At 38.5% G+C, this 944100-nt stretch overlaps 57 protein-coding genes, 6 long non-coding RNA genes and 3 other non-coding genes across 149 annotated transcripts; 31 read left to right on the top strand and 35 right to left on the bottom strand.

The window, feature by feature from the left end:
- Positions 1 to 38469: 38469 nt before the first annotated feature.
- On the bottom strand, positions 38470 to 100845 carry tmod (tropomodulin). 12 transcript variants are annotated; one of them, XR_006259857.1, is made up of 11 exons: positions 99900 to 100844; positions 56348 to 56500; positions 54834 to 55001; positions 54247 to 54373; positions 53576 to 53796; positions 53111 to 53265; positions 52912 to 53008; positions 52139 to 52286; positions 50075 to 50153; positions 48152 to 48207; positions 38470 to 42322 (listed from the first exon to the last, which is right to left on the bottom strand). XR_006259857.1 is itself a non-coding variant. In XM_043411116.1 (10 exons), exons 1-9 carry the CDS (start codon positions 100080 to 100082, stop codon positions 50077 to 50079), a joined length of 1329 nt encoding a protein of 442 aa, XP_043267051.1. In that variant the 5' UTR covers positions 100083 to 100844; the 3' UTR covers positions 38470 to 42322; positions 50075 to 50076. The 12 variants fall into 12 exon arrangements, 6 of the variants coding, with proteins under 6 accessions (XP_043267051.1, XP_043267073.1, XP_043267068.1 ...); XR_006259862.1 differs by lacking the exon at positions 99900 to 100844 and adding an exon at positions 79329 to 79932; XR_006259864.1 differs by lacking the exon at positions 99900 to 100844 and adding an exon at positions 67494 to 67708.
- Positions 69530 to 69719, bottom strand: LOC122405656 (U2 spliceosomal RNA). The gene has a single exon (XR_006259804.1). It is a non-coding gene; the product is annotated as a U2 spliceosomal RNA (small nuclear RNA).
- Positions 100846 to 103861: 3016 nt separating the features above from the next.
- Ssu72 (Ssu72 CTD phosphatase) lies at positions 103862 to 106440 on the top strand. Of its 2 annotated transcripts, XR_006262494.1 has the most exons (5): positions 103862 to 104316; positions 104397 to 104540; positions 105232 to 105490; positions 105676 to 105898; positions 106089 to 106440. XR_006262494.1 is itself a non-coding variant. In XM_043432483.1 (4 exons), exons 1-4 carry the CDS (start codon positions 104234 to 104236, stop codon positions 105778 to 105780), a joined length of 591 nt encoding a protein of 196 aa, XP_043288418.1. In that variant the 5' UTR covers positions 103862 to 104233; the 3' UTR covers positions 105781 to 106440. The 2 variants fall into 2 exon arrangements, 1 of the variants encoding a protein (XP_043288418.1); XM_043432483.1 differs by having other exon boundaries at positions 105676 to 106440.
- Positions 106218 to 109871, bottom strand: Ns3 (nucleostemin 3). Its single transcript, XM_043432447.1, has 4 exons — positions 109459 to 109871; positions 107591 to 109070; positions 107007 to 107319; positions 106218 to 106624 (listed from the first exon to the last, which is right to left on the bottom strand). Exons 1-4 carry the CDS (start codon positions 109561 to 109563, stop codon positions 106498 to 106500), a joined length of 2025 nt encoding a protein of 674 aa, XP_043288382.1. The 5' UTR covers positions 109564 to 109871; the 3' UTR covers positions 106218 to 106497.
- A 115-nt stretch (positions 109872 to 109986) lies between these two features.
- RhoGAP93B (MyTH4 and RhoGAP_KIAA1688 domain-containing protein RhoGAP93B) lies at positions 109987 to 123332 on the bottom strand. Its single transcript, XM_043432403.1, has 12 exons — positions 121992 to 123332; positions 118481 to 118585; positions 118102 to 118240; positions 117536 to 117733; positions 116616 to 117312; positions 115702 to 116289; positions 115155 to 115592; positions 114621 to 114878; positions 114198 to 114340; positions 113152 to 114021; positions 112492 to 112935; positions 109987 to 112274 (listed from the first exon to the last, which is right to left on the bottom strand). Exons 2-12 carry the CDS (start codon positions 118579 to 118581, stop codon positions 112080 to 112082), a joined length of 4071 nt encoding a protein of 1356 aa, XP_043288338.1. The 5' UTR covers positions 118582 to 118585; positions 121992 to 123332; the 3' UTR covers positions 109987 to 112079.
- Positions 123333 to 123608: 276 nt separating this feature from the next.
- LOC122418348 (vacuolar ATPase assembly integral membrane protein VMA21 homolog) lies at positions 123609 to 125237 on the top strand. Its single transcript, XM_043432499.1, has 3 exons — positions 123609 to 124028; positions 124129 to 124234; positions 124669 to 125237. The coding sequence occupies exons 1-3, from the start codon at positions 124014 to 124016 to the stop codon at positions 124806 to 124808; spliced, it is 261 nt and encodes an 86-aa protein (XP_043288434.1). The 5' UTR covers positions 123609 to 124013; the 3' UTR covers positions 124809 to 125237.
- Positions 125108 to 135347, bottom strand: Hsc70Cb (heat shock protein 70Cb). 2 transcript variants are annotated; one of them, XM_043432412.1, is made up of 13 exons: positions 135032 to 135347; positions 134734 to 134863; positions 133675 to 133873; positions 133194 to 133550; positions 132460 to 132781; positions 131834 to 132089; positions 131621 to 131751; positions 131098 to 131354; positions 130250 to 130357; positions 127770 to 127895; positions 127349 to 127588; positions 126835 to 127125; positions 125108 to 126503 (listed from the first exon to the last, which is right to left on the bottom strand). In XM_043432412.1, exons 2-13 carry the CDS (start codon positions 134847 to 134849, stop codon positions 126312 to 126314), a joined length of 2595 nt encoding a protein of 864 aa, XP_043288347.1. In that variant the 5' UTR covers positions 134850 to 134863; positions 135032 to 135347; the 3' UTR covers positions 125108 to 126311. The 2 variants fall into 2 exon arrangements, with proteins under 2 accessions (XP_043288347.1, XP_043288353.1); XM_043432418.1 differs by lacking the exon at positions 130250 to 130357 and having other exon boundaries at positions 135032 to 135346.
- A 1651-nt stretch (positions 135348 to 136998) lies between these two features.
- LOC122418291 (caseinolytic peptidase B protein homolog) lies at positions 136999 to 141771 on the top strand. 2 transcript variants are annotated; one of them, XM_043432427.1, is made up of 9 exons: positions 136999 to 137599; positions 137960 to 138012; positions 138271 to 138460; positions 138541 to 138791; positions 139021 to 139111; positions 139200 to 139407; positions 139684 to 140032; positions 140217 to 140514; positions 140977 to 141771. In XM_043432427.1, exons 1-9 carry the CDS (start codon positions 137158 to 137160, stop codon positions 141120 to 141122), a joined length of 2028 nt encoding a protein of 675 aa, XP_043288362.1. In that variant the 5' UTR covers positions 136999 to 137157; the 3' UTR covers positions 141123 to 141771. The 2 variants fall into 2 exon arrangements, with proteins under 2 accessions (XP_043288362.1, XP_043288372.1); XM_043432437.1 differs by lacking the exon at positions 136999 to 137599 and having other exon boundaries at positions 138600 to 138791.
- Positions 141400 to 160885, bottom strand: Sytbeta (Synaptotagmin beta). Of its 4 annotated transcripts, none has more exons than XM_043432454.1 (9): positions 160601 to 160885; positions 154885 to 155403; positions 149807 to 149891; positions 148860 to 149127; positions 148507 to 148728; positions 145878 to 146256; positions 145349 to 145582; positions 145009 to 145176; positions 141400 to 144608 (listed from the first exon to the last, which is right to left on the bottom strand). In XM_043432454.1, the coding sequence occupies exons 2-9, from the start codon at positions 155287 to 155289 to the stop codon at positions 144417 to 144419; spliced, it is 1953 nt and encodes a 650-aa protein (XP_043288389.1). In that variant the 5' UTR covers positions 155290 to 155403; positions 160601 to 160885; the 3' UTR covers positions 141400 to 144416. The 4 variants fall into 4 exon arrangements, with proteins under 4 accessions (XP_043288389.1, XP_043288410.1, XP_043288401.1 ...); XM_043432475.1 differs by lacking the exons at positions 154885 to 155403; positions 160601 to 160885 and adding exons at positions 150749 to 151137; positions 152291 to 152790; XM_043432466.1 differs by lacking the exons at positions 154885 to 155403; positions 160601 to 160885 and adding exons at positions 150749 to 151137; positions 152527 to 152790.
- A 2528-nt stretch (positions 160886 to 163413) lies between these two features.
- LOC122419405 (uncharacterized) lies at positions 163414 to 185805 on the top strand. Of its 8 annotated transcripts, none has more exons than XM_043433938.1 (13): positions 163414 to 163598; positions 171740 to 171930; positions 173690 to 173786; positions 173874 to 174007; positions 174239 to 175702; positions 175789 to 175999; positions 176592 to 176699; positions 176775 to 176875; positions 176952 to 177018; positions 177116 to 177477; positions 177585 to 177717; positions 177805 to 178185; positions 178300 to 185805. In XM_043433938.1, exons 2-13 carry the CDS (start codon positions 171833 to 171835, stop codon positions 178480 to 178482), a joined length of 3339 nt encoding a protein of 1112 aa, XP_043289873.1. In that variant the 5' UTR covers positions 163414 to 163598; positions 171740 to 171832; the 3' UTR covers positions 178483 to 185805. The 8 variants fall into 8 exon arrangements, with proteins under 8 accessions (XP_043289873.1, XP_043289874.1, XP_043289872.1 ...); XM_043433939.1 differs by having other exon boundaries at positions 176949 to 177018; XM_043433937.1 differs by having other exon boundaries at positions 176949 to 177018; positions 177095 to 177477.
- On the bottom strand, positions 175756 to 177034 carry LOC122419408 (uncharacterized). The gene is made up of 4 exons (XR_006262893.1): positions 176906 to 177034; positions 176528 to 176751; positions 176281 to 176399; positions 175756 to 176148 (listed from the first exon to the last, which is right to left on the bottom strand). It is a non-coding gene; the product is annotated as an uncharacterized lncRNA (long non-coding RNA).
- Positions 185806 to 186456: 651 nt separating the features above from the next.
- LOC122419406 (bicaudal D-related protein homolog) lies at positions 186457 to 209625 on the bottom strand. 3 transcript variants are annotated; one of them, XM_043433940.1, is made up of 5 exons: positions 207546 to 209625; positions 191310 to 191642; positions 190646 to 190815; positions 189625 to 189910; positions 186457 to 188935 (listed from the first exon to the last, which is right to left on the bottom strand). In XM_043433940.1, the coding sequence occupies exons 1-5, from the start codon at positions 207786 to 207788 to the stop codon at positions 188315 to 188317; spliced, it is 1653 nt and encodes a 550-aa protein (XP_043289875.1). In that variant the 5' UTR covers positions 207789 to 209625; the 3' UTR covers positions 186457 to 188314. The 3 variants fall into 3 exon arrangements, with proteins under 3 accessions (XP_043289875.1, XP_043289876.1, XP_043289877.1); XM_043433941.1 differs by lacking the exon at positions 207546 to 209625 and adding an exon at positions 193687 to 193821; XM_043433942.1 differs by lacking the exon at positions 207546 to 209625 and adding an exon at positions 193451 to 193477.
- On the top strand, positions 197065 to 206236 carry LOC122419407 (uncharacterized). Of its 2 annotated transcripts, none has more exons than XR_006262891.1 (2): positions 197065 to 199072; positions 206090 to 206236. It is a non-coding gene; the product is annotated as an uncharacterized lncRNA (long non-coding RNA). The 2 variants fall into 2 exon arrangements; XR_006262892.1 differs by lacking the exon at positions 197065 to 199072 and adding an exon at positions 199082 to 199478.
- A 696-nt stretch (positions 209626 to 210321) lies between the features above and the next one.
- On the top strand, positions 210322 to 215818 carry Ccdc114 (Coiled-coil domain containing protein 114). Of its 2 annotated transcripts, XM_043426086.1 has the most exons (6): positions 210322 to 210649; positions 212079 to 212762; positions 212928 to 213262; positions 213955 to 214178; positions 214264 to 214526; positions 214641 to 215818. In XM_043426086.1, exons 2-6 carry the CDS (start codon positions 212409 to 212411, stop codon positions 214932 to 214934), a joined length of 1470 nt encoding a protein of 489 aa, XP_043282021.1. In that variant the 5' UTR covers positions 210322 to 210649; positions 212079 to 212408; the 3' UTR covers positions 214935 to 215818. The 2 variants fall into 2 exon arrangements, with proteins under 2 accessions (XP_043282021.1, XP_043282011.1); XM_043426076.1 differs by having other exon boundaries at positions 210322 to 212762.
- Positions 215478 to 218130, bottom strand: LOC122414634 (coiled-coil domain-containing protein 42 like-2). Of its 2 annotated transcripts, XM_043426105.1 has the most exons (5): positions 218046 to 218130; positions 217636 to 217785; positions 217257 to 217545; positions 216489 to 216731; positions 215478 to 216258 (listed from the first exon to the last, which is right to left on the bottom strand). In XM_043426105.1, exons 2-5 carry the CDS (start codon positions 217749 to 217751, stop codon positions 215911 to 215913), a joined length of 996 nt encoding a protein of 331 aa, XP_043282040.1. In that variant the 5' UTR covers positions 217752 to 217785; positions 218046 to 218130; the 3' UTR covers positions 215478 to 215910. The 2 variants fall into 2 exon arrangements, with proteins under 2 accessions (XP_043282040.1, XP_043282034.1); XM_043426099.1 differs by lacking the exon at positions 218046 to 218130 and having other exon boundaries at positions 217636 to 217805.
- A 191-nt stretch (positions 218131 to 218321) lies between these two features.
- Positions 218322 to 225659, top strand: Kdm2 (Lysine demethylase 2). The gene is made up of 7 exons (XM_043422303.1): positions 218322 to 218617; positions 218945 to 219224; positions 219642 to 220329; positions 220485 to 220815; positions 221061 to 221367; positions 221591 to 221886; positions 222190 to 225659. Exons 1-7 carry the CDS (start codon positions 218576 to 218578, stop codon positions 223192 to 223194), a joined length of 2949 nt encoding a protein of 982 aa, XP_043278238.1. The 5' UTR covers positions 218322 to 218575; the 3' UTR covers positions 223195 to 225659.
- Positions 225660 to 226931: 1272 nt separating this feature from the next.
- On the top strand, positions 226932 to 242973 carry LOC122408000 (uncharacterized). Its single transcript, XM_043414504.1, has 3 exons — positions 226932 to 227476; positions 239776 to 241329; positions 242016 to 242973. Coding segments are annotated over exons 1-3 (1779 nt in total). The 5' UTR covers positions 226932 to 227474; the 3' UTR covers positions 242239 to 242973.
- Positions 227654 to 238877, bottom strand: LOC122407969 (glutamic acid-rich protein-like). Of its 5 annotated transcripts, none has more exons than XM_043414461.1 (8): positions 238333 to 238877; positions 235027 to 235327; positions 233749 to 234036; positions 232463 to 232785; positions 231952 to 232195; positions 230548 to 230866; positions 229815 to 230127; positions 227654 to 228243 (listed from the first exon to the last, which is right to left on the bottom strand). In XM_043414461.1, exons 1-8 carry the CDS (start codon positions 238501 to 238503, stop codon positions 228082 to 228084), a joined length of 2121 nt encoding a protein of 706 aa, XP_043270396.1. In that variant the 5' UTR covers positions 238504 to 238877; the 3' UTR covers positions 227654 to 228081. The 5 variants fall into 5 exon arrangements, with proteins under 5 accessions (XP_043270396.1, XP_043270403.1, XP_043270411.1 ...); XM_043414468.1 differs by having other exon boundaries at positions 230548 to 230782; positions 238333 to 238865; XM_043414476.1 differs by lacking the exon at positions 238333 to 238877 and adding an exon at positions 235710 to 236000.
- Positions 242974 to 243788: 815 nt separating the features above from the next.
- Positions 243789 to 345981, top strand: AdamTS-A (ADAM metallopeptidase with thrombospondin type 1 motif A). Of its 5 annotated transcripts, XM_043411523.1 has the most exons (26): positions 328963 to 329300; positions 333124 to 333518; positions 333703 to 333891; positions 334525 to 334680; positions 335199 to 335371; positions 335486 to 335611; positions 336046 to 336223; positions 336315 to 336549; positions 337859 to 338057; positions 338178 to 338392; positions 338486 to 338638; positions 338844 to 338993; positions 339072 to 339220; positions 339438 to 339789; positions 339876 to 339964; positions 340217 to 340564; positions 340678 to 340844; positions 340931 to 341181; positions 341454 to 341835; positions 342350 to 342511; positions 342623 to 342841; positions 343255 to 343443; positions 343815 to 344140; positions 344283 to 344419; positions 344919 to 345112; positions 345188 to 345981. In XM_043411523.1, exons 2-26 carry the CDS (start codon positions 333491 to 333493, stop codon positions 345275 to 345277), a joined length of 4857 nt encoding a protein of 1618 aa, XP_043267458.1. In that variant the 5' UTR covers positions 328963 to 329300; positions 333124 to 333490; the 3' UTR covers positions 345278 to 345981. The 5 variants fall into 5 exon arrangements, with proteins under 5 accessions (XP_043267227.1, XP_043267458.1, XP_043267299.1 ...); XM_043411292.1 differs by lacking the exon at positions 328963 to 329300 and adding an exon at positions 243789 to 244002 and having other exon boundaries at positions 333124 to 333891; XM_043411364.1 differs by having other exon boundaries at positions 333124 to 333891; positions 335211 to 335371.
- Lim1 (LIM homeobox 1) lies at positions 290895 to 314676 on the bottom strand. Of its 2 annotated transcripts, none has more exons than XM_043412527.1 (8): positions 313410 to 314676; positions 311367 to 311556; positions 301596 to 301831; positions 299308 to 299526; positions 297020 to 297261; positions 295733 to 296021; positions 293874 to 294065; positions 290895 to 292634 (listed from the first exon to the last, which is right to left on the bottom strand). In XM_043412527.1, exons 2-8 carry the CDS (start codon positions 311537 to 311539, stop codon positions 292504 to 292506), a joined length of 1482 nt encoding a protein of 493 aa, XP_043268462.1. In that variant the 5' UTR covers positions 311540 to 311556; positions 313410 to 314676; the 3' UTR covers positions 290895 to 292503. The 2 variants fall into 2 exon arrangements, with proteins under 2 accessions (XP_043268462.1, XP_043268548.1); XM_043412613.1 differs by having other exon boundaries at positions 293874 to 294044.
- LOC122407013 (mitochondrial fission process protein 1) lies at positions 316935 to 318117 on the bottom strand. The gene is made up of 3 exons (XM_043412993.1): positions 317951 to 318117; positions 317538 to 317665; positions 316935 to 317463 (listed from the first exon to the last, which is right to left on the bottom strand). Exons 1-3 carry the CDS (start codon positions 318009 to 318011, stop codon positions 317149 to 317151), a joined length of 504 nt encoding a protein of 167 aa, XP_043268928.1. The 5' UTR covers positions 318012 to 318117; the 3' UTR covers positions 316935 to 317148.
- Positions 318540 to 321946, top strand: LOC122406465 (protein kinase 4-like). 2 transcript variants are annotated; one of them, XM_043412037.1, is made up of 5 exons: positions 318540 to 318719; positions 318786 to 318884; positions 319133 to 321213; positions 321293 to 321579; positions 321653 to 321946. In XM_043412037.1, the coding sequence occupies exons 2-5, from the start codon at positions 318816 to 318818 to the stop codon at positions 321826 to 321828; spliced, it is 2613 nt and encodes an 870-aa protein (XP_043267972.1). In that variant the 5' UTR covers positions 318540 to 318719; positions 318786 to 318815; the 3' UTR covers positions 321829 to 321946. The 2 variants fall into 2 exon arrangements, with proteins under 2 accessions (XP_043267972.1, XP_043267903.1); XM_043411968.1 differs by having other exon boundaries at positions 318540 to 318884.
- On the bottom strand, positions 322498 to 326429 carry Rbsn-5 (Rabenosyn-5). Its single transcript, XM_043412405.1, has 7 exons — positions 325471 to 326429; positions 325142 to 325270; positions 324697 to 324837; positions 324281 to 324442; positions 323725 to 324076; positions 323166 to 323565; positions 322498 to 322999 (listed from the first exon to the last, which is right to left on the bottom strand). The coding sequence occupies exons 1-7, from the start codon at positions 325604 to 325606 to the stop codon at positions 322778 to 322780; spliced, it is 1542 nt and encodes a 513-aa protein (XP_043268340.1). The 5' UTR covers positions 325607 to 326429; the 3' UTR covers positions 322498 to 322777.
- A 392-nt stretch (positions 345982 to 346373) lies between the features above and the next one.
- Positions 346374 to 349877, bottom strand: colt (carnitine/acylcarnitine carrier protein colt, mitochondrial). Its single transcript, XM_043412863.1, has 5 exons — positions 349597 to 349877; positions 348744 to 348858; positions 347469 to 347783; positions 346913 to 347086; positions 346374 to 346673 (listed from the first exon to the last, which is right to left on the bottom strand). Exons 1-5 carry the CDS (start codon positions 349690 to 349692, stop codon positions 346489 to 346491), a joined length of 885 nt encoding a protein of 294 aa, XP_043268798.1. The 5' UTR covers positions 349693 to 349877; the 3' UTR covers positions 346374 to 346488.
- Positions 349878 to 350311: 434 nt separating this feature from the next.
- Positions 350312 to 351822, bottom strand: LOC122406890 (cyclin-L1). The gene has a single exon (XM_043412735.1). The coding sequence runs from the start codon at positions 351696 to 351698 to the stop codon at positions 350445 to 350447; it is 1254 nt and encodes a 417-aa protein (XP_043268670.1). The 5' UTR covers positions 351699 to 351822; the 3' UTR covers positions 350312 to 350444.
- Positions 351823 to 351952: 130 nt separating this feature from the next.
- Positions 351953 to 356870, top strand: okr (DNA repair and recombination protein RAD54-like okr). Its single transcript, XM_043412152.1, has 10 exons — positions 351953 to 352227; positions 352428 to 352658; positions 352796 to 352986; positions 353381 to 353583; positions 353752 to 354194; positions 354289 to 354550; positions 354673 to 354838; positions 355465 to 355870; positions 356038 to 356201; positions 356282 to 356870. Exons 1-10 carry the CDS (start codon positions 352225 to 352227, stop codon positions 356472 to 356474), a joined length of 2262 nt encoding a protein of 753 aa, XP_043268087.1. The 5' UTR covers positions 351953 to 352224; the 3' UTR covers positions 356475 to 356870.
- Positions 356871 to 358410: 1540 nt separating this feature from the next.
- Positions 358411 to 371938, top strand: su(sable) (suppressor of sable). Of its 4 annotated transcripts, none has more exons than XM_043411717.1 (9): positions 359869 to 361640; positions 362789 to 362874; positions 364416 to 364818; positions 365311 to 365557; positions 365757 to 366109; positions 366314 to 366524; positions 366726 to 367126; positions 368072 to 368369; positions 368602 to 371938. In XM_043411717.1, exons 1-9 carry the CDS (start codon positions 361506 to 361508, stop codon positions 370683 to 370685), a joined length of 4218 nt encoding a protein of 1405 aa, XP_043267652.1. In that variant the 5' UTR covers positions 359869 to 361505; the 3' UTR covers positions 370686 to 371938. The 4 variants fall into 4 exon arrangements, with proteins under 4 accessions (XP_043267784.1, XP_043267704.1, XP_043267652.1 ...); XM_043411652.1 differs by having other exon boundaries at positions 364413 to 364818; XM_043411849.1 differs by lacking the exons at positions 359869 to 361640; positions 362789 to 362874 and adding an exon at positions 358411 to 359832.
- On the bottom strand, positions 371934 to 373292 carry LOC122407090 (U6 snRNA-associated Sm-like protein LSm8). Its single transcript, XM_043413113.1, has 5 exons — positions 372994 to 373292; positions 372868 to 372908; positions 372666 to 372793; positions 372283 to 372373; positions 371934 to 372119 (listed from the first exon to the last, which is right to left on the bottom strand). Exons 1-4 carry the CDS (start codon positions 373022 to 373024, stop codon positions 372283 to 372285), a joined length of 291 nt encoding a protein of 96 aa, XP_043269048.1. The 5' UTR covers positions 373025 to 373292; the 3' UTR covers positions 371934 to 372119.
- A 428-nt stretch (positions 373293 to 373720) lies between these two features.
- Positions 373721 to 379322, top strand: Nhe1 (Na[+]/H[+] hydrogen exchanger 1). Its single transcript, XM_043412273.1, has 5 exons — positions 373721 to 375293; positions 375799 to 375968; positions 376052 to 376420; positions 376728 to 377062; positions 378962 to 379322. The coding sequence occupies exons 1-5, from the start codon at positions 374009 to 374011 to the stop codon at positions 378984 to 378986; spliced, it is 2184 nt and encodes a 727-aa protein (XP_043268208.1). The 5' UTR covers positions 373721 to 374008; the 3' UTR covers positions 378987 to 379322.
- Positions 379323 to 381891: 2569 nt separating this feature from the next.
- LOC122405879 (SR splicing factor protein kinase) lies at positions 381892 to 390598 on the bottom strand. Its single transcript, XM_043410976.1, has 6 exons — positions 389072 to 390598; positions 388284 to 388479; positions 387797 to 388112; positions 386792 to 387367; positions 386270 to 386564; positions 381892 to 385763 (listed from the first exon to the last, which is right to left on the bottom strand). The coding sequence occupies exons 1-6, from the start codon at positions 389272 to 389274 to the stop codon at positions 385475 to 385477; spliced, it is 1875 nt and encodes a 624-aa protein (XP_043266911.1). The 5' UTR covers positions 389275 to 390598; the 3' UTR covers positions 381892 to 385474.
- A 2208-nt stretch (positions 390599 to 392806) lies between these two features.
- Positions 392807 to 399265, top strand: LOC122405955 (will decrease acetylation). The gene is made up of 10 exons (XM_043411090.1): positions 392807 to 393447; positions 393662 to 393819; positions 394204 to 394543; positions 394816 to 395048; positions 395533 to 395715; positions 395901 to 396053; positions 396293 to 396440; positions 396518 to 396686; positions 396788 to 396971; positions 397051 to 399265. The coding sequence occupies exons 1-10, from the start codon at positions 393373 to 393375 to the stop codon at positions 397172 to 397174; spliced, it is 1767 nt and encodes a 588-aa protein (XP_043267025.1). The 5' UTR covers positions 392807 to 393372; the 3' UTR covers positions 397175 to 399265.
- LOC122405816 (transcription elongation factor B polypeptide 3-like) lies at positions 399122 to 405039 on the bottom strand. Its single transcript, XM_043410846.1, has 9 exons — positions 404517 to 405039; positions 403662 to 403954; positions 401975 to 403089; positions 401640 to 401845; positions 401352 to 401530; positions 401137 to 401228; positions 400856 to 401055; positions 400185 to 400464; positions 399122 to 399779 (listed from the first exon to the last, which is right to left on the bottom strand). The coding sequence occupies exons 1-9, from the start codon at positions 404583 to 404585 to the stop codon at positions 399700 to 399702; spliced, it is 2514 nt and encodes an 837-aa protein (XP_043266781.1). The 5' UTR covers positions 404586 to 405039; the 3' UTR covers positions 399122 to 399699.
- A 1398-nt stretch (positions 405040 to 406437) lies between these two features.
- LOC122419031 (glutamate dehydrogenase, mitochondrial-like) lies at positions 406438 to 419878 on the top strand. The gene is made up of 14 exons (XM_043433267.1): positions 406438 to 407080; positions 413315 to 413515; positions 413873 to 414106; positions 414209 to 414522; positions 414821 to 415186; positions 415484 to 415597; positions 416640 to 417037; positions 417582 to 417886; positions 417963 to 418150; positions 418359 to 418475; positions 418630 to 418791; positions 419186 to 419390; positions 419480 to 419622; positions 419723 to 419878. The coding sequence occupies exons 1-14, from the start codon at positions 406642 to 406644 to the stop codon at positions 419837 to 419839; spliced, it is 3303 nt and encodes a 1100-aa protein (XP_043289202.1). The 5' UTR covers positions 406438 to 406641; the 3' UTR covers positions 419840 to 419878.
- Positions 419879 to 419888: 10 nt separating this feature from the next.
- On the bottom strand, positions 419889 to 421480 carry LOC122419028 (carbonic anhydrase-like). Its single transcript, XM_043433261.1, has 5 exons — positions 421323 to 421480; positions 420964 to 421211; positions 420474 to 420724; positions 420169 to 420393; positions 419889 to 420005 (listed from the first exon to the last, which is right to left on the bottom strand). The coding sequence occupies exons 1-5, from the start codon at positions 421478 to 421480 to the stop codon at positions 419904 to 419906; spliced, it is 984 nt and encodes a 327-aa protein (XP_043289196.1). The 3' UTR covers positions 419889 to 419903.
- A 2411-nt stretch (positions 421481 to 423891) lies between these two features.
- On the top strand, positions 423892 to 423963 carry TRNAP-CGG (transfer RNA proline (anticodon CGG)). The gene has a single exon. It is a non-coding gene; the product is annotated as a tRNA-Pro (tRNA).
- Positions 423964 to 424926: 963 nt separating this feature from the next.
- Srp19 (signal recognition particle 19) lies at positions 424927 to 426039 on the top strand. Its single transcript, XM_043431986.1, has 2 exons — positions 424927 to 425092; positions 425520 to 426039. Exons 1-2 carry the CDS (start codon positions 425046 to 425048, stop codon positions 425914 to 425916), a joined length of 444 nt encoding a protein of 147 aa, XP_043287921.1. The 5' UTR covers positions 424927 to 425045; the 3' UTR covers positions 425917 to 426039.
- Positions 426040 to 426433: 394 nt separating this feature from the next.
- LOC122417970 (uncharacterized) lies at positions 426434 to 430101 on the bottom strand. Of its 2 annotated transcripts, none has more exons than XM_043431931.1 (6): positions 429973 to 430101; positions 428888 to 428996; positions 428551 to 428817; positions 427918 to 428450; positions 427472 to 427648; positions 426434 to 427153 (listed from the first exon to the last, which is right to left on the bottom strand). In XM_043431931.1, the coding sequence occupies exons 2-6, from the start codon at positions 428937 to 428939 to the stop codon at positions 426527 to 426529; spliced, it is 1656 nt and encodes a 551-aa protein (XP_043287866.1). In that variant the 5' UTR covers positions 428940 to 428996; positions 429973 to 430101; the 3' UTR covers positions 426434 to 426526. The 2 variants fall into 2 exon arrangements, with proteins under 2 accessions (XP_043287866.1, XP_043287872.1); XM_043431937.1 differs by lacking the exon at positions 429973 to 430101 and adding an exon at positions 429070 to 429088.
- TRNAH-GUG (transfer RNA histidin (anticodon GUG)) lies at positions 429525 to 429596 on the bottom strand. The gene has a single exon. It is a non-coding gene; the product is annotated as a tRNA-His (tRNA).
- A 27-nt stretch (positions 430102 to 430128) lies between the features above and the next one.
- On the top strand, positions 430129 to 433118 carry LOC122418016 (uncharacterized). The gene is made up of 3 exons (XR_006262419.1): positions 430129 to 430258; positions 432736 to 432908; positions 433034 to 433118. It is a non-coding gene; the product is annotated as an uncharacterized lncRNA (long non-coding RNA).
- A 50-nt stretch (positions 433119 to 433168) lies between these two features.
- LOC122417985 (uncharacterized) lies at positions 433169 to 437266 on the bottom strand. 4 transcript variants are annotated; one of them, XM_043431975.1, is made up of 4 exons: positions 435056 to 437266; positions 434429 to 434725; positions 434020 to 434289; positions 433169 to 433765 (listed from the first exon to the last, which is right to left on the bottom strand). In XM_043431975.1, the coding sequence occupies exons 2-4, from the start codon at positions 434693 to 434695 to the stop codon at positions 433679 to 433681; spliced, it is 624 nt and encodes a 207-aa protein (XP_043287910.1). In that variant the 5' UTR covers positions 434696 to 434725; positions 435056 to 437266; the 3' UTR covers positions 433169 to 433678. The 4 variants fall into 4 exon arrangements, with proteins under 4 accessions (XP_043287910.1, XP_043287894.1, XP_043287902.1 ...); XM_043431959.1 differs by having other exon boundaries at positions 434970 to 437263; XM_043431967.1 differs by having other exon boundaries at positions 434429 to 436036; positions 436424 to 437261.
- A 21809-nt stretch (positions 437267 to 459075) lies between these two features.
- mub (poly(rC)-binding protein mub) lies at positions 459076 to 599178 on the top strand. Of its 8 annotated transcripts, none has more exons than XM_043431864.1 (9): positions 546274 to 546637; positions 546747 to 546889; positions 553196 to 553487; positions 566182 to 566238; positions 566995 to 567384; positions 568645 to 569049; positions 575218 to 575314; positions 575777 to 576056; positions 581106 to 584412. In XM_043431864.1, the coding sequence occupies exons 3-9, from the start codon at positions 553407 to 553409 to the stop codon at positions 581485 to 581487; spliced, it is 1692 nt and encodes a 563-aa protein (XP_043287799.1). In that variant the 5' UTR covers positions 546274 to 546637; positions 546747 to 546889; positions 553196 to 553406; the 3' UTR covers positions 581488 to 584412. The 8 variants fall into 8 exon arrangements, with proteins under 8 accessions (XP_043287834.1, XP_043287839.1, XP_043287799.1 ...); XM_043431872.1 differs by having other exon boundaries at positions 546277 to 546403; positions 546458 to 546889; XM_043431899.1 differs by lacking the exons at positions 546274 to 546637; positions 546747 to 546889 and adding an exon at positions 459076 to 459281.
- Positions 599179 to 603383: 4205 nt separating this feature from the next.
- Hlc (putative ATP-dependent RNA helicase DDX56) lies at positions 603384 to 605707 on the top strand. Its single transcript, XM_043432058.1, has 6 exons — positions 603384 to 603576; positions 603705 to 604148; positions 604235 to 604494; positions 604599 to 604791; positions 604861 to 605165; positions 605251 to 605707. The coding sequence occupies exons 1-6, from the start codon at positions 603475 to 603477 to the stop codon at positions 605615 to 605617; spliced, it is 1671 nt and encodes a 556-aa protein (XP_043287993.1). The 5' UTR covers positions 603384 to 603474; the 3' UTR covers positions 605618 to 605707.
- LOC122418122 (protein PBDC1) lies at positions 605631 to 607047 on the bottom strand. Its single transcript, XM_043432177.1, has 4 exons — positions 606906 to 607047; positions 606727 to 606792; positions 606586 to 606645; positions 605631 to 606067 (listed from the first exon to the last, which is right to left on the bottom strand). The coding sequence occupies exons 1-4, from the start codon at positions 606924 to 606926 to the stop codon at positions 605708 to 605710; spliced, it is 507 nt and encodes a 168-aa protein (XP_043288112.1). The 5' UTR covers positions 606927 to 607047; the 3' UTR covers positions 605631 to 605707.
- Positions 607048 to 607260: 213 nt separating this feature from the next.
- On the bottom strand, positions 607261 to 609401 carry LOC122418101 (carbonic anhydrase 7-like). Of its 2 annotated transcripts, XM_043432153.1 has the most exons (7): positions 609264 to 609401; positions 609159 to 609197; positions 608856 to 609023; positions 608588 to 608744; positions 608388 to 608493; positions 607948 to 608175; positions 607603 to 607792 (listed from the first exon to the last, which is right to left on the bottom strand). In XM_043432153.1, exons 1-7 carry the CDS (start codon positions 609331 to 609333, stop codon positions 607619 to 607621), a joined length of 942 nt encoding a protein of 313 aa, XP_043288088.1. In that variant the 5' UTR covers positions 609334 to 609401; the 3' UTR covers positions 607603 to 607618. The 2 variants fall into 2 exon arrangements, with proteins under 2 accessions (XP_043288080.1, XP_043288088.1); XM_043432145.1 differs by having other exon boundaries at positions 607261 to 607792; positions 609159 to 609340.
- Positions 609337 to 617909, bottom strand: LOC122418021 (serine/threonine-protein kinase 11-interacting protein). 5 transcript variants are annotated; one of them, XM_043432015.1, is made up of 18 exons: positions 617583 to 617904; positions 616907 to 617495; positions 616389 to 616685; positions 616104 to 616297; positions 615265 to 616030; positions 615016 to 615094; positions 614759 to 614933; positions 614531 to 614666; positions 614266 to 614445; positions 613582 to 613659; positions 612829 to 612964; positions 612513 to 612637; positions 612230 to 612409; positions 611770 to 611960; positions 611539 to 611636; positions 611240 to 611442; positions 610846 to 611150; positions 609337 to 610674 (listed from the first exon to the last, which is right to left on the bottom strand). In XM_043432015.1, the coding sequence occupies exons 2-18, from the start codon at positions 617367 to 617369 to the stop codon at positions 610498 to 610500; spliced, it is 3783 nt and encodes a 1260-aa protein (XP_043287950.1). In that variant the 5' UTR covers positions 617370 to 617495; positions 617583 to 617904; the 3' UTR covers positions 609337 to 610497. The 5 variants fall into 5 exon arrangements, 4 of the variants coding, with proteins under 4 accessions (XP_043287950.1, XP_043287940.1, XP_043287960.1 ...); XR_006262423.1 differs by having other exon boundaries at positions 610538 to 610674; positions 610846 to 610952; positions 611044 to 611150; positions 616907 to 617909; XM_043432005.1 differs by having other exon boundaries at positions 616907 to 617904.
- A 134-nt stretch (positions 617910 to 618043) lies between these two features.
- boca (LDLR chaperone boca) lies at positions 618044 to 619953 on the top strand. The gene is made up of 5 exons (XM_043432165.1): positions 618044 to 618286; positions 618402 to 618476; positions 618542 to 618702; positions 619364 to 619514; positions 619658 to 619953. Exons 1-5 carry the CDS (start codon positions 618128 to 618130, stop codon positions 619706 to 619708), a joined length of 597 nt encoding a protein of 198 aa, XP_043288100.1. The 5' UTR covers positions 618044 to 618127; the 3' UTR covers positions 619709 to 619953.
- A 283-nt stretch (positions 619954 to 620236) lies between these two features.
- LOC122418154 (uncharacterized) lies at positions 620237 to 621584 on the bottom strand. The gene is made up of 3 exons (XR_006262450.1): positions 621447 to 621584; positions 620691 to 620755; positions 620237 to 620269 (listed from the first exon to the last, which is right to left on the bottom strand). It is a non-coding gene; the product is annotated as an uncharacterized lncRNA (long non-coding RNA).
- Vha14-1 (V-type proton ATPase subunit Vha14-1) lies at positions 620864 to 623726 on the top strand. 4 transcript variants are annotated; one of them, XM_043432196.1, is made up of 7 exons: positions 620864 to 620996; positions 621580 to 621665; positions 622505 to 622539; positions 622629 to 622710; positions 622972 to 623054; positions 623129 to 623251; positions 623507 to 623726. In XM_043432196.1, exons 1-7 carry the CDS (start codon positions 620992 to 620994, stop codon positions 623534 to 623536), a joined length of 444 nt encoding a protein of 147 aa, XP_043288131.1. In that variant the 5' UTR covers positions 620864 to 620991; the 3' UTR covers positions 623537 to 623726. The 4 variants fall into 4 exon arrangements, with proteins under 4 accessions (XP_043288131.1, XP_043288136.1, XP_043288144.1 ...); XM_043432201.1 differs by lacking the exon at positions 620864 to 620996 and adding an exon at positions 620997 to 621105; XM_043432209.1 differs by lacking the exon at positions 620864 to 620996 and adding an exon at positions 621080 to 621098.
- Positions 623727 to 623911: 185 nt separating this feature from the next.
- On the bottom strand, positions 623912 to 629452 carry gb (genderblind). 5 transcript variants are annotated; one of them, XM_043432118.1, is made up of 12 exons: positions 629335 to 629452; positions 628766 to 628945; positions 628141 to 628315; positions 627710 to 627932; positions 627042 to 627157; positions 626778 to 626903; positions 626469 to 626613; positions 626241 to 626364; positions 625787 to 625987; positions 625554 to 625703; positions 625154 to 625331; positions 623912 to 625022 (listed from the first exon to the last, which is right to left on the bottom strand). In XM_043432118.1, the coding sequence occupies exons 3-12, from the start codon at positions 628307 to 628309 to the stop codon at positions 624961 to 624963; spliced, it is 1494 nt and encodes a 497-aa protein (XP_043288053.1). In that variant the 5' UTR covers positions 628310 to 628315; positions 628766 to 628945; positions 629335 to 629452; the 3' UTR covers positions 623912 to 624960. The 5 variants fall into 5 exon arrangements, with proteins under 5 accessions (XP_043288053.1, XP_043288044.1, XP_043288066.1 ...); XM_043432109.1 differs by having other exon boundaries at positions 629254 to 629366; XM_043432131.1 differs by having other exon boundaries at positions 628766 to 628942; positions 629254 to 629366.
- A 1424-nt stretch (positions 629453 to 630876) lies between these two features.
- Positions 630877 to 636342, top strand: LOC122418059 (myb-like protein X). Of its 3 annotated transcripts, none has more exons than XM_043432070.1 (5): positions 630877 to 631262; positions 632634 to 633142; positions 633338 to 634099; positions 634239 to 634497; positions 634928 to 636342. In XM_043432070.1, exons 2-5 carry the CDS (start codon positions 632675 to 632677, stop codon positions 635047 to 635049), a joined length of 1611 nt encoding a protein of 536 aa, XP_043288005.1. In that variant the 5' UTR covers positions 630877 to 631262; positions 632634 to 632674; the 3' UTR covers positions 635050 to 636342. The 3 variants fall into 3 exon arrangements, with proteins under 3 accessions (XP_043288005.1, XP_043288023.1, XP_043288014.1); XM_043432088.1 differs by lacking the exon at positions 630877 to 631262 and adding an exon at positions 632003 to 632023; XM_043432079.1 differs by lacking the exon at positions 630877 to 631262 and adding an exon at positions 632192 to 632311.
- A 633-nt stretch (positions 636343 to 636975) lies between these two features.
- Tes (Testin) lies at positions 636976 to 642733 on the bottom strand. Its single transcript, XM_043432047.1, has 5 exons — positions 642326 to 642733; positions 641355 to 641556; positions 640137 to 640426; positions 638061 to 639887; positions 636976 to 637488 (listed from the first exon to the last, which is right to left on the bottom strand). The coding sequence occupies exons 1-5, from the start codon at positions 642401 to 642403 to the stop codon at positions 637126 to 637128; spliced, it is 2760 nt and encodes a 919-aa protein (XP_043287982.1). The 5' UTR covers positions 642404 to 642733; the 3' UTR covers positions 636976 to 637125.
- A 1302-nt stretch (positions 642734 to 644035) lies between these two features.
- On the bottom strand, positions 644036 to 647454 carry LOC122419530 (probable ATP-dependent RNA helicase DDX55 homolog). Its single transcript, XM_043434170.1, has 7 exons — positions 647021 to 647454; positions 646798 to 646905; positions 646404 to 646676; positions 645930 to 646288; positions 645325 to 645522; positions 644502 to 645195; positions 644036 to 644143 (listed from the first exon to the last, which is right to left on the bottom strand). Exons 1-7 carry the CDS (start codon positions 647138 to 647140, stop codon positions 644102 to 644104), a joined length of 1794 nt encoding a protein of 597 aa, XP_043290105.1. The 5' UTR covers positions 647141 to 647454; the 3' UTR covers positions 644036 to 644101.
- Positions 647455 to 647726: 272 nt separating this feature from the next.
- Positions 647727 to 655089, bottom strand: LOC122419527 (kinesin-like protein KIF20B). Its single transcript, XM_043434168.1, has 12 exons — positions 654938 to 655089; positions 653963 to 654468; positions 651921 to 653596; positions 650579 to 651613; positions 650176 to 650397; positions 649933 to 650070; positions 649760 to 649843; positions 649412 to 649655; positions 648906 to 649306; positions 648657 to 648781; positions 648243 to 648363; positions 647727 to 648152 (listed from the first exon to the last, which is right to left on the bottom strand). Exons 2-12 carry the CDS (start codon positions 654462 to 654464, stop codon positions 648090 to 648092), a joined length of 4611 nt encoding a protein of 1536 aa, XP_043290103.1. The 5' UTR covers positions 654465 to 654468; positions 654938 to 655089; the 3' UTR covers positions 647727 to 648089.
- A 481-nt stretch (positions 655090 to 655570) lies between these two features.
- Positions 655571 to 660439, top strand: LOC122419529 (CWF19-like protein 2). Its single transcript, XM_043434169.1, has 9 exons — positions 655571 to 656225; positions 656321 to 656521; positions 656659 to 657060; positions 657290 to 657904; positions 658258 to 658530; positions 658680 to 658745; positions 658821 to 659126; positions 659800 to 659955; positions 660047 to 660439. The coding sequence occupies exons 1-9, from the start codon at positions 656139 to 656141 to the stop codon at positions 660371 to 660373; spliced, it is 2433 nt and encodes an 810-aa protein (XP_043290104.1). The 5' UTR covers positions 655571 to 656138; the 3' UTR covers positions 660374 to 660439.
- A 244-nt stretch (positions 660440 to 660683) lies between these two features.
- On the top strand, positions 660684 to 668364 carry dlt (codanin-1 like protein dlt). The gene is made up of 14 exons (XM_043434167.1): positions 660684 to 661170; positions 661278 to 661548; positions 661654 to 661745; positions 662071 to 663350; positions 663465 to 664305; positions 664585 to 664867; positions 664981 to 665257; positions 665339 to 665496; positions 665790 to 666398; positions 666482 to 666751; positions 666868 to 667221; positions 667420 to 667591; positions 667665 to 667933; positions 668058 to 668364. The coding sequence occupies exons 2-14, from the start codon at positions 661462 to 661464 to the stop codon at positions 668193 to 668195; spliced, it is 4830 nt and encodes a 1609-aa protein (XP_043290102.1). The 5' UTR covers positions 660684 to 661170; positions 661278 to 661461; the 3' UTR covers positions 668196 to 668364.
- On the bottom strand, positions 666400 to 668526 carry LOC122419532 (uncharacterized). The gene is made up of 2 exons (XR_006262920.1): positions 668392 to 668526; positions 666400 to 666604 (listed from the first exon to the last, which is right to left on the bottom strand). It is a non-coding gene; the product is annotated as an uncharacterized lncRNA (long non-coding RNA).
- Positions 668527 to 669254: 728 nt separating this feature from the next.
- On the top strand, positions 669255 to 671157 carry Gmer (GDP-L-fucose synthase-like protein). The gene is made up of 6 exons (XM_043434171.1): positions 669255 to 669389; positions 669467 to 669581; positions 669662 to 669790; positions 669939 to 670152; positions 670363 to 670500; positions 670696 to 671157. Exons 1-6 carry the CDS (start codon positions 669256 to 669258, stop codon positions 670929 to 670931), a joined length of 966 nt encoding a protein of 321 aa, XP_043290106.1. The 5' UTR covers position 669255; the 3' UTR covers positions 670932 to 671157.
- A 6389-nt stretch (positions 671158 to 677546) lies between these two features.
- Positions 677547 to 777340, top strand: inaE (inactivation no afterpotential E). Of its 10 annotated transcripts, none has more exons than XM_043425692.1 (19): positions 677547 to 678031; positions 680063 to 681199; positions 750879 to 751090; positions 756820 to 756921; positions 757234 to 757417; positions 757701 to 757785; positions 759540 to 759868; positions 760446 to 760641; positions 760742 to 760930; positions 761093 to 761383; positions 761685 to 761914; positions 762394 to 762417; positions 764688 to 764820; positions 768878 to 769080; positions 770972 to 771038; positions 771167 to 771507; positions 772906 to 773253; positions 774224 to 774398; positions 774709 to 777340. In XM_043425692.1, exons 2-19 carry the CDS (start codon positions 681105 to 681107, stop codon positions 774988 to 774990), a joined length of 3486 nt encoding a protein of 1161 aa, XP_043281627.1. In that variant the 5' UTR covers positions 677547 to 678031; positions 680063 to 681104; the 3' UTR covers positions 774991 to 777340. The 10 variants fall into 10 exon arrangements, with proteins under 10 accessions (XP_043281627.1, XP_043281456.1, XP_043281542.1 ...); XM_043425521.1 differs by having other exon boundaries at positions 680021 to 681199; XM_043425607.1 differs by having other exon boundaries at positions 677547 to 678120.
- Positions 777341 to 778052: 712 nt separating this feature from the next.
- On the bottom strand, positions 778053 to 779386 carry LOC122414678 (protein Asterix). Its single transcript, XM_043426244.1, has 2 exons — positions 779120 to 779386; positions 778053 to 778760 (listed from the first exon to the last, which is right to left on the bottom strand). Exon 2 carries the CDS (start codon positions 778757 to 778759, stop codon positions 778427 to 778429), a length of 333 nt encoding a protein of 110 aa, XP_043282179.1. The 5' UTR covers position 778760; positions 779120 to 779386; the 3' UTR covers positions 778053 to 778426.
- Positions 779387 to 779877: 491 nt separating this feature from the next.
- U2A (small nuclear ribonucleoprotein polypeptide A'-like U2A) lies at positions 779878 to 781808 on the bottom strand. 2 transcript variants are annotated; one of them, XR_006262897.1, is made up of 5 exons: positions 781605 to 781808; positions 781327 to 781367; positions 780548 to 781127; positions 780196 to 780300; positions 779878 to 779949 (listed from the first exon to the last, which is right to left on the bottom strand). XR_006262897.1 is itself a non-coding variant. In XM_043433977.1 (4 exons), exons 1-4 carry the CDS (start codon positions 781684 to 781686, stop codon positions 780260 to 780262), a joined length of 744 nt encoding a protein of 247 aa, XP_043289912.1. In that variant the 5' UTR covers positions 781687 to 781808; the 3' UTR covers positions 779878 to 780259. The 2 variants fall into 2 exon arrangements, 1 of the variants encoding a protein (XP_043289912.1); XM_043433977.1 differs by having other exon boundaries at positions 779878 to 780300.
- Positions 781809 to 793847: 12039 nt separating this feature from the next.
- LOC122414843 (elongation of very long chain fatty acids protein AAEL008004-like) lies at positions 793848 to 800656 on the top strand. The gene is made up of 4 exons (XM_043426448.1): positions 793848 to 794127; positions 797120 to 797371; positions 797473 to 797716; positions 798732 to 800656. Exons 2-4 carry the CDS (start codon positions 797120 to 797122, stop codon positions 799214 to 799216), a joined length of 981 nt encoding a protein of 326 aa, XP_043282383.1. The 5' UTR covers positions 793848 to 794127; the 3' UTR covers positions 799217 to 800656.
- Positions 800657 to 808905: 8249 nt separating this feature from the next.
- LOC122414834 (elongation of very long chain fatty acids protein AAEL008004-like) lies at positions 808906 to 813663 on the top strand. The gene is made up of 4 exons (XM_043426437.1): positions 808906 to 809181; positions 810667 to 810918; positions 812226 to 812469; positions 813138 to 813663. Exons 2-4 carry the CDS (start codon positions 810667 to 810669, stop codon positions 813620 to 813622), a joined length of 981 nt encoding a protein of 326 aa, XP_043282372.1. The 5' UTR covers positions 808906 to 809181; the 3' UTR covers positions 813623 to 813663.
- A 65-nt stretch (positions 813664 to 813728) lies between these two features.
- LOC122414787 (elongation of very long chain fatty acids protein AAEL008004) lies at positions 813729 to 891752 on the top strand. Of its 3 annotated transcripts, XM_043426394.1 has the most exons (12): positions 813729 to 813862; positions 816039 to 816153; positions 816327 to 816451; positions 816693 to 816920; positions 837400 to 837979; positions 839306 to 839573; positions 839660 to 839886; positions 871753 to 871825; positions 877562 to 877752; positions 886227 to 886364; positions 887597 to 887839; positions 888244 to 891752. In XM_043426394.1, exons 8-12 carry the CDS (start codon positions 871765 to 871767, stop codon positions 888613 to 888615), a joined length of 1005 nt encoding a protein of 334 aa, XP_043282329.1. In that variant the 5' UTR covers positions 813729 to 813862; positions 816039 to 816153; positions 816327 to 816451; positions 816693 to 816920; positions 837400 to 837979; positions 839306 to 839573; positions 839660 to 839886; positions 871753 to 871764; the 3' UTR covers positions 888616 to 891752. The 3 variants fall into 3 exon arrangements, with proteins under 3 accessions (XP_043282329.1, XP_043282321.1, XP_043282312.1); XM_043426386.1 differs by lacking the exons at positions 813729 to 813862; positions 816039 to 816153; positions 816327 to 816451; ... (2 more) ...; positions 839306 to 839573; positions 839660 to 839886 and adding an exon at positions 842558 to 842962; XM_043426377.1 differs by lacking the exons at positions 813729 to 813862; positions 816039 to 816153; positions 816327 to 816451; ... (2 more) ...; positions 839306 to 839573; positions 839660 to 839886 and adding an exon at positions 870025 to 870174.
- Positions 851690 to 868168, bottom strand: LOC122414851 (uncharacterized). The gene is made up of 3 exons (XM_043426456.1): positions 867744 to 868168; positions 852612 to 852798; positions 851690 to 852500 (listed from the first exon to the last, which is right to left on the bottom strand). The coding sequence occupies exons 1-3, from the start codon at positions 867754 to 867756 to the stop codon at positions 852293 to 852295; spliced, it is 408 nt and encodes a 135-aa protein (XP_043282391.1). The 5' UTR covers positions 867757 to 868168; the 3' UTR covers positions 851690 to 852292.
- Positions 891753 to 910093: 18341 nt separating the features above from the next.
- LOC122414859 (uncharacterized) lies at positions 910094 to 912532 on the bottom strand. Its single transcript, XR_006261827.1, has 3 exons — positions 912498 to 912532; positions 910327 to 910469; positions 910094 to 910215 (listed from the first exon to the last, which is right to left on the bottom strand). It is a non-coding gene; the product is annotated as an uncharacterized lncRNA (long non-coding RNA).
- A 1561-nt stretch (positions 912533 to 914093) lies between these two features.
- Positions 914094 to 943783, top strand: LOC122414806 (elongation of very long chain fatty acids protein AAEL008004-like). Of its 5 annotated transcripts, none has more exons than XM_043426410.1 (7): positions 914094 to 914465; positions 932629 to 932781; positions 938839 to 939029; positions 940461 to 940544; positions 941422 to 941478; positions 941596 to 941701; positions 941947 to 943783. In XM_043426410.1, exons 2-7 carry the CDS (start codon positions 932724 to 932726, stop codon positions 942441 to 942443), a joined length of 993 nt encoding a protein of 330 aa, XP_043282345.1. In that variant the 5' UTR covers positions 914094 to 914465; positions 932629 to 932723; the 3' UTR covers positions 942444 to 943783. The 5 variants fall into 5 exon arrangements, with proteins under 5 accessions (XP_043282345.1, XP_043282349.1, XP_043282339.1 ...); XM_043426414.1 differs by having other exon boundaries at positions 914094 to 914508; XM_043426404.1 differs by having other exon boundaries at positions 914094 to 914546.
- Positions 943784 to 944100: the final 317 nt, after the last annotated feature.

The following is a 944100-nucleotide window of genomic DNA, read 5'->3' as shown; positions in this document are numbered from 1 at the left end:
TGTTTTTCCTGTATTTTTACATGTTGGACGTGAATTAGAAACATGAAATGAAGGTATTTTGGAAAAGCCATGGAAAGAACATGAATTTAGTGCTCCAGCCCATTTTTACAAGACCTTAGAAAAAAAGTTTATGTTCTCCTCGTGGCGTTGAGCATACGCATGTACTCGATTGTACATTGAAGTACAGAGCTTGAGCTTCTTTACAGCCCCGTTAAAAAGTTTCAACACGTGAGGTCCCGGCTAAAAGAATTTTCAAACGAGTGGCCGCAACCACGTTTTTTTAGTAGGTTTCCTGAGCGTAATAGCCAAGTCTAAAGAGCAGATTCTCATCTGTGCGGAAAATCTGTTGAGAATGCTTGTAACATTCTCGTCACGCGATATGAGGAGGGTTTTAAAATGTTCTGTGCCGAAATTAAACTTGGCCACGGGTTTTAGAAAATAGTTAACTAGACCGAGATTCGAAGCGAAGAAATTGTAATAGCGGCAGACACTTTGAAATCGACAGTGTAACAGCTGAGCTCGAATTACCGGAGGACTTGACGAATAACGGATTGATGACACTTTTAACGAAGCAATCAAGAGACAAACAAAACGGCCGTGGTTGCAGGGACGAAAGTTTTGTTCCTATCATTAATTTTGAAATTTGTTACGAGGCGGTTGTAAAACGATCCCCTTTCGAGGGTAATTAAGAGCTCAGTTTCTCTGTGTCTCTCATAGTCGTGGCAGAGATCGTAAAGATGACTGCTGGCAAAATCGTATTAAATCAAACAATAAATGCAGGATCTCTACGAAGGGGAGAATAAAAATATTAGGATTCATCCCTCCTTATTCCGTCACGTACATCTGTACACAAAAACCGTGAATCTTTATGGCTCCGTGGATCAAAAAATACTAACAAAACCTCCTCATAAAACAAAAGGTTTTCACGACGATCTCTGAAATCGTTTGAAATAGTATTTCGTGTACCGACTTCATCATTCAATTTTGCTGACATTTGTCGAATCGCTAGGATTATTACTCGCACCAAACGATTATCTTTTTTTGATCGCTGATCGACTCGACATTCTGGAATGCACGATTTATTGTAACGATGAAATTCCGATTGATCGGGCTTCGAGGGACCGAACGATGTACGGGTACCTAAAACCATGATTAATCCGGAGTAAATTTGCAACTACTTTTTATGTCGATCGATTCGATATCAATTCCGTTATGCCAGTGCCCGTTAACTCAAAAGCAATTCTGCGGGGAGCAAATAACCATCGTGAAAGATAATTTCATTAGCGGCAAACTCCCGCGACGATTGGACAAATGGAAATTTATTCAGTCACGTTTATATATTTTCAAAGGTAATCCCCGTCAAAAGTCTGGATTGAAAAATGTGTTTCAAAAGAATCTTCAAAATGATCTATTCGAAATTCTTTTCCGAAGTTTTTTGCAAATTTTTCAACATTACCAGATCGTAAAACAGGAAAACAAACTCTCACTGGGGCTCACAGTGCGAAAGGTTTTCCCCATACTAACGGACTCACAGATTTTCAAAACAAGACGCTCTTTTCGTTTTTGTTCTTACCAATAACAACTGCTAATAAAAATCTGAAAAAATTCCGCGCATTTTTTAGAGCCAATGCAATCATGAAAAAGGAATCAAATTGGGAGGGAGCATTAAAAATTTCCGCCTGGCTAACGTAGAATGCCCTATAGCAATCAATATCAAGCTGATAAAATTGGTTATGATAATTGCCAAGTTTCGTGGAAACTCGCTCGTACAATTTTAGAGCTGTATTTCGTATTGAATGACGTCCAGTCTCCTGGGAAACGTTGAAGGTCGATTTGTTGCTGTATAAAAGAGAAACGGAAAAATTTATTTCACGCTGATGGCATTTGGTTCAAGCACACGTAACTCACAAATAGAAACAAATTTTTCTAGTAAACACAAGATAAATTTAGAACGGTGAAATCTCTGGATGTAAGCCTTTCTGGACATCGACTGCTTTTGAGCTTCTTATTAATGAAGCCGAAAAAATGTGAAAAGTCGAGGATGCAAAATCAAGATTGTTCAAAGAGAAATATATCAGGAGGGCACAAAGGCAACGACCCATTATTTGCAAAGTCTAGTCCAAGTATAAAGGATATTTTTTTCTTTCACTTTAGTTATATTCCGAGTTTTTTTAATGTACCGCGAAGTAGGCTGAACCACAAGACCACACCGAAGTCAACCACTCGGCCGACCATGTAATCACCTGTGGCCTTAGTAATTTTTAATTACCTTCCAAGCAACGAGGCTTTTCGTCCCAGCCATGAGCACGTTACACACTTATTTATTTTTATTCAGCTTCTGTTACCTTCTCCACAAGGCTTTTTACCTCTATTCACTTTTTTGCTCCATGCTCTTGCTTTTTTGCTCCGTGTGCCGGATATTTTTATTTTTTTCTTTCGCAATTCTTCCACTCAGCGCCAAGTTTATACGAGAGCTGTGAAACCGGAAAGAATGAAAAGGACGACAGATATATGTAGGGACGGAGAACGAGAGTGACAAAAAGAAAGGTCGAGATAATAGGCTGCAAGAGGAAAGGGCATCTTCATTGTTCGTCTCTATATGTCTCTCTCTCTCTCTCACTCTCTCTCTCGCTCAATTTTTTTATACGATTACAGTACAGCGAGCTTTCATACCTAACAGCTGGACCAACAGAATCAACAACTTGATAAAGCTCGACACACGCGTTCGAGGATTTCATGCTTTTGCGGTATCACCGCGGTGAGAAAAAAGGGAAAAAAATCAACCGGATAAATATTGAGATTTTTCCGTACGCTCCAAATCGTTCGGTTTCCACCTTCAATATCGCCATTGTTTCATTGTTTACATTGACGAGCTCAACAGCTTTATTACGAGACAAAACGTGACAAAAGGAAAACTCGATCGTGTGGTCCGTAAAAATAGCGAGTCGCTACGTATTTTCAGGTATTGTGAAAATCGACGATTGCAAATTTAACCTTCTGCTACTGAAGCGCGCAATCTTAAGGTGCGATCGCGCGATGTTTTTTGTAAGTACCTTCAATCAAGTACCTTAAATCATTTCGTAGCATTGGCGTCAGAACTAAATCGAAACGGTCGCTACACTTTTTGCAGTTCGTGAATAAAAACGAACCAACAAAAGGCTGGCACACGCGTAGGTCTTAGTTCCAACTCTCGGCGAAACACCGATGAAAAAATGCAAAGAATTTCAAGTGTTTCTACCGAAATCCTCGGTGGTTTCGACTCTACCTTCATAAATCCAATGACCAAGAATTCGCTCACTGTGATGCATGTGCGGTCGATGCGCGGCTTCGGGGATGCCTCCCATGAACGGTTCTCATAGTACGGATGCAATACTTAAGCCGCACCCTGACCGGTCCATTGCGTCAAAGTTGGGGAGGCCAAAGCACCTCTGGCGACCGTACCAGAATGCTCGTGCAAAAATTAGTGAAATATCGGTTGCTTCGGCGAGCTTTTCTGAAAACCCGAATCAAAATAATGGGAAAGCAACAAGAATCCAAAATAACTGGTGATTCATTGGTCAGTAAAAATAATTCGGGAGAAAAATTGAAATAGTTCAAAATTTATTTAAGGGCTATGAACAGTGTAAACGTTGGAATTTTACATGTTTTTTTGTTTATTTTATAAATAAAAATTGGTTGGATGGGTTTACATAAAACCTTGTACAAGTGTTTTGCACAGTCAGAAGTACTGGAAAATTTGTGTTTTTTTTTTTGTAATTTTTTTAATGGTATATTTGTAAAGAATAGTGCGTTGAAAATGGCACCCCTTGAACGAATTTTTATCCCAGTGACTTGATTCAAATTGCATTTTATAGGGAAAACGTATGCTTTCAGCATGCCGTAGCTGTTTTTTGATAACTCTTTATTTTTCTTTTATAAACAATTTTCTACTAAGAAATCCGCAAAAATTGTAATTTTATTCCTCAAATGGTCGCCTTTTTTTCTAATCAATATTTTGAAAATCTCCGATACCATGCTAATAACATAGATTTTAAGGATCTTTTTGGTTTTTCCTCCTGAGATGTTCCATTTTTGTGATTTGCTACAGAGCTTCGAATACGTAATTATTTATTTCACGACAGCTCGCCTGCTGGTGAAGTCCAAGAATTTCAATATCTGCAATCATCCGTTAAAATATATATTTGTAGAAATGCTTCATAGTACTGAAATGAAGCAAAATTTGTAGCACGTTATCTATATAAATTGTATTTGCGTAATATTATTAGTGTTTATTTAGCACACGTAGGTGTATATATAAGACATAGTGCTAAGGCGAGAAACTGGAAGGGGAGTGTCGAGCAGTAAATCCCAGAACATTAATATTAATGCGTCTTCGGCATGTACGTCTCTGGATCTGGAGTTTCTTCCCTTGTCTCCATCCCTCTCGCGAACTTCCGGTACAAACGACGAAGAGCCAACCTCTGCCCCACCTGGTGTAGAACGTTGTCAACTATTGGGCGGGTGAGTCACACTCTCGCCTCCTATGAGTTCTACACTCGATGTTGAGGAAATTCTGGTACCGTAGACATGTCGCCTACGTTAGGTACGAGAGTTTCACAGCCGAGTTTACAAGGCAAAGTGCATATGGAACCGAGTGCGCAGAGATGAAACACCGAGGAACTGGAAAATGCCTTTCAAATGTGTATATACGTATATTATGTACAGACCAATATTTATACGTCATTTATGTCGTTAAAACTAGCCTTTGTACACTTTTTCAGACCAATTATATTGAGGCTCGAGATAACCGAAATACGCGCATTTCTCGATCAACTAGAACTAAGGAAACGTCATTTTTAAGAGGATGAATCAGTCGGTATATCGCAACCGTGAGTGCGAGAGAGATAGCTGCAAATTTCGAAATCAAAATTCTTTGACACAGTTTGACCGATTAAAAAAAGGCTCTGTCAGTCGATTTTTGCCATCGTTCTGCGTAGGCTGACAGAGCCTTTTTTTAATCGGTCAAACCGTGTCAGAGAATTTCAATTTCAAAAATTCCAAGCGAGCTTAGTCGACTGATCCATACTCTTAAGCTTCACTGGAAAAATGCACTTTATTAGCAAGGACGCTGAAGTTTGCAACGCTAGAGTCCGACGAAGGAGCGAAAATGAAATTTGTACGAATTGCAAATTCATTTTTTAAATTAATTTCTATGGACTTGGACGTTGCGAACTGTAACGTCATATCTACCATTGCACTGGAACAAACGACGAAATAATTGTACTGGAATAATTCAAGATGAAGAAAATACACAACACGAAATCTGCCCCCTTTTCTCTCTCTCTCTCTCTGTTTCATACCTTTACGTTACTGCGGCTTAGTCGAAATATCAGTTTCATATATCGAACTAATACACTCGATGTTTTTGTACTTTGAACTCGCATGCGTGCTACCAGCGATGAGAAATCCCAGTATCTTGAAGCTTCGCACAAAGGCTGAGCTTTCGTTGTGGTAGCCAGAGACTGCAAATCGTGATTTTGAATTTCAACATCGTTGACGTACGTTGTAGCAGCAGCTTCTTGCGAATTAGATCAAAGGGCATGAATATCTATATGACATACATACGTATATAATTAGTTGAGCGAGGGTGTAGTCACAATTGGGGATGGGTATGGAGCTACCGAGGTGGGTTAAATACAGAAACTGCGTAAGGAATGTTTGCTTTAGTTTAGACTGCGCTTGATGCACCTTATATACGCCCCGACTAAGCTTCACAAAAGCTTCTCTTAATCCCTCTACTCACTGGAGATATCTCTTGGATGAATAGAAGGGAAATAAGCAGAGAGTGGGAGAGAAAGAAATATTTATTCGCTGCATAACACATCAAATAATTTTGTAGCTGAAATTAAAAAGCGAGTGAGAGAGAATTCACTCTGCTTGAAACAGCACATGGTTGGAGAGCCTGCGTTGAAATCTGTTAATTTTCTGGGCGGCGAGATGATAAAACAGACAAACGACCTCCATTCGAATATTGGATTTTCGTCGTGAAATCCCTGATGTTGTGAAAACCTTAAGAATTTCAGCTCATCATTATTTTCTTTCAGAATAATTATTAACGCTTTTGTCTTTATCCTGACTAATCAATTAAAATTTCAAGATTCTCGGCAGGTCAAAATATGAATATGCAACGCTTGATAATAAGAAGTTTTAGTTCCGTCCAAACTTTACACTCCCGCGTTGTCTTCGTACATCATGAACTTCGCCCCCGCACGAGGATGAGACTTTTCTTCTCGTCCCGAGGTTTGCCTACACTCCAAAACGGGTACGTTATTGTTGCATTTTTCTGTTGGTCTCGAGCACGGAAAACGTTGTTTCGTGGGGTTTCCTCATCGTTTCATACAGGCTCATCCGCCTGGGGCACAATTAGAGGGTATAATTAAACCTCTTGTAAGTCAAACAAAAGGTACACAGGAGAAAAAACTTTAGGCAACTTCTCCAACGGTTTATGTTCAAAGCAGGCTCTTTTAAAAGCTCCACCTATATTGAAATGAAACATTCATCAGCACTCCAGAAGCACTGTTTATTTGATATTTGGCCCTGAGAAATATTAATGATAAACATGTTTATGGATTTACAGAATAATTTTATGAATTTCAGTAATTTTCGTTAAGATCAGCACGGTACAACTTTGCTAAAATTAATATCGAAATTAGCGAGCTTTGAGGTATGAATTACAGTATCGTTTTCTACGATCGATCGATACAGAACGCACATTCTCATCAGTCGTAACGATTAAGGAAATTTTCCACTTCCCAGCCGAGGAAGGACGTGTAACGACACTCCAAATTTCGAGTTGACTTCCCGGATATCGAATGTCGTTACAATTATAAATATCCAGGAAACACATGAATAACTCACGACGAAACTTTCCAATAGCGCGGAATGCTGTTGTAACAAAGTCTTATTTTCCCAACGTGCACGTTTTTAATTAATCTAGCTCTTGCAAACGTAAAATAATGAGAATCGAAGAAATGGAATTTTCTCGCACAGCTTGCCCTGTCGAGGTGATACACCAAGATCTTTTCACCACCATTAAATTGATACGATTCATTGATGGCAGCGTCTTTTCTTTCTAAATTTTTTTCCACACGAATACTTAAACGTCTGCCAACGTTTTCCGAAGCCGAAGATCCATCCGTGTAGCTCAGAATCTCACTGAGAAGTTCCCAAGCGTACGTGTTGCGTAGGTCTCGAGAACGCTTCGGAACTCTCGGTAAATATTATTTTCTCATTCGACTTCTTTTTCGTTTATGTTCAACAGCTCTCTCCGTCTTTCACTCTCTGTGAGACTTTCTCAAACGGCCGAGCAACTTTTCCCCAATTTGCTGTCGAGCCACGTGCTCGCTTGCATGAGACTTCCGGGTTTTCATTTGTTTATTTTCTAGCCTATACGCCCTGCGAAAAATAATGATTGTTTATTGACACTCGGAGAAGGTTTTACTCAAGCAACGAAGTTCGTTTTGAGATTATTCGTTCCTGAGACTTGGCAAATGTCTATCAAAGCGTGTGATGCTGCGAAGCACAGAATTTGGTTACAGATTTTCCATGAAATAGTCTCAGGAATGATCGTGTCGAGGGAAACTCCGATTGTTCAGCTGAAGAAGAAAAAGAAGCAATAACATGAGAGTTACGAGAAACGATAGCAGAGAAAGCTTCGACGGGTATAAAAGTGAACGCGCGTGCTGTTCACTAGCATCTTCTTTTTATTTTCTTTTCCTTTTTATTTCTTCACACGTGTCATTCTATTTTCTGCAACTGGCTACCGAACAACCGTTCGAGTGGCATCTTGTTCAACTCCGAGCTCAAAATCCGTGGGGATTTTTTTACCTCTTTCTAAAGAATACAAGTGAAGATCTAGACCTTATTTTACCCTCTAGGTATATTCTTTTTTGTTCTCCGGCAAGAAATGCTCCTTGTAATTGGAGTGTCAATTTAACGCTACTTGAGTCTGCTTCTCTAATAGTCGTGTAAATACAGCTGCGCTTAGCTAATTAAGCCTAACCTATCAATGCTGATGACAGGGAATTTGACTTACTTAAGCACAAATTTAGACTCTCGAACAAAACATTGATCGTAAATGTTTCGCTCAAAAGTTGTTCGAAAAATGTTTCGTAAATTTCTCGCACTTTTTCGATCATTCGTTCTCAGCAGCGTTCGCTCACAAAAGCCTGTAGTTTATCATGTTTTATTAAAATAGTGCGATTCCTTTCGGCAATGGGATTTTTCAGTATTCAAAGTGAAAAATTCAGCTTCGACAAATACATCCCGTAGAATTTTTTACGTCATTTCATAAATATTTATTACCGCGATCGTTCTGTATTTTTAACTGTTTTTCGCGCAGTCATTTTTTGAATTCCTCCATTTCTCTTTTTGTTATTCGAATACACAAGCTCAGGGCTCTTTTATTTTGAATGCACTGTTGTCAAATCATTCGAATAATGATTGATTATTCGATTCTATAAAAATTTTATGACCGAGCATTTTTTTCGTCTGGAAATAAAATAGCAAGGGAACTAATTGCACCGAAAAATGTTGAACATTCTCGTTTCCTTGGAACCGAAGAAACATTCGGGATGTGGATATCATGAATCAATTGTGTATTAACGTATATGACTCTACGTGACTATCCCGAATGTCTATTCTCATAATTCACGCCCTTCCGGCACGCGGATAAGCAGGACGGATCGATCATTATGCGTTCGAGCCGAGATTTCAGAACATTCGCTGAACCATGAATTTCACAAAATTAACTGGCTGCACAACAATAATAATGCAATTTCTAATAACGAAATTGAACAGTAATAATGATAACGATTAAAATAATTATAAGCTTGTTTTCGCATCGAAATAAATGGACATTTATTCAGAAAATTGCTACTCCTTTATCGCGGCAATTGTGACAATAAATGTCTTCTTGGCCACTCCTGATCTGATGCTTTGATAAAAATAACGAATGAACTTTCAGTCGTTTTCCCCTGAACGATGCACTAATTTAATTGTGGTGATTATAATTCCCATGGGATAGTGATCATCCTTCACGTGGATTTAAAAAAAAAAACCATTATGAACAAACGAAACGGAGTTTTATTTTTATGAGCAATCGGACGAATGGGAAATGAGATCCGGTCTACCGATTTTTGCCATTATAACGCGAAAAACGTTCCCATGGGTAATATCGACTTGTAGTATCTGATTACGCTGATCCCTGCTCGGATATATATATATAGCTATTATCTCGTTTCACCATGGAATCGCGTGCACCATATACAACTTCATATTTTCTATGCAAGCAAGGAGGTATTCCGTGTCAGCAGAAGCTTCACTTGACATTTTCCTTTTTGGATTATTGAGTTTTACGACCTTCTAAAAATGCGCGTGTGTTTTTTTTTTCAATTTCTCCATTTAAGCTTTTTGGAAAAGAAATTTTTGGAATCCATATTAAAATTTTACTTTGTAAATATTTAGCATTGTCGAAAGAACAATTTGAGGCTGTCGATGGCAATGACTGCTGAATTCTTTTGTGTTTTCATAAGATCTCATTTTATCAGGATTTCCCGACGTATAACAATTTCTTCTGTTTGGATGTTACATTTCCATTGTGAAATTTATCCACTGTGAAGAGCGAGAACCCAAAAAGCTTCCAGGTTATCTCAAGGAATTATTTTGTAAGAAATTCAGGTGAAACATCTCATCATCAGTCAGAAAATAATTCAGAATCGTTCTATCGAGTTGAAACGTACCTGAATTCTAATTCCCTATCGGTTTTCGTTCTGACGAAATGGTCCTTTTCGCACGAAGTTCTTCGTACATCTCGTATTTGAAAATTAAAAGCCACTCCTTCGTTCAGGCGAGCTTGCAGTGGCCCAAACTCACGTTTATGATAGTCCAATTTCCTGTGCTCTTCCGATTATTTTTGCATCATTTTTATTCTTTAATTTTATTATCCTTCCACGAAATAATCGCGAGCATTATGACGATGGTGAATAAATAATTCGACGATCTCTCGAAAGCACTATTTAAAAGTTATATCAAATAATCCAAATTAGCTGCTTTAATTATCGAAACGTTTGAATACCTCACAACGCATTTCACCTATTTTCAAAGCATTTTATAAATTCAACGCTTCCACTCGAACTGTGGGCTCTTCTTGAATTATTGTGTAACCAAAACTTTGCCAAGGATGTGTACCAACTTTTTTTACATCGTAACTTCCTTCAACCGGAACTTTCGAATGTGTGCTTACATTTATTAGTGGAAATAAATATTTCATTAAGTATTCCTTTCACGAGCCCAAATATTCTACAAATAACTGATTTTAAATGACGGTCAAGTAAAAGTGCATGCGAACAGATTGGCGAAATTTCAGGCCAGGTTATCGAACATTCGATAGAGAATTAAAACTTCAAAAATCGTAAAATTTATACGGGAGCTTACGAAGATTCCATCATCACCACATTTCTATTCACTAATTCACACACTAAATAATTCTAAATTTCTGATACAAACTGTCTCACAGTTAGAAAATAAAAATGTAAAGAATCCATAGGGACGATGAAAATAAAGGGTGAGCGAATCCTTAAAGTTAAAAATCAGTTCAAATTTTGAGTAGCCCAATTAGCGCCACTAAAAAAAAACGCTCATGCGAAAGGAATACCTTAACTAATGTTTCATCATATCCACCCTGCAAATTCAATTCACTCAAGTTTGTCTCGAGTCATTCAAGGTGGAACATATATGCCAGAATATTTGTCAACGATCAGAATAGATGATAAATAACCGACGTACACGTTATTCAAACCGGTGCGGAGAGATAGAGGCTGCAGGGTGAAATATGAAATGTATGGTAATTCGTACAGCTGATAATGCATTCTATCCTCGGATGTTCCGTTACATATATAATATATAGTATGTATATTCTCGTGAAAGCATTTCACTTTGCAGAGGATCTCACCACACTGCGAACGAAGAAGCTTTTGGCTATGACGGCGATCAAACACGCTCGCAAAACCTGGCATAATCGAGCAAGTTGAGTTGGGAGCCCGAAACTGACGTCTCTCTACGTGTATACATAACCATACATATTGTAGATATTTTATATATACAACCATACAAAAGGGAAGCGGAATGGACAGCTCGTTTGAAAAGTCCGGCTCCGTGCCTCTTGTATGCCCTCAGCTCTATTTTCACACCACGATTACGCCCTCAGGAACTCGTGTGTCGGGTAAGAAAGAAATAAACATGCAAAGCAAATTATCACTCTCTCGACTGCTTCAATTCGTTCTCCAATTTGCGTTTAGTTTGAAAATCAGCTGGTTCGTGATGAACTCCATTTTAAAAGCGATCGTGCATAACATTAATGATAATACGTTGTTCAATCATCATCAGATTTGTCCTAATTTCAGTTTTCACGAAACAATGTGATTGAGAAAGTAGCACGTTTTCATACCGAAAAATTTTCAAAGTAGAAGGGTTTAAAAAAGTTTGTTTCTTACTCCCAGATTTTTCAAATAATATTCCGCGCTATTGAAGTACTGTGATAAAGCAATTGATTCATTTCAATACTTTTCTACTGAATAAGATTTATAAGTGGATTGCTGAAAGAAATAAATTACCGACAAAATTGTCGTCGAATGGGCTGAATCACTCGAGTAAGTTCGCTCCAGCCACTGAGAAAAAAACGGTGCATAATGCCAACGTCAAAGTTGAGGTTTACACCTCTTTTGATTCCTCGAAGCTCGACGAAAAATATCGACCGTTTCTGTGGGTGGAAGGCTCCATAAAAGAACAAATTCAGTGTATAGAACATTTTAAAGGTGATATCGATGATAGAACCATAAATGTTCATTCTTTGTAGTACTCTAGCCGCTGTTGGTGCAGTCTACGATCGCAGATATCGAGGCTCGCGTATGCCGAAGCGTTTTTTCGTTGAAATTCGGTGTGAAATTTATATCGGAGGTTATTCGGAAACTCACTCGGAAATTTTCAAGAATGCGACTCAACGCTGAGAAATCTCTGGAAGAGATAGCAAAAACGAGGGTCGAAAGAGAGAGGACCATAAGGAAAGCCAAGTTCGTTCACTATTTTTATTTCACTTTTCATTTGAAAATTCACTTCTCAAAGTATCCGCCAAGAATCTATCATCATAAACCGTTGCAATCTATTTTCCAAGAGATACTGTACAGCCAATCATGTAGCAGCTCTTTAATGAATACTTAATCCTACGTGGACCTTATGGGTCATCCCGGATCCAAGCATCACATCAAAGATCATATGAACCACGAAAGATCAATACTCCTCGTCCTTCCCCCACCATTAATGTATAGATACAGAACGCATATCGTAGTATTGATATAACTGTTGATCAAGGATAATACAGTGATCCAAACTTTTCGATACTGTATCGCGTGTACGTCGACTATACGAATGCATCACTGACCTTTCGCGTATACTTCGAAACGAAAGGAACGGTTCTTGCGTGTGTGTGTGTATGTGTGTGTGTGTGTGTTCGATGGTGGCTCAAAAAGGGTGGAAGGTGATAAGAGAGTGTGCGTGTGCTCCACGATAGGGTGGCGACGAGGGTAGCCATCATATCCTCGAGATAACAGGTTTTATCGAGCTTGTGAATTAAACACTGTGCCTACGGCGCGCCCTTCGCGTGTATGCATCATCAACTAGATGAGGGAGGGCGAAAAGGTGAGTGAGAAAGAGCAGCAGGAAAAAACAGAGAGAAAGGATGGAGGGAAGAAAGAGAGGTCGAGCGGAATAGAATGAGTGAGAGCAACCGGGCAGGATAAAAGGAAGGAGAAAGTACTATAATCTGCGGAGTATACTTGACCTATACAGTAGAGACCATCACCTCTGCCTTCGAGCTTGAGTCATTTATCGTTCGTTTTTGTATCAACTCTTATCTCCGTATATTTTCTCTCCTTTCGGTCGACTTCGCGTCCTTTACTTAAGGCGGTGTACAACAAGCATTTTATAAAACGTCGTTGATATTGAAAATCTTGAGATTGAGATTGTTTTTTTTTCAATGGACGCTTTTATAACGATTTTTTATGAATTCTGAACGTCGAATATCTGAAGTCAACAGAATGACGACAGAGTTTCGATGATTTACCACAGGATCTGCCTTTCACAAGGAAATTAATCGATTCCAAAAAGTGAGGATTCGAGAAATTATTGTGTCTCGAATGGCATATACAGCATTCTCATATCTCATCATAACGACTTTCAGCCGCGGAATAAATACTTCAATCGGCGCTAGCTCTCTCAACGATCGTCAGGAGCGTCTGTTAAAAGCGTCTGGGAGATGGCGGTCTGATTCATTTTCTCGACACTCCGTCTGACCAGTTATAGCTATTTTCACTGCGAGAGGTCGAAGTAGCCGTAGGACATCGGCCGTAATTCCCTAAGGTTTTTCTCAGATTGTTGACCCTTGCTGGTTACTCAGGGTTCAAAGTACCTCAATTTGACCTTTGAGCTGTAGATTCGATAAATCTAACGACTGAATTTGAGTTCGCATTCCCTCGTTTTTGGAAACGTGTGCATAAAGTTTCCATCATTGCGTCCATTTCATTGGAATATCGTTTCAATACTGAATATTGTCTTGGCTTAGCAACAAATTCGAGATACTTAACGGAAAGAAAAATACTGTTACGACACATTTGCTGTTCTGTATCTTTATATTATGGATTCTTACTTGAAAGTTAATACAAGCACAGGCACTATGAGAACTTCGTGTTGTATTAATTCGGTATAATAACGGTGTATATAAGTTATCGGTTTCACAATAGCCGATATTGTATCGTCAATTCCCGTCCGCATCGTGTTCGGCATTAGTAGGGGTTTGTTATCGGCCTGAGAGGACGATCTGTTATCTCTCTTGCCTCGATCATCGACGCTCGTGGAAATGGTGGAATATCGAGTGAGATGAGGCTGAGCAAAGTAGCAAGAGAGAGAGAGAGAGAGAGGAAGCACGATCGGAGATGGATATTGCGAAGGTCGGGAAGGGAAACGCGAATCTCCCGAATTCGAATCACGTCCCTTGGCTATCGTTAGCGCCCGTCGCTCGTCTCAAGAGCCTCGCTAGTTCGATTCCTCGATACCGAACGCCGCATAGTTCGCTGCTATAACATGTACCGATATTTACATATATTTTTACGTATATATCCTCCAAGTAAATGCATCCCATTATCCATGTACAGGAGGGTTATCTCAACCCAAAGGAAAGACTTTCCACGGAGTAACATGTGAAAAGCCATTGAAAATTAATGAAGCACATTCTAGCTTTTTTCATGTCATGTGACAATCGAGTTTCCGTTGTTTATATTTAAGAAAAACCTTCGTAATAACTTCGGCGAGCTTCTAAAAACAGGGATACAAAGAATTTCTTCGGGGGTGTTTAAGTAGGTATTTCTTAGTTTGAAAGAAAGTGAAATTTTAGGGTCCATCAGAAAATGCCGGATTCATTACTTTACGAAAGGGAATTCGAGCGTTGAATTCACCCGGACTTTCAGTTAATAACGAGAAAAAAAAAGAAACGAAATTGCTTCAACAATAACTGCTAAAGTTTGTTAAAAGTCCAACGGTATATCTGAAAATATACGAGTGACACGTGGTTATTCTCTTTGTGCGAGGGACTGGCGACGCTTCTCATTACCAACGCTGCCAATTGCTTTTTCGGTATCAGTTTCAAATGCTCTCTGTTTGAATGGCAAATTCCTTTGTTGGGTAAAAACCACTTCTACCTTAGTGGGGACGACAGTAATATTCTCCTTCAAATATATTTTTTTTATTCGATGGCTATCGTAATACATGAGTTTTCAGAATTTGAATTATTTTAGGAAAACTCTGCTCATGTGCCTTGACCCGGGTATGATTTGAAGATATGGGATGACAGCCAAGTGTGTGGATTATTCATCTCCTGATTCTTCTCTACTATCCAGAATAATAAGCTGTCTTTTCGAGTGATGGTGCTTCCATTTTGAGAGTAAAATATGCAATGGTAATAATCCTTAATAGGGTGATCTCTTGCCCGGATATTTCGAAGTTCCACTTTGACCCTTTTCACACAAAACATATTTCATTATATTCGACATTGAAGCTTTTCAGCCATTTTGGTGCACCACTGCTACGAACATTTTACCTTTGTGTCAAGACATCCGGCTTGAGAAGTGTAAAAAAAATGTAATCGCCGTTTTGTACAGTATGCTCTCATTAAAGGGCGGAAAAATACTCAGCGAAAGGAATAACGTGCAATTTGTAGAGTTCCAAAGTGTGTATCCGAGAGGTTTTTCAATAATGAAGAGAACAATGTCGTTGGCGAACAGTTTCACACAATTACGACAAAGCCACACTCTCTGTTATCCAGGGCTGATAATCCATTATACGGTAGGGGAGGCCAAAACATTCGGTATAGTATGTATATGTAATAGGAAGACCAGGAAGAGCTCTGCCTGTCGGAAATGCTTCTCTGCTCTCCATACGTCGCTAATCCCTCGCGAGTCCTGGCAAGCGTGTAGTAGCCGTGACGTGTTTCCGGACTAACTACTGTCCCCTTTCAACCTTCCTATATGGAATCAACCACGCAGTTCATTTTAAGCTCCTAGGTAATTAACCCCCTGGCAAAGACTGCACGAAGGTTATACCGTCCTACGAACCCAAGAGTAAGCACATATATCTGCCTATTTGGTTATCCCTACGAGATAATATAATATTCCACTTTACCATCCCTCGAAATCCCCTAGCATTCCAACCATCTGTTTCATGAACTGAATACTAATGGAAGAACGAAAGAACGATACATGTATTGTTTTATGCCATGAAATTTCTAATCTTGGTTATAGAACATGAAAAAACACTGCAAATGCTATTTTTTTACAGTATATTTCGGTCATTTGCATTTTTTTACGTCATCGGCAGCATAAATTCACCTATTTTTGTTACAAGAACTTGACGGATCGAAATTCGACATTTCACCAGAAGTTCCCATGTCCACTGCTTGTTATTTGGGTAGGTACGATTTTTAAGAGCAATAAATGAAAAGTAGCATTCATAACGAAGAAATGTAAGATTAGAAGAAGGCAGGAGGTGGTAAGCCATAAAGAAAAGGAATCCAGGCAGGCATGAATAGTATAAAGACTTTAAATGCAGTGGCAGATAATGTCTGATAACTAATAAAAAGAACAAACTATATCTAATAAGGACTTTAGAGAACTAACAAAAAAAATAAGAAAAATTGTGACAACGCCGATCGAGGATTGAAAGAGCATGAAAAATATCGACGCTGCAGCGCAAACAAAAAAGACAGTGAAGAGGAGTCGTAAGACAAAGAATGAAGGAGCGACGGGATCGATAGAAAATACTTTTACATCGCGAGAAAAATTGATGAGTCTGAAATTAACAGAGGAGAAGTGAGAACTTTAGCAGGAAAAAACATATACCGACAGACAAAGATTGAGTAGTCGAACTAGAAGAAGACATTACTAAACTGTTCCCGTTCAATACTTCAAGACGTATTCGCCATATTCTAGTATTCTATACTGTTGAAAAATGGCACTGTATCACTGTATTCATAAAATTATATCCACATAGATCATGCCAATATCATTAGAAGCTTGCAGTCATATAATATACATCTACGTTTTTCTCTATAGAAATCCATTTCGTTTCCGCAATAGTGACTGCGTTAATTGCCCCTTTGGAGCGTCACAATCGACAGAAGAAATTCGAAGTTGGAATGATCGAACTTTGAAAAAAAAAGAGTGTACCTACTTATGGAAAACGGAGTGGTGGAAGTGAAAAAATAAATGACACAAATGTGAAAGTCAATCCAAGTGTATAGGGAAGACCGCGGGATAAAAAGCAGTCAAAAAAATGCCATAATTTCTACAAAATGTCTCGTTTGTTCCAATTTTTATGGTTATAAAAATATCTTATTTTTTTCTTTTCGAAATCTTTTTTTGAAAATTTTGAAACTATTCCTTTCATTTCCTTTCCTGAAACAAAATGTAACAAAAGTGGACGAATTAAAAAAATATATTTCCACAATGTTTGAAGTAGCCCGTTTTGCCCCGGTCTTCCCTATTTCAATTTCATTCAATTACACTTTTTTACACACCCTGTTTCCGGCCCTTTGGCTTTTCATCTGACCTAAGTGTGCTCCAAGTGTGCTCTAACATTCCTAAACTGAATGTTATTGGGCAATTTAGATTGTCACTTCGCATCAAACTTCGCGAGTTAGTGTCAAACCTCCGAAGTTTTCACATGAATTGATAGTCAATTAAATCGAATCGAGAATATCTAATCTAACTAACCGGAAGGACAAAACCTTGTGCAAAACACAGGACAGTGGACATTCAAGGGTGGGATTTCGCGCAACTGCAATCAAAGAGTTGACAGAAATCTCGATTGCACTTGGGAAAATATAAATTAAAAAAAAAAGCAATCATGCAATCGTTGTCGAAAAACCGACGTGCCGATCACTCGCCTATTACATCTCTGTAAATATTCCTGTGGCTGGTCTGCAATTTGTCCGAGGATTATTGAATGAATTAGAAAAAAATGTACTTCGCATTTGAATTCGTGAAACAAAGCTTAACGATTATTTAATTGCATATTCGCTTTTGGAGAATTGAACGTGCTCGCGAATTTCTATGGACCGGAGCAAAACGGATACCTGAAGAAATATCTTGCTTTTTAGAAGTTGGAGAAGCTCCATCTATTGCTTACCCTCAAACACTGAGAGACGCATTGTATTCTTTTTTTATTTAAAAAAAAAAAAATTCTCGAGACACAGTGGGCCACGCATCAAAAATTGGTGAAATTTTTTTCCCCTGTAATTTCGATCCAATTCCCTCCCTATTTTGAAAAAAAGTCCAAAAGAATTAGAACTCCTTCAAAATTTATCTACTTTCCCAAAGTCCATTTTGTTCGAAATTTCTTCTTTTTGAATCATTTTCGAAAGCTTTAAAAGTATTCCTTTTTTCCATTTCTGGGAAGAATATACCAAATTGCAAGAACGAAAAAAATTAAAATAAATAATCGTAGCATCTTTTGAAGTACCCCGTTTTGCCCCCATCTCTCCTGCATTTCTTCAATTCTTTTTTGTAAATTACCATCGTCTTTTTTCTAAAACAAAGCAATTTATTTCCATCTCGTGATGCAAACAAATACTCATTCAACTCGTCGTTGAAAGCTGTGCACACGCAGATTATTTTATTTGATCATTCATCGTTTCTAAGAGAAAATGTAGAACTTTCAATAAGAGAATCCACTGTGATAAATTGAAGTAAAGTTTGAGAATTCTTACCTCTTCTATCACAGTTTTACCCCTACGAGGCACCAACCCCGAGCGTGTAAACCAAACAAAACGACATTCGATCGACATTCGAACGTTACACGACATACCGTTCATGTTCATGTCATTTCTTTCTTCATACAGCATGTATTTTTTCTGCTATCCTTTACAAGAATTCGTTTATTTTTTCAATTAATTGTTCCCTCATAATCAATAAATTTAGAGATAAAATCAAAAGTGTATCGAGATGTATACACCAAAATATTTTTCCATCAATTTCTATCCGAAGATGCATTCTATGAAAGAACATGCGACAATACATTTCATTAGGCTCACCAAATTACAATAATCTAAAGTGGTTTTACGAGATTGCTGAGCGCAGGTTTTTTCAATTCATTTTTTTTCTTTTTCAATTTATGGTATTGATTCAAGAAGCTTTTCCGTTTTCTTGTGGACCATCCACATTGGAAGGAAAGTATCCGAAGTTAGGAAAATATCTAGTCTGCATAAGAGAAGTGAAACTTCAGACAAAAATATTTAGTGTCAGAGAAATAGCAAACGGGGCAGAATAGAAGAAAACAGTGGGACCCGGAAGATGCTGAACGAAGTTCTAGCATCATGCGGGCGAAAATTGACGGTACTCAAACTTTTATCTATGAGACACGAGTACGTGATGTGTGCTCAAAGATTTTATCATTCGCCTCTGCACTCCTTGCTTCAACTTTTTTCTCACCTTCGGCAGGCTTATACTCCCAAGCCATAAACTTTCCTCCGATTACTACGATATTTTGTGATATTTCGCGTACAGTACGTGGGGACAAATCAATCCAGCCATTCCGTATGGTAGTAAATCACTGTGCTGATTACCAATTTGTCTAGGTTTGCAAAAAAAAATTGCTTTTTCATGAATCTCCATCACGATCAGCATTTTAAAAATACGGAAATATTATTTTTAGCAAACCTTTAAGGTTTTATTCATTGTGCGGAATTGTTTTTTCATTGTGAGCGATTCTCAAAGAAATCAGCTGGGCAAGCAGCTTGAATAAAGTGTCGATATTACACATCCTCGATTTCTGCCTTATTTTTTAATTTAAACAAATCAAAACCTTACAGGATTCTTCGTCTGTAGTGCAAACGAATCACGATTACGTACCCTAAGAAAAAAAGTCATTGGTACAACGAAATGTGGCATTACGGAGTGCCAATGAAATATCATCACAAGGTTAAAGATGATTAAACGGACAGAAGATTCAATAATTTTTTTTTCTCAGTGTATCAGGTTCAAAAAGTACATCTGAATCACTGTGTTTTTCCCTATATAATAGAATAATTAAGAGAATTTATGTTTTTGAATTAAGAAAAAAAATACTAAAACTAGGAAGGCCAGACACGTGGCCCGATGTTTTTACAGGTTATAGCGTCAAAATGAGGGTGCTCACGTGACTGTCACTAATAAAGGTAAGAATATTGTACCCAATCAAACTAACCATAATGTATTCAATGCCACAGGGCATGGGATTCATGTCAATTAATTGTTTCGCTCTAACGAGTCCTTAATTGTAACAGTAAATTTATACAAACTAGCCAACCAATTGGACTAATTAAGGGTGGAATTGAGTTCCAGCACGTGCCCGAAAAATCTAATGAGCCTAGGAAAATATGAATGATGATACACGTGCAAAGCAGCCAGTGCACAGTATATGGCGGCCAATGACATTTGCGTCGGCTCACTTGACTAGAGGGTTCCATTATAATATCTTATTGGAATGTCCGCAAATTGTATATTACTGATGAACGAAGCAAAATGGTTTCATAATTCTATTCGATCACATTGTATGGACGAAAAATTGGGAATATCGTTTCATACTATTATATATTTAATCAAGAGACGCATCCGTGAATTGTAAACGTAAATGTATTAACAACTCGTCTGTATCATTTGCGTTGAGAAAGTTGAAATAACAATGCTCTTAGCGATGAATATCTGCATCCAAATATGACACCTTTCGAAGCTATAGATTTTCCAGATATAAAATCGTCCAGTCGCCATCAAGAACACCACGCTGTGCAGTCACCGTGTCTCCACTGTAAACTGCGTCCGTCAACGGTTTCGTCTCAAGAACTGTTGTCCACTGAAAAACAGCAGAGCAAACTTCAATGCGTTTCAAATATACGTGGCCCTTAAAAATGTGACCTGGTGACATCAGAAACTCAGCGAGCAAAGACTCGAAGAGAACGAAGAAAACGAAATTTGATAAAAATTTTACGAATTCTATAAAAGCCAGAGCAGGTCTTAACGCGATGAGTTTTAACTTGAATTTGTCTATAACCATAAGATTGACAAGAGCTTTTTTTTTAATGCAACATCAAAATATATTTATCTAATGAGTATGAGCATACATAAATACACACATCCGTATATGTTAAGTCCATTGTACAGATGAATAAATACAGATATATTCCCACGTGTCCATATACATGCTTATGCAAACACAAATAGACTTATACATCGCACGATGGAGCAGAGGCCTCATAGGTTCTACTCTGCTCCAGTTTACCGTAATTCTAGCTGTCTAACGCCGCCGTGATGGCTTAATTGTGATTACGAGCCTCACGCTCTAACTCAGTTTGCTGATTGCACGGTTCATGGAGTCTCGTATACGCAAGAGGGAACGAAATATCTACCTGTGCACATATAGACATATACGTGTACGTAATATAAGGGACGTGATAAACGCGAAAGCAACGCGTTCACCTGTATCCGAGTATCCGCCAGGCCCACTCCCTTTTCCGTCCGTGAACTTCATACACAACATCCAACCCTTCCTGATGACGTTAAATATACTTTGCCCATTTACTCTCTTGTTGATCCGAGCATGTACAACCCCGATGAAACTCTTACGCAGTAACACACGGCTCGAACGTGTTCGTATGATCTGCATGTACATACAAATCAATACACGTCACGTGTGTGCACGTATACGTGAAATACTGTCGAATGGAGGCATCAAAAGACCATGCACACTGTAGTGAAGAATGAAAATTGTTTATACTTATCGATTTTGTGGAGAAAAAATTATTTCTGCCAAAAATTGTCTGGTTCATGCGAAGACCAATGTCACGATCCTATTTATTGAAGATAATTGTACATAAATAATAAAAGGATTGGAAGCACGCTCGAGGCATGAAAGCACGGTCATAGAAATAAGAGAGGAGTTTAGGCTTACCAATTTCGTTTTAATTATAAATGAACCGGACAATTGAAGATTAAAATATAAACCCAGTTGTTGTAGATTGAAAAAAATGAAAGCAGTGTCCCTGCAGAAAATAAGTAACCCGAAGAAAACTGAGAGCAGGTCCGTCACCATGATTTGCAAAACGAGCATTGTCGTTAAATAATTTTGGGAACTGTTTTCGAGAGAAGTTTATCGAACGAGCCAAGACGGGAAGGCTCTCTGTAGGTTACGTTGTAAAGCTTCGCGTATACATTTTGCCGCATGGACGGTAAACCATCGGATAAAATTGGCCGAGCTTGAGATGAGAGTAACTCGAGGGTGTATATGGCATGCTAAAAACTTTCGTGGGGCTCCGTGATACGTTGATATATAGAAATAGAAATAGTTGAAGTATAGATGGAGAATACCACAACGTTGAAACGAGAGGCAGAAGATCCATGGTACTAAAGAGTGGTCTCGTGTAATGCAGCTGGTGAAATAGGCGACGATAAAGCGTGTGACTGTCTATATACCGGAGGACGGAAGAGAAAGAAAGGGGGAAGGAAAGAGAGCGAGAGGCAAAGAGAAAAAGGGATTGAAGAGAGGAAGGGCGTTAAACGACTCCGGGTACCAAAGTACCCGACGATAAAAGCTCGCGGCGCCTTCCCGCGAGAAGGGTCCTCATCTACACCCCCAGGAAAATTTAGTCAAAGCGAGATAGAGAAACTTCGCCGCCGTACACTCTGACTGTGTTTAACTCTTTCTCCAGTTCACTCCATCCAGTCGCTTTCTTCTCCTTATGGGATTTAGAAGAACTTGGAGCAATGTTTCTGCAAGGGATCCCGAAAAGATACAACGCGAAATCGCTGTCCACATGAGAAAACGTATAATACAACGTATTTGTCGTTTTCATTCCTGAAACTCGTTCTTCCCTGAGGTCTCTAGCACGGAAAATGGAACAGTTTCGATGGTGAAACATCTTGGACACGGACCAACGTCATCGCGCATCGAATTGGGTCGAACATTAACACGATTCCGTCCCAATGATTGTAGACATTCCTCTAAACTCAAAAATATTCCAGGAAATTTTCACTTGTTTGTCAACACACAATACGGACTCGGAGCATCGTGGCACGCACCTGGAAAAACCTGAATTCCCGAGATTCCGACCCTGCAGAAAAAATGTACACCGAGATCCACTCGGAGCAGTTAAATTTACAATTACTAAATTTATTCTCTGCTGTTTGAATTTCATTACGGATAATCAGCTTACGTACGTACGTACGCGCACATATTCGCGCGCCTAATGTATAAATAAAAATATAAATAAATGTATGCATACGCCGAGAAGAAAACTATTTCTGGGAAATGTGTATTGTAGCGGTATGCAAGGTGCATACAGCCAGTAAACCAGCAGCGTTAAAATCAGAAGTTCGCTCGCGGCGTCCAACCTCGTTAGCAAACAGCCGGTGGTGAATTATTATTTCAACGTTGGCACAACGGCAACGCCAACAGAGAGTCCGACCACCGTTTCTCCTGTGTGCGGCTCCTTCGTCGTTGGTTCAAGATACACATATACACTTTACCCCTGCATACGTATGCATATATGTATAACAACGGTTTAGGGAAACAGGGAAAGAGAGAAACTATATTTCTCACCCCCGCGACTCCATTGTGGACGAATTAATTCAATGTCGGAACCGCACTTGATTATAATGTTAACGCGGTGTCCGGACCCTACGCAAACCTCGTGCCTGCTCTCACCAGGTGCACTATTTGTTTATGCACCAATCCAGATATATGTTATCAACACTTATTTCCCCGTATATACATAGATATTATGCAATTCTATTTTATGTGTTTGTACGATATATAGATACGTGTGTATGGCTTAGTACATAATCAAGCTCATGGTGAATGTGACGTTTAACATGATGATAAAAGACGAGTTTCTGTATTTGTCAGACAGGTAGCTCGTTTTTGTGTGGTTATTTCTAGGAGGTCTTTGTATGAAAAAACGAAGCAAAGGTTCGGTTCAATTTTCTACAACAGGATCCCATGGCTATCGTGGTTCTGTTTTATGGCTTTTTCGAATGTTTATAGGATAAAAAGATGCTCATGAAAAGCTTTGTTCTATTGACAAATCTGATTAATGCCACACTCAATATTCATTGAGGATATGACTTCGTAGCTATCGATGGGGACGTACCAAAGACTTTGATTTTGACAGATGTCATGCTTGGGATGATGCAAAGTGGAATTTTCGATAAGGCAGTTATTGGGCTAGCTCCGCCGAAGCGTTGGGTAACTTGAAAAAATAAAAATTTAGGAGTAGTTTGTGAGAAATAGCTGAGCTTTCGGTCCATTGGATCGAAGAATATAAGAAGCTCGACGAGGGGGAAGTCAACTCACAGTTTGTGAAAACCCAACGTGCTGAGAGTTAAAAGCGGGGATCCATCGCGCGCGAGTCACTTTACTAAATAATTCAACGTTCTGCACCCCCTCTCGTCTCAAACATCGAGCTTTTTCCTCTGAGCTCAATAAAATCTCCACACGCTTCGCCTTCTTTCAACAAAGTCCTCACCACTTTATACATACATGCATGTATATATACACGAACACAGAGACGCTCCCTTTTCACAATGAGCGAGTAAATCCCAGGGGATAAATCAATGATCGTTTTTCTAACCCTCTCTTTTTTCCTTCCTGATCACTCTTTGACGCCCAACTTCGTCTCGTTCTCCCAGCATGACCAGTGTTACTATTCGTTCGTCTCGTGCTCTTTATTACTGTACTTATTTTACTAAGTATTTACTGTACTCATTTCCATCTAAATTTGGCTCTTCATTCAGTATTACGACAATGAAAACACCCCATCGATCGATCATGAGAAATCGCGCACGTTAATATGAAATTACACGCCCATTACAAAATAATCATAAAATGAGTTTTTCGTACGTAAACCTCGCCCTACGAAAGCCAGCCAACTAGGTCTGTTGCGTTTATGTCTTTTACTTTTTTTTTTTTTATTCGCGTTCAGAGAAGAATACGAAGACGAGGGTAGAAAATGGTTGCAAGAAGTATACATTAGTATAAGCTTTCATAAAGGAACTGATGAACAAATATTATATTAATGAGAACGTGCTAATGGGCACGGTAGTAACGTCGATAAAGATCATGAATATATAAGAAGAGCATATACTACCCTTTTGTTGAACAAGGAATTTTAACCTCAACCTGAATTAACGAAAATTCATTTTTCTTAAGCAATGGAGATCATTAAGTAATACGTACGGTGTACAAAATAATAAAAATATGTTAAGACCTTCAATGAGCTGCGTGGGTACGAGAGAAAGCCCGAGAGCAGGTTCCCATTTTCGTATTTGCTGCTAAGGAATAACTGTGTAACGAGTATTTTTTCTTGAAAATTTCACTGCATTGGGGAAAAATGTGAACATAATTTTTTATCGGAGCTGAACGAGCACACTGCGAACGAAGTTTCGTTTAATCGATCGATTACGAAGTGATTGATCATAAATCCTCTGTGGTTAGAGCTTCTTATGCTTATCAAAAGAACCAACGCAATCATTGCTGAGAAAAAAACGTCGTATAAATTTACTCTTCACCAAATATGTTGCCTTTACACATTTTACCCTTTGTACATTTAGCTTGAGATTCTCGCACCCCTTCCATGACTTTTCTTGGCCCCTTGCACGGGACCGTAGAAAGCTTCCACAGACCATCGAAGCTTTGTTCGCAAAATCCGTCGTAAAAGTATATACCTTAACGCGTTCAACCAAAATCTCTACCAAACTGATCCTTTCTTTCTTTCTCTTCCTCTGACTTTTTCGTTTTTCCTCTGTCCATTTCTCTCTTTCTCTTTTCCTCTTCGCCTCCCTTTCTTGCCATCTCATTCTCTGTACGCCTTTGTTCTCTGTCCTTTCCCAATCCTCTGTAACATCCGAGCTTTCGCCTCTTTTCTCGTTCGAGTCTCGGTCGTATCGTGTTTTACGTGCGGAATGGCCTGCCAAATTTCCAGCATGAAATCTTCGTTTTGCTGCGTCGAACTTTTTCTTCTCCATTCTTCCTTTTTTTTACGTAACTACGAAAATAGATACACTTACAATACCAGTCTCCACCAAGCCAAGAGAAGGAAGAAATGTAGTCTGATTTCTTCATTATTAACATTTCTCTCCTAACTTTTAACCTTGACTCGCCATGCTCATTTATCAAGCCAAACGAACTTAAGGGTTGACGTTCTATCGTAATAAATTCCATCCCCTCTCGTCCCTTCTCGTACAATTTCACCTCTATAGTTCTCGTAAATGTAAATAAAATTTCCCCACATTCCCACCACTATTTCGATACTCGAATGAAAACAGAGTACATTCTTGGGTTAACGCAACGAGTGAAGCATTTCTAAACAGCTCCATAATATGGGTTGAGCGTGGAACCAGCGAGTGAGGCAATCGCGATGCTCCATTCGATATTCCTTTCAAAGTGAAAGCTTTTCTGATATAACCTACGATTATCGAGCGTTTGTGAGCCAGTGGATCTGCTACGAATCTGCATGGTGAAATAAAGGTTTTTGGATTTAGTTTAATTACGAATTCTGCAGTCAACATAACCAACGAACTTCTTTACCCAGCCCTCGCTATTTCCAAACCCCTGAAGGCATACGGCGCATCTATGATAATTGATAATTATTTTCATAATTACTTTGAAAAGCGTACAAGCTCATATTGTCTTGAAAATAAAGATAGTTAAGCTGAGAAAAGGGGCGGATGAAAGCTAGCAAAGGTTTTACCATTAAGGAGATAACGACGGAGAAGCTTTCGCTTGACAACGACGACGAGAGAATAATCGATTATACAGCTCTGAGGAGCTTAATTTCCCACCATTGTATTCGGAAGAGACTTGGACTGCGTGCAAGTCGGCTATTATATGACTATAATTGTCCAGCTCGTTAAACATCCTGGAGTTAATTAATGAAACGAGGAGAGTAGATTGAGTAAAAGTGTCCTTTAACTACTGCGGTTAACCAGAATTCCAATAAACGTTCGTTAAAAGGCTCCACACTCCCAATTCATCGTTTGAATTTATTTCGAGATGTATTCCAAGTCAAACTCATTAATTCTTCACCCAAACAGTCATTTGGAAATCTCACCAAAAACCGAACGTATACCGATGTTAATCCACTCGGAGCCTTGAGAATGGCGATTAATACTGCCGTAATGCACCAATGGATCGACCCGGAACATTGTGCAAAGGGAATGCAGAGGTTATATTGCAGATAGTAGGTGCAGCAACCCCGTTACTCGGCTATACAAGGCTTTAAGGTCGAGTGCAATTTTGAAATTCTGGGTCAAACTCAATGGAATGGGTCCATACTGATCCATTGAAACGTCAATACACTGTAACAATGTGGATGAAACGTTGAGGAACCAGCATCGAACGTATGGAAGCGCACTTTTTTATGTAGCTCTATTTTTCCGCGATGCAGCCATTGATGAATATAATTTATTTTTAAATTCACTGAAAAAATGAGCTTGAGAGCATTCCGTTGAAAACGATTGAAATGCACTTTTAATCGTTTACAAACAATGAAAGATTCGTGCAGATTAGCAACATGGAAAATGAGTTTTTAAATTATTTGTATTTAGGATCACTCGAGACATGTCGAAAATTATTTGATTTGATTCGTCCAGTCTTGAATGTCTCATGACTTATGAAATTCTTAATTGACACGATGCATTTACATTCTCGGCATATTTTCGTTATCCATTGTTGATTGTTCGACAATGTATTCGATCGTAAATAAAAGCTTTCATAGTTCGAGAACTGCTGTGATTTGTTTGATCGGAAATCGATAAAAATCGGTAGTGCTTAATCTTTTGATGCCTATAACTATGAAAAAACGCCCAAGTTTATAGTCTCAGTCATTTCGGAGACTCGAGAGTTGCTCGAGAAGCTTTAATGCAACATCTCCTTCGAGAATTTCCCGAGTTCGATGTCAATTTTTTATGTAACAAGAGTGAAGTATTGGTGAACAAGAGGAATCCACAGTAAAAACAGAATGCAGTTCACATCCCAAATCGAAATGGTGTGTGAGATACATTCGACAACAAAGTTTAGATGGAGATAAAAGGGAGAAACCCAAGACCTATTCGGATGCTGTGGGTATTTTTCTCTCCCTTATTTCTCCGCTATTGTTTTGATCCACCGAGAGACATGTATTATCTCATGAAACAAGCAGACGTGTGAGTACACGGTACGTACGATATCATCGTATCCTGTGGAAAGAATGCACTCTCAGTGAGTATCGATTTCTTTCACCGTTACTCTCGGGTTCTGCCCTTAGACAAGGTTTTATATTTCGTTAAAAGAAAAAGTCGATCGCACTTCTTTTTCTCTTCTTAACGTAACCACCGATGATTGATAAAAGTTATAAAAATACTAAGGAGCCCAGTGACTCCTTTTGGTTTAACTATGAAATATCAAGAGACTCGGTAGAGTCTCGAAACAAGTACATTGACAGCCCTGTCGTCTGCTGGCCTGAGGCTCTCGCCGAGTATACTTTCTAAAATTAAAATGATACTCCGAAAACAAGGAAAGCGCAAAACACTATAAAAGTAGGTTAGAACAAAGCTTGTATTGATCTCTTAATCGCTGTTCGAAAGCCCAGTCCAAAAATATCGTCATAATTACCTCAATGGTGAAACATGTGAAGAATGTTTGATCAACAAACGCAGTGGTGTGGTTCGACGATGAATGATTTCAAGGGAAAATTGTCAAAACGTTTGAGTCGAGTGTGACATGTTTTTTTTTCATGAAATCAGAAGCAGATTACGTTTTACGATTTGGTGAATTTTCACCCTTTCTTAATACCGAGCAACTTTTATGTCTTTGAAAATACATTAGAGCCATAGTAGAGTGCAGACGAAATCATGGATTAGAATTATTTATTCGCGAATACCCACTAATCTATCGAGTAAATTTTGGACGAGTAATTAAGATGGATTTACCGGACACTTATTGCGGAATCACGAATCGAAGTGCACACGGCGGTAACTTGCTCAACTTGGCCTCTCCCTCTCTTCCTCTCGGAAATCAATAGACGATCAAGATGTCCGTTGGTACGAAAAGCCAATAAGACGAGTGCCAATCTTGTTCACCGGTTGCTTCATCTCCACCGAGTCTTCTCTGCTCATGTTTCTAGAGCTTTGCGTGAAAATTAACGTCTTTTCAATTGTTTGTCTTAAATGAAATTATTCGAAGGATTTTTTATATTCATTTTACGATATTAATTTTCAAAGTTACGTTTCACACTGATCTCAATGAGTCGCGCAAAACTCATATAAAATTCCTACGCGCGGTTTGATTAATAGATTTTTTAGTGAAAACGATATTTATTTTCGATTTTGTAATCTAATCCCCATTTACAAATTGCATCCATCCACATTTGGCAGGCTAAACCCTGCCCAACCATCTCACAGTAGGACTTATGCACAAACAGCATAATCCTCCCTCTTTGAAAGTGTCTCGTAATACTATAATATTCCAGTATTCTCATCTAGTCATATCAGAGCTAGTTATGGAACAGGGACACGAACACAGTCCTCCATATAGAGGTGTCTAGGAAGTCTGTTGAGGAGGACGTTAATTATAAGTTGGCTAATTGGCTGTAAGCCCCAAGTCCTGGTCCTGATCGACATTTTCTAATTTGAATAGAGTTTAAAACATTTAAACCACCTTTATATTCCGTTGACGATTACGAATCACACAGTCACAGTTAACACGTACTTTGTTTTCAATAAATAAATAATGGAATGGAGTCCCCTACACATTTGAAATTTCATTTAAATTCGAGGGAGAACCGAACTGATGATTTCATGTTCTCGGCATAGTATATTCAACGTAGCAATAGACGAAATTAACTCTCGGAGCTGGCCACAATAATTAATAAAGAATTACTAGTGCATTAAACACGACAATGAGCACTAAAATGAGAAACCTTTGATATTCCAAATGACAATGTACATGTACACTCCAACGAAATGAGATCGATGCTATAGTTATGCTATATTCATGGTTGCAATATGAGCTGGCAGCACAAATATCAATTCTATTTAGGAACAATGTATCACTCTCAAACAGAAATTATCTGATCGGTTCACGTTGGCTAACGCGTGTACTTGTATAGGGGAGACCGGGGCAAAGCGGTGTATTTAAAACATTGTGGAAATTATTTTATTTCATTCTCGTCATTTCGTGTATTTTTCCAGAACAGGCAAAAAAGGTAATGCTTTTGAAATTTTGAAAAAAAAAAAAAACACTTCAAAAACGAAGAAAAAGAAGAAATTTTGAAAGAAACGAAAATTGGAAAAAAGGAAAAATTTAGAAGCGATTATTATTTATTACGACTGCTTTTCGAAGTGGGCAATCAAAATTCATTGGACTAAAACCCGCAGTGGGTTACCCGATCGGTCCCAAGAAAAATAATAATTTTTTTTTTATGTTAAAAAATCGCATTGGGTTTTTTGGTGTTTGAGAGTGAACGATAGATGAAGCTCCTCAAACTTGTAAGAAGCAAAATATTTTCTTAGGTACTCCGTTTTGCTCCGGTCTCCCTTACTTATGTATTCCTAACGAAATTTAACCCGATTAATCCCTCTACGGCAATGGGCCGTAATGGTAGACGTTTAAAATTTACGTTCATCGGTTATAATAATGACTAGCATCGTTAATAATCACAGTTGTAATAATATTGCAATATTAATTGTTACCATAGGTATCAATTCAAATATATACGTCAGTAGCTACGTATGCATAGGTGCGTTTTGTATCACTAATGCGACAGAGCCGTGTAATCTCTCTGGGGAGCCATGATGCGATGGGTTCCCCTAGCATTGTACCATTGTTGCCAGGCTGAAACCATTGAAACGAAATAGAACAACGAATAGGCGTAAAAAGAGAAGAGAGACACCGAGGACGGGGTACCGATCACGGGCGTGATTTTTTCGGCGTAGACATCGAATATTTTCCACTCGATTGTTAACAAAAATATCGATAAATGTGCCAAGTCAGATGACGCGTAATTATTCTATCATTACGAATAAACGGGAAAAGCGCACTTCCCTCTCTCGTCGACTTGCTCCAGGGATCACAGTCATTGAGTAGCAAGACAAGAAAAGGCTAAGGTCACTTGAAATATTCTACAGAAGCAATGTGACGTGTCGGTGCGATTGATTACAATTTTTTTTTTACGAAATGTTAGAAGTCAGCTCAATTCGATTCGTTGCTGACTTCGTTTTTAATACGTGACGTCGAGCCGCTACCACGGCTCGTGATTACGATTGAATTGATCTCATTTGAACTGTGCAATGAAAGCTTTATGATACACTTAAACGAAACGCATTATTGTCGATCTGTCGTCGCGTCGACGTGAAGGAATTTGGATGAACTTGGCTATTTTAATCGAACTTCCGAAAATGATGAAATAAATCACATTCGCCCAATCCTGTCACTTGGGATTCCAGCGGTCCCTTGAAAACATGAAAATTCATAGCGTGGGATCGAAACCATAGAGTGAAATCGAGTAAATATACCAACATGTAGAAGTGGAAAAAATAATATCGATGGATTAGTGTAAGCAGATTATGAATTTGAAATAGGAAATTTTGCTAACAAGGTATATCGGACATCGGTACACATCATAGCGATAGACTTAGTGCACGTTTGATTCAGAGACGCACTTTGATGTCGTCCGAAGCTCTCACACTCGGGAATTGTAATTGGATGTGCATATATACAGTGAGTAACAAAGCAACACTGCATCAGATATATGGGAGTCATAGAATATTGTATCAATCCGGTGAGAAGTGGACAATTTATGTCACAATTAAGGTAGATCATGCCCGAAGGATCGTATTTTATGGGTGTCTAAATTAGGTCGATTTTTATATCCTAATTAAATAAATATAAAACACTTTAAATTAATGTCAGAGTTATCAATTCGAAATTGTGAATAGACTTTTTCAAACTTTTGGCGAATGAAATTACAAGCCATTAATTAATCGGGGATCCATCACTGACTGAACCCAAAATTGCATTCGTCCCTGGCGAAAATGCTATAGTTTTTTATGTTAAAAATCGCTTTAGAAAGCGCTAAGAGAAAATGCACAAAGGGAAATGGATCAAGAAAAAAGTGTTAATAAAAAGACGGAAGGCTGTGACAGGAATGGCCCGAGCCAAGAGGAAACAGAACGCCAAAATAAGCAAGGTGAGGTTATACGAGTGCTCATTACCTATTTCGTTTTGTTCTGTAACGTAATACATCTTTATTATTAGTAAAACAATCGTCTCGAATTTTTTTCCAAACCTTCATTGAGTACTTCATTGTTATTGTGTACTTTTTCATAAACTTCGTAAGAAGCGTTCATTCGTTATATGAAAAGATGAACAACTTTTTACGTATAGTCTCTATAAAAATAAAAAATAGATAAATGAAAGGGAGTATAGAAATTGAAATAAAATAATTAAATAAATGTTATCGATAGCCCTGTCGTCTGCTGGCCCGAGCTCGCCGAGATAAAAATTTTATTTTAATATACTTGGCGTCGAGCCGCTATCGTGTCTCTTGATCAATGGCTTATTTTGGAATTGATGGAATCATAAAATAAGACTCGAATTGCTGATACTCGTTACGAGGGGAGCATCAAGATCGTTGTGGAATTCTTTTTCTGTAGTCATCAATTAGTAATATCGACAAAACATTGATGTTTAGAAAAGTTTTATTGGATGTTACATTGTATGAGCGAATGTGTCAGAAAAAATCAAAATGTCGTGAAGCTCATTGAGCTTTCAATAGACTTAGGCTGAAGAAAGTTCCAGGATACCGAAACGAATAAAAAAAAATTGTGTTCAATGGAGATTTAATTATCTTATTTTTTCCAATAAATGAACCATCATTTTGTGTCATTTCCAACGTCAAGTCGTCGCTATGGGTTATGAGAGGGAATGAATGAGTGAGAAAAAAAAAAACGAAAAAAGTAGAATGCCCGGGTATGGAAGGAGAAAGAAGAAAGAGAAGCTCTTATCCAATGAGGGGTATGGGGTGAGAGCATAAAATCGCTCGAGGGAGAAAAAAGTTTTTTCGCTCGCTATGGGCATTGAAAGCTGAGGGTGCAACGACACAGACGAGAAACTCGAGTCCTCAATTTCCCTCGGTCTTGCGCCTCTTTCAGAGCCACCGGACGAAAAGAAAAATAAAGTAAAATAAATAAAAATGACATCAAGCGCAAACCACGCCTGAGTAACAAGCGACAGAAACCTCCTAAAATGAAACGTTTCACCGTTTAATACAAAACGCTGTATCTCCGGTATTTTCGTTCAACGATTCGGTGAGAAAGAGTTACAAAAGTATTATTCGTTCTATTGTTTGCTTTGCGAAACACATTGTGTATATAGATCTATTTGTGGTAAACGAAAATATAATAATTTTTTATGCTTTTAATTCTGAAAAGAGCAAAACAATAATTTGGCGCATTTCGAGTTCGCGAGTACTCATAAAATAATAACACAATTAATCTCCAGTGTATCGTTTTTATTTTTTGTACATACAAAGACCCACTTCAAACGGGCTGGAATACCAACGCAATAATTTACTGCACAATTATGTTCAGCGACACAAAGTTCATTAATCCGAGTGCTCCTTTGCATTTTGAATGGATAAAAATATTTTGTTTCGACCAATTTCAAAGGACCTCTGAGAATGAGAGAAAATGTTGAATAATTAATATGAAAAGTTCGGATCGTTACAAGAGTTTTGGATTTACTGAACTTCGGTAATTAAGATTCTAATATTACCATGTTACATTTCCTTCTGAACGAAAAATATTTTCTTGGGTAAAAATTACCATTGCTGATTATTGATGCATCACTGATTAATGATCGCGATGATGCATCGCACATTTATAATTATCGAAGGAATCAGACCTTTCAAAATGATCACTGCAATCAGAATCCGAACGAAAAGGGCAGTCGGATGAAAGACCAGACGCGGTCCTTTGACCTAGTCAATCAACTACCAACCCTGGAATCGATACGCTAATGAATAATTGATTCGATAATAACGACTGAACATTTATCACTCATGGATGTCTGGCGATGAAATAATTCCTAACTGGCCACGACCTTTCGAACAGTTTGTGACCCAGCAGACGATTATTGGTGCAAGGTCAGCCTGTGCTTTGTGAAATAAAGGGCAGCACCAACGTTCTGAACTTTCATATGAAGCTTTTGTTTGCGTTCCTTTATTAATGTTAGCTCGAAAAGAGAACATTGAGAATTGTGAACTCTTCGTTCATGCGAGTGACGTCAGAAGTTTCCATTTTACTTGTGTTTTGACAAAAGAGAATTTGACGCGTTAGAACAGCGTAATACACAACAAAACGAAAGAAGAGAAGAAAAGCTTTTTTTCTACGTCCGCTGGGCAAGTTTCCGATGCATCTATCATTGCTCCGTGTAGTTGTTGCTTTTATCGACCACTTTCGCAGAGCCTGGGCATCGAAGAGCCATTATACTTTCATACTTTATGGGATACTCTACACCCCTCCCGATAGCTGATATGCTGATAATGGACGAGGTTTTCTCCGTGCAGGCAAGAAAAAGGAATATTGAAACAAAGTAAGTGGCTATTCGCTATTTTACTATCCCGCAGGTGGTTCAAACTATACGATCTCCACTAATGACGGAAATAGGCACACCCGGCCATCGCCTTTACGTTTCTCGAGGTTCGTTACAATAGATTTTCTTGCAGGGAGAAATATTATTCGTTGTATCAAATTCATAATAACTTTAAGCAGCTAAACTTTAAGCTTAAACAAAATAATTGATAATAATTCATTGACAGCGATAAATGGTGGTGCGTAGCTCTGCTGATTACGAAGCGCCCTCGAGCGCGGCCAATATTGGAAAATCGCTTCGCTGGCTACCGCCTCGCGCATCATCGATGAACGGGTTTCACTTGTTCCAATCTTGTAATGCTCCTAATCAGCTGAGAGATAGTGAAAATTAAGCCTCTCGCGTCATCCGGGTTTTCCGTGATTAAATAGAAAAGGAAAATGGAAAATAATGAGGAAGTTGGAAATTAGTCGAGGGTCTCGAGACGGGCTCGGGAAAAGTTCAGAAGATACACAGGAACGATGGAAATTTGGAAAAACCGGAGTTTTAGAACACGAAAACATTTTCTAATCAATTCCATGAATACATGACTAGTTATGACAGTAAAGTGAGCCCTCTTGTCAGAGTTTCGTTACGGTATACAGAAGCTCGCTTCTAAAATCCGAAATTTTATTGTCTGAGCGAAATTATATTTTTTGTAAGTCCAACAAAATATATTAATACTTTACCAAAATTCTGTTCTCAGTGGTGGAATTTTTTTTAAAGGGTAAAAGAAATGATCCTCCTTAAAAAAAATCCAGCAACACTGCAAACATTGAACAATATTTGGCGATGGCTTTGTAACTCACTCATCGAATGTCACGATAAAACAATTCATTCATGAAATCTCCACGAAAAACTTATCGAAATAATATATTTCAGTTGAAAAGTTGGGACGAATTTATTTTGTCACTTTATCAGATTAACGACAAGCTTTAATGCACTAACAATTGAGTTTCGTTCGACGTTGAGTTAAAAACTGCAAGACCTCGCAGTGCCTCGTGACAAACGGGTCCGAGAGGACGCTGACGATGTTCCTGTTCTGGCTCGGGGGCTTCGCCATAACTTTTATACGAGAAAGAACAATGATGATGATCACGTAGGGTTGTACCAAGTCGTAAGAAACGGACAACGATGGGCGAAAGAGTAAGATAAAAGTAAAAAAGTAAGGTGGAAGATCCACAAGTACCGGAAGTGAAGTGAAACAGCTGACTTGAGAGTTATCTAACTATATGTGTATATACGTATATAAAATGAAGTAGAACGGTAGCAGCTTCGAAGAATGTGTAAGATTAACGCGAGAAAAGAAAAACGAGAAAAAGGAGAAGTCGAGCTTGATCTAGTGACGTTTCAGACTGTTTCTTCCCCATACTTTTCACTCTTGTGAACCCACGGTGTAGATAGACTAGGTGATATAAAAAAGTAGGACGACGTACGCATTTGTCAAACTGGGGAAACATCAGTGTCGTGAAATCATATGTTTGTGGTCGTAAAATTCTTTAAATTTTGATTCACTACGCTTTGTATCAATGACGTTGAAGTTTGCAACGTTGGAGTCCAACGAGATGATCTAAAAAAATTCTCCAATAATTCCAGTAATTCTCCAATTTCGTTGCCTGTCGAATTAAAAATTCTTAATTTTTCGACCTGCAATGCGATACTTCGTGAAATAAAAAATTGGTGAATTAAAAATGTTTTTTTCGTTAATTTCGTTGGACTCCAACGTTGCAAACTTCAGCGTCGTTTATATGATACTTCATCAGAAATACTCGGAGGATTACTTTTTTCAATATATTGCCCGAAATATAAAGCTCGCGTTAAAACAGAAATTCTCCTACGGTTCGTCCCACTTCGTCCATAATCCAGAGCCTGGCTGTTGAAAATCTGGAAAAAAGGAGAGCCTTTAGAACGGGAGAAGAAATATGGTGCTCGACGATTTTTTTTTTAATTTTCCGCGTTTCTCCCCCACCACTTGCACTTTTTTCGTCTGTCGTTAGATTTTCGCCTCGAATAATTTGAGGGGCAAATGTCAATTAGTCGAGGGCAGGGCCTTGTGTGTTAATCAGGCAAAGCTCGTTTCCAAGAAGTCCAATCGAGTGCCTGCTATATTTCCCTGTTACTTGCCTGACAAAGTGGCGTGTCAAGGGTCGTTAGCAAGATTGCATAATCCCTCGTAAGCACTCCCAATGGTGCAGCTGAGAAGTTTCCGGTTGGCTAACTATTAAGAGGCAATATAACACGTTACCTGGGATGTAACGAAAAAAAAATCAGACTCTCAGTTCGTTATTATATCCTCTCGAGATGACAATTTCCTTTGACGAAAAGATTGTTGAGTGAATTCCACGCAAGCAAGTGAAAATGGCTCGTATTTATAAAACTCACGATCTCAATAGCGTAAAGCTCATCGATTTTCTTTCAGAAATTTTCGTAATCGACAGTGCACTCGTCGACGAGTCCAGCGGCTCCGCAGAGTCGAAGCTTTCTTTCACCGCTAAATATAGGAGACTCGATAAACATGCACCCACCGCAGGCTGACAATTAAGCGATCACAAAACGTCCATCGGTGACAAGTGAGAAAATATACATTCGTATGAATCTATACGAAAAGATGTAAAGAATAAGTGGGAAATCTCGTCACCGATCGATGGAAATGAAATTGAAGGTTTATCGGATTTCGTTGCGATTGGAGCGGCTTGGTCAGCCTCTATAGGACGCTGTAATTTCAATTAGAAACGATACGATCGATTTTCCCCCTGCCGGAGGTGTCTCGCTGTGTATAAGGGTCGTTGTCCACGCTATATACTTCACGATTGCAGTGCTCTCAACTGTGCATCGTAAAGGCTTTCCCTGTGATAATCCTTTCGCCATGAAAGATCAAGCTTCGCTATGAGCACAGTCCGAAAAGCCACCAACTCGATTACCAATTTGCATCGTAAAATCCAAAATATACATCACCATCAAACGAAAATTCGTAACGTCCACGATCTTATATTCCAATATGAAAGTTACGTCACTTCCGTTTCAGATACAGCTCCATCACACAATGCACAAGCAAAAACCTTTCGAGCGAAACAAAAATTAGTATAAAAAGTGAATATTTATATTTTCACAATACTTTCTACGACTCGTCCAATCCACTGGAGTAACAATTTTCATGGAAACGTTTCTCGAGCTAAGCGCAGAGTGATAAACCGTAATGAGAATTATAAAATTAGTGGATTATCGAGACGAACTTTCATCTCATATCATTGGAGCTGGCGTTCGTAAAGACAATTATTTGAAAGAGATAGACATACGCAGAATCAAGATATGGAAGATATCGTTGGGAAACTGAGCCCCGCAGAAGCGTAAATGCACGAGAAATGGCTTCGATTGTATAGTAGCAGGTTCAGCCAGGGATGAGGGATTTCAGGGAGTAGCGCGTATCCATCGGTCTATGGCATCATCGTTACGTTCCACGAGTCGGATTAGACCCTTTTGTCGAGTCTCGAATGCTTGGCCATGCACCTTCCGCTTCATCCTCGCCCTGGGGCTAACCGAAGCGCTTCACGGAACGCTTTATATATGAATGGAGGCGCAAATCCCTACCGCCTAGGGCTGCACGCTCGGTCCCATCCATCCACGTGTTCATGTATAAATTTATATACGACCGTCTACGTGTGTGCAGATTACTTGTGCGCATGCATAAATGGTCTTTGACAGCCGTACTTGCATTATCGGCGATGCATTTATAGCTGAGAATGAAATGGACGTGACCTCCATGGAGAATGTAATGACGAATGAATCAGTACGAATGGCAACGATCGAGCCGCGCTTATCAGGGAAAATGTGCTCCTCCAAAGCGTCAGCGGAACAGAAACATTTTTAATTCTTCATCAATATAAAACATAAATGCATTGAACCGAGGTAACCGCTATTGAAATTGAACTTGCTATTGAAAATATTGGAAAATTTTTCGACCCTCATCCGAGGGAACTGTCACGAAGACTGAAAATATCAGCAGCCCACGAGGCAATCGTTCATGCGTTTATTTGGACGAATTGAGTCTAGCATCGGTTTGGTTCGATGATATTTTCGACTCAAATTTACAAATCATGGGAACAGTCCTGGAATTATTAGCAGAATAGCTCAAAATTTACAGACGTGACAGAGAAAGAGAGAGAGAGAGAGAAAGAGAGAAAATGATGGTTCGACTGTGTTTTTATTATTTTTATTGAAATCTTTTGTTACAAGAGACAGGGGTAGCAGCAAGGCTTTCATCGTGCGCGCGTGAGTTTTTATATTTTTTTCTCTCGTTTTACTCATTTTTGTAGCTACAGTGCTTGATTGGTACCTAGAGTACCGTCATTTTTATAAATATTCCATAATCGTCGATTTGTGTAAATACTATGACGAACATTGACAATTGTGTAACAAGATCAATGCGATTTGAGATTGATTTAAATTTCAATGAAACATTGATATACATTTAATAAGTATTTTCATATGTGTATACGATCGTTGAGGAAACAGATACTGGACGATGGCCCGCACGTTTATGAGTTGACTTTACTGTTCAGATTGCATCGTGATTGACGGGTTATCACGATGAAAATATTTTTCACGTGGCATTTCAACCGTTCAAATGAATACGGCTGGCTGAATTTAGGAGAGAATCAAATAAACTGGATCACAGAAATATGTAATGAGAATACGAAAAAAATTCTCGTTCTCTCGGCACCACCGCGCTTCGACTGTGGTCTTCCATTGGCAAGATTTCACGAGTGAGCAACGATGAGAACGAGAACGTAGTAGAAATGGCTACAAACTCTAAATATTGGAGATGGGAAAAGCCGTTTTTACGTTTAATTAACTTCAGAAGATGTACTGCTTTTTGAAAAAAAAATCGTCATTCGTATAAATTTATTCAGCGTTCAGATACGATTGTATCGTATCTAGAAGCCGAAGACCCAAAAGCTACGACCGTGTTAAAAGTAGCACGAGCCTGAGCGCCTGAGAATTGATGGATTAGGCATGAAACGGAGGCGGCTGTCGAATTAATTGATAAATTGTCAGGCTTTTACGTGCGATACATAAAAATGCGATGACGGAGAAAAAATGAAAGGTCGCGTGACGAATGCTTCAGAGTACCTCGGTTATGAATAAACCAGGTATGAATAAGCACGGTATGTATGAACAGGAATACATTAGTCGCTTTTTTTAGTCACAGCCGCCAAGTATCGTGCGATTTACCTGTTCCCTCAACCTCATTATAGAACTTTTTCTCTTTCTTTCTCTCTCTCTCTCTCTCTCTCTCTCTCTCTCTCTCTCCTAGCACATCTTCTCGTTTGTATTTTGAATTCAATGCCCATCGCAATTATTTTTGTATCGTCCTTTAACTCTCCCGTTCGTTAGCAAATCGATCATAACACAATTTTGCTTCTACATGTAGCGGGGTCGGGATGCTTTGTGTTAATGTTGATTCCTGTCTTCGTTTTTTTTTTCTCGTTAAACAATTTTTTCTGGATCTCGTATCTTCAGTTCCCATTGAAGCGACAATGCATAAAAATACAGTCAATTCCACAATTACTCGTTACTACTTGAACTTTCAAACACTCAAACATACACATTTTCACTTAAGCATTCATCTATTTTCATCATTTTTTCTACTTCCCCTTCCCCCTCCTCCATCCTCTATTCAAGCATTGTGTATAACCATTGAAATCGTGCATATAATTAATAATAGCATTTGTTGACTCACAATGATCGAGCTGAAACGACATTTATGACAATATGTACAGATTTATTTCGTACCGAAGCTTAAAGATATTAATAAACAGTAATTAATCACGAAGAATTAATCATTGGATTAGTGATTAAATAATGTTTTGAACATCCAAGTTTGCGGGTCTTTAAAGCTCGCAGAGGTGATATATTCTCATCCGGTCGTAAATGACAATTTTTCATCTAGTATAGCAATGTAAAAAATCACTGTCCGATATTTATTTCTCATTTTTTATATTTATCTCTTTTTTCCTATATATTCTATCTATAAGCGGATAAAGCTCAGTTGCAAATATATTATTTACGACGAGGTTCACTGATTCTCTCTCCCGTCGTATCAACGTGATGTACAAATAAGAGAACAAAGGAAGATTTAAAAAAGCGTGACTTCGTAATGGAAAAAAAAGGGACGAAAAACACTCTGAAGAAGCACTAGAGACCCGCAAATCTCTTAGGCTCGACTAAACCATAGTAGTACAATAACTATACGCAATATATTAACTATCATTATTATCCACATGCGCAATAGTCGACTTAAATTCATCACCACGTCATATATTTATACCCGGAAATAAAATCGAGCACGAAAGCTCGAATTTAGAGACGCAATTACAAAAACATTCTTCTCTCTCGACGAATTTGTTCGGTTTGATAATTGAGAAAACAAAAAAAAATAAATAATTATTATTCAACGAAATTAAAAATGTGTGCATTGATATAGAAATGGATGCGGAGCGAACTTATTTTCAGTCGAAATGGGATTGTATCAATATTTAACGAGTCGAGTGCATTCGTGTAGTAAATGGATTCAGAAAAAAATAAATAAATTCGAAAAATGTTGCCAGATCTCTAGCGATTTTAGTATTTTGTGAAGTACGGAAAAAAATGAGTGTAAAAATTCACGGAAGTGAAGCGTGGCTAACGAGAGTGCATGTTAAAAATTCGGGCCCCATTTGACTAGAAATAGAATTCCTCGGTTATGCATTGATATCAGTAAAATTTTGTGTTTTCATACGTTTTAATATCCGTTAAATAAATATAAAGCCGAAACCCTTTTCGGAGGATGCGGATGTTTTTTCAGGTGTACTATGTCGATGAGAGTATTCACGGGCCAAAATCTCTTTCGATCACGACGAAATCGGTGCGAAATAACATGAGAGAAGGGAAAAAAGTAAAAATTATTAACGCGAATTGCAGCGAACGTCATCTAGGGTTTTGAAATATGAACGCTCATGATGAATTGTAAAATACATTCTAAAATATTTATCAATAATAAAAGTGCGGAGGAGGCTGCTGGTGGCATTGTGTTCTATAATATTACATATATAATATATATATATATTCTTTGAACGTGTAATGTGAATCCTGACAAGGATTCAATCGATCTTAAATCGTAAATTTCAGGTCCGTCAATAGGAAGGACTGTGTCTTCGAGAGCGATTTAAAACAAAAGCAGTGATTCGTTGCTTGTATAGGGTTAAAAAAGAACAACCCGAAAAAGACGAGAATTTTTTTGTGTATCACGTAAAAAACGTTTCGTTACGAAAAAAAAGTTGGATGTTTCGAGCGAGGATGACACAACGAAGAAAGAGAGAGAGATGGCATTGGGAAAACTAATAAATTTCATGAAAAGATGATATTTTAGGCCTTTGATTTATTGGAAAGAAATAAAGTTTTTCGAATATGAATAAATAAGTTTTTTTTTCTATACTAATACTTATAACAAATGAAATAAATTTCGTTTTCATGAATCTCTGCTGGATCTTCAATGAACAATGAATTCATATATTAATATAGATTTTCACACCATAAAAGTTCATCAAGACTCGAATAAATTATTCTTCCCAATTAATATTAATGAGTCTCAGCACGCAGCGAGCTATTCCGAAGGCCCGAAGTCGTGCATCGATATTCAGAACGAAAACGAAGGGATGGATTATTTTGTCATAGATTTTCTTACTCTCACTGTCTCTTTCTTCGCATTCGATTGATTTACGTTTTTCCTGCGCTATTCGCGGCATTGTTATTACAATTATATATATACCCCATATATACAAATAAATATATATGTAGATATATGCATATGTACACAACTGTGCGCGTATGAAAAAAGATCTTGTTAGTAACGCTCGAATTTTCCATTTCCATTCTTCTTGCAAGTGTGACGTTGAAATTCTTGTTCATCTCTTTCGGTTTATTGCATATTGCGTGTTGTTCGAGGATCAGTGCATCGCCCAGCCGACGGTGTAGTCTCGAGAAGCCCTTCCCATTCGACGCAAACGACCTTTGAATCAGAATGGAGAAAGATTTTTTCAATTACATGATGCTTTATTCCATTATACACATTTGTTTGTTTAACAACATTTTTTAAACATCTTTTTGTTTAATTTTCTCTTTTAGAAAGCTCTGAGCTCACCAATCACTTTCGCGAAATATCATAAAAAACAAAGAGGCTTGCAATTTTCTTGAAATTGAATTCAATCTGTATTTCTTGTACACAACTAGTTAAAAAATTGACTGAGATTTGGAAAAAAATACTGAGTACTCTACGATTCGATAGACACAGATAAATTAATTCAATAATTGATTTTATTGAAAATTTTCTTGTATATTGAGTGATGATTATATAACGCTTCTAGAAAACTTGAATCCAGAATTTGTTCGACACGATATCGTTGAATTTTTTTTTTGAATTTTGTTTTTTGACAAGCCATACGCTATGCTTCAGACGCTTTCAGAGGTAAAATTTGAATCGTATTTTTCCATCGTACAAATATCGAACCTCAACACTCGTTTAATTCAAAAAAATGGTAAAAAGAGAAGATTTTTGTGCAGAGTTCATTGATTTTGAAACAATAACTATTCCGTGATAATCGTGATGAAGGGCGATGCCATGAGCTATAAATACATTGAGATTTATTTAAACAGTTTTTTTTATCGTATGTTCGTCAATTATTAAGTGCTCCAGGAGGATTAGAGGTTCAAATAAAATAAAAGTTAGTTATCCATACACAAAACGCATTTATAGTTTTAAGCATTATTAAAATTATAAATTTATTGTTTTTTAAGAGTCACGTGCACCACACCATATGCTTTAGGAATCAACAGGGAGAGGAATGGATTCGTGGAGCATTTTACTTTTTTCTTGCTTCAATTTTTTAGTTTTACTTTCTTTTTTGAGACACGAGAGACGGGAGATGACCGGAGGTTTGGAAATGACCTCTTTTATCCCGTAAATCACGATAGTCCGTCACGAGCAGGAAGCCGAACTTTTGGACGCAGCTCAAAGGATTTATTGCTCTTCCAGAGCAAACGAGAGCTCGAGCCAAATTTTTTTACTTTTTTTCCGTTCATCGACATCGGAGGGAACCTCGCCTTCGATTATACACCGAAAAGCAGTGGCGTTAACACTAAATTACGGAAACACAAGACCTTTTTACGAATGTTGATATACTCTGGTCATTTTTACTTTTTGTCACTATTTTTTAGTTTTCATTCCTGAAACTTCCAGAGTGGCAAATTACTTTTTCGGATTCAAAAAGTTGCATTCTGTCTCTGCGAGACTTCATGCACGAATGCCCGGTTTGTCGAACGTGATCCCTATATTCCTATTGAGATCTCATGCTCGAATCCATGTGGTGGTCGTTCGCGACCGTCCTAACAAGATACACAAACGTGATCCTCCGCAGGGTTACTCCTAAATTTCATTGCTACGATGACGCAGATCCTAAATTCTCGAACAAACTCTCTCGCGTGCATATAAAGTTTAAATTTCCATTGATTCTTTCGTTTTAAACTAGTCTTGATTTTGTATTTTTACCGACTCTTCGAAACTCAATTAGTTTTACACATGCTTAAAGTATTTTCTATGAATGTGAAAAAAAAAGGAAATACTTGAAAAGAAAATTCATTTCTATTTAGAAAAATTAGAAAAATCGTCCCAGGCAATGAAATAAATTGTTTGATTGCTCATCAAAAGATATATTTAGTTTGGAAAAAACGTTTATCAGATATTTTGTGTCGCAATCATTCTCCACTGATTATTTCTATCGTACGGCATCTTTCGCCTTTCGCACGTCCATTCCTAACATCATTTTTTCATCTCCACCCCGCGGCCCGAACTGACTTCCCCTTTTGCATTGCATTCGTCGTAACTCACGACCGCAAGGAAATTGCGGAAACCCTAATCTATGGCAAGTCGTCTCCGGAAGCTTTCGGCATTGGAGAAACTTCAGATTTTGCTCAAGACGCGAACACAGGCTACCATAAAATACATGTGTCACTGTGAACACACGCCGGATGAGCTATATCACGCTCCTATTTCTATGTTTCGACCAAACTCCAGCAGCGGATTTCGATTTTAAGGTCTCCGGGAGTATTCGCTCGTAGACATAAGCCCGCTTTTTACAAGATTGTATTTCGTTTCGTTTTCTCAAATTATTATAAACTGCAAACTCGTATCAACGGAGTTTAAATTTTCATTATTTTTTAAACTTTTTATCGAATCGCTAAATTCCGAAATTCTCATAAAATTATAACTTTTTCCTGACTTTTGAAAATTTGATGGTATTTTTTAGTGATTTTTCGTTGCTCCAGTAGTTTCAGATTTATATTTCTTAACCAGAGATATTCGATCGGCATTTTTTTCATCTGCCACTTCGAATCCCTTCACTTCGAATTTGAACTGAAAGATTGATCCACTTTATAGAGGAGAATCCTGTGAATGGCACAGCACCAACATCCTATGATCTATGTCGAAGAGCAGCGATAACTGTTTTTCCACGGGAGGAAGAATTGGATTGATGAAAAACGTTTCTACGTATACGAAAGCGGAATAGAAATCGAATGAATGGAAGGAACAAATTCCAATCGACGTGCTGCGGGGGGCTACAGAGGGAGTTGAGGTGAAAAATAAAGTTAAAAAAAAGCGTCATCTTTTGCTCGGGGAATGAAGTGATTGTAGCAGCAATTACGGAATAAAAATTGTTGCGTATTTCCACCGAAATCTCGAACATTTTTTCCCATTCTATCCCGCGGTGCTGCACGTCGATTTTCGTTTTTTTAATTAAGTTTTTTTTCAATTATCGAGCTTTCACACTATTTTCTGTGGCGGTATTTTTACACTTTATCGCCGAGCTGCACGAGCAATTTCACTAGACAATGCAAAGAGCAACCGATGATTTAGAGACCGTTTCATTTTCGGACGGTATACGAACGCGTTAAAAGTAGACGAAGGGACAAAACCGTGTTCGCGGCTTAGAGGATTGTACGCGCTGAAATTGCACCGTTGGCTGGCGATCTTTCAATGATCGTTAACGCCTGAAGACTTATTTTTTGGCAGCGAGAAAACCGGGCGCGTATGGAAATCATTAATTTGTTTCGAATGCTCGAATAGCCAGCTGCCGCATCTTCCACTCATTCTCTATTATTCTCTTATTTCTGTACGATCATACAGAATTGCACAGAATCCCTAGGGCTCTGGTTCTGCTGCCTGGAGGCCTGCGGTAAGTGCACCGTTTGCAATTACTTCGCTTTCGTATTTTCCCATCAATTCACCAGGGGCTATTTTTTATTGTGTCTTCCATTTCTTTTCTTTTTTCTCCCTTCTCTTTTAAATTTCTCTGCCTTTTTCCGCGATTCTATCTCCCCCGATTTTTTTCACTTCTCCGCTATTTTAGCACTCTTTTATTCCTCCCTCTTCCCCGCCGCATCGAGGTTCGATTCCTCCGCGTTGCTCTTCAATCTCTATTTTTCTATTCCTCCTTCACATTTCGTTTTCTCCCTCATCTCGCTTCTAGTCGCAGAAAAAAACTGCAAAAACAACAAAAAGAGAATAGAGTTCGATTGAAATCACGAACGAGCATAAAAGATAGAGAGCATTCATAGTCCGCGGAGTTATTATACGAAAAGTTTTGGCCCATCAATATTCACGTACGTATGACCTCGCTCGTATGCACTCTGCGATATGCGGATGGATAAAAGATTTTTTTTTTCGCGGTGCGAGGTAACAAAAAATTCTCGAGTCTGAGGAATTATCAGGAGAGCGAAAAAACGAATGATTGAAAATATGGAACGGCGCAAATGTTTTCTTCTTTTTTTTTATTGCTCCATGAAAGCGACTGTTTTTATGAATTTTTCGTAAATATACGAGTGAACTGACTTTTCGGAAATGCATTTCATCCTTCCAAGCATGCCATTGCGAAACGGTTGGAGATGGGGGAAAAGTCCATGGGGCTAATCTCGTGGCGCATCAAATCCACGGCAAAAAAGTATCTGGCAACGCTTTTCTGTTTTCATTCTTAACTCGCGGGGCTGATGGAAGGAATGCCAGGTTTTCAAGGCTCAATTAAGAGCGAACAATTTGTCGGAGGTATTTTTTTGTTTGCGGATTTCAAAGCGGTTTTTTTGCCGATGGGACACGTCGATAGAAATTCGTAGGGCAGCAAAAAGGGCCGATGAGGAGTGTCACTTAAAACAGTAGCAAAAAAATATTTTACGCAGAGCGAGAAAAAAAACGCGGTACTATTTGTGAACATCTAACGATCAGGGGAACTCCGTGACATAAAGAACTGCGGTGTCAATGAGAAAAACCACCGTAAATCGGGGGAAACCAGCAAAGTCAATGACAAAAAAAATATCAACAAATACGTTGGTAAGCGAAAGCCGTGAAAAGTTTTGGCGAAATTTCGACGATCTGAATGTTTCAAAGAGACAGCAATTGGATTACGAGGCGGGGGTCCAAATCGATCAATGGATTGAATACAAATAGGTTCATTTGCAAACTGGAGGCAAAGAGAATACGACTGACCGAGCTTTTGGCTCGGTCGCGAACCTAGGACGCCTGAGAGAATTCTCTTTTCATTGAACTACATCACTTTCAATCCTCACTAATCCTTCATACCTGCAGGAATTGGCAACGTGATCTACCAATTTATTGGCGCAGCAAAAAAAAAAGATCGTACGTTATTTAAGAAGTTTATAAATTCCGTTATATTTGATGAATTAATTATCTATCGCGGGCGCATCTCTCAGGCAAGTTTCGAAAGCAAACGTTTCACATCGCTCCACGTTAAAAAATGATCAGCCATCACACTTTTCTTCGAGATTAAAACCCTCTGCCCCTTCATAAGGCTAATAAATTCTAAACACATACTTTCAATGGAAATAGTTTGAAAATGAATCGAGATTGCGGTCGAGACAAAAAAGTATGACCGCAATGCTGGTTTTTCCAGCGGGACGCGAGGAACGTTTTGTTTCATTATTTTCCATGTCAAACAGCAATTAGAAAAAAAAAAAAAAACAAGAGTATGCTTCAAGCATTCCGCGTCATTTCGTGCAGCTGTCGGCCCAACCACTCGGAGACTAGTTATTTCTATGATATAAATGAATTGAAAAAATAAAACTTTTCGAAAATCATCATTGCTGGAGCAGCATTAATCTGGAGGAAGATAAAATTTTGATCGTGAACTCACAAAAAAATAAAAAATAATTCCTTACTCGTGGGCTCGAAACAGATTTTCATGCCGTGGAAAATCTGGTGCGTATACGTAAAATTGTATATAAACACACGCCTGACATACAAATGATATTCAATCACAAAATTGTCGAGAGATTCGCGATGAGTATTTAATGAAAACGTACAAAACTCTCGTTACGCGACGGAAAAGTGGCTTTTTTTTTCAAAATGCGTACCTGCAAACGTGTCGTTGCGAATTCAACGGTTCGAACATCGAGTCATACTCGATTGAATTTTTTGAAAACTCACCACCCACACTTGACATTTTGGCATCAATGGAGCTTTCCATGAATGGTTGAAAAAAAATATTTTTTTCAGTATAACGAAACGATCGTGACGAAATAACAACATAAATCGAAGAGGGAAATGAAAAATAAATGAAACCCTCTCATCAATACCCACATTCAGCGACTATTTTCAATGCTCACGAAAAAGTATCGTCGACTGTTGACGAGAGGGTTAAACACAATGTTAGAGCAATCAAACGTGCGGCATGCAACGATAAAATCATTCAATAGTGCAACGCTGATTAAAAGTCACGCGTTCATTATTTACTTGTGTTTTTCTTTTGTGTCATAGTAATTTGTAACACAATACCTAGGCGAGCGTCAAATCGGATAAAGATGTCGCCACCTCGAGCCGGGACTGCCGTACTGCAACAAACACCCCAAACTGTGTAACAATCTGTCCTTCGATTTTTTCAAAACATTTTTATAAATATCTCAAATTAAGGAAAAAAAAAACAAAGACAAATAAAAAGACGATCGCACTTCTTTCGTGTCATGCTTCTTTCAGACGAATGTTTAGTGAAAAGTTGTAGCGTCAACTCCCCTCGTACATACTTTCGTTCAAGCGTTCAAAGAAGATTAATTCGATTGTGAAAAGAGTTCACGAGACAGCAAATTGACTGCAATATTTATTGAGAATAAGCCCGCAACGAAAAGCTTGTTTTTCTATTGCTTCGTCAATAGTGTTTTACAGAACGAGTCAAAAAAGACCGCAACATCGCGTGATGTTTCGAATTCGAGTGGCGAGTCTCGTTTTTACAAAATGATGAAAATATTTTTTTTTTTTTACTTTCAACTCGGAAAAATAAATAGAAAATACGAATATCAGAGATACACCGAAATGAATAAAAACCGCATCGAGGCAGCGGGAAAAAGATACGCTATTGTGATCCTTCGATATTGGCTTTTTTATGCATCATGTCGAAAACAGGAAAAACTAAATGGAATCTGACTTAATTACTTTTCGGTACTTTCATCAATGATCGCGTGTGTACACGTATTCAGGGTAAAATAAATCCGAACATGTTGGAGCAACGTTCTCTGCCGTATTGGAATAATGCTCGACGATTCCGGTCCAAGCAATCGATTTTGAAATTTGTAACGAGCATTTTGAAAAAATGTATTTACGGTGAGTTGAGAATACTTGAACGAAAAATGTATCTCCAATGGGAAATATTCCACAGCGATATTTTGTATTAATTGCTGTTAATTCGGGCATGGGACTGAAAATCAAATGTAAAAAAAAAAAAAAACAAAGATTTTCGTATGATTCGTATTTAACAATCCTGGAAAAAAACGCATGTTAGTATAGCTCTCATTAGTAAACATTCGTTAATAGTAATTCATCGTACAATTGGAGGGAGAATATTTTCTGGCCAGTATTTCCACGTAACTCCAAAGTACCTTTTTTCATTTGAACAGAGTACTTGGAAAAAAAACTTGAAAGTTTTTGTTCTGTTAATTGAAAAACAAATGAATTTCTCATTATCGTGGACAATATAATTCGATGATTATTCGTGGAATTTTATCAGTGCGTGTTGAGGGCTTTCTCTGGCGCTCCATGAAGCTGTTGAATTTCCCTTATGAATGTGTAGATACACGGTGAAAAAACCGGAAGACTTTTTTCGGCAGTCACGCGATACTGACGTTCGTGTTGCACCGGCAAACCTGGGGTGCACATTAACGCGTGACGACTCCATATCGCTGAACTTTTTGATAAGTCCCATGGATGAAGAAAATCTTCCGGAAATTTTTTATACTCTAATACTCTACGGGAATAAAATATTTCTAGAAATTTTTTCGTTATACGAAGCTACCGAGTGTTTTCTTCCAAAGAATTGAACATTTTCACCTGATTTTTTATCATCTGTAGAACAATAAAAGTGCACCGAACTTGCGACAATTTTAAAACATCTAAATTGTCGATTCGAATTGTCGAATCCGACTGCTGCCTTCGGGGATCATATTATTTTTTTCAAAGCCAGGACTATCCCATTATTCGATATTCAGCGTCTGTAAAACGCTCATTCTCAAGCTCGTGTTAATATTCAATCCAAAATGCGCAAGCAATACCGTCACACGCAAGAGTAGCAAATACCGAGATTAATTGTCAGACTGAAAAACAATATTTCGTATAAAACTCTCCGTTAAACACGTGATCATAACAAAGATTATAAAAAAAGATTGAAAAAAAAGAAGTAAAAAACAATTCAGCAACGCGATCGTTAGCTACCTTCACTGAATTAGGGCGGGTTTCCTGTGGTTCATGTTAAAGAATCTGAACTGTAGCCGCTGCGTTAGGTCTTTCCGTACTGTTGAGGAAATAACATTGTGTTTGTGAGTAATGAACATTCACCTGTGGTCCTAATTTGTCTGTACAAGTGTCGATTCACGTTGGAGTACTTAGAGGAAAACTTTTCTCAAAAAATACAATGTTTGAATCTCGTTAAGAATCGTTGATGTCCGATACTGAAAAATTTCTGTTTGGCAGCTTGTACTTTTGTTCATCGCAATAAATTTTATGAATTTTTCGAGATTGCACAAATTTTTAATGTTTTTTTTTTTTTTTTTTTTTTTATTAACAGCGATTAAGATGAAAAGGAGTTACGCAATTTTCGGAAAAATCGTCGATATGTACATAGAGAAGAAAAAAGAGAGAGGTAGAAACAGAAAGAGTTGGAATGAGTATAAATAAATGGGACTCTGAGAGAGGTAAAAGTGATAGATAAGAAAGCGTGAAAGAAAATAAATCATGCGGAGAATGCGTGCTCGATGAAAGTCCATCTCGCTCCACGAGATTCTGTTTCCGCTTATATTCGACTAATCTGTAACGTATTTTTATGTATAATCTGTTACGGATCGTAAAAACTGTGGTGAACTGAGAGTGTAGTGTATAAGAATATTTTATTTACGGACAAAAATAAAATCAACGGGAAGGAGAAATTTCACGAAAACATGAAAAATCGACGAGCAATTTCGAGCACAGTGTCAGGGGGGCGATAAAATTACTCCTCGAGGCTCGATCATCGTCGAAACGAGGTGTTTAGCTTGTTAACAATATCACAAGTATAAATGTCACGAGAACAAATAGTAAATTTGAAATGAAATTAATAAAACTTGAGGGATGGGAAATGTCACGATAATTTTACTCACTGCGCTCTTTATAAATTGTACGTTTGTTTTTTTTTGACCATTTTTTTTTTTTTTTTAAGGCTACGTTCGAGCTTTAAAGGCATCTGCAGGGAGAACAGTGAAGCCAGCGGGACCAGCACCGATCGCAACGGTCTTGGCACGTTCCAAAGCTTCGACACGACAAACTAACCCAGGGAAAATAAACCAATTAGATAAAAAAAACTAGACGCGATCCTCGAATAACGATGATGCATTTGAAATAATAGAAACTGTGTGCCCCTTTGTTGATGATTTTGTAATGGGAAATTGACAGTTTATTCAACGCGATATTTGTTTCGATCACCCGAATTTTTTGATATCTTTTATACCGAAAAACGATAACAACAATGGACTTGAACTAATTATCAAAATGTATAAGAAGAAACACCTGTAAATTTTATTATTTCAGATAAATTTGTGATTCGTCTAATCTAAAATAAGGTGTCAAGGTTCGATGGGACAATTAAATAGTGTAAATGAAAAAATACTATTGAGAAAAACTGAAGAAAAATTTGTTGCCGAAAAATTCTCACGCGTAAACAGGTCTAACGCGCTGGGGAGGAAAGTTTCCGGGTGATCATAATTACCTCAATGCCGCTAGGCTAGATAAGAAAAATGAGTGAACAATAGCAGGATGATTTGGATGAATGGTTGATGACAAGCTCTATATCAGACTACGAAGCGATTTGTGAAGACTTTTTTTTCGGTTTTTATCATATTTTTTGTTTCTATGAGTATTTACTCATATAGTCGTCATAATCTCCCATACACTGGCTCCCATCTGGATGGAAAGAAAAGAAAGATGAAATGAAGGATGATAGAGAAAGCGTATTTTTCCTATGCTGCAAATCACAGGATCGGTAAGCAAGCTCGTAATCGGTCCAACTATTTTTCTTTGTTCGTCAAGTCCAAAAGATTTTGTCTCGTAGAAATAGCGTAAACACGTAGAATATTCGGTTTTTCTTTTGTAAAAAGTTATTGTGCTGTGTATTTCGTTCCGTGGTTTTGGCAAACACGGAATTTTGCTGTTGAGAAATAATTTTCTGTGATAATTTTCAATTTCAATCGTTCCGAATCGATTACCACAATATTCGATTTTCAACCGAACGGAATTGGGAATACTTACTCCTGTCGATATTACGCTGCAGATGAGCAGCAACGCGATGTCTTGCATCGTTGAACTCAAGGTGCAAACCCAATCGCAATAACGTTGGATTTTGTTCGACCAGCTGCGTGATTTCCATTTCGATTTTGTTACCCAACACTTGCGACCTCTGAAAAGGGATTACTGTATAGTAAAGGTGGACGATTTATTCATAGTTATGTGTGCAGACTATAATTCAAACTATTTGCAGAATATGATGTCCAGTCATAGAAAAAAAAAATAAAAATACTGAAAAGTCAATATTTGTAACAATCACCAAATCATGAGATAACAAAATATTTTTGCGTTATAATGTACGCAGACAGTGAAACTCGCTATCCTTGTTAACGACGAGAGGCCATCAGCCCCGATCTTAGCTATAGGCTGAACAGCAATCCACCTCGCTCTTAGCTGTAAGCCGGGAAGCGATCAGCTCCTATCTTAGCCATAGGCTGAGAAGCGAGTTATCCCGATCTTAGTCATAGGCTGAGAAGCGAGCTATCCCGATCTCAGCTATAGACTTAGAAGCGACCTACCTTGATCTCAGCCATAAGCCGAGAAGCGATCTACCCCGATATTAGCCACAGGCTGAGAAGCAATCTAACCCAGAGGCTGAGAAGCCAAATTATCACAAATTACTTCTAATTGAAATAAGATTGAAATGGAATATAAATATCTGGATTCATTCACCGGAAGCTAGATAACGTTGCTATGTTCATCATAATTAATTAAGATTATTACGTTGATATAGTTACCTGATTTGAGCATCGAAATTCCTCGATAGATTTGGTTTTCAATAGCGCTCTTATTAGCCTCACCATCACAGTTGGACTAATGAAATTCGTTTCAACACTGTAAGAAAAATAAATCCATTGATAAGTGCATAAAAGAAAACTGGTTCACAATAGATTCTGTTTTTTTCTCGAGCACAGATCAGTTAAAATATTAACTTACTTGAGGACTCTTAGAGTCGAATTCTTTTCCATGGCTTCTGCCAATCTTTGTGCCGTTCTGTCGGTAAGACCAACGTTTGTCAGGCTCAACGTTTCCAGGTGTGTGTTCACTTCCAGGGCTTCGAAAAGCTGTAGGAACTTTTCTTCTGAAATATTCTGTAATTCCAAGACGAATATATATTATAAGCACTGAATCAAATAACGAATTGGCAAAGGTTCAATTGCAATATGTATTTTCTAAGGAATAATATCAGGAAACTGATTTTTGTCGCTTTTTCGTAAAATTTCACTCGATCAACGCTCAAAGATTGCCATTAATTGCTAACTGTAGCAGATTTATCATCATAATGAATCACCAAATACTTATGCGAGATTTAATATTCTGTAGTTACTAAACTAGTAAATAAATTCTTAATATTTGAATAGCATTCCAAAAGATTATTCGTATTATGAGTTAATGGATTACTTTGATGTTATTCCAATTGAGATCCATTAATGTATGATCATCCTCGCGGACTTGTCTAATCGTCGAATCAACATCGGTATCGTTTGGTGGATCCATAGGAAAAACTTTTGGTTGACTCGCTTTCGTTATACCATCCCAACCCATACCAACTGGTTGGCCGGAATTTAAGAGAGACGCATGATATTGATCCTGATTCATCATCGAGTGAAAACCAAGAATGGCTGAAAAAAATAAGAATTTCCAAGATAATTGAAAAACTATTATTAATATCAGATATTCCACATCCGTTGTAATAATTCTAATTTTTAAGAGAAGAAGAAAACGTGAAATCCAGAAGCCCCAAATGAAAATGAATTTTACTATAGTGATAGTTGTCAAAATGTCAGGAAAAGTTCTGTATGATATCCAACTGCTTCAAGTTTTATTTGGTTTCTGCATCATTCTTTATCTCCTTGTTTTTAGAATGTTTCAAATCATCAATATTCATGTAATTGTTTTAGTGAACATAAAGAAAGGAATTTTTTATGCAATTGAAACATGCAAATTTCGATACTGTGACAATCGCGAGGCAGATTTTAATATATTACTAGATGTCAAAAATTTGAATATTTGCAGAATGAATAAGAATCAAAGAAGTTGATAGATGAAAATAAATTTATCTATTTTCGTACCAGCAAGGTCAATGATCTCTTCTTGAGTAGCCGAAGACAGTGCGTGTTCGTACTCGTCACCGAGATCGATAGCTATTTGCTCCTCAGCCTCTTTTTCTTTGATGTTATCTTGCGGCGGTGGTACCCACTATAAAATCCAAAAAAAAGTATATGTCAACATTTTCAATCATCCATCGCACGTGTCAATCATCGTCCTGGCATTAACACGGTTAATTTTAGCGAGGGAATAAGCGAAGACCCTCAATCGCACGTATTACGTAAGATCGAGAGAAAAAGTATACTAGTAATCTGTGAAAATCTTTTTTTTTTTTTGGTTATGAAGAATTTTCTGGTTGTGCAAGTACTCGGGATCGTTCGTGTATCTTGTGCAATAAATTAAAATCAAAAGCGAGAAGGATTGAAGTTTTTTTCTTGCCGAATTTGTATTAAAAATATTCGAGCAATCTCCGACTCGAAATTTTCTTTCACTCAAATGTGGATTTCCATGAGTGTAAAACAAAGCTCTATTGTTCAGTTTTTCGATCGCCAAAAGTTTCATTATCGACGTTGGATTTTTGTTTCGAAGTTTCGACCGACCGATAACTCACTTTCTTTCCTCTCACGACGCCGGGCACATAAGGCTTCAGTTCAGGAATATCAGGTGTCTCTAACGCTTGTTTGTTGATGTGCTCGATGAGTTTCTTGCGGTTCAACGGCCCCGTTGGACTCTTGTCGCACTCGTAGCTGCAACGTTCCGATGGTGGCATAAAACTGTCCTGCAAAAAAAGCCACAAGTTACAAACAAATAATACAGGAAGAGTACGAAAAAAAAAAATTACAAATTCGCGAAATTATTTCGTTCTGGTTTGCTAATTTCGAATCCAGCCATTTTTATTTTTTGCCAAGGATTTTATTAAATATTTGTTCGAATCGTGCGTATAATTGAACATCTGAATAATAAAACTTTATAGCTGCGTTCCGTATTCATTCGATCAGAAGTTATTCTTCATGCTCCTAACAGAAGTATTTCAGAGCGAATGAATTATGATTGTCAAACAAAAATATTCAAGCCCTGAAAATGAATTCATAATCTCAAAAGCATTCTATTGACTAAACAAATTCCAAAACTAAGTGAAAATATGTTGTTCGGTTGCAATATAACAAATATATTCTTATATCGTTGAGTATAAAAAACTGAAATCTTCTCTAAAGATTCATATCCACGAAACAATTATAAAAATTGTAATCACCAAAATCAGAAAATTTCAATTGAACACTAATTTTTTATTTAAATTAAAATTACTTTGTAAATAATTGTAGCTTCAATCAATAAATACAGCATGGCGCTGAAGTTTGCAACGTTGGAATTCAACGAAATCAACGAAAAAAAATATTCATAATTCACAAATTTTTTATTTCACAAAGTATCAGTGCAGCTTGAAACTACGAATTGTAAATTCGGCAGGGAACGAAATTGGAGAATTACTCCAATTATTGGAGGGTTTTTTAGATCATTTCATTGGACTCCAATGTTGCAAACTTCAGCGTCATAATACAACTTGTTCTTATGATCTGTGTATTGAATTTTATATTTTCATGCGAATTTGAACATTTTTCAAAATATTAATATGTTTATAAAATGAAGTTTCAGCTGAAACAGAAATAAACTGCACTTGCCCTGGTTAAGGGTGGGTTGTTCCAACTTCTAGGTAAGCCTATCTCACAGTTAAAGGTCTACAAGTCAATGCTTTTACCCGTCAGATAAGCTACCTAGAAGTTGGAACAACCCGCCCTAATTGTTTTTAATAACCAAAACTGATTCTGAATGAAAAAAATCTGAAAAAATTCAGAAAACTCTCCGGTAATATTATTTGGTGCACAATAAAACAAGCACTGGAATCATGTGATTCGTATGCCCTATGGTCATACGAATTCCATTCTCAGTCTGTCCTTTGACACTAGTGATTCAACAAATCAATGATGTAGCACGTATTAAAAAACAATTCAAATCTAAATGCTTCCGAGTGGAAAAATATTCATGTCATCATAATTAAATTTTTTCATGTTAAACTTTTTTCTCCTTGGCCCAGAAATGCACTAAAACAAAGACATTGTAACTTACATCGGGATCAACTTCTTTTGCCAATATGTTGATTTCTTCAGGCGTAAGCTGATCGAGAAGTTCGTCGACGTCCACATCGTCATATTCGCTGAGATCTTTGCCATACAGCTTTGCTGCGGTTGTCATGGTGGTTGTTTTGTGGGTTGCCGATGTCTGAAAAGATTATACCAGAAAAATCAGTATTTTGAAAACTGCAACAAAAAACATGTAAATGATCTTTTTTTTCTTCCGATAAACAATTAGATAATAAAAACTAATTCACATATCAAAAACAATTCAGATAATGATGCTTATATCCAATTAGGAAGAGCAGGTAAGAAAGAGCAAAATTAGACAAAATGTCTGTATGAACTAATAAAAAAAAAACTGAAATAACCAAGAATAGCAAAATGCTGACGAAATAAAACAAAACAAAGATTATATTTCCAAACTGAATGTTTTGATAATTGTGAAATAATAAGAAAACGTTGCACTGTTATTGTTTGACGAAAAACAATTATTCACAATATTCCGATGAATCGAGGTTAACGGATAACAGATAACACTTTCGGATTACGATGAATTAAATTTTTTCGTATATTCAAATCAAAACGATTGCACTTCAAAAAAAATAGTGACTGAAAGAAAATTTACGCAAAAAAACCAGTATTATCCTAAATTTTGGATCCGAACCGATTTTATTGAGATTTTTTCATGCGAAGAGTTGTCGAAAGATTGATCGAAAATCCTCACTCGAGATTATCAATGTTCGATAAGACGAATAAACGAATGAAAAACTGTCAAGAGGGGAAGCAGGAGTGAAAAAAAAATGTATTTCGTTCGCGAACGAGAAGGCAATGTGTGAGGCGAGTGTTACAAGAGCGATTGACTTTTTCAACAGTGATGATCTTTGTCGTCCCGTAGAGTCGAATCGCATTGGCGATCAGTTTCGGCAAGTTTCCAAGCCGGCTGATGCCCTCTGACCTGGATAATTAGGGATCGATTTTCATTGACAATTTATCTGCCAAAACAACGATTCTCAAGGGTTTTTGGGAGGGAACTAAGATTTGTATGGAAGGGGAGAGAACATTATAAAACGTCAATGCCGGCGGGATTGTACTACACGATTATTTCACCAGCGCGATGACACATTCACTCACACAGACGCTAAAAAATAGAGAACTCACACGTTCGAGCGATTTCGTCGTTGCTCGTATTTGTTTGTTTTTTAATGTACAATTTTTTTTCTTCTCGTGGCTCAATTACTCGTGAAACTTTTCAATGAGAAATAATTCCTTTTTAAATTATTGTGGCAATTAATAAAAACATATGTATATTGACAAACGAATAAACTTCAGTCAATCATCGCAAGCGCTCTCAATAAAACACGTTTTTACTTGACCCGTACGGAGACTCGACTGTGCGCGCGGCAGCGCCCTTTGACGCATACACCATGTACGAGCTAACTAGAAAGTGTAAAGATCACTCACTTATAACCTGGCCTCGATAATAATTTATTTATTGATCCCCTTTTCTTATATCGTCAAAATCATTATTTATTACGGAAACATTGCTTGTTTCATGAAGCGAAGCCTGCTCAAATGTCTCGTCAGTTTCGTGCAAACAAAACATCAAGAAGAAGAGAAAAATTCGGAGATAAGGTCGATGTTTAACGCACGGGAGTTAAGGCGAATGGAGTATAGACGTAAAGCGGTGTGTGGCGGTGTGTGGAGGTTGGTGGAGGAAAGCATGCGTCGTATATCTTCCGGGGATATCGACGTGTTGGTAACGTTGCTTTTCAATACCGGTTGAGAAAAAATTTTAAAAAAGATACTGGTACGCTCGATAGGAGTTAACGAATCGTAGTCTATAAATTACTATTTCGGGTATATATTTTTACACGAGATGATCAATGTTTTCAAAAATGCTGATGATATAATGGTGGTTCGAAAAACCGTCACTAAACATAGACATTTTTGAAACTCAGGTTTGATTTGAACTTGTGAAATATATTGAAAAATAATTTAAAAGGAGAGAACGACTTGCATTGCAGTGAAACTGAATACGTATTGAAAGAAAAAATTGTCTTGAGATCATCGCTGATGGTTTGACTGAAAAACTTTTCAACTAACCGTTGGTAAAATAGAAATCGTATGATGAAAATCTCAACGACAATATTCGACGCGTTTATAAAGTTTTAAAGATTTGTGACTACAAATATTTCATGACAGATTCACGTGGAAATTCCATAATAAAAAAATTCATGTTAGCCAAATATGAACGGATCTTAGCCATCGGCAACGAGCAATGTTTGTACCACTTCCAGAGTCTCAAACAGACAAGCTTCACGTAGGCTTTCTAAAAATCAAAACAGTCCGCTACTTATCTCAGCCAAAGATTCCCTGTTTCCTCCGACGTTAAAAGCTTGGCCTTGGATTTGTCAATAAAAATAAGCGTTGTGTGTATCTCAATCCATTTAGCCTTAAAAAATGATCGTATGCCATCATTTCGAATAGAAGGACTCGAATATATTCCATAAAAAATTAATTCAAAAGGAGCTCAACCATTAAAAAAAAAAACGGAAAAATCGTTTCACGGATTTTGTCATCAAGCGCTCGATTCGGAATGACAGAACGAATTAGACGAAAACAAGAGCCGGATATAAGCATTTCGCGCCAAGTTTCTCGTTTGACATCGGATTGCAACGTCTTGCCATGACCCGTGTGGCTCACCTAAATCCATCATCGTCCTGGCTCGGTGGATTTCTCGTGCACATCCGAATGTTCGTGACATGCCACGAGATGCCTTCTAGGAATTCCAACCTGCCTATATACAGGCTGCGACAAAAATCCCTTCCAAGTAAGCTGCGCGGACGAGCGAAACTATTCGACTCAAAGTACGAGCGTTCTTGGCCATTTTTTTCTGGACAGTGTGTACAGACGAAAACGCAACGTCGCTGCGTGAGCTGGACAGAAGCGAAGGGGAAGAATAAACCGATGGTTCGTACACATAACAGTTTGCAATTGAATCTGGGATCATCGGCGAACTCGTCAGGAGTCTGGTGAAGACAGATCTTTCAACGAATCTGTCGAACCTCGCGTCCAAGCATACAGAAAACTTGAGAATGCGCGGAAACTCTCTCGTATCTGTGAGATTGATTGTATTGGAACTAGTCATCGAGAGAGAGAAGGAGGAAGAGACGAGATTCCGAAAAATCTTATTTCCATGAATGTGTAAATTAGTGAGTTCGAAATAAATGTTTGCACAGAAAAAAATAGTTCGCCGAGCAGAATTTTCTTGAAAAACTAATGAAATTTGTAAAAATCGTAGATTCTCGTGAAATTTCATGCTCCGGTGAGACAATTGTAACAAAAGTTCCCTTTTTCGTATACTTTTGAGAACTTCCGACTCCGAGTCAAATATAGTTTTCAAGGTCATGAGAAAAGTTCATCAAGGGGCATATGCGAGGGTCGTTGTACGTTGAGCAGATGAACCAGAGAAAGAGGCTCACGGGGGGGAGGGGCCGGAGAAAAGAGGAAAAAGTCTTACACCGAAAATACTCGCTCCATGATGTTGCGAAGGGGAAATGAGCGAGAGAGCAAAACAAATGAGCGGAAACAAGTCTTGAGGTAAACCCGTGAAAGTGAGAAAGGGCTTTGTACACAAAGAGAAAAAGATGGGGGTCCGACGCTGTCGAGAGCTTCCACCTCTACGTCTTTCTCGTAGCAATATAGGTTGTTTTTCAGCAATCATTGCGAGAGAGAGGCGAGCGAGGAGAAAAGTTGGTGGACGAACACAAAGGGCGGGGAGGGAAAAGTTGGAAAGGAAAGAATGAGAGATAGAAAGTTGGAGAAAGAGAGCGAGAGAGACTGCTCTAACCGGCGACAGAAAACCGAAATAGCTGTGAGGCCTCCTCGCGCGCTGGCATCATCCCAACGGTCTATACTTGGACATCGCCGTGCCATGATTATTTATAGTGAGCAAGAAGCGCGGCCACTGGCCTTCTTGTGAACTAACTAACCAGCCCACCCAAACGAGAGCTATCCTTCCAAACGGCATGCCCGTGACCTAGGCCCGTATTAATGATGACTGCGCCCCCTTCCCGCCAAACGCGTGAAAACGCACATACGAGTCTCTCGTCTCTCCTCTCCTCCGCCCCTTCCTTTCCGTCCTTCGAAATCTCCCTCGGAACCAAAGACTCGCACTTTCTTTCGGAATCCATCCGCGCATGGACGAGCTTATGAGCGTCGGAGAAAATCTCGCGAACCTCGTCCCATTCCACCATTCTCTCTTTCGCCCTCTCCCCCTTTGCTCGCTACTCGCTGCTTTATTATTTATCCGTCTGACACGAATCTCTCTTTCTTCGTACTTTCCCACATCATCCTCCTTGTACAATTTCGTGTCTAACAATCTTGCCAACGAACGAACAAAGGCGTTCATTCACGCGTGCTTCCTTTGCGCGAGCAAACACACGCTTTGCCGGTTTCCTGCGTCTCCGATTTTCTTGCGCGAAGAGACGAGAAACTTTTCGAAGAGCCGAAGAGCCGAATTTCCGAAGAGTTAATTTCGAATTTCTTTATATTTCGATTTAAGATAAAAAGTCGACACAATTTTCCGCTTTTTTTTCATTCCCTCTATTCGTTCGCTCTCCGGGTTAAGTAATAAAATAAATTTTAGTAAAACTATAGGTAAAGCCTGACAAAAATGCTTCTCGTTCAAACATTTTCCGAGGTCGCAGTCTCAAGCCGTCGTCGATCCTCCGGATATTTCGCGATGCTCCATAAGTGCTCTCGAACGAGTGTTAAAACGACCCGCGCGTTGGAGCCTTTTAACGAGAGACACGTTAATGAGTGTCGAGTGTTTAGAGCGTGTGACGAATATCATCAAACAGGGCAACTCGATTGCGTCACGCGGATATGTCTTCGTAACTGAGAAGTGATCGTGGAGCGTGAAAGACGAGGCGAGAAAAAACGATTATCCGCAATTTCAAAACACATGCAAACGAAGAAGCGAGAAAAAAACATCGATTTTTATTCATAACCGATTTCCGAGGCCAAAATATCAATGGTATGGGACTTGCAAGAGTCGCGAAACGTCATTGAACTCTGCTGTGAAAAACGCTCACAAAAAGATTCTCGCACGAAACATCACGATGGAAAAATGATCCACTCCCTCAATAGCGAAGCACGCACAAAGGGAAAAAATCGAACCGTTTATGTCGAATGCTAATGAATTTATATAAGAAAACTACCTGCTGCTCGTTCCACAGTCTCGTTCCTCTATAATGTTCCTTCGCTAATAGCGTTCGTGAAGTCTGAGCTCAAACTGGAAAGGCAGGTATGTAATTTCATCCACGAATGTTGCAAGCGATGGGATGTTTATTGACAATTTGTCTTCTCATAAACGACGTTGCCGCACGTCTCGTGATAAAATTGTAATGAACGACTGGAAAAGTGCTCTGTGATTTTCCGTACGAGATGTGGCACCAATGAAAACAATGATAATGAGAAAAATTGAAGAATTAATTGAGCGAAATTCAAGTCCAATGAGACATCAGAAATTTATAGAATCACGTGAAAGCTGCGAAAAATTATTCCAAATTTCAGTCTAACGAATGAAAAATCGTAGAGCGTAAAAAAAAGAGGATGAAACAGAAGAAAGAATCCCACGTTTGCTAATCCGTATATTTGTGTAGGTTCGTGGCATCCATAATTACATCGAATCATTGAAAAACACACGAACATAAGCAGCGTCGTTACCATAACGATACCGACGAGACGTGCACACAATGACAGCTCATAATAATAAGCATACACAACGGGAGAATGTTCGATGAACGATTCGCCGGACGCGAGGGTACGTATAATGCATTTCTTTCACAATGCCCATATATTCAACCGTATGTATATAAATAAAGAAGAATTCTATAACGGTGGAAATATTATAAAACGAAACTCTGAACAACTATATACGAGTCCTCGCGGCATCCGTTATCCAAGCGTCTCTTCACAGCTCTTTCAGCATCGCGCAACACATGCAACGGGAAAAAATAAAATCATACAGTGCAGGATGAAGATTAGAAAGGAAACGGTAAAGAAAAGTAGATAATTGAGGCTTCGCGCATAGATCGCGCGAAGACGAAAGCCCGTATTCAAAAATATGTAAATAAATGTCTAATATATGACGTGAGAGGAATACGAGGAATGGGGATCGTTCGAAAATATAACGTTGTAAAGGCGATGCTTTGAAAGATCGTGCTCTCGGAAGATGACCGCTGATTCGAGGTGATTTGAGAAATGTCAGAAAACCGTTGGGACTTATGGAGAATCAAATCGCATCAACGGGACTCAATGTTTATGCCTTTTTTCAGGCATTATTATTCGAATGAGATATGAAAAGGAGAATCGGTGAAATACGACATAAAAATGTGTCCGAGCGCATGCCGCGTGCGCTCAAAAAACAAATGGTAAGAAATCGTAGTGGAGCGTGTCGAAGAAACGCCCAGAGAAAATTGGACTAAAAATCTGCGTGATTCCCACAGAGCCACTCGAGGAAAGGACGCAACAAAGGCCTCGGAAGAAAGTAAATACCTTTTTTTCTAACGGGAAGAAAAATACAAATTGAATTATCTCGTTTAAAAACATGTACGAATACCGCCCGAGTCACCAGTCACGCACAGATTACTCGCAGTCACGCGATGCTCTCCGGTGCATCCCGAAGATCATGATAAAAATTATAATTATCGTGATTGCAGGTTTCCGGTTCCCTAACAAAAGTTATTCCCTCACGAAATATCGAAGCATAGTCCGATCGTACAATCTTCCAGCAGAACAATGGCTTACAATTTTCTCATTCGATTTCAAATTTTTACCATAAAACACGTTTGTTACAATAAATTCCAGCTTCGTTGTTATCTCCGAGTTCAACGTACGGTTCGTCGAACTATTTTTTTCGAGGTTCGAAAGTTACTCACGTGAGTTATTATTCTTCGAAAAAAATGATTTTTCCTCCACCATTCAACGACAAATAATTATTCCGCTTGCGCGTATCAGCTTTTTGCCTATTATTCGATTTACACACTCTGCTTCTTTGCACAGTGACGACATTTTTTTTCGTACTCTTGTAACGTTGGGAGGAAAAATATCGTGTCGGTACGAGAGTTCACGCGTTTTACGGGGCGAATCGTTGCGTTAAAAAGTCACGGTTCGTGTGGTCCAGCCCGTGCTTTTAACGAGCTCTTGTGTGCATCATAACCCGCCCATCTGCATGGTCATACGTCATGGTAGACTAAAAGTGGCTCTACCATCGGTTAAATTCAGCGGTATACAGTTATTTCCCGTCTTGAAAAAGAAACGAGTGAGAATAAAAAATATATAATTTTGCGAAAACTCTTTGCAGCGTCGATTCTGGGCGTTGAACCGCGAGACCAGAACGATAAAATTACTCATATTTATTGAGAAATTAAAAAAAAATTGAAGGTAGGACACGAAGCGCTGAAACTGATGATTTATTGTTATTTCGATAATTCTATTTACACATCGATGAGAAAAATATCGAAAATTGAACATGACCAATTTGTACATTGTACTTTTATGAGATTCGCATACCTTTGATACATATTTTGAACTTTGGAGGTTTATAGTCACTTCAAATAATCGGGAACGGTTAACGAGGTTGGCATTTGAAATTTTTATAAATAAAACAGTACTCGGGAGACGGGTAAAAACTTTTATGGAAACAAAAACGTTGAAACGATCATTTTCCATTGAAACTTGAACTGCGATGGTAAAAAAAACCGTTGGCCCGCGTATAAAATTTCATGTGGCCATGGGACATGCACCTGTGAATCATTCGTGTTTGGACAGAGATTACGACTATCGAAGTGTGAAGAATCATCAATGACACGAGTAGTAAAATTGTGCTGACGAATTTCAAGAGCTGCGGCAAAAGGAATATCACTTCGAACGTGAATGGATGGAATTTAAAAGTCACACTATACACCGACAAAGAAGAAAATCAGAATTAACGTGGCAATGGAAGTTGCACATATTATTTATTGTACGCGGACAGAGACTAGAAAATATTCGTCTCCATTAATTGAGACGGAATATTTCGTACAAGAACATTGGTGTGGATGGCTGGTGCCCGGAGAGAATCACTTGGAATCAGGTGAGTGCACAAATCTATGGGAAAACTTTCGAAATGTGTCACATATATTTTCAGCACTCGTAGAAATAAGAAACAGAATAATTCGACTGCTGCGGTTGCTTGTGAGTTTTTCTTCGGCTTGAAAGTGGAAACCTCAACGAAAAATGAATGGGAGAGAAAATAAGCAATGAGTATTAAAAGTCAGAGTGGTGGCTTTACTCGTCACGAGCAAAGACGTAAAGCAATCGCGAGACACTCGAGAAAAACGATCCTCCAGTCGTGTCGTCTTGTGAAAGTGTGTATCGATTTTATGTGCCTTGAATAGCCATAGAACAAGTGGGCTGATTAGTGGGTCAGCATGTCAATCGAGGAAGATGAGAAAGAACGACAAGAACACAATAATTATTATGGGAATTGGTAGCGTAAACAGTGGCCCCAGAAACGCGAAATTCCAGCGAGACTCTCTTTATAAAAATATGCCAAAGTTACGACTCTACGGAACGCAAACAACGAAGCCAATCAAATCAGCGCATCATTTTTTCGGCTCTAAATACTTATTTCCTCAAACAACCTAAGCAAAACCCAAAATCACCATTCAGCAAGGTTTTTCATTTTTTAATTTGACATAAAATATTTTTAAAAAACTCTTTTTGATTGCCCTCAAAAGGAGCTGAAGTACAAAAATTATTTTGAGGTTAAAAATTAAAAAACTGACTGTCCAATCGACGTGAAATAAGGACGTATAAGCACTAGGCTCCATTTCAGATGGCACTCTAATTTTTTTATTATTACAGTCTAAGCTTAAAACTTAATCTCTATGAAATTTCAAGGTCTCTTAACGAACGACGCTGAAGTTTCCAACGTTGGAGTTCAACGAAATGAATGAAAATAAAATGATTTATCCATCAGTTTTTTATTTCACGAATCATAATTGTGTAGATTGAAAAAATACAAAGTACAAATTCGACTGGAGATAAATTGGAGAATTACTGAAATTATTGGACAGTTTTTTAGATCATTTCGTTGGACTCCAACGTTGGAAACTTCAGCATCGTCTTAACGACTGTTTAATCGAAATATTTTTAGTCAAAAGAACACAATTTTACGTGTCATATACAGCCACAATGACTTCGAAGCCAGTATAACTCAAAATTTCATGTATTTTTATATCAGATGTTAATCATAAAAAACGTCTATTATATGCATTAAACCCTGAGGGTTTTAACGGTTCGTTAAAAAAAGGGTGTCAACGGACATCTGAATTAGAAATATAAAGTTAAAGACGACAAATGCTCCCGGAACCTCAGGATTTCGCAACCCCGTGAAGTTGTGGCAACTTCGCACAACCTATAAATGTAAACATTTGTACAATGCATTATGGAACTTTTTTGTCGTTATAGTAAGCTCTAACCTCAGCTGTCAACTGACAACCTCTGATGTTGTCAGACGTAAACTTTTCACACTGCACTACCCAGTCATATTAATAACTCTGCATAAAATCCTTATCGTAATGAAATGAACTTAAATATTATTTACCATTAAAAAATCATTACAAGATTTCTTAATAATATTGTGCTATATATGATTGCCCGCGGTAATTTCTTTGAAAAAATATGGTCAAAGACTGTCCATTGACTAGTACGAACCGCTTTTACATCCTTAATCGTCAATGGCTACGTTACCCAAACGTTATATGCGCAATATTCGGTGAACAAAATGTCAAACTCAAGTACAGATAAATACTAAAATTCTTCATTATCATTCGTCTCTATCCGATCGAATCCTCTTATCGAATCAGATAAACTTATTTTTTCTAGGACAGCGTAAAACGATCGAAACATCAGCGGCTAGAAATGTGTGCGAAACGAATAAGGGAGGCGTGCCAGTTGCAATTTGACGTCAATGCCACGAGTCGTCGAGCATCATCGCCGTAAAAGACTTTTCTTTTAATCGGTCGTTAAGAGCCAGAGCGAGTGAATGAAATCGCTTTATATACGTATCAGCGTATACATAGACATACATTCTGGAAGCTTTGCCAGCACTATCTACTCGAGCGCCTCAACTCGCCAAAATATCGAGTTTATCGTTTTGTCTCTTCGAAAGCGATTGTCCATTTATTCGTTTCGTCATATAACAACGCTTATATATTATTTGAATAGGCAAAAAGACTTTAACACGTGCGCAAAGGTGGTCATTCTCATGTTGTTGAATCACATGTATTGTTGAACGATATATCAAGCCCAAATCGTAGCTATTTCTATTTTAATTTGCCAATGGCTGCACGAAGGAAGGATGCAGCGAAAAGGGGCAACCGAACCGAGCGAATCGATCGTGAAGCACGTGCGAGACAGGAAATACATATACGAACCATCTCGTAACTCGGTAAGGCAGGTCAGTGCACGGCCAATTGAATTTTTCGCTCCAACACTCCCGTTAACAATGACGCTAACAACCATTATTTTATTAATGGGCAGAGCTTCATGATCGTAATCGTAAATATAATTGAGACATGAAAATGCAGATGTTCAAATGAAAAATTTTAGTCTGCGATAGTCGGGCCAGTTTTTTTCCGGAAAGTACTCACATTCTTCAAATTTAAGGACGGACTGCTTGAAAAAAAAAACGTCTTCGAACTACGTTCTCCAACTGACACTGCGTAAATTGTTAATAAATTTAGAATAAAATTTCTTAGACAAAGTTTGAATTTTGGGACTCAAAATACGATTGGGAGCGGGATACCTGGAGCTGCGATTGCTGCAATTGAGTGGAGACTTTCGAACATTTTTCCGAATATATGAATATTTTCCATGTTACGACTCTCCTTGATGAATGCTTCAAAATGATACAGCAAGTTGAATAAATTTCGTTAGCTTTAATGACCAAAGATGTTCAGACAATTTATTCAAAGTGCTAAAGTGGTCCGAGCACTGACAGATCAAAGATCGAAAATTTCGTTATTGCAGAGATAACGCTAACGATTGGACTAAAAACGATTCGAAGCTGTCGAACTAATACTCACATGAAGTCTTTAAAAACCGGTGAAACACTTTTTCACAAGCACAATGAAGAAAAAGAAAATTAGGACGTTTGAAAATATCACTCAACTGGGACAGTTTTGTCGATTATTTTGAAAAACAACTTAAAATTGTTTTTTTTTTTATGAATCACTAAAAGCAGCGAAGAAGAGCCACAGCCCACTCAGTCAGATCGGGTCTCCACAGCGATCGGTAGTACACTAAACAAGTGAGTATTATGGAACGTGAGTCGAGGGCAAGTGAGTGAATGATCGTACAGTTGTAGTGGCTCGTGGATGTACAAGGTACGTGATAATGTGTACGACGATCGTTGCGGTGGAGATGGAAAGACAACGAATGGCGATGTGTGTAGTATAAAAGTAGAAGGTGCTTCAGAAAAATTCGTTCATTCAAAAAAGTTTGCAACTCAGATTCATGAAATAAGCCGAAAAATGGAACGAACTTTTATCGACTTAATATTTTGTGAAAATTTTTGCTTTTTTGATTGTCCTCGAGATACCAACACGATAATTTCACAACTTAGACAAAAAAACCACTTCTTTTTTCGTAAAGCAACTAATGCGTTGCTCAAGTATTTGATTTTGAGAGTAAAATTTTCTGAAGTCAACAAATTCGATTTGTCGGCTTCGCTGAATTAAAAAATCGCTCTGATATTTTTCACTCGTACTTGTCATCATTCGTTACAACGAAATATGAATATTTTTCAATTGATCCCAAACAACTGTCATTTTTTTCTGATTCAAGGCTTACAGATTTGATTTCAGATTTGTGCGCCAAGAATATCATTCATTTTGAATGAGTCTGTATCAACAATGCGAGTCACGATGAAAAAGACAGAACCCGCGCATCCGGTGATTTGGATTGACGTCGAGTTACGCCTTTTTGTTTATTTAGGGTTTAAGCGTATACATAGATATAAAGTTGAGAAACTTTCACTCCTCGAGCCACACGCCAATAAAACCTTCCATTCCGAGTGTAAAGACTGAAGAGCAACGGGTGAGAGAAAGGCTCTGAAAAATTTCTCACTCGCCGAAGACATTTCCGATTGAAATGAAAACCGAAAAGTCTTGACAGAATTTCCGGTGGTAAGTCGCTGTTCATTTGCAGGCGGTGAAATATTTTTCACAAAGATGACTCAAATCGTCGGCTGATGAATATTCAACGAAGATTCTGTAAGCTTGAAAAGTCGCGGGCGAATAGTTTTTCTGAAATTGACATAAATTAATGTAATTCCCGAGCAATTTATTTCGTTAAATTGTATTAAATTAATTGGTAGAACGACGATGAGATCACATCAGCCAAACGATGATGTCACCTTCGTACGAATGGCGGCCTTGGCTTTTTTCACGTAATGTTTTTTATCGTCCACTTATTTTATGCCAATAACAAGGACTATAAAAAAAGATCTTTTGACGAAAGTAACGAAAAATAAACGAATCATTTTATTCCAATTGGAAATATAAAAAAATAGTTTGAACAAATTGACTGAATGAATTTTTTCTTCGTATTATCCGCGTTCTCAGTGCAGTGACATTTAAAGTTTCTTTTACGCTTTTTACAGAAGGTTGCTGCTATCAGAAATATCAACGATAATGAAATGCGGATGCTGGTCTATAAAAATGTTATTTAAGATCTGATCGAATATCAATTATCAACAACTGGTTTCATATCGATCTTATACATCTGTGAGAATAGGATGTTACATAAGAAATTTGAAAAATTAGTTGTGTTGCAAAATTTGATCGAGTTTGTTCAAGCCCCGATTTTTTTCGGGAATTTATTTTGTTATTTTTACTTTTACTGGGGTCAAAATTGTGTTTTGTCGATCTCTCTACGGTGACTATCATTTACTCTGTGTTACAGAAAACTCGTATTTACCATTTAACGTAAAAATTATAAAAAAACACCCGCGCGCCACGAGTTGGAACGAAAAAAAAATCCGATATAAATTTAAAGAAACTGAGAATTTTCTCAGCAATTTATTGTAAGAAATTTGCAACTAGTAATTATGTTTAAATCAATATATTGAGCTGAAACCGGCGGCACTGCAATGCCGGTACAACTCGTGTCCGCCCCGAGCAAGCCCGTGGGTCCAGACTAATTTCAAAAATCAGATTAATATTCTGGCTCTCCAATGGAGAGCGTATCAGATATTAAGCTGATAAGAACAGATACTACACTTTGATCTTAGCCATAGGCCGAGAAGCGATACTGAAGGTAGCTACAGCGTCGCTTATAAAGAAGTTCGGGCCATACAACGCTGACGAGAAACTAAAATTCATGCGACTACTCGCGGTCGCGGCGAGAACTAGCGGTGGGCTTGCGGCAGCGCGTTCGGCAGGGCTCGGGCCACCTCGGGCGCATCCGTGGACACACGGGATGGCTGTACGCTCTACGTTTAGTCCCTTGAATTCTGAACAGATATACATATATATGCGTTAGTATAACCGACAGAAGTTGGCGGTTGGCGACGCGAGACGCGGACGCGAGGGAAGTACATGTGTACAGCGGTTATTTTTCGCTCGGGAACGAACGATCCCTGCTAGGCCATTTGGACCGGAATAAAAAGAATAAAAATGTGTGGTTTTCAATAATTATAATCTATATTCAATAACAATTAATAGAGATTATCACGAGTTGCTGAAAAAATGCGATAACCATGAAAAATTTAAAAGACATTTTCAACGGTATTCTCAAAATATCGGTTTGTTTCGCGTTTAGTATTTTTTGCTTGATTTCTTGATTCGACTGATTGGTAAAGAATTGTTTGCAATTATTACAGAACACGATATAATTTTACACAGTTTTGTAAAAATCGATATACAAACCTGCGTTCCTTTTGTCATGATATTACTCGGAAACAACTCAATTGTGGACATAAAGGCCCAAAAAATTACCTGAGAGTTTTCGTACGGTCTTCATAGACGATATTTATTCGAACTCGTGAAAGCAGAATCAACTGTCATCCAACATGTTTTTTTTCGATCACAATTTTCTTCGAAATTCGGGGCGGTTGCGCGTATTTCAGTAAGTTTGCGATAATTTTTTCTATTTTGCTGTGATGGGGATACAGTTCTGAGAGAATAAAAAAAGTGAAATGCTACGAAGAACATTTGGATTGAAATCTTTTCTCACGAACCTGGTGGATTTTATTCAGGCGTTAAAGCGAGACACTCTCACTCGAGTTTTTGTGCGAAAACCTGTGAAAATCGAGGAACAATGGCGTTTTGTCGAGCAAACGAGGTCACGAGAGATCGCGATGGTATTTCTCGGTTTCTGACGAATTGTATACTAAAAGTCGATTTTACTAGACAAAAGAATCATTTAAGCGGAATTTTAAGATAAATTTGAAAATTAACCAATGCATACCGGATTAATACTAACAATTTACTTCCGCCAAATGAGACAATTCCAAAATGCACGTCTGAAATGAAACTATCGCAATGTAATACATGAAATGTACAAAGTTATACCAAATCGAAAAACAATCATAGCAACGTTTAATCATAACGATAAATCAGGAATCGGTTTGATACCCGTTTGAGAAGAAATAATGGCACTGCAAAACAAATAGTTCGCGCGGAGAGCCAGAAATATATTATCAATCGTTACGACGTTAAAACATTTTGCTGCGCTCACATTATATTCCCACGCTTGATACACAGAAAACATGCAAACTACCAAGCTAATCATGAGAAACCGTAAAATAATTAAACGATTGTGTAGATGGTAGAAAATAAACTTTCTGAATTTGTTAATTTGGTCACTAATTTTGTAACAAGTATTATTTTCTATGAAAATAAAAATGAGCCTAAGACGCAGTGTCACTGATATTCCGTTGGAATAGCATCGAGCAATTCGACGTTGAATGAACGGTATTTGTTTATTTTATTTTTTAAATGGCCCAAGGTTTGTCAGAACGCACGTGGGATGAGCATAAAAGCTTATCGTGAGTGTGTAAAGGTCTCTTCAGGGATAGCTTTTGAATTAATAGATCGTCAATGTTCACCCACATACGCTAGGCGTGTTGAGCTCTTTTCTGCCCTCACTCTCGCTCTCGCAATATAATGCGAAATCCTCGAACGCGAGGACATCCGCTCCGCATGATTTACTCGATCATTGGTTTAATTTGCGAATTAATGCGCCAATGAGAAACGTCCGTAAGAGGGGTCAGTGTGTCACGAGATTGCTTTACCCTTAAACGTCTCAATTTCGATTTATTTCATTGGAAATAATTCGCTCGCTTCGACCTCCGAATTCGATTTTTTCTTAGCGTGATTTTTGACCTGTCAAAACTTTTGTTTTCCCCCGTGCAATCGATTGGTAAAAAATTTATAATCAAGCTACTTTTTTGATGCCCATTCGCCACACACTCTGCTCTCCCACACATATATGACGAAAAATTCTTCAAGGAAATCTCTCACTCGAGCTCTGCCTAGTCTGGGTACTTGGTCTCTTCACTGACCACTGCCAAACACATTGGACCGAGGGTATTTCGACCCCGTGGACGCAAATAGTTTGTCATCTTTTACGAGAGCAGAGACGAGCAAGGCGAAAAACACCAAGAAACAACTACGTCGAGTACTCCCCGGGAACAAAGAAAAATGAATTTATCCCTCGTTGCTGTACGCCAATTTAAATTCTAGTCCCGCGTCAAAGTGTAAATTCCACAAACATTCTTCGCCAGTTTCATCTATTTAGTTCCTTGCTCTTCGAGTCACACGAATAACTCTGAGAGCAGATTTTCCGTGACTCTCTGGAGAAGATTAATAACGAAAACGGTGGGTAGAGAACTCTGGTCCTCCTGCTGAAAATCTGCGCAGTGAATTTCTCGGATTCAAGAGAGTCGAATGCGAATTCACAATCTTCATTTCCACCACAATGAAATTTTTGTAATTCGGCTAAATTTTTCATATTTTTATGCTTTCTCCAAACTTGGTTCATGCGAGGATCGGTCAGCATCGAATAATAAATGAAAAATAAAATTAACAAGCGATCAAGCAATATTTCATAGACGATTCATCATTTTAAAGAAATTCGTGTTTTTTTAACAAATCCTACGATCATGATCCACACGCATGAATCAGAATAAATTAACTCTTCGTCCCGATATAAGCAAAATCCTCGGTGAGTGCATCGCAACTCTCGAGAAACTTGTTTTCATTTGAGATTCTCGACGTGTCATTGCGCATGTGGCCACGTGCGACTCGTTTGCGTTATTGTCCTTTCTCCGGACGTTCATTATGTACGAACGCTTCTCCCTAGCGGTATAATTTTTTCCCACAGAAAGCTTGCTGCAAATATACTCTTCGTTGTTTGAATTTTTTTCCTCAAAATAATGTGTGACCAGCATTTTTAGTTATTTATAAACACTGATGGAAATTTTATGGTTGAATTATCAGCTATGTTTTTTGTTCATAAAATACGATGTTTTGACTCATCGAAATACGAGGAAATTTTTTTCTTTGGTACATTTTTCAGGGAAATTCTACAAATCGGAGGTTGAAGATAACGAACAAAAAGATTTATTGCGAATCAGGAATTGAGAATTCGACACGATTCTAAATGATGGAAAAACCAAAATTTCTCTGCTTTCTCGCGCACTGTTCGTCATCACAAGGCCCACAGAAAATTCCAACAGGAACGAGCGTTGATGCCAACTGTGTCAATATCATGTTTTATGCAAACAGTATAATACAAACGATTGTCGATTTGAGTCTCGAAGTGTTGGGGCCACTTTTGCTTCGAGAGGATCCTTCTCTCCCTCACTCCCACTCTTTGGCTTTGCTTTTTCCTCTTTTTCTTCCTCCATCATGCAATCTTGCTTCCTGCCAATTATTACTGTCGCATATGTTTACAAAGTTTCATGCATAGATGAATCGAAATGAGGCGTGTCGTAATGAAAACTGCAAGCCCATATATTACAGGTGTTCTCGGCGCACAAAGCCTCTGGCAGCGAATCATTCGTGAATTTCGTTCTGTTTAACGACATTTTCGAGCGATGATCCAATTTTTCCTCAAACTTTTTACATTCGTCGTAAAAACTAACGTCAATTTTCAACATTTCGTTATGATATTGTTCAAAACTAAAAAATGATTTTCACCAACGAAGCGTTGATGCTTGAATTAACAATGCTGTAACACGATCGCGGGCGAATTTTATATTCAAAGAATATTGAAAAATGATAAGCTCAACTTTGCTGTTGAGTAATTTTTTCTTTCCCATAAATTCTTTAGTTTTGGCGAGTTTTGTTTTCGATCATCATTATCTGTTTGGACCCCGAGCAGCAAAACGTTTTCAGTTTCAAGTGCCCGAGTGGAACTTGCGCGATTGTGAATGATACGCAGTACTTATCGCATTTGTTTTTCCACGTCGTCTACAGCGTGCTTGTTTATTGAAGTTCGCAGGAGAGCTGAAGAAAGAAGTGAGAGGGGAAGGAGAGGTTGAGATGGAAAAACGTGCAAAGAGGATACAATCTTGCTCTCAAGGTCGTTCGCGTTCTCAAAATACGACGATGAATCGATCGAGCGATTCGAAATAGCTACGAATCTTGCGAGTATTTTTGCTTTCTCGCAGAGCAGGGGGCTCTTTTATGACGCTTTGAAAAAAAAAGTCGTTCACAATCCACCGTTGCAGAGCTTGGCGACGAAGTTTGTTGAAAAACGTTACACCATTTGCTTGAATAGTAAGATTAAATCAGAAACAAAAAAAACCATCAACAGTGAAACATAGTTTTTTTTCAACTTGCTTCTCACCTCGATCCATTCTTGTTGGTAAACATTTCGTTTTTCCGTCCTTTTTTATCAGCATCGACGCTGTCTGGCTGTCACAGCCGTCGATAAGTTATCGACCATTTTATAAGCCCATGCATCGAGTAGGATTTCGACGAAATATTCCGAGCGCGACCTCGCGTCGGTCGTTTTTTTCGAAATCTATTTCTTTCCCTGTTTCGTATAACGGTAAACATTCCATTCCCGCCCTATAGGAAAATACGCCTCGCTCAGCTGGCTTGAGCATTTTTTTCTTTACACTCGGCTCGAACCGTCAATATTATTATTGGCACTTTTGGCACGTGCGAAAATCTCTGAGCGAGTTTATAAGTTCGTCGAATGAAAATTCGGACGAGGGTGCGGAGCATTCGAAGCCGGAAATTTGGAATGTGGTTGAACGCGTGCTGCTCGTAGTTTCTTCCTGAGAACGACGAGGAAACGGGCGCGCTCGAGAGAGCAGAAAGAGGGAGGGGAGCTGGAGAGAGAAAAAAATATGGGGCAAAACGTAATCATAAATATTCACCTATAAATAGACACGCGAGTTTCAATAAATTTGGCGAAATTTATTTTAAGACATACTGACAGGAATTATTCCTTGGAAAACGTGTCGGGGGCATGAAATTCTCACAAGATTTTGACACCAGCATAATTTCATTCTTATCAAGTACTTTTGTAAATACAAAGACATTCAACAACTGTAATAGAGATTTTCGAAAGTTCTTTATTCAACGAAGCATTTTTGTCCTTCGCCACGCACGAAGCAGAGATTGATTCTTCAATTAATAAAGAATTCGAGAGAATTCCTTCCTCACCAAAACACCAAACTGGAACTTCGACGAGCCCAAATTCATTGTATTTTGAAAAATAAAACATTGAAATTATTGAAATGTGAAGATACAAGAAACGTGAAATTCTTTGTTCAATATTTTTGGGCTTTTTGTTGAAAATATCATTAACGTTCGATCTTTGGATGCCCATCCGCTTTTACCGGAAGCTTGAGAAAGACTTTTGCCTCACCACGAAGTTCAATGTTCCTTGAATAAAACGTCACCTCCAAGTCCCTAAACATTTTTTTCATTTCAACTATGTTTCCGGAGTTGTTTTTCGAGCTGTACAAGATAGTACGTGCGTACAAAGTGAACGTGAAACGAAATTTGATGACTATACTCGATGGACCCACAATCAGACGAGCCGACAAAAATACGCTCCGGCGTATTCGAAGGCTGTACACAATAACAACGGACTACAATAATAGACGGATGTCCCAATCAATGAATACCTCGAATGACCTTCGAGATCAGTGACCTTGGTTCATGAGATTTGAGATCAAAAGTAGGGAAAAAGCGTCTATACAATGCTCTTGTGAAATCGTATTGGCAGTGAAAGAGCATTGAACAATATTGACGTTGCAAAGCGAATCGAACAACGAAAGTCCCTGCGCTCGCTCGAAGACGCACGTTTAGCCTTTGGCGCCACATTCGTCTCGCGACTATCGACCCTGTCCACTTATTTCTATGTATACTTTTTTCCACCTTCGTGTACCGCCAACTCGACAATGCTATCGTAAATTATGTGCAACACGATTGAGATGCGATCACGCAATTTTTTCCACGGTTCATTGCTCTTTTTGCAGCGACTCAAAACAATTATAAACATTCATTCGAACGTCAGGCTTAAACATTTTTTATGACGCAAATCCACGAGCTCCGAGTTTTGTACGTTTGTTGATGTTATGAGAAATGCTATTCGATTATTTTTCAACTAGTGTGAATTCATCGTTTCATCATAAAATACAACTTGATGAGGAAAAACATTGATGGAGAGGTAATTGTAAACAAAATTCGAACGTTAAGAATTTGTCTAGAAGATCGTCATTTTTTAACTCGTTCAAGAAACTTTGATATATCGAGAAAAAAATCTTTCGATCAACACTTAAAAAACGAATGAGGATCCTCCGACGAGATTTATGCAAATTGATCGTTCGGTTATCCGCAGTCGATGATGAAACCTTGGGAATTGGTTTAACATTTTTCTCCAACGTTCAACGTGTCATCGAACTTTAGAATGTTTACAAAAATTGTGTATTAAGTGTGACATTTCAAATGGAAGTATAAAAAATATTTTTTATCGTCCCTCCGGTGCATGTGGGCCCTCGAATAAGATTCATTTCATCAGAATTCGCATGGTTGGTGCAATAAAATTCGTGCCGGCAAATGTCACTGTAAATCACAGTGGGAGTCGTAAAATGCTTCGAGCGCTCATTCATCGCGGACTCCCTCCTAAGTTTAGAGGAGCATTGACAAAAAATTCATATTTCACGAACAAGCGATACAGAGTAGAAGATTTCAGGAGCTCTTTTAGCCATCTTCCAAGGCTCCTTGACGGACTTTACGTGACTTCTATGTATAAATTTACGTACAAGAAGTGCATCAGGGAACTGCCACTTCGGTCCAGAGTAGCGGAGATGCGAGGCTTTTAACTACCACTAAAATTCTGCAGTCTACGAAAATAAATGGAAACTGGCGTTGTAGAATCATGCTGACAGCGGAAAAGATCGAAATTCAAGATATTTGACAACTCGGAGCCCCGTGAGATTCTAACCAATCGAAAAAAATACGAGAATCACAACGACCGCGACGAAGGACAAAGATCAAACGACGCTGAAGTTTGCAACGTTGCAGTCCAACGAAACGAGCGAAAATAACATTTGTAATTCACCTATTTTTTATTTCACAAAGTATCGGTGCAGGTTGGAAAACTACGAATTGCAAATTCAGGAGGAAACGAAATTGAAGAATTGCTCGAATTGTCGGACTTTTTTTTACGTCACTCCGTTGGACTCCAACGTTGCAAACTTCAACGTCGTAAGACCAAAAAGTAACGCCACCGCGTTGGAAAGTGAATGAAAAACATTGGAAAATGGTAAAAATGTTTCGAAAATGGGAAACTTGGTAGAAAACGATCTTGAAATGTCGAGATGAACATTGCAAATACTATTCACAAATATAATGAGATTATGCACAGTCGAGGAGACGTCAGTCGCGGTAACGTCGTCAAAGCAGAGCTTATGGCCAGTAACGGGTTAACAGGGACTAATCGGTGTCCCGGCTACAACAAGATGACAGGAGGACAAGATATAGGCAGAAGAGTAAGACTCGTGGGTGACATATTCTCGTGAGACACGAAAGCCAAAAATTCGTCGGGCATGCCAGAGGCGTTTAATAACGCGGGCTTTGCCAAGTGGCGTAAACTTTGTCATTGGACGAAAAGCGAATGTTCGCGAATACTAATATAAGAAAAATGTATTTTGCTCCATCGAAGAGCAAGCGATTGATCACGCGATTGAGCGCTGAGTGACCTAAATTTGAAAAGTCTTCGATCTAGTCGTGCGAAGAGAGAAACTCTTATACTTTGTACTTTGTTTGACAAGCGTTGACATTAGACACCGCTCATCCCGGTATTTTGATTGCTCGTCGCCAGCTGCCAGTATTTCTCTGTCATCGAACGAAGCTAAATTTAAATAGCGGTCTAATGAAACTCAAACTTTGCTGAATCTCTCCCGATTGAAAGTATACCGCGTTGTCGAGTTGTTCGGGTTGCCTGACACCTGCGAACTTTTCCTACCAATGCCCGAAAAATCATTCTTGTATTTCCCAAATTCCTGTCACTCTTTCCGCCCTGGTCCTTTTCTTCGCTTTGCCCACGAATTTTCGAAAACTTTTGACAAACGCTCAACCTCGGGGAGAAAAAGTTTGCGACATTCCGTTTCTACTTTGTTTCCTCATCACTTTGGAAGAGCGACAAAGCCCCTCTTCACTTTCCCCGAGCGAAAATCTTCCCGGAACTTTCAGTCGTTGAGAGAGATATTTTGCTTGGTATTTTAAAGCTAAGAAGAAACCAGGTGCAAATTGAGTTTGCACGCTCATTTTTCACGCGTGAAGCACAAATATTTGGTAAAAACTTCGAGTCTCTTATTCGCTTACATTTCGCGTTTCGGGATGCGATGGATCTCAATTTCGAAATACTCATTCGACCAACAAACTTAAAGATAACAGATTTGTCCTCTCGATTCATTTGAATTGAATTCCCGTCACCGGAGCATAAGAAAAATGACTTTTTTTAACCTGACGCCGTTTTCATTTGTCATTTTGAAGTGTCGTCGAGAGGCGATTCTCGAAGTGATAAAAATAAAATAAAATTTTTTAAATCCATCGTCCGACCGCGCGTCAAATTTTATCTCGCTTCATGTGTTCGATCTTCGCGGAATTTTCCGACTATATAATCCGAATGAACACTTAATCACGCTCGTGGAAAGTCGAGATTTCTTGTTCGGATATCCAAGAGCGAATAAAATGTAAAAAAATTTCATTTGATCCAGTGGACGATATTGATGACAAGGACAGAGACTTTTGACAGAATAAAAAGAATCGTTTATTTTATCGTTTGAAAGTTGTTTGCGGTGAGACACGATAAAAATTTATACGAGTAATCCAACCACAGTGGAGATAATCACGACCTTGTCGCTGCTGCCAAAAAATGTTCAATCGTTTTCACTAAATTTTCGTAATTTTCAACGTCGTATTTAGAAATATACAAAATCCGGGAATAAATTTTCGTCATTTAGTACGTCGTGGCAAATAAAATTTGGCATTTATCGCTGCGCACCATAAAATTTCAGCAACTCCAACGATTTTGTCTATAAAGAATACCCACGACATTCCGTGACGATTGAGTCGCGCGTTCCTCAAAAAAATGTCCGAGTACAGTAACTCATAATTATAGTTACTTTGACACTGAATTTTCTATCGGAAAGAAATAAAATAATAGAAGGAAGCCTTGAAATAAAAATTGATGGATCCATTAAGCTTGTAAAAATTTAAATCGGTTTGAAGGGTTCTGTCGGCTGCCGCACGAAACGGTCCCCGCGTGATAATCCCCTGAAGTTTTTCTGTCGCGTGAATAGTGATAAAAAGAAAACGAAGCAAGGAAGATCTCCGATCCGAATCGGTCTCCGCGCGGTGTCCGTTGAGCCTTGTTTATGAGCTCACCTCATCGTCGGGGAGCCTGGACGTCGTTTTCGTCGTTTTGCTCGTTCTAGTGGTAGTAGTAGTTTTCCTGCTGATTCTCGAGGTCGTGAGAGTCTCGTGGGGCGAGTCCCAATCCTGAAAAACCTCCGTGGTCGCCATTTTGTATTGGTTGTATGATATTTCAACTTAATCCTTGAGTCGAGGCGAGGGTGGGACACGCGGAGGTCAAAATTTGGAGCACAGATGCCGAAGGTAACACACTGCACTGGGCGAGCCGAAAGGCGGGAAAAGGGCGAACTTCACAGTAACCAAAAGCGCTCTTGATTCGATGCACCACCGTGAAAAGCATCCACAATAATTATTGTTTTATTAACTATTAAACAGGCTTAAATTTTCGGTCGAAAATCCCTTCGTTTTTCTCCCGTGAAAGATGCTTTTTCGTCAAAGATTTTTCTCCTCATTTGGCCAAAAATTTAGCAGTCGCATTTTCTCGAGGAATTACTTCGAAGAAACGGCGGGTTCCCTCGGACCGTGCCTCGTGGCCCGCGGAATCTTTGACGCTTGTAAAATGGCGCGATCTGTTGGATGGACCACGCCAGACTGAGAACGTCCAGGAAACACTCCGCCCCCGAAAGCTCGAGAGCTTCTAAGCCGCTCTACAGCACGTTATAAAGCACACGCAGACACACTCACGCGTGAGAAGACGTGCCACAGCCCGTTTCCAGAAATACGTGGATACAGGTATAATTAGGACGACGTGTGGGACGCGCCGACCGGGGGGACGGAAAGACGCTGCGAGTATGAGACGAAACATCGCACAGCGCCTTGGGAGGGACCGAAGGGACGAATGTATCAACGAGAAATAAGTACGAGACAACGAGACTGCGGGGGCAGGGAGAGAAAGCGAAGCAAAAGCCAAACGACGAAAGAAAAACAGATGGATAAGCTGGTGAGCGGCTCCACAATCATTCATAAAATTTCGATCGAAGGCACTTTGCGCTCGTGCGAGGAGCGTGGCGGAACAATTTTTTTTGGCAAAGGCGATGAAGATTTTGTTCTTCTAAAAAAAATAACGAGGCAATGCAATATTTTCCGCGTTACCAGGAATCTCAGTTTTTTTCGAACTCGCGGGTTGTTACGAATAATAAATTTCGTGAACAAGCGAACGACAATTTTTGCCTTTGCATATGTGCGAGTCGTGTCCGAGTGTTCGACTGAATTCGACGAAAAAATATTTGCTTAGAGATGCAGCGCAATGTTAGCACTCCCTCAAGTTTTTTTGCCAGTAGGTTTTTCGGAATTTACCGCTATTTCGGAGCCTGCAGTTGAACCAGCGAAATGACGCTTATCTGGGTCGATAAATTGGAATACGTGAAAATAGTTTAGTGTTCCTGTTCACGTTCGAGACACGCCTTGGCAAACATCGAACGGATCACACGTCACGTCGAGCATAATGACCTAATAAAAGGATCGAATGAGTTCGAATAAACAAACCATTTCGGATGTGACGAGAAGGATTATCGAAACGTGACTAATCTCAGTCGTAACAATTGCTTTTATGGGTTTTTACAACAGAAAATATTTTACGCTCATTCAGGCTCGAATATTTTTTCAGAAAGTCGAATTTTCGAGAATTTCGGATACGAAGTTGATTTTTATAATTTCTCGATCCTAAACGGGGCTGAGATTTGAAATATGGCGCAGTTGCGAATTATATTCTTCAATAACTTTCGGAGTAATAATACTAAATTGTTACATAACGAAATTTTCGAGTTTTGTACTTTGTCGTCGCGATCATCCGCGACATAAAACTGATAGAAAAAAAGATTGACGATAAAACCCGATTAGCATATCGCACAGAACTGAAAACTTGCCAAATTGCAATCAGTACGAAACTCGGCATTTCCTGTGTCAGTTTTACAACGCAGCGAACGTCCGCAAAAATCTAGTTCATTAGATATCGCGTGTAGGAAAATCTTTTGACAAGTGAAAGAGTTCTCGTTTCACGTCAGAAGCGTGACGCTGCTGAAAATCCTCTTACAATATATTCGTCTCACAATCGGCCGGGTTTCTAGATACTTGACGGGCTGCTGACCAAATTACTGCGTCACTGCACCTTGGCAATGACGGCCATTAAACTTCCGTTCAAAGAGACTTTCGTGAGTCTGCAAAGCACGAAAAGTGTGGATGATCGTGCAATCGTGACGTCGCTAAAAATCCGAAGATATTGAAAATACAAATTGTTTCGTCCAAAGCTTTGTGAACATCTGGGAACTCACACATTTTTTTCTGAGACGCCATCAAGGGGGTTCGAGTGATGAACTATTTCTCAGTTGTAGAAAAAGTAAAAGGTTCGCTCTCCCTAAGACCCGAATCCTGGCGATGAAACTACTTTTCACGACGCTGAACTTTGCAACGTTGGAGTCGCAACGAAACGAACGAAAAAAACCTTCGCAATTCACCGATTTTTTGAATCCACGAAGTATCGGTGCAGCTTGAAAAACTACGAATTTTAAATTCACCAGAGGGAACGAAATTAGAGAATTGCTGAAATTATTGGAGGGGTTTTTTACATCATTTCGTCGGACTCTTGCATACTTCAGCGTCGCTACGTTTTCTGGATCTTTTATTTAACCGAAAACGCGATCGAAATGTTCGAGACAGGATACGTCAATGAGGATTGAGAAACTCGGCATCGAGCTCGAAGCTGACGCTTCCATTTGTCGTCTTAGAGAAAAAACTTTAAAAATTTCAAACCTCACGAGAATCATGCTTGCAGACTCAACTTTCCGGACCTCGCATAAAGGACTTTGTTGTGTCTGTTAAAAATCAAATATTCGCGTGCGAAGCCACTGCGACTTCGGAATGTTCGCGTTTACTCATCACCGACTATAATGACTTTTCTGTCACGCAATTCCACGTCAACCGGCGATGCTCTTCCGCAAAGGTGTCGACTGGCGACCTTGAGATTTGATCCCTTTCGCGTGGCCTCAAAAAAACATGAAGAAAATCGGAGAAATTCCGAGTGAGCAGGATAGTGCGAGGGTTTGTTCTCGCGTTGTTCAACTTCGAACTTCGCTGCGGGAGCGTTGCAGCCTGGAAAAGATGGGACGAGAGTGCCGCAGGAATTGGCTGAAGAATTTTTGCGCGTATCCTCATCAGTTTCCGTCGGACCAGGCTAAGCGCGTTTGTTTTCGAACGTAGCAGAAATAATATTTGGCACAAAGAGATCTTTCCCTCCTCTTCCACTAGTTTATGTAATATTAGATGGATAGAGTCCGGATAAAACGAGCGTATTATTCGTCATTTTAGATGCAATCGTCTCGGACGCGGTTGAAGCATCAACAGAATTAAGAATTTAAGGAGCAAAGTGCAAAAGAACGTCAGTAAGGGCTACATCGAGGCCCGATTATCTCGCAGCCCCTGAAAAATCTTTTGTTCTCAGTCATACGCGTGTGCAGGAGAATAAATTCTCGAAGCTTTCGAAAGCTTTCGTGCATGGCTCACGCTGCTTCTTCGAGATCTTTGATGTAGCAGAACTGAGTAGCTGGCGTTTAATTCGAGGTAAACAAAACAACAAGTTGCTTTCGAGCTCAAACGTGAATATTCCGCACGATACGGATGTGCGCTGGGGAACAAAGAGGAAAGCCGAAAGTCCTCGGTGTGCGGGGGACTGCAAGAGCTGTTGCGTTGCTCGTCAGGTGGCCCTGCTCGTCTGTCTAATCTCATGATTCACATCGGACGTGGGCCGTCTCCTTCTTCTTCTTCATCATCATTTTCCACCGTTTCTTATTGCTCTTCGTCACATTCGTCTCGGCTCTGGTGCTGCACCGAGGGATATTTGTGAACGTCAAGAGGACGTGCTCGTATTTGGACCGGGTAAATGTGGTCTGGAAAGATTGTCAGACGGGCAGAGACGGGAGCTGCTTCGCGGTTTTCTGCTTGAATCTCTTTGTTTTTACCATTTCCGTATGATCGCATGACCTTTGGATTCTTTCCGGGGAAGAGATTGGCGTCGAGGAGATGAGCGGTACCGCGCACGGTGCGCGGGCGAGCTTGGCAGATGCGACGAGGCGAAACGAGCCGTGAAAAGACGCTGAACTCCTGGACGAACGGCTAAGAGTCTGTTCAACTCGCGCGCCGCGTTTCTCCCTTCGCGCTTCCGCTCCACCGCGGGTTTTACGATCGAACGCCTTGGGATCAACACTGCGGAGGATACGAATGTCGCTCAGGGTTAACCGCGGAGGATGAAATGAGCATTTTTTTCAAATGTTTCTTTCCTCAGATCGAAGCAGCGGCTGCGACAAAGTCGCAGTGAAATTAATCTCAAATAACTTTGACGCGTGTGATATTTCACGAATCAGCTAAGTTCGGATCGTTGCGAAAGCTTAAGGAGGGTGGCTACGTTCGTCAAATTGATAAGAAATTGATCAAATTTGGTGATAATGTTCTTCAACATCAAGTGCGAAGACACAATTTTTTTCAAAATTTTCTTCTGCTTAGTTATCGAGTAATTACGGATTAAAGCAGATTTCTTATGCCCGGAATGTATACCTATATATATGGAAACGCTATGCTTATACACTTGAACTTTAGTGATCAATTACTCGATAACTGTACAGAAGAAAAATCTTTAAAAATTTGTATTGTCAAATTTGGCCCTAAAGAATATGTTCACCAAATTTTATTAAATTCTTATCATTTTGAAATTTTTAATGTATTTAACATGGTTTAGCATGGCAACATTGTATCGTCGGTAGCCACCCTCCTTAAGGCGTGACTCCCCGGCTTCGACAATGGTCACATTGTCGTCGAGTCTCGCGAGCACAAGTGCTCGGACGCAGACGCTACAGCCACACCTTCAGCTGCAATCACCATTCGGTTGTTCGTTTGTTAAAGAAAATCCGCTGCTGGCAAAGGTTTAATCCGAGATGTGCTTTCGGAAGAGCTTGTGCATGCGCAAGATATTTCACGAAAGCTACGATCTCGTCCGTGGGAACGTCCGCGAGTGAGATGAATCCTTGAGCACTCGTCACGTCGTATCTACTTGAAAATGCTATCAATTTTTTCCTCCTCGTGATTTGCAACTGTGCGCGTCTGGAATTAGAACTTGGCTTGGGTAATTTCTCGCCAAGGCGCAAGATAATCGGCGAATCTCTAGTGTCATGACGAGATTTACACGACGCTAAATAAACGACGGGGCTTGAGAGGGCTAGGCCAAAACTGCGGATAACTCGCTCACTCGACGCATCAGCAAAGTTGGAGCGCATTGGGAAAATCAACCGCGCGCGGTCGAAGACGGCTCGACCTTTGCGGGTACGATGCGCCACTGAATCGAGTGGCCTTGACGTCAACCAACGATTTTCCGGAAGCCATATTTTTCGTGTATTATTGCCGCTTCACCAACGCGCGAGATCAACAAAAATGGCTGCCGGCCTGTTGGCCTTCGTGGCTCGCTCTCTTGCTTTGTTTGGTCCAAGCGTTGCGCACGTTACGACGGGGCATCTCTTTCTAGCCGCGGAGTTCGCGAGACGTCAATGTTTCTTGATGAACGATTGACTGACCAATAAATCGATTTTAGCTCAAACTGATTTCTGAGTCTGCTACAAATTTGACTCGAACGTGCGCTCGATGACGCATGTGAAAAGTAAATAAGCGTTTTCTACTTCAGGGGAGTTGTGAAAATGCATGTTAGCAGCCGCCAGGAGCTGATGAATCATTCTTATTAGTGACAAAACTTTGCGTGCTTGTAAACAGATTGTTTCTCTCGGGTAACTCGCGCTTGCGAAACACCGCGATTTCTTAAGCATTCCAGCATGCAAATTCCATCTTTATCGCCGCGAGTGCAGCATCAATCATTGCTCGATTCGTTATTGAAATTGTGAGCTCTGACCATCGCTTTCATAATTAGCCACGTTTTGCTTCCCTTTTTAACCTGACGATGCTTTTTTCAATCGATTCAAATTTTAAAGCTGCGCAATCGCGCCAATGCGTGGGATGAGATTTATTTATAATCTCGTTTCGTCGCTCCACGTCAACGCTCAACAGATGGCGGTCTTGGCAAGCAACGACGCTTTCTACGACGACGCCGCGTACCGAAGCTTCTTTATCGACCGTTTCGGAATCGCGAGCTTTCACTGACAACTTCAAACACTCGTAGAGGCCACCACGAGCTTTGTGTCACGTGAGGAGTGGAATACAAACCGAAATTGCGATTTTCAGGACCCTTTTTCTCAGCGTTTCTTTATCTTGCTTTTCTTAATTTAAGATTGACACGAAGGATTCCAGATACTACCGTGAATGGAAAAAAAAAAGAGGGAATGAATCAGAATTTCTGGGTGAAGCGACTCGAAGCTTTTTCAAAAGATCGTAATGAAACGATGATTAGAGAAAAAAAGTTGTTGAGACACACTTTTGTGTGATCCTTTTCCATCAACTTGATTCTAAAACTGAATGCACGAATGAACATTTTTTTGGATCGTCACTGACTACAGCCCGCGAGCCGTACTTTCGTGAACGTTGCGTTATGAACTTTGAACGATGGAATAGAAAATGTTTTATCCGTCTGTTTTCAAGGTTTCGTTGTTCGACGTCGCAAAATTCAAAATTATCTAAAAAATCACAAGTGCTAGAAGTTGATTTATTCGAAATTTATTCAATTTCCTGCCTTGGTTTTCTCGAATTGTATATACGATCGTGACGTTTTTTTTCGTTCAATTATTTCCAGCTGGAAAATGGGTCGTTTTGACTGTTTTTTTTTTCTCGAAAATGTTGAACTTACACATACGTCGAAAAAAGTTATGATGGCGTTCGGAGAGGGGAATTTGCTCTGACATTGTAAGCTCGTCGAGCTCGCAATGGAGTTTGAATTTATAGACCATTTAGCACCGCTTAATACCCAGCAATAAATATAAACTCGGAGACTCAGTTTCCAGAGTGCCTCTGGCTCTACGTGGCTTTGTCACCAGTGTCTTTTTGTCAAGGTTACAAACTTATTGGACAGGGCTATTTAACCCTTAAACATAAACGTGTTTTTCGATTCAACGTATTTTTATTATTCGCTCGACAAAACGAGAACGTGGTCGATTCTGACGCTCAATTTTTCGGCTCCGATAAATATTTCTTCGTCACGATTTGTCGGTGGAACAAAAAATTTTTTCGAGTCTGCAAATCTCCCAAAATTCAACGAAATTGAAGTTTTATTGTCATAGCCTGCTCAATGTTTCTTCTATCGGGAACAATACTACATCAACCACCAAATGTAATTTCCGAAGTTGATTGCATGCGAAATGGATATTTCGTTGGAGCCGAAGAAATTTGTCTGTCGAGCGATCAAAGGTAAATATTGCCGATGAGCTTTGATGATCGATGGAAATAAAATAAAAGTGGGGAAAAGATCACACGAATCTTTATATTCGTATATCGCAGTAAACTTTCCGTCGTCCCAGCTGTTTCATACGAAAGTGTAAAAAGCGTTATTTCTGCGGTCCTTCGTATTCCCCAAAATTCGATCGACGATCGTCCCTTTTTTTGTCCCTTTATAACAAGCATTATATTCCGTAATAATTGAAATTTTGGAAGACCCCACAAAGTCATTGATCCCACGGAAGCACGGAAGAAGAAAACGGCGTCGAAGGAGGTTCACATGCGGGAAATAACTCTTACGAAAGATCATCACTCACTGTTGAACTTTCATTCTAAAACTTCAACAACTTTCAGTCAAATAACAAATCGTCCGATGAAACGGAGTGGCACCAACGGACGAAACTCTAAATGCATTTATTCAAAAGTAAAAGTAGATATCGAAATTGGAACAAAGGAGGGAGGACAATGACTCGGCGGAGAGAGAAAGAGAAGAGAGAGCGTGTGTGCATCGTCGAAGACTTGTTTTTAAGGGTGGTGCATGCGTCGAGGCGAAAAGAGGAGGAGCAAGAGGAGCAGGGATGGAAAAGAGGTTCGATATGTTGGACAGCTGGCTGTATTTCGTTATACATTATATTGGCTCCCATAGGCCATTAAGACTGACGTTAAGACCGACGGTCCTCGGGTTACCAGGCGACTCGACACGTAGATTCACTTACTGCCGGTATTTCCATCCCGACGTCGCCGTCTTCTTCGTCGACATCGTCGACGAGGAACGACAAAAACGACTAAGGGCCGTGTACCAAAAAGAAAGATAGGAAGAGAGAAAATGAACGAGAGAGAGAAACACCGAGCAATTGGTCTCAAACTGGTCCACGAGTAAACCGTCTCACGGAATCGAGTGGTTAAGGTGGACTTCCTGTTTGAAGTTTCACGCCCGCTCGAAGAGAGACACACAAACCCGGCTCGCAGCCAAACGAAATTCTATAATCTCTATCACTTTCTACGAACTATAGTTCCTCTGTATATACATACCCGAGTCTTTAAGTTTATACGAGAGTGTGCAGCGGCGATTTGTTCTTATTTATCCCGCCCTAAAACCCGCACGCCGTCAGTTTCACTTAATCGGGATACAATCCGAGGGCTGCGGAAGCTCCGTGGCATCTGATTTATTCACTCCAAATTTCGAGTAGTTTTCAAGAATCCCCATTACGATTTTCCCTCATTTATTTTGGAATAATAATTTTCATTGAAAATCAGACAAGTTTTGATAGTTCTCCAAATAAAAATGATGGGAAAATAAAATAGCATAAAATCTCTGTTCAATTTTTTTCCCGTGGGACGACTAGGAGGACGAGCTTCCAAAAAGTTTTGATCGTCGACTCGATACCTCGAGAGAGCAGCACGAAATGCCAGATCCATCGAAAATCTGCAGGGAGAATAGATTTATATTTAGAAAGATAAATTAACGTGCCTTAAACACGTCTTCCGTTTTTCATACGATAGTCATTACACTAGAAGAAAGCTCGCAGTGGAATGAAAATTTGAAGCAAAGATAGAAGAGCACGGCGCGATCCGTCACCATCGGTTCAACACATTTTTCATTCGCTCTATTTTATCACCCAACGACGAAATAGTAGCTTCGAGTTGTAAATTGATTTATCGATACCTTTAATTGGAGAAGAGAGTCGAAAATACCATACGATAATTCAAAAGCTTCTTTTTTTTTCACGTAACAAAAGTTAAATGAGTTATAGGCAGGTTCAACACGTTCGGCGCACTTTAAACCTTCGTCAAAGCGAAATACGCAGCAATTTCCAATTTTTTATTCTGAATTTACTTGGAAATTACAAAGTTTTTGGTAAAAACCTGCTCCAAAATGGGCGATATGGAACCCTAACACTATTGGGGTCTGACATGGAGGCGTGGCCTAAATTTAATATGGCGCAGACGGGGGTGCAATCGCCGTGTGTTAAGTCCGTGTGTGGTATAAGCTCATATCGCGCAAATGTAGCATTAGTTATAAATATTCAGGATAGATAATGCTAGTTTTAACAATATGTGATATTTGCTGATGGTCCGGTCCAACTTCTAGTTATCGAGACTTCTTTTTTTTTTCTCTTTTTGTTATTTTATTTTTTGCGAGGTGTAAACGCAACCACCTCCATTTTTTACGAAGCTGAAGTTTGTAACGTTGGAGTCCAACGAAATGAAGGAAAAAACATTTGTAATTGACCAATTTTTTATTTCACGAAGTATCGGTGCAGGTTGAAAAACTATATGAATTGCAAATTCAGCAGGGAACGAAATTGGAGAATTACTGGAATTTAATTGGAGGCTTTTTAAAAATCATTTCGTTGGACTCCAACGTTGCAAACTTCAGCGTCATCATTTTTTGCTTAATTTTGCGCAAAAGTACTAATGTTGATTGATATGTATTAATGAGCAATGCACCCCGGCCATAGTTTGAAAATTCAACATCAGATGTCTCACAAATTTTGTCAGATCCCAACGGTATCATAGTAATTTTTCCAATTTTCTCTCCGTGCAAATATTAAAGGGCGAATGAAATTTTGCTATGTAGCGTAGTAAATTTTCAAATATTTCGGCGGATCGGGGATCTTTGTGTTCGAGCTCTTGGAATTTTACTATGTTCAACTCTAAAATAAGAAATTGATAAATTTTCATTTGGGAACGACACGACAATCAAACGTTTTTGGTAAAAGCCTCCAAAATGTGTAGTAATGCATAGTAATTCTTAAAATTTTTTTCACTCCGCGCAGAACTTCATTTCGAGCATCCCGACGAGTCGGCCCCGATTATTCGGATTCTGAATACGACAAAATTTGCAACAAAGAATCCACTCTGGTTGCGTTCCGACGATATCGACACGAATTCCATTCGGTCGGTTAAGGAGTTTCGGTACAAAAGTCTAAATATTAAGAAATTTATCAAATTTGGTGATAATCTTCTTCAACATCAAGTGCGAAAACACAAATTTTCTCAAAATTTTCGTCTACTTAGTTATCGAGTAATTACGCATTAAAGCAGATTTCTTGTGCCCGGAATGTATACCTAAAACGCTATGCTTATACACGTGAACTTTAGTGATCAATTACTCGATAACTGTGTAGAAGAAAAATCTTAAAAAATTTGTATTGTCAACTTTGGCACTAAAGAATACGTTCACCAAATTTTATAAAATTCTAAACTTTTTGAAATTTTTTATGTTTTTAGCATGGTTTAGCATGGCAACATTGTATCGCCTGTACCGAAACTCCTTAATGGATCGGAAAATCCGGAATAATGTGGCGCTTATTCAAAATCGAATGCACGCAGGAGAATTTTCCGAAGCCCGTTACGTTTGTGGAAAACTAAAGCGTTTTCTTGGACGAAGAACCCGGAGCAGAACGAGTAATGATAATCATTGCACATTGTTGAATGTTGACATTAAAATCCATTCGAGGATAGGAAAAGAGGGAAAATACTTTTTCGATATTTATCGCTGTATTTTGAAGTCCCACACGCACCAACGTCGGCCGCAAGTTATCAATGTTTGGGTTCTTTCCACTTGCTCTATTTCATATGCGCTGTCTTATTAATTCTCGAAATATACGTTGGTAGAGAGGCGATGTTTTGTGCTGAGGAAAAGACAGTTATTTCGAGATCTTGCTGGATTAACGGGATGGAAAAGCTCGGTAGCATCGACCTCTCTCTCGCCAGAGATCGCTCGCTAATTGAGACGCTTTTCTCCCCCCTCTCGCTCGCTCGAACACGCATCCATTCACACACACACACATACACACACCAAGTTTTTCCTGCTCCTTGGATAAGAGGCAGCGTTTGAGAGCTCGAGCAATGAAAAACAGGAAGAAAATTGGTCGCGGGCCCGCAGCAGTTTGAAAATTCGTACGGACACGTGCAGCGTTTTTCCTTCTCGCGTGTTTTGCCTCATTAAGCAACACGTTCTCGGTGAAACGTGACGACGAGTCCACTATTTGTACGTACACACTTCCAACGTAAACGTGACATTTAGCAAATATATAAGTACTCGCGAAATGAGCTTTCAGTGAATTTAGACCGAGCAGTCCTCGATCAACGAACCGAGAGCAGCAAATTCGCTCGAGTCCTTGTTCTCGTCAAAGCTGCCGCTACATTTCACTCCCGCTTTTTAACTTTTCACTTCAGTTCTTTTCACCGCTTCCCCGCGAAGACATGGGAAAAGTGGGAAAAGCTACGACGACGCTGAAGTTTCCAACGTTGGAGTCCAACGAAATGAACGAAAAAAACGTTTGTAATTAACCAATTTTTTATTTCACGAATCGTTGATGCAGCTTGAAAAACTACGAATCGCAAATTTGGCAGGGAACAAAATAGGAGAATTACTGGAATTATTGGAGAGTTTTTTCGATCATTTCGTTGGACTCCAACGTTGGAAACTTCAGCGTCATGAAAAGCTCCTCGCTTCCCCTCTTGGCGCATCACACGATTCGTTTCCATTTTTATATTTTTTTGCTGCTTCATTTTTCTCGCTGTTTTTGTTCATAGTGTTTCGGGCCGCGACGAACGAGTGACGCTTCACTTTGTCGTTGGTGGCGAGAAGATTTCATAGGAAACGACATGAAATGGAGCTACGTCGACAAAATGAGGCTCGATGGCGAAAATTTTCAGGCTTTTCAACACCGCAGTAGTAGAATTTTCAAAACAGCCAATTCCGAGGATACATAAAGTTTGGAAAACCAAAAAAACAGTCAAAGTGAGCGGCTGAGCTCGGCGAGCCTCAAAGTTGGGGAATTTCCACGATCGCTCGAAATCGGAGAGGCGAGTGCGTTTTAGTCCTCGCCCCGGAACAGATAACTTCCAAATCCATCGTTTCTCACGCCCGCGCGACTCGCGGAAACACGCATTCGTTTTGCGACTCGAAGACGTTCTCGAAGTGGACACAGAGTAGAGAGAAAATGTAAAATGGAGCGATCAAGAGCGAGAGCGCGATCGAAATTGGCCGCGAGGGCAGTCAGCCTGAGAGCTTTGACTTTAGCTGCGAATTATGACGTCGAATAACCGCGTATTAGACGCGATTCAAAGTCTGCTTGTACACGCGCGCATCCAAACTTGCATATTATTAATGTACTCGATGTTCCGAGAATAAGAAAGGCGCATGTTCATTCGTCGGGTATCGAAGCTCGTGCGACCCTCGGACCTTCCGGATGGTAGCGCATTCCCCAATTTATGCATGTTTATTTCTCGTGTCCATGTGCTGCCGAACGTCAACGGCGGCAATAAGAGTCGACGCTCGACAGTCGAGCGAACAGAACGCGCGTATATTCTTGTCCGCACTCTCGTTCGCTCTGATACACTGTGTTTCTTCACTTATGAGATCGAGTAAAACGGTACACGAGTTTTGTGGCTTCTCTCCTCTCTCTTCGACTCCTCTTTTTCTCTTCGCTTCTTTCATGCCCTCTCTCTCTCTCTCTCTTTTTCATCCTCTGACAAACGCTGCGAAGCAGCGACGTTCCAGTGCGACGATATTTCACCCGGTGACGATCCCACCGGCATTATTTCCTGTTCAGCCTCCGCGGCCCAGCAACTCTCATGCTCAGTATCGCAAAAGCACGTTCCGAGACACTCCGAGCAGTGGGAATTTATTCAAAAGATTCCCAGTCCCGCTACTCCGAAGCGAAAATTGCAGACGTGTCGAAAAAATCGATGAAGCTGAGTTTGGATCGATTTTCTCGACAATTTCGGATCGATGCTGCCCTCGACTGACTTTTCTTGTTGTTTCGTTATTATCTAGCCGGCGTAGCGACTCCTCGCGCCCGAAACAGCGAGAGATGGCGTTATTTATTCTCTCATTAATGAAGCCCAGAGCGCATCAACTCCGGGAGATTTACGAAGACGAGACGACACACGCGGAAATTCAGGAATCATTTGCAAGGGACAACTTGTGTCGGACGGTTCACGTTTGTGTACAGGGACATTTCACTTGGTGCGTCAAATTTTAATGAGCCGCATTCCTCGAGCATTGTGAAAAGATGGTCAGTCACGCTTACGGTCCCGTGGAACGAACTAGATCGCGGATCCTTCCAAATAATAAACCATTCCCTTGTCTTTTCTCGAAGTATTTGCATGATTTATTTCACGCGAGTATATATACTCGGAAAATATCATTTTGCACGCGTGCACCGGTCAAAGTGAAGCCTTCTGGATTCGCTGATTAATATTTATGTAGTTCTCAAGTTAAGTTAGTTTGATGAAACTATTTTTGAGGAGATTCTTTTTTTTCAAGGCAAGACGCGAAAATTACGAATAATTTTCACTCGACTTCTTATTTGGCTTGCACGGGGAATGTCATCCAAGTTTGAAATCGATCGTCGACGCACCGTGTCGCAGTAAATACTTTTTGGTTGAACGAATGGAGAAAAAAATGGAAAAGAAAAACGGCGAGTTTTGCCGGATCGATAAGAAATGTTTAGTTGGTTTCAATATTCATTTTTGTGGTTCTAATCGATATTTATGAAATTTTATCATGCGCTTGGTCGAAATACTATTTTTGTACATGCACGAAAATATGATTGTATCGAAATCCTTTTAGAAATTCGATTATAAAGAATAAGCACGAACGAAAGTGAAAAATCCAGCATCAAATTGGCGTCGCGCTTTCCAGTGAAGATCTTCTTGGTCAAACGGCGTTGTGTCTTGCATCAGTGCGCGGCGTCCTGAGAGATTTTTGGCGTCATTCGTCGAGACGATGACATGTGACGCGGGAGATGAGAATGTTTGGGCTCCCTCACACGAGGAAAGCGTGACGTGCCCGATGGCATCTCCGCACAGAGGTTCGTTGATTTGGCAGACTGAAATTACGTATCGTTTCTTCTTGGGGAGAGTGACGACTTCGTGCTCGTTTATTACCGATATACGAAGCTCTGTTTATATATAAATGCGTGTAAAGTTACGAAAAAAACGAGTCTTTGAAGAAGGAGAAATTTGTAATGAACGACTTCCGGATAAATTGAATAAAATATGTTAACAATCTCAAAATAAATTTGTTCTGCGTCATTTTTTTATCTTCGAGTTGCGTAACCATTATTTTTTCTCAGTTACAGTAAAACGACCAAAAATCTTATGACGAAAACGGTTCGAAAGCCCCTTTGTTTCAACACCATTCGCTTTGCCTGACAAAAGTATGTTCCCAGCGACCAGAACCGCAGCGATCGAAGCAACGAAAAATAGTTAGCGACGAATCATTTTTTTTTTGACGAATAAAAGTAGAATAGCGAGTGCGGAACTTGCCTGGTAAAAAATAAACGGAGGCGAAATTTATCGTAGGAAAAATAAATGAAGAGAAAATTTGCACGAACGCTGGTGTCAAATTCAACGCCGGCGCTGAAGCTCCACGTCAAAACTGTATCGCGTGATATAACGCTAATGTGATTTCGAAGCTGTGGAAAAATCGGGATCTTTCGATGACGGCGCGTGGAGCCGAGCTGCGAAGACGTCACGTATTTTCAGGGCTTCCTTCGAACAGTTTATTATCGGCTTATTCGTTGCATGTGCGGCTCAAAATTGGTCTCGTGAGAGGCAATTGGAGAATGGAATTAGAACGGTTCGCGGAGGTTTCGTGGAATTAAAAAATGTGGGATTTACCGAAAATTCGTAACTGTGTCGGTGCGTTTTTTCGATCGAGTTCTTTCTACTTGACAGGCTTTCCAAAACGCTCGCTACGACTACCGGGAGCTCCTGAATTCTAAAAACCAACTCGGCTTTAAAAATCGTAGCAAACTGCACTTTTCAAACGGTCCAAAGTCGATTCGGTCGATTCGTAGATTCAACCCGTCAGCCAGAGACCGAGAAGCGTCGTCGAGATTCTTACAGAAAATTGCAAAACTTTTGGCGTAGGCCGAGAACGACGGAGCCGCTCGCGCGAGCCCCAAGAACTCATTTTCTCGCGGAGCCCCTGGCGCGTTCTCGTGTCAAGGGGAAAATCAGCGAGGATGAAAAAAATAATAAAATCGCCAAGGTTCTGGCCCCGGAGACGTCGAAATCGGAGCTGAGCTTTTATAACCGCAACTGGAGCAAAACTTTATTACAAAGGACTTTGGTTTCGACAGGATTTTATCAAAATCCCTTTTGAGAGCTCCTCGAAGGTGTTGAAACGCTTTTTTTCACAACGCTAAAGTCCAACGAAATGCAGGAAAAAAAAACATTTGTATAATTCACCAATTTATTATTTCACGAAGTATCGGTGCAGTTTGAAAAACTACAAATTGCAAATTTGGCAGTGTCAAATTGGAGAATTACCGGAAGGTTTTTTTAGACCATTTCGTTGGACTCCAACGCTGCAAACTTCAGCGTTATTTCTTTTTTCCAAATGAATTTTCACACTCCATTTGGGCAGTTTATAAACGACTAAAATTGAATCATTCCAAACGTCATTCTACCATTTGGATTTGACATCAAACATTTTTCTATATATACGCGCAGTAAATATTATTTTTGGACTAAGAATTATATCGAAGAATTCCAAATTTATGTATACATTTTTTCAAAGGCTAGTTTTGTTAAAAGCCACAGCCATTTGTTGAATCAAATTTTCCCACAATTTCTCGTTTTCTTTTCGTTCAATACCTTGGTGGCAAGGCGAAGAGATATAATAAGTGGATCGATTGGAATTGAGCGAATTTAACCCGCGAGTAAAGATCAAGCTCTTGAGATTTTGGGATCGAGACAAGCACGTGGGGTCTCTCGGTCTTGAAGGACGTTTGCCAAACCCCAGCAGCAGCAGGGAGCAGCACACGTTTCGACCTTTGAGTATTTTGACCGTCTTCAAATTCCTTCACTTTTATAAGCTCGAACACGCTCCGAGCAATTTATCAAAACAAATTGAATTGAGCGACGTTGAAGCATGCATCGTTGTGATGCACCGAAATTCCTTCATTTTCTTGCGTAGATGAGCTCATTCATTCGCGCAGTGTCGAGCCACAAGTTCCATTAATTTTTTGACTCCGCATTCGAATTTTCATTTACCGCGGGAAATGTTTATTTGAAAATGAAAAAAAGATTTTATTGATCGGCCCATCGACGGTCAATGATTGGGCGGAATCTCTGAATTGAAACTATTCTCGAAATTTAAATGCAGAAACTCCTCTTTTGAATACCACCATCCAAAACTTATAAATAAAAAATTGTTCAGGCAGCAGGAACGAGAAAACAATAAGTAAAGAAAAAAAATGAAATGGTTCGTGGTAAATCGGACGATTTCGAGGAGAAAATGATAACGAATTGGCAGAATCGAGAAACTTTCTGGGAAAAGTCTCCATCTCTTTCTTCGCCGCTCTCTTTTAAAAATATAAAACTTTATTTTCTCTCGCTGCGCGGAGAGCGTGTTTTCGCGAAGAACGAGGAGAAAGCTAAAGATGTTGAGGAAAATGGTGAAGAGGCGTTTTTAATTCACGGATGTGTCCGACGAATCGAGAGAGTTTTGAAAGAGACGGCGGAAGTCTCGATGGTTCTTAGATAATTGCTGGTAACATCTGCCGGATTTACGAGGCGCGTGTTATCCCTCTGTACCTCTTGAACCCCCCCGAAGCGTCAAGACTTGCGGGCAGCTTTTTCCTCTCGCACACCTTATGTTCGAATTTTCAGTACGAAAGTCTCTCTTTCTCATTTTCTATCTCTGTTTCTTCCTTTCCATCCATCCCCCTTTCTCTCTTTTTCTTTCTCGAATACGCGCTTGCCAGAGTTCTAAAAGCGTCTTTGACAATGACGTCAAATCTCGACAAATCGTAACCAATGAGATACGAATGTGTGTTCCTCGGTGTGAGACGCCATCTCCGAAAGCGGGGCTCGTGTGAATTCATTCCAACGAGAAACCGTATCGTAATAATTCGTTCATCGACCAATCGAGGATCCATTCGCGTTTTTATTATACTTTATTCGAGTATAATAATTGTAAGAGCCCCGAGTTATCGAATCCCCGCGATAATCGTATCGGGATTGCGATATACGACGTTGAAGTTTGCAACGTTGGATTTCAACGAAATTAACAATAAAGACATTTGTAATTCACCAATTTTTTATTTCACGAAATCGTTGGTGTAAGTTGAAAAACCATGAATTGCAAATTTGGTATGAAACAAAATTGGAGAATTGCTGGAATTATTGGAGAGCTTTTTTACATCATTTCGTTGCTGACTCCAACGTTGCAAACTTCAGCGTCATTGCGATATATGAATTCATCTAAATGGGCCTTAAAAGAAAAAAGATTTTCGCATCTTTACTAGAAATTTGAACTTGCAGAATTTACGAAAGTTTGAAGTCGAATTGACGCAGCTAGCGCTCCACAATTATTATGACGCTGAAGTTTGCGAATTTGAGTCCAACTAAATGATGTAAAAAACCCTCCGACAATTCCAATAATTCGTCGTAGTTTCTCGACCTGCACCGACGCTTCGGGAAATAAAAAATTGGTGAATTACGAATGTTTTTTTCCTTCATTTCGTTGGACTCGAACGTTGAAAACTTCAGCGTCGTTGATTATTTATTTGAAAAGAAAAAACACGGTTTTTTGCGCGTGTCGATAGATTAATTGAGGATTAAAGCAAATTAATAAATTCGTTTTTGTTTCGTGGACGGACGGTTCCTCGTGACTTGGGAAAGGGCCAAGTTCCGTAGACTGCGTCAATCAATTTTGTCTAATTTATAGATTTGCGTCTATTCGAAAACATCTGAAGATCGTTTTCCACGATTTCGTGGTTCAAAAAGGCCGGAATGCTTTTCCAATGCGATCCTTTCAGCATCTCGTTATTTTATTCGCGCAGCGCAAAGCTTCGAAACAATCGTGAAAAGGAGATCGAAGCGCGATCATGTTTTTCTGCAAACCGATTAAACTGCAACTTTTTTCCCGATAAAATGTTGGAAAAAAAGAAAAACTAATTATAAATTTGCAGCGAATACACTCGAAATAGCCTGTTGGAATTGAGAAAATACTCGAATGTTCGCTCTCGCAGCGTAACTTCTAATCACACGTACTGTCTTTCATCCCGCCCTGTCGCCACATTTTACGGGAGCCTCCCGAGACTTGTTTATGGCTACGTGGACAGAGACGCGACAATGGATTAATAAGAAAGCTCGTTTATCTTCGTCGTACAAGAAATCGTCCTAATCTGTATTATGCAGCGAGAGGATATTTCAAAGCTTAGTGGACTTTTTCGAGGGATCGCGAGAACCACGTTGGATGAATGAACTGATGAAAAATAAATAAATGACGAACGGATCGAGGAGTCAAATGTGTGGAAGAAAAAATGCAATTATCAGTGCAAAATCTTCAGACAAGCATGTTTTTATTACGATTTTTATGCCATTTATTAACTGATAATAAATGTTACAATAAAGAGTCTAAAAATCGATTAAATTCTGAGGTCAATTGGTAATTATAACGTCGACGTTAATATTTATTTTAAAAGTTCGGACACCGGTCGAAAGTGTGAGGAGGAGAAAGAAAAAAAAATGATCAAGTAGAATAATCCATCCAGTTGAAAGCAAGGTGAGTTATAGCATTCGTGAGATACTAAAAACGAAAAAGTACGTTTTCGTCGAAGACGCTGACCGCGAGGAGTACGATAGGCTCCACTGAACTACTTCGATGAACCGCGAGCGCTTGCTACAGCTCCGATGCAATGGGTCAGCACGAGGCATAAATTTTGGTTAATTACGTGAAGACGTGAATAAATAAATGAGCGACTACGTAAAACCAATTTTATCACGGAGGAGTGGTCATTTAGTATTTAACGTTTACACTAAAAACGAATGAAATTATTTAAGTAACGATAAAAATGAGAAATTATTCGCAGCATTACAGAAAAAAATAGCTCGCGGGTCTCATTTCTCGAATTAATTTATTCAAGAACGTCGGACGTCGACACGCCAAGCTCTGAAATATTTTGATGGTATCAATCGAAATTGACAGTTCCTAAAACAGGAAAATGAATCTTCGAAAGTTCGCTATTTTGATGACGCTGAAGTTTGCAACGTTGGAGTCCAACGAAATGATCGAAAAAAACTCTCCAATAATTCCAGTAATTCTCCTATTTTGTTCCCTGCCAAATTTGCGATTCGTAGTTTTTCAAGCTGCACCAACGAGTCGTGAAATAAACAATTGGTGAATTAAAAACGTTTTTTTCGTTCATTTCGTTGGACTCCAACGTTGGAAACTTCAGCATCGTGCTATTTTGTGAAACATCTGCAGAATTATAAAGTTTGTTTAGCTTTGAGGTTAGCCGTGTGCTAGAACGGTTTACCGCAAGAAAGACGCTATTCATTGTAGTAATTCTATAATAACTAAATCGAACGTTTACCGTTAATAAATTATTTGGATAGTATTTTGCCTCATGATCGTCTGCTGAGAATTTCAGGAGATTCACAAGAAAAAATATGTTTGTTTTCGAAACTGTCATGTTTGTTGAAACGGAATAAAGCGAAATGACAGTCGAGCACACTTGTTTGTGCGATTTGTCAAACGGTTGAATATAATTGTCGTTCCTATGTTTAACACGTACGAATAAGTGATTATGTTTCGTGATCGTTAACTCGTAACAGAGCACCAATTTAGTAAAAATAATAATAAAAAAAAGAAGCCTCTGAAATAGATGTTTATGGTCAAGAAAGAATCTCACATTCTTTCGACTTAGGAGAAAGCCCAAATTTCCTTGGAACATGTATAAAAAACCGTGGTCGTCACAGCATCGTAAAAGAGTGTGATATAAGAAGGTACGACATTGCATTGCTGGATTTTTGTTTTTATTTTTTTCTTCAAGATCGAACGGTTTGTCTAGATGAAGAAGAAGGGACGAAGAAGAAACGAGAGCTCGTCTCGCCACACCCAGAAAACAGAGTCTTCTCTCGAAGACTACATAAAACGCCCGCGTGTTTCTAAATAAAAACTTTTGCCCCGATCGCATTATTAATAGCGTACGTTTTCTTTTCTCGCTGTCATCAATTTTTTCAATACTTTCTTCAACGAGAATGCTTATTCGTAACGTAAGCTCGGACATAACCCTCAAAACTGTTGAATACACGCAGTTTCAAATGTTGAAAAAAAATATGAGAAAAAAACGATGGTAAATATTTAGTATCGCGGCACCACCTAGAATTGGCTTCAATTTTTTTTTAAGGCTTCGATACTAAATGGTGCCGCGATACTAAATATTTACCAAAACGATCAAGGAAACGAACCTCTTGAATTTTGTAACTGGTTCTAACAGTTTTTCGTCTGGTGGTTGTAATTTCGTATTCTTCCTCGACGGTCGCACCATTATCATCAGCTTCTTCGACGGTTGTGCCATGATCGTCGGGTTCCTCGACGAGACCGTCGCTCGTCTCCACTTCTGTGCTCGTCGGCTCTTCCGTCACTTCCATCTTCGTTTAATCCTTGTGCTTTTGCTATTTTTCAACTATTCACGATTTATTTATTACTTTTTCGAAACCAATAATGAACCAACTCGGAACTTCGCAACGGTAAAATCCTCGATATTTCGTAATACCGTAGTTAGAAAATGAGGAGAGGAAGAGAGAGGGGGACGAGGATGTATGGAAAAAGGTTCGAGACGTCTGACGGAATAAAAGAATACTACTGAGCACCGATGGTTGACTTTAGATTCTTGAGCCAAGTTTTCACTATTATTTTTCCTCTCCTTCAGACGATTCCACTGTCGTCTGTACAATTTGTCGTTATCTTTGTAATATTTTTTTCAACGTTACACAGATGAAAACAAAATTATTTCGGATCAAAATTCTAAGAGGTTTTGCACGAGAAATTTCAATCGGAAACTTTTATAATCGTTGCTTTTTTTCTTGTCGCACTTCATTTACTAGTTTATCTTGATCTTTTGCTTCTCCAAGTGGTTGTATCTTTGACAGAACAACATGCGCGCCCTCTGATATTTTATCTACAATTACAGACACTATCGAATCACCACGATACCATAGTTTTTAAAAACTCGTGTTTCTTTTGCTCTTCTGTCTCAATCCCACATTCTCTCGGCCGGTCGCGACCTATTATTGCAATTATTATTGTTATTATGACTGAAATGAAAATTGTGACGCGTTCCACGTCTCGTAAACTATTCCGGGATCGTCCGCGCTGAACGAGAATACTGGCCGAACTGATTTGCTCCCCCTGGCGCTCAGCGCTAAGTCATCTTCGCCACCAGAGTCGCTACCGGCTGTGAAGATACCCGAAGACCGAACAGAGGAAGGGGGCAGGGGCGCCACGGAAACGGACGCGTTCACGGCGAAAATAGAACACGAATTTTCCTTCCTTTCAGTAATAAACTGTAGCTGGCCTTCGTATGTTCTCAAGTTATAGATATATTTACATTGATATAACCCATTTGGATCTAATGTGTTATTATATTTTCTACATTCCTTATCGTATACGATCAAAATTTCAAGAACGTATTTCTCAACGTTTTGCATTCTTCTAATTTCAACAAGTTTGAGCAATATTCAGGAACTCGTAAGCTACATTGGTGGCAGCACCGTCTTTGCCAGTTTCACGACGATTTTATGACGATCTAATCGTTGCTTGTAGTTCCGCAATCTCCGCCAGATGTCTGTTTCCACTTGCGTGATAAAATGCCTCGAATTCGGTAATTTTTTTTCATTCTGTAGAAACCTTGAACAGAATTTTATGTTCAAGGGTAAGCTCTGTCGACCTTAATTAATTATAGAGCAATCTAAAAAATGTGATTAGTTGCAGTTGGAAATATTATCCGTCGTAGATCGTTCGGCAGAGGTGTAGCCATTTTTTATGCTCAACGACTTCATAATCTTTGTCCCTTACCCCTCATATATCTTTATCCGAAACACGTATTTCTTACCCATGTAAATGAAGCTTTTGTATCGCGAATATCGATGTATGGATGAAATATATGTATTCAGAATAAAATTTGAGAGAATTGACATTTTTCTCTTCTACATATCAGATCGCTCCATCATTTATTGACGTCTAAGGTGAAAAAACTCATTCTTGAGAATCTTTAATAAGTCATGAAATTAAATAAAACAGTACTGAATAAAAATCCTTTCAGTGAAAATAGTGGATGTATGTTCAAATAATATTCGTGACCATTTTTATTGGGCGTGGATGCGAAGTAAAATAGTCATGATACCATGATACTTTTTCGCTAAAAATAATTTGTCCTATTTATTTTTGCGGAACATCAACAAACACGCGCGGTACATTCGGGCTCGTGTATATATGATCTGACATACATGATCTGATGTAAATTTTCCAGCCTCATCTCAAAAAACGATCGAAAAAAAATCATATATATATGTACGTGTGGTGTATATCACGTATTTCTATACATTTGATTTTTCACAGTTCAACGGATTCCGAGAATCGAAACTATCATACATTTTGTTTCTTCTCTGACATAACCTCTTTTTTCTGTATACCTGAGTGAGAGTCCTCGAATAAATTATTCGCTTTTTTCGTGCAATTTACAAAAAGTTTGCAATCGCGAGCAATGGAGATTCTACGATTTTCAAAATTGTACCAATCGAGCAGACATTTCAGAACAATATTCAAACATGTATGATATAATTGGCACAAGCCACAAGTGACGTAACACGTAACAAGAACGATTGAACCTGTATGCTGGGAGACTGCGGTACGACTTGATTTCCATCTGTGCTTGGGTCGAGTCAGTACTAAAAGAGCTTCTATATTATAAAACGTGCCTCAATTTCTGATTTCGTTGAAGTTCTGTGTTACGATTCCAATTTTTTCATCGCCAGATATAAGACAGAACTTTCAAGGGGAACTGGGAGTCGGAGGTTAGACTCTTCCCTAACCTAAAATGTTTTCACGTAGTACACGAACGCCCCCACGAAAAACCAACAGACGACAACGACGTTCGTCGTATTAAAAATTCGAGAAAAAATAATAAAACTCCTCAACGATGCTCTTTCCTGACTATTACGAATCGCAATTCAGTAATCGTAATTGACAAAGCAATCGATGGTCGTAGTACGAGTGTAATCACAAGTAAAAAAGTCGAAGAGTTTGATTACGAATCAAACTGGAAACGCAACTCTCACGTCAGTTTCCCGTATTACAGGTTATTCTTATACTTTTTCTTGAACTCACTGATTTCCTTCTACCTCTTACGAATAAATCTTGCTTGTATCACTTTCTCTTCCCGAAAGACCTTATGAAGTCAAATAATACCCAGAAAGGAATCTGAAACCCGCTACATATATCATTTCGGTTCGCACCCATAAAAGGTTACTGATATTTCTTTTCTACATACGCAGAGAACCTGACTTGGAGTCTCACAAAACTGCATTTTTACTTAATCAAAATTTTGAAAATTTATCACAGAAGTTGGCGAAACGATCGTAACGGGGGCATGGTCCTGGTCAAAGACGCGTTGTGTATCTTGTTCGATACTGACAACCGAGAATTTGGCAAAAGCTGAAAATAAGGCAACGATGAAAGGAACCGCATTGGAAAATAAGCTGCTTAAGCGTTTGAAAAGTGAACACAATGATTTATTAGGCATCACGAAAAAATTGAGCTCGTATACAAAAAATATTTTAACTGGTGTAGCGAAAAAAGCGAAGAAGAAAAATTCGAAAATTGAGCTCACGACTGATGATAGACAAGCTGCGATGCAGCCAGTAGCTATACAATACTTTGAAAAGTCTGGACAACCTTGCCTGAAACGACCGCATCTCATTGTTGTTCCAAGGGGTTGTGAATTTTACGATAGAAAATCGTGCAACACAAAAAATATGATTTTTAAATTCTTGAATGCAACAACAATGACCGAAAATCAAGAGTGATAAAATGAAGATGATCATGGTAACAGAACGATTCCGCATTGGACGAATTCTCATTTGAAAGCATGGGCAACGAACATGGATCCTCATAGAAGTGTACTTCTTACGGACCGCTTGGCCCCACTTTTTTAGTGGCTAGCGCGGCCGAGTGATGTCGCTACTATCGACCAATCGATATTTCTCCTCCGGGCTGTGAATAGACTTAGCATAAGAGGACACCTAGTGTCTTTTACTTGTACTTCTTTATAGATATTTAAGTGCAGAGAAACTTCGCTCGGTCGGTCCTGTATGTGCTGCCCTCTTGTGCTGGAATTTTTCTACTTGTACCGCGGCGGCGTTGGTCACATCCCGAAAAAGTACTTCACATATAACGACATAACCCCGTAATATCAGCGGGTGACAAAATTTACAAGATTAATCTAAATCAAGAGGAGTAAAATATTCTTAAGCAAGTACGGTCTGTAGTGAAAATCAAACCTTCCCCTTCCCTTTCCCCTGCCAACACGATCGCCTGACAACCGAAAAAGTAAAATAGACAAAAGTGCCAGTTTTTTGTTGGCTTTCATGCAATAAAATATCGTTGTACGAGCGAAAAATAAAAGTGATGTGCGTTTAAAAAAATGGCTGATCTGAAACAAGATTAAAAAAGATTGTACGTTTCGAGAGAAGGTTGAAAAAGTGTTATCATAAGGTACATATTACAAGCTCCTGTTTCAAAGATGCCAGCTACGAAGGCTTTGAATATTGCTGTCATATGTTCGAGCAATATGAATAGGAGCATGGAGGCTCACGCTTTTTTGAGGTATTGTTTTTTCTGCAACGAAGTACGATTTTTTTTTCGTATTTCAACGTTGACATTGAATCGCCATACATTTTTTTCAGTAAAAAAGGTTTTAATGTAAAATCTTTCGGCACGGGAGACAAGGTCAAATTGCCTGGAAGTGGACCTGACAGGCCCAATGTATATGATTTTGGAACGACTTACGACGAAATTTACAATGACCTTCTGACAAAGGACAAACAACTGTATCCTTCAAATATATTTTTTTAAACTTCACTAGGGGATCTCAATGTTATACAAATATTCTTATTAGATTCATAAATTTTTCAAATTTTATTGAAATAGTCGATAAAAACTGTGACAATTGACATGCAACGCTGTTTGAAAAAATCCCAAATCAATGTGTAAAAAAAGCAAAAAACGTTTATAATGAGGCTGTATCATAACCTTAGAGAGTGAAAATTATAATTGATCAAATAATTTTGGAATTGTTTAGAGTACTGCTTTTTTGAGTAATTTTCCAATGAGTATTTTTTTACTTTTCAGCCTGATCGAAGTTCACAAAAATTTTGTCACTCTTAAATGCCAACTAATAAAAAAGATGAGATACTTCGAAAAATTGTTCAGTTTCCTTTCAAATAATATTTTGAATATCTGAAAAAAAAGTTAAAACTTTTGCAAGTTGAATTGTATTTTTTTCTTCTGATTTCAAAATTTTTGATTAATAAAAACCAAACAAGAGATTATGTGATAAAATCTGTATAAAATATTTACAAAATTACCGCTGAAACAGTGATCATGAATGGCAAAGATTTTTCATGAATATTGATGAATTGGACATAAGTTCTGGATCAGAAATTAAAAAATATCCAATTTTTCAATAATATTCACAAGCGATTTGTATAGATGATTGTTTCCTTGACTGCTTTCCATTAGATACACGCAAATGGGCTTGCTTCACATGTTGGACAGAAATCGCAGAATTAAACCAAGACCAGAACGCTTCCAGTGTTCCAAAGACAAATTTGATATTCTTATAACTTGCGAAGAAAGAGTTTACGATCAGGTGATTGAATGCATGGAAGGTAGAACGCCGGTAGAGAACCAACCTGTACACCTAATAAATATCGACATTCAGGATAATCATGAGGAAGCAACCGTCGGATCCTTTCTCATTTGTGAATTAGTAACGACTGTAAGTACAGTACATTTATTTTCATAATACTTTTTTGTCATCATGGAAAATGTAAATAATGTTAGAGAGTTTATTTTCAATCTTTGTACAATATTTTTCTATAATAATGTCAAAAATTACCACTTTTTTTTTGTAGTTTTTTATGGGTTTTTGCTATTTTACAATTTCAATAATTATATTTTTAGCTGGCCAATAGCGATGATTTAGACAACGACATAGACAGCTTGCTGTACGAATTCGAGTCCACCAAGTTTGGAAGAATGATGCTGCATACTGTACTGTTTTACTGAACAATTGTCAAGCCGCCGATAGGAATAATATTAATAATCAACAAGAAAAATATATGGATATACATATATATTTATATAAAAGGCCACAGTAAGAAAACTGGAAACGGACACTTGATAGGTACATTGATAATTTTCAGAAGCGTAACGTTTGAATGCAGCAAAAATTCTTTTTCTCAAATTGCTCATAATTTCATACAAAATTTAATATGAAGAATTTCAATTGCATTCCAACGATGCAGTACTATAAAGAAGTTTTAGAATTTAGAATTTTTTGTCGTTATAAACTGTATGAAACAATTGAATTTCAGCTGCATGTGGACGAAATCCAAATTGAAAATATTGCAGCAATTCCATCATGTTTAATCATACTACACAATTGCAAACGGAATCATATTGTACATATACCTAGAAGAAAAAGAATCAACAAATAATCACAGTTACGCTCAATATATTTATTGAGATGTTCCAATTGAATTGTTAATCATATAAAACGAACAATTTACAACAACGTAAAGCATCCAGTTGGACGTGGAAACGAATTATGAAAAAGGATGAGGAAAAATAGAAAAATAAAAAGAATCAACGGCGTACGTTGTACACGAATATACACAATTTGTACAGGGGAATACGAAAAATATGACTATAATTAAGATTTAAAAATTATGGGTTTACGCAAACAAACGTTTGTTATTACATTATTCCTCTTTTCTCTTTCTTTTAATGTTCATCCAAATAAGAATACAAACGCCTTGATTTTTCGCGCTTTTTCTTGTTCACATGCTTGTTTATTTTTTTCCAAGGTTTATCTCCGAGGTCGAGAGTTTGTGTTGATCCCATGACCGACCTGCAGAACATTTATATTTCAAATTAAAATAATCTAAAAAAATCTGCGGAAATGTTGAATTTACTTGAGAAAAGATTTATCTGTAAGTTTTGATTCGCTTCGAAAAAATTCACTCGAAATTCGAAGATAAATGATTAAATTGGTGATGATAGTTTACTCCTAAAGATATGAGAAAATTTTGGAATCGACTGGTTGAGTGTGGAGATATATTTTATGAAAAAACAAAGTTTCGATTTGCCAGTCGAAAACTGTACTAATTTTGCTTCAGATAAATATCGATAATCATATTTTCATTCGAATTTCAATTCAATCACTTAAAGTCTCACAATTTCATTCGTGTTACGTTCATAAAATTCATCTATCGCAAAGAAAATAAATTTACCCGTTGACTGGACGATAATTACGGGCATCACCACCTCTGACGTGACTACCAATTGTCTTCGATTGAAAAAAAAGCTTATCAACGTCTCCTCCTGTTGTACGAACGCCTCTACTCGCTCGCAAAGCCCTGGGTGGTTGAATCCTCTCAGAGGATGTGATTTTTCGTTTAGGGGCAAATATATGGAACTCCGATTGCTGCTGATCCGGTGGGGCAACGCAGTACAATAATTTTCCATTGACAAAATCCTTGAGAATGTAACGTGCGGAACGAGGGTTGTCAGGCTGGCCATTTTGGGTCATAAAACCACGATTGTCTGGAATTTCATTTTTACATTACCAATCGAAAAGGAAGATTTTTGTTGGAAAATATATTCATGTAATTAGGCTATACGAGTTTCAACATTCATTCAACATTCATTCAACAAAAATTTAAAAAAGAATAAAATCAGTTCTGGTAGAATCCTGTACTTATGTAATAGCGTGTACTAAGAGAAATAGGAAAAAGCGAATTTCGAATTTCACACTTCGAAATCATATACACATGCATAAAAGTCTAATAATTCATGATAGAGAAAAGATCCATACATCCATAAGTGTTGAGAATTTCTTCGGCTGTCGGTGGCCTATCAGGATCTTCTCCTTCCAAAGGCGGTGGAAGCATAATTCCATAGATGTCTTCGATTATATGTCTCGGTATTAAAGTACCAACGAGTGTAACTGCTGGGACGTGATCACGTAACTGATCGATTGGCAAAATTCCATTCAATATCATTTCAGCCTTTGTACAAACGAAGCTCGGCATAACCAAGCCCGGACAATCGCACAACAATAATTCCTCATCAACAAAGAGAGTTTGAAAATGTTTAGTTTTGCCTGGTGTTGCTGAAACTGAAACTTTTTTATCCATCAGGATTGCATTTATTGTCGAGCTTTTTCCCACGTTTGGATATCCCACGAGACCTACTGTAGTTATCCCCTTTGTAAAAGTTGTCCCTTTATACATTGATTTGAATATCGATATTAATTTTTCTCTGTTTAAAAGTTCTGGCGAATTTTCTATTTCCACATTATCTTCATTCAGCAAGTTTTTTGATTCGGCCTCCCCGATTGAAGGTCTTTCCATTTTATTTTCATTGGGTGAATTCATTTGCTCTGAACTTTTTTCGTTCAGTGAATTCTTTTTCTCGGTTATTTGGTTCTCATTTCCCTTGCTATGAGAACTGCTCAAATTTTTTGTTCCATCATCAGCGTTCTCATATTCGCTCTCACTCGATACTGCTTCAGAAGCATCATAATATTTTTCTTCAGTCTCCTCTTCACTGGCTGTATCACTGTTTTCATATTCCTCACTCTCGCTTCCATTTTCCTCCTCAAAACTGTCTACATTTTTATTTTCTCCATTCAATCTTTGCTCTCTCAAAGTTTCTTCGGCTGAAAGTTTGGCAGAGAAAAAGACGACCCTCATTCCAACTTTTGTAAAATAATTAGCCCAGGTTTGTCGTTGTTCAGAAGTGAGAAAATCAGCTTTGTTGAGAAGGATCATATTCATTTTTTTGGAGTCAACTTCTTTGACATATTTTTCAAGATCTTCGCATCTGAATAGAAGTGGATTTCTTGCATCAACAATTTGAACAACAAGGTCACTACGTTCAACTACTCGCCACAACTGACGCCAGAATTCCAAGTTTTTTTCATAGGGAGTCATTGTAAGAGCCTGAGCTTTTTGGACAAGAGCAAGGGTCCTGCGCCATTCTAGAAAAATCTCTTTTTCTTTTGTTTGTAACTCTAGAGCTGTGGTTGTTGCATCCCATTTTGGCCTTCTTGGTATTTTCAGTACGTCTTTGTTCTGACGATGAGTTTCTAAAAGGTCTTCTTTTTCTTTGTCTGACAAGATTCCAATGCCGCTTTGTGGATTCACAAATTTGATATTCAACTTTTCTGCATGAAATTCTGTCCCTGCTAATTGAGCAGTCGAAAGGAATTCTTGGAAAGAACTCTCCTCTGTGATAGATTTTAGATCAAGACGATCCCATTTGTAACCATCCTCTATATCAGCAGTGTGAAGCTTTTGAAGATAAAAGACAAAACTAATGTTTTGAACTTGTTCACATTAAAACGTTTTTGCAGTTGGATTATACCTTTATCTCTTAATAAAGAAAGATTGTGGAATATATTGAAAGAGCTCAAAAGAAGAAAGTAATTATTGGAATTTGGTTGCAAATTTTTAAATCCATTTGCAGAAATTAAAAAAATTATTAAGTATAAATGGTTTAAAATCCAACTAAATATCAATATACTCTTACATGGGGATAATCTGCTGTAAGGCGTTTTAAACTTTTACGGGAAATTAAAAAAAAAGTCAAAAGCTTTATCAGGAAAATACGAAAAATATCCAATCGTAATGTTATTTTTTTGATTTGAGGTTACATATGAACATAACCTCTTTTTCTTACCATGGACGACTCGCCGGAAGAACGTTTTGAGCGTGATGAGCCAAATCGATCTCGTAACAATGCTCTGCCTAGATCACCCGTTTTCCCTTTACCTTTTTTACCCATCGTTCTTATTTCGCTTATCCGTAATAAAGTTGTTATTAAACACGTGGCTCTTTAATTTTTCACGAAATACTTGCTATCAACCACTTTTTTCTCAATGTTTTTATTACAGGAAATTGATGATTCTTACGCTCCTCACTTCAGTGCTGCATTCAGAAAATCTTTCGCGCGTGTGCGCTGTCCAACGCTGTCACATACAGCACTCGCGCGAGGATCCACGTGGTTTACTTTCACGGATGAATTCTTCGATACAGCGGGAAAAACAAAAAACCATCATATAATAAGATTGATTGCACGAATCTGGTTGCAATAAAACGGTCGATACAGCAAGAGAAAAAAGAAATAAAAAACCTTCACCAATATTCAGATTATTTACTCAAACGGTTCTTCAACTCTTGATGATTGTGACTCTTAATTTTAACAAGATTGCTATTTCCTCTCAATCTTTATTGTTCTCACAAACAATATCGACATTCATTATTTCAGCCACGTTGAAACGAATAAATTACATTGAATTTAATTGTAAGTCAAATCTACATTGTCAGTGGAAGCAACCTTTTTCGAATTCAAGTGAATCTAGTAGAAATTCTCTGAAAAATAAGCAATTTTCTAAACCTTTCTTCAATTCGGCAAGAAAATTCACATTTTGGAATTCATTGAGTCCTTAAAAAAAAAAAAAAAATGAAAAGTAGGAATAATTGTAAAATTGAATGAACCCCGCAAAGTTCCCGATGAAGCTTTCCTCTCAATTCTAAACAAGCCGTTTGAAAAAAGTGAACATTTCAAACGATTAGAAAGCAGCCGATCAGAGTATGGAATTTTTTAAGGCATATCCGTGCATTGAAAAAAATTTAGCGAGAGATTTGCCAAAGGATTTGACTTGTTTCCTTTATTTTAACTAAAACTAACGAAGGGATTTAATAGCTCGAATAGGTGAATTAGAAAAAAAAACTCGACTATGGCCTAAAGTGCTTTTTTTGCTGCCTCCATTATTACGTACAATAATGAAACTCACTTGTACACTTCGATTCATCATTACTTATACAAAACAGAAATAAAATGAAAGTAAAAAAACATAAAAATAAAAAAAAAAAAGTAAAAATAAAGACGAAGTTGGCTTTAACTATACAAGACGACGGTAACGTATCACTCATCTTACACGATACTATTTAACAATGATCGAGTCAAAAAGCCATCTCTGCGATTCGTGCGATAACAAGGATTGGTAAAATATATACCATATAGCGATGTACATATTAATATATATCTAATAATCTCCGGCATTATAACGTTGACAACCTCTGCGTTTTTTTATTCGTGTAGGTGTATTTTTTGTATATGTGTGAGTTTCTTGGTGTGGGCGGTGTGTATAAATAAGTGATATACATGTTAGTGAAATATTACGAGGGGAGCTGGGAAATTGCAATTCGCGATAGCGTATGTGGCACACTATATATAGACGACACGCGTAACGACACTATTGAACTTATCGATCGTATTGAAATTTTCATCCTTTGGAAGCAACGAATGTATTTCATCGTTTCTTTTTCTGGTGGTTTGACGCTTCCTACCATTTGTGATACGCCGATTAAATATCAGCAAAGTTCAATAGAAAAATTTAGAGACCTCTGAAAAAGAGAAAAAATAATGCCGAAAAGTTACTGTCCAGCGAAAAGTCCCAAAACGCAAAATTGTTCAATTACTAATTATGCTTCGTAATTTCGTTGTGCCCAATGAACTTGGCGATATTTTACAAAACTTATGATGTTTTATTTGAGGAAAAAAACATAGTTTATTTTCAACTCTGAAAAATGAATCTCAATTATTTTCGTCTCGGTTGGTGAACTTCAGAAGTGTAATGTTACAACAAAGAAACGTTGAGGATTTGTAGTTTTCAACTTCCTATTAATTCTCTTAAAATACTGACTCATTGACAAAGGCCAAACTTCTCAACATTGTTGACGTAAATCAATGCTAACAATGTCTTAGAGACATAAAATCTACATTGAACTACTCGGTACATTAATTGGAATGTTTTGCTGGAGATGAGATATTCGGAAATGAATTAGAACCAAAACTATTGACCAATCTGATAGGAGAAGTACAATGTTGAGTCATAGTAAAATAACTTTTGTTGTATTCCAAGGATGAAAAAATCAATAGGATAATTATTGCCAAAGATATCGGAAGATACATCCCTCTATAATCGCGTATCAGGAGAGATTTTTCAAGAATAAAAGCTTCCCCCCATATTAAAGCAATTTTTTTTTATCGTAATCGATTTTGCGAATCTATATAACTTCTTTCTTTTTTTCCATTCTTTCATCTCATAATAGCGAGCAAACTACAACGATGCTCGATGTTATTAATATGGTATTATGGTAATAATAATAATATACATGAGGAGAATAGGTCGTTGATTCGCCGTGTTTCTCGTTGATTTGGCATAGAGCAGATTGAAGAGGGGCGACGACTGCGACAGCCGAATAAACTATCGTACAACTCTTTCTTCAATCGTGTCATTGAAGATCTTCGACCCAAGCGGTCTCCAAGGACTCGATCAACGTTCGAACAAATGCCATCTCTTTTCGAGCGTTTTCCAATATCACCCGGGGGTCTTGGGACGTACATCGTAGTATGTTCGGCGCCATAACCATGGCAAGATTGTTAGAATCCATTTTTGTACGGGTTACCACTTCCGGTCGAGCAAAGATCTACATTGAGGAAATTCGAGAGCATTAGAGACATAAAAAAGCAATGAAGAACAGAAAAGGAAAATTTTATACAAGCGAATAGTCGAAGCCATGTATCAGTCGACTTTTTTTCACTTTCTTTTTTTTTTCCATCGTTCGTTAATGTATTACGCAAAGTAAAAATCGAATGGAGACGTGTAAAACAAACAAAAATACCGAATAAAACAGAAGTCTGTACCTGGAGGAAGCGCACTAAATGGCACAAAACTCGACGATTCAAATCGGGCAGCCGCTCAACAATAGCCGCGACCCCTTTCGCCGATGATTCACCGTCATCGTGACGCATCGTCACGCACTCTGTGTAAAACGAGTCAGGTATGAGAGGCTCGTACAATTCTCGAACCCACAATTTTAACAGAGACGCTGGAGCATGAGCGTCCTGAGATGCGGCTAAATTCCCGCCATCTTCGAATCTGTCGAGGCAAGACTTGAGTGCGGTCACCTCATCGGCATCCGCCGATACTCGAAATATGCCTTCCGTAAGTGTACCACCTCGGACGAGAACCTGACGTGTTAACGTTGTTTGGACCCATGGTAATTCACGATCCGGGAAACGATCACGTTGCAATGCCATTACCTCGGAAAGAGTCGCACCGAACATCGACGCACGGAATATTTGAATCTGAAGCATCAAACACGAAGTGGTTAAAAAATTTAATCAAAATAATCTTACAGTTTGAATAAGTTTTACAGCGTATTTGGAATGATATTGTGATTGTTCGTGCACTTTTGGGACCTGAACCGGGGCGAGATAAAACCACAATTTATGATAAACAGGTACAAAACTTAAAGCTTCATGTTATTTTTTACATTCGTGGCAACAGCTGGATAAACTTACCCTCGCTTGATCGATGTCTTCAACAGTAGCTTTGCGCGGTTGTCTTTTCCCGTGGGCACCGATACGCTGAAGTCGTTTGCAGGCAACAGTTGCATAATGACTGACTTGAACGTGAATGGGCCATTTGGCAACTTCAGGAAATTGAAAGTTAGGATCACGATGTCGATTCATGTAGCCTTCGAGATAAGGCTCAAAAGTAGGACTGGGAGGAACGAAGGCAAGAGCGACAGCCATTAATTCCCATCCTCTGCGCAGACTTTCTTTGCGTGGATTCTCAGTGGTTTGTCGACAAATTTGAACGTATAATTCGTCGCGAAGAGGTGGCTTCGAGAATGCGGTATTTACAATATCGGTCGCGACACCGTCCAGCGTCATACCGACGTTGGCTTTACGATCTCCCATGTACACTTGCACCAATCGGAAAAGATTGCACGCTTCTCGTTTCAATAATTTTTCACCGTCAACGACAACGAGCATAGGTTGTGGTATAGGATCCTTCGACCAACTCAATATATCACGTACGCTAAATTTCTTTCGAAATAACAGTCTCAGACCTTTTGGTCTGCCGCAATTTAAATTGAGATTGTCCTGGGCATATTTTTCAATATCTCCACCACCACCTCCGGCATCGTTTCCATCCATACTCTTTCCCATGACTAGACTTGTAAATGCACTCGAGGGGGGCAGAGATATCGGTCTTGGACTCGTGAAACTCGAAGTACCCTCGCTGCGTGAATCTCCTCCGCCACTTCCTCCACCGCTATGCGATCCCGATGTCGGCCCTGAGGCACCGAAAACATTTGACGTTGGACACCAAGCACTTGTACCCGTTGCTGTTCCTGTTGCTCCTCCTCCTCCTCCTCCTCCCACCTGTTAAGTTTATTGTTCGTCGTTATACGCGAGCGATATAAGGGGATACCTTCGTACATCAATGATCGTATTTGTGTTAATTCGTAGTCCAAAAAATTCGAAAATCCAATTATTATTTTTATAATGGCTACTGTAAAAAACGAATTTCGGGTACAACGATGAAAATTATTACACACCGTCGTCTGTATTTGTGGCGATGAATGAAGTGTCGGTGGAGCAGAGGACATTGATTGTATACACGTGGTCGTTTGCGGTCTCGTGAGTGTCTCCGCTGTATTGTAATACGTTGCCAAACCTGCTGTATCGTAATTGCCGAGATCTGTAAAGAAAAATTATCCCTCGTAGTTGATCACAGCCTTGGGAGTTGTATTCTGTGTTTGTAAATTCTCAACCAATTTTATGAAAATTAGAATCGTTCTCCTTTTCTCGAGCATCCAAATTACTACAATTACTAAAAATACAGCTTATTAAACTGGACAAGAAATTAAGAACAAGTGTTGAAAATTGTAGAACAATTTGAAATGTTTAGTAGAACAAAATTTTCATCACTTTTCATACGGTTGAATTTTACCTCCAATAGTGATACCAACTATAATAACCTGCATAATGATCTTCGAGGTACTCCTGACTCGACGAATCACCCTGATTACTAGCCGCTTCATCATCCGCAAATTGATCATCAGAATCATCATCCTGTCGCAGATTTGTGCTCGTATCGACACCTGCACGACAACCGATTCTTCCACCGTTGTTTCCACGTCCAGTGTTGTCGCCGTTACCACCACGGCCGGTGTCTTCGTCCAAAGAATCGTCACCCTCTTCTACACCAAAAAGTGGATCACCAAATTTGTAACAACCTGAAAAAAGAACAAATTATATTTTCATGTATCCTGTACTTCATTGTGGCAATTGTTGTGATTTCATTATTTTCTTACTTAATCGTAGATAACAAAAGAGAATCTAACGAAAAAATGATGTACGAAGCATAAAATTTGTTTGTAGTGTTAATTTTCATTTCAATACAAGAAATAATTGTGCAGAAGCACTCTGCAGCTGTCGTAACACTAATCAAACGTTGAAATTTATAACGAGAAAAAATGAAATTCAATGGATTGTGAAAACGTTGTACGAACCGGAAAGTTTAGCTTGTTGAAGTATGTAATGTTGAAGTGGCAATAAATGATCTGCATCGACTAGCAAGTTGCCGTAATAAGGGGAAGGTGGCGGACTCGGATTCCCGTTACTACGTTTCTTATTTTTTTCGTTGTCCTCTGTTTCAACGTGTTCTCTAATCTCGTCCGCTATGGCACTGTTGCAACTACCGTTACTACTCTCGCTGCTGTTACTCGCAGTACTGCTACTGCTGCTGTTGCTGCTTCCACCTGCGAGGCGATGAAGTCTCGAAGTATCATGTGTTTGACCTATCAAGTAACGCTCGTGCATGGAATCATCGTCTCTGTTGCGTCTTTTTGACTGTTGATGGTGATGATGATGGTGATGATGATGGTGGTGATGTTGCTGCTGTTGTTGCTGGACGAAGCTGTAGCTCCTTGCCAACGGTTGAGAAATGACTGCAAAATTTGAATGATGATCTGGTTTGATAAAATTTTCAAAAGATACATTTTTTGTTTCTTATAAGGGAAATTGTCACTGAATAGTTCAACAGTAGAGTTGATTTACCATCGAGCGAATTGTTCAGGGAGGTGTTCGTTGTTCTAGCACTGTCAACTTCCCTAGCAAGGACATTAGCACGGTCTCTGTCACGATTTCGTTCTGATACATCGAGACTCTTTTGTCTAGTAACATTAGAAATGGGAGGACCACTAGCCAATCTCTCTCTCGCGAGACTGCCCTTGTTTGCTTCTGGCAACACGACACCGTACATTTCTCGGACATTTGCTTCGGAAAGGGAAGCCGAACAGCCATGATGTCGTCTGCCGATGCTACCAATTCCGCTGTTACTCGCCAATTGGCTTTTGTTGTAATTTTTTCCATGTATCGAACTCGACGAGTACATGCCCGAGGCAGAATTGACACTTTTGTCCATACTGTTGACACGATCCCGTTGATGACGATTGCTACTTTCGACTAGCGAACCGTATTTCTCGCTGCTCTGATTTGATTTACAACCATGACTTAAATCGTGCACTTCTGGTGGACGATACGGTGGCATTTCTTGTCGAAATACTCGAGGATCCATCGACGATTCTCGATAAGGCGAAGTACTTGGCTCTGGTCCATAGGAGCCGCGGCTGCTGCTGTCACGCCCTACATTTCATAAGTTCGAAAAAATTACATTTAGTGCTGAATGGATTGTGTCAACTGGAGGAGAAAATTGTAGGCATTTAGCATGCTGCGATGGTACGAACTTCCTGTCCATTTTCGTTAGTTTCACACTTCCGTATGTTCAACACAGTTTAAGGTTTCGAGTTTTTTTAAAAGAATTTTCAAAGGGGATTTGGCCTTTTAAATAAACGTGATTGAGATTTCGAGCAATAGCGATTTTGAACAACGGTTCTACCAAAAATTAAAGTTGGACAATGAAAAAAAGGCTTCCTCAACGAAAGTACGATCAAGAACTCAGCAAAACGCACCATTTTTCGTTCTGTCATGCTGATGATAATCAGAGCTGCCCTGAGAACGGCTGCTTTCCCGATGTCCAATAGCAGATCCTCCTACACCGCTGGATTGTTGCTGATCAACGAATGTTTTTTTCTTAAATATTGGTGTGCTCGTTGAGAGGGAAAGGCCCAGAGGTGTGGCAGAATCATTGATGGAAGATCCTCCGATTTTCATGGACCTAGCGTTTTCGAGAGTACCGGATTTGCTGTGACTGGAGCCACTTCTATTGGAATTAATTGGCGGTGGTGGGGGTGGAGGCAGAGCACCGGTGGGTGTTTGCTGATGACCGAGACTCGAGCGGTGCTGATAACGATGCGGTGAGTCAAGGAGTCTGTAAGCATTTGCAGATTCGAGGGACGTTCGACTGTGAGATATGGAACTGTCGCTCGAGCGACCCGAATCTTGCGAATTATTCTGCAATTTTCGAGACGAAGGAGGCTCTTGATGTCTCCCATGTTGCCTGCTATTATTATGCACTTGTTGTTGCTGTTGGGCTTGCTGATGATGATGGTGATGATGATGATGGTGGTGATTGTGTTGTCGTCGACTCGACGGCGATGGCGATGGCGAGGGCGGCGATGTCTGACCGCTGTCCTGATCAAGTCCAATCCCTCCACCCGATGCGCCACGTGATTTGCTCGATGTTCTACCTCCTGGACCGCCGATTTGCTGGGAATGTGAAAATTCTAATTATGTTAAATTGCACTCCAAAGACTTGTCCAATCACGAATTTCCAAGATTACAAACTAAGGCTCTTGAAAGGTAGAAAAATTTTCAAAATTTCGATCTTCAGATTTTCATTCTCAAATCATAACAAAATCTGATGAATTTCTATGATAGCCCTCTTAGAGATTTTTTACAAACGATCCAAATTTCTTTTTCAGCTGCATACCAGTGTGGGCGCCGAGTTCGGATTATCTTGGTGATTGTAGCGCAAAGCAGAAGCAGCAGCAGCTCGTACGATCGAGCAAGTCTGCGTTTGAGTCGAGACGGATTCCTTTTTTCGATATTCTCCGAATCTTGGGTGACTTCCGTCATCACCGGTCGGCCCTATTCCACCACCCGCCGGTTCCGTATTTTGTTTCAGTGTCTGAAATTCGAAAGATATTGTTATCGTCGATTCAAGTCGTCATCCATCATTTTCTATGACAAGTAGAAACCAGCAACCCCAGTTTCGATGATTTTCGGAACTTCGACAGTGCGATAACGAATTTTATTCAAAAATCACGTTCAAATTGAACTCAGTCAAGTTGCAATGCACAGGTCAAACGATATTTTTCAATCTCGAAAAAAACATTTGGACCGATACGACTCTGAGTTGATTTTTCAAGATGATTTATCACATATTCATGATTTTTATTGAGTGATGAGTGGACGTGTGACAAGTTCTAATTACATAAGCAATTTCATATGAAGAGTCTTCACAATAATTTTCTCTAACGAGTATAAATTACTGACCTGTAACTTGGCGAGTGGTATGATATCACAATCGGTGGGACGATGCCACACCGTTTTTTGCGACGTTGCATTGTAATAATAAAAGCGAGAAGTGTTGTGATCAAACAGTTCCCACCATTGATTGTTATCTGTTTTCTTACTGAAAAATGAAAATAATACATGAGAGTTTTTTAGTATGGTTTTCTTAAGTAATCTAGGGAATTCATATTCCATTGCGTTTCTCAAAGTGTATCAGATTGAGTAAATAATAATTATCGCTGCACTTATCGTTCTTACAATTTCTCAAAAAGTGTTGCACAATCCTATGAATGTTTTTACCAGATTTCGCTTCGTCCTTTAAACAAATTCATTTGTTTCTCTTCTCGTTTGAAATACTTACACAGGTACTCCGGGAGGTGGGTCCCACACGCATTCGCCAGTTGTTAGATTGGCGTACATGTGCTCCTTCGTTCTCGGTTCGATTATTTCCACCCATTCCATTTTGCTGAAATTATACAAATTAATATTCATTATTACCTTTCCTCAAAGCTCCTTGTTATACAGATTACGTCCTTTAAACTAATTATTCAATCTCGTAAGTTTTTTCGACTACCAATCGATGAGCTAATGAATAACGTAAATATTGAGCCTTTGATTCAGGCTCTAGAGAACCCCGAACTTTACCGACGTGTCATTATAATACGGGGTGGTATTATCACCCCTGCACACGAATCCCCTTCGACGCTGCTCTCTCGATCTCAGGTTTGTATCGTAGAACGTAGAATGGTTCATGACTATAACGTTCGTGATGATTATTCATGATTTTTTCATCGACACGGAGATAATTAAATTTGAAAAATTATTATGAGTAACGAGCTGCAATTCACGACATTATTGTGGGAGAAAAATTGAATTTTCCTATAAATTAAATAATATTTATTGTTCCAAGTAGAAAATTTTGACGTCCTGTCTGCAATATTTACTCTTACAAAACTGAAAATTTCGAAAAATCTTTGAAATTTTACAGTGCGTTGCAGTAATGGATACTCTCGTTAACTTTCGTTCTTGCAGTCAAATAAATCACGGTTAATTTAACAGTGGATTTCACGCTAAATATTACCGTTTAATTCTCTCTATGGATCATAATTTCGGAGTGATGACGATAATAATAATAATAATAATAATAATAACTAACGATCCTTCGGTGGTAGGAATTCCTTAGGAAGTTTATGACGCTGGCGTTTGCAACGTCGGAGTCCAACGAAATGATTTTAAAAAACCCTCCAATAATTCGAGTGAATTTGCGATTCGCAGTTTTTCAATCTGCCCGATGCTTCGTGAAATAAAAAATCGGTCAATTACAAATGTTTTTTCGTTCGTTTCGTTGGACTTCAAATTTGAGAACTTCAGCACCGTTTGAGTTTGAAATTACGAAGCTGAAGTTTCCAACGTTGGAGTCCAACGAAATGAACGAAAAAAACGTTTGTAATTCACCAATTTTTTATTTCACGAATCGTTGGTGCAGCTTGAAAAACTACGAATCGCAAATTTGGCAGGGAACAAAATAGAGGAATTACTGGAATTATTGGAGAGTTTTTTTCGATCATTTCGTTGGACTCCAACGTTGCAAACTTCAGCGTCATTTGAAATTTGTAATACGATTTTTGCCAACTGCTAACGTAATCGTGCTTTTTAAATGATAAAATCAAAAAACCAACTGGAGTCGATGATACTCTTTTGTTGTTAAACCCATAAACAAACGAGTATTTACCGTTTTATAAAAAAATCGTTCATTTTCGATGCAGCGATATTATCTGTGAATAAGTATTTTTTAAATGTCGTGATAAAATGATAAAAATCCACAACTTGCTCGCCAGGACGCGATAGCCGAGATCGAACGAGCCCTGTCGCTGCAAGAGCCTATCGCCCATGCTGCATGGTGAGAAGCAGCGGGCAGGTGAGCATGCAGAGACTGTGAAAATTCCGATAATTGAGGAAAAATTGATGACAGGTAAATGTAAGATAAAGCAGAGGGCTATGAAAAAAGGTTTATCATCGATTTTTCTCGGTAGAGAGCGAGAGTCAGGAGCCGAAGAATGGGAGTGAGAGAGAGAGAGAGAGAGAGAGAAAACGAGAGGGAAATGGGCAGTAGGGATATTTCACTTGGCGACGCTACGGACTCGCCGTAATTGCTAAATTTAGCCCGAATGGACCGTGAAAATGGTAAGGAATCTCAACGTAACGAAGGAGATCGTATTTTGTCGAAGGAATGATTTTTTGTCCTGAAATTCTTTATGTAGGTCATGACCTTAAGATCCCGGACGTAACGCAGTGTCGATTTGCCTTGTTGGAAGGGTCGAGTTTTAATGGATAAGCGTAACACACGCAGATGTAACGCTGCTTTATTGTAGAGAGCAATAGAATGATGAGAATTTCCTGTACGAAAATGACAATATACCAAAAACTCTGAAAGTATATTGCACGTGAATAAACCCCTGTAATAATCACCGTTGGGAGTTGCGTCATATGTCAGTTATCATTGTTGCTATTAATTTCCATGTTCGTTTATATTGCTTCGCGATATTTTTTATAATTCACATTTTTTAGCGCCGCCTGCAGGACCTTTTAGTCTCGAAAAGATTATTTTTTCGCTGGTTATCGTGGTTTGTTGATAACGAAAAAACTGAGCTGTCAATGTATTTCAAAATCATAATTCACGCGGTTCGTTCGGAACTCTTTGACGCCGGAAGAGTTATTTTGCATCCTCGTTTGATTATCGATTTACGTGGGTTTCATAACAAAACCGTGGAGGTTGAAATACATCGCGATTTTAAGAGAAAACGGAACGTTGCATTTATTCATTCGGTGGCACGTTTAATCTCGACCTTAAATCCTGAGTAATGAAAATTTATTTTCGTTTTTGTTTTTAAATCTCGTTTTCCTAGTGTGATGTCATTGATTTCCAAAATTATTTTTATCTCGTCGGGTCAGGTATGATTCATGCGGATGTTTACACTTTTGTACGAGAATGTACATGTAATAAATGCGTGATGTGGTTAGAAGGGCAATGTGTGCTTAGGCACCGCGAACAAATTTACATCGCAGTCACGTGTTCTTAAAATTTGGTTTTACATTTCAACACAGAAGTTCTATGATCGTGCTGTTTCGTCGCGGTCGAATATTTTTCGCTGCGTGTGCTTAAAGAATTACGTTTCACATAAAGATTTGGCATGATTTTTGCTTCAATTGTAGCCTTTTTGTGCTCGTGCTCTAAAAATGGATATTTTTAAGTTCGCGCGCACGTCACTTATTTCGAACGATCACGAAATAAAAGCCCGTCTTTCGTTGAGAAAAACACGCAACAAACAAACCCGCACAACTATTACAGCGAAGCTTCGGTGAACGTCCGATAACATTTTTTTTTTCAATAGCTCTAAGTAAGCAAACGAACAGCAACGGGAAAGTCAAGGAAAAGAAAAAAAAACAGCACGAAACGATCGTTTCGAAGTAAACATAATTTTGTTTTTCTTTGAATATATACAAGTGTACGGTAGAACAACTTGACAATTGTAGAAAGTAAGGTTGAATGACAGCTATGAAAATGAGAGCTGTTATACACGTCGCAATAAATATCGAAAAACAAAATAACAATTGCTAATGGCTTTTGTGAACTGAAACTTATTATAACTTCGGTAGCATATTTGCTTTGAAGTAATATTTTCACTGTGGAAAGGAATAACTTCATTGTATATACGAGCCGCGAGGGTGTCGATTACACAAGAAAAAAGGGCAATTGATGGAGGGGAATGAATTGAGAGCAGCCTGGGAAACTGAATGTGCAGTTTGACGATTAATTTTCGTGTGAAAAAAGAATAAAACAACAAAAACCATAGTACGAAACGTCAACTTACCGCAGGAGGGGGTTGTGGGCAAGCTAACGTGACGGTGACGATCTTGAAGACAAAATGACACTCGTGAGTTCGGTGTCAGCGTTAATTTTAATGAAACAGTGTCGCGGACGATGCCGTTGATATAACGCGATTATAATCGAATTGCATTGTTTCGTGCACGAGAACGACGAAGAACCTCGTTTCGTGAAATGGTAGCAGTCGCTCCATCGGAGTATCACTGTCGGCCATGTTTTTTTCTTTTTTTTTTCACTTTTTTCTTCTTTTCAACGAGCCGATCGCACACACTGCATATGCCGCTGTGTAAGATGGGCAATACGCGAGACACTTTTAGCGGACACTCTGCTCGCTCTGCTCAATAAACATACACACACACGACTACTCACACTCGCATGTACATCACACAGATGGGAAAGCTTCCTCGACCCTAATCAAGTGTGTCAAACACGCCGCTTTCAAACTCTCATACTTTTCTCACTAATTTAAGGCACAAACGACGAAAGCACTACCACAATTGTGTTTTTTACCAGCATTCTTCTAATTGTAGCAGAATGCTTTTTTTTTTTTTTTTTTTTTTTCAAATTAATAACGCGGGTATTTTAATGATGAAAAAGATTTGGAACATCTCAGTTTCATATTGATTATTTTCACATATATATCGATTAATATTTTTTCATCATTTCTACTTGACGATTATTTTCATTTTCAACGTGTGACGAATCGTCCAATATTCGTATTTTCCAATTAATTCACTCACCCACGAGGTTAAAAGAATAGGAAATCCGCACAAGAATAATTAAACACTTAATGAAAGCAGACGATTTAAATAGCGCTTATTTGTAGCTCGCGTAAACGATGTTTAAGTGAATTGCTCAATATACAAAATGTCACATTGTCAAAGGAGCATGGAACTCGATAATAATGAAAAACACGCCGCGCCCCGATTCCAATTTTTTCGGGGTTGATGATATATATGTCAGCTAGACTCGAACACGATGGAGTAAGGAATAAAGAGACTTTCATAGAATGCCCTCTTTTCTCGAAAATCGTATTTCCTATCGCTTCTTTTTTTCTGTTTCCCACGATATTATACATGCGATTGTTATGTACAGTTTGTACCACGTTCGTTTATACTACGGTTATTTAAAGGCCCGTCCTCGTACTCTCCCAACACAATCAGTCGAAAAGTCAATCAGCGGCGGAAAGCCCGATGTTCTTTAGGTTATACGCGCTTGCTTTATTCCGTGCTCCCAGTTTATAAGTTACCGTCATTGTTGAAAATTCTAAATTGACAGTCATTTTACCACTTTTGTTCTTTCTGATTCATTCTAAACACCTCAGTTTGCAACTATTTTTCAATGAATATTAATAAAATCCGTTAAAAAATCATAATTCGATAATACTTCCGTCGATTCGTTTTCAATTTCTTTCATTTATTTATAACAATACCCGCGGAAATATAGAGGACTCGTCTTTATATACATGACATGGTGACATGTTCGTCGCCATGGTATTTTATCGGCAAAGCGGCTTTAAGGTACTAACGCGCCATCTCCTGTAGATTTGCATCAACACAAATAAGTACTTTGAATGCGCGCTATTTTACCCATTGAATCGGATTTTCGTTTTTCATATATATTACACAAAAAAATAAAGAATATATATATAATAAAAAATAAGTAGAAAAAAGTTGCATCAAGCTCGGCTATGCAATCATCACAATTTATCTAGTTCAAATGAATTGAACGAATTTATTTTTTTATGTAAAATATTCGTATTTTACCATCAATCTCAGCCTTCATTAGCCCCTAACTCGTGACAGGGCGAGCAATGCACAGCTCACTCCACTCGGAATCGTTTGCTTAAATAACCTATGATTTCAACAATTTCTAAAAACAAAAAATATCCGAGCGAAAATTCTATAAACTCAAAGAAATTCACGACATAATAATTGTCTCTAGTTGTTATTTTATCGGAATTATCGTCTCTTCATTGAACTCAAACAATCATTGACTCTCAAACATCATGTCCAATACAAAGGTTAGTTACTGAATTTATATGGTACCGAAAATCAAAAAAAGAACTGGAAAAAACATTTGACTCAAACATTTGTCTCTCAATATTCCATCGGTTTTTACAGGATCTTCCGGAATTGCAAGTGTTCAAGACTGTACTGTATTATTGTATCTGTATTGTTGCTATGCCTCTAGTCTCGTTTTTCGTCAGCAAGAACTTCATTTTTGACGGTATTTCCAATTTGTTATTCACGTATAATCATATAATTTTAAGTTATAAGAATGAAAAGCTGGCAATCGTTGCTAGATAGAGATTTCACGCGAGTAACTGGAAAAAGTTCACTTAACGGAGCTGCAAATCCGTATTTCTCATTCATAATTCAAATAAATTCTAACTGATCAATACCTATGACAAAGAATTGCAAGCATTATGAAATTTCTACATTTTTTTTCAATTGACAATTGCTTTAGAAAACAGGTTCACTGATAAATCGTTGGTTCCAAAATTGATCTGAAATTCTGTAATTCACTCGGACTGGAATGAAATTTTCGAATCAAATCTTGATACATTATATTTTACCACCGCTGCAATTTTGTTGCTAAAAAGTATTGTAAGATACTCAATTCTTTTCCATTTTGTGCTCTGCTATCCGCACGGAACACAGGATTACTTGGTTTGAGCTCTGTGCAAAGCAATATTTGGGCAGCAATCGTTGCAATTGTGGCACTGCACATAGCTCTCGGAGCATTTATCTACAGAGCTTACTTCGGTGGACAAACGAAGCCACCATCCAAAGCAGACTAGAAAATTTCTATTTGGACGAGGATAGTGGAATACAACAAACAAGACTCGGGAGTTGAAGGAATCAATCAAGTTGAAATGTGCATTCTCCAAACGCAACGAAATGCTTGCATCATCCATCGTGAAATTGAAAAAAAAAAATACAAGTCTACGATATGATGAACAATCGAAAAATCAAAGTGCAAAGAAAAAATAAAATCATTCGCTGTGTTTCAATGGTTTGACCTTGGAACCGGCAGAAAAGAAAAACAAACTATTCATTCCTAAAAGTACAGATGTTTTTTTTGCAATATAACTCGATGTTTAAATTATTTAATCATTTATTTAGCATAAATAATCACAATGCGATATTAAACTACGACTGGTACATAAACAACGGCGTCATCGATCAAATTGTCGGAATTGGTTTAATAAAGAGAAATCATGATTGAACATCAATGGAGATAAGTCTATCTTTACGATACGGACTGAAATGATAAAAGCGAGAACGTAGAAAAAATTAGAACAAGATCGATTTACCTCTGCTGTGCATTTAAAGATTATTCTTGCGTTAATTTTCCAACAAATCGTTGTTTATAGAAAAAAAAGAAGATACGTGTCCCTTCGGACCGTGGAATGAATGATCGATGTACCGTTAAATACATAAAATCGCCAGCGATATTACCTATTCCTTATTTTCATCGTCTTTCTTTATTTCGTTATTTAATTTAGTTTATTAGATGTAGCATAATTACCGCTACTGCTGCTGTCATTAAACCTTCAGGGATAGGAAAATCTTTGTAACGTTGTCCAATGTCTTTCTCGTTCAACATGGCCAATTATAGCGCAAAAGTGCTTAGAGTCCGTCGAATGAAACACAAAGTCAAAAGGTCGATCTCATATTATGGTATTATGCGAGTTTTGTTGTTTTTTCTTTCGCGAAAAAATTTTATAGTGAGTTTAGCTGCGAGTGATTTCAACAGTCTTCCCTGTTTCTCGACGTTATCATGAGCTTGAGGTATAGACTTTTTTATGATAGGAAAGGAAGGCAAACAGTTTCGATTCCATAGCGTTATTAGAATGTCGTGTCGCGAAAAACTTTTCGTAATGTTTTAATTTGCAGTGAGTCTTTCGGAGACTAGTAGTAGTAGCAGTATGTAATAGTAAATGGTGTATGAACGAGTTTTGTGGTATCCACGCTGCGGTGTATGTAAACACGGTGCACATCGGTATGCGTAAGAAAAACAGTCGTATGTTTTTCGCAATTTTTTTTTTATCATCTTCGAGTTTTCTTTTGTGTTTATCTTGGGGTTGTACTTTTTTCGAGACGATTAAATATGCGTTTACAGTGACGAGAGGATGAACCGTAGACTTTTAAGTACTCGTCAATTCTCGCTCTTTATTTTTTCTGTTGTTTTCGCGGCAGCATTCAATGCGTTTTTTTTTTTTTAATCTGGCGGGACAATATTCTTGAGTTACGGATTAACGGCGATCCCCAAATATGTCGCATCCTTCGCTCTACAAGCGTTACTCAACGTCCATCTTGTCACCGTTTGCTGGTTGTTGATTATTTGCGTTTGGACACTCTCCACTTTGACTGTTCTGCGGATGAGATTTTTGGTCCTCGCTCGGTTTGTCCTTTGATTTTTCCTCTGTCTTAGGAGCCTCAACTTTCGGTTTTGGTTTGTTGAGTATAGGCTTTACAGTGTTGTCCAAAGTCTAACGAAAAAAAAAACAAAATTGTTTTTTTGGCGATATTTTTCGATAAATTTCGAAAATAACAGCAATTGTTTGTCTTTTACTTAAATGAATTTGAAATAAAATCATTAATCAAAACAGTTGTTCATAATATTTATTAAATATACTTTCTGTGAAAATCAACATGAAAAACAAATTGTTTTGCAGCAAAACGCGTTTGAAAAGAAGATTGATCACTTCATCAATTGAAATTTTCTAAGTTTCAAAATCAAATGCATTGTAATTGAAATTAGAGAAATTAAGTGTTGAAAAATAAATCATGAAATTAAATCGTAGCCTTATAGTTATGTACCTGTTTTGCTGAACGAATCTGTGCTACGGTAATGTTGGGAAGTTGTGTACGTGGTGTGCTAGCAAAAACAACATGAGCTTCGTCCAACCACGTCCATTTTTCTTGGATAGCTTTGCCGGCTTGTTTGAGCTCATCATCGGTAATGTGAGAGTATTTGTCGTCTTTGCCTTGCGATGCTTTTATTTGATCGTAGCCCATTTTCGCATGCTGCAGAGCAACCGACAGCTCGTTCAAGGCCAAATTTCTACCTTCGAATTCCATCTTTCTCTCTTTGATAGGTTCGCCCTTTGCCTGTTAGGGAGATCATTTACATTAATTTGGATACATTGATCGAAAGACTTACCATACAAAAACCAATTCATAATTTTTTCATATTCAGACTCTTGTGAAACTATAAATAAAATATTATATTAAAATTGAAAGAAAAAAAAAGTGCTACAATAAAAACTTAGTTATGTGGATATTGCTTAATGACAGCTGGGACGTCTTTTTGATGTTAAAAATGTTAACGTACCTTGAGATTCGAGAGACCATCACTGTAGACTTGTCGATTACATTCTTCGCCTTCTTCGTATAACCAATTTTCCGTCTCGTCAAGGGTACGACTCAAGGATTCTCTTTCGGAATCTACAACGAATGTCGCCAGTTGATCCTCGTCTTGAATCTTTGAACGTAGATCGTAAACGTATTCCTCAAGGGCGTTCCGGGCATCAATGCGCTCTTTTTCTTGTTTGTCCTCGGCGATCATTTTGCACTGGTGAAACGAGAATATTTTGAAAAAACCGTTTAAAAATTGGGTTCTTGTGTTTCGATTTCTTTGCTCGAATTCTCTCGTAGCATTTTGTTTTACATTTTGCAAATTCAAACTACGGAATTCTTTCGATATTTTCATATGAAAATTTTTAAGCAGGTTTAAAAAAACGTTATGGACGAACCTCTTTCTCAATAGCGGTATCGAGATCGCGTTGAGCAAGACCTCCAGCTCGAGCTTCTACAGGTAGATCAACCATCCGTAGAGGCACTTTTTTCTTTCCCTTGCTATCATCAGCTTTATCGTCGCCCTGCAGAATTAATGAGGAACAAAAAATCGATTAGTTTCGTTGAACGAGGTATGGTGACGCAAATAATTATTATTACAAGAGCGCCATTCGGCAAAATGAATGGACCTGGTTCAAATATAAAATAAACTAAAAGAAAAAAAATTATATTTTTCGAACACACAAGAAGGGGAAAACACGTCACGACAAACAGAAAGAAATTGTTCGTGAATATGTGTATGCAAAGGAAACCAAATAGAAATTTCCATAATTCGACGTTTTCGAATCATCACTATCGATGATAACTAACAGAATTTTTTCATTTTTGTCTCTGGAAGCATATTCACAGTCACGGGTTTCGTCAAACAATGATTCGATTTTTTTTTCGCGATTCTTCTTCAAGTTCTGTAGAATGTGTCTCCGAATTAGGAAAATCTTCGAAACCGAAAATCTGAAAAGTAACCAATGAAATTTTCGATACCTCACGACTCGAAAAATTGTATCACTTCAACGAAAACGTACACGCATGGAAACTCAACCGCGACTCTCTAAAAACAGGAAATGCAGCGATTCAGATTACAAATTTGGGTGTGTGTACGTTAGTCGAATAGAATACCGTCAGAATTATGCGTGAATATAAAACGTAAACAAAATGATACAATTCTTAACCCATTCGTATAAACCCAGGCGTCTCTCTGCAACTCTTCTAAAAGTTCTGTGACCAACATTGAATCGAGTCTTGACAATCGATGATCCAACTGTAGATACGATTGAACAGGTAATGTCGAACTTGGCCATAATTCTAATGCAACGAAAATTCTATTATGAACAAATGCTGACACCAAAAACTGAAAATTCGTTGCATTAAAACGATGCTATTTCCAGCATTACTTAAAAGGTATACGAAAATCATTTTCAATTGTTAACAACATCAACAATAACAATCAGCACCGTTAAAGGTACAAAAGTTCATTCGTCCAGCATCGCTCGTTCTTCCCGTTGATCTTCTTACTGTTTGACGAACGTATCAGTGGGGAGAAAAAACAATAGGAATGAATAAATAAATAAATAAATAAAATGTAAAAGGAAACGTTAAACAGCACGGCATGACACATCTTTCTCATTTCATCTTGGACCCACACGCATTGATCGGATACGGGGGCTTAGAGCGATAGAAACCTCGCCTCGCACACCTTTATTTGCTTTCCGATTCCGGAGATATTATCGTTCATTTTTTTTCTAGGTTATCGCATTTTGTAAATTTTCAGATATTTACAACTAAAAAAAAACACTCGATGCGCATCCGCGTTTTTTTAAAGCTCATACGCGTCCCTCTAAATTTTTTTCTACTCTGAATATTTTCGGTTCAGTAATAATCATGCTCTTGTTGAAAAAACATCCCATTACACTCGGTCTATATCCTATAGATATACGTGCAACTAAATTATCAACTAGCGTTCTCAGTTATTAATATCAGAGATGAGCACCTTTTTTTGAAGTATGAAAAGACATTGTTCTTGCTTTTGAGAAATCCAGTTTCGCAGAAATGAGCTGCTATTTTTTCTGCCATATTTTTGGGTGAGAAAATCTATTTCGTGGTCGCAGATTTAATCAAATAATGAATATAATTTTTAGATAAATTACATCCAACTGAATTGTTTCACGTCCTTAATTCCAACTTCCCAAGAAAATGTTTTATGCTAAATATGTTTTTCGATTTTTATCAAATTCTACTCCTCACTCCATCTCTCGTTCAATCGAAAAAAGATTGAATTATTCAATGTTTTCATTCATAAATATAGCAAGTCACTCTAGCGAAAAATCAACACTAAACGAAAAATGAGAAGAGAACGAAAAATGTGCGATTCCTTTTTGTGAAGAGGTGCCCATGTCTGACGGTGTGATGAAAATTGCGCAGGATAAGCAACAGGAAACTGTGGCAATAATGTTTGGGCACAAAAACAATATTCGACAAATGTCGTAGCAGCGAATGATTGAGAAGCGATAAGTGTTTGGTGGGAGGGATACTCATAAATGTATGTATATATACACACATGTGTGTACGTGTAACACAACTGAACGATCGATGAATCACGATCAGAAACGAAAGAATTGTTAAGTGCTTGTAAAGTGAGATCGAGCGTCGAGCCAGCAATGATAATTTGGCAGGTGTCATCGGGTATCTTCAGCCCGATTAGTTTAGATGAAATACATACATATAGATGAATATATGCGCATACGAATAACGGTTATATGCACATGTATACATTGATACATATAAATATATATATATATATATATTAATTAAATGATATATTTAGAGACAGAGAGACAGGTGTATGCGCATGGGTCCAAGTAGTGATTAGTGTGTCGCGTACCGAGCTGAACCAAGAGAGTATCCTTGACGAATACGAGGGGGCAGACCCCTTGCCACTTTTTCCAGTATCACCGACATCAGAGTCCCGCCGCCTCTTATCAGCCATCACCTAAACGATACAAACTCACATCGTCATGCGGCTGGAGAATATGATTTGTGTCTTTTGTTCTCTTCTAGAATCCGCAATTTCAGATTTCTACACGATCGAATATTGCTCGGGTATTGTTGGGACTATTGATGACTGTGCGGTGTTCATTGGGAGCGACCTATTTCCGGATTCGAATGTTTTTGAGGAAATTTATTTCATATCTTAAAAACACTTTTTTATTTTCCGGTACAAATTTCTTGGCAATTTCCTTTGAAACGATTTATGTGGAATATTATTTATCCTGCTCACGATTTGCTCCGATAAAATTGACCTGTCTCGATATTACCGCATTGTATTTTGTTCTTTTTCAATTTTTATTTCCCTTTTGTGTATTACCTAAGGAAGATTCTGTTTGATATTTTTTTTGTTTTTTGTGGCCTCCTATGTTTTTTGTGCACGAAGAAATTTGTTCCGAAAAATGTCAAACGAACGAATTAATCGTGTTCAGGTAGCCGGAACCCACGATATATGGATAGGAAATGTGAATAATTACAATGTATACATAGATTAGACGTAAAACAATGAGAATGAAAACAAGCGTAACCTTCAAACTCGTGGGAATTCACCATGGGATTTTCCGTATAACGAGGATTTATGTGCCGGTCGATTAAATTGTAAACAAGAATCTGGAGTTCAAAATAAGTTAAATGATTGAGGAAAACCAATGCATGAGATTGTGAAAAAAACAATTTCGTTCCTACCTCGGGCGCTGGTGGCTCGTTCGCCTGAGCCTCTTGATCTGCCTTGTCCCTTTTTTCCTGTTGACCATCCGTTTCCATGTTGTTTGCCTGTTGTTGTTTCTCTTCCTCTTCCTTCTCCTGCTGCGTCAACTCTCGTTTTTCCACCAATGATGCCGAAGCGATTGTCAAAATTCCATTTAGGTTCAGGCGCACCTTGATCTTTACTTTTGAAGGCTCACCTTCGGGCGTTGGTTTTACGTTGTTTATTTGAAAAACACCTAGTTCATAGAAACAAAAGCAACAATATTAGGAATGTGTTGTTGTAAAATGTTGATAATGATTTCAACTCTCTTCTTCTTATAAAATTTCTGACTATTTTATTATTTCTCTTCGATTTCCTTCGACTTCGACGTAGATTCCGATGAGACCAATTTTTCTAGCATACTTATACATTTTCTAGCGTCTAATAATTTATCCTTAGAGGAAAAAATACGTTGAATTTTGTTAAAAATTATCATAATGAAGCTTAAATTTGAGTTCTTACCTATGTGAGCTTGCGGATACGTTGGTGGAGGTGTCACGTAACTCGCAATCAAACTGAACGGAGCCGATTGATATATAGTCAAATTCTTTGAATATGGGACTTGATGATTGTATTCGAAAATCTCCATTTCTCTGAAAATTAATAAATGAATCTCGTTATAGTTGCAAATTTGTTTGAATTTTAATGAACTTGTTCGTGAGTTTTGAGACTTACCCTTTGTCGCCCTGGCTCTGATCCCAAACGATTTTGATTGCATAGGGCTGAATGTCAGTGACCGAGAAATCACGGACTCTCACCGCTGGACTGAGCATCGCGCACTGGAGAGCGCAACCACGAGCTACGGATTCATCTTGGTTCAAAGTCGTCGACGGTGGCTTGCAGAAAACTTCCTCAACCAATTTTTTAATTAATGGGACTCGACTCGACCCTCCAGCCAATTCCACCGAATGTATCTCGTCCAGTTTTAATTCTGTACAATACAAATTCATTAATAATCAATAATCAAGTATTGTTTCAACAATACTTATCAAATTTGTAATTCATCCTCGATCAACGTATTATGGGTGAAACCCATTTTCAATGAAGTTTTTCTACGAAATCTTGATACGACTAAGAAAAGTGGATATGTGAAATGTACGAGATTATTTCAAAAAACGGCATCGCCTGAATTTTTCAACCGAATAAAATATTAGAAGCAGACATAAATTGACACATATTTCCGGATCAAATAATTTTAAATCGCATGATATTTTTTCATAAAAACTTCGTGTTTATGGAAACTTAATACTTTTTCATAAAAATGGAATGTTCATCGGACACAAATGGTTTTTGCAACTTACTTGAATCGAGAAGACATTGTCTAAACGTTGCCTCGACGCGTTTGAAAATATGAGCGCACATTTGTTCCATATCCGGACGCTGCATATCACCATGGACGTCTTTCTCGTCCATGAAACACTCGATGTTCAGTGGAAGTTTTGTCGAGTTAGCGGACATTTGTTTTTTAAGTTTCTCCACTTCGGCAAGGAGACGTAGATAGGCACGTGGATTCGTGTGAGCGTCGATTTTGTAACGCGCTAGGAAGTCTTTGCAAAAATGGTCCGCGAGGATGATGTCGATATCGCGTCCACCGAGGTTACTGTCCGCTGCACTCGCCAGCATCTGCGAATATCAAGTATGACGATGACAAGCATTACTCGGTTAATGACATATAATATTTGAATCGTTACAATTCATCTGAATTCGGTCACTAATGTTGAAAACAAAAAGAAACAAATTTTTTTTATCCATGATAACATTTTTTGCTTTCAACATGTTTTCAATTTCCTAAGACATTGCAGACAAATCCAAGGTTGATTGACAAGTATTATATACATTAATATTCGAATTCATTGTCCTTGATTGACTTTCAATGGAAAAATCGTTTGGTAACTAAAATTGGTGGATAAAATTAAAAATACAGTTGAAAAAATAGCTTCAAGTGCTTTCTAGACAAATCTGCTTTGATGATTCTATCAATAATAATAATATGACTGGGATTTTGTTTCATTAAAAATATTATTTGATTACAAACCTTGAGTTTTCCTTTGTGGAAAGCACACACGCTCACTTGAAGACTGGCATAACCTGCGTCAACGAAAACAACGTTTCGAGGTGGTGCATCAATTGCTGGTAAATCCTGCTTGTAGATACCATAACACAGCGCAGTGGCTGTTGTCTCGTTGAGGAGACGTAGGACATTAAGGCCAGCAATGCGAGCTGCATCCAAAAGAGCTTGTCTCTCATTTTGGGTGAAATACGATGGTACGGAAATCACACAATCATTCACGACAGTTTGCAAGGCTGTTTCGGATATTTCTTTTAATTTTGTAAAGAGCATTGCCGTTATTTGCTCCGGTGAAAAAATGTGCTCTTCTCCCAAATATTGTACCTATATTTTTTCACAAGGAAATTCTTGTTAAGTTGTGTAATAAACCAAGTTATTCACTGCCATTGTCATTATACAGCCAGACCATTAGTTTTGATCAATGAAAAAGAAATTGAAAAGTACTTACATGAATACCAATCGAACCATCCGGCTGTGGGCTAGTTTTGTATGACAGTGAGCGAAGTTCTCTCTGGGCCTGTGGGTCGTTGTATTTTCTTCCTAATAATCGTTTGAATCCATAAATAGTATTTTTCATATTCGTCACCATTTGATTCTTGGCTGCAACTCCAAGGATTCGATTCTTTCCACTGAATGCCACGCATGATCTTGAAAAAATTGAAAAAAATTTATGTTGAAAGTAACCTCTACTCATCAAATTTATGATAGCACAAGCTTAATTACACTTATATTCAGATTATTGTTCAGTTCAATTGAAAAAAAAATTTCACAACCCAGCCCCTCAACCGAGTTAAAAATGACTCGAGTTGTTTCCTTGTTGTAAAATCTTTCTTATAAACAATGAAAGAGTTGAAGTATGGATAATTGCTTTAATTTTCAGATAGTGAAGAGATTGCGCATGATGAACATTTCATCCATTATTTAATGTACCAACTAAAAATTCTTTAATTAATTTGAAATATTCAATTTATGAAACGAGTTCATAAACATACTTTGGTTAATTCATGTAAAATTGGAGAAAGAATTTTCATACCAATACATTGAGAGCTCAATGCTCATAATTCTGGTTTTTTTTTACTAAAATTTAATGTGTCTCTGAAACTGTTTTGGGTTTATTGTTACCTAACGCTGTATTCAAACTTAATTCATCAAAAACTTCTTTTGGAAAAACAGTTTGTTTTACAGTATAATTGCAGTTGAAAAATTGATCATATGTGAATCTTCATATTTTAGATTGAACAGCATAGAACTGTCGAAGAGAAAATTGACAAGATATTTTTTGTAAACACCCAACAATGGGATAATCAGAAGGAGAAATATTGATGACACGCAAAATATATAAAATTTAATGGAAAAAAATAGATTTGGGCGAACACGCGCGCGCCGCATGTACACCGTTAATGGCCGGTGTGCGATGCCCGATGTAACGAGGGGCGGTGGACGACACGAGATATCTACGATTAATGTATTAATAAATAGGAGTAGAGTAAAAAAAATGGATACTCACGGAGTGCCGCGTAGGCTGTAATCATTGGCGATCGTTTCTATACCGCCGGCTCTAGCAACGGCGACATAGCAGCTCTCGTTGCCAAAGTCAATTCCAATCACGGACATAGCAGCCATGACTGATTGTCTCTCTGCGTCCCGAAAAAAGAAACTTGATAGAAATTTCACGAACGGCGTCGAAAAAATCGACAATTTCTTTCACTTTATGTATCAATGAAGTTTTGTACCATATGATAAAAAAAAACTATGGCATATATTTTTCTTAGTTCGAGAATTTATTTATTTATCCGGTTTATTACCTATCCGCGGTTGCGGTATTAAACAGTTGATAGACGATCGCGTTTGATTCTCCTGTTCAAGAGGCAATTTTTTTTCGTTTTTTTGTCTCTTTTCTTTAAGCCCAGTCGTATACTAAAGTTTACTCTGGTTTTTTTGAAAATAGGTCGATATTCTCGTAAGATTGAACTTCTATTCGGTATTACTCGCTGTGATGAAGAATTCCACGAAAAAATACACGAAAAATTGGAACTAATGTCTCCCGACGATACCGTGATAGACACTCGGATTTATAGACTGCCTGGAAATAAGCCGCGATCTCACGACCATGCACTTGGCTTTACGCAAACTGTTACAACGTTATAACACACACCATTACACGATTCTATATTCGTCTCGACCGACCAATCACCAACCGCCAAAAAATAAGCGACTATGAAACTCTCCTCTCATTGGTCCGCTCTTACGCTCTGGAACGTTCTAGAAAATTCTGCGTTACGCTCGAATTCTTACCACGCGTTCTCCGCGATTTCGGATACTCCGAAAATTGTGTTTTTACCTTTTCTTCCTATCCTCTCTTCTAAAAATCGATATATGTTACCTGGAAAACCTCATTGGGAACAGCGGGAAAAGTATAAAACATTAAAATATGTACTATGATTTCAAACAGTGTGACTTAATTACATTCAAATCGAAATATGCACATGATTAATGGCGGGTATGATCCGTCAGAAATGAAATAATATTCAATACTACATTCGTTTTAGCAAGGTCGGAATTCTAATCAATTTTCCGGTACGTTGACACTAGTATAGTTAAATTGTTTGCTACGTTCGCGCTCGCGCGTAAGGCTTCATCCATTTGATATTCATTTTCGTCAAGTCATCAATGCCGAGTTCCATTGCAACTATGTGAGAGCATTTTTTCTCGTTTCCTTTCCGTTCACAATGAATAAACGAAGAAATAATATGATTTTTTAGTATCAAGTGAAAGGAGACAATTGAAAACACAAATGTCCTTTTTGTTCGAATATTTTTTACAAAAGAATATTTCATTTTGGAGGATATATATAGTGTATCGGGTCAACCGGGTGGCATTTTTTCCGCGTTTTTTTAACGTAAATAAATCTAGATAAATGAGTGCATAGGAAAAGGCCACTCCAATGAATAAATTATATGAGAATTTGACAAAAAGGAACTTTTTATAAGGACGCATTTTTTCCGCGGTTGCTCCTACTAACAAATATGATTTTAACATCGACTCTATTGATCGATAGAAGTGTGGAAATTTTTGGCGCATTTACTGCCAAAAAACGTATTACGATATCGATCGCGGCTGCTTCATGCAAATGGACCATCGTCTATTTTGGCAATGTAATTGTATGATTTGTAATGTTTAAAGAAAACGAGTCTCAGCAACTTCAATATTTTTGTTTCATAAAATCTCAGAAATGTTAGGTTAGTCGAAACAAATGATTCACCCTCTCCTCCTCTCCAATACACGGTGCAGCGCATCAAATTTAACCTAAAAGAAGGTAGTGTCGATGTTGATGGAGATTTTTGACCTCGAATATAATACAGCCTCAATACTGTATTTCCATGCTATTTATGTCTAAATACTTTATAACTCTTCGATTTTTTCGAATTTCATATTACGATATAATGTGTGTTCATATCATATACGATGTGACAGCAGCTGAATTACAGTTGATCAATTGACTAAAGTTTCGACCAACTTTTTACCGCTATATTCGAAAGAGTGGAATCGGGTGGAATGATTGAAAATTGATGTCTTGTATTTACCAATAAATAAATTACATATAAACATGCTCACGGATTTTTCTTATATATTCCTAAAATTAATTTTTTGTTGAATAATAATATGAATCTGACGAATTCGAAGGTGCAATTTAACCGCAAACACTGTGGGTCATTCGAGTTTGGCATCACAACATCCAATGAGAAAAAATGTTCGTAACAATATATTTTTCTTCCACTTCAATCGGCGGTTGTCATAACGATTGAAAGATGCATCTTCCGAAGAAAATTCACAAACTTTTTTCATCTCGCGTCTGTAGGTAGTTACGTTATGTCAGCAGCAATGTTTTCACACAGTATTCAGTCCTGTATCTGATGTACAGACGTCAGGAATGTCATCATCGATAGCTCGTTGTTTTTTATTAACCAATTTCAAAATGTCTCACTTGTACCGACAAAATTTTCGTATTCTTTTACACCGTCGATGTACAGCAAAAAATTCCATTGATTTATCAAATTCACCATACCATGAAACTTGTTTGTCTGCAACAAATAATCAAAATAAACAACGAGGTTATGAGCGTATTTCGACTGATCAATGCTTATTTACGAAACTATTGAAACCGTTCATTGCGACGTATAATGAAAATTTGTATACCATTCCTGTCAGAACGAGCGAATATTTTTTTCATTACAACTCCTATGAGAGATTTTGTGGACGTGAAGATCACAAGAACAACAGAAATCGAGGTAGTAGGAAATTCAGAAATATTTTTCTACTCAGTGGCCTAGCCGTTGTTGGTGCACTTTGCGAAGGATCTCATTTCAGTAAAGGTAATTGAATGGTTAAGATTTTTTAATCAATTTTTTTGATAGTTTTTTAATAATCACAATTCAAAAAACCGATGTTAATTATCCTAACAAAAATCAGCTCCATAAAGACATTCTGCTCCAACAACTTATATTAAGCAAAATTAAATTGGTCAGCGATTTTTCATTATCAAACTGCTATTCTACAGTAGTCTGCTTTTGGATTTAGAAATAAATTTGTTTATTTTTATAATAATTTCATAATGTACCAAAATTGTTTTATCATACTTGGAATTCAAATAATCCAAAAACTTTGGCACAATTAAAAATTCAATGGTTGGTATAGAAAAATAACAAGCTCTAACTTTTTTTTGTGTACCACAGAGAGGGATTTCTTGCGGGCTGCTCAATTTGGCATTGTTCATGACTTGAAGAAGGTAAATTCCAGGGAATATGAATGTTTGTTAATTAAATAAAGATTCTATACTATTCTGTGACAAAACTTGTTCTACTTTTTGTCCAATCTATACATAATGATGATTAATAAACGTGTAAGATTAGAAATAGTATATTTTACTCGTTCTACGTTATTTATGGTACTTTGAGTTCTGTTTTTCAAAGGTTTTTTTAAACAAAAAGAAAGAATAGAATTGCTATATAACCTGGAGATTCAACATTAAATTTTCTATTTGTAGGCACTGTCGAATGGTATAGATGTAAATGTAAAACATCCTCTGGGCTGGACGGCACTGCACGCTGCTGCCATTAATGGGAAAACAGAGGCAGTAAAGTTCTTGTTGAAAAATGGAGCAGATCCAAATGTGGGTGATGATTTTGTCAATGTTTACAAAACAGCAATGGAAAAGGGCCTTCATTCTTTGGATGGTAAATGCAAGAAACTTAGAAAAAAAAAAATTTGCAATCTTTCAATATGAACTTGAAACTCAAAACTTGAAACTCAACAGTTTTAGTGAAACGAGAGGAGGAGTTCTCAGATTGTTTAAATAACAAAGCCACTTTTAAGGGTTTTACGGCTCTTCACTATGCCGTTTTGGCTGATTCAAAAGATTGTATCAAAGCTCTACTTGATGCTGGAGCAAATCCTACAATTGAAAACGAAACCGGACACCGTGCAGTTGATTATGCCAGGGAAGGTGAAATTAAGGATTTACTTGATCGTCATGCCCGCACATACGACGAGGTCATGCGAGAAAAGGTGATTTATTATAGATGAGAAATTTTACTAGATTTCAACCACTATATTGAAAGTAATTGGTCAAATTTCTATTATATGAAATAATCTTTTCACGAGTTTTTATAGAGTATGCTTTGAAAAGTATTAACATATTTTTGAAAGCAGCTCATTTAATTCTGTGATGTAATTATTATCAAGTAATTTCAATATTGTTAGTGTCATATTAATGATGAAATATTTATATTTTTAGGAAGCTGAGGAACGGCGAAGGTTTCCATTGGAACAGCGTCTGAAACAACACATTGTTGGACAAGAAGGTCCTATTTCAGTCGTGGCTTCGGGTCAGTAACTTTTTTTTACTGCATAAATTTTAAATGAAAGAAAATCAATGATTGATGTCAATGAATTCTGGCATAATTAAAAATACAGCTATTAGAAGGAAAGAAAATGGCTGGATTGATGAGGAACACCCCTTGGTATTTCTTTTTTTGGGTTCTTCTGGAATTGGAAAGACCGAATTAGCGAAACAACTTGCTACATATATTCACAAAAACAAAGCTAATGCCTTCATACGTCTTGACATGTCCGAGTATCAAGAAAAACACGAAGTTGCCAAATTGATCGGAGCACCTCCTGGGTAATTATAGTATTGTTCTGACTTTCGACAAAAAATAGAGAGCCTTTATGTCCAACATTTCAACATTTTTTATGGAACATGGAAAAAGAACCACACTTATTTCAAGAATATTTGAAATTGAATAATAATAATATTTATAAAGAAAATTCAAATCAACTCGAAGGTCCGCAGAGGAAAAATTCGATTATTCTTATTTTACAGCGCACGTAAATACTTTTTTTTATAATATCCGTTTCGATGTGAGGACGATATTTTCACAATTTTTATTATTCATAGTTACGTTGGCCATGACGATGGTGGACAACTGACGAAATTATTGAGAAAATCGCCAAACGCTGTAGTTCTTTTCGATGAGGTGGACAAAGCTCATCCGGATGTTTTGACTGTGTTATTACAACTCTTCGACGAGGGCAGATTAACGGATGGAAAAGGAAAAACAATCGAATGCAAAAATGCCATATTTATAATGACGTCGAATTTAGCGAGTGAAGAAATCGCTCAGCACGCGATGGAATTAAGAACTGAAGCTGAACATTTACTGACCCAAAGATTGGGCAAAAATATTGGCAACCCTGAAGGAGAACCTGAGCGCATCGAGATATCAAGAAATTTTAAGGATCAAGTGGTGAGATTAACATTATTTTTAAATTCCACAATGAAAGCTTTACTTCAATGATTTTACGAATAACTTTTGACGAGGGATATCAAAATAAAAACTTTTTTCAATTTTTCTCACTTATAATATACGTTTGAAATTTTGAAAAAAGTTGTAGAAAAATTGGCATGATCCAGGCTTATTCAAATCGCAGGTTCGGCCTATATTGAAACATCACTTCCGCCGGGATGAATTTCTTGGTCGAATAAACGAGATTGTTTATTTCCTACCGTTTTCTCGAAATGAGCTCATAAAACTGGTTGCTCGAGAATTGGAAACGTGGGCTGCGCGAGCTCGCGATCGCCACACCATTGAGCTCAAATGGGACAGGGAAGTTTTGTCCGCATTGGCCGATGGTTACGACGCTCATTACGGTGCTCGATCTATCAAGTACGAGGTTGAAAGACGAGTCGTTAATCAACTCGCCGCTGCTCATGAACGCGGTCAACTTGGTGAATAATAAAACATTTGAAGCATATTAATTTCCGGTCCAAATTATCATGCAATGAGATTTTCAGCATCTAGCGAAGATCTCCGATCAATTGCACAATTCTCATCATTTTTCGGAATATCCTTCAATAATTTTTTTATAAAATCTCAGTCTTTTCTCTTTTACTTCGTGTAGACATTTTTTCAGTCAACAGCTAAATATCGTGAAATTCTCAAAAAATATAATATTGAATTCAATTATCAAGGATTTTGAAGAAAAAAGTAGAAAAAATGTAGTCAGTCAACAGTACGTTCGAGTAGGAAAAAAAGCGAAATTAGTAGAGTAAAATGAACAAAAACTAGACGAATTAAAAAATTTCGTAAAATGAACTAAGATGTATAAATAATTGCAAAATATAAATTGAGCAATAGTATTTTAGTTGTTATGGTTTTCTCGTAAGGCTAATTATCTAATGGAATTGCAGGTAAAGAATGTTGCGTAAGACTCAAGGCAAATTGGCATGAGAACGGTGTGACCATCGGTCTGTCTGTCCGTCCGGCAGGGGTGAAGGATTTCGTGGACATCACAGAATCGGATAGTCTAATAAAGAACGTCAATTCGACATTTTGACGAGTGGAAGCGGTAGAACAAACGCAGTGAATTTCTTGCCTTCCTAAAACAGCGATTAATAATCGTGAAGAAATTTAAGCCGGAAACTCTAGTATTCAATATGAAAACGGAGCGAATAACGCGAATGGACAAAAAAAAATCATTTTTATACGATTTCTACATAATTTGAGAAGTACGATGTGATCTTTCAGTTTTTGTTTCGACGAAATCATTGTAAATACATGTATTAAGTTCAATTTTTGAAAATATTCCAACATTTTGTGAATAATAAGCTGGCTTTCTGTTACGTCCATCATATTTTTTATTAACTCACTCTTGTGCACAATGAACGGTTCACAATATCCCAGTGAAATTGTTATAAACAATTTTAACATTTTGTGTAGAGTCTTACGTGACACGAAAATATTTATTGGACTTGACATTTAACGAATAGCTTACACACACACGTATAACATCGTTCGTTCTCGTTTTTTTCTTTCTTTTGCTTCATGTCCTCATCTCGATTTTTTCATGTGTATATTGTACATGCACGTGTAAACCGTTTTCATACAAATCCGAGTACGTCCTCTCGTGATATTTGTGTATATAATTTATATATATATATATATATCTATATTCGAAATATATTGCAGTGTTCATTTCTTCCAAATATGTGTGGAATTATTTTAGAAACACGTGGTAATAAGGTACGGTAGAGTGTAGCAAAGCGCAACGATAAGCGTACATTTTTGCACCTCCCTTCTCCCGCCTTTGAGAGGGTCACTGATTTTTTTTCTCCTTTTTAGAGCGCCTTTACAAGTTTTCTCCTGCGCCGATATTTCATTTATATTAATTTTTGTATTATCATAATTATGGGCTGTTTCACACTTAACCGCACGATTATTTCTCCTCGAATGAAAGATTTTAATATTCGTTCATATGTTTTTGTTTCACCCTTTTCAATGGAATAATCGAAAGATTGATTTTCAGTGCGTAAATGCATTCGGATTTCCATAAACATGTGAAATTTCGTCAATATTTTCATCATACAATCGAGAAAAAAAATGTATAAAGGATTTGAAATTTCTCTTTGTAAAACGACGCTTATTAGAAAAGTCAGAAAAATTTCTTCAAAGATATTGCGTTTAAACTTGTCCTGCATAGTTTTCACGATCGTTGAGAATCGGAGTTACGACCAGACATGACAAAAGTATTGAACATTTGTATCAAATTGCGGAACTACGGAAACTTTTGTAAATATAACAAATCTTCGTAGGTGTAAAAAGTTCGCGAAAAAATGTGTCATGAACAAACTCCTCTGCATCAGTCGGATGCTTAAGTTGTATATTACTGTTGTCAAATATCAGAGGTTCCAGAATCACCAAATAAATTCCATCGAAGAATGAAACTGTGAATTTATGGCCAGAAATATTCTAGTCGACATGAAATAGCCCAAACCTCATGTATATATTTATATTTCTTGTACAATATCCACGAATTGATAAATATTTCAGTAACAACAGTTAACCAAGTTTAAGAATAACTTGGCGTCAATATAGAATATATAATATATATTTATAGTATAATATGTATATATATCTCCTCCATTATGTCACATATAATTTCAAATGGCTCGAGATAACTGTTTCTTAAGACAACAACGTTTTGTCGAATATAATTATTAGCAATTAACTGGATACAACGTATTTCAGAGTGTGTCTTTATATATTTTATTCATCGTATACATGTAAAACTCGATAAAATGGATATCTCGGTGAGAAAAAAACGTTTTGAAATTGTTTTTGTGTGACGTACGCATCTGCGGGTGTGCTGAATTATTGGAGATTCAAAAATATCATTGTTCTCTTAAATTTGAAAATATGTGTACGGAAAAGGTTGTTATTTATACGACGAAAATAAGTGTAAATTCATGTCTGTGATCCAAGACCGTACGAGGCCTGAAATATTTTTACAAAGTTCATTGATTAAGGGTGTTGAATAATCTTTCGTATATTCGAATTGCGAAAAAATTGAAAAATGACTTTTGTCATTTTTCAATCTCCGCTCCATTAAAGTTCGACAGCAAATACGTTCATATATATGTATAAATACGGCGAAAAGATTTGCGTTATATCGTTTGATATGTTATTGCGGTACGTGATCTTCCCTTGGTCACGATATACATACAAATACAGATTTCAAATAATTAGTATCGCACAGGTTTACACTCTGGACGCTTGTGCGGAAATGAGACTTAAATATTATATATATTCGAAGCTAATACAGGTGATGACATTCAAAAATATTAGACACATTTCTTGTGTGTATGTGTTCTTTTTTTGGCATATGGAATATGAAAATATTCGCATGTTACACGGAGAAAATTAATTGAATTCAAATAAATAGTAATAAATAAAAACTTGATAATAAAAACAGATGAGCTGCGATATTATTATGGGAGAAAAATTGAATTTTGCTATAAATTAAATAATATTTATTGTTCCAAGTAGAAACTTTTACCGGAGTGATTTTTGACGTCCTCCCTGCAATATTTACCATTATAAAACTGAAAATTCTGCAAAATCTTTGAAATTTTAGAGTGCGTTACAGGAATAAATACTTTTCCGTTTAATAATCTCCGTGTACATGGGCTATCATTCGAAATTTTGGAAACAATGTTTCACTAATAATAAATATTCATTGCTTGCGCAAACGAATGGTGAACTGTCCTCGAGGGTATTTGAAATTCAATTCCACAATTTTTGTATTTTCAATGCAAATCTTATCTTCGGATACAACAGACTTTTTCATTCGATTTACAAAGTTATTGTATAAGATTTGTTCAGAGATTAAAGAATTTCTCAATAAATAGTGAGAAGAAATTTGATTGTTTCGGATTTTTTCACGGGCAGGATCGCGATGCGACTTTTCTCCGTGCAGCATATTTTTTCATCGTTTCCTATTTTCGATAGTAATACAGTGAAAAGAGGAAAAAGGTATTCGCATGCATCGTCGTGGTGGCGCTACGTAATAAAAATAGAACCGCGAATGCCTCGTTCGATCGATAAATTCGTGACGTATTTTGAAAAAATAATGAATCTTGCGTAACAAGATTGCGTACGCGATGAATAAATTACGATTTTAGGCTCCGTCGATTCGAACGTCGTGAAAATTTCTCTTTGCTTCCTTTCTTTCCTTCTCGTTCGGTTATTTTTTTCGACTCTCAACAAGTCGATTGATTATCGAATTCAGGAATTATTGTAGAAAAATGATAGTGCTGCTCGAACACTCGATTTTATCGTTTGCTTCGTTACGTTAGTGCAACGTGTGCCACATCGCGATCGCTTTTCTCGGCGAATGTGTCATGTGCAACCAGTGCTCTCGGCTCTGATTCGACGCACCGGCTTCAGTCTCAACTGCGGTCCCTCCTGTTGCTGGTCCAACGATGCAAGAGCCAAGAATCGCGTTCCCACCAATCAACTCGCTGCTCGAATCCAAAACGCAGACCTGCAAAACCGGAAAATCATTTTTTATTGCACACCAGTGGGGAGGGGAATGGAGACTTTCGTGTCCAGGTTTATTCCTGGCTGGGACACTAAATATTTGACAATGAAGATCAACGTAATTGAGGAGCAGATTGGAAAATTGAATTTTCAGTAAACTGGCAATTTTTCTTCCTTCTCGTGCATTCGAAATTTGTCGAAATTTTGGCTGCGTTCTGGTGCGAGTTTGCCGCACATTTTTCGGGATTTTAGGGAAAGAGAAATTTCAGATTCGTTCCGTAATGACGAATGCTCGTTTGGAAAGATTTTGAGGCCTGAAAATCATCCGCCATTAATTCAAATCGGACGATTCGAGTCAACTGATAAGCTGCGAGGGACAGAAAAATAGAACGATAGAGAAAAACCTCGATGGCTGAAGAGGCGAGCAGTCCTGCTGACACGTTGAATGACATCGCTTCGTTCCAGACTGGACACCTCGTGGCTTTTCTTACGGCCGTTTTTTTCTTCTTCACTCTCTTGTCGCCCGTCAGTAGACTCACTTTGACGAAAGGATCGACGATCTCTTTGTCCTCCTGGCAGATGAAACATTCATTAATGAGTTTTGAGCAAAATAAAATTTTTCTCTTTTTAATTTAATTATTCATTGTGTTTATTATTAATTATTAAAAATTAAATAAATAATACATTTTTCTTTTTAATATTAAAAAAAATTGATTTCACCAATCGATCGAAGAAGATTCGTACCTGAGACGGGAACAAATTTCGGGCTTTGAGTATAAGCACCGTCAATCTCTCGGCGCTCGGCAGATACGAGAGTGAGAGCAGAACTTGCTGAATCTCTTCCGGTGGCTTCTTCTCACGGGCGATTTCCCCCCAGACTTCGATCGAAGATGTTGACGAAACGAACTCGAGTTGTTCCATTGCAACTCTCACAGAGCCAACTACGTCGTTTCTTGAGAACCGATCGTAATCGAAAACCTACGATTCAACGTCAGTTGAACAGAGAACAAACATTGTTCGAGATATTTTTCTATTCCTGTGCAAAACTGGAAGGAGAATTGACGCGCTCTCGTCCCGAGCGTCAATCGTCCTGAATCTTCAATCTTTTGGAACAATGAAAATCAAGATAAGATACAAAATTTTATAAAATTGTTGTAGAATAAGAAAACTGAATAGCAAAAAAAGAATTTTATCAACCGCATTTTTCCATTCGATTTCCAAAATGAGTTGACGCGTCATCATTTTTTGCGAGATATTTTCTCGATAAAAGTACCTGCAGAACGAGGGTTTTTTCTTGAAGCTGCTCATGGCTGACGGGGAATTTGAAGTGCTGATCGAAAAATGGATTGGGATTATTCCGATGAATCGGCGTTTGTCTCTTCCTCGTGTCAACTTCCGGGCTGAGGGTGAGCTTTACATAAGGATCATTGAATCCACCCTGATCGCTTCCGGCGAGATCGTGAGCCTCGATCAAGTGCACTCGTAAGTCTGATCTGTCGAAATCGTATTTCAAACGAAGATGAAGTCGTCCCATATTTTTTCCAGCCGTCGTGCTCTGAGCGCTGAGGAAGAGAGGCCCGTCTCGACGTTGATACAAATCGGGCTGCAGCGAACCCAGAGGCGAAGCGGGTGGTGCGGGCCCGGTGCTGTCACTGTTTCCACATCAAAAGAAGGCAAAAATAGTGGGAAAATATTGCGAACGACGCTTGGGGATCTATCAGCAAGGCCATTAATTATTATCCTCATTCGAAAATACTTTAAAATGAAGGAGATTCAAAAGAATCCAAAAAAAAACTAGCGAAATAAGTGATATAACGTTGTCTCCAGAGTACTTCTAATTTAACGAATCTACGAAATTGCTCGGAGCAGGAAAAAACCTAGAAAATCTATCGAATAAACTAGCGAAATGATCTTGCTCACGAAAACACCTTGAGCGGGGTCCTGCTTCAGAAAGTTCAAAAATCGATTGTTTTCGGGAATGTTTTTAGGATAGACGGAAATGACTCATTACAGCGGATTTTTCGGTATAGTTTCAAGGATATTTAAAAGAACAGAAACATTTTTTTCATTTGAGAAATACTCATTTGTACATGGTTTATATGCGCAAAGTCTCATTGTCGCAATTTCTCAGATGTGTACAATGTGTAGTTTTGTCTGGAACGAAGATTCCAAATTTTTTTTTCATTTTCATGCTTTCCTTCCACGTGAACCAAAAAAACTCTAAAAAATTGCGAAATTCTATTTTTACAGCACGTTGAAGTAATTATTCTTTAGAAGCTTCTTTTTCGAGCTCACTGAAAATATAGAATTTCGCAATTTTTTAGAGTTTTTTTGGTTCACGTGGAAGGAAAGCATGAAAATGAAAAAAAATTTGGAATCTTCGTTCCAGACAAAACTCCGCATTGTACACAGCGGAGAAATTGCGACAATGAGACTTTGCGCGTACAAATGAGTATTTCTCATATGATAAAAATGTTTTTATACATTTGAAATATTCTTGAAACTATACCGAAAAGTTCGCTGTGCTGAGTTATTTCCGTCCATCCTAAAAACATTCCTGAAAGCAATCGATTTTTTGGACTTTCTAAAGCAGGACCCCCCTCAAAAATGAAGAAGAAGAAGAAGAGTTTGAGTTTAGATGAAGGAAATCTATGGTAAATATTCCCTACCAATGATATTTTAACTGTCGAAATGGCAAACCAGAAAATACCGTTTGACAAGCCATACTCGATTCTTACTAGAAATTTCTAGAGTGATGCAGAATGCAAAGAAAATTCCTCGAGTGATAAAATACAAAAATATCACAACGTCGATGTTGGTGTTGGCGATCGGTAATTGGAAATGAGAGTTCTCGCTACGGATGACTAATATAGGGAAGACCGGGACAAAACGGGATATCTAAGGAAATATTGACATTTTCAGAAGTTAGGGAAGCTCTGACTATTATTTACTCCCAAAAACTAAGAAATGTACTGGAATTCTTTTCAATTTTCAAAAAAAAAAATTCCGAGGCAAAACGAGGTACCCCTCAAAAACTCATGAAATTTTTTTTTACTATGATTTTAATTCAATGCACTTTGGGTGCATTTTGCACCCATAATCGAGTGCTTCCGGCTTACCGCTGTAAGCGTTGAAAGCGAACTCAGCGCTTACAACGTTCTAACGTACGTCGAACGCACCCTCTGTAATTCAATTCAAAATTAATGATATAAATAATAAAGAAGATTGCCAATGTTTATTTTGTAAAAATTTGTATTCTTTATCCACCGAATCATGGATTCAGTGCCAAAATTGTGCGGAGTGCTGGGCACATGATTCATGTGCAGGTCTAACCACGCATGATGATCCGCAAACATATCGTAAACAGTAATCTGCAAGGCAGTAATCGCAGATAAACAAATAATTTCTGTATATCTGTGCAAAAACGTGTTCACTTTGGAAGTGATGTAAAAAAAGAGAATTTGAAAAAAACGAATTTTTTGAAGAAAAAAAAAAATAAAAATCCGAAAAAACAAGATATTTTGGAAAAAATATGTTTCATGTTCTTTTCGGAAAAGTATAAAATAAATTGAAAAAAAAAAGACAAAAATTTCTCTCATTTTTCGGGTATCCCGTTTTGCCCCGGTCTCCCCTATAATTACGTATGAATGAATAACGAGGGCGAATCGGTAAGCGACGATTAGTAGTAAGAAAATACCTTTGCATAGAAATAGTTTCGTTCCCCCATATTTACTACTGCAATTCAACAGTATCGACTATCGAAATTGAATAGTAAAAGTTTGAGTTAAAAAAGTTCGAGAGTCAATATAATTTCAGAGACTCGAGAAAGAGCGAATCTCGACTTTTTTGCGTATCTTGAGTTGGCTCGTTTTTCGAATTTATAAACCGTTTGGTTTACAGACCTGGTGAGAGAACTCGGTGGAGGAATGAGAAGGGGTGACAAGCAACGAGCAACGGATCTGGCGGCACCGATCGAGGACGAACCGCAGGAAGAACTCGCCCCTCCGGTGGTCAACGAAGACAGCGAATTCTGAGACGGCGAAGCTGTTCCACAGCTTCCGGCGAAACTCGCTGGACTTGCGGAGCGAGCGTCCAGCGAGATCGCACGAGCCGGCGACGGAGATCTTTTCGAAAAATGACAAAAAAACATGGTCAAATGTGAGAGAAACGGGATCGGCAAGTTGACTGAGTTTCGGTCGCAATAAAATCGCTAAACAAATTTTCCAATCTCGGGCTAAGTATTCGATTTATTGACCTTGAACTTCTCGAAGGCGGATACGAGGAAGCTGTCGGGAAGGAATCCGGTTGTCGATGCCGACCGTCCGGTCCAAAGGCTCTGATCCGAGGCGAACAAGATCCGCGCTGTGCCCCGCTGGACGACGACCCTCCACCCTCGAGAGAACCCTGAGAGCTGATTGACGAATTCCTCACGAAGGGACGACATCCGGACACTGAGTGGACGATTCCACTGGCCATGGTCATTCGAGGCTGAGCCAGAGTCGTCCCGATCCCGTAGTCCGAGTCTTCGATGCAGATTTCAATGAGAATGTACACAAAAAAATGGTAAAAAAACATTTTTTAGCAAAAGATCATGAATTTTTTAACAAATTTGGTCTTGCTCTCAGGCAATTTTTCTATTTTTTTAGCTCATTTCAGCGCGATTGCATTTTTTTGCATTACCATTTTGTTTGAGCTTTGTGTTGTATCAACTATTCTTTGTGACGTTAAGGGGGTCACCCCGCGTGGCAATCGGATATTCTGGAGTTTTTTCACGATTTTTTTGCGGCGTGGAAAAAAAACATAGACTTTTGAAACTTGAGGGGTTCATTTATCGGTACTTCAACTCTATGATAGAATTTTTTAACTCTCTGATGTCTCGGGTAGATTCGGTGTAAAACTACTTCACAAACGACTGCTTTACAAATGAAAACGCTTTTTGGTTTGATCTCAGGTTAACCAATCCCCCGGAATCGTGGAGACCATGGAGAGACACATGGGTTTCTGCGGAGCAGTTGTACACCGAATCTACCCGAGATATTGGATTTGAAAAAATTTATCATAGAGTTAAAATCCCTATAAATAAACCCTTCAAATTTTAAAAGTCTGTGTTCTTTTCCTCGACTCAAAAAAATCGCGAAAAAACCCTAAAAAATGCGGCTGCCACACGAGGTGACCCCCTTAATACATTCTCTCTATCCGTACCAGCAGATTCTCCCACAATCGTCGTCTCAATCGCTGACGAGGGTTGAACAGCCAAGTGTTGTTCTCTGGCCAGAGCGTTGAATTCCTGAAATATCCACCGACCCAAAGTGTCATTAATTATTTATTAATTCATTCGTGGCTGTGAGGCTATAATTTCAAAAATCGTTATTGTAACGAAGGGGTGCGACACTGAACCCGCGATACGTTTACCCAAATGATTATCCGTCAAAAGTCATTGATTACTTTGCTCGATTGTCCTATTTCGTTGGATTATTTTCAAGGTTCCTCAAAAATGGCTATTTCCAAAAAATTCTTTTTCGATTGAGCCGAAATAAAGAGAAAACAATTCTTTTTCCTTCTCCAAGTTCTCATTACCGGGATTCAAGTGCCTAAAATCCTTAATACGATTTTTTTTTAAGGTATATGGGAAAAGCTTCTGCTTCTGCGATTTTTCCAACTTTTATCGTTAATATCTCTTTTAAAGATTCGGTAACCCTTCATTCTTATCGTCGCTGTGGATTCCTTACATTTTTTTCTATCTGTGAGACAGCTTGTATCAGGAATTTAGAATTATTCGGTATATGAATTATTGAACAGAAATGTGGCGATGGAATCTCCATAAGCTCCCGTATAAATTTGACGATTTTCGAAGTTTCAATTCTTTATTAAAAGTTCGATAATAAGCTGACCTGAAATATCGCGAATCGCATGCACTTTTTACTTCATTGTAATTTAAAATATTTGTATAGAATATTCGGGTTCGTGAAAGGAATGCCTTAAATTTAAAAAATCGCAAACTTTCGCGATCAAGATTTTTTGAATTAGTAACTCAAGTTAGAATAATTTCATGTCTAAATTGAAATGAAGCTCAAGAAATAAAGATCGCAATTGAACAACGAAAAGCAAAGTTTCGCCGAAGTGATTTTCCCATCTGAATTGTACCTGCTCGGAGCTCGTGGTGCTGTCAGTACTATCGGTCGTTGTGACAGAGGACAAAGGTGATCTCGCAGTCCTCTGAGCCCAACGTCCTCTGATAATGGCAACCCCGGTAACCATACCGATCCTACTCGCGGCACTGTTCGTTGCACCTGAGCCAGCTTTGTCGGCTGACCCGGTGCCTCCTCCGCATGCTAGCTCCAACACATCGCCCAATACCTCGGACAATTTGTCCGGCACTTTGACTAGCGCCTCCAAGTCCACCACGTTTCCTTTCACTTGTCCGATTCTTATTCTTTTCCTCTACTCCTCGTTTCCCTCTTTTATTTTTCTCCTTAATTTATACGAAGGGGGATATTTATCTGGCAAACTTATCCCCCTCGAAATTTATTGGCCTCGGGGACGAAGAAGAGGAAAAAATTACTCAAAACGTTTATTTGAAATAATTCAACAAATTTTTTGTTGAATTATTCGTTGATTTGACAAAAATTTGGTTAATTCAATCGCTTGGATGGCTGACCCAAGAAATTGTTGAACCAACGAGAGTTTTGTCGAATCAGCCAATTGCATTTCCTTCTTCACAATTTGTGAGCTGGCGAAGAATTTTGATGAATCAACAAATTTCTGTTCTCAGGGTTCAACACAAGAGTTTAGAAAGAGCCAAATTTGGTTCACTATCGAAAAAAACTAAGAATTTATTCTTTTTTGAGACGTTCGATTCTGTCAACATTCATTGCCGGAGTTTTTTTATCAAGTGCTCCATTCCCTCGATCGGGTGCCAATGGAAATTTCGACTTCGAATCGATCCTCTGTCATTGAGAGGGACGGTGAAAAAAATCGTATTTTTTTCCACATAAAGAAAAATGTACTACTGCACGAGCCTCTTTTTTAAAAAATTTAAAGATTTCCACGAAACAAATTTTTCGTTTAAACAATACGGAAATTTATCGTTTCACTTCACCCAAAAATGGAGTATTTGATCCGAGAAGAACTCTTTTAAAGCTCGATTGGGAAAATTTTTCGAAAAGCGCGAATTACACCGTCACGTAACTCGACGCGAAAAAAATGAAGTTTTAACGCAAAGTGCGATTCAGAGGTGAATTTCATCGGGTGAAGTTGACCTATTTTGTTGTCACATACACGAGCGGCCTGTAAAAAATGTTGTTTAATGAACCAGAGAGGAGTTGAAAAAAAAAATTTTATTTGAACACCGAATAAAAAATAAATTGAAATATTAAAAATCTGGAAAGAAACGAACGAAAAACACTTTGAGGCCAATCGTCGACAGTTTTCTCGTTTCCCTCCGTTGTCATTTTCTACTTTCACGATCGACGCAAATACTCAAAACACTAAAAATTTCTCTTCACTCAAGAAAACTTAAATTCCCCCAACGATATTTCGTATCTACAAAACCGTTGATTTTCTGTCGAGCAGAAATTCTCAGTTCCCCGAATGCCCATTAATGCCCGATAACGTCAAACAGTAATATTTCGACGTCGTCGTGAGTGACGAGTCGCGATTCGCAGGATCGTTCCAGTGCTGGTTTACCTGGCGATCTTACAAGGAAGCGGTTGTTTCGAGCTTGTAATACGAAAACATGAGAGAGCACGAATGCGCGGTACCGCAACAGGTTACTCGTTTCAACCCCTTGAGGCTTAAAACTCAAACGGCGAGTTAGGAAGAGAGAGGGATCGAAACAGTAAACCGCAGAGACTAGACGAATAGTCAAAACAAGAAAATCGGTCGAGTGGACGTTGACGAGGATGGAGGACGACGATAAATACCGTTCAGCGTGGAGCTTACGTCCGTCGAATTGAAAATGTCGATTATTTGTTGATCACGAGCACCGTGAGTGAGCGAGACGAGAAAAAATGGATGACAAAGCGATGAGCAATCGAATATGACCTCGCCGTTGAACGTAGTTTTTTTAAAATCGGTAGATTTGGCCTAACGAAACGTGGCTCGTGTCTGTCATAAAAAGGGGCGCGGATTTTCGACTCTATTGTACGAGGAACACGCACAAAACTGGACTAAGGGTGCCCGCGAGGTTGTTGCTATCGGTCTACTCTTTTCTCTCCGTCTCTCTTTCTCTCTTCCCCTCTCTTTCCCTCTCCCACTATCTCGGCTCTCTCGTTTGCGATATGGGGCAGCGGGCTGTATCGATCCTAATTCCGGATTCGCAGTTTCCCGGTCACAGAGGGAGCGCCACCACCCCCGTACAAGATTCATCTATTCCACGTTCTCCTTGTGCGTCCTTTCGTGCGTCTTGGGCGTACGCAACAAGACACGCGCGCGCAATACTCTATCGCTTTTTCTCATCCCCCACCCTCTCGCCAGCCCTTGCTCCTCTCTTCGCGGTCTCATCAATTCGATTAAAGAATCACCTTCCCCTCCGAATCGTAGAAACAGGATCACTCAATTTTTCGGTTTACTACCTTAAAACGCAAAAAATTCATTGCCTCGACGATTCCGCTACCTTTATTTGAATATTCAAAAAATTTTATTTTTGGATTTTATTAAATAAATAGTATTAAACAATTATATATATTATATTTTGACTTTTCAAATTCTTATATTTTGATATATTCAAATTCGTAAGGTTCTTATTAGTAAAATAAGGTTTTATTGGAATTATTCAACATTTTAGAGATTTTAATAAAAAATATTTTTTTTTATTATTAGTTATCTCCTGTATTAATACTTATTTGAATAATTATAATATGAATAATTTATATATTTTTTATAAATTTAATTTATTTTGAATTGAATACGATTTATTTAATTATGTTGGTTTTGTATTAGTGGTTATGGAATACTAATTTTAGGATGATCTGCTAATTGTTCTTATTCAATAATAAGAGCAGTTTATTTTCTTTCTCAATCAATTTCTTAGCGAATTCATTTATCTATTATAATTTTAATAATATTATTTATAATTAAAAAATTTAATTTTACTTTTAAATTTAAATATAATTTATCTTTGACCTTTAAGATTAATAATACTTTTTACTTTAATAGCAGAATTAAATAGCACAACCTTTTGATTTTTCAGAAGGAGAATCTGAATTACTAACTAAGTAGAAATTTTATTCTAATTTATTTCTCTGAATATATGAGAATTTTATTTTGAAAATGTTTATTTTGTTTAATATTTTTTAAAAATTGTTCAAATTTTAAATTTTACTTAATTTTATTCTACTTAATAATGCATATTAATTTTTAAAGTTAAAAGGAATAGTATAAAGGAATTCGAAAAACTATTTAATCGGAATTTCCGTTCGATGTAATCTGCCACTCGAATTTTACGCTGTTAAAATCTAGTCGAACGTCCGTTCTTTTCGGTATTTTAATTGGTTGGCTGGAGGACTCTGGAAAAAAGCGAAATAACACTGACCTATTTCACGATTATTTGATCTGGGGAATTTGTTATCGTTCGTATATTTGAGTCCCTGAAATATTGCGAAATTCCTGTCCGTCATAATTTGTTATGCTATCTTCAAAATTAAAAAATTTTATTCCAATTTCGGATCGAGCTGCTGCGTTGTGCTGGGAGAATTTTATTTTTCATAGTATTGTAATCGAATTTACTGGGGATGGGATAAAAATTGATTTGAGTATTTCGTTCCAATGTTTTCTCCCGAATAGCCAATTTTGAGAAAATTTTGAGAATAACCAATTTTTCTTTAATTTCACAGATTTTCTTGTTCTATCGCCAATCTACCAAAAAATTCTCGCTAAACTCGTAACGATCGAAAGTAGTAAATGCATTTTATGAAAACTCGACATTTCGTGGAAACTGTGAATTAAAATATTTCACACAGCAAATTTGCCCTTTTTCTTCTTCGTAATTAAAAATACAATTGCCATTGAGATTGCAGCAATTTGAGGCCAGCTCGCATCTCATTCAGATTTAATTGCTCTTAAGCAAATTTTTTTTTTTCCTATTTATAAAAAAGTCGATATTTAATGACAAATATAACCATTTGCATGAGGGAATATAACGTTGGGTAAACATACCGAAGGAAAAAGATATTTTTAGTTGTTGTAGGTGGATTTACCCACTCAATTGTGGGGTAATATTTGCAGTGACTTTCAGATAATAAGGATGAAAAAAAAATGGTGAAATATTGTTTGAAACTGACCGAGGCGGATTGCCGATGCTGGATTGCGTAATGAGTCATTCGTCGCTGTGATTTATTCCGCCATCGATCGAGCAACAGGACCACGACATTGGAAGGTGAATTGGGTCGAAGGGTTGATCGATTCGAGCCGTTCGATCGAGTTTCGTCCTCGTCATCGTCACTTGCAAGACTTTGACGATTCTCGTCTTGGCGGTGAGGAGCTTCTTCGTCCGGATTTATCGGAGTCTTGAAAGTCATTGATGGAAACAAATGCGAACGCGTTTCATCGAGCAGCAAGTTTTTATTTCCGGTAGCATTTTTTTGGCGGTGTCTCAAGGTGAAATAATAGACTACTATCGTCGCTCCAAGCACAATCGCCAATCCACTCCCAACTGCAGTTCCCAGTAAAACTCCTGAAGACGTCATTGCTTGGATCGAGAAACGATCACGAGAATCCTTTTCCTCTTTGCCCAAATACTCGACGTTAACCCCAACACTATTGCAGTCGGGTGAATCCTCAAATTTAAAAATCCTTCAAAACTAAGAAATTCAATATTACGTTACTCGAAGGATCGCTTCCAAAATTGTTTTTCTATCTTTCAAAGGGGAAAGAAATTTTTTCTCTTTTTTGTGGCATCGAATGCTACTGATTTTTTTTTCAAATCAAGGAAAAATTGAAATTCATTTAATGGAATCAGTATGATGATAGAAAAAATATGATTAGGTGCCGTACCGATTGGAGGAGATTCAAAGTTCTATTGAATAATTGAAATTTCCATTTATTTGGCATCGACTTGACTTTTTTGTAAGAAACAAAAATCCTGAATCGATTTCAAGTGTGTCATTTATACATTCTTAGTTTCTTGTAGACCAAAATTTTTGTTCGTGTTGACTTGACACAAAACTCACAAAAAATATGAGGATTGTCGTGAAAACGTGGGAATTTCGGAATGAAGCCATTCCGAGGGTCTCTCTTTGGATATCTTTTCGAAAAGTTGTGCATACATGCGAAGTAAAAAGACTGAATTGACGAGTCGATTACGAATTTTTAAAGGATTGATAATTACAAAGCTTGTGAATATTAAGGTAGTTCACGCACGAAACAATTTTCTTAAGAGAGTCTTGAAATTTACTCAGAGTTTAAATGGGTAGTCGACTGATGGGCATATTAAATTTTAAAGGATTCGTCTTATTGGTTATTAAACGTGTTTAAATATGAAGAAAAACACACCCAGGTGTAGGGACCATGCGTAAAAAATCGCTTATCTTTCCATATAACGAATGAACGCTTCTTACAAAGTTTATGAAAAAATACACAATAACAATGAAGTATATAATGAAGGTCTGTAAAAAAATGCAAAAGAATTGTCTTATTGGGAATAAAGATATATTACACGTTGAAGATAGAACGAAATTGGTGAAATGAGCAATAGTAACCTGACATTTGCTTATTTCGGCATTTTGTTTCTTCTTGACTCGAGCCATTCCTGTCATAGTCTTCTGTCTTTTTATTAATACTTTTCCTTGTTCCATTTTCCTTTGTATTTTCCCTTTGCCATCTCTAATGCGATCTTTTACATAAAAAACTATAGTATTTTAGCTAGAGACGAATGGAATTTGGGGTTCGGTCAGTGATGGATCCCCGATACGCCAAAAAAGTAAGTTGAAAATATTTATTTACAATATCGAAATGATAACTCTGACATTAATTTAGAGTGACGATATCTTCAATTAGGAAGTAAAAATCGACGCAATTTAGACAACCATAAAATACGATTCCTCGGGCATGATCTATCTTAAAAATGAGTAATTCGAGAAGGGAAACATTTAGAGGATGACAAATATCGGAGTGGCTCACGAATTGATAAGCAGCCTGTGAGCAGTGACAGGCGTGGGGAGATCGATATTTCCAATTCAGTTCTATCCCGCCGCGATATTTATTGTACTCCACGTAGCGGACAATGAATGAAGCGATTTAGAGATCCAGTCGGAAACGAGTATATTTAACAATATGCCATTATTCTATTATGAGAAAGACGATGAAGCACTTTGTACTAAATATAAATGCTTGATGAGGATTGATAAAAAGTTAACGTCGGTCGAATGCAACCGTGAGAACTCCAGATTTATTTTAATAATGGAAACAATATTTTATCGGTATATGCTAGAAAAGGAAATATTGTAATGCTATTTTGATACTGATCCTTGAAGAAGAATAAATTCTTCAAAAGTTTTCGAAGCGGTTGAAAAAGTTTTTTATCCGGCAAGAAAAATACCACTGTCACGATGCGCAACTACGTTGTTTATTTGCCTCATGAAAATGCAGTCGAATAAAAATTAATTGAACGCAAATAATTTCAAGTTTTGTCCAGATGAAATATTCATTCGTCGATTTTACTGTTGAACTGCTAATGGAGAATAAAAAATAAAAACAACTAACCGTCGAACACACTCGTATATATACGAATCCGTGAAAAAAGAAATTCAACTGTTTGAGAGAAATAAATTTTAAGCAGGGAAGACTGCGACAAAACGGGGTACGTAAAAAAATAGGGAAATTTTTATTCATTCTGTGAATTCTTCTGAAATGATTAATTTCTCTTCCTATATTTTTCAAAAAATTAAAAAAATATAATTCTTTCAAATATTCTTTTATTTTTCTTCCAATTTTCATTTCTTTAATTTTTTTATACTTTTGTACTGCCATCTTGAGAGGCATCAGTCAAGGTACTTTTTTTGAGTGGTTTCGAAACTTATTCAGTTTTCATTTGGAGTCGAGACTTTGTTGATATGCGCAGAACGATCTGTCTTAACCACGTCGCAAATGACAACGATCCACAGCAGACAGTGGATATGCGCGTCAATCAAACACTTTTCAATCGACTTAATAGAATGAAATTGAAAAATAGAACGATACGAAACTGGGATTGGAGCACAAACAAACGCAACTGAACACGAATATTTGTACACGCGAATACGAGCACGCACTTCGACCCATTTGTTTTCACTCTATTTCCGAACCTGTTGACACGAATGCGAATGACATCGAGTGATGGGAAATATACAGCTTCTTACAATGAGAGATAATATCGATTCCCCCTTCATCTGAAATATTTGCATGCCACAATCACTCTTCATGCGTGAATGGAGAAATTTGGTTCGTCTGTGTCCTGATCAAATTTGCACTTGAACTTTTTCAAACTTTTTATTTCATCCATTGAAGTATGGAATTAATCTCACAACGAGACTTTTTAGGGGTAGCAATTCCTTAGTAATTGATTAAAATTATTTAAAAAATTGAAAAATCAAGTTTTATTATAGAAAAATGGCCAAATTGAAGAAAGGAATTTTGAAAATCTGGTTTTTCTCACTTTCGTCGGTGCCAATTTGCACCGCAGTGTCCATGGGTTGAGGTAACTACTGCTGCTACTCAAATGAGTGCTAAATTTTCAAAACTCGTTTAAACCAAGTTTAACGCACTGATTAAACGCACTGTCAGTAGATGTGCATTGAAGCATATTTTATTAACGCAAAAAAATATTAAAAACAATAGTTTTACAAAACCGTCAACTGATAAATGCAAATTTCCACGATGACCCATTTTCACTGGTATTTTTCAAATAATCATCTGTATTTTTTGACCGATTTTACTGCACCAAGTCTCATTTTGTTCCTCAACCGATCCTCTACGAATTCACCACGTAGATTTTTCCAAAATTCATTCCTTCAGAAATGATTAACGAAAAAGCTCCTTCGCTTAATGAACGATTGGATGAAACAGTGAAACGATTAAGTTAAAAAAAACTACATAGTGGATTCGTAGAAGATCAGTTGATAAACAAAATGAGACATGGTACAATAAAATGGGTCAAAAAATGTAGATAATTCTTTGAAAAATATCAGAGAAAATGTGCCATCGTGGAAATTTGCATTTATCAGTTCATAGGTTTGCAGAACTATCGTTTTTAATATTTTTCCATGTTAATAAAATATGCTGCAACATAAATCCACAAACAATACATTTAATCCGTACATTGAGTTTCGTTTGAAAACGTTTTGAGAATTTAGCACTCATTTGACTAGCATGCTTAAAAAGCCCAAGCTCAAACAAGCAAGCAACGAACCCAAGTAACCAAAAACAACGACGGTTGGAGGCACTCTCCACATAATTTTCGTCGTAACAAGTTTTCCCCGAGGTCGAAGGTTAATCTGCAATACCTTGAGTAAAGATAATTTATTAATTTAAAAAAAAGAGGGCTGACTCCGACCATTTGTCATCGGGTTCGTCGCAGACGCGCGTGCGCCACCATTTTTTATCGTAAAATCAGTTTTATATTTTCATCGTACATCACCTTCAACTGCTTCACAAAACTGTACATTTTTTCAGAAAGAACAAATCATGGAAATTCACCGCAATTTTATTTTCCACTAAAACATCGATCCGGGACTAATGAGGCACGCCTATCGCTCTTGGGGGTTCATATTTTTTGGTTTTTCCTTCTGCTTTCGAAGGTTCTCGTTTAAACTGAAGTTCATCGAGACCGAATCGATTTTTTAGTTCCGCAGTCATAACTGATTGAAAATACACGCAGAAGAACACCGAAACGGTGGAATTGAATTTTGGCCTAGAGATCCAAGCGTGCACGAACTTCTTTAAATTTTATCATGAACGCAAGTTTGTTCAATTCTAGCAATCGTGAAAATACTTTCACGATTTCCTCTCCTCGAAGCTGTCTCTCCAAATGACGCTTCCAATTTTCGAACAACTTTCAAAATCAAATTCCCACAAATCGTCTTAAGAATATGGATCAGTCGACTGACCTAATTTGGAACTTTCAGAATCGAAATTGGCAGCTAACACTCTCGCACTCGCAGCTGCGACAAACCGCCTGATCCGTCCTTTTAATGCGAGGATCAGAAGCTAGAAAATTGCAGTGCAAATCCAGGAAGCTGCGAATTGTGTAGGCGATTTTCGAACTCTGAAATTATTCCACCTCAACGTAACGTTTCCGATGAAAGCTATGATCAGAAATAATTTGAAGAGAGCGCACAAGTTCAGTGACAGTTTGGTGCTTACTCGCTGGTTTAATCTCGTGTCTAGACGTTCCGAGAAGTCCTTTGAGAAGTTCTCGCGCGTTATAGTCGGTCTTCGACTGCACTTTCACGAAGCTCAGTGGCAAAACGGCGTTTGATATTTTATCGCGAAGAATGTTGAAAGTATTTTTTTTTCTAGCAACGATCATTTTCGCTCACTCGATCGAATGATTTTCGTCAAGGATGATTTGGAAAAATGGATCGCCATGTCCAGCGAGCGACAGTTCCGAAAATCAGTTTTTTAAAAAACGATTCACGCGGCTCGACCGCCGACAAAACGTCACAAAAAATTCGTCAATTGACTTCTCGTCGTTGCTCAGCATTTCACGAAATCAGCCGCGACACACAGATTCCAAGGACGAAGCAACAAACACGAGAATCTTGCGAATGTGTTCACATCGCGGAATAATTCGAAGCGCACCGACAGGTAATGCGTAGAAGGCCGCGGCGTGACAAAGACCGCCGTATCAGTTGGCGGTACCATATGGGCGGAATCGCGGACTTGATTAGGGGCTCGAGGCGTCGGTGGTAAGCCGCGGATATGAGCGGATCAACGCGTGATAACGATAATGCACAGAGGGAGACAAAATTAAATAGAACCATCGTGAGGGAGGGTCGAATTAAGGAGTAAATTAGAATTCACCTGGAGACACACAGCTGCGAGGAATCTCGGTTCTTCGTAAGGGGTTGGAGCGCAGTTTCCAAATATTCCGGTCACCGATGTCGAAAGATAAAAATTTTTTAAAATATCGTGAAAATCGATTTTAAAAAGCGGAATTTTGGACGGGAACATACAACGGAAATTGATCAGAAAAATAATGATTTGACGCTCCGAATGGACAAAGCAATTGCGCAGACCATCAAGATTAAACAATTGTCACTAAAAAATCTTGCAACATTGGAACGACCTCGTGTTATCGTGTCCCCATATTCGCGTATGCGGATCAAGACTGAACATCTGGTGATCGAGAGAACAAGGGTTGTGGCATCGATGTAAGCGTTGCCGGGCTGTATACGATCAACGATGTAGTCACAAAGCCTTATCAACGACGCGCGCTCCAGGCGGATATAAAAAGCGTAGGAAGTACTCGACGCCTGCGCTTATGCGATCTCATCAAATCGAATTTGATACTGGAATTCGCCAAAAATTATGCGCCATTTTTCTGTTTATTTATCGATGTTTTTTATTGCAGTTTACGAGAAATATTCGAACAGCAATTTCGACTTATTGTTGCTATTATTTCGTTGGGAACTTCTTCGTTTTCTACAATTCTTAGGCGTGTGTCAATGTTTGTGTAACGAAAGGTCAGCGGTGGGTGATGATTTTTTTAGCGAGAAAAAAAAGCGAGGAAATCCTGGTTAAGTTTGCTTTGTTAATTTCCTCATTTTTTTTCTCATAGTCTTTCAATATTGGATTATTCGAAACGCAGTTTGCGAGTATGAATATTTAGGACAACATTTTTTCAATGATTTGTTATTGTGAAAAACGAAATCCACTGAAAGTCATCCTGAGAAGAGTGAAATAATTTTCGTAACAGAATTGTTAGCTTGAGGGAAACCTTGTCGTTCTAATTTTCTCTCACTTTTTTTGGAAGAAGGGAGGAGGGAGGCGGACAAGAAAATTGGCAATTTGAAAAATGGCTCGATAAGAAAAGAACGAAATTTCAATAGAATGCTCAAACTGACGTTGCAGTTGGAACAGCACGTGAGTCAAGTTTTTCCGAAATCCTCGCGAAGAAGTCAAACGTTCTACCGAATTTCGTGGTTCAACCGTGACTGCGCAAAGACTTTGAAAATTCGTTGTGATCCAGTGAAGGGAATTTCGCCCTCGTGCGATAGAAAAACATTCAAATTTCTCTAGTGTAAGAAACAATAGTCGCTCTTTGAAATAATCTACGACAATAAACATCACACAAGAATGAAAACTCTTCATTTTCTATCACGATATTCAAAAAAAATATTCACGAATTTTCAAAAAATCGTTTTTTATTCCATTTTTCCTTACCAAAATTTTACCACGTGTTCTTTATGACCATAGCTATAGCGCATGTCATACGAATTTTTAAATTTTCAGTGCAACTATTTTGTTTTTTGCAAAAAAAAAACGCCGAAAAAACGTGCTTTTTCGTAATTTTTGGAAAAATGGCCAGCATTTTGTCATTTCGGAAGAAATGAAAAGTCGTATGATATGCGCTATAGCCATTTACCCACTGGATCTAAAACCACTTTTTTTTCTCCGATCATCCATTCCAGAGATTTTATCAGCGGCGCAGACCCCTCTTTTTTTTGACCTGTCTTCTCTCCCATTTTTCCGTACGAAAACTGAGTAAAATAAATATAAAAAAAACTTTGTGTATTTTAAGAGTGCACTTTTTAGGCCTAACACTTTTTATATCCATATTTATAATTTATACCAGTCGAAATTCGTGAAAATAAGGAAGTTGAGGCATTAGAATGAAAATGAAGTCATCGCTTTTAAACCGATTGCATCTTATAAAGTGAAATGTAAAAAAAAATCAGTTCAATTTTCAGACAGTTTAGGAACGTCGTTGCTGAGAAAAATCAATAACAATTTGGGCCACATACACATGGAACCTTATGGAACTCAAGACAAATTCAGTGATATCTCTGTTAAAAATGATGCTAAAAATATGAAATTTTTTGGGCAACATGAGCAAGGCTTGCTGAGTAATGCCAATTTTTTCAGATTTATTTGGAGATTCGCTGAGATTATATTAATAATAATCTGTTCCCCCGTGCAGTTTTTTGAGGCTAGGATCGTCACCGTTCGTGTTTTCGACTGAGTTTTCACCAGTTTTTCATCTTTTTTTCCCCGACTCTTCTTCAAAGTGTATGCAACATTGTCAAACTGTAAACCGGCCTAACTTTTAAGGGCACAGGTCATAACTTTTAGGTAAAAAAAAGACTGTACGGCCTCAACTTTCTAGCTAGAAAAATATCCTCGAAAAACCCAGAAATATCGTTTCAACAAATTGGTTTTTTCTCTTTATTTTTGCAACAATAATTCATCTTAAAAGTGGCAAAAACAATTTTGAATATTCTGCAGTACAAATTGAAAGTGAACCGAACGCAGTCCCTTCGACTGTCCACTGGTTGCGGGTTAAGATAACGAAAATAAAAATAAAGTTTTGCTTATAGCGCGTGTATAACGGAGGGTTAAAGAGTCGTTAAAGAGAGCGGCGGCGGGGGTTGAAGGGAATAGATGTTGGGGGCGTACTCTGTAGGTAGAGCGGTGAAGAGGGCGCCACGAGATGGAAGCATGCGCGCGATCAGTGGTGATTCCCGGCTCGTGGCAACTCGGTCACTCGTTGTCAGATCAGAGCAGTCTCATTCAGTCTCGGTGGAGGGACGCGAGAGTATCGTGACTCGATTAAATTCGACGTGTCGGGGGTGCGGGTACGGGGCCGGGGGGGAGGGGGGGTCGCGCGGCCGCGGGCGCGAGCCCGAAACTCGTAAAGCTCGTGCTAAAGTCGAGCTTGAGTGGGAGAATGATGAAGATACGTGGCAAAAGTGGAAGGAAAAAGTTACGGACACCATCGTTATAAATATAATAAGTAGGGGTTGTGACAACGAGTGTACGGTTAACGCCGGGCGGAAGAAGCAAGAAAATAGACGACACGGTGAGGCCCATAAATATAAGGAGAAAAAAATCAGACTCTTCACCCTGTCCAGTTGAGAAAACTGGACGTTTCAGGAATAAGGGAAAAACGAATGAACGTCAACAAACGACAATGATGTTCAGAATATTTGCAACGTATAAACACCTCCCCGATGAATATTCTTAGCGAGAAACTCTCTTCCGTAAACAACGAATGCTCACGAGCATTGAAAGCCCTCGAAAAAATCAACTGACAATGAAATAAACGAAAGCATGAAATCTTCGGTTAAAACGAACCTCGGTAGTTGTAGGACTGCTCAAATTTAGCACGATAGAAAATAAAGTATAAATAAATATGTGATGACAGTTACCGGATTAATCGGGAAGGTTGACTCGAAGAAACAAAAAATTCGTGGAATCATTCTTGCCAAAAATATGTCTCACAAAAATTGTCCCCGGATAAAAGCTTCACAAATATCGATAAAAATCAGTAGAAATTAATGTTTCACCGCCCAAATTCCTTCGCGTCGAAGAATCGTGGAGTCTGCATTTAGTAATATGAAATATCGAAACAATATTGACGAACGTAACTGAAAAAAACAGTTGTTCATGCCCCGGGAGGACTGAGAGGGGAACGTTGCTTCAAAATAGCACGTAAATCAGTGGGCTCTTCGCTTTAATCTCAATCCAGCATTGATTTCGCGTTAAATGTTTACTGCGATTATTTAACGTCCTTGTTATTGTTGCAGTTATATTCTCTGCTGCCAATGTTGCGGGTTAAATACCGTAAAGAGCTTGACATTATCGTTCTGGTGCTGCCGTTAGTAGTTTTAACGTTAGCCTCATAAAAGCCACGCGGGCCAACGAAATTGGTCCATCCGTCGTCTCCCTCGTCTGCAGCGTCTTTGCTGTACGGTTTAGTAACTATGCCAGGAAAGTTTGCGCATTGCCAAAAATGAGGTCGAAAATGGACATCAGCGTGGGTGATACGATACACTGGCTCGCGATGATCGCGACCATAATAAAAGTACGGAACGAGCTGAACGGAAAGAGGGGGAAGGGGAAGGGAGAGAGATATGATCAGCATCCCGGGAAATTTGTGACTGCGCTGTGTGCTCGATCTCCAACAATGAAGGGGTGTTTCGGGTGGGTGGGGGGTTGGAATGCATGCTCGGATGGATTTGTGTGATGTTGAAGTTTTCATTGTTGGTATGCAGCTAAATTTCTTTTTGCTTTTTCGGTGTAGCCGGAGCTTTTTTTCTTCTCTCCCGCGGAGATTTAGGCCACGGAAAGACGCTGAAAATCTTTTTCCTTTCTTCCGTCAGTATCGTCAATTCTTTTGTGCACATTCAGCCCGTGAGGGTGCCTTTGAATGCTGCTTTTGTTTATTTGGTTTTTCTTCGATATTAGCCGATTGCTCTCGCTGGCACAGCTCACGCGGAACATCGTCACGGGTCTTGCAAGCTTTTGTCGTAAAACTTGAGCCACGTATCGGGACTCGAAAGCTCGCTGCAAGTCCGTCGCACTATCTTCGATTCTGCTCGAAACTCAACGTTGGAAATTTCGCCAGCTTTTTTCTCATGCTTCCTTTTCAACACGTCCAGAGATTCAATCCGTCAAAGCAATCAGATGCGATTTTTTTGCAGACAGCTTACTGGAGAGCAAAACGAAGTTATCTCGTCGCTCATCGACCTCCCTCATTTTGACACCTTCCAAGAGATTCTCGCCTTTTTATCCTCCCTCGACACGACTCGCCGATCTCCCATCGCATTCGAGTGGGGAAAAAACATATGCGAAGCCGCAGTTCTCGAAGGACGTAATCGCACGAAAATCGGACCTGAATTTTGTCTCGAGTATCTTGGTGTGTGTGTGTGTGTGCACCACTTGTACTTGGCCCGGTGTGCGCCTGGCGGTAAACCTGGCGATCGATACTCGTGTGTGCCGAGACATGATATACACGAAATTGCGCGTGAAACGAGAGTGAAAGCTCCGCAATTCTAAAACCACCTAAAACGTAATATGTCATCGTAAAAGGGATGCGACAAAAAGGGATCCAATTGTGTGTGTGTGTATGTGTGTGTGTCTGTGTGCGTGTGTGTGTGTGTGGCTTTCGTACGGGAACGTGAAAAGAGCCTCATCCTGCTGCTGCCGGTCCCTGAAAGAACAACCTGCTGGAAGCACAATTTATCTGATTGCATCGAATGGAAACGTGAAGAAACACAACCCACTTTGCCAATGATTTTCACGAGTATTGGGCTTTAAAAAAGTCATGCGATAAAAGCACGACAACGGACAATATGGGAAAGGCACTCGGGTGCCGAACATTCCTTTTATGCTTTTTTTTATATTGTTTTTTTTTCATGGTTATTTTTATCGAATGGGATCGACGTGCACGGTTGCACTCTCTTGCGAGTAGTCAAGCTACCTCGGGCGGGGTCAATACTGAGAAGGGTGACCGCTCGAGTTTAACTCGTCAATTTTCTGTGTAGATTGACGTTTTGGTACTGAAATTTCGGTCGTTCGGTGAATTAAGGGGAGGATAACTAATGACCTGAAAGTATGGGAGAATTTTAAGCATATTTTTGGGAAAGTAGCAGCAGGAGGAGATCTTTCAAGCTTCCAAACTTAAGGAAACGTATTTTTTGATGGGATAAACAACGTAAAATGATCGCCGTATTGCGCACTGACTTGCCGTTAAGTTGGTCGAGGACTCCTGAATTTGGGAGGGCTCTCGTGCAAAAATTATTCAAGCAATATCGTATAATCTGGTACATACGTGAAGAAATAATGAAATGTTGTATAAAATTGGATAAAAAGAGAAACTTTTTCATAGCAAAAAACGCCAAAACGTTACGTTGAAAATACTGTCTATTTTCAGGGCTTGCAGCACTTGCAATTTTTCATTTTTCTCGACTCAAGTCAATTCGAATAGAAATTATTATTGTTGAGAATTTAAAAGAATCGGCCGGATTTGTTTCGAATGGAAACTGCGGTGCTTGGAACGCCCACGAATTCGGAAGTCCCCGACCAACTTTACGTGAAGTAAAAACGATACGGTTTTATATCATTTTTTTAATGAAAAAATACGTTTTGTTAGATCGAAATTTATTGCCAAAATTTGGAATGTTTTTACTTTTTCCTTCTTCCCCAAAATATTTCACATTTCTCATCATTAGAAATCGTGCCGATACGCACGGAAGTCACTGCTGCACGTTGTGAAAGTGCACATTTTTGAAAGTCTTCGAAAACGCTCGTTCTCGAGTTAGGAAAACTCGCGCTGGTTATTGACTTAGCCTCGAGCCGCTTCGGTGGCTCTCGATAAATGGGGAGCACAATTTTGCAAACGACAATCTCATTATATAGTTCGCAGCTCATTTGAATTGTCCGCAAACGTCATTTCTGTTGTCACTCGAATAGTTTTTTTATTCTTACATTGTGAAACTTTTATCATCGCCCGATTAGCTATTTCGGTCCTCCTCAATGTTTTTTTTCAACGTTTTTATTTATTCAACCATTTGGTAACTGAAATCGTACGTGCCCGCATAGTTAGAGACTGTTGTACGCTACTCGGCGACAACCCGATGGCACAGATTTGCGTTGAATGCCACTTAATGAAAAACCATTGTAGAGTAAGAGACAATAAATGCGAGATGGCGCATTGTCTCGTGGACGTTTTTCCATTAGCCCATTCTCATTCTCATGGTAACTTTGTGTGATTTTTGTCCTGGTCTGGCACGAACATCGTAATTGTTTAAATAATTATATTTTCACGTTCAACGATACGAAATTTTGACAGACCGCGTGGCAAGTGAAACTTTTTTCATCTGCCCTTCGAAGCCCGAACGTCGCATCGACGAAAACATTTTCAACGGAAAAACATTTTTTCTCATTCAATGAATTCTTCGTTCCGAAATTCGCACACTGAAAACTGTTTCGCTCAAGAAAGTTTTTGCCTTCGTTTACGACGATCTTTGAAAAAATTAGAAAATTCGTGCAAAGAAATTCCGACGGAAAATCTACTTCGTTCTCATGTTTGCCCACGATTTGCGATCAGCTGTTGCGCCTCCCGACCCCAAATGTCGTGCATCAAGAATCTATAAGACGAGTGCCCCCATTGACGCCGACGTAAAAACGAGTTCCACACACACACACAGACACACACACGACCATAAATATTTCACGTCAAAATGTACGACGAAGGCTCGAGATGGCTCGATTAATTCCAACCTTTCTTGGCTTTGAGCGTTTGTGGACATAGATAAAAATACATTTTTATGGAAATAAGTGTTCAAGTGGACACGCCGAAAGTAAATATTGCCTCCGAAATAGTTCGTAACATTATGTAAACTCCGATACGAATCAGGACCTCAATGGCACAATTTGCCACTAATAAGACAACAATTCCACAAAAAAATGTACATTATTTTCTGTCCGATACTAATAAAAAGTTAAATAAAATTAAAAATTCGACACTCGTCGATTCATTTTTCAAGAGGAATTAGGGAAGGGTGGGGCACGACGGCTCCTTAAATTGCAGGCTTTTAAGGGGGCTGTCGTGCCCCCTTCCCCCTCCGCCGCGTTTTTAAAATAATAGTAAAACGAAAAATGTAAATCTCATCAGTAAATGTGCTTAAATTCAGTCCAATGTAATTGGAATTTCATAAATGTAACCGAATAACGAAACTTCGAGAGTCCACCGCTGAAAAAAGAATGCCGAAATTCCTCGCGGCCAGAAGAGGATTTTAGGACAATTTTTCTCACAATTCAACAGCCCTCGGACGTCGGGTAATAGAATTTTTTTGAGGATAAAATGAAATTAAAAAAGGTAGCAGGAAAAATGGCGCGGGACGGGAAGGGAAGGTTGAGTAGTCTGGCACTTGCACGTATACAGAAGAGGGAAGCAAAGAGAGCGAGCAGAATGTACAAAGCCTGGGTGCTTTCGTTGCTGCATTAACATAGGAGCATGTACTCGGCAGCTGCATTAGTGATACGTAATCGAATTTGTCAAGGGAGTGCAAGGTATGGGTTCGGACGAGACGAACCCGGAGCTGTGTTCCGGCAGGTAGAGCTTCACTCGCACGAACTCTATCGATATAAGCGTACAAAGTTAATTATAGTTAGATCCATAAAAGCTCGAGCAGATTTAGTTGCCATTTTCGTAGATGAATCTCGCGTTCGAACACTGCGGACAACATTCGATACGGAGATGGACGTTTTGGGGGGTGGAAAATCGTTGTGGGCTGTCTCGTGAGAGCTCCGGGTCTCTTGAAAGGGAGAGTGTTATCCAACGAAAACCAAGCACGAGAGATTATTACAATAATTCTATGAAAATTATAAAAATAAGCGATTTTATAAATAATTTAAAATCACAGTAATTATAAAAATGTTCCAACAGGGGAAGTAATTATCGACGAAAAACCACCAAGAATTTTGTTCGTGAAACGAAAAATTTGATTTTTACAGTCTCGTGAAACATTTTTTCTGTCGATTCGACTTCAAACGGCGACAGCTCGAAAACAGTTGCTCCGAGCTGATTGTTCGCGAGGACTTTTTTTGTAGGAAAACCAATTTTCTATAAGAACATGTTCTTGTCGTTTTCGTGCGATTTTTTCCTCAAGAGTCTCGATAGTTTCCTGGGTTATTTTTATGGAAAATCTTCAAACGCGATGCGCCGTTCGAAATAATTTTTTGGTGAGCTCTGCTTTTGGGATTATTTTTTAAACTTTCTCGGCTCCATGCAAAGGAAAAAGCCTAGTGTTTATCTACAGAATGATACGCTGTGGAGACATTGAGCAGAATGTGCCTGTCGGTCCGACGAGACTTCCGGGATCTCCGCGGAGCGGAAGGAGGCTGGCCCACAGTTAAAAGCACAGCTGGCAGATTGCGAGCCGTCAGTCCCCGCTCGGTCCTCCCGCTCCTTTCGGGTGCTTACGGCTGTTTCTACTTTGTGAAAATTCCATAAAAGGTACACCGCGACGAAAAATGTTCGAGAAATGTTTTCTCTCCGGAATATCGAGTTGCAGCGATACCCGAAGGGAGGCCCGGGTTTTTCGGGCTTCGGAGTACGCTCCGTGGAAGATCGGTTGGCGCACGTATCCTCGGAAATAGTTTACGAGGTGCGAGCTCCGTTACGAGCCATCGGAGAGCCTTCGGGAGAGGAGGAGCGATCTAAACTTACACATTTATGGAGAACATTAAGGAAATCGCATGGCACGTGGCCGTGCGCAAACATCTTGAGATTGTTCGCCTAGCACGTATCGTTTTACAGCGATAAACGTTATTCAGGATCCCATGGGATGATGATGCGTCGCGAAGAAGCGAGGAGTTATCTCCTCACCAGTTGTGCTACATGCTCTCGTGCGGGGAGCAGCCGAATCGTAGCTCAAGATATACGCGGATGGATACGCACGCGGATCGATGCTACCGGTGAAATGCCCGCAGCCTCAGGCGGCCTCGCTTTTCCATCGCGATTTCAAGTCGCGTATAAATTATCAAGGAAGACTATGCCGCTCGTAACGCGAGCCAATCCCCTCTTCGCTTCCATCTGTCGCGTTTCTCCCATCAATTTATTATTTCTTTCGCAGTCCTCATTTCCTTGGTATTCGTGGTATACTGTTATTGTCCAATAAGCAGCATGACAGCACTCCGAACGGTGCACATATCGACGCTGTTTGCACGACGTTTATATAGCAGCAACATCGTGCCAGCTTGGATCGATGGAGAAACGGAAGTGGGAGTGAACGCTCTTTAGGTTTACGCCCTTCTTAAACTCCCAACACTTTTCTTCCTGCCACCTTTCGTTTCTACCTTCTTCCTTCAAAGGGCTTCGAAACATGCCATTCGTTTATCTCGAATGCTACTGTGGGATCTAATACTTTGTCAAAACGATGAACTCGTGAAAAAAGCACTTAGGAATAAAAACTCCTTCGGGACGGCACGCTTCCTCCATACCCCGGGCTATCTGTCGCCCGGAGCACTATTTCGCCCTCGAATCCTTTCCAAATCGAAAAAAAAATAACCAGACAACCAGGAATCAAATTTTACTGAGAATACCAACGACAGTAAGTGCGCCAACTTTTTACCATCCTTGAGAATCCTCCCCGGATGGTTACTTGGCAAATTTTTCATTGCACATAGCCTTGACCCGATGAGTTGAGAGCCCTCGAGAGTTGGTCGACCAGCAGTGCTGACCTATTTGTTTATACGATCTACAACATTCATGAGGGCTCCCTTCTTCGCGCTTTTCACTTGACATTTCCACGTATTTCATGCTAATTCCACTATTCATCGCTCTCACCGTTTTATACTCACGCTCTTAATTACGGCCCGTTCGACTTGCGCACACGATTATTTCAATAATAAACAATGCGCATATAAAAACGTTGATTGTCAAACGTTCGAGCGAATATTATGATGTTAAACGTTAAAAAAATGGGATAAAATTCAAAACAAACTAACGCGACCGACCTCGTTTTCCGAATCTCGGAGGATAAAAAGACACAAAAACTCACGGAGAAAAGCCAATACGACGAAAAATCATTCATTGACGCTACAGTGAAGTATTGAGCGCTGAATAAAATGACGAATTTTTAACCGGTTGCCTGGTATTGGATCATATATGTACAATAAAAAAGTCGGGCCCATTCTGGTTTTGTATCATATGTGTACATATTGAAATAACTTTTTCAATTTTCAACTGATTTGGACAAAAATTGGTATACAGTGGTTTTTTGGGTCGCTGAGTCGATTTTTGAACTTAATTTTAACCTCACTACCCTTGGAAATGGGGAAAATTGAAAGTTAAGGATGAAATTTTTCGTTTTTTCAATGGATTTTCATGCTATACGACATGAAAATTTTTAGTTTTTTAGCACACTGGACTCTCATCGAAATCAAACAAAATTCGCTACCCCCAAAAATGTGAAAAATAAGGGTTCAGGGTGAAATTTGTTAATTTTTCACTGCGAAAATTTCATGCTTTATCACATGAAAATGGTATCAGCAACCTCGAAAACGCTCAGAAATAAATTATCGTGATTTTCGGTAACATATTGGCTCGTTCCAGTTTTGGCACAAAAACTGGAAAAAAGCTCACCAGTCAACCGGTTAATCGAATTGAGTTTTGAGGGATCTGAAATAATTGACGGATTTTTTTGCTCAAAGTGATACAGGTAACAGGTGTGCGAAGGCTTGAGGTAATCATCGGGCAAACTACGTCCCGATAACACGTGAGCTGAAAAGCAGAGGCTAACTGGAATGGGTCTGAAACCACAGTACGGAGGCTGGGCGGTCGTCGCTCTCGTAATAGCATTGGTCATTGTCGTTGCAGGAGCAATTTTCACGCTCTGTCGAAGGTCTGCACATACGCAAGTCTCACTATCTCTCTTTATTAAGCCTTAATTTACTACTCGGTCGATGTGACTCGAAATAGTTTGTCAGGAGTAAATCAAGGTTTCGGCGACAACGAATCTTCACCAAGGATTTTCAACTTTGCTTAAAACTTGCCTTACGATTAAGGGCAGATTACGAGCAGTGTAAACGTAGGAATTTTAGGTGTTTTTTGTTTTTTTTATAACTTAAAATTGGTACAAACTCAGAAGTACTGGAAAATTTTTTTTTTCATTTTTTTCATGCTATCTTTTGTACAATGGTGTGTTGAAAATGGCACCCCTTGAATGGGCGTTGACAGCAAATCTCACAAACGCAACATCTCAGGACATGAACCAAAAAGATTCTTAAAATATGTGCCATTGGCTATCGCAGCACTCTGGGAATTTTCAAAAGATTGTTTAGCAAAAAAATGGCGACCATTCGAAAAAAAAAATCACAATTTTTGTGAATTTCTCGGTAGAAAGTTGTCGAAAAACGGCTATGTCAAGCTGAAAACATACGTTTCCCCGAAAAAATTCAATTTGAATCAAGTCGATGGAATAAAAACTCAGTTTTTCTGTCAACACCGATCTAAGAAGTACCATTTTCAACACATAATTGCACAAAAATGTACCATTCAAAAAATAAAAAATAAAACTTTTCCTCCTACTTCTGAGTATATGGAAAACGTGTACAAGGTTTTTAGTAAATTCATCCAACCAATTTTTATTCATAAAATAAACGAAAAATTGAAATTTGCAAATTGCTTCCTCAAGATGCACCATGCTCAAAGCTTACTCTATGAGGTGCTATATTTTTCATTTTGGCTTCCTCGTAGAGGAAGCTTTAAGCATTGTTCTAAAAGCTTGAGAAAGCAATTCGTTACTTTTATTTTTTTTTTTTAATAAAATTTTAACCTATTTATCGACTTTTAACTTTTTCAAATTAATTTCCAAAAATTAAAGCGGATTTTTCGAAAAACTCATATTTTCGTAAAATTCCAAGGATCATAGAATTTTAACCGCTCAACCGATATTTCCCAAATTCCATACCAACTTTACTGTTATGATAATCTATTTATAAAAAAAAAAAACAAATTAGTAATAAATCTTAAAATTTCCGGAAGTTAGAGCATCGACACCCTTTTTTAAAAATTTCAAAACGTCGTAGGATTCGTATTTTTTTTTCAAATTCCGACAAAATTATCAGAGAACGAAGAGCTTGTTCAGATTAACATCTGTGCAAAATGGTAGCCCTGCATCTCAGATCGTTTTCGAGTTATAAGCGTTTGAATTTTCCAGTGCCATGACATACACACGCACACACACACACACACACACACATCCGGAAATTTTTTCTAGATATGTTTGGATGTTTTTGGACATTTTGAGCACATTGACATTGAAAACTGGAGAAAAAAATTTTTCCATGGCTACCTCCATGAGGAAGCAAAAATTAGCAAAAATTCCAAGGTTTAGACTGTTCAAAGCCCTCAAAAACTGTACTTGTAAAATTCTCTTTAAAGAGGGTTTCAGAAATTGGCCAATCGACGAGTCCCATGGTCGTGCTCAAAGTCTATAAAAGAATGAATAACTAAAGAGACGATTTGATAGCCTTGGTCGAGCCGGCCTTGATTAAGTGACTTTAGCAGAGACTGAAGTTTGTAGCAAAGTTGTAAAGCGGAGAGTCAAGCGAATAATCGTAAGATAACGCGGTGTCGGGTCGGCGTTGTTGATTGGACAGGCGGTTCGAGTGGCAATGGGGGAGAAGAAACATCTGGAGCATCTGCCAAGAGTGGCGTCAGAGATTGTCCTGGTTGTGGGCACCGAGGGAAGAGAAGGTCAGCACAGAGCATAACGCAGCGAGCAACTTTGAATAAAGCGTGTGCATATATTTAATCGATTTCTCGAACCGTTGTCCTCGTCAGGTTGGCCTAGTTAAAGCGCAGCATCCGACGGCTCAAACCGTGCCGGGACTCTATCGACAGCCGGGGAATACTTCGCAGAATCTCCTTCATAGCGAGAGCGACCTCAGGCTGGACGCGCAGGGAGCTTTCACGAGGTTGGTCAAGAATTTATCCTCCCTCGCTCCGCATTCCATTTCCAATGCTCTCAAGTCCGTGCCGCGCCTTTCGTGCACAGGCTGCCGCGTGCGAGAGCTTAAGAATACCACAAACTGCGCTCCTTTCGCTCCGGTATTAATCGCGATGAAAAATTTCAAGCGGATCGTATATTATCAGACCAGTATAAAACGAAGGAATCCCGCGAGAACTCAAGCGTTTTTCATTTCAAGATTCGAAGCGGTGGACCGAGACCTCCATCCCCCACTGGGAAGCGCCAACGCGATTCCGCCGCAGCCCTTGAGACCAGCCCCCCAGCCGAGGGCAACAGGGCGCCCGAGACCTTCCCCGCTCCAAGCGCCAACAGCGGCCTCCGAGTACATGAGAATGATGCACGAGAGCGGTCCAGGACCGCTGACGCCTCCGCCGGTGCCACCGGTGCCGCGTCTTCCTGGGCCCGTGGCTCTCCGAGCCCCCCCAACCGGCGGCTCGGTTTTCCTCTTTCAGCAGCCTGACGAAGACCCATCGATCTACGGCAACAACAACCCCTACAAGCTGTCCAACGTGTCGAGCCAATCGAGCGAGAGCCTGCGTTTTGATTCGAGAACACCGCGTTCCGTAGTACCGGAAAGCATCCAGTCCTCTGGTCACGCGATGAGCAAGTCCCTCGGTAAATCGAGGTCCCGGCTCCCTGGAATGAACTTCGACTCGAGGTACGAGAATCGGAATTGCGAGGATGAGGCCAATGAGGCTGACGACGACGACGACGGCGAGGACGATGGAGAGGGGGATCACGAGCGGCGGGAAGCTCAGCGACGCGACAACCCAACTGCGAGGGACGTCTACGGGAGCGCGAGGTCGAACAGAAGCGAAATCGGAAGTTACAGGCAGTTCGACGTGGCACCCAAAGACGTACCCGTCGGCGTTAGATACGCTTTGTCGTCGAACGGCCAAGTCTTCGTCCAAGAAAAATCGTCGTTGAAACCACTAGGAGTGAATAACAACGCGGATCGAGATTCCCCGCCTCTTGACTCAAGCTGCGACGCCGTAAACGAAATAAACAATTTGCATCAACACGCGACAAAGAACGGCCGCGTCGACGGCATCGATCTCCACAACTCGAGCGCCCATCGCACCATCATGGAATCTATTTACGGCCCTCAGGCAATGCTCGCGAAGCTTCATCTCCAAAATTCGGACAACTGGCCAATCGACTCGCGTTCGAGAAGCTCCGACGAGTCACCCCAGAGTATCGAGATGACGCCTTATCTCCAAAAGTCCAGCAGTTTCGACAAGGACGAGCAACATCCGCGCTCCGAGTCCCGCGACATCTTGGCCAAAGTTCAACAGAGAGTCTCGCAGTACATCGAGAGCCTGCCCGACCTTGCGGACGTTTATGACACCGCGAGCACCGAGTCGTCCTCGGTCGGAGTTCCAAGCTCGAGGCAAGACGAACAAGAGACGATTTACCGCAGACTCGATGATCTCCACCACGATTACCACAAGGATGTAACGAGTATCGATCGCGGGACAAACCAATTGACGTCCGACAGCCCCCCACCTCCGCCACCAGCCCCACCCGATGTCGCTCGCGATCTCATCGGACATAACAGCGCCCCGACTACCGGAGAGAGAATATTCAGTGCCCTTAGATCCGTCACGTCCCAGAGTTACATCGACGCTTCGGAATTTTATAAGTACGCGTTCTCGTGACCTCGGTTCATAAGACGAAATGAGCTCACTTCCGGCGAACAGTAAAAACCATTTTTTCAATCTCTCGCAGCTCCGTACGCTCCTCGGCGCAGCAGCAAGTGCCTCGCTTCTCCTTCCCGACAATAACGAGATCCACGAGGTCCTTAATAGAACCGAAAACCACCACGGAACAGGATGATCCGCCTGATGAAGTTGCAACTTTCCATTCGGACGCAACGAGACGCGGCTCCGATCTCTACAGTCCAGAACTCAACCTCGAAGCTCACCGTACTGCTCAAGAGGTTCGATGAACACTCATTTTTTTTTCAAACCCATTTTATCAACCATCGAGAGACGCGCCAGCGTCTTGGTGCTGTCCATTGACTAGGGACGTGTCCTCGAAAAATTGGACGATTTTTCTTCACTTCCAAACTTTAAATCGTTACTGCCACTGAAAGAAAGTTCGACTTATGGGAAAAATGAAACTTTCGAAATGTCGCGTGGTCGCGAAAGAACTTGCGACCATGCGAATTGACAGTGTCACGAATTCATTTTGAATAATTTTCTTCCACGAAGTGTTTACCTCTCGATCTCTTCGCATGCAAGCACGTTTCTCCATCCCCGATAAATTCCAATTGAAAACGTCGAGTTTGTAGAGTAAGCTCGCGTGGAGGTACATTGCACGTGCGCATTTTCGTTACCCTGAAAAAATATAGCATTCAGTTTTTTCGATTAACTACAGAACCCGAATTCGAGAATGGAGCAACGAGTTTTCGATAGCTCGCGCTCTCTCCTACGTTTAAAAATGTTCAACGAAAATTTGAATGTACCGAAATAGTCCATCCCCGACTTAAGCATCGTTCGCACTTCACCGTCGACTGCGATTACTTGCAGGTTTACAATAGCCTGCAGGATCCTCCGGCGTCGCCACTGCTCTTAAGAGACCTCAGTCAAGAGCCTTATCCCTACATGTCGGATCCAAGCTTCACGAGAACTTCTGAGGTACGTGAATGGTCTGGTACCGAAATACGTCTCGTGGGAGGAGAATTTCCAGCTACAAAAGCCTGTTTTTTATAGGACATTTTCAACAGCATCGAGCAGAGGAGAAAAAGTATGGAGAGACTGAACGGACTCCACGAAGGGCATTTCGAGATGGAGGGTCCAGATGGTACTACGAGGTAAATATTGAACGAGAGAAAATCTCTTACATCCAGCATCGATGGAACGTCTGACGATAATCTTTTTCCTCAGTAGACGGAGAAGTAGTCAAGACCTGTACGCGGCACTGGAGGAAGTCCAGTTGAAGAGAAGACTGTCTCAGGTGAGATCGATATCCCTAAAATGAGAAAAACCATGTTAGCTCCCATAGAGTTGTGCCGACAAACCGACGCGTGCAGAAGAACATGTTCGTGTTTCAGAACATCGACGAGCCTTTCGGGGTCGCTGGTTGGATGAGCGGACTCGAACAGCTGGGAGTCGATAGCACGGGCCAACCAATTTTGAATCGTCGTGGATCCCAGCAAAGCCTGGAACCAGAGCCTCCGCCTGATGAATCGAACCTCAGGAGAGCTATCAGCTGCGAAAGCGTTTGCTCCGACACGAGTGTGAATCTCGGTGATTTGGAGAACGCGACGATGGTAGGTCACGTCTGCGTTGGTCTTGAGTACGAGCGCTGGGGCGGACGGGGTGCCGATTGCGAGGGAGACTTGGCGGTCAGTGTTCTCGAGGCTCGCGACCTTGTCGCACCCGATGGACGTCCGGCTCAGGACACCCTCGCCAGGTGAACTATGAACTCAAAGATTTGCAAGATTGCGAAAGCTTCATTCGTGACTAATCCTTAAGGACGATGAAGTGAGCTTTTATATTCGTTCCTTGCACCCCCGACAGAGTGTGTCTCCTGCCGGACCGAGAAACTCATGTACAAACGAGGCTTTACCGGAGTTCACCATCGCCGAGTTACCAGGAAAAGTTTTTGTTTCCCCTCGACGGTGGGCCAATTGGAAGGACTCTCCTCGTCCAGGTACAAAAGTTTAATTACGTCGATCGAACGACGTTACTTTTTCGGGACGTTGAGCGACACACGCAAAAATGTATTTTTCTTCATCAGATATTCTCGGTCGAGATAAGCATAGGAGGAGGAGCTTCCCTCCTGGGGGAAGCTAGTTTGAAGCTCGGTCCAGCCGCCAGACCTCCGGCGACAACGTGGCTCCCACTAATCGGTCCTGGCGCTCTCCCTTTCCCATATCACGGAGAACTCATGTTCTCACTGAGTTACCTCCCCACTGCGGAGAGACTAACATTGGTCGTTGTCAAGGCGCGAAATCTTCGAGGCGCGAACCCCAGTGTGCCAGGAGACTTCTTCGTAAAAGTCTACCTTCTACAGCAGGGTAAAAAGATGCACAAGAAGAGGACCACGGCGAAGAAGGGCGAGAAGAGCCCCATATTTAACGAGGCAATAATATTTAGCGTTCCTCCACACGCTCTCCAGGTTCGTAGCCAACCTTCGTATCTGTAAACCAAAAATTCATGAATTCCTCCAAGTTAAACGAGTCCGAACGATTCATTACGACGAATCTAACAAAATCATTTTTGTTAATACCAGACCATCCAACTGAGGCTAACCGTTGCCGAAACGGACCCGACCACCCAGAGCACTTCGAAGGCCTTCTCGGTCGGTCACATAATCGTCGGTTCGACAGCAAATGGAAAGTCTCTCGCTCATTGGAGACACATGCTCGCTGCATTGAGGCGTCCTGTGGCGATGTGGCACCCGTTGAGAAAATGAGTCTCGTTAAAAATACTATCATAATGTATAACGTACATGCAGTTTATCAGTCCTCGCCGCCCACAAAACTACGTGCTCAAAATGACTTTCTTCATATGTTCATTCTACCGAGGAAGATGGAGGGGAAGCAAGAGAGAGAGAGAGAGAGAAACAAAGAGTTATGATAAGGATTGTGACGCGAGCACAAAGAATTTAGAACGCGATTATTCGACACGAGGAAGCAGAGCAAGATCCTCGTTCGAATAATGAAAAAAACTCGCGTTTACATCGTTCCGTATACAGTATTATTGTTTTCACGTGTATATTGATACAGCTTGTTGTGTATCTACTTTGCAGATCGTATGTTCCGATAATCCATTGCGAGTATTCACGGATCCGCTCTCCGTGGCTTCCTCATTCATATTATTTTCCATTTTTTATCAGTTTCCTATTGAGAAGGTTCGTCAGTTAGATCGAATTGAGAACGAGGGCGCGCGTGCTGCTTCGGTGCAATGTGCGGCCGGTAGGCGACGAGACAGCGGCATTCCCCCACGATGGAACGATCTGTCGAGTGATGATGGAGCTTCCGTGAACCACAACCCTTCGGTTGTGGTGTATCTATTTTTCGAAAGCCAATGGTGGCAGACGCTGTGCGAAGCCAGGTTGAAAATGCTGATTTTCAATTCTCCTTTCCTCCTGGAACATACGGTAGTTGGAAATTGAAAAATAATTCAGATCGTTTCGTTGCTTAGATAGAAATTACGAAATATTGTCTTTTATTACTTACACGGGCATCGGTCCGATTGGCGAACCTGCTCAAATGCGCGTGCGTACACGCTCCAAATGACCGTTCTACGTGAGCCTTTGAATGAATTCGTCGTTAAAACATGTGAGCATCGCGTTGCGACTCTCCCTTTCTCGTGAAAATTTTCCTTGTAGAATGCCCCCGATGTGTGGCATCGATTGACACGGATTACGGGAAAATGGAACCTCGAAGAGGCCTGCGGAACAAAAAATAAATGAGAGAGAGAGAGAGGGAGAGAGATATTTGCTAGAATTTAATGTTGTTGTTTCCAATGGAATGTTAACGTTTGTACAGAGTTTATTAGCTAACGCATCCGACCGTGCAAAATGTTTTCTAATTCGTCACGTTGAAGCTCGGATCCATGTAACTTTCGTAATCGAGTGTGCATGCTGTGTGTACATGAGTGTGAGACTGTTGGACGAAAGAGTGAGAATTTCAAAGGTGGGCACCGCTCGATAACTTTGAAAAGCAAATTAACCGCTCCATCGTCATTATTTTTCGAGTGTATTCGACAAAATACATTTTTTCAATCTTCACTTTCACACTTTAGATAGAATTCTTCAAATTCTCTGTATTGACCTGTAGACACCGCACTCACTTTGAGCTCACTCACCACACTGGTGCAAATTTGCACTTGGACTTTTCAAAATTTTTTATTTCATCCATGAATTCATGGAATTAATCTTACAGCGAGACTTTTTAGGGGTAATTCCCTAGTAATCGATTACAATTATTAAAGAAATTGGAAAATAAAGTTTTATTTTAGAAAAGGGCCAAATTGAGAAAGGAATTTTAAAGTTCTAGACACTTGAAGTATCCGTGGATGGAAAATTTGCACCAATGCAGTGTCTACGGGTTAATACCGAAAGAAAAACATTTTTCATTCGTACAAATTAACACGAAATAAATACAAAACTTATTTTAATTTCTGACGGCATGAGACAAAAGATAAAGTGCAATAATCATTATTGTCATTGCCCTCGACTCGATACTCTGGCTTTAACAATTCCAAGTTCACAAACTATTTCACTAATGAGCCATAAGAAGATCACCAAGATGCAAAATGAATTCCGATCGAATTGATAATTTTATATCGTTAAAACTCAAGCGTGTGAATTAATAATTTAATAAATTCCATTTCCGAATATCATAGCCTCTCGAAAACGAATGAAACCGTTAACGTTTACGTTTTCGTTTTTTTTCCAAAGAACCGAGAGATGCCCATGTCTGATGGTGAAAACACACATAGATCAATTCAACAAGTTGGCGACACACCGCTTTTTCTCATCTCCGCATAAGAAAACATCTCTACACTGCTTTTATCCATTCCGCTAAAAATATTACAAGTTGTAACCGATTGTACCATTTTTATGTTTCCCCAATACCAAATTCTAACTCTTTGAACGAAAGAAGAAAAAGTCTCAAGCTAAAATTCATAATTTCGTTGAATTAACAACAACAACAACAACAAAAATAAGGAAAATAAGAAATCGGGGGCTCTATTACTAGAGAATTGAACATTTGTCATGAGGCAAACGAGTCTAGAAACGAAACTGATGAAACGAGCCTTGCCCAGCCCCCCTACCCACACACCTCATAGCCTCTAATTAATCTATATACTATACTATACACTGTAACACTTTTGTACCTCTTCATACACCATTAACTGAAATTAAACCTCTATACATACATATTATATAAACGAAAAGGCAAAAAAAACTACAACAATTTATTACACCGTTATCTATGTACGTACACGTACATGTATGCCTTCAAAATGCATGTGCATATATGAACGTAATAACGAAACAAATTTTACATGCTACTATACAATTTTTTCCATTGACAAATGATAAAAGGGGAGAGCAAAAGAAATCACATCGGTATGAATAATCGAAAGCATTAATCAGGTTTTTTCTATCGCCAACTACTATGGGACTAATATCGCTGAAATACTTTCATTCGAATCTATTTAAAAATATACATAAATATATATATATATACACTCTACTATGAAAATAAGCATTACTATACGATTGGAAATGAATAATTGAAAAAGAGAGAAAAAAGCAAACAAACAAATTATTTGGGACGATTAAGCAGAATATCACTATCGATAGAATGAGATGGAACAGGGAGAATAAATATTCATGCATCTCAATCACGATTCGATGAAAATGAGTGGGTTTGAATAACTGTCTATTGTTGCATATCGAGTCGCACTGGCCGCAGACGATAAAACGAGTAAAATTATTGGCCGAGAGATGTAACAGGGTTCAATGGATGCCAGATTCCCCTGCGGTTCGAACAGATTTCAGGGAAACGTGGGAAAATATAAGTGGGTCGAGATACGTTCGCAGACTCGATGCCCCTGTCCGCGCGAATTTCGTTAACATGCACACGCCGTGGATCCATCTGCTTCTGAACGAGCGCTCTTAAAATTACGCGTTTCTCGTATTATCCTCCGGCGGAGCCACTCCGCAGTGGGCAGGAACCCATCTGCGCGGTACGAAGCACGCGACGCGGCTCAGCCAATGTTGTCAGTCGTCGCAGGACAGCCGCAGCGTCAAATACGCTCTGCGCAAGTGAAACTCGCCGAATATCTGAAAAATATTCAAAGAATCGTGAAAAATTGAGGCGACTGAGGGCACGAGGTTCGTGCGTGCGAGAGAAATAACCGTGAAAGTAGACGCACGGTTTCCTTGAAATTGAACGTTTTTTTTGGGTAGTGGAACAATCGAACGAGCGGTTAAATTTGAAGTGGGAATCGTTCAGAGATTTCGAAGATTATTGGCGAACTCGACAAACTTAGGATCGACCTAATGAAAATGATTTTTAAGGTGGTACGATTTACGACAGCCCTTTTTCAGGAGGTCCCATTCGAGTGAAGCACGTGATTGAGTTGTCACGATTATTGAGAACAAAGGCCCGTGAAAATAGGAAGTGAAGATGCTCGAGGAATTGATATTCTGCGTACATTTACCTTGCTGTTCCAACCATCTTGGAAAAGTTAACGTGAAAGATTGAAATGTAATCAGAATATGCAAGTTTCGAAACAGAATTAGGAAAGAAAAGATCAATAATATAACGTCAACCTTCACGCGGTTAACCTCTCAATCTTACTGTACAGATTTTTTTTCGCTGTTGGCCAGATCAATCCCGGCCACCAGAGTGGTCCGGATACGTGATCGATTGAAATAATTTTTAGATCGAATGACAGATAGAAAAGTAAAGAAAATAAGAAGAGAGCAAAGAGTGATGACAATAATAGAGCGTCGCAGCCCGTTCCACAATTAATAACACTATCTTTATATACCTCTCGTCGTACAAAATCACAATGTTACCCTTTTTCATTCGCTCTCGGCATAACGAGCAAGCAAAATCTGCTGGTTCTGTGAGGTGATGTCATTACGAGGAAAATGGTGTATTAAATCATTTCTCCATAATAATTTTCACCATTTTTATCGAAATTATATTTTCATACAATTTTAAAAATGGCTAAAAGTTTTCCATTTTTTTCGGATCTCCAGAAGATATCGGTTATGAGGAATAGCGTAATGTTTGGTCAGGAATACGAAGAGTGATTGAAAAGTCACGGAAACATTGAATCGCGTCTTCGGTGTGGATTGAAATACTCGTAAAATGAATCGTCATTTCGGATCGCCCAAAAGTTGCAACTTAGTTTTTTGTTTCGAATGACAATCAGCGATTGCAGGGGTTTATTTTCTCACGTATAAATATACGAACTTACAAAACGTATTTACGCATATTTATACAGCAATTGTAATTGCGGAACGGGCGGCAAAATCACGCGTAGCCGTCGCACGAATGCATGTTGATGAACGAGAAAAGAAAAGAAAACAAAAAAACAAAACTTAAGCGCGAGAGAGATACTCTAATACTCAAATTGTTTTATATTTTTGTTACGCCTCTCTGTGATATGATACGGGCACATTCAGCACACACACAAACACACAAACACAATCAGCTCTGTACATTGGACATGACGCGCGTGTAATCGGAAAATCGATGAAAATAAATAATTATATATATATATAAGTATATTGGGAGAATGACAAGTTGGCGATGACGGTGCGCCCATGAGAAGATACGCCTCGTTACATATACGCCTTTCTTCCTACAGTTACATTCGATCATTTTAGAGCCTCATTCGTCGCCGTCACATTACGATACACACTAAGGCTAATTCTGGGTCAAAAAGTCTGGTAATATTTTTTTTTCAACGAACTTTCTCATGAGGAGATTTTTGGTAAATAGTGTACTGCGTGCTAGTCAAATGAGAGCCAAATTTTTGCAATGGCATCGTAAGCGAAGTCTCATCGCTGACTAACGTAGTTTTGGTGGATTCGTATCGTTACATGCGTTTTACTGACAAAAAACCGGTCTAAACATTCTTGGAAAAATATTGATGGAAATACATCGGAAATTTACATTTACCAGTGGAGGGTTTCGCAAGTCCATTTCTATTTATATTTTTTGAGGTTACGGGACATATCGGTTGACAAATTCACCTTCAGCATGGTCAGTTCGTGCGTGTAGTGAAAGACTTGAAAATCTAGCACTCATTTGACAAAAGCATGGAATGTAGTATCAATCTTGGAGTATTCAAGTTCGTGCAATCCTCTTATTTCGTCGGGCATAATTTCGAAATGATCGGAATAAAGGACAAGACCGTAGAGCGTACGAAACACATTTGATCAAAACGAGTCATAATGAAAGTTGAAAAAAGTCTCGATCAGGACCGGGACTTCGAGTGGACAAGTGCACGAGACCCAAATTGAGTTCTAATGGTACCGTTTTTCATTCGTGCCGACTCAGTCCCAAGCGAGATCTTTTTTGCGACTGACCTTTGAAAAAATCCCGGTTCAAACCTAATGAGGGTAAAAAGTAACGTTTCGTACTTAATTTGGGTCTCACCTGTTCACTCAACTCCCAAATTAAACCAAAACTTCAAGCTACCTTAAAAACGCTGGACGTCAACACGACTTTCCGAAGCCACCGACTCGGGTCGTGTAGGAAGTGTCAGCTCTTTGTGCGCTTTGGCGGCTCTATTATCAACTGCACTTCGGCAGCATGTGTGATGGAGAACGCGTATGTTCGAATTATATAAAATAATTTAAAACACTATGTGGAAAACCTGATGAAATAATTACGAGAGTTTTTGACTTCGAATTCAAGTTCCAGTTTAAAACGACGATTCGTGGCGAGTCTCCGAAATGTGTATGAACAAGAGAAAATGTATTCCAGTATAAAAATGTTGATCTTATGATACACTTACCACCACGCAAGTTCATTTTCGCATACGTGTGGATGACAAAATCCGTTCACAGGATCTGTTAATCGACCATCGACAGTATGCTGTCACTGTTACATAGAAATTAAAATCAATTTCGAAATTCGTCATTACTTGTCCGATTCATGAAATTTCGACGGTTTATTGGTAAATGTACTTTTTTCTCGATCGATGCGACCTCGGCAGTTAATTTTTCTGAGGATAAACAAGTAACACAGTATCATAAAAAATCTGAACTTCGGTCAATTTCCAATCGTCGAATGAATGATTAATATTATTTAATCCCGGTATGTTTCCACCCGTTGTTTGTCACTTCCTGCAAGAAACTCACGAAAATATTTGTTCGATCTAGTCGTTTCCCCCACCCCACATCGCAAAATCGGCACGCGACCTCTGGCGGCAAACGTGTACTGCTCGTCCAGAGGTCGCTTTATTCGCAAGAACAAAAAACGCGGGTATTTTGAAATATCAAACACAACCGCCTAAAATTGGTTTTCTACACGACACGCATAAGAGGAAGCGACCAACTTTGAAAATTAATGTTTAAGTTGATTATATGTAATACTGAACTTTCAAGTGTATTCAAGTCTCGAGAATAATCACGGACGAATTGTAACTTGTAACTACAATATAATAACGATCCTCATTGTGCACATTTATTTGATGTAGTTTGTCGTCGTTTATGTAAATTTCTTCCTTTATGTGTTGTTGATTCGTCGTATTGTGAAAACAGCGAATATCCCTCGATTTTTATAACGGAATATTTCTCTAAAGAAGAATGATCGTCTTGGAAATGTCAGATCATATAAAATTGGGTATTTACGTGACCATAGACTTTTCTCACCCTGCGTCATTTTCAACGATTCAACTAGCGCGCTCATCGCCAATCCCAAGAACCACTAGAAACCGAAAAAATCTCGCGTGAGCTCAATCTAATGTTCGTGTATCAGTGTACACACGAGAATGATGCAACGGTTTTTTAACAATGGTCGAATTGTTGCCAAGGTTGCTGTTATCGAGTAATAATGGTTTCAATCCATATAGGCGTATATGCAGGACGAAGGGTTTATAAATTCATTGCAACAGAGGCGAAACAACTAAACATGTACTACATCAACATTGTAAATCAACGTTACGATATTCTATTTACACGAATTCGTTCATTGTATAACACGGAAACGAAAGATATTCGATCAGAAAAAAAATACAAATATATTTAAATCAATGATTGTTGTATGTTGTATTGTTCCCAGAACAGGGTTTTCGACGTTTTCTATGTTATACACCGTTTAGGTTATAGGTTATGTAGGAGCAAAAAAAAACAGACTTACTTCCGAAACGATTGTCCGCCATTGATGTTCTCGAAATTTCGAACTTCGTCATACGTCAACCAGGCGGCTTGATCCACTAGCAGGATTCAGATCAACGTGTGTACTACGAATCCTAGTGCGGTTGATAATTAACAAAATTCACTGGAAGGCTATCAAAGACTGCAAACGTTGAGTCCCAAAGAAATCGGAAGAGAATTTTTTAGCAATTTTTTCGATCCATCGATGACAGAACAATGGAGTGTCGTACGTTCTGGTATTTTCTTCGAAGCCTGACGAGAGAAAATCTCCAAGAATAATTATTTGTATAAAAAGATTTTCAAATTTTTCCCCAAATCATTGAATTCTTCTACGTTTGGGTTACACGTTATTTCTCAGCGTTTACGAGAAGTATTTTACTGAAGTGCAATAACTTTCGTAGTATTTTATCACCGAATCTGTAGAATTCAATAAATCTCATGGTCTAATTTTTTGTCGTGGCTGGCACGAGTCACTGCTGTGGAGAAAAAAATGATCCTAAAATAACACAAAAAGTCGTACGAGCGAAGTGACTTTGCAAAACGGAAATTCCGCGTTTTTTTTTATTAAATAAATATATGTGTGTCACAGTGCTGAGTCGAGATCGCAACGCAGCTCGACGAGTCATCTGTTACGATACTTGCATGTAACAATATATGCTTGTCAAGCTAGCGTCGCATTTTTTTACACACTATTCAACTATTGTAAATACCCTCTGAGCGAATGTCCACCGCCATTTCGGTGAACTTTTCACTTTTTGTTTCGCGATATTGTTTTTACTTCTCTTCACTTCGTGTATTTTATCGAATGATCTTTATAAAGATAATCGACTGCGAGAGCGAAGGAATGAAAGAAAATCGATATAAATTTGAAAATAATTATGAAACGAGTCGTTCGCCGACATTATATAACACGACACACAAACTCACGCATATACTACATCGATTTCGTTGCACAATCATCCGTACGTAGAAGAGCGATGTAGATGATTTTTCTCACGCATTTCAAAACCCATGATCGATTTTAAATATAAATTTACACAAACACAATATGTCCGTATACGAGGCATTTCACACGAAAATATTTAATAGTCAATAATTCTTGTTTTATCCAAAACGAACGAGCAAATTTCCATTGAATCAGCAACACGAAATTATTAAGACGAGCTCAGTGGCCTGTTTTCTCGCACAATTATTTCAAATGGTTTGTTAATCTGTTTCTGGCTAGGGATGAAAACTGACAGATTATAATTAAACATTTTCAGATTCATGGGATTGACAAAAAATAATTAACAAAAGAAACGAATGAAAGTCGAATATAAAGTAAATGAAATAACGAAATTTTGGGTCCTTTGCTAATTCACAAGTGTAAAAAAATCGCGTAGTACCGCAACAATGATCGGAGATGAAAATTAAACTTCCATGTGGAATGCCTCATAAACTTTTTTCTCATAAACATACTTCTATTCTATGTACAAAGAGTACCAACATATTTATAAATTTATACTGACTCTTTTCACACTCACTCGAAAAGAAAAAAATATGAATTAGAGTCGGACGGAAATAACGGGGACGGCGGCGTTTGATGTTCATGAGTGTTCATGCGACTGTAAATACTTCGCTTGAATCACACTTTATCGTATTTCTAGTAACAGTCGTACACAACAATTATTAACATGAATAATTCCTTTTTTTTTCTGTAAAACTCTACTCCCCTTATTACTTTTACGATTAAGGGAGAATCGCTTTTCTTCTTATTCAAAAAAATCGATATTTTGAATAGTGTTAATAGTTGGAAGTTTTTTATATAATAATATACACAATTAAATAATGTATAAAAACGGGAACGAACATTGGGAAATTCTTTTTTCAGATGAATCGAAGAAAAACCGTTATCCAGCAACATTTTTGATTGCACCGTTAAATTCATTGATTGGTTGGAAAAGATTATGGGCAAAAAAGAATTGCATACATTAACTCATTGTCAGTGGATGAAGAATTCGAAAAAATTGATTTTGGGATGAAAAAAAACGAGTTCTCCCTTGAATTAAGTACACACGTAACAAATAACGGTATAAAGTATGTACAGAATGATGCTTCTCGTGAGTAAGAAAATGATGAGCAACGAAACGTCGTAATTTCTCGGATCATTTCCTCTGCGAGATTCCAGTATAGCGTTGAGAACGAGTTCTACGATTACTAGTCGATTGTTCGAAATATAAAAAGTAGCATATTCAAACCTAGAAAATGTCTGTACACGGGGTAAATAAGACGCAACTAGAGAGTCACAAATGTGAAAGTTCGTCGCTTGATTTTTTGCTATATTATAAGCATAGTTTTTGAGTACGAACGTTTTAAATATCACTCGGTGATGAGTTATTGAATTTAATCAAAAGAGGCCGAATCTTTTTTTGGTCGAGCCGGTGCTCCTTTTTTTTCTTGCTGGGGCAGTGACGTCGCCGTTTTCATTATTGCTTAAAGGAACGTTAGCCGCGGGTGTTAATTTGCTTCTCACGTGTTCATCGAGTAGAGCTTGCATGTCCATTTGCCACTGTTCAAGCTGTTGGCTAAGTTCGATCTTTTGTTGTATCGCTTCCATCAACTGACTGTTAGCTTGTAAAACATCGATCCTCGTTCTCGCCAGTTCAACTTCAGCACGGTTTTTCCTTGCCACTGCTTGATCGCGTACTGCGTAGGCTTGAGCCCGCACTTCGTCCTTCGTCAATTCCGAATCTTCGATGTCTCCTCTCGCCCTATCTCGTTCTTCTCTCACTCCACGAAGTTCCGCCTCGCAAACGCTCAATTTACTCGTCGTGTCGAGCAATGCCTCCCCACGACGTTTCAACTCTTCTTGCACTTGTTTTAACTGCTGATTCGTACTGTCTAACTCTTCCGTTACACGATGAAGCTCCACAGCCAATCCCAATTCGCTCGGGGCACCTCGCCCCGATAGCGCCAGGCTGAATACCTCTTCGACGAGGTCTGATAGCGTTCCAGGTGGACAGTTTCCCTGATACAAAAATCAAACAAAAAATATTAGCGAGGCGATCGAGTGAAGGGACAATGAGAACGTTCAACCTTCTGAACACAAAGGAAATCCTTCGAATTCATGAAAACAAGCGCAAATTTTCCAATAATCGATAATAATTCTCACTCATATCAACCTTCGAAATAGCAAAGATTGATAATTACTTGGAATACTTTCTTTCAACTGCAAGCCTTTGAAAAAAGTAGTAATAACGACTTGGAGGAAAAATATTTTAAACTATTAGGATCTCTACATTATTTTATAAAAGTGTAGAACGATTGATATAAATGACTGGTCAACCATAAATAGGATCGATATTTCAAGCTCTTTCACAACACCGTAAATTAATCGAACTTAGATTCTTATTGCAAGCCTCTCGTCCATATTAATATTGATTTCGAGTGAATCGGAAAAGAGGGCCCAAGATTCGATCTTTGATATCAACTCGAGTGACATAAAACTCAATGTCACATGTCATTTAATGGGAATTTTGAGAATAAAAAGAACGCTGAGGAGGGATCATAAAAAATGAGCATAAATCAGGTCCGAATGAAATGCAAAATCAATTTCCAAATCTTAGTTTGACCTTCAAAGCATGAAGCTTCCATCGAAATACGAAACAAATGATTAAACTCAACGATTCTGTTGATTCAGATGAAAGCTAAGCTAACCTGTTCGGCGCTCTCTCCTGCGTTACCAATAAGAAGCATGGACTCGTCACAATCACTCTGGAGACCCGAGTCATCCTCCCCTCGTCTCAAATGGGATAAAAGTTCTCGGAGACGCTTGCACGCCCTTGCCATTTCCGTTCTTGGGTCCTGCTCCGCATCCCCGAGGGAGCTTCCGCTCACTTCGCATTCCATTTCCGCGAGTAGTGATCTCGGTGGCTTTTGTATCGAACCTGATCTTGCTCTTCTTTCAGCTTCAATCGCAGCCAGTTGCGCCGCCAGTTCATCTCTGTGTAATAGAATATTTTTTTCATTATAATTATTACTTTTTTATCGATAAATCTCCGGAGCACAACCAATTCTGTTTCATTCTGGAACGATCTCAAATCCGCGAAGGAGTTTTTCAATTGTCACTTCTATTATCGAAATTTTATCTGTTGAAAAAAAATTGCATTTGAAGAATTAAACAAAAGTCCATAATTCAATGCATCAATTAATAATCCTTCTACGAAATTCAACTGAATTTATTTCATCGAAATTACGTTGGAGGAATAAAATACTAAATAATTATAACATTCCTATACATCGTCGAAACTTTTTTCACCGTTCGGAACGAAATTCGCGTTCTCGTATTTTTGGCAGTTATCTCGGGAGCTTCCAAAAATAATCGTACATTTGTGCGACCGTACGTTTCTTTACGCCTGGACGATTGAGGTCAATGCCTTTTTCGATTCGGAAATGACTGGAATAGACCGAAAGAATTACGTAATGCCGACACTTACATTTACCATTATTGAAAATTATAGGAATGAAATTAATCGATGTTGAAAAACTAAAGTGCTGCTACTTTTTTATTTTCCTACAACGTTTCGGTCTGTTTTTTTATCATTTTAACCAGTTATTCTCTACTTCGATGAATTTTTAATTTCGAAAAGACTAGAATATCCAGTTCGTTTTCATTTCACTCGGCAAAATCTATTTTTAGATTCCATTCTGTTCGTTGCAACAATGAAGCTGTGCGAACCTTTCTTGTTCGGCGACCCTTGCACGGTGATCAGCCTCGTGACTCAGTCTTTCAAGAGCTACGGCTCTCTCCTCAGCCTCCTCGAGAGCAGCGACTGCCCGGGCTCGTTCTTCTCGTAATTCGAGTGATCTCCTCTCCAGTTCTGTCCTCTGAGCGGAAACGAGTTGAACCTTGACGAACAAAGTATTATTTTTAAAAACACGTACTCCTCATTGCACTAGGATTGGAAAAAATCGATATTCGTACATCCATTAAAAAAGAGTACAGTTTCTTCTTTCAATATTTTATAAAATACTTGATGCAGACTACTCAGACGAGGGTCAAAAATTCAAAATACATTGATACATTAAATAATTAAGTTAAAGCTCAATTCCTACTTATTGTCTTATTGACCAAGAAAAACATTTGATAATTGCGACTTACGTAATCATAACTAATCACTGCCAAATTCAACGATTTTATATGTTTTTTCAATATTTTCGTATTCGTGTTTTTCAATGAATTCGAATGCACCGCGTGTTACGCTGGAACCGGTTGAACAATGCGAATAATTACTTGAAAAATTCGTTCATTTCAGGTCGATTTTAAAAATTGAATCGTAAAAATAACTCGAATAGCCTTGAGTTGAAAGAATTCGATTGAAAAATCTAGAAAAGGGATTAACCTCGTCTCTGAGAATTTCGAGGCTGCTGACATGATCTTGCAGGGTTGTACTTCTGAGGTTACATTTTTCTCTGAGAACTCTGAGCTCGATCAACAATTGTTCTTCCTGTTTGGCAGCTTCTCTGAGTTGATCGGCGAGTCGAGTATTTTGAGCGGTCAGTTCGGCAACGAGAGTGGCCTGATCCCTTTCGGCTCTTCTCGCACGATCACCTTGCTCCTCTAGTTGTGACCTTAGGCTCTCGACGTCGCTTTGGAGTTCCAATGCTCTGGCCTCGCTCTCGCCTCTCGCCTCTTCCAACCTCCGCCTCAGCAAATGCCTTTCTTGCTCGAGACTCTGTAACACGCCAAAACAGAATATTAATATTTACACATTTCTCAATCGTATACAAAAATGCTTATCTTCCATCAATTTCGTTCGAGTGAATTTTGGAGCGGTTATCTCATCTTTTTTTCATTTGAACGAACGACGCGCGCTAGCCTCTGCCATTCATCGAAAATTTAAACATACGAACCAGTGAACCAATACTAATTTTTTTTTATTCAACAACACGAGCTTCCCCCAAATTTTTCAAGTCTGTCGATAAATTCATACAACTACGGGAGAGACGTTTTATGAAAAATTTACCAATCACATTAGTTTGCATCTGCTATTTCGTTACAATTGGGCAATGATTTTGGTATTTATTCCAACATATTTTTGAACTTTTTGCGACTTTTTTTCAATTCGACCATTTATTACTTCGATTGGCCGTAATCATTTCGAAGAAAAAAATGGTTGATTTGGGCACAATTGTGAGATCCTTCATTTCCAAATTTCGCACTTCCATGCATTTGTGGGATTTTTTAGATTTTTATTTAATTCTCAAAAAAATTGAACTCGATTCGAAAAGATTTCAGCCTCTGTCATCGCCAGGCACACACTTTCGATCATTTTTCAATGATTTTTGTAATCTTCAAATTCTTTAATAAAATTTTTACCAGAAAAGATTAAAAAAAAATGTTCACACGTTTTAGACTTTTTTTATCATATTTTTCCAGATATAGCAATTTAAGATTCCATTTTTAAACCTAAAATTCCGGCTTAGTTATATCGTATATATATAAAAAAAATTCATGTGCTCGTATTCATATCCGTATGTAAATACAAAACCGAAAAAAGCGCGATGTAAACGTGGTCAATGATACATAATGATTCACAAGTAAAAAATGGAAAATAATATTTTCATAAATTAGGAGAAAAAAAATGTGCGGTTTTTTTCCGTAAACGTTTCGTATGCTGGCAGGAGTGATAGTTCAGTGGCGAGCGGCCATAATGCCAGCCGTAACGGAGAGTGATGAATACTTGAATATTTATCGGGGATGCGATCATCGTGGTTTGACCGTGTCCGGGAACCCGCATCTTTAATGAAAACGTTCAATATCCATTGAAACTTTGCAGAAGCGTGGGTGGTATTCGAAATTCATAACGTCAGCTAGAAAAACTTTGCATCAGCTTCGGCATAGAGGCTAGTAGCATTTCGCAATTTTGCTTCGTACATATAATGACACATAATAACCTCAAAAAGCGTGTCTGAAGTCGAAAAATGAAAACCTATGAATCGAGCACCTTTTCAGGCTGAATCCGAATGCGATGTAAATAAAACTGGAATCTGCACGAATATTACGTATTTGGAAAGGGCCAGGGGATCGAAAAATTGTGATTTTAGATTTTCTATAGAAATAGCCGTGTGTCACTGTGGTCCGAAAACCCCAAAAACGAATTGGCGATCCACACTACCGATGGCGGCGCTCGTGTCCCTCGGAAGAATGACGCTATTGGAGCGCAATTTTGACAGTTGTGCACGATTTAGCATTTTGGAAAGATGGACCAGTCGGATTTAAAACTTTGCCAAATTAACGAATACGTACATTCTTGCTGAAACCTGCTCCAAAAATCATTTAACGACATTAATATTACGTGACAGGTCGTCTGCTTATTGCACGCCAACAGCAGTTTAAGAAAAATCCGCGAGGCGTCGCTTCTATATGCGTCCGAAGACATCTTAGAGGTACATATTTTCTTCGTATGACAAAAATATTCTCTACAGCAAATTGTTCATTGTGAAAGGTTTGAATTCTCTCCGTAACCGTTAAAATACGCACATTCAAATTCATTCACGTTATTTGACCGCATGATGTAAATTCAGAGTGAAGTTTTTATATTCAGCTTTATGAAGAGTGAGCGTTCGAATATTTTGTTTGTCCAAAGGTTCGATCGTAGTTGATTATCGAAAAATCAATGTGAATAATTTCACTAAAACCGTTGGTAATTGTTTCAAATCGGTCGAACCACTCCGGCTTAAAACGGCTCCACAATTACGGAACGTCTGTAAGCTAACCTCCAAAAATCGTTCCTGTAACATTTCCGAGTTAATCCGATCTTCGGTTTCCGGTTAATCAAGCACGCGAACCGTACGACTAGAGTTTTTAGAAGTCTTATTCAATCAGCTCGACGTTTTTTATTTCCACATTCCTCAAAAATATGATGACACGTTCACAATTTATTTAACCATCACACCAGTCAAACCACACGTAAGATACATGAATTTGTAAATGTACGTAGTTAGGAAAGCTAAACAAAGGTCCGCAAGGTGATTCGTGATAAAAACAAAAACCCCAAGTATCGCATCAGCTCCCTCGAAGGATATAATTTTCACCTCCGGTACTCTAGCTATTTCGCAACATAACCTGACCGAATGAGTGGTTTAAGCTTGTTACAAAAGAACTGTAGAGTGCGCACATTATCCGTTCTATTCGCTGTCTTTGTTTTCTTCTCCCTTTCCCGATTACTAATTGCATCAACCGTTATTATTCTCCGCGCTCCGACACGTTCAGCTTTTCTTTTTCTCCTCCCTTCGTTCTTGTTATTTATTCTTTCGTGATACACACCAACTATGAACAACGATCGTGCTGATACAAAAGATAATCAAACGAGCTCGTAAACAAAGAACAAGTGGCTGCAAGTTTTAGTGAAAAATCACGGATCAGTTGCGACTGTAGCGAAAGGCAATTTTTTTTTAAATTATTTTCCAAGGAAGAAGATTCAGCTCTAGAATGAAGGAGCATTGTTCTTTATTCGAATGAATCTGCTCTGGTAGAAACGGTAAAATTTTAATGCTCAATAGTTCTCGATTTTACCGCTAAGTGGACGGGGTCGTGACTCGAGCTGCTCTTTCAGTGTAATGTTTGCTCGTTCTCGTCAAGAGCCATCGAACATTTAAGCAATAAGCTGATTACAGATAGCTAAAACACGGAAAATTATATCAAAATTGAACGATTATTCGATAATCATAAAAACTTGTTACGTCAATATTATTATTCAATCGAAATTTCAATAACTCGGCTCATAAATCCAAAAATGAATTTTGCACGTCGTTGGAGAAGTTCACCATCACGTGTGCGCATAAATCGTGTGTGCAACTGCCAAAACGGTCAAAACTTTGTCAACAAACTAATTCACGTTCAGATGTTCCGTAATTATCTAACATTAAAATGATAATCAGCGAATAATAATAAATCCAAAAATCAGACAACAGAGAACGACCGTTTCAAGTTTTACATGAAAGTAAATATTTTTCGTAAATTCTTTAGAGTTTGAAAAAACGTGAGTGTCGAGCACATCTGCAGCGGTATATCATAATCAATTGAGGATTTTTTAACAATTAATAACGTGTATATACGAGCAAACGTCGAGCGATGAGTGTCCTTTTGCTTATAAATCATGTGCATAGTCCGGAATAAAATACCATCGAGGCACATAAAGTCGTGAAAATGTATAAATACGACGGTGAGATCGTGTGCGCGTAAAACTTTCGAGTTTGTGATCAACACCCGGGGCTGTTATAGGCTATGACTGTGGCCTTGGTCTCCCCTGGTTACTCATCGACCAATTGCGTCATTTGTTGCGTACCTATCGTTCGGATAAAAAAATGAAAATGCGAAAACCCCCCCAAGACCGTGAAAGTGTAATGCTCTCGTAGTTGTCGTAACGCCGCGACGTTAGATCGAGCGCAAAGTAGTTTTTCATCCTGAATTATCATGAACGCAAATAGTGTCAACGTAGAAAAAAAAATAGAAGAAAAACAAAGATTGAAACGAAAAATGTTTCTACCGTGCCCTGAGTAGTTTATAATTTGATTTCTGAAGCAGCTCACAACTATTATTGTATCCAAGTTCCTTCGCCCGTAATGCTACATAACCTCCTACCACTTTCACTCCTCTGCTCGTTCGATATGCTGACAAGTCTCGCACGGAGCACCGACTTACATCAAATTACCTGTTCGAGCACTTGAAAAATCCGATTAAAATTGGAAATCGCTCTATTTCATGACCCATGCCTTTTATGTACACGAATCGTTGCGTAGCAGCAGATAGAAACAAAAATGTATCCTCCGCGCTGGGATCACGTCGTGTTTTATGAGCGGATGGTCTAATGAGACGGCCTCGAGTTAGTGATCGCTGTTGGGCGTCGAATTTATGTTTTTTCGAGCCAAAAATATTAGAAAAAAACGGAAATGAAAGTCTGCCGAGTGCTCTTGCGCGGGGTGAATTTGCATTATTGGAAATTTATTAGCATTTATGACGTGGCTGCTACAAAGGAAATCAACTCGGAGTTGAGTCACTCGCGACATGACGCTATCGATGGAAAGGAAAACATCGAAAAAAGGAATTTTAATAAACTGCAGATTACAAATTTAAACTGAATAAGATAGTCCGAAAACCTGTCAATTTTACAAAAGAATACGGAAAATTGATAAAATTCTTAAATGTAAATTATACAATTTTGAAGAATAGAAGAAACTCTTGAGTGTGAAGTAACCACTATTTACCGTTCGAAGTATTGAATTTGTTCCACTGTAGAAAAATGTTATCAATACCGAATTGTGTTATCTTAACCAAAAAGTTTTCAATGCCAACTCCCGTCAGTTGGTGCCGCGCACATCGTTTTTTCTAGCCTAACATTCAACTCCGACATTCCCAACCTTGTATTCACGCGGCAATATTTCTTATTGAAAAAGTGCTCTCCATTATTGCGCCATATTTTTGACTTTTATGAAAATAAATAAGTACTAGCGATCATTCCAGCTGGGTATAATTTTCAAGATGGATATGCTACGTGAACTGTCATTTTTTCTTCCTCTCGTTCGGACTGTGGCTATCGGGTACGATATAAAAAAAGCTGTCGAGTTTGAGTCCCGACGCTGCTGTGCAACAATAAATAAGAAAATAAATTATTTCGTGGAAGTATTTCGGAATTTTTATCGAAAAAGCAAATGGTGCTTTTCGGGAAATTGTTCAAAAACATCTACTCGAATCCATTGATCGCGAAGCAAACTCGATTATATCGAATACGCGGTGACTCACGGCAAAAAGAAAGACGCAGATCCGCGAATAAGTAAATGTGAATGGGATATAAATCGCCCGATAGACTCGCGCGCCTCAGTTTGCATAGAAAATATATAGCACGGGGATTTCAACGGGGATGAAGCCAGAGAGCGCGGCGCTCTTGGTTGCATAATCATCGAGAGTTTAATTGTCGAACGAGTGAGGCAGCGCAGGAGGACGCGTGCACTACGATTAAGATATTTATATTCATATTTATAGCCGAAAGAGCATAGCACTCGAGCGTCGTAGTGACAGTGACCCAGATTTGCATCAGCCACAAAGTCGCGCATCATCGAAGCAATGAATCGAGACGTTATCGCGTGTAGTACGTGATGGATATGTAATTTAATACAGCCCGAGCTACGAATGTTTTTTTATTTATTCGTTCTTATTTTCTCCGCAATATTATTTTCGTCGTTGACTTTCCCTCGTATCCGTGTAGAAATTCAGGGGACGTGTAACAACCGCGTTGGTGTATCGAGCATGCAGAATATTCGGTCTTAGAGTCGCGGAGAACTGAGGTTATGTTTGCTCGGAAAAAAGCCGTTGTTGCTGTTCGCGTGCTTTTTGTTTTTCGAACGGTTTTGAATGTGTAGCGCTGTTCACAGCGAATCAGGCACGTCGCACGGGAGTGTGGGGGCTGTGGAGAGGGTAAAACCCCGCCTACTTAAAGTCTTGACCAATAAACTCGATCGCTCGTCCCCACGATTTCTATCAGCGCCACAGGATTGGAAAACTCAAAGTAACGGCTATTTTGCTAACGATCCACCGCTGGACAAACAGGCTGCAGTATTTTATCTCAGGATTGTTTGTTTTACTCTTTACCGTCCAACGTAATTTTCGAGACACGAAATAACTTTTTATTTGAAAATTGTCAAAGCTAACTTTTCACTGCACTCGGCGAACGTGACTCGAGACAAGCTGCAGAAAGCTTGCGCATATTCGTTCGTGTATACATTCGTAACGCGTTTCGGCTGGTTCGTTTCGAAAGTTGGCCGGCTTCGGTTTCAATCCTGTTTCCTCCCGCGGGAAAAGTGCCGAATTGAATAATCGAATTTTTCGTGGATACAAGCCGCCCGGACATTAGATCATACTTTTCTGTGCATTAAGCGGGATCGCGTGGATTCGGAAAAGTTTTTGTCCGCGTTTATACATTCGCACATGCGACTCTTTCTTTCTGTCTCCCGATGTGCGGTGATTCTCGGTCATCCAAGCGGAACTTTATATACATATATATAACGAAGGAGCTGTTTTTACTAGCGACGATGGCCAACAATCACGATAGAAAGTAAAAGGCGGTAGGAGCTCCCGCTGTTACCTTTATCCGTATGTGCGTTCGTACGCTTTGCTTTCGTCTACATTTATCTCCGCTATGCTGCTCAAGAGGAGAAATATATGTATAACATCGGAGCGTATAATATGTGGGCAAGATTCGCGCAGCGGATTACAATTTCATTTTCATTTTCATTTCGATCAAGTTTATTACGATGTGAATAATTTCGAGATGTTTTAAGTGGTGTATAGTGAAAGCGAACATCGGAAATGGATTGAATCCTCGATGTTTTCGACAGCCATTGACAATGAGAAATTCCCAAACTCTCGTTGCGTTCGCAATTATTTTTCGTCGGGGTTAAACCGGAAGAAAAAATTGCAACAATATTGCTTTCGTCTCGTTAAATTCACTTTCGCTCGTCGAGAGCAGTTGTACATTGAAAAAAATAAAATTCAAATAAAGAATCGAAATAACGACGTAACCGTCGAGCGTTCACGGAGCGTCGTAAAATAACGGGAGAGGAAACTCGAGTCACAAAAAAGCGGGGAGAACAATCCTCGGGAGGTTCGCAACACTAACTGCTCGTAACTGCGACAGTTACTTCGATCTAGAACTTTCCGTGAGAATGACGCTAACAACAGTTTAATTAATTACACAATTTACCAACAACCACGAACGTGCTCGTCAGACGAAAATCACCTGTTAAAGCCTTTGAAGAACGTAAAAAAATTAACGAGTATGATTACTGAAGTGAATTTCGGAATGTTCCTGGATCCCCGGTTTTGGCGCTCTGAAAAAGCGACCCAAAAAAAAGACGATTAAATCCGCCGGAATACTCGCAAAGTGAAAGTCCCTTAAATCCGTCAAAATATTTCGAATCATTTCCCGAAAAATTGAAGATTTAGAGAAGAAAGCTGAGACAAATGCAGAAAAAAGTGTTCGTTTCCTTGCTTCGTTATGGAAGGGAAATTTATTGCGCACCCGCGACCAAGAGGCTATTTCGATAAATCTTCCAAGTATAGCAAGAGTCGGAACAAAGAGTTCATTGTTGCAGAACGAAAATACGAGTAAGAGCAATAAAATAATAATAATAATAATAATCATACAAAGACCATACTAATAACAACAACACAAGATTTTGCGGAAATCTGCTATTTTCACGCAGCGACTTCCGCCCGATACAAGCGAAGTGTATCGGGGAGTGCATGACATTCGGAAACGTGGAGGAAGCCGGCGGCACGCGACAGCCATCCTCCTTTGTCGTTTGTCACGTTTTGTGCGCGTATGCAAAACAAGAAAGCGAACAAACTTATTCTCCGTAAAACGGTTTCAGTGTTTGGCCCTGACTTTTTCTGATTCGATCTACGATTCTTCAATTATTTCGCTCCCAGTGACCAACACTGTTTGTTCTTCCGTTATTTCATCGTGAGTCAACAAAAATTGAAGTGAAACAAAAGCAGCTTTTTCACACGGGTTTGTAGCTCAATTCTCAAGTGGGTGTAACCCTAGAGCAGGAAATAAAAACATTCTGAGAATAGTTTTTCACGATTTCCCTCTGAAATTAAAGTTCACAATATTTCGTAAGCAAATGCACGAAAATAACTCGCGTTAGAGTGTTTGTTAGAGCATCGACTGAAATTAATGGACATTTGTCCTATTAAAAAGTGTCCTGCGCAGTTACATTTTCTTCCACGTTACAATATTCACTGCTTACGTCGAAGATAATGAGCAATTTTTCTCCAATTATTTCAACATTTTAATTTTCGCAAAATATCGAATAATTGACAAATTGGAGAGCAAAAAGTAGAACAAATACGAATAATGAATCCGCGCAAATTTTCGTTTTCGCGTGATCCTTTCTCTCCCGCGTCCGCAATTCTTGGCGATCCCAAGTGCGAGCAAACAAACGAATATAATGAAAAAATGCGCAACTTTTGACGTACGCAACGTCTGCGTGAATACGAAAACGTAAAAATACATTATTGCGCCCACGATTATCTCTGAGCGGCATGAAATATTAAAAAGCTTGTAATAAAATGAAAATGACATAATATTACGAACGAAAAATATTTCAATACGCGTGCACGCTTATGTTTGTACATACGTGCGAATGTAGGCCGAATGGTTTTGTACATAAGAACGTCACGCGTTGAAATTGCGGCTCTCGTATCACACCAAGGTACAGTCCAAGTGAGTGATCTCTTTTCTTCAATTCTCGAAAAGGAACGGAAGAGAGATCGCGTGAAGAAACGAGGGGAAGGAAGGAAGGAAGGAAGGGAAAAATAAATGAATGCGATAGCATCAACGAGGCGTTTTCTGCAAACAGGCGTATCCGGAAAGCAACGCGTGGAATAAAAGAAGCATTGTATGTCGGGGTTTGTCTCAAGAGTCACAAACCCGGCAACGTTTGCGTTGAGCACGATGAGTGGAAGTGGGTAAAAATACGAACGGATGGAGGGACGCGTGAGCTCCGTGTGTCCAGCCCCGGTGGCCTGGTCCATTTCTCAATCCGCAGGTTTTTCTCCACTTCTCTGGCAATATGGAGATCAAAGTATTTTATTATCTTCGTACCTTCGACGAGAGCGTTCGTTAAGTTATTGGCTTTACTACAACCGCGTGTTTTACGAGCTCTAATTGCCAGCGCGATTCTAGTTAATTGGCCAATATAGGCGTTAAGAAGACGACGATATATATCCCCGACACCGACCAGGACGAAACGACATTTGTTTACGAGCGCGGCTCGAGCGTCGTTGCACACCGCGAACGCCAAACGTCAACAGATCCCGCGCTCCGCTCCTGCCTTTTCCCGGAAGGACGTTCCGTCCTTCCCTTATTCGCTGTAAATGAGGCAAACATCCGGAACTTCGATGCTTGAAAAATCGTCGAGTTCGTAGATGAACTCAACAAATATTCTCGCCTGGGAGCGGTCGGTGTTTAGCGTGCAAATCGTGGAGCATCGAGCTTCGAATCTTGCTGATCGTTTTATGTGGTCAGAGGGTCGTGGGCTTTTCCGGAAAAAATAATCAATTATACGATTCAATGAGATCGAACGAATCTGCATTTATGAATCATAATGAGATTCATTTTGAAATATATTTTATAAGAGTCAAGTCCTTTTCACATCGGAATTGCATCGGACGACAGTCGCACGAATTTCTCCACTAATTAAGGTAGTTATTACAAGCTCAGTTCCGGGGCCTCTTACGAGGCAAATTTTCAATTATTTCATTTACAATTTTGAGTTTTCAACACTCTACTTTATCGGAGAACTCGGAATAATAAATTGTTGAAAAATTGTACGGTGTTCGAGCTTTGGAGTGGTTTATATACTGAAGAAAATTTATCACAGATTCCATTTCTTTAAAAAAAAAACCTTGCGGGGCTTTTAAGAATGAAAATATGAAGAAACCTTAGTTTTTGACGTGTCGAAAGCGGACGTCAGTCATTACGTTGGACTGCCGGTATCGGCTGATTGAAGTTTGGGCAAATTCGGAAATCGCGGGAAAACACTGAAGTTTGCAAAGTTGGAGTCCAACGAAATGAAGGAAAAAAACATTTTTAATTCACTCATTTTTTATTTCACGAAGTATCGATGCGCGGGTTGAAAAACTACGATTGCAAATTCGACAGGGAACGAAATTGTAGAAATACTGGAATTATTGGAGGGTTTTTTTTACATCATTTCGTTGAACTCCAACGTTGCAAACTTCAGCGTCATCGGGAATTTCATTAAATTTATTTTTGAGACTGACTCGCGTGCTTTCATTCGTCTAGTAACTTCGCTTTTTTTTAATGAATTGACCATCCCTTTTTCTCGGTGCTATTACACCGATATAAACTTTCTTTCGCGCAATAAAAATGTTCCCTAGGTTATGTGTATTTAAAGTGTCGACGACACCTACTCAATCATTAATTAGTCCAGTTGAAGTATAAATTTGATCTTTTACGATATTTTTGAAGCATTTTATTACATTCTTGTGATGAAAATATTCTCGATGTAAGTGTTTATTAATTTTATTGGTAATTTAGACTTGAAATTAATCAACATAAAGTAATTGCAAACTTGACTAGTCATAGAACGGCCGAAGGCAATTGTTCGGAAGGGAATCTTCGTGTAGGTCGAAAAATGTAAAAAATTAAACGTCGCACAATAATAATTTTTGTTCGTTCGCACGAAATTAAGCGTGCCTAAATTTCGTCGCGTCGCTTGGCAACGCGGAGTCAAAATATTTTAGGTTAAACGTTTCGTCGGTCCGGGGATGTCGAATCAGAGATTTCTTTGTATCATGAACATTGCACGAAACACCGATTGTGACGACAAAAGGTCGCTTTTACTCGAAAAAAGGTATTTTCTTTCACTCATACTTACGTCACAAAACGAAGTATTTTGCTTCGTGCGTACTTGTAACGAGTTTTCACTTTGTTCGAGAAACTTTGTGATTCTACGTGGTCGTGCACTTCTGATTAATGTGTTTTCTTATCGAGAGCAACGTTTAGTGGTACCGCCCTCAACTCCAACGTCTGCATCGAGTATCTTTCGCTCCACGGACGAATTTTTACATTATAAATGATAAAATAAATATAAATATGTACATTTTTAAGGATTAATTACGCTGTGTAGGCCGGGGTCAAATACGATAGGAGGTGACAGGTAAAAGCACGGAAAGGCAGGCAGAGCGTGATGCCGGGCATTGTCTGACTCGTGTACACGGCGGCTGGTACGTTGCTCAAGTGGCTTGTTTCCACGCTTTCGTGGCTTTCCGTGGAACGAAGCGGCGTTCTCTGTGCTCCGCGCTCTCGATCCGTACACACACGCGTTACCAGTGCAAATATACACACTTTTATATATAGGTATACATCCACAAAATGATAAATGGAGAGAGAGAGAGAGAGAGAGAGAATTGAGGAGAGGAGAGACTGGAGCACACGCTTTATAACCTATGGTACATGGTCGCGTCAAGTAGACTGCGTATTAAATTTTATTGTAACAGTGGAACACGCGTGCGTCTCGGAATAATCTCATTACACTAATATACGTTATATATCTACGATATACAGGGTGAGTAATTTGAGATGACGCTGAAGTTTCCAACTTTGGAGTCGAACGAATTGATCGAAAAAAACTCTTAAATAATTCCAGTAATTCTCCTATTTTGTTCCCTGCCAAATTTGCGATTCGTAGTTTTTCAAGCTGCACCAACGATTCGTGAAATAAAAAATTGGTGAATTAAAAACGTTTTTTTCGTTCATTTCGTTGGACTCCAACGTTGGAAACTTCAGCGTCTTAATTTGAGGTTAAACGATAAATTTGCTGAAAAGAAAGTATTTCAGTGGAAAAAGGTGTTTGAGTAAAATTTCTTTGATTCTTGACAGTGAAGTTTGCAACATTGGAATCCAACGAAATGAGGTAAAAAAGGCTCAAATAATTCCAGCAATTATCCAGTTTCCTGCCGAATTTGCAATTCGTAGTTTTTCGAGCTGCACCGATACTTGGTGAAATAAAAAATTGGCCAATTACAAATCTTTTTTTCCTTCATTTCGTTGGACTTTGAGATTTCGTTGGTCGTTTCGATTTTGACCTACTCAGGGCAGTCGTTTCGGAATTATCGGTTTTAGAATTTTTTTTTTTTAGAAATTTCAATGATTTTGCGGAGAAGAGCGATCGGTACGAGTTCTGTGAAAGTTTCGTCAAAGATTCTACTCACGGACTTTCCGCGGTTTTGAGAGTGAGAGAGCGAGACGATGGTTTTTTCCATTATCATTTCACAATGTTTTCAGGGTCATTTCGAGATAAACTTGGCTCTTTTCAGAGGGAACGTATTGTTGTTTTATCGAGAGTTTTTTTTATATCTACGTCTTAAGCAATTAACTTTTGTCTGAAACACGTTTCATTACGAACGATAATAATCTGCCAAAAATGTAGGCTACCATTGAACGAATAATTGTGTTAACCTTCGAACGACCTTGATACAACGGCTGGGGGAAACATAGACGAAAAAACACTATTCTCTTTTCACCTCAAAACTGAATGACTGCTTGGAGGATTCTTTCGTTAAATGCTTTCGCGTGATTTTAAGGAGCTACCTCGATTGACATGGTCTTGCGCTCGCATTCCTTTAGCGGGTTAAACGGTTCTTCGACACTTTTCAACAGTCGAAAAGATTCAAAAAATACAGAGAAATTTATATTTTCAACAATAAGTGTCACTTGGGAATTTTTTTTTCTGTTGCCATTCGATTATAAACTTTGCTTTACACAACTGAATTTCGAAATTTTTTTAGGTTTTTTGTCCTGCTGAAGAATCGTTTTACAATTAGTAAAAAAGGATCTTTTCGGAATTGATGAATCGATTCGGAGCAGTCAACAATAAAAATATGTAAATGAGTTTTTTTATTTGGAAAAATATTGTTTGAGAAATATTCGGATTTGCTGGGTGCAGAAATTTTAAAAAATCTTTCGTTTTGCCTCGAGTGAACCACACTGTATATTTCTATAAAGTGAATACAAATATCACGATCCGGGATCAGACAACTTCTCGTATCGCAATGTTTACACACGGGTTCCTCATTTTCTTCTTTCTTTCCATCTTCGTGCAGGCCTATTTAATTGTTATTAGTGTGTATGTGGAACGTGCGATATTCTCGCAAAGCGAGTTCTGAGCACGTACGACTTAAATACATTAACATTTAAACTCGTTATACATTCAACTGTAATTGTTTCTTCTTGGCTCGATCGCGTTTTTTCCTTCCTCCTTTTCTCGCTTTAAGGTGCACGATACGATTTTCTTAAAGACTTGAAATTTACACAGAGCTCGAATGGCTAATCGACTGACAGGTATATCAAATTTTTAAGGGTTCGTATTATTGGTTATTTAAATAAAAGTGCTTAAATATGAAGAAAAATACACAGGGTTAAAGGAACTATGCGTAAAAAATCGTTCATCTTTCCATATAAGGAATGTGAACGCCTCTTACGAAGTTTATGAAAAACGTACACAATAACAATGAAGCATATAACGAAGGTCTGGGAAAAAATTCGAGACGATTGTCTTACTAGTAATAAAAATTACTTTGAAGATTGAACGAAATTGGTAAAATGAGCAATGGTAACCTCACAATTGCTTATTTCGGCATTTTGTTCTTCTTGGCTCGGCCCATTCCTGTCATGACTTTCTGTCTTTTTATTAACACTTTTTTCTTTATCCATTTGCCTTTGTGTTTTCCCTTTGCGCTCTCTAAAGCGATTTTTTACTCGAAAAACTACAGTATTTTAGTCAGGGACGAATGAAATTTTGGGTTCAGTCAGCGATGGATCCCCGTTCAATTAACGGCTTGTAATTTCATCTGCCAAAAAATCAGTTGATAAAATTAATTTACAATTTCGAATTAATAACTCTGACATTAATTTAGAGTGATAATTTATTTAATTAGGATGTAAAAATCGACCCAGTTTAGACACCCATAAAATACGATCCTGCGGACATGATCTACCTTAATAACTCGTCAATGTTAACTGACTCGTGTTAAGGGGGGGGGAGGAAAAATGATTGTTTTACGTTTATCTGCAGTGTGACTTCTGCGATCTTTCGCGTGCTCGAAATATACTTTGTAATTTCCGTAAGTCGAAAATATTAACGCGCGTACCTTTCGAAAGTTACGATTGTACGTGCGTGGTAGCTCGCGCGCGGATACTGCAGTGGTACAATAAAATGGAAATATAATTACAATGATTAATGGGTTTCGTTGGGAATTGGCATGTAGAAATAACCGATGACGCTGAAGTTTCCATCGTTGGAGTCCAACGAAATGGTCTAAAAAAACTCTCAAATAATTCCAGTAAATCTCCAATTTTGTTCCCTGCCGAATTTCCAATTCGTCATATTTCAAGCCACATCAATAATTCGTGAAATAAAAAAATAATGAATTATAAATATTTTTTTCGTTCATTTCGTTGAACTCCAACGTTGCGCAAACTTCAGCGTCGTAATAACCGCGACACGCGTCGGCAAATAGAAATTTCATTAGTCTCGAAATTATCAAAGTGAGTTGACATTTTAAAAACAAATTTTCGTTTTTTCTTTTCAGCCCATCCAAAAATCGTTGGGAACATTGAATATTGAAAAAAATCGAGCTTGGAGAGAGTTCACGGGATTACGATCGCTGCACTTTCGTTTCGAATGACTGACGTTTGTTACAAAAATAAATGAAATAAAAAAATAGTGAAACCGAGAATCGAAACGAACATTTGATTGACAGATCCATACCGTTCAAATCCGGACTCAATTTTTTTTCAGATCCTTGAACTCATCGTCGAACTTTCTTCCACGAAGGGAGGAGCAGGGGACCGGGGCTTAAAATATTTACTCGTCGCTCAAATCAGCTGCGCATACATCGAATTATTTATTAATATCCTCGATTATTTTCAAATCCATCTTTGTTCGAGGCAATCGCTTGCCTCGAATGATTTTGCGAAACTCTTTATATCTTCGTTTCGGTAATAACTTTCTCCATTTTTTGTTTACTCAATTCGTTGCCGAACATTGCAGTATTGGAGCTTTGATAAATTTTCTCGAATCGCGTAAGCTTTCAAGTGGAATATTCTCATTAGGAGATTATTTCCTCGAAATAGATTCGAAGTATTTTGACACATCCCAGTCGAGAATACTTGAGAATACGTTTCAAGAACTTTTAGAGTAGGCATATTTTTGGCTAGTCAAGAATTATTCCCTTCCATCATCGTAGCCTTTTAGATCATGCGTTAATCGTGATTCAAAAAAGCAACTGAACGTTTTTGCTCTTCTGATGATCAAAGAAACGATTAAAATTTATTCTCGCAATTATTAAAATTATGTGTAACTTATTTGTTGAGATTGATCAATTTTTTTAATATAATGATAGCGATCGAAATACTTTCGTAGTAAAATCGTCAAGCAAAATGTGACAACAGCCATTTTCTATTTATATGCGTATGCACATGTATATTTTAAACGAGCTGGCTGTCATGGTGTTGTCAAACCTTCCACCGTTTATGTCGCTATAACTCGTTAACCTCAAATTATTCGCGGAACTAGCTTAATTGGATTAAAAATGTTGGACGAAAGCATGGAACGAATTTCGTCTCTTGTTTTTTCAAAACGACGGACTAGGAAAATCATTCCGAAATTCATTCTGTTTTCCTAAGATGTAAAAACTGTGTGTTCAAAAAATATTCAATCGTGAGCGCAAATCTGTCAAAAATTTAAAAAAACCGCGCGTTCAAAATCTTCACGATAATTGAAAAAGTGGAAAAAATAATCTTGAAAACCTAGCATTTCACAATAACGTAAAAACGATGAATATTTCAACGTCGATAATCATTGAGACAGTGACAGAATTCAAATTTACGAAATGACTCGTAAATCGTCGTTTTACTGAAGTTAGAATTTCAATTGCACCAGTAATATTGGACATTTAGAAAAGAAAAATATTCACTCTCTGTTTAAAAAAATTTAAATTCATATTACAGTCGACCATACCGAAAAACAAGACAAAACGAACTAACCTCAACTTTCGAAGCGTATTCCTCAGTGAGAATTTCACTCTGTCTGGTGAGTTCCTGATTCCTTTCGAGAAGAGCTTTGCCGAGTTCGGCAGCGAGTACGAGATCGCGCTCGCGTTGTTTCAGTTGTTCGAGAGGGTCGGCAGCGGCATCATCGTGGTCGAGAGAATTTCTTCGGGCTTGGAGATCGGAGATCATGTCTTCGAGAGCGTAGGGCTCAACGTTGTTATCTTTTCTCGGTAGCATTCTCGCGAATCTCAATTTATGTTCGATGATGCTTGATCGTTCATACCGCAAATCTGGTATTGTGTAGCATCGAAAAATACAAGTCGTCGGGAGCCGATACAGCGATGACGAGAGGGAGAGCGAAAGAAATAAAAAATGTATGTACGACTGGGACGGCGCGTCACGCGAAACAGGTGGCTTGTCTACGTACTTGATTCGTGCGTCAGAACGAGACGACGCTTCGCCTCGTTCCTTTAGTCTCCCTCGCACTTTTTAAGCAGTAAAAATTTGCGCACACGGGTTCCCGAAGAAAACACACTCGGACACTTGGAAAGGAGAAGAAAAAAGTGGAGTAGGGTCCCTCGAAGTATTCTGATAAGTATTTTATGGGATCGCAGCGGTGATTCGATGGTCGATTAAATTTGTGCGTATTGGTGAATTATCACGCAGCGATGAAGGCTTATCGGAAAGCGAGATTATGTACATATATATATGGATACAGACGCGAGGGTCACACAATGATTTAGAGTAATTGAAGGTGACGCATCGCGACCTCTCGTGTCGAGGAACGGAACGGATAAAAAACACTTGACACTAGCGGGCGACTGAGCCACGTGCGAATCTTGGATCGTACAGCTGACTTCCCCTCCGTCGAGTTCTTGGGTTGACGGCTGCCGAGAGCCGTGAAAGAGTGAACTTGCGGTAACGAAGTTCGTCTGCGTCCTCACCTCGTCGTCCTCGACTCGACAATCGATCAACCATTCCTATATCTTTTTTCTTCATCCACCCGCGCACACGGTTCTTCTTCTTTTTTTTTTTTTTTTTTTTTTTTTTTTATCGTGTCTATATACACACGAGCGTGAAATAAAAAACGCTTCGCGAGACTCGCCGAGTATTTGTTTCGTTAAAATTTATTAAGGAGTTTGTACTCTCTCGTGCAATGGTCACGGTTTCGCGCTCTACTCGCTACGAATCGGAGCTAAGGACTTGAGGAAAAAAATAGAGGATGAAGAAAAATACGGAATAGGGGAAATAAGGAGAGCGGAAGTCACGGGTAGTTTACGAACTCGGGTAAAGCCTGACGCCAACTGAGTCCGCATCGAACCTCTTGCAATGGGGCTCGTTCGCCGCCGCGCTCTCGTTACGAGCTCCGTGCTCCTTCGATTATATTCACGCATATATATGTGTATAGACCTTTTTTATATGTTGATATATGTGTCGGATAGACTTGCAATATTTATTATTCGGAGTTGGCGCTGTATTATGTATCAGTACGATCGAAACAGAGACTCTGAGATTCGATCGGTTCGATCAATAAAAATATATATTTTGCGGTACAACGTTGCTGTCGCCTCGTTCACCATTCGCGACGTATCTTCTCTCCTTTAAATTTATTTATTGTATTTATTGTACTTTCGTTCTGTTTTCACTAGCACGATCGTCGGCGTCGTCGACGACGACGATTGTTTTTAATCCTCTTGAATTCGCCGTCGCTATCTCCCTCGTCAAAACACAAATATTCCATTATCGGAGAGTACCGAACACGCACGCACTTCGACAAACCTTTCAGTTGAATAGAAAATTGATGAACTCATTACGAACACACCCAAAATTTCACCCGATTTCGTTCCACCGATCCTATGTCGTTTATTTTCGTTTGTTTGATTTCAATTATACAGATTCAATGCGAATATGTTTCATTGAGGAATGAAAACGACGAGGAATAAATACGCGCGCGCCCAGCACCGCGCTCGGCCAGGTAGTGACTCACACTCGACTTGCCAGAGACCGCGTTGCTCGAGTAGTGGTGGAAAATAAATATTACGGAATAACTCGGCGTGCCCTGCTCCCGGAACGGTCGACTACTCCACCACCCCCCACTTTTTCTTTATTCGTTAAGGAGAGAGGGAGAGAGAGCACGATCGTCCACCGCCATCACTTTCCTTCTCTGAACTCGCACACACACCTGTGTTATGCCATTGTGGTAGATATGGCGACAATGGAACGTTAATTTATTGTTGATTGCGCGATTCGAAAACTTTAATCTAGATTTTGCACATCTACAGAATAAAACCTGAAGTTTTATGCAATCAATCGACCCTTTTATGGTCCTGGAATATTTTATATTATGTAAAAAATTAATCGGTCAAGTGTTCTTTAACTGTCGATATACTTGATAGAACGTTTGAAATCTTGCGCAAAATTTATCTTGAACCGGAATAATTCCCAGGAAAATATCCTGGGAAAGACACCATTCGAATAAAGACAATTTTCAAAAAACTATGCCAAAGTTTTAATACGATTGACTCTGTAGTTTTTCACATGGATGGAATTAAAATTCGTACACGCGAACGTCGAGCGCTCTCGGCGTCCGCAACCTCTCTCCCTATCTCTGTCTTTCTTCGGGGCCATGTACTCTCCTCCCTCGCCCTCCTCACGGCCGACCGATCCTCCCACTCCTATGCCGCACTAAGGTGAGCTCGGAGCACCGTGGAGTGGAAGGGACTGGCGTACGACGCAAGGGTTGCTGGGTAAGTAACGTATGAGACTTATGAGAGATTGAAGTTCGTGCACTGCGCCTCTCCCCTGCTGCGGTGTCGTTTCAAAAATTTAGCCGTTGCAACGTCAAAATTGAAACAGTTATATCTCAAAATCGTTTCTATTCCAGAGAAATGAATCGTGTCAAACTTATTGTGTTTGTAGCTCTTCAACAAAATCACGATACAATTATTTTCGTTTAAAAACGTTAAATATTGTCGCGTTAAATTGCCCTCGATTATTTTTATTGTTTCATGGGAGAATAAATTGTAGATTTGAGGTTCAGTTGGTTTTTAGAGCGTTTCGCACATTGGGAACGGCTTAAAAGTAATTCAAATCGTTTCGTGAGTACACAAAAATTGTGATAATCATCGATATCATTTCCTCGCAATCTTAATTCGATCTATTCAACTTTACGTAATTTATAACGAAACTCTCGTGACAGTGTAATTGATACAACTTCATCTCCTCGCTCCTTCGTAGCGCTTGCTCTCTCTCTCTCTCTCTCTCTCTCTCTCTCTCTCTCTCTCTCTCTCTCTCTCTCTCTCTCTCTCTCTCTCTCTCTCTCTCTCTCTCTCTCTCTCTTTTCTCCCGACTTTGCCTCCGTTGCGTTCTGTCATGACTAAATTCTCGGGCTTTTTCTTTGTTCCAAACTTTTAGCTCGGACATTGAAATAAGAACGATTCGCTCTCTGACAAACGCGAACTATATGGTACGCTCGTTGGCGTTGGCTGCCAGGTGAGCGTCACCGGCCAATACCCGTTTAGTTTAAACAAACGCACACCACCACATCAACTTTTACCTTCACACGTTTCGCACTCTCCCACTTTTCGTGCTCTTTGTTTTTCCATCCCCTTTGCAAACGTCGTGCATCAAGAAACCTCGCTATATACTCGGAGACGAAAAGTCTTGCGCGCATATCATTGCACAGTTTCACAGCCTTTTACTTTGGCAAACCTTATCAAGATATTTTTAACGTCCGCTTGCGTTTAAAATTGCTCGTAAACGTTATTTTGCTGCTTTGTGATGTGATGAAAATTTATACTATTTCCGCCATCTTCGTTCACATTGAATTCCGTCAATAATACGAAGGCCCGGTTTTTCGATCCACATGTATAAACTCCATCTGAAAATTGAAGGTTCGCTCCCCAATGGTACAACCATCGAGTAAAATTCACCTTGGAGAGGAACAACTGCCCTCAATGACAGAAAAGTCATCGACACATTTTTTTCAAAAATCGATTCAACTTTTGAGATCCTGAAATGTGAGCTCGTTGTTGTATCTGGATTCACATGAATTTTTCATTCCATAGCAAAAAATGTCGATAATAAATATGAATAAAATTTGTATTAAATACGAAAAAACTTGGTTCGTCTCATATTCAATGTGTTTCTTAAATGATTATTTTGGATTTCCATTTTTTTAATTTGGAAAATATCTGGTGAGTATGAATTTGTCGTCTTATGACACTTCAAAAAAAGCTCATGATGGTGAAAATATTACCGACGACTGACCCATATTTTCAACAAAAAGTACTGCAAAAACAATGAAAATTATCGATTTGTGGCAAACTTCGATGTTTTGACGTTAACCTCCATGACATTTTTTTTCAATGTGTGTAATTCTCGCTCTGTTAAATTCGAGCTATTCATGAAGTGAACAAGTACCAGGTTTGCCTCGTACGCACAAAAGTATAAAAGTGTTGATATATTTCTAAACTTAACTCTTGTCTTATCGGAATTTTTTCGATCCACGTGGCATTCTCGATTAAGAGGCGTTTATATTTTGGGAATACATAACCAAACAAAAAAAATATACCGGCGAGGAAGCTACGAGCAGGCCAAGTGGATGAGGGTTGTCCCAGGCAACGAGAGAATACACAATCGTCGTACTGTGCATCGCGGGGGCGAGGATAAAATACCTTGACTGAAAAACGAACGAGGCCAGTGAGCAGCCGACGAATTTTCGTAATTGAGGCATACGAATGACTCTTAAAACGCGAGTTTAGGCGAAAAGAATAATAAATTGCGTGACTTTTGATCAGCTATCTGAATCCTATTAAAACACGAAGTGCAGAGGATAAAAATAAAAAAATAAAAAACATGGCGTATCGACAAGCGCAGCCGGTACAGGATGAGGTCGAGCTCGAGACAATGGCGGAGGCTGAATTAATGAGATTAAAAAGACAATTTAGGATAATGGAAAATGACAGAGTGGCGTATGCGGACGACGCTAAATTACAACTCCGCAACCAGCAAAACATGATCGTTCGTCTCGAAGCTGAAAAAGCTGATCTTGTTTTGGCGATTACAACATCGAAGTCGAGAAGTAATACTCGCAAGGATCTAATGATGGACGAGAGGCTCAAGTGTCTGCTGGCTAAACGTACAAAATACATCGAAATGATTGACAACGAGAGGCAGCAAATTCACGAGTTGCAGGAACAAATCGGCAAGGTACACTGCGAGCTTTAAGAAAAAAAACACTGCACGTAGTCCCGGGCAACGGTAAAACAGTCGACCAAAATTTCAGTGTCGGTAAAACGTCACCTAAATTTTGGGCGTCGGTAAAGCAGATGACTAAATTATCAACCTCATACTACTTTGTAATCGGTGCGACAGGTCTCGAAAGAGGTAACGGCTTTACGGACAAAGATTCGAACCGATGTCGAATCCACGGAAAAAATGTCAAAGCAAGAGGTTGTTGTATCCACTCTCGAAAACCGTCTTGACCAGTCGATTAAACGATTTAACCTCCTCGTTGCTGACAACGCTCGGTTGAGAAAGAAAATCGATGGCTTGTTGAAGGAACGAGCTCAGTTTAATGTTCAATGGACGAAAATGATTAATGAGCTCAACACCGGCAAAATGATCATTAACGATCTCATCGAACAAGCTACGGTCACCTTCAATCAGAGAGACGAGGAACTCAACAAGATACATGCCCTTCGCGAAAGGTCGTATTTTGTTATGTTTGCATGCACAGCTGCGCTATACTCACGTAGACACTCGCTTCGACGAAACTGACACTGTACGCTTCTTCGTTGTTCACTGTGCATCTGCACGGATCACGACTGAAAAACTAGCTCAAAAATCGTCGGAACAAAAAGTGCGAGGGTGGGAGTCTCGCCGTACAGTCGTATTCAGATGTCAACTCCTCGGTAGAAATTCGATAATTGTGGTATAACTTTTGCGAAACAGAACAGAATATTTGCATCCATAACGTTTTTTGAGCTTGAACTCTCGCTGCATCGCTGCGAACGAAAGTCGGAGAAAAACCTCGAATTCTCGAAATTAAAGAAAATTCAGTAGACGAACATCATCGCATTAATTTTGTGTAAATTCGTGGAATATTGTGACTTAAAAGGTGGAGTGCTTCGATATTTCTTGCTGCTTACTTTTACGTCTGAGTCGCCGTAAAACCCAGCAAATTTTCTTTCGTTATGCTTTCCATAAAGTAGCGTCTATTTGATCATCATTCAACTTTTGCATCGACAGTCAGATTCTTGAGATCGCGATTGCTCGAGTAATATTTTTGCGTGGTCAAAGGTCTCCGAAAATTCCTTTGTTTCGATGAAGCGAGTGTTAAAATCGTGATATTTTTCTGAGGACCGCCAAAAGTAACGGAAAAATTGGGTTAAAATCACAGAGGGGCTCGAGATTTGAAGGCTCACACCTCGGAAATGTGCGAGCTGCAAAGAACGCTTGACAACGAGCTAAAACTTCAAGAGTTCCTTGGCGTCAAAGGCCAGTATCGACAAACGGCGGATTTGAATGCGAAAAAAGAGGCCGAGCGACAGGCCAAGAAGGAAGAGGTACGCAACAAAGTCGCCGTCTATACGGACATATTGAAGCGCGTGAAGGAATTTACGGGCAAGTAGAAACCTAGTATTTTCGTCATTTATTTTTTTTTCCAACGCGATTCGAGATTTTCTACGAGCAATAATACGATTGACAGGCGAGGAAGAAATCGACAAATTGACGTCACACTTCGTCAAACAAGAGGAAGAGAATTTCGCTCTTTTCAATTACGTTAACGAACTCAACGACGAATTGGAGGGTCTGCAGTCGAGAGTCGCACAGTTGAGATCAGCGATCGATGAAGCTCGAGCGCTGAACGTTCATCGGGGCAACCAGCAGGCCGAAACACTCGAAAAAATATCGAAACAACTTGAAGAACAAACCGCACTAGCAGACGAATCTGAAAAGAGTCTTGCCGAGGTGGTCATAATTATTAGTGCTGGCTTGATTAATCGAAACACGAAAATCGCGGCTTTCATCATTTTTCTATAAATGAAATTTCAATTTAACGACATGAATTTTTTTTCGTTCCAGTGCAACGATGTGCTCGAGAAGCTCCTCAAGGGTATAGAAACGCTCTTCAAATCAGTGCGGTGCGACAATTCGCCAATCCTAGATTTACTCGGTGACAATTCAACCGTCACGATGAACAACGTGATGCTCTATCTCGGAATAATTGAGAAACGTATTACCGACATGTTCAACAAAGTTCATTGGATCGACACCTCGACGAAGAGCGACACGATGCGGCTCGATGAAGAGAAAAAACCACACCTGAAGGTCCCTCCTCTCCCTTCGATCGTACCCAGCCAACCTTGTTCCCTGTGAGTGCTTTTCTCCGCTCTTGCCCTTCCTGTCCAAAAAAGCACTTTGCCTTCAACTTCGAGATATTGGAAAATGCAAACATCGATAATTGATTGATGTTATTGATAAACTCGGGCCCAAGCAACATTTTTCGTGCAATACGAAAATGGAATTTATTTTCTTCGCGTCAAATTCGCCAGCCAAAGTCTCGCTATTTAAAGAAATATCATTTAACGTTTCATATGAAAAATATTTGCAAGTCGTTCACAAATCGAATGCAAAGTGCTTCATAAACGTTTTTCATAACGTCCTCGTTCGTCCTCCATGCTTTTTTCACTCGTAATTCGGTGATCAATCGTTCATTATAAAACACGAGGTGTGTCGAGAAAGAAGAACTGCAATACGTTTCCGAGGGTCTGGAAGCACCGCTTACGAGGGACGAAGCCATCAGCAAATTGGAGACGAGACTCGTCGAGGACTGCTCCGAGCTTATTCACAATGTTTCCAGTTGTCACTTGCCTGCTGCTCGAAAGATAATGCAGAAACGCTATCAGTAGCAGTTAAATGTATTTTCAATATATCTTTATTTGTTAAATACAAATGTACATATATTTCTAGATTTTTCCTGCACGTATCGAATTCATTTCGTACGAAGAGCGAGTATATTGAATAAAATACGGAATAAAGAAGTTTTGTCGCAAATTTAATGATAGATTCGATTACGATAATTTGAATTTTCTTCGTTCCAAGAAACCGTGGCTGGCAATTTTTCGCACCAGCTTCAAAAGAAATAAAAACTTGTAATTTTTCGAGCGAAAGGCTGATTACTGCTGGCTGGAAAATTTAGATATTCGAGTTGCGTGAAGGAAAAGCAAAGAAACCAAAATAAACAAAAAGTTTCTGAATTACTTTTGTGGAATGTTATTAAAAACTAGCGCGGATTCTCGTTAATTATGATTTTCCAAAATTTTGCTTGAATTTTGGTTAACTTGTAAGAAAATTAGGACACGGTTGATTTCTCTGAAGCAGCTTTCTTTCTTGCTGCTTTAGTGATTCTTTTGAGTTCAACGATCGTTCGCTTAATGTGTGCCAATTGATTTTCCACGTCTTCCTGATCGACTTCGATCGGGTATCCTTTCCTTTTGCACAATTGCTGATACATGCTCCAACAACAGAATTTGACTCTGGTCAGCTCGAGATTCTTGGCAGCTGCTGTGGCTTTTATTCGAGACACGATCGTCTGCCATCTCAGCGCTTCCGCCTTAGCACGCTCGTATCGTCCCTGCAGCAGGGCCAGTTTGTTGTTCAGGTCCACGAGCATCTGGCCCTTCTCTTCGGTCATGTGTTGCTGCGAGCACCCGATAAAAATACTGTGTTATTTTTTTCCTATATTCTCGTTAAAGTGTTTTTTTTTTTTTTTTCAGTACGAAAATTGAGGTGCTTCACTGACATCGAATCATTTTTCATTGCTTTGAAAGAAAAAGTTTGTTGCTACATAATTCGTCCTCAATTTCATGCATTTTCTTAATTTACTGAGAATTATTTCCAAATGAAGTAATGAAAATACGAAAATAATACCATTTCTGTGCCTGTCAGCTCCAAGGCCTCGAGATTTTGATCCTGATGTTGAGCAAGGATATTTCTAGACTCCACGAGGCTTTCGTACCTGTTGAAAATATCTCCGATGCTCTGGAACTCTTCATTTGTCTCATTGACCACTGAATCCAAATAATTCTGATACATTTTGTACTCTTGGACTCTCTCTCGCATATGTTCCCTTACAGTTTTAATGTACTCGATTTCTTTGGCCAATTCGTCAATCTGAGCGAATCAATAATCGAAGAATTAAAACCAAAATCGTTAATAAAAATCCATGATTATTCTCATAGTATTCTCGAGTGAAATTCAACAATTTTTTTTTTCATTTTGAAAATAACGCGTGCGTTCCGAAATACGTGTTGGTGCTCGATATGTTGCCTGTGGACGAAAATCCCAATTTACATTTGTTCGAATTAAAATGAAAAATTTATTTGGGTCTGATGAATTTTTCCAAGTCGTGTACATGATTTCTATTTTTGCCACACGAAAAAAGCGGTAGTTGGCGTTTGACAGCGATGAATTAATTCGATGAAATTTTTAAGCTTGATGCTTGTTAAAATTCGTTAACCATTGTGATGAGACGCTATGCAGAAAGAAACTCGCGAAATTGGGGCAACCACGGCTCATTTAAGGTGTGAAATTTTATCACTTTGATTAGCTCGCATATAATTGTATATTAATGGAAATATTGAAAAATTCATTGAATTGGTAATGGGTTCGGAATGAGGATACAAAAGTGAGACGAACTTGTTCGTGACACTTTGTTCGACGTTCCCTTTCTTCAGCAATTTTGTGCTGAGCTCTCTCGCGTTTTTCGTTATTTTCTTTGACGAATTTATTGAATTTGATCAACGACTGTCGTAAAAGTTCTTCTTTCCGTCTTAAATCGGTCCATTCTTTGGTCATAATTATTCTTTTCTTTTCACGTTCGAGTTTCTTTTCCTCGAGTTCGTTTTCCGTACGGCTCAATTCTCGTCGACATTCCACGAGTTCCGCCGCTGGATTGACTCTCGCTACATCCCATGGCGGATATTTCCTGCCGAGGTAACGTATTCATAACTTCACGATCAAAACATTACCGAACTACCAAGCTCCCCCCTACACTGCCCCGTAAATTTTTCATTACTTCACACTAAGCTCCTGTTTTTTAGATTTGAAATATTCCTCAACCAATTTTTCAGGATCTTCCGTTATTACAGGACGGTAAATTAAATTGTCACACTTCTTTTTCGTCGATTCCATTTTTGCTGTAGAAACTACTCGTACCGCACCGAGACTGCGAATGGAATATATTTACTGATTTATCGATCAAACTTGCTGTCTCGTATAGTCATTGTTATATATCACACGTGTATAGAGATGTATAAACATTGTCGTGGACAGGTTGCTTTCGTTAGCAGAAATGCAAATACGATTAAAACATTGTTTATCTATGAAAAAAATTCAGGTTTCCCAGTTTTTCAAATTGTGAAAAATATCTAGTATCCATGAGATGTCTGCGTGTTGCTTATTTACTGGTAACGAAAAAAGCCTTACAAAAAATTTTTATCAAAATTTCTATAGATATTTTCGATAATGAAATTTTCGGATTAAGAAATTTGAAAGCTGAATCTAAAAGAATATAAAATGAAAGTGAAAACACGAAAAAGCTGTTCTCAAGTAATGCCAACTTGAAGATAATCTTCGGTGAAATTCCCTGGATCTGCGTTCCGGTAATTTAACCCAAATTGCCAGAGTTTAGGGACAAGTGGTACACGCCACACAACTACATTTCGAATTACAAAGTTTGTGAAACTGCGGCAGAGAAAAAAAATGGCGACACAGTTTACCTGCGGCTCGTAATCGAGTTGAGCTCTCGGCTGCAAAATAAATATCCTTATTTCATACACATTAAACATGTCGTACTTATCGGAATAATAAAAAATCTCGGACTCGTGGATTTTCAGTGATTGTCGAACCGATGAAGATTGCCTTTCGATTTGTAAAATAAAGTTACGTGTCTGGACTTCAAAGTCAAAGGTTTAGTGCATGTGTGTGTGGTATACGTTTCTGACAGCGTGTACGCAATGGCCGATGATTCCCCCACGGTGCCGAGAAGGCGTCAATTGGTAAACAAAGATTTTTTTTCAAAAATTCATTCATAACCTTAAAGTTTGAACGTAACCTGAATTTCAACAAAACTTTTTATTTTTTTTTTCGATTATTCCGGATCAGTTTATATTTATATCGTCGAGTGGAACTTTAATTGGCGCTTCTGTCAGTGAAATCTAAGACTCTCAGTTTTCCATGGGGATGTGTATTGAATTATATTGTTAAAAAAAAATGTTGTCCTCTGACATCGATGAACAGTTGAATTCTCATTGAAATAAAAAATGAGAAGTTAAATTTTTATGGAAAATGGTGAAGAAAAAGTGTAAAAAATTGAAATTTTCTAGCGCGAACGAACTCGCAAATTATACACTGACGATTGGACTATCGGAGATGAAGATATCGAGGGTAGAAGGAGTTTTCAGCTCGATGAAAAAATTGAATGCGATAGATACAATCTTGACAAATTTTCTGGACTCTTCAAGGAAATGAATGGATCAGAACTCAACCTTGCTTATCTTCAGAAACATGGGCTTGCAATACCACTCCTTTTCAGAGACAAGACTGGTCTTGGCCTCAGAGTTCCCAGTCCTAATTTCAGCGTTAATGATGTTAGAACTTGTGTCGGTAATTATAATTTTTTTGTCATCTGATGTTTTATTGGTCGATTGCATGAAACGTTGTTGCGGTGCTGCTTTAATTTTGATAGGAATAAAACATTTTCATGGATTATTAAGATTTCATATTATTAAATATACTACCGATTATTGTTCCAATTTTGTTCAAATTACATCTATCTCTGGTAATTTCAAAACTACGAGTTACAGAGCGAAATTCAATTTATTTAAATTGTATCTATTTTACTAGATGAAATTTTTGTATGCCGGAGCTTGAATGAACCATTTCTATTATCTTATAGATTGTGAAATAGTTGGACAAATTGATGTGAATATCATGATTTATTATAATTTTCAAAATCAAAAGTTTTTGAAATATTGGGAATCTGATCAAGTTTCTTAAATAATTTTAAATGATCATTCTCAGGGTCTAAACGTATTCTGGACGTCATGGACGTGAACACTCAGAAGAACGAGGACATGAGTATGAAAGAGTGGCAAAGATATTACGAGGATCTCAACAAAGATCGTTTGTTGAATGTAATATCCCTAGAATTTAGTCACACAAAATTGGAGAATTACGTGCAATCACCAGCAGTGGTAAGGCAAGTGGATTGGGTGGATGTAGTCTGGCCGAGACACTTGAAAGAAGCACAAGTCGAAGCAACAAATCTACTAGAGGATATGATGTACCCAAAAGTACAAAAATATTGTCTCATGTCAGTGAAAGGTTGTTACACCGATTTTCACGTGGATTTTGGTGGAACAAGCGTTTGGTATCACATTCTACGAGGCGGTAAAATTTTTTGGCTCATACCACCAACCGAAAAAAATCTTGCGCTCTACCAGGAATGGGTATTGAGTGGGAAACAATCCGATGTCTTTTTCGGTGATATGGTCGATCGTTGTGGGAGAATCAATCTTACTGCAGGCATGACACTGTTCATCCCAACCGGTTGGATTCATGCGGTTTATACACCTCAGGATTCACTCGTTTTTGGAGGCAACTTTCTTCACAGCTTCGGCATTGAGAAACAATTGAAAGTTGCTCAAGTCGAAGAACACACAAAAGTTCCACAGAAATTTCGGTATCCGTTTTTCACGGAAATGCTCTGGTGAGTTACTCAACTTTTTTGCCAAACGATATTGAAACTCGAGTTTTTTTTAATACAACGAATTTCTTTCAAATATCGGTATTCCGAAATTGCCAATTAAAAATCGAATCTCCGCCGGCGTAATCATTTCATTTGTTACTGTTTTTCTAAATCAGGTACGTTCTCGAACGATACGTTCACGTCCTTCTCGGTCGAAGTCACCTGGACATACCAGAAAATCAAAGGCAACACGCGACCATCGATACAAAACCAGATTCACATCTTCATCTGACACCTTTTGAGCTACATGGCTTGAAATCGATTGTCATGTATCTTCATTCGTTGCCCTCCACAAAAAAAAATGTTCCCGAACTTATTCGGGATCCGGTTGCGTTGATCCACGATGTTCGTTGTTTGGTTGAACAACACAGGCACGATAGTCCTGAGGCAGCTGTTACAGGAACACCAATTTTACCACCACCCCCACCTTTGACGATCGCCGAGCGCGTAAGTGTGGACTCAGGCTGATATTTTTAATCGAAAAATACAAGACGATGAATGTTCATCGATGTATCGTTTATTTCGAATTCAGAAATTTGAGGTTTTCGATCATATTAAATGCAAATTTTGTAATTTATTTTTCGCTGCTTTCAATGTACCAGGAATTACCATTTTTTAAATAACAAAATTCCTCAATCAGTTGCATTTGATCGTTGATACCACTGTTGAAAAAAACTTCACCAATGTTGTAGGAACGATTACGAACGAATCCCAAGAAAAGTTACACGAAGGCAATTAACAACACGAGTGAAAAACCCGAAGGAGGCAGGCCGAGTTTCCCAAGGAGAAGAAGAACTCGTTGCAAAAAATGTGAAGCTTGTACGAGGACGGATTGTGGCGAGTGTGCTTATTGTCAGGACATGGTGAAATTCGGTGGGAGTGGTCGAGCAAAACAGACGTGCTTGATGCGTCAGTGTCTGAGGCCCATGTTGCCCGTTACGGCTGCGTGTAAGATTTGTCGACTTGACGGTTGGGGTCAACAACCAGCGTCTCTCATGGGTAAAAAGTCTTATTTTGAAAATGTAATGTACGATTAACCAATCGTATATTATAGTATAGAAACATAATGGTTCTATGTACAAAGCCTCTATTTTTTGTAAAAAAAAAAAAAAAAAAAAAAACAATTACTCTGACGCTTGCTACTCAACGGAGCAAAGTAGATTTCGTATGTGTGATCATTTTTTTCCGCTATTTACTGAATAGACATTGATTCGATTCTTAGGAAAACCCACACCCGGAACACCTTCGAGTTTGATGGAATGTTCGGTCTGTTTCGATATTGCGCATCCCGAATGCGTCGGCGTGGATTCTCAAAGCCTCGCGGTGAGCGAAGACTTGCCAAACAGCTGGGAATGTCCAGAATGTTGTGAGACTGGAAGGAATTTGGATTCCCGTTCGCGGCAGGGTAAAGGTCGAGCTAGAAAAGTGTCGGTTTCGAGTGCAGCTTCTTCAGCTCCAACGACTGATTCTGAGAGGGCCACGACTCCGAGTAAAAGGCCGAGACCTGATCCAAATGAGGTACGTCTAGAAATATGAATTAGGGAAAACAAAAAGGGGAGGCTTGCTCAATTGTCACTAAAATCATGAAGCAATAAATTCAAAATTTATTTCGTTGCGAAGAGGGTCTAAATCTCTGGCTAACAATTCATGGGAATAATATGCAGTAATATCAGCAAAGAAAATTTGTTTCCTTTTCGTTTTTCAATCAATGTAACGCAAAATGGAAATGAATTGATACAAACCTCCGGTCTCCTCTGCGTCGTCTCACTTTCTTCAAATTCTCCTGGTATTAGTCATGATTGACAATTGTGTGAATTGCAGACATGGAACGAACGAGAACCTGCGGAAGGAGAGCACAGAACAGCATTGAGGAGTCAATTGGCGGTACAATTGATTGGTTCGAGCAACAAAGCGTTGAAAAGACCGCACGTGGTGGTCAGACCAGCCCAGCTTCCGGTGCAGCGATCGGAAAACGCTAGTCAATCGTGGGCTCAAGACAAGGGTACGATACTGGCAATATTCAGATACATGAGCAGACAAGATTTGGCGAGGTGTGCATTGGTTTGTAGAGCTTGGGCACAGTACAGTATCGAGCCTAGCTTATGGCGAAGATTGGACATGTCTCACGTGCATCTGACCGCAGCTCATCTGACGGGTATTGCTCGTCGACAACCCGAGAGTCTTTGTCTCGATTGGTCGGACGTTACGAAACGGCAATTAGGTTGGCTTTTAGGGAGATTAACGCAACTGCGAAGCCTATCATTGCAGGGTTGCGCTTGGGCTAATATTTCAGTGCTCAGGTCGTGCATCTGTCCGCCGTTGCTTAATCTCGATTTGAGTCATGTGTCCGGCTTAAACGATTTTAGTTTAAGGGAAATGTTGAGCCCCCCCACTGACTCACGACCGGGACTCATCGATAAAACCTCCAGGCTCAAATACCTAAAAACTCTTTCTCTTGCCGGCTGTGATATCACTGACGTTGCTCTCCGATATATCGCTCAGCATTTACCGCACATCGAATCTCTGGATTTATCCTCTTGCGGACGTCTCACCGACGCTGGCGTAGCTCAACTCACCACTCCACCCGCACACGCCATCGCCAATTTAATCTCTCTCAATCTCGCCAGTTGTCGTCTTCTCACCGAAACCAGCCTCGATCATCTCGCCCGATGCAAAGCTCTCAAACGTCTCGATCTCCGACACACCACCCAAGTCTCAACTCAAAGTGTCATCAAATTCGCTGCTCGCAGTATTCACAATCTTCACGTCACTGACGTCAAACTCGTTCAGGAAAAAAGGCCCAAAAATGAAGCTCGAGTCACGTGAGACAATCGATTGTACCCGATTCATTCGAATCCTCCGTCTCTGTACCTGTTTATGGGACTTTCGGACTTCATGATTTTTCTTATTTCATACGCATCGAAGTTCGTACTGTTGGCATACAACGAAGAAACATTTCTATTCTCTTTCGCTTTCGTTCGAGTTTTCAAATATTTTTTAACCACTTTTTTCTCATTCATGAGACTCTGACGCTTTACTATTGATTTGACAGTTTAAATCATTTGAAATTCGATATTACTTTTCGTCATTGGCACAATTTAAAAAAAATATTTTCCCACTCCGAGTTGTTGGATTTTAAATACGAACTTGCGAGCTAAAATTCTTCAAAAACCCGTACAATCGTCAAAAATGCAAATTTGATTGAAATACAATTGATTTTCATTGCGTTTCAATTGTGTTAACTTTGGTCAATCGATGTTATCTATTATTGCTGTTTCGGCATCTCGATCACATTCTCTTCAAGGGGAATTTCTTATTGTTCATTTTTGCATGAGAATAATTTGACAAATCCTTTATTCTGAGAAAACTCGTAGGCTCCGAAACAGCTTTTTTTCGTTGTATTATGTTTTGTCTTGTTTCCTCTGTAGTTGCAACTACGATATACTTTCCGTTTAGTGATTGAATTTATCCTTTCACGTTTTCCGTAGCTCCTCGGAAAATGTTCATAATTATATTTAGTTACAATATCTTTCTCCAATATTAATTTTACATTTGATTAACGATGGAGATTTCTCGAAAAAAATTGAGTAATGTCAATTCATCAAATCGTCATATCGATCAGCAACAAAACGATGAGATTTTATGAGTTCGTATTTCAACAATTTTTCTCATTCATTGTTAAAATTGTTTTTTTAAATTTCCCTCCACTGGAAAATATAAAATTGATGAATGCATTTGGACCCCTGGAAGTTGGATATCGTTGATTTGATTTATTATTGTTGTTTCACGAGTGAAGCAAAAATCGCTTTTTGTGGAGAATTTATTTCTCTCAATCACTTTTTTTCGTATATTCTGAAGCAGCTTTTTGTTTTTTAAAATAATGTATCGTTTCGTTCATCTACACGGTAGTTGCAACTACGATGTATTTCATTTTTAACGATTCAACTTAGATCTGTTTGGCGAACTTCGTAGCTCCCTGGACAACGTGCAAGATTGTATTCGGTTACAATATTCTTTGCTGATATTTATATCGACTTGCGAGTATTATGTGATAGAAACTTTAGGCGTTTGGACAATACTGTCAAGAATACTTTGTTTTTCTAGCTAAGTCTGTTATTTTATAATAATTTAGAGATCTAGCGAACGTTCGAAGAAAAAAAAAACAATTCAGTCGGATATGAAACTCTATAAATATCGATTGAAAATAAGAAATGACAAAAGTGACGAGTGACGAAAAGTATTGTTATATTGTTCGAACAAAAATTATTCAACAAATAATTGAGTCATTTATTTGCATAATGGAAAATAAATCTATTGATTTTATTGACTTATGGATTTGTAGGAATTTCTATAGAAAAGCTTTTTTTTGGAAACTTTGATAAAATGACAAACTGGTTCTTTTAATTTTTTTTCTCATTGGCAGACAAAGCATCACATTTCATTGCAAAGTGCATAAATCACGTACTGAATAATTTTATGAATATACTGTCCATGAAGAAAAATTAAAAAGTGCCATAATAACGAAAAAATGAGATTTTCGAAAAAAAATGCATAATTATTTATAATTTAGATTACGAAAATGAATCTTCCCGTGAGAAAATATTGTGAAAATTCATTATATTTTGAAAGCGACAAAAATTTTTCAACTACTTGTCCAATTGCGGACACTAGAAAATTGAATAGAACGCAAATTTTTGGCTGGAAATAAATAAGCAAGAATTCTTAACCCTTCTCGTACACCTGGGGTCCAGTGACCCTCAGACTTTCCGTGCGTTCTTATGGGAATTAGGCTGGAAGTGTGTACTCGAAGGGTTAAACGCAGTAAGATTGTTGAAATCGTGAGAAAATATTGGAATGTAAGAGAGCAAACATGAACTATATTTATTCCGGATGATAACATATAAAAATGACTAAATTTGAATCATATTGCAATGACGTTCCATTCGAAGAGCGCTTTTCTCCTCAGTCCCATGTTAATAATAATTCGAGTGCAACTGTGATTACGAAGAAGTATAAGCTTTGTGCGAACTTGACGTGCGAGTAACGCAACATGAGCGAGAAAACGATGACATAAACAAATAAAAGAATATCACGCTTATTTTAATTTTTATTTTTTTATTCTTCTTTCATTGAAAATCATCGATTTCAATGATGCTCGTTGTCACATATTTGATACAGCTAACAAATTTCGCTGTACAAAAAATAGAGTTTTACGATATGTAACTGCATGAATCATATGGAATCAAGAGCTATTATTATTTGAAAATATAATTTTTAATTGTAAAAACAAATATTCGTATGTTTTTATTGTCTTCGCCTCGTATCTCTATTCACAATTTTCGAAAAGTACGAAACTCCGATCTCGAGGTAACTGAATTTAAGGATTGATGATTTTATTTGATCTTTCATACTCAACCCTGGGTCCTAACTATCATTTTGTAGGCATAACCTCTGCCAACAAATAAAGAAGAATTTTATGGTCCAATCTCAGCCGAATAAATTGTTCTTCGTATGTGAAAATAGAGTTAAATTATGCATTTTTAAAATATTTATAATAAATAAAAACAATGTAAATTTGCAATCGTTGCAATTTAATTAGTTCGAATACTAATGGAGAAAAAAAACTGGAAAATAGTTGCGAAGCTCAAAATTCAGATATTAGGATCGTTCATTGAGTTTTTTTAGAAAGTATCACCAGGTTGTGCAACAGTTAATGACGATATTGATAAAATGGCCACTTCCGGAATTGAGAACGGTTTTTTCGAACACGAAAAATGTATTTCACTTTGAAGTACGATCGTTCAAGAAACTTTTCCAAGAATTTTTGATACATTTTGAATAAAAAAAAATTAATATAGAGACTATTTTTATCGAATTTTGTATGAAAAAATGAAAACAAAAACTTTTAAAAGGTTTTAGAGTCCACGCGAGAACATGTGATTTGAGTTAACAGTCGGAACAGATGGCAACCGGCAAAAAAGACCCTTCAGTGCTTACCTGCATATCGAGTAATTATTTTCATTTTGATCCTCGTAGGGCTGAAGGTAGATTCTGTATTTTTATACCTAGAATACTCTAAAAGGGAATGTTCAACCGCTCGAGAGACGTTGTGCAGCATGTGTCAATACTCGAGCTTGTGCGATTCTCTTTGTACTCCAATTTGAATTAAAAAATTATTACTCAACTTTTTACGAATTTAGTTGAAAAGTGTGAATCCACAAAAAAATTAAGAGTGCAAATAAGCCGCAGGCTAATTGTTCATTATTTTTCCCGTGTGATGTTAAATTTTGTTTTAATTGAAAATTTGAGTCCCTTCGGTTCTGACCTTGGTTATTCATTCACTTGTGAATTTTTCGACTGTTTTATTCTTGCTCTTGATCTATGAAATATAAAGAGAATCGCAGTAGAAACGGTAGAAACAGATGAGAGAGGAAACATTGATCAAGATCGCGATCGAATTCTTGACATTAGAAAACTTTATTTGCGTTTTATAATTGAGTAATAGATCTAAAATACGAAGTAAATTTAAAAAATCAAAAGAATATAATACATTAGAAGAATAAATAACGTGGATGACGAGCAAATTCGAATATTAAAAATGATTTGTAATTTGACTCGTGTAGTAGCGCCCACAATTTGAAGAATATTCAACGGTCGTCAAAGGTCGAAAGCGTGTGCAAATAGAGAAAAAACTTGGAGGTTCTTTCTCCCACCAAGTTAGCGAAGTGATCGAATTTTCTCAAAACAAGAGGCTTGAAAGTGTTTGTCCTTGTTTGATAAAGTAAGAAGGGATGAAAAGTGTTCGTTGATTAGTCGAGAGAAAGTGGAGGGAGTTAAAGGAGTTTGTAGGAGAGACGTAATTCATTTGAAACGAAACGACGCTTTCGATATACGAAGTGTGCGCATTGCGGCAAAACATCAAAATAAACAAAGAACGTTAGAAGGCGGTTGAAATCGGTTAGGAAATATGGGAGAGAGAAATTTATTGGCTTTATGATTTCGTGAGTAACATTTGTGAAAGAAAAAAAGGGAATGAAAAGTGGCGCGTTGGATTTCATCGATTGGTAAATATTTGGAAGAACCTGCGCACTGGAAGTTGCAACACTATGTGAGTAGAGCTTATTTATACGATTTATCCTCAAATTACATACATATTGCGATTGCGCTGCGCTTCATTCGCGATTCCCATTTGTGTGTAGTCGCAGAAAAACACCGGTCGTGCCAAACCTTAACCTACAAAATTTTCAGAACGCCCTAAATTTTGAACAAGTAAGCTGTCGTATAGTTCCATATATAATTGTAGTATTTATTTTAAAAAATCTTATACATTAGACTTGCGATGAAGTGTCCTCGAAATAATCGAGTATTATTTTTAATTGACAATTCCTAATAATGGTTAGCCACGAAACGATGACTTTTTATTCGGTAGAATTTAAAACTGCTCCATTGCTAATATTTCTTCGAAATTCATTCAAACGGAAGATCACATCAGAATTACACATTTCGAAATAGAATTTAATCTAGTTTTTTTATTTTTCGTTTGGAGTTTATTCTCGTCCATCGTTTCTCGACTCGTGTGTAATTCGTGTACTATATATATAAATATAAACGCTTATTTTTATCCATAATTCGGTGTTGGTGTATATGTGTGGGAGAATAGTTGAATAGTATTTGTTGTATTTAACTATAGCAAATTGAATGTTTTAAAACTCATCAGCCGAGCTCTGCTAGGACAGAATCCAGATCTTCCTGCAGTGAAATACTCTCCTCCCTCTGCTTTATCAAATCATCCTTCAGCCGGTCCACTTGTGCTTTTAACAAATAATTGCCCTTTTTCAGCGCAGCCAGTCTCCCTTCGTGTTTTTTCACCGTTCCCTGTAAATATGGAGGACAAAATTTGTTAACAGTGAAACAATTGATCTATTTCTAATTTTTTTCCGCATTGATATCATTTTCCCATTGAAGTCCATGACAGTGATTTTTAGCTGTCTTTCATTTAATTCATTATCATTTATCAACTTTGTCAGTGCCAGCTCCAACTGTCTTATTTCGCGACTTCCTTTTCAAATGTCTGTTCTAAAATCCTATTTCTATAATTCCACATTAATTTTCAATTCTTCTGAGCTTCACAGCTATCTATTTGTGTCGTATACTTGGATTTTCAAACATAGCATAATAAGCACAGTTTATTTCCCTGATATAATAAAGTTTTCGTGACGAAAAGTCTCTACAGGCTTATTGAAAAATTTTTCATTCGGAAGATACAAATATCCTCCCATCGATTTGGTGGTAGGTATGTAACAGGAAGTATCAAGATGAAAATAAAAATAGCATTGAACCTTCCCGAGTAGCAGAAAGATTAATTATTTATTTCCAAATTTAAGAAATTTTATCAGCATTCTGAGATAATTTTTGAGAAGAAGTCATCTAAGAAGAATCATTTTAGGGCAGGGATATTCAAGAACACGGTCACCTTGTTTTTTCAACCCGGCAATAAGTTTTAAAAACTGATCAAATTTTTCCTGTCGATTTCAAATTGGCAATGACTTTCCTCGATTAATGAAACGAATGAACTATTTAATACAGCGTTTGATGAATAAGTCTGTTGATTAATTTAGGCTGAAAACCAACAAATCGAATCGGGGGTTAATAAATCAATGAAGTTTAAGATCGTTGAATATTCAAGACGAAGTAAATTTTTTTAATTCTTCTAATTAATCTCATTTTTTCTGAATTTTACATGCACATTTTCTTCATGAGTTCTTAGCCTTGGAACAACCACTGTACAGAAACATTAACGTCTTGAACTTTCAGAGGGTCGGAAAAGCCATAAATAAGGTTTACGAGAAAATCAATTTTTCATACAACACACGAATAGAGGCTCGGACACGCGTGCGTTCCTCGTGGGTCACTGACTTGAGGTAGCGCCAAAGGTGCTGCTCTGATATCACAATTTACAGTTTCTTGTAGTATAAGCAAAGGAAAGTTTCTATGCAAGTTTTGACTTTGTTATCGTATATTCAGTGGTTTAGAAAACCTCGAAAAAATTGAATTTTCCCAGTGACGTTTCGAATCGTGTAACCAAAATCTAAACGCGATTCATGTTAGTCATTTTGTATAAGTTCCATGTGAAACATGCCACACGACTCAGGCAATTTTTGAAGAAAATTCGAACAAATTTTTTCTCTCTTTTTCTCTGATGATTGAAAAGTCCTGCTGGATTATTGGCTGGAAAATGATCCCATCAGAACCAACTCTTAATCATTTTCAATTTTCCTGTAGAATTTGTATTCCAAATTTTTCAGACTTGTCTCCCAGTCTTATTGATTCCATAAAATGAGAGAAATTTTCAAAAAAAAAAAAAAACTCTTTACAGAGCAAAATATCGAGTAGTTGAATAATCGATTGATTTTTTAATAACCCAAATTTGTTTGTGATCCACGAACCTGTAATTTGACACGACGTTTCTCTGGCGGATCGTCTTCGTCGTCGGAATCCCATACGTCATCGAGTTCGGATTCGTCGGTTTCGGACTCTTCCTCCGATTCTGTTTCTTCGTCGTCATCTTCCTCTTCCTGTTCGTTTTCTTCGTGTTCTTCCTCCTCGTCGTCGTCAGTGTCTCCCATGAGTTTCGCCATTTTATCGACCTCCTTTTGCAAGTGTTTGAACTTCTTTTTTTCCTCCTTCAACAACTTATTTTGTTGTTTTATTTGCTCCCTCAAGGCGTGTCTTTCCTTCTTTGCATTGACAGCCTTGTCCCTGCGTATCCATCACATAAATCAGTTTCTCGACGAACTAGATTTTTATATCAATATAATGGAGAAATTTAACGTTTTTTTATTATTAAAAATCGTACAATTATGTGAATAAAAATTTGATCTATGGAATCAACGAATTTTGAGTATTCAAAAATCATTAGAAAGCCCAATTCATTGCTCTCAGTCGATCCGAGTTCAATGAACTTTGGCTTTGTATTTTGAATAAAACAATATTAACCAAAAGCTCAATAAAATGAACTGGAGTCGTGAAAAATTGGCAAGTTGACTTTTGAGGCACGTATGATCGTCGTTAAATTGAATAATAATTTAGTAGCGAAATTTTGAAAAGTGCAACTACGGAGACACGTTGAAACGTACCGAAACATTGAGACTTTTGAAAAATTCATCAGGAAAGACGTACTTGAAATTTTTTATTTTTGTTTTGAGCAATTTGAATTCCCGAACGAGGCGTTTTTCAGCAGCGGCTTCGGAGTCCTCCTCTTCGTCCTCGTCCTCGGTACTTTCTTCTTCCTCCTCCTCCTCTTCCTCGTCCTGACCTTGCGGACCAGTTTGGCTTTTGTCAGCCTTGTCTAAACTCTTTTGCGATGCGATTCTCGCGACGTCCTTAGCACTGGGACACCCGGCAAGCGCCATTCCTGAAACATCGTACCACGATGCGTCGACGTTCTCATCCGGAAACAGTATTATCGGCTCTCCGACGTCTACGCTCTCCCAATATTCTGCAAGCGAGCGTTAATCCAGAAAGAAAGCGAAGCGTTAGGCGAAGCGCAATGAATTGTCAAGTAAGCTCGAGTTCTTCGGTTATTTCCAATTTTTAGCTCGGAAGTCGAGTGATTTTTTCCGTTATTTCGAATGTATTGCAGAGTGAGTAATATGCAACGAAAAATCTTTCTTATACGATTGCGTAAGAAAAACGTAAAGCAGGATTTTTGAGTAAGAATATTGGAGAGTAATTAACACTGTAATGTTTGATTTCGAATTGGATTATGGGGAGCCCACGACGCTAAAGTTTGCAACGTCAGAGTCCAACGAATGAACGAAAAACACATTTGTAATTGACCAATTTTTTATTTCACCGAGTATCGGTGCAGTTTGAAAAACTACGAATTGCAAATTCGGCAGGTAACGAAATTGGAGAATTACATGAATTGTTGGAGGGTTTTTTTTACATCATTTCGTTGGACTCGAACGTTGCGAACTTCAGCGTCATGTGCGGAGCTCATCGAGTAGATAAATTTGACTCACTAAAGTAACGAATGGGAAAATAATCAAGAAGGGTTGAATCGTCTGGATTTTCAAATGACTTAGCGCATTGTTTTAGTTTGATTTCTCAAAAAGAATGAAATCGATCTCGAAAACTGAATGGTGAATCGATTTGAAATTTTGACAGTCGGTCCATGAAGGCTATCATCACACACCATATTTAAATTTCTTAATGGTTCTCAAGATATCACTACAGAACTACCTTGAAAGCTACTGCAATGAATATTTGTAGCAATTTTTCATTCGTTTACTCAATAAATCGATTTGCAATGAAAAAAAGCTCGTATTATTAATGAAAAAGTAGGAAGAGATGATAATTTTGCGTGCAGCAAGAAAACATTAATGCGAAAAATCGGAAAAATCCACATCCACGGTGCATTGAGAGCACCATAAATAGAGTTTCAGTAACGGAGAAGAGAATATTATTAGCGCCTTTAGAAACGGCTGCTCTGATGCAACGTTTTATTAGAAAAATGTTCGTGGGTTTTGTTAGTGCCATAATAAAAAAAAAAGATTGCATCGTAGGTGCGTCAAGACTAACCGGCCTTCATGCGCCTTTCGAGAGCAGCGTACATCCTCTTCAATTCCTCGAGCTCGTTTTTCGCCTCGTCCCTCTCGTCGGCAACACGCGCGAAATCTTTTTCCAATCTCTCAGCGTCTTTCCTCGCCTGTTCGGCCTCTCTTTTCAACGACTCAGCCAACTTTTCGTCCTGTTGTTTGTGTTCCTGAACGTTCTGCTGCGACTTTGCTCTTTCAACTTCGACCTCGAGGTTGAGAATTCGTGCCTGGAGAAAGACGGACACTTACGTGGAATAAAATATCGTTTGTTGAATTTTTAGTTGTCGAAAATGTATAATTTTCAACGTTTGTAAATCGACGAAATTGCGAATTTTCTTGAAGCCAGATAAAATAATAATTAATAATGAAATAATAATAAAAATAAGCGCGATGGTGACGCGAGAATTTTTAACGGATTTCAATGGCATCGACTTCGGCGTGTCTCAGTCGAAATTGCAAACAAACGTGCCCTTGACGAGACGACGAAGTCTGACCTGTAATCTCTTGTTGTCTCTCTCAAGCGCCTCCTTGTTCCTCAGCTCAAGAGCGAGCATTTGTTTGGTACTTTGAAGGTCGTCGCGCACGGCGTCAATGTCATCCAACTCGTCCGGTACGACCTCATCGACCGAGGCTTTTTCCGCTTTTTGCATCTGTTCCTCAATCGTCAATTGTCGTCTGAATTTCCTCAAACCCTCGAGCACCGGTCTCGAACGATCGTTTGTTTTCACCGACTTCAACTTCACGCCCGACTGAATTTGTTTCAGCAGCTGATTGTGCATATTCGACTTTTCCGACTCGAAGACGAAGTGGGCTTTGCCTGGGTGGAGAAATATAATACGATCAGACACACGATATGCAACTAGAACGTCCACGAGAACAACTTTATTCTCGTCTCTGACATCGCGATACTCGTTTATCGGTAAGCTTTAAATTCAATTCAATCAGATTCTCAGCATTATTTGTGCCTCGCTCCAGTCTCATCTTCAACTCTCCGTCAAATAAGATCAATGTTTACAGAGCAAATGAAGATTTTGGAACAAAAGAAAAAAATAATATGACGCAGCTAAAACTCTATTTCCTTTGGGAATCGTTCGAAAATATCAATTTCAAAGATTATTTTTCATTACTTTTCTACAATTTGAAGAAACAGTGATACCGAGACAACAAGTTTCGTTCGAACTCTTAAGAAGTTTGCAACGTTGCAGTCGAACGAAAAGGGTGAAAAAAACTTTGTAATTCATCAATTTGTTACTTCACGAAGCATCGGTGTAGGTTGAAAAACTACGAATTGCAAATTCGGTAGGTAACGAAATTGGAGAATTACTTGTATTATTGGAGGGTTTGTTTAGATCATTTCGTTGGTCTCGAACGTTGCAAACTTCATCGTTAAGCTTCTTTTTTTTTCTCTATTTCCGGTTTCGTCATTAAATAAATGATTGATAAATTTTCATAATTCGATTTGCATCCCAAAGATCCCGAATTTACCAACCATTTTTTTTCTAGCCTCAGAACAAATCGACGAATCGTCGAATACAATTTAATAAACCCAGGAAAAGAAAACGTGGCTCCGGAAAATTGTACTTCGACGTCGGTGTAACGGGACGATAAAACAGAAAGTCGGAGAAAAATATACGTGGAAACGAAAATGAAGAGTGAAAGTGGGAGAGAGAGAGAGAGAGAGAGAGAGAGAGAGAGAGAGAGAGAGAGAAATAGTAAAAATAAGGAAAAGAATCGTTGAGGTTGAAAAGATTCGTTGGAGTATCGTGTCGTTGATAGTTACCTGCCGAATCGGCGGTGACTTTGTTGACTCTCTCGATAAGTGGAGCACTTCTGTCGTTGCACTGTACATGTTTGAGCCTTTTTCCACTCTCGACTTCCTTCATCATGCACGCCCAATCAGGACGTTTCCTCGGTCTCGATTTGAGCATCTCGAGGGTTTTTTGTTGTGTTTCGGTGAGTGCAGGTAGATCCTTGAGGATTGTTCTACCGGGTGGTGGTGGAGGTGGCCTCGGCGGTGGCGGAGGCGGTATTGCAGCCCTCGAGGAGCTCTTCGAGAGCGTCGGTGCACCTGCGCGTAGTGTCTTGTTAATACGGAAGGGGAAGTTGAACGATCGTCTTGTACGTTTTATACGATCGCAATGGGGTCGGTGCTCGCGCGTCTCGATCATCGATCGTCGATTGAGCCACGTCGTTCACCACCACCAAGACCATTCGCTTTCGGCAACGGGGACACGACACCAAGATCAAAATAAACTTTCCTCGCTCCCCTTTTCCCGCGCGGTATTAGCCCTTTCCAATTCATTTTTTATCTCTCAGTAAACTCCGATTTAATTCGATCTTTCAACTTCGTATGTTTCTAGAGTTCGCCCCGTATCAGCCCGGAAAATTATCGAGAATTTATTAATCTTTGGAGAAATACGACTCGTGCGAAAAGACATCGGACACAGTGGAATCCATAGAATTGCGAGTTCGCTCTGAGAAGAAACGTTTCTTCTCACGACCATCGATCAATCCTACGTTCGCTTATGTCTCTTGGATAAACGTACGTTCGATGTACACAAACGTAGTGTTTCGTGATAGAATAATAAATTGCGGAGTGCGCGTTTCGTTGCAACAATCGCAGCCATTTCGTCATTCGAACTAGAATTGGCTTCGATCGTCCCGTGTGATCGCTAACAAAGTTCATTTTTTAGTGACTTTTTTTGTCATTAAAATACACAAATTATGCTTTTGGAGTCAGAAATACATTTGCGACTTTTTCAACTGTCTCGAGTTCACTCTCAAGCACAGCGTTCATTAGACGGAAATGGGAGTTCAAATTGACGTTGAGATATCATTTGATATCTTGCACATATTAAGAGCAATTGCGAAATTTATAGATGCTATTGGAACGTTTGTCCGATGACTGTGAGATATTTTTAAATTGATTCATAATCATGAACCACCGGAAATTTCCGGTTTGTTTTTAATTTATGTTCAAGATTGAGCATCCACGAGGTTGCTTTTCGACTTATGAGTCACTTCTCGGGTATTTTCAAGCTCTTAGCTTATAGCTTACCTGTTGTACTTTCGCTCTTTGAGAGCGGTATGTTCTCACCCCTTGACCGTGACTTTTCTACTCGCATTTGACGCTCGAGTTGTTGAGGTCTTTGAGAGGTCGAAACGGTCCGTCCATTTTCTCCAGTTTTTCCTGGCGCAGAACTTCCGGATTTGCCACTTTTTTCGACTTTTTCACTCTTTTCCACCCTCTCGTTCTTCGGTTGCGAAGGAATTATCGTTATTTTACTCTGTTTCCTTGCCGGAGGTGGCGAAGCTGCTTTCGGTTGAGGGGCCATCGATTCCACCGGTTTTGGCACACTCTGTTCAATTCATAACATTTTATTTTCACCTTTTTTCCATTTCAATGATTTTATTCTATCTTAATGTCCTACACTCGAAGGAAGACACTAAAAAGTCGACCGCACCGAGTACGAAATTGAAAGAAAAAACTAGTTTCATCCCCGTCAAAAAAACCGTTGAAAAATTCTCTCCGATGATGGATAATCCAAATAACTTTTTGAGTAAACAATTATTTCAACACCTTCCGAGAATCAAAGTTTATGGCATGAGCTCGTTTCATTAATTCATTCGAAAAAATGACACGTAGGAGGATAACTAAAAATTGAACAATCTCGAAAACTGCGACGAAATTTTCAATAAATAATTTCACTACTTGCAATGATGAGAGAAAAAATTTATCACCGAAAGCTGCTGGCTTAGTCGATCTCGTAGTATTTTTCTTTCGATTCTGATGTACAAAAAACTTGTCATTGTCTCCAGGAAGGATCGTTAGAAGAAAAACATTTTGGATATAATGATTCGGGAGCTTTAGAGTCGAAAGTAGAATTGTCGATGATTGTCAATGAATTACAGATCCGAAATTGCCTTTGTCGGTGAATCTACAATTATTTGCCAAAATCGTGTAGCTCTCGGTGTTTAACCGAACAGCGAGAGGAAGAGAGAGAGAGAGAGAGAGAAAATGAAGAATCAGAATCGAAAGAATAACGAGATCTACGAGGCTGATTCGCTTGGCTCGGTGCAAAGACTAATTGAAAAAAAATCGAACCGAAAAGCCGAAGTTTCTTTTGCCACTGTGACGAGTGACATCGAATCGACAGACGAGTGTATATAAATGTCTATGATTACACATTGGCGAGTTTTGGCTCTCGGCGTCGACTCTCGAATCGACTTAGATCGCATCGGTGGAGGCAAGAGGTGCGTGAAGAATTTTTCGGGCTTTTCGTTGTTTATTTTGAAAGAGCGTTCCTTCGTCGTGAGTTTCCATTTTTCATGACTAAATTGAAAAAAAAATCGTATTGATGGTAAATCGAATGTTGGTAAATCCGCGTTGCGCGCTAGCGAACTGTTGCGCTCTTGTTTGCATTTTGGTACAGTCTATTCCTGGCCCCGAGGATACGTTGACCGTCGTGCGCTGACGTACGAGCTTCGACCCGTTAAAAATGCATAAACGCCTTACTATCTCGTAAACGAATATTTTTATTCGACTCCGTGCGCTTCGTGAATCTACGCTCATGAGACGCGAGATGGTTCCAGAAAAAAATGATCCGGATGGAGATTTCGTGACGCGTATCGTCGTCCGATTATTGCGCCGATTGATTGGCCGGAAGTAGTTGAAATATTTTGATTTGGCATGACACGCGGGTGGCAAAACGATTGTGATGGGTGCAAACATTTCGAACGTATCACGAACCATTAAATCGAGCGCTCAAAGTGTAATTAATTGATTATATGCAGATTGAAATATTTACGACGCTGAAGTTTGCAACGTTGGAGTTCAACGAAATGAAGGAAAAAAGATTTGTCATTCGCTAATTTTTCATTTCACGAATCATTGATGTGGTTTGAAAAATTACGAATCGCAAATTTGGCAGGGAACAAAATTGGACATTTACTGGAATTATTCGAGAGTTTTTAATATCATTTCGTTGCACTCCAACGTTGCAAACTTCAGCGTCATAAATATTGTGGTATTCGTGATTTTTCATCGTTAACTTTTATTTTTCAGATAAATATGCGGCATCGTTCGAATCTCACAATTGCAATGAGATACAAAAAATCAATAGTATCCTTCTACACCGAGCTGGACTCCCAAGATTTTTCCAACGGTCTGCGTATTTTCGTCTTCACGAAAAAAACGATAATTTATTGCTTTTGATGATCTCGTCGGCTGCCGCAAATTTGAAAAAGAAATAAGGTTTTCGTACGTTGAAAAATGTGGTTCGGGATCGAGCGATTTTTCGTTGTACCATTGAGAGGAAGTTGAGAAATTCACCGGACAATATTCTTCATACGATGAATATTGATTCGTATTTTTGTTTTTGACAACTTGAATTATTCGACGCGGCGTTAAGCCGCAGTAAAAAGAGGGAGAGAGAGAGAGAGAGCGGGAGAATCGAGACGAAAGGCGCAGCTGCGTACACGGGACACATTTGAAATAGACGAGTGTCTTGAAATAATCGTGACCCAAAGGCGAGTTATATGCGAGCCACTTTTCCGACGCGTATATTCTCTGCACCTAACCGGCCTGCTTCCGTACTCTTCCGTAATTCCAGCCACGAGCTTGAAAGATGGAAATGCGATGCCTCGATAGAATAGATGGGCCTCGGAATTCTTTTTCTTGTCTCTCAATAATGAATTATTGCTTTGAAAAATATTTTTCGTCCATTGATGAGGTTCAGCTTTCACAAAATTCAATAATATTTGCAGTTTAATGAATAGTCGTGGATGTGCCAATTTAAAGGGACGAGGGAGTGAAAACTTTGCCATAAAATCATGACAAAAATGAGGTAGATGCAGATATTGAGGAAAAGTCGAAAACGATATTGAGATGGGGACGATCAAATAAAACAATAAAGCAAAAGATCTATTATTAATACGACGTGGCATCGTGCCATTCGCGCTGTTAGTCTGTTTTCCCTGTGGCATCGAGCTCAACTGTTACCATTTTTTTTTCTCTTTCTCTCTCTCATCGTTTAAACATATACGGCGAAACACATGTCCATCGTCCTGCGTGTTTAATTGTAAACAACGTGCGAGCCGTTGTGTCGAGTTGATTTGAAAAAAACTTAGACGCGACTTTCAATTTTTCAGCAGATAATTTGTTAGTTAGGAACGACGTAAACGCTTCTGAGGTTCAAGAAGTTCTGGAGGAATCGAAAATTTCTTGGATTTAAGACGAGCTTTGAGGTCAAAGTCGAGGAAATGAGTAAAGAAAAACTCATTCGTATATCAATGTCCAAAATTTGTGGACATTGAAGACGAATTTTGGGACGAGAGTAAGATAAGCTTAAAAATTGGTACAAACCTTGAGTGTGACTTTAGTGAAAGCTGGTGGTTCTTCGGTAGTTGTTTTTGATTCTCGTCTGGAATTGAGGGTCCATGGGGCAGCAGGCATGGGTAACGGATTTGGACCATCCTTGACCCAGGGAGGTCTGAAAGTCGTCCTCTGAGGTTGCTGACCTCCTGCACCCGGCATCTTTTGACGATTCGTCGTGTTCTCTTATTTTTTACTACCACTGTCGGTCTTCAATCTATTTCGAAATTTCTAACGTGATGGAGGAAACCCTTCGATGATTTCTCTCCTCACTATTCGTACGTCCGGAGTTCTTCCACTTTGAAGAAGCTTTTTATTGCTTCAACTGAACTGGCTCGAATTGGAGGACTCGAAAATACCAGGATTTTTCTTAAACACTATTTTTTTTTTTCGATAATCGATTAAACACCGATTTAGTATTTTCTTCTGCTGTATCGAACGGGAGCCGTCTCTCAACTGGCTGACGTTCGGGATTTTCTCGGTCTTTCCGGAAATCGTCGCGTTTTCCCCTCCCGAGTATTCGAGAAAAGATTCAGATTCAGAGAGATGCGAGTGCTCTCTTTCACCCCTCTTTCCATCTCGTGCACAATATGTATTTTCTCCTCTCTCTCACTCTTACTTGCCACCTTAAAACTTGATATTTTTGGCCAACGACGTCAAGAGTGCCGCGAGCGCGAGAGGATGAAAATAGAAGTTAAACATCTTCTAGGACACCCAACGCCACAGTGACTGCCTAACGGAACTTCAACCATAATCCAAAAACGCATACCTTTTTTATGCTCCCCTTTCTTTTTTTCCTCCATTTTTTCCCCATTTTTCTTTCATTACTTTTTTTATTTTCTCTGCATTCGTCGTGCCAAGTTTTTTCGAACTCTCCACTCGTTAATTCAAACTTTGTTTTCTTCACCGCGCGTCTGTCATCCTCGACCCTGAAACGTCATTTGTTTTTTTTTCTTTTTATACGTCATCGTACTTGAACTGAAATACAGGAATTCGCAGCATTATTTTCATTTTGAAACATTCTTGGCGAAAGAAATTTACCACCGGTTGATAAATCTATGGCTGAAAATTCTCACAGGTCTGAAATCGACTTGTAATTATCTAAAAATACGTCCCTCGGTTTTTTTTTTTTAACAATGCAGGTGTCAAACGATGACTGCGTGAAGTTGAAGCACCCGAAACAAAAATCATTGTGTCAGTCAAAGTCCTCGGATCTGAAAGTAATTAAAAGGAAAAAAATTCGTCAGTGACGATAAACAGGAATGGGAGCTCTGGTTCAATTTCGCGTTTCATTGTAGTGATAAAGTAATGAGAAATTTATATCGCCATGAAAAATTGGAGCGAAAAATTCTATACGATTGATTGAAATGAATAATGTTTGATTCAATGTGATAATATAATGAATTGGTACAATGAATGGACCGACTGTTTCAGGATAGGAAGATTTCGTGAAAGGAGGTACCAACTCACTGCCGCAAGACGCAACGAAGCGATAATAAAATTGGACCACAATCTCGAAACAGCAAGATACTTTGAGCGCGAGTGCAGCAAAGCAAAGCAGTTCAACGTTTGGAGTACAAGTAACGAGTCGCAGCATTTGATAAAATCAAAAAAAGCAGAGTCGCTGAACTGTCGACGAACCAGATTGAAGGATCTCCTTGAAAGGGAACAGGAATCGTACACACGAGAGTGCGAACGTCAGAAAACTAATAAAACAATCGAAAAAGTAAAAAATTATAATCCGTCTTTGAGGTTGGAAAAACGAGCTGAAGAAAGTCTATACAGACCGTTGAATTGTCGTCGTATACAGTCGTATTTTTGCGGACCATACTTAACAAGTCAGGATTACGTGCGTCCAGTCTTAAGGGATTTTAACGATCGTAACGTCGATCGAAAGACATCGAGAGTCACTATGGACAAAACAAATCTCCGTCCTCAAGATGACACGTCGTTAGAGCACGTTGGTAAACCCGATAAATGGTTGGGACGTGATAATTTGAACCACGGTCAAAAAAATTACAACGAAAGAATGGACGTGTATAAAGAGAACTCGCGAAACGCAAAAGCTTCGAGTATTTACGGTGGTGAAGGGGATACAGCAGATGCAAATTGGAATGCTCCGTGTGAAAACCCGTCGTTTGAACATCGTCCACGCTCGAGAAAACTTCACGATTCTCATTTTCATCTTGGAGACGATGAAGAATCTTCCGCTCGTGACGAGCGTGAAGCGGCGAAGGCAAAATATAAGGATCGTTACGCGAACAAGAGCCTCGAGGACACAAACGTTGGAAAGGAGCAGGAGAACGACAAACTATCGGAAAATGGAGTTGATCTCAAAGACGAAGGAAACGTTGAAAACGGTGACTCAAACGATGATCTCAACGAGAACAGCGAACATCATGAGCAGGATGAAATTGACCGTGCCTGTGAACCGGAACGTGAATTGATCGAAGAATGCGAACCTGATGAGAAAAAGCATCAAGTATCCTTAAATTCTTCTTCGATTGGAGACAAGAGTTCAGAAAATTTTCATGAAAATGATGAAGAACAACAATTGCAATCCGACGCCCAAGCAAAACAGGATCAACGAGACATTGATCGGGAAGTCGATGCCAAAGCTTCCGCTGGAAAATCGGATCGACGTCACTTCGAATCTGAAAAAAGTATGCCATGGTTGAGAATGATTCCTGGTGATAAGAATCTCTCCGAACAAATGTTCCTATACCTCTCCCACAATGAGCTCAAAGAACGCATCCAAAATCTTGAGAATCGCGAAAATCAAGCCTGCTCGAAACACCAGTGGGATGAAGCTCTCCGTCTCAGAGACATGAGAAATCGTCTTGATCTGGCTCGCGAAAAAAATCTTTACAGAAGAGATGATCTTCGTCTTGATCCCGAAGTTAAAAAACTTGGGATGGCTAGTATCGAGACTAGACAGCGTTTACTCAAGAGTCGAGAAAATATTTGCACGAATACGTCCATGTACAGGTGAGAATTTTATTTCTCTCAAATTTTTCAACACCCTTTCATGGGAGGTAAACAAAATTAATGCAAGAAACAATGTCATGCAAATAATTATCGAACTGATTGCATTTTCAATTTAATTGAAATTTTACTGTGGTTGCTCCGTGAACGAAATGAGTAATTTTATGATGAGATCGCATCGCGTTGTGATTACATAAGGCGTTGAAAAATTATGCTCCCAAAAATCTATGAAGTAATAATTACCGTGGGAAATATACGAAAGCATGTGATTGTACAGAGGGCAATGCCAAGGATTTCTCGTGCCCGTTTCGCAACATTGTTATTCGGATGATTCACGGGCAAGATTCACTCAGAGTCGAGGTTAATGCGTTGGACGACGAAATTCCTAGGCGAGGCGAAAAGACTGTGCCAAAAAAATCAAATCCATGGCCCCGAGGTTGATTCGTCTCGCGGAATAGTCAGCCCGTTTATTTATCGAAAGAAGTTTAACGAAGACAGTTATGAGGAGGCACAGCGTTACGATGCTGAAGTTTGCATTGTTGAAATACAACAAAATTCCTTCGTTGTAGATGATGGGTCATCTTGGGAAAAAATTATCGGAAGATATTTTTTATTGCTGCATTTCAACAGTGCTTTATAATGAAATCCATGAATTCGATATTTTAAATATTTGTGTTATTTTTTTTCAGTGAAGAGGCCAAAGAAATATGGGACAAATGGGTACTCGAGGACAGCAAATCTATTCTGATGGATGCAAGTGTGCAGCGCGAAACGTTGATGCGGGAACTTGAAGAAAATTGGCGTTCCCTTGCGGTCGATGACAAGCAAAGGATCTCGGACTCGTTCAAAGATAAAAATTTTATAAACGAGGAACTCCAGAACTGCCTACATAACAATTCAAAAGTCGGCTAATCATTAGAATTTGCGCCCTCCCCCAAAACTAAAATTCACAATTCGCATTTATTCGTATGAAAAGTTTTGGTGAATTTTAACATGGAGGGAATACAAGCTTCGCGATATATCAGGACTGTGCTGTAACAGCGGACTGTTTTTTTATTTTGCCAAGTGTTCGTGTTCCGTTAAAGTTAAAGACAACAAAAATCAAAATATTAATTATTATTAATGATTCTTGGTGCGAGTATTTGGATATGAAAGTATGATGTGAAAGAAACATTTCGTACATAAGCTTCGCTGATTGACGTTTTTATAGTTTGTAATACTATCCATCAACACTCATGTTATGATGAAAAAGATGAAAGTAAAACTGTGAGAGTGATCGATGAACAATTGATGGGGAATAATTCGAATTGATGTTGAACATGTTCAAAGATGTTGTTGTATCGCCATTTTTTGATTACTATTGTCGTACTTGTCAACGAGCAACGATCTCATTGTAGCTGTTGAGTTTCAATCGATTGAAAGTTGGAACAAGTGTATGGCAAAAATTTTTGCAATCCATGACAAACCTGACATTGTGCAAGGTTTGAGCATCGTCACGCTTAACATAAAAAATATCGACACAAATTATTAGTATAAGGACTCATATTGCTTGCGTTTGCACAAAACTATTGAAATATTATGTGAAATGACGATTAAAAGAATTATCGGCTCCGCAGTTATGATTAAATAAAATTATGTCAAAACCAAGCTTTCGTTGTATTTTTTGGATCCGACTGTGGAATATTACAGCGAGTGATCGAGTACTGTGCTTTTATCAACTGAATTATGGGAATATTCATTTCCCGCGTTTTCCATGATTCGCATCGTCGTATGCGTCACTCCTGGGGAACTCTAAAAAGTTGAGCAATTCTTCGTGATCAACACCCGCATGTATGAAAAAAAATTCATTGCTGAAGAACGTATGAAGAAGTTTGTCAATAAAAAATTGTTTCTCGCAGCTTTGAGATACTGCAACAAGGAGGAGTACAAATAGTGACACGGGATACGTTTTTTTCCGAAATTTCAACATTTTGTTTTTATTATTAACTAATTTTCACGATTTTATAACATTACACTTTTGTGTTGCAATTTTAAGTTTACTGAATTGAGAAAATCATGCAGGTGCATATCGTCTATCGATAAGGCCAATCGATATGTAGTTGGCAAGTTAGTCCCGAGATGGCGTTACCTTTTGATTCAATGCGCGGGAATTCACTTCTCGCATGGCATTGTTCGGCAGTTCGGACCATGGCGTTATTAATTTTCCATTTGCTATAATACTGTAATGAAAAAAAAATATGATTTTATGATAAAAATGGGTGATTCAAACGTTAATTGAGAAAGTGTTAATCAAAAGGGTCGCAGATCCTGGCATGGAAGAAACAATCGGATCGTCGAGAGAACACACGTTACGCGCTTTTGTTTTGTGTTTCGATGTAATAAAATTCAGTACTCAAAAGGCATTCTCTGCTTCAAATTTCAATGCCATTCAATTGTATTGTTCGCGAATGCATGGGAGTTTATAGTGAATTCTAATGGTGCTTCGTATTTTGTTGAACTCGGCTTTGTGGAACGTTTTGGTTAGAGTCTAGTAAAACTCAAGTGGTGATAACCGAAAATTTCGACCGTGGAGAAATTTGGAAGTGTTTTTGGTCGACTTGGTTAGAAACTCGTCCTCGTCGCTTGCGAAGGGGAAATAGTCGGAGTGTATAGTCGTCAGGAAAATAAGCAGACCGCGTAAGTATAATAATGAGCTTGTATATACGGCTTAAAGCACGACGAAGCGTTTCTATTACACATGTCGGAATAATCGCCGTCCGTAACAAATATGTGTGGTTAGACCTACTTTTTGCGTTATCAGAATTATATAAACGGGGTTTTCTCAAGCTGTTGGAGGACCCTGACTTATAGAGTCCAGAAAAGGGATATTATGTTTATATTTATGCCAGAAAACGGGTATTTCTTATTGGTAAACTTGATGATTTCGAGAAAATTCGCCAATAGTCGACGCGACATTGAAAAACTTGCAATTCAGCCCAGAATTTTTTTGTTCTGTTTATTTGTGCCATACAATTACCTTCGCGGGCCTGGATCAAGCTGCAATATTCATTTTATTATTTTTTGGAAACGTATCGAAAATCACGTTCTCGTTTTCGTATTTAATTAAAAATTAAACGATCGGCCCAGTTCGTGCAAGTTTCATTATTTCGTAGGTAAACAAGTGAAAGTGGATTCCAGAAAAAAATGTCTATTCCCATGAAACTGGAAATACTCGCTCGAGGAGAAATTTCAAGCGAATTTGAAAGAAGCCCCCAACAAATTTATATTATCGACCACTCATGTTCGTTCGGATTCGAATCGTTTTAGTGTGTACCGTAGCTTATGCAGATCGGCGGTGATCCCCAGGCAAGTTGATGTTTGGACACAGCTTCGGGCGCTCTATTGTTTTTGTTATTTATTTTATTTACGAGTAAAATATTTATTCCGCGACTATGGCCGCAATAAAAACATACCAAAAATCCGATATTTCATAGTGCTCTCTGGCACGTCAAAAAAATGTGAGCTCGAGTCCATGCGTATCTGAACCTTTCCACATTTTCAAGAATAAGAAAAATCATCGAAAAAAAAACCACGACGAATAAAAAGCGTTGAAACCCTAACCTCCTTTATCCGTCCCATTGCTGTCTGAGAATCACAAATTCTGTCAGCAAAAGCAACAAAAATATGAAACACTAACTCACCCCGAAGGAATCTGTTAGAAATTTCAAAAAAATGTTAAGATTCTGACGAGATTAGCAGTGATTTGTCCCCCGGAGAAACAGCATTGCTAGTTCGAAAGATCGAGTCTCTCTCGACATTCTCGACAAGGGGTTTTGTGGTAGCTATTCGTTCTAACCGCCCTTTCGATGTCCAAATGTGTATTTATTTTTTTCGTCTGCTGCTCGTGTGATGATGCGGGGCCTCGAAACACGCGTTTAATTAACATTGCTGGCGCGATGGCAGTGCATCCCTCATCTACTCACGGGTGGGAGAGTTGGACCACAGCATCTCCGCGTGCAGTCAAGTTTCATGGGTCATTGCGCACCCAACCATGCCATACTACATATGTTGATATTCCACTGCATATAACCCACCCCCCTTGCGAGGGGGAGACGCGTCGCGCATATGTTGACACGTACCATGTAGCCACATACATACCATTATTTTATTATCGATGTATGTATATATATATATACACACGTACACGCATTTAAGCATGTATACACGCGGGTATATATACGCTTGCACATTTGTGTATATGGGACGAGCGTTGGCGAGCTTTCTCCCTCTAAAAACCCATTTCTTCGTATCTTTCGTCCAATATTCGCTTCCACAATTTCCATTAACCAACGTCCGGCCTCTGCATATCCCAGAAATGAGTGTGTTAAATTGTTTTCATATCTCTCTTTTTTCAATCGTTCTCTCTTATTGTCGCAATATTTATCTAAATCGTTTTTTGAAAACGCTTTTATTGTCACCGACATATTTCTTTGGCTCCTCTTGCTTTTATGAATTTCGCTTCGAATAATATCCCTCCCGCTATTCTCCCTTTTTTAAATCCCCGTTATCCTTCCAATTTTCTTTCTCATTGTTGCATTTACGCGACAATGTCGTTTTACTGTTGCTCTTTAAATACTTGGCTTTTTTCCTGCATTCCAGATGCTCCTGGAGAATAAAATTGTCACGATTTTGAACATTTCGCTTCTTTTAGGAAAATTCATACGCTTTTTCTTGCTTTAAGGGGGTTTGGAAATTAAGCTAGTTTTTTGCCAAAAAAATTCAAGTTATGCAAATTTGTTATCAAAATTCGCGTTTTTCGTTGCAGTTCAACGGTACGAACTTTCATTATCATTTAAACCTGAAGAAAACTGCTATTTTGGTGCTCGAATCAAGAGAACGATGGAGCTATTAAAAAGCGGGTCTTGAGCGAAGTACAATTTCATGAATAATTCGATCGTGGAAAGTGAAAAGCCCGAAATAGTTTGTCAAAGAGGCTGAATAATCGTAAGAAAACGAGAGGAAAACGACCGTTGAAAAAATGGCATTAAAAATTTGATTGAAAAGTGTCATCGCGAGGAAATTGGAATTTTTCTACCGTCAAATATGTCAAGATTTGCTTGCGTACCGAGTCGGAAGAGGGATGAGGGTTTTCACGCATCTGTCGAGGCAAGAAGGAAGTTCACAGAAACGCCAAGTGATGCGACGAGAACTCGACGAAAGAAGTAATTAACGCCCGCATATCGTGCACATGGTGAGGCAACGTGTTCCTTCCATTCTTCATCGAATTCTTAGGGTGAACGCGCACCCAAAAGTAGCAAGGAGAGCAGAAAAAAGTCTTTTTTTTTCTCCTCAAATTGTACGATTTCTCGCGTCATCCGTTCTCCCTCCTAATTGGCCATTTCACTCGCTCGTACCCACGTGTTTTCAACTTCTACTCGTTCGCGTCTCAACTTTATAATTTACTACTGTCAACCACCCACGGTCAACAATGTCGTTGCTTTGTTGCACTTTAAAATTACCTCGTTAAACCTGCTCGTGATTGCGCCCCGTGTGAAATTCGCAAGAGATCGTTAATCAAATTCTAATTCGCGTCTTCCCATTTCTAATTACTCTTTCAAAATGCTCGTTGAGAATTCGGCCCACCTTTTTCAACGCCATTCGTTCTATTCAACAATAATTGAATTCTTTTCAACTCAGGAGTAAATAAAATTCAAAACTGAAACGAAACGTCTTCTGCTGCACTCGTCAAATTTTTCCAGCACCCGAACGCCAAGTGGAAGGTTCCAATGTTTATTCTCGCGTTAAGGGGGTTGCCCCGCGTCACGGCCGGGATTTCTTCGCGATTTTTTCGCGGCGAGGAAAAAAAGCACAGACTTTTGAAAGTTGAAGGGTTTATTTATTGGCGTTTCAATTCTATGATAGAATTTTTCGACTCTCATATCTCGGGTAGATTCGGTGTAAAACTGCTCCGCAGGAACTCGTACGTTTCTTCATGGTCTCCGCGATTCCGGAGGATTGGCTAATCTGAGATAAAAAAATTAAAAAGAGTTTTGATTTGTAAAGCAGTCGCTATCGCATGATCTAAAATCGTACAGAAATATTAAAAATTGAAGGACCTTCGGGCCCCGAAACACAAAGTTTCAATTTTCAGAAATGTTTCAGAGCGCGAAAATCCGAATACAACGAACCGCTCTACTTTTTCTCTTACCATTCGGTCAATTGATGATCTCAAAGATTAAACTTAAGCCTCCGGTGCTCTTAATATCGACAACCCAAACCAAGGCTTCGGTTATTTGTAAAGTTGTCGTGAATTCGCCCAAAAAAAAGTTGATCATGAGTCATCCCGAAACTTTTAAAACAGTTACTAATTAAAACTGTAAATTCTTCACGAAAACCTAAACGAGAACGAGGCAAATTTGAGAATTCATTAAACACAATGAATGCAATAAATTATCGCTCGATAACTCGAAAGTTTTTTCACCCCTCGTGACGCGTACGTTTATTTGGACAAATTTGTATTGAAAACACTGAGAATCTGCGGTTTTTGTGCTGATATAACTTTCCCATTGATTGAACCTCGATTCGATTGATTTCAACGAACTTTAATCATTTCGTTCACATCTTTAATCGAAGGTAAGGAAAAATATGTGAAAATAGTGTTGACGCATGACGTAGTAAGAAATGGGAAAATGGCGCATTACGTGGATCGATGCTGAGACGCGGGGTGCGAATAAAAACTTGAAGCGAGTGTTGCAGCGATAAGGTAACAAATAAATTATTGAACTCGCAAAGTACGAAAGAGCTGGAGAAAAGTTTCAGTGCCAACAGTTCACGTTAGCGTGAACAAATTTCTGCTCTAAATTTTATTATCTCTGCACCGGATTGCCGAGTATCGTGACACCGTGAATATTATTTTTGCCTCGATTGAATATACCGAATTATGCGTGCGATTACTTCGCTAACGATACAATGAAGAAATCGAAGCGAATTTCCGAATTTACTGACTCGATATAAGCCTGCTTAAAAACACCATCGAGTCAAAGAAACTTTTTTCGTTCGAAGCGACTCGAAAAACCTCGCAGTTACTTCCAGGTTCATTTTTGAATGAACTGAAGCTGCGAAACCACCCGAAAGAGAAGCTCGATCACTTTGGGTGAGGGCTGCGCGATCTTGCGTCAAATATTATTCGAAAATTTCAAAAGTAACTTCAAAATAATAATTTTATTATTTTAGAAATATAATCGGTAGAGAGCCAACATTTTAATACAATTTTATTACAAATAAACGTTTGAAGAGTTCATTTTGCGAGTAGCGTGGTGCAACAGCTGCCGCTGCTTCTGACGTCCGCTGTCAGTTTTGTTTACAAATTTTATACGTTACGAAGTGAGTTCACTGTCCAAAGTAATATTGCAGTGGAGGAAAATGGAAAAATGAACGATAAGAAAGTTTACCGGGATAAAAATGGTCCTTTTGTAAAAGCTGACAAATTATCACAAGTTATCGATCCATTTGTCGTGTGTGCAATCCGAATGATTTCTCACCAGATATTTTTCAATATTTCAGCCGAGATTTTCAACGATCGATTTTTATTTCCGAAATCAATAGCTTTTCATGCGTGTACGCGACTTCCACGTGCCGGGGTGTTAACTGTCAGAGAAAAGTCGACGTTCGATAACTAATTTGTTGCCAAACAACGTGGTAGCTAGCGTCCAAATATTGCGAATTTATCCAGGACACATTCGTTTTTGCCCAAAAAAAAATCATCGCGTAATCTTGGATAGCGAATATTCCCCCATCCAGCACTCTAACGATGGCGCTGAACTTCGCAACGTTGGAGTCCAACGAAATGATGTAAAAACCCTCCCAAATAATTCCAGTAAATCTTAAATTTTCTTACCTGCCGAAATTTCAATTCGTAGTTCTTCAACCTACACCAATGATCCGCGAAATAAAAAATTGGTGAAGTGCAAATGTTGGAAACTTCAGCGTCGTCTCTAACGTTGGGCTCGCCCCTCGTAGGATCCTGAAAAAGCGAGCTTGGCCGTGGGAGGTTTTCCAAGATGAGTTTTATCGAAGAAACGGCTCATCTCGAAGCGAGACGAACGAGATCGACGATTCCATGCTGGTAGAATAAACGAAGAAACGAATTCCAAGGTAAATATACGCATAGTAGTGAAAAAGGGTACATTTGAAAAAGCATTAATAGCAAAAGAATGTCATATGTAGCTGATGGACGTATAATCCATCTTAATAATACAGTATGCGGCTGCGAGCGGTACAGGATCGCGGTTGCCGCCGCAATGGCTACCATATTCGTTGGAAATATGAGTGAAGCTAGTGAGAGAGGACGCGCTCGTATATATACAGCGAGATATACATAAATCCACATAATATATCTCGTGCATATATACTCGGTAGAGCGGCACGCACATAAAACTCATCGGGAGGAGTTTTTCTCGGGTAGATTTTTCGCGTGTACGTCGGAGCGTGCATGCGAAGTCTGCGGCTGCTTGGCGAAAGTGCCGATATACCGGGGAGCGAATGCGAAGATGGGATTGTCGAAGGAGTCGGCGAGAGAGGAGAGAGGAGCTGAGAGAGGAAGAAGCGAGTAGAACGGCAAGAAAAATAATAAGAAAGAGAAGAAACAAGTATAAAGGACGAGGGAAAGAAAAAGTATGGGAAAAATAATACAAGTAGCACGAGTTCATACAACACGATGCAATGGTTTATGCACCGCGAGGCGTGCTCGAGGCTCGATGCGCACCTTTTTCTCCTCCTCCCTGCCCTCCTTCTTTTTCGCTCTTTCTCTTCCCCCCCGGCCCGGATCGCCACCCTCTTCTCAAAGCCCCTTCTCGTTCTTCATCTACGGTAGATAAGTACGCACGTGTGTGGGACTCGGTGTATTTCTGCCATATAAAAATTGACGTGTATATACAGCGACGGGTACTTATATTTTCGTATATATATGGGCATGCGGTTGGAGTGCGCTATAGCGCGGTGTACTTGGCGTACCTGTGGCGGCGTATGCGCGCCGCAACTTCTCCGCATCTATATCTGTACTTTTCTACATATATATATGTGTGAAGCTGAATATACGTGTATAGATAGAGGAAGAGAGGGAGAGAGAGAGAGAGAGGGAATAAAATAGAGATAGTGTGTACGGTATACAGGCGGCACGCGGAATCGCGAGGTTGGCGTTGCCGGTCTCTGGGAGCGCGTATATCGGGCGCTCGGGGGTCTGTACGTGTTCGCGCGTACATTTATATAGGTATATAGCCCTGTCTATAGGTACCAAATGGTAAATGAGAGGGTAGACGCGAGTCCCGGACGCCTCAAGCTAGCGGCGACCCAAAGCTCCGCGCGTCTACCGCGGGCTGTATATATACAAGGTGTCCCGAAATAATAACACGCAACCCATATCTCCTCTTTTCTTTCTCACTTTTTTCTCTCCTCTCTTTCCATTTTTTTTCGCATCTTTCTCTTTCTCTCTTTCTTACTTTCTTGGGCTCTTCATCCCTCCCTCGTCGCGGGACTTGCTCTTCATTTATTTATTTCTTTATTTCTTTCTTTCTCGTGCTCCCCCCGCATCGGGAACACCTCATATCTCCCAATATAATAATAGTCTTTTGTATATTATTGTAGCGGTGATGGTTATATACATTTGCTGAATATACACGTGTCCTACCGACGAATATAAGGTAGCAGCACTACCATAAACGCTCGCGCGCCGCCGAGGGGCTTCCTTTTCTCGTTTTTCCACTAGGACACTCTCATTCACCTTATTGGATAATCGGGATTCGGCGTAGGCGAAACTTCTACTCTTCTGTATTCTCGCGACCAGTCTCTTTCATCTTTTTCTCTCGGTTTTCTTTATCTCTCTTGTGCTCTTACTCTTTTCTGCTCTCTCTTTCTCTCTCTCTCTCTCTCTCTCTCTCTCTCTCTCTCTCTGTCGGGTTAATCCGATCTATGAATATTATCAGGTTCGCCAGTGACGAATGCAGGGATGATCGTTCCAGTAGATTTTTCCTGGGGTTCAAACTCTACGTTTGTTTTTTGATTAACACGTTTTTTAAAGAGAATATTACGAGAGTTTAAAAATGTAAATGTCCGAATTGAGGGAGCACATTCGGTAATGAAAATGGTTTAGATTCGAGTTAATTGATTATTTACACTCGAGCGTGGAGGCTGAATTGATTAAATGTTTTTTCATTACTCTGTTATTCGGGGAAAACGCGGTCGCGATTCGGAACGGACGAGACTCCGCTTTGGCGAAACGTTTTTTAATTAATGCAGCTCGAGCATAATACCCTCGTTATTTAAACTGCACTCGGTATTCTCGATATATTTAACCGTCAAAATACTTTTGTTTTAAACTGTTTTGTAATTAATAGAAATTCGAGTTATTTACCGCGGCAGCATTCGGGGGAGTTGAATTCTACCGGGTACTTTCGAGCATTTTCCACAATCGCGTTGTTCAACTTGTCGATTTTATTATTCGCGATTATGCGGTTAAATAAGTACTCCATTTTTTCTATGTTCAGGAACGTGTGAAGCGAAATCGCTCAAAGATAATTTGCCAATTGAAAATATAACGAAGGTAGCAACTGGGACGTTTCATTTTTACGCATTCGATCATTCGGCTCGATGAGCTGTTGATTTTTCGATCGTTCATTTCACAAAAACCGTGCAAACTTGATTGTACTCGCAAACACGAAGGTCAGTAGTCGAAAAACACGAAAAACAAGATCTCAGAAGAAAAGCTTTGCAACGGCATCGTTTTTCATGTCGTTCCCAAACCTCTTAACTATAAAAACACCAAAAAGTTCTGGCTCGTTGCTGCTGAGTAGTCTAAAAAAGGAACGAGGACCCGGAGTTCAATTTTAAAAAAGCTGTTGGACCCAATCTCCAAAGAATGGTTTCAGCGTAACAGTGAATAATTGAGAAAGCGAAAAAAAGTTTTTGCATCGAAAAACCTCGTCGCTTTCCAATTTCTCCGAGCCAACGAGCCTCGTTCCAAAAAATCAGCGTTCCTGGAGCAACGAGTGGACAAAATTTAGCATAACCCATCGGGAATAACAGCCTCGAAAGCGTCGAGAAGCGAGCTTCCATTCGTTCCATTCGCCCTGTATGAAGCTCGCTGCCAAAGCGAATGCGAAGGCCCAAGGAAAAGTGCTTAATTCGGGGTTGGTGCCGCTCGACAATAAGGAGCGATGAGTTTTTCTGGCTGCAGCAAAGAGAGGTAGCAGAGGGCGTAGTGCGAGCGGGTCGAGGAGGGGGGAGGGATGATTCGAATGATTCGGTGGGCGAGTGAATGGGTACACCCGTTGTATGCTTCGTGTGTATTGCGGGCACACGAGCACAGGCGCTATCGGGACGGCGGTGTACACGCGGCGCGGGTATCGGTGTATAAGAACGGTGTGGGTCGATGGGATGAGAGAATCGGAGTTGTCCGGAGCGCGCGTCTACCCACCGAGTTGATAGGTTGTTCGAGGGAGAGAGAGCGGGAGACCGCGAGATAGAATTAGAGGAAGAGGCAGAATCGGCTGGCGTTGTACACACGAGTTAAGACTGGCTGTGTGTATTTATATATATACGGGCTCTTACACAGAGCAAGACCGAGAGAAAGAGAAGGTGGAAGGAAAGAGGGACGGAGAGGAGAAAGAGTGAGTGGCAAAAGGCGTAGCAGTAGCGGTATAGTGTAGTTGGTACAACTCTGCTGGTAGCAAGCAGCAGCAAGTGGTCATGCTTGTATTAGTCGTAGAGAAGAGAGAGAGAGGAGAGAGGAGGGAGGCTGAGGGAGAAGGAGATAGGAGCTTGAGAAAAACGAAAGAGAGTAAAAAGGTGGAGAGGAGGTGGAGCAAAGTGCGAATAAGAGAAGCCCGCGAGAGACTTTTCGTTTCGAGTCGTTTCGTTCTTCGACTCCCCCTCCCCCTTTATATATACGAATATAGATATCTACGTACGTGTTGATATATTTATCCATATTATACAGATACGCGTAGTGTGCTCTCCACCTATAGGTATACCTGCTCGTTACGGATGGACGTGTGCGTCTATGAGTACGTATCCATGTGTATTAGCTATTCATATGCTTGGTAATACACACATAAATTCGAGCGGATAGACTCGTCGGTACGATGCTGAGTACGGGATAAAAATTTACTCCCGCGAGGCTCCGACGTAAATTCACTGCTGTATATGAGCGAATTACCCAAGCAATCTCTCGGAATTGTTAAACTGGGATAATCGGACGTAGGTATATTCTGATCTTGGTAGGGAAATATGAGGAAAAACAAGTCACGGAGGGGACCGTTCTTGCGTTTTGGGTACTCGAGCCTCGGAGCCTCCTCAACGAACTTCTAATCGATTGTCTCCATCGCTGCGAAGCGGGCTTTGCCTAGGATGACGCGATTTTTCATAGTTTTTCACTCCACCGATCGATCGGGCCGGTTTTACTTGTCAAAGTTCGAGCCGCATCGGTGGATGCTGGATAAAGTTTCGAAGCGTCGACGACGTTCGGCTCTTTTTTATCGAGCTTGAAATATACTTGGATGAGAGCTTTTTCGGGATTTGGAGCCAGCACACTTGGTTCTTGGTAAACGGGCGGGGGGAGAAAAAGTCATCGATGAAATCTGCTTACTGAAATCAAGGGTCGAGGAAATATAATAGATTTAAAAATGAAAGGCGAAGACAGAGGAATGCGAGAAGAGGAGACCGAAAAGAGGAAGGAATAAACTGCGGGTGGAAAGCCCGATCCGCTTCATTGCACGGTCAGAGCCGGATGTCAATCATCAAATTTTTATATTATGTGTATACGTATATATACGTCACTAATAATAGGCCTCATAGATTATACATTGAGGTTATTGGTCTCGTTTGTTGCTTCTCTTCGGGCGCATGCACCTTGCTACAAATTGCATCGCATTCACCATTCCGTTATCTCACTCTCTCCATTTCGGAGATCCAATCACGACGTACCGGAAGTCGCATTCATAAAAACACGGTACGAAAGAGTTCCGGTCATTGGAATATCTGAAATTATGGGTTATTTAATAAATGAAAGAGATTCGCAACGCAAAGTCACCGAGATTAAATCTCGGCTGCTTCGAATTATCATTTTTCATTTTTAGATAAAACTCTTGAAAGCACGTGCGCATTCGCTGCAGCTCGAAATGTTGCGAATCGCGCGAATTTTGGACTCGGTGTTACTTCGGCGTGCTAGAAAACGCCGAAAAATCTACCTCGCTTCTACGAATCGTAGCTGAGATTTGTGAAAAACGAAATGAAAATTGAGCGAAATTTCCGGCGTTTCAACTGCGAAATGAGTTGGCACGAAATCCGTTAGAATAAAATGGCAACAGCGACGTTTTTCCAGCGGGATCGTATAAAAAGAAGGAAAAACGAGAATGAATGAAAAAAATTATATCACTCCACTCATTTTTCATCACTCCGAAAATGCGCCACACGGAGGCTTTCGCATAAACCGCTCTTGATCGACCGTAAATTCGCCGCCCCTTAAACCGAAGAATTCACGCGATCCAAATTCCTTTGAACTCATTCGAATAATGCTGAATAAAATCGTCGCTTTCGTCGGGAGTGCGATATTGTGTACAACTCGAATATTTATTTTCTCATCGAAAGACAAAAAGCAACAAAAAAGAGACTCGATTGGAAATGTCAGAAAGTCGTGAGTCGGTATACGATGGAAAAAGAGTGATAAAAAGAGGGGAAAAAAAAACAGCGAAAGACGTCAACGTTTCCGAGCGAAGGATACGAAGGGTAAGAGAAAAAAGTTGAAAAATACGGAGGAATAATGAAAAAAATAGTGGGTGAATTCGTGCATATATACGAGTACGCCCCCCGCAGCGATAAGTCGCCACGAGAGAAGGATGCGAAACGTGGAGTGGAATACGCGACAGAGAAGCAGTCATGATCTGGTAAAAATGTGGAGGACGACGGGACGATGATACCTATTGGTTGGTATAGTTACGTGCACGATCGTCGAAACTCGCACTGCTGAGTGAGTGAGTGACGGGTGTGACGCAGACGGATGCCACTCATTTGTCTCGCTTCGAGATGAGCATCGTACGTGTGTATGTATAGGCAGGCTGTGGTGCGAGTAAGAGGGAAAGATAAAGGTGAAGAAAATCAAAGGCAAGCAGGGAGAGCTCGCGATCCGAAGGGAGATGAGCGAAAGGCAGATTCGAGGAGAATATAAGCGCAGCGAGAGAATCACGGCGCGGTGAGTAGAGGCCGAGCTAGCCAACTAACTGACAAGTTTTTCGGGCCAGAAAGATGGACCCCCGTTGCGCTCTTGCTCGCATCCCGCTGTGGCCGCTGCTCAATTTTTTCCTTCTTTTTCCTGCTTCCCAGCACCTTCTATTCGACGATCTTCCTCCTCTTCTTCTTCTTCGCATGTTCTTTCTTATTCTTCTTTTCCATCGTCTCGCGCGTTGTTCTTCCCGCGACTATCCGTTTCCTTTTATCTCATTGCGGCGTGTGTCGGTGCTATTTCTCATTTCTCATTTCCCGAAGCCGATTCCCGATTCGACTGAAGTTTCACTGCTCGAACGGAGTCGAAGATCCTCGCACTTGCGCCGTATCGAAATTTCCTTTTTCTACGAATCGACAAAAATTCGCTTTGCTGATTACAGGATTTAGTTGTTTCCCAACGCCGCGTATTGCGTGCCCAAAATCGGGTGCGCGAGCTCAACTGCGCCGTCCTGCAGGCCAAAGACGTTCATTTTAAAAAGTAGATTGACACGAATCGACGTACGCTTGAATCGTTTAAATGACGGGTTTGCGCTCTTAACCCGCGGTTATACCCGTTCGCCCATAATGAAACGTAAGTCGAACCCTTGATTTTCCGTTCAACCACATTCATTGGAAGTCCTCTCAAAAGACACCAATTGGCTCCATTTACTCCAACGCTCGTTCGCACTCGCGATCAAGCCTCCAATCGGTCAAATAAAAGCGGCGCGCAAACTTCTCATCGCTCGAGTAGAATTATTGCGATAATCGCAACGGCACTTCCAAAGTAATCGATCGAGGGGTTCCGAGATCGATCCCTCAATTATGGAGCGCCCTTAAAAAAGTGTTGAGTTTCCGATCGCAAACGTACACCGTACACTCGGCTCTACCGTGTATTTTTTTTCACATTGACCGCGCAACGAAGCAAAGCGAGCAAGCGTCGCTAAACGAACTTGAGAATAAAATAAGAAAATTCATTTAGCGACGAGACAAATCATTTCAGAAAGATTTCGTAACGTGTTTTGCCGATTGGTCAGGTAATAAGAAAGAATTAAAAAAATGGGAAAAAATAAAATTTAAAACAAAAACAAAAACGAAAAAAAAAAATAAAAATAAAAATAAAAATAAAAATGATATTGAAATGCTCACTCGAGTCGATACAAGTGGAAGGTATTAAATACTGGTAGGATGCGTTCTATGCTTCGTGCATATGGAGACTTATGGATATCCGTAGTATAGCAACGAAAAGTCAAAGTCATTAATAACTCGAACGGAAACGCCCATCCTCGCTACGCTCTCGCATCTTTTCTTTAAAGTCGAACCCGCGTGTACGTTTGCTCGCTCTTCCTCTCTCGCTCCTTCCTCCTACATTTATATACTTATGGATACACGGATATGTGTGCTTTTTTTTAAGTTGGTTACCTGCTAGGGTCAAAGCGGGATAAGAATAAGAGCAGAATGAAGGAGGAGCAGGAGAAGGAGGGAACCGCGATGTGTAGTATATGTGGGAAACCGGTGTAGTTACCGAACCCCCGAATATATATTGTTTAGTATACCTGAGAAATTTAGTGGTCGCGGCGAGTAAATTTGTTGGGCGAGGCTGACCGCAGAGACCGGGGCCAACATCTTCTCCAGGAGTTCCAGCTTCCTTCACCGTTTCGTCTTATAAAATCTTGACTTATATCCCTATCTTTGATAGGGCTGCGCACTAATCTCTTATCTCACCTTCGCGTATTCTTACGTTCGCGCGAGCCCGTCTCGTACGACCTTCGTGCTTCCTTGAGACTCCGCGAATCGGCTGACGCGCGAGGAGCCCGCTCATTATGAAATCTTCCTGCCTGTGCTACGAAGGCCACTTCGAAGATTCTGATATTCGTTTTCTAACTTGTTGGTATATTAAAAGATTTTACGGAAATGAGCAAAATGAGGGTTCGACAATTTTTCAACCATTCGCAAGTTCTCGTGGTCAAATGTTCTGATCGAGTCGTCACGACTTGCATGCTCATCGAACGAATTTCTTTACCACACGAAAGAGTCAAAATGATTGCACGATTCTTACGAGCCATTGCTGCAGTGTAAAGCTGGCGAAAGCCGAGACGCAACGATGAACTAAATTCATTGAAATTGTCCGGACGAAACTACAAAATTGCTTAGAACACACGGAATGGGAAAGGAATCTTCAATAACAAATGCATTTTTCAAGGTTACTGATTTTACGCTCTTACATTCATCACTTACGACGTTCCTTCTGACCTACCGACCTAACGGACATAGATTATCACTGTCTCTACTGACGATTAACGATAATTTGAAAAAAATGGTGGCTGCGTATCCAATCCTGGATGCACGCCCAGTAAATACGTCGAAAGTTCATTTCTCTACGAGGAGGACTGAATATTTTAACGAATATTTAACAATTTTTCATTCCGCACCGAGTGAGGTTCCTTGTTTTTGTTAGCAACGATCGCTATGTCATATTTTTTTTGTCGTAGGCATCGAGTTCGTGTAGTTTGAATGTGCATCAACAATTGTACAAAAAGTTAGAAGAACATCGAATCGTGTTTCCCTGCTGATCTCAAATCTCATGATTTATTCATTTCTAATGATATAATCGATTTCAATATTGAAAGGAATAATTGAATGTATCGCGTCGGTATTCCATTTTTCGATCGAAACATTTGGATTATTCGATTTTTCCTGACACTAATGCGGTCAGATAATTTTAGGGACCTGATACCGCGACAGGCATTGGGATTTTATCGTGTCTCTCGACGATTTTTTCAACCCTCAAAATAGCGAGGTTCGATGCGTTTTGCTGGAAATTCTCGGGACAGTTGCACCAACTCGTGGCACACGGAGAAAATCGATTTGTTTTGTATAGTGAGGAATATATTATTTTTCAAGAATTTTCAAAGCATTTAGCCACCGATTACAAAGACTTCTTTTTTTGAATTTTGCTATTTTTTCGTCCCTTAAATTCTAAACAGCTTTATGTGGACAGCAAAAAGTGATGCACGTGAGAACTATTTTTCGTTTTGCTTTCGAGTGTTATTCATCGCGTCGGATTAGCACTTACTGATAAGTGGAAATGTATCGTAAATCACAAATTTTCACTGTCAGCGTAGTAAATTCCATTCTACGATAAATATACACCGAATACGTGTGACATTTTAACATACATAGAGTTTTTTTTCAGGCTTGCTCGAGCATACTTAAGAGGATGGATCAGTCGGTATATCGCAACCGTGAGTGTGAGAGAGATAGCTGCAAATTTCGAAATCAAAATTCTTTGACACAGTTTGACCGATTAAAAAAAGGCTCTGTCAGTCGATTTTTGCCATCGTTCTGCGTAGGCTGACAGAGCCTTTTTTTAATCGGTCAAACTGTGTCAGAGAATTTCAATTTCGAAAATTCCAAGTGAGGTTAGTCGACTGATCCATACTCTTAACAATATAAACATTTGAAGTGACTGAAAAGATTTTTTACCATGCTCATAGAGATAAAGACTCTCGAGTCTTTTGAACGAATCTTTTTCACTATGGTCGATAGAACAATTCTTATTACTCCTCTTCGAATTAATGCTGCGATCCAGTTCGTATGCAATGCCTCGTCTTTGCAATGTTTGGTAACGAAAAGAAAAAAAATGTTGCCTCCCCAGTGTAAATGATCGTAAAAAAATAGCGTAAGCATGAAACCGCGATAAACAATGGGAAAAGCATATAATTCGAGAAGAAGAAAAATGTTCCGCTTTCGCATGAATCGGGCGACTTGATTTCCGGAAAAAAAGTGAATCGATCGGCAGAAACGTTTCATCTCCGCGGCGTGGCATAAAATTATTGAGATCATTAGGCGTTTTTTTAACGCAATATGTATCGGGACTGTACACAATACACAAAAGTCGAAGTTGTTCTTAATCGTCGTCGGCGGTGCTGACTTTGGAGCAGAGGACGCCGGCATGACTCGTCGAACCGTCCGAGCAGCCCCGGTGATTGTTAATGATGGAAACGCATCGGATTTTCTAGTAGCTCTCCTGCTCCGTGTGGGGTGCGTATCGAAAGGTGTTTTGCGGCTGTTTTCGACTCCCGTCGTGACAGCGCGCCGATCCCAGGACTCTCCAACTTTTCGACTCATCGCGCACTAAACTTTCGCAACAGTTTTTTATCACTATTCGTCGCTGAGAAACTAGTGCAAATATTTTCAGAGGCGTTTCAACCCCAACTTGAAGTATCGCTTTCTACGTAACTTTTCGGCTTAGAAAATCACTAAAAAATTCTTCTCAAATGACTGTTTTAAAGGTTTCTTATTTCCTTAATATTTAACGCGATCGCCGCCATCAATTTTTGACTCTTTCAACATACAAAATGTCTTCCAACGGGAGCTCCATGTTTCAAATTCAAACTGTTGTTAGAGCTGCCAATACGATGAATAATGTCGAATATTACTGTGCAAAAATGCACTTTTGATTTTCTTTACGCAACTTCCTGCAAACTGCCATAACCCGAAGCCATAAAACAGCGCGAACGACTTGTTATGAAATAGTACATAAATCACTCGAAGATCAGCGTAGATATTTCAAATCGTCGATTTTCTAGCATTCGATAAATAACCCACGACGATAAGAGAACTGAAAGGAAATATTCAATCGAGAGGATATGAAAGTTCGGAAGCTCGCATTCGTTCAACGCATGTTTTCTGTATACCTTCAATTTCGACATCTCTTCGAACATTGTAGATGTTTCCTCGGCCGAGTAACCGGAATAAATGAGAATAGATCGCTGCAATTTCGCGAATTAGGGCAAGCTACCGAGATGGGATTTTTCTTCGTATTTTTCCTCGGATTTTTCAGTTGAATGAAAAGAAGCTTGCAGTGCCTCACAGAGCACGAAAACTGCGGAGGCTCAATCGATTTTCAGTTACCGATCACTTCCAGAGCTTTGCTCCAATTCTGAGGGAATAGCATAGCGAGACAGGCACGCAGAAGGAAGCAGCGGGGATGAAAAACGACAAAAATGTTGTTACGCAATCGCGGGCATTCGCGAGTCCGGATAGAGACGAATGAGAAGCTGCGCACGTTTCTTTTTCTTCATTCACTCAATCCGCGATCGCTTTGATTTAAGCGCTGTTAAAATATCGAGTTGAAACTTGCGTTTGGCATCCGTACAGCGATCTACCGAAATGATTTTATTTGAAACGCGCTCGAAAAATCGTATCGTAGAAGAAACTGTAGACGGCGTGGCGTGAATGGAGACTCTCGAGGGTATGAAGCGCGGAGAACGGGGAACATGTGGAATTGATGTGAGAGAAGAAGAAGAAGAAGGAAAGAAGGGAAAAATGAGAGAGGCAAAGAGAAACGATATATATAAAGTATGCGAGAGAGAAAAACGAGAAGAAAGATAAAAAAAGAGTGGAAAAGAGCAGCACGAGGGGAAGAAAGAGACGAGACGGAGAGCAAAATGGAGAGAGAGGAAGAAAAAGAAAGAGGAAGCTAAAGGTAGAAAGAGCTGGGGGAGGGACAGGGAGAGGTAAAAACAGAAGAAGAAAGAGGAAGGAAGGGAAGAAGGGTGGAAGAGAAAACGTCGAAAGGAGAAAGAGGCAAAGGAAGAAGCAATAAGAGAGATAGAAACATCGAGAACAAAAAAGATGTTGAGAAAAGGAGAGAGAAAAAAGAAGGAGAAAGAAAGAGAAAAACAGATGGAAGCGGCGAACGTAGTACGAGAAGAGTCGAGAGTTCGGGCGCGCGACGGAGGCTGCAACTGATGATCGCATGCATTTAAATTGGTTCATTAAGGCCCCCGTGTGCGTGGATGCTTCTTTCTCCTTCTTTCTCTCTTTTTCTCTCTCTCTCTCTCTCTCCTTCCCTCCCTCGCTCTCTTTCGATCGGTGGCTCCTCTCCTCACCGCTGCCGCCCACTCTTGCGTGTTCTATGCATTTTCAGCCTTTATCTGCCCTCAAATCCGCGAACCCGCCACCCGCGATCCGCTACAATTGACGCGTGCGCAATTCCCGCTCGCACCACGCGGATAAAATTCCACCGGCCATGTATTCTACGAAACGCACGCGCGCCCATGGTATCCATCAACAAGGCATGAAAAACCGGGGGATTGCACGCCGAAAAAATCAGACGTGCATCTTGCGCAACCCTTATCTTCGCATTCATCCCCTCAGCTTGCCCCCTCCCTCTTTGAATTATAATGCGGGAGATTTCATTCCACATAATCGGCGAGGCGTCCCCCCGCGCGTGTCGCACGCGCTCGCACGTGCCCCTCGTTTGTTCTACGACAATTCTTATTCTATTTTTTGTCACCGTTGTGCCAATCGCGTGGCTCTCTGAGAAATCACGGATATCGCCACGACAATTTACCCCTCACGATTCATGCGCACTTGCGGAATTTGTCCGAGTCGGGGAACCGAGTCGAATTTTCCTCGCTTTCCGAGATATTTTTGCCTCCACCGAGCGAGCGCACTACGCGAACCACAAATTTCAATATTATGCTAGCAATTGTTTCAAGTATTCCAGCCTCATCGAACGAGCTCGATGGATTCGAAAATTTCGAACGTTCCCGCAGCACAATTAATTCGCTCCCGATACGATTTCATGAAAATCCAGCATTTCGGGCAGAATATTTCGTTGTTGCCTCTGCGATAATTGAATATTAACAGCTCGTAAATACAAATTATTACATTTGCCCCCGGAATAATGCCCCGAAGCTGAAACTCCCAACGAAGTTTAAACGTCGCTGGATGGACAGAGCAACAAAAAAATCTCTAGGGATTTGGAGAAACGTCACGTGTATCCTGCTGGGTGAGGAGAGAAGGTGTAAGCAAAACGGATGAAAAGAAGGGTGACAGGCATCTGGATACGTGCCAGCAGCGAGCAGCGCCGTGTTTTTTCATGTGAGCAAGATCCATAGAAATTGGTATCTTTAGTAACGAAGTGCATAATGGGTGACGCGCGGAAGTTGAACTGCGGTTGGAATCGGAGCGGGCATAGACGTGGAAAATAGCGGGGGGACGGGCGGGCGGAGGCGAAGGGGCGGAGAGAACAAAATTCGAAACTTAGTCGGCCGCGCTCGCACGGATCACGCGACGTGTCCAAAGAATCAGTTCATATTCCGGCCGGTGTGTTTGCGAGTTTTGTTTTGTTGGCATTCACCGCTCGTGTCGTTTATCAGACGCGCGCGGTCAAAGCTCCGTTTCGCTTACCGAATCGTGCGCGCGATATGCGCGTATAATGGCGCGCGCGCGCGCGCCCGCGCCCCGTCTATTTCGCCAGGCTTTTGTGTATGCGTTGCGTATACGCGAACGTCGGGAATCCCGAGAGCCACGTCACAGAGGCTCATTGGCCGCGTGACCCCGGCACGACGAACCACCACCTGATCCCCCGTGTCCACGTTTAGAGCTGGCTGTCTGTTAGTTCGCGTGCTAGCTCGTTGATCGCGAAGGGCCGCGCGCCGCCGTCCGCCGCCGCCGGCGAACAAACCCCGGTTGCGGTAGTTAGCGTCACGCGGACGGGCCTAGCAATCATCCGTCACGAATCCAACGAATAGAGACGATCAACGCACGAGCGAACACCGCTCCTGCTGATCCTACCGAACTGCATAATCGATCAGCTTTTCTTTTCTTTTCTTTTTTTTTCACACTATTTCGAACCTTCCCGCCGCCTCCTGTCAACCTTTCTGCCCGTTTCTTCATCTCTGGACTTACCTACTTTCGTGCTACGAGGCGTCGCATTTTATACGGCTGTCAATGCTCATGGGGATCTTTACATTTGAGAACTTTCAAAGTTTCCTGCTTACCTGCCTGCCTTTTTGACAGCACCGAGCTGTCGCTGTCAATAGGGATGCTGCGGAGGGTAGCGCTTCGGAGGGCTTCCCATCGAGCTTTCCGTCAGACGTTTCCCCTTCGACCCGATTACTCTCGCTCGGGGCAGCGACTCCAATTTTCTAGTCTTTTCAATGTCAACGAAAATCTGTGGGCACGAGTCATCGACCTCTTCGCAGTGAGCTGAAAATGATATTTTCAGCTTTTTTTGCACACAAGCGGGTCGCTCGCAGCCAAGACTTTACAGGAATTGAATCAATATTTTTTCTGGTTTTTATTTGGATGGTCAACACGGAAAAAGACTTCGGACTGTCCAAGCAAACGGCTCATGTCCCTGAAATCGATGATCGAAAATTATCGCGAGATCGTGTCGCCAGTGCGAATGTCCAAATTTTCCCTATTTCGAATCAACTTATCAAACGTATCGGTGTGTATAAAAATTCTTTAAATGGCTTTTCCGAAGGTTTATGGAAAGTTTATCATCCCGAAGCAGCGCTGTAAACTCCAATGGCGTGTTCCCAGGGATGAAAGCACTTCTTTGTAATTCGATAGAGAACAAGCAGCAAATTAATAATTTTAATCGAAATGAAAATCAGTGTAATTCTCCCGTTCGAGTAACCACAACGTTTGGAGCTCTAATTTAGCCTCGATGCAATTGCAAACCCTTTACTAAATCACTTATTCGAGGTTTCTCGATCATAATGATTCCCTGCCCCGGTCCGTCAGCAGTACTGTACGGCCGTCGAAGCTGGACCAAAATGGCTCGCGCACGAGCTCAACGCGGACGCATACCAATGCGGATATCTATGTGCGTTGCTTGTGTGCCCAACGGAACCGCGTTTCGGTTCAATAATCCTGCACTGCGATGTGTTTTCAGTTTATGGGATCCGTCCGCGTCCGTGGTCGATGCTTTCTGTGTTTCTCGTTCCGCGTTCTCTCGACGCGAACGAGGCATCACGTGCGTTCTATCTTAGAGACATTATACATCACTTGAGGCTCGCTGGGCGAGAACTGCACGTGGGAAAGTCAAGTGTGTGCCGCTGCGCTACGTTCTCTCCCCATATTCGCTTATTCCCATTGTTTCGACTCTCAACTTCTGTATACGTGTGTACCGGTACAGTTTAACTTCGATGTCCAATTTACCGGAGTTTCATATTGGCAATCTCATGCCAACTTTCGCTGCATCAAATCGCAGCCAATTTCCCTAATTATGTGGCTGCTGAACGCGCTCGCAGTCGAAGAAAATTGAATTATCCTTGCAAGTTTTCGTTTCAATAAAACACGTTGGTACCCACTTCCAATGGTCTGGTCGCTCAGCAACAAAAGCCTTGAGTGTGCAACAAATTAGTATTTTTTTTGACGAAATTGTTAGAAATTCGAATCCTCGATGGTGTGATCGCAAAATAATTAATAACGCATGGAGAAAGTCTGAAAAATCTGGAACAAATTATTGCGAATCGAAGTATCTTGGCATCAAATCGAATTTTAATATTGTAGAGTTGATTGAAGCAGCCAAAAGTGAAGCACATCCGCGTGCAGCTTCTAATTCGAGTTCCAAGACATTTTCACTCCTGCTAAGTTCCTGTTTGCTAGTAAACATCACATGAAATCGAAACGAAATATTTTTTCCCACAAATTTCTGTTTCCCATCGCGTTTCCACAACTGCTCAGAATTCAAGTGAAAAAAATTGGAAGCTAAGACCGTTTAGCCCCCAAAGTTCAATATTCTGCTGAAACAAAATTTGAATTCGAATATCGAAAGCAGCTCGTCGCTGAGGGATTGAAAGATAGGATCGAATGGCCCATGGAGGCTGCGTGATAAATGGATCGTTGACCAAATTGCAGGCGTGATGTACAAGTTCAAGTCCGGATATGTACATGCGCTATAAATAATGATACTGCGATTGTAAACACCTCGAGTAAGCAGCGTATGCTTGATGGTTGTTCTCGAGGTTCGGCTACATCTGGCACTCATCAATTTGTATCGCTCTCCTGCATCGGGCATGCGTGCATAATAAATGCTTACTGTACCAACATGAAATGATCATTATGGGTATATAAATGCGCAGATATTTGTACGTGCATCCACTGGCATCGGGAGGTCTGAGTTTTCATTTTGTTTATCGAACAATACGAATTTATTATTTTCTTTCGAACATTCAAGTGCGTTTTTCGTTATCCAGCACGAAACTCTCGTGCGAAAGTTCATTGTTTTAGAGAAGTGTATTAGAAAAATAAATTTTATCGTTGAATTTGATGTTGCAGCGTCGCCGAATGCTAATACGCATCAGGGAAGAATCGAGAGCTCTCGAGCTCGAGTTTTAGTTCGAAATAGTAACAGAGATTTTGATTTTAATTAATGAAAGTAGTGAAAATCATTTCGACCGACATTTTCGGATTTTTTCATCATTTGCAGCTTTTTCAGGGTCTCCATCCAAGTTTTTTGGGCAGGAAGTTGTCGTTGGCTGTTCTAAACGATTTCTTTTTCGTTTATAGGAGGCTTCAAATGTTTTTCGCAACGAGTGTGCGTGGACGCTTCACCGCCGTATGCATGTTTGCGAGAGGACTTTACTCGTATTTGCAAATACGATTTCTGTTTACTATCACGGATCACCGAATGATGACGAAACGACGAGGGGGCGAGGCCAGGGGGAAGCGCCCTTTTCGGCTCCCTTTTCTTTAACTCCTCGACTCTTGTGTACCGATCGAATTCGGTACAACGATTACTCTTATTGGATAGACTTATTCTCGACAGCACTCGAGACTGAACGCACTGCGTAGGATGTGAGAACCTGCCTTATGTATTGCAACAACTTCTCCAACAAATATTGTGCTGCAGGGTGCCACCGAGAGCACCCTCCACCAATATATACACTTATCGAGTCTCTCCCCGTGCTTCTCGACTGTTCTCACACTGCATTGGCATTTCATCGCTTTTTTACTCTTATTATTTTGAATTCTTCCAATTTTTTTTTTTCAATTCCTATTCATACGAGCACCGAAGTTGATCGAATGTCGAGGGTTTTTTTGGGGTTCTGAAATAAATCCCATTAAGGGGGGTCCTGCTTCGGGAAGTTAAAAAAATCGATTGTTTTCGGGAATGTTTTTAGGATATGGACGGAAATAACTCACAGCGAACTTTTCGATACTGTTTCGAGGATATTTCAAGAGTACAAAAACATTTTTTTCATGTGAGAAATAACTCATTTGGACATGGTTTGTGCGCCGAGTTTGATTGTCAAAGTTTCTCAGCTGCGTGCAATGTGGAGATCGTAATTATTGTTTGGAACAAAAATTCTAATTTTTTTTTCCATTTTCATATATTTTCCTTCCGTATGAACCTATAAAAACCCGAAAAAATTGGGTAATTTTATATTATTACAGCACGTTGAAGCAATATTCTTCTTCTTTAGAAGCGTTTTTTTTCAAACTCGCTGAAAATCTAGAATTTCGCAATTTTTTCGAGTTTTTATGGGTCCATATGGCGAAGAAAAATTTGTGAAAATGAAAAAAAAAATTGGAATTTTTGTTCCAGACAATAATTACGATCTCCACATTGCACGCAGCTGAGAAACGTTGACAATCAGACAAACCATGTACAAATTAGTAATGTTTTTGTACTCTTGAAATATCCTTGAAACTATACCGAAAAGTTCGCTATGGTGAGTCATTTCCGTCTATTTAAAAACATTCTCGAAAACAATCGATTTTTTTTATTTTAAAGCAGGTTTTAAAGCCCTTAAGGTATCTTGTAAGAAAATTCATTGTTGTGATTTTCTTTTTCGGTTTTGACGCAAAGTCACACTTTCCTTATTCCATTGAACTTGATAAGCCCGAATGGAGGAGGACGACGAACGATTCGACGAGATAAAATCTGTTAGACTTTTTGAAATACGATAAAAACGTGGGATATTAAATTTGAGTTTGAGTGTTATAAAAATGACAAAGCCAAACGTTTATCGTGTTATCGGGCAAGATTGTAAAATGCACGAACAATAAAGTAATATAGAATTACGAAAATGAATGGATCGAAGCGCAGGATGAAAAGATTTTTCCCGAAAGGAATAGCGCTCCGTGGGGAGAAAGGATTGGAAGTAGAAGCAGTGTGGAGACTCCGATAGAAATGTAATGAAGAAAGAATTATTGAAAAGGAGAGAAAGTGAGTGGGATAGAGAGGAATAGATAAAGATAGGGATGTGTTGAGCGTAGAGGCCGCGGGGCTTCGCAACGGACCCCCGGCGGGCAGTTTTGTATATAGCGCGGGAAAGAGCAAAAAAATAAGAGTGGGGAGTCGCGGGCGTGCGCGCGCGCCCCGAGAAAAGGGGAACCCCCGCGGTGATAATTAGGGACCCACGAGTGTTTCTGGCCCTGGAACAGACGTCCTTGAAGTTTTGCCGCCTTCGGCGGAGCGATCGCGCCCTTTCCTCGCTGAAAACATGACCGGTCATCGTTCTACGGGTTTCACTCGCTTTTTCTCTCTCTCTCTCTCTCTCCCCGCCTCACTCCCATCCCAGTCGATGATTCCGCTTCGTTGTCGACAATACAAACCTACAATTCTCACTACATCACGCTTCTGAATAATATACTGTTATGTATTATATTACACAAAGACTTTGTTTTTTACCCACCTGAGAAACTGGGCGTTAATGATTCTCGAGGAATTCGCACGAGGACGGACGAGCTCAGAACTTGGACTTTTCTCCGCTGACCTTCTCTTTTTTCATTCTCCTCGCTGTTGCTGGCAAGCACTCCTTAAAACATGTAAACGCCCACGATTATCATAGTTTTTTTGTGTCTTCGATATAAGAAAATAGAGAAGAAACGTGAACTCAAAATGCCTTAAATTTGTAGTCGAATAATCTGAGCGTTACACCGCTGTAACGGCCTCAAAAAGCGCTGCTTTTACGGTTTTTCTTGGTGCGAAGGAAAAGTGATGCGAAAATATAATTCAAGTATATTACAACAAATTTTTATCCAAAAGTATTCAAAAATAAAGGGTTCAAAGTATTTTTTAAGTTCATAAAAATAAAATTTTTTTTGACAAACTTACAGTGGTGTTATCCCTTAATATTCACGGAGAAATGACGTTTCCTCATGTTTTTATTGCAAGAGTAACACAAAACGGTCGAATTTTCTCCACAAACTTTGAATTTTATTGCACAAATCGAGTCTTTTGGATCAATCGTCATCTCCTTGAGCCCCTTTCATCGAATGCTGCGACAAATTTGGAATTATTTTCCGGAAAAGCAAATCCTTCAGAGTAGAGACTCGAACAGTGAAATCTCACGATGAAATTTCTAATTTTAAGGAGGGTGGATCTCGAAATCAAAATAATCAGAATTTGATAAAATTTCTTTGGCATCAAGTATACAAATACTATTTTTTTTCAAATTTTTTTACTACATCGTTATCGAATAATTGAGCGTTAAATCGAAGTTCTTATGCACGAGATGCATAACTGTGTATATGTAAACTCTATGCTCATACACGTGAACTTTAGTGCTCAATTAATCGAGAGCTATGTGGTAGAAAAATCTAAAAAAATTCATACTGTCTTATATATTTTTAAAGAATACATTTACCAAATTTTATTAAATTCTTATAATTTTGAAATTCTTCATATTTTTAACATGGTTTAGCATGGCAACGTTGTAACGTCGCGATCCACCCTCCTTAACCGAAAATTTTGCTATAAATATTCGAAAAAGCCTGAAGTTCAGTTAAAACGCCGGAATTATTTTAAAAAATCATAATCAAACGATTCTTTCGCTAAACCCATCGCTCAAAGTTATTCCCATCCACGTTGAAAGCAAAAAGAAGAAAAATCAATGGAGTCGTGCTCGTCCGAATACTCTGATAAATCATCGAAAACTGGGAGAGTCGTTCAAGGTCTGCGAGAGTATTTTCGCAAATCGAGGAAAACAATGATCGGAGGCTCCTACTAGATTTTTCAATCTATCGCGCTCCGAAATAATGGAAAAAATGGTTGGGAATGGAGAGCTCTCCCGCAATCAAGATTATTTTGTATCAACGTGGATTTCTTCCTTTTTTCTTTTTCTTTTTTTTTTTCAATATGGCGTAGGAACGACGTCGAAGAGAAAAATGTACGTAAGCCATGCTCGTGGCTGAGGATGGGAGTTTGCTCATTCCAGTCGCTTTCCTTCTTCTGTGTGCGCGCTCTTATCTCTGCGACGAGTGTGCAGAGATAAATCGGGCTGGCAAGTTACAGGGGTGGCTCCCGTGGGACAGGCCGACGTTATATACAAGGTAGGACTGATACAGAGCAGCGTATATACATCGCTCAATCCAGCTTGTATATATAAATATCTCGGTTGGATGAAAATCGAGCGGGGAGGTTGCGCGTCGATCTCACGCGTTCTGCTTCGCAAAACCGGGGGGAGTTGGTGTGATTTCGAACGATTCGCATGCAGCTTGCTTCGCGGCTGCTCTAGAAACCGCGTAAACTCTAAAAATGGCAAATTTGTATTGTTGTGTATCGAGAACGATCGGCGCTGTGAAAAAAATGCGATGATTCGAATGCGCAGCGGTCGAAAGCGCGTGGAATGTCGTGATAAGATAGAAAAAAGAAGCGAAACACGCTTCGCGTCAACAATGTTGTGGGTCCTGCGCTAAAGGTGTTGAAAACCCGCATAGAAATGCTCCGAGAAGCAAAGTTTGTCTCCGAACTGTCCGGTTGGGTGGGTGCGATTGGACAAGAAAGCTGAAAGTCATGAAACTATTTTTGCCTCTAAACGGGACTGTCCGGGATTGTTTGTCTCGTCCGGCAAAGCGATTGGGATTCCGTAGCGAAACGAGTGATTCAAATTGGCGGTTCTGGGAACAGATCTCGGGGAGTTTGAAGATTCATGGAAAGTTGGCGATACACGTAGCCTCCGTATATCTCGAATATTCATACATTTAAAAATAGGGGGGTTGGTGGTATCAAGATCGGTGGGTATTTATACGAAAAACGGGGGTTGCGGAGCCCTCGCGCCGAACTCGGGGGTAGGTCTTATCTCTCCGGGGCTGTATTCCCGAAGGGCGAGCCCCCGCGCGTTCGCCTGGCGCCCTGAAGATAAGCGAGTTTTCCCCTCGATCGGAGCAGTCCTGGAGATCCGCGTCGTCGGGGAGAGTGTGATCGCGCGGCGGTCATTTCTCTTTTTTCCAACGCATGCGTGCCCGCATTTACCATCGCAACCGAGATTTCTTAGTGCCTTTAGGTTCACTCGAGTGTGCATTTGGACTCGGCTGGCACCGCAACTGAATCAGCTGATATGAAATTCGGCCTGGGAATCCATCCTGCGACGTGCCTTTCGCGGCTGAATCAAGAGAAAACTTTTCCTCCCAGTATCTTCGTATACTCCCGAGTGTGCATTCGTCTACGCGTACATGCGCTGTGTGCATGCCTCTGTTCCGACGTATATACGTATATATACACATAGCTCAATGGCTCGCGTGTGCGCCATCAACCCCAAAGTCTCTCGCTCGACTCTCTCTCCGCGCTTCTCCGTCATTCGGATCGAGAGAGAAGAGCGAGCAACGAGGGTGGGTGGTCGGTCGTTCGTGAAATAAGCTCTGCAGACTGTAGGGGTTTTGGTGGTTGAGCTTGGGGCGGCTTATACATGTATACGTACCTTAATGTATATCTATATACATATTGGTATATAGAGATGGGGTAGCAAACGAAGCGAAGGCATAACCAACCAAACTCGAGCCCGAAGGCGACTCTCCGCGCGTTTCTTCTTCTTTTTTATATACACATCGCGCTACGTGTATATGTGCATGTATATCGGAGGCGCTTTGCTCCCCTGGAAAGCAAACCCCGAAATCACCCTCGCACATCCTCCCTCTCTCTCTCTCTCTCTCGTTCCCTTTTCCCCTTGACGCGAAAAGCAGCGAACGCGATCACCGCTATATCCGCCTGGCACACGACGTTCAACGCTTCATATATATGCGCGTACACACACACACACACACACATACACGCTCGGCCGTCACTCCGTCACCCCGACGCGCGCAAACCCCTGCGAGTCAGCGCGCGAGCAGAGCTACGACGCACCCCTCGGATGCCCGCAACCCCGCGAGATCCCAGCTGCCGATGACGTTTCCACGTGGATACTCGCGAGGCTCGCGTGTTTTCGACGTTGCCCGCACGCCGATGATTTTCATCCCGCTCGCAACATCAACAACAGCGACGCATCAACTTACCCCGGCCCTTCTCTCTATATCGGCCCAAAATATCTACGCACGCGATCCCATTATGGGCTCCGGGTTCGTGGACTTTTGCCAGGATTTCGTCTCGCTTCTCATGACTTTCACCAGTTTTTTCAAGTGTTTCGCAGACCCCTTATCACTTCTCTCGAGTATTTCCGGGTTTTTGGCTCACCCGATCACTCGATTATTCATACGCGCTTCAACTCGCTGCGCGCAGCTCTCCTCGATTCGAAACTTCGTTTTCATTTGCTTTTGTTAGTCCTCACTAAATCTGGGAGGATTTAGTTGCTAAATATCCAAAAGCTCCGTCGAAATACTTAATCTTTTTGACGCTTTCCGTAAATTGTCAGACGTCACTTTTCGTGTATTCATAAAAGTTCACGCATAGCGTTTGTGTCCAGGGTTTCGATACCGAATTTCATTTTTTCACTTGAAACGGAAGTTGCTTCGACAAATTATTCAATTTCGTGATCGACAGACGAGTCTCAGCGGGTAAGAACGACCGCAAAATACAATAAACTTTTTTTCTGTTAAGGTAGTTCATGTACGAAACGATTTTCTTAAGATTTTCTTAAGGCTTCGTCTTATTGGTTATTTGGATAAACGTGCTTAAATATGAAGAAAAACACATCCGGGGACTATGCGTACAAAATCGTTTATCATCGTCCCTTATAACGAATGAACGCTTCTTACAAAGTTTATGAAAAAGTGCACAAAAATTCGAGACGATTGTCTTACTATTAATAAAGATATATTGGCTTAAAGATTGAAAGAAATTGATAAAATGAGCAATCGTAACCTCACGTGTGCTCATTTCGGCATTTTGTTCTTCTTGGCTCGGCCCATTCCTGTCATAGCTTTCTGTCTTTTTATTGACACTTTTTTCTTCATTCATTTGCCTTTGTGCTTTCCCTTTGCGCTCTCTAAAGCGATTTTTTACATAAAAAACTCTAGTATTTTAACCAGGGACGAAAGAAGTTTTGGATTTAGTCAATGATGGATCCCTGTTCAATTAATGGCTCCTAATTTCATTAGCCAAAAAAAGAGTTGAAAAAATTTATTTACAATTTCGAATTGATAACTCTGACATTAATTTAGAGTGATTATATCCTCAATCAGGAAGTAAAAATCGATCCAATTTAGACACCCATAAAATACGATCCTTCGGGCATGATCTACCTTAAAAATCCCTCGCATTTCACAGTCTCAACACTGTAACAGGTTAATGAGCTTTAATTTTCCAATACCGAAGCGAATATGGTAAACGACTTTTTATGAGCTGTCAAAGCGGAACTTGGTTGCTTTGAAAAATCAATATGTTAGTTCGTTGGCCGATGCTGCACGCTTGCTATATTTATTCATAGTTACATATGCACGAGAAATATGACAAGTCGCAAGAGTGGCCACGCCTTCTTTCGTCGCACGTACCGATCTCGGAGACAGAATGTCTCCTCGCACTCCGGGGGGGAGATCGAGACCTGCGTCACTCACCATTTTTTTTCCACTTCGATACCCGCGAGTATACCAGTAAACTCGAATCTTTCGAATCATTTCACTCGTCGTTTCTCCGAGCTTCGCTACCGATTTTTCTTGCTGGGTCGACTGAGTTGAATCCAAACCGAGAAAAGCGCTTTCCTGACATCTGAAAATTTATGAAATCCGGGCCATTTTTATCTTCGATCAAGATTTTAGTAACGTTTGATTCTCTGGTTCATTTTTGTTTTTATCGTTCCTGCGTGTACCTTTTCGAGTCTGCGTCCAAATCCGTGCCCATCACTTTCAATTCACCCATCTAGCGGTCACCCATCTGAGTACCGTCCTCGCCGGAGCTGCTCAACCTGGGAGATCGCTGGAGGCAGGCACCGATCGCGCACGCTTATTCCAGTCTGGCTGGAACGCTTTGGTGGCCGATTATTCATATTTTCATTACGTAAAATTGAGGAGTACGAGAAAACGTAAATTTTCAAAAAAGTGACAAATTTTCAAGAAAGCAATAAAGATTTTTCATTTAAAATACCGCAGTTTTATCAACGCAAGAACCTGACTGTAAACGCATCCGGAAATATTAAGCAAGAAAAAATATTCGTTGGCCCGAGTTTATTCCGGAAGTGAAAAATCCGGGCCGCGCCCCGAATATCCTGCATACTAAAAAGGTGCAAAGATATAAAATGTACACGGTAGCCCATCAGCGTTATGCATATCGTATCGTCGCTTGCTCGCTCATGGGACATTATTATAATGATATTTCGCCATGGGACATCGACCACACTCAATACAGATCGATATCAAAAATCTTCTTAACAAGGTGTATTCTTCGACGATTCGTATATAGCCCGAGAGATTTCTATCATCGTGCATCACCTTTTGAGCTACTTATAAATACTGGAACGCGTTATCTCCTCCGTATCGTTTTTGAATAGATCTGTCTTAGTGTGAATATATCTTCATAAAAATATACAGGATGTCCTGAAATTTCGACCCTTTTGTATCACTGGGCGTTACTGAAATCGTGGAATTCTCGAAAGAAGATGATTCCAGTGTTATTTTCACTGATAACTCATTCATCAGAAATCATCGTTAAAGAGTGAAAATGAAGCTGGCGTGCCTCGTTCCGTATGCGAATTTGGTAAGTGAGTGTTGAGAGATTGCATTGGCGCCGATGCCCTCGAGCTTCAAAGGCGGAGGCTCTCGCCTCCTACTGCACAGTCTTACTCGACAAAGTATTGTATATTAGCTGTTGCTCAATATTGAATATTCCTTCAGCGGAGGAGCACAGAGCGCGATGCCTCACGAGTTTTCTCTTCAGAAATTCGCGATCTATTTATCCACGGTTAGTCTCAGGCACGATTTTCAGAGCCCCGTGTATGTTTTCGTATGTATATATTTTTTCCTCGAGTCTGTTGCTCGCTGCTTGGGATTCTCTCGGATCATTTGTTGTACCATCACTCGAGGGTGTGGTCCCATCGGCTGGTGGCGAGCACGAGCACGAGAGACTTTGAGACTCATCGACGAGATCGACGTAATTCTCCATCTCTTTTTCCCCTTCGTTTTTTTCTTCTTCATCCTTGTTTCTTTTTTCTTTTTTTTTTTTCAAATATTTTTTTATCTTTCCTCTTTCTTTCTTTCTTTCTCGACTCCCTCCTTCTTATTGTAATAAGTGGTTTCCGGCTTTTTCAGTCATAATCGTCCTACCATTATATCGAAGGCTTTCGCTGGCGCAGAGAGGATCACAAACCCGTCGTCGTTCTCCTACTGTTGTGTACCTCCTCCCAGTCTCTTCCTCTTCCTCTTTTCTCTCTCTTCCTTACTCCTCGTATCTCGTCCTTGCGATCCGATATTATATCGATATACACAGCTCTCTCTCTCTTTCTCTCTTTATATATATATATATATATATAAATACATATTTTTATGCCGACACAGGGTGCACAAGAGTTGCCCTCGTGACTCGTCGTGATCCGCGCGTCCCCGGATCCTGCTTCGTACAGGCCTCTTCATACATAAACTTCTTGCTTCGAATGAACTCGCGCTCAGCGTCACGAAAGGACGGCGAGTCTCTGACTCCGCTTCTACCAGTTGGTATTTGAACTTTGCCAAATATATCGTTAGAGATGAGTTGGATCGAATAAAAAAGGATAATTGAGACGAAGCAGTGGGCTGAGCGACGTGGAAATTCTTCGATTTTCCCCAAAATTTTTTCTTTCCGCGTTAAACGATTAAAGCGCGATAACAGATTTTCGCATCGTCAGTTTAACCATCGTTGAAAATATTATCGATTCATATAAATTCAAGGTCGCACGATCTTATCGGGGAAGAGAAATATCGACACTGCTCGCGATAATCTCGTGTCATGTGGCAGACGATAAATATTTGAAATAGACGATTTATGGATTTATGCAATGGTTGTACGTTGAAAGATCCTATAGAGTATCTCCTCTCTTTTATTTCTCTGGCCCGTTCTCTCTTACTATTCTCGCTCCTTCTGATCCATGCGCTTCTCCGCGCGCTGGCTCGTGTATATGAAACACGTAGGTGTACGAAAGCTGGACGAAACCGGGGCTTTAATCGGGGGAGCTATCACGGTCCCTAAGTGGGCTTCCTGCCCGCTTCGGAATTATAGATAATGTCGGATAATAATAACACAGTGCGAGCAGGAGCAGAAGAACGGCAGCAGGAGCAGCGAGACGATGAGCAACGTGCTCTTCTTCCTGCAGCCACACGCTTCTCTTTCTCTTTCTCGGATACGTGGCTGACGATGTCCGCACCAATATCAGCACATCCGTACTCCCTCTTCATTTTATATCTATACCCGAGACTGGTCACTCGCAGTTAATCCAGTAAATACTCCAATTTTATCGACAGTTAGACGACTCTGCTTATACTATAATTCTTTAAATTATATCCGACAGCGAAACAGTACTGACGATTTTAGATATCCAAACTTTTTCTTCAATTACGCCAAAACCGATTCCCACCCAGTCGCATTCCCGCGGTTCTATCAACTTTTTAATCCCTCGTAGGCAAAACTCTTGCCATGCTGAGCTCTAAGCTCCCAGTAATTACGTTACACAGTAAAAAAATATTTTTATGCTCGATTACTCGGGGGATTTCCTTCCAGTGTCACGTGGACGACGTTTCCAGGAGCATCGCAACTGCGATCGATATCAGGAAGAAAATTCGAAATACTCAGTCTGTTTGTGTAAATTTTTCAAATTTGAATATCCGATGATAGAAAAGTCCCGATATATCAGTGAATCTCGGACTCGAAACTACAAGGATTTTTCTACTTTCGATAAAATCCTGATAAATATTCTGTTTTCGTCGCATTTTAAGTAATTTCATGATAAACTTGACAACTGCTTTGTTTATTGTTTATTTAACTTTTTAATATCAATGCATGAATTGAGATAAAATGCGGGGGGGGAACTCTTGCAAAATTCATGGGAGCTAGTATTGGTGCGAAGGCAGATAAGTATAGGGTTGAAACGTAGGAGAGGTGAGCAACTCGCCGGAGGACTCGCTTCGAGTCAGGCTTACCTTCTGGCCAAAACGGGCGGGCATATTCGCACAGGATGTATATAAGAGGACCTGATATCGCGGATATAACAGCGGAGTATCCCGCCGGTATGTATGTGTATAATATCAGACATTTATATGTATACAATTTTCGGCTCGTTTTTTTAACGTTTGTTTTTTCAGTTCGACGGGGGTTACTCAAAAGGTTGGTGCAGCGTGGAAAAAAAAACAACTTTCCTTCGGATCCTCAGGATCGGGAAATTTTTCAAATTCGCTACCGCAGCGATTCGACTTTTATCGAGGTAAAATAAAAATAATCGGAGCTAGAGACTACCTGAAAATAAAAAATCAACGTGATGGATCCTCGAAAATTGGGGCTGGCCTGTATTCGCGATAAATTTTTTACTTGCCACGCTATACGAATAATTCGTAATTACAATTAATATTTTATCCCTCTTTAGTCGTCGTAGAATCAATTTTCTTATTTTATTTTGAGTTTTTCTTTTTGGCTCAGAACGCGAATGGAATGTTGAGAAAAATGATAAAAGTTTTCTTTTCACACACGCTACTGCGATTGTCATTCAATTATTCTCTATGCAAATTAAATCAAAAGAAATTATGAGCTTTTCCCAAAATTTAGTTTCAAACAAAACCTTTTTCGCAGGGTCGCTCTTTCTAGCTGATGTAACTTGGTACATAGCGAGATGCCTGAGAAATATCGAGAAGTCAATTACTATATATCTCTTAGCGTGGAGAAGGAAAAGAGAGGGAGGAGAGGGGGAGAAAGAGAAGGGAGGAACGGAGAAAATGGCTACTGCTTCTCAAGTTTCTCATCAACGTTGCAGAAACCATCTCTCTTTTTTTTCTACATATATTTTCTTCGTATATATGTATATGTATATAAATATTTTTTTTGCGGTGCTGGCAACGGACCCAAACGAATCGGTCCAGGCGCTGTTCCACCGGTTCTGGACGTGCCGGGCCATGGGGTCAGAAGACCCCCTCGCATCTTTCGCTTCTTTCGCTGCTCGTGTATAGTTTTGCCATTTGCCATTCGCGCCTGAAAGGTCTAACAGAAAGGTTTTTCGTTTATTTCCTTATACATTTTTTTTCATTTCTCTCTCTCTCTCTCTCTCGTTCTCTCACTTCCTTCTGTCTTTATCTTTTTGCTCTGGTTTGGAGCCATTTAAATAAATGCACATCCGTGAAACTCGTGCCCGGAGAGTCGAAATGGTCATCATTATGCCTCCAAAATCTTACTGCAACGGACATGCCTGGCCGATTCGAATCTATCCTTCTCTCAAAATTTTGGTGAAAATTCAAATTTTTTTTATTCTTTTTTACTATCCGATTGAACGATGGAAAATATTTCATTCATTCCCGTCGTATTGTTTCATATACAAAGGTCAGTTTTTCTTGATTCCAGATGAATGAGACCAAAATTAAGGTAGATCATGCCCGAAGGATCTTATTTTATGGGTGTATAAATTGCATCGATTTTTACTCCCTAATTAAAGATATAATCACTCTAAATTAATGTCAGAGTTATCAATTCGAAATTGTAAATAAATTTTTTCAACTTATCTTTTGGCTAATGAAATTACGAGCCATTAATTAAACAGTGATTCATCACTGACTCTAAATCCAAAACTTCTTTCATCCCTGGCTAAAATACTAGAGTTTTTTTATGTAGAAAATCGCTTTAGACGGCACAAAGGGAAATGGATAAAGAAAAAAGTGTCAATAAAAATACAGAAAGCTATGACAGGAATGGGCCGAGCCAAGAAGAAACAATATGCCGAAATAAGTAAATGTGAGAGATTACGATTGCTCATTTTATCAATTTCTTTCAATCTTTAAGCCAATATATATATATCTTTATTGGTAGTAAGACAATCGTCTCGAAGAAGCATTCATTCAAGGGAAGATGATAAAGGATTTTGTTCGCATAGTCCCTATCACCGTGTGTATTTTTTTTATTATATTTAAGCACGTTTATCTAAATAACCAATAAGACGAACCCTTTAAAATTTGATATGCGTGTCAGTCGACTACCCATTGAAACTCTGTAAATTTCAAGACTTTCTTAAGAAAATCGTTCCGTGCATGAATTACCGTAACTCGCATTTTCGTGAAAAACCATTTTTCTTCTGTTTGTTCCTGGCACAATAATTGGTCGTCAGCGTTAATAACTTTATTTCGGAGTACCGATTGAGTCGTTCCAGCGGGTGATTTTACATTTCCCCAGACCGAATAACAAATGCACACGCAGCCAAAGAGAATCAACTTTCGATTGAAAAGTGTGTGTGAAAGTTAGTAATCGATAATTGAAAAATTTTTATAATTTTTTACCTTCGACGAGGCTGCAGAAACTGAAGAAGCGTATAAGATTTTGTCAATAGTCGTGCAAATGAATATTTGAACGAAAAACGTGAATTTCCGATGTTCATGGTCCCCGAAAGTCTCTGAAGGAGTGACAAACATGTTTATTCTGCCTCTACACAACCCCTGAAATTCAGGGTTCAATGGTACCGGTCGACAGCTCCCTCCCCCTTCTTTTGTGGACTAAGATGAATCCTTAAACCATAACGAACCGCTACATCAAGTGGCGATATGATATTCACCCCTCGTGTTGTTACGAGCGAGCAGGACAATTCAGTGAACGTAAAGATGAACAAAATGGGGCTGGAGAGGGGAAGCCCGTCGGGGGACATAATGTGCATGCTGCGCTCGTTTTACCGCGTTTTTCGCGCCTCTGACACACCCACATTTAGTAAAGACACCTGTTTCTTCACGCACTCACTGCGTTTCTCGAAAAAAACTCACCCCATTATGATCGTATACGTCAGCGTGAAGCTCATAAAGGCAGCGGGAGAGTGAACCTGAAAATTCAGGAGGAAATTGCCTTTTTTTCGTTATTCGATGCTGTCGGGGCATTGAGCGACAGTGCGCGATGATAAAATGGAATGAAGAGGCTCGTAAACTTGAAGTAAAACTAAATCCGAGCTCGAGACGTTGCTCGCCATCGAAGAGGAGGTTGAGATTCCGTGTCTTCGTCCCGACGCTCCGAATCCCAGGTCTCTTAAGCTTAATAAAACAAAAATCTGAAAATTCTAAGCTGCGAGTGACAATCCGAGTTTTCATCTCGATTTACTTCGGCTCGTATTTTTCGAGAATACGAGCTCAACCTTCACGTTCAGGTTGAGCTCAGATTTTCACTAAAAACAACAACGACCTGGAACTTCAATCACTTGGATTTGCTTCGATGATCTTTGTGCGTTGATTGACGAATGTTCAAGTTGCCTCGACGTCGCGTGCTGCCATTTTTTTTGCTCACGAATCCAAGTTTAAGTCAAACTCAATATTGATCCAAAAACTTCCAATCGCGTCATTCAAGGTTGGAACAAATGTGCACTCCTCGCAAGTGTTACGTGAAGAAGAAACTTGTGTACCTAGCAATGCATCACGGGGTCCGAGGGCAAAAATTAAGGGGTTAATTCTATCGTTGCTAAAAGTGCTGAACAATGAAAAAATGTATCATAACCGAGGGAAAAGTTGTGGGAGGGTTTAGTCATTGACGGGTGCGCTCTGGGAGATCTGGCGAGAGAACAAGAGCACCAGATGGTGGGCGTACATCTTTTAAACCGTTCAATGCTTCTCGCTGAGCTACAAAAAATATTGGGCATCGAAGCGACGTGCGCACCCCTTGTTCGACTCATCTTGAAGCGATGACGACGAATCGCTTTACTTTCAACCGCCATTCGACAGACTTTCCTCCACTTCGTTCTCACCAACATGCATATTGCCAACCGAATATATCGAGTAACGAATTGTCGCATTGGGAGGTTTATTAGCAAGCTTTTTTCATCAGTTCTCGTGCCAAAACTAGTGCAAGCAAATTACCCATCGAAAGGTAAATCGTATAATTTACGTTTGAAGGCTCAAAAGTTTCTTAAATGCGCGATCACTGTGGTCTGAAGCATTTCAAATTTTACGTACTGGTCCATTTCTTGGATCCCAGAAAACATTTATGTGTATCAATTTTTTTTATAAATTGCTCGAAAATTGATCACACTATTCGAATTTGTCGATCCCTGAGGAAATATCTCAGTCTGGATGAATCTACAGATCCCGAAATAAATGAACGCTTGCTGCATCTTTTGACCAGTTTTCAAACATTTGGAATCCGGACTCGTGGCATACTTTGGCATACTCTTTGCACGTATGTTTGAAAAGAGGCGCGAAAATGAGAGAAATCCAAAAACTAGATGAAGGTAACTAGAAATTAGCAGTCGATCTTAGGCTGTCGGGCCCGCACAAAAAAAAAGAATCCAAGAGAAATGGGGAAACGAGAAAATAGAGGCGAAAAACAGGGTCTCATCTGGTGGTTCCCGAAACAAGCATAAGAGAGGGTGAAGAACTCGAAGGGGGATGAAGAATGAGCGAGTGGTACGTCGATAGGCTGCGAGGGGGGTGTAGTAAAGCGAGTTTTAATGCTGGCAGGGTCCTTGGTCACGAGGATGAAGATATACGCGAGTGGTGTGTGCGGAGGGTGGTTGTAATGGTTGACTAGGAATGTTTCCGGTAGCGTGTAGAAGTGCAAGTGCATCATTCGGCAGCGATCTCTTTCGATCTGGAATTTCTGGCATTTCGAGCCTTTTTCTTTGTCCCGGTGTTCGGCCGTGCGGAAAGAAAGCCACAAAGAGGATGGTGGTCAATTTGCATGGTGCTTTTTTGTACCTCCATTTTGAGCGGTGCGAACGAAATGTGGTTTGAGGCAATAAAGTCTTCGGACTTGTATTCATAATCGTAGTTTCTTTGTGTTCGCTTCTGTCTTCGACTCTGGCTGTTGAGCAAAAGTGAACCACTGATTGGAGTTCCAAACACCAATTTCCTCACTCACAATATTTGCTTATCGTAAGTTCATTGAAGATTCTTCGCAACATCGCGGACTTTGAGTTCGCTCGCGAATATGCCGAGGTTCGTTAATAACTTCGCGAAGAACTTCAAGGTCCAAGAACCCAGCGAAACTTTTATTTAATCTTCTCAACCGAAAAGATTTTCATTTCAACTGACGTTATTATAAATGATCTTACAAACAGCAAATATTACTAGAATTTGTAAAGTTCCGCTTGATTCTGTACACTTATCATCGAAGTTCAGTTTCTGGACTTCGTTCCTGTGTAATCTCGAAGAAGAATTACGTTTGATTCCGAGCTCTTTCGTTCTCCGAAGGTTTTCCTCTTCGAATAAACCAAACTGGAAACGATCCTCGGAAGAAATAAGTTTCAAACAAACTATGAATATCGAAGAGAAAATGAGACTCGAATTATCCCATATTTTCCTGAAGATTTCCATCTCCAGCTTCATACACACATTTTAGAGAGAGAGAGAGAGGCAGCGTCGAAAATCTTTTCCGCACATTATGAGGCCACCACGAGTGGGTTCCTTATTTCTTGCATTTCATTCGCTTTGTCGTTCGTTCCTCCCTTTTAATTGACTTCCAAGACAGCATTGTTTCGGAAGGGTTTGGTATGCGGTCTGCTACTTCATCCCCTGGGTGTAAAGGGTACTCGTGAGCGGAGATCGCGACGAGTGCTGGTGCCGGGCGCGTTATGCGTGATGCATGGTTATACACGGCAAACTGTATTTGCCGGGTTGGTGCGCGTCGATCGAGATTGCCCGTGGGCGCGCGGTAGGGCGAAAAGAGACGCGCGTATATAATTCACATAAACATATATGTATACAGGCATAACGATATAAAGGCAAGTTGAACTGGTGTGCTCGCGTTTACGAAGCAAATGGCTTGAAAATAAGCGAGTTGTGTTATGCCTCACGGCCCAAACCCCAAATCCAGGGGGGCCAGAAGCGAGGGAGTTCAAATACGTCACGGTCCCGGAGTTACGGGAGCTAAATTCAGAAGGTTTCGTTTTCGCGAGAGAGCGAAAAAGAGAGAAAAAAACGAGAGGGCCCGAGGGAGGGGGAGAAAGAAGAAGGAGAGCGACGATCAGCAGCCGAAGAAAAGTGACTACAAACGGAAAATACTAATATACACACCTATTATAACGCACGTATACGCGTCGAGGGTGGAAACTCGACACACGCTTATTGGCTGGTACATTCGGAAACATAAAGAAAGCACCGGAGTACAAAAGAATGAGAGAAGCAGGGAGAAAGAGAGAGAAGTGCGTACCCATGGGTGGCATGGCGTGGGTATAATCGATTTGGACATGTGCAGTTCCCCCGGGGTAACTCTGCAACCCCTAACTCGCCGAAACCTATTTATACAACAATGCCCCGATACACCCCCGTAAACCAGCTCGTGCTGGACCGAGCCCGAGCCAGCACGCGGACCCCTCTTGTCTACCGAGTGTGGAGACACGAGGTTCCACATGCACATACGCATCGCTATATATACGAACACGAAGGAGGCTCGGTTTTTGCTGGTACGGAACCGTCCCACGGCCGCATCGGTGTGCGTGACCTCAAGGAAATTGCTGACGTACTCGGATTTGATGGCGCTAATAATTCTCAAGTCCCCGGAATCCATTCGGTCCTTTCCTCTTTCCCAAAATTTTCTTCAATCGAGTCTTCTGAAAGTCGATCGAGTTCTTATCGAATTGAGCCAACGATTATTCTGGCTACGTCCGACACCGCCTTTCGCGGCGGAGTGAAATATCGAATGATTTTTCGACATCGCTGAAATTTTGCGTCTCCCTCTCATACTTAACAGCTCAAACGCCACGGCAAAATCACATTCAGCAACAATTCTCTACGAATTAACGGAGCTGAGAGGAAAAGAAATGTGAACAAGGACGGAAGAGCTCCCGCGCAGTGGCTCTTTAAATAATCAACCCCTCTCTTCGTACGGGCACCAGTTTATCTTGGACTCCACCGCCCAGTGTCGAATGGGAGCGAAGTAACGAGGGTAAAAGTGAAGGGGCAACACGAGGGTTCAAGCTAAACTCTACACTTGTGTATTTTGAATAGCAAATACTTATCTCACTCGTCCGGATGACGGACGTGCGAGAACAAGATAAGCGATAAGTATACGGCTCTTATATATTTCACCACATCATATCCGTACCTTCTCCAGCTAACTGTTGGATACGCGCGGAGTGACCGTTGTTGCTCCACCCAGCACTTTGCACAGGGAAAAATACCGAAAACTAACACAATCTCGCCGGTTAAGATAGATGGGGATAGGTTTTAATATGTCAAATAAGCAAATTGTAGGACGGTCGATATTTCCAAATTTTTTAAGTTGTAATATCAGATTGGAGAAAAACGAGATTACGGATTACGTGTTTAACCGAATATTCCTTCTTCGAATTCGTATTTACTCGAAAATATATATATTTTGATAAGTTTCGAATTAAAAATGGAGAATTCGAGGTCTGTTTTACAGACAGACCAGAATTAGGGTAGGAAAAAATGGAAAGTGCATTTTCGAACGTATGAAACTTGCTGGATATGCAGAATAGCGATGGCTCGAAAAAGCGAAAGTCAAAATGGCGATGTTTGAAAGTGGAGATGACCGATCTGAGTGAGTGAGTGAGTGAGAAGCGTGTATTTTGATCCGTCGCCTCTCTAGCGTTTCGCCATTTCGACCCTTCGACTTTTTCGCGTTTCAGTAACTCAACCTCAGTAATATTTGGTCTTTCGTTATTACATATTTTCAAAATTGAGAGTATTCACAGTATTGCTGACTGTAGTAATTTATGAACCGAAAGAGTGATAGTCGAATTTTCGGAAAATCAATATTTCAGTCGTCGTTCCGTGGGCGATTTTTACATTCTATTTTCGATGTAAACGTCCTTCGAACCTTGAAATTGCCCCCAATCATTCGATGGAAGAATTCAACCGTCCAACGTGTAGACCGGGACCCCGAATTGGAATTTTCAGTAAGTTCGACAATAATTTATTCTTAAAAATCGATTAATTCCGGTCTCCCAGTGCTACGGGGAAATCAGAAAAATTCGATGCCTTCGTAGGCTTCGTGAATATCGAGTTTCCAAGTTTCTTTGTCAAAAACTGCATAAAAACAAAATCGAGTGTCTTGATATTATCAAGACTTTGAAGGAAGTACTCCAACAGAGAGCAGGGCCTGAATTTGGCACTTGCTGCGTAAATGATTAAAATCTAGATCGTCGCGCGATTCTTTCGCGTAGGATTTTCACATTGGAAGTGAGCCGACAGTTTCGGCAGATGACATTAACAGCAGTGCCACGATTCATTGCACTCAACAAATTTCCTCTATTCAAAATGATTTTTGTCGTAAAGTAATTAAATTATTTTCAAGAATTTTCTTGCATAAATAAAAACATTAAATACGCGCGTAAGAAGAAATAAAAGGAATAAACACATGATAAAATTGAGTCGCTCCGACGACAGTCGGCACTCGAATCGATGGCATGCGAATACGTGAAGAAATTTGAATATGAAATTGAATGAAAACACTTAAAGATACATGCGAATATGTTAGTACGACAAAAACTCGTCTGACGTTTGAATTCTTAGCGATCCGATAATCCGGATTGTTGGATTAACGTTTTTTAGAGCCTCGTTAACGCAAAGATTGGGAGGTTGTAGGATAGTGAGCGGTCGCGTCCGGTTTTAACGCGTCTTTGTCACCACTTGGATGACGTCTTATCGCGGTACGTGCTGGCCAAGAAAAAAACAACAATGTAGAAGAATTTCTCGAGAAGCAATAAAACAGCGCATGTACACGTCTCATTTTCTTTACTCGACATTTTCGTTATCGGCAATCGCGCGCAGCAACCCCGACGATTTATTTCGCGATAATTTTACCACGTGCGGTTGCGCTCGCACACGGAAAAACCAATTAGTAATAATTCAACGAGTGTCCGATAACCGCGACGTTCGTGATCAAAAAGTGAACATTTTTCATGTTAACTTCTCGCCGTTGGAAAAAATTATCGCGGAACAATGATTATCTTCCGCTGTACACCCAGTAAATATTGGACCGTATGATTTTCGTCCTGCTTATCGGATCATCATTTTTTTACTTGTTGATTCATATTCAATTCCTATAACAGAGTCTCGATTATTCGCAATCCTTGAAATTCCAATAGTAACGACGATATTTCATGATTTTCTCATTTATTGAAATACCCAGCAATTCTTCTTTATTTATACACAACGTTTTTTTTATTTATCACTCGCACAGTAGCGAGAGAATTGTCGAGGACTTCCGCTCGAACGGTGCGCCCCGAAAAACAATTTTTCAAAGTAAATAATATCGAATATTCAACTCCCGATTCACGAAACACGAATAATTGATTTGGAACAACAAACTAGAAAAGCAGAAATTGGTCGCTTCAACGATGCATAGGAAAGAGTGGAAAAAACCGCCCCCAGCCCGGTGCCTGCGTACCGTTGACGGCGAACTAGCGCCACATGTCGTCGGGACATTGAGAAAGAAAGAAATTTGGAGAGAACGCATCAGCAGCTGGCGTCGTTGAATCGAGATTTTGAAAAACAGCTAAATCAGCGTATGAGAAAGGAAACCGTATAAAAAGGTTCGAAAAAATTGTGGCAGTTGATCGTAAACAAAAAAGAACTGTTTTGAAGACGTTTTTGCAGAATGAAACTTCCACCGAAGCGGCGCGATCGTTAAATTTTCAAACTTCGTATCAACGCAGTTGATAAATTGCATATGAACGGAAAAAAGCGCTCAAGTTTAATTTCACGGAAGCCGTTGCATCTTCAGGAGTGCGAAACTGCAGTTCGTCGATCCCAGAAAAAAATTAATTTCCTCCACTTTTCGCCACCAAATATTTCATTTCTCTTCGCATCTCTAAACTACTCATAAATTTGAGTTTATTCGAAATCCCCCTGATAAATTGCATCCACAAAAAATGCCAATCGAATGGTGTTTCGTGGCTCCTAGTTGCTTCTGTAAATCGAACGACGAAAGTCGTGACAATTCGCACTACTTTTTCAGTCTTTTCGGACGTTAATTCGAGCACCAGTCCATCCCGATTCGTGAACGCACTCTTGTAACTCAGAGAAGCTTTGTAAAAGTAATTCGAGCGCTGCAGGAACGGGTGTCCGGGGGGTGCGATAGAGCAGCGGTACTTTTGCTACCTACATGTATATATTTTCAAAGAAAAGTGTACGCGGGGAAGGTGAAGCGAGAGGCGGGAGATTGTGGGCGCGTGTCCTGCATATCGAAACGCTTTACTAGGGTATCGCAATCGAGATTCGTGAGGCTTCGACGCACGCATAGATCGGGAGTACTGAAGGGACCATTTTACCTTTTATCGCACTCCCCGTTCTTTGGTGTCTCGAACAGAGCGATCGCAAGGGGTTGCGATGGTACGTCATGGCTCGTAGCGACACCATGAGTTGCTTTTAAGCCTGCTGTCAAAAATAAAAGAGAAAGAGGCCGAGGGGGGACGAGGGGGATGCCAAGGAAGATAGAGAAAGGGAGCGAGGGAGTGAGATAGCCACGCGACGTTGCTTGACACGTGTACCGCCACGTGAGCTGCAAACGCGTCGAACCGTGACATTTTCGCTCCCCGCGTTCTCGTCCTCCGCTCCCGATGCGTCTCGCTCGCCTTCTTCCTCTTGTTCCTGCTTCTCACAGAGCGAACGCTCGTTTTTTCGTGTCATAGAACAGCCTTTCACAATTTACACGTTTATCCTCCGAGGTCCGTAAAGTTTCGACTTCCGTTGTTGTAAACAAGCGAGTACTGGGAAAAAGCCACGTGGGTGTGAAGCTAGTCAATCGACCTGGCGCCACTTCTGGTAGCTCGTATAATTATTCTGTTGGTCGGAGCTTTATTTTTTTCTGGGTGCATTCCTCGTTTACTTGGATTTAGAGGGAAAAAAATAATCCTTCAAATTTTATTGATTTCTTTCATTCGAATTCGATTTTTCGTGGCTTTGACCAACTTTAAACCAAATATTATCTTCCCATCTCTCCCCTCCCGTTGCAATTTTTATAAATCCTCCCTCCTTGCACATATTTTAGCCAAAGGAGATACAGAGCTGGGGGGGAAAATCTCGATCGCAGAGAACAGAGAGAATAAAGAGAAAGACGGAGGCTTCCATCAGTCCTGAGGGACGGTTTGTTCCTGCAGAATTCATCCCATGGGACTCGTAGCTGCAACGACGAGCCCGGCGTCCTTCTCCGACGGCGACGTTCATCCCTCATCGAGCTCACCCCAGCTCGTTCAAGATCCAACGGTCCAGTTATGCGGAGGCGTACGCACTTGGCATCTGTCACGATACAACTTCGATCGAAGTCTCCCTCCTTCATACTCCCCTCCCACGAATGAAAACACGAATGAAAAGTTAAGGGAAACTCCTCCGTATACGAAACCAAAATTATGTTTCCTTTCGCATTCCTAGACTTCGCATTTATCTGACCACGAGCTCCCACAGGAGCAGGACGAGTTTATAAATCATATGGGATCAAACAAATGATAAAAAGTCGACAACGAAATACCTTGTTTCACTTTTATCACAGTAAATATGCACCAAAGTTAAGGACTGTGGACCGTCTAAACGTTGGAATTTCAGGTGTTTTTTGTTTATTTTATAAATGAAAATTTGGTGGATGGATTTAAATAAAAGCTTGTACACATCTTTCCCATACTCAGAAGTTCTGAAAATTTTCTTTCTTTCATTTTCTTCGTGGTATTTTTTTGTACGATGGAGTGTTGAAAATGGCACCCCTCTAATCGACGTTGACAGCAAATCTCAAAAGTGGAACATCTCAGGACAAGAGGCCTTAAAAGAGATTCTTAAAATATGTGCTATCAGCTGTCGCATGACGTCGACTATTTACAAAATATTGTTTAGAAAAAAATGGCGACCGTTTGAAGAAAAAAATCACAATTTTTTGGATTTCTCAGTAGAAAATTCTTTATAAAAGAAAAAAAGTTATCAAAAAATGGCAACGTCATGCTGAAAACATACGTTTTCTCTACAAAATGTAATTTGAATCAAGTCGCTGGGATAAAAGCTCTGTTTTGCTGTCAACGCCGATCCAAGGGGTGTCATTTTCAACGCACCATTGCACAGGAATATACTATTAAAAAATAAAAAATCAAATTTTTCCCAATACTTCTGAGTATACAAAAAATGCGTCCGAGGATTTAGTAAATCCATCCAACCAATTTTTATTTATAAAAGAAACCAAAAACGCCTGAACGTTTATACTCTTCATAGTCCTTAAAATAATAAAATACATGAAACAGGTGTACACACTGTCGAAGATCCAAAAGAATTTCTACCAATTTCACAAATCCGCTCTCTCAGACGATTTGTGCCGCAGCACTGTGTTGGCGCAGTTAAATCTTAATAAAAATCGTTTGAACAGCGTCGACGAATTTCACAATCGAAAACCGATACCGGCGAAGCGACCGATCCATCGTCTTAAGAACTGCCCGTCCCAAAGTCATGATTTTTTATCGTTACCGCGCGTCTCTCTCCAATAACGATAAAACACACGTCGATAAAGGAGCATGCCTCGTAGCGACCTCACCGTTCAACCTGATTTTTATTTTGCGCGTCATCACTTCGGAGAAAATTTGATGAATTCATCGGATCGGGAGGTGCAAACTAATTTAAGTTCGGAGTCACCAGCCTCGAAACTCCCAAGACCAAAGCGTCGTTCCCTTGGCTCACACTTTGCTCGTTCTAGCTCAAAGAGCGAAGAAAGCCCAGCACAGTTAAGCCATGCAGCACGAACGTCTCAACTCTGTGTTGACACCTTACGGAGTGGAGATTCGAAAATGCGAAACGTCGGTGAATTATCTATACGTACCGTTGAGACGGAGTTCGCGAGGTGGAAGTTTGCGGAGCTGGTGCAGCGAGCAGCGGGACGACACATGTGGCGCGTACGCACAGACAAATCGGTAGTACGAGCGGGCGTTTATCCCCCGCGGGGAATTCGCCTCATGAGCTCGTGCATGCGGATACAACAGACTTCGGGCTTGCCCTCTGCTCCGCGCGTCGTCGAGTGCGAAGCTCCTCCGTCCCTTCCCGTTTCCTCGGGTGTATACACACTTGATACACTAGCCCGATTATCGGGAGAGCGAGATGAAGGCGCCTGCGTGTATATGCGCGGATAGAATTTTTGGGGTACAGACCCCCCGCGGCACGAAACACATCAAAATCGAATTCACCAGATGTCCAAGACAGTCTTTCGGATCCAGTGTGCACACAGCCGACGAGGGGATGGTGGGGTGGGTAACGATGTTAAGGACATGTGTACGGGCGGGGGGGTGTTGCTCCGACCGGAATTTCCTTCCCGACCGTTCGGCGCCCTCCTACTCACTTTTGCTTTCTTTTCGTAGCGCTGTGCGTCGTTCGATTATTTTACAAGCAACCATGCGATTCGATTGGAAGAAGCAATTGTAGTCGTCCCTCTATTTCATTTCGGTTACCTCGTTCGTTCATGTCGAGCAATCATTTTTCTGGGGCGAATAGATGCTGAGGGCGTTGCACGAAAAGACAGGATTTCGGTTCGATCGTTTTTCAAAGAATTGGGAAACATTTTTGAGGGGACCAGGGGGTACCCAAAAAACTCGTAGCCTTTTTTCATTTTTATAAGTTTGAAAATCATTCGAGGAATTATATTGAACTTTGTGATTCAACACACTATATTTATTGAGATAATCATCAATTGTCGCAAAACCCAAAATTTCGATTATTTTTCATCGCTGCGTCCCCTTTTATTCCGATTTTGTTTTCTCAACATGACATCGATCACGTCACCAACCACGACTCCTTGCTTATGAAGCCTAAGAAGCAAACGAAACTTTTCAAATCGCCGATTCCCCGTTTCACCCCAGTCTCTCCTGCTCCTTGGATGATTTTTCTGCGTTCATTCCTTTCGACGGTCGGATTTTAATCGTGTTGTGAGAGCAGGCACAAAGTGAATGTGGCAGAAGCCACGAGTCTCCCCGCAATTTTTCAGTTGTATACTTACCTCGTCTCCGTCCAGAAAAACAACTCTTCCAGCATCTCGTTGTACGAATGACAATTTAAATCAGGGAAACACACGATGGCGAACGCACGAAAAACATTTTTTTTCAACATTTTTACGGAAATACGAGGTGGTTTATTATATAATATTCATAATGGTAATGCATCAGTGTCGAAACTGGGCGTTTCATCGAGCTATCTTTAATATATGCATGTCATGTAATAATTGAAATAATATTAATAATCATATAATAAAATAATAATAATAATAATAATAATAATGTCTCTGGAGGGTTTTAGCCATGGACGTCTAATATTATACATAGTACGACTCGTCGTTTCTTTTTTTCTATTGCCACAGCAGCACATTGCTGTCAAGAGTCCTCATCTTTTTCACCATCAAACACATATACATATATATATATACATACATAATATATACTATTAATACGCGTGTGCAAGTGTATTTTTGGCGTTATAATGTTTCCTTTTTTTCTGTTCACTTTTACTTCTTATTTACATGGATAATTGCGCCGTACACTTGACTCTTTCTCTTTCATTTCCGTTATCACTTCTCCGACATGAGAATCCTATATTTATACGTTTTTTCATTCCGCATGATTCCTGTCCCTATTTTTTCGTTCGTTAATAGCAGTAACAATATCATCGAACGTTTAATTTCCTCGCAGCTCTCGGGACCATTTTTATTCGCAATTAAGACGATTCCTTTTCTACATTCACTTTTCTTTTTTCTTTCATCGAATTTGGACACTAAGTTTTTTGGAGTTTTCGTTGGATTAAAAAAACGGGTCCGAAGTCGAGATGAGAGTTTTTTTTATGCCGTCATAACTTGCGCATTTTCAATGCCACAAAACGAATATAAAAACCATTCAGCTATTCGCGCTACAAAGAGACGCTGAAAAATAAAAACGTTCGCCAATCAATTCACCGCCGAACGATTCAACGCTGCGGATTTTCGTTCCCGTTAACGAACTTCGGCCCTCCACTTTTTCAACCCCATAAACTGAAAGACAATCCCGAAAAGTACCGGAAAATTGAAATACACTGCTGGACAATATAAAAACGTTGATAAAAAAGAGTATAAATAAAAATGAAAAAAAAGAAAAAAAAAGAAACGAAAGCAAAAAAAAAAGACGAAAAAAAAAACAATCAAACGCGGCTATTTCACGATTGGCGATTTTATCAACGTCGCGAAGGGCGTATAAAACATGGGGGCGTGGGACTGTGAACGAATATAACACGAAGAATACACAACGAAGCGAAATCGCACGAAAAGCCGCCGGAATAATTCGAGATAACCGAACAAACGCGATATCATTTTCACCGATCATAATCAATGTGACAATAAACTATATATTTTTTCAATAATAAAAATAATAATATTAAAAATAATAATAATAATAATAATAATAATAGTAAAGTAATGACCTAACGTTATCAATATTCATGATAATAATAGTAATAATAATACAATGAACAATGGATCGAGATTGTACGCTGTCTGCAGCCATCATAAATTCGAATAACCGATTGATAAAGTAACTCGTACTTGTGACACAATATTTTACACGAACAGAGCGACGGTGATGTTGAAGATGAAAGGAATAAAAAAGGTAACAGGAACGAAATAATTTTCTCTCGTTCGTAAACAGAGCGAAGGATTTTTAGACTCGGCCAAGATTCCACGATCGGCTAGCTCGATTTCATCTCCTTCCGTAGCCCCCCTCCGTTCCAGGCTTCACTTGTCTTCCTCTCTCTTGCGCACATACGCAGGAACTCACGTTTACGCATACTCACGAGCACACTTTCCTCGATTTATTCGCATTATTCGAGTCCGGATAGATTGCGATGAGAGTGTGTGCGAGATAGAGAGAGAACACGAGAGCCGAGAGATTAATTAAACGTAAACCCGTTCTACCAGACGAGACCCTCGCTCTGTATCTGGTGAGGCTCCGGGAAACCACCGCCGTTACTACCACCCCCGCTTCCACCTCCTGGACCACCGCCGCCGTTACCACCTCCTCCTGGATTACCCTGACCGCCACCTGAGAACATCAAACAACAATATCACAACACGCACGTAGGCGTTTTCGATGCCTACATTTCAACGATTTTCATCCAACGAATCATGGCGGACGGAATGAAATTCACTAGATGAAAATCCGCTCGGTACGGACACTCGACTTGTTGACTCGAATATTTTGGGTTACAAAGAAAATTCGTTGAAACAAGAAATTTTGTTGGATCAGCGAGTTTCCATCCCTGTCCACCCTCGATATTTTTGACGCTTCGATGTACTGAACTCGCGAAACGCATTTTTTTTTGGCTACATCCTCGCGTCAATCGATCGTTCTTTCTAGTTTCTTTCTCATCGTTCAGGACTCCTCGTCATCGGAAAACTCTTTTTTCGATTGTCAAAATTTATTGGTTTTTTGTTTTCAGTCCATCATTGTGCGAGTAAAGGGCTTCGCGCTATTCGCCGTCATCGCGCGGTTTAACTTTCGGGACACCCTGTGAGTACAACTCGTAAGAAATCATTTACATTTTCATACGTATAGAGAAGTTCGAACGAGAGGAATGATCGGGGACCGAAAGAATGACGAAAAGTCACGTCGAGAAGGTGGATCAACCACATGTGTGGATTAACCGCGTGTTTCTCAATCGGATTACGCGCGCGCACGAACGTATTCTGTATTTATTTATGGACAACTGTCATCTCCGAGTGTCTGCAGATCAGCAGTTTTTTTGTTGCCGTCTTCGCGACGCGTACGCTGCGAATTTATGACCGCTGGGCGTTCGGTAAAATACAAATCGCTCACGACGAATTCGTCCTCATTTTTCACAATCGAGCATGCACAGCTTTCCCTCTGTCTTCGCTTTGTACCGAGAGCAATAATTTTCTAGCCAAATTCTTCTTCGAATCGGCCAAAATTGTTATCGATACATCTCCCAGCAGGGAGATTCTGTTTATGAATATCTTCGGTGAGGTGCAAACGCACGAAACGAAGGGAATTTATCGAAGATTTATTTTTACCCTCCATATCCATCATTTTTTTTCTCATTCGCAAATGACGAACGCTTTTCATTGGTTTCGCGAAACGAGTCGTCTCGCTACTCGAGCGCTCGTGATAACTTACGCGATAAAATTGATAATTCGAGGATAAAATGAGAGTGCGGAGTTAATTTGTGAAAAATGACGTGTGAAATGCGAGATCAGTTGTTAGATAACCGCGAGATGTATTTATCGCAATATTTTAATGAGAGAGAAAAATGTTGGTATTTACCGGAAGGTGCTAGAAACTCGCCGGGACTACCGCCCGTCGGTGGCTGAGATCCCTGGCCCGGTGGACCTGTGAGAAACTCCGGGGGTCCGCCAGCGGCGCCCGGTGGTGGATACTCTCCAGCGACTGCGGCCGCCGCGGCGGCCATACCTGCTATGCTCGCCGGATCTAATCCTGTTACGAACAAATTTTGAACTGTTTTCAGAAAAATTTGCACCCATTTTCCATCTCCGAATCCGTCGTTTTTTTAAATAACGCCGAATGACGAACGCTTCCTTCCACGAAGCTTTTTCAATCTTTGTTTTTACGGAAGAATCTTATGATCCATGGAATTATGGTCTTTGATGAAATACTTATGAAAATTGACTAGATTTTCGATCCCTCAATACAAAATTGATGATTATTTTTGTGGTTAAATCTTAACTCATGCCGCAATTTTATCATTCGTTCGCAGCTCAGTGTAATGGAGAATTCAATCGATATTTTCATATTTATTATTGTATTGAATTATGAAGAAATTATGAAGTTTCGCAATCGTCGTCGTTGAGGAGAATTCGGATTATTTCTCGGGGGAAAAAGAAAGTTATACTCGAGAAAGAAAAAAGTGATTTTCCATCACTATAACGCCGAGAACGACTTAATTGAGTTGTGAAGTTTTCTACTCCAAAAAATGGCACGTAACAAAAATCAGTTCGAAAGCCATTTCTTCCTAATACAATTCTAAATGTTGACTCCGTTCACAAATACATTTACTTTTCCCCGCGATTCACGACATTTGTAACAATTTATGTCGAACATAGTTCAAAGACTTTCTACATATTTTCGGAGCGTGGAGGATCTTCAAAGTGTACACGAGGCTCGGTAACCTCTAACGAGAAACTTCGAATTTTTATGGCGTTTTTTTTCTCAGGTTTAATTTAGGATAAAGCAAAATTTATGTACGAAAGGAGGGAAAAAAAACAAAAATAAACCACACGCGGTGTACCATAAAAATCGGAGAATCACAAAGCAGATCGAACTAGGATCGCTGCTTGGAGGCTCGTAATAGGAAAGGTATTCCATCAACGATGAATATTTTTCGAGCGAGTAGTCATTATTCATTGTAGTCAGGTAGTAATTAACTGGTGAAGCAGGGACGAAATTCCTGGGGCAATTTTCGAGTGTCGAAGGAGTTATACGAAGACACGTCGACTCGACGCGATGACGCGATGATTATTAATGCCATTTCGAGTATACAAATGTGCACAGGAGTTTAAAAATATACTATCATTTGTTCGTTAAGCCTGAAGGCTCTTTTTTTAAATATTTCTATGTGTATCATTTATCCCCATAACTCGATCCATTATATGGTAGAGAAACTGAACTTTTTCATGAACTTTTTGACGTGTATCGAAAAAATTCAATTGTTTTGGAACCGCGAACCAAGGCAAAATAGGAAAAGACAGTAAAAAAATCATTTTTTAATGACAAAACACTGAAATTCGAAATAAAGTAATAATTTTTTTATCTTCGATATCGAAACCCGAATATGATAAGTTGACATGAAAAATCCAAATAATGAAAAAAATATATTAAATGAAGTGACTCGTGAGGGAAATCTTTTAGCCATAGCCGATTCGAGGTCTGCCGAGCGTCGATTTTTTCTGGATTTGAAATCTGTTTAATAAGGGAATCCATTACCACGTTTCTTTTATTTTATTTTTTTTCTCGAATTTCCGAAGATTCGATATTTCGATTGCGAAACTTTGTCTCTCGTACATTCGAGTATATATTTACGCAGTGTAACACGCGATGAGAAGTGAAACGAAATGTGATTCCCGGGTGGAAATATATGCAGGTATTTATTGAATAAATAAACTCACCGCCGGGATTTCCAGGACCAGGAAACGGTGGTCCATGCGGATGAGGCGGTGGATGAGCACCGAAAAATTCATGATGGAAGGCGACCGGTGCAGCGTAACCAAATTCGAACTTGTCAGTGGGAAAATAGGGAAATCCGCCGGGTGGAATATCCTCACCGCCGAGCGGTCCGTGATTCAGATTCAGAGGGAAACCTCTCATTTTACGCGAGCCATTGAAAAACGGGCTTCGACCCATTGACGTTAGCTGTTTCAACCGGCGCTCTTTGCTTCTTTTGTTTTGAAACCAGACCTTGTTGCGCACACAAAAAAAAAAGAGAAAAATGCATATTTATCGATCCATAAATAATGTGTCTGAGTGTATTGATAAGAGTTGAGCAAACGACGTGGATTTTCATTGTGAAAGAGAACGCGTATGAGTTTTCATTATGAAAAATGCCTCGATTCCATTAAGGGGGGGTCCTGCTTTAAAAAATCAAAAAAATCAATTGTTTTCGGGAATGTTTCTAGGATGGACGGAAATAACTCACCGTAGCGAAACTTTCGGTATTGTTTCAAGCACATTTCAAAAGTACAAAAACATTTTTTCATGTGAGAAATACTCATTTGTACATGGTTTGTGAGCCAAGTCGGATCGTCAAAGTCTCTCAGTTGCTATTATAAAAACCCGAAAAAATCGGGAAATTCTATATTTACAGCACGTTGAAGTGATTTTTTTCTTCTTTAGGAGCGTTTTTTTTTCAAACTCCCTAAAAATATAGAATTTCGCAATTTTTTATGGTTTTTCTAGGTTCGTATGGAAGAAAAATATATGAAAATGGGGGAAAAGATTTGGAATTTCCTTTGCAGACAATAATTAAGATCTCCACATTGTGCACAGCTGAGAAATTTCGACAATGAGACTTGGCGCACAAACCATGTCCGAATGAGTATTTCTCACATGAAAAAAAATGTTTTCGTACTCTTGAAATACCCTTGAAACAATACAGAAGAGTTCGCAATGGTGCGTTATTTCCGCGTCTATCCAAAAATATTCCCGTATAGAATCGATTTTTTTGACTTTTTAAAGCAGGACCCACCCTTAATATCCGGACTCCGTTCTATTTCTATTTCACTCACAATCGTATTCTGTTCAAAGAGAGAGAAAAAAGTTCATCGATTCGGAGGACCGATGGTCGAGAAATCGGGAATGAATTGACACAAAGAGTTCAGGATTTCACTGCTCGATTGTCGTTTTTCAGGCACATCGACATCCTAATTCTTATGGTTGGTAGATTATCGATGAATTACCTGTATAACTCTCATCGGCAAGCCGGTCTCTTTGGCGAGTTGTTCTCTGATGTGTCTAGTGGGTTTCGGGGTCGCTGAAAAAGCGGTTTTCAAGATCTCCAATTGTTTAGCCTTGATGGTTGTTCTGGGACCTCGTCTCTTGGAGCCTGCTCCACCGTCCCCGCTTCCGCCTCCGGCACCGCCGTCCGGGCTCTTGTTCTCCGTTTGACTGTCTCTCGTTTCCGGATCTCCGTCGAGGGAACCTTCGTCATCGAACAGTCGGCGAGACCGAGAGAAACAAAAGCCCATATTCAAACATTATTCATCTTTTTGTTTAACGTCTACGTTGCTTGCCAAACTCGCATCCCCAGTATTTCGATAATGACTAAAATTTTCAATTTTTAACATAATTTTCTGTCTTTGCAAATCTGTCCGATGACACACGCTGGAATATAAATCAAAGATCGATTCATCTCGAATTCCATAAAAGTATTTTCAACAATTATCCCTCATTCGACATTACTCCAACGCAAGTACCCAGTCACCTACATTTTATTCTGACCATTCGAGTCTATTTTTGCTCCCCGTGGAATCTGAATATTGAAAAAAACGTAATCCGATTGTGTGCCATTCGATCGTGCTCTTTTCGTGTCTAGGTGCTGGCCAACAGAAAAGAATTTTGACGATAATCGTCATTCGTGAATTTTAGTGGTGTTATCATAAGCACAGATGGGCACAGCAGCATTGTAATGTATCCGTAACCCATCGACGGGTATCATCGATTCAGTAGCAACAGCAGGGGAGTCCCGAAGCGTCGAAGCCCCCATAGGATTATTATGAATCTCTCGCTCGTGTTCTTCGTTTCGTCTCTCTTATCCTTTCCAAAGTTGCTCATATACTCTCTTTCTCTCGCTTCTTTTATCCTCCTTTTTCGACGGTCTATCTCTATCTTTTTACTCGTTCGAGCAGCATCCCGTTCTCTCTTGATCTCGATTTCGTTTGGTCTCTCTCTCTCTCTCTCTCGGCGAATGTTGAACCGAGGAGAGCCCCCGATAATCCGGTGTATATATAGCTCGAGCGTCAGGCAGCCACGCGGGCAAGTCTTAACCACCGGACAAAGAAAATGTTTGGACAGTGTCACACCGCACAACGGGGCACCCCTCGAGGAAGACACCCTTGTAACCAATTCGCTTGGATAAAGCGAGAAACCAAGAGGATCTCTTATTCTCGCAGCCCTTCTGCTTGTTTGAAAAGTTATACGAATATAATGCACGCCCGGCGAGGATAGAAAAAAAAGAAAGGGAAAACAAAAACGAAGAATTTATAAGCGCGCGGGGGCTGTATACGCGGACGAGAGAGGAGCGAGCGAGAAGCGAGACAGTCGAGGGAAGTGGGAGTCAAAAAAATTCAGAGTGCATTGTCAGTTTGTTTGTCTGTCGACTTGAAGGGTCAAAGCTTCTAAAAAGTTGGATGTTGGTCCAAATTCCTCCTGCTTTTCATAACCGAATTAACATCATACAAGAATTCTTGCAAATTCGACCTTTTTCAGGAGCTCCAAAATATGCTCACTCCTACCACAACGTTTCATGGGACGGTTAACCGAGAAACTTTATTCGCTGCGACGAAAATCCTGTTGCAAGAGCGTTGAGCTAGATCGAGAGTGATTAACTATTTCCATGGTAACGGTTACAAAGGGCTCGTTTACTCACGACACTTCAATTAAAGCGAGACGAACGGTATGAGGGTGATTGAGGTTTAGGTTTTGCGACGTACTACTCTCTCTCTCTCTCTCTCTCTCTCTCTCTCTCTGGATCCGTACACACGAGCTGACCAACGAGCACTCGAAGCTTTCGAGTACCGCAGCGATGGGTAATTGTAAAGAAACTTAATGCCCAGTACTAGTGAACTAAATTGACACGAGTAATAAAAGTCATGTTCGTCCATCCACTGAGCAATTTGTTGGAGCGACTATCCGCTTTTAGTCGGGACTCCTACACACCGCGTCGCTCCAGCTGCAACCGAAGTACCCTCCTATCTATGGGATAATAACTTAAACGGAGTAACTGCATGGGAGCGAATGAAAAAATAAAAAGAATATCATTTTGTAACGTTCTCGCCACGACTCCGACGACAATTTTGCGAAGAAAATCCCGGCGATTAATGTCCCGCGGTATACGAGACATTTATAAAAAGAAAATCCACCGAGACTCGTACGGAGCGAACGGAGTATACCCCACGGATTTATTTCGACACGTCGAATGTTACAAAGTCTCCATCGCCCGCGAAAGAGTTCACTCTCGTTCACTCACCTTGATCCTCGGAGTCCTCCTGCTTGCAGGAATCACTTCCAAGTGGTAAATCACCACCGTGGCCAACGACCTGGTCAACGGGACCTCCTGGCACTAAGCCGTGAGGGCCCAAATGGGATCCACCTACACCGCCGTGATGATGATGATGATGGTGGTGGTGATGGCCGCTGCCTTCGTCGTCTTCGTCCTCCGAGCCCGAACCCATCAGGGAGTCAGCCCCTGCGACACAAAACGCATCCACACCTTTTAACTTCTCTTCACTTTTGCTTATCCCACGTACAATAAAGTTGTTGACTAGTCGTTAGAAAAACATTGAAATTACGATAAATGGCTGATAAATCCAAGGGAAACCGGCCGGGAAGCCTCCGAGTTGCATTTAAGGAAGATCACGCGAATCTCATGAAAATTGAAAATTCCCACTTTGAGAATTGAAATATGCTAGAAATATACACCGTGGGGATCTATTCCCGGAATTATTATAGGATCTGCGCTCTAGTTGTCGAGAAAACAATTAACGAAAGTCACATTTTTTGAAGGGTTACGCGCAGACTCTTATGGCAGGTACACTTCCAGTGCGACCATTCGGATTTCATGAAACAGGATGCTCCCAACTTGAAAGAGCCAAAAACGAGAATATTTTTAGATATCAATGATGTCTTGAGAAAGGCTTGTTACCGGTGAAAATCACTTGGCAATGAAAAAAGAAAAACACTTATTTGAAAGTATTTCAATCGCCTATCGTTATATTAAAAATTCATCAATTTCAGCAAATAAGCTACCCATAATTCGAATAATTGTGAGAATAAATTATCTTCGTTTCCTCGATCATGAAAAGAGCAAAAAAGTAGTTCCTTTTCGACTGAAAAATAACGCAAGATCATCCAAGTCCCTAAATCGATTTCATCACCCTGCCAATTTCACGTCCCATCGAATTTTCACGTTCATCATCCCAGTTACGTTTTCATCCATCAGCCTCGTACCGAATAGCTCGCTACCAAAGTTTGACGGGTCAAAGCAACTTCGAGCGGGATTCCAGCAGCCCCCAGGCCCCTCCGATCGGAGCAACTGGACCACGCGCTGGCCAAACTGCCCCCCATACGATCGAGCGAGCCCCAAACGCTTGGTAACCCAGAATTTGGTCGTCGCCAATGGAATTTTGCGCGATCGTCACTCGGTTCCAAGACACCCGGTATACATGTATATGGATTCGTCGTATGCTGTATATTATAGTAAGACTGAGAGGTGTCGGCGCGCGACAAAAGAGAACCCACTGCGTAACGATCCTCGGTGTAGTGTTCTTTTCACGGTTACAAAACGCGCCGAGGTGGGCCCTCTCCGGTTGTGTCGACGGGGCCACCGATTCTCCTCCTCCTACTCCGTCCTCCCCACCCTCGGGTCTCATCTCCTTTCGACGCTCTTCTCGGAGAGCCATAGGGCTAGAGGAGAGGTCCCGGGGCCTCGGAGAAAAAGGTTTCCGAAGCCGTCAACTTAATATATAGACATACACGCGCGCGTACTCATGAGAGCGGTCTGTAACGGCGCGAAAGAAACGATCAGGCCTTCATTCTTTTCTCTTTCTCTTTCTCTCGCTGCGAATGCCTCTGTATAGACGAAGACTTTTGAGTTCTCGTGTCACACACTCCGCGCGCCTCCCTCCCGTCTCTGTTTTCACAGCTTACCGCGAAGGTATGTATATAAAGCCGTGTATAAACCTTGACGATCTCTGGCAACCATGAACATATTTATATGGGTATAGATATAGGCATTTTAAAAAGGCATCCGCAGCGGAGATGATCCGCGGCGGGTATATAGCAGTTCATCCACTTCGAAGTGTATTAGACATAGAAGCGGCGTTTGTAAACCCTCTTGGGCTGACTCCGTACCCCTGGCCCGACACACCGTGGCATGCTTTTAAATCCCTCCCAGTTCTTCTTACATGTCCGCTCGTTCATGGACGCGTCGAAGCGTGACCTCTCGCTTTTTCCCACAGAGAGACAGCCGGGGGAGCAGGGAAAAAAAGTAACGAGGGGAGAGCTGAGGAAGACGGCGCTTTGATGCTGACCAAAAATTACGATGCACATACGCGCGTGTACGAGTTTTTTCCTCGACCGATAACGCATCTGTTTGCTGGAATTTGCAGATCGACAAGTTGTTCTTACACGCGCATAATTATGAGGTTGCATGGTATTTTAATGCTTTTCCAGTACACACTACCGCGGCCCTGTGCAAATCCATTAAATTACGTTGAACAAGTTTTTTTTCATGGATCGTTCGCTCTTCATATTTACCATGGTGGCTGTGCGAGTGATGATTTTCCGCCTGCAACGACTTCCCTGACAGAAAGTCCTGCTTGCAGATGAACTTGTTGTCATCGAGGACGTAAAGCTCCTCGCCCGTTGTCAGCTGTTTTCGGCACGTCAGACAGGTGAAACAATTCAAATGGAACACTTTATCCTTCGCTTTCCTCACGAGATCCTGTGGACTTATGCCTTGCATGCAACCGCTGCATTTCGTACCGTATCGCCTGTTAAACAAAAAAATCACGAGCCTCCATTCAATATCGGTCGTTCCAATGTTTTTTTATTCATTATATTTCTTCGCTAACTCTGTAGAATCTCGTTTTAAGGTCTAGCGTCAGGCTCAAATCACAAGAATTAAAAAGACTTGAAAGGGAAAGAATTAAAAGAATTGGCTGGCTTTCGTGGAGAAACTTCGATACGGCAAACAAAAACCTAACTTCCGGTTGCTACAAGAGGGTTTACTTGCATAGAAATCCATGAAATCCTGGAAAAAAAACTGCAATTTGCAGTAATCTCATACTCTCAAAAAAAGTTGCATTTATCGGCCTATTTTTTATCGAATATCAAGTTCAATTTGAACTTCCGGCGACTTGCTACGATAAAGAGACGTGACAGCAAGGCAGCAGCTGAGTATAATGCTAACCTCAATTTGACAGATCAACGGAAAAGAGGTTAAACACTCACGAGTGCTCGAGAAGTAAAAGACGGAGTTGCGCGAATCGTTGGACTGACTTTTTTTCATTTTTATAATTCAGTGCGAACATTATTCCGTGTGGAAAATTTCACTTGTGACTAGACCAAAGCAATACTTAACGAAAATTTCATTGTGCAAATTATACGTCGTTAACGAGAATGTTTCGCATCGAGAGTTTCGAGTAAAATGAAAGATTTCGATCCCGATCCGCTGCTCTACTTATACACCGGAGCGCGTCGTCTCACTCGCGAGAGTCTCGCTGATATTTCGCCACCTCGTGGCGGCTCCCCGAGACACGGGGGCTATTCGCGCGTGGCTCTAGAGAATGTGACGAAGCGAACGCGATTTCCGACTCTACGGAGACCGCCGCAGCTTGATTGATTTATGTTTCTAAGCGAGTGTCGAGTTACGGCTTTATTATACTAATATTATCGTTGAGAAAACCCGTTTTTAACTACTAAAAATGTAAAAAAGAAAAATCATAATATTTAAACCGGTTGCTCGTGCGTGTGCAACTTAGAAAGCATTGCTCTCGCGCGCGTCCATCTGTCGAGCAATGATGGATAATCAAATTCTCCAGCATTGATTGATTAACCCAGCAGTAATCTTCGCTTTCCAACTTCAATGGTGGTCCAGATTAGCATCATTAGACGCTCTTTAATTTCCTTCTATCTTATCGAAGCTTTTTTATCTCCATTATCCGACTCATTACTTTCGCATTTATTTTATCATGCCACATTTTTTTTCAATCTCTTCCGAAGCCCCATTCTCGTATTGCCAAACTTTTAAGGCAATTTTTTTCGTCAAATGACAAGTTGACAGATTGCTCATCAAGACTTTAGCTCAACCTTGTTCAGCAATTTTTTCAATCATTGCAACGAACATTTCTCCAAATCTCGACCTTCAGCTTAATATACCAGCATGTTCTTCAACGTCCGTTCTTTCCGCGTCGGATCGCAACGTTTCATGAAACTTGGCGTGCCATCACTCTTGATCGAACCCTCAAATTTCGATGTATTTTTTTCTTTAAAAAATTTTTTATACTGCACCCGAATTTAAGCTAGATCATGCCTGAAGGATCGTATTTTACGTGTGTCTAAATTGGATCGATTTTTACTCCCTAATTAAAGATATAATCACTCTAAATTAACGTCAGAGTTATTAATTCAAAATCGTAAATACATTTCTTCAACTTATCTTTTGGCTAATGAAATTACAAGCCATTAATTAATCGGGGATCCATCGCTGACTGAACCCCAAATTTCATTCGCCCCTGGCTAAAATACTAAAGTTTTTTTTATGTGAAAAATCGCATTAGAGAGCACAAAGGGAAATGGATCAAGAAAAAAGTATTAATAAAAAAACAGAAGTCCACGACAGGAATGGGCCAAGTCAAGAAGAAACAAAATTCCGAAATAAGCAAATGTGAGGTTACGATTGCTTATTTTATCAATTTCTTGCATTCATTCGTTATACGGAAAGATGAGCGATTTTTAACGCACAGTCCCTATAACCCTGTGTATTTTTCTTCATATTTAAGCACTTTTATCTAAATATCCAATAAGAGGTACCCTTGAAAATTTGATATGCGTGTCAGTCGACTACTCGTTGAAACTCTGTTTAAATTTCAAGACTTTCTTAAGAAAATCGTTTCGTGCACGAACAGTCTATAATTATTATAGTTTGCACGAAATAAAAAACGATCGATCGACAATGGTCCGAATCTCGATGCACTTACGATTGACAAAAAAAAGGCGATTTAAAAAATAAAAGCAGCACCGCGGAGCGTGGTGAATGTCCGGAATGAAAACAGCAAACATTTGGACGTTGAAAAAAAAAGTCGGTGAGGAAAGATGAGAGGAGTTTTAAAAGGTTAATAACAGCTGATCAGTGGTACAGTTACAATGGATTGGAAATAGGTATAATAGCGAGTCTCGAGGGGGATGCGCTGATATTCGGGGGCAAATTGCCGCGAGGGAATATTACGTATCTGTATACATGTGCGCGCGCGCGCGTGTGTGTGCACGTAATAGGTACGAATGGGCAAGAAAACAGTAGCGAGAGTAGCGATGCGGCGTAACTGTCTTCACACCCCTATATTTTTGCGTATCTCCGTTGGTTAGATGCGATTGCTAACCGGTTATCGCATAATTACAGGAATCATTTAATTAATTATAGCAATTAGTTGGTCCCGCGACTGTTGGACGTTGCTCTTGCAGGAAAAGATAGCAGGGAGGGCAGCGAGAGAAAGCGAAATATACACACGGAGGGCCAGCAGCATCGATTCTACGTATATATACACACGTACGTATCCCTCTTGCTCTCTCCTTCTTTCGCTGCTCTTTATCGCTGCTTTTCGTTCTCACTCTGGCATTGTCAGAAGTTGGAGTTGTCGAGACCGAGAGACGTGCGAAAGAGCCTGGTTCTTCCTACCGTGGAAAAGGGGCTGGTCGTTAAAAAATCATTAATAGCAAGCCTCGTATATATGTGTATATTGCAAGTATACGTAGGAGAATGGTACGCGTTGAGACCAACCCTGAGGGCAGACGTATCGGACCTGCCCTACGACTATATAGTGCCCTTTCTTATGAGGCTCGAGCATTTTAAAAAGACGGCGAATGCGGTGCAGTTACAAAAAGAGGATATTTAATGAAGAAACAATAAAATATATATAAAAGAAATGAACACAAGAAGGCGCTCAGTCCAAAATATTCCACCCTCGGCCAATTCTCCTACACTATTGAGGGACCGAAAAAAATTTACCTGCATGTGTATACGGACACACGCGCATTCTGCACACTGGATTTGCACATGTCAGAAGTTGCCGAATGTTATGGAGCGAGAATTATAACGCTTGAATTTTCTGCTCCGGAATTCACGGTATGAACCATCCAAAAATGGGGGAACGTGGGAAGAAACGAAGAACTTTTATTGGTTAGGCTACAAGAATTTTGCAGCCTGGAACGTCCTGAAATTCTGGTGCAACGCGTACCATTTCGTTGGAATTTATTATTTTTTATGTATTGGAATGGTCAGAACGGAAATCTGCGTAGCTCGGTAATTCGACTATCGCTCAGTGCAATTATCGATGCTTTGTAACTGGTTTTGTACAGTCCACCTATAACAGTTAAAGTTACGTAACGACTGAATGAAATAACTTTTGAAAATGTCAACTGTCTCTGCGCGTTGTTATCGCGCGATGGGGCGGCTCTGCACCGCGATATGACGGATTCGAAATGGAAGAATCGAAAGCAAGAAAAAACACGAAGCGACACGCTCCGGTGAGTTGGGTCGTAAACGTTTCAATATTGGATGTTAACCCGTCAAAATCACGTGCAAAAACTGCTCGATTCATGAGCAAAACTCCAAAAAATAATCGTTCGGAAGTTATGACAGTTTCTCAGCGAATGAGCGAATCCGAACGTTCATTCGGTTCTGCTGAAAATGTTTCGCAATAACAACGCAAATGAAGGATGCAAGTTTTTTCAATTAATCATTTTTGATGAAAACAAATGATTTCTTCGTCATCGAAAACTACGGCTCAGCGAGAGATTTTCGTTGTGACTTCCAACGCGTGATTGCATGAATTGAGGATCCAAATGAAAACAGGGGTTTGCCTGTTCCCGAAGAAAAATAGTGTCTCTGCGACTGGAAGAGCCGTGAAGGACAAGATTTTCCATCAATTAGCACTGTAAGATTTATAGTCGTGAAAAAAAATAAAAATCACCTTCCACGATAAATACTTCATCGCGAGAATGTATGCAGTCATAATCGCGTGACGTTTATCGCGTGAAAATTTATCGTCCATTAATTGACGCATCATTTTCCGTACGTGGGAAGTCTGAATAACACTTTCAACGTCTTAATTAGATTAGAAATATGTTCGGGCTTGCTACTGCTACAAAATCTATAAATTTCAAACTCGCTACACGTGAGCGTTAGAAGAAAAAGTGACTAAAAATTCGTTCCATTCTGGGACGTGGAAACGAGGTCAAAACGTGTTTGCGAGTTTCAAAAACAGCGTAAGCAATCGAGCATCGTACTTAACGATATAATTCAGAATAATTTCGTGGCATTTGAACAATTCGAACTCGTGCTCCATCCACGGTGGTCGATTCCACGCTGTTTCACCTCCATCAAAAAAACAAGAGGTTGAAAATCTGCACCGCAATTATTTATGAGTCCAATATAAAAATTAAAAAAACAAAAAACTAAAAAGTAAACGCCGAACGAAATTGTTGCTCGGACGAACGAGCGAATGTGAGCCGCATTCGAGAAGAAAGAGAGAGAAAAAACTTTTATCTTGCTCACCGATAAATCATGGCAACGACAAATCTCGCGGTCTACCGTGACCATATATATGCGGCCATTAATATTCTTGTCTTGCCTATTTTCTTATTCACGCGCGCCCTCTGACGCCGGCGTCTGTACGACTCTCCATCTTTTCTCCTTTTTTCTCCTCTCTCTATCTCTCTCCGTTTCTCAATGTTTCTCTTCCTCATCTTCCCTGCTATTGTTCATTGTGGTTTTATTCGTATTGCTCACCTCATCCTTCCTTAACTCGTTCTTTTGTGTGTATTTATTTATTTATTGTATTCGAAGTCAACCTGCGCTAGCTCGGACGAGCGCGCGCGCCATTAATCTCACTCCTTTTCTTCATCTCGTTTTCGATTCCGATCGACCAAAATTGTTGAGATTTTGAGACACGAGGCGATAAATATTTTCCATTATTTGAGCGAATTCAAAATGAAATGCATCTCACAGATTTTTTCGAAAAGACTCGTTTCATTCGGGCTTTCAATCAACAAAATTTGCCAATTTTCAATCCTATTTCCCATCGAAAATTTCAATTGAACAATTACGACATTGCAGAGCGAGAGAAAATGAATTTTGAAAGACCCAAAAGTTCGCGTAGCTGGAACTAAAAAACCTAAAATCATTTTTTTCGGCTTTTTACGAATGCCCGCACTTTTAATCGTATTTTAAATTCATTGTATCGAGAGTTTCGACTCTTTATTCGCAAACGCGATGTGAGAACGCCGAGCAAGACTGTCGCAAGGACTGGAAAGATCTCCGTTCGACATATTCGTGCTGTAACATTGACTCGCAGCTGGCATACAAATAATTGCAACCGTAACTACATTCTCGGATAAACGGCTCGTGTAAAACACGATTTATGTGTAAAGGATTTATGCTCGTTGGAATTTTCACAGTAATACGTATGCACATGCTTGTTTAATGACTAATAATTACGACCCTGAAGTCCTGCAAACGTAGCATAAAATTCATTCGAAAACTCGCGAACTATTCTGGTCCGGAGTATTGCGAAATTTGACATGGAATAATCGCGGAAGTGGATAGAGGCAATCTCAGAGAATTTGGAAAAGTCTTCCCTCCGAGTCTTGATCACTCTTCGAACAGCGGCGTCGTTTTCATCCGAAATTTAATCGCGACCTTGCTTCCGACTTTCCCTGTTCTCGAAAATCTGCAAAGAGATGAAAAAGCCGAGGCAAAAGTTTTGGAAAAAACTTCACAGATTCGTAGTCGGTGCGGCAGAGCTACAAAGAGTACTCGAACGTAAAGTAAGAAAAAAGAGAGAAGCTTTTGGTAGAATACATTGTAAGATTGTTCCTCGTCTTGGTTGCCAGCGGGGAATCTCGGAGGCCATCTGTCGAGCTAATTTTTTGGCGTAGCGCCAGGGCAATTTGTACAAGTTGATATTCTCCGTGGGGGACGATTTTGGGCCGTACGGCCGACGTTAGAAACCTCGAGGTATCGTAAACACGAGCGGTACACGCTTGTGGTAGATTTTTGAGGTTTTAAGGGCGCGAATACGTGGCTCGGGTGGCAGCACAGCAGCAGTTTGTCGTCGGCCAGCTCGTGGAGAGGATCCGCATAGAGAAACACCGGCGTTTGTTTCTCGGAAGGAAAGCCGACGCGTACCATGCGGTGATTCCTCGCGAGAATCCCTCAGAATCGTACAAAACTGTATTTCCCTTAAATATGTGTCTGTATTCGTACAACGTGACCGAAAGTTCGCGCGCGAGATTCCCCAAGTTAAACAGATCATCACGAGCTCCTCGAGGAAAAACTTCTCGAGCAGTTTTCTCTGCGGTTTAGCATCGATATCAGCTCAGTGGAAAACCACCAATCGGGCGAACCGATACGAAAGAGCGAGCGTCACGAGCGTCGAGCGAGATAAGCTCGGGCCTGTGCGCTGCGGACAACGAGGCGGGGCACGCGCCCCCCACTTCGCGACGCCTTCGACTCGCGCGCCGGATTGGCTGTGACCAATTGATTAATATCTCATCAAGGATGCACCTTGGCCAAAAATGCCAAAGGGCTTTTCTCTTCAGAATTTCGCGATCTATCCATCTCGTTACGTTTTAACGAGACTTTTCGGACCCTTTGTATATATGTATAGCCCCATGCGGAGCCTATTTTTATGTATATAAATATAAATGTATATGCCGTGAACGAACGAGGCAGATTTCAGAGCTTCTCCAGCCGATTCTGAATTCTCTTCTCGCGAGACAGGCCCGACCGCGCTAGCGTATATAGTCGACTCCGTCACGCCCATCAAACTCTCTCTTTCTCCTTTCCCTCTTTCTCTCTCTCCCCATCTCGCTTTATCCTTCATCCATATGCTCGTCAACTATACGTTTCTATGTATATATATGTATAACGACGCAGCTTCAAACTTCACGGTACATTTACACGTTCACGTTTCAAAGCTAAGGATATTTCGACTTGTCTCGCTCTCTTTCTCACCGAGACTGCCGCGTGCACGTAGATATATAGATATAGATGTAAAAAGCAACGAAAAACTCACGAGCACGCCCGTACGAGAAGAAACCCTTCGAAAAATCCGTCTAAGCATTACACAGGGCTGAATTCTTTTGTAACGTCAACGAAAGCCAGGAAACAGTGGTGCGATTCCGACCTCGATAGGGACCGCGCGAGCATTAAACGACGGTGAATTATGGCATTGCCTTTTTTGCGCGGTTCGCCGAGGGAATTTCATCGTTTTTTTGGGTTTCTCAAATTTTCGATTCAACTCCGCGCGAGTCTCTTGATAACGGGAATGCGATAAAAGTCTTGAAATCAATCGAAATTGATTTAGTTGTTTTTTCAAGTAGGTGGATTCGAGCAAACTCGGAAAAAACGCTTTTTCTGCAGCCTCGAGACGCAGAAGCAAACTTGAGTTATTTGATTCTTCGAGTGATTTTGAAAATATATATACGCAGGTTAAAATAATGAAAATAATGTCGAACGAGATCAAAGGCAGTCGGTATCGATTGCGCGTTGTCGGTATGGCCAAGATTATATAATCATCTTAATATTCCTACTTCATTCTTTTTCCTCTCGTGTGTATATCTATGTTGACATATATAGCGATATACAGATTGTAAGGAAACCGCAAAAGATTTTGGGCGGGCGGTGAACACGCGGCGAAAAGATCAGACTTTTACGAGCACACTCCCACAAAAATGTCAAGGTTCTTCGAGAAAGACATGAATTTAAGGATATTTATATACATTCATGCATATTTGATATATTTATACACGTAGCTTTTTCTACGTTATGTAAAATCTCGATCACTGACCGCGCCAAGGGTGCGCTTGACAGCGGAGAAAAAATGCTCGGTAAAACCAGCCAGTTTTGTGTGCTCTTCGGTATGCAAAGGTACGTAATTACAGTGAAGATAAAATGCTATTGTGAATAATCTCTGATCGCTCGCGTAAGTTAAAAACGGAATTGGTTATTCACTCCCGCATTGGTGAAAATCTACAGATGCGCAGGTGTAATTATACAGAAAGGTGTATGTAGACCTTTGAAAGTAAATTTGCTTTGAAAATCTTTACAAGCGTATCGACGTCTTCCCTTCACTTCTTTCCTCGCTTGATAAGCCACGGTGTATGGGTGGTCCAAAATAAATTATACGCGACAAAGAAAGAACTTTCGCTCCTATACAAACGGGAGATTTATTCGTACCTCATACTAAAACGAGTAATAAATTTGTTTAACGAAAGATCGAGAGAGTCGAGCGGGCCGGAAGGGGGGAGGCGTCGAGCTGTCCGCGAAATAGTGCGTGTTTACTTTTTTCCCGAATACTTTTCGCATATATACGAGCAAAACTTTCGATTGATTCACTAAGAAAAAAAGGTTTAGTGATTAAAAATGTGATTTATGCGCGGGGATAGCCCGCCGGATCGTCTTTATTTCTCGTCTCACTACCGCGCATTTTAAACAAATTGAGCGATAATCACGACAATAATGTCGGAGCTAAATATATCTCCGTGTCGATCGAGCACGATCCTTTCGATGAATTATTTATAATCGCTCGTGCACGACGAAATAGTCGAGTATGCAATTATATGGTACGCGTGTGCACGATCTTTTTTGCTGAGCGGCGCGCGTTAACCCGATATTATAATCAAAACGCTCGAGCCAATGTTCTACCACTCCATTATCTTTCTGCACCCTCCCCGTCCCAGCCCGGCGCATCTCTCACAACCACCCTCCACTTTTACACCTTTTATACAGACATGAACGGTTTTTTAGCAATCTGCTAAATACGTGGACGCATCGTGTCACACCCCGATCGATGCGCGCATCGATCTCTAAACCTTCTTTCTACCACTATTATTTTCCTTCCGCTCTCTCGATCGCTCTTGCCTTCTCGTTCATTCATTCGCACTCTCAGGTTTTTATAAGCTTCTTTACAATCTCGCAAATCCGTCGATTTTGCACGCTCGCCGTGCGGGAATTAATGCTTTTATTTTTTGTTCCATTGGAAGGAGCGCGCGAGATTTATAAAATCGTGCGTATTTTGGGGAGAACGGAAAGCGAAGCGCTGGCGCACTTTGAGTTGTGATAAAACGGAGCTTCTCTTTAGAATTTTCGTGTTTTTTATTTTCTGTTTTAATGAAAATCATTTTTTGAATTTTTTCGACGTAAAATTCTGGCAACCGAAGATTTTCATTCTCGATTAAACGTCTGAGATTTGCGCGATGAATGTTGAACGACTGAAAATAATTTAGTACACGTTTTATCGGGCTTACCTGAAAAAGTCGTTTCTGCAGAACATCTTCGACTCCCGGGAGTAACATTTCTCCTGCAATTCCATTCCACAGTCGCAGCATCTTACACAATCTCCGTGCCAAATTCGTTCCAGTACTTTAAAACAAAATTTGTCCAATATCGGCTTCTTGCAACCAGCGCATGACATAAGCATCGCCAGACCGCACCTTCCTGATGATTGTCCACGTTTCATGCAACAAACGAACACATTCGTCATGAAATCTTTGTCGGTTTGACGTCAAACAAGCGAATCGTTTTCGATTCGAACGATTATGAGTAGCAGAGCTTCGAAAGTCGGTCGGATTTATTGAAAAATTTGTCGTTGTTTACAGAAAACAGTGACACCGAGCATGATTTCCGAGAACGCAAAGAAAAAACGTTTTTTCTCATTTATTCGTCATTTTACAGGATTTGGCTTCCAATCAAGAAACGCGGCGGCGTCTCGGCGTCGAAAATTGAAAAAAAAAAAAAAAAAAAGAGTCGGCGCGAGCCTTGCCTCACTGTCGGAAACGCGAATTTGACGATTTTCGGGCTTTTTGCTGAAATTGAGGAAAATACTGTGCGAGAGTTGTCAGAGCAGCTCCTGAAAACGGAAAATCGTCCATTGGAAAAATCCGTTAATCGACTGACACGGCAAATCTGCGCTCTTGGTGGCGAACATCAAATAAGAATCTTCGCATTGAATGGGAAAATTGATGAAGCACGCGGCATTATAATTGTTCGCACTGATATTCCTGCAAAGATATTTCACAACTTTGTTGAGCTTCGTCATCAATCATTAACCATTTCCGCGATTAATCCGTTACTCGCCGACGACTCTTAACCTTTCGCGATCGTACGCTATAGTTAAGGAGACGTTAGTGACAATGGGAGCGCTGTCAAGCCAGCACTTGCGAAATATTAGCTTGAAGAAAAATGATCGAGGATCGACACGAACGAAGAAGATTTCGACGATCAGCCGCGCTGATCGTCGCTTAATTGTTTATTGTTCAATACCAACAAAAACAATAACGCATTTATCTGACTGATTGGCGTATATAAAAACTAGGATTTGCTTGCAAAAAACCAGCTCGGATAACCAGCCGTTGGATCGAGGCTAATGTGGTGCGACGGAAGGCCAATCAGTCGGACAAATTCGTCATGAAATGCTGGATTTACTCGCGGGAGTTAGACAAACAACCGAATCGATGTGTTGTTATCGCGATTGGGGATTTTCGTCGGCCACTGTAATCGTTTTCTTGACAGGTTGTCGTCGTAAATCCAGTCTCTGACCCTCTGCATACGTTCTATATGTATTTTGGGTATGCCCATGGGCTATGTGATCTCGATCGTTGTAAAGATAAGAACTTCTGAACTACGTAATTCCCACCCAGTAGCCCAAAAGTTGTTTTACAGGCGACCCCCGGCGGCGGAGTTGAGAAATAGTTTTGGAATTTCTATTATCATTTAATGGCGATTGTTTCGAGATGAATTTGAGCGAAAATGATTTCGAGTCTGCGTGACTCCGATTTCTGCGCGATTTAACGAACGGCTGATCTTTCGTGTGGAAAAGAAGAAGCCACTTTGTCGCGAAGAAAATAGCGATGGTTGCATGGACCGGCGAGGGAAGAGCCGGTGTGTCGCTCCCGAGGCTCGGTCACCTCGGCTCAGTTTTCCTTTGAACCACGAGTGAAATCATAAACCGCATAAAATGCAATTTTCACGCAGGTCGAGGCCGATTGAATCGAGGCTTGCACACTTTCCAGGGATTGCAACGAATCTCGCGGGTTTTGGAGCACCGAAAAAATACGAGGATAAAGAAACTCTGTGAAAATATACGTTCGTCGTCGAACGAACCTCTCGAGTCCGTGTCAGCAAAGTATCGGTCAAACTTCTCTCGAATAAAAAGCAGCAAATTTCGGTGTAAACTTGAATGACGAAGCTCCCATCGAAAAAAGTGAGGCAACGAGTCCGACCGAATTGGGAGGAAAATCAAAGTGCCTCGGCGTCCAGGAGCCTTGCATGCACAACATCGCGTGACTTACCTATGTGATGAGTCTGGGAAACGGGTAAAGGGGCACAGCATGAAGCCCCGATGGTAGGTTCCCTTATCCGGGGGTTCCCGGAGGCGCCGATTCCAGGGGGCCCACCCCCGGGCCCGGCGATCCCGTAACCCTCCACCTCCCCAGTGGCGGCTGCAGCCGCCCCCAGGCCTACTCTCTCGCCCCCGGCCAAGGGACCACCTTCCGGCACGGGCCCGTATCGGCCGAACGGTCCCGAGGGCCCCAGTGCACCCACTTTTGCAGCAGTTACGGTTCTTACACGCGTTCACCACCCTGGCGCACCAGCACACACAGCACTAGCACTTGCACTGTCACCAAGCACACCGCACAATTATGACAATTATGATACTCGTCGCTTCCTTCGCGCCGATTCGATCGGTGGACGCGACATTCAAATTCCAGGCGATTAGCACCCTCCGGCTGACTGTTTATTCAATCTTACGAATACGGAGTGTGAGCGGAGTGTGTTCGTTGGGGCCTCGATGCAATCGATCCTTTTGAGAGAGTTTTTCTCGCGCCTGCAGGCCGGACGATGACAATTCGTCGCTTCCGTCAATGCCACCGTGCGACGACTCGCTGATAAAAAACTGCACGTGTGCTGCTGTCGGGGATCGATGAACTTGGAACTGGCGAGCTCCGTTGACGGTCCATGAGCCTCTTTGACCGAGCCATATGGCGGATCAAGATCTGCGATAAGGCAACCTGCTCGCGATGAACCGCCGGCGGTAAGAGAATCCAACTTCCGGATGGATCCAGCAGGACTTGCTGGTTTGCATAATACCCTTTGAGAAGGCCGGATTGGGGCACACTCGTTAGTCGATCACGGGCTCGGGCGCCGGGATTAATCGTGTCGTACGAACGGCCTCGTCATCCATTTCATTCTCGCCAATCACTCACTTGTACACTCGCACTCACTCGGACCTTCGTCCCGTCAGACTTAATCGAAAGGTTTCTTCGCCGATGCCCCGTCCGGGTGGTGCGCGTGACGAGCAATCGACAATTGTCATGTCAACGAAGGAGGGCCTTGTGACCGGTTTCGAATCGCTACCGACGCTTCTCCGGAGTGACGACAGTCTGAAATAATCTTCTCGCCAAGCTCGCTCCTGTCTCGATATAGTTTTTAACGAAAATCTTTGATTCGTGAGCTCGTTTGCTTGAAATTTAAAAGCGGGAGAGAGCAAGAGAGGGAACGCGCCCGATAGAAAATTTGGGTTTTGCGTCTGACCGGATTGATGCACGCTCGAGCCGAGGTTCACCAGCCGACTGGTCCGCACCTGCGACACCGCGTGGCCCCCACCGAAAAATCCTTCCGATTCAGTGGCGCTCCTTGACGCTTCACCACGCCTTTCGAGAGGCTCGCCCCGCCCGCTGCCCTCGACTACTCCTCGTATCGGTCCCCTTGAAATCAGCTTCATTGGATCCTCCGCCGGCGGAATGGGCGGCACCGCTTTCCCCACCTTCCGCTTGGACCTCCACGAGGAATGGCTTCGATAAAACCTCGGTGGGTGGAACATGGCGAATGGATCGCAATTCGCGTGCGTCAAGACCAAGTACTCGCTCGCTATATCCTGACTGGTCCGACTATCGATCCCCCGCTGTTCCCGCCTCGAATACGCGGACACACTTTATACGCGGGTCGCGTACACACGCCGCGCTTACCCCCATCCCCGGCGCCTTCTCACTCTTCTTCCCCGTGGACTATCCCGATGAACGCACCGTGTCCATCCGCATGTACCATAATGTATGAACCATGTTGGACAACATCGTCGACAAGACTTGTTGCCTCTTCCGACCTCTCTCTTTTCTTCTTTACTTACCTATTTAATTTATCCCTCGTTCCTCGCCTCCCTCCGGGTTATTTGCAAAACGATTAAAGATCGATATCTTCAAGCAAATCGCCAATAACCGGTAGCCGAGTACTCGAACCATTCGACTCGATCGCGAAGACCACTTTTTTCAGGCTTACGATGCTCGGCCCAATTTCCCGATGCCTTGTGGTTTTTCTTCGCGTCCTTCAACATTCGATCCAACTTTTTTTTATTCTTCTATTTAACCAACTCGGACTGAAGCACCATTTGTTTCACTGAATCGTCGAGTTTAACAAATACACCATTTCTTTCATCTGATTATAGTAATCATGGTTTATTTGTGGTTACTGTAGCTCCTCGAGATATTGTATTTGCTTCTTCGATACATCGATGCAAATCGGGTCTGGAACGATCCCAGCTTTTTGGAGGAACAAAAAAGGGCTTGTAATGTCAGTCAATTTTTAGTGCGATTACACTAGGGAATGAGAAAATGGGATTTTGGAAAATTTTACTACGGAACTCATCGTCAGTCGGAACGGGTCGTTTCTCCATCGTGTTTTTTCAGCTGATCGATTTTCAACATTCGATCAATCAACGGCTCATTTTTCAAATGTTTTCGAAGAATACGACGCTGAAGTTTGCAACGTTGGAGTCCAACGAAATTAAGGGAAAACAAATATTTGTAATTGAGCAATTTTTTGTTTCACGAAGTATCGGTGCTCAAATTTTTGGAGGGTTTTTCTTTAGATCATTTCGTTGGACTCCAACGTTGCAAACTTCAGTGTCATCGAAGAATCATAAAATGTGTAAGCAGCCCTTAAAATAATGAGCAAATAAATTTGTCATTGAATAGATTTAAATTTCACCTTCGAATTTATGGTAAAATTGTCTGTGAGCAACGAGGCTGGGTCAATATAAATTTATCTTTTTACTTCGTCATTTATTCCTTTTTATTTGTTGCACAGAACATTTTATGAATAACGACGTCAAAATTTTGAATGATTGAGATGTGCAATTTGTACTTCGATCAGATTCACCTTTTTTGATTGAATAAAAATTGAATCGTAATACTCGCAAAGTGATACTCGAAAAGCAAGAACTAGCTTAGAAAATCAAATCACAAAATTTCCGCAGTGACAAGGTGAATTCCTGATTGACAAGGCACACATAATTTTTCACAAAAAATATTTTCAATCTGATAAAGTCTGTGAGTATTCCCATCCCTTAAAAGACTCAACCCGAGAGAATACTTCAGAAATGTTCCAAAAACTACTCCTGATACACGCTGGTCTGCCAAATATTGGTTGTTACTACTTGCTCGTGGCTCGCGCACTTCGAGTAGGACGACTCAGCCATGTGGTCAGACCAAACGAGCTCTCGGTTAACACGAGATTCGCTACCATGCAAAACTTAATCGCCTAACGCATCGTAATATTGAAAAATGAGGAAAATAAACCGTGAATTTTTTCATTTTCAACAAAAATATTAGTAATGCTGATAAATATTTTGTTGTGCCAACAAAATCTCAAGTCCTCGACTAAGCCGATGTACCAGATTTAGCAAATTTTTCTTGTTGATCCAATGGACGATAATCGAAAGATGTAAAAAACTCCCTTCGAAGAGGAAATAAGATTGAGTGTTCCAAAACAAAAGAAAAAAGAAGGGATCGAATACTGTAAAAAAACTATTGATCAATCAATTTATGTTTTCGATAACGTTAACAATATTTATTGAGCCAAAAAAAGTATAGCGTGTATACATTTCTAACAATATTATACGTGTAAATATACGATTAATACTTTGCGCTCATGAGGACACTGTCATATATCACGTGGAATGCGTACATTTAGCGTTTGTACTAGAACACGTTTTAATGTACAAAGAAGCAAAGAGCGTTCTTGTAACAGTTTCAATTATTTAACTTGATTCAACGAAGGTTCAGCTTTGGGATGATAACCGATCCATTCTCTGAACGTTAAATTCATAGTTTCCTCAACAGCTTTGTCGATAGGGTGAATGATAAATGGAATGGAGACGAGTCCAACCATTATTGAGAGCCATGGACTTTTCATTGATGAAGTTTTAGCGTTTCGTTGCATGAAACGGACAGTAGCACAAATTCTGTTAATCGTTAAGCCCGGCACAATGACCGATGCAAAACTTTGCCACAGCAAAGTATCTGTTGTCGAGAGCACAATTCGTTTGTTTCTACCATCGCTCGTATCTTTCTGCGAGAAAACCAGAAAAAATCATAGCCTCGAGCATGAAAAAATATCCATGCATTTCCCATTGTTTAGTTAACCTTGTAAACTTGAATTCCTTTGTGAATCGTATCAGCCAGTACATAGCCACTCGCTATTACATAACTCAACTTTACTATGGACACCGGAGCTATGCTTCTGAAAGCTTCTCCAACTTCGTTAGTGTAACCTGAAAAGATACACGTTGCCTTTGAAAAAATAGTTTTAAATCCACTCTCTTTGAAGCTCTTGTTAAAAAAAGTTAGCTGAAGTGGATAAATATTTTTCAGACTACTTTGACAGCATCGCGTATTGCTTTCATGTAAATGAAAATTAGTACTGTAAAAACAAAATTGTACCAATATTTCTGACCTATAAACTGTTACGGAAATCTAGATTTGATGGAATTTAGCGATAAATTTTTGGCCTCAATCTAGCGTTTATAGATCCGAAATAACTAAAACCATGCGATTACCCAAATATCTAACAGGAGTGTCACGGAAAATATCCACATCTTCTTCGACGTGATTTTTCATTGTTGGATTTTCTTTTATTCAGTTTTATTTAAACTGAATAAACTCTCCAAGATGCTGCTGCTGCTTTATTTTGTTGTTCTGTGTCAGCGAAATCAGCTGTCGCAGTTATGTAACCAATACAGCTTTAGAATTGTTACATTAGCGACTGACGATACATTGTTGACGCTTGGATTTGCATAGCAGCGCCATGACACCGATGACGGATCGCGTTGAGACTGAATACTGCTGTCGATGTTATCAATATTAAACTTTTTTGAATTTTTACTTTTGTATAATTATTCAGGAATCATTTGGGCAATATTAAACAATAATTTGTAGAGTTCAGGAAATGTTTATGTATATTTTATAAATGCAGAAATACTAACCAGATTAAAATTATATCTTTATATACCTGATTTAATGATAGAACCATTTTGATAAAATGTTGATTAAATTTGTATGGCTTGGGAGATAGCAATTTCGATCCATTCATTATATTATATGATCAAACAACAACATTTTTTATTTCAACAATGCATAGAGGAAACCAGATCTATGATTGGACGCTAAAGAACGAATTTGAATCCCGTACAAATGTCATATTTGCCGCGCAAATTTGTAACCGGTCGAGATAAACCGTTGACAAAACATCTGTTGTTCTTTGAGTGTATTTCAAAAACCTGGCGTCACAAAAAATGCGATACGAGTTCGGGACATTGATATACAACCGTAAGCAAATGAGCACCAACTTTACCTCAAGAAAAAGAAATAAGAGACAACAATTTTTGCCAGTAGAGGTTAACTCATCTCCGTGACGCGCGGAAAATGGATCATATCAACAACGATTTTGAAGAACTCGAACCTCGAGCTACGCCTCAACGTACTGTTTTGAAGGCACGTTGAAACAAACTTTTTTAAAACTATTATCGTTTATTTTGACAACTAATAAAAGGAGGGTTTTTCTCTTCTGTAGCAATTATATGCTCCAAAATTCCACCACCATGTTTTCAAGAATCTTATAAAACGTTTCTGTTTTCTGAGCAAATATATTTTTTTAGCTGCAATTTGATTTCCAATTTTTCCTTCAAACTGATTTCTTTCTTTCATCATGACTGACCATGTAATTTCTTGTGTCTGTGCAGTGTGTGACAGATCCATCAGTGCCTGAAGTATCATTGATTTTTGGGAAAGAATTTCAAGCACCAGAAATTCTACCTGAAAATAAGATTCAACCGTCAGAAAAATGCAAGGCTTATATAAATTGGAAAAATAGTGGATGTCCTTCGCCGATAGATCAAAGATCAGTGGCCCAAAGATTAGTAACATCAAATCATAATTTTGATCAGCCCCTGCCAAACTCAGCATCACCTCACAAGAATTCGAATGCCTATTTTAGAAATGAAGGACTAAATTACAACTCACAACCAACATCCAATTATGTTCCAATTCAGTACAAACAGAATCAGACCATCGCACTACAAAAACATGGTTCATCAACTTCCGAGGATAGCAATGCATTTGATAAAATGTATAACTCTCATCAGCGAGCATTACAAGACATTTCTCTTCATGCTAGGCCTAGAACTGAACTAATTGAAACTCCAATACAAAATGGTTCTTACAACGCAATTAAGTCAATTTTGAAAAGCTCATTATCCAATAATGCTTCGGGCAAGAAAACAACCACAGATAACTCTGTCAAATCTGACAAGGATTTTCATAGCAGAAGTCCTTTGCAGTCGAGCCACAATCGGTGCCAAAATAGTCCTCGACAAACCGATGTCTCCACATATTCATATACTCCACCAGTCTCTCGATGTCAGCATTCAAATGAATTGACCAACGAACGTGACACGGTTCGAGATTTGTTACTACTTGTGAAGAATCAAAACGAACAGATAAAAACGCTTCAATCCCAAGTCGAAAGGTTATTAGAAATTCATGAAAATAATATCGGACATCGATCCGTTGGGACTAGATCAAACTCAAAATGCCAATCTTCCACTACTGGCCATGATATTGATGCTCCTATGAAAAACAATGTTATAGTTTCTGCACAAAAATCTTGTCATTCAAGAGGAATCAATGCTATGTCATGTTATCCAGGCGAAGAGCAGCCCGAAGTACCATTGCGCTTTCAAAACGAACCATTACGAAACACGTTAGTGGAAAAAAAAGTTTCTATTGGTGTAATGACAAGTTTTGAATTCAGTGTTCAGAACAATCCTTTTGTAACTGATACTGATAATCAACCAAGCAGCGCTCAGAAAGAGTGTGCAAAAAATATGAGCAGATCTAGCGACACTTGGGGCCCTAAGGTTCTTTGTTCAAGAAAAATGCCTATTGAGCCGCTTGAGAATATCAGCGAAGATACCGAGAGTCATCCATCTTCCATTGGAAGACCAAGCAATAACAATACTCAAATATCTTCGCCAGAAAAATTTATTTCACAGTCTGCCGCAAACGTGAATAGCAACTTTGTGAAAGGTTCTTCAAATTCGAATAACTCTCAGGACAGAGACAAAAATTCATCGATTATTTTTTCCAACAAACCAGCAGCATGTTCATCCGAGATGTACGACAATCATCGATCTCAGAAAAATGCAGCCCTGGAATTGACTAATGAACAGGCTCAGCATTTCAGAAATCTTGCAGTACGGTCTTCCAACAAATTACCTAAAAATCTGAAACATGCCCAAACCGAGAAAAAGGAGCTAAAAGATTACAACGGAACAAATGAACTCGAATCCAATCGTGATGCAAATCTGGAGAACGAACGAATGAACCATCAGTATTCTAAGCTCTCGAAATACGACATGAAGTCGATACCCGCAGAGAACACTGCCGAGGGCAGTTTAATCTTGTGTAGCTCAGACTTGGAAGTACGAGACAGATCTCCACCGAGCTTGGATCCGAGTATTCATGTTGAAATGCGTGAATATTCGAGTGACGACGAACCAGAGGAATTGAATCGTGCTCCTCCAGTCGGTTGGACATTTTATAAGAATGTGTTTGATCAAGTAAACCGAATTTTACATGCTATGCCAAACGGGCAGGATATTCAAGAAAATGAAAAAACTGAGGCATGCACGTATCCAAGTGAGAGCATCGAGAAAAAGGATATTCTAAGCTCCGTCAAAACTGCTACAATCGAGCAATTGAAAATGCTTGGCATCAGTTACGCAGAGCATTCCCAATTCAACGGTGAACATACACAGAAAAAGTGAGAATGCCAATAAATTTTTTTTTATTTAATTTGAGAAAGTTGAACGCAAATATACTTGAACGAACAAACTTCGCAGGGTAACCTTTGACTCCTCGTACATTCCTACCGTGGATTGCCAAGTCAACGTTGCTCACCCTTCGATTTCCACGACCGAAACCAACACGAGCATGCACATGAAAACTCTCGCTCTGAAATATCTCAGCGATGAACAACTTGCAGATCTTGCTGTTCACCAACAAGGAGTTGGTGCAACGATGAAACAAAAATTTCTCAGTGTTCAGGGAACGAATATGTCGTTTGCAACTATGAACTACCTACAACGATACTGTTTAGTCTCGGGAATGCACACGCTAAACACCGACGGTAATGAATCACAGTGTTGCTATTTAGCCGTTTCTAATTAGATAAATTTCATCACGATCAATATTATTTTCAGGTAATGGACAGGAGAATGTGATGAATCAAAAAAAACCGAAACATTTTTCCATGCCAAAAGAACCTGTCGCCCAACCACCGGCCCGAAATCAAAGCTTCGAAAATTCCATGCATAGAACAGTCTCTGATAACATTTTGGATATGACGACTTTAAAACAACAACCGAAATTACTATGAAACTGTGTGAAGTCGGTTTTGATCATCCTGAACGATCACGTTTACCGGTTTCACAACTCTGCTCTATTAATTTCAATGACAATTATAAATATGGGAAATGAACAAGCCTTGAACAGTTTGAAAGTTGGTCGTATGACTTGAAATATCGTCTAAAAAGTTTCAGATATGTTCATAATAAATTATATTTAATTTTTGTATCGTAGATTTATAAGGAGCTTTATTATTGCTATAAAATGAAAGTTTATTCTTTAGACAATTTCTATACTTTTTTTTATAACTAGAGAATGTGTACAAAACATCGTCTGTGACGTGGGTAAAATAATGTGTTTATGTTTTTGGAAAATTTTTTTACGGTGCCCATTTGCGAAGGGTACTTGAAAAAAAAATGAATGCAATATTCTCAAGAAAAATCATCACGCGAGCTCATCCCAATGAATATAGTATTTCTGGAGTTTTTCTACCAACGATATTTTATTTCATGCTTTTATATACGAAGGTTCGAATTTCTGATAATAAAACGCTATATACTTTGACATTATTTCAAAAAAGTATAAATTGTACCAATGAAGAAATTCGGTGGGCAAGAAATTCACACAAAAGTTTGAATTTTCAATGGATACATTCACGTTGAAAATAAAAATTGCTAATTAAATACGAAAATGGACGAAATGTTTTCAGTACGTAAAATCTTTTTGCATATCTTATGTATATACAGTATCACATAGCAGTATTTTTCATTTTGTTAAGGGTCTACGAACCCCGCGTACTCTTCATTGACTATAGACTGTTGATAAAATTGTAACAAAACTATTTCTTAAATATCAATAGCATTTTGACTGAATTATATTGTATTAGTGCATATGTAGTCGGTATGAAAAATGGATTTTCAGTTGGTTTCAATGGCGATTAAATCGTTCTTACAAAGTCGCGATATTTTGTGCAATATCGATTAACCATCGCTGCCGTCTTGTTTAGTCACGAAATAGGCACTCTGTAATTCTCGTAAATTATTCTCTAGCATTGCAACTTCGTCGTACTTGCAGTCTGCTCTCGCTTGTTTTATATACGACCGAAGATTACTCATTTGCTCGATTATCGGATCCATTGAAGATGAAGGAATCAAAGTTTTCGCATTCGAGGGTCCCCAGCCTTCGGTTTTTTCCATTACTGACTGCAATTCAAAATTCACAATAAACATCTCAAGTCTATTTATTTGGTTTTTTCGTAGTTCGGCATTACCGATGCCAATTTGGCACTGCCGAAATCGAAAAATCTTTGCAACATAAAATAAACGTTTTAAACTATTTGCATTTCCAGTAAAAATAAACAATAATTACCTCATTGTTTTTGGCAAAAGAACTGCTTTGAGAGCTTCGACCATTAGTTTTTTGTTCCGACCGTTTCTCCCGTTGCGATTCCTCCATCTCGAGCTGCTTATCGAAAGCTATTCTTTCCTGAATTCTCGCTTCACGTTTCGCAACGATTTCCGCATATTCCTCTTCGGAAGGCAAAGAAGGAATAGTCAAAACTTGCTCTTTCAGAAAAATCATAGCTGTCGTACGAATCATGTGATACAGCCTGGGATTCTGAGGTCGTGGTCCGTTCGATGAATTTTCTGTATCCATGGTGCCAAGAGCGAGAATTCGTTTGCTCGTTGAATCCACGTTCTCCCCGATCTTTGCAATCTTCATTCGCAAAATCTGAGCGTCTCGTAGATCGTATATCGTTTCACCATCGCTGCATCCATGGAAATCCCCGATTCGTTACAATTCACACAAAATACTCGGGATTTTCATTGATTTATTGTAAAAACATATGATATTTGATTCATTTGTCATTGATTGAATTGAATGTGAATTTTCCCGTACAATATATAAAAAATAATTGAATGCTGACCTGATTGACTCCCACATTTTATTGTACATAGCCATGAATCTCGTGGCCTCTTCCATAGAATTACGCATTTCATCGTAGTACCTCGTCATCACAGGTTTCATGAAATGTCGAGCTTTAAGTCTCTCCCTAGCATCCAATAAATCCTTGCAGTGTACGCACAATCGGAAATTTTGGTCGACACCAGAAGGATCATGGATTATAGAGAAAACACTGTTTAAACTACCACTGGACGGGGAACGTGCAAATTTCGTAATTCCTATCCCCGCACGAACAAATTTCGTTGATAATTGCGATTCCGGAGCTGTTGGAGAGACGGCAGTATCGTCTTGAGAAACTGGACTCGTCATTTTTCCTAAAATCGCCAAAAATTCGGCGAAAATTTTTGCGAATTAATAAAGTTCTTTCAAATAATTGGTAAGAAATTTTCATTGAACAATTACTATTTTTCAAATTGAATGGTTGAGTAGTAAGGAACAACTAATATTAAGAGTTTTTTTAGCTGAATTCAAAGTTCATTTGCAATACGTTATTCTCATCAAAGTATATCAATACTCACGAGCATCAAATAGGGATAGAAACATTGAACAATCATTACACATGACCGCCCCACATAAACGACAGTGATGTTTCCTCCTGGTAAGGCCAAAACTTTTTGCACACGTTGGGCACAGTCGAACATCTTTGTCGTCTATCCAAGGAACTATTGCTTTCTCATGTACTGTGAATAATGAGTTTACGTTTGAGAACCAATTTGTAGTCATTAGGTTGACAATGATCATTCTCAAAACGATTGTCATAAAATTCTGACAATAAATCTGCGTCACTCATTTTGGGAGATCCCAAATTGTGAATAGATAATGATAGAGAATGAAATTATTCTTTACGAGTAAACAAATTTCTTAGATGCTATTTTTTGTGTAGATTTTGTAGCAAAATTTATCATCATCGCATCAAAAGATAAGAACGTAGTACCTTTTCTATCGACCGGATCAATGGGTAAGTTATTCAACAATTTATCCAGTCTGATTAATAATTTGTTAGTCTCGGTTGAGTATCTTTCTAGCCTGGCATTTCGAATGGCTTTGAAATAAGCAGTGTGATTTCCGATAGGCCCTAGAATCAATTAGCAATCGTTAGATTAATGTTTCACTGATACATGCTTATTTATTTATTGATTTCATTATTAAAAAATGAAGTTTTTCAGAACCATTTCAATAAAAATTATTTCATAGTTTTCAAATATCTGTAAGATCAGTGAATTTTCTAAAAAGATGAAAGAGAGGAATCTCAGGAAAATAAAAAAAAAAGGAATTGCAAAAGTTCAACGATCCAAATGAGTTTGTGAGAAACAAAAGTATTGTAAATAAACTTGGTGTCGAGCCGCTACCGCGTCTCTTGATTAGGGTAGTGAATATACCTATTTCTTGAGGTCCCCAATTAATCTCAGGACTGCGTCGTTGTTCTCTTACGGGCCGCTGCACATCAATACAGATTTCTGCACTCTCGTCTTGTTTCAAAATCTTTTGTTTGGCTTTCCCAAACAGATCTAAAAAAACAATTTTTTTCAATCAGTAATACTGTTTTGCCTTCATAATAGAAACCTAAGAAAAAGAATTTGTAACAGAATTCCAAGTGAATGATCTACAATTTGCACAGCAATATGGAAATTAAATATCGATGTCCAACACTGTCAAGAATTAGAGTGAACAAGAGAAATTACCAATTTGAGTCTTTTGTTTAAAGTACCTTTGAGAGATTTTAAAATCTCAGGATCCTCATTGTGAACATCTTCAAAGTGTTTTGTCAATTGTTGGGGTGTTTTGAGATCTGTCATACAGATTGGACACAAAAAACCCTCCAGCACATCGCCACTGTCAGCCATATTGAGCTATATTTCTTGTTTGAACTAATATCTTCTCTAATTAACGTATTTTTTCATAGGAAATATCACGATTAACAAAAATGATTTCATTATTGAAGTGAGTTTTATCGAAGTTCCCAAAAAATCAACTTATATTGAATTCGATCCTTCCAAGTTTTCGAACTTAGAAGGCGTATCGCGCACACGAGTCACGGGCACTTCGAGTATACAATAAATGATATTTGCGAAATAACACGATCGATTGAGACTACGATTTCCTCAGTTTTTGCACAATTTTGGCAAGAAAACATTGAGTCTTCGTCTTCCTGGGATAATTCTCAAGTTAAAAGAAGAATCCTAATCGGTTTCCGCATTCACGCCTCCTTTCTGTCTTGTCGCTGCGGCCTGCGGCAGTTGCGGCACCACATTGTAAAAGTAATCAACAGCTGATCGTAAAGCTGCCATTCAGTAGAACTAGACGGAACGCTGCTGACGGCACGAGTTGTTCGAACGGTTCGAACACAACGATAGGGAAAAAATACGGAAGTGATGGCGGTGGTGGTGCCTAGTGATTTTCTCTCGAGTTTGAGAAAGGAATAATTCGAAATCTGCAAAAAGCTGACGAGAAAGAGCTCGCCTCGTCTGTAAAAATGCTTGACGCTATATCGTTTCTCGTCTCAAAAGTTCCATTAAAACGCTACAAAAAATTTATTAGCTCTCTCCGCGCTAAGATAACAAGTGTTCGTATATATAAATTTATAATTGGTGTGTTCAACGTGAAAAACGGTCTTTTCAAGATAAGAGCCACACCGAATAAGAATCGGAAAAATAATAAAATTGTACCATTACTTCATATGTACAAAGCAAAATACACGAAAACATAATAAGGACATGCATGCGCACATATATATATATATAAACTCTGTTCTATTATTTTAAAAAAGCATCACTTTTGCCAATGATGTTGTAATTTGACAGGAAAGAATACGTGCATTATTAAAAGAATCTTACAAAGTATAGTTACTGTGCTAGAAATAGTGTATACTGAATTGAAAGATGAACCGGGGAACATACGTGCGTATGTAAGATTCTTCTTACTTTTCATCCGCCTGTTTTATGGCTTCAATGATGAACACTGATTTTTCTCATCGTAATGGATATCGCGTGTTAATATGCGCTGTTGAGAGTCACAAACGTTTACGATGCTAAGTGCTATGTTTGTATTCGTAACCGCAATGTTTCGATTGCCTTTTAGAAAGAAGAATAAAACGCTGAGAAGCATTCGGCCATGAAATAACATCATCCGGAATAGTACACGTGCATCCGCGTAGTCGCTGAAGTGAGCAGGGCTCAAATTCGCGTAAAGTTTAGACTGGCAGCGCAGCCGGTAAATAAAAAAGGCATTAAAAGCGTGGGAAACTCCGATGGCGCTCGAAAGAAAAAACAAAAGAAAATAATCGTGGTTCGAGAAATGGGACACTTTGAATTTGAATCTCATATTTTTCAAGTCGTCTGCCTTAATATATTCTGAAATCTTTCAATTTGTCTTTATCCCGTTTACACTACTAACAATAGACGCTATAGAAATACTACTCAAAATGAATAGTCATTTAAAATTTTTTTGTGTACTTCTCGTGACTTCGGTCCCCTTGTGATTGACTGCGGCCGTCTCTGACGAGAGTACTCGCCACTCGCTAGAACGTCTGGACATTTTCGGTGACAGATTGAGTTATGAACACGCTCGAGAGACCCTCTCGGAAAGCGTAGCAAGTAATGCCCTTTTTTCGGGAGACGACGTGTTATTCTTCCGCGTAATATTAACTGACCGCAGCACGCGCGTCCTGTGTGCTGCGTTCAGCAAAAAACGTGGGACGGAAAAGCAGAATGCTGACAGGATCCCGATAAGTTTGCATTCGTAAGAATAATGGTACGCGACACAATAAAAAATTGTCCAACGGCACTTTGTCACATTGGATGTTCGACACCGTAGCAAGTGTTGCGAATAAATGAAGTTGAATCCGCGGCGATAATCATGAAACTTGGCATAACCTGCGAAATTGCGGAAAACGTGCCGGCATTGAAATCGTAGTATAAAGGAAAAAGACGTGAAAAAAAGCGCGCAAATACGAAACTTTGCATGCATCGTTCCGAATTCGTGAAACTAACCTTATTTTTCGCTCGAGTTAAGAAAATACGGTAACTAGGCTAAGTAAGCGAGAACTATTTCTGCACAAATGACTTCGAGAAAGAGAGAGAGAGAGAGAGAAATCAAAAATAAAATATGCGCGTACGTGCCGAAAAATTTCAGCATTCCAGAAGCGCATATAGACATTTTTTATAGCAAAGATAATGGAATATCCACATCAGTTTTCTCACTAAATTGTATTTCGCGTGATCTTGACGCCCCTCCTTACATCGGCGTTCAACAATTAGCCAAGTATTTTTTCCAAATCGTTAATTTTCAATGTTTTTTTTTTTATTACGTTGGAAAATAGCTGTTGTATAATTACCTTGTTAACCCGGTCAGGATTTAATGGGGGTTTGATCAGCAGTTAATTATTAGTTGTCGAGTACAGCGGAGAAGCAATAATTGGTGTTGTTTTATAACAATGATTAAAACCGTAAGTCGAGTTCAGAGGGCAGCTTCATTATTCAGAGTTGTTGAACAGAAAGTAAAATGAACAACACGCGAAAGGCCTCTTTCGTAGCGTTCGTGAACCGGGAAAGAAGTGAAAATCGCGAATTTAATCAACGATTTCGAGAATAAACGATTCGAGACTGGTTGTCACGTGGTATACTCGACACGACGGATTTTTGAATAAAAATAACAAATATTCAATCGAAACGATGTATTTTTCTTAGCTTTCTGTATTCTAAGGTTTATTTCTTCGAACGGTCACCAAAACGAGAGGTACGTGTACGAATCCACGAAATATATTCAGGGTCACAGAGTACATCGGGGTTCTCAAATACATACACAAAATACGGTGCTGGAACATCACAATTTCTTAGGATATGTGCGGCATTAAACCGTTTGCGTCATCGAGTTCCGCTAAGTAAAAATAATATTTAAAATCAAATTGAAAGATCTGTCGATATTTAAGCTATTAATAGTTAAGGCAGGATACTCGAGCAATCGCTCGAAGTAAACTCCAGCCGGCGTAGGAGTTTGCGAAGCTTCACGGTACGGCATACGAACAAGAAGGACGGGAGGGTACGAGGGGCTGGTGGGGGAAGGGGAGCGAGCAGGGCAAAGGCATACGGAAGAGGGGGATAATGGTCTCGCCGAGTGCGCTGGCCGCTGCTGCTGCTGCTTGGAAATGCTGCTGCCTGAGCTGAAGTCTGCTCAAGTCACTTCAGTCAGTCAGTGCGTGCACGCGTGCGTGTGGAGTTCGAGTGTTTTTCCTTTATTTCATAGCTGAAAGATCGAGCGAACTTGTGATCGAAATTTTGTGCGCTCGTTTATCCGCACACCTTCGTTTTTCATCTTCAATATTATTACAAAGACCGATCTGTTACTTGCTACGCGCTTCTTTCTATCGCCTCGACAATTCATCGTTCCCATGATTTTCACAATTTGCATTGTTGGTTCAGTGGTATATAGAGAGGTGGCCCTGATTTTACGTTGAACCGCCAGACACACGAAGCGCACCGTCGTTACTACACTGTGCAAATTCTAAATTTGACAGCCACGAGAGACTTGAAATTTCACCAGGTAATTTTCTGCCCTTTCATTTATTATGAATTTGCTTATTTCTCCTCTCTTTTTTGCCTCCAAAGATTTCGTCAATTCTTTTATAAAATTTACATTCTATTCACTCTTTCTATCTTATTTTATGTATTTAAATTTATTTAAATTTATTTATGTATTCTATTTTTTAAATATATGTGTATATACACGTTTATAGCGTTTAAGATTACATACACATATTCATGAATACAGATTCGTGTGCACTGTCCTGTAAATCGCCAGATAGAACATTCTTTGTGTGCTCAAGTGTACTTGTCACATCATATAATTGCAAAATCGAACGATCCATTAATAATTGTTTAAGAAAGCAAACAGCCCATAAGGAAGAAATATCTTGCACACACGGAACTTACGAGATTTTCATTCGTTATAACCTGCTGACTTTCGCCTTCATTGCCAACTCTTAACGAGATTTTTTTCACTTTTCAAAGGATTAATTTGAGGTTTATAAAGAGTTTTAACATCGTTCGTACACTTTTGATGTTCTTCGCGGAGCTTCCTAAAAAATTATTTGTTAATGCACGTTCGCTTCAACAGTGCCATTCTCATGTTTACCAATTCCATTATAGAAACGCAACAACCTTCCATACCGGGGGGACAATAAACAAAAGTATTTGAGGTGTGTTTATTGATACTAGTGTACGAGATATATACTTGGAATATTTTCTCACGCGTTTTGTACCTGCTAAATATTCCGAGTATGCTATAAATTCATTTTTTTTTCTTTTCGTTTCGAATTTAATTTCAAATAATTTGTGGCTTATGACAGAAATGCATTTAGCTCGGATCTCTGAAACGTGTAAATAAATATTTTATCTCCCACAAATTGGCAGACACAAAATCATCTGCGCGTACAACGTAATCATTCGATTTTTTATGTAATATCGTCGATTGCCAAAGTTTGTTTACGCTTTCTTAAAGCAGCGAATATGCCGGATGGCCCTCGTAATGTTTGTTCACGCACCACGCAGGTGCAAAATAATTATTAGTTTAAAATTTGATTCCCTCAAGATATTCGGATGCATAAAAATTTTCTTTTTTTTTCAATTTATTATGAATAATCCCCATAATTATTTTCGCTCTTTGCCTCAACACAATGTTGGCTTTTAAAAAACGTTGAAAAACGAGCTTTCGTCAATAAAAATTGAGAAATCGTTTCATTTCACGCTTGAGTTATCTGCTAAACATCAAAATAAAATCTAGAAATTAATGTGACAAATCGTAAAAGCACTTCCAACATTTCCCTAATTATTAATAATTGATTTTTTTTTTGCAAATTGAAAACACAAATTTGCACAAATGTTGATCGATTCTTTTCGAAGAGAAATTCACATGGGAAAATAGTCAAATGAACGCGCAGCGAATTGTTACGTAAGTCAACATTGTTCTCGCTGTCAAAAATTCGGCATTGATCGAATAACTTCATTCTCGACTGAATAATTGACGTGAAATTATTTCCTTTGAAAAAATTCCTTTAAAATTAGCGGTGAATATAGACTGCGTCTGTGGTTAGGATGCAAAAAACGATAATATTCTGCGTGCGTGGAGCGTGCGGTTCAAGAACACGAGAAAAAGTTGAAGTGCATCGCTCGTGATAAAGAAGAATCTTAACGGAGTTGTTCGAATTTTAAAGTTTGTTACATATCTTTATGAGTTATCTCCGGAGATATGACCTCGAGAGTTAATGCAGTATACCGAAGTGTGGCGTTTATGTAAATATTTAATTATCGCATGCGTTAAGGGAGGAGGAAAAGAGATCGAAGAAACGCGGACTTGAAACCGTATCTTGCTTACAAAATCATCGACATTCGTTTTTCATTATTATTTATCAATTTCCGATTAAGGAATGAGAGCACACGTTATTGTGCAGTACGAATCGAGTGTTTATCGAGCAGCGTATGAAGATAGGAGTTCTTCGGTTCGGGTAAATGCAATTCCACGTTCATTTTTTCGAAAAAAAAATCATTGGAATCAATAACTTGAGCGTAATTTGTGTTGTTCGTGCAATAACCGATTTCGATCGACGAAACGGAGCTTCGCATCCGAAAAATACAGCGTTCGGGGAAAAACTTGGCAGTCGGTCAGCTTGGACGACTAATTTGAAAGTTTTCCCATGCAAGTGAAGTCTCATGAATTCAGAATCGTTTCCCAAGTTGATGAAAAGGCTAAATCGAAAGAAAAATTGAGAAATCGACGTAAATGTCAAGATTCTTGGTTGCATTTGATCTCAAAAATTCCACCAAAGTTTTTGACGAGTTTAAGGAGTGCGAATGACGCTGAACTTTCCAACGTTGGAGTCCAGCGAAATGATGTAAAAAAACTCTCAAATAATTCCAGTAAATCTCCAATTTTCTTCCCTGCCGAATTTCCAGTTCGTTATTTTTTAAGCCACATCGATAATTCGTGAAATAAAAAAATAATTAATTATAAATCTTTTTTTCATTCATTTCGTTGAACTCCAACGTTGCAAACTTCGACGTCGTGGAGCGCGATTGAAACGCCCTTCGAAGCAGACGAACGAATCGTAATTATGTCACAAAAAGTGTCCGTAAAAATGAGCGAAAAATTTGTAATAAACTTTCGTAGCTTTAGCAAAACGTGGCTTCGGCATTCTTCGGTCCTCCGAAGCCAACAGCGTCGAGGACCGAGCGATAAGAATGCAGGTCCAATTTTAGGAGGAATTTAAGGAGGCGATTTGTGACAGGGGATTACACAAATAATCGTGATAAAAAAAATAGCGAAAATAGTGCCAAGCGTGATTCGACTTTGACTGGAAATGTTTTCTTATTAGTGTACGATGACGACCTACTTTTGTTCGGCATAGTTGAGAAACTCGTTTAGCAGGTACACTTGATTTTATGTCCGTATTTATGTGTAATTCGAGGTGTTCGAAGAGCCGACTATTTTTCATGGGATGAGGAATATTTCAGAGAAGCTAAATGGGATTATCTAATTGTTGAAATTTTTCGAAGCGTCATTTCACAACGTGTTGCCGGGCCGACGGGGTATTTTTGATTAACGACATCTGAATTATTCGAATCCTCACGCGATATGCAAGGACCGGTTTGATTTCTAGGAAAATCAGCGGCAGCAGACCTTTCGGAATCCTCGTGAATGAACTTATTTTTAGAAATCGTTACTTGGAACGTTCAGCTTCGTTTATATTCCCGAATATATTCGATCGATTTTCTCCCGAGTTTCGTTTCAAATTAAAACAAGTTTTCTCTCGTTTCTCGAACCTCGTGGAGGCATCTTCAAAAAATGTGACTCACCGGCCCGGCGTCAGACGAAAATTGCGCTAATTTTTGTCTCCCCGTAATCTCCGCCTTTCGAGTCACGACCGATCCAGAGGAGCTCGCTCTTCGAGTTCCCTCAGCATTTTTACAGTCAGAACAAACGCTGCTTGCCGCCTTTTTTTTCTAGAACCAGGACGATTAATTAGGCCGTGTCAGTTGACTTGAAACGCGTTGGGTGTTTCGATGTCCGTTCCTAAGTCTCGGTAGAATTCTTGCACTCACCACGCCTCTGTAGAGGCTGTCCCACGACGAAAGGTTCGTCGACGGAATTCGAAGATAGAAATTCCGAGTCGAAAATTTCAGCAGAATTATTTCGATCCGACGAATTTTCGATGGTGAATTGAACAGGACAAAATAAGCAGGCAAAAACGTGTGATCGCGGCGAAAGAAAAAAAGTTTCTTCGTCTCCCCTCCGAATATTGCAGCTTCGATATTAATAATTCGATAACAATTGTCGTTACGATTAATTAACGAAGACTTTTTATTTGCAGGCAAACGAGCTGTCGATGCTGGGACTCTCGTTGCCCCGATCCCACCAAGCCCGAAGCCAGAGGGGATGGAATAATGCAGAAGAAGCACGAAAATTATCGCCGGAATCGTCGACTGCCAAAAAGTGTGTTCGTTAATTGACGAGCCGGTGTAACTGGCCGTTTGTAAACACTGCAAGAGGAAAAACGTATTTAAATACGAAGAGGCAACGGGTGCCAATATTTCGAGAACGAATACGTCGATCGAAGAATACGTAAATGAGCAGCACCCGGAAGTATTCTATTAGAATAAATTTAATGCCGAATTATTCAGACGCGTACATTGCTCGATCAACAAAGCCGAAAGTTTCATGTCGAGAATTATCGGGATATGGCACAGTTTGCCCAACTTGTTATCGGTAATAGAGTTCTTTTGAAAGTATTAATCCTTCTAAATCCGTGACCGTGAATAAAAAAAAAAAATATATATATATATATATATATATTTTCGAGTACTATGCGATAATTGATCTGCTATGCCGTTCTTTTCGAGTCGTCAAACTTCAAGCACAGCCGCTTTAGGTGTTGTACTTTTGGTTATAGTACTCATAGTTTTTTGGACAAGCATGAGTACACTGAACACTCCTCAGAAGAGCGAACAATTCCAGTCGACGAACACCACCATTTTAGGCGCTTCTAATCACTTCGTCGATGAAGATAATCGCTGGATCAATGCTGGCATTACTTTGCCGTATAAGCCGTCCATTCAGTCGACTACCAAGGAATATGTAGGTGAGAAAGGTCGTTCCGATGCTGCTCGAGATATTTCGAATGGAATAAAATAAGTTACGAGCAACGCGAAGGTCGCGACGTTCGAATGCAATCCTGCGTTTTCACTCTATCATTGTCCAATATATTTCCGCGTTCTTTGCCGATAAATACCGTCGGTCCAAGCTCCTCGAGCCTTTCCATCGGGCTCCGAAAAAAATAATGTGTCCGCTGCCTATTGAATGCCGAGTGAAGAGACTTGTACGAGGATTCTCACCGACACTACGAAAAATTTCTATTTCTGCTAATGATTTGAGAAAAATAAAATTGCTAAATCATTGAATCAAATGAAGCCTCAAATCCAAAGTGTCTTAGAGGTGGATAAGCTATTATTTATAACTCCTTAAACGCGAAGATTTCAACTTGCTATGGAAGCAAATAGAAAACTAATGCCCTTGGGAAAAATTCATCCGAAAAGCGTCCACGATTTTCACACTCGCTTCGTTGCCACCCCTTAATCGTTTCCCACGAACGAAACCTCACCGCTTTGCGAAAATAAAAACATCGTTGTAACTCCACACCAGACCCGAGAGTACCCTCCGTGTGTACATTTTATGCACGATCTTACATTATCGCTCCATCGCTGTCGTATATCAGTTTCAGCGTTACCTGACATTGCAGCAGCAACGAATGAAATCAGAGATACAACCGACGATTCCGTTCGGACAAAACCGAGCACTTTTCCAGTTGAACAACGTGATGTTGAATATGTGACGCCATTAAAGATCAGCGAAAACCAGTACGAAGATCCTTGTAAGTGGAAATTTTATTCGTCATCATACTGGGAATTGGAATTTCGAGAAAGTATCAAATCCACGAATCTACAGGTCCTCCGAACGATTATAAATCCTAAGAAATGGTAATCCTTCGAGCCTTAATTGAGAAAATTTCGGATTCATTTTTACATTTGACGTTTGAGCTGAGCCTCCACATTTGTCTGGATTTATCTGAATTTCATTTGCTTACTAATTCAAACGTGTGCTTAAAAAACTAAAAGTAGAAGAAAATATTGAAATATCATAAATACATTATTTCTCGCGAAATCTCAAGCCTCGCCGAATAAAACGTCCAGCACTATTTTTACGAAGCATAAAATAGAAGAATAAGAAAAAATGGAATTTCAACAAAGAAACTTTGTTCGAGTTCACGGTCACTTCGAAAAGCTCACGTTCGTGGATAAAAATACCGTCATGTCGATGAATACTTGCTCGAAATATTCCCACGTAGATTAATAAGTGTATCAGTTATTTTGATGTGTTTCACACGAGTAGTTTTTATTACAGCAGATGGGCTGTCTATGGCCAAAAGGCATCATAGCGGCCACTTCAGATTGCCTACTGCTATCGTTTGGGATCCCCATCCGCAATACGAGTTCACTGCATTCGGTCGAATATTCCGTTTGAGGTTGGCCCACGATTCGAGTTTTATATCTCCAGATGTTAAGGTAAAAGTTTTAAATACAATCGTCTTATCAGCTATAAAATTATGAGTTGTCTTTGGTCGGATTATTTATAACCAACGATTATTTAGAGTAGTTGTTGATTTAATTAAATTTTAGATCACTCACGTCAAGATCAACGAAACGATCAGAGATCATCCGAATCATCAATTGGGCTGTTTTTACAGTGGTTACGTTGACGGGGATCCGACATCAGACGTTTCTGTGAGCCTGTGCGATGGCATGGTGAGAAAAAACGTCGTTCCGATGTGTCGTTTCTTCCTTTCTTTCTCTCTCGGTCGTTTTTTCTTTTATTTTCCATTTCAAATTGAATTTTCCATTCATTCTTATTTTCTTCGTTCTTCGAGCAACGAATTTCTCCTTCGTTTCGTCGGAGGACTCGCGTGTCCTTGTTGTAAAATATTTTTTCAGCAAATCAATGCTAAAAATAGAATTGAATTTATTTTTTAAAAAAGTGACGTTACAGTTGAAACAATGAAAGAAAAACACTGATTCATTGTTGCTTATGAATTCTGATAAATCGTAAAACAATGGAGTTTGATTAATGGTTCGCTCGACTGGTCGACGAAATGAATCACAGCGTATTTCTGTAAGGATAGAAATATTCGATGGAAGAAGTTTCGGAGCTGGAGTATAAAAAAAGTTTTATAATTTGGTAGACTGGCCATGTGAGAACATCGAATGGCAGTTACATCATAAATCCGACGAAGCATTGGACCGCGAACGGGGAAGGTATGCTCGAGCACATTTTCTACCGAGACTTGAAGACGCAGTCCAACGTTAGTAATTTAACCGGTCCCGGATCACTGCCCGACAGTCACGATTGTGGAGTTATTGGTAAAGGAAAAAGCAGCTGCTTGAGAAATGTTAAAAACTACATTGAATTTGACAGCGTAATACAGATTCAGTCGTACATGTTTCAATGAAGTTTTCCATTTTTTGCGCGAAGATTACGACGTCGAAGGGGCCCCTACGGCAATGCTCGATAATAGCACGTCAGGAGCCACGTACGTAGGAGATAGACATCGTGACAGAAGATCTTCGACGGCGCATGTATATCGGGAGCACACGCCCCAAAGAGAAATCAGTCGGAGTCGATTCAGACATTATTCAGAACACAATGGTAATCAACTGTATACGATCAATGGTAAAAACATCCAAAGGTCAGTCCCCAGGGCAGGTTCAAAAATATTATCGTTTGCTAAAACAATTTGAAAATGACCCTTGCGAAAAGAGCTGTTTCTCTCGTGCTCCTTGTAACTCGATCCGGGGTCGTACAATTTTCCACAAAAAAGCCTCCAAGACTATGCACACTTTCGATGAATAATCCCCATTAAAAATTGAAATTAAATGGTTCATGGCAATTATTTGAATGAAAAAATAAATTCAAACTTGTTGAAAATTCTTTGCGATACAATAAAATTCTAAAAATAATAGAAATCACTTTCCATTGCCCATTATGGGTTGACCGTTCATAAAAATGTCATTTGCAACTTTGTCCCTGTCATATTTTCATTGACTTTGAGCGGTGAATCATTAGCAGAAATCCCTAGTCGCAGAAAGCCACCTCGACAAAAACATTCGTGAAAGAGAGTTTGCTTTCTATCAAAAAAAGGCCGCGATTTCAAGTGCTTTCGAAAACTTGTAATTTTTTTTTCTTACAAGATACTTGTATTGTATTATTTATCCAAATGTATCCTGATTCATGCCAGATCTTTCTTGAATATGCATTAACCCTCTCAGCCGTTTAAGGATCTGCCAACTGTACCGAAGCGACGAATGTGTTGGTGAAACACACGCGATGCTTCCTCTTTGGCATGCACTAACATACGCTCGCCTCAATAGCCTAACAACAGCGATATCGCCGATGCCTGCTCCTTGACCCGGAGGACTAATTCCTGCCATGTTATCGCGCAAGGCTTAGGTACATCCTACTTTCATTATCTAACTAATCAGCTACAAAAATCTTACTTACTAACCGTTTATAACTAAGCACTCATAAACGAGGATTACGCCCTTTTTAGTCTCTCGAAGAGTGTCGATCGTTCTAACAATTATTTGTTTGTCAATTATTCGTCGGATTACTCCCATCGCAGTTCCTGTGACTTCGAATTGTCACTTCAGTTACTATAAGTGAAAAAAAACAACAACAACAACAACGAATAATTCATTTGGAAAATTATCGTTTGCGAAGAAGAATGGATAAGCATGCGTCTCGCTTGTGGGATTGACGTGGCAGCTTTACAAGCTGCTTATCTTTCGATGCAGCTGAAAATATACTTCACATCAAACGAAGCCCTACAACGGAGTCGAATTTTTATTTTTTTTTTTCTAAAAACTCCATTTTCTGCATTCTCCCAAAATTGCTTTTTTCTTTCATAGAGATGACATCACGGATTGGACGCAGAATGAGAGTTTCTCGACGTAAAGGCTTATCGAGAAATATTACTACAGTGATTCTATTTTGCGTAGGCACAACTATTGGAAAAAGGTTGACAACACCAACGTCAATAAACTAACGAATGGGGAAGATCCCTTATCTAATTGGAGACAAAGACGAGCGCTCGCTCACGAATACTTCGTCGAAATAATGGTTGTCGCTGATGCGAAGATGCTCGAATACCACGGCGTTGAGCATCTCGTGCCATATATCTTAGTACTGATGAGCACTGTAAGTTTTTTCATGAGAACGGATAAATGAAGAATTGGTGAAAATCGAGATAGTATGCACGTAAAACTGGTTTTAATGATATTCAATTGAGTTTTTTCACACTCTTTTCCTTTTACTCAGGTTTATCGTATTTATAAAGACCCTTCGATCGGAAATCCAATTAGTATTGCCGTGATGAAGATTGCTATTGTTGAACAAACATTTGGAATGCGTTACATCCACAATAACGGAATATCTGCTGCAGAAATGCTGAAAAACTTTTGTCAGTGGCAGAAAATGAACAATCCTGACGAGCCTTCGAGCGAACACCACGACGTAGCACTACTTTTGACCAGGTTTGTTTGGGTTTGTTTTTAACAATGAATTTGTCATTTTCATATCGTTTGATTCAGTTGATTCAACCAGCTACATTCGATTTTTGTTTTCAGAGAAAATTTGTGTCAAGATCCCCGGCAAAACCGCTGTGAAACGCTGGGCTTGGCCGAACTGGGTCGAATGTGCTCGCCAGGATCATCTTGCGCTATTGTTCAAGACAATGGTCTGGCAACTGCATTTACTATTGCTCATGAAATAGGACATGTGCAAGTATTTTAAGAAAATTTACCAACTCGTTTTTCTATCAATTCAGAGGGTTTTTGACAAGTTTTAAAGAAAATACAAAAAACCACTTTTCTTACTTAATAACGATCAAATGCGACCTCAATGTCGAGGAACGACGGAAAAAACTGAAATACTTTTCTCGGTGTCGTTTCAAACCGGTTTAGAAAGTTTTTATTGCTATTTTAGATTAAATATGCCACACGACGATGACCTGAAGTGTACAAAATTCCAAATCGACGCTGACGTTCACAACTTCATGACGCGAAGACTGAACAACAATACCTTCCGATGGGAGTGGTCCAAGTGTTCTCGTCACTATTTAACCGAATATTTAGAGTGAGTTCCGTCCGCGTACTTATGAATATTCAATTATTTCGTTTTGGAAAAGTTTCTCAGCTGTATGTTCCTTTTCAGAAATGCCAACTGTCTTCTAGACGAGCCAACCAACGTGACTTCCACGTCAGACCCACATCGCTTACCCGGGGAAGTATATTCCGGGAACAGACAATGTGAGCTGGCTTTTGGTCGTGGATCAAGAATCTGTTCCATGAAATCTGCGGATGGTAAGTATTGCAGTTCTAGTCTACAGAGGTGATGGTTAAAAATTTTTATCGTACGCAATAATCGTATTGCAGAATTGAATTAAAAAATTCCCATTGAATTTTATTTATTTACAACGGAAACGAGAAATGATATTTCGCCAAAGGAATTTGTCCCACTCATAAATTCCATTCCCCGTGACATTTATCTTTAACTCGTGTGTCGTTATTCGTCAGATAGTCTGCAAAAAACTTTGGTGCACGTCGGGGATTTTGGGTCAACAGCAACGATGCCGGACACAGAACATGCCTTGGGCGGATGGAACTCCTTGCGGAGATGAAGTTTCACCTAATAAATGGTGTCACAGAGGAGAGTGCGCTTCGGTTAGGAACCTCGAGCCCGTAAATGGGCAATGGGGTGAATGGGGACCTTACGGTGAATGCACAAGAACCTGTGGTGGAGGAATACAAAAAAGATATCGCGAGTGCAACGGACCCCCACCGCAAAATGGCGGAGATTATTGCATGGGTGAACGCTATCATTATCGTAGCTGTCAAACCAAAGAATGTCCACTAGATGCTCAAGACTTTAGGTGACAAACACACTTGATTATTCAAATTCAAACAAACCCAAATGTCTCGTGTTGTACTCGAGGCTTAAAATCCTTTTTTTTTCAAGAGAGCAACAATGCGCCAAATTCAACAACAATAATTGGAATATACCCGGACTCCCTACAGACATTGAATGGCATGCGAAATATACTAGACGTAAGTAAAAATTCCGCCCACATTCATAACACCGTTTCTAAACGCAAGTGTGACAACTGCACTTGCAAATAATCCGAGCGCAGCACGGTGCTGATTAATCGAAAGCTTGGGCCTACAATCTGAAAAAAAATTTCATGTAAAACACGTTCATGTTCGAAAACAGAGTGACAAAGTTAAACAAAAAACTGACATGTATATTCCCATCGAAAATAATTGCGTTTTTCATCACTTTTTCTTTTTTTCTTATTCCAGTTGTTCCGCAAGACCGTTGCAAACTATTCTGTCAGGTGGAAAGTAACCAATACTACGAGCTTCCAGAAAAAGTAATTGATGGTACACCTTGCGGTCCGGACACGTTTCACATTTGTGTGCATGGGCACTGCAAGCCAGCCGGGTGTGACCATGTTCTTGATTCGACAGCTGAATTGGATACCTGCGGTGTTTGTGGCGGAGATAATTCAACCTGTCATAAAATAACGGGTTCTCACAATTCCAGTGTTTACGGGTACTCAAAAGTATTGAAAATTCCTGCTGGGAGTAGCAACATTGATATCAGGCAACATGGATGGAATGGGTCCCACAACGACAGTAATTATTTAGGTGCGGAGTTTTAATGTGGACCTTCAAAACGTTTTGGCATTACGTGAACTTTATTTTTTATTTAGCTTTTCATTGCATCCATCGAATGGTTAACCAAAGTTTCAATGTTTCAGCCTTGCGAGTCGGAGAAGACGGTAATTACATATTAAACGGAAATTTCATGGTGATGCACCAAAAGGTGATCATACGTCCTGGACTAACGATCGAGTACAGCGGCCCGGAAACGTCGGTCGAACGTTTGAATAGTTCAAGGCCAATAAACATCGATGTAATCTTGGAGGTATCGAAGTTTTGCGATAAAACGTGACAACTACGAGTACTTTTGAGACTCTTGAAGGGGTGAATATAACGTGATACTTTTTGTAGGTTTTGTCTGTTGGGAACGTTTATCCACCGCAAATAACGTACCAGTATACCGTGCCCAAGTCCATTTTGAAAAATTTCACTTGGGTTCTCAAAGACTGGTCCAAGTGTAATTATGCCTGTGACGGAACAAAATACCGTAGATCAGAGTGCCAAAATATTGAGACTATGGATTTTGTATCTGACGATTATTGCCGACCAGAAGAAAAGCCTCAAGAGGAAAGTCAGGCATGCAACAGTTACTGCTCGCTAAAGTACGTCAATGTATTAACACAATTTATTTAGCACTCGAACAATTTAATTTGTAAATGAATCGTTATTAGACTTCACATTTGCTACAGAATATTTTTGCTTACAAGACTATTCCGATATTAATTTGGAACGAAACCACGTTTACGTCGTACATTTGAAAAATTCGGATCAACGAATCTTAGAGAATAAAATGCAGCTTTAAACTTTGTTGTTCCAGTGTTAACCCTCGTCTCGTAAATTAAAAAATGAAACTCTTTTTGTGTTTTCCGTTCAGGTGGGAGGTCACAGTTCTTTCCGAATGTTCAAATAACTGTGGCCCAGGTAATCGCACGATTTCTAGTCAGTGTGTTCAGATTCTAAAGACTGCCAATGGAAAATCACCGCAACCGGTTGCAAATTATGCATGCATGCACATTAAACGCCCACCGAACTACGAGCCGTGTATCGGATCTTGCGATTCGTCTTACTGGTCGTACGGCAAATGGACACCATGCAGTGTCACTTGTGGCGGGGGTATGCAGTCGAGAACTGCAGCGTGCATTAATTCGTTTGATGAATTCGTCGCCGAATCGAAGTGCGTTGCTAAGGAAAAAATAGTTCAACGTATGTGCGGACAAGAAACGTGTCCGGAATGGAGCTTTGGGGAGTGGTCTCCGGTACGAATTAACAGCTTGCTTGTGGTTACTTGTGATTCAATGGATCTCAACGCGTTGCGAAGTCAATAAAAAAAAACCATTCCGTTTTAACATTCGATTTTCGCACGTTTACTTACGATTTTAAAAACCTATCGATGTTTCAGTCGAAAAAAAATGCAATTTTAACTCGATCTTTAGTAACTAAATTTAAAAATTATTTAAAAAAAAGCAAATTCAATATAAACTCAGCGTGTAATAGATCTGAAAATATTAGTCCCGGTATCATGTCACAGTTTTGTTAATGTATTTTAATACATGAGAAAAATAACTACGCAAAATGATTGAAAAGTTATGGAAGTGCTTTTTTAATTTCAACAAGTTTAGTAATTTTCTCAACCTCTTTCGGCGTGCATTCTACCAACACAAAGGAAGCTTAAGCTTAAAGAAATGTGGCTTCTTCGTCTGTTTAGATTAACGAAATTTTTTATGACAACATGTTAAAAATATACATAAACAAATTTTTATTTTCTTCTAGTGCTCCGCGAGTTGCGGACCTGGTAAAAGAGGTCGACCAATATGGTGCCACATAGAAAATCAGATAGTATCGCCTAATCATTGCAGTACTCCGAAACCTAACGAAACAGAGGCTTGTGAGAGTGAACCCTGTTACTACTGGGACGTCGGGGACTGGAAGCCCGTAGGTTTCTCCTTGCTCAATCGACTATTCTTCATTAATACGTGATAGCGAGCCAATAATTCACTAATTCAATTAACAACGATCCTTGTTATGCTTCAAATATTATTGTAGTGTAATACTGACTGCGGCCAAGGACGACAGCACAGACAGGTTCGTTGTAAAAATCCTAACGGTGAATATGCAGCAGATGTTAAATGTTTTTCCACCGAAAAGCCAAAACCGTCGAAAAAATGTTATGGAACAGCGTGTGTCATGTCAACGATAATTGGTCGTTCTGCTCAGTCCCCGGATCGAAGTAGACGACGATGGAGGGTCTCGAACTGGTCTCCCGTACGTTATTATCATTTAGAAAAGTTCATTGCGATTTGGCATCGTTGGTTAAAATCGAGATGGTACAGTTTAAAATAGTAAATTTATTAGCTAACTACTAGTTGAATTCACGAATTCGAGTCAACTTGCTTGCCTTCTCAGTTGAAATTTAAAAAATAACTACTTTTTTATGAATCGTTCTTAAATTGGAACTAATTGAGATAAAGTGTGACCATCTAATCTATCCGTTAATTGACGCACTTCATTTATGGAATGGCTTCCAATTAAAACTAGTTGAGATAGGATAGTAAAATTGATCTCTTAGTTGTTTCCATCTCGGAATTGAATCTATTGAAGTTAGAAAAAATGTAATGATTTTTTTCCACTGGATAGTGTACAGGAAACATTTATTTTAAGTGTAATTAAATTTTAAGTGTTCGAGAGATTGTGGGGAAGGGATTCAACAGCGAGCTGTCACTTGCCATCGTATTAATCGATTCGGATGGGTTGATCCCTCACCCACTGACGGATGCATGCACGCAAATCGACCGATTGGAGTTAGGACATGCAAAACACGAGAATGCGATGACAAGTATTACTGGTCAACGGGACATTGGAGAAAAGTAACTTGAAAATTATCTATGTGAATCCTCACAAGTTTTTTTGTGACCCTAAAAAGTTATAAATAATTCAAGAACGTCTTGAACCTTGACCTTTCAATGCTAAGAAAAAGAACATTATTTCAAATCTGAGTTTTACTTTCATAAGCAACAGATGAAAAAAATCTCTCTCTATTTTGAAATAGCCATCATTGAGAAACTAATTTTTCAATCTTCGTAAGTTAGGTTTCATATTGTGCATGGGAAAAATGGGATTCTGAGGAATGATCTATTTTCTAATAAGATTTCCCTTACAGAGGATTTTTTGTTTTTCCAGTTGAAGTAAAATTAATTTCGTTTACTTATTCCTCTGTTTCGTGAATTAATTTTTTCAGTGTAGTCACCCTTGTGGAAAACGAGGGAAACAATTACGTCGATTATTTTGTCACGATATAACTGGTAAACGACAAAAGCGTTCTAAATGTCCACGTCATTTGGCGCCTAAGCGAGAACGAAGATGCAATCAGAGACGTTGTGGTCCTAAAACTTGCTTGGAAGCGCAGAAGAGGTTGAAGCTCAGACACGACGGTGAATATACTTTATTCGTTGGAGGAAAAAGTATGAGAATCTATTGTCACAATATTGGCACTGACTCACCACGAGAGTATCTCACTTTGCCGGCTGGAGACCGAAAAAATTACGCGGAAATTTACGACAAGAGGTAAAACAAATTCCCTCCTTAAGTTATTAAAAACACACTTTACCTTACTTTTACAAAATATTCGTCGTGTGAAAATTGATTCAAATATCGAATACAAAATGCAGTTATTGATGATAATATTTCTCATCAAATTTTGTTTTAGATTGCTAAACCCAAATCAATGTCCTTACGAGGGACAAAGAAATGAGAGCTGCGAATGCGTCAACGATGGTGGAAAAATATCAGGATTGACCAACTTTAAACGAGTTCGTATCAATACGATAAAACTCATGGTTGTTGGTACGTAAGATGACAAGGTGTTTTCACGTTAAAATGTGGTTTTCGAATTCTAGACGATGAATCACGAGTAGTCCTGCGATCTCAGACCTTTTTTCGTTACATAAAAAAAACCTTTCAATGTTTTATTGCAACTTGGAACAGTTTCGAAAAATTTTCATTTCAACTTTTTAGCAGGGTTCTACAGCGTTCTTCATTATTCATCTTCTCACGAAAACAATATCTTTTTTTAACACAAAAATCAAAATTGAATGAACGGAGGTGAAACTTGGTTTTTTTATGATGCTTTGCCCAACTATTCGACATAATTCCACCCCACGATTCCTCAGACACTCTACGATTCCACTCAACAGAAAAGCATGAGAATTGGTCTCTAAAATACAGAGATTACTATGGATTTACCTCTATTGAATTTCTTCTGTCATTTTTTATTGCTAAAAATGTTTGAATTGGTTCATTTTTCATTGAATGAATAGTGTTTCAAAGCCAGTTTTTTTTTCAGCTGACGACTTTACATTTTCTCGTACGAACGGAGCGAGACGAGTGGAGTTTGGTAAAGCAGGGGATTGTTACAGTCGAGAGAATTGTCCTCAGGGCCGTTTTAGTATCGACCTAACGGGGACACCGTTAAGAATAGCTCCTGAGGTTTCATGGAGCTCGACAAAATCAAAAGCTGTTATGGCCATCAACAAATTAGTGAGTGGAATAATGACAAGAATTTTTTATGTTTCCTTCGCAATTGACTGCGTCATTTAAAAACTTGAATTTTAGAACCACCAAAGAATCACTGGAAGATGTGGTGGATACTGCGGTTTCTGCATACCTAAGACTGGATTAAAGTTGGACGTACTTCCCCCATGACAAATTAAGTCCAATAATTAATCGTCTTCAAATTCTTTAGTTTACTTTTTACGTACCCAAGACTAGTTATTGATGTATAAAAAAAAACGTCTCACTTTCCACAAACTAGTTTTTTCGATCGGACATATTCGTCATCGATTATTTTGAATCTCATCGATAAGTCAAATATTTATTTTACTGTCATCGAATGACAATTTTTTTCGGGAGCTCCCGAAATGTGTCGTCTCGGTAAACATCAGTGTTTATTCCATGTGATTTAATAGATTCGGTTGAATCCTCAATAATAAATCATCTCCATAAATAGGATATATAAATATTTATCTCAGTGTTTGCCGATAAATCATGGATCTGAAGACATAATATACTGCTCGAACGAACAATTATTCATATTTTCATTTAAGAAAGATTTTATTATGATGAATCTATCGATCAACAAGTTCAGTCAGCATTTATTTCTTTATATTATTTTTATCTTCATCAATTCTACATAAAATTCAGTGATTACGTGGAAAAATAAAAAATCGTATTTCGCTGTACATTCGTAAGCTAAGCCGAGATAACCCGATACCGATGAAAGTGTACCGAATAGCAAAAATATTTGATGTTGTAGTCTTTATATAAATGTGCTTCGTTATTCGTATAATTTTTACCCACTCAATGTACTTTGCCTCGACAAGAGACTTGAATGGAAGTGTCAATGCCTATTTCTTTTCGTTTATTTTTCACCCGACCGCAATTGTCGGATGCTTTAGGTGAAAATGATTTTTCGAAAAAAAGTCACACTAATCGCTGGAAAGCAAAATTATTGTGAAAAATTCGAGAACACATTCATTTCAAGTTATCCGTGATGAGATAAACGTTGCCGAATACCATCTCGGAATAAATCACCCTCGTAACCTGTGCCACCGTCGTTCGTGATATCTTTTCGGTATTTTTTCGTTTCATCATAAACCTTTTCAATACCAGGGAAATTGTAAATTCTATAAGGATGAAGCAAACTAGAAATATTTCAAACAGTTACTTATGAAGTGGGATGCCAGGTGAGAATAAACGGAAATTCAAATAAAGAAAAAAGCAAAAAGTTTTAAAGTCATTGTAAAAATACAATAAAATAATCTATTTCAACAATAATAAAAAAATCTATACAATGTATATAAAAAGAATACAAATATATTGCAATTATCTGTAAATGGAGTGATGAGGGGTGAATATTACATATTTGGAGCTGCCCAATCCAGTATTTTGATAGCTAATTCGAAACCAAGGAAACAAGCTGCATTTGCTGGAAAAGCTCGTAGCATAACGGGCACGACTCCTTTGTAAAGTGCACGTGGACCTTCTTCCTTCATTAAATGAGAAAATACGTCTCTCAAACCGCTGTACGTTCCTTCAGGTGCTGCAAGAGCGAATTGATTAAAGCATTTCCAACATGAGCATTGCCGGAAAAAAAACAAGATAATTTATAAAGAAGGCTAATAAAATATTGGGAAAAATCATACACGGCTAAAAATTGTATTCCATCAGAATTTCAAAACTCTGTGATCGAATTTCAAATCTTGAAAAATAGTTATGGATTCGTAACAAATTGTGTTCTATGAAAAAAAAGGGTCACGCTAAACAAGTAATTCAAATTACCAGTTTGGAGCCGACTTTTTAAAACATCAGGTGGCATTCCAACGATCCAATTGGCAATTCCGGCACAACCACCGGCTAAAATCGTTGATAGTAAACCTAGTTTTTCTCCATCCTTCGTCATCAGTCGTTGTAGATATTCGTACGTCATAAAATACATACCGCTAGCAGGCATATCTGGAAAAAAAATGGGTTAGAAACAAAACGAAATGCGTATACTCTTCAATATTTTCACCTCCAAAGCAATTTCAAATTTCTTTATCGCTTTCAGATAAGATAGCGTGACAAGAATAGATCCAAATTTTGCTGAACTCACGTTTACGGTACCTCAAATTTTTTCTCAACTTCGATAAAAATTTTACTAAATACTTCAATTTCATTGTAAGAAAGAAAAACCTTTCTGAAAGATTTTGTGTCATAACATAATAAAAAAAATATTTGCACGAAACTTCAAATGCAAGGAAATAGTACAGAAAAAAAATTATTGCAACATCAAATAAACCTCTGTTTCTTCCAGCATTTGTTTACAGATCATTGTTCAGTACAAAAATATATTTACCTCTAAGTAATGTTGCATAAGTTCCTTTATAGATACTCCTGATGCCTCCGGCTTTGTATAACTGTTTTACACAATCTACTGGCCCTTTGTATTTTGCAACAGCATCAGCATGTTGTATTTGTAAAAGGCACTTGATCCGCTCCCCTGGGGCCATTATAACAGCAGATAGTACACCACTAAATGCTCCAGCATAGAAGAGTTGTGACGCTGTCAATCGGTCCTCAGGTGATTTTTGCTGTAACTTTTTCCCGAGGCCAAAACCAAAAAAGCTCAATGCAAATATTGGTGCAACACCGGTAAGTGGAGCTCCCATACCTGTAAATACAATGTCATCTATATTTAGTGTATGATATAAACAAACAATTAAGCTCTAAAATATTTTTCTGTTGAACAATTGAACACTTATTAGCTAGTTAAGAATTATGGTTTTACTTCTCATTACAGTCTGTATTTAATTTGCTCAATTTAAACTATAGAAATAATTCTTATCTAACAATTCATTCAGTATGCATGTTTAACTTGTGGCAATCGTCAATGGATTACCTCACTGTTTTAGAATCACAGAGTGCACGGAGAAGCTGTAAAAACTGTTGCTAAGACAGCTTGTATCCGACTGATCATCTTGGGTGACAAAAACAGATTCTAAAATATAGCCACGGAAGTGGAAACTGTATCCAATCTCATGCATGATAGAGAAGAATTTCGGGCATAAATTCATGAAGGTAGAATCTGAAGCACCTACTCTAAAACCACTATTTCACACGAGTGAAATTCTAATGACAGATCCTTTAGAAATCATATGTAAAGAACTCATACCCTGAAACTCAAGCTATAAAGCTACTGAAGCAAGACGAGATTTTTTGGACCAAATTAGTTCTATGACATGGAAAATGATGTGAACAGAATAATGGCAGTGGGAAATGTAAACGTGAATTCTTTGCCGCTCTACCGTTCTTACCGAGCTCTCTCCATCACTAAAATCGTTATCGCAGAACTCGAATGACATACTAACGAAATTGTAAAAAATTTCTGAACTGTCCATACTTTTCTATCGTACTGAAGATATATGGAGAACAAATGAACTAGGAAAGTTATTCTTCGTCAGCAAATCATGAACATGTTGTAAAGTCTTTGCAGTTTGAACAACATTCAGTTTGAAATATTGGAACTTTTGAAAATTGAGTCTTAAAAATTGATGTCAGTTTCATATATATCGTTTCTTGTGGTTCATAGTACAAGGATTAGAATATTCCCAGAAATAGATACTCTACTTACCTTTGTAGAGACCTCGAACTCCTTCTTTAGCCACTGTTTTTTTGGCACAGTCCCAAGTACCTTTATAGAGAGGAGCATCGTGTGCTCCAGTTTTACTAACTGTCTGTAAACGAACCTGTTAAAAAAAATACTGATACTGTCTTATGACAAATTTAAAATCAAGTTAATTCATTATTAGGCTTGCAATAAAACAGAAGTGTTGTACTTTTTTTGAAAAAAATTGGCCATGGTATAAATAAAAAATGCTTGCATAGAAAATGATACGGAAGTTGTGAATATATTGATACAATTGCAAACTGACAAGATAAAAGTTGATTTACCGAACTCAAAATAGTTAATGACAAAAAGACACGTTTATTATGAATGAAGTTAGAAGTAATAATCAGGAATTATATTTCTCAGATAACCTCTGAAAATAGTGGAACACTGAAAAACATCAATTTCTTGGAAATCAAAAGATCCAAACGATGACTGGGTAAAAATCTGTATACAATTATCAGTTTAAAGGTTTTCCAAATATCTAAATCCATTTTATTTATAAATTTTCTCAAGGTTATATTACGTCTCTTGGAGTAGACAAAAAAATACAGGATATCATGGAGTAGAAACTAAAATTGACGAAAAATTTCTTTCATTTAAAATGAATATACTTTTTTCAATTATCAAGTTTATAAAAACTGCATAGCAATAAAAATTAAGAATATTTTCCCGTTCATTTGTTTTGTACGAAGTAGCGTTAAGAATCGAAACACTTATGAAATAATTTTGCAAATTGAAATAAATTAGAGACGATTGCCCATAAATGATTACCATATATAATCAATTAAAGAATTAGATGGACTTTGAGCTTTACCTTTATAGTATCCAAAGGATGGCCTGCTATTACTGTGCATATACCGCCAAAACCTCCACTTAAAAAATATTTTATTGGACTTGCGTTTTCGGACATTTTCGTGAATTGTTAATAACTTATTTGATATTGAAATAATTTAAAAATAACATGAACAATTGTATATTAAAAAACTAAGGATTACTACTGAACGCTCCGTAAAAATGAGAACTACAAATTGACAACAAGTATTGTGCTAATCGTCATTGAAAAAAATAGAATGAACAGAATAGAAGCGGTGATGATGCTTTCAATAGTTTAAAGAAATGATCACCCTGATAGGAAGATGTCACTCGTGTCGTTTTTCCCAACGTCACTTGCGGCATTCCCCAATCACGAACGATGACCCAATAATCGTATTTTTTTCTGGAGCCTATGTTCTAGAATGCCACAAATCTGATTTTTTTTAAATTCCTTATGACAACCAACCGTGACATCCGATGAAAACGATACAGAATATAATTATGAAAACAGCAAAAAATTTTTCTATGAAAATCACATTAATCACTATGTTTATATGATTTGAAATCCACTACAGAATTACTTTGGTATGAAGTTGGAAGGAAGTTACATAGCTTTAAGATCATTGTGCAAATTAATTATCAAAACTCCGCCAAATTATTTTGTTTATAAATGTATGTTTATAAATGTAATTTATGAACAAATAAAAAGCACAATATTGAATTTAAAAAAACCAAATTTTATTGTGATATTAGCAAACACGTTGAACAGAATCTCAATACATATACGAAAATGTGACAAAAATTTTTTTTTTCATTTGGGCTTGGACTAAAAAAAATATTGGGTCTTCATCAATGTCTTCTGTGCTTACTACGATGTTTGCTTGACTTTTCAGTATCTCGGTCGCGAGTTCGGCTACGCGAGCGATAACGAGTTCGCGATGATTTGTGACTGCCGGATCGACGACGTTGCGTTTTTTTTGGTTTGTGAGTATGTCCGTGACTGTGACTTCTAGATCTGCTTCTGCTCGAGTGTTTTTTCCGTTTGGAATGTTTGGCTCCGTCACCACGAGCTGGAGAGGTACTTGTTGATTTGGAACGTCTAGGCGATTTAATCCTTTCCGGAACAGCATGAGTACCGCTACGACTGATGAAACCTCCCCAAGCATTATGATGTTTAGGGATCGGTGGACTGGGTGTGTGACTGTCAATATCGCCTCCCCTGGCTTTTGATCTAGCTTCTTCGTACTGTCGCCTGAGTTCTTCCACTTTTTTCTCCAAAGCTTCCGGTTTTACTCTTGGACGCGAATAGAGCCTCAAAATTCGTCGACAGACGTCTCTGATTGCTGTTTCATTGACTTTAAAGAGTGAATACCAAACAGGTAAGGTGGGAAGTGGAAGTTGGAGTTGACGCGCACCTAAATATATGCAGGCGCAAGCAACCGTCTCCGGATGATATCGTAGAAAAACATCAGAGCGCAACGAATCGTTCATGTAATTCCAACACTGTTGCATCAGTGTTCGATTCTTCTCATACCCCAACACTTGAAGATACATCACAATGATTTTGTGTGGATGTTTAACATGTACACAAAAACCCAATTCCTTAAGGACTCGACGCTCCGATTTAATGACTTGGTTTTTAAGGCTTACATAATTTTGATCGAGAATAACAGGCTGTATAGATTTCTGTCCACGAACTTGTTTTATGTGATTGAAAACGTTTATCACATCACGAATTCGTCGCGGCGCTTCCTCAATTTTACTTGCCAAACAAATGCAACCCATTGCTGTCGTTTCCATATTGTGCCTGACCAATGACTTGCTGTAGTAAAAACGCTGGAATATCACTTGTCCAGTCGCCATGGCAACCTGAGGTAATTTTAATAATATTCCAGCAATTTGAATCAACTCGCAGCCCAATATTCGTAAATCCGTCTCTGTCTCTGCATCCAAACCGTCCAAAAACGACGGTGTTGAGTTGAGCTTCTCATCAGGCAACAGACAGTTTTGCAATGTCAAAACTATCTTGCCATACACTTTGGAGCTATTCGTGGTGTTGGATTTTGAAGCAGATGTAACCGCCGAATTTTCTTGAGTACCCATTGTATTTAGACACAATATTCTAATCAAAAATCGTACTCATTTTAATGACAAAACAAATTTAACCTCAAATCTGACGACAAGCGTTCCCCCGTGTTCACACGCTGAAGTACTTTTTCGTAACTTTGTCAATTTCATAACTCGCAACTTTGCCGCAAGAAGCAGCACAGTTGTTTACCTACCGTAGGTAAGGAAATAGATTCGTTCTTTATCTATCGAGAATAAGTTGTTACTATATAATGCATGACACTGCCGTCGGCAAACGCCATTCGATTATTATTTTTGAAGGACCTCATCCCATGTGAGTAAAATATTGGCGGGAGAAGAACGTAAATATCGTCAAAATATAGTCAGTACAGCATATTTGCAGGTTTTTTAATTTCGCACTAACATATTATAATTCAATTCTTTCCGAAGTGTGTATACTTAGTCATTAGTTCTGTTATTACCGTTTTTACGAGTTTTTCATCCGACTACGAAAATGCCAATGTTGGCATGACCGTCATCGATCATCAAATAGTTTAAAATAATGGTAAGCTTCGAAGTTGCATAAAACATTATACCAAACGAAAATGAAATCGTCATAACATACCTCAGAAAATGATTTTACTGTGATTAAAAATTAAGTTTTGTTTAATTTTCGTATGATTTTTTTCATTCACATCATTGAAATCATTATTTTATTCATTGACCACTCTATGTCGTATCTCATTCTTTTGTATAAATGAACAGAATAGAGCATTGGCACCGAGTCAAAAAGGTAAACGTCCTCTGCTGGGTGACATATGTAATAATTTGGTGCCCAGAGAGCAAGTTGTTCCATCTTCACAGACATTATCGCCGAAACAAAGACTGAAAAGGCCAAGGAAAAATAACGACCCAACAATTACTATAGGAGAGAAAAAAGCAGTTGTTCTCAGTGAAAACGGTATAGGTGTGACACAGGAAATAATTTCTGAACATGTGAGTATGATGCTATACCATTTATAATGCGTTTAAGACACTGAGCAAATGAACAAAAAAACTTTTGTTACAATATGAATTTTAGATTTGGAATAACGTTAAATTTCTGATTTATAATTATTCTTAATACCTTATAGGAGGAAAGAGTACGGAAACTACTATGCAAACCATTCAAGATCCCAATCCCAGGTTATCAGCTGTCAGGAAGAAGTTTGGGTTCTAGATTGTCCGGTCCACGAAGACCGCTTCACGATCCTGAAGAAGCAAATGCATTGGTACTTTTTACCCCGCCAGAAATGTCAGAACATGACAAACTCAAAGTTGATCAGTGAGTTCTCCAGCATTATTTCAAATCAAGTTATTAACAATACCTCTTCAAAACGAAATTGCAATTTTTTCAATTCATAACAAATCTTGGGATACATTTTTATTTATTTAATGGTGTACTGTCATAAAAAGTCCAATAACAAGATCAATGAGTGACTCGTTGACCGCTAAAAATGGAATTAATGTGTACCGAGCTCCAGTAGTAGAAAAACAAGAAAGAATTCAAATGGAAAAACAAAAGAAATGAGTAATATTTTAAAATTTCTCCCTATGCATTTGCATTGATATTCCATAATTATAGTGAAATTACTTAGTATTAATTTTTTTTATTACTAACAGAAAGAACAGAAAGGGTTACAGAAAATATGTACCTAACCAATGATTGATTTCTACAGAACTAAAATACTGGTCCACGTAGTTGTCGACCCGGCACTTTGTAACATTTTAAGGCCTCATCAACGCGAAGGTGTAAAGTTTATGTACGAATGTGTGACTGGGAAAAGGATAGAGGGTGCTTATGGGTGTATCATGGCAGATGAAATGGGTCTTGGTAAGACTCTTCAGTGCATAACGCTCCTCTGGACTCTTTTGAAACAAGGTACGGTAATTATTCAATGGTGATAAAAAAATTTGAAAAATCCTAACACAATGCTACGATTGTCGTTGTATCGTTAAAGTAAGAAAATGATACGAATACCTACATCGGTTGCAGTAAAACTGAGAAAAAGAGACGAAAGACAAGTGTAAAATATTTTTATTTCGAAAGGTCCCGAGGTAAAACCATTGATCGAGAAAGCAGTAATTGTTGCGCCAAGTTCACTCGTCAAAAATTGGTACAACGAAATCGGCAAGTGGCTTGGAAAACGTGTTAATCCTTTGGCAATCGATGGAGGAAGTAAGCAGGCGATAGACGAGAAACTTACCGGCTTTATGAAAACTTACGGTCGTCGATGTGCCAATCCAATATTGATAATAAGCTACGAGACGTTTCGTCTGCACGCTCATGTGCTCCATCAAGACGAAGTCGGCCTTGTCCTCTGCGACGAAGGTCACAGACTGAAAAACTCAGAAAATCAGACTTATCAATCATTGATGGGATTGAAAGCAAAACGAAGAGTCCTCCTCAGTGGTACACCAATTCAAAACGACTTGCTGGAATATTTTTCACTCGTTCATTTCGTCAACCAAGGACTCCTTGGCACTGCCCAAGTAAGATGACCATACATTGTTACAGAAACTCATTTGCGAATAATATGACGAAATCACAACTGCAATATATTCAGTTATGATAATTCACTTTTAGGAATTTAAAAGAAAATTCGAAAATCCCATCCTCCGAGGACAAGATGCAGCGGCTTCCGATTCGGAAAGACAACTCGCCCAAGAAAGACTCGCAGAACTCGTGACTATTGTGAACAAATGCCTGATCAGGCGTACGAGTGCTTTACTTTCCAAATATTTACCGATCAAATACGAATTTGTCGTTTGCATTAAAATGGGAAAACTTCAGACAGATCTTTACAAACATTTTATCCAGAGCGAAAGTATCAAAAGATCAATGCAAGGTATATATTCCAGATAATTCACACGATAAATTTTGACGTACGAAGTAAGAGTGTCATTTACTGCCACGGATTATTTCATTATAATGATTTTTTTCCTAAATTGTATATTTTTTTCATATCAGGTGATTCTGAAATTGGAGAAAAAAAAGGAACTCTGTCCGCGCTTTCCGCTATAACGTTGTTGAAAAAGTTGTGCAATCATCCAGATTTAGTTTATGAAAAAATCGTCAATAACACGGACGGTTTCGAGGGTACTCTTCAAATGTTACCCTCAAACTACAGTACTAAGTGAGTCATAATTAAAAACGCTATGACGTCATAAATCGACATATTCGCGTACATAAGAGTGCGGCAAGGCTCGCGCTGGCTTTTCTTTTAAGAGCATGGATCAGTCGACGAACCTCACTTGAAATTTTCGAAATCGAAATTCTTTGACACAGTTTGATCGATTAAAAAAAGGCTCTGTCAGCGTACGCAGAACGATGGCAAAAATCTACTGACAGAGCCTTTTTTTAATCGGTCAAACTGTCTCAAAGAATTTCGATTTCGAAATTTGCAGCTATCTCTCTCGCACTCACGGTTGCGACATACCGACTGATCCATCCTCTTAATACTTGGCATCGAGCCGCCACCGCCTCTCTTGATTTGGTTTAAGAAAATTCTCAGAAGGTTGTCGCTTCAAAAAATTCTTGAAATCATTATCTGACGAACAAATTTTGATTGAATTTTATTTGCTTATTGAAATAATAAAATTTATAAATTATCTTTGAGTAAACTGAATCAACTTTAATCTGACGCTTCTTAGCAATATAAAATAAAAATATCAAATGTAGATTTGTACGACTGGAATGAACGCTTGCAACATCACATGCATTTTGAATGGATTTATCAGTTTTAATTTTTTATCTCTACAGAGAGGTTTTACCAGAGTTATCGGGCAAGCTGATGGTATTGGATTGTTTATTAGCGTCCATAAAATCGACGAGTACTGACAAAATCGTGCTCGTCTCTAACTATACTCAAACGCTAGATCTTTTTGAAAAACTGTCACGAAAGCGTCAGTATCGTTACGTCAGACTCGATGGGACAATGTCGATAAAAAAACGTGCGAAAGTCGTCGACAATTTCAACGATCCGAACAGTGGAGATTTCATCTTCATGCTTAGTTCAAAAGCTGGTGGATGTGGACTCAATTTGATAGGCGCTAATCGTTTGGTCATGTTCGATCCTGACTGGAATCCAGCAAACGATGAGCAAGCTATGGCACGGGTTTGGCGCGATGGGCAAAAGAAACCCTGCTTTGTTTATCGCTTTCTTTCCGTAAGCAGAAATTTGAAATCATTTCAATTGCCACTCACATTTTTATTTCAACGTTGCATTTATCTTCGTAGTAAACTTTGTTGTTCCTAACTCCCCGAATCTTCCTTTGTATCGGGAATGCGTATTTAAATATTATCTTTCAAGTACATTTTCAAATATTATTCTAGACTGGTACGATTGAAGAAAAAATATTCCAACGACAAGCACACAAAAAAGCTTTGAGTTCGACAGTTGTGGATCAAGAAGACGACGTTTGTCGCCACTTTACTCTTACCGATCTTCGCGATCTTTTCACACTAGAAGAAAAAACGATATCCGACACTCACGCTAAGTACATACTTTTTATTGCGATCTTGAACACTTTGGGAATCCATCTATTTTACAATTCATGTTTATTTTCTTATTTTACAGATTCAAATGTAAAAGATGCGTCAATGGTGTCGAAGTTAAAGGACCACCAGAACAATCGGATTGCAATTCGGATTTGTCGGATTGGCGACACGACCATAACCCTCGGGCACTGCCAGACATACCGTTACGACAATGCTGGTCTAGTGGAATTTCATTTGTATTTCACCATCGTTCAGCCGAAGTAATTAAATGAGATAACCAGCTTTAAATATTTAGTCTCATCGACAAAACGAAAATGGGCGATTCTTTAACATTTATAAATAGCTTCCTCAAAGAAAAGATAATGAGATGGAATTTCTAGATGAACCTCAAGCTTCATCTCGTATAATTTGACGCAAATGAACAAAACAGCATTTTCATTCATCGCATATATGTTCATTTTTTCATTACCAATTTTTCAGTATTGCCAAACTCAAATCTTCTTAGATCAATTTCCAATGAATTTCGTTGCAATATTTGTTCGATACAAAAATAAAATGTTTCGTTACAACGAATCCATTGGAAATGAAAAATATCTCAGCGTTGATTCGTTGTTGTAAAAATCTCGTTGAATAGCACACTAAATAAAATATATCTTTTGTACCTCGAACCAATGCTTAAAAAAATACCATCAATATTAGAATATTTTGAAAAACCCTCCACTGTTCCTGAGGCATTATGAGAGTATTTTTTTTTTGTAACAGTTTAAACGAGTTATTGAAAGGTCGTTCAATTCAACCGTCTATCCAAACACCAGGCTCTGAACACATTTAATTTACTTTCCTATACTTTAGAACATTAATGTTGATAACAACTTAATATAGCCTCAAAAAAACTAATAGAAATGAAAAACTATCGTGGTAGTGAACATTCTGGCATTAAAATTTTTTTTTTTGTTGGAATAACTTAAAAGTACAGTTGTTTGAATATTGAATGAGTTGTAGATGAACAAGTGTATGATAAGACCATTCTAATCGAAGTGACATACATATTTGCATTGATTCGATCGCTGACACCGACACCGCATCATTCGGGAACAAAATTTTTCATATCATTAAATAAAATATCGATTTTACAAGTGTTTGCACACCATATTATGGCCGTTATCTACGATGCCGTTAAAACTCAATTCAATTTTTCAAATACAGTTTTGACATGGAGGTTGAGCTTTGCTTACTATGATTAACGTCAAAGACATTAGATTGCATGATAACGCTCAAAATTTTCTACCCTTGTTATATGTAATGTTCGATTTTTTAATAACTCAACGCATCGACATGGTTTTCGAGTTGCGCCTCCGCATCAGAGTCTAGTATGCATGCGTCAATTATTCATTCTACGGAAAAATATTGATGTGTACAGGATTTCATGCTCTGCGCAATTCGAGAAACTTCTTCTATTGCAGCATCTCTGTCATAAAAATATTCCACTGGAACCCAGATTTTGTAAAGAGCGCCGGAAGCGGCTTCGCTTTGCACCGAAAAATCGGAGTTACGCACTTACGCACGATTCATTGCCTCGTTTTTGCGCAGCTGATGCGAGGTAGTGAACCGTATGCTTCCTCTCATTAGCGCACATCAAACGATACTCGGTCCATTGGAGAAAAAAATCATAAATCTGGTGACCCAATACTTTTGAAAAAAGTCTCCAAATAAGGTTTTAAAAAATATTATATTCTGCAAAAAAGATTATCATTTGTACCACAAAGTGCACCGTTATGGGATTTTTAGGCGAGCTCATTTTTCAAGATGGTGAAAAAGCGTCCCCCCCCTCCTTTTCACGAAAACGGAATCAACGCTCAATGACTATGCACTAACATTCCAATCGGAAAATCCATGAGCATGATTTTTTTTTCTGCGAAACCCTGTTTCCTGCACTATCTGGCATCTGGCATTCCCAACACGTACAAACACATCTCAAGCGACCCTAAACGCTTGCGCGCGCATGCGCCTGCTTCTCGGAAATTATGCACGAATACAAAGGCCGTAATGCTTCGCATACATGCATGAAGACTAGATAGATTTCATGCACATGCAAGAGAAAATAATGTGGGAGAAACGAGAGGAGAGCCGTCTAGAGCCGAAGATAGCCGAAGCTGACAAGGTGAAGTGTGCACGATCTATGTTCGATGCCCGCGCCACGTCGCGACAATGACGTTGGCAACGTCGCCGAGGAGCAAACCCGGAGCAACGACATCGAGCGAAAAAACGGGGACGCGCAATCGTTCTGTCCCTTGCTCAACGCAAAAGGGTGAGAGAGGCGAAAAAAATCGAATTTAATCGAAGAACAAAAGAGATTTATTTAATACACAACCGTCAGCCGTTTAATCGAAAGATACTGCGTCGACGAAATCGACAATCCGCCAGCGCGAGAACAGTGAAAAGCAACATTGGCAAGAAATTAAATTATCGTCGGGCATATAAACGATAAAACTCACATACGGAGCGTAACGCCGCAAAGAGCGACAACAGTATATTAAACAAAAAAGAAAGAACTATTTTGGAAATGATATTTGAAAAGAACAGGGGAAACAGGAGCTGTTATCGTAAAAAAGAGCATAGTGAACCATTTCGCGTATACTATATGGAAAGCAAAAATCGATATTGGACATAAAAATTTTGCATCCATTTTGTTTTCCCCTTTATGCGTCGCGTCGCGTCTTTTTTCTTCATATTTTTCCTTTATTGTCGCGTTAAACAAGACGTATGTCGCGTTACTTGCTTTAGATACGTGACGCAAGTTTGCGATACGCGGTGGGGTGGGGAAACTCGCCTTTGGCGTTGGCGTTTATCGTTGCGGTACACGGAGAAGAGAGAGAAAACCTTGGCTCGTAGGTCTTCGGGGTTCGGGTCAAGAGCATCTCGGCAATACTCGGCAACGCTCGGGAATCGAGCCTCACCTTTCCAGGCTTACAATACGAGCGACAGTGGGAGAAAACGAGAGATAGAGAAAGAGGGGGAGTGCACATATTACATTGTCAAAGCAAGGAAGAGACATCGGTTTATATGTAAACGTATGTCCGGGCGAGCGCACCGAGTGGCCCCCGCACATACACATCTATACCACAGAAGAGGAGGAACGTCGATGCTATGGAACTTTGGTGAGGGATGTCGTTGAAGCGGCGCACAAACAGCCGAGAAATAAAGGAGAAAAGTCGACAGAAGCAGAAGGAACAGCGACGGGAGCGCCAGCAGGCGAGCAGCAAGAATCAAGGGACGCTCGAGTGTCTGGTCGTTCTATTAATATCTCCTTCGAATCTTCGTTAATTATTTTTACATCGTTACTCGTACTGCGTCATCCGATTATTCGTGAAAAGAATATACTTTCAAAGAAAGAAAACATACGGAAACCTCCTACGGGCAAGGAGTTACGGCTGGGTTTTCGGGGGAGAGGGAGAGGTGATAAAGACATTGTTTGAGCGTCGGGAGTATAAAAAACAAACAAAAAAACGAGGCACATAAGTAAAAACGGGAAAGAGAAAGAGGGAGGCGGGAGAGAGAAAGAAAAAGAGAAACAAAGAACAGAGTTATGGCCCTCGAGAGTGTTAATACGGCCGAGACTCTGATCCAAAGGTTTGCCTTACTCATTTTTTTCTTTAATTACGACACGACTGATGCACAGAACTGAAGACTGACGGTAACGACATTTTATTTTCATCTAAAACAAACTAAAATCATTCAAATGTCTGCGGATTTAAAACCCGTAACGGGGACTATCGATGATTTCCTCGCATGTGGGGTTTTACCGTGGCGCGTTAAAACGATCGAGCCGTGCGTGCTCTCCGCCGCTGTGTCACGGGATGCTGAACAAGCTGTTATAAAAAAGGATATGGAATTTATTCAACATTCTGTTTTTGTTTTATTCAAAAACGTTTGGACCCAATATGTTGATCAACCGGATAGGAAGTTCTAGGAATTTACTCGGTTTTCCATTTTACGAAATGAGATTGCAGAAAACCGTTGAGCCATCGAAATAGAAGTGTCGGGTTTTCGTACAATATGAAAGAATACGAAGATTCAGAGAGAGTTTTCCTCACGCCTTAATAGGCGTGAGGAAAATTTGATTCTCAAAACGAGGGTGTGGGAAAGCAAATTCAACGCGTCGGTCAACGGCGGCCATCTTTGTTGAGCACTTCGCGTCGTATCGTTGCTCGTGGCTCGAATTCATGTGTTACGATCATCTCTTGCTCGTTTTATCCATGTCTTGACCTTTATCGTTTTCGGGCACTCATATTCGTATTCCTACGTATCATATAATTGTGTATGTGTTGTATGCGTGCATTCTCGCGGTTACGTGCACACGAAACACTTCACAATTCGTTCGCTACACCCAACGCGCGGCATAATTTCATCGCCAAGTTCAACAAATATAATACGATTCACGCAAATTCGCGAAATATAACTGACTTGTAGGCCATGAGGCGAAACATCGTATAAACGTTATTTAAAACATGATAAAATATTTGAAAATGATCGAAAATTCGACGATTACGTTTTTCAAATCGAAAAGTCGGAAAACTATTGAAAAAATTAATAATATCTAAAGCTTTTTTCTAACCCAATATTTAAAATTTTCAGCCAAAGCAAATTTTTTTCATCATTTAAGAATCAGAACGCTGTTCAATTCGCAAATTTACGATTTTATAACTAAAAAAAAAAAACTTTTAAATTTCGATAGATTCAGTTAACGCGTCTTACAACACAAAGTACAAAAATGAATAGAAAACTCGCGTGTAGTTCTCAAGAGTTATAAATAAAATTACTCATTTCAATGACGCAAACGTACAAATAACAGCTAAACCAGAGAGCGAAAGTGAGGTGGAAAAATATTCTTCCAATCTTATCCGACAGCGTGTGAATAGAAGCAATGAGCGATTTTAGAATTTCTAAAACTGCCACAATTTCCCGACATGTGAAATGAATTCGTCGCGTAGTTTCGTGATTCCCGACATTTGATACATTTGACTTTGTTCATCGTCTGACTGCATTTGACGCAAATGACCAAAAAAAAACAAACACAAACACACGAATTACTTATACGGTGATTATTCATTGACGATACAAAAAACTAAATTTCCACACAATTCATCATGATGACCCATATAAAATTGATAAAAACTAATATGAAATGATGATGCTCCTGATGACATCGACAACGATGATAATGATGATGATGATCCTGATGATGATGATGATGATGATGATTACGACGACAATGATGATGATGATAATGATGATGCCAATTGATGATGATGATTATTATTATTGTTATTATTATTATTATGACTTATTATTATGACAACCTGACGATGTTGATTCCACCAATGATCTTTTATATGTTGATGATGCTGACGTTTGATGAGTTCCCCGATTTTCAACCGGTAAGGTGAACAACGAAATTTACTCTTTTTTAATAACTTTCAAAACGAATTTCTCAATGGAAAATAAGTAAAAAAAAAAAAAAAAAAAAAAAAAAAACATTTCTTTTTTAAAACGATCTCAAAAAAATGTGTTTCATGGTCTCGAAACCGTTGACCTTTGTTGAAATTTTTCATTATTCATATATATATATTTTTTTTTCTCCAAATAAGCGTTCTTGCTTTCTCATATTGTTTGATTACTACTATCGATTATTGGGTGTACAGTGGTTGCTATAGCATGTGGCTGCGCTGCGGAGAAAATACGGAAACAATATTTCAACTGCTTGTATATTTGAGATATATTTGTATTTCTATTGTTTTATTAACTCTCGAAGTGTTTCGTTCTATAATTTACTGGTAGCAAGTAGTACGGTTATCGGGGCCAAGGGCAAAGGTGTATGTTCTTTGTCGCGGAAAGAATATAATCGGACGATATTTATTTGCATGCTCATTTCCTGAAACTGAGGGTGTCTTACGACTATTCGTTGAATCAAAATTTATTAACAATTAATCTCGCAATGACGTCTCAATATGGTACGAACTGTAATGGAACTTTTCGGTGGATGGTTAATATTTTTTTGAACGTTTACTTGTATATCAGCGGACAAATTCGATTACTGAAAATGTTGTAGTCAGATTATTTGCATTGCAAACGGTTAAATATTTTGTCGCCAATCGAGTTTGACCGGTCATATACATAAACATGCTTTGCATCCTTATAGCTAAAGTGCAAAATGCATTTTTACTAAACGTGGTAATATAAAAAGCGTGAATTTGGTGGGAGATTTGACGAAACGTAAGAAAAAAAATCGTTCCTGTTGGTGATTGCTTTTCGACAACGAGTTGGCAATGCATGCTTCTTATGCGTTAACCGATCATTCCGAAAATCTTCAAAATATTTTGTGTTCGCAGAGAACATTGGGAAAAAAATGTTAAACATATACACATTCGTACACTGTTTTCTCATAATTTTGGATTTTGGTAATATTTTATTTTCCTTTTGTCAACATTGAATTTTCGATTATTTTCGAAAACTTGGTGTGTGATGACATCGTAATTGTGTCTCTGAAATTCATTGGTGCAATCGACGAAATCAACACTGCAAAAAGTTTCTATGCTCGAACGATTTGACCTTCAACTGTGCGAAAAAATTCCTCGTCAAACTGATCACCGCACGGAAATTTATGAGAGCTCTGTGAGTTGTACATGTGTCTACGTTTGAAAAATGCATTTTTTAACCATACTTCATATATTTTCGAAAAAAATGTCAATATGTCATTTTTCATGGTCTTAACGATTTCTCGAAAATTTTTGCGATTTAAGGAAACTTTCAAACGGCAAATACCTACGTGAAAATAAAGTCAAAATGTAGCGTTTAAAAAAAAATGTATGAATGTTCCAAAAGTACTAGATTTTTATTGAAATTTGTGAATAAAATAATTGTTTGTTGTATTCAAAATAATTGCGGGAGCAAACTAAAAAAAATCATCACGAAAAAAGGGGAAAGAAGACGAATAGAAGGAAAGAATGAATCCCCTCGTGAAACATACGTGGACATTGTCGTATAGAAATCTCGAAAAATTTCAATGCCAACTGTTGCCAGCAGCAACGCTATAATTTTGTTTTTGTTTCGTAAATCGTTTAGAAAAATCTTAACCTCGATAACAGAGCGGCACATTCGACGTTGAATTTGCAATATTATATATTTATATATTTACATTTACATATGCATATATGTATAAACGTATGAATATATTTGGCTGCATACACGTATGTCGTAATAACGAAAAAAACGTTCCGTTTCCAGTAAATTGCAAAAATTTTATGAGCTAAAAAAGAAAATGATGTGTTACATTGTGACAAGGTGATATTTCCCTAACAAAACTGTTATAGTTCCTACCAGACCTTTTTTAGGCCCGGTTTTTCCATCTCCTGGTTAAATTTCTCTGATAATTCAAAGCCTGTCAGTCATTGTTTTGATCGCCTGGAATAATTTACCTAGAGGTGGAACAACAGGTCCTTCATGTTAAAAAATGAATAGCAAAAAAAAATCATAAGATTTCTCATAACTGCATCTTTTCCTTGAGTTCGTAGTCAAATGGAAATTCTATGCAAATTGTATGCATTCGATTGTCTTGGGAATAGCACTGATGCTCCAAGTTGATTAGATTCAGTCATTAATTGAGCTATCTTTTGGGTAATGTTTGAGTAAATGAGAAAAAACAGATTTGTCAGAAGCGTGGAAATTTTTCCCATTTATCAGGCTTGCGGCACGTCAATTAATTATACTGTTTTTGATGTTTTATGCGCTTATTGGACAGTTAAGATATTCTGTAGGAAATTAGTTGTAAGGTGTGGGCACATTGATTACAGTGTTTGGTAGTGATTCTGGTAAACCGATAAATTATCATCTCAAAGAATAATAAACAACCGAAGGTGTGTCAATAAGCGTTACAACTCAACGTATTACTGTTAATATCCCTGAGAAATCATCATCATCAACATTGTCTTGTTATCTGTGATATCAAGGAATTAAATGAATTGAAAATTCATTATCAGGATTAATGTATTCGAAGCTACATTGCTAGCTAAGAAAAAAAAGCACAGATAAAACTTTTTTATTAGCAATATGTGATTGTGTGGTGGACCATTAACGACAGTTTAATTTTATACTGAACCAAGAATAGATTGTGGATTTTCATTTTATGATTATAATTTCTCACCATCCAACAGCAGTGTGGATAATGATGACTTGGAAGATGGAGAAATACCATCGGACGAGGATGACGAACCAACTCCGCCACCTCCAGTTGTCAAACCACCCACCGAACCGGTCAAACCGACAATCGCTGCTGATTCACCCAAGCACAAAAATTTTGAGCCAAAATTCACGAAGAACAAGAAACCGAGTAGCAGCACCAGCAATACAAATAATAGCAAACAAGACAGATTTGGCAAGTACAAAAACCCTTCCGAGGACTGGGCAGGTGATGTGGAGAAAGCCATTCGTGCTGCGCTAGAAGAACAGGACCGCTCCAAAGGGCAGGACAATGCTAAATCTAAAAGCAGAAGTAATCGCAGCAAAAACAGAAAAAGAATTCGCGATGAAAAAGAAGAGGAACGAGCCAAGGCACAGAAGGTATTAATATTCAAATAGAACTTGAGGTTTTATTAATTTAAAACTTTAAATTTTCTTTTTTTTAGCATTTTTTCGAAAATTTAGTTTGAACTCATTGTGTAAAGTCTTTCAATATAAAAAATGTTCATATTCCACAAAAATACAGAATGCTGTCCTTAAACAATTTGTACAATATGAAATACTCAAAATCCGAATGACGCTGAAGTTTCCAACGTTGGAGTCCAACGAAATGATCGAAAAAACTCTCCAATAATTCCAGTAATTCTCCTATTTTGTTCCCTGCCAAATTTGCGATTCGTAGTTTTTCAAGCTGCACCAACGATTCGTGAAATAAAAAATTGGTGAATTACAAACGTTTTTTTCGTTCATTTCGTTGGACTCCAACGTTGGAAACTTCAGCGTCGTAAATTCGAATGCAAAATGAACCTACGTTTCTCTTTACGAAACAAGAAGAAATGGAAAATCGTTATCGTTTTATCAATTTTTTTTCAGAAACGAAAATTGAGCGATGAAGAAAATGGTAACGAAGATGACGATGAGATGCTTTTCGTTCGTGGGGCGTCACCAGTTTCGCGCAGGGACGGTCACGATACGACACGATCATCGCCAAGGCGTTCTACCGAACGTGACAGTTACGATAATGTGTCTGAAAACGATGACAGATCGAGTGACCGGAGGCAGAGAGACAACGATAGCAATAAAAGAGGCAGCAACAGCGGTGCTGGAGGACGTGGCCCTGGTTTGTGTTTTTGTAATTTGGACTAAAATTTTGAATACTATTGTCGAAAATACCAGATCGGCATTTCATAATTCGAAAAGTTTTAATATTAAAATTTGTTTCTCAACATGAATTTACAAGAAACTCTATCATACTTTTGAGTGTATTTTCCAGTAGCATGAGATTTATAAAGTAAATTTGTATGATGATTTTTAAACAGTTCGTCGAGGTGGAAAAACAGAACGAGGTGGTAAAAACAAGGGTCGAGGGCAGCTCAGGAACGATAGGAACGGCAGAAGGAATCAAAATTCCGATCACGGTCAGGATCCCGACGCGATTTGTCTGTACTACATGCAGGGGAAATGTCATCGAGGTGACGATTGTCCCTTCTCGCACAATGCTTTGCCACCACGAAAGATGGAATTGTGCAAATTTTATCTCATGGATTGTTGCGCCAAACGTGACAAATGTTTGTACATGCATCATGATTTTCCTTGTAAATTTTTCCACACCGGGCTCAAATGCGTCAACGGTGAAAACTGCAAGTTTTCACACGAGCCGCTTAACGAACAAGTAAGTAAATTCGTCGTTTGATAGTCCACTTTTCAACTGATTCGAACCCTAATAAATGTTGAACAATTAATGATTTATGAAGATTTTCCGGACTCTCATGAAGGAATTCATTTCAATCAGAATTTTCAAATGTTCCAAACACATTTTTCAGAATCGAATAGTTTGATATTCATTCAGGTTCTCAAATCATTATTTGCTTTCCAGGTTAAAAATATTTTGCTCAAACACTTGGAAACTGCGCCGAAAGAAATACTCGGTGATTTTCCCCGGCTCAGTCGCGAAGGTGCATTGATGATGATCAACAACACCGCTAGGAATGCGGCGCAAAGTCAAGAGACTGCGAACCAGAAAATCCCGAGTTTATTCGATGTTGCTCTTCCAGCTCCCGTCAATGCCACCGACCAGGAGGACGAGGGTAAAACATTAACTGAAATATCAGTGCTGAAATAATTGATAATAATCACGATACAGAATTTTGAGATTTCATGCATAGCAAGAATTGATCGATCGGAATGTGAATTTTTACAAGTCTTCTCCGAGTTTTACTACTGTCATTTTTGACTCATTGAAAAAGTGGAGATTCCATTATAACACCTTGTTCTGAACTGTATTTTAGAGCCCCGAGGGAACAGTACAACAACCACGTCAAATAAGGATCAAAATGCTGTGGTCCCGTCCCAACAAAAGAGACCAACATCTTCAACTGCAAAAGAACGGAAACCAGCGGGAAAAAAGACACGTTGGGGTTCGGACGAAGATCGAGTGCCTTATGAACAAATAATGTTGCTCCAATCGGTGAGCCAACTTGGTCTTCATCTACCTAATGTTGCTCTTGGTCTTGCCGTACAACAACAGCTTCAGCAACATATATTAATACAGCAATGCATCGCTAATATGGAATTCTACAATGAGATACACGGTAGTCCGGGCGATCCGACGGCGATTAAAGATAAAGTTAAGGCTATGGAAAACTCAGATTTTACGAAAGATGTCAGCGAGGAAGCGATAGCTGCTCAGGTAAAATTTTCAATATCGCTATTTTTCTCGGAAAATATTTTTCATGGAAATAAATAATTTTCACGAAATACACCTTTTTAAGAACTGTTTTAAAATAATCCTGAGATCGTAATAAACCAGTAGAATTTTTATTTCAATTTTATAAGACCGAAAACTGTCTCATAAACTATTTTTTATTTATGATTTTCAATTTTCGTACGGAAACGCTAGCCGCCATGTTGTTTCGGTTTGTGACGTCACTCCGTTAGTAAACAATACAATTGCGAAAGACCAAGTAACAAGATTTGTGAAAATAATGAGTTATAATGGTATATCATTGGTGTCTCGTGCTTGAATGCAATAATACAAGTGTAAAAATGCTACAAAAATTGTGGATTCATCGCCACTATCAACGTATTTGTCATTGGTAGATTTGTACTTTCTGCTTTCACAAAACCGTTTTCCATAATGCTATTTTAATAAAATGAATGATAAAAGTCCACAAACGTGCATAATAACTTGTAAAATTTCAAAATAACACAGAGCGCACGATAAGAATCTAGATTATTTACTATCGGAGTGACCTCATGTTGGAATCCAATATGGCGGATGGCGTTTTAGACATTTGAAAAACAGATGAAAAAAGACAATTTTTATAATTGAATTATAAAATTTACATTGCACTTTTATGAATAAGTATTGAAGTTTCTCGTTTACTTTTTACGAAATCTATCATAATCATGCATTTTTATATATTTTTTTACATGCTGTAAAATACCTTATCTATTGGATACTAATCGTAATAATCATGAAATTGTATCAAATATATCGTCACTCACTTTTATGAAAATATCGAAAAATCCGATGTTGCCGATGTTCCAATAACATTGCAAAAATCTAAGTTGATTTTGCCCTAAATTACATTTTCGTGGGGGCATTTAAAAGAACATGCGTTTCTTTTTATAGTCGAAAGCCAGCTCCGAAGGTGTTGAAGCATCTTCGAAAGACATCGATCTCAGGGAAGTTTTGAATGCGAACAGAGCGTCTGCTGTTTCGTGTATAGCCGACGCTGCTGCTAATTTGGAAACTCCGAAATTCGACGATGAAAGCGATCGCGATGAAGAAACGGGTCTCGTTATTGAAATGCCGGTCGAAGACGAGGACAAGAATAAAGAGGAAGAGAAAGATAAGGGAATGATTACCCGGGAAGAAGCAGCTACAGAAAATGATAGCGTCATGAAGGAAACCGTCGAAAAACGTGAAGGTAAGAAGGATTTACTTGAGGATTCGAAGATCTTAATAACGTGCAAATTCAATTGATACGCAAAATAATTGTTGAACTCTTTTAGAAATTTCGAAGTCTTTTACCTAACAACCTAACAAATACACGATTTTCATAATTTGTAGAGGAGTTTCTTTTATTTTTAAATTTGGCATTCCTGTCTCTGACAGTAATCGAAAACGGTCAATAAATAGCTGAATTTTGCTGATTTCAGTACCTGAAGATGGATCGATCCATTCTCGCAAAACTGCAACTGGACACGTATCTTCACCAATGCGTAATGAAAATGTAACGGAGGATCAAGAAATGCCACCGAATTTGCCGAAAAAGGCTCAAGAGCTTTTCATGAGAATTCAACAGCAGCAAAGAGCTGCGAAAGACAGTTTGGCGATTGCGGATGACAAGGGCAAAGTGGAAGAAGCGACGAAGGACGATCCTTGGTATTCCGACGACGAAGAGACTGAGAAACACGACGACGACGACGACGACGATGACGATGACGATGAAGCTGGCAACCTTACGATCGTTTTAAAAGATCCACAAAAAGATGAGAGCGACCGGGGCGAAGACGGCGGTCCTGAAACTCCAGAAAAGGAGAAAGCGCCAGAGATCCCGGAAGTACCAAGTATTCCACAACCAGCGGTATTCGGTGATAAGTTAGGAAATCTCAGTAAGATCGACATAAGCGCAGAAGTAACAAAAATATTGTCCGCAATAAAACCGCACGGTTCAAAATTGCACGCACCCCGACCAGAAGTTGCTCAATCAAGTATCGAGTCTCGCCTGGAGAGTGCAGCGCATCCGGCTTACGATGCATCGTCCGAGGTGTCTAAAAATTCTCGACTAAGTACAGAAGATTTAAAAAAGCTGCCGAGCTTGGAGACGAGTGCATCTCGAGATACCGAAGGAAACAAATCAAAATCCGAAAACGGCAAGTGGAGCCCAAAGCCGTCAAGTGCAGGGAACGCTGCAGCGGTTTCGAGAGATCCTCGAATGTCGAGAGACCCTCGTCAACGTCGAGAAGAACAAAAATCTGTGAGCCCAAGTCGGAACGAATCGAAGAAGGAGTCGCGCTCACTGCGTCTTGAAACATCGATATACTCCTCTGGAATAACTATAATGGACGCGAACATGGACACGGATTTGCGGGCTAGACCGGACCAAGATCATCGTCGAAAAGATATGGATCTACGACAGCGATTTCAGCAGCAAGATTTCGGCGATACTGATCTTCGGGTGGTTGGGAGTAATTTTTCAGACGGTTCAAATTGGCGTTCGGACGTAGATTTAAGACCAATGTTAACTTTACCGTTCAAGCCAGCGCCGTCTCATGTGCCGTGTACGGAAATCGAGGCCAGCATATCATCGCATCCATCAATGTCTTACAAAGTATATGTAGTCGATATACCGCGTCCCGATTATACGGGACTTAAGTTAACGAAAAACGATGCTCAGGTCAAATACGATCCGCGATTAAGAAAAATTTTCCGATTGCCAAAAGTCGATATCGCTGATTCTCCAATGTCGCCACCACCAGCGGTGCCGGTAAAACCGGAAACACCGAAGTCTCCACCTCACTTGACAGTGCGATCAGATCCTCGAAGAAAAGCCCTTGAGACTTCGAGTCAAGTTTCACAGAATATCAGCGGTTCCGGTGTGTCCGCGAATCCTGTGGGAGTAGTAGGAATGTTGCAGGGTCAAGGTCAAAGTGGTATGGGACATCAACAATCGGAAGGAATGTCGGCAATGGGAATGAATGTTTCGGGCATGCAAGTACCATCGGGTATTCCAGGAATGCCACCGATGGGTCAAAATCCTATCATGGGAGGAATAGGAGGGCCAATGATAGGCGGGCCAATCGCGCCTTCGAATTTACCACCGATGGGAATGGGGCCCGGTCCGAATATGGGCGGCCCTGGAAATGGACCCCCGATGACTTACGATCCAAGATATGCTGCTCAGAGAAATGGAGGTCCAGGACTTTTGGGACCAGCGCCTGGAATGGGTTATGGTCCTGATGTTGGGCCACCTTCTTATGATGGGCCTTCTGGTTATCCTGGACAGGGTAATTTCAATAATTTCGGCCCTGGACCCGGGGCACAGGATTCTGGAATGATGGCCTTCGGACCGGGTGGCCCTAATCCCGGAAGCTTCGGCGGAAACGTACCACCAGCTGAATGGACGCCGGCTAATCAGAATCAGATGAGACGCGGGGGTGGCGGTGGCAGTAATAGAGTCAGAAGAAGAAACCGAAATAGAGCAAATTCTGGACCTAACAATAGAAGATCTCCGCAATAAGTTTTATTCATACTCTTATTTTTCATCTAAACTCCAGCGATTAATGTTATCGATAAATATTGTCGAATAATCGAAATTCCGAACAATGATGAAAGCCAAATTCTAACGAAACTGTGAAATTTCGTTGGCAGGAAAAACGAGGATTGTGTTCATTCACATGAAATACGAGGGGTAATGAATCGAGCCTGAAATAAAGTATAAGATAAATATTCGTCATAAGCGAATACTCAATCAACGTGACAACGGTTTTTGTCTCATGGAATCGGAAATTAGCGATATTGCGTCTGTATCTATGAATATGTATATACAGAACCATATATATATATATGTTTATATATTTACGATCACACATAAGTCATACAAGCAACAAATGCTGTTGGAATAATGTACTCATCAAACTTGATACGATAAGGATGTTGGCATAATAAGCGAGTTTAATTATATAACATCTGTAGATAATATTGTTAATCAGTTGATAGACTAATACCGGATGGATTTTATTCCATCATTGAGCCGAAAATAATGTAAATAACCCTACGGGCCGTCAAAATTTGACATTATAATTACTCGGTTTATACAGACCTTTAAACGAAATATGAGTCGTAACCGTATGTTAAGTTTAATTCAATAAAAATTTTGTTTCAATGCATCAAAAATTATTTTTTCACGTCTATCATAATGAACAAATTAGATTATTATTACATTAATTAACATTGTAGTTTATTCGAATGGCTTCCTCATAATTGTGCGATTGAAGAAACAATTCCCAATAGAAATCAATCGACTTTCAGGTAGTTATTTAAAATTGACTTTCTGTACCTCAATAGTTTATTTTCAAAATGTATCATTCGAATTTGGATCATGAATCGAAAGAAGTGAAATTTTTCTCAATATTTCATTTTATTTGGTGGAGGACATTGTACAAAAGTTATATTAGCAATGCAAATAACTAACTACGTCTATGTCAATAAGATTTTTTTTTTTTAACAAACGTATATGATCGATTATTGCAATTCGAGTCATGCCTCGATTGCATTACCTTGGTTGCTGAATTCGTTTCGCATATACACGAGAGAAGTTTCATCCAAGATGGTAAACACATTTGTAAATATGTAATTAAATATGTTAATCCTAAATAACGTCTTCTTCTCCACTATGTGGAGCAAATTCTGTAAATAATGTGCAAATCTGTTATGACAAATCGATGTACATATTGAACAGAAGGACAATTAATAAAAACAAAACTTGTTGAATACATGTCTTTCCTCTTTTTTATTATATAAGGCAAAACGATTCCTAGTAATCTTCAAACAAGTAAGGTATTTACATCATTCATCGTAGAGTCGATCGTAAATTTTTTTAAATCCCAGCTTAGTCAATCATTGGAATGCAAAAGTTATGCTGACTCGTGGAAATAGTAAGGATGACAAAACGCTGGAAAAAAATGGATTGATCTCCCGGTTAATCGGTTTGACATTGATATTGTAAACACTATTAGGAATATTTTTCATTTTGAAAATAATGCTTCCAGAGATGAATCTCCATCTCCTGTGAAACCAAGATATCAATTTGCAGCATAATATTTAATTTTTTTTACTCAATGTGCGACTGATGTCAATGGGTCAGCTCGGACCGAAGAAAGATCAAGTCTAGAATCCATCTCATCATCCAGTTCGCCAACGATCGCTCTGGAATAATATTGAATATGTATCAAATTGCAAACCAGTTTTCCATGCAGAAAGAGCCATCACTTCGAACGACAGAAGCTCGACTGACAAATCATATTGACAGTCAACGTGACAAAAATAAATCATTCAACGTTGGCCCACGCCATTAGACTTGGGCATTCTTTGTACAAGCAAAAAGAGTGCAGAAGATATATTTTATATTTTTCCTACTTATACAAAACTGACTATTGATTGTCATAAACATGACGAGTATTGAGTGAAAAAACAAAAACAAAATATTCAAAATACTTACACATTATCACCACGTATAATGTGCAAGCCAAGAACAACTTGTTCTACTCCTTGAGTCATGCTGTAAACTCTTTCATGGGATTCGTCAAGTATCAAATTGATGGTTTGATCAAAACCTTTTAGAGTTCCCTGTAATTTAATAAGATTTATCATTGTGGAGTAGATCCATTTAAGGTAACAACTTACGGAAGAAAAAAACTCACTATAAAGTTTCTGCCATCAGAAGTAATTATTGAAACAGTGTCTGAATACCAGATAATTTAAGGGCCAATATGTGTAAGAAACATCGTTCTGAAGGTTCTGAATATTAGATCAAACAAAAAGGATACGATTGACGTAACTTTCTAGTCCTGAAGCCATCGTGTTTACTACGTTTACTATTGTGCTTTTATCGCTGGTAATGAATAATATTTGTTTCCTTATGAACAATTATTCAATAGGTTACTGGTGTTTAGATTATTTTGCAATTGTGGAAGTTTTTTAACTCGGCTGTAAATTATATGGGAAGTAACACCTAACACTATTTGTTGTTTAAAAATTACACTTTGTGTTTTCAAATTCCGTACAGGTTAAAGAATTCGTCACGGAATCGAGTACGCGCCGGAAACACGTATGGGGGGAGAGCACCAAGGCTTATAAGCTCCGTTTTCGTTGAATACACAGTGTAAATGACGTGGTGAATGACCAATCAACAATGTTTCTTGTCTACCGAATCTTCCGAACCAACCTCTCAGCAGGGAGTTAAAACTTTTGAATATGCGGAATTGTGCAATGTCGCTTTTTAAACGATCATTTATATTAAAAATTTTGTGAGAGAAAACTACAAAGTCATTTGAATAACCTGATTGGACAGAAAAACGCCAATTATTAAAATGATAATTTTTTGCAAACGAGAATTCATTCGGTTATATATATTGATCCGTAAAAAATCTGCAGGCGACTTTCGAATTTTAAGGCAGTCGTCCTTACCTACATTTGGTAAAGCTTGAAGACCTTTATATCAATATATATATATATATTATTTTTTAAGTGCGCCTATATATATATAGTCACAGTCCCAGAATAATTGCCAGAAAATGTTGAGCATATATGTGGTGACTGACATAGCAGAACAGTGTATGCAGGTGCAGCGTGTGCAACGAGCCAACGAGTGCGAAGTACAGTGTGACGTGTGACACGTTGTTTGACGACGCAACGATACGTCAAAACGATCTAATGATAACGCACGAAACGCAGAAAGTAACTCTTGTTCAAACACCTCAAAATTAATCAGAACAACAAAACAATGTGAACGGATCAGCCTGATAATAACCTTTAAAGTGAAGAAGAAAATATATAGTAAAAATGCGGTTTAATAATATCTTCGTATTGACCACGTTCCTTTTGATCCAAGGACGTCATGTGTCACTCGCCAGAGATGGAGAAGCTAATCAATCAAGTCTAAATATCACAACTAATGTATCTGACCATGTTACAACTTTTGCAAACAGTATAAAGCCAACCGTCTCATCCAATAGTTTGAATATCAACACTGTCTCGAATGTCAACAATGGGATTTGGACAAAGACCGGAAACGATAGTGCCTCCAAGTCACCAGAAATTTCAGTTGTTTCAGAGAGCTCAAAATCAGCATCGACGGATAGCGATGATTCGGTCAAACATACAAGTGTGGCAGGCTCAACAGCCAACTCAACAATTCTACCTGTTACCAACAATATGTCTTTGGTCACGACTGAATCATCAGTTGGAGTACGCAGCACAGAACTGACAAATTCTACAAATGCAAGCTCGACAATGTCTCCTCTTACTGAGCCTGTATTACCTGATAAGGGCTCTGCTGAGGAAGAGCACAATAGTTCGATGTCCATTTTCTTTGTACTTTGCGTTTTGGCATTGGGAATTTTATTGATCCATCTAATGCTCCAAACAAATTTCCAATACTTACCAGAGTCTGTGGTCATTGTGTTCCTTGGTGGTGCCATAGGAATGATAATAAACATGATGTCTCATCAAAATATTGCAAATTGGCGGAAAGAAGAAGCTTTTTCACCTACAGCATTCTTTCTAGTTCTCCTGCCGCCTATTATCTTTGAGTCTGGTTATAATCTCCACAAGGGCAATTTCTTCCAGAATATTGGCAGTATTATGGTATTTGCCATATTTGGCACAGCCATATCTGCTTTTGTGATTGGTGCAGGAATTTATCTTCTTGGACTGGCTGAAGTTGCTTACAAGCTCAGTTTCGTTGAGAGTTTTGCTTTTGGCTCTCTCATATCGGCTGTTGATCCTGTTGCGACAGTCGCTATATTTCATGCCCTGGATGTAGATCCTGTACTCAATATGTTGGTTTTTGGTGAATCCATTCTCAATGACGCTATATCCATTGTTTTAACCACTTCCGTACTTGAATCTAATAACGCAGCCACCACTAGTGAAGCAATTATTGTTGGAATCAATAGGTTCTGCCTCATGTTTTTTGCTTCTGCTGGAATTGGTGTTGTTTTTGCTCTTATGAGCGCTCTCATGCTTAAACACATCGATCTGAGGAAAAATCCTTCGCTCGAGTTTGGAATTATGCTGGTATTCACCTATGCTCCTTATGTTCTTGCAGAAGGAATACAATTATCAGGTATATGAAGAACTGGACTTTATTCTTATTCAACGTTTTTCACAACAACGCTAAAATGGTTTTTATTATAAAACTTATAACATCTAATCAAGTTTATTGAAACGAGTAAAGAACAGTTTTTAAAAGAAATTAATATTTTTTTTTGAGATTTTCTATCCAAGTTGTAGAATTTTCAATGACTTCCATTTGAATTTGATGTTTCAGAAAATTTCTTTGGGTCTGGGTAGCATTAATTCAATTCACGATTGTTTGCCCATTTTAGTTGAAGGTTCAGAGTACTATTTAACAAATATTTGATCGAATAGTTCAGAAGAAATGTTAGGCAGACAATTGAAATTCACTCATGATGATTACGGTTAATCCAGATGCTCTTGGTATCTGCACACTAAAATCTGTTCAATAGAAAATAGAAAAGAAGAGAAATTCTGTACCCTTATGCTTTAACGATGTTGTTTAGAGAATAGTATTCGTTTTTTTCTTAATAACACATTCACTGCAATTCCAGGTATAATGGCAATCTTGTTCAACGGTATCGTTATGTCCCATTACACACATTTCAACCTCTCGACGGTGACTCAAATTACGATGCAACAAACTATGAGAACTCTTGCCTTTATTGCCGAAACTTGTGTATTCGCATACTTGGGACTGGCACTCTTCAGTTTCAGACACAGAGTACATTTTTAAACCATTTCTCAATGTGGAGATGAAAAAATTCAAATATTCGTATTTTGATTAATTATGTTTTTTTTCATCAGGTTGAACCAGCTCTGGTCGTATGGTCCATAATCCTATCTCTGATCGGTCGAGCAGCCAATATATTCCCTCTTGCTATTCTCGTGAATCGTTTTCGCGAGCATCAAATAACTAAGAAAATGATGTTCATAATGTGGTTCAGCGGTCTTCGTGGTGCAATTTCATACGCGCTTTCTCTCCACTTGGATTTTAGTGATGAAACTCGTCACGTTATTATAACGACAACGCTCATTATTGTACTTTTCACGACTCTCATTTTCGGTGGCTCAACAATGCCGTTGTTAAAGTTTTTGCGAGCTGAGAAGAAACCGAAAAGTAGCCGGAGAAAGAAACGCGATAAAGAGATATCGCTGAGTAAAACTAGAGAATGGGTAAGAAAAATACAAATTATTCGGACATCATCATATTTTATATTAAATTTTTCCAATGACATAAAAGTATTTCCGAGCTGAATAAGTGCAGTAAGATTTCTAGTCACTTGCCATTGATGCTATTTCACTCGAAGAGAAATGTCAAACAAAAGTACCGAACGTCATATTTTTGGTCTTCGATAAATCTTCTCTCAGTGCATGACGCAATGAAAAAGGAATTACAGTATAAGAGAAAGAGCAAATGACTATTGAGAAGCCTCGAAAATTTGAGCCCAAAATAACAATTCTCAATTCTACTGTATTTCAGGGTCAAACAATAGACTCCGAACACTTATCAGAATTGACTGAGGAAGAGATGGAGGTGTCATTTCTTCAGTCGCGCATACGTGGTTTCGCACGTTGGGATTTAAAGTTCTTCATACCATTTTTCACGCGTCGTTTCACACAGCAAGAGTTGAAAGATTGCAAATCACAAATGACGGATTTGACGAATCAGTGGTATCAGGCGATACGAATAAGTCCGATTGAATCGGACGAGGAAACAACAACAGCTTCGACGGCACAGTTAAACGTTGTTGGAACGCCAAATGAAACGAAAAAGGATAGTCATATGAAGGATAAATCTGGACGACCGAGTCACGGGTCAATATTGAGTATTTAATCTCGATGTTGCAGGCTTTCACGTTTTTGTCTCTTGGCGTGTTTCAAGGCTCATCATCTCTGCCTTTTCAAAAAATTAAACAGCGGCGTGTGTCAACATTTTAATCAACCAGCAACTAGTCTTTGTCCTACAAGATGCGACGTTGTCTCGTACTTTTTCTTTCACTTAATCATATTTAGTTTAACGCTCTCAGGAACATTCAGTATTGTACAGAACGAATTTGTAGTTTCAAATTGTTTATTTTTGTGTAAGTTATATTGCATTTAACCGTAGAACCGTAGAGTAGGACAGAAACAAATCTTACGAGAATTGTATTTTCTACCTTCCTGCAAACAAAGAAAATTTATGGATTATTCGGTATTTCGCGACAGTCGTGTTCAAAATTTGGTTCCTTGGTAAATTCAGCTTTGAAACGGTCTGTGGAATATTCTAATAACGTTGCTTGTTAGATCTTTTTCAAATGTAGGGTAATGAAGAAAAAATATGTAATACGAATTGAGAGTGTCAGTATTTCGTCGTAAGTTTCTCTCCAACTGACATTTTTGTGAAAAACAATCTGCAGTACACATTGGTTATAGTGAGAGATGTCTGAATTCCAAATGCTTTCATATGAAAGGGCACAATCTTTGATGGGATATGACTCCAACTTAGAATAACGTAGCTTCATAAAATTCCATATGTCGTGGCAGTTAATTAAATATTAGCAAAATCTTGATGAACTCGGGTTTCCATTTCTCCAAAATTAATAAAAAAAAAACAGCTCGATTCATCTATGAATTCTTTTATCAGCTTAGATTTCAAAATCATTTCATGAAGTTAATCAAGCAAGTAGAGTTAGTTTGTACTCTGGAGAATGTTTTATAAGAAAAAATGTAATGACGGTTCTAGGGTTAAATCTTTATAGAATTAAGCAAAGACTTTGGAGTATTTTTCATATTTTTTTTTGCTCTTGGGGTTTTATCTCTGCAAATTTCGAAATCGAAATTCTTTGACACAGTTTGACCGATTAAAAAAAGGCTCTGTCAGTCGATTTTTGACATCGTTCTGCGTAGGCTGACAGAGCCTTTTTTTAATCGGTCAAACCGTGTCAGAGAATTTCAATTTCAAAAATTCCCAGTGAGGTTAGTCGACTGATCCATACTCTTAACATCATGCTAACGAATTTGCCTCATATTTTTCGATCCCCATCAATCTTCAAAGTCAGTGATTTTTCAATGTTTTGAGGTGTTTCAATAATTTGGTGATTGATAAAGAATTATAATGTCGGAGTGTCGCAGGTACAAAGTGTGATGGCCTGTCCGTCAAGCTTGGATAACACTGCAACAACTCTATCAGAAACAAACTCCATCAAATCAATCTCAATTGACTAATGTTTGTTCGTAGAGATTGATTTTGAGAGAAAAATTTTTTTGGAGGATTAAGGAATAATTGAGTTGATCGATTGGTTGAGAATTTTTTGGTTGATATTTGTCTGGTAGAGTTAGTTTTCGATGGACTTGTAGCAGAACCACTTAGATTTTTAAGATGTTTTTATTTCTATGTCCTCGTTGAAAGTTTGTGATATTTCTATGCTTTAAGGTTTGTCAATAACTTGGCTCATTTGAAAAAATGATTGTTATCGTATTCAGCAGGGATATTTTTTGACGCACAGTATTGTATGTTTTGGGTGTTGGTGATCAAATTAACTTCTTTTGTGTCCCTCAGAATTATTGGTGTGGCTTATGATCGTTTTCTCTGATACGGTTTAAACTCAGTTTAATTTTTTAAATGTAGTTTCAACACAGTATTCGAATGACTGAGTTTAAACTTGGATTATCGCATTGGAGCAAACGGGCATCAGTGAACCATCGTCTAATAAAAGGTGATTAATTTATTTGCAGAATCCCTGAGGATTGGTCAGATTGATTGGATACCGACAGAACAGTACGTTATTTTGTTTAAAAATACGTCTCACTCTCGCAACAAGATTTATCTAAGGTTGATCACTTTGTGTTTGTCAATCGGTAATATTCATCGAAATTTTTGGTATTCCTATCAATCATCTCGGAGCACAAGAAATTTTTTTGAACTCCATGTATTCATAACACTGAGATATTATTCAATTTCTTATATGAATGTAAAAGTTCGGTTGTCCGGCTTTTATTATTAAAGGTTTTCCTTTTCTACGGCTGGCCGTGTATGACATGTATCGACTGAAGTAACATCACATTTGCGTTAGTAAAACGTCTGTCAGTAACGTTATTGATGACTAGTTTTTTTCACCTCTAGATGTGTGTTCCAAATGATTTTATCCCAAAGATATCTTCCGCATGTGGTTACTTTCACACTTAGGGGTCTGTTCCACGACGGATAAACTTATCCGATGCTCAGAATACAAGATATTTTAGGTGTCGACTTCAGTGCTCTCCTGTACGATGACAGTGTTCTCTAACACCCAAAAATTAGTCGTTTTGGCATTGTTATGGAAAAAGAAAGCATTGACAGTGAATTTTTTTATTTACAGTTAACAACGTTGTATCAACTTGCTACAGGTTTTTGGAACGGTTGCAAAGTGAACTATTTTTCCCTTAAAGCATGGACCCTTGTCTGTAAAACTCTGTAAGGATTTTTGTCAAAACTCAAAATTTAATTTTTTACGAGAGATTTAACCGAAAAAGTACTTTTTACGCTCACTATCAACTTTTGAGCACGTTTTTGAACAATGGAAAAAGATTTTTTTGGAAATCCGACTTTGCAGCCTTAAAGTTGGATCAATTCACTGCAAAAAGTGACTAAACCTTTTATTCTGAAAAGCGCATAGTTACCGAGATATTCGATGTCAAAAATGACCGGGGGTCAAAGTGACCCCATGTGCACGAAATGTCTCGCTGTGAAGGTGTGCACACTAAGGGTTAAAGGAGATTAGCAATTTTTAAACTTTTTAACGTTACATCAAAAAAATTGCTGTAATTTTATTCTATTCAAAATCAGACCTTCAACCACTGAAAATTAGTCATTTTTTTTCGGCATTGATACTTTTCTGCAACGTAGTTTGAATCATGACAAATGTATCGTAACAGATTCAGTTGTTACGAAGTCGTATCGAAAAGCGAAAAGATAAAATAGATCAAACATCATTGAATGATGTCCTTGTCAGGCAAGAATTGAAGAAAATTTCAAAAAAGTTTTGCCTGCTTAAAAATCTCTTTATTTTAATAACCGTCATTTTTTTCTATATCTCGAACATAAATCAGTTTCGCACCTCTAATAACGTCGTTTGTAAACATATTTTTCATAATATTATAGATATATATATTACCAATGTACAGTTTAACTTTTTACATCTTCCTCTTCCTTCACATACATCTTTTTCATATTTATGTACCATAGTTTTTGGGAACATCAATAATTTTATTGTACTTGTCATACCGTCAAAATATTATCTTTTGGAAGGTCCCACTTTACACCCCTAGACGGCGACTGATTCGTTCGCTATTAGTGAATGACATTCACTAATAATTTTTATATAGAAATTAACATTTTTGTAAAAAGATTCTCTTTATAAGGATTCAAACTCATCATTAAGGTACCAAATTCAATGAAATAGTTGAGATGTAGCACATAAGCAGCGAACGCAGCTTGTTACGAATGTAATTCATAAAGAGGAAAGAAACCTTTTTAAAAGTACTATGAAAAAAATCTTAGGTATATATGGGGTACGGTACTTCAATGACGGACATCAGTATAATTTGTGTCACTGTGATTGAGAAGTGGACTGCAAAGAGATCGCCTTCGATTTAGAATTTGATTTGATACATTTAAAACCAACTAATATAGCTCATCAGTATATTTGTAAAATACTTCATATATTCTTCATGTCTTGTACAAATGGAAAACAGCCGCGTAAATATGATTGTACGTATACACTTTGGGACTAGGTGGCGTAGCCGTAGCCTCATATAATTGAGCATAAACAAAAAATAAATGTCTGTTACCTCCACTGTTGATTCTGAGTTTAAACGGTTTAAACTCATGTCAGTTCAGCCTATGTTGAAAGTATTTTGAAAAATCGCGTCAGAGAAAACGGCCATAAGATTCGCATGTGTTCTCAATATCATTTTTTACGATTGGCTAACCTCTCAGTTTGTGTTTAAGCCAATACTGGCTGTCTTGAAAAAGTGATTTTCTTAACATGATGTTCATAGGCTGATTTGTATTTATTTTTGACAAACCATAAACGAAGACACAAATTTTTGAATAAATCCTTGCTTCGATTGGTTCTAATTCTTCTTTTACAGAAAAATTCGTTACCCGGTTCTGCACCAAACATATGCCAACGTGCATATGTTTCGAAAACTTTCCTATTTGCAAGGGAGATATATTAAACGGAATTGTAAAATCAAACTTCGTTGTAGTTTGGGTGTTCACTCTCCATGAAAATAATCCTCTCAATAATGGAGTACTGTGAAGATCAATTAAATAAAAACTCAATATTCGATCAATATTAACGTTTTGATGAAATCAACATTCTGAGAATGTGGACTTTTAATATAAAGGATAATGTATTTGTGGGTGCATCAGTCACAAAATTCACTTCACACCGTGCTGGAAAACACTTGAACCTAGCGAATAGTGCACATTGAAGAAGAGCGTCGAGCCACTACCGTGACTCTAGTACCCCGCACGGATACAAGATGTATATACAAGATAAATTTTTGAATGTCATTTATAAAACTGATGCTACAGTGAAATATTGGTGGCTCTCTGCAGTTGAAAATTGGGGTTGAATATGAAAATATTTTTCAACGCAAAAGGAAAGGCAATAAAGATATCAACATCAAATCCATTTATTCATTCATCTGTATTTCTTGTTTTACTGTCGGTGAGATTAACCAACTAAATTCGATTACGCATTTATTTAACTTTTATTTTCTTACGTTGTCATCACGCTCGCCCATGTTTGTAGTCGCACATCAAATAACTAGTACATGCATTTTCTAAATCAAACTGTCCTGTGTTTATCGTGATTTTTTGTTTTTTTTTTTTTCAAAAATATGTTCATCGCTGTAACAGAAAGAAATGTGCGTATTCTTCATGATAAACGAGTTTGCATATTTTTCCAAAAAAGTTTCTTTTGGCTGCGAAAAGTCTTGTGAACACTTCTCGGTATATTTTTGTTTCCACATATGGTTTTTATTTTTCCATTGGCAAGGGCACCTTGTTACGAAGTTTTGCTATGAATACATTTTCAATTTATATCCAGACTTTTTACGCTTTACGCAGAAAATAAAAATGTATATACGAATGAAACACAAGTTGGAAGTACGTTTTGTGTTTTTTTCAGGACTCTCGCTACGTATACGCATAATAATAAATTATTAACAACCATCATTTCATTCCGGCTTCTCCATTATTTCATTTTTCGCGCGCGATCATAAATATATATTGTCGTTAAACTTATTTAGCGGTACAAAGGTATCGTTATCGCGAATACATTATACATCATCGCGTTTTTTCAACTCCTGTTGTAACGTACTGAAATTCAGAGAGAACAACGAGAAAAGGATAAACAGCAAGAATAAATGATAAACGAAAATGAAAGGAAAACGACAACAAGCTGGTCTTTTTTGTCTTAATATTTTTGACAAGTGTTTTGTTTTTACATATATATTTTTTTTTTTTTTTTCATGCGTATGTCTATCACTTGCGTCTGGGTAAAGTTGCTAAAAATCGCGCGGGTCGTGGGAGTCTCTACGCAAGTAATATTAATTTGTTGTTGTTCTTTTTCGCACGCTTTCTTCCCGCAATTATAATATTAATCGTTGGTTCGTGACCTTTATATTACTGCATTTTTTTTCCTCGCTTTTTTTTTCATTCCCGTTACCGCTATTTACCGATGGGGCATTAGTTAAGCATGCAGATTATACGACTCTCTAAATTTTTTTTGTTTTTTTTTTGTTTTTCGTTTTTCATTTATTGTTTCTTCTTCGTACTACTTTGTTTTTGATGCCTCTGGTAGGTATTCTGTGTACCGGTGCTCGAAGGTCACTTCCGGCACGATAACGTCATTTTCGAAATTGCATTTGTCATCTTCTTTAATATTTGTTGGATCTTATCTTTTGGTAAAAACAGAGAGAGCGAGAGTGAAGAATGCATGTCGCAATATCGTCTCGTTGATTCACTTTTCGTCTACTTCTTTCGAATAATTATTGCGTCGCTGTATTGATTCGTCGCTAAGTTATCGGAAGATATAATACATTCGTGTTCTCTCTTCCTACCACGAATCGAATGTTTTTTCTTCGAGTCGGATTCTGCAACGAGTACAAAATGTATTTGTAGAAAGGAGACGATAAAATTCGTCGTTTATGTTTTTCTTGCCTTTTCTTCGTCGTCGTCGTCGTCGTCGTCCTGATAGTCTTCATTAGATTCACGAAACTTTTGTTTTTCTCTCCTCAAAATCTTTTTCTTCTTTTTCCTTTAATACAATTTTATAATATTCTTCAAAATTTTTGAGATCGATTATTCACATGATCAATATTGCTTGCACGTTTTCGAGATGTTCTTACGACCGAAGCAATAACATCCGTGTCACGCGTACGTTAGATTTGCCTACGATAGAAATATTAAATGGTGTTTTACACTCCCCCTCCCCAACCCCCCCAATCGTCCAAGAAATACACTTTTTCTTCATCTATTATTCTCAACCAATCCGATCTGTCATAGCCGGATAACACTACAGGGAATTCATAGCAATTTTATTAATCGTAGCGAAATATTCACCGGAGATTCCTAAACACTTTTATTTAATAATATTGCCATGATTTTCTATGGTGTCCTCCGTGTATTGGTTTTTTATGTAATTTTTTTCCTTTTTTTCGGTCTTTGTATGTTTTTTTTTGTTTTTTTTTTGGTTGTTTTTAAATAAATTGTATATACTGTACAAATGTGGCAAAACTGCCGATTGGATTATGAATCCTTGTCAACTTCAAGGTGGCCGATGAAAAAATGATCGACGCGAATAGCTCGAATATTCGAACAAGATCGAAGTGCTCGCAGAATGGGCGGGCGAAATCCGCCGTTTATTTAATCTCCCGTTGCGACGATCTCAGAGAAAGAATAATGAGCACTCACCAATTGGGAAAAAAAAACTTACTGACGTCCTAAAACAAAACTTATGATCTACGTTGTACATCGTATTTTTTTCTCTCCCCTCTACTTATGTTCTCGCACAACGCGCCGACAAAATTTAGCAGTGATACAATGGAGAGTGAAAACAAAAAGAAATAGGAAAAATCGGAGACGAGTCCTTGTTGCAAGCAGCAAATATTTGGGGACCATCTCGATAATGAACAATTCACGGTTGCCTCAACCAACCGCTTTCACTCATTTCCCCCATTTCTAGCTTTCTGTCTCGTTTATATCCAGTTCCTTTAGTCTCATCCTAATACGCAAACTCTCGGTACTTATACCACTGTAACCGGTCAACGGGAATTTATTGAGTATTGATAATCAGGCTGAAGAAATCCATTCGAATCGCCGAAGAATCGATTGGCAAAAAAAGTTTGAATTCATTGTATATGCAGGTAGTCAACCACTTTCGTTATAACTGAGAATGTTTATGCGAAACCTGTGAGCATGATGAGGATAGAAAGAAAAAAACGAAGCGTTATTATTTCTTTCTAAGAAATGAAGTACTAGAAAATTAATTGTGTTCGTATGTTCGAATTTAAGTCGTTTTTGCTGAACGAAAAAAAAATTGTACAGATAGAGAGACAAGATAGTACGGATCAACAAAAATGTAATAGTAATAATAAATATACATCATTGACGGAAAGCCGAGCGAGAGCGAGACGCGCGTGGGAGCAGAGCAGGTGAGAGAAAATATCGTCTTGTCACTTCACTCATTCATATCCGAACAAATCCCTTAATAAAATTGCGGAATGTTTGACGAAGCATTTAACCGTAATAATTTGATTTTAATTACATTCCATTCTGTCGTCTTAGTTTTATTCTTAAGGCGTTATTAATTCGCTTGATGTTTTCAATTCGATCGAGACAAAGCTTCGTAGCTTTTATTCTGACATTTATAATTTATTGGATATGCGCAGTACCGAAGGTGTTCATCATTCGTTTTTTCTTTTTCTCGGATTATTCATTCTTTTTCTTCATTTTTCTCCATTCTGCAACGCTCCCACTCGGTCGCCCTCGGCTAGGCGCGGTTTATATCGGCGGGCATTTCAGGAGCGCTTTTATATGTAGGTGGGTGTGTGGGATTCTGTGTGCGAGTGTGTGTATGTTTTCTGTAAAATTGTCTCCTCCTTAATGTGTGGTAAACGACTGACAAATTTCATATCTTATTTTTTTGTTTTGTTGGTTTTCGTTTTCTATCGTTTAAACGTTATGAAAAAAAATGATCACTGAATTTGGAGCCACGGATGCTTGAGGCACTTGGCTGCAGTAGCTCGGGCGCTCGGATTAAACTCAAGCATCGGCGTTAGGAACTCAGCAAACTCGCGAGCTTCACTTGGCGACCAGTCGTATTTTTCTGTAAGCACCTCGTACAGCCCCCAGGGCTTTAGACCCGTAATATGCTTGAGTTCACCCTTTTTATTGAAAAACATTCTCGAGTGCCTTCCATACAACGCAATGCGACGCGGGATTGCCCCTAATAGCTCGATTATGTGGGCCAAATGATCCTCGTCCCTGTAAATTAATACGAAAGCATCAATAATAATAGCAATTGTTTATTCATATGGTCAAAAGAAAAAAAAATTTCAAACAAAAGCAAATTTTTGTACGGATTGAAGACATTTCCAAATAAGGATAAAACGCCTTTCCTATGAGTGATTCAGAGCCCACCCACCGCCCATCACCTCCCTACGTCAACCCTTTGTAAAATAGGATACGACGTATGAATTTTTTACGAATATTCGATGTTGGCGATAAGTTTTGGTGAATTGAAAAAAATGGTGAACTACAGATATAAACGTACGTGATATAAATGTATTTTTTCTACAGGATTATATATGCAGAGAATTTCGCGAAATCTATCGTGTTTAACGAGTAATTATAAAAGATACAAAGATCAAAGTATTTGGGAAAAATACGTCCAGATTCGATCTGACCTCGTGAATATTATTTTAGTCAAATAATTGATAGTTTATTTGCGTTTTCCACGTTTTTATTAAATTTCTCGATGATATTCTCACCTGCAATAATCCGCTCCACTGTGAGGTTCAAATAAATAATCGCCAGTTGCAAGTTCAAATGCCATACAAGCTGTAGACCATATATCCGCAGAGGTGTCATAACCAGCGCCGAGCAACACTTCGAGAGATCTGTACTGCCGAGTTTGGATGTCTTCCGTGAACTTTTTATGTACCCAACATGCGTTACCAAGATCAGCGATTTTGACTTCAAGCTCGCAGTCAACAAGAGCTGGATCGAGAGGTGCAACCGAAGCACGCTTCAGTTGTTTCGGTCCAGGTGGTTTGTGATTACGTCCTGAAAATCATTCAATTCTATAGAAACTTGATAGAATAACGAATGTTAATGAAATATTCGATAAATCCATTGATTAACATGTTGAAGTTAGAATAATGAGAAGAATGTGAGAAGAATGAGTTGAATGTTAGAAATGACAAGGAGCTTTGTCAGTTCTTTCAAAATTTTGAAAAATTATTTCAAGATTCCAACCAAACTGAAATCTTTTCAGTACACATCAAATTTACCTTCTGTCCTTCTTTCCTCGGTCTGTTGCGAATCTATGGGACGAGCAGTATCATCACAGATTTTATCACCACCCGCAAGTTCATCGTTTTCCGATTTAGGCGGTTCTTCCAGCGATGGATTATCGACATTTTCACCACTCGCAAGTGCATCGACTCCGTTAACATGGGGTGGTGAGGTATTAGGTTCAGATATATCGGGGGAACCTTTGCTTTCTGAATTCTCGTCAATACTCTCCGGATCTTGATCCGGACTATTTGCTTCAGCATCACCGTTTTCCCGCGTACTGGTTGTAGTCTTCGATTGTTCTTCGATCTCTTCAATTTGTTCCATTTGCTTCTTCAATAACTCGTTCTGTCGTTTAGCCTTCTTCTTCAAACGCTTCTTTTTGTTTTTTGACATTTTTGCATTTGGAACTGGTTCCTGAAATTCCTTGGGTGCAGTTGAGATCAAAGAAACTGGAAGCTTCAGACCCAATGAGTGCAACTCGGTCGCGATGAAGGCTAAATTTCTTATGTAAGTTTCGTCGACGCATATCAACACATTTTCTGGTTTTATGTCCGTATGAATTATTTTGCCTGTCAATTTGATAAAATATTTTCTGAATTAACTAACGTTATTATAGAAATGTGCAGTCTGGGACAAGGTTTTTGAGGTTGCTTCCTTGAATGAAAGCGAAAGAGCATTTTATCAATTCTATAAAAACAGATTTTGTAGTATTGTTTGACATTTTTTGTATTGAATGTGGGGTCCAAAACGCTCTTCTAGTTCTAAGCAAAATTGAATTAAAATTAATTTTTTTCGTTTTCATAAACCATTCGTTTTACAGTAATAGCAAGAGAAGAAAGCTTCTTTCAAAGTAAAATTAAGTGTTCCTTGCGATGATCACATTTCCAAAAATGTACTTGTAATATATGCCACGAACGTAACGTCCCCGTGATTCAACGCTTGTTGAATAATTTATCGCCTATTAATTCAAAATTCATAATGTGTGCTAAAATACTTACATTTGTTGTGCAGATAGTCGAGACCCTCGAGGACCTGTCTGATTATTCGTTTAACGTTATTCCTTGGTATACCCCGATAATTTGATTTGATTATAAGCTTGAGAAGATTATGTCCAAGAACTTCGAACACCATGCACACATGAAGACCATTTATACCAGTGATCTTAAAATCGTTCAACAGCTGTACTGTTTTATTACGTTTTGGATCATTGGGATCTGTATCGCGTACGTCCTTCAAAAGTTTTATCTCATCCAGAGCAGTTTCAGTGAAATGAGATGCTGATTTAACGACTTTCAAAGCAACAAACCGTTTATCCTGAAATCATGTTTCTTTATTTACTCATTTTATCTAGAAAACATTACTTCAATATTGTCCTACTAATATAATTATCTTATTAATGAATATTATTATCTCTTTATTAGCCATCACTCATTCGCTTTTGCCTCCACGCTTATTCAGTTTTGTAGAGTCGAGATATTTAATTACCTGCAAATCCCAGCACAACCACACAGTGGAGAAATGACCCCAACCAAGTTTTCGTGTAACATGATAACGATTTAAAAATAGGTCTCCGATCTTTACAGGATGATAGCCACCCTTACAGTACTCTGTGCTATCCTCTTGTTCTTCATCTTCGCTGCTGTAAACTTCGTCGTCGATCTCAATAGAATCATTGCTAGAACTGTTGGATGTTCCAAATATATAAATTATGTTAAATGAAAATAGTTTCTATGGATTTATCATAGCGGAAGATTTGAGTCTCTAATTCAATGGAGATCCATGTTTAAAATGGATTTATTCAATTTTTAATTGATTACTTGAGCTCTTCAAACCACTTGAGAGAACCATTAGTTTTGTGAATTAAGATAGTGTTCATTGGAAAGAAGCAAATTTATTTGATAATATCTCAAATTTCTACAGTAAGGAATTCCAGTAGTTGCAACACTCAAAACTTAATTTCAGTATTTCAAATGAATTTTTATAGTTCGATAACAACGGCAGCATATTTTTGCAGGTTTCAGCAAATGATTTTTCTATCATTTATTTTTCACGGCTTAACAAGATGATGATCGATTGTCATCTTGTAGCTGAAAAAGTAAATCAATACTAAGACCCACTAACAATGGAAAATTTGAATACTTTTTCAGATCTACGAATCACATTTACAAAGATTATGAGACGAGTGAAAAATTTGACAAATTGTTTATTAAATATTTGTTATTCATCGTTTGCAATGGTGTAAACTTTGATGTCATAAAGAAAGGGATCAGTACCTATTCCCATTTTCCATATTAGATTGCCTTTGTCCTGTGGTATCTTGAGTCTGTCTAGCAGGTGCAGTTTTTGAGCAATGAGCTCCGCTGTTTTCAGCATCTGATTGAGAATTTCCTTTTCCCTTTCGTTTGGCAGGCTTGTATCGCTTTTTTTTAGCTTGTATGGCGAGAACTCGCCTGTTTACATAAGCTTTGGCGCTCATACCCCTGGTTGTTACTGGGTTGGTCTTGGCAGAGCCACCGCTGGGACTTCCGGGCTCCTGAGCCGCCGTTCCTGCGATTTCCAAAAACCTCTAGTATAATAAAAACAAATTTTTACTAGAGTATTACTCTGTCGGTGTAGATTCTGTTGATTTGTAGAACTTCGTTTCGATATTCACGTGAAGATCAGTCAAAAATGTCGAAAATTTCTCTTTTTAAGCAGCAACCATAATCTTATACACTCTCGATTGCTGTAATTGCGTTTGTGCCACGAGGAAAAAAATCGGGCAACACGTTTTCATCAGTTCAGCTGACGAATAGTCCGGCGAGAAAAAAAGAAAAAATCCTGTCAACGCGCACACCGTGCAGTGTCAACGTACAATAAAAAATTGACAAAAAACACCCAACGCCGCTTTTTGAACGAATTCCGGTCACCTGGACACGGATCGGCGATTTGCGGATTTCTACTCAAATCTCATGTCCCTCCAATCTTGTCGTTGTTCCCAAAAAAAAAAAAAAAACGCGGATTTCGGGAACTTCCGGGGGAAGGGGGAATACACCGTTTTTCTAATTTTTATTTTCACGCGTTTGAAGATTTTTCACGTATCCCGTTCGCGTAAGCTGAGCGAAAATTATCCCAGATTTCCGCAAAACTTCGAGATGGCACTGTAGGGATGTTTAACGTCGTACTCTTCGTCGGCTGTGATTTCGAGTGGCTGTATCGCTCCCTCTTTTTTTTTCTCCGTCAGTGTCTTTCTGGTTTTGCCGATTTTACCGCAGCAATGTCAAAAACAGACTATTTTATTTGTAGACAAGTCTTTAAATAAAACGGATGTTGTTTTGTTTTTCTTCTCGCGTATCTTTTCGTTACTTACAAAATGTAATCCTATATAACCATTATTCTAGTCAGTACACACACACACTCTCTGACTTTCCCAATTCCCAACTCTTGCTCCCTTCCATGCTACTACTCTCTCGCTCTGCCCTTCGCTTCCTCGATCCTCGTTCGGCGGTTGTTTGAGTATGGCCGCTTTTCATGGACACGGAGCAGAGAAATGCCGCTCTTGTCCGATCGCAACAAAATCACACACTACGATAAACACTAGAAAATACGGATAAAAACACTTCGGAGGCGTCTCGGCGTTCCGTTTCATACAAAATGCACCGTGCTACAGCGCTCCACGGCTCATTCTTCTCTCATAATTCATTCTCATTTTACACTGTTGATTTTCAACAAATTTATTCATGATGATAGAAACGAAATGTAACGAGCTTTTCTTTGACATAACAAAATTATAATGTCATAAAAGCACGTCTTTGTTTTTGTATTTCCTAGCGGAAAGCCAATATAGCTCATTACAGTAATTTTTTATTCGCCTTGCGTTCAGTTTACCTGAAGAGTTACATACAGAAAGACTGCACTAGGTAAACTTGGCTATCAAATGGCAACCTTTCGAATACTTTTCAACTTGAATCGATTGTAAGTCGTTTGGAGGTGATTTTCAACCAATTAAACTGTTTGTTGGATAATTTTTAACGCAGTGGCTAGTCGTCCGGGTAGCCGGACGAATAATATTCGTCCGGACACGCTTTATCCAATGATTTCCCGCTTTACCCGGACGATTGAGGGTTGCTTATTCGTCCGGACATGCTTTTAGTGCACGAAATATCCGGACGAGTAGCCACAGCCATAATTTAACGTCAAAAAACAAAAAATACTCAAAATTTACCCAAAAACTTCAACTCAGATGGCGCCCCAAACTCTACTTAAGGTGAAGGATCAGTCACCTAACCTCACCTCGAATTTTCGAAATGGAAATTCTCCGCTGTCGTTTGACTAATCAAAAAAAGGCTCTGTCAGCGGACGCGGAAAGATGTCAAAAATACGCTGAACGGGGCTTTTTTTATTGATCAAACCGTGTCGAAGATATTCAATTTTGAAAATTGCAGCTATCTCTCTCGCCCCTGACTGTCCGCGTAGCCTTTAAACCAGGGTAACGGGTGACGGTGACGAAGGGGGTATCGATACTCTCGAAAAAGGGTTACGTTCCTGTCATTAATTTAGAAAAAACCGTAACGTCACCCGGCAGTGCGGGTAACTGCTCTATCATCTTAAATCCAATTGATGCAAAATATAATAGCAGTATATATACCAATCGATATAAATTATATTTTATTTTATATCAGATATAAAGTTCTGATGATTATTTTCATAAAAGGGAAAATAATTTTTGAACAAAATTAGCATCAGTCATATCACCTGCTACAACAGCTAACTGCCAAATTTATTGCCAGTTGTAATTTTAATCTGTTGAATTTTGTTCAATCGTTCACTTCCATGAAAAAGCGGTTTAATTGAATTATTCTGACTTCTAGACAATTGATTTGGCGGTTCAATGGCATTCTGACTCGCAGACCTGCAACTGCCCAATAGGCTTGTTGTTATTGGCACATATGCTTCACTGAAATCGTCATGTGCGACCCCAGTATGTATCGTAACGGTTCTCTTGGAATGATGTTTCGATTGCGTAAATGATAATTTTTTTCGAAATATACGATCTATGTTTCGGATAATTCAATCGCTACCCTAAATGTGAAACACACGTGTAAACAGCAATTGATCCTTAGATTTTCGTAACAAAGTTTTAAAGGAAAAAAATCGATGCACTTTCTAAAGAATGAAATTCTTGTTTTTCCGCCATTTACTAAAAAAGGAAGTTCAGCCTAAAAATCTGTATTTAAGGATTTACACCCAGATTTTGGACATCGATTGAGAAGCTTCAGCTTCGCACCCACAGCTGAATATAATATTGAATATAATTACATTGCTGTTTGAAAAATCGGTCATGAACAAATTTATGAATTAATCTTGGTGACTATGTCCGTAAAAAATTTAGCACCCAAGCAAATATTTGGCAAGTATACATTTGTGTAGGCACACACAAAAATGCACCCGCATCAAACTTCGTTTCGTAGCCATATCCGAGTCGAATTCTTCTCATTTTTTTTTCTCACAGGAGCATATAGTTGAATATGAGTTCGGATGACAAATATTTTAATAGTGCACAATAACTTATCATTTTTTTAGTCTGTAGAATAATTGCGTTTTCGTTCGAGATCATCCAATAGTTTTCATTCTCTACATGTATATCCTGAATTTGAATTCGCACCAAAGATCATCTCTATCTCCGTCTTGCAATGATCATGTAAAGTACGGGAGAAAGGCAGTACCCTATAAATGCCTCATAACCTAACTTTTCAGTGAAATTTAGAAATGTGTTGTATTTTATATTTTCAGCTACCATTTTACATGTCACTTAAATTATCTTCCATACAACATATTTTCAATTCGAATAAAATGTTCATACATAAAAATTTTGAGTAGTCATGAAGCGTTTTCAGTGTCGTGCATGTGCCTATATCAATGTAGGTAAATCGAATTCACAGCGTCTGGAATATAATAATTAATATGAAAAGCACCTATAATTATTATTAATTTTCCAGTAAACAAAACACGCTTATATATGAATCGATCGTGCCACTTACAGTTAGGGAATCCGATTGTAATTTTCGCCCCGACGTTTTGAGATTTCACGGCGGAATTTTGAAATTGGACAGATCATTCGGCTGAAAATAACGCTGTCTGATAAAATCGTATTTTCCCCTAAATTTTCGTGAATAAACGTTTTATCGCGGGAGAGATCAAAACTTTCTTACTCGAGAATACACACGCGTAATACATCTCCCTTCGCAGAGTTGAACGAAAAAAAAGAATAAAGAGGAGGAGGGAATTGAGGGAAAAAACAAACCCAAAACACTTATACCACTACTACGCCACTGTCATATATTAAAAAATTCTCTCCTTTCTCGCTTTGCGCGCACATTGCAACTTGCAACTGAAAACAACAAATCGAGACAATTCTGTGCAGTCTTCGCTCGTCTTTATATCGAATATTTTATTTCTATTTCTCACGTTTACTCTACCGTGCAGCTACACCGAAATAAAACATAATGTGTCGGTGACATGGCGTCAAAATTTCGCGCTAGACGAAAAGTTGTGTTTTCAAAAATACAAAACGGTGTAAACAAAGTGTGACCAGATGAAGATGAAACGCTCGAAACTTGACGTGATAAATGCGACTGTCGAATCATATTTGAAGCGACGGCGTTATCAAGTAAGCACAAAAATGCGAGGTTTTTCTATTTTACAAATTGAAAAAACTTTCCGGTATAACTTGATCGGGAAGAGAAAAAATTATGAGAAAATTTACGAACTTTCGTGACATAACCTCAATCCAAATCATTCTTTTTTTACGGGGCGATTTCTGCGTTTTTATTGTTGTTGCTTTGTTTTCGTTTTCGAAAGTTATTTTACTTTTTGCTTTGCAGGACGGCGATTTGTATCACAAAAGTGATAGAATCGGCTGTCGAACGAGCGAGGAAATGACATTAAATGCAACAGCCGAATGCGGCACATCGCGTGACAATTCCATCGTCTTTAGCGCTATTATAAATGACGTTGCAGCTGCTGATCAAGCTTATCAGAGGTTCGTAATTTTATTTAAATTTTATAAATATTCAGAATAAACACATTCATGTATCTTTTTTGCTTATTTACTTTAATTGTGTTCAGATATTACGAATACATAATTATACAGTGAATCAATAGCGATGGTTTTCTAGTTGAAAAAAAAAGGATTCATTTTGAAATATCCCAAACGATAATTGTTCAGTATATGTGGCTGACTATGAGCTCCAAATTGCGATTGAAAAAAAGCTTCTAAATTTTCTTTGATTCTATGATTTGAATAAAAGAATCGAGTAGCACGATAAATCTTTATAAATTGAACAAATTTAGATCTTTTTAAACACGCTCATCAATAAATACATGTTTTTATTATTTTCAATAATTAAAATTTTTCTATTCGCAGATTGAAAAACTGGATCAACAATATAGTAAATGAGAAAATGAGATTAGAATTAATGGGTCTTCTATATCCTGTTTTTTGTCATCTTTATCTGGAGATGCTACATGCCGGCAATAGACAAGCAGCTCTACAATTTCTGAAATGTCATCAGAGCGATTTTCTTAGCGATACTGAAAGGGATTTTCTGGAGGAGTTGTCAAGCGTATTTTCCATACATGACATAGAACTGAGGCCACTGGTTAATGCCTTCAGAACTAGAAAGTACAAAGTTGATATGTCCGACGAGTCTCATGTTTGTCTACAGAAATTTCTTACTAAACACGGACATATCATAATAATGCAGGTAATTATTGAAGTTGCACAGTTTTAGTCATCAAAAAAGAAATAAATTCCTTTTGAATATCTTCAAAATGCACAAATTGATTCTCAATGCAAAACTTTCTACACGCAGAGAATTAAAAAAAAATAAGATATCGATGGAATAATGTGTTTCGTGTTTTGTTCTGATAATGCATATTCTGATAGCGCGTAATACAATGAAGTTGCCTAGCCTAGATGCTCTTCTATGATCTTGCTTTGACAATTATTTTATGATTATCAACGTTTTTATTTCAGGTAATAAATATTCACCTGACGATAATTAGAAAAATAGTCGACATGAACTCAATGGACGAGGAAACTGGTGACAGAAGTCAAAAGAACGAAATCAGTATAAACGGTCACGTCGAACAAGCTTGCGGTACAGGGGTAGATCGCGAAATGCGTGAATTGCAAGAAGCAATACGATTGATACGCAACAACGCTCATCAACCCCTAAGAATAATGACTATAAACAACGCCGTCGAAAAGTAAATATAATCATGACTTTTAAGGCACTGGACACATGCTTGAATATACATATGCCGTACATCGAAATTTTAATTGCCGACTCGCATATCTATGGCAATTACTTCAATTGTGAATCGGAATATTGATGATGCTGAAATCCGTACCTTCAGCAAAGTACACATTTTTTTTGTCAAACAAATAAGGAAAAGCAATAACTGCTCGTATCTGTTAATGATTCAATTTGATGAATCTGATAAAAATTGAATTTTTTTCCGGAAAGTACGATATTTATCACAGTATAGGACATTAAATTACTTTCCAACGATCTGAAATTCTATGCCTCGAGATGTTGTGTACCGCATTCACAAAACTTGCACTTACAATCTAAGAGAATGGTTAAAAAATAATAGTCTGCTGAATTTTCACAAAGATCTCATATTAAAAAAATGCACGATTGAAATTCTCTCAAGTGAAAAAATTTTAAATGTGAATATGTTTTTATAGTGCGAGTTGCGGAAGAATAACACCGAGTATGGACAAATTAGCTTCAGGATTTAGTACAGCAGAGATAAGACTTTGGGGTATCGGCGACACGGTATTGATGATGCCGAAAAGTCGGCAATCTTTGGTAACTTTCGCTTGTGATGCAGCTTCTACGAGCAGATCGTCCGAACCCAACATAGACATGTCAGTGAAATTTTAAGAGACGCGGTCTCGGCTCGAAGCCAAGCATTAAAAGAAATAGCTTGTCCGAGCCCAGCCATACTCTCACGTGCTCGAATATGACGGTTGTCGAGCATTCTAATTTTTTTATCATGTACAGAATAGTATTGAAGTGAAATAATTTCAATAATTTTTTTTATTTTTCACAGAGAAGAAGCGGGGGCTGTAGTATTACGTGGACACACAGACGTCGTTCACGATTTGAGATTCGTCTCCGAATCGGAAATCCTTCTTTCGGTTTCAAGTGACAAAGATATGAGGGCGTGGCGGTTAAATGATTATTCTTGCGCAGCTATATACAAGTACGAGGAATTATTTACTAGTCAATAAGTAACGTGATTCTTGCTGATTTCCAAGTTAGAAAAACTTGGAAACTTTCGAATTTATCTTAGCATACAAGAAATTCAATGTATGATCGAAAATTCAGTTTGCCATATTGAATTAAATAGTGAAGAGTGGCATTCGTAAACCTTCCTGTAAAACTGCACATAGGTCAGGAACAAAGGTAATCCGAGGTATAAAGTGATTTTTTTCTTTACAGTGGTCACAACTATCCAATATGGTGTATGGACACGAGTGTATTTAATTTATATATAGCAACCGGTTCTCATGACAGAACCGCCAAGCTCTGGTCGCTCGATCGAAAGTTCCCATTGAGAATATTTGCTGGACATTTTTTAGACGTTAACGTGAGTAATATGTCACACTCTGTGCACTCCTCGTGCCGATAACCGTACGATAATATGAAAACAAATGTTTTTTTCAGTGTATAAAATTTCATCCAAACGCACGATACTTGGCGACTGGTTCGGCGGACAAAACTATCAGGTTGTGGAATAAAGATGATGGTAGCCTCTTGAGACTTTACGTAGGAGCTCAATCGGCTATTTACAGTTTGGTTTTCAGTCCCGATGGGAAATATCTCGCAACAGCCGGTAAGCTCACTTATTTTGTTTGTTGGCTAAAAGTTTTTTGTGCAAAAAATGTGAAATAATGTGTTGTAAAATTTATGAAAATGTTTAATTTATCTCACCAGGGGACGACAAGTGTATATCGATATGGGATTTGGCTACTGATGCATTGTTAACGGAACTTAAAGGCCATCAGGACACTGTTATGAATTTGGATTGGAGTGCGGATGGGCAATACATAGCAAGCGCTAGTATGGACGGTGTCGTTCGTCTCTGGTCAACTCAGGAACACATTAGCAGCAGCAGTGGGTAAGTATCGAATACCTGAATTATTTATCGTTAGACAGAATTTTATTGGATTTTAATGGATAAATTTGATCATTTTCAGTGGGTCGAACAACTCAGCTGTCGAAGTTAATAGTCCTCAAATATACTCAACAAATTGCTCAAGTATCCTCTCACTACAATATTACCGCAAGAACAATTCTCTCGTATGCATAGGCACAATATGAGAAAAATTGCCAGTACCTACCGAAAAAGATAACAGTTTTCCTCACGATGAGCCTCGAACGAGTATATACAAAGAACCATGGAAGTTTTTGGAACGATCGTATTTTATTGTTTCTCTTTTCATGGGACATTCGCGAAATAGAGTGCCAAATTACGGGAAATGAACAAAACAAAATATATTGTAAAAGAGGTACTGAAAAAAGTTGAATCGTTTTCCGTGTGGTTCGTATCACAAGGATAATTGAATTGTGAAAAAAACCATTTTTTTCAAAATCACCATTTGAAAAAACCTTTCAAGTTTCGATGAAAAAAAGAAAAGCTCAGAAATGAACTACATTCGGCTTGGATTTAGGTTTGTCACCGTTTTTATTATCTTTCCAAACCCAAACAAATTTACAATGCTTCTTCTTTCTATTACGTATTTCATTGAAGCATACATTAATTATAACTCGCCTTGAAAATATTTTGTGCCTCTAGGAAATATTCCAAATTTTTGTTAATCTGTTTATTCCCGTTGCCCGTGTCCCACCGAATAAAACTAAAAGACTCTTGCACACGAAATTCTTTGATTATATAATTATACTTTATGGCTGTACAAAATTTTGGAAGCCACTGCCACAAATATTAGCTTAAAATGAACTGCTTACTTGAAACGTCTCGAATCTTCCTATTGTTTGTAGAACAGGAAACTAATGATGAAGTGGCGTTGGAAGATCCACAAGTAAAAAACAGAACATGTACACAAATGCGTAATGTCACAAATAATAGATCCCTACATAAAAATGTTAAATGTCATGAATAATTCATTCGTCTTCGTAAACGTTGCTGAAAGAAAAAAAAACGAAAGAAAAGAATAACGAACCCACTATTGCTAAAACTGCATACTAATAGTTCGGGTAGTGATGAATCCAAACTATCATGCTGGCTGTGGAAAAGCATAGTATTCTTCCCTATTTTCTCATTAATTTGGGTACGCGAAGAGAGACTTCATAGGGAAGGAAGACTTCGAATAGAACTTGAATGATGTTAAAAATTTTAATTATTTGTCTGAGTACGAAGCGATGAACTCTGAAATAAATTAGTAGTTGGATCCCTTCTTTGTAATGTTTCGACTCAAAATTGAACTAAAATTGTCAGCGATAACAGAGTAACAAAAAAAGTACTCTGAGGCAATGGAATTTGATGCTCGAATTTTGACAAATACTACAGTATCAATTGGCAATAATTTATAGGAAAAAATAATGAAGAAAATGAATAACGATCGTCGCACTAAATTTTGTCTGCGAATACGATTTCAATTTAGCAGTAACCAATGTTTTTTAGCTAAATTAATATAGTTTTATTTATCCTGAAACGTAAAAGGTACATCGGACACGAATTTCGGCGAAAATGGATCCACTCTCGTATTGCATAACATGATATTAATGGTGGTAATGATATTTGTTTTTCTTTAATGCTGAATCTACCTCATTACCTAAGATCGTGTGTAATATTCTTCCATACACTTAAGTGAATATGATTTTTGCACTAAAAGTTACAAAGGGATAGGTGTTTTAGTAATGTACTCGTCAGGATTGTATACGAAAATGTATTGATTGTATGTCGATCCTTTTGCCGCTGTATACATATGGGATTGAAGAAAAAAAATGGACCTATAATCTGATGAGATGAGCAGAATAATGCAGAGGATTGAACTAAATATCAGTAATAAGGGAATACGAATAAAGATTTGATTTTTTCAAGCCTTAATGTAATCGATCGAAATTACAATAGTGGTACAAAATACTTTTTTTTTTTTTTAATAACACTCAGTAAATTTACTGAATACGAACGAGCGAAAAACGTTGTTTTACTTTTGCATTCAATTAAAATCTCATCAATTGATAAAAATGATCAATTTTGATTAGAAGAAAATACGATTGGGGGATAATAATCCTCACGAGTCATTCTCACTGTTTATTTTATATTTTATTAAATAATCCAATGCAAAGAACAAAATACTTTAAGCATATTCAACGGATAATGGGTCAACAAATGTTTTGTTCGTTTTGTTTGTTGTACTGTTAAGTGAAAATATAGCGATAAAAGAGGAATGGAAGTTGTATTCACATACCCAATATTTCATGTAATGTTATTGATGCTCAAACGAAAATTAATTTCGTTAAATTTTCTTGGCACGAACAATTTCGAGACAGACATAATACATGTATTGTAAATTTCAACTGGTCATAATCCAGTAAAGTGAGAAGTAATCGAATGGCATTATCGTCATTTGACGCTTTTTGACAAACAATCTTCCAAATATGTATAAATTGATTTACATGCATTACGTAATTGAGAAACGAAAAAAGAAAAACATAAAAGACAAACATCAATATCACTCTTTTTCACGATTCGATTCATACGAAGCAAATGTGGGGAAGTTCAGACGGAAGAAAAGTAATATAAAAAAAATCACGTCTAGACATTGTACACATCTTTAAGCATGGAAAGTTTGTTTCCATGGCTTGGATATTGGATATTAAAACTATCGCTTGTATCGGGATTTTATCAGTTGTAACGCCTTCGCCATAAGTGGTGCCTTGTTCTTCTTCCCATTGTTTGAAGCTGGAATAGAAAAATGCAGCGCAGTTAAGAATACAAAAAATGAAAAATGGACTGACTTCCGTCAGGGCAACGTTACAAAAGTTTGTTCAGAAATTTACACGCGAAAATTTGCCAACACAAAGGTTCTCGTGAGTAAACCCATGATTTTTGAACTAATTAAATGGAAAAAGATGAATTGATACTTGACGTGAGAAACTAATACAGAAGTGTGGTACGAAAAAAAATGAGTGTAGGAATCGTTTTGAATTTGCAAATTAAAAAATTTGACAGAAGAAAAAATGGCTCATTTTAAAGCGAACGTATTTTTTCCCTCATCGTATGAAAGTATACATTTTTCAATGGAAATATATTGCACGAATTGATTTCCAAAACTTAATCTTTAGCGAAACATTTATAAATACTTACGAGCTGTTTTCATACGTGACATTGGCGGCGGAGGTACAGCAATATTTGTCGCAGAGGTGCTGCTACCGCTAAGTATCAATTTTTTTTTCAAGTCTGACGACGAAGTTGATGACTTGGCGGTACCATATTTTGCTTGGTTGCGTAGTACGTTACGCGGAGGTTTTACAATATTGTCGACATAAGCCAGTTTCGTTGATCTAACTGGCACAGATTTGTCGATCGACTCTTTTATATTTGCAGTGAGAGCTTTCAATTTAACTTCCCTCTCGTCACGGCAGCGCTAGAACAAATGATTAATATGTAAACTTCCAATTGCAATTAAAAAATAAAACATCATAAATTGCACGCTCTTATTTTATGACGCTGAAGCTTGCAACGTTGGAGTCCAACGAAATGAATAAAAAAAAGCCTCCAATAATTCCAATAATTCTCCAATTTCGTTCCCTGCCGAATTTGCAATTCGTAGTTTTTCAACTTGCACTGATACTTCGTGAAATAAAAAATTGGCCAATTACAAATCTTTTTTTCTTTCATTTCGTTAAACTCCAACGTTGCAAACTTCAGCGTCGTTATTTTTGCAGCTTTCAAATGAAACAATCGAGTCACGTATTTCGTGGTTGAACTCAGTTTCTATTCCGAAAATAATCATTTTTTCGAGTCAATTTTTTTACCATGTACATGTCGCGCCAACTTTCCATTTCTTCTCGTCGCTTTTCGCGGAATTCTCGGTTACAATGGAATTGCCACAGAGAATCGGTATCTTCGATCAAATATGGATTATAATTTTCCAATGTGAATAGTTGATCGGGCATCGCACGTTCCAGTACCGGCTTCAAAATGTCGTATGGAATGCCACCGGTAAAACCGAGAGCTGAAAATAAAATGAAAGTTCACATTACACTCAACGAGGCTCTCTTGTAGGACGTTTCAAAAAATAATGTCACTAACTCACCGTCCATATGCTGAATAAGAACACGGATACAAACTTCGCAGAGTGAGGGTACGGTCGTATAGCCAGACTTATTTCCGGAATATACTTTTGTTCTAAAAAAACATCATTTGTGGGCTTGATTTAAATATAATCTGACTGAGATGATGGAAAGAACGTGGTTAAAATTTCCTTCATTCGATCATTAATAAGAGATTCAAATAATTTTCTCCAATTACCTTTGGCCCTTTGTATAGATAACGTCACTCAGAGCTTTGTCTTCATCTTGTTTACGATGAATAGGATTGATGTAATGAGCAGGCAGTGGTTTGTAATTGGGGCTTATTTCTGGCAATGTTGAAGCCAAATCGACGTTTAGTGGTTCTAGCTTAATATTTGGAGCTAATAACGATAATGCCTAAAAAATATAAATTATATTAATCAATGCAAAAAAAGGAAGGATATACTTGAAAAAAATGGAGAATTATCAAATTTTTTGAGAATTTTCAGTTTCAAGGTGATTTTACTTGAGAATCGTTGCTGGTTGGAAACTCCGATTTAACTTTAACGGTACTTCTACTGCTCGAAGGCATCGACGACGACGACGACGACGACGAAGTGCCTGGTTCTGTTTTAATAGTTTTGATCATTGGTGATGTTGGGGAAACAGGATTTTTCTTTCGAGATGATGGACGATCTTGACACATGCCGAGTGCCTCTGCAAAACTCGCACCTGCAAAAATCGAGAAATTTTATTTTCTGGTTCATCATTGTAAGGTAGTAAATTTGTGTTTTGAGATTTAGGCTCAAGTATTGAATATTAAAATTATGTATTCGTATTAATTTGACGATGAAAACGTACCCGAGTTACAATCGATACCATCGTCTTCGCTAATCTTTTTCTTTTTAATTTTTTTGTCCATGGGCTCTTTGAATTGTTCCCTCGAATCTTTGCCACTAGTGTCGGATTTATCATCTTTCTTGTTTTTCGAAGATCTTCGAACGTCATCCTTGTCTTTGCTACTGTGATCCTTAGAACTAGAGGAACTTTTGGTCTGACTTTTCAATTTAGACGAAGATTCTTTGTTTTGATTACGAGTTGTATCGTCTTTTCGTTTCTCGTTTTTGCGATGTCCTGAAATTTCACCGTCGGCCTTTGATCTTTCGCGTTTATCATTGTCGCGTTTTAATTTTTCAGAGGTACTTGATGAATATTTATCAGTATTATCGCGATTCTTTGATTTCGAGGATTTTTCAGAATTTTGAGAATTTCTATAATCAACGCTTCTACGTTCACCGAATGATGGTGAATCGAGAATTTCACGTTTTATTTTTTTTTTCAATACACTATCGTCAGAGTCAGAGTTGAAGCAAGTGTCAGGTTGATTCCTACCAGATTCATTATCCGAATCTCTTGAAATTATTTGGGTTGGTCTGTCGTCGTCGTCGTCGTCTATACTGTCATGACCCTCGTTGCACACACGGTCCGTATCGTCCGGCGATTCCAAACTTATCCTTTTCTTGCTGGATTCTTTCTCGTTCAAGGAAGCATCCAATTTTCGTTTTCTTTGTGAATCATGACTTTTTGATCGGTCTTTGCTCGTTCCGCTGTGATTACCACTGCCGCTGGTGCTTGAAACTTTACTCGAATTTTTACGCTCCTCTTCTGTTTTTATTTTTGTATTCGCGCTGCTTGTCGTTGCAGAGCTACGACTCGATCCTTCCTCCCTCGAAGACTCGTGTTTGCCTAGTTCATTTTTCGATTCTTTCGTACTTTTCGAACTTTTCTCCTCACTCTTCACCTTTTTCCTGTCTATTCCGTTTTTCGAAGTTTTATGTCTCTCGTCGCTCTCTCTCGATGTTTTTGTCTCGTTTTCACGCGATTTTGAGTTTTCTGCTGACGTGGTCTTCATACTGTGACGAGATTCGTGCTTTTCGCTATGTCGACTTTTCTCTCCAGACTCAGCGCTCCTATGTCTGTAAAATCATTTTTCACTCAATATAAATGTTATATTTTTTCAATGGTGCTATTTTCTTTTCTAATTTCTACATCCTCGAGGGACAATTCACCAATTTTTCAGACTAATTTACAATCATTCGACTAGAATTTGATTCAATTTTATTTTATTAACTGGCATATAAATTGGTAAATCAACTACATATTTAGAAAAAATCACGTTCATTTTTTATTCCAATAAATAAAAAAGTATGTGTGCATCCAATCGTATGTACTTTGAAGCCAGGGAATAAAAGAAATGAGGAAATAATAACACAGACGAATCATGCATTTAACAACTAACAGGGAGAATTATAAAAAAAAAAGATATATTCGCTAATAACTTAACAAGTTTTTCAGAAAATACAGAAATTTAATGATGAACAGCATCAACATTCCTTTCGTAAGTTACTTAAATATTAGAAAAAAAACAAGCTACCTAGAAATGGAAAAATATTGAGTAGGCAAAATCACTAACTATAATTCTAAGTGTCATAATTAAATTCACTACGAAGCTCAATTCGTAATTGTAGAACGAAAATTGGGTTTGTACTTTGAGGAATTTCTGGAAGATTGATTCTTGTTATTTTTTTCAGGTTTCGGCGAATTCGAATGATCGCTGTAGCCCTCGGGTGCATCAGGTACACACGCCTCGTCCTCGTCGTCGCAATCACTCGTGTCTTCATCGACCACCATCGTCTTCCACTTGGCAACTAGAGCTTTAGCCGCATCTCCGATACTACCGTCGTACTTTCTCAAAGCGTTCACTGTTCTGCCAACTCCAGTTTCCTGGAGATGCTGAACAGTTACTGGCAATCGGTAGAGTTTTTCTATGCAGTGAAGAGTCTGTAGATGAAAATTAATTATTGCTAAATCGCTTGGGATTACCAGACATGTTGCATTGCTTAGATTTAACAGAAACAATGAATAAAAAAGCAAGAACATGACTTGCTTAATGCTAATTTCATTAATCATTAAAAAATTGTTTCGGCAACAAAGAGATCGTAACTTATCTCTAGACATTTAATGCTTATACCGCTATCAGATTTTATTTATTTAGAAATTCTGTAATGGATACCCATCTGACATTTGTAACAGATGTTATAACTGTATTTTATAATTATTCAAATTAAGGCCGTGTGTCACATTTGGAAAAGAAACTACGGCTATTTCAATGATGGCTTATTTGTATGTTTAGGAATGAATTATACAGCTCAAAAATCATGAAGAGATAAATGAATGTTAGTAAACTAGTTGATTTCATTAGAGGTTATATTGCTCATTTCTCTAATAGTTCCCAATGGTCGTGATTTTTTTCGTTTGTCCCGCATCAAGCAATACATAGCCTAGTAATTACTGCCGTTCGCTATTAACCTCGAATGCGATTGTATTTTTTGATTTTACACACCCTGCTTCCGTCGTCGGTGCATCTTTCTAGACTTCGTTGATAATGCTGAATCTTATCCACAACGGACATATTGGCAATTGCCAGCTGTTAAGAATGGTTGAGAGGAGAGATGGACGAACACTTCTGTTAAAAATATGCTGTAGTTAGGTGCCTACCAGAAAAAAGAGAGGAGGAGAGAGTACAAGAGAGGGGAGGTTTTTTGGTACGAACAGAATGGTTAGGACGCATGAACAGGAAGAAAAAAATTCACGAAACAAAGCACTCCCAGATTTATTATTCTATTAAGAAAATAATAAAGTGTAATTGTATTTTACGTAAAAAAAATCACAATGAGACACTCGCGTTTAGCTTATTTCGCACGTTTCCATATTATCCTCTCAATTGGACTTGCTTGACACACATTTATATACATATACAGTATAGACAATAAAAAATATAAAGGTATATGTACACAACTTTGCAAAAAAATTCTTTTTATTCGGCAGAACTGGAATGACGTTGATTTCGCGTTATTCACACATGATCATCTGTTCAGTCTTCGGATGTGTGAGTGCGGATAATTTTCTGTTACAGCCAAGATCGAAAAAATATTTGTAAATTCGTTAAATACACAATCTTCTAATAAATTATTATTACACGTTAAACGAGATAAGAACTCAACGAACGTAAAAAATGTGAAAAATTATGGAATCATTCACTTGTGCAAACATGTCTATTTCAGGTGAAATTCGTTTTTTTCTGTTTCCATAATTTAAAGTTCCCGCGTTTTCCACCATGCTTTTTAAACCGAACGTGATGACATCTATAATTCTAAATGTTCACAATTTTCGCCCGGTGCAGCAGCATCCATCACATCTGCAATTTTTGACCGTCTTCGGGAAATATATAAATTACTTAAAATTCGAGAAGAATCGACTGATGTAACATAAAATATTTTTTTCATATTTTGCTTATGAACGGGCATCCGAAAAACCTCTGATCTTTATTCGGATTTTTATGTTTGATTTTTCTTTTGAACTTATTTGGGAAAAGTCAAGGAAAAGTGTCGAATTTGATCCGCCATTACCAGGCCGAAATAACTCAGTCAAATTCACGGAGGTATGAAATAGAGTAAAACAAAAAGGTCGTATCGGCAGGGCAGAGATATCGACACCGCATAACTTTTCTCGATTCCTTCCAACCAATATCTATATATCTCTCAATCTCTCTGCTGATGAACAATCTCAACTTTATGGCCGTTTTCTCCGACGCAGTTTAAAGTCAGTTCAATTTTTTTAATATAGTTTCGAGATAGGATGAACCGAGTTTAAACTCGGATTAGCGTTGGTGAGTGTTGGAGAAAACGGGCATTAGAGTTATCCCTATCAAAAGTTAAACTCTACCAACTCTACCCACTACCAAAAAGGAATCAGACCAAATCTCAATGAACCAATTTATCCAATGTAATTTGAACTTCAATTTTTTCGGTGTGACTTCGTGGACTAGTTTAAACTTCATTTAGCGTTGGCGACATATGGCCGTTTTCTCCGACGCGGTTCAAACTCGGTTCAATTTTTTTCATATAGTTTCGAGATAGGATGAACCGAGTTTAAACTCAGATTAACGTTGGAGAAAACGGGCAATAGTGGACGTAATAAGTTAATGTTTACGTAATACACAAGAAAATAGAGTTTGTATCTAAATACTCAACAATGTTCAAATCGTGGAATTTTAAACGTTCTGATATTCTTTGTTTTTCATTTGTAATCCTTAAAACTACCGGAATTATAATTTCCAAACTTCAACGCAACAGTGGATTCAACCGTGAAGAAACCTACTTTTTCTTCCGTCGTAGCAGACACTCTAGCTTTTACCCGGGTTAACATTCAGCTCACGGAAAACTGGGCATTGTGATGGTGTAGAGGATATAAAACGAGGAACAAGTTGGTGTTCGATCGTTGGCGCGCGCGAGAGCTCAGTCTCAGTCGCTCAGTGCTCAGTGTGCCATTTGCGGTTGATGCGCACGGGGGGATATCTTTTTCGTTGTCGCCGGTCGAATCTAATTCGTAGTTTATACGTATTGTTAGGAACGGTGTGTCGCGTTTAGAAGTCAAAGAAATAGAAGATTTTTAAAACTCAATTCAATATGTTCCACGTAAAGAGATTATCGGGCTCTTTGAAGCAAGTACCGGCTACGGATATTCAGGGTGTTTTACTGTCGCGCGCATTGCCATCGGTGACAACGACGAATTTACAAACGAATCGTGGCTACGCCGATCATCAAATACCTGACAGGCTCAAGGATATACCAGTCGCAGAAAATCCTAAATTTTTCAATATGGTTGAATATTTTTTCCACCGTGCCTGTCAGGTTGTCGAGGACAAACTCGTTGAAGACGTGGGCTATCGCTCAAGAATGACCCTCGAAGAACGTAAAAAAAAGGTCAAGGGTATTCTCATGCTGATGGAACCCTGTGATCATATCCTCGAAACTTGCTTTCCGCTTCGACGTGATTCCGGCGACTACGAGATGATAACCGGCTATCGGGCTCAACATTCGACTCATCGTACACCCTGCAAGGGAGGTCAGTATTTTTGGTCATCCGCGCCCACATGTACTGCGTCGTAAATCGTATTCGTTTGAAAAATTTATTAAAAATTCGAACATTCGACTGATTTTTCGATTATTCGACAACTGAGTTTGGCTGTTTCAACTAAACCATTTAACTTACTTTAACTTGACATTTTTACAGTAGGCTTTCTAAAAAAACAAATCCACCATGATAATACATAAATCTATTCCTTTATTTATTCCCTATTATTAATCATCAATTGAGCCCCGTCATTATGAAATCTTTAATGCTCGTTTTCTCCAGCAAATCGAATTTCAAACTCAGTTTATCTGATATGTAAAAATCATTAAATACATTTTGTCTAGAGTTTCGCGATACAATGAATCTAATTAAAAATTCGATTAACGTTAAAAACCATGATTCCAAGAAATAGTGTTGGTGTCGTTGATATCGCACAGCGGCCTAAAACGTCCTGGTTTTACGTAATGTGCTTTGGTTTCATACGTTTTCCTGGTGCTTTGAGAGCATTGGGAATCGCATTTTTTTTGTTATCTTATAATTTCGCTCAATTTCGAGTCACGAAGTAACGAAAATAGATCGATTTATTTCATCGATGTTTTGTCCTCCACACACAGCTTTGTGACACGTGGACTGATAAACGAAATACCGCATTTCGACGTGAAACTAGAACATTTATATAGCTATACAAATTCTTCAGTTAAGATCGCCGCAGTCTTTTCAAATTCATACATTTTCACTGAAATTTCACGACTCGCATTCTCGAAGACTTGAAAATTTTAAACTGCTCATAATTACGAATATTTAGTGTGTATTTTTTCGTCAACCAATCCTTTTATAAATAATGGATTTAGTTAGTTAACGGTTGGTCATTACGGCTGTTGGCGTCGACACGGTTCCTCAGGTCACGCTTTTACGACGATTCGATAATTAATGTTATCTCCCATGTGTGACACTTGCTATTACTTCAGGTGTAAATATACGATCGAGAGTGGTTGAAATAATGATTCGATCCTCATTATAGCGACTGCTTGACATTGAATATACATTTATCAAGTTGGCCATATTATTTTTTCAGCATCACATGATTTTCCTCGACTCTTCGTTTCCTGTTTTGCTAATCTTCGTGTCGGCGGATTTCGTAGATTTGAAGACAAGATTGAGCTCTTGGACGCTTCGGCTATTTAAGCTGTTGCGTAGATCAATTCCTCGACAAAAATAAACTCCCCCGCGACGATTGTAATTTTTATGGCGCTTGAGCCACGAGTTTCGATAACAGCGGGCATTCGATGTTTTTTCGTTTTTCAAAATTTGCCACGTTGATGTTATTTTACGCTCGTTTTTTCAACCTCATATCGGTCAAAGCTTGTCGAAAAATTTCACTTTCGAAATCTTCAACTGTCTCCCTCCTTACAGTGGCGCTGTGTCGACTGACCCATTCGCTCGATGGGAGTTTATTGAACTCTGTCCACTCCACATCGAAGCCGCTGTGTTAAAGTTAATCTGCGTTCGAACCATGTCAGAGAAACGTCAGGGACTGAAATCTCTAAAATCCAACGATTATCAGCATTTGAATGGAGCCAAGAAAGTAAAAGTCACCGCTTGTGTCGCGAGAAAGCTGAAAAAAAATGGGCGCACGATTTCAATCTGAATTCTGAAAAACTAACGTGCTCGATATTGCTGTTGGAAAAGTGAAGCACTCGTAATTCTAACAAGCAACAAAGAATTTATTCTGCTTCTTTGTTTGTGTTTATGCCTCCCATAAATATATATTCATGTCAAGAGTATCATGCTACAAATTTATGTAAAGGAGGCAAAGTGTCTCCGCTGTCAGTGTCAGCATATTTTTATTTTAACAACATACTTTTTTCCAGCTCGTTCGAATACTCTTTCGTTGCATGCCACACAAACAGATTCTCAGTATTTATCTCGTATCTAATCAGCAAAGCAAATTCTCAACATTGGTGATTATGTGCTCGGACCAGTTCGGACATTATGACTCGAATTACAGAATTGGACGAGTAAAGTATCGTTACGAGGTGTTGGACGATCGAATCCTGCCGCAGTGTTAATATGAAAATTGTATTTTTCACGAAATGAAACTTCGTTCGAGATTTTGGCATAAGTTTGAAAAACGAGCCTCGTGTGGCCGATGCAAAGTTCGCCGAGGTAAAAAAACTGGAAAAGGAGATGGATGGTGCATCAATCGTTCTCGAGTGCTCTCTTGTCGTTGCGGCAACGAACACCTTCCCAGCCTTTTTCCAGGTCAGCATTTCGGTGCTGAGTATTTTCAGCACAAAACCTTACGTACGAACTCTCGAGGATTTCTAAAGGGTGTAATGAGCTCTTCTCCACGGGCACTCTATTTTAGGAATGTTCGTGTGTTACATCCCAATTAAAGCAGTCTCGTAAATTTTCACAACCTGAAAAATCGCGGTTTCTCTAGAAGGAAAAAGGCTCTAGAAGGAAGCAGCCGCAGGTCCGGGTTCAACGCCCAAAAACTCGATCGAATCATCGGCTTCTCACTTTCCATCAATTTTTTCTTCGAGTATTCGGCGTCTAGCTAAAATTATCTCGCCCGACACGACACTGCGCTTCCAACGCTTATTCAAAATCCTCCAAACGTCCGCCATTCGACACTCACGAATATAAAGTTTCCTCATTGCTGGTCGAGGTAAACACGGCTCCCGCGCTATTGAAATGTTTACTCTCTAGCGGGGCGAATGCGATGTTATTTTTCTCGCTATTCCTGTCGGCCTCCATTCGAGTGAAAAACAAGCGGAACAGGGAGGAGGAACAAAGCAACGAGGCATTTTCACGCGGTGTTATCATCTCTTAAATCGACTGAATTATCGTCAACGATGTGCTTGAATAAATGTTGTTTCGAGCTATCTATATTCACGTTTTATATTAAACTCTCGACATCTTATCGTAATAAGAATATCAACAGCATAATAGACTTTTTAGTCGGTAGAGATAACGGAAGTTGAGGACACGAATAATGCCGTTGGGGGTATAATATTGAGCGAAACTTATGCGTATGTAATAATGACATTTACATTGCTTCGACGAGTCAATTAAGAGATGATCCGTTAATTTGAATCACGCCTAAAACACGTGATGTCGTCGTTCACAGCCGCTCGAAACTGGTTTTTTATGCACATATTTTTTTCAACTCTTCCACTAAATTATAAGTAACGGAGAGAAGAGAATAGTCTCAATCGTATAAACGAAGATTTATGCGGCTGCTGGGAGAAGGTGAAAAATGATGGAAAGGTCAATCTCAGTGAAAATTCGAAGCGGTGCTCATCCAATATTTATACATGACGCTGAAGTTTCCAGCGTTGGAGTTCAACGAAATGATGTAAAAAAACTCTCAAATAATTCCAGTAAATCTCCAATTTTCTTCCCTGCCGAATTTCCAGTTCGTAATTTTTCAAGCCACATCGATAATTCGTGAAATAAAAAAATAATTAATTATAAATCTTTTTCCGTTCATTTCGTTGAGCTCCAACGTTGCAAACTTTAACGTCGCTATTTATACGAGAAGAAATGCGGAGAAACGGTCCGTTGACAGTGGGGCTCGATCGTCCCCGCTCGACTCGAGTGCCCTTGAAAATATTGAGTCGTGATCCTCGTGATCGAGTCTCTCCAACGAACGTTTTTTTCGTTACCTAAAATGATGCTTTGTCAGTTGCTTGACTGTGTTATTCAACCTCTTCCCCTTTTAGGCTACTCGTTTATAAACTGCAGGCTCGAAACTTTGATTATATAAATAATGGGCATACGGACGAGCTTCCGAAGAGGATTCGAAGCAATTGAAGCTAAGAAGGCTTTTTTACATACTGTCATCGAGTCGAACACTTCTCAGGATTCTTTACCAGGGCTCTTCTGTCACGATGTATTTTTTGGAGAAAGTATTCGTTCCATTTCGCCTTTCGAAAATATCAAAAGACGAAACTCACTTGAAAATAATAATTTTATTATTCTAGAAATATAATCGGTAGAAAACCAACATTTTTATACAATTTTATTGTAAAGAGAACGTTTGAAGAGTTCATTTTGACTAGCTTGGTGCAACAGCTCAGCTCCTTACGTCACGCTCTCAGTTTTGTTTACAAATTTTATAGGTTATGAAGTGAGTTTACCGTCCAAAGTATTGCAGTGGAAAAAAGTGAAGAAATTAACGATAAAGAAGTTAACCGGGATAGAAATGGTCGTTTTGTGAAAACTCACAAAAAAACGAACGAGAAAATGTGAACAATAGGTCGAACTAACGTCACGCGTCAATATATATTGAATGCAGCGTTGCCAAACGTTGCCAATCCATTTGTCGTGTAATCTGAGTGATTTCTCATCAGATATTTTTTAATATTTCAGCCGACTTTCAATGGTAAGGTTCAAAAACTAAAATACGTGTGTATTCTTGAATATCCACGAAATACAACGATCGATTTTTTTTGCAAAATCTTGGATGTAACTAATGAAAAAATTCATCAACTTTTCATGCGTGTACGACTTTCTTGTGTCGGAGTGACAAGTGCCAGAGAAAAGTCGATATTCAATAATTAATTTGCTTCTAAACTACACGCCAACTAGTGCCCAAATTTTGCAAATTAATTCAGTACACTTTTGGCTACAAAAAATATCGCGGAATCTTGGACAGCGAATATTCACCCATCTACCTTGAATTGAAAAAACGTTTTGAATAGAAAAAATGGAATTGTGTTGGTTGGAATGAAAAATTGAACGTTGGTTAAATTTCCAACTTCGTTTCACATTTAAGAAATTTCCTCGAATCGTGTTGAAAGTATTTCGCAGTCGTTGAATGAACAGAAAAGCGTTTCGAACATCGAATAAACGAAAAAATCTGACGACCGTCTGAAAATGTAACGAAAATGAATATTTTTAATACGCTCTAGAACGGTCCGATTTAAAGCGAGTTAGAAGGTTCTGAAGGCGTTGCCCTGTGTTGGACCGTGCAACCCGAGTGAAGAAGAAACCAAGTCGCGTAGCGGTAAACGAGGTCGAACAGAAATCCCTGTGCATCGTAAGAGGTTTAAAGCACGCATATATAACAGAATCACGTAATAGCAAGTAACACCAAACGCTAATTGCAAACATCCGATACATATATAAACTGTATCGTTGTCTTACAGGCTATTAGGAAATGGCATCGACGCGAACAAAGTTGGAGAAACGCACGAAAATACGCGTTCAGTTAAAAATAATGTCCCGAGTAGAAGTATCGCTGCTCAATACGCTCGCATCTTCTCGGCAACGACGGTACTCTTTCGCTGCGCGTTACTGGATTCACGAAATGTGGAAATTTTTTTCAAATATTTCATAGCCCATCGAGTTCGAAATATTACGTTAATGGAAAAATGTTGATCAGGATTTTCGATGAAAAATTCTGCTCACAGCTCGTTACATTGAAACTCTTCGATTTGCATGATAAATAAAAGTTGATAAACTTATTTGTGACAAAATGTTGGCAATACAAAAGAATCGATAACCAATGACCTTGGGGTTGATCCAACGGTGAAACGTAAACGAATTTTAAAAGTACGAAGAGCCTTGAGGGTCAGAAACCTCTTGACGTTAGTGTCGGAGTCATCGTAGAATTTTCACTGCAGAGCAACGCGAGAAAGAAAAAAGAATATCGCGAGCAGATCGATTACGCACGATTTATCGGTGCCATGCTGTCTGTCCTATGTTGGCATATCCCCGCGTGACTCTTCGATCGCAATTAGCTGCCAAGAATTGACTAATCGATCACATCCCCCTTGCCTGATTTAGAGACCGATGTATATTGTGAAAAAGGAATAATACAGATTAAAGGCCATGGCAGTGCTATTTTCAGACGAAAATTCAAAAAGCCAATGTTGTCGTCCAACCCTTCACTTTTAGCACGGAGATGATAATTTTTTATTTCTACACAGTTGAAGGAGAGACATTTCCTGTGGAGGTTTATTGCCTTTGCTGTTTTATGGTTATTTTTCGGTTCAGTAGGTTTTACGTAAAATCTACGGCGTAACAACGGTCTATGCTCCGTGTGGTCTGACTACCAGGACAAATTTCTTAAAATAGTCCGACGAGAGTCAACAACATCTTCACGAAGCGACACTTTCGACTTCCCTGTTTTTTTCTTTTCCTTGCTAAACGTGAAAATCATTACACCGCATAGATGTTTTCCCCTTAATAATATTTGTCAAACTCATTTTTCAGGTATACGTTTTTCCATGGACGTTTGCCGCGATGAAGTTAAGGCCTTGTCAGCTCTGATGACCTTCAAGTGCGCCTGCGTTGACGTACCGTTCGGCGGAGCCAAAGCCGGCATCAAGATCAATCCGAAAATGTATTCGGAACACGAACTCGAGAAAATAACACGTAGATTTACTCTCGAGCTCGCCAAGAAAGGCTTCATCGGTGAGGATCTGCAATTTCACTGAAAAAATAACTCGAGAACGTATTGAAAGGTTCACTGTGGAGTTTTGAATTATTGCAAATTATTGTCACTTTGATGAGTGAGATCGGGATACGCGCTGCTATCTTATCCGGAGTTGGAGGAAAAATTTTGTAATATTTTTTTAGAATGCTTCAGAAAATTGTTATGCGAACGATCTCAAAGTTTTACCTAGGCCTCAAATCTAATGATTTCGTTCATTTAAAACACACAAATGACTCGTTTTCGAGTGAAAAAATGGAATAACTTTGATGGAAATGAAGAATAATGTAATTTTTAACAAAAAAAAACTGATTGTGAATGGAACGATTGAATTGCAGGACCCGGTGTCGATGTGCCTGCACCCGACATGGGAACTGGTGAACGCGAGATGTCCTGGATCGCCGATACTTACGCGAAGACAATTGGACATTTAGATATAAACGCGCACGCTTGCGTTACCGGAAAGCCGATAAACCAGGGAGGCATTCATGGCCGAATATCCGCAACAGGTCGTGGCGTTTTCCACGGTCTAGAAAATTTCATAAACGAAGCCAACTACATGAGTATGATTGGTAAGTATTGAGGAATTTTTCTCAATTTACTAAAATTGATAAGGATTTATTTTTGTGATGATTTTTTTGCTTATGGAAATGAAAAACTGACTTGAATTTCAGGCACGACACCGGGCTGGGGCGGAAAAACTTTCATAGTTCAAGGCTTCGGTAATGTTGGTCTTCACTCGATGCGATATCTTCACCGGGCGGGTGCAGTTTGCGTTGGTGTAATTGAACACGACGGTTCAATCGTCAATCCCGAAGGTATCGATCCCAAACTGCTGGAAGATTATCGCATCGAGAACGGCACGATCGTAGGCTTCCCGGGCGCTCAACCGTACACTGGGGAGAACCTTATGTACGAGCCTTGTGACATTTTCATCCCTGCTGCTATTGAGAAAGTCATAAACAAGGAAAACGCTGGACGTATTCAGGTGAATCAGCCATTGGATCGAAATACGTTATTAATAGAGGGAGATTGAAACACGTTTATTGGTTATTCATACAACATTTTTGCACACATATTACTGCAGAGGCAAGAATTGTCAGAATTCTTTAATCAAGTTTTCCACATTCGATCGCAAAAGCATTGGTTTGAATTCATAGAAAAAAAACGAATGAAAAATGCGTTCCTGGAAATAAAAATTCATCGAAAAAGAACAAGTCGGAATGATGACGAACGCCTGGGGACCCACAAATTCATGTGATATTTATCGAAGTTTTCGATTTCAGGCTAAGATCATCGCCGAAGCTGCCAATGGCCCAACAACCCCAGCTGCTGACAAGATACTCATAGAGAGAAATATTCTTGTTATACCGGATCTGTACATAAACGCCGGTGGTGTGACCGTTTCCTTCTTCGAGTGGTTGAAAAATCTGAATCACGTGTCATACGGTCGGCTCACTTTCAAGTACGAGAGAGAATCGAACTATCATCTGTTGGAGTCTGTCCAGGAGTCTCTCGAGCGTCGATTCGGACGCGTAGGTGGCCGAATCCCGGTAACGGCGTCTGAAGCTTTCCAAAAACGTATTTCCGGCGCTTCGGAGAAGGACATTGTACATTCTGGTCTTGATTACACCATGGAAAGATCAGCAAGGGTAAGGACTTTACGATTGTTTTTCCACTCGTAACGTAGTTCTCGTTTGACAGTGTCTAAAGTTACACTTTCGGTTTATGCGACACGTCAAGTTCTCTTCAAAATATTAAAATCTCGAATGAAAATATAATTTTCACGCTTTCGCTCCAGAAACAATACGAAAAGATCATTTTTGCAGATTCCGATGATCGTGAATTACGTTCTTATTGTTCGAAATTCAAATTTTGCAATATCATTTAGATCCTCCAACAAAATATGACTTCTTCTCTTTGTTAATACGAATAATTGTTTATTACAGGCCATAATGAAAACTGCTATGAAGTTCAATCTTGGATTGGATCTGAGGACTGCTGCATATGCCAACTCAATTGAAAAAATATTTACTACTTATTCCGAAGCTGGTTTAGCGTTTTAATTGCTCAACCGCCGAATATAATGCTGAAAAAAAATAACCGAAAAGAAAGAAGCATATGAATCACGAGAAAATATAGAATGCGAAAAAGCCATACATTGAGAACGAAAAAAAGAATAGTGTGTATGTGGATGTGTGTCTATGTTGTGTGAATGTCGTTGAGCCAGTATTTCGGAAATCCGTCAAGTCCACGCAATTCGCGTACGCGGTAAACCGATCGATCATATTATAATTATTGTTATTATTTCGCCATTTCCGGCGTGAATGAATCTGTCTAACGAGCGATAAACGGCAAGAAAGTACACTGCACACCGCCGATCGGGAATCTTATCTTTTTAAAATATCCCTGAAAGATCGTTTATGATTGTAAACATGCCTATGTCTACAGTACGGATGAAATGTCGCGATTATACGATACCGTGCGAGAGCTGAGTGAACAATCGGAGATTTTTTATATTTCAATTTTTATCCGAAAAACTAAAGAAAAACACGTAAATTCGGGGTTATTCATCATGTTTGTAGCCCGATAAGCCTCTGCGCAACGAGTTATCACCTTGCGACGATTGATATAATAACAATATATAAATTGTACATTTTAATGGACTCTAGATCACGATGAGCTCGCGGCACCGTCTGTATCTTACTGTTATAATCGTACGAAACAATGTACTGGGGAGCGACGTATCGTATACTTTATTTCTCAATGCTATTGACCTATGAATGAATAAATTGAGAAAGTAAACGAGAACAAAGTAAAGCGTTTATACAACAGGCTTCGAAGGCACAGTGTATATGATATATACGATCGCAGTTAACCTGCATTAATCGCACGTCAAATGCTGGAGAAAATAATGAATTGCATGGATTAAAAACGAAGAAAAAGGACAAAGAAACTGAAAGTTTTTCAATGGAATTCGTCGAACCTCGTTCCTTTCCCGTTTATTGAGACAAGTGAAAGTCATGATATTTATCTTTGCCCCCTTGCGTTTTGTAATTTGATTTTTTCGATCGGTTTATCAACTCGGTCCGAGTTTTTTTTTAAACACTCGATACGATGCCAAAGTTTCAATCGATCATTCAATCTTTTGGCAATTTATTCATCAAAGTTCGATGTAAAAAAAGAATGATGGATACGAGTGTCCGAAGTGTTCATGAAATGCCTAATCATTTGAAGGATATTGAGAACACGGATGATCCAAATTTTTTTCAAATGGTCGAGTATCATTATCATCGCGCAGTTGCAACATCCGAAGAAACTTTTGTCAAGCATATGGAAAAATATCGTAATATGACGGAAGAATCGAGATTGCGAAGGGTCAAAGGCATCATCGCGGTTATGTCAGTTTGTCAAAATACCATGGAAGTTACCTTCCCCATAAGACGCGACAACGGTGATTACGAAATGATCCATGGATTTCTGGCGCATCACAACACTCACAGGTGAATCAAAATGTTACGAATTATTGGAAAAGAAAAACTTATCAATTTTTAAGATATAACATCGACTGCGAGACATTCTAGCTATGTGAAAAGCATTTTTATCATTTATTTAGTAAACTTTTCTGAAAGCCTGAAATTCCATGCGAGAAAAATTTTTCAACGAACTCGTGAAAAGAAATATAACTTTTGTAATATCACCAGTTTGAATAGAGCTTTCAATTCTCCTTAAGAGAACATTTTTTCGGGGTCCCGTATTAATTTCGTCAAAATCGAATCATGCTTTCGGTACTTCCATTGACGTGTCCCGTCGAGTTGGAAGTTCAATTTTTTCAATAAAAATTTTTACAAAACACTGCTTGAAACAGAGCCTCGAAAAATAATAAAAACTTCGACAAACTTTATTCATTTTGAATGGAATTGAATCAGAATTTTTCAAAATTGATGTATTTTTATGTGTTTTTGACGTGTTTCGTTTTTTTCCCAAGGCTTTTTACAAAAGCCGGTTTATTTTTTGAAAAGCTCAATTTTTTTAATACTTCTGCAGAACCCCGTGTAAAGGAGGCGTACGTTTTGGCCCAGAGGTAACGAGGGACGAAGTACGAGCTCTGGCATCATTGATGACCTTCAAATGTGCCTGCTGCAACGTACCATTCGGTGGTGGAAAAGGTGGCGTCGCAATAGATCCGCGGAAATACTCGTCTCACGAGTTGCAAAAAATCACGAGACGTTTTACCCTCGAGATGGCGAAAAAAAATATGATTGGACCGGCAGTGCACGTACCAGCACCGGACGTCAACACCGGTGCCAGAGAAATGTCGTGGATGGCGGATACTTATGCCAAAACTTTGGGTATTAAAATCTTTGGAATAAACCTTACGGCGTAATTGTTATATTCAAAAATTACAACGTGGTATTATCAATACAGGGATGAGTGATATAAACGCTCATGCAGTGGTAACAGGAAAGCCAATAAATCAAGGCGGTGTTCAAGGTAGAACGGAAGCGACCGGACGTGGAATTTATCATGCTGTGGACAACTTTTTGTCCGATGAAAAATGGATGTCGCGAATTGGATTATCGACAGGATTCAGAGACAAGAGTTTTATTGTTCAGGTGGCTTTTACGTGTCTGCGTTACTGGAGATTAGATAATTTTTTTCTATTAGAAACATGAGTGGGTTTAATCATTTTCGGACCATTGCGCGAAGGTTTTGTTGTACGAAAAACTTAGATTTGCTTTTGAGCTTTAGAAAAGGAATCATCGATAAAATTCGATTCGAAATGAATTCTTGGCACGATTTTCAAAATCAATTTTGTTTCAGGGCTTCGGGAACGTGGGTCGTTTTGCGTGTCTGTACTTCACGAAAGCCGGTGCGAGATGCATTGGTATAATCGAACGCGATGCCTCGATCTATAACGAGAAAGGCATTGATCCTGAGGTTCGACATAAAACAACATGCAATTGCAGAAAAAAAAATTTCCTCAGGAAGAGAAAGTTAAAAAAAAAGAAATACATTATTAATTATTTATGTGAAAATTTTTCGGCTACCAGATTTCTTTTGTGGAATTTTTCCTACTTGTGTCTCATTCAAGGCTCTCGTGAACCACATCAACGAGAGGGGAAGCCTCAAAGGCTTTGGAGGCGCCGAAGAATACAAAGGACCCAATCTCATGTATGAGAAATGTGACATTTTCGTGCCAGCCGCAGCGGAAAAAACAGTGAAAAAAACCAACGCCGAAAATATCCAGGCAAAGGTGACGATTGCTATGAATTTTTTCACGTTTCTTATTCATTCCACTCGGAGACACATTTCAACAGAACCGAGAAAAACAATTTCTACCTTTTTCACCAGTTTCATCTGGAAATTCGGAAAATAAATTGGATTCACAAAACTACAGTTTTTGGCCGGGTTCTGAATGAAAGAAACCATTGCAATCAATTGCCCAATATTTTGCTTTTTTCATAAATGTAGCTTGACTAAATGGCACTTCGCTTTTTTTTTATCTTGGATCGCATAGTTCGAGCAACTTGAGTTTTAATTACTGTGGTCGGATAGCATTTGGAAATTCTCATCACAGAATCTTTCGATTTCATTTTCCTATTTATGTGGTAATATTGAAGTTCTTAATATTTCGAAACGTTTAACAGATAGTAGCAGAAGGAGCGAATGGACCTTGCACTCCTGGAGCAGATGCAGTTTTTCTGAAGAGAAACATCCTTGTGATACCCGATTTATATATGAGCGGTGGTGGAGTAACGGTCTCTTATTTCGAATGGGTAAAGAACATAAGTCACGTTTCTTACGGGAGGCTCCATTTCAAATACGAGAAAGAATCGAATTATCATTTATTGAGTAAGAAATATTGATAATCGTGCTGATCGATACACGGAGTGATTGCTGCTGGCATAGCAATAGTGAAAAATGGTGTTTCGTGAATGCAGATTCGGTCGAGGAATCTCTCAGACAGCAATTCGATGACGTGAGAATAAGACCAACGGAAGCCTTCGAAAAACGAATTTGCGACGCAGCAGAACGTGACATCGTTAACTGCAGTCTTGATCATTCCATGGAAAAAGCAGCTTCCGTTAGTTCCTTTTTATAAACAGCATTGTCATAATTTTTTCGTCAATTGGTTTCATTTGCATATAAACCCATATAAACGTCATTGGACTTTATTTTTTCAGTGTATCATGTCGACCGCAGAAAAATATGATCTTTGTCTGGACGTTCGGAAGGCTGCGTATTGTTACGCCATCGAAAAAATATTCAAGACTTACGAGGAAGCTGGCTTAGCGTTTTGAGAGATCGGCGAATGTACAAATAAAATTTTGTGCTCCAAACTGTCGGACGATTGGTTTTCTTTTATCAATGTCCTATGTAGTTAAGCGCCCGACGATTCAGGGGCATAACTGGACGGTTGTTATGATCGTCCCCCCCAGCGAGACTGATTTGCCGAAACTTGTCGATCTAAAATTAATCAAATAAAAACGGAGAGATGATTCCCTCGGAGCAAAAAAATTAATCGAGATCATTTTTTCGAGTCACATTGATTGTGAAAACTTAATAAACGACAGATCCATCAATCATTAGTCATAATCGCTAATTCGTTCATTGAAAACTCTCGACCGACCTGTTTTTGACTCATGAATCGAGGATATACTGGGATGATCCATGTGACAATTTCGCTACAGGGCGGAGTGGTCAACGAGCCCGAATAACTCACATATTCGCCTGGGAAATTCAAGTTGAATTTGGACAGTGGGAACGGTTGAATTGGCGTCGCTCTTCCCGGAGATTTGAAGTCTTTAAAGTTTTTAAGCATTAACTGAATTCCATTACTTTGCATTTTATCGATCTGAAAAAATGTAGAGAGTTATTTCATGCAAACGAAAACGAAGCCACAAAACAAATGACCTTTAACTGGAAATTCATTACTTTGTAAAGAATTCCAATGACGGCTAAACCGTCTTTATTTTTCATCGCTTTAGCCGCTGATCCATAACTTTTTTTGTAGTGAACCATGTGCATCTCGAGAGGCAGACCAACGTTATTGATGGTGTGTTCACTTCCGGAATCGTCCGTCGTGCCCCAGTGAAAATGAAGCTGAAGGAATACGTAATCGCCCGTGAGAGTTCCACCGGATATTCGTGGTATATTGTCATCGCTCCAATATCCGCTCAACTGAACTGTAATATTCAGTCCAGTAAAACAATATTTTTTCTACGTTATCAAACATTTTGCCAATTCATTTTTGTAAAATTTCATGATACATTTTTAGCCTCATTACGCGAGTTCAACGTAATTTTGGTCACTTTTCCTTCAAACGGAAATATAAAATGTTATTACCAGTTTTACCTTTATAAAGAAACGTTAATGACATGTTATTGAAAATTCTTTTAAAATCGTCAACTTGTTGCAGGTTTACCGGTATGACCGTTGTTGACGACTGTCATGTTCATTGGAGGTTTGCGGTAGCCAGTCCATACGAAAGGCTGTTCCACTTCAAGCTGGATCATCACACTCGGATTGAGATCGACAGGTGACTGTTTTTTGCCTTTACAGTCAGGATGATGACTTCCCCATTCTGGAATATTGTGATACCCGAAATGCCACTTTGACGAATCATGACCGGACCTTTCAACGTTTCTGCTGTTGGACGGTTCTAGTCTTTCCCTGTGGAAAATAAATGTATCATTATATGAATTTTTTTAATCTCTTACGTTTACAGATTGATTTATATACTCAATTTATTTTTTATTCTATTTCATTTAGTGATCGACGTGCCTGCTGTCGTCAACATTTCCGGCTTGTTGACTGGCGCTTTCTCCGGGTTGAAGATGTATTTCAGACGCGCTTTTACCAAGGCACGCTCCAGCATCAATTTGTTGCGATAAAATGGAAAAGGAAATGAAAAAGAAACCGAGGATCGTATTTTTCAACATCGTGCACTTGTCTCGTGGATTTTATGCTTTAGGAAAAAAAGGAAAATTACACTTCTGCCAAAACTTTCGATTAAGAACGTGCGAATATGTCGAATTCGTAAACACGTGGGTTCGTATTATTAAGTAGCTCGAGGTATAAATTTTGCCTAAGAAATAAAATGATCTGACGTTTTTCATCAAACTTCTTCTTTCGTTCCCAGTGTAAACGTGAACGACGAAAATTACCTCGAAAAAGCCGAGTTACTAAGATTTTGACGTTTCCCGAATGACTTTCCGTTGTTTCTGTCGAACAAATCAATGTTGTTCGAACCACCAATAAATACGAGGCATCAAAGTGTGGAAACATAAATTCCGTTTTATCACACTCATAAAAATAGGGTTTATTCATAAAAATTCACCAGGCCAATTGTTATCGGACTCGTAAAAAATAATGAGGACGCACACGTCGTGAAACATGAAAAAAAAAACGTTTGAAAACGTCTCTTTGAAATCATAATCAAATAAAATATGTATGTTCAGTGCTCGCAGTAAAAGTACCTATTTTTATGACAATTGTCAATGTATTTCAATTTTTAAATGTCTCGTTATCCACCGACAAGAATCACTCTCAACTGCGCTTCGTGTAATTTGAATTTTTAACGGAACGAATCTGCTGAGGTTGTTCCAAACATCACAGCATATAGTCAATTTAAACTGAATTTTATTTCATTTAATCGGCAAGTGAAATTGTGGTTGCACACGTTTTGTACTATTTTTTTTGCCACCTTTTCACCCGACAAACGAATGATTGATCGCGGAAAATTATTCGGCGGGAAGCTCTGACTACTTCTTTAAAGAAATAATCAATATTCAAGTAACAATGGAGTTCCAATCGTTTCTCATTTCAGCCTTCGATATAGTGCACACTGACACTTGGCAAAAAAACCATTGAAGCTCGCTATTCAAACATTCAAATCCAAAATGATTATGTGATAATGAATTTCTATAGGAAAAAAATAGTACCTTACTCTTATCGCTGGAAGTAACGTGAATAACTGTCACCTGAAAACGGATGGGCTAGCGGTGTGCATGATTATTTGAAACTCTGCTCGGATGTGGTGCATTCTCGGATCTTATATTTCCACAATAAAATCACAAGTCGTGACAACTTTTATGAATTTACAAAATATCGTATTAACGTCCGGCTCAATCACTCGATTACAAGAGACATGATTCATTTGAACAGTTTAAAAAATGAGTTATTTATAGAAAATTTACATCTAGCTAGGATCCTGGTTTTGAACGAAGTCATGAGAATTTATGTCGATTCTCTCAACACACTTTTTCGTCATAGAACATCTGATTGAAACTCCCATTCGTTTTTTCCAGGCTCCAGGAAAAATGAAGATTTTCCCAACTTGAGAATCTTTTTTCATTTGGTCACCATCCACTCGAGATGTCCTCAGGATACATCGCCTCGTTTCGGGGCGATACAACGAAGCCCTGTATGAACGTCTTGGCGAGAAGGGTCCAAGGCAGATTTCGACGAGACACGGAGTCGAACGCACCGCTGACTCTTCCATCAAATATTCCGAGTTTTCATGCATTCCGTTAGTTCATGTGATTCTTCTTGAAAATCCATTACTTCGCTATTCGAATATAAGCAAAAGTAATGAATTAAGGTAAAAAGAAAAATTGATTTGAAACGCTGTTGGTGGCATATAGAAAGCGAGTCGGAGTAAATGCGTAAATGGAGAATTATGTGTATTGGGCCATTAAAGATATATAAAAGCGATTTTAAAACACACAGTACGGCACGACTTCGCCCGGAGTGTGCAATGCGTTTACAAAATTCAAAGTATACAAATGATAAAAGTACCATAAGAGATCGGTGCAGGGCCAATTTGTTTTTGGAGTTGGTGGCGTGAGATCTTAAAATATATATACAAACGATAAATGGAACAAGAGATCGCCGTAGCTGGACCGTTTTGTTCTTTGTGTTCGGGTCACGCTCTCAGTCACTCCGTTGACCAGTTCTTCCACGGTTCTCATTCGGTTAAGACGTTCGAACGATACAGTAGCAAGTGCTCCAGTTTTATTGTGTCGAGATTTTTTAACAAATTATTTTGTAATATGAATCGATATTCGGAATTACTTTATTCGTGAAAATTCTACGTTCTTATATTGTGTGGAAGTGAATTTAATCTCAATTATCTGGAATTCAATTGTGTGACAGATCATTGTTTTGAAAAATCATCGAAACGATTTTTTATCTTGGCTTGATTTTCTATTTTACACAATTGGGAATAAATTTGATGGAATTATATTCCGATGAAAGCATTAATTTGACTTTATATCATGACTTTAATTGTTTCGATGGTAAAAATTATAACAAATGAATTTGTTGTTCCTCTTAAATTTTATGGTCAATTGGCTCGTTGGTCTAGGGGTATGATTCTCGCTTCGGGTGCGAGAGGTCCCGGGTTCAAATCCCGGACGAGCCCAAAGTTCATTTTTTTAGCTGGAACAGTTATTTATTTTAATAAAAATGTACTTGACAACGATTGCTAATCGATTGGAAAAATGTTTTAAGCCAATCGATTGGTTATTTCGCTTACATCAATTGTTTTGTTGCTGAGACTAATAACAAAATGCTTCAATAATTTAGAGTATAACAACTCAACTGACGAGCCTCAATCACTGAATTCTACTGATACTGGAACGCTACTGACTCAGCGTTCCGAGAGAGACAGTCGAAGTATGCGAAACTGGCTTTGTCGGGACAGTCCACCAAAAAATTATCTGGCAGCGAGAACTATAATCTTGAATCTCTTGAATATGGAAGTGTTGCAGGGATCAAATGTTGGAATGACTAATGGCCGTTTTCTCCGACGCGGTTCAAACTCGGTTCAATTTTTTTCATATAGTTTCGAGATAGGATGAACCGAGTTTAAACTCAGATTAACGTTGGAGAAAACGGGCATAAAATTTCGAACAGCTAAAATCTCGAGTTTATAAACTTCGAATGATAATATGGAGACAGATAGATTCGACTATAGAGCTTTGAATGCCGAAAATAAATAAAGCAGAAATTGCAAGGTTCGAAGCACGTTTACATCGAAAATAGAATGTAACAATCGCCCGTAGGACGATGACTAAAATGTCGATTATTTCGAAAATTCGACTATCACCTTTTCGATTCATAAATGACTACAGTCATGCAGCGATACTGTGAAAATTCATAATTTTGAAAATATAATAACGAAAGACCAAATATTACTAAGGTTGAAATACTGAAACACCAAAAAGTCGAACAGTCAAAATAGCGAAACGTTAGAAAGTCGATCGGATCAAAATAAAGAAATGCAGTGGAGCTCCAAATACACGTCTAAAAACGATTTTCTGTCCAGACTGTACATTAAAAACCGCGCGTGCGCACAAATTAGATAGAAAAGGACGCGTTCTCACAGTCTCACACTCACAGTTCTGTAACCTGGACAAGAGAACTACATCGACTACATCGCTCTAGTTTGATTAGTTTTTTCTTCACTCGGCACTGTTTGGTTTGGTATTGGACATTGCAATCATGGCGCTCGCGTGGAACCCGTCAAAGAAACACAGTGACAGAGAAAGGTAATTGATCAGTGTTTAGTGTAATTTAGAAAATGAATTCAAAATAACGTGATTTATTTTTGTTCGCTTATTTCATTCACATAAACCTTATCTGTTAGAACAAATGATATCAGAGTGTCCATATGGCAACATAACCTCGATTCTAATTGTCATCGTCAGTGTATTTTTGTTGACATATAATGTCTCGCAAAATATATACTAGACGCATACGAAAATAAAAAGTTTTGTATCATTACCGCTTGATAAGTCGAAGGGACCGTTTTCCAAAAATAATTTTCCTAATGATCTTTTTGTGCTGTATTTTTCATATTAGAGTCGATTGGTATTTTTTTTATTTTATAATCTTATGTGCTTTTGACCCTCAACAATACTGTTTGCTGAAAATAAGTGACTGGGAAAATGAGATTTGTTTGTTTTTTCTGTTCAGATGGGTTTGCATATATCCCATATATTTAAACAGTAAAAGAACTCTGGCGGAAGGTAGAAAATTGAGCAAGGACAAATGTGTGGAAAATCCTACTCATCAGGAAATTCGTGACGTTCTTATAGCGGCAGGACTGAAAGTTGGCGTTGAGAACAAATTGCATCCAAAGGAAAGAAGTAAAGAAGTACTTTACAGAGGACGCATAAGAGTTCAACTGAAAAATGATGATGGAACCCCGGTACATTCTTCATTTCCAACTAGAGATTCAATACTTCTCCATCTTGGCACCACCATACCCAATCTAAAGACTCGTCAGGGAAAACAATCGACAACCGAACAATCCTCGCAACAACCTTCCAGCTCTTCCACTAAAAAGGGCAAAGGCAAGGGAAGGAGATGAAAATATCAACCTTTCTAATGATGACAATATTATCACTGACAATGGATTTTTGTTTTCTATTCTTAAATCCATGAAAAATATATCTTTATGAAAGTTGTAAAAATAATAATAGTACAATTTCAATCATAGTAGTTCCATTAATTCGAACACAGTCTTTTTCCATTCAATTTTCTATTCCAATCATGGTGTTAATTTTTATTGAGTGCTAGAAGTTATTGGATTACGAGACACATGATCCTAGTCAGACAAGTCAAATTTTTATGATTTATAAGTTTTAACAAAGCTTTTCCAATAATATTTTTCTCAGTGTGGCTGACAAATGAGGTAAGCTTGCGGATCATAACAGAATTCATGAAAATATCGCTTTGAAAAACTGAGGATAGATCCTTTTAATATAAATATGTGACAAAAATTTGCATCCATTAAAATTCAACTATTCATAATTCATTCAATTTGTATGGAATTTCATTTGCCTGTTATTATCAAAGGTGAAAAACTGATCGTGGTTTGAAAACTATTTTTTTCATATCCATAAATTTATTAAGAGCACAGGTAAAAAAGTTAAAACAAAATTATTCCTACATGTACAAAATTCACAAACTTTTTATAATTATGCAACGTTTGTCTTCTCTTCATCACTATGCTTGACGCTTGTTCTTTTTTTCCTATAAGTGAAGTAAACATTTTCTGGTAATTGATTCAAATATTGTGGTAAATATTGCCAATGGTTTTCTTGAAGGTTGACGACCGGTTCGCGAGATCGTCTTGGAACTTTGCTAATGGGTGTTGTACTATCAGAATTTTCTTTGGGTTGTTCGGTTGGTGAGTTCATTGTTACTCCAATAGATTTGGTTTTTTGTTTCAATGTTGGTTTGGTTGGTTCAGGTTTCGCTGCGGGTGTACTTGCTTCCAGAGATCTGGCATTTTTGGTTCGCAATCTTGCAAGTCGATCTGATGTTTGTGGGAAAATATCCTTCATTGACCCAACCTTTGGCTCTTGCGCAGGGCAGTAACATGGTTTCATTGATTCCGGAGTTCCTGAAGAAGGTTGAATAGATGTCTGTTGAGATTGAGGTGCTCCGAGGGAAGGTGAATAATTACGTAATTGTTCGCTGAGTGATTCCAGAATGGCATTCTGTTGTATAATAGCTTGATGCAGAAGAGACGGTTTCTCATCGGATTTTTGAGTTGACTGTGAAGACTTTGTTACATCTAGAGGAGTTACTTTTTCATCAGTCTGTGAAAATGATTAAATTTATAGCTTCAGTACTAATTATAAGCAAGTATTTTGACAGTTTTCATTCCAAGAAAATACAAATTTAAAAATGTGTCAAAAGTTTTTAGATCTATTGGGATGTCGTCAATTTTTTGAAAAATACATTTTTACAAGTCATTCTTGATTCCATGTCACCAAAGAGCTTTCATAAAAGGCGAATTTTATGCAACATTTTTAAGCATTATATAAAATAATTTAGAAGTTAGTGTTGACTCGAAAAACTGAAAAGATTTTTTGAACTGTCGGATAAGCAATCTGAAAAAATCCTCGTAAACTTACCGTCTGTGTGCCATCCTGCTTTTTGTTATAAAATTCTGGGTTGATGAGTTCAAGTACAGGAACAAAGGGAGAAGATCTTGAAAAGCTACGATGAGGATATGTTCTTTGTGCTGCGACCAGCAAAGGATTTACCATTCCGAGGTAAGGATTTATCAGCTGATCTTGTAGTGAAGCATCCTAAAAGGAAATTTAATGCACTTGAGGAAAAAATGTTTATGGAAGAGTGCCTTATGGGAAATTAGACCATTTTGTTCCACTGATCGAAAGATCAAACAAAATGCTAATTTCTTTTTTGGAGATTCAAAATACTTCCAATATTTCCTTTTGGAAACAATTCGATAAATGCTTGACACTAACATGAAGTTAGGATTATAGATACGAACGGTTTTCAGAATTGAACAAAAAATTGGGTTGTGTTTTGGTGAATGAATTTACTACAAACTTACAGTATGTTTTGGATTTGTTGCAAGAATGTGAGCTGGAACTGCGTGGTCGTTATAGAGCCCATATTGCAGAGGGGCAACAGCTCCAAGTAAATGTGGATTGTGTAATCCAGAGTGGTGTTGGCTTTGCGGAGCACTCACAATCTCAGGGTATGGTGCTCCAGCTAGCGGAGCAACAGCGCTGACCAATGCTTGTGGAATTCCAAGCAAAGCTCGGGGAAGAGCATTTAGAAAACGTCGATGATGATGCAGGAAAGATCGAGGTTCGATAGTGTGAACATCTTCGTCGTCAATTTCTTCAGAGGGTTTAGATGTTGTGACGATTTTTGTTTCGGTGACAATAGGTTTAACAGTATTTTCTTCAGATGCACTTCTACCCTCCGCTAGCTTGGCTTCCTCCGACAAAGGCGCAACCTCTGTTTTATTGTCCACTGAACTTTTCGTTTCGCAATTCGCTTGAGCACTACCGACGAGCGGAGACACGCCGGTTATAGGACCACCACTTACGAAATAATTCACGACTCGATCCACGTCGCCTGTGAAAGTGTGAAATTCGAAAAATCATTTATGAATTTCATCGCATTATCGAATTTTGACTTTAAATGTCGAGTATGTTCTTGCTTTTTTTTCACGTACCTGATCTAATGCGTTTTTTTGCTTTTACCAGAGGGTTTTTACTGCATCGTGTACCACGATTGGCAAATTCTTGACTCGACGGTAATGGCAGTTTGGATTTTTCAATTTGTTTCTTTAGTATGTGTCTCATGCACTCGGTGGCTTTTTCATCGTTGTCTGGTACATGACAATTGCAAATGTTATTGTCAAATGTTGAAGTTCCACTACAGCTGACGCAAAGATCCTTGCAGGTTTGTACATTGCTGGCACTGAGAACCTCCGAATGTACTGAAAATGAGAAGTTTTTTTGATTATTATGTGTTAAGCAAATCGTGCTGACATAATTATTTGAATTTACCTGCGTCTGCTATCAGAACTGTGAATAATAAAAAATGAACACTGCCAATCATTTTGATCAATATTTAATCCAAATTCAACAATGAAAATTTTTGGATCAATCACTTGCACTGAAAAAAAACCGAAAGTGAATATTTTAAAGTTAGTCCAAAAAAATGTCTTCGAGTAAACATTCAACTTTACGCGATCATTCAAATTCGATATGTAGCAATAAACGTCGATCGTGAACTGAATTCCCGTCGGAGATACCTCCGTGATTTATAGTTTTGAGAATAAAGGAATTTGCTGACTATCGACGTAATCGTCGATTGGAATCTTACGCGTTGGTGCAATCCCATTTAAACAGTCGACACGGCCGAAAATTCGTACACAAGATTTGAAACACACATGACACAAATTTTCATTTTCATTTTCATCAAGCTTATAGATTTTTAATAGTAATTATCCAAGAGCATTTTGAATGTAGAACATTAAAAAACGTCAAGTTAAACGGTATAGTTATTTCTTGAGTATATATGAACGAAAAATAGAATCTTAGAATGACAAAAACAGAAAATTCAGTTTTCTTTGAACAAATGGTTATTCCGTACTTTGGATATGAACAAAAAAAAACCTTCACCGTGACAATGTTTGCACATTGCCGTGACCAGGATTCGAACCTGGGTTACTACGGCCACAACGTAGGGTCCTAACCACTAGACGATCACGGCTACTGAAGGACATGAGTTTGATGATTTAAAATTTCTAAATATGGTTTTAATAGTTCAATTTTATGAATTTCGTATTTATGGGAACAGATTAATTCTAAGTGGTGAAAAAAACTTGGAAAGTTACATTCAGAAACGTTATTATGCAAGACAAAATGAGTTGGAAACAAAAACTAGAAGCGGTGGTGAATGAAAACGAATTACGATATTAATAATAATCATTGAAACGGAGATACGAAAATCTGAAATAAACGAATTGTTTTATGGTTCAATTAAAAAATCTATTCCTTGTAAGTTATTGTTAATCAATTTTTTTTTTCAAATTATATAAATCTTGATTCATGCAGTGGATGAAGTGTCACGAAATTTTATTTCTTACCACCCTGTGGCGCTTCGATCAGGGTGCGCGCTGTGACTTGCGTATTGCCCACTACCACCATTTTCGTTTTTTTCTACTTCCGGTTTCCGCTTTGACCCGACACTGATGTTCCAGAAAAATTTTCGCGCTGTCCGGTGGTCCAGTTCAGAACGAGCAGTTCGACGCTTCTTTGTCTTTGTTACCAGTGAATCCTGTCCCATGCCTGTCCTTTATGATGAAAGAACTTTGAACAGTCTCGACAAGCAGACATAACGACTGCTAGCACATGTTACTCGATGAAACAAAGGTAAATTCTTTTCAAATTCCCTGTTTCGCATATTTTCCCCACAGGCTTGGTGTCACATTCGAACTATGTGCTACAAATACACCTCGAATTTTTCTATTTCTATATATTTTCGTAACTTGTCGTAACAATTAAACAGAAAAAATTTCAAAAAAAAAATCGAACGATCGAATTTTGTGACATCAGCCGTCACGGTTGAAACTTTCGCACAATAGAACAGTTGAAAACTTTATCAATTTATTTAGAGCCTTGTATGTGTACAATCGGTGAGTCTCGCATAAGTGAGAAGAGTTGAAATTACGTTGAAATACATCTTCCGCACTCTATATTACCTATTTTTCGCAACAATGGGTAGCAAGAGCATGGTTCAGGGCCGCCAATTAGGTGGTTTACCCTGCCAAATATTTATTTTTGAATATTGATATCTTGCAGAAAACTTGAAATACCGTTGTGATGTTTGTTTCAATACATATATATATAACGATATTTTACAAATCGTCCATTATAACGATAATTCACCTGAAAATTATGATAGGTTATGCTCGTCGTTTGATAATTGCAAAATACTTTTCGTTCACCTGTGAAAATTGAAAATATATAAGTAAAGTTATTCGTGTTGTGCAATATACTAATTAACGCAGTTATGTTGAATACAAAAAATGTACTAAGATTTTTCGAGGTTACGTGTCACTGTCAGCGATTTTTTTGCTTACTTTTATGATCACTGTTATCGGTATCGATGAGAAAGTGATGGGCTTCAATCGGGTCAGCCCATGTGTTGATGTTTTGGGAGCTTTCGTTGCTCGTGAGTTCTGGGCTCCGGATAGCAACAAGGCGGTTACGAACGCCGTTACTATCACTTGAGACGCTCTCGCTTTTTTTCGCCGTTTTATCCATACCGCGTTTTTTCATATTACGAAAATGGCTCTTAAAAAAAATGGAATTGAGACATATTTTTGTTTTCGTTCCACGCCCCTTTCGAATATGTCACGCACCATACGATCGAAATATCACGGCAAAATTTTCAGCGATACTACTTGAGGTGATGAGAAGTGCACTAATCGGATGAAAACATTCTATTTGGCATTTCGCCGATTTATCGACCCAAATTTATATACAAATTTTATAATCTCAGACGAGGCGAATACCCACACGATCGAGAGTAAATAAACGTCAAGGCAAAGTCCGATAATTCCGTGAGTCCGAACGAAAATAACAGTTAAAATGGTGGGAATACAGAATTGGCGGGAACTTGCATAAAGCGTTGTTTGTGTGTCGCGTATACGTGCGACCTCTGGTGTGACGCATTCGGCACGTGAGACGGCGCGAGAGTGCTCTTGATATTCTTGCGGTCTCCTGAATTCCTGATGGTAGGAGTCTCCGAGAGAGCCTACCCTAACAACGTGGACGAGATGTTTCCGTACTAGCAAGCGTTATACTTTGCGCGTATTACATGGTGGGGGGAGACGAGAGATCCGCGTGAATCGTAAAGAAGCCACACGACGTATGTGTGCACTCTTGAACTCTGAGACAGAGCCGAAGTCACGTTTCGTATTATTCCAGCCAAAATTTTATATTTCCACATATAAATGTTTGTTTTTATTCCACAAGAAGCTTATTTTTGATTTACTTATTCATCGCATTGATTTCAAAGAGTACAATCAATTGCTTCCAATGTCCGAATTCCTTGGCTCTCGAACCGACGATAAAAACAATTTTTTTCCTCAATATTTTCAGTTTTTCACTTTTTATTAAAATAGATGTATGGAGGAAAAAATGTGTGATTTATTTGGTTGTTCATGTTCACAGGAATCTGCTACAGTGCAAGCAATGCAAAAGGAGCAAAAATAAGGAAAATAATAAATTATCGAAAAAATGGTTAAAATGATAAAAATTACAATTTGATATTTTGTATATTTTGAGAATATCGTCATTGTTAACGTTGGCAAACAAAACTTGAAATATTCGACTCAGAATTTTGCTACCATGCGACAGTAAAATATTCAATTCAATACAACTTTTTTCGATTTTCCATACCCGAGAGAATCGTGCATGGGGAATTTGAGTTTGGTGAATACTCAACGATAAAAACTTGATAAAGTGAAGGAGAGTTAGAATAAAAAATGCAGAAATACCAACAAGTTTTTATTCACGCAGGAGATTACTTAAGCAATCGCTTTTCATCCTGTCGTGAGGATTTCTCGAACTTCAATAATTTGAACTGAACGTTGAAAAAATTGACTTGCCTTCGACTCGCACGACGACGTGTAGCACTTTTTATACGACATTCATAAAAATCTGTACGACGTTCGACCTTCTCTTGTTCGATCGTGCGATTGAGTACGTTTCGAGCTAAAGCGTTGATAAAGCACCCAAGTTTTCTCCTTCGAAATGCGAAAACAATTTTCCCAGACACTTTTGTTTGCATGACACTATTTTCTATGGTGCGTATCAAATACACAAAAAGTCTCTTCTTTCAGGAAGTACAGAGAGGGATAATCGGAAGAAAGAGCGAAGAAAGGTGACAGCAGCCTGCTCGAACGCAATTATTCTACATCGTCAACCTTCTCACGTTTCCTTGGAGGAATAAAACATTTTTAGAGATCACCACAACCGAACGACGTAACTGAGGATGATGATAGGACGTTGAAACGTGAGTCCATGTCGAGCAATCTCGTTTTTATTTTCAATTACGACAGTTGCTCGTACTTTTAGCTTCGCATTTTGGTCGTACTATAAAAAATCTTTCTCCGATCCATAATTTTACTGTATTTGCAGGACATTGAATTTCGAAATCTCCAAAATTGCGATCGAAATAAAAGTGCGAAGAAAAACGACTTGGAGGCTTCGTGAAATGAACCTGGTAAATCATTTCTTATTTATTTTTTCTCAATTTGTTCGAAAGATGCTTAGTGAAGAGTTCACTGAATTTTTTATTTCCAACGTATTTTCACATTATTTTCGTACACAATATAAAAAATACATAACTTACATTAACGATTAATAGTCCGATTGACATAAAATGTGCTCACATAAAAGTCCATATCACTATAGTAAAAATGAAATATAGAATTAAGCTAATCTTGGATTAACGAGGATGTTTAAAACTCCCAGATCTTCGAGCTACCAATTTCTTCACCTTCTTTCCGGACTACTTGTGTGTGCGGTTCGTACTCGAAGAACCTTCGTGCTGTGTTCTCCTGATACATGCGCTCGATTAATGTAAATTCACGGTTTCTCCTCGACGCGCTGAATTTCCTCAAACCAGTTTATCATTGTTTACTTTGGATTTCATTTGCTTTTTATTCTTTACCATCTACTGCCAACTTGAAGATGAAATAAATAAATAAATAAAATACTGATAAATAGCACGCAGTTAGAAAACAGCATGGTTCAGTTTGTTCTGTTTGGGTAACGTCCAAATCACGTACTAGATTCTTCAAAATCTTTGACTAGTTTAGTGATTCTTGTTGCACATTCTTCTATGTATTTTCGATCGATGTCATAAACCTAAAAATGAGAAAAAAAAATGAGGTACATCAAACGATAAAAACGTTTTAGTGCGCTTAGAATTTTTTAGTGTCACAAATCATTTTATAAAAGGTACAATTATTACGAAATTTATGTTAAAACAAGAGCTCATTTGTGGGGGCGCTGAAATTGAAATTTGGCTGATTGAGACTGATAAAATATTGATGATTTTTTCGTTATTGATCTTCAAGTTTGATGAAATTGTTGCAGTTATGCTCTTTGACTGATCTGACCTTTTTCGTGAACGCTGCCCTGAGCCTCTTTTCTTCGAAGCCCATTTTCTCCGATTGTCGAAGATTAGCAAAAACTTTTTTCCTCAATGGTCCGAGTTTAGCGACGAATGTTTCGAGATCATTCGCGCATACGATTTCCAAATCTTGCACCTGCGTGTGTATTTTTCGTTCCTTGATGCCCATCACGTCGACTCGCCTCGTAAATTTTTTCATTTTGGCGTACGCGGCCTGATAATCCCTTCTCATTTTGTGCCGAAGATCGTCAGCGATCTGCGTGAATAAAAAAACGGTGATCGCAATTTCAGAATTTCGAATATTTGAAAAAAATCGTCAAATACGAAGGAATCTGAGGGAGAATGGGAAACCAGATTCACGCCAACTTTTGTTATTGAGTTTTTCTTTCTTTTACCTCGGTAACTCCGGTCCGTAGAGAATTCCGTGTGCGTTCCTGCGAAAACTTGGATAGTGCAGTTTCCCATTCGTGCCTGTGATTTTCGACCCATCGATCAATCTTCGCATCGATCTTTACATTGTCATAGTCCATCAAAAAAATATCCTCCGTCCTGATATTGTCATCGACTCTAGCGAGTATCTCAGAACTCCAGTGCAGAACACGGTTTTTTTCCTCTATCAGTTCGCTCCACGTATCCGGCAAACGTCCCACTCTTTGTCCCATTTTCGTACTTTCCTTCGGGCACGAGCATCACTTCGAGACCGACAACAACGTGTCATTTTGTGAATTTATCATAAATTTGGTTAGTCGAAGTAAAAACAAATATTTTCCGATCATTGCTGATGGACTGTCAATGAAACGGAGTTCGATTATCATTTATTTTGGAGGCCAACTCCCCGCAAGATTTTCAACTTTTCAACCTGATTTTCCGATCCATCAAAACGCATCGTGTGTCGTTACCTCGATCGTATCGGAAATTTTTCAACGGTACACTTACTCCTCGAATTTCAATTGTGAGTGAAACTCGAATCGAACGACGACAAAATTTCATTCGAATGTTGCATTTTCGTTATTTTTAAGTACCGAGGTTGTAGGAAAATGCGAAAAGAATATTCGCTCCGGTCCTAATCCAATGATTTTCCGCACCGTTTCCGTAACTTTGGACTCTGACTTCTTAGCTAGATTCACAGAGACTGTTTACAAAGCGTCGAGCCCACTTGACTGTACAAAACTCTTCGATGTCGATCACGATGACAATTCTCCCAACTTCTTCTCACAACATAAGCCATTTGTATCGTTCCTCGCATTCATTTTCCACAATTCGTTCGAATCCATGAAATATTTCTAACAAAAAATTGTACATCAGCTTTACACATCGTGCGGAAAATTGTTTCAATTTATGTGCTTCTCTGTTCCAGGCCAACGTTCATTTCGTTTGAGAGAAATTGTCTTTTTCACAGCTACATTCAAAGCGCACTCTTAGACCGATTGAACGATCCGTAAGACCATTTCTGCAGTAGTTTCTTCGAGTGGAATCACAGACTGGAAAAGTCGGTGCGAAGAAGTTTACAGAAGATTTCGACGGTTTTTGTACAAACGTTTAGAATCAAATTTATCGTATTTGGCAAAAATTGTACAAATTTATTCTCTTTACGTTTCGTCAATGAGAATGAATTTTCTTCAAACGGTTAATTTACAGTATAAATCGTTGCTAACCGTGCTTACAGTCCGGGTGACGTGTCTATACGGTCAGTACATTAGATTGTATGTGTTGTTACGGAGAGTTTCGAGAAAAGCTCATTCTGACTGTCAGAGCGTATCGACTCGCGAAGCGGTATAGTCTCCGTTGAACGCGCACGACACACAGTGCCAATAATAATCGGCTTATTGATTTCTATTTGAGCTCTATGAATCCAGACGTCACGAGCATACACGCACACACCATCAAGTCACAGACTTCAATGAAAGTTTTGATCCTTCGTGATGTCGTAAGATCTCTTTCGCCGTTTCGAAAGCCCCCGGGCCTTTTGTCGTCCTAAAGGAAGGGAGACGAGTTGTTCAGAGCTAAAAAAGGGAACGTTTTGCTTGATTGTTTCTTGGAAATTTTCTGGAAATAATCGAGTAGGAATTTTAGCTTTCGTGTTTGAAACATGAAAATTCTCTGTTCTGGGTAACGAGTCTGCGCGGTGCATTTTGTAATTGGCGAAAAAAAGCAATTTTCAAGCAATCTTGCTACACTCGTTTCAGATTTTTGCTCTCGATGATTCGAGGTTATTCGCGCAAGCTGATAATTCCCGAAATTAATCGAAGGGGCACCTAGTAGAAGGGGTGAAAGATTCATTTTCTTCCGAAGCTGTTTTGGATGACAAATATTTTGTTATGAAGTTCGATATCCTCGCTACACTTTTGTTATGAGCTGCTGCGCCTGGCAAAGGTACAAGCACGTTGTACCGCTTCCGACGTTCTGTGGGGACGATGCGTTCCATTGTAACCTGCTCGTGGCTTTTTGTTCGAATAGATTTGGACTGGGAGCACGAAAAGTCGTATGCATGACTGCTTGGATTTTCGGGTTCGACATTTGGAAGAATTCACAGGGATTCACTGTGCTCTGTGAATATTCCTGAAAATAGAAGCGTTCGAATTCGTAGACTCTGCTTCTCGAAATTCCTTCAACATAAAAGAGCCTTCATTTTAAAAAGGGAATCACATTTCAATACGAATGACCCGGAGAATAGTGCAAAACGACTTAGCAACTCGGTTTTCGGCGTGTTTGCTAGCACGAACCTTTGGCCGTAATTTTTCGTTGTTTTAATCAAGTTCTTCTGTCTTCCCAGAAGTTCCCATACTATTTAACGAATATCGAGAGCATCAATAGTAACAAGTAACCTGGCAAAATCTTGACCTCTGCGAGTCAATAACGCTGAAGTTTGCAACGTGGAGTCCAAAGCAATCATGTAAAAAAACTCTCCAATAATTCCAGTAATTCTCCGATTCTCTTACCCGACTAATTTGCAATTCGTAGTTTTTCAGTAATGGCGCGCTTTACAATCGACGAGCCTCGTCAAAGTTCGGTTCTGAACATTTTTTGAAAAATAAATCAACAAATTTCCGCCCTCGTCAAAAATTTCCGAAATAAAAATATTATTTAAAAATCTCTTCGGTGCTTTATACTTCGGGCTATAAAGAGACGCAAAGATGCAAAAATTACGTCACCGGTTTCTTCCGACACCTCCAAAAAGCCCGAGAATTTCCATCCTTCTCATTTCTCCACCTCGCGATGAATTCAAAAAAAAAAAAAATGATTGTACCAGCAACGTTTTTGTATTCCGTACATTCCTGCGAGCCAGTCCGGATAGTAAAACGAGCATTTAGTATTTAATACCGAATTACTGGGAGTCAGGTTTTAAAGAGAATGTCATTAATGTTGTAGCCGTTGGAATCTAATTTGGTGAGCTGTGAGTGCAACGATCGTCATGGTATCCCATCGAATAGGTAGCAGATGCACTATTTCGTTAATTTTGCAAAAGTGTAGCGAGCGGTTGGGCAGCGCTGTGTCGTTAAAGCGTAAACATTCGTGCAGACTAATTATAAGGAATGTCAATATTTAAATTGCCCCGAACATGTGCCCTTTGATATGTTTTATGTGCGTGGTTATATTCCGTCCATACAAACATGGATGCACACGTAATTATTCTACTTGAACGGAAATTTGAGTTCGAATTGTGTGCATTTACAGCATCAACGACCATTTCATTGCGAGATATTCACGGGGCTACGAAATTACATATTTATCGAAGAATCAAGATTCTGTAAACTGCCCCGTTGACAATTAAACATTGTTCGAATTCGTTGGATCGATGTTTCGACGCTTTCACAATACGCATAAACGAGGAACATTATTTTATCGCTGATGACCTCCACACACAATGCTCGATGACTCGTTGACCTCATTTTATTTTGGCTTGTTTCATCCTACTGCCTGCGGCGTATACCTTTAAAATCGTGCGTTTTTAATATTCGATCCTCCGCCATCATTGCCCCTTCATGCATAATTCCGAACAGCCGAATCTACGTTGTTATCGAATACCACGCCTCGGTGATCACATTCTAACCCATCGTATGCGTGCACTCGGCACGCCTCGTCGGTATCTGTATAAGACATCACAACAGATTAGACAACCGCACTCGCGATGCAGGTAGCCTGATAATTCTTCGTCAGGACTGCGAACCAATACTCGAATGTCTATTACTCAATGACACGTTGCTTTTGTGCTCTGTCGTTCACTTAGTTTCCGCGGTTTTATTACTATGAAATACGAAAATAGTAAATAACTGTATAAAAAAAATGACGAGTTAGTAAGAAAACAAAAAACACGAAAGTAGCAATGAAGTGCTTTCACTCGTCAGAATATTTTTTATTGCTACTAAACTGCGATGAGAAGTAACGATTCTCTTCCTTACCAAGAACCAACATCGTTTTTGATGAAAGAATCGGGTGGGGATAAAATGTTGGAATGAGTAGAAATTCGAACAGCTAAAATCTCGAGTTAAACTTCGAATGATTATATGGAGACAGATTAAATCGACTGGAGTTTTGAATGTCGTCGAAAATAAATAAAGTAGATACTTCAAAGTTCGAAGGACGTTTACATCGAAAATAGAATGTAACAATCGCCCATATAGAACGACGACTAAAGTATCGTTTTTCCGAAAATTTGACTATCACTCTTTCGATTCATAAATTGCTGCAACCAACAATACTGTCAGTATTCACAATTTTGAAAATATAATAACGAAAAACCAAATATTGCTGAGGTTCAAATAATGAAGGACCAAAAATTCGAACGGTTAAAATGGCAAAACGTTAGAAAGTCGACCACCGATCAAAATAGAGAAACGCAACGGAGCTCAAAATACACGCTTCTCGTTTACTCACTCGCTCAGACTGGTGATCTCTAATTTGTTTGAAACATCTTCATTTTGACTTTCGCCTTTTCGAGCCATCGCTAGCACTTTCGATTTTTTGCTCCTACATTCTGGTCTGTCTATAAAGCAACTACTCTCCATTTTGTATTCGAAAATATGAACTTTGACATTCGTAAGGTCAGTAAAAATTGCATTTGAAATGAAAAGCTATCGAAATACATATTTTCGAGTAATCAGCTAAATAATCGATCGGGAATAAAAATTTCGAATTACTAATTTTTCTCCAGTATCAGAACTTTTAAAATTTCGAAATATCCACCATTATAAAATTCCCCCCTGTAAAAGAAAACGAAAAAAACGTAGTTGTCAAAGTTGAAATATTTCAGTTTAGACGCAAGTTCACATAGGTTGAAAAAACTCACAGGGTTTCTTCATCAGCGATTCGGAATCGATTCGCACACGTTGGCCGGTCAATTTGATAAAATCCCACGGATTCGTGGGGATTCGTGCCACGTGTACGGTATGCGATTCATGCATAGATAAGTCGTGTATTCCCTATGCTATGAAAATTCGTTCATTCGAGGAGATCTCTCGGTAGAATCATGAGCGCGTTCGATATCGGTGCTCTCTCTCTCTCTCGTTCCGAATACGAGCCTCTCCGCGTTCGCGATGTGTGTAGTATAGGAACGTGCAGACAAATTCACAGAGATGGAGAGACGTGGAACAAGTTGAAAACAGAAAGGCGCGTTGATCGTTATAATCGCGTAGGCTCGACGACGTCTTCTTTGTTTGCGAGTTTATCGAGTTTGGCGTACACATAGTTTGAAATCGGGCGCGGCGCAACTATCGCAAAATCCTCGCATGACCTCATTCCTCCATGGATAAAGAGCCACACGTACGTGTTTCTTGTAGTTGAATGGGTAGAGAAGGAAAGGGAGGTTCTGGCAACGGGCGTTTGTTCTCTCGTTCACTCGGGCGTTCGGACGACTTTGCCCCCGAGGCAACAATCCCAGTCGGTACAATAGATATACGTACGTACAACCGCGTGTAGGCATGTGAGTGAACGAACTGCCGGGGGAGAGAATATGTACGTATTTGCACAATGTTGGCAGCCTCATATAGGCTTTATGATTTTATTCGAGCGACAAATTCAACTAAAAATAAAATCTCCTTTGCGTGTTCGCTGGTTGAGGGAGCGTTCATGCGTGCTCGAAGGTGACCGTAGGTGCTCATCTCGCCACGTGTCTTCTCTCTTTTTCTTTTTCACTCCTCTCTGTATCACGTTTCGCCTTTTTGTTCTGCTTTCGCGCTTGTCTCCGCATCGGCAAACGACGCGAGCACCACCACCTCCTGGCTAAACTCACATAACAAGCTTTTTCATACGATCCGATTTCTGTACCGCGGGAGCAGCTCCACCTTCGTCCACAAACGCCTACCGCCGTACTCTACATACTCGGCTCAAAGTACGTTAGCCGCAAACACGTAAGAACAACGCGCTCGTATACCATGTACTCGGATACTTGGACAGCCTTGGCCAAAAATATTTCTCGACCATTATGAGGAGGCTTTTCTCGCCAAGATAAAACGATCGAATCTGCCAATGAAAAACCGTCGTACGTGAATCCTTTCGAAGCAGATTTTATTTCAGCTTCGTTCTCTCTTGCGATTATTTTGCTCCCCGATGTCTCGCTTGTTTCATTCTTCATGATTTTTCTCCCTCAATTTTTCTTCCCCAAAAACTTCTCTGCGTGAAGCGAGAAACAGAGAAAAGCAAACTGAAGCTGGAATCGCACCCATCGGAAGCCTCTTTGGCGAAATGACTTACGATGCTTCTCGCTGAGATACTCGTCGACTTTTTATCCACCAAGAAAACTCGCCGGTCGCCCAATACTTTTGGCCAAGGCTGTATATATCTTCGTGTAGCTCTCCTTATAGGTATATAAATAATATGAGCGTATATATGGGTGAATCTACATAGGGGTAGGTTATAGCTCTTTGAAGTGCTCTGGATACACTTGGCCTGCAAAATTTATCGTGCCCATCGCAGTGTGTAACTAGTGGCGTCCTCTCGAGTCTAGTATTTCTTCTCTTACTCCCTCGATCGTCATATCTATTTTCATATCTCTCTTTCTTTCCTCGTATTATATAGTGACTTTCGCTATTCGTATGTCCGCCACGTGTACGTGAAATTACATAAACCGTTACACACCAGCTTCCACATATGTGGAGCGTAAAGCTCATGCTAAAAGTACGCTGTTTCGTATCTACTCGGCTAACAGGGATGCATGTGCGAAATAATCAAAACTATAACGTGTAGGAAAATCATTGCAATCGTGATTACAACCGTATGAGAAAGCTGGAAAGTCTAGCTCATCTGGAAAATTGCCCTTTAAATTCCTTGGTTAATAAACTTTCTACCTCGAGTGGCCATCCGAAACTCTTTTTTACTGGTGAGAGATTAGGTTTATTTTTCCACCGATTTTCCTCCGTACAAATGATGCTGACAAAAAATTTACTGAACCGTCGAAATTACTCGATTCTTTCTAGCCCTTCTTTGGCAATGCAATAGAAAGTATCGGTTAGGAGTTACAGTATACGACGAAGGCAAGTATACACCGCGCTGTTTCGCTGCAAACGATCATTAGCATCGGTTCGGGATTTAGGTGGCGTTGAAATTTGAAGTGGAACGTCGAAACGTATTTTAAAAAAGTCGCAATTTATATCAGGAAATTGGAACGTGAACTCGATCAACGGTGCGATAGTCGCTCTGCGTACCATTTAAAAAATACTTTTACACATTCGAGTATGACGACTATCCTATAATTTCAGATTTCAAAACCCATTATTCCCTCGTCAATACAAAGTTGGAAGCGACACGCGTAAAAGTTTGGCTACACTCCCTTGAAATATAGCAAAGTTTATGGATCCACTGACGGATTATGGAAACGGGAGCCCGAGCGTTCGACCAGGCAATGGAAATTGTTGGATGTACAGATCCGGGCACAAGTAAAACAAGCCGCGTACAGTCACATTCACTAACGATTCACTCTGTCAACGAGAATAACCACGCACTACCCAATTCATTCGAATGGCTATGCGCACGCAGGAGTAAAACTCTGCTCTTAGTCGATGCCTGTTAGATGGCATTTCGACGAAAATATGAATGAATATCGTTGCTAGGGACGAACTTAAAGGAGTTATAGGCATACTGGGGAATGCACGTAAACGACGGACTGCACGCAACGAAAAATAGCCATCACGTTCGACGAAACTTTAGGCCACCCATGAAGCACTTGACAGGCTTTTTAGGGCAGGTACGGAACAACCTTGACAGGCATTGATCGTGTAACGTACGAAAGCCTCGTATTGGATGTTGCCAGAATGAATTTTTGACGGTTTTAATAAGTCCTAACGTCAAAAGAATTCGTTGCTACATGCATCTCGATTTTCCTATTTCTGTACCTTGAATTTGACTAACAGATCTTAGCTCTTGTCTATCGCTCTCTACAGAATTTAAAAAATGATGAAAAGTTATGCTCCAAGAGGCTTTTCGCTCGTTGCCTTCACCACGAATGCACTTTTTGCTTAAATGCTTGTCAAGTATTTGAAACGTATTTCTTGTGACGTATGCCGAATTACTTTTGAAAGGCGATTGAGAATCTATTTCCAGGCGAAAACTCCACGAATATAAATTTCCTCCGTACCGACAGAACTCCCCTTGAAGAATATCGTCAGATATCTTGAGCAGTCATACATTGTGATATATGCAACATCGAAAGCCCATTTTCAATAGGAAATGGCAGATTTTGATTCCATTTCTTACGGGTGGGGATAAAATGTTAGAATTAATAAAATTTCGAACAGCTTAAATTTCGAGTTGATAAACTTCGAATGATTATATGGAGACAGATTAATTCGACTAGGGCTTTGAATGTCGAAAATAAATAAAGTAGAAACTTCGAAGTTCGAAGCACGTTTACATCGAAAATAGAATGTAAAAACGACGACTAAAATATCGTATTTTCCGAAAATTCGACTATCACTCTTTCGATTAATATAAATTACTACAATCGGCAATACTGTGAATATTTACAATTTTGACAATATAATAACAGAAGACTAAATATTACTGATGAGGCTGAAATACCGAAACACCAAAAATTCTAACGGTCAAAATGGCGAAACGCTGGAAAGTCGACCGATCAAAATGAAGAAACGCAACGGAGCTCAAAATACACGCTTCTCACTTACTCACCCGCTCACACTAATTTCAACCATTTTTCAGCCACCGCTATTCTGCACATCCAAGTTTTATAGGCTCGAAAAATGTACTTTTGATTTTTTGCTCTTCTATATTCTGCGTCTGGCTATAAAACAACTACTCTCCATTTTGTATTCGAAAATATGAACTTTTGACATTGGTATAGTTTGTTAAAATAGCATTCGAAATGGAAACTATCGAAATATATATTTTTGAATAAATACGAATTCAAAGAAGGAATATTCGATTAAATTCGTAATCTGCTAAATAGTCGATCGGAAATAAAAATTTCGAATTACTTAGTTTTCTGCAGTATCACAACTTTCAAAATTTCGAAATATCGACCGTTCCGCAATTCGGTTATTTGACATATTGAACCCTATCCGTATTTTCGATTGGAGTCGAAGAGAAAAATATATAAAAAATGATGTTGATTTGATTGGAGAGATGATAGTATTTTCACGAAAGTAGTTTAGTCAACAATCAACAATCCAGAGCTTCTGAGCTGACCACAATATTTGCATCTAGCCAACTGGCTGGAATATGCACTTTATTGGGCTAGTAGCCGCTCGGGAAATTAAACTTGGTAGCGCGTTCTGTGTTCGGTTAATCGATAAAGCGATTCGGATATGCGGTAGAAGCGGAAAAAATATTGCGAAAATGTTGAACAAGTAGAATCGTCGACTCTTAAACCGCGAATTCGTTGAGGGCCGCCAAGCTTCGGTGGTACACATAACCACGAGAAAAAAAGTTTTTTAGGCAATAGGATAGTCATGGGAGGAAAATATCCAAGAAAGAAAGAGAGGCAAACGTTACTCATGTACTCCATGGCGCTTCAGCCTCGTTCCGAAGCATTTCGGCGATATTCTCGGTTCAAGAGGAGAGAGCGAAAGCCGTCAGGATCAGCCTGCATCTTGAAAGCCCTCTCCCTCGTTATCTCTCCTTCTCGCGCTCCCTCGCTTTTCCATCTCGTTACACCGTCTCTTGCGCGCCCCGAACTCTCGAAAGCTCGAGCAGTTTCATGAGATGTTCTCGGTTTTAAACTTTATTGCCACTATACCGACTATGATATAACGATAATCTGACGCGTCGACAAGCCAACCTTACCGCTTCTAATATTACAGAGCACCGCTCGTAGTGTACCTTCCACATTTTCGAAACAGAATACGCCCAGTAATTCGTAAGCCTTCGGAGCTCCTTCTAACAAAATGAATCCTTTTTTTGTTTGTTTTCTTCCGAGCAATAAGCTGAGAGCATGGAATTTCATGTATACACAGAAATCGATGATAGATGAATAGATTAAGGTATTTCTTTCGTATGACCGTATTTTTTGGTGACGCGAATTGGGGCACTCGAAATTTGCACTGGATTTCTAACCTCTGAGAAGTCGCGGTTACGTAGGAAAAGCTTCTGCTTCTGCAATTTTTCCAACTTCTATCGTTAATATCTCGTTTAAGCATTCGCGGTAAGCCTCTATTTTTATCGTCGCTATGGATTCTTTACATTTTAAGAATTACTTTTTATATGAATTATTGAATGGACATTTGGTGATGATGGAATTTCCATAAGCTAACGTATAAATTTTACGATTTTTCAAGTATTAATTCTTTATTAAGTGCACACTTATTCCTTGCTGTAATTAAAAATTAGTTGTTTGTAGAATATTCGGGTTCGTGAAAGCAACACCTGAAAGTGATGTTGCTACCCTGGAGTTTTTCGGCAAACTATGTTGGTCCTGATTCAGCTAAAATCATTGTTGAATGCTATTTTATTACCCCAACCACGATCCGAACAATGATTCACATTTGTGCGTGACAAGTCAGTTGTCCATAAATGCAAACGAGGCTGTAACTGGAGCCACGTAATTCGTACGCTGTTATTTCTCTTCTGTATAGCACAAGTGAGTCTTCGTTTCAAATTTACTCAGTTGTGTTCCAGGTAAATGACAAACGTTATCTCATTTGTGCAAAAACGCCGTATAAATTACTGTCTGTTTCGTGTTAATTAACTGTTTCATTTTCAAATTGCGTGAGCATTAAAAATGAACCAATAATTCTTGATCCAATTTCTTGAATATCCAAACGACGGAAGTGTTGCTGGGTAGTCTGAAGGTTTTCGAGAAAATTCGGTGCGAATATGGCATCGAATATTCAAATAGCAAAAATACTGAGCGAACGTGATCGATCGTACTTTCTCAAAGTAACTTGAATTCTTATCTTTAGTGCTCCAAGTCTCGAAACTTTTGCTCAACGATTCGAGCACGTGAAAAATCCTGGATTGCCACGAAAAAAAATTTGAAATTGCGTTTTTCTTCTCTAAATACGAACATTGCGTTTCTGTGCTCCACTGACACAATGTCACCGCCTCGAACGTTGTGTCGCAGAAACAGCGAGTTGATGGACGCTAAAAAAGAGTGGCGTTATCCCAGTGATTGGTCCAGACTGCGGTCCTTTGACGCCCTAAATTCTCCTGAACTACTACGATAATTAGTTCATGATAACCGAGTTCTGTAACGTTCAATTGTCCGGGTTGCATAGGAGACTCCCCAAAGGGGTTGGCATTATCAAGGGCGAGCCGTATGCGAATCCGTGAATGATGAATGGCAAGAGACGCGGATCATGTACCTCCGCTGATTCAGCATCCGAAATTCTCCAGGTGTCCTTCGTTTCCTTGCCCTTCCCACGCACCCACCTCCACCTCGCCATACGGGGACACGTACGCGTAAAAATTTACTCAAATTCGTGTTTTATCCCACTCCGAATTTCGTCTCAAAATTATAGGATTTACCTCTGTCTCTCGTGTGATTCGATCTTTTGAATCTTTCTCGATCTCGCTGCACCGAAACAGCATTTCTCTCGCAGTGTCGTGCCATCCATCAGACTCTAGTCACAAACGAGCGACACACGAACAAAGCACGAATATGTATCAGCCTTCCATCCAAGATGTTCTCGTGCCTTGTATATTATAGCTGCACTTCTCGCTCCCCTCGGTGGCTCTCCGTGTCTCTCGTTCTCGATCGATGTTACACATACGGTGCACCGCACTGTGTTCTCTATCAAATACTCCCTGATAGCATCCTTCCATAGAGGGGCGCGTGTCAGTACGGGAGTGGTGAGTAGGTAATTTCGCTTCTGACGAGCTCGCAGCTACGACCGCAAGCTTCATGACCGGCGCTCTCACGTTCGTGTAAATTGCCTTGGATGGATTGGGAAGGGAGATGGAGATGGGGGCTGAGGGCACCGATGGGAGAAAGTGAAAGAGAATCACGAGGGAGAGAGAGAGCGAGGCGAAGAGATCTTTCAACGTCCATTCCTGTCAATCATGCGGTTATGATACAAGCTGTAGTTGTGTTATCTCCTGAAACCTAAATTCAATACAGTTATTTTGCACTCGTAAAACTTTCGCTTCTATTTTTATGCAAATTTCAATTAAATCTCAAGCTATTTCGATTATCGTCGCAGAGTGCTCGTCAATTGTTTTTTGAGCCTCGTCTCCCACGAGTACACTGAGAAAAAAGGCCATTGGAACAACGAAATGTGGCATTACGGGGTGCCAATGAAACATGTGATCGTCACAAGGTTTAACATGATTAAACGAATAAAATAGTTTTGGATGTAGCGCAGTGACAGTGTAGTATTTTAAAACAGTTGAATTTTTAAATAGATTAAACTCAGGTAAATTTGACTGTCTGAAGGGAAATTCATAAAAACCAATCACAATATGTGATTACCGAATCGAAATGAAAAATGTATGGGAACAAAAGCTTGATTATTGATGTCGATGTGAGGAAGCCAAACCTATTTTCGATTGCCAACGAGAATGATTCTCATCGAGACCAACATCGACGATCACTCCCCTCTGTCCATTTGACTCTCACTGGCCTCTCTGTATCTATAGGTTGACTCCCCACTGTCGCCTCCTTTCTGCATCTTCTGCAAAAGTCGAGGTAGGCGGCCATTGTGTTCGGATCCGATCCAAATTTGGCAGTGATCCCTCTCGCTCGTCTCTTTTACGTTTAGCTCGGTCTCGTCACGCCTCTTGCTGTCGCATGTGCGCGCATACCCACAAACAGTCGTCTCACATATACGTTCACATTGGTTGAGAAAAGATGTTTAACGAAAGCGCGTTCTCTAGGAGGTTCTTTCGTTGGCGATTTGAGCCAAATTGAGAATGCACACGCATGTAAATTCTCCACACTTTTCACATCGCGATAGTGTTTTTCTTCGTTTTTATTTATATAAAAATTTTTAAGGGAAAGTCGATGATTTAATGTCGTCACGTTTTTTTTTTTTAATTGATCGTACAAACGAGAGGAAGAAGTTTATAAAAATGGGTCTTATCAATATTTTTGGAGGATCTTGATAGAATGGACGACTTGTGAAATCCTGTGCTCCGTCGCACAATGGGTCCTGGTCATGTTCCTTGAAAAGTTAAAGTTACAAATGGTCGTAGCTCGAGTATTCTTCCGATTCGTTTATCACAAATCGTGAGATGTCTGAGAACTGTTTGTTGGCTCATTGCCAAGCAGACACAATCCATACTATAAATACAGTTCGCTATGTAAAGTAACAGCATCGTTTCCCCGATGCGATACGTTGACTCGACCTCTAGGAACTTTTCTCCTTTTTTCTATCGTTTTATGTTTCCCCGTGTTCTTAACTTTTCTTCTGTTTTTCGTGCGACTCTTGCGGCTGTAGCGGCGACTCTATCGACCAGATTCGTAACTTATCGTATTGAGAATTTTCTACTGAAGCTACTAATGTGCAGTTGACCCCATTTAGCCTCGGATTTCCAATTTGGAACAAGAGATTTAACCGTTGGTGCGATGAAGTTCGAGTGCAGCAGGAGAAAGAAGCTGGAAAAAAAGTACGTGTCCCTGTTAAGCCCGAGGGTCGACACGAATAAGAGTAAATGGGGCGAGAGGGTTAGTTGAGAAAGCTCTGGTCTTACGACATTGTCGACACACCGCTACTTCCCCTTTCCCCTCTCGCCCCTGTTCGCTCTCTCTCTCTCTCATTTCTACAGACTTCTCCGGTGTCTGGCAGACACGTCAGCCTGGAAATACCGAAGAGGACCCCGAGGAAACGTTTATTGGACGTTATTAAATATAATGCCAGGAGGCAAACGTCTCCTCGCCTCTTATACACCTCTTTCACTTTCTATATATACATATATTTGTAGAATTTGCTATGCTTTTCCGTGCCGTCCTTCTCCTCGCTTACTCTCGTGCTTTTTCCCCGCGTTTTCTCTTCCTCTACTGCTCATATCCTGGAAAACTTTCTCGGTAACTTCGTAATTCTTTAAAAGGATCCTTGCTCGCTCGCCAGCGTCTTGGAGCGCGATCCTGGAACGTGTATAGGTCCCTCCTTTCTGATATTTTGTATCTTTCTCTTTTTCTTCAAGAAAAAGTGTGAGATAAGGAAGGAATTTTTTGCTACACTCTTGGTACTGCGGCAGCCTTTGACTACGTCCGATCCTACCAATGAAATGATTCCCTCAATTTTCTCATTCCCAAGACCGACAAACCATGGCTCGTTCGCATTCAGTTTTATGATATTCGATAGATTTTCCTGCCAAGGACCATATTCCATTGGGAATTAAGTTTTTTTTAAACGTGTCTGGAACGGTGCTTGAAATGAATTAGTTAATTGAATATTTTTATGAACAGTGCTTGTATTGAAATTTCCGTACGTTGCATATTTTTGAGGTTACATACTGATAAGAGGAGAGTCATTTTTCGAATTAAAATTTTTTTGCAATTCTCGAATCATTTGTTGGGGGGAAAAATGATAGAAAAATGTCATTTTCGACGTCCTGCTCTTCGAATGCAGATTTTGTTCAATAGTTCTATTCATAGATGATTTTTTTTTAATTTAACAAAAAAATGACAAAAAATGTTCCGTTTACATTGAATTTTTATTTAATAATTGTTAATTTATCAATTTCATTTGTTCTATTCAGCAAATCATTGTTTTATGATGGCCTCTGCTGACTTGGGTAAAGAAAAGACAATTAAAATGGAATCCAATGCACAAATTATCCAAATTCATTGAGCTATTGTTCCATTACGTTGGATCACAAATGGAAAATAATTGAAAATTATACCGAGTCAAATTAACGTTCCTAATTGAGCTTTGTCTGCATCCAGAGTTTCAATATTTTCATTATTTTGACAGACACTGAGCGTTGCTCAATTTTGTGTATATTAATTGAGGGTTACTCACTGAAAACACTAGGACTTTATGTGTTCTTTTTATCGAGATTGATGCTCGTAATAATCAAAATGATTATCATGTTTCATTGAAGAAAATAGTCATTTACGTTAAAGCCCATTTCTCGCGTATCATGCCTATGTGTGTGCGTCAATGCTGAGACGAACAGCAGGTCAGCTGGGTGAAACCTCAATTACCAGCAGCAAATCACGTTCAGTCCGCCGACTTCTGGCCTGCAACAAGAGCGGATAACCTCTTCAGCTACTAACGAACCAATTCACCCTCTCGCCCCAGCGAGTCCTCACCAAAATCCCTCGAATCGTACGTAGACTGTGTTGCGACGATGTGTGCTCAACACAGTATGCTCAGAGTGACGTAGTCCTTATCCTTATGTGGAGATTGCGCATATCATCAGATTTGATAAAGGCTTCAAACGTTTTGTCTGTGCCTCAAGCTTGAATCTACATTCCAGAAAGTCCAGGATATTTAAAAAACATTCACCATGGTAAATTTGCAGTTTTTCAAGTTCACGTCGAACCTTCGTTGTCGCCGAGTTTTATAAGAAAACACCCCCGAGAATCTAGAAACGAGGCAAGTTCTTTTCAAATCGTTTCATCGCAATCGTTTTTCTCTTTGAACTCTGAACGAATAAACTGCACTGAGGAAAAAAAATCATTGGAAATGTAGAATTACGGGGTGCCATTGAAATATACGATCATCACAAGGTTAAACATGGAGTATGGATCAACCGAGTAACCTCACTCGGAATTTTCGAAATCGAAATTCTTTGACACAGCTTAAGGAGGGTGGCTAGCGACCATACAATGTTGCCATGCTAAACCATGTTAAATACATTAAAAATTTCAAAATGATAAGAATTTAATAAAATTTGGTGAACATATTCTTTAGTGCCAAATTTGAGAATACGAATTTTTTAAGATTTTTCTTCTGTACAGTTATCGAGTAATTGATCACTAAAGTTCACGTGTATAAGCATAGCGTTTCCATATATATAGGTATACATTCCGGGCATAAGAAATCTGCTTTAATGCGTAATTACTCGATAACTAAGCAGAAGAAAATTTTGAAAAAAATTGTGTCTTCGCACTTGATGTTGAAGAACATTATCACCAAATTTCTTATCATTTTGACGAATGTAGCCACCCTCCTTAACAGATAAAAAAAAATAGCTCCGTCAGCCTGCGCAGGGCGATGGTAAAAATGGGCTGGCAAAGCCTTTTTTTAATGTGTTGAACTGTGTCACAGAATTTCGATTTTGAAATTAGCAGCTATTTCTCTCGCACTCACAGTTGCGATATACCGACTGATCCATCCCCTTAAACGAATAAAATGGCTTTAGATCAAACTGCAGCTTCAATCTCTCCGAAAACATAGCACTTAAACGAAGAAAACTCTTCCAATGACATCAATTGCTATTGAATCAACAATTTGTTTTTTCCCCAGTGTGAATTTAATACGGTTCTTGTGTTGATTAATTAGGAAAGTTGGGACATCCAGTGATGCTGTCAAAGTCGCAGAGCTGCGGTAGAGATAGCAGGCCGTAGTTCGTAATTGTTGAGAACAACATTAGCAGTTATAGCGTACGAACTGCAGAAGTCTGGACACGAGCATGTTGACGTAAACGCAACGGAGTGCTTTGGAACTTAATTTGCGATGGTGTCATTGCGTCCTTAAAGGCCGTAAGGTGTAACGTGTACATTCGTTGGCCACACTCTGTTCGCCCGCAGTTGGCAGTTCCTTTGCTAAATTGGCTCGAATGAAGGCTTTTCGTAACATTTGCTTTGTTCGTGGCGGTGTGTACAAAAACTTCGATCAACGTAGTTTATTCGGAAAGTTGCAGAAAAGCCAAATCGCCCCGATTTCCTGCAGCGTTTACGTTTCCGTTAATTTTTACATGGCGAATGACTGTGCTTCGTTATTTCGGCCAACTTTTCCTACGAATGTTACAATTGACTCTGCTCGTTGCGCTTGCCTTCGCTGTTTGGATACTGCACGCATTTGCTATTAGCAGGAGGCCGCCCTCTAGTTAAGAGCACAGACGTATTGCTCTAATGGGAGACGGGAAAAAACGGAAGAGGGAGGAAGATAGAGATTGCAAAGCGTGGAAGGGAAGTTTACGAGAACAGTTCTGAAAATCCAGTTACCAAAAGCCTCGACCTGAGCACCGGTTCAAACTCAATTGCAGACGTCTCAAACCTTCAAGTATTCGGATTTCTCTACAAGAGTCTGCTTCTCTGTCTCTCGCTTTCTTTTTTTTCAGTCTGCTTTCTTTTTTCCCCCGATAAGATCGCCTCAAGTGAATAATCGTCCGGTTCCAATTTCGCGGTAGAGAGTGAATTAATTAATTAATTAACCGGCCAAACCCTCGATTCCTCTTTCTCCTGAGAATCGCTGGCGAATACTTGACGAGACCTGGCTTCTTCGTTTTTTTCTCGTTATTCTTCGTAACTCGTACAGCTTCCGTATATTCTCCGGGTATTTTGCCATTCGGATTTATCATGATTCTTATGGATTTTTTAACGAGGTTAATATTTCCTTTGAAAAGGGTAAGTGCTCTGCGATATTTTTAGTCTTCCTCGTGTCCGAGCTCGAACGCTTGATAAAAAAGTCATTAATCACGTTCGCACTACTAGCTCACGAGATGAACAAAATTTCATTTTCTGGCATAAAACCCAAAAACAAGTAGTAATCCAAAATATATTGGACCGTAAAAGGCTTTACAAGTCTTTAATTGATTTACGACAAAAGATAAATAATGAACAGCGAGCCCGAAATGGCCCTCTCTATTTCGTGCAACTTGAAGAGAGCAATTACGTCAGCGATATTCTCATATCCAAGAAAAAAATACAACAAAAAAAAATTTTAATAAGTGAGTTTGCAAGTCCTCCAGGCTCCTGTAATTTTTTTTATTATTGAAGACCCAAATTTATAGTTTTCAAAAACCTTTAGCAACGCGGCTGGATAAGGAGTCTCGGTTCGAACTCTCACACATAAATGTATTTGTCCAGTCTCGTATTTGTCCGCGAGTATAAGGAAAAGAGATGCAAAAGCGTGACGTCGCAATTTCAATGTTTAATTGACTCTTTGTATTTCGAAAATCACTTGAAAATCCCCAAAAAGTATTGATGTCTAGCAATGCTCGAGAACTTTCAGCGTATTTTATCTCAAACCATCGACGCACGGGTGTGAAGAAAAGCAGCAGGGTTGATGGTTCGTGTCAGGTGAGCAAGGAGCATGAAGGATGGCGATCCGTTAACGTGCCCTATAAACTCTGTGCCTTCGGAACACTCTTGTCAGGGAAGCGACCCGTCACATATTTCGGCCCTGTTTACTGCCGCCCCGCTCCGTCACTTTTCTCGCGTTCGCCTTACCCTCCGATTTCCATAGCCTCGTAATACATTTGAAACTAGGCGATCGCGTTAATTCCTCCCGCAGTTTGGACATTTAATTTGCGGGCCTGTAATATGTTCGAATGACGTCGTAAACCCTGAAATATATATTCCGCAGTTATCTCGTAAAGTTTTAAGTATTTTTTGATATGTCAGTTACTGATACCCGGTCGCAGTGACGAATGAAATTTACGTAGTTACGTAGTTATTGCGTTTACGATTTTCATATTAGAGCTAAATGGCTTGTGGTACCAGATGGTCGCGAATGTACACGAAATTTGGACGCATCGTTGACTATCTTCAGAGTTATTAACGACCAAAAAGACCTCGGCTGACTATGAACAATATTTTTCATTTATAAATAGAAATGAATAATCGAGAAAGTGCAGAGAATTTTTTCAAGATGTTTGAGAGCCATTTTCCAACTTTTTTTTTTAGAGAAAACCTCTTTGGGACGGAAGAGGCCCACATGGGCTCAACGCTCAAAATTTTTCATGTTTAAAACGTGATTTTCTTTAACCATGATCCACCATCACATTTTCCTCGTTACTTCCTTACTATTTTCTTCACTTTCATCTTTCCATCTCGTCCATCTTCTTCCTTTCTCGGAGGTATACGTTCCGCTTTCTTTTCCTCCTTCTCTCCTTTTCTCTTTCCACGTCTGCCTCTCTCCTTTCCTTCGTATTTTATCCTCTGGCCTCTTTTCCACTTGCTCTCTTGTCTTTTCCTTTCTTCCCAATTCCCTTTTGTCTCTTCGTCCTCCTCTTCGCTCTCTCCTTTCACAATTTGCCTCCATGCAGCTTTTTGACTCTCCTTCCGTTCCGTTTTCGTCGCTATTCTTTCGCGTCGCCACCATCCTCTTATGCCTCGCCTACCGCCGTCTTTCTCTCGCGTTGCCACTGATCCTATAGCTCCACTTTTTCACCTCGCTTGTTTTTCCTTTTTCGGTCTCCTTTTTTCCGTTTTCTTCATTCCATTTTCCACTTCTCCCTTCATTTCCTCCTTTTCTCGTTTCTTATACTTGTCTCAGTCTCCGTTCAGTATTCCTCCTCGCCTCCACTCCATTTCCCGAGCCCATTTTTTTACCCTCTCACACTCCACAATCCCAGTCTCTCATCTTTAGAATAATTGATGTTAAAAAAGAGACAGAAAGACGGTTAGACGGATAGATACTCGAGTGGATATGTTTGTTTTTTCTTGAGATGGAAAAGTGAGAGAGAATTCTCCACGCTGACTGTAGACAAAGAGTATATTTCCCGGGGGAACGACGAATTGGAGACTACGATGCAGTTATTGTCTCCTTAATTCGGTCGTCCTGGGTTTTCCCACTTATTCCTTTCCCTTTGTCTTTTTATCTATTTTTAAGAAAGATATCGCACCCGCTCACTTTCGCCATTGTCTTTCCGTGCTCCCTCTTCGCGCGTGACAGTCATCAGTGAAGGGGGGTTGAAGGGCGAGAAAGAATGATGCAATGGAAACTCACTTCAATATACGAAAACTCAAGCAACAAATAGTCCCATGAAAGAATATAGGAAGATACGAAAGATCCAATTTTTCTGATTTCGATTTAGTTCGCACGTCGCCCCTAAAATATAGAACACGAAAGTTTGTTCATCGTCGAAATAGCGAACTTACGAAAATGTAATTACGATTGAACTAAAAACGAAGAAAGGTAAGCGCTCGCGAGCACTGAATCTTGAAGAAATTCGCTCTCGTAGTTGACAACCAATTAATCGTGACTTGCTACCGATTGTATTGTACCGCCAAGAACCGGTCCGCTATTTATCGTCCAACTCGTCTCTTTATCCTCGTTCTTGATGTCGTCGCGTTGAAATCTAGTCACTTGTAGTCTCGAGGCAGTGAGAAATAAGGAACGCTGCTTTCCACCGAATAATCAAACGAAAGAGCTCAATTACGGGCGCAGAAGAGAATTCCATAGAATAGAAGCGGAACGAGGCAGGGCGAGAGTAGTGGACGTGAAAAGCTCGTTACTCTGCATTTTCATTCATGTGTACATGTACACAGAACCACGTTGACAGTAGGAACTTTTACAAATGGATGTTTTCAGAAAACAGAATTAATTTCATTGAAGTCGAGTGAAAAAATTCGATGACGTTCATCTTGGATGAAATTTTATTAGAATTCGAATTTATTTGTCGTAGAATTTTTCTGAAAACCGATTATTTGATTTGCTGCAACGACTGCGAGTTCGCGTTGCTCCAAATTTCAATGCAGCGATAGGCATTTTTGTAACAACATCGTGAAGGAGGTTGTACAACTTGAGCTGGATTTTTGCCACGCCAGAAATCATACTAGAAGACAAGGCTGTCTTGTTCCATGTGAAATTTTTTTCGTACGTTGTACACGAACAAAGTCGAGAAACGTCAGGCAATAAATACTCGTTACCAAGTAAAAAATCTGTCAGTAAATATTTTCAAAAGATTCAACGCTGTTTCCGGGTAAATAAAAATATAATTGTATTATCGGAATATTTCAATGGTGAAATTCAACACTGCACGGTATTCATTTCTCAATTTAAGATATTAATCTCACGTTTATAATCCGAGATGTCATAGAAAGACGCTGTGTTAATGTCGTTGGTCCCTTTCCTGATAAAAAGGTTTATTCCACCGATTTGTGCGATAAATAGTTTGACAGATGCACCTCGAAATGATGAAATTTAACGGTCTGTCAGTTGGGATTGTTTCAACGAAGCATTCAATATTCAAAAAATTGTCAAAGGCAATAACTTTAAGATCTTATCTGCGTGATAATAATGTCACCTAATAATGGATTTGCGAACGAAGGTTTAACCCTCCGGTGGTCACACATTCTAGAAAAAACGTGCTGTTCACACGATATGATATGATATTAGTTTGAGCCATTCCGAATCAGAACATCATGGGAAAAAATTTTATCCAATTTTCAAAACAGCAAAATAAATTAACACCGAGGTCATGTTTTAGAAAAAATTATTTTTTACTAAAGAAATCATAACTCTGGCAATGCTTTAACCAGCTTTCTTGGGCGTCAATAATTAAAAAATTCTAGATTAAAGTTGCTCTTGGGGTTATTTTGACCCCCGGGGACCGCGGAGGGTTAAATTGTGATTGAATTAGTAGTGCACGGAGAGACTTTTATACGAAAGATTACTGTTTTTATAGTAACGCTGGACTATATCGATATTACAATAATAAATAATCAATACAGAGTGTGTCAAATAATGCAAAAGTTTGGGGAACCATTATGCACAGTTCATAGTAAATAATGCGCTGCGCTACATAAAAAATCGACATCGAGTGAATTTTGATTAAGGATGTATGTGAAAAATATTGACGTGTCAAATTTTTCATGAATTTGAAGTATTTAATAGAGTTGATCACGCTGCATCGATTGAAGAAAAGAAAAAGGTACTTAGCCGATGGTTATCGTGATCTATCAGTTGTTCAGTCGGTAAAAATCCTACTGCACGTTTTATTCCGAGTAGGTTGATATTTGAAAGAAAATATGAGTTACACGCTATTCTCATTTTATTAGAGAACAAGGTGTAACTTTTATTTTTCTCAAAAAATCAAGGATGTCCGAGTAAAACCTGTAACCATTTTGCAGCTATCTCTCTCGCACTCACGCAAGCACCACGCAAGTGATAGATCACCTTAAAAAGAAATATTTAAGAATTAAAGCCACATTTAAATCCGTGTTATTTGTACCGGAAGTTGACAAAATCGAACTAAAATGATAAAAAAGTGTATGAATCGTTGTCAACGCATGGCCACAAAAAAAATTTTTACAAACTTCAAAGTTTTATCGATTTTTTCACATAAAAAAAACCCACTGTTTCCGATGTCGTTGTGGAGATATTTGGGGTTAACTTTTGACGTTTCAGCGGCGTTCCGTAGTTAATACGCTCGCCATATTGAACATGTAACTTGATTGGCTCGCTTGTGCTTGACACCACAGTTATCAAATTGGATATTAATTTTATTAAAAATCGTAAATTATGATTCAAAATGACATAGTTTTTTTTATTAAAAATTATAAAATCCAAACAGCAATGATTCGCCATTGACATTTTAACATAAGACATAACCTTAAAAAATAAATAGATGTACTGCGGAATGACCTGAATATATACATCCTTAAAAACATAGTAAACAATGAAATGATTTGATGAAAATTTAGAGATAAAATAGCAATCGTTTCTCTGTCCTATACGAAAAATTGAATAGTTTCGTATTATTCTTTTTACCGCACTGAATTTTGCTCAATAACATAGCAAAGTTCATGCGCACACCAAACATATGAGTTGTTGTAGGTATAAGCACAAAAATCAACTAGTCGTACGTAGCAAAATTTCAAGCAGTCGCTTCGTTTGTGAGCGAACTTTGTGTTCGCGAACGTTTAGAATTTTTGTATTATTCAGATGCACCAATAAGTAAATCTTTGTCGAAAAAAAGATTTACTTCTTTTCGGACGGTGCACCTCAACCATACAAAAGTTTTAGACGTTTCAATTTGTCCAGTTCAATTCACCAGTTTTAAACATGTCACCAAAGGCACAAGTGACATTCAGATGTCGATACATCCTTCGACGTAAGAATGTCACAGACCTAAATTTCGTCTCTCCTACATAGTAAAATTTGAGAGAAGTGCTCTCAGCATCAAAATTATTACTGTGTGTTTTGATGACATGTAATAGAACAGCGACACAGACCAGCGCTCCTACACAACATAGCGAAATGTATTTATCCCAAATATTCATAGTAAAGTCTCTCTGTGTGCGAGAGTTTGCATCAACGAATATAAACATTTGCGCATACATTTGTATTCGATGTGTTCAACTTCTTGTGCCTCCGCAAGTATGAATGTGCGGTTTGTACATACACAGCTGTTAAAACTGCGAAGGAATTTTGGTGCTATTTAAAATACTGTTTAAGTAGAGAAGGTTGAAGCAACGTATCGTTTCATTCTTCGTCAGCGCGTATTAGTGCGATGTAAGACAGTAATTAGAGAACTCGACTCACGATTGGTCGAAGAGTAGCCCGAAGAAGCTGATTCTCAGCTTCGCTATTGGTGCCTTTAAACTTTGGCAGAGCGTTTACAATTTTTTTTGGTTCCTTCTTCGGAGCCCTGCCTCGTTGTCTGCGGCGTTAAGATCCAAAATAATCGTTTCTCAGCCTGGCGTCCTCGGGGTTTTATTTCTTCTTTGGTGCTTGCTTTTTTCACGTTTATCCGGTCACGGCTCGGTATGAAATAACCCTCTTTTCCGAGAGTCTTCGTCACTCGTATCTTGTCGTATAAGCGACACATGTACATGGATGCAAGTGTCAATACGCGGATGGCACGCGCTCCGAGAACATCCGAGCTGCTGCAACCGCGAAGGCTTTTCACTCTCTACGCGTATTGTCTTTGCTCTTTCATTCCTTTTTTTTCAAGTCGGATCGCTTTCTTCTTGACTTAGTCCGAACGTCACTCAAGGCTTGCGCTGTAGCGTGCAATATCTCGAGGAGACTCTGTAGCGGCAAAATCTCTCTCTCTCTCTCTCTCCTTCTTCTTAGCCTTCTTCTTTTTCTTATTTCCCTCTCTCTTTCGAGTATTCTCTAAACTTAGACACGAGGGAGAGAATCGAAAGGGGCCGGTGTGAGGGACAGGAAAACTTTGACGGCCCAGCTTCCCGTCACTTTATCGTCTTAGCGAATTCTGGCCGCCTTCTCTCTCTCTCTCTCTCTCTCTCTCTCCCTTTTCCTCATCAATCTCGTCATTTTTTGTTAGTTTTTGTCTTTACCTTTTGAGTTTTATCGCTCGTTTCTATACCTCCACAAACGCGCTCTCTCGAGGCCGTGCTTAAATTGTAACCTCACACACTTGCCACTGCGTGTTCCTCATTCGCACTTCTTTCTTCCATTTGATTTCTCTCTTCCTCTCATTCTCTCTTTTCTCTTCTTCCACTTCGCGTGCTCCGCGAAATTGAGAACGCGTTCGCTAGAGGGCCTCGACTTTTGCTCGATTCAATGATTGTTCGCCGTTCTCGCGCGCACATTGTTGTACCTAAAAGCCTCGCAGTATCTGAGAAACTCGTCACATTTGTTACGGTACATTCTCGTCGTCGAAAAATCACGCGATAATTGTACGACAGTGGAATCACAATTATTCCAGCCCCTGTCCCGATCATCGCACCCCCTTAATATCCTTCTTTGCCCCGACGTCACGTTCACTCGGTAGCACTTTTTGCTTTTTCACTATTTTTTACTATCGATTCCATTTTATCGCGTCGTTTGAATTTTCCATGTGCACGTACTGAAAAAAACAAGTGTCGGGCTCGCAACAATTACTCGAAAAGTTATTGAAAAGTGCATTTTTCTCACCGTTTCTTGTGGTTCATCCAGATCGAACGCGAATAAATAAAAGTGACCAGTGACCAGGAGATTGGAGATATTCCAGCCACGATTGTCGCAGAAGCCTCAAGCTGGAGCTTGCAAAGAGGACTTTTGGCCTGAGGGGGTGAGTTCAATGATTTTTTGAATTTTCTCTTTTGACACGATTTTTTTATTCATTTTACTAAACGAAGATCGACGGATTTGCATCCATAGTAGTTGTGTACGAATCGGTGGACTGTGTGTTTTCACGTGACATTTTGGTCCGTCGGGTGAGCAAAGCGAGTGTTGCGAGTCAGCTTTATGAATCGATGGCTCGAATGATAAATCACAAAATTCAATATTTTATGAGCAGCGAGTCGAAGGGCTCGAAGATTTCCTAATAACGCGTTTTCAATTGCAATAATCTTGCAATAATTTTCGAAAACCTTTCGCGAATTTCAACATCTATTAAAACATCTACAACCGTCCTCAAATGAAAAGAAAGAAGAAAGAAGTAATCATAAAAAAAACCTGCACCATTCCAAGGTTTCGTATCCAGCCATTGCTCCAGTTCCCCCAAAAAATATCAAAATGACAATATCCTCAATTTCGTAAATATCCCATTTTCATTCCCTCCTTAAACTCCGAATTGAAATAAATTTTTCTTCGTATCTTATGAGAACGATTAGATCGGTAATTGATCAATTAGGGGATTTGACCAACAGCTCAGCCAGCTACGGGCCGACGGACGATCGTCGTGTTCCTAAGCACGTGCGTAAAGTACACATTGAGCAATGCACATGCACGTATGTATACGTGAATATATATGAACATTGGCGTGGGTGTGTATTTTTGATAGTACATAATATGCCAGTATATTCATGTATTTATAGTCTACTGTGTACACGCGCTCATATATACATATACGCAAATGCATGCGTGCTATATCGAGGGAAGAGGATCGCGTCCATGCAATATCCGATGAAACCACTGCAGATAATCGTCCCTGGATGCCTCCGAACGTCCCAAATCAACAGCTTCATTTATGTGCATATATCGCTGTTCTCCTGTATTTCGTGTTTTGGTCATCACGAAACATTCATTTCGTCACATCTCTTCCTGTGCTATTATACTAAATAATACAGATTTGCATGTCGTTTTCTCTCTCATGAAATAAATTCATGCTTACTACATTTTATTACAATAATTGAGGGGTATTTGTGAAGAGTTGTGAGATTGTAAGATTGTCGAATATTTAGGATGAGCCACTGTCGTTGTATTAAGGTAACTCCTGTAGTGCATGCTAGTCAAATGAGTGCTAAATTTTCAAAACGCTTTTAGACCAAGTTCAACGTACCGATTAAACTTATTGCTAGTAGATGTCTATTCAAGCATATTTTATTAACGTGAAAATATATTTAAAATGATAGTTTTGCAAAATTATCAACTGATAGATGCAAATTTTCATGATGACACATTTTCACAGGTATTTTTCAAAGAATCGTCTCTATTTTTTAACCGATTTTATTGCACCAAGTCTCATTTTGTTCCTCAACTGATCCTTTACGAATTCACCACGTAGATTTTCCTTTAAACTCATTCCTGAGAGAAATTACGAATGAAAAAGATTTTTCACTTAATGAACAATTAGCTGCAACAGTGAAACGATCAAGTTAAAAAAACAACTACATGGTGGATTCATAGAGGACCAAACAAAATGAGACTTGTTGCAATAAAATCGATGAAAAAACGCAGATAATTTTTTGAAAAATACCAGTGAAAATGTGTCAGCGTGGGAATTTGCATTTATCAATTGATGGTTTTGCAAAACTAGCGTTTTTTAATATTTTTACATCTTAATAAGATATGCTATAATACAAATCCACTAACAATACATTTAATCGGTACGTTAAACTTGGTCTAAAAGCGTTTTTAAAATTTAGCACTCATTTGACTAGCATGCAGTACAGGAGTTACCTTAAGAGCATGGATTAGTCGATTAACCTCACCTCGAATTTTCGAAATGAAAATTCTCCGCTGTCGTTTGACTAATCAAAAAAAGGCTCTGTCAGCGGACGCGGAAAGATGGCAAAAATACTGACAGGGGCTTTTTTTTATTGATCAAACCGTGTCGAACATATTCAATTTCGAAAATTGCAGCTATCTCTCTCGCACTCACGGTGGCGAGATAGCGACTGCTCCATCACCTTAAGGTCCTTTCGCATGACCGTATTTTTTGGTGACACGAATTGTGGTACTCGAAATTTGCGCTGGATTTCTAACCTCTGAGAAGTCGGTGGTTATGTAGAAAAAGTTTCTGCTTCTGCAATTTTTCCAACTTCTATCGTTAATATCTCTTTTAAGCTTTCGGTAAGCTTCTATTTCTATCGTCGCTATGGATTTTATCTGTGAGACAGTTTGTATCAGGAATTTAGAATTATTTTTTATATGAATTATTGATCGGAAATTTGGTGATGATGGAATTTCCATAAGCTAACGTACAAAATTTAACGATTTTTCAAGTTGTAATTCTTTATTAATTGTTCGATAACCTGACCTGAAATTTCGCCAGCCTATTCGCTTGCACTTTTACTTTACTGTTATCTAAAATCAGTTATTTGTAGAATATTTGGGTTCGTGAAAGGAATACCTTAAGAGTATGGATCAGTCGACTAACCTCACTTGGAATTTTCGAGATCGAAATTCTTTGAGACAGTTTGACCGATTAAAAAAGACTCAGTCAGGCTACGCAGGACGATGGCAAAAATCGGCTGACAGAGCCTTTTTTTAATCGGTCAAACTGTCTCAAAGAATTTCGATTTCGAAATTTGCAGCTATCTTTCTCGCACTCACGCGGTTGCGATATACCGACTGCTCCATCCCCTTAACCTGCGTGATCGTGATTTGAGAAAAGTACATTTTTCGGCGATTACTGCTTTCACGAACTTGATTAATTGAATGATTTTATGAAGTTGAGACTTAATTTGCAGTCGAGTGTCAGTGCTTGAAACATTTTGCAGATAATTAGTTTTGAGCAAGTGATTTTCAGAGCTACTTTTCGGGGAGAGTACACACAATTGTCTCGAATTTTATTGCAGCATTTCTGATGCATTCTGCCAGAATTTTGTTCAGTTTGTTCGTATGGAATTCATAGCTCGTTATTCATAGTAATTTATCATTTTGTTGTGGTTTAACATTCTACTGACTGTTTGTCATGGGGAGGCTTGATGTTTGAAGAAAAACCGTGCGTTGACATTGCTGACGTCACCGTGTGCATAAGCATGGGAGTTTCGTGTTTTCCCTTATTTAAAAAGGTTCAGCAACAGCCTCAATAATTGTGAAAACTTGTCAATTATTTTTCCTCCTTTCTTTTCGTTCTACGCACGATTGCATTGACGATTATTAAGTATAAACGTTCAGTTTTATGTCCTGAATTTATGTTTATTTTCAATCCCCGATTGGTCCTCGTTTGCGGCAAAACCCGGCGGGCGTTTATGGCATATTCTTTTTTTCCACCGGTAAAACCGCTTCCTTTGTGGCCTTTGAAGAGTAGGAATAGTAATTTTATTCAAAGGGATCCGCAGGTATTAGAGATGATCAACCGAAAGAGGAAGAAAGATACAGGGAAAGAGGGAAAGAGCGAGATAAAGGAGATGGCGGCGGCAGAGAGGGAGGGGAGGGGGGGAGGGGGCGCTTTGCGATACTCTAAGAATAAATGGATCGTCGTCGCATCAGTGACGCCGCAGCAATGGTATTTACTATTTAGAGAGCTTGCCGTCGTCGAGTCATGCACGAAGAGTAAAACGCATACAAAGAGAAACTAAAAGAGAGAAAGAGGCGGAGAAGGGGTGAAAAAGTATGTACCGATATATTCGCACGAGACTCTAATCATTTCGTCCCGTCTACCGATTAACCATTCAATATCCCTCTTGAGTGGTTCACCGTAGTCTTTTTCCCCTTTTATTCACTTTTTCCCATTCGATTATAAAATATTGCTCTCGACTCTGTCGCTCTGTCGCTCAACGACGGATCGAGCACGAGAGCTCGCGAGTTATAATTCATTTGTAGAAAAAGGTAAAAAATCAAAGCCGATGGAGAGAAGAAAAAATGGGAAGGATCGAAGAAAAGAAAAAATGCAAAGAAAAATGGCGTTATCGCGATGAAGAATAATGAAATCAATAATAAGAAATCGTGGAGTCTCGTGGAAATGCTGCTCGAGTGGAGGAAAGTGATCCAATCTTTGTTGAATCCGATTGTCGAATTAGCTGGGAAAGTAACCGCGGTATCGACCAACTCCATAATATATGTATATCGAGCTTTATGATTGCTCTCTACAAAGCTCCAACCGTGACTCCGTAATTCCTCCATTACTATCCTTTTCAGCTTTTAAATTTGATCTCTCGTAATAATACTCGTGGAACTAGTTTTACACGATTTTCATCGATAATTCATTATCTCTCTTTCTCATTTTTATAGTTTCGTTTTTCAAATCAGTTCCGTTTGTCAGTGTCGGAGTTAATCATTATTCGGAGTTAAAGGGATATTGGAGTTATGAAAAATTGCGTAATCGCAGTGTTAAGAGTATTGAACACACTGCGAGCTTTCGGGTTATACTGGTATGCTTTTTACTTTGATTTCGGTATGAATAAGCAGAGTCGAATGAAAATTCAATCCGTTTTGGCCTCTTCGATCCTTATCGTTTCATAGCTTTTGCTTTTTTGCCTGGCTGTCTTTTTCTCTGTCACTTCTCTCTATCCATTCTGTTACGGCGCTTATTAATTTTTTATTCGATTAGCTTTCGAGGAAATTTCTATTTTTAATGAAGCTCGCCCCGCTGCTACGAACTTAAATGAACCGATATTTTGCCGGCTTTGCCTAAAGCCTGTCGGGTTCATGACCCAGGGTTCAGCGGCTTTTACATTTTTTTTCGTTTTCTTCGTTTGTCCTGTTTCCTATCGTTTAATCTATCGTGCCCGAGGATCGTTCGTTTGGAGTAGAATCAACGTGTTCTCGAGATTCGACGAAACGCGGATGCTTCGACCCTTTGAATTCGAGTTACAAGATTCGACTCTACTCCGTACGGAATAATGATTTCGCGGGTACTCTTGAGAGCTGCATCGACGATGCGAGGAAAACGAGACGAGTGATGATGGCTCAATATGTAATATCCCAGGTCCGCCTGAAATGGCTCTCGTTCGGATGCTGCTGTTTGCAATCTTTCGCACGTTTTCTCTCTCTCTCTCTCTCATCCTCGCTTTTACTCACCACCATCCTGGACGATCAATACCCCCCACGTGATGCCGCGCGTCATATCCCTCTCTTACTCCGACCTTCCGTTCCCTTTCGCTGTCCCTCACTTTCAACCCGATCCTCAGCCGAGAAAAAGTCCATTTTTTAAATTCCCTCGAATTTGAGTTTTATTTTGCACACCACGACGGAGCATCGAGCAATGGCGAATAGTGACGATGACAGATCAACTTTCACTTTCCTCGACCACAAAGAGCTTGGTTAATGGTCATCCAATAGGTAATCAGCACGTTCATTTAATCATTTCCATTGCAAAAATCTTCAAATTCTTGAAAAAATACAAGAATTTATGAATCGTGGTAGTTCTTTCATTATTTTAGCCGGCACACCTCCAAAACTTTCTCCGGCAATCGAATAAAGCGGCCTCGAAGCTTTACCGTTTCTCAGAAAAACGATGCGATGAACCTTCCCGACCTTTTTTGCAGTCTAACCTCTGCCACTCTTCGTTAAATCAGCTCGTAACAAGAATCCTCGTAATTTTCTGTTCTCCAAAGCATTCGTTCTGTTCCAAAGTTTTCTCGTTTACTCGAACGACGCTTACAATATATTCCAGTCATACGCGATTCACGGTCGTTTCTGGCTGCACGATTATGCGCAGTTATCAATAATCACAAGTTGGTTGCACACTCCATACGTTTTGTAGTTCCGCATGAGGTGTTATGCACATGTGTATAATGGATTTGGAAATTCGGTAGGTACGCGTCTTTACGTATTGTATTTACATGACGCACGCGACGTTGTACAGGAGTGAGCTGTAAAGAAATAACATCGTGGTTGAGCTCTCGGTGTAAAGCATCGTCGAGCGACGCGGTGTGTGCGGTGGAGAACGTAAAATATAGAACAGCCCCAGAGCCAGAGGCTGGCATCTATTCTCGAGAAGTTTCTCACACAACAAAAGTGTTCCATGCTCGCGAACTGAGTTTGAAGGGAAAATTTGGTTGGCGAACTTGAGGACGCTACGATAACGATGGCGAGGACGGTTGCACGTGTAATACGTGCAGGACAAATACCGGTTACGTTGCATCGAATGACTCAGTGAATGAATTTGAAATTGGTCGGACCAACTGGCTATCCGCTTCAGCGGACGCGCCAACTTTTGATAAGCTTCGATCGTAAAACGTCGCATTTGACCGAACGCAACGGCGATACTAAAAAAACAGAGGGTCGGAGAGAAAGGTCGGAGCAGAGCGGGGCGAAGTAGGTGTGCAGTTTATATACTATCAGTCGTGCGGAGCTATTGATAGCGGATGGAGACACAAAGGAAAGTTGCTGCGAGAGTTAGGGGAAAAAACATTCGTTATATACGGCTTTGTAATCGAGATGGATGGTAGCGTTTCGCCAATGAGAAGAGCTTAAATATTCATTCAGAGATCACTCGACGAGGTCCGTGAAAGCCTGCTGACGACGAATCAGACAAAAATTTGCATCTTTTCCCGTTTTCTTGTTTTCCATTTTCATTTTTTTCTTTCTCTTTGCGCCGCGGGACTAAAGTTCTTTTATTCGCTGCAGCTTTTTCATGAGCGTTCGCCCAGCTATGAAAAAGCAATTAGTTCGGTGTTTAGAAAGATTCAATATTTATTTCTGCATCGTTAATGGCGGAATCGTTGCTCCTGGGAAGTTTCACATTCTACCAGCGGTCTCGACGGGACTCTCAGTCAGCGATTGATCTTAAGGAGGTCACCGCGTGGGGCAGCTAGATTTTTTGAACACGTATCTTTGAAAACTAAACTTTTGTCTTCCAAAGCACGAAAATCCTTCGATTTTTCATATTTCTGTGTGATTTTAGTTCAGGCTGTAGCCACTGCTTTACAAATCAAAACGCTCTTTCGTTTTTTCATCTCGGATTAACCAATTTCCCGGAATCGTGCAGACGACGGAGAAACACGTGGGCCCCCGTGGAGTAATTTTACACCGAATCTACCCGAAATGTCGGAGTTTAAAAATTCTGTCACCGAGTTGAAATACCAATAAACCACCCCTTCAAATTTCAAAAGTCCATGTTTTTTCCTCGCCATAAAAAAGTCGCGAAAAAACCCCACAAAATCCGGCTTCCACACGGCGCGACCCGCTTAACAGTTTTATAAAACGGATTGCGTGTTCGCTGACCTTTTGATGGGTTCCCTTGTTAGAGCTTCCTTATTGTTCCAGCGAAATAAGTTATTATTATAGTTTTTGATTACGCTCTCGAAGAACCGATTGGATTATCGAGTTTTTCGAATAATCTCGTCACAAGCGTTGAAGCGGATTCTCGATGTAACAAACGGCGAAATAACCTTTGGAAAAATGGAACACTCGGTGGATGGGCGCAACGAATGGTGCATAAAGTTCCATGTTGAAATCGGGATTCAACCAGGAGTCCCCGGTGTAATTGAATAGAGTGCTTCAACGTGAGAGGATGCGCCGCATTTCACTCGGCCCGCGCGCGCGACTCGACCGAACTCGGATGCGACTATGTGCTGCATAAGTTTTGATAGAGCGAAATACTGGAAAGAAGACCTGGCGGAGAGAGAGAGGCTTGGAAAGGAAAATGGAGGAAGAGAGCCGAAGATGCATTGCAGTTGGGAGCAGTTGGGAAGCGACGCTATACCGAGTCCGTTTTCTGTTTGAAAGTCCGCGCTGCTAATGTTACCAAACGTTGAACATCCTGCGACAGCGAGCAGTATCAATCATGGCTTTTTCAGGAGCATGGAACAAGCATTTGGAACATTTGATCGCGCGTCGTGTATCCAGAATTATGTTTAACAGAGTAAAATTCATTATTCTTGAACCGGTTCATTACGGAATTTCTGGGTGCCCCGATTATTGTTGCTGCTCGCGCTACAAATCATCCGTCGGAGAACCTGAATAATTGCATAATTACGTGATAAAACTTATCTCGTTAATCTTACCGAGTTAGATGAGACTAAAGAACGCCGTTATATTCGTGAACGAAATTAGCAAAATCGTTATCGTTCGGGTCACGGAGTAACAATTATTCCTCGTTCGCAATAATTGGGGTTCAAAGTGTTGGTAATAATGCACAATAAAGAGTACGCTGTCGGCGCGTTCTGCTTGAGCGGTTCCCGAGTTAAGCCGGCCTCGGGCAAAGCCAGTGAATGAGTGATCGCTTAGCGACGCACCGGCCCGTCAATCGATCGCCGACTGGTAAGAACTTTTTTTTTAGCTTCTCATATGTTCCATTATTCGTTTTAGATTTTCCGAGTCCGATATGGGAGGCGTACGAGGGTTGGGGAAGATTTGAAATCTTTTTCTAAGGCCTCAGCAGGCAATTCGTGAACCTAACAAATTCGTTGACTGGAATTTGAGTTGAAACGTGTTTCTTCAAACATTCCTCCTCGGACTTATCGGCCGATGTTCACCGACCAACGTTCAACAATTATTCAGCAAAAACCGCGGAAGTCGATACGACAAATTGTCAGAAAAGGGACTGTACAGAAGCCTAGGAAAATAAAAATTGTTGAAAATTTAACTTTACAAATATTCCCTCAAATTTTATAATCATTCGAAAATATTTGAAGCTGCCACGAGCCACTGCCAAATTTGTGACCGATTTTTCCAGTGCCGCAAAAGTTCAACTTCTTCTTTCGTCGATTTCTTTATTCGAATCTAATTCTTTGGGTGCCAGTCGCTAAGCGACTCGACTGAGAAAAAGGTGAAAGGGCGCGGGGTAACTCTGAGAAAATTCACAAGAACACCAAATATTCCGATATTCTACAAAGTCTTTAATTTTCGTCAATATTACAATCTTCGGGAAGCGAATTTCGTTACTAAATTAATACGATGAGAAGTTATTTTGGGAGATCGCGACGCGAAACGACAACGAAGACCAATTTTCAATAATTATTTAGCAAAAACCGTGGAAGTCGATACGACGAATTGTCAGAAAAGGAACTGTACAGAAGCCTAGGAAAATAAAAATTGTTGATTGAAAATTTAACTTTACAAATATTCCCTCAAATTTTATAATCATTCGAAAATATTTGAAGCTGCCCCGAGCCACTGCCTCCTCTATTATATATCATGAAAAACTATGTGAACTATTATGCTGGTATCTCCCTCGGCGATATCGAAACTATACACCGAAATTCCGTTTCACCTCTCGGTCATTCCGTTATACCAGGGGGAACAGATAAAGCCAGCGAATTCTCTGTTGTCCAACGTCCCTTCGTGCAGCAATACTGTGTGTCATTTTGAAAATGCTTGTTCCCAGCGTATATTGTATTTCTGCGTATATATAGTACACGAATTCCGAGCTGCACATGCTTCATAGAAATACATAAGCTGCACCCACGCTGATGCCATTCTACTTTTTTCCTCTCGTGAGCTTCTACCTACGTGTCCTTATGAAGAATAGCTTGGCTTGTGAGCATTACGCTTGGGATCGATTCGAAAACGAGAGTGACAGCGGCAACTGTAAGGATTTTCGATACCAGCTCTTCATTCTTCGCTCAGACATCGATCCTTTTCGTATTGTGCATTATATCCATACGTAAATACACGCACATGTTTATACGCAGATTCGTGTGTTTGAATATAGGAATATACGTGCCTCCGCATATTTTGCGTGCATTTGTGGTTAGATTTACTACTTTTGGCTGAGAGCTGCAGGCTTTGGTCAACGATTTTTTCAGCCATTCGATCGAATCATGGAACGTAACAATTTCGTTCGTTTTCTTATTTGTACACTTTATTTCATATTTTCCGTACCCTCAATCGCGATTTGTGTAACAACGTATTTACTTGAAATTTGGTTAAAACACTCGATGATTGAACGATGAGTACAAAAGATATGAATCTTTTCACTTGAAAAAACCAGCGTGAGCGATTTCGCCAAATTCACGTAATAATTCAAACATTTTTTTCGATTGAATACAACGAATTACATAAAACTTTATTTTAAGGAACATCGGTCATGACTTCGGAGTCAAAAAAGAGCCTAACATTATTTTACTCATAGTTGTTCTTGATTTACGTTTACCGACGTTGAATATTCGTGTTATCGATTTTAAAAAACATAATTACCGGTACATAAGTATTTCGTAGTACAGTAATTCGTGAAAACTGAAAAAATTATGTCGTCAACGACTCTGCAGTATTCTACATATTAGATTATATATCGTCAACGATTCTACAGTTTTCTCCGTGTAAGAATTGTAAATAAAGGACACTTGGTAACGTTGCGATTGTAATATCCTGTATTGATGTTTGAAGTAAAGCTGCGTTACGACCGCTGGCGGGATCATCTGTTAGCTGTGACGCTGCCACATTTTTAAATGCTACTTCGTCGTTCTCACGATTGTCAACCGGAAATCAAAACTTTTTTGTAAAATTATTTTGTTAAAAACCTGGTGAGGTAGGATTTTTCTATTTTTTACCAAATTCTTAATGACCCACTTATTGTAAAAATAGGTTTTTTAATGAATAATCTAGGATCATGGGCGAGAAAAAGCGTGTTCGTGACACTTCCGGTCGATCTTTTTCCATAAACGACGTGTATATTCGGTGCCTCAAAATGCTCGACTTTGCAAATTAATTACAAAATAACCAGATGGTCAATCTAGCCCAAATTGTGCCAAAGGTCGCGTAAAATATTCATCTACATCATATTAAAATTTCAGGTCAGAATCTTGGATTCGACCTGGACCATTATTTCGATTCTTCCTTTACAAGACGTTCCCAGGTCCACCAACGTATGGAGGAAGGCTTCACTTTGTTCTTTCTGACATAATTTTTTTGGTTTTTTATTTTATTTCTCATTTCGTCGTTACCCTCCTAGCTTGCGTCGCATTTAAACGTTTAACGGAACTTACGGAACGTTGTTCGCCGCTCTTCACTCGCTCCCTCACAACTGGGTTAATAACGAGATAGTGGAGCAGTTTTCCTCTTACCTTATTATTCTTTTTTCAAGAGACATTTGCTCCGTGTACTTTACTACTTGCTCTTCCAACCTTCGTTCACCGCGGACGCAAGAAGGTGATATAATTTCGTCGCGGACGTGTCGTCGTTGTCGCCTTCTTCACGGCGGCGTTCGTCTCGTTTTTCTTTTCCAAAGCTCCTTTCTCCAAGCCCATCGCTTCGCAACACCATGTTTAAACGTGATAAAACAACCTTCTGCGCTCGCTTCCTGAGGAAACACTGTTTCGTTTTCTACGTACACATGTGTACGATAAATATGTACATTGGGTAAGAGCTCCGTCTCTACAAACTGCTGTTTCCCTCATTTTCGAACCGAGCATCCTTCCAGCGTCAACGAGCTCTCATGGACCTCTGTATCTTCACATTATTTTCCATTGCGATCAAAATTTTTATGAAAAAATCATGTAGTTTTATATTATCCGGTGAATGTCTCATGTTCTGGATTTTTTTCTGTGAAACGACGCCCTTAATGTCACTGCTCGTCGTATCATATTGAAATCTCTGTACCAATGTATATGATTATTCAAACATTTTGTTTTCGGATCGAAATCTTGCCAACGCTAATCTTTTGCCTGGGTCATTGGTATAAAAAAAAATATAGAATTTACTGCTCCCTGTGAGATGTGTCTAAAAAAAAATGGAAATGCGTATGAAATTCGTATTAGACACGACACACCGGAGTAGAAAAGAGAAATGAAATGGACGAGAAAAAAAATTTTATTTCCGTCGTACGTGCTGTAAAAAGTTGGTTACATGCAGAACTCGACGTGGTAGTAATCCAGCCTCATTTGCCTTCGTAAAACAGCGAATGGGAGCTTTGAATTTCATGCAGCACTAAAGAAAGGCGTCTGAATATAGGGGAGGCTGGGGCAAAGCAGGTACTTCAAAACTGACGCAATGCTCGTTTTATTTTTTCATTCTTTTAATTTTTTATATTTTTCCTAAAATATAATGGAATTCTCTCAGAATTAATTATTTTTCGGTACTTCTTCAATCTTCATTTTTTAAAAAATTTCTTTCCTTTTCTGGTCTTTTGTACATGGACGGTGTTTGGCCTCGATCCGAACCTTAAAAATTTTTTCCCACTTTCATGGCCGATTGTAAAAGTAGCTGGTCGGTGTACACTTTCGACGTTGTCCCAGGTTAAGAAAGTTTATTTCGTGATTGAATATAGACAAACGGATATGCTAACATAAAAATTTGAACGCAGTGATCAATATTATCAAAATCACTCGTCGGAATGTCAAGCCCTCGTTCCACCTCGTTCAAACCTTGTTCCAGAGGAATGGATAGAAACCAGATGCTTCAATTGAACACTGTCTCTTACGCGTTTCTGTACTTCCCCCGTCTGTAAACGTCAGAAAGAGTTTCTGGTCCCGAACGATCTCGAAGATTAATTCGGATTGGGAAGGGGAGATGTAAGATTACGCGGAGTAAGGAGTGGCGATCAATCGATGGTCAGTCGTGGAGGGGTATGAAGTGGTGAGAGAGACGTTGGTGGGTCTAGCCGTTGCACGAAATTTCTCTTGCCTCAGGTTTTTTCTTAGATGAGAGGGAAAGTGGCCAAATTTGAACGTTAAAGTTCTCGGGCTCAATTGGACGAGGGAAAGGCAGGAAATAATGTTTTCCTCGCTTGATATGCGGGTCTAGGAGCTTTGAGGGGGAGCGACGAGTTTCTTTGGGCTTTGTAATCAACATTTTTTTCTAAGGGGAAAGAGTGAGTTACAAGAATGATAAGGCTTACTCGTTACTCAACGAGAGTGCTGAGAAAAAAAAATACTATTTGGTTAGATACGCCATTTTTATGGAATTTATGAAAAAATTAAAATAGCAAAACAATTGAGGGGGGTCCTGCTTTGGAAAGTCAAAAAATCGATTGCTTTCGGAAATGTTTTTTAATAGACGGAGATAACTCACCATAGGGAACCTTTCGGTGTTGTTTCAAGGATATTTAAAAAGTATACAAAAACATTGTTATAATGTGAGAAACACTAATTCGTTCATGGTTTATGCACAAAGTCTGATTGTCGAAATTTCTCAGCTGCGTACAATGTGGGAATCGTAATTATTTTCTGCAATGAAAATTCCAAATTCTTTTCCCATTTTCATATATTTTCCTTCCATATGAATCTATAAAAAACCCGAAAAAATTGCGAAATTCTATATTTACAGCACGTCGAAGTGATATTATTCTTCTTTAGAAGCGTTTTTTTTCAAACTCGTTAAAAATATAGAATTTCGCAATTTTTTAGGATTTTTTCATATTTTTTAGGTTTTTTAGGATTTTTTAGGTTCATATCGAAGGAAAATATATGAAAATGGAAAAAGGATTTTGAATTTTTGTTGCAGACAATAATTACAATCTCCACATTGTACGCAGTTGAGGAATTTCGACAATCAGACTTTGCACATAAACCATGTACGAATTAGTATTTCTCACGTTAAAAAAATGTTTTTGTACTCTTGAAATATCCTTACTATACCGAAAAGTCCGCTATAGTGAGTTATTTCCGTCCATCCTAAAAACATTCCCGAAAACACTCGATTTTTTTGTCTTTTTAAAGCAGGACCCCCCTTAAACACACGTTATTATATGTCATGCGATTAAGAATTTTGAGGTGCGAAATTAAAGAATGTAAAACAAACGGCTGGGTGGCAGATTTCCTCAAATATCTAGCCTCGTACGAGGTCTTTCCAGCATCCAAGAAGAGCGCAGTGTTCGTACGAAGCTGTGTACTTTGATAGCCGCAACACTACGACTATTATCATACAGAGAGACTAAAAAGAGAACTTCTTACCACGTTTCACGTGCTAGTTAAATCTGAGAGTTTCTCGTTCCAGAGCCCCGTATTTATGCTAAAAATTTAGCATAGGAGCACCGGGAATGTAGGAGATTCGAGGATTTTTAAATTTTCGAGCTTCTAGTGGAAAAATCGTTGGAGGCTCGAGCTCAACGAAATTCCGAGCTGAAGCACTGTTTGCCGCGAATTGGTGCGCAGTGGAATGTGGCGTGAAGCACCGCTTCACGACGTCAGTGCTCGTGTGCGAAGTTTTTTCGGGCGCTCGACGCTCGAGAATTTGTGGAAAAATCGTTCGGTTACGGGACTCCGAGAAATCACGAGTCCCGTCGGAATTTTGACGCACGAGCCGTAATTTCCTCGATATCGAGCAGTTCAGCTAATAATCAAATAAGTTTTTCAACTGTGAATAAATTAAATTCAACTGAAATTGAAGTTTATACAAATTTTCATTCGTTCATATAATTTTTTTATTTTTATGGTAGAGGCCATGCACGAATCGACCATTGGACGACGAGTATTTATTCACCCTTAGCTCAAAAGATTTCCATTTTATTTACTGAGGCTTTGCAGTTTCTCCAAAAATTTGATACAAAAACAAAGGGATCTGACAGTACGTAAACTAGAAAAGTGCTATCGTCAATTCAATTTATATTGCCCATCGTCGTCGATATACTTTTACTATTTAGAGGTTGCAAAAAAAGGAAGATTTGATGGTAGAAAGTTGAGTTCGTCCGAAGATTCTCTTACCAATATGAATCACACTGGCCCACAAAAACTGGTCCATAGATCGCCGTGTTTCCAGCACATTTGTTTGTCCTTATGCAGAAGCTATTTTATCACAATTTTCACAAAGTCAAATTACTAGAAAAATATTCGAAAGCATTGGATTCGTCGACTAGAGAGAATTAGCATTGACAATTTTTTTTCTAAAAATCCATCAAACGACCTGTAAGAGCTTTTAAGAAGTTTTAAAACTGGAGTATTTAATGTCAATTCTATTTCGTGTCGTTGAAGCATGGATGAATAAACGTGTACGATCCTCGGAGAATTCGTTCGTCTGTCTGAGAGCTGTCTGGCGAAGTATCGGTATAGCAATTGCACAAAGTATCCCCTTTTTTCGTTTCCGTCTTAGTCCACAAGCCTTCACACAGAATGCTTTTCGTTGGATCCAAAACAACGCCCTTTCGCGAGTGCTACTCACTAAGGAATTCACTTCAGCCTCCTCCATTGCGTTCGCTGTTCCCCGAGGACTTAACCGTCTCCTTTTATTTCTTTTTTTTTTTTTTATTTCTTTCACGAAATTCCTCCGGGAATCTTACGGAAACATCAACACCGAATATTCATGCATACTGTCAAAAAACCGCATTCTGTTCTCATTTCATTTGCGATTGTTTACAAAAACTCCGTTCCGAGGTTTATTAACATACCGACCGTGATGTCTGTCTGCTTGTTCATTTTTTCATCTGCTGGACCGCGTCTACATTCATCTCTTAACAACAGTGTAATTCTTTTTCTTTCTCCAACCCTTGGGGGACTTTGCCAAGCATCCATTTCTTAACAGCCATGTCATACTTTTTCTAGCCCTTGGGGCTTTTTCTCTGATGTTCGTTTTCACTTTATCGTGGAATACCAGAATCGAGCGGAAATTCTTTCGTCCAACGATGCTTCATTTTTCATTTTATTACATTTTTTTTTCAACGACACTTTACCCTTCGTTGCGGATCGACTGATTTTACGTGAAATTTCTAATTATCGTGACTCGTCTTTTGGGGCAAGAGAAGAGAACGGAAAATTCCAATTTGACTGATTCTTCAAGTTGCAACTCCTTCGAATTATTGACACGAAAAAAAGTAGCTGGTGAGATCAGGAAAAAAAGCTGCGAGCCATCTTTGCCCAGTGATAATAACCGCGACTCTAGATACGTTTCCTTTGTTTTTTTTTTTTTTTTTTTTTTTTTTAATATCTTCCAGTCAGACTCGTGAAATTTTTCTCAACATATTACTAGAATTCCAAGCGTCAGAGTTCACTAAAATGTGAAGTCTGACGTGCCTTTGCTTAAGGAGCATACGAACCGTTTTCTTCAGCACTTTAATTAATCTCAAACTCTGGCTTTGTAACAGTTAATCACAAGGAAACGCGAGCCCACATACTCGACGTTATTCCAGAATCATCAACGTCTTTTGTAAAAGTGGTTGCGCTACACTTTCCATTTTCTTATAAAACAATTCGTGTCATAGGATAACACAAGTTTAAGCCTTTTGAGAGTAGTTGACAAAAGTATGCTGAAAATAAAGTTCTGCTGGTTCGATGGACGTTAAAACATGATTGAATGCATTCTCGTCGTTCGTGTTCCAACGATGCAAGCCTTCCATTATATCCAAGCACCCACTAACCGTTCCAAGCCCAACGTATTTTCTCTCTTTTCTCTTTCGATATTGCCAAATTGATCAATTTTCAGCATTATGCAAAGTAAATTTCCGGAAGCATGTATATTAAAATCGTTAGGTCTTGGGATAGAATGGAATGAAAGTCCGTGCGCGCAGGATGTGTACATTGGCATGTTTATTTCGAAAGTTACTGCACTGTGCTACCCCTTTTGTCCTATGCCACCAGGCTAACCTCCTGTTTGACTTCCGGCTCCAAAATTGCTTCAAGCATAATACGAGGGACGTCGATTCAATACGGTACAGAAATGGCCCGCGAGCTCTAACGCCGGGTTATAAATGTTGATCAGGCATGTTTGTGCGCAACAGCACACAAGCTTAAACATGCCTTTCTAATTTCGCACACACTCTCTCTCTCTCTCTCTCTCTCTCTCTCCCTCGCTTTTGTTTCCTTTATTTCCATAATTTTCATCAAATAAAATGAAAGGTCAAAATTCTGCTCGCATTTTTTTCTTATGAAGCAGAATTTTTGAGAAAAATGAAAGTTAAACATTCGTCTCCTTTCAACAGAGAACTCGTAGGCGCAATTTTGTGCTTAATTTTATCAATTGATTCATAAGATTGTTTTTGATCGTTGATGCACCTAATTTCCACTATGGTTGATCAGGATTCGTATTTTTAATCTGAGATACGAGTTTACCGAAGTTTCTCGAATTGAAAGCCTGCAGAGAATTCAATTTCAGGTCTTCAATCTAAGATACGCACTCCCACGGAGAGGATAATTCGTAGCATTTAGGAGGAAAAGAAACGATAATTTTGTTTAGTACTCGAATTATGGAAAATATTTTTTCCTTCTTCAACGACCTGCGGAGGTTGGAGTTCGAGTGTATAAGATTTTAATAAATATGATAACAAATACGCGATATGTTTTTACATGCAATTGAGTTTTTATTGTTTTTTTGAGTTCCTCGATTCATCCCTTTAATCCATTAGCCCCGATATCTTCTACTCTGGGAGGTGGTTGGAAGGAGGGACGGTTTATAAACAGGATAATCGGTCGTATCGATACAACGTGTTTGGCATATGAAAGAGCCTCATCCCCATTCCTGCTCTTCCGTATTTCTCCGCTCCGGGACACTGTCTGCATTTTCAGCTGAGAATTATCGGCTTTTCCGGGCATAAAGTAAACTCTTAATGTATCGATGATGACAACCATTTTTTACTGTAAATATACACACTTTAAAATACTTTTTCAGCCCTCCGGGCGGAAAGTGGCAACTTTCGGCCCGCTGCGCGGGCCGAAGTTGCCGCATTCCGCCTGCGTCGGACAGAAAAATCGTATACACTCCACGGGAGTGAAATTAGACCACCTCAAACCGCGTGCTTATCACCCTCGCCTTCGGCTCGGGTGACAATTCTGCCCGCGGTTTGAAGTAGTCTACTTTCCCTCCCTAGGTGTGTAATATACTATTTCATTCTTACTGCGAAATATCATCATGCACTGAGAAAAAAAGTCATTGGAAGAAAGAAATGTGTTGTTGTGGGGTTAGGATGAAACGATGCCACTGAGACGAAATTTTTTGTGAACTTTCATGGTCCCTTTACTAATCAACCTGTCAAATTTCAGAACGATTAACAGTACAGTTATTTAGAAAGAAAATCGTGAAGTTGGACTACTTGGTGTGCTCATCGCCGCATTATGTTTATGGGAAAGTTCCGAACTTTTTTCAGTACTGCCGAGAAAACGGAGTTGAAAAAACGGGCACTGTTGAATCGAGTGTCGGACTAACTTTTGGTGCCTCACAAAATGTAAGGTTTCGGAATCATGGCAACAGCGTAGACGGCACAAGCGCTCCCTACCTTAGTGACATTTTTTTTTCCCGGATCGATGTTCATGCGGTCGAGAAACAGACTGTTCGATTTTGAGGTTAAGGACGGGGCGCGTATATGATAGCTGTGGGACACTGCTGCCAACTCAAGCATATCATCGTGCTGGGTCATTCTTTACGTCGTTGCCAGTTCGTCTTGCAATGATTGATCTTCGACAAATTATCGAAAACAATGCCATAAATTAATAGAAATAATTCTTTTAACCATTGCTTTGTCAAAAATGCATATTCCTTTAAACTGTTGTGAATTTTTTCCTCGAAAAATTACATCAAATACGACGATTATTTGACGACAAACGGCTGGTAATAATTCATCGGTTCGGTGCATAAGCATAAGCATAACCTCCTCACGCTTCACCCCTGGCAGCGAGACCCCACAAGAATCTTAAACATGATTAAAGAAGATCGATCGCCAGGTCAAATCCAAGATTCTGACCTGAAATTTTTGTGTGATGTCGACGAATATTTTACGCGACCTTTGGCACAATTTGGGCTAGATTGACCATCTGGTTATTTTGTAATTAATTTGCAAAGTCGAGCATTTTGAGGCACCGAATACACGTCGTTTATGGAAAAAGACCGACCGGAAGTGTCACGAATACGCTTTTTCTCGCCTATGATCCTAGATTATTCATTAAAAAACCTATTTTAGAATAAATGGGTCATTAAGAATTTGGCAAAAAATAGAAAAATCCTACCTCACCAGGTTTTTATCACAATAATTTTACAAAAAAGTTTTGATTTCCGGTTGACAATCGTGAGAACGACGAAGTAGTATTTAAAAATTTGGCAGCGTCACTACTAACAGATGATCTCGCCAGCGGTCGTAACGCAGCTTTACTTCAAACACCAATACAGGATATTGCAATCGCAACGTTGCCAAGTGTCTTTTATTTACAATTCTTACATGGAGAAAGCTGTAGAATCGTTGACGATAAATAATCTAATACGTAGAATACTGCAGAGTCGTTGACGACATAATTTTTTCAGTTTTCACGAATTACTGTGCTACGAAATACTTATGTACCGGTAATTATGTTTTTTAAAATCAGAAAAAATCAGAACAGCTATGTTTTTTGACTCCGAAGTCATGATCGATCATCCTTAAACGATGAAAATAGTTTAAGATCAAACTCTAGATCCATTCTCTCTGAAAACATTGCAATTAAATGAAGAAAACTTCAATTGCCATAAATTTTTATTTTTCTCCCTGTAGAATAGAGTCGATCGAATAAATTAGGTTGAGAATCGATGAATAGAGTTTCATCGGAGGCCTGAAGTCCTCTGACGAGAGTTTTCGAATGTCTTCAGGATTTAGGTTGCTTGATAGCATTATTTTGATGGTACTTTCGAAGGGTGTAATTACAAGATTACAATTAAATGAATAGTTTATCCCCGGACAGGCGTGAGAAGGGTGTATTTGAAACATCATAATAGGGTGTTACATAACACGCACGTTCGCATTAAACTAAGTACGAGTCTGTCTCGTTCCTCCTGTTTTTCTCTTTCCGCGTTTCGTTCCCCGGCAGTTGTTCCCGCGCATCGTGCCAGGCTTTTTTCGTATTCCGTGGCGTTTTAATTTATTTAATGTTTTTTTTCCCCCTTCCATAATGTTTTTTTACCCTCGGTCCTCGCGCGTCTTGCCAATGAGACCGCTGGATAACTCACCACGACCTGGAATCTCACTAAAATTAAGGATATTTAATTAAAATTAATGAAATGCTGACGTCAGTCGAGACTGTGGAGTCGCGTCGTGACTGATGCTGTATATTTACACATACATATACGAACGCGTGTGATAGACGTTCATAATTGGAGAGGTCGCTTTCTCTCTTAATCCTTTTTCTCGTTTTCTAGTCTCGCAGGCCTTCCTCCAACAGTTACCCTCACCCTTCACACATATTTTTAACACTCCCAAGTACGCAATCACCGATGTTATTAAATATTTTCGTATTTAACACATTTTGAGCCCGAGATCAGTCTTCGTCTCGTTATTAAAACTTCTTATCGCGTAAATTGAAACATTTGTGAACTTATTGACCCCGTACAAAAGGATTGATAAGCAAAAAAGTACTAAACATTTGAATCTCGTGTCAGGACCATGCACTGATCGTAAAACCACACACGAGATTTCGTTTTCCTGGCTCGCTTTGCACTTGGATATGCACGCATGTTCACGTGTCGCTGTGTGCGTCGAGCAATCTGGTATTACTGTACATCGTTTGCTCGAAACGCGACCCCCTTAAAGCCAGACGGCTTTTCTATGGTCTCAACCTACAGCGACCCGTATTATATGTTGCCAGAGAGGGTGGACCGGCAGTGTACAAAGATAGCTAGAGAAGGAGAGAGAAAGAGAGGGAGAGAGAGAGAGAGAGAGAGAGAGAGAGAGAGAGAGAGAGAGAGAGAGAGAGAGTGGAGAGAGTGCAACGTGCACAGCAGAAGAGGGAGCGAGAGGAGCATGGAAGTTTTCCCTCCATTGGCGAGAGAACAAGTTACACGTACATCTACAACCGTAAACATTTCTCTATCCCTGTCGTGACTTCTCAATTTTTTACTTCCCCTCTCTTTTTCTTTATGCCTTTGTCAATGCTTCTTTGTGTCTCTCTTTCTCTCTCCCTTCCTCCGTCTCATTTCTGTATCCCTTCGTTCCACCGTACTCATTTTTATGCACATTTTTTTCACCTGGTTGGCCAAGCACTCCCACAAACCCGCGAAAATCGCGAGCTACAATAGCCTGAGAGAAAGAGAAAGAGGGTTTGCAAGCGCTGATGCAGTGGCTGCACATACACGGTGCTCGGATGCTGCTGGAGAGTATTGAAGCTCTCGAGTACATGGGATATTTCACATGTGTCACAGACGTTTTTGCTAGAATATAATTCGCAACGGTCATCTCGCATGAACGTCAGCTGTCATTCGGTGACTAAAATATTTCTCGAAAACTAAAATTTCAATTCGGTTCGAGCTGCTGCGCTATTTGTCTGGTTTTTAATCCTCTTTCGATACACACTTGGGTAACATTCTAAAGAGATTTGTGATTCGATGTAAATAGTGAAATTTCACGTTGAATTCCCCATACAGACCATGTATATATGCTATGTCTGGCTGCAACGCGCTTCGACTGCTGGTATAAAGCTCGCGTGCACCACGATGTGGTGGGTTACGAAGCAGGATGCAAGAGAGACGGAGAAAATAGAAGATGAGAGAGAAACGGAGAAAGGCCGCTGCAACGGGAGAAAGAGAGAGACGAAGGGCGGGGAAAGAGGGATTGAAGCTGGGAGGAGAGAAGGGGCGCAGACTACCCCTCGCCTACACCATAATCAATATTACGCCCACCTTCCTCGAGAACCACGACGGCATCCAAACGCTCTCTCGACGACCCTACGAGACGGACTTCTTCCCGCTTGCCTACCCCTCTCCCTCCCTCTTTGTTTCCCTCATCTCTCTTCCTTGGCTCGGCTCGCTGTTGCACCAACTCATAGACTGGCCTGTTCTTCTCGCATTCCCAAGTCTCATCTTCGCTCCTCGCTGCCTCCATTTCCAGTTGCGTTTTCTTCTCTTCTTCCCTCTCTCCCTTCTCCTCTTTCATTTTCTCTCGTGACATTTGTCCTATGAGTCACATCTTTTGGGACTTATGGCCAATCGTTTTTTCATCAAGAGCATGATCAAGGGATTCTCGGGATACTCATGGATCGTGAATTTCAATATTCATGCAAATGGAATGGAATTTCTGTTCAACTTTCTCACTACTTTCTGCGAGTCAACTCCCTTGGCACGTCCCCCCAACTATTTCGACGATAATTCCAAAAACTTGCGTTTCATGCATTTTGTTATTTTTTTCGGGTATTTAACTATTAAAATTGTCTTTAAAATATGAGCTAATCGTTGCACGTTGTTCCTACCAAGTGTAATTTCATACCTCGCAAGTGTCCAGGTTTTTTAGCATATTAAAATTGAATCTTTCCTCATTCGTTTATCACGCACGAACAAGGTGATCATGTACGGGCTCTCTTCCCACACGTCGCACTCGATGAGCTTTTCCGGTCGTAACCCTACGACCGTCGTGCATACGCTTTACTAGGAGACTCGATGAAAAAGAATTGGAGTCTGAGCAATCCCCCCCCTCAACGTTATACCACCCAGCGGAGTCGAAACTATTATTGTTCAATGGGATCGACGAGCACCGAGAACAATCTCGCATTCGTTACCCACGTCATTTATTGAGTCAAGGAAACTTTCAATGTTCACGAAAGCAGAATAACGAAGGAGGAATAAGCCAATAAATAATACGGATCTACAGCGAATCTGATGTTGAAATGACAATGTTGAAGGAACCCACATAAAATCAAACTTAATATGTGTCTTTGTACATACGAAACAGAAACAAACACGATCGTCTGGAGAGCAATAAAATGACAGTCTCTATTTCAGTTGTGAGTGTAATCGCATGGAAATACGCGATGAACAGGAAAGGGAGAGAGAGAGAGAGAGAGAGAAATGGAAAGATAAGCAAAGACGGAGATTGGAGTAGAGAACGCTCTCGTCATTTCAGTTTGGTTACTTCGTACCAGAGTATAGTGAACGTGGAGCTTTCGTCTGACCTTTTGCTGCCAGCAACACCGTGCCATTTCCTCATCTTCCTGATGTCTTGCAGCGTAACTACGGACGGTGTATTTTCGTAAACGATCTATGAATTTGAAAAGCAAAACTCATGCTCGTGGTTATTTGCATGAATATAATCATGTGCGTGCACACGAATGTACCTAGAAAATGTAAGGGAAGAAAACGGAGTTTCTCGCATCTCGAGGGTCGACTGTACCCGCCTCCTCAGCAAGATCACCATGAGACAGAACGTCTGCTTCCAATCTGCATGCTATTGTGACACGCATTCACTATACTACGACGTTGATATTCCGCATGTATATATAAGTACGTTCAGAAACTCTCGCAGTCTCGCGTTCATTCTTCAACTCCTCTCTGATCGCATTCTCCTTCTTGATCTTTCTGCTATTCTGCGTTGTGCGAAAATGGCACAGACAAACAACGACAGTTTAGAGGATGTGAAATTATTTTCATTTCGCTGAGATTTTTTATTGGCATTTAAAAGTTTTCAGTTAACTTTGCGAATGCTTTATCGATCGAATATGACAGTTGGTATGGGAATAGTCAACCTGCGGTTTTTACATTTTATTCATTCGGAAATGTACATTCAAAGGGGGTTGAGATTATCGCCGTTCTTTCATTCATTCGAGAAAATAAACTGAAAAGTATTTGGGACGTTCTGTCGTTCGAATCTTGTGCCCCTTTTGTTGGGTCGAGACTATCTTGCATTTCACGAATTCGACTCTCCGTATTATTGGTTTTTGTATCCTCTCGTGTTCCGGGATAACAAATAAATATATTGGAAAAAGAATTCTTACAGTGCCTCGCTCCCGAATTTTGAACGAGAAGTTGCAAGACGATTGTCTATTCGTAATCGTAATAAAAACTATGCATAGTTGACAGAAAAAAAGTTAATTAAACGCACTAAAATGTTCACGGTTGTTGGTCAAAAATATGCATTTTTTGAGACGCTGTCATGCTGAAGCGAGTTCTAGCTTTCGTGGTAATTGGGATTATGTGAAAACTCCTGAAGAGTTATCCAATCTGTAACTCTTCCAGAAATTTTAAACAACTAGAACGAAAAATTATGTTTAAGACTCCACCTCATAACGAATATTTAATCGGGTATAAATCCGAAATAAGATGATTAACTTTAGATTTTTTAAACGAACCTACTTCGGGTAAGGCTCGTATAGGCACGTGAAACATGTGTCTTTATTCGTTACTTTCCGTATACTTGTTAGATGAGGCACAGATGCACAGGGCGACGCTAGACGTCTTGGCCCTGCAGCGAAGAATTTCGCGACGGTCTTTCCGTCTTTGTTTATCACTCGAGGAATAGAATGACAAGTTCCCGTTCTTCAAGCCCTCCCGGTCTCTTTATACTTTTCTTTAGCGATATAGTGAACGGTCTTGGAGTCGGGAGACGGGAACAACGTAGCCTGAACAAGGGTAAAGAAAAAAAGTTTCAAAGGGAGAGAGAAAGCGAGTGGTTTTAAGATGGAATCCTTGAAAAGCCGGAGCAAAGGACCTGGGAACAAGAAGGATCGGAGCTTGAAACTCCTTCACTGCATTGAAAAACTAATAGTATTTTCACAATCATTGAGTGAAGCGAGGAGGAGGACGAAGCTGGAGAAGTGGCAAGGGAGAAAATCAACATTTTCATAATCGCATGAATACCGCGTGAAATAAGTCTTCGTTCCATCTTCATTTCGTTTGATATAATACTGCATATTCCACGAGAATAATTTTATCTCTCGTTCCTAAATGATGAAATATTCCAGGCGTGCGCGCGAGCAAGATTTATTCGATGAACGAAAACGAACAAGTTCGACGATCGAAGTATTCTCGCTGTATTTCCGATTTTTAATTCCGCTCGAACACGATTGAAGAGAGGAAACATGAGCACAAAATATTGAGGTTAGAAGGAGATGAATGCTCAACCTTCATCGAGTGCTGTTCTTGACTCGCTTCTTCTCAGCTTTTTTTTTTTAGTATCGGCGATCATTGAACGAGGGTGAAAAACATTAAAGATTAAGCTAATTTTTTTCGTGCTTCCAATTGACTTATTGGATAATTTCAATAGCGGACCTGAAAGAAAATTCAAATTGGATTTAGCTTAACGTAAGAGAAAACAGTTTTGTGGAATTTCAATATTTCTCTAGCTACATTTCTGTGGGTTTGAAAGCTCGATCAGTTTAAGGATTCCTACTAATGATACAAACGATTATTAACATCGATAGACTGAGTGGAATTGAATGAAAACAAATCGTTCTCATACGAGTTAACTTTATTTTTGTTCGAGATATTTTCGACAAATAAAGACAAACGACGAGGTATGAATCTCGAAAGTCCACTTGAAAAATAAATCCACGTATATGTGGTTATACTCGTAGAAACTTTGTTGAGGTCATCTGACCACGAGAAAGTCTATCGAGTTAGGAGCTGCTGTGGGAATACAAGTAAAATAACGAGGGGCTCTCCCATTCGGCACAAATTGATGATCGAACTTCCAAGAACTCGAGTGTTGGCAGCGATGAATTAAAAAGTTTCCAGAGATCAAATAATTGATGAAAATGGATTGGTTTCCAGGAAAATCGTATCAATGTCTGAAGTAATGAATTTTAAGATCTTCCTTTGGCATGAGGGTATTTTTTGGTGACGCAAATTGGGGCACTCGAAATTTGCACTGGATTTCTAACCTTTGAGAAGTCGCGGTTATGTAGGAAAAGGTTTTGCATGCTGCAATTTTTCCAACTTCTATCGTTAATATCTCTTTTAAGCCTTCGGTAACCCTTCATTTTTATCGTCGTCATGGATTCCTTACATTTTTTTCTATCTGTGAGACAGTTTGTATCAGGAATTTATAATTATTTTTTATACGAATTATTGAATGGAAATTTATAGATTTTACGATTTTTGAAGTTTTAATTCTTTATTAAATGTTCGATAACCTGACCTGAAATTTCGCCAATCTATCCGCTTGCTCTTTTACTTTGCTGTTATTTAAAATCAATTATTTGTAGAATATTCGAGTTCGTGAAAGGAATACCTTAATGTAGATATAGGCGTCCCGTCGCTTCGATACTTTGATTACAAATAACCTGACATTTTGCTTCTCGCTTCTACGCTACGTCTGACCGCACCAGGATTTTTCTACTAGCACTCATTCCTTTAACAAATGCACGTGGAAAATGAGTACATTGTACTTATTTTTTTGCACTGCTGGGAAGCTACTTGAAATCTTTTCTTCCGCAGAACAGACGTCCACTTTTTTCTTGTCCTCCATTTTTTGTCTTTCATCAAGAGTGTCTTTCTTTTCTTCTCTCTTTCTCTTTCGTTTCTTTTCGTCTCGCTCTCGCATTTATTGTTCGCTCAACCTGTATCTTATATCCATGTGGGTTGAACTATCCTGGGTTTTGTATACTTACCTTGATTATACGACATTGATGGCCTGCAGCGTTTACAAGAAAACGAGAAATTTGAGCAAATGGGAGTGCAGAAATAAGCGAGAAGTGAGCACAGATAACGAATAGTTGTTCCCCCTCTTTCTCTCTCTTCGTTCAACACCCTTAATCCTTGAAGCAAGCTCCGCAGCTGCTGGCAAAGTGGTGAGAGTTAATTTGAAAATATAATCTGCGGGGCATCGAGCTCAAGGTTTTTGCAACCCTCATTTCACTATCCATTCTTCCCCTACTGTAATTTACCTCGATCCCTCTCCCTTTCCCCTCGGCCCTGAAACACCTTTACCCTATTTTCTCCGTGAATGCCCGGAAATGCTCGATTGCTTGGTGCTCCGAGTACAACACTATAACATTTCCATCACCGTTCTCGAAAATTTTGCTTTCCTGCGGCTTCGCGATGAATTATTATTAGCCACTCCGGGCTCAATCTGTCGAGCTAATGAACGTGTCGAGTTACGTAAATTTGGCGTTTTATGATAAGAAACGGCAACAGAGTAAATAGCAAACCAACATTTCTTGTTACTGAACAATATCAACGCATTTTTATCGTTAAAGGTAAATGAAAATTTACTAGTTCCCGAAATATTGAACATCCTTTTTTTTATCAACGCTCTTCAAGGTGCTGCTATTTCTCGAGCAACTTTTTTTTCGTGGATACACTTTGTTGGAATAAATATTATTCCGTTCACCTTCTCATTAAGGGCTCTACTCTAATTAGAATTCTTAAAAAATCCATTTTTTTTCGTTGCATTTTTTGAATGTATACATATTTAAAAGTATTATAGTAAAATTTTATAAGAATCTGACCAGTCTAAATGTACTTTTGAGCAACATTTAATTGGCTGTCGGAGCGCGCTAATATACTCTTTTCACAAAATCTTTCGACGAAATATCTTTTTACAAAAGACCGTGAATAAAACGCGCTTTTTCATAGTTTTTGGAAAAATAGTCGCCATTTTGTCATTTTGTCAATTATCAAAAATCATTTTTTTTTCGATCATATATTCCAGAGATTTTGTCAACGGTGCATTCCCATCTTCTTTTGGACCTGTCTTCTCTCCTATTTTTCTGTACGAAAACTGGGTTAAATAAATATTTTTAAAAAAAATTGTGCATTTTCAGAGTGTATTTTAACATTTTTTATAACTAACACTTTTTATATCTGCATATTTTATGATTTATACCGGTCAAAAAAAATCGTGAAAATACTCTTTTTTTTCTGCGCGTCTAATTAGGGTAAACCCCTTAATTTTCATAACTCGTTTCGTTTATGATATTTATTTGAAAATGAATGAAAAGCTGAACGAAAAATACACATTTTTAAGCAATTGAAAGTTAGTTTTTGTAGAAAAATCGTGTTACTGATAGAAAATTACATTGTATTTTCTCATTTTCAACGGTTAATAATTATTTTTGCATAAAATTTCGTTTTTTTTTCATCGAGCCACTCAATACAGATTTGTCAACTCTTATTATTGAGCCCTCCTGCTCCACCAAGATACATGGAGAGGTTACTCCATAGGAATAGATTGTTGGTGGAGTGTCAGAGCGAGAGCACTCTCGGCCTTGCCTTAATTGCCGTATAGACTCGCCTGCTAATTAGTTTACATTACACTCTCGGAGTGTCCTGGCTCCTATGTGCGGAATTCCTCTGAACCCGCTCTTCCTCTGGCCCTCTGTTTCTCTCTAACTCTCTAGATTTTCTATTTATATCGAGAACGAGCCCTTTTAATCATTGACTTGCAAATGCTTTGTGCTTCTATTGTGGTTACAAAAAGCTTTGATAGTTTATTTATCTCCGTTGCCGTGGCGTCACTCATCGCTCGATGCTGCGCGGACGCTTTATCGTCCCGCCCACTTATCAAGACGATGCCATGATGGATTCTGAACGATAAAAAATTTCACACACTCGACGATCGAGCACAAACTACCACAAAACTAAGCCAAAATTCAAATGAAAATGTCAAAGATTGCAATTGATGCACGAAATCATTGTGCTCCATCGATCATTTGACGTCAGCACTCATGCAACTTTTCTCCACTTCACTATTCACTGACCTCCAATCAACGAAGCTCTCTGCAATCTAAAATATTCAATTTCGCGAATTTCATACACCACAACGACCCTGTACACGTGAAAAAAGTTCGAAAAATATTTTCTACAGTTTTCAGACTCCTACGAAGTTTGGACCCAGTCAGTCTCAGGTTACATGATTGACCAGCCTTTTTTATACCCCTCCACAAAAGTATATCAAGCTTTGTATCGACTCACGTATCCACATTTAGTGTTGCACACTGTGCAACACATATGCACACAGTTCCTTGAAGTTCCTCGAAGCATGCATACGTACTAGTCAATAGCACATGAGAGAACTCTTGACTCGTGGATGTCTCCAGAAATTCAATTCTCGTGTACTTCTGAAGGGACGTATATATACTGCGACCACAACTAGCCTCAATATGTATACACATCGTGCAATTCGGACTCTCGTGACTCCCGTCGCAGGACACACAGGCATTCAAACGATAATTCAATGAAGAGCCACGTATATTGAGAGCATACCTTAGCTTGAGTATATCTATTTTATCGATATGTGGCAATCGATACGTGACCGCACTAAATCGAGTTATGTTTAAGTCTATTATGCAGAAGATTTATTTATCGACGTTATTCATTTTTTCCGAGTATCTGAATCAATGAATTGGTGATATTTTACCTGTCGAAGATCAATTCGAAGTCATTTTTTTAAGGGGGTCTACTGCATGGTTGTCTTCGAGTCTCATCTATGGATGACGCTGAAGTCTGCAAGACGTTTGAGTCCAACGAAATGGTCTAAAAAACACTCGAGTTATTTCACTAAATTCCCAATTTCGTTGCCTGTCGAATTTGCAATTTATAGCTTTTCAACCTACATACCAATGATTCGTAAAATTCAGAGTTGGTTAATTCAAAATATTTTTTATTCGCTCATTTCGTTGGACTCGGTCCAGGGAACGAAATTGGAGATTTACTGAAATTATTCGAGAGCTTTTTTAGATCATTTCGTGGGACTCGAATTTTGCAAACTTCAGTGACGTATTTATGGGGTAATTGAAATCAGCAAAATATCAGTACGGCCCACGTGTGTATTTTGCATTTATTTAAACACAAAAAAGAAAGAATGCGGAATTTTTCAAAACGTATCTCGTTCCGAAAAAACACGAATTACATGAGTTCATATGATTTCAAGGTGATTCAATATTATATTGATCTATGAAATTCAAGCAAGAACCTTCCGACAAAACCGCTTCGTTTTTTTTCATCCAATGGAATTCAATGAGTATCGAAACCTCGATAGAATAATTTACTTCCTCTGAGGAGCGAAGAAAATCAATGTTGCTTTGAATCTAATAAAAAAAACTTGAGACTGCGAACGTGATCTTGTAGAGTTTTCGGATTCACTTAACCCAGAGGATGAGGAAAATTACGAGATCGTGGCGTGGCTGCTGGTACCGGAGCATCGAGGATTCGGGTCGAACAGGTCTGTAGGGAAGTTACGTGCCCGGATTCACACCGGGAGACTCAACAACGGAGAGCCTGACTGTTATCACCTGTTGCCAGCAGGTCGGGTGTCTCACTTTCGGAAGGAAGCTCCAAAGATAAAGGAAGAAAAAGATTTTTCACGTTTCTTCCACCGAGGAACGGTGCACAAACATTTTTGTTTGCTCGTGCACTCGTACGCGCTCCCATTCTTGGCCAATATCTTTCCGCTAGAAATGACAATTTTTTTTATATTTTATAAACTCGACAACGATATTCACATAGATTGAAATGGGGAACGTTGATAGAAAAAAATCCATTTGAATATGGAAGCAAAGAAAAAATTCATTGCTTTGTTTATTTAACAAACGCATGAATATTCGAGTGGTAAAAAAGCCACGATCGACAACGCGAGTTTGATAGAAAATTTGACGAGCATTTGAGGCATTTTGAGGTGAAAAGGTTGCTGCCAACAGTCGTGGTCACATGTTGCGCGCGTTGAGCAACAGAAAATAACGTGTCCTGTTAGTAAAATAAACGAGGAGCGATAAGATGTTTTTTATGCTTTTCACCCTCTCGCTTTACTGCTCTTGAGAGCCATGAATCCCAGTGTGTTTATCTACGAGTTAAACCGAGTGAGATCGAAGGTCAACGGCGCTCTTGAACCTGTTGCGAGAGTACTATTGGGACCTTTGGACTCGTCCTTGTGAGCTCCTTCCCATGAAAATCTCGAGCGTGACACGACGCCTCGAGATCCCCTTGGGAAAGGCACTATTTCATAAACAGTGGGATGAGGCTTTTTGAAAATTCTTCAATTCCGGCGAGCTCGCACCGATGAACACAGAGCAACGTGAATCATCAACCGAAGATTGAAATCGAAGGTGCTTCCAGTGTCGTAAAATTCTGTAGATTATTTTCAGCCCGCATACGAAATCTCGGCGAGATCGAAGAAAAATCAAGAAATGCTGGACAAAGATTTACAAATAAATTCATTTCCATTGCTCCTCGTTCGATTTCTGCTTCATCCCAATCACTCCATTTTGACTTCTTCATCCCTCAGCCCCTCTTTTATTTCGTGCTTAGTCACAGTTTTCAGAATTCGCTATATCGGAGATAAATCGGCGGCTCGAGATGAACTAAAAATGTGAATACACTATAGAGACGGGCGAGTACAGCAGCAGCAGCAGCAGACTGTACGAAAGCGAAGTTTGTATGGATGCGCGAATATGGTTGCGCGGTGGTCGATCTTTCGCGGCGAACGCTATATTCTTCAGTGTCGCGTCAGCCCCCGGCCCCGCTGCACCACGTATATTAACCATCATCCAGGTCCAGCTACCTCACTTACCTGCTCTTTCTCTCTCTTTCTCTCTTTCTCTCTTCTCTTGCTCTCCATAATCTTCATACACGTATACACACACAAGCGTAACAGATATACATAGACTTATGAGCCAACAGCCCGCATAGCGATCCAATACGCGTGTAAACGCGTGTCACCAGATCCATTAATTGACCACGATATCAAGGCTCCCTCTGGCCCTGTTAATTTTTATTTGAAAAATATCAATCAGCACGGTTGTTCCAATAAAATAGTCAACATCCGATGTCATATTGCATTGAATCATCAGCCGGAGAAATTGTGTCAGTTTTATGAACCGACAATCAAGCTCATTGATAAGAAAAACACGTAGCCTGACCTCCCATCCGGCCGATCACAATTAATCTTCGAAATCCCGCGTTAATATTGGTTGTTCGGGAAATCGCGGTGATCGACTGAAATTATCACCTACGCGAGCAGCAAACCACCCACCCGCTCAGCCATTCCCGTTATCTTCGCACAACCCCTACCCTCAAACGTGCTCTCTCCGTCTGTCTCGCTCTCGCAAACTGCGCTTCCTCCGCCCCGGTCTCCCCCATCACAGTGAGACGTTTTACGAGCGGAGAGAACATCGGCCTTCGTCATTTCACAGTGTCGATTCAACTGCCGTCGCTTTCCTGGATAATTCTCCATCGGCAAGTTCTTTTCAAATTCCGTTTTCTCATCTAGTCTCGGCCCTTTTATTTACTCATCCTCGCGTACGATTCTCGCTTTTGATGCCTCACTTGCGGAGATCGTAACTCGAGCTCTCTCACGCGATGTGCTTCATTACTTTTCAATAGTTTTTTTCTCGTTTTTATCTTTTTTATTCTTCCGGGGTGTTTTGCAACGAGAAAAGTTCCGCGTGGCGACCGACCTCCGGAAGGCGAGGAGCTTTTCCTCGTTAACAGGGAAACTCTCAACTTTTTTTACTTCTCAATCGTTTTGAATTTTTCATCATTCAAATATATTTGCACTTCTCGAATTTTGAATTCGCGTGTTCTATCATTCGTGTGATTTTTTTGACTTCGTTGTAGATGCTTCTATTTGAATTTTCAATTGATTTAAACGTTTTTTTTTTACACTCCAAGCTTAAAAGGATTTTATGCAGGAATATCACGTTCAATTAGCTCATTGGTTCATCAATGCGTACAAGATTTACTGTCTGTGTTTGAAAAATCCAACGATTCTCGACAATCGTGACGCTTCCGGGTCGGATTATCAAGAATAAATTTGTTTTTCTGAAAATCTCTCAATTTATTCGTGCTCAAGAATGAATATTGGAAGATTATTAAGTACATATTTCGATAATTCATGCAGTAGAAAATGGATGTTTTTTAAGTAGTAATCTAATGAATTGTTGGGTGACATTTTATCAATTTTCGTTAACATTTAATGAGGGATTACTTGAACGTCATTTCTTTAGGCTTGTAAAGCTCAATTGCTCGTCATTCGTGATCCTATTTTCCCTGGCTATTACGAGAGTATTCAACCGTTTTTTTGAACCTGCGTGTTGAACTACGACGAACATTAGTTTTCTGTGGCGTGTGGGAATTGAAACATCATCGTAGGTCCGAGTGGTGATGGCGCCTCACTGGGATGGAACATGCTACAATAGTGATAATGTGGTTCCTTCCGTCCCTCAAAAAAGTGGTGATTTGTTCGCCGAGGGGAATGCTGTAATTCTAACATAAAAGAAAAAACGATTGCCATTGCCATAGAATTGTTCACGCGAGGAGGGTTGTTGGAAGTACCATAGATCAGGCGATATTTCGAGCGGAAGTGCAAGAGAGAATAGCCGCGAGCTTCAGGAGTGAGACTTTCCGAGACGGTTTGATCGATGCGAATCTCTCGAATCTCTCAAGTTGACAATCTCCGACAGGATTTGGCGGAAGCCAAAAAAGCTCTGACAGCGGACGCAGGACGGTGGCGAAAATTCGCGGTGACAGCGGCTTTTCTGCGTGGTCGGTCAAATCGGGTCGGAGATTCTCAACTCCCGAGACTCGAGGTGAGGTTAAGCGACGCCCCATCCACTTAAGTATATTGCAGAAAAAGAACTGAAGTAAAACAAAGTTGAACAAAGGGAATTGTGGATTTTATGATCTTTCAAGAGATACACAGCGAACGTAGCACGTCGTAATATTCAGTTTGAAAGATAAATTGGCTATTAAGCTATTATTATATTTCGAAGACGGACATTCGAGCACAGAAAGCTCAACACATTGGCAACCGCGCGTTGAAGAATTTCTGATTTTGTGTTCTCGCCCTCTTCGAGACTTTTATTTACCTTGTCGTATATTATAATTGTTATTGTCGTGACTATACGTGCGCGAGACTCTTTGGTGTAACACTTTATGGAACTCTTAAGTAGCGGCTACGCGCTTCGAACCAACGGATCTTTGTACGTTCACTTATGCTCCTTCACGCGTTCAAGACGCAGTCGCGACGAGTGTCAGGGTACGCTAATAATTCGCTTGGAGAGTGTTGTGAAAATAGACTCTCCTCGTTTCCCGAAGAAGAAGCAACAGTACCTTCCGGAACGGCCGGAATGTCGTGGACATTCTTCAACCACTCCATCAAAATTCATAAAGACTTTTCCTAGCTCATGATACTTCGGCGTTCCTTATGTTCAGCGCACTTTCAACATTAACTCTGTTTTGTCGTCAGCGTGCAATCCCATTCCACGTGGAAATGTTATAGAAGGATAGAGAATCTTTCGTTGGTTTTACGATCAATTAAATTATGTTGTAATATATTCAGAAACTCAATTGGAACCGCGCTTTCGAATTGTGGTGATTACTCGAGTTATGGAAACGCACAGCTGAATCCTTACGACGTCATCTCACTCCTGTTTGACATATGCACAGGGCTATTGTTTAAGGATGTACAGGCATGTGTTTTTAGAAGGCACTCTGATTTTTTATGTCTTACAATCCAACATTTCTTTTTTATGCCTGTGAAATTTCAAGACCCCTTATCGACTGTTTGCTTGAAATATTAAAAGCAAGTTGAGGCATTGGAAAGAAAGTTATGCCATCGCTTTTAAAATGATTGCACCTTATAAAGTGAAGTGTAAAAAAAAAAAGTTGCTGAAAAAAATCAATAGCAATTTCAGCCAAATAACATGTAATCTTATCGAAGTCAAGACACATTCAGTGATATCTCCGTAAAAAATGATGCTAAAGGTATGAAATTTTTTTTGCAACATGAGCAAGGCTTGCTGAATAATGTCAACTTTTTTCAGATTTATTAGGAGATTTTCTGAGATTATATTAATAATAATCTGTTTCCCGTGCAGTTTTTTGAGGCTAGGATCGTCATTGTTCGTGTTTTCGATTGAGCTCTAATGCAGTTTTTCGTCTTTTTTTCTCGGCTATTCTTCAAAGTACAGAAATTAACGTGTCGCTCATCGTCACAATGACTTACTGGCCCCTTCAACATTCAATTCCACGATTCCACGAAATGAAAAAAAAACAGGTTTTCAAAATTCCTTTCTTCAATTTGGCCATTTTTCTGTACTAAAACTTGATTCTTCAATATTTTTAATGATTCTAATCGATCGATTACTAAAGAAGCCATGGATGAAATAAAAAGTTTTGATAAGTCCAAGTGCAAATTTGCACCAGCAGTGTGGTGAGTGTCTGACCTCAAAGGAAGTGTGGTGTCTACGGGTTAATATATTTTTAAATTACATGTCAAAGATTAAAACCATTATTTATACGAATCCAATGGTACGTTAAAAACGGGGGATCAACGGCCATCTCAATTAGAAATATTAAGTCGAAGACGACAAATGGTTACAAAATCTTGAAAATTTGCAGGCCTACGCGTCACGTTTTTTTTTACTAATATTCTGCTAATTCCTTGAAAAAAAATATGGAAAGATTGTCAACTGACTAATACAACACGCACGTACATCCTTGAAGATCAAATGTATCGTGACACGACCCGAATATGTATTAATTCGTGTGCGAATTCAGGTTCTTCTAAAAGCTGAGTGGCAGCTGTTTCCACTTAATTTTACGATCACATATTTACGAGTAATTTTCCCAACGGTCTTAAGTCCGGATATTCTTACGATATATTTCATAGTTCTCTGCGCATTTTGCCCATTCGAACTTGATGACAAATTGGTGCCACGCGTCATCGCCCGAATCGTTAATTTATCAGGAGCTTTCAATGCTCCAAAAGCCCTTGGAAACGATTCAGAGACAAATTATTTCGGATGAGGAAAAAAAATCGTTACGTTACTCAAGGAAAAGGTACGTTCGATACAAAATATATATTGGGAGATCTACGTGTTGTTATTAAGGACACTCAAGCTGTCGTCTGGGAGTTGAGTACACAGACGAAGCACGAGCTCCGAGTGAATAATTTTCGTACGTATACGGAGAGCATGGTCCGTCCCTTGGTTAAGAAATTCGTGTGCAAATCCACGTATTCGTGGGGACCTTTGGCTGAGCCCCTATGTGCGAAATGTAACGGGATCAAATGTGAATTCGACTGTTCAATATCACAATACGTGAAGGTAAATACGTGAGTAGGTGCAATGTGCGATATGGAACGGGGGAGGAGAAATGGTCGATGGGGTCGTTGGGCAAACCGAGGAGGAGGAAAGCTCGACGTTTGTGCATATATGAACGACGTAACATCGGTGAGGAGACTTCGAGCCCGAGGGCGAAAATTATTCTCGGCATACCTTCGACACACACGTAACAACGGCAAGTACACCGAGCCAACCCTTCTTCTCCCCCATTCGCTATTCTAACATGGCATTCAACGACCTATCCTAACGAGCCAGGCAAAATTCAGTGGCTCTGGGGCGAGCGGGCTTCCCTTGAGCTTCTCGTTAAGTCCGGACTCATGTCGGATCGATTAGCAAGAAAAATTAAACATTCAGGAAAATTAGCGGAGTTGGAGATCCTCGACGAAAATCGTCGAACCGCCGATCTTGACGATAAACTCGAGTTGAAATCATTCCTTCAAAAAAGTAACGAAAAAATGTATTCTTTCATATTCTTAATGCAATGCATTCGAGAGAGGAGTTCGGCCATTCTATGACTAGTCGGGTTCGCAACTGCTTTATGTTGATTTATTTTAAAAGTTTAAATTATTAATAAAATTAAGGAGCACTTACATTGAGAATATTTTTATCACAAGAACGTAATAAAATGCTTTAAAAACATCTTAAAAGATCGAATTTATAGTTCAACTTGACTAGCTAATGATTGAGTCGCTACCGGTGACACTTTGAATACACATAACCTAGGGAACATTTTTATTGTGCGAAAGAAAGTTTAAATCGGCACTGATAAAAAGGAATGGTCAGTTCATGAAAAAAAGCGGAGGACTAGACGAATAAAAGCACGCGAGTCGGTCTCAAAAATAAATTTGTTGAAATTCCCACGATTCCCGCCGAATTTGCCCGAAGTTCAATCAGCTGTTCCCAGCAGAGTCCAACGTAATGGCTGACATCCGCTTTCGACACGTGAAAACCCAAAATTTTTTCATGTTTTCTTTCTTAAAAGCCCCGCAAGGTAATGCTTTCTTCACGATATAAATTTTTCCAAAGCCCGAACACCGCACAATTTTTTCACAATTAACATCATTGCGTCAGCTCTCCCATAGAGTACCGTGTTAAAAACTCAAAACTCTAAACGAAATAATTAAAAAATTAGCCCCTTAAGAGGCCCCGGAGCTGTGCTTATCGTCACGAGGGGACCTTAAACCATAATTTACCGCAAAAAAAGTGGAGCTCCACCGTACTTTATCGAACGGTTTAAGGCTCGAGTCACGTGGATAGGAGCGAATGAATTTATTGTGAAGATTCCGTGAACGCAATGATAAGCGCGGCGGGCCGGGGAGTACGATATAAAGGTGGGCGTAATTCCGGTATCTCTGTCATTCCGGGAATGGTGTGGTATACCGGCTGTCGATTCGTTTGTCCGTGATGCTCTGTGCGCAATGCTAGTGAAATGAAAGCTTCACGGCTAATGTCTGTGTTTTCTCTGCCGTCAGTCTTTCCTCCTCCACACGGTATTGCTCGGTGTACGTTTATACTCGAGGGTATATAATATGCCTGTACATGTGTCTCCATATATCTATCACTGTAGATAGTAATTACTATGAAACAGTGAGAGAATTGCAGCATATCATCTATCGCTTAGCGGCAGACGTGCGTCCAGTGCAGGACGCTTTTGTGCCCAGAACGAAGCGCTGTGCTCTCGTCTCTGTCGAAACGCAGCATATATAAAGCACGCTATATTCTCTTCCTATCACATGGAACATCCCTAAAGCTCTGGGAATCACTGAAATCCTCGGGTATTCAATGTTTCGATTCGGCATACTCTCTTCCTCGGGCACAGACAGAAATGTCGATTTCTCCATCCATCCATAGACTCTCTTCCACGCTTATAACGAAAAGCTTTTAAGCTCCCCTCCACACCGCGGGCTCTCGTATTCACGCTCGTCCTTTTTTCATCCTCCCCCCCTCCCCACTTTGCCTCTCCGTTTTCGCTCTTTTTTCACCTTCTTCAAACTGGTCCCAAACTGTCGTACTAATTCCTCGAGAATCTTGCGGACTTTCGGAAGTGGTTAATCATATTCAGAAATCGTGAGTCTGTGACGATTCCTCTCGAAGCTAGTATTAAACGTGCTTTATCAGTGTTGGAAAATCACTCGTAAATTATCCTTAATTAAAGCACGTGTGAGTACGTCACGTGCACCAGAAACAATCCTTATCCTCGTGATCCATCAACCAAAACCATGAGCTTTCTTCGGACGCCCCCTCTCCTTACTTACTCACTACTTCCATCTTCAGCGACCGCTCGTCCTCGACACTAAGAATCGCTGCGAGATGATTCGGCTCGTTGCCAGAAATCCAGAGTTCTCATGAAATCACCGATTCGTATCGCCTCTCTTTCGGACATTTACACTTATACCTCGATGTATTTATACACTTGCACAGCGCAGAAACCGCGTCGCTTCGAGCTTACTAGATCGTTTTATCGGTATACGTGCTTCGCTGGGTCCAGCATTCGCGGTGTACGGCCCTTCAACCTGTACATGCCCAGTCGTTATAATTAACGCTCCTATTAAATTATTTGATACCCACTTTCGTAATAGTGCGAACACGCAGATGGAATTTGTTAAATTTTCAAAATTATCGTTCATTTTGCGTCGTTAAATTAACTGCTTCATTTTATTGTTATGCTTTCCACAATTTCATGATATTCATTCGATTCAACCTGTAGACACTCCCTTCGAGGTCACACACTCACCACACCGGTGCAAATTTACACTTAGACTTATAAAAACTTTTTATTTCATACACGAATGTATAGGGAATTGATCTTATACAACGGGACTTTTTAGGGGTAAGAATTCCTTAGTAATCGATTAGAATCATTAAAAAAATTGAAAAATCAAGTTTTACTGTAGAAAAATGGCCAATTTGAAGAAAGGAATTCTGAAAACCTGTTTTTTTTTTTTCAATTTCGTGAGTACGAGTACGCACCAGTGCGATGTCTGTGGGTTAATTCGTTACAGATACACTAGAAACCCAAGTGCAGCTAACAATGTTTGGGAATTCATGAATCACTGTTGTTTTTTTGGGAATGCAAAATGTTTTTCGTATTTTCAGTAACCGCACTTATGACAATTAAGCGTACTTAATATTTGTCGGGTATTGACCTCGATACCACGCGAGCCAAAAACCTTCCCGAATAAACCGACTGCCAAGTTTTTGTCTCGTTTAATAATGCTGCTCCAGTTTGGCGTAGGATTGCTCGTTCGGTTTTCTGGCTCGATTCGGATTTTTAACAGTCAATAAACCGGTATACATTCTTGAGATATTGAATTCTTCAGCCCTCTCGATGAGCCGTGAAACAGAAGTATTTCCATTAGGTCACACAAAAAACGATCACTTTTCTCGATTTCAGCACTGAACTTTATCGAGCAATTCGTTCCTCGAGCAAGTTTGTATTAAACTATAGTAGTAATTCGAGTAGAGGAATAGTCGGACGTAAAGGAGAGCCGGTATACGTAAGCTTCAGACTCGCGTGACTCTTCGTCTCCAGCCCCATTTCCTCCCTCCCTCCTTCTCGTGTGCTTTTGTCTTTTTCTCGACAAAGAATATACCCGCGTGAGAGAAAGTGAGGGGGAAGAAAACGAGAAAGAAATGTTTACATTGGACGTTCCGAGTGAAATTGCCACTTGATTGCCATTTTATCCACATTCTCAATACTTTTTTCATATATTTTTCGGTCGCTATTCCAATAATTATTGAATATTTGCATGGAAAGAAAGATTTGCAAAAGTGGAAGAGCCGATATTTAACAAATATTTTCTATTCGCCAGCATCCGTCACGATGAGACGTCCCATGGCGTCGAATGATTTCAAAATGATTGATGGATCACAGTTTTAAATTCGTCGATAAGTATTTAACTAAAATATACGTTTCGTGGCGAGCAGAGCTGGCATCGAATGTATCATATAATCTGAGAATGCTAGACCATAAAGAATCGAGGAGTGCAGAGTTAAGATTTGGCCCGATGCTTTTGTCTTCTGACAATGGCCAACTTTTGCTCTCTTTCTACTCTCCGTCCCCGATCTCTTCGCTCGCACCATCCAGAGGAGTGTTCTTCCTCTTCCGTCGCTCCGCGTCTCTCTTTCAGTACTCTATTTTTGCGGTCCAGGCTTCTTCCCCAGTCTCTCTATTTCGGTTTAGGGCGAGAATCATTTTTTCAACGGAACTCTAACCGGGACGGGATACAATGCAGCATCTCGACACGCGGATTGTAGGAAAATCGATTTTTGCCCAAATTATACGATTCAAAGATTTTTTGGGCTCTTACGAACGGGTCAGTTTGAGGTAACAGCAAAATCGAACAAAGAACAAAGTAATCTGAAAAACTAACAAACCTAAAAAACCCGATAATAGTGCGAAATTCTATATTTTTGACGAGTTTAAAAAACAAACGCTTCTAAAAAAGAAGAGCATCGCTTAAAAGTGCTGTAAATATACAATTTCCCATTTTTTCGGCTTTTTATAAGTTCATATGGAAGGAAAATATATGAAAATGGAAAAAAAAATTGGAATTTTCATTGCAGACAATAATTACGATCCCCACATTGTACGCAGCTAAGAAATTTCGGCACCCACACTTTGCGCATAGACCATGAACAGATTAGTATTTCTCACATTAAAAAAAAGTTCTTGTACTTTAGAAATATCCTTGAAACTATACCGAAAAGTTCGCTGATAAAAACATTCCCGAAAACAATCGATTTTTTTTACTTTCTAAAGCTTAAGCCCCCCCCCCCCCCCTCCCTAATCTTGTTTGGTCATCGCCGAGATTTTCTAGGCCATTTGTGATCGATAGGGAAAAAAATTGCGTCAGAAAAAGCAGAATTATAATATATCCGTACTCGCATGTACATATGCGCACAGAAGGGGTATCCTCGCTTCGTGAATAACCCAGTTTTGCTGAATAAGCGAAGCTCGTTCCTACCCGCGGGAGAAGGTTATTTCACCCTGCTATATTATACTCCTTCCGCTTCCCTTTGCACCGCTCCTCTTTCCAGTTTATATCACCGATGGGAATATAGTACGTTCCAGGCTCACTCTTCGTAGATTTTTCATTTCTTTTTTCTCTCCCTCTCTCTCTCTCTCTCTCTTTCGTCTCCCTACTGTCCTTTATCCCCGGTTTTACGTTAAATGAATATTAGTGCGTCTCACCAGGCGCGAAAGCAGATCGCGTTCTCTCGTGGCGTGTCGACCATCTCCGTGCGCCGTATCACCTCGGGTGCTGAACATATTTTTGACGTTTATGTAATTCGTTGCTTCTTTGCTCTCTTCTTTTTGTTCGAGTCTCCCTTAATCTTTTCTCGCGACTATCCAGCAGAGATTTCCGTGCGCGTATTGTTTTTGCAAAAATGAATTTAGTGGAACGAGCGTTGATTGATAACTCAAAAGCAAATAATCCTATCGATGAAAGAAAATACTTGGAACGGACCGATTGACTCAGCAATTAAGGCACTTTTATGATCAGGCTCTTCGTATTTTTAGTCATGCGGTTTTCGTTAGGAAGGATAATTGAAAAAACAAACGATAGCATTTTCTTTTTATTTTTTCACATATTTTATGGCACATTTGAAAATAACGATATAGTAAGCGGATGCACTTACATTATTCATAATACCGTGGACCGTATTTCGTTATTGCGTACAGTTATTGTTTCCATTAGCTCGTGTTGTCGCCGCATACAATTGCATGTATTTTTCCACGAACATGTTTAATGCATGCTACGTACGTTGTGAAATTCACTATCATGCTGTGCTATAACTGGGTTACCTCCAAATGCAGCTCCTCGCATTCGGAGGACGTAAAGTAAATAAATTGAATATTAAACTGGGAAATAATTCATTAAAATAAAAGTGATTTTTTATGAGATTTACGGAAACGTCGGTGAAACAGTTTCGCTGGGGGCTGAATTAGAAGGAACATTTTTGCTTGCTTCTGCAACTGCAAAACTCGCAGCGTCGCCACCATTGTAAATGTACTTTTTTTGTTCATTCACACCGTGACATTTCGTTTCTTTTGCCATTTTTGTTTCATTTTTCTTCGAGTTCGTGCTAGAGTCAGCGAAGTTGCGTTGGCACTTTACGCATTCATCGTTGCCACCCTCTCGTTCTCGTAGTACGTATAATGTTCACAAATATTCAGTTTTTCTTGGTCTAAAAAACTTTTCTACCGAGGTACTGCCTCCCGCTTCTGCACGAACTCGGGGTCGTGGCTCTTTCCTGTTTCTATATGTATGCCTCCTTTTAAGGGAACGGTATAACGAAAAATTGTCTCATTCCCAGCTCGGTTCAGCGAGCGGGTCGTCGGAAAGCTCCAGAGTTTTTTCAGGAGCGTTTAACGACTTCTTAACGTCAACGAAATTCACGGCCATCCGACCCGCTTAGATTTTACATCGTAAAATTATGAAAACTTTTTCCTCGAGAGTCTCATCAGATACAAATACAGTTGACATCATTAAATTACGAGCTGCATAAAAGTTGAAGCTTCCAATTACCACTTTAATGCTCCATCGTTGGTGAGATGAATTTATAAAGTCGCTGTTCTTGTTTCTTTTTCTGATCAGTTTGGAGCCCTTTTTCGGGACCTCTGAGCGTTCAAAAGTCTTGAAAGCTATTCAGTGTGGCGCGACGCGAAGAGATTTTCGTACGTGCGTGCGTCGCACCAAATTTGAACGTGATCAAATTTTGTTATCCGAGAATCCGGACATTCAACAAGTTGTGCGAAGGTCGTCCGCGTGTTTGAAATTCAATTATTCAGCCAGCAAAAATGTTCGCAGCGCGTACACGTGGAATGGAATAACAATTTGCAGGAAGTAGAAAAACACGAGAGTGTGATAGAGAGGATTGAGGCATATGTGAGGTTTTAGGGGGACGTGGAAGGGCCTTAATTTGCAGCAGGATTTGCATCCGTTACGAATGAAAACAGCACAGTGAAAACGAATACGTTGAACAAAATGATGAATAAATTTGAAATGATGAAAATATGACTCGGTCCTCGGCGATGGATATAAGACAAGCATCGAAATCCATTTCGAGGCGAAGGTAGTTTGAAGCGAAGTATTGTGCTTAGATATACGTGGATACGCGATGGTTATGGTAACCCTAAACTGAGCTGTAAATTACGGTCGAAACGAGCCACCTGCTGAGCCCTCGTCTTGACGGTAGCACTCGCAAGAGAGTTCTAGGGGCTCTCTATGAGTTTTAGTACGTGTGGAAGAAGCGAGGATAGAACAGACGGCGTATATAGCAGGATGAAATCCTCCTACTTCCATCCTTACATAGGGGGGTCTGGCAAATTGAAGAGGGATCTCGTCTCGAACCTGAAGAACTGGCAACTCGAACGTGACGCCATGACAAATATCAGCCTTTCTCATACTCCCTTTGCTTCGTATACCAAACCGAGATTCCACGTAAATGATCGTTTCCATTTTTCCACTCGACGAATAAATTGTGAAATATTACTCAGCGAATAAATGTAAATATATTTTCCGCTTCAATTCCCGCCTCGCCCTTCCCCTCCCGCTCAGGTGACAAATGCCGAATCGTCAGTTCTACTCTCGGAAAAATCAACTCTTTTTTACACCCCTCATAACTCTTCGCTCTAAGAAATATGAACGTTTTTTCCGTTCCACTTTTTAGTTTCACCCACTGAATACACACTATCAAAAGCGTTTGCGACACACGAGTTTCTGCTCTTATGCGACGAGTCAAGCAACGTTGATCAAAGTCATTTTTTGCTTTCGTTTATAAAAATCGATTCAATTTCTCACCTTTCAACAACTAATATTTCCTCGTGGTTTCTAAAAGTGTCAATTTACCAAACAAAAAACCTCTGTTCGTCCATTCTTTTGAGTTTGACCGAGTTCGATAACTACTGAACAAATTTTCGGAATGCAGAGTTCCGAAAGTTGTTGATTCGCCCCGATATTCTGGTTGCTCATACTAAATTATTGCAGCCACAATTTCAGTTTTTTACAGGCATCCATTCTTCGAATTATTCCTACAACGCAACTCGAGTGGGGCCCAAGGCACAGCAACTCCAAATATCAATTGCTTTATTTCTGCTTGGTTTTTGTTGCATCTCATGAAACTAAACCTCACGCGAGTTCACCATTTTTTATGAAGGGGGCGAACCGTGCAAGTTTTCCCCTCCCCTATCGGTGATACTCTCTCGATGTTCCCGAGAGTTGTGCATATATAGCTCTTGAGGGCTTCACCTTATTGGATGATACCATAGGACTGCAGCCTAATTGCGAAATCTATTTAAGCTCCTGTGGCTAACTTTGAACTATGCGCCGTACGCAGAAGACGTCACACGTCTTCCGCGTACAACTACCTTCAGATAAAATGAAGCAAAAATTGCATCAGCCTATCAGAAGAACCAAACTCTGCAATCTCTCGAACCATAATTATCATAATTCCGTTCATTTTTCAATATTTCGAAAAATAATTATAATGGGAAATAAAATACAAAGCCAAAAACGTCGGCATGATTTTTGTTTTAACCGTTGAACGATTTCAGCACAATTGTTCGATCTCAATAGTCACATGATCAGAAAAAAAGTTAACCAGCACAATTTTGGCTCATGGAACTCGGGGAAAATTACAGAAAACACCATAGTTGCGATGATAAATAAATATAAGCAGAAAAATAACGTATCATGGGATATCCAGCATAAAATTTCGGGTCGTTAATCCGTGTAATTTGAGTCTAAACCAAAGAATAATTTTCTCCATCCTCTAACTTCTTATTGTTTCATGTTTCCGCAATGCGAAGCATCTGCATATATCTGCATGTACGTGTAAAGCTACATGCCTTGATATGCCTTTTGTGTTCTCAATTGCTTCGTTAACGTTTTCTCCGACACAAAGTCCTTCCTTGTCTCGTTACAGTTGCTATTTCTTCTCGTAGTGTTTCCTTCAAAGTTTCCTCCTCCAGTGCGCCTCAAAGTCTTACGTTCGTCTCAAAATAACCTACGAACCTTTCGACTCGCGTATATTTTTTGCATTGCTGAAAAAAATACAAGATTTGAATCCACACGCAGCACATTGGATAGTTGGCCAACGATAAAAACACTTTCGGACCTTGAGCAGCGTGAGTTGGACAGTTTTGGTCGAGTCAGCTACTCTGACATGCATTCGATTAAGTATGTACGCCATTTTCGTATGCGTTTACATACACACGAAAGATCTCACTCTTAGGAAGAGCGCGACAAGCTCGACGTCGTGCTACAAGGTTTTCCTCACTCGAGCAGGATATTACTCGACAACAAAGTCTATTCGCTCTCTCCATGTGACAAAAGATGCCTGTAGAAGCTCCGAGTTTTCATATTACTTTGAGGGAAGCTTTGAAGAGTCTTAAAGTAACAAAGTTATTGTTTTACCGAGAGAAATGAGCGAGAAACTGCGACACGGAGAGTGGGAGAGTGACGGGGGCCGAAGAGAGTACGAAGTACGTTTCGCTGACATTCAAAGACATTCTTCACGTGAAAAACGTGGCCCGTTGGAAAGTACGGCATAGCAGCTTCCCAACGATTTACCCAAGAGAGATGAAAAGCAGGAAGGAAAGACGAACAACGAAAGAGACTGAACGTAAAACCGCAATACCTCGTGAAAACGTTAGCAGGAAGTTTAGGGCGAGCGCACGAAGAAACTTCTTTTAAGATGAATCCTCGAAGGATTTACAAGATCGACGGCCACTCTATTATTACAACATTGCCCGGGAAGAATCGACAACGTAATATTCCGTGGCTCTTTAGAGGCTTTTTGAATTTAAGATTAAACAGAATTTTCAAGTCGACTCGCTGCATGGCAGTCATAGTAATTAATGACATTCCTCCCAGAATACAGTTATAGATTATTATTCACAGGAGCACACACTTTTATCTAATAGTTAAAAGGACTCCATTCGGCTTTCACAAAAGAGCATGTTTAATCGCCAGCTTCTCTCTGACCTGCGATCCTGCTCACTGCACTGCACCGAGTGAAAAGGAAATCCCATTGAATAAAATGTTGCCAATTATAATGAGAAGTGCTCGAGTCCGGTACGATAAAAAGGATACGCTCTTTTAGTATTTTTATTAAATAACCGACTCGTTTGGAGACTTAAAAAATATTCTGTTTTACTGAACAAAAGTTTTCATGCTTTTCCTTACCTCATCGCGATAGCTGAGCTTGACACTTTTTGCAAAATAAATAACAAGGAGCCTCGACATTTTTCATTGGAAAATGGGATCGCTATTGACAGTGTTTTTTTAAGTACAATGAAAAAGTGTCATGGAATTTGACCAGTTGAGCGAGAGGAGGCCAGGGGAAGGCGATAACTTTTGTGTTTGTTGTACGATTGTTTTTTTCTGGAACCACGACAACTTAAATGCTTTCCTGATTGTCCCATCTCTGTGTCTTCCTTCCTGTCCCTCTGTCGTCCTCTCCTCTGTAATAATGAGAACCCCCGGAAGCCAGCGCCTCTTCCACGTTATGCAAAGCTCTGATGATCGTGTTGGAAACACTCGCCGAGCCAGAAACTCGATAACCGTGCACTATTCTCCTCCCTCCCTCCTCCCTTTCTCAATTCCAATTCTCAGCTAATTGAAACGAAATGAGACAATCGTACGAAATTTCCAGCCTCTGCATCAACGCCACTCTGCTGTCTCGCCCACCAGAGCCACGTATACAAAGGTAGCGACTTGCACACTTGCACAAAATCACACACCGGTGCATCATCCGTTTTCGATAATTTTGGGCATTCGACCTGAAAACTCACCACTTTTATTATTCTCCATGCATAAAGAACGAAATTCTCGTGCATATCTGCACTAAACAGCTTAGCAGATGCGCGCGGGAATCATTGTGCACACTTGGATCGAAACACTTCCTTCGACGAGGAAGAATAAAGAGTGCAATTTGTGGGAAAAACAATGACACAAGGAAATAACCTACGTGACCGGAGTGCCAGACATTTTATCCTCCTTCATGCAAGCTCTATATATGCATTCATACAGACACAAAATACAACGCACCCAGCGAGTGTCTCCTCGTGTCTTCTGGCTGTTTTATCTCTCCAAAGCCCATACTTGTTTCTCCCTTTCCAGCACATTCCCTTTCTCTGCGTAATATCTTCTAGAGCTGTATATACGGATGATAAATATATGCGCATAACTTTTCGACACGAGCTGGCTTTTTTGTAAGCGCATTAAAAACGTTAAATTACCATTTCGTGAACTCAACTTATTGTTTGTATGAGAAGACTGAGTAAAGACTCAATCATTTTTGCGACGGAGATAAACGCTCGTGTAGTACATTTGAATTATTCCTTTACTTCGCCTCATTATCATGTTTATGTAGGCAAATTAACAAGAAAAATATTGTTTAAGGTAGACCATGTCCGTAGGATCGTATTTTATGAGTGTCTAAATTGGGTCGATATTTACTTCATAATTGAAGAAATTATCACTCCAAATTAATGTCAGAGTTATTAATCCAAAATTGTGAATGAATTTGATCAACTTATTTCTTGGCGAATGAAGTTACAAGCCATTAGTTGAAGGGGGATCTATCACTGACTCATCCTGAAATTTCATTCGTCCCAGACGAAAATACTATAGTTTTTTTTATTTTAAAAATCGCTCTAGAGAGCGGAAAGTAAAATGAACCAAGAAAAAAGTTTTCGTAAAAAGACAAAAGGCTGTGACAAGAATGGCCCAATTTAAGCCAAGAAGAAACGAAATGTCGAAATAAGTAAATGTGAAGCTACGAGTGCTCATTTTACCAATTTCGTTCAATCTTTAAGGAGGGTGGATCACGAAATCAAAAAAATCAGAATTTTAGAAAATTTGGTGCTAACATTCTTTGGCATCAAGTATACAAATGCAATTTTTTTCAAATTTTTTTACCACATGGTTGTCGAATAATTGAGCGTTAAATCGAAGTTCTTATGCACGAGATGTATAACTGTATATGTGTAAACTCTATGCTTATACACGTGAACTTTAGTGTTCGATTACTCGAGAGCTATGGGGTAAAAAAATCTAAAAAAATTTATGCTGTCTTGTATTATTTTTAAAGAATACATTTACCAAATTTTATTAAATTCTTATCATTTTGAAATTCTTCATATTTTTAACATGGTTTAGCATGGCAACATTGTATCGTCGCGATCCACCCTCCTTAACGTAATATATTTTTATTACTAGTAAGACAATCATCTCGATTTTTTTCCCAAACTTTCATTGCATACTTCATTGTTATTGTGTAATTTTTCATAAACTTCGTAAGAAGCGTTCCTTCGTTATATGGAAAGATAAACGATTTTTTACCCAAAGTCCCTATGACCCTGCGTATTTTTCTTCATATTTAAGCACGTTTATCCAAATAACCAATAAGACGAACCCTTTAAAATTTGATATGCGTGTCAGTCGACTAACCATTTAAATTCTGTAAATTTCAAGACTTTCTTAAGAAAATTCTTTCGTGCATGAACTAAGCGGAGTTTTCGAAAGAATAACTCCGTCAATGCAGCTTCTCGTCTTCGATGAATCACTCGTATATAATCGCGAGTCGATAGTTATCCATAGACAACAGTATTTTTAGGAGGAACGAAGGAAAGGGATGGGACAAAAAAGGAATAAGCACGGGAAGGAGTAAAGCCGTCTAAATGTTGGAAGTTGGCAATTAGGCCGATAATGAGTTTTCTCTCTCGGCTATTCGAACGGAAGTGGCGTCGCGACGTTCCTCCACCACCCACACCTATAGCCCCGGGCTCTGTTCTCGCACCCTTATCTCGGGCTTTCATTCCTCTCCAACTCTGATCTTCGAGAAATCCTACAGTTTTTCCGGATCCTGTTGAATGCTATTTACCAAAAGAAAAAGTTCTTTTCAGGAATGTTGCTTTGCACAGTCGGCTGGTCTTGCAGTAAGCATTTTCTCTCTCTCTCTCTCTCTCCCGCTCTCGAATTGTTCAAACTTCTGTTACTTCCATAAAGTTGACTGAATATTCAATTCTGTTTACCAGCGGCACTCAATGACTGCGAAAGAATTGCGGTTCTCGGTCCAACACTGTCACGCTGAAAGCAAATTCGAGAAACTCGCACTCTTGAACCTCTGAATATACAAGCTCCGGAGTCAACAAACTCGGCTTTTTTGTTATTACATTTTTCGCGAATGATTCTCGGTATTGCACTTCCAAAAAAATCTCATTTCATCAACCCTGGAAAAATTCTCGTGACAAAGGAGAAAAGGCTCGTGCGTCCCACGTGAAATGGGTCAGCCATAATCTCGGGAAAAACGAACGGATATTTCTTTTTTCAAATCACTTTGACATTTTTATCATTTTTTTGTATGCACTCACCCTTTTAATAGCGCTCATCCACTCTCCTCAATTCAATATAATGTATGCGAGGGTAATATTTATTTTTTCGCTCGAGCGGTGCATAACTGACATGGTTGGCTATACCGTGCGCAAGCTACGTTATTCTATTTCACACTTATTGCGATATGCGTAGAGGGATTTCGTTCTATATTGCTTCCAGTGCAGACTTTTTTCCAGGCTATTCCGATAGCCGCGTTCATACTCGTGAATAGGACCGCGTAATTGAAATATTTTCATCGCGCTCTTTCATTTCTCGTTCCTCGTTGAGTCTGCGTCGAAAGTCCTTACGCAGCTTTGAATAAACAACAAAATCGGTGTAACCCGAGTTCTCTGGAGAATTTCCGCTGATTAAATCGTCACATTCGTCCCACAATAATGTTCAATTGTTCACTCGATCATGCGAATCTCTGAATTCGTGATCGCGTATTTAACTGAGATTGACTTCGATCGAGCCGTTCCGAGCAGACTCGATTCTCCATCGACCTTCTCTCTTCGACACCGTACAACCTTTGTAAACACCTTTGCAAATGTATTTACTTCTCCTCTTGGCTTCGAGACGTTTCTTTGCGTCGGTAAATTCTCGATATCGGAGTCCCTCAGCCACAACGTCGAAACGTTCCATTCAAATAGCCATCCTGAAAGAGCTTTCAAATCTTTATCCGCAAACAATAATCTTCCTAGTAAAAAAGAAATTGCGTCGATTATTTTTCTGCCTCGCAGCTCCCACCCAAATTAATGCCGAGCACCATCGGCTCGAATCACTCTGTATATTTGAATACTACCCTCGAGGGCACGTAAAAAGTTCCATCGTAGATAAAATGATAATTGCCAAGGTGCCCGGAGACTGGTTTATCTCGAGTATCAAGCTCGGTGGAAAACAGTATATAATGTACACCCAGTTCATCTCCACCCTTCGATCCTTCGATGCGGAATCCATCCCTCAAATATCTCCACCCCGATCGATATATAAATGCTGGTTTATATATGTATATCCGCTGACAAGATATCTGAGGAATTCATGGACTTCATCGATACAGTGTTTATTGAGGATAGGCAAGCTCAACGAGACTCTTGAGAGCCCACGTAAACTGCTGTATATTTGTATATATGTGCGTTGTATAGAAGCAGTAGGGAATGTCGGATCGACCCTACAACTTCTTGTCGCTCCTCGAACCTCTCCAGGATCCCACGTACTCGATATCTGTATTTTTATTTATCGGATTTGTTGTTGAACCCAGAAGATATCCAAAAGCATTCTACATTGAGCATAATAACGAGAGTGGAGGGGGGGGGGGGTGGTAACGGTCGCTGAGAATAAAAATTTGTTCATTGAGCTAGGTCTGTTTTGTTGGGAATCCACACGGAGAAACGAGGCCGGGAATTCTAGAGAAAAGTACTAGGAATACAGTATCTTGGGGACAGTTTATACGTACTGGATTGCAGCGTTTATTCGAAGAGCAGTAATAAGAGTTGTTCTATCGACCATAGTGAAAAAGATTTATTCAAAAGACTCAAGAGTCTTTTTCTCTATAAGCATAGTAAAAAATCGCTTTTTAGTCACTTCAAATGTTTATATTGTTAAGTACGCTCGGGCAGAGGCCGAAAAAAAAAACTATATGTATGGTGAAATGTGACACGTGTATTTATCATAGAATTGACTTTGCTGACAGTCAAAATTTGTGATTTACGATACATTTCCACTTATCAGTAAGTGTTAGTCTGACATGATGAGTAACACTCGAAAACGAAACGAAATATATAATTCTGACGTGCATCACTTTTTGCTGTCCATACATAAAACTGTTTAGAATTCCAGGGACGAAAAATAGGAAAATTCAAAAAATACTGCGCTGCTTGTAATCGGTTCCTAAATACTTTGAAAATTCTTGAAAAATAATATATTCCTCACTATACGAAACGAATCCGTTTTCTCCGTGCAATTGGTGGATCGAAACAAGTATTTTCGTTAAATATGGCAAATAAAAAATTACGGAAATTTACAGATGAAAAAAAAGACAGAGCGAGCCCTGCCGCTCTCAAATCATTACGCCTCGAATCACTTTCAGTGACGAACCTTGTTCAAGTAAAAATCTAAATATCGGTAAAGCATGTTTAAAAATCTTGATCTTGCTTGTCTTCTTTTGCAAGTGTTAAAAACCGTATTCGGGAGTTTATTTTGTTAAACATTTTCGTAGAAAGTTTCTTTCTACCCTTTCAGATGAAAGAAAATAAGATTTTGCTAATGGTTCGTTGGTTTTTTAACAATAATTTAAACGTTAAGGTGTTCGTAATGATGGAAGCTGTGAAAAACGCTCAGGAAAGTCTGTAATTCTGTAGAGAAAGTCACACTCCGAAAGTCGTTAGCAAGCAAGTGCAAGCTTAGAGGTTTGGAGAGCACGATCGTATTAATATATGCAGTGTTCGACTATCTCAATGGGAACGATCGCTCAGAGTTCTCAGTCATCAACTCCATCTCTCTCTCTCTCTCTCTCGTTCTCTTACCCTCCTCCACTTTCTTTTTGCAGTCCCTTCTATATACCCGTCTGTCAGCATATATACGAAGGTGTAGAGTCGGAAAGCGTCAGAGCTCGAGTCGCGAAGGGTGATCAATACTTTTGTCTCCACTATTCCTGGGCGCAACCAAAATCAAATATCCGCAGGAGGTACAACACGAGTGCCAAAACATAAGAAGCAAATCAGTCGGAAAATCATGACGGAAGAGCTCTTTGATTTCTTTCGCATTTCATGCTTCGTATATGATTGACCGTGTTGAGTGATGAACCATGCAAATTCTACGTCACAGCTCCCTAGAAACCGTGCACTTTGACGTAACAGATTTGTGCCATTTTCAGTTTAAATTTAACCGAAAAACCATGACCGTGAACTTCAATGATCTGAAAAAAAAATTTCTACAAATTTGTGAAAATTCTTTGACCGCAGATCGGAAGATAAATATTCTGCAAGTGAAACTCGCAAATTTCGTAACATTCGAATTTTCTGACTTTACGATATTTATATTTTTATGTGCCCCCGCATACTTCCGCGCGGTTGAGTAAAACGTGTCACCTGAAGTGTTTCCACGGACTAGTCGGAGAAAATAATTTAATGCTCGTTCTTTACAGTGTGTATACTAAAGTATATAGATATGATGGCCGGGCTCTACGAACGCGCAGCGCAAAGAGAGAGCACGAGCTGCTCGTTTAAAAGTACATGAATTTTCTTCGCGACTCCGCCCCTTAAGTACAAAATGTCCCGTATATTTATACGCATATGCGGAATTTACTACGAGGGGCTCGAAATAAGTTATGTGCACCATATATTTTCGCATATCTATATATATGCGCGCTCGTACATATTTATAATATTATATGACATAAGGTTGATGCTCGCAAAACCAAGTTCTACATTTTGACGTGCTTATACGAGGATTATCTGCGCATCGTCAAAAATTCAAGCACCATTCTCGAAACATTTTCACGTGAATTTCATCTTATGAGATACCCGTCGAGTACGAAAAAAAATGAAAAAAAAAACGAGCCGAAATAAAATGAGAAAATATTCTGGGATTCGTATTACGACTAATTAGCAATTGCATTGGCTTGCGGTTAGTCGTGGCACGGAAAAATTCAGAATTTTTTGTTAAATCGAGTCTCTTGACTTATCGAGCATCTTCATCTTTCAAACTCCCTTTATTTCTGCTTGGATGATCGTTGTGAGAGCTGCGAATCCTGCAATTGCGTTGAGATGTGCTCAAAGTGCCGGCGGAGAGTCGCGAAATCTGGGAAAATAATGGCAACTTTGTTTTTTTTTAATGGATCATGATACACTCAGAATTCATACTCATTTCAACGACTTTTTGAACTTTATCTGACAGTGAGTTAGTTCATTGTTTTCCTGTGGTAACTTTCATTACCAAAAGTTCATCTTTTATGATTTTATAGGGAAATGAGGCAATCAGGGACGCGGGGTAATCCGAGAAATGAAAACGATGCTGAAGTTTGCAACGTTGAAGTTCAACGAAATGAAGGAAAAAAGATTCGTCATTCGCTAATTTTTCATTCCACGAATCATTGATGTGGGTTGAAAAATTACGAATCGCAAATTTGGCAGGGAACAAAATTGGACATTTACTGGAGTTATTCGAGAGTTTTTTTACGTCATAAAATGAAAATATTTCTACATTTTGAGACCCAACTCCTCGCCTCCAATTATTGAAAATTCAACGATTGTTCCTCTCCCTCATAAAGCATGTTTCAAGGTGTCAAAGACAACATTTGAATCTGTAAAATTTATCACAACAGTGGAACAAACGTCATAAGAATCAAAAGAATTTTAAAAAGCCTTACGAACGTTTTTCAAACTTTTTTTCCTATCGATTATGCAAGTCTTCCTGAACTACACTTACGATTTCATGAATACAGACGTAATGACAGACCAAAACCCATAAAGAACCCCATCAATTTATAATGGCATTTGTCGTGAACAAGGTGTCCTGGAGGCTTGAAGTTTTGAAAAGTGCGACTCCGTTCGACTGATAATTTCATTCAATTTTTTCTAACAAAATCTATTTGTTTATTCGTTAACCAAATGAATTTCCTTCGTCATGCATTCAAGAATAGTTTATGATATTCGTATGGTAAGAGAAAAAAACGAGAACGTTGCTTATATCATACAGTATCGCGTTATGAAAGTTTCGCAGGCGTATAAATTTTTTCAAACTTTCAATAATATTTTATTCATTGGATTGTCTCTCCGTATCCGAGCTGCGGTACGATTGAACGGATAGTGTTTCTTTGAAAAGGTCTCTCGAACAACCCCTCTTCTCTTGAGCGCACTATGATAGGTCAAGAGTGGAAGAGCAAAGGAAAATAAACGTTCTCGTTTGAGAAATCGGATTTTTCCACTTTCAGCTTTTGTTATACGAGTTTCCTCCTCCTCCTCCTTCTCCTCCCACGATCAAGTAGATTTTCTTTCCATCTCCGAACAATCGTATTACAACTTTTTTGTCACTATTTTATCCTCTTCTTTCTTTCACATGTGTTTCGAGAGGACGAAAAGCCATCTCGTGATTACTATTTTTCTCGGCTCCTCCATCCTCCATCCATTGCTTCGTGAAGCATCCTATGAATCGAGTCGAACATATTTCAATGTCTAACTTTGAAGTTTGAAAACCATTAACTATCGTTCTAGTTCCTATTGGAACTATTAATCGAGGATTTTTAACAAATTTTACACGAAAGCAATGAAAATAAATTCAAGTATTTCCGAAGGACAATCGAGCCTCGAAAACTGCGCAAACTCAGACTCGCACCGAGCAATAATTTCGCACAATCCACCAAATCGCTTCGAACCCACTCGATTCTGATTTTCCACAATACTGCAAACTGAAGCATCGCGACGGGTTAATTGTCAGGATGCGAAGAACGAAAATCACGAATCGGGTTCACGAGTACAAAGTGAGTGGAGTTAATTTAACGAAGCGTGAGATGTGTTTGAGCATATTCGATCACGCCCCCATCCAATCAGATCGACAGAGAACACTTTTGTAATATTGCTCAACACGATATTCTATACAGTATTTCCATGGGATCAGCAGTGAATGGGAAGATATGTGCTGGCATGTATTTGTTTGGGTAAGCCTTTCCATTAAACGTTCGAATAGACGACGTCATCGTGCCACTAGGCTACAACTGCTCTGCTGCACTTGGACAGATAACAACGCTTTAGACCAAGCTCTCCACTGTTTTAGTTGTCTATAGTGGAGCAAAAGTGCTCCGCGTCAATGTAGAAAGGAGTGGTCATTTGGATCTGCGATTATTCGGCATTTTGGAATATCTAAAAACTGTATTAAGGGCTGTGAAGAGTGTAAACGTTAGAATTTGAGATGTTTTTTGTTTATTTTATAAATGAAAATTGGTTGGATGGATTTACGTAAAATTTTGTACAGATCTTTTAGATGCTCAGGAGTACTGGAAGAAATTTTTTTCCCATTTTTTTCGTGACACTTTTTAGTACAATGGTGCATTGAAAATGGCATGTCTTGAATCGGCGTTGACGCAGCAAATCTCAAAAATGGAACATCTGTGGATGAAAAAGCAAAAAGATGCTTAAAATATATGTCATTAGCTGGCGCATGACGAAGGGGATTTTCGAAATATTGTTTAGAAAAAAAGTGGCAGCTATTTGAAGACAAAAATGACAATTTTAGTGGAATTCTCGGTAGAAAATTGTTTATAAAAGAAAAAAAAAGTTATCAAAAAACGGCTACGTCATGCTGAAAACATACGTATTCTCTACAAAATGCAATTTGAATTACGTCACCGGGATAAAAACTCTTTCAACGCCGTCTCAACGCTGTCAACGCCGATTCAGGGGTGCCATTTTCAACACATTGTTGTACAAAAATATACCATTAAAATATTGAAAAAAATTTGTTTTCCAGTACTTCTGAGTACGTGAAAATGTATCCAAGGTTTTATGTAAATCCATCCAACCAATTTTTATTTATAAAATAAACAAAAAACAAGTCAAATTCGAACGTTCACACTGTTCATAGCCTTTACACAACTCTCATTGGAAATTTTCGTTCGAAATTTTCACCGTTTGAGGGAGTGGTGAGTTGACGATTTCGAGGGTTTTCATGAATTGAATTAGTTGCCATCGATGATGTCAAAGTTACTTTAAAATCATATTGTGGAATATCGAATCAAATTACCAGGCTTCCCTCTCTTTGGCTTGTGTTCATTATTTTTGCTATGGCTAGTTTGAAAACCGTCGCGCTGAATGCACGACGAGGCTGCGAATAATAGACGGAAATGCATTTATCGTGTTTTCACTTTGCTACGCTTCGTCCCCCATTTTTTTTTGTTTTCCAGTTCAAAAAGCGAGCACGTGCATTAAAGTAGTTCATGCACAAAACGATTTTCTGAAGAAAGTCTTGAAATTTACACAGAGTTTAAATGAGTAGTCGACTGACGTGCATATCAAATTTTAAACACTTCGTCTTATTGGTTATTGAGATAAACGTATTTAAATATGAAAAAAAAAAAAATACACAGGGTCATAGGAACTATGTGTTTATCTTCTTCCCATATAACGAATGAACGCTTCTTACGAAGTTTATGAAAAAGTGCACAATGACAATGAAGTATGCAATGAAAGTTTGGAGAAAAATTCGAGACGATTGTCTTACTAAATAAAAATATAATGAGAATATAAATATAAATATAGAGATGTAATGAGCACTCGTATAACCTCACATTTGCTTATTTTCGGCATTTTGTTTCTTCTTGGCTTCGCCCAGTCCTGTCATATTTTCATTAACACTTTTTTCTTGATCCATTTCCCTTTGTGTTTTCCCTTGGCGCTCTCTAATGTGATTATTGACATAAAAACTATAGTATTTTCGCCAGAGACGAATGAAATTTGGGGTTCCGTCAGTGATGGATCCCCGATTAATAAATATGGCTTGTAATTTCATTCGCCCTGAGACAAGTTGAAAAAATGTATTTACAAATCCGAATTAATAACTCTGACATCATTTTAAAATGATTGTATCTTTAATTAGGGAGTAAAAATCGAGCCAATTTAGACACCCATAAAATACGATCCTTCGCGCATGATCTAAAAGCCTAATTCATAGAAATCGAATGGCATCAATACTTGCCCTTCCCCTGCCACCGTAACTGAATAAAAACTTATAAAATTTCAGTTTCATAATGTCACCTGCCCACGGTATTGATTCGTTTTTGCTGATGCTGATACAGACCAGGAATCGAGGGGTCCAAATTACCTTGTTTTCCACTCAATAGAAATGCGCCTCGTCCAAAATGCCTAGTTCAACTGGGCACTCTATAGAAACGTGTTAATCGTTGATTAATACCACATGCACCCTCAGCTCGTACACAAAAATCCTGCAAGTATTTTCGCAATCGACAAATTCACGCTTGTCGAGAATAATATTGAATATCGGAGCTCGCAGCAAGGATGTTGGAGAGCGTACGCGCCACCTGTTCACCCTTGTCGCGCTCTATGACAATTCGAAGCGTCCGCGGGCGCATTCATGATAATAGTTATCCGTTTATAAACATATGCATGGACGCATGGCTATCACATATAGGAGCGTTCCATTTTGGCCGAGCTGGCAAATGCAATTGGCCGTAAAATTAGGTGAAGTCTATGGCACAGGACTCCACGTAAACGAGATTATTTCGACGCATCCACATGTTGAGTTCCAACATTTAAATATCGTCTGACCTATTTCATCGTTGTGCACAATTTACGTAATATTTAGTGTTGCTTAGAGTAAAGGGGGGTGATTTCCGAATTCCTCAAAATGCAGGTCTAAATTCCCGTTTCACGCGATTACCTCTCGCGACTCACATTCTCAAAATTATCCAATCCCAAAAGAGTTCGCGCCAATGCATTTCCAATTAGTCACTCGAGTCGTTCGTCCCCGAATACCGAAAAAAAGAGAGAATCCGTTTGTCGAGAATAGGACTTTTGAGGTATCGCGCCGGGGCTTTTTCAAATCGAAATAAAGACCGAAGCGGTTCAACGCTTAAGGTATATGAATGCGAAGGAGCCTCGCAATGTTCATATCCCGAGGATCGTCGAAGCATAAGAAATGGAGATAGAGACAGATGCGACGATATCGTAGGCAGGGATCCTCCCGCTAGCAGTCGTCGTAATCCTTATTCTGCTCGCGTGAGTGAGCGCCAGGTGGATGAGAGAAACTTTTACATATGTGCCTATAGCGCTGAATGTGTGCTCTGGTACGTCACATTTATATGGCAAGTGGTATACACACGAGAAGTTTCGTGCGCGGGGTAGAGGGCAAGGGGGCGCGAGTTATTCACGAGAATTTCAATTTATTTGCCCGTCAAATATCACCCGTGCACGGGCTCAATCTGAAGGGGTTGTACAGTGACGTAGATGAGGAGTGAAGGAGTGTAAGGGAGAGCTCGAGGGGGGGAAGAGAAAGAGAACGGGAGTTAGAGATTGATTGAGTGCACGACAAAGGCAGAGAGTGACAGGATATGGACACTTTCCTTCGGTGTGTAAGCTCCAATCTAAACACACGCACGCATATATGAATTTCCGAAGGAAATTGGAGCTTTTCTACGTGCAAAGTTCCACGGGCGTTGAACAATTTAACAAATATTAAATCAGCTCTGTTACGTTTGATGTAACGAGTGACCTGGACGTCTGCGAAACGAATGCGAGTCCAAAGTTATTTAAAACTGGGGAAGCATCATTCGTTGGAGAGGATGAAAAATATTTCTCGGTACTTTTATCCGAAGATTAATGCATCGGATGAGTCGAGTGAACCGGGAATCTGGAAGGAAAATTTTCCATATCGGTTCTCGTTCAACGCTGAGTCAATGCTGCGTTTTTTTTCGTACTTCCTCGTGCATTTTCTCATGAATAATGACTCTGATGAGCGACGAAATCGAGCATAATTTCATTCGAGTTTGTTTTTTCTCTCTCCTTCTTGCCGGATCGCTGTATTCTTCAATCCGCCGGTCGCTTCCATATCGATTTTCAATGCCGTCCGACCAGACCCCGTCGCACCCCCCTCCACGTTGACTTCCGGTATGATGGCGCACATATACGAGGACCCATGTATTTAGTTATCGCGCGCACATAAACGACGGCATACATATCGACGCGCAAGGTGATCCGATTCAATATTTCGGACATTGCGACCATTCGCGAGTGCCGGAGTCGTCATAATAACGGAAATATGACAATCTCCGAAAATCCATATTTACCTCAATTACTCACTGATTTATAGTAATCGTGTTGATTGCTAATCATACGAGATGCCGATAACACGACGATATACTTGACAAAACTCACCGAATTTTCGTTCCATTTTTTGTCGCTATTTCGCATTGTTGTTGTCGCGGGACACTCTTTCACATGGCCGATGAAAAACAAATATTGGATGTCATCTCACTGACAACTTTGGAAAGTTTACAATTCAAACGACAATAGTCGTTCTCTTAATATTTATTGACTAAGCACGAATAAACGAACAATTTTTGATGGTTTTTAAACAGAGTTTTTAGAGCCTCGTTGAGGTTTTCTTTCATGCTTCGCAGTCAAAGAAACTGACGCTTTTCGATCTTTTCTATACACGGAGAGAACTAAATTTGTAAAATTACCGTCTAGTAACGATCGTGCAGTGAGGAGCTGCAATTCTGTACGAATTTCCGTACGAATATGTTTATGCCAGGATGCGGCTGCACTGGGGACATGTATCGGCCTATTTTCTCATTATTTTTATAAGCTCGGCCCTTTGTTGAAGTGTGTAAACCACCGTTTCAGTGTGTGCCACGAAATTCGGAAACGAGTGATCGATACCTGCGTTAGGGCAAAGACATTTTACCCTGATGCACCGTTAAATTCACCAAGCGTTTTGTAAATTTTAGTATACGCACCGCAAATTTAACTGTCTACAATATTTACTACTATAAAACTGAAAATTTCGCAAAGTATTGAAAATTTTACAGGGTCTTACTGGGATAAATATTTTTCGTTAACATTTTCTCGCGGTCAAATGTATTCGGTTAATTTTACAGTGAATTTCACGCTAAATATTCCGTTTAATTCTCTCCGTGCAAGGAAGAGTGAAGGGTCCGGGACAGGCGAAATATGACTGTCCCGGGATTATTGGGATGCTCATGAGATTCTGTTCATTTTTGGATGACGCAGAAAATTTTCCAAAATTCCACACCGCGAATGTTGTTTCAATCTTCGGAAATTTTTGACTCGAGAATTCGTACGCTCTCCGCGCAATTCAGGCCACTTCGCTTCGTTTTTTTTCCATTTTAGAAGGGAATTTATTCCGCAGAGGGTGAAAAATCAATGAAATAATAAGCGACGAATTTATGAAAATAAACAGGAGAGTTTAGCGAGGATAGTCACCGCGACGAGCGAGAAAATACTTTGCGATTCAATTTCCACTAACTGGGGCGTGGACTAATTAACCCGAGGGGGTTGCCTTTCCTTTCCTTTCATATCGTGCGCTCTCTCTCTCTCTCTCTCTCTCTCTCTCTCTCTCTCTCTTTTCGTCTCTCCTTCCAGCATCGTCGAGAGCGAGTTGGTCGAGGATAGTAGACGATCTCTGAATAGCGGCTCGACTTGAACAATGCATAAAAGAGGATGAGTTGAAAGGGGTGCATGGAGCAAGAGCATACAGCGATGCAGCATTGCTCGGTACAAGGAATGAATCAACTGGCGAGAAGCAAAACGCCTTAACTCGTTTCGTCCGACGCGAAGAGCTTGGTCCATCGCGCCACTTTGTTCGACAGCTCGCGTCCGCGAGTGTGTGGGTCCGTGCGTGATCACGTGTCCGTCTATGCGCACGTGCGCATGGAAAAGAGTGCAGGGACTGCACCCCGTCGAGGTCCGTCCGCATCCATCGAGACAGGGATTTTCTTTCTTTTGCTCTCGCTCCATTCGTTTCATCCTCAGCCATAATTTTGCTTTTTCCATTCGCTTTCTCCGATTAACTTGTTCCTTGGCCAATAAAAATGGTGGATTTATTAGTTTTCAAAATTTGCAAATATCCATCGTCCCTTCCGGAAAAACAACCCCCACAAATTTTCCAATTTCGGCTCATTTTGCTATTGTTTTGCTAAGTTTATTTTTTGCAAAGTTGCTAAAAGCAACTTTTTCGACTGAAGTGTGATATTAGAAGTAATAAAAATACAATTGTAGCTGTTCTCCGTGACCTCCGGTTCGATTTTGAAAAAAATCTCAAGTCGATTTTGTTTCTGCACACTATTTGGACTCTGGGAAGGTTCTAGGCTTTCGTAACGAGCGTTCTTGCCTCTACTTTCGCTCTTCTGCTGTCCTCGACTCGGCATTGTTTTTTTGCAACACTTGACGTCCCGACTCACTCTTTTTTCCTCCGCTACGTCTTCCTGCGGAGAAGAAAACGAAGGTTAACGTGTAAATGTATATTAATCTCTGAGTGTGCGTGTGGATAAACGCGCGTGTCTATGTGCGAACGTTTCTCTCTTACCGAGTCTACTTACCCGTTTCATTACTATTTTTGTGCCTGCCGCGACGTGAGAACGAGTTTTTCCGGCCGTTCTTTAATTGCTGCATCGTCCAGCACACGGCGATCCTCGAGAAAAAAGCTCAAGTGCGAGCTAAAAAGGGGAGAAGAGGAAGCAAGTACCGGGGGGGGGGGGGGGGGGGGGGAGAGGACGAAAAAGTTTTTTTCCTCATTCTTCGTCTTCGAATCCGCTTAATCACTTCGTCCTCCCAGCCTCGAGATCCTCTCGAGTATCCTTCTGGAAGATCCTTCGACCGGGATGGAGGTCCCAGACGACGAGAGGGCGGTACTCCGCTGCTCGTTCCCATACACGAACTTTTTGTCCCCAAAGAGGAAATAAAAAAAAATGTTGGAGATTCCCGTTGCCGTTATAAGTGAAAGATCGTGATCCGAGTAAGCGATACTTAAGAATTCCCGCTCCGGTCACAAACACCCGATGAATGATTTTTTTTTTTCAATTACACATTTTCTCGACGTTGTTACAGAAAAAAAAACGAAAGTTTCACTTTTTTCTCGCAATTCGCGCTGCTCGTCCGTGCATTCGCGTTCACCCTTTCGAATGCTATTCAAATTGAACTTTATGTTCAATTTAAATACGAAAGTACAGCAACATACAAATTAGTTTAAACGTTTCTTATCGCTTGTAAAAAAAAGCGAACAAAACTCTATCCCATTGCCACTGTTTTATCGATGTTTTTCCGTTACACCTCACTGGAGTTTGCTTCATCCAAAACACGTCCGAAGATATGCACACCGCGTTTACTTTCCTTTCGTTGACATCTTTATATCGAGAGATATTTTTGTTGGAACAGACAATAAAAGCGGCGGCAACCGAGCTGCGCTTTTCTCTCAGCTTTTCCATATTTTCCTGCCTTGTTTGTCGAGCTGCTTCCTTTCATCCGAAGAGCCGCGCTATACGATGGTATCCGATGCATCACTCGTATATGCTGCTTGTACACAAACATGCCTCTTCTCACACACATACGTATCTTGTAAGATCGAGTGATGGAGCAGAGAGAATGCAGAAAGAAATATCAACGAAAAGTTTTGCCTCGACCATTGGCACACGGAAACGCGGAAACCGATGGAGAATCTTTGTACCATCAATGGATACAGACGTTAGAATTATTCCATTTGATGTATATCGGTCCTGGCACATGAGACATGGGAGAGACGAGGGAAAAACGGGGTGCTTGAAAAATAAGCGAAAATTTTTTTCTCTCATTCCTCCAATTTTTTAAAAAAGTCGAGTCCTTTGCTGTCGTTTGTTCAAAAATGTTTTCCTTCTTTGAGATACTTTTCGCAGAGCTTGAATGCTCCTCAAAAATCGGAGTTAAGGTGCGTCGAATCGAAAATAGAGTAAAAGCAAAAATTGACAAATTTTCAAGTACTCCTCAGCCAAAGTTTGACTTTTTTTGGTAATTGTAAATGATACAGTTAATTACTTGCTTTTGGAGAGTGAGACGTGGGAGAAACTAGGGGCAAAAGGGGTGCTCGAGAAATAACCGAAAATTTGTTCTTTTACTTCTCCAATTTGTTGAAAAATCAAATCCTTTCCTGTCGCCCGTTCAAACATTTTTCTCATTCGATACTTTCATACAAAATAGAGTTAAAAAAAATCCCAAATTTCCAAAAACCCCTGGCCGAAATTTCACTTTTTTAAGTAATTGTCAAAAACACAGTAAATTTCTTGCTTTTGGAGAGTGAGAAACTCCTGGAAAATATTTTCTCAAGTAGACCGTTTTATATTTACCGAATTGCGTTTTATATACAACCGAACAGTGGGGACGTCGGCCTCGTGTGGATTGTAGTGGGCAACTTCGTGGAGAACTTGGGCGTCGAGTAATGGTGCATAAGGCATATCTGACACATATCAATCAACCGAATGGAATCCTAGTGGACGCTTCCATTGCTGGCTTGTCTTTGTGTACGCGTGTGTATGGATGGATCCGCGGAGCCACTGGAACGGAATTCGTGCGTGTGTGGAGGCATCTGCGTGCATATGTGAAATAGAGGTTGGAGCGTATGTGCGGAGTGTTTGGTTGTGGAGAACGAACTATTTCACCGACACGCGCTCACCAGAAACTCCCTTTCAGTGGCGAACATTTTCGATGTCCCAGTCCATATTATTACGGCTACAGACCATATTCGATCCGTAATAAACCCATCACGTGGCTCACCGCTACCAATATTATACGTATATACGCGTGTTTGAATCATTACCGCAAATTGGGGAATCCACTTAAACTCAAACCGCGTCGAGAAACGAATTGTCTCGTTGGAGAGAACCGAATTAGAGGCCGGGGCCGGGGCGTCATGTTTTTTCGAAATCATTCGCGTCGTCAGCTCGGATTGACACGGTCTTCGGTGTCGCGCACAGAGACGAGGGTATCCAATTTTTTTGTTCATCTTCAATGGAAGAATCTACTTCACAAATCTTTTTAGGAACGTTTTCGTTGGTTGTTTTCGAAGGAGGCTTTTTCTCCGAACGTTTTCTCCAGTCGTGCCAATCGAAGTACCCCTTTTGATTCACCGCTTGCTGGAATAACCAAGAAAATCGTTAGAACGCGCGAAGCGAAATTCGGTGGATTCTCAAGGGTGTGGTCTTCTCTGGTATTTTACTTAACCATGTGCTTTAAGAGTCGTAAGAAATGTATACGAAGAGAGAGAGAGAGAGAGGGAGGGAGGGAAAGTTGAAGAGGATTTCTCTCGATAGTTGCGGAGGCCGGGATGAAAGGAAAAAAGGGAGAAAACATGGGAGAGCTTTCGTGATCTCGTAAAGTAGGCACTCTAATGGCGAGGAAGCATCCCCTCGCGTGCCTTTATCGTGGGGCGAAAGTGCGATAAGGAAATGCAAGACTTTCTACTCCCTCTTTCTTTCCATCACTCAGTCGCACTTTCGCAAAGTGTATAAAACCGACGTAATGATTTCTGGAGAAACATGCTTGCGTCGGTACGAGGGGTCAGAAAAATCGAAAAGTCAAGTGTACATGGGGCCAAGGAATATACGAGGCCGCTCTTCGCAATATTTACAGAGCCCAAGTATTTGCACGCTGCGAACGAAACAAGAAAAGTACGTAACATTCGACTCGGAGGAGGCGAGCAGCGGAGGAGAAAAAAATATTAACTCGTAAAGGCGGGCGTAAACTTCATCGGAAAATTCGAGCAGCCACCCCCCTGCCTGTATACAGGAGTTACATTCTCGTTTAGAGTTCCTGATTTTATTTACACTCCCCGACGATGTATTCTAACATTCGCGTGTACCTGATTTTTTCTGATTTTCATTCGTCGCTTTTCAATTGATGTTCCGAATTTTGACTCCTTGTCCTGCCTCGCTTTTCCATTTCTCATTTAAATGAACTCGGTCTCCCCACTTTTCGCTTTCGATCTCGTGCCTTTTCGTATATATAAATGGGCGTCATTTTCTTCGAACACCGTTCGAACCAGTGACACTTGCAGACTTGCACTTATTGACGTTTAATAAACCCCTGCAGAAAAGCAGATACTTACGTCAACCAGCCTCTGCCAAGATCTCTGCAGCCTTGGCAATTTCATGTAATCTTAAATAATGATGTAAAAGCGATGTTCATGCATCCGTGCTGAGCGATCTTGTCATAACAGACTAACGTGTCAAACACGAATCTTCACTCTCTTCTCGACATTAGCATAATCGCACTAACATCATTCGGATTATTTAGTACCGATTCCATTTTACACGTGTTTATCCTAAAATTGTCCATTTTGAGGCGAATCACCATAAATCGGGGCGGGGAGTGCTCTGTATTTGGTTTTTTTCTTGCAGAATTGGATTTTCTTTATCGCCTGCAAGAAAATACTTTCGAAGGCAGTTTCAATATGGAAATGTGTGTTCGAACTTTTATTGGAGGGTTTTGTCCTGAAAAACTTTCCACTGATGTTCTAGTCGGAAGCGTGCGACATTATTCCAACCAATCGATTGAAAAAAATGAATTCCACGCAGCGTGTGCGATAGCTGAAGTCACATTATTTATTTTCTGTATTTTCTGGCCGGGAAAAAATGACACAAGCTCAGCGGTTGAGGTACGCGACCCGGTGCGTGGCTGGACGGTCACCGAACCTAGTACTGACCTCGTCCGAAGCTACTTAACTTACGAAAACGGTGGAAATCGCTGTCGCTGAACGCGGTACTTTCATATCGCGATTTTTCAGAACCGACGACATTTACAGAGTCTCTTAAAATATATAAAAACTTTTGTAGTATCCGTTGATTATGTTTACTTTAACCTCGAAAATTCATAGAATGTTTGCCCGCACAGTTTCATGAAATTTCACTTTGTTTTCACAAACAGCAAGTTTAACTGTTTGAGGTTCGCTCTTTTCTTTCTCAATGCCCTCGACAGGGGAACAACTGAAAGGGTTGCTTTGCCCTGGGGATTAGCTGTCTGAAAAACCAACACTTTTTCCTAAAAAATAAAAGCGTTCCAGCTGCTCGGCCGCTTCAATTTCACAGTGGTCTTTTCGGTCTCGCTATACATCTTTCATTTTGTCGCCTTTTATCTCCTGCTTCTATTCTGCTCGAGATACCTTGTTAAAGTGATGAATGTTACAAAATTTCATATACGAATAAATTCCCATGAAATTCCAGTGAATATTCATTGCATTGAAAAAACGGAATGAGAATTTCTACGAAAAGAATGTCAGAGTGTTTTTCCCGATGTTGAAATTGCGCAGAATTTCCGTGCCCCAGGGATTTCATTTGAAAGATTTTTTTTCTGCTACTTCGATATGCAAATTATTAGAATTTTTCGATCGCTGTCCATAACAATCAACGCTCCAAAAAATTTCATTAACTTTCAAGACTTGTACGGACGAGAAGCAATTAGAAAAATTTCCGTTTTGATTTGTGGTTGGAACGGCCTCGCACATTCAGCTGCATTTTTCATGTGTTTTTGTTGAAGAAAACAGCACAGTGTACGAGGAAAATAACCAATTTTCGTCGGATCCTGTTTTGTTTTATATACAAAATTACCAATGCGTTTCGCTGTTTTTTTCACTGCTGGCAAGCAGTTATTTTTTTATGAAAATTCACATAGGAAACTCGTTATTTTTCAGTGGTATGAATCAATGTTTGAACGATCCGCGTCTTTTTATATTGCCGGGGGTGATAAAACCGCGAGCGTTTTTACGGCGAAACACGTGAAAGTGTAAAATACTACACGTTGAATAAAGTCAGAGTCAAGTTCCGATAAATATTTTCAGTAAATGGCAATCGATATTGATTATTAGCTTAAAACTTCTCGGTTATGCACGTTATTCCAAGGTTTTGTCTTATAAACAAAAAGGACCAAACCATTATCGCGATCATGATTTCTTTGGTCAAAAATCGAACCATGCAGACTGCTACGTCTTGATAATGCCCTCTGACCCAAACTAAGCCGAAATGGAAAGGAAATAGTAAACCCAGAATAAAGCTCTATTGAATTCCGTAATAATAAGAGACGAATTTATAATCTCTGAAGAAGATTCTGTAAAGAAAGATTTTAGTGAAGGAAGAATGATCAGACAATCAATGCAGACAAATTCCACAACGTAAGAAAGCAACATGGATGAGTTAGCCGTACTCGCGAAACATAGCAGTGTGTGTGTATGTGTATGTGTGTGTGTGTGTGTGGAATCATCTAAGGGAAAAGGATGACATTTTCGAACATTCTGCGCCGCAAACGAATCGATTGTAAATATGCGAGATCTTTAATAAGTATAAGTGTGAGCCTCGATAAGTATTTGTGTGAACGAAATAGAAAGGGGTGGCCACGCGATTTTTCATCGTCTACACGTGCAGATCATCTCTCCATTAAAAAAGGACCGGAAATACCAAAGGCGACAAAGCGCATTTGGTCAGTAAGAAATACACTGGGAATACAGTAGCCAAATGGGGGGGCAAAGCCTATTTAAACTGGGTCACAAGGAGCCCAGTGTGCCATTTTTCCGCCGATCTTTGGAAAGCCATTACTACGTCAGATTATTTTAAAATAATTAAGAAAAGGACTTAGAAGAATTTTCGTCCGAATCCAGTCTTAATCGGGACTTGGAAAATTTTTGGAAAGTAATCGCGTATTCAAATCTCAGTCTCAACCGAATACTTCGCGGAATTTAAAACAATTTGAATTTTTCGCTTACTCCACGAATAATTATAATCAAACGTATTATAATCAACATAGTGTCTTAACTTCGAACGAACTATTGAAATCGCTCGAATCCCAACGATCTGTCGTTTTCACCAACGACGACGTTTCGAAACCGGACATTTGTAAAGGAAAGAAAAGGGTTAAAAAGAAATCCGAATAATAAAATAATCTACGTTTACAATCAAGGGAAATCCTGTGAGTACTTGCATAAATATAAAAGAAAAATATACATCATCACACCTCAGGGGATTCACCTGCATGTCATCAGGGTTGCAACATTCAAACTCGCAAAAATCATTCTCTTTACTCCCATATTCAACGGACGTGGGTCTCGTCCCTGGGTGAAGGACTTGAGTGTCTTGACCCGAAAAAAGAGTCAATACCGTGTTGCGTTCCCTAATAATTCAATATCCTCTACCGGAACATAACAGACGGAGGCTTCGCAGAGAATCGTGAGACTTTTACAGAAACGGCAAGAAAACAAAAAAAAAAACTCGTGCGAATGTCCAGACTTTTTTAACTCGTGGCTTTAGGATTGAGTTGAAAGTAAATTTTATATTTTGGGTCACAATTCGCACAGTTTTTGTGCAACTGGTATTAAAAAAGTATCGAAATTCGAAAGGAAATAAAATAAAATTGGAGGAAACTCAAAAGAGCCCTGCGACCGAGCCTGAAAATTCGTTTAAATTTAGAAATGAAATTTCAACGCGATGCGAATCGTAGTTTCCCCACGGAGGCATTAATCGCTAGCGAATTACATATGGACAAGCTATCGCACGTAAAGTCAACACTGAAAACTGGTCACTGGAGAAAAAGGAGAAGAAGAGACTTGCATAATGGATGAAAAAAAGAGAGCAGGATCTGCTGGACGTTTAATAATAAAATAAGCGATATTCCACTCTGGAATACGCACTGGAGGAAAAGTTTTTTTGAAAATTACACAAAAGGCAGACCGTAAATCTGTCATAAGAGGAAGTTGAATAAAGCGATGAGATTTTCAGAGAAAAATGATGCGACGCACGAGTTTCGTTGAGAGGGACAAAACATTCAAGAAATTTACCGAAAATGCTCAACAAAATTTCTTTACGCGTGCACCGTTTCATGGGTTTGAGTATTTTTGGCCGCGAATTATTCGAATTCAATGCCCTTTCAATATCCTTTCTCCTTCAGCTGGTTCTCATGGAATCGCTTGGACATCTCTAGTCCGATTTGTTCGAGAATCTGGGAAACAGAGAGGAAAATAGAGTTTCCGGTTCAGTTGGGTATACACATGTTGTGCCGATATTACGCGAAGGTAGAACGTTGACAAAAGAATTCACCGTCCACTCTTGGCTCGTAGGCGATATAACGTCTTGGAAAACCGTACGTATTACGATGTACCTTTTCGACCCTGAAAGGATCGAATGAACGGACGATAAGCCCGATCAAAATGGACTCTCTTTCGATCTCCACCCCGATTGTCCCTCTTCGCGATACAATCTGTCTGGCCGAACATCGCCACGATGGAAACGCGACGGTTCCCTTATCTCGTCGATTTTACCTGCAAGGCTCTCGAAAATGTACTTCGGAATGGAAAAACTTTCGCGAAAATGCGCTTTAAATTTTGTTCACGTTCATAACTTTGTCGTCAATGAAAAACGATGAAATCGCAGCCACGCTGAGAAAAAAAGCCAAATATTTTGTTTGAAGAACTCGAAACATTTATTTATCTCTACTTAATTCACATACACTTTTATGATATATTTGAATATCAAGTACTGAAGTACCAAAACGGTTTTCTTGAGAATTACAAATATTTTGTAAATCATGATGCTGAAGTTTGCAACATTGGAGTCCAACGAAACGTTCCAAAGAACTCGATAATTCCAGTGAATCTCCAATTTTGTTCCCTGTCGAATTTGCAGCTCGTAATTTTTTAACCTACACGAATGATTCGTGAAATAAAAAATTGGCGAATCACAAGTATTTTTTTCGTTTTTCATTTCGTTAGACTCCAACGTAGCAAACTTCAATGTCGTTGTAAATCGAATCATACTGGTCAGTTCAATATAACCCAAAATTTGTTGAAATGTATTATTATATTAGCTAACATGATTGTTTGCTTATTTCAATTATTTCAATTGTTAATTGGTACGAAAAACTTGTTTTTTTACGTATTCCTAGTTTTCGGATGCATTAACTAATATTTTCGTAGCAACAAAATATGACGTTAGAGTAACCCAAACATCGTCACGTAACCCTCAATTTCGTAAATTCAAATCGCAATCTATTTGAATATTATCTAAATTTTTTGTCAATTTTAATAAATATTTTGTCCTGCGTATGGGACTAAATATTTCAGTTAAATTGAACATTTTTCAAGTGTTTCAATCAAATGTTTTTCTCAGGACAAGTATGTAGATCGATAACAACGGAAGAATCGATAAAATGATGAGATTACGATTAAAATTCCGTGAAACAGGCACTTTTACTTCCACCTGAATCTCCGGAAACATTAAATATCCTGCTTGTCTGCATATCGCAATTTTTTCTTTATCTCCCCCCAGGCTCTTATCCCCTTCCGTCGTTCGCATCTGCTCATCTCCCAGGAAATGCGAATTTGAAGAAGCTTCTCTGACTCGGAAGCAATAAAAAAGAAAAAATCGAATTTTCAGAAAAGAAATAAAACGTGGCCGCGTTCGTATTTGATGATCCAAAAGTTTCGAGGAAAAACTGCTTTTTCCGTAGAAAAGTGAATGCACGTCGTTCACAAAAATGCTACAAAACTCCTGAATAAATGAGAAATTACAAATACAAAAAAATCGTGAGTCCGGCTCAATTCCATTTTGACGTATGACATTTAAAGTCAAAAGCTCATAGAACGAATAATCAAGCATTTATAACAGTTCCCATACAGCCGTTTATACGCGGCTTATTCGTAGTACCGATTTCTAATTCATTCAGATCTCGGTTAATTTAATTATGAACTCGAGTAATTAGAATTGAAGTCGAGACCGACGGAACACACGATTTCTGCGATATACACCTGGCTATGTATCCGACAGTGATGAGGACGTTTGACTATGAATCTCTTTTGTCTGGCGAGCGTTCTATTTCGATCGATCAACGATGAAGTAGGAAGGAGGGGGGAGGAGGCAATTGGAAAATTTAATTGTCCAAATTCAATGAGTAACGTCTGGCTGTGTGCTTGAGATCGAAACAGCTTACTCTGACTTTGTTATCCCAAGAGCCAAATGGGATCAACTTTAAATCAAGGTGGCAGAGATTCAATTGTACCCTCATGACTCGAATATGTAATTACCGGGTGAGGATTTACGTATAAATTCAGTAGATTTTACCGAAAATCCTCTCAGCTACAGAAATTAGTTTTGTATACATAAATCATCCGAGCGAGGTCTCATTTGTTGGAATAAACGTGAGAGATTTTCTTCAGCCATTTCAACATGTGGAAGCGAATTCGAAAGCCACGACTGACATCACTCCGAATTGCTTATTTTAACATTACATTCAACATTAAAATTGACACGCATTCGCATTCACATTTCGATTTCTTCTGAATAATCAAGTTTAATATTTCCGCTGCGTCGGTCTAAAATTATTAATGTTCTACTGACAAAAGTTCGAGCAGGTTTTCCGGTCGAGGGAACTGTATCGATATCGAGTAAATTCCAATCGGATGGCGAGGACGATTGGAAGGGAACTTTGATTCCGAATTTTGTGAATCAGTGACACTCCAGCAGCTCGCGTACTGAACCTGTGAAAATCTGGTCCGTCATTAATCTCCTCCGTGATCTCATTTCCGGTTACGGAAACGACGACGATTGATCGAAGCTCGATTCGATTTAAAACCGGAGAAAAAAGCATATTCAGCTAATGCAATTGAATCGAACATTGAATTCGATTGTATTCTCGAGTTTTCATTCCGCCATGCAGATTTTCGTGTACATCACCGCATCGGCATATCCGTTATTAGTTTTGTGATGCGACGAGTTCTTCGAAAATTCGATAGCTAAAACCACACGAAGCTTATTCGACGTTCGCACCCGTGCTGCCTAGTTCTCCAGGAAAGTTTATTGTCTCACCAAAAGCGATATCAACGAGCTAGAACGCCACACACCGCGTCAAAATACAAAGAAAGATGGCAAAAGGACGAGAAAGGCAAGGGGATGGGGGCGGAGAGGGAACGAGTCAAAATATAGATAAGAGAAGTTTCGCCATGAACACGACGATGCACCGATGCTATTTACCGTCATCCAGACGCGCTTGACAACAGGAATTAACTTCACTTTAATTACGAGAAGAGGAAGAAAATGAAGGACCGTTTCACCGTATATATACTGAACCAGCACTCCTCCGTTTCTCTCGCACTTTCTTTCCCTTCCTCGTTCCTTCTCTTTATATGCATGTTTATAGATCAAATCCTCTCGCTAATAAATACTCAAGAGGCTAACTTAATTAGTGTTTAAACGTTGAAATATTCTACGAAACACAAAATTTCTTACGTTTATGAGGAAGCTTGAAATTAGCGTCCTTGCTTTGCTGACGATTTGAATAAGCTTCCTGCGAATGCGAATTGTATCCGCAAAGTAGGTCTATTGCGTTTGGTATTTGAAAAGTAGCTGAATCACGATAATTAAGGTAGTTCGATAGCTAAATGCCGTATAAAAAATAGGGTGCAGCCCCCTTCCTGTGGACATTATTCGTTGTGAAATATGTTCCAAAAATCATTCGAATTATCGTTCATGATAAATGAGACGAGCGCAGCGTCCTAAAGTACGAGTACAGTGATAATATCGTGGCTTGTCTCACGCGACAGCGTTGCCAGATCGCGATCCTTGAAATTCTCCCACTCAAATCCTCATACGATTTTTATTACAATCATTTTTTCTTCAAAAACTGGACAGTAGATCATGTTTTGTTTTTCAATTTTTTCTTCAGCAGATGCTCTAACACTGGGTTTTTTTAAATCAAAATCGTAAGAACCGTTCTCGAGTTATTTCGACACACATTTTTTGTTTGACGATTACCATGTGCTCAGATGGAGAAACCGTAGAACTTTAACTTGCAATATCTGAAAAACTATACGGTAAAACTACTTTTTTTAAAATCGATTCGTTAGATTTTTCTGAGCGACATATATTTTTTTCAAAATTTCCATAAGAAATCGGGTTTGCTATCGATGAACCTTAATCGAAAATCGTTACAATCGCGTTAGTCGGTGATTCATTATTATTGTCTGAATTTATTGAAATGAGTACGGAAAAAAAAGCTTTTTTGAGGTATTTACAGTGACAAAGTAATTCGCATGGAAAAAATAAATTTTCTCTCACTATGAATGGGAAGGAAAACAACTCGTAGAATCACGACTGCTGTCATAATTTTGAGTTGAAATAGTTTTTTAATGAAACTCCGAGGTGATTGACTTTCTACTGAAATACACAAACATTGAAACTAGAGAATATTGGATGTTTACTTCACAGACAAAACGTGTTTCCCATAAACTAGCTATGCAGGTTTTTATTTTGATTACAAAACAATCTGAATTCATCTATTCAATTGAATTTTATGTTTTCAACTTTCGTCGATATGCTTTAAAAGTGCACAAACTTTCTCTCTGTCTCTCTATCCTCTTCCACGTCCATTCGTTGTGACTAATAAACGAGGCAGCTCGTGGCCGATAATTATTCGTGAATATGCGACTAGCCCTGCTCGTATATGGACCGAGTAGTGAAACTGCCATAACTTTTTCAAGCTTGGTATTGCAGTTACCAATACACATATATATTCAGGACGAAATAATGATAATCACAGCCTCAAATGTCTCTGGAGCTACAAGCCTCAAAAGTGAACATTATTAATGGAAGTAAATCTAGAATTTTCGTTTCCTTTTTACTAAAAAAAAGTTTTGCTATAAAATGTGTCGTTATCTCCCTCTGCGAAGGCTTTTACCGTAAAAAATTCGTTTCGTGACACTCTTTCGTAATTTCAGCATAAACCGTACTTCCAAATTTTCAGATTCTGTATTAATAGCGTGTAATGTGTAATTGGAGAGCGTAGCCGTAGACACTGATAGTTTGGCACATGTGAATATATACGTGGATGCGCCTGGATGTAGCATAAAGTCATGCTTTCACGCGCGTCACGTTAATTCGGAACGTGATTTCTGTCTCTGGTCACATTAAATTTTCGTTCGTACGCCAATTTTACGATGTGCATATGCACAGACCTCAAACGTGAAAGCGAGCCCAGAGATACGGCGCATCAAACCATTTCACTGATGCAACGCTTCGTCCTCCGTGCAATCTGCTTGTCGCTTATTCGTCAGCCCGTCCATATACACGATAATCAGCGTAGCTCAGCGTGTATGACAACTTGGAAGAAAAGCCAATGTGCACGCTTGCTAAATTTTCTTGTCCAATGGCATTCATTGTTTTTCATCACTGAGAAAAAAATGTTTATTTACTAAATGAGATCCGTTTCGTTTGACGTAAAACAGGTAATCCAACAATAAAAATTTTATTTTTTCCATCAAATCGTGAAAATTTCTCACTAATGAATCCATCAAATAGCCGAAAAGAAGAGATTTTTCTTAAATAATTAATCTCATAAGCCTGCTCATGCTTTCCCCTCAGTTATGCTTCATTAAGGTATTCCTTTCACGAACCCTAATATTCTGCAAACTGATTTTAAATCACAGTAAAGTAAAAGTGCATGCGAATAGATTGGCGAAATTTCAGGTCAGGTTATCCAACATTTAATAAAGAATTAAAACTTGAAAAATCACAAAAATTATACGGGAGCTTAGTCTAAATTCCTGTTACAAACTGTCTCACAGATAGAAAAAAATGCAAGGAATCCGTAGCGTTGAGATAGAAATAAAGGGTTGCCGAATCCTTAAAAGAGATATTAACGATAAAAGTTGAAAAAATGGCAGAACCAGAAGCTTTTCCTACCTAACCGCGACTTCTCAGAGGTTAAAAAATCGGTCAAATTTCGAGTGCTCCAATTTGCGCCACCAAAAAATACGCTCATGTTACATCCAATTCAAAGACGATATTCATTATTAAAAGAGACCCAAGTATTGATCAACCTTTTCTCCCTGTCATGTCATAAAGGGGACGATAAATACTTTTTCATCATCATTTTAGTAAGATCAAAAAGAAAACCAATTTACGAATAAGAGACCCCAATATAGAGTAAAAGAAAAGGCCCTTACCATACTCCTATAAAACCCCTATGATAATACAATGAACAGAAGAACATAACTAATACCCCTATAATTTGGAGACTGAAAGTCGCGACACAAGCCATAGGCGACTATCGATGACACCTACGCACCAATTAACGAGACACCCGTTCAAGAGGGGTAATACTCGGAGAAACTAGGCCACGATTTTATTGCAATCCTACGAATCAGAAGTAAGAATTTTCCCCACCATTGAAAAATTGAAGTAAGACATAACCGGACAGAGGAACCCTTGGAGAGGGTTCCTCTGTCCGGCACTTAGGAAATCAGACCACAATATCTTATCCACGAATCCGCAAAAAGAGAATTTTCCCCACCACTGGAAAAATTGTAGAAAGACACCACCGGACAGAGGAACCCTTAGAGAGGGGTAACAAGTATAAAACCCCCTGTATTACACCTCAGAGGCAGAGTCCGTCAGAGTCCATCAGAGTCTGACAGAGTGCAGAGTTCGTGAGAGTTCAAAGCTCACAGTTCGCGAGATTCATCAGTCCTTCTACTTCTTATCAGCGTGTCAGCCAGAGGCTCTGCTCCATCGGTACCCCCGTTCACCAAGTCCAAAATCTTCTATTTGGAACTTAGTCAAAAACGCGAACGCTCTTGATAACCCAAGTCAAAGTCACTACAGTCTAATAACACTCCTCGTTGAAGTTATCAACGCCTTTCCATGAACTTTTACCCCGATTACATATAATTCAGAAATTGTACCTGCAACCACTAAGTACCTTATTTACCCGGAAATAAAGAAAATGTGATTAACATTGTACGTGTCGGTGTAAACTTGTAAACGTGTTGTGCAGCATTTGTGGGAGTAATAAACCACGGGAAAACTAACCGACGTGAATAACCAATTCCTCTCTCATAACGTCCCTTATTATCAAGCCCCGACACACGTAACTCCCGGACCGTCCTCCCCCGGCATTCTTTCCATACCAAAACGACGAGGCCTGGGTAAAGGACTTGATTGTCTTGACCCGAAAGAGAAGTCATACCTGTGTTGCGTTCCCTCTAATTCCGATAAGTTCCCGGGGACGTAACACTCATGCCAAACGAATGCCCTAAATATTCAATTGAATATGAAAACGATGAAAATGTGTAAAAATCAAAATCTTCATTGTCTTCCCTCATTCAGGGGAAAAACGAGATGCCCGGAAACGATTCGCTGTCGCCTTAAAAATAATCGATCACACGGCCCCTGAAAATGAATAACACTCACAGAAGTGTGAAATTGTTCGAACAATTTGATTCAGTAACAAGGAGCCGAGCTGCCGCACTCCTTTCGCGCCGATTAACTTGGGCGAATCCCTGCAATATCCACGTCCCAACTATAACCGACGAATACCAATTTATAATCGTACACACGAGGGAAGACGGGGACAACAAAACGTGTTTTCTGCGTAGCCTGTATTTTTGAAACTCTCGGGGCTCCAAGATTGTTTCGCGATCCATTGAAACCTCTTGGAGCGAGGAACTCGAACAATAGGAATGCATATACATTAGCAAGCGTCGAATATAGAGGCTCCTGTAGGAGTTATACTCGTGGAGAACGATCGATTCACTTGCTGCCGGAAATATACATGTCCTCTATATAAACAGGTGTATATATGTGTACAATAGATATAATAGAATTGCGATGTATAGTCAATGCTATATACGCAAACCTCAAATACCCTGCAGCAATGCCTGGGGGCCTGTCGTCTGCCGACAAGAAGAGGTTAAACCAAAACCACGAAACCGCGTGTTCAACCGTTCGTCGCGAAGCTTTTGGTAATCATTCTTGTCCGCCTCTGCGAAATCGATCGTTATCCATCTCTTCCGAAGACTTCGAACAAATTCATTTTCCACAGTAATAAAGACGGCTATAAATTGTTACCGAAATTCGAGGATCATTCCCGCCCTGTTTTTTCTAGAGCACTGAGCCTCAATTATGGACAAAGTCAGGGATCGAATGGGTCATCGATATGCGGTGTGTACCCATGCAAATGGGGTACGTGACTCAGTACTTTGTTTCACTTAGTCCACCGGTTGTGATCCTCGAAATATGATTTTTCAAGTAGCTTTTACTTGCTCCAGTCCGCGGTGCGTATTAACGCATGATCGAGTTCGAAACGGGACTGCAACGGTTGCTATCCACTTCTAATTATTTTGTTTTTATTCCTCTTGAAGTGGGAGATGAAAAAATTGATTTGAAGGTTGGAAAACGACCTCGAAGGGAAAGAAATAAAATTTGGGTCCGCGGTTGATTCTTCGGAGTTTAAATTTGTAGATTTTTTATATACTTTTTCCAGAAATGATAAGTAAGAATTTATCATTTCTCCGGAACCGTTTTTCGAGCTGGGGGCCAAGCGAAACTGCATTTCTAGTCGGTCCAATCGATGGTTCTCAATTCATCTTCTCGAGTCGCAATCCAAACCCGCTCTGACACGGTCACCAAATACACTCTGGTAAGGCAACCCACGACTGTGATGCAACGGACCGGCCACTGTGCGACTGTAGTGTCGCTCATGGCAGACACTGGAAGCCACACACTGACCGCACATGCATCAACGTGGGGAGTTTTTAACCCTGGATTCATCAAGGTGGAATCCAAATGACTCGACGTTCGATTAGAATCCTCTCAACATTTTTTCACTCCCTGCTTGCTGTGTGTCCGGGAATCTGGAATTCACTGGACATTCAGTTGTAACCAGCCTGATATATGGAGGAGACCAGGGCAGAATCGCGTTTTTAAAAAATGATGTAAAAATTTTTGTGTGCGTTCTTCCAATTTTTCACGAATACTCGATTTTCAAGGTAATTCATGCACGAAACAATTTTCTCAAGAAAGTCTTGAGAAAGCAGTTGACTGACACGCATATCAAATTCCAAAGGGTTCGTCTTATTGGCTATTGAAATAAACGTGTTTAAATATGAAAAAAAATACACAGGGTCATACGGACTATGCGTAAAAATCGTTTATCTTTCCATATAACGAATGAACGCTTCTTACAAAGTTTATGAAAAAGTGCAAAATAAGAATGAAGTATGTAATGAAAGTTCGGGAAAAAATTCGAGACGACTGTCTTACTATAGTATAATTAAAATATATTACGTCAAAGAATAAACGAAATTGGTAATGAGCACTCGTATAACCTCACATTTGCTTATTTCAGCATTTTGTTTCTTCTTGGCTTCGCCCAGTCCTGTCATATTTTCATTAACACTTTCTTCTTGATCCATTTCCCTTTGTGTTTTCCCTTTGCGCTCTCTAATGTGATTTTTGACCTAAAAACTATAGTATTTTCGTCAGGGACGAATGAAATTTGGGGTTCAGTCAGTGACGGATCCCCGATTAATAAATGGCTTGTAATTTCATTCGCCAAAAGATAAGTTGCAGAAAAGTATTTACAATTCCGAATGAATAACTCTGACAAGGATGTATAAGCATTAGGCTCCATTTCAGATGGCACTCTAATTTTTTTCTATATTATAGTCCAAGCTTAAAACTTAATCTCTGTGAAATTTCAAGGTCTCTTAACGACTTTAATCGAAATATTTTTAGTCAAAAAAACACAGTTTTACGTGTCATATGTAGCCACAATGACTTCAAAGCCTGTATAACTCAAAATTTCATGTATTTTCATATCAGATGTTAATCATAAAAAACGTCTATTATATATGCATTGCACCCTGAGGATTTTAACGGTTCGTTAAAAAAAGGGGGTCAACGGACATCTGAATTAGAAATATAAAGTTAAAGACGACAAATGCTCACGGAACCTCAGGATTTCATAACCCCGTGAAGTTGTGGCAACGTCGCACAACCTATAAATGTAAACATTTGCACAATGCTTTATGGAACTTTTTTGTCGCTATCGTAAGCTCTAACCTCAGCTGTCAACTGACTATACGTTCGATGTTGTCAGACTTAAACTTTTCACACTGCACTACCGTGTTGTGTTAATAACTCTGCATAAAATCCTTTTCGTAATGAAATGAACTTAAATATTGTTTACCATTAAAAAATCATTACAAGATTTTTTAATAATATTGTGCTATATATGATTGCCCGTGGTAATTTCTTTGAAAAAATATGGTCAAAGACTGTGGCCATTGACTTGTGCGCGAACCGCTTTTACATCCTTAATCTAGAGGGATTATATCTTTAATTAGGAAGTAAAAAATCGATCCAATTTAAACACCTTCAAAATACGATCCTTCGGGCATGATTTACCTCAATGAAAGACAGTGAAAAAGTTCGTTCCGAATTGAAAACGAATGGCGCAAGTATTTAATATCGAGCTCCATATAAAAACAGGATTGTTCTCCGATGCTCGAGAAGAAACACGTGAAGGCGGTTCATGTTAGCGACACAGAGGATAGTTGCGGGGCTAGGCTCAAAAAGGAAAAAGGTAGAGGGGGCGAATGACAAGAGTGTCGCGAGAATATATAGGGGAAGAGAAAAAATGACTCGTCGAGAACAATACGAGTTCCCAGATGAAAGAGTTTCCAGGCCCGGGGCCACTCAACATCGTTCTTCTTTTCTTTCTTCCTTCATTTTTCTCTCTTTCTTTCGGTAGGGTGGTACTAAAGATGTGTATGTAAAACGATGGATTAGAAGACCAATTACAAACGCGAATCCTTGCACAGTGAACTGCTTTGTAGTCTCGCTGTACTTTCGAATTCTTATATGACGGAGAACATTTTTCGAAAGCTGCGACATGAAACTTTTGTTTACAAATGGAACGGTGCAGCAAACCGAGCCCCGAAGAATTTCTGTTCTACTGATCCATTTGGAAAAACGTTGTTTTAGGACGTTTCTCATTGAAAAAATTCACACTCTGAGCTCTGAATTATCGCAGACTTTTTGTCCGTGTGCAAACTCAAATATGAAGTCGGGTCAATAAACCAAATGGACGAAAAATCGAAACTCTTTTTAACTTATTTGCTAGCTCAGATTCGGTGTGACTGCGACAAAAACCACTCGAATTTTTAATTAATTGAAAAAATTCATTCTCCGCGTTAAAATTCGTTGCAAACTTACTCTAGTTTGAAGACTAGAGACGCAAAAAAAGGGCCCAAAATAAACTTTGCCCATGAATATTCCCGCAAATTATGCTGCTTCCTGTTTTGCGTTTACAAATTTCCATGTTCAGCGACTACGAAATATTTCAAAAATATCGTCGCACTACTAATAGACTCGCTGAATACTGTTCCGATGAAACGCGCACGAGCTCTCATTTACGCACGAATACATATCGTAGCTCGTTAAATATTTCAACGCTTACTGAAAGAACGCGAGAACGATGGTAGCAGGAAAATGAAAAAAATCGTTGACGAGTTTTTCCAGTCGAGCTTTGAGCTTGCCAATATGCCTGCCAGAGATCCGGGGAACGGTTGAAAGAGAGAGAGAGAGAGAGAATCTCGCTGAACCCGTTTTGCCGTTTCATTTTTCATCGTGAAAAAAGGCATTTTCATAAAGCCGCTCTTCTCCGCCATTTCCTGCACTCACAGAAGCAAAAATATACATACGTACTTATGTATGTTTTTCCGCATGGGACTCGCAGGATTTTTTTAAGGCAATCCATCGGTCGTACGGTTCGTGAACCGTCCTACTGCACGCTTCATTCGGTTTCATATTTTAAGAACATATTTTAAGAACGTATATGAGACGTGCGTCGTTATTTCTTGAACAGGAAAAAAATTGAAAGCTCAGTTTTTCCTGAATCGTCGAGGATGTTTGAAAATGTGCGCATCAGTTTTTCAGTTGTCTTTTTGTTACTCGGACAAATGAGAAAAACACGTCAACGACGATCAGCTCGAAAGCAGTTTCAATCTTCCCCCACTTTTCATTGTTTGCAGCGAATTAAATATTCCGCGAGAATTTCGCCATGCAACGGTTCCATCGTTCCGTGATTTTCAATTTTCATTTTCTCAACGTAAAACTATGCCTCGAGGTACGAAAGCACGGAAAAATTGTTAAATGTGATCGTCGTTTCGCACTGGCAGCGGTGAGAACGCGATGAACGCTGGACGAGGGCTCCACATTCTCGCTGGTTAAGCGATAGCATGATGACTATGGTCCATATTTAGATTTGTGACCGCTTGCAATTAGCCAAGCACCGGCGCCTCCGGAGTTCATTCAGCAAGAGGCGGTTCACCTGAGCTCTCTGACGCTATTGAACGGAGCAAAGGCACGGAAGGAATCGTCTCTGGTGACACGTATTTTGGACAGTTCCCGCGAAGCCCTTGCGAAGCGCGTTTGATAATTCGTATGAAAAGAGGAGGCTGCGAAAATGTCTTCTAGAAATTCAATGAAGCTTGAATATGAGAGTGGAAAAGAATCGGGGCATTGTCGTCAAGCCGTGGGAGAGTAATCAGGAAATATTGGAAAAAAATGAAATGTTTGTAATAAAATGGTAGAGATGGCAGGTGTCACCCTGTAACGTTACTTTCATTTCAACCAAAGTCCAAAGATCGATGAGGTCCGATTCCAAATGTTTGGGATTTCGCGTTAAAAAATTGTTCTGCAAACAATAGCGCTGCGATAGTTCCGCCATTTTATTTAGGCGAGGAGTTCCCTGAGTCGCTGAAAAGTCCCGAGGAGCCACGTGAGATGTAAAATTTCGAGCAAGCCTCCGGCTCAAACTCGCCCTTCAGTCGTTTCTCTTGCAAGTTCGTTGCTAACAAAACTAACAGTAAAAACTCCTGTAAAGCAGCCACTCGAAGCGTTTCGTGTCAAGTGTACGTGCCAAATCGTCGGATTCTCGTTCTCTCCTTTTCCTGACGAATTTCGCTTCCGAATAAAAATGCCAAACGCTTGCCCTAATTTTGGGGAGCTCCCTCGTCGCGCGATGGCACGCCATTCATCGTATGACAGAGCTTGGAATTTCGAGTTCAAAGTCAAAAATGACTTTTGGCTGCTGAATTTTTGCAGCTTCGCTACACGCTCATAGCAAGACCTTCCAATTTCTGTGATTGGGAAATTACATGACAGACAACTCGACTCCCAAAATCGGAAGCTACCGTTCGATTGCTCAGCTCCCATGACGTCCGCTCAACTCTCGCCAATACGCACGCAACGGAATGTTTGTCTTTTCTGTATATTCGTACGAATAAACGGGATTGTGCACACGAAGATATGGCGTTTGCGTATATAGGTCAAAAACCCTACGACAACGAGCCTCGAGCTCAAAGTGCTTCTGCTGACCATCGCAAACTGAATTTCCAATAATTGCGTTCCGCGTCACCTAAAATGATAATTAAATTCCTGGCTCGAGTGCCCATGCACCCGATCTCTCACTCGTGCTGCACCAGCAACAGCCCCTGCCACTCTGTATCGTGCTACTCTTTTACCAGCGACGCTTTTCATACTCTCTACAACCTGGTATACGTCTATATACGAACTTAAAACATTGTTAATATATGGGGTGGTCCAGGGTGCATCATCGCACTAATAAATTCATTGCCGAACGTAATTCCGTGTTGAAAAATCAAATTTTTCTTCATCGAGTCCTCTCGCCTGTTTAAGCGTCGATGGATCAAACGAGGACAGCGAATTTGGGGAGTCTGGAAAATTCGCTTGGGGAGGAACGATGGCAATCTTTGATTTTTCGAGTTTTCATCGGACAAACAAAGTGCCTGAGAATTCGCCTGAGAGAAGTGATTCGAGATTCAAAAATCCGAGCAAATACACTTTTCCTAATTTGGTCCTCGGCGGGATTCTCTCGACGCTTTTTTACTCATCGATTCAACAGTGTGCACGATTACGGTGTGAGGGGTTTCCAACTCCATTCGATCGACACGATTTCCAACTCGGATGAGACCAAAGTCAAGTAAACAAGAAAATATCACCTCGAAATCCACTTCGGAACTGGAAATCACGTTTTTTAACGTCGCTCCTGGGACACCCTGTGTAGGATTCTGTATACGTACATGGAACATGTCATATATACACATATTTACTCAGCCTGTGAATTGCAACAACGTTAATTCGATTGCGAATCCCTTTAGGCACGAATTTTATACGCAGAGTGTTCTTATAGTGCGTCCTATAATGATATTCAGCTTACTTTTGAACGTTGTTAATCGAGTTTATTTTCATTAGTCGTACACATCATCGGTCAAAGGTTCGATCGACTGAAAAATTCCCTGTATCGTCTCAAAATTATCTGAATAATTAGTTTTATAGATTAGAGAAATTGTCGTAGTGCGAGCGACTGAAAGTTCGTCGGAGGCTATTGGAAAATGGATTGGAATGATTTGCTATAGGAAATTTGGTAACTGACCGCATACGGCGCGTGTGATTTTTACAGTTTTCGATTATTTCATCGAAGGGACCCCGTGAAGTTTCGCTAATTTTGGCAAAATCAATGCAAATTCATTCAATTCCGGGCTACCCTCGCGGTATTATTTCACATGAATTGCATTTAATGAAGCTCGTAATTAAGGTTGCTAACGAGGATTCGAGGGACTTTGGTTCACTTCTAGTGCTGGGCGTATTCACGCGGTTTTGAATTCCATCATAAAAATACAGAGAATCATTGAAATCGATCGCTGTATCAAAGAAACAAAATATTATTAAAAAATCATGAATTGCTTCAATAACGTCGTAAAAATGATTGCCGAATGTTAATAAATCCCGATAATCCCAGAGTCCTGTCGACACCCTTGGACCGGTGGAGCAGGTTTTCCTTCTGCCGTTCCAAAGGAAACCCCCACGTGCACCTAGAAATATTGAATCAGGCTCCGAGGTGTATCGCGTTAAAAACGGAGAGGCTTCCACTCGAGAAACGCGAAGTGAGGCTCCTTCTCCGCATTACTTCCGAGGTAGTTGTTCGCATTACGGTGAAAATCTCTATTCCTGACTATCCGTGAACGAGGGGATTTCGCGACTGTTCAACCGAAGGAAAAGGATCGTACGCGGTCGACCGGACATTACCGGACTCGGGCAACGACGACGACGACGACGACGACGATCCCGACGACCGAGGCTCCATTCGAATTTCACGTGAAGCAAAATGAGACGATCTCCCGGAGAGAAAGACGGAGGGAGATAGAGCGAGAGAGAGCCGAAAAGGGGGCTGGGAAGATGGGGTAGCATAGGGTAAAATCTCCGCCCGGAAGCGGAGGGTGCGATATCGGTAGACGTATAGCCGACCCAACGGTTTATCGATTTCGAACCCAGCATCCCGTTTCGCTGCTTACTTCGACCACATATTCCATCCTTCCAAACTCCTTTTCGATATAGTTAAGCTGTTGAATAAATATTCACCACTATAAAATTCTTACAACTGAAATTATCCCTGGAAATAACAAAACTGAAAATTCCAGTCGATTGAAATTTTTAATGGCAATCGAATGTCCCCTTTTGGAGGGTTTTCACAAAAATTTGTTATCTACTGCAGGTATTCTTTCTTGGACAACGTTGGAAGGCATGGAATTTTCGATTTTTATTATGGTCTGTTTTATTTAAATGCCTCTAAAATATTTGTAGCGTTGGATTGGCCTGGAAGCCCAAATAATAAAATACGAATTTTCAATGATTTTTATAATTATCCACTTTTCAGCCTGAGATGAAAATTTTCACGAAAAAAGGTTCGAATATTATAATTTCCGGTGTAAAATACTGGAGTACATTTTCACGGATGAAAATAATAAAAGATGCTTTGAGTTAACAATAAAAAATGAGCACGATTCGAAAATTGAATGATTTCGTCGCAAGGAATTTAATTGTTAGCAAATCACATCGACCAACGTAGGGTTTAATCACGAAACGAATCAATTTCCAAACGCATATTCATCGACGCATGTTTACTCGAACATAATTCTTGCAGTTAATATCGCAGTTGAACAATTAATAGAATCGGAGTAATTGCGCTGGAAATTTCTGAGCGTTCGTTGGATCGAATTTCTAAATGAATTCCGCTATTGGGACGTTGAAAAAAAATGAAAAAAAAAAACGTCCACGAAGTAAGGGCCGATTTCCCACATGAAAAAGAGTCATCCGTAAACTCGAATTGATTTTAATGAGTGGGACGTTTAAACGGGGAGGTCGTTCTTATCGGAATTGTAGTAAAGTTGGAATTAGAGTCGAAACGAGTTTGGAAAAGGCGTTAATCGAGTTTTCCGAGTGTTTCACGGGCGAGATATAGTTCGGAATATCTCGAAAGGACTAGAGACGAGTCCTGTGACAAGCGGGACTCCCATTGTCTCAACGAACTTTCGACGTGATCACCTCCTGCTGTAATAATTACTTGTCAGCCAAGTACTCCCGGGGGTTAATTAAGGAGAAAATATATTTACAGAGCACTTTCCAACGAATCTCACTCCGCGCGAATTCGTAACAGTAGAAAATTCAAATGAGATTCAAAAGTTCGAGAAAACATCTGAACTTTGACGTCGAACTTGTCGGAAGAAATAAATTCGAATTAAGGATGATCGATCACCAGAATCCAAAATTCGGATCTGAAATTTTTATGCGATGTCGATGAATATTTTACGCGACGATTACCAAAATTTGGGCAAGATCGACCATCCAGTTATTTTGTAATTAAATTACAATGTTGAGCATTTCGAGGCACGACCGAATACACGTCGTTTATGGAAAGAGACCGACCGGAAGTGCCATGAACACGCTTTTTCTCGCCCATGATCCAAGATTATTCATTAAAAAACCTATTTTAGGATAAATGGGTCATCAACAATTACGCAAAAAATAGAAAAATCCTTCCCCACCAAGTTTTTAACAAAATATAATATTACAAAAAAGTATCTAATTCCAATTGAAAATCGGGTATTTTACGGCATGTAAAAAAATACATAAAAATTCAATTTTAAAAATCGTATTTTTTCATCTGTTTTTCAAATGTCTAAAACGCCATCCGCCATGTTGGATTCCAACGTTAGGACACTCCGATAGTAAACAATCTAGATTCTTATCGTGCGCTCTGCGTTATTTTGAAATTTTACAAGTTGTTATTATGCACGTTTGTGGACTTTTATCATTAATTTTATTAAAATCGCATTATGGAAAACGGTTTTGTGAAAGCAAAAAGTACAAATCTACCAATGACAAATGCGTTGATGGTGGCGATGAATCCACAATTTTTGTAGCATTTTTACACTTGTATCATTGCATTCGGGCACGAGACACCAATTATATACCATTATAACTCATTATTTTCACAAATTTAGTTACTTGGTCTTTCGCAATCGTATTATTTACTAACCGAGTGACGTCACAAACCGAAACAACACGGCGGCTAGCGTTTCTGCGCTAATAAATAAAAAATAGTTTTCAAAACAGTTTTCGGTCTTATAAAATTGAAATAAAAATTCTGCTGGTTTATTGCGATCTCAGGATTATTTTAAAACAGCTTTCAAAAAAAGGTGTAACACCCTATTCTGAGAACGACGAAGCAGTATTCCGAAATGTGGCAACAGCACAACTAACAGATGATCCCGCCAGCGGTCATAACCTAGCTTTACTACAAACACCAATACAGGATATTACAATCGCAACGTTGCCAAGTCTGTTTTGTTTAAAATTCTTATATGGAGAAAACTGTAGAATCGTTGACGATATTCAATCTAATATGGAGAATACTGCAGAGTCGTTGACGAGGTAATTTTTTCAGTCGAATTACTGTGCTATGAAATACTTATGTACCGGTAATTATGCTTCTTAAAATCGACAACAGGAATATTCAACACCGTTAAACGTAAAGCAGAACAGCTATGAGTAAAATAATTTTGGGTTCTTTTTTGACTCCGAAGTCATGATCGATCATCCTCAAAGTCTTTTTTTAAATTCACGTCGAACTGGCAAATATTTGATTCAGTTCGCGTTCAATTGATAAGCAATTTTTTAAAAGGTTGTAAATTCATTGAAAAATGTGTATTGTCTAATTTCCGTTATTCGTCATCGTCCACCAGCAACAATGAATCATCATTTTTATAGGACTGTACAATCACGTAATTGTAAACGGAAATTCAAAGTGATTGAAAATCGTGAAATGCTGTTTTTTTTTGCTTCACGTGAAATTAGGAATTTCGTACCATGAGTATCGGCTCGGAAAGATCGAGTACTGAACGCTGGAGTAGGAACGAGTGATGAGAAATGCATACGCGCGTTTACAAGACACGATGAAAAAGGTGTATTCAGTTGCAGAAGAAAAAAATACGATCCTTCGAATGCTCCGAATCGACGAATGACAATATTTATTTCAAAGCACGTTAAGTTTTGCCGCGCCGGTGCGAGTACGCGCGTTTGACTTCGTCAGTAGCCGGAAAAGCAGTTGTCTCGTTCTCGAGCCAATGGGAATTCATTTGGGTTGTGAGGAATCCTCCAACCGGCGCTCTTGTCTCTGTACGGTGGCGTCGTCTCGCGTCGGCGTACACTCAACACGCGCTCAATCCCTCCGATGAGAAGCACGAGAAGAAGAGGGGCGCAGAGGGAGGAGGGGGAAGAAAGCCGGTTAACAGCGCCGCGCTTCGCCACAACCGGGAGACCTTTCACCGGAGAGACGGGAGAGTTTTGTGTGTGCGTCTCTTGGCGTTCGTAACGGCGGTGTTGCGCGTTTTTCTCTCTCTTACTCCTCAGTATAGTCCGCAACGAACACGTACGTGTATCGCAGGTTTCCTTTTTTCCCCCTATCTATCTGTCTCTCTTTCAGTTTTCTCATCTCACCACCGTGTTACGACGTACGTTAGCCCCGTAGTGAACAACAGTGAGCGGAGAGTTCGCAAGAGTGTCGCGATTACATTTTCGTTTTTCATCCCGTTTTGTAGAACGAATGAACATTGAAAAAATATACATTCACCGAACAGGACTAACGCGACGAAAAGTATTCTACGTACGTGTGTAATAATAAATTATTAAAGTATATATATATATATATATATATATACCTCTCGATCTGCACAACACGTTTTATTTGGTGGATTTTGCCTTGTTCCGCGTAGCGGAGTTGTAACGGCGAGTATACGCCAAGTTTTCTCAACACACCGGCTATTTGTGTGTATTTTGCTCGGGTGTGTGTGGACAAGTGCCGATGAAGCGAGACGCCCAGCTTCGCGAATGATAAGACAGCAAGTGTGCAATTTAGGTAAAGAAAAAAAGGAAGAAAAAAAGTAATTTTGAGTAGTGCGTTTTATGACGAAACTAAAAATGATGTAGCGATTGTCAGCCGTGGAAATGGAAGTCTTTTTTTTCGTTCTAATTTTTCAAACGTTCATTGTTTAAATAAGAGGATAAAATGGTGACAAAACCACGCCCGTGTTAAACGACGCGATCGTTTAATAATCGTCCGCCGCTATCGAAGCAAATTCTCTATCGTCGTTGTGTGCACTCGTTTGACTTTTTTCCTTTCTTTCTCTCTTGTCTATTACGTCAAGTTCGGTGATCCAAAAAGATCCATGGAGCATTCATATGGACGAACATAACCAAAGTTTTCAAACCGGCGCGAAAGAACGCGTCCGTTGGTAGTGAAAAACAAAAATGAACCAAATTCTGAGTCCCCCGTGCTAGTGAGTCGCGGCGTTCGCACGCTTTCCGGCGCGCCATATCTGCCCGAACGGAGTAATCGCCATTTCCCGTGCAAAAATATTTCATGCCGCAGCGCGAAATAAATTTACGATTCTGTAACGATTACTTGTACACTCAATTTTCCAAGGCGAGCAAGAATTTTCGTCCGTTAAAGTCAGCCTTTCATTCTTTTCAATTATTTCACAGTCGAAAAAAGAAGTAACGTCCACATATTTGCGTAGCTCCAATATCTCGTGGCGAATTAATATATTCGGACGACTCTCATCGCGAATCGACGAATGAAAACTCGCTTGCAATTTTTCATTTTTGACGTTATCATTGTTTGGTTCTCAGGTGCTACATATCGCCTCGTTTTTTTTTTTGCTTCAAAGCAATAATTTCTTTGTTAACCGACGAATGCTTGACTGTCAGACAAAATAAGCTTGAATTCTCTCGAGACGGATGTTTTAGTTCGCTACCGTTTTCGATCAAATACGAAGAATTCTTCAATCGACTTTCCATTTTCTTTTCATTTTGAATTATTCCTATTCTTTTTGTCATGCTCGTAAATACGTTTACGTCCCCTTTCAACGAAGCAACGACGTTACGATGACTCCATATCGAGGTGCTTGCTTCCGAAGATTTAGTAGCAACTACTTTTGTGTCGCTTTTTGGGATTCAAATTGATCGGGTTCCATGTGATTTTTCATGATCGATCCCCATGATCGAGAACAACGCTCTATTTTTTTCTCGCCACGTTTTCCGAACCTCCGGAACAAAGTTTTTATTTCGCAGCGTATCGAAGGGCCCCTCGAATTTCGGTTATACTTTTAAAAGCCGCAAGAGCGGATTCTAACCTCTCGCGCATTGGATTCGTCGTTGGACGTCGCGAGGAGACAAAACTTTGCCGCCAATGTTCCTCCCCTGATCGTATACATGCGGGAATAATGGTGGCGAGAAAGAGAGACGAAAGGGAACTGCGTTCGGGGACGGTTCACACATGTGTTGTGAAGCAAACTCTGCTTTTATCTACCTCGTCCGCATTGTTATCGCACGATAAACAATTCTTACCAGCCCCTTCGCTTCTCTGTATTCTCTCTTTCTTCGTCCAACCACTTATTCCACGACCGAATAATAACAACAATAATGCTGATATTCATGTTTATATTAATTGTCTCGGATAACATTCGACATCGTAAGAGGAACGACGAAATTTTTTATTCGTTCAGAGCTGATCCGAGCGACGGGAAATCGAAAACGGTCGTGACTTCAATTAATTTTACTGATTAATTCGAACTCTTCGGCGCTCGGCGCTGCCTAACTTTTTCTCATGCTTCCATTGAAACGCAATTATTCGATTCTAATGTTATGGACATTTGCAATCATTCATTTTATTCCGCTCTGAGTAAATTCATCCTTTCGCAAAAGGCGAATGTGTCTTTTATCGATGACAATTTTTCATTTCGATTTATTAAGCGGCTGCCAACGGCCGCACACTTTTCCCACGTTTCTATTTATCGAATTAAACAATTGAATCTTTGCCGAGTAGAGAATCTCCGGTCGCGCGATAAACGTTTAAAGTGCGAGTTACGCGACCGCGATTCGCCGAGTCGGATGATCAAATGTTCGATTAAATTCGACAGAATTCGTAAAACTCTTCGTAAAACTTTTATCCAAAAAGCCTCAGTTCCAAAGTGCCATTTTGTTACCGACCGTCGGTATTTTTCCGAATATTCTCAACGGAATTTCGTTTTTTTCACATTTTTTCTACAAAGTGTTGAAACTTTCAAAAAATTAAAAAAAAAAACTGAGTGCACCAAATTCGAAACCGAGTTTCAACGAAATTTCGTTTCATTTAAAAAACTTTGTTGTACTCGAGAAGCTAAAATTTTACGACGCTCAATTCCGCAGCGTTGGAGGCCAACGTAACGAACGAAAAAAGCATTTTTAATTCCCCAATTTTTTATTTCACAAAGTATCGATGCACATCGAAAAACTAAGAATTGCAAATTCGACAGAAATTAGATAATTACTGTAATTATTGGTGGGTTTTTTACATCATTTCGTTGGACTCCAACGTTGCAAACTTGCGAGCGTCATAAAATTTTCTTTTTATCCGGATCCTGCGTGGGAGTTTCAACGTCGAGGATTCAACTCGTCCTGGCACTCTCATTTCCTTATTTATTTTTAATTACCAAATTTCGTTTTCATCTCTCAGTCTCTCCTCGTGTGCATTTAAACTGAGCGCACATCGTCGTTTTCTTATTCCGTGTGCATTCGGGAAGAGTGCTGCTGGGAAACAAATATTTATTCAGCCTTGAAAGACAAAAGAGACGAGCAGCGAGCGAGACAATTTTATGTCGGATTTTTTCTTCCTTCTCTCTCTTCCACTTTTTTCCCCGTCGTTTCCCCGAGCTCGGAGTCCATATCTTTTCACGTTCTTATCTCCCTTGTTCCCGAACGTGTTAAATATTTCTGCTCTACGCTTTTGAAACCCGGAACGGTGCTCCGCACGATCTAACGAGACCGAAACCTTTTCTGCACAATCGGCCTCTCTTTTAGCTTCAAATGCTCGCTCTCTTTTCGCTCCGAATGGTCACTCTCACAGCTGGGCATCAGCACACACAAACCGTTTTGCTAGTGCAATTTTGCGGCTGCTCTCAAAGTTCCCGGTTCAAAGATTCCCCGTTCTACTGTTTAGTTTACTCGTTTCCAAACTCGAACTCACGAAGGTGCACACTGTCGGCAACTTTGCCCAGAAAAAAATGCTCCCGAATGAATTTATTTTCATTTAATCGAAGCTAAATTGAATTTTTTCATCGAAATATCGTAAAACCAACGATTTCGTTTCTTTCCCCTTCTTGCATTCTTCGAATTTCAAATGAAATAGAATTTCGTTCGAAAATAAAAGAAAAAATAGAAAAACCATGAAAAGAAGTTGCAAACTGTTTTTTCTGATGACTCGTCATTCAGTTGTTTTTGTGGATTTAAACAAAGAGGTAAATTAAAGTTCGTAAAAGAAGGTAGAGAAAATACATTATTTCCTTGTATACGAAAAAAAATGCTGAAAATTATAATTTGCAAATTGCTTCCTCTATGCTATATTTTTCATTTTGGCTTCCTCATAGAGTAAGCTTTGAGCATCGTGCATCTTGACCATCTTGAGGAAGCAATTTGCAGCATTTTTTTTGTATACAAGGAAATAATGTATTTTCTCTACCTTCTTTTACGAACATTAATTTATCTCTTTGTTTAAATCCACAAAAAACAACTGAATGACGAGCCATAAAAAAAAAACAGTTTGCAACTTTCAATTTTCATCGTTTTTCTATTTACATTGAAATTAAATAATTCCGACAACTTTGCTGGAAAGTATAGAGGAAGTACAGACTTGTAAAAAATATCTTACAAAATTTCCAAAAATTTAAGCGGTTAGACGATTTTTTGAAAAACTCATATTTTCGTAAAATTCAAAATGTCATAAAATTTAAACCGCTCAACCGATATTCCCCAAATTCAATACCAACCTTCCTATTATGGTAATCCATTTATAAAAAAAAAAAAATTATTAATAAATCTCTAAATTTTCGAAAGTTAGAGCGTCGACACCATTTTTATGAAAATTTCAAAACATCGTCATATTCGTATTTTTTTTCAAATTCTGATAAAATTATCAGAGAATGAAGAGCTTGTATAGATTGTGCATCTGTGCAAAGCGGTAAACCGTTTTCGAGTTATAAACGTTTGAATTTTGCAGCGCCATAACATACACACACACACACGCACACGCACGTACACACACACACATCCGGACATTTTTTCTAGATATGATTTTTCGATGTTTTGGAACATATTGAGCACATTGACATTGAAAACTGGAAAAATAAATGTTTCATCGTCACAAAGCTTCCTCTATGAGGAAGCAAAAAATAGGATTTTTCAAGATTTTAAGGCCCCGGTCGATAAATCCAGGGAAAAACGTTCGAAAAAGATTTCGGGCGAAGAAAGGGAAACATCCTTATTTCGCAACATTGAGAAGAGTCTTCCTCATTTCCGGAACATCGTTTTATCTCAATGAACGTCCCAGCCACATTTCTCCCGAGGCGATAAAATGGCGTGAGAAGTCATCCCTTCGTTCTCGTCGCATGGTATTTTCTCCCGAGCCATGAAAGCGCGATTCGCACCGAGTCACTTTTCCACGCCGACGTTTCCGTCTCTGTCTTTATTTTCGACTTTTGTATAACTTTTTTAGAGCTTCTCGGACCTTCTTACAGGGTTTCTTTTCACGTGTCATCTCTCGGGATCCGACATCGCTCGGGAGTTCTTTCGTCTCGTGGAGAAAATTCCGTGAGGCAAAGACCGACAGAAACGTCGATCGAACAACGTGGACAATGCTAAGCGCGAATGAAGAGCGAGAGAGTGAGACAGGGGAGAGTAAAAATGAGAGAAAATCACGTGTGTCGAGTCGACTCGCGAGTGATCTCGTTTTCCACGTTGAAAAACGTCAAACTTCTCACAGTCGCTTGTTTTCTGCGAACGCTTTCTCGCGTACTCGCGAGATCGCTGTGTAAAAAAAGGAAAAATTCAACGGAGCACGATGCGACGGTTTTTTTCCTCCCGTTCTCTTCTCTTTTTTTCAATTCCTCTGACCGTCTCGTCTCCCGGCAGCTCGCGCAGTGAGAAACCGCGAGAACTCGTCCTCCCCTCTATTCTCGTCGCCTCCTTCCTCGCGAATTGATTTTTCTTGTTTCTTCGCCCTTTTCTCGCCATCGTCGCACCTTCTTTCCCATTTTCCCTAGCCATTTTCCTCTCTCTCTCTCTCTCTCGCGTACCCTCGCTCTCCGTCGACTTGTCCGAGCCTCGTGTTCTACATGGAGAATTTGCGTCGTTCAAGCCCCGAGTGTCCAAAGTCCTGTCACATTCCCCTTCGGAACTCGTTGCTTCAACGGACACGCGGCTCTTCCCTCTTTCCTCCCTTCGGCCACTGCAGTCAATTCGTAATTAGCCCTGCGAGCTCGAGGCTCAGAAATTCTGGAATCGAACGGTCGCCTTTCCGTCGCCGAAATTGAGAGTTTTCTTAAAACTCTCAATTTCTTTTGCTAAATCTAATCCGACGTTCGGAGCGGAGAGCAATAAAATGTTTGCTCATTTTCAGTGAAATGTCAAAGACCGAAACGCGATTAAAGGCGCGCACACCGAACTTTGCGCAATTCGATCGATATGCACAAATGGGCGTGGGATTGGAAAACACGGGTCGAGACAACCGTACGAAAATCTCGCGCGAAGTAACAGTTCACCTTTTCCTTTCGTTTGCTCTCCGTCTCGCTCCCTCGCCCAGACTCGAGGCACAGTTGAGCTGTTACAGAACTCCGAGTCTCGATTGCACGCATTCGTTGCGATATTGCGTCAGTAAATGATCGACTTTTACAATACGCGAAATCTCGACTCGTTCGTGTTTCAGTTAATTAATCCTTCGCATTCGCGTTTTGTCAATTTTCAACGCCGCAAATTGAGTGTCGTTTACGTTTTTAAATTGTCTAGGAAAATTGATTTTTGAAAAAGCATTTCTCGAGCGCGCACCGACCGATGAATCGATGGAGTATCCCACCTTGGGAATGCTCGAGCTCGAAGCGTGTCAAAAAACATGATTTCAGGCGATATCGAACAATCGTCGATCAAAATAAGTTCCCTTTTTCTCAACGATGGTTCTGAGAAAAGACAAAATATTTTTTATTCGAACCGCGCTAATACGAGCTGGAACGACTGAAAATTCATCGGGAATGAAAAAAATCGTGCATTCGATGCTTCCAGATGAAAGTGAAAATTTTTTCTTCGCCTAGCACGATTGAATGCGTGAACTAATTTGATTTTTTTTTCCATATTGCAGTGCGAAGACCGAGCCTACCTGGGAGCGTTTAAGAAGCACGTCCCCCGAGACCCCCCCAGCCAAAATCACACGCCTAACCTCTCCCCTGTCCTCCTTGTCCTCTTCCGTTCCCTTGTCCCCCGTTAAAACCGCAAGGACATCATCGTCGCGGATAAACCTCGCCAACAATCACTCTCGCGATATCACAAACGGTTCAACGAGTTCGATCAACATGGACGGAATGGACAACAAACCAGCCTTGAACGACGATCCGTCGGTCACCCTCACCATTCGCCTCATTATGCAGGGAAAGGTAATGACGAAGAGCGAGCTTTTTCAGACTCTAGATGCCCGAAAATGTGACCGCAAGACTGGGGCCGATGCGCGTTTCCTCCAATTTTATTCTCTTCGCGAATTTCGAGGGTAGAATCACAGCAAAAGCAGGACGCCGAAGTTTGCAAGGCTCGAGTCCAATGGAACGAAGGAAAAAAGCGTTTGTAATTGTGCTATTTTTTGTTTCACGAGTCCACCGGGGTAGACTGAAAATCTACGAGTTGCAAATTCGGCGGGTAACAGAATTGATGAATTACTGGAACCGTTGGAGTTTTTTCAGATCATTTCGCTGGACTCGAACGTTGGAAACTTCGGTGTCACGCGAAAGCGAAGAAACCTTGCGCAGTTATTGGCGCGAGGGAAAATACTCTCGTTCTAAAATTGTGTGCATTTGGTATAAAGAAAAACTTTGAGAATACGAATTTGAAAGCGTGAGAAAATGACGCTTTTTTCTATCGAGCAAAAGGAAAGCCTCCTCCATAAACGACGTTTTACATACTCCGATTCGTCCCTCTCAAGCTTTTCGTTTTTCTCGTTCTCTCTCTCCTCTCTCCCTCTCCGATCTTTTAGATCTCATCTTGTCAAAGGCGGCAAGGAAAACTTTGTTAATGAAGTCTGAAGCTGGAAGGAGGAAGAGTACGAGAGATCAGCAAAAATAGAGCTGTACCGGCGTGAAATACGCGAGAATTTTTCAATATTATTAACTCTTCCTCTCATTTCTCGATCAAAGAACCGTATAAATTTAGCGGATCGAGGCCAAACGAAATTTTCCGGTTTACCTGTACGATTCCGAATAGCTCGCCTTGGCATTCGCCTTCGAGTCTCAAGGATTTTTTAACCTCGATATTTACATCGCTCTGCACGAGCACGTAAATATATAAATATTTGAAAAATTTATGTACATTCGAGTTTTAAAGTTTTTTCGGATACAAAGGACACCGACGTTTCGCGCGGTTCTTATTTTCATATTAATGTCTCGTCTACGGACTCTTTAGCCATTATCGATACTTTATTATTATTTTAGCCTTCGTCGTTTTCCACTTGCGAAGCTCTCTTTTGCGGGTTTAGCAGATCCAGGAATCGCACAAGTTCTTCCATCGAGCCCGGTCGAAGGTGCAATTTACAGAAATTATAAAAGAGGGGGAAAAATGAATGGCTGAAACACCTTCGAGATTCTCTTCCTGGTTTATCATTCCCGGTGGTAAATCCACCTTGAAAATAAACGTTTCGAAGCTCCCTCTTTCGCTCTTTCTTCCTTATTCTTTCGAGTGAATCAGGCTCTGCTCGCAGCACGGGCTTCCTCACTTGGCACGGTTCGAGCGGGCGTTTCGCGAGGTGATTTTATTATTGACTCGGGTCATGGATGCTGCTAAGCAGTCTTCGTGCGACTCAACTGTCATCGTCATTGCACCGTTTACGTGCGTACGTTGTCCCTTTTGTGTATGCATTTTTATAACAACAAAGCCTGCGATGCGCGTAACCGGGGAAAAATAAAGACGCTGAGTTTGCAACGTTCGAGTCCAACGAAATGAAGGAAAAAAACATTCGCGATTGACCAATTATTTATTTTCGATTTTTTTATTTCACGAATTGCGAATTCGGGGGGAAACGAAATTGGGGAATGCGAGCTTATTGGGAGAAAACGCGTTTAACGAATTTTCCGGGCCACTCGCGGAACTCGGGAGGCTGCAAACTTTGTCCGGGTTTTTCAGAAGCACCCAAAACATTTGTCTCGTCACTGTAATTGATGGAGAATTTTGAAAGATCGACTCAAATTTTGAGAGTGAATTTGCACTTTCGTTTCTGAGTTTCATCAATTTTGAGGACCATTTCCGTCCCTATTTTTGCACTCGTTTACAGCATTTCCCATAGGAGATCCGTCGAGTTACAAATTTGTCTCGTGCTTGGAAAAAAAATTGACAAACGCCCAAAAATCATTCCGAAATCCTCATAAAACTACGATAGGAATGACAGGAGATGAAAAGCTTCCGTGCAGAGTACGTCGCACGGAATAATTTGAAGTATCTATTGCTCGAGTAAAAAAACGATTTATCACCGTCATGGGAGTTAAAATTCCGAAAACTCCGTCGTCATCGATCGACGCGAAGCTTGCCGTGACCTCACGCTTTTCCTCGGGATCTCAAATACGGAAGCACCCAAACGACAATTAACGCGAAGCTCTAACTTTTGTGTAAACTAAAAAAACTCCAAATAGCTCCAATTTCATGTATTCTGCAGTGCGAGAAAGTAATTTGGATAAAGTAAGGAGGGAGGTAGAGTCATTGATTTTTCAAAGAACGGAAGTGCAGCGGTACAGAACAGGCGGATGAATAAATAGAGAGAAAGAAAGAGTTTGGAAGAGTGAGAAAATATCATCCGGTGTTGTAACAATGCGATACTCGTATACGAGCTTTGCTCTTGTATTACAGTGACAGAAGTAGCGGAGTCTACCCCGCCGTTGGCGAGGAAACAAGCAGCCTTCTACCGACATTCTCCTCTTTTTCCTTGCCTCTTTTCACTTCGCTCTCTCCCCCCTCTTTTTGACTTAGTCTCTCAGCTTCTCTTGCATCATCGATTTCTTCCTCATTTTTTTGCCTCCCGCCGTTACCAACTCCATTTACGAGCAACCCGTCTCTCTCTCTCTCTTTCTATCCACATGTATACAATTCTCTTGCTCCGTTATCCATTTCAACCCCATCTTCCGTCTCCCGCATCTCTTATATATGAATTACTAACACGAAGGCTTCATCCCCCCCCGCGGTCTTTCCCCCATTCTCGTCTCGTGTCTCGTGTCTACCCTCTCGCGTATTCCGCGACACGTTTGACGACGTCTATCCTCTGTCCACAAACTCGCGACTAAAAGCACGTTTGTGTGAATTTCCATCCTTCGCTGGATGCATTCTAAGCCTCGCTTCGTCCCCCTCTTTTCTCTCTCTCTCTCTCTCTCGCTTTCTGTTGACCGCGTTCAGAGGACGACGCAACGTTACATCTCGTGTATGGGACTTTTAGTGCCAATTCGACGAGTCATTTTTCATATTTCTAAATGCGTTTTTTTTTTCAATTTTTTTCTATGCTTCGATGTTTTATGCAAGTTTTCTAATTTTGGGGAGAAAATGGTTCATTCGAAGTTCCGAATGGCTCGCTCCCCAACGAAACGAAGGAAAAAAAACATCCGTGATTGACCAATTTTTTATTTCACGAATCATCGGTGTAGAGTGAAAAACTACGAATTGCAAATTCGCCGGAAATTAGAAAATTGCTGGAATTATTGGAGGTTTTTTTGCATCATTTCGTCGCAAACTTCGGCCTCATGAAAAATGGGCCTAAGCCAGATTCGATCGGACACGCTACGACAAAACTAAATTTCAAAGCTGTTCACATATACGACGAGAAACGAATCCATGTTCCATCGGAAAATACGTTTCGTTCCGTACTCTTGTTAAATAATTCAATTGAAGTTGTGCAAATTCGTTGAATAATGGTAATAAATATTGGGAATGCGCTGAAATTAGGAGGAAATCCCTGATGGACTGGCGTCCACAGGAAGCTTCGCACCTCCATGCACTTTTCTTGCTTCTTATCGACCCTCCGGGCTCACCGGTACACACGTGAATGAATATGGTACGTGTCAATGTCCATGCTTGGCTCACTCGTGCATAATACAAGTGCGCTGTAACGTCCGCGTATGTATTGGCACGTGCGAGCGAAACGGGCCGAAAGGCTGAAGTTTGCAGTGTCGAGAAATGGGCATTTAGGGCTTTATGCTTCTCAATATTGGTCGGTGTCGGCCACTAGACGATTTCACCACGTCCACCCACGTGTGTCCTCATCTTGGTCTCCCTCCTCGTGTACTCTTTCAATGCTCACTCAGTGAAGAACTTTCCATCGGCGTGTGAGCGCACGAGTGCATTATACTCTGGCTCACATGCATTCTACCCTTGGCGACAGTGGCATTTCCTCTCCTCTTTCCCGCCGGCACGTTCGTGCTTTTTCTCCCTTTCTTCCTCCTCTCTTTTTGCGTCTCCGAGCGCGAGCACATTGTCGGCCGGCGATGTTCCCTGTGAACGAGAGACTCTTCTTTCTTCTCTACGTTTTTGTCTTCCCCTGCCGGCGTGTTTTCAACGACGAGCACAACCCCCTAACCAGACTTTCCATTTAGGATCGTGCTAAAGTGCGACACGTAGATTGTTGCACGCTCCTCTCCTTATTTTTTCAACGACGCTATGCTTTCGGTGATATATAAACTTGTGTGTTCAGGGTACTTCTTATAATTGCGTCCTCCTCGTTGATTCGACAACCCCCAACTTTTATCGTCTGCGCTACTAAATGCGGGAGAACACTCTCGCCCAGTGTCTTTTTCTCTCCGCTCGTTTCAGACCCGCTTCAAAGTTTCCTTCGTACTTTGCAACGTCGAAGCGTCTCCACGCGGATAAATAGGACGAAAGAAAAAGCTTTGGCCACCGAATCGGGAAGCTTCGATTTTTCATATTTTTTCATTCGTGCCGTTCGAAACGCGCGGGTATTAATTTATATTCCTTTACGCACTCTTTTATTTCATTCTCCAATTCGCCGGGGGGATTAAAAGTGCAACTGCGCAGAGAGACACGCTGCGACGCCAAATCCCATTATAATGTCGAACGTGTGCGGTTACTTTTTATCTTTCCTTTCTGCTCTCCGCACCATGAAAACTCCCACGAAGTTCAGGGGCTTCGCGCTCTCTCGTATCACGCTCTTTTCAACTTCAATTCGCCCTCGTACTTATTCTCATTTCCACCGCCGGCTCGTCTCCGGTTTTACTCTTCCGAGCTTCCGCTCTTTCTCCCTTTTTATTTCGCACCCTCCTGCCACATACGCCCTCAAACGTGCGCGATCCTGGCTCGCTCATTTCCCTTTTGAGCCTTCGAGCTGTTGACACCCGAATCCCAATATTCTTTTTAATTGGATTCGATACGCGAAATCGTATAAAACTCAAAGAAACAATCCTTTATTGGAAAACCCTAAGAAATTCATGCACTCGCTTTTCGGCGCTGCTTTTTTCATCTTCCCCCAAAGTGGCACTGAACGTTGAGAATTTTCGAACTCGATGCAACGAATATTCCGCATGAATTTTGAAAATTTTCAATCTAGTGCCCAATAGTGAAATCTGCTCGGCTCGACGTTACGAAATCGTACGCGAAAAGTGACTAAAAGTCAGAGCACAAGTCTCCGTAGCAAAGTCCCGGATGACAATCGCTTCTTTCTTCCTTTACAACGCAGCGAAACTAGACCAAGAGCCAAAAATCATCAGGGACTCTTGTCGCTCCGGGTTTTCGAGGCTCTGACCCGGATATCGCACGGTCTCATCGTCTCGTTTCTCCTCTTTGTTTCTTCGTATCGCGACGCCACTAGAAGCTCGCTCCGCTCTCGTAGAAAAGCCCGGTAAAGACCATCAGCAGAGTCGAGTTGTAAAGAGTTGAGTATATACTTCGCGTTGCGAGCTTCGTCCCCGGTGACCCAGTTTACTCGCACCTGAGAAAATTCTTGGCATACCCAAGTAGCGCGTTGCATACTTCATATTTTACCCTCGAACGTCTATGGGCATGTTAATCGAAAATATTTCGTGCGTCGCGTTGAGCGAGCTCAATTCTCGAGGGCCAAAATCGCGGCTTCAAAAGTCCAGAAAATCAATTCAATAAATAAGCAGCTTGACTATTCTTCAAAGTTCAAATCAGCGTGAAAAATTCCATTTAATTCTAGGCCGAAACAAAGCATTTTGTGCAGAATCCCGGTTAAATATTTGTCACAGCAAACTGCAGTCCAAGATATGCGTCAAAAACACCGTCTTCGACGAATCGACGTCGGGCTGAGTAGCAGCAAATATCGTCGCGAAGAGTTATTTGCACAAAAGTTGAAATTTAAGGTGCCGGATCGTTTGAATTTTACGTCGGCATTCCTCTGTTCTCGAAAATCCAACGATTGTGTTCGGAATATAATTTGGCCACTGCATTAGTCACGAAATTCTTGTTACGTTGGACGATCTGAACGAGTCGAGAAGTCACGTGGAGGAGAGTCAAGGCTGCCAATTTCTTAGAGCGCGCGATGTTGCAGCTCGTTGAGGCTCGGATACAAATTTAATCGGCAACCGTCCTCGCTAAAACTTCACCAAACATAAAATTAATCATGAGTATCCGTTACGAGAAGGCGTCATTTGCTCGCGGAGTCGCGTCTCAAATCAGCAGAATCTTGATTCATGATCGCGCACGGAGTAATGAATTCGAACGGAATCGTTGCGACGAGGCTGACGGCCAATTCGCCGCATTGAAAATACGCTTGGACAACGCGGTGACTACGATCCTTATTTATTCCTTACTTTTCTCCTTTTTCTTCTCTTTTCCTTTTTGTTAATGCCTTTAGACTCATCCACGCCTAGACGTGACTTCTCGTCTCACTGCAGTTTATCTGCAAAGAGTGTACTGGACCCTCGCCAGGGACAGTGGCCAATCGACTAGCTGAACTGGCACATATATTTTTCCCAACATTTCCAGCATTATAACGGTTATTCTTGTCTTCCCCCCCCCCCCTCCCCCCTCTTCTTCACCCTTCTACCTACGCTCTCTTTCTCCCTTCGATTATTTCGAATAGCTCCGATATTGGTTTTCCCTACGATTCCACGTTCAGCGTAGGAACGAGAAAAAACGTTGGAGAAACACATTCGTAAGAGTTTCTCCGAGTGTGACGTTTTCTGGCAACAAACGATTCCACCTTATCTCGAATGGAGCTCCGTGCAATGGAATCTCTCTCTCTCTCTCTCTCTCTCTCTCTCTCTCTCTCTCTCTCTCTCTCTCTCTCTCTCTCTCTCTCTCTCTCTCTCTCTCGTTGTACAACGACGCTTTTCTTCTTGCTACGTGTTACTCACTCGCTCGATTTTCCTAACGCGGTTCTCCCTCCCCCTTACTATTCTGGCACAAAGTGCAAGACTCTCGTATCGAGACCAGTCTCGTTTCTCTCAGCTGTACTCCGCGAGCTTTTTCGCCTTCTTCTTTATCCCTCTTGTTGCATAGCTCGTCCAAAGTCCCCGCATATTCGTATTTATTTGCCGCTCCCTCGCTTTCTTTCCTCGCGCGATAGCTCGAGACGCTTCGCGAGGGACGACCTCGAGACCTCTCGCCAAGGGAGAATCGGCCGCGACATTTCGATGTCGATCGATATACACTTTGCAACGCGACTTTGCAGGAAGAAAGAGCGAGGGACGAGCCACCAGGAGGAAGAGGATTTAGGAGAGCTTTCCCAGTTTTGTGCCAACTGGCAAAAGATCTGATCGAACTTTGAAAAGCTAATCGATCAGTATCGTTTTCCTCTTGTATCCAGGCGAACGAGAGGCGAGTGATCGCCCTCCGACTGCGGAATAAATTGAGCGTGTATAGACATTTCGAGATCCCGTTACATGCTGTCGCTATGAAACGGAGGATCTTCGGCCCAACTTCGTCCCCGAGATTTACAAATTAAATTACATCCCGAAGAGACAACATCGTTGCTAACGATTCATGCGAATTGACTTTTCTCTTGGACGATTTTGCGAGATCAAATGACGCTCAAGTCTGCAACGTTAGAGTCCAATAACGAAATGATGTAAAAAAAAGCCTCCAATAATTCCAGTAATTCTCCAATTTCGTTGCCTGCCGAATTTGCAATTCGTAGTTTTTCAACCTGCACCGATACTTCGTGAAATAAAAAATTGGTCAATTACAAATGTTTTTTTCCTTCGTTTCGTTGGGCACCAACGTTGCAAACTTCAGCGTCGTGAGATCAATCCGGATGGAAACGAACGAATCAACTTTCTTATTCAATCGTATTAAGGGCTTACATACACTTGTGATGGGCGGAAAAATCGAAAGTTTTTTTTATTAGATATTCAAGAACAATTTCTGAAGAATATTTCCTATCAAATTTCATAAATATCGCAGCATTACGAATCTTGAACGCGATTATCTCAGAATATCGTCTTTTTTGAAAAATATACATTCGCGGTGGACACGATTACTAAAAAACTATTTACCCGATCCATACCAAATTTATACCACTCATTTATAATAATAATAATAATAATAGCCAGAGCCTGGACGAAGGATCTCGTATTTTGTTGGGAAAAAAAATTGTAACAAAAAACCGAAAATTTAGCACCTCAAAAAATGAATTTTTTGTTAAAACTGTCGCCATTTTTTTTAAATCGAAATTTTTACAAATACTTCGTCCAGGCTCAAGCTATTATTATAATAAATAAGTGATATAAATTTCGTTTGGATTGGATTCGTAGTTTTTTAGTTATGTCCACTGCAATTGATGCTCAAAAAGGGAATACAGCTGGAGTTGCGCCATTTTGAGAATTTTTTTGACAATAAAAATTGTCCAAGTACATGAACATATGTACTAATGAATGTCGTTCACAGTTTTTCAATAAACATTGAATTTCTTGTCGAAAAGAAATGAAGAAAATCAAGTTTTTTCGCTCGCTGGAGGTGTATACGAGGCCTTAATTCCTTTGGAAAGCTCGACGAATTTTCAAAGATCGCTGCTAAAAGAAAAGACATGAAAGTACCCAAAAGTTATTTCGTTGCGTTCCAATGATGCAAACTTTCACATGAAGCTCCGGACCTGAAATTTGAGTAGCAGGTGCACGAAATCTTCCTCTTTCTCGGATCGCTTGGTGCGTGCAAAATTCACCAAGAAATGTCAAAACATCTATTTTCGAAATATATTTGTGTAGGAAATGTTGCCTCCTACAAGTAACTCACGCGTCGCGGATGCTTTGCCTTTCCTCCGTTTATCTCGAGACCGGCGGCGTTTAATCTTTCGATTTGATCAAATGAAGAGTGAAAAAAAAGCGGTTGGGACACGTGCCGCGGACATTGCCGATTGAATTTCTTCCTTTTCCGCTCGGTTGTTTGTATACGAGGAAACCTCCCCTTAACGTACGTCGAGAATCTCGTCTTGTCAGCTCCGGGGTCGCAAGAGAGTATAAAAAAAAATGGGAGGCGAGCCCGAGTGGGGGAGAGAAAATGTTGCCGGAGCCTCGTGGATTCCAGCGAGCTGGAACCCAGCCATGGCCAGTGGCCAAGTCACCAAGGATGAATCTCGCTTTCACCCTCATGTTTTTTCCTCTTTTCCTCTCCGGTTAATAACGAGTGTCAACAATTTTCCAGCGTGTATATGTATAAAAAAAAAAAAACGAAACTGGGAAATCTCGATCTCCGTTTTGTTCGAGCATCGGCTACAAAAATATTCCAAACTCAACGAATTGCGCCCTGTTTTTTTTTTTTTTTTTTCAATCTATCCTCACACAATCCACTTTATCTTACTCCATTTCTTTCACGATTTTTCCTATTCGTCATGCTTTTTTACTCTCTTACATTTTCGGGGCTACGAGTGCATAAATTTTCAGCTCTTACAGTGCAGCTTCGATAATTGGCATTCTTCCAGACCAACGATGTCGACGTTCTTACCCTTTCCCCTCTCCCCTCATCCTCCTTTCTTGCCCATGAGGCAACGAGAGACACTCACTCGTATTTGCTTCGTGAGCAAAGATCCGAGCTACGCAAATTGTCGTTACCCCAACTATATTTGCTCTCGCTTACTTACCGCTCTCCTAAAACTGCAACTCGCCTGTCTCTCTCTCTCCTTCGCTCTCTTTTTTATTCCTCTTTTTTTACTGTTCGAAAATTTGCATGCGTACGACCCCCCGCCCTCTTTCTCTCTCTCTCTCTCTTTATTTTCCTCCTCCTTCCATAACTCTTATAAAACTCGCATCTGTCTTCTCCTTTCTTTCTCCTTTTCCTCTCGCGCAGGGACGATACTCGTCCGTGGCTCGGTCTCGATCCCTCCTCGCCGTCACGCGGCGTGGACATTAACTCCCGGCAAAACGCTTGCGAGTGTGCATTTTGTACGCGATATCGTCACGACGGAAATAGGATTATCCGCTAGCGAACCGACGGGGTCCACCGCGAAAATAAAAAAGGGCTTTCCTATGTCTCGGCCAGAAATAGATCGCTTGCTTTCCTGGAAAATCCAGCGACTCTCGCGAAAACTCGGACGCGCGCGAGGGCTTAAATTCAATTTAACTTTATCGCTGAAGATAAACGTTGAAACTTGTCGAGTTTTAAAATCACGACGAAATATACGGAATGGCATTAGTTTTGGTGGGAACATTCTAAATTCATAAATTCTAATATTCGTTTTCAGGGAAAAACTCAACTCGCCCATGAGACCCCGTGGTATTCTAAATTTTTTTTGCCTCCGCATCGCAGCGCCCCGTTACATATACGCACAAATTGAATTCCGTTGGAATATTCTTCACATTAACCGGCACATGCGTATATCGCGCTGAGCGAACTAGTTTATGTGATCCCGTGAGTTCGCACTTTAATTGGCTCTTTTGTGCGTTGTGAGCTCTCCTTTTCTTTCGTACAGCCAAGCACGTAACTGCTACGACAAAAAGACTATACTCGTGATATAACTCCGGATAATTGAATGAAAAAGTTTCGTGCCGTAATACGAAGAACGAAGCGGTCATATTGCACGGGGGAAATTTAATTATTGGGTCAAGAACCGACGACAGAACGAACGTTAGTTTTATCTTTATCATTAACTCTATCTCGTTGAGTTTCATTGAAGAAAAAGTATTTTTGTACGGTTTCATTTGAAAAATGATCGATTTGATTGAACCCTCGATACCCTTTTCAGCGTCGGAGTCCAACGAAGTGACGTAAAAAAGCCTCCAATAATTCCAGTAACTCTCTAATTTCTGTCGAATGTTCAATTCGTATTTTGCAAACTCCAGCGTCGTGAATCGATGGTAAAATGAGGTTTTGAAGAAACAGCGTTGGTTGCGCGCGAGAAAAATGAAAACTCCGAAACCAAGAGATTTTTGACAGGCGATTTCAATTCGTCTGCGATTCGTAGTTTTTCAACCCGCACAAATGACTTTTGGAAGGAAAAATTGGACAGGTGATTTTCGCTGGAGCTCAACGCCCCAAACTTCAGCGTCATTTGATTTCGTCGTAATCATCCGCTCTCGATTGATGACGCGCGTCCGCGTGTGAGATTGTCTCTTATTCCTCGTGGACTCTCGAAACAGCGTGCAGAAGAGCATAGTCGTGTCATCTAAGTTTAGAGATAGAACCGAATACCTGGGTGGCTACGAGAGCGAGCGCACGAGAGAAGCTCACGCAGCCTGACATTATCGGAGAGCGCGCGAGGTCAGGACGTGTCACGCAAGCAAAGAGCTAGATAGAAAGAAGAATAGGGAAAAAAGGAGATAAACGATGGGAGCAAATTCTCGACGACGAGCCAGAGATTGCCGTTGTGTAAATGTACCTTACCAACTGGACATTGCTCCCAGTGACAAATAGACGGCCGATTCTAATAATAGCTTTTCGAGACTAGCATCGGTAGGCATCGCTTTCAACCGTCTGCATTCTCCTCTATCAACAAAGCTCTTTCGATACCTTTTTTACACTTTATAAACTCCGTGGTGCACTTGGAGTAACAAAGCAACGAGGCGATTCGAAGATTTATTGTGTGTTTTATAAAACGACGCCTCTCGTCCCGACTTGAGGAGTCAAATTAGTGTCAAATTGGTAAAATTATTTTGCTGAGCTTGCAGTGGCTTGTTTGAGGGTAACGAAGGACGAATACGATTGATTTGGGGGCACCTTCGCCTCAGGCTCGCAATCAAAAACACTCATCCACGATTACGAAAATTTTCATATTTTCGTCCTTTTCGATGGAGCTTATTTTTACTACATTTTTCAATGAATCTTCATTATTTTGATTTTTATTACGAATATATTTTTTATAAGGAAAAATACATTTGTAATTCAGCGATTTTTAAGTTCACGAAGTATCGGTGCACGTTGAAGAACTAGGAATTGCAAATTCGACAGAAATTGGAGAATTTCTGGAATTATTGGAGGGTTTTTTAAAATAATTTCAAGATCGGGCCTTCACTCGATCTCATTGTAAACGCTTTTTTCGATATTTCTCTTCTGCCAGAGTCAGCACGGTTTTTGTAATTTTTTCGTGTTTTTTTACAATTGGCAGCACTCTCTTCCTGTCACACTTTTCATTTCTCTTTTTTTATTTTATGAACAATGGAACAATTAAAAATTCAAATGCTGCCGACTGCCCCTTCGTCTTCACTAATTACATTTTTTCGAATACACTTCCTGCTGACTTTACAGAGAGAAATTTTTTACACAAAATACTACCAAGTTTGCATTCCAGAGGCAATTGAATCTTCAGTATTGCGAAATATTTCCTACGTTTCTAATAGCAATTTCTTTTATCCACTCAACGTGCTACCACGCCGCAACGTGAAAGTTGAGATTTTTCGTATAGAATTTTCTCTCCAATCGCCTCTCATTTCTCGTCGTAATTTAATCAAAATCTTATTCGCTGTGAAAGAAAATTTGATTTTCTAGAATATTTCTCGATAAACGTTGCACGGAAATTCTCTCAACGGTAATTTTTTCGACACTCGACATTCGTGACTCTGTGAATCGAACGATTATCATCAATATCGCATGTTTAAATTTTTTGTTACAACATTTTTCGGGTCTGTCCATTGTCGTCTCTCACGGTTTTAGCCCGCTGTATATCGAATGTTTTCACTAAAGAATTTTAATAATTTTCTGTTGCAGGAAGTCGGAAGCATAATTGGCAAGAAAGGAGAAATCGTCACGAGGTTCCGTGAAGAGGTACAATATTATGACTGATTATAATCTTCGAAAACGTTGATTCCCGGCTTGTTGTCCCTTGATCATTGATTATTTCATTCGAACGTTTACCAACAACGAAATACGTTTTCACTGAAAACATCATTTTAGTCACGACACTCGCGAATCTCGATGCATTTCTCATCAAATTTTGTTGAATATTCGATATATTTTGATCACGCTCCATCAATTTAGTCTCAACGAAGAAGATTTCTTCTCGGATAACCTAATGAATATTCAATTAAATATAATCTCAATGCTGAGCAGTTAATGAGGCATGACTGATCGATCGATTATGTTAACTCAAGCGGAGTCTTACCTCCGACGAGAGCGCCCTGTTTGTAACGTCATCTCTCGTTGACATATACATGCATACGGATCTAAATATACACCATCCTATTTCGTACGAATCAATAACGTGATTTTTCATTTTCCACAATCCCTTCATTGGCTTGATTTTTAGCTGGTAATTGAGTCCGTTCCTATCAAGTCCGATAAGGAAACTTAATGTAAAAACAACAATCCTCTTGTTATTCTCATGAATATTGATTAAGACGAAAATTAGGACACTTTTGTATTTATAAATTGTTTCTGCACTCGATGAATCATTCAAATATGATTATTCTTATCCAAGTGGAAATTTCACGATAATTTAATTATTGAAATTTAACATTGAAATTCATTAGCCGAGCCTGCGCGCTTGTATGTATGATTTCATGCGAATGTTACGATTTTCAGTCCGGTGCCAAGATCAACATATCCGATGGTTCGTGTCCGGAGAGAATCGTAACCGTCACCGGACCAACGAACTCGATATTCAAGGCTTTCACCTTAATATGCAAGAAATTCGAGGAATGGTGCTCGCAGTTTCACGACGTACAGGGCGGTGGCGGCGGTGGAACAACGAGAACACCGATCACCCTCAGGCTCATCGTACCAGCCTCCCAATGTGGTTCACTCATTGGCAAGGGTGGCTCTAAGATCAAGGAAATACGCGAAGTTACGGGCGCCCTCATTCAAGTCGCTTCGGAAATGTTACCGAGCTCGACGGAACGTACCGTAACCATTTCCGGTACTAGTGAGGCTATTACCCAATGCATATATCACATTTGCTGCGTCATGCTAGAGGTACGAAAATGCAATAATATTTATTCTTCTTATTATTCTTCTTCTTGCCTTGCTCCACCCACGAGATTTCCAAATTAGCTGATTCAGCCACTTGGTTATTATCCAATCAAAAATCTGAGCTTTCTGAATATTATGAAAAGAAATTACAGCCATTCCTGAAGATTTTTTGGTGCTGTGGAAATGGCAAGGGCGAGGGTCACCGAGGACGATTTTTGGTCTGAGAGGGCAGCTAATATTTCGTCGTCGTCGTTACGTTACGTTTTTTTATTTGAAGCCCTAGATGAACGCCATACTTATTCTAATGTACTGATTCGATGAAATATCGAAAATATATTACTTTTTTGATAGTCATCGTTTTTTCATAGTCGTAATTTTTTATATTTGATGCTAATTTTTTTCTGTGGAATCCATACGTTTAATCTTGTTAATACTTTCATCGAATTGCTGACAGAACTTGATCCGTGGAAAAAGTGATATTTTAAAATCGATAGATGGGTCAAAAATCAACGGAATGAACCCTCGTCCTTCGTTCCTTTCTAGGAAACGTCGTTAAAAATAATTTTTCAATTTCTACAATTTCTTCATCGCTTCAATGATAGTTTTTGCTTATACAATATTTTCGTATTTCAGATAACTATTATTGGACTTGATTTTCACAATCATCAATTGGCTCTGATCACCCTTGAAACAAAAGATCAATATTTTCTATTATTATTCCCGATTTGGCCATTGGATTGTGCTGTCTGGCTACGAAAAAATATTTCAGGGAGCTTCTCTCCTCATAATTTAACTCTGTCCTGAGTGAAACCGTCTCAGGGAAGAATGACATGGGAAAATAAATCCAGTACTAAAAATTCATGAAAAACGTATTCAATGCATTTTTCCTGCAAAAATTAATAAAGTATTACAATTGATATTCGGTTGGAATCATGTTTTCCGGAGATGAGTTTCAATCAAGGACTCTGTTGACCATACAAAGGCTCCCCTATCAATGAATCATTTGCTGCAACAACGAGTCAGAAAGTAACGAATGAAAAAAAACCGTTTCACAGTGTTGAGAAATATTTCAATTTCACCAACTCAACGCGAAGATTTTTATCCAGCAAAGAACGTTGTCCGAGCCACGAAAGTTGTTGCACCAATTGACAGACACTTTAAATATAAACATTGGAAATTCTCGAGCGTAAAAAAAAAAGATGACAATAATGCGCTAGAATACGCGCAAAACGTTTTTGTTCTGTTCTTTTTATTCTGTTTCAGTCCCCTCCCAAAGGTGCCACGATCCCTTATCGCCCTAAACCCCAAGTTGGTGGGCCAGTGATCCTGGCTGGTGGGCAAGCCTACACCATCCAGGGTAATTACGCGGTGCCCGCCCACTCGGACGTAAGTACAGTTATGCCGTTGTCAGCAAACTCTGCTGCCGGGCCCGCCCCACCCTCGCTGAATGCCCAAACTCTAAATGCCTCACCTTACGCGACCCATCCAACCTCACCTTATGCTTCACACCATCACGGTCATCCGCTCATTCCTCACCATATTACCGGACCCCATCATCCGCTACATCCGAGCTCCTTACACGCCAGCGTGGCAGGCCTCGCCGACCCCCTGCTGAAGAGTGGACACTTGCAGGCAGCCCTCCCGCCCGCACACCTCGTGGCAGATGCCGTAAGTCTTTTGTTTTTCGTGATCCGACGAGAATCCACCCTTCACCCCCGAAACCCCAACCCTTCAAACAAAACCCCGCTGACCCCCCCACCCCCTACCCCCGATTCTTCAGAACACCTTCGAGCTAAAAGAATAAATTAATTATTATTCCGACCCTGCCGCAATTGTCACACACGTTCACCAGCAGATTAAAAATACACCCTACTCGTTTATTTATTCCCTATTTTTTTAATCTTTGTCTTTATAAATATCTCCCAGCAATCGATGCAATTGGACCGTTCCACCTTTTTCAAACAATCACATAACACGATGAACACTGAGTCTTGAAGTACTCGATTTCAAATGATGCGACGAGAGCCCCTTTTCCCGTTAACTCTCCGCCGCCTATTTACCCACCCTTTTTTAGAGACCTTCGTCTAACGTTGCCGTTGAAAGCCTTGTACAATTTGACCCTCGCTTCGGATCCCACTATCGATCTGTATGTAGCTCGATTTTTTTATTTCGTGGAAATCGGTTAAGAGCATTCGTTCGATTGCTCATTTTATCGTCGTAATTCTTCTCATTGTGCACGACGAATAGATTTGAATGAAAACATTGAATTATACAGTTCCTGGAACATCAAAATTTGCACACCCACTTTTCGAGGGTTACATTTTTTCTAATCGATTTTAATTATTCTTTAGAATGAATATCGCAACGAATCAATGCTTCGTCGCAGATTAGTCATGAGCCACACTCTTGTTCCTTTTCAATTGAATATCAAGGTCGCCAAGCTCCGATCTCCATATGCTCGACGCCGTAACCACGATTTCCTTCAATTACGACAGTTTTCTGTCGCGTGCTCGCCCAAATATCAAGACCCTGCTATAAACTTTTAGCGAAACGTTTAAATACACTCCAATCCCACTTGCCACTATATTCGTGTCTCTTGAAAGCTACCCCACTCCCCCCCACCTGCCACCGAAATTCCGCACAACCGCCTCTGCTAACTTTTTTCATATTCCTCGTAACACGCACACGTACACTCGCACCCACACACACACACACGCAAAAAAATTCGTGAGAGTAACGTTCGTTTAAAGCTTTTCACCGATTTGCTGCTTTCTGACGTTTCTACGAAGCTGCGTTGACACAGTTCGATTCGAAATTATAAAAAAAGTTAATGATTTGATGAATCGTAATTTCTAAATATTTTGATAAAATTATCTTTTCACCACTATTTGCTGTTCAAAATTCAACGATTTTTTCATGTTTTTACCGCTTTTCGAATTACATCTATTGCACATGGAAATTTTCCAGAATCAATTATACACATTTTTTCTTGCCTATTTCCGATTTTGGAAATAAGTTCGAAATTAGATCCTCGGACCTCGTTGTCGCATAATATTTGAGATTCCTGGTCGCATTGAATTATACTTCAAAACTTACAGATCCTCGGACCTCGTTGTCGCATAATATTTGAGATTCCTGGTCGCTTTACGTATGAGAACAAAAACGCCTTCGGTAGATTTACTCTCACACATTATTTATTCCTGTCTCTTTCTTTCATTTTTTTCTCAATTATCAAAAATAATTTCCCATCCACTGCATGCATACCACCTGCTGCACAGATGACCCAAGACTTCCACTTCTTACCTACTGTTATCTCGCTACTCTGTATACACATTTGTGCTCTAACTGTAAATAATGATGTATCTATTTATTTGTAAATACGTTCTGTTTGCCTGTATATCTTTGACGTTGGTTACTAGCCGATATTTAACCGGTTGTGTGTTTTGCCTTATGGTGCGCTAAAACAGTTATGACCGTACAAGTAAATTAGTTTTTCTAAAAATAACGTGACCGATGCATAGGTAATAGCATTCGAATCATTTGAGTAGGCGAAAAAAATGGGGTCGCGTTTTATTGCAAATAATGCAAAAAAATTTAGTACTAATGTGCTATGAGGAGGGTTAAGGAAGAGATGAGAGGGATCGGGAGCTTTGGAAATAGTCTGAGGACGTATGCAACAAACGACGACGTTTTAGAAGGAGTCGAAAATCAAAATCAGCAAGTATCTCAATGCCCCTATTTTGACTGTCGATTCCGTTCCCTGAAAACGAAGCAATTGTCTTTATTTTGGAGTTGAACAAATAAAAATCGGTGGCGATGATCGTTCAGGGCCATTTCTTCTCTCACTCATTTTTCGCAAATCTTTTCCTCCGAGCCGGATCGTAATTTGAGGCAAATCATGGGGAATTTTTTTTTTTTTTTTTTTGGTTTTTTTTTCATGAACAAAAAAGGATAAAGCTCCTCGAAAACGTCGAGATGGTACTCTAGAATTTTCTGACCAAATTTCATCTTTAAGCTCGTGAGTCAATGGCGCGATCGGAACTCACACCGCACCAACGAAAATTAGGAATTTTTATATGAATCGTTGTAACGTTCGTGAATGATGCTCGTAACAAGCTCCCACGGTCAATCGCCAATCGATCCTCGGACGCGATAAAAGTAGTCTCTGTAACCTCCTTCGAGCATATTTTTTTTCCAATTCCTGCGAGGTCAGTTTTGCATTGTAAAACTGCATGTCAAGGCACGTTGAATGCGGAGATATGTATTCATCCATGAATACGTGTATATCTCTATATTTAGGTGTAGTTCGAAAGCTGAAAACAATAACACGCTTTTACACGAATGTTTCAATACCCGGACTATCGAATATCGACAGAGTAACAGAAATTATTATTGACGTGCCACACTCAGCTGTGTTTCCGTACGATTTTTCCTTATCTTTTTTCTTTTTGAATCGAACGGCGTTCGATTCAATAATTTATAGATAACGAATCGCTTTGCGTCGAAGATTATTCTGTTCGTCTTCCTCGAAAGTTCATATTTTTTGTTTATTAAAACTCGGAATTAATTCTCAAAATATCCGAAAATCACAATCTTTTTTACAATTTTTTCTGCCATAATTCGAAGTATTCGATAGCAACGCATCGAGGGACAATATCGTCGCCTTTAACTCCACGTCCATCCCGCCTCGTGAATTGAAAGTCGACGCACTCTAGTTTTACGCGTTTTATGTTAATAAATGAAAAACGATAAATAAAGACAAGCTGGAATCTCGGACAACGCTGACGGTAACACGGCTTGGCACGAGACGTTCTCGTAGGAAACCGGATGCCCAAGTTTTCCCCACTTCTTACACCCGATTATAAGTACATGTAATAAATGCGTACAAACATACAGACGACTAAATTTATAAACAGCATTATTACTGGCCCACGATTTTTATTTCGTACTTTCATAGTGCGAACACTGGATGTCACTTTGCTTTATTTACCACTTGAATTCACTTATTTTGATTATTTTTATTTCCAACTTTCGGCTTCGTCGTAGCGCGAAGATGAAGAAGGAACAAAAAAAACTCGTGAGATTCGCCAACGGGATTAATTTTTCAATGGGAAAATTTGAATATCTCTTTCGTATTACTCACGAAAATAGGAAAAAAAGAAAATTAAACCGTTTTTAAATCCGAATTGGGGAATTATGATTTGCGGGAAAGTTCAAAACGAGCGAAACCAAACAACCTTTTTCGACTGCATCGAGTATTCGTCGCCCTGGATACTTGCAAGCTATTCGCAAATAAAAAGTCACTCGTTCCAAATCCACTGGGTTTTCGTACGGGAGTCGGTGAGTTCGTGGTGACAGAACGGTCCACTTTTCGGAACAGTCGAAACAGAATTGTAATGTTCCGCTCGTTTCGGACGTGAACATTGATAGGATCGATTATAAATCATGGGAAGATACATTTTTTTCAAAACCACATGTTTTTCTACCTTTATCCCTTCCTTTCTTCGCTCACTTCGACTCTCTCATGCTTTTCTTGTCACGCATACTTTCGCTCTTGAATCACAGCTCAAAAACTTCACTCTTTCTTTCTTTCTTTTTTTCCTACACTATTTCAATCATTGACTACCGAACACCAATACACGTACACTCTTATACCTCAAACAGCAACATGGCATGGCTTTCGCACTGATAGCTATTCGAAAAAAATAAAATAAACGATTACACACAAACTATAAGGAGTTTGAGCGCGAGGGTGGGCTGCCCTATTGATGTTTCGACACTATTTATTTATTTATTTATTCATTAAATTCTTTACCATTTTTCATCATAGAGTCCATTATATTATATGCGACGGAATAGTTTTTTATGCGTCCGTGTGTGTGTGTGTGTGTTTCTTTCAGTGTGTGCGAGCGTGATCATTTGATAACGCTGTATGATTTAGAAACTTAGTTATCATTTTAGATAGCTGACGTTTCAGGAGGTGGAAAAAATTCATTATATTGAGTAGCTTTCGACGGAAATAGGATTACCGCCTGTCGGATTATCGTTGAATTCGTCTTATTTTTTTTATCGATTATTCATAGCCCCGGTGTTCTTAGTAATTGATGTTCAGTTATTATTATTTTTTTTTTTTTTTTAATTGAATTTTCGAAAATGTTGTCACTTGCATTAAATTTCTGCATAAAACTATGAATAATACGGTTGATTCGTCTTTTTTTTCGACAACTGTTCAAAATTTCGGCTGCATCTGAAAATCCGAGAGCCTCGATTGAATTTTGAACAGCAAAGAGAGATTTTTGTTGGATACACAGGCAAATCTGTAGCCGAGAAAGCAGTCTCGGAAACGGTGCGAATCTGTCTCGACGGGTAACCGAAATAGAATTAATCTCGTTTAAAAATCGATTTTCCGTCGGGAATGAACGCTCTTTTCTGCTCTATTCTATCGTTGGCCGATACTCGAGTCCTGGCTGAACGTGAAATCGTATGAACGTCAGAACTCAGTTATACAACGCGGCCGCGACAAAACTTCAGGAGTAACTTGACACGAATTTTCCAGTCCGTTACCACAAACCCTATTGAAATGACGGGCGAAGGTTGAGCGAATTCATCTCGAGTATTTCGTATTTTACCGGTAATAAAAAGAAAACGTCCCATCGGCTGTTTCGAGCACTCAAGTATTTACCTTTTTTTCGGACGCTCGCGATTACTTTTTTCTTGATCTATGTACCATTTTAAAACGTCGCTGGTCGTTTCTACGGCCATTTATGTCAACATATTTAATAGAAAATTGAACGATCGAAATTTGATTTCATTGTATTTTTATGGATCCGATAGGGGCGCGAGAAAAACCGTCTTGGAGCTCGTATTGGTAAATCAGCGCAGAGAAACTCGAATGAAAAAATTTATTTTACAATCGAATTTCATAAGCTCGTTATCTCGTCTCTCACATTTTTCGAATTTATCACGTCACCAGAGTCCATATTTAAAAAATTCCTTTTAAACAAATTTGATACTTCAGTTAATTGAATTTTGTTTATTTTTGACTCCATTTATTTGGACATTTTCAACTGTAACTCTCAAAATTTGTCGGGGCAGATTAAGGTGCTTTTTTTTGTTTGTTCGCACAAAGTTGAAGGGTCGAGAGGAAAAAATATTGAAGGAACGTGATAGAGAGAAGAAAAGCTGAAGCTCAGGACAAACCACTCGTAACTGTCCCGCGGATAAAAGCATTATACATACACGCGAATAAATGCTCGTCAAAAAAAATCAGAACACGGAGCTCTTTACTCTCGCTCTAGAAAACGAGGCCGGTCTCTACTTTATTAATGACGAGAATTCACTCTCCTGCCCACGTTTCCGCGCGTCTTCTTTACCTCGTGCCTTACCGGCTCACGAATAACCGAGAATAGAGAGACAATTCCTTCGCGATTCTCGCTCTTCCGCTCTACCTGTTTTTGCCGTCAAAATCGATCGTACGAAGCTTCCACCGCGACTGTATTCCTCGTCCGCATTGTACGAAAATCTAAGGAAAAAGAAAGCACGAGAAACGTCGCTATCATCGAATCGTCCGAAATTTAAGGACTTCCGGGTACGGGATAGGCAAAACGGCTAGTTGAAGAGAAAAATATCACTGAGAAATGAAACATTTGGCAAAGGGGCTTAAACTTCGCGATGAGAATAAACGGGCTCTTTTCATACTCATTTATCCTCGTGTTAGTTTATGTTTAATCAGTACGTTTATCCGTTTAAAGTTTTATCATTTTTTATTCTCGTTAAAACGATGTTTGAAAGAGCAACGTGTTTGTTGAGCCATGGATCTCTTCGTCGTTGTTTCAGATGGGAAAACTCGGCAGCAATCCACTTGCTGGACTCGCGGCGCTTGGCCTCGGTGGACTGGCGACCCCTGCCAACACCGGAGGCCTCAATCCTGCGGGTAAGTTGACACATTTTTCCCCCCTATTTTCATTTCTTCATTTTATCCGTCGTACGCGCGAAAAAGAGACTTTAAAAAGATAAAAATGACACACCCTTGTGTAGCAAGATAAATGGGCACTCGCTATTCACACGGAATCCGAACAGATGTTAATTTTCAACGTTTTTTTGCATATCCCTTGCGATTGTCATTTATTTCGTTTTATTTTTGACGTCGAGTCCGGGAGACGGTCCCCGGGTCGCCGAGCCACATACCGATCTTCTGGGAACGTTGTTTGCTATTTTCTGTCCCCTTCTCTGTCATCGTCAGAATTAATGATACTTTAAGTGCGAGACAAAACGTTGTTGCACATTCCTCCGTTTTTTTCTATTCCCATGCACGTTCCGGGCGATCCGAAGCCCCCTTAAATTTGATGCAATATTCGAGGGACGACGAGACACTAATTTTCCATCTGTTTATCAGCGCTCGCTGCATTAGCCGGTAGTCAACTACGTACGAGCCACACGAACAGGCAGCAGCCAGCTGCGAACAATCAGACCCACGAGATGACAGTGCCGAACGAGCTCATCGGCTGCATTATCGGCAAGGGCGGTACCAAGATAGCCGAGATACGTCAGATATCGGGCGCTATGATAAGGATCAGCAATTGCGAGGAGAGAGAGGGTGGTGCAACGGATCGAACTATCACGATCACCGGAAATCCCGATGCCGTTGCTCTCGCCCAATATCTCATCAATATGAGGTGAGTTTATTTCCATGAAAACCAAACGTCGATCGAAGATGCACGTTTTTTATCCTTTCGTCCAGTGTAGATTGAACAAGAAAATAATGCTGGCCGAAGAACCGTCGAGTTTCTTGGTCGGCAAAGAATTTATTGACAGCGTCGTTTAACGACTCGGCCAAGAATAAATATTTTACACGATTTAATCCTCATAGAGAGAGCGTCGGTGAGTCCTTTTGCTTGCAGATTCTCAATAACGATTTTTAGTCGCGATAAAAAGCCTGAATAAAGCGAGTAGACGAGGGTAAAATTGCATTTTTTTGAGGCTATTTCAATACGGATGAAAAGATGGGAAGCTTCGTTACCAGGTCAATTCCAGCCTTTGTTTGTCTGTGGATAACACGTTTTTTTTTTTTATATATTTTATTTTTTATTTTATTCTACTGTAATATCTAATCTCTAGACACATGTTTTTACTATTTTGTGTTTTATCGCTTTCGTTCTTTTCGACGCACACACTATTCGTTTGATGTGTAAAAGAACGATTGAGAGAGAAGAGGAAAAATTGAAATAACGCAAGGGCTGTACTTCCATGGATATCCGTTTTGTTTTCTCGATGTCTCGTTTCAATGGAGAACACGAAAGAAATTGTGTGTACATTGTTACTCTCGTATAAACACTTAAAATTTAGAGAACCAGTGGTTCTTTCCTATTCGTTTTTCCACACGGGATACCGCCGAGAAAAAGGCTACGAGAGAGAGAGAAAGAGAGAAATTAATCGATTTCACCGCGGCTCCTCCAAACTTTCAACGTCGGGGTTGTTTCACCACCACCACCCCTACGCTTTCCTCGTTTTATTTCGATGCTCCATACCGAACTGCCTTCCGGCTCTAGCTCTCCGTGATCGCATCACGCGGTTGAAACATACCATTCGTTGCCACCAAAAGCAATCACGGAGTAATATAACGAATTTTTCGATCATTTGACTCTCTCTTTCTCGTAGCCTCGTCAATGGCTCTCGCGATAATCCTGGTTCGGTATGTTTAAGCCTCTATACATGACTATTACTGGCTATATGTACATCAATTAGTATTACTTTGTAGCGGTCGTTACGCCAAGCGAAATGGAAACGACGGAGTTTGCTCCATACACGTTTTTTAAAAACATTTTTTATTTTTATTTTTTTTTTCCATTTTTTCATTTACTCTTTCGATTAAAATAGCACTTTCGTGCATTGACTGGGCTCATTACGAGCAGCGAAGCCGATTGTAAAAACTCTCGGCGGCGAATGAACTCAAAGCTGGCGTTACGCCACAGCATTGGAAAACTGCTTGAAATATTTTGATGAATTTTTCGTCGTTACGAATGTTAGATCTCGATGGGGAGTGTCGAAAAATAAAAAATCAGAAAAACGTTTTTCCATTTCGCTCAGCGTCCCGAGCAATGACGTCACGTGGAAGTTAATTATATTCACCTGGTCGCCTCGGTTGTTGGATTTGACTTCCACATGACGTCACTGGAATAACGAATCAGCCGGGAGATAAATTGAGCAAGAGTTATCTCCTCTCAGTCATAATGTCAGATTAAATGAAGAAAAATCGACACCGATCGAAACAACGAATGACCATAGTTGGGGAAACAGATCCAAATGCTTTTCGTCGAGACAAGAGAAACAGACCATCAAAGGCTCTTTGAAGGTCGTTCATCGCTCCAAACGTTTTCGCAATGTATTGCGAAACTGCAATAATCTTTAATTTGAAAGTTTTTTTTGGCTCTTTTTCATGAGATTTTAGTCTCAGCTGAGAATGAGATTACAGAAATAATTCAATCCTTGGAAATACACGACTTTGAATAAGTGTAAATTTGCCTGAAAACCCCCAACGTCTACAGAGCCCTAATCTGTTTTCCCAATTCTTCGGATGAGCGAAAGAAAGTAGTGCAAGTGTGTGTGTGTCTATCTTTAAGGAACAAAAATCAATAAAATAAAATAGTGGAGGTCCGGCGGATCATCGATGTTCCTCCAGAGCGAAGGGAATGCCGGCGCAAAGACGATAAATCCTGGAAGAAGTTCAACACTCGTATATACTGATCATGTATTATGTACACTCGTCGCGGTTGACACGTGACGTGGGCAAAGATGTCACGAGCAACGCTTCATAATCCATTCTTTCCAGGTCCTGCCTTCCAGGTCCAGTACCTTCAGTATCCTGCAGAATATCAACTCCGAAAACAAAATCAACTATCTGTTCCTATTGTCGCTGGCTGTCCTCATTTTTCTAGTTCTTTTTTGTTACACTCTTTTATTTATTTTTCATCTAGTCACTATAACGAGAGGAATGACGGGATTTCAAAAAAAGTACAGCAAACGAAAAGCTGGAGAAATTGAGAAGAGAAAAGAAAGGCAGAAAAAAAAAAGAATCATTGTACTCGCACGACAACACCGTTTCCTCAATTTTCGAAAATCCAGTCTCTAATTTCTTCCAGTTCATATTACTCCAAACGTAGTTACGATACATTCGGATTACGATATTTATTAGATATATTTTTCTGTTTTTTTTTTTTTTCTTCTAAGTGTTTATTTCGGATCGATCCTCCATGGATTCGTAATGGCAATAGGATTTTTTAATATACGAGCTCACTCGATCCTTGCTGCCTTATCGTCCGTTCGACCAACAATTTCCTCACCTTGCTTTTTTTCATACTGGTCTATATATTCATACATGAATTTTTTTTTTCCTTTTTTTTTCATACGCTTCTTTGCTGCTTGATTATCGCTTTGACCGAATTAATCGACGGTGAAGGTTTGATCGCTTCGTATTAAACAGAAAAGTAAAAAATCATTTTCATTTAATAATAATGACACGAGTGATACATTAATAATCCAATAGTCCGTGGTAGTTTCGAGGCATTTTGGCAAAATTCACTCTACTAACGCGACTCTCGGTTCATCATTGTTATCCATTTCTGCGTTTATTTATTTATAATGAAGATCGAAGAGACGTGATCGTTCACAATAATTGTTGAACGCGCGTGCGCGTACGTATCACTCGGAGTGTGATTAAATTATAGAACTTTCGTTACTTCGTGATCGATGAGGACGCGTTTCGAGTATCGTACGCTAGTGGGGGGGGGGGAAATAAATGAATAATAAAAATAAAACGTATTGATCGTGATCAATAAAATAATCTCTCGTTCCAATGACTCTCGGGAGTATTCGAGGATTAATTGTACGTCGATCGAATCAACTGGGCGATTCGACGATATCTCGTATTTCTGGCATCACTGTGTTGTATCGATTTTTTTTTTAATTCTTTTCCAAAGCAAAGGGCGCTCCGCCCATCGTGATGTGCAAAAAATTCACGTCTGTTTTCTCATCGTTATTGTTCTTGTTATAAATATTATTATTATTGTTGTTATGATTTTAATCCAATTTTATGATTATGATTCATTATACTATATTTTATTCCAGATTGTGTCACCTATCTACCCAATTTGTATAATACTGCCATTATAGCTACGAGTCTCAAGTGTCATATTTGATTTGGCACACTCGCATACACACATACACACGCACACAAACACACAGGCACGATTCAATTGACAAACGATTATAAAATGACGTAACGTTTAACTTGATAAACGTTGTTATTTGTATTATAATTCGATTGAATGCGATAAATAAGGGGAAAACAGAAGAATAAATCTTTAATCCCACAGCGCTCCTAGTCGCATGATTTGCACTCTGTTCGTGGTTGCTGGAGCACACGTCGTTCAATATAACAAATATCACAGTCAGTCTTATTTTAACGCTTTTTTTTTTTAAATTTCTTCTTTAAGCTGCACCCTCAAGTGTACAAATGTAGTATAATTCATAGCTACAGTTTTGAGTTGCCACGGTCCTGTTCGATGTTTCACCATGGCGCCTGTGCTGCACCGTTTTCATTAACATTAACGGTGACAATAATGAGTAACAGTAACAAATAATAATCATACTCTCAATGATTTTTACGATAACAATAAATTTTTCGTATTAATCGTAATAATATTGGCGATGCGAGCATGAATTCATTTTAATTTTGTGGCAGAGTGCGAATCGTGCTGTGATATTTATTTGTTTTTATATTTTTGACGCCTCGACGGGGATGTAGTGGCCTGAATAATTATCATTTTCATGGGTATTATGGTATGCGTCGCTTAACAAACAAATATATACGATACAATGTAAATAATCGTTTTATTGCAAATATCCAAGCCACATCCAAACTGTATTCAATCGTCCACAGCATCCCCGTCGTCTCGTTGGTCATTCAACCGCGAGGCATCCTTCATTGTTTTTTTTTTCTTTTTTTTTCGTTTTTTTTCTCAAAGCCCGTTGCGCACAGAAAGTTTCCCTACCAATCCATTAACAATCCAGCTCGTATATTCTTTTTGAAATGAGAAGAAGAAGAAGAAGAAGAAAAAAAAACACGCGAATCGTATTATTAATGAAAAGAAAATATAAAATAGCTCGGATGATAAAAAAATGAAAATCTTGATTTGACCGGAGTTCAATGTGATTGGAGGGATTTTCTTTCCTCGATGCACCGTGGTGATATAATAATCGGTTACGTGTTTTTCGATGGTCGTTCAAAATTCGAAAGACAAAACAAAATTATTATCCCTCCAATAATCAAATCGTCCAACATTTCTTTTTTTTTTCCCAATCTTTCGTAAATCGACCATCGAGAGAACAACGATGAATGAAAAGCTCGTCGGAAAAGTCACTCTCGCTATGATTTTCCTCGGTATAAATGACCGTTCCTTTATTACTTTTGATTCGCATTATTTTGTTTGTTTTTTTCTTTTTTTTTTCGTTTTCTTTTGTCAAATCAATTTACTGTCAACTCGCACAATTTGAAATCCTTTTTTTATCGTGATACTCGTACGAGAGAGAGTGACAGAATAGCAAAAAAAAAAACATCAAACGAGCGAAAAAAGAGAGAACGAAAGGAAAAAAAAAAGAAAAATACGCAAAAAAAGAAAATACGTTCCCGCCCTCACCTCTTTTTTACATTTGTGTCTTTTCCTCAGTGTCGAACTGCAGAAAGCTAATCTAGAGGCCCAAAATACCCAAAACCCTGGCAGCGGCACCACTCCCGGGGCATCCGGGGCCAGTGCTTCCCCCTCTACCACTACTACCAATGCCTCTCCTTTGGCCAGCGCAATCCCATTGGCACAGCTGCTAAGCAAGCCAGGCGCTCTCAACGCCCTATCTAGCCTGACTGCCCTCGGTGGGCTAACGGAATTGCTCGGTGGCGCTGCCGGTGCAGCGGCAACAACACTTCCGGTCCAGACAACCGGTGTGCATCGTTCGCACAAGGCATTCACACCTAGACTACGAAGTCCCGGGGCACCGGGTCCCACTGACAGTGGAAAATTCAAGTCGGAACGCACCAAGTACAATCCGTACTGAGAACTTCAACGTTGAGAAACCGCAGGAGGAGACAACATTGAGAGGACATAAAACGATTTTTAAAAAAGAGCGGGGGGGGGGGGGGGGGGAGAGAGAGAGAGAGAGAGGAAACGAGAAAGGAGGAAAAAGCGGAAGAGAGAACGATTTGAATTCTCGTTAACAGGAACAAAGAGAAAAAAAGGATCTTCGTTTATATTCGAGCTAATGAAGAGGGACGATGGAAAAGGTGGTTCTTTTGTTTGTTGTCGCCTGAGAGACACGCGAGAGAGGAGATTCAATCATAGGAAACTGGCGAAAAAAAAGTCACAATTATTTCAGAACAGAATGAATTATTCTTCTTTTCCATTTGTTGTTTTGTTCGTTCGTTTCAATATTGATAGAAACAAAAGGCCGATCGCGCTCCGAGTTCACCCGTTTGTGAAATTCTCAATTCTCCGCGGTTTCATCATCACTGAATCTTCACCGATTTCCTTGCTCTTTTTTTCCACTCTTTGTTTTTCCTATTATCGGCGTGTCCGCGTGGACGACGCTCTCGTTCGTCGGATTCACTTTATTTTTATGATTATGCTTTCTTTATTTTTTGAGTCATTTTCTTGTTCATTGTTTATCAAGTAGTTTTGTAGATCTTTAAGTGTCTTCGGGATACTCGACTTTATGCCTCAAAAGCAAATACACCAGGGGACATGCACTTCATATTTATCGCGTTCACATTAACGAGGGTGCGAATTTGTCGTCTGTACGATTTTTTTATTAAAATTTTTGTTCCGTCATTCATTATCGTGTCGTTATTTCTTTTTTCCTCTTATCAATGGGTTTTCTTTAATTGTTCGAAGAACCAATCGGTAACCGGTTTTACTCGTGGAAAAAAACACTCGGAGCAAGAACGCCTTGTGAAATATTGTTTTTTTTTTTTTTCTCATTACGCATTGTATACGTGCGTGCACATAAATTCACGATTCCCATCGCGGTTCATGCACGATTGACGAAATAATTCACCGGCGAATATCTCAATGAAAGCTCAAGTATTCCAAACTCCTTGAAAATTCCAGTTCGCAAATCCATTTTTTAGTTTCGAATCTGTCAGTGGACTGTCGTACAGTTGCTATTAAGAATGAACCATGAAAATGTTGAAATTTTCAATTTCTTTATACCCACATATATACGGTGAAAATGGAGTGGAAATATCAATCGTGCGAGAGTAGTTTTGTAATGACGTATTCTTGTGAAATTCAAAGCTGAAAATATTGAGTCACGTGGCTTAACGGGTGGAGGATTCTTTCGGCGTTTTGCGATGTGCTTCATAAACATTCGACTAAATCGTAACGGCTAATAAAACGTAACGATGAATTGTAATGATTTTTCGATAAAACATAAATTATGTAAGGAAAAAATCGATGTCATGATCGCGAAGTTATTATTCTTTAGTCACCAGGATCTCTTAATTTTCTTAATCTCCGTAAATCCCGCATGACTCTCGGAACGATCCGCCACTTTTTGGGTTTTTCTTTTTTTTTTTCTTTTCTTTTCTTTTTTTTTGAAAAAATAGAGCTTATTATGATACACGACAGACGCATGTTGTTGCGTAATCATCGGATACAGGAAATAATCAATGAATATATAAGTATACACACGGATATACACAAGTATATATGTATGAATTGTGTATTTATATAAAATGTATATACGTGTGTATGTAACATTATTATAATTAAATCATAGAATTTAGTGGTACAAGCGCGTTTGGGCGAAAGCGAGGTCATCCCCCCAGAAAGGGCACAATCATCAGTCTCGGGGTAAAATAAAAATGCCCAGGTTCATTTTGTATATTTGACGCACGCATTAAACTATGGCCGCTAGGTCGGGATATTGAAACGCGTTGGAATCGAAAAAAAAAAAATTCGACAACTCCATATTGATCTGACGAAAAGAGAGAAAGGAATGACGAGAGGTTGGAAACTAAAGCGTGGGTCTGGATCAATGAAAGTCCATGGACCGTTTGATGGCATGGCAATGGTGCAAAGATTCGTCCTTGGAGCCTCGCGAAAAACGTCTTTGGTAATACAATTGTTGTTATCTTTTTCTTTTTCCATCGACTTGTAAATGTTTTAACCCAAACTTTGTTCGTTCATTCAATGAAAGTTAATCGGGACGAGTCTTTGCAAAGCGTATACAGTTGACTGCGTGCTCAATCCTAGTTTGTAGAGGGAATTTAATCGTACATAGTCTAGTTAAAATAAGAGGAAAGAAAATAATGCGATAAAGCATCAATTTTACGTTAGTTGATCGGATGATTGTGAAGATAAGACAAATGAAAACAATGTAATGAGCGCGTTTCAATCGATTCTTCCCGATGATCAGAGATTATCGGATTAACTTTCAAACGTATATACACGTGATCATGATAATAAAAATATTGAAATATGAAATTATAAATCGTGACCAACTCCTCTCTCCGTGTTTCATCGGATATCTACTTTAAATTCATGTATGGGATATAAAACGCCGGTGAGTTCATGAGTTGTGGACTGTATGCATGAGAGAGATGCTCGAACGAGAAAAAGACAGAGAGAAAGAGAGAGAGAGAGAGAGGGTGAGAATAAAACGGCGAGAAAAGAGCGCTACGCAGCTCTGACTCTTAAAAGGGGCTGGGACGCCCAAGAAAAAAACACGATCACTGCTCGTATTGGAAAATAGAAAAATAAAAACAATAGAGGAAACAGAAAGACATTCACAGGATTCAGTAGGTTTATATAGTCTTCTAATGTTGTACATCCAGTCTCTATAATGACGTCGAAAAATAAAACAAAAAAAATCAATAAAAAAAGTGAAACAAAAAAGCTATACGCATTGTGTGCTTAGTGAACATTCGGCTAACATGTATCCCTTTGTTGAATAAAGCTAGGCGTGTTTAATACAAAATGAAAATGACGAGATATTACTCCGGCCTACCTTCGGACCGTCCGGCATGCTGGGGACAAACTTTTTTCGGATTGATGCTGCTCATTCGTTAATATAATTTCTTATTTCATTTGAAAAATTGCGCAAACTCTTATGTAGCTCCCAATTACGTCTGTTCCGGTTGATCCAAATATTTAGAGCTTTTTTTGTACCTCCAGCGAGAAACTTACCTACAAAAGCTTCTAATTTTTCACCAATGTTATTGTCAATTCCGTACTAATGAGGCTTTAGCGGAGAAAAATGTAAATGCATCGATTAGTTTTCTTTTAAACGTAATGTTTTAAGAATTAGTAGTGAATAAAAAATTTTTTTCATTTTGTTCGTTTTGAAAAAACAGCAGCGAAATTAGTCTCGCAAAAGTATCATTTTATGATCTGCGATAGTTTGAAAGCGTTTGAACATTTTAAAACTGTCATGAAATTGAGCTTTGCCCACATGTTATCGTGCTTTACTGTTTTTACCCCCCCGTCAAACATTGCACCATTTGAAATTGATTATTTTTTATAATACATGAAAATAAATGTTATTTGAATATTAAAAATATCAACAAAAAAAGCAGAATTAGATCGTAGAAAATAGTCGGCAGGTGAACGCGAAGAAAAACACTCCCGCGTGGAAAACTTTATTATGTGCGAAACGAGTAAAAGAGAGAAAGAGAGTGAGTTAGAGATGAATGGAATATTTACTGCAAAAAAGTAACAATGCCGACGAGAAAACGATAAGAGAGCGAAAAAGAAAGTGAAAAATCGAAAAGAAAGCGATAGAGGGCAAAAAATCGAAAGATAAGAGAGTGAGAGAAGATGATATCCATCCAACCAACTTGACCCAGGCTCCTGCCCATCTTCGGTAAGCACCACCCAATCCTCCGTAGTCCTGTTAACTACTTGTCCCGTTTAACCGTTTATTTTTCTCAATACATAAACCCTGAGTTTTTGTTTCACTCTGCCTCATTAATGAATTTGTTTTCTCTCGTCTTCCCATTACCGTGGAATATACAAAACATCACGCAAAGCATTAATTTTTTTTTTTTTTTTCAATTCTTATTTTTTATTTGGCCTAAATTAAAAAATGCGTGTACTATTTTGTCATGTCAGAGACTGCAAACTTAACCAATACGATTTAAAAGACTGTGCTCTAACGAATTTTTCTTCACACTGTTCGCGATACTCGGAACTTGATTTTTTCCCTGTTTTATTTACTCGTCGTTTACCACGTCACTGTCATTACAAGAACCTGGATATTTCCTGAGGCAATTCCCACATACATTTTTCCGCGAATAATCGATAAATACGAGAATATTCTCTTTTTATCAATCATTTCCCCGGCTAATGAATTTATTTTCATTTATTATTTTTATTAAAAACGTACATATATCTGCATTTGATTACACCGTGAAAATGATATGTGTAATATCAAAATCGTATAATAGTATTGAAATGAAGAAATTTTATGGAATTTAAGAAGAAAAATAAAGATCGGAATGACCGTTTTCGCATTCTGTTTCAGGATATCGATGGAGACCTCTGGTCTGGCGATACCAGCGTATCACTACATCGCTCCGAATCACATTGTGAAATCTCCGATCCACTAAAAGAGCGGTGTCGATTTATCGATACGTACATATATGCCGTTTTTTCATTCCTCTGTCTCTTTTTTCCCGGCGCTCGACGGAGGCGTTGAGGGGGACGTGAATACCACCGCCACGCAACGAGCTCCGAGGCTGTCATATTCGGCTATATAGAAGAGGGAAAAATTCAGAGGAACAAAAAAAAGGAATAGGACAAAGATGGACATGTAGACACGACGTGCGTCTGTTATACGACCAATAATGCCGCAGCAACGCGTTGAGGAATATACAAATATCATTTAATACACGCAAACACAGAGACATGAACACGTTCCACGGGGGAACAAAATCACAAATCACATAAAACGTAAAACACGGAGAGAATAAAGTTCTCTTCCATTGAGGCCCCGAGACCGCCGCATACTCGTCCACAGGCATGTGAACAAATACACTGATATGCGATCCCGCATATCCGCAACTTTGAACAATACACACTCTTTTACTCATGCTCCAAATGTATAACGAGAAAGAGCGCGAAACAGCGGACAAAAAATAACGTGGCATAGACGGTGAGACGGGCTGGAGCGTGAACGCACTCGAGTATACAAAATTCGGTACATGAGGAGTAAAAAAAAAAAATTTTTTTAAGCCAAGTGGCCATAGTCGTCGAGAGGAGTGATAAAGGGGATTGTAGACAAACGAGAGAAAAAAGAGGAGAAAGATTGGAAAGAATTTAGTGAGAGGAAATGAGCATGAGCCGAAGGAAGGGCTGAGCAAGTATGAGACTAAAATGAGACAAAAAAAAAGATTAAAAACGTAAAAAAAAAACAAAGAAAACAAAACATAAAAATGGACGCCGCAGCCTCAAGCTGTCGCCGATTGGTAAAGGGAACAAGCCAAAGATACGTTAGTTTTCATTTTTATATTTAAACGAGAAAGGGGGGAGGAGGAGGTTGGAAAAAGAACACATACATACACGCATGAAGTAACAAAAAGAATAATTGTTATTATTATTATTATTATTATTATTATATTAATCGCTATCGATGCTAATCTATTAGGACACGATCTCGTGCCGCGTTTGTATTACCTGCCGCCAAGAGCGTCAGAGCTATCGTGATAAGCGGAATGGGAGAGACGGTGAGGGAGAGAAAATTTAAACGACAAAACACAGAAAAAGTGAGAGGGAGTAAAAAAAAGTCGAGGAGACCGTTGTGAAGATATAACTTGTACGGAAAAGCAGGGAAGACCAGGGGATAAAGTTTTACGAATGAAATTCGTGCTTATCCGCGAGTCCGGATATACAGGGTGACTGAGACGCGTGCGCGGGGTGGTCGCCCTAATTTCTTCTTTTTCCTTTTTTACATCAATTTTTTTTCTTTTCTTCTCAGCTCGTTTCACACTATCTCGCTCTTGATGAGAACCGCCGTTATTCGAAAATGCGATTTTATTTTTCCACACACGAGACTAATTGAGAAGGAGCACGCAAAAGAAGAAAAGAAAAAATTGTCTGAAGAAAAGAATGTATTATTAATCGTTCAAATTTTAATGAGCTGAGCAACAACAAAGCGCCCGATTAGTGGAGCGCGCGATTTGAGTTGATTTTCCATGCGAACTCGAATTCGAAATTATTTATTCATTCACATCGAATGAAGAACGAATGCCCTACGACTCACGTGGAACGAATTCTCGGGTGATTGCTTTTTTATATTGATTTTCTTTTCCACGTTATAAAAAATGAAAAAAAAAACCATAACTTATCTAAATAAGTAACTGCGATTTCGGACCAACGCTGCGCACTTCACGAGTCCCATTTGCAGACAAGTCAGACTAATTTCTGTTTCCCTTGAACCTTTGATGAGTCAACGCAGACTTTTCACTCAGTTTTTTTTTTTCTTCAATATTGGAATTTGACTTTCTAATGCTTAACATTCAAACATCTTTTACGAGAATGAAGGAATTGAAATTATCTTCGCACAGAGCTTAATCCCATCTTCAATCATTATTCCTCGTTGTTTTGCTTTTGTTTCATTGTTGCCAATAACGTCGTTTTTCGAAGCTTAATGTAGAGCGAAAAAAAAAACAAATGAAAAGACGAACATTCGGTATCGGAAATCAGGCCCGACACTTTTTTTGAAATAACAAACAAATTATTCATGTGGAATACAAAAATAACGATATATAATAATCCATATCCACACAAACACACACACACACAGACACACACACACGCACACAAACATATATAAATATAAATATATACATATATATTTATTTATTATACGATACAAAAAATTAATTAGTGGAGGTATAGCTATTTAAGAGCTCAAAGCAAGGCTTTGAAGATCGGAGGCGTCCCTCTTTTTTTTATTCTTCAATTGTGGTTATAAATTTTAAAAAAGTAATAATCCGGGCGATCCGTGAAATCAGACTGCTGCAATGATTTCCAGCTCATTGTATGGCTCTCGAAATTTTGCTTGGGAAACGTTCTTTTGCTCAAAATTAAAAGTAAAAAAAAAAACGTGTTATTGAAATGAGATACAAAAATGGCCATGGAGTCACGTAAGACAGAAATGAAGCTCTGGAGAAAATACAAAAAAAATAAAATCATATCGTTTACAAACTTAGGTACGAAAGAGAAAAAAGCATATCCCCGTCTCGACCAATCGTGATTTTTTCGTCGGAACGATACGAGCACCATGTGCCAAAGACCACAATTAAAGGTATCTAAGAATGAATTGAGATAAATTTGAAAATCATGAAAATTTGACTCCGAATCGATCCTTCTTCGAGCTTGGACTCGAAACTCAAGTCGTTTTGTTTTTTATTTTCGTAACAACGTGACGCGTGAAACTTTTCACCTCGATTGTTATACTCAACGATCGCTCGTAGTGAGTTTTCATGGCGTGAATAATAATTCGTAGCACTCGAAAAAGAAACATCTCGTCGAAGTGAGGGCCAAAATTAGAATTTTTTCACAACGCAAGGGCAAGGAAACCCTTTTTTATACTTATGCTTTAATATTTGTTTCTTGTGGCGTGTTTCGTGTTCTTTCGTCGATAAAACTTGGTGAATTAACAATGTAAAAGAAATATTGACAGCTCGGAACAATCGTTTATCTGCTCTAGCCAAAAATCATTTGCAACGAGCCCTTTCATACTGAGAATACCGTCGTTATATAGGTGATATGAAAATGTGAAATTGCAAACTTCTTCGGTTTGTAATGAACGTGAAATTGTAAATATAGTAAAAATATATATACGTATAATTTTGGATGTCAAATCGCGTTGTACATATTCGTTGTAGCTTTTGTTAATTTTTAATGACTCTATATAGATAATTTTTTTTTGTTTTATCGCAAAAACGCAGTTGTACACTCGCGAAATCTAGTTTTCCATACCTGTGCATCAAGTTGGCGGGTTATCTTTGTTCTTATTCATGCGCAAAATCGTAACAAACATACGCACTCTCGTTTTCGAATCGTTCCAAATCATCATTTATTTATTTATTTATTTATTTGCTTAAATTATTGTCGCTTACGAATTTAGTAAACGAAGGAAGAATAAATAACACAAAAGCAATGAAAAGAAATCTCTTCAACGTTAAGTCGCGTTACTAAAAAATGATTAGGTAAGAAATCCTCGAAGGCTGATAATAAATACGTTTTTGTAAGCTGTTATATGGGAAATATACTCGAAAATGATTTATTTGGTGGAAAACATTGGTCGAAGCAGCTGAGGTTTAAAGTTTCACACGATTCACGTTTCATACGTTTATTTTTCCCCTTAAGGATTTCGACTGGTCAAAAGCGCGTCACTCACTTTATCCTGAAATTCACATTTTTTAAATTCCCTCGACAAAAATGCATCTGATTATTGTTTATTTAAGGGGACTAGGTAGGCTTCAGCGGCCAAAAACACTGTTCGACCCACGAATATCGTTTGATACATTTTATAATTACACAAAAAAGGATTTGGCCGTTGGAGGGTATATAACGATTGAAGAAGTGAAATAATTCATAAGTCAAATGATATTTTTTATACGCAGGTTTAACCTGATAAATGAATAAACAAATTCGAACAAAATTATTCCAACGAATCTGATTTCAATAATCATGCCAAAAATTTGGACTCGTTATCTTCAAGTTTTTAATATTTTATTCAATTAGAGTACGACGATTCGCCAGTATACTTCACTGAACGTTGTTTTTTTTGTGTTTTCCACATATAATACGAACATTTCAAAATTTCGGCTCCTTTCACACAGCGCGTGCGCCTTCTAAAAATTGCCCACACTCCAGAAACAGCAGTTATGAAATAAAAATTTATGAAATTTTTCGCCATCTGATAATGTTATTTTTCGAATTTGAAAATTCGTTCTAGTCTCCTTAATATCGAGAATCGCAAAGATTCGAAAAAACTTGATCCCGAAGGCCCTTTCGTCCTTTATTTTTTCTAGTGTCCCCAACCTCGGCGGGCTTTCCTTGTTTTTTATTTATTCCACGATGTTCATTCAAGTATCCGATTTCTTTGTCCCCCCTACCGCCCCCCCGCGCAAAACTCTTCCAACGACCCGAGCAATGATATGAGAAGAGAGGAAAAAGATCAATCACGACTTCAAACAAAAAAAGGGGAAGAAAACGATGAAAAAAATGAAATAAGAAAAAAAACATTTAGTGAGAGACGCTGTATGATTGTGTATATCAACAATAAATATTGCTGTGATTAGAATCGGTTTATAGTAAGTAGTTAAGAAACAATTTTTAAGAAACATCGGGATTAAAGAAAAAAACGAAAAAAAAAGGTAATAGAATCTTATAAAATGATAACCGAGGCGGTTGAAAAGTATTAAAAAATATGAAGAAATTTTTTTGTTTGTGTTCGTTCGGCAAAATAAAAGATGCGATGAATGTAAAAAATCGAGAGCAACGTGGCTAGTGGATATACTCGTCAACATAAATCTCGTTAGGCAAAAAAAAATCGTTTCACATTTGGATTAAAATGACAAGATACGCGATGATAACACGGATAATTAATGATTGCAAGAGATTCCCCGAAGGTTACGGATCGTCAATCGACCATATAAGAATCGAAACCGATGGGCATTGATATATATTTTTTCTTCTCGTCCCCCCCCCCCTCCCCCTCCCCGCACCCCGCAACGCTCCTTCCCTCTTCGTAAATGGAATCCGGGTGAGCCCAGATCACCGAGTCAAACTCAATCCAATTAATATAAAGAAGAAGAAGAAGAAGAAGAAGAAAAAACAGAATAATATAATCCGCAAGCATATCCGTTTTAAACATATGATTAGACTTTAAAGATTGTAGTATCGATATTAACTTTCTTCCCGAAGTACCAAGCTCATTGAAACAAATGAAAATACCCAAAATAAAAGAATGTTTATTCGATGTGAATAACGAACGTCTCCTTTGCATTAATAATATTGAGAAGAAGAAGAAGAAGAAATAAAAAGTAATTAAATATCATAATGAAAAGCAACAAAAAAACGTACTATAAATTAAAAACAAAAACACACATACACATCTTAATAATTATATTAAACAGCTATAGCGAAAACATTTGAATCGACGATGAGACTCGAGAGAAAGAGAATCGTCTTTTAGTCGCTAGGTGTCGTGAAGTAACTTCGTGAATCAATTATAATGAATAATATAAATAAATAAATATATATAAATCGCCACGTATTTTATGGGGATGCTTCGTGGCGATAACGTATTATATCCAGAGGTGCCAAATGCGATGTCGTTATTCGTTGTTCGGTTCGGGAAGTAAACCACAGTCTAGAAAACGCTGCAGAAATACAGAAAAAAAAAGAGAGAGAAAAACATACCAAATGCGAATAAAGGGGAAAAAAGAAAGAGAGACAAAGGAAAGCACACCACAGGCTCGAGGCACTTTTGGGAGAGAGATAAATCGTGCAGATTCTATTTAGAGTGTGATGAAACGTAAGGACAAGAAAAAAATATGAGCAGACCCAAGATCCCATTTGAAGAGCGATGCAAAAAAGAAAGCTCTCGAAGTGGCACTTGTCGATCAAATAATGCTTGAAAACTCACGTTTATTGAACGAAAATTGAGAAACTGCACGACGAATCCTCCTGTCGTATCAGATTTCGTATACCAGCTCCCACAGGCAAAATAAAACAATACATAAACACACACACGAAATACACGAACGAGTCGTTAGTGTAAAAAAAAACGTACGAGAGCTTGCGAAGGGAAGCGAAAATTAGTAGGAAAAATATGGTTCAAAGAATAAATCGAAGATATTTCGAGGAGATTAATTAATCCGGCTCAACTTGATCCCTGGGTTGCTGCTCTCGTGCCAAGTGTCGACGATTTGTATAAAACGAAGCAATGATTAATAAAACCAAATATAGAGAGATGACGATTGGTTTAAACGTCTTCAGGAATCTGAGCAATTTGTTGTGGCGTAGAGCAATCTGTTAGTGCAGGGGCCTTATCCTTACTGCTCGGGTTCAGTCCAGCTACGGTTACGAATCTGTGCCCATCTTGCGGCAAAAAAAGGAAACATTATATCGCTGAGACTCGTATCGAGGGTTGACATGTTTTTCCCGGTCATAGAGACGCGCTATGAGAATGAAACAAGATCGAAGACTGAGAGATAGTCGAAAAAGTCGAAAAAAAGCAAAAAAAAGTGGTACGATCTCGTAATCGCAGCTGAACTTCACTCCCCAACCTTTACCGTAACGCAGGGCAATCAGCTAAGAAATAACTTAGTTTTTATAGGATATATTGAGTGGCACAGCGCGTCTGTAATCATCGGTAAAAAGAAAAAAAAACACATTAAAAAAGGGCGCTCGCGCGCTGCATATACTCGAGTTAATTAAAGGAAATAATAATAACAATTATTATTATTATTAATAATAATATCGATAAATGATACAAGAATATTAAACAATTTTACGCGGCGTGCCGGCGCTATATTTTTTGTATGGCATTAACGATTTAGAACGTTATTGAGAATACCGTGTGTGTGAACGTAGTGCCAAAAAAAGCAGGATACAAAAAAGAACAAGATAAAAATAAATGAAAAGTAATAACGAAAGACCTGACAAACAGTGGGATCGTAAATGATTGGAACGTGCGCCCAATTAGGTCAAATGATTTATCATATTATGGCGAATTGAGAAAAAAAAACAATTATCGCGACGAGGAATGAGAAAATAATGCGAAAGCGAAACGCTCGACGAAAAAAGTATGGCTCAAGCCTCGTGCCAAGCAATGTTTTTCCAAGAAAAACATAAGAAGGGAGAAAATAGATATAAAAAGAAAAAAGAAGAAATTAATAATAATAATGTGGGATAAAAAAACGCGTGCCAAATTATTGTAATCTTCCGAGCGGATTTCTTTCTTTTTATTGCTAAAAAAAAAGTACCGCAAATTAAAAAGTTAAAAAAAAGCTTCCTTAGCGATGAAATTAAAAGATCGTTTTTATATTCGAATCTTAGGTAAAATGAAGACAAACATAATTCGATGTAAATTACTGAACCTGGTATGGAAGAAAACGTATTGTGTAACGTACTTTGTACTCATACTCTTTTTGTTACTTTCTCGTTATTTTTTTTGTGGATAACTAAAATTTACATTTGGAATTGAAAATCATAATAAAACGAGTCGAGGTTATTTCGTATTTTCTAACACTTCGTTGTGGCCGATGCATAAAGGAAGGATGAGAATAATAGTAGAAGTAGGTGATGCGTACTTTTTGTATTATTACAAATTTCAACGATTCATCAAAATCGAAGAGTTTTATTATCTTTTATCGTGCTTCTTTCATTGTCATCTTCATCCTAATGATATTATATGTATAGAACAAAAGTGTTTGTCATCTTCTTTCTCTCATCGATATCCTCTTGTCTTTGCCTTCTTTCCTTCTTTGTTGGAGCTCAGAATTTTTTCTTCTCTCTCTCTCTCTCTCTCTCTCTCTCTCTCTCTCTCTATCTTTTCCTTTTCTCTTTCTCTCACTTGCTTTACGGTGAAGAAATTCTCCAGAGAAACCTCTCAACTTTAATTCCTTTTGTTTTTTCTTTGAAAATGAAACATCAGGGGTCTTGCAATCACTGAATAACGAAGATAAACCCGTATTTACTTTTCAAAGAAAAATAATAGTATTTTAATTAAAAGTACTCGATTTTCGAGAAATCTTTTCCACTGCTCGTCGAAAATTCTTCCGCGAGGGCGGTTTTTCTGCTCAGACAAAAGAAAGGATTATCGGCAGTTTCTTCATCATTGATCCCTCGCAGCTCGGTCGATTCTCGCCACGTGACAGTATTTCCTCCACCATGAAATGTGGAAATCCGCTGTCCTCGTACACGAAGAATAGACGCTGCTGGTTTGCCTGAAATTCATTTAAAAATCATGAAAATCAACAAACTATTTTGACTCGATCATTCGATCAATGCTTTTCATTGCCAACGTCTTACACTTCATCTACTTAAATCCCATTCTTCCATTATCTGGAAAGAATAAAATGTATAAATTGAAAATTCTTGGCCAAAAAGAACTTACGTTACGAAGCCTTCACGAAACAGGGTCATAAATACTTACGAGTAATACGAGTATTTAAATTATTGAAGCGAGAAAAAAAAAGTCAAATGAAATGAAGAAGAAAAGCAATAGTAATCGAGGAATCGTAAGAAAATTCTCAATTGTAGATTGGCTCGAGGAGAAAGCTTTTTGAGGAGAAAGTGCTGCTTTTGGCATGTTGGATTTTAGCATGAGGATGTAACGCCGAATCGAGAATATTTCGAAAATATGATGGAGCGTTGAAAAACAAAAGACGAACGAGAACAACAAATGCACACGAAAATTCGTAAAAGACAAGGAAAAGGAGAAATGGCGAATGAAAAGAAGCAATTCGAATTTGCCGAAGCGACAGTCGTTCGGGTACACGACGATATAAAAGTTATTTAAAAAGTACATTATTCCAGGGTAAAGTTTTTTGTAAAATTGTCGGCTACGCAATATTTATGTAAAAAAAAAACACAAAAAAAACACAATGAGTACGTGACAAAAGACGAAAAAACGAAACACTTGTATGAGAGAATGTGGTAGAGCGTGAATGGATAATAAAAAGTGCGAATATTGGTGATTTAAGGGAAGAGAGAAAAAGATAGAAAGGATGGAAATAACGAAGTGCTGAGAAACAAAAAACATAGATCGTAACGAAAATAAATGAAATGCAAGAAAGAATACAAAGAAATGTACAAGTACTTTTTTCGAGGTACGCAGCCCCGACCAAGAGTATTATACGAAAGCGTTGAGAACAAAAGAAACACTGACAGTTTAATATATTTTGGAAAGATGGAACTATATTTTCATTTGGCGAGCCGGTGGATTAAAACCTCGGGAGTAGATTGGATTTTATAGACTTTTTTGTCGAATAATTTTCACGATTTTTTAAATCCGGTACGTACCTTTGACGTGGTCGGTATTCCGGTTGTAAAAAATTTTTTTCCGCGAAAGCGTTCCATCCGATATTATTTTGGCCGAAAAAGTCATTTTTCGAAAATGGGGCTCGACCCCGGAGCTTCGAGATTTGACTCCTTAGTCTTATTGGTCGAGGGTGTGCACATTAGATATGGTTATTGCATCATTATCATTACGATTAAGCGTATTATGAAATAATTCATAATTAATAAAAATAACAAAAATAATAATCATCATCACACCATCATTAATGATAAACAATAATTACAAGAACAAGCAAATAATAACAATACCGTACAGCTGTATATCGTCTTTATCGTTATAGGGCAAGAGGCTTGCGAGTATAAAAGTGATAATCAGCTGGCGTATGTAAGAGTGCTTTATTAATAGACAAAAAACAAAATCTCGTCTGCGTATATGGGGCGCTGAGGAATAAAAAAAAAAAAAACATGAAAAAAATCCACCAAAAAAAACGGTTTACGAAAATAAAACATTTTTCTGGCCGCATGTAGTCAACGTAACATATCCGTAACCACGTTTGTTTACAAATACGTCTTCTCGTTTCGATGTACCAACCACACATACAGAAACAAAAAATATGCGTATATCAAGAGACTTCGTAGATACACAAATATATTTAATCATTTTGGGATCCTAGAGGTTCCCAACGAAACCTTCACACGATATATATCAATTATGTACGTGTTATGTCGTGATGGTGAAAAAAAAAAAACACACCGACACGCGCAGCGTCTCATGAATGTAGAACCAAGCGACAAAGTACACAACACACGCACTCGGCTGATCCTGGCCACCCAAAAAAACAAACATTTTAATACGAAATCGAATGAAGTAACGGCACGAAAAATCTGTCTCTACATATCGGACCAGGGCAGTGTCGATATCATTTTATCTCGCGGTTTATCCAACGAGTTTGCTTCCCGATTCGTCCCCTTCTGCCGCCTATTGACATCCTTCATACAATGAGACTACTGTCCTCGAAAAACGCGACCCTTCACAGAACGAGGACACGAATCACGGTTCACGTTCATATTCAACAAAAGGAACATCATCACGAAATATTTTCTATACTTCAGTACGGAAACCCACACAATTTGTTCTTTTCCCTAGACAACATAACCTCTACTCTAGAAATTATTTGACCTCTGTATCATCAATTATCACTGTCTCATTCTCACATGATTATTATCACTATTGTTAATTTATTATTATTATTATAAATATTATTATTGCGGCTCAACATTACACCAACATTAGCATTAAAATCAACGATATACCATCCAACAGATATTTTACACCGCTTAACATCGCAACCTACGGAAAAGATGTACGCGCGTCGTCACACCGAAATACCGATTGGACAATGAGAATTTTCATTGTAAATCCAGAGACAAATGAATTTCTCAAATCCTTGTCGACGAAGATGTCCTTGTCTATTTACTATTATGATTCTTATTATTATGTTATTATCGTTGTTATTTTCGTTCAATGACTTAAATCCTTCTTCCACTAACCCATAGAAAAAACACTTCATCTTCCATTTTATTCATGTTCCGCAGCATCGAATCATATCGTCATCCGAAAACAAAGGTCTTCTACGTACGTTAGTGATGATCTTAGAAACTCGTCATTTTTATATTGTGGCGCGTTTTGCGAGAAAACAAACAAAATCGTTATTGAGAAAAATCATTGTGATAATTGTGCACTTTGGTGGGAATGATGAGCGATGTTTTTGTATAAATGTAACGCTCATTATCAGCGGATGTTGATCAACATGATTTTTTTTTCTTTTGCTCTTTTTTTCAATTACATGTATACATTCAGAAGAAGTCGAAGCGGAGAAAATAATTTTTTTAGTATATGCAGATTTCACAAACGTTTCGACGTCGAGAACTCAATCGTCTGCAATGCGATCATTTTGTCGAAAATCATGTTATTGTTATATATATTTATATTCATCGTAATTTTATGTAAGGTGTATACGTTGTTGATTGATGGACATGAGAGCGACATTATATGCGTTCAAGGATTTTTCAATTGTCACTTCAAACGTTTGTTGTGTCCGCTCGATCAATATTTTTTTTTCTCTCTGTTCTCTTTTTTATAAGCTTCCGTTTGCTCAAACCTTTCAACGTATATTCGGAAAGAGCGGATCGCGCAAGTGCGGTCGAAATTGCGACCTTCTTTCTTGTCAACACGCGTCCATATTTGTCTCTCAATTTTATTTATTTAAACACACACACACACACACACACACACACCACTACGGACGACCGAATACGTTGACAAAGTTATCGTTTTTATAATGTCCATTCTATGTATAAATATTATATATCATTTTTTTTAATTAGCACGCGTAATTTATTAATTTCGCTTACGTTTTTATTCTATTATTATTATTATTATTATTATTATTATTATTATTATTATATTGTACATATAGATACGAACACACATACACGTCACCATTCATTTATTCATCTTTCGATGGAGTGTCTGAGATATGAAGTGAAGGGGAATAAAAATTGAGAAAAAAAGAAACAAAGAAAAATTCCGAGTCAAACACCTTCGCCAACAAATGGTCGAATTAGTTATGTATATTCTGAGAAGAGTGTGGTGCCGAACGAACACTTACCGCGAATTTAGGAGTCGTGGCGAGGGGAGGGGGCGGGGTCGATTGTTACGTATGTAAGAGTAAACGATTTGAAAAAATAAATAAATAAATAAATAAACAAAACGAAAATTAAAAAAACAAAAAAATGAGTCGAAGTTTCACGAAGCAGGCACTTTGCCCGACTCCAACCGGGAACAACCACTTTTTATTTCTCACAATTTATTATATATATATATATATATACATATATATATATATTATAATTAATGCACTCGGCGTTCTTGAAGGCGTGTATAACTTTATATTTTAACGTAAAAAAACAATAACAAATAATTAAAAAAAAAACAAAACAAAACAAAAAAAAATTGAATAAAAAAAAGTCACGAATTACTACCGCTCGGTAGGAATATCATGTTTTTAAGGGCAATAATATTGTAAATTTCGAGTACGCTGTGTATTTGAATGTGTAAGATGCATAAAAAAGACAGATTTTTTAGATATTGCACTATAATATTTATTATTGTATAAGAATGTCGACACAGCCACGCGAACGACTGCATTCTCGTGGCTCATACATATTCAATGAAGAATTGCAAAAGTGAGTATTGGAAAGAAAAAAGAAACGAAAAAAAAAAGCGAACACATGTGAAAATGAACAAAAACGTATAACTCTGTCTCGTCATAGAACAGGCCACACATATTTTATCATGCTCATAACAGAATTATAAAATGTACCCGCGTATATAATCCATTTATTCAAAACTCGGTGTATAAAATAATAACAATGATCTATTCTACTTGAGCCACGGGTATGCAATTGTCAGTAAATAATTCTGAATTAATTATATCAATGAACGAGAGAGAATTGAAAAGGATGGAAATTAACATGAAATACATATTGTTCTTTCCATAAATGCGAAGAAGCGAAATTTTTAGTGTTTACACTACAATTGATAATTCTATTATTACATAATATTATATTAATAACAATATTATTATTGTAATGTTTGTTTTTCGTTATTAAAGTGTGTATATAGCAATACAAATTCGAAAACGAACGTTTCTTCATTTTTCTTTATTACCTTTCTTGTCTATATATTTTTATGAATTTAACCCTATTAAGTGATTAATAGATCAATTGATCTATTTTTTGCTTGCGTGCGCAAGCATGTGTGCATTTATGCACAATTAACCCTAGAACACGCATGACTGGGGTGTGAGCACACCCCACGCGAACTTCAAACTACGCTCCCGTCCTAACAAGCGACATTATCGACTGATTATCGACGGATTTTTTTATATATAGATTCAATTGAAATTAGTTTTATCGTACATCATTCTTTTCGTTATAAAAAAACGAAGAAAATGGTGTAGGATAAAGTCAGTTTAGCATCGTAGGACCCGATTTATAAGCAGAAAAAGAGTGGGGTGCGTTCAAAAACCGGTCATGAGGTTGAGGGTATGAAAAAAGGCACATGAGGTGTAGGGTTAATAGGAATAACGGAATAGCTAGGTTGCTTAGGGATGCAGCACGATTATTCGTGTTTTGTATACGTAAATCCGTAAATGTACGAGTCGTCATTTTGTAATCGCACCAAGTCGAACATGACGTAAACGCAACCAGCGTCACCGCGTTCACTTCAAATCGAACACGTTTTATACCCGTTTTCTCCAACGTTAATCTGAATTTAAACTCGGTTCATCCTATTTCGAAACTATATGAAAAAAATTGAACTGAGTTTGAACCCAAGGTTTGAACCGCATCGGAGAAAACGGCCATAACGCTGTCAGCGTCCAAGTAGAATGTACCCTTCCACTTTACCACTTTACTTTCACGCCGTCCTACGGACAGTTTCAGTACTAAAGCTGTAGTAAGAGGGGAAGAGGGTGAGAAGTCAGAACAGCAGGGTATGGCGCATATTACCCACCGTGCATATTCCCCATTGAAGTTTTGCATTGGCATCACTGGGCTTGAACACGAAGATTCATAGAGAGGCATGATACTGATAGAAAATATGTTTCTGTTTTACCATTCGTTATAAGTATTAATGAATTTAGTACAGATAGAGCGTCAGGTTGTATTTTTTGGAGTCAGCAGCGCTGATCACTCGCTAATTCAAATATTGAAGTGCTGCATGAGCACTTGAAGAAAAAAGATACGACGACAGAGATTCTCAACTTTGTTGATAGTCGAGTAAAGACACATTTACATCTTTACCAGAAACATTTCAACGAAAATTTGCACAACTACCACCATATATCAACTCTGCAAAACATTCTATTCGTAAATCTATAAATCGCAACGACTACTGTATCATGAAAATAAATAATATGAAAATATTATATCTAACGGTTCATTATTTGAAAAAAATACTTCCATGAAATATCCAAACGTCATATCCTGACGTTCACGTGTTTTGATCATTCAATCGGCAGAATGTTTACATTTGTAACATGAAAATCATTTTTCATATTTCGCGCACACGTATTTAAAAAAAAAAAATCGTTGGTGTAGTTACTCACGGTTACAGGAACGGGCCTCGATCTTCTTCCTACCTTTTTCTCCCGCGATCCTTGCGATCTCCGTTTTCCTCGACGATCCTCTCCCTCTCCGTCTTCTTCCACGATCCTTTTGCTTTCCCTCTGCCTCTACGATTCTCTTATCCTGCTCCATGGTTCTGATCATAAAGAACTTTCCACATATTTTCAACACACTTTTCTTCCAATGTTTTTTCGTCGAATTTATCATTTCACCTTCAACTTTTGTTATCACTTCACCGTATCGCAGAAAATCGTAATCGCGATTCATTATCACAAAGTTATATTTCCGCTGGTCTTTTTTTCGAGAACGAACTTGGGTTTTTATTCACCAAAAATTTAACTTTATACCGACGCGAGAGAAAAAATTCGTTATTTAATTGTACGACCGATTGAATACGAAAATTAACATAAACGAAAAAAAATATCCCCATTTTCAGGGAGGGCTCTTCTTTACCTACTCTTTCCTAGGTTTTTTCCCCAGAAAACCGTTTTTGCGCAAATGGATAAGCCAATATGTCGAGTAACAGAAACAATTGTAGTGACAAAACCTGTACTACCGTTTGATAGAGAATCGAGTGTGCCCGCGTGCGTGCACGCGTGGTCGGTTGCTCGCGTCCTATTGTTAGCATTTGACTAGTAAAAACTATTCGTAATGCTGTACATAGCTGCGGTTATACGCGTTGCGTGCATTGCTTAGCGTGCAGCGTTTGCAACTCCGACTTATCTGCATGGAATCTTGCCTGCGCGACTTCAAAGTGATACAGAAACTGTATCAAGCTCGGAACTGTGTCAAACTATCCGCTATGGAGTAGATTTACTGACTGTCCGTCTTCGCTTGCCGACAACCCCATGGCTTTAGGACCGTGCGTTAGGTGCTTTGCTTTGCGTTGCGTTGCTCGGGGTATGCTTGCATCTTAGCTCGCTTGCGGACACGCGCGCGTGCGAGCATACACAAGACTCTCGAAGCTATATTACAGGCGTCACAAAACTCTTTCTGTTACTGGCCCTTGACTCAATACTATTCTTCACGAATTACCAAAATTTTATAAATACTCATTCATGTGCAAATTTTGTAATAATAATAACATCGAGTGCGAGGACGACTTCCCTATCGGCTTATCTATATAGTTGCGTCAAAAAAAGGAATCTCAGAAATTAAAGAAAAAAAATGTATATTGACAAGGAGCGAATCATTATTTTTTATTAAATTTCAACTTTAATATTCGTTACGTTGTGTTTTCGTGTCTTTTATCGATTCGCACGATCTTAAGTTCTTTTATTTTGTAATTTGGATGACCGATCAGTTGCTTCAGCGAGATATTGAATTTACTGTTAAAATTATGAAATAACTGTTAAAGCTATAATAATTGATAAAATTATGACCGCTACCAATTTTTATTGGTTTCTATTTTATTTGTTTATCGATTGATTGAAAAAAATTAAATCGTAAAAAAAGATTATTTTAGACATTCAGGATAAAGTAGGATTCCGCGTGTCGTATTTCGTGCCCCGTTTTCTCAATGTACTGGAATGTACAATGCGTAGCGATAACGGCACGCTCATATTCCGCGTCAGTCCTCACCCTACGCCCGCCGGGCGGTGAGTGAAGCGAAAAGCGAAACGTGTCGTGCCTCTCTCCCGGACGGAGTTCCCCCTTCCTGTGCGCGCCGAGCGGGCCGAGCGACGTTGAGTGAAGCGAATCATGTTGCGCCTGCGCCTCTCTCCTGTCTCGAGCTCCGCCCGTCTCCCCTCTCTCCCGCTGGCTGACCGAACGCCTCTATCCCCTCTCTGCTCTGCTACTACGCTACGCAACGAATAGTCCAAACACGACCAAGCGTAAACGCGTGAAAACGTAAACACGGGAAGAACGAAAACAAACTGAACGAATTATCCAAAATCCATTCGTAAATATTCACCAATTGCCATAATTATCAATACACAAAATTGTATGTACCGAACCGTTGAATAAATTATGATCATCCATTAAAATTATACATTATTTGTGGTACTCTAATATTTATATATTAAGGTATATTTATCAAATTTTAATTAATATTTTTTTATTTGCGACATGGCGATTGTTTTTCCATTGATTTCTATATATTTTTTTGTCGATTGGGAATTTGGACGGCGCAAATTCCCCATAGTTTATCTTTTGTTGTTCACAGAGAGATTAATAACAACTTTTATCGTTTTGAATCTCGGCGTACACATTCGTTGAACAAAGAGACGCGTTATCATAGTTAAACGCAAAATTCGTGCTTCGCTAGACAAAAATTCCGACAGATATACATATAATGTTACTTATATATATATGGATGTACATATATGTTCAAAAATGTTTCTTGGTAAACAAAAATGAATGTTAAATAAATATATTCGATTCATCAAGTCACATGTGTATATACAAACTGTTAGTGCATGACTGATGTACATATATGTGAATATTTATTATTCCTGTAATAAAAATCCAACGTGATTTTCTTTATTCGTACTAATTCATATTCAAGTGCTCATGCAGCACTTCAATATTTGAATTAGCAAGTGATCAGCACTGCTGACTCCAAAAAATACAACCCGACGCTCTACCTGTACTAAATTCATTAATACTTATAACGAATGGTAAAACAGAAACATATTTTCTATCAGTATCATGCCTCTCTATGAATCTTCGTGTTCAAGCCCAGCAGTGATGCCAATGCAAAACTTCAATGAGGAGAATATGCACGGTGGGTAATATGCGCCATACCCGAACAGCATGAGGCAAAATTGATTGTTTACTAGCACGTGCTTGTCTGCCGAATTACGAAAAAATGTCCACAACGTTGTCCGATGAGGAAATGCAAACTGAAGAAGAGAACGAAGAAAAAGTGAAGAGTTTTCACGAACTGGAGATCGATGATAGAATTCTAAAGGTAATGCATGGAGTTTGTTATAATGTTTTTGGTTATGTCACTGTGACTAATTTCTTTATGTCGATTGATGACTTCAATGTCCTTTTTCATTATAAAAATAAATCCGAAAGAAAAATTGAATTTTGCAGGCAATAGCTAAACTAGGCTGGCTTGAACCAACGTTGATACAAGAAAAAACAATACCGTTATTACTCGAGGGCAAAGATGTACTGATAAGGGCCCGCACAGGTTCTGGTAAAACAGCAGCGTTTGCCATTCCTCTTATTCAAAAAATACTTCTCGGTAAAGAGCTACAGCCCCGACAAGAAACAAAAGGGCTCATCCTATCACCGAGCAAAGAACTGTGTAAACAAATACATCAAGTCCTTAATAGCCTGACAATAAAATGTTGCCGGGAGGTAAAATGCATTGACATCAGCTCGCAAGTAGATTTGGATACACAAAAACCTCTCTTAGCTGAGAAACCAGATATCATTGTGGGAACACCTGGAAGAGTTCTGCAACACTTAAAAGCAGGCAACATGAAATTGAAACATAGTCTGGAAATGCTGATAATCGATGAAGCTGATTTGGTAATTAAAATGTCATACATCGTTTTCTACTTTTAATATGTATTAAATTTATACCCACTGATTATGTGTAAATATTTTTCTCACAGATTTTCTCATTTGGTTATGAAGATGAGATAAAATCGGTACTGAATTATTTACCTACTGTATATCAAGCAGCATTAGCTTCAGCAACACTGTCTGATGATGTTTTGTCTTTGAAACAATTGGTACTTCACAATCCTGCTATTTTGAAACTGGAAGAACCACCTCTTGCCCCACCCTCACAATTAGCCCATTACAGTTTAGCAGCTGACGAAAATGACAAAGCTGCAATACTTTATGCGCTTCTCAAATTACATTTAATAAGGTAAATCAAATGATCAACTTTTGGGAAAGTTTTTCATTTATAAATTGACTCTTTCTAGAGCTAAGCTTTTGAAATTGAAATTAATTTTTTATATTTATTCACAGAGGAAAAAGTATCATATTTGTCAATACTGTCGATCGTTGCTACAAGCTCAAACTATTTCTTGAACAATTCGGTATTCCTACATGCGTTTTAAATTCAGAATTGCCAGCTTCGTCGAGGTGTCGAGCAGTGATGCAATTCAACAGTGGTACTTATGACATAATCATTGCATCCGATGAGAAAGCTTTGGATGAGGTAATTGAAAAATTCTGTAAAAAACTTATACAATCTGTAGAAGATAAATTAATTTTTTTATTCTTCCAGCCCCACTATGTAAAACAAAAAAAGAGTAAACGTAGAAAAGACAAAGAGTCTGGTGTAGCGCGTGGGGTGGATTTCCAATTTGTCTCGAATGTAATAAATTTCGATTTCCCACTGGATGTCAACTCTTACGTTCACCGGGCTGGTCGTACTGCAAGAGGTAAAAATCAGGGAACAGCTCTAAGTTTTGTGGCTATAAGAGAACGGCCACTTCTCGATGAAGTCGAGAATCAATTAAAACAGAGTTACGGACGATCGAGCCTTTTCAAAACCTATCAATTTAAATTAGACGAAGTTGAGGGTTTTAGGTAAGTCTTTCCTTCTAATCGTGTAAATTGACGCTTAAGAAGTTTAAAAATGGCTAAAATTTCAAAGTACACCTTTCTTTTTTAGATATCGTGCTAAAGACGCTTGGAAAGCCGTGACAAGAATAGCTGTAAGAGAAGCCCGTCTTAAGGAAATCAAACAAGAAGTATTGACTTGTGAAAAATTGAAAAGTTACTTCGAGGATAATCCTCGTGATTTGCAATCTCTGAGACAAGACAAAGCATTGCACACAGTGAGATTACAGCCTCATTTGAAAGATGTACCAGATTACATAGTCCCACCTTCATTAAAAAGACTAGTAAATTTTGGTCGAAAGAAGAGAAAGTTCAATAGAGAATCAGCGAGTTCAGGTTCCACCGCAACAAAATCTAAACATGCTGCAAGAGCTTCAAATCCTCTGATCAGTCTGAGTATTGGCAAAAAAAAGAAATGAAAATGACCAATAATCGTGTATAATAAATGTTTTTATTGTAAAAAAAAAATATAATAATGGATTGAACATATTCTTCCAGATTTGATATAATTATGATTTTTTTGTATTTTTTCGTGGTGTGTAAAGATCTCTGATAGCGTCGTTGAAACCTTCTCTGTTGCGTGCTATTTCAATTGCATAAAACTGTATTCTTGTTGTTAAAATACTATTATCCTCCGAATATTCACCCTTACAGTCTGCTCTTAACAATGTTCCAAAACTATAATCTTCCACTACAGACTTGAATTGTTCGCAGTAAGGCCTCCATTTTTGTTTTCCTGCTGCTGACTTGAGTTCATCTTCAACGATTACATCCACTTTCAAGTCAGGAAAAAACTCCCTGAAAGTCTTGTAAATTTGATCATCATGAGGCGTAAGCCTCAATAATTTGGGGTCGACGGAACAAAGTATCTGCAAAAATATTAATTCATAAAAACTTGCTTTTTATATTTACTAAATTTACAGACATTCTGTGAGCTTTAAGTTCAAACATGTTTTTTTTTGCTTTTGCTATATGAACAAAGTGAGTTGAACAGCAAAATGATTTGAAATTTCATAAACTATTTAATTATGTTTATTTTCAAACCAATTTTTTAAGATGTTCATTTGATATCATGCCACCACAATTCCTTTGATTAAGATGATGGATCAGTCGGTAATCACACCTCGAATTTTTGAAATTGAAACTCTTATACATCGTTCGTCCGATTAAAATAACAAAAATGTCATCGTACGCAGCACGATCGCAAAAATCCGATGACATTTTTATTTTTTCGATCAGACGAACGATGTGGAAAAATTTCCTTTTCAAAATTTGCAGCTATCTCTCTCGCACTCACGGTTGTGATTACCGACTGATCCATCATCTTAATACTATTATTGTAACAAAAAAAACAACGCTATAGAGCGTAATAAATTTAACTACTCACATTGAAATATATTTCCGCATGTTCGTAAGCTTTCATCGCCCACATGCTTTCGATCGTGGCCTAAAATCATCGTGATTGATGTATTTCATAAACTGATGATCAAAATTACCGATTTTTTAAACTAGTAATTAGTAATCTCACGTCATTTTCAAATTCTTCGGCTGGCCGGGACAATACACTGGAGCCTGCGATCAGCTGATCGGCCGACTAGATCGCGAACAATCGAAGGATATAACCAAGAAAAAATGTGTATTTTGATTTATTCAATATAAAATGCATTTTCAATTCTTTTCATTTGAATTTAAATTAATACTACTTACCACGTTACCGATTTGAGCCATGATTAGCGTGAATACGTGCTGCTTGTGACTTTCTATTATATTTTACAATACCCACGTGTTACTCGCAACGACAGCAAAAGTGTAAACGAATGTGAGCGTCCGTGAGCGCACCGTAAGCAAGTGTGAAATACTCGATTTAACTCGATTGTTTTACTAAAGTCACGGAGATGCGTTCTTCACCTCCGCCAAAACCTCCGCTTTTCAAAATAATCGTAATTGATCGTAATACGTGTGTTCACAAGGAATATATTACAATAGGACAGTTTCGTAATATTCATATATGGGTGGTACATTTATTTTGCAATTTAATTTTGCGGTTTATGAAAAAGGCCTCGGACTTGAAGCGTCGATACACTTTTTTTACTCTTTATAATTTTTTCCGCGTCTCACCCTTCTCGTTGTATTTCGCCCCGATCTCAGTGTACGGCTTCCGTACGAAATTATAAATGAGTCTTTCCCGTAATAATTTTAAATATATAAATAAATGAGCGGTACTCTACTATTGCTGTATATATAGGTTTACCATTTCCGCAACGATGTGAAAATACGTAACACTTGACATTTGAAGAAATTTGCGAAACTTGTTATTCACATTTCTCACCGCATTTGTTTTTGACATTGAAACTGAATCGTGTGGTAATAATAATATCCATAACATAACGATAAAAATAAACATAATGGAATGACCTGATTCACCGCCAGTACCAATCCAGCTGCGTGACATTTAAATTTATCATTTCAACATCATTAGCAAATGATGGGCCCAATCGTCTCACGTATATTTTACGATTACCAACGTCTTGTAGGCGTCTGTAATTGTCGGCCATGATGGTCTCGCCGTTTGATATTATTCTAAATTTTTCCATCTGTACAAAGAACGTGTGTCCAACCAAATTAAACCCAGCGCAGACTCCATATATTTTTCAATCAAAATTCATTTTCAATCAACGTATTACATTCAGTTACTGACAGTGGCTCTCAAATTTTTTTTTCAATTCCTTTTGAAAATTGATCACCGTACCTGTTTAAATGATATCGGCACAGGAGTCGAAAATACGATCCACGTTACAACCTCATTACAGGGAGGAGTTGTCAACGATCCTCGGTATGTGTAATAAACATCGGTGTCTTCCGGCATCAATGATTTAAGTGTAAATGAGCCATTCATTTTCTCTTCCGAATCAATCCATCGAATATTTGCCAAATTTTTAACAATAGGCCACAAATCATCGTTGTGTTCTTCTTGAAGCTATTTACGTGCAGAGAAAAAAAGCTAATCGACCAACCTGTCACGCATATTCGATCAACAATTTTGATTTACAACCCAAAAAAAAGTTTTTTCAATGACGCAAAAGACTTGAAAAAATTATCAGCTGCATTTTCATTTGATGAAATTCAATCAACGAATTTTCAAAGACGTTTATTTATTTACAAATGGCCTGAAAATTTATTACAACTTGCCTGAAAAAAAATAGCCAAAACTGTTAAACCGTCTTTGTGCTCAAGAGCTTGAGCTAAATTGGAGTATTTCATATTTCTGTGTATTATATGCATTTCCATGGGAAATCTAAAACAAAATTCATTTCTCACGTGCGTATTATTATTTTATTTAATACATCATAACTTTTATTGAATAATTATTTAAATAGGGTGACAAATACCGCACTCCATTTAAAACGTGCTCTGAACCACGATCATTTTTCATACCCCAGTGAAAATGTAGCCCTTCCAATTCATATTCTTGATCAGTATTCAGCATAGCACCAAATACATAAGGTAGACGTTTTCGAGACGTTTCCTTATTGATACTTAGTGCAACTGTATTGAAAGAACATTTTTTCAAAAAGTGATATCGATTCAAAAGCAATCTCTCATTTTTATGTGCCCTAAATTTATTCAACATCAGCGTACAATCGCAAAGTCACGTACCTGAATGACCATTATTTTTCAGTCCAATTGCCCCAGAAAGATAATCGTGATAACCATTCATCTCCAGGGCAGGTAAAGGCAGAACGACCGATTTGAACGACGATATTGGAATAGGGGATTGAAACTTGCCTGCACACGTTTTGAAGTGTCGAGGCCAGGTGTGCTGCACTGATTGATAAAAAAACAAAGAAAGAAAAAAAAAATTAATTTTAGACATTTTTTACATATTCAAAAAAATCAGCTCAAAGTCCAACTCTTTAAATAAAAATTGAGAAAATTTTTAAAGCACGATGAACAACTTACTCCGTCTACTGTATCCAAATGAAGCTCTCGCATGTTTTGCTAAAGAATATAAATGATAAAAAGACACAAAATAATTCAAGTGTTTTTGTAAAGTGATTGAATCACCTGTAGCGTATAAAGAAAGAGCAAGAATTGTCCAAAAACCCATGTCCAGAGCAAATTTTGTCAAAACCATGTCTAAAATTGCAAAACGATTCTTTTTCTTTTATTATTATTCCTTTTTCCGTTTTCATACAAATGAATAATTGGATGTGCGTGTCACATATGCACGACCAGGTTTCAAACGCAACTGGCTCCGTCGTTGTCGCTATATAAAGTGATCGAAAATTGCAACGATCCAACAGGTGCTAAACTTGCTGGTAAACCAGCAAGTTTATCGAATACGCGACGTTTGACGGTCCATAGAAAAAATGTATTTCTCTTACATAAGGCTGCACGATCAACGATAATTATTGTTCCAATATACAAAAGCTCACTCAGCTGCAACAGTTATCAATTCATGTATAACGCTATAATGAAACATTCGTTTTTCCTTCGATCATACAATAGCAAATAATTTTATACAATTCGCATTGCGCCTACTCGTTACGACAGATCCGGAGATAAAGAGAGAAAATATAACGTTTTGCAGTATTATAAAATTCATCATTTTTATATGCAAAAGTTAACAAATCACATGGCTGTACATTCTATCCTCTCTATTAACAATAAGTATCGACGAATAACAGACCTACGATTACACAAGAAAACATCTTTTTCGTCTCCTCATCGTTCTAATTTAAATATTGTAAAATACTTAGAACTGAGATTTGACGTTGTGATATACATTATTGGGGACATTTATTTACAAGTCCGACAGCCTGAAATCTATTTTCAAATACGAATTACGAAGTCAAAATGCGAAGAAGCATTAATATGGTTAGAAAAGAGATTTTTTTTTACATATAGAGCATCGTCGAATATGCTGTACTAAAAATTCATTGAGTCGTTGTACAAACTTATTGATTTTATGTTAAAATATATTTATCAAGTGATAACGTGATATTTGTTTATATATAAATATTTTGTTTCAATATACATAGCACGGTTTAGGACTCTCATACGATTGATTGTTACTTGAATATTCGTTTTGTCTTTGTCTCGACATGTTGATCGATTATTGATAATTCCGTTTGAAAATTAATATGCAAATGTTAAAGAAAATTGAACGTTAGTGGATTTTTTTTTCTTTAAATTGACATCCAATTGTAGATTAATGACTCTCCTTTTGCATTGTAGATTGCACTATTTTATCTTTCTGAGTAGAATCATGCGACCTTTCCTCTTCTTCTTTTGACTCTCACAACGCTTTGTTTGTAACTTGTAATGGCACCGAAAACAACTTTTCCCAAGGTGCCTCGATCGCATTGATTACAGCTTTGGCAGCATCCGATGATACAAATACGAGCCTCCATATATCCTCAACTCCACCAACTTCATCGATAAAACTCAAATCGAGGAGACAACGACGGTGTCCCTAGGTTAAAGGGGATAGAAAATAAAGTTGTGATGAGTGAATTATTTGTAAGCAAAAACTGAGGACAAAATCTCAGAACTGAATAATAAAGAAAATATTCAAAATGCAAAACGGTGATGAGGGTTCATGAAAGATATCACGTAATGGAAAAAGCAATGAAATTTTTTTTACCACTTCAATCAAGTTGCTTATGGCGTGTTCCGCGATAATCTGTGGCTTTTCTTCGCTTATCGGCAAAAGCCATTGGACCTTTTCGCCTGTGAGTAAAATCGCCGAATCTGTAACGATTAAGCCGCCGCTTTTCAATTTCATTTTATCATCATTTTGTGTGAACGAGGCTAGTGTGAAAAAAGCTAAAATTCTTATTTCCTCCCAGGATTTCCAGTTCGAAGACAAATCCATCGAATCCAGTAAAACTCTTTTGTAGTGAGATGGTGCTGTCGAATCCAATTGACACTGGAAAGGTAGACCTAAGTCTAATAAAATTATAATATTATAAAATTAATCGCTTGTTCCACCGTTTCATATCACTCAAAAGGTAAATCACTGCGGCTAGATTATATACCCGTTAGGTAGTAGAGAAGGTTCGAAGTTCTTTTGAAATCTTGAAGTATGCATACGATATCTATTTCGATTGGATCTTCTTTGGGTACATTGCGTTTTACTAACTCCACTAGCACACCTTGTTTGAAGGGTAAGGGAGCAATACATCGCAATTTGTCGTGCGTCCAACTCATTTCCTTGCTCAACCAGCGCTGAGGATCACCACTGTTTCAACAAAAAAAAATCAACTCTCATAGAAATCAATAGATTCAATTGAACGAAATACCTTTTTTTTAATTTTTTAAAGATTCGAAAATATACCTCTCTGGACCGATTATCTTGAGCACGTACACTTTGCAGTTTGACAAAACAAGACATCCTTGGAAAGGTTCTGTCGAATCTTGCATGATCATTTGAGCCTGTTCAATTTTTTTATTGCATTATGAAAAATTCAAAAAATAAAGAATGGTGGAGTATTTAATTGTCGGATTCTCCGTACAATCCAAACGTTACAGTGATTCTAAAAAAAAACACAAGCTTCAGTAATCTTACCCTCAAAAGCATGCGGAATTTTTCGTTCTCCTGTTCGAAAACGTTCAATACCAGATGCAATTTTATTCTGTGATCGACACTTCCAAAGTCATCATACGAATATTCTATATCGGTTTCTAAAAAATCCGTTGCTTCCTCGGGCTTGGTCGGAGTACTTTTGGGCGTAACAATTTTCATGCTCTGAAGCAATCCTGGGTAGAAAAAACCAATTTATGTATAAGTATTGCTTTTTGTCGTTTCGCTCAGGTAACATTTGCTTCCCAAAAGTAAAAAAGCTTCACTATATTTTCATATTAACTCGGCTTTTTGAGCAGCTCTAACGGCTATCGGTTCTCTAATCCCTTCCAACGATGAATAGACAGAGTTAACGAATAACGTTGGTAAAAAAAATGAATATCGAAAATCGACAAAAAAAACTCTTAAATGCTTTTTTTTCATAAATAGTTTTCTCCAAATTAACCTCCGAGCATCGAAGTCAGATTTCCTACAGGTGTTGTCGATGTAGCGATTTTTGATGGTTCAGAATTTGTTGGGGTTTCACAGCCAGATAACATTTTTTTATCGTTCCGTTTGCTCGCTATTCCGGGTGTCCTCAAGGCTTTATTCTCGTAAGCCGTACAAATACTGTCAGTCAATGATCCTGTATGAAATTCAGAATAACGAAAAAGAGTTACCAAATAGTACAATAAACTCTCAAACATGTAATGATTTTGGTTTTTAAACAAATGATGAATGATGCAAACCTGAAGAGCTACTTTCTGTTAAGCCCGTCATAACAGGAGCTGTGTCTGGAATTGTTAAGAGGGTGGGAGCAATCGCAACGCGTCTCTCTTCCGACGATCGTTTTCTATTCGGCGTCGAACTCGCTCTGAACCGACAGTTTACAAATTGTTAAAATAGAAAAAAAAATCTCATATTAGTAACATCTGATACGTTTTGAAAAACTTTTTTTTAATATTAATGCAAATCATTATGTCAAAGAAAAAACTTTTATTAATAGAAACGCTCGATAAATTTGTTTGAAAATTATTGTTAAATGAAATGCTCGATCGTACTAACTTTGTTCCATCGTCCAATACCTCGATACTACTTTGACTTGGATTACTCAATATCTCAATATCACTCTCATAACGTTTTGTGACTGTACTCGCCGAGGGCGTTGATTCACGTGATTCCTCAAGACTCGTTGCTGAACCTGCGAAATAAATATAATGCCGAAATGTCTTTAGAATTTAATATATTATAACGTGGAGAAACATTTTTTTCCACAATAACTGATATATGTGATAGCAAAAAATATGAACAGTTGCAATGACCGGATATTTTTTTCCAAAAACTAGTAGTAAAAAAATGCAAATGATGTATCAAAATTTTTTAATAACATCAACGCCATGAATCATACGGGTACTAAATTTCAAATTATTTCGGTATTAATTAAGATCTTTCGTTATTGATAGTTTTGCAACAAAAATAGATCTCAAATTTATCATGATCGAATCGATGGATTTAATGATTAGCATGATAATTATTGAGATAATAATAACAATAAAAATCAATGATTAATAATTCCATTTAATGATGAATAATAATTTAATAACCAATAATTGATAAATAAAGAATTGTCATCATGGGTCAACGAGTCTTAATTAGAAAGCCAGCTTTTCCAATCTTTCTGAAGAGCGATTTTTTCTCGGTATAAAATCAACAGAACGACGAACGAGAGTCTTTTATGAGAAATAATAAGTGATTGGTGGCAACCATAAGAGGATGAAGTGAGTGCTGTAATGTGAATTATTGTGACTAAAAGCTTACAGCTGACTTGAGCTTGGGGGCGAGAGTCGTATTGCACCAAAGAAGTGGTGACGAGCATAGGTCCGCCCTCTGTTCCACCTGCACCGGGGGATTAGTATGTTATAGTCCCAATTAACAAAATTAAATAAAAATACAATTGTTATAAAGAACAAAGGGTTTGCTCTTGATGGGTAATCAATAAACGCGCTATCTGGCAAATATACATATACTGGTAAACGTGAAAACATTAAAATTTTTTTGATTAATTTCAATCGTTCATTCCACACGAAAGACTCACGTGTAATAAGTAAATCGAAAATATAGTTGAAAAAGTTTCATTTTATTATAAAATGCTCTGATTTATCATGCATTTATGTGCATTAGTGATAATTAGACATGCGATTTAAGAGTATTATAATTTTTCTTCTCCACGATATGTCTGATGGAATAAATCGCACAATTATTTCAATGCATGATTATTCAATTCTCAAATAATTTAAAAGACAAGTGAAATATTCATTCATCGTTATCGATGACATCGAAATCGATAAAATGAGTCAATGCTGAGGGAAAATACTGGGAACGAGCTAGAACGAGGTCGCTTTCAGGGCCTAAACTATTAAATCGTGTCAATGCAAATCATACGTCACATCAAAGTAGACAAATCGTCATTAAATACGTAACACAAAGAAAAATTGAACTCACCGATGCTAGAATGCGATCCGGAATGCTGTAAATTTCCTTGAACAGTATTTTCATCAGTGTGACTTTTCGAAGGCGATTTTTCAAAATCTTTTTTTGCATCTTCGACGTCTGGAGTCAAGAGTTCATCGGTTTGTATTACTAACGTACTCCTACAAGTTGGACATTTCGGGGGTTTTATACCTGAGAGCGAAATATATTGAATATTTAGTAAACGTTGCTTTCTCTCAGTTTGGAGAATTTTTTGTCGAATTCAATATGCACGTACTGGATATTGTAGTTGTTGTCACTCCAGTCACGTAATCCGGGTCTTGTGAAAAATGCGTCGAACATTTCATGCATTTGAAAACTTTCAGTAATATGGGACGAACTTTTATCAAGTCACCCACAGTTTTAACGATTTTCTGTGCAAGTGGATAATCAAGTTAAATTTATAATTCATTATTTCTTTTATCTTCGTGATAACCAGCACTCTTAGAAATAACAAAAACCTTACCGGAGCGTCTTCTTTCTCGACGAAGTAGGTTCGATTTTGTCGATCCTTTCGCGTAGTATCGAATATAAAATCAATTGTTGGAGTCTCGCCACGTCCCATGACACACGACAATACAGTGTCAGTTGACCACCTGTATCTCAAGCGTCCAGTGATCCAATCGATTTCTTTAATTTCTCTGAAAAACCAAATCACATTTTAACGAATAATTTTCACGAGATTTCGACCAAATAAAAAACATGCAAAACCCTTGAACTCACTCCGGTGTTATGACTAAGAAAAATGTTTGCATCTCTTCGCTGTTCGATTTTTGCTGGACCAAATATAATTCTCCCGTCTCTGAGTGATAAGAAGAAAGAATATTATGAAAAACGTGAGTCAAACGCTGACTCGTATAAGAATTAATCAAAGGATGATTCTTATTATGCATTAAGAAATATTTATAAAAAATATTTGTCGATGATGTATTATCGATCAAATTACTTCAAAGTACATAGCGAAGTCCTCACCTTCCCCCGGGTCATAGAGCGGTTCAGTGACTTTTAGAGACTCTATTTGGTCTTTAATATTGATAGTTTTGTCACCCTCTGATTCGTCAACAATGATATCGTTCTCTTCGCGCTCAACTTCATCGCCTTTGAGAACCGCCGACTCAGTTGCAACGTCATCGCTCGATGACTCGTTACTCCAAACCGCAGAATCAGTTGAAAAATTGGTTGAATATTTTGTACTAACGGTCGTAACAACTGAGTGCAATGATGGATCCAAACCAGATGCAATTTGTAATGTAGGAACGACGGATCTTTCAAGACCCATTATATCTTGGACAAAGGAACCCGCATCACTGACCAACCATTTCTCGTCGCCGAATTTAGCTCTCAAAGCGAGAATTTGTTTTTTTGTTTCCAAATGATCAGCCGAAGTTTCCAGGAGCGAAGAAGCAATACTCGACGACATATCTGTCGTATTTTCCTTGGTATCCTCATCCGTTATAATCGCTTCACAGACATATTTCTTTTTTCTATTGCGCGTTGCCATTCTTTCATTACCCTCCATCAAATCAGATCTTTGAGTGATTAATAGATCATTGTGATATGTATTTTCTACCGATGGTAATGTCACGTTGGACATAATAGAACTGGTCATCGAGGCCTGATCATCTTTTGATGGCGATGGTGCAGACCTGATCATGAACGTCCGGTTGTGCGAGACCAACATTTTCTCTGTTTTACTTAATGGCTCGTGATCTAAAACAAACTGATGTGACGTGATAAGCTATTATTCTATTAAATGGGCTGAACACATTGGCAAAATCAAATTTTTTCTATGATTCATTCACTACACTTACTTTACTTTCAGATAAGGCCGAATGAAGATGTTTGATTGTGAGCAATCTATGTTTTTTGTAGTAGGCGAGAGGATTTCCTTCAAGAGCAACCCATAATAAAGCTGACATAGTTTCCAATGGCCACAGAACTGAATGATCGTCGAGACAATTATATGACAAATCGAGCTCCGCCAAACAATCCAAACCTTGTAAGCCTGTAAAAAACACCAGCCAAATGTGAATTGACACAAGTTTCTTCTCTAATCTCAGTTCAGAGAATTTTTGTGCTGCATGTTTAGAGCTTACCGTTCAAATTTTCAATATAATTATTTCTCAATACTAGAATTTGCAAAGTATGATATGTAGCCTTGTTCAAGGTAGGAGCTGCCTCCAGTTTATTATACCCAAGATTAACATATTTCAAACTTGGGAGACAATCCAGTTCGCTGGTCGAAATAATAAGATTATGACTCAAATCTAAGGTTTGGAGCCATGGCGCGAGTTCCAAAGATTTATCCAGTCTCCCAAGTCCATTGTATGGTAATGCTAAACGTTTCATAGAAGCCCAGACAAAGCCAACTCCAGCATCACGACCACAAGAAGCTGTAAGAAGTTTCAAGATGAGAATGAATGTTCCAGATCAACAAAACTCTTTCCACTACAAAGATTTTTTACTAATTACATTTGTTTTTGGTAATTTCTTAATAATATAGAAGTTTTAGGTTTGTTGAAAAATTTCATGAGAATCTTACTATAGAATTGCAAACACTTGATAATTGAAAAAATGTTGAGCTGTTCTATCATTCAAGATATAAAATATTTACCCAGCAATCTTCCAACAGTGCCCACACCTCCTCCTCCAGTACAAGAAATACTTTCTAATTGTCCTCTTACTCCTTGAATTCCACTGACTAGATCGATACAAACTTTACGAAGCTCCAAAAATCTCAACTGACGAAATTTTGATATATCCACAGGGATCCGTGGATCATTGCAGTTGTGAGAAACTTTCAACCAAATTGTCTTCTGTACAAAATCATGAAGGAATTTGATATTTCTAAAAACATCATTTTTAGAGCTGTTGCAGACTTGGAACGAACTATCAATTTCTTGCTTGTCATCGACAATGATTGAAAATGCATCATTGAGATTGTGTAGCAGTTTGGTGGAAAGAGATAATTTGCTTGCTCCACTAAGAACAGTATCACCATTTTTTCGTAATAATCTAGCCAGCTCTAGGATCTCTTCCATGCCTGCCATCCCATTGGGATTATTTGAGGTCGCCATTGACCAATTTGTGTTCTATCCGTTCGAGCAGCTGATTCAGTGTTAACCGTCGTTAAACGTCATTCTTGACTTTGAGAATTTCTTCTTTTCCGCAGCAAAATTAAAAATACATCGTGCTGACGTGACCTTGTGCAGGGCAGACAATCAACGAATATACCATTTTTTTCCGTCACTATGTTCGCTATATATTTTTGCATTAATCAGGAAAGTTACCGAAATATTCACTGTCACAATAACGCGATGTAGATACTTTCTGTATTGTTATTATATAAGTCTATTAATTTTAACACAAATGAAATGAAAACACGTCATTCATACACTACGAAGCTCCATTTAATATATAGTTCTAACATTTTAAAACAACTGTTGTTGATCTCATTATTTGAGTGTTCCACATTTAACAGGATAAATGCACATTCACGTTGCTATCTCTGCTATCGCGATCATTTGAGAATGACAGATCATTAGAATCTGAACGCCTCAGAAAGATCCCAAGCTGCAACGAAATCAGATTGCATCACAAAGAAACAAAACATCTTGAGAACAATAATAAACTCTGGGCGCGCATCGAAATAATAAAAGGAGATTCGAATGTAATTTATACTGATTTTCTACTATACCAACAAATGATACTTGAATGACGTAAACGCTTTTTATTATATATATGTATATCTTTTATCACCGCGTAGCCTAACCTCAATTTCAAATGCGAATTAGCTGTCGGCATTTATATTACTTCGACAGAAATTCTTCATAAAATGAACGGAAAATTTTTGAAACTGTGCATTTTGACATGTTTAATAATAGAGATAATTCTCGCGGACAAACCCGCTGGAAAAAAAGCAAAATCATGGAAAGACAAGGACATTCTTGACATGACTGATGCGGATATGGAAAGGTTGTTAGATCAGTGGGAGGTATAAATCAATTTTTTTGGAAATTCAACGTGTTTCTTATGTTTTTATGTTCACAATAATTTTCTTGATATTTTTTTCTTTCAATTGTCATCGCTTTTTCATATTCCAATTGTAGGAAGGCGATGATCCACTGGAGCCAGATGAGTTACCAGAACACTTGCGTCCTGCTCCCAAAATCGATATGACTCAGGTATTACATGCGAATTCTAAATATTTATTTTTGCATCACAAATGAGAATTTTTTTTCTCTTCTAGCTCGATACTTCTGACCCAGACAATATATTGAGAATGACCAAACAGGGTAAAGGAGTTATGATGTTTGTTGATGTCATACCAGAAAAAACTCCCGAAGAAGCAGAAGTTATAATGAAAATATGGCAAGGCAGTCTCATGAACAATCATATAATTGCAGAACGGTAAATCACTTTTACTTTTATTTAATCAAATCAATCAATAATTCACAATTGGTACATACAATTTGGACTTGGTACATTCAAATATTTTCTAGGGTATCTATATTCCCAATTGGGTGGAAAGTATTTCTTTGATTGTAAAGTGGAAGGATAACTTTTGTACTTTAAATTGAAGATTCGTGATCCCTAAATCTGAGTAAGAGAAACTGATGAAGTATACTGGAGTGTCAAAGACATGATCAGCCTTTTCTTGCAAACCTGAAAATTTTCTTAACGTCAAGAAAAAAAGATTCGAAATTCAGTACAATGTGCCTGGATCATCATATTTCAAGAGACAAATTGTAATTTTGCGACATTTCTCAAGTAGTGCAATCATTTGTTTAGTCAATGAAAAAAATCTTAAGTTTTTTATTTATAGAAGATTCCTTGTATATGTATCTGGATTTTTAGTGTTGCCTTTGATGTTCTACAGAATTAGATGTTGAATTCTTTGAAACAAATGCAATATACACAATAGGAGAGGAAATTGATAAAAAAATTTACTGTATTTGCTGCTTTGGAAACTAATAGTTTTAACTTAATGCTTTTGGGATGAGTTACAGATTGATGAATAAGAAGATTTATAAAGTGGAGAAATTAAACATTCAATTTGAAATATTTGCAGGTATCCAATCGATCAAAAACGCTCAGTATTTCTATTCAGAGAAGGTTCTCAAGCGGTAGATGCCAAACAATATTTATTAGAACAACCAGAATGTAAACATATTACATTAGAAGGTCAAACCTTTGAGCCAAAACGAACAGCTCCTAACAAGGTATGAGGAAATCATTATATTACACATTCCCAAAAGCTTCAAAAGATGGGATAACTGGATCCAAATGAAAATTCATGGCAAAATCAACGTAATCGATGTAAATTGATAAACTTGAAGCTATTGTATTATTTTATTTTCCACAGGAGAAAGACAGTAAAAAGAAGAGTAAAAAGCCTGCAAAAACTGAGCTTTGAGAGCTGTCTGAAGATTGCTTCCATGACTGGATAAACAGTGAACGGGAAATTGATCGTTCATTCAAATCATTCCTATGAGCAAAAAAATTATGGGATCGTCAGAATCAACGAGGATTTCGATAGACCGACGATCACTTTATTCAATTATGACAAATATTGGTAACTAAAGATGTGCCGAAAAACGAGCAGATATGTTGTTAAACGATTTATTTTGTAAGTAAAAATAAAAGACTTTCTTCCGTGAACATTCTGGGGGTGTACATTCGAATAGATATTTTGTATACTTAATTATTCAATTATCATTTATTGATACTCGTTCTACTTGTTCCGGATTCTGCATCTTCCATAGCTTTCACTTCTCTTTGTAATTCTCTAACAACAGTTGCTAGAGCCTGTGGATTGACTCCATTCTCGCATAATCTCACGCATATACTCAACGTTGCTGGATCCAAATTTGTATTCAACAACGTAGATAATTTATTGAGTGTCTGGAACGTTTTACGAGCTGCGTTCACCTGATGGTGGACAGGCTCCGGCATCCTGGCTTGATTTTGTTCCTTACTGAAACAATTATTAGAATAATCATTGAACTGACTATCAGTTGCAGCTGATCAAGTTGTTCCATGGTATTGGAATATTTTTATATTCTAATGACGAGTACTCAAATTAATTCATGAATTTTTTCTAATTGCCATCTAATAGTTTCTTTAGTTTTGAAGCTTTGTAACTTGCAAACACTATAAGATTATTTTTCTTTGCCATATTTTTACTTTTTCAACTCTCAATGTTACATGATTTTTTCACAAAATTTTATCAATACCACAAAAAAAACAAACTTTGTCAAAATTTGAGAAGCAAAAGATTTCATTGCATCTTCAAAGATATGAGTTATCTTCAACTTGTTTCCATCTGTAATAATCTGATGATTTTTTTTTCATTGTTAACAATGAAAATTTATACAACTGCGTAAATTCATTTGTACCTGCAGATAAATGACTAAAAGGCAATTGTGCAATGTTTCTTTGAATTTGGGTCATAGCAATGAACCTGTAAATAAAGCACACAGTAAAACACTCGAGTAGGTCAAAGCGTCTAGAAACGAGACTAAAGAATGGCAAAGAAAAGAATTATTGGGCAATTGCCAGATTTGAGGAGTAAGCATAGACAGAATTATGAGGTGGCAGTTCTGCCAAGTCTCAGTGTTTATTCTAGAGCAGAATGTTCTTGTTGCATCGAAAAATCATCCCTAGATAAACTTAAAAATAGTATCAAAAGAGGAGTCAATGAGGTTTGATTCATTAACATTGTTACCATTGTAGAGAAAAGAATACATAAAAGAAAAGTGTTTGATTGATCGTAAGAATACTCGGAATATCCACTACGCACATAAGTTCAGTGTTGGTGTCAATTACGATTATAATATCCATCAAATTATGCAGCAACAGTTATGCTAATGATAAGACTTCTGTCATAATTATTTTCGCAATAGAAAAATAGACGACCTCTGTGCCAGGAGCATAATAAAAACATAAAAAGACATGACACTTGGAAGATAAACAAATGGAATATGAAGCAAATGTGTCAAAGTTGTATGCAGTGATAAATTGAAAATTTAAAAGTGTTATTAGTGATTGGAGGATGATTGCAAAATTTGTTATTGTGCTTCAAGTAGAATCGTTTCGAAATTTATAGAAACCTTATATTTATGTTTAGATTATAGAAAATTTCGATTACTCACTCTTCGGAGTTAGACAGTTTGCTTAGAACTCCTTCCACCGTTCGCTAAGAGCTAATACTTCCGAAAATTCGAGTTTTTTATTTTCTTGGTTAATTTGAAAAAATTTACAAAAAGTACATTGGAAAAATTACAGGATGTCGTTCCAAGAAGACGAAATTCCGATTGACCCTCCGAAGCCAAAAAGACTCGCACACAGACACTGTGAAGATGTTTACGACAGTGAGTACTCTTCTGATTTGTAATACTTTTCTTGAACAGTCATTTATTTTGTACACAAAAAAATAATGTAAGACTTCTGGATGTCACTACCATTTTTTGAAACAATTAAAAATATAAATACGGCCGTACGACGGCATAACACAACCTGCAATGACACAACGCTCGCTATGTCGATTTTTTGTACTTATTGTGTCGGTAAAACAGTCTGCTACACAACACAAGTCAACCGCGGTGAAAATTTTGGCTAATTTTTTCCTGCTTATTCTATCATCGTTTTCACATTAATCATAAATTGAATAACGCAATGTCGTTATGTTGGAAAACTCTTGAAGAAACGCGAGTAAATGTAGTTTTGTCTTGAACCGCTACCGCAACTGTAGATTGAATTGTTTTTTAAAAAATGAACAATTATAGAAGAAAGATTTAATTTTTTCAATAAAGAATGTTCAGAAGGAAATGAAGCGTAATGAAATAAACTAGTACTTTTTTATCATGTGTATACCGGTGGTGGTGGTGTTTTTTCTTAACATTTTTTAATTGCCGCGTTAGTATGAACAAACCGTCATATTGAGGAATTACAAAAGCAGGCCATCTATATGAACGATGACGAAACTATGATATCCGAATTGTCATATCTGTTGATACAACAGAAGAATTGATAAAAAAATTTGATAAAGCTTAACGCGCATGCTCAGATTGTCCAAGGCGTGACGATCGGTCATCTGATTTCTGCGAGAAGACAGAAACACATCTCGTCTCATTTCTCCATTTTCGTCGGATTGAAAATAACGAAATAAAATTTTACATAAAATTATTAACGATGGCACTTCACTCGGCAGGCAAAGGGAAGCTCCTCGCTGTTATTGGAGATGAGGTGAATATATAAGACGCTAATACCGTTTCAGTATATTTCTATTTATCAATTGCGTTCGATCGAGATAATGTTTATTCTCTATTCCATAGGATACCTGCGTTGGATTTCTTCTTGGAGGTGTTGGAGAAATCAATAAAAATCGACAGCCAAATTTTATGGTCGTAGACAAAAGTACGTATTTTGACAGCTTTGATAGATTATGGAATGGAAACATTTGGTGACTATATCTTTCTGTCCATTTGACATAGGACAGTAAATCATAGAAATTTCATATTTTTAAAGATACTCCTTTTCTTATAAACTCAATTTCTCACAAAACTAAAAATTTATAAATCCTATTTATTATATAGAAATTGCAATATCATTAGAGTTTGTGAAAAGATGAGAAATATGCAACAATTGTGAAGACATTTTTCTATTATGTGTTTCCAGATACTCCAGTCGGTGAAATTGAGGACACGTTCAAGCGTTTTGTGAAACGTGATGACATCGACATCATCTTGATTAACCAAAATGTGATTATAATCATGAATTCACTAATTGTTGGAGGTAATTTAGCACAGTGTTAAAACTATTTGAAAATTTTCAGGTTGCTGAAATGATACGCCACGTGATTGACAGTCATACACAGCCTGTCCCTTCAGTTTTAGAAATCCCAAGCAAAGATCATCCTTACGACGCTAGTAAGGATTCCATTCTCAGACGTGCCAAGGTAAAATTTTCTTCGTAACAAATTTCTTCCATTATTATTCCTTATTTTCTCAACAAAATTCGATTTTCTTTGGAATCATACTTTTTTGACGGTTGGCATAAGAAACATTTTGGTCAACATTCTCAACACAATTCATTTGATGGTTCAGTTAATGACTACTTATGGAAATTGCTACATGCGTAAATATCTTCAACCATGAAAGTATTCTGATCAGTGAGTCTAATGAATGAGATCTTGTTTTTTTGTCTTCTACAGGGCATGTTCAATCCAGAGGATATCCACTAAGATGTACATTCTGTAAATACAATGCAAAGAAATCAGGTATATTACTGTATTATAAAAATATTCAATTATATTCGTCACTTTGATCATGAAATATTGTCTATAGAATGTATTACAAAATGTATTAAATTGGAAAGTTTATGAAACATTCCTATATAAAATATCAAATATTATATTAGTTTAAAATCATCAACAGCAATGTATTCTCGACCGAATGTTTTTCATCCTAATTTCCTATGCTTTTACCAGAGTTCTTGATGATTAATTCCTCTCTGATTTTTATCTGCACTATCGAAGGTTTGCTTCGATTATTCAGTTCCGTCAAATCATTTCGAAATTTCACGTATTCGGGAAATTGGTAAATAAAACCTTCAAAAATAAACAGTAAGAAAACGGTTTATTACAAATTCATATGCAATATATATATATTGTATATTGTGGACAACCAGAAGATCAGACTGTTTTTCCTGCGTCTATTTATAAAAAAAAGAAAGACAAACAGTTTCGTAGAGACTAGAGTGATGTTAGCAAGTTTTTTTCAAATTAAGTATCAGTCAAAAAGCCTCAGTCTTCATGTTGAAAATTTGAGAACACTAATATAGAAAATATAGAGGCATTACAAATTTTCCTTTGAATGGGCATTCAATGATACTCTCTCTCGTTTTCAATTCTCTTAGTATAGAATCCACATATAGCGTTGTAAATACGCCAATACTATTTATTGAAAAAAATAAAATACTAATGAGATGTTGATTGAATGAAGGCAATATATGCGCATAATAATGTTGTTTGGTAGGCATTTTGGCATTGCGATACTCATCGCTATGACGATACGTCTTATTGACGGGTGTTGAATATAGGAACACAATCATGAGATTGAAAAAAAAAAAATAGCAAAACGCAAAGACCACAAGGATTGTAATAATAGCGAGCTAAAATTTGTGCGAGATACACGCATTATCTATATGTAAGTACCGTGTTCATTTCTCCTTCATTTGTTTTTTTGTATAACATTTGATGCGAGCTTTTGTGAAACAACTCCACATAAAGGTCACACAAAAATACATCTTAAAATAGTTTAATGATAAATCCGACTCAGTTAACAACTCTAGCAGAAAATTAAAAATGCAAAATTTCATTGAAATAAGTATGACTTTCGCGCGTAAGAAAAATTCCATTCAAACGATGCGTTATGATATCGTGATGTGAAATATCTTATGAAATATAAAAAAAAAATAATAACGCAATAAAATCATTCGAAAGATGTAAACGAAAAAAAAAACATTCACAAATCGTTGTTAAGAAAATTAAATAGAACACTACGGCGTCATAAAAACCGCAGTGATTGTAGATCATTTTTGTTTATAGTCGAGCCCGAACCCAATTGCGCGTATTGTATTCATTGGGACTCTGTTAATGAGCGTAAATCAGTCGTCGCGATCTTCCCTCGCTGAAAGGAACAGTTTCTGTACGGTATGAGTTGCAATCACTGAAAAATAAAAAATTATTACAAACATGCATACAAATGAAAACGTAAACGAACTGGATCTTTGATAGTTCCAGTGGTGATAATTCAAATAATTTTTTCTAATTGAACATTAATTTTTCGTAACAACTCACCATAAAATTTTTGAAACCGTGCAGGTTTGTTTTGCCACACAACTCCGACGTAGTAAGCCGGAATTCCTGACAGGGTTATTATAGTTCCCATTCCAACTTCATACGGCCTCACGTAACATGGTACTATTATCAAGAAGAGACATATGCCAACGAAAGTTATCGGAATCCACAGCGATACCTGTGCAATCAAATTTAGGTCGGTTTTATTTTCATATGTAACGTAAAAGCAATTGAATTTATAGGATTATCGGTCAATTACATTAAACGTGAAAGCACTAGTACAGATCGGCATCACCCAATTATTTAATCAATTCAGCAAAAGCCTGTTACTTTTCAAATACACATGTCATTCCCGAAACTTGGCACTACTACTAACGATGCACAAGCGAAAAAATGATACCTTGATCGGCCTGTTCATCCCTGGACGTTTGTATCTTAGCCACAAAATACCAGCAACTGAGAGCATTATGAAAAACGATTCGACGATACTGCAATACGTAATGAGGACCGTGAGGTCAGTGGTGCACAGCATCGCCAAGGATAGTATACACTGTAAAGATACACAGAGCGAATTAAAAAAACATTCGAACAGTATTCATTTGATTTTGTTTGTGTATAAAGGTGAATACGCACCAAAAAAACTAAAGCTGGTGTAGGCGTCAATTTATTGAGATTAATGTGACTGAGCATCGCCGGAAAGTGTCCATTTCTAGCGCCGACAAAACACATTCGCGACGAAGTCATAATGTGTACACTCAAGCCACCGAAAGCTGATGCAGCTACTAAAACAGGCATGATCCATGCCATTATGCCAAGTGTTTGGTCCCCGAGAGTCTGAAATCAGTTACATGCCTTCAATTCTGCCGTGGTTTAATTTATTCAGGATCTATTGACGCTGGACCATTCGAACCAGAATAAATAGATTTTAGACTGTTTGTTTTTAGGAATAGAAAAACTACCAAAGTCCTGACAACATTTGTGTCAGTTCAATACTTGTGCTGTCGTGGAATGAGTTGAGCATTTTTTTCATTTAATCACTCTACTTTCTCGTTCTAACATTGATCAACTTAGTGTGATTAATACAAACCACAGCAATGGCATTTGAAGAGATCACTGCAGTAGGCGTCAAAACCGCGAGGTAAGCAATATTCGCCAAAACATATATGAAGGTCACGAGCGGTAGTGATATGTATATTGCTCGTGGTAAATTTCTGCGACAGTAAACATAATTACAACCCTTTATTAAGCGCTTTTGAAAATTTAATTTGATCGTTGAAAAAAGATTGAAGATAGATGAAATACATAAACGTCGTACCTGTAAGGATCTTTCAATTCTTCGGTCATGAAGTTGAGATAATTCCAACCGGAATACGAGAATATACCAAGATAGAAGGCGACTGCTATTTTGCCCGGATCTGTGGTTGTACCTTTGAAGGAATTTTCGAAGTTGTCTGTTCGTCCTGAAAAAAACAAAGAATCGATCAAATGAAAGTAAGCAAAACTTGAAAGATTATTCTGTCGTGATAAATTATAAACAAATTTTAATAGTTTTCAGAAAAAATAAGCTTGAAAAATGAAGTGAAGAAGAAAAGTTTCATTTTCTGTGAATAGCTTGAAAACTTACCGGTTGCGAGCCACAATATTCCAATGAACACGATGATCGCGAGAGCAAAGATTTTTGCGACCATAAAGATGTTCTGCATTTTGGAAGTTTCCTTCACGTTGTAGCAATTGACGAACGTCAAAAAACCTTGTAATAACAATAGAGCAATTTTTTTAGATGAAAAACCATTGGAATTTTTTTTTTTTTTTCAAGATCAATTTTACAATATGGAAGCCATGTTTAAAGCAGTCACTTGAATTTTCAGTGACTTATCATTTCTCTTACAAATAGTGGCCGCAGCGATAAGTCGAACTCCGTCATCGGGTGTCGAACAATTTGGAAAGAAAGGCTTCAGCACGTATTGGGCAAATGTTAAGGCCATTATCGCGTTGGTTGTAGGCCTGTTATCAGACCAAAAGATCAAATAGTTTTTTCATTTTGCTTTTTTCTGTCAACTAGAAAATTCCAGTCAGTTATTTGTAATTATATATCAGAGGTGTTCAAAACTGAAGGTGAAATTTAACGATGCATCATCTGTATATTCATAGCATTTTACTGAATAAAAATTTCAGTAATGAGTACTTCGTAGGGAATACAGAAAACGAATCAAATTTTCGATACTTCATAATAAATTGGAGAATAAAATGTTTCAGCAATAATCGGAGGTTTTTCATTCATGAGATAAATGTGTTGATCTGTATTTCAAAATACCTTATCCCCATATATAAATGTTGAAACTTATCACGAAAATGCTTGCAGAATTGGTAATTTTTTATGAATTTCAAAATCATCTATCTCTTTTGAAAGCCGATAAATTTTCAGAATGAAAATGAATGTGTATGTTTCCAACAAGGTTAAATCTTTTTTTAATTTTGTTGCTTTGCGAACTCAATCTTATTTTCTTCCACGTAAGAGTAAAAGTCGCAAATATCGTAATATTTTGTTGTGCTTACACAAAAATAAGGTTAGCAGCCCATAGATACAAAAACGATGGGAGAGCTCCAAAGGCCTCATGGATGTATGCATAATCACCGCCACTGCGGGGAATACTGGTTCCCAATTCAGCATAACACAGAGCTCCGATAGTGGACAAAAGTCCACACAATACCCATACTATCAATGACAAGCCTATACTGCCAACTTCCTCAATCACTCCTTTTGGGGAAATAAAAATACCTGCACAAAAAGCATTCGACACTTATTCTAAAAGAATATGAAAAAAGAAAAACATTCAGAAAGTTCTTAAATCTCTGGTTAGTCTAATTTTTCAATTTAATGGAAATCAAATTCAAACCTTGTAGATGAATGTATACTATTTTTTTAATGTGAGTGTGCAAGAGCTGTTTTGCTCAACACAACGGGAGAGAAAGTAGATGGAAATTACCCGATCCAAATATGATTCCAAGAATAATGGCAACTCCTTCCAAAAGGCCGAGTTGCTTTTTCATCTGAACTTTTTCCTCAATTAGGCTAGAATTTCTTTTCGATTCAATGCCATCAGGATTCATGGGTTGTAACTCCCTGCTTGTAACGTCCATTGTGCGTTGCACCATTTTGTACTAAATAATGAGAAAATAAATTTTTAGAATGGAAAATAGTTATAGTGGAAGTCGATTGATTGATAAATCTATAAACATGGAATCACAGACTTTAAAAAGCAGTTTATCTTGAGAATTCATTGTAATGCATCAAACAATCAGCAATTGATCTTGAATGAAGTTGAATACAGATAATGTTCAGATATGGATTGGACAATGAATAAATGAAAACATAAGTTGTAATTCGAAAAATATAATATAATATATGCTTAGTCGAGTTGAATTTAACACCAATAATGAATCCATAAATCCCAAATATTTTTCACTTTACTGTACCATGGTAATATAAAAATGGATAATTTACAAATTTATTTGAAAAATTTTGGAATCTAATTTTTTCATTGTATGTTAGAGAACTTGATAATTTTTTTATGATAGAAAGCAGTTTACTAAGTAATATTCTATAGTTACCAATTTTTTAAATTTAGTTAGTGAATGAATCACTCGATAGTCGAAAATATAAATATATTCAGAAGACGTTTTTTGCTACAAGAAACAATGGTGGTGATGTGCAAAAAATATCGCAATCTGATTGATTGTATTCCTTAAAATTCTCTCTTCGCAGCGAAACTGCTTCTGCAACATTCTCTGCTGAAAGAACAAACAAATCATTGCTGAATTATGCAGAACTTTTTATTGAATTAACTCATATTAATTGAAATTTTTTTCCTCCTGCTAAAGTTAAAGTAATTCAAAAAATTTCAATTGGTTAAATGTTTCCAAAGCCAACGTGAAAACGCACGTAGAGTGAAAAGTACTGTAACCTCTTTTTTGAAAAACCGATGCAAAGTATTGTTGTATTTCGCTTACTTTAACAACGAAAATTCATCAAATATAGTGACTATTTGAGTCTGCCAATCCTCACAGTCGTAATTAAATAATTTTGTTGACCGCTTTACCGTATTATTTCCATCAGGCGGAGTTAATGCATACAACCTACTACACACGTGTACTCTTACATACAACCATTATAACTATACCCGTATTCGCGAATAGCGGCAGCGGCGGTGCATGTAAGGACATTGGTTGGTCGGGTTGGTTTTGGTTGTTGGTTGGCTCCACTTATTGCCGAGCCGTGATGCACGATGTCGGTATAATCTAAATTTATTTTGAATAAATGTTAATTGTGCCGAGTATTATCAATTATTCACAATCGCCGAGTAATCTTTATTTTTAAACAGCTCTAATAGATTTGTTCAAAATATATGCATTTTTTAATTGAGTTTCGCACATGCAAAATCCATTTTTTTTTAAAGGAAAAAAATGATTTTTTATTATTTTTTTGCTACATTTCACGTCTGCAGGATTCATAAGCCGTTGACCTTGATAATATGTTGACTGTTGAAAAGAAAAGTATCGTTATATAATTTACATCGATATATGCGTACGCTAAATTTATCAATGAAAAACTCTAGAAAACCTAAATAATATTTTTTTTAGGCTAAGAAAATTGAGACAAAAGTTTGTTGGAATATCATTTATTTACAACGCATTGAAGTGATCTTAATGCCATATAATTTCTTGTTGGCTATATAATTTTTACAAATTAAGAGAAAAGTGCAAACACACAAGGACGCGTCATAAGTGCGAGAGAGAGATCAGGGGATCAAAGATCGGCGACGCACGAACTCGAAAGAGACGGAACATTATATCGTCGTAACAAAAAAGTTATGATGGAGAAACCTTTCAATTCTCCTTCTGCGAAAACGCAGCAGTGCCACCTACCTTGTTTTAAAATTTATTTAATGACTACAAAATATAGGACTACATTGAAAGACAATCGTTCCCGTGCAGTCTTTCAATGAACAACGTGAAAAAGATAATTACAATCGAATTTTATTCATAAGACAAAAAAGTTCAGAATTTGACAAATACTGATATTTCTATATCAGCGAAGTCAATTTTCTAAGGTTTAATTCAAAAATGCGGAGAATTGCCATATCGATCAACATTTAATTTATTCAAAAAACTTTTGGGATTCAAATTTTTCTTGCAATTTTTATTGAAATAAGAAAACAAGCTGCGGTTAATTAAAACGAATAAAATACGAAGAGTAAGGTTAAACAAAACGACTAGCGATGACGACGGCGTTATGACGTCGTTGAATATGCTTCGGGCTTCGGATAAACTCGAGCATTTCCGTCGATCTGAAAAAATTTTTTATACTCATGGTTGTAAAATAAGCTTATCACTTGAACAAAAATTTCGCATACCTATTTAGAAACAGAATAATAATTACGGCATTTAAAAAGGGTAAATAAATATTGAATTATTCAAAAAATTGCTGTGTGTGAAAAATTTGTATTACAATTTAAGTCTATGGCCGTGTTCCGATATTGACTGTGAGTACTGCGGACTGCGAGATTGGTATAGGGGGTATAGGGCTTCAGTACTCACAGTCAATATCGGAACACGGCCTATATCGAGTCTCGAGTCTCGCTGTTTAGTACAAAGAAATGCCGCGAGACGGGTTTAGATGTACGGTAGTGTTGACTTGAGTAACGCTATAGCCGGTTCATGATAACTCGTAGAGGGGGACTTTCTTGCGCGTTATTATACATCGGGAGCGATTGATATACCGGCCAATGGCCGACCCAACGTTGTCGGTGCCGCGTACATTTTGCCCGCGCAAACGTTTCACGCGTATTAACGAATAAAGTAGTGGTAATTGTGAGAATATCGCGATAAACGTTGGACATCGAAGTGAATCACCGATTCATCTGTAACAAAAGTTTTTATCTGTATTTTTTTTCGTTATTTTTCAAGCTTTTCTTCACTATCGTGGCGTTAATACGTACGAGAAGAAAAATAAAAAACAGTCATTTTCTCTGAGTGCCGCGCGGAAATACATTTCTGAAGGGTACGGAGCTACGCAATTTCGGGAGTATATCCGCAACGCAAAATACAAGTACGTTTTCTCATAATCGGATACAAATACAAATATATATATAACATATTCAATAATATACATATTGAACATCGCGGGAACTCGACTTTAGGATATACTACGCTATCTCAATGGAATTGCTTATATTTTCTCGTGTATCTTCGGTGCCACGATTCGGCACCGCGCGCGCGCGCCATCCCACACCTATCGCGACTGTCTCCCTTATCTTTACGGTTTTTTGTATTTTTTTTACGATACTCCTTCATATATCTTCGATATCCGTAACCATATAATTACATATGGTTCCTGATGCATCCTCCAAGTGTTTACCGCAAAAATAGACGCCGCTATCCATCCCCTCCTTTCAACGCCTTTACCCCCTCTCTCATTTTTCAAGCCTTCACATTCCCGCGATGTTTTGTATACCCATATAAATTTTAGATTCTTTCTCTTTCTCTTTTCGTTCTCTCTGTCTCTCTCTTTCTCTTTCTCTCTCAGTAATTCCCTCTCTTCTTATCTCGCTCTTGGATCTTCGAGATCACGGAGACAACATGTATGTAAATTCCCGATAGCGTCAGGTGACCCGGCTCATCGTCGATCTATTAACGAATTCAACAATTTTTCAAAACTTATTATTATTGTTTTGTTATCATTGTTGTCGTTGCACCTTGAATCTAGATTGTATATATCAATGAGATAATTTTTATGCACAATAAGCTCATGCGTTTCACCAGTTTTTCAGACTCGTACTATACTATACTGACATAAAACATAACCAATTTGTAAGTTTTTGCTGCAACGACTAGTAGGGCAGCCAATATATACAAAATTAGAAATTACTGTCTTTTAACAGCTGTTAAGATATTTGTATCATCTAGTATTATTCACTTGTTATATTGAAGAATTTGCTAGTTATATAGAAATCTAGAAATTATCCTCCTTCCAGAGACCTCCAAGATTAACAGACTTCTTGTTGATATAACCCTGTGGTTGCTACAACAACATACTACCAAAACTTCCTCACGTTGTTATGTCAAGGAGAGAAATCAAAGACATTGGCAAAACTTGGAGTAATAAAAAAAATGGTTTATTAAACTAGTTTACAAATGGGACAACATTCTTTTATTTTCACTTAAACTTTTAACCATGCTTGGAAATTCTCTGAACAACTGAGCGTAAAACAAAAATTTAATAATAACTGAAGTGACTATCCAAAACCTATAAAAATGGTATTCTCTGTGTAGAAAGAAATGAAATGACATTCAAGCATCCAAAGAAAGCATAACCTCTAGAGTATTAAATTAATAAAAACTCTTAGAAATGAAAATGAAGTCAACGATCGAATCCTAAAGTTATCTGCAGGTTCGGTTACATAATTTTTTTTCTTTTCAGATTTTTTGCCTGCTGAATTTTAGGTCTGAAATTTAGCAAAAATGGTTGAATCAGATCATGGAGAGGCACTCGAGGAAACAAAGACGATGCCTGTGTCAGGCGGAGGTGATATAGAAGCCAAGAAAGCAGAATTGGTGGGCAAGCGACCACGAGAAGAATCTTCTGGAGATGAAGGCAGCGAATTGCCTCACAAAAGACAACGCAGTGAGGCTAACGATCACCCTTCAGAGCCTGATACAGAGAAAGTCGCTGAACCTGTGCACAAAGCAAACGGTAGCAGTTCTCTCAATAACGACAATGCAATGAATGTCGACGAGGAAGAATTATCCAATGAAAATTCGAAAAATGTATCCACCAACCCAAAAGAGAAAACCGACGGTGTGGAATCTGCAGATGACAAGGAGAGCGAGGAAAAAGCTCAAAATGATTCATCCACGACTATTGATGATGCTGAACAAAATAATGAAAATATTGATAAAAAAGATGAAAATGAAGATAAAAGAGATAAGGTATTTTTCGAACAAAAGCGCATTACGTTTATTGATTTATTTAATAAAATAGAGGATGAAATACATGAAAAATCCTAAATATTTTCGCACGAAAATGAAATGCTTCTCATAATTTTTACAGTGAATTATTTTTCCCTAAAAATTTATCAATACGAACAATCACGTTGTGCATAAAATCGTATTATTTATTTTCAGAACGAGGTTAGCTCGGAAGAAAAAGTTGAGGAGGAAGAACATGAGGAAGACGAAGAAATGGAAGATGAAGCAGTTTCGTCGAGCAACGATAAAGGATCTGAGGAAAATAAAGCTGGGAAAGCAAATGTGAGTAAGTCAAAAACCAAAGATCCTGAAGTAGTGGACGGTCTGGAGATGTCGGTGGAATGTGCAAGCGACAAGGAACAATCGAGTTCGGAGGTGGAGGAAGACGAGGAGAAGAAAAAAACAAGGCCAAAGACGATAATTGTAAAGGCAAAACCGAATGATTCGGAGCTTGATGCGAGTACGTCGGAAGGCGAGAAATCAGAAGATGAAGAGGAGAAGGAAGAAAAGAAATCAAAGAAACCACCAAAGGGTGGGAAATCTTCGCCTGATGGTAAAGGCCGAAAAAGGGGGAAAAAGAAGGGTTTCACGAAGGTGGCAGTTTCCGGTAGCGAAGATTCCGATGACGATGCATCGGAGGACGAAGATTATAGTCCGCGAACTAAAAAGAAAATGAAGAAAACATCGGCCGCTAAAAAAACGGGTAAAACTCCTGGTAGGAAACGTGGTCGAGCCCCGAAAAAAGTGGCCAAACAGTCGGATGAAGAACATTCGGAAGAACAAGATGACGACGATCATAAAGCGAAAAAGGGCAAGGAAAAAAGTCGTAAAAAGTCTGTCGGAAGCGAAGACGATGACAAAAGTGATGACGATGCAAGTGAAGCCGTACGAAAAAATGGAAAAAAGAACAGCAAAGCTGTGAGTATATTTTTATTAACGAAAAGTAGAATAAAAATTCAAAAGTTTATGATAAATATTTTTTCATTTAAAAAGTAATCAATTCACGGAAAATTTGAATCAGGAACGTCAAACCCAATAAATTCTGTAATGTTTGCAGAAACCGGAAGATGACAAGAGGATACAATCATTGAAGAAGTATTTCCCGCTGGCCGGCATTAGAATTGCTTCTTACGAAGAATTCTGGGCTGGTTGTAAAACAAATACAGCGCGTTTGGCACGCATGAAAGAGGCTCTCGCCCTGCAAGGAGTTGTTGGTAGACCAACAATGGAAAAATGCAAGAAAGCAAGGGCGCGTATGGAACTTAAGCAAGAAGCCGAAGCTATTGGAGCCCATGACCCCTCAATTTTATCCGAAGGTATTATCTGATTAACGTTTCTATCGCAATTATTCATATGAAGAATGAATCGTTTATGGGATATAAAAATGTATTTAATAACCATGTTTCGGACTGCTCATTTTAACTCTGACATAATTCTAATTGATCATTCAAAAATACGTGAATGTGTTAACGAATTTTATCGAACTTTAGAACTATCCTTTTTCAAATATTCTCGAGAAAAATTGATTCCCCGAGTATATTTTATAATCGATGGATACATTTTTTTCTTCAAAAATATTTTTGGAGCGTCTACATCGAATATTCGTGTAATGGAATCTATAGGAAAACATGATCAAATCATAATCAATTTCGTTGAAAATGTAAAAATTTTTATTCTAATCATTAAGTTTTTTTTTGTCAATCACGAAATAAATTTTTTCATTTTCATATTTGTTGGTACGTGAAGGACGAGTAACGCGAGCGCGAAGGGGTAAACCGGACGTGTCTAAAGAAGATGCACCATCGCGACGAGATTCACGCGGAGGTTACAGAAGGGTATCAACGGTGGTCGACAGTGAATCAGAGTGACGCGCGTATAAAAAGTCCTTCGCGTCTAATGAGAGGGATGCGGAAAATTCGTCGAACGAAAATCGCCCAGAATGAATATTTTTCTTTCGCTCTGCAAGTACCTAATTATAGAACCTATAATTATAAAATAGATATATCCATTGATGAAAATGAATTTAAAAACGGAAAATCATGAAGCAACAACAGAACAAGCATAATAACCTGCACATGGAAGCTCAAACACAGGCGTGATGGTTCAAAGAACAAAGAATTTATCGTCGAATTGAAAAGACATCGTAACAGTGTGAATTCGAATTCGACAAGCGGAACAAAAAAAAATACTAGGAATACGAAAAAACAAAAATTACAATTACTTGGCGTCGACCTTCCACGATCGTTCAAAATTAAGTTTAACAAATTTTAACTAGAAAAAACGAGAGGAAAAAAAGAAGCACGAATGTCGCTGCCCACTTTCCGAATGTGCGGGTGTGCTTATCGCGCGTCTGCAAGTGCGAGTGTGTGCGTGCGTGAGTGTGTGTCTGTTGCGCGAGAGTCCCTGCTGGTGTGTATGTAAATTCAAGATTGTTCCTCCCAAATCAAATTGTGCATAAAAATATATCGGAATCATTGATCGAATGGCCCTGGAAGGCAAGAAAACCCGTTAAACCTTCGAATACTATCGCCTCACTTCATGCACCGAGGGCGATTGAAAATATTTTGGTACATATTCCAGAAGCATTGAAAAAAGAAAAGAAAAATCTTTTATACTCGCTCCGCTGAAAATATAAGTAATGACAAAAAATAGAAAAAATCATGAAAAAAAAAACGAAGTAATTCCCTATAAATAAGAATTTTTGCCACGGCGAAGTATGTCGAACGGCGAATCTAACACATCCCCGCGTGAGAGACAAAGTTGAATAATGTTTTTTTTTAATTTTATCTTTCGTTGTTTCTTCAATTCAAACGACTGCATTGCGTTTATGCTCGTTTCGCCGACTATTGAGATAATAATGAATAAAATATAATCAAGATTTTTAACGCCACATCATTGTTTTATATGAAAATAAATTCTGAGTGTTCTCCCAATGCGCTGACAGTCCCGTAAAAAACGACGATATGATGTTTGAAAAAGAAAAAACAAGTTTGCGATTATATTATTGGTTATTGTTATATTTAAATATTGGTTCATATAAATTTTTTTTCCATTTTTATTAGACCTGTTATCCGTTCAATATTGATTAAGACCGTACAGTTGTCCAAAATGTTATTGGATGTGACTTTCAGGACGAAATAAATGAAAAGTTGCTCGATTTATTTGGATTTTTTGTACATTTTTCTATATATTTTTTTCAAAGCCGTACAATTTCTAGATGAATTATTTTCTGTGAGCTTTATATGTTTCCATTGAAAATGAATGAATTAAAGTTCTGTCGAGTGAGTTCAGGTATACGGTAATAAAACATTGACACCAATCTGTAGTTTGTGTCAATGTTGCCATGTTATCAAAATTGAGGAGAAAAAAACCCATATGAAATAATGACTTGGTAAATTTTATCGACTTTTCTCCATTTTTTTTGCCTCTAAATAAATGTATTCTTCTGTCGATACCATCGTCAGAAGCAGCCTACACGAGATGTTATGAACATCTGAGTCTTGATCAGCCAATTAGTTATTGCGACATCGGGGTCGCACATACGAAATTTTTTTATTTTTTTTACTCACTCGAAATTGAATTCCAGACAACGATACGGCTCGCATATTTGACGAGACGTAATAAAGAAATTTTTTTTAATATCACAAATGCTTTTACTTTGACATTTTGTAATTCTGTAATCGTGACTCGATTCCTTGGTGAGAGAAATATGATAAGTTGTGTTGCACAGTTTTTTTCACATAATAACGTATCAAGGTTGCTGTATATTTAAAAAATAATATTGAAAAGTAGGAAAATGTATGAGTTCACATTTATTTATCTACGTGCACATCTATTTTTCACAAACTGCAATATTTTTTTTCTTCGAATCAATTTTTGGAAGAAGTCATCGAAAATACTTGTGGTATGTTTTGATTTGCAAAAATCCTTGGATACATGATTTTTTAACTTATTCGATCGTTGAGAAACATTGTGATGCATTCCTTACTACAAAACGGTCTGTCCTCTTTGATAGCCATTTTTCCGTTGAGCAAACTCTTTTTACACGTAGCACAACAGAAACATTGGTCGTTGGCATGGAAGTTGAGATTTTTCACAGCTACACCTTGCTGATCGGCTGCTATCACACCTTGGCAGGTGCTGCAAGTCTTTGCGTACGTTTTTTGATAACAAGGCAAACAGAGCGGACGGTCGTTCTCTGAAATGTATTGTTGACCTGCTAATGGCACGTCGCAGTCCCAACAACAAAAGTGCTTTACGTGATAATTGTGGCCCTCTGCAACCGTGTATTCTCGAACAAATATCAACTGTAATGACAAAAAAAATTATTATTATAACGTTAATGAAAAAATGGCGAACGAGGAGATTATTATTATAAAAATCGTTAAATTGTCAACTCTCAATATTTACCTGGAAACTTTTGTCATTTTTTAAAAAGAACTCTGTATCGCTTGACAAGCGAAATTTTTGTTTTAAATTTTTCATCATATGTGAAACAAATTCACTATCGTTTTAATCATTAACGCCTTGGGGGCAAAGCAAGAAACGATGAATCCTGCTCTATGGACTGTGGAAATTTTCTACAGGAAAAGCTTTTGGAGGCAATTTTCTAAATCACATATTTTTCAATCGGCTCAGTGTAGCGAATTATCGTAGACAGAAATTTTGGGAATGAAAGGCCCTCGAGTATTGGCCCCATGGACTTTTGCTGCATTTCGAATTGGTCGACTCGGAAGTTCGATAGTTTGGGATGAAATTTCATTACATTGAGTATTTGACAGAAAAACTTGAGATTCTTCGTATTTAGATGAACGATTTGTAACTTAAATTCCAACGGAACAAACAAAAAATGGTGCAGCAACGTTTGATCGTGACTGACCTCGTCGCAGGCAAAACATCTCGGAATTTCCAGAAGTGTGGGAAGATCACGACCGCAATAAAGTTTGCCTTTGTAGTAGAAGTAAACGAGATCGGCGAGTAATTCGTTGCAAACGGAGCAAACGAAGCAGCCGGGATGCCAAAAAGCGTCCTGGGCTTTTTCGGCTGTGACGACAACGTCACCGGTGCGTATGGATTCCCGGCACTGATGACAGTTTTGCGTTTTCGGGTGATTAACACTCATTTCTTCCATGGCACCTCTCAGACGATCAACGCAAACAGGATTCTGTACAACGCCCGAGGAGAATCTCGCTTGTTCGGGGAATATTTGATTGTTTAATTCTTCGGATTGAATAAGGTACGAGCTTCCAGGTCCGCAATTGCTTAACTCGGCTTGTACCGATTGGCAGCCCGGGGTGGGAAGAACGTGGGAATTATTATTGAAATTTGAGCCAGTCCTGGCGTTCATAGGGGAATTACGTTCGTCCTGGTGAGCCACGACATCATTGCTCGACTGTTCAGGCCTGGCATAATTCTCCCAAATTCCTCGCATTATTGCTCTCCTGGGATCGTTGCTCGAAGTTTCATCGAAACGTGTACCATCGGAAATTTTGTTTTCTTTCGATATTCCGTTGCCTGCCGAGTTGTCAAAACTTTCGTGCAAATGCTCCGTCCCCAGTGACGAATTGTCAGCAAACTGCTTCGACGAGTGTTCGTCGCTCTCGATGGGAATTCCTTGAGTGACATCGCTCCGGTCGAGCTCCTTGTCAAACGCTCCTTGACGCCGAAGCTGATCAGTCCGCTTAGCTTTTGCGCCGTTCTCTCTTTTCTCGCCGAGCATAAATCCGCGGGATCTCGAAGGACCTAGAAGACTCACGGGTTCTTCCTTCGCGCTATATTTTGAGGTCAATTTTTCACGAATCAGGGAAAGACCCTCTTCGCCGAGGGTGCTGCCAATGATGTCATGGGCGTGAATGGCGCTGGGCGGCAAAAGTGCTTCGTTCAACATTTTTTCAGCCAGCAACGAATTTTCTGCCCATTCCCGGTTTCGTGCGATCGCTGCTTCGTCGTATGGCGTCTCTGAGTTGCTCAGGCTCGAAGAATTCATTATTGAATTGGACAAAGCTGCGGAAGTCTCAGGATTAATTGTTGATTTTGTAGCCGAAGATACAACGGTTTTTCGGTCTCCGAGGGTGCCGGGACTAGCGTAATTTAATTCTTGATTGTTTTCTGTTTTTCCTAGATTTTCCAGGATCGAATTCACCCCGCAATTCGCCTCGTTTGTCATATTCGAAGCTGCGAATTCTACAGCCGGATTGTAAATGTTCCTCGTACAAGAGTTCACCGATTCATCCATTCTCACTTGGTCTTCGTTCGCCAAAGAATTTGCAATGGGATCATCGATCGTTCTCGTCCCAGCGAAATTCAACGGAGGATTTCGAGTCCCCGCGACGGGCACGGATCTCGTTATTTCACCGTCGTTTCGAACTTTCATCAAAGCTCTGTGGTATCTTCCCTGTGGCGAATCCTCTGTTATCGATTGTCCGAACGCCGGCGAACGCACGTTTTCGAAACGAGCCAAAGCGCTCGGGCTGTGATCGCGCAAAGGTGAATTTGTGTTTCGATTTCCTAGACCGTTCGTCAGCTCCGAGGACCCCAGGGAACTCGGGTATCCGGTTTTTTGGACGAAACTGCTAGGAGTTCGGAGATTCAAACGGTGGCCCTGCGTTTCCGGTTGTTTTTGTTTGTGCTTTGGACTGAAACGGTTCATGTCCGCTGCGTTTGCTGGTGTCATCAGTGCACGATCGAAAGGACGAGCACCCATGGCCTGTGCAGTAAAAAATCGCTTTTTAGTTTCTTTTCCCAATATCTTATTCAATCTCCTAAAGAGGAAAAGCTCGTTTCAAAACGTTAAGAAAATGAATAAACGCTAATTGTCAAAAAGCCTGCAAATGTGGTGAACTAAGTTTCACTAAAAAAGTTCAATATATGAAGAAACATTGAGCAATTTATCTTCCCTATTTTAAACCGAAAACGATTTTCGTTTTCACTTTAAAAAACGTGAAATATAAATGACCTTCGTGACTTTTCCTTGTCCGACGTATTTCTTCAAGTTTTCCAAATACTTTTCGAACTGTTTTCTCTCGGAGTCGCTCAGCTCGTCGCACACTTTGTGATCAATATCGTGCAAAGGAAGTTGTCGCTGCAATTGCTGTTTTCTCAAAGCCGCACCGGCCGAACCTTTTATCGGTAATTTGTCCTCGGGCAATGCCTTCATATAATCCGCTGCGAGTTCTTTCGTTGTGTCGGGTGGTGCCCATTCGAAAGTCACCTCGTCCTCGGCTTGTTTTTTATTTACTTTCAGTACTGTCAAACCGATAACAAAATTAAGTTTTATCAAAAATCCTAACAGCTTGAGGCAAAGACAATTTTTATTCACACCGAATACCAAAAATTCTGAAATCAGAGAATCTTCAAGTTCGCTCTGTTTAAAAGGGGCGTTATCAAATGAATTTTTTATTAACACCTTATTTTATTACCAACAAAATAATATAACCGCGGAGTCGTGACATGAATATTCCAATATTTAAATCACAATAGAATTGAGTTTTATTCAGCAAAAATAATTTTTATATTTTCAAATAAGAATGAGAGCAAATAACATTTTTGCTGATTCCATTTTTTTCACAACTTCGCGTCGAAATGTCGCAAGATAAATTCCAGGCCAAATCGACCACTGTTGAACCAAACTCCGTTCGATTTGCGGAAACTTTTTTACTTTTTTCTACTGTACCAAAGAAATTTTACAGAATTTTTTCAAATTTTTTTCCCCGACCCAAAAATAGTTACGGATTTATCAAAAAAATAGTGTTATTTTTGTTCAAAGTGACATGAAAGAACTTTTGATATTTTTTTCTAAAAAGTACACTCGAGGACAAAACTTTGAAAAATAAAAAAAAGTCCCAATAAGTCAATTTTCGAAAGCGTTGTATCATTTTGAACAAAAATAACGTGATTTATTTGAAAAATTCTTAACTATTTTTGACTCGGGAAACAAGTTTGAAAAAATTCTGTAAAATTTATTTGGTACAGTAGAAAGAGATGAAAAAGTTTCCGCCAAATCGAAAGAAGTCGAGTTCAAAAGTGGTCGATTTGGCCTGGAACGCCCCATATAAATTTGGATGTCTACGAAGATTTTCGAGAAGAAATATCAATTGATAAATGAGTGGAAAAAAAATGTAGACAACAATCGAATTGCTGTAAAACCAGATTTCGTCATTGTTTCATTTCATACCTATCATTTTTTTGTTCGGTTTTCCCGAAGGACCGAACAAAAGATCAAATTGTGGAAATTCGTCGTTCGGCACGTCGTGATCGTCTCTGCTGCATTTGCAGTTTTTGCATATTTTACGCCAAAAGTGAAGATCCAAGCCTGGACACGCTGTACTGCATGTCATACAAGGCGCGCCAGCGCCAACCTCGTGTGCCAGTCGTGGCTGAAAGTAATTATTCATTTTTAGTACTATTAAGAACGGGCAGTCCACAGTCGTGCAAAAAATATGCGGGCTGTGTGTTTTTAGGTATAATAAGATAACAAGAAAAAATGGGAACCTCGTGTTTTCGAAATTAAAAAATGGAATAAAATTATATTTCTTGTTCATGTTTTCAAGGCAAGAATATTCATTTTTTTACAATAACGTGTTTGCTGGATGCGAGGTTTTCTAAATTATTCACGAATCGTCGAAAAGAAAACACTAAACAAAGCGCTACACTTATCGAGGCGTAAGGCAACGTACGATACGCACTTCTTTTGTAATCTTATTTACGTTGAACGAGCCTTTCATTCGGAGAATTCTATAATCTCGTACCATCGTTCTAGATCGATCATTCGCTTCGTCAATGATGATTAAAAGAATCGATTCAGTTCGAGCCGCAATTGGAAGGAGCAAAAAATAACGTCATTTATCCAGTGGCCTTTTATTCGACTCCAATTGCATATAGAATATTAACTATCTGTGTTTTTTCGATTAGCGTTGATAAATCGTTGAATATTAATCGATTTAAAAAGTTGAGTTGACATTAATAATTGTTGATTTTTTGATCAGCAAATGGCTATAATGAAAGACTTTGAAACACTGAGCAGCTTTGTTAACAATGAATTTCAAAATATTCAGCGAATCAGTTGATTTGATGAAGTTAATTGAATGACATTTTCATAATAATATGAAGATAAAAAATGGAATGAAAAATTTGAAAGTTACAAACCTTACGTTTGCGGTTCTCCAGTTCTAGCAACCACTTCGGCCGATTATCTTCCTGTTCCATCTTTTCACTTTGTCCCATGCTCACCGATTCTGTCTTCTGTATTTGTTTAAATAAAACAAAAAAGTTCTACAACTTTCGCGCAACGTTGCACAGGTCACTAACACCGGCTGGTCAATTTCAATTTTAATGTTAAAATTGTTGGATAAAGAAAGTTCATATCCAGAGGGAGAGAAATATAAAAAGCACGAATATATTGATAAAAAAAACCTCGCGACGTAAGGTAACGAATATACAGCTTAATTTTGATCAGTTTTCTTTCGCGTACGCTTGTGTTCCAGTCACAAGTTTGCGAGTGACTGGCTTGAGGTTTCATGTACAAAAGGCTCTTGTTACCTCGCTTCTGAGTCATCCAGCTATACGATGGAGATGCAGAGAGAGGCGCTCCATCGTGAAACCCCCACTCGTTTCACGGCCCAACCAGCTGCTGGAATACATTGCCTCTGGAACTATGTGTGTGGTGGGGTTCAACAAGGGACCGACAGTTGAGAAACGTGAAAAAAACGTGTTTACTCCGGGGAAACTTTGTTGCAGAAAAAACAAAATAAAGATAATTATAGCGAAGATCAAATATATTTTTCGTGCTTCTATGTCAATCAGCTATATTTTCAGTATTTCAATTCCCGCTAGGGGCACTTATTCTACAGGCGCCATTTATTCTGAGACGGGTTTTTAACGAGCAGTCAATTTCACGAAATCTTATCGAATCATTCGGGGATTAAAGGATGTGTGACATATACCACACGTTCTTTTTTCCAAGAAATATGAGTCATGTATTGTGGCTAAAGCTTTTATTAAATTATTTTCGTTCGGTTTGACGCTCAAGATTGAATAGAACTTTTTTCTTTTTCTCGCTTTGCATCACACACTTTCCAAGCAAATCGTTGGATTGGGCTTTTTTTACTCGTGCTTATCGTTGATGAGTTTCGCCTTGCATTGGAGTGAATTTAAGTGAAGAATGCGCCGAATGTACATTCGCACATTCTTTATTTTTTGTATGAGCGAAGCTTGCAGGAAAAAAAGAATTACGTGCGGCTGGTACGAGGTGAGAATGTGTGGGTGCATACGCTATAGAGAAACGATCTCGACCCCTTTTCACGAAGGGCACGAGCAAAATTCATCTCTCTGCTGTACCTTTCGTGAGCTACATGCCGCATGTACAACAGATCGTGCAACTAAAACTTATTTTAATCGATTAGAGAATAGTTTTTTCCATATTTTTTATCCAATAACAATTTTTTTAAGCTCCTAATTTTTTCAGGTTTTCTCGCACAAGCGCAGTTAAGAAAAAACTTTATCAGCATTAAAGGACCACAATAATTTCTGATTCTTTACATATCCATGAAGTCTAAAAACAAAAACGAGAATTTTCATTATTCGGGCATTTCGAGACTGCAACGAAATGGAGAGGAAGTTTCACTGTTTCTGTCTTTCTCTCGACTCCTGTACGCTCGACGAAACGTGTTTGGAAACACACGGTCCAGTATCATCAGCAAAAATTCTCTTCCCTCCTTTTCTCCTTACCATTCGTTCGGCGATTTATGCCAACGTGCTCGGAATAGAATTGCATACTCTCGCCAACGAATGGCATCCTGAATCGATGAACCTACCGTGATGCGAAAAAAAATGAAGAAAACAAAAAACCATGTCGGATACGGCGTTAAGAAAATTTATTGAGTTCTTTATTTTAACAATGTGATTTAATTCGGACAGCATGTTTTACGTGATTCCAAACGCCTCGTCAAATTCCTCCCGCGATATCTAAAAATGGAAATATAGTGATTAATTTTTTCTTCAATTTTGGAAGCAATTGAAAATTGGGTAAAAAATCTGACTCAAAAATCGTTTTTGGAGGATCGTTCATGTTTCCCAACAAAATTGAAGGCGTTCGAAAAAATTCTTGGTCAATGGTAAAAGAGTAAAGGAAAATCAAAGAAAATCACGATCACACGGTATCGTCTGATCTTTTAGGCGTGCAAAGATATTTGACAGTAGAAATATGAAGCTAACACGTTAAGATGAGAAAAAATCAAGTTCCTGAAATTCCAGTACGCATACTCCCGCGAAAACTCTGAGTACAGATTTTTTGGGTTTGTTCATTATTGTACATTGTACGAACCTTTTTCTTTTTCAATTTTTTCATCAATGCGATGTCCTGGGCTAGTTCCGCGATGTCTTCAGCACTGACGACTTTATTTTTCTTCGCTTTTTTCACGCAGCCTTTTTCCATTTTTTCATTCTTTTTCTCCCTCTTCTTTCCTCGTTTTTCCTGTCTCTCGATCTTTCGTTTTTTGGCCTCGGACCAAGGTTCCGTTTGTTTCACACGACGTTTATTCTTTCCTGGCCAAATCCCTGTTTCACGATACTCGGACAATTTTGCCAGCCTGTTTTGTTCGCGTTGCTTGTCTTTGTACCCAATGCTATTGAGATCGACGTCAGTTTCGACGAAACTGGAAACATCGCGACCTTTGATTTCTGGCATTCGCGGCATTTTCAAAAGACCAAAACCCATACCGACTTTACCAAGATCGAGATCTTTCAGTCGGAGTATAAGATTGCATTCGTGCTTTTGATAACTTTGTATGTAAGACACAAGTGCACGATTTGCCTTGTCGAACACGAGTCTATCTTGCATTTGAAGCATTTTCATTGTTTTTACACAATTTAACGATGTCTCAGGCTCCGCTGTCAATTCGAGTTTTTCTAGCTCAACTTTTTGATTTCTTTTGATAAATTCGATGTACGCATCCTCGGTCTCGAGAAGAAAAAGTAGCGCGTTTCCTTCTTTACCAATTCTAGCAGTTCTGCCACATCTGAAACGAGGAAAAAAGACTTTCATTATTTTAAACTCAGTCATTTTGCCTTAGTCTTTTCTTTACTATTTTTTTTTTTTTAATCATTATTTTTTCAATATTTTACATCGTATTTTTCTATCTGTCTACCTATGAACGAAGCTACTCGCTGTCGATGGTGGATCGTACTGCAAAACCCAATCCACTTCCGGTATATCGATTCCTCTTGCCATAACGTCTGTGCACACGAGCAAGCCACTCGGAATATTACGAAATTCATCGAAAACTTTGTGTCTCTTGCTTTTCATTTTACCGTGCAATGCCAGTACCCTTGTGCTCGGCAACATTCTGAAACGACAGAATCAGTATGTGCTTAAAAACCCTATTCGTTGTTCAATCTTAAGAATTTTTACTCAAAAAGCGATTTTGTATTACTTAAAAAGTCGAATGAATAAAGGAATAAAGATTATTCACAATCACACTTTCATACTCATAAATATCAGAGAAATGGAAAAAATAAATAAAAGATCGTTGAAATTGAACGATTTTAGAATATGTTTCACCGCAAAAAATTGAGAATTTACGAAATTCGAAATTTTAAACAAATAAATGATTTTTCAAACGAAGAAATGGTCCTTCCTTAATGAGGATTGCTCAAATTCATATATTTTTTCAACATGAATTTTTCTTAATGGCCGATAACCAAAGAAAAATGTTATTTTTACAAATCTACAATATCAATTTAAAAAACTCACGATTGAATGACGTGGCTAAAATAGTCGACACAGGCGCAAGTCGAAAAAAATATCATGTACTTTAAATTGTCGCCTTTGAGTCTCACAAAGTCAATCATGGTTGCTAATTTGTTCTCAGCTTGAACAAGTACGTAATAATTGCTCAAAGTCAGAGGTGTCGAAAAAGTTGATTTTTCTTTCACTGATACGAGGGCAGGATTTCTAAGACCAGCTCTAATCAATTGTTGCAATTCTTTAGTTTGTGTCGCTGAGAAAAGTCCAGTTCGTCTTAGCCTTGGTAGGAAACTTAGAATTGTGTTCAATGTTGCACTAAATCCAAGATCCAAGAGTCTATCAGCCTCGTCCAATACCAGAAGTTCCTGCGAATATAAAATTCTTTGATGGGCGACGATGATGCAGATGAGCAATACAAATTGACCTTAAAATGTTGGCACATTTATCATTGAAGACTTATGACAATTGTAATTGGTTTACCAATGATTTGACATTTGCAGCCAAATTAATGCTTTTGCAATTAGACAACAAATCCTCCAATCGGCCAGGAGTTGCTATTATGATGTTAGCTCCGTCTTTGAGTCTAACAACATCTTCTTTTACCGTTGTACCACCAACAAGAAGAATTTGTGTAAGCTGAGGTATGTTCTGCAGGAAGTGTGACAAAACTTCACTAATCTGAGTGGCCAGCTCTCGGGTAGGAGAGATAACAATAGCGCCTACTTCAGTTGCTTTCCATTTTTCTTCACGTCTCTGTGGGAAGCAGGTCAACAGGGATAGAAAAAAATCTTCTTACTTCATAAACAAAATATTCGTATCAAACATGTTTCTAATGGTGGTGTAATAAATGTTGTTTGATTGAATGCTCATTTACCTGCAGTAACTCCAAAAGGGGAATAAGAAATGCAAGAGTTTTTCCGCTTCCTGTAACAGCTTCTGCTGCAACATCTTTACCAGACAACAAAAGAGGTATGCAGGCAGCCTTGTGAAAATAATAATAACGATAAAAAATAATAATCAGTGTAAAGTTCTACAGAATTTGATCAAATTATTTATGTTGCTGAACAGAGAAGAGTAACTGTTCATTCCGCATTTACCTGCACTGGCGTAGAGGTTAGGAATTTGAGTTTTCTTAGTGTTTTCGTCACTGAAGCACTCAAAGTTACACCCAATTCCGTAAATTTTTTATTTTTCAAATTAATTTTAGAAACTGCCATTATGACAATTCAAGCTAATTGTCTTCTTAAAAAATGACAAGCGAACTTTTATTATTGCAGAATGACAGCGTCGTTGAACAGATTTTATGACGATCACCGAATTTTTTCATGATTCGAAGCAGGAACACTCACTTAAAAATCATTAAATCATATATATCACACAACCAACGTATTAGTTTTTTGCTGGATAAAAATTCGTAATTCTTTGTAACGTGTACAAAATATAAATACGCTCGTGTCACCAGAAAACATAGATTGTCACGTTGCGAGCGATTGTGAGGTTACGCTCGATCGGAAACACGTGTGCCCCATCCCGGAAGTAAATACTATAATTTAATACAACCAGCACTAAAGGGACGTTAGAGTCGCTTGACAGAGCTAAAAACCCTAACACTATATACCATTGAATAGCGTTAGTTTACTTCGAATTTTGAGCGCAAATACTACCATAATGCAAATTCTTGATGCACGATTGATATTCGGATAATTTATAAAATTTTATGAAAACGGTAATTACGATGAATCCTCTTGAAAGTGACAACTGATCCATTTGTTTTTACCTCAATGATCGTACATCAAGTCGTTGAAAGATTGTGAAAAATATTCCTTTTTTTATTTCAGCAGAAGAATGTGTCAAAGTTAACTTAAAAGTAATCTTTCTTATACAATACACAAGGACCGTACTCAATGTTTTCGAGTTACAGTCTGTAAAAAATAAGTGGAGTTATACGAAATGGTACTGAAAGTTTCACAATAAACATACGTTGCTCTTATACTAACGTGCAAGCCGATCTTAAAAATCCATTTCAAGATGAATTTACTTGACAATGAAGAATCACATATTCAATAAATAATACTGACAGTAGAGTACGAAACTAAAGTATAATTCTGTACAATTATGTTTACAATGATCCGACTGAAGACCTTAAACCATTGAATGATTTTAAATCTACTTTCTGCGAGTCCTCAAACTTCGTCCCGAGGCTGATGGTGACGGTGTTGGTGGAACAGCCTAAACAGATGATATGCAAGTTATGATTTTTCTATTTTCAAAATAACCAGAGAAAATGTTCGACTGTAAGAAAAATCAATTATGACTCACTTCAAAGGTCTCTATGTCTACACAAGAATCGTCCACGGGCATGTACAGTTTTTTCCTGCGCGTACTCCTTTTCGTTTCCGACGACGGTGGCGGTAAAGCTGCTGCCCGTCTCCTTGGTTTCCTAGGGGTAAAAAATTAAACGCGAAACAATGATTATAGATTCGAAATGAAGCAAAACGTAAAAAGAAATTTTTTAATTTTTCGCCAAGCTCTGGGTCAATCCCTATGATGAACATTCTCAAATTCAATCTTCATTTTCAACCCTTAATATTTTTCTTTATACTTTCAGAAACCGCATACTAAAAATAATCAAAATACTCGAAATTTAAATTTTTTCGTTTTTGTTCACTAATCCATACCCCCATGAACTTTCCGGAAATTTTGCGTACGATTTAATTATCCTGAAAATCTTACCTAGCCTCGGAATCGGACAAATCGGTGGAATCGAGTACATTTTTTTTGCATTCATCTTCGGATTTAACAGTTTTTTCAAGAGGCGTGCTTGGCAATCTATGAAACAGTTCCTGAAACCTTGTGATCTGAAAATTAAAAAATGAATGAATCTTATACCAAGCATTTTCGATTTTGTGATCAAGAAAACGAAACGATGAAATGACATTTTTTAAGAAAACAAAGCTTGAAAAGTGAAGATTGAAGTCATACCTCTCGTCTTCCTCTTTCGTTATCTTCTTGAAGCGATTTTACCAAGTTTTCATACTGTTGGATCATCGCATCGCGATTGCTCATGAAAGACTGCATTTCAAGATCTTTTTGAGTAATCAACGCCTTCAAATCGTCTCTTTCGGTTTTGTATTTTTCCACTTCGGCTTTGTCGGTTTGTACTTTTTGTTGAATCATTTTAAACTGCTTCGAGCTCTTTTCCAACGCTGAAACGTGGGCTTCGAGAGCTTCAATTTCTTTTCTCGAACTTTCTTTCAATCTCATATAAAGCTCATCGGTACGAGCAAGTGCCTCTCTTGTTTCTAGCAACTCTGCCAAATTTTTCTTTATTTCCTCGTGGAGCTTTTTATCCTGTGCGTCTGCCGAGATGTGAGCTTTGTAAGCTGAAAAAGAAAACGATTTGAGAATATGGAAGCTCAAACTTTCACACCGTGCTCCATGTTTTTTAAAAGTTCAAAAATGGTAAAAAGTTGGATAAATTGACAAACATTTTTGTAACATTTTGATCTCTGTGTCCTTCTCTTGGTCCCTTTTATCGGCTGCTTGAAGACGCTGTTTCAATTGTTCCGTTTCTTTCACTCGTTCACTTATCTTTTCTTCCAATTCTTTTTTCTCCTTTTCAAAACGTTCCACGCATTTATTCAGCTCCGCGATCTTTTCATCTTGCTCTGTAGTACGCGTTGCGAGCTTTTCTTTGAGTTCGCCGATTTCCTTAAGGTGCACCTTAATTGTCTGAAAATAAAGTGTAACAGGATCAACGGAAAGAGAGTATTATCGCTGTCAGAAATTTTTATTTTATCTCAAAATGTGGATTGGAATTGTCATTGAAGTATTACCTCCATATGCATGTTTTCTTGTTCTTTGCTTTTGGTCAACTCTTTGTTCACATTTGCGATGTCGAGTTCGTGCGCTGCACGAGACTAAAATATTACAGATAAAATTTACAAATAATAATGTTCTTATTAAAATCTCTGTAATGCCAAAAAACGACACAATAATTCATCATTACCTCGGCGAATTGAGTCTCCAATTTTTTTCGAAGTTCTTCAGTCTCTTCCAACTGATTTTTCATTTTTTCTTCTTCTTTCTTTGTATCAGCGAGATCGTTCATTAAGCTCGTGATTTTTTGTTGAAACTCTTCACGACACTGTTGTAAATGAACGTATCATTCAGTATCGAATGAAAATGTGGATGTTCTTAAATAAATTGGTGAGTTCAACAATTCATATGATATTTTGGGAAACATATTTACCTCAGAAATTTGGGTTTCCGCTTTTTTGCGTATCTCCTCAGATTCCTGCAATAATTTTTGCACAGCATCCCTCTCTGTCATTGCAGAAGCGAGGTTATTCTCCGAAGATTTAATCTCATTTGACAAGGTCTCAAGTTCTTCACGATCTTTGGTTGATTGTTGCTCCAAGGAGTCGTTGATTTTTCGTAAACTTTCAACTTCTCCTTCCAGTTTCGATATCAACTTGAAACAAATAAAATATCAGGATTATTTGGAGTTTTCAAGAAATGAATAATTTCCTCATTATCTCATTGTGAAGTTGTGGAATAAAAAGACAAGTTCTAATTATTTTTTACTAAAATAATTTTCAAGAAATCTACCGACAATTGAATTACTGATCATTGAATTAAGCATTGGAACCTACCAGTTGCTTTTCTTTGCACTCAATTTCGAGCTGCGAACATTTAATCTTGAGCTCGTCGATTAATGTGTCCATGACAACCGGCTCCTGATTCTCATTGAAAGAGGTTTGTATAGATTTATCATCTTCGCTGGAAGATACGAAGCTCGTCTGCATGGATTTGTTATGATCGATAACAGCGTCGGTTTGGTTGCCACCTTCGGTTATCGAAATTGCGTTGGTTTGACTTTCCGAATCCTTAAGCGAGGGACGTTGTTCGAGTGTTCGAGCTTCGCTTTTAAGGCTCTGTGCTTTTTTCAATTCTTCTATACTTTGCGTGATTGCTGTGAATTGTTGTTTGGTCGAGTCGAGAGATTCCTTTAATGATTCAATTTCTTTGATACTTTGTGACCATTTTTTCTTTAACGATTTATTTTCGAGCTCAGTCTCCTCGAGTTTGGTTCGCAGTTCTATGAGTTTATCAACCATCCCATCATCGTTTTCTTCCAAAGCGATTTCTTGAACTTGTACCAACATTTCACTCTCTCGATCGTTTCTGTATGCGCTCGATGGAATGGTCAAAACTTCATCGGTATCGGTCTTTATAACGATTTCATCGGGAATTACTATTTTGGGAAAGTCTGTCGACAAGTCACACTCGGATTCAGACAAAATTTCTTTTTTTATTTCAATCTCTGTCACAGTTGGACTTGAAGCAATGATTTCGTTCGGTGATGATGATTTTTCCAGAGATTTTACTTTCTCCGTCAATTCTCGAATTGTTTCCTCCATTTGAGCTCGAGTTTGGCAGAAACGTTCTTCCGCTTCCCTCATCATGATTGTTTGTTGATTGAGCTTTTCTTCTAAAATATCGGTTGCTTTGGTTTTCTGTTCCAAACAGGCGTTCGTATCGTCTAGTAATGTTTTCAAATCTGCGATGTTCTCCGTCGTTTCAGCTAAAGCTACTTCACTCTCTTTTAATCGAACTTCCATCATTTCTGCATGTGACGATATGCTGATATACTCCTCTTTGGCTTCGTTCAAAAATTCTTTCAAGTTCTGCAATGAGATAAAAATAGTCATGAAATTTTTTTCGTTTCTCAACCATTAATTCCTCGGGAATCGATTTTCTCTCAAACTTTTTCTCTTCACAAAAAACGTTAAACTTTTATCAGAAATAAACGATCGAGATTTACAGTTTCGAGGTGCATGAAAAATATTAATGGGATTCGGGTCATTGAAGTATTGGAGTACTTGGGAAATAATTCCATGAACTTCAGGCCTTTCCCTATCTCAATTATCTCAATTAAATCTCTTTGTTTAAAAAGCTTATAATTTACAGTCACGTAAAAACAATAATAAATACCTTAATGTGGTCCTGTTTGTCACTTAATTGTTTCCTCAATCCTTCGACATACGTGAGACTTTCATCGTCCTTGCATATGGAGCTCTGAGCCGTTGCTAGGAGATTCTTCAAGCTCTTGAGTTCATCCTTCACCAAGCCAAGCTCAAAAGCAATTTTATTTTTCTCTGTTAATATTGCGTCATTGCTTTCACGAAGATGTTTCATGGACTTCTTTAAGCCATGTATTTTAGTGTGTAAACGCGAATTCTCAATTTCAAGTTCAGCGACGTCTTTGGCTTCATCCTCGCTGCAGCTGTCGTCCGCGCGTCGGCGTTTACGAGACGTTAAATCATTGAGTTTAGTTTTGTAGAAATTTTCTACCATGTTGATTCTCCATTCGGTATGGTCTTCACTCTGTGCCTCGACGTCTTTCAGACGGTTTTTCCAATCGGTCTCCAATTTTTTCATCATCGCCATGTAAGTATCGCTCAGTTCTTGTCGAATTTGCAAATCTTTGTTGAGCATCGACGCTTTTAGAGCGGCAAGTTCTTTCTTGAGGTTCGTATTTTCGTCTAGTAAATCTTCATAATCATCAGGATTTATGTAATCACTTTCCCTTTCCGTATTATCTGAAGATTCAACGACGTGAGACAAGTCCGAAGGGTCCCAATCCGTAGTAGATTTAACGCTTCGTGCAACGATTTGGGAAAATCGTGTGTTGGTTACTTGACGACGTATCTTTTTCGGTTCTATTATTATTTTCTTTGCAATAGCAGCAAAATTTAAAACATTTTGGGTTTCCGTGTAAAGATTGGGTATTGGATTGACATTTACTATCAGAGCGATTTGTTCCTTGCCAGAGAGAGCACGTTGGAAAAGTCGAGTTAATTTCGACTCTCGAAAAGGACCGATATGCTCCTGACGTTGTTTTATCGACTGGCCCTCGTAAATGGTTTTCAAACAACGACCAAGAACCAGAAGGCTGGTGTTGATGTTCTGTGCTTCTTTGAGTCTGTCGCCAACGTTTAGAGTTTTTTTCAATCGCTCTGAACCAGCGAGATCGCAAAATGTAAATGTGCTTACTTCTACGGACTCAGGAATATTTTCTGTGTAATATTTCAGCAATTTTATCGTAAAGATGCAGTGCGACCTCGAACTCCGGGCGTTCAGAGCTGTTGCGGCGACTTTCAAATTGTACTGACCCGCCATCAAAACTTGATAAGCTTCAGATCCTGAGTTGACGCAAACGGTTCTCAAACCCTTTATGAAAGCTCGATCATGACCGTCGGCAGCGAGCTTCAGTGGTGGTCGACGTTTTTGGCACTCATTCGATAACAAATCGTAAATGTTCTCGTTATAAATTTCCGCAAATGAAACCCATACGCTGTAATGCGCGTCGCATGCTTCACTCGCTCGTATCGGGGACTCTTCTTGAAGTAATTTTTGCATTTGTTTGTACGCGTTTATGTACTGGTACTTGTCGATCGAGGCGAATGTTAACAATTTGTTTTTCGCTTCGAGCTCTTGCGCACGATCTACCGCGTTCAAACTCACGACATTGTTGCCGTGGATCGGTTTATAGCAAGGGGTTGGACGCGGATTTATGTTCGAGAAAACATACTCGAGACCCCGCGGTATTATCCCCGGTGACGTCGTCGTCCCTTGGAGAGTGTACGATTTGCCTGAATTAGTTGTTCCTTATAACAAAAAAAAAAGCATTTATAGATCATGAGTTTACGAAAAAATATCTAGAGTGCGATCCAAGTTCGATAATTCACCGAAATAATTAAGCATCAAATTTATTTTTCATCTATATGAAAAATAATATTAATTTTTAGCACAATTGAGCAGAAACGTAAATCGACGTTTGTAGATGGAACATACGGAAAAAATTCATGAACTTATTCCTTTGTGAATGAGTTTCTGAACAGAAGGGTATTGGCACGTTTAATTTCTTGTCTAAGTTTTGGTTTCCATGCATTGTTCAATGAACCAAGTGAACTAACTCAAATAAGACGGTCAAGAAAATGGAATTCTCCATGTTGAAATTGATCATATTTTACCGTAAGTCATGACTGTACAATTTTGTCCAGCCAAAAAATCCATCATTCGCTGCTGAATGATTTCTTCGAATAGATTAAGTTGTGTAGTTTCTGGTCCAAAGGTTTGGGTGAATGTGAATTTTCGACACACACCTTCGGAGGCTTTAGCTCCTTTAACGGAGGTAAAAGTGCTATCGAACGTTGGTAATTGTGTGATGAGCGTTGTTGAATTGGTAATTCGGTAAGCTTCACTTTCTTCTTTAGATAAATGAAGCTTGCGTGGAAATGGTTTCATGCGAAGATACACTTTGATTGTTTGAAGATCTATGGATTCTGAAGCTGAGGAAGCAGTCTCATTTGGATATTCGATTTCTTCATCCTCGTACAAAGAAATAAGATTCTTCTGGAGCGACGGAAGGGGCCTTTGGTAAGGTGCAAGAATACTTGGATCTCGCGAGTAAAGAAACGTCATATTATTACCCTCAACATCCGAGGGTCTTATGGAATCCAGAGTTCTTTCCATTGTGCTATAAAAATAATTCAAACGTAGCATGAAAAACGTTATTACTGACAGCATTGTTGTGATCGTAAACTGCAGTAAAAGTTTTGAAAATTTTCATGCATGTGATTCGAAGATTAGTGACTTCAGGAGATTCAATTTCTTTCAATCAATTTTCTTGCAAATCTTAAAACAATAAACAAAGGGTGCAATTATACAAATAAAAGGACAGCTGATATGAATACGAACGAGTCGTTGTCATTTGTTTTTATGGATACCGAGGTATTCGGACTAGGCAACGTAAATCATTAAAATAAGATAGAAAACAGAACTGTCATATAAAACGTATATTAACGATTCACGCACTGTATATTCGTAATACTGAACTTTGACAAGGGATACTTCGAACCAATAGAGTCCGGCGCGTTCAAATTTTTCTGCGGACGGACGCCGCATTCAACTCATTGCTTGTAATTGTAATTCATCGAAATTCTTACCTTTTCTGTGCTCAATTCATAGGGGGAAACACAAGTGATAACAACATGAAAATTATGTAGGTTCTTCACAGCGAAACGAAAAGGATAGTTTTCGTAAAAATCATAAAAGTTTTTGGAAACTGTCAGCAACGTTGCGAATCACTTGCCGACCGTTTGAGTTTGAAACAGCCGTTAAAAATTTGCGATTCCGGCATGCCGGAAGTTTCCCCACTTTGTACTGTCCAATCCCGTACGTTGATTCGTCTATATCCACATAAATTTCGTTTACGCAACCAATCATATTGCTTCAAATCAGGATGAAACAAGTTTTCATGTTTTGTTTTGAAATACGCTTGCGCCACTACGTTATCGGAGGAGATGTCACTATAGTAATAAAATAACATATGTGAAAGGAAAAAAACTTTTCGTCAAAACACAGTTACTACTATTGAATAATAAAGGCCTTTTTTTCTCCTCTTGTATTCTTTTTTAATCATCTTTTATTCATTTCAGACATATTTATGAATATAATGTTTATAATTCCTGCTTAACAACTTTGGCGGTCGCGCCATATCTTTTTTTTTCGATTTTTATTTGCCTGTTATTTTCCTAGGCCGTCATTGGACCTCCATGAGTCCATGAGTTTGACCGATTTTTTTGTATCATGGTTTTTAAATTCAACCATTTTTTTTATCGTAAAATAAACGAATTACTGCAAAGAATACGTTATATTTTACAATTTGAAAAAATCACTTATTTAGACATAAAATGTATTTAAAAAAAAGTCAGAAATGGAATATTAATCGGCCGAGTTAACAGAGGTCCTAATTGGTGGTGAATGCTCCAATGGAGCGTGTATTTAATCAGCTGCGAGACTTAGCGCGAATTCAAAAAAATAATTGTCATTAATCAATACGGTAATAAATAGAAATGACAAGGGAAAAAAACGATCTTTTCTTCAACTTCAGTGTGATTGTTGAGGGCGTGTGATTATTAACAAATCAAAAACAGACACACGTGTCAACTGACAAGTTTGGATTCTTGTGAATCTAGTAAACCCTGCTAGTAAACTTCAGCATTTAACCTCACTTTTCACAAGAGTTTCTATGTTTTGAAATGAAATTTCGAAGCGAGGATTTCATGATAGAGGATTTTATCTAGCGAAATAAATATTAAATTCCATATTCGTGAATTTTTTCCTTGAATCGTTTCAATTTAAAATATGTCGTTCATCAATTTTGAGAGTTCGAAGGTCAAAGAAGCCGAGAGACAAGCTTTGAGGGAAGCTCGTGAGAAAATTTTGACAAATGTAAGATCGAAATTATCATTTTCAAGAGAAATATCGACAACAGCTAGAATATTAATAGTTTATAGGCTAAGTGTTATTAAAAATTTATATTTCAGGCTGAGATCGCTTACAGAAAAAAACAAGCTCAAGTACAGAGAGCAAAGGAACGAGGCGATGATCAATGGATGTTACCATCTGTGGAGGCCAAACTTTCTTCCACAGTATCCTCGAAGCGGAAGAAGAAAAAAGAGAAGAAAAACAAAAAAGCAAAAAAATCAAAGAAAAAAAAGAAGCATAAAGAATCTAGTTCTGATAGTGTATAACAATTTTATCACTTTCGTAAAATAATCTAACAAAGTTGCATCATTTCTAAACGAATATGCAAACAACAAAGATAATAATAATCTCAATAGTTACAGAAGCAGCAATATTCATTGGTATTTCGATTTTATAGGCGTCCTCAGGAGACGAAACTGAAGAATGGGTAGAAAAAGGCACAGAAATGCCGGGACATTCAGAATCAGAAACATCCAAGTGCATTGTATCCGAGAAACCGCTTGAACGAGATGAGTGGATGAATCTCCCAGGTTCTTTTTTGTGCTCGTCGCGTGATGAGAAACAGAAGAAAAAGGAAGAAGATAAGAAAGAAACATGCATTTTGGACAAACCGGGACAGAGTAGCCGAGAATTAAATCCATACTGGAAAGATGGAGGAATGGGGCTCCCAGAAATGAAAGATACTCACGAAGCCAAAGTAATGGATGCAGCTTGGTTGAAAAAAAGTTTACGGAGGGCACAAGAACAGGCTGAGGAAGAAGGAAAAAGTCTTGAAGAAGTTGCTGCAGCGAGATGGGGTGTGAGTGTATACTTTGCAATTTTTTTAAATTAAAACGATCCTGCTTTTGATCTTTTTTTTACTTTCCACGATTGGAAAATTCAAGAAAAATTCTGCTCAATCTGAAAACTGAGATGTCTGAGATGCCAACTTCCAATTACTTTTTGTCAAATTCACTTTTTCTGGAATATTATCAAATCACTTCTTGGGCGTAAATGGATGTAGACAAAATGTTAAAATCTATTTGCAGTCGCTGGATAAGATACATTCGATGATCGAGGAAGCCGAGAAAAATTCACGGAAAATTTATGGTAGCGGAAATGATTGGAGACGAGACAGTAGAAAATATTCGTCTTCTAGTCGGAAAATTTACGACGACCATGAGTCCAACGATCGTCGAGCAGAGAAAGGTCGTGAAAAACGTCGGAAGGATAGTCGCGAACGAGATGAACGATCGAGAAAGCGATCGAAGTCACCGAGTCTTGAGCGCGATAGAAAACGATCTTCAAATATTGATGACGGACAATTAAATGCAGATCGAAAAAAAATCACTTTTATGAAGCCCGGCGACGAAGAATATTCCTCTGCATCGAGCTCACGAAAATCTTCTTCCAGCATCAAGCGATGGCAGAAACCGAATACGAATAAATCATCCGTGGAACAGCAGCGACATGGTCACACACCGAAAAATCATCGTGAACGATCACCGAAATCTTCATCCGATGAAAGCCAGTCCGATCATGATGATAGGAAATCAACGCAAGTTGACGATAGAAAATCTGGTGACAACGAAGAAATTATAACCGAAGCCGAGATGAACAAGCTCGGAGCCAAAATCGTAAAAGCAGAAATAATGGGCGACATGGTGAGATTTGAAATTTGAATAAAAAGTATTGATCATATTACAATAAAGTTTCATATCAGAATAAGTTGCTACATCTACAGCAAAACATGTGTCTGGCAAAAGTTTCATGATAGTAGAATTTCTTTATTTGTTCTCGCTCTAAAATTCATAAAATGGTCCACATCAAATTTCTGTGCTAATGGAACGATTTTTATTTTCGTTAAGTTCTTCGAGTTTACCGATTTTAATAATTGTCTTTTGATTTGTCAAAGAGAAATAAACAGTGTTTCTTTGGATTTTTTTGACTGGAATATTTCTAGAATTTAATAAGATTGAACGAATGGAAAAATTTTCTGATCGATATCCTCCAACAGGAATTAGCGGCTGAACTTAAAGCAAAATTAGAATTAGCAAGAACAGCGCGAAAGAACAAGCCTGCAGTATCCTCTGGCACGAAACCCGCAGAAGAGGAGAATGTCATTTTAACGAAAATCAATGCTAAGGGTATGGCGAGACCGTTGGAGCCGAGGAGCCTTTATGAAGAACCTACAGGGGGTAGACGCAAAGCCAAGAAAGTGGATACTCATGAGTCCGGAAAGCGAGTGCGATACTTTGCTGATGACGATAAATTTACTCTGCAAGAAATGGTAATAAACACCTCCCGATTTATGTCTATTGCAAATCTAGGTTAACAGCACAGAAAACAAAAATTTAAACGTACGAGATTTCGAATGGAAAATGAAGCCGGAGAAGAGTAAAATAATTGATACCGAATAAGAAAAAATTGAAATTTCAGTTCCAGCGAGAAAAGGGTGAAACTTCAGCCGAGAATGACGCGACTTTCGTGAAAATGGCCTCGAAGGTATTTTCACTTGCATTTCGAGACTTGATTTCTACCAGTTTTGCAGGGAGATCTAACAGCTGTAAAATATTTCAGAGCATGGATATGGACGAGCTTTTTGAACAACGAATTACGAGGCAAGATTCAGACGCGAAACAAGACGAAAGGGATCGTACAAGGGCGATTAAGGCTCACAAGAAGCTCGAGAAGAGCTTGGACAACTGTCGCTGGTGTTTCGATTCTAAAAATATGTTGAAACATCTCATAGTCGCTATGGGATCGAAGACGTATGTCAGTCTACCTTCTCACGTCTCCATGACCGTTGGACATTGCATTTTGGCACCGATTCATCACGTCTCCTGTCAAACACAATTGGACGAAGATGTTTGGGAAGAACTTCAAGTAAGAACAAATAAATTCGTTCACAGGGAGTTATCGACTGGAATTTTGGCGTCGAATTCGGTCTCCCTTCTTAACGGATTAACCGGTTGACTGGTATTGGATCATATATGTACAAAAAAAAGTCGGGCCCATTCTGGTTTTTTATCATATGTGTACATATTGAAATAACTTTTTCAATTTTCAACCGATTTGGACAAAAATTGGTATACAGTGGTTTTTTGGGTCGCTGAGTCGATTTTTGAACTTAATTTTCACTTCACTACCCTTGGAAATGGGGAAAATCGAAGGTTGAGGGTGAAATTTTTCGTTTTTTCAATGGATTTTCATGCCATATGACATGAAAATTTTTAGTTTTTTATCACACTGGACTCTTTCATCGAAATCAAACAAAATTCGCTACCCCAAAAAATGTGAAAAATAAGGGTTCAGGATGAAATTTGTTAATTTTTCACTGCGAAAATTTCATGCTTTATCACATGAAAATGGAATCAGCAACCTCGAAAACCCTCAGAAATAAATTATCGTGATTTTCGGTAACATATTGGCTCGTACCAGATTTGGCACAAAAACTGGAAAAAAGCTCACCAGTCAACCGGTTAAAAGAAAAAAAAAATTCACTAAATCTGAGAATAAAATTCGAAGATATTAATTGTCATGCACTCGATGGTTTCAGAACTTCAAAAAAGCATTAACGAAAATGTTTATGAAGAGAAACGAATTTCCCGTCTTTTTCGAAATGTCAGTTGGCCAGCACAGATTTCCACATATGCAATTAGAATGTATCCCGTTGCCGGATGAAGTCGGAAGCATGGCCCCAATATATTTCAAGGTCAGTGGAAAAAGGAAATGAAAACCCTGATTATTCATTGTGAGACAAAATTAGCAAAATACATTGTCACAAAAATTAATTTGTTTCGCAGAAAGCTCTGTTAGAATGTGAGACAGAGTGGTCGACCAATAAGAAAGTCATTGACCTGAGCAATAAAGACGTGCGCCAGGCGATACCAAAAGGCCTTCCATATTTCTCTGTTAATTTTGGCAACCACGGAGGATTCGCTCACGTCATAGAGGACGAGAAATTGTTCCCGAAAAACTTTGCTCAAGAAATTATCGGTGGAATATTGGATCTTGATCACAGCCTTTGGCGAAAACCAAGACGCGAGAATTTCGATCAACAGCGGAAGAAAGTTCTGGAGTTTGCAACCTCCTGGAAACCATACGATTTCACTACGAATGACGATTCGTAGGCCAACATTAGGTTATTATAATTGTACATAATCGACATTAATAAAACTAACAATTGGTGTGAATAAGTGAATATGTCCCGATTCTTTCGATTCTCGATTTCGTTTGATTCAACGCGACATTGAAAGAACTTTTTCACGCTTTTATTAATTATTCCTTATTCCATGACCTTTCATTTTGTACGTGGGGTCGTTGGAGTTTCAGCATCGAAAAATCAACTTTGCTTCAAAATTAGGACAATTTCAAAAACTTTGAGAAAGAATAAAACAAAACGAAATTTTATTCGACATAGAAAAATAGTTCAAAATGATCTTTGGTATATAGCCAGCGCATTTCGAAAGGCTCGATTGATTTTTTTTCGAATTTTGGTAACTTATTCGGGCCGTGTTCCGATATTGATAGTGAGTACTGTAAGCCCTATACCGAAGCACGTACTCGCGACTCGCAGTACTCACACTAGTGACAGTCAGTATATCGCAGCGATACTTCTTCGTTGTTGGCTTTCTTCTGAAACGTGTTTGTGTCGAAGCAACTGCTGGCAAAAAATCGTGTGTTTTTCAATCAGTATATATAATCGTGTATGAATTTACCTCATGCTTTTACGATAATTTTGCGACCGTTGCAGTGAAATTTACAAGCGTATTATGTACGATGGCAAAAAAACTGCAACGGTAGATAAAAAACAAAATACAAAATTATATTATTGCGGATCGTCTTTTTTATTGAGGGGATCGGAGTTATCGTGATTTTTGAATTGGAGCGAGCCAACCCGCCGTGCGAATGAAACGTAGCTGAGAAAGTATATATTGTTGTGTTTATATGGTTATATTGAAAAAAAAAAGAAAGGCTTGCTGTGCCGATGAGTTCAGAGCGAAAAAAAAACAAAATACAAAATTATTATTACAGATCGTCTTTTTCATTGAGGGGGTCGGAGTTATCGGGATTTTTGAATTAGAGCGAGAAGCCAACTCGCCATGCGAATATATGAAACGTAGCTGAGAAGAAAGTATTAATTGTTGTGTTTATGTGGTTATTGAAAAAAAAAAAAAAAAGAAAAGGCCTGCTGTGCCGATGAGTTCAGAGCGAAGAAATGGCTGAAACTATACTGGTAAATGTTTTAAACAAGAAAATATCCGTCGATCAATTATTAAAATGGTTGTCTGCTGAAAATTCTGAGGTAAATAGCAATTCTACGGCATCGTTCCAAGTTTTGAAATCTACGAAAAAAATTTTAGGTTAGGATCGATGTTTTCATTTGTATCTTATGCTTGTTTCATTGTAGGAGACAATTTTACCGGAAATCGCACAAAATGAATATACAAGGACAGCTTTTATATCTTATTTTCTCAATTACCTCCGAGAACAATGCAAGAGGTAATTATCAATAATGAGTTCATATTCATTTATCCCATCAATGCTATTAAATTCATTCAATTGAAAATACCAAAACTTTTTCGAAAAGCACATGAAAATAAGATCAATTTATTGTTTATTCATTAAGAAATCAATGAATTTTTTTTCATTCACCTCTTGGATGAAACAAACTTTCATTGTAAACAATTCAAGACCAGCCGTTATTTTCCAAGAAAACTACCAAATATTGAAAAAATTTAGTATAGTCCATGTTTTGTTTTTAGTAGTTAGTTAAAAATCAATCATGCCTACTTTATAACTCATCAGTACTTCCTTTTCTTCTAAGCATTCTGTTGGAGGTCAAGGAAACGCAGGAAAAACCAGTGAAAAAAAAACCTGGTAAATTGATAATACCAAGTGAGCAATTAGAAAAAGGAAATTTACCTTCAACATCAAGTTATGTGAGCCAAAGGGAATTTCCTGATTACAAATCACGTCATACAGGACAAGCAAATTTAGAGGTGAGAAGAGCCAGCCCCACCCTCTATAGCATGCAGCCAGCTCATGGAGTTTCGGTGGTTTGTCTGGGTCCCAGGTTGCCAGGAGCTTCGTATCTTCAACCTTCGACGCAATCTGGGCATTTCCCTCCATTACCTTATCAGTTGAACCCAACCAGTTCATCATCGACCAACAATCCAACATATCATTTCCCACCAGCGATTATTCAAGCTAACCATTCCGGAAATTTGTATTTTCAATCTCATTCGTCATCAGAGAATTGGAACCATGGCAATATTTCTAGATATCAAACCCAGCCAATGAGCTCGCAACAGTTTTTAAACAATTCTACAGTTGGCTTTGGTCCTGCAGGACCAAGTTCGTCTGACATTATTCCTAATGTCATTGGTTTCAATCAACAACAAATTCGAATGACGGATTTCAATTCGTCCTCAGAGTTCGGAGGCCGTGGAATTCATGAGTCGAGTTTTCCAAACGCACCAATGTCCCCGAGCTCCCCCGTTAGACATGATAATTCCATGGGAAATAATTCAAGCACGATTAATTCGTCGCCAGCACCATTCAGCCCAGTTTCACCTCTGTACGCCAATAATTCCTCGATTCTTTGTTCCTTAAAACACGAAAGGTCCCTTAACGCGTCGCAAGGCACGCACGATGATTCTTACTACAGTCCAAACGCCAGTAAAACAAGCACACCCGAAAGCGCCGGTGGCAGCGGACAGAAAAATTCAAAATCTCGACAAAATAAAAACCTTTGTCTTGGGGACTTCATGAAATCCGAAAGCTCCAATAAATCGAAGAAACAGGCGAAAATTAATTCGACAAAACAGATACAAAGCGGGGAAAAAACGCCGAATGATAACCCAATGGACAACACTTACTTTTCTGACGACCGGCAGACGAAAAGTATTGATACCAAATCGAAACGGAGATCGAAGAAACAGTCGAAAATCAATTCGACAAAACAGATACAAAGCGGGAAAAATACGCCGGATGATAACCCAATGGACGACACTCACTTTTCTGACGACCGGCAGACGAAAAGTATTGATACCAAATCGACACGGAGAATTAAACCCACGAGATTGAACGTCTCCGGTGATCAAGGTAAACTTGCACGTATCTTTTTATTTCGACTTCGAGTCTCAAAAAACAAAATTCAAATTCAATAATTTACGAGGAAATTCCTGATGATAAATCGATAAAATGATTCTGTTGCAGAAAATCGAAAAAACGAAGTATTTGGTGTGATAAGTAGGCCATCAGCAGTGAACCCAAAATTCGTTGAGATCCCATCGAGTGATAAATTGCAACAGGAGTCGTCGTTCGAAGTTGAGAGAAGTTTGTTGAAGCTCGAAAGGCAAAGACAGCCGAAGAGCGAAGTTAATCCGGAAATAGCAAGCGTCGAAACGAGATTGTTGAATAAAACAAAGCCCGAACAGACGATAGCTCCGGATTCAGATTTAGTGGAAAATATTGAGATTCTCGACACACTTGCCTTATTGTACAGTGGTATTTTCGATCGTAATTTAATGTCAAATCCTATGACCGAACTCTATTTTGTAATGACACTTTTGACAACTCAGTACAAAGCTGCACCGGTTAAAAAATCGAGCGAATTGCCTGTAGATACGGATAAATCGTCGTCTGCTCAAACATTGGAAACGTTGAAGGACGATCTTGGCTGCATGGATTTATCTGACGACAATTATGCGAGTGACTCCGATTCAACAACCAGCGACAGAAAATTAAAAGAAAAATCTTCCACCGAGGACAAAAACGAGTTGTTGAATGTTATTCATTCCAGAGAAGACAAGTCAAAGAATGAGAATAAAAAATGTCCAGTCGAATATCTCAATAATGCACACAATTGCGTTTATTTCGCGTCTCTCGTTATTTGGAACCAACGATATCTGTTGAGCGTTCTTGATCGACCTACCTTGAAATTACTCAGTGAAAATCAACAAATTATCTGCTTTCGACCTGAACTCCAGGCTTATTTGAATGAAATTTACAGCGTTAAATGTTTGCAATCGAGCCGTTTGAAACAAACCGATTCGGGGTGAGTTCTAATACGTTTTTTTGCATTTTTTCGTAATAAAATATTTTCGTGAAGAAAGAAGCGAGGATTTTGACCATCATCTTATCGTCAGAAAATTTCTTGTGTAGTTTTTCACATATGTTTCTTGGTTGTTCGAGCTTTTGGTTTCAAATGCATTTGAAAGTTACTGTATTCACTAAAAAGTTCAGACGTATTGTTTTAACAAATGGTTGAAATTAATTTTTTCATAAACCGTAGCATTCCGTTAAAAGCGAAGTCTTTATTTTTATTGTTTTTCAGAACTTGTCAGACAAATGTCTGTTTCCAAGTGGATACGGATAATCGTGAAACTTTTCCATCGTCGGTGGCATTCAGTTTATTCCGAAAGCAGCGTGATTTGTTTTACGATATATTGAAAGACTGGGAGGACAATCATTTGAAACCTGATTGGTCGTTTCAAAGAGCTCTTAAGAACAAAATAAATTCTCTTCTGACTACACACACAGATGCTGTTAATTATTGTCATTTAGCTAAATTATTCATTTCGCAGTTACTGGTTTCGTGCGGGCAAACAGGAAAAACGGTCAGTAATCGATATCGTTGTCATTGCAAAGTGGAAGAAATCAAGGCAGCTGAGGGAAAAAGTTTGTTATCGAATTTTGAGAATTTTAACATCGTTTATTTCTCGTTCTACAGGAAGATTTGATGAACGACGAAAGTCTTAGTTTTTTGAAATCTCTGAAACACGTAAACCCGGAAAAACTGTTGCAATTGAAAGAACGACTGGTGACTCCATTGACCTCGATGGGCCCTGTGCCTCAACCGACGTTTCCCGGTGTTCAGGAATTTTACAAAGAATTCATTCTCAACGCTCACAATTGGAAGTTTTACGTTATTTTGGAAAACACTTTTATCAGTGAAATAATGGAACGCAACGAGACCCAATTTGCACACAGCGAGATCGAGAGTACAGGTAATTTTTTCCTCAAGTAGCAAGAAGAAAACTTCGTGATTCAATGGAATATCACAAATTTAATGAATGTTGTTGTCGCAGGAACCACGGTAGAGGAAAACACGAAACAAGATTTCATCAGCTGTGTATCCAATTTAAGATTGTTGGCTAAATTTACCAGCTTTACCATCTCTTTGCCCTTCAAATCAGTCGCGAATTCTCTGGAATGGCGTCTTTCGCAAATTCAACTGCGGGGACGTGTAAGTATTATAGAAAAAATATTTAAATTTTAAAATAATGTACGAAATCTAGAAATCATCTGAATATTTTAATTTTATTGCAAGATGAAGGGCATGGTGAACATTCTTAGTTCAAGTATTAAGTATTTAAATTGAGTTATGGGTCTGGTCTCAGTAGAGTCTATTGACATAACTTTTCTACTGGATTCAATGCTTGCTCTAGCTCTGTTTTCAAATAAATATCTTTTAGATCTTCTGTCGAAGTTTTTTTGTAATGATTCGGTAAACTGATGGGAATCTTGATTTTTCCGTAGGTTGTTCCATCGTTGGATTTGCAAAATTGTCTTCTGGATGCCTTGGTGAACAGACGTTTATCATTAACTGTACCGTGGATCGTTCAATACATGGCAATGTTGGATCCAGTGACGTTTCAATTGCCTTATTTCGTGAATATCGGTGAAATACTGTACTGCATTTACCGCGTTTCCAACTATTTGGATCGTTGTAACGAGTATTTCACTACATCACGACAAATATCGACGCTAATGATATTCACTATTGGATGGTTGTTCGAATTGCCGAATTTTCCGCGGGATCTGTACACCACTTGGCAAAGGAATTATGACACGAGAAGAATTCGAATTCTCGATTGTTTGAGCCAACCTCGCAACAAGTTTAACACGATTACGAAGGATCAAGAAAATTCAAAGGAGCAGCTCGTCAAATGTAGTTCAGCACTCGACGACCTCGACATCATCGACGATCGAGCTTTTTACGAGTGTTGTCCATTTTTGACCGAATTCAAAATATTATTGACTTCCGGTAATGCCGTTCTGAGCAACAGCAACGCAAATCGTCACATAACGCCAGTTTCGAGCCAACTCTCCGAACCGAGCTCTGGTATTAAAACGAAAAATCTTCAAGTAAGTGTTCGGAAATCTCATTAAATTTCATTTCGTGACAAATTAATTTGACAATTTATATTTTTTTTTTTTTTTGGAAATAGATGCAAATCGAGGAAGCATTTTGGCACGGCCAACCGAGCTCCGTAAGAAAAACTGTGGATTTCATCGTCGAGAAAGTCGCCTCGAGTTGCGTAAAGTACATCTGCAACACGATCATACCGCTCCTGAAACAAAAAAACATTCAGCATTTCATCAAGTCGAAAAAAATCGATATCAAAGTAGATTTCATTCAGAATCGGGAGGACGACCCCGAAGATAAAACGCAAACACCGCCGAACACATCGCCGATCAAAGTTCGGAGGGAAGCACATGCAAGTACTTTTTTCTTTCCAAAATGCTGCAGAGATAAAAAATTCTATGAAATCAAGAATCGAATGAAAATATTGACTAAAATTCAAAGTAAAATAAAATTTATAAATAATTACAGGTGGAGCGTCAAATGAAACTTCTAGCAACATCAATGAAAGAAGACGGGAGACGTGAATGTTCTGAGAAATTGTCAGACTTGTGCGAACATAAAATAACAAATTCGATCGAATCACTTCTCTCCGACGACATGCCTCCTACCGTTAAAGAAACGTGCATAACTATTGCAAAAAGAACAGCCATGGAACGTATACAACAATGGATCGACGCTCACATTGTCGAATCGTTCTTTCTCAAAAACATGAACGTTGATTTAAAAAGGCTAGGGAAGGAGGGAGATGGCGAACAAATTCTCAGGGAAAGTCAGCACGACGAGAACGTTCCGTCACCAACAGAAGTTATCGAAATGATAAGAGTAAGCCCATTTGTTACATCCAGAAGAGCCGCCGTAGCGATAAACATTTTTTTATTGCCCAAATAAAATAAATTTCATTTTTCTCACGTAATTTTAAAAGATAATAGAAAATAAGTAACGATTTGGAGGAAATCGTTGATAAACTGTTGAGAAATTTACAATTTTATATTTTCTTCTTTCATGTTCATTTCCATGAAGAATTTAATGTGGGAGTTATTGGAGAAACAGAAACGATGGTCCGAAATATCGATCGATTATGTGGCGAAAACGTTGATGTATTTGCAGCAAACATTGACACGGCGGGCCGATTTGATCGACTATGCAGAAAAAAATCTTTACACGATGAGTGTGGAGTACTGTTTGTTATTGAGTAAGGAGAGTTAATTTATTCCGAAAATTTGAGTCAGTAATAAAGTGATAATTAATTTTGTGATTTTTTTCAGTAACGCACAGACCAGATTTATTCACGGGAACAATACTAGAGAAGTTTTTGAGTGCATGGAAAATGAACAGTTCTCGAGCTGGCGGAGGAGAGCCTTTATTCGTGAGATTGATAAGTCCACGAAATATCCGAATGCTTACCATCACCTCGAATTCATCTGCCATGAAAGCTTTTGCGCAATTATTGAAAGCCCTTTTGAGAGAAAATCTCTTAAGCATCGAAGCTTTGAGTGATCAGTGCGTTGCTCTCTTCCGACAAGATTGGCCAGAGGTAAAAATTTCTCAAAGTCTTGTCGATAATGTCACATTGTTAATTTCTTGAAATTTATGTATTATTGATTGTGATGTCAGGTTTATTGATGACTAATCTTGCAACATTTATTTGCTCCGCACAGCCGGTTTTGAAATTATTGTCACAGTGCCTAAAAGATGTCGTAACGGACTACAAATGTTCAGGTGCGCAAGCTGAAGGAATTAAATATTTGCTGGATTGGATCGCTTCAACGTGTGACCAAATGGAAATTTACGACTGAAAATTTATATTCTGTACATATGATAATGTTGAATAATTTAACAATGCAAATTGAACAAATGAACGATTTACGATTTTTATCTATTGAACATGCTATTTTTAAACCTGGGGCAACAGAGTATAAAATGTATAAAGTGAGAATGGTTTCTTAATAAAATTATTTCATTCGATATAATGAAGAAGTCGATGGTTTTTACCATAACTGCCTTTCCAACTTATTAATTTCAACGTTTTCGTCGAAATTATATACCAATTGATGTCATTGATACAGGATTGTTTTTTATGTATTATCAGATGCTCGTTGGATGTTATCAGTTTCAGTCGAATTCACTTGACTAACTCGCTTTTGTATGTGTTTGTCATCAATTTTCCGTTTTTTTCAAACGCTTACGAATTTTAAAAATAATTGGCGCCGGCCGTCAAATAAAAAAAAATCAAGAGGAGTTTCTCTGTAGTCTCGGGATAAGGACATTGACATTTCTGTTGTCTATACTGGCCCGCGAGGCCCCGAGGTCTTTGCCGAGGTGCTCGCGATCGTGCTCGCGCGATGAGCATCTGTCATACTGTCATATTGTTGTGTAGTGTTGTGTAGACACTTTTAAGGTTATGCCACGACATCTTGTTATCGGCTCGCAATATGTGATGCATTGTGATTTGCTGTGCAGCAAATAACACACCCACACTCATCCATACTTATTTTGCCTTCTTTTGCCACGATCTGTTTTGGGGTAAATATCGTTTAAAAATTCTTCATTTCTGTAATATTATAAAATATCTGGAAAATTTCGAATGAATTTGAGATGCATACAAACTTTTAATTTTGTGGTAGAATTTCGGAGTGAAGTTTACCAGAAATAAATAATATAATAAATTCTGAACAGTAATTCGAGTAATCAAATTATTGGGAAGTTTAGTAGAAAAAACGATATTGAATGATAAAATAAAATATAGCAATTCAGATAATGCAAAAAATGTTAGTTCCAATTGAATGAATTATAAACTATTTATATTTTAGTCGTTTTATAGGAAGGAGGCTTTGCTGATTTTCTTCCAACCAAAAAATGTCTGAACAAAAAGTAATTCTGGTAACCGGTGGCTCGGGTCTTGTTGGGAAGGCCATACAAACTGTTGTCTCTGCTGAATCAAGGTCAGACGAGAAATGGATTTTTATTGGTTCTAAAGATGCAGATCTGTGGTTCGTACTGCTCATTCTTAATTTTTGTAATATTTCCAACTCGATATTATTGATTGACATTTAAATTTGTATTTCAGTGATAAACAGAGTACATTGAGGCTCTTTGAAAAGTACAGACCAACTCATGTAATCCACTTAGCTGCAATGGTCGGTGGGTTGTTTCACAACATGAATCATAATCTAGACTTTCTCGTAAGTTTTGCCAATCTTAATGATCACAGAATCGAATAAATCAGGTTTATTCATTTGTCCAAATTTTTTTTCTATTGCAGCGAAACAATTTACACATAAATGACAATGTGTTGCAATCTGCTCATGAAACCAATGTGATTAAAGTGGTTTCTTGTCTTTCCACATGTATTTTCCCCGATAAAACCACGTACCCTATTGACGAAACTATGGTGAGTACACATTGCCACATGTTGAGAGAAAATATGAGGCAAACTCTTCGCAAAGAATAATAAAATTATAACCGAACTAACAATGTATAAAGAGATTAAATTTTTTCTCACATCTACAAACATTTAAAAAATAGTGAATGACGTTTAGGTTCATAACGGACCTCCTCATCCTTCGAACTATGGATACAGCTATGCAAAGCGACTTATAGACATAGCAAATCGAGGATATCACCAGCAACATAACAGAATTTATACGAGTGTTATACCCTGCAACGTGTTTGGACCTCACGACAATTTTAATTCAGAAGCAAGTCACGTTATTCCTGGATTGATGAGAAAATTGTACGACTTAATGAAAAATGGTAATTTGCTTGAAATAATTTCACGGTTACATCAATGATATTCATTTATTGGTTTTCCATAGATCGAACAATTTTTTTCTCAATGAATGTTCAAAAATCATACAACTGAATGAAAAAAAATTGGTGTAAATGGAAAAGGAATGATTATTTAAAGTACCTGATGATTTACTCTAGTGACCCTTATCGTTCCCATTCTGTTATTGATTACAGGTAACACAGAAGACATGGAATTCAAAGTTATGGGCTCTGGTAAACCACTGAGACAATTCATCTACAGTTTGGATCTTGCCAAATTATTCGTCTGGGTTCTACGCGAATATAATTCAGTCGAACCAATTATTTTATCAGGTAAATATCTTTTTGATAAAATTTATTGTATCAACATTTTTTTGTTTATTTTTCAATAGAAACTGATTTACAAAATGAATTTGAGGTTTGTGTGCGAACGCAAATGTTGAATTTCTCTTTTTTATACTTCTCGTCGACAGTAATTTTTGGTCAATTTCTCAAATTAGTCACAATTTTCAATGGTTTTTTTCCCAGTTGACGAAACTGAAGAAGTGACGATAGCCCGAGTTGCCGAATGTCTGGTTCAAGCTTTCGGGTTCAAAGGAAAAATCGTTTTTGATACAACGGCTGCGGATGGTCAATACAAAAAAACAGCGAGCAATGCAAAGCTCCGGGCTTTCCTGCCAGATTTCAAATTCACGCCTTTCGATCAAGCGATTCGTGAGAGTGTTGATTGGTATCGGGAAAACTACAATCAAGCCAGGAATTGAAGACTCATGAGTTATATTGCAGGCATTGCATCAAGGGTCCATTCAACTCATCGATCAAAATCAATTGCGTGCAGTATGAAAGAAAATTGATTAGTTTTCTGAAACTTTACAGCGGTATACAAAAGTGAGGATGCAAAGGGATCGAGTTTTGCCTGGCAAAACTCCAAATTCTGTCATTTCAGGGAGAATAAACGAAGCGAGAAAAGTCATTAGTAAAATTGAAAAACCTCGAGTTATCTCACTTTAATCAACCGAAGCACAGATATTTTTTTACCAGCTATATTCAATCATTAGTAAAATAAGCTTTTTCAAAACAAGTGTGGGAAGCGTGTAACGGAACGTAACGTAAAGTTGTTGGGTGATCAATTCGCATGCAACGTTTCTCGGAGAGAAAAATTGTAAGAGAGTAATGCAGATGTTGTTTCAAGTTGACATTTAAAAAAATTCATACACAATCGAATTTGTAGAATTCCGACAAAGAACTTGATGCATTGACAGTGGAAATTCTTTCAGATGCCAATAATAAAGAAAGAAAGAAGTGAGAAAAAAATCGGAAAGAATTTATGGAAAAACTTTTGTTTTTCCTTATTTGTTGTGGATAAATTCTACGAGTTGTTTGCTTTGCCACAATCGAGTTTATTATTTTCGGTTCGACGTGGTCAATAAATTATGCAGCAATTTAAGCTCGGCGAATCTCAACAGCGACAGATGTATTTTAGTCCATGAATTGAGGTGCACGAATGCATGTGTTGCTCGCGTTTTGGCAGGCGTGCGCACGAAAATAAATGAACGAGTATTTAAAATCTTTTGACAGAGTGATTAACACAGAATATTTAGTGGAAGTGTCAAAGTGATTTGTTTATTTTTATTTCACGTCGGTTGGGAGTGTATTCGGTGTCGAATGAACTTGTCTCAGGTGAACGGATCGAGAGTGAAATATTTTCTGGTTGCTTCAGATTGCGCTCCCAATTGTTGGCTCAAGTTATCAAATGATGAAAGTAAAAAAAAGCAGTCGAAGATTCAAAGAACAAAACGAGGTGGGAACGAAACGAAGAAAAATTAAAACGAATAAAAATTTTGGAATGACAGAGGAAGGCCACGTTATGCAGGCGCAAAAATGTGGCAAAAAAAGGAAGGAAAAAGTTAGGGGCGAACATAAAAAAAGAGAAAATATCGAGGGGAAAAAAGGAAGAAGAATTTAGAAAAAGAAAAGGAAAAAAGATTAATAAGAGCAGGGAGGCAGGGGTCGGATAAAAGAAGAGTAGAAAATGGAGCAAAGGAGAGAAAGTGAGAGAGGTGAAAAAGAGAAAGAAATTGGAGAAGCAGAGACAGAGGGTCGTCGGACTAAGAGAACAACCGTGCTCTAAATATACAATGAGCTGCGGTCCATAAAGCTCGCCATATAAATGATTGATTCCCAGCCAGCATTAAATCATTTAGAGTTTCCGTTCATGACGTATTTTCGAGGTTTGACGATATGAGAATTTTACAGAGACCCGAAAAGCCGACTGAAATTACGAGAAAATAAAAAATAATAGTTTCTTTTCTAAAGGCTAAAATAATAAAATATTTGTGCTGTTCGACTAATTTATCTAGCCTTGAAATTAAATTTTTACATTCCGCTGGAAAATATAAAAAATTCTAAAATCAAAATGTGACCATATTTGATTGATGAAAATTGAAAAATTTCGAAATTCAAAAATAAAGCGAGATTTTATCTCTATTTTTTAAAGAGCCCGTACGCAACATTGTTTTACCAGCGAAATTTTGTCGTGTAGCCTTTTTAAGGAGTTTCGGTACAAAAGTTTAAATATTAAGAAATTGATCAAATTTGGTGATAATGTTCTTCAACACCAAATGCGAAAACACAATTTTTTTCAAAATTTTCTTCTACTTAGTTATCGAGTAATTACGCATTACTTATACACATGAACTTTAGTGATCAATTACTCGATAACTGTGTAGATGAAAAATCTTAAAAAAGTTGTGTTGTCAAATTTGGCACTAAAGAATATGTTCACCAAATTTTATAAAATTCTGAACTTTTCGAAATTTGTTATGTTTTTAGCATGGTTTAGCATAGCAACATTGTATCGCCCATTTAGTACTAAAAATTTTATAGTTGAGATGCGAAATGAGCTCCGTTGTGCATGGAGAAGACAATCGCATAAAATCGTGTATTAAAAATCATTTTTACTATTTGTACATAAAGCATTTCATGCCAAAACATTCGAGCCAATCTGTTTGTCGGCCATGATACTTTCTTTGTGATTCTATAGCCGGAGAAAAAAATTCGAGAATTTTCTTAACACGTCGAATACCAATTTTTCACTTCATATTTTTTTTATTCCAAATTTTCATAATTGAACACTCGAATCATTTTTAAAAGCAGACCACGTGTTTTATTTTTGATTTCCATTTTTTTGCTTCGTCATATTTATTTCGTAAATTTGGTGAAATACAGTGAATCATGTATACTCGCTGGATTCAAAGGTCAAATGGAGGTCAAAATGGGAGCGAGGCCTTGTAGGTGGATCTATACACGTAAGTGATGTGATATGAATAACGGCGGGGAGCACGGTTAAGAGTTAAGTATATAAAAGGACGTTGTAAAATATCGCAAAGGTTATTTCCAACGTCAGTGTAATTGTAAATTACACATATTCACGTTTGTGTCGGAATTTAATGACGAAATAATTTGAAATGTTTTTATATAGCACTTTCGTACATTTTCACGACAGAAATGGCAAAGGAAAATATGAAAAAATAATATAAAAATCTGTACTCTTGTGCTGGATTATCTATTCTCAGTCCTCCAGAGAAATTTGAGCGCAGTCGTGTTTTTTCATGTCATTTTGATAGATTCATCAGCAGTAAAAATGCACGGTTTTTCTGTTCTTCGTTTATTTGTTGTTGAGAGAACTGTTTTATGGGTAAACACTTTTCATTGTTCTTTTGGCGTAAAAGCAAGCTGGTTTTTTAAAGGTCTTTGGATGACGATCGGGGGTTATGGCCTAGTGTGCATTTAATGGCAAACGAGTAGGATGCCCGCACTTGTAGGGTGTCGCAAAAGAAAGGCTGAAAACACTTTTATATTGAGGACCGTTCGAGTACGGAGATGAGAGACGAGTTCACGAGGAATTATAAAAGCAAAATAGTGAAAAGTGAGAGAAAAGTCGCTTCAAAACTTCCCTGTTACTTTCGAGAGGCTTTTTCGTTACGCAGCAATTCATTTTTCGAACTATATATTACTCAACGGTCGAAACATCTTTTTACGGGGTGTCAAATTTTTCTGTTCAAAACACTCATCTTGATGGACGGTTTTCTCACAATTTTTTTGCCTCGCACGTGCCAGAGTTTTGTTAGGAAACGCAAAGTTATGTTTTTATAAATTTCACAAGATGCGTTCGAGCCGTTATACGTCAGAAAACTAAATTCTGACACAAATATGTAACGAACATAACTATACGATAATGAGGGACGTCTCGTTCCTCCGCGGAATCTTATTATCTTATTATCTTCCCGCGAACAATCTTTCATTGGTAAACACTGCATAACTTTATCCAGCTCGCTTTGTCAGTCGAACCAAAGTTTCGAAGATCTTGGAGATCTTTGTTCTCGAGAAACGTCGTTATAGTATATTAAGGGTGAATGATACAAAAGTCGAAATAATTAGAAATTGATCAAATTTGGTGATAATGTTCTTCAACATCAAGTGCTAAAACACAAATTTTTTCAAAATTTTCTTCTGTTTAGTTATCGAGTAATTACGCATTAAAGCAGATTTCTTATGCCCGGAATGTATACCTATATATATGGAAACGCTATGCTTATACACGTGAACTTTAGTGATCAATTACTCGATAACTGTACAGAAGAAAAATCTTAAAAAATTTGTATTGTCAAATTTGGCACTAAAGAATATGTTCACCAAATTTTATAAAATTCTGATCATTTTGAATTTTTTTATGTTTTTAGCATGGTTTAGCATGGCAACATTGTATCGCCTGTGCAATATATCCTTAAAAAGCTTTCAGAAAAGTTTATTTGTATTTCCACTTCTCACAACTCGAGAGTTCATGAAAAAGCTTTGAGCAATCATGTGAAATTTGTAGGTTATGAACTGCGCGTCAAAATACGTGGGCATCTGATGGATCACGATGTTTTTTGTTTTATCCTGTTTTCGTCTAGTTTCTAATTACATTGTGTCAAGTTAATTTAGCAAGCTCGTGGAGAATGACGATCGAAAATGTCATGCATGAAGATGAAAAGGTTAACAGAGCATCGATGCATGGGGAAATTTGTTTGAAAATCCGTCATTTGTATGAAGTTCGGATAACAAGGTTTTACACACTGGATGGTAGGAAAATCAACGTGCTGCACTGAAAAATATAGAAAGACGTTACGAAAAAACAAAAAGTTCACTTTGGGACTCTCGAGCCTCTCGAGTTTAGGCGAGTGCCCATTGGCTGTCGACCAAAGATAGTCTTTTTCCTGTCTATCTTCTTCAGTGTGGAAACGCATGCCACTAAAAAAAATAATCAAAGAGCGGAATCATGAAACTCGGAAGGAGACCCACCGAGTAGAAAAGTTCGGATTAACTTTTGTCTGTCTAATGCATTTGTGAAGGGGGAGAGAGTAAAAGGAGCTCGGTGGATTTTTGCAACGAGAAAATCGTAAGAATTATTTCACTGCAGTGCCGCCGTGGCAGCACCGGCAACACTGAAAAGTGTGCTTGCACGAAACGTGACGCGGTTGTTGAGGGTTAGATTTCTCTTTGACGGTGGCGTGGTGGCGTGGAATGGAATATTCTCTCTTCTCTCTCGTCTCTCTGCTGACGCTGATGGTTTCACGGGGGAGGAAGCGTCGCTGCGTCATGTACTACTATCAGATTCGAGAGTTATTCAGGAGTGGGAATCCGGACGAAAATACGCAGGCGTCTTTCAGAATAAAACAGGAGGGGATTAAGCTCTGCACTTCGAGTTTCGGTCTGCTGGGGTCTCTGGAAATCCAGTTCCAGTTCCGCAGTTCCAGTACGCTCGAGAAGGCTCTTCTGAATGGATGTTCTCGCTGGATATAAAAAGTCAACACATGTATCCACGTCAAAAGAATCAAATTTTCAGGGTATCCGGTGATCAACGACTACAAATGCGAACTGGAAGAGCCCAGGTCAAAATCCGAGGTTCAGAAACTCGAGATCTTTTTTCGTGAATTACAAAATTCGAAGGTTCTACCGGAAACGGTTAAAGAAATAAACCTCCTCAACGTATTTTTCGATTCCCAGTGCAATTAGCCGTAAAAGCGAATTAAAAATATCTCGATCGTCTCAGGTTTCAGGGTTAAACTACTGCAGATATAGGAAACCGCGGTCAAAAATTTTTTCGAGCAAATTTCATACTCTGCACGGTTATTTCATCGACCTTTTGCACATAGTTTGACGTTGCTTCACACAAGCGTTTTTCAAAACAGCCTACAAAAATTAGCACCGTTCCAACCGAAATTCTTTCGAAAAAAAATGATCGGAATATGAAAAATAACTTTAAACAAACATTTTGAATCGGGTAAAGGTCAAGAGACGAAATATTTAGTCTGCGCAGTGTTGGCCAACGTGTCGAAGCCCTGGTGCCGCTTCCGGTAGCGGGTGTGCAGCCAACTCTCGCTGAACTTGAGAACTTTTTTTGACGTAACGTGACGCATATCAGGCGCACACCGTTTTATATTTGTAAACACGCGTCACAAACGGTTTTTCTTACCCTTGAAACGTAAATAATGTACACGTAAATATAAATGATATTCGTGTGTTCGCTTTAGGTATATGAAAATGCCTATTTGAAGCTAACGAAACTGAATCTATTTATATTTATCAATTAGTTGTTCCAGGATTGTTGATTTTGTATTTGTACACGTAGCGATAACTTTTTAACGAGCTCAGAGTTTTTAGGTCTCGAGATAAAGCAACTATTTTATTATTTTCTCCTGAATATTCAAAGCGATTGTCGTTTATCCAAGGTGTTTTGTAACGACGACAGATAAACTTTTTTTTTCGACAGATATATATCGAGACTTTCAAAAACGATTGTACGATGCTCTATATTCGTCGAAATAGTATTATCAGCGAAGATTCATGTTTATTTTCCGCTGTTGTTGAGGTTTAACCTCAAAACCAAAGCTGGTCAAAATATTCAGAGATCTTCTAACAACACAACGAATATGACGATTGTTAATATATCTAGAGAAATAAAAAGATATTTAAGAACGAATAAATCCGCTGTTGTTTTTTGCTCGTGTACGAATTCGTGGTTTTGTACACGTTCGTGCGATGTTTTGATTTTCTCGTTCTTTTAAACGATCATCAGAAATCGTCGATATTCGGGGCCGGAATACGAGGGAAGCGGCGCGTGTGCGGAAAACAAACGTGCGGAATCCCGACGACAACGAGGAGACACACGAGTTCGCCCCACCTCTTCAATGTCCCGCAGGGGATAAAGCGCTTCGAAAAACTCCCTCTCGCGCTTCCCTGACACCCTCGCCTCCCTCCACGCCCCCCGACTGCCCGCACAGCCGCGCTTCGCGCCCGCGCCACCCTCAGTGTGTAGTGTATAACTCGCAAGGGAGCCGGGCACCCGGCGCGCTGACGAGTTCCGCGCCAGTCTCGCGGCGGACGTCGACCGGTGTGCTATTTTTTCCTACGGCGCATTGTCGCATCCCCCAAAGAACAATGTTTATAGTGTTTCGAATATTTCGAAATTCCGTTCGATTTATTCGTTGTAGTTATTCGAGTGAGTGAACCGAAATTCTTTCCGATAAACTGCACCCACTGGAAATAAATAAATTACGTTGGCGTAATCGTGTGTACCGAAAATATACGAGTGTTTATCACATGAGACAGTGAGACAAACATTTATTTATCGCTCGTGCTCGCCGGCCCATCCGCATCAATAAAGTATTTACTTTCTTTCGGCTGTCGGATTAGGAGAGCTCAACAATTATGAAATTATCAGTGTGACTGCGGCGCTGTAAGAAATGCGGAGGAAAAAACGAAGAGAAAATTCGTTTACTGTGTGTCGACGGCTTCTCTACTGACAACCGACGCTCTAACGGTGGATATAAAATTCTCCGAAATACCTATAAAGGATATAACCCGCGTATCCCGCCTGCGGTCGATTTTATGTTGGCAGGAAATTGTACTGTATGTTTCACCTTTTTTCTTCCCTCTTTGTTCATAAACTCAACGAAATTCATGAATTTTACCACAGAATTCTAGGAACACCTGAAATTTCGTGCCAATTTGTTATAACGGAATGACATTTTTCGTGTTACGATCACGTTCACGGAAATCTATTGCCAAATAGTATTCGAAAAAATCTGATTTCCGAGTTTGTCATGCTCGTTATTTTCTAGCTTCGGATTATTTATTCCTGCTAGAGGCACAAAACACATTTCATCGAATTTATTTTTCCATTATTTTTTCTCAGTTTTTTGTTGATTATTAATTGCGGTTGGAAGCTTCATTGAGTTGAAAAAACGAATTGTATTTCCTAAGTATAAGTTTTGGCACTGAATGCTTGATTTCAAGTCAACGCATTTCCATCGTGAAAAATATCTTCGATTTAACTTCTAATATATTTGAGGGGTCTGAAATACCCCAAGCGAACTCCTAACTCGAATTCGAAGTTTGCTCTTCGAAAATTGATAGTTGATTGCAGAAAATTCAATAAATTTTTGTCCTGATTTTAAGCAATTGTCATGATGAATAATCGAAAACGATAAACTCATCCGATCAGTAAAAATTTCAGTGACATAGCGAAAGGTCGAAATCGTTGAATAGTTTTCCAGTTAATTTACGTCCGCTCTAAAGATTTCGATGAAATTTTACCAACAGTGAACCGTAGACTTTTGTCTTATCATCGAGTGTCAAAAATGGAAGTGTCATTGCCAAAATCAAGGAACTTTCGAAACAACGACGAGAAAACTCGTTTTTGAATGTTCCTTTGTTTTCTACAATTCTTTATTTCGTATTGCAATTGAAAAAATGAAGCGTCAGGGCCGTCAATTCGCGGAACGTCTTGTTTACGTTTTCCGGTGCCTCGCTGCTGTTTGCTTGGGGGAATAAAAATGTACTCGTTTCTCAGAACTTCCCTTTGCGGTTTCCCAACACCTTCGTGGTAAGAAAAAAAGAGGACGAAGTAAAATACAGAAGAGAAAAAAAATGATTTACGGGATTATGGTTAGAGCATTCGCTATGTTAATTACGAAAGTATGGAAACGAGGCGAGTGATGCAACGGGTTGGGCGTTTTATGGGGCGCTTGTTCGAAAGTACAGTTTAAACTTTAAACCACGACGCGTATCCAGGCAAGTTAGGTATTGAGTCAAATTATAATTGCAATACTAACGATTGAGCTCTGCTGTGCCTCGAAGTGTTAATTGAGTTGCCACTTTGAATCCTCGACTATTTATTTACTCGAATATACAGGAAGTTTCAAAGCTCGCGATTGAGAAGAAAATTTCGTGTTCGATTTTTCTTTTCATTTAAGGCACTTTTTTTTTCAATGATTAACTATAAATTAAAGACAAAAATGACTGAAATATTTTGCTTCTGGGATTGTACGTTGAGGTTACCACAAATTTTGGACGATTTTCCACAGTGAGCATTCAACATAATTTTCGTGGTTAATTGCTTTTTTCGCATCGTAATTAACCTGTTTTTTTCGAGCTTTTCAATAAAAATTCTAAATCCAGTAGCACGTGTAAAAATGTCTGCGGACTATTTCTATAAACTATAAAAAAAATTTATCGATATTAATAGGTTTTTATCACCGAATGACACAAAAATTCGAGCGTTGAAGTTCGCATCGTTGAAACCCAGTGAAAAATCAATCGATCGATGGTTATTTTTTTCTCGAAATTTAGCTCCAAATATTTCTCAGAATCAATTTTTGGGTTTCACAAGTCGAAGGACGGGTTGAATAATCAAGTTTTAAGGGGTTGTTAGAGCAAGAAAAAACCCGAATTGCAAAATGCATCGTCACGTTAAATAATGACGAAATTAAAAATCCACCTGTTTTTTTCGGCCCACACGAATTCGTAGTCCGGCTTCGAGAACGAATTTTGGAAATGGACGTAATTGCAGTACGTGAAGTAATAACGAGTTGACGCAACGATGGGCCTGCAAAAAAGGTACTTTCTTCAAGACAAACGATGTGCATCGAAGAGTTTAATTAACAAGTGCGCGTGAGACTGAGAGACAGCGAACGAAAATTGCGTCAGCGCATGTTTTTTTATTCCGCAGTGAGTCCGGGCCAAGACTGAGGCGAGGAATAAACGGACTACGAAGAGCGCAGTTGCTTTGAGCCGAAGACTAGAAAAAGGGAAAGAGTTATTCGTGTGAAAGTGTAAGTCGAATTGAGGTAAACGCGAATGCTCGTAAATCATAGTAAAAAGACGGCACGTAAAGTTATATTCGTGTACATAAGTTGGCGGAATAGTGAGGGCTATTCGTGGAGAAAAAAGCGCTGAAAAATGGTCGTTGAGGGATCAAGGATGCTCGGGAAAAGACTCGAAGCGCCGATATCGTTGCCCTCCTGACACTTTTCCCCTTCCGCCCCGACGTTTTTCAACGTTCTCGTTCCTTCTTTGTTCGCCGTTGTTGTTCGTGTTTTTTTTTCTCTCGGCTCAAATCGAGCGGAAAAAAGGCGATTGTTGAGGAAAAATGGCAGAATTCGGGGAGACTGAGCCCGTCGTGATTTTCGACGTATCGAGACCACCGGCAGACGATCAGGCGACCAGAATAGCGACGCGCCGAGTGACCTTAATCGTTGGGACGCTAAGACACGACCTTGACGATGAGCAACACCACCAGCAGGACGTGACATTCTCGACGAGAAAATATCATCGCATTGGCCTCGAGGAAAGACAGGACATGGAAACTCATTCGAAAATGAGAACGTCGCAACTCCTCGCGACACTCAATTTGTGATTTCGTGTTCTCACAAACATCGTCGTTGCGCCAATAATCCTTGCGATGCTTCGTGAAGTGCGCGCTTTATTAATTCTTCGTTAATCTTCGTTCTGTATAACGGATATGCGGCGCAACAAAATTCATCTTTCCGAAATAACGAAATACATTTAAATAATCATTTATGAATAAATATATATTCACATAGACGCAAGTGATGCCTGGTATCGTCGTTTTTCGAAGACGCTGGAGCGTCGGCAGCGACGATCTTGTCGTACCCGGTGCATTTCTCTTCAGTCTTCATCTAATATGGTGAGTCGATTTCTTTTTTTTTCCTGGGGATACTTCCGGTTTATTGGGGAGTCGAACGCATATTTTCTCGGGAACTGGCTCCTCGTATACGATCTTTTTTTTATTCTCTTTAAAGGCGAACCTTTTACATTTGGTAGAGAAAGAAAAAATCACCGAGTGCCTCGTCTCGTAGCGCAACGTACCGTTCCGAAGATTTTTTCCAATTGCTTTTAATCAATTCGATCTCTTTTTTGACGCTGCACAAAAACAGGTTCAATTTCCATTCTTTTTGCTGAAACATCACGAATTATTTGCTTGAATTTGAATTTTTCGGAATTTCGATCCATTTGTGAGCTGGTTCGTTCAAAAATTTCGACAAAATTCCATTATTTTTCATTCCGAAGGCCTTTTTCGAATTTCTTTTAATCCATTCGATATTTTTTTTGACGCTGCACAAAAACAGGTTCAATTTTCATTCTTTTTGCTGAAATATCAGAAATTATTTGGTTGATTTGAATTTTTCGGAATTTCGATCCATTTATGAGCAGATCGATGCAAAAATTTTGCCAAAATTCAATTGTTTTGGTATCCTCCGATGAGTACTCGAAAGTTTTTCAAAAAATTTTATTCAACGGCTGTTTTCTTTTTCAATCGACGCAACAATTTCCAAAGTTGCTTTATTCGAGGGAAAAGGGGACTGAGAACAGGCAAAAATGAATTTGCTGGCATATTTATTTTGGCGTAGCCAAGAATAAAACTGAGTCCATTGTCCCGCGATCACACTCCGCGGCCCCCTTCACAGGGACAAAAGGATCGTATGACAATTAGACAAATTTGGCAACCGAAAAATTGGGTAGGTACAAAGCTTGCGGGAACAATTAATGGCCCTGGAACTTCCCCCTCGACTCTCCCTCCCCCAACCTTTTTTATGTTTCGCGTCTTCGGAACAAAGAAGCATCGAGCCACACCACTCTCCACTGGGTTAAGAGTACGTTTTAATATTCCGAGAGCTCCTCTCGATTGTTCCAGATTAAATTCGTACATACGCGCCGCCGCGCGTACGTTTGAACCTCGAACGGGGCTCGATATTTCCCTCGAATTTTTGAGGCTCGTCGATAAACTTTGGTCAATATGCGTCGATGCTTTTCATTCTTCCGGTTCGAGAAACCTCGAGCCATTGGAATATTTTCCGCTTCAGTATTGTCCTACGGAAAACGAAATTTTGTTGATCCAACTAAATTCATTTGGCCAACATTGTTTTTCCTCAATCAACCGATGACGCTGAAGTTTCCAACGTTGGAGTCCAACGAAATAATCGAAAAAAACTCTCCAATAATTCCAGTAATTCTCCTATTTTGTTCCCTGCCAAATTTGCGATTCGTAGTTTTTCAACGACGCTGAAGTTTGCAACGTTGGAGTCCAACCAAGTGAAGGAAAAAAATATTTGTAATTCATCAATTTTTCGTTTCTCGAAGCATCGGTGTAAGTTGAAAAACTATACGAATTGCTAATTCGCAGGGAACGAAATTGTAGAATTACTGGAATTATTGGAGAGCTTTTTTAAATGATTTCGTTGAACCCCAACGTTGCAAACTTCAGCGTCATGTTTTTCAAGCTGCACCAACGATTCGTGAAATAAAAAAGTTGGTGAATTAAAAACGTTTTTTTCGCTCATTTCGTTGGACTCCAACGTTGGAAACTTCAGCGTCGTAATCAACCGTTGATTATTTGTTTTTTTTTTATGCCACAGTTTAGGTCTCCAGATCGGTTGGTTGCTTCTTCAAAAAATGACTCAAAACAACATTTTGTGGTTACAAGTACCGATATTTGGGTGATTTCTCAGGATATTTTATCAGCTGATTTTGTACCACCAAATATTCCGATTTGTAATGACGCTGAAGTTTGCAACGTTGGAGTCCAACGAAATGAATTTAAAAAAGCCTCCAATAATTCCAATAATTCTCCAATTTCGTACCCTGCCGAATTTCCAATTCATAGTTTTTCAACTTGCACTGATACTTCGTGAAATCAAAAATTGCTCAATTACAATTCTTTTTTTCTTTCATTTCGTTAAACTCCAACGTTGCAAACTTCAGCGTCGTGATTTAAATATATTATCCGTGCTATTGAAACAACAAAAAAGTCGTTCCTTACGAAAGCATATTTTGAGTGAATATTCTTAAAAAGGAAAAAAAATGTTTAGTCATTAGCATTCTCAGAGACAAACAGAATATTTTGTTGCTGTACAATGTTTCGTAAAAAACATACAAATCTTTTGTCTGAACAATAGCGTGAAACTGTTAAAAAGTTCAGTACAGTTAGTTAACTGACTTATTTTTCTTCGGTAATTATTCAGTAAAACAGAAAAAATCAATTTCAAACTGCATTTAGTTCAATGAATTATTTCATCGTAAAGTCATATGCAATAATCACGAAGTTCACGAAAAAAATAACACTTTTTTCACAGCAATTATAAACGAACGTAAGTTGAGGTGCATTTCAGCTCAGCATGAAAAAAAGCATTGTTACGTCCTCCGGTTACCTCAAAACCATTTGCAATTTTCCAGTTCCTTTTCGAATGGAATATAGAAAAAAAAAGTTTTTCGATCTCGAAAACTTTGAGTAGTTCCATTTGCTGTAGTTTCATAAAAATTCGAAATTCCTTCATTATCTCGTTATAATTTCGGATTGCAGTAGAAAAAGAAAATTCTCAATTTTTTGGGGAGTTTCGCCTTCTTTGAAACTGGGAATTGCAGTTTAAGTCATCACCTTTTTTGACGTTTGAGCCAAGTGAAAAATAAACAAAGCTTCCGAAACTCTTGGACAATATTTCCTCACGTGCCCCGTTTTGCCCCGCTCTCCCCGACATTTAATTGTCAAATCTGCGGAGACAATTCGCAATTTCATCTCAACCGTTTCCAGTCACAATCAGTTTCAATGAAACCGCTGTAGACGAGACCGAGATTTATTTGAGGCGAATGCTGCATTGAGTTCAACGACATGACAGAAATATATATCTATAACGTCACGGATTACGAACTCCGATCGTTAGTTTCGATTAAACTCTCCCCTGCAGTTTCTTCGGCAAAGTTATCGAGGCAGAGGACCGAGGACGATTTTTTTTATCCGCCACATGGAGGAAATAATGAATTTTTACTTTGCACCAAAATTAACAGTTTTTCCAATAATTGATAAAGTTCAACGACCACTTTTCATTCCCTGAAATTCATTTTCAAGGATTCCAAAGTCATCGGAACAATCGAAACGTTTTTATCCCCTCCGAGCTTCTCATTTGGCGCACAGCGCGTTGTTTTCAGTCGGCAAAATACGGAGGACAGTTTCCTCGAGATTTTTCGAATCTCGAAATTGCTTAACGACTAATTCAAATTCGAGGTTTTTTCGAAGGCTCGAAAACGATGTGAATATTGCCGAAAATAATGAAAAATTTCGTCTCCTCGACTGTTTTTTTATTATTCGTTGCTACTGAAATCAATTTTTTTGGTTGCGTGAATAAAATGGCGTAAAAAACAGCAATCCTTGCACCAGAATTATGGAGATTCCACCACGACCCTCTACGGGGGATTCTCTATGGTGGTCGAATACGGGAGAACATGCGATGTAAGATTTATGATTGCAATATATGAAAATTAGTGATGGGAAGTTCCGGTTATTTGGTAAGTTGCCGGTGAGCCAGCACGATTAATTATCCATTCATATTGTTTCGGAGATCTCGAGAGAACTCGTGAAATTTCAGGAATATTTAACTCGGGAAGTTGATGCGAGTAAGAAACTTTGCACTCGCTCGTGGTGCAATTTTCCAAGTTTCATCGATCGCTTCGTACTCTCATTTCTGTGCACGTTAACGATCTTATTTCCACGCATTATTTTTCCCTTCGAAAAAGTGAAACGAAGTAGTAATGAAATAATCGAGCTTCGAGAGAGAGAGAGAAAATGAAGGTCGTTGGAGTTGCAACGTTGGAGTGCAACGAAATGATAAAAAAAAAACTCTCGAATTCCAGTAAATCAAACATGGTGAATTACAAATCTTTTTTTCGTTCATTTCGTTGAACTCCAACGTTGCAAACTTCAGCGTTATGGAAAATGATGATTATTTGATGCAGAGTTTCATTAATTTGACTAATTAATTCTACGCGTGCTCAAATTATTTCAGGAAACCGAACACATTCAGCGTCGTTCATACTGCGCCATTATTTCCGTCGAGATACCAATTATTTTGTAATTTTCGAAAACTTTCACATTGCATAAACCCACGATGAGAAAAATTCGCTTTCGATTGTTGCTTCTCAGGTCGAATGAATTTCATGAAATTAGCAACGACGCAAATATAAATAACAGTATAATCAAATATACCATGACACTGAAGTTTTCAACTGGAGTCCAACGAAATCATCTGAAAAAACTCTCCAACTATTCTAGTAATTCTTCAATTCTGTTACCTGCCTAATTTACAATTCGTAGTTTTTCAGTCTGCATCAATGATTCGTAAAATAAAAAATTGCTCAATTACAAATGTTATTTTTCTCAATTTCGTTGGACCCCAACGTTGCAAACTTCAGCATCATGATATATCTCAAGTTGTATGACAGTGCTGATGTGGAGTCTCTACGAGCTTCGGTGACTTTTTATTCGGTGAATTTAAGGTAGGAGTCGCGCGACAATCGATATTAGACGAACTCGTGATTTTTAAATTATATCATTTTTACGTGATAAACTTTTATATGGCTAGAGGATTTAATAGACTACCGAAGATTATATCAAGAAATTTACGATCAAAAATAGAAATATAACACGGCATCTTTTGAGAAACCCATCCCGCCAACACGATGATTGCAGAATTCATTTCCTTATCGATTAGGTATAGTTTATGTTAAAACTGCTCCTCACAGATTATATTATAAAGATTCCAATGTGACCATAAAAATATAGGGCCATCGACTCATTCGAAGAGAATTTTTAAAATAATCTCGATGAAAACTCAGAAAATGGCAGGAGATCGACTGCCATGAAGTGGCTCGATATACTTGGCAACGTTAAGAATGTATACGTATATGTATACTACAACGAATCCAACGAGTCCAACGAAATGGTCTAAAAAAACTCTCAAATAACTCCAGTAAATCTCCAATTTTGTTCCCTGCCGAATTTCCAATTCGTCATATTTCAAGCCACATCAATAATTCGTGAAATAACAAAAATAATGAATTATAAATATTTTTTTCGTTAATTTCGTTGAACTCCAACGTTGCAAACTTCAGCGTCGTTGTATACTTTTCGTGATAGCCGGCGAGTTTGGAGGCTAGGATATCTATCTATCGACTGTCAGGTGAGAAGAGAAACGATATATATATGTATATATTGAAAAACCGAGTCAAATAAGCAATCATATTTCTAATAATAAATTATTGAATATGATCTTGTATAAATTTATACGAATACAGTTTAACTTGCCTTAATTAAATTTATTCAATACAGAAAACCTTTCTTATAACCTATTTTATTTCAACGATTAATAAATAGTCATTTGACCATAGAGTCGCGCGACTCTTACCTTAACTTAGAATATTTCATATTATATACGACAGTATGCAGAGTTGCTGCTGCTGCAACATCTGCTATTCATAGCTAATTAATGCATCATCTTGAGACGTGTATAAGAGCTCGTAGTATCGCGTGTTCCGTTTTCCGAACGCACCTTATCTACCGTAGTCTAGTAAAGACTTGGCTTGATCGTGTGTGCTCGGTTCTCGGCCACTAAACTCGTCTGAAAATGATGTAATGTGTATCGAAGTGTTTTTCGAGTCTGCGTGCTATCGACGACGCTGAAGTTTCCAACGTTGGAGTTCAACGAAATGAACGAAAAAGAACGTTTGTAATTCACCAATTTTTTATTTCACGAATCGTTGGTGCAGCTTGAAAAACTACGAATCGCAAATTTGGCAGGGAACAATATAGGAGAATTACTGGAATTATTGGAGAGTTTTTTTTCGATCATTTCGTTGGAGTCCAACGTTGGAAACTTCAGCGTCATTGCTATCGGTGTGGCATTCCCGGCGATTTGTTCGCTTCTGCATTCACATTCGTTCATTCATTCATTCAATTATTCATTAATATTAAGGTAGATCATGCCGGAAGGGGATCATATTTTATGGGTGTCTAAATTGGGTCGATTTTAACTTCCAAATTAAAGATATAATCACTTTAAATTAACGACAGAGTTATTAATTCGAAATTGAAAATCAATTTTTTCAACTTATCTTTTGGCGAATGAAATTACAAGCCATTAATTGAACGGAAATCCATCACTGAATGAACCCAAAATTTCATTCGTCCCTGGCTGAAATAGTACAGTTTTTTATGTCAAAAATCGCTTTAGAGAACGCAAACGGAAAATACAAAGGGAAATGGATCAAGAAAAAAGTGTCAACAAAAAAACAGAAGGCTGCGACAGGAATGGGCCGGAGCCAAAAAGAAACAAAATGCTGAAATAAGCAAATGTGAGGTTATACGAGGGCTCATTGCCAATTTCGTTTTATCTTTAACGGAATATATCTTTATCACTAGTAAGACAATCGTCCCGAATTTGTTCTCAGACCTTCGTTATACACTGCATTATTATTGTGTACTTTTTCGTAAACTTTGTAAGAAGCGTTCATTCGTTAAATGGAAAGATAAACGATTTTTTACGCATAGTCTCTATAACACTGTGTATTTTTCTTCATATTCAAACACGTTTATCTAAATAGTGAATAAGATGAACCCCTTAAAATTTGACATGCGTGTCAGTCGATTATCCATCTAAACTCTGTGTAAATTTGAAAACTCTTGAGAGAATTATTTCGTGCTTGAACTACCTTAATCTCTGAAAATACGATGTCGGAGAGTTTTTTGTTAGTCTGACCTGAGAAAGTGTGAAGGAGAATATTTTTGGTTTCTTAAAAATCGAATTAAAATGAGAGCGAACGAATTTGGCAAACATTTTTGGTGTTTCCGGCGTTTTGGTCTCTTCCGTATAACTTTTCACCTTTCACACTTGACAACAAGTCAAAAAACTGACTCTGCATTTGAACGAATGATTTTGAAGAATTCTTTTGTTTGATTATTTCAATTCTGTAAATAACGAATAATTCTCAATTCCATTTACGATATATCACTATCAAATATCGGTGACTGCGGCATTTGTTCATGAATGTTTGAGAGAAGATCGTCGTTTTTGAAAATTTACAAATAGGAATGTCACAGCAAACTGGGAGAGATCGAAAGGGAACGAAGTTTGGATCCACATGGAAAAATGGAGAAATACTTCAAATTCTTGCTCGTCGCCCTGAATAACTTCTGCCAAAACATGTCACCAAAATAACTCAGTTAATATATTCCAATCGAAGAAATTCCCCTGTGGAAGAAAGTCCAGCGCAATATCCACAAAAAAACATTTTTCAATCATAAAACATTCAAAAATTAAACGAGCATGGTTAAGCTGCAAAAAATATTTTTAACAATATCGCATTATTAAATACTATTATTTTACAATAATTTTACGGGCCTGCAACCCCATCGATAGGCTTGGTCATGCTTCGTGCAAATATCAATTTCGTTGATTTTAAGGGGTCTACCCTAATTAGACGGGCAAAAAAAAAGATTATCTTTACGAATTCTTTTGACCGGTATAAATTGTAAATATGGATATAAAAAGTGTTAGGCTTAAAAAATTTTTTTTAAATTTTTATTCTACTCTGTTTTCGTACAGAAAAATAGGGGAGAAGACAGCTCTAAAAAAAAAAAATGGGTTTGCGCTGTTGACAAAATCTCTAGAATGGGATGATCAGAGAAAAAAAAAAGTTTTAGACTCAATAGGTTATGGAGCATATCACACGATTATTGATTTTTTCAAAAATGACAAAATGGCCACCATTTTTCCAAAAACTACAAAAAAGCACGTTTTTTTCATCGTTTTTTGCGAAAAAAAATAGTTCCACTAAAAATTTCAAAATTCGTATGATCAGCGCTATAGCTACGGTCATAAAGAAAACGTGGTAAAATTTTGGTAAGGATCGGTTGAATAGTTTCGGAGATTTTATTAACGAGCCGTCCAAAAATGCAATTTTGAGAAAAACGCGTTTAAACAAAGGCAGATAGGCACTTAGACTGCTCAGATCTTTATGAAATTTTACTATACTTTTAAATTATGTACACTTTCGAAAAATGCAATAAAAAAAAAATAGATTTTTTGAAAATTCTAATTAGGGCAGACCCCTTAATACGAACAAATCTAACAAATACTCCTAGCAGATTGAAGTCAATTTTTTCTTGGTTTTTATCATCCAATGTTACAGTATGCCAATGTCGTAAAATCCCAACAAATAATGTCCCATAATATCACATGAAAAATAACATAAATGGGATTTAAATATGCATTTAGGTGCACTTCGTATATATTATCACGTCATTATTCTCATTCCGTTGTCACTAAACATGAAATAGTGCAAGTACATATTGAGCGTTGTTATGGGTTCGTTAGCATTCAAAAGTGTATGTATAGTTACAGAAGCCACAGAGTCATTGAACGTTTGTGACAAAACTGTTGGGTCGGGTTCGTTCTGATTTTCTGACAATGAGTTGGGTTCGATTGGTTTTCGGTTTGAATTTTGTCCACACGTTTGTTTATTTCATAAAGAATAATTATTATTGTTTTCACTTTAAGTGGTTTGCTCGCATATTTTTCTGGTTGCTTGTTTCCGGTTGGAGCTTTTCTCTGTTTTTTGAGAGGTTACATTTGTTCGGTTGTTCATCTGTTCGCCAATTTATCCAAATGTCATACGCCGTTTTGTACACGATGATGACGAATTCCTTTGAAGATATTATGAAAATTCCCGGATTATTTTTGTCGAGGATATTAAAAATTATTGAGATATTTGTAGGTGTTGATATTTAGGTCGTAGGATAACTTAGGCCGGGACAATATCGGTGAGGTTCGCTCGACTCGAATAATGACGCGTGCACCCAGAATTCTTTTTGGATGTCACAAATGTGTGGTTCAGTTCTTCTTCAAATTCACTGATTAAAAGTTTGAGTTTACCATTTCGTATACATTTCGTAAAATTCGTTTTTCCAATTGATTCAAGAGTTTCGCTAGTTTTTATTACTATTTTTTTATCACTATGGAGTTTGTATCCTTTTCGAGTCGCTATAATTCTCGAAAAATGTCTCACCACTCCCCCGAAAGTTTCACGCTGCTGAGTGCAACATAAACGTCAATATTTTCTTCCTTTTCTACGCTGTTAAAAATCGGCGAAAAGAGCGTTGCTATCCGACGTTGAAAGAGTGAAGGCTACGGAGTTTGTTCGAGTGTAGATGGAACGCCCCGTGCACCTAAGCATTGACCGCAGGCCATACGAGCGCGAGCGTCCGTTCACCAGTCAGTCTCCTCTCGCAGTGACTGCTGTCTGGCACGCTCGTCGATTTAAACACACAAAAATTGCCTCGGTCACAGACACGCACTCGCGATTTTTAATACACTGGGCCTATTTACGTATTCGAAAGTTCGTTACGTCGAGCCGCTCTATCGCCGGGTTGGAAACCCACTCGGAGTGCGGTAGAAAAAGTAAAAAAATTCTGAACGATAAAGAGAGATACGCGCGGACCGACGGGTTGACGAGCGGAAGCCGCAGCTCGATAAGCCGACAACTCATCAGTTTTTCTCCCGCGTTCTTAGCATCACCTCCAATCTGACCGGTCTTGCTGCAATGGAAATAAAAAAACCGAGTATATACTTGGTTGGAACGCTGCCAATTTTGTGACTTTTCTAACGATTGATTTTATTTTTTGAAATATTTAAACACGCTCGGCCATACACAAATTTCATTAATTTCGAATAAATTTATTTAAGTCAACGTGTAACGAAGCAAAGTTAATAAACTTTTAAAATTGAAGTGTCCGTGCAGTTTCGAAATCGGTGAAAAAGAGCGAAATGCTTTCGAAACTCTCGTTTTGTAAATCGTTCGAACAGCGCTCGAACTGGACGATCGAATCACGATGTTTTCACGAAGACACGACAAAACATTAGCCAACTTTCGCTTTGGAAATTCTTTCACGATGAAGTTAAGTTTGAAAGAATAAAAAGTGCTCGAATGCGAGGTTAATTCTTGTTGTTTTTCTGAGTGCTCGCAGCTTTTTAGGTTATTTTCGTAGCAAAGAATCGCCATGTGAAATAAATATGAGCGCCTATGCCACGTGGTGTTATTATTGACTAGGAGCGAGGAGAGTGGGATTGTGGGATACGTCAACGCGCCGCTCCCCACCTCGGCCGAGTGAGCGCGAGGCACACGTGACTCGGTTTTGTTTGCAATCACGGAGAGAAGCCTAGTGCAGGGAGAAATACGAGTTCTGAGCGCTCGTTAGACCCACCAAAATAATTTTTTATCCCTCTTTTTTCTAGTATTTTTATTTACTCCTAAATAAAAATTCAAAGCGATGCCGAGCCTCATTGCTTTTGGACGACGATGGCGAGTGGGAAGCGACGATCTCGTCATTCCCGGTTTCGTTCTCGGCCTCCTACATGCCTTACAGTAAGTCGAGTTTTTTTCCACTTGAAATGGAGTTTTTTGCAGAATTCTTCGGCAACGAACCGTCAACCGGATGAATTTTCATTCGAGCGAGAAACGCGCGTCCGTTTTATCGATTTTTCAAGCTTTTTCCTTTTAAAAATGAATTTTCTTCGGTAGGGGGAACAACATTTTTTTTTCATTCTTCCCACAAACTAACATCCGTCGGATCGAAATACTCTTTTTACCCACGTGCTCTCTTACGCCCAGTTTCTCGTTACTCTTCTTAACCGCAGCCAGAATGCCTTAATTGGCAGAGCTAAATTCCCGGTAAATTGAAAGCGGCGTTCCGAATCGCATGCCGCAGAGATTCTACGTGAACCCAGATCCCCGATGTGTAGAACAAATTTACTTTTTATGGAAGGCGAGACGCGTCGGCAGAGCGGCAGCATATATTTTTACTTTATTTTCAGTTTACAATCGCCATTAGAATTTTTCGTATTTCTCTTTCGTGCACGGAGAGACTTTTATACGAATATTTCGAACGAATACGTAGAAAAATTTGCTTCGTTATGGAGCAGCGTCGTTGGATGTCACCATTCTATTCCATTTCACCAAAGTTCATAGTAATTTTGATACCGAAAGCAGTTCTCTCAAATTTTATGACGCTGAAGTTTGCAACGTTGGAGTCCAACGAAATGAACGAAAAAAATATTTATAATTAATCATTTTTTTATTTCACGAATCATTGATGTGGATTGAAAAATAACGAATTGCAAATTCGGTAGAAAACAAAATTGGAGATTTACTGGAATTATTCGAGAGTTTTTTTAGATCATTTCGTTGGATTCCAACGTTGCAAACTTCAGCGTCATCAAATTTTACCATTTTTAGCCAGGGACGAATGAAATTTTGGGTTCATTCAGTGATGGATTTCCGTTCAATTAATGGCTTGTAATTTCGTTCGCCAAAAGATAAGTTGAAAAAGTGTATTTACAATTTTTAATGAATAACTCTGACGTTAATTTAGAGTGATAATATCTTTAATTAGGGAGTAAAAATCGATCCAATTTAGACTCACATAAAATACGATCCTACGGATCTACCTTAAATCTCCGTTCGTTCTTATCCTTTCCCCAAATGCAGTGTATTCTTTTAAGATGTGCCAACTCCAATCGAGGTGTAGAATATTCCAATGCTCTTATCGATGCGACTCTCGCTTCTCTCGGAATTTCCACAACGTCGAGAGACTCCTTCGCTCGATTAAATCCCTCGGGATACCTGGTGCGGGGAGCACTGATACGGAATTGTAATTTCAGTCTGTTGTTGCACGTGTATCTCCGTGAGCACATTCGAGGAGCATCGATGACAGAGAACGTCTCACGTACAGAGTGGAGACTCAAATAATCGCGGTATTCTGGAAAGGAAGTTACGAAAAATTGAAACAAAATGCGCTTGGAGATCGACGAAACGGTCGACCTTCCAGTCCAGTATTTCGTGTCAAGTGTTCTTCTCAAAAAATGAGAGGCAACGAGGAACAACATTTTTTGTTCCATTCGAATGAGCCTTCGATGGAACTTTTGATAAATTTCTTCGATTCTCGTATTTGGTATTCTTTTTTCAATTTTCTTTCGCGTACGTGCAGGAAATGCTGGCTCTTCTAAAAATAACTCAATTGGGTGAGAGAGAAAAAAATTAGGTGCATTCCGAAGATGTGGGGCTCCAATATCATCCGGGGCTAACAATAGCGAGCCGAGCATCACTTGGTACAAGTCGTGGAAGACATTCCGCTACAATAGACTTCGCTGCTGTGAGCGCATGGGGATTTCCGTTTCGACTGAAATACCAAGTGTGAGAAATTTTTTTTATTTTCATTCATCGCACTGGATTTTTCTTCAAATCGAACCCAAATACTCGATGAGAATAATCGATTATTTGGCTCGTCCCGGAAAGTTCATTTTTTCCCTCGAAAATTCCATTGATTTTTGTGGATTTAAAAAATACATTCATTTATTCAAACTGCATGATAAACTGAAAAAAAGTGAACAGCGAAACGATGATTTTTGTTCGACTTCGGTTTTTTCCTTTTTATAATACCGTTTTTCACTTTTCATACCACGACTTCGAGTCCTAATACCGTTCTCTCATTGAGATTTCAAATTTTGAGAAAAATCCAAAAATCATAGGGCACCAGAGTGGCAAACGAGCGAGGGAAAGTGGGGTATGCTTTTAGAAGTGAACCGAAGTTCAAGCGAAAAGTGGAGGTTCGAGAATTCGCGTGTTCAGGACGTTGGCAAAGTCCTTGCTGAACGGAGCATGTATAGTTTTTTGCGGATTCAACGCCCTTATATTATTCCCGAGTAACGCCCATCTCGCGTGAGCAATACAATTGCAGGATAAATTATTTTCTCTCCGGGTACGTAAAAAGGACGCGTAGTGTGCCATCCATTCGTGAAAAGAATCTCTCAATGCACAAAAGTATTTGGAAAAACGCGTTTTCGTTTCACGTGTGTATTTCGCTCGAGTACTCTTCGAGTTTCACGTTTCGTATACTTCGCTCAGCATTCTCCGGACACTGTTGGAAAAACTTTTGATCGACGACGATATATTGCGACAATGTAGCTTCGAGTACGTTCTCATACAGAAGATAAAATGGACTGATTTCATTTCTCTATTCGAAGAATCCCAATAGATTTCAATGGCCTTCAATTCGGAGTGTTTAAATCTATTTTACGAATACAATGTTCAATCAGATTCCTTTTTTTTCTTAAAAATTCGAAAAAATCCGTGTCCACAGATCTTTTCGACTCAAATTTTCATTCGTTGTTTCTTCACGTGCGTTGAATGTAAATAATTTACATTTGGAAGTGGGATTTAATTTCGAAATAAATAACTGAATGTTCTGTTTAAAGTTATTATCACAATGCAATGAAAAATCGCCATGAATTTTCTTCATTGAAAATGAATAACACTTTTTTCTCTATTATATCAGAAAATATGGAATTTTCACACGATTCAAACGTTAATAAAAAAAAAAATGTCATTTCCACCAGACAAATGTTGATTACGTTGTACAACTGAGACAAAAATCTTCATCAAGTTTTTCAAATCACATGAATATCCAATGAAATTTTTGAAATTAGCATAAGAATTTCAATAAACTTTTATAATGCGCCATAAAATTTGAATTTTTATATTTCCACCCAGTTTCTCTTACGGTCACTCAATATTCTGAAAGCTCTTATAACGCATGTTCCATGAAAATCACCTAAAAATGGGCAGTGCAGCGATGAGTCTGCGAGTTAAAATATTTGGGTTAAAATAACAGGGCTTATTTCTTGCATCAGCTCACAAAAACGTCTGCAGATAGTATTGAACTGAATCCTAAAGTAAAAGAAAAAAGAAAAACGATGAAAATAGACGTGACAAGGGAACGAATAGAAAAAAGCTCGCGCCGTGAAATAGTACGTAATTGTAAGGCTGGTAAAGCTTAAAGGGGGTTGAATATACGTACAATATCGTGGGTAATGTACACTCCGAGACGGTAGTATGCTTCGGTGTATGTCACTCGGTTTTATCGATCGTCCTTGTGGTGTTGCTCCCGACGTCGTTTCTCGTATGCCAGCAGCAACGATGACCGAGCTTTTCCCCTTTTTTCTGCCTCGTCTTACGTCGATCCCGTCGCCCCGGAGAACCAGCAGAGAAGGAGCGATGAGAAGCTTAGTTTGCGATGTTATCAGGAAAGATAGCCACTCAATGAACTTGTTTGTGCTTTCGCACGGCGAAGCTGTTGTCAAAAATACTGAAATTCTGTGTACTTTTTGCTCGGAAACATTCGTAGGAAAGAACTCGCAAGTTTTCGACGTAATGAGGACGTGGATGTGAGTTAAAAGTCCGTTGGAATCGAAAGTTTCTCCAAGTTTTTGCAATTTTTTTAGTTTCTAAGTGACAGAATGATTTTACAAAGTTACGATATCTCAGGATCTCATAATCAGTGGGAAGGAAAAAATCTCAAAAATTGACTTTTCGTACTAGACTAATTCCTCCGTAGAAGCGGTCGGAAAGTCCGCGGGAAGGCTGGCGCAAACTTTTCCTTCGAATACTCGGGCTCGAGCCGTTGCAGGCTTTTCCAATATTGGCAGATTCGATCAAAGGATGTTGGTCGGTTGGCTGCACTTTGGATTTCTTTCCCGAATGCATTTTGCACGGTTTTTCGGAAAAATCGTGGCGCCTAGTGGCCCTCGAGGCCTTTCCAGTCCTTCGATTTGGCATTTCTGGATGACGCTGAACTTTTCAAGCTTCGACTCCGACGAAATGATGTAAAAAACTCTCGAGTAATTCGTGTAAATCTCCAATTTTGTTCTCTGCCGAATTTGGAATTTACAGTTTTTCAACCTACGCCAATGATTCGTGACATAAAAAATTACTGGATTACAAATATTTTTTTCCACTCATTTCGTTGGACTCTAACGTTGCAAACTTCAGCGTCGTAGTTCTACGAAGGTGCTTGGATCGCACTAAAAATCTGACGAAACTTTTGTCTCTCGTTCCCTTTAAAATTGAATGGCTTTGAAGACTCTCTATGAAACGTTAATTTCTTTCGTTTTTTTTGTTTAACCTTGGCATGATATTAAATCTCACGAATCGAATTCACTGCCGCTCGTTTCGTTCTGCCTTCCTCCTCAAATCTCATTCTCCTCATTTTTCTTTGAATTCTGTTTGTTTCCTAAGGAGATTCCAGAGCGATGAAAATATTTTAGAAAAATCGTGCTTACGGATATAAGCAGCAGCGGGTTCTTTCAAGATCGCGCCCGGCGAGATTAGCTTCCTATTTTAATCGAGCGGAATTCTCACGCGGAGCAACTTGCGTTATTGAAAGGAAGGAACAACGATGCAGGAAACGAACGGCACCAGGAGAACAGGGATAAAATTTTGCTCTCAGTAGAATCTGGTATGGAATTGGAGGAAGTCGAGATGGGAGAGAAAAGGACAGGACGAGGCACATAGATCGAGGTATAAGGGCAATAAATTGCTTCGCACAGTGCTATCGAGATGAAAGCCTTTTTCGCTTCACCAAAGACGAATTTCGTTTCTCTGTCTGGTATTTATGAGTTTTATTCGTGGCTTCTCCCTCATTCTTACTTTCTCGTTTCTTACGAGCTTTTTTTTATCTCTGTTCCATTCGGTTTCTCTGTCTCTTTCCCTTTTCTGTTTTTTTTGCCTCCTATCGGTCTCGTCGTTATTCTCGTTGATTCCGACAATATTTTCCCGGACTCGATCTACTTCACGAGCTTATAACTGGTTAGACGCTCAATATATACTCCCTCCTCGAATAACTGACTCGGAATATCGTGAGGCGAGTACGTGGGTGTATATTTTGAAAGCGCCGTCACAACTCGGAAGAACAGAGACCTCGTTCGAATCATTATAATTTTGATGTGCCTCGAACGTCCATCGAAAATAGAAATTTCGTCAAATCGCATCGTTGCCAATCACGAAACGCTTCTCGATCGACTCTTATTTCGATTTTTATGCTGATCGAATGTTGCTGATGAAAATTTCGACGACACCATTCGCGAGTCTGTGCGCGCGGCATTAATGCCTTATTGTAAACAAATTTTCTATTGGGAGTGAATAAAAGTGTGGGTGTGAAGTCACGAGGACATTTGTCGTTGCATATTTTAAGGGCTTATGTGCACTCGCAGCCGGCGAAAAAACGTGGTTTTCTTGACTCTTTCTCGACAAGAAAATAAATGTTTATTGAAAAACTGTGAACTGCGTTCATTAGTACATATGTTCATGTACTTGTGCAATTTTTTTCGTCTCAAGTATAAACTTGGTACGGATCGGATCGATGACGCTGAAGTTTCCAACGTTGGAGTCCAACGAAATGATCGAAAAAAACTCTCCAATAAATCCAGTGATTCTCCTATTTTGTTCCCTGCCAAATTTCCGATTCGTAGTTTTTCAAACTGCACCAACGATTCGTGAAATAAAAAATTGGTGAATTACAAACGTTTTTTTCGTTCATTTCGTTGGACTCCAACGTTGGAAACTTCAGCGTCGTATCGGATCGATAGTTTTTTAGTAATCGTGTCCACTGCAAAGGTACTTTTGGAAAAAGACGATTCTGAGATAATCGAGCAAAAAAATGTTTCAGCTGCGGGGTAAAAAATTAGAAGGACAACAAAGTTCGGGATTGATCGAAGTTATCACGAGGAGACGAACTGCTGGCTCGTACCACAGTGAAGTCATTCTCACTTCTGAAACACAAGTTTATCGATACACTCGACTGGCTTCAGTGGCTTTAAGTCAATTATTCGCGGTTGCCAATTGGTCCACGAGCGAGGTACGCGTTGGAGCTTGCGTCACGCTTCGTCGTTCTTCGCAGCGACGAGAAAAGCTTTTTGTTTTATTCATCGAAGCAGATGACTTTTCGGCGTTCTGACGAGCCGCGGAAATTCACATTGATAAAGCTTCGAACGATATTTGGTGAGTGGACAAAACGTCAAACGTCTTGCACACTTTTTGTTGTTACGTTGACGGATAAACACTCATGAAAAAATACGTGCCTGCTTCACAAACGAAAAACAGCAAGTCCAGCTTTGTATTTCAATCGAATTTTCGCTTCGGCATAATTTTGTCCCTAATTTTCCTCTCTTTTATTGAACAGTCTCGGGACTAGCTTCGAAATGCTTCGTGCCCCTCGCACTTTTTCATGCAACCTACATTGCGCTTTCGTCCAGCGCGTTGCGGCTCGAAAAAAGGCCAATTTCTCGAACTTCTTTGTCACGATGTCTCACGAGATCACTGGGAGAAAAAAATTGTTGGCGGAAGCAGAAAAGTTTGTTTACAATTTATAAATATTCAGCCATTCGAACAAGAATATTCAACTTTGCTGATTGGTTGCTTCACGTCCAAGAAATTTTCATGATTGACTCGAGTAAATTGACGTTCTTGCGAACTCCAGCTGAACAGCCACTTCTGCCGCATCCCAATGACGCGAATCACTTCAGGATTAACAAGCTCGAGATGGGAATATTTAGGGTTTTCGGTTTTCACAGTGTTTTCCACCGTTGATTCCGCCGGGCTAAAATTAGATTTGAATTTCACTGTGGAGCCCCACAAACGTCTTAGAATCTCACGGTTGTTTACAACAGAATACATTGAACATTTGTACGCGTGCGGGGAGCTCTCAAGGGAAGCCTCGAAAGCCCCTCAATCTTGCATCTTCGCTCAACCCGCACACTTGCCCGTTTTGCATGCAACGCCAATCCAGCATCCTTCGCGTGCTCCACAAACGGCGTTACTTTGCTTTAATTACGATGAGGCATCCGACGAGTACTGCCAACGAGGCATCCCCGCACTCGAGGGCGGCCCTTTTGCCTGTATGTCTTCTTTGTCGACGACGACCTATTCGAGACGTAACTTGCTGCGGATGTGCTCTGTCAAGCTGCCCATGCTTTTCGCTGGCTGTCTGCAGGCTGGTACGGAATTTCACGAGGAAAGAGCGCGACGAAAAACTTTGTCGGAGGCACTGAAATCGGTGAGTTGCGAATGGAGGCAAAAATCATTTTTTTCTTCAGTTTTTTCTTCAATTTGATTGAGCATGAATTACGGAAACTCGCGATCGTTACGGCTGAGTTGGACTGAAACTCCTGGAAAAAAATGTTTGAGTTATTGCATTTTTTCGTCACATTTTTCCAACGAGTTCAAAACCCCATAATTTATGGTTTTTATAGAAAATGTCAGCGTCCTCCGACGAAATTTCATTAATGCTGACTAATCGAAGCTGTTCATGCAAAAAAAAATTCTTGAATCGATTTTCGGAAAAGTAACCAAACTGTATAATTACTAAAAATTCAAAATAGCGGTATTTTGGTTTCTCTTGCAATGTCCTTGCAAATACTTACTTACGCATGTCTTTAAATAAACCATGTAAAATAATTCAATTAAGTAGAAAAAAACAAAGAAAAATGTATAATTCGTTACCGGTGAAAAAAAAAAACACTTTTCACCTGGCTATAATGCCTGTTATATACTTGATAATTATGTTTTATCGTAGGGTTTTGGAAAACGTAAAGAATCAGCTTCGAAGTACTATGCGTAAATCGCAAAAATATTGAGTCGCTTACGAGTGTTTTCACTTTTGCCGAAAAGTAAAATTTCCCCATGTTAATTAAATGGGAAATTCAAGTGGGATTAGCGACCTCTGAGATATTAGTTAGAGGGCTGATTTTTTGACACGATATTTTTTTCATCGAATACTAAAATCTGAACGGGTAAGAGCGAGGAAATTTTTTTTTTTTCCGAAGCACTCTAATACTCATACCTTTTATTCAAAAGACTCAAGAGTCTTCTGCTCTATAAGCATAGTAAAAAATCTTTCAGTCACTTCGAATGTTCAAAAACTGAAAAAAAAAAAAAACTATATGGGTGGTAAAATGTCACACGTATTCGGTGTATATTCGTGTATTTGTCATAAAATTTACTGTGCTGGCAGTCGAAATTTGCGATGTACAATACATTTCTGCTTATCAGTAAGTGCTTGTCTGACATGACGAATAACACTCGAAAACAAAACGAAATGTAGTCCTCACGTGCATCACTTTTTGCTATCCACATAAAGCTGTTTAGAATTCAAGGGAAGAAAAATGAGAAAATTCAAAAAATACTGTGCTGTTTGTAATCGGTGGCTACATGCTTTGAAAATTCTTGAAAAATAATATATTCCTCACTACACAAAAACGAATCGGTTTTTTCCGTGGACGTGGCACAAGATTCGTCGGCGAGAATTGTGGAGAACGTTGCGAGCGTATTCAGCATCATGTACGATAATAAAGCAGGGATTTTCCTACATTTACCAGTTCGAAATCCATACGCCTGAATACCCTGATGATGTGGCGGTGGTGGTGCATCGATGCTCGAAAGCGGATCAAGCGATGCGGCATTCGTTGCAGAGCTGCGTACAGCGATTACTTGTATAGCGTCGTAACGGCACGTACATTTAACAAGCCTATGTAATATGTCAACGTTTTTAAATATCGAGTGCTATAAGCATCCCTTTCGTGTTATATGCATTGAGCTAGTGCGACTGTATTCGATATTTAGTTGTCCATCGGATTCATTGGAATATAGAAAAAAACTCCTAGAGCCGGATGACGCTGAAGTTTCCAACGTTGGAGTCCAACGAAATGATCGAAAAAAACTCTCCAATAATTCCAGTGATTCTCCTATTTTGTTCCCTGCCAAATTTCCGATTCGTAGTTTTTCCAACTGCACCAACGATTCGTGAAATAAAAAATTGGTGAATTACAAACGTTTTTTTCGTTCATTTCGTTGGACTCCAACGTTGGAAACTTCAGCGTCGGTAGAGCCGGCACGATTCTGCAGTCGTTCACCTTCATCGATGTGACGATACGGAGGAATTTGATTTATTTACGAAACATATCGTAACTCCAGCATTGAAACTGAAAGAAATGTTACGGCGATATTGAGCTTTCAATATCCGCATCCCTCGATATTTCGTGGAGTAACGTCAAGAAATGTGAGATAATGGAAAAGTCGATTTTGTATATTCGCTGTAACGTAATTAGCAGATTTTACTAAGTAAGAGAAAATGACTAATCGAGTCTCAACTTGGTCTCAAGTTTGCTGAGCTAATCTTCGTCGTTCGAATTCAATGAGTGTTCGTTGTTTGCTGGAATTGAGATGTTTGAAAGCGTCGTAGTATCATTTGCAAAATGTTTCCTAAATAATGAGCCCTGAGAAAGGAAGATAATAAGATTCGATTGTGAGATTCAAGGTAGACGGGTGAATATTCGTTATCCAAGATTACGCGATGATCTTTTTTGTAGGCAAAAATGAATATTTACTGGATAGATTTGCAAAATTTGGACGCTAGTAAGCATGTGGTCTAGCAGCAAATTAATTATTGAATATCGATTTTTCTCTGACACTTGTCACTCCGGCACACGGAAGTCGTACACGCATGAAAAGTTATTGAATTTTTTCATTAGTTATATCCAAGATTTCGCAAAAAAATGGATCGTTTTGTTTCGCGAATATTCAAAAATACATGCGAATTTTAGTTTTTGAGCCTTACCGTTGAAAATCTGCTGAAATATTAAAAAATATCTGATGCGAGAAACCATTCAGATTACACGACGCTGAAGTTTCCAACGTTGGAGTCCAACGAAATGAACGAAAAAAACGCTTTGAATTCACCAATTTTTTATTTAACGAATCGTTGGTGCAACTTGAAAAATTACGAATCGCAAATCTGGCAGGGAACAAAATAGGAGAATTACTGGAATTATTGGAGGGTTTTATATGATCATTTCGTTGGACTCCAACGTTGGAAACTTCAGCGTCATTCAGATTACACGACAAATGGATTGGTAACGTTTGGCAACGCTGCATTCAATATTTGTTCACACGTGACGTCAGTTCGACCTTTTTTTGATATTTTGTCATCCGTTTGCTGCGCCACGTTTTTTCGTCAGTTTTTACAAAACGACCATATTTTTATCCCGATAAACTTTTTTATCGTCCATTTCTTCATTTCCCTTCACTGCAAACTACTTTGGATAGTAAACTTCCTTCATAACCTATAAAATTTGTAAACAAAACTGCCAGCGTGTCATCAACAGCAGTTGTTGCACCGCGCTAGTTAAAATGAACTCTCCTCGAACGTTTTTTTTTAATTATAAAATTGTATAAAAATGTTGGTTCTCTAGCGCTTATATTTCTAAAATAATAAAATTATTATTTTAAAGTTCGTCTTTTGAAATTTCCGAATAATATAGTTCGTGAAAAAATCACGTTCTGTCGATATTTCTCGTCGATCTCCCGTGATTAGAATTGCAACGGGGAAAGCCGGCTCCCTCTTCTTTCCGAAATTTGACTAAATCGACGAGAGCTCGCTCTCTCCGCTCTGGGACGTCAACGAGATTAGTCAACTGCAAAAAGGACGCTCCGGATTCTCCAAGCAAGTTGTCGACTGGCCTGTCTAATATGCAAGATCGAAATTCCAGGTCCGAACAACATTCTTCGAAGACTGCTCCAGCCCCAGGGCGAGACTCGACGAAGAACAAAATTCACGTTCATAGCGATAAGCCTCATTTTTGTTTGATTCATTTTGTAAAAATAGATCGTAATATCGAGTCCACGTGATTTCGATTCCATCGATTTCATCGAAAGAAACCGAAAAAAGCTCTTTGTAAGAAATTGTCCGCGATCGGTCTTCACGCATTGCATTTTGCTTTGCAAACATTTAAATAATCATAAAAAACTTCGATTTTTTCAACACTCAATCGAGCCCCTTTCTTTTACGACCTGAACATTATACAAGCATGAAAACAGAAGTGAAATCGTCTCAAGGGAAACGTTTCCGTGCCTAAAATCGAAGAAGAATACACAAACCAAGTTAAACCCAGTATTTTATCTATATACAGAGTGTTCCAAGGGTGTTCTCCGAAGATCACAGAACCGAGTAGATCGTGAAATTTCGGCGGGAAAAATCCTCAACCGTTTTTGAGATATTCACCATATCTGCTAATTCGATTCCTGTGCGAAGTTCAAAGCGCGAAGAGCTCGTTGCTGCGTCTCATCGCAGGTCGCCGGCCACTCCCGCTTCCCTCGATCCTGCCCTCGGATTGGAAATCGTTAATGAAAATTTCTTCAACGTTCCTCTTCCGGTAGGGAGAGAGATTTTTCCACCGGATCCAACGATCTTGCTCGGTTTCTTTGCGACTCTTCGGCCTGCCTGTGCCCAGCGAAGGCCAACGTTCGTCCGCCGTCTCAGCCGCTCGTCGGACTTATCCTGCACTTGCTTGTATTCATACGCGCTCGACGTACATAGGCATACCTACACTCATCGAAATTTCTATATACGTACACCCCCACAGCCGTATATGCGTTCGGATCGATACACGTCACGTCGTACTATAGTTCGCGTAACATTTCGCCTGTGAATGGACGCTCCCTGCACCCCTCGGTGATGCCCGCTCGATCTGCTTCCCTACGTATGTAGGTGAAACGGCGAAGTGGTGTGTACGTACAGGGAATTTCAATTGGAAGCCCTCGTTCCGTCGGTACCGTCTCGACTCAGTTCACGACCCTTTGCTTTGCTGTTAGACAAACTCTGCAAGTTTTGAGGCCCCTGAGTTCTCTGATTCCATCATTTTTTCACGTTATCAATTGGCACCCGACGAGTTTTGCAGTTTTTGCGTGACGCATGGGGAGGGATTGAGGAAAAATCTTTTTTTCGTGCTGGTTCTCGTAATTTTTTCGTTTTTATTTCAAATATTTAAAACTCGCCATTAAATGTTGGTCTTCCAAAAATAGGGCGAGTCTCGCGAGCGCTTTTGTTGTGCCGATGCCAATTGATTGCCTACTTTTTCAAATTTTTGTAAATAGAATTCGACGATTTGAGCTCGCGGATGTGCGCGAGAGCCCGAAAAGTGGTTCAACCGATTCGAGAAAATAATGATTGCACGGATTTTCCTTTGCGCACACGTGCGCGCCTATACGTTGGCTTTACTCTCCCTTTTCTTGCCCGCGATCTCCGGCTATATGTGCCGATGCCTCCCTTTCGTTATCTCTCTCGGTCCCTCTGTTTTTCTCGCTCTTCCCCGTTGCCCCTTCCTGCCCTCGTGAGCAATGAATCATTTAAGGGTGACGATCCCCTTCTTTGCAGCCTTCCACTCTCCCTTCAAGCTGAGACCGTGAGCGAGGCTCGATCAAAAGCCTGCATAAAGCTCGCCCATCTACCCAGAGAACATCCCCTTGACCTCCTACACCCGGTTTACCAAGTTTTTCGGCTCAATAGCGTCCTCCCAATCCCATGCACGTATTATCCACGAAATCGCCAGTGCGAGGAGCTGTCCTTGCTCCAGCCCACATCTAGGTCATTTCCTCAAAATCTTTCTGCTACTCCCTTAATTTTGAAAAAATGAATCGTTTCGATGAGCGTAGAAAAAGTGGTGATGGATGTTGCGGTTTTATAACTGAGAGAATCGAGCATTGGAAACATATTTTTCGATTCGAATAATGACTTTGATTGTATTCGTTGGTGCAAGTGGAGCATGAAAAGTTTTTATGGATTAATGAACCAAATCGACGCAAACGGGGGAGTTATTTTTCGGGCATTTTCTTATATTTTTTTGCTTACGCAAGCTTTACAGTTACCTGATGAATATTTGTTTAATTTAAACGATTAAAATGCCTGACGATACTCCTTCGGGTGGATCAACGAATTTCGATATTTTTGTGCATTTAGACGAATATTTTTCAGCTGCGACGCCCACCAGAGTTCTCTTCACTCGGCTAAAAACTTGTTCCAGCATTGTTGAAATTTTATCTCAACTCGGATTATTTCGTTGCTGGATAAAAACAAATATTTCGGTTGATAGAAACGAACTTGAATTTGCTTCGACCAACGAAATTTTGTCCCGGTTTCCGTCCCTTTTCGTATTTCTCGAATTCTGCGTGCTCTGCTACTTTTTTTTTTTCATCCCATGACGATGTTGCATCGGGAAAAGTGGAGTTGAACTCATCGTCGGTTATTGATTCGTTTAAAAACGTTGATTTTCTTCAATACTTTCTTTCCGGGATCCTGAAGCTTGGTATGCGAGAGCTTAAGGGGGAGTCCTGCTTTAGAAATTCAAAAATTCTATTTTTCTAGTGAGTTTGAAAAAAAAACGATTGTGAAAAAGAAGAATATCACTTCAACGTGAATTTCGCAATTTTTTCGGGTTTCTATAGGTTCGTATGGAAGGAAAATCTATGAAAATGGAGTAAATATTTGGAATATTTGTTCCAGACAATAATTACGATCTCCACATTGTACACAGCTGAGAAACTTCGGCAATCAGACTTTGCGCATAAACCATGTACAAATTAGTATTTCTCGTCTTAAAAAATGTTTTCGTACTCTCGAAATATCCTTGAAATTATACCCAAAAGTTCGCAATGCAGAATTATTTCCTATCTTGAACATTTCTATCCTAAAAACATTCCCGAAAACAATCGATTTTTTTGACTTTCGAGAGCAGGAGCCCCCTTAAATCTCAAAAATAGTCAACTTGGGGGGGGGGGGGGGGAGAAATCTAGCAAAAATGCTCGAAAATACGAAAAAAAATGTGCTTTTCTGCTGAAACTCAGTATGCGAGATCCCTTCCCATGCACCTGTTGTAGCATCGAATCTGGGGGGACATGGTCGTGGTGGTGGCTGCGGAAAAACGAGTTATTGGTTCCGAGGAGTTACGAGTTAACTTATTTCCGCACGACCTCTTTTTTCGGCAACGTTCAATACCGTAACTTCTCCTCCAGATGGTCAATTTGTGGAAAAATAAAAAAACTAATATCCCATATAAAAATGCGCACAATAATAAGGTCATGAAAGTTTAGAAACTTATGAATACATCGGAAGAGTCCTGGAGTAAAAAAAGATCAAGCGAATTGGATACTTTTTTCTCATGCATTTGAGAGAGCGTTGGGAAATTCTTCGAGTGACTTTACCCTGTTCCGTATACATCTGCATGCGAATGTTTATCGCATAAATATTCATGCTTTTCGTGTGGGTTATCTGCGTATGAAAAAAAGGGAGGGGAAAAAATGGAGGGAGGCAAAAGTTCGAAAACGAAAATACTTTTGCGTTTCGTTTCGTATCTCGCCAATGAATTTGCCTAAAACTTTTTCTACTTTTTCTTCCCTGACACTTTTCCATAACTAGTTGCGAGAATATCCCGTTGCCTTTAAATCCATCCGCGTTTGATTACTAATCACGGTGAAAAAAAGGTGCTTCGATATCCTTTTTCGCATCAAGTCAGAGGATCCGAGGCTCCGCAAAATTTATTCATCGCACTGTGGCCTCGAATGCGGCCGCGTCTCTCCACTGTGAATTCACGCAATCGTGATCGGATTCACGCGCGAATAAACCCCGCAGTACAATCTCATGCAGACAACGAGAGCTCTCAAACTTTTGCTCCGTTTCCTCTCTTTGGGACACTCCAGTGCATCTCCATTAATTGCATTCACCGCGCATGCGCGTCTCTCTCACCTTTGTTCCGATTGCATCTGACGTCGGATTTATTTATTGAAGTGAATGCCGATTTATGTGGGAAGTGAAGAAAAAATAATGCAGCGCTTTGGGCCACGCGGGGTGATGCGAGCCTTGATTTTTAAGGCTGCGTCATGCGTAAGGAAACATATTTTTATTCTCATCGATAAAAATGTGATAAATCAATCCAAAAATTCATTTCTGGCTCTCAAATTTCAGGCTTTTTTCGATTTTCGTCGATCGCTCGTTCGCTCTCTTTCAACATTTATTTCACATTATTTTTCCCTTCCTTTTCATTACGCTCGGCATTTCGTGCCGCATCTTTTTCCGTATCTTTTCGTTCCTCCGCGCCTTTTCCTCCCACCTCCTCCCGTTTTCTCATAAAATATACTCACGATATAACGTGATAACGTTTAATCGCCATTCTTTCGTCCGAACGAATTAAGGAGAAAGTGTGTGGGTGCGCTGAGCGTGCGCGGAGACAAAACAAAGTGAGATATCCCAGGCGTATCCGGTTTGATTGTGTCCAATGAAGATTCAGCGGAATCGACACAACATTTGTCAACGAACACATACGAATTTAATGAAATTGGAGCTTGCATCCTTCGAATGCGATTCTCGTTTCGCGTCGCTTCCTTCGTGCGTTTGGATTGATCGTGGGTCCCTCGCTGTTTTCTTTGCTCATCGCAGCACGTCGATTTTACGGAGCTTTTATTCTCGACTCACATCCAAAAACTGGAAAATTTTGGACCGTAGGGAGGCCGGAATTTGATGAATTTTTCAAAATCTTTGCAAATTCTCAAACAGTAAAAAAGATAATGTTGAAAAAAGACTTTGAAAAAAATCAAATCGACGATTTTCTGGGTCGAGACTTTTTTCGTGGAAAAAAATCTTCGCTTTTAGCCTCCGTTCCACGTCTCCCACCCCGAAAATTCACTGAAGACGAGCTTCATAGTACACTTCCACGAATATTGCATTATTTTTGAAATGCGGAGAGCAGAAGGACGAAAACTGCCGGTTCGCGACGTAATGTCATGGAAAACCAGGCAATTGGTTGGGCGCAACGATATTACGTGAAATTTATCACCCACGTCTTTTGTATTGGGTACTGCGGTGTTGTCCTACGCGAGAAATGGGCGGACGACGAAGCGTCCTCGTTTCACCGTGCGTATTATTATACACGATTGTCTGGCTCGTCATAAATTTACTATCGTCGGGGCATTAACATGAAACACTAAATTTATTAAATGTTCCTTGTCCCGGAATGTGCTGCTGACATTTACATCGTTCCGGCGCATTAAATTCTTAAATTACGTTAAACTATAAATTCCGTACTTAGAAGGAATTTTTCGAATATTCTTGCATAAAAATGACGAGGGTAAGGAAAAACCACAAAATTGAATGATCAAAAATCTCGTTTCCTCAAACCATTTAGTCGAGAGAACGTCGCGAAATCTACACAAAATTTCAAAAGCCGCGAGTAAACTGTGCTCGGAATATCGACAGACTTTTTGTCAACGTCCCCAATGTTTCTTCCCTTTTCCTTTTTTCTATTCCGACGTCAGTCGGGATCCTCTCTGTTGTTTTGACATCGTAAAAAATCAACCGCAACTCAGGATCCTCTGCGAGGGCGCACTCACTATGATTTTTCTTCCGATCGATTGACCACTTTTTGTTTCAATCAAATTGTTTCACACGAAAGAATGATACGAAGGAGCAAGGGAACGGGCAACCTCGACAAACAACCGGCAGCAGCGAAGGCTTAATGGATTTTCTCAGTCTGGAGTGTACCACCATTTTTTTTCATTACCAACTGTCTCCCTGATGTTTATGGAGCAGGCTTATCATTCTTATTTCCCAAGCGCGAATAAAAGAAACGTCCGTTTGCACTTTTCCTTTACTACTTAATGCGAATGGCTAGAGAACGTTTTAGATTAAGAGGAGCTGCTGAATCTTGTGTTGTGCTCTTGGTTGAAGAAAATTATCGTTTTTAAAGGTGTCTAAAAAAGCTTCAGAAAAACTCTCGAAGTGGCAACAATGTTTATCGCAACAATCAATTATTTATTTGGGTCACAATTTTCTTTCGTGCTGACTCTTATCGTTGAGGTACGAAAACGAAAAAAATGAGAACAGAGAAACGATTTTCTGCTTTGTTATTTGAAATTTATCAAAAAACACTTTTCAATACGGTCGGGCGACCAGCACGGTCAGAGAGTTTTACGAATGGAATGGTGAAACCGGATGTTGAGAACACTCTGCAAAACTGCAAGACCGCACTAAGTCCACTGTCGCAATTCCAGTGTCCGAAAGTCCAATAATTCACAAGAGTCGTTGATCATTTATTCATTTATTCATTCGAATGATCCGGGCAAGCTCGATGTGATGAAATGCTATGGGACAAACCCAGGATACAAAAGGTCGCCGGAATGCGAGAAAAAGCAACGAGTAATCAAGAAATTTCCAACTTCAATGACACAGAGATTACCGGGGCAATTCAAGACTACGTAAATTTTGAGTTTTACTCAATTTTTATTTCTCTCAGTGTCAAGAGCAGTATTCAAGGTACATTGGATTAAAAATGCAGTAAAAAATGTACACAAATGTTCCACGAGCTCCAGTTTTGGTCTCGAAATTTCGTTATTTTTCTGAAAATTTTTAAAAATTACCTCACCTTCGTGCTTGGAAGTAAAAACCTAAAATCATGCAATTGCTAATGGCACGGCTATGCCGAGGCAAAATTCGCAACATCGCCAGCAAATGATTTTCCACAAAATGTACAATTGAGAGTTGGAATTTAGCTTGAAAACAATTGAATCTCAGCGGAAGTGGCGAATGCTTGCGATCAAATATCTTCGTTATATTCAGAAATAAGTTCGTCCAAATTGGCTGACGAAGGAATAGTGTTTTAGTGAAAACTAAAAACGGATCCGTGGAAACTAAGAGTTTTGAAAAGTTTCTCGCACACTCAAATTTATCGAGGGATGTGTGTACACGTGTATACATCCGGAAGTGGATGTGCACGAGGCAGTTGTAATAAAATGCATCGCCGATGTGTCGAAGAGTTATAGAGCTGTCGATACGTCGAGACTCATCGGGGCGCGCACGTGGTGCAATAATATCGCTTCGAGTGGAGACGACGCTGTTGTTTCATCACGTGCTCCGCTGGCACTTTATTCTTTCATTTTTTTCCTATGAAAGCTGATACTCCGGATATATTGCGTAGGAGGTGGGGAGGGCGATACCCACGCGAAAAATTCTTGTGATAAAAGATGAGCGAGCCATGCAGAAAAGTCTGAAGGATTGGCAGCTTCGAATCGGACTTGAAACGCCCACGGAGCCGATGCTTCGCTGCGTTTCACGTGTCCGTTCACACGCCTTCTGCTCCTCTTGTATCCGAGGACTTTTCGCCTTTTGACCTTTTTCCCATATAGCAGGTTAGTACGCAGCAGGAGCTTTTCGTAATATTTTAGTCGAATGCTGACAATTTAAATAGTTTCTTAATGATCGCGCGAGGATCTTGATTTATCTTTGAAATTGCTTCCGAGAGTGAGGAAAAGAAATATTTTTGCTATCGTTTTATGACGTCAAATCGAGTCGCATCCCGGTCTCAAGTTATCCTCGAATCTTTCCAACTTTAATTGCGGTTATCGGGAAACTCGGCCAGAATCAAGTGGCCAGGCAGTGTCCCCTGTAGTCCTGGAATACCAGTGCAGGCTTAACTTCGTCCCAACTTTGTCCCAGCAAACTTGTCACTATATTTATTAGACACGTTTTCACTCTCGGAATATTTGAATTGAAGGTTCCTTCGGGACGTTGGCGGCATCCAGACTTCGGAAATTTTGCTAAATACCATGATTCTCTCGAGGATTACGAATTTAAGGGGCTTCCATCTCGTGCAACGATTATCACGCATTAAGGTAGATCATGCCTGTAGAATCGTATTTTACGGGTGTCCAAATTGAGTCGATTTTTACTTCCTAATTAAAGATATTATCACTTTAAATTAATGTCAGAGTTATTCATTCGAAATTTTTAATACATTTTTTCAGCTTATTTTTTGGCGAATGAAATAAGAAGCCATTAATTAGTCGGGGATCCCTCAACCCAACATTTCATTCGTCCCTCGCTAAAATACTATAGTTTTTTATGTCAAAAATCGCTTTAGAGAGCGCAAAGGGAAATGAATCAAGAAAAAAGTGTTAATAAAAAGACAGAAGGCTGCGACAGGAATGGCCCGAGCCAAGAAGAAACAAAATGCCGGAATAACCGAATGTGAGGTTATACGAGTGCTCATTACCAATTTCGTTAAATCTTGAACGTTTATCTTTATTACTAGCAAGACAATCGTCTCGAATTTTTTTCCAGACCTTCATTATATACTTCATTGTTATGGTGTACTTTTTCACAAACTTCGTAAGAAACGTTCATTCGTTATATGGAAAGATAAACGATTTTTTACACATAATCCCTATGACCCTGTGTATTTTTCTTCATACTAGAAGACGTTTATCTGAATAACCAATAAGACGAACCCTTAAAATTTGATATGCGTGCGAGTCGACTACCCATTGAATGTCTTTGTAAATTTCAAGACTTTCTTAAAACAATTGTTTCGTGCATGAACTACCTCAATGAACTGCTTCCAGCCAATCCGGTACTTGCTCGTACCACTTTTCCTCAGCGGCTTCGCACCATTATTCGATCATTCATAGCCAATCAGCGATCCACGAGAAAAAGGTTGTTGATGACGAATTTTTTGAAACTTAAATACTCTTTCTCGGAGACATAACTTTTGGAATGTCCTGTAGACTATTCTGTGGCTTCATCCGAGCAGACCAATTTCATGGAGGTATTATCGTAGCTCAGTCTTGTTGCTTATCGATCCTCGAATAAATCACCATTCGCCACCCCGCTTGAATGACAAAGTGCGAGACAAAGGCAAAGTCTCTCTTCACCCAGCACGTATTAGCTCGTTGTGTTTGCTCACTGAAGACTTTAATTAGATTGTTGATCTGAGGTACCACATATTGGTGTGCCTCAACGCAGTCGTCGTGTTGTTTAATCGACGCGGTGTGTTACGGACGTTACATTTTTTCAAATGTAACAAGTTTGTTGCAAAACTTTCTAAAAATTTTCCACTCTTCCGAGACTGCCTTTTTCTTCTCTTCGAAATTTCTTACGACGCTGAAGTTTGCAACTTTGAAGTCCAACGAAATGAACAAAAAAAATGGTAATTCGCCAATTTTTTATTTCACGAATCATTGGTGCAGCTCGGAAAACTACGATTTCAAATTCGGCAGCGAACAAAATTGGAGATTTAAGGAAGTTGAGGCATTAGAACGAAAATGATGTCATCGCTTTTAAACCGATTGCAAATAGTGTAAAGTAAAGTGTAAAAAAAAAATCAGTTCAATTTTTGGGCAACACGAGCAAGGCTTGCTGAATAATATCAATTTTTTTCAGATTTAATAGGAGATTTGCTGAAATTGTATTAATAATAATCTGTTTCCCGTGCAATTTTTTGAGGCTACTATCGTCACCGTCCGTGTTTTCGACTGAGCTTTCACCAGTTTTTCGTCTTTTTTTTTCCAACTCTTCTTTAAAGTGTATGCAACATTGCCAAACTGTAAACTGGCCTAACTTTTGAAAGGTACAGGTTATAACTTTTGGGTAAAAAAAAATAACTGTACGGCCTCAACTTCCTTAACGGAATTATTCGAGTTTTTTTTAGACCATTTCGTTGGGTTCCAGTGTTGCAAACTTCAGCGTCGTAATTTCCTTCAGGCTCACGAATCGACAGCTTTCATCGATTCGTGTCTGAGAGCAGCGTCACGAGGTCTCCACGATCATCGTATCGACGCATAACACGCTTCGCGCGAATATACTTCGAGTCATTTATTTACGTATTTTATGCAGAGGATCCGAATAGAAAGATTTCGTAAACAAACGCAGCGGGAATATTGCTGGCTCGAAATATCTCGAAATCTTAAAACTGCTGTACACAGAATCGCGTGCATTTTGCGATATGCTGCTTGCGTTTTTTTCCTTTCAATTTCAGTACCATCCAAAAATAGCACTTTGTGTTTTTGTTAACTCACGTCAGGCTCAACTCTTCATCAAGTTCAACACTATCGACGTACCTTTTCGTCGTTTTCAAAAACTTCGTTCCTTCTGAATCTCAAGATCAACAATTTTACGTTTAATTAAAAAATCCTAAAAATACAGTTCCCGAATTAAAAACTCCTTCGAAAAATTCCTTAGAAAGCAAAAATGAACTTCGCGAAACGACGTTGCCAACACCAATTTCCCATCATTCAACGAATCCCATACGAGCGATGTAATAGAGAAAATGACCGTTTAATTACCTCCCCCGAGCTGACTGTTCATCAACCCCTCATTACACAAGCTTCGGCGAAACTTCATCAGAAAATGAATCGAACATCGCCGACGGACTACCATTTAATTTTTCTCTGACTTCATCCTCGTTTCTTGTTTATTGCGACTTCGAGTACGCACATGACGAAAAAAATACGATTCCGAGTGTTTTGGGCCTCGTTAAAACCAGTCGCTGCGACACTTTAAAGAATTTAGATTTTTCGCAACCAAGAGTTCACTTTTTATTGAAATTTCATTTTCCGCTATACGATTAGAAAAAAAGAAAATTTTTCCAAACATTCCGGAATGCTCACGATCCAGGCGTACACACATTGTACATAAATATGTGCTTAACGATCATAAGACTCCGTATGCTCTCGTGACTCGTGGGAGTGTATAAAAACGAGATGAAAATAATTTTCTGGCACGCTCCGAGGAAAGGATAACACACCGAGCATCAGCAACAGAGAGTCAGTAAAAAGAGGAATTCTAGCATACGAGCGATAATCAGGCTTCGTTGCCAGGTGAAATTTGAGACTCGTTTTGTGTCCTCTCGTGTGGAATCGCCAGATCTTTTTTGCCTATGGGATGCTCTCATTACAAAGGAAGTGCACTCGAAATTCTCGCGTCATTCTGTTACCCACTCCTCGTCTGCTGCACGCTTCCTCACCGAAAAAACATTCTTGCTTAAAAAAATGTTTCCCACGTGAAAATGTACAAAAACCGAGGTGAATTTGGTAGCGAATTATTTTCGTTACGGATCGTTTGGAAACAGAAACGATTTTTTCTGCTTTTCCGTTTCGTCGTTGAAACAACCAACAAAATTCATTGGGATTGATAAACTGATTGGAAAAACGTGGAAAAAAACGCTTGAAAGAAATATTGAATTTTCGAAAGAGCCCCTTCGTGTCGACTTTGGAAGCGATGATTCAACGTTCCCTCGAAAAACGACGATTTTTAGCACGCAGTTTTTTTAGTCGTCGACGTTGACGTTTTTTACTCCTCTTTCGAGTCTCACGTTCGATGCACCCACGTCTGCTTCCCTAATTTCTTTTTGCTCCGCGTTTCTCTTTCGTCATAGCTAAAATTCATTAACCTGCTTTTTCCTCCCCTACACTGTTAATTCCCTCAGTTTAGTCCGCCCCCGGAGAGAGTATTCACACGCAGCTATCATCAAAGCACGCGAAAACGCAGCGAGCGTGGTGAAAAAAAACTTGGCGTTCGCGTATGCGCGCCAATGAAAATCCTCTTTACATCACTTCGTTAAAAGAGAGAGAGTGGCTGCGCGAAGTAACAATGAAAAAAACTAAAAGAAAAACGATAAGACGAATAAACGGAAAAAACCTCCGCCGTCTCTAAAGTTCGAAGCAACCGTATTCGCGGCACTGCGTCAATAGCTCGATCTCCACCACAAAACTTTCATCGTTTTCACTACATTTCCGAAAACAAAAAATGATCGAACGGAGGTTTTTTCGTGGCTAGACAAACTTTCGCCGAGCAATCTCTTCGCTGGCTCCTCGAAACTGCAACTAATTCGCGTGCTTGACGAGATTAGTGAAAAATTCGTTTTTCCTCATCGCTCAATGGATTGATTCCCCGGATTATCACAGCTGAGTCAAAAAGAGCAGAAATTCTGATCGATATTGTGAAAAAATGTGAACGATTTCCATTTTTTCTCGTGATAATTTTGCCTCCTGTTTTCACCGTTAGCGATATGCAAAGCCCAAAATCATCAATACGATCGCCAGGGGACCGAAGGTGTGTTGGAGAATTTCGAATAGAAAGTCTCGTCGCGGTAGAAGTCGTCGGGCAGATGGGTGACGAAGTTTTGGATATCCTTGAGCCCCCTGTCGAATTTCCCGGTGATATTTCTCCCTCCCTCCTCTTCCTTGCCTTTCTCTTTCTTCCTGGAAAAAGGTTTCCGGCAGCGCAGAAGCTCTGTCGCCGGTCCTACGATCCCTTTACCCAAATCCCTCCCGTGCACCCTCAACATTTGAACTCATTTTTACATCACGCATTGTGTATATACCACACCGAGGAACATTTACGTGTTACTTTCAGCGAATGAGGGAATTCGTCACCCGAGAAAACACGCGAGGAAAATCCTCGGAAAAGCCGGATGAAAATCCATCCGAGTTGGGTCATTGACTCCTAAAGCCCAAGTCTGTAAAGCCCCTGGAGCCCCCACTCCACCTCGCCGCGACCTCGTCGATCCCTTTATGACGCGTTGTTTCTATTTTTTGTTGTTTCACTCGCTAGATTTCCCCTCGCCTGGAATATTTCCAAACAAAAACCATTTTTCCCCTCTCCAATTATTCCCAACGCTCTTTTTTGACGTCCTCGTGCAACCACAATATTTTTCTGCTCGTTGACAAATCGTGACGCGAACGACTTCACACTCGAGTCTTCTTCTTCGTGCGGAATACGACACTAATTCACTAAAATCCAGCTCATATGAGCCGGGTGCCATAGATCAGAATGAGCCACGCATTTCCTCTCAAGAAACCAGCAGATCTTCCTGCCCCATCAACTCCAAACTTACGCTTCAAAACGCTCTTCGTATATCCACGCCGAAATATACTGCTCAACATATTCACGGCGGATCTACACTGCTGTATAATCTGCGGGAGTTCCCCCCTCGCCCGGCCCAAGTCTCCATACAAATAAATGGGCCTTTGTCTCTCGCTTTCCTCACTCCATTGCCACTTGGAATTCCCATTCTAATGCTGTAAATTCAACCTTTTACACATGTACGGGCTGTTTCGTACACGACGATAACGAGGCCGAAAATTCTAGAGGAAAGTACTAGGAATATGGAATCTCGGGGACAGTGGATGCGTACCGGTTTGCAGCATTAATTCGAAGAGCAGTAATAAGAATCGTTCTATCCACCGTATAACAAAAAAAGACCAATTCCCAATGACGCTGGAGTTTGCAACGTTGGAGTCCAACGAAACGATGTGAAAAAACCTTCCATAATTCCAGTAAATTTCCAATTTCGTCCCCTGCCGAATTTCCAATTCGTAGTTTATCAACTTGCACTGATACTTCGCGAAATAAAAAATTGCTCAATTACAAATGTTTTTTATTTCATTTCGTTAAACTCCAACGCTGCGAACTTCAGCGTCGTGCATGGAACGACCCTTGGCCATGGATATCCTTATGGAAAATCGTGGGCAATGCGGGAGCGTCGAGAGATCTGCTGATCCGTACGAGACATTATACGGTAAATGCTGCAAGGGTAGTCGTGACACTTATCTTCCCCTCGGAGCAGCCCCCACCCCTCCTTGTATATATTCCCCCCGCTAAACGATTCGTACTTCGTTCGAAACGCAGCGACTTCTCTGCCGCAGCAGCTCTGAGCACTGTTATGTGTGATGAAAATGAAGGTGGAAGGATCAAGCTTCGCATTCAAAGGATTCTGAGGAGCAATTGCGCTGCACGATATTTGGAGCTTTTTCCACTCGAGATGTCCGCTGTTCTGGGAAAAGCCATTCAAGCCCTCTGGAAACAATGACAGATGCATGCAGGCTTTTTTTCCCCATTCTCTCAAAATAATTCGTTATATCGTAAATTTTTCAGAATTTTATATTCGAGGCTTGCATAGAATTTGAAAAATTTCAGCAGTTTGAATAGAATTTCGATTTCCTCGTTATTATCGCCTTCGGAGATGCGTTTTTTCGAAATTTCGTCAACGACGATGAAAGACCGACATTTTTTCAGTCTTGTGAGCGTTGCCGGCTGCGGCTGCTCGCCGAAATGCGAGGGTCGATCGCGCCCGGACAGCTTAGACGTTGCGTGCTCACTGTACTGAGATCGAGACACTGAGATTGCCGGTGAAATTGAAAACGATTGTGCATTTCCTTCGTACAGATGCGCGTGCGGGGGGCTGCGGAATGTGCGCTCATTTCCTGATTTGAGGGACAGTTTGTCCGGGGACGTTAATTGCTCTTTCGTGATCCCACGTAATAACTCGCATCGACGACGGTGACCCAGAGGAATAAGCGTAGATCGAAGTTGTCCTACATTAAGGCATTTGGGGATGGTCATACGTCGAAGCAATAAGCACGTGACGCGTTCTCAGATCGAGCTGCTGATTGGACTTGCAATATTCATCACCGAGTCGCTGTCGATAATTGTGTTCGAAGTTTCGACCTCCGTTCCTCGGCGTCCATTTATGTTTGCCTCCTCGAGGCAAAATTACTTGGCTAATTCAAAAATAACGAGCGGCGGAAAATATTTTGAGCATTTGACTATCACGCGAGAGCGTCGCTCCCTTCAAAAACAACACTCACGAGTTGATGCTCCTTACAAACTGATCACGTCTAGTGACGCTGAAGTTTGCAACGTTGGAGTCCAACGAAATGATCGAAAAAATCCCTCCAATGATTCCAGTTATTCTCCAATTTTTGGCGAATTTGCAATTCGCAGTTTTTCAACCTGCATCGATACTTCGTGAAATAAAAAATTGCTCAATTACAAATGTTTTTTTCCTTCGTTTCGTTGGACTGCAAACTTCAGCGTCGTAGTCCGCTGGAGTCCACTCAAAATTTGCTAGATCGCGTTTAACTCCGCGGTGAACATCTTCAACTATTTTATTCTTTGAAACATCGTTGACGAGATGCCGAGCAGTAATTTGTGGAGAAACACTTTTTTTCTCAAGTTTCGTTGGCAAATTCTCTCCCGCAGCATAATAAAAGTTGTTTTCTCTACATTCTCTATTAGCAGACATAACACAGGATATTTAGTAAGCACAAGTATACTATGCATAGGATCTTTGTGTGGAAGCTCATTCTCGAAATGAAAATACACGTAAAGCAGAGGAGACTAAATTGAAGTACTCTGTATGTACAGGTATGCAAGCTCATTTGATCTGATAGAAGCTCGCGTGGCGTGGAATTTTCGAACAAATATTCCGCATTAATAACATGCACAGGGGGCTGTGCACAGAAAATGTCGGCTTCTCTCGTCTCAGTTTTAATTAGTATTTCATTACATTCGTGTTTTCGTTCATCACGATGAATATTACCGCGTTCCAAAGCGTGAACTCGAAACCCAATCACGTAATTGCGTAAAAAATTCTTTTTGTCCCATTAAAAGCAGCAGTCGCGAGCTCGGGCGCTGAAAATAACGCGAAACCTTCGAAGGGACTAATAATAATTGTTGGAACAATGCGAATGCCTGCAGGAACCTTTTTGCTACGAGCACTCGTCATCGTTTTATTTTCAACGGGAGGTCCTTTTATTAATTACTGAGAGTTGTCACTCCATTTCTGTGCCATGTTTCCATCGAAATGGGACTCACAGTGCAGACATTTTCAACTGATTTACAGAAATCATTTGCATCGCTCCGTTTTGCACGAAACTTCCTTGTCTGCCATCCCAGTGAGAGGCCAGCCACGTAATTTGTAATTTCGAGTGCTGATTCCGTGGTCGAATCGTCTGCAGTATCGATTCTCCTAAAGTGGAGTTCATGCACGTACACTATGGTTCAAAAATATTTTCACGTGATTGAGCTGCGTTATAAAATGCTGTAATAATTCTAGGCTCACGTGAGATCATTTATTCGCCTCATCGCCGTCTGAACTTTCTGTTGTTACCTATCGAACGAGATTTCCAATTTATTTCCAGTGATTTAATCAAAATTTTGTGGGCCCATTCCGGACTTTATTTTGTCACGGAAATCTGAACGATCGCGAGGACACTGAGTCGAGCGGCAGTACTACATCTGCACTCTTTACAATTGTCCTCTTAAATTAGTGTACGGTAAATCAAATGTATTCTGACACATCTTCATTCCGATACATCTATACTCTTTATTCATAGAAAAAAATCTTTACTCCACTACATCTGTGCTTCTATACGTCTGTATTCTTATATATTTGCATTCTTTTACACCTATTCTCCAATTCAACTGTATTTTCTTACAACTGTCCTCTTATAGACTTGCATTTTTAATTCACGCAAAATAAATCTCCATTCTGATACAACTGGATTCTTTCGCAACCGTCCTCCAATACATCTGTAATCTGAAATCATACAAAAATTCTTTATTCACCTACGACATCATTCTTCTACAACTGGATTCTCGTACAACTCTACTCTGATACATCTGTACTCTGGTTTAACTTCATTCTCATAATGAAACAATTGATCATTTTTGATTAATCGATTTTGGTTAATTAATTTATCATTAGAAATTTTCAATTAGATAGTGTTTCAATCAAAATTTGGATCTGCTCGTGAAGCCTATTGATCGTGCTACAGCAAGTTTCGATGTTCTATTATTTCATTATGACAATGAAGTTGAACCAGAGTACAGATGTATCAGAGTAGAGTTGTACGAGAATTCAGTTGTAGAAGAATGATGTCGTAGGAGAATAAAGAATTTTTGTATGATTTTAGATTACAGATGTATTGGAGTACGGTTGTGAAAGAATCCAGTTGTATCAGAATAGAGATTATTTTGCGTGAATTAAGAATGCATGTGTACAAGAGGACAGTTGTAAGAAAATACAGTTGAATTGGAGAATAGGTGTAAAAGAATGCAAATATATAAGAATACAGACGTATAGAAGTACAGATGTAGTGGAGTAAAGATTTTTTTCTATGAATAAAGAGTATAGATGTATTGGAATGAAGATGTGTCAGAATACATTTGATTTACGGTACACTAATTTAAGAGGACAATTGTAAAGAGTGCAGATGTAGTACTGCCGAGTCGAGCATGGAAATTGCTTCGAAATACGAAACTCGTTTCTCATTGTGAAATCACACACCGTGAAAGGAAACTTCGTTGAAAAGGTCAATTATTTAGTTGGACGATTGAACACTATGTAAACGATAATTTTGTCATTTCAACAGTATATTTTGGCAAATAAATAAAAAATATGTCGTGCAGAATAATCTAACGAATCGATTTTTAGAAAAGTAGTTTTACCGTATATTTTTTCAGATATTCCAAGTTAAAGTTCTATGGCTTCTCCATCTGAACACGTGGTAATCGTCAAACAAAAAATGTTGTCGAAATAACTCGAGAACGGTTCTTACGATTGTAGAAGAAAAAATATAAAAATTCCAAAATCACAAACGATTATGAAATTTTAGTAAAATATAACCATATATTTTTTTATTCATCATCATCAATTTGAGTGATTTTTGGAACATATTTCACAACGAATAATGTTCACACGCAGGAAGGGAGCTGCACCCTATTTTTTATACGGCACTTAGCTATCCAACTACCTTAATAGTTTCCTCTGCAATTGAATATAACTCAGTGAAAATTGGGAAAAATGGAATTTTGTGCGCAATAAAAGGCTCACTCCACACCTCGATGAATTAAATCACGCGATGACGTTTTCGCGAGACTGCCATTCACTTTTGATCGGCAGTGTACGTATTTATATAACGATAAGGGTGACTCAGATACCGCACGGCTCGAAATTCCTTGCTTTATACTGATTATGGCTTCCCGATGTAACTGAGTACACATCCATGGATCGATTGACGGAGACAGTGGGAGCTCAGTCTCAATCGCCTGCTCGTATTTTCATCCATGCAATGTCACAACACATTTTCATTTCGGAATCGACGATTATCTCGAACTAACCATTTCGTTCTAAAATTTGAGATTATTTTTCGGGTCGTTTTGACAAATTTATTGTAGAGAAGAATTTTCTTCGGTCACCTGAAGAACGAAGGAAAAGAAAGAAAAAGTTTGCTTCACGATTCTCATTTGAGTATTGACGAAATGAAATCCATCATTCGTGCATTTTTTCCTCAACTGACATTCCAGTCAAAATTTCCATTTATGTGAGTATTCACGATTTTTAATATACTCGAGGGAAGCGAAGGAGTAAATGCAGCTGGAACGAGAGACTCAATACCACTGAGAATGGGAGTACGAAATGATCATTTAGTCACCGGTGGAATTGAGTTTCGTAGCTATTTCCAACCTCTTACTTTCCGGATATCCTGAAACGAAGTTTCCTAATTATTCTACGATTCTGCAGACCGGGAATTTATCCTTAAATGGCCTCATCTTTTGTAACGATTTTTCAACGATTTTACACTACGGATTAGAAAACAGTTGACAGCCACTCGATGAATGGAACTGTCCCAAATTCAGGATGAAATTGAAGACTCTTCGAGGGCTGAATCGAGTAGTCTTTCAACAGAGTTATAAATTTTAAACATTTTTGTCGTTTCAACAGTTTTAACTCGAACATCCATCAGTGCTCATTCAACGAATTTTGAAACCGCATGAAGAAGCTCAACGCTGAATAGGCATCGAGTTTGTGACCACTTTTGAGCAATTGCTATTCTAATTCGTATTGAAATCAGTCTAAGATGTGGAACTGAAGCACGGAGAAAAGGGATTGTGGTTGCGCACGACGATAGAAATTCCAGTGCTCACATCGAAGTTTATTCATTTTGTTTTCGTGCGATTCTGAAATCGTAGTATTCAATTGGCAATATTGTAATTTCTGTAGAACTCGATCATCGATGAAGCTGAAGAATCCAACGAGCTGAACAAACAGGAATTCGTAATTCTCCAATTCGTTACACGAAACATTGCGTACGAATAGCAGAATTGAGAAGATAAAAAATTGGAGAATTCCAAATGTTTTTTTACCTTCCTATCTCGGACTCGAGCATTGCAAACTTCGGCGTTATGAGCATCGTCATTTCGCTAACTGCATTCGATAAGGGCGCTGAAAGTTGTTGGACGGTGCGAAATTATCGACGTGAGAGGTGCTTGAGAGGAAAGCAAAGGAAAAAGAGCTTTCAGGATTGAAGATCTCTACCAACAGTAAAAGCAGGCAGTCGGTAATAGAAGTTGAAGCGCCCTCGTAATGGCTGGTGCAAGAATACAAATGTGAATAAAAGTAGGAGCTTCGTTAAACATTGTTTCCGAACATACGCCATTTCGTTGGAGGTTTGCTGTTATGCTGCTGCAAAACCACTCGCGTATGTGTTCGGCGTTTTCGTGATCCGATTAACTTTACAGGAAGCTCATCCTACTTTGAAAGCCCGCCGGGGTTATCGCTGCGTTCCTCTTTCTCCGGCTACGATCGACGGGAACATCCCTCGAGGGACTTTCACGAATAAGAGCGGCATAGTTACCCGCTCTGTTTTAAGACGATTCGCCTGCTTTATATGCACGATGAATCCCATTGCGAATCGATCAACTCACCGTCTTTGCATCTCCCTTTCATTTCTCTTCTATTGTTTTCTAATAGCCTCCCCAAGAACCTCTCCTACGTTCAAAGTCTTCGACGTTCTTATGCTTCTCTTTTTCCTTGATTCTTCGTAGTGTGCTCTTTCCTGGTTATAAGCGCTTGAAACTTCGATCCCATTCGGTGGTCCATTTTGAGAGGTTTGTCGAGGCGTCGACCGATCGTTCGACGTCGATGTTCCTCGCGAAGTTTCGTCCGCTATATTTCATTTTTTTTATTTTCTATCGAATGGTCTTAGTTTTGTGAAAACGCAGGGACGTTTTAGTTTTTCTGCGCATCAGAGTTTTGGAGATTTTTAAACTCCAAATACGGATCGAAGTTGATTAGGGCTTTTTTCGTAAATTCTTGAATTTAATGAACAGTAGAGAAAATATTAAGCGGGCGCCATTGATTTAGAGTCCTCTAATATTTAACTTAATTTTTAATTTAAACAAACTTACTCGTGTTTTTCGAAAAACGTAAATTCGCGTCTTGAATATTATTTGTGCTAAAAATGTAATCGTTTTTCCGAAAACGTGGCTGAAACACTGTTCTGTATGGTTTGAGGTTTCACCTTTTTTTTCTGGCACAACTTCGCAGCGGAGTTAATTAAATAAGTGAATTATAAAGGAAGCCTTTTTCAGGGGGCACGAGTATTTTTATTCCCAAAATAGTAATAAACTCCTGGATTCTGAATGCAGGCGAGCAATATGCTTCGAAATAGTCGCTCGTTCAACTTTATTTCGTAGGCCAGTGGCACTTGCTAGCACGAGGTTAATGAACGTTCACATTTTCCAACACGATGGAAAAGTTTTACGGAAAAAATGGAATATTTTTCATTTGTATCAACAAGAGTCTCGTGTTTTTTCCAACCGTCAATATTTTTAGGTCCTGAATAAAAACGAATGGACAGAACCTTTCCAGACGAGTGCCAACTGGAAACAACAATTTTCTCAAAACATCAATCAATTTCTCGTTTCGCAACAATTTTCGACAGAGTCTGAAAATTCATGGGTTTCCCACGAATCCTTAAAACTATCTCCTTTTATTACCAACACTTTCAAAAAGAATTCGTTGAAATGAAAAGGCACAATCGCACCATAAAAGTTTCATAATTTATGAAAAGCTCGAGGAAAAATCGGCATGCGTCGTAGATTCTCTCCTCATCACCTCTCGATTCAAAGTTAAATCAAAGCAAACACGATCGCACCACAATTTGTGTTCATTAGTCGTGAATCGATTATTCCATCTTTGACTGTTTATGTATATACTCACGTATAATTTACATACACGCAGAGTATTTGCGGGTGTGCTTAGTACCGAGCGATCTATACGTTGCATCTCTGTACGATGTGGTAGCCCTCTCGGGGTTAATTAAGTTAGCAATATATGTGCGTACTCTCGGATTTAATATCGCCATATTTTCCACCTCTGATTCGATAAATTTATAATTCCTTTTCACCTTGCAATCGGTTCTGTTCTTTCAATAGATCCGACGAGCTATTTCGCCTGAAAAAAAGTAAAAAAAGTGAAAAAAAAAAAAACATGGACAGTTATTTGAATAATTGATAAATCGACAGCTCCGAATTGGACGATGGAGAAAATTATTTCTTCATCGAACCGATGGGATGTTGGTGGACGAAAATTGGGCCGTTCCAACGGATGATTTTGTTCGAAGGGGTCCTCTCATCCATTCGTTTACGCATAATTTTCAACTTCCTTTGATAAATATTCCTCTGAATTTGAGTTATCGAATCGACGCAATGCTAATCCTTCGGCGATGAATGAGGCGGTCGGTCCATTCGAATGATTTTTGTCCCATTCCCACATTCATTGAACCAGCATTCGGTGTTTTTGCATTTAGAAACGGTTTTGTTCGATCTGAAAAATATGAAATGTTGATTCGAAATGTCCAAGGAATAACATTAAACCCCGAGGATATTACGTGTGACGAGAAGCCCAATGAAGACGAGAATTGGACGATTTTTTATGCTTTTTAGTGTGGAAATACTCGGTTACGTTATCGCATTTTTTGTTTTGATAAAAAATTCAGAGGCTTGGTGCACCGAAGTATTTTTCAGTGACTATTTCAAAGCTTTCAGTCCATTTTATTCTACAAGTCCAAGAATAATTGCTCATCGAGAAGTTTAGTAATAAGCATTGCGAGACTTAGAATTTACGAAAATGACGGATCGCTCGAAGAGATCTCGAGATAAAAGTTTCTTCTAATTGGCTTGGCGCGATCCGTGCGGTGGTTCCAATTACGATGGCTGGAATGGAATTAAAGAAGAGAGAATCCAGACGATCCGTAAGCAGCGAGCGAACCAGGGGCAGCTTTGTAGGGCTGCTCGAGACACATTTTTTCCCGATCTATACTCACACCCACGCACATCCACGGACACAAACATACGTGAAAAAGGATTAAGTATAAAACAAGTAGCGAGAAAAAGTAAAAAGTAGGAACGTGCTGCTCCTCGAGCGCGGACGGTCTGCCGCAATCCGCGCGTCATTTTATTTTCCTCGGGTCGTCGACTTTTCAATTATAATTGAACCCGCGCGCTTGCTACGATCGTAGACACCGAAAGACCGTTCACACTTATAATGAATGGGCACTAAAGTGAACAGCGTTCAAGTGGGACAAGAATGACGTTCATTGTTTCCCGATTTACTTAAGATCGCGGGTAAATCCATTGGAGAGGAATGCGATCCACTTGAAATTGAACTTGGAGAAAAGATCCTCCCAAAATCGTAATTCGGCGCGATGAAAGTGTCAATATCATCGAAACGATCGCAGTTCTTACTGCTCAGGCACTTCTCAAGCTTCTTCGCAGTCTGTCTCGAAGACAAAAATGCCAAAAAAATGTTTATTAAGGTCTCAATCCAAGCACAATCTAATGTAATCTTCTTAAGGCGACGCGAATCTCGATTATTTGAGGAATAAAGGAAACGAAAATTGAGAAAGAGTTCGTCGAATCTTGGCAACGTGAACTACCATTTCCTGCACATATTCACGTTCCATGCTAAACTTACATTCCGCCATGTACTCCCCCATTAAATGTCGACCCTTTGTACAACTGCGCTTGCCATTTTAAAACTCTTTTCCGCTCACGGATCTCCGTAACACATATACGACTGAACGATCCGAAGCTTTATTCCTTTCCTCTTTCCCTGCGTCGCGATGTTGCTGGAAAAGGTTAAGGGTGCGCCCACATGTTAATGTCGAAATATAATGGTTTTACGAGGGTGAAAGTATGTTAACGACAATTCTATAAAAACCCATTGGCCAATAGCCTCTCCCATGTTCCCACTTTCCAATCGAGCTATTTTATCGCCTCATCAAACTCGAACTTTATTTTTTCGCTTTCGAATTGAATTCTTGAAAATTTTTCCCCTACCATGCTTCAATGATGTTTTTTTTATTTCACATTGATCACAACTCGTTATCGTTTTATCGAAGTTGCAAATTAATTAAAATTGGGGAGACTGAGGCGAGACGGGGCGGTTGAAGAATTACGGGAACTTATTTTTTCATTCGCTTCTAACTTTATAGATTTTTTGGAAAAAATAATAAAGTGGATTTTCTTCGATATTTTTTTGCTTTTCATGTTCCAGTTTTTGGTTTTTTTTTTTTTTATTTTCATGGCAGTCAAGGTACATTGGATTGAATTGTAGTAGAGAAGAAAAAATGCAAAAATTTTCGAAGAGTATCCCATTTTGAGGGAAACAAATATTTTTCTGTTTAATTGCTAAAAATTACAGTCCATTTTTTGATGGTTGATAATAAAAAACAGGCAAAGTTTGAGAAAATTTCTAAAAAGTACAATATTTTCTTAGGTTCCCTCACTTCTTCCGGTTTCATCTTCTATCAATATCTTTCCAGATAATTTTTAGCCGACGTTGTAATGAAAATCCTTTTTACACGAGCACTCCGTTAAGGAGGGTGGCTAGGGACGATACAATGTTGCCATGCTAAACCATGTAAAATACATTAAAAATTTCAAAATGATAAGAATTTAATAAAATTTGGTGAACATATTCTTTAGAGTTAAATTTGACAATACAAATTTTTTAAGATTTTTCTTCTGTACAGTTATCGAGTAATTGATCACTAAAGTTCATGTGTATAAGCATAGCGTTTCCATATATATAGGTATACATTCCGGGCATAAGAAATCTGCTTTAATGTGTAATTACTCGATAACTAAGCAGAAGAAAATTTTGAAAAAAATTGTGTCTTCGCACTTGATGTTGAAGAACATTATCGCCAAATTTGATTAATTTCTTATCAATTTGACGAACGTAGCGACCCTCCTTAAAAGAGAGAGTAAAATTAAAAGAGAGAGTAAACGGAAAAAACCTCCGCCGTCTCTAAAGTTCGAAGCAACCGTATTCGCGGCACTGCGCGGCAATAGTTCGATCTCCACCACAAAACTTTCATCGTTTTCACTACATTTCCGAAAACAAAAAATGATCGAACGGAGGTTTTTTCGTGGCTAGACAAACTTTCGCCGAGCAATCTCTTCGCTGGCTCCTCGAAGCTGCAACTAATTCGCGTGCTTGACGAGATTAGTGAAAAATTCGTTTTTCCTCATCGCCCAATGGATTGATTCCCCGGATTTTCACAGCTGAGTCAAAAAGAGCAGAAATTCTGATCGAAATTGTGAAAAAATGTGAACGATTTCCATTTTTTCTCGTGATAAATTTGCCTCCTGTTTCCACCGTGTGCGATATGCAAAGCCCAAAATCATCAATACGATTGCCAGGGGACCGAAGGTGTGTTGGAGAATTTTGAATAGAAAGTCTCGTCGCGGTAGAAGTCGTCAGGCAGATGGGTGACGAAGTTTTGGACATCCTTGAGCCCCCTGTCGAATTTCCCGGTGATATTTCTCCCTCCCTCCTCTTCCTTGCTTTTCTCTTTCCTCCTGGAAAAAGGTTCTTCAATGAAAATTATTCCAGATTATTTTCAGTCCCAAGGCGAAGCAACACATGACTTCTAGTCGATGTTGTAACGTAACGAGTTATAAATGTTTGTTTCGTTGGGCACGAAATAAGTAATTGGTCATTCCGGAGGATGAACATCCAGGGAGGATCCTCGTAAAGGCAACGTTGGCCCTTTAGACGATGATCTTTAAAAACTCGAGAGAACTAGACCCACTCTTTCGTTGAAGAAGACAATGTACGAGAGAGAGAGAGAGAGAGAAAGAGAGAGGGGTGCGAGTTGGCCCATATTACGAGGAGCGTATACCACTCGAAAGCTCTTTTGCGCGAGGGAAAAAGGGTGAATATCTACGTGACACTTGGCCGAAAGAAAAAAAGAAGGGAACGAGCTGCTGTTGGTTGTCCACAAGCGTCGGTGATAAATATGTAAGGGCCCACAAGGGACGACCTTCCGCTTGGCACTAAGGGTCGCAATCTCTTTGCAGCCCTGCTTTTGCTTTGTCTCTTGTAATGTAACGAGTTGGGATTACACGGAATCCCTTTTTTCTCACTGCATCCTTCTATCTTCCAGTTCGATATATCGCGCTCTGTGGATCTCTCAACCTTGATTTGCTCTTCTGAGAAAATCCGATCTCACAAATGGAGACGACAATGCAGTCTTCTGCGCGCCTTGTCCTTCCCATTCTTCCGAAGATAAGCCCATAGCCTTTTTTCCCTTTGTCTCCGAGGTCCGTGAACCCCTCTTCTTCACTTCAGCCCTCCCTCTGTGCGAAGATCATTTAAAACCACAATTTAATTAGCTTGCAAATTTAACTCACTGAAATCGGAACTGCTCTCACCCAGTGAAATCCCTCGGAAGATCTTTTCCTCCGGAGAGCTCTGCTTAAAAGGATTCGGAGGGTTCGCATTCGCGTGATGAAAAGTAATATCAATGAATTCGTTCAGTCGGTTTACACGGAAAATTAGTCCGTCAACGCTTTGTTAAGCGAGCATCGTTAACCCGCATTCATTCAAGGCCCTTGTGATGGGCGGAAGAATCGAAATCTTTTTTTATTAGATATTTTTCAAGTACAATGTCTGAAGAATATTCTCACCTAATTTTTATAAAGGTCGGAGCATTAGATTCGTAGCTGTGGCCATTTCAACCGACCGCCCGGTGCGCGCGGTCGCCTAATACTTGAATCTTCAAACGTGATTATCTCAGAATCGTATTTTTTCAAAAGTACCTTTGCAGTGGACACGATTACTAAAAAGCTACTAATCCGATCCATACCAAGTTTATACCACTCATTTATAATAGTAACAGCCAGGGCCTGGACGACGGATTTCGTATTTTGTTGGGAAAAAAATTGTAACAAAAAAACCGAAAATTTAGCACCTCAAAAAATGATTTTTTTGTTAAAACTGTATGACACTGAAGTTTGCAACGTTGGAGTCCAACGAAATGATCTCAAAAACGCCTCCAATAATTCCAGTAATTCTTCAATTTCCTTCCCCGTCGAATTCGCAATTTTTAGCTTTTCAAGCTGCACCGATGCTTTGGGAAATGAAAAATTGGTGAATTACAAATATTTTTTTCTTTTATTCCGTTGGACTCTAACGTTGTAAACTTCAGCGTCGCAAAACTGTCGCCATTTTTTTAAAAATCAAAACTGCAACTGATGCTCAAAAAAAGGTGCTACTGAAATACAGCTGGAGTTGCGCCATTTTGAGAAACTTTTTGACGAAAAAAATTGTACAAGTACATGAAAATATGGACTAATGAACGTCGTTCACAGTCTTCCAATAAGCATTTATTTTCTTGTCGAAAAAAAATCAAGAAAATCAGGTTTTTTCGCTCCTTGAAAATGTATGCAAGGACTTGAAAAAAACGGACAAATTTCATCATTTCCATTCGTCCATGGAGCATTGAGAAGCAACGGAATCTCGAGTAATCGATTTCATATAAATAGAAGAGGACGAAATCGAAGTCAATGATGAAAAGCCGTTCACTCGATCATAGAAAATATGCGTCAGAGATCGACAAACTTTTGGGCAACAACTCTCAAGTAGGTTTCGAAACTGGCCCGAGGAATTGGCTGGAAGAATCATCTCACTTTTTTCCCAGTCCCTGCCCCTCTTCCTCTCCCGACCTCTCGGCGTCCGCTATTTTTACCAATTTTCGTTCGATCTTAGTCAGAAATTTCCAAACTCCCCGGTCTACGGGCCATCTCTGGGCAATCCACTGCCGGCTTTGATCGGCCAATGATACCCAAGGAATATCTCACCGACCCGACAAATGGAAGGGTCAAAGGCGGTGATCAAAGAATCCAGAAACTTTTCGACACGAATTTGTCTCTCGTGTGTTCCCTCGTGGAGCAACTCGGACGCAGGGCATTCCGAAGCTACCAATCGCGAAGGATGCGCGATAAACGCAGCCCAATGCACGAACGAGGCATCCTGCACTGAGAAGGTTCGTACAAAAATATTGACTTTTCGGTCGATTTTCATCCCGGACGATTCTCGGAAAAAAAATCATTTGGCAAAGCTCCGGAGACTGATTTGTGCTCGAATGTCTCGTGTACTCTGTTGACCTCCAGACGATAAGTCTACCGATAAGTTGATTTCAAGAGGCACGCCAGGCTTTTGACGTCCGTCTCTATAATAAACGGACGAAATGGCTGGCACTACGTGGCTGTACGTGTGCACACGTATCTCCCAGCAGGCTTAATTGAATGAGCTTCCCATTTTCGTGACTCAATCCATTTCCTCCAGAGCTTTTCTCAACACTCATATTTTCACGGTTTGATTATAAACTTTTCCCGCTTATTATACTATTGCATCTACATTGTGTTGATAATTTCGAGAGAAGAGACGGGGGCAGAATGGAGTAACGGAGGAAATTGTACTTTTCAGAGATTTGTGAAAGCTTCGTCCATTTCTTACTCTCAAAAACTAAGAAACTTCAGCTTTTTACAGTTGGAAAAACAATTTTTTTTGTCTCCCCTTCAAAATTTGTGACATATTTATTGCAGTTTCAATCTTTTGCACTGTATAAAATCATATAAAAATGAAGAAAAGAAAGATAAAATTGGGAAAAAATGTTGAAAATTAACCCTACACCTCATGTGCCTTTTTTCATACCCTCAACCTCATGACCGGGGTTTGAACGCACCCCACTCTTTTTCTGCTTATAAATCCGGTCCTACGATGCTAAACTGACTTTATCCTACACCATTTTCTTCGTTTTTTTATAACGAAAAGAATGATGTACGATAAAACTAATTTCAATTGAATTTATATATAAAAAAATCCGTCGATAATCAGTCGATAATGTCGCTTGTTAGGACGGGAGCGTAGTTTGAAGTTCGCGTGGGGTGTGCTCACACCCCAGTCATGCGTTCTAGGGTTAAAGAAGTTTTGATAAAGCTCCAGTTTCATTTGATTTTTTAAAAAATATGAGAAACCGAAGAAAAGAAAGACGAAAAGCTCCGTAATTTTTGTCCGAGTCTCGCCTCGATGTTTCGCTAAGAAATTCCATCGCTTTATTCCGTTCTTCAGAGATCCTGCCTAACCTAGATTTGATGATTCGTTTTTATAAACCTAACAAAATTCGAGGAGGGCCGGACCCCCAACGTCGACCGTTGGAATCCAGTTATTTTCGTGCCTGTTTTCGGTAACGGTTTCAATATCGCATGGACGCTAGTGAAATCGAAATTAGTAGTTGAGTCTGAGAGGTTTATGGGGCTCGTAACAGCTGCATAATCTCCGTCATTATTCGCATATTAAGCGGTGCGGGCAGTCCTTTTGTTGCACACAAATCGATATCTGGGCCGTGAGCTTTGAATCGCTGGCCATGCACTGGGCCGGGAGCGAGTGCGAGAGAGAGAGAGAGAAGGAAGATCGGGAGATCGTTAGCGATCGGTGCTGGTCCGTCGAAGCACGCTTTTCGGGTCCCATCGAAAATAGTAAATGCACTGCATTCGCGTTGTGTTTCCGCATCTCGAGAATGGCTCGGTATTCCTTTTGTCAAACGGCATAATACGAAGGCATGTCCTCTGATATCCGTGCGATCGATCGAAACCGCGCTGTTCTTCGTTTATCTGGGAGGCCTCTGATCCGTACATGTGCTCGTATCTGCGGCTGAATTTTGAAGCGAATTTCCGGAAGCCTGTTTCGCGTTACGGAGGCTTTATTGGCCCGCTCGTAAACGCTCTTTTGTGTTACGACGCTTCTGCTCTCCTCGCAGGGGCTCCCGTGTTTGCTGTTCCTCAAAATCCTCGATGTACAGGCTCGCGCGTTTGTCGGGCGCGCAGTGGAGAAAGCAGAAATTTCTTGTTCGGGGCGCGGAGTCTCGGAGGGAGCGCGGTCTTATCGTAGAGCGATCGAGATTTCGGCTCTCATTTCCCGGCTACTTTTCTTTCAACGCTTCGTTTTCGTAGCTCGCCGTACGTTCTCCGATTTCGTCAAGTTCACAAAAAACTTTCTTCGTTTTCGACGAAGACAGCACAGCTGCGTTGGAGACTCCATTTTTATCGAGTTTTTGAAGAATCCGGAAGGATTCAGGGAGCAAAAGCTCCCCGGAGCAGCGCTCCTAGAGTTATTCGGCGACTCCGAATCCTCCTCTGCATCAATGTACTATCGGACGTTGTACAAACAGCGTGTCAGAGATACCCGAGTGTCTTCATCCCCCATCATAATGGCGGGACTCGGGCGCGGAAACTCTCCGGAAATATGACGAAATAGAACTTATTTCCTATCTTCTCAAGGCTCCCGCGCAGACATCAGAGTAATGTAAGGACGCGGCGCCGCCATATGGCTGCACCCATGTCTCACGGAATACGAGTCTTTACGTATTAGTCCATTTCGTGCATAAATATACAAGAGGTATAAAGCAGATTGTGTACATCCAGCGCGAGCGATTACTCCTGACTGTTTCGTTTGACCTGTGACCTCTCGGCATTCTCTTTTCTATATCTCATTGCTCTCCCTTCCCTCCTTTTAGTCTCCCCGTCTCTCTCTCACTCTTTCTTCCAAAATCAATATTATCCAACCCCTCGAGGCGGAACTATACTCCTCCTTGTGTAATACACACGCTCCGACATTCGTTGCGACCGGAATAACAAGACACTTTTTTGCATGCATTAATACCGGATGATTACATGACCGCGAGACAATCGGGTCAAGGGCTTCGCCTTCGCGGCACGGCTTTTCTCTCTGGCTATTCATTTTCACGAGTTCCCCGAATTTTCCTCAATTTCGTCGTCTTCTCGCCCCCTCGCCCTCCCTCCGCCTGCTGGGATTCGAGTTTTATCCACTCAGGACGAAATATTTCTTGCCGAAAATACGAGAGTTTTTGGCTCGTTACGAGCGACGTTGAATTCCTGAGATCAAAGTTTTATCAGGCTTATTGAAAGAAGAAAAAAATAAAAATACAAATTTGTTTATTTTTTGAAAATACCGCAACGGCTGATGCTCGAATCTTTCTGTTAAGATTCATCCGTTCACCCATTTACCGTTTACTCTATTTCAGTATTTCAGATTTGACAGACATATTTATCAAAGTTAGAAAAAAGCACGGTTTTTCGAACAAAAACATTCGGTTTGAAACAATTTATTTCATTTCATTCGCGACCCAACGAAAAAATGGTTGGATCTCCCGAAATTTTCGTCTATCCAACGGATTTAGTTGGAGCGACGAATTGTTTTTTCTTAGTCGCATGCGAAAGAAAAATTGTTACTTATAATCCAACATTTCTATGTCAACTGATATGTGGAGCTGAGTACGTATCAGCGTGACAAAAAATCGCTGGGATCGATTTTAAAGCTATAATGAAAAATGACGATTCGAGTTTTTTTCGGCTTTAAAGCTTCCAAGGCCACGGTTGTTACAGAACAGAATCAGCAGAGCTTCCAGCCCCGATGAGTTGGTTCGCTTCTCTGCAAAATAAATTGGGACGAGTTCGCAGGTTTTGACTTCGTCGCAACTGAAATTACGATTATTCGACATGGAATGCCTCGTGCATCGATACAATTCCAAGGGAATCATGTCTACGTCGTATCCCAACTGCTTCAGGGATGATCGAAGCAGTAAGGAGTGTGCTTTATCCAAGATGATTCACCATGCGATGTATATCTTTGGTTTCATCACTGGAGCACTTCGCAAACTACTTGTCAACGCTGCTACGGTATTATTTCCCTCGAAAAGTTTGCAAAGTCGTAGTTTCGTAAGGGGAAACGTAGGAAGAAAAAAAAGTTTGAAATCCGAGTTCTTCTCTGCTGGGTTCTCGAGTGAAGGACTGAGCGATGGTTTGGGCCTTTTTTAGTTCTTTAACGCCTATTTAACGTCCAGCAGCAGTGCCTGAAACGCGCGACAAGAAAAACTGTTTTTAGAAAGGATAGCGAAATAGAAACGAATAAAAATAATTTTTACACGCTGTTTATTAGTATTTAAACTTTGTAAAAATAATTATTTCATTTTTTTTTCAAAAATTACAACACAAGAAATCACGTTTTTCGAAGCACTATGAAAAAAGTTGCTCCACCGTCTGCACCATTTCTTCTTGAAATGTTGATAGATCTGCAAATAGTAAAAAAAATCTTGTAAAATAAAGTTGCAGTTACAGAGGTTGTCGGGCCGGATTTTTGAAATTCGAAAAATTCACCAATTTGCCCCAGTTTTTTTTAATAAGTGTGCATTTTGTGTCATAAATGTCACACTTTAATTATGTTTATTCAATTTTTTAATCACAATATCACAAATCCGACTCGACAGACTATAGAGAAAACAATTTCGAATATTAAAAAAAAAGCATCAAAACACCGAAAACTGTACGAGTTATCATGCAGACCGTGCCAGAAAAAGTAGTTTTGAGATAAACGCAGTTAAAAGTTCAAGTGCGCATCAGGCCCTCTCGTTGGGCAGTCACGCTTTCTATAATAACTTTCGATCTGTAGGAAATTTTTACAACCGACTTTCACAGAAATAAGCCTAAAACTATAGAGAATAATAATTTGTAAAAAAAATCGATTTTTCGAAAAGTCCGGACGTAGGTAATTAAGGCCTCAAACTCCATCGATGCTCGATGCTTCACTATATTATTCTTTGCTTTTCATCTGAGATTGAAGTGTTTAATGAGCTTGAGACGATTCTTCATTACTAAGATTATCGCTCTCTTGATCACGATGCGAAATAATATTGAGGGAAACAATTGTGAGCAGGGAAAGTTAGCAGCTCGGCTGCGCGGTTGTGATAAGAATTTCGCAGTCGGTTTCGACGTCTCTTCGGCACGCATGAATTTTCGGAAACTTTTGTATTGTATTATTCCAACATTCAAGCCTTTCTCCCGTTATCTCTGGATTTTTTTTTTCATTTCATTTTTTTTTCCCATTATGCTGAGTTCTGCTCCGTAGGATGGAACAGTGGAAAAACGGGAAATGAAAGCTGGAAAGAATGAAAAATGGAAATACAGTGGAAGAACATACAGCATATTTGACGACGTTTGTCTCCATTTTTTTCGCTGAAATCTTCATAGCAGACGAGAGCGATGTCGAGGATCTTTTCAACCTCGACGCACTTTTAATATTCCCCCGCTCCACCCCGCTCCAATTTCAATCATCTTGGTAGATATCCTGGGTTAAGATGTTCGGAATGTAACGAAGTTTTGTGCAGCTCAATCTCTTCCTCGTTGTCTCCGGCTAGAGAAGTTGGTGAAACTTCTTTTCGAATAAGAAACTTCGTCTCGAGTCTGTTTATTTGATTTTCCGATTCGAACAATGGAAAATATTTTTACAAATGCAGCCGCGTACGATGACGATAAAAATTTGTAACGAAATGAACTTTTGTTTCGGTCTCGCCACTGCTTTTCTTCCGTCGCGCCATTCACAATTTTAGCCTCATTCGATCGAACTCTCTTTCCTATCTCGAAATGAAATTTTTTATTGATCAATAATAAATGAGAAAAGAAGCTTCCAGCTAACTATTTTCGAACAAATATTTCATAGGAAAATGAAAAAATGTCCGCACATTTTACGCAAGTTAGTGAAAAAAATGGGGCTCCGGAGGCATCGGAAAAAAAATGAAAATCGAGTGACCATTTTCACTTTTTTGCTGGAACATCTGCAGAGATGTAAAGCACTAAAAATAAGCGAGAAAAACGGAGCACTGGGTAAAAAGTCGGAATCGTGGAATAATTGAATAATACGAAAGTCAGCGTTATAAACGTATATACATAATATAACGGCGGAACAAGTAGCATAGAGCAGCGTTCACGGATCGAGGCTTTAATTATTTAAAAAAGTCTCGCGCGCACTGCAAGAGAATCATCGGCGTGATAGCACCGGTGGTCCGAGCTCGAGTTCCTCCATTTTTTATTGAGCTGCGAACTTCAGATATAGCAAACACAGGGAAATGGGGAATAAAGGAAAAATTCAAGGGGAAAAAGAAAGGAAGGAAAAATGAAACTCTGCACAGGAGAGACGCTAACTCGTTTCCCACTTCAGTTTCAGGGCTGAAGCGACCAGGGAAAAAGGTCTTGCATCCGGTAGATTCTCACCGTCGTTGATCCAGTATTGTCCATATATACACGTATTTATGGCACGTATTGATATTTTTTTTCCGAATTAAGAGTCTTTTTGCATCGCTGAAAACAGGGGAAAAGTAGTTATGCTGAAAACATCGTGACGCAAATTCGATTTTTTTTTAAATATATCGCGTTAGCTTTCAATGCACTTTTTTATGAGTTCATTAGAGTTTCACATCTCGGAGTGCAAAATAATTGGAAAATTTCGACGATCGATTTACTTTTTCATTCTAAAGTTGAACAAAATATTTAAATTTCTTTTTGGCATTTTTGCACAACGAATAATCTTCGTCAGTAGTTCAGAGGTTCGTTCATTGAAAAGCAGCCAAACTTTTTTAGCCTCAAAATTTAAGGGGTCTACCCTAATTAAACGTGCAAAAGAAGACTATTTTCACGAATGTTTTCGACCGGTATAAACTTCGACTACGGATATAAAAAATGTTAGGGATCAAAAATACACTCGTAAAATACACAATTTTTTTTTTTATTTTTATTTTACTCAGTTTTCGTACAGAAAAATGGGGAAGAAGGCAGGTCCGAACAAAGATGAGTGTACGCTATTGATAAAATCTCTGGAATGGATGATCAGAGAAAAAAAATGGTTTTAGATTCAATAGGCATAGCGCATATCATACGATTTTTGATTTTTTCAAAAATGACAAGATGGCCACCATTTTTCGAAAAACTACGAAAAAGCACGTTTTTCCATCGTTTTTGTACAAAAAAAATAATTCCACTGAAAATTTCAAAATTCAACACGGTAAAATTTTGGTAAGGATCGGTTGAATAGTTTCGGAGATTCTATCAACGAGCTGTACAAAAAGTCCTTTTGAGAAAAACGCGTTCTAAATACGTGTACTTTCTAAGAATGCAATAAAAAAATGGACTTTTTGGAAATTCTAATTAGGGTAGACCCCTTAAATGGCTTGTCACGAAAAACCTTTTTCCCGATCCCAAAATTCGATCAATCTAAAATTTCAACATTAAAAGAACGACGATTGAAAGAATGGGATATTTGATCCATTGAATATTGCATAATTCGAACAACTTGGCAGTTTTTATCGACGAGAGCGAATCGACGATCGGTTGGAAGAGCAGAATATCGCGAGCAATTCTGTAGCGTTAGTCTCATTGAAAGAATTCGCGATTCAGAAACGATATCGCGTTGCTCATTGAATTCCTCAACTTCCAACAATAAATATTCGGTCGGATTTTGTTCGTGCAGAATTTTTATGAATTTTTTCGTCACAGGTGGAGAACTGGCCTCTCAAATTGGAATAAAATGTCGTATTTTCCCACGTATACGTAACGGTGTAATGCTGTAAGTTTCGAAGAAAGACGAGACTCTCGGGACACGCGAGAATAAAAAAAGAGGGTATGAAATTTCCGGTGGAGTGTCAGCCCCAGGCGGGAATCGTCAAACGCAACGCGTTCTCTCGTAATTATACTTTTTAAACTTCTCCCTGCTCGCACTTTGTATTTATCACTGCCTTTTCCAGCAGCAACGTTTCGTAAATCCTCGGTTTCTTCATAATTCAATTATTCGATCTCAACGATTCTTATTTAGACGTTGCATAGTTGAAAAATAATTAGTTCCCTTAAGTAACTCATTTTAAACTCACCGCGAACGAAACGATCTTCGTGATTTTCGATGCTTTTACCAATATTCGCGTTTACAAGGGTGGGAATTTCCCACAATCAAATTTCAGCGAACTTCAAGTTCGAAAATTAAAATATCCCGATCGAAATAAGTTCGATAGTCGTCAAAGGAAAGGCCCCAAAACGTATGGAGAAAGTCAACCGCGAATAACCGAGCGTCCGACTGCAGACGGAGCGTTTCTACTGGCGCGGTTCGAGCTGCAGTTTCAACAAAACGTAAAATAAAGAATCGGCATGAAGTTGCAGAAAAATAGTTTCCGTCTGGTTTGCCATACCTACGAGCACGTGTTTCGTCACTCAAATTCATTTATACATCAGAGAAATCAAAGAAAAAGCTTCAAAAGTCTTCCGTTCCTTCATGTTCACTTTCTCGTATCGTGACATTTGTACACGACAAAGCATCGCGCGTGGCATGAATATTTTTTACAAAAATTTCTGTGCGAACAGAAATTTTCAAAGAGCGATGGATCGAGAGAAGAGAGAAACAGAGAGAAAAAAGGAGAAAGCGAGGAGCTGATAGACAGACAGGGAAGGAGAGAACCTGCTTTTTGTTGCACTTGTGTATAGGAGACATTTTTCCATCAAGGTACTACCTAACCGGTCGTTACACTCATGAAAGCATGTCTGGTTACGTGGATAGAGCATGCATGCCTTGAAAATTCACTTCAATGGATAGAAGATGCTTTCATCGTAGACTTTCATCCCCTCAAATAATATACAAACGATGAATATTGACGATGTTTCGAAAACAGGTAACATGAAAATTCGAAAAATTTGTACACGAACAAATGGATTTCAAGAATTCGAGTGGGCTCAAAATAATATTTTTCTACTATTAATTTCCATTATTTATCAGGATCCCATAGAAATGATCAAAAATCTATTTACACGGGCGTTTGTCCTCTCAGCATCCAGTCAATTTTAATCTTAAGATTATTTCTAAGCTCAATTATATCTTAAGTTAGTTCATGGATGAAACGATTTTTTCAGGAAAGTCTTGAAATTTGCACAGTTCAATGGGTAGTCGACTGACACGCGTATCAAATATTGAAGGGTTTGTCTTATTGGTTATTTAAATAAACGTAAAAATAGAGTAGAGTAAATCAATGGATTTACCCTCTAAACGAAAAGAAAAGAAAAGACCAAAAAAACTATTGAATGCCAAAACAATGGCAGCGTATAGTTGGAGACTGGAAAAGAGATAAAAATAAATAAATAAATAAACGTGTTTAAATATGAAGAAAAACACACAGGTTTATAGGGACTGTGCCTAAAAAATCGTTTATCTTTCCATATAACGAATGAACGCTTTTTACGAAGTTTATGAAAAAGTACACAATAATAATGAAATATATAATGAAGGTTTGGGAAAAAATTCGAGACGATTTTCGTACCAGTAATAAATATGTATTACGTTAAAGATTGAACAAAATTGGTAATGAGCACTCGTATAACCTCACATTTGCTTATTTCAGCATTTTTTATCTTCTTGGTTTCGGCCATTCCTGGCATTTTTGTCTTTTTATTAACACTTTTTTCTTGATTCATTTCCCTTAGTGTTTTCCCTTTGCGCTCTCTAAAGCGATTTTTTACGTAAAAAACTATAGTATTTTAGCCAGGGACGAATGAAATTTGGGGTTCAGTCAGTGATGGATTCTCCTTCAATTAATGGCTTGTAATTTCATTCTCCAAAAAATAAGTTGAAAAAACGTATTTACAATTTTGAATGCATAACTCTGACATTAATTTAAAGTGATAATATCTTTAATTAGGAAGTAAAAATCGTCCCAATTTAAGACACCCATAAAATACGATCTTACGGGCATGATCTACCTTGGGTGAATGCTTGAAACAGCGAGAAGTTATTATTATTATTAAATTCAAGTTGAGATACATAAACTGGCAATTTGTAATAATGAGTTTATTCGTTCATATTCACTTAAGTCACTTAAGTAGACTTTTATCTTTCCTCTATTATGTATCATATTAATACGAATACTTCGTAATATGATGAATAACGATGCAAGTAATTTTGTTTTTTTACGCTCCTCGACTTCACCGCTCATGAATCTTACGCGAACAGCTTTTCTGTGATATTAAAGTAGTTCGGTCGTTCTATGACTAGTCAAGTTTGCAACCACTTCGTGTTGATTAACTTCAAGTCTACATTATTAATCAAATTAATAAATACTCACATTGAGAATATTTTTATCATAAAAATGTAATAAAATGCTTTAAAAATATCATAAAAGATAAAATTTATACTCCAACTTGACTAGTTAGTGATCGAGTCGATACCGGTGACACTTGAAATACACATAACCTAGAGAACATTTTTATTGTGCGAAAGAAAGTTTATATCGGTGTTACGGCACCGAGAAAAAGGAATGGTCAATTTATGAAAAAAAAAGCGAAACTACTGGACGAATAAAAGCGCGTGAGTCAGTCTCAAAAATAAATTTGATGAAATTCCCGCGATTCCCGAATTTGCTCGAAGTTCAATCAGCTGTTAATAGCAGTCCAACGTAATGACTGGCATCCGGTTTCGACACGTCAAAAACTCAAGTTTTTTCATGTTTTCTTTCTTAAAAGCCCCGTAAGGTAATGTTTTTTTTTAAAGAAATGGAATCTGTGATAAATTTTCTTCACGATAGAAACTTTTCCGAAGCTCGAACACCGTACAATTTTTTCGCAATTAATATTATTGTGAGTTCTCCCATAGGGCACCATGTTAAAAACTCAAAATTATAAATGAAATAATTCAAATTTTGTCCCCGTAAGAGGTCCCGGAACTGTGCTCATGTTATCAGAGGACCTTAAACTATCATTTACCGCAAAAAAAAGTAGACCTTCACCATACTTTATTTGGCTAATTAATGACAGGAAGAAATGGAGCATAGCCACAAGTGTAAGCTCAATATTAATTCTCACGTTTTAAAAAAACGAACAATAAAAAATATTCAATTTTCAACTGTGAGTGCGCTACGTCGAGAGGAAAATAAATCTTCGAATAGAAAATCCAATGTTCCGGTACTTCAGTCTCCTGGTCGTTTTATATTCCGTACCTTATGTATTCTTCGGTGGTGGTCGGTCGATATATGCAAGCAAGCTCGGTGGTGATCTCTAGCCATCTCGAGAAAAGCGTGAATCGCGGATCAAGACTACGAACATGGGGAGATTCTTTTTTTTCCTTCGTTTTTTGTTTTTTATTTTTTATTTATTTTTTTTATTCTTCAGGCGTTAGGTAGATCGAGGGAAACTCCGGTGTATCAGGCCAACGAAGGGAAAACTGAATACTTTCTCCGGAGATAGATGGCAAACGGACTGAGAGAGCCGAGTAAATGAGGGCGAAAAAAGCAAAAGCTCGATCGTTTCGGCGGGGACCAAGCGAGAGAGCGAAAAACCGTCCGCAAACGAAACGACGAAATGGTTTCACGTCGACGGTACTATCCATGGGCTATTTTGGCTCTAGTTAACAACAGTTTTCAACGTCGATTATATTTTCTACTTGTGCAGTAGTTTTCGTAGGTTTTTTTTTTTTAAATCGTTTTTGGCTTCCATTAACCTTTCGGTTGTACGGAATCGACAATCAACGTTTGCACGACTCTGGAATATTTCTGAATAAAAATTCAGACGTGCTTTGAGAATTTTTTTGTAACAAATCCTTTTTTTTCCTGCTTTCCGGCTTCGATAACTTTTCGGCTTCGTTCATCTCGTGATCATCCTGATCTATTTTATTTCAGCTCTTTGGAAAAGACTAGAGAAAAAATAAACCGAAAGTTTTTGAGCAAGAAGAAACCGTTGCGAGAAATATTCGTTTCGTAAAATCCAGCAATTTCATCCTTTCTAATGCCCGAGTTCTAAAATGCCAGCTTCTAAAATGATAGAAACTGTTTATGCTTAATTTAAACGCGATACCGTGAATCGTGCCAATTAGAGGCACGCGATGGAGTCACGTGCGAACGAACGTACGAAGGAAAGGAAGCAGACGCAGACTGGATGGTGAAGCCCAAAAATGAACGAGGAAACAGGACTGCGTGAGGGACCAAGAGCGGATAAGTTAGGCTGACGTATATTCTCTCACATCGTGGGTACCCACAATGGGACAACGACCGGAATTACGATAAGAAGGACCGAGACAAAACGAGAAAAGCGCGCACGCCGAGTCCCTACGAGAATCGATACGAGCTCGTAGGGACTCGTCCACAAAGGCCTTCATTTTTCCCCTTCGTCTTTCTCTCTCTTCCTCTTTATACAACGCTGTGTACGTTCCAAGGGAAATATCTGTATACATTTGGCATCTCTGATCATGCCTTTCTCTTCCTACCCTTTCTAATCCTGGCCACTCTGATTCCCTGACTTTTTTCTACCACGTTTTTCGTCCATCTTTGTTCACGCAGAGAGAACTCAAGTTGACTGTTCAGCTGCACTCTGACGCGAATTATTCTCGCGAGGGAAAATCATCTTGAAGCATTTCGTGCCTTGAAAGTCATCCACTTCGGTTTAAGGTTGTTGCTAAATCTTTTTAGAGGGTGGGGCGGGTAAGAGACGAAGCTAGTATGCTAATACATTGAGTGACGTCAGCAATGCCAGCTTATATGTAGATACTGAATGATTACTATTCATTCGGATGAACAATGCTCAAATTTTCAAGTCTGTGAATGATGATATTTATCATTATTTAGAAATACTTTTATTTTAATCACTTAAGGTTGATAGAACATTTATTCTCGGTTGTTGAAAATTGCGGTGAAATAAAGACAAAGTTTGGCAACGTCGCGTAATTTCCTCGGGCTCATAGCTGCTGGGTTGGATGCAGTGAGCCCTACGCCTCTGTGTACGCGTTACTTAGTTCGTCCGGCGTTTTTTTGGAGGTTATCATGTCAACGACTGCCTGTCAAAGATTTGCTCCCGTTGGTGTCATAGTTGCAACGTTGCCGCATTTATACGCCGCAGTCTCAGTTAACCCGATATGATCGTACTGCAGTCACATATTTTCGGTGATTTCTTGTCTTTTAAGTTGGTAAACTATCTCTTCTTTTCAGTAAAATTATTCTGTATATCGTGCTGATCCAAAGTGTCATTTTTCAAATGAATTTCTTCATTAACGTAGTTCGATAGCTAAGTGCCGCATCAAAAATAGGGTGCAGCCTCCTTTCTGTGTGAACGTTATTCGTTGTGAAATATGTCCCAAAAATCCTTCAAAATATCGTTAATTATTGGTAAAAAAATATATGCCTACGATATTTTACTAAAATTTCATAATTGCTCGTGATTTTGGAATTTTTACATTTTTTCTTTTACGTACGCCCCTGCGCTAGAATACATCTTCATACCGTATGCACATATACGAGCATACAAATGAACGGTTAGAAGTGCGTCAATCGTGACAACATTGTAGGCAACTGTTTGAAACGAGCGCAGCGTTCTAAAAACTATAGTGATAATCATTGCCCGTCTCACTCGACAGCGTTGCCCTGTCGCGAATCTTGAAATTTTCCCACTCAAATTCTCATACGATTTTTATTACAATAATTTTTTTCTCAAAAACTAGACGGTAGATCATGTTTTTTTTTCTAATTTTTTCTTCAGAAGATACTCTAACACTGTATTTTTTAAAATCAAAATCGTCAGAACAGTTCTCGAGTTATTTCGGTTCACATTTTTTGTTTGACGATTACCATGTGTTCAGATGGGGAAACCACAGAACTTTAACTTGCAATATCTGAAAAACTAAACGGTAGAAATACTTTTTTTTTTTAATCGATTCGTTAGATTTTTCTGCGCGACATATATTTTTTTTTTTTTAATTTTCGTCAGAAATCGAGTTTTGGTATTGAACAATCTTAATAAGAGTGATATAAGCAAAATAGTGTGAAGGTAACGAAAGGCTTCGTCCCATTCAACCGATGCGATGAAATGACATTTTTACTCAACTTCGACATTTAATTTGTTCAAAATGAATTCGGTAATCTCAGTTTTCCTTGAAACAGTGTGGTCTGGAGATATTCATCAACAAATAGAAACGTTTTTTATGGATATTGAATCATCTCAAAATTTTTAAGCAACAACCTTAAAGTTTGGTGAGCAATGAACGTCGCACTTGGTAACAACTTTTAAGCGCCCTCTAAAATCCTTATAAAAAACGGACGTTTTTGCTTTGACATTAATCAAAGAGTTTTTTCGGAGCCGCCTAGTTCAGGAACATTTTTTTAGCGAAAAAAATGTTTTATTTTCGTCACAATTTGAGTCTCATTTGAAAGTGAACGTTGAAGGGTCTGAGTTGCGAGTGTGAGTGTGAAATTTTTCGTACAATTGGATAAAGAAAAATTCCAGGATTGTTCGAAGAGCGTATTGTTTGCACAAGGAGAAAAAACGTCCGAGGCGGAATGAACTTGGTAAAATTTGAATAAATTTCACCTCCTTTTTATTCTCCGGAGTAGATACGCGGCTTGGAAAGTGTCGAGAAAAAAGTCGAGGATTTCAACGTTTAAATAGCTCCAGTTAAATGTTTGGCGGAGAATAAAAAGGATTTTTCATCGCACTCATGAAAATTCATTGGCCAGCAAAATCGAGCTTTATATTCAACGTGATATTCGGCCTCGAAGTCGAGAAATATGGACGCACTTTGTTGCAAGAAAGCTCCGGTTACTCGTGCCTTTAATGGTTATTTACTTTGATTTACGAGCATTCTTAGTCTCCTTAGGAAACTTCCCTTCTATTTAGGTCAGCCTCGTTCTGCAGGATTTGAATGGTTCGTTGTTGCGAATTTCGGTAATCGTTAATTGCGCCATGTTCTCGCTGTAAATTGTACGGTGATAAACAATTCGTTCGATCGACAATGGAGATTGTCGTTACTGAATAATGTGCCATCATCATTTATACACGGATTGTTCCTTATCAACATTTCGCCGAAACAAACCCCGAATTTTAGACCCTTGTATTCTCTCTCTCTCGTCTCTCTCAATCGTCCAGCTATGTGCAAACGTTTTGTTTGTGTCTATCTGGCTGATGGGAGAATCGAGGAAGGCACGGAGTGACATGTTGCCTCACCAAACAATCAGAATAACGTTCTACCTCCTCCCGCATTCTTCCATGTATATAAACATAGAGCGGGTTCTTGCCTTATATCTGGGTCTCTTCGGTGTTGGTTCGACGACCGGAAATGCGAAACCCGGGCATATTCTCTCCTTTCACGAGGGCAGAGCACAGAGAGTGCTGCGCTAATTCTCTCTCGCTTGTCACTCGCACTATGACAACGGTCAGCTTTTGTCAAATGTTGTGCATCCATGTGTGTGTGTGTGTGTGTGCGTGCCTGTGCGAGTAAATACAATTGTAAAGGACACCATGAGTGAAGTATGGATTACGTAGTTATCATTGTTAAGAGAGAGTGAGCGAGAGTCGAGTTTGGGACGAAATATATTTGTATGAAGTTGAAATTGCATCGTTGAAATGTAACGAACCTTCCCTTGCTGTATCGCTTTTTCTGAAGATGCAATTTAGGATCGATGGTGACATTTTTTTCGGTCGATTATGAAAACCCTACAACGGAAAATGGCCGAATTTTTATTTGCAACATACCGATCTTGATCGGTTTTGGAGATGGGAAGACTTCGGTTGAGTCGAAGAGACTGATAGGCTGGAAAATACGATCGATCGTGCGATCGGGAAGGCGATAAATGTGCGAAGCAAGTTTTACTTCTGAATAAAATAAAAATTGGAACGAGCACCCGACTAACTTTTATCGTTCTATTTGATGCGGCGCCTCCAAACTGGAGAGCGACTTTATTCCGCAGTACTTTCTACTCGTTGAGTTTATCTGTCCGGGATACACACTAACTACGTCTCGTGATCGTTAGGAAACAATGAACCGGACTGAGCTAAGGCGTCAAGAAGGAGCAACGAGAGAGATATCCTCGTACCTTTCGCTCTGTTTCGCTCTCTTTTCCTCTCTCCTGCTCTTCTCTCAGGGAAGACCGCAGGGAGGAAGATTAGAGAGACACGATGTTGATGCGCTGTGCAAGCACTTCCGGTCGTTTCAACGATGGTCTGTAAACTACCTCTTTGTTTCTCGCATCTCCCTCTCGCCTTCCCACTTTGTCTCTTCCTCTCTTCCCTTCTACTTTGCTTCTTCCATTTTCCATTCGTTATTGTCCTTCGTTACAACGTTCGTGCGAACGTACAAGCAAACCGAATGTTTCGCAAACGACGAAGCACCTGTTCTACTGGAAGAGCCATGCGCTCACAGGTTTTTTTTAACTCTTCGATTTTCATTTCGTCAATTGCTCAGATTTTCTTTATCTTTTCTTCCGAAGTGCTCGTTACCAACGACTGTACTGGAACGAATATTCTGGCACGGGAATCTGCAACTATTGATTCGTTGCTTCTTATTCCGTTTTTTTTTGTATTCTTGTTGTATTTTCCTTTCGGTTCAAGAACATGTATGATTTCTCAAAGGCAATAGGAATTTCATTAGGATTCAGTGATTCGGAGCAAGACTAATTTCACACGAGAAGAGAATTTTCACGAGACTCGTGTGAAACGATGATCCACTGTGTCTTAATCCAGTTTGAGAATTTGAAAATTTATTGGCGAGACATAACTATAGAGTTGAGGTAATCGAAGTTTTTGAGGTTCATTGAATTAGAAAAGTAACACGAGTCAGCAATCGAATAGAGCATAAAGATTATCACACACGAATATAATATGATTATTCCAATAAAAGTGTAAATTATAAAGAAACGTCAAGTTCTAGAAGATTACCTGACAAAATCTTGATTAACTGTAATTCAAGTGTTCATCACTCGTTCTGCTTTTGATCACACAGATGTAAATTTCTCCACGTTAAAAAATCTTCTCGTTCTTTGGCAACTCAAGTACAATTTTGAGAATGAAGACGTAATTATAACACAAAATATCGACATTAGATAAACTGATTGAATATTTCCACGAAAAAACCTTTTTTGTCCTTTTTCACCGTTCGTCGGAGAAAAACTGTCTTCAAGTAAACAAACGTCTTTACTTAGTTTGCTTCTTTTTTCTCTCTTTTATATTTATACTCATCTGTATATCCGAACTATTCAAAGGCAGCGTGAGCATCTTCACTGTCAACACGAATCGATAATATTAATACTCAATTAAATAAATGAACCATTGATTAAACAACAAGTTTCTTTATTTTCTAACATCTTTTAAACAGAAGTTATTATTTTGAAATTTATTTCGATACAGAAGGAAAATCGTTCTTTGTGCTTTAAACCTTCAATACGTTTTTTCTCACATTCTCTCTCTCTCTCTCTCTCTCTCTCTCTCTCTCTCTCTCTCGCTCACACTCTTCCTCTTATCTCGACAGAGATAATTTGAGACAGAGATTTTTGGTAGATATGCCACGTGCAGTTGGAAAAATACACAGACGTGTTTCCGAGAGCCTTCGTCGGTGGAGGTGCTTTGTTTTCTGGAAAGGATCTCGTTCGAGATCCTTCGGTCCCTCGCACACGATTGCATTACGTTGCCTATCGCAAGCAGCGCTTACTTCGATCTCGTTTACACGAGCTATTAACTCACGCTTGGATCTGAATTTCAATTTTATCTCTGGAATCGCATCCACCATGGCAATCGTCTCCGCTTGTGAAAAATAATTGTGATTCTTGGCAGCGCAATTTGCTCGACAGTAAACACGTAAACACTGAAAAAGTTGGGGCAAGAAAGAGCAGACTTTTCACATAATTTCACGTTTTACGTCAGCGTTTCAACGTAACTCCAAACCTGACAGCTTTTGACATCGATCAAATATCAATTTCGTCCTCGCATTATCTCTTCTTCATACAGCGTGACATTCGGTCTGTTCTTTGCTTTGTACAACCGGAAACTAGCGACTCTTCCTCATCGTTGTTTCCCACAACTAAAACTCCCAATTGTTCGCGTCCCTTAATCAATCCATTCGGAAATGACTGTTTGCAAGAAAATCAACGACAGAGGCCCCTTCCTCATATTTTCTTCTGCTCCCCTATCGTTCCACTCGAACATACGCACACAATGTGTAGACCAAGTATCCACGAGCAAGTGACCTCGTTTCAGAATGAGATCGTATTTGTCGCATACGCTCAGTCTTCTGAAACGGTTAAAGAAGTAAAGTTCACTTTTGTTCAGCATCCGCCCCCGAATTTCCTCTATCAACGTTGTGAAGCCCCTTCTTTGCGCCCGCTTTTGATTGGAGAAGCTAATTCTAACGATACCGAAATGAGCTGTAATCTTGATGGTAACCTGCGAACGAATCGCTGAAATTCATTGTGCCTCGAAATTTAGGAGTTTTTCCTCGATCCTTACAATCTTGGCTTCGCGATACAACCGGCCGGATTGGACCATTTCGAAAATGTCCGGACGATTTTGCAGAAAAAAATCGAGTTTCGATGGCGCGCTGTGACGCGGCTGTGACATTGAGGATAAAAAAATTTGAGCAACTTGGGTCATAAGGGAAGATGTTTCCTGCAGAGATAAGACGTTAATCCAGCTGAGAAGAAATAAATCACGTATGAAAAAAGCAACGTGTGTACGTCGATCATTTCCGCTGACACAGTTGTTCCGGTGTCGTGGAACTTGATGGGAAACGTGAAATTCTTGTTGCCCCGAACATTGTTGAACCCGCATTACGGAGACGGAGATTTATTACCTCGAATGACTGACAAATGTCTCGATCTCGTCTATAATCGATTTTTTCCCGCTCGTGTCATTGGCTTTTCGAAAAAATTCGCTTACGGCGCACAGATTCGGAGGGCAGCTTCACTTCCCATAAATGTTTCTCCTGCCATCGAAAACTGACGTTTGTTAGAACCGTTAAATAGAAGTTTTAAGCGCGTCGGACCGAAAGAAATTTCGGAATAACGATTTTCGAAATTCAGCATTATTCGAACTGTCTTATCAAATTTAATATCTTCCAAGCACGTGTTTCAAGTTCCCTATCGCTCCAATTCGGTGTTCACTCATTCAGCAAAAGTTTCAATTGTTCATAATTTGTGAGGGGGAAGGAGAACGTACGACGAAAGTTTGAAATCTCGGAGCTTTACCAACTACGATGAAACTGTAAGTTAGCGTTTCTACTGTTCTAAAAGTAAGAAACGACTGCGAGAACTGCATTCCCGAAGTGCATTTCCGGTGCGAGGTTCAGAAATGCTCAGAATCTTCGTCGTTGCCATTCACAAACTTTTTCACTCAATATTTTTCCAAGAACCCAATCACATCTTTGTTGGTTTGTTGGTCCATTTCATTTTTCGTTGTTGTGCGAAAATTTATTGGTCCTTGGGGCTAGCATAAGTGGAAGAAATGAGTAACAGTGAAAAACGATTTGGAATTTGTGGTTGAGAATTTTGTTGTGCAGCTTGTAAAAAACTACGAAATTTTATTTTTTTATTCACCTTTTATCATTTTTGTGAACCCCTTGTCGAGATGATTTGCATTTTTAAAATAATTTAGACACGTTGAGAATTGCTGTCGAGGAGGAGAAATTCTCAAAGCTATTGCAAATGAAACAAACTCCTTCCGACAATTCTCGAAATTCTCGAACGCCAGGTCAGCTCAATTTGATCGAAAATGTTGAGCAAAAACTCCCAAATGCATTGATTATTCTCCCACCCTGCGTTCGTCCCTTAACGAAATTCTCTTTTTTCAATGCCCAAATGATCAGGCTCACTCTCCTCGATAGCTGCGATTTCGACTATTTGCTAGATAAGCACAGTTTTTCCTGGATTTTCCGTAGAAAAAACTGATCCCCGAGCCTGAATTGCAAGTCGTATCTATAATCGTTTTTGCTTCCGCACTTTCATCCTTTTTGAACAAATCTATCGATTTGTTCTTTCGTCCTCAACTCGTATTCGATAGGAGTTTTTATGCCCTCTAATCCCGGAAGATGACTTTGTTGGCTCAGTTGTATAAGAACGCTGGGGATTGATACTGTTCGATTCACGTGCAGAGGATTTATTACGTAATCTCGAGATTAGGACAGTTCGAAAATGTGGAATTTCATTTCGTCAGTACATCGAATAACTTGTCTCCAAAATACTTTTTTCTACCGTCAAAAAGAGTTTTGACTAATTGACAAAGTGCCTGATGGAGGCGAACAAAAAGAACATTTTGACCTTTCTGACCCACCGGGAACTTCCGGATTCAGCTGCCTTGATATTCCAACGTGTTGACAAAAAATTCCGATTGAAAAATAACAGAAAAACATTTCTGGGTCTCTGAGCAATGAGGACTTTTGAATGCCACTAAAGTTCATCGATAGCCTTCCATTCGTCGCCTGTAATGAAGCCAATCTACATAATTCGCTCCATCCATGTAGATAGATGTGGATATAAATTTCCTTTAATCGATAAGAACTGAAAATAGAATGAGGTCGGTTAAGGATACTCCAGTTTGTATCTCGGCGCTCTCTCGCTTCGAGTCTCATAATTTATGATGACCTCGGCGCCATCCGAGAACGCTCATTGAATCTTTGTCGAGACCCGATTAACCGAACGACGTTAATTATTTAATTATGCCATGGAGATATATCGAATCAACGCGTTAACGTTTCGCCGACGTTTGTTCCAGGTGAAACGACCCCACCTTGCGATATCGATGTAGGAAAATAGCCCTTTTTTCTATTACAGTGCCCCCGATATAATTTTCTTTCGTATTTATATGATATCGATTAATAAGACCAACGAAAATATACCTCAACGTCGTTAAAAAAGTCGAATATTTGCGAAATATCATCAATTTTTTTCCATCTTTTCCTTCCGAAATCCTAAGTTCCAGAATTTTTCAAAATTCTCTCTTATTTATGCGTCGATATAACCAAAATTGTAGTTTCTCATTCAATTCAAGAAAATCGAAAAAAATTGATAAATTTTATCCTTTAAAAATCGCTAGTTTAAGACCGTAAATTTGTTATTTTCGATTTAACTTCAGATTTATCTCCGACCATAGGAATTTTCGTTGCATTTTTTTCTAAGAAAGTTGAAAAAGATTGATAAATATTTGTGGTCAAGTGTTTACGAAAAAATATCGAGGCTCGAATGGAGCTCGTTGAATATTTGATGAAACGAATACTTTAATCTGAAAGTCCATTTTCTGTTACGATCTCTTCGCCTTCGTTCGAATAATCCGCCACGTCTGCGGGCACTTTTTTCGATTCGAATGATACTCCTTCGTATATTATTACCCAAGGTGCATTACTGATCAGCATGCGAAAGTATCGGGAATGGAGTCATTTACTCTGCCAGTCAATATAACCAGTTCGCTTATCGGTTTTCGATAATAAACACCAGTTTCTCTCCTCTCGTTTCAGGGTGACGATTCTCGGAGTATTGCTCGGTATCCTCGAGTGGGATCGCTCCGTAACGTGTATTCTACTCCTATGGGAATACGTTCTTGGCTACCTCGCATTATTCATTGCTTCCATGGCTGTCGAATTTTCGATATGCATCCTTGCCACGAGAGGAAGCATTCTCGACACAGACGCCAGAGCACCGATGCAGCATCTTCTCTACATCAGACTTTGTAAGTTTTTGTCTCCTCTTTCCTGCTCTTTATCAGCTAAAGTTCATGCTCTCGCGGTGCTGCTCATCATTTCCATGAGAAAATTTTGAACTCGAGAAAGACTGGAAAACTCTTGGAAAACACAAATTTCATGTTTATTTGCTGCAATTTTTCTCTCAAACAACCTTTTCGTACGGTTCATTTATGAACACGCGGAGAGAATGAAATTTGACAAATTATACCGTCCAGTAACGATAGTGCGGTGACGAGCTGCAATTCGTGCACGGAGAGAAAAAAATAGTAAGAATTTCTATGCTGCCATGGTATTCGGGTTCTACATCGCCCATTTTGAAAGTTTTTACCAAAAATATTATCATTTCCAAGTCAATTCTGAATGAAAATTTTTAAATTGCGTATTTTGCTGTGCGACAAAGGTTTAAACTGTGCTATTTTTTCCTAACATAGTTCACCAAGGAAACGTTGTAAAATTTATGTTGACTCGATGATGAACCGTCAAGTAGAATTATTATGTCGTTTTGCTATACTTAGAACTGTTTTCACAATTGAAATTTATAGTTGAACATAGTAAAATTTGAGGAGCTCGAACACGAGCATCGATCATGCGCCAAAGTGTTTAGAAATTTACTATGGTAAATAACAGAATTTCATTCGCGATTGTACGATAATATACCTGTACACATGTGTACCGATGTATTTATTTTGACATCGCTCATCGATTTTCATCGAGTCGCTTCACAAAAAATTACTATGTATGTTCGTAAGAATTAATAAATATTACCGATATAGAACCCTACTTCTACGGCACCATAGTAGTTTTTAGTTAAATTTTCTCTCCGTGTGATATTATTATGGGAAAGAAACTGAATTTTCTTATTAAAAAAATAATATTCATTGCTCACAGTAGGAACTTTTACCGGAGTACTTAGAAAATTTTGACATCTCGGTGAATTTTACCGCGCTGCATTGTACAAATTTCCGTTTATGCCACGATGCGGCATACTAGGCACGTGGTAGGTGCCCAGTAACCCAAACAAACCCAAACAAACCCGTTGTTTTTACGCATGCTCAGCCCTTTGTTGAAGCGTGTGAATCACCGTTTCAGTATGCTACGAAATTCGGAAACGAGTGATCGATACTTGTATTAAGGCAAAGACATTTTACCGTGACGCACCGTAAAATTCACTAAACGTTTTGTAAATTTTAGTATACGTACCGTAAATTTCACTATTTGCAATATTTACTATTACACGATTCTACAATAAAAAAATTGTTTCTCCTAAAATTCATTTCATGATTTTCTCGTTAATTATGCACAAAAACGATGAAAAGGTAGCCATATTTCATATAAAGTTTGCTTTTGTGATAATTATATTAACAATACTAATTTTCATGTTTTTATAAGAATTTTAGTACGTTTTGATACATTAAAAAATACCCCGCGATAACAGTGGGGTTCTTACATTGACACGGTGTCTTGCCAGATGGCACTACTGTGATAAATAAATAATCAGGTGTTTTGTTAAAGCAGAGAACATAGATTTACATGGAACAACAGGGTCCGTGTTCATTTTTGAATAATTTTTTTGTAAGCTAGTTTGATAGTTAAAATGAATCAAAATAATATACATTTATATTTGTGTGGTATTATTATTAAATAAAAATGATAGAAAAGCAAATTTTTTCATGCGGCGTAATTTTTTTTCGTTCAAATATGATCCAATCTACCAAAATTTCATACTTAAATGTCAATGTCAAATGTTGTGTTGACCCGTGTCATAAAACTGAAAATTCCGCAAAAAATTGACTGAAAATTTTACAGTGAATTTCACGCTGAATATTGCCGTTGAATTCTCTTCGTGAAGTTTCGGTTTCGAGTGACTGAAAAAAAACAATTTTTCTGTGATGCTGACATCGCGATAGTTTTTTTTTTTTTTTTTTTTTTTACAAAAATCTCATTGCACTGTAGCGAAGTTGCGTACATCGAGAAACTCGAAGTTTGCGGATTGTCTAATTTGATTAAACGGGAAGTTGGACCGCAGAAATGATCCTCTAACGAGCTCGAATATAAATAATTAGATTGAGCGTCCAACTTCTTATCCTGGGAGCTCCAGCTGTCGGTGGTTTTTTCTTGAGAGAATGTTCCTTCGCGCACGGGCATGGAGGCGGGGAATTTCATTGAAAAAAGTTGGGCGAGACGCGAGGGGAGGACGACCTAATTTTGTCGAGCGTCATAACTCAATTTTTCATGTGCCTCCGGCCGAAAATAAATTCGTAAAAAAAAGAAGTTCCAAAAAAGTGGTACTCCGAAGGTCGCGTGACATCGAATTTATTCTCAATCCGAAAAAAATATCGTTCGATGACGTCGATGATACGAAAATACGGCCAACAGCAAGCTTCTAATCGCGTCTCCTCCCAAAGCCTTTTATCCACTCCGGATCAATGTTTCTTAATTGATTTTCCATCGAACTTGCCGCACTGTGCCACACACTGACACACCCTTCTCGTAACTAAACTTCCAACTTTATTCCTTCACTTCACAAAGGGCACTGCGTGCCTCGAAATCGAAAGTTGTCCCTAAACTAGCAACCTCCTTCGCTTCATAGAGTCGCGCAGCCGGCGATCGAACGTCTCTCGATCTTGGAAGGTGGATTAAATTTGAATAAACCTTTTATCCTGTGTGGCGCGGGGGGTTTAAACATCTCTGCACATCCGACCTGTGCCCGACGATTCACAAGACCAATGAAAAGCGTTTTTTCGTTCTTCCTGCTTTAACAATCACTACGAATGTTTGGAGAAATATTGAAAAACACTTATTGCGAGTCAATCCAGAATGCAGCTGAGTGTCATATCAGAGCGTCGCAGAAACTGACGAAAAAGTTCGATCCACGTAAAAGTAAGCGGAAAAATGCTCTCCTTAAAACCACGCGAACTCGACTGCCTCGCCCATTCGTCAACTCGCTTTCAACTTGGAGTTTTCTATAAAGTAAGCGAATCAGAATTGACGTAGAAAAAAAGAAAGGGAGCCGAAACATTTCCTAGTTTCCAGCCTCGGAGCCAATTTTCGTCGAGATTCCTCATTTTTCTGATGCAAATCTCCACCGAGATGGCCAAATAAGAGGGGTTGAAAATCGTTCCTGGGCCTTCTTTCTCTCAACCACCAACGCGTACCGTCATGTCTGTGTATATCGGATATTCCATGTGTGCGCCAGTGCGGTACATAGTTTATGGTAGGAAGCAGCAGAGTAGAAGCGCGAAACGGGCAGTACGAGATGGGAATATTAATAAGAGCGAACTCTACCCTCGTTGGGGTCCTTACCCTAACGAACGAGCACTCTTGCACCGGAGGGCCAGAGGCGGGGAAGCAGATCGAAAGTGTAAAAGAAAGAGAGAGAGAGAGAAAAAAGAGAATACGAAGCTTCGAGGTAGCAGAGAAAAATAAGACTTTTTTCGCCTGAGGAGGGATTACTCGAAATACTTTCCCAGCAGCTCCGAGATAAAGTATACGGTAAAGATTTTTGTCCTGACGCTCGATCATCGCTAAGCCGAGAGCTGGAAAAGAAAAACGTTTGTTCTCCTCAAACCTGGAACTCGATCGCTTCATCTTGTATTTTAACTGATTTATATTTGCAAGAAAAACTATACGCATTCTTGAATTCTTTCAATGTCAGAGTTCTACCTTTTCGTGTCGTTACTTTTTATGAGTCCGTTTACGTCTGTAACTTAGTACACGCTCGATTGCGGTTGACCATATTCGATGGATTGAATTTCCAATGCACATAACTCACGAGCCGTGTGCAGAGAAATGAATTTTCAGGATTGCCGAGCGTCCGATATAAAAAACTCGGTATTTCTGCAACGTCGTTTCCTGCTGGTGTGTCAAGAACGATCGATATTTCTCTTGACGACGGAAAACACTACGTTTTACGTAAATCCATCGGTAAATGCATTTCGACACACATCTTCGCTCTGAAAATAGCGAGGAACGTTAAAAAATCGATTCGCTTAGGTCGCGCGAGCGAAAATGATGATGAACTTTGAAAACTGAAAGTAACTTTGTCCCCGGTGGACCGTCGACGAGGAAGCGAGTTTGAACGATCGATGCCGAGGATTTTTACTGAATGTTCATACTTTACAGAGTGAACCGCGGGAGGGACTTTGCTGCTCTTCGAATTAAAGCGATCCATTGATTTCGCAAACTTTGCACATCGTTTTCGGGCACTTGGCGTACAGGAGAAGCTGGGAGCAGTGTGTACGCATCGCCCAATCAACCGGACGTGATCGAAAACACTGTTCGTGCCCGAGTCGCTCCGTACTGCGTTGAATTTTTGCGGCAAATCGTCCCCGCACTGCAGACATATCACGGAGCGAAACTCCGGAGCAGGCTCCGATCTTGGAGCATTGCCAAAACCGTTAGGACCAGATATCTCCGGACCCTCAAAGATTCGGAGTCTGCACTCGAGTTGGGACGTCTGAAAAATATCCTCGTGCATTTCTGGCTGTTGAGCAAGGTCCGAGGCTTCCGAGTGTCCGTTATTTTCCCATCTCGCAACATTTCTTACAATCCCTCTCAGCTAAATAGCCGAAAGACGAACTGAGACTCGAGTAATGACTTTTGCAAAACGTTCCGTGCACCGAGTCATCCTTTTCAAACTCGGATCAATTCCGTTCAAAATTTATTTTCCCATTGACAACGAAGACTCGGAGATTATCAAAATTCACTTCGTGGAAATTCAGCTTCTGACACGATTCGTAAAAGCATTGAAAAGTCTCGGAGAACAAACGAGCAGTGAAAAGCATCAATTCTATGGAGCCGAGTAGCTCTCAGCTATTGGAAAATCATTCGAAAGCCGGAGAGAAAGCAGCTCGGAATTAGAGTCGAAATAATCAGAGCGTTTTTCCCGCTCTCGTCCAAATATTCAACTCACTTTTCATTTATTCTGGTACCATCGTTAAACTCAATTCGTAATCTTCCCATCGGTGCTATTTGTTTCGCGAGATTTGTAAAGGGGCGCAGGATTTAAGAGGCAGCTGATTGCATGAAAATCTAATGAGAAGAAAAGGAGAGAGGGACTCGGTGCGAGAGGGTAGAGAAAGAGACTGCGAGAGTCGGATGAGGGGGAGAAAGGTGAGAAGAAAAAGTGCAAAGCTCTTGAGGTTCTTACTACCATCTTTACCATTTATGTGTACATATATACGCGAGGCAAACACTCGACGGTTGGAACGTGACCAGAGAGACGATTGGCTATTGTCAACGCGGATCTGCCGTGCTCCTGACTTTTATTTTCTAAGGACACCTCTATAGGCAATCCCTATGGAATTTGACAGTACTCGGAGTGACGAGGTTTCTACTCTTTTCTTTGCAAATCCCTCGTCTTTCAAAGCCAGTAGAAAAATCAAGCAATAAAGACTGAAAATATGTTTGCTCGTTGCCAATATTTTAGACGCTTTGGAAAAACTTGGTTCACTTGGCTGGAGCGTTGATTACGAATCGACAGAAATATTCATCGACGCGTTCGCTTTGTTGGACAATCCACGTGGTCCAGGAAACCGCATTTTACTCCAAATCCAAACAACTCGTTCGTTGTTGTTGAACTTTGAATTTTAATGCTCGAGAAATCCGATGATTTTGAGCTCTGCGCAGAAGATTATGAAAAATGTGTGAGATACAATTTTAAAAGATTTTTTGTAGGCTCGATTTGTTAATTACTTTTTTCTGTTTTTTTTTACAGCTCTGTTACTGGTGGAGATGGGATGGCTCTGTGCCGGTGTCGCGTGGCTCGTTCAGTATTATCAAACTTGTCCTGTGGATCAGGCAAAAGAAGTGACGTTAGGTAAGTTTGGTTGAGTAATGTTGAGTCGAAAATTTGATCGTATTCGTGGATTGTGAGAAGGAAAGATTATTGAGAAATTAACGAATCTTCAACGATGAATTTTTCGTTTTTTATTCCTTTGGAGATAATTTTAAACAGCTCGCTCGTACCTCGTTCATTTCTGATTTCCATCTTTTCTTAGGTTTGAAAAGTAGTTGAACGTCAAACTCGAATTGTTTTAGCTTCCGATGCTTTGGAACGAGCTCAAATATTTTAACGATCCTTCGTATTTTTAATGTCCAAATCTAACGTTACTTTGGCCTTTTGATGCAGGGCTCGTGATATCGAACTGGTGCATCTTAGCCTCGGTTATGGTGACGGTATGGTGCACTTATGATGCAGCAGGACGATCGTGGGTCAAGATGAAAAAGTATCAGCGTAGTATGAGGGAGGCGGAGTCGAGAGGCAGACCTCATTACAAGAGGAGTGCAGGACGAAATAGAAATTGGAGACAACGGTGAGCAGGAAACAAAAGTTGAATTTTCCGTCAGGTGCAATCGTAATTTTTTTTAAAATCTTTTCTTTCCTACACGCGAAAATGAATGGAGAAAAAATTGCATGACTCATTTGATGGATCGACGTTCCATCCGTGCTTCGAGAAATTCTATTTTGTGTCTGCTCTTCATTTATTTTTCATTTCACTCTTTTTTTCTCACTCATTTCCCAATTATCTTCTCTCGCTTTTTCCTCGAATTGGAGGGTGTGAAATAAAAATTAACGACGTATCGATTCTCTTGCAGAAAGGTCATACGTGCCTACCAGGACAGCTGGGACAACAGATGCAGATTGCTCTTCTGCTGCATGGGAAATTCCGACAGAAATAGAGTAAGAGAATTGCGAAATTCTTTTATTATGTACTCTATGCTCACGTATATTCACATTTCCATGCAGTGTAATATCAGTTTTTTCCACCTGACAATCAATTTCGACCACACGAGGCAGCTTGGTATCGCGACTGAAAAATTTTGTTCGTCTCAGCAATTTATCGATGTGTCAATTCGTTGCAGCCTTCCAATTATTAATTGGACGTTTCGTGACATTTTTCTAACGAAGTTCAACCGCGAAATTTATTTTTAAACCTTTTCCTTCGGTCGGAGACAAAAGTAAATAAATGTTCGTCATGAAATAATTTTCGTTTCATTTTTCAATTAAAATCAAAATTCTCAAACGTTTTTTCCTCTTCATTTCTATCTGACAATCTTTTATGAAACGGTTAACTTTTGATATTCATAGTCATAAATCCCTTTTTATTTTAATTAAAATCTTCGGTCCGATGAAACTTTTTTTTCAATCAAATGAACAACGAAAAGAATGACTAGAAAATAGTTTTGGTGAAATGGGAATCTGAATGAAATTTAACAAGTATCGGGATTAGTGAACAAACTTCTCAGATTATTGGCTCGAAGATACTCCAATCGATTTCTCACCACTAATCAACAATTAGCGGTGCAGCCGCTGTAGTGTCAATTTATACCGTGAATAAATTGTCTGTGGCCAGTGGAATTTTCCTACCGAGTTCCCCTGAAGTGTATGACGAAAAGTTAGTCGAATGTTTGAACTTAAAAGTTGCTCTTTATCGCGTCTTATTCACGACTTTGTGGCTCTGCTGTAACACTTGCCACTAAATTCACCACAGTGAAATATTTCGCTGAATTTCATTCTCATCAGGCTACTCGTAACTTTTTATACTGACGTCGAACACTTTACTTTTTTTTATCTCCGTTCAGATTTTTTCGTCAAAGTTGGTTTTTTCTCTTCAAGTTGTTTCTTTATCTTCATTCAGGTTTCTTTTTTCGTCGAAGTTACTGCCATTTTTCTCCAGGCAAAAAACATGCATCGAAGTAAATAATTTCACAAAGTTTGAACGATTATTCATTTGAGGCTATCGTGCTACCTGAAAAATGTGAAAAAAACGTCATTAATTTTTGGTTTCTCGATTTTCGAATACTCTAAACTTCATTTCTGTCATAAGAGTTTTTTTTTTCTACGAGAGACTCAAATAAATTTCTCCATGTATTTATGTCAATCGGATTATACGAAAAATATTTTCTTTAAAAATAAATTACGAGGCTTCGTATGGACGAGCGTACAGTTGGATTGAGACTACGACTTATTTTTCATGAGGCATTTTTTGAAATGTCGACATTTTTTACATTCGTTTGACATTTGAATTTGATGAGATCAAAAGAGTTTAGCGAACCCTTTATTTGTCCAAGGACTCTGCTCGTATTGTATCCAGAAATTATAAAACTCGCGAGACGGAACATTCGATGCCAGGATAGTTCAAGTGTGTATTTGAAGACTCGGTAAAATATTTTCCAGTGCAGTCGAGCTTGTCTAGTTGCTAAACGCGTTTGCTTTTTTAAAAATCATCGAATTCAAGTTGGCAACGGTTTCAGATGTAAATGTTTGGGCCTCGGTATTCAAGCCTTCTACGGACAAGCGAATAGTTGGAGAGTTGGTTAGCTTAATTACCCGAGGATAGTAGCAAAAAATAACGCAGGGTGAAAATCCGCATCGTCATAACGAAAAGCTGAAAAGCCTCGTAAAAGTAAACCGTGACCTTTGGACGTTAACAGAACTCATTCACCGACATAGCGAGGTTACTCAGCGATTTCTTCAGGGATCTTGACGTCGTGCCGTCCGACGTAGTCGCCGGTTTAGTTTTGTTACGAAAGTTTCAAAAGATCGAGCGGGAGCTCATAGTGAAACAAAAGAAGAATGACACTTACGAATTCCTCTCGGGCGTACCGGTCACACCAAGGACAAAGTTTCTCTCCCTCACCGAGGATGGTGACTTGGGACATTTTCAGGCAGCCATTCATTACATGCACTTCGCACTGGCAGCTTATGGATGGCCACTTTTTCTACTCAATCATAGTACTGGTCTTTGCCAGTTGTGCACAAGGTAATCACGCTCCTTATTTTAACGCTATAACGATTAATCATTCCCTGTCATTTCGCCTGTTTCATTAGCAACAAAATCTGGACATTCATCTGTAATAATGGAAGAATTTTCATGTGGAACATTTTCTTTATTCTTCTCTCTTCCTCAGTTCTCCAGATGATTGATGACGTTTATATTTTTTGTGCTAATTTCAATTGTTGTCTGTCTGCGAACTTATGAAGCGAGAGATTGGAATATTGATGGGGAATTTTTAGCAAATGAGGCGATCGATAAGAAATACGGAAAATCTTAGCGTGTTGCTTAGTACACTTTTTCTGCTAGCCAACAAAATTCGTTCAAAAGAATTGATTTTTCAAATATTTTGTTCATTTTTCCAACAAAAATCTACAATCGCGTAACATTTTTACTGAAAAATCAGTTTGTTTGTCAAGAAATAAATTCCTCGTCTCCGATCGATCCAATTCGATAATTATTTTGTAGTTTGAATTTATATTGGTTCGTAGAAAAATTAGAGAACATGAGTAACCGGATATGAGTTGAAATTCATGTTTTCATTATTAATAATTTTATTTTGCAGACTAAAATGTGGCTGCTTTCCGTGCTTAAAGCGTGAAGACGACGCTACAGTCGTAGCTGACAATTGCTGTCAGTGTAATTATGCTGCATTGAGACGAATGATCGACATTGGCGAGGTGGAAGTCGTGTATGCGACGTTTCACGTTGACGTCGGCGAAACACCATTTTTCGTCGCACTTGATTACACGAGGAAAAAGGTTTGTTCGAAAAGCGTAATCGATGAATGATTTTTCGGATTTGGCAATGCCAGAGCTCGAAGAGAATTTAAAAAATGTTTCGTTCTGTCTTTGCCACCAGGTCGTTATTAGTATTCGTGGAACTTTGAGCATGAAAGACGTCGTCACGGATCTCAATGCCGAAGCCGAAGTGCTGCCACTCACACCGCCCAGAGACGATTGGCTTGGACACAAGGGCATGGTACAAGCTGCCGAATATATTCGCAAAAAAATATCCGACGAAGGAATCATCGCGACAGCACTCGCGAAGGTAACTTGATTCCTTCGATGCTACCAAAAAAATTTGCACGAAAAATATCCTTTTTGGACTTGAAATTTGTTTCAATTGTTTGGTGTCTGCTGAGTTACTTTCCAAAGTGATCAATGAATTTATTTTGGTTCTTGAAATCTGCTCTTCTAATTGCATACGAAGGACCCTAATCGAGGAACTCACCAATTCGGCCTGACACTCGTTGGTCACTCGCTGGGCGCTGGCACAGCTGCGATTCTCGCAATTCTCTTGAGGCAAGAATTTCCCGATCTCGTTTGTTTCTCGTTCGCACCACCCGGCGGGCTCCTCAGCATGCCAGCACAGCAATATACCCAAGAATTCATCACTTCCGTCGTCGTTGGCAAAGATGTCGTGCCGAGGATAGGCCTCAGACAGATGGAGAGTTTGAGGGCCGACCTCATAAACGCCATTAGGAGAAGCGTCGATCCAAAAGTACTGACTTTTCATTTCTTCCATTGAATTTCAATTTTTTTCCATTAATCAATTCAATTTCGTTGGAAAAAACTTGAATGCTCTGTCGTCGTTTCTCAATTGCTCAACGTCGATTTTTTCTTTTGTAAAAAGTATTTCTACGAGAACTTTTTCGAATTATCTTTCAATCGAAAGCCAACAAATAATGAAGATAAAGTTTGAAATCGTTTATTCTCTTCGTAGTAGTTCGAGACAAGACGATTGAAAAAAAGTGAAAAAGTTACAGCGTTCAGTTGAAACGAACTCTTGCTCTTCGTTTCAGTGGAAAACTATTGCTTGCTCGGTAATGTGTTGCGGTTGTGGTTCGATGCCAACGTCCGCAGCAAACTTGGAGGCAGGTGGATGCATCAGCGAATACCAGAGGGACAAGGATCTGGCACGCGAGCAAACTATCGTTCCGAACGATTCCAGCATCGCGCTTACTCTTCACACACCCCTGTATCCACCTGGGAGAATAATTCACGTAGTTCGCCATCATCCTAACAAGGGAGAGTGAGTCAAATTACTTTTGCTGCCCACTTTTAATGCTGCCCGTATTAACAACGATAAATTCATAAGAAGCAACGAATTTTTTAAATACTGGAAAGATTGAGAGGGAAACCTGAATTCGAACGGCAAAGAAAGTGCCATTTTTCTCGTCGAAGCTCTGACAAAACAAATTTATTCAATGATCAAACGATTCTTTTCTAGTTTGGAATATTTATTTTCTCGTATACTGAGACTATAATTTTTTGAGCTTGTCATTCAGATTCTCTCTTGAACTAATAAAATATCAAATTTCGTATTGAAAATTCGGCAACGAGGCACAGACGTGTGAGTACGATCGATGATTGTTAGTCTTTCAAAATCATTATTCCTCATTTTCGTCACCTCAAAATATTCGCGAAAATCATAACTGGATTGATGGGTTTAGGAGAAAGATAATAAAATATTTGTATTTTTAATTTTTTTCAATATTTTCCATTTTATAGGCAAAAGTATGAGAGCCGTTGGAGGTACGTGAGAATTCTGCGGAGCAACGAGTCTTGAGAATATCGTAAAACAATTGTTGCTCTTCGCCCTTTCGTTTGTTTTTTCTTTTCATTACTTTAGGGTACAGAACGGAGTTGGGTAATTTTGACATTGCGAGAAAATGAAATGAATGAATTGCTTCATTCGCTTGTGATTTTGTTTGTTCTTTTTTAGTCAAATTTGCATTAGTGCCCAATTCTGTTCGATTCGAAATTGCATCCCAAAAACTTCGTAAAAGCATGATAAAAAATATTTTCAAGTTTTTGGACATGACGTGCCTCCGCAATGTCATCTCGTAGATCGAATTGATCGACTCCAATTTATAGTGAATAAAATCCCGAATCTTTAAGATTTGTGACATTCGTAAAAGAAAATTTGATCAATTTCACTTTCGTTGAAAATCTGTGATTTATGTATCTGGCAAATGGATATTGCCCCATAAATCCGTCGTCGAATGTTTTACATGATAAATTGAAATTGATCAAATGTTTTTTTCAGATTATAGTCAAGAGTGATGCATGCAGAGGGCCTACTCCAGATATTTTTCTATGAAATTCATCCGCACATACGCACAATCGAAATTCATTAGCCATTTCATCAATGGAAAATCAAAATCATTATTTTGAGAGAACAGTTATTACGTTCAACGTCGACAAATAATTTTTCTACCCAATTTGGAGCGATGTGAAGGGTCACTTCCATAAAAGTTCAAAAGTGTCGGGCAGTTGGCAGTTGTATTTCAATAAACTGCGAATTAAAAGAATGAAATTCGATAAAATAACCATAAAAACCGATTTGCTGATGTGTGATTCCAAGTCTAGAACATGAAAACTCGAAAAATTTTGCAAATTTTTGTCGTTGTCACAGGCGGTTTTTCCGATACGTTTGTATATAAATATTTGAACAATGAAAATCAGCTTTAACATTCAATCATTTTTCGTATGAATGCAATAAATTTCCGTTGCTTTATCGACTCATTTATTTCGAATCTACTATACACCAGAGCGTTCACTGCTTTCAAAATCAATCAACTCTTAACTTGGTTTTGCTACGGGAATTCAAAATAATGAAGCTCTCCGAAACTCTAGTTATCCTACCGAGTGGTATTTTAATTCAATCACCAAATTGTCTTTCACGTTAACGATTCAGCAAAGAGTAACAGGATTTTTGTAAATAATTATTGATTGACAAAACAAATAATGGTTTTCTAGAAAATTCCTATACAATAAACGTTTGAAATGAATCTGCGTAATTTTTCAGATTTTTGTGTTCTACACGAAGAATACGACTTTTCCAGTTATTTCTCCACTTTTAGACGGTGAAAGTTTCCTTTCTCGACTAAAGTGTTATCAGGACCGGAAAAAACTTTGGCAATTCCAATGTTTCATACAATTCCCCGGCTAACAATAAACATGACACTCGAAATGTCAGCAATAATTTTTATAAATATTCAAAATTATGTTTTCATGATAATAATCCGGAAAGGCACTCAATCCTCGTTTGAATATTCGATAGATTAGAGTACTCGAGGGACGGTATAGAGCAGAGATCAGTACGTCAACTGCAGAATGGTTGAAAACGTTGCAATTTGTATATAATGTACAGAATATTATTCCCATGTACAAGGATGATTTTGTATGACGTTGAAACTTGCTCTGTTGAAACGCAGCGATAATTTTCCCGACAATGTGTAAACTCCTTCGTAGTGCTTCTTATCCAAATTTTGTTAAATTTGGTCAATTATTTTAAACGGTGTAAAGTAATCGAGAATAAAATTGGAGGTTTTGATAACGACTTAATGGAAATAGCGCCATGACACATTCGTTGGGTTTCAACTGCTCCAATTTCAATGTTCCACATAGAAATTAATGCGAACAATATTTTTACATTTTTTTTGCAGCATCAAATTGAAAATTTTTCGTATAATATAATGCGAAGTGCGAATTGAACGTTCATGCTTCCATAGCAGAGTCCCTTGGGGTGGTTCGACGAACGAATGAAAATAGAAAAAATCCTTGCTTTACATTTTAATCGGAGCCAAAAATGCTTTTTAAGAAAGTACGAATGTGAGAAATATCGCACTTTGCATCAACCCGAGAAAAGAAAAATCAAAATAAGTAACCAAAACGACGAAAAATCCCGTAAATTTTTGCCTGCATTTCGCGTGAGTTTTTCTCGTAAATTGTGATTACACGGGAACCGAGATGAGCTTTATTGCTAAAGATAATTTGTATTTTTATTTGAACCGTTTCAGACAAGTACTCAGAAAACGTGAACCCGTTTATCAAGCACTTTGGGCAGGCCCTTGTGACTTCGACGAAGTCCTCATCAGTCCGGTCATGATACAAGATCACATGCCGGACAACATGCTCAAAGCTCTCAACAAGGTAAGCTCGCGTGTCAACGACGAGGAAAGAACGAGATATTTGAGAGATTCGAGATACGAGCAAACACCGGTGAGTCGTAGCCCATCGGTTAAGCCCGGCAGTTATGAGCCCCTCGAAGAGACCAACGACTTAATGGAAATCCTTGATTCGGGGGTCGACGATGTTAGATCTAGCGTTGTCATTGACGAGGATGTGGAATCCGTCGTGCCGTATAATCTCGAAGATCGGTCAGTTATCACCGGGAACCTCGGGATAGTTATTGACGTTGACGTACACGATAGTTCTGTTAATTCTTGATATACGTGACCAGAAAAAATCACGAAATTTTTAAACAAACCCTTTTTTCGGAGCGTTACAAAACCCGAGTATCGCTGTCGATTGTTCAACTTCTATATAAGCTCGTTCAGTCTTCCTTACTCATTTTCATCTGGCGCCAGGGTACTAATATGACCTTTTCATATGGCAACACCGAATAGTTTTTATTTGAAAAAATAGTAACAAAAAAAAATGACAAAAAATCAATGAACGATTAGAAAACTAAAATCTAAAAAAAACAATTCAAACATTCGACGTGCATTAGGAAAATAATGGATTTTCAATATTTTGGAATGAAATCAAAGACGGTGCACAATTTTCGTATAATTATAGTGAGAATAGATATAGAAAAAATAATAAAGACTGTGAAAACTTTCGTTAAATCGTGTTGCCAAATGAAAAATCTCACGAATATTTGAGGGATACGTTTTTTCCGTGGAAAGACTGTTAGCTAGAAAGAAAGGAAAAGGCCAGATTGGGGAAGAAAATAATCGACGGAACCGTGGAAACCCGAATTTGTATCAAATTTATAATTTTTCTATTTCCTCCCAGTTGATTTTTTTTATCTTTTAGTTTTCATTTTTATTCTTCGTCAATAAGAGGCACGCTTATCCGAGGAACCAAGCAGTTTAGAGACTTGATAAATGCTTACGCAAAGAAATATTTTATGCTAAGAGATAACTAACGACGTGCTTATATAGAAAATCGATATTTACGTAAGGACTGAAACACATAGCATAAGTATACGAGGACTAAAGTGCACGCCACTGTTCAACGTCGAAGCATCGCATGACACGCAGCGGTTGTAGTGCATTAAGAGTAGAAAAAAAACCTCACGATAGTTTTGCGAGCTATGTTACAAAGGTTGTCAACACGTGACGGTTCGTTATTATTTTTTTATTATCATTATTATTATTATTGTTATTATTATAATTTTTTATTATCATCATACGTTTTATTAGTACGATTTTTTTTAGTATCTTGTTCTTTCTTTTTCCTGTCATTTGCACTATTTCGTGCTTCACCACTTTTTCGTGATGTTTAGTTTTATATTGAAGAATAAATAGTTGAGCTTTTTTGGCGTGCAAAAAGAGCAGATGACTAGAACTATCCGATCGCAGGAACTTTCTAATGCGTTAAGAATAATTCGAGAAATTATCTCGAAAACGTCATGCCGATCGTGTAGAAACGATTATTGTACAATCGTTGGTTCGAAATAAAGTTATTCTTTTTAAAATCGCTGTTTTGTAAAAGGTAGCAAACCGTTTTTTTCACATATTATTCAATTTTCTTGTAAAGTGTGATTTTGGAAGTAACGAATACTTGACGAAAATTTGGTTTGTTTAGAAAATAATGTAAAAATAAAATAATTATGTTGCAATTTGTAATTGAAGCTTCACTCGGTAGAGAATTCGAAATTTGCCGTTACTCAAATTCATTAGATTTTTTAATAAAGAAGCAGAGAACATTTTTGAAAAAAGGTTCCCAATCGCGTTATGTTCCATTCGAAATGAATCTTTCAATCATTATTTGTGATAAAAAAACTATTTTCTTTAGTTTTTTGTATAATACGCCATGACATTTTCGTAATAATAATTTGCGTTTAGCTGCTTCAGCACTACCTGTACGTTGATATAAGTAATTGAAATTATTATTTTTTTAATAAAATAAGTTTATTTGCGATGAAACACCTTGCCAATAGTGATGGCTTTTATTCTGTTGTGTATACCCTGTTATTTGTCGTACGCTGTTAATTTTCAATACAAAATTGAGTCGTCGCTATGCCACCGTTTTTAATTTAATTTTTAATTTAATTTTATTGCCTTTTTCCATATTATTATTGTTGTTATTTAAGTTGATCGCGTATTTTGTTATTTACGTTTGTTCGCGCGTGTACGTGTGCGTGTGCGTGTGTGTACCTCGTGCAACTTCATGCTCTTTTTCATAAGCTCGGATTACAAAAATAACGAGGAAAAGATAATAACGAAAATTGTATGCGTGTATTTCACAGGCAAATACGTTAATTAAAATTCTGCTGTTAATAAATATGAAGCGATGCCAAGCACTCGTTCGATCATATGTTGAAATTTCATGAGCTTTAAATGGTCTTCCAACGTTCGTGCTTATCCTTCGAGTGTTGTTGACATTAACGAGGGCCGAGAGTATGCCTCTCGAATATCACTGTTTACTCGTAAATAATTCATAGACGTGTTTCCACCCGGACATTAAACTACTCGTGCTGCTACCGCCGTAAAAATCATTTAAGATTTACCCGAAAGCCGAAAAACATTGTTTTTGGATTGCAAAAATAACGCTGGAAATATCTGTTGTTTTCTTCCACTTTTCATCGCTAATTTCATTCGAGCTGATCAAAAAATGTTCGAGCATTTGAAATGTTGGTTGAATCGTTGTTATAGCCGTGCGAGGAATCGGAAGAATTGCTTGATCGTAATCCGTGTAACGAAGCACTCAAAAATCGTCGTATTGAACGTCCATTTGCCAATTTAGCTTAGTGCCTGTTCTTTAATGCAGAGAAAACAGATTAAGCATGCGATTATTAGTGATCGAATCGTAGAAACAGAAAAAGAACTTGTTCCGAATATTCGGAAGGTCAAATGGCTGAGCATTGATCCTTGACGTTGACCCATTTTTTACTTTCGAAAAAATCATTTCAGTTTTTTTGTAATAAAAATTTTCAATACTTCAATTTATCGTCGGTTGAGAAATAAGTCGATCCCAAACACATACTTTAGGTTTAAAATTAATTGAGGATACGATCCATCAAATCGTTGAATGGAAATAATATTTGTGTTCGGACTGATTCGTTGGGCCGAAAAGCCAAGAAAATGCTCCAACACATCGTTTACTTAAATCTCATGCAGATTCACATTTTCAAGACTATTTTTTCTACGTTATTTATATTCTTCCCATTAACTCTCGTCCGATCAAATCCTAAGCGAAATCTTTTGATCGGCCATTAACTTTTTCACCACAGATATTAAAATCAAGCGAACGATCCAAAATTACTTTTGAAATACGTCAAATAAACGTTTATCGACTAATTTAAAAAAAATTATTTTTCAAGCAATTTTCAAAGTATGACACATTGATGCCAATTGAATTTTTTCTTTCAAGGTTCGATGAACTTTTTTACGTTCCTCAATGGCCTCGGAAATCTTTTCAACAATTAAACTGGTGAAAAGTATTTTTCTTTTTTACTTTTTCGTTTCCATTTTCGTCGGAACAACGTCAAAAGATACAATTTTTCAAAAATCCCTGACCGAATGAACAATTTCACTCAATTTTATTCCATTCGATATTTCTCAATATTAAAAAAAAATTCTTATTTCTCTTCGTTCTAGACTATCGAAACTGTAACGAAAAACTCCAAAAACTGCTTTCAGGGGATTCGAATTTGAAACTAATTCTGAAATGAATCTCGATTGACTTGAACAATGACATTCCGAAATACCGTTAATCTGTTTTTTCCAATTTATAGATTAGTTCGTTGAGTAGTGAATTTTTAGAGCTGAAGAAAAAAACATTAGGACGAAAGAGTGTAACGTGAGTGAGCCTTGACGTCGTGATGCCTCTACTTTTGTAATAAAATATTTTTATACTAATTCGGATAATAATGACTCGCAGCAATGGATTTGCTCTTAGTGATATATATTCATATATTTATATATACACATATGTATATATACGTATATAGTGGCTGAGGGCGTGTGGTGTGGATTAGGTGTCAGCGGGCAGAGATCATGATGCTCCTGAGATCGCATCGACGAGGGCGACGGTCGTCCTCGAAGTGTCGGCTCTCGATATACGGAGGCCCATCGACGGTGTTCATCTCAACAATCTACAGCTCCAAGTACGATCCCCATCATCGCGAGACCGCGACGCCGACGCCTATGCCACCACACCCTCTTCCTGCCACGATTCAAGGTACAATTTATTTGAAAAAACCATTTCAAAAGACAGCTCGTTCACTCAAGATTCATCAGTAAAATGACAATTGATATGCAGTTCCATTAAAATTTCTCATCATTTCCTTGTTTGTTTCATTTACAAGACTTGAAGTTATTGTGAATTAAATGAAAAAATTAAATTTTTTCATTGAATCACGAATTTTATCGGTCAATAGAAGAATTAGTCGAATTCCATTGATTTTTTTCACTCGTTCGTTGCTTCGTTCTATGAATTAACGATTGTTCTCGATCAAGCATTTACAAAATTGAATGGAGGGAGTCGATAAACTTTACGAAGATAAAAATTCGCGCTGACAACAAAATTTGTCCCAAATAAGCAACAAAAGACATTTTTTATTTATAATTTTTGAACTTTGTATAAAAACTTGCTTCGAAAATGCCATTCGTATCGAAAATTCATCAAAATTGTTTCAATTTGTGAAAAAAAATGAAAATTCCATTAATTTTATCATGATTTTCATTCAACTTACTTTTGGACACTGTCCAATTGTCGTTGGATAACTTACGTTCAATATTCTCTATCTTTCATAGGCAAAAATTTGTTTTCAGTGTACGATAATTGAGAGTAGCAAAAATCCACGTGTGAGAGCACACCGACAATCATTTTATCGTATAGTACCATAAAATTGCACAGTATAACACCTCATAAAATAGTCTTTACACATATATTCGTACCTCCACTAAAAACATAAGGTGACCTCCACCAAACATAATTGGAAGGCTTTCAATTTCAACGATCACATAGCCAGCCAATGTGTATATTTACTTGAGACTGCAAAAATCCATTGATCACACAGATTCATGCTACAGGCAAGCAAGTATTTCTATATAAAAATAGCTCATTTCGTCTTATTCATCGAAATCACAGACTTCAAAGCGAATCACTCACGGTCGTCGGAATATAATTATTTATTTTTTTTGGTATAAACAAATACCGTGTATTTGGTAGCATGCGTCGGTAAAACTCGCCATTTGTTATTATTCATGTACATAAAAGTTATCGTGAACATAAAAAAATCAAAATGTATATTAAAACTGCATGCGCGCTTCGTGATCAGACGAAAAATTGAGCAGCAAAAAGTCGTAAGGTCTGCTGCAATAATCGCACAAAAATGCATCCCATTCGACGTTTTCAAGTAGAAAAAGCACAAAACACTCGATCAGAATCGTTTCCTTCAGACTGCATGTAGTAGAACTCATTGTGTAAAGTACTCATTGAAACACGATTTCTCAAACGTCACGCTATTCTTCAACATGTCGATACCATACGTCGTATTTTCATCTAAAAAAATCCACTAAAAGAATTATACTTCGTGAATTACTGTGAGAATCAGAGAAATTAAAAACGAACAATGAACGCTTAGAATATATATTGAATCAATAAAAATTGTGATGATAATAAAATCTCTGATGAAATAGCAAATTTCGTAAAATTCAGTTACAATCGTAATTCGAACCTGAAATATTTCAGTAACGAAATCTTAAAATTTTTCAAAACAATCTTCTCAATCCTATTTTTATTGCGTAATACTTTCTTTTCACTGTACTTACCGTTTACGTATGTCTTCGACGAAAAATTCATATTTTAATACAAATTTGAATAATTCTTCATAAAAATTCACTGCTTAATTCTTTTGGTGGATGCTCTGTACAGCTGTCATGAATTCCTGAGGAATCATTAAACCCATGACTCTTTGTTCTTCATTTACAATAACATTTATTTTAATCCATCCGAACGTTAACAGAAAAATGACGAAGGTTTAATTCGTATTTAAAAAATGAAAATCCCTCCCTCCCTCCCTCTGATCGGTACGATATCTGGCACAATTTCTTCGCGATTCATGCAGGATCCTACTATGGACTCCGACCGAACTCGATTCAAATTTCGCGCTCTCGCGTGGGTCTCTCGCTGCGGTACGCGCTCTAAGTATACTAAAATACATACATAAAAATATATAAAATCTCGATAAACGATGAGGCTAAGCGCGATCGGAGAAAAGACAAATGATTATTTGAAATGACGTCGTCGGGATACGGATCAGGTTGTAACGACGCTCGGACCAGCGAAGCCACAACGCTTGCCATCCAGCTCCTCACCAGAAGCCTCCGAAGCTCGGGAAATTAACGATATTCATGAAATCGAGATCGAACAAGAAATGAGGGCTCTACTGTCACCGCCCAGCCCAGCCAAATGTGGGTCTCTCACCGCTGGCACACCACCCCACAGACTTTGTCTTGAGACGAGCTTTACCTCTCTGCAAAGCCCAACGGAATTCCCACAAGCTGGACGCGAACTCAGCGTCGATTCTCACGGACTACCTTGGGAGTACGTCAGCCTCGCGAGCGAATTAATCAACACACCGAAACCTGATGACCACAAATTGTAAGAACACCACCTTTCAAGCCCTGCCTTCCAAAACTTACGACCATTTTTTAATCTTAAATAACTCAGTTGCTCCCATTGAATCCTCGTTCTACTCCAGGCCTTTTACAAAATTTTCTTTTTCCAACACCCCGAAATCCACCACGCGGATACAATTGAGCATCCGGAATTCCGCGAAAGGAACATTTATTGTAACGTTCGCAGGATGAAATCTTATTCCCGAACGATTTACCTACGAAAAATCGAATCCCTTTAGACATTTTAAGGTCTCCTTGACTTTGGCTCGTCGAATCAAGAGAGTCATAAGGTCTGTATGATCTCGATAATCCAAAAATCTTTCCTAACCACCAAGAGTTTTATCTTTTCGATTCTCCAATTACTCGATGAAAATTCTAAACAACTGTAAAACGATTCATGCCCCCCGTCAGCTCGGTTACTATTTTCGTTTCATAACTTTGTGGAATTCCCTAAATGTGCTAAAAAAATACAGGGAAATTGCATATCGTTGAATGATCTTTTGTTTCGTTTCGAAATTAACCTTCCTCAATGAAGAATTGCTTGAAATTATCTTCATCCCAGTAAACTTTTTGATATTTTATTGAAGTTTGATAAATGGCAGTAAACAAAACGTCTACAACGGGGGAATCGGCGATTTATATTCTCATAATAACGCATACTTTCGCTCATAACGCCTCTTTCATCTTTTCATTGGGATCATTGTGCTCCAAATACCAAGTAAAACAATAAACGTGAGATATAAAGCTACTTTCATTCTTGCTTAATGTGCTAGCTTTATCGAAATTGCACTCTATCACTCACCGCTATTAATACTCGTAATCTTCATTCTTGAACACTCTCGTTGATCTCATTATCATCAATAAAAATGTGAAAAATAATGTGGTTGCTTGCAATGCGTATATTCACGAAATTACACCTAAACTCGCACAATGAAAAATCAAACAAGAGTCTAGGTAAGCTTCACAAATACGAAAAACCGAAACTCGTAGAATTGTACACTCGCGAGTGCAACGATTTCTCATCACTGACTGTGAACGAAAGAGATGGAATCTCGATGGAATAAATCCGAGGATGCCTTCGCACATTCGATCAGGATCTGAAAATGTTTCGATCAAAATTTCAGATTTTTAGTATTCAAAATTGGGTTCAACGAAAATATCTTCCGATGCATTGTTATTTTTCGTAAAGAATACGAAGGAGTGAAAAAAACATTTCCGAAGTAAGAACCTGAAATTTTGATAGAAAAAAACTTTTGACAGTGAATTTAAGTGTCAAAGTTTCGTAGTCTCCAGCAACTATTCAGTGACACAATAATCGAGTCATGAAAATTCAATTTGCTATGAAAGAATATAAAATTGAATAAAAATAAAATTTCGTCAGATCGAATCATCCACTGGACTGGGATTGCACACCGAGGATAGCGCCCCTTGCGACACCGGAAACGATGTCCGAAACATCTAGCAATCCACCGTCCCCTGTGCCACCGCCGAGACCGATGAGACGAACACCCAAGATCCCGGGAAACTTGTCGACGGCGGCGGACGATCTCAAGAGCAACCTTCACTTCGCGATGCTCTCGGCTAAAAATTATCGTCTCCGCGAGGATACCGCGGGCAGCAATAGCAGCAGCGGTAATAGCGAGGCGAGTTACGAAAGCGCGAGAAGTCTTCAGGTTGCTAGTCTTCCGCCGCCGGTACCAAGAAGACGCGATTCTGCCAACGTTCGAGGGTATCACAATTTTTATCTCCATTTTTTATTTTATTGTTCCTGCGTTCACACTTTCGGGGTGTTTATATTTTTGATAAAATGTTACAGTTCATTATTACCAATTACTTTGTGAAATTCTGACTGTTGGTTAATAGCGAATTTTTCATCATTTTTGTAGCCTCGACATAAGAATTTTAAAAAAAATTTCCCAGTTTTTGGAGTTTGATGGAACGAAACGATTTTCTTAAGAAAGTCTTGAAATTTACAAAGACATTCAATGGGCAGTCGACTGACGCGCATATCAAATTTTAAAGGGTTCGTTTTATTGGTTATTTAAATAAACGTGTTTAAATATGAAGAAAAACACACAGATTTATAGGGACTGTGCCTAAAAAATCGTTCATCTTTCCATATAACGAATGAACGCTTCTTACGAAGTTTATGAAAAAGTACACAATAACAATGAAGCAGTATGTAACGAAGGTCTGGGAAAAAATTCGAGAAGATTGTCTTACTAGTAATAAAGATATTACGTTAAAGATTGAACGAAATTGGTAATGAGCACTCGTATTAACCTCACATTTGCTTATTTCAGCATAATTTTGTTTCTTCTTGGCTTGGGCCATTTCTGTTATAGCCTTCTGTCTTTTTATTAACACATTTTTCTTTATCCATTTCCCTTTGCGTTTTCTAAAGCGATTTTTTACTTAAAAAGCTGTAGTATTTTAGCCAGGGACGAATAAAATTTTGGGTTCAGTCAGTGATGGATCCCCGTTCAATTAATGGCCTGCAATTTCGATCGCCAAAAAATAAGTTGAAAAAATGTATTTACAATTTCGAATGAATAACTCTGACATTAATTTAGAGTGATAATATCTTTAATTAGGAAGTAAAAATCGACCCAACTTCGACACTCAATTTTATTGTATTGATTATTAATTTTCGTTGACATTTTATACTAAATTATTATGGACTGTGCCATTAAAATTAGCAGAGAACATGGAATATGCACAGCTGCATGCTGTCAGGACGATGGCTCAGAAAATTCTACCCCATCCTCAGGGCATTCTGACAGAATAGTACACGGCTCACATCGAGTGCAGATTGACTATCGTTCCGAAGACAATGACACTAATGGATCGAGTCTCGATTTCTACGAAGCGAAGGTACTTTTTCATTATTCTTCAGCAGAGGGATGAATAATATTATAATTTTTAGTCGATACCAAAAAATGAATCTTTTGAACGAATTATTCATTTTTTTCGAAAATCTCAAAATTCATTTCAAGTCAAGTTTTCATCTGTTTTTGAAATCTCATCGTTTTTTTATATTTTTTTGAAAATAAGATATTTAGAATAGTCGTAGCATTATTAACAATTGTCAATCTGACACACTCAATTAGTTAAGTAAATTGAACCAAGAATATTGAGCCAACAAGCTGGGTTTTTGATTTACTATTTTTCATAATATTTTCAGAGTTCTTCCGGCCAACGTGACAGTAGCAACGACGTATTTTTGAGTGTTAGAAGTTCGCCAGAGTGCAAAGGGCTGATGGCACCAGCGACTGATTTAGGTGCCGAATGGAAAAAGAGACTCGACCCTTCCTCACTTCCGGTTGACGCGTCACTTCCACTTCTTCGTGGTCTTTCGCCCACACCAACGCCCGGACAACACTCTAGCTCACCGTTTTTCAATGTGAAACGAAAAAAATACGTTTATCCAATAACTCTGGTCGGGCGTGGAGAGAGCAGCGTTTAACGAACTTTTATACTCGTTGATCGAAAGTGAATGAAAAACGGTGAAATCGGGAGAGAGAGAGAGAGAGAGAGAAAACAAAAATACACACTCGTTGCGAATGAATAATCTAATTGATCGAAGCGGCACAGACGTGGCTTCAAACGGGACCACGAAATTGCAACTTTAACTACATTTATTTCTTACTCAGATTTTATCTTTTTAACACACTTAATTATCGTGACTACCACAGGCCTGTGCCGCTATTTTCGACTTATATTTTAGTTCTTCAATGAAACTACAAATATTTCAATTGCAGCAGGCCAGGAGAAAATTTTCGTCAATTCCAATCTTCGAGTGGCAAATGATGTGAATGGATGGAGTACTTTTAACGATAACGAGCGTACGGAAGAACTTGAAGTTAAAAAAAAAAAATGTCAAAAATTGTTGCCTCGTGAATTCCTTCAAATTATCAAAAAATGTTAACGAAATGTGCAACTTTTTATTCAAAGTTGTCCAATCGCAAACTCTCCATTTCTATTTTTTTAAAACTCCGTTTGTTCAATAAAAGCTGCACGTGAACTTACACGGGAATCCTGCAGCGGGACATGTTTATTTCGTTGTTTCAGAGATTTGTTATAAATATTACGAATTGCAACGACGAATCGTTCCTCTTTCTCGGGGATATTTAATAATAATTTAGCCATGTCAAAACCGAATAATTTTTTGAAGCTGGATCCTTTCGGAGGAACTTGCGCTTGTGGGAAAAACTGGAAAATTATAGAAATACAGATTTAAATGTGTGGGAACTGCAAAGAAAAAATAAAATTGTAGAAAATTTTCTAAAAAAACGAACAGCAAGGATACTACAAAAAATATATTTTTCAAACGTATCAGAATAGTTCTTTGAACATATATTATATCTGCTAAGCTAAAACTTTACTATAATAAATGAAGGTTCAAATCATCATATCTAAATAATAAAAATTTGTCGACACTGAGTATTTTCCTTTTCCTGGGTGCAAGAATGTTAAACCGTGCGGATTTTCCAGTTTCAAAAGTAGTCGGAATTTATGAAAACAAAGAACGAATTTAGTATGTTTATTATGTAGAAAATTTGCACAGGCCTATTTAGAATCGAGCCCTCGAATGTGTCTTTCGATTCAATTTTTCTTTATATTTTAACACTCGTTTCTATCGCTGATACATACAATTACTTGATGAGAGGTAGAATTTTTGGGGAAAAATTTAATGAGCAATTTGAAAGATTCAAGAATAACATATTCGACAAATTTTAGCAACTGTATTCATATAGTGACGAGACGTTGTCAAAACATCCTTCAAAGCGGACGAGCCGAATATAACATTGCTTACATGTCTACAGGGAAACAAAGTTTTTTAATTAGTCGTTTCAAAGTCTGCATCAGTGAAATGCAACAAGAACTTCTTCCTGTGTTTTGGGAAGAGCACTTTTTGCAGTCCTACTTCAAATATTGGTAGTAATTTTCTGGTAGATGGTAGAAAAAAAGGCTCACCAAAGCCTTTTTTGTCGAAAGATTCAAATTTTTAGCGATAACTCTTCTTTTCTTTAAAATTTTTTTTTTATTTCTCAGTTCTCAATCATTCAATTATTTCTAAACTGGAATATCGTTTCACGATGGATTTTGACGATGCGAGCTTGAACTTCGTTGGAATTGAATTTTTTAGCACGTCTTTTTATTAGTAGCCTCGAAAAGAGAATGAATAAGTCAAGCAAAAAAACACGATTGAGTCAAAAAGACCGAATAAAACAAGTAAAAAGGTCGTTCAGGTTGAAGATCTTCGTTAGTAAACAACATTTTGCCATTGAATAAATTTTCTATCGATTTTCTGCCAGAGCTGACCACAAAGAGACAATTTTAGAAATTGTAGGAAGCAAAAGAAAAAATGTTGATGAATTCATAAAAGTGTGAGGAAGTGAAGGAGACGATACGATTGATTACGTAAAAAAAGTGTGTGAATATATTGAAGAGAATAAAATTAAAATAAATGAATTATGCAAGCGGCCATGTACTTTTGGAGACTTGGCTTATTTACTAAATCTCGTCAAATGCCGAACAATTGAAATGAAACGCTCGAGAAAGTGTGTGCGTGTGTATGTACCGTATAGATTGTGTATAAATTAGAAACAAAAAGACAACAAAATATAACAGTCTAGTCAGTATTTTCCCTGTATGCCTAGAACAGTGAAATACGTAAAGCTTGTCGCAGAGTGATATTTATCGGTAGAGATGAAGGAAGATGAAAAAATAATTGCAGAGGTGCAACAAAGTGTTAATATTAATCTGTGAGAAAAACAATAATTTATAAGAAATAAAAAGTATAATGTCGATCAGTTTTCACTTTATTTCTTATTTTCATCCTTTAGATCATTATTTGGATATACTTCTGGCCCAAAACAAAAAGTCGGTGGGAGCTCGAGCACTATCTCACCTTCACGATTCAAACACGAAGTTAGTCTGATTGTTTTTTTTTCTTTTCACATCACTCGGACTGAAAAACAATGAAAAACAAAGATGAGCTCATCGATGGTTTGTTGTTTTTTTCCATGCCATTAGCAATTAAGTCAATTATCCCCCAATAGTGAGATACCGTTATTTGATTAAATATAATTGGACGTTTAGGAAACTTTTACTTTTTAGAGACAAAAGGACGTATCGTGAGATGGCAACGAAATTTTATCTGCATATTAAAACTTTACCTTTGCAATGTAAATACTTTACCGGTTTATGATATTTTATTGCATTTAAAATCTTGGTAGCAATAATTAATTCATGTGGCGCTGAAGCTTGCGACGTGAGAGTCCAACAAAATGATCTAAAAAAAAAACGCAAATAATTCGAGTAAATCTCCAATTTTGTTCCTTGCCGAATTTGAAATTTGTAGCTTTTCAACCTACACCAATGATTAGTGGAATAAAATATTGGCGAATTATGAATCTTTTTTCTTTCATTTCGTTGGACTACAACGTTGCAAACTTCAGCATCGTTAATTCATTCAATAACAATGAGCTTGGGAACTGGGCTGAAACTGTATGTATTCGATACTTCAATGCGTTACCACATATATATTTTATTTTTTACACAATGATTGAATTCTCTAAACATTATCGTAGATACTCAAAATTACACCTCCATTCGTTATTCTCTATTTAGGTCAATTGATTTCTCAAATTCGAGATTAAATATTCTTCAACTTTGTTCATGATACGTTTCAATTTGAAAGTTATGCACTAGTAGAAAAGTATTAGAAAATGGTTGATTTGTTCTGAAAAACATTGCATTTTTAGGAAATTTTAATACCCATTCGTTAAATTTCTCTGTTTGAATATTATTGTAGATTTGCAAGTCACACTCTGAAGAATGAAACCGCATTATTATTAATTAAATGTATCGTTGGCTGGAAGTTCTACTTTCAACGTTTATTGCATCGCAGAAGCCCAAGGCGGAGTCATTGGCTGTGGATTTTGTAAATAACACATTACGACTGCAGATGTCGATAGCATGAAACTACTAAGTATTTGTTTGGTATCCTCGCTGGCACGGGAATTGGCAAAACTTATGCAAGAACAGTAAAGAGCAGCCCAGGATGACCATTTGAGCCTCATCATAAGGCCACACATGCTGAATACCATTCCGAGAATATTCATGTAATCTGGTGTCAAATCATCACCAGGCTGTGCCTGAGTACTGGTTACTGACTGTTTATAGCGTATCTCCCTATCAGGACGTCTTGGATCAGTAGAATTGATCATTCTGAAAATATTCAAAACTAAAATTCAGTTTTTGATAGTATAAATAAAAGTTTTGGGTTTTTGTCATGACAGAAAAATAATTAATCTCTTAGCTTCACAAACCCTGAATACTAAAATTTTTACAAGGTGAATTATTGATTTAATTGATTGAATACAACGTGAATACATTGAATACAGTTGAAAGATTTATATGGAAACAAATTGGAAACTTCTATTTTGAAATAGAAGTTGATAAGGCAAAGTTGTATTTCGCGTAACCTTAAAAGTTTAAATTCGTTCTACTTTTTCATAACTTATTAGTTTGCCGTGCATTATACTGAATTTTGAAAAGCCATATTAAATAATTAACTAATTACTTACGTGGTTTTCTAAGAATCCTCTGAGAAAAAATATTACGATTCGTGGAGAGGTTAATTCCAAAAAACTAATTTCACACTTCACTTCGGACCACTGCAATTTTTCCACTTGTGTGAGGTTTATAATGATCAAAAACTATTGAGGAAAAAATGTTGTATTTAAGGAATGGAATTATTTTCTATATGAAATGAATAAACAAAAACCATGGAACAGAATGATGGAGCCAAGTCAGTTAATGTGTGGTTAATGTGAAATCTGGAGCGATGGCTCTGCCCTCTAGGCCACTTGGCACTTTTGAAACAAACTAGATAGATGTTGCGTTCACGTTTAGTTTTGTTCGAGATTTTCTAAACAAGGTACTTGTTCTGCCGAGGTTCTACTGAGTCTTCTGATACAATACAGCAATGGAGTTAGGTTTTTAAAATTACAATTAATATTTTAAAATAGTTTTTTGGAACGATTTTTGAATAAAGCCGTCGCCTAAAAACCCAATTCTCCCAGTCCAGTCTATGATCCATAATCAGTAATGCTCGTTTTCTCCAACGTTAAACTGAGATTAAACTCGGTTCATCCTATCTCGAAACTATATGAAAAAAATTGAACTGAGTTTGAACCGCGTCGGAGAAAACGGCCATAAGTTAAATAACTCCTGAACCATGAAATAAGAAATACCGAAATAATTTCGAAACTATCGAGTAATTAACAATCATTCAATCTATTGAACCGAAAGGAAGATTCAAAACATGGGAATAAAACAATGCTTACAAGAGTAAATGTATTTATTATTTGATGCTTGTAACGAGGATTACAGTGGAAATCGAGTAGACTTCGGGCTGAAAGAAATAGGAATTCAAGTTAGAAATAATGTTCCTTTATTCTCAAGGCTATGAGAATTGTTTTATTCTCTTTGGAATCGCTTCGAGGCTTATGGACTATGATTCATTTTTGTTTGTACAAAAGTTTATTTTTTTTTAATACTGCAATTTGTGTAGTATGTACAGTATCTTATCAACTCAATAATTTCAAATATCAATGACTCCGTATAAGATTGCATTTTCGAAGGTTCACGATATACTTACTCCGGTTAAGACTTTTTTTTCTATCAACTTAAACTTAAACAAAACTTCGAATTTTACTGCAGATTCAATCGTCTTCTTCTTCCATTGCTTCGTGTCTAGAGTTTCCTGAAAAAAAAACCAAAAATTTCAACACGTTATTTTTCTAGATTTTTTATTACATTGAACAATCATTTTGTGACAATTATAGATGATTGCAACTGCTGCAAGCTAATTTATGGAAAAAATTCTAGCCTGAGAATTGTGTTAAGGAAGAAATTGATGCAGATGTGAAATAATTGTCAAATTTTAATCAGCGTAGCAATGAGCGAGGGTAAATCATGCGTGTATGATAAAATTCAGAAAACTCAAGTACCATTTTGACGTTTCTCATCACCCGGCACATGCCCAGATTGCAAGAGCTTGCTTAGTCTTTGAACTTCTTCCAGTGAGGATGCTTCAGATATAGCTTCGCGAATTTTAGCCCGTTCCTCAGGATTGGTCATAGGCTTGTCGGGGAGTCCAACTCCAGGTGCTTGCGATTTAGCTTTTTTAGCTATTTCTTTAGCCATTTCTTTGCCTCTTTTACTGCGGAAATATTCAATAGCCTCTGCTCGTTCTTTCTGCTTAATTTTTCTGAAATCCAGCAATCTCAACTGTGGAAATCTGTAAACGACGTATTCTCTGTACTGTCGTTTAGCAGAAACAGGATTCTGTAGGAGACATAAATTTTGAAGGTTTTTCAGCGGCACCAAAGGCTCCAAATCACCGAGTTCCTGTATCATATTTCCTGTTAACATCAAGCACTCCAGATTTGGTATACAATGCTCCAAGCCTTCGGATATTCTCACTATACGGTTATTATTGAAAAAGAGAGTTTTGATTCTTTTCAAGAGAGGAAAACCATCCAGTTTGCGTATGTCATTATCGGAGAAATCTATTGTATCGAACTGGTCCTGTAAATTACAATAATTATAGAACATCACTAAATTTCCAAATGGAAAGACTGAAATCAAACAATCAATCGACAAAAAAACTTTCTCAACAATGAATTATCAAAATTTTCAACTATTCTGAAGGTTGAGTTACATTTAATATGAGTTGTAATTCTTCATCACTTAGTCAATGAAATTATCATTGAAGAATTATACTAACCAAAGTTGCTCCAAGATTTTCGATTGTTGGAATTTTATAACCTGTAATGTTGAAAAAAATTTCATCTTTAATTTTACATCAATATTGAATGGTATTTTTTACAAAAAATATAATTCAGATGTTGAAATTACACATTTTTGTTGGTAAACATGAATCCGCACAGTAAATAAATATTTAAATTTAAATATGTTGAGAGATTTCAAAACGAGTAAGCGAAGAGGTTATACATGTGGTAATAAGACAGACGCGTTGCATTTACGCTCTCAGTATGAGCTTACCTCGCAGATCTAATTCACGATCTCGGACCGGATTAATGTATTGCATCGATTGTTGGATCAAGTCCGGTGTTAACTTGACCATTTTGTATAGAATTTATTGATTATAAAAATTATACAAATCGACCGACAACACCGGCTGTATAAAAATCTATAGTGCGTGATGACTATACCGTCAAACGAACCTTCGCATATGTGAAAAATAAGCCATGAAGTGTGCATCAGAGTAATAATGGCGGGACGATATTCGATATATCGAAGCTCGAATGCGCGTGAGTTCATTGAGATATATATAAAATGTAGAGCAAAGAATTATTCTCGTTATTTGCGTGTTTTTATATAATATTAATTAAAAACATTGAAAATTGACTCTCCCACCGGCTTTATATAAGCGAACGAATTTTTTTTCTCAATTACACCACAACATTTCACCGCCATAAGCTACGTTATGAAATCTCGTGAATCGGAATATCTCGAGTTCGAAGTGTTGAGTGCGTTCGCGTGTGCGACGAAACGTTTTATACTTTGAATCCCAAATTTTTCTCAAGTTTATCAATATTTTGACATTCGTCAACGAACACACGTCGGCAAGTATACACATTTTTTTTAATACTCGCAACTAGTATGTAAGAATTCATTTTAAGGATTTATCTCTGATAATCGAATTTAACGTCAAGTTTTCCTTGGTGGCTACAGTGCGAAGGGGTAGTGAAGGAGTTTTGTTGTGTACGCGCCCGTAAGGTAATAAAAGAATAATCGCACTTGAGAGTTAGTAATACGAAAAGCGCTAAGTCACCCATCCAAGTACTGACCGCACCCAACGCTGCTTAACTTCAGTGATCGGACGAGAACTTTTTTTTAAACTCTACTATAAATTTGATAAACATTACAATAACAGATGATACATCAAATGGTATAAAAACTATAGAAATATTTTCCGTAATTGTACGTAGTCCTTTGCCTTTCAGTTTAACCTACTATTTTCTCTTATTGTTCTGCTTTGTGTCGAGATCTTAGAAATGATATGTATTTGATATATTTTATTGGAAATTGTTAAACGTGGATCGTGTTATTGGATTTTATGTAGGAAAAATTTGAGTCATATTCATAAAAAAACCTACGTTTGGAAATTGTCAGCTTGGGAATGCAGAAATACTCTCCAAGTCTATTTTGTATTTTTACTTGTAAAATATATTCAGTACATCGTGAGGTAGTTTGTGTTTGTATTCCAAGGGTAGGTTGTGTATTTTCAGGTTTTTTTTATCTAGCTGTGCCTAGTGTGTTTATGTAATTGTGCCCAGTTGACGTCTAGTCCCATTTCGTAGAATTTTCCAGCCAATTCTTTGGTGTAGTCTTTAACAGGATATTTGTTCCATTACGTAAGTCGTCGGAGGCATTTGTTTTGGAATCTCTGTAATAATTGCAGATTTGTAGGTGCGATGCTACACCGTGCAGTATTATGGGTCGAAGGATCATTTTATAAATGAATAGTTTTCCGTTGAATGCCAATTTCGAGTTTTTTGCCATGAGAGGGTAGAGTTTTCTGAATGTAGCTATTGCTTTCTGAATGGTTTTGTTGATGTGGTTTTTGAATGTTAACTTGGAATCTAAATGTACTACTTCAAGATATTTGATGGGTTCGAATATTGGACTTTTTCTGTTAAATTTTTTAGAGAATACAATTACTACTGTTTTTCTTTCATTTAAGGCAGTTTCCCATTTTTTATAGAACTGTTGTAGCATATTTACATGAATTCGTACTTGTTTGGGGGCACTATTAGCACTGTGTGCATGGGCATAAATTAACGTATCGTCTGCAAACAGAGTTAATGCTGTTTTTTGGAAAGTTGGTAAATTATTGAGAAAAATATTTAATAATTTTGGATCTAGTACTGAGTTTTCGGGTGCTCCTGTTCTTATTTTTCTTTTTGTGGAGTGTACGTTATTATTGACTGTTGTTTGCAAGTGTCTACTTTTGAGATACTAGTTTATATATTTTATGAGTGAAATGGGATATTTGAATTCGATCATTATGTGTATTAGCCCATCGATGCAGACTCTATCGAAGGTTTTTACTGGTGCTTTCAGCATGGTATGGTCGTTGGTAGAAAAACATTGAAGTATGAGCAAACGTCAACGCGATCTACTATCAGAAACTTCGTTAAATATTTTATCAATTAAATAATCCGCGAAAGCAGGAAGAAAATCGCAGAGTTGAAACAATCTCGAAACGCATTCTGGGCAATGCGAGAACGAGAAATATAACGCAAAAGGATGCAATAAAATGACGAATTTACGGGGTTTAATGTGGTGCCAAGCGTGCACGCTATTCACGGCGCAATGGCACAAAATCCCTGTGCCATTTAAATGACACGGGCTCGAACGCGCGGCCGAGCTCATACACTTTCATTCTTATTACGTGGCAAGTGCACGGATTCGAAGTTATCGGTGTGAACAATGGCGTCAGAATTTGGCGCGTGAAATTCCTACGATTTGGAATTTCAGGAAACTTGTGTAGACGCAACCAGAAGTGATTTAGCAAGTATTATTTGACGCGCATGATAATACACGTGACAGGACGCAATGATTTTTCGCAGACTAACGTACGAATGGAGACGCATTTCCTATTTAAAAAATTAACGTCGAAAAATGAGAAATCATTGCAGAATTCGTTGCTTCTTGTCTTGGAGAACAAACTCGAAAAACAAAAACAAAAAAATCAACGAACGACAGCACACTTTGACAATAAAGCAAAATATCGCCCAGACGAAATGAGAATAAAAACTATAACCGCTGGGTCAAGACAGCGGAAAAGTCTCTCATTACCAAGTTGATTCAACTTCCTGCCAGATATGACACACAGGAGAAAATATATTCGTGCCAGAATGGATGGCCCACGTATTCGTCACGCTAATAAATCAACTTACAGTCCTAAGAATCGTTGAAATGAAATCTATCACGAATAAACGAAATTATTTAAATGTTCGAATTACATATTAAAAAATAGTAATCGTTTGATGCTCCCTTCCAATGTTCCGTTTTCAATAAAAAATTCATTTAATTCGATTTTAATCATGCTACCGGGTTAACGACTCTTGAGTTCGTACAACTCTCCAACATTTTTCTTACCATAATGGCTCCCCCTTGAGCACCCGAATCTTTAATAACTCTCATAAAACCGTTTTCAGAAGTTCGTGAAGTCGTAAGTGCCACATGCATATGGAACAAAGCATTTGCACTATGCGCACGTTTACGTGTGTGTGCATGGGCTTACGAAGTAAATAATTCATTTTGGTTTATCTCTTTGCTGCGCTGCCGATGCTACCGATAAACTGACGCAGGCGTTGTTGAAAGTTAAAAACTACCAGCACCGTTTAATGGACTAAATGGAATCGTTATTGAGTATGGTCAGTGGTTGCGGTTAGTATCGGAGCTTCAATCGTGTTCGGTGTCGAGGGAGATCAAATGATGAAAGACACTCTGAAAGATTGTTTCAAATCTCAATGGTTCAGTTATTATTTTTGTCATTTCATTTCATGATCCGACTAGCTCGCTCGAGCATTCCAACACGTTTCCGACCTATCCCAATACCATTGATCTCGAAAGTGTTGGTAACGCGATCGGTTCTGTAGCAAACATTGAAAAACAAAATAAATGCATGGCCTCTTCGCGTGTTTTTTACGAAAAACAGGCATTTCGCATTCGCTGCTCTTAAATCTAAAATACAGACTTGGCAAAAAGCAGTCTGTAAAATTTCCATTTGAAAATCACAAAGCACCGTTCGAAACTAAAAATTGAGATCACAAAAATTTCAAAAAAATTGTACGAACAAAAAAAATCCATAAACCGAAAAGTTGAAGCAAAGAAAAATGTTGCCGTTGTACTTGGCGTTTTATTCAACTTTCGAATTCGTGAGATACAGATTAATTAGATAACGTGAGCCAGAAAGCAAAATTCGCCAAGTACAACGGCGAAATTGCTTTTTTTGTTTCAATTTATTCGTTTATAAATTTTTGTTTATTTGTAATTTTTTTTTTAATATCTGTGATCCTAATGTTTTTGGTCGCAATTCGTTTCCGTAATGTTTTGTGTTTGCATTTTCTGCGGTTGTAATTTTTTAGCCTCTAATTTTTTTTCTTTCGTCATTACTCTTGTTAGTAAATCGATGAGCTTGGCAAGTTCTGCATTCATTTGACAACGTTTTGTTTCTTAAATAAAAAGTTTTTTGCTATTCTCGAATGAGAAAGTATCATTTTGCTATTTTCATCGAAGAGGGAAGAGGGAGAAGCAGAAAAAAAAACATCGACGAAACTAGAGCGAACGGTTTTAATCGAAAATCTGATACGACGTTGAAGTTTGCAACGTTGGAGTTCAACGAAATAAACGAAAAAGACATTTGTAATTCACCAATTTTTTATTTCACGAAATCATTGGTGTAAGTTGAAAAACCATGAATTGCAAATTCGGTATGAAATAAAATTGGAGAATTGCTGGAATTATTGGAGAGCTTTTTTACATCATTTCGTTGGACTCCAACGTTGCAAACTTCAGCGTCATAAATCTGATTGACTATACTTTGGAAGTTCACCGTGCAATTTCCCATTGATAAAATCATGGAAAATCGTCATTTTCAAACGAAAAGCTGCAAAAACAAGTGAGGAATGAAAAAAGAACTTTACCGCGACAGATTTTCCCCAGGATTTTTAATTTCCCGTCTGAATAAAAAACTCGCAGAGTGCCCAATACTTTTGGCCAAGGTTGTACCAGTTGGCGGATGAAGAAAAAGGTAAAACAAGATAAAAAATAAAAGAAAAAATCAAACTGGATATCACAACAACTTTAAAACGGAAGGTCAATGAGATTCGAAGAGAATTATCATCGCGATCGCTGAATCGGTTGCGTCTCTCGCACTCTGCGAAAGGAACACAAAGAAAATACGAAAAGGTTCGCGTGACTGCAAAAGCGGATAGTAAAAAACTACGTGATACGCGGTTTCGCGTTGTGAACTTACGAGGTGCTGTTTCTTCAGACTCGCCGGTCGAAACAACAGTTCAAAACCCGTTCAGGGTTAACCAGATGCTTCCGAAGAATCGCGATCGAAGCGAGAGCTACAAGTTTACATCAAAATAACATTTTTTCAGTCGCATCCGCACCCCACTGTAAAAAATTACAAGTTCAATGCTCGCTAATTCATTTGTGCAGTGGCTAGACTCATAAATATTCTACATATTTGCTTATTGATGGAAATTATCACGAAAGAAATAATTGATTGTGTTCTCGTCGTTCAAGAAATACTCCTGATTCAATCCGAATGACATTCATTCGAGAAAAACATGTTGCTCTTTCCAAGTGATATTGACATTTTTGAAAAACTGCTTCTGTGTGACCTACATTTTTTATCACCGTTCCCATTTTCTACTCAAATCACCAAATGTCATTAACTTCTTTATTTTCATTTATGAATAAGCAGATATCTTGAAAAAGATCGATCTGTGCTGACCACCTTGAGAAAAAAATGTTGTTTATCGAACCTCGTTCTGTTGGACGAAGAATGGGAGATTCCATGGTCTTGTTTGTCGAATGACAAATGATGCATCCTATTGGACTTGGTTATAAATATTTCTTGATGATAGATTTATTTAATTATCGATGACGAGGAATTGTGTTCAAACGATTGTTGCTATTTATTTGTTTATGCAGACTTTTTAGGTGCTTCGTTCGCTCGAATCCCCATTACGAAATAGACTGATCGTTGATCATTAGATCGATGACTCATTCGACACAAATTTATTCAATCGCTCTGGGTTTTCTCTGCTTCGGTCAATAACTTTTTTAAGCATTCACACATTTTTTTCTTTTTACCCACAAAATATATTGGTCAGAAGGAACGAGATTTCTCTCGAGCGACAAGATTTTTTTTTCTCGGTACATTGATCTTTGTGTTTTTGCAATACTGCAAAAAAATAAAAAATCAATGATTCATCGAGCAAAAAAGTATGTTTTTCTACGGATTTCTCCACCGTCGTATTTTACAATCGCACATTTCCTAATTATACTCCGTTCAATTTTATTCCATTTTCATTGGATATTGAAACATTGAAATATTGTAAATCGAGGGAGACGAAAAATGGATCGAGAACTGACAAGCTGTAAAAATAGAGGAAAAGGGGGACTGCGAATAGAACGGTGGAGGACCAGGGGGGCCAGCAAACCCCTGCACAAGAGTCTACCTAAAGTAAAAAACTGTCAGTATATTACGAAAAGTTTAAGATCATTTTGCACTTCATGAGGTTCTTTATGCTAAGATTAGACAGAGTCTCGGCTAGTATTTTAGGATGGCGATTGACCAAGGTCCAATCTTCCAGAAGCATCGTTTGGCATCTAAGATTCAAAGTACTAACCGTATTTGACGTTGATCATTAAGCGTCGAGACACCAATTTGCCTTCATCACTCCATAATCCTAAAAGACCTTTTTTCATGTGTTATTTTCGTTCCGTTGTTTTCAAACATCGAAGTAGTAAAGGTTACTGCGTTCACGTAGGTGAAAGAATTTTGGTAAACAACTGTCAGTTTCGAGGTTTTATGCGTCTGTGCAGCGCTGCGCATATGCGCCGAATACGAAGCTCTGTGACGTCTTTCGCCTCGGCCAAACAAGGTTTCACATCTTCACAGGATTTTCGATTGATCCGGATCACTACTAATGAGATATTTATTGAGAAACATGAATATTTAGGAGAAAAAATGATGGATCTGGAAGTGTAGAATATTCAAGGCGATCCCAGCGACTGGGACTATCGACCTAACCGAGCCAGTTCAACGTTTAACCAGCGATTGGCGAAAAACTCGTTCAAGTATTGTGCAAAAATAATAATAATATAAGCATGAATAAGCGCGAAGAAAAAGCGTTTGAATATTTATGAAAACAATTACGGATTGTGCGTAAAAAACGAAATAAAGAAAAAAAAAAAGATTCTCTCCAATAACATATTTCGAAGCACTGACCGATTTTCAAGCAAGTCTTAAGACGATGGATCAGTCGGTGATCACACCTCGAATTTTTGAAATTGAAACTCTTTGACATCGTTCGTCCGATTAAAATAATAAAAATGTCATCGTACGCAGCACGATCGCAAAAATCCGATGACATTTTTATTTTTTCGATCAGACGAACGATGTGGAAAAATTTCCTTGTCAAAATTTGCAGCTATCTCTCTCGCACTCACGGTTGTGATTACCGACTGATCCATCATCTTAATTCGTTCTGAAGCAATTTACGATCCTAAAATAGTCATTATTAATTTAGGTACTGCCTGGAACAATGACGAATATCTCAATAAATGATCATTCGAAAAACTACTGTTTATTACGTTGTCAATTCTCCCTGGAAATGATCACCTCGCCAACAGCATATGAAGCGACGCGATTTCATTATTTGCTTGACGGATTTCCCATAAAATAATGGAACCTCGTACTTGGTCAACGATTGGTACGTACAATGCTAGCAAAACGTTTTTGTAGTTTTGACTTTTTGATATTTCGTAACTCATCGAGAATAAATTCACAGCATGATTCTAAATGAATATATGAGAGGCAAAAGTAAGATTTTCAGGTAGCGTCACGACAAGATCGTCGATTGAAGCACGTTTAGAAAGAGAATTTGGATCTTACCTTGATACATAGACACATTGGGGATTACCATACCAGCTTCGAAAAACATGAAAATATAGCTAAAGACAACTGCGGAGAAAAAAGGTTCAGCACATGTTTTCGAGCAAATTGGAGGGAAAAAACTTGTGTGAATTTTCATTCATCATGATGACAAAGCATCGCTGATTGCATGAAAACTTTTTACTCACTTTAAATTCAGGCATAAAAACTTCTTATTATCTGTGTTTTATTCTTCTCGATTGTATCAATGAGAGGAATAAAAAATGGAGGTTTAAAACGATCGGGCAATTAGCAATCATCGTCAACACGTTTATTCTATTCAAACGTAAATCCTTTGAATAATTGGGGATGCATAATTGCAAGCAATTAGACCACAGAAGATTCTCGATCCGAAGTTACGAAGCGTCGAGATCTTATTACCGCGAAGAACGTTCGCGGACTTCCGTTTATTATATTACCTTTATTGTTTTCATCAATTTTTCTCTCCCCGCAGCCGCGACTACTTTTGATTCGTGGCCAGAGGCCTCAAGCACACCGACGATAAGGTACATTCAATAATCGTTGTGGCGTCAAGAGTTTTGAATTATTCAAGCGACGCTTATAACCATACACATGTGTGTCTTTATGCACAGGTCGATTGGACGCGAGCGTGAAATGTGCAATGCTCGTAAGAATAAGTTATTGATTAACAAATGACCAAGGAATCTTCTACAGCTCGCTTCGTATAGTGCTAATAATATTCTCGAACCGACTAGACCTCGATACTGAAAACTGTAAAAACCCAACAAGGAGACTGAGATTATCCGCTGAAAACTTCGGAGCAACTGACTATTCGGTTTGATATTTTGGTTGGAGAAAAACTCGTTTCATATAATGATAAAATCAGTGAGAAAATAGATTGAAAAAAAAGAATTCTATTCGCTTGAGTCATTCGTAATTTGATGCTTTATCGTTATAAAAATCCTGGTGTTGAGAATTCGTTTGCACACTTTTCGGGTCTTTCGTCGTTATTTTTACACCTATTCGTAACTCCGGATCACGTTAACGTAAACATTCGCTTATATCGTCTAGGAGAATCGCTTCTGGTACTGATAAATTGAATAATATTATAATAGCAAGAAATAGCAATAATAATGACAGAAAAAATATTTCTAAGGCACAATTTCGCGGGGTTAAAAAACGCTGGGGAATGCAATTTACAGTGGTACGAAATTTTCATTCTTTCGTAGATCTGAAAAGGCGAGCGAAAGGAGCACGCCGTTTTTAATGTAGTTTAATATGATTATTTGAAGGAATGAACAGTATAGTATTGGCATAGCGGTGACCCTTGTTGCAAGGATCACGCGTATGTTTCGTCAGAGTATAAATAACGGCGTTCCATTAGTCCGAGGTAATATAATTTATGATAAATTCATTCACGCCGGAGATAATGAACATCTGGAAGATACAAGCGAAGTTTGTGCACCTATTAAATGACGATTTTGGCGGGGGAAAAAGGTTTTTTCTCAATAAGAAAAATACTCTTGCGAGTCGAATATTTTGTTTGATTTCAATTTTTTAAAGTAGTTCATGCACGAATCGATTTTCTTAAGGAGTTTCGGTACAGGCGATACAATGTTGCCATGCTAATCCATGCTAAAAAAATTCAAAAATTCAAAAAGTTCAGAATTTTATAAAATTTGGTGAACATATTCTTTAGTACCAAATTTGACGACACAAATTTTTTAAGATTTTTCTTCTACACAGTTATCGAGTAATTGATCACTAAAGTTTACGTGTATAAGCATAGCGTTTCCATATATATAGGTATACATTCCGGGCATGAGAAATCTGCTTTAATGCGTAATTACTCGATAACTAAGTAGAAGAAAATTTTGAAAAAATTTGAGTTTTCGCACTTGATGTTGAAGAACATTATCACCAAATTTCATCAATTTCTTAATATTTTGACTTCTGTACTGAAACTCCTTAAGAAAGTCTTGAAATCTACACAGAGTTTCAATGGGTAGTAGTCTGACGCTCGCATCAAATTTTAAAGAGTTCGTTTTATTGGTTATTTTCATGAACGCGTTTAAATATGAAGAAAAACGCACAGGGGTGTAGGGACTATACGTAAAAAATCATTTACCTTTCCATACAATGAATGAACGCTTCTTACGAAGTTTATGAAAAAGTACACAACAACGATGAAGTATGTAACGAAGGTTTGGGAAAAAATTCGAGAAGATTGTCTTACTAGTAATAAAAATATATTACTTTGGAGATTGAAAGAAATTGGTAATGAGCACTCGTAACCTCAAATTTGCTTATTTCAGCATTTTGTTTCTTCTTGGCTTAGCCCATTCCTGTCAGAGCCTTCTTCTTTGACATTTTTAATTTCATTAGCTAAAAAATAAGTTGAAAAAATTTACTTACAGTTGAATGAATAACTCGGACATTAATTTAGAGTGTTAATATCTTTAATTAGGAAGTAAAGATCGATCTAATTTAGACACCCATAAAATACGATCCTACGGACATGATCTACCTTAAATGAGATCTTATCAGATTTCCGTGAAGTGATTGATTGACATTGAATTCATCGATGTCAGAGTTCATAGGATTTACATATTTTTTGAAAAACTTTTCAATCCGGAGCAAGGCCGACGGGTTAATGATACGATTCACGTGCCTCAGGATGCGAAGGAATTGTGAATAGTAAGTAAAAAACACAATAAGTGGTGGCGAATGTGGGCAAAAACTTTGTCGAGGATCAACGTGGGTGAGCTCGCAGGAATCGTCAGGGTGTTTCAACGTAAAACGGTATGATATAAGCATGATACGAACGCGGTTCGCATGGCGAATTTAAATGATCTCATTGATGCGTTGGAGAAGAATTATTCGTGTACATCTTCGTACGAAACCCCGTGGCATTGTCCGGAGCACGTATGACGTTAAATGGAAAATTATACATTTTCGCGAAGTGGCATAAAAATAAGCGCGTAGAAACAACAATCGAATTGAACTTGACGAATGTTTCGGAACGTTTCGAAACGAGAACATGAAGATATATTTTTTAGCGAAAATTTCTTCGATGGAAACGAAAAATTATCATTGTTAAGTATGGCGATTTGAATTAAACGAAATTTTTGAATCCTTCAACTTTTGAATATTAAATCCATTCAAAAATTCTTTAAAAACGTCGATCTTGTACTGATTTCGGGCGATGAAATAATTCGTTGTAACTGACATTGGGCCAGGTTGCTGAGAGAATACATCGCGCCGTTTTAAAAGCGTTCGCGTAGGCACGACGTCGATGCTCGAGAGCTCGTATAACCTGAGAATACTCGCGAATATTCCACAGTCGGATCGCCGCTCGGATTCTTCGTCAATAAAACAACCGGTTTTTATTTTTCTTGTAGTTCAAATCTTCTCGGTGTTAGTAACGTTTCAGACTTCTCGAAGATTTATCAGTCTTGATAACAAAAAATCCCCGCTCACTGTGACGGTATTTTCCAACCATTTAATTGGAAAACCCCCAACTCGAAAAATTAATAGTTAAATAAGTAATCGCTCATTTCTATAAATACATTACAGAAAATGCTCATTCTACATAAATACAACGATTGAGACCCGTTTATTGCGAAGATGAATTGAAATTTATCGAAAAAGTTCATCGCGCGCTTTCGACTCTTCCAGTACATTCGTCTTTACAATCACAGAAGATAAAATTGCAACGACGCCATATTGTCAAAATGTTTAAATGAACCGTGGTCTCGTCTGGTACCCCTCGTAGACTAAAAACAAAAAAAAAACAAAAATACGCCGATGTAAGAAAAAACATTTGCGTGGTTACGACTTGTTCAGTGATAATATCCGGGTCGTATCCAAGGCCCGCAAAAAATCCACGTCAATCGATTGTTGAAGATTTGAACTAGACAAAATACTTCCGCTTCGATGATTTACGGAACGTTTTATAACACAGACATGGAGCGCTGTAGTAAGGTGGGAATTCCTTTCGCCGCGGGGTTAGCGTGAAGGACGGGATCCCAATCGGATGAATTAATTTTCCGAAAGAACATTTTCGAATTCAAGTATTCAAGGTGCATTTAAATTTTATACGATTTGAGTGAGTATCCCATTAGAAAATGAGATGTGAAAAATTCTAACCTGGTGCCGTAGTGATCGAAGCGCAGGTGCTGGTTGAAAAAGATTTGAAAATAAAAGTGAAACGACAGAGAAGTAATATTGGTTTCTCGATCGAATCGTTATCCAGGATGCTGTGCTTCATTATCGACGTCATTGTTTTTTTTGCTACCGTTGACGTCTTACCTTTGTCACTGGTGGGAGGAATGGCCGGAATGTGAATGGAAAAAGTTATTCCATCACTGATGAAATTGGAAGAAGAAGGCTTCAGATTGGGAAAAGCGTGTAGCAGAAGAGGAAACAACAGTGGGACTGGCCCCAGAGCAAAAATCCCTACCGAAGGTGGAGAGAATTCAAGTGGGGAGGATAGATACAACGTGTGTCGGTGTATCAAACCACAGCCACAGGTGCAACACTCTGAGACGATATAAGCAGCGCGTTTGTTTCACGTAAATTCAGTTTCTCGCTATTTGTCAACCACTCTCGACGACCGAAGTACATTCCCTTCGTCACTGATGTTTTTCCTAGCTGTTTCCACGAGATTCGATCGGTGTGGCTCTAGTTTTTAATTATAATCGTTTTTTTTTTTTTTTTATTCGTCGTTATAATAGACATTCGTATCAAATTATCACCGATACGTTGAAATCGCTGTTCTGTCATTGTTCCGAAATCGCTTTTCGAGTGCTACGGACTCGGCAAACCTCACCACGCTGAACGAGCCAAAAATCCGAGGTCAGTAAAACAACAGCCAAACGGATAACGTAGTGTCATTATTTTATTAAAATCGCTCCGAATCTCTTCCGGTCACTCCATTGTCACTGGACATACTTCGACAAACTTCAAAATCCTTGTTACCCGACCGACTATTCAACAACCAAAGTGTCAAGTCCTGCTTCCAATGACTTTAGGACTCGTTATTCGGCGTGTTATTTTGTGCAGTTTGTGTGAAAAGTTTAACATTTTCTAGCGGCTGTCTATGCCTACAATTCTCTCTGTTACTGAGTCCGTTCGTCGTAGATATTTTCATGATCAAATAAAATGAACGCAAGCGTGATAATAATTGATTATCTGGCTCATTTATCACTGAGACGTTATCTTTGGAATCGTGAGCATTGCCGCGGGCATTGAAGTATTGCTCTATGAATCATTCTCGAATATTTCGGAGTAAAAAGCAAAAACTTTTTTTTATCATTTTTTAAACCTGCAGTCATCGTTTCCGGGTTTCTTAACAACAGTAAAACGAAAGCATCCGAACTAATCGATCTACTAATGTAACCAAAGTACTTGAGTTAACAAAAGAAATAAATCGTTGAAATATCCGGCGCAACGAGTGTCCGGAAGTCATTGACCAATGTCGCGATCCAACGTAGCGAAAGTATTTATCTTTTTCTTCATCCACCAAAGCAACGCCTGCATGGCAATAATAAAGATTACTGTAGTGTTGCACCTGACCAGCCAGCCAAATCACACACTTAGAGCCTGCCGCAATCATTTCAATTACGAAAGTGTAATATATACACGTGCGATTCGAGTGCTCGTGTATATTTGTAGCTACAAATATTTTAACATTTTATTTATATTCCCTGTTGATTTCGCTAATCGTTTACACGTGACAGGCAAGTATTCGAGCTATTTTCATGCGTATGTATAAGGCCCGAAAATTTGAAGACCGATTGGCTCTTCTCATTCTATGATAATCGTTTGTACAAGTGAACGTATCAGATTAAGCTAATTATCTTGGAAACATGAATTCTTGGGAGTCGGTGTAAAAATACATTCAACAATTTATAAAATTCTAGCGGCATTCCATTGATATGCGAAACAAGTGTTGCGTACACTAAAATCATTTGAGAATAAATATTCGTGAAAAAAACCTTGCGCGGACAGTTTACTGTGTGAAAAAATTGGATAAATTATTCGCAATTTCGATCGAATTATTCAACTCGTAAATAATTTTTTTTTCAAACAATACTTTGAGGACGAATTGGCAATCGAAATTGGTAGGATTCAAAAAAAAAACCTCTAGAGATAACGGCATTAAATTTTGCAATCTTCATCTCATAATTCCAATTGATTTGAAGTTTGATAATAATGCAAGATGGAAATTCGAATATATATTCACGATCGAATATCGCGAGCAACGACGTCTTAGTGCGACGAGTATACGACGATTTAACGAGATTCAGTGATTTTGATGATGTTCGGTGGTGCAATGAAATCTAAGATCATTTTTATGAACCGTCGAACTTAGTAGAAGGGCTTCTGCACGCGGGGATCTATGAGATCTAGGTTGGTTACGGCGAACGACTGCATTTTATGTGCTACTAAAACGAGTTATTCAGGTCCACTGTTAGTTTCAGCAACCTTCTTTTACCTCTCAAGTGTTACGAAATTATACACGCGTTACTTCACAACCGCCAACATCGATGGCAAAGAAAGTGATTGAGGGACGTGGATACGAGTGTTGTTTTTTTATCCAGTTATGAAGATAAAGACAGCAGTAAAAATTATGAGGAGGACAAAAACATTTGGAGTTTAGGACCGAGTACGAGTTTAGCTCTCTCTCTCTCTCTCTCTCTCTCTCTCTCTCTCTTGTCCACACATAATTTCCTTCAACGAAGCATTGGACCTTCGTAAGATCAACCTTCGAATGATCCTTAAAACGATCCTGAATACATAGAAATGAAATATTTTTTCTTTTGAAAATTGACATATTATTTTTCGTTACTTGATACCAAAATAAAAAAAACCCAAAAATGTACCATAATTTTATGCAATTTTGAGGAGAAAAAAAATTTTCTTAGAGACAAAACGGGGTACAATTTAACAGTTTGTGACATTCTTTCTCTACTGTGACTCAATACGATGCACTTCATCGAGTTGCATTGTACGAAAGTATAAAAAACGATAGGAAAAATAAGAAATTTTGAAAAAAAATAAACATTGTAAAAAAAGTTTTTAGGAGAAGAAATTTTTCAAGATTTACATGACTTTTATTTCCTGAAAAATATGAAAACTTGAGAAAATGGAAAAACAAAAGATCGATAAGGGAAACGGGCAACGGAATAAAAAAATTTACCATATTTTTGAAATCGAAAGAATGAATTTATAAAATGGGGCATATTTCAAAGTTTCTAGTTCCGAATGGCATCAATGAAATTTTGCTATACGCACTCAACAATGTGAAAACTTGAAAACTTGATTTTATTCGTTGATGGAAGAAAAATGATGATGTATAATAAAGTTTTGGTGTTCCTTGCAGAGAAAAAAATAGAAAGAGCAGCTATGGTGAAATGAACCTTAGTTTCTTTAACCCCCACATGTATTGCATTGCTCGAATGATAATTTGTTCCTTCGTGTACCGAGGTTTGTGAATGACGTAAAGGGGTTTCATCGGTCATTGGGACGAGCAATTTGATCCTGTAAAATCGTTTGAACTTCGCACGTGGCTGGCAACCTTGATTAATTCAACTGAAAAGTTTTGTGTTCGATCGCGAGCATCTGATTGACCCGGTCATGGCGGAGTATCTCCATAATTTGACGCTTTGCCATATACTCTAGATACATTTAAATTAATTTTCTACACTCGATTCTAATGTTGAGTATTTTTCTGTGCATGTCATCAGTGGTACGGTTTCGTCAAGTCTATGGACGAAATGGAAAGACGGGTTGATCGTATACTTAATATTTAAATTAATACTATGAATATTATGTTGATTTACAGATGACGAACATAGTGAGAACGATAATAAGTAGCTACAATGATCTCATGGAAAATAGAAGTGATCCGAGGGTTAAAGACTGGTTTATGATGAGCAGCCCTTTCCCAACGTTGTTCATATGCCTGTGCTATGCGTATTTGGTTAAGAGACTTGGACCTAGACTCATGGCGAACAGAAAACCTTTTGTTCTCAGACGAACAATTTTAGTTTACAATTTAATTCAAGTTTGCCTTTCAATATATTTATTCAACGAGGTAAGTCATGGGAATGATTTTTTTTCTAATGTCCATTGAGCCTATTTTTATTTCTCTACGATCGTTTTGTCATTTGAATTTTCGTTATTTATCAATTCTAGAGTTTGGCATCCGGTTGGGGAGGAAAGTACTCGTTCAGGTGTCAACCGATCGACTACTCAGAGTCTCCGGACGCCCTCAGAATGGCAAGGGGATGTTGGTTATACTACATGTCGAAATTCATTGAGCTCGCTGATACGGTATTCTTCGTGCTTAGAAAAAAGAACAATCAAATATCTACGCTGCACGTTATTCATCACGGTGTGATGCCGTTGTCCGTTTGGTTCGGTGTTAAATTCACTCCAGGTAACATAATTGACGATGTAATAAACTTAAAAACGATGAATAATTGGGTGAAAAAAGTGAGGCAGAAGTGGTTTGTCGAGTGAAAAGATTGGAAGAATGATAATAGCTCGATAGTTCTTATCATCAGAGCCCCGATGATCTTCGATTCAAAAGCACATCCAATAACATGTCGTCTATAATACGGAGAATAATCGTGAGTCGGGAATAATTACGCTACGTATTGTTCGACCGAATCGATTGAATAATTTTCCCGTTAGACATTGGCAAATGAACTGTACATTTAAACTCTTAATCTAACCTTTACTTTTATCATTGATTTCTTTTTCACATTATTTTTAAATTATTGCGGTCATTGCGGCCAACACTTCTTACCGATGACAAACGTCCAATTACAACGCATGGAATAATCCGTTCAGCTTTTCTGTTACGTGTTGTATCCCCTCTACGACCACCGCAATAGTGTTCACTATTTTATTTCGCGACCGCAATCCTCGTTGATTCAATACGAAAACACACTTTTGTGGTATTTTACAATAAAATTTTGATGGGGCTGCTCCGCAGAAACGAAAGATCGTAAATACTCAATCACTGCGCATTCATCAATTCTTTCCTCCATTGGAATTTTTGTTCTTTATTTCTCTCTAAAATGCCGTTGTAATTTACGTAGTTCGGTCTTGGCGCTCGCTCGATATTTCTGAGAATTCAACGATTCTAAGAACTCGGATTTTGTTTAAAATTTACGTAACTTTTTACTCTGCATGTGTAACGATTATAATTTTTTGTGTTGTATTTTTTCGATTCTTTTTGACTTTAAATTTAGTGTCCAATAATCGTGATGAGGTTTTGTCTATAAAGTGAGAAAATACTCGATTTAAAATGATCCGGTAGAAAGAAAGCTGTGAACGAAGAAAACAAAGGAAATTGCGTTGCTTTCTTTTTATTTTCCTATTTTGTTATGCAACCGCCAACTCCCCACGACAAATTCTAATAATTTATTGTTTCATTCTGATCGCAGGTGGTCACAGTTCGTTCTTCGGTATGCTGAATGTCTTCGTGCACATATGGATGTACGCTTATTACTTTCTGGCGGCGCTTGGACCCTTGGTACAGCGTTATCTTTGGTGGAAAAAGTATTTGACAGCATTGCAAATCGTTCAATTCGTCCTCGTGATGATTCACTCGGGACAGCTGTTGTTCATCGACTGCGATTATCCGAAGGCGTTCGTCTGGTGGATCGGAATGCACGCGTGTCTCTTCTTTTTCTTGTTCAGATCGTTTTACATGGAAGCTTATGTGAAAAAGAGTGCAAAACGAAAAGACGCCGAGCTTGAATTGGCAAAGCACAAGGAAGCGGTTGATAAATTACAACAAAAGCGGCTTGAAAATGGAAAATCTTCGATTTATGCCGACGATTACAGAGTCGCGACGGGATACATATCGGACGAGGGGTTGAGAAATCGAGTTTACATCGACAAAAATCGTAGCTCCGACGATTCATGAAAAAAAAAACGTTAAAAATAAACCATCAAACTCATACACAATAATGGCCTCTGATCGATTATTTTCACGTGTGCATATTACGACGCCATTCTGTTGCTGCGATAATTCATCTCAGAAAAATCATTCCAATAGTCATGCAACTCTTTGCACGAGTCTATCCGTGATTCATGTAACTTGGCATTTGGCATACAACTATTTCACCAAATGTTCTCGAGGATTATTCGAAAGCATCAAGCAACGGTATGTCAACATTGTCACGAGCAATTTTTTATAGTTTTTTTTTGTTGTTCCATCACACTAGTTCATTTGTTCACGTTATCGATAACGGTTTGTTTGAGAGTTACTATTTTTAGCCAACTCAGCATTCGACACGTCCCTATACTTCATAGTCACTGACAATAACTTTGCAGTAACGGAATGGTTATTAATTTATTTTTCAACTTATGTTTCGTAGTTGATTATTGAGCACATCGATCTCTACACTTTCAGAATATATAATATTACGTGAAAAGCCTTCCACATATAACGAGCGCGTAAGATCATTTTATTTCGATGTGATACCAAAGATATTGACTGACTTGATAAAAGCCTCGATGGGGGGGGGGGGGAGATAAAAAGACGAATCCTCAGTTTCATGTTTATAGCAATTTAGATCTTACTATTTTGGCTTCCGGGCGTGAATATCGCGTTACGGAAGATCGAGGGCTCGGTGTGTGCAATAAGTGATTATAGTCATACCTTCATTCATCGCTTTGAGAAATAAATCAACAATTAATATGACACAGGAACAAGGTAGAATCATTTTGCTCGCTCAAATCGTTCTTTTGTAACAACATGCCGACAAATGCCGTCTTATAGACAGACTGCGTTCAAATCCAACGTATTCATTCCCCTTAAAATTCGTCATAATATCGTATAACGGTATTGAATATCACAATCGCAATCAATCGCAAAGGAATACATTCTTTCGTCACCGGATTATCGTGAAAAACGCTTTTGTGGCTTTACGTAACGAGATTATCGTTCGGGTCCGCGTGGAAAAATAATGAATTATTTATTCAATTCCGCCATCAAGAGTGTGCTCTCTAAGAGAAGCTCAAATACAAAGCTGTCTGCGAATAATGTGGCAACTTGCACACAGCGAGAAGCCGAACTACTAGGTCTCATTTTTCGTAGATTTTCTTAGTTTTTTCCCTACCACGTAGGTATTAATTTTATTACTTCAATAAATAATCACTCGATTTCTGTAAACGGGTAATTTATCGCATAAAATAAATTTTTAGCAATTAGTATTGCTCGCTGTATAAGTTAAATTGCGTATATAAAAATCATCAAATATACTTCGTATTATAATAAAATTAGCGGCTAATTAACTGATCGGTAAGACAGGCGATCGTATAAGTGAATAATTATGATAATAAATGATATCACGAATCTGAATCTGAACATTTACTTGTATGTCCGAGAAAACATAATATCGAGATCCAAGTCGTCGCTTTATACGAGATACCCAGTAGACGCCAAAGGATTGAATCATCGATCGATATTAACCACTAGGACGAACTGTGAAAATAAAATGCTGCTGATAACGTCATAATATAACAAGAAAAAAAATATATTTTTCAGTCAGAATAAAACGTGTACATTGTGCTAAATTTTTCTGGTAGAGTTTTATCAATCTCCAGATCCCAATTTTCCAAGCTTACCTACCTTCATCGGTTATGGTCCTAAGACATTTTCACTAAATCATGTACCGAAACCACTTGATTACGGGGCTTTCGAGCATGACTCGGCCTCTACAAGACATGCAATTCACTTGATTGCAGTTTCTTTTACCGATCGGAAAGTAAACGAATGTTGTCACCAGGCTCCAAGATTTCAACAAATTCTTTATGCGCTATTGCCTCTCGTGCCTGACCTGCCAACTTGACTATGCTCGAAAGAATGTTGATAAAATAATCATCGACGTACGGTAATTCGTATAAACAACATTACCGAAACGCTCGATTCGTTCAACAATAATTTCAACGCCTGCGTGTCTCATTTTCTATATTATCGACTGTTGAGTAGAATCAAAACCGAGCGATCGTTGAACGCTGTTCACTTATTTCTCGAAGTAGATTTATTTATGCAATAATCAACGAATTAATGTTTGTATTGGAGCAGTGTAATCTCGCACATGGTTTTACATCAATTTCGGTTTTATTCACTCATTCACGAGACCATTGTTTAATAATTTGAGCACGAATGACATGCTTTGAGTAAAGCATTTCTGCATATTTATCTGTCGAAAAACAGTACGATCGAATATATTTAAAAGAATCGTCCGTGTAAATATTTTTTTCCGTTGTTCGATGTGTACGATTTTTTTTCTCAATGCTCTTTTCTTGAAATCTTTAAAAAATTTACACGATCCCATTCATTATTTGTAGTGAACAGTAAACGGAAAAAATGGTGACATTTTAAGAGCTCGGAATGACGAAGCTAAAATCAATTGGAGCTAGATGATTTTCATTAGCCAACCATAAATAAAAAAAGAAGAAGATTTTCATTAGTGAAAGTGGCAAAAGACGTACAGTGCTCTTCTTTTCTTTTTTTCGTAAATTCGAATCGAAGTGCAAACACGTTACTGCAAATTCTTAAAAGAAAAATTGAGCCTGGGACAACAATTATGTCAGATTGCTGGAAGGCATATAAATGCCTTGAGGACGAAGGTGTTTATGATTTATATAGAATTTTGTATTTGTATTATTTGTATTGTATAGAATCGTGTGTATTTGTATTATGGTGTTTTCCGGATTTCTACACTTGACTGTGAATCATCAAATAAACTTTGTTGATCCGAATTCTGGGGCTAATACCCAAAGCATTGAATGAACGTGGCGTGATGCTCGGTCTATTATTCTTAAGTATGGACGAAGAAAATATTTGATGAGCGGGTACATTGCTGAATTTTTGTACCGTCGCAAATTACCCGATGATACGGAGCATTTGCACTCACTGTGTACAACGATCGCTGAATTCTTCGACATGACAACAGAGAATAAATAAATTCCAATTTCCAATTTATGGTGTTTCAATTAATTCCTATAGTATTAAATACGGTGCGTCAGCATATTATTACGTATTACATCACTGCTGGATAATAAGAATGTCCTTATTTATTAAGAAAGTACCTTTTTCATTCATTTTACAATTCATGGTGTTTTAATTAATTTCTATGGGGTTAAAGAGCACGCGCCACCACATTATTGCATGGTACGCTATTGCCGAGTGATGGAAAATACCAGAAAAAAATTTGGAGTTGTTTTAAGGTGGAGTCGTGATTCGACAAATTTACCCTTTTTTTTTATGACTATTTTTCCAAAATAGATGGAGCATGTGACAAAACGATTTGATGAATTTATTTATTTCTTTTTCTTTACGTTGGGAACAAGAGGCGGGAGTGTTCAAAATAGATTAAGATTCAAATTGATTAAGAAACAGCAAAACTGCTGTTAAATAAAGTTCAGATAAGTACATTTATTCTGGCCAAACAGTGCTTTCTGGTGGTCGAAGTCCAGATTGTATTAAAAGTTCTACAATAAATATATACAACTTGCATTAGTATAGTCAAATACAAGAAAATTTGGTTGAAATCGTGTCGTCCAACAAACATTTCAAAACTCCCGAATTTTGGGAAGATTACTTTTTTGTAACGTGCTAAAACTCTTTGCTTCCGACCGCATGAAAATGACACTGTTTTTTTAAAACTGCGTTAACGTACAATCTGACCTCCGATGACACAGTGCAATATTGATTAGGTAAATCGGGATCCATTATGTGCAAATGCGCTCAATTAGAATGCGAAGCAGCCAATCGACGCAACTACTTACCTTACTTTGAAAACTACAAATTTGTACTTTCATTTATTTATTACGTAATAGCCAACGCAATATTGACATCTATTTTTTACAGTTTTTTTCGTCTGTTTTTTGCAAAAAATCAATTACGGGAATCTCGTCCATTATTTTTTCGTGTTCATTTCACGCGTACACTTGTTATTTCACAAATGTGTGACGTTCGACCTACAGCTAACAGGAACATCAGCGATGTAGGTCCAAGCCAATCCGATGATCCGAACTTTTAGCTGTGACTTTATATCATTCGTTTACAATCTTCATTCTGAAAAATGTACCTCAATATATACGAACTATGAAGAAAATTTTGTAATTTTAAACAACTCGGTTTAACAATATGCAATGTGATGATACGATAGAAATTGAATTCAAGATAAAATGCACTGATTATGGAGAGATCCAAACGTATACTTAACTGTATCTTCGTGTCTATCTTACCTTGGTCGTTTCTCATTCAATGAAATTAATGCAAAATTCACGATTCGATTTCTTTGGAAGATGTGGCTTCGTACAACCATCACACGAACTTCACTTACAGCTTAGTTCGTTCAATTCCATAATACTCTCCTTCGAAGATCATTCTTAAGATCGAATGGTCGTGTATTTAAATCAGAGGATGTTGTGTCCACACTTTGGTAGGTTGAGAGTTTTTTTACGAATCATTATCGACGTTCGACAATGCGAAGGATTTATTTTCCCTCATCTCTCACGGTTACAGAACTTTTGATGAAATTTAGAAGCACATTTGCGGGAAGTTGAAACTAATTTTCCCTCGTTCAGATTGATCGAATTGATTATTAGCTTCCGATATACCAAGCATATGCAACGAATAAAAAATTTGTACAAAAATGAACGTTTTTGTCTATTAATAAAACATCAGTTTCTATATTTTCAGTCCATGAGCTGTTGAACCATGCGACCTTTTGCAGTACCTCAGCTTTCCTGGATCGCACAGCGCTCTGTATGTTTATGAATGCGATATAGACATCATTTGTTTTCCCACAAAATGATAATGGACTCTAGCAAGAAAAGAAAAAAATTGACCGAATGTCTGAAAAAAAAAAAAAAAACATTCGAAGATTTACTTTTCTCACGACGAGAATTAGGATTTCACGGAACACTCATAAGGACTAAAGGCATCGAAGTTTTCTGAAATGACACGAGCAGGTTTCGTTGAGCAACGCGGAAAAAAAGAGAACAAAAATTAAAAAAACTGATAATTGACAATGCAATTCGTTTTTCCAATATTTTTTTGAAGAGATACATTCGTTATCAAATTACTTTTTTTCTTGCAATAAGTGAAGTGTCGATGTGTGTAATTTGCTGTCAAGTTGTGAACCCGCAGAAGTTGATGGATCGTATACCTAAATATTCTCATGTGATCGAATATTTACTGAAAAATTCTCGGCTCCCTGTCATTCATACGCATTATCGATACTGGGAAAATGCGAATCATCGTCTTCAGAGAATCGCATGAATAAAACGTGCTTGTTACTGTCCTGATTGAAAAATTGTAAAACGAAGAAGAGTCAAGATTATTGCAGGAAATATGATGTTTGAATTCCCCTCGAATTCGATTCGAAAATATCAAATCTCCGGATTGACAAATTGTTTGAATATTAAATTCTTGTAAGCTTCTTTCCAAGTTCTCATCAACTCGAATCGGTTATTTTTTTCCCATTTTCACAGTCACTTAATGCACCACTGTTTCGCATTTGTCTTTAATGAATTTCAATGAGTTAGTGGCATAAGAAACTGAGGGACGCCCCCAGCCTTTGAATCATCCATTCATTCAATTTTTGGTAAAACGAAAAAAAAAATTACAGAATAAATATTGATTTGACTTTATATGGTTTTTGGGACAAGGGGAATCGAGGTTTTCTTTGTTGTGTTATGGCTGAGCCATTTATTTATAATTTACTTCTTAGATAGTTAAAAGTATATTAATTCGTTGCGAGAACCTGGAACGACACTCGCCCACTTAGACCTACTTTTATATTTTTGCATACGCATTTGCTCAACAGTTTAAATTCTTATTACGCTGCAATTTCCTAATATCGAAAGCATCGATAGAGAATTAACTACCAAAATTCGTCAGTCTTTCGCTATTCTTCGGTCTAAGCGGAGCTCCTCAGGTATTATTTCCTTGAGTCCGAGTCTTATTGTAGGTTCTTAGAAGATAGTTAACTGTTGTGCGTCTTCGAATCTTCGCGATCAATCATCACTGCTCGAGGGCTAGTGAGGCACTGAGGTGCAGCGTTTCTTTACTTCTTGAAGGCAAATAAGAACTCATTAATCGATTATTTACATATCCAAACCTTCAAAGTACTAATAATAAAAGTCCAGAAGTTAAACATTATTTCGATATATTATATGCTCAAATTTATCGAGTGTACTATGCGATTTGTGTACGTGAGTGTGCCGACTACACTGTCTTCGAGGAGACCCGCAACGCTCTGTGTTAGCACGTCTCAGATTACGCGTAGAACATCGATCCATAAGTCCAAAACTGTATCACCTTTTATTTCACGTAATTCTTATGATTGTAAACAAGAGGAAGTAGACTGCGATCTTATTCGACTGTAATCTAAATCCCCAATTCTGATTCTTCAATAAACAAGGTAACGTGTTACTTTTACCCTTTGTTTCTGTGTCTTTACCTATATCAATCTTCCTGAAATTCCATATTGTATATTAGCAACCGTAATAGGTGCGCCTAGGCGCTGCTTTAATAGCTTTTCCGAACATCTACTATTTTTCTCCCTTCTCCTGTGTAATCAATTATTTATTTGTTTATCTAAGAGATAAGTAACTTTAATATTGTTATTCGTTATTTTCCTCTCAGCCCGCTCGTCCTCACGTTCGAGCATAACAAAATGTTCAAATGTTGGGCCAAGATGTTGGAATTTTCAGATCCAGCTCAAGAACGAATCGCTCGGATAAGACGAGTTCACCGAGTTGCATGAAAGATTATAAAGAAATGATGGTGAAATTTGGCATAAATCGAATATTTGGATCATTCATTATATCCTATGAGAAATAACGAGGCTCAATTTTTTGCGAGAAACGATAACCTTCCCAGTGTACTCCAATCCGCTCTGCTTGTTCTCGTCAAGCTTCTTACATGAAAAATAGCTTTTCGCACTTTTCACTACTCCAGTTGCTATTCATTCGGTTCGCATGGAATCAGAATATTGAGCGAAAACCAATATAGTTTGCTACCATCGGTGATTGTGCTATTTTTTAATGAATCGATGAACGTCCGAGATCGACGATAAATTAATTTCTGCAGGTCAAGTCCGATTATTTTTACGACTTTATATATAGGGGATACTGGGACAAAATGTGGTACCTTCAAAAATTGCGAAAATGATTTTCGTTTTTTTTTCTTTCAATTAGGTATACTTTCCCAGAAAACGAAACAAAAGGAATACTTTCAGAATTAAAAAAAAAATGTTAAGAAAAAGTATTTCGGGGAAAAAATGAAAATATGGAAAGAAGGAGAAATTTTGAAGGAATTCAAACTTTTTTTGACTGTTTTTTAAAAGAAGCAGTCAAGTCGCATTGGACTGAGATTGCAGTAGAAAAAAAATCTCACCATTTTTTCAAAGGTTGTACCCCAAAAAGGAAAATTTTTTTTCGAAAATTCCAGAAAGTTGCAGCACACGTTTCTTGATGTTTGAGAGTAAGCAATATGCATGAAGCTTTTCAAACTTCTAAAAAGCAGGATATTTCCTTGGGTACCCCGTTTTGTCGCGGTCTCTTCCATACGTTATCAAGTGTCGACAGCCGTAAGTACACAGTCGGTGTATGGTTCCAGCGATCTCCAAAGTTAAGCAGCCCCGGGCAAGACCGATACTTGATGCGGTGACCGTTTAGCTATGCACGGGACGTCGCGAATGAACCGTCGAGGGGGTGGCAGTTTTGCGAGTAGCTGATGGTGCTGGCGGGCTTTAGAAAGAATCACTCGAACTTCATATAATTGCGATAAATCTTTTGGGGATAAGAAAATAAGTTAGAAGTTGACGAATTGGGAGAAAGTAGGAATCGAGCGATGCTGTATGGACAGTATGGACACCCTCCTGTATGGGTAACGTGGCAATATATATGAGAAAAAATCTTTTATCAGAATACTGGCAACACGTTTGTTAACGAAATGAATATTACCTCATTAAAATTATTTGATTCAACCTGCCGAGTTTAGATTTTTATCAAGTTGTTGAGGATCGGTAATGGAAATGTTTAATTTGTTAATAGAGCATCCATCTACTTGAAATTTATTGAAAAAACGTGCTTCGTGATTGAGAGCGTTTTCGAAGCATTCTCACTGGGACAGAGGAAGAGTCATCGGTGAATCAGCGTAGCCAAAAGAGAGGTAGAATCACTTTCGTAGACCACCGTCGCGGTCTTTAACATGTGCGACCTGCTTTGATTCGACTGCTGGTTGCGTAACCATTAAACCTGACAAGGCTGTCGCGACTTTTCTGCATGCGGAACAGTAGACACAGTACTCATATTTCAATTGTAATACCGGGATCAGCAAAGCCCTTTTCTCTCCCTCTTCACACTGATTAACCAAATGATCAAAGCTTCCTATACAACTTCATAAAAAAATAAACCTTCGAAACATTTTTTTTCGATTCTGAAACATTGAAAATCATTAATGATTATATTTGAATGGGATGCAGTTTAAATTTTTTTACGAACGACCATGCAAATTAGTTCGAGAAATTCCTCTGTCTTCTTTCTTCCTCCTATTGTGACATAAGTTCCGCTTTATAATTATGAAAAATATAGAAATTTTACTCACTTCTCGTATACTATTCGACTTATGAAGATTACACGTTCGTGACATAACGTATCTTTGAATGTAAAGTTTGTTTTAGTCCATATCATCTTCAACCGAAATCACTCCTAAGTAATTGCTCATTCAGACTCCAGAGAGTGGCCACATCAGTGGTGTTGCTGCTCTCTGCAATTCGGCACAATGCCTGTAACCAATCGAATCAAATCAAAATAACTTTGGAATCATGAATGATGGATTTTCATGACGCTGAAGTTTGCAACATTCAAGCCCAACGAAATGAACAAAACAAACACCAATTTTTTAAATTCTCCAATTTTTCATTTCACGAATTATTAGGCTACGTTTAATAACTTCGAATTTTGTATTAGGGAAGAAAAAAATTGAAGGATTAAAGATTTTTTTTCTTCCCGTTGGAATATTGATCAAGTAATTCCAGAAAAGAAATCATGGGTAAAAGGACTATTTTTCATGACTCGAAAGAGGAATTTTATCGAGTATTTTCGTCTCACAATCAAATGGAATACGACACCTTCGTTTTTAATTTATTGCAGTTAAATTTTATATGATTTTACCATTAGATGATGAGACGTGAAAAATTCTGAACTGGTGTCGTAGTGATCGAAGCAGGTGGTGTTGGTTAAGAATGATTTGAAAATAAAAGTGAAACGTCAGAGAAGTAATATTGGTTTCTCGATCGAATCGTTATCCAGAATACTGTGCTTCATTATCAACGTCATTATATTTTTCGCTGTTGTTGACGTCTTATACTGGTGGGAGGAATGACCGGAATGTGAGTGAAAAAAGTTATTACATCACCGATGAAATAGAAGAACAAGGCTTCAGATTGAGAAAAGCGTGTAGCAGATCCCTACCGAAGGTGGAGAGAATTCAAATGGGGAGGATAGACACAACGTGTGTCGGTGTGTCAAGCCACAGCCACAGGTGCAACACTCCGAGACGATATAAGCAGCGCGTTTGTTTCACGTAAATTCAGTTTCTCGCTATTTGTCAACCACTCTCGACGACCGAAGTACATTCCCTTCGTCGCTGATGTTTTTCCTAGCTGTTTCCACGAGATTCGATCGGTGTCGCTCTAGTTTTTAATTATAATCGTTTTTTTTATTCGTCGTTATAATAGACGTTCGTATCAAATTATCACCGATACGTGGAAATCGCTGTTCTGTCATTGTTCCGAAGTCGCTTTTCGAGTGCTACGGACTCGGCAAACTTCACCACGCTGAACGAGCCAAAAATTCAAGGTCAGTAAAACAACATACAAACGGACAACGTAATGTCATTATTTTATTAAAATCGCTCCGAATCTCTTCCGGTCACTCCATTATCACTGGACATACTTCGACAAACTTCAAAATCCTTGTTACTCGACCGACAATAACACGACCAAAGTGTTGCTTCTAATAACTTTATGACTCGTTATTCGGCGCGTTATCGTGTGCAGTTTGTGTGAAAAGTTTAACATTTTCTAGCGGCTGTCTATGCCTACAATTCTCTCTATTACTGAGTCCGTTCGTCGCAGATATTTTCATGATCAAATAAAATGAACGCAAGCGTGAAAATAATTGCTCATCTGGCTAGTTCATCACTGAGACGTTATTTTGAGATCGCGAACATTGCTTTGCCTCGGACATTGAAGTATTGCTCTATGAATCATTCTCGAATATTTCGGAATAAAAAGCAAAAATTTTTTTTTATCATTTTTTTAACCTGCAGTCATCGTTTCTGGATTTTTTTTTCATGGTATTTTCTGCAAGTAAACAACGGTACAATTAATGCATCTGAACTAATCGATCTACTAATGAAACGAAAATATTTGAGATAATAAAAGAAATAAGTCGTTGAAATATCGGCGGAACGAGTGTGCGGAAGTCATTGACCAGTGTCGCGATCCAACTTAGCGAAACTATTTATCTTTTATTTCATCCACCAAAGTAACACCTGCCGACAATAATATAGATTGTTGAAGTGTTGCACCTAATCAGCCAGTTAAATCATACAATTAGAGACTGCCGCAATCATTTCAATTACAAAGTGTAATATATACACCTGAGATTCAACTGCTCGTGTATATTTGTAGCTATAAATATTTTAACATTTTATTTATATTCGCTGTTCACGGCTGAGCTATCACCTGTCACGCACGTCAGAAATCCCGATCCACTCTCTCCTTCTCACTCACTCTTTCACACACTTGTAACTCTTTCCTGCGAATCTTCACGAACAATTACCAATTACGAACAATAAAAATATTGAGATTTAACAATTCTTCTCGGCAGGAGACTATCAATCTCACGAGACTCAAACACGAGCAAAACGATAATTTTACCGGTTAAATCAACACGTGCCGGAGCCGCTGCCGTGACCGTGTTTTATCGAATTTTTATTTATTTGACGGGATCGATCGCAATTTATTTTTCCCGTTTTTAAAAGAATGCGAAATTAGTCAAAATGAGAATAATTTATTGGGAACAAATATTCCGAATGAAGGCTCACTGAACAAAACGAACAATGAAGGGACAAAACTCACGGTGTTGTATTTTCTCTGAATCGTTCGTTTCACCCGCTCAATTTAAATTCATTTTCTACCCTCAATTCTAATGTTGAGTATTTTTCTATGCATGTAATCGGTGGTACGGTTTCGTCAAGTCCTATGGACGAAATAGAAACCGGATTAATCGTACACTTAATATTTGAATTAATACTATGAATATTATGTTGATTTACAGATGACGGACATAGTGAGAACGATAATAAGTAGCTACAATGATCTCATGGAAAATAGAAGTGATCAGAGGGTTAAAGACTGGTTTATGATGAGCAGCCCTTTCCCAACGTTGCTCATATGCCTGTGCTATGCATATTTTGTTAAGAGACTTGGACCTAGACTCATGGCGAACAGAAAACCTTTTGTACTTAGACGAACAATTTTAGTTTACAATTTAATTCAAGTTTGTTTTTCAATATATATATTCAACGAGGTAAGTCATGGGAATGATTTTTTGAAGTACAACTTCGATAGGCGCGATAGGATGAAAGTGTTACGGGAGCGTTTCAGAAGTGTTACGAAAAGTGTGATCGGGCGGGATGAACGAAAGTTGCGAAGAAGATATTCGTTGGTAAAGACAAAAAGAGAGAGTTCTTTTCATAAATTTTATTAAATTTGTGATTTCATGATGCACTAACACTTTCTGCTGTGAGAGCAAATAAATAAATCTTTGCTTCGCGATTTTTGAGAAAAAACAGGAAACTATCGAAAATTGGCTTGAGCACTGTCTAAAAATTTTGTTTTAAATCTGAAATTTTGGAAAAATTACTTTTTTTTCGATGTACTAACGATATGCGTTGGAGCTCCGAGAAAAAAAATATCGATTTTTTGCCCCACCCTAATGTATTATGCACTTTAATATCAATATACCCTTATTAATATATATTATTATGATGCGATCCTAATTTGTAAATCGCAACTCATCTCGCGCGAATGATAATGAATACGAATAAATAATTCAATTTTGCTTCCTCATAGAGGAAGCTATGTGACGATGAAAATTTTTTTTTTCCAGTTTTCAAAGTCAACGTGCTCAAAACGTTCAAAAACATCAAAAAATCATATCTAGAAAAAATGTCCGGGTGTGTGTGTGTGTGTGTGAGTGTGTGTGTGCGTGCGTGTTATGGCACTGCAAAATTCAAACGCTTATAACTCGAAAACGATTTGAGATAGAGGGCTACCGTTTTGCATATATGTTAATCTGAACAAGCTCTTCATTCTCTGATAATTTTGTGAGAATTTGAAAAAAAAAAAATACGAATCCTACGACATTTTGGAATTTTTGGAAATTAATTGAGAAAATTTAAAAGTCGATAAATAAGTTAAAATTTTATTTAAAAAAAATTAAAAGTAACAAATTACTTTCTCAAGATTTTAGAACAATGCTTAAAGCTTCCTCTATGAGGGAGCCAAAATGAAAAATATAGCACCTCATAGAGTATTATAGTAGTAGTATTTACCTCATAAAGCTTTGAGCATCGTGCACGGTGTTCCACCGTGCATCTTGACCATCTTGAGGAAGTAATTTGCGAATTTCAATTTCCAGCATTTTTAGTCTTTGTTGAATAATTACCGCCTCTATTATAAAATTCTTCGATTACACTTTTTGTTTTTGCTTGCTAGGGTCACGTATTATCACTCATCCCGGTATTTTTTAACCTGACGGCAACTTTCGATTTATATCGATTATCGACATACAATCGATTTATCATTTGAAAATTGGCTATTTATTGATTCTAGAGTATAGTATACGGTTGGGGAGGAAAGTACTCGTTCAGGTGTCAACCGATCGATTACTCAGACTCTCCGGACGCCCTCAGAATGGCAAGAATATGTTGGTTATACTACATATCGAAATTCATTGAATTCGCGGATACAATATTCTTCGTGCTTAGAAAAAAGAACAATCAAATCACTACGCTACATGTTATTCATCACGGAGTGGTCCCGTTTTCCGTTTGGTTTGGTGTGAAATTTACTCCAGGTAACATAATTGACGATGCAATAAGCTTAAAAACAATGAATAATTGGGTGAAAAAAAAGAGGCAGGAGTGGTTTGTCGGGTGGAGAGATTGGACGAATGATCATAGCTCAATAGTTCTTATCATTAGAGCCCCGATGATATTCGATTTAAAAGGACATTCAATAACATGTCGTCTAATACGGAAAATAATCGTGATTTTTCCGTTAGATAGTGGTACATTTAAATTCTTTCTTAACCTTTACTTTTATCACTGATTTATTTTTCACATGATTTTTAAATTATTGCGGTCATCGCAGCAAACACTACTTATCGATGATAAACATTCAATAACAACGCATGAATTAATCCGTTCAGCTTTTCTGTAACGTGTTCAGATATTGTTTAAAGTTTTTACGTTACTTTTTACTCTGCATATGTAACGATTATAATTTTTTGTAATGTATTTTTTCGATTCTTTTTGACTTTGAATTTAGTGTCCAATATTCGTGATGAGGTTTTGTCTATAAAGTGAGAAAATACTCGATTTAAAATGATCCGGTAGAAAGAAAGCTGTAAACGAAGAAAACAAAGGAAATTGCGTTGCTTTCTTTTTGTTTTCCTATTTTATTATGCAACTGCCAACTCCCCACGAAAAATTCTAGTAATTTATTGTTTCATTCTGATCGTAGGTGGTCAGAGTACGTTCTTCGGTATGCTGAATGTCTTCGTGCACATATGGATGTACGGTTATTACTTCCTGGCGGCGCTTGGACCCTCGGTACAGCGTTATCTTTGGTGGAAAAAGTATCTGACAACATTGCAAATCGTTCAATTCGTCCTCGTGGTGATTCACTCGGGACAGCTATTGTTCATCGACTGCGATTATCCGAAGGCGTTCGTCTGGTGGATCGGAATGCACGCGTGTCTCTTCTTTTTCTTGTTCAGATCGTTTTACATGGAAGCTTATGTGAAAAAGAGTGCAAAACGAAAAGACGCCGAGCTTGAATTGACAAAGCACAAGGAAGCGGTTGATAAATTACAACAAAATCGGCTTGAGAAGGGAAAATCTTCGATTTATGCCGACGATTACAGAGTCGCGACGGGATACATATCGGACGAGGGACTGAGAAATCGAGTTTACATCGACAAAAATCGTAGCTCCGACGATTCATGAAAAAAAAAACGATAAAAATAAACCATCAAACTCATACACAATAATGGCCTCTGATCGATTATTTTCACGTGTTCATATTACGACGTCATTTTGTTGCTGCGATAATTCATCTCAGAAAAATCATTCCAATAGTCATGCAACTCTTTGCACGAGTCTATCCATGATTCATGTAACTTGGCATTTGGCATACAACTATTTCACCGAATGTTCTCGAGGATTATTCTAAAGCATCAAGCAACGGTATGTCAACATTATCAAGAGCAATTTTTTATAGTTTTTTTTTGTTGTTCCATCATACTGGTTCATTTGTTCACGTTATCGATAACGGTTTGTTCGAGAGTTACTATTTTTAGCCAACTCAGCATTCGACACATCCCTATACTTCATAGTCACTGACAATAACTTTGCAGTAATGGAATGGTTATTAATTTATTTTTCAACTTATGTTTCGTAGTTGATTATTGAGCACATCGATCTCTACACTTTCAGAATATATAATATTACGTGAAAAGCCTTCCACATATAACGAGCGCGTAAGATCATTTTATTTCGATGTGATACCAAAGATATTGACTGACTTGATAAAAGCCTCGATGGGGGGGGAGATAAAAAAACGAATCCTCAGTTTCATGTTTATAGCAATTTAGATCTTACTATTTTGGCTTCCGGGCGTGAATATCGCGTTACGGAAGATCGAAGGCACGGTGTGTGCAATAAGTGATTATAGTCATACCTTCATTCATCGCTTTGAGAAATAAATCAACAATTAATATGACACAGGAACAAGGTAGAATCATTTTGCTCGCTCAAATCGTTCTTTTGTAACAACATGCCGACAAATGCCGTCTTATAGACAGACTGCGTTCAAATCCGACGTATTCATTCCCCTTAAAATTCGTCATAATATCGTATAACGGTATTGAATATCACAATCGCAATCAATCGCAAAGGAATACATTTTCGTCACCGGATTATCGTGAAAAACGCTTTTGTGGCTTTACGTAACGAGATTATCGTTCGGGTCCGCGTGGAAAAATAATGAATTATTTATTCAATACCGCCATCAAGAGAAGCTCAAATACTGTCTGCGAATAATGTGGCAAATTGCACACAGCGAGAAGCCAAACTACTAGGTCTAATTTTTCGTAGATTTTCTTAGTTTTTTCCCTACCACATAGGTATTAATTTTATTACTTCAATAAATAATCACTCAATCAAGTTTTAGCAATTAGTATTGCTCGCTGTATAAGTTGAATTGCGTATATAAAAATCATTAAATATATTTCGTATTATAATAAAATTAGCGCGCTAATTAATTGATCGATATGACAGGCGATCGTATAAGCGAATAATAACACCGGCACACAAAAAAAAGTAGTCTGCGCATAAAACCTTACCCATTAGTCCGGATAAAATGGCGGAAAATCGCTGTTAAAAGCATGATAAAAGTTGTCTTTGACCTTATTCGGAGGTTATATCTTATGTAATTTGATGCGCTGATTCTGAATCTGAGGTCAGCTTGGTTGATATACCCCCATAAATTTGAGTAAATCCAAAAAACCACAAAAATTGCGGAAAATCACTGTTAAAAGCACAATAAAAGTTGTTTTCGACCTTACTCGGAAGTGTTTTTTATGTAATTTGACGCGCTGAGTCTGAATCTAGAGTCAGATTGGCTGATATACCCGCAAAATTTTTAGTAAATTGCAAAAATTGCTCAAACAGGGTCAAAATCGCTACCATGGATATGGGAAGAGTTTTATTAATCTAGATCGAGTACGCTCTTTTTGTATTTGGATGCGCTGAAACCGAAACCGGGCGTCTATTTGACTCGTACGTCTCCAAAATATTGTTTTCTTGGAAAAATCCGGCTAAAATTGTTCTTTACGAATGTCGAACAGCTTTTCGAATTCGGTAGCTAGTAGTCCCGATTATGCATACTTCTGTCGAAGATCGTGAAAGACAACAAAATATAGCAGAAAAAAACGAAAAAAATTTCTTTTTAAATATTTTAAACATGCATGATTCATCTTAAACTGTACACAAAAAAAGATCTATATATTTTGTATGCAATAAACTAGAAACTGGGGAAAATTGTATAAAAAACTTGAATATAAAACTACCGCAGGCACGATTGTTCTTTGATTTTAATTCTGCTTAATTGATCTTTTTTTTTACATTTTCTACAAGTAATATGAGAAGAGAAAAATCTTCATCGATCTTAAACCGCGTCCTTCTCTTGTAACGGATTCTTTTCTCTTCGAATGACCTATGCAGCGGGTTTCTCTTCCTCTTTCTCTCTTTAGCGGCCAGCAAAAATATGCCATCATCATATTGATATTTCACCTTCCTTGATACCGATTCTCCATTTCGCTGATATGTCTTGATAAAATCCGTCTCTTTGTTCTTCACTTAGATCTCCAAGGTTTTCAGGAAAACTATTCGAGGTGGGAGTGCAAAAAGTGCAGTTTGAGATTCATCAAGCAGCCCAAGTTTATAAAATTTTGCAACAATTCTTCAACTAAATTTTGGTAATTTTCACTTTTCTTATTTCTCAGAAAGTTCTGAGAAACGTTTTGGAAACTTTGCCAAGCTGCCTTCTCAGTATCATTCATTTTTCGAATGAAATTTTGGTCTCCAAATAAACTACGAATTTCTCGTTCATCAAATATACCCTCCTTTAATTTCGCATCTCTCATTGCAGGAAAATTTTCTTCCAAATACTGGAAACAATCGCCATCTTTGTCCAGAGTTTTGACATACTGCTATATAAGACCAAGCTTGATGTGAAGTGGTGGTAGCAGATATTTCGAAGGATCGATCAATGATGTTCGTATGATGTTGTTACGGTCTAGATCGAAGTTTGTTCTTGTTGGCCACCCTTTCTGAACATAGTGTCTTTCCTGTCTCTACTGTCCCATAAACATAAAAAGCAGAGATTTTTTGTGAAACCCGATTGTCGACCTAAGAGCAGTGTTACAATTTTGAGATCGCCACAAATTTGCCCTTGATCTTCCGAATACGTTATTTTCTCCAATACCACTTTTAAATTTTCGTAATTTTCTTTCAGCTTGCTCGAGTGAGCTATTGGAATAGGAGCATATGTGTTTCTGGTGTGGAGTAGAACGGCTTTGAGACTTCTTTTTGACGAATCAATGAAAAGTCGCCGCTCTTCGTTTTTGTATACGGTCTGTCTGAATATATCCATCAAGCCTTTCACATTTGAACAGTGCACCAATGAATTCTCTTCGTCATTTGTGAAGAATTGCCGAAACTCCTTCTTCCTGTCACGATAAAAGTAAGTTGATGCTCCTTTTGATAGCAAGTTTATCTCTTTCAATATTGCCGCCAAGTATGCAGCTCCATTTTTCGGCAGTCCTACATCTCGTATGAGATCATTAAATTCTTCTTGGTTGAAGGTATGGGGAGCTTTGCTTTCATCATCTGGGAGGTAATCGTCATCCTCGGAACTTTCTGCTTAATAGATCTTGTCAACATTCATGACTATCCCTTATATTATTTTTCGATATTTTTTGTCGTTTTTTTTGCTCTTTTTTGTTATTTTTCACCATCTTCGACGGAAGTATGCATGATCGGGACTACTACTAGCTACCGGATTCGGATTGAACTGCTCGAAATTCGTAAAAAACAATTTTAGCCGGATTTTTCCAAGAAAACAATATTTTGGAGACGTACGAGTCAAATAGACGCCCGGTTTCGGTTTCAACGCATCCAAATACAAAAAGAGCGTACTCGATCTAGATTAATAAATTTTGCGGGTATATCAGCCAATCTGACTCTAGATTCAGACTCAACGCATCAAATTACATAAAAAACATCCCCGAGTAAGGTCGAAAACAACTTTTATTATGCTTTCAACAGTGATTTTCTATTTTATCGGCGAATTTAACCTTAGATTCAGAATCAGTGCATCCAATTAAATAAAAAAACACCCCCGAATAAAGTCAAAGACAACTTTTATCATGCTTTTAACAGCGATTTACTGCCATTTTAGCGGTTTTTTGGAATTTACTCAAAATTTTGGAGGTATATTGGCCAATCTGATCCCGGATTCGGATTCAGCGGGTCAAAATACGTAGAGACTGATGGGTCCGGTTTTATGCGCAGACCACTTTTTTTTGTGTACCGGTGTAATGATAATAAACGATACAAGTAAATGTTCAGATTCGTGAACATTTACTTGTATATCCGAGAAAACAGAATATCGAGATTCAAATCGTCGCTTTATACGAGACACCCAGCAGACACCAAAGGATTAAATCATCGATCGACATTAACCACTAGGACGAACCGTGGAAATACAATGCTGTTGATAACGTCATAATATAACAACAAAAAAATATATTTTTCAGTGAGAATAAAACGTGTAGGGGAGACCGGGGCGAAACGGGATACCCGAAAAATGAGAGAAATTTTTTTGTCTTTTTTTTTCAATTTTTATACTTTTCCGAATAGAACATGAAACATATTTTTTCCTATCTTGTTTTTTTTTATTTTGATTTTTTTTTCTAACATTCTTTTTTTTTTCAAATTCTCTTTTTTTACATCACTTTCAAAGTGAAAACGTTTTTGCACAGATATACAAAAAGTATTTGTATATCTGTAATTACTGCCTCGTATATTACTGTCTACGACAGTAATCGCAGATATATGTTTGCGGACCATCATGTGTGATTACACCTGACATGAATCATGTGCTCACACCGCACAGTTTTGGCACTGAATCCATGATTCAGTGGATAAAGAATACAACAATTTTTTACAAAATAAAAATTGGCAATCTTCGTTATTATTCATATCATTAATTTTTAATTGAATTACAGAGGGTGCGTTCGACGTACGTTAGAGCGCTGTAAGCGCTGAGATCGCTTTCAACGCTTACAGCGGTAAGTCGGAAGCACTCGGTTACGGGTGCAAACAGCACCCAAGGTGCATTGAATTTAAATCATAGTAAAAAAAATTTCATGAGTTTTTGAGAGGTACCCCTTTTTGCCTCGGAATTTTTTTTTTCACGATTCGGCCTCTACAAGAAATGCAATTCACTTGATTCCAATTTCTTTTACCGATTGGAAAGTAAATGCGAATGTCGTCAACAGGCTCCAAAATTTCAACAAACTCTTTATGCGCTATTGCCTCTCGTGCCTGACCTGCGAACTCGACTGAAAGAATGTCGGTAAAACAATCATCGACGTACGGTAATTCGTAAACAAAACTACAGAAACGCTCGTTCATCAACATGCAATTTCAACGCCTCTGTTTCTCATTTTCTATATTAACGGCGGTTGATTGGAATCAAAACCGAGATATCATTGAACGGTGTTCACTCATTTCTCGAAGCAAATTTATCAATGCAATAATTCACGAATAAATGTTTGTATTGGAACAGTATAATTTTATACATGGTTTTATATAACTTTGGATTTTCTTGACGCATTCACCAGGCCAATTTTTTAGTGATTTGAGTAGGAATGACGTGCTTTGAGTAACTAAACTCTGCATATGTATCTGTCGAAAAAACAATAGGATCAAATTCCTTCCATAAAAGAAGAGTTGTCACGAAATCTCGAAGTGCGAGTTATTTTTGAAGCTGCCATAGACGTACTTTGATTGGTTGTCGATGTTTTGCTCGGAGTTTGTTCATGTGCATATTTCAGATCGTAGAAAAAAGGAAGAAACAATTTCAACACATTCGATCGCGATCGTGTCAAATAAATTTATTTAGCGACATAAGAATGAAGTGATGCAGTAATTTAGTAAGAGTGATCTTACGCAATTATACTATTCGACCGTAGGTACCGTGATTATTTTCGCAATGAACTGAGCTGACCTGAGTAATATTTTTATTCAAAAAGTGTTAAAAGAATTAACGACAAGCGCGCGGTGATCCTAGTATATTTAAAAGAATCATACGTGTCCATATTTTATTTCATTGTTCGACGTGTAAAATTTTTTATTTCTCATTGCTCTTTTCTTGAAATCATTTTTCAAATTCATTATTTGTAGTGAACAATAAACGAAAAAAATGGTCAAATTTTAGGAGTTTGCATAGAGAAAAAAAATTATTAATTCAATAGAAATTGATGTTATCGGAAGAGTTTTCTTCATTCAACTGCAATGTTTTCGGAGAAAATTAATCTGTAGTTTGATTTAAAACAATTTTGGTCATTCAATCATTTTTCACCTTGCGATGATCACATATTTCATTGACACCCCGTAATGCCACATCTCGTTGTTGCAATAACTTTTTTTTCTCTCAGTATGGAATGACGAAGCTAAAATCGACTGGAGCCAGATGATTTTCATTAGTGAAAGTGGCAAAAGACGCGTACAGTGTTCGACCTGGGAGACCTGAATCCCAGGGTGAAAGTGTACACATATCCCTGGCACGCGACAGAAGGCCGCGGTCGTTCGGCAAAACAGTTACGCACCAAGTTACGATCTCTATTACAAATTTCATCGGTCAACCGCAATCGTGGATTGCATCATTTGCATCGTTTTAACCGGATCGTCCGGGTTCTCCAAGTGAAATCTTAACGACGAACGAGGGCCACTTTTTTGTCGTTGATGCACATTTTATCAGTTGAGAAAATGAAAATGTGCACAAAAGCGTAGGCGCGATTGAGGAAAAAGGCGCTGTCCTTGGCCTGGAATCGAATCAGAGTCCAGAAACCAAATTGCAACTGACGTACATTCGTTGTTCACTTTTATTACGTCGCCTATGTAAGACAAATTTTTACACTCTCAAATTTAAGGCTCTGGGCTATAAAACGGAATACAAAATTCATCGCATCGCGCAATCGGTTTGGTGAAACATTAGAATTCGCTTTATTTGATTTTTAGATACGTTGAAATACTTGAATAGAGTTGATCAGACCAAACATTTACAAAAAATAAACAAAACAATAAGCCATGGTCGTTTGACCCGCAATAAAAAATTCTAACTTGCAAAAACTCCGATAGTTAGCAAGCATAGTTTATAGAGAAGAAATTATGAAAAAAACACTTGCGAAAATGACGTTTAGCATGAATGTGTTAAATCTAGTGAAGGTTTCATTCAATTATTCGCCATCAATGGGAAGGTTATTTTCGTAATTTTTTTTCTAATTGTGTAAAGCGTTGCTTGCATCGAAGGAGGTTGTTCCCTGGTACTTTTGGATCGTGGGCTTCGCTAAAAGGTTATAAATTTTTGGTGGAGATGTTAATGGATGATGAATTCTCGAGCGAAGTTGTAGATAAGCCTCGGAGCTCATGATTCAACTTTCGAGACTTTTTCCGCCTAAAACAACTTTTCAATTGACTGACAGATCGTAAATGGTCTGGCATAAGTATTTTTTGATATTGCTCGAGCAGAGGATGCGTCAAAATATTTTCGAAGTTTCTCGAGTGTATAGGAAACTCGACCACAGCCTCGGCACGAAACTCGGCTACATAAATCAAATACAATTTTTCAACTTTGGAATTTCATTCGAAAAATCTTGCACTTTTCTTACTAATTGGGATACGAAAGTATTATTAAGGCCAAGGTAAAGTCACACCCAACGGCTCCCCATTTTCGAAAGTGAACATTTTCGACACTGTCCGATCACATGGAATAAAAAAAAAAGCCTCTTGGCCTACGTCTTGGCCATGAGTAGAACACAAACTGCGAGATTTTTCAGTTGAAATACAATCGTAAGAAAAATGTAACATTTGAAATCTTAGTCGTTTTGAGATTTAACACCATTTATTTGGCGTCTGTACATTCATTGAAAAATACATCAGAACAAGAATATAAATTAGAGCAAGAACGTCCATGTGGCTCTGGAATGTATTGGGAGTACCAACGTTAAGGAGTCTACTCTAATCAGACGGGCAAAAGAAATACTATTTTCACCAATTTTTTTGATCGGTATAGATTATAAATGTGGATATAAAAAGTGTTAGGCCTAAAAAATACGTTCTTAAAATACATGAAAAATGTTTTTTTTTTTATGTTTATTTTACTGTTTTTGTACAGAAAAATTGGGGAGAAGACAAGTCTAAAAAAAATATGGGTATGCACTGTTGAAAATATGGGTGTCTCTGGAATGGATTATCAGAGAAAAAAATGATTTCAGATTCAATAGATAAATGGCGTTTCATCGTTTTTTGAAGAAAAAAAATAGTTCCACTCGAAATTTCAAAATTTGTATGATGTGAGTTATAGTTATAGCCATAAACAACACGTGGTAAAATTTTGGTATGGGTCTGTTAAATAGTTTCGTAGATTTTATCAATGAGCCGTTCAAAAACGTAATTTCGAGAAAAATGCGTTTAAACAAAGGCAGGTGTACGCGGCACCACACTGGGCGCGGTGCGTATTAGCACGCTCAGACAGTCAAGTAAACGTCACTCAAAAGTACACTTAGACTGCTCAGATTTTTATAAAATTTTAGTATAATACTTTTAAATATGTATATTTCCGAAAAATGTAATTAAAAGAAAATCATTTTTTTGAAAATTCTAATTAGAGTAGACCCCTTAAAGCAAAAATCGACCAATTTCGTGTACAAATTTCTGCACCTCTCGCCTTGTCCGGTCCAGCAAAATTTCCGTTTTAACACTTGGCCTCAAGACGCTGACGCATCTGTAGTATTATCTCGCTCGCAAGAGATTGGAGAAGGCAGACTATCAGACTAAGTAAGTGGCTCAAGCTGAGGTTGCGCTTTGCTTCATGAAGCCTAAACAAGTATTTTTTCAACTTTTTTAAAAAAAAAAAAAAAAAAAAAACCAATCGAGCCCAGTGTGCTTTGAGAAATATTACAATCATGATTTGTAGTACATGAAAAAAATCGCAAGAAGCAGCAAAATTGCTGTGAAAAAAAAAAGTTGAGACAAATATATTTATTCCTGCCAAAAAGTGCTTTCAGATGATCGAAAATAAAGTCCGAATTGGATTAAAAGTTCTGGAATAAATAGAACTTGCTTTAGTATAGTTTCGTCCAACAAATATTTCAAAATGCCCAAATTTTGGGAAGATTAGTCTTTGGTAACGTGCTAAAATTCTTTGTTTCCGGCCGCATGAAAACAACACTGTTTTTTTAAAACTGCGTTAACGTACATTCTGACCCCCGGTGACACAGTGCAATATTGATTAGGAAAATTGGGACCCATTATGTACAAATACGCTCAATTAAAATGCGAAGCAGCCAATCGACGCAACTACTTACCTTACTTTAAAAACTACAAATTTGTACTTTCATTTATTTGTTGCGTATTAGCCAACGCAATATATTAACATCTATTTTTTACAGTTTTTTTTCGTTTTTTTTTGTAAAAAGTCAATCACGTCCATATTTTTTTCGTGTTCGTGGTTCCTACCAGCTTGTTCCTCGTATCGTTTTCATCCCATTTCGCGCGTACACTTGTTATTTCACAAATGTGTGTGACATTCGACCTACAGCTAACAGAAATATCAGCGTTGTAGGTCCAGGCTAATCCGATAATACGAACTGTTAGCTGTGACTTTTCATCATTCGTCTACAATCTTCATTCTAAAAAATATATCTCAATATATACGAACTATGAAGAAAATTTTGTAATTTCGAACAACTCGGTTTAATAATATGCAATGTGATGATACGATAGAAATTAAATTAAAGATAAAACGCACTGATTATGGTGAGATCCAAACGTATTATACTTAAGTTTATCTTCGTGTTAATTTTGCCTTGGTCATGTCTCATTCAATGAAAATAATGCAAAATTCACGATTCGATTTCTTTGGAAGATGTGGCTTCGTACAACCATCATAGGAACTTCACGTACAGCTTAGTTCGTTGAATAGGGTACTTTAGACCATGTAAAAAATATATAAAAATGCATGATTATGATAGATTTCGTAAAAAGTAAATTAGAAACGTCAATATTTATTCATAAAAATGCAATGTAAATTTTATAATTCAATTTTAAAAATCGTCTTTTTTCATTTGTTTTTCAAATGTCTAAAACGCCATCCGCCATATTGGATTCCAACGTGACGTCATTCCGATAGTAAACAATCTAGATTCTTATTGTGCGCTCTGTGTTATTTTGAAATTTTACAAGTCATTGTAACTCATTATTTTCACAAATCTTGTTACTTGGTCTTTCGCAATTGTATTGTTTACTAACGGAGTGACGTCACAAACCGAAACAACATGGCGGCTAGCGTTTCCGCGCGAAAATTGAAAATCATAAATAAAAAATAGTTTTCAAGGCAGTTTTCGGTCTTATAAAATTGAAATAAAAATTCTACTGGTTTATTACGATCTCAGGATTGTTTTAAAACAGTTTTTTAAAAAAGGTGTAATACCCTATTCTATAATACTTTCCTTCGAAGGTCATTCTCAAGATCGAATGGTCGTGCATTTAAAATCAGAGGATGTCGTGTCCACACTTTGGTAGGTTGAGAGTTTTCTTACTAATCCATTATCGACATTCGACAATGCGAACGTTTTATTTCCTGTTATCTCTCACTGATACAGAATTTTTGATAAAATTTGAAAGCACATTTGTGGGATCTTTCAAATTCCATGAAAAGCTTTTCATCCGTCGTTTGTATTTCTCTCGTTTAATATAACAATGTTACTAGCTTCAATGAAAAAATTCCAAGAGATACGTCTGTTTTGCTGTTTTTCCAGACTCTCAAGCTGCCAAGCCCCCTATATGGTTACTGTCACATTGTGACTGATTTTATCGTAAATTCTGTGTGACTTTCACCAAAGTTTGTAGTTTTTAGATCGAAGTGACAAAAATTATCCAAGTTGTGTTTGCTGTAATAAGCCAGACGTTTTCAAAGTAGAGTAAAATTGTTTATTTTGACTATTTTATTTATTTATTTATTTATTTTCATTTGAATAGCGGGTTTTGCTATGTTCAGTTTGTTTTATTTCATATTCTCCTCAGCCAAGTTGCTCCTCCGCAGTCGAAGGTTTTTTGTTGTTGTTTTGAAACGAGGTTTTTCGTCTACATATTCTTGCAAATACGAGTCAAAGGACGACGAGTTTCCAGAGTCAATAGTAAAAGAGTTCGAATTTTGAACGAACGTCGCGGTTCAGTCTCGCCGGAGAATTTCTTTCTCTCATGTTCAAAACCAGTCGATGTGCAGCCCCACAAACGTGTAAGATCAAAGATTGGATTCGACAACCAAAACAAGCCGTTTCGCAATTTTTTAAATTGTTTTTTTTTCGCCACACCTCAGTTTTCTTGCCTGTTTCGCCGGAAGAAAATAACCTTTTCAATCTTCTGCATGATCGGAACCAATTTTTTGACAGAGTCAAAGCATATTTGACCGAAAGACCCGAAATCATGGACCTCGATAGGTTTTTTCTTGATAGTCAGAAAAGGAAGTGAACGCGAGGAGTCATCAGCAAAAACAAGATCACTGAAACCCCGAAGAAATATGCTATGCAATCAGAAATTATTTGCCGACGAGGAAAATAAAAATTTTTTAAAAAAATGCGGAACGCATGCCGTGGTTTCCAGCCTCGTATTGCAATACCCATTATTTTATAACTGAACTGCTAGAACGAAGCATCTCTTTATTCAATTCACAAGTAAAAAGGCAGAAAATTAACGAAGAACAGCTTTGTCGAACATGATTATTTGTTGAGTATTAAATTGATTATTAATCGACTTTTTTACAGGATCAAAATGAAAAAATGAACGAAAATGAGATTGACAAATGAATGGAGCAAAGCTCAAATCTCATTTTTCAGTCTTCATTTATATCCGACTTAACACTGCTCGATGAAAAATGTATCATTTATAATTAATATTTTGAAACTAATTTCCCCTCGTTCAAATTGATTATTAGCTTACGGTAGGGCCAAGTACATGCAATGAGTAAAAAATTTAAACAAAGATAAACGTTTCTATCTATGAATCTTCTATATTTTCTGTTCATGGGCTGTTGAACCATGTGACCTTTCGCAGCACCTTGGATCGCACGTTTATACATGCGATACATGCGAATGAAGTCTATCAAGAAAGGAAAAAAATCGACCGAATGTCTGAAAAAAAAACTATTCGAGGATTTACTTTTCTCACGACGAGAATTAAGATTTCACGGAACACTCATAAGCACCAAAGGCATCCAAGTTTTCTGAAATGACACGAACAGGTACCGTCGAGCAACGCGAAAAAAAAGAGAACAAAAGTTAAATCGACGCGTTCTAATTGAATTCGAATTGAACGGCAAAGAACTGATAATTGACAATGCAATTTCGTTATTTTCAATATTTTTTTGAAGAGATGCATTCGTTATTAAATTACACTTTTTTTCTTCGATGCGCAGTAAGTGAAGTGTCAATGTGTGTAATTTGCAGTCAAGTTGTGAGCCCGCAGAAGTTGATGGATCTTACGTATGTGTAAATATTCTCATGTGATCAAATGTTTGCTAAAAGATTCTCGGTTCTCTGTCACTCATACGCATTATCGATACTGGGAAAATGCGAATCATCGTCTTCAAAGAAGCGTATGAATAAAACACGCTTGTTATTGTTCTGATTGAAAAATTGTAAAACGAAGACGAGTGAAGATTATTGTAGGAAATATGATGTTTGAATTTCCCTCAAATTCGATTTGAAAATATCAAATCTTCGTAATGACAATCTGTTCGAATATTGAATTCTCGTGAGCTTTGTTGCAAGTTCGCATTTTGACTAGGTGATGTTTTTTTTTTTTTCATTATCATTCCTGCGTGTACACTATTTCGGGGTTTGAAGAGTTTGTCCTACGACCTTAACCCCACTTTTTCCCTCACTTTACTATTCTTGTTCTTGGGTGAACTCCCCCATCCCGAGCCTTGTCACAGTCCACTGTCATATGCACCACTGTTTTGGGTTTGTTCTTAATGAATTTGAATGATTCAGTGGCATTAGAAACTGAGCACGCCTCCAGCCCCTGAATCATCCAATTCATTCAGTTTTTAGTAAAACGTAAAAAAGATTAAAGAATGAATATTAATTTGACTGTATGTTTTTTGGGAAAAGCGGAATCGAGGTTTTCTCCGTTGAAATGTTCAAGTGTTGGGCTAAGATGTTGGAATTTTAAGATCCAGCTCAAGAACGAATCTCGGATGAGGTGAGTTCACCGAGTTGTATATGAAAGATTATAAAAAAATGATCGTGAAATCTGACAGAAATCGAATAAAATTCAGGCGAAAATTATCGTACGAGAAATAACGGGGGTCTTCCTTAATGTACTCCCATCCGCTTTGCTTGTTTTCGTCAAGTTTCTTGGATGTATAATAGCTTTTCGCACTTCTTACTAATCTAGCTGCTAATCATTCGATTCGCATGGGATCAAAAGGTGATTGAGCTCGTTCGAAAACCGATATTGTTTGCTACAATCAGTGACTTTGCTGTTTTTTTAATGAGTCAATGAACGTCCGATATCGACGATAAATCAATTTCTGCCGGCCACGTCCGTATATTTACGACTTTATATAGGGGATACCGGGACAAAATGTGGTACCTTCAAAAATTGCGAAAATGATTTTCGTTTTGTTTTCTTTCAATTAAGTATATTTTTCCAGAAAACGAAACAAAAGGAATACTTTCAGAATGAAAAAAAAAAAAAAATGTTAAGAAAAAATATTTTTGGGAAAAAAATAAAAATATAGAAAGAAGGAGGAATTTTGAAGAAATTCAAACTTTTTTTGATTGTTTTTTAAAAGAAGCAGTCAAGTCGCATTGGACTAAAATTGCAATAGAAAAAAATCTCACCATTTTTTCAAAGGTTGTGCCCCAACAAGAAAGATTTTTTTTCGAAAATTGCAAAAAGTTACAGCACACGTTTCTTGATGTTTGAGAGTAAGCAATATGCATGAAGTTTTTCAAACTTCTAAAAAGCAGGATATTTCCTTGGGTACCCCGTTGTGTCGCAGTCTCCTTCATACGTTATCAAGTGTCGACAGCCGTAAGTACACAGTCGGTGTATGGTTCCAGCGATCTCCAAAGTTAAGCAGCCCCGGGCAAGACCGATACTTGATACGGTGACCGTTTAGCTATGCACGGGACGTCGCGAATGAACCGTCGAGGGGGTGGCAGTTTTTGCGAGTATCTTATGGTGGTGGCGGGTTTTAAAAAGTTTCACTCGAATTTCATACAATTGCGATAAATCTCTTGGGGATAAGAATATAAATTAGAAGTTGATGAATTGGGAGAAAGTAGGAATCGAGCGATGCTGTATAGAACACTAGGGTGTGTCGAAAAAAATCGATATTTTTTTTTGGGCTCCACATGCATTTTTCTTCTTATTATGCCAAACGATGAAGCTAACCGAAATGACAGTCCGAAATAAAATTATTTCGGCCGGCCCACCGCATACTTCAATTTTCCATAAGAATAACACGTGAAAAAAAAACTTCGGTGAACATTGTTCCATATCATCTGTAAAAAAAATTGCACAGATATTCTACTGACGTATTTTTGTAGAGAATTGAATTCGGCTAGAACCAACCGTTCAACGGCTACAGAAGTTTGAAGTTTCTAACGTCACCTAGCCAGATTTTGCATGTATCATTTTCTATTTTCGAGGTCTCTCCTTTTAATGGTGCTGTTTAAATTGGGCTGAAGCCTATGTTTTTTTATATTTTTTAAAACCTAAGCAGCAAAGCAGCAATTTTAGACTGAAACGGTTCGGTATTACGCCAACATGTAATTATAATAAGTTAATCAATTCAATTGTAAGCAAGGGAAATAAATTGAACTGTTTTCTCTCTCTCTCTCTCTTTTCCTATGTATATTTGTATCTGTGCATTCGGTTTGGTTAATTGAATTTCATAATTTATTCAAACAAATAGTGTAAAGACAAACAATTTATGTCGTTCGTTGAAATAAATGAGAACAGTATGTACCCGATGTTTTTGCCTAGATAACGATCCTAGAAGCTATTTTAGAAAAACTATACTTAAAAATAGTTTTCAATCCAATTTAAACAGCACCATTAAAAGGAGCGACCTCGAAAACAGGAAATGATACATGCGAAATCTGACTAGGTGACGTTAGAAACTTCAAACTGCTGTAACCGTTGAACGGTTGGTTCTAGGCCAATGACTCTAAAGACTTTTTTTGTGGGGAATTCAATTCTCTACAAAAATACGTCAGCAGAATATCTGTGTAATTTTTTTTACAGATGATATGGAACAATGTTCACCAAAGTTTTTTTTCACGTGTTATTATTATGGAAAATTGAAGTATGCGGTGGGCCGGCTGAAATAATTTTATTTTGAGCTGTCCTTTCGGCTAACTCTATCGTTTGGCATAATAAGAAAAAAATGCTTGTGGAGCCCGAAAAAAAATATATCGATTTTTTTCGACACACTCTAATGGACACCCTCCTGTATGGGTACACGCAGAAATATATAAAAAAAAGAAAAATTCATCAGAATACTGGCAACACGATTGTTAACGAAACGAATATTAGCAGCGTTTACTCGAAAGGTGAAATAGATGCGATTTAGGCTCAACCACATTGAAAATATTTGATTCAACCTGCCTAGTTTTCATTTGTACCGAGTCCACTGAAGGAAGGTTTACGCCACGGCATAACAGCACGGTCAGTGCACACCACGGTGTTCTTAATGCGAACTGCACGAATTTCTATCTTGTCCATATGAAACAAGAAATCCACGATAAATCGATCCATAGGCTGGACCGATAGTTTGGTCAAGTGTTTTTCTACATCACTGAATTTTACAGATTGATCGATATTCCGCTATGTAATAAATGAATTGGTGGAAGTTAATGAATATCCTACCGTAGTGGAAAACTCGCACAGTCACGATGAATGAGAATAAATTTTATCGCGTTTTCACTCATTTTCCAAATCATAGTCACCTCGCCAAGTACATCGTCTCGATAGCCTCATTTTTTCAAAAATATTATTCAAAACGTATCCCAAGTTGGATTGTTTTACCACTTTTACCTACAAAAAGAAACTCTTCGTTTTATAACGTCAAAAAATATGTAAAAAAAGATTTTCCAGAGTCAAAAAATTTCGCTGGTGTATTTTCCTTCCTCAACCTTAGCCTCAACACATCGAACCCACGGTGTCCAGTAAAACGTAAAAGAAAAGTAAAATTTTTCCTTTGCTCTATTTTATGGAATAGCTCAATAAAAAGAGAGGACGGTCGTGAGCAGGATTTGCCATGTTCTCAATCGTCCATTCGGAATGATGTTGCTTATTTTCACAAAATGAAGAGCTCTCAATATTTGTAGGCAACGAAATATTATGAAGAAAAAGTTATCGGGAATGCTGAAGTAAGTTGGGAGGAAGATTGTCGTGAAATATCGTGATATCATGGCTTCAATAAATGAATTCTTTATCGAAATAACAAAAGCAATCGAGTGGAAATTTAAGAATTTCTTTTGAAGTATTGAGCTAGAAATGAGGCAATTTCAAAAAAATTTCGAGACAAAATGATAAGAAAAGTTCATGTTTCGCTTGGCGAGAATGTTCAATCTTTTATGTACTTGTGTGTAAACGGTACGTCACAAAAATTTGACTAACGACGACCATCGGAATCATACAGAATCAAATGCTTCTGTCCCTAGCGGGCATTAACATTTGAAACCAGTTCAAATGCTTTTCTCTCAAGTAATTTATGATCTCATAATTATTCAGATTATCGGCGTCAGAAGGAGCTGGTTTATATATGTTTTTATAACTGTTATTGTTGTTGACGATCAGTAATTGAAAAGTTTAATTTGTTAATTCAACATCCATCTACTTGGAATTGGTTGAAAAAAATGAGCTCCGTGATGGAGAGTATTTTCGAAGCATTCTCACTGGAACAGAGGAGGCCTCATGGATGAATCCGTGTAGCCAGAAAACAGGTAGAATCACTTTCGCTGACCGCCGTCGCGGTCTCTAACACGCCCGACCTGCTTCGATTCGACTGCTGGTTGCGTAACTATTAAACCTGGCAAGGCTGTCGCGACTTTTCTTCATGCGGAGCAGTAGCCACAGTACTTATATTTCAGTTGTAATACCTAGATCGACAAAGCCACTTTCTTTCTCTCTCTCTCCCTTCACTTCGATTAATTAATTGCTTAAAGCTTCTTAAACAACTTTACAAAAAAATAAATCTTCGAGGCGTATTTTTTCGATTCCGAAACATTGAAAATCATTCACGATTATATTTGAATCGGATGCAGTTTAGATTTTTTTACGAACGACCATGCGAGTTAATTCAAGAAATTCCTCTGTCTTTTTTCTTCCTTCTGTTGTGACATAAGTTCCGCTCTATAAATATGAAAAATATAGAAATTTTGTTCACTTCTCGTATACTATTCGACTTATGAAGATTACACGTTCGTGACGTAACGATCAGAAAGTTTAAAAACAAAATTCATTGCGCTATATATTGAGATATATTGAGACACTATTCAGATTTCGCAGTGATCAGATGGATTATTTTGATCAATTTTGTCGACTTGCCACCCCCTGAAAGAATGATATGACCGATTCAGTATTTACGATTTTAAGAATTTACGAAATTTCAATCGTCTCTGGCTTCACGTAATTTCGAAAACTTTAATTCATCATATTTCGTATCTTCGAATGTAAAGTTTTTTTTAGTCCATGTCATCTTCAACCGAGATCACTCATAAGTAATTGCTCATTCAGACTTAAGAGAGTGGCCACTGCAGTGGCGTTGCTGCTCTCTGTAGATCGGCACGATTCCTGTAACCAATTGAATTAGATGAATATAACTTTGGAATCATGTATGATGGATTTTCATGACGCTGAAGTTTGCAACGTTCGGGTCCAACGAAATGAACAAAACAAACACCAATTTTTTAAATTCTCCAATTTTTTATTCCATGAATCATTAGGCTACGTTGAATAACTCCGAATTACGTATTAGGGAAGAAAAAAAATTGGAGGATTAAAGATTTTTTTCTTTCCGTTGGAATATTGATCAAGTAATTCCAGGAAAGACATCGTGGGTAAAAGGATTAGTTTTCATGCCTCGAAAGATGAATTTTATTGAGTATTTTCAACTCACAATCAAATGGAATACAACACATTTGTTTTTATTTTACTGTTGTGTTTAATCATTTTCAACAGATTCAAAATTGTACCGTGCTGCTGCACGTAAGATTAAAGTGTCACACCACGACGGTTGAAACGCTTCGCTAATAAGTTGACAGAAAATTTGGTTACTGCAGATAAAAAGCAAATATTTTTCTGATAAAATTTGACTTTTAAATTGATATGACTTTCTTTATACAATATTTCTCTTTTCCTCTGTGTGTTTATTCATATACATTTTATTATACATGCAAATGCTAGGTTTGCTTTTTGTTGAATAGATAATTTTTCGGTTGCCATATTCTGTCACAACGTCCATCTGATAATCCAATTTTATACCAAATGAAAATATGGGACCAATTTTTTCTCTAGTTTACACAAATTTTTTTTTATGACTCACTCAGAATTTGAAGCATAGTTTCAAACTTAAAAAAATCCATATAACACAATACAATTTCTAAGCAGAAAATCTCTAGTAATAACATGTAGATTTTCAATAACGTGTGCTTATTGGATAAAAAATGAAAATGAAAAAGAAAATTAAACATTTTAGGAATCCTTGTAAATATTGCAACCGGTTCAATGAAATATGTGCAAATATGGACTCGTTCCAGAAAGAACTTTACTCATGAGTCTAGTTAATTCACATTGTCAAAGAATCAGACGGTTTTTTCACTGCTGTTTACCGAATGAAAAAATTTGAATTGTTGACCAAGCTAAAGTTCAGAGTTTTTCAAAGTTCAAAAGGTAGATAACATAATTGATAAATGACATGAGGATACATAATAAGTCAGACAATATGTTTATACACTTGACAAGATGTGAGCCTTTTTTATTTTCAAAAAATCAATTATCGCAACTGAAAATAACGGCCTATAAAAACTAGTATATCGAAGCTAACTAAAGAATATCTCACGAAATTATTAGACTTTTGACGTATTGCAGTTTTTAACATTTGAATTGATCTAGACAGTTTCGAAAATATCTAGCTCAAATTCATTCTAATCTATGCGACTATAAGAAACACTTTGGTTTTTTAACCTCGAAACTCATGACATTCCGATATAATTTTTCATATTAAATTATTTTAACAAACAATATATTTATTTTGATGTAATTTTTCAGGAAAAATCATCTTAATGCTAGTAATGATTCAGTGAAATGTTTTCCAGGCTAGCGAAACGATGGCTAACCTATAAATCAATGTTGCGTACGTCGGTCGACGTAAACGCATGGAAAAGTAAGTCACCAAGTGTTGAGACTGCTTACGAAGGCAATTTATGTGAAAATGCTGACTGATATATTTAATAAAAAAAAAAGATTATTTAAGCAAACGGAACACTTTATTCACTATTCATCGAAAGATACATACATTTTACGTATGTAAACACAATAGTATGAAATGACAGAGAATTGTAGGAAGATAGGAGCGTGAATAACATTACTTTCGTTAGTTTAACTGCTCGTGCGATTGTTCGTTGCAGCTCAATACATAGTGACTTTCTAGTAAAGATTGGAGTTGATTGGTATATAGACGAAATGCTGAATCGAGTAACATTCTTTCTAAAGAAAAGTAACCAAAAAATTTACTTACCAGCACACACCTGGTATTTAAATTTTAGGCCCGCTACCCACGGTCAATAATATATTGCACAGTAACATTGTACAATAAGTTTGTATGGTGTGTAGTGCGCCATAAATTTAAGATAGCTCAAACTTCTGTTCAATGATTGCGCAATGTTTCAATACTACATTTACACGTTCAATAATATTGTGCAATCACCTATATTGCGCAATATTATTGACCGTGTGTAGCAGGCCTTAAAGAGTCCAATGATGATAATTAAATAAATAGATCCATGTCGGAAGGGCTGGCAGAAGCCGAGAACGACGAATGACAAGTGAGCCTGCGATTGAGAATCCCTGCGAATGACGGTTGCCGGCTGTAGCAGATGTGGAAATCCCGAAACCGTTGATTCATGAGGAAACTTTGAATCTCAAAGTTACGACGCTCTTCAATCGAGTGCGTGATTGGACTTTCGGCTAAATGTCTTTCATGTGCATATAATACTACTCTCTTCTCTCTTTCCTTATATACCTTACACCAGAAAACAAAGAGTTGTTTTGTAAAGGAAAAATAAGATTTACTCAAAGAATTATGCACCGATATACACATCAACATTTAATGCTGATTTGAAAACCAATCACTGCGTTGAATTCTACTTTTGTAAAAACGTCGTTATCTCTGCCATTTTTGTACATCAGCTAATATTTTCTTTATGTAAATCTCTTCGACCGATTTGCATGAAACGTGATTTTATTTATCTTCAACCTTCATTTTTATTTTCGAGGTTTTTTTTCAATATTTCTTTAGCATTTCGTTCTCCATATTTTTTATGGAGAAATTGTGATGATTTTTAAATTCACCACAATTTTATGATTGATCACTTTTCAACCAGGCACAGAACAAAACTTGTAAAACCTTTTTCAAGAATCTGATTTTTGCCGCTGCGTGTACGGTCCGATGTCATCAAATTGATAGGTTAAGGAAGTTGAGGCATTAGAATGAAAATGATGTCATCGCTTTTAAACCGATTGCATCTTATAAAGTGAAGTGTAAAAAAAAATCAGTTCAATTTTCAGACAGTTTAGGAGTTGAGAAAAATCAATAACAATTTGGGCCAAATAATATGTAATCTTATGGAAGTCAAGACACATTCAGTGATATCTCCGTTAAAAATGATGCTAAAAATATGAAATTTTTTGGGCAACATGAGCACGGCTTGCTGAATAATGTCAATTTTTTTCAGATTTATTAGGAGATTTGCTGCGATTATATTAATAATAATCTGTTTCCCGTGCAGTTTTTTGAGGCTAGGATCGTCACCGTTCGTGTTTTCGACTGAGCTTTCACCAGTTTTTCGTCTTTTTTTCCTCAACTTTTCTTTAAAGTGTATGCAACATTGCCAAACTGTAAACTGGCCTAACTTTTGAAAGGTACAGGTCATAACTTTTGGATAAAAAAAATGACTGTACAGCCTCAACTTCTTTAACCGTTGGTGTACTATCTCGCCGGGCAGCTTTGAGCGAGGCTAATATAGTTGGATCGGTGACCGCTGAAACTCAATAAAAAAATATATCCATCCGTATCGTGAGCCGGGGTTTCCCGCAGTTATCCTTGATGGTACGGGAAAGGAAAAAGTGACTGTAGACAACATTCTAAGAGATTCTCGCAGAAACTAAAAAACGGGGAAAAAGCAAAGTGAGAGGGCAAGCGGGATAAAAATAATAGGCAGAACTCGTAAAACCTGAAAACTATATATGCAGTAGAATGAATTTGAATATAATAACAATATGCATTGAGTGTCGGAGCTGATTATATCGACTTTTTCCTTGATTGAATTCTTTTCCCAAGCGAAGTTGTTTACAATTAGCGTGTAAAGTGCATATTTGAATTATTTTTAATCAATTCAATAATAGCGAAGCGTTGACTAAATCTGTTACTTTTTTACCGTTCAGAATTTTTATATAGAATTGTCAACAAATACTTTTAGTCTTTTTTGGTTCTGTTTGTGGTTGTTTTACAGTGGCACATAAACACAACGCTTTCAAAAAGGAAATACCGATTTGAGCGATAGAGGAGTTCTTGAGGAAATAAAGAAACACGTGTTCAAAGTCACGATAGACCTTCATTACACAGTCGAATATTCTCCGTTTTATTGCAGGTCATTTGTTTGAACCGAGTGCACTTGAGAAACTTTGAGCCGAAAAATTAAGGAGGGTGGCTAGCGACAATACAATGTTGCCATGCTAAACAATGTTAAATACATTAAAAATTTCAAAATGACAAGAATTTAATAAAATTTGGTGAACATATTCTTTAGTGTCAAATTTGACAATACACATTTTTTAAGATTTTTCTTCTGTACAGTTATCGAGTAATTGATTACTAAAGTTTACGTGTATAAGCATAGCGATTTCATATATATATAAGTATACATTCCGGGCATAAGAAATCTGCTTTAATGCGCAATTACTCGATAACTAAGTAGAAGAAAATTTTGAAAAAATTTGTGTTTTCGCACTTGATGTCGAAGACAATTATCACCAAATTTGATCAATTTCTTATCATTTCGACGAATGTAGCCACCCTCCTTAAGGTTGTTTAGAAACAAATCACGTCTTATGAGAATGATTTGAAATTAACGCAGTGGGTAGTCGAATATTCAAGCAATATCCCTGCAAAATTTGAAGTTGATTGGGAGGTTATTTATGGAGAAAAAAAATCGCAAAGTTGCGTACTTTTGAGCGCTTTAGTACAGCTTCTAATGGACAGAGCCATGCGCAATCTCACTAAACTCATGATATATTTGAACATGTCATTGAATTTTTATTGAAAAAATGACGGCGTAATCTCTGAAATATTCCGCGTCGATCAGTACCAAAATTTTTGGGCTTTGGAGAATTTCTTCGGAGATGTAGTGAGATAAAGATTGAAAAACGTGTCAAAATTAACTCCAAACGAATGAGTGTCTGACAGGCGTGGCAACGTTGCAGTGTCGCGGCAGAAGGAAGGGGAGTACATTAGATTGAAACAGCGCTATTGAATACGCGCGCAAAATTTGAAAAATAACGTTAATCCAAAAAAAATTTAACATTTCCCAAAATTTTTTTTTGTTTTTACATAAAATACATTATTTACATAATTACAAAAATAAATGTTATTTTTACGAAAAAATCAAGTAAAAACCTGAAAAAATGAGAAACATTTTTTTTATGTATAAAAAAAAGAAAAAAGTTGTTTTGATGATGTAAAAACAATTTTTAAAAATTTTTATTTATATTTCAATGAAGACATATGGCCCAAATGTCATTTTCGACTTTTTTGGAGGAGCTATTGTTGCAGATGTCAAATCATCACACGTTGATGAGACCCGTTTCCGAATATTTTGTTTTTGCTTCAACCGCTGATTATACACCGGTTCCGTCACACACTTATTTTTCCACATTAATCTTTTTTTTTCACCACGATAGTGGTGCCTTCACTTTGCTTACGATTCATGATCCCGTAATTCAAAAATTTGTTTGTGTCCAAAAATATACAGAGCAAGTGACACCGTTTAAAATTTTTTTGAGGTTGTATTGCCATCAGCCATCAGCCGGTAAGGAGCCAAACTCAAGCCTGTGTTATCGAGCACGGGCGACAAAAGGGCCCCAACGTTGTCGCGATTGTTCATGATTTTATAATTTTCAATTAAATGAAGGTTAAACCATTGAAAAATGAGACAAGACGAGATATCGTGTTAACTGCGATGAAAGACATGGATAATGCAAATTTTGGGCATTTGCATCGAGGGAATAAAATAAAAAATACTGGTGACAAGCTTATAGGGCTCCAAAAAAAAATAGCTACGGCGCCCAATGTATAAGCATAGGAAAGTTACCCCCACTCTTCTTCTAAACAACCTTAAGATTTCGAAGCATAGCGTTGACTTACGCTTTTCATGAGTGCGAGAGTCACTGTGGCTGCTCACCATATTCTATATAGATTTGACCTATATGTTTCCGCTGATAGTCTTCCTTTTTGATTCAGAAGCCTGTTGCGAGCTTTTGTTTTGGTATAAGTGGAAAGTTTTCAGATACGTAGGCTCTGGCTGAGTATCTTATAGTAAGTAAGTTGTATTAATAAATGTGTTTCCATGTGATAATTACAGGGCATGGATTCAAGAAAGTTGGGGTCGATCAGAGGCATCCCAATGAGATGCGGAGGGCTGCATATCGGATTGGATTGAGAGTCTGGACCGCTGGCTGAGAAGCTGAGTACCAACATGGGACGGCTAATTTCATTCTGGAGCAAATGATGTATTTATACATTGAGATAAGTATACAATACATTGAGCGAGGTGTAACCCTGATAAATATTATCCACATATTGCAGTGGATGAGATTCTTTTCATCAATTTTCTGAAGTTTGACAGGTTTGGGAGGTGAAAGTTCCAGTCCCCGAGTTTTGGTTGGTGATTTATATTTATCCATTTGTATATTAATTTATTTGATTTTCCCAACAGAATATACAACGACGCGATCGGCATTGCCTCGGTGAATCCACTTGATTAGGCAGATAGTGATGAATCGTCGCACTGCCGGATATTGTGAAGAGAAATTGCAGGGGACGGAAGGTACATCGCGGATGAGTCGTTCAATTTGGTTACATTTGGAGGGATCACGGTTTTAATGAAATGATCGGCATAGGTTCAAATAATGAAAAGAGCCTAATTAAAATTATATTTTCCGGTAAGTTAATATTGTATTTTATGACATCCCACCGTTTTGTCGAGCAAAAACCCGACAGTTTTGAAACCGCTGGAGAATTCGATGGATAATCGAAATACTGAACGATGAAGATCGTTGTAAAGAATAGAACGATTGCTCTTATCACGAATAATGAAAATAGTTTATACATTTCAACCGCTTATTGAAGCGAGAACCCAGCGGTTTTTCATCCACTGGAGAATTCGATTCTAAATCGAAATCTTCAACTATGAAAATCGTTGGTGACGAGTAAAGAGAATCGTTTCCGATTATGAAACGTAGAAATAATAATTTATTTATTTGAACCCCTCATTGAAGCGAGAAACCAGCGGTTTTTCATCCACTGGAGAATTCGATTATAAATTGAAATCTTCAACGATGAAAATCGTTGGTGACGAGAAAACAAATCGTTTTCGATTTAAAAAAATTTTTCTACATTTTATAATCGGAAACGATTCTTTTTTTACTCGTCACCAATGATTTTCATCGTTGAAGATTTCGATTTAGAATTGAAATTTTCAACGATAAAAATCGCTGGTGACGAGAAAAACGATCGTTTTTCTCATAAATAGTCGAAATTGTTTATGTATTTCGTCACCTCCTTGACGGGAGAACCTAGCGTTTTTCTCAACGCTCGAGAGTTCGACTCACATCGAACTAACGATGAAAATCGTTGTACATGAAGGAAAGGACCGTTACCTTTTCAATAATCATTTGCGGAGGCATGTTTTCGATGTGGGTTTTGTATGACGGATGCAAGCGCTAAGCCCTATATTTGTCCTATTTGAGATTGAAGCGACATAACTACATCACACACTGTGGTTTGAAGTATTGCACTGCACCGTATGCTACCGAACACCTAGAATTCTATAAATTGAAGAGGGTTGTCGATTTAGAAAAGCTTTTTTCCATCTTTTCATAATCATTCCACTACATAGTTTTGAAATTCTTTACTTGAAAAATAAATTCATCAAATTTCAAACTGCGGTACTTTTTCATTGCTACATATCCCTCCCATAAGCTTCATTAGTAGTAATCCTGTACAAAATTTTTTGTGTCAACCACAATGATAATCTCGGATTAAATTTTGAGCAATCCCGCGGCGGGATCAGAATGATAAGAGAATAGAACTGTCGGCGCATAGACAAAAAACTGAAAAATTTCTGAGTATCCATTTTATTTTTGATTCAGAAGCCTGTTGCGAGCTTTTGTTTTGGTATAAGTGGAAAGTTTTCAGATACGTAGGCTCTGGCTGAATATCTTATAGTAAGCTGTATTAATAAATGTGTTTCCATGTGATAATTACAGGGCATGGATTCAAGAAAGTTGGGGTCGATCAGAGGCATCCCAATGTGATGCGGAGGGCTGTGTATTGGATTGGATCGAGAGTTTGGAACGCTGACTGAGAAGCTGAGTACAAACATGGGAAGGCTCATTTCATTCTGGAGCAAATGGTGTATTTATACATTGGAATAAATGAAGTGGGGTGTAACCCTGATGAATATCATCCACATATTGCAGTGGATGATTTTCTTCTATATTCTTTTAATCAATTTTCTGAGGTATGACAGGTATGGTAGGTAAAAGTGACAGCCCCCGAATTTTGGTGAGTGATTTATACTTTTACATTTGTGTATTAATTTTTCTTGTCTTTCTCAATAGAAAACACCATGACGCGATCGACATTGCCTCGGTGAATCCACTAGATTGGACAGAAAGCGATGACTCGTCGCATTGCAGAATATTGTGAAGAGAAATTGAAGGGGGCGGAGTGTACGTCGTGGATGCGTCGTATTCGATTTGGCTGCATTCAGAGCGCACACGATTTTAGTGAGATGATCAGCATAGGTTCAAATAATAAAAGAACCTAATTATAATTGTTTATTCCGGTGAGTTAATTTTCTATTACATCCCATCGTTTTTTCGAACAAAAACCCAGCGGTTTTTTAATCACTGAAGAATTCGATTCTAAATACGAAATCTTCAGCAATGGAAATCGTTGGTGATAAATAAAAAACGAATCGTTTTCAATTATGAAACGTGGATATAGTTATTTTATTTGAACCGCTCATTGAAGCGAGAACCCAGCGGTTTTCCAATTACTGGAGAATTCGATTCTAAATCGAAATCTTTAGCCATCGAAATCGTTGGCGATAAATAGAAAACGAATCGTTATTTTTTTTATGAAATGTAAAATTATTTTAATTGAACGAGAACCCAGCGGTTTTCCAACCACTGGAGAATTCGATTCTAAATTGAAATCTTCAGCCATCGAAATCGGTGGCGATAAATAGAAAACGAATCATTTTTTTCTTTATAAAATGTAAAAATATTTCATTTTATCCGCATATTGAAGCGACAACCCAGCGGTTTTTCAACCACTGGAGAATTCGATTGCAAATTGAAATCTTCAACCATCGAAATTGTTGGTGATGAGTAAAAGAAAAATCTTTTTCGATTATAAAACGTAAAAATAATTATTTTATTTGAACCACTCAATGCAGCGAGAACCCAGCGGTTTTTCAACCACTGTAGACTTCGATTGCAAATCGAAATCTTGAACGATGGAAAACGTTGAAAACGAACAGAGGAACAATCGTTCTTCCAATAAACAATAAAAATTGTTTATTCATTTCAACCGCTTTTATTGAAGCGAGATAATCTAGCGATTTTTTGACCTCGGATGAGTTTGATTTCAAATCAAAATTTTCCACAGTGAAAATTGTTGTGAATAAAAAGAAAAACGATCGTTTTTCTTATAAATAATGGAAATTTTTTATATATTTCGTCCCCTCCTTGACGGGAAAATCTAGCGGTTTTCTCAACGCTCGAGAGTTCGACTCGCATCGAACTAACTAAATATGACAATCGTTGAACATGAAGGAAAAGACGGTTAGCTTTTCAATGATCATTTGCGGAGGCATGTTTTCACGCCCAGCTTAGAATACAACTTTTTTTCGAGTTGAAGTTCATAAATACTCCCATCCTACAACGCGCGGCAAACGTCACCCATCATGTGTCCCGTGCGTGCGTGTCGCGTTGAATGAACCATGATGGAAGACGCGCGCCGCGCCACCTAGCGGTAGTATGCGGTAGCTCTTTGCGAGCTCTGCTAATTTTGTTACCGTTTCACAATTCACAACAATGATATCGCGAATTTCAGTAGTACGCAACTGATGTACTTACCTTTCATTGTAGCTTCACTCTCCCAACTTTTTTTTATAAAATTCTTAATATTTTCCCCACTTCCCCATGATTACGAAAGTATCAGAGAATTTGTAAAACGGTGGGGGAAAACGGTGCACTTTTCGGTGGAATAAAATTTCGTCCGCAAATAATGCAAATCGCCCAAATATCGCACTGCAAAATACCAAATCGCCCAAATCGCGCCGATTAAACAGCTTTAGCCCGATCGCGGGCCCTTAAAAGTAAATTATCGTAGTCGATTAATGCAAATAAACAGGAATATTCTTTTGGGACGTTTTTTTGTTTCGTTACTCGCGAGTATAAGTATGTGAACTTACCAATAATTTACTCCAGTTACCACGAACTGCCATTCGAAAAAGTGAAATAACCGCCATTCTTCGTGAATTTCGTCGAGTCTAAGGACGAAGATGAACCTTAGTTGAATTATTGGATTGGGTACCTCCGCGATTCATAGGTAAATCGAAAAAGTACGAATAAACACACATCCTATGAATTAATTTGATATTATAATCTGGAAATAAAAATGAAGAACGAGCTCAAAAGTTCTTGCCGTTTATTACAAACACGATGAGTTTTGAAAAACAATGCTACATATTTATTATTGATCGGGTTTAAGTTTTTCACGAGTTTTTTATTCCGACATAAATGAACACATGCAGGCTCGTTTCTCGAAGTTTAAAATTTTGGTGCATTCACATACGTTCCGGGTGGAATTTTAGTTTGGTTAAAAATACACAATACAAGAGTTTTCGAAAATTGTTCCGCGTTTAAAATTCGCAGTCACATTCGTCCGTTTTCCGGGTTGTTTCGATACGTCACATCAGCATCATATCAACGCCCCCTTGCAGAGGAGATTGCATTGTCAGCATTGAATTTGTTCCGCCAGAGGGAACTACAATACAATTTACGAATCAGCAGTGGCATTGGCCGGTAAACGGAAAATATTTGACAGGTTGTTCATAGTCCATTATTAACATGGTAGCTTATTGACGTCAAAAAAGGTGACCTTTAAAATATAATAAAATTCCGATGAATGACCTATGCAAAAAAAGAGAGTCGCGGTAAGAAATATCCTCAAGTAAAATTCCAATGAATTATTCATACGCGTTCAAAAATCGTCGAAATAGTTGCATAAATTAAAAGCCTAATAACGTAGCAACATTTAGTGACAGTAGAAGGAAAAAAATATATGCGAAAAGACTCTCAATGGATCTGTCGGTAAGCAGAATATTTTGAAGGGCCCCCACTCGTGCCTGTTTTTACGACAGCCCTGAGTTCTCGAGAGAGAGAGAAACAGATAGAAAGAGTGGTCTGGATGTATCCAAGTCGCCGGCGCGGGCAGTGTTCATTCCGCCGGTACTCGGCTTAGAGTATGTTGAAGTCCGTAAACGGCCAGGTGACAGTTTAGTTTCGTACACGAGGGCGCGAGCGCGTGCCTCACGCGTTAAGAAATATACATCGAGACTCCGGTTTCGATAAAGTCAAAAAATACTGTTTTCGTTGACGAACCTCTCAAATTTTGATACGTGCGAAACAAAGAACATACATGTATATAGACATTCACATATATAATATATACATGTGTGTGTATAGTAAAAAGCAGCGGGCCGATGTATAACGTGTGCGTGTGTATATAAATAAACGTGCGACGAGGACGCTTGGTGAACAGAAAATAAAAACGGCTTTTTTCAAGCTTCCGCGCGTATGTGCTCGCGAGGTTATTACGAGAGGAACAGTTAAGAGATTGGAGAAGCACAGGTGGGTGTAGTCTCGTGCGTCTGCTTGGTCAGAAACGAGCGTGTCTCTTTCCGTTTTTCCCCTTTTATTCCCATTTTTTTTTTTATTTTTGCAAGTTTTAATGCAAAATGAATAAGTCTTTGGTGTTGACGGGAATCTTTTCTCTCATGGGGGGGAAATAAATCGTGGTTTTTTATACCTTCGTATGGATTCAATTTCCATACGTACTTGACGTTGAACTACGATAATTGAGAAGTTTAACTCATCTTAACGGTCAATATATCCATACATACTGATTTATGGGCGCGTGTGTGAATCAGTTTACAACGAATGCATACATATATACGTTTATTCAGACACGTATATAGTACGAGGATTTTTATCCATATATATATATTATCATGAAGATATCTACAACAATGTATGTGTGAGTAAACGTATATAATGCATAATAACTGTTGAGTTGGGTCCATGTGCGCGGGCGCAGTTTGTCCAATACTGAAACTCGACTCCAGGACGCTCCTATCCCATCTACGTTTACACAGGCATACACCGAAATACTTGATATAACATGTTTTTTTTGTCCTTGCTTGGCTTCATTACGTTGTAAAATATGTTGAGCCATTATACGGTAAACGTAACGAATATTGGTTATAATATTGTTACTTGAGCACACACGCGCATAATTGTTTATGTATGTAGATATACGTATATATAATATCGATAGTATTGTGTACCGCCGATAGATGGATTGTAATTGGAGATGGGAGATTGTGCGAAATCAAAGCTGTGAAAAATCAACTCACGTCAGAAAATTCTTATTTAAAGTGGGAGAAATATTTGTTCATGGCTTTCAATGAAAAACGAATTGTGCGTTCGGTATGTGCTTTTTTGTGGTGTAGCAGCGTGACAGCAGCGCGACGAGAATCTTGCACTATACCGCGGAGACGGTTGAGGTTAGAGTACCAGGCGACCACACCGCGCGCCATCGATTCATTCTTCTCTCTTTTTCTATTCCAATTGTTCTCTCACTCGATCATTCTCTGTAAGAGCTTGTACAGTCACGAGAGACATAATCACTTCTTATGACATATTCACTTCTTCATCGGCACAAATGTGTTTTTATACGTGTTATGTGTATTAAAAGATCCTCGAGAGTGTCAGCATTACGTTCTATGTATGAGAATATTGGATTATTCATATTCACGAAAACGAAGCTAAATATTGTTTCAGTTCGTACTGTACTAGCAACATGTGAATTTCAGCAGACTTAGTCACTTTAGTTCAGTTGTGATATGGCGTTTCGTTACTATTTTCGGATTTTACTATGTTTTTTCGACATTTTAAAAACTATCTTTTGAATCAGTCGCGTGAATCTCTCTTGAAAATACATCGATTTCGAGAATACCTGTGACGATAATGTACAGTGAAAAGTAGGCGCGGTTCTGTAAGAAATTTGAGGTTAAACGAGGTGATATGATTCATCGTACTGGTCACGCGCGCGATCAAAGATATCGAAGTTATTTAAGGGGGTTTTAATCGGACGAGACGTCTGTTTTGTTTTCACGGCCATTGGACCTTGCGATAACAAATTTCACGTGTTAACGTCTTTTACGAGTCTTTCGATCGATAATTATAGCCGAATACTTGGCTATCGAACAACTCGTCAGTCTGAAAGGTGTTTTCGTCGTGATTTTTTTTTCTTTCTCTGTTTCATTGTATTTCTCTTTCGTGCTTGTCGCCCGAGCTGTTTTTCGGAATATTCGTCATCCATCATAAGTCAGACATTATTTTGTGTTGACCTTCTAGTGCTCTCAACAGTGGGGACGGAACTGAAATGCAAACGTTCAATGTAGTCTGTCAACTCGAAAATACAAATTATGACTTTTAATTAGGTGTTGATGGAATATTTCTTTCCTTTCAACCACAAATACAAGTATATCTTTCAAATTGTATTTAATACGATACTGTCATTGCTTCACGATTCACAATAGAACTCGTTCTATTTCCGCCTGTTAAGTAGGTTTTCTACTCTTGCAGCATGATGACACCCTCCCAATTCGGACTAAAGTTTCGTCTCGCTCGATCTGTCTGGATTAGTCATCTATACTATATGTAGTACTTTCGCCACATAGTTTCTATATAGAAAAAAACAATATGACAGTGTATGTAATATGTCAAACGCAACCATAGTATAGAAATCATTTTATCAACTTGGGCTTTGCATTGCTGGAATGCAACAAAATTTCATTTTTTTTAAAATTTAGTAGAGATTTTTTGGGACGTGGATATCAAATTTACGATGAAGATTGGGTCGATTGAAGAAGAAAAAACATTTTTCTTGCATTCTTTCGTGTCTATTTTGACGTGTCGGTATAGACACATGATAATCTATCGAACATCGCATTTTTTTGTCTTTCTACTGTTCAGATTCTGTGTCTTCGAATGAAAAAATTGATCGTTTTGACAAGTAATGCACCGTGAATGACTCGTACATTTTCTTCGATAATGGGTCGCTCAATTTTGTTAGTCTCGAAAATTTCAGGGCCGTGTGTAAACATTCCAAAATTCATTCTATTTAAATTCGTTGATCCCAAACGTGATTATTACCTGAGAGTTTGCGCTTACACCCAAAACGTTGACAATGAACTGAGAATCCTTAACGAAATGAAGAAAGGGACAGAGGGAGAGGGAAGGCGAAGAGAAAAGTATGTGCGTCTGTGTGTGTAATCTCGACAGTTGACTGTTGAAGAGTGAGATTGAAGTAGTAGCAGGAAAAGCTAGTGAAGTTACAAGTGTCTTAATTAGGAACGTGCTCTCAAAACCTCGTAGTTATCTCACGTTCATATCTTGTAATATTTCGTCTTTTTTTTAAGGGTTTTGACGACTCTTTTCCTCTACATTATTCGGTAAGCAGAACGAATTAATGACTCGTTACTTTCCTGCTCGATCTTTTCCAGTCTATGAATTTGGATTTTTAAACAGATATTTATTTATTTCTTGATCTTGCTAAACAACAATATTTCGTCAATAGTATATTGAACTGGATTAGTATAGAGATAGTATATACGAACTGGATTGCAACATTAATTCGAAGAGCAGTTATAAGAATTGTTCTATCCACCATAGTAAAAAGACCTTTCATTCAAAAGACTTAAAAATTTGTTTCTCTATAAACATAGTAAAAAATGTTTTCAGTCACTTCAAATGTTTATATTGTAAAATATGCTCGGGCAAGCCTGAAAAAAACTCTCTATGGTAAAATGTCCCACGTATTCGGTGTATATTCGTGTATTTGTCATAGAATTAACTATGCTGACAGTCAAAATTTGTGATTTACAATACATTTCCTTTTATTAGTGAGTCTGATATGACGAATAACACTCGAAAACAGAACGAAATATAGTTCTCACGTGCATCACTTTTTGCTATCCACGTAAAGTTGTTTAGAATTCAAGGGACGAAAAATAGCAAAATTCAAAAAATTCTGTGCTGTTTGTAATCGGTGCCTAAATATTTTGAAAATTCTTGGAAAATAATATATTCCTCACTATACAAAACGAATCCGTTTTCTCCGTATAATCAACAATTAAATTGAAGTGAGAGAAAAAATACCAATTTCCGTAATGCAAAATTCAGTGCCGATCGTTCTCGTTTTTTGTTCATTCATTGTATAAAACCAGGATGGAATGAAAAAACAAAAATAAATCTGCATCGTACGATTTCGTGTTCCAACGAAATCTATCGAATTTGATGATGCTATGACGCTGAAGTTTCCAACGTTGGAGTCCAACGAAATGATCGAAAAAACTCTCCAACAATTCCAGTAATTCTCCTATTTTGTTCCCTGCCAAATTTGCGATTCGTAGTTTTTCAAGCTGCACACCAACGATTCGTGAAATAAAAAATTGGTGAATTACAAACGTTTTTTTCGTTCATTTCGTTGGACTCCAACGTTGGAAACTTCAGCGTCGTGATGATGCTGAAGTTTGCAACGTTGGAGTCCAACGATTTGAAATGAAAAAAATGTTCGATTCTCCAATTTTTTATTTCGCGAATATTTTTCGATGATCAAAACACGCGAACATGCCAAATTTCAATCAAAAATATTTTCCGGAACAACCCCTTCCAGGGGTTGAAGATGAAAATAATTTTCTAAAATTACAATATGGGGATTCTCCAATTTTTTATTTCGCGAATATTTTTCAATGATCACAACACACCAACATGCTAAATTTGAATCGAAAATACCCCCCTTCCAGGGGGTTGAAGTTGAAAATAATTGGCCAAAATCACGGTATGAGGATTCTCCAATTAATTATTTCGCGAATATTTTTCGATGATTGATATACGCCACCGTGCCATATTTCAATCAAAAATATTTTCCGGAACACCCCCATCTCGGGGGTTGAAATTTTCGACATACAGCTGACTCAAGAGGGAACTGAGACCTATGGGCATTCACCTCTTTTTTATTTCACGAATCACTTCGTGAGGTCAAAAAAGGAAGACGTGCTAAGTTTGGTCGAAAAATTCGTTCCGAAACACCCCCATCTCGGGGGTTGAAATTTTCGACAAATAGCTGGCTCAAGAGGAAACTGTCAGACCTATGGGCATTCACCTCTTTTTTATTCCACGAATCACTTCGTGAGGACATAAAAAGAAGATGTGCCGAGTTTGGTTGAAATATTTGTTCCGGAACACCGCCATTTCGGGGGTTGAAATTTTCGAAAATTTCGTATAATTTTTCCTATGAGCATTCACCTCTTTTTTATTTCACGAATCACTTCGTGAGGTCAAAGAAGGAAGACGTGCCAAGTTTGGTCGAAATATTCGTTCCCGAATACCCGCGTCATAAGGGTTGAATTGTCGACAACGCCGCCCCAAAGCCGAATTTTGATCATTCATATTTTTTTTTTATTTGCGATTTGCTTCTGGAGGCAGAAACAGAGGGACTTGCCACAATTGATCGGAAAATTCGCTTCACAACATTGTGTTCCTTGAGTGTTTTTTAACCCATTCACAACCGAGCGTCCCCATTTTTTACCCAACTTTCAATGCGATTATTTTTTGTGTTATAGCTGTTGAAACAATCTTGTTTTCAGATATATCGACTTAGAATTTTATGCTCTTAGAATATTGGTTAAAAAATCCGGTGAGACATAAAGAAAAAAAAATATGCCAAATTCAAACGTGAAAAACGTGAACATTTTTGAAAAAAAACCTTTTTTTGTATTGTTTTTTTTTGCAATGTTACCGCAAAGAATTCATACTGTAATCATGATCATTCGAAGGGTGATAGCACGAGAATGGTTGCTCCAAGCTGAATGTTCATGAAGACTTTTTGTAGGGGAATCGATTTTCTATAGATTATATTATTGTCGTTTTTCTGCGATTTTTTCCTGAAGAGTTATGATACAATAATCGGAGGTCTCAATCATTTCCTGGGTTATTCTTATGGAAAATCTTTAAACGCAAAGCGCCGTTCGAAAAAATTTTTTGGAGAGCTCTCCTTCCGGGATCCATTTTTTTCACCTTCAATCACCTTTTTCGGCTGGATGCAAAGTAAAAAAAAAAATATCGTTTTTTCTCGGAAACTATTGAGTTTAGCACAAATTATCTGCGAACAAAAATATCTAAGAATTGGTCAAAGAATACCCTCAAATTTTTCAAGAAAAAAATTTGTCAATTTTAATTTTCATGATATTTTGGAAAACCAAAAATCATCTCAGAAAACTTTTAAAAAAATTTGATGATATTTTTCGATCAATTCTAAGATATTTTCGTACCTACATAATTTGAGCTAAGCTCAATAGTTTCCGAGAAAAAAATTAGCTTACAATTTTGTAGAACATTTACGTTATTGCCGTCATAATATTGTTAAAAGGAGTGATTCAATTATTACATGAAAATTCCCTGTTAAACTTCAACTATCGCCATCAGCTCTGATTATGATTACAGTATGAATTCTTTGCGGTAACATTGCAAGAAAAAATATAAAAAAAGGTTTTTTTCAAAACTGTTCACGTTTTTCACGTTTCAATCTGGCATATTATTTTTTCTTTATGTCTAACCGAAATTTTGAACCAATATTCTAAAAGAGCATAAAATTCTATGTCGATATATCTGAAAACAAAATTTTTTCAACGCCGATAACATAAAAAATAATCGTGTTGAAACTTTGGTAAAAAAATCGGGACGCTTGAGCGTTAATGGGTTAATATATGCAAATTGGAAATTTTTCAAAAATGAGATAATGTTATGATACAACAGGTCGAAGACGCGTTTCCTTGGCATTCTGAATTGAATGGTATATATGTGTAATGACGTAAAAAACCCTTGAAACAATTTCTGGGGATCCACAAAACTGATATACGACATTTCCGAAAAACACAAAAATGTTCTCTCAAGGCCAGGTCAGAAGTACGTTCCATGCCATTTTAAATCGACTGGTGTATATGTGTAAAGGCCGAAAAAAAGTCCCCTTTGAAGAAATTCTGTCGAGTTTTGAGAAAAATTTGAGGATGAGTGAAGTTATAAATTTTTTTAAAACGAAGAAATGTCCTCTTACGATAGGTCAGAAATCCGTTCCATGTTATTCTGAATGGAATGGTGTTTACATGTGATTACCGAAAAATTTTTTTTTTGCACAAGAGTCAGTCGGACTTTGAAAAAATTCAATGATAAGCCGAATTTTAAATTTTGCAAAATCGAAAAAATGTCCTCCCACGATAGGTTGGGAACACGTTTAATGCCGGTCTGAATCAAATGATGTATATGTGTAATGACCGAAAAAAAAGTCTTTGATGAAGAAATTTCGGGGGACTTGAAAAATATTCGAAGTTATGCGAAATACGACGGCCCGTCTCGCCGTCTCACCGGCAGGCAAGCAAGCGGTGTGGACAGTGTCGCTTTCTCACTTGCTCGACGGTCGGTGTGGAGAGGGGGTATTATCGTTGAGCGTTGTGCTCGAGTCACTGGAGGCCTCGTAAAGAAGATATAGCTTTGCTATACGCACATACAGCGCTCAAGTCGCTCGAAATCGCAATCACGAGATGGCGCTCGAAATCGCCCAAAATCGCGCAAATTGACGCGCCAAAAATTTAAAAAGGATAAAGGAAAAAATAAGATTTAACTGAAATGAATTTTTGTTTTCAAGTAAATATATTCGTAGTTTCGTGGTTTCTTTTGTGTTTTGTGTACGAAATTGCGGAAATTGAAAGAACGAGATGCCACTATATATTGCACAAGTTAAAAATTACATAGCATTATTTAGCTGTGTCTTGTCTTCGTATTCGTATAACGTCAAAGTTTCGATGATGTCATCTTCGAAATTTTCGTCGTCGCTTTCTTGTGTTGCTGTTGCGGTATCGTTGACCTCCGCATATATTTTAGAAGTGAAGAGTTTGTACATATTTTCAGTTGGCTAAATGTATGGCAGCAACTTTTATCAATTCCAAATCGAAGCCTGACGCGCATAATTGCAACCAGCATATCTCTATGCATGCGGTTTCTCGGCTTCGTTTTTACGGTGTTCATGATGCTGAACACTCTTTACACCGCAGCATTCGAAAAAGGCAAAGACAACACGTGCAGAGCGAATCGGGCGATGTTTTCAAAAACGAGATCTCCCCCTGCGTTTTTGAACCGTATCACACCACTCTAAAATGCTGCCGATTCTGAGGGTAGAATACCTTCGAAATGCTCTGTCCAATTAACCCAGATGATTTTCTCCCATTCGCATTGTAATTTATCTTTATCAACGTTGAAGGCTGTAAAAAAATGAAAAGAATCATAACTATTATAAGCAATTCTTACTTGAGATTAAAAACATGCAAGACACAATAAATATAGTCACGTGCAAGAGAAATCGGCAATTTAGAAAAAGCTGGCTGTGTGGTCTTTAAACACTCATCTGGTCTGAAAGCCAATAAGTTTTCGTACAGTTCTAAATTGGTAGGTAATCGCCTTACCAATTGGTCGCACAAAACCGACAAAAAGCGCAAACACGTATGCTACACTTCAAGGAAGGTTTCGGGCGCCACGTGGCTTTGACCAAACTGAATATTAAAACTATTTCCATAATCCACGCTGTCAATCGGTAGGTACGAATCATCACGTTTGAGGACTCCAGCTTATGACTCGAACTCAACGGTTGAAATAAACTTTCCCGCTTGACCAGCTCTAACGAAGGAAGATTTTAAAATTCTTCTCGCCAACGTTAGCAAAAGTATTTTTAGGTCCTGGAAAAGTTTCGTAACCTGTAAATAGTAAAATCACATAAAAGTTCGGTCAAACAAGACTTTCTTTTCGTACTATGTTCTAATCTTATAGTAATATTATTAGTATAGAAACCTCCACCGACTCTTTTTGGAAATTTAAATTCGCGTGATGCATTTCCCCCGTGATTGGTTTTAAAAACGTGAGGTATAAAAGCCATCGCATTGAAGTATGTTTTCATTTCGAGGCATTGATCAATTATTACACACACACAGCCTTATACCATGCGAGCCACCTTGTCTTCGATAGCTGTACAAGCTGTCTCGGAAGTTGTCCTTTATTAATAGTTTCGTAAAGAGTTTATTAATAATTTCGTAACTTCTGGCGGAGAGGACTATCAGCAAACCAATTGCGTGTTTCTTGAATCAAAAATTCTAGCGTGGCAGGCATTTCATCCGCAGCTTTCGAGATGCATAGATGTAGAGAGTAGCAAATACATTTCATGAATTGGACATGGGGGACCTGGAAAAAACGTTATAATGAAACCATGCAATTATCGATTCAATCTCCAATCTTAACATTTTATTCGTATGATGTGAAATACTCTTTTATCAATAATCGAGATTTCTTGAAATTTTTCCATTGTATACGCTATCATTTATTTACAAAGTCAGCAAAAAAATCTAAGGTCAAAATACAAATTTTAACAATTTTTTTAATCATTAAATGGATTAATGAATAATAAAAAAAACATGGAAAAAGGCTTAATAAGATTATCGAAGAAAAAAAATCTTTTTTAATTAACGCCATAAACAAGACTCTTTCACCTTTTCTTTGAACAGCGTGTAATAAGGATTACGAATTCCGCACATGTTGCTTGCCCTATCTGTTCCAATACCAATAACATTTTTGATATCTAATTCGATTGTATTCAGATACTCTACGGTGGAATCAAAAAGTTTTTGACCAGTTGCTCTTTCTACATCGACAAATCTCAGGAATTCGCTGACAATTCGGCCTTTTTTCTCGCTACAATATCTGATAATGAATGCCAGATATTTATTGTTCGAAATTTAGGTCGATTCATCGACAATTAACGAAAACCCTTGATTTCCGACGTGTCGAATAAGCTCAGTCAACATCGCTGGGGCTATGACGTTTTTTTATCAGTTTTGAACACTTAGTTCGATGAAGGCTTATGTTTTCCAACGAAGATCCCTTGTCCAATGTTCTCAAAATTTCGGAAAGGTGATCAATACTTCGAATGGAAGAATGTGCAGCAATATGTACAGCCATACGAAGATCCATTTTTTTTGTTCCAATGAAGCTACTTTGAATCCTAGAATATGTAACATTGACAAGAGAAATAGTATTACTAAGTGGTGGGGGAGGACTACTAAGCAGAGGAACGAGGGAAGAGACATTAAAAAAAATGCATAAACTTATTTACTTTCCCATGCTAGCAAGAACCGGCTGACGCGACGTATCAATGTTTGTCATTTTGGCTTTATGAGCAGCCGTGTGACTATGTCGAAGGAGATCCATGTGATGAGCTCTCAAGTTGCACTCGCATACTTTGCAGCGTGCCTCTCTCCCCTCAGGGTCTGTGCTCGCGGTTGGATTTTCCGATAACCAGCCTAAAAAATTAAATAAAAAAAAATGTTAGTCATCTACCCCATCAAACATCAAATTCCGAACAACGGAATATATTACTATTTCGCCATTAGTTTCGTTTTCGCTTTCGTAGCTATTTATACTGAACCAACCACCAACTTCTCTAATGAATAGCGTAAGATTAGGGGATAGCATATATATAATAGTAAGATAGGGATAAGTATGGGGAAGAGGAAATGTTATAGTTTAAAAAAAGACGAGCACAGCCGAGAGAACGATCGATTAACCGAAGCGATCTTTATCGCATATCTCGATTCCTCAAGTTGCTCGATCTTCGCGCATCATTCGAACAACAATTCTTTTCTTGAACACGATGTTCCTATCAGAAAAAGTCGAACAGAGGAACGAAAGCAGTCGAGTATTCGATTATATTTTCCACGACCTAATTTCCTCGTCTTAATACTCCTAATTTTTCTCCATAAACGAAAATGATTCCCGGTATTGAACAAAGATTCCGAAAAAATGATAGTGCGGCGAGTCTCGAATACGTGGAAACATAATAACAACGCGCTGAAGCATTCGCGTTATTTACATCGAAAACATGATCTTACAAAAACAGAATGTACATACGTTAGGCGTAACTACGAAAATTAACGCGATTTGATGTAGTAAAACATGAATATAAACTAACGTAAAAAATTTTGATTCTGTACGGCGTGAAATAACTGTCAAAAAATGTTTAGAAAAGCGGAATAAGCGAAAAGCATGAAAATCAATTATGTCACGAGCGAAGAAATCGTAAGATAGTGGAAAATAGCGCAATAGTTCGAACGAAATTTAACTGTAGTCGAATTTTCGAAAAAACGATATTTTAGTCGTTATTCTATGGGCGATTGTTACATTCTATTTTCCAAGTAAACGTGCTTCGAATCTTGAAGTTTCTACTTTATTCATTTTCGACATCTAAAGCCCTGGTCGAATTGATCTGTTTCCATATTATCATTTGAAGTTTATAAACTCGATATGTTAGATGTTCGGAATTTTAGTCATTTTAACATTTTATCTTCACCCGATTTTTCCGATTCTCTCATGCTACGAAACATGGGAAATTCGCAACAAATCTCTTCACTGTAGAACTTGTTTATATTTTTCCTTACGCATCGTCCAGAGAATAAAACAAAAGAGGCACGGAGATTTTATCACTGGAAATGCGCGTGTAGCAGAATTCTTTTATATATCATTATATAATGACATTTTATTCAGAGCAATATTAAAATCAATCGTCATGGAGACGAAGGTTAATCATTTGATAAATTACAATTTCGATGTGCATAATATTTAACGGGAAATTTGACATAGAATTTTTAATCGAGAACAATGTTTATTAAATGTATTTCAACAATTTTTAGTTCTATGTAACAATAGGTTACATTTTTTTGAGCGAAGGATATCCCGCGAAGGGGTATCCGCGCGAAGCTGCGGCTCATAGGATCGGACAGCCGTGCTGCCCCCGTCGCGCGGCATAAGACAACAATGCTTCGTTGCGAGGTTCTTCGAGCAACAAGTAAATATGTCGTCTAGTGTTTTCGGAACTTTTCCGTGATCTGATTTTGTGATATTTTCTTGTAACCACTGTTCGAGGCATTCTAGTAATCAGTGAAATTTGTGTAAAAGTTCTTGATTGGACAACGTACATTATTTGTTGTTCAAAGTCCTCAGAGCTTTGTGTACTTATGAGATAAAAATCTGGCGTGACAACTTTGAGAAATTTTCGATTGCATTTTTTTCAATGACACTTAAGAATCATATTTCTATTGAAACGTATTTTTTTCGATCATCATACGATTCCATGACAAATTCCATGAGGAATTGCATGACACATGTCACTGACCTATCGTGTGATGACATTTTTTTTCTCTGAGAAATTACAATTTTACATACATCGGAACAGTGCCTACGATAAACGGGGTGTTCCGAAACAAATTTTTCGACAAAACTTGGCACGTCTTTTTTTTATCTCCTCACCAAGTGATTCGTAGAACAAAAAATATGTGAATGCCCATGAGAAAAATTATACGGAATTTTCGAAAATGTCAACCCTCGAGATGGGGGCATTCCGGAACGAATTTTTCGACCAAACTTGGCACGTCCCCCTTTTTTGACCTCACGAAGTGATTCGTGAAATAAAAAAGAGGTGAATGCCCATAGGTCTCAGTTCCCTCTTGAGTCAGCTGTATGTCGAAAATTTCAACCCCCGAGATGGGGGTGTTCCGGAAAATATTTTTGATTGAAATTTGGCACGGTGGCGTGTATCAATCATCGAAAAATATTCGCGAAATAAAAAATTGTAGAATCCCCATACCGTGATTTTGGCGAATTATTTTCAATTTTAGCCCCACTGTAAGGGGTGTTCCGGAAATTTTTTCGCTTCCAAAATTTGGAATTCATAGTTTTTCAACCTATTGAAATTATTCGCGAAATGAAAAATTGGAGAATCGAAATTTTTTTTTAATTTCAAATCGTTGGACTCTAGCGTTGCTAACTTCAGCATCATCATCGATTCATCGTTGATTTTATAATTCATAAATTTGTTTCATTATTATTCAGTTTACTACAATGATTCTGCCTCATCATTCTTTTATTATGTTACTTTTTTTTATAAATTTGATCCTGTTGTAATTTTGTTGTGCAACCCGAACGGTCTTCTTCCAGGGAAGGTTATATAATCTCCTGCGTGATTGGCCCAAATCTTCGGCCACAGAGTGACGATGCCATAGCTACATTTAATATTTATTTTTTCGTGAATTTTCGGATTCTGCCATTGAAAAAATCGGCGTAAGCACAACGAATTACGAACCCTGATGAATGTCGCGTCGCTCGCGCGACAGTTTGACCAGTATTTTCTCGACGGCACAGGATCGCCACCGGAACTCCGCTAACCCGTTAGAATCGCAATCACTCGAGGACCGCGTGACTTCCGGTTACAATCTTATAAAGTTAATATAGTGAATAGCCGCGCGCTTGAATGCGACTGTGCCTCTGTGCCCGTCATAAATCGTCATCGACTTTCTTTTCCAAGCGGTTGCGCTGCTTCACCTTATCTCATTTCCAACATCTTTCGAATCCCAAAGTATAATTATAATATTTTAGTGCTCATGGCGTCTGAAATAATCAAATTTTTTCAGACTTCCCACACTTTTTGGAAAATTCTGTCGAGTTTTGGCACTTTTCACTCTGTTGTTGATTACACAACGTTACAATTGTGGTCAATAAACTGTTAACGAAAATGAAAACTGGCCAATAACTCGGGAGTTGAAAGGAAGTGAGTTCGCCGACCGTGTCAGCTGCTGCGCCCGACCATGCCAATCTGTTATTCCCATTTCAACCAAGAGTTCAATTTTTTTTATAATCTCATGTAGGAATTATGGTGAAAAAACCGGGCTCACGAAGTCTTTCGTTCGCTTTAAATTCTCGAACTTGTAATTTTATTTCACGACGAAAAAAATTTGGTTGAAACACTTGAAAAATGTTCAATTTAACTAAAATATTTAGTCCCATGCGCACGACATTTGTTAAATTTCACAAAATATTTAGATAATGATTCAACTAGACAGCGATTTGGATTAACAAAATTAAGGGTTATGTGACGATATTTGGGTTACTTCAACGTCATATTTTGTTGTTACGAAAATAATAATATTGAATTCTCGTATACTGTGTTGTGATAAAAAAGCTTTTAACTGAATTGGAGTCCAACGAAGTTAACGAAAATAACATTTGTAATTGACCAATTTTTTATTTCACGAGTCATTGGTGTAGACTGAAAAACCACGAATTGCAATTTAGGCAGATAACAGAATTAGAGAATTACTGGAATTATTAGAGATGTTTTTTAGATTATTTCGTTGGACTGCAACGTTGCAAAATTCAGCGTCATCAAAATGATACCATTCGAATAAAAAATAGAGGGTATAAATAAGAAACTTCATGCTCTGAGGGATAAAAATTCAGTTGAAAATGTATGTGAATTAAGTAGATACAAACAAATGTTTCGAATTCTTCGAACAAAAGATTTGGCTTCACTCGTTTAGTGAATTCACATAATCAAAAATTTAGTGATTTGGATAAATGAACTATCCTTATTTATCGCAAGCGGATGTTAGTTAGGTTAAGCAAAAAAAATATCAACTAAAAACATTTAGTTGTTGCAACGATTTTTTTCTCAGTGTACGGAGAAACCAAACGATCAATGGAGTTCAAATTTTGGGAGGAGGCGCTGAAAAAATCCTTTCAGATCACGTCAAAATTCCAGTCATAAGCTCATGATTTTCTTTACCAATTCCATCATAACAATTATGTTGTTCAGTTCCAACGACCTGTACTTCGGTACCAATAAGACGATCTATGAGGCCCACGGTCGGTTAAAATCCTGATGTTCATTTTATTCCTATAAAATTGATATTTCGACGAAAATATGAGTAACACATTAATTTTTAAAATGACAGTTCGTTCATCAGAGAAAACTGAGTAAATTTTGTTTTTCTAGAAATATCAAAGCGATGTCCGAGTAAATGTGTTTCAGAGATCCCTTCCATACTCAGACAAGCGTCTGATAACCTTGATATTCATTGAAAAAAACCTTTGAAAAATCTAACGATCAAGAATCGATGTAAAACGTTATATTTTTCAAGTCGTGATCGATCTGAAATTCCGAATAGGTGCATAAATTTTGCTTAAGTGACGAGCGGAGTAAGCACACGCCGATAAATACAATTCATTGTAAGAACGTACGCTTGCCTAGCGCTCTGCGTCCCATTAACATATGCAAATTATAAACTCCGGAAATCTCCAATTAATTGTAAATGTAGGTCACAAAGCTTGGGTTATCAACAATCGTGTTTTGTCGAGTGTGCGTGTGTACTTAAGAACCAAATAAATTTCGTATTAAAATAAAACTAACACAGAGTGTTTCGTTGATCAAAAATTTCTCGACTATTTCGATATTTGTGTTATTTTCATAATGATATTCCCGGCTCATTGATTCCTGTTGAGCGATTACTTCCGAATAATTTGATGACTTAAACTGCACAAATAATTCGGCACCAGTAAAAATAAAAGCCGAATGCAAAAGTTTGGTTCGTTGAACTCCAACATGTCGATCGAGTGAGTGAAAGGATTTTTCGCTCTTTAAATTGAACATCTGATTCTATATTCATATCGAGAGAGCTCTATTTTGCTGTTCTGAATTAAAACAGCGCTCTTATTGGTTCTGACACGAGAGGAGCGACGTTTATTTATTCGTGGTTCGTAAAATGTAAAAATTGAAAGATACACGCGAGAGGGACAACATAACAGTTGCACAACCCGTCAAACATTGCGTCGAATCGCCGGTTTGAGTGCGGTCAACTGAGGCAGCTTCCGGCGGTGAGAAGACAACGCATATTCAGCTGAAAGTCATTCGAGACTTTCACCGTGGCTCCGCAAAAACACTCTTTCTAGGGTGTGTTTGTGTGCGTGCATTTTTTTATTTCACCAACAATGAATCATACGTCAGATTCTAAGACGTGTAATAATTGTATAGATACTCAAGAGAGCGAATGACGGCAATTTATTTCTTACGTTTATGACTAAATAAAACTCGTAATTTGAGTCAATTTTTAAGGTCCTTTTATTTTACGATCCGTTAAACATAAATCTTCACTTGAATCCACAAATTTTAATGAAGATCCTAAAATTCGATTGTTCAATTTGTAGTGTAAATCGACGATACGAAAAATCAGGTCATACGAAAAGTTTCGTTGCATTCGAACCGCGTAAGTTTCGACCGAATAAACGGACTTTTACTTGACCGACAAATCAAATGTTTACTCGAATACAGTGACTCGTTGAGAAGGTTACAGCATTGTACAGTATTATGGAAAAACAGAAATTTAATATCGAAACCTCGAAAGAGATTCTGGAGTTGGAAGCACGTTCGATAACGCCTCGAATTCGTATCTTTTCTTTCGTCCCGCTTCCATTCATTGGAACGTGCGTTTGTATTACTCCAGCAGTGACGCAATCGATGGGTAATACACTCGGTTTTATCGCCCCTCCTTCTCCCCCGTTCGCGCCCTTTATCTTCTCGGAGTCTCGGTGAGAAGATTCGCTTTAATTGAAATAGATCTTGATACTGCGCGCGCGTGTGTGTACATTATCTTGAATCCCGTAGTATCGTTCGATCACAAGATGACAGAACCATCCCAGTCCGAATCTTATCGCGATAACAAAATTAACGGAGCTTCAGACAGATCATATCCTCGATTATTTGGAATTGAAGTATCTGTGAAATTTATTTGCAGGTGAATGTCCGCGGTGCAGGCTCTGCTCGATAAGAAAAACTGTTTGTATTGTTAAGCAAGATTTACTTGTGTATCCTAAAAAATTTCGGTTTGTTTCAGCCAAAGTATTTAGCTCCATACAGCCAACAAAATGACGACAGTTTTGGATCGAATTATCATGAGATGACTCCAGTGAATGTGTGCGTTGATTGTTCAACATTTCAAGAACAATAATTATGATAGAAAAATTCTTTCTTGAAATAGACATTCCGATATATCAAAATGTGAAGCCTCTATTCGCTGCCATGGTTTTGCTTATTCGTTGCCAAACATCATTCGTCAGTTTGTTTGCCGCTGAAGTTTGCAACGTTGGAGTTCAACGAAATAATCTAAAAAACCTTCTAATAATTCCAGTAATTCTCTAATTTCGTTCCCTGCCAAATTTGCAATTCGAAGTTTTTCAACCTGCACCGATATTTCGTGAAATAAAAAATGTTTTTTATTACTCGATTACAAATGTTTTTTTCCCTTCATTTCGTTGGACTCCAACGTTGCAAACTCCAGCGTCGTGCGTTGTTGCTAGTATTTTTTATGCCGACACCAAAGCCTTTTCCTCGAGGCTTGTTGAATTCGAGGTGCTCTACAGCACACAGTGCGTTAAAGAATAAAAATGCATAAATTAGACACTCTCGTAGCTAGTGAAGTACGTAGGGGAATTTGGACTGATTCACTTTTCCATTATTGCGGCGAGTATTTGAATTGAGGTTCATAATTATCGACAGGAAGGGAGTAAATATTTGTCGATAGAACAGTTTCTCAACGTTATTAACAAAAGCTCCGGTACGTACTTCGAAATGTTGTTTCTGAGTTATTGTTTCATGTTTTTTTTGCCTCATATTCTACAGGGTTTGAGGTATATTCGAAGCCAGGAAAAAGTTGATTTTTCAAAATCACTACAGTGGTTTTTGCCCTCGAATAAATTTCACAGTTTAAGTCCGAGTAAATATTTCGTTTAAGTAAAACTTTTTTGCGGAAGCTAAACTGACTTGGTGGATTAATTTATAAGAAATTTCCGTAATTCAGTCGTATGCATTGAATGGTAAAATCGGATTACGCATTAGCTCGATGGAATCATTAATTCCTATGAATATACAGTACTAGTGCGACAGGGTTCACATCAGCTTTTCTCTCATTTCTTCGCCTTGAGCTGTCTCAGCGTTTTTTCGTTAGCACAATAAAATGTTTCATACCAAAAAGTCGATGCATTATTTATCGCTTTTGTAAAAACTTCGAAACGGTTCGCTCAGTCCGTGAGGCTATTACCGATGCTATGTAAATTCGTTTGCTTGAAAAATCTTCATTAACGGAAAAATTTAACGAAGTTTATCAGAAAAAACGACGAATAGAATTTTCAAATGCAATTATCGAAAAGGAAAAATTCTCTATTTTTTATTCGTCATACGAAAAAATAAAACGTTCCGGCGGTCACACCAAAGCTGCGTTAATCATGCAACATTGACAATAAAACCATACACTGAAGTGGCGTCAGCTGCGAATGACTGTTCGAACGAGCGGTGCATTGAGCGTTGAGACTTTCCGAAAAGCGTTGCACAGTCGCAGGCGAAATTCGAGTTCTTGGGTAAATGAAAAGGAAAGGAAAGTGGTGAGAAAAGGGATACTCGATTGCTTTGATCCGCGCAAGAAGTCGAGCGTGTTGCACTGTTTTTGCACTCTGATGAGTTCGGCCGGGGCCGAGATGGGCAGAGGTACAGGGCGGGTGAGGGGGAGGGGGGGGGGGGGAGAGGAACGCGATTCATCGCGCAGAGAAAAGGAACGAAGGTGTACAGAATTGATCACGAGCCATCGAGCACAAAGTGAACATGTGGAGACTGCGGAAGACAGAAAAAAGAAAAGAGAGCGAGAGAGACGTTGAAAGAGATTAAAATACAGTAGAGTAAGCTCGAAGACTTCCGCATACCCGACAGGGTCTAATCATCGCGCATTCACAGTTCGGATGAGCGTGAGAGGTACTGAGGGTTAAAACGCGAAACGATGAAACGTGAAGGGTGGCATGAAGCCGATGTGAGTGCGAGCTCAACGAATATGTGCCGAGCCTAGAAAAAGTGGTGAAAGGGTGCGTACTAAAGGGGAGAGAAGAAAAAAAATGTTCTGTAAGAGGGTGTTAGCTCGGGGGTGGTGCCGTTTCACATGTTATGCGGAGCTTAATAAAAGAAAAATCAATATATAAAATGACCACGAACCGTGTACACGTACGTTCGTAGCGCTAAACGAGCAACGAACACAGGACGAGCATCGTTACAGACGCGAGACATCGTGGGCACGTGATGTGTTTTATACGAAATGAAGGTAGCGCGCGCGCCACGACCCACATGAACACTTTAGCTACTGAACACACGAACTTCAAACACGAACCAGTCGCGCTGTCCAGTTAAGTAAATACGGGAAACATGAGAATTATTGACGCATTAGTCCTACTGTCAAAAGCAGCTTCGAACACTGGGACTGGACAATACTTGCGAAAGCTCCGCACTCACGCTCTCTACAATGACTGAAGTTCCATCATTTTTCAATTCTTTCTCGCTTCGTACGCTCTTACCCACTCTTTCTCTCACTTTCGGTATACGCCTTCATAGCGTTTCTTTACTACATTTCTTCACGAACAAGCCCTGCTCCTCGCACGAACCGTGCGCGTATATTCGCGTAACTCACAATGTGTATAATCGTATGTGTCGCCAGCAGCTCTGACTCCGATTAGACACTCTGAATTATATACGTTCACTCAATCCTGATTAAGGGCAAAACTGTACTCGGGCCACACTGCTTTCTCTACCAGATAAAAGAATTCCTTGAAAACAGACTCGTTTCTTATGGCTTTTCAACACGCTTTCAAATATCGAACACTTTTTGTTTTCTTTCTTTTTTTTTTTTACACTTTTTTAAATAATGAGGGTCAGGCTCAATTTTCGATTGCAATACTCTTAATTCCATGGAAAGAGTGTCTGTGTTTCGTCATGTTTTATGAGAGTGAATTACAGAGATTCATATGACACTGAAGTCTGAAACGTTGGAGTCCAACGAAATGATTTTAAAAAGCCTCCAATAATTCCAGTAATTATCCAATTTCGTTCCCTGTCGAATTTACAATTCATGGTTTTTCAAGCTGCATCGATACTTCGTGAAATAAAAAGATTGGTCAATGTCGAATGTTTTTTTCCTTCATTTCGTTGGACTCTAACGTTGTGAACTTCAGCGTCGTAGATTCATTGGGTGGCAGCCCGCATGAAGAGAATTTATATTTGAAATACATATAGTGCTATATGAAAAGTATAGTCCGCATATATAAAAAATATATATTTTTTTAAACTTTCATACATACAAATATGTGAATCATGTCCATTGAAAAAAAATTGGTTGAAACACTTGAAAAATGTTCAATTCAACTAAAATATTTAGTCCCATATGCACGACAAAATATTTATTAAATTTCACAAAATATTTAGATAATGATTCAAATAGATAGCAATTTGGATTAACGAAATATTGAGGATTATGTGACGATATTTGGGTTACTCTAACGTCATATTTTGTTGCTATGAAAATATTAATTAGCGCATCCGAAAACTAGGAATACAAACAAAAAAAATTTTTTTGTACCAACAATTGAGATAAAGAAAATCAACTAATTCATCAGGCACAAATTTAATTCCTTAGTTAAAAAATAAGTAAATCCGTTTAATTAAATTGTACATAAAATATACTGAACTTTCTTTCGAGGTAGACATTTGTATAGACGATTGATTTGGTTCGTCATCGATAAGATTTACATGAGTTAGTTAAGCTACATGAAGAAAACATCCGACTATCAAAATCATTTTATTTTCCCCACAAATCATGTTGGCTAATATAATAATAATAATAATAATAATAATGTTACTCAAATAAATATATAACAGCAACGTGACTGTAGCCACCTTTGTCGACGATACGGCCATCCTGTCCGTACACGAAAACGCACACAACGCTTCAAGAACGCTCGAGAAGGAACTAAGTGAGGTACAAAACTGGCTAACACGATGGAGAATAAAAGCCAGTGACACAAAATCGACACACATAACATTCACAATGAAAAAGCAAAACTGCCCGACGGTCTCTCTGAATGGACAATCTCTTCCCGTCGTCAACGAGGTAAAATACCTCGGAATGCATCTCGACCGAAGGCTCACCTGGAAAAGCCACATAAAAAACAAAAGGAAGGCACTAGATTTTAAAGTCAAAAGGATGTACTGGCTCATCGAAAGGAAGTCAAGGCTATCGCTTTGCAACAAGGTGCTAATATACAAGACCATACTCCGACCCATCTGGACGTACGGCGTACAACTCTGGAGAACTGCGAGCAACTCGAATATTGAAATTCTCCAAAGATTTCAAGCAAAGCTGCTCCGTACAATGGCAAACGCTCCCTGGTTTGTCACAAACGACAGACTCCACCAAGACCTCGGGGTAGAAAAAATTAAAACGTTTGCACAAAAACTATGCACGACATACGAAACAAGACTCGTCCAGCACCCAAATCCACTCGCAATCACCCTCCTCGACGAACAAACGATCACAAGAAGACTAAAAAAATACAAGCCCTTGGACTTACGTGAACGCTTCAATACACAATAAACAAACGCAAATAGACTGAATGTATCGATGGATACACCATCTACTACCACATACTACGTGCCATTTGTCCCGAATATGATTGCTCTACTCCCCAAAACTATTTATTGTTAAACTAAATAACAGATTACAGTTAATAAATAAAGAAAAAAAATATATGATAAAAGTGTATGTGAATTGAGTAGAAATAAACCAAAATTCAGTGATTCGAATAAATGAATTATTCTTTATTTATCGCAAGCGGATGTTAGTTAGATCAAGCAACAAAAATATCAACTAAAGACATTTAGTTGTTACAACGATTTTTTTTCTCAGTGTATTTGTTTTATTGATAATTTTGCTGATTTCAGTATATTAATCATGCATTATATTGTTATTAACGATATCTTTTTTTTATATTAAATATACATTTTTGATAAACATGAAATAATTTTTTTTTTAATTGACAATAAATATTTTTTATATACAACGTACTATAATAATCGATCGGAAATACGTTTTTTTAAAATATGAAATATTAAGAGACTCGGTGGAGTCTCGGGACAAGTACATTGACAGCCCTGTCTATATTTTTTGTATTGAAATTACATTTTCATTGCACTGAACATATGACAAATATGTATGATTAATGTATGGAAAAATATATGTTTTTGATATACATGCATGCTAGTTTAAGGTTACATGTTAACCTCTTAACCTTATCTAAAATTCTTAGAAATTATAATATCTATTAATCAAAAATGTATATCTAATATAAAAAAAAATATATCGTTAAAACAACACAATGCATGATTAATATACTGAAATCGGAAAAATCGATAAAATAAATACATGATTCATATAATTGTATATATATAAAAGTTAAAAAAAATATACATTTTTTATATATGCGGAAAATACTTTTCATACAATACTACATATATTTTAAGTGTAAATTCTTTTCGTAGGGGTGAGCACTTGGGAAAAATAATAGGAATATTTCACTCACTTATTTTTACATTCATTTCATCACTCAATATCACATTTATTTTTGGTCGATTCGGGATTCGTATTTTCGACTCACCGATAATTATTTTATTATTAAAAATTCCGAATTTCCACAATTATTCAACTAAAATTTATCGATCGTTGAAGTAAGAATCTAATGAAATAAAAATGCCTCGTGGAATGCAACGCTTGTATCGGTAGTCGAGTTTTTAGAGGAGAAGATGATGAATGAACTTCATTGGGTTTCTCATAGTTTCTATATCCAATGTGAAGAATTTGAGCTTGGCTAGAGAGTATTCGCAGTCAAGTGGCGATCGATTATTTAACCGATTATCGAAATTGATCGTCATCACCGCGAGCAGCGTCGAGTACCGTGTGCTGGTTTTATTTTTTTATCTTCTTAGTAATTGTACGTGTTTCGTTTGGGCGAGTTTCTCACGAATCGGATTATTGTGTTGGGACGACATAGGAAGCCCCTCCATGGATTACTGCTTGGCTAATGAGTTCTATGCGCTCATACCATGTAACAGGTGTGTAAGTCGAAAGCACCAAAATACACGCACTCGTCAATAGAAACTACCATTCGAGAAATTACTTCGATCGTTAACCGATGACATTAGTCGTAAAGTTTATTTCGGTACAAAATATAAACGAAAGCAGGTCGGTTGTTCTTGAGAAAGTTTAGCGGCGACACGGTGAATTGTTGAGTTAAACAAATTTTTTAACATTTTTTACTCGTACAGTTTACTTATTGCTCGGAAATTTTCTCGAAAAACAAGCTCGAGAAGCTCGCTAAAAAAAAACTCAAACGATCGCACAGTGGCGATTACATTATCTCGGCAAGTTTCATTATTGTTTTTCTCTTGATAAGTCGAACCTGCTTTTTCCGATGGCGACGATTTTGGAGTTCGAAAGTCAGGGGAAATCGCTCGATTTCGACACAAACGATATTTTTAGTACCCGCAAGGTCAAGACGCTGCGTCGTCTCCGGGCATAAATCAAAACACTAATTGCACATTAACGATCTCCGAATGACATTTTGCGGAATTGATAGTGATCTGAAATTCGTAAAGTGATCCGCTGACAATGCGAGGGAGATAAAATTGTGTCAAATTCACCGAAAGTGTGGCCGGCGGGGTCGAATAACGTGGAAAAACATTCAACACGAAATTTGATGCTAAAGAATATCTACAAAGAGTTTAAGGTTGATAGGTAACGGCTACGTGATTTTTGCAGCAACTATATTTTTCGAAAATTTCAAAAGACGAAACTTGCTTGAAAACAATAATTTTATTATTTTAGAAATATAATTGGTAAAGAACCAACATTTTTATACAATTTTATTATTAAAAAAACGTTTGAAGAGTTCCTTTTGACTAGTGTGGTGCAGCAGCTGCCGCTGCTGTTGATGTCACGCTGTCAGTTTTGTTTACAAATTTTATAGGTTATGAAGTGCGTTTACTGTCCAAAGTAGTATTGCAGTGGAGGAAAATGAAAAAATGAACGATCGAAAAGTTTACCGGGATAAAAATCGTCGTTTTGTAAAAATTTACAAAAAAACGTGGCGAAGCTAACGAACGACAAAATATGACCAAAAGGTCGAACTGACGTCACATGCGAACGTATATTGAATGCAGCGTTGTCAAACGTTACTGATCCATTTGTCGTGTAATCCGAATGATTTCTTATCAGATATTTTTTCATATTTTAGCCGATTTTCAATGGTAAGGTTTAAAAACTAAAATACTCATGTATTCTTGAATATCCACGAAATACAACGATCGATTTTTTTTTCCAAATCTTGGATATAATTAACGAAAAAGTTCAATAACTTTTGATTCGGTACGGCTTTCATATGCCGGAGTGACAAGTGTCAGAGAAAAGTCGATATTCAATAATTAATTTGCTGCTAAACTACACGCTAACTAGCGTCGAAATTTTGCAAATCTATCCAGTACGTATTCATTTTTGCCTATCAAAAATATCATCGCGTAATCTTGGATAGCGAATATTCACCCATCTACCTTAACGCCTCGTAACATGAAGATTTCTTAGGAGTTCGAGAGTGAACGGGCAGTTTTAAAAGAGAATGAGATAATTGGAAAAAAAGTACGGAAATTATCAGGATTGTGCAACGAGCCATACCACATTTCACATGATTAAAGTTTGATTGTTATTTTCTTTATAGACACAACAAGAAATGTGCTAGGGATTCGCTTCTGTTGACGTCTCGTAAACGAAAACTATAAATCGCAGCATAACACAGCAAGCGTCGCGCACTATAAGGAGTCATTTCTTCGAAGACAAACATCGCGGCATCGAGAATCGACCTCGCACACTCCGTCTCCCCGTCATTCCCGTACATACCACTCGAGAATCTCTTACGTAAAAGCTTCAACCGATCTCCTCGCTGTCGAGTCCTCTCCACCTCGTTAATCGCGCGCGCGGTCTTCGCGAGAACGAAGAGACCGCGTGATACCACGAGAAAGTTACTAGACGGCGTCGTTCAGTCCCCCCCCACAATGCTTCGAAATAATACGCCCGATGTCTCTCAATATATTTTTTCCTCGATTCTCGTTAAATTATTTTTCCTATTTTTTCCATTAAAAAATAGTCTCTGGCATTGATACCAATGTGGAAAGTGAGTAATCGGCAATGCACATTTCCATTGGTGCTACTGCTGCTTTGTGTATTCAGTCAATCACGATTGCCATTTTCGTTTCATTTATACAAATTGAAAGTATTGGTTTTTGCAAATAAAAAAATTTTCCATCTTTTTTACGATCATTCGAAAGTATTGATTTTCGTAAATAAAGTGATGAAAATTTTCGAACTTTATATCACGATTATTCGTCTCATTGCTGAAGCTTCGTCCTCCGATGTTTCAGACCATGAAAAATGAGGCTGACCAGAGTGATTATGGAGAAATGAGCATTGCGCGAGGGAGAAGAAAATAACCATATTTATTCACTTACTAATTGCTCGCATGCCTTTAAATTACACTAGACTCGGTCGAGGCATTTGCCACAGTGTTTTTTTCTCCCTCCGCCTTATGTTATATTTTCTCCGTGTTGACACAAAAAATGAATCAATATAAGCGAGTTTAAAAGAAAAAGTGTTCGCGGTGCATCGCTTCATAGCGGGTACTGCGTGTGCTACACAGGGAGCTTTTGCGATCGATGGAATATAGGCGACGGGATGACTGTGCTCCAGAGCGTGCTCTTTCCTTCTTCGTTTTCGAGTTCGCGTGTGCGCTTTCGGACTCGCGAATTTGGCATGAAAACACACACTTGGTCGTGGATACGCTCGTGTTATGGATGCATGCACATGAGAAACGGTGCTGGTCTTTTCAATGTGTTTTCCTTCCAAGACGCCGCAGCACATGAGTGGATGTCGTTATTCCGCTGATTTTACTCTCTGTTTTCTTTGACGCTATTAAAACCAAAGCTGTCACGAAGTCATCAGGATATTATTGCAAATTCTACGGCGAGAGCAATGGAAGAAAAAACGATGAGACGAAACGAAGGAATCGAGAGAGCAAGCGAATGTCCTTCGAGTTATTGCACTTTGCGTATCCATGCGGGGAGGAAGAAAAAACAGCACGAAATTTCAAAAGTAGGCCAACTCGCTCGCGACTCCCCCCGCATCAGAAGTTCTGTACTCTTTTTCCTCAATTTTATCTCCCCCTCTCAGCACCTCAAAACGCTTTACGTTTTACGACTAAAAGGCAAATTTTCTAATCGATAATCCCAGCAGGGATAAACGAAATCGTGACTTTGTTCCATTTTCATTAGAAATTCAATTGTTTAGTATGGTTTTGTGCTTACAACTTTCAAACTTCAGTATAAAAATTTTCAATACTCCTCGTCGTTTAAGGTATTCCTTTCACGAACCCAAATGTTCTTGAAATAACTGATTTTAAATGGCAGTAAAGTAAAAGTGCATGTGAATATAGATTAGCGAAATTTCAGCTCAGATTATCGAACATTTAATAAAGAATTAAAACTTGAAAAATCGTAAAAAAAGAGGCCATAGGGATTCCATCATCATCAAATTTCTATTCAATAATTCATATACTAAATAATTCTAAATTCCCAATACAAATTGTCTCACGGGTAGAAAAAAAATTAAGGGATCCATAGCGACGATAATAATAAAGGGTTACCGAATGCTGAAAAGAGATATTAACCCTCTCAGACCGAGACCTATTTCGCGTTGACGGAAAATGATTCCCTTTATAATTTTACCTCAAAATACTTTCTAGTTTGCGAAACCATTGTGACATTTCAGTTTTTTTGTTGGGAAATATGAATTTTTGAATGTTCGCTGCGCGCAGCACCAGGTCCTTGGGGAACAAAATCAGGAAAATTTACGAATGAATCTAGCACCGATTACCTTAAATACATAATATCAGCTTCCCTTTAAAAGGAAATAACGTTTGGAGTACGAAAAAAATATGTACTCACTTTTCTTTTGCGATTAACTAAAGCACCTTTTAACACAACGCCAACTCAACATGAATCGCCGACTTCATATTGATATTTCTATGGGTTAAAGCGGTTTATCTTTTGGTTTAGGAGTATCTATGGTGTAATATAACCCTGCTTGATGGAAATAGGCATTTAGAACCCCAACCTTACTGATCGATGCAGTTTTATTGGGCCTGGAAGCGCGTGTTGCGTAAAGCAACATACGGTCCGAGAGGGTTAACGATAGAAACTGGAAAAATGGTAGAAGCAGAGGCTTTTCCTATATAACCGCAACTTCTCAGAGGTTAGGAATCAGTTGAAACTTCGAGTGTCCCAATTTGTGCAACCAAAAAATACGGTTAGGCGAAAGGAACACCTTGAAGCTTTCTCTCAGTCGATCTCATCACAGAAAACTTTGAATTAAACGAGTTTCTTTTCCTCGATAATACATCATGCTTCCTTCTTTATCGAAACGTGAGTTGATCAATCTCAGGGTGAAAAAATGTCAATTTTCATTCCAACGCTTAGATTTGCGTTGGCACTATTTATTTTAAAAAATATTGAGCCATACGAGTCGTAATTTCATGATTGAATGTGAGTGTTGATTAATTAATGAATTTTTACTATTTTATTAAGTACTCGACAAAGAGAGATGGAAAATAATTTGAAATCCAAGTGTAATCGACCGTTCGTTCCAGCGAAGCACGAAACTCGATGGTATATAGCAGGTTTTGTCATCGACGATGAGCCTCTGCACAGTGATGCCACGAAAGTTAAAAGCCGATGTTTCTTTAACTTATGTAACGAGGATTCTCGCATCCTGGCTACGAACGAAACCGCTAAATCGTCTCGAGCATTAGGCGCTCTTGGAATCGAATGAAACAACGCCTCCCAAATTCATTGTTCAATTTGTATGCATGAACGTGACCGATTCATGGTGAATATTTCATTCCGGCTATTTTGACAACGCAACCTCGTCGCTGCTTCTCTCACTTTCCGCAGTTCCGATATGCTTATGTACATAAAAACGAAGCTTCTCGCATCGTGCGAGCCGATAATAGCGGATTAAAAAACTGGAAAAAACCACATGGCCCGATCGTAACGTCGCCGCGATCCTTTTCTCTTAATACTCAACAAATTACGCATTGATCCAAAAGTTACAAATATTCAATGAATTTACCTACTTCAATGGCTGCTAAAAAAATTTGTATATAGAATCCTGAGTGTACGTACAATGAGCTGAACAATCTCTCGATACGAACAATCCTTTTGCGTTGAATATTCTATTCAATCTACGAATCACAAAACATTTCTCGCTTCGTGAAAGAGCAGAATAATTGGTAAATTCTGTAACGAATTGTTGGTCGAAACAAATCGAATTTACTGAACAAATTTATCTTCGTACAATAAAATATCGTTTGAATGAACTGCTTTATTCATTTGACCTAACGAATACCCATCAGTCGATTTCGATATTGCGAAATTCATTTCAATATTTTATCAAGGTTGTTCAATAACAATACTCGATTTCTTATGGAAATTTTGACAAAAATATATGTCGAAAAAAATAAGAAAAGAAAAGAAAAATGTAACGAATCGATTAAAAAAAAGGTAATTCTATCGTATAGTTTTTCAGATATTGCAGGTCAAAGTTCTATGATTTCTCCATCTGAACACACGGTAATCGTCAAGCAAAAAAAGTGTATCGAAATAACTCGAGAACGGTTCTTACGATTTTGATTTTAAAAAAGACAGTGTTAAAGTATCTTCTCAAGAAAAATTAAAAAAAAAAAAAAAACACGATCTGCAGTCTAGTTTTGAGAAAAAAATTATTGTAATAAAAATTTTCGGAGAATTTCAAGGTTCGCGACGTGGCAACGCTGTCGCGTGAGACAAGTCATGATTATCATTATACTTTAGGACGCTGCGCTCGTCTCAGTGTACAGTGTTGCCACGATTCACGCGCTTCTGAGCGTCCATTTGTATGCTCGTATACGTGCATACGATATGAAGATGTATTCTGGCAGAGATGTACGTAAAAGAAAAAATATAAAAGTTCCAAAATCACGAGCAATTATGAAATTTTAGTAAAATATCGTAATCATATATTTTTTTACTGATCATTGGCGATAATTTTAATGATTTTTGGAACATATTTCACAACGGATAACGTTCGCACAAGAAGGGGTATGCGCCCTATGTTTTATACGGCACTCTGCTGTTGAACTACCTTAAAACAATCTGAAAGTAACCGCGTAAGCAAATTAATGAACCGTTCAGACCAAAATCAATGTGCTTCGCCCGTTGAGCTCAGTTATCGACAAGAACTGTTGATCATTTCGTTGAATCAAGTATGCCACTGAAAATAAAATTTTGTTGTTGTATCGATCGATTTATCATCCAGGGAAATCGTTTAGGACGCAATAATCAATTCTCTTTTTCCTCACTGTGTTATTACACGTTCATATCGAGAACCATCCAATTAACAGTTTCTTTTTTCTTTTTCGTATTTCAGAAACAAGTCAAGATGACGAGTATAGTAACAAATTTCGTCCACGGTTACAGGGACGCGATGGACAACAAGTCCGGTGAGTAAAACTTCAAATGTTGTTTTATAATCATTAAAAAATATTGGCAACAGATATACAAACGGTTCGCTGAAACTATCGAAATCTTTGGAGCTTTCTCAGAGGAGTTATTGAAAAATAAAAACAGCGTGCACGTCTCGCGTCAAGTGTTGGAATGAGCCAAAATTTGAAGCAACTTTTCGAGTGATCGATCTTTCATTTTCTTCGATCTGCCAAAGATCATTGCACTGCTGTTGACTCGTAGAAGCGAATGAAAGTTTTCTGCGCGCTTGAAAATTGTACTAATTTAAGGGAATTTCTGTATTGTTACGGATAATGAAACGTATCGCTATATTTTGTATATACGACGGGTTTTAAAAGAGTTTCCGGTCCGTAAATGTGTAGACGTTTTTAGAACGCGCTGCTGGAGAAACACTCGCGCGGTCGCACACCGTTTCTTCACCGCGGGTCCCTCCTCTTTCTAGCGTCTCTCTTTTCTGCCCATTTCGTAACACGAATTCGTAATTCCTAGAGGTTATTAATATACTTTCGTTGTGATGTTGCTCTCTTGGAATAGTGGCTTGTGAGCATCTCGAAACTCCAAAATTCCCGGTTAATTAATACCCGATGACGATGCGTGGAATTTTTGTATGACTTTGCCCCCTCGCCCGTTCATAAAACGGAACAGAATGGAATATTTTATATTGCCAAATTTTATCTACTAAATTCCTTCAGCTACATTTTTCCACGGGCCCCTATGTCATTCTCGCGTTTTTTTCCCATATTCCGATAACTGAGAGTCGGGAAAAGTTAAAGCCTTATATATATTTGTGATGGGCAGAAAAAGCGAATTTTTTTTTATAAGTTATTCTTCAAGTACAATGTCTGAAGAATATTCTCACCAAATTTCATAAAGATCGGAGCATTTGAATCGTAAATTGAATCTTTAAACGCGATTATTTCAGAATCGTCTTTTTTTTGAAAAATATCTTGGCGGTGGACACGATTTTAAAAAAACTATTAATCCGATCCATACCGAATTAATATCACTTATTTATTATAATAATAGCCAGGGCCTGGACGACGGATTTCGTATTTTGTTGGGAAAAAAATTGTAACAAAAAAAAACCGAAAATTTAGCATCTCAGAAAATGAATTTTTCGTTGAAACTGTTGCCATTTATTTTAAATCAAAATTTTCACAAGTCCTTCATCCAGGTCTATTATTATAATAAATAAGTCATTTAAATTTGGTAAGGATCGGATTAATAGTTTTTTAGTTATCATGTCCGCTCGAACTGATGCTAAAAAAAGGTGTTACTGGAATACAGCTGGAGTTGCGCCATTTTGAGTAATATTTTGGTGAAAAAAATTGTACGAGTACATGAACATATGGACTAATGAATGTCATTCACAGTTTTTCAATAAACATTTATTTTCTTGTCGAAAAAAAATCAAGAAAATCACGTTTTTTCGCCGGTTGCAAGTGTATATAAGACCGTATTAAATAGTCAGTAAGGCGGAAAATTTCACCTTAAAAATCATTTATCATCGTTGGAAAAGTCAATTATTTGATCATTTGACTTTGTACGTCCGTCGAAAAAGTAACAGTCATTTCCAATGACTCGTTTTTTTTTTTCACATTATAATCGAAATTTATTTTCATTTGTCGAAGTATAAATATTCATGAAATTTAAATAGATGATGTTTTTCCTTCTTCGTTGAAATTGAAACGCGTGTATGTGGCTAGTACCATGCGGCTACTGGAAGTGCTGTAGACACATAGGAAAATTCATGATGCTAACGTTTGCAACGTTGGAGTCCAACGAAATGATGTAAAAAAAACCCTCTAATAATTCGAGTAATTCTCCAATTTCGTTCCCTGCCGAATTTGCAATTCGTGGTTTTTCAACTTGCACCGATACTTCGTGAAATAAAAAATAGGTGAATTATAAATGTTTTTTTCGTTTATTCCGTTGGACGTTGGAAACTTCAGCGTCGTGAAAATTCACGACTGCATGCAAAATGGTTTGTGCTTTTCAATTTTTCAAAGCCTCCTCGTATTTTATTTGAATATCGTTAGAAAAATAAACGTGAAAAAATAAGTTTAACTTCTAAATGTTTGGACACGATTCTGATTTTAAAATTTTTCAGAAATATTTTTTATTTAAAAATCTTTTATATATTATTAGTAAAAATAAACGCTGTCGAAAAAATGAATCAAATATACATAACAGTTGCAGAAGCTCATTATCATTCTAAATTTGATGAAATTTTTAAGATTCATTCGAGATTAGTGTCGCGTCGATTTCTATGAAATTGTTTTCATTTGCAAGAATTGAAAAAACAAAGATTTCCTGGAGCAAAATTAATTATTTCAAACAATGCGATCGTGTGACCCGGGCCGGGAAGGAAAAATGTGGACGAGATCGATTGTTTCGAAAAAAGTTACGGTTCGATTGCACGGAAATGATTAATTATTATTTTTCAACAGAATTTTAGACCACGGGACGGAACAAGATGGTTGAAAAATGTTTTTAAATAAAGGAAATTTACATAACTTTAAAGCAAAGAAACCGAAAGATTCGCTTCTAAGGATCGAGCCGTCGAGCCTTTTGTCTTTGACAGTATTCGTTTTTTCTATCAAGATTCAACGAACAGACGAAAATTAGTACCGATGTTACGCTCCCCAGTCAAACTTATTTCTCTTCCAAAAAAAAAGCTTGTACTCCATGAAAATTTTCATCGAACATTCATTCGTTTTCAGAAGCAAAATTATTAATTCCTAAAACTTATGCCTCGGGACGACTCATCGAGAAATCTGTGTTTCAAGGAAAAAGCAGAAAAAAAATCAATTTTTTTCGATACTGTTCCATTCTGCAAGGTCCCTAATGAATAAATCTCCGCATATTTAAAGCCAAGTTTCGTAACTCGTGATCTCGCGGACTGTTTTCACTTCTTCCTGTTATATATATTTCACGACTGTAATGGCAGGATCATCGCGCATTATTAGGATTTATCGATGTTGCGAGATTGGAATATGAGAGGTCCGTTTCTCGTCGTTGTTTTATTGATTTTTCATTTGTTTTTCAAAGCGTTATTTTCCTGGCCTTGAGTAGAGTGTAAATAGAGAAAAAGGTCACTGTTGTTGAGACGAGCACGTCGGGTGTTGATGCGCTTTTTAGTTAATTTGACGTGGTTTTATGCTGGTTATAGCTCTCGTGGTATTGACGATACTCGATCGCGATAAGGCCAGCAAGCAAGGTGCATGCATTAGCTCACTCGATCGCGTTACAGCGGGAACATCGTCGTCGCGATGTATTCGAAATCGCGCGCTTCGCGTGAAAGTGGCACGCTACACCGCTCGACGAAAAAGAAAGAAAGAAATAAAAAAGGCGGCGGTGGGCTCGCTTGTCGACGAGCGGGAGGGAGCGAGAGAAAGAGAAAGAGAGAGAGAGAGAGTAACTCGCGCGATGACGAAGTATTACATGCTCGGGCACGGAGTCGTACGCATTGACGAGAATGCCGAATCGGAAGAAGAGTTCCCATGTAAGCAAATCGAACGAGCAAGTTTCGACATCCGAAATTCCGTCGGTTTCGTCGCGTGTTTCGCCTCTACACACCCCCCGAGGAGCCGCCGCGACCCAACGCGAAACATTCGACTAAGCAGTTTCTTTCTGGGTCAACCGTCACGCGATGAAAAGTACGATTTTTCGGGAATTTCATGTTTTCTTTTTTACAAACGTTGTTACATAAGACTTCGTGGATCGCGGCACTGTCGATTTCTCGCATCGATGGGAAAAATTATTCGATTGATTTTCGATGCAGACGAAGGCTCTTCCAACCATCGGAACAAAAAACCAAAATAATCGTAATCCTCGAGAGTCCTGCGACTCTGCGTTTCGGATGATTATTTTCCAAATGAGAAACATCGGTGAGGGTAAAAATGATAAATAATAGGTAATCGTTGAAATCGATGTGACTGCCGATTGAAGAACATTCCGCTGCTTCTGTGCCAGACGCGTCCGGATCGATAATCTCGTTTCGTTGTTTTCAACAGATTTCACGGTCGTTTGCACACTCGTTAAAGAAATCTTTACATGCTCAATGCTGCGGCTCCCCCCGATGCTTTTACGACGAAGTGTCGCGATGAAGCCACCATCGATATTTCTCACGCTTTACTTCATTTACTTCGAGATTTTTCTTGTCATTTTTCACTTCCAAGTTGTTGCTTGATACGAAATATTATACGATGGAGTCATTCAGTGCGAGATTTTTGTTTCTCTTTCTCAAGAGTTTGAAAACACTCGATCACATACGTACGTACTCGCGCGCAACTCGGGAGACGAAAGCTCTTCGAAGTCGTACCCTTTACAACGAGAGCATTTACCCCCTCTCGTTTTAGTCGCCCCTCTGCACTCTTCCGTAGAGAAACTCACTCGGCTCGTGCAACTGGATGCTCACGAAAAAGCTCTTTTGTACCATCTTTCTCATTATTTCTGCGATTCTCTCTTCGGAACGAATGCAATTGGAGAGAAAAAAGGGTGACACCGCACGGGAGAGCGGACTCGAAACAGTTTTCTATTTCGTTGGCTCTTTCAACTTTTCCATTCAAATTCAATGAGAGTAGAAACTTTGCACGATAACTTTATGGGAACTTTGGTCTCTGGTCAAACTTGTCTCGAGTATCGCGTCATCGAGGACGGAATATTTCGTCAATAAGGAAATATTTCGATCAAACTTAGTTTTCTAGTCGCTTTATTATTCTACGGTGAAGTTAAGCCGAATCAACTATTCACGATTCTTCGTTCATTTGTCGCGACGGAAAGTCCGTTTTCCGCTTGCTCTCAAAGCCGGAAGAAATCATTTTTCATCCGGACGAACAAAGCACCAGCAGCGGAGTTGTTGGTGCTTTTTCACCTCGAAATAATCTTCCAATATTCATACCAGAAATGAAAAAAAATGCAGGAAAAAAATAAAAGGGGAAAAATACTTTTTTTCATTACCGTTTAACGATTCACTGGCGAATATCGCAAACTCCTCGGTAATTTCGTAGTTTTTTTAGAAAATCTTTTCGATTCTTTTTTTCCTAAATGCTCGTGACACAGAACTCGTTCTCCCAAACCGCAGTGAAAAGTGGGAGAAAATGTTTGTAATTACCGTAATCCAGGAGCATGGCGCGTTTCTCATTTTCGACACCTCTTCGTGGATTCTAGTGAAAACAAAAACGATTCATTGTGACATCTCGCCATTGTTCTTTGCTCTGGTGCTGCGAGCATCAATTCCATCGTTGTCATAGAACGGTCTGAAGAAAAAAATGTGTTTAATAAACGTCTAAATTTCTCGATGTAATGATGCTTTATGCGAAACCAGAAAAAAACGTGATCTCAATACTCTGATAAGTTGGCACGTATCGTGGAAAATTAATTCTGAAATACAGTCGATTAAAAACGAGAAATGTTGGATTCGTTCAGCGATCAATTGAATACGATAATGAGTGTCAAATGACGACGCTGAATTTTGCAACGGTGGAGTTCAACGGAATGAACGAAAGAAACATTTGTAATTGACCTATTTTTTATTTCACGAAATATCGGTGCAGGTTGAAAAACTACGAATTGCAAATTCGACAGGGAACGAAATTGGAAAATTACTGAAATTATTCGAGGGCTTTTTTTACATAATTTCCAACGTTGCAAGCTTCAACGTCATTGCCGAAGGTTCTAATTGTTTTTCATGCGAATAAAATATTTCACAGATCCGAGAGTAAAGGATTGGGCGATGATGAGCAGTCCGATCCCGACAGCCCTGATATGCCTTTCGTACGTCTACTTCAGCAAAAATTTGGGCCCGAGACTGATGGAAAACAGGAAACCTTTCAGTCTCAAAGGTGTGCTCATCGTATACAATCTCGTACAGACTCTCTTCTCTTCGTGGATCTTTTACGAAGTAAGTTCTCATTTTTGCCAATTATTTTATCCTTCAACACCCCGAGACCCCGATTTTCAACCTTTGATAAAACTTTTATCTACATTTTTATGCTATTCTACAATCATACATTCCCGTTGGAGTATTTCAAAAGATAACGAAAAAAACGAGTAAAAAAACACTGAAATCAGCTAATTTTTTTCTTCAGTTCCATTGTTACCTTGTTCCCGACATAATTGCATTTCGCAACCGGACTTTGGAACGTTCACAATTTATTTTCTCCTTATCATCGATCGATTTTATGCACGGAACGATTTTCTTAAGAAAGTCTTGAAGTTTACACAGAATTTAAATAGGTAGTCGACTGACACGCGTATCAAATTTTGAAGGGTTCGTTTTATGGTTCGCCAGGGACGAATAAAATTTCGGGTTCAGTCAGTGATGGGTTCCTGTTTAATTAATTGCTTGTGATTGCATTCGCCAAAAAATAAGTTGGAAATATTTATTTACAATTTCGAATTAGCAACTCTGACATTAATTTAAAGTTGTTATATCTTTAATTCGGAAGTTAAAATCGACTTAATTTGGACACCCATAAAATACGATCCTTCGGGCATGATCTACCTTAATGCCGAAGTAGTCTAATCACATTTTCAAAGCTACTTTACGCATCAGTGCGACTATCACCGGTGAAAATTCGTCGATTTTCGTGGGCTTGCCATCAACATCAACTCTAAAAATCGAAATCTTCCAACTCATCGATGCAGAGCGTTGTACACGAATATTTAGCGGAACGCGCCTATCGAAAGATTCGGCACGCGATTAGTATGTCACGTGTGCGCTTCATCAAACAGTTACTCGTGTGCTTCTCTTGCGGTATATTTTACATGCTCGTTGCGCGATCAGGGCACTCTAAAAAGAGTTTGAGAACGAGAGAAACGGTGTCTGGGAGTGAAACTCATCGATCATAACACGTTTAAAGCAACTGATACGATTAATGAGTTTTGGAGGAGCAATTATCAATCAAGAGTCGATAAAATTATTTAAAAAATAGAAAGACATCAAAGACTTTACGGAAGTCGAAACTCTGGAATTCCAAAATGATAAGAAGCCTGAAAAATAAATTCCAAATATAAAACCCTGGCCGAGTACTTTTAAGCTGCTGTCTGTACGAAAATATCTGTAGCTTTTGTGATGCTTGAGTTCGAGTTGGTAAAAAAGTAGGCCGATCGGCTGCTCTCAGGCCGGGTTGGACTTTTATTCTGCATACACTGCTTGCATCATCAACTTCGCTTAAAGCACTCGGCTGATGGGCTTCCACCCTTCTCACACAAAAAAAATCCCTTAACGGTGTATCTCGACAACAATAAGGACACCCACGTCGTCCATAATGTAACGAAGATTCTTCGAGCGATCGCTCGAGCACACATGACTCGGTATCGTCGAAGCGGCTTCTCGTTGAAGGCAGCGCTCGTGCCATTTTCTTCGTATTCGACTCGTATATCATGCTCGTCGAAGAACACTCTTAACAAAAGCGTTTTTTTTCTGTGAAAATAATTTAAATATCTAAAAAGACGATAAGATATTGAAAACAAATGTTTTGACAGACTGGGCATGCCTGCCTAGTTATTAGAACACGAAAATAGATTGCCATATAATTTTGTATCGTTTCTTTAGCGTTTGTCACGTGGATCTAACTCCGTTAACTTCATTATCATAAATATTTGAAATTACTCTCGGAAGAACCGAAAAGCATAATGAAAATCGATGGAGAAAATGATTTTCGCTTCGATGAACAACCTGACTCGTACAACGCGACGAAAACGAAGTTGGGGAATTATCTGCAGGGGGTTATTTCGGGTGAACGATAAATACACTCAGTATTATTGTTACCGAGCATCGATGTTTGGAGACGTTCAAAGATAATTACATGCACTTCGTAAGCATAGTTTCGGATTGCTTAATACTCGCGCGCAGAGGACACTTGCTTTACGTGAATTCATAAGATTTTTCACGAGATACGTTCGTCGGTGTTTTTAGTTGAAAATTTATACTGGATCTTGATGAACTTATAAATGAGCAAAGTGTGTACGAAGCACGTACTATGAAACGGATAATAGTGTCACAGCGAGCCCAATAATACGGCTCATCTACCATGACTCGCATCCTCCAAGCGGTTAATCGAATTTAAATGAAATCCGTAATGGGAGCGTGGATCGATTAACATAGAAGCAGGAGACGCTTCATAATAGGGGTATATGTTGCTCTCAGAACCGTTGTCGTTTGTCAAGGAACTTTGGTTTTTGCGAAGCTCCTAGAATACGCGACGTGGCTTATGTTGTACAACTTTATTTTCTTTTTTATACTGCAGTTGTGGATTTTCAATGCAGTTAAAACGCGAATATTCGCTCGTTGATCCAACAATGGTGGTTCCACCTTCGAATTAACTTGTTTGATGTTCATTGATAAAACATGCATGATGTTTTTTACACTATTTTATGTGAAATCGATCATGCAATAAACTCGAATTCAAAAGAAAAGGAGAAAATAGTAAAACTCAATGGCTTGATAATTTTCATTAAATTTCGAGGCTCTGTGAACGTTCGAATTTCAGGTGTTTTTTCTTCATTTTATAAATAATAATTGGATGGATTTAAATAAAACCTTGTACTCATCTTGCATACTCAGAAGTATTGGAAAATTTTGTTTTTTTTTTTTTAATTTTTTTTTCATGGTATTTTTTTGTACAATGGTGTGTTGAAAATGGCACCCCTTGAATGGAGCGTTGACAGCAAATCTCAAAAGTGGAACATCTCAGGACCAAGGACCAAAAAGATCCTTAAAATACATGCTATGTATTTTAAGGGATTTTCAAAATATTGTTAAAAAAAAACAAATGGCGACCGTTTGAAGAAAAAGTCACAATTTTTGTAGATTTCTCAGTAGAAGATTGTTTATAAAGAAATTTTTTTTTTAAACAGCTATGCTGAAAACATACGTTTTCCCTACAAAATGCAATTCGATGTAAAATATGTGTACAAAGTTTTACGTTAATCCATCCAACCAATTTTCATTTATAAAAAAAAATACAAAAAAAAACACGTAAAATTCCCACGTTTACACTGTTCATAGCCCTTCATGAAATTCTATTTTGCGTAAAATATTTCATAGACTTGGCTACCCGCGTCTAAAGTATGGGGAACATTTTTCCCCCAAATTTCCTTCAACTTGGCACTTTATTTCCATTTAATTAGGATGAAATAAATGAAAAATTGGGTCAAGTGCTCGTTGCCGGTTAACTTGAGAAGGAGATTAAGAAAACGATCGATCAGGGATTATCAACGACTTTGGAGAAGAGTATAGAACCCTTCTGCCGTTTCGGAGCGTGCTACCGAGTGATGTGGTGTCGAGGAGACGCTTCGGAATTAAGCCATCGTTGGCCGAGTTCTACTCTTTGTACTTCACAACACAAAAGTGAGGAGCTCGACTCTCGAGCCCTTCTTTAGTCTTCCTTGACTACCCCCTCTTTCTTCTACGTGCATATCTATAGAAAAATCAACGTATCAATATTCCTTACTTTTTTTGACGAGCATTAAGACATTTTTCAATTCAGCCGTACAAAGAATCCGAACAAAATCATCAATATTCCCAGTAGTTTTCATTCGCGAAGAAAAAATACTTTTTCTCCTACTATGAAAAATCTTTGCTGTGAGACTCGCCAGTACTTTCAGCTGCTTTTATGCAAATGATCGATAAATAATCGAGCATAAAAGACACGCGCACGTTCCACCTTCCGCCATCCTTCCTCTTTCAATCAAAATGTACTACAATTTTCCCTGACGTATATCCACAGAGCGTATTAATCATTCCAACATTGATTACCGGCGGCGAGTTCATAGGTGACAAATGAAAAATCGTATCAACAACTTGCGCACGGACGAGATCACGCGGCACAAAACGCGTTCGTATCAAATAATTATTTACTGTTGTCTTCCTTCGCAAGCGTGAAAAAAACACGAGTTTTGTATAAATTTTGCATAACTCGAGCCTCGTGTGTAGACGCGGTAGCATAATTGCCGAGTAAACTGACGGGCTCGTCTCATGATGTGAGAAAAATCTGTCCTCCGCTGCAGAGACAAAAACGGTTGAGTCTCCTTCATCACAACGATCACAAACTTTAGAGATGAATAGAGAAGCGAAGAGTCGTTTCGATATTCTGGAAAAAATGCACTTGTCTCGATTCGATGACGCTGAAGTTTGCAACGTTGGAGTCCAATTAAATGATCTGAAAAAACACTCGAACGATCTAGTAATTCTTCAATTCTCTTCTCTGCCGAATTTGAAATTTTTAATTTTTCAGTCTACACCAATGATTCGTGGAATAGAAAATTAGTCAATTACAAATGTTATTTTCGTTGGACTGGAACGTTGCAAACTTCAGCGTCGTTCGATTCCCAGCCGGCGAATGTTCGATTTTGTTTCTCGGGACTCTCAATAGGGATTTTTTTTTTCAATCGATGCAGATTTTCGTTCGGCTTTACAATGGCGTCTTGTGTTTTTGAAAAAAAGAATGTTTTTGCTTCTTTTTTTTCAAATTTTTCTTTTATTTATCGAGGAATGCATAAATGAAGTTTGTGCGTCATTGGCTCGCTGATGGCTTCGAAACGATTCTATTTATTCATAAACTTGAAAATTCAACATCGACAAAGTCGTACGTAAATCGTTGGAAAATGGTGATTTTTTGTTGTGACCGTATTTGCCTTGAATGGGTTTCGCTCGAAGGTCAAATACTGAACAAACGTATGCGCCGTTCCCGGATTGAAAATGCTCGTTTACTAAATCGTCGATACTTCAATTGTTTGTCATTTCTGTTCATCTTCATGAACAATGATAAAATACGATTTTGTAAAATATCAAAGCAATTAAAAACTTCGTGATGCAGTATAAATTCATATGTGTGCATGGGAACGAAACATGAACGAAAAGACCCTTTCGAAATGTGATATGTTCACATCGTAATAAGCAAAATGACGCTGAAGTTTGCAGCGTTGGAGTCCAACGAAATGATAAAAAAAACTCTCCTAAATTCTAACAATTCTCCAATTTCGTTCCCTGTCGAATTTGCAATTCTTAGTTCTTCAAGCTGCACCGATACTTCGGGAAATAAAAAATTAGTGAATTACAAATGTTTTTTTCGTTCATTTCGTTGGACTCCAACGTTGCAAACTTCAGCGTCGTAAAAGCAAAGACAAAAAGAACAACTATTGAAAAGTCATTGACAGTGAAGAAAAAGAAAATATCAAGAGAAGTGACTGTTTTGTTCGTGAACCTCGAAGAACGAAGTCGTTTAAAAGAAAAAAAATATTGTAATTCGTTTGAAATTGTATTTGAAGAAAAAGAATTTCGAATTTATTATATCTGATCCTATATATATATATAAATAATCGTTAGTAACGGTGAGTCGAAACGAAAAGAGCAGTCGTTCAATAATGCAGCTGCCCACGTTTGAGCTCATTACACGGGAGTGAGCTCGCGGCCTTGACACGCAACTGTACTCGCTTGATCCTCCGATATGTAGCATCTATACCGCATATTTGTATCACTGTGAATCAGCACTGCGTTGACGTCGAAGCTCCCGCAAAATATACAGGAAGAAGGCAAACCCTGAGACTAAAAAGCATTCGTAGAAATGAGTCGCCCCTGCGCGCTGCTTTTTCCACAGCCACGCAAGAATCGATTTTACTGTTTTAAATATCCTGCGATAGTATACACCACTAAAAAAAGAGTTTTCGTAGCAGAAAGTATGTCTTCTGTTAATTCGATAGTGGTGGTTTACAAAAAATGTATTCGTGTATCCTCGAATCGGTTTTCGGGAAATTCGTCGAACGATCATCCAAAAAGCACGAGCGTCAAGTTTTTCCCATTCGATATTTTGCCTCGATAAAAAAAAATAATAATTTCAATGAAATGACGATAGAAATAGTGCTGCTTTTGTCGATTTTTTTTGTGAAATTCCGATCGTTAAGGAAGTTCTTACAGTCCTTTTTTTACCCAAAAGTTATGATCTGTACCTTTCAAAAGTTAGGCCAGTTTGCAACCTGGCAATGTTGCATACACTTTAAAGAAGAGTTGGGGAAAAAAGACGAAAAACTGGTGAAAGCTCAGTCGAAAACACGGACAGTGACGATCCTAGCCTCAAAAAACTGCACGGGAAACAGATTATCATTAATATAATCTCAGTACATCTCCTAATGAATCTGAAAGAAAATGACAATACTCAGCAAGCCTTGCTCAGGTTGCCCAAAAAATTTCATATTTTTAGCATCATTTTTAACGGAGATATCACTGAATGTATTTTGACTTTCATAAGTTTACATGTTATTAGGCTCAAATTGTTATTGATTTTTCTCAGCAACGACGATCCTAAACTGTCTGAAAATGTAACTGATTTTTTTTTTACACTTCACTTTATAAGATGCAATCAGTTTAAAAGCGATGACATCATTTCCATTGTAATGCCTCAACTTCCTTAAGGACTGTTTTTATATTGTTATCCTAATTGCTGTCTGTCGAATCGTATGGGACCAATTTTCTGGCGTGTTAAGCGAATTAGTCGTAGAGAGATAGGAGGTAGGGTCGATTGTTGTGAGGTTCGTACGTGTCTCTCAATGATTTTGCGCACCACGCACTTCCGTCGAGTATTAGTAGTCCTGACCCCTTGCCCGACAATGAGAAACGCAAACGTACATTTAAACAGGTCTGTATACACGTCGATTATACGCTCATATACGCGCATTCTAACCAACGTTTTTTGCGACCTCGGAATCTAAATGTTGGCGCGATTGACATCATAAAAGTGAGAAATATTGTTGGATGTTATCGGATCGAAGGAATAAATGAAAATAATAAAATTTACAACGCTTCTAACGTTTTTTCGATCAGGTCTTTTCTTCGTTTTGCAAATATGTTCGTGACTGAATATGAGTGAACTTAAAAGGTAGATCATGCCCGTACAATCGTATTTTATGGGTGTCTAAATTGGGTCGATTTTTAATTCCTAATTAAAGATATTATCACTCTAAATTAATGTCAGAGCTATTATTTTTTTGGCGAATGAAAAAGCAATTAATTAAACGGGGATCCGTCATTGACTGAACCCGAAATTTTATTCGTCCCTGGCTAAAATACTACAGTTTTTTTTATGTAAAAAATCACTTTAGAGAACGCAAAGGAAAACACACAAAGAAAAATGGATCAAGAAAAAAGTGTTAATAAAAAGACAGAAGGCTATGACAATAATGACTCAAGCCAAGAAGAAACAAAATGCCGAAATACGCAAATGTGAGGTTCAGAGTGCTCACCAATTTCGTTCAATCTTTAACGTAATGTATGTTTATTACTAGTAAGGCAATCGTCTCGTATTTTTTCCAAACCTTCATTATATACTTCTTCATACTTTTCATAAGCTTCGTAAGAAGCGTTCATTCGTTGTATGGAAAGGTAAACAATTTTTTACGCATAGTCCCCATACTTCTGTGTGTTTTTCTTCATATTTAAGTACGTTTATCTGGATAACCAATAAAACGAACCCTTTAAAATTTGATATGCGTGTCAGTCGACTACCCGTTTAAACTCTGTATAAATTTCAAGACTTTCTTAAGAAAATCGTTTCGTGCACGATCTACTTTGAACGTTTGTTCGTTCGCCGTTTTTTGTTTGTTGATTGTCGCAAAAGGTCAATTATCCTAATGATCGAAATAACTTGATCGTCCTTTAAACGTTCGCTTGAGTGAAAAATTCTTATATTATCGCCTGTTTAAAGGTTCAAATTTTTTTTTTCAATTCTTCCTCATAAAATCGCAATCTTCGAACTTTGTGCGGCAAAGTACCTCGATGAGAATTCGAACTTCGAGTCGGTCACGATACTCTCATGCTCACCGTTGATCTCGGAAAGAATTTGTATTCGGATTCTTTTTTCAAGCGCAGAGATTCTAATAGAATGTGCAAAGTCGAGATGGCTCTTGCAGACACTTAAGTTCCATGATAAAAATTGTTTATTCGTTCGCCCGTGCAATGAACACGGTGAAGATTGTAATGGAAATTCATTACATTCGAAACGTCGGTTTTTGCTTCATCGAACAGTCGTTTTTATTGAACCATTGTCAATTTTTCTTAGGGTAAATCGTCGCTATGATAAAATCACAAATAAGTTTTTCAATATTGGGTGAATTTTTCTTGAGAACGTAAAGAACAACAATTTTTTTATTTATTGAAAAAAGTATCAAAGTTATTGATACTTTTTCACGTATTTAATATTACCGAATTGAATGAAATTAAGTTCCATGAAATTCATAAAAATGAATGAAATGATACTGAGCAAACTTTGCTCAAAGTAAGGTGCTGAGTGAAACTTCCTTCAACAATAATGTTGATTACAACAATTCAATGTCCAATAAATTTGAAAATATTTTTTTTTATTTCATTTTTTTTCACAGTACATGATGAGCGGCTGGGCGAGAGGTTACAGTTTTCGATGTCAGCCAGTCGACTATTCGGAATCGCCTCTCGCGATGAGAATGGCAAACACGTGTTGGTGGTATTACTTCAGCAAGTTCACCGAATTTTTTGACACGGTAAGGAATCAAAGTTCAACGCAATTCACAAATCGCTGACGTCTCAATGTCCGCAGTAATCTCATCTGACAAAGTTTATAGTGACGTAAGCTACGAAAGATATTGGAGAGAGAGAGAGAGAGAGAGAAAACAGGGAAAAAAGTGAAGAACATAAATTAAGTATACGAGGAAAATTGGCGAAAGTTCATCACCTTTTCTAAAGTACAAAGTCTTACGACTGCGTGCCAATGTTAATCGAATCTTCAGGAGGCTCTTTCGTCTAGTCACACTAAATTATTTTCAAGAATCTTCCTCATGGAGGGAGAGCTTGGATTTTCCCAGTTTCTTCTTGCACTGAATAATTAGCGCATTTCTCAACAAACTCTGTGCTACGGCCTGCTTCTATCTTTAATCAAACTGTTGAGCTTTTAATTGAACAGTTTTGTCTCTTATTAAATGCATCCCCCATGACATACCGTACAAATAAACTTATAAATTACATTCAATTCGAACAAGAATTTTCTCAGTCGAACAATCTTCGCTGTCAATAAATTTCTCTCTCTTTACTTTTTACTACTTTAATCACGCTTTCGAAACTCCAAATGTTTAAAAAATTTTAATTATCTAGTAAATCGTGATAAAGAGCGAGGTCAACCCAACACTTCTAAAGCAGGCTGATTTGACCTTTTTTTTTGGTGGAATGCGCTTTCTCTTGAATATTTCAATGGTCAATACTTTGAAAAGTATCTTCGAACTTTGTTTACTTTTTATCTCAAACAATGGCGGCGTCAGAGCTTGACCCTTGCGAATAGTTTTCTGTAGCCGGCAATATTCCTCGTATATCCTTTAGGGTGGAACGAAATATCGATTTTTTTTTTTTTTTTTTTTTTAATAAGATTAGGTTTCGATGTGGCTACGAAAATCGGGACATCGATTTTTTGTATAGATAGTGAATGTTGAAATAAAGTTCCATGAATGTAAAATAAAGCTTTTTAATCGGTAAATAAACTTCATTGAAATAACGTAATTTTTGTGTAGATCAATAGGCTAAAACGGAAAACTTCCTAGTGGAGAGTTACTCCCAGGAGAGATCTGAGATTTCGTATGCTTTTTTTAATATCGAGACTATTTTCAAAGTGCATTACTGATTTTAATTCTCGTAGTAAATGAGAGAATAGATCATGAAAAATTGAAGAAAACGAGAAGATAAAAATTCTATTAAACTCAATTAATTTATTTTGTATATTTTACAGTTATTCTTTATCATGAGGAAAAAGACCCAGCAAGTTTCTACACTCCATGTTATACATCACGGTATAATGCCGTTTTCAGTTTGGATGGGAGTGAAGTTTGCGCCAGGTGGACACAGCACGTTTTTCGCTCTTCTAAACACTTTTGTGCACATCGTCATGTACTTTTATTACATGATTGCCGCCATGGGACCCGAATATCAAAAGTACATTTGGTGGAAAAAATATCTTACGACTTTCCAAATGGTAAGATTAACTTGAATTTTTTATCGAGAGTAATTGCACAACGGTACATAATAACAACCGAGCAAATTTTTCATGCGGTGCGAGCCGGTTTTTCTTCAAATATTTCTTTTTAATTGAAATTCAAAAAGAATGAAAAAGCTCAGGTGACGCGACGTCAGAGTCCTTCCACATGAGCTGGAACAGTTTTTTGCAGGATATATAAAACATGAAAAACTCGAGAGAATTTTTTTGAGAATGAATCATCTGGAAATGCAAAGAAAGAGAAATCAAATTGAAGAGATAAACTTGTAGATACAACCATTATCAGGTTTTATAGGGATTTTGAAGAATGCATCGAACATAAACTGATGCAATTGACAAGAACCCATAAATATGTTTTAATAACACTATATCTCATTTTTCAGATGCAATTTGTGGCGATATTTGGACACCAGTTCCAACTTTTATTCACCGAGTGCGATTATCCCCGTAGTTTTATGGTCTGGATCGGTCTTCACGGTGTTTTGTTCCTGGGTCTGTTCTCCGATTTTTACAAGACGAAATATGGTCCAGGTGATTCGAAGAGTTCATCGGATCGTCGTAAACGAGTCAACGGTGGTGGTGGTGGTGGTGGTTTGTGTATGTCTGTCTATTCCAACGATGATAATACGAAAACAACACAGAACGGTGTTTCGTCGTACGCGACGATATACAACAAGGAGTACAACAGCTGTTATAGCAACGGTACGAATAACGGATACGTGGCGAACAACAATACAGAAAAAAAGTTAGCTTAATGAAAGGAGAGCTAGAACGGAAGAGGGTTATTCGATCAGTCGCGTTCGTCAAAGGACACAAGCGAATGACAAAGCGGGTGGAGTGTTTGGTCTGCCATGGGGAAAAAGTACGAGTGTACCAAAAATGAACAAACAGAACAAATTGTACACAAGTACGAAAAAAAATTCAAACTTCAATAAATCTAGGAAGGTTGAGACTAGAATAATAACTAAATGAGAGAGATGATGAATATGCAAGCTGGCAGAATTGGTGGAGTACATGGTACACGAAAGGAGTAACACGAAGAAGAAGAAAAGGGACAAGATGAAAAGGAGGAAGGAATGACGTGCCAGGAAATCCTCCGTGATGCCGCACGCATACGAACGCACGAATGCACTGAAAGTACTATTGACGCTCGCGCGCACACACACACACTCGCATACACAAATACAATCGCATAACAGCGCTTCAATCAAGGCCGACTCCGAAATACGTACTTTAGATTCATGTATCCTCCGTCTCAATCATGTACAGCAGAAGATTAGTTCAGAGAGAGAGAGAGAGAGAGAGAGAGAGAGAGAGAGAGAGAGAGAGAGAGAGAGAGAGAGAGAGAGAGAGAGAGAGAGAGAGAGAGAGAGAGAGAGAGAGAGAGAGAGTGGGAAACAGAAAATTAAAAAAACTGTGACACAAATATGCGTGTATATGTTCGTGTGTATGCGTGCGTGTGCCACAGAAAAACTATATGTGCGCGAGAAATGATTTGCGTATTTGTCTGTGTGTGCGATACAATTTTGACGTAAAGGAAGAGAGAGAGAGAGAGAGTTATTTGGCGTAAAAAGAACAAATCCGAAACAATAAGAAACACAGAAAGCAAAAAGAGTATAGTATTTATACCATTTAGATAAAAAGTTATTTGCGACTGAACATGTGATTTTTTTAGGGTTGAACGGAACCCATTTTTCTCATTCGAAGCCCTATTTTTGTTCGTCTTCCTCTTTTCGCAGTTTTCCTACCTTGTACTTTATGCTCTTTCCGGGTGTATCGTTAAGCCAGCACAAGGAATCAGACTCCTCTCAATATTTCTTCTACTCTCACTCTTCGTTACCCCTCCTCACTCATTGATTCATTAATTCTGTTACCTATTCTTTTCTTTCTCTTGAAGCTTTTCTCCTCCTTCCCCCCAATTCTCTTCCTCATCCTCCTCGCCTCTCAACTGTGTTCAAAACTGCGATATTTGTGTCTCACGAAAACGTTGCAAACGAACTCTGATATGTTAGGCAAAAATAACATCAACCGAGAGACGATGCGACGTTTAAATTTTTTTTTGTAAGCATTTCTCGATCGAAAATGAATCAATATGAAACAACGTAATATAGATACAAGGTTACCGATATTTGATCGTGGAAATTGCTGGGACTATTGGAGTGAACGATAAATTGGAATCTTAATGAATAATGTAACGTTGATGTGTTGAAGAAAGTTTCATCGCCGTGCGATTCTTAATGACGACGTTGACGCGAAATCACCATTGCATTTTTCGAACTGGTTGTTTGTACGTTTTATCATTTGATAGCATAAGCTTCATTATTTCGAGCAACGAAACTATGGTATTGAAGTTTTCATCGTTGCAATGTAACACAATTGTTTCCTCATTTTTTTTATTCCGAATTTATTTCGTTCGTGCAGATTCAGCATATAATGACTCACTTTTTTATGGACATTATAACGGACTTGAGGCTGAAGCTGCAGATTATATTCAATAATTATTGAACTGTTCGGTTAAAACGATCGGAAAATATCATTTTTCATTCACTTCAATCAGGGATGCGAATTGATGAATGAAAATTCAATAGATTGTTCAAAAACCTGGCAACAGATGGCGCACATTTTGATACCATGATAGAATAAAAAAACAAATCTCTCCTGAGTTTACGAATTCAATGACGTCTCGTTGTTCTCTTCGCTTCCACTCGATTCGAATTATTTTGCCTCGAAGTTCAACGGAGTTCACCAATTACAGTCGTATTTTACAGTCGTACACTACGTGATGGGACCAACAGCTAACAATTTGTGAGGCAAAATTGTTATAGGACCGATCAACCATGTTTCGGAGCTTCGTTAAAGGCTTATGTACTCTTACGAAGAACAAATTACTATTAGATATTTGAATTTTTTAATCGTATACTTTTTTTATTATGATGAAACAATTTTGATTTGCTCACGATCTGCAGCAATATTTTAAAAAATAATCCTCCGACCGAAACATCATTCAAACGTGATCTAATAGTGATTCAGGGAATATGTGATTACGCAGATATTTTTTGAATCGATTCTCAAAAATACTTATCGCAAAAAAAAATAGCACAAATTCCTATTACTTTACGCCTTTAAATGTGAACGAATGTTTATTTAAACACGAATAATGTTGATCAGCTTGAAAAATTTGACACAAAAAAAGTTCTCACTTAGGCTAGTCTTATACTTCATAACTGTATGTAATCCCTTAAAGTCGCCCGATCAACACCATTCTGCAATGTCAGAATCAAGATGGTCTGTGAGTAACGACCGAAGCGAATTTTTTTACAATTTATCACAGAGGCAAATATGAAAGAAAGTTATTGAAACGTAGCTTTGTGACATACACGTAATTGATCGATATGCAGGGATGATTTCGAAGACCAGGCCACTCGTTCTCCTTGCATGTCGATCACTAAAAAGACAAACATTTAATCCTGTAAGCAAGATATTGGATTCTGCTTTTTGTTTTTTTTTTCATGGGAGAGAGAGAGAGAGAGAGAGAGAGAGAGAGAGAGAGAGAATACGGTTCAAAATGTAAAGATTGTGAATCATTCTTCGACCGATTTCATTCACAAAACTTCCTACACCCCGAGTAAAAGCGTACTGATAATTACGAGATGAAAAAACAAAAAAGAAGAAAATCAAGAATGGATATACATTGCGAAGTCAACCCGATTTCATGACCGCTCGATATTTGACATTGTACATTTGAGGACTGAACGGACCGTCGAGAAAATGCTACAAATGAATATACATTATGTTAAATTATTATGTATAATAATTGTTATTATTGTACTATAAAAATCTATTCGTAATTATTTAAGAATAAAATACACTTTTTTTATTATTTCATCCATCATATGATTTACGGATGATTTTTTTCGCATCCATGTTTCCCTTGAAAAAACAAATAAGAAACAAAAAGTAGATAATAAAACAATGTGAAAAGCGTCTCGAAGCGAAGACAAGATTCATAGTTATTTTATCGCTGCTAGAATATCTTTCTATGCAACACAATTACAATTTTTTACTTCAGTATAGTTTTTGCTTGTGAATGAAAGTTTGAGATTCCCCAGATGGATTGGCATCATTGGAACTCAACAAACTTTGAATTCGAGAACTAATAATTCTGAAAAGTTATTTAATGTATTGCCACAAATTACTAGTTTCATCCCAAATACTTCTTTTTTTATAATATCAGTTTTACGATCTTTTTGTAAAATTCATCAATTGTAAAGTTCGTCTACAATTCACGACTTTTTATTCGCCTTCGAACAGTTCAACAGCGAATGAATCTACATGCTTTTTTAATCAGAAAGAAATCAACATGCGATAAAATCAATTTCATGCAAGTTTAATTATTGGATAAGCCACAGCCACTTTTTCTTGAAGCATTACTGCATTGCATTGCACAGCTTTAAACGTTAACCCTGTGAAGTATTCTGCTCACCTGAGACTAAGAACATCTCAGTGAAAGTTCCTTCAATTAATTTCAAACAATATATTTTTGTAAGTCACTTAATTTCGTAGATTTTTCATAAAATGACAAACGCGAAAACATGAGTCGAGGCGATTTCTATTTTTCTAATAAATTTTGTCAATGTTTGAATTTCTAAAAATAAAAGTCTGATCAAGATACAACAGCACCAAGTTTACGTATGAATTATAATTTAAACTCCGGAAAGCGACTGCGATTGTTTGTTTTTTATTTTCCATAGTCATCGCAATCGTAATTCATTTGAAATCCGCAAATCCTCTTTTTTATCTGAGCAAGCGCGTTGCAAATGTATTTGGAGGTGAATAAGAAAACGTAGCTGAACTTTGGTTATTCATTTTTCTGACAAGTGCGAATGTGAGCGGTTTTCGTTTACTCGTGTTACTGTCGCTGTCATGTAAGGCATTAAGTTCAATGCTTATTTTTTTTCTGTAATTTTTTGCGTGGACGCGTGCAAAAACGAGCGAGTTCCACGCACGATCATTGCTTCTTGAGATGTGTCATTAGTTTGTTTTTTCACTGTCTTGTGTTTTTTCCTGTGATTTGGTCTGTTCTAAAAATATAATGAAAAACAAGTAAAAAAGTTCTAGCGAAATTGCTCGTTCACCTTGAGATCGACGTTTTTTTTCATGACGATTGTTTTTCTTGTTGTTGTTGATGAGAGTAAAAATGATGTTAATGAGGGCATCGATCGTTCGCAGATCTCAAGAAGATTCGTCGTAGCACATTGGCTTCATGTTTTATTTTTCATTTCGTGCTCGACGCTACTAATCGGATGTTGTTCGTATTTTTTTCTGTCGAATTTTTAAACATTTTTGGTTATCATAAAATCTCTTAATATTTTGATTTTGGCTGGAAAAAAATCAAATCAAGGTATAAAATGTACGTTCACCTTTCGTTCTAGACTCATAAAAATTCAACTGCGGTGTCCTTAAAATTCCAAGAGAACGCGATCCGTAGAAAAACAAAAGGTGACAAAAAGATTTTCAAGAATTTTTGAATATTTTTTCACTGGCCGATATATTGTCGACGACTCGACAACGCTCATCGAGTGCAATTGAATTTTTAAATTGAAGCACACAAGGAAATTTTACATCACTTGTTTCTCATTGGATCCTGAACTGATGCATCTCGTGTTTGGTTTTAATCTCGAGATCTCTCATACTTTTGATACTTCAATTTTAATGAAGCTTTGAGAAGTCACGAGCAATGCTATTTACAAATTACACCTCCCATGCTCGCTTTATTGTCTTCTTCCCAACCTTTTTTTTCACATCTCGCGTAATTCACTGCGGTGAAGTAGAGTTAGAAAAAAAGAAATATAATGGAAAATAATGTTGAAAGTAACACGCAACATTACCATGAGAATTTCTTTTTTTCTCAATTAATTTGCAAGAATAAATAATGTTTTGCATTCCTATTCGATGTAGAGGAAAAGACCATCATTGACCGATTTTGTGACGCATATTTCAATAATTTAAGGTACTTTTTTATCGTAATTAATGTACATGGTTAAACGGCCTGAGACCTTCTGTTTTTAAGCCGCGCATTTTACGAATCTAGAATACGAATGTCCGCTCTCGGTTTCACAATGTCTTCGAATAATTTAATTTGTGGTCGTTGATTTTTTCCACTATTCAATAACACATAAATTGTTTAAAACGAAAAACTCAATCCGAAGAAATTTAATGAAAATTCGGTTCTCGACGATCATTCGATGAGATTTTCGTTCTTTTTTTTTGAGAACCTTCAGGCAAATACGTTTTTTCATGTATTTGTCAGTATACATATGAATAGGCAAAATCAACTCCACGATTATGACCGATTCGATTAAGCAAATAAACACAAAACCCGTAAATCGTGAGTAACGAAATGAAAGCCAATCTAATTATTCACCACTCTTACGAAATCTCTGCGTTCCATTACATCCGAAAGTTTAATATAACGTTCAACATTATCGAATTCCCGGTGTAAAGCTCATTGGAAAAATCACGACATGAGCATTTTGAAATTGCATGTGCTTGACTTCAAAATGAAGTGATTTAATTGTTCGAACGATAAGAAATGACGTGTGCCTCGAAAAACAATGAGACAAGGCGAAAAGTTCTCTGCACGCATTCACTAAATATATACGGACCAATGTCCATGATTTTTTTCAAATTAGCGTTACAATACGAAATTATGACTCTTTCTGTTGACACGAGTTCGACCGGTCTCTCTCCGTGGATTCGCGTCATTAAAAATATTTAGAAAGACCATAAGATCACTACGATACTGCATTCGAATAAATGTGGTCAAGCAACAAATTTCAACTTTTTATTCGACAGGTTTCAGTACGCTTGGAAAAGTACACTTTTTCTGAATCCATATATCGCATTACTTGAGCGCCATTTTTATTTCGTGACGATTTATTTCAATTTTTTTTTCCCCCAAATGTTACACTTGTAGATAAAGACGAGTAACTCTAGGACGATATAATTTCGAGTATTCTGAAACCAGAGGTTTGGGTCTTATCTAATCTCGTAGATGTATGCTATGTAACACCGAAAAGAAAAGTTTGATGAATTCGTAAAGGTGATGATTGTACGGTACTGGAAGAACTGCAGAGGGCAGGTTTTTATTCTTGTTTATTCCATTGCAAAGGAAAAAGCAGTGAGTGAAGCAAAATCTTTTAGGAAGATCGTCAACCCGAAAAACACAGCGATATCGAAGTCATTAAAAAATTGAGAAATGAATTTCGAACAGAGGACAGAGAATCTTCAAGTTCATTTGAATTCTAACTCAGTACTAGCAGCACGTGTGTCGACGTGAAAATAATTTGGAGACTACTCTTAGATAACTACAACGAGTTACAGAAAAGTGAGTACCGATCTCTCTCTCTCACTCTCTCCAAATTATTATTCATCGTAACGTCGGTTCGCTCGTTTGGTTTCTTTCACAAAAGTTTTACTTAAAAAAAGACTCGAAAAATAGTCACTTCAATGCCGAGATGTCTTTCAAGTAATTTGAACTATTTGTGTAGTCGAATACATTATTTTTTAATTCACGCATTACAAGTGTAAATTGCCGTTAATTACCCGGGGGACATTTTAATTTCGAAATACTCACGGGTGCAGAAAAATGTGATATGAGCGCAAAATTATAGCGCAAATAAGCCACGTGATAAATGTTTATTTTTCAGTATTTTATGCGCTTATAAATTTCATATTGCTATCCCACACGTTTATTGTGATTTGGGAAAACATTGAAAAAAAGAGACTTCCTCGAACGCGCAAAAGGAAATGATTTAATCGATACCGATATATTATACAGAATCGTGGAAAAATAATTGGAGCACCTTATCGTAAAAGTATATAATTTTTATCGTACTCATTACTTAACTCATCGACGATTTATACCAAGAATTAAGCGAACGAAGAGTCGATGGCACTTTCACGAGTGTGGCGTCGACGTCGCCGGTTCCTCGATCTCCGAGCCAGCTGTCGACGCACGTGTTCTATGTACATTGTACTTATTACGTGTATGTGCCGACACAGTCACACAGGCATATCTTTCCATCCGCGTATACGTAAATACGACGTTAGTGTACCGACATAACATGAAGTAGACCGTGCGTAGAGCTAAGTCACGAAAGAGGTAAAATCGAGGGATTCTCCGTTTATAAAGGAGTGAAAGAGTCCAATATACAGGGTAATATACGAGCGAGGGAGAGAAATAGCGAGATGGCAACATCCGTTTGGAATGGAGCGAAGGAATCATCCAACAAGATTTATTTTTAACCAGTACTCTAAACTTAACGTGTGTGCGAAAAAATTCGCTGTCCCATTACGTCCGTGTGCAATATTTCTCTCGCTCTCTTCCTCTCTATCTTTATCTCTGTTTTCCTTCAGACTGTATGTGACACATTTTCGAGTTTAGAAGATGCTCAGACCGTGCCGAAAACTTTATATCTGTCGAGAGTCGAGTTCAAATGAAAGTAGTGCAAGTACTCGTCAAATAAGTGCATGGATCTGTTGCACGTGGTATGTGTGAAGGAAAATAATAAATTTTATATTTTTCCAAGTTTTTCCTTTGGTTGTTTGAGTTGTAGCTTTGTCCCGTTGTTATTTCCGTTACCTTCGATCAATCGGACTGATTCATTGTTTTCGAGTGACACAATGTAAGTGCCAGTGCCAAAAGTGAATTTATAGCTTTTCACTAATCCATGTTATATAAAATGTAAACGATAATTGTGCAAACGTTGGTAAGACAAAGTTATTTGAATGCGTCGAACGGAATTGCGTCATTTATTTTCAATTGTTTTAACGAATAGGTTTGAATTCTAGTGAGCAGCCAATTTAAGTATTTCACTGGTGGGGTCATTAATTGGATAGGTGATCGCGGAGCAATGTACTTACATTCACATTTTATAGCTCACTCTATAATGTTGTTTTGATAATCTTTTCTACTCATTCTCATTGTGTGATTGTAACTTTTACATCTACCTATCTCTCTCTCTCCCTCCCTCTAATTCGCACGCTTCGCTGACCTCGATTGTTGTCTGTTTTTTTTACAAGTTCTAGTTTTTCGATTGGCTACTCACGAGGAGTTATGCCAAAGTCAAATAAGCTGTATCACATGAATAACGGAAGCATTATGTCGTATGTTCATTCAGAGGGTCAGAGGCGATATCGAGCTGATATTTTCCAGCAAACGAGTCAACATGAAAGTTCAAAGTGTAAAAAATATACCTGCGAAAATGAAAGATCTCAAAAAAAAATAAAACGTTTCATAATTATTATCTCGTTCGTAAAAATCAATTTTCCTTTATACTAATGAAAACATGAAATTACGTATTTTCATTAAATTCTCGTATAATAATCGAAATAATACAAAATACAAAGATTATGGTATAATTATGCAAAATCAGTAAACCAGCACTACATTTCTGCAGCACTCGCCATTGGACTTTCTGGTTTCGTACTGTTGGTTTTCGATTGCTCAATTTTCTTATCCGCGACTTCATACGATCTTTTATATAATGACATGAAACAGCCACCGATTCAAGTTGTAATTTTATTTGTCATTATTTTCACTCCGAAGTTTGATTATTCATGTTGTAGTCGTCAATCCGAATGATCAATAATTCATCAATTCTCAAAGAAATGACAACGCAAGTACGTTCCGAGTGTGTGTGTGTGTGTGTGTGTGTGTGTGTGTGTGTCATCAAATAAAAAATATTTTTCATCAATTTTTTCACGAAATTTAGCGGTATTCAATGACCACTTTTTATCAGCATAATTCTACTGATACCTATGCAACTATTTTTATCTACACCTTGAAATAAACCCATGATGCACGGAATGCTATTGTCAATAATATAATGCCCGATAGAAATGCGCTGATCAAACTTGCTAATTTGATCGAGGGGCGACGAAGAGGACACTCGAGCACGAAAAAAAAAAAAAATACAAAAAAGTCGGGGAAAAATACGTGAACAATTACGACACACGATGAGGATAAGACGTACAGCGAAGGCACATGTACACCTCCGTCACGTCCGTTGACGTCGCACGCAAAGGCACTGATATTCGACCCCCTCATATATTTTTCTTCTCGTGCCAATGTTTTTCTTTCTTTTTATTGTTTTTGTTTTTCTCTCGTTTCTTGTTATTTTTTGTGGGTGTTTGGAGATTTTCTGATTCGTATTGAGTATTTTGCCAAAATTTTACGAATGGATTTTCGATTTTCCGATACTTTCAGACGGTTTTTATCTCAGCTGAATACTCAATGATTTAATGAATATTAATCGCGATGACACCGACGAAAATTAAGTAAATTAGCTCGAACCGTTCCAAGGAATACTTCAAACTTTAATTCCTCAATGCTTACTTTTTTCGTCCCCAATCAATATTCATACATTTGATTAGCCGTTACAATGAAAGATCAAGACTTTTTATTGTATATCCAATGAAAGGTCACGACATTTCATTGTATATTCGCACGTAAGACATCGCGAATAAACGATAAGCCTACACGAGGACGAAGTCTCTTTGTTTTTGAATAACGGATAATCACAAAAATTTGACGCACTTCCCCGATTCCTTGATCTATGCTCCACGCTTACACTGATTCTTTTTCGTATCAACGTCCAAATGCCTTCCAACGTCCAGTTCCAAATGTCGATCCAGTCTGCTTCAAGTCTATGTATAGGATGGATTAGAGTCGGTGCTACTATAATTTTCTTTTTATAATTATTGAGAGTTAGATGAGAAATCTTGACGAAGTTTTGGTGGAAATTTCTTTTGTTTAACAATTCATTCAATTTTAGTTAATGCGAAATGCCAACAAACGCTCGCATCAGATATTATTGAAACTTCGATTACTTGCAACTTTGATCATGACAATTTGTTTAACTGAGCATGAGCGAATCAACGTGGTAGTCAAACATGACAAATTTTTTAGATCGAACATTTGTTTTTCTGTAAATAACCATAATCACGATTTTCATAGTATTTTACGATTTGAAATTCATAATTGTCAATACGACATGGCAAATTGTAAGGAATAAATATGTTTTTTCGAAATGAGAGCGACCTTAACGGGGTTTTAAGAGTCGATGAACCAGAATCTTAAATCAGGAAATTGGGGGATTGAAGATTGTCCATTCAATATGGTCGCTAAAAAGCTGATGAAAATTAAGGGCTTTCGTAATTTTCGCAAAAGCTTTGTCCCTTCAAGTTTGGATCATTAGTTATGAGACACCCTGTATGCACACGACGTGAGAAGAAAATGACGTGTGAAAGATGGCGAATCGACTGAAAAATTTGTCATGAAGATAAAAAATAAAGAAAAAAAATTCTTCTCACTGAATAAAATTGATGGTCATGGACGTTCAACCAGTTTTTCAGTTAGCACGACCAAATGTGTTATTAACATGGCACTATATTTTGTACATTTATTTTACATTTGTACGCACTATTCCAAATATTTGTCGAAACCGCGCTGTTTCTCTACTTTTTAATCCTTTCACTCGGACGACTGAACGAGCCAACCTATTAACAAAGCGTGCGAGTTGTGGTCAGCGTTTAGAGAATCACATATTTCTGGTTAGTATTTGAAAAGTCATTGTATCATGAACTTCGCAAATGGGCCAAACGCTTAGGCTGTACGTTTGATTTGGCGATTACATCGAGATTGATTCCACTTATCAGAGTAACGCGATATGATAGCGCAAACGAAAGGCGCGATAGATTTGCGAACGATTGATGTCTCGATTCGGCGTTCATCTCCGATATTTCATGCAATTCTGTAAGTTAAAAAAAGTTTTAAAAAGTCCTTTTTTTGTCGATCCAACTTCATGCAAACGGCCATAACGATCGAACGGTTCTCCCGGGCGATTTTCCTTGAAGTACATTTTTCGTGGGAAGCTATGTTTGAAATAATTTTTTTTACAACTGATATGTTTATTCGAATGTACAATTGAATTTTTTACATCTCCATTTCCCTTCATATTTAAATCTACATTCGCATTTTCTTATCTCATTTCCTTTTTACTTTTTCCCCATTTATGACTGTTTCTGTATTCCGCGTTTACACTTCCTCCCCCAAGCCTTCCTCTGTCTCCTCAGCTTCGGTTTTCTCCCCGTCTAACTGCTTAAACCATCTGACAAAGTCGCATAGCTCCTCTATCCGACTTTCCTGACATGTTTGTATTCTATGCCTCGTGAGCTCTTCCCCTGTCCAGGACCACTCTGCAATTTTTCTCCACTCCCTCTCTGGCCACTTTACACTCCCACGCGTGACTTAGACTCTCTATTCCACAATTCTTGCACCTCCAATCCTTTTTCCCTAATTTAGCCATATTCCCGCACCGTGGTCTAGCCCACATCTCTTTTGTCCTGCCATTTTTATCTCCCGCCCAATATTTCTCTCTCATTTCTTTGTTTCCCCATAAAAACTGCAGAACGTTGATTGGCCCACCGTTACCGCGTAAACACGCAGTCTAACTGCGTGTTTTTCCCAATTTTCCGCTCTATCATCTCTTGGAGTATTCGTCTGATTGTGAGTTTCTTCTCGTTGTTTCCTTCATCCAAAGCATTCAGCAGCCTTTCATCCCCTACCTCTGCCGCCGCTGCTGCCAATTCTTTTCCCCATTACGATGCTCTCCCGTTCCGAATTCCTCTAAGTTGTTCCTTCGAGCTCACCTTCGGCCACCTCCCTTTCTCCATTTTTGCGTTTTTCCTACTTCAATCAAATATTTGCCAGCTCTTTTCTTCGTCTCTACCTCAATACTTCTCCCAGCTTCCAGTCTCCATTCATACGTCGGCGTGTTTTTTGTTGCCCTGATTGCCATTATACGAATCTTCCATGCATCTTTTCTATTTCTTTTCTCCGCTTCCAGCTCTACATTTGTATTTCATATAGTAGCCCCGCCTTTACCAACGAATCTATGAGGTACAGTCTCTTCCTGAGGTCGCCAATTCTTGACCTTTTCATGATGGCCCAAGCCCCAAATCGAGTTCGTCACTTTCTGCGCATTTCCTATAAGATTTCTTATATGTAGGGGTGTGCGAATAGCGTTCGAATCGAATCGAATATTATTCGATTAGAAATTCAAACCGAATATGCGAATTATTCGAATGATTGTTGCGAAAATAAACCAAAATTATGGATATCGGTGAAAATTTTTGTTCCTCGGTTGTATTAATTGGAGAATTTGTTTCAAAATCGAATCTGTCGAATTCGGATAAACCGAATTTGCTAAAAGTTATAAATTAAAATTTCCATCTAATCGCTAATAAAATATATTTATATATATAAATATTATATACATATGGGTCATTCCATGTCAATTCAACGACGTTGTGACGGTGGCCCTCTTCGATTTAAAAAATTTTTAAATCTTTTTATACATGTTAAAAGAAGTCTTCAGCTAAATTTTTAGGTCGTTATCTCCACCCATTCCGGAGTCATCGATTTTTGTTTAAAAAATGTATATTTCTGACTATAATTATCATAAAGTCACTTAATACGGGTCATTTTTTTTATTTCCAACCCTCTTTCTAAATAAAAATTAAAAAACGGAAAAATAATTTTTTCAAATGCTTTTTCGGCTATTTTTAGTCAAAAAATTGGTCTTTCGTTCAATGCGACACTTTCAATTTTTTTCAAAAAAATTCACAAAATTCTGTGTCAGAAAACAAAATTTTCGAGCCTTATTGCAAGATGGGCTTCAAATAATTTCTTGTGAAAAAAATTTAAAAACTTATTTTTTTCTGTCATTTTGATTTATTTTTCTTCTAAGATCACGTAATTCCTTTAATCAGTCTCAAAATATTAATTTATTCAATGAAATTAAATTAATTCAATCAAATTATTTAACTAATTTAATTAGTATTAAACAGTAACAATGTGAGAGTGTTTTTGAATTATGTATTATGAATATTCCAACAAACATATGAATAGAAATAAGACTAAGAAATCCCAGAATTACTGGAAAAGGAGAATAATTTTTTTTTAATAATTGTTGAATATTTTTCAAAATTCATAAGGAATGAATATATTTCAGTTTAATAGTTGACCACTCGATTTATGAAGAAATTCGAACCATTCGAATAATTCGATTCGATTCGTCTCGAATAATTCGTGAGTTCGACCGCACACCCCTACTTATATGTTTACTTAGCTTGTTCTTTGAGCTGAAACAAAATCCAAAGTACTTCATTTCGTTTGTCACTTCCACTTGTCTTCCCTACTCCGTCTTCCACTTGATTTATCAGGTCGACCCCCCCCCCCCCCCAAAACGTTACTCTCCCCTTTTCGTCTGCCTCAAATCTTCCATTCATTAACCCCATTCTCTCACAGAAGTTTACCAATATTTTACCCTTCGCATTGATCGTCGCGTCCTCCGAAATCCGCCTTCCCCATCTTCCCCCCATTTTCTCGCAGTCCACGTTCATTTCCTACCCTCGCATTTAAGTCCCCTACAATTATCAAATCCGCTCCCAAACTAATACTCTCTTCCACTTTCTATTCGAGTTTAGCGTCAATTTTCCCAAAGCCAATGTTGTTAAACACTGTTATGAGCCAGAGTTCTGTTCTCCTTTTTCTCCTGATAACCAGATCATACTGCTCCCATTCTTCTACCCTAAATTCTCCACAAAACTCTGTCCTGATTTCTACTATTTGACCCTCGCTTGCTCGACCTCTTTTTTGGGTCCTCATTGCCACTTTTGTCCACCATTTATACTCCTTATTTAATTTACTTACAATGTTTTCTTCCCTCTTATTCTCTAACCCTGTTTTCTACAAAATTAGCATAACAAACTGCCCCATGAAGTCTCAAGCTTTCCACAGAATTCCTATCCCTGTCACGTTCCACGTCACTGCCTTGAGCGTACTCCCTTCTCGAAATGGCATTTTTACTAATGTTCTTCTTGGTGGTCGCTGTTCCTCTGTCTCACTCGTGTTCTGTCCGCTATTTTCCTTTTCCAACGTATCCCCTCTCTTTCTCTCTTCGCTTCCTTCCATTTCCCCTTTCTTGTGTCTGTTTAACGTTGATGTATTGTTGTCGCTGTCACTGTGATTGTCTTCCATCCATGAGCTGTCAGCCGTGGGTGACGTTTCCTTTCCGCTTCCGTCCTTTACCTCATAGTTGCTGTTCCTTGTCTTTTCTTTCACTCTTTCTGCCTTCTCTGCTTTTTATTATATATATTCTGCGAGTTTTTGGATATTTTGCTTCAACTTTATCTTTTTTTCGTTCTCTAAACTCTTCCTATAACTCCCTGAAACTCCCTCCTCATCTGACGAGTTCCAATTGCCCCCTCCTCCTCCTCCTCCTTCTCCTCGGCATTGTTTTCTTTCCCTTCGTCGTCGAGCGTGTTCCATTATACACCACCCGCTTCCCTGGCGGCCTCCCTCTCGGTTTCGTCTCTTTGCCACTCTTATCTTGCGTCGGTAATGGCCGTTTTCTCCGATGCGGTTCAAACTTAGTTCAATTTTTTTCATGTAGTTTTGAGATAGGATGAACCGAGTTTAAACTCAGATTAACGTTGAAAAAAATGGGTATAAGTCCTCATCTTTGTCGTTGTTTCCACCGCTCTCTACGCCATTCCCGCCTTTTTCTTGTCCCCCTCCATTCTCCCTCCCTACGTCTTAACCTCACTTTTTTCTTTTTGAGGAAAAGCTCGCTGTTTCTTCTGTTCCTGTATTTTTTTTAACGTCACCTTTATTCCCACCTGCTCCTTACTCGTTTTTCTTCTGTTTGCTATTTTTGCTCGCCCCTGCCACCACTAAATCTTTTCTTATGCCTACCGCATCGCGCACTCCGCAGAAAACGCGTCTTTTTGCTCACGCTAACCGGAAGTCACACCAACTATGTTTGAAATATTTTCATGGTATTTTTTCTTCAATAATTATTGCGCAATATTTAGAGCCTATTTTTTTCTCAGTTATCCGTATGGAAAATCGCGAAAGGCAATGAGCTTAGCGACACGATTTAATTCTAAACTCATCTCCTTGTGGGACTCTTCGTTTTTCTTTACCATAATTCCACTTATTTTGATCGATGCAAGCGAAAAAAGTATGAATTTTTGGTATTATGGTTTCACGAAATTAGCCATTTTTTTAAGAAAGGACGAAAGGTCTGTGTCCCATCGATAGAATTTCCATTCCAATTTCCACGTCCAGTATCTTCTGAGATTTGAAGATCGAAGCATGTTCAACGAGGGTTTCTATACTATTGAAAGAAATTGGAAATTTCAATGCTTCAGTTTTTTCCACAATATTCCACGTTGATTTCCCCACGAAGTCAGTCATTGGCCCATCGAAAGATTCTCCTTGAAACAGTGAATTCGTCACTCCGTGATAATTTTCGATGAAAAACGTTGATTTTTTGACCTTGGATAATAAGAGATAAAAATTAACACGCCGTTCGGTAACCTTCACATATTGCCCTTAGCGAAGCAATAAAACAACCTTAGACGGTGACACTTTCAATTTATCAACATCCATAGCATTGAAACATTTCATCAACCGATATTTAAGAAAGGAGGTGCAAGGGGTTCTCTCAAGGTTCATTCTAATGGAGTTAATTGTGAAAAAAATATTGTTATACGATTAAATGTGATGCTGGAAGCTCGAGGTATACACGAAACGTGGTCAAGGTGTAAGAACCATGCAGGACAAAATTTGGCTAGCGAAAGTTTTCGACTCAAACCCTCTTTCGTCTGGTCCCATCGAGCCGTTTTAAGCCTCTTGCGCTGTAAAGTCTGTATTCTGTGATTTTATACATCCAGGTAAATAAAAGTTTTCAGATGCGGGCGAGTGAATCGTGCAAATGTGTCTTACAGCGGCGTTAATTAATTTGATTGAAGTCCGTGCGACAAGCGAGTATATGACGTAGATCGTGGTTATATACTCTGTCACAAATTTATTGCAAACTCACTCTATGTTTACTGTTCGATCCCCACTGGGGAACAGTCGAGTGTTCAATAACGTGACCAACTATAGCTTCGTGTCCGATTCATCGAGAGATGCTGCTTAGTACTAAGCATTGAAAAGATCAATTGCAATTTGACTGTTTGCCATTAATGATGCTGAACAATCATGGATATTTTCATAGGGAGGCTTAAAAAGGCTGGATTATTCCATGGAAATGAATTAAATGGAAAATATCCCATATTTCCATTTTATTCCATATCGCGTAATGACATTGAATCAGGTTCTCCGATGCTGATCGATCGGACTGTGCACCATTTTGTTTTTTTTCGCGATATACATTGACGCAAGTAACGGGCGGCAAAAAAGCGTCTAGGATATTGAAGAATGGTTTTTAACGTTGTTGCTCGTCCACTTGGAAATTTATTGATTAAGTATTGAGCAATCGCATCTGGCGTGTGCTTGATGATAACGTCATAATGATAATATTCAATATTATGATACTTTTTGTATTTTTTTCGCGTCGTGCTTGTAAACAACGTTGAAATAATAGCATGCGTTTGAGTTGAAACGACGATTGTAAAAATGGACTCTCATTCGCCTTGGTGCATACTATTTTCTGGTTTCCTCAAGTACTACTGTTCAATCGATTGCATGTACATATGCATTAACCCATGTGCTGTGGAAAATTGAAGCGATAACTCGTGGTTATACTTTCACCGTATTATCATGCGAATCGAATCCTCCAGGATTCGTTCTCGTTTACTATTTATATCAACCAATAGCATGGCAATACGGATAAAGTTGTTTTTTCTTTCGAATTATTTTTTTTTCAAATTTTTTGATTATTAAACATTTATTTTTCGAATATGGTAGCTCACGGCTCATATCGACACTGAAAAAAAGGTTCAATTCTAGCCAAGGGCTCGATGCATTGAGAACATTTCGGGTAGTCTGCAAAGAAAATGAAGACAGAGATTTGCGGCTGAATACTTACAGGCTGGTGGCAATGTTTTTGAAATTCTCAGAATTTTCGATACTTCTCATTAAAAAAATGTTAACAATGCCAGTGCTGTATTTTCTATCAGTCATTTTATAATTATCAAGTAAGTAGAAAAATGTCCATTATTGACTTACATTTAAAGAGAACTTTTAAAAGCCTCATGTCTATTTCATGGAATCAAATCAATTAAGATTTCGTTTAGGATTAAAGGATTATATGATAAACGTTTTTCCAAAATGAAACAGTAATCGAATGTTTTCGATTGCAGAATCTTGTAATAATATTCCCAGTGCTGATCAAATGTGGAAATGGCCTGTTGCCGCTTAATTAATTCTCATTTATCATTTGTTCAATGTATGCTGCCGAGCCAGGCATCGCAAAATTGGTCTTAGTTGGCATCGATGGTTCCGCTTGGTGATGTTTTTCATTTCACACACAAGTTTTGCAGACTTTGTGGCAATTAACCAAGCTCATGGATTCCCAAATCGTTAGAACTTGTTACATACATTTTGTACTCGCTTTTCTTGTGGAAAGTATCCGTCGAGTAAAGCTATTCGATAAACAGGAAATGATTTCTTGTATTTTCCCCGAGTTGACATACGATTCTCACATTACCGTTCATCTCCTCCTCGACACGTTGAAATTTTGGGTTTTCGAAGATTCGGCCATCAACGAAACTATTGCATGTTTTTTTTTGACTCCGGTCTTGTAGAATCTCATCTCGCTGTGCAATTGGAAGGGACTCAAAAATTAGCCTGGTCCAAAACAAAAAAGGCAAATCGACCGGCAAAGATTTTGTTGACCCGAAAGAAGAGGTAATCGAGAGTTTTTTATTCATCATTTTTAATCATTACCTTTGATAAAACACTCTAAATGAGAATAAAAATCGCAAGACCGATAAACGCGTTCAGCATCATGTTCAATTATAATTAAAATTCTACAGTCACTTGATTTCTGAGGTAATATTCAAGTTTCAATTGGATTTTTTGACGTCGATCGATTGCAGTGGAAACGATGCACGATTTTTTGTCTTTTTTGACTTTAAACCGACACGGAGTGATTTTACACGATCGCAGTTTTGGTACATCTGCTCGGAAGAACAAAATCAATTGGTCAACACGGTTTTACAGTGTCTCGAGGGCCCCATGGAAACATCCAAAGCCTTTAAACCTTATAATAAAAATTCTCATCGATGTCCAGATCTTGTGAAATCTCAACTGATTTATACCGAGATTTCCTTGAGCCCAAGGGCTTCAAATAAGTGGATACTGGCAATGAGATTCTTGAGTCACTCGTGAGAATCGAAAAATCCGGAATATTGTCTGAAACCTTGTTTGCCAGGACTTTCGAAAAGCACGAGAAATATTTTTGATTTAGGGCAACAAAATTTTTCTCAACAGCCATTTTCCGCAATTTTCACGGTATTTTGGAATCCACTCGGAATTTTGAAGGAATATTAGCCAATCTGAGCCCAGATTTGGCTTTAGTATGTCAAAATACGTAAAGAGAGATGGGTGTAGACGAATGTGTCGACTGCCTTATTTCGTGATGAAATGTTCTAATTTCATAATAATTGTTTCAATTTTTCAATAAATCCCATAAAATTTCAGATTCAGAGTACACAAAAAGTCGTCAAATTAACCTGAAACGCAGCATGAATGCTGTAAAAAAACTAGAGACAAGTACATTTATGCCCTTTGGGCAGTTACCGGTAAAATCGTGAAAATTAATGATTGTAAGACTGTCAATTCAAGAAACAAAACTTTGCCAAATAAATGCAGAAGTTGCCAAGCACATCGGATTACGAAAAAAAAACAACATTACGAAATAAGAATAATTGAACGCAAAAAATTATAAGCACAAAAAATACAAAGAAAAATCATTACAAAAATAAATTGCGACCAAAAAAATTAAGTTCACGAAAATTAGAAAAAAATTACAAACCAAAAAATTGAAACAAAAAAAAATTTGGCCGTTGTACTTGGCGTTTTACTCGACTTTTGAATTCGTAAATGTATAAGATCCTGGTAAATTAGATAATATTAACTAGAAAAACAAAACGCCAAGTACAACCGCCAAATTTTTTTGTCTCTATTTTCATTTATAATTTTTTTTTCGTGTGTTGTTATTTTTTTTTTTTTTAATTTTTGTGATCTAAATTTTTTTTGTCATGATTTGTTTTTGTCTCACGATCATCTCAATGATAATTTTAGAACATATCTCATCATGAGTAAAAATATTGAAGATCATGGATCTTGCATGAGTAGACGTAGAGTTGTTATGAATTTCGGAGTAAAGATTTTAGAAGCAGAGTTGTTTTCGAGTAGAGGCTTAAAGTATGATGGTTGTTATTCTGTCGAAATGGCAGCTAAAGTGAAAAAACTGAAAATAAAAAATGGCAAGCATTCCTAAATCCAATAAATAGTGTTAATGAGGTCAGAATGTTTATGATCAGAAAGAACTAGGTTATGAAGCACCGGAGTGATCACTTTTAGTTACCAAATAATACAAACAATTTCATCGGAGCTCTGAATGACTTTTTTTAGTGGCGTTGAGAATTGAGGTTAAGGTAATGAGGTAGGTCCGACAGGTGGACAGATTTAGTCGAATAGAACATATCTCTGCCAAGATCACTTTTCGTCCAGAGTAAAATTTCTATCCCTCTCTCTTTTTTCGGCTTCGCACCAGAAGATGAATAAAATTATGCAAGAATCGCCATGTTTTCGAAACATTTCTTGTTCTCGTTTTCTTTTTAATCAACAGTATCTCGCGCCGTTCTAGGATCTCGCATTTAATTTATTGAAATTCTCGACAAGGTCACACGGCGAAACCGTGACCGGTTTTCGTGGCCGACGAAATAGTTTTGTGGCAAGCACCCGTATCCAAGTACGATCAACCAACGTCGATGTTAGGATTTTTCATCTTCGGAATTTACAGATTATATTCGATAGTGTTGTCATGTCAGTTTCTTTCAATTTTTTCAAACTCACAATTCCAGTCAAATCAGCTGATTTTTTACTCACTCCAAACGGTTATTCGGAGCTGAAAATTTAAGGGGAAAGGGCATCGCTGAATATGTCGATATATTTTCTCTAAAAGAACAGAAAAATCAATGAATGACCAGTACTTTTTTTACAAACAAGGAAAAACAAATCGATTGAAGTTGAAGCAAAGTCAGAAAAAACAAAGTTATTGGTCGTGATGATTCCGAGCATGTCTGAGGTTTTCTGTGCACACGTTATGAATACGGCAGAGATCGACCACGAGGATAGTTGAAGAGGGTTCAGGAGCAGTCATTGGCCCTCTGAGAGGAACAAAGTCCAAGATTCTCCGAAGAGTGGACCTTAAAGAGCCTTGAATGTTGAATATTTTTGAATAAATTCCAATATCTAAGAGTATGAAAGTGTAAATAAACATTGACCTTTTCGCGTCTGTCTTCAATTTTCGTAATGACAACGAAGGAAAATCAAAATTGAAAGTCACATTAAAGTACGGTCAGGGAGTGAAGGATGCATAGATTTATATTTTTGTTTTTCTGTCACGTTTACTTATATAGTTCATTTTATATTAGTATTATTTATTTTATCAATGACAGCTTTAGGAAAGCCTTCGGCGTATCTACGTCGTTAATCGGGGCCTATTAGTCTTTCAATAATTTTTTTAATTCGCCGAAAATCAAGCTTATCCTACGGATCGTTAAAATTCACAAAGTTCAGCGTAATGTGTTTTCCTGAAAAGTCGTTGTCACTCAACGTCAATGTTTCGAACTCGAATGCGCATAAATTTTTTTATTACCAACGCATCATGTGTCTGATTAAAAAAAGTTATCGAACCGAGTTGAAGGTTTTCCTGATGTATTAACCGGGAAGCATTACTCATGATTGAACAACGTGGATCTACAAATAAAAGCATTTGGGAAAAAGTTATTTTTTCTTCGCATTGTTTTTCTGAACAAACGTATCACGATTTTGATTTTTTCACATCAACTCGCATTTTTTGTTTTCTTTTACTTCACTTTTGAAGTACACTGCAATGAGTTTTATTGAAAATTCACTGTTCAGTGTTATTTTGTAAATCGTTCCAGGCCCCTCCCCCATTCCATCAAGCTCAATTTTCTCTCACTTTACGTCTTTTTTTGTTCATTCGAGACTCCAGAGTACTGCTCGTTCTGACCGTATTCGCACAAAACTAAAGAAGAGACGAGAGTTGCTGTGTTTTCACAAAGATCCGGACGATTATTTACCATCAATATTCCAATTGCCTCCCGTTCATAGTGACTGTCACCGCACCGAGTACTGATCCCGACCGAAAGACTGCTTAACTCGAAGATCCTCGAGACCGCGTGCCGATCGCTGTCGGCAGCATATTTTCACAAATATTTTTCTTAAAATTTCCTCGATTTTTCTAAAAATAAGCGTTTATTATTTCTTTTACTATTGAAAATTTTATGATTCTTTTGAAATTTGAAAAATGTATGATTATTAACGAGCGTGCTCGATTTCAGTAGCTACATACCTGAATTTATGCTAAAACGATCCAATAGTTTCGAGAATTGATAGTATTTTAATCGCTTCCGTTAGTGAATCGTTTCGGTATGCATCTTCTTGTTAGTTTTTTTCCTCTCGTCATTATGTTCTTGACCTCCTCCTTCATTAAGACTATAATACATGGTTAAATCGTTGAGATGTATAGATAAAAACTTTGTTCTATGCAAATGTGTTATAATGAGCCGAGGAAAGAAATGAATACCCTCACAGCGACGGGTCAATTTTTTTTCTATTCCGGCGTCTACATTCGTCAACTATAATCTGTTGTATGCATTAACGATAGATCGTTGTGATGTTAAAGAAAACGATAAAAAAAGAAGAACAATTGAGTTAAGATTAATGAAACCATAATGATAATGGGGGTGTGAAAATGGGAAGAAAATTTAATAAAAAAATGAGAAAAATCGTCTGCGTAACTGAGGGTGTATCCAATGTTTCGAGCTTCGCTACTTGTCACTCGAGTCAAATTGATAGTTGATTTGTAGCCTCCTTAACCCAGTGAACACTCTTCAAATCGAATGAAAAAAATCTTGCGTTTCCTAAAGTATAATAGATTTTTAATATTATTTTAATCTCAGAGCTGTAATTTGTCCGTTTTTAAAACAAATCTGACAAGTTGTACGCATACCATTGATAAGCCCGTGACATACTGGACCCGAGTACGTTATTCGATCATTATTCTTAGTTTCTCTGTAGCTGTTTTTTTGGTAAAACTTTTACAAATATGCAAAATAGTTGTTCTTTTTAGTTAACAGACGATACATGAAATCGTCGTAAATATATATAAATTGTGAATTTTAAAAAATTTTCATAGACTGTCCACATCGAAAAAGAAAACAAACGTTGATTTACCATGAGCTCGATAGTTCATCATGAAAAAATGACGTTTTTTTTCAATAATATTGAAAGCGTTACTCAACCAGAAGAATATCGTAGGGATGGATGCAGCTACAGTTTGAAAGCTACCACGTGCGGAATTAGTGATTTGAATGCTGGAGCTAGAAGCTTCATAGAAGATTTTTATGACGTGGGTGTGACGAAGCTGAAGATTTGCGAATTCGTTGCTTCAGCACACAGTCAAACATGGAAGTTTTTTAGTTGGGTTTGGGACGAGTTTAAACTACTTAAATTATGTTTGTATACGTAATGCACTAGTTTGTTCAATCCCTGTTCTCAATTACGCTTGCAATCGTCCAGAATAAGTGACGCGCACCGTCTAACTTATAATCATAACATAATCGAACCGTTGTCGTGCTCAATGGACGAGGAAATTTTTTTCACTTTAACTTCGTTGCACACTTTACGTGTCAATCCACTTATCCGAGTCCGAAGGCTAAGTTGAAACAATCACGAACACTAGACTGAGCTTTGTTCGTTTTCGATTCTTGTTTTCTTCGTAACTTTAAGAAATTATGAATTTTATGATCGGTTATTAAATCCAAGATCCCCAGACTGCTTCGATCTTCTTTTTTCAAGCCATCTAAAGCTACAAGTTATTCTACTTATGCATTAAATCATCGGCACTAGGTAGAAGACTGGGTCCAAGTTACCACATTCATTTAATATCAATGTCTTTGGCCCGGAAGCCTAAAAAATATACACGGGGTCACTGTATAAATGCCAAGGCTCATTTGACATTGACTTGATTTGACATATGTCAAAAGCGTTCCATCTCATCGCCGAAGAAAGAACTTTCCTCGTGCGTAATATAAGCATTCCGCGGCTGACAATGAATGAAACTCCGCCGCTATGCTTTCTTTCGATCATGCACTGTAAAATGTCACTGTCGTCATCTCAGGGGTCGAAGGTAGTTAAGGAAATTTAATACTTGTCATAATTTGGCATATGACGATTGAAAACAAGGAAAACCGAAGCGAACGAGCAATAAAATGAGCTTAAAATTCCCAACTATAAATTCATGAGGAAATGTGACTTTTTTAAATACAAAATCGTATGAAATTTTTAACAGCCTGGAACGTGAGGTTTCACTTTACTACAATGAAATAATCTGGTAATATCAACTCAGCTAATATAATTTTTATTTTATTTTTATAAACATTTTTGGAATTAACGAGATTAATTGAGGTTTTTTAAGCTAGAAAAATCTCTTGTGTAGTTATAATAAAAGATGCTTTGTACCTTGGTCGAGCTGTGCTTCGACGTCGAGACAAACAATGAATTACGACTCTTTCCAAGAACAGTCACAATATTCACGTACGTGCCTTACTTTCCAGCCTCTCATATTTTTTGAGCTTATGTTCACCTTGAGATTAAGCTGTAAACTGAAAATCTGTAGTCGTTTTACAAAGTGTTCTACTGGCCAAAAATTTATTTGTAAATATAAATTTTCAATGACATTGCCAAAATGAAAAATCAAAGGAAGTAACCCACTGAGTGTGAAATATCAAATTTACTGTGTCTGCAGGAGAGCTGGTATAAACTGTGAATAATAACTTCAAAACTTTTTGTTATAAAAATGAAACAAATATTGAATAGAGTAGTCGAAAAGTCGTCGTTAAAAAATTCAACTCCTGAGTTTTTTTACCAAGAAACTATCTTCCATAAAATTAAAAGCTGCAATATTCTTAGTAAAAAATTTAAACCGTAAGACGTTCTGGACCCTTATCAAAGAAGACTGTTGCTGCTCACTGTAGGTGAAATAGTCGAACCCAATTTTCAATTACACGAAAACATAACGAATTTAAAAAAATCTTAATTAATAATTAACCAGTAAATCGTAGCGTAATACGAGCGTTCGTGTGCATTAGACCGGAGATAGGTACGTGGAAAAGCTGCTGGTGTAGGTAGAAACTGCAGAAAATTATGTCGAAGAGATGAAACTACTAGAGTATGATCAACAGTGCTTCGAGATGCCTAATAAGCAATTTTATGGCCGTGTGTTCGCGTAGTTCTGATGAGGATGAATTCGCTCTTTCATTAAGTTTATTTTTATCGTTTCTAGCTGTAGAAACAGGGTGAGTAGCGTGTGTCAACATTTTACTGTTCTACACCGTGAAAATTCTTTTGATAGCATGTGATCATATACTGTATCAGTATATTTCGAAAATCGCAACTGATTTGAAAAACTGTAAAGTTTCATGTTGATCTCAGTTAAAAGCACAATCCATTTTTTCCCGGGGCATGATGACTCGTCGGAATGCTTTAGTTATCAAAACTAAATGGTTTCGAAGAATTTGACTTATCTAAAAAGAAATTGTATTGCATTTTCCGATGATATTTTGCTAGGTATCAACAAAATCTACGATAAACTAACCCATAAGCATTGTGTGCGTTGAGGTAGTTTTTTCGAAGATTCGTCTTCTGACTTTGCATTAAGGTCATCCCCTTAATTGGTCATTTTGAATTGAAGTTTAGATCGGATAATTGGTGACAGGACATGATTCTGGTTAAGGATTTTTTCTGTATTCTCGTTGACGAATTCATGCGATATTTATCGACGTTGCAGTTGTTGTTTGTTTATGCGCGACGCGCAAATTTCAAAGATCGTCCAATCGCTTCATGTTGTTCGTAGTTATTGCGGTACACTGATAGTTGGCCGATTATCATGATGATTGTTGGCGTGTAGTGTCCACAACGGCCGGTAAATCGCGAAGGAAGGAGAGGTGAGAGCGCGAGCGATCGAAATGATCGCAAGTGGCCAAAGGTGAGGGAAGCCATGGGACACCCAGTGGCGGTACCAACATTGCGCTCTGGTTAAAAGCAATGCTCTGGCGTGGCCTGTGTCAGTTCGCAGTTACCAAGAGAACAACGGCACGTCGGTGGCCGAAGACTCCTTTTTACTTTGACATTATTTCAAGTTGAAGCACTTCATCGTCTTATTTATTTCGTTTCAAAGTTGAAAAATCTCGACTTCGGGGACTCGCCACTCGCGTACAACTGCCGCGTTTCTCAAACTATTTCATTCGGTACTCACTTTTTAATGAGTTCTTGTAGTATTACATGAAAGAGAATCATTCACCGAGAGTGAAAACGAAGATATTAAGAAAAAAAAAAACAAACAAACAAACAAACAAAAAACTTCGACAGTGAATTTACCCTTGGAGCGAAAAAGCTAGACAGTAAAAGTGTTTTTTGTGGAGTCAAAAGGTGAGAAAGAGAGAGAGAGAGAGAGAGAGAGGAAACACAAAAGGTATTGTCAAGTAATGCCAGCTCGGGAACTAAGGCTCGGCAAGTACTTCAGTCAAATTACATGATTCGTTACTTTTTAATTTTTATTCTCATCGTCATTATGGAAATTGCGGTCAAAATAATTATTCAACGATCCAAATCTTAGCTTTTGTCCACATTCATTAGGAATTAATATTGAACTATATCGTTGTACGGAAGTAATGGATAGTTTATTTTTCGTCTTTTTTTTTTTTTTTTTTTTTTTTCATCAATTGTGGAGTGACCGTAATGGGGATTATATTACATCGATGCATTTGATCTTTCCGTGGATAAATCGATTTGAGTTTGAGAACAAAAAATAGCATAGTTTGAAATAAAGTAAATTCCACGCGAGATCGATCGATTGAGTCATTTGACTTTGCACGCAATTTACAAAAACTTTTTGATTGGAAGTAAGTGGAAGGCTGAGTACGAACCAATAATGATATGTTTGTGAAGTGCGAGAACGTGTCTGACCACTTCTTAAGCGATTCTCTTACGGACCTTCAGCATACGAACTTGCATGCGAAAACCGATAAATACTAAAGGTTTTAACGATCTTTAGAGATACAGAACTTACGCATTCGACGTTTAATAACGCTCTTCATATTGGACACTTTCAATGAAGAATCGTAAATGTTATTTCACATCTTGTGGTCGAAACTAACAAGATTTCTCACACGGACTCCCAATCGTGAAAAAAATCTTTTCTAATTTCGTATTTTATAATTAATAATGCTTTTCATACACATTATCGTAATCCAGTGTCATGTTACTCTGTAATATAGCATTGCACAGTTTCCTCACGATTGTTCAACGGCATTAACGATCCTGTTAAAAGTCAAATGCAATTACAAACGTTGCATATGCACATTTTATCACGGACCAATATATTTGTGAACTTAGCAAAGGTTATGTAAGACTTTTTCTCTTTTCGTGGATCGTTAGCTCCAATGAAGCTCGAAAATTGATCAGCTTCGTTCATGATTTAAAAAACCATAACTCACTTCAATTAGAAAAAGTTCGTACAATCATGCATGCAGTCTCCTTAAATTACGATCGACCATTTTGCTTGTACTTCCGTCGTCTTTTTACTAAATTAATCTCGTGATAAAAGATGAAGAAACCGGTCGCAGAGTTGACAGCGGTTCAGTAGCTACGAAGTTCATTTACTCGATTTGTTAAAATGTTGATTTTCCCCATAAAGTCCTCCAAGAATGTTGCCCACTCACTTTTTCTCAACTTCATTGTATTTTCACGAAGCCCGAAGGCTGAAAACTAATTTAATCATTTGTTTTTTTTCTCAAATCTCAAGCGGTGATCCAAAATTGAATGCTTTTGACCACCGTAACAATCGATTGATTATGTAATGATGCTATCTCGCTTATTTCCATACACGCGTTATCCACATTCACAACGAGAAATAGAGCAGGATATAGTGAGACAAGAGCAAGTCACAATATGTGACGCAAAGCATATCGCGTATCATTCACACGTGCACGAGGGGCGCAAGCAGCGCTCGCGGTAAAACGCTTCGGGAGTGTGTTGATTAAGCTCGACGATCTTGCGTGCTCGTTGTAATTTTGTTCTAGAAATTGCAAGCAGGCACAAATGCTCGGCGGTGGGCGTTAGCGAATCTGCTGGACGAACGCGTAACGTGTCGCTCCCATTGAACGCCTATTTTTCTCTTAACTTTCAAGAATTCTTGGACCATTAAAAAAAAAAAAAAGATAAAATTTTTCGGATATTTTGGAAGCAAGCTGTGAGAAAATTTTAGTATGGAAAGAAACGTAAGAATGGGGAGTTCGGTTCGGTCAGTGTTTTGTCAAAGTTCGAATAATCGTTACGCGAGTCAGTGTCAACGTGAATTATACTGTACTGAAATAGTGTTCAATGAAATTATTATTCCCAATGCATACAATTGCTTCCTAAGGAAAAAAAATGAAAATTCAGAGTAATTATTCGATTTGACACAACGTTTTTCATGAAGATTGAGCAATAAAATTTGAAAATCTTTCGTTGGCTGAGCAAAGGGCTCTCTCGATAACCGGAACTGGATAAAACTTTCGATCACTCGAACGATACGAAAGAAAGAAGCTGTAAGGAATGCAAATTAATGTGATGGCCAACGACCATCGAATTTATTCAATGTAAATACGTGTTTTCTTTTATTTTTTATTCACAAATTTATGCAGAGAATTCATTGGCAGGTATTACGGATTTAAAATACAAAGATACGCGATCAATTCGTATCAAATGAAATCACGCGAGAAGCCAGACTATCGCAATACGTTATTCGAATCGCATTTTTCGCATTGTTGGACACATCAACGCGTTATCCTTGAACATCGCGGAAGTCATTTCGTAAATTAACGGGTAAAGTGGCAAGAGCGAAGGACATCGAGGTATGTCTACAGAGACCCGGTAATCGAAATATATGTACAAAAGTCGTTTTTCTTTGTGCGTGCTCATTTCTACAATTGAGGGAAACCTTTTGTACGTCCCACCAAATCCATTTTATCGAACAGAAAATTCATCCTTTTCTACTGTTTTCAACTTTCGTGTTTTTCTTCAATATTGAAAGATTTTGTTATTCGATTGCTTGCGCCTACTGTTAAGGTTGTTCCGGGGAGTATTTTTTAAAATCCCGATTCTCCAACTTGATTATAAATGTTATTCGTTAAAATGAACAAATGGGTTGATTCAATGAGATACTTTCTAATACAAACATCGATTTATTCAGCTGTACCAAAGTTTTACCAGTGCAATCAACTCAGTTGCTTCACCATTCGCAGTTTCTGCGAAAACATTTCGTTCCTCGTACCCAGTCAAATATTCTGGCTAGATAAACGACGTTTTCACAGTCAACGAATTTTTATTTTCATTTCGTATATTTTATTTATTCACAATACATAATATGCGAGCGGTACATCAATGATTCTATGTTTATCCCACGATATTTCGTGTTCATCAGGTTTTATGGAGATGAAATAAAAATAAGGACGGAGGAGCAAAAGGTCTGAACGAACTCGAGTTTCGTCTAATCCTTCGTGGCTCAGTGATTTATTTTCAACTATTGAAAAAAAACGTCCTAAAAAAACATTTAAAAAACTCCCGACTGAAAAATCGTATAGCGTGTTGAAAATAAAATGAAGTTGACAAAAAAAATAAATGTTAGAAAAAAACACCATTGTAAAAAAGATATGCATTTTCAGAACATGATTTATCTTCAAACTCCATTTCTTAGGAAAATAGCAGTAAACTTTTAAAAAACTGAAATAAAATAGATGAGATATAATTTATCTTTAGATAAGAAACCATTTAATTGTTAAGTACTACTACCTCGAGATTCGATACCTATGGTTAATATTGATTGATGGTAGGTAAGTCTTTATATACAAAAATAAAAATTTCATTATAATTGTCATTTTTTTTATTTTCAATACGCTATACGGTTTTTCAGTCGGGAATTTTTTTTAATGTTTTTTTTTTAAAACATTTTATTTAATTTTTTCAAAACATTTTATTGGAAAACGATGTGGTCTCAACTCGACAGCGGCCAAGTGGCCAAGTGTGTAAACTTTATATTATATATAAATATTCTCCATCGTTGTACGATCGCGAATGATATATCCATGGATATATCTGCATATAGTGTAGAGTTTACACACTTGGCCACTTGGCCGCCACTGTCGAGTTGGGACCCTACCGTGAAAACAACAGCTCAAAGTGAAAGTAGCAGCGTACAACTGTGTGAAGTTGTTGATAATCGAGCACTACGGTTGATTCGATATGGAAAAATAAGTTTGAACGTAAATATTAGTTTTCTAAGCGAGTTCACCATAGATTTTAACAAACTATGTCTAAGAACACAGTCCGTCACATGTAGAAAATACGAGCAAAAATTGGTCAAGACAAGTGTGACCGTTACAGAGAAAAATTGCTTCAAAGAAATCCTCCCTATCAGCTGATCGCAGTGAAACGCATAACTCCCGTCTTTTTGCCCTGCGGGGAGTCGGGAGTTAAAAAAACAATAAAAAACAGTACAAAAATTTAAAAAAAAAAATCAATAAAAAACAGTAAAAAATGAGGATGCGAATAATCGTTTGATGTCTGATCTCTACTATTTTCATCATACTCGATCTGCTGAAACATTTTGCAGAATATTTTGTAGTGTTTACAGGCAAACTGTTCATCCGTTTCATTTTTAATTTGGCCGTTTAGAAGTCGAGGTCATTGCTAACCGTGAGCTTACCAACTCTTCACGTCTCTTGAAAATTCTTTGACATTTCGTACCTCTCGTACTAGAGTCTCGAATCGTCGGTACACCGCGTGATCTTAGAGATCCCACCAATGGATACCAGTAACTTGACGATCCGATGCACAGTATACTCAATAATTTACACTCACACAGAGGCACAAAAATACACGAAGAATTATTCGAAACAGAGAAGAGATCGCAAAATGTTTGTAAAAATTTAGTGCCTCGGTTCGTTGAGACTCCGGATTTATGATTTCGGGATGGATATTGTACACCTGGGGCCATGGATGGCATGCCAGTGTGTTCGGTATTGGAAAAGGAAAAAAAAGAAACCACACACTTTGCTGGTGAAATTGAATAACCGGATCTCATCTTGAGCCGAATATTTTAATGTTTTGCGCTTAGGAAACCCTCAAAGTTTGTCATCTTCAGCTCCGTCACCGGTTTTGAGAATTCAACAACTATAAATATATTGCCGAGAAACATGTTGATCCGGTTTGCAAAAACTGTGGCAAAGACACATGCAAAAAAGCAATAATCGTCAATATTTTGGACACAGCACTTTTTCATAGTTGTTTACCGTTTGATTCGTTTGCACTGGCAACTCTTTGCAGTGCTCTTACTTTTAAATTCATTCAATATTCGTTGCTGAATATTCGAAAATGCGTTTTTCAAAATATTGGTCATTTAGATTGAAAATGATTGACGTGCTCGAAAACCTGTAAATTTTCACGTTCATATAAAACCATTTTCGCAACACCTTCGTAAAATATAATTGGCTTAATCGGTCACTGCGATTTAAGCCATTTTGTGTGATAAAATAAAACCCGAAATTTCAGTACGCGGTTGGTGAACTTTTGTTAATCGGAAGCTTCGTATTTCCTCCGCGACGAAGTTTCTTTGAACAAAGAGTCTGGACTGGGTGCGAATACGATGTTTTTATATTTGACCTCGTTAGAAATAAAAAAAGGGAATTCTATAGGTTGGAGTGCTCCATGCTCAGCCTCCCTGTGCGTCGATGTGATTTTCTTCTCTAATATTCATTCGATCGGCAATCCGCAGAGTCTTTGCAGACTCGCTAGTCCACGGAGACGATCGTGCACAGCGCAGCTGATGCGGCTAAAAGTTGCTTATCTCTCACCTGGGAGTCTCTCTCCTCGAACGGTGGGTCGATCGTGACGACTCTCAGTTTCAGTGTGTCGATGCACTTTCCCTTACTCGCAAGCTTCTTGAATGCCTCTTTCTGAGCCTAATAACTCAGCTGGAGTTGGCCTCGGACTACGACACGACTCGCTAATTCAACGTGAAGAAAAAGTTTTTATTCGTCTTGAAAAAAAAAGTTGAATTGATGAATGTTCGATTTCAGTATTCCAAAAACGAATTTATTTTCTGCTCATTGCTTCTCGTTGACGATGAGATGATTCTACACTCATCGATTATATGAGGTGTCACCAAATTCAACCTTCTTGCAGAACGAAACTTTCAAGAAGACGATTCGAAGCTTTTTTCAATTTGGAAGAACGAACAATGCTTTTAAAATAACAAAATGTTTTTATTTAACATTTAAAAACTATCATTCTCCGTTGATATTTGCTGCGACAATCACGTTTGAAATGGAAGTTATTCGGTACGAGGAAACGAAGATAAAATCATTGCCAACTTAATGGCTGTAATGCTCAACATTTTTTGTCTTTTAATGGAGAAAATAATGATAGTTAAGCGAACCACTGTTAGAAGTGATGTTGAAAGCCAACAACTTTGGATCATGCGTACTTAGTGTTATTTCAGTGAATATTCGAAGTAGGCTGTCGCAACGAAAGAATTATTATTACTAACTATAAACAATATCAAAGATTGTTACAAACAAATCTACTTTGTAAAGTTCGTATATAAAGATAACAAGTCGGTAGTCTTATCATATTGTGTGTACGAGTACTCGGATATCGAGGTCTTGAATAAAACCGCCCACAACTTGTTCGTACTTTGAAAAATGGAATTTCTTCAGTTTCACATTCGTGTGAACATGCATTAGTATTCTCCTGAATAAACTTTTTTTCTTCGATCAAGAGTGTCAAAATGGCAGCTAATAATATTTGAAGCGCAGAGAGTGAGAAATTCCTATAAATTTGAATATGGTGTTAAACCGTTTGCTTCGAAATCGAATTTAAACTCAGTTTATTGAAAAATATTGATTTTTAAACGTCTCAAAAGTTATTTAAGGTAGTTTATGCACGAAATGATTTTATTAAAAAAGTCTTGAAATTTACACAGAGTTCCAATGGGTAGTCGACTGACACGCATATCAAATTTTAAAGGGTTCGTCTTATTGGTTATTTAACGTGTTTAAATATGAGCAAAAATACACAGGGTTGTAGGGAATGTGCGTAAAAAATCGTTTATCTTTCCATATAACGAATGAACGCCTCTTACGAAGTTTATAAAAAAGTACCCAATAACAATGAAGTATATAACGAAGGTTTGGGAAAAAATTTGAGACAACTGTCTTACTAGTGTTAAAGATATATTACTCAAATTTGTTTATTTCGGCATTTTGTTTCTGCTTGGCTCGAGTCATTCTTGTCATGACCTTCTGTCTTTTTATTGTCCATTTTTGTCTTGATCCATTCCCCTTTGAATTTTCTAATGCGATTTTTTACATAAAAGACTATAGAATTTTTGCCAGGAACGAATGAAATTTTGGGTTCAGTCAGTGATGGATCTCTGTTTAATTAATGGCTTTTGTAATTTCATTCGCCAAAAGATAAGTTGAAAAAATGTATTTACAATTTTGAATGAATAACTCTGACATTAATTTAGAGTGATAATATTTTTCATTGTGAAGTAAAAATCGGCCCAATTTAGACACCCATAAAATACGATTTTACGGGCACGATCTACCTTAACGAATTTGATATTCAGAATAAAAAATGTTTGTGAATGTAGAAATCGTTAAAGATTATCAACTTTGTTATTTAATGATAAATAAATAATCAAGTGATATTTGCTCAAAAATTTTCAACACACTCCTATTTATTTAAATTCGCGTATTTTAATACACGAGAGTGTGTTGTGTATGCATGAACAAGATTCCACTGTGTTTCTTAATGCACACGCACACGTATGGAGACTTGATGTGTTTGCGAGCAATCACTCACAATTTTATTCTCAAGGTTAGTAATGTGATCCATCGAACTCACCTCGGAGGCAAGAAATTTAAATAGCGACCTAATTCAATGAATGTGGAACCACGTGCGTTCTTTTTTTCGACATACACAACAATGTCATCATTTCGCGTATTCAGCTTTTCGCTCGTCTTTCGATTCTTCGTTACGCAACCCATTTATTCCCCTCCCGTTTCCTCTGCGGCTCCAGGCATTCTCATACTCATCAATATATGTGTTTCCAACGATGTTGACACGATCAGGGACCGAACATAAATACCCATTTGCTAATTCGAGTGCCCAAGTCTTGTTTAAAAGGCCACAAGGATCCAGTATACAAAAGCACTTTCGCAATTTCGGCAAATATTCTTTAAAAATGGTTCATCGCCCCTCCACTTTCAACAGAATTTTATTCTCGTTGGAATGCACGCTGTGTTGTAACACGAGTTTAAAAATTTTGATGTATTCATTCTGAAAAATGTCACTGTATTATTTACATAGCCTCGATGTATCAATTCGACGAATTCATAAACTCATCGCTTATTTCAAAAGTCTCGAGTTCAGGCGAGCGTCCTAAATTATGGGACAAATGATAAATCGTGCGCAACGAAGTAGGACAAAATTAAAACGTCGTCGCTAATGAGCACTTTCAATGCAGTAACTTAACATTGATTTTTCAAAATTCAATCGACTCGAAGGTTTTCCAACAGGAATTATAATTTTTTCACATTATTCGATATTCCTTTATGCATCCGTGTTAGAACTTCCCTGCCAAATAATCCAATTAAATCGGATTTGCATCCTAGAAGTGTTCGTTATATTATCACAAGTCGAGTGCAAAAATTTCAATCGGATTTTTAACCGCATTCCAGTATTGTGAAGGCAGCCATTGCACTTTCTTAACGCCTCCACAAAAATCCTAGTACACACTCCGGAAGTGGTTCGCAATGTTTTATGTAACACATTTCAGTGGACATTTGAGCTCCCCCCATTTCAACAGCGTTGTAGGATCACCTTTACTATCAATCGAGGTCTAGAGTACCTTGAGATTTTCTCGAATTCGAGTCAGACTTTCAGACGTTAAATTTCAAAAGTTCTAACTGAATAGCGCTATCATAGTTAGCATCGCAATTATCCAGAGGCTATAAATGTATTTGACAAGTGAATTAGTGTTCAAGTAATAGAGTTATTCGTAGGTTTTTCTTCATATTTTCGTGCTAATTTCTATCTATACATTACTCAGAATATACATTTACAAAATTTCTATTCATCTGCGTTTCGAGGGGTACAGTATTTTTTGTCAAATTTAAAAAAGGTTTAACATTTTCCACGTGTGATGTAGGCAAAATCTTCTAGCCAATCCTACATTTCGTTGGAATTATTCGTTGCGTCACAACTGAAACGCGAGTAAAACGATGAACTCGCTAACTTACATTTGCGAGATAAAAGAAGGTGTTTTCTGTTTGAACATCCGGTTTTCACATTCTACAGAAATTTTGTTGTGTGGATAAAAAATCGCGTGTACCGATTATTAGACGTAACCTTGGGCTGGAAGATCTCGTACGCAGTTTACTATTAATAAAAATTACAGTGAAGATTCAACCGCTGACGTCACGGGCCGTCATCTCGCTCGGTCTCGCTGCATTCGCTCTGTTTGTATATAAAAATACAGAAATGTCGGTATTACAAAGCAGCGTTCAGTCACCTCGTGTAGCGCTGGTCATCAGCATCGACGGAATACTACCGTAATACGGCAGCGCAATCTTTTTGCACTTTCCCTCTTTCGTGCCTTCTCTTAAGCCGAATATCTACAAGCTTATCCAGCGATTGTGACATTATACAATAGCTTTATGTTAGACGAAGAAAAGAATAAACCGTTGGTGCGAAATACTCCAAAGTTTTTCGTTGCATAAATCGAAAAAATGAGTATTTCCTCGAATAATTACGAACGTTTGTTATCTTTCGTTTTTCGATGAAACCTTCAAATGAATCATATTTCAAAAAAATCAATAAAAATAAAAATAAAAATAAAATGATGCAGAGCTTTGGCCGATTTTGAAATGCTGTACGCGACTAGTTAGAAAAATTATCATGGTCTTCGTACAATCAAAGACACTAATATTACATTGAAATCTGACGCTCAACGCTAACGTTTGAAAAAAGTTCCTCGTTTACTTTCGGAATCTTCCGCAATGCTCGGGACGAGAGTCGACGAGCGCGATCGCTTGATGCTCTTCAATAAATCGTCACGTATTCACGCTCCACCCACATACTCACACGCGTAAGCGAACAGGTAGACTTTGTACGGGTTGCTCGTAATTAAAAAAGCGTTATTCGAGAGCGTCACTGACGTCGGGATTTATGGCTATTTGTGCCTTTCCGTTTGATAGCGCGACGGGGAAATATGGACGCGCGTTATCCATCGCGCCCGAGCACGTCGGCTGCCTAAACATATTTGCACTTTCAATTGGCATTAGAACTGACGATCGGCGCAGTCACAAGCGCCACCCGTTAGCGCGTGGCCTCATCGCGTTGCAGAGACTCGCTCGTAATCTTGATCGTTACTCTCTTTCGTGGCACGAATACATCCTCGTTATTTTCAACACCTACCGAGATACATGCGATTGTCGACACTACTTTAACACGATTCGATACGTGAACGCTGCGAATCTAGTCTTTGAGATTGGCTGTTACGAGGGACACGGAGAAACGAGCGAGTCGGACGTGTGTTTTACAGGATGCCAATCGCTGCGAGTGTAATACCTTAACTACGCGCCTGTAAACAAAGTCTCTCTGCGATTTGTCAGCCCCTCTTTCACCCGCCTTATTTTTTCTCAGGGCTTAAGCTACTTTCACAATCCACTCGACTCTGCTTCGAAAGAATAACCCGCTGCCGCGGTGTATTCCTATTCGCAGTTCTGCATTGAGAAAAATAAAGTGGCATGTGGAACAACGAAATGTGGCATTGCGGGGCGCAGATGAAATGTGCGATCATCGCAAGGTTAAACGCGATTAAACGAATGAAAGAGTTTTGATCAAACTGCGGGTTCATTCTCTTCGAAAATTTTGCAGTTAAATATTGAAAACTCTTCCAATAACATCAATTGCTATTGAATCAATAATTTTGTTTTGCTCAGTACACCTAACGCGAAAATAAACAGTTGAGTACATTTTCTCAGTCGCAGCTGCTTCGTTTTGCAAGAATGTTATGCTACAGTGTTTATCGTATCGAGAGGTAATACTTAGATTTTCGTCTTGTAGATGATCGTGCGAGTATTTGAGTGAATAATCAAAGAAATTCTTCTAAGAGTGTAGCTTTCTTTGACAGAGTACCGAGTTTTGGTACCGAGTGAGCATCCTGTTCAGGTCGCTGGAAGTTTTGTGAATAAATATGCGAATAAATGTGCGGATGAAAGTATACGAATGAGTCGTCACAGTTCTGTAACGATATTTTATTATTTTGAAAAAAAATCTCTTGAGCTTACGTAATCACTGATTTTAGTAGTAACTGCGGTCTGTTTTTCTTTTGAATTTATTCGATTTTCTACTGAACGGAAAATTTATCTTCGGCAATTCCTTCGCCATTGTATTTTCAAGGGTGAAGAGTAATTCCTCGAAATGGCGCGTGTTTTTCAGCGAATAATTGATTTTTCTTCAAACCGCGTGAATTGAGTCTTTGAACAAAAATTTAGCGCTCGCTCCCTCGAGCCGGCATTGTACGTGCGAGCTCTGTAATTTGCAATTGGAATACGCAGCATATTTTTTGTCCCTCGTTACTTATTCGCTGCCGAGAGGCATTGTGCGCTGTTGTTTACCGGTAATATACTCGCGAAGTGTGTTCATTCATGGGCGGACTTTGATCGGCGTTGAAAGCCAGCGGTGCGACCATGGGAATACCTTACCAAATAGCAACTTAAAAAATGCGTGGATTCGTGAGTTTCGGATAAAAGTAGCAGCAGTCTTCGCACTGCTCCGCGAGCGCTGCTTTATTCCGCAATTATTTCGCTTCTTGAAATACTTTCGAACGATCGTTTCTTCTGTCCGGCTGTCGGTTGGGTGTCCCAACATCGCGGTGTCTCGATGTGTCGAGTTACACCGATCCTGGCACCGATCAATTCGGGAGATTTTTTCGCCCGAATAACCACCGGCGCGTTCACATTTTTTCGCGATTATCAAACTCATATTTTTCTTTCATTAAAATTCCGATTTCCTCGCAACTTTCCACAGCAACGGTTTTGTCCTTTTTTCGTTTCCTTCTCGTTTTTATGTCATACTATCATTTCACTTTTTCTGACAGAAGCTTCTCCCTCGTAATGCGTCGTAGTGATGGAAAAATGATTAGACTCACGATGTTCTGCGAGCGGTCTCGGATGCGAAAAGTGTTTCCGTTGCATAACGCTCTCGGGGGACTCCTGCGAGCCAACCGAGCCTTCGGTGCAGTGCATCCGAGAACCGCGCCGAGCAAAAGTAAGTGTGTACGTGTGTGAGCCAACAGCTCGCAAGAACACACTCGCTGAGCAGGGCATCGTCGCTCTGTATACGGGGGAATTTATGTGGCCCCTTTTTTCATCGTTTCTCTCTCTCTCTCTAGTTTATACATACATTTACACATATCTATATGGTATACGAATACGAAAGGTTTTCGCAATTCTCGGCTATTTCGCTTGCTTCGCGCGTTTTCGACGCTTCGTTTCGTGCCGAGAACGTCCAACGGTCCGAACTATTTTGCAACTAAGTATCGGTGTGTATGTGTCTCTGCATCGAAATCAATCCCGAGTGCGTTTCGATATCGAACGGTGTGCCACAGAACCCAGGACGCTGAACGTATGCTCATCATATTGGAAAATAGCAAATATACTCAATCCAATTTATCGTTGGATTTTTATATCCCCTGAAGAATAGTTTTTTCCGGTTGTGAGAAAAAGTATCTTCTAGAAACGAGAAAACTTCGAACCCTTCGACCATGTCGCTATAGTCAATGCGAATTTCTATTTCAAAGCGTTTTTCACGTATCTGAAAGACGTGGAATCGGCGCGAAGCAGAATTCTGTGTTTTTTTTTTTTACATAATTTGTTTGCTGTTTTACAGTGGATAGATGAACTCGCAAGCGCGACATGCAATCGTCCGCGAAATGTCATACGGCAAATTGCGAATAATTGTATGGCGTTGATGTTTTTTTTTCGTTTTCACGTCGAGAGAAAAATAATTGTGATACATGTTAAGGTTGAGACGTTGGTTTTAGTGGCAATTGGATATATTTTAGTCGGGAATGAAAAAAAATGTGAAGTGCTAATTATTATGAGGCTCGACGACACCCCACGGCAATTTTGAACGTAGATGGGCGCAATCGTTGAATCAAATGTTGACTCGTCGGAGGGCAGATTTCGATTGGTGATCGTGAGGTTTTTCAGTTATTGTCGAATCATTGATGCGGCGCTTTTCGTTTAATGATTTTAGAATTTTTTTTTTAATTGAAACCGCAGCTCACGAAACTTACAATAAATTCTTCGGTTTTATGGGTCTTCGTTATAAAAAAATGTGTCGACACGAAGAAACACGGTTTCCTGTCCCACTCTGGAAATATCCGATCGCGACTACCCTTTTTTCGCGAGCGATCTATCGAAGTTAAATTGGCACTTGTTCTATAAGGACATATATGCATGTACGATATTGGTACCCAGGAGGCATTACTTCAGGGTAAATTCACTGCGTGGCCATTCGAGGACGACCGGTTATTCGAGTTACTCGTTGAGTAAACACTCAGCGAGTGGCATACCAGCTCAACAACGAATACCTCGCTCCGCATACTTCATAACTATGAAGTGAAAATAAATAAATAAAAACATTGAGAATATTTTAATGGCGTAGCGAAATACGATGACCGTGCGTATAAATGATAAGCGAATTTGTTATAAATAACTCGTGTGTTTTTATCGAATCTAAAAGTTTTGTGTCGTGGTAAAAAAATAATGTGTTGAGAGTCTTTAGTTGACATTTTTGTTGCTTGATCTAACTAACATCCGCTTGCGATAAATAAAGAATAATTCATTTATTCGAATCACTGAATTTTCGTTTATGTGAAATGAACTAGTGAAATGAAATCTTTCGAAAAACTGTCTAGAAATGATTAGACGATCGGTGCGCGTTGTTTCAGCATTCACGAGTATCCGAGAATAATGTCTCGAGATCCTTGAAAAGGTGAGAGACGTTATCGCAGATTTAGGACAATGCCTCGGTCTTGTGAAATTTAATTTTCCAATACGCAACCCTTTCCCATGCGTAAGATACTCTTTACGTATGCTTAGATTCTCCTCGCGTGTTGTAACAATCATAACAACGAGTAATTGTTTAACGCACGTTGGCAATGAAACCTTCTTGATAATTTACACCATATTTGCACTCGCCTACTGCTGTGAGCGCGCGCACCAGAGACAATAAAATTCCATCAACGACTGCGGGAGAAAAGTGAACTTACGAGACTCTCTAGAATGTTTAACTCGGCTGTCGCGCTCCTTCGTGATGTTATAATCAACCTAGTGTTCTATATAATCGTGATCGCACTTGCTGAATCGACCTCGATATTATCCGCACTTTTAAGTTCTCGATTACTCAATTGATTATGAAGTTCGACGAATATTGAACAACTTTGTAAATGATTATGCAAGATTTCTGCATCACCAATCGCTCTTTCATTTCATTTCTTTATCATTTTCATGAATAATTTTTTTCAACCACTAAATTATCGTCCTATTCACTTTTTCTTTTTCAAATAGATTTTTTTTTATAGAAAATATTTTATACAATGTTATGCAAATTCATTTCGTACATTCAAAAAAGAGTATAAAAAGGAAGGAATAAAAAATTGTTTAAATTGTTTAAATTATTGGTTTAAAAAAGTAATTAAACAGTTTTTCATATTATTTTTTGTTAAAGTAGTTCATGCACGAAACGATTATCTTAAGAAAGTTTTGGATTTTACACAGAGTTTAAATTGGTAGTCGACTGACAAGCATATTAAATTTTAAGGGTTCGTCTTATTGGTTATTTAGATAAGCGTGTTTAAATATATGAAGAAAAACACACAAGTTTATCGAGACTGTGTCTAACAAATCGTTTGTCTTTCCATATAACGAGTGAACCCTTCTTACGAAGTTTACAAAAAAGTACACAATAACAATGAAGTAGTACATAATGAAGGTTTGGGAAGAAATTCGAGACGATTGTCTTACTAGTGATAAAGACATATTACGTTATTAAAGATTGAACGAAATTGGTAATGGGCACTCATATATCCCCACATTTGCTCATCTCAGTATTTTGTTTCTTCTTTATTTGGCCCATTTATATCTTAGCCTTCTATCTTTTTATTAACACTTTTTTCTTGATCCATTTCTCTCTGTGTTTTTCCTTTGCGTTCTCTAAAGTGATTTTTGACATAAAAAACAATAGTATTTTAGTCAGGGACGAATAAAATTTAGGGTTCAGTCAATGATGGATCCCCGTTTAATTAATTGCTTTTCTATTCGCCAAAAAAATAATAGCTCTGACATTAATTTAGAGCGATAATAACTTTAATTAAGAAGTAAAAATCGACCCAATTTAGACACCCATAAAATACGATCCTACGGGCATGATCTACCTTAAAACAATTTAAAATACGAGATCCGATTCGGAGTTCAACAATTTCAATACAAAACATAAATCACTTAGTATCCGTTTTGAGCTTTGAAAACCGTGACAAACAGTTGCTCCTGATATTTAGTCCATCTATTTTTTTATGCTTGCTCCAACTGTAAATATATATTTACGAATAGATTACAGTTATTCCAATTACCTTTAAAAATGTTAAATGTTCCGTTACATTTCTACATCCCATTGTTTTCTAGTAAAAAATTATCTCGGGCCATTTTCACTGGAAACATGACATTAGCATTTTGAAAAATCTTAAATTTCATGGCAATTAGTCAGTCCGCGAACGCATAATTTTCTGCACATTTAACGATAGCAGGTCAAACTCCGCATTCAACGAGTTTTCTAATAAATGATGAGAAAAAAAATTATTTTATGAGTTGCTTCCTTCAATTTTTTGTATTCAATTCAATAAATAATGATAAAAACATAATTCACTATAATATCCAACTTTTTTATCACGATACGACGAAAACTTTGAAAACCTTCATCCGTGTAGTTATATACTTTGGTACAAAGCTACGAAACGTCATTAAAAAATGTAGTTCCATCGTCACATCATTGGACAATGTTTTTTCATCGTACACTTTCTGTTTTCACTCTTATTTTCGGTTGCGGAGGTGATCGAATAAGTGTGCGCGTGCGTGTGCGTGTGATACCGTTATACAACGCGCGGTCATGTGCGCAAATGAGAAAGATAGCACACGCGGGGACGAGTTACTGTAATGACAGAATACTCTTACAAGCTCGCATGGCTCGTGCTTGTATTGCGTTGAAAAAGTAGGTTTTTCTACAACACACAAATACCGATACAATACGCTTATGTGTATAAACGTTCACGAGAATAGTGACACCTACTGAATCCAAAGTTTGCGATCGTCCCATGGATTGCCGCATGACACACTAATGCGATCTGCGTATTCCAACAGTCTCCAGCTCTTTTTTGTCTTTTCTTTTGTATCGTCGCGTCGCACAAGTATTTTTTCATCCTTTTTGTCTAAACGAGGTTCGCGTATTCGATTCGATAGTGGCCTTGACGAGGTGAAACGCTTTTTCGATCGGTCGAGGTGCATTGAAAGTGAATATTTACGTACGGGTGAGTGTCGCCAAACCGTTGCTGCGTGAGCGAGGCTTGACTAACTGACCCCGATTATTCAAGTCGGTGCGTATTGTCTCGCAGAGAACGCACAGCGAATACGATAACTTCTGGTAATAAATTGTCGATGCCACGACTATAATCAACATTCGGCGAATTTAATACTCTTATACTATCAGAACTCACTTACAACATTGTATTTCGCCCGGTGTAATGATGGAAATGTTTGTTTTTCATTTACGAAAATCAGGCATATTCTAAATTGCTGGATTTCCAATTTAGTTTGTGACTTTTTGGTTTTCTATAATCTCATATTTCGTGCTGGCTTTCGACACGACTTTCATCGACTCACAGTCACTTGCAGAACGGTCATTAAATTAGTTCAACGTAGAACACACGTGAAAATAATTGAAATCGGGAAAAGCTTGGAATTTTCTCTCCAAACATTGAATCCATACATTTTTTGTTTTGGTTTTTTTTTTTTTTTTTTTTTTTTAATTTCTCATACATCGCGTTCCAATCTAAATTATGGGCCTCTAAGATCGCACGGTTTCCGTGGGGTGCTGGATAAAATTGTAAACGATATTTAATCGCACGTAGTTTGGCAATAATCGCTCGGCGTTTCTCGGTGCACCACCTCATAGGCCAAGCACAAACTACTCCCGTAGTCAGTGCAACTTTACCACTGTGGCGTTGCCAATCTTAGACCACGATAAAACTCATACCGACACTGTCATACTGAAGAAAATGAGTTAAGTAATACGCCCTCGATCGCGTATGTGGCAAGACTTCAGCGAGCCTGTAAAACGACGAATACATCGAGGATCACCGAGCGTCTCGCGTCTGCTACCACGAGAAGTGTGTACGCGCGCTGTAGGATTCAGAACTCGTTAAGGAGTTTCGGCACAGGCGATACAATGTTGCCATGCTAAACCATGCTAAAAGCATTAAAAATTTCAAAAAGTTCAGAATTTTATAAAATTTGGTGAACATATTCTTTAGTGCCAAATTTGACAATACAAATTTTTTAAGATTTTTCTTCTACACTGTTATCGAGTAATTGATCACTAAAGTTGACGTGTATAAGCATAGCGTTTCCATATATATAAGTATACATTCCGGGCATAAGAAATCTGCTTTAATGCGCAATTACTCGATAACTAAGTAGAAGAAAATTTTGAAAAAATTTGTGTTTTCGCACTTGATGTTGAAGAACATTATCACCAAATTTCATAAATTTCTTAATATTTAGACTTCTGTACCGGAAACTCCTTAAGCGATTGTATATTTACATGGATATAGGAACGGAAACTGGTCGAACGGAGACAGCTGTTAATCGTGCTCGTATGTGATCGACAATGATGTATGATCGAGCTGAAACAAAAACGAAAAAATACTGAAAGCTCAAGCTGTTTCGTTCCGGAGATTTAACATTGAACATCGTTTTTGTTCGTAAAACATTGTCGAGTAAACCGTTGTTATTATATGAGTCTGTACGTACAAAGCGCTGATAATATTCATCGTTTATGACAATCAACACTACGATAATTCGAAGCTGATATCGATAAAGTTTCATTTTCATTCAACGAGACGAAATCGGCTCGCCCTGGTCTTTTTGTTCGATCCTCGTCTCTTGACCCAAATCGTCATCAGGCTTCCGAGGAACTCGTGAATTTATATTTTTAGATGTTGATATCGATGAGTAGGCATTTTTCGATTAGATTTTCCAACCCTGAACGTATCTCGTGAGCACTTTTACATTCACTCATTTGGTTATCGGGGTATCTGATCGAACATTCATTTTTATGGAGTTATTGATTTATTTTTACATAATTATACGCACGCGGTTATATGCAGATAAATATTTATTATGATTTTTATTATTTTTTGTTGCAGAGTCGTGAAGAAATCTTTTGCTATAGTACGAACGCATATTACACCGAACTGGTAATCGTCAACGAATCAACGTCTCGAATAATTAAGCTACAAAGATGTCGATCATAATGCACTATGTTGATCGGCTCCACGAAATTATGGATAAACATGCAGGTGAGTGCGAAAATATTTAGCGAACGTTCGCACAGATAAACTCTATTCAAGATTGTTATTGCAATGATTTACGTGAAATTATAAATGAGAAATTTCAATGAAGTCCGAAGCCTCACATCGGACTCTCCAAAGTTCGGAATTTCTGTCGTTTTTTATCGGTCGAATTTTGAGCATCGTGCACTTCTTGAGAGTGTAAAAAGTCTTCGTACGTTTGATCAGGCTAGGGTTCAATATGGCAAATAATCAAATTGTAGAAGCATCGATATTTCGAATTTTAGAAGTTGTAATATCAGATTGGAGAAAAATAAGTAATTCGAAATTCTTATCTCTGATCGACCATTAAGCAGATTACGTGTAACCGAATATTCCTTCTTTGAATTGCTATTTCCTCGAAAATATATATTTCGATAGTTTTCATTTCGAATGCAATTTTAACGGACCATACGAATGTCAAAAGTTCATATTTTTGTATTCAAAATGGAGAGTAATTGTTTTATAGATAGAATAGAATATAGAGTAGTAAAAAATCGAAAGTGAATTTTTCGAGCCTGTAAAACTTAGATATACAAAATAGCGATGGCTCGAAACGGCGAAATTCAAAATGGCGATGTTTGAAATTGGAGATCATCGGTCCGAGTAAGCGAGTGAGTGAGCCGCGTGTATTTTGGGCTTCGCTGCCCAAAATGTATTTTGATTGTTCGACTATCTAACATTTCGCTATTTCGATCGTTCGATTTTTCGGCGTTTCAGTATTTCAACCTCTACATTTTTTGTAACATTCTATTTTCAATGTAAACGTCTTTCGAACCTTGAAGTTTCTACTTTATTTATTTTCGACATTCAAAGCTCTAGTCGAATTGATCTGTCTCAATATTATCATTCGAAGTTTATAAACTCGAGATTTTAGCTGTTCGAAATTTTAGTCATTCTAACATTTTATCCCCACCCGTTTGATCGGTCTCTTTAGCCACGATTTCATTCGTCAATAGCAATCATTACGAAGCTTCGGAAGTATGTACGTTTTTTTCGTATTTTTTTTGGTATTCAATCAAGAATCGTGGCGCGTGCTACTTGCAGAGTTGCTACGAGTCGTAAATCAAATGTTTAACAATCACGTATGACAGGAGCCACCAAGACTGACGCAAGTTTATCGTTCTCTCATTTGACGACGGTGCATATACTATGTGAACACACTCGTTGTGGCATCGTATACTCCGGAGAGTTATCGACGCAATCAGCTTCGTCAAACTTATGAATTATTAATTATCTCGTTACATTATGTAGATGAGAGGAAAATGTAAGGACAAAGTGCATACGATCACCGTTGAAACTTAATTTACTGGAATACACGTTTAATTCGCTAACTTAACTGGGTATTATCGCTTGCATAAAACGTGAAACGACGTGTGTTGACTTTAGTCGTTTCGTTGATTTCTTGTCATTCAAAAATTTGGTTTTTCCATTAATCCGAAAATGGTGCAAATCATCACAATTTTTTCAACTCTTTTGGTTTGTCATTTTTCACAACCTGACCGTCCGCACATGGGCGAATCCAATCTCGAGCAGTCGGCGATCGGGAATATTTTCAGGTTGCTAAAGAACCCAAAGTGCTCGAACGTACATTTTTCTCATTTAATTATTCGCCAATCGATTACTTTGAGGCTCACAACGTTCGAAGGCAACCTCGTAAACATTGCTCAGAATTTTCCATACCGATGCACGTGGCTTTGTAACCGAGTGGCAATATTCGGTGGGGTGGGTACTCGAGCTGATAATGTTTCAGGAATAAAATAATCCGATAATAATCAATAACGAAATAAGACATGCGCGATCGTTGTGTGGTTCGAAAAAAATGCACTTCTCGCCCATTCTCACGGCTCGATCCGACTTCAAGTCGGTGTATTCTCGGCTCGATAAGTACGGAATACAAATCGCTTATTTTCATATAGAATCACACGCGTATAGAAGCACGTTCGGGCAATTGAATTCGTGCAGCGCGGCAAAGGTGAGAGGCAAAGAGAGATTGTCGAGAAGGAGAAAGAGTGGAATCCCCGACAAGGTCGCGGTCCGCGCGGTCGCCGATCGTTGCAACCGTCAAACGGCCCTGAATACCCGATTCAGTGTGTGGCTGAGTCTCGACCCTGAAACGCGTACGAGACGTTTTTTCAGTATTTTCTCTTCCTCGTTATACTTCCTCTCGTGTATCCACCTTAACTTTTTTTATTTTCTCCATCACGTCTTTTCGTCGTTCTTCCCTCGCGACCACCGTGAGTACGCGAATCCTTGAACGTGATTGAAGACTTCGCGTCCGTTGCTGAACCTGCTGAGCAACGAAGACGGGGAAAACTACGGTGTAACAATGTTTGAGAAACTTCAAAATACTACACGCTCCAATCGATCTTTCGTCGGGCATTCTGGGCCCCAGAATGTGTCGGGATTAATATTGTTTTACAATTATTTATTTGCATGCTTCAAATAAAATGTTAGTCCTCAATTATTCCTCGTTTCAGCAGTGTCTCGTCTTCGTTCCTCCATACGAAAACTCGACCGATAAGAGTAAGATGATTTGTAAAACGAGCCCGTTCATTATTCATTGATTCCTGGGACCATCCTTAATTATTGGAGCCGCGAGCGATATTTCTTTGATATTGAAATGAGTATTTCTTATTTTCCCCATGATTTCGCCAAGGCTAATTTATTCCTGACGATTCAAGCTGGTTTTCTCACAGCCATTAATGGGCTAACGTGTAGTAATAGGAATAGACGACAAAAATAATGTGAATGAGTACACACACACACACACATACGCCAAAATACATGATACAAGTGTCTTAATATTTAGCTTACTCGATTGCGTAATTCTCACCTTGCATCATACAATTTCGTGAATTATTAATTCACGAGTTCAATTGATCTTCTCGAACAACTATCACCTCTGCGCGGCTAAGCGAATGAGCTCTTTCGCAGAGTAAAATTCTGCTCCGAGGTCAAATCATTCTGTAATATATGCATGAAAAACTTACACATCGAAGGATGCACGTGGGTTTTTATTTGCCAATTTTAATGCTTTTAGTTCACGAGATTGATGAACCGCGTACCTGCAAAAGTTTCACGCTTTTTGCGCAACTATATACATTTTTTGTTTGTGCAATAAACTAAAGAAATTTGAATAATTCATACAGAAATAGGCTGCAGGGCCAACTGCAATTCAGAAATTGAGAAATTACGGCCAGTGATCTCTCGGTGGAAAAGATTTTTTTTTTTTCAATCTCACTACGAAATATGCTAAACAAATCTCTGTATATGAGCACATTTATCGGGTCGTTTAAACGTCATTTTGAACAATCCGAATTCACTGGATTACGAATTATAATTAGTGAAACCTGTTTTGCACTCAACTGGTATTATGCCTGACGCGATGATTTCAGTGATTTTCACCACGAAATATCTCGTCGATCTGGCCGCTCGTGTCTTCCCAATGCAATGTTTCTCAATTGTATATTGACTTGAGCGCGACGGATAAGAACGAAAAGGTTATTGCGGAGTATGCTTTCTGATATTTATTCAAAAGATTATCATTCCGACACACGAAACTAGTCGGAATAATGGAATCATCGGAGTCAGCAAGTAGATTGAAAAAAATGTGAAAAAAGAGCTCTAATCGACGCAGTTACTATACGCACTCATTGTTACTCGTGTGAAAGAATCGTAATTTTATTATCGAGCGATTTAAATCGATACTATTATTCCGATACTCGCACGCGCGTGACGTTCGCTTCCTGGTGCATCGTTTTTAACCTCGGAATCTTATTACTTCCTGACGTCAAAGGTAGCTCCACGTGATTTATCCGTAATTAACAATCGAAAAATTTCCGTTGGCGATGATCGATGCTTCTTTTGCATCGAGCCTCAGGAACGAGCGTTTCATTATTTTTACCTTAATTTTAATGATCGTTAAATTCATCTCCCATTCCAGTTGATCCCAAGGTTACGGACCCACACTGAGCTTACATGACAAGGTCTTGGCTGCGCGTCGCTGCAGTTAGCAGTAACCAGTTCGTCCTTGGAACCTTTTAAGAGGACGTTGTACCGTCGTTCTCAAGGTCTTTATACGCGTATGCACATCGCTGTATAAATTCATAAAGCATATACATAAAGATTACAATAATCGCGAGGACTTAATTCGAAAATAGCTGCTCATTTAAATTTTACGTGTGAAATGATTTACGATATGTCTTTATGACTCTTGGTTGGGAATACACGCGTACGCTGATGTTGTCGAATATTGCAAATGTTTGAGTTCCCTCAACCACGTTGTTCTGACGAGTGCATTATGATTGTAAAAGTTAGATGATCTTCGCGTATGCGCTTTAATTAATCGAATTAAACTGATGTTTACTTAAGGTAAATCATGTATTTTATGGGTGTCTAAATTGGGTCGATTTTTACTTCCTGATTAAAGTTATTATCACTCTAAATTAATGTCAGAGCTATTAATACAAAATTGTAAATACATTTTTTCATCTCATTTTTTGGCGAATGAAATTACAAGCCATATTAATTAGCCGGGGATCCATCACTGACTGAACCCCAAATTTCATGCATCCCTGGCTAAAATACTATAGTTTTTTATGTCAAAAATCACTTTAGAGAACGCAAAGGAAAAACACAGAGGGAAATGAGTCAAGAAAAAAGTGTTAATAAAAAGATAGAAGGCTAAGATAGAAATGGGCCAAATCAAGAAGAAACAAAATACTGAAATAAGCAAATGTGAGGATATACGAGTGCCCATTACCAATTTCGTTCAATTTTTAACGTAATATGTTTTTATCACTAGTAAGACAACCGTCTCGAATCTCTTCCCAAACCTTCATTATGTACTACTTCATTGTTATTGTGTACTTTTTTATAAAATTCGTAAGAAGGGTTCATTTGTTATATGGAAAGACAAACGATTTGTTAGACACAGTCCCTGTAAACCAATAAGATGAGCTCCTTAAAATTTGATGTGCGTGTCAGTTGACTGCCCATTGAAACTCTGTGTGAATCTCAAGACGTTCTCAAGAAAATCGTTTCGTGCATGAACTACCTTAACTTGAGAGTGCGTCTACATCGCACATATTGTAGGGTCGATTTTGGGGACGTTTGCATCAGTTACAATTTCATCGAATAATTTAAAGAAACGGATGAGGCAGTTTTTCCAAGAATAAATCGTCGACAGGTCAAAGTCCAACTCGTGTCGGGAACCCCCGCGGATTATTGTGCGATCTTTTACAAAATATTTCTTCCGAGCTGATATTCAAAGAACGTCAATTCGTTGATTGTTCGCATCATAATTTCCCAAGGTATGCAATTTAAATTAATTTGCATACTTTTTTTCCAAACATTCCAACAATCATAGAATAATAAAGTTCCATAATTCTGTAAATTTTTTCCCAATGTAGTTCTTTTGTTCAGATCGTACAATATGTTATTTTTACGATCCAATAAATTCTTCTGTCTCTGGCGAATACAATAGTGGGCAATAGAGAAGAAACGGTCAAGAGAACACTTCCAGTACATTTAGTTATCATCATTTCTAGAAATAGCGATCTCTGAGAAGAATAATACAGCGGGCATCTCTCTCGCTTGGTTTCTCGTATTCATGGCGAGTGATGTGCACGTTTCATCAATTATTCTACGTTCGAAGCGCCGAAGCGAGCGTTTAAATGTATTCGAATGAAGTTTTATGTGAATCCCCAACAATCGGAGAAATTTGACAAATTCTACTTTCCCATGCAATTCAACGGGAACTATTCTCACGAGTTTAGTTTTTTTTTGACGACACTTTCGAATGCGTATATCTGGCTGGAAGTTTTCGTAGTAAAACGAAGTACGAAGGCAAGGGTACATTTTTATTCGCAAGGAAAAGTGAACCACTCTGTTTTTCTGCTAATATTTGAGTACCCTGGAGGAGTTAGGAGAAAAAAAAGAATGAGTTTTCCTCATTTATCTAACAATTGAGCGCCTACACAGTGAATTATCACGTGTCTAATGGCCTGGCACCGTTTGTTTCAGACCCACGAACGAGTCACTGGTTCCTCATATCTTCGCCGTTCCCTACACTTTTCATCTGCCTGGCCTACGTTTACGTCGTCAAAGTACTTGGACCAAAGTTAATGGAGAATCGAAAACCATTTCAACTCAGAGAAGTTTTGATAGCTTATAATCTCTTCCAAGTCATGTTTTCAGCGTGGATATTTTGGGAGGTAAGATTCGTCGAGGAGTTGATAACAATATATTTTTCAATAAAATTACTGAACCTTTTTTAGTGTCGCTTTGAAAGGATTGAACGTGCTTCGTTGTTCAGCATCAGCGAATGCGTTTTATTTGATGATCCACCCTGTTGAAATAACAGTTCGATTTTTCAGGCAATATTTATCGGGAGAGTGCCAAACCAAGTAATTCAATGTTAAAACCACATTTTATAATGATTCTCAAGAATCCGATCTTCGTGGTTCGAAGCCATTGAAAAACTCGTTACATTAATGATAAACGATGGTTAAACGCGTTTTATTACGTGGATTGGCATTTGGCGATATTCGAAGGGCGGTTTAATTTTAATTTTACGAAATACAGTGCCTGATGGGCGGATGGTGGAGCCATTATAGTTTCCGTTGTCAGGCGGTGGACTATTCGACCAGCCCAATGGCAATGAGGGTAAGTTATGCCGATCCGGCATTTATTTGCCAGATTCGTCTCGACAGAGGACAGCCGTCATGTTTGGCTCACGAAGACGATAAATAGGACTGAATCTCATGCTCTTACCTCCTGTTCAGTAATTTCAACAAATATGTGTATATATTGTGGAAAGGCTTAGATCGTGAAATGGTGCAAATTTGCGTATAATTTACATTGCTTACTTTGACATCGTTTACGTATTATCATCGTTCTGTCTCTGGCGCTCACTCTCTTTTCTCTGGTCATACATCGGATATTTATCTTCGGATTGTAGAATATTCATCGAAGGATATTAGGCTTTATTACTAACAACATTTTCAGCGGTTGGACGGTCGCGTGCCACGATTCCACTAACGAGTGATATTGTTCGTTTGTTTTTCTTTTCTTTCAATCTTCTTATTCTTTTTATCATTTTGTTTTTATTTCTGTGAATTGCTCTTTGTAAAAGCTGTTTTGAATCGAATCTGAATGACGTTTCATGCATTGCGTGGAAATATTTCAGAGATTTATACAACAGAGTCTCGTCCACAGTTAAATAATCGTATTTTTCTAACGCTCTATATTCCGCAATTGTGCATATCGACTCGGACGAGAGTAAGAAATAGTGCGATCGCTCGCTAATCATTTTCGTTGACAAACGATGCAAACGATTGTGGCACGTGGATATATCGACAACAAATGTTTATGTAAATATGTACGTGAATGAGAAAACGCATCTCCGGTGGATATCTGATCGAAAGGTGTTCCTGGACCAAGGATTAACTTCGTTATAAATATGTACAAAAGTAGCGGCTTGTGTGGCTGGTATCGCAATGAAAATAGCATAAGAATAAGCAGAACAACGAAATTGTTATTTTGAGAAAGGTTTGCGAAACGTAGGGTCAATCGGTAGATGACACGGTGATGGTAATCGATCGTTGACTTATTAAAGAATGGCTATTGGGCGGTTGTGGTTACAGCTAGCAATGAGCGGATGGATTACTGGAGACTACTCTCTAAAGTGTCAGCCGATAGACAAGAGCAACGGACGTCAAGCTATGCGGGTGGGTGTGATTATAATGAAAAGAGATGCAATTATTGCTGGGCTCAGAGAACGTTGAAACAATGGATCGCGCGATAAATATCTTTGTTATTGTTTCGACGCTTTTTCAGCCAAATCATTCACAGCTGTTTCAATTTTTATATTAATTTTTAAACTATTCAAAATATCACTTTCAACGTGAAGCCCAAGTTAATTTGAAGTTTTGACGATCGTTGAGTCAAGCAAATCGCGAGTTCGTTTCTATTTTACTCCACACAAATGCCATCTCGATTAAGGGATTGGAATACATTACAAATAAATAAACTTTTAACTATCATCAGACCTAGTGAAGCATAAATACTATTGAATCATTTAAATTTCATGAACACACACCATGATATTTATTTCATCCAAATGTGTATTTTTGCTTCACAAAGCGCTCTTCAAATCACGCTACACTAACAATGAAAATATCTAGAACGAGTGCTTTATGCATTAACAATGTATTTATCAATGGCCATGAAAATATCAGACGAACATCATGCACAAAAAACATACATGCTATTACGTAAAAACAGTCGCATTATACTTTTTATACTTAACATTATACTAGTCTCAAAACCCACGCTTTGAAATAAACAATAAAATGCTCACCTTTTCACGATCTCTATCCCACTAGGAAAACATCACAGCACTGACTTGAGATACAATTTAAAAAAAAACTGATTCAGTGACACGGACACGTACGCAGACTCGCACAATAATATATTACAACAGAATAAAACAACAAATAAACTACAACAGCACTGCAATATTCTGATTTATAATTCACAAAGTTGATTAAATGTTTTTTTATCGCTTCACTAATTCGTCTTTTATATGAATGAAACGAAATACAGATGGCTCACGCTTGTTGGTGGTACTACTTTTCCAAATTCACGGAGTTCTTCGATACGGTGAGTTGGTCAGAGAGAAAAATCTATTTTTTATCTTTTTTTGAAAAGCAAACACATTGAAACACGAAACGAATGAATTTATGATCTTTTTACTTTTTTTCTTTTATCATCACACAGATCTTCTTTGTCCTGAGAAAGAAGAATAATCACGTATCGGCTCTTCACGTCATTCATCACGGCTGCATGCCGATGTCGGTGTGGTTCGGCGTTAAATTTACTCCCGGTTAGTACAAGCTTTTAACGCTGTTACGAATACTCGATTAATCTATTTCTTTGGAGTTGAATTTTTCTTTGAAATAGCCGACGAAGGATCCTGTTTTAAGGCTCATGAAAATTGATTTTTTAATCCGCAATGAGATTTTTATTGAAATGTTGAAATCATGACGGATCTTTCGTGTATGAATGTCCGGTCGGAAACGGTATTAAAGGAAAAAGAAAAACGAGAAAAATTTGTTTGCTGTAATGCAGGTGGCCACTCGTCATTCTTCGGTCTTTTGAACACTTTCGTCCACATCATCATGTACTCGTACTATCTTCTCGCCGCAATGGGACCATCGATCCAGCCTTATCTCTGGTGGAAGAAATATTTGACTGCCCTTCAAATGGTGCAATTCGTCCTCGTGATGGCTCACGCGTTCCAGCTCCTGTTCATCGAGTGCAACTATCCGAAAGCTTTCGTATGGTGGATCGGACTTCACGCTATAATGTTCTTCACATTGTTCAACGAATTTTACAAGCAGAGCTACGCGAAGGAGGAGAAATCAAAGAGAAACAAGATTGAAACGAGAGTTGAAGCCGGAGCTAAAGCGTCCAACGGGAGTGTCGTCAATGGCAAGAGCGCTGGTATTACGAACGGGGATGGCGTCAACTCGAGGCGAAGAGATGCTGCCGATTATTACGTTAAGGGTGAAAGTCTCGCCGCGAGCGAGATGCACCTACGAAAATCATATACCGCGACTGAGTGACCGACCATTCACGTTCAAATGTTGAGGCTTAATAAAAAAAACTCAGGAGAATTGAATTGCATCAATTTGAACCTTTCACGGTTGGTGGGCAGATTTTCACGACTTATTATCAACTATAAATACAACAATTTATCATTTATTTTCAAATTCATTTAGCTCAAACGTGCAATGTTTAATTTTATTACGAACTTTATGTGCCAATGTGAAATTTTTTCTTTTTCGTTATACTGTATACTACCCATCCCGACTACAATTTACCCAAATCGCTAATCCCGGAAGATCGCTGTATCCCCCGGAGTTATTTATATGTTCACTGATCATCAAAAGGTTGAGCGAGAAAAAAAAACAGAAAAAGGAGTCTGGAGGTCTGGATATGACCATAGACATCGCGAACGATGCCGAATGATTGTCCTCATTCAAGATTAACGTTAAATTTCCAAACAAAATATAGATGGACATAGACAAATATGGAAAACAAAAGCAAATAAGAACAACAAAAATACGAAAGTAAAATGCAATCATTCCCATTAGGAAAAACAATTTATAAGAGAAATATTGTATGTATAAATCACATTTGGATATACATACCAAAAAAAGCGAAATCTCGTCTAAAGTTTGAGACCAGATACTATGTGAAGATATTGAAGAACTTTATGTTTTTAATCGTGCGTGCATAAAAGAAAAAAAAACACCGAAGCGTGGCTCGAAAAAGCAGCTATATATGGCCATAAGATTTTTTCCTCAATACTGACGAATGATATTCATCCTGTGAAATCCCTTCATTTTTTTACATCATTGTGTCAAATGTTACGATTACCTGAACTTTTATGTCATCAATCGGGTCCTTTCCGCGTCTTGCTTCCAACAATTTTTGTCTCGTAAAAAATTGAGTGAGTAGAGATGAAAGGAAATTAAGCTCGTGAAATATGCTTCAATTTAATGTAAATGCATAATAATTTATTGTAAAAATAAGAAGAAAAAAATGAAAAAGAAAAACGAAAAAAAAAAAAACGAAAAACAACGTAGGATGCACGAGCACGATTGAAATCGAGCGTTGTACATAAAGCGAAATACGTGATTTAGAAGTCGATGACGAGCATCGCCCTACCTGTCACTAATTATAATAATGCTCAATATGAGAATCAAGCGAAATTGAAAGTAAATTTGTATTTTTGGCAAGTAGGGAAGAAAAGAGTTGGGTGAGAATGTTTCTGTGGTTCTTGGATCTCGGAACGAAAACACGCTGTAAATAGGTAAACTTGTTTTGTAATATCCTCAATAGAAAAAAAATGGAACGATAAAATAAAAAGAAAAAAAAAGCCAACACGGTGAAAGATAAACAGAGTGAAATGTGAAACAACCATACTATATTTTTTAACTAGTGCGTATTAACCCTGAAGTAACGAAAAAGATGGTTACAGAAAATTCGAAGAAATTTGTAACGCGACGAATTTGTCATGATTCTGCGCCATGGTGATGATACTTGAAATTTGTTATTTTCGATTGATACACATATTACAGATTCGAATGCATATAAAATATGTGTTCTCATTATTTCGCGTAATCTTCCTTACTTTTGTTAAATGAGAAAGAAACGGTTTTTGTACTTATAATGTTGTTTGTGTTTAAGGGGTCTACCCTAATTAGACGGGCAAAA

The sequence above is a fragment of the Venturia canescens genome, chromosome 1 (assembly GCF_019457755.1).
Source record: "Venturia canescens isolate UGA chromosome 1, ASM1945775v1, whole genome shotgun sequence".
Taxonomy (NCBI): domain Eukaryota; kingdom Metazoa; phylum Arthropoda; class Insecta; order Hymenoptera; family Ichneumonidae; genus Venturia; species Venturia canescens.
This window is presented reverse-complemented; position numbering and strand designations above follow the sequence as displayed.

What these genes read in the sequence shown, in the direction of transcription:
- LOC122418291 (XM_043432427.1), top strand. Translation starts at nt 137,158, where the DNA reads ATGTCATCATCGATAGCTCGTTGTTTTTTATTAACCAATTTCAAAATG. An exon ending in TATTTCAGTCGTGGCTTCGG is followed by an intron (nt 139,112 to 139,199) that starts GTCAGTAACTTT and finishes TTAAAAATACAG; the next exon opens with CTATTAGAAGGAAAGAAAAT. An exon ending in TTGATCGGAGCACCTCCTGG is followed by an intron (nt 139,408 to 139,683) that starts GTAATTATAGTA and finishes TATTATTCATAG; the next exon opens with TTACGTTGGCCATGACGATG.
- dlt (XM_043434167.1), top strand. Translation starts at nt 661,462, where the DNA reads ATGGCTGAAACTATACTGGTAAATGTTTTAAACAAGAAAATATCCGTC. An exon ending in TGTCTGCTGAAAATTCTGAG is followed by an intron (nt 661,549 to 661,653) that starts GTAAATAGCAAT and finishes GTTTCATTGTAG; the next exon opens with GAGACAATTTTACCGGAAAT. An exon ending in TTGAAACAAACCGATTCGGG is followed by an intron (nt 664,306 to 664,584) that starts GTGAGTTCTAAT and finishes ATTGTTTTTCAG; the next exon opens with AACTTGTCAGACAAATGTCT.
- LOC122414806 (XM_043426426.1), top strand. Translation starts at nt 932,724, where the DNA reads ATGTCGATCATAATGCACTATGTTGATCGGCTCCACGAAATTATGGAT. An exon ending in CAGCGTGGATATTTTGGGAG is followed by an intron (nt 939,030 to 939,399) that starts GTAAGATTCGTC and finishes TACGAAATACAG; the next exon opens with TGCCTGATGGGCGGATGGTG. An exon ending in ACGGACGTCAAGCTATGCGG is followed by an intron (nt 940,545 to 941,421) that starts GTGGGTGTGATT and finishes AACGAAATACAG; the next exon opens with ATGGCTCACGCTTGTTGGTG.
- tmod (XM_043411116.1), bottom strand. Translation starts at nt 100,082, where the DNA reads ATGGAAGTGACGGAAGAGCCGACGAGCACAGAAGTGGAGACGAGCGAC. An exon ending in CCAGTTACAAAATTCAAGAG is followed by an intron (nt 56,501 to 99,899) that starts GTTCGTTTCCTT and finishes TAATCTTTTCAG; the next exon opens with ACATCGGCAACCCACAAAAC. An exon ending in GCAGCGTAATATCGACAGGA is followed by an intron (nt 50,154 to 52,138) that starts GTAAGTATTCCC and finishes TTTCCTCAACAG; the next exon opens with TACGGAAAGACCTAACGCAG.
- Lim1 (XM_043412527.1), bottom strand. Translation starts at nt 311,539, where the DNA reads ATGCTTATGTCATGCGCTGGTTGCAAGAAGCCGATATTGGACAAATTT. An exon ending in TCACTCGCACAGCCACCATG is followed by an intron (nt 299,527 to 301,595) that starts GTAAATATGAAG and finishes TTTGTGTCGCAG; the next exon opens with GGGCTGACTCCCTGATGGGT. An exon ending in GGAGGACTCCGAGGATCAAG is followed by an intron (nt 297,262 to 299,307) that starts GTGAGTGAACGA and finishes TCGATGACGAAG; the next exon opens with GTTCCCTCGACGGAGATCCG.
- inaE (XM_043425692.1), top strand. Translation starts at nt 681,105, where the DNA reads ATGCCTGGTATCGTCGTTTTTCGAAGACGCTGGAGCGTCGGCAGCGAC. An exon ending in TCTTCTCTACATCAGACTTT is followed by an intron (nt 751,091 to 756,819) that starts GTAAGTTTTTGT and finishes TTTTTTTTACAG; the next exon opens with CTCTGTTACTGGTGGAGATG. An exon ending in GATTCTGCCAACGTTCGAGG is followed by an intron (nt 773,254 to 774,223) that starts GTATCACAATTT and finishes CATTAAAATTAG; the next exon opens with CAGAGAACATGGAATATGCA.
- Ns3 (XM_043432447.1), bottom strand. Translation starts at nt 109,563, where the DNA reads ATGGGTAAAAAAGGTAAAGGGAAAACGGGTGATCTAGGCAGAGCATTG. An exon ending in CTTCCGGCGAGTCGTCCATG is followed by an intron (nt 109,071 to 109,458) that starts GTAAGAAAAAGA and finishes TATCTTCAAAAG; the next exon opens with CTTCACACTGCTGATATAGA. An exon ending in AATTCTCAACACTTATGGAT is followed by an intron (nt 107,320 to 107,590) that starts GTATGGATCTTT and finishes ATGAAATTCCAG; the next exon opens with ACAATCGTGGTTTTATGACC.
- LOC122418101 (XM_043432145.1), bottom strand. Translation starts at nt 609,333, where the DNA reads ATGGTTTTGACAAAATTTGCTCTGGACATGGGTTTTTGGACAATTCTT. An exon ending in GAAAAATAATGGTCATTCAG is followed by an intron (nt 608,745 to 608,855) that starts GTACGTGACTTT and finishes CTTTCAATACAG; the next exon opens with TTGCACTAAGTATCAATAAG. An exon ending in TGCCGATATCATTTAAACAG is followed by an intron (nt 607,793 to 607,947) that starts GTACGGTGATCA and finishes TTCTTTGTACAG; the next exon opens with ATGGAAAAATTTAGAATAAT.
- LOC122405816 (XM_043410846.1), bottom strand. Translation starts at nt 404,585, where the DNA reads ATGTCCGTTGTGGATAAGATTCAGCATTATCAACGAAGTCTAGAAAGA. An exon ending in GCACCGACGACGGAAGCAGG is followed by an intron (nt 403,955 to 404,516) that starts GTGTGTAAAATC and finishes TTTCATCTACAG; the next exon opens with ACTCTTCACTGCATAGAAAA. An exon ending in CAACCAGCAACGATTCTCAA is followed by an intron (nt 401,531 to 401,639) that starts GTAAAATCACCT and finishes TATATTTTTTAG; the next exon opens with GCATTATCGTTATTAGCTCC.
- Sytbeta (XM_043432454.1), bottom strand. Translation starts at nt 155,289, where the DNA reads ATGACGTCTTCAGGAGTTTTACTGGGAACTGCAGTTGGGAGTGGATTG. An exon ending in GAAATTTGTTCCCGTCTCAG is followed by an intron (nt 145,177 to 145,348) that starts GTACGAATCTTC and finishes TTCATCTGCCAG; the next exon opens with GAGGACAAAGAGATCGTCGA. An exon ending in TCGCCTCTTCAGCCATCGAG is followed by an intron (nt 144,609 to 145,008) that starts GTTTTTCTCTAT and finishes CCGGTTTTGCAG; the next exon opens with GTCTGCGTTTTGGATTCGAG.
- LOC122414634 (XM_043426105.1), bottom strand. Translation starts at nt 217,751, where the DNA reads ATGGAATCGACGAAAAAGAAGTGTGACAATTTAATTTACCGTCCTGTA. An exon ending in AAACAGGAGCTTAGTGTGAA is followed by an intron (nt 217,546 to 217,635) that starts GTAATGAAAAAT and finishes TTACCTCGGCAG; the next exon opens with GAAATATCCGCCATGGGATG. An exon ending in AGCTGACAGGCACAGAAATG is followed by an intron (nt 216,259 to 216,488) that starts GTATTATTTTCG and finishes GGGTGCTCGCAG; the next exon opens with CAACACATGACCGAAGAGAA.
- LOC122419405 (XM_043433931.1), top strand. Translation starts at nt 171,833, where the DNA reads ATGGGTCTGAAACCACAGTACGGAGGCTGGGCGGTCGTCGCTCTCGTA. An exon ending in GGTCCAGATGGTACTACGAG is followed by an intron (nt 176,876 to 176,948) that starts GTAAATATTGAA and finishes CTTTTTCCTCAG; the next exon opens with TAGACGGAGAAGTAGTCAAG. An exon ending in GAAGGACTCTCCTCGTCCAG is followed by an intron (nt 177,718 to 177,804) that starts GTACAAAAGTTT and finishes TTTCTTCATCAG; the next exon opens with ATATTCTCGGTCGAGATAAG.
- Ccdc114 (XM_043426086.1), top strand. Translation starts at nt 212,409, where the DNA reads ATGGCGTATCGACAAGCGCAGCCGGTACAGGATGAGGTCGAGCTCGAG. An exon ending in ATACATGCCCTTCGCGAAAG is followed by an intron (nt 213,263 to 213,954) that starts GTCGTATTTTGT and finishes TTAAAATCACAG; the next exon opens with AGGGGCTCGAGATTTGAAGG. An exon ending in GCGCGTGAAGGAATTTACGG is followed by an intron (nt 214,179 to 214,263) that starts GCAAGTAGAAAC and finishes TACGATTGACAG; the next exon opens with GCGAGGAAGAAATCGACAAA.
- Hlc (XM_043432058.1), top strand. Translation starts at nt 603,475, where the DNA reads ATGTCCACAACGTTGTCCGATGAGGAAATGCAAACTGAAGAAGAGAAC. An exon ending in TCGATGATAGAATTCTAAAG is followed by an intron (nt 603,577 to 603,704) that starts GTAATGCATGGA and finishes TGAATTTTGCAG; the next exon opens with GCAATAGCTAAACTAGGCTG. An exon ending in TAATCGATGAAGCTGATTTG is followed by an intron (nt 604,149 to 604,234) that starts GTAATTAAAATG and finishes TTTTTCTCACAG; the next exon opens with ATTTTCTCATTTGGTTATGA.
- LOC122418021 (XM_043432005.1), bottom strand. Translation starts at nt 617,369, where the DNA reads ATGGCGACCTCAAATAATCCCAATGGGATGGCAGGCATGGAAGAGATC. An exon ending in GCTCTATGACCCGGGGGAAG is followed by an intron (nt 615,095 to 615,264) that starts GTGAGGACTTCG and finishes CTTATCACTCAG; the next exon opens with AGACGGGAGAATTATATTTG. An exon ending in CCCCCAAGCTCAAGTCAGCT is followed by an intron (nt 612,965 to 613,581) that starts GTAAGCTTTTAG and finishes TTTATTTCGCAG; the next exon opens with GTTCAGCAACGAGTCTTGAG.
- LOC122417985 (XM_043431975.1), bottom strand. Translation starts at nt 434,695, where the DNA reads ATGGGACAAAGAGTGGGACGTTTGCCGGATACGTGGAGCGAACTGATA. An exon ending in TACGGACCGGAGTTACCGAG is followed by an intron (nt 434,290 to 434,428) that starts GTAAAAGAAAGA and finishes TTATTCACGCAG; the next exon opens with ATCGCTGACGATCTTCGGCA. An exon ending in GGGCAGCGTTCACGAAAAAG is followed by an intron (nt 433,766 to 434,019) that starts GTCAGATCAGTC and finishes TCTCATTTTTAG; the next exon opens with GTTTATGACATCGATCGAAA.
- LOC122414834 (XM_043426437.1), top strand. Translation starts at nt 810,667, where the DNA reads ATGACGGACATAGTGAGAACGATAATAAGTAGCTACAATGATCTCATG. An exon ending in CAATATATATATTCAACGAG is followed by an intron (nt 810,919 to 812,225) that starts GTAAGTCATGGG and finishes TATTGATTCTAG; the next exon opens with AGTATAGTATACGGTTGGGG. An exon ending in TGGTGTGAAATTTACTCCAG is followed by an intron (nt 812,470 to 813,137) that starts GTAACATAATTG and finishes TTCTGATCGTAG; the next exon opens with GTGGTCAGAGTACGTTCTTC.
- LOC122406890 (XM_043412735.1), bottom strand. Translation starts at nt 351,698, where the DNA reads ATGGGTACTCAAGAAAATTCGGCGGTTACATCTGCTTCAAAATCCAAC.
- LOC122406465 (XM_043412037.1), top strand. Translation starts at nt 318,816, where the DNA reads ATGGATCATATCAACAACGATTTTGAAGAACTCGAACCTCGAGCTACG. An exon ending in CTCAACGTACTGTTTTGAAG is followed by an intron (nt 318,885 to 319,132) that starts GCACGTTGAAAC and finishes GTGTCTGTGCAG; the next exon opens with TGTGTGACAGATCCATCAGT. An exon ending in GGTGAACATACACAGAAAAA is followed by an intron (nt 321,214 to 321,292) that starts GTGAGAATGCCA and finishes CAAACTTCGCAG; the next exon opens with GGTAACCTTTGACTCCTCGT.
- gb (XM_043432118.1), bottom strand. Translation starts at nt 628,309, where the DNA reads ATGGTGCAACGCACAATGGACGTTACAAGCAGGGAGTTACAACCCATG. An exon ending in AATATTGTGGCTCGCAACCG is followed by an intron (nt 626,614 to 626,777) that starts GTAAGTTTTCAA and finishes TGTTTTTTTCAG; the next exon opens with GACGAACAGACAACTTCGAA. An exon ending in GGATGAACAGGCCGATCAAG is followed by an intron (nt 625,332 to 625,553) that starts GTATCATTTTTT and finishes TTGATTGCACAG; the next exon opens with GTATCGCTGTGGATTCCGAT.
- LOC122407013 (XM_043412993.1), bottom strand. Translation starts at nt 318,011, where the DNA reads ATGAAAAATCACGTCGAAGAAGATGTGGATATTTTCCGTGACACTCCT. An exon ending in CACTCCTGTTAGATATTTGG is followed by an intron (nt 317,666 to 317,950) that starts GTAATCGCATGG and finishes GTATCTTTTCAG; the next exon opens with GTTACACTAACGAAGTTGGA. An exon ending in AAGGAATTCAAGTTTACAAG is followed by an intron (nt 317,464 to 317,537) that starts GTTAACTAAACA and finishes GTTTTCTCGCAG; the next exon opens with AAAGATACGAGCGATGGTAG.
- LOC122414787 (XM_043426377.1), top strand. Translation starts at nt 870,151, where the DNA reads ATGCATGAACGTGACCGATTCATG. An exon ending in TCACCGAATTTTTTGACACG is followed by an intron (nt 886,365 to 887,596) that starts GTAAGGAATCAA and finishes TATATTTTACAG; the next exon opens with TTATTCTTTATCATGAGGAA. An exon ending in ATCTTACGACTTTCCAAATG is followed by an intron (nt 887,840 to 888,243) that starts GTAAGATTAACT and finishes CTCATTTTTCAG; the next exon opens with ATGCAATTTGTGGCGATATT.
- LOC122418122 (XM_043432177.1), bottom strand. Translation starts at nt 606,926, where the DNA reads ATGGCTCAAATCGGTAACGTG. An exon ending in TGGCTCAAATCGGTAACGTG is followed by an intron (nt 606,793 to 606,905) that starts GTAAGTAGTATT and finishes TTCGCGATCTAG; the next exon opens with TCGGCCGATCAGCTGATCGC. An exon ending in ATGCGGAAATATATTTCAAT is followed by an intron (nt 606,068 to 606,585) that starts GTGAGTAGTTAA and finishes ATATTTTTGCAG; the next exon opens with ATACTTTGTTCCGTCGACCC.
- LOC122419031 (XM_043433267.1), top strand. Translation starts at nt 406,642, where the DNA reads ATGTTCCACGTAAAGAGATTATCGGGCTCTTTGAAGCAAGTACCGGCT. An exon ending in AAAACGCTGGACGTATTCAG is followed by an intron (nt 414,523 to 414,820) that starts GTGAATCAGCCA and finishes TTTCGATTTCAG; the next exon opens with GCTAAGATCATCGCCGAAGC. An exon ending in AGAAAGGCATTGATCCTGAG is followed by an intron (nt 418,476 to 418,629) that starts GTTCGACATAAA and finishes GTCTCATTCAAG; the next exon opens with GCTCTCGTGAACCACATCAA.
- LOC122407969 (XM_043414461.1), bottom strand. Translation starts at nt 238,503, where the DNA reads ATGCCGGGTGCAGGAGGTCAGCAACCTCAGAGGACGACTTTCAGACCT. An exon ending in TCACTAAAGTCACACTCAAG is followed by an intron (nt 235,328 to 238,332) that starts GTTTGTACCAAT and finishes TGAATTGAACAG; the next exon opens with AGTGTGCCAAAACCGGTGGA. An exon ending in AACGTCGTGTCAAATTACAG is followed by an intron (nt 228,244 to 229,814) that starts GTTCGTGGATCA and finishes CCATATTTACAG; the next exon opens with GGAACGGTGAAAAAACACGA.
- Rbsn-5 (XM_043412405.1), bottom strand. Translation starts at nt 325,606, where the DNA reads ATGGCTGACAGTGGCGATGTGCTGGAGGGTTTTTTGTGTCCAATCTGT. An exon ending in TGATCCGGTCGATAGAAAAG is followed by an intron (nt 324,443 to 324,696) that starts GTACTACGTTCT and finishes CATTATTCACAG; the next exon opens with TACATGAGAAAGCAATAGTT. An exon ending in TCTATCCCTATTTGATGCTC is followed by an intron (nt 324,077 to 324,280) that starts GTGAGTATTGAT and finishes TGGCGATTTTAG; the next exon opens with GAAAAATGACGAGTCCAGTT.
- Nhe1 (XM_043412273.1), top strand. Translation starts at nt 374,009, where the DNA reads ATGCGGTTTAATAATATCTTCGTATTGACCACGTTCCTTTTGATCCAA. An exon ending in TCTTCAGTTTCAGACACAGA is followed by an intron (nt 375,969 to 376,051) that starts GTACATTTTTAA and finishes TTTTTTCATCAG; the next exon opens with GTTGAACCAGCTCTGGTCGT. An exon ending in TCTGGACGACCGAGTCACGG is followed by an intron (nt 377,063 to 378,961) that starts GTCAATATTGAG and finishes ATTTATTTGCAG; the next exon opens with AATCCCTGAGGATTGGTCAG.
- boca (XM_043432165.1), top strand. Translation starts at nt 618,128, where the DNA reads ATGAACGGAAAATTTTTGAAACTGTGCATTTTGACATGTTTAATAATA. An exon ending in GGTTGTTAGATCAGTGGGAG is followed by an intron (nt 618,287 to 618,401) that starts GTATAAATCAAT and finishes TTCCAATTGTAG; the next exon opens with GAAGGCGATGATCCACTGGA. An exon ending in AACGAACAGCTCCTAACAAG is followed by an intron (nt 619,515 to 619,657) that starts GTATGAGGAAAT and finishes TATTTTCCACAG; the next exon opens with GAGAAAGACAGTAAAAAGAA.
- LOC122419530 (XM_043434170.1), bottom strand. Translation starts at nt 647,140, where the DNA reads ATGGCAGTTTCTAAAATTAATTTGAAAAATAAAAAATTTACGGAATTG. An exon ending in CTGCAAATGTCAAATCATTG is followed by an intron (nt 646,289 to 646,403) that starts GTAAACCAATTA and finishes TTATATTCGCAG; the next exon opens with GAACTTCTGGTATTGGACGA. An exon ending in GCGAGTAGCTTCGTTCATAG is followed by an intron (nt 645,196 to 645,324) that starts GTAGACAGATAG and finishes TCCTCGTTTCAG; the next exon opens with ATGTGGCAGAACTGCTAGAA.
- LOC122417970 (XM_043431931.1), bottom strand. Translation starts at nt 428,939, where the DNA reads ATGATTGGCAGTGTTCATTTTTTATTATTCACAGTTCTGATAGCAGAC. An exon ending in AGTTCTGATAGCAGACGCAG is followed by an intron (nt 428,818 to 428,887) that starts GTAAATTCAAAT and finishes TCTCATTTTCAG; the next exon opens with TACATTCGGAGGTTCTCAGT. An exon ending in CAACAAATCCAAAACATACT is followed by an intron (nt 427,649 to 427,917) that starts GTAAGTTTGTAG and finishes ATTTCCTTTTAG; the next exon opens with GATGCTTCACTACAAGATCA.
- Gmer (XM_043434171.1), top strand. Translation starts at nt 669,256, where the DNA reads ATGTCTGAACAAAAAGTAATTCTGGTAACCGGTGGCTCGGGTCTTGTT. An exon ending in TCTAAAGATGCAGATCTGTG is followed by an intron (nt 669,390 to 669,466) that starts GTTCGTACTGCT and finishes TTTGTATTTCAG; the next exon opens with TGATAAACAGAGTACATTGA. An exon ending in ACCCTATTGACGAAACTATG is followed by an intron (nt 669,791 to 669,938) that starts GTGAGTACACAT and finishes AATGACGTTTAG; the next exon opens with GTTCATAACGGACCTCCTCA.
- LOC122407090 (XM_043413113.1), bottom strand. Translation starts at nt 373,024, where the DNA reads ATGGCTTCAGGACTAGAAAGTTACGTCAATC. An exon ending in ACTAGAAAGTTACGTCAATC is followed by an intron (nt 372,909 to 372,993) that starts GTATCCTTTTTG and finishes TCTGGTATTCAG; the next exon opens with ACACTGTTTCAATAATTACT. An exon ending in ATTATACGTGGTGATAATGT is followed by an intron (nt 372,374 to 372,665) that starts GTAAGTATTTTG and finishes ATATTATTCCAG; the next exon opens with AGCGATCGTTGGCGAACTGG.
- U2A (XM_043433977.1), bottom strand. Translation starts at nt 781,686, where the DNA reads ATGGTCAAGTTAACACCGGACTTGATCCAACAATCGATGCAATACATT. An exon ending in AAAATCTTGGAGCAACTTTG is followed by an intron (nt 781,128 to 781,326) that starts GTTAGTATAATT and finishes TGTAATTTACAG; the next exon opens with GACCAGTTCGATACAATAGA. An exon ending in TGATGAGAAACGTCAAAATG is followed by an intron (nt 780,301 to 780,547) that starts GTACTTGAGTTT and finishes TTTTTTTTTCAG; the next exon opens with GAAACTCTAGACACGAAGCA.
- Ssu72 (XM_043432483.1), top strand. Translation starts at nt 104,234, where the DNA reads ATGCCAGCTACGAAGGCTTTGAATATTGCTGTCATATGTTCGAGCAAT. An exon ending in GAGGCTCACGCTTTTTTGAG is followed by an intron (nt 104,317 to 104,396) that starts GTATTGTTTTTT and finishes CATTTTTTTCAG; the next exon opens with TAAAAAAGGTTTTAATGTAA. An exon ending in CTGACAAAGGACAAACAACT is followed by an intron (nt 104,541 to 105,231) that starts GTATCCTTCAAA and finishes GCTTTCCATTAG; the next exon opens with ATACACGCAAATGGGCTTGC.
- mub (XM_043431899.1), top strand. Translation starts at nt 553,407, where the DNA reads ATGGACGGAATGGACAACAAACCAGCCTTGAACGACGATCCGTCGGTC. An exon ending in GCCTCATTATGCAGGGAAAG is followed by an intron (nt 553,488 to 566,181) that starts GTAATGACGAAG and finishes TTTCTGTTGCAG; the next exon opens with GAAGTCGGAAGCATAATTGG. An exon ending in CACACCTCGTGGCAGATGCC is followed by an intron (nt 569,050 to 575,217) that starts GTAAGTCTTTTG and finishes TCGTTGTTTCAG; the next exon opens with ATGGGAAAACTCGGCAGCAA.
- LOC122405955 (XM_043411090.1), top strand. Translation starts at nt 393,373, where the DNA reads ATGAAGATGAAACGCTCGAAACTTGACGTGATAAATGCGACTGTCGAA. An exon ending in TGAAGCGACGGCGTTATCAA is followed by an intron (nt 393,448 to 393,661) that starts GTAAGCACAAAA and finishes TTTGCTTTGCAG; the next exon opens with GACGGCGATTTGTATCACAA. An exon ending in TCTTGCGCAGCTATATACAA is followed by an intron (nt 396,054 to 396,292) that starts GTACGAGGAATT and finishes TTTTCTTTACAG; the next exon opens with TGGTCACAACTATCCAATAT.
- LOC122419527 (XM_043434168.1), bottom strand. Translation starts at nt 654,464, where the DNA reads ATGGAAAGAACTCTGGATTCCATAAGACCCTCGGATGTTGAGGGTAAT. An exon ending in TGGAGACTCAATTCGCCGAG is followed by an intron (nt 649,844 to 649,932) that starts GTAATGATGAAT and finishes GTAATATTTTAG; the next exon opens with TCTCGTGCAGCGCACGAACT. An exon ending in ACGAAAGAGGAAGACGAGAG is followed by an intron (nt 648,782 to 648,905) that starts GTATGACTTCAA and finishes TTTAATTTTCAG; the next exon opens with ATCACAAGGTTTCAGGAACT.
- Srp19 (XM_043431986.1), top strand. Translation starts at nt 425,046, where the DNA reads ATGGCGCTCGCGTGGAACCCGTCAAAGAAACACAGTGACAGAGAAAG. An exon ending in AAACACAGTGACAGAGAAAG is followed by an intron (nt 425,093 to 425,519) that starts GTAATTGATCAG and finishes TTTTCTGTTCAG; the next exon opens with ATGGGTTTGCATATATCCCA.
- LOC122419529 (XM_043434169.1), top strand. Translation starts at nt 656,139, where the DNA reads ATGTCGTTCATCAATTTTGAGAGTTCGAAGGTCAAAGAAGCCGAGAGA. An exon ending in AAGAATCTAGTTCTGATAGT is followed by an intron (nt 656,522 to 656,658) that starts GTATAACAATTT and finishes TCGATTTTATAG; the next exon opens with GCGTCCTCAGGAGACGAAAC. An exon ending in AATTTACTCTGCAAGAAATG is followed by an intron (nt 658,531 to 658,679) that starts GTAATAAACACC and finishes TTGAAATTTCAG; the next exon opens with TTCCAGCGAGAAAAGGGTGA.
- Kdm2 (XM_043422303.1), top strand. Translation starts at nt 218,576, where the DNA reads ATGGCCGATGATTCCCCCACGGTGCCGAGAAGGCGTCAATTG. An exon ending in TGATGTTAGAACTTGTGTCG is followed by an intron (nt 219,225 to 219,641) that starts GTAATTATAATT and finishes GATCATTCTCAG; the next exon opens with GGTCTAAACGTATTCTGGAC. An exon ending in ACAACCAGCGTCTCTCATGG is followed by an intron (nt 221,368 to 221,590) that starts GTAAAAAGTCTT and finishes TTCGATTCTTAG; the next exon opens with GAAAACCCACACCCGGAACA.
- AdamTS-A (XM_043411292.1), top strand. Translation starts at nt 333,636, where the DNA reads ATGCCGTTCTTTTCGAGTCGTCAAACTTCAAGCACAGCCGCTTTAGGT. An exon ending in AACAGTTACTGCTCGCTAAA is followed by an intron (nt 341,182 to 341,453) that starts GTACGTCAATGT and finishes TTTTCCGTTCAG; the next exon opens with GTGGGAGGTCACAGTTCTTT. An exon ending in GGGTCTCGAACTGGTCTCCC is followed by an intron (nt 342,842 to 343,254) that starts GTACGTTATTAT and finishes TTAAATTTTAAG; the next exon opens with TGTTCGAGAGATTGTGGGGA.
- LOC122414851 (XM_043426456.1), bottom strand. An exon ending in GTTCTTGCTAGCATGGGAAA is followed by an intron (nt 852,501 to 852,611) that starts GTAAATAAGTTT and finishes TACATATTCTAG; the next exon opens with GATTCAAAGTAGCTTCATTG.
- LOC122419028 (XM_043433261.1), bottom strand. Translation starts at nt 421,480, where the DNA reads ATGTTGAAAAATACGATCCTCGGTTTCTTTTTCATTTCCTTTTCCATT. An exon ending in GGAAATGTTGACGACAGCAG is followed by an intron (nt 421,212 to 421,322) that starts GCACGTCGATCA and finishes TATTTTCCACAG; the next exon opens with GGAAAGACTAGAACCGTCCA. An exon ending in TCATTGGAATTCTTTACAAA is followed by an intron (nt 420,394 to 420,473) that starts GTAATGAATTTC and finishes ACATTTTTTCAG; the next exon opens with ATCGATAAAATGCAAAGTAA.
- Tes (XM_043432047.1), bottom strand. Translation starts at nt 642,403, where the DNA reads ATGGGACAAAGTGAAAAGATGGAACAGGAAGATAATCGGCCGAAGTGG. An exon ending in TGGAGAACCGCAAACGTAAG is followed by an intron (nt 641,557 to 642,325) that starts GTTTGTAACTTT and finishes AATTACTTTCAG; the next exon opens with CCACGACTGGCACACGAGGT. An exon ending in ACCGAACAAAAAAATGATAG is followed by an intron (nt 640,427 to 641,354) that starts GTATGAAATGAA and finishes TCGGTTTGACAG; the next exon opens with TACTGAAAGTAAATAAAAAA.
- Vha14-1 (XM_043432186.1), top strand. Translation starts at nt 621,269, where the DNA reads ATGGAATATGAAGCAAATGTGTCAAAGTT. An exon ending in GAAGCAAATGTGTCAAAGTT is followed by an intron (nt 621,298 to 621,579) that starts GTATGCAGTGAT and finishes GAAAAATTACAG; the next exon opens with GATGTCGTTCCAAGAAGACG. An exon ending in CCATTCTCAGACGTGCCAAG is followed by an intron (nt 623,252 to 623,506) that starts GTAAAATTTTCT and finishes TGTCTTCTACAG; the next exon opens with GGCATGTTCAATCCAGAGGA.
- colt (XM_043412863.1), bottom strand. Translation starts at nt 349,692, where the DNA reads ATGTCCGAAAACGCAAGTCCAATAAAATATTTTTTAAGTGGAGGTTTT. An exon ending in ATCCTTTGGATACTATAAAG is followed by an intron (nt 348,859 to 349,596) that starts GTAAAGCTCAAA and finishes TTTTTTTAACAG; the next exon opens with GTTCGTTTACAGACAGTTAG. An exon ending in TTATGCAACATTACTTAGAG is followed by an intron (nt 347,087 to 347,468) that starts GTAAATATATTT and finishes TTTTTTTTCCAG; the next exon opens with ATATGCCTGCTAGCGGTATG.
- LOC122405879 (XM_043410976.1), bottom strand. Translation starts at nt 389,274, where the DNA reads ATGAGCGCCAAAGCTTATGTAAACAGGCGAGTTCTCGCCATACAAGCT. An exon ending in GGTTGTGCTGGGATTTGCAG is followed by an intron (nt 388,113 to 388,283) that starts GTAATTAAATAT and finishes ACATGATTTCAG; the next exon opens with GATAAACGGTTTGTTGCTTT. An exon ending in AGTGGAGCGGATTATTGCAG is followed by an intron (nt 385,764 to 386,269) that starts GTGAGAATATCA and finishes ATTAATTTACAG; the next exon opens with GGACGAGGATCATTTGGCCC.
- LOC122414678 (XM_043426244.1), bottom strand. Translation starts at nt 778,759, where the DNA reads ATGATCAATTCTACTGATCCAAGACGTCCTGATAGGGAGATACGCTAT.
- LOC122418348 (XM_043432499.1), top strand. An exon ending in CAAGAACTTCATTTTTGACG is followed by an intron (nt 124,235 to 124,668) that starts GTATTTCCAATT and finishes CACGGAACACAG; the next exon opens with GATTACTTGGTTTGAGCTCT.
- RhoGAP93B (XM_043432403.1), bottom strand. Translation starts at nt 118,581, where the DNA reads ATGGAATGGGTGGAAATAATCGAACCGAGAACGAAGGAGCACATGTAC. An exon ending in TACCACTCGCCAAGTTACAG is followed by an intron (nt 117,734 to 118,101) that starts GTCAGTAATTTA and finishes TTCGAATTTCAG; the next exon opens with ACACTGAAACAAAATACGGA. An exon ending in CCTGAACAATTCGCTCGATG is followed by an intron (nt 115,593 to 115,701) that starts GTAAATCAACTC and finishes CAAATTTTGCAG; the next exon opens with TCATTTCTCAACCGTTGGCA.
- LOC122418059 (XM_043432070.1), top strand. Translation starts at nt 632,675, where the DNA reads ATGGTTGAATCAGATCATGGAGAGGCACTCGAGGAAACAAAGACGATG. An exon ending in GAAAAAAGAACAGCAAAGCT is followed by an intron (nt 634,100 to 634,238) that starts GTGAGTATATTT and finishes TAATGTTTGCAG; the next exon opens with AAACCGGAAGATGACAAGAG. An exon ending in CCCCTCAATTTTATCCGAAG is followed by an intron (nt 634,498 to 634,927) that starts GTATTATCTGAT and finishes TGGTACGTGAAG; the next exon opens with GACGAGTAACGCGAGCGCGA.
- LOC122408000 (XM_043414504.1), top strand. An exon ending in ACGAATACGTCCATGTACAG is followed by an intron (nt 241,330 to 242,015) that starts GTGAGAATTTTA and finishes ATTTTTTTTCAG; the next exon opens with TGAAGAGGCCAAAGAAATAT.
- LOC122414843 (XM_043426448.1), top strand. Translation starts at nt 797,120, where the DNA reads ATGACGAACATAGTGAGAACGATAATAAGTAGCTACAATGATCTCATG. An exon ending in CAATATATTTATTCAACGAG is followed by an intron (nt 797,372 to 797,472) that starts GTAAGTCATGGG and finishes TATCAATTCTAG; the next exon opens with AGTTTGGCATCCGGTTGGGG. An exon ending in CGGTGTTAAATTCACTCCAG is followed by an intron (nt 797,717 to 798,731) that starts GTAACATAATTG and finishes TTCTGATCGCAG; the next exon opens with GTGGTCACAGTTCGTTCTTC.
- okr (XM_043412152.1), top strand. An exon ending in CTGGACTCTTTTGAAACAAG is followed by an intron (nt 353,584 to 353,751) that starts GTACGGTAATTA and finishes TTATTTCGAAAG; the next exon opens with GTCCCGAGGTAAAACCATTG. An exon ending in TTGTTTATCGCTTTCTTTCC is followed by an intron (nt 355,871 to 356,037) that starts GTAAGCAGAAAT and finishes ATATTATTCTAG; the next exon opens with ACTGGTACGATTGAAGAAAA.
- Hsc70Cb (XM_043432412.1), bottom strand. Translation starts at nt 134,849, where the DNA reads ATGGCTGCTATGTCCGTGATTGGAATTGACTTTGGCAACGAGAGCTGC. An exon ending in TCCACAAAGGAAAACTCAAG is followed by an intron (nt 132,782 to 133,193) that starts GTTTGTAATCAA and finishes TGATATTCGCAG; the next exon opens with ATGCTGGCGAGTGCAGCGGA. An exon ending in ATGGTCTCTCGAATCTCAAG is followed by an intron (nt 127,126 to 127,348) that starts GTACGTTAACAT and finishes TCTCCCTAACAG; the next exon opens with GCAAAGGGCGAACCTATCAA.
- LOC122419406 (XM_043433940.1), bottom strand. Translation starts at nt 207,788, where the DNA reads ATGCTACCGAGAAAAGATAACAACGTTGAGCCCTACGCTCTCGAAGAC. An exon ending in AATACGCTTCGAAAGTTGAG is followed by an intron (nt 191,643 to 207,545) that starts GTTAGTTCGTTT and finishes GGCGTGTTACAG; the next exon opens with AGTCTCGAGCAAGAAAGGCA. An exon ending in TCGAAATTCTCAGAGACGAG is followed by an intron (nt 190,816 to 191,309) that starts GTTAATCCCTTT and finishes TTGTTCGTCAAG; the next exon opens with GTTCAACTCGTTTCCGCTCA.